The sequence below is a fragment of the Panthera leo genome, chromosome D2 (genome assembly GCF_018350215.1).
Source record: "Panthera leo isolate Ple1 chromosome D2, P.leo_Ple1_pat1.1, whole genome shotgun sequence".
NCBI lineage: Eukaryota > Metazoa > Chordata > Mammalia > Carnivora > Felidae > Panthera > Panthera leo.
In genome coordinates this window covers 2,860,507-4,013,939 of record NC_056689.1, presented here as the reverse complement: position 1 = coordinate 4,013,939, position 1,153,433 = coordinate 2,860,507, and the positions used below count along the sequence as shown (strand labels likewise).

Sequence of the window (1,153,433 nt, the reverse complement as noted above, 5' to 3'; positions counted from 1 at the left end):
AATAAAAATAATTTGGGTGTACTCAATATGCTTCAGGAATGTGGGATTCTAATCTGTGGAGCAAAGCTAATCTGATCATTCATTCAAATATCTGTTTTTCCCGTTTGAAACTTTTTATGGCTGTACCTTGTGTTGTTAAATAATCTCTGTAGCGATGCAAACGTGATTTTAAAATCCTTCCATCTTATTAAATGTCATGCAATAGGAGAAAATATTCCATCAAAGCTTATTTTTAATATCAAAGATGGTGATACTAATATGTGCATTTTAAACATGAGAGATCAGAGATAAACAATATTTGGCATTTGCATACCTAGTAACCACTGGGTCCTCTTCTGTTTGTGGCACTTTCTCAAGTATGACAATCGCCTGTGAAAACTCTGCACATATACATCGTGGTGTCCTGACTCCAGAGAGTCTGACTCAGCAGGTTTGAAGTGGGAGCTGGGAAACGACAAGTTTACTATGTATCTCCCGGTGTTATTCTGATGCATGTGGTGTGCTGTCTGGATCACAGTTTGAAAAATGTTACCCTGGGACTGAGATACTGCTTTTATTTGGAGGCAAAATACAAATCTATTTAATGTAGATTTTGAGAAATTTGAGGGGAAAACTCCAGTAGTTTGGGAGGCAGAAAGAAAAATAGATCGTTTGAAAGGGCTACTTAGAATCTATTTTTGTAGCTAAAACCGTGCTCATTTTTCATTAATACAAACATTTTGCTTCCTTCTTATGTTCACCAATTCTGCAATTCATTAATGAAATGATCACTTTATATCAGTATGAGAATCTATTGTCTTTGTTTATTTCTTAGTATTGTATCATGAGTATAAAGACATAGTTGTTTTCTAATTAAATGAAAACAAATTTATGTTTTGTGATTTGGGGACATATAGTGAGTATCACTAATTTTGTTTCTAAATATATACTTAACTGAAACTGTGATACCCTTGCTCCTACCAATACCTTTTCAAGAAAAAAATATTATGTCCCAAAGATTACTAATAAATTTTACACATCAAATACAAGTAAATCACATACAAATAAAACAAATATCAATAAATTGTGTGCAACTGTTGTGTGTTCACACACACAAGCACACACACACACACAAAATACAAACATACAATGAAGGAGAATTTAAAAATTCTCTATAATATATCTCATGAAAAATTTCCCTAAATTATTAGAATTTATAAAAGTATAAATTCTCATTTTTCCTTTTTTCACTATTATAAGTCTCTTTTTGAATGAACACATAAAACCTCTGCGTGTCTTTGGTTGCATCATAATTAGCATTTCCAAGATAAGAATTTCACTATAAAGTATATGGTCTCTCAATAGAAAGGCAGACAGACAGGGGCGCCTGGGTGGCTCAGTCAGTTGAGCATCCGACTTCAGCTCAGGTCATGATCTCGCGGTCCGTGAGTTCGAGCCCCGCGTCGGGCTCTGTGCTGACAGCTCAGAGCCTGGAGCCAGCTTCACATTCTGTGTCTCCCTCTCTCTCTGCCCCTCCCCCACTCATGCTCTGTCTCACTCTGTCTCTCTCTCCTGTCAAAAATAAACATTAAAAAAATTTAAAAAAAAAAAGGCAGACAACCATATTAAATACTATTTGATTATTTTTGATAAAGTGAACAATCTTAATATTAAAAATTTGTTACTTTCACTTTTTTAGGATATTTTAATGCTGCTAGAAATTCACTTGTGAACTCTTAACACTCAAGCTGTGCTTTGTTTTCAAGAGGAATTTTGTAAATAAAAAATGTTTACCTGGATTGGAATAGTATTAAAAGTACTTATACTCAATAAGAATGAGAAGGTTTCAATTATCCTGCTACTTAGACAAATTAGGAAGTTTTGTGTTTATCAAGAAAAAGAAAACCCAGGTGCTTTTTAAAAAGTAAAACGAAAAACACTTTTGTCTCTTTTGTTTAACAAAATGTTGGACTTTTTTTACTATTATTTATGTTATCTCTATATATTTGAATTTTAATATTTTCATATAGTACTAAGTGATATTTATTTCTGCAGGGCACATGGATTTATTCTCTGTCTATTCCTACTTTCTGTACACATCCCTATATATGACTGGCCTTAGTGTGGGACTTCCAAAATGGCTATTCAAGGAGCTTGGCAAGTCTTTTCACGAAAGCATCAATAAAAATGTAAAAAATGTAAAAAAAACAACCATTTAAGGTTTCTGAAAATTTATCACAAAGGGCATGTATTAAATAGAGAAGAAGTTATTTACAGATATCTATTCAGAATTGATGAGGACAATGGGAGTCCATGATTTTAAACCACGGGCTTCCATACATCAATGTTGCAAAAGTTCTACACCAGGCACCCAGTGTTCTCACGTCAGCCTCCAAGCTCCCCCTGGCTCCAGTGCCCTATCGTAGAGTTCTGCCCGGCGTGGATGTGACCCACCACAAACATTGGTGGTCTGTCATCTTGAGGAGGGAGCTGACCTTATAGAGGAGAGGCAGGAAGCCTACAAGTATGAGGGTGTTGTTGCAAACAGTGGGGATCCCAGTGGTGAGCAGCCTGGGAAAGCCAACTTCTCTGTGATAGTAGCAAAGGCACACAAACAGTTCTGCAGTTCAATCAGAAACTCAACAGAGAGATCTGAAGATTGAGTCAGCCAAAGAGGAAACCTGTATGATCTCACTCCTGTCCCGTAGCCCGGGGAGGGGGTGTGGGTGCATGCATGTGCAAGATTAGTCCTGTTTAGGAACAAAGAGCTATTGCAAACTGCTCAGCCTGGGCTCAACGTGCAGCCTAGTTACAAACTCCCTGAACTGAACTGAACTGAACTGAAATTCACCACTTGTTAAAACAGCTTTGAATTCTTTTTTTTTTATTTATTTATTTATTTATTTATTTATTTATTTATTTATTTAATTTTTTTGGGATTTAAAGCTTAGCCATCAATGGTTTTTATTTATTTTTATTTTATTTTATTTATTATTATTATTATTTTTTTAATATATGAAATTTATTGTCAAATTGGTTTCCATACAACACCCAGTGCTCATCCCAAAAGGTGCCCTCCTCAATACCCATCACCCACCCTGCCCTCCCTCCCACCCCCCATCAACCCTCAGTTTGTTCTCAGTTTTTAACAGTCTCTTATGCTTTGGCTCTCTCCCACTCTAACCTCTTTTTTTTTTTTTTTTTCCTTCCCCTCCCCCATGGGTTTCTGTTACATTTCTCAGGATCCACATAAGAGTGAAACCATATGGTATCTGTCTTTCTCTGTATGGCTTATTTCACTTAGCATCACACTCTCCAGTTCCATCCACGTTGCTACAAAGGGCCCTATTTCCTTCTTTCTCATTGCCACGTAGTATTCCATTGTGTATATAAACCACAATTTCTTTATCCATTTATCAGTTGATGGACATTTAGGCTCTTTCCATCATTTGGCTATTGTTGAGAGTGCTGCTATAAACATTGGTGTACAAGTGCCCCTATGCATCAGTACTCCTGTATCCCTTGGATAAATTCCTAGCACTGCCATTGCTGGGTCATAGGGTAGGTCTATTTTTAATTTTCTGAGGAACCTCCACACTGCTTTCCAGAGTGGCTGCACCAATTTGCATTCCCACCAACAGTGCAAGAGGGTTCCCATTTCTCCACATCCTCTCCAGCATCTATAGTCTCCTGATGTGTTCATTTTGGCCACTCTGACTGGCGTGAGGTGATATCTGAGTGTGGTTTTGATTTGTATTTCCCTGATAAGGAGCAACGTTGAACATCTTTTCATGTGCCTGTTGGCCATCCGGATGTCTTCTTTAGAGAAGTGTCTCTTCATGTTTTCTGCCCATTTCTTCACTGGGTTATTTGTTTTTCGGGTGTGGAGTTTGATGAGCTCTTTATAGATTTTGGATACTAGCCCTTTGTCCGATGTGTCATTTGCAAATATCTTTTCCCATTCCGTTGGTTGCCTTTTAGTTTTGTTGGTTGTTTCCTTTGCTGTGCAGAAGCTTTTTATCTTCATAAGGTCCCAGTAATTCACTTTTGCTTTTAATTCCCTTGCCTTTGGGGATGTGTTGAGTAAGAGATTGCTACGGCTGAGGTCAGAGAGGTCTTTTCCTGCTTTCTCCTCTAAGGTTTTGATGGTTTCCTGTCTCACATTCAGGTCCTTTATCCATTTTGAGTTTATTTTTGTGAATGGTGTGAGAAAGTGGTCTAGTTTCAACCTTCTGCATGTTGCTGTCCAGTTCTCCCAGCACCATTTGTTAAAGAGACTGTCTTTTTTCCATTGGATGTTCTTTCCTGCTTTGTCAAAGAAGAGTTGGCCATACGTTTGTGGGTCTAGTTCTGGGGTTTCTATTCTATTCCATTGGTCTATGTGTCTGTTTTTGTGCCAAAACAGCTTTGAATTCTTAAGGAAAACTGAGTTACTTTTTGATGGAAAAGTTAAGGTGAAAGAATGTATCACATTTGAGGTTCCCATTTGAAATTGCTGACAATGACTTATTGGATCCAGGAGCAGTTACTTGAATGGTGGCCCATTTTGTGAACAGAAACAGTCTTGGAAACCATCATCTGCCTGAGACAATACCCACAACTCCTCGAGGCAGTTAGATCACATTACTCGAGGATCTTTCCATTTCTTACGTTACGTGAAAACAAAGTGCTGCTCTTTCTGTTGCCTGGATTTTGCAAAAGTCCAACTTCAATGATTGCCTGATGTCTTTCCCATAGTGTATTCATTCCAAAGCCAGCATGACTTACTTCCCCTTGTGTTGTTTCAGTGTGACATGTGAGAACTATGGTCCTGAATAGAGTTCACCACTGTTGACCTACTTTGACCGTTTTTTTCCTTCAAGTGCACTCTTTTTAAAAATTTTTAAAAACGTTAATTCCAGTATCGTGTTACATTCATCTCAGGAGTACCGTGTAGTGACTCGACAGTTCGATACATTGCTCAGTGCTCAAGATAAATATTCTATTAATCCCCTCCATCTATTTTCCCCATCCACCCACCTACCTTCCCTCTGGTAACGACCAGTTTGTTCTCTGTATTTAAGATCTTGTTTGTTTGCTTGTCTCCTTTTTAATTCACTTGTTTTAATTTTTAAATTCCCCACATGAGTGAAATCATACAGTGTTTGTCTTTGTCTAGCTGACTTATTTCACTTAGCAGATCCATCCATGTTGTTGCGAATGGCAAGATCTCATTCTTTTTTATGGCTGAATAATATTTCATTGTGTATACATACCACCTCCTCTTTATTCATTCATCTATCAGTGGACACTTGGGTTGCTTCTCTAATTTAGCTATTGTAGATAATGCTGCAATAAACATAGGATTGCATGTATCTAAGTCTCATTTTCATATTATTGGGAAATACCCAGTCATGGAATTACTGGACCGTGTCGTTGCTCTAACTTTAATTTTTTGAGGAACCTCCACACTGTTTTTCCAGAATGGCTGCACCAGTTTGCAGTCCCACCAATGGTGCATGAAGGTTCCTTTTTCTCACCATATCCTCACCAACACTTCTGCCCATTCTAACCACTAATTTGTGGTTTTTTAGTGTTAAGTTGTGTAAGTTCTTCACATATTTTGGATACTGAATATTTCTCATATATCATATATTTGCAAATATCTTCTCCTATTCCGTAGGTTGTTTTTTAGTTTTGTTGATTACTTACTTTGCCGTGCAGCTTTTTTATTTTAATGAAGTCCCAATAGTTTACTTTTGCTTTTGTTGCCCTCGCCTCAGGAGACAGATGTAGAAAAATGCTGCTATGGCTGATGTCAGAGAGATTACTGCTCGTGCTCTCTTCTAGGGTTTTTATGGTTTCAGGTCTACATTTAGGTCCTTAATCCATTTTGAGTTTCTTTTTGTGAATAGGGTAAGAAAGTTTTATTCTTTTGCATGCTGCTGTCCAAGTTTCCCAGTATCATTTGTTGAAGAGACTGTCTTTTTGCCATTGCATATTCCTGCCTCCTCTGGTGAAGATTAACTGATCATGTAAATCATGGGTTTATTTCTGGACTCTCTGTATATGAATATATGTGTCTCTTTTTGTGCCAGTACCATATTGTTTTGGTTACTACAGTTTTGTAGTATAACCTGAAATCTGATATTGTGATACCTCCAGTTTTGTTCTTCTCTTTTAAGATTGCTTTGGCTATTCATGGCATGGGGCTCGATCACACACACTGTGAGATCATGATCTGAGCTGAAAGCAAGAGTCAGATGCTTAACAGACTGAGCCACCCAAGTGCTCCTCTCCATGTAATTTTTGATTATTTCTTTTATGTTTGATATTAGCTGCTTTATGTAGTTGGGTCCTTCCATGTTGCATGCATAAATGTTTACAATTGTTACATATTCTTGGATTGTTTCCTTTATGATCATATAGTGTCCTTCTTTGTTTCTTGTTACAGTATTTGTTTTAAAGTCTATTTTTCCAATATACATATTGCTACCCCAGCTTTCTTTACACTTACATTTGCATGATAAATGCTTTTCCATCCCTTCACTTTCTTTTTTTTTTTTTAGATTTTTTAATGTTTATTTATTTTTCAGAGAGAGAGAGAGAGAGAGCGAGAGAGAGCGACCATGAGTGGGGGAGGAGCACAGGGAGAGGGAGACACAGAATCTGAAACAGGCTCCCAGCTCTGAGCTGTCAGCACAGATCCTGACGTGGGGCTCGAACTCACAGACTGCAAGATCATGACCTGAGCCAAAGTCGGATACTCAACCACCTGAGCCACCCAGGTGCCCCTGTCCCTTCACTTTCAATCTGCAGGTGTCTTTGAGTCTAAGATGAGTCTCTTATAGGCAGCATATAAATGGGTCTTGCTTTTTTATCTATTCTGTCACCCTATGTCTTTTGATTACAACATTTAGTCCATTTATATTCTAAGTAATTATTGATAGGTATGTACTTATTGCCATTTTGTTACTCGTTTTGTGGTTGTTTCTGTAGTTATTCTGTGTTCCTTTCTTCTCTTGCTCTCTTCTCCCACAAATTAGTTGGCTTTCTTTGATGATATATTTGGATTCTTTTCTCTTTACTTGCTTGTCTATTATTGGTCTTTGATTTTTGGTTACCATTAGGTTTGTGTATAACATCTTATGCATTTAGCCGTCTATATTAAGTTGATGGTCACTTCAGCTTAGACCCATTCTTACTCCTCTCCCGACATGTTTTAAGTATATGGTTTCAAACTTTACATCCTTTTTATTTTGTGATTCCATTGAATGATTTTTTTAATACACTTAATTTTACTGCTCATGTGTTTCCTACTTTTCTTACTTCTATTTATGTCCTTTCCTTTCCACTCAGAGAATCCCCCTTAACATTTCTTGTAGGGCTGGTTTAGTGGTGATAAATTCCTTTAACTTTTGTTTGTCTGAGAAATTCTTTACCTCTCCTTCTGTTTTGATTGATAGCCTTTCTGGATAGAGTATTCTTGGCTCAGACTTTTTTTTCTTTCAACACTTTGACTGTATCATGCCCTTTTCTTCTGACCTTCAAAGTTTCTGCTGAAAATTAAGTGATGACCTTATGGGGTTTCTCTTGTATGTAACTGTTTTCTTCTCTCTTGCTGCTTTTAAAATTCTCTCTTTTTCATTACTTTTTGCCATTTTAATTGCTATGTATCTTGATGTTGACATCCTTGGATTGACTTTTTTGGGGGGCTCTCTGTGTCTCCTGGATCTAGATTTCTGTTTCTTTCCCCAGATACATGAAGTTTTCAGCTGTTATATCTTCAAATAAATTTCCTATCCCCTTTTCTCTCTCTTCTCCTTCTGGGATGCCTATAATGCAAATGTTATTATGCTTGATGGTGTTGCTGAGTTCTCTATTTTCATATTTCATTATGTTTTTGCCTCTATTCTTTTCAGTTTGATTATTTTCCATTACGGTGTCCTCTGGGGCACTGATTAATTCTTCTTTTTCCTCTAGCCTGATATTTATTCCTTCTCCTAATTTATTTTTACTATGAGTTGTTAAGTATTTCATCTCTGAATGATTCTTTTTTCTGTTTTCTATCTATTTGTTAAGGGTATCACTGAAGTTCTGCACTCTTTACTCAAATCCAGTGAGTATGACCATTACTTTAATTTTTTAAATCTTTATCTTTCTTTTATTTTCTTTCTGTCAGCACAGTGCCTGATGTGGGGCTAGAACTCACAAACCATGAGACTGTGACCTGAGTCAAAGTCGGATGCTTAACCAACTCAACCACCCAGGCTCCCCTGCTCATGCTTGAGCAACAGTTGATTGGTAATCTTATAATCATTAGTGGTGTGAATATTGGGAGGTTACAAGAAATAAAGCACATAAATTTGGAATTTTGTAAATGTGGAAACATGATAAATTAGGAGCATAGACCATAATTAATAGTTGATACAAACAAATGTAAACTTAGTTCGAAGCTTTCGGTTCAATACCATCTAGAGGAGGGGGTGAGTGATGATGAGATTGGACATTACATGTGACCCCAAATGGAATGATTGTCATGCTTGATTCTTTTTTTTTTAATGTTTACTGATTTTTGAGAGAGAGAGAGAGAGAGAGAGAGAGAGAGCGAGCGCGCGTGCTCAGGGGAGGGGCAGAGAGAGAGGGAGACACAAAATCTGAAGCAGGCTCCAGGCTCTGAGCTGTCAGCACAGAGCCTGATGCAGGGATTGAACTCATGAACCACAAGTTCATGACCTGAGCTGAAGTTGGACGCTCAAGACCTGAGCCACCCACGCGCCCCTGTATGACCATTACTTAAACTTCTCTATCAGACGTATTACTTATGTCCATTTTGGTTAGGTCTCTTGCTGTGGTTTTGTCCTCTTTTTCTTTTCCATTTGGAACATATTCATCCATCTCCTCATTTTGTCTCACTCCTCACGTCTGTTTCTGTGTGTTTGGAGAGTCAGCTACGTCTCCTGCTCTCGAAAGTCGTGGCCTAATGAAGAAGAGGTCCTGCAGTGCCCCGCGGTGCAACGCCCCCTGTTCCCAGAGCTTGGTGCCATAGGGGTGTCTGCTGTGTGTGTTGCACATGCTTTACTGTTGCAACTGAGCTGCTTTCGCCTTCAGTGCGGTCATCCGCAGTGTCTCTCCTTGCCTGTTCTGGGCAGTGTCTTGCCCTTGTTGTTAGTGGACCAGACTGTGGCCGCCTGGGCTTGAGTTGAGTCAGACTAAGTTCGCCAGAGATGCAGTAGCATCAGACTGCACGGTGCTCTACCTGTATGTTCCCCTGAGAAACCTTTTTTGGTCGGTGGGGCTCTAGTCAGACCAGATACCTGTCCCCAGAACACTGGGGTCACAGTCAGACAGATGTGTGTGGTTATGTTCCCCTCTCCCCAGGGCAGGAATCACTTGCAGAGGTACCGGCACCTGTCAGGGCTGCTTGCACACTGCCGGGCTTGTGCCACCACTTGGGGGGGGGGGTGGTTCCCCACAAGGGCAGAGCAGAAGGGTCAGGTGAACAGGGGAAAGGGTGGGTGGAGTCATAGTGTTCGCATTTTAGGTGGTGAGTGTTAGTGCTGCGTGGGCTCTTACGGGTGTCCACGTGTCTAGGCTGGGGTCACGGGACAGAAATGGCACCTGTCACTTCCTTTGTTCCCGGAGGACTCTTCCCAAGATCCCTGGCCCTCCGGCAGACTCTCTGAGGTCACTGAACACAGGTCCCCCCTGCACACCCAAGTGTTTCTCAGACTGCTGTTTCCATGCTGTGTCTCCAGGCTGTTTAGTATGCTGTCTCTTTAAGGGCAGGGACTCAGTTTCCTCTGCCGTCCCAGCTCTCCCAGAGCCAAGCCTGCTGGTGGTTAAAATTCCAAATATTTAGCCTCACTGACTGTAAGAACTCTCAGAACTTGGCTTCTCTAGTTTTCCAAGCAAATGTTACGGGGATTTGCCTTCCCTGTGTGGGTCCCCTGCCTGGGGTGCTCGGTGTGAGGGTGTGTTCCTTTCCCTTCTTCAAGCCTAATGAATCCTTCCTTCTTATAAGCAGTCACACGGAAAGTTTAGCTCTGACTGCATTCCTGCCCTTCCTACCTCTTCAGAGGACCCTCCTTGCTACATTCAGCTGTGGAAAGTCTTTTCTATCAGTCTTTGGGTCATTTTCTGGGTTATTTACACTCATGTCAGTCTTATCTAGCTGTATCCATGGGACAACATGAGTTTTGGGTCCTCCTACTCGCCATCTTCCCTGGGAGTCTCCTCACTACACTCTGAATACTATAATTCAATCTGTGTGATAACTCAGATCCTTAAAGCTCAAGAACATCACAGAAGGACATCCTTTAATTTGGTTTTATAGAATTGCTGCTTTTCTCTTTGGCTCTGGACTTGATGAAAAATGCAATGTCCTACAACATCAAATATAATGTCTTAAATTTAAGTATGTACGATCTCTTCTTTCTGACAATTTATGAAAGTAGGGGGGGATGTAAGTAGGATATCAAGCTTACCTACCCATTTGGCTTTGGACAAAGATTGATACTTCGATTACAGGGTATTGGCAAAGACTTCGTGTAATTAAATAGAAACAATGCTAGAATAAGGTGAAAGATGTTGGGAAGTGATAACACGTGAATTAAGAATTCTCTAGAGAAAGGTACATTTTCTTACCTGTCATCTTTGCTTTGAATAAAGATAGGTCATACTAATGAGTCACTAACAGATTTTTCACTGAGGAAAGTATATCTGTGATTTATTTACACTTCTGAAAACCAGGAGTTTTAAATTTGCAAAGAAGGTGATACTCTTTTGCTATCACACACATAGATCATTGCTTCAGATGTTATGTTGTTTATTTCTGTTTTTCTGCCTCTACTGTTAGTTCTATGCATGGGATATGTGGTTTTACTTTTGTTTTTGTGATTTTGTGACAGGCATTTTGTGATCCATGTGAGGTAAAATGCCTGGCACATAGTAGATTCCTAATGATTTAGATGTTTACTGATGTAAATTAAAGTGCATTGGCCGCCAATGTTTCTAAATACCAGATATGGTTTTCTTTTTCTTCATCAAACTGATTCCATCTGATGTATGTATTTTATCAAAGTGTTCAAGGTTTTGGAAGGAATAATCCAATCAAAGTCCTTTCAGATGACCATGCATTAAATTATTTGCTGGTAAGTGAAGATATTTTCAGCAAAAGAATTATTTTGCTTATGATCCTTGCTTTTTTTTTTCTTTGGTACAATTCTCTACATATTTGGAATCATTTATATTATGTTTATTCCAAATATATTTGAGAAAGATAGTTCTGTTTTGTTAAATGACCTGTACAAGAATAATTTTTTTCATGCACAGATATTCACAATTAACCTTGTGTTATTTCATCTGCACAAAATCTTGGGTATCAAATATACTACTCTTTTGTAAACATTGGCAGGCCACTTATTGTAGAAATCTGGGTTATCATTATAATAATACATCTTCACTTTGCACAGCAGGTGTGTTCGTGGAATGCTGTGAACTTTGACATGAAAATGTGATTTGGGAACATGGGTTTACAAATTACTGAGCAAAAAATCCACGGAAATATAATCTATTCTTGATGTACTTTATCCTGCCACAATATGCAGAGATGTAGGGATGTACATCTGTTATGATGTGCAAATGTATTATGTATGGATGTGCATCTATTAAGCAATGACAGACTCTCAGAGACTCATGTCTGTTTATCTTGTAATCACATCCTTCGCCATATTTCCTTTCTTAACTGTGTGGCCAAATTTCTGATGATGAACTTTAATTCATGTTTATCTGAAGCATGTGCAAATATGATTGTTTAGCTTGCATCCTAGAAATATGTTTAGGGATAGGCAATAGAAATTGGATAAAAATGCACAAAATTACCTGACCAAGCTCTTTCTTCAGTAAGCTCATAAACATTTGAGGAGAGAGCATTACTTATCCTGAATAAGTAACAAACAATAATATAAAACATTCTTTCATAAAATGTTAATTTAACAGTTGTAACATGGATTAGCAGAGGCGAAAATTACTAAGCCATAGAGGGAAGAATTTGGATATTTTCAGCCCATGTTTTCTACCGATAACAGATTGCTTACCTTTGACTTAATTCTTGTTTCTATCCAGTTATAAAAGAGTCCTTACAAGTAGTATGGCTGACAGTATATAATGAACTGGCTGGAAAGTAGGGTCTTTGGCATGAAATCCTCATGTCAGTACTATAGACACAGAAATCTCTAAGACAGTTTTGATGACAATTACTGTTGAGCGTAATTGACTCTCTAGTAAATGTTTATTCCTTTCTGCCTTATGTGTTCATTATCAATAGTCATCTTAAGATTTATGATGTTTAATACGCTGAGAGATTTAGCCCAAGTGAATAATTGCAAATGTTTTAACTCATACTGAACACAAATCTCTTTGTGGCAATCTGAGGAAAAAAGAAATCTCAGAGCAAAGAAAGAGAATTTGAATACTCAAGTAAAAGCATAATATATAGAAAAGAACATTTATTTTCTTAGCTTTGATGATGGCTGTCTTTGAAAGTTGATTTTATCTACATCCTTGTCAAATTGTGGTGTGATTTCAAAGATTTCCCCACCTTTTCAATTCTATTTTCTTTTTTAAGAAACAATTGGCATTATTAGTTGTAATAATAATTAGTTAACAGGAAAGGAAAATTGCTAATTGAACCAGAAGAAAAATAAATGCTTTTGTTAATTATGAAAAGAAAAATTTAGTAGAACCAGAAGGAAAGTAAATGCTAAAATATCTGTGTTTTCTCTTTTTTTCTCATTTGTGTCCTTTGATGGAACATAGGTGAGCAATCCAAATATCATTTTAACAAATATTCTTCTTGGATATAGATGGAAAGATAAATGAATAATCTGAGTTAGATACACAAATGGTTATTTTATCCACAAGGATGTCTTAGAGTGTAGTTAGTATGAATAAATTATTGTCATCTTAATATATAAAATGGAAATTTTAGGCCCTTAAAAATTTTTTAACAGATCTCATTTTTTTAAGACCCTTCAAAGTGTGTCTCACACATTTCACTATAGGTACTCTAATTTTCAGAAGCCAAGGGGAAAAACATGAATGCAATCAGGCTCTAATGCTGTCATATTTTTTTACAAGAACGCATAGGTGCCTAAAGTGGTATGGGTGTCATCTCAGGAGTGGTAGAATTTCTTCCTAGATAACTTGCTTCAATACGGGTAATTTACCAACCTAACACAAAAAACAACCCTGTGTTTTCATGTCACTAATGCTTTGACTTCCCAAGGGTATATTATACAATAAACTTAAATGATCATCTGTTTCAGTTAATAATGTTCTTTATTTGATAGAAGTAGAATTCTTTCAAAACCAGTAGTGAAAAAAAAAAAAAAAACCAGTTACTAGAGTACATGTTGTCTTCATGTCCTTAGGTTGCTCTAACAAAAAAAAAAAAAAAAAAAAAAGAAAGGAAAAGAAAAGAAAATAGACTGGATGGCTCAAACAACAGGCAGTTTTTCTCTTACACTTTGGGGGACTGGGAAGTCCCAGATTGGGTTGCCAGCATAGTTGGGTTCTGGCGAAGGTCCTTTCCTAACTTGTTGATAACTTTTGTTCACATAGTGAAAGAGAGAGATCTTTATCTCTGTTTCTTAAAAGGGCCCTAATCCTATTGTGAGGATAACCATCCTCGTGACCTCATCTAACCCTAACTACCTCCCAAAGGTTTTACCACCAAATACCATCACGTTGGGTGTTGAGTCTTCAACATATTAATTTTGGAGGTATACGAATCTTCACTCCATAATGCATATTTTAAACAGATGGCATATTTCTGAGCAATATTAAATATACATTCAACATGTATTTGTTAAGTATCACCTGTTAGCATAGGATGGGTGCGTAGTTCTTTTATTCCCTGGGGCTCACAGTCTAGCAAGGGCAAAAGAAGACTGAAAAGTGATCATATGAGATATATAATACTTAGCAAACACTAGTCCACTTTCTGTGTCTCTATAATATAAGCAGTTTTATATCAAATTCAGTACCTCATAGCAGAGTGCGTGGCTGGACAAGCGAGATTGGTAGATATAGTCAGTGCTAAAGTCATAGAGAGAGAGTTCAGACAAGGGGTTGGCAAACTTCCTGTAAAAAGCCAGGTAATAAATCTTCTAGATTTGAAGACCATATGGTCTCTGTCACAACTATTCAACTCGGCCTTTGCAGCATAATAACAGTGAAATATGACATAAATTAGTAGGCATGGCTGTGTTCCAATAAAATTATATTTATAAAAACAGTCAGAGAGCCAAATTTTGCCCATGGGATGTAGTTTGCTGATATCTGGTTTCGACAAAAACTGTCTCAGTAAATGCAATGGCCAGCTTTTATTACTTGTCACATGAACCGTTGTTGTAGTTTAACTATTACCCTCTATCTGCCTTCAATTTCACATCCTTACAATAACCCTATGGGTTCTTCACACTGTGGTTCCCACTCCAAATGTGCTCGACACCTCTCTGTGTCTTGGTCAGGGTAAAGGAAAACTTTAGGATGGGGTACAGTTGATTTTGTGTTTAGGCAGAAGGGAAAATAAACATAGAGGGAAAAAACAGAAATATAAAACAAAAACTACATAATTTCTAGATCAAAGTCCTGGGTGCCAGGAAGGTACATTAGTCAGGAAACTGTATCTCATGAGAAGAACTCCCAATTAAATTAAAGCCAAATCTAATATATATATGTGTATACATATACGTATATATGCATACATGTACATGTATATGTATACACATATATACATATGCATACATATGTATGCATATGTATACACATATATATACATATATATGTATACACATATATATACACATATGTATACACATATATATACACATATGTATACACATATATATATGTAAGAAGGAAATATTTGACTCACAACTTCTAGTTATGAAAGGAATTGAGATTTTGCCAATTAAGAAAATGTAAGAGCGATGCTAATGAAGAATCGTGAATGTCAGCCAAAAAGGCTGAACCATAAAGAGAATAAGCTGGCATATAGAGGGACCAAGACACTTCCGTATTGGCTGATGTCCTGCCCATATGTGCTGAAACAGCTCTAGTGGTTGCCAGCATATTTAAATGGTTTTTATATTCTTGGCAAAAGAAAAAAAAATACTGCTCTTTCTCAGCCCATCAAGGTCCCTTTATTGCCAAAACCTCCATACATTCTCTCTAAGAACCTGGTGACTCTCCATGAGCTGTCAGTTGGGGCTCACCCTGACATAGGGGCTCAGGGTGGCCGGCTCCAGCTGTCCCTTCTGTGCCATGGGTACAAACCCATGTGGTATACTGAAGGACACCAGCCCTAGTCCCCTGAGACAGGTGCAGAGTTAAAGCATGGCCTTGGCCTAGGGATGTTAACCCATTTCCCTGGTTAATGGAGGGGGGCGGGGGAGCGGGGAGGGGAAGGCTCGTAAAACAAAGGCCAAGTGTTAAGTAGAAAGCTGAATTGAGGAAAACAAGCTACTTAGTTCCTAGAAGTTGGATCGCAGGGATTAGAGGAAAGGCAGATGAGAAGTGGTAATGTGTGTGTGTGCGTGTGGGTGTGTGTGTGTGTGTGTGTGTGTGGCAGCAGTGGGGGCGGTGGGAGATAATAGACAACTTCTAAGGCTGCAGCCTCGGATCATCAATTCTTTCCTGGCTCCTGTGGGGTTACTGATCAATATGGCACCTCGTAAAGGGAGGTGAGATCTATTAGGTGCTTTTTACTAATAGGATGTTAAATAGCCGATGTATTTTTCCCATATCCACAAACTTCAGCAATCCCCTTTCCCCAGGGAGTTAGGACATTTTGTTAAAATTACAGAAGGACACTCCTTCTGGGGGAACCAAAACCCCAAATCATCCTCATCCAGAAAACCTAAAGAATGGTGCCATCCTCTCAGCTGGACCCCAAAGCCAAGGACTTGTAAAGCAGAGCCTCGTTTGGATTCACAGGCTCGCTGGCCGTCGCCGTCCGCACCTCCCGAGACCTTGCACAGGCGTTTCTATGCAGGACGTAACCCACACCTTTGTACACAGTGACTGTAATGAGCCACATTTTCTGCACAGCAGTCAGTGTCCAACTGTGTTGATGGCAGTAATTGGTTATCTTGGCCTAGAATAATCCAGCCTACGAAAGGTTCTATCCTAGCAACCGTGGGGCAGCCAGGGCAGAAGCCACAACCTTGACATATCTCATATTCTTCTAAGCACACAGAATTAATCATCTTGTCCTCATTTGTTTTGTGGTGCTCTGAGTTTCACCCTCAAAATACGCTTTGGGCAGAGAGGTTTCAAACTTATTTTAAAGTTAAAAACCTTCCACTGTATCATTTCTTCCTCATGGCAGCTTGAGCTCTTACAGAGACAGTTTTTCCTGTGCCCGTGCATACTGCTTTCATAAATCTCCTGGACCATAATCACACTTCATCTTGTCCACTGTGTCTGTCCTTCAGTCTAAGCTCCTTTTCCTCCAGAAGTTAACTAGGTTTTCATAGATAGACACAATGCAAGCACAATGAATTATTTATGAGTTTGGATTGCCTAAGATTACAGCTATCATAGGCAGTCATTGCAATCTTAAAATTATTAGGGAAAAAAATTGATTTTGTTCTTCAAACAGGCCCTGGCCTGGGTTTGGAAATGCATTCTTGGATCTCCAAGACCCTAGGAAGGGGCAGTACATCACCAAGGAAATGACTCTCTGGTGTTTTCTTTCAATACATCACGGGTACAATGATTCTTTAATAATAGATCGCCAAGTGTCCCCTATCACAAGAACACTGCCAAGCAGAGAAGTCACTTTATTTATTTATTAGATCTATGTATCACTGCAAAGTCACCGGCTGATGCTCAGGGTCGTGAACCCACACAGAATATTCTGCACCATTGTCATTATGATAAGTGATCCCCTTTATGCCGCGTCCAATATAACAGAGTTTGCCTTGAGGATCCTTTAAGAGTAATTGTGATAATCTTGACGGGGAGGCAGATGTTGTTGATGTTGTCGAGTGGCAAGTAGAAATTTTAACTGGAGCTTCATTTTAATTATTTGTAGCTCTTCAAACCCTATTCATATATTGTAATTATTATTATATTTTTTACTGTATATCTGATTATGAATTCCACTGTGCTTATTTCTTCATGATATCAATTGATAAGTTTATTTTGTTGATTGAGGAGATTTTAGAAGCTGGGTGAATGATGCATTTTTGTTCAAATGGTACTCTTCTCTTTTCTACCTAAAAATATCATGTATCTTTTCTCCTAAGTTTGAAAATGCAAAGCCTACCTTGTAAGATTTTCCTTGGGGAAGAAAACCTCATTTAATTGATTTATACTATTCGCACAATAGCTTTTCTCTATTTAGTTTCTCTATTTACATTATTTCTACATCACCCTTTCGAAAGGACCAGTTTTCCTCTTATGTAGCCCTATAAAAACCTCCCTTAGAGAGCAAAGAAAAAACTGTCATATTTCAGTCTTCCTCTGAGAAGATATTTTATGATATTTTTGTGGCCTCCTCCTGAGACCAATATAATTATTCCTATTTCATCAAAAGGACACTTAGAGAAGATATATACTCTCAAAAAAATGATTGAAAGAAAAAAATCATTCAAGTAAGGAATATTGATTTTTGAAAAGCAAGAGACATTCATTACTCTGACAATAGAAGTCTCCCTGGTGCTGTTCCCACTCTGATATTAAATGAGTACATATTAAAATGATAACAGTAATAATATAGTAGAGGAAACTGTCTTCTAATTGCTTCACATTAATATTAATGAAACAATAATTTCTTCCATCAAGACTCAGTATGGCTCTGAATGGCTTTGCTCATACCGAGCTCCATAGATTCGCTGTGGTTTGACACCTAATGAAAGAGGTGTCCTTTCCCCTCCTCTCTGGCCCAGTAGGAATGTACTTGAAGCTCCATGAAGTCTTTCCATCTTTTTACAAAGTTGTGTGTACAGCTGACGAATACTCTTCCCCAATATTGAATATTACATTACAGATCCGTACTGTATATGGCATTGCCCAAATTTGTGTGCTTGCAATCAAACTTAGGTGAAGTAAGAGCCAGAAAACATTGCCCACTGTGCCAAGAAAGCTCTTCGTTAGTTCATCTGGCCAAGACAGACGTGCAGGCAGACTGTTAAAACAACAGAATGGGGTAAAGTAATGGGAATTGTGCTCATTCTCCTATCTCCAAAAGCCAGGCGAATCACCACAGCATGTGAAACAGTGGTTTTCAGACACCAGAAAGCAGGTGGCAGAGCAGTGTGATTCCTGGGACGGGGGAGCAAGCGAAGCCTAGAGAAATACTGTAGCTGCTTTGGAGGTGATTTCTGGCACAGACACCAGGAAAGGGGAACCCAGAGACCCTGACATTCATGATGGGTTGAGGAGATTGACTTCGAAGGTCCCAAAGACCAGAACAGCTAGAATGTGTGGAGAATCCTGGAGAGCAACGGGCCGCACGGAAGGAGAGTTCCCAGAGATCTGCATGAAGGTATCAGCATTATTTGGCCACGTGTGTGCTGGAAGGAGGTACCTTACCTCTCTAGGCAGGAAGAAGCCACAAAGGGAAGTGGCGGAGCCTTTTCTGGAGCTTGCAGAGGGCTAGCAGCTTTCTCTTTCTGTAAGTCAGGGGAAAGAACTCACAACACAGGAAGATGTCAGATCAAGTCCCCGAAGTGTGTTGCCTAAGCAGACTAGTAGGCGGGCACCCTAACAAACCTTCATAAAGGAAACCTCACAGGCATGTAACTAATGCCAAGTCACTTCCCTCTGTGCCAGGAAAAAATGGAATACCTGGAAAGGGACACAATAAAATTAAGCAAACGCTAACGTGTAATTCACAATGTCTGGCATCTAAACACGTATATATCACTCATGCAAAAAAAAGAAACCCAACAGAAAAACAAACAAAAAAAAAAAAACCAGGAAAATAGGACCAATGATTGAGAGACAATTAATAGAAATACATACAAATCATAGAAATCACAGAAATGATGGAACTAGCAAATCAAAGGTATTCAAAGAACTAGTTAACTCATTATAAGTGACTTTATATGTTCAAGAATATCCAGGGAAAGGGACACCTGGGTGGCTCAGTCAGGTAAACATCCAACTTCCGCTCAGGTCACGCTCTCGCAGTTCATGGGTTCGAGCCTTCCATCGGGCTCTGTGCTGACAGCTTAGAGCCTGGAGCCTGCTTCAGATTCTGTGTCTCCCTTCCTCTGCCTCTCTGCGTCTCTTGCTCTCTCACATTCTGTCTCTCTCACTCTCAAAAACAAATAAAACATTAAAAAAAGAATACACAGGGAAACATAAGTAATATGGGGATGATGCTTTCAGAAAATGGTATTGTTGGAAATTAAAAATACATCTGAAAAAAAAATCAATATATAGAGATTAAAAGAATACTCCAGAAGTAATGGCTCATGAACTTGAAAAGAAAGCAAAGGTCTTATACAAAATAAAGAACAGACAGATAAGTCTTTAAAAAATCAACAGAGCTTCAGTTCCATGTATGTAACAGACATTTATAGCATCCCAGAGGAAGGAAGGCATTACAAATATATTTGAGGAAACAATGGATGAATTTTTTTCCAAATCTGATGAAAACCACAAATAAAAGATGCTCAATGAATTAGAAACAACTTAAGTTATAAAATTCCAGTGATAAATACCATAATCAAATTGATGAAAACAAGTGATAAATGAAATCAGTAGCAGAAAGAAAAGACATCTTATACACAGAGACACAGTAAGAATGACAGTTAAAATGTGCTCGTCAGATATCATATGAATCAGGAGACAGAGGAGAGACATCTTTAAGGTTCTGGAGAAGAAGTCAACTTATTTTTTATCCCGCAAAATTACGTGTTTTTTTTTAAGTTTATTTGTTTACCTTGAGAGAGAGAGAGGGAGGGAGAGAATCCCAAGCAGGGTCCACATGGTCAGCACAGGGCCCAGCGTGGGACTCAAACCCACGAACCGTGAGGCCATGACCTGAGCTAAAATCAAAGGTCAGAGGCTTAAGCAACTGAGCCACCGAGGCTCCCCATTAGCAAAATCTCTTTAAAAGTTAAGGTACAATAAAGACTTTCTCAAATAACAAAAACAATACAAAATTCAGATAAGCCAATGCCAGCAGACTCATGCTATATGCGAAGACTCCATCTTATTAAGAAATCAGTTCCATGAAAACGATATGTATATCCAGGGAAAGCCAAACCAAAATCCCAGGAGTTTATTCTGGTATAGATTCACAAGTCGAATCTAAAATTTCTGTAGAGCCCGAGGAACTAGCTAGCTAAAACAGTTTCGAAAAGGTGTAGCCAAATGGCTGATTTCCAAGAAGCTACAGAAATCCAGACAGTTCGTTTTTGGCATATGTTTACTTGGGTAGAGCAGTGGAACAGAAAAAAAGAGTCCACAAATAGATTTCAGTTTATATTACCACTTGGTATTGATTTTATGAATGTTCAAGACATTATGAGAAACAATAATCAACAAATGGTTTCGATCATTTGGAAAACGCTGAAATCTTATTTCACTCCATGTAAAACCTAACTAGAAATGGATCTCAAATGTAATGTAAGGAGCTGAAAATATAACACTTAAAAGAAGTGACAGGATGTTTTAACTAATAAGAGTTGGAAAAGTTTTCCCAGCTAGGGTACAGAATGAAGAAATCACCAGGAAAACAACCGATACAATGCACTTCATTAAAATGTAAAAAATTATTGTTAAAGTGATACACTGTAAAGAGTAAAAGACAAGTCATGGGTGTCGATTATGTTGGCTAAATATATATCCAGTGAAGAACTGCTCCTAGAATATATAAAAAAAAACACATGCCAGTATTAAAAAGGCACAAACCCAACAATAAAAGATAGGGGAACCTGGAGGACTCAGTCAGGTGAGCATCTGACTCTTGATTTCGGCTCATGTCATGATCTCACAATTCGTGGGATCAAGCCCTGTGTCAGGCTCTGCACTGAACACAGAGTCTGCTTGGGATTCTCTCTCTCTGCCCCTTCCCCACTCATGCTCTCTCTAAAATTAAAAAAAAAAAAGTAAAAAGTTTTTTTAAAAAATGAGTAAATGTTTGTTTTCATGTTACCAAAGAATATTTTTAAATGACAAGATGACACATGAAAATGTGTCCACATTATTCGTCACTAAAGAAATGAAAGCCACAATGTATTTTTCTGTACATCTACCAGGACATCTAAAATAACAAATTGCCGTAACAGTTGAGATCATAGGGCAGGAGGAAGGTTCCCGTGCCGTGTGTGGGAACGCTTACTGCTGCCACCCCCTTGACAACAGTGTGTATTCTCTCAGTAAGCGAGGATATCATATGATCTAGAGAAATAAAAATAAATATGTCCACAGAAAAGCATTTACTCATATGTGCATAACAACTTTCTTCCTTCAGAACTGGAGAAGAAAGAATCTGGAAAGATGAGAAAAGAAACAGACCAGTGACACATGAAATTAAATGGACACAGCTTAAAACTAGTCAGCTAGGTGAACAGAGACACATACAGCCCATTCCACATACTCTGATTCCATTTGTCTTAAAATCCAGCAAAGTCAAACTGTCACGACAGAAAGCCAGGAACAGGAGCCGTGTGAGTGGTTGACTGAGGGACATAGGATTTCTGTGTGTGTGATGGCTGAAAACCATAGGATTGTTTTGGTGGCAAAAGAACTATGAACATGATTGAAATTGTACTCTTCAAGTTGGTGAATTGTACTCTATGCACATTATACCTCAATAAATCTTAAATAAAGCTTGCTTTTCAAATAACAGACTTGATTTATATTCTGAATTGGTACAGTTCTGGAATCTATCACCTACCGAGAGGTATCAATTTGCTGTATTTTCTTACAAAGTGGTATTACATATGTAATAGATATTTTGCTCCTAAAACAAAATTTGGATTAGATATTCATTGTATATACTTTGCTTTGACACTAAAGTTTAATGGTATGTTGGTGGAAATACAGTTTTAGTGTTATTAAATGGCAAATCCTTAAAAGTTTTTCTTCTTAATGGGGTTTTGATAAGTTTGAACCCTAACTTTTATTTTTCCCTAGTAAACAGACTTAACATCAATTTTATGTGGTATGACATAGATGTATAACAAAGATAAAGTGTAATAGTATTGAAGTCAGAGAAAAGAAAAAAAGTCAAACAGAATAGTACACGGTACAAGATGTTTTAAAATTTTTGTCTTAAATTGGTGATTTATTTCCAATTAAAATAATCATCCATCATGCTAACATATAGTTCTTAATTAGAATTTAACAGGCATTGGTTATTTGTGTATGATTAATTTGTAAATTTATTTTGGTCTTGTAGCTGAACAAGCCCCATGTAAGAGGTGTTGATACACGTGTTTATACATGTGACGTTAACATTAAAATAAATATAATTTAAGTCACTATTAAGGGATTTATATATAATTATATATAGTTGGAATCACCCATACAGTATTCAAGTTTGAGGACACTAATTACAAGAAAGATTAAAAACATATTATACACACATATTTATATAATTTATACATATACATATAAATATATTTTTAAATATGTTTTAAAATGTTTATATTTACATGTATATTAATATGTATAATTACACACAAAATATATAAACAAATGTTACCTTTCAATTGAAAAAAGTAGTACTTTTCATCATTTTATCCTCAAAATTCACTTTGTAAGTGACCACTTTTCTGACATTGTCCCCAAATAGGTGCTGTGACCTTGAGCAAGACCAACATGCTGAACTTCATTCATTGGTAAAATAGAGACGATTACTCATTTTCCCTCCCGCACACTGGTTCTAGTGACACACAGCTAAAAGTGGTCCACTCTTGCACAACATCTGTAGAAAATGTGTGCATTTCATGGGTTCCATAGATTATTTGGTTAGAAATAATGTAATCAATCAATCCAGGGACAAAGAAAATAATCCTTCTGCTTCCAGATGCCTTTTTAAAAATTGTTTTATTTTTTATTGATGGCATTTTGGGCTATCTGAAGCGGTGAAGATTATCATTAGCTTGCTAATAGGAATGCTTTGAAAAGAAGGAAAGCAATTTTACAGGGATATGCATCATTTACAAATTATTTAACTGGTCACTTCCTTGGGGGGGGGGGGGGGCGGGATACAAAAGTCATCTAGCTGTTAGACAAGACCGGTTCTCCTTGTCATTGATATTTGTTATTTTTCCCTCTTTCAGAGGATCTGCGATGCATCAGAAGTTCAAAATATAAAATACACCAACTTAAAATCTCACATGCAGTCAACACACACATGCACACATACACACACATGCACACATACGCTGCTGCTTTAGTGTGAAATACTCTTATTTGAGAGAAAAAATACATTTTTTTTAAAAGATTTGGTTTCCAGGTGCTCACGACACCTTATCATTGAGTACAGTTCGTTTTAGTATTTTGTCCTCTGAGTAAAATGTCGCCACTCCGTATAACTGTAGTTAGCACACAGGATTTCTTCTTCATATTTTATCAGTTGTTTTTGAAACTAACAGATGCATGTCAGCAATTGCTTGATAGAAAGATGTAACATTTTCAGGTCTTCATCGCTCTTACTTATGAAACACCACACAGTATGGCAAACAGCCAAATAATCATAGACTATGAGGTGTAACAAAAATTCCTTTTATAGCTGTTGCCCCGATGGTGCGGTTACCTTACGTATTTTCTGGATTGACGGGAATGACAAACTAATGCTTTGTCTTAAAATATATTTTTCCAAAGTCTTCTCTCACATTTAATTTTTGACTGATTAGTAGGAAATTGTGCCATTTCCAAATAATTTTGAGAAGAGGTTAATGGATACTCTTATATAAACATGTCACTTGCTTTTAGCATGATAGACTGTGTTCAGATGATATTGATGATATGCCCTCAGATGGAAGTGTTGAAAGTTGGTTTATGGTTTGGTTTGATGTGATCAAAACAAAAGGGAGGAAATGCTGTTTTCTTGAGGTCAGGATGTCAACACCAAATGAGCGGGGGCAGGAAAAGCACCATTAGGACTTGAACAATTTTGTTTTGTTTCATTAAGGTAAAATTGAAAACTGATCACATAGAATGATCAGTGGTATGCCCAGGATTATAGAGGCTATAACGTGCATGCTTACGTTTCTATATTTCTACCGTTCTTTGAGCTTTGTGAGGTCAGTGAATATGCCTGCATTTTAATTTTTTTATTACGAAATATATTACAAAAATAAAGCCATTGTGAGTAAAAAAGGGAATAATGAACATAAAATCTAAAGATAATACAGGCACACAAAACTCGCCCACAAAATTTATCATAATTTTAGGCTAAGACTATGTTTTAAACAAGCTAAAACAGTTTAAGAAGACAATAGAAGCTCTGAGAACAATATGAATAAGAACTAAAAGCTCAGAAATGAGATAAAGACCAGCATGATTGGAAAAGAGAACTGTCAGAACTCAGAAAAGAGAGAGAAAAAAATAATATATTTCAAATTTGAAAGTGAAATCATAAAAGTGTGCACACACACATCAGATAAACATCATGTATAATTCCTTATAAAAAATAGAGAGTGAAAGGAGGGGAAAAAGGAAATTCAAAAGATAATAAGAAAAAAATAAGAAGGGTTTGAGAGAAGTAAATATGTTTTAATTTTGCCTTATTGTGCCATTCGTGGTAAAGGATGCTTTATTCCCGGCGTTCTCATCTGTGCCCTCTGCTCCTCTGTACTCTCTCTCTGTCTCTGTCTCTCTCTCTATCTATCTCTGTCTCTGTCTCTCTCCATGTCTCTCTCTCTCTCTGTCTCTATCTCTGTCTCTGTCTCTCTCCATGTCTCTCTGTCTCTCTGTCTCTGCCTCTATCTCTCTCTGTCTCTGTCTCTCTGTCTCTGTCTCTTTCTCTCTCTGTCTCTCTGCACCTCCAGTTCTGTCTCTCTCATCGCTTCTGACAGTTTCTCTTTGAACTTTTTGTGCTTATTTTCCAAAGAAACCATTTTCTGCATTTGGCAAGTAGGTTCTAAAGACGTCCTACCTATTTATTTAACCCCCTTACTGAGCCTAAGTTTGAAGGCTATGTCTATCTTGAACAAGTCGTGACACCTTGCTCAGGCTTCAGAAAAATCGTTGAGAAAATTGGCAAATACTTACTTTACAGGTGCATTTTCAGGATGTAACAAAACTCTTTGAGGAATAGCACCTAACCCAGTTTTCTCACAAAATAGAGATTTGTGACATCTATTTTTTTTTAATGTAATGTTTATTTACTTTTGAGAGAGAGAGACAGACAGACAGACAGAACATGAGCAGGGGAGAGGCAAAGAGAGAGGGAGACCCAGAATCCGAAGCAGGCTCCAGGCTGTGAGTTGTCAGCACAAAGCCCGACATGGGGCTTGAACCCACAAGCTGTGAGATCATAACCTGAGCCAAAGTCGGCCGCTTACCCGGCTGAGCCCCCCAGGCTCCCCGGGACCCCTAACTGTTAATGTTGGGGTTACATTTCCCCAAGTTCCGGCTGCAGGAGCTTCTCCATTGTCCATGCAGCTCTACCAGCTAGGCAGTAACAGTGAAGAACGTTCCCCAACATGGAGCCACTGAAGGCGCCTCGGAACCCAGAGTAGAGCTTCCGGGAAGATGGGGTGGTGACAAATGGGAATAAATGTGTCTTGAAGGACTGTGTGCCACTTCAGTACTGAGAAGCACTCTTGAGTCCAGGAGGCAGTGGGAGCCATGCAAACGGAGTCTGGGGTGGCTGGTGAATGACACTGGTGATGCTGGGAAAACTTGGCCAGAGCGAGCCCCTCACAGACTTTGTCATCTTCACTGACCCTCCCTTCACCTGCAGTCTCTGGCCCTCTGCCTCAGGGACTGGTTTCCCAGCCTTTCTTCCTCTGGATTGTCTCTACTGCACCTGGATAATTTCCCTTTCCACTGGTTCGTTAAAAATATATCGCTCTTTTCTCCAACTTCGCGACGGAAGCATTCATTCCTTTTGGACCTCTCCATGGCTGTCTCTTCCTCTTCATACCAATGATGTACAATTGCAACTATGCTTGTACCATTCTCCTAGGATGTAGAATATTTTTTAGATGACTCAGAAGTCAAAGACTGCCCAGCGACACTGATGAATAACAGCTCTATGGGAGTCATAGTAATGGATGTCTGGATTAGGATTTGGTTGCAGTAGCCCCTTCCTTCTGTTGCTCTAGGCCAGCTTGCCTTGGTGTTCCATGGCAGTGTCCAGAGGGACAGTTGTGTAGTGACTAGCAGAGCCGGTCCGAGGCTGTGTGAGGGGCCACCTGTGAGGGTGTGGGTGGGAGGAGGTGTTGAAGAAACAGTTCAGGGGTACACTCTGTCTCTGCTGCATTCATGTCACCATCGTGCCGCTGCGGCTGTCCTGGTACCATCGTCTAGTCTCAAGCAACATGGGACACGGTTTCAGGTCTTGAGAGCAGTATGGGAAAAGAAATTTGGGGAGGTACAGCTCAAATTGCTCTAGATTAAAAAGAGTTTTATGTATTCTGAGTTGTCTTGGTTTGACAGCTCTCTTAAGCAGAGCCTGAGTCAAGGATTTGGGTGAGGTCATTTGTCTAAGACTTTATCCAAAGGAGCAGTAAAGAGGTTATTGAGGGAGTTCGAGAGGAAAGGATGTGCACTAGTGAGGACATCAGGGTAGGCAACCCATAAAAATGATACCAGCACCTCGAAGCAAGTTTCAGAATATCTCCCTGAACGATTCATCCAGTTGATGGGGAGTTGAAATTACCCGTGGTGAGCTTCCCCCATTTCCAACCTGTGCTTTTGCATATGCTGAGCATCTCCATGGCTTCCGAAGGACCCCAAGAGAGAAAAATGGGCCACCAGTTTCAGAACCATGATGGAGTGGGACCTGCCCGTCAGGGTGATGCCAAGTGTGCCCTCACGACTCTAGCTGAGACAAGAGAGCATCCAAGAAAATGTTACTCCAGCTCTGTTGAGCTTCCCTAAAGTAGAAAGTGTCTGTAAGTTGAATGCCCAAGGATGAAGAGGCAACAGAAATGTAGACCTTTTTGGTTTATGGATTTAACCTATGTTCATCAACTACCTATTATCTCTTGTCTCTTGGAATAGTACAACATGGGCGAGCCCCCATTTTCTTGGTGCTCACAGCATACTGGACACAAAGGAGAAGAGGGAGTCATTTCAATAGCAGTGGCACAAATGTGATCTATATGGGCCAAATAGGGTGTAAATGTAACAAGGGCAGGATTGGTGACCACTCCACTGATTGACACATAGGTTGCTTGGAGGGATGATTTCTAAGCTAAGCATGAAGATTCAGCTAGAATTACATAGACAACAAAAGGATAGAATGTTTTCTAGTTAAGAAAAAAATAAACACTTCTAATTCCCATGTGACCATTTATAGGACTGTTTTCATATTTGCATTGCAGCTCTGAAATGGATGGGACCTATTTACACTGTGTGTTAAATCTTCAATAAATGTTAACCCTTTTGTCGCATCATTATGATCATCAGTGATATGTTACATACCTAAAAAAATCCCTGGTAATACCAGCATTTAAGAATCCCTTCGCCAGTGTGGTGTCCCCAAAACGTAGAGTGACAGTCAAAGAGAGTGGCGGGTCCTGAGACCTATGGAAAATTAATGCAGAGGAAAGAACCTAATGGTTTGTAAGAAGTTCCTGTGAGGAGACACTTTAATACCAGGAAAATGCATTTTTTTCTGATTTGTGATTTTTGTGATAATCAGTTTTCGGTATGCTTTGATTTCTGGAACTGTGAAATGGGTGTATTAATTCCATCGAGCCCATGAACTCATTATGAAGACATTAAAAGATACCATTCATGCACATCGTTTAAGGTAGTGTCTGAACCATCTTTACTTGTAAATGAATGTTCGTTATTACTACTTCCTTCTTGTTCTTAAATATTCAAGTGAAGTAACCATTCAGTCAAACTACCAAAAATATTTTCTATAACGGTACTTACCTGGGGCAATCCAGTAGGACTACCGCACTCTTGTAATCATTATGAGATTAGATTGCTTTCCTGCAAACTGCTTTGAATAACTCATATCCTTTCCATGTTGTTTTAAGTTACAGGCACTTTCAGTATCAATAAAATTGGTTCATAAATGAGCTCCTGGGCCACCTGGGTGGCTCAGTCCATTAAGCATCAGACTCTTGATTTCGACTCAGGTCATGGTCTCAGGGTTCGTGGGATGGTGCCCAGCATTGGGCTCTGTGCTGACAGTGCAAAGCCTGCTTGAGATTCTCTCCCTCTCTCTCTGCCCCTCTCCCCACTTGCACACACTCTCTCTCTCTCCCTAAAAATAAAAATATAAATTAATTTAAAAAAAACAAAGAAAATAGAAATGAGCTCCTCGTGTTGAAGCCATTCATAAAGTGACAGAAACAGGTACGTGTGGTTGGATTTGACCAAGTTAAGGAATCGGGGTTAAGATTACTCGCCCACTCTAGCCCTGTGTCCCTTTGTCCTGAGGGAACTGACAGACACCAGGCAGCAAGATCCCATAACAAGATCCCATCCCCATTTAGGGGGCGCTAACTTTGTTACCAGGGTGGACATGCTGGCAAAACAAGGGTAGAAAACGTGCTTTCCAGGCAACATAGGCTATGTGAGGGTAGAAAGGTCGTCTGACTTTGATGCAACCATGATGTCAGAGAAAACACTTCTGTCTGTTCATTTCACCATGGGCCAAAGACCTATGAAATGAAAGACGACTCTGGGCTTTCATTTTCAAGTACAATTCCACCTCGTGTCTGACTTAGCCTTGTTCCCTGCGTCTCCCGTCTCCATAGTCTCACCGCGGTATTCAGATGTGTTTATACAGCTCAGTTCACACAAGGCAATTCTCTTGTTCAAAATGATTTGAAACTTCCTGAAATGACATGCAGATGATTTGGGCTGGCATCCTCAGCCCTTCCCGATCTGCCCAAACCCAACCTGCCCTACTTCTGTCCTCACCCCTCGTCTTGGATGTGACTTTGCACAGACTCACGATTACTCTCAAATACACCACTTCATTTCCCACGCTTACAGCTTTCCATGCAGCGTGCAGTTTCTGGCTTCCAAAACCTTTGCACCTTAATCTTCTCTACCAGTGAAGCCACCTCCTGGTCACCTTCCTTATACAGGTTTCCCTGACTGACTGAGACAAAAGTGTCCCTGAGCCCTCAGCACTGAGACTGCATCTCTTATTATTACATCACCAAATATGTGTCCCATGGGAGCAAACTTGGTACATTTCAGCCTGAATATTCCTTTTGGTTACAAGCCAATAATGTCAGAGGCTACATCCGATTCATTTTCTTAGATCACTTCTGCAGCCTAGCACATATCAGGCACTCTAACAGAAACACGGTGTCATACACAAAATGCTACAACAGCTCACTGTTTACAAAATAAATTCCTGGGGCGCCGGAGTGGCTCAGTTGGTTAAGCATCTGACTTCGGCTCAGGTCATGATCCCGTGGTTCATGGGTTCGAGCCCCGCGTCGGGCTCTGTGCCGACAGCTCAGAGCCTGGAGCCTGCTTCCGATTCTGTGTCTTCTTCTCTCTCTACCCTTCCCCCACCTGTGCTCTGTCTCTCTCTCTCAAAAATAAATAGAGATTTAAAAAAAAATAAATTGCTAATTCAGGTTATGTTCAGCTGAATCAGGTTGAAATATTTACACATATTGAAAGGGATCAGCTGATATATAAGGAACATTGGTGAATTCTATGCTCGAGGAGATTATTAGCAGAGTGCTAATTATGAATTCTATGCTTGAGGAGATTATTATGACCAGAGCGCTGCTCGAGCCCAAGGAAATTTTGTCCATGGGACACCGCAGAGACCTGGAGCCAGACCCGTAAGCAGCACAGGGTTCTTGGTTATATTACCCCAAAATATCTAAGAATAGACATTTATGCTTCTGTGGAAGAAGGAGTGTTATAAAGTGTAGTGGCACTGTGTCCAATTGACCCCTTGCTAATTATGTGAACTGTGAAAAATACATTTTATTCTGAGTTTGATTTCACATCTCTCAAATTCACCTTAGTCAAAAGATGTTTCCTTCACACAAAAAATGTCTTGTTAATGAGATTTTAGTAAAATCAATACGTGGCCCTTGGAATACAAAGAGAATATTTTCTGATTTCTTAGGGAAAGATCTTATGAAATTTAGGCATGTGAATGTTACTAAAATGTGGGAAGGAAGACGATGACAGGAACCTCCCACTCAGATTGTAAGATCCTAGGGTGCCTTCGATCATTTGTTTTAATGCATCACAATATTTGTTACTAATAATGAGTTACTGTAAACTTATAAATTATGTATTTGTTATACATACAATATATAATATATAACAATTATATAACTATATTTGTTTATAAATTATATATATTTGTTATATGTATATATATAGTTTTTAAACAAAAAATATAAATTATATATAGTATATTTGTTACATATATTGATATCAATATAGATATAAACCAATAAGAACCAACATAATCACCAAAATCATTTGTTTTGAATTTCAAGGAGAAAAATGCTTGCTGTGTTTATACACGAAGAATTGCAGAAATCCTTCACTTCCTCATAAAACCTATGGAGAAATCTAGGTCTTTTAAAATTATTTACTTCCTTTCAAGAGACTACTAATGTATGCACCAGAAAATTGCTGAGCATATACTCTGTAGAGAGAATTACTTTCTTTTTTTTTCAAGTTTATTTTTTTGAGAGAGAGTGAGCACATAAGTGGGGGGAGGGGCAAAGACAGAGAGAGAGAGAGAGAATTCCAAGCAGGCTCCATGCTGTCATGGCAGAGCATGATATAGGACTCAGTCCCACAGCTGTGAGATCAGGACCTGGGCCGAAATCCAGAGTCAGATGCTTAACTGACTGAGCCCCCCAGGTGGCCCTCTTTTATTTCTTTCATGGAATATTGAAAGAATTGAAAATACCTTCATCATCTGATATGGCTTATATAGAATTGGAAAGTTGGAAAATCATACAAAATAATATAAATATAAATACATTGAAGAAAATGTTATATATATTACATGTAACTAATTATATTGATGTATATTTATGTATAAAGTAAATATCACACCCAAGCCACCTGGGCTGCCCTGGTCAGTGCCTACGCATGATCAGCAGTGAACAAACAGTAACAACAGCAAAAATGGGAAGAAAGACAAAGAGGGGAAAGAAATACAGAGTAGTTGTAACCCAATATATTTTTCTCCAAATAAATCATGGCTGCTATTAGAACATTTCTTAAATCCCTTCTTCTAAAATGAGAGCTTTACTATGACTGGGATGAGCATTTAACTTCCTTTGTATGGCTAAGACCAAATATGGCAGTGGATAATCCATAAACCACTGTTGAATGAATAAATTAATCAATAAACGATTCCCCTTACCGGCCATCCCTGTGCATTTAGGTTTAACTGTGCCTGTCGCTTTGACCACATTACACCCGGCCTGCTCGACATATAAATGTTGAGTTTGGATTCTGTTCTACCCAAGTTTTTCTTTACTGTCATGAAACAGACGAGAGCCAGTATGTATGCGGAGGCTTTCTGCCGAAAGCAGAGGGTAGACACAGCTCTTCATTACTTTCCTGTTACTGGTCCATTCACCTGCACGTATGGTGGGCGATTACCTCAGCAATGGTTTGACTCTCTTTTGTTACTTAGATTCCAGTCTAAACTGAAAATCTATATTTAATCATTAATTGTTACTAATACTGGGACATAGTCTCACTAGTGATTTATCTTTTCCATCACTGTAGCCGTTCTTGTGTGATCGCATTAGGTGGTCATTTGTCGAAGCTTTCCCGTAGGGGAAATAATCTGAATGACAGGAGGCAACAGGTAGGGACTTGCACATGCTTACTGTACGCAGTTGCTGTGTTTTCGTAGTATTTTAATAGTTTTTCTTACTGTTGTAAACATTTCAAAGTTAAGGTTCAAACTCATCATCTTCCAAAATGATGCTTTAAAATAAAATGCTGATTTGTTCATACATACAAATCACTATGCTCTAAGCAAGATAAAAGTTGCTATAGGAAAGCCAAGGAAATATTTTAAAAGGCTTTACTTTTAGGTGTCCTACAGTAAATTGAATATACAGACTACTTTGGGTGGCACAATAAACAATACAAAACAGGGGCGCCTGGGTGGCTCAGTCGGTTAAGCGTCCGACTTCGGCTCAGGTCATGATCTCACGGTTCGTGGGTTCGAGCCCCGCGTCGGGCTCTGTGCTGACAGCTCAGAGCCTAGAGCCTGTTTCAGATTCTGTGTCTCCTTCTCTCTGTGACCCTCCCCTGTTCATGCTCTGTCTCTCTCTGTCTCAAAAATAAATAAACATTAAAAAAAAATTAAAAAAAAAAAAAAAAAAACAATACAAAACAATACGTGTGTGATGATAAAAATTATGAACATTTTTTATTATTTTTAAAATTTTTATTTAAGTTCCACTTAGTTACCATACAGTGTGATATTACTTTCAGGTGTACAATATAGTGATTCAACAATTCCATACAACTCCTGGTGCTCATCACAATGAGTCCCTCCTTCATCCCCAACACCTGTTTTACCCATCCCCCCCCCACCTCCCCTCCCCCCCACCCCATCCCCCCACCCACCTCCCCTCTGGTAACCAGAGGCTGTTCTCTATAGGTAAGAGTCTGTTTCTTGGTTTCTCTCTCTCTCTCTCTCTCTCTCTCTCTCTCTCTCCCTCTCCCTCCCCCTTTTGCTCATTTGTTTTGTTTCTTAAACTCTACACATGAGTGAAATCATATAGTATTTATCCTTCTCTGACTTATTTCACTTAGCATAATACTCTCTATCTCCATCCACATTGTTGCAAATGGCAAGATTTTATTCTTTTTGATGGCTGAGTAATATTCCATTATATATATATATATATATATATATATATATATATATATATATATACACACACACATATATGCCACATCTTCTTTATCCATTCATCTGTCAATGGACTTTGGGCTTTTCCATAATTTGGTTATTGTAGATAATGCTGCTATAAACATTGGGGTGCAGGTATCCCTTGCAAGTTATTATTTTCATATTCTTTGGATAGTATACCTACTAGTACAATTGCTGGATCATAGAGTGGTTTTATTTGTAACTTTTTGAGCAACCTCCATACTGTTTTCCAGCATGGCTGCACCAGTTTGCATTCCCACCAACAGTGCACAAGGGTTCCGCTTTCTCCACATCCTCACCAACACCTGTTTGTTTCTTGTGTTGATGATTTTAGCCATTCAGACAGGTGTGAGGTGATATCTCATTGTAGTTTTGATTTGTATTTCTCTGATGGTAAGTGATGTTGATCATTTTGTCATGTGTCTGTTGGCCATCCGGATGTCTGCTTTTGAAAAATGTCTATTTATATCTTCCCATTTTTTTATTGGATTATTTGTTTTCTGGGTGTTGAGTTTTATAATTTTTTTTATATTATGGAGACTAACCCTTTATCATATATGCCATTTGAAAATATCTTCTCTGGGGTGGGGTGCCTGAGTGGCTCAGTCAGTTGAGCATCCAACTTTGGCTCAGGTCATGATCTCACAGTTTGTGGGTTCGATCCCCACGTCCAGCTCTGTGCTGACAGCTCAGAGCCTGGAGCATGCTTTGAATTCTGTGTCTCCCTCTCTCTCTGTGCCCCTCCCCTACTAAAAAAAAAAAAAAAAAGAAAATATCTTCTCCCATTAATAGCAGACAGGTCTTAATAAAATAAAATACAAATAAAGCTAATTTATAATTATATCACATGCTAACATGACCTTTACTGTTAGAGCATATCATAGGAATCTGACATGCTTGCAAGGTCAAATAAGTTTTCTATAAAAAGTAATGATGTCAGACACTATTAGCTGACTGACATCATTTTTTAACCCACCTTCCCCTTTCTTTACTTTTACTATTAAAACTTCTTTTGAGGTTAGATTCCCTTGAAACTAGTCTTGACCTATCAGCTAATAGTTCTAGTTAATGAACTGAGAAGTGGCATAATCCTAGAATTAAGCAGAGATTAGACTGACATAACCCATTCTTTCTTTCTATCATCTGGGACGTAGATGTGATTACTGGGGCTGCAACAGCTATTTTGTCTCAATGAGTTAAGCGCACATACACACACACACACACACACACACACACACACACCAGGGATGACAGGATGGAAAGAAAGATCCTGGATTTGATTACATTGTTTATCTCCTGCATCAGTTCTAGATTCTTACTTCTGTATTTGTTTTTTGTGAGATTTTTTTGATATTGTATTGTATAAAGCACTATTAATTGAGTTCTTATCATATGCAGTTTAAAACATTGATTTACTGATATGCTATGGGTGAACTGTGGTCAAAGAGTGGAAGTTATTGAAATTAATGAGGTAAGGGAGAAAGTATTCCCAGGAGAGAATATTTCCACATAGAGTAGCTTTTTCTAATATTTTTCTGGCCTTCCTCCCATCTTGCTTATAGCACCATAATTAGCATATATGAAAAATAAACATTAATATTAAATGCATCATTAGGGGAATAAAACAAACAAATGTAGTGAGAAGACTTTTCTGTCAGGCTTCTATTTTATTAAGTCAACTAAAATAAAACAAAACGAACACACATTAAAAGTTTACATGGCATTCTTCTTCCGTGTTGTACAGAAAATAAAATCATTTTGAAAAAAAATCCAAATTTCTTGCTTCTTACTTTTTGTCTTATATTTTTAATTCTCTCATAGTTATAAAATTACAACGTTTATTTTTCTTAAGAATAAGGAAACAACCAAGATAATTTCATAGTGACATTCATAAGTGAGAATAGACAGCTTGGAGAAGGGTTATTGATCATGGTTTTTGGTAGCACTCAGTGTTAGGAGCTATGTTGTGAGTAATAGAAGAAACTCTCCACTCTGAGCTGCTCATGTTATAGAAGCTAAGTTCACTCATAACCATGAACAGAGTCCTCAAACACTACTTTTAAACATTTTGCCTGACTGAATTTTTTATTATTTTGTTTACATTTGGCTAACATACATGGTATGTTATGTTAACATACCATGTTAAAATCAAAAAAAGATTTTTGATTATGCAAAAAAGAAAATTAAAATACAAGTAAAGAATACAATAAATCTCCTTATCTCATAGTTTCAGACCATTGGAAGGGACACTTGAAAAGATGAAGAACCAAAATGTGGTAGAGTATACAGGATGTCTTTGTCTTCCGACAGACTGTGAGAATTCCATCTCTTCTGCCATATGCATAAATGCCATATGCCAGTTATAAAACAACAGGAAAGAGGACATAGACATATAATGTTGTGACTCTCCCACATTATACATAAAATGGTATAATATTATGTGAACATAAATTAAGATGAGTTACATATGTATATTTAAAACCTATATAATTACATCTTTATTTAAATATGTATATTTAATAATTGATTGATTAACTAGCTAACTAATGAGCCAATAGGAGTTGAATTGGAATCATAAATACTCAGTTATAAAAGAGGCAGGAAAGAATGACAGGGATAAATAATACAGGGGAAAAATAAAAGATAGCTAGCAAATGGTAGATTTAAACCAAACCATATCAATAATTTCATTACTGTAGATGGTCTAAACAACCTGGTTTTAATTCAGAGATTTTCAAATAAAATATATACTGTATACAAGATACCACTTTAACTATAAAGACATAGACATTTTAAAATTAAAAGATTATGAAAAGATATCCCATGCTAACACTGTATTAATCCAGTTGGATTGCCTGTATTAATATAGCACAAATTAGACTTTAGAATTAGGAGTACCATCAGAAATAAAGCGAGGCAAAACATTAATAAAGAGGTCAACTCACCAAGAGACCATACCCATCTTAAATGTTTATGCACTAACTAATATATCTTAAAAATACATAAAGCAAATCTGATAGAACTGAAAGGGAACATAGAAACAGAAAGAATATAAACTCCCTCAATATTTTTTACTTTAGCTGAATTGAAAGATAATATTTTGGATGTATGGTATTAATTTTTTGATGTTTATTTTTTTTTGAGAGAGGGAGAGAGAAAGAGGGAGCATGCAGGCACGTGAATGGGGGAGGGGCAGAGAGCGAGGGAGACACAGAATCCAAGGCAGGCTCCAGGCTCTGAGCCGTCAGCACAGAGCCTGACTTGGGGCTCAAACTCACTAACTGTGAGATCATGACCTGAGTTGAAGTCAAGACATCTAACCGACTGAGCCACCCAGATGTCCCTGGATGTATGGTATTAAAGAAAAATTTTATTTAAAATAATTTTATCTGTTTCTACTTACTTGTTTTAATGCAGCTACTAGAACACTTAAAATTATATCTATGGCTAACAATATATTTTTATATGACAGTGCTGCATTAAGTAAATGAGTAATAGTGCATTACAACACATTTGACTAGAACATATGAACAGTAATCTATCTGGGGTAATCTCTTCACTGCATACTCATTGCCTTATACTGTACTCAATTTATACTAACAAAGAGGTTACAGCTCAAAAGTACGGAAAACTGCCTTTTCTGGGTTATATCAGTGCTCTCTTACATCACTTTTGTGATTGCCACAGTTCTACATGTTTCTATAAGAACAAAGTTCAAGCAACAGTAAGTGAATCATTTAAAACTCTTCCAGACGGGATATGAAATTACTAGAATCAGGTATTTTTATTGATTGGTTTATTTTTAAAAAGGTGAGAGAGTTGAAATAAATCTATACGTTTATTTTTTAACTTCTTTTGTATTTAAAAAATTTTGCAAGTTTTAAAAAAGAAAAAAAAAACAAGATACAAAAAAAATGTATTTTCAGGTGAGGTGAGAGACACAAAGAGAACATAGATGGGAATATCAGGTGCAACTAGTAATAACATTTAGCCCCCAAGGCACATGTCAGGAGATCCTGTAGCTTTCACCATCTATAGGTCAGAATTGGGCTTTGTATTTCCTAGCTACCCTAGAAAAAAGAAAAACACATTGATTTATAAGATCCACAGTGTAAAACAAACACTGAAATAAATAAATGAAAATAAAACTTGCTCAGCAGAAGCAAAACTTACTTTTACCATGAACTAAAATATGATTTTTTTTTATTTCTTATAGGATGGAATATAATTAAGAAGCATAAGAATGACATTCTAGTCATAAATCCGTTCACCAAAATCAAAAGGTCATTTGCCATTAACTCTTCAACACATATCTTTTATATAATAACAGCATGATTTCATAAATCCCATGAACAGGCAAGCTAAATAATTTTTTTCTGAACTTGGGCATCATGATCTGGCATAATGCAAGGATCCAAAGCAAACTATAGAGAACGATGGATTTCATATCATGTGGATAATCCGTACATTTCTCTATGACCTAAGATTTTGATTAGTATTAACCAGTGCAGAACTTGTAGTTAAGAGTTGCCAGCAGATAGCAGGGAGTGACACTATTTCACTTTGCCAAGTCATTAAGATGAAAGTGGAATTAGCATTTCCTGATGGAAATTGAAGACATCTTCCAGCGTAAGAGTTTATCTCCCCTCCACTAAAGAGAGAAAGGAGAATGCATTGAGTAAAATGCTTATTTTCCTTTGCAAAATTGTATTTATCTTCTGCCAAATATTTTCAACATTATGTAAGAATTATCTTAAATAAAAATACTATTGTTCAAAATTAAAGAGAAATAGAATGCATACTGCCAACTTCTTATTTTCTATTGACACGCTCATTTAAAAATTGCCATACGCTTGAAACACACACAGCCTTCCTGTCCAAAATGAGCATTGGCCCGTAATTCCAATGTAGAAAGATGAAAGAGGTAAACAAATAAGAAAGAAAGAATTTTCTGGAGGCATTCTATCTAGTAGCTAGTTATCGTATTTGAAAATCATTTAAAAGTTTAAAGTGCCAATACAAATTACAGTGGAAGGCAGTTCCAGGGCTCTGAATAAATAAAGCAAGACAGATCATTTGTTGGAAATGTTTTGTTGTGTTTGTGTTAAATAAACTTTGCATGCATGTTTTCAAGGTTCTCTAGCAACACTTGACTACTGATGGTGTATTAACTTATTTTGCTTTGAGTTGCTCATTTCTGTGAAAATGGAATACTTGAAACAAACTCATTGTATGTTGATTGCACATTTTGATACCTAGTTTATATTTTTAGCCAATCACCACACCCAGAGAATATGAATGATGGAATTACTAAAATAAACTAGGGTTATATGAATATACCAAGTCTCTTTTTTGCATTGTATGGATCCCAACTAAACCATTCTGACTATGGATTGTAGTACTTCCATGGTGCTTTTCCATGCACTGCTTGTCTTTGGGAAGATTGGGGATTCTGATCAACAGGGAGAGCTCATCTTAGGCTTAGGGTCAACCAAAGCACAAGGTTACCTGATGCAAAAAAATAGTGAATGTCTCCACAAAAGTAAACAACGTTTAGTAGAGAAATGTAATGTTCCTATGAAAATATTTGTAATATTTAGATGCTAATTCACTAACTTCCTCCAAAAAATCTTCAATTAAAAAGGTATCAGACTTTATGATTTTAAGTCATTTGAGTACCAAAAAGTTTCTGTAACATGGATTTTTTTTTAATGGAGATAAAACTACATGACAGGGAAAAGTCTCCGTTTGGCTTTATGCTTCAAAAACACATGTAGCTGGCAGAAAACAATGGGACTGTCCATATTTTTACCATGATTTAATATACATATGTAGGTATATTATATCAAATAAACAATCACTTGTGCTCATCTCTTAGTAGAAAATACTGGTGGAAGATGTTTTTATAGTGTCACCCAATCATTCTTGAACATCTAACATAGAACCTGGCACTAGACACAAAGTGGTTGTTCATTATATTTGTGTGTTGAAAACATGAATTAATAGCCATTTTTCTACCCCAACACCACACCTTAAAACACATATTGAGGTATAACAGATAGATTGATAGATAAATAGATGATAGGTAGAGATATATAGATATTTACAGATGATAGACGTACATACACAAATATATATACACATGTATTTACATATCTGTGCACTGTATCCCAAATCATGCATGCATAGATCCATGAATTTTCACAGAGTGGACAGATTGCTGCAACAAGCATCGAATCAAGAAGTAGAATCTTGGGGCACCTGTGTGGCTCAGTCAGTTAAGCATCCTACTCTTGATTTTAGCTCAGGTCATGATCTCACAGTTCATGGGATTAAGCCCAGCATTGGGATTCTCTCTCTGCCCCTCCCACACTTATGCATGGTCTCTCTCTCGAAATAAATTGACAAACTTAAAAAAAAAAAAAAAAAGAATTCTATAATTTCCCAGAAGCCCTCTTATTTTCCTTCTAGTCACTTCCAAAAGTAATTTCTGTTCAGGCTTCTAACTATAACCTAATGTCACATGTTTTCAAGCTTTATATAAGTGGAATCATATGCATGGTACTGTAGTGACTTTGGGTAGTTTCAGTCAACATTGTGTTGAGATTCATCATATTGTGACATGTAAAAATGGTTTCATACTCATTATTACATATTCAAACTGTGTATTGAAATTTCAAAATATAGCTAAAATGCCATTTCCATTCTGTGGCTTGTTTGTTCCCACTTTGATTGTGTCTTTTGATCAACAGAAGTGTTAATTAAATATAGTCTAATTTATCACCATTTTCCTTTATAGTTAGTACACTTTATTTATGTCTTGCTTAGGAAATCTTCACCTATCCCTGAGATTATGACCACATTTTCCTGTTTTTTCCTCTAAAGAATTTTCATTTTTTCCATTTCCATTTGGATTTATAATACATGAAGAATTCAGTTTTGTATATAGTGTAAGGTAGAGAGTCACAAACACCCCCCCCCCCACATAGACATACAACTGACCCAATGCCATCTATTAAAAAGACCATAATTTCTCACTCTTATGCACTGCCACTTTTGTGCATTGTGGATGTGTTTCGGCTCTGTTCTACTCCACTGATCTATTTGTGTTTGCACCAATAGTATATTTTCTTAATTAATGTAGGTTTAAAATATATCTCAACATTGATCTTACATCAGTAATATCTATAAGTTCTTCTATAAGTTTGTCAAACCCAGTCTCTGTATTCACAGTTACACACATTACATCTTACCTGTGTTTTTTTATTTATAAATGAAAGCTAATGTATTTGAATTCGAATGTATCTATAGATAAATTTGAAAATAATGTCCATCTTTAAACTATAAAGTCTTGGGGCACCGGGGTGGCTCAGTTGGTTAAGCATACGACTTCAGCTCAGGTCATGATGTCAGGGATCATGGGTTCAAGCCCCTCAAGTTAAAGCCTGAGTTGGGCTCTGTGCTCACAGCTTGGAGCCTGGAGCCTGCTTGGGATTCTGTGTCTCCCTCTCTCTGCCCCTCCCCCACTCATGCTCTGTCTCTAAAACAAATAAATTAAAAACATTTAAAATATAAAGTCTTGTAAATCCTTCTATTTTCTTAGGTCTATTTTACTTTATAATCTATTCTTTTCAGTTTCTGCATGTCCCATGTCCGTCTCAGAATTTGTGCAAATATTAGTAGGACAAGTTCAATGAGAAGTTGAGCTCAGCTCTCTATCCTTCTAGGGTACTCAAATTTTAACTCACTGAAGTCTCTGATATTTTGTCCCTCCATCCTATAAGACCGGCAATAGTTCTACTGAGTTTCCCTGTCTCTTATTGGATAAATATATTATGGAACATTCATACAGTGGGATATTATTCATCTCTTAAAAAATGAGCTATGAAGCCATGAAATGACATGAAGGAAACTTAAATGCATATTACTATGAACGAAACCATTATAAAAAGTCTATATACTGTATGATTCCAATCATACAGCGTTTTGGAAAAGACAAAAAGACAAAACGATAGAGACATTAAAAGGATCAGTAGATGCTAGGAATTGGAGGGTGGGCAAGAGGGATGAATAGGTGTAACACAGAAGATTTTAGAGCAGTGAAAATACTCTATATTATATTATAATGATAGACAGAAATATTTGTCCGAACTCAAAGAATGTATAATACCAAGGATGAACCCTAAGGTATAGCCTTTGGATAAGTATGACGTGTCAATGAAGGCTCATTTTTAACCAATTGCGACTGTAATGGAGAGTTTATGGGAAGGAGTACATGGGAAATCTCTCCTTTCAGTTTTGCTGTGAACCTAAAGTTCTCCTTAAAAATAAAGTCTTTGGGGCATCTGGGTGGCTCAGTCGGTTAAGCATCTGACTTCGGCTTGGGTCATGATCTCGTGGCTCATGAATTCGAGCCCCGCATCAGGTTCTGTGCTGACAGCTCGGAGCCTGGAGCCCACTTTGGATTCTGTGCCTCCCTCTCTATCTGCCCCTACCCCGCTCACACTCTATCTCTATCTCTCAAAGATAAATAAACGTTGAAAAGATATTAAAAAAAAGTCTTTATAGGGGCTCAATTGGTTGAGTGTCCCACTCTTGATTTTGTCTCATGATCTGGCAGTTTGTGGGATCGAGCCCTGCATCAGGCTCTGCACTGACAGCACAGAGCCTGCTTGGGATTCTCTCTCCCTTTGTCTCTGCCCTTCCCCTGCTTATGCTATTTGTCTCTCTCTCTCAAAATAAAAAAATGAACATAAAAAAAGTATTAAAAAATAATAAAATAAATAAGCCATCAAAGAGAGGACAACACAACACTACTCATAAGCAAGATATGATGGCTAATCCCAGATGAGTGTGATTTTTACTAACTGGATCTACATTAGAATGAGTATGATTCTATTTTTAAGAATTCTTCATGTTGCTGCTCTTTTTCTCCTTTAAATATAGGCCTTAAAGTCACTAGTTGCTATGCTAAGACTAATTACTTCTAATGACTGGGGAAAACCTGTGACTGACTGTGCTCTTCAGTGTGACAAAGACAAAAGCCGCTCAAATTCACTCTGTACTTATTACGTTCACTCTGAATGCATTGTCTTTTCTCATATACAGCTTGAGCTCTGAGCCAGAGACAGGCTTAAAGGCATCCAGTAATCAGTGCAGGGATCTGAAAGCAGTGCCGATGTAACCAGTTCAAGTGAAAGTAAAGGAATAGGAGGTCTTCTTCTCTGAAGAGAACATAATTCATCATCACAAACCATCACAAGCAATTTGTTCATGGGAAATCAATGCAGTCCTCCAGCCAATACCTTCTTAACCTTTTCTCTACTCTGTCTTTCCCAGTAAACTAATTACTTGGGGACTATCAGAAACTCAAATGATAAAAATAAAGGGATTTCACACTGGAGAAGACACTAGTTCATTTAATTCAGGATCCTATTTTTATAATACTCATAGGGGTCAGTTTTGAGAAGTATGTGATGATTTCTTTTTTTGACGTCTATATAAAAATAGTAATTCTTACAGCACTTGAATTGGTTTAAGTGTTCTGCTTATAGCATGGACAAGAATTTGTGGACTACTGTGTTCCTGGGCTCTAGAAAAATGCCTTATAAACTCTCACTCAGGTATTTTTTATGAATAAAAAGTTGAAACGGTAAATAAATGTTCATTCTGGTTTCAGTTTTATCTTCTTGATAATTTCGCTTTTAGAAAGGCCAGCCATGGATGAATGCATTCTGAGAACTGTAATTTTAAAAGAAAGATAGACCGCTAGCGGATACACACTTCCACGTTTCCACAACGGAGTGCTATGCTGCAATGAGAATGAACAAGTTACAGCTACAACCAACAGTATGGATGAAACACACAAGCATAATGTTGAATAAATGGAGCTGTACACAAGTAGGTGATGGTTCCCTTCACATCATCCAAATGATTGGAATCATCCAAAATGATTCAAAATGATTACAGTCTTCCTCCATTTTTATAGCAATCAAAAGCAACGTATATAGTGTGCAAGTCAAGATAATGGTAACTCTTGGTGGAGCGAGTGAAGGGTTCTGTGCTGCCAGTAATCTGGGCGCTGGTCAGATGGAGATGTGTTCAAGATGTACGATTATAATTGTTCCCTTTTTGATGTATGTTGTAAGCCAACAAGTTGTTTAAAATATGTATGATTTAAAATATGTTTTAGACGGAGCCATTCACTCTTGTGTGGAGACAATTGTGTTTTTAACACAATCTTTTTTGCACACAAGACCTAGAAGAAACAATGCCTTCACATCATCTGATTAAATTTACTTACTCGAGTTTAACTCTCAGTGAAGTCGGAGACGTTGTGATTTTGCACATCATCTTCTGTGTTCATGCCCAGGAAACGCCCTGGAAGATGGCAGATTGGCAAGAGGCGGCACACTGGTTGCAAAGAACTCACTATTTTCACCTACGGCTTTGCGATGGACACGAGTCTCCGAAGTTGCCACTTCACATGTAGCTCATCAGATTAGAGCGCTAAACGCTGAAGGGTTGTGGTTGGTGAGCTGTGCACCCTGGTGAGTCGTGGGCTCCACGGTTGTGCTCACCACAACACCGGACGCTTGTTTGTTAAACACAGGGGAACCGCCTGCTGGTGTGATGATTTGTCTCATGTAATTTGTTTTCAACAGCGAAGACCGAAAATTGTTGCCCCAAAGGCTTTATATGATGCAGATACGTATATTGCTTGATCTTTAAAGTGTCTTAAAGCAAGTGTGGGAAGTATTTTTAACCTCTGGATCATTCACGTTTTTTAAAAATTCATATTTTTTTTTATCTTGAAATAGCAGACAGCTTGGCATCACTGGGTCTGTATTCCCAGGAAGCAAAAAGATGCTTAATGAGTAAACACCACCCCCTTGAAAAAGGGCAACGTACCCATCAGTTCAGAACGTTAGTCAGCGTTCCTTAGTACCTTCCCAGCAGTGATGGCAAACGTCAGTTGACCGTCGTCATTTTTCCTGAACAACTACTTTTTATGGAAGAAAAATATGTCTTATGACAAAATCCCTCTCACAAGCAGGAAAATAAAATTTACACTTAGAGGCTTCATATCCCAGGGAAGCTTGGTAACCACACTCTTTGTTTTGTTCCAAGTGAAGACTATTTTTAGAATTTAATATGCAAAAAAAAAAAAAAGACATCATTTATCTTAAACTAAAACTGTTTCACTCATTTGCAATGTGCTTGGCCCCTAGAGAGAGCCAAATTGAAAATGTCCTGAAAAATCTCATGTACTTTGCAAACCATACCTTGGCTTTAGCTCAAGTGAGTTTATAGAAAAGACACATGTAGGGGAGAAAGAACAATCACAAAATATGTGAATGTCACCCTTGTAAAAAGATGAAAAATAAAGAAAGATCTGGAGAGCTGAAAGAGACATTAAGAAAGAAATTGAAGCATATCCACAAATAACTATAGAGAACAGTTCCTGCCTATATTTGTCTTTAATTAAAAAAGTCAAATGGAAAGACTGGAATATACTACCAGCATAAAGTCACAAAATCCCCTGCAGGTGTACAAGAAGAAAGATAAAAGGTTGGGCATAAAAACTTCCAAGAGTGTGTCTGGGAAGTAGCAGTGCTGTGCATTTAGGGTGTGGCAAACATATTCCCTCACGCCTAGAATCCCCACTCAAATCAGCTGAGTGTGAACATGGGGCCTGATCATCAAGACCGTCAGAGCTCTACACCCGGGGGGCTCTATATTGACCTTAATTAAAGCAGTCTCAAACCTTCCCTCCATAGAAGAATTCTTGGGGTCTTGGGGACACACTTAACCACATCAGGACCCATTGTTTAGGCATATTCCAATACAAAAAAAAAAAATTACTATTGGTATAGTGGCACCATAATTTCCTCCTCTGACTGATTATTTTGCATGCTTCATGCTGGTATACACAATTAAAGCTTGCCCAGAATTGCAAAGCAGACGCCCAGTAAACACACTCTGTTCTCTTGTAGGCATTTACATCTTTATTGATGTCATTTTCAGCTCTTTTGCATTAGCTTGAAAAAGAATACAATGGAATACAAAGAGGGATTTTGTCTTCTGGATACTTCATCTCCATTCCAGTGAAGGAGGGGACAGTGAGTTCTTAGTAAGGCATAGCTTAGTGCTAGATTAAAGCTTTCTCATTGGCAAAAAAGAAGTCCACAATGGTGGTAAACCTAGGAAACCGTCACCTGCTTGTTTTGATTCAAGTGTAGGGAAAATTACTTCTAAGACCAGTGGGAGAAGTGCATTTAGACTTAAATTTGATCAAAGCAAAGCAAAACCAGCATTCAAAGGTCATTCTCTGCTGGTTAACACTGGCAAAATTTTGTTAAATTAGCAAATTGAGGACTTGAGTCCAAAACTTCCTAAAGCATTTCCAAATGTAGCATTAGGAATGGAGATTTGACTTGTCAAAGCAGAAATTGCACTGGACAAAATCTTTTTTATATTTTTAACACTTTTATTTATTTTTGAGCGACAGAGAGAGACAGAGCACGAGCAGAGGAGGGGCAAAGAGAGAGGGAGACACAGAATCCCAAGCAGTTTCCAGGCTCTGAGCTGTCAGCACAGAGCCTGATGCGGAGCTCAACTCACAAGCCTGAGATCATGACCTGAGCCGAAGTCGGATACTTAACTGACTGAGCCACCCAGGTACCCATGCACTGGACACATTTAAACAGACAAGGAAGAGTTTATTCGAGACTACTGTAGCACAGAAAGAGTCCAGAACCAAGTCTAAATTCAACTCCACTGGAGCATAAGACAGGGGTTTTTACAAACTGAGTGAAAGGGAGATTGTAGACTTTCTGTGTTTGCTGACTGGTTTTAGCCTAAGTAAGAGAAAACTTTTTCTTCTTGAGAGGAGGTAGTGTCACAAATTGGAGCTAGGAACCTGATGAAGTTAGACTCCCACCCTCCCGCAGGAGCTGGGGGTGGGGACCCTATCTTCCTTGATGAGGACATTTCAGAGAGATGACTCCTCTAAGTCCTTGAGACGGACATGCCTGGATTGCAAAAGTGGCAAGAGTCTTTTAAAAAGATTTGCGTCCCAAAAGGCAGAGAAGAATTTACAATGACAAGTTGTCTAAAGTAAATGTTCTTAGAAAAGGGAGGTCAGTGTCCTAGAGTCAGGAAGAAGCCTATGGTTTTGTCCAGCTCACGGGATCATTAAGGCCATCTTGGTCAGACCCCAGAGCACCCACCTTCAACTTTTATTGTTCTTTTCTTTCTTAGAGCCTTGCTCTTGTTTATCTCATCATTTATATGAATACATCAAGTATTAAGACATATACTACACGTTTTTAAATGCTCATAACAGTACCAAAGGGTGCTCATATTCTCAAAGTATCACAAACGAATTTGGTAAAGTAAAATTTTCACAAAGGTATTTGAAATTTGAGAACTGGGTTCAGAGTCTTGGCTCTGGATATTACTGGTCAAATAGCCTGGCATTTATACTAAACCAGGATAGTTTTCTTATCCACAAAAGGGAATGTTTAAAAAAAAAAATTAAGTGACTTGAATAAAAAGCAGACACTTCCCCAATTCTATCTATTGGAAGCTCTGGAGAACAGACCTTATGGGTGTGACCCTGCCCCCCCCCCCATGATGCCCACCTCCTGATGCCCATGCTTTTATGTAATCCCCTCCCCTTGGGACTCTCTGTGCTGCTTGGGGAAAGGGGAAGCAGGATGTCAAGGAACTTGTGGCCTCTGGGTGCTGAGGGCAGCTGCCAGTGACAGATCTGGACTTTTACCCAGCTTAACTCCTTGTGAGCCTGGGAAGTGACTGTCTTACTAAATCTCAATTTACCCACCTACAAAATGCAGGAGTGATTCCAAAGTGCCCATTCAGTTCAAGCGACTGGGACACTGCAAACACTTGAGAAGCTTGTCATTTCAAAAGTTTAGAAGCACATACCTCTTTTCCATAGACACTTTAGTTGATGAAATGGCTTAACACCTTCTTTTTTTTACATTTCTCCATATGTCACTAATGATGCTTCCTTTTTTGCTGAGTATTTCATGCTATGTGACGTCTTTGATGCTGAATATTGCTCTAGACACAGAGAAAAAAGTATTGCTTAAAACAAAAAGGTCAGATTGTAAATCACACCATTTGTTGCTGTACAAAATATGCGATGAAGAGTATAATTAACTCGATCATGTTTAAATATGGTTGAAGGGGAAATGCTTCTGTCAAATTCAGAAGAAGGTTGTTTCCCTTGTTCCAAGAATAAGAAAATTATCTTCTTGAAATGTTTTATCAGAGTCACAAACTCTCTTCAAGTCTTAGATGATTCTGAAATGTTGGCATCTTTACTGTCTATAAAGATTATTCAAAATACATTTGCTCCAGAAACTCCCGAAATGTTTTGAAAAACCAGATGGATCCTGTGCTAAGTTCCAGACAGCATTTAAAACTTTGTATCACAACAGATTGGGGGAAGATGGCGGCGTAGGAGGACGCTGGGCTCACCGCGCGTCCTGCTGATCACTTAGATTCCACCTACACCTGCCTAAATAACCCAGAAAACCACCAGAAGACTAGCAGAACGGAGTCTCCAGAGCCAGGCGCAGACAAGAGGCCCATGGAAGAGGAGGAGGAAGAGAGAGGGAAAGGTTCTGAAGGTGTACTTGAAGAAATAATAGCTGAGAACTTCCCGGATCTGGGGAAGGAAAAAGGCATTGAAATCCAAGAGGCACAGAGAACTCCCTTCAGACGTAACTTGAATCGATCTTCTTCATGACATATCATAGTGAAACTGGCAAAATGCAAGGATAAAGAGAAAATTCTGAAAGCAGCTAGGGATAAACGTGCTCTAACATATAAAGGGAGACCTATGAGACTTGTGACCGATCTCTCTACTGAAACTTGGCAGGCCAGAAAGGAATGGCAGGAGATCTTCAATGTGATGAACAGAAAAAAATATGCAGCCGAGAATCCTTTATCCAGCAAGTCTGTCATTTAGAATAGAAGGAGAGATAAAGGTCTTTCCAAACAAACAAAAACTGAAAGAATTCGTCACCACTAAACCAGCCCTACAAGAGATCCTAAGGGGGATCCTGTGAGACAAAGTACCAGAGACATCGCTGCAAGCATGAAACCTACAGACATCACCATGACTCTAAACCCATATCTTTCTATAACACTGAATGTAAATGGACTAAATGCTCCAACCAAAAGACATAGGGTATCAGAGTGGATAAAAAAACAAGACCCATCTATTTGCTGTCTACAAGAGACTCATTTTAGACCTGAGGACACCTTCGGATTGAAAGTGAGGGGATGGAGAACTATTTATCATGCCATTGGAAGTCAAAAGAAAGCTGGAGTAGCCATACTTATATCAGACAAACTGGACTTTAAATTAAAGGCTGTAACAAGAGATGAAGAAGGGCATTATATAATAATTACAGGGTCTATCCATCAGAAAGAGCTAAAAATTATAAATGTCTATGCACTGAATACGGGAGCCCCCAAATATATAAAACAATTACTCACAAACATAAGCAACCTTATTGATAAGAATGTGGTAATTGCAGGGGACTTTAACCTCCACTTACAGAAATGGATAGATCATCTAGACACATGGTCAATAAAGAAACAAGGGCCCTGAATGATACATTGGATCAGATGGACTTGACAGATCTATTTAGAACTCTGCATCCCAAAGCAACAGAATATACTTTCTTCTTGAGTGCACATGGAACATTCTCCAAGATAGATCACATAGTGGGTCACAAAACAGCCCTTCATAAGTATACAAGAATTGAGATCATACCATTCATACTTTCAGACCACAATGCTATGAAGCTTGAAATCAACCACAGGAAAAAGTCTGGAAAACCTCCAAAAGCATGGAGCTTAAAGAACACTCTACTAAAGAATGAATGGGTCAACCAGACAATTAGAGAAGAAATTAAAAAAATATATGGAAACAAATGAAAATGAAAATACAATAATCCAAACGCTTTGGGACGCAGCGAAGGCAGTCCTGAGAGGAAAATACATTGCAATCCAGGCCTATCTCAAGAAACAAGAAAAATCCCAAATACAAAATCTAACAGCACACCTAAAGGAAATAGAAGCAGAACAGCAAAGACAGCCTAACTCCAGCAGAAGAAGAGAAATAATAAAGATCAGAGCAGAAATAAACAATATAGAATCTAAAAAAACTGTAGAGCAGATCAACGAAACCAAGAGTTAGTTTTTTGAAAAAATAAACAAAATTGATAAACCTCTAGCCAGGCTTCTCAAAAAGAAAAGGGAGATGACCCAGATAGATAAACTCATGAATGAAAATGGAATTATTACAACCAATCCCTCAGAGATACAAGCAATTATCAGGGAATACTATGAAAACTTTGTATCACAAACTTAAATAATTTGTAAAATTGTAATTTTCAGTGATCAACATCATAAAGCAAAACAGCTACATTTTTATTTCTTTTACTTATTTTTTTAAATATTTTTTTTGAGAGAGAGAGCATAGCAGGAGAGGGGCAGAGAGAGAGGGAGAGAGAGAATCCCAGGCAGGCTCTGTGCTGATAGCAGAGAGCTGATACGAGGTCAAACTCATGAACTGTGAGATCATGACCTGAGTCGAAGTTGGACATTTAATCGACTGAGCCACCCAGCCACCTCCATTTTTCTTTTAAATAAACATAAAAGACCACACATGACATAGCAGTTTGATACTTCCAGTTGAACTTAAAAAAATAAATGCTTGAGATCTTTATTAGCATTTAGAAATAGTACATCATTTTCTTATTTTCCTTGGAAACATAATTCTATCTCAGTTTCTACCAATGTTTCAATAAGCTTTTAAATTTTAGAATAGCTTTAAATTTATAGAAAATTTAAAAAGATAGTAGTGTTCCATGAATTCCATATAGAATTTACCATATTACTAATAAGTTAAATTAGTAACATCTTACATTAGTACTAACGAACCAGTACTGACACGTTAATGTTAACTAAATTCTATACTCTTACTATTTTTATCTAATGATCTAATGTCCTTTTAATGGTTTAGTGTCCCACCCAGAGTACCATGTGACATTTAGTCCTCCTGTCCTGTTAGGTTTCTTTCGGCTGTGACAATTCCCAAGTCATTTTTGCTTGTGATGAGCCTAATAGTTTTGAGGCACACTGGTCAGATGTTTTGTACACTGTCCCTTCGTTTGGATTTGTCTGATCTTTTCCCCACCAGTACGCTGGGTTTGCTTTTTTTCTGGGAGGGAAGCTGCTGGGGTAAAGTGACATTCTCATCATGTCCTCTCAAGGATGTGGAATGGCCACCTGGCTTTCACTGTCGATACTGACCTTGGTCACCTGCTACAGTTTTGTCATGGTTGTCCATCACAATGTATCCCCACACTGTCCTCTTTGGGAAGTAATCACTGTGGGCAGCCCACACTCAGGGGCAGGAAGTCACATGTAATGGGAGCAGAGGCTGTGTGTGCATGAGAGCAAGGGCTATATGGGCATCTCTGTTGTTGCCACTCAGTTTTGCTGTGAATGTGAAACTTCTCCAAAATATAAGATCTATTTTTAAAAATTAATGGGAGTTTTGCCTCCCGGAAGCAGCTTAAAACCTGGTGGAATACCTTACTTGAAGTGCAAACAGTTATTGGAGTTCTTCCCTAGATTTTTCCAAAAGAAGCTATTCAACAGTTGGTTAAATAAGAAATACCTCGTCTTTGAGAGAAGAGAAGGGTCAGTCGAGAAACATGGAAATTCTGATTTGGATGGAATGGAATTTAAGAGGTTTGAGACAGGGGACTGGAAATGCTGGTCAACAGGATTAACCACATTTTTCTTAAGTCCCAGATCCTCTCTTGTCATTTTCTAAAGTGATCACAAGGCCTTGGGAATTCTGAATCTAACCTCTCACTCTTTCTTACACTCATTGTTTTGATCGCCACTCAGACTTTAATAGCCTGGTTTGCATTCCAGGTATATAATGTGTTTGTTAACTTACAAAGTGACACCTATTATTCATTGCCTTACCGCACAGCAATGGTGCCTGCCAACTCAGTAATACAGAAATTACCATGTCCGCTTTACCAGGAAGAACCTGAGGCAAAAAGATTAAAGGGATGGTCTGAGATTGCTGAGATTTGGGTGGCTATGACCCTGAGCGGATACCCAGGGATTCTCAGTTCCCTATTCATCATATCTACCTCCCCATTTCTGAGGGGTTTTAATTATGCTGCCTGTTTTCCACCTTGTTCTTGTCTGAGGACATATGCTTTTTGATAGGGTCATCATTGAGATTAAGTTCATGATCCAACAATGCTTGAGTACTCATTAACTTTCAATCAGTTATTTTTATGATCACCATGCTCAAAATGGCGGGATGAGGGGGGGCGGTGAGACTTTTGCGTTTACAGCAGTCTATTGTATGCCTTCCAGTGTCTTATTTTTTAATTTGTTCTATGCAATATAAAATTACATAGGTTTCCACATATATTGATGTTTCTTACGTTCCTAATATCCTCACATAGAATTTAGTTTTTGTTCCCAAACACCAACTATGAAGCAGGTAGTGCTTCATAATGAAATTCCTTTCTGGTCTAATGTTTCTACAGCTTTTATCTTTATGATTTATTTTAAATCAGTTCTTGGTTTTCATAAATAAAATTCTTTTCAGTACATCTGAAACGTCATCTTTCAATTTGGTCCACACACTCTTTCTGAATTCTGTTTTCCACCTAAAATGATTCGTATTTACCTATCACACAAAAGAGGGAATTAATGTGTGTGGATGCCAGGGAGTGAGGGTGCAGGTGTATATATACGTTTGAAATTTTATTTGAGTCTCAATAGTAGATAGATTTGTGATACAGGGTAACTATACTTTTAAAGCTTAAGTTTAGGAAAAAGGGACCTGCTTGTAATTTCTCAGGGAAATTCTTCTTTATTACTTTGCAGATCACTGCCTTGAGCTCTCTGGTTCAAACCCTAGCTTTATTCTCCCAGTTCTGTGTGTGCACTTTGCAGTATGAAAGTCTCCTTCAATAAACATTGTGAAGATGAAATTTACAACAACCAGTAGGCTGTTACAATCACAGTAAAGCTGGATCATCCCGCATATTTATTTAATAATAAAGAGCCCATGCATATCCTTTTCTGTGAAATTGGAAATTAAGCTTGTACGATGATTTTTTGATACTCATAAAATAGCTTTACACTGGGATTTTAAAAATGTTTTACAAAAACTAATCCTTGTAACACTTCAACAGATAAGGATTATAAATTGTACTCTCTGAGAGGAACTAAGAGATCATCCATTGGTGCCCCAAATTGCCAGAACGTGAAGCCAGCATAAGAAATAGATTTTCTCTGCTCGGCACTCTCTGATACTCATTCTAATCAATGGATGCCATGTTCTCGGTAAATGCCAGCCACCAGCTTGATTCTAATTCAGAAATGAACCTTGAGAAATCCAATGCTTCCCAGAAGAAAAGCAGATAATATATGAGAGATAAACAATGAAATATCCTCCCAAAGACGCAGGAGTACACTGTTGTAGATTATTTTGTGAAATGTTTATTTTGTAGAATGTTTAACATCATTTCATAAAACAAGTGTCTTCAAATTCACGGTTGTTATGGAATTATGGTAACAAGGCAGTGAATTATATTTCTTTGCTATTCCACTGGAAGGGAGCCAAGATTCACAGACATAGAATATGTCTCAGTTAGGGTCCCCATTAGTCAGTAGTGACCCCAAGATGCACACTCTTTCACTTAACCATTCTGCCTTTCTAAGGGAATATCTAGCATTCACTAATTTCCTTAAAAATCCGCAAGCGCTCAATATTTGTATGTTCTTTACACTCTCCAACTTGGTAGCTTATGGTGGAGAGGCAAAAGGAAACACAACTCACAAACTGTTCTCAGACGTATTCTGGAGTCGCCTAATAATAGACCACGTGTCTGGGAATTCAGCTACCATGTTTTGTCGTAGAGCAAAGCAAGTGACTGTTGACAGCCCAAACACCTCCAAGTAAACAAAGCTGGTGTCATCACACATGGGTACTAAAAATCCACTGATTGTACATATGGAATCCAAATCCAAATGGATTATATTTGGTATAATCCATTATACCAAAAGGCAGATTTAGAATATAAGGCAGATTGGAAACATGATTTTGGGAAAAGATAAGAAAACTAGTGTAGGTAGTGAAAATATGGAAAGCAAACGTGCACAACAGGAGGAGTGTTTGCAAAGAGGCAATGAGCAAGTTATATTTGAGAGCAATCATTCATATCTTATTTGGGAGTTTTTTGACAAAAAGACAGGGAAATACGTTCATCTTAATAGGATTTATGGTCATCACTGTATTGTAACATAAATTAATTGTGAATATTCCTGTGGCATGCAGAATTCTAAGACCGGCAAGACTCCCCCCTTCTTTGTGTTGAAACACCCATTTGTGATCTATAATGATTCATGCCCTAGAGGGTGTGGATCCCGAAGGAGATGACGTGAGAGGTTTCTCATGCATAGACACATATGATCCCATGTTCGAATCTGCTAACCTCTTCATTGCTAAAGATGTATCTGAGTACTCCAGTTAGAGTCAATGTATCTTTTTCTATCTGATTAGCATATATAGTTGCATTGGTTTTGATGAACAAATACAAAAATATATTTGTGTATATGAGACTTCAGTGCTTCCCACAATGATCAACATTTATACTACTCAGTTCATTCTAAAATAAAGAGATTGATTTACTCTAATTTTGATTGCAGCAAATGCATTAATTGAAATTTCTGAATAGCTTTCAGCAGTTTTTCTACATTGTTACAAATCCATTTCAAAAGATGTCGGTCAACTGCAATTAAGATAATTTAGCATATTTTTAATGATGAAAGACTTTGCAATTATTGCCAGAGGTGGAAAAGACCTCGGAGTTTGCAGTTGAGTGTGTCCGGTTCCAAATAGACTAGGCAATGCCCAAGACTTCAGAAAACAAGTCGCAGTCGAGAGGGAGACCAGGAGTTAGTACTTCAAAATGGCAAATGACGCTGAATCTCGGTGTGGGAGCAGCGAGGACCACGGGGACGTGGCATGCGTGTGACCTGTCGAATATGGCAGCAGTTCACTTAAACTGATTGTTGACATATAGGAGTGTATGGTCTCATCTTTGGATTTTTCCAGTTGATACCAGAAATCTGGATCGTCAGGTGAAACTTCCTGTTTTTGAAAGCACTCTGTAAGCCAAAACTATATGAAAGAAAAAAAAAAGCTGAAAAGTCTTGTCTTCAAGGACACCTGGGTGGCTCAGTCAGTTAAGTGTCTGGCTTCAGCTCAGGTTGTGATCTCGCAGTTCATGAGCTCGAGCCCCGCATCGGGCTCTGTGCTGACAGCTCAGAGCCTGGAGCCTGCTTCTGATTCTGTGTCTCCCTCTCTCCCTGCCCCTCCCCCACTTGTGTGCATTCTCTCTCTCTCTCTCTCTCTCTCTCTATGTCTCTCTCTCTCTCTCTCTCTCTGTCTCAAATATAAATAAACATAAACAAGAAAAACCCTTGTCTTCAATTGCATGTAATATAGTTTATGGGTTGTTAATATGCCCTCTGATTTTCTGTGATTTATTTTCTTCAGAATTTATTGCAGAGAAATCCAGGTAATTGAGAGCAATGATTAACTGAGTTGGGCTAAGAAATATTCTTTATGAAAATCTGACTTTTGGGGCACCTGGGTGTCTTAGTCAGTTGAGCATGTGAATCTTGATTTCAGCTCAGGTCATGATCCCAGGGTTGTGGGATCAAGCCCCACTTCAGACTCTGTGTTGAGTATGGAGCCTGCTTAAGATTCTCTCTATCTCTCTCTCTCTCTGCCCCTCTGCCCTGCTCACATTCTCTCTCTCTCTCTCTCTCTCTGTATAATAAAATTTGAAAAGAGTAAAGGTGACTTTTTGTCAGTCTGCATTTATGTGGAAAACTGCCTGAATTTAGATGCATTTTTCAAGATTCTTTTGTAAAACAGCTATTTTGAATTAAATTTGTGTGATTTTAGATGCTAAATGTAACACTGAGCCCTATTATACTGTAATTTACCATGTTTCTGAAATATCTCAAACTTCCACAAACACATTATTATGACTCCATCCTTCAGAATTAAAGCTTTTGCTGTTTGGGGGCATACAGGGTAGATACTTCTTGAATACAGTGTCCTTTTCTTTTATGTCAAGGTCTTGGAAATTTAGAACAGGAGTTAGAGGGAAAAACAAGTATTGATGTGATCAGCCAACCTGTAGATTGTTATAAATAATAAAATTATTATTAGCAAATGTTTATCAATGTAAGGAAGTGAGCATTCGTAGGGCGAAGAAGTTTTTCTAGGTCATCAAGGATGAGCTATGGTAAAACCTGAATTATGTTATATACGTTATATGTCAATATATATAATAGGAGCATGTGGATATACTCACATAGCAATGTAAGTAACAATTTTATTTGCTAAGAAGTTGAAGACAAGAGTGGAATCTAGTGCACAAAAGGTTTGGGAATATTTTAAGGGCTAGGCTGAACTGCTCTGGTGAATAAGATAAAGAGGAAGATAAAAGGAAGAATCTTCCCAGTTTGAAAGAAATAAGTGGAAAGAGAAGACCAGGAATGTTGATGTAGTTGCATCACAGAAGTGAAATATGCCAGAAAGAACACGATAGAACCTGGCCAGTTGTGGAAAGGATTTTGACCTTTGGGAGCCCATAAGACATCTTGACCACTGTTGGATTTTGTGAGACTCGGGAGAATACATTCTCTTCCATGTGTTAATGTGAAAATGGGAAAACGCTGATTCGGTGACATCAGAGGTGGAGAAACAGACTGTGTAACTAATGCAGTTTTAGCTTGAAAGAAAGGCTGAGAGGTTGTCTGGGAAAGGTTTGACCTCAGACCAAAAAAAAAAAAAAAAAATGAAATCAGGCATGAAGACATTGTGTTGTCAATAGAAGAGATAGTTCTGGACTCATGTGGTGAAAATGGTGTTACCCCTCCATGTGATATTGTGTCCTTCAGTGTAAGTAAAGTAAATGCTTTCAAGGAACCAGCCGACCATACAGACCCATACTTACTGACAAGAGTGCAGAGAAGGGATTTGGCAAGAGTGGTAGTCTGGTGGGGGGCATGGGGGTGTGTGAGAGTGTTGGGGGGCAGAGTTGGCGATAGACTATGGACTCACCAGTTGTAGTTCAGCAGTTACATAATTTAGATTTTGGATAAAGCCTGAACTAGTGACATTTGTTGTAATTACGTAAATGAATGAACAACTTATAATAACAAGTTGATTTTGAGTCTTAAGGCAAGTAAAAGGTCACATGACAATGGTTATTAAGTCTTAGTTTTTGCATAATGGGTGGGCATTAGATAAAATGGGGGGACAGCATGGCAGATCTTAGGATTAGCAATCGATAGGCAAATCAATGGAAACAAAAGAGCAGAGCTCTTGACTTTTAACTCAGCATCATTAAAATCTACAGAAGAGATGGCTGTTTGAATAGGTACTGGTTGCAAATTGAATTTTAATCAAATTTAAGAGACACTAGATTTATATTGATAGTAGACTAAATTGGTTAAAAACAAAACAAAACAAAACAGGAAAATAACTACAAAAGCTTCACCATGGAGCAGAGTAACACATCCAGATAAAGTGTTGGGGATTTGGAGGTGGAATTAAAACTCAGATCTCAGTGACTTTATTTAGCTAATTAGCACTTCTTTGAAACCGAAATTGAAGACTTAATTTTCTTCCTCCGAAGACTCCTGGGGCTTTGGTTGCGTATTTTGTTTGGCTTTGTTTCAGTGAATGTGCTTACTGAGAACGCCAGGGGATGAAGGAGCCTCATGGAAGGTTCTGTGACAATAGATTTTGCCCGCGAAGGCAGTCTGGGTGTTCTCACAGAAAGCTCATTGCATATTTCTACTTAAGTCCATCAAAAACTGGTAAGATATTCTGCCCAAACATAGGGCTGTAGTGCTTCCATCAGAAAACACAGCTGCCAATTACTATGAGGACCCCACCTACCGCCTCATGGAAAAGGATGGCTGTATTTGTAAGCAAACAAAATATAAGTTGCCTGAGCAAAAGTTCCTGATTTGAGGCAAAAGTGGGCACTGTTGTTTACTGGGTTGTTGAAATACTCTTAATAAAGTGGAAAAAAACCAGGATGACATTACAGATAATAGATTAATTGTTGAAGAGTTCTAATAAGATGCTTGGTGGAGTTTCTGAAAGCCATTTGTCTTTCGTTAAATATTGAGCATTTAAATTTGAGGCAAAAAACCAGGAAGACTTCCAGGTTTTCTCTAAATGCTATTCTTTCAAAATGGTTTTTAATTTCCACAAAATAAAAGCTGTAACTGCCAGAATATATTACTTTAATATGAATCATAAGCTTATGAAAGCATGTTAATATTTGATCACAATTAACATATACTTACAGCTTTCTAATATTTATTCACGGAAAAAGCAAAATATATGTCAGTTTTTAATATCATCTTATGTGAAGTCTAGAAAAAACCTGACTTTTTATTGATAGGCTCTGTTGTCTCAGGGCTAAAATAATATTCCACGATATCTGAATTCATGTCTTCCTTCACACATCTGTGACCTCCATGGAGATTTTCCAGAAAAAGAAACAATAGTATAGTGTGTGTGTATAATTTCTAAAGTTAATGGTATAAGGGGTGGCTGGGCGGCTCGGTCAGTTAAGCTTCCAACTCTTAGTTTCGGCTCAGGTCACGATCTCATGGTGTGTGGGATCCAGCCCTGGGTCAGCTAAGCATGAAGTCTGCTTGGGATTCTCTCTCTCCTCTCTGTCTGTCCCTCCCCCACTCATACACACATGTTCTCAAAATAAATATTTAAAGTTAATAGTATGCAAAAGTTCTTATGTCAGTAAAATTTGTAATTTCAATAACTTCGTATTTTTCCATTTTAAGAATATTACAAAATTTATTTAACCAAAATCATTATCTTTAGGTGTTGAATTTCTCTTCCCGTTTATACCTAAATAATTGAAATAAACATGTTTTATTTCAATAACTGTGCCCACTCATAATTATTTTCCTTAGAATACTCTGAGTAGACTTAGACATTTCTAAAGCCTTTCATTAAATTTTTTCATTTTTTTGTCATTAAAAATTTTCTCTTGGCTTTCTGTAAAGTCTTACCAGCTTTCATCCAGCTGTAAAGTATAATAGCACATTCTTCCCCACTCTTTCCTTCAGTGAAGGAAAATAAATATAGTAATTTTAATAGTAAGTGTAGATTAGAAATCTATTATCTGCTAATTTGATAGGTGAAAATTGTTACTGCATTTTATGTTTGGATGAGAATCTATGTTCTTGAAGCCAGGGGGTTCGTCATGTTGTGCTTACAGCAGCTTTCCAGACTCTCGAGTAATGCCCGGTCTGTAGATGGCACTCTGTAAATAATGCATGAATGAGTGAGGAAAAGGTGTGGGGGGCTCGTAAAAGCATTCATCCCAGGGAAGGGGTCCATCAGTGCAGCTCTGCGGAGAAGGACCGCCTTGTGGTTGAGGTACAGAACAGGTGTATTCCCTCCTCCCAGGGGTCCCTGAGGCCGCCGGCTGGGAAAAGCGCCAGTGATGGATCAGGCTCGCTGAGTGTGGAGCAGAGCAGGCTGAAGGAGCCGCGAGTGCCCCAGGTGGCCCGGCATGCATCCGTATGTCTCAGCTATGCGGAGTGGTCCTCTGCAGCGAAGAGGTCCTCTGCTCTGCGTCGTGGAGTTGCCACCTAAGGACCGAGGGATTTGGCGCTCTAACCCGGGGTGCGGGGCTCTAGACCAACGGAAGGACACCTACGACAGTCATGGGACGAGACCGTTAGCAGATCAGGCTCCAAAACATGGTTGTTCTTTCCTACAAAGATCTTGAGCCCACTAGGATCTTGAGAAGGCAACTTCAGTCACAGGCTTTGCTAATAATAGCTTTAACAACAATAAAAAAAATCAAGGGGTGATCTTTCTTAACTGTGAAATAACAGTGTGTGTGCAGCAGTGGCCTTAGACTCAACACTGGCGGTAAACACCGTTGGCCACATTATTTCTGATGATGAGGGAGAGTGGCACAAGCCAGTCGACAAAGTTCTGGGACAAACAGAAACGTGATTCCTCCCAATTTTTATTTTTTGGTTCCATGACCTGCTTACACTTCGTATGATCCTATTAGCCCACCTCCACCTGCTCTAACGAGCTGAATTGATGCTTTCCCAAAGTCATTTGAGTGTGTTTCTGTAGTGTTCATACATCGGTGCATGACAAACACCTCAAAACTCAGAGGCATTACAGCAGTAGCATTTCTTGCATTGTTGACACATCTGTGTGTCAGCCGGTGTGGCTCTCCTCACTGTGTTTCTCCTTCTTCTGGCAGTGACACGGGGTGTCATTCTCACTGTGATGACAGAAAGGCAAGAGAGCAAGTCGATTTCAAGCCTGTGCTGAAGGCAAATCCATGAACATCCCATTGACCAAATCAAGTCACCTAGACAAGGCCAACATCAATGAGACATGGGATCGTTCTCTGCCCACAGGAGGAAGCAAATATTTACTGATAAATATTCAAACTCTCCTAGTCACTAAGCCAGTTTTACAAGCTATTTGGAATTATACACTTTAATTTAGTGTTGTGCAAACCAAGCACATAGATCAGGCACCCGGGTGGCTCAGTCAGTTAAGCATCCAACTCTTGATTTCCGCTCAGGTCACGATCTCGGACTTCGTGAGTTCGAGCCCCACATCAGGCTCTGCACTGACAGTGTGGAGCCTGCTTGGGGTTCTCCCTCTCTCCCTCTCTCTTTCTCTGCCTCTACTCCCTCTGTCTCAAAATAAATAAACTTAAAAAAATTTATAAAAAACCCCACCAGGTACACATAACATCGGAAAGAGGGCTGTTTTAACAGTACAGTGCTTTGTGTGGACTCAATAAAGATAAATGCCAAAAATAAATCAATTTTGTTGAATCAGATATACATGACTTTGTTGTAAAATATATTGGGGAAATAGGGACAAGGAGAAATGAAGGTCTAGATGATTCTGCCCTCAGATTACTTTGGAATGATCTTTAACTTCTCACTGCACTTTTGAAAACTAATTCATAATTGGTGACTGACTCTAGTTACTGTAAAGTCATGTAGCACTCCAGCTGGGAACTTCCAGCCGTACAATGGCCTGGGATGTACATCAAAGGAGGTGTGTGTGTGTGTATGTGTGTGTATTTAAGCTTAAAACATTTAAAATATTTATGCATAATGAGTTGTGATTTTCTAGATTAACGTACTTTTTAATTAACTAAAAAGTTACTGGCCTTGATCATATCAGAAACAAGGACCTCCTGGAACTGAAAGTGGAGATTTAATCATTTAAAGGAAAAAACAGATTTTAACATGTTTACACCTTTAGCTAAGTACCAAATCTTCAGAAACTCACTTGACCCTTCTCTTGAGGACAAGATGACTAAATTATAAAAGCAGTTTCCAGTGAATAGAATTCCCAATGAGATTTGTAGCACTTTGATCTCCTTATTACTTGGGGAACACTGGCAAAACAGCCTTTTATAAATGTCTTCTTTCACTAGATCACCTTCTCATCAGTATGTTCAAACAAAGGCCCTGTTCAGGGAAATTAACCAAGTCATGTCCTGGCTCAAGAGATTCTCATTTACAAGTGAAGCTTAAGATAATGTGCCAGCCCGCTTGAATGGTCTTGGCTTACATGTCCCGAGTTCATCAACAGACTAGGGTCTTAGCCCTGGGAAAGCCACGCTTGCAAGAGAAACGCGTGTGGTTAATGTTTCAAATTGAGTTTAATCTTTAAAAAATGCTCTAGCTGTATTTCCTTGGCTTTATTTTTAGTTATTTTTTTCCCCACAGAGCATAATGCAATTCCTTTATTTTTATTTTCTCTATACTAATAACTTGACAGATTTGGTTAGGGATAATTTCTGCATGTTTTCAACAGCTTTCTGCTCTCTCTCTCTCTCTCTCTTTAAGAAGTGGCTTCTTCAAGTCTCTTTTTGTATCAAACTGCTTTAGTAGAACTGATTCTTTTGAACAAAAAACTACCACCTCTTTTTATAAGTTTCCGTTCCATTATTTAATATTGAATTAAAGATATGATGACTGTATTTTCCTAATGGTTTCCGAGCTAGTGTTTTCCCAGCAAACCAAGGACTATACATCAATTCATTTCAGGGTCTTCAGTTTCTTTTCTTTGCTAGTGGACGATATAAAATAATTCTGTTGTTCGTGAATCACTGCTTCCCCATATACTGTCAGCTTCGTCTTCCAATCACACTCTTCAAGTGCACGTTTTGTCTAGAAATCTTTCCTTGTGTTTCCTTGACACTGCTAGTGAAACGCAATGCGGATGTACAGATTTTACAGTACCACATGCTGGCTAAAAACCTGCCGTTATAAAGGGAGCCTTTTGGGGCATCTGGTGGCTCAGTCAGTTAAGCGACAGGATCAGCTCAGGTCATGATCTCTCGGTTCCTGGGATCAAGACCCGCGTGGGGCTCTGTGCTGATGGTGCAGAGCCTGCTTGGGATTCTGTCTCCCTCTCTCTCTGTCCCTCCCCTGTTTGTACTCTCTTTTCCTCTTTCAAAATAATAAATAAATAAGCATTAAAAAAATAAAGGAAGCCTTCCACAGACCCTGATATGATGAACTTAAAACATTTATGTGTAAAGTTTACTGTTTTTTGTTGTTATAGAACCTGAGGTGAGGAAAATACATTTACAATGAAATGATTGTTGACTGTTCACATACGCATGTATATACCCTAAAATGAGTCTTTCTTGATGATCTTAAGTTACTGCAGTACAAAAGAAAGGAAGATTTGAAAACTCTTTGAAAAATTTTTATTATCTTCCTGTAGTGAGTTTTACCAGCTTATTACTGCCTAGAATTGGTGAGACATTTAAAATGTATCAGGAAAGAATTGTGTTGGTCCTTATGCCCTGTAGCAAATCACTTTTGTTTGTTTTTCTATAAGATGTTTTTCAGAAGTCAGCATGTACAACTAAAATTATTGTAGAAATTCATGGCTATTCTCTCTTGAAACTGAGTTTTGTAGAAAATTGTCAGGGAAGTAGAAAAATGAAACAGAATGGTTCTTAGAGTTTGAATTTTCTAAATTTAGTTGATTATGGCTTTTTCCACATGGCCTTTCAGATGGAGTTAACTACTTACAAAAATAGCCAGGCAGGTAAGTAAAATATTCAGCCAGACCAAACAAAAGCCAAAGCAGTAAAATATATAATAAATTAAAAAAATAAAAAAATAAAATAAAATAGGGGCGCCTGGGTGGCTTGGTTGGTTAAGCGTCCGACTTCGGCTCAGGTCATGATCTCACGGTCCATGAGTTCGAGCCCCGCGTCGGGCTCTGTGCTGACAGCTCAGAGCCTGGAGCCTGTTTCAGATTCTGCGTCTCCCTCTCTCTCTGCTCCTCCCCTGTTCATGCTCTGTCTCTCTCTGTCTCAAAAATAAATAAACGTTAAAAAAATTTTAAAAAAAATAAAATAAATAAAAATAAAAAATATTTATGAGCCTAGGTGGCTCAGTTGGTTAAGCTTCCGACTTCAGCCCAGGTGATGATCTAATGGTTTGTGGGTTCGAGCCCCACATCGGGCTCTGTGCTGACAGCTTGGAGCCTGGAGCCTGCTTCGGATTGTGTGTGTGTGTCTCTCTCTGCCCCTCCCCAACTCCCACTCTGTCTCTCTCTCAAAAATAAATAAACATTAAAAAAAAAATACCCCCAGTATATGAACTTAATGAATGAGGTGTGTTTGTTATATGAATAAACTTTATAATCTTTATATCAATTTTCCTTTGCTCTTTGACGATCTTTAAATGCTGGAGAAAAAACAACCCTTTGTTCAACATACTCCACTAAGTTATTCTAATAAGTAATGGATCAACCAATGGGTTGGACATCAACCCCGGGTCCTAACTCAGGATCTGATACAATCTGGCTGTCGGAACTCTAGCAAATGCTTTCTTCTCTGATTTTTCACTGGGGGATTCAATTTTAAAAGAGTTGAAATCCCGGATCTCCTTCAGGGCTAAAATTTTAGGGTTCCAATTGATGGTAAATATTCTCAAGCATTCTTCTCAGAAAAAAGAAAAATTCACCTTAAAAAATTTCAAGCGCTACAAGTAGCAGTCTACTTTTTTTTTGTAAACAGTTTCAAGAAAAAGCCTTTATTTAATGTTTTACAAAACGAACCAATTGTATATTGCAGAGTAAAAAAGAAGGATTTAGAAAAATTAAAGTACGTAAGTATTCTAATTATTCAAGGAATAATCTCGAAGTTTAATGGCTTGGTCATGTAAAATGGTAGTTCATAGGAGTATTAGCTGTGGCTGCTGTGTGTCAGCAGGGGGCGCTCTAATACTGTTTTGTCTTAACGTTGGTTCACAGCGGGTTTAGGAAAGGTGCTCATTTTTAATTTGGTTGTGAAAATTAGTATTTAAATATGGTAGGCCTTCAAACACGATACTACCACCAGAGTAAGCCTGCTCGTTCAAATGCTATTATAACATAAAAAATCTATAGCAAAACCTGGCAACTATCTTCACAAAATTCATCTTTGGGAGAGTATGATTCCATTGAGTATTCAAAACCTCCATGAATTATAGGTAAACAAGTATATATATATATATATATATATATATATATATATATATATATACACACACACACACACACACACCTATATATACTTCCAATTAACGATGAAGAAATTGAATTGACAAGATGTTCATATTCTTTCAAAGTGGTCACAGAAGCAAATTTACTTTCTCTAATTGGAATAATTTTCTCCCATTTTTGCCAGTGCTTTTCATAATTCTGTGTAGTATTCGCCCAATATCATTAAGTGAGAACATTGTTTTTCCAGAACAGTATTATCTAAATGAACACAGAGAGATTAAATGAGATTATCTTCAGGAGCTAAAACCTTGCATATCCAGATAGACTACAGGTTAATCCATCATCAGGGATCAAGATGAACACAAAGGTGGCAAGATAGTAATTTCTTGTGCTTTTAAAACAAAAGCCTGTATATGACAAATATGACATGGCCATTGAAATGGAAATACAGAAAATAAATTGTGAAACCCTTCATATACTCTCCCTTCTACTAATCCCTAGCTATCATGTTTTAGAGTGTAGCAGGCTCTGTTTGGCCAGCAACATTCCCTGTCCCTTGTCTAAAGCATCTCTTCTCCAATGTTAATATGAGTATTATTCACACGAGGATTATGTTAAGACACAGATAAAATACACTAAATTATTTAATGTTTATTAATTTTGAGAGAGAGAGACAGACAGACATAGTGCGAGTGGGGGAAGGGCAGAGACACAGAATCCCAAGAAGGCTCCAGGCTCTGAACTGTCAGCACAGAGCCAGACATGGGGCTTGAACCCATGAGCAGTGAGCTCAAGTCAGACGCTTAACTGACTGAGCCACCCAGGGGCCCCTAGGATACAAATTTTAAATGATAAATGTTACCAAATTGAAAATTTAAAATATTATATCAAGTAATGCACCTAAAAGGAAAGAAAATATCTATGTTCCCAGATCCTCACTTCCATTAGATAACTTTAATAATTTGTGTGTGTGCATTTTATAAAAAAAAAAAAAAAAAAAAAAACCTCTAATTGCAAAAACACATCATATAAAGTATAACATCTTGACCATTCTTAAGCATATAGTTCAGTAATGTCACGTATATCATCGTTGTACAGCATATCTCCGTAACTTTTTCATTGTGTAAAGCTGAAATTCTGAACCCATTAAATAACTGCCCATCTCCCCCTTATCCCAGCCCTTGGCAACCATCGCAATTTACCTTTCTAGAAATGTGTCCACTTTAGATACCTCCAATAAGTGGAATCATATAGTATTTGTCTTCTTTGTGCCTGGCTTGTCTTAGTGTAAATGTCTTTTAAGGTTCACACATAGTGCAGAATCTGACAGGATTTCCTTCCTTTTACAGCTAAATAATATCCTATTCCATGCCACATTCAGTTTATGTTAATGTTTAAACTTTATCAGATTGATAACCACAAAACAATAATGTTCTTTTCATTAGCACACATTTTGTATTCATAAAGGTTAGGGTATTTTTTTTTATATTACCTAGGAATTTACCAGCTTGTCAGGTAATTTACATGTTTCTGTTTCTGTTCTTGTTTGTACCAATTTTTCTATTGGGCATTTGGTACTAATTTGCATAAGCTCATTATACATCATTGATTCTTGCTCTTTAGGTATTATATATTTTGATCATCACAGTTTACAATAAATATGTAGTCAGAACTGGCGATACTCTGGATGAACTCTGAACAGTAGTTATGTTGGTTTTACCTGCAGAAGAGTATTTGGGGTCCATGTTTTGATTTTTCAGTGGGCCCCGAAATGGAACATTACAGTGCAGAAGAAAATTTAAGAGGCTGTGTTGTCCCTATTCATTTCCCTAGCGTAAAATTAAATATATAGGGACACAATAAATACATGATTCATTAAAACTGGGACCAATATAATGTATCATGAATTATATTCAGAAATTCCCAGTAACCATTTTATGGAACACATTTTCCTAAACATCAGCTCTTTTATATTTTGTCTCATGGTGAATGTAGAATCTGAATCTCCTCAATGAGGATTAGCAGCAAAGTGTTCATTGCTCTCTTTTTGTGAGTTGTAAATGTAGTCTCTGAGAAGAGCCTGACTGCTTGGAGGCTTTGTGGGTGTGCTTTCTGAATCTCCAGCGTTGAACTGAAACCTCCTTATCCTTGATCTGTGCCGAAGGGGAAGAGAGGACATCTGGCCATCAGGCTCCACGTAATTAACCCTTATGTTAGAAGATCAGAAGCTTGTGCCTTTGCCTTCTGCTTATGCTGAGCCATTAAAATCCAATTCTATATCTTCTTATCACAAAATTCTCAAAATGGGCGAGAAAAAATTCTTCTTCCTGATATATGTAATAATGGGAATAAGTGGTTAAGAATTAGGAAAGATCAGACACAGGGGATATTTTTTATAGCTAAAAGTAAATTCAGAAGCAAGAAATAATTTCAATATCTTCCTAAAGGCTCAACTTGTTATATGATGGAAATTCCAGGTAAAAAGAAAAGTAAACGAGATTGGATTTGCAATGTCTGAATATTGTTATGGGGATAGGAGATGTGAATATCATCATTTCCAAATCTCTCTACAACTACAGGAAAGATTTATTTCAAAACTCTCTTTTTTCAGGATGACTGATATATATCTATATATATCTATATATCTATATAGATATGAAAAGTCAGAGTGTCTGGAATTTGCAAAACTGAGAAGCAGAGACCGTCTTCAGTGCGCCAAAAAGTTGAAGTTGCATTAGGCAGCCAATTCAGCCAGTTTAACATATTAAAAAAAAAAAAACAACACACTGGAAATCAAAACGGAATGAAAAATGTATTTCCATAAAGTACTGCTCCAAATCTACACCATTCCCCTGGGGTCCCATAAAATATCTGATCATAGAGCTTGTTTGGTGGAAAGTTTTCTTGGAGAGGAACTACTCCCTTGCTCTGGTCTGTTTGGATCCCTGGGAAACACTGAAGGGGAGATTAGCATGCAGAAGGTCCAGTAGATACGTTCTTTTTTTAAAAATGCTCTTTTTTAAAAATTTTTTTTTGAGAGAGAGAGAGAGAGAGAGCAGTGGAGGGGCAGAGAGAGAGGGAGAGAGAATCCCAAGCAAACTCAGTGCTGTCAGCACAGAGCCCGATGCAGGGCTCGAACTCATACACCATATGGTCATGACCTGAGCCGAAATCAAGAGTTAGACACTTAACCAACTGATCCACCAGGCACCCCAAGTAGAAACATTCTTAAGATCAGCATCTTTGGAAAGGAAGGAAGGATTGGAGAGGATGATGTTTCTCTGCAAGTCTCAGCCAACCCCCATTCCTGAGATGGCTTAAATCATCATTAGCTGATCTTCTAACTAGACAATTTATGTCTAATTTCCTCTTAACTCTCTAAATGAATAATACTAAGATCCTAAGATAGCTGTACAAATAAAACCCGCGTCGGGCTCTGTGCTGACAGCTCAGAGCCTGGAGCCTGCTTCCGATTCTGTGTCTCCCTCTCTCTCTGCCCCTGCCCTGCTCACAACCTGTCTCTCTCTGTCTCTCAAAAATAAATAAACATTAAAAAAAAAAAGAATTCACATTAGGCAATCACACCTGCATATTCCCATCAATGAACTCCTAAGGTGGTATCTTCTATATTTTCTACCATTTACTTTATATTTTACTATAACCAGAGTATGTACGTCAACCTTAATCAATCCCTAGGGAAGATATTTAACATTTAGTTGGTATTTGAAATCCTCTAGGAAGAAATCCACAGTGAAGACCTGTTACATACAGAAGCCTCACAGAGGTCTTTGGTCAATAGGAGAAATTATTTTTCTTTGGTGAAATGAATGATATTAAAGAAAATGTGATTGTCAGCAAAGATGTAACCCTTGAGGTCTTTGTACAGATTATTTCGTTTACTTAGAATGTTCACATAACCAATTCCCTCACTTCCTTCAAATCTTTGTTGAAAGGCTGTTTAAAACTCTTCGACAACTTCTCCCTGGCAGTCTTGGTCCCTCTTACCCATTTCTATTTTCTTTCTTTTCCATTCTAATTGTCTTTTTAAAATAAAATTTTAAATGTTTATTTATTTTTGAGAGAGAGAGAGAAAGAGAGAGTGTGTGAGTGAGGGAAGGGCAGAGAGAGAGGGAGACACAGAATCCAAAGCAGGCTCCAGGCTCTGAGCTGTCAGCACAGAGCCCGACGCGGGGCTTAAACTCACAAACTGAGATCATGACCTGAGCTGAAGTTGGAAGCTTAACCAACTGAGCCACCCAGGCGCCCCTTTAATTTTCTTTTAACATACTTTTAGGTTCACTGTGTTTTATTATCTGACTTTTTCCTGTGAGCTTCATAAGGGTGTACATTCTTGTCCTTTTTTAAAACTCTGGGCACCAGTTTCTAGAACACCGCCACTCAATGCCTGGTTAACAAATATTTCTTGCTGAATGAGTACGTGCAACTTCTCCTTGTTCTAAGTATATATACGTAGGGTATCTCTAATTTGTAGAATTTTTTCTTCTATTTGAAACTTGTCCTTTATTAACACTTCTGCAGTGAATCTTCCAGTTTAAAAATATGCCTGAAGTTGAGAGACAGAAATTTCCTATCTTATAAAAACCAGTAATGCTCTAACCTCAGTGTGATAAGAAGCAGAGAAGTCTGCTATAATTGCAAAATTTCAGTTGAAACCCCCAAATTCTAATTCAATACGTTTGGGAAAGGACCCAGACATCAACACAATAAACAATCCATACAGATGATTTGGGTCCAGGTGGTCATAAGGTAACAGTTCGAGAGATGCTCTGGGTTGCTCACAAATTGAATATGGAAAACCCTGCCTCTGAGTGATTAACACCCCTATGGATTTTTAACTCGCCAAACAGTAACGCATTTGCAGATTGTTTTACATGGGGTGGATTAAAATAGCAAAAGACAAATAATTTCTTTGTTTTCTGGTGCATTTATTGATCTGTCATATTGATTCATGTTAAATAGCTGTGGGGTAATTAACAAAGTAATTTCTAGTTCAGCCAGAAGTTTTTCTCTGTTTTGCCTGATTTTCATGTATAACTAAAACTTAAGCTCTACTTCTAAGAGCAAAACTTGTAATTACTCCCAAATCTTGTTTGTCTTGGACTTGGTCATTAATAGGCAGTCATTTATTTTCCAGAAAATTCCAATGATGAGCACGATTTAAACATATTCCTGTCAAGACCTCTGTAGCTACATTGCCAATCCAGACTCTCTCTCAATTCATGTAACTCTTTGCAGAGTTATTGTGTTCTGTTTTATATTTTTGTTCTTTTTTTTTTTTAGGCTAAATTCCCTCGTATTTACATCAGTAATTATTATAACTGATCTGGACAGGAAGATATAGATGAACCTCTCTTTTGCAAAAGTTGAGTTGTCATTCTTGGCATACCCAAAATCTATCTACCTGCCCCAAACCTATCATCTGTACAAAAAATTCTGAACTCCTTAGAAAGGTAAAATAAATAACAATGTGACATAACATAGAACAGCAAGGTAGACTGGTCAACGTGAGGTATGGTTCAGACCACTTTCCATTTTTATACCAGACTCCCTATTATTAACTTTTTGACTATTTCCTCAATAGAGCTTCTTAAAAACATGAGCACTACTGAATTCACTGCAGCACCACTGATGTTTGGAGTAAGGAGCAAAGGATTTATCTCTAAAAGTTGCATTAAAAAATGGGTGTGAATTTTCTTCTTTCTGGCTGCAGACATGAAGATATTTTCTGCAAAGAAAAATAAAGAGCTGAAGTAATTCCCGCTTAAACTAAACACAGAAAAAAAGTCACTTTTAATGGAGATACAATTGTGAATATACTTAAATTGTTTAGGTTTTCTAATATCCCATTTATCTCTATTCAGACCCAGCCTACCTGAAGTCATCCTGGGATGATAGACATTTTATGTCTGGTCCCTCTATCCCTCTCTGGAAGGGCCATAACACTAGTTTGGAAAGCAATTGTATAAGCGTCCATTGAACAGATATCATACAGAAAAACATCTGCTTAATTCTGGCAGGGAAGGAGAAAGAACAGATAAATGAAGACGCCCTGTAGGAAACATGCACATCAAATGAACTAATGCAACCTGAGTCAAAAATGAGCTTGTTGACTGCTGATTCCACACAGATAATGATAATTATATATAGTTTCAGCAAACTGTAACACCTACCCTTATAATGAGAATTAGCTGAACAGGCAAAAAAAAAAAAAAAAAAAAAATCAGTTTGAGTTGTTGTGGGTTTTTGTGTTGTTGTTGTTTTGTTTTATGTTTTTTGGTTTTGGACCCAACGGAGATGTGAGGACACGAAGTCACCATTATGCTACCATTTTCATTCCTTGCTATTTGTCAGCTTTGAGTAAGGAACTTGATAGATGTTACCCAAGCTGTTTCTAATTGTTGGATTCCCCCACTGGCTTTAAAAATGTCCCTGTACTGAAGGGGCCGAATCTGGGAAGGAGAGTGTGCCAAGGGAAAAGAGAGACTGGGAAGGCGAAGACCAACAGAAGAGTTCTCCTCCCGCCACCCAGGGGACAAGTGAGAGTTTGGCGGGTGTGTTGTTTTTCAGTGGCCAGTGATTTGGGTGGTAACTACCTCCTAGGGGCTGCAGGGAGCTCTGGCCGTTGGTGCCTGAAGGAGGCAAGCTGGAGGTGGCTTCCCCAAGTATTACTCCTTCAGCCTTACCTTCCAACAGCTTGAAACAATTTTTTTAATGTTTTTATTTATTTATTTTTTGAGAGAGAAAGACAGAGAGAGAAAGACAGAACAAGCAGGGGATGAACAGAGAGAGAGAGAGAGGGAGACAAAGAATCCGAAGCAGGCTCCAGGCTCTGAGTTGTCAGCACAGAGCCCGATGCGGGGCTCGGACTCACAAGCCGTGAGATCGTGACCTGAGCTAAAGCAGGACGCTCAGCCAACTGAGCCACCCAGGTGCCTCCCTTTCAACAGATTTAAATCCCGGGATTCCTGGTGCAAAATTCCTTTCTTCGTGAATCCTGGGAGATTTGTGTTTTCCAGAGCCTATCCTGACATTCATTCTTATCAACCATTTCCTCTGCAGTGAGTTTAGGTGTGTTTAGACTATGTTCAGATTTAATCAAGTATAGATATATATTTTCCTCTTTGTAGACAGTCCACAACACTAGAGTTACCTCAAACCCGAAAAGAACGTGGCAAATGTTCATAGCAAATGTTTAAGTGATGCTTTGTAGAGATAAAATACCCTGGAAATGTCACTAAGTCAAAACAGAGAATGGTATTCAAATCAATACCTTTATATGGAGGAAACAGTGTCAACAGACTTGCTTTTATTTGAAAAGTTTACAGAAAATTTTGAAAGCTTGAAAAAAAATACCACTAAAGAAAATAGGTAAATAGGTTTATGTCTAGGTTAAATAAAAACGATTCCTTTCCATAGTAAGTGTGCCGAATTTTACTGGTGTTGAGATATTATATCCACAGGTCCTTTTGATCTGTTCCTCTCTGATGATACTGTGTAAATTACATCTGAGGAAAGATGACGGAGGAGAGTCACAGAGGGTAACATATGCACGTGTCCTCAGGCAGAATTTGGAATTACATTTGATAGAGATGTAAGTTAAACTTGAACATCTATCACGTTTTTTGGATGGTCTTGCTTTTAGTTATTTATTCTAACATGAACGTGTACAACAGACAGTATTGTCTATCCCCTTAAGGACCTCAAAGCTTCTTTTCAAAGTTGCCATTTTCTTACTTGGTGGCCTGACTCAGAAAAGCTAAAACAAGCACATTCCCTTCAATGTTGTAATGGTTAGGATACAAATTATTTGACAGCTTGGTCATATTGCTGTAGTCACATGGGTAGGCTCTGTTTCAGCCCATATCCCAGGATGGATAGCTCCATCAAACTAAGAAATGGCAGTAAGATAAGAACATGTGTTGTAAATGGGGCAGTTTAGCAAAGCATTTAACGACAATTTTGCAAGGGATTGCAGTAAAGGGAACACGAAGTTCACATTTCAGGCCTGTGATGCTCTTTCTTGTAAACATTTACAATGAGGTGATTAAGGGATCATTTGCTCTTTATGTCTGCCATTTCGCCATTTGAGGCTTTGTACACCAACTTTTAGCAGCAAATGATTGTAGTTCAGAAGACAACTACCTTTTATTTATCATAATGCACTTTTAAGGGAAGTGCAGAAGGCAGTTTATCTATAGTAAACACAACAGTTGAGACCATTTGTTGGCTGGAAAATCAGGTGATACCTGCTAATCTGAAGTATGCATAACAAATCAAAGCACAAAAGATCTTAACGTAAAATATCTTTCGCCAAATGTGCCAGAGACTATGTATGTTGCCTTATTTAATGTTCAAAGAAATAGCTTCAATACCCGAGTGAAATGTCTAGTTTGAAATTATTTTTAAGGCAATAGAAAATTTAAATCTAGAATACAAATATAGCACATATTAAAAGGTATATTTATTTTAATTTTTAAATCATTCTCTATCTTGATGAGCTGAGCAATATAAAAGGTAGCTACCTTGTAAAAGGTAGCTAAATCTATAGGATTCCAAAGCTTAGAGTGGTCTTCGTGGGTGATGAATACTTCCTTTTTCACCAAAATAGTGAATTTCAGAGTTGAATTTCTAAGGTGTGTGTCTATGTCTATACCCTGAAGATCAGAAGGCAAGCCCCTTCGTCAAGGTGAAGGCCTCGGTGAGGACCCTTAAAGACAGTACCCAGCTGGAGCACCTGGGTGGCTCAGTTGGTTAAGTGGCCGACTTCGGCTCAGGTCATGATCTCACAGTTTGTGAGTTCAAGCACCACATCGGGCTCTGTGCTGACAGCTCAGAGCCTGGAGCCCGCTTTGGATTCTGTGTCTCCCATTCTCTCTCTCTCTCTCTGCCCCTCCCCTGCTTGCACTCTGTCTCTCTCTCTCAAAAATAAATAAACATCAAAATTAAAAAAAAAAAAAAAAAAAGACAGTGCCTAGCCACAATCAGAAGTGGAAGAGGGCTCAGGGGTCACGAGATCCTGCAGTCGAGGGGTTGTCCACATTAATCAGATGGATAGTGCCATTCTCCTGTGGACAGTCCATAACGGACATAGGTGCAAGGTCTGAGGTTTGGGGCATCAGTGTAATACCCACCACATTTCAGAGTAAAGGGAATGCTGGAGGGGCCCCAGTTTCCAAACCCGAGCTGGATCTCTTGCTGCCCCAGATGGAGGCCAGTTGTTGTAAACACAGACTCATGTTTTTCATTAAGAAGAAAGAAAAAATGAAATACAGAGATGTATTTTCAGTGATGGTGGCAAAAAGTGAAGCCCCCTTGCCTTAGAGTTCCTGTTTCTGAAAATATTTGATAAACATACCTTCTAGGAGCTTGCCCTTGAAGCAGACCCGTGTTTTGGTTTATTTGGCTTCGTATGTATCTCCAGGTTGGCAGCTGATGTCTCAGTTCAAAAAGAGTTCTTTCCAAAGCATGAGAAGTAATTATGGAGCTGGGGACTGTCTTTGTAAATATAGGGAGTTTCATGAGGCTTTGACTGGTTTGTTTTGTTTTTGGTAATTTTTTTTCTGGTTCTTGAATGTTGTATTATTCTATTATAACTTCTAATATTTTCTTCTCTTTCTCTCCAAATTCACTTCTGGAATCTGTTTCTTGGGGAACAGCTCTGGTTTCCTAAAGCTGGTGGAGGTTAAGTCTCCTTCTTGGATTGCAGTGACGTACTTGAATTACTGCCCTTGGGTTAGCTTTGTGTGTGACTCTTTTCCCCCTGAGAGTTTAATGATCCTCCATAGAACTTCTAATATTTCCATCGAACTCCACCTTTCAGTTATTTTTATACTGTCTTCTTTGTTCCAAAATTGATTTAGAGATTTTCCACTAGAATTTTTTTCAAGCCCCTTTAGTGTTTGCTGAAGCAGAAACACTTCCTTAGAGTGAATATTTTATTTGGTTTCTCTAAAAGCTGTCCTTACTCTTTGATCACCTAAAATCACACCATGAAGTTCTTTAATTTCTTGACATGATTTCAAACATTTCCCAATTTACTGTTCATGCAGATGATAAATTCTCTATCATCAGGAAGATTCCCAGCAACAACAAAACAGTAATAATTATAGGCTCTCAGAAAATTCTGGAAAATGGGGCCCAGCCTTTGGTTCTTAGGATTATGTTTTATACTTATCACATATTTCATCATATATTTTTAATTAAAAATAGTTACGTTTAAACATGTTATGAGGCTTTGAGCTCTCTTAGCATTATGTCAAATGGTCAGCTTCTTATAAATATCTAAACCCTCTTTAGATACTTCCATTCTAAGATTCTTGCTTAGCTCTCCAGTAACCTTGTTTTTTTGCTGAGCAGTGTATCTCACTCATTAACACTGGCTTTCAGTAATCTTTTGGCTTATTTTTCATGTTGGCCACAACTGACCAGTGGGTCACTTTCTTCCTGTGAAGTCTGCTTCTAACTAAACTGTGGAGGTTTACCAGGGGGCACGGAAGTGCTGTACTTCCGGGGGGCCTGAGTGGTTCAGTTGGTTAACCGTCCGACTTCAGTTTAGGTCATGATCTCACAGTTCATGAGACTAAGCCCCGCATCAGGCTCTCTGTGTCAGTCTGGAACCGGCTTGGGATGCTCTGCCTCCCTCCCTCTCTGCCCCTCCCCTGCTTGTGCATGCTCTCTCTGTCTCTCTCTCAAAAGTCAATAAACATTAATTTTTTTTAAAGTGTTGCACTTCTGGTTCTATGGTACAGTTCAACACGGGCTCCATTAGCTGGTGCACTTGTACTGGTGACCCCCATATAAAATGAGATCAGGCTGTGAACAGGTGGTTAAATGGACAAGCTAAAACCTGGGATAGGAAGATGGCTGAGACATAGAAATTTCAGGGAAGCACCACAGTAGCCAGTCTGGCAAAGGCTGGCCTGAAGCTTGAGACCATGACTTTCTTTCTTAAGCTCAGCTATGGGTGTCCAAAGAGGTATAACCAAACCACAATAGGCTCATCAGTATGGAATACTAAAAAAATATACTTCAGTACCTCAAAAGAAAGCTGGAAAGGGAAATAAACTAATTTTTAAAATAATGGAATAGATAGATCATAAAGAACACTGGTGGACCTAAATCCAAACGTATAAATAATCACTTTCAATGCAAATTATCTACTCATGCTAGTTAAAAAACAGACAACACTCTTAGATTGGATAATAAAGTAATACCCAACTATGTGTAGTCTACAAGAAACTTACTTTATGCATAATGAAATAATTAGGCTACACGTAGAAGAATGGGGGTAAATACGCCATCTGAACTGTAATCAAAGAGCTGGGGTGTTAATAACACACAAATTAGACTGCAGAACAAAGAAAATTTTCAGGTATAAAAAGTCATATTACATTGTGATAAACGGGTTGGTTTTCCAGGGAGACATAACAATCATAAATAAACATCATATATAAACAGAGCTGCAAAATGCATTTTAAAAACAGATAGTAATGAAAGCAACGATAGAATAATCCACAGTTTTAGTTAGAGACTTTAATAGAACTAATAGACAGGCAGGGGCAGGGATACACAAGAACTTAAAACACTATCAACCAACTGGATCTATTAGACATTTACAGAACCCTACACACACCAACAGCTAAATACTCTCTTCAAGAGTTCCTGGAACATTTATCAAGGTAGGTGATATCCTAGGCCATAAAACAAACCTTGAAAAATGTAGAATAATTGAAATTATACAAAGTATGCTCTCTGACTATGATGGAAATAAATTAGAAATAAATAACAGAAGATCTCCGAGCACTGTAAAATTAAACTGCACACATCTGCATAATACACTGGTTGAAGACAAAGTCTCACATTAGAAAATATTTTTTAAGTTTATTTATTTATTTATTCCGAGAGAGAGAGAGAGGGAAGGGGAAGAGAGAGAGAGAGAGAGAGAGAGAGGATCCCAAGCAGGCTCCGCACTGTCAGCGCAGAGCCCAATGTTGTGCTCGAACTCATGAGCCCAATGTTGTGCTCGAAATCAAGAATCAGAATGCTTAACTGACTGAGCCACCCAGGCACCTCTTGAAAATATTTTAACTGCACAAAAATGAAATTATGGCGTATCAAATTTTGTGGGATACAGCTAAAGCAGTAATTAGCAGGTAATTCATTGAATTAAATGCTTATATTAGAGAAGGAAAACAATCAAAAGCAAATATTTGAGCTTAAGAAACTAGAAAAAGAACAAAATAAAGCCAAGGAAAGCTGGCAGAAGGAAATACAGATAGGAGTAAAAATGAAAAAAAAAAAAATGAAAACAGGAAACAATCAAGAAAATCAATGAAACAAAAAGATGAGTCGTTTAAAAGCAATAAAATTGATATTCTTCTAGCAAGACTAAGATAAAAGGAGAGAGGACACAAATATCAGGAATGTAACTGATTTATCACCAATGATAAATGTTAATGCTGTAAAAAAAACTCTATGCACATGAATACAACAGTTTACGTGAAATAGACTCTTTGAAATGCACAAATTAATGAAAGTCAACCACATGAAATAGATATTGTGAATAGTCTTATAATTACTAAAGAGATTAAATCTGTAATTCAAGAGTAGGTAGTACGTTAGCAGATCAATACTGCAAGGAGATATAAGAGAAAATCCAACATGACCATTGCCCTTTGTTCAAGACTTCTTAGTCAATGCTTTTATTGCTATACAAAATTAGTAGAAAATAATAGACTAAAAATCGTGTCTATATTTTTGTATCTATATGAGAATCATAATTTTACATTAAAAAATGTTCTTGAAGAGCAGGCTTAATCATGAATATATTTAGGACCAAAGGAAGTTAACATAAGATTGTTAACATAGGTTAAAAATACAGGATTTCTGATAAACAGTAAGTAATTTCTCTTAGGATAAATATGTCCCAGGAGACATTTGGGACATGCACCAAATAAAACCAGACATGCAAAATCAAGTACTCTGGTTATTAAAAAGAGTGTGAGAAAGAACAAAGTGCTTCATAAAGTATTTTACCCAGCAATTTCAGGAGGTCCACAACTTATAAATAATCTATCTAGAATGTGTTTTTTTAAACAGATGAAATAGAAGATAGAAGAAAAAAAAAGTGCTTCCAAAACAGCTATTAGCTAATCTTCTTAACATTGATGCTATTACCACCAAACATAAATCAGATAATAAAGAATAAAATGTCTTTAAGATCCTGAAGAAAGCATCACTGAGTAATAAAATTCACGAAACATCCAGAAATGGCTATAAATCATTGTGCAGTCATCTGACAATATCTGACATCTATTGGCAATGTGCTGATATGGCAGAAGATACCGCCAAGACAGGTTTTTACGTGTGGTAGTGCCCTCCTGTCTGCTGTTTCACTTTCTATGGTTTCAGTTACCTGCGGCCAAATGGTCAACCAAGATCCGAAGCAGATGGCCCTCCTTCGGATGTATCCTCAGAAGGATATTAGGGACTAACACTACATCCTGCTGCCTAGTCATTCACCTCTCTTCACCTCATTATGGAGACGTTTTATCAACTCACATCATCAAGAGAAGGATGAGTATAGCACAATGACATATTTAGGCAGAGAGCTAGTGAGACCACACTCGTGCAACTTTTATTACAGTATATGGTTATAATTATTCCACTTTATTATGGATTATTGCTGTTAACTTCTTATTGTGCCTAATTTATAAACTTTATCATAGGCATGTATCTATAGGAAAAAATATAGTATATGCAGGATTCGGTCCTGTCTGTGATGTCAGGCATCCACTGGGGGTCACGGATAAGGGGAAGTACTATATTTTAACTGACTTATAATAAATCAGCTCTTGTAGTTTCTAGTTCTTTGTTGTCACTCCCTATTTCCTACTGCCCATACTACAAAAATGAAAGATTCTAAGTCTCTTAATTTGTTCCTGGGGGGGTGGGGGTGGAGAATAATCAATAGCAGATGAACTCTGTTTCTAGTTAGATGCTGTAGTTGTTGAATAAGTGAGTTCACATGTCAATGGCTCACCTTATTTCTCTGTAGAATAACTGGGATTCAGTTTATCCTGTATTTCTTAAATTGAGGTGTTAAGTGTCAATAGGGGTAAGAGAGAACATTCAGGGTATCCATAAAGCCATGGAGCCAGTATCCACAAGCCATGAAGCTTGTGAAAACCCAGAATGAATAAGGGACTGTCATCGCACAAGTTCCTGGTATGCCAATTTGTAGGGTCGTTGAAGTATTACCAGAAATATGATGGAATCAGATAACACTATTCAGAAAGAGTATTTTTTAAGTGGTAAAAGAATACCAGAGGGCATGCTTGCATAAGAGATAGTAACTAGTTTGTCTTCTAACATGATGAGTTTCCATTTGTTGATCATATAGTTTTCATTTTGCCTCATGGGCAAGTTCAAGTACGGATCCAGACCCTAATGCTCTGGACACAAGAGAATAACCATCACACTGAGTGCGGTGACCAGATTCCCTCCTTCTTTACTTCTGCCCGAAGCAGATCTCACCTTCTCCTCTCAATATGTGCTAATGTGATTATTACGTATTGATTATCAGGGATGCAAAATTATTCATGTGTTCAGGGAACAACATTTTAGCCTGCTAGATCATTTTTAAATTTTTTGAAATTTTATGTATTTATTTTTTTAAATTTACATCCAAATTAGTTGGCATATAGTGCAGCAGTGATTTCAGGAGTAGATTCCTTAGTGCCCCTTACCCATTTAACCCATCCCCCCTCCCACAACCCCTCCAGCAACCCTCAGTTCGTTCTCCATATTTATGAATCTCTTCTGCTTTGTCCCCTCCCTGTTTTTATATTATTTTTATCTCCCTTCCCTTATGTTCATCTGTTTTGTCTCTTAAAGTCCTCATATGAGTGAAATCATATGATTTTTGTCTTCCTCTGACTAATTTCACTTAGCATAATACCCTCCAGTTCCATCCATGTAGTTGCAGATGGCAAGATTTCATTCTTTTTGATTGCTGAGTAATACTCCCTTGTGTATGTGTGTGTGTATATATATATATATATATATATATATATATATATATATATGTATATGTATATATATACATACCACATCTTCTTTGTCCATTCCTCTATTGATGGACATTTGGGCTCTTCCATACTTTGGCTATTGTTGATAGTGCTGCTATAAACATGGGGGTGCATGTGTCCCTTCAAAACAGCACACCTGTATCCCTTGGATAAATGCCTAGTAGTGCAATTTCTGGGTTATAGGGGAGTTCTATTTAGTGTTATTTGAGGACCCTCCATACTGTTTTCCAGAGTGGCTGCACCAGCTTGCATTCCCACCAACAATGCCAAAGAGATCCTCTTTCTCCACATCCTTGCCAATGTCTGTTATTGCCTGAGTTGTTAATGTGAGACATTCTGACAGGTGTAAGGTGGTATCTCATTGTGGTTTTGATGTGTATTTACCTGATGATGAATGATGTTGAGCATTTTTTCATGTGTCTGTTAGTCATCTGGATGTCTTCTTTGGAGACGTGTCTATTCATGTCTTTGGCCCATTTCTTCACTGGATTATTTGTTTTTTGGGTGTTGAGTTTGATAAGTTCTTTATAGATTTTGGATACTAACCCTTTATCTGGTCTGTCATTTGCAAATATCTTCTCCCATTCTGTCAGTTGCCTTTTAGTTTTGCTGATTGTGCCCTTCACTCTGCAGAAGCTCTTATTTTGATGAGGTCTCCATAGTTCATTTTTGCTTTTGTTTCCCTTGCCTCTGGAGATGTGTTGGGTAAGAAGTTGCTGCGGCCAAGATCAAAGAGGTTTTGCCTGCTTTCTCCTTGAGGATTTTGATGGCTTCCTGTCTTACATTTAGCTCTTTCATCCATTTTGAGTTTATTTTTGTGTCTGGTGTGAGAAAGTGGTCCAGGTTCATTTCTGCATGTCGCTGTCCAGTTTTCCCAGCACCACTTGCTGAGGAGACTGTCTTTATTCCATTGGATATTCTTTCCTGCTTTGTCAAAGATGAGTTGGCCATACGTTTGTGGGTCCATTTCTGGGTTCTTTATTTTGTTCCATTGATCTGAGTGTCTGTTTTTGTGCCAGGACCATGGTGTCTTGATTACAGCTTTGTAGTATAGCTTGAAGTCTGGGATTGTGATGCCTCCTGCTTTGGTTTTCTTTTTCAAGATTGCTTTGACTATTCGGGGTCTTTTCTGGCTCCATACAAATTTTAGGACTATTTGTTTTATCTCTGTGCAGAATGCTGGTGATATTTTGATAGGGATTGCATTAAATATGTAGATTGCTTTGGGTAGTATAGACATTTTAACAATATTTGTTCTTCCTATCTAGGAGCATGGAATCTTTTTCCATTTTTTTGTGTCTTCTTCAATTTCTTTCATAAGCTTTCTATAGTTTTTATTGTATATATTTTTCACCTCTTTGGTTAGATTTATTCCCAGGTATTTTATGTTTTTTTGTGCAACTGTAAATGGGATCGATTCCTTGACTTCTCTTTCTGTTGCTTCATTGTTGGTGTATAGGAATGCAACTGATTTCTGTGTGTTGATTTTATATCCTGAAACTTTGCTGAATTCATGAGTCAACTCTAGCAGTTTTTTGGTGGAATCTTTTGGGTTTTCCGTATAGAGTATCATCTCACCTGTGAAGAGTGAAAGTTTGATCTCCTCCTGGCCAATTTGGATGCCTTTTATTTCTTTGTGTTGTCTGATTGCAGAGGCTAAGACTTCCAATAGTATGTTGAATAACAGTGGTGAGACTGGACATCCCTGTCTTGTTCCTGACCTTAGGGGGAAAGCTCTCAGTTTTTCCCCATTGAGGATGATATTAGCAATGGGTTGTTCATATATGGCTTTTGTGATCTCGAGGTATGCTCCTTCTATCCCTACTTTCCTGAGGGTTTTTATCAAGAAAGATTGCTGCATTTTGTCAAATGTTTTCTCTGCCTCTATTGAGAGGATCATATGGTTCTTGTCCTTTCTTTTATTGATGTGATGAATCACGTTAATTGTTTTGCGGATGTTGAACCAGGCCTGCATCCCAGGTGTAAATACCGCTTGGTTGTGGTGAATAATTTTTTTAATGTATTGTTGGATCCAGTTGGCTAATGTCTTGTTGAGGAATTTTGCCTCCATGTTCATCAGGGAAGTCAGTCTGTTCTCCTTTTTAGTGGGCTCTCTGTCTGGTTTTGGAATCAAGGTAATGCTGGCTTCATAGAAAGAGTTTGGAAGTTTTCCTTCCATTTCTATTATTTGGAACACCTTCAAGAGAATGGGTGTTAACTCTTCCTTAAATGTTTGGTAGAATTCCCCTAGAAATGCATCTGGCCCTGGACTCTTGTTTGTCGGCAGATTTTTGATGACTAATTCGAGTTCTTTACTGGTTATGGGTCTGTTCAAATTTTCTATTTCTTCCTGTTTCAGTTTTGGTAGTGTATATGTTTCTAGGAATTTTTCCATTTCTCCCAAATTGCCCATTTTATTGGCATTTAATTGCTCATAATATTCTCTTATTATTGTTTTTATTTGTGCTGTGTTGGTTGTGATCTCTCCTCTTTCATTCTTGATTTTGTTTATTTGGGTCATTCCCTTCTTTTTTTTTTTTTTTTTTTTTTTTTTCATCAAACTAGCTAATGGTTTATCAATTTTGTTAATTCTTTCAAAGAACCAGCTTCTGGTTTCATTGATCTGTTCTACTGTTTTTTTGGTTTCGATAGCATTAATTTATGCTCTAGTCTTTATTATTTCCTGTCTTCTGCTGGTTTTGGGTTTTATTTGCTGTTCTTTTTCCAGCTCCTTAAGGCGTAAGGTTAGGTTGTGTACCTCAGATCTTTCTTCCTTCTTTAGGAAGGCCTGGATTGCTATCTACTTTCCTCTTATTACCGCCTTTGCTGCGTTATCATTTTCATTGATTTCCATCTACTTTTTAATTTCCTCTTTAACTGCTTGGTTAGCCCATTCATTCTTTAGTAGGATGTTCTTCAGTCTCCAAGTATTTGTTACCTTTCCAAATTGTTTCTTGTGGCTGATTTCGAGTTTCATAGCGTTTTGGTCTGAAAATATGCACGGTATGATCTCGACCTTTTTGTACTTAGGGCTGATTTGTGTCCCAGTATATGGTCTATTCTGGAGAACGTTCTATGTGCGCTGGAGAAGAATGTATATTTTGCTGCTTTAGGGTGAAATGTTCTGAATATATCTGTTAACTTCATCTGGGCCAGTTTGTCATTCAAAGCCATTGTTTCCTTGTTGATTTTTTGATTAGATGATCTGTCCATTGTTGTTGAGTGGGGTGTTGAAGTCTCCTACTATTCTGGTATTACTATCAGAGAGTTTCTTTATGTTTGTGATTAATTGATTTATATATTTGGGTGCCACCACATTTGGCGCATAAATGTTTACAGTTGTGAGGTCTTCTTGGTCTATAGACCCCTTGCTTATGATATAATGCCCTTCAGCATCTCTTGATATGGTCTTTATTTTAAAGTCTAGATTGTCTGATATAAGTATGCCTACTCTGGCTTTATTTTGTCAACCTAATGGTTGACATGCCTAATGGCATGATAGATGGTTGGCCATCCCTTTATTTTCAATCTGAAGGTGTCTTTAGGTCTAAAGTGGGTCTCTTGTAAACAGCCCCAGATGGATCTTGTTTTCTTATCTGTTCTGTTACCCTGTGTCTTTTGATTGGAGCAGTGAGTCCATTGAGGTTTAGAGTGAGTACTGAAAGATATGAATTTATTGCCATAATGATGCTTGTAGAGTTGGGAGTTTCTGGTGGTGTTATCTGGTCCTTTCTAAGCTTTGTTGCTTTTGGTATTTATTTATTTATTTATTTATTTATTTATTTATTTATTCATATATATATATATATATATATATATATATATATATATATATATTTTTTTTTTTTTTTTTTTTTTTTTTTTTCCTCATCTTTTCTCCCTGCCAGGGTCCAGCCCCAGCAGGTCCAGGGGTTCCTGAAGGATGAACGGCATTGGCAAAAAACATAAAAACAAATGGACACAGACAACAGCAGTGTGTTAGACTGGCCACTTTATTGTAGCAAGAATAGTATTATATTTGTTAGCAAATTCCTTTCAGCATGCCTTATCTATGTTTCTCGGCATTACCTAATTCTAAAAATGTTGTTTTGTGTAATCACCCAAACAGTTATTTTCTTGTAACATTCCCCCTGCCCTTTCAAGGTCATCTAGCTCTCAACACCTCAAGTGGAATGTTTTACAAGGACATGACTTCTAAATTGTTCCTTTGTGCCATTTGTGGTACAAGGAAGAGAAGTATTCACTTTGGTCTGGGGTGCTGGGAGGGAGCCAGGAGGACCCTGGGAACCCATGCCTTATGCGTTCTGAGAAAGACAATGTATACCTAGGAACTAATGAACCATTCTGTACCTTAACCCACCAGGTCCAGTTATCATCTGGAATGCCTCCTGGGGGCCAAGTGGGCCTAGGGGTTGGAATAACTTGTATCTATAGATACATTCCTTTGTTACTGGAGTTGGGATTTTGAATCCATTTGTCCCCCTCCTTGGCTGGGAAATATATGGAGCTATCCTTCCTTTATGTAGAGGAGTCTTTATAGGGGGTGGCAAGGGCTGGAGGTAGGGCCACATAATTTCCCTGCAGAATCTTTTTTCTTTCCCCGAAGGTCTTTTCCCGGAGCGCCTGTCGTGGGCAATCCCCCAACTGACAAATCCCCAGGTACTTTCATTGGTAGGGGGGCTGCCCCAACCAACGCTAGGGCCAAATTACATAAAAGCAGGAGAACGAGAAGCTTCACTGTCGGTGGGCCGCCATGCAGTCCCGATCCGTCCACCACCCGGGCCCTGCCATCAGGCTGGTTGGAGAGCTCGGCCTCCGGCATCTCTCCTCAGAGAGTCCCCCTTAAAATTTCTTGCAGGGCTGGTTTAGTGGTTACAAACTCCTTTAATTTTTGTTTGTCTGGGAAACTTTTCATCTCTCCTTCTATTTTGAATGACAGCCTTGCTGGATAAAGAATTCTTGGCTGCCTATTTTTCTGATTCAGCACACTGTATATATCCTGCCACTCCTTTCTGGCCTGCCATGTTTCTGTGGATAGGTCTGCTGCAAACCTGATCTGTCTTCCCTTGTCGGTTAGGGACTCTTTTCCCCTTGCTGCTTTCATGATTCTCTCCTTGTCTGAGTATTTTGTGAATTTGACTCTGATATGCCTTGTTGATGGTCGGTTTTGTTGAACCTAATGGGGGTCCTCTGTGCTTCCTGGATTTTGATGTCTGTGTCTTTCCCTAGGTTAGGAAAGTTTTGTGCTATGATTTGCTCACATAACCCTTCTACCCCTATTTCTCTCTCTCCCTCTTCTGGGACCCCTATGATTCTCATGTTGTGCCTTTTTAATGAGTCACTGATTGTCTAATTCTTAACTCATGCTCTTTTGCCTTAATCTCCCTCTTTTTTTCTGCTTCGTTATTCTCTGTAAGTTTGTCCTCTATATCTCTGAATCTCTGTTCTGCCTCATCCATCTTTGCCGCTGAGGCATCCATCCGTGATTGTGCCTCAGTTATAGCATTTTTTATTTCATCCTGACTAGTTTTTACTTCCTTTATCTCCACAGAAAGGGATTCTAATCTATTTTCAACTCCAGCTAGTATTCTTATTATCATGATTCTAAATTCTGGTTCAGACAGCTTGCTTGTATCTGTGTTGGTTAAATCCCTGGCTGTCGTTTCTTCATGTTTTTTTTTTTTTTTCAGTGAATTCCTTCGTTTTGTCATTTTGAAGGGAGGAAAGGAATTAATAAGGTAGAAAAATTAAAATTAAAAAACATTAAAATTTTAAAAATATCAAAATTAAAATAAATTAAACACATACCCCCCCCCCCCCCCCACACACACACACAAATCTAATACATGATGCTAGATCCTAGGTGTGTTTTGGTCTGGGTGTTGAAAGTTGTTTGACAGATTAGAGAAAAAAAGGGGGGGAAAGGAAATCGTTTGAGAATTTGAAAAAATGAATACACTGAGTAGACTAAAATGAGATGATGGGAGTAAAATAGAATTTGAAAACATTTTCACAAAAGTAAAGAATATAGTAGAAAAAAATAAAGAAAAACATTTTTTAATAAAAATTAAGAATAAAAACGAATTTTTTCTCTTTCTGAATTCAAGAAAAAGAAAAGAAATGAAAAAGAAGAGTAAAAAAAGGAAATTGTTTGAAAAATTTAAAAAGTGAATACACTGAAGTAGACTAAAATCAAATGATGGAAGTAAAATAGAGTTTGAAAAAATTTACACAAAAGGAAAGAATATAGTAAAAAATTAAAAAAAATATTTTAATAAAAATTAAAAATAAAAATGAAATTTTCTCTTTCTATATTCAAGAAAAAGAAGTGTAAAAGAGAAGAAAAAGAAAGAAAATTGAATACATGGACCTGCTAAGAGATTGAAGTAGGACTGAAATTATTTCGTTTTCCCCTAGAAGTCAGACTCTGAAGGGCTTTATAGTCCGTAAACTAAGCCGGTGGTGAGACTTGTGTTCAAGGAGGGAGGTTGGCCCAGTTGGGCGGGGCTCAGTGTAACCACTCCGCCCTCCACCAGATGGCGCTGCTCGCCTTGTGGGGTGGAGTGTTGCGGCGCTCTTGGGTGAGTATGTGCATGCGCGGCAGAGGTGCAAATGGCGTCAGCCACCTACCCGGTCTGTTCTCCTGGGTCAGCGATCACGCACCCGTCTCCTGTCCTCCGTCTTCAGCCCTCGGCCATGCCCCACTTTCTCACTGTCCGTGACCAGGCCCCGGGCAGTACCTCTCTCCAGAGTTCTGTCTCAGACGCGGCTGTTTTCCCTGGCCCCTTACTTCTGAAGGACCGCGGCTTTGACCCCTTCCGCCCTCTGCGGGAGGGTCTCACCCAGCAATGTCCGAATGAGCAATGGCCGAGTGTCGGCCGCACCCAGGAACGCTTGCGGGACCCTGCTGCTGCCGGTGCCCGAGACTGCAGCCGGGTGCCGCCCGCCCCAGAAAAAGTTCGCGAGACAGGGAGGCAGCAGTGTTTCAGGGATGATGGAAACTCACAACACGCATCTGGCACCAGGCTTCACCCTTAACGAGGGTGCTTGTTCCAGCCCCAGCGAATGTGGCCGTTTTCTGGGGTCTGCCGGGACCAGGGGGCTTCAACAGTCTCCAGCAATGTCCTTCCAGCAGTGGAACCGCTTTTCCCCGTGTGGCCCGGGAACCTCCCAGACCCCACTCTGCTCCTGGGGATTCGCCCTTCCCATCAGAGCACCGCCAGGTAGGGAGCTGCGGAGTTGCAGCCTTTGCGTCCCCCTTGTTTACAGTCTTAATGGAATTGAAACCCTCTCCTTTCTCCTTTCTCCCTTCTCCCTTTTTAGTTCAGTCCTGCGGCTGTTTCCGATTTTCCACTTTCTCTCCAGCTGCTTTTGTGGAGGGGTGCTTTTTTCGTATTCTCCCTGACCCCCCCCCCCCCCCGGTCTCCCTCGTCTCTCCGCCTGCAAAAGAGGCTCCCTGCAGGCTGCCGGGTCCTCTCTGCCCAGTTCACCTCTCAGTACCTGCTGTGCCGCGTACCTGCTGAGTTCTGTGGTTCTGGTTGTGCAGATTGTTGTGTTAATCCTCCAGTCAGTTTTCTAGGTGTGCAGGATGGTTGTGTGTTGGTCTGGCTGTATTTCATGGACGAGAGACACACAAAAAGCTTCCATGCTGTTCCCCCATCTTGGCTCCTCCCCCATCCCTCTTTTCAAAATTTTTAAAAAATATTTATTCAGTCTTAGAGAGAGAGAGAAAGACAGAGCATGAGCAGGGGAGGGGCAGAGAGAGAGTGAGACACAGAATCTGAAGCAGGCTCCAGGCTCCTAGCTGTCAGCACAGAGCCCAACATGGGGCTCGAATTCACATGACCTGAGTGATCATGACCTGAGTGAGACACCCAGGTGTCCCTAGCCTACTAGATCTTTTTCTGTGTTGATCATTTTGAAACCTCAACAGGTTTATACAATAAAATACAAACTAGGAGTAATATTATCAGAAAAAGTGTGTGTATCAAAAGAGAGTTCTTCTGCAGCTGTTTTCAGCTCTGTCTTCAGGGACTCAGGGTAGTGATTCATCCTTTTTTGCCCTTAATGGCCCTCAATAAAGGAGTTAGCAGTACCAAGTTCCCATGTCACTGGATGACTTTGCAAGTGTTTGGTCGCTTTGCTAATTACAGAATCACAGTGTGTTATACTTGTGGGGAAGAACTTGAAATGAGAAATTGTGAAGTGTAAGGAGAGGAGTAGAAAATCTAAGGAGTTTAATGCCACTGTGCTGTGCCAAAGCAGGTAAACTTGTAGAGTTCATTGTCCTGTAGCTACTGAGTCAACGTGGACATGTATCTTAACACTGTTAACTCATAAATATCCCAGTAGATGAGGATTATTAGGCATCTGTGGGTAATTCCTAAAGTTGAAGTATTGCCATCATATCAACATTCTCTCCTAAGAGCATATTTGTCTCAGAGGACAAATCCTGGGAAATATAAAAATGAAGTCTTATTTGAGGATTTCGAAAAGTTTGTCCTGAATATAGATACACTCCTCTTCTCAACAGTTTTAATCTGAGTTTCGGTGGAAGCCAGCTGTCAAAGGCAGGGGTTGGTCTGGTGCCAGCTAATTGGGTTTTGCCAGTAAACCAGTTACCATTAGCATCTTTTTTTCTAAGCTTGCAGACACAATTTGTAATTTGCATGAGAATGTTCTTATAGACACAGTACAGAAATGGTTTCTGTTATAACTTTGATGGTCAATTAACTAGGGAAATGGTTTACTTTATTTTTATTTTTTTAAATGTTTATTTTTGAGAGAGAGAGTGAGTGAGCAAGCAGGGGAGACAGGGAGTGAGAGGCAGGGAGACACAGAATCTGAAGTAGGCTCCAGGCTCCAAGCTGTCAGCACAGAGCCCAAAGCTGGGCTCCAGCCCAAGAGCTGTGAGGTCACAACCTGAGTTGAAGTCGGATGCTTAACTGGCTGAGCCACCTCGGGAAATGGTTGACTTTAGAGTCCTCACCAGGGATTGTTCTAAAAGGGTCCAGGTATGGAACTATGATATTTGGTTCTATGATTCAAGCTGAAAATGTCCTCGGTTGATGATTCTTCTCACCTTTCTAAATGGCCAGACTAGACTCATTACAGGACACAGAATAAAGAGTTCTGTTAATGCTCTGAAATTGTAAGCAAAATGCCATGTGAATGCCCATTTTTGTGGAATCCAGGAATTATTTCTCAGAGGAGTTGATAAAATTATTTAAAACGTTAGAGTTCTCAAGAATCATTTTAAAAAAGTAATTATTTCAAGATTCAGTTCTTGTAACTCTAGGAAGCCCTGAGCAACAAAAACTTAAAAACATAAATCAAACTACTTGAAAGCTTTTCTGAACTAGCAGTTTCTGTTCACAATGATTAAACCTTCAATGACAGCCCATCCTGTTGAAGTCATTTACCCAGAGTGCTAAAAACCCAGTAGTTTCCAGTTCATGTCTTGTAAATGTTTGTTAAATGTGTCAGGGTGGTTAAGTAAGCAGATATTTTTTTCATTGGTGTAAAACAGAAGCTCTGATTGTTTCACCAGACTGATAGTAGTCTTCACGTTTATTTACTTGCTCATCTTTTAAAAGAAAATATTTATTTCACAAAGCACGATGCAAGACCCTGAGTATACATTAATCAAGGTACATAGACTCCCTTCCCGCACCCAGGCTATTGCCAAAGAAGTGATGATTACATGTGCAATGACAACTGACAGGGATAAATGCCACAAGGGAAACATTACTTTGTGCTGGGATTTTGCTGCGTCAGCTAACTGCACCCAGGAGTGAGGAAGACTGTATGAGCGAGATGATACTTCAGTTGATACCTGAAGGATATTGGACTATGGGGCGGGATAAGAAGAGGAAAGGATATTCCAGGTGGAGAAAACAGAAATGTGTTCATAGCATCTATGATTTGACACATTTATATTTAGCCTAATTTTATTTTGTGCTCAGTAAAATGGGAGATGTTTAATTATTATTATTATTTTTTAATTTTTTTAACGTTTATTTATTTTTGAGACAGAAACAGAGCATGAACAGGGGAGGGGCAGAGAGAGAGGGAGACACAGAATCTGAAATGGGCTCCAGGCTCTGAGCTGTCAGCACAGAGCCCGATGCGGGGCTCGAACTCACGGACTGTGAGATCATGACCTGAGCTGAAGTTGGGTGCTTAACCAACTGAGCCACCCAGGCGCCCCTAATTATTTTTCTAATAATTGGAAAATGTCATGCTTGTATTGTTTTAAGCAATTCTCAGACAAAATCTAGTAGTATGGGATTAGAGGAGAGGCACTTACTAACTAGAAGAAAATAGTATATTAATCCCCATATCTATCTATCTATCTGTCTATTTATCTATCTATCTATCATATGTCATCTGTCATGTATCTGCCTATCTATCTACCCATCTATCTACCTACCTACCTATCATATCTACCTATCTATCTACCTACCTACCTATCATATCTACCTATCTATCCATATCTGTCTGCCTATTATCTATCTATCATCTATTAAGAGACAGAGTAATAGAGACTTGAGTCTTAAAGTCTGATTTATAAATCAACGAGTTTGATTCTAACTCAAGGGGAAAATGTAAGGCTGGTACACTTCAGTTACAGAAGATAGAGTAGAAAACAAGCACCTGAAAGAAATGGGTCCGACAGGCATAAGTTTGCATCCGGGTGAATCAAGGAGGTTCTCCTTCCTATGAAATTCTGAGCTGTGAACTTTGGAAAGTGACAGTTTTAGGGGAGAAGAAAAGATATGGTGCACAAAAGAGCATTTAAATGAATTTGGATAATTATTTGTTTTCTGAGTAAAGTTTTCTTATTTTTCTTCATCTATTAATTTTAAACAAAGATCTAATTAGAACCTATTAAGAGACATAGTAAACTGACAACTGAAATCTGAAGATTTTATGCATTTATCCTATGAGGCAAAGCAACAAGTGCATAAGATAAAGCAACTTATAAAGATAAGACAAATTTTCCATTTTGATATGAGGGGAAGAAGGATGTTAAATTTTATTTGAAGTCTTCACATATTTTATTCATCTAGTTTCTCTGATTTTTTTTCTTTATGATTAGAGAACAACAAAGACTAGATATGAAATATTTCTGTTCAATTTTGAATCTTTGAAACTGAATGTATTGTTCTGATTCATTCCATGTATGCAGTTTTGGCTAAAAAAAAAAAAGTAACTTTGCCTCTACTTTGCAACTTACAGATTCATTGAGGAAACCATTGAAGTCAAAATGACTTGGTTGAATCCTTTATTTATAGAGAATCAGACCAGCTAAAACTTTCTAAGATTTTTGTATCTATTTTCAACTCCTTCTTGAGCGGTTTTCAAAGCAGATGACTCTCAGCGCTATTCAATTTCAAATCACTTTTCCTCTCAACCTAAATCTTTTAATAACGTGTGTTATTCTCAGCATCAAAATGGCTTTTGCCGATTCTTTCTTTAACAATGTGGAGTAGAGTATTGCGTATTTTGGCTTTTGCCCATAGATTTATCTGGAATGCAAGTGTACGTTCTGACTCATTTTTATTCCAGAACAATCAAACAAACACAAGTAGCTATGGGGCCATGGAGTATCCTGACAGCGATGAATCAAGGAATCTAAGGGCCGAAAGGCCCCTTTGGGTCTCACCTGTGCCCCTCCTTCACCCTGAGCAGCTGAACACCCCAAACAACCGAAGCAGGTGGCTTTCTGTTGCCTGGATGGTTTGCAGCCATCACACAAAGTGCATAATCCCACAGCTCTTGGGAATCCAGGGTGTACATCTTCATCAGGAAACCTGTCACTGAAGAGGGCAATTCGGTTTCTCCTCCTATCTTCAGACACTGAGACAGCAGGGCTACGTCGTCTAAGACTTTATGTCCGTAGCCGCTGGCCTGGTACTGGTGACAGGGCTTACCTGTTTATTTAAGTAGTCACTGATGGTGCCACAAATGTGTGGGAACCGAGAGGGAGTTATTCCTGCTTCTTCTTTTTTTTTTTTAATGTTTATTTTTGAGACAGAGAGAGACAGTATGAGTGGGAGAGAGGCAGAGAGAAAGAATGAGCTAGGGAGGGGCAGAGAGAGAGAGAGGGAGACACAGAATCTGAAACAGGCTCCAGGCTCTGAGCTGTCAGCACAGAGCCTGACGCAGGGCTTGAACTCATGAACTGTGAGATCATGACCTGAGCCAAGGTCAGATGCTCAACCGACTGAGCTACCCAGGCTCCCCTACGACTCTATTTTTTAATGTTTATTTATTTTTGAGAGCGGGGGGGATGAGCTAGGGAGGGGCAGAGAGAGAGAGAGAGAGAGAGAGGGAGACACAATCTGAAATAGGCTCCAGGCTCTGAGCTGTCAGCACAGAGCCTGATGCAGGGCTTGAACTCATGAACTGCCAGTTCATGACCTGAGTCAAGGTCAGATGCTTAACCCACTGAGCCACTCAGGTGCCCCATATTCCTGCTTCGTTAAGTGACCCACAGGTTAAGTTAATTATCTCGCCTAGGAACTCTTCTGTGAATTGAGAGAGATAATCATACCTCCTCATGGCGTCAGTTTTCTCATGTATTACTTTCGAGATTTGTTTTGTCTTCCTTGTAATGACTGTTTCAAGATGAGAAACCAACCTGAGAAGACCAAGACTGTTATGAGAGATACGGGACTGGGCTGCCTGTCTTTGGCCACTTATCAATTACAAATGGCGTTCTTTGTGACTTTCGGTCTTGTCATTGGCTGCTGAGCCACCTCGTAAAGGGAAGAATCAGAACGGTCATTCAGTAAAATTATGGAACATGGAAAAGGTCAAAGTTATACAGTTAAGTGTTATCTTTTAGGGGACATATGAGGCCATAAAATTCCAACATCTAATTCCTGTGACAAAGCTTGTAGGAGGAAGGGAAACCAGTGCATCGTAAATCCAGCCCTCTGTCACGGACTAGAGCCGAAGAGAACCTGCTACAATTTAATCTGTTTTAGTTACAAGGTTAAGGATGTAATCTTGTGAAAAACAGTTCTACAATCATGACTAAGCTTCAGTGTCTTCAGATAAAGAGCTTTGGGATAGAAAATTATACAGTCATTTTCTCAAACAGCCTTTGTTTCCACTGTGTTTATTTCTTTTAAGAATTCATTTGGGGTTTTGAAAGAATCTCTGAGATGTAAAACATTTAAATTTGGATAATTTAAAATTTCCAGGTATATCAAAGGGTATTACGGATGTAATAGCTACCAATGTATATATAACTGCCAATTTGTGATGTAACTATCAATTTGAAAAATACTTTTTACCTAACCAAACTCACTTTTTTAAAGACTTTGTAATTGTAAATGTTTTGAGAGAGAATGAATGTATGTTTCACCATAAAGATAAGCTTGAATATCTTGATGATTAAATCAGGATCGCCTGAAGCCTTTGGTTTGCTTTTGCATATGCATCTGTTTGTTTTTATATCTTTGCGTCGCTGAAAACGTTTCCAGTCAACACTCCAGAAGAGTCATTCCTGTTTGGAAAACTTTGAAATCCCTGGAAATTCTTTCAATTCTTAGACCACTTACTCTGTCTCAAAGGGAATCTCATAATTCCCTCCAGCTTCACAACTGTATTTGCCATTTCATAACTCTCAAATCTATACTTTCAACTCAGATATGAATTTACTCTCAGACTTACATTTAAAAAGAAAACAACTCTTGAAAACAATGACCTTACTTGCTTCTACCTACATAATTCAGTCTTGATGTATTTTGTGTGAGGGGCACTGCCACCCACCCACCCATTTGTACCGGGAAGGAAACCTGGAGCCATGTTTTCTTGACCCCTCTTCCTCACTGCCCACCTCCCACTGACCACGAAGTTCTGGAACACATAACTTGTTCCTCAGTACACTACTTTCCACCAGCACCACTCTACCATATTTAGGCCGCCATTTTCTCCTGCAGAAAACACCCAACAGCTTCTTCAGTGATCTTGCCCTTATACAATCCAGTTTCCATGCTGAAACAGAGTTATTTGTTCAAGTCCAAACCTGCTCAACTCACCAACATTTTCCATCTCTCTCTCACCCCCAAATCTATGTTTCAACCAACTTTTTTTTTTTAATTTCCTGAAATAAGCCTTTTTTTCACCTCTAGGAAGAGCTTGGGGTACAGCTGTTTCTTATGCTAAGGATCTTTTCTCCCTGTCCCTCTTGTCTTCTTTGCTAACTCTATTGCTTTCTCCCCATGTCTTTTCCCCCACCCCAATTTTGGACTGGTACCCCTCCATTATTCATTTTCTGGCACCTTCTTAGCACCTTGTTATTTCTCATCCATAATGTTTGCAGAGTCTATTGTTATCGTGTGATTAGTTGTCTGAAGTCTGCAGTATCACCCTTTTGAGGGCAGCTGTAGCATACTCAGTGAGTAACACACAGTATCTAAAACATTTAGCACTTAGTAGATGTTCGATAAATATCATTAGAATGAAAAAATGAATGGATAAATGAAAAAGCAATTAAAATGGCATTTGATTTGACTGCAGAACAAAATGGTTGTGTCTTTAACTTTAAGATGTGAAGTGTCTTTTAAATTAAATCTCTAAGGATAGGAGTCATCTGTTTCTTTCGTCCTGTGTTTTGTTTCTTTCTTTCCTTATTTATTTATTTTTGTCTATTTTTACTTTCAAAAAGACACAGGGAATTCGTTCATCATTTCTCTTCTGTACTTGCTGCTGAGCATTTTTCCACTAAAAGTCAAAGCCAGCTCTAAATCCAGGCAGCGTCCAATGTCCTCTCTCAGCCTGCTACCTCTGTACAAACTTATATATAAACGAGTGGACTTTAGAGCAGTCTTAGGTTACGGCAACATTTAACAGAAAGTATAGAGATTTCATGTTACTTCCTCTACTTCCTCACAGAGTTTTCCCTGTTAGGAACATACTGCATTAGTGTGATGCATTTGTTTTGTAATTGATGAACCAATACTGATAGGTTATCATTAATTAAGTCAGTCGTCCATGTTAGGGCTCACTCTTGGCGCTTTGCATTTCTGTAGGCTTTGACAGGTGTACAACGATGTTTGTCCACCATTCTGCCATCACACAGAATAGTTTCCCCACCCTTAACATAGGGTGGTGGTTCATCCCTCCTTCCTTCCCCTGAACCCCCTGGCAACCACTGCTCTTTTTACAGTGTTCATAGTTTTGCCTTGTACACAATTTCATATAATGGAACTAATACACTATATAGCTTTTTCAGATTGGCTTTCCCCCCCTTTCGCAATATGCATTTATGTTTCCTCCATGTCTTTTAATGGCTAAGCAGTATTATGTTGTACGGATGTAGGTCAATTTATTTATTCATTCACATGTCAAAGGACATCTTGGTGGCTTCCAGATTTTCACAATTATGAATAATGCTGCTATAAACTGTGTTCATATTTTTGTGTGGACATAAGTTTTCAGCTCAACAGAATAAATACCAAGGAGCGTGGCTGCTGAATCTTACGATAAGAGTATATTTAGTTTTGCAAGAAATTGTCAACCTGTCTTAAAAAGTGGCCGTAACCATTCTGCCTTCTCACCATGAGTGAATGAGGGTTACTGTTGCTTCACATGTTCCACAGAATTTGGTGCCCACAGTGTTTTGGATGTTGGCCACTTTAATAGGTGTGCAGGGATATCTCGTCTGGGGTTTAATTCATCATTCCTTAAAGACATATGATATAAACCGTTTTTTTCACATGCTTACTTGCCATGTTTCTAGCTTCTTTGATGAGGTGGCTACTCACACCTTTTGCCCATTTTTAAATGAAATTGTTTTCTTATTGTTGAGTTTTAAGACTTCTTTGTATATTTTGGACAAAAGTGCTTTCATCAGTTAAGTTTCTTGCAAAGATTTTCTCCAAGTCTTTGGCTTATATTGCCATCCTCTTAACAGTGTCTCTCACAAGGCAGAAGTTTTTAATTGTAACAAAATCTAATAATCATCTTTGTTTCATGGATTATACCTTTGGTGTTGTATCTAAAAGGACATTGCCAAGCCCAAGGTCTCCTAGATTTTCTCCTATGTCAACCTTCTAGGAGTTTTATGGTTTTGGATTCTATGTTGAGGCTTGTGATCCATTCTATATTTGTGTGTGTGTGTGTGTGTGTGTGAGAGAGAGAGAGAGAGATAGAGAGAGAGAGAGAGAGAGAGAGACAGGTATAAAATCTGTGTCTGGATTCACTTTTTTGCATATGAACATCCCATTGTCTCAACACATTTTGTTGAAAAGACCAACTCTTCTCCACTGACTTGTCTTTATTCCTTTGATAAAGACCAGTTGACTCTATGTGTGTGTCTGTCTCTGGCTCTCTACTCTGTTCCATTCATCTATTTTCTATTCTTTCCCCAGTACCACACCGCTTTGATTTCTGTGGCTTCATAGGAAGTCTTGAAATGAGGCAGCGTCATTCCTCCGACATGGTTCTTCTTTTTTTTTTCAATGTTTTTTTTTTTATTTATTTTTGGGACAGAGAGAGACAGAGCATGAACGGGGGAGGGGCAGAGAGAGAGGGAGACACAGAATCAGAAACAGGCTCCAGGCTCCGAGCCATCAGCCCAGAGCCTGACGCGGGGCTCGAACTCACGGGCCGCGAGATCGTGACCTGGCTGAAGTCGGACGCTTAACCGACTGCGCCACCCAGGCGCCCCACATGGTTCTTCTTTAATGTTGTGTTGGCTGTTCTGGCTCTTTGGCCTTTAGAATCCCACTGTTGATGTTCACAAAATAACACGGATTTTGACTGGAATTGCATTGAATCTGTTGCTCAAGTTGGCAAGAACTGACATCTTTACATGGAGTTGCTCTGACGTCTTGAATTCAGTCTTTTATTAGATTTGTCCCCTGCATTCCCTTTGAGGAACAGAGTCATGTGTAAAGGAATTATAGTATCTAGCTAGAAAGGACTTTTCAATGATTTAATAGACTTTAATGCTGAGGACAATTTCATGTGTAGAAGAATTTCAAGATAGTACAAGAAGGTCTGCATAGAGAAATGTGGCTTTTAATATAGTGATAAAAGGAGAATGCCATTTGCAAAATACATATAATTACATGAGATCAATTTCTCTATATTTGACTCCACAGTTTTAAAGTACTTGTTGACCTTTTAAATAACATTTGTGTTATTATCAACTATTCTAACAGGAAGCTTCATATATTTCATATATATGTATATATATATATATATATATATATATTTATTTGATTAGCTCCTTACTGATTTGAAGTATTTTTTATAAAATTAAAGACGCACAGCCAACTAGATTATATAAAAAGTCTTTTAATACTGGCTTGTTGTACAGCACAAGCTTAAAGAGAGTAAAATATCAAATGGGAACATTCTCCTCTAATGAGAAATCTTTATAGTCAAATGTTCTTTAAAAAGGAGCCTATAAAACTTGCAGCCTTCTAGATATAAAAGTAAATTCTCCTTCTAACAAATACATACCTAGCTTTCTTCTCAAAATTTCACTGCCACTGGAGGTGAACCAAACTAAAATTACCTTTGATAAGGTTTCTTTCAAAGTTCTATAATATATTACACCGGAATGAGTGGCAAACAGGAAACAAAAGGATTTATTTTCCTCTACCTTGAAATAAATAAAATTTTAATTTTCAATTTCAATTTTTTTTTAATTTAGTAATTATCTTTGGTGATTCTTTATCCTGAGGCTTTGATGCATTTCAGTATTTTCCCTTCCTTATAATTAAACTTCCTATGCATAAAGAATACTTGTGTATTTGCAGTATTTTATGGGTGAAGTTTGCCATGCATTTAAATGACACATGCAGGTAAGTACTTTAATTCTCTGCAAATGGGCTTCTTTTAAGGCAAATCTTTCCCATGTTATGCCCTAATCTAGGATTTCATTTTGCCATCATACAGATTGGTGTGTCAAGCACATTTTTTTAATAAGTTTTTGATTTTTTTTCTCATATTGTATGTGACTTTTAGGCCCTTGTTTTTTTGTTTTTTTTTTGTTTTTTGTTTTTGTTTTTTTTTTTTGGAGGGGCGAGCGTTCAAGTGAGGAAGGTGCAGAGAGAGGGGGTGCAGAGGATCTGAAGTGGGCTCTGAGCTGACAGCATAGAGCCCGATGTGGGGCTCAAACTCATGAACTGTGAGAGCATGACCTGAGCCAAAGTTGGATGCTCAACCGTCTGAGCCACCCAGGTGCCCTTAGACCCTTGGTTTTTTTCTCGCACACCTCTTTATCGGCGCCAAATTGGTGTCAGCCCTGTGTGCTAACTTGAGTACTGTACCTCAAGGGAGGCTGACTTTCCCACATCGGGAGTAACTGTGGGCTCCTGGGCTGGACATGCGAGTAGGAGGACAACTATGGATTCAGAGGGGGCTGTTGGTGGGACCCAGTGTCAGTCTGTACGGACTAATGCTTGAAGTCCAGCCTAGAGAACAAACATGAGTGTGAGCATGTGCTCAGATATCTCTGAAGATGCTTCAGTTCCCCTTGCTCCTTGGGACGTGGTTTACCCACCGCCCCCTTGGATCTTAGTTACAAACACAGGAAATGGATGAGAATGCAACATTGACTGAATTTATTTATTTATTCTTCTCTGGTAAAATAAGAGTTATAAAAATTATAAACAGTTATCACAGAAATAAATTGAGTGAAATGCTTATATATAAAAACAGTTCCGGGGCACCTGGGTGGCTCAGTCAGTTAAGCGGCTGACTTCTGCTCAGGTCATGATCTCATGGTTCGTGGGTTCAGGCCCCGCGTCAGGCTTTGTGCTGACAGCTCAGAGGCTGGAGCCTGCTTCAGACCCTGTGTCTCCCTCTCTCTCTGCCCCTCCCCTTCTCACACTTTGTCTCCTTCTCTCCCTAAGGAAAAAAAAAAAAAAGAAAAAACAGTTCCATCCCAAACACACCAAATTACTGGACTGAGTCTTCATCAACTATTTGGCATGATGCTTTGATATTTTCATAACCTGCGTGCTCTCTGTTTTTGTGTTTTCCTCCTTCTGAGATACACTGCATCTAGATTGTCTCATCACATGTATGACGTCCCTGCGTTTATGTTTATGCACCTTGACTGGCCTGTGTGTAACAGCTCAGCTGGACACACTCTTAACACTTCACGCGGGACACCAAGCCAAAGAAACCGACCAAGCCTATGAAAAACTCGGGGAAAGCAAATGCCAGCGTGAACTTGGCACCCCTTCTTTCAGTTATGTTATTAGAAACACACACGAACTTACAAATGCAGATGGTTAAACTCAGAAATATGGAATGCATTTAGCAGGTACGGATTTCAGAGATGAATATTCTCTATGATTATAAATATAAATCTCACCGTACCCTTGTCTACGCACCGTCCTCACCCACATTGGCATAGCCTTGCAAAATCTGGCCCACGCCTCCTCTTAGACCGAAGCACCTGTGACTCAGTGGTCTGTAGGCACCAGGAACATTAGGTTTTTCTTCTCTCATCTCAGACATGCCAGTACTTTCTCCCTTATAGACTGTACAAACATTCTTCTTGCTTCTGGTGCTCCTCCCCACGATCTGCAAATAGATGTCTCCCTTTTGTCATTCAAATCTGAGCTGTTATAACACTTTCTTAGACAGGTTTGCTACTTATGATGCACCTTGTAGTAATTCTCTGCATGGCTCTTGATAATTCTACCCTGATCTGACAGAGAATTCCTTTACTCTGATCAATTGATTTTTATATCACTTATATGATTCTCACATTTACTTATGTGTTGTGTAACAATTACTAGAATGCAAGCCCCATAAGATAGAGTTTTTTTGTCTGTTCAGTGTTTTATCCCTAAGAGGGACTCAATAAATATTTCTAGAGCTGTAACAAGTGACCTATTATTTTTGTTATCAATCTATTAGTTTTTTTTCAATATATGAAATTTATTGTCAAATTGGTTTCCATACAACACCCAGTGCTCATCCCAAAAGGTGCCCTCCTCAATACCCATCACCCACCCTCCCCTCCCTCCCACCCCCATCAACCCTCAGTTTATTCTCAGTTATTAAGAGTCTCTTATGCTTTGGCTCTCTCCCACTCTAACCTCTTTTTTTTTTCCTTCCCCTCCCCCATGGTTTCTGTTAAGTTTCTCAGGATCCACATAAGAGTGAAACCATATGGTATCTGTCTTTCTCTGTATGGCTTATTGCACTTAGCATCACACTCTCCAGTTCCATCCACGTTGCTACGAAGGGCCCTATTTCATTCTTTCTCATGGCCACGCAGTACTCCATCGTGTATATAAACCACAATTTCTTTATCCATTCATCAGTTGATGGACATTTAGGCTCTTTCCATCATTTGGCTATTGTTGAGAGTGCTGCTATAATATACATTGGGGTACAAGTGCCCCTATGCATCAGTACTCCTGTATTCCTTGGGTAAATTCCTAGCAGTGCTATTCCTGGGTCATAGGGTAGGTCTATTTTTACTTTTCTGAGGAACCTCCACACTGTTTTCCAGAGTGGCTGCACCAATTTGCATTCCCACCAACAGTGCAAGAGGGTTCCCGTTTCTCCACATCCTCTCCAGCATCTATAGTCTCCTGATTTGTTCATTTTGTCCACTGTGACTGGCATGAGGTGATATCTGAGTGTGGTTTTGATTTGTATTTCCCTGATGAGGAGCGACGTTGAGCATCTTCTCATGTGCCTGTTGGCCATCTGGATGTCTTCTTTAGAGAAGTGTCTATTCATGTTTTCTGCCCATTTCTTCACTGGGTTGTTTGTTTTTCAGGTGTGGAGTTTGGTGAGCTCTTTATAGATTTTGGATACTAGCCCTTTGTCCTATATGTCATTTGCAAATATCTTTTCCCATTCCGTTGGTTGCCTTTTAGTTTTATGGTTGTTTCCTTTGCTGTGCAGAAGGTTTTTATCTTCATAAGGTCCCAGTAATTCATTTTTTCTTTTAACTCCCTTGCCTTTGGGGATGTGTCGAGTAAGAGATTGCTACAGCTGAGGTCAGAGAGGTTTTTTTCCTGCTTTCTCCTCTAGGGTTTTGATGGTTTCCTGTCTCACATTCAGGTCCTTTATCCATTTTGAGTTTATTTTTGTGAATGGTGTGAGAAAGTGGTCTAGTTTCAACCTTCTGCATGTTGCTGTCCGGTTCTCCCAGCACCATTTGTTAAAGAGACTGTCTTTTTTCCATTGGATATTCTTTCCTGCTTTGTCAAAGATGAGTTGGCCATACGTTTGTGGGTCTAGTTTTGGGGTTTCTATTCTATCCCATGGGTCTATGTGTCTGTTTTTGTGCCAATACCATGCTGTCTTGATGATGACAGCTTTGTAGTAGAGGCTAAAGTCTGGGATTGTGATGCCTCCTGCTTGGTCTTCTTCTTCAAAATTACTTTGGCTATTCGGGGCCTTTTGTAGTTCCATATGAATTTTAGGATTGCTTATTCTAGCTTCGAGAAGAATGCTGGTGCAATTTTGATTGGGATTGCATTGAATGTGTAGATACCTTTGGGTAGTATTGACATTTTCACAATATTCTTCCAATCCATGAGCACGGAATGTTGTTCCATTTCTTTATGTCTTCTTAAATTTCCTTCATAAGCTTTCTATAGTTTTCAGCATACAGATCTTGTACATCTTTGGTTAGATTTATCCCTAGGTATTTTATGCTTCTTGGTGCAATCGTGAATGGGATCAGTTTCTTTATTTGTCTTTCTGTTGGTTCATTATTAGTGTATAAGAATGCAACTGATTTCTGTACATTGATTTTGTATCCTGCAACTTTGCTAAATTCGTGTATCAGTTCTAGCAGACTTTTGGTAGAGTCTCTTGGATTTTCCATGTACAATATCATGTCATCTGCAAAAAGTGAAAGCTTAGCTTCATCTTTGCCAATTTTTATGCCTTTCATTTCCTTTTGTTGTCTGATTGCTGATGCTAGAACTTCCCACACTATGTTAAACAATAGCGGTGAGAGTGGACATTCCCTGTCATGTTCCTGATCTCAGGGAGAAAGCTCTCAGTTTTTCCCCATTGAGATGATGTTAGCTGTGGGCTTTTCATAAATGGCTTTTATGATCTTTAAGTATGTTCCTTCTATCCTGACTTTCTCGAGGGTTTTTATTAAGAAAGGATGCTGAATTTTGTCAAATGCTTTTTCTGCATTGATTGACAGGTTCGTATGGTTCTTATCTTTTCTTTTATTAATGTGCTGTATCACGTTGATTGATTTGCGAATGTTGAACCACCCCTGCAGCCCAGGAATGAATCCCACTTGATCATGGTGAATAATTCTTTCTGTATGCTGTTGAATTCGATTTGCTAGTATCTTATTGAGAATTTTTGCATACATATTCATCAGGGATATTGGCCTGTAGTTCTTTTTTTGCTGGATCTCTGTATGGCTTAGGAATCAAAGTAATACTGGCTTCATAGAATGAGTCTGGAAGTTTTCCTTCCCTTTCTATTTTTTGGAATAGCTTGAGAAGGATAGGTATTATTTCTGCTTTAAACGTCTGGTAGAACTCCCCAGGGAAGCCATCTGGTCCTGGACTCTTATTTGTTGGGAGATTTTTGATAACTGATTCAATTTCCTTGCTGGTTGTGGGTCTGTTCAAGTTTTGTATTTCTTCCTGTTGGGGTTTTGGAAGTGTGTGGGTGCTTAGGAATTTGTCCATTTCTTCCAGGTTGTCCAGTTTGTTGGCATATAATTTTTCATAGTATTCCCTGAGAATTCCTTGTTATTCCTGAGGGATTGGTTGTAATAATTCCATTTTTATTCATGGTTTTATCCATTTGTGTCCTCTCTTTTATTTTTGAGAAGCCTGGCTAGAGGTTTACCAATTTTGTTTATTTTTTCAAAAACCCAACTCTTGGTTTCATTGATCTGCTCTACAGATTTTTTAGACTCTATATTGTTTATTTCTACTCTGATCTTTATCATTTCTCTTCTGCTGGGTTTGGGGTGTCTTTGCTGTTCTGCTTCTATTTCCTTTAGGTGTGCTGTTAGATTTTGTATTTGGGATTTCTCTTGTTTCTTGAGATAGGCCTGGATTGCAATGTATTTTCCTTTCAGGACTGCCTTCATTGCATCCCAAAGCGTTTGGATTGTTGTCTTTTCTTTTGTTTTCTTTTGTTTCCATATATTATTTATTTTCTTCTCTAATTGCCTGGTTGACCCATTCGTTCCTTAGTTGTGTGTTCTTTAACCTCCATGCTTTTGGAGGTTTTCCAGACTTTTTCCTGTGGTTGATTTCAAGTTTCAAGCATTGTAGTCTGAAAGTGTGCATGGTATGATATCAATTCTTTTATACTTATGAAGGGCTGTTGTGTGACCTAGTATGTGGTCTGTCTTGGAGAATGTTCCTTGTGCACTCTAGAAGAAAGCATATTCTGTTGCTTTGGGATGCAGAGTTTAAATATATCTGTCAAGTCCACCTGATCCAATGTGTCATTCAGGGCCCTTGTTTCTTTATTAATCCTGTGTCTACATGATCTATCCATTGTTGTAAGTGGGGTATTAAAGTCCCCTGCAATCACCACATTCTTATCATTAAGGTTGGTTATGTTTGTGATTGTTTTATATATTTGGGGGCTTCCGTATTTGGTGCATAGACATTTATAATTGTTAGCTCTTCCTGATGGATAGACCCTGTAATTGTTATATAATGCCCTTCTTCATCTCTTGTTACAACCTTTAATTTAAAGTCTAATTTGTCTGATATAAGTATGGCTACTCCAGCTTTCTTTTGACTTCCAGTAGCATGATAGATGGTTCCCCATCCTCTCACTTTCAATCTGAAGGTGTCCTCAGGTCTAAAATGAGTGTTTTATAGACAGAAAATAGATGGGTCTTGTTTTTTTATCCATTCTGATTCCCTATGTCTTTTGGTTGGAGCATTTAGTCCATTTACATTCAGTGTTATAGAAAGATGGATTTAGAATCATTGTGATGTCTGTAGGTTTCATGCTTGTAGTGATGTCTCTGGTCCTTTGTGGTCCTTGCAACATTTCACTCACAGAGTCCCCCTTAGGATCTCTTGTAGGGCTGGTTTAGTGGTGATGAATTCCTTCAGTTTTTGTTTGTTTGGGAAAACCTTTATCTCTCCTTCTATTCTGAATGACAGACTTGCTAGGTAAAGGATTCTTGGCTGCATATTTTTTCTGTTCATCACATTGAAGATATCCTGCCATTCCTTTCTGGCCTGCCAAGTTTCAGTAGATAGGTCTGCCACTAGTCTTATGGGTCTCCCTTTGTAAGTTAGAGCCTGTTTATCCGTAGCTGCTTTCAGAATTTTCTCTTTAACCTGTGTTTTGCCAGTTTCACTATGATATGTCGTGCAGAAGATCAATTCAAGTTATGTCTGGAGGGAGTTCTCTGTGTCTCTTTGATTTAAATGCCTTTTTCCTTCCCCAGATCAGGAAAGTTCTCAGCTATGATTTATTCAAATACACCTTCAGCCCCTTTCTCTCTCTCTTCCTCTTCTGGAATTCCTGTGATACGGATATTGTTCTGTTTGATTGCATCACTTAGTTCTCTAATTCTCCCCTCATACTCTTGGATTTTTTTCTTTCTCTTTTTCTCAGCTTCCTCTTTTTCCATAATTTTATCTTCTAATTCACCTATTCTCTCCTCTGCCTCTTCAATTTGTGCCATGGCCACCTCCATGTTATTTTGCACCTCATTTATAGCATTTTTTAGTTCCTCATGGCTATTTTTTAATCCCTTGATCTCTGTAGCAATAGATTCTCTGTTGTCCTCTATGCTTTTTTCAACCCCAGCGATTATTTTTATGACTATTATTCTAAATTCTTTTTCTGTTACATTGCTTAAATTGTTTTTGATCAATTCGTTAGCTGTCGCTACTTCCTAGAGTTTCTTTTGAGGAGAATTCTTCCGTTTAGTCCTTTTGAGTAGTCCCTGTGGTAGTTCCAAACTTCATGGCACTTCCCCTGTGCTGTCTAGAGTAACTTGTGTTGGTGGGCAGGGCCACAGTCAGACCCGATGTCTGTCCCCAGCCCACTGCTGGGGCCACAGTCAGACTGTGTGTACCTTATCTTCCCCTGTCCCAGGGGCAAGACTCACTGTGGAGTGGTGTGGCCCCTGTCTGGGCTGCTTGCACACTGCCAGGCTTATGGTGCTCCTTCGATGGGATCTGGCCAAGGGCATATTAGCTGGGGTGGATCCTCCATTGTGGGCCTCTTGTCTGCACTTGGCTCCAGAGCGTCCATTCTGCTAGTCTTCTGGCAGTTTTCTGGGTTATTTAGGCAGATGTGGGTGGAATCTAAGTGATCAGCAGGACAAGGTGAGCTCAGTGTCCTCCTACCCTGAACTTATAATGTTAATACTCATGGCATGATGGGTATTTCAGTAGCAAAACAATTCTACATCTTTTAGTACTAGAGACAGTTTTGATCCATGCTGAAAATTGTCTCAAAAAGAGTATATGTGACATCCACGTCAGGAAATTTTCTGATCCAAAATCCCATCTGATGGAAGAGATAGGAGAAAACAAACAGAGAAAAAAAAAAAAAAAACATGGACAATTTGTGGGTGTAAATCATCTTAAATAATTCAGTAGAAATATATTTATTAATGAATTGCAGTTGTAAATAGTAACCTCATAATAGGATTGTACTGAATTATCAAAACAAAAATCTAAAATAAGATCCGTGCATTTTTTTAAGTGGCCTAAAACAACTCTCATATTAGTGCTTAGAGAAGGAATTGGCACTCAAATTGTGAATTTCAGTTATGCATGTAATTAAATTACGTGGAAAAACAGATTTACTAATTGTTCTACTTAATTAATATGTTAGTGTAATAATCATGCTGGACTTCCATGCCCTTTCTTGAAACAAGAGATAAAAATAACTTTTACCAAAGTTCTTCTGGCATTTTAACAATTGACTGAAATCATCTATCACATTTTTTATTGAAATAATAATGCTCACAAAGTAAACATACCTCATATCGACTCATTCCATTCTGATTTCCTTAGTTCAAGAAGGACATCCATATAATGTACCACTTAAAATGATTCCTGCTGCTTTTTCAGCAGCCAGCCAGAAAATAGACAATGAAGCTAAATTCGCATTGAGGGAAGATGCTGTCTTCCCTAAGAGGAGCTGTGTAGACCCTGTCTAAGAAAGTGACAGCGGTTAGAACTGAGTCATACACAGTCAAGAACGATGCTCTCTCTCCCTTCCAGGCAACTCTTCATTTATTCTTTTAGATCATAAAGTCTCAAAGTTCTCTACTACTGAGGAAATCATCAAGTCGAAACAGACTATCACTTATATTTCTTGAGCATCCATCAGGAACGTGACATCCTAGCAATGATAACAACACTTAATGTTAGGCATTTGAGGGTAAACATGTGTCACAAAAGCAAACTTCTCTATGCTTTACCTTCTGGAAAAATGTGAATGCTACATTACATTTTTCTGAATCTACTTCCCATAAACATCATCAGGAGAGCATTTAGCATTCATGTGAATGCACGACATGTTTGTGTATATGCACATGTGTCTATACATATTTCGATAGACATATCCATTAAGCTCTAACTATATCTAGACAAAGTCATTTAGCACATGGTCTCTAAGCTCCATTGATAAACAGCCATGACCACCAAGCCTCCCTCTGAGGCTTTCTCAAAAGCATGTTTTGTGGGGAAGAGCAGGCTTGGGAGTGGAGGCAGGGGCGTGCATCTCTCATAAAGCCAAGGCCAGTTCCTGGGACTTTGTGTGGCCCTCCTCGTGCCTGCTTGATTGTTGATGGAGAATATCGCTTTCCTTTTCTTTGCCAGAGCTCAGCCCACCCTGGGGGGCACCTCATCAGAGTCTCTCCTTGAGAAGTAGAGTGTGTTTTACCCACCCGCCCCCCCCCCCCCCCACCCCGGCTCTCTCTTGCCCTGAAGAGATGTGCAAACCAGCATCCAAGACAGAGGGAGTTCATGAAGCAATTTCACACTGGAATTAGGACAACTAAGTCCTTTGGAATTCTAGGCTTCTTGGCTGAGTTTATTTTGCACCAGATTCCTGTTATGCCATGAGATTTTTTTCCTCTCCCACATCTTTTTTTTTTTTTTTTTTTTTTCCTGTGGTCTGGCTTTTTCCAGGGCTCTACTAAAATCCTGGAGCCCATATATTCGTGCGTTAGCTCTGACCTGACACCTTATATCCAGGCTCCAAAGTAAAATGACAAAGTTATAGCCAGCGTTTAAATGCATTTTATTGTATTATTTATAATATAAAGATGATTTTGCTTTGAGGAAACCCACCTTTGATTAAATCTCCTGCAATCGAATGCTCTCTCCATGTGAATTTCCGAACGATAATTTTCTTTTAAATTATGTACGATTGTCTGTGAGAATATATGTCATTCTGAAAAACTGTAATCTCGTGCTGGCGTTCTATACTAGGAACTCTTAATTTTTACTCTTTTGACCTAAACAACGCTAAGTGTCTTAGTTTCGGTTGACTTTGCTGAGTGGGATTATGTCACGATGACACCAGCTAGGAGGCAGTAGAAACGGCCTAGAAATGGTGTGCCAACCTCGTGTCTGTGAGTTCCTAAGGAGCCAGTGCCCTGATCCACAGCACCCCCTTCCAGGACAGTGGGGGCTTCCGGAGCACGCTTGTTCCCTGACACTAGGCGGCGTCCATCCGAGCCGGGAACACAGAGCCGTCCCCTGCCTCAGTGGTCACCACTTACTGGGAGCTGTCTGCTAGACGGCCTTAAGAGGATGCTATATTAGCACTCAGAGTGAATGGAGCTACGTACCCGTTTCGGGATGCATGTGTGTCTGCCAAGTGCGCACAACTTGAGTGAGCGCGCAAGGGTCAAGTCAAGCAGTCTGATTGCAGACCCCCACCTGCCCCCCTCTTCCACACTGGGGGAAACCTAACACGTATGCATACATGCACATTGACTGGATTTTACCTTTTAATCAGCCTTCATGGCAGATTAAAACCAGAAAATATAGGGGCGCCTGGGTGGCTCAGTCGGTTAAGCGCCTGCCTCTTACTTTTGGCTCAGGTCATGATCTCCCAGTGGGTTTGAGGCCCGCATCAAGCTCCGTGCTGGCAGTGTGGAGCCTGCTTGCGATTCTCTCTCTCTTCCTCTCTCTCTGCCTCTACCCCACTGGTGCTGTCTTTGTCTCTCTCAAAATAAACAAATAAACTTAAAAAAAAAAACCCAAATAGAGTGGCTTTAAACATTGAAACGTTGTTTTTAGCAAAAATAAGGATTAGAATTTGAGAGTGTCTTCATATTTACGTGAATTTGCTCCAGATAGCAAATTTATCGAAAAAAAAAACAAAAAAACAAAAAAACTTTCCTGAGCTTTAATTCATAGAGTAGTTTTTTGCTCAAACCTGTCAGGGGACACTGACCATCATTATGGATGTAGCCCTGTTTTGGGGTCCTTTCAGGATTCATTAGGATGCTAGACCCAGGAAGGGGTTCTTTGGAACTGGGGCTTGAAACTGAAAATACATGTTAGTAAGCACCAAACCTACTTACACTCAACTATTTTAATATAATTTCTGGATATTCATAATATGAAAATATTTTTTACTTAGGCAAACACAGCCACACAGGATGGAGAATGTTTTACTTAGAAACACACATACCGAATGACTTAAGTGTTTTAATTATTCCATGGTATTACAGTAAAGCAATTATGCAGGACTTGAAGGGTTTGGGAGACCAAATGGGAAGTCCAAGGACGCATGTGCATCATGGTCTCTCAGTTCTGGCACTATGGGTGCAGGGGGCTCAAGAGCTCTGTGCTACAGCGGGCTGTCCTGTGCATGTGGGATATTCAGAGGTGGCTTCTGCTCACTGGATGCAGTATCATTTCTCTCCATTGTTGTGGCAACGGAAACCATCTCTAGACATTACCAAATATCTCCCAGGGCACAAAATAATCCGTGGTCAAGAACCATTGATTTAGGGGCGACTGGGTGGCTCAGTTAGTTAAGCATCCAACTTTGGCAGGTCATGACCTCACAGTTCAGGGGTTCGAGCCCTGCATCAGGCTCTGTGCTGACAGCTCGGAGCCTGGAGCCTTCTTCGGATTCTGTGTTTCCCTCTATCTCTCTGCCCCACCCCCACTTGTGCATTCGCTCGCTCGCTCTCTCTCTCTCAAAAGTAAAATAAAAATAAACATTAAAAATTAAAAAAAAAAACCATTGATTTTCAAAATGCTCACATCTATATAATCATTCAGCAAACTGTGACTAAAATTATCCCATAAAAAAAAAAAAGTAACAGGTTTGTGGGAGAAATTCTCTCTCTCTGAAAGTAGTTAGCCCTAAAAAAACAGTTAATATTTTATTTAAAATAATTTTATATGTAATATACTGTTATTAAAAATATACAAAATAGGGGCACCTGGGGGGCTCAGTCGGTTAGGTATCCAACTCTTGATTTTGGCTCAGGTCATGATCTCATGGTCATGACATTGAGCCCCATGTTGGGCTCCACACTGACAGCACAGAGCCTGCTTGGGATTCTCTGTCTCTCTCTCTTTGTCCCTCCCTTTCTCTAAAAATAAATAAACATTTAAAAATATGTATTTATATATAATAAAAAATATATAATGCATGGAATGTTGATAAAAATAATATAAATGTAATTTTTATTTATATGCATTGGTGGAATTTTTCTATCAAACACATAATTTATTTGTTTATTATGTATCTGTTACAGAGTTCCTTTCTTCAAATTCAGATTTCAATTTTGCTTCAATTTCCAAATGAAGAGTATATATAGTGTTTAGGAAATGCACTTCTCAGGAAAGACATATCTATTTTAAGGAAGGTATAAGTCAAAGGACTCATTAGTTTACTTCAGTATCAGAGAGAGAAGTTGTCTTAAGGAAGTCTTTATATCTAGTTGAATGGATTTAAATGCAAACTATATAATGTCCCATATGTAAGATGAACTCTCATCCAAAATGAAAGACTTGATAATGATTCACTGGAAATTTGGCTATGAATATTTTAACATCCTTTTTCTCTACTAATTTTCTCCCCTCTGAGACTGAAATAAATGATACATTAATAGCCCCAAGGCTCAAGTTGATTCGATTCTCTAGTAAAAGGCACTTCATTTGTCTTTATGATCATGCTTCCTTTTATAATCCAGTCTCCCTGAACTGGATCTTGTCCTGACCCTCACTTAAGGACAAACTCCATTTCCCAATGTCATTTCATGTCCTACCTTCACTATTTATGACCCCAGCTAGGTACTTTCGCTCTTTTTATAAGGTTGATGTGAGATATTTCAAATAATGGATGTACTAAATGGATGTACTAAAAGCTCAGTATTTTAAGCAGGTTGAATAGGATGTTTGTGGGGTTGGTAGAGTCAAGTCAGAAATGAAACTCCCTCTGTCACAGAGGCAGACGGCAGACAGATCTTAAAGCTTAAGCTGCTTCTATGACTGCCTGTACCCGGTCTGACAAAAGGTCCTTAATAAATGCTATCTCCCTAAGTAGGAAATTTGTTCATGTTGTTTACTTCTGGGTTTGTTTCCTAAAACCAGTGGTTAAAGATTAGCCTTTAAGAGCTAAAAGTAAAAAAAAAAAAAAAGCCACGTATTTACATACAGAAATAGTCAACACGTTTTTGTCATTTATCTACCACTCAACAGTAGTTATTCAACTTACTTTTTCCCTTCTACTTTATGGTGTTAAAAGTCAATCCCATGATGTCTGGCTTTCCCAGAATATACCACAGGGCATGCCCTACAGCGTCTCTCATAGCCCCATGGAAAGATGAGTAATAGGCATGTATTACAGGAATGAACGGAGCAGATAGTAGCACACAGAGGCCACCCACTTATGCAAACACAGGTTTTAAAAACTGTACTAGCTTCCCAACCACAGGACATAGCTCAGAAATGAGAGCAAGAGGCCAGCTTTCAGATGTTACCATTTTCCAGCAAATTTAATGTTCAGCCTCCATAGGATTGCTGCGCACAACTGCTATGTTTCTTGAAATCTCTAAGATTCTTTCCGCCGTTGGAAAATAAATCCATAATATTCTGTTATAATGGTTGTTTCCATAGTCGATGACTGTTTAGGCACAGAATAAAACACTATAGTATTTTTTTTTAATTTTTTTTTTAATGTTTATTTATTTTTGAGACAGAGAGAGACAGAGCGTGAACGGGGGAAGGGCAGACAGAGAGGGAGACACAGAATCAAAGCAGGCTCCAGACTCTGAGCCATCAGCCCAGAGCCCGACGCGGGGCTCGAACCCACGAACCGTGAGATCGTGACCTGAGCTGAAGTTGGACGCTCAACCGACTGAGCCACCCAGGCGCCCCAAAACACTATAGTATTTTATTTGATCTTTGATACAACGGTTTCTCCATTAAAGTGACCAAATTTATACATGACGTTTTGCAACCTCAGCACAGATTTAAGTGAGTACTTTGCTAGTTTTATATCCTTTTGACTGGAAACAGATTGTTAACTATACTAGGTTTCGTAATTCATATGGGGAAATAATATTAAAACTTTTAATTATGTAATAATGCTATTACATAATAAGCTGAGCCTAGACAGAGGTAAAAAATGTCACGGGCAGTCAGTACTAACTTGGAAGGCATTTATCAGGCTAAATATGTGAAGTATGCTTCATGCATATTATTACAGTTGAGAAGGAAATTAAGATAATTTAAGAGGGAAATTATGCACATTTAATGTAGGCTTCTGTTCAATCCAAGAAGCAGCAGAAACTGAATTCCTTGCAAATCTGGTGCTGCATTGAGTGATAATTTAGATACGCACACAGCACAGAATGTAACGGCCTGACAATACGTTTCATATTGTCTATGACTATGGCAACAAGGAGCGTTAAACTGAGCCAGATGACCTTATATTGGAGAGGTAAGAGTCAGAAGCAGTGCTATCATTGTTGGGGCCTGAAGCGTTGTGTTGACACACGCAATACCACACCACATGCGGCCGGCCCTGACTTCCATCCTGGCTCTTACAAGTCCTGGTCCACTGACGTCTGCAGTGAACTCTCAGCATGGAAAATGTGGCCGGTGATGCTGACCTGCTTGCATGAACTTCAGGACACAGGTCAATTCAAGAGCTCCGTCTTTAGCATGTACATTTTCACTGCTATGTAATCTAATCTAATGCTTTGTTTTAAAAATATTTTATTTTTTTCCAATTATGAAAAGAATAAGACCCTAATTTAATCTGGAATCACAGTGACGTTTGGCCACATCATGTATTTGCTATCATTTAAAGGGGGAAGTTTGAGAAAAACAGGTCTTTTTTGTTTGTTTGTTTTGTTTTTAATGTTTATTTATTTATTTTTGGAGAGTGCGAGTGCAGGAGGGACAGAGAGAGAGAATCCCAAGCAGGCTCCACTCTGTCAGCACAGAGCCTGAGGCGGGGCTGGAAGTCACGAACCGTGAGATCATGCCCTGAGCCGAAATCAAGAGTCAGAGGCTTAACTGACTGCCCCCCCACCCCACCCCAGGTGCCCCGAGAAAAAGTTTTCTGATTTAAGAAGGGACTCTCTCCCCCATTCACTGATAAACTATTAGAAACGTTTTTCCTTAGCACACAGTATACACATGTTCCCTGCTCACTATTATCACCCATCCTGAAAAAGGGCTTACATTCAGCTTTGCAAGTCATTTTGCCCAGGACATCACTGTGGGTGTAATACGTCAGGAATATGGGTACTGGGGTCAAACAGGCCTGGGTACAATCAGCACCACCTCTGCTTAACGTAATACTTTACGAGGGTTCCTTCACTTTTCTCGTCTTCAGATTCTTCCTCGTTAAAACGGGGACCGTTAATCCTACTTCTGGCTCATTTGATTGTAAGAATCAAATGAGACTTTACGTAAAGCACTCACCACACTACCTCAATAAATGGCAGTGATTATTAGTATATTATATTGTCACTATCATTATTACTGTAATTATATATTTTATCGGACAATATTTTTAAAATACAGGATAGAGAAATATGACATGCTTTAAGTTTTTTAAGTTTATTTACTTAATTTTAGAGAGAGAGAAAGAGTATGATAGGGGAAAGGGCAGAGAGAGGGAGAGAGAGAATCCTAAGGGTCCGTGCTGTCAGCACAGAGCCCAGTGTGGGCTCTCACCAACAACCATGCGATCATGACCTGAGCGGAAATCAGGAATCAGACACTCATCTGACTAAGCCACAGGCACCGCATGTTCTTAAAATTTGATAAAACCTTTTTATTCTATCCCTACTTCCCCTAAATTAACATAGAAATATGTGAAGTTTTGAAAGTAACATCCCAAATCCCACTTGCTATTTGCAGTTAGGTCCATGGGCATTAGGACTAGAGGCCCTATCCAAGAGCAGATTTTGTCTAGAAAAGAGAAGAGGCATTTCAAGGCTGTCTGCAGATGAATGATGGATTCTGAATCAAATCGATATGATGAAATAGGAAGCCAACATGAACATACATTAGAAGAAATTTCATAATGGCATTCTGGCCAGTGAACCGCGGAAAACCAGATTCTGTCCCGGATCCATCATTGTTTCCCACACAGCTCCCGAGAGGGTATGTGCATAGAACCGCAGCAGGGGAGGCATGGCACCTCTCTGTCCTTGCCGGGACTTTGACCTCAAGGACCAGTAGTTCCGTCTAGTGGACCAAACTGGGTTATATTCTTTAATCCACCCAGGACCTGTGACTCCTGGTCATACTGTATCTCCAAACATACAGGAAGGAGCAAGGAGGGAGAGAGAGTGGCTGGAGGGAAGGCTGGAGAGAGAGAGGGAGAGAGAGAGAGAGAGAGAGAGGGAATGAGAATATTTGCCCCCATACCTTGATGGTAGCTGTCTTCAGGTAGAGACTGAAGGTTTTCTCAAATCAAGGAAAGAATCTGGGCACCACTCTTTCTGTGCATAGGGTGTCTCTAATTTTTAAATTGTGTTGAGGTTATTAAAATTATATTTTTATTTGAGGGGAGTATTAAGGTGGGTTTATGTGCATATATGTGTAAATGTGGGAAGGAGGGAGAGAGGAACTATTAAGTGTCTAGTCTTCTCTGTAGAATGAGCCCCACTCGTTGGCTAAAGATGCCACGAATGGGGCGAGAGAATAGAGGAATACATACAATACGTGTCAATTTTTGAAATTATTTAAAATTCCCAACCTTGGATACCTAGACACCATGAGGGTCTTCAGATTTTACAATATCTCCTCCTTGGTGGTGTACCATTTTGCCCTGGATTGTGACTCAGTCCCTTGAAGCAATGGGGGGAATTGAGTAAGAGTTCTTCTAAGGTGGCTGGGAGCCCCTTGAAGGTAAGTCTGTGTTGTTATCTGTTTATTAGCTAGAGACTGTGGAAGCATTTTAGCCTTGTTCATGGAAGACCAGACGCACCGCCACACACACCCTGAAAATATAGCACAGCATAAATTCATTATAAATTTAGTAATGACATCTATTCCAAGGCATCTATTACAAGACTTGCACTTGGCAAGTACTTGGCAATGATACCTTTTTATAATTTACACTTTGCCGTTATGCTGACTCTTTCTGCTTGTTTTCTTTCTTTTTTTAAATGTTTGTATTTATTTTTGAGAGAGCGAGCAGGGGAGGGGCAGAGAGAGAGGGAGACACAGAAACCGAAGCAGGCTCCAGGCTCTGAGCTGTCAGCGTAGAGCCCGACATGGGGCTCGAACCCACTAACTGTGAGATCATGACCTAAGCTGAAGGTGGATGCCCAGCTGACTGAGCCACCCAGGCACCCCTCTTTATGCATGTTTTCAATCTGAGAACGTGTTGAAGGATGGCAGATAAATGTACCATGGCACGCACTTCTAGAACAGAGACCAAAAAAAAAAAAAAAAAAAAAAAAAAATCGCCGTAAAAGTTCCTGTTACAAAGACCTTATTTGGCTGTTGTCTAAAATATCTGACTAGAAGTTCCATTGCACAGTCCTTTGGCATCATTTGTCTGTTTTTTACGAGATATATCAACTGAACACTGCACCGTCCTTCATACTTATGATGGAAGATCATGAGATAACCTCAGCTCTTTTGGAAAACCATTTTCTCCACTAATTAATGTTAATATATGGTACAGTTTCATTTCCAGGAATCTATTGTAAAAATAAAACGTGGAATTCTTATATAAATGCATAGCTATATATCATGTGAAAATTCTCAAAGGTCAGAGGATGTTAATCATATCTTAATTTTTACCATTAGTCTTTATGGTAATGTCATCCAGGGAATTGCCTCAGACATCAGAAAATAACTAGTTCTTTTTCTTTTCTTTTCTTTTCTTTTCTTTTCTTTTCTTTTCTTTTCTTTTCCTTCAATTTAATTTAATTTAATTTAAGGTAGGCTTCTTGCTCAGCACAGAGCCCAATGTGGGGCTTTTTTTTTTTTTTTTTTTTTTTTTCATGAACAGAGGCCTGAAGGAGGCATAAAAGTGATCAGTGTCCATATTTAGGGAAAAGCAATTAGAAGAGGAAGTGCCAAGTGGCAAGGTCAAAAGTCAAGCGGCCAGTGTGCTCTGGGCACCCACAAAACCTGGGTGGGAGGGAGGCCAGCTCTGACCCAGGTATGCAGAAGCAACAGAAGGCTTTGATCCACGGAGACATTATCAGATAGCCTTCTGGAGACGCACCGCTCTGGGGGCCAGGTCAGGAGTAGACCTGTAGAATGGCAAGGATGAGGCAGGGAACCCACGCAGGGACCCAAGCAAGAGGAGGGTGGCTTGGACCAGCCAACAACATCCAAGTGGCCTGTGGCTGGATTCCAGCCAGCTTTGAGGAAACGGCAGCAAGGTACAGGGATTGACGTGGGCAGAGGGGAGAAGGAAGGGGGACATCCAGGGTTGGGGCCTGACCAGCTAGAAGCACAGACCATGGTCCACGGTGATGGGAAGACTGTCAGCAAGGTAGGCACAATGCCAGTGAGGCAGAGCACAGCTGTGGCCACTGGGACTTCCTCATCAGGCAGATAGTAGGAGACCAGAACCTTGTCACCATCGGGGGCATAAAAGTGGGAGAGCTGGGGGAGATCATACTCACCAGGACATCCCACACCCTTAGATCAAGATGAGCTGACATCAAGAGCTGGTTGGTTGCTTAACCGACTGAGCCACCCAGGTGCCCCAACAACCGACTATTTCTAAAGGAATTCTTACTACCTCCAGTGTTTCTTAAATTCTCCATATTCAAAGGAATTTGTTTCAGGTCAGAAAACCAAAATAATAGTAGCTTACGTGTAATATAGTGTTCTCAGTAAAAGGAAAATTGGCTCCACAATGTCTCAAAGGCTCCTACTTCTGTCTTGCTACCTTTTTCTTTAGGATAGTTGCTAGAAATCCATCTATCATATTCCCAATTGACAATTTGTTTTACCGTTATAAGAGAATGCTTGCAATAAAGAGACTTATAGACTCTTTTTGAGATTTTCTATTTATGATAAAGTCTCAGAACTATAATTATTAGGTTAAATATTTGGGTCCCATAGTAAATAAAAGTATTTTTCATTTACTTTTAACATTTTTGAGAGTTAGTAACACATTTAATCACTGACATTCAGACAGGGAGATGAAAATTAATTATTGCTGTACTCTGAATTAATTTAATTATTAGTGAGTTTTGCGAGAGAAACTACCTTAATTCTACCAGATTGTATGTAAGGATCCTGTATAATATAATTCTTGCAACCCCACCACATCGTTAATGTGAGGGTACTTCATACTTGTTCTGGTCTTACTACATTAAAATTTACTAATATCAAATTTCTCAACACAAATGAAGGCAAAATAGTTTTGAATTCCCCACTTATATAAAATATTTGAGAGATTAGTGAATTTATGAGACTGTATTGAAGAAATATAAACAACAACAAACATTTATTGAGAGTCCTTGTGAAAATCATTATACGGTTACTCCAACAATTTGAAATCTAAATCAAAACATTACATCTCCCTAAAAAAGCAAACAGTACAATTCAATGTGCGGAGAATGAATATAATTAACAGGAAATACTACAGGTATGTTAAAAAACAGAGCACTCCCAGAGTAACCAAAGACAACTCCATTGGTACTTGAAGAATCAAATTTAAAATGCTCTCAAATATTGGCTAAAAATTCTCCCTTTTTTCTGCCCCCAGGACTCATTTGCTACACAGGGATTATGAAAGGGAGTGTCAGAAAATCACTCATTTTATCCCTTATATTTTTTCTCATATTACGGATGAAAATCTCTTCCTTGACACTTTTATGGGGTTTTATATTATGAACACAGATGTCTTCATGGTACTGTTTAAAATGCTATTCAAGGGCGCCTGGGTGACTCAGTCGGTTGAGTGTCCGACTTCGGCTCAGGTCACGATCTCACGGTCCGTGAGTTCGAGCCCCGCGTCGGGCTCTGGGCTGATGGCTCAGAGCCTGGAGCCTGCTTCCGATTCTGTGTCTCCCTCTCTCTCTGACCCTCCCCCGTTCATGCTCTGTCTCTGTCTCAAAAATAAATAAACGTTAAAAAAAAAAAATTAAATAAATAAATAAATAAAATGCTATTCAAATTCTAGGTACTGTTAATAGTCTAAACAAAAGAACTTTACTGAGCTCTGTATCAAGCATAGTGGTTTCATTAAATTTCATTACTTCATAACATTTTATACCTGTTCTGCTTTTCTCTCTCACAACCAAAACTGGCATTCTATCAAAGTTACCTGTCTGTAAAAGAACTAGTAAACCCATAAAGTGACAAGACATTAATAAATAAATAAATAAATAAATAAATAAATAAATAAAAGACTTTCAGATAAGTCTTTCTATGTTAACAGAAAGTTTTAGAGTGTGCCTGTGCCGACATAGAATTTCAACAGTACCCTAAAAATTTAAAGCAATGGCACCTTTGGTGGCTCAATCCATTGAGCATTTGGCTCTTTCTTTGTTTTTGTTTTTTTTAAGATTTATTTATTTTTGAGAGAGACAGCACAGCAGGGAAGGGGCAGAGAGAGATGGGGACAGAAGATCCAAAGTGGACTCTACACCATTGGCACAGAGCCTGATGTGGGTCCCGAACTCAGGAGCCATGAGATCATGACCTGGGGCGAAGTTGGACCCTCAACCGGCTGAGCCACCCAGGTGTCCCGAAGCATCTGACTCTTTATTTCAGCTCAGGTCATGATCTCATGGTTGATGAGATTGAGCCCCACATCAGGCTCCGTGATGACAGCACAGAGCCTGCTTGGGATTCTCTCTCTCCTGCTCTCTCTCTGTCCCTCCCCTGCTTGTGCACTCTCTCCCACCCACCCCCCTCTCTCAAAAATAAATACATTTTTAAAAAAATCTTAAAAAATTAAAACAATAATGTGTGAATCATGTCATGCATTTTAGATTTTAGTATGGCTAACTATTTTTTTAAACTCTAGAATTAATGAGATTTCTCCACAATTTAACACTATTACTATTTATTATAACAATTAAAGCATTAACCTAAAAATAGTTTTCAAATTTACTTAAGAAAACTCATTTTATTGTGAAGACCATGAGCATTTCCATTTCCATGGTTTGTTTGTTTGTTTTGTTTTTTGTTTTTGCTTTGGTATTAGCTTAAGCACATCATGATCTTGTAGAAAGTTTTAGCTACTAATTTTAAAGCATGCAGTGTGTGACAAACACACTGAAGGCCTGATAGTCTCCTCAGGAAAGAATATTGACTATGAAAACAAAGGCAACCATGCAGTTGATGAAAATACTTCAATACATCCAGCAGTGAGTGTTGACATAATTAGAAAGTATAAATCATTTGTAATCCGTTGTTAGGAATAAATGCAGAAAAAAATAAATCAGATACCCTCATAGCGACGCCATGTGATGATCGCATTGATTTTCATCCAGCAGAACCATGGACAAGAGCCCGAGAGTCAGGCAGAGTGAATTACACAAAGTAAGAAATATTACTCTCCGAAGCGGGGCCCCCATCTACCATCAAAGCTGACAGGGACATCCGTCTAGAAAAAATCAGAAGAGATCAGGATGAGTCAGCCTCCTTGACTGTATTTTAAATAAAATGATTTCAGATTGCCTCCCAAAGTTGACATTAGAAGATAGTAAGGGTTTATTTTAGAAACAGAGAAACTGGACTAAATTACAATAAAAATCAATTATATTCTGTTAGAGCTGTCTTACAGGTGTGAGGGTATATTTGAGCTTTAAGCATTTTTAGACATTATTCTAAACATCACCACTAAATTTTGCCCTTGTGAACAGACCCACCTTACCTTGTGAAATATTTTTGTGTTTTAAAGTCTGTGTGTGTTATATGTTATTGGTGTTATGTTATAGGCGTTGCCATTTATCAGATGCCCATTTTGTGTCACGCTCTTACACTTACGTGCCACACTGTCTGGAAAATGTTCAGGATGTGAACTGTTGAAAGATGGGGCGCCTGAGTGGCTCAGTCAGTTAAGCGTCCAACTCTTGATCTCAGCTTAGGTCATGGGCTCACCGTTCATGGGTTCAAGCCCTGCTTTGGGCTCTGCGCTCACATCTGGGAGCCTGCTTGGGATTCATTCATATTCATATTCTCTCTTTCTCTCTCTCTCTCTCTCTCTCTCTCTCTCCCTCTCCCTCTCTCTCTCCCTCCCTCCCTCCCTCCCCCCCCTCCCTCCCTCCCCCCCCTCCCTCCCTCCCTCCATCCCTCCCTCCCTGCCTCCCAAAATAAATAAATAAACTTAAAAAAAGAAAGATATACTGAAGCATAAAAAAGTTTTAGAGTTTATTTGAACAAAAATGGATGTGAATCAGGCAATGCCACAGCAGAAGTGGTTAGGAGCTGGGGAGAGACTTTTATAGAGAAAAGGCAGAAGCAAAGCAAGGACATTACTGATTGGCTGTAATTTAAAGCCCAGTTGGCTAGTTGTGCTTGGTCCCCACAAAGTTTTACTTCTGTGACCCTGAAGCATTGATAGGATTAGACTTTGTTAGCTTATGTCAGCCGCTACAACATTACTGCCACCTCCATCTAATGGCCTCCATGTTTAATTGTTTCACAGTATCTCTATCCCCACTTAACAGGGATAGGCAGATGCTGAGGCTTAGAAACATTCCATACTGCTAAGTCATCCTGGTAGTAAGTGGCAGAGTCATTACTTGTCAAAGTGGAAATGTCTATGTTTCCAAGCAATCAAAGACAGCTAATGACTTGGCTCAAGTTACCACCAAAGTGACTGACAGGCAGGATTAGAATTCTGGGGTTTTGTCGTAGGTTCAACATGCAGAGCCAAGACTCGATGATCTGAAAGGTTTGTGTAGCAATAGATCATTTTTGATAGTGGGACAGGAACACTTAAGCAGATGGGCATATCCATTCTAAAAGTATTCCCACATGGAACTTGAAATATCAGTTTCAAAATAAAATTTTAAAAATTTGTGTTTGCATGTGTGTATGTGTGTGCACATGCATACATGTGCAATGTTTTCATGGGATCATAGGTTTAAACCCAGTGTATCTATCTTTAGGAAAACCTCTCTCAAGAGAATGAGTTTGAGCTCTGTGTGTGGGAAAGTTCACCAGATTGGAAACAGACAAGAAGAAACCAATGCTTTCTACTCCTAAGGCCTGTCACTGTTTCATCTACCACTTACTGAGGGAGTAAAGGGTACCATTAAACTTCACCATCCATCCGTCACTAGCCTTGGAATGGATTGATTAAAGTTGGGGCAGTGTGAAATTGCTACACATCCATCTGACTATGGATTTATGTTGGAAGAATTGAAAAAGTAAGAAAGCTTATTATAGAATATGACCTGGTTGATATGATTTCTAGGCATGGAGATTACTTTAGCCATAGAGATAATCATAAAAAATTAGATGACTTTTATGTGGTCCCAGAAGTATCAGAAAAATTCCATTAGGGTTCACCAAAGATGTTGATAGACATGTAAATAACTTCTGCAAAATAAAATGAGGTGAAATATGATGCTGAAAACTAGCGAGAGGTTAATTTAACAAGAGAAAAAAGTTGAGGGAAACAGAAACAAAGCCTATAATTGCTCATAAGATAGTCCGTAAAGTCAGTTACAATATGAAATTTTGATAACATTAAATCTCCAGAAAGCTATCGCCTCCCTTAGTGATGTACAATGTCATTTGCTATACCCCAGGGGAGAAAGCTTTCCCAAGGCACCAGAAACGATATATTAAGTTGCTCACGTCAGAATTGATGCACTCTTAGTATAAAGTCGACGTAGATGGTGTTAAAAGCCAGACAAGAAGCAAACAAAACATTCTTAAAACACACAAATAACAGGTGGTGAGTCTGAACCCAATCCCAAGAGGAAGTTCCTTGGGATTTCCTTCTAGAGAGAGGGGAAGAGCTAGCTCCATTCCCAATTTTGATGTGCTGTGGGAGGAATACAGTTATGGCCCCAAACCCCCATACATGTAGACAGATCTGTCACTCTGGAAAGACTGACCACCATGAAACAAACAAACAAACAAACAAACAAACAAACCAAACAAAAACCTCTAGATGTTGTTTAGAGCCATTTACTCTCATTTTTCTGTTTCACTCCTTAAGGAACCATATTTTCCCTCTTCCTACCTTTTCTAATGTCCATAGTGATTTTTTGACTGCAATCTCCATTTCTTTCTCCTCCTCTCGGTAAATAAGCCACTCAGTAGAATGGAGAAAAATCAAGCTATTATTGGGTATGGTTGTCACAAGGGCACAAAGGGAACTTCACAGTAGCACATGGTTCTAATGCTTCCCCGGGGGCACATGGGTGTTCCTGTGGAATCACGCTTGAGTTTAATTTATACCCGGAAGTACAGAGCTGGCTTTTCTTTAAGATACAGGTAGATATGCCTGTCTTTCTAAAACTAATATTTTATGGAATTTTACATACTTGAAAGAAAAAATAGTCAAGGGAAATAAACAATAGATTCATCGATAATCAAATTAGTTATTATTTTAATGTGAATGACAGAATTAAAGACATGACTAAAGTAGTACAAAGAAGACTAAATTCATGTAAAATTCTTGTAGGAATTATAATAGAGAAATATTGTTACCCTATATTTTTATTTCACATTCTGTGATTAAAATATAAATAAATTAAATCAGCATATGACCTTAAATGTCTCTACAAGAGGAGCCACAACTAAATGAAGACACAAGATAAAAGAAAAATAAAATGCTCATTAAATAAATCAAAAGGTAAAATGATAACAATACTGTTTGCTTACTTATACTAACAATATTTATCTGCTGTTCTATATTTTACTGAAATTCTTGTACTCATCTATCTTGGAACTGTAAATAGTAATTCTTCTGGGGAGTCATTAATAACATAAAGTATAAACTGTTTAGACTAGCAGTTGGGAAATACGGGAAAAACTGCTAATCTTCCTGATTATTCAGTTATCGATATGAACATTTATTGTAAGGGGAACACCTAAAATAAGAGAAAAACTTTATTCATAACTGTGTTTATGGTGCTGTGACTTACAAGATAAACCTGAAAGTCGGACAATAAAGACAAGAGCTTATTAACATGATGGAATTCTGCACAGCCTCTCAGCTACTAAACTTGCTAGGGATGTAGCCAGCAGCCTCCTCAATTATGTCTTTGGTGGGAGCCAAGCCAGGAACTCCCTCCACCACATGCAAATCTTTGCAGAGGCCACAAGGCATAGATTGTAACAAACACCACAGCAGAAAATTTCTGAACTATTTTCTCATCTCATTCCCACTTCAGCTCCCTCAATTCTCTCTGCCCTCCTCCCCTCTGATCTTCCTTGCACCCAGCTATTCACTGGTCTTTTCTGCTGCTGGTATCTCACACACCTCCCAGTCCAGTCGCCTATAAATCACTGCAATCAGAAGCGCGGAAGACTACCCATGCAGACGCCAAAAAGAGTAGGGATTCTCAGTATTTACCTTTTAATATTTTTATTTCCATGACATAGTTGTGAATAATCTTGATGTAAACCCAAAAACCCAGCTAACAACTTACAAGTATGTTATGGTCCTGCACCTTTACAGAGGAATAAGTTAAAAGCATTGTTTCACTTCTAGCATTAAAACTAAAGAATAGGGGCACCTGTGTGCTCACACAGTTGGGTGAGCGGCTGACTCTTGATTTCGGCTCAGGTCGTGATCGCAGGATCATAGGATTGAGCCGGGTGTAGGGCTCCTCACTGAGTGTGGATCCCTCTGAAGATTCTCGCTCTCTCTCTCTGCCCCCTTCCCTGTGCGTGCACACATTCTCTCTCTCTAAAATAATAATAAAAAAAAATTAAAATGCTAAAAGAATAATACGCAAAGGAAAGTAGATAACATGTATAAACTTTCACAGAATATCAAGATGTATTGTTTTCAAAACAAGAAGAATAATAAATGGAACAAACGATTTTCTTCCTCTTGTATTAAGATGCAAAATCTACAAATCTAAGGTTATGATGTCAATGTTTCTACAAATGGTCTTGTAAAAAAGTGGCAGTTTGTAAATACCATAAATAAATTATGTTCTTAATTGCATATATGGAAAAATTTTAAACATATAAAAACAAAGTATTTTAAAAAGTGGAAAAAAAAGAGAATAAGACTGATTTAGGGAGGGGAAAACCTCTAAACATGAAAAGGACTTGCCAATGTAAACCAGGAAGATAACTAATATCAACATAACTATTAAAGCAAATATAAGACTGAGAAATTTCTTTGGACCAATACCACAGGTAATGGCTACACATGTGAAAACTCATATAGATTAATAAGAAACACCGTACCACCCATCACATAAACAGACAATTCTTAGGGAAAAAATGCAAATTATTGCATTTTCCCTAATTCTTACAGACAATTCTTAGGGGAAAAAATGCAGTATAAACTATATATGTGTGTGTGTGTGTATGTGTGTGTGTGTGTGTGTATTGAATTGTTCATTCTTATGAATTAAAAAAGTATTTAAAATATGTTGCCGATTGCCTAGTATAGTTGTGACCATAATAAATAAATGAATATAATTCAATAATGAATAATAGATATTCTACATGTTTTTAAGATATTAACATTAGAAACATTATGCAGCCAGTTTTAATGACTGCACTTTAGATGTTTCTCACAAACAGAAGCATTGACGTGAATGCAGTATTTAGACCGACAGTGTTAACAGTTAACACACATCTGGATAAAGAACAAGAATATCCTCAAATTCCTGTAGAGATTTTTCCTAAAACAAATTTCTCAGAACTCACATCGAGCTTAAATTTTAAGATTAGACTGTTTTCTTCTCAAATAAACATGAAACATAATATTTTAATCCAGCTGCATCCATAGTAAACCAACAACTACATGATATATAAAATCTTTGATGATCTTTGTAAATCCCCTCAACCTGCTGTGTGTGTAATTTTAGATTTATCAGATTATTAAAATGATACTTTAGCTAATTTATCTCTTTGCACCTCATGCGACTTTAATTAAACACGACTTACTCGCATACAGACACAGCCCTAAGCCGATCTCCTGCCTGCACCTAATACCTGCACAGAGTATTCGTGTGAAAGTGTTCACATAGCAAACTACATTCTGCCTGTCGACAAGAGTCACAGAGATGTATAGAGAACAGCATAGCCCAGGAAAGCCAAGCACTAAGATGCCTACCCAAGATTGTTAATGTCTCTCTGCTGTGATCTGGTCACCCTGCTCTGTACACACAGAGAAAAACTCTCGTCTTTTAAGGTTTTCCTGAATGGTCTAAATTTTGTGTTCCAAGTCAACTTCTGAGTCATGAGAGTCTAAGTCAGGAGAAGATATAGTGGAGAATAGGGCCCTCACTCAGATGATTTCGATACAGCTCAGGAAATGAGAATTACCTTAAACTTGATAATGGCTGAGGCATAAAACTATGTGGACAGAAATACGGGCAATGTTTTTCCCACAGAGGAGAGAAGTAAGTAAGATCCATTCTGAAGGCAAGCAATTCAAGTGTTCCTATAGAAACGCTAACAAGGGACTCAGGGAAGAAGCTGTAAGAACAATACCAAAGAAATAAAGTAATATTATAAAGTTATATTAAAACGCGAGGATAACAAGAGCTTGTCCCTTTAAGACGACTTGAGACTAACTCTTCAACTGCTATTGTTTTGTTAACTCATTTGTTTTTTTACAGTGTCTATTAACAAGTAAAAATTGGAAAAAGACATGTAGCTGTTTGAGGAATACCAATCCAAATGATTTGAATTGGGAAATTGTAAAACAAACGTGTGGATCCAGAGAAAATCATGTTTAAAAATGATATTAACAGCAGAGCAAAGTGCACTAAATTCGATGACTCAGTTTGGTAGAACCAAATGAAGACCTTCGTTAAAAACAGATCTAGGAGGGAAAACAGCTGTCCCCATGTGCCGTGCATATCAGGGCGCCCCTGTGGATCCACACGACCTTTCTCTGTTTTCTTTCTGTAAAATAGAGACTCTCATGGTGCTTCTGCCGTTTTTCCATGGGCCCCATTGGTGTCCAGATGCTCAGGTCCCCCTGGGGCAGCAGGCCATCCAGCCCAGAGCCCCCTCCCCATGTGAGCTGTGCTGGGTTCTGTGTGTCTTCCTACAGGATGTCCCTGACACATGTTTGACTGGCATCCCCACGGTGGACTCCTTGTCTCCCCACAAATTGTTTTTTAGCTCTCTGAAGTCCTAAGAGGTCATCTGTTGCCTACCAACCACCCACACCTCCCTTGCACCTGCCAGGGTCCTGTGGGCAACTTCTCTCCTAGAAGCATATTCTCATGCACTAGGGGTTGACAGCTTAGCAGTGAATAAGCAGTGTGTGTATGTGTGTGTGTGTGTGTGTGTGTGTGTGTGTGTACACACATGTATGTGTGTATATATATGTGTATATACACACATATGTGTATATATGTGTATATATATGCATACATGCATATGTGTATATATGTGTGTGTGTATATATATGTGTATGTGTGTGTATATATATATATCTATATGTGAATGATTTGGGATTTTGTTAAGATTAACTTATGGTTATTTCTATTCCTACTTTTTATCCTGAAAAAAAATGCCTTCCATATTCTCACCTTGTTTTATGCAGGAATTTTTGTATCTTTAACTATTTCTCCTTGACTTTGAGTTTGGGGATATGTACTTTGAGAAGTTCACTGTTTGAGTGTGTGTGTGTGTGTGTGTGTGTGTGTGTGTGTGTGTTTTCTTTTTTTTTTTTTTTTTCTTTTTTTTTTTTTAAGAGAGAGAGCACAAGTGGGGAAGGGAAGAGAGAGAGAATGAATATGAATCCCAAGCAGGTCCCATGCTATCAGCACAGACCCCAATGTGGGTCTCGATCCCAAAACCCTGGGATCATGACCTGAGTGGAAATCAAGAGTCAGACACTCAACTGACTGAGCCACATGGGTGCCCCCGTGTGTGTGTTTTCTAACAAATCTGTAATCACAGATTAACATCTTTCTACATTGTATGAAAGGAAAACTTCTTCACTCCATGGTCCTCCCTAAATGAAATTCTCCAAACTCAGTCTAATTGAACACAAACAACACCTCTTTAAATTCAATGCAGTCTATCCCTGTTAAAGACCTAATTGCTTCACAATGTGATTTTAGGTTGATTACAGTATTTATCCTACATACAACTGAATTCTCTTTCCCTTCCTTTTTTGTCAGATTTTACTTATGTCTTCAATGCTCTCTTTGAACTCTATTTTCCAATTGTTTCTGTTTGTTCCTCCAAGCATTAACTACTTCTATAAAGTTTACATTACTTCATATACATAATAATTTCTCAGCTATTTCAAGTGGTATAAATCCTGTTCATCTCAGCTTATTTTCTAGTTTGTTTCTTTTCGCTCTTGCCCTATTTATGAAATTTTTCAAACACATCTGATTTGAGACAAAAGAGTTGTCCACGATTGTCAGTTGTCAACCCACATCAGTGCCACTGCCTTCTGTGTTCCCCACTTCACCAAGATGAAAAGCCATAATTATATTTTCCAAGACCCTTTGATTATATGGCTGTGGTCTTGAGTTTGTCAATGACAGGTGCTTTGTCGAGTATGGAGGATGCAGGAGAGGGTAAAGCTGTGTTTTTGTAGAGGTGTTCTCTTTGCTAGAGATCTAGAATTCTCTAGATTCTGGTTCTGTAGGATATTATTTCAATCACCTTTCTCCCTGTGCCCTGAAGTATATTTAACATATCCTTTCCCCCAATATATTTGCCCTCATGGGATATTTCTTCTCCTTTGATAAAGGGAATCCTTCCTTTTATTGATTTTGTGGGAATTCATGTTCCCCATTTCCCATTTTATTCTGGTCTACCTGTGCTCATCGTGCTGTAGTATGGTATGGTTAACCAACACTTTTTAAAATAACTTCCATGTTACTGTATGTAATATTTAGATAAAGAAGAGAGAAGCTTCTAACTTGATACAAGAAGCTTCTAACTTCTAACTTGATACTTGTTAGTGAAGAGAGTACAATTATGATATTATACACTAACGTAATCAAAAGAGCAGAGAGGGGAGGAGTAGATTAGTCTCTTAGGAACAGGGAAACTTCGGAGAGAAACTGAGATCTGAAGATCCGCACACAGCAAGTAGAGGACCTCTAGCGCTGTAGCCACGTTGCCCGTGAGCATGAGATGAAACAGTGTCTCTACCAAAGTTGGGAAATCCATACATTTGTATAGTGCCATGTGGTTGGTGCGCTGAAGCTGAGCCATGAGGCATCGATGCAAACTTGTCTCCCAGTTATGTTTGGATACAGCTTTGGAGCTGGAAAGAAATTTTGAATAAGAAACGATGGCATTGGGGTGCCTGGGTGGTTTAGTCAGTGAAGCATCCGACTCTTGGTTTTGGCTCAGGTCATGATCTCACGGTTCAGGAGATGAAGTCCCGTGTCTCTCTCTCTCTCTCAATCTGCCCCTCCCCTGATGATCGTGCGCACACTCCCCCCCCCCCCAAAATAAAAAAAAAAAAAAGAAAGAAAGAAATGATGGTGTTTATCCAGAGAAATTAGGACTGCTTGACTATTTCTGACTATTTGAAAAGGGAAGAGCTCCTATCTCTGTGTGTAAATATATTAGAAGGTGAGGGCTTGGTTTACTCATGGTAGACCTCTGTCTTCATACTGCTCACATTACTTGTCGTAACTTTACCATGAAATTCAGATAGTTTATATTTTCATCCGGGCTTGTAACGGCATTTGCATATAACTAAAGACACATCTGATGCCTTCTCTCTAAACAAGTTGCTTCTTTGGTTCTTTTTGCCTAAATTCTAAAGCTTTCTCCAGGGCAATCCAGAATAAGTGTCGATTTGGAAGTGTTTTGGATTTCTAAAACAAAGCCTCTTCCAATTAAATTCAGTGGCATTTGTATACAAAACATTTTCCTGGGGCATTGGTTTCCTGTTATGGATCTGGGCTCTCTACCCGCCAGTTGAAATACATTAATTACAGAGGCAGAGGCCAACCTCTCCAGACCCACCAAGGTGTTCCAAGCCACTCTCGCTCAGCACAGGGGACTGATTTATATCATACCTTCTCACACAGAAAATGGTAATCTGGAAAGAATCTCATAATATCAGCATAGTAGAATAAAAGTACATGTACACACACATTTTATACACACACACACACCCACACACACACACACAAAGACAGTCAATGTCTTAAAGAATAGTTTTCTTTTAAGAGTATTAAAGGAAATATCTGTGTGCCATTTTTTTTTTAAATTTGGTTATTGAGGGACAGAACTTGCTTGGTGAGTTAAGCCCAAGTTTGGTTTGGGTAGGTTTAATTCAATTCTAGCTTTTGTTTTAATCATATAATAATGAACCCCTGATTTACCCCTGCATTACTCTGTGTCCATACAAAGTAATCATGGTTCCAGTTTTGTTAAAATTGGGAAACCAAGGTAACAAACACAGACCTATTGAAAATGAAGTCAGTAACTAAGTAGGCTCCACCCCAACCAGCACCCAGGCTTCTGCTTGGCCTGACCCAAACGATAGTGTTACAGAAACACTAATTCAAGAGGATTCATGCACCCCTATGTTTATATTGGCATTATCTACAATAGCCAAATTATGGAAGCAGCCCAAGTGTTCAATGATTAATGAATGGATAAAGAAGATGTGAGATAGGTGATAGATAGACAATGAAATATTTTCAGCCATAAGAAAGAATGAAATTTTGCCTTTTGCAAGATTTCATTTTGCTCAGTGAAATAAGTCAGTCAGAGAAAGACAAATATCATATGATTTCATCATATGTGGTTTAAAAAACAAATGAGCAAAGGAAATGAAAAGAAAGAGAGAAACAAACCAAGAAACGGACTCTTAACTGCAGAAAACACACTGATGGTCACCAGAGGGGAGGTGGGTGGAGGGACGGGTGAAATAGGTGATGGGGATGAGGAGTGCACCTGTTGTGATGAGCGCCGGGTGAGGTATGGAAGTGTTGAATCACTATATTATACAATTGAGACTAATGTTACACCATGTAGTAACTATACTGGCATCAAAATTAAAACTTAATACCGGGATGCCTAGCCTAGCTGGCTCAGTTGGTAAAGCATGCGACTCTTTCTTTTTGTTGTTTCAAGTTTATTTATTTATTTTTGAGAGACAGAGTGAGCAGGGGAGGGGCAAGATAGAGGGAGAGAGAATCCCAAGCAGGCTCCGCACTGTCAGCACAGAGCCTGATGTGGCACTAGAACTCACAAACTCATGACCCTAGCTGAAACCAAGAGTCAGACACTTAATCGACTAAGCGACCCAGGTGCCCCAAGCATACAACTCTTGATCTCAGGGTCGTGAGTTCAAGCCCCACATTGAGGGTAGAGTTTTCTTCAAAAATAATAATATTATTATTATTAAAAAAAACAACCATGGTATCCATGAAAAAGGTCAAAGATGTTTTTGCCAAAATTATTTATTTTGGTTACATTATAAAACAGGTCTGTTACTGTGTAAGCTATTTCTAGCTGCACAGGCAGACTTTTCTTTGAATGCTGTCCTATAAATGTAGAGCTCCCTCCAGCCTCACCCCTTGTGCACACGTACAAACCTCACAGTGTCTCAACACCTCACAAGGATGAGAAAACATGTAATTACAGAAGTGGAGGCAGAAAAGTAAGAAATCTAAGATGTAAACTATAAGAGATAAGAAATCGTGTATGTGTCTGTATAGAGACAGGACAGGCATTGCATCATTTTGATCAGTAAAGAGTAGTTCATAGAACGGTCTCTCCGATTCCAAGCTTCTGTACTTACAATACCTTCTACCCCTGATGTCAGATGAGACAATGGATTATGAATGGGGGGTGTGTTTTACACTCGGATCCTCCTGTTCCTGTAAACACAATAACACCACTTGAAATAGCATACTTTCCAGACACTTTCATGTAATTCATTTTGTACTTGCTCTGTGCTTATCACAAGGTTACATCGTGCAGAAGACTAATATTTTAAAGGAACTGGTTATATTTTTCACAGATAAGAGGAAAGTGATTAAAAGTACATAAAATATGGCATCAAATAAAAATATAAAAATTAACCATTTACAATAGAATTTTGGCCCATGGTGTGAACAGATAATTCACAAAATAATAGATAAAATAAAAATGTGACAAATAAAACCCAGTGATAGTGAAACCTCGTGAAATATGTTAAGTTAGATCCCTGGTAAAATAAAAACTAGTAAGCTTTCCAAGGGTCATTTTCCTTTCTTACTTTCTTCCTTCCTTCCTTCCTTTCTTCCTTCCTTCCTTCCTTCCTTCCTTCCTTCCTTCCTTCCTTCCTTCCTTTCTTTCTTTTTATTTTTTCTGCAATAAACAACACAGGTGTTTATGTTAGTCACGTTCACATTCTTGGGTCTGGTGATTCTCAGGACATAATCTTAGGAAATTAACTGGACAGGCACTCAAAGATGTATTTGACCAGCTTGAGTGCTGTACCATTATTTGTAATAGAAAAACACTTAACAAATTTTTTTAGTGTTTATTTATTTTTGAAAAAGAGAGAGACAGAGTGCGAGCAGGGGAGGAGCAGACAGAGAGGGAGAAAGAATCTGAAGCAGACTCCAGGCTCTGAGCTGTCAGCACAGAGCCTGATGCGGGGCTCTAACCCACAAACCATGAGATCATGACCTGAGCCGAAGTCACAGGCTCAACCAACTGAGCCACCCAGGTGCCCCAATAGAGAAACACTTAAAAAAAAAAAAAAAGTTTACATAGTTAAAAGACTATCCTGTACTTATCAGGTGGTAGTATGCATAAACAGAGAATAGCAAAGTATCTATATCAATCTCTCTGCATTGAATTATGTTTAATGCTATTATGTTAAACGAAAGGAAAATTACATAGTTGTGCACAGAGTAAGAATGATTTTGTACAAATATGGAAAAAGCTAAACTTGACTGTGTTGGCCGGACTTCCCCAAATCTCCATTTTGAAAGTAAAATGCTGGAGAAGGGGCTGTAGATTTGATTTCTTTTCAGTTGCTATTTGGGATTAGTTAAGACTAATTTAAAAATAACAACTGACCTCTCCCCCATTTTCCTCCTGCTTTTCTACCTGCTTCCAATTTGTTGCACACTGGAATGAATGGCAAAAATGGCAAGAATTTAGGGGACCTGCCCCCACACTATCCAGCACTGTCCTCCAGGCAGCTTAAGCCCTCTGGTGTCCTCTGTTGGCAAATGGAATCAGGGAGGCCTGGCCCAGTCCCAGGCGGTACTCAAGACACTGTGAGGGTTGATGGAGTCCTGGAGATGAAGAGAAGTAGCCAGAGAACCACCAGCCTACTGGCTCTAGTATCTCTCTTCTCTTCATACCTCTTCATTTGTCACTTCATCCCCTTTCCTTCATTATGCCAAACAACAACCATGAAAGACTCAATGAAAGAAACCAATCCCTCTGTTCCTCCTCCTCTGGCAAAATGAGATGAAACCTCTGGCTTCTAGGAAAAAAACAAATTCTTCCACTTCCACTCTAACTCCTTATCTAAACCTCCATGTAAAGGAGTAAACTGAGAGATTATTTATTTCAGATATGATACCCATCAGTACCCCAGGGGAGAGAGGGTATGTAAACCTCTGCATATTGCTATGCTTTTTTTTTTTTTTTTTAAATTGTTTTACTATTTACTTTTGAGAGAGAGAGCATGAGTGGGAGAGGGGCAGAGAGAGCGGGAGACATAGAATCCAAAGCAGGCCTGAGGCTCCAAGCTGTCAGCACAGAGCCCGACGTGGGGCTTGAACTCATGAACCATTAGATCATAACCTGAGTCGAAGTTGGATGTCCAACCCACTGAGCCACCCAGGCGCCCCCCCGCGTTTCTAACTTTGAAGAAAAAGCTTACCACATGTGTCCAAACTTGCTCATTTAGATAATGATTTAGTACCGTCCTGTCATCTAGGTAACATGTAGCCAGCACGTAATGATTATTGGTAGATTTGGACCTTGAAGGGCTCCTTTCCAAATATATTTTTACTCTGGAAAATAGCCTGTGTTTTCCTAAGACTGAATTGTTTGTACTTCTTCTAAGACGTGTTATACATGTTTCAGAAACCCAAACTTTCACAAACCATTCAGACTGAGCTTCCTTGTTTGTATTCTTCTAAAAAGTAGGAGAGTATTAGAGTTTACTCCAGAAGCACTGACTGATAAAACCTGTAGAGATAAAACCCTTTACTGATCCCGTGGAATTTACCTTTTTAAATTAAATTGCATTTTAGAATTCTTTTTGAAAAGAATCTATAGAAATTTTTATAGATCCCATTATAAGAGAACCATTTTTTCAACAAAAACAGGAGTAATTATATTTGGTTGTGAAACTAATGTCCTATTTATATTTCCCTTACCTTTTTTTTTTTTTTTGCCTGGTTATCTGTTTTAATTATAGCTTCTCTCAAGTCAGAGTTTTCTTTTTCTTTTTTTTTTTTCTTCTTAAGAAAAAAATGTTTGCAGCTCAAATAAATATACTGACCAGGGAGTCTCAAACCAATTAACTGTGCTACTTAAGAAAATCCAGCTTAGTTTTTGCAGCCAAAACAATAGAAATGATCTTATGATAAAATGAAATATAAATGGAAAGACTGTGTGACCACACATAACTTTATTAATTTTTTCATGATTTCTTGTGAGAATAGAGCACAGCAAGACTATATTTAATTAGACTAAAAGGTGGCATAACCCAGTGGGCTATATATGCATTAACTGAATCAAATATTACAGTATTATCTAAACTTGTTTTAACGCTGAAATTTTGGTTATGCATCAAATGTATTCAATATCCATTATGTACCAGGAAACACTGCAGTTTGGACATGTCGTTATTGACAAGATAAATCACCATTTCAGGATATGTTACAGCATGTCTAAATAAGAGACACATATTAAGCCTAAACTCCAGCTTTAATTATCAAGGTTGGCTGCCTGCAGCCAGGATTCACTAGGTAATTGTCACATTCTCAACTTATTCCTCTTAGGGGGACCCAATTCAGTGTTAGTTCTTCTCTCTAGAATTCTAAAGCTACAAGACTTATAATTATACATGCATCCATATTTTATCTGTGATTTTAACAGAAGAAAATTTCTCTTTATATTTAGACAGGCATTATAGATTCAGCTGAGGTTTGCATACAAATCACATGAAACTTTTTTGACTATCCATTATGTCAGATACAAAGGAAGCGAGCTTTGAATTTCTGGTTCCCATTCTCCATCTAGCAAACTCTTGGGGATCCAAGTACAGCTGGATCCCCTTGCTAAATGGTGCCTTAATTACCCCCTCGCTTCTTGGGTAAACACTTTCTACCAAAAGAGGTGGGAAAACCTTGGATGATCTGGATCTTTGCACGCCGTTCAGAAATCTCAAACCATAATTACAAGCAGATGTTCTTTTTCTTATTCTTACTGTTTTAAATGATTGAACTGCGACCCACACCCTTGACTAAGATCACAGGAAAGCTGGAGACCAGGTCTCCTGAGCCTTTTGAAGACCTGTGCATGTTAAATGGTAGAGTCTCTTTATCAACTGTCTAAATGAAATTGCTGACATTTCCTATAAATTTAATCTAGGATATCTTACTTTGGTGTGCAAACCATTCATTATTCTTCATTAAAAAAATGCATCACTTAAAGAAGCGTTAGAAATATGAGAGGCCATTCCAGGTAATTTCTTGCCTTCGAGACCCATTTTCACGGATTTATTTATTTATTTTTTTTCAGTATATGAAATTTATTGTCAAATTGGTTTCCATACAACACCCAGTGCTCATCCCAAAAGGTGCCCTCCTCAATATCCATCACCCACCCTCCCCTCCCTCCCACCCCCCATCAACCCTCAGTTTGTTCTCAGTTCTTAACAGTCTCTTATGCTTTGGCTCTCTCCCACTCTAACCTCTTTTTTTTTTTTTTTTTCCTTCCCCTCTCCCATGGGTTTCTGTTAAGTTTCTCAGGATCCACATAAGAGTGAAACCATATGGTATCTGTCTTTCTCTGTATGGCTTATTTCACTTAGCATCACACTCTCCAGTTCCATCCACGTTGCTACAAAAGGCCATATTTCATTCTTTCTCATTGCCACGTAGTATTCCATTGTGTATATAAACCACAATTTCTTTATCCATTCATCAGTTGATGGACATTTAGGCTCTTTCCATAATTTGGCTATTGTTGAGAGTGTTGCTATAAACATTGGGGTACAAGTGCCCCTATGCATCAGTACTCCTGTATCCCTTGGATAAATTCCTAGCAGTGCTATTGCTGGGTCATAGGGTAGGTCTATTTTTACTTTTCTGAGGAACCTCCACACTGCTTTCCAGAGCGGCTGCACCAATTTGCATTCCCACCAACAGTGCAAGAGGGTTCCCGTTTCTCCACATCCTCTCCAGCATCTATAGTCTCCTGATTTGTTCATTTTGGCCACTCTGACTGGCGTGAGTATCTGGCGTGATATCTGAGTGTGGTTTTGATTTGTATTTCCCTGATAAGGAGTGACGTTGAACATCTTTTCATGTGCTTGTTGGCCATCCGGATGTCTTCTTTAGAGAAGTGTCTATTCATGTTTTCTGCCCATTTCTTCACTGGGTTATTTGTTTTTCGGGTGTGGAGTTTGGTGAGCTCTTTATAGATTTTGGATACTAGCCCTTTGTCCGATATGTCATTTGCAGATATCTTTTCCCATTCCGTTGGTTGCCTTTTAGTTTTGTTGGTTGTTTCCTTTGCTGCCATTTTCACGGATTTAAAACCTGGCCTCAATTTTGCACATGTTGACAGGACTTCCCAAATTAAACACACTAGATACATTTAATCAGCAACACCATATTCCTGACAGAGTGAAGAAGCTCCTTCCCTCCAGGAAGAGGAAGAGGAGTCTATGGAACAGCACACACTGCCGTCTTTAGTCTGGGCGGAAAGAGTGCTTATAGGGGAAGTGGGCACGGGTTTTTATCTAAAGTGTTTATCATCTCTTTCATGGAGCAGTGAAGCAGCCGCTGTCCAGCACCCTTCCAGACTTGTTTCACGCGTTTGCTTCAATTACTATTGATGCTAAACTGTAAAGAGTAATTTTATGCTTGATCATAAAGAAAATGTGTGCAGGTGCAACATGGGGAAGCCTCTTGAGGAAAACAATCACAGTTACAGTAGGATCTACCCTCTCGACTTATCTACACTGGAGAATTCTCTTAAAAAAATTTTTTTTAATGTTTATTTTATTTTTGACAGAGAGACAAAACATGAGCAGGGGAGGGGCAGAGAGAGAGGGAGACACAGAATCCAAAACAGACTCCAGGCTCTGAGCTGTCAGCATGGAGCCCGACGTAGGGCTTGAACTCACACTCACAGACCGCGAGATCATGACCTGAGCCAAAGTCGGACGCTCAACTGACTGAGCCCCCCAGGCACCCCAAGAATTCTCTTTTAAACTGTGCTTTCCGTTCAGCTCTTGAGAAAGCAGGGATGGCTTCTTCCTTCTCATGTGGTGAGTCTTTGAATGTGTACACGCTGCTTACTGCTAGGTTGGTACATACGTTGAAACTAGGCTTGGACTCAGTATCTGTTTGATGGCTGTGAGGCTGTGGCCTTTGAATATCTGACTTCGACAGATCAAGGGTCTTTTTATTGAGAGAAAGACACCCTGATCTAGTCAACTATGACATTTCCTGTCAATGGTCGGTCACATTTGTGTCTTGCCCCATGCAGTCTGAGAGGTTTTTCCCACTACCTTTTTCGTCAAAAATAAATTAATGGCATATTGTTCTCAAGTTTTTTCTTCCAGTTTTGAACTGCTCTATGTATCTAATGTGGTGTCATCCCATTAGTAGGTGGGAGCGTATAATATAGATGATCTCTGCTCAATCTCCTAATTAAATCTAACTAAACATCTTCCTTCCTTTCATAATGACTGCTATCTTGTAACATGAGCATATTAAGGCAGCTTCTGTGATTTAACAATTCCACTACAGAAGAGAAAAATCAGAAGCCCTGAGATATGAGATCCTCAGAAGTTAAGTTGTGCATATTAAAATAAGATATTACAGGCTTATAACCATAGACCCTCTTAGGCTATGTCTTTAGAAGGATGCAATGAGTTGATTTTCTGACATGCAGCCTCACTAGGAAACACAATCTTTTTTACCCAATTCCACGAGATGTCCACAGATAGCCCAATCTTCAAACAAGGAAATCAAGTTGATTCTGACCTGTAGTTTGCTACTTTTGAGTCTCTATGAACTTGACAAACACATAGAAGATCTTGAGGTCAAAGGGTGACCCTATAGCAGACTCCCAAGAATCTTTTCCAGACATATTTCTATTCTGGGTGTTACCTTATGAGAGCCTTGAACTCTATCAACCATACTTGGTCCAGAAGGGAACACTCAGTCTAGCTTCCAGCTGTGCACGCTGAGGCATGCACCACCCCTTATTCTTCCATCGTGGCAACCATGAGAGCTAATGGCACCTGTAGAAGTTTCCTTTAGGAAATATCCATTTTAGGGTATCTCTAAACAATTTTTTTCTGCAGATTTTAAGCTTCAATACTTTGCAATAAAAAGCCCGATAAAGTTTGTAAAAACTCAAAGTGAATGTTGCATGTAAGGCTGTGAACATGTTTGTTTGAATCTCTGGATGAAATATCTGTGGGAGACAAAACTTTGCCATCAGCATAGTACCTATTTTGTATTCCCTTCATAATGAAAACACAAGTTTTTAAAGCCTTTTAGAGTGTCGTCTGGGAAGAAAGGAGATTACAAAAGCGTTAATGGCTCTTAAAAAAAAGTTGAGTAAACAACATATGTAATTATTTTGCAGGGAAATGCTGCTAATTAAAACCAAAATCGTTCTATTAGTATAGACACCTGCTACTGCACAAACAGTCCATTTCTTACCAAAGGACTTCATTCCGGAACAGAGCTGAATTCCCAGTTCATCACCTTAAGGAATGTCCACTTTGAAACACTGCTGTAAACTTGACCACATTTATTACTGATTTTTCTCACAGTCAACATGGCAGGGTCCCAAAGGGGAAGCATACTTTTATCTTGATGGTTGTCTCTGCAGCCTTTGAGTCCTGGATGGGACAGAAGTAAGAATCAGTCTCTTCTAAAAATATTCAGAACTCACTTAACTCTGCTCTTAGGTCAGATTATCCAGACTTAGTATTTTAGTCAACATAGGAGGAGAGGAATTCAAATGTGCCTTTCCTTTCCTGCAGCAATAGTCTCCTGGCATTTTCTTTAGAAATATTTCAAAGATCACCACTTTCTTGAAATCATTACCATGTTAAATGAGCTTATTTTCTCACCCTTGTCCAATGTTGTACCCTATTTACCCAGATTTAAAATTTTTTTAAATGTTTGTTTATTTTTGAGAGAGAGAGAAAGACAGAGTGTGAGTAGCAGAGGGGCAGAGAGAGAAGAAGACACAGAATCTGAAGCAGGCTCCAGGCTCTGAGCTGTCAGCACAGAGCACGACGCAGGGCTTGAACCCACGAACTGCAAGATCATGACCTGAGCTGAAGTCGGATGCTCAACTGACTGAGCCACCCAGGCGCCCCTTTTTTTTACCCATATTTAAATCACTGATGGGAGCTGTGACTGTGGGTTTGCAATAGCAGTACAGCAGCAAAAATAACAGGAGTTAAGATGCAGAAAACATGTATTCTACACTGATAACTATGTAAAATAATTTAATCGCATGCATATGTGTTTTCTTATTTTCTGTTTGCTTTTTGTCAATATAATCATATTCATTTTCATTGATTCCTATAAATGTCAAAAACTCACAAGGACATTTTTCAATTTATAGCCAGTGGCTGGCATTGGTGCTATTAATAATTTATCCCCTTTCATAATATATAACTGGAACATATATTGGATTTTTTATTACATAGTAAACTACTAATAAAATAAAAATTACCCATAATTTCGCTGCCTGTATATCCTTTGGTCATGTCAACAATAATGCCATTTTATGTGGGGAGAAAACCTGAACAGTATGAAAATTACAAAATAAAAAGTGAGAGCCTTTCTACCCAGTTCCTTAAGTAGGTAATCAGACTTTTGGTAGTTCTTCCCGGATTTAAGTACGCATATATTTAATACAGATCAAATGTTAAATACGCATTAGGTATAATATACATACACAAAATTCTTCTCTTTAATAATACTTTTCTGAGACCACAAACTAGTGTATGTCAATCATGTAATGACTGCACAGTATTATGTAATTTTCATGGAGCGTTATTTAGTTCAATAGTTGCTTCTTGGTGGCCCCTTTGTCTCCAGGTTTCAAGATCCTCAAATTGCTGTGGCCACAAGTGTGAATGACTCTGCAGTAAGTGCTGTTGTAATTGTCATTAAACACTGGAAGGAAAGAAGGCACATGCATGGCTAGGGTTACTGACTTGCCTCGGGGTGAACCTCCAAAGGCAGGTGGTCTTGCAGAGAGTCCAGGCTCTTGCCGCTGTACTCACTTGTAGCAGACCAGTGTGGCCCGATGGGCAGCTTCAGTGTCTAGTATTTCAAGATGAGCTCTGAGATTTACAAGTCGCAGGGCTTTTTCTGAAGTAGAAGTGTGTGTAATAAATATTTGTTTATAAGTCAGTAAATGCCATATAGCTCTTATCTATATGGAATAAAAAGAATGGATTCCTATAATTTTATGCTGAAAGGTGAGACTCCATCCAGAACCAAGATGTCTTTTCAGCAGAGACGTGAATGACTTTTTGGAAATCCAAATGTGGATCTAGACTTCAGAATATAGAGTTGCATGGCTCTTTAAAATAAGATAGGAGGAAGTAAAGTTGTGGGAGAGAGGACCGAAGGGTATAGGGGGGTGAGCAGGGACCTGGAGTATAGTGTAGGGAGAAATACAAGCAGTGCGATATCTGAATACCCACAGTGTGATCACAAAGAACCCTTGTAGATGATGGATGCCTTATCCTCATTTTACATCCTCTCACTGGGCACTTGTAGGGGTGTGTGTGTGTGTGTGTGTAAGGTATCCTGGGAAAGGAGGCTGAATTTCATATGTGGGTTGGTAAAGAGTAGAGGAATAAAGACATTTACAGGAAAGGTTAGTGGTATGAGTGAAATGGGATTCCTAGCTCCCTGGAAGCTGGTGTATTTAGAAGGGAGATGAGAGTCTTCCCCTGTCATGAGAATGTGGAGAAATCTTATGGACATTGTTAGATTTCCTACAGAATCTGAGAAAGGAGAACTCTAGAACATTCATTTAATTACCTAATGGCATGTTGGCCTCTTCCAATACTGGAATTACAAATGATACAAGGGGCAGTGTAAGGACAAGAGATCCACAAAAGAGACAGAATTAGAACCCAGTGGGAGGGGCATTTGGAGAAAACAGGGCATAGCCAAGAGGGCAGCCAGGTGCTTCCCCCTTCACTTTCCTTTAATATTTTTGACATAGTTTCAGAACTGTAAAAATTTGCAAAACTAGTACAAAAATAACTAGATACTTGTGATCCAGATTCACCAACTGCTAATATTTAATTACAGCTTTTACCACAAAAGCTGATTCATTCCCCTTTCTCTGTCAGTCATGATATCTATATCTATCTATCTATCTATCTATCTGTCGTCATTTATCTATTGAAATATGTGTAATTTATCATAATATGTTTTTCTAAACTGTTGAAGAATAATTGAAGATAGGATACTCCTTTATTCCCCAAAGTTTCCATGTATATTTCCTAAAAATAAGAAATTATTTTACGTAATCACAGTACAATTACCAGATCAGGAACTTAATATTGATTCTATACCATTATATAATCCTGGGGATGTCAAACTTATTCTGTTAAGGGTCAGATAGTAGTTATTTTAGGCTCTGCAGATCTTTCCTGCAATGACTCATCTAAGCTGTCATATTTCAAAAGCAGCCAGAGAAAATATGTAATTAAAAGCCCATGGCTGTGTTCGATATAATTCATTTTCAAAAACAGGTGGCAGGATGGTTTGGTTCAAGGGTCATAATTTTCTGATCTCTAATCCAAGACACAAATCTTATTCAGATATTCCTACTTGTGCATGGAATGTCACTCCTAGGAAAATAAAGTAGTTTTATTCTTGTGAGTCCCAGACTTGGAGTTAGTCATTTCTCCAAAGGAGCCTTTGCTCCATTTAGGAAAGAATGGTATTTAGAAATCAAGGTATGAGAGCATGTGTCGCCATTGCTGCTAGGTTTTTATTGCTTCCAATCCCTCTGAATGGGCAGAGCTGACACGTAGAGCACATACATTTACAGCATACACCCTCATCTATAGATACACGTCCCCACACTATCAACTGTCTGTCTGTCTGTCTGTCTGTCTGTCTATCTGATCATCTGTCTACCTACCTACCTACCTGTTTATCTATCTGTCTTCTCGTGAGTTCACACTGACACCTTTAATTCCAATCCAACATGGAGGCATTGATTCTATGCTTTCTTTTCCTTTCCATACTTGTAACTCTCTGATAGGAGAAACCTGGCTGTCATTATCCACAGTGTATTGACTTATTTATTCAGTCCTCAGATGTACAAAACTAGTTTTAGGATTGCTAATGCATATTTGAGGGCAAAAAAAAGAACTACTTAAATTTTTAATTTTCAATTAAAATTTATTTAAAATTTTAATTGAATTTTAAAATCAATTTTAAACTTGATTAAAATTAATTAATCAATATTTGATTAAAATTATGTTTGTCTTTAGCCTGAGGAGATTGGTCCAAACTGTGCCTTAAAAGTTACCTAGGTTAGCACTTCCTTCACTCTCCTAGTTTGATATGTTTATATTTATTTGTGTTTCCTGTTATGTTCGTTGACTTTATTTATTTAATTTTAGAGTACGTGAAACCTTGCCATGATTCCAGAGTCAGTACTGTACCAGAAAGAATCGAGAGACTTTTCATCGCATTTTTATTCTTTCCACCACTTTCTTACTCATGCCCAGTAACTGATCAGACTCAGTATCTGTTGGTTTATTTTTTCTCCATTTCCTTTGCTCAAATGAGCAGACACTTGTGTATTTGTTTTTATTTTGTATTTCTCCTTTTCACAATAAAGATAGAACATTATGATAATTGATCATATTTAGCTTTCTATATTTAACAATATCACAGGGAAACCATTCCACAGAAGTTCACAGAGATCTACAGCATTCTTTTGTTGCTGTTGTTTTTTACATTAGCTTAGTACTCTAATTTTGGATGTGTCCATTTATTTTCCAGGTATGAGCATGGAGATTGTTTCTAATGTTTTGCAATTACAATTGAGGCTCCAATGCACATGCATTTTCCTAGGGTCGGAGGTAGAGTTTTAGAATAGATTCGTGGAAGTGAGATTATAGGGTCAAAAGAGACACATACTACATTTTCTCTCCTCTCTTTCCAAAATTTTTTTTAATGTTTATTTTTGAGAGAGAGAGTAGAGCGTGAGTAGGGGAGAAGCAGAGAGAGAGGGAGACACAGAATCTGAAACAGGCTCCAGGCTCTGAGCTGTCAGCACAGAGCCCGGCATGGGGCTTGAACTCACAAAGTGCAAGATCATGACCTGAGCCAAAGTCAGATGCTTAACCGCCTGAGCCACCCAGGCGCCCCTCCTCTCTTTCTAGACAGAGATTTTGCTTTTCCTCTTCAGCACATGTACCAAATCCTCTTCTCTTCAATCTGTGCAGTAATAAGACCATCGTCCATAAGAATAATAAGACCATAGTCCATAAGAATTTTATTCTTCCAGGTCTGGGAAATTTGTTGAGAAATGAATCTACCTTGCCCTCAGATCCTGGCAAGGTGAAGTGGGTAGTAAGGGAAGCTCTGAAGGAGAATAAGATGGGGGCCTCACAGAAACAGACCAAAGGAGACAAAGCTCGGGGTGACTGGGCTCAGCTACCGATTGCAAGAGAGGCTGTCAGCAACCTCTGATCGGAAACGGGAAGCAAGGGATGGAGGTCACCTAGAGATTTTCAGTCCTTTCGGTGCCCAGAGGAGCAGCATCAGCAACAGAGATTTTTAGATACACAACACCCTACACCACATCCTGAATTTAAATCCTTCGCAGAAATGGAACCTGGGTTTCAGAGAACGCACTCACAGCTTATGTAAATTTCAGCCAATTAAATCAGCAAAGAATATATGAAAGCTGTTGAGTTCCGTTGGATGGATTTTGTGCCTTTTTTTCCCTAAAGGAAATAATTAAGGTAGTAGGGAAATCAGTCTCCAAAGTAGGAGAGTCTGTTACCTCTTTACCAGAAGAAATGGACAGAATCGTAATGCTCACAGGAGCTCTCGTGTAACAGACGTGTGTCAGTTTAACACAAGCCTGTACCGGCTTTACAAAAATCTATTACAAGCTTCTCCCTTTCATTATTTTTCATCGCTTAGTTCAGATTCAGAAAAAAACGTGAATAATGCATAAGTTCAAATGTGCTCCCCATTATGGTAACTCCTCGGTGAAGCTATTGCTTATTTTGGGAACTACATATTGCTAAGAAGTCTCTCCCAGACCTTACGCCAGATCTCTGTAATAAGATGCCTGTCCTTTTTTAAGGCCAAGGTATGTGTGGTGAAATCATTAGGGTTTTATTTTCTAACACTTTAATTTCTTAAAATACTCTTCTGTTAATTCTGTGATTTTCCTTGACAGTCTTTTTCATAATAACGTATTGCAAAGGCTATTGGTTGCCCTTTTACACTTATGAAAATTTATCAGGTCCTCGTATGCTATCTGATTCCGTTGCCGTGTTTAATTAATCCCCGCAAAGCCCCTGCCATGGCTGCTATTATCTGCATTTCGCAGACGTGGAACCCGAGGCTGAGAGGGGTTTGGAGCTACTTCATAGTGCCAGAGCAAAGCAGGCAACAGACCTGGAGTTTCAGTCTGACAACAGTGTCCACATCGGACACCTATGTGGGCTTGTCTCCCGCCGTCCTTGTCACACGAACATGCTGTTGGACTCACAGAGATTCTTTAACTGAAGCCAGGCTGTGAGGGCAGCACGTAGTCATCACTCTTTCTGTTGCCCTTGTGGAAATTAAATAGCATTTGCATGTAAGAGGTAGAAGCGGCATCCTCTGTCTGCTGTTCGTCATTCAAAGGCCCAATTTAGAAAATTCCCGAATAGAAATTTTTCAGTAGAGCTCACTTTGGAAACAGTCCCCATTTTATAGAAGCGTTCAGTCACTAAGGCCACAGTACATGCCAAGCCCTGAGCCATGCATTCTGTGGGATCCGTGCCATTTCGCTCCAATCACCCCTGATCACTCTCAAACTCTGGGCGTGTCCAGGAGCCACCTGCCTGACAGTAACCCTGGGATGCCCAGCTGTCACTTGTAACTGCGTGCATCCCCCCCACCTCCCTGCGTCTGAGATCTGTGCACCAGTATGACCTTACTGCTCAGGCCAGTGCCCTGCGGGTCAGACTGGATGGCATGTGTATGTTCCCTTGTCTCCTCCGTGCAATTTACTGTTAGATCCTGTGGACTCAAATTTCCAGAGTAGATCTTGAATCCAATGACTTCTTCCATCTTGGTGGCTGTCCCCCTAATTCAGATCCCAGTATTTCTTACCTGCTGCCTTCACCGCTTCCGGTTTTTCTGCCTCCAGGCTGGACTCCTTCCTCTTCAGGCAGCAGGAGTGGTCTTTTGAAAATGCCCATCAGATCATGTTCATATCTTTATTTTTCTTAAATGGAATCCCACCATCTCTCCCCGAGCCTCTGCCTAATTCTTCACTCTTGTTTGCTTTGGTCATTTTCCTCTTATCCTAAAGTCTGTCCTTGAATGTTCTAAGGTTTTCCCTGGCACAGGGACTTTTTCTTTGCTGTTCCCTTGGCTTTATGAGATCTCCAAGCTTTTCACACAAAAGACATTCTCTTTTTCATTCAAATGTCACCTTCTCAGAGTACCTTTCCATGGTGATTCTTTATAACCTAGCCTCTTTCACTTACACTCTGTCATATCATAGCACACATAATATACGCACAGCAGATGTCACAGTCTATGTATTTTGTATTCACTTGTGTATTGGCTATCACCATAAACCAAAATGCAACCTAAGGATGGAAGGATCTGCGCATGAGCATGCCTGACACAGGTTAACTATGAATACATAGCTGTTCAGTGAGGAGTAAATGCAAACTCACCACCCTCTCTGAGATGTAAATGATTGTAACCTCATTTTGGGGGCTAAGAAAATCAAAGCTTCGAACAATACAGGAGATTTCTGAGGGTCACAAATCTAATAAATGACAGTGTTGTGATTTGGACCCAGATCTGGCTGACTCCAGAGGCCAATCGCTAATCATCTTAATCATATGTTCTGCTTAAAGCTATTCTCCTATGATAAAGGACACCAAGGTGTTATTTTTCAGACACCTGTACACTGGGCTTGCCCTTAGCCTGTAAATCAGTTTGGGAGGTAAGGGTGTGGTGCTGACATAGCTCAACAAGCCCTTGGGATTCAGGCCTGTTATTCTGAGCAGCAGTTACAGGCTAGAATGACCCTGTGATGTCACCACCTCTCCTCCAGCTGAGTAGAACGTTCTCGAACGGCCAATTTATTTCCCAGGTCATTACTAATCTAGGCAGCCTGGCCTGCAGGTAGCTCTGATGGGTCCACTTGTCACAATAATGAGTCACTCTCTTACAGTAGCACAGATGAAGGGGAAAGTGTTTTTCCACTAAATCACTAAGGGAACGATTTTTAGAAGATATACAATATATCATTTCAGGTTATAGTAAATCTTATAACACCATAAAATACCATAGAATTTGCCTAGCTATGGAACTACGTTTCTCTGTACTCCTACCAAAGATAGAATGATTTGTCAACAAGCACTCCACACAGAGTTTCTATTAAAATGGTTGTAACTTCCAGCATCATCAAGGAATTTTATAACAACTCGAGGGAAATAAGTTTTCTTCTGCAAGATGTCATTTGATTAATTTTCCCATATCTATCTTTAGATATTTAGTGGATAGTTTTCATATAAATTTTGAGAAGTTTTTGTCTACTTGTCAATAAATATATAATAAAATAAGAAAATGAGTAAAAGGTGTTAATAAAATTTTCCATTCCTACGAATTTCACTATTTCCAAAAGGAAGCATTCATGGAGGCAGTTCAGGAGTCCTGGATTTACTCTGCACTCTGCTGGCACATAGTTTTCTCCTCTTGGAAACGCAATGACTACCATAGACACAAATACCTACGTTACAAGGTGGTGGATGAGAACACGGCTCCCTTTCAATACAGTATGCATTTTATGTTCTTTTTCCAGTTGTGGTAGTGACTCTCCTGAATCGGAAAAGGTTTCTGACTCCTATGGCCCCTTTTGTGTACATGCTTTACTGAAATGTATGGTAAAACATGCTACACTGGGTTGTAATCGCCTATTTCCCTGTCTCTGTCAACCACTAGATGCTGAGTGTCTAGGGCAGAGATGTGTCTCAGGCACTATTGAAGTCAACTGGCTTCACTTTAAATATCTGGAACCATCTGTGCCATCGTTTGTCAGTGGACGAACGAACACTTTCTCACCTCTTCTGATTCTGATAAATACACATTTGGCAAACAGCAGTCATTAATGGATTCAAGTTTTAAGTAGCCAAGTGAAAAGAGTCGTTGTTTAAAATTAATGGGGCAGACATTATCTCACTGATACTGAGTCTACATTGCAGACAGCATTTTGTTGGACACAAGCTAGCCGGCAGTCATGACTCCCTCGTGTCGACTACCTTCAGCACAGCAAGAACAGCTTTATAGCCCGTACTCTGTGTTAAAGACTAAGTTCAAAACCTAAGAGAGCCAATGACACAAAGGGATTCAGATGTCTAAACACAGCCATATTCCTATTTTACCCGACAAAAGAGAGTCTCAGATCAGATTTTTGTAGAACTAGGCGTTTCTCACCATGAAAAGTAGTGCTCTCTGGAATATAATTTTTTAAATGAGTAATCTTGTATGATCAGTTCATAAAATCAGGCAGAGCTAGGAAAATGTATTATCAAACCAATCATAGCGTTTGACTTTTTAAAGTCTGTTCCTTTAAACATGAAATCCTGAAGATATTCGAATTGAAAATGAGTAGGACACACAAGTGATGTCCCTCATTTTCACAAGGGAGTTCATTTCTAGGAAACCGAAGGTGAAATTTTATAACTCAGAGATGTTTCATGATCGCATCTGGAACAGAAAGAATCTCTTATCTCTTTCGTAAATAAAAGTTACAGCATTGAAATGACTAAATTACTCACTGACAAAAGGGTACTGGCTGTTTCTCTTTTCCTTTTGCCCATTTAAGAAAGAAAATAGGAGTCTGTGCATTGAAATGTTTTTAAGATATTACATTGCTTAAAAAAAAAAAAAAGATACATTTTTGAGATGTATGTGTAAAGGGTGATGTGGAAACCTGATGTGTCTTATGGTCCACAGCTGATAAGTCTAAGAAACCACTAGCGGGAGTCATTGGGGCTCACTCCTGAGCTCACCTATGGATGATCACCTATGGATCATTGTATGCTTGCAGACAGCCTGTTTCAGAGGCAGGGGAACCATAAACGTGTGAAACGTTCCCCTCCCTTGCTGGCATCTCATTGTTGAAGGTGCCACACGTAATTAATGGAGATATTAAGCCGACTGGCATCCTGCCTGCTGCTGACCTGACAGGAGGCTTCTGGGAGGCAGTCAGAAGGGCATCCCATCGCCTGCCAGCCAGCCTCCTTCTCCTACAGTCGAGCTGAATGCCTAAGCTTAGTTTAATACAGCACACTTCTCTTTTGTGTTTCCTCCATTAAGACTTTATGCATATTAGCCCATAACAAAGGGAAGTCTCTTACTTTTCCCGTATTTAGATGGGGAAAGTACAGCATTGAAAGGTCAAATATCGGAAAGGTCAACTTCTGGAAAAACCGTAATTCAAACTCTGGCCCCAGAGCCTGTGTGTAAAACACCACTCTATGCCAGTAAGACTTTTATGTGGTCATAAATTTCAGTAGAGAAAGTTCATGTTGGATTAGTCATTGACTTTGGGAGGTTTTGGGCTAACAAAGCTCTGTGAGGATATGTGGGAAAATCCAGAGCTTTCCTCTTAGTTTGTATGTCTTCAGATCAAATGAAGGAAACAAAGTGAAAGCCATCAGATGAATAAAACTATGGCAGAATGAACTCAATCCTTTTTTCTTTCTTTTTCCTAAACCAGGTTCTCCCATGTAGATAACATCATCTATGATCCATAAGGACTGAACCTATTTCCTGAGTGTTGGTTTCTGACTTGGACAGAGCAGAGCTGTGAATTGAATCAACACCCAGAAGAATTGGGAGCAATATTAATGGAGAAAATGTCTCTGTTCAGCAGTGTCCAAAATGGAAGCAGTGGTCAAGGATTCATTGAGCAACATCAACACGGCCCTGATGATGACACTTTAAAGCCTTTCTAGCTCTGAGAATAACTTCCCTTTAATTACTTTTCCAGTCCTGCAAGGCGCAAAGGTATTGTCACTTTGAATACAATTACATGAATTTATTTTCAGTATTTCTGTTAAGACATATTTGAATGCCTTTTCACTTTGTCTTTTAAATGCCTTTGCCTTTTAAATGCCTTTGCCTACTGGGGACAGTATCATTGTGTTATTTGAATAAGTTTTGTTTTTAGCTGATTGACACCACCAAGATACAACAGCACACACACTCCCACACACAAGTGTGTTCACACACACACACACACACACACACACACACACACACACACACAGCCTCTCCTTGTTCAAGCCTTTAATTTTCCACGTAAGCTTATTCACAGCCTTTATATGTGCTAAAAGTAATGGCTTTTGGAAACACTCACCACGAGCAGTATCTTTTTCTGTAATTAGTTTTCTTTTTTTATTACTATAGTTTATCCATCCATAACTCTTCTATTTTAGGTCAAATAAACTAGCAATTAAGTTCAGGACTAGGTGGTTTATGTTACTATAAAAAATTTTCTTCTTCTGAATTTGCACTGACGATTTCATTTTCTTAGCTTTCTCACTGTGGGGTGGATTGCCCTAATTAACCTCTGAACCACTAGGGCAAGGCAGGGACTGTGTCTCTCTCTGTAGTCCATCATGGCTAGAAACAAATGTCCTCTCCCAATCCTTTCTGAACACATACGAGACAATGGAAAAATGTTTCTGACAGATTTTATGGGAATTTCGAATGACCACACTAGGTGAGTTCTAACATCAGAATATCAAATGATCATATAATAGCTAAATAATTCTGAAATGCCACCACAGGATGGGACCAATGTGTAACCAAGTCCTAACTTACTTCAAAGACATGGACATCCGTGATTGGTACCATCGCTTCCTAGGCTCTGAATATACCGACCTGCGACTCCCCCTTCCCTTCACATGCATACAGATCATAAACAATGGTGTGCCCAGTCATGGTCCTATGGACCCACCACCACTTCCACACAATAGATCATACTAAAGACACGTGAGAGAGAAAGAGGTTTGTCCAATGACAAAACCGTAGACAGTTTTAGCCCATAGGTTTTAGAATTAGACTGCTTGGCTCTGACTAACTTGTGACCATAACATTTGTAGGTCTCTGATTGCAAAACAGGGATAATAAAGTTATCTAATTAATAATATGTGATGATTAAAATAGATACTACATCTGAGAAGCCTTAGTGCAGTGTCAGATAAGAAGTGTGAACTCAGTAGACATTGTGCATGGATTTATATTTTTCCTTCTAAATAATAGAATTAGATAATATATGTTCCAATATGGTTTTGGTTGCTTATATTTTTAATACATTTATATTAATAACTCTTTACTTGAATGACACAATCATAAATGGTATTGGAGAATTTCTGCTTTAGACAGTCTTATACCTTTCAAAGGTTGTACCTACATGATAATGGGCCATTTTATTTAAATATAAATATAAATATAAATATAAATATAAATATAAATATAAATATAAATATAAATATATCTGTAATTAAAAATTTTTAAAAAGTAGGTAGGCTATTTGGAACTGGATTACAGAAAAATGTGATTTACCAAAATCTATCTAGGTTTCTGGGTGTCTGATTAACAGTTTATAATTCCTAATAGACAGGGAATCAAGAGTCAAGGGCCCTGTTTTGAAAGCTGTCACTAACTAGCTATGTGCTCTTGGGTGAACTGTTTACTCAGTTAACTTTTTATTAGTAATATTTTCCTAGATGTGCACTGGCTTAAATGAACTGGTAAGGACCTGGAAGTTTCTATTATCGAATCAGAATAAAGAGCTCAAAAAATCCCAGGTTAGAAGGCATCTTACTTTATCTAGTCCAAAGATAGAAAAGCAGAATGCCTGTAAAGCCATGGAGGTAATTAAGGGGGACAAAGTAGAACAGCATCTCAGATAAGATGAGAAATGGCAATTAGTAGTTAGTGTTGGGAATGGAGGGAATTAACCACTTCTGCCTGTGGTTAAATGGAGACAAGAAAATCTAAAGGGGCCAGTAACTCCTGCCTCTTATTTATTGTTGCCACAAATAACAGAGTCCAATTTTGCTAAACTTTCTGATGCACAAGTGCCAAGAGATATTCTAAGATATGCAAGAAATTAAGATTTTCATGCCAAATCCTCTAAATTTTGTATGGAAACAAATTTGTTTCTTTTTGAATAATATCTTACAGCCAAACAAAGAAATCACAGGGCTGCATTTAGTCATCAAACCACCCAATTGCCACCTGCTCAAATACAGTCTTCCATTTGATGCTTGGATTCTGCCACCGCATCCCTGGGAAGTGATGGGTAAGTTTATGCCCGTACAACCTTGGGGATGATTTGCTTATTACCATCTTTGTCAACTATTCCCATGTCTGGGAAGTTTGGATAGAAAGTTATTTTATTATATCATTTCTTCTAAACACTAGTGTCAATAACTCATCTGTATTTATTTTGTTTCTTTCTCTTAAACCTTAATACGCTTATATTTTTCTCTATTAAAGAATACGATCATATTTCTGTCCCCACAGTAATGCCTAAATTTTTCTGTTTTCAATGATTTCACACAAATATAGAGTTTCTTCCTCTTTCTGATCGAAATTGCTGAATTGACAGACTGTCTTCTTAAAAGTGTTCTAACAGCTGAATACTGTAGTCTAGGTATGCTATGTCATTATCACAGTGCTGTAGCACATGAAACCCTCTTTGCTTCTGGAATGACTTTGCTATGGAAATTAATTCTTGCAACTATTATATTCACACTATCATCCTCTTCATTTTCTGAGCTTTCTTTCGGTCATAGTTTTGGATGATAAGCTGCAAAATTATTTTCACCAAATAATTTTGTAGTTTTCCTTTAAAAATCGAAGTTATTTCAGCTAGGACTACAGTGCCAAAGTTCTGTTGGTTGGTTGGTTGGTTGGTTGGTTAGTTCATTACGAGTTTGGCATAGCTCCCATTATCTTCAGAAGTAGCATGGCGTTGGTGAGATCCCAAATATGGGATAAGGAGTAATCTCAAATAGCATGTCAACGTCATGTTTTCACCTGCTCTAAATCAATGCCAGTTTATGTTTGAGGACAGGGCTTGGTAATCAACTTGATGACAGCCAATTACATAATTGTCTGGACTCCATACTAGTCCTTTCTCAATGGGTTTTTATTTTATTCTAATTATTTTTTAAAGGTTCTTATTTTTTTAAATATTTATTTATTTTTGAGAGAGAGAGAGACAGAACATGAGCAGGGGAGGGACAGAGAGAGAGGGAGACACAGAATCCGAGGCAGGCTCTAGGCTCTGAGCTGTCGGCACAGAGCCCAATGTGGGGCTTGAACCCACGAACCATGAGATCATGACCTAAGCCCAAGTCAGGCGCTTAACTGACTGAGCCACCCAGGCATCCCTTATTCTAATTATTTTATTTTTCTTCTTTATGCTCTCTATATTCTTCCTCTGCAGGAAACAATCTATGAGTCTCTAAGAGCAGTTCGAGGCTCTATTTTCTATAGGTCACTCTAAGTCACTGTGTAAGAGGCTATCAGCCTGCCAAGGACACAAGGATTCTTGTTAACTGTAAGGTGGTGAGGTAATGTTGCCCTGAGTGAGTCATATAATGTGGCACATTGAGCCCATACCGATACATCATCTACTTCTTCCCTACATTTCTGTACTGAGGGCCCGGTGAGGTCATCCAGGGGCGGTTTTAGCCACAACTCCAAGAGCTATTTATTGCTATGGAACTTCAGAAGTTTTCCTCTTCTGTCTCTGTGGGAAATACATGCTATGCTGACTGGTCTTGTGAGTAAATTTTAATAGTTTTACATAAATCCTGTTATGATGGGGGGGCAGTGAGACAGAAACATGGATTTGAGGCCCCCTCCCCAGTTGCTTACTTGCTGAGTTTGTAAAAGAATAAGGAGGAGTGATGAACTTTCCCACTCAGTCCCCAAAAGGAACACGTTCGTGGTGGGAGTACTCTTTTTTAGTGGAAAGAACACCAAACATGAGTGGATCAGTACCTTAACTCCCTGTTTATTCCTCCCTTAGGAAATTTTCATTTGAGGGTGGATTGGTCTGTTAAGTGTCCGACTCTTGATTTCGGCTCAGGTCATGACTTCATGGTTCCAGGATTTGAGCCGGGACGTGGCTCTCTGCTGACAGTGTGGGGCCTGCTTGGGATTCTCTCTCTCTGCTCTCTCTCGGCCCCTCCCCCGTGCTTGCTTTCTCTCTCTCTCTCTCTCTCTCTCTCTCTCAAAATAAGTACATAAACATTTAGAAACCTTTCCATTTGAACTGGTCAGAACCCAGTTCCTCAGGACCTCCATTTTTTCCCTAGTCACTCAGCATCCAACTAACCCATCTCACTGCTTCCTCCCCGTCTTTCCTGCTCCTTTCCCTACTAAACATTTTGGGAGAAAGCTGCATGCGTGTGCTAACCTGCTGAGGGAAAGCGGGAGATCCTGGCCACAGGGCACACACTTGGAGAGGTCGAATAAATTCTGGGGATCAGGTGGGCAGCCTGGTGACAGGAGTTAGTAATACTGCATCCTTGAGAGTTGCTGCAAGAGACTTAAGCATTCTCACCGTACATAAAACATGACTGTTCAATCTATGTAAGGTAGTTTTGTGTATTTACCTGTGAATGTCTCGCATTCCCCACAAGTGCCGCTCCAGTACTTAACCATTGTTCTCAAATTCCCAAACCATTAACTCTTTTTCTAAAGCTCGCCTCATTTCTCTTATTCTTGTTTTGATTCATTCTGAGCCACAATTCTCTATTCTCTTGAATAGAATAAAAGATGCTTTAAACTCTGGGGCGATTCTTTCTTTTGCTTACAACACCCACTATTACAGTGGAGGCTGATTTGTTTGGCCACAGCGCGCCCCCACAAGGCCATGGGTGCACGTCCTCAAGTCCCCAAGAGCACGGGTGAAGGGCCCCAGGTGCGCCCCCACAAGGCCACAGGTGCACACTCTCAAATCCGCAAGTACAGTCACAAATCTGCAGGTGTCCCCGTCCCTCCCTGCAAATCCGCAGGTGCTGATCCCCCCACGGTGGCAGGTGCACAGTCGGGAATCCACAAATTCTCACCCCCCACCCCCGGCTCCCCACAAGGCCGCAGGTGTCTGCAGCGCTGTTGGGTTTTGGGCTCACCACCCCGTGGCTGTCCAGTGTGGACCCGGCTCCGGGCCTCTGTGTCTGTCCCTGCGCCCAGCCCATGGACTTGTGCTTCTATTGGACTTGCATCCCCAGCGGTGGCCTGCAGGTTCAGGGGAAGCAGAGTCGGTCCCGTGAGCACCTATGAAATGGGTGCCTATTGAATGGCTCAAGGTGGCAGTGTCCTTACTTAAAAGACAGGAGGAAACATAAGGTGCCAAGTTTTCGTTAGTTTTCTGTTGCTCTGTAGCGACTTTTCCCAGCAAGGCCCCCCCCCCCGCTTTTTTTTAATGTGAAATTTATTGTCAAATTGGTTTCCATACAACGCCCAGTGCTCATCCCAAAAGGTGCCGTCCTCAATGTCCATCACCCACTTTCCCCTCCCTCTCACCCCGCATCAACCCTCAGTTTATTCTCAGTTTTTAAGAGTGCAAGAACCCTTTAAAACTGCACTGACTTATCATCACACAGTCTCTGTGTTCAGAAGGGGCTGGGGCTGGGGCATCTAGTTGGGGACCCACTGGTGAAAATCAGGGCGTCTACTAGGGCCTAGGGCTTCCGTTTCAGCCGAGGTTGCCAGGCCTCCTCCAGGATCACTGCTGTCATCCGCAACTTAGTCCTCTGCAGTTCCCCACCAGATCCCTGCCCTCCAGCCCCCCTGCTGACAACAGGCACCTGCATGAGTTCCTGGATGACACCACAGTCCCCTACAACAGGGCACTTGCTCTTTCCGGGCCACATAGAGTCTCCCATGCTTCGAATGTCTTTTACTCTTAATGGCTCACCTACTTGGACCAGGCCCACCCAGCGTGATCTCAGATCCTTTCTGATAAACTCAGAGCCAACTGATTGGGAATATTCTGTATTTCCACAGAATCCCACATGCTGTATAAAGTCATGTAATCCCGGGAGCAGTGTTCTGTCATATCCACAAGCCCGGCTCACACTTGGGGAGGGGATTATTCAGAGCACGGCCGGCAGGGGCTGGGGATCATGGGGGCCATCCTAACGTTCTGCCTACCACAGATATCTGATTCATAAAATCACTGTGAGGGTTACACCGTGAAGCATACAAAGTAGTTGATACTGCATCTGACTCTGTTCAAATAGATTGTTACTCTTAGGATTTTGTCATCAGTTCATCATCACCAATGGTGATTCCTTCCTCTATCAACTGGGGGAGAAGAGAGCCCAACCCAGTTTTTCCAAACTCAGAAACCATATTCCAGCTTCCTTGCTACATCCTGGGTCCTAATAATCAAAAGACAATAAGCAGATTACCGATTCATGGACTCTATAGTTTAGGTCTTGGTGGCATTGGACCCATGTTCCTAAAAACAATAAACGTATATATGCCTTCAAAATTTAAGTAAGGCCAAATTTCTATTATATCTTCTAATAAAATACTGGACTGCTAAGACAACTTTATGGCATTAACTACCACTTGAGCAACTGAAGTGGAAATCTGGAAGAGACATTAAACACTGCCTAAAAGTGAGGAATTTTAAGTGAGGAGGAGTAAGGCCCGCTGGAATATGGAAGAAGCAGGAAGAAGCAGATAAGACTTTGATGTGCTAGTGGTTACTCTGAGTGCTTCCTCTGTCTCTGCAGTTTAACGTCCCCCTTGAATTGATTTTGTGCAAAAATTAAGGCAACTCCAAATGATTCGTGTTCCTCTCGTTTACTTGGAGAACTGAATGGAAAGTTTCTGGGGTTCTGAGCTAAAAAACTATGTTTCCTCTCATTTACACTAGGGCAGGTGTAGGTCAGAACTGAACCATTTGTCTGGCCCCTTTTAGGGCCGTCTGATGCGTTTTATTGATAAACTGTTACTTTCAAAACAACCACTGTTACTCTTGTGCTCTTTGCAGTGAGTATTGAGCTATGTGGAGGGGCCTCCAGTGGCCTCATCAGTCACACTGCATCCTTGACAGTCTTCAGAGGGAAATGGCCAAAGAGAAAGCAAGTATCTGTCACACGGTATTTCACCGCATGCACCCAGGAACTCACACTTTTCATAGCCAGCGACACTACGTGACATGCTGAGCTTAAACTAATGAATTCCCATTCCAAACAGCACTGACGTATTGTTTCCGTTGTATTAAACTCTGAGCAGGTGGTGTTTTCTAATCTCTTACATTACGTTCCTCTGCTGTCGGGAGCTAGAGGGATCCGAGATCCGAGACAGGCACTGTGGCTGGCCTGGCTAAACGATGATGAATAGAACAGGGTCCTGCTGCTCTGATAGGGGGAGCATTGGGTTTGGAAACCATGGCAACAGGAGTGTGTGAGGTGGGGCTGGCCCACGTCTTCTGTCATGAAGAACTAATTCAACATCATCTAGCCATCTTCCGGCATGGTTCTCGTTGCCGTTGAGAAATGATGAATTCAGGCGCAAGATCAGTAGTAGAAGTGGCAAGAGATTGCCTCCGGTGAACAGAGCAAAGTCTTTCTGCAACCATCTGGAACTGGATTTCTGAAACTGAGCTAAATGTGTGTCTTCTAGGCTTTCTAAGGATCACATCTTAATCATTATCAGAACCCTTATTTCCTCGATAGTATGTCCTTTAACTGTCTGTCTCTTAGACTACATCTTAGAAGGCCATCACACCTTGTATCTCAAGTACCTTGTCCCATACTTGCTAGCTGTAGGCAGTCACCAGTGTGTGTTTTTAAAGTCATCTATTCAAACCCAAACACTTCCCTCTCATGTTCCACTGAGGGGTTTCAAAGCCACCAAAGCCAAGCGCTGACACATGATTAGTTATATCAGCAATGTTTAATGTCTGACTTCATGATGAGCAGGTCAATAATTTGTAACATTTTCTGTAACAGCTCTGATTTCATGTACATGAAATTAATAAGGTAGAGCTGACCACCTTTTGTTGTGACAGCTTTTCCCGTTCTCTGGGGCTGGACTGATAGATATGAATAATCTAGCCTCTTTAGCCTCCAGTGCTCTTATAAATACCTGAGGGACAAGCTTCACAGTTTTAGGGCTACACTGGAGATTGGGTGCACCTCTGTTTACAACTGGGATGAGACATCAGGGGAGTTGGGTTTGACCTGGAAAGCCATTCAGGATGCACCAAGAGGGTGATTTTTATCATAGCACTTTCCTGTAATAAAATTAATATTTACCAGCACCCCATGGAAGTACCAGTCACAATAAAAACAGTTAACCAGGACCATGTTTTATTCATGGTAATTTCTGACCTGGTGTCCCCTTATTTTTAAGGTGGAAATTAATGGATGACAGCAAAAAGTTGACTTGGTGGAGAGCAAAGTATTTCTTATGGGACAAGCCACCATAGGGTTAAGACAGGTGCACTCTCTGTGGCTTTTCTCCTTACCTGCAAAACCAAACATATAATCTTGTGAACTTCAAGTTCAGTGACTTATGTGCATGGTTACCAGAAGAAGACATTTAAGGATGCTGTAGGAGAAGACTGAGGTTTCTAAAATCCATCGTAATATGTAAAAACCGGATATAATTCTCTACATGCGATGCTAAGTTCTTTTAAAGGAGGACTCCGTTAGTCACCCATCTGCACTCTCTGTGTTTTTAATGTCGGGAAAAGGCTCTTCGGTTGAATGGGAGGTAATGATAGAAAGAATTTTCTCTCAATAACATGAAAATTTCTTTTGAGAACATAATTAGAAGAAAAGAGGATTAATACATATTAATACATGTATCCCATTCTGCATAAATAGATGCAGTTCAGAGGCTGAGAGGGCCTGAATAATTTTCCGGAATCAGGAGATTCTTTCTTGAGAACTGAGTTCTGCATAAGGGGGTCCCAAGGGCAGAGGCACACGCTGGGGGAAGGAGAGGGGAATCGAGAAGAAAGGCATTCTGAAAAGCAGGGCTTGCTGATGAATGGAGGTCAGTGAGACACCTGCTGGCTGGAGCTGAAGGGCCACTCACGGGAATGAGGTGAAACGAGATGAATGAACTGTATGTAGCCACTGAGGAAGGCTGCACAGAGCCAGGTGCCACTCCTAGGAAAGTGATGGTCTTGCGCGGGCAAGTGAAATACAAAAGGACCTTCTTCAACATGATAATGACTGCTAACCTTTATTGAATGTTTATGGACCAAGAAATATGTATTAACTCCTTTCCTAAGAGGCAGGTGTTATTATTAATTCCATTCTACAGAAGAAAAATGTATCAACACAGAGCAATTTCATAACTTGCCCCAAAGACAAAGCTAATAGGTAACGGTGGGGATTCTGATCCCAAACCCCTGCACCGAGGCCCCATCATGCTTGCAGAGCAGCTGGAGATCCTTATTCAAGTAGTTGGCATAATATTGAGAGGAAGGGGTCAGATCTCATGATGAAATCAGCTTAAAGCTCAAGGCAACCCACCCTCCCCTGCCCCCCGCCCCGCCCTCTGAAGGAAGCAGTCTTTTGGGGGAGAAGACCATCTTCTTCTTTACCCAGAATCTCCTCCCCTAAATGGCTGCTCCTCTTTGCCGTGGTAGAAAAATACTCGTTTATACCCAAGAGCTGCTAGAATGAAAATAAAGTGTGGTTCAAGTCAGTGTAAACAAACTAACAAAAAAATCAGGGTGCAAGTCTAGCTAGAAATTCTTCTCAACACAATGGCATGGATTCCTCTCCAGAGATAGACATATGGAACCAGAAACTGGAGGTGATCATGAAATATCACCAAGAAAGTGTAATCTCTAGGGGGAAACGTGGATGTCTCATAAAGAAAAGAGAAGTCCAATGGGGAAAAGTTCTGAAAGGAGAGACTTTTGGTTCTTTATGCCTTAAAATGCAAACTAAAAAACAATCAGGGGCCTGCCAGTCATTTCTCCTTTTGGGGAGAAAATGAGATTATTTAATTCCCTTCTCTGCCATGAAAAACATTTTATTTCAAAGGAGATAAGCACATAATTTGCCTGGGACATTCAGCCACGAATTTCTCCCTTTGAATACCAACAACAATGAAACTTTGAAGTGCTGTGCTCTCATTTTTATGTTTAGAATTCTGCTTTCCACTTTGATCTTAACGACTTTCCAAATGAACTACTCCACTTGCTCTGGTCCCTTTTTATGATGTAGTTCCTTGACAAAGGTCCTGTCTTCCTCTGCTTGCCAAAACTTGGAACTTGGAAGCAATCAAGAGATCCTTCAGTGGGTGGATGGATGAATAAACAGGTGCATCCAGACAGTGGCGTTCTCATCAGCCCCAAAAGGAAATGAGCTATAAACTGATGAAAAGATAGGGAGGAAACAAATTCACATTGCTAAGGAAAGAAGCTGATTTGAAAGATTACAGATAGTGAGATTCTGACTGTATGACATCCTGGAAAAGGCAAAACTGTGGAGATGGTAAAAGATGAGGAGTCACCAGGAATTAAGGGGGAGGGAGGGATGAACAGGCAAAGCACAGAGGATTCTGAGAGCGTGGAAGCCCCCCTGCATGACAGTTGATGAGTACATGTCAGTATACACGATCCTGTATGATGTGTAATATATAATGTTCCCTACGCCCAAGCCCATAGGATGTACAACATCAAAACGAACTTGGATACACATGATGGACTTTGGCTGATTAGGATGTGTCCATGTAGGTCCTTCAACTGGAACAATGTGACCTCTCGTGGGGGGTGCTGATAATGGGGAGCAGGAAGCATCCAGGAAATGTCTATACCTTGTCTTCAGATTTGACGTGAACCTTAAGCTGCTCTAAAAAATGAAATATGAATAAAAAAATTCCAAACGCTCTGGTTTTCATTAAGAGTAGAAACCAAACTAGAGCGATTGACAATGTGCGAAATGTTCCCATGGAGATAAACTGCAAACTTGAAAGATGCTACTTTTAAAAATATTAAATAATAAATTCCCAGAAGTGCTAGCCTCAGAAACAGCAAACACAAAATTTGAAATCAACCCACTAATAGTAGCGAGGGGTCATATATGTAGAAAGTTTGACGTTAAGCAAATGTTAACGTGCTAAAAATTATGTGGTAAATTTGACATTTGTTCAAGAGGTAAGCTAATTTTAGATTCATACACTCTCCCTCCAAGAAGTAAATTTAAAAGTCATCCTAGTCAATCACACATCCCTGCTTTTATTCCTACCATTATATCTGTAACACAGAGCAGTCGAATTTGGTTCGAATGCCTCAGAAGTCTGGAAATTCGTTCTTCCTCATGCAAACCCTGTCTTTGGACATCTCTGATTTATGGCAAGGTTTTACTATTATTGAGAGAACCTCTCTTGATTCCCTTCTTTTAGTATAGACAAATTCCTGCAAATTATTGATTTCTATTATGCCTTGCACATTGGGTTTTACTATCATCATAACAAGGAAATCGAGGAAGGCTGTTTGATCCTGAGCCCATTTTAACAACTAATCTTAAAGTTTGTACATTATTTCCAAATGATGTCACTATAAACATTTTTTGTGTCATTTTTTAATTCCTTAATATAGCATATATAGCACACATTTTATTGCCACCATTCTCTGCCGCTGAATTTTTTTGTAGTTCGTTTATTTTTTGAGAGAAAGAGAGAGAGCAAGCAGGGGAGGGGCAGAGAGAGAAGGGGAGAACGAGGGAATCCCAAGCACACTCTGCACTGTCAGCCCAGAGCCTGACGTGGGGCTTGATCTCACGAACCGTGAGATCATGACCTGAGCTGAAATCAAGAGTCAGATGCTTACCCGACTGAGCCACCCAGGCTCCCCTCCATTGCTACATTTTTAAATATACTAGGACACTCAGAATTGAAAGTGGTGCATGACTCCTAGACTTTGGAGACCACTGCTTATGGAAACATCTGAATGACCATTCTCTGGCATGTTGTGAAGAATGTGATACACCTTCTGCACTTTACATAGATATAATTTAATACATGAAAAACTACTCTGGTTTTGGCATTTTATGCCTAAAAATAATATTCATTTAATCATTCAGCACATTTTTATTGCTTTCCTGTCATGAATCCAGAAGAAGACATAGTTGTGAACATGACAAATTTCCTGTTCTTTCAGAACTTCTTTCTAGTGCCACGCAACATAAGCACATAAAATAAGTAAAATAACTAAACAACATAATTTTAAATAGTGATAAAATATATACTGAAAACAAAAATTTACAATGGGATTTACACATGGTGTTTATATATTCAAGAAGATTTTTCTGAAGAGGGGATTTTTAAATGGGTATGAAAAAAAGGAATTCAGCATTGTAGTGCCTCAAGTGAGAAACCGTCCCACAAAGCATATCAGCAAGGGCAAAGGCCCTGAGGCAGGTATCAGTTTGGTCCATTCCAGGAAGAACCAGAAAGAAGCTAGTATGTCTGTTGAATGTCAACCAAGGAAGAAAATATTAGGACATTGAGACAGAGAGGTGAGTAGCTGGTCATTCTAAGCACAATGGGAAAACACTGGATTCCCTCTAGATACCCTCTAAAATTTCCAATTTATTTCTGACTTGTTCGTGTAATTCATGTGCTCCAGGGATAAACTAGACCTCATGTCCCCTTGACAGGGATATTTCTGTATAAAAGAGAATAAACAGGTTATATGGGCCTGTGAGGAAAAGCAGGAGGACTATGAGGGGTTCACCAGAGAAGTTCAAGCCAAAGTTGGTGGTGTAACTTAGAATAGGGTCAGGGCCCCTTGTTACGGAGAAGTAAACCAGAGGTCCCAGTGGCAGGTCAAGCAGGAGGGTAGCCACGAGGCTGAGTTCAGTTTGTGCCACGTGGCATGTACATGGGCTGAAGGCAAACGTCACCATCCGACTTGAGCAAAACCAGCCAACGCTGGTGAGCTGTCTTCCCGAATCAGAGCCTCCCTCAAAACAGAAGGCGGGCAGAATGGACTGTCCTCCTTAAATGTGGGCTAACGCTTCCTGCGTGTGGTATCGCAATGAGACTCCAGGCCTGCTGACCGTGGTGTCATGGGACTTTTAATTCAGGCTTAGGAAGGAATCCCTAAGACAAGTTTTATATGAAATTTTGTCTCAAAGACATAGGCAGTTATTGGGTGTGAAAAGCCAAGTATAAGTTATGTAGTAAACAGATTTTGGTTTCTAAAGCAAATGTAATATCCCAACAAGACAGGAGCATGGTGTGTAATTCAGAGGGTATTGAGATGGTGTCAGAAGGCCAGGGACACGGGATTAATCCCCCCGTGAACCTTATGGCATAGTGGGCTCTGTAACTACTGGGTCACGGTCTAAAGAGTCTTCTGATTTCATTGTGTCATGTTGGTAAAGGATTGCCTTCTGTTATCACATCTCAGCTGTTACAGAGACTGGCCCATTTAATTTTCAGCCCCCCCCCCCCCCCCCCCCCCCCGCTTTTTTTTAAGTTTATTTATTTATTTATTTATTTTGAGAGAGTGAGGGAGAGAGAGAGAGCAGGGGAGGGGCAGAGAGAGAGGAAGAAAGAATCCTAAGCAGGACCTGCCCTGTCAGCGCAGAGCCCGACGTAGGGCTTGAACTCGGGAACCATGAGATTACGACCTGAGCCGAAACACAGTTGGTCACTTAACCGACCAAGCCACGCAGGTGCCCCTCGTGCCTACTTTTTAAATCAGAGGTAACCATATGCAGCTTCTTCAGTGATGGGCTTTCCAGTTCTGGGGAAGTGATTCTTATCCCAACTTATCCCAACTCCCGGAGGTCCTCACCCTTCCTGGTGTTTAAAAGGCAAAGAGAGGGGCGCCTGGGTGGCTCAGTTGGTTAAGCGTCTGACTTCAGCTCAGGTCATGATCTCGCAGTCTGTGAGTTCGAGCCCCGCATCGGGCTCCGGGCTGATGGCTCAGAGCCTGGAGCCTGCTTCCGATTCGGTGTCTCCCTCTCTCTCTGCCCCTCCCCCGTTCATGCTCTGTCTCTCTCTGTCTCAAAAATAAATAAACGTTAAAAAAATTTTTTAAATAAATACATAAAAGGCAAAGAGATGAGTCTATTTCGAGCATGGATCTAGGTTAGAATCCAGCAAATGCCTGATCAATTTTGTCAGAAGATAATCTCCAAGCTTCCAAGGCTGTTCCTAATACACTGGTACTTATTTCAAAAGAACTTTCTCTAGCGCTCATTTGATGAGTCAGCACTAAATACCTGGGTCAGATTCTAAATCAAATCTTTGGGAGGGGAAGGTATTCCGGCTAGTTTGCCATCCATCTGAATCTTTCATCCAGTTACTGCTCAAATTGTCAATTAGCCATTCTTGTCAGAACAGGTTAATTTGACAGTAACTTCTGCTTTGGACTTGTATCCAAGGACACTTATCCAAGGACTTCAGTTCAGTCACAGTTTTTTCCCTAATAATTCACCTTCTCTATTGTAGTCTGGACAAAAAGGACAGTGTCAAGGAAACCATCAGATGCCATATTGTCCCCAGCCCAACCTTCAAGGGCACTGAAATGTGAAATAATTCCTCAACTTAAATCTGTGTTACATTTCATTTGATGCATTGATTAATCCACTATTGAGCACAGGGAAAAAATTTTTAAAAAGCAAACATTCAATTAAAAAAGACATTGCTGAATGAATAAGTAAATAAATGAATGATTACAAAAATAAGTGCTAATGTATCCACATAGAACTACCTACTTTACAGGATTATAAATTTAAATGAAAACGTTTAATGATATCTTTAGTTACTAAACTTCGGCAAACCCCAGCTTCCTCATCTTTAAGTGAGGATAAAATAATACATGTTCCAGGGGCGCCTGGGTGGCTCAGCCAGTTATGTGTCTGACTTAGGCTCAGGTCGTGATCTGGAGGTCTGTGAGTTTGAGCCCCGAGTCGGGCTCTGTGCTGACAGCTCAGAGCCTGGAGCCTGCTTCAGATTCTGTGTCTCCCTCTCTCTCTGCCCGTCTCCCACTCGTGCTCTCTCTTTGTCTCTCTAAAATAAATAAACATTAAAAAAAAACTTTAAAAAATTAAAAAAAAATAATACATGCTCCATCAGGTTATTGCAAAGACAAGCACACCAATTTTTTTTTAAATCCTGTATATCATTTATCCATATATTCATTTTTCATTGTAAAGCTTCTAAACATGCTAGGCACCAGAATCGTTGTTTTTAAGCACTTTATCCCACTTAACCTTCAAAATGTCTCAGGCTTGACCATCCGTATAAATGGGAAACTGAGGCTTGTCCACAGTCTCACAGCACTAAGTAGAATAGCTGGAATTCGCTCTTAGGACTTCTAACTCTGGGCCCAGGGTTGCTGCCATTACACCACATCGCCTTCCCAGGGTGTTCAGTTAGTCATGCTGACTTCTGCCATGGCCACAAAACGCATATCAAATAGCGGTGTGGAAGGAAAGGATGATGGGTTTGGAATGTATTTATTCATTTAACAGAAGCTGTATCCGCCACGTGAAATGCACTGTTCTAGATGCTGAGGACAAACCTGCAGACAAAAGCGTATCCCACTGCTTACGGATATTTCCCATGAATAAGAGAGACGTCTCTTCCTGTATGCTGGGCTTGCGGACGTATGCAAGGTCCTGTGGAGGGCACAGGTTCTTAAACAGGCTTGTCGGGACAGACCTGTCTGCAGATGTGAGGACCCGGCACAGAGCGGAAGGACACAGAACAGTCAGCCATGCACACGTCTGGGCAGAGGGAATGACCGGTGCCAAGGAGCTGGGAGGAAAGCCTGGTTGATGCGCAGTGGAGACAGAAGGAGATTTTGAAAATGTGGTTTTTTTTCTGGCTGAAATGAAGCTAAACCTTTTCACCTTCTGATTTCCAAGTGCCAAAAATGAAAGTGCAAAGCAACATTTCCATCATGAGCACTGTTGACCGGATATGGGCCATGTGTGTGGCTGGAGCCTAAGCATCTACACTGATTATCTAATGTAATCCTTGCAGACACACGATGACAGAGGGGGTGTGTTTATCCTCTGGAGACAAAGAACTGAGGCAGTTTCTTTACCCTTGCATGGGTGACAAGTCTCAAGGGAGGATTTGAAGCTTGGACTCTTTGATTCCAAAGCCAAACGTTGACAGTTGTTGAAAATCATTGAACTGGGGCACCTGGGTGGCTCAGTCAGTTAAGTGTCTGATTTTTGATTTCCACTCAGGTCGTGTCGTGATCTCAAGGTTCATGAGTTTGAGCCCTGCATCGGGCTTTGCGTTGACAGAGAGGAGCCTGTTTGGGGTTCTCTCTCTCTCTCTCTGTGTCTCTCTCTCGCTCTCTCTCTCTCTCTCTCTCTCTCTCTCTCTCTCAAAATAAATAAACATTAAAACAATCATTTATACTGATAAATAGCACTTGAAGTCTCACACGTCAACCAGTAAGTCAATGTCACAATATAGCTACATAAATTCATGATAAAGAAATAACATTCAACAATCGAAGTATATAAATTGTCTTCATTCCTACTGAAATTCTGTGAAATCTTTAATAACTTCATAAAGCACTGACGAGGTACGGCAGCTTCATAGTTAACGATTTGGCGCTCCTAAGCGCAATTACCCCCACAATTTGTGCCCACGCTAGAGTATCCTGGTCTATAGCATTTTTCTTCTGAGATAGCATCAAGTCACTGATACAAATTAGAGAGAGATTCTCTCTCAGTTGTTCCCAGGTGACGTGAGCCCTGTCTAGGTGCATGGGGTGGGGGGGGTGAGGGTGCAGAATCAAAGCCAATGACCCCAGCTCACCCTCACACTTATGGCATCATCAACCAAGCATGTGACAGGTGGGTTTTGCCCGTGGCCTCTGTTAGGAAACCAGATCACGGCGCACAACCTCTCAATAGAACATGTGTAAAGGACAGTCACATGCAAATAGCTGAATATAAATAAGTTCTTTCTGAACCCATGAAATGTGGAAGATTATCGCTGATAATCAGAGGATATAAAAATCATTTTGAGCTCTTAGCTGTGAGGGCTAACTATAGAGAGCTGATATAAGTGGTAGGGTTTAAAGGAACCCAGAAAAAGAGTTAACCTGTAGTATGATTGTTTTAAGTACATTAACCATGGGTAACTTCTCTGTGTGACTGTTCAACCTCACGAATTAAATATATTCCGGGATAAGAGATTTGTACAACTCTTCAGTGGGTTTAATGAGCACATGGGCCCTGAGGACCTGAGATAACAGCTACAAACGTAGAAATGTTAATTGAAACTTAAATGAACTGTCTTTCGCCAAGGGCACAGCATTTCTTAAATACTCACACTGGCTGACTGCGTTCACAGCAACTGATACCCACCTCCTGCCATTTTTTAGACCTGTGGTGCACATAAGTCACTGTGTTCTCTGCATTACAGCTCCATTCTCCAGAAGACCAAAGGGGTGGCAGTCAATAAGGGTGGTGAGTCGATTAATGCTGATATCTTGAAAATCAATAGTACAGGTATGAAGACACTCTGTTACTTTGTCACACCTTGGCAGGATCAAATGCTCTCGACACAGAGGTATTAGGCACTCCTGCCAAGTAGTTCTCGAGTTCGGTATCACGTGACCCAGCCATTCGCACAAGCACGCTGTGTTCTGCTCCAAACAAGGCAACCAAGTCCTTTCGTTAAATGCTGACGGTCATCTTTCTGGGCAAACTAAAATAATTCCTTTCCGAATGAGTATCTTCTTTACCACCTCAGGCATCAATTTTGTCATTCATCAAATTGTACTAAAAAATCCAGGTAAGTGTTCAGACCTCCCCATTCAGATTTATTCTGAAGATACATCCGCTTTAGTGTATATTGAAAGGGAAAATTGTTAATGCATTGAGTTATTGCATTATTTTGAATTGAAATTATTTTTGGAACACATATGAGCCATTTTCTCTCCATTAATGCATTGGATTCCTGGGGCTTCTGTGTCAAATTACAGACGGTGGCTTAAAACAACAGACATGTGATCTTTCAGGTTTGAGAGCAGCAGTTTGAAATCCGTGTGTGAGCGAGGCAGGGCCTTCTGGAACTCTGAGAGACACCTGCTCTACACCCATCCCCTAGCTTCTGGCACCCACACTGGTACTCCCATAATGCCAGTGTCTGCCCACCCTCACGGGACCTTCCCTATGTCCTCTCTTCCATCTGTGTCTCTCCTCTTCCTATAAGGACGCTTGTCATTGGATTCAGGACCCAGCCGATTAATCCAGGATGATCTCATCTTGAGAGCCTTAACTTAATCACACCTGCAAAAACTCTTTTTCCAAATAAGCTCAAGTTTACAGGTACTGGGGTTTAGGACTTGGACATATGTTTTTTTCAATATATGAAGTTTATTGTCAAATTGGTTTCCATACAACACCCAGTGCTCATCCCAAAAGGTGCCCTCCTCAAGACCCATCACCCACCCTCCCCTCCCTCCCACCCCCCATCAACCCTCAGTTTGTTCTCAGTTTTTAAGAGTCTCTTATGCTTTGGCTCTCTCCCACTCTAACCTCTTTTTTTTTTTTTTTTCCTTCCCCTCTCCCATGGGTTTCTGTTAAGTTTCTCAGGATCCACATAAGAGTGAAACCATACGGTATCTGTCTTTCTCTGTATGGCTTATTTCACTTAGCATCACACTCTCCAGTTCCATCCATGTTGCTACAAAGGGCCCTATTTCATTCTTTCTCATTGCCACGTAGTACTCCATTGTGTATATAAACCACAACTTCTTTATCCATTCATCAGTTGATGGACATTTAGGCTCTTTCCATAATTTGGCTATTGTTGAGAGTGCTGCTATAAACATTGGGGTATGAGTGCCCCTATGCATCAGTACTCCTGTATCCCTTGGGTAAATTCCTAGCTATTGCTGGGTCATAGGGTAGGTCTATTTTTAATTTTTTGAGGAACCTCCACACTGTTTTCCAGAGTGGCTGCACCAATTTGCATTCCCACCAACAGTGCAAGAGGGTTCCCGTTTCTCCACATCCTCTCCAGCATCTATAGTCTCCTGATTTGTTCATTTTGGCCACTCTGACTGGCGTGAGGTGATATCTGAGTGTGGTTTTGATTTGTATTTCCCTGATGAGGAGCGACGTTGAGCATCTTTTCTTGTGCCTGTTGGCCATCCGGATGTCTTCTTTAGAGAAGTGTCTATTCATGTTTTCTGCCCATTTCTTCACTGGATTATTTTTTGGGTGTGGAGTTTGGTGAGCTCTTTATAGATTTTGGATACTAGCCCTTTGTCCGATATTAAGACTTGGACATATTTTTTGAGGGATACCTTTAATGCACTACAATTGACAAGGTAACACCAGTATAACCGAAATGTAGGCTTTAGGTCATTTCCTTTCAACATCCTTTCCAAAAAGATTAAGGGAAAAAAGCCTTGCATTGAAGGTTAAGAGATAAACAGTCATTTTCATCAATGCACTGAACTACTTACGATTTTTACATCAGGATAAAAGCAATTTTGAGTCTTGTCAAATTCATTTAGACATATTCTTCAAGAAAAGTTGTGTTATATTTTATTTATTTTTTTGCCTTACATAGGTCTCTAAATTTGCTAGTATAATAATTACTATTATTTTTATATTCAAGTTAGTTAACAGTGTAGTCTTGGCTTCAGGAGAAGAACCCAGTGATTCATCACTTACATATGATACCCAGTGTTCATCCCAGCAAGTACCCTCCTTAATGCCCACCACCCATTTAACCCACCCCCCCCAGCAACCCTCAGTTTACTCTCTGTATTTAAGAGTTTCTTATGGTTTGCCCCCCTCTGTTTTTATCTTATTTTTTCCTTCCCTTCCCCTATGATCCTGTTTTCTTTCTTAAATTCCACATATGAGTGAAATCATATGATATCTGTCTTTCTCTGACTGATTTGTTTTGCTTAGCATAATACACTCTAGTTCCAAATTGTTGCAAATGTCAAGATGTTATTCTTTTTCATTGCTGAGTAGTATTCCATTACACACACACAGACACAGACACACACACACACACACACACTATCTTCTTTATCCATTTAGCAGTTAAGAGACATTTGGATTCTTTCTATACTTTGGCTTTTGTTGATAGCATTGCTATAAACATTGGGGTGCATGTTCCCCTTCAAATCATCATTTTGTATCCTTTGGATAAATGCCTAGTAGTGCAATTGCTGGGCCATAGGGTAGTTCTATTTGCAATTTTTTGAGGAAACTCCACACTGTTTCCCAGAGTGGCTGAACCAGTTTGCATTCCCACCAGCAGTGCAAGAGGGTTCCTCCTTTCTCCACAGCTTTGCCAACATCTGTTGTTTCCTGAGTTGTTCATTTTAGCTGTTGTGAGAGGTATGAGGTCGTATCTCATTGTGGTTTTGATTTGTATTTCCCTGAGGATGAGCGATGTTTAGCATCTTTTCATGTGTCTGTTTGCATCTGGTTGTCTTCTTTGGAAAAGTGTCTATTCATGTCTTCTGTCCATTTCTTCACTCGTTTCTGTGTGTTGAGTTTGATTAGTTCTTTATAAAAATTTTTTTTTAACATTTATTTTTGAGAAGAGAGAGACAGAGCATGAGTAGGGGAGGAAAGAGAAAGAGGGAGACACAGAATCTGAAACAGGCTCCAGGCTCTGAGCTGTCAGCACAGAGCCTGACGCGGGCCTCAAACTCATGGACTGCGAGATCATGACCTGAGCTGAAGTCGGACACTTAACCGACTGAGCCACCCAGGCGCCCCAAGTTTGATAAGTTCTTTATAGATTTTGAGTACTAACCCTTTATCTGATATGTCCTTTGCAAATATCTTCTTCCCATTCCGTCAGTTGCCTTTTAGTTTTGTTGATTGTTCCCTTCACTGTGCAGAAGCTTTTTATCTTGATGAGGTGTCAATGGTTCATTTTTGCTTCTATTTCCCTGGCCTCTGGAGACATGTCAAATAAGAAGTTGCTGTGGCCTAGGTCAAAGAAATTGTTGTCTGTTTTCTCTTGATTTTGGTGGTTTCCTATCTCACATTTAGGTCTTTCATCTATTTTGAAATTTTTTGTGTGTATGGTGTGAAAAAGTGGTCCATTTTCATTGTTCTGCATGTTGCTGTCCAGTTCTCCCAGCACCATTTGCCGAAGAGACTATCTTCATTACAATGGATACTCTTTCCTGCTTTGTCAAGGATTAGTTGGCCAAATATTTGTGGGTCTAATTCTGAGTTCTCTATTCTATGCCATTGATCTGTGTGTCTGTTTTTGTGCCAATACCATACTGTCTTGATGATTACAGCTTTGTAATATAGGCTAAAGTCCACGATTGTGATGCCTCCTGCTTTAGTTTTCTTTTCCAACATTCCTTTGGCTATTTGGGGTCTTTTGTGATTCCATACAAATTTTAGGATTGTTAGTTCTAGCTCTGTGATGAATGCTGGTGCTATTTTGGTTGGGATTACATTGAATGTGTAGATTGCTTTGGATAGCATTGACATTTTAACAGCATTTTTTCTTCCAATCCATTAGCATGGAATGTTTTCCATTTCTTTGTGTCTTCTTCAATTTCTTTCATAAGTCTATTGTTTTCAGCATACAGATCTTTTACCTCTTTGGTTAGGTTTATTTCTAGATATGTTATGGGTTTTGACGCAGTTGTAAATATGACTGATTCCTTGATATCTCTTTCTGTTTATTATTGGTGTATAGAAATGCAACCAATTTCTATACATTGATTTTATATCCTGCGACTTCGCTGAATTCATGTATCAGTTCCAGCAGTCTTTTTGTGGACTGTGTTGGGTTTTCCACGTAGAGTACCATGTCATCTGCAAAGAGTACAAGTTTTGGCTATTATAATTGTTTTTTAATTGTGCCAAAGCATCTCTCAAGAGGCCTTTAGTCAACTAGATTGTTTTTAAGGAAAGAGATATGAGCAGCAAATAATAATATGGCCCTTGCCATGGGAAAGAGGTAACTTCAATATTGGCAACAATAAAACAAAACATTAAAAATCATAGAAGAGGCAAGATTGGAAATATAGCTTGCTAAGAGAAACAAGCAGGAAATATAAGTGGAAATTAAAATAATTAATGGTTTCTAGTAATCAGAAAATTTAATACAGAAAGAAAACAATAAACAAACAAAAAACAGCCTTGTATTAAAATCTGTTTGTAATAGTTATCACTTACATGTCACTTAAAATCCTTGTGGCCTCAGGGTACCTGGGTGGCTCAGTCCCTTGAGCATCTGACTCTTGAATTTGGCTCAAGTTTATGATCCCAGGATCTTGGGATCAAGCCCTGCATCAGGCTCCTCACTGAGCTTGGAGCCTGCTTGAGATTTTTCTCTCTCCCTCTGCCTGCTCATGCTCTCTTTCCTCTCTCTCTCTCTCTCTCTCTCTCTAAAAAAAAATGAAGAAGAAGAAGAAGAAAAAAATTCTCATGGCCTCACCTTATACCCCAAGCTGTTCTGGTAACTAGCTCATACAGAATTAGACCAATTTGGAGCAGGAATGATCCACTCCTGGCCAGAAGCTCCTTCCAAGTCCCAGCTGGTATTTGCCTCTAGGAATGTGTTCAGGAGTCACTTGTGAAGAAGCTGGAATCCTTGGACAATTAATGCCCTGAGGGACATACCTGGACCAATGGGGAATAGGAATCAGTTGATAAACGTATGCTTCTTCTTTCCCTTGAGCAGATAATTCTGAGATACTTCTCATAAGCCAGTTACGGAGGCCCTTCAAATCAATCCACATATCAGCTCTGGCCATGGCCAACTTAACAACACAGTCCCTGTGTTGGCTGCTTCGCTCTGCTGGTCTCACTTATGTTTCCTGGTGTCAAATTCCCAAATCGATTTCTCGACAATAAACTTGTGTCTCAAGTGCTGAAAACCCAGCCTAAAACAAACACTGTCTTTCTCTCTGATTTATGAAATGAATTGTCATTATTTTAAAATCACCTGTTTCTTTATTAAGATAAATCTAATTAAAAAATAGTTTGTTCAGAAATTCGTGCAGATATAATGATGAAGTTTTATTGTAGTTTAATTTTGGTCCTGGGTATTATAGTAGTGATGGTAATGATGAGTGTAAGATAAGAAAGAGGCCATCTTGTGTTCTTCAGATAGAGGTTTTTCTAGGAATGTCGAGTTAATAAAAGTTAACTACCCTTAATCAAATGCTTACTATTTTCTTTATCAAGTTTTATATTGATTGATTGTTTACATTTGTTTTTAAGAGTTGATTTGCTCTTAATGGCAGGAAAAGGAAGTGCAATATATAACACAACAACTATTATACTTTATAATGTGGGACAGCCTATTTATATCACAGTGATTCGAAAGTATTTTGTAGCAGGTATTGTGCTCAATGTTGAGAATTCAGTGGTGAGTGTGGCCCTGAACAGTTTCCTCAAGAAACCTGGTCCTGTGGAATGGCAGTCAGGTACGTAATAAGACCCTGTGAACTTGGGAAGAGAAATTCGATGAGATTGGGTGGCCCAAAGATTCTTTCATGGGGGCCTTAGACTCTAAACTGGGAAGTAAAAGTTCTGATAGAATTAATATTTTTGAAAAATCATTCACATGATAAGCAAAATAAGTGTCCCCTTATTAACTTTTAATATACTCACAGATAAGGCAATTCACCTGGGCACTTAATTGTATGGAATTAAAATTCTCAGGGGTTCTAAGGACTATCACATCAGATTTCACATGTAAATCAGAGCCCAGTAGGAGAGATAAGACTTAGTATGTTAAATTCTGGGTGAGCTGATGTTTCTCTAATCCTTTATTTCTTTTTCCTGGCTTAATTACCTTCTTGGTAACATCTAACATTTTATTTCAGGAAGGATTATGCTTAAAAAGACTGTCATTCCAGGACAGGATCTGAAGTTTTAAAAAATCACATTAATTTCCCTATATCACATTGCTTATAAACAGTCTTTTCTCCATTTTTCTATTTCCTGGCTTTTAATAACATTATTATTTTTACAAGGTTGTCATTTTACTGTAGAAAATTTAATCCACACCATATTTGAGTATAATCTCTCCCTCATGAGCTTGATAATAGGATTTGTTATTTGTATTTAAAATAATTGCTGGGACGCCTGGGTGGCTCAGTGGGATAAGCATCTGACTTGATCTCAGCTCAGGTCTTGATCTCGGGGTAGAAGTTTCTGGCCTCATAACAGGTGTGGAGCCTACTCAAAAAAAATAATTGCTTAATACAGTCTTTTTCTTTGTTGTTGTTGTTGTTTTTTAAGCGTATTTATTTTGAGAGAGAGAACAAGGGAGGGGCAGAGAGAGAGAGGGAGAGAGAGAATCCTAAACAGGATCTGCACTGTCAGTGCACAGCCCAACACGGGGCTCAAACTCAGGAACCATGAGATCGTGACATGAGCCGAAATAAAGATTCAGATGCTAAACTGACTGAGCCATCCAGGCGCCCCGAGGTCATCCATAAATATTTCTCTTGTAATATCATAATTCTAAAGGGGCTAATGTATTGTGTTTAATAGCCCTGTGCATGTCCATGGGATCAGGGCAGAGGATTGAACACTCTTAGTCTTTCTCTTAGCTGTAAGGGAAAAGGAAGAGCCAATTTGGTAACATCCTGCCACCCATTAAACTTGCCCTACTGGTCTTCATGGATGTTGGGCCTCAGTGGCAGAGAACTCAGCTTCCTCGAACACCTGTAAAAGCTCAGATGGTCCTTGGTTCCTATCAACAACCAGACTTCCAGCATTGTCTCTCTCCTTGTCTCCCTCCCCACCCCCAAACCCCACCCCAGCCTCCTGCATACCCACTCCCTGTTGCCCAAAAGCAAGACCATGAGGGAGGTGAAGGGGAAAAAAAAAAAGTTAGGGAGGGAGGCAAACCATAAGAGACCCTTAAATACTGAGAACAAACTGAGGGTTGATGGGGGGTTGGGGAGAGGGGAAAGTGGGTGATGGGCATTGAGGGCACCTGTTGGGATGAGCACTGGGTGTTGTATGGAAACCAATTTGACAATAAATTATATTTAATACAAAAATAAAAATAAATAAACAAAAGCAAAAACAATCAGGGCAGTCTTGGCTGCAAGTTGTTCTTCTGTGAAGGTCAGAAGAAGTAAAAATTCCAAGTTTGGCCTCAGGCCTCAGCCGTGTTCCACCAGTGATGTTTTTCCCACACAGAATATGCACTGAGATTCATTACACGGCCTTATAGCTTACACAGCTTCAGGGCTGTGAAGATACACGTTTTTGTGACAGAACTCGGGAACGAAGGTTGTGCCAGATGGAGGCTCTTCATGTCTAACGCAAAGTGATAAAAGAAGTATATTCATGAAACTAGGAAAAGGAGAACTACACAATCAAGTTAAAAAATGTGGTTTTTGTTTTCTGTGCATAGCACAGTTAATAAAAGTATCAAAACATGTTCTAAAAGCTAAGATTTTTAACCCCAGGCACTCACCTGCAGAACAGCAGAGGCACATGTGGGAACGTAGAGCCAGAGTTAAGGGAGTTTCTCACCAAAGTGGAATTTCTGCTGAGCCTTGAACAAAATGGCCTCATGTTTGGGTTGGGGCGACAGGCTTGACTTTCATTTAAATGCAAATCTAGTCTCCTTCAAAAGAAAAGTTTGGCTGGTATTAAAATATTAACTATATAAGATCTGATCACAAAAAGACATACATAAAATATTATTAACTTTTTTTAATTGGCTGATATTTAATTGGCTCCTTAGGAAGAATGCCGTAAGAAATCTACTCCTCTAAACTTGCATACAGCTAGAGTCTTCAATTAAATACCATCAATTAATCCTGAACTAAAAATTAGTGTATTCTAGAAATGTGATATACAGAGTGGTCTTTGAGAATGTTCATTCTGCTGTGATATTTCTAAGAAATTTAAGGATGGGAAAATCTTGTCATCTAAAGTTTTGTCTAGTGAATGAGCCTGGCTGGATGGCTCAGTGAGTTAAGCGTCTGACTTCGTCTCAGATCATGATCTCACAGTTCATGGGTTTGAGCCCCACTGCGGGCTCTGTGCTGACAGCTCGGAGCCTGGAGCCTGCTTCAGATTCTGTGTCTCCCTCTGTCTCTGCTCCTTCCCCGCTTGCGCTCTGTCTTTCTCTTTCTCTGTCTCTCTCTCAAAAATAAATAAACATTAAAACAATTGAAGTTTTGTGTAATGAAAGGCAGATATAAAATTGCAACCCAATTTTCTGGATTATTGCATAATACTGAATACCTGTCCTTAGGGACAGTCAGTTCTTTATACTGAGAAAATAACGATCTTCATTCATTTTGTAAAAAATAATCATCATGGACCAAGTGGCACAAAAAAGTCCTACCACTCGCGAGTCATAAGAAATTGTTTGGTGACTAAAAGTGAGAGGCAGGAGGTCCACGTGAACTGGTAAAAGGTTGGGTCAAACACATTGCTTGCCTGTTGGTCAGATTGCTTCTTTTCAAGAGTGGAGGCACAGGGGAATAAAAAAAAGCACACAAGTTACTATACTTTTCAGGGATAAATTGATTTTGCCAACTGTTTCTGCATAACAGCAAATGTTCCTCATTCTTTCTCTTACTAAGTAACGTTTTTCTAGAATTCTGGAGGTTATCCCTTTTTGACAGTGGTTCTCAACTTTGGCTGTGCCTTAGAATCCTGTGGAGAGATTTTACCTTGCTCTGTGCTCAGGCTGCATCCTGGACCTGTTACATCAGAATCCCTGCTTATGGGAACAAGGCACCAGTTGTTCTGAGAGCTCCCTGATGAATCCAGTGTGCATTTAAATTTGAAAACCACTCTTTTGAGGTTCAGTGAGGATTCTCTCAACTAACAGCTATTTAGAACAGGAGTTCTCAGCCCTGTGTCCTAGGGTTGCTTAAAAGATGGTTTTGTGTCTTCTTAAAATAGCGCACAAATATTTTATACCTATGTGGGATCCCTTTTAAAAATAAATATAAACCGGTCTTCCTCTCAGAGAGGAGTTTTAAGACTTTCCGTGCCTTGGAGAGGCAAAGCTACCTGCTTGCCTTCCCACGTGTCCCACAAACACTGCTTACTTTAACTCACTTTCCACGCACAGCGGAGATGTGGTTTTTACCACAAGCAGGACCACCAGCAGTGGGAACACGCTGGTCTGGGGAACAGCACAGGCTTTGGTGTGTGCTGTGCCCTGACCTGGATGGCCTTCTCATTCCCTTCAGTGACCCTACATTTGAGACACTGTTTTCCTGTCATCGTCCCCGCCCCCTGCCTTTTTAGAACATTTACTAAGACAACTTGGAACGATCCCTTCAGAAGCATGTAAGTCTCCCCGCCTCTGGCCAGTTTTACAGCCCAAGAAATGTCTTTCTCAAAGACCTGTGGACTGTGTCTTTGAAATGCGAGCACTGGAGGAGATAATACTTTTATCCTCCTTCTCTGAGGGAGCCTAAGCGCCCACCTTCAGTAAATAACATCTAACAAACAGGCACAAGAAATCACACAAAAATATTTGCAAACTCAAGAATAACTCAGTGTGCTGAGTATATCCCGACGGTCAATCCCCAGCCCCCACAAAAGTTTCAGTCCCTTCCCTCTTGCTCACTCTGTGCTGAAAGCCTTTCCGCTCTTCGTTTCACTGGGGTGGAGTTCAGTCTCTCCGTCCCGCTGACATGGTCTTGAACCGAGTCTTCTTGTGTGTTCAATTTTTGTGGTGCGAGTAAGTCTTACTCTAAGTACCTTGATTTCACACCTGTGCGATGACTCACGAGTGGCGACATAGCAAAGTGTTTCAAATCTCTAACCCTCCGACAGCAAAATGGACAAACAACGACAAGATAACAGTAACTACCTCGCAGGTTGTTTCAAGAGCACGAGGCAGCAGCTAGTGCCCTAGAATTCTGGTTTCCATCAAGCACTTCCCACAAGCCTGCGGTGGCATGTGACAGCTAAAAGGTGGGCTCTCAAAACGAAATCTGGGTGGAATTCTCAGAAGAGGAATGGAGTGGAACAGACGAAAACACCGTGTGACACTGGGTGCCGTCCACGTCCCTGTTACTGCCACCAGCGGGGAACAGCTCTGCCACCCCCTCTGTGTCACCAGGATCCATCATTTTCAGTTGTCGCCTGCCCGCGTGCATGAAATGCATCATCGCGTCAAGTGGAAGTGACTTCCTGGCGATTTTAAGGATCTACCACAATGAAGCACATGGTTCCGGAAACTGAAAGTGACATCCAGTTGTAGTTTGGTTATAACGACACTTGGAGATGTCCCGGAGGAAAGCCTGGTGCACAGGTCGTGAGCGTTTTGTTCAAGCTCAGCCTCCGTCATCCGCCACCCACGTGCCCTTGGAGGAGTCATTTCAGTGCCCTGTGTCAGCCCCGCTCGGAAAGTACGCGGGTTGTGATGGATCGTGTGTGACTGTCATCTGACAGCTTTGATTCTGTCTCCTTCGGGGACATTCACAGCCTCTCAAAAAGTGAGGTGCAGCATCATGTTCAAAAACAAATCTTTTGAATGGTTTTAGTTGAAATATTTCATAAACATCAGTCCCAGAAAATGTCCTTTGATGCTCCCTTTTTACTCTTGCCTATCTTATAAAAAGCACATTGTCTGTTTCCATAAATCTGAGGTGTGTGGGTTTTCTCTGCCTCAGACAACTTGGCTGGCGGTACATCTCTTATTTCTCTTCTGATAGGCTCTTCCTCCTCCATCACCAGTGCTCTCATCAAAATCACTGAAGTATTTTACGGTGGTTCCTTTCAGTTTGACAGTTTGTGCATCTAGTCAAATGACGAAATAAGACAACGTTCAAATCGATGATAGACAAAATATGAAAGGCTCTTTATTCAAACTGAACATAGGCAACACAAATATTAAAAGTTTGCACCTTGTGGGGTGCCTGGGTGGCTTGGTCGGTTAAGCGTCCGACTTCGGCTCAGGTCATGATCTCACGGTCCGTGGGTTCGAGCCCCGCGTCGGGCTCTGTGCTGACAGCTCCAAGCCTGGAGACTGTTTCAGATTCTGTGTCTCCCTCTCTCTCTCTGACCCTCCCCCGTTCATGCTCTGTCTCTGTCTCAAAAATAAATAAACGTTAAAAAAAAAAAATTAAAAAAAATTTGCACCTTGTTAAAGAAGCAAAGTGCGTAACAGCATATGATATACTCTATGTTTGTGTGGGGGCGTATTGCTCACCTTTGCAAAAAGAAACAGGAAAGATGAAAGAAAATGAAATTGGTTCCTGGCAAGGAGTTCAAGGGGAGCAGGAGCCAAGAAATATACAGGGCTGAGAGTGATATATGCCTGGTTTACATTTTGGTTTGGTAGTTTGGTTTTGGAAGCACATTAATATTCTCCAAATGTAAATACTAAAATAAAAGAAGAAAACCTACAACCCTATGTAATCAAAAACAAATGAACCCAAATGAATTACATAATGATACTGAAGTGGTATGGGGAGACCTAACCCACCTAACTTTTTAACAGAATACTTTATATATCCACAGTCTGTATTAAAAAAAGAAATAAAAAAGTTTGCACCAAAAATTTGGATCAATCTATGATAGCGCCATCAACTTATCAATTTTCCACTTACATTTTTAATCCAATAATTATTTGTTGAGTGCATATTGTGTCCCTGGAACTAAAACCGTTCAGTTCTTATAATCGTCGTGGTGGTTGCAGACTAACAGAGAGGTAAAGAGTAAAGACAGATAAAGGAGAAGTAATCATTCACTTGCAATGGTCACAAATAATAATAGAGACTTAGCTAAGAGTCTGATGAAACTATATAAAGGACGACACTAAGCCAACGTAGCACACAAATGTCTCTGAGAAAGTTATATTTAATTTCAGAGCCACACACACACACACACACACACACACACACACACACACCCCCAACACAACACTGATGTGTTTCATTGATTCCAAATTCAAATGTATATTGTTTCTACCATGTTCTTTCAAGTGTGAGGGACTCTGTGAGGGATATAAAAATATTCCCGTATGCAAGGAACGTACTATCTAATTAAAAAAGAAAGAAAGCCGCTTTGACACGCCTATTTCAAGACAGCCTCTTACTAAGTGCCAGATAGTACAGACAAGAAGTGTACACTAGGTTCCAGAGGAAGATGGTCTAATGTATGCTGATGGTAGTCGCCTCCCAGCCGTGAACAGAAGAGGAAGTAAGTAGTTGTGTAGAATCAGCTGGGTTTTGATTTCTGGTCCGAAGGGAGAAAAGATGAGAAATAGTAGTAAAATCTGGAATAAAACTTTGTACTGGAATCAGCTCTAGCTAGGAAATATTTCACAGAGGTTACTGATAGAAACAGCTTCGTGTGAAACTTTATAGGCCTGTTAATGAGTGTCAATATCTGTCTGGATATTTCGGGGGGAATGAACACATCCTTAACCTGTTCTAGAATCTTCATCATGCAGTTTGTCAGACACTACAGACAAAACACCAAAGGGGAAAGAGCTTATGTGGTGAATAGATGGGACATTGCTTTTTACCTTTTTAATGTTTATTCACTTTTGAGAGAGAGAATATGAACAGGGAAGGGGCAGAGAGAAAGGGAGACAGAATCCAAAGCAGGCTCCAGGGTCTGAGCCGTCAGCACAGAGCCCGACGCAGGGCTTGAACCCACAAACTGTGAGATCATGACCTGAGCCGAAGTCAGACGCTTAACCGACTGAGCCAGCCAGGTGCCCCAGGGAGGTCGCTTTTCTAAGCAGCTTATTAGTTGGCCACTGTTTGGAGAACTCAGTAATAAATTGATGTGTAAAAGGTGAACATATGCACCAAAAATAGCAAATGTTTGTTGAAATAGCATAATGAATACTTGCCGAGATGCCTGGTTTGCCCTTTACCAAAAGTAGCATTTAGAAATACAGATGTTTTGAATAAATCTTGTATGCCTTGGTTTTCAGAAAATAGTCCCAAGCCTCACCCGAGGGCACAGATATGTGTGGGAGGGCACCAAAGTGCAGGAAGAGGCAGCGAGAGAAGCCGTATATAACCAAGGTCAGCAGAGTTGCAAAGGCCTTTCAATGCGAACCCACAGTTCACTGTTCTGTTCATTGACGTAATTGTCTTGACTCGGGGTAATAGAGAATGTGATGTCTTCTGGTTAAGTCTGAGAGGAATTAAATTATCCTTATGGTGATACACCTGTTTACTCTTCCTACTTCACCATAATAAATCCAGTAAGCCGGCAGAGATGTGTTTTCCACAAGGACATCCATTGTTGCCTGTGGTATAAGCACATGACCTTCCTTCAAGTGCACTGGTATATGAGAAGAAAATCGTAAGACTATTACTGCGGGCTCCTGTTTTCACACTTAACCTGTTTTCTCTATCTGGGTCCATATATGTTATCTGCCTTCCTAATATAATCATGAACTGTCCATGGCATGTAGGAAGCCATCCATTGTCACTGATGTGGGATGCCGTTTTTCCAAAAATTTGCCCTCGTTTCCTAAATTGTGATAATCCCCCTTTAATTCATCCTTTGTGTCACACAAATATGTGGTGATATCTCATATTTGATGGTTCTTTAATTCTCCATTGACCCCTGCTCCAGGACACAGCCAGCAAATGCCCTGTTTTTCCGTAACGTTTCACATCTAAACTCCCTGAAGAAAAAATGCTCTGTAATCACTGTCCTCAACATTGTTTGCTTGTAGCTCTTCTCTTGAGTTCACTCCAACCAGGCTACTGTCTCTACCATCCAATTGAAATGGCTCTTATCAAGGTTTCCAACAGCTCGTACGTTCCCAAAACCCGTGGTCAACATTCGTGCTTTATGTGACTCATCCCCAAGCAGCGTTTGACACAACTGGTTTGTGAGATCACAGCCCGATGGCCCAGCCCCAGTAAAAGATGGATAATTAATCATAAGATTGTGAAATGCATCCCCTTCCCAACTTATTTTGAGTTCGTTGTCAAGCCTTTTGTACGTCTCCATTTCTTTGGTGCTGGTTACTGGGCAATTATTATGTTCCTTTCCTTGATTTTTTATGTTTCTTGAAGTCTTGCATTGCTTTCTTCACCTTTGAAGAACCAGTCACTTCCTTCAGTCTTTATTGACTGATTTAGGGGGAGAAATACGTTCAACAGTCAGCCTGCTTGGGACTCTGAGGCTCTCTCAGACTTCTACGGATTTGTCTACACCACGCCTCTGGTGCCCTTCCGTGAGTGTGTGGAAGTTAGGGTGGGGGTAATTCTTAAGCATGCCTCCCAATCTTGCAAAGCCAGGGCAGAGGCTAGGAGGCTCCATCTTGTTTACCCGAGGGTGGTGCCCTGCAGTGCTCAAATTCGTGTGTCTTCTCCCCATCCTGCAGCCTCGAACCATTTGTCTGTATGTGCTTGCCAACTATCAGCAAATGCTCACACTGGCCACCTGCAGCGGCGTGGGCAGGGAGCCAGCCACAGAAGCCAGGGGAGTGAGGCGACTGGAGCATCAGGGACACCTGTGGGGCATTTGTGGGGTCTGTGGTGAGGCATCGAACTGGCTCAGGGGCAGGCCCCCAGATGGCATGCACAAAGAAGTTAATAGGATCTGTGGGCCTTTCTTGATTTCTGAGCCCTGATTCCCACCTCTTGTCCCTGTTCTCAGCCGTCTCTCTCCTTGCGGCCTGGCCCGCCACCTCAGTATCCCTCTCTTTGCGTCCTGGCCTGCCACCTCAGTGTTCTGGGTGAGATCAGAAAGAATTTAGCTGCACAGGCTGGCATCTTGCACAGCTGGGGAAGCTGGATCCTCATTCATTATGCTCCCCTTTTCCTGCTGGAGGAATCATGGGCTGACAGGTCCTCTCATGTTCCTGAGCTAAGCAGCACTGGCGGAGGGGTTGTCTTGGATAAGGTGACTCCTTACGCTCTTCCATGTGTATATTTAGGAATTTATGTCTCCCGTGGTGTGCAGGAACTTCTCTGCTGGTCTCAGACTCCCACCAAAGTGCTCTTGTCTGTGGCTGGCTGTCCAAATTGATGCTACTGTAGGGCGATGATGGAAAAACAACTCCTATTCTGACAGTGCTTGTAACTCCGAGTTTAGCCTGGGACTTCTCAAAGATAGAAAAGTGCAAAGAGGGAAAGAAAGATCATTTTGCTACAGAGAGACGTGACAAATGCTTCTTCCCTAGGTTAGCAAGGACACCACCACTGGTCATAAATCACAGACAGTGTGTACCCTTGATACGCTGTGATGGTCCTTCGCCTCTGTGAACTTCCTCTCATAATCTGTAAGTTCAAGTTAATTATGCAGAAACATTAGATAGACTCACGTAGAAGAAAGTCCTATAATACACCTGAGGGGCATTCGAAAGGTCAAGGTTACCACTAACAAGGCAAGTTTGAGAAACTATCATAGCCAAGAGGAACCTAGGAAGAAAAGGCAATGAATGACACAGTATTATCCTGGGTGGGATCCTGGAAGAGATAAAGTACATTAGGTAAAAACTAAGGAAATCCTAATAAACTGTGGAGTTAACAATGTATATATAATAGTTCATTAATATTAACAAATATACCATAGTATATTTCTTATTTTTTTAAGTTTGTTTGTTTATTTTTATTTTCAGGGAGAGAGGGGGGATAGGCAGAGAGAGAGAGGAAGAGATAGAGAGAGAGGATCCCAAGCAGACTCTGAGCTATGAGCACAGAATCCGACATGGGGCTCAATCTCATGACCACGAGATCATGACCTGAACTGAAATCAAGAGTCAGACACTTAACCAACTGAGCCACCCAGGTGTGCCCCAAGTGTGTGCTTATTTTAAAAGACTTTCTTAAAACACATAGTTGCTTCAGACACAGAAAGAAAAGATTCTAGCAGCATATTTATTTGCTTAATGGGGTTTTCTGGAGCTGGGTATCATCTCTTTGTATTGATTCCCCATCTGTATTCAAGCACCTTAGAGTTCAAAAAGTCCTTGTGGGGCCAACAGACGGTGAGGGGTATGTGTGGGGGTGATGCAGCCACCAGAGGCAACATCCAAACCAGACCTGTGTGAGGTCGATAATGACAGAAGAATCATAATATAAACAGCCTTTAAACATAATCATATCTGAAAATAAACTCAATGCTTATTGTAATGAATAATGCTGTATAGGGTTTTTTATAATGTGAAAAGTGATTTTGTCTGTTTGTTTAACCAAATAGTGGATCCACAGTATAATTGCCTCGGTGAATTGGAGCACCAGAGTTGAGAGTAAGTTCTGTAAAAGACCTTAACACCAACTCACCTTATTAACATATTTATGTGGCAGGAAGATTCAGAGGGTGAGGGGTGAGGTTCCTCTTGTAACTGACGTGGATAGTAACATGATTCTGAGAGACAGGTGATTAAAATGGGGAATGTAGGTACCAAGTAGATTCTGAACATTACAGTATCATCAGTTAGGCTTGAAGGTTTTCCACTGTTGAGTAATAAAAAGTAAAATCTGGCACAGAAAAAATTAAGCAGAATAAGAAATTACTCACTCTTGAATATGAGAGTTTTATGAGTACATTTGTCATGAGTTTTTCTATTGTATTAGTGCTTGGCACCAAACTATTAGTAAAAAGTTAATGAGATTTTAGTTAAACTGAATGAAGTCTGTTGTTAAATGTGTTATGCATTCTATAAAATATTAAAGGACCTATCTGAATACTGTGTTACAATCAGTTTTCCAATGGTTAATCCATGCCATAAATATTTACTTCAGTTGTTATTAAGGAACTAAAAAAATATTTTGAAGGCATTTGAAATGACTGAATGTTTCAATTAGCATAAAGTGCTGTGTGTATCTTTAGAAAAAATAGTAACTTATTTACCTAACCAATAGTAATAACTGTAAATACATGCATTCCCCATAATAAAAATCCTCATTTTTTTGAGAAAAGTTAATTCAATTACCTGCTTCAAAACCTTTATTTTTGTTTGTCTGGTTATTTAAAACAATTTTTTTTTTTCTTTTAAGAAGCCCCCACACCCAGCGTGAGGCTCGAACTCAGGACCCTTAAGATCTAGTTGCATGCTCCACTGACTCAGCCAGCCAGGAGTCCCTAATTTTGTTTTTTTTGTTTTTTGTTTTTTTGTGTTTTTTTTTGCAGTGCAGGGTTTATGTATATGGAAATGTTTGTCTTCTCATATTTTGCACTTATTTGATGAAGAGAATATATTTTATTTTATTTAGTTTAAAATTTTTTTAAATGCTTCTTTATTTATTTTGAGAAAGAGAGGTAGGGGAGGGGCAGAGAGAGAGAGAGAAAGAGAGAGAGGAGAGAACCCCAAGCAGGCTCTGCACCCAACGCGGGGCTCAAAGCCACAAACCGTGAGATCATGACCTGAGCCGAAACCAAGAGTCAGATGCTTAACCTACTGAGTCACCCGGGCGCCCTGGAATATATTTTAAAAAGTCATTCTTTCATCCATTTCTTCTGTCTCAAGCAACATTGTAATTTAAAGTAAATGCCCAAACAGAGAAAAGTGATATTTTTCCTTTAAATTGCAAGTCTCCTTAACTTACAGTCAAGGGCTCACAGCGCTACGTACACAGTAGGGCTTGCAGCCGAATACAGTAGGCACTTACAAGGCGAAACGCTGCAGACGCAAATCTGTGAATTATGTATAAAAGCAGCTTAAAGTAGATTATAACAAAGGATTTCATGCTAAGTGCTAGACGCAAAATTAGTACCTTAATGACTGTTCCACTACCGTTGAGATTTAAATTCTAACCAGGAGATAATTTACATTTAATCAAATACACTTACAAAACAGTGGTATTTTCAGCAAATAGTTAATAATGGGGGAATATAAAGAAATTCTCCACTTCATGCCAAGATAATTCCCGATGATTTGTAACTAGATTTTTGCTAAGAGTTTTGATATATAAAAATGTTGCTTTAATTTGACAATCTAGGTCACTCACACTTTGTGCTTAGCTATCACTAAATATTAGGGACATTTTCAAACATGTGACAAATCTGTGGTTTTACTGGTTGTGTTAAGAGCAAGAATATCTGACAAAGATCGTGTACTTCTCTCTGAAAAGTTGAAGTCCCCAACCTTAACCAGCTTCAAGAAAGGACGCGCATTGTCCCCAGGGCACAGAGCGTGAACCAGTCAGTGCGGGATGTTACTAATCCACCACCAAAACCAGGAAGCAAAGGAGGCATACAGGAAGTGCTTCCTGGTTAAGATCATGGGTCCCGAGACAGGAAGATTCATAATCAAACTCTTAGCTATTTGGCAATTGACTTTTCACATGCATTTGGGTTTAGAAACTATCAGAGAACTTAAATATTTTTTAACAATTTATAAATATCTTTTTGAAACTCTTGCAAGAGGCATACAACAAAAATGGTTTTCTGAGAAAAAAATAGATATTCTTTCTACATATTTGAAAAAATAAAGGATGGAAGAAATCATTTGCCCGTTGTTAAAAAATGGTATAGACGACCACTGTATGAAAACCATTCTGATGATTCTGTGGATGTCCGTGTCTCTCCCAAAATCCATGTATTAAATGGGGCACTAATCCCCTTTTTGATGGTGTTTGGAGGCAGGGTCTCTGGAGCCCTCATGAATGGGATTAGCATCCTTACGAGAAAGAGACACAGAGACAGAGAGAGAGAGAGAGATGATCTCTCACCGGTTTGTGAGGATACAGCAAAGAGGAATCCATCTGCAAACCAGAAAAAGGGGCTTTATCAAAAATTACATTAGTCTGGGGCGCCTGGGTGGCTCAGTTGGTTGGGCGTCCGACTTCGACTCAGGTCACGATCTCACGGTTCGTGGGTTTGAGCCCCGCGTCAGGCTCTGTGCTGGTGGCTCAGAGCCTGGAGCCTATTTCCGATTCTGTGTCTCCCTCTCTCTCTGCCCTTCCTCCGCTCATGCTCTGTCTCTCTGTCAAAAATAAATAAACATTAAAAAAAGTTAAAAAAAAAATCGCATTGGTCTGCACCTGATCTTGAACTTTCCAGGCTCCAGAACTATGAGAAATATATTTCTCTTCTTAAGCCACCCAGTCCATGGCATTTTCGCTATAGTGGCCCGAACTAACAAAACAACTCAAATTATGTTCTTAATTTCATATATTTGTGGTAATATTGAAGCTGCAACTCTCTTAGTAAAATATTGATAAGAAATATTCTTCTTTTTTTTTTAACTCAATGGTAAAAAAAAATGTAATAAAATTTGCCATATGTGACCACAGAGAAACACATTTTAGTTTCACTTTCTTGTCCGTCTGGATCAGTTACCAGGTGAATTCGTTGTTAAGCAACCTGAGTCTTGAACATTTTATGACCTCTATCTTCTCTGTCAGCAGAGAAATGCTTTACAACCTAAAGCCTGAAAAACCAAGCTTTTATATAGGCCCACCTGACTTGTTTTACAGTGTCTGTTTAATGAAAGCTGATTGCATGCTTAAAGGGATATCTATCTATATATATTTTTTTAAACCGATTTACTGAGGAATAATTGATATAGAAAAAACTTCCATGTATCTAATATGTACAATTGTGAGTTTGGAGATATGCATACAGGTGCGATGATGCATGCTCACACACTCAATGTAATAAACACAGCCCTCACCTCCAACATTTTCTCCTGCCCCTCCTATGTGTCTGTGTCTGTGTATGTGCCCCAAGAACAGTGAATGTGAGACCCACTTGACATTCCTGATTTTGTATTTTCCTTGATCAAAGGGGAAGTGCTGTCATTTTGTTTACGTTTCTCTTAAAAGAAGTAAGATAGAAGGTTTATTTTCACAGCCTCTTCCCAGCTGCCTGACCTTGGGCAAAATCCTTAATCTCTCCGTCTCATTTTCCATATTGCTAAATTGTGGATAATAACAGTGTATTGTTCAATGAAATTCTGTGTGGATTAAGTAACATAATCCTGTAAAGAGATTGCTTAAGTGCTGGCACGTGCTTTAAATTGTTTTGTGTTATCTTGGATGTCCCCACAGATCGCCGCGAAAGGAACTAATCTGCAGTCACAACCCCACGTAGTGGCGCACACAGGCACCACCAAATGATCTCTTAATCTGGTGCTATTATTAAGCCACAAATTAAGTAATTAAGCTGGGGAGAAGGGGAATAGATAAACCAAAGCGGAAGTAAAGACATCGTAAAACAACACGGTCTTCTTCCCAGGGAAATGACAAATAGTCCGTGTCCATTTTTCTATTTGAAGGACAGGGCCCTCCCTTGTGCTCATGTCATGACAAGAGATGAAAGGGTTTGCATTGGATGATAACAATGTAAAAAGAATATAAACAGTCTTTACTTCAAAATGGGTAATTGAGGTGTAAAAATTATACATATTCATGTCGGTGGCTCTTGAACTTGAAGAATGATCTATGTGGGTTGAAGTACCACTAAACTCTAAGCTCTGAGCACTTAGGAAAATATAACCACTTAGAAAGAAAACATAATGAAGAGTTCCAATACTAGCAGAAGGAATAAATTTAAAAATTATCTAGCAAAACAATCATTGTCCTTGCTGTGGAAAATGTGGTTAGGTATTCTCATTCACTGCTGTAATAATGATTCAAACGGGTAATAGTCTATTTAATTTGGCTGACTTTGGAACGTACTGCCTTCCAGAAAAACAGATGTTCCTTCAGGGAACACGTGAAACCACCTATTAAAATTATCTATGTCTGTTGGGATGTACCCACTGATAATAAAAACCAAATTAGAATTTTTGAATTTACTCTACTAAATACTAAAATTGTCTCTTTCAATATTAGGGTACAAACACCGAATGCAAACATTTTCCACCTTCCTTCTACCGCGCCAGTGATGTTGTTTGGTATTTATTTACATGTAGTTGATAGTGGGGGTTTCTTCCTTCTATTTTTTTATTATGGTATGATATAAAGACAATAAAATTCATCTTTTTTAACTTCACAGGTCAGTGAGTTTTGGCCAGTGTTATTCAAGAAACAAAATGTTTCCTCAGCCCTTTGAAGTCCACCTCCCTCTGTTTCCCGCGTTAGCAACCACTTCTCTGTTTTCTGTTGCTACACCTTTGCCTTTGCAAGAATGTTCTACCAGTGGCATTCTATAATATATTCACCTCGACTCTGTCTCCATCATAGCACAACACATTCGAGATTTACTCATGTTGCTGCATTAACATTAATAGTTCATTCCTTTCTGCTGCCTGGTGGCATGCCATCATGTGGAGGGCCCACACTTTCTTTATTCTTCAGTGCTTTCTTGACATCCATATGTCTTCTTTGATAAAGTGTTCAAATTGTTTAGTGTTTATTATTAGATTTTTTTTCTTATTGAGTTTTGATTTTTTTTTTACATATTCTAGATACAAGTCCTTTACCATATATATGATGTGCAAATTTTTTCTCAGTCTGTGGCCTTAAGAGTCTCTTAGGGGCAGAAGTTTTAATTATGATATAGTCCAGTTCATCACGTTTTCCTTTAAATCCTGGAACCAATGGGTTTCCCATTCTTTGTTGTGTGTGGGAATGTGTGTTGTGACACACCTGAGATGCTCTGGCCGGTGGTTGACATTTCTGCTTCAGTCTTCACTTCCTGCCTGCCTAGAGCCTCGGGGTCAACCAGAAGTGGCAGCTTGGGACGCTCTCACTCCTTCCTTGGGAATGTAGACAGCCTTGGGCACGTGCACAGGCCTATACATGTGTGTGGCCTTCTAGATTCCCTGGAATATGCTGGAGCTTCTCAAAACCCTAATGGATCCCTCAGTCCCAAAGTTCACCTTCGACCTTTTTTTTTTGGCCCCTCCCCCAAGTGTTGCCACAGGCAGCTGTGACATTAGACAGTTGCTGCCTACTGTTTTTGAAAACGCCCTCTGAGAACAGGCTGTTTGTGCTGATCTCCCAGTTAAGTCAAGTGAGGATAAGCCATACGAGGAAGATTTGCAGGCACCTGCCAGACAGGCCAAGAAATGACCGTTCTCTGAAACTAATGCTTTTCAGGAACTCCAAACCTCTTCCACCCCCAGGGGCCACTAGCCGGCTGTTTGTCACCATGATTAAGCAGCCATTGTTTTTTAGGGTTACCACAGAGCTCAGAGAAGGGGATGGAAATAGGGTCACTTGTAATGTTTTCACCAAGATTCAACTGTTTTAATGAATAAACTTCTCTCTGATCATTACAAGCTTTAGGTTATTTTCAGAGTTTCAAAAAATTTTATTTCTCCAGTTTTCCCATTTTTTCCAGTTTTTTCACTGTTCTTATGGGGAAGCAACAATTTAGAAGCTCTTAATCCACCATTCCCACCGATGTTCCATGTATGATTTCTTGCTTCACGTCTCTGAAATACGCTTTTATTTCAGTTTTTTCTAACTTTATGGACGTGAAGCCAGTCCAGGACCAATCTCCAGGACCACAGCTCTTTGCCTTAACATAAGGGTATATAATGCTTGTAAGAAGTGGATTTTTACATTGGAAAACCTCATGTGTTTAACATGAAGCCTTTGGAGAGTCTCAGATTCAAGCCACGCGGTGTCTCATCATCTGTAACTTTGACTGGTGGGATGTCCCTGAGCAGGTGGCTCCTGGCTCAAAAAACTTGCTTGGGAGCAAGCCCGGATACTTCAAAATGAGGATATGTCTGCAAACTAGCACACTGTACTTTTTTTTTTTTTCCCCGCCTGACTAACAGAATTCACAGAAGTCTGCACACAAGTAAAAAAAAAAAAAAAATTATAAGTGATTATTCCCTGAACATATTTAAATAACTATGAGGAAGGAAAAATACTGTGTGATCTGAATCTTTGGCGAAGGGTATTTTTTTCTATCTATTGCTACACAACAAAACACTTGACAACATATTGGCACAAAACAAAAGTTTATTATTGTGTCTCTTCATTCTGTGGGTTGACTGAGTATAACTTGGTAGGTCTTACTCGGGTATCAAGTGTGACTGCTGTCATATTTCACAGGAGCTGACATCTGAAGGACTGAGTGGGCTGCATGTCTGCTGGCTCAATCCCATGGTGGCCAGTTGATGTGGCCATGAGCTGGGCCCCCCTGTAACCGACTAATGTGGTCTGGTCTTCTCCTAGTATGGAAGCTTGGTTCCAACTGGAAACACCAGAAGAGACGCAGGAAGATGCGGTAAGGCTTCATATGACCTAGCCTAATGAGCCTCAGAACATCGCCTTCACCATGACCTATCAGCCAGAAAAGTAGCCAAGCACCGAGATGTGAAGTTCACTGTATATACCGTAGTAAGAACTCTGCCATCCTCTCTGACTAAAATGCAGACTCTCAGTTTTGAAAAAGGGCATGGTACCCTCATGCTTCTCTTTCAAACAAAATCTCTCACAGGTGGCCTTTTAAAGAATGTCTCAGTTTCTGGAGCCAGCAATGGAAAAAATGGGAGTATTGTTTACCGAAATACAGAATCCTCGATGAGCATTTAGGTTTGGAGAGGGTGGGACTAGAGAGAGTTCAAAGTTTGGTTTTGTTTAACCTTCCAGGTAGTCGAAGAGTATAACATGAAGACAGAAAATGGAGAGGTTGATACAGTGTAATCATATCTATTGATATTGATGGACTCTGGTTGGAGCACTGCATATATTGTGAAGGTAAGTTTTTAGAGTAGAAAAAAATTGCAATTATTCCAGGATAACATTTGTAAGCAGTGCATTTTAGAAACTTTAATACAGTCTTTCCAGAATAGGAAGGTATTAGAAGCCAGTAAGTAGGGAGACTTGGTAGGTCTGAAACTGTTGAATCAGGGCAACAAATGATTTTGGAAGCGTCTCTGTAAAAGTGCACAGAGTGATTTATCCAGCTAGCGACTACCTCCATCATCCTTGTCTGTGTAAATCTCGCTCTCAAAGGGATGCTTTACAGCTCATTTTCAGTTTCTCTCCCACATTGTTTATCAGGTATAGCCTATGGGCAAGTTTTGTAAACTCTCAGTGTTATTCCCACATCTTCAAAAGGGAAGAATCATAACTAACTCAGTAGTTTTGAGGTTTAATGATAAATATATTAATACAATGATATTATAAGACCAACATTCCTTTTTTTTCAACTTGTGAAATCTAGAAAATTTAAAGCAAAGTAAAAAGTAAAAGCTTAGAAAGACATACTTGACATCAAAATCTGACATGAAATGACACAACACTAATATAATATATATTATATGTCCAGGCATCTCTAAGAAGGACATGATATATATTTATTCTATAAATATCCCTATACATTCTATAGAAATATTAATGTATTCAGTTCTGGAGTCTGTCCTAGACTTAGCAGTCAACTCACCATATGCTGTATTGTATGTAATATTTTATATATAAATATTATATGTAATGTATTACACATAACACTTTCCTAAAATCTGAAGATCACTGAATCCCCAATCACATCTGGTCCAATTTTTCGATAAGGGATTGGGACCTGTGATAATAAGGTACCTTTATTATTTTTGTTGCTTTCACTCTTCTTTGAACAGAAACAGGTAGTCTCAGTAGCAGGTGGCCATCTTGGTAGATGTGAAGATAGGCCAACTCTCAAAGGAATGAGGAGACAGAGCACTTAGCCCTTCTCAGGCTCTGGTGCTTTTCAGACAGTGATGCCCCAAAGCATAACAGACAAGACAATGTGGATGTACAACATTGTGATTTCTTACCTACGTCGATCTGACATGAAATAATGGAGGGAACAGGGCTCAGCAGAATTCAGATGCTCTTTCAACCTTCTGGCTCACTTGACCTTCGTTTATATAACTCCCGTTCCTCCTTGTACTTGCCTGGTTTTCACTATGGAGCAAACATCTCCTTAATTTTCCCTTACCTGCCTGGAGGCTGGATCCTCTTGGACCATACATGGCCTCTGAGTTAGTGTTTTTCAAAATTGGGGATTTTTCTCCCTCATTAAAATGTCTTAACAACAACAAGAACAACAATAGCAACAACAACCAAATGGAGGTCTTGTTGCCAAAATATCATGAGAGGTTTACACCTTCATCTACTCTAGTCTCAGTTGTGTGGTACGCTCATTTTGTTCAGCCTCCAACTACAGTCTAGGTGCCCTTTGGTTTTGCATTTGTAAAAGTAGAAACATTCTTTAGATTCCCGTTCCTGATATTGCTGTCTTGCTGTGAATTCTTTTTGTACACATTCTCCTGAATTCTAGTGTTACTTGTGATATTTTCTTCTTACTACAGCTACTATTACTTTCTTGACATTCAAAACCAATACCGTTGTTATCATCACTATAATATTTTTAGTCATGTGACAAAATCTATGGAAGTCAAGACTTCTTTTTTCCTTTCAGGAACATTGCCAAATACCAATGGACTACACTAAAAATAAATTAATTAAAAACGTGATCTTAATCAGATTCCTGCTTCTAATAGTTTCTAATCAGGCTTATCAGTAATAAAACAAGGACTGTTTTTAAAATATAGAGGAAAAACCAGTAATAGACAAACATGTTTATAAACTTAATTGTTTTAGAATTGGGCAAATCATGACTTAATTATTGTTTGTAGTAAAATACAACTGTTCAACTCACAGAATGATAGCATTCTGTAAGCACAAAAATTAAAAAGCTGGTGAATTAAATTATCAGCTTTTAGGACAGACCCAAGTACACAGCACGTAGAACCATTATAGTGTATTTTACAATGAGATCTACTGTAAAAACACTAGCAGTTACTGTTCTGTGAGCCAAATATATCTTTTGTAATGAACATTTCAGTGCAATTTGAGTTAAATATTTCAGGACTGATCCATTTATTGCAAACAAACCAAGGAAATGAAAACCAAAAACAATACCCCCTCCAGGCACCTAGGTGGCTCAGTCAGTTGAGCATCTGACTCTTGCTCAAGTCACGATCTTATGGTTTGTGGGTTCAAGCCCCACGTTGGGCTCTGTGTTGATAGCTCAGAGGCTGGAGCCTACTTCAGATTCTGTCTCCTTTTTCTGCCCCTCTCCCACTCGTGTGCACTCTCTTGCTCTCTCAATCTCAAGAATAAATAAAAAAATTTAAAAAATACAATACCCTACGGTGTTGTGCTGTGTATAGAAATGGGGGTATCAACGCAATTAGCTTGGCGTTCTCAGATGCTGGCGGGACATCTGAGAGATCTTGGGATATAGTCTGTGTACATGTGAAATCAGAAAATAAACTTTCTGGTTTGATGGTATCTAAAAAAATCTTTACCGAGGTAGATTAAAAAAAGTTTTTTTTTAATGTTTATGTATTTTTGAAAGAAAAAGAGACAGAGTGTGGTGAGGGGCAGAGAGAGAGGGAGACACAGAATCCGAAACGGGCTCCAGGCTCTGAGCTGTCAGCACAGAGCTCGAACGCACAAACCGTGAGGTCCTGACCTGAGCCGAAGTTGGATGCTTAACCGACTGAGCCATCCAGGCGCCCTACCGAGGTAGATTCTTAAAAGTATAACTCAAAAATGCTAAGACACTTCAAAACGTTAATTCCAAACAATATTATTTTTTATTATAGATAATACAAAACACTAACATGCAAGGCAAAAACTAATACAGTGTCCTAATTTATTTTGTCTTAAACTTACGAGTTTTGAAAATTAGTTTGCAAAGTACTTTTCATTTTTAAAAATTTTTGTTTTTATTTTCCTTTATATTTATCACTGTATATCATTGTCTTTTCGATTTATCCTTTCTTATTATTGGGGACAATGACTGGTAAACACTAATTTAAGTATATTTTCTTTTCAAAAACAAAATTATATATATATATATATATATATATAGAGAGAGAGAGAGAGAGAGAGAGAGAGAGAGAGAGAAACAATTAACAAGTATTTATTGCAAGCCTCCAGGAGTATATTTATTTGGATTTATTTCCAAATATATTTTATACTTATTAAATGAGGTTTTGTTGTTGTTGGTGGTGGTGTTTGTGACATCTATTGATTAGGCGGCCTATTTTCTTTACATTTTAAGTAATTCACAAATAACTTCTGGGTATAGTCACACAATCACTACCAAATTTAAAACCATCTTCTACATGCAAAGTACTGCAATAAATCTCAATTCCAACTACCTATGCAACTTTCTAGCATGGAATAATATTCTGGAGTTTCAAAAAGTTGAGCACTTCAGGCAAATATGTAGATTGCTAGGAGGGAAGCCAGGAGTTCTTTAATCATGAGTTGCAAGACATCAAGATTGAAGGCAGAGAGAAAAGAGAGGGAAGAGGAGAGGGAGAGGGGGAGGGATAGAGAGAGGGAGAGAAGGCAGGATATTTTCTGCATTAAAAAATATTAGCAAATTTTTCATCCCAAGAGGATAACTTAAAACAAATATTTTAAATCTGCTGTAAAACAGAAAATATTTAGTTTGAGAGGAGAAAGCATGTTTTTGTTACAAAATCTGATGAGGATGGATGGCTAGACATTGTCAAGCACACTAGCACCTGATTGCTTAATTTACAATTGTGCACAGGTGTCAGCAAAATTACACAAATCTTACTGTTACATCTCTGGGAAGATGCTTTGACCAAGTCTCACTAGTGATTAATTTATCTGTCCTCAAATATTTTTTTCTGGATAATCCATTTCTAGACAGGCCTCTTTTTACCAAAAAAAGAATAAAGGGTACTTTCTTGAACACAACTCATTGAATGTGTATAATACGGTAGCTATGACTTCATTTGGTACAACGTTGGTATCTGTAAAGTATGGTTTTGGTGGTTGTTTCTTTTTTTACAAATAACTGGTTAAACATCATAATGAGCTTTACAATATAAAAAAGTTTGTAAAAAGTAAAAAACAAATTTCTTAATAACAACAAAAATTTTGAGATTCTTACATTTTAGGGATGTTTACTTTAGGTGTGATTTCACTAAAAGCAAGAACTATTGATTCTACAGTGGCTCCTATTATTATTTTTTTTCATTATTTTTATTTTATTGTATTTTTCCAAATTTTTTATTTAAATTCTAGTTAACATAAAATGTAATATTGGTTTCAGGTATAGAATTTAGTGCTTTATCACTTACTTTAACACCCAGTGCTCATCACAACAAGTGCCCTCCTTAATGCCCATCACCCATTTAGCCCATCCCCCACCCATCTGCCCTCTATCAATCCTCAATTCGTTCTCTATTGTTAAGAATCTCTTATGGTTTCCTTTCCTCTCTTTTTTTCCCCTTTGCCTGTGTTCATCTGTTTCTTAAATTCCACATGTGAGTGAAATCACATGGTATTTGTCCTTGTCTGACTGACTTATTTTGTTTAGCATAATACACTCTAGTTCCATCCACGTTGTTGTAAATGGCAATGTTTCATTCCTTTTGATGGCTGAGTAATATTCCATTTCACATATGTACCACATCACATCTCTATCCATTCATCAGTCAATGGACATTTGGGCTCTTTCCATAATTTGGCTATTGTAGATAATGTTGCTATTAACATTGGGGTGCATGTGCCCCTTTGACTCTGTATTTGTATATCCTTTGGGTAAATACATAGTAGTACAATTGTTGGGTCATATGTACTGCTATTATTTTTAATGCTTAATTTCCTGACAGCTTCAGTCATAAGAATTCCCAAAAGATTCTGTTGTAACTGCATCATTTGAAGTATTTTTACTTCCTTGATGTGATTTTTGAGTAGCTTATCAGCAATATGAATGTCAGTCATAACTGACTTTTTAAGTCATACAATAAAATGGGATATCTGCTTTGCAACCAGAACGAAACTGGTTAAAACCCATATATAACTAGCAAAGTACTCTTTTTACATCAAGTAGAGTTGTACCTTTTGTACAGACAGTTTATGGAAGCACAAATATAATCATAATTTTGTTTTAGCAATTATCAATAAAAATTTAAAAATTAACTCTAATTGAGCACTTTTAGCGTGCCAAATATTGTGTCACTAGTAAGGTGCCTACTATTTCATATACTTGTTATAAACACCCTCAGAGTAGATCTTACCTGCACACATTCAAAAGAGTGAAAGTAAAATAAAAATGAATAAAATAAACTCTGTACACACTCTGAAAGCGATTTACCAAAGGTCTTCCAGAAACAAAGTGGAACCAGGATCTATATTCCACACCCAAGCCTTTCGGGTGCTTTGGAGCTTACCCTAAATAGATAAGAGTTTCTGTTAGCGTGTGTTACTCATTAGATGTCTGACATTGTGAGTATTTCAGTAGAAAGCACCATGTATCATTTTTATTTCAGATTCAATTCACTTGATTGACTTTTCTTCCTGAACTGGACAGAGATGTTCCAGATGCAGGAATAATATAACTAAGTTATTTCCATAAGTCAGAGGAGGACACCGTTTTGTTTTAATAGCCAAGGTGGTACATCTAACAATCTATTTGAAAGTCACCGATACAAAGACCAGAGGTCATTTGAGGGCATTTTCCAGCTATCTTTTAATAAGTATAATCTGAAATGCAAAGAAACTATTTCATTTAGTTATATGACCATTTCATATAGTTATTTAGTTAGCTATTATTTATTATTTATTTATAAGAAAACAGACTTCTCGGGGCACCTGGGTGGCTCAGTCGGTTGAGTGTCGGACTTTTGAATTCAGCTCAGGTCATGGTCCCAGGGTCTGGGTTTGAGCCCCACGTCTGGCTCTGTGCTGAGTGTGGAGCCTGATTGAGATTCTCTCTCTCTCTCTCTCTCTCTCTCTCTCTCTCTCTCTCTCTCTCTCTCTTCTATCCCTCTGCCCTGCTCTTGCACTCTCTCTAAAAAAACAAACAAAAACCTCTTCTCATAATATAACTATGTCAGAAAATTACTCTTTAAATGTTTTATAAAATATGACCATAATTCATTACAGTGTTGTACAATGTGCAGAGTGCAAGGTGCACTTTTGACATTTGTCAAGTTACAAAAACAACTTATAAACAAGGATGTATCTGAAAGCACAGGATTCCTTGCTCCCCATTGTTATTCCTCTGGCAGTAAGCTGGTGCAGGCAGAGCTGGGCATGTGGTCACGCACTGCAGCAGAAGGACCCTCACCCCCGTATTCTTTAGGTACCTATCATCTGAGTATAGGAACGCAGGACGCAGGCTTTCTATGTGACCAAGGGAGTTCCAGCCCAGGAAGTGACATTGCACAGCCTTCATTCCTTATCCAGGAAATCTGAGGCTTTCATAGCAACGGAGCCATGTTAGTGGAGGAAACTTTGTCTCCTGTGATCTGGCTTCGTCCAGTGACACCAGCTCATCTCAACTGCCCAGGACTGGAGAAAGCATGAGCTCCCAGGTTGTTTATTCTAATGTAGAGGTGATTGTTTACAAAACATGAGTTCTTTAGCAAATTATTTACATTATCTTACAATAATACCATATTGCCTCCTAATTTTTGTTTAAGGTTTAGTGCTCAAAGAAGAAAGTGAGTAACAGAACAGATAGTGACCGGAATGGAAAAGGAAGCAGGAGTGCACCCGGTCACATTCTGTGGGCACCAACTACACACGTGCCAAGCTGTGGTTAATCAGTATGAACATCGTTGGGTCAGCAACTCATGGATAGGTTAGCGCTTTGGAAACCTCATGTACTTTCTGGGCCTGACACTGGTTTTAAGACAAGACCATCAGACTTGCTAACCTTTATTCTATGAAACGTACAGAAGGACGTCCTTGAGTGAGGTTCTAGAAAAAATCTATAGACGCTTATTTTTTATTTATTTTTATTTATTTTTACATTTATTTATTTCTGAGAGACAGAGCACAAGTCAGGGAGGGGCAGAGAGAGAACGAGACACAGAATGCGAAGCAGGCTTCAGGCTCTGATCTGCCAGCACGGAGCCTGAGGCAGGGGCTTGAACTCACAAACTGTGAGATCATGACCTGACCTGACTGAGCCACACAGGTGCCCCAAAAATCTGTAGAAGTTTAAACCAAAAGGAGAGACATGATCTGATAGGAAAGACTTAGGATGTGACATCTGTTGAAGGTAGAAATATTGACAGGAAGGGAAAAAAAAAAAAAAAAAAAAAACATAAATTGAGAATGACAATGGATTGAAAAAAATCAATAAATTTATTTCAAAATTAAAAGATAAATTGCTGCTTAGGAACAAAAAAATTATGTTTACATTGTAAATGTTGGACCTTTAAAACATAAAGTAACAGACGCAATTCTTAATAAGAACAAAGATGAAAATCTTCACATCAATTCTTAACAGTGGGGAAAAGAAAAAGCTTAAAAACTAGTGTTAAAACACCTGGATAGCCATCTGGAAAGAAATACAATTATTTCACTCATTTACGCTATACTCTATTTCAATTACAAATAAATCAGAATTTTAAACGTAAGAGAATGACTCCATGCAAATATTAATATTAAACATAAAATACCTATATAACATGATAGAAGAAAAACATAGTCTAGTTATAACTGGAATTGCAGGAACAGTAATGTTAATGATTTATGTATACGATTGCTTTAAAAACTTTAAAATATTTTCATTGCAAAAAAATATAGATCATAGCAGAGTACTATTACTCAAATAAAAAAAAAAAACAGTAAATATTTACAACTTATGTTACAGAACAGTGGCTTCTAACTAAAGAATAAAAAGCCAAAAACAAACAAAAAAACCTCCCTAAACCCAAAAACCCAAAACCCCCAACAAAACTGGACAAAAAACACAATCAGGCAGCTTATCAAAAAATAAATGCATTAGATCAGGCATCACAAAAAGTCGTGGAGTCGAACGACACTGAGATACCATTTCTCACGCTCCCACGACAAAACACACAACAGGCAGACACAGCTGTGGGACCCAGACACAACGTGCCCGTGCACATGTGAAACGGAGCAGATCTTATGGAGAGACATCAACATTGAGAAAAATTACCCCATGCATTTACCCCATTATCCAAGCAACTCTGCTGCGATTAACTGAGGGTGTCTCCCTTCATATCTGGCGGTTGCTGCCAGCTTTGCTGGAGCTGAGCTGGGGTTTGGGCTAGAACATTTATTTGTGGCCTTTCCACGTGCCCTGGGATTCCTTCCAGCAGAGAGGAGCTCAGGGTTGCTGGATTCCTGACATCATAGCTGCAGAGGTCAAGTATTCTAATGAATGGATGGAAACTGACCTGCCTTTCTGACCTACCAGGCCCAAGTCTCAACGGTGAGCGTCCCAGAAAACCAGGGAGACACGCAATCAGTTCTTGTGACCTGGCCTCAGAAGTCTGCCAGAATCAATTCTGTCACTTCCTTTCCAATACAAGCAAATCAAAATCCTACCCAGACTCGAAGGAGGAGGGCATGGGCCACATCTGTCCGTGGGAGATGTACCAAAGAACTTAAGGGTATGTTTAGACACTGCCCAGAAAAGTTAGACTCAAAGCCTCTATGACTTTGTGGTGATCCAACAGTCATTTCAGTACCTGCTAATAAAAAAACGCAACAGGTTTCATTCAGAAAGAAAATAGATTACAGAATCTCTACAAGGTATCATCCCCAGTGTTCTGCATACGATTAAAATAGCTACATAGATAAACATAAAAAGTGAACCATGTTTAATAATGTTGCATCCACAGGACTCCTGAAACTGAATGCTACGGGCACCAGTGACAGTCACAACAAAGTTTTTTGCAATGAGAGGCAAGGCCAACCGATTGGGACTGACACTCTTGACCAGAGTGTGGTCCCGAACAGCCTAACGGCCGGGTACAGAGTTTTTATAGCCGATCACATCGTCTTATCATCACCTGGGAACAGAACAAAGGAATAGTTCCCAGATGGGGGTGGAAACAGTTCAGACATGCCCTTGCCCCAATCCAATCAAACACTAATCCAGTTGATTTTCCTTGAACTTTTGTTCCCTTGATTGATAAGGCTGTTATCTCTTAACCTGTAGTGTTAAAACAAAGCTGTTTCTTAAGGCTACAAGTTAGCCTTACACTACAATTTAACCCTTACAATAGAAAAAAAAAACAAAAAACCTTTTTGGATTTGGCATAAATTAATTATAAAACTATGCTTAAGAGCTTACAGGAGGGGCACCTGCGTGGCTCAGTCAGCTAAGCCTCTGACATCAATTTCAGCTCAGGTCATGAAATCATGGTTCATGATATTGAGCCCTGCATCAGGCTCTGCACTGAAAGTGCAGAGCCTGCTTGAGATTCTCTCTCTCTCTCTCTCTCTGCTCCTCCCACACACTCTCTCTCTCTTTCAAAATAAAGTTTATAAAAAGCCTACAGGAAAATATAATAAAAAATATACGAGGAAGATTAGAAAGTAAAATAAAAACAAAAAAAATGGAAAACCTATACTGAAATATACAACACAATATCTGGCATCCAAATGCATCTGATGATCTGAAGAGCAAATCTATGACAGAGATTGGCCAACTGTAAGACACTTTAAGAGAAAACATGCAAGATGAAGCATGTAGAAAGAAGGTTAAAAACTGAAAGTATCGAGGAGCCTGGGTGGCTCAGTCAGTTAAGCATCCGACTTCGGCTCAGGTCATGATCTCACGGTTTGTGGGTTTGGGCCCCGTGTTGGGCTCTGTGCTGACAGCTCAGAGCCTGAAGCCTGCTTCAGATTCTGTGTCTCATTCTCTCTCTGCCCCTACCCCACTCATGCTCACGCACACACTCTCTCTCTCTCTTTCAAAAATAAATAAACATTTTTTTAAAGAAGACAACTGAATAGTATCATAAGGTCTAATGTACAGGAACTCGGTGCTCAGCAGATGAGAAAAGAAAGAATAAATCAAGAGATTTTGAAGAAACAATTGTCATAAAACTTCCAGATTTTTTTGAAAATATCAGCTACATAGTCAAGTACCAGAGCAAAAGCCAAATAAAATGATTTAAAGAGAAACCACTCCTAGATATAGTTCAGAGTCAAATTGCTGAAAACCAAAGGCAAAGAGAGTGTCTTCAAACATTGTTAAAATCAAGACAACAGGCCCCAAATTGAGCCACTTATGCCAAGACCCAGGTCACCAAAACAAGATTTAATTTACAGTATCAGCCTCTCCCAGAAATGGAGTCTTAAACCATTCAGTCAGGAGTCACCTGGTGGCCGGGAGGGAGGTCATCTGCCTGATGGATCCCTGCCATCCCCTGGGGGAAAGTGACCTTGCCACAAAATCCACCCTTGGCTGATGTAACTTCCTGTCCCTACTCCCTTCTGCCTATGAGAGTCTTTTACTTTGTGCAGCAACTCGGAGCTCCTTTTTGTGGGTGAGACGGAATGCTGCCTGATTCATGAATCATTGAATAAAGCCGGTAAGATCTTTAACATTTACTCTGTAGAATTTTGTTTTTTCATGGCACTCGCTGAGAAAAGAAGTAACAATATGAATGACAGTTGCCTCTCCTCAGAAACAGCGGAGGCCTATTATTGAACACACTTTTTCACGTCTGTCACCTTCCTTCACGGGGATGAATTACTCATGCAATTCTTGTTTCTTCTTTTCCTTTTTTAATTTATCCTAATAGTTTGGGAGCAGAAAGTCTAGATCTCACTTAAAGTTTATGAAACCGTAGTAACATAGGAGCTCATAAAGGAGTTACCTACATGGAATCTGTCTATTCTTAGCATATTTCCTTTCTCTTACTACCTTGAATAGTTCATTCTAACACTCATAAATTGGATTGATCATAAACCCTGAGAGCATGATCTAAAATTGCAAATATGAAGATACACGTGTTACTCAGGAAGAGGCGTTAGACGCTAATGGTAGTTTAGATGTTTTTCCAGGAGTACATTGTGATTAATTACTTTATAAAGATCAGCTAATTGTTGACAGGAAAGTCACAGAACACCCAGCTGTATTTGGATGCCATTTACAACATTGCAAACCCAGTCGATGAGAGAGCTCTTCTCGAGAGCTCTGGAGAGGGAGCCTGGCGTGGTGACAGAGCCAGGCAAGGGGGCTGGGGCCGAGTCCCTGAGCGGGTGTAGGACGGCAGTGGACATACACTGAGGACACTGTTGTCTGTCTTTCCTGCCGCTGCAGGGTTGCCAAAACGGACCCACACACATCGCCCTTCAGCCTGTGAGCATCTAACTTTGAAACAAAACAAAATATGTATTCCCTTAGCGATACAGCAACCTTTCTAGGCAAGGAAGGTGAAAAATAAATAAGGCATTTCAAAACAACCAGAAAAGGCACTCAAGTACACAAGTATGTCCTTTATTAAAACATTCTTCTTGTTCCGCTCTGCCTATCCTCTACCAGCGCTAAATAACATCAATGCAGGGGACACGAACTGGCACAGAGAAGCGCTGGAAAAGAAGAAAACAGCGGATGCAAGGTGTCTGATGGGACAGGAGCTTTTAAATAAGGCTTCCTGAAGCCTTTGTTTCATCGCGGCCACAATCCTGCAAATTCTTTATCAGTTTCTGGCCACGCACAAACATACCACTGAGCTAGCTGTGTGCTGTTCAGTTAGTCAAAAATGCAAACTCTCTCCAGAAAAGACATGTCCACAGAAGGCAGACACAGAGGTGCTTTGTCACAGCGCATCTGTCCCAGATAGCAGAGACCACGAGGGGGGCACAGTTGTGCCGTGGTCACCGTCAGAGCAGGGAGCTTCCCACCAGCTGTGCAGGCAGCTCGTGCTTCCTCTGTGCTTTTCTCGGCGCAAGCTGGGGTTATCGTTCGGGAAGGTCTGACACAACAGTAACGCTCCTCTGCGAAATGGGATACTCCACACACCTCCTGATTTTCTCACGTCACGCTCCGTGTCCCCAAGGCCGGAGTCTTCTCTAAAGGAAGGGAGAGGACCTTTGCTCCGGTGAACTTGGACAGTACTTCCGACTCCAGCGTTACCGTCAAAGACTCTGGGGCCCACCCCTCCAGCCCTCCACTCTGACGTTTTCCTCCGCTTCCCTGATCAGGTCGTCCCGGCACAGAGTTGGTTTCCAAGGTCGTGATCACAGCTCCCTGTCTCCCGCAGGAACCTTCTGCAGATGTTAAAATCGCCCAGAGAGTAAATACAAAATTTTTCACGTGTTTCACCTTTGTCTCTTGCCTGGGTATCACCGACCGTGGCCTTGCTCAAAAGCACTTTTTTTTTTTTTTTAATTGTTTCTGCTCTAGGAAAGCCTTCAGTCGCAGTAATAGAAGGGCACTCCAATCATGTAGAGGCTAGATTTGTTGTTTGGAAACAGATGCCAAGGACAAGCAGTGAAACTGGCCGCGATGACGATGACACTCTTGTGATTCAAGGCAGCATCTCACGCTTACACACGTTCAGGTCACTAGAAAGACAGCCAGATTCCACCGAACACATTCCTGGGACCTGTTAATAAACATAAAGGATTGGCAGAGCGGGATACAGAAAGGACAGGTGCACCTCTGGGCCGAGGGCTCCTAGGAGAGACTTCCGAGGTTTTCAGTCACAAAGACGCACTTGGTCTGTGGTTTGTGAAACAGCAGGTCCTGTGCACAGATTCTTGGTTTCAAGAGACATCAGGCGAAAGTTCCCAACAGGACCTGGGCAGCCCCACTGGCCACGCACAGTCAGGTTTGTAACCTGTTAAAGGATGTGAAAGCCAGCAATTTACACACTGCTAAATACTGTGAAAACTGGTTCTGAGTATCTCGAGGACAGTTTCGGACTTTGAATAGCACCGTGAACATCACCACTTAGCCCTGCCAGCTCGAGAGCAAACACCCATCTCTCAGGAGCTGCCGCAGTCTGGTTTTGAAATAACTTTCTCTTATGCCCAATTGCTTTCTTCCTTTGTCTCATCCTAGTGCAACGTTGTTTTTCTCACCTCTCCTTTAAATCTTCTGTTCTAGCAGCCTCTGCTACACGTGGCCCAGTAAGGTCACCAGCACGGACTTTCCTGGTCTAGTGCACGTTATTGGCATGGGCTTCATCCTGAAATCCCATCTGAGGGATGCTCGTTGGCTGCTGACCGCAAAGGCATTGCTTCCGCTGGAGGGAGGTGACCTCTGACTCCTATTCAGCTGTTGAGGAGTGGGTCTGGATCACCAGTGCAGTCGTCTTTCCGAGGAAGTTCGGAACATGGGCAGGACCCATTCCAAATTGCCATTCCGTTTTAGTGATGAGAAAGAGTTGTTTACTGACTGCTTTGTGGGGGTCATGGACGGAATTCAAGGATAAGTGGTGTAACCCAGCTGAGCTCTGGAACACTCAAGTCCCAAATTCAGGCAGAGATTTCCTCCACTTTTACCTATTTTAAATTAAAAAAGGCTTTTTAAAAATGCTTATTTATTTTGAGAGAGAGAGAGAGAGAGAGAGAGAATCCCAAGCAGACCCCACACTGTCAGTGCAGAGCCCAACGCGGTTCTCTAACTCACGAAACATGAGGTCATGACCTGACCCTAAATCCAGAGTCAGATTTTCAACCCACTGAGTCACCCAGGTGCCCCACCTCCCAAAAAAGACATTTTAAATAATAGGTTTAAATTTCAGTGCTCAACATTGAAATATAACTTTAATCCTTCTTGGACACTATATAAATCCTTTTGATAGAGTAAAGCAAATTTGAAAAATTCTATGTCCTATTAATTAGAAATCTCAGAGTCCAAATTTATAAATCAAGCCCTTAATGACTCAAAAAAATTGAAGTCAGTACCCCTGCCTCTACAGTTTACCCTGATAGACAAATACATTACTCATTATGGATTGCCAATAAAATATATCTGCATTTGTTTATTATTAAAACACACACACTTAAGTTTATCTAATGAGATTAACATGAAAAAAGTAAGAAAAAAGACTAACTCTGTTCCACTAAAAAAAAAAAACAAAACAGAATGGAAAATGTTATTCTTGAACCCATCCTCAAGGTCATCTGTTTACAAAAGGAGAAAACTCAAGTCGGGGCACCTGGGTGGCTCAGTTGGTTAAGAGTCCGATTTTGGCTCAGGTCATGATTTCACGGTTCACAGGTTTGAGCCGTGGGGTGGGCTTTGTGCTGACCGCTCAGCCTGGAGCCTGCTTCAGATTCTGTGTCTCCCTCTCTCTCTGCCCCTCCCTCGCTTGCACTCTGTCTCCGTCAAAAAGAAACATTAAAAATATTTAAAGAAAAATGTTTTCAAGACCAAAAAAAGGAGAAAAATGTGATTTTATGACCGCAAGATTTTACTGCAAGGTTTTACGTTAAAAAAGGAAGTATTGTCTAGAAAAGGCCAAATAAAATGAAGAGTAAGTCCCCTATACAATTCCAAGAAAAGATTCTTTGATTATCCAAAAAGGCAACTCATAATGGAGGGGTTAAGACAAAAAGGCTTAAAAAGCGGGTGAAATAAGATCTCAGGTAACTGAGCAAATGTTGTTCTACTATTCTCTCACCTTTGCTTGGAGTTGCAAAAGAGGAAGTGCCCCATGGCCCTTATGACACAAACTTAAAAACAGGCAAATTAATCCAAAGTGCTAGAAGACATGATAATGGCTACCTTTGGGGGGAAGGAGGGGACATGGGAGGTGAACAAAGAGGAATTCTGCAATCACTGTAATACTCTCTTCGTTTCTACGTTGTAGCCACACTGTTGTGTTCACTTTGGAGCTCCATCCAGCTCTATGCTATGATCGTTCCACTTCTCTGCATATATACGCTATTTTTCAAAAACAGAAGTTTGTTACCAAAAAAACCCCCCAAAAAACAAAGTAGAAGTGGAATCAAGAGGGAGTGGAAAGTTTTCCTAAGCTCCAGACTCCGAAGTCCATGTGCGCCCGTGCAGCATCCCAAGTGCACACTGTGATGTTGCCAGGATGCGGCTTCAGAGCGGGTCAAGGACCAAGTGAATGTCGAGAGAATTATTAGGGCAGGAAGCGGGAACTGGGTCTTACAGAAAGGGTGTTGTAACAGGAAGAGAGAATGGTTTTAGTGAAGTGTAGTTTACGGTTTAAGGAGTAGCAGGTGAGCCCCAGCTGCCTTCAGGAAGCTTGCCTGTGAAGAGGGAGAAGCAGCACAGAGGTAGCAGGTGCAAGCCCTGTGCAGGGGTGCATGAGATGCTCTCAAGCTAAGAGAAAATGGCAGAAGGGCAAGGGTGTTATTTATTCAGTGGTTTCTGCCTTGTATCTATTTCACACCCATCATCTCACTTATTCTGCAAATTTGTTTTCATTTTTAATTTTTTTCACATTTATTCATTTTTGAGTGACACAGAGAGAGAGCGGGGTGAGGGGGAGAGAGAGAGGGAGACACAGAATCTGAAGCAGTCTCCAGGCTCTGAGCTGTCAGCACAGAGCCCAATGCGGGGCTCGAACTCATGAACTTCGAGATCATGACCTGAGATCATGACCTTAGTCAGACACCTAACCGACTAAGCCACCCAGATGCCCCTTATTCTGCAAAATGTGACGGGGCTGATGAACTATGTGCTGCAGACTGAATGTGTCCCCCCCAGAAATTCATATCTCAAAATCCTAATGGTATTTGGAGGTAGTTACATCGGGGGGGGGAGCCCTGGAGAATGGGATTAGCGCCCTTAAGAAAGCAACTCCAGAGAGCTCCCCCTACAGTCCTCTCCTCCTGAGAGAGTCCAGGGAAAAGAACCTGGCGGCGGACACCTTGATGTTGGACTTTGCAGCCTGCAGAGCTTCGCGAGATGGTGAGAGCTGAAGCGCTGTTGTTTACAAGCCACCTGGTCTCTGGTTCTGCTGTATAGACTGTGCCATTATCCCAGTGACAGCATAGAAGGAAGACTCTGAGACACAGAGCAGCTGTTTCATTGTTCACAGACCCTCAGCTGTCCCTTCACACAGAACCTGGCACACAGGGCGAGCTCAACACCTGTCTGTTAAACTCTAGATGAAAAGAACAAATATGAAAGAGAAAGATTCATGAAAGAAGGAAACTAGGACTCTGAATATAAAGCCCATACTCTTTCCCGTGCCATGTTTGCAGTACATTTAGGTTTTCCGTGCAAGAGAGAGGAAATTCTTGGATCTTTCATCACATAGGTCAAAGTAAAAGGAAACGCTAAAATATCATCGCCCCCTAAATCACGTTAGCCTCCCAAATGTGCTAACTTTGGCCACAGAAGTGAGAAGTCTCATGTCCTTAGAGATAGTTTCTCTGTAATACACTTAATCTGCAGGCTGAGTCTCACACCACAAGCTTCAATTAATACACACCAGACTGCTTCTCTTGCCCTGAGTCCCACAGTACAACAACTGGAGTTTAGATTTCTAATGAGATAAACAGCTTTGTGGAAAGTTAGAAGCTGGGATTATGACAGCTCAGCATTACGCATTAAATATTATAACGAGCATATGCTGTCTGTGTCTAACAAAGACAGTAAGATAAGAAATAATCAGTTTCAGCTCCTATGTAGTGTTTTATCCTCTTTCTTCTTCTATAATTCATAAAGCTACTTGATAGCATTTTGGAGCTTATAGTCTTAAAATTATAACTGTTGTATAATTTAATTGCAAATAACTGGGCCATCTCATTTAAATTCTCATTACTTTGACATTTTCTAAACCCATGGAGTCCTTTGAGATTATCTTAGTTTGCCAGAAAATTATCAGACATAGTTTGGATCCATTATAAAAGTTTGAGAATCATTACCTTTGAGATTCTCTTTTTTGTTCAATAAAATCACTGATGCTGAAAACTTTCTGCTGCCCATTTTTTATCTGTTTCTTTAACATTTTCTAACATTGATCTTAGCAGTGTAACTTGGATCCAAAGAACTCTCTGAACACTAAATTAAATAATTCTCTGAGAGAGGGAGGGAGGGAGAGACAGAAGGAGACAGAGAAACCCACTGTACTCACCTAAATGACTAATTAACCTCCATTTAAATTGAGTTTTTTTGTCTGATAACTTTTGCCTCATTGGCTGGAGAGGTAATGATTATCTTTTTTTTTTTTTTTGAAACTTTTTTTTTTTTTTAACGTTTATTTTTGAGACAGAGGGAGACAGAGCATGAACGGGGGAGGGTCAGAGAGAGAGGGAGACACAGAATCGGAAGCAGGCTCCAGGCTCGGAGCTGTCAGCACAGAGCCCGATGCGGGGCTTAAACTCAGGGACTGTGAGATCATGACCTGAGCCGAAGTCGGACGCTTAACCAACCAAGCCACCCAGGCGCCCCGAGGTAATGATTATCTTAATCCTCTTTAGTTACTAGTAGATAAAGGAATTAGAACAAAATGATTCCAAGATGTCGACGTGGGGAGGAGAAGAGTTGCTGTAAATAGGGCAAGAACATTATTTTTAGCTTCGTTTCTTGAAACACCATTCCAAACACTTCTGTGCAGTAGTGACCTGATTATTTTTGTATCTGCAGAGAAGCCACCCAGCTCTTCCCTTGCCCATCACACAGTGACTGGTGAGCTTACAGGTCAACCCCTTCACTCATATCTGATGTCATCGCCTTCGGCTAAGAGGACCCTAAATTAAGGAAACCTGTGCGGACGCTCCCCATTGTCCACATATGACCATGCAGTGGAGCACGCTTTGCCAGGTGACCATGGAGGTGAGAAGTTAAAGTTTTCGGGCAGTGGAACAGATGCTGTTAAATCTCAAGTGCATTTTCAGCCTCCTCCTATGCTGAAATGTGTTTATTTCAATTGGTCTGGCTTGCAAATTTCCAATAGGCAACAAGGAACGGGCCGGCTTCAATCTCTATCAAACTTTGGAGCATAGGGATATCTTCTTTCCCACAATCTATGTTGCTTTTATTGAAGAGCTTCTCATTCCCTGTCCTAAGTAAACAGTCACGTGTTGTCCATTAAATGCGGAACAGAGCTTCCTCACTGAGTGTCACATTCTTGGCTGCACTTGCAAAGCATCCAGATGTAATTTGCAAGACGTAATTCGAAAATCATGGAGAACAAAAGTTCTGCAAAAATCTGACAAGATTGGAATTCCAGTCACATCTCTCTCTTTTTAAATTTTTTTTTTAAAAATGTGTATTTATTTTTGAGAAAGAGAGAGAGAGAGACAGAGGATGAATTGGGGAGGGTCAGAGAGAGAGGGAGACACAGAATCAGAAGCAGGCTCCAGGCTCTGAGCTGTCAGCACAGGGCTTGAACTCGTCAACTGAGAGATCATGACCTGAGCCGAAGTCAGAGGCTTAACCTACTGAGCCACCCAGGCGCCCCTCTAGATAAATATATCTTAGGATTTGTGTGACTTTGATAACAAATGAGATCAAGATAGGAGGATGAATTTGCAGGTTAATTTATTTGTAAATACAGGGACAAAACTCTTATGCAAAACCATGGTTAGCCATCAAGTGTGCATGTTAAATACATATATTTACATATACATCTTACACTATGCATACATTATAATATATGTATATATCTGTGTATATGTATGTGTGTAATATATATTATTATATTATTTATTATATTGTATTATTTATTCATTATATATTATATTTATTGTATTATATATTATATTATTATAATTCACTTAATTATTTAACTAAAGTAGTAAAACAATATAAGTGAAATAAATTAAGAAAAACACCGCCAAAACTTTCATGTTTACTTTGGAGTCAGTGTAATAAATTAAGAAAGATACTGCCTATAGCTTTATATTTACTTTTTATTAAACTTAGAAAAATAAGAATGTAAGAGAATTTGCATGATCCTTCCTTCTATGCTGTCACTGGGATAATGGCACAGTCTATACAGCAGAACCAGAGACCAGGTGGCTTGTAAACAACAGCGCTTCAGCTCTCACCATCTCGCGAAGCTCTGCAGGCTGCAAAGTCCAACATCAAGGTGTCCACTGCCAGGTTCTTTTCCCTGGACTCTCTCAGGAGGAGAGGACTGTAGGGGGAGCTCTCTGGAGTTGCTTTCTTAAGGGTGTTAATCCCATTCTCCAGGGCTCCCCCCTCCTGATGTAACTACCTCCAAATACCATTAGGATTTTGAGATATGAATTTCTGGGGGGACACATTCAGTCTGCAGCACATCGTTCATCACTAGCTAATATAAAACTACAATAAACATCATTTTAAGTGGGGAGAATCCTTAGAAAGAGTTTCCTTAAGAGAAAGATCAAGATAAGGACACCCATTATCTATGCTGTTGTTCACTATATTACCTAAGAGATGCCCGAAACAATAAGAAAAAGATAGAAAAAAGGATCACCACTTGGAAAGGGGGATATGATGGCGTAGTTGTTTCAAGACGATATTGCAATCCATATGGAATACCCTGAAAGACCAAAAATCTGTTAGAACTATTTAAAAATTTCAGTAACAATGGAAAATGCAAAATCTGTTAGTCTGGGAAGTTCCTCTACGCCATGGAAAATCTTTCAGAAAATGGAATGGAAAAGATTTATAATCCACACGAGCAACAAAAACTTTAAAATACCTGGGAATTGGGGCATCTGGGTGGCTCACTTGGTTGAGCGTCGGACTCTTGATTTTGGCTCAGGTCACGAGCCCAGGCTTGTGTGATCGAGCCCCGAGTCGGGCTCCTCTCTGAGTGTGGAGCCCCCTTGGGCTTCTCTTTCTCTCCCTCTGCCCCTCTCCCCCACTCATTATCTTTCACTGTCTCTAAAATAAATAAACACAAACAAAAACAAACAAAAATACTCAGGAATTAACTGAAGCAAATATACAAGTATAATTATGGAGAACATTTTTTAGATACTATGTGAATGTGAAAATAATCTCAATAAATGGAGAGATATGCCAAATGAATAAAGTGGACAATTTGAGAAGATAAAGAGATTAATTCTCCTCAGTGGAATTTCAGTGGAATTTTAGCAGGTTTGGGCTGGGGGCGGGAAACCAATTCAAAAATTTAAGGAAAGAATACATTCTAACAGAGAGCAAGGGCCTTGTGAGGAAGAAGAGCAAACTGGTCTACCCTGACAAGCAGTCTCTGCTCTAAAGTTTCAGTAATTAAAATTTGACCGTACGCTTGGAAATGAAACAAAACAGCTACCTCCCCTATTCTGTGGGCAGCTATATTTCCCTTACAGGTAACAATTCTACTACACCATCACATGACGGAGAAGTATTATTCATTTTTCAAATTGGATCTTCAGCCTTCCCCTTTATCCCCTGATCTCCCCAGTACTTTACAGAAACTCCTTTTCTGCTTAACTCAGCCTGAGTCACCCCGCGTTGCTTAAAATTAAGAATTCTGATCAACAACATACCTGTAACCAACAATGACTCCTACAAATTGGCAAGAAAAAGGCAAACAGTTCACTAAGAAAATGAAATTTTGGAAATACCTATTAAGTTTTAAATTCGGTACAGCAAGTCCCTTTCTGCCATCGGCTAATGTTAGCCTGGACTCTCTGTTTCACATCTTACCCCCCCAGGCTCAAAAAACACACATAGAACACAAGCGGATTTTCTTTCCTATTCTTCGTAAAATGCTGTCATACAGGTAACAGGCCTATGTGATTTCTTTTTTTTGTTGGAATCAAATTACAGACCCTCAAATCAATTCTTTCACCAAATTGTGGATATTGAAGCTGTAATCTTTTTTACCCCATTTATTCTTTTCCTTTTTCCTTCTTTTTGCTTTCCTCCCTCCCTCCCTTCCATCCTCCCTTCCATCCTTTCATTTTATGGAGAGATTTGTTAAAATTAGCTCCTGCAATAAATAACCTGACACAGACACTAGGAGTTTTTTAGAGCATCTGTCTTCAGAAGTTGACTTGCTGTGTCGGACCAGTTAGTGACACAAAGCAGAATATATCCCAAACGTTTGTAGTTTCCTCTAGAGACAGGTGTGCAAGCAACAATAAACAACCTTCCCTCCTCTTTCAGCCCCAACTATAAGGCAGCTTTCTCTTTATCATGAATACATTTAGGTGTGTTTCATTGGGCTCCCTAGACCACTCTAATACATTAGGTAAAGTTTTTATTGGAACACTAATCTTGTTTTTTGGTTATTTGATTGGGTGGTTGGTTACTTTACTCGTAATGTTCCTAAAAGACCTCTCAACCGTTTGATGTTGGCAATGTGGTCTTAATGGCTGGAATTTTCTAACTGCACAACAACCACTTACTTTACAATAATTGTACCACTAAATACGGTAGGTATAAGCATTTATTGGTCATAAGCTTTAGGAAAGACTCAAGCTTAGTTTTATATGAGTTTACCTGCAAAGTGATATTTTACAACCAAAACTTATCAGAGTATAGTGTTCAGTTACAAGCCAGCTTCTAATTTCATGAGGAACTTCATTCTGAGAACACAAATTCATTAGGTGAAATATGGTAAATATTAAGAAAGTCAAAGCCAAAACCTGCCACTTGACAAATGAGACATGCGTAATTGATCTACCCATTGACTTGCTAACTAAAGGCTTGAATCATTTTAAGAAAATGTTCAGACTGAACAGAATTCCCACCAAGTCTCTTTTACAGAGTTGCTGTGGGCAAAGAAAAAGGGAGGTAGGAACAACAGAAAAAAAGGAAAAAAAGAAAAAAAAGGGAAGGAGAGGGTGCTAAGAAAAAAGAAGAAATAAACCATAACCAGTAGAGTCAATGGTGCCTGGTTCTCTTCTTTCTTATATGTGAGGGTTCAGCTAATTCCTTACTGCTTTGAGACTTGGTTTAGTGTATCATTTCGATTTAAATCTCATTTCTAATTTCCTATCTGGCTCAACTATAAAGTCTGTCCTCATGTCTATAGAAGCAAAATACATGAGCAATTTAAATTCAGGTAGTTTGTTGCCCCTGACTAATTATTTCGGGGTCTGCAAAGCCCCTTTGGTGTTATATCTTCTGGCTTTAATACTTTAAATAATTACTATCAGTTATTTATTTCACATTTTCTACTTAGTCCTTGTCTTTATTATTTCTAACTGGGATAAAGACAAAATACATATCAGTTACACAAGATCTCCAGTCATTTATTCATTTTAACCTACTCAGAATGGTGCCAACAAGCTAAATTCCTTAATATACAATATTACTTATTGAAATAGAGTTTGCTGTTCATTCTATTCCTTTTTTTGTGATTATGAGACTGTATATGTAATGTGTAGAATAGAATAGGAAATAGATGACATATATTATACCTTATAACATACATAACTTATATATATATAAACAGTATATAATAATATATAACATGTAATTTATATATACTATATAATGTATAACATACATAATTTATATATACAACGTGATATCTATTTCATAATTTTTCATATGAATTGCCATATAAATGAATATAACAAAATATGAAAGATGTATCTAGTGTATTTGTTATTTTTTTTAATGTTTTTTTCATGTTTGAGAGAGAGAGAGACAGAGCATGAGCGGGGGAGGGGCAGAGAGAGAGGGAGACACAGAATCAAAGCAGGATCCAGGCTCTGAGCTGTCAGCACAGAGCCTGACACAGGACTTGAACTCACAACCGCGAGATCATGATCTGAGCTGAAGTTGGGCAGTTAACCAACTGAGCCACCCAGGCACCCGTATTTAGTTTATTTTTAATGGAATATTTATTTTTGCCTCATGCAGTCACGTTAATAGATTACATCACTAGAGGGTATGTCCTCCACAACCTAACCCTGGGATAGTCCTCCCACACACTCCCATAGTCTACCTTACTCATTTTTTCAGAAGCAGATGAAAATCCACCCTGTTCCTGAGACTTCCAGAAATGCGTCTTGCTGTCATTTGCCCCCTGTGTTTTGCTCCACAGCATTGCATGTGCATATTTATACACTTTATAGGTACTTAACTATATCTACCTCCTCACTACAAGATACTCTCTTTTGGGTAACATCCTGTTTTTGTTTTTGTTTTTTTAGAGAGAGAGAGCACAAGCATGAGCAGTAGAGAGAGAGAAAATCTTAAGCAAGTTCCCAGCCCAGTACAGAGCCTGGCGTGGAGCCTAATCTCACAAGACTGAGATCATGACCTGAGCTGAAATCAAGAGTCAGACACTTAACCGATGGAGCCACCCAGGCATCCGGGGTAATATCCTGTTTTAATCCAACTCAACTCCATGAGTTCTGCCGTCCCTGTTTTATGCCTGACCCTAAGTGATGTGGGTATGAAGATGTGCAGTGTTCACCAGGAGGAGGTCTAGGCTGCAAGTGAATGTGGAGAGTGTTCTCATGACCTACGTCTTGATGGCTGTTAGTTGGCATCTCAGAGGAGCATTTAAAACATTCCCCCATGTTCTCAGGGCTTCCACGCTACAGTCTGCTTCTCTTATATTTTTCTAATTAACGATATTCCTCCTTGTCAACACAAGCCAGAGAACAGTTGTCTCTCCAGGCACAGCCTTCAGCTGGGGCTCAGAAAGCTCTTAGCACATTTATTGGTAAATCATTCTTTAGAAAACCAAATACATGCTCAGACTCTCAGTACTTCCCTCTCCGGCTAGGTGATTATAATACCCTGCATTCAATCTTGCCTCCTCTGATACGTTTTACACTATCCTTGTCGGGACAAGATGAAATTCTGAGATTGTCATTTTTTTCCTGATACTCGAACACTTCTGTTTTCCCTCCTTTCTGGGATGCTGGCCGCCTTCTTCTCACCCCCTTAAGTCTAACGCTTTTCCTTCCTGTGCGGATGCCGCTGTGGGGCTGCCCTTCCCCTGGGCTCCTGTGGCATAACATCTTCTTCAACACCTGGTAGCACATAACATACATTCAGTATTTATTTGTTCCCACACAGATCATACACGCCTCACTGGATTAAACATAGACTAAATTTTCACATCCCGATTGTGTCATTATGATTGTTTCCTCTTTAAGTTCCAAAGATATCAGCATGTACCTTCAACAAATAATAATCACGATGTATGCAAGAGAAATTTGATGCTATCATGAAAAATGATATGAACAGACTGGAAAGTATTTAAGCATCTTTAAGACATGAGAAACTCAGCTCTTCCAGACATATGGTCTTAGTCTTTGATTGTACCATGGTAGGCTTTAAATCATATATGAATATTTTCCTTCACACCAAAGACACCACTGAATGTAATCATTAGGAAAGAAATACATTAAACCATGTAACTATTTCAACTAAAACTATAAAAAGTTAAGGCAGAAATGGAAGTAAATTGTTATAATTGGAGTTTGAAATTACATATAGGTATTTCTTATAAGGTGATTTGATGACATATTTGATAATAAGAAAAAGTGAAAGTCTACAAATGATGCTCATATTTTCTTTAGCAATATGGACACCTACGAGAAATGATCTTCTTCATAAGAGAGGGAAATTACAAACTTTTAAAAATGTTTATTTATTTACTTTGAGAGACAGAGAGAGCACATGAGCAAGGGAAGGGCAGAGATAGACAGAATCCCAAGCAGGCTTCTTGATGTCAGGGCAGAGCCCTACACAAGACTCGATTCCCTGAACCATGAGATCATGACCTGAGCTGAAACCAAGAGTCAGATGCTTAACCTATTGAGCCACCCAGGTGCCCCACAAACATGTAATGTATCTAATTATCTGTATTCACTTAGCCCAAACCCAAAGCCAAGTAGCCACCTCATACACGTGTCCCAAAGCTGCATGTGGTTTCGCGGGAAGGCAGATGGGTGCCCTGGAGAAGATTCTCATCTGAGTGGCTCTGCTGATCCGGGTAAGTCCTATCCCGTTTCTCTGTTCTCCTACACAAAATACTGTGTGATAATTTATCCTCTAGGGTGTGACAAGAGTTAGTGGAATAGCATATGTGAAGTGTGTATCATACTGCCTGAACTGCTAAACTTTTCAGGAAATAAGAGTCATTATTTTCTGGCAACATAAAATTCTGTATATTCTCCCCAAGTATTCGGTTCTAACAGGGAGATTCTCCTTTGCTGTCAATTTTATCTAAATGATTCCTTCATTGGGAAAACTGTATTTGTTGAGATTCAAAGGAAAGTTAAAGCTGAAGGACTTTCTGTGGAAATACTAATTAAAAGAGGTAATGCTCATGGGGGGAAGAAAAAACAACTCTGGAAAGTCCATTTTCATTCATTTATTTAGTCCGTGGTCTATTCATTCATCTCACAAATGTCTCCCCCCTGCAAATTATGAAAGTGTCCGTAACTTAATGTGTCCTTGAAAGACATGTTTCTGATAACGTTTTTATCAAAATTGGCAATATGTTTTTGTTTTTTATCAATTGTACATTAGTCATAATTGAAATTATTACTAAAATGGAATTAAGTGATGGACTGGGACTTTTAACAGTAGGACTGTAGTCACAGGAAAAAAATTCTATTTAAAACATATACATAATTTGGTGGCAGCAAATGAGGTGATTAATAAAAAATTTTTAAGCATTTTTTCAAATATTTCAGACTTTCAAAACAACTGGTTGTACTCATATATTTCAGTATTTTCCAAATAGTATTATGATAAAATTCTGTGGGGCAAACATAATATTATATGTATATATTATCAATATATGAGGTCAGAGAAAAAATAACTGTAATTACTACATATGAAAGTACAACTTGCGGGGCGCCTGGGTGGCGCAGTCGGTTAAGCGTCCGACTTCAGCCAGGTCACGATCTCGCGGTCTGTGAGTTCGAGCCCCGCGTCAGGCTCTGGGCTGATGGCTCGGAGCCTGGAGCCTGTTTCCAATTCTGTGTGTTTCCCTCTCTCTCTGCCCCTCCCCCGCTCATGCTCTGTCTCTCTCTGTCCCAAAAATAAATAAAAAAAAAAAAAAAAAAAAAAAAAAAAAAGAAAGTACAACTTGCTTGAATATTTTGTTTTGGCTTTTAATTTCTTTAATGTTTATTTACTTTTGAGAGAGAGTGACAGTGAGCATGATCGGGGGAGGGAGGGAGAGGGGGACAGAGGATTGGAAGCTGGCCTTGTGGTGACAGTAGGGGAGGCTGATGTGAGCTCACAAACTCACAAATCCCGAGATCATGACCTGAGCCTAAGTCGGATGCTTAACTCACTGAGCCACACAGGCGCCTGTGAGTATTTTGGAGTGGATGATGGTAGGTTTCAAATCACTACATTCTTTAGGTTCCATGAGATAATAAATATATATATGAAAGATGTAACAGTGCTTCATAGTTATCTGTATATACATTATGCTATAAATTACGTCTTTTGGAATATTTTATATTTTTTTAATGTTTATTTATCATTGATAGAGACAGCACAAGTCGGGAAGGGACGGAGAGAGAGGAAGACAGGGGATGCAAAGAAGCAGGCTCTGCACTGACAGCACAGAGCCGGATGTGGGGCTTGAACTCATGAATCACAAGATCGTGACCTGAGCTGAAGTCAGACGCTTAACCTAACCGTCTGAGCCATGAAGGCACCAGGAAACGTTCTGATGATATCTTAAAAAGATAGGACATCTTTAAGAAAAAGAACATCATTTTACAAAAAATTGGGATTATAGGGACACAATTTTGAAGACTTTTAGTTTCTGTATTCAATGAGACATTAGAGTGAAATCATACACAGGCTATTTCAACAAATAAGACATTTTTTTAGCACCTAAAGGAAAACGTCGTTACAGTGCTAGGGAAGAAGTATGTTTTAATGGATTGAGGATTAAATGAGTCAAGGAAATAGTAACTCCAAATATAGGTCATTAGTTTTATACACAGAACATTAGAAAGCATGCTGAATGATATTTTACTTGAATGAAAAATTACATAATTCAAAGAGGATGTGATCTCTACCATATTTTAGAAACATTTGTATCACAACATAGTATTTTCAAAGGTTTGGTTCGTTGTTAAAATTCTAGAAAAACAGAAAGGAAATTCCTTAGAGTTGGTGGCACGATGGTCTTGTTGAAAAAAATAAATTATATGTGCAGAATTAGCACAATGTAAACAAACTAAACTTAATGTTTTCCTTGGAGAATCTTCTAGTCTATAAAAATCCAGAAAAAAAAGTGTTAATTCCTAGTAATGGAATGGGTACTATTTTGGACTGAGGATTCTAGCTCATAAGACATGACTCCTCACAGTATAGGGATTATCAAAGTAGAGTCACTATTAAAGATGACCATGAAGGGGCACCTGGGTGTCTCAGCTGCTTAAATGTCCGACTTTGGCTCAGGTCATGATCTCATGGTTCGTGAGTTCAAGCCCCATGTCAGGCGTGCTGCTGTCAGTGCAGAGCCTGCTTTGGACCCTCTATCACCCTCTCGCTGCCCCTCCCCTGTTGGAGCTCTCTCTCTTTCAAAAAAAAAAAAAAAAAGTAAATATTAAAAAAATTTTTTAAAAAATGACCTTGAAAATGACAGCTATTTTTGAATTGTTGACAACATGTGAACTGATATCCAAGAGTGTGAAACACGTTGTAAAATGGTTATTTTTGTTTTCTTATTCTTGCTTTATACTGCTAATCTTTAACCAAGCAGAAATATTAGGTATAAAAAATATAATAAGTGAAACATTTTCAAAAAGACAAGATTGTTGAGAAAAATGGAATAATGGATACAGCTAATTAAAAAGTTGTTTTACTAACTAAGTTCAGATTAAGTTCAGATTTTACTACTAAATTCAGATTAAGAGATTAAAGTCATTTCCTAGATGGAAGAAAGGACAAATATATAGGAAATATAAAAGAAAGAGGGAAGTTAAAGGTAAAAGTACTAAAACTTAGAATGATAAGATTTAAGAAAGAGAAGTAAGTATAAATAGTAGGAAATAGTTACTGAAAAAATAAAGAGAAATCTCCCTAAATTAAAAAGAAAATTAATTTTCTTTTAATAAATTTAAATTTGTTTAATAAATTTCTTTAATTAATTTAACCTGAAATTTTCAGCTTAAGAAAAAGAGCATAATCTATTTATAGAGAGAAAAAGCATATCACATCCAAGGAAATAAGAATAGTATTCTTATTATGATGACACTGGATTGCAAATGACAATGGAGTCAACTTATATTTGAAGACCCAATTTTTGTTTCTGTGATGCCTGTTCCCTTGGGGTGTCTCCCCTAATGATGCCAAATGGTTCCTGAAGTGTTGGGTATCAGAGGCAGTTGAAAAGTTCAGAGGTAGATAAGGCTGAGCTAGAATTTTCAACAGTTTAAAGAAAAGAAGCTCAGAACCTAGAATTTTATATTCAGACTAATTGTTACTCAAATATACGGCCTTATTAATGATACACTCAGGCATACAAGACTTCAGAAGGCTTGCTGCACAAACTTCCATTACAAACAATCTTGGAGAAATACTTAAATAAGAGAAGAAGCAAATCCAAAAGATGTTATAAGAGATATATTAAATAAAATTGATCACACACATTGGTAAAATGTGTCTTAAAAATAGCTAAGACCAAAGACAGAGTTTTGAGGAAAACACAGAACCTTAAAAGGCCCATCTCATATGCCCTAGATCCTGTGGATGGACGAGTAAATGGCCACTATGTACATTATCAAGGACCAACTAATCAAAGGGTTGTTTAATAACGCTACATACCTCGTTCTCCACCTCGCCAATGGCGTGGTTCTGGGGCCACATTGCTGTGGATCTCTGGGTGCTCATCTCATATCGACCCATAAACAACCCCAACACACGACAGTAAGAAAACATGAAATCAGGGACACTGGGGGTGCTCAGTTGGTTAAGCGACCAACTTCGGCTCAGGTCATGATCTCGCGATTCCTGGGTTTGAGCCAGGCTCTGTGTTGACAGCTCAGAGCCTGGAGCCTGCTTCGGATTCTGTGTCTCCTCTCTCTCTGCCCCTTCCCCCTCGCTCTCAAAAATAAATAAACATAAAAATTCATAGCGTTTGTCCTTGTAACTGTTCCCACGCTGAGATAACTGGTGTGTGGTATTGAATGCTTGTTTAATTGAAATGAAAGCCTGGCTCCCAAGAAGCGAAGTCACTTGTTCGCTTGTTTGCTTTCGTCCTCCGGTCTTCTCCCTACTGAATGGTACTCGTGTGAAAATCTGATGGCACATTGTAAGGTGATGTCACATACATCTCTTTACAAACAAACTCTCCATACAGTTTGTGTTTTTCATTATACTTTCTAAGAAAGTATTAGATATTTTTGGAGAACTAATTCCAATTGTCATAGTCCTGTTGGTAGGTTCTGGCTCAACATCATGACTAGGTAGTTACCTATCAGTAAAAGCATCATACTTATGTGGAAATGTACTCTTAATAACTGGTGTCTATAATTTTGTTATACGAACCCATTAAAATCTTTAAATACCTAGGCTGCCTTTGTCAGTAAAATGCAACAAGTGATTAGTGAGAAATTACTGTATGATCCCGCTAGATGCCAATAGGAAAAAGATAGTACAACTGCCAGTAAAATAGAGAAACTACTTCTATTTTTTTAAGTTAATTTATTTTTGAGAGAGAGAGAGAGAGAGAGAGAGAGAGAGAGAGAGAATGAGTGGGGGAGGGGAGAGAGAGAGAGGGAGACACAGAATCTGAAGCAGGCTCCAGGGTCCGAGCTGTCAGCACAGAGCCTGACATGGGGCTTGGCCCATGAACCATGAGATATGACCTGAGCCAAAGTCAGACATTCAACTGAATGAACCACCCAGGTGCCCCCAGAGAAACTACTTTTAAAAAAGCTCATGATCTAAAGAAGACAAATGGATGGACACATAGATGCAAGTGATATTACTGTGACTTTCTCTGTAATACTTTTCACTGCAATATCCTCAACAGAATGCAAGTTTCATTGCAAAAGATAAGTCTTATCCATGCTGTTTCCCCACTGCCCAGTATCCTAGCACACAGTAGGTATTCAAGAATATATTTGGTGATGAATGAATAAATTAATAAAAGTAAGTAAAGAGTGCTATGAATGTAGAGAGATAGACCTTTATGATAGAGTTAGTGACCAAACTTTTGGGAGAGGAAATGAGGATTATACTAGAACTTAGAGCCTACTTACTCCAGTAACTAGTGGTAGTGGAAGAGAAAGGGAAAGAAGACTGTTTAGTCTGCAAAGCAGGGGAGCAGTAAAGATGAGGACTAAGGCATGTTACTTGCCTTATACACACACACACACACACACACACACATATATATAATATATATTATACATATATATACATATACACACACACATTCACACTTCTGTAAATTTATGTATATTAACTTATGTTTATTCATTTGTGCCAAGTAAAACTGTTTTAAAAACATAATTTGAATTTAATTTGGAATTGCTCATGATAGTTCTATTTCCCTTCAGCTTTCTCATGCCAATACATTCAAGAGTTTCCTAAAACTAAAAATGTGTATCCCCAAATAACGAGCTACCAGCTTGTTGCGTCAAAAAATCTGCCAGCATCGTACTTCCTGACTACGATGGATGGTGTATTTCGGCAACAACTATGATGCTTTTCCCCATACACTTTAAATATGAACTATAATCTCATCATTTTCTTCATTTAATAGTGAGGCATCAAAACAAACTAAAGATCATCGTTCACCAGCAGGAAGCCTACTATTTATACCTCTTATGAAAGGGAATTGTCTCTTGAATACATGTAGAATTATTCCTCAGATGCAGACATAAAGATATCTCCCCACAGAATGCAATCTCAGCTAATGTAGTTGGTTATGGGAATTGGAACTATGAAGTGTTTACATTTTTTATAAAACTTTGAGTGAAATTACGCTAGTGATACTAATGTGATTTTAAACATATTTATTCACAACACGCCCTTAAATCTCTGCATGATTAGCCTATTTAATCAGCAGACTCTGTAGTTCCATTAGAATGTGTTTAATGTATTCTTTGTGATTATTATAATTTGGTGAGAATGTAATGAAAGAAAGGAAAACAGAAATTTCAAAAATCAAACTGCTTCAGTGTATCTTTCCAGCTACTGTAGATTCTTCTTCTTGTTTCCATAAAATGCCCAATAGATTATTGGAAATGTTGGTTGGCCCTTCCATTCAAGGATAAATTCTACATCTTATTTGCAGTGGAATCATTAAGATCTCATAGATTCTGTAGCCAAGTAGGAAGGATGAATGGAAGGAGTTTTTTTTTTTCTTGACATATCATTAAAGAATGGTTTCTGTTGATCTATAATGTAATTTCATTCATAAGACTCAGTGGGGCGGGGGGGTGGGGTGTGGAATCTACGTAAGAATCAGGGTCTCATGGGCCAGATAATTTGAAAAAGGATTCAATGGATTTCCCAGTATGTTATTTTGATATGGATAGGTCATAGACAATGAAAGAGAATAAATTACAAAGCTATTGGCTAAATTACAAAACAATTAAGCTCTTTAAAGTTTTAATATATTTAGGGGCGCCTGGGTGGCGCAGTCGGTTAAGCGTCCGACTTCAGCCAGGTCACGATCTCGCGGTCCGTGAGTTCGAGCCCCGCGTCAGGCTCTGGGCTGATGGCTCGGAGCCTGGAGCCTGTTTCCGATTCTGTGTCTCCCTCTCTCTCTGCCCCTCCCCCGTTCATGCTCTGTCTCTCTCTGTCCCAAAAATAAATAAAAAACGTTGAAAAAAAAAAATTTAAAAAAAAAAAAAAAAAGTTTTAATATATTTAAAAAACTACTCTTGGCTAGAGGTGTTATAAGAACTCATTGATTAAATAGAATTTGCTTTGTGCTCATAAATATGTCTCACTATCTAACAATGAGATAGTTATTTTAATAATAAAATCTTTTCCTTTATTGAGGAATATGATACAGACATTTTTATCATAAAATAAATATCACTATCGATAGAATGAGTAGTGCTCAGAAATATTTCATTCCCCTATATGGGAAAAATTAATGGTGTTTTTCAAAGAGATAAAATTCAGGGTAAAATTCAAATAATATATTTTGGCAAACGGAACAATAACAAAAAAGAATATTCAAACTTTCAAAGATCTAGATGAAAAGTGTAAGACCATGAATAAGGAATTTGGAGTCTTTTAATAAGCTTGAGACATGGTTGCGAGATATGGGAACAGAGAGTCCACACTCAGTATGGAAGCAGTAGCTGGATTATTCAGGCAGCATAGACGAGTCTTGTGAGTAAAAGTGTAAGAAGTTCAGACTTAAGCCTAAGACTATTGACGAGCCATCAAAAGATTTTCAGCAGAGGGATGATAGGATCAGCTGTACACAGATAACACATTTCTAGTAGTTCATGCCACTGCTTAACATAAATAGTTAAGCACATTTTCTGCTAAATACTCTCTGTTTTATTTATTTCGCGGGTATAGCTTGCATCCCAGAAGGAGGTGCACCTAGAGGTACAGGGGAAGGATATAGAAAGCGAATCCTCATCTAAAAGCAATGACTAAATTAGTATTAGTTTCATTGTTAATATCACTATTTTGACTTATTGATTCAAACGGAAGGAAGTTAATGTGGTTGTTGATGCAATTTCAGTACTTTAAAAGGGTATTGAAAAACGATTCAAATAAACCAATGTAAAAGTCAGGACTGGGTTACCTTTGAGACATAGACAATGATGTGAGCAGTGTTCAGAGGGTTTCTGAGCTGTTGGCAACAACACGTCTTCATTTGGACTGGCTACTGTATATGAAATATGGCATAAACGTCGGACATAGAAATGATTGGATCTTAGGGGCAGAAGAGAAATTAAAAAGGGCAAATGTACGAAGAGATATGCCTGAAAATTTTCTAAAATTTATGGCAGATACCCAGCCATGGATTTAAAGCACTGCCTTTAAGCAGCAAAGCAGGATAAATGTTAGAAGAAGTCAAATCTAAGCACATTGTGATCAATCTTGGAGACAAATCTTAACTAGAAATAGAACGTATATTGTTTTTTAAAAACTGTATCAATAATGCTACCTTCTGGCTTATAACTGGTAACAACAGTAAGGAGAAGTCCTGGGAATCATATCTGCAGAGGACTTACAAACTAATTACCAACTGTGCAGAGAAACTTACCAAATTTGAGAGTGCTATGTTTAGAGGCGCCTGGGTGGCTCAGTCGGTTGAGCATGTGACTTTGGCTCAGGTCATGATCTTGCAATTTTTGGGTTCAAGCCCCACGTCAGACTCTGTGCTGACAGCTCAGAACCTTGATTCTGCTTCAGATTCTGTGTCTCCCTCTCTCTCTGCACTTCCCTTGCTTGTCCTCTGTCAATCTCTCTCTCAAAAATAAACAAACATTAAAATTGTTTTTCAAAAAAAGAAAAAAGAGTGCTATGTTTAGAAAGACCTCCTTCTAATGTTGTCCTTGGTGACATCTCACAATGTGTTTTTTAGGGTGTTCCAGGAATCAGTTAAGTGAAAAGGATGTTCAGCATGCCTAGACTTGTTATGAAAACATTATGGTTTATGTGAAGCACCTGCTTTCCTGGGATTCTAGAACTTTGGTGTGTGCTACACAGCAGGTGTCCGTGTAACCAGCCCTGATCACAACATCCGATCTGGGGTCTCTTACAGGCTTCCCTGCACACAAAATCACACGCATCTTGTGGCAGTTTTGTGGCTAGGGGAGAGTGTGCTCTGTGTGATTCCTCAGAAGGGAAAGTGTGTGAGGAACTCTGCACGTGGATTCCTTTACGCTCTGTGTTCGTATTGTGCCCTCATGACGGAGCTACATATCCTTGCCGGGCCCTGGGGATAACTTTCAGTCACGAGTACCCCTTATGCTGAGTCTCGTGACTCCTACTCATCTGTAAGCGAGATAGTGGTCTTGGGGAACACAGCAACCAAGAGTCATATCCCTACTGACGTGATCTGTCAAAATCTGAAAGTAAAATGAAGCTTAAAGACAAAAAACAACAACAACAACAACAACAAACTCCTACTCATCAACAGAGCTTTTAACAAAATACCAAAGAGTATTCTTCTGGCAGAAATAAAATGATCTCAGATCATTGCTGCTGCAGAAAAGAATAAAAACTAGTTGAAACGGTAAATGTGTCAATGCGTTTAAACGAAAAGTTGTACCTATAGAACCATAGCATTGGATATGTACACATTGCATAAAACAGCAAACGGTGTGTATAGGCACATAAACATACATAACAGGCTTATACATAAACATACACATGACATCTATAATATGTTTTTTGGGAGTCTAGAAAAGGAGTTAAGACATTCTACAGTCATCACGTCTCCTGGGGAATGAGAAAGGTATTCAGGAAACACATTGAAGTCTTTGGTATAACCAGGAAAAAGCAGCATTGTAATGGATTAGCCAATAGAGGAGGGAAATGGAATTATTAAATACAATAATTAATCTCAAAGAAGAGAAAAAAAATAGGACCAGAAAAAAAATAAGAAGAAAGTAGTAAAAAAGAATATTTCAGGATACATTCATCAAAATGTTTATTAGGTAGACTAAGTCTTACACAATAAAATTATTGTCGACTGGATTGTTTTTTAAATTTATTTAACTTTGAGAGAGAGAAAGAGAGAGAGAGAGAGCATGAACATACTAGCACGAGTGGAGTGGAGACAGAGAATCCCAAGCAGGATCTACACTGATGGTGCCCCTTGTCAGACTGGATTTTTAAAAGGCCACCTTGGAGTCCCTGGGTGGCTCAGTTGGTTGAGCATGAGACTCTTGATTTCAGCGCAGGTCATGATCTCATGGTTCCTGGGGTCCAGCCCCATGTCTGGCTGTAAGCTGAGCGCGGAGCCTGCTTAAGATTCTGTCTCTGTCTCTCTGCCCCTCTCCCCTGCTCCTGCTCTCTCTCTAAAATAAAAAAACAAAACAAATGAACAAAATCAACAACAAAAAAGTCACCTATATCTAGATTCTAAGAGGAAGACCTAAAATATAATGATACGGTGTGCTTGACAGCATAGATTATGCAGATATAATATGATGAAACCGCTAACCTAAAAAAACCTGATATCGCTACATTATTAGCAATTTAAGGCAAAACATTATTTGACAGAGGCACTTAATATTGATAACTAATATTAATAATTAATTTTATATTAACATTAATATTTAATGATATTTAATAATTAACATTAATATTAATATTGATAAAAACATTAATCCACCCATAAATTATAACATTTTTTATGTGAGTGCATACATGTCCTGTTACATAAAGCAAGAAATTGACAGGGCTGGGATAAATTTAAACATTTTGATGGAAAATAATGTATTTCTCTTATAACTGAAAGAACAACCAGGCAGGTAAATAATCTATGGCATCGAGAAGCTCTGACTTGAAAATGAAGCAGCTCTGATTGACATGATGCTTCACCCAACAACTTCAGAGAATATCATTTTCTGGGACACAGAGTAAATTTTAAAAACTGTATTTCCTGGGCAATAAAGAATGTCTCAAAAAATGGTAAGGGATGGAAATAAACTGACTTATGTTCTTTGATCAAAATAGAATTAAGGGAAACATCAACAACATCAAAAACATTTTTAAAACATCTCATGTTTTTAGAGAAGCAGTTCACTTCTAGATAACCTGGAGATTAAAGAATAAATCTGAATAACAAGTAGATTAGATTTTAAACTGAATGATAATGAAAATAGTGACAAAGTTAAAGATTGTATAGAAACCTATTATTTTGAGGGAAATTTATTATTTAAATTCATTTATCTAAAAAAGGATAAAAAACTATGCCCTAAGCATCCTTCTAAAAATTTGTAATCAACAGCCTATTAAAATAAAATAATTGGAATAAAGAAACCTAATAACAATAATAACATAAATTAATAATGACAGGCTTACAGATTGTATAGAAACCTGTAATTTGAGGGAAATTTATTGTTTAAATGCATATATCGAAAAAAGGATAAAAACTATGCCCTAAGCATCCTTCTAAAAATTTATAATCAACATCCCATTAAAATAAAATAATTGGAATAAAGAAACCTAATAACAAAATAATATAAATTTACAATTATGATTTAGATAACATATCTAATAATAATTTAGATAAATTAATAGTAATAATTAAGATAATTTAATATAATGGAAATAAATGTAAAAATTGATGTCATAAATTGATTCTTTGGAAAGACTAGTGACATCGATAAGCCCCTCGTAAGACCAATTAAAAAACAAATTTGCAAAAACAGCCACAGTCGGGAATAGTAAAGAACATTAGAGATTCTGCAGACATCAAAAAGATAATAAAAGACAATGACATTGGGACCTGCAGGAGGTGCCTGGTGGTGAGGCTGTGTCATCGGAGCCTGTAGAGTGTGGGTCACCGTCTCTGCTCTTAGGCGGTGACGGTCAGAAGGCACAATGGTATATACAGCATCTCTATAGTTGCAGTATTTACTGTGCATCCTAAAACAATGCATTTTGAATAATTTTTTAAAAAAGGATATTCAACAGGTCTCTTTAATGCTCCTGTGTGTTTCCTTATTTGTAAACTAAAAAGGTGATTTTACTTACTTTTCCTTGTAGTTCACATTTGATGATTCTTCTCTTCTTTAATTAGGACATTTAAAATGTCCTAATATACATTAATTCTGTGAGTAATCTGCAAGATAAGTGTGTAGCATTCATGACATTTAAAAAAAATTTTTTTTAACTTTTTTTTTATTTTTGAGACAGAGAGAGACAGAGCATGAATGGGGGAGGGTCAGAGAGAGAGGGAGACACAGAATCTGAAGCAGGCTCCAGGCTCTGAGCTGTCAGCACAGAGCCCGACGTGGGGCTCGAACTCACGGACCGCAAGATCATGACCTGATCCAAAGTTGGACGCTCAACCGACTGAGCCACCCAGGCGCCCCTCATGACATTTTTACATGACATTTTACTTTGAGCAACTTTGAGAGGAGCCCGGAATATGCATTTTTTTGTTTTGTTTTGTTTTGTTTTGTTTTTTGACAGGAATCCATTTTTAATGTAAAAGTCCTGTGACCATTACTTGAGAAGCTCTGAGCATTGAGCTCAGTGTTCACCTCCTTTTGCACCATATCCAAGGCCCCATCACCATATTAGTCAAAATTGGTTTTGCCAGTCCACCGACTGCTTTCTTGATATACTCTTCTGTTCCCTGGTGCATTTTCTCTCTCTTGTACCCAAGTGCCCACTTCTGTGCCCGAGCCAGCCTATTCTCACATTTAGCAGTTCATGTTCTGTTACCCTTATCCAAATTCCTTCCATTCCTTATTATTTGGGCATTAGAAGGAAGTACATTTGGTTAAGAAAAGAGTACTGAGTACTGGAAGCTGTATTTGAATGTCCCCATGTGACATTCCAATATGAACAACAGACAACCCAAATGGGATTGGAATTATATGGCCTTAGATAGGAAGATCCTCAGGCATGGAAAACCTTTGAAAACTGTAAAGACATTTCTTTCTTCATATCCTTTAAATTGGTTTAATCTTGACTGATTGTGGAGCTCCCTGTCTATCTTAGTTTCATCTCCTGCTACTTCCTCTAAGCGGAAAATAAAAGCTTCTGGCTCTTCCCATGCTGAACCCCCTCCAACCCTTTTAAATGAGGAAGGTGCACAAAAAGACTGGATTTCATCTCTCAACTTCACATCATTTGCTGAGGGTTCGGTACTTTATCTTGCGACATCTGACTGACGTTTTAATATTGGAGAAGGACAGACTTCAGTTCCATTGTACATTTAATAACTCCACATATAGAGTTTTCATGAAAAATGTAAAGTATTTATCAGTGTGGGTTTTCTTGTCCAGAGGTTTTATAAAAATGCTTTTTTTTTCTAAGTGAAAAGTATTTAAAACAGATGGAATAATAGTTGACCACTAAATCGCATCCTGAAATAAAGTGGTTTATAGTATTTTATTTCACTCACAGAATTATATAGAGGCTATATAAACACTGATCTCAAATGACCAGAAATATTATATGAAGAATACAAAAGACTCTGTCAAAATACTTTCCTAAATTTTGTAATGAATTTCTCATTAATTCAGTCATTCTTTCAATGAAATATTGTCAGATCCCAGTGTACATGCAAGGTGACCATGACATAATTCATCCCCTGGAAAAGCTCTCAGTCTGGCGGCAGAAAACAATACATAAATGACTAATTATAAAATAAGATGATATATAGTCTATTATAAAATAAGATGATATATATAGTCTAACAGACTCGTAAGGGAATACAGTTCTGTTTCTCTGAGTCAGAGAAAGCTACCAAGCAGAGGTGACCCTTAGAAGAACATGTAAGAGGCAGGGGAAAAGTACCCTTTGCTGTAAGGTAGAAACATATACAAACATCCTCATCACCCCCCCCCCCCCATATGCTTTAATGTCCTTTTATGATGAACAGCCTACTATAAAACTGAAGTAAGGGAAGAAGGGCAGGAAGGAGACTTGTATCACCATTGACAATGAGGGAAGAGAGCAATCTCCCAGCTCCTCCATGATAAAGAGTGACAAAATATTTTCATGTGGCCTCCAGCGAGGTGAGAAGTATCAATACAGAGACACCTGTAAATGGCAAAAAATGCTCAACCCAGATGTAGATACCCCCGCTGTAGGGGTGATATGGTTGTGTTTCCTGCCTTCTTTCTATACCAGTGGACAGCCAAAGATGTTCCCAAAGGAGAGACAAAGAGGGACGTATAACGATTGTATATATTTTTTAAAATTCTCATTATATAATGGAGAGACTTGTGTATAATAGACAAATAAATATTTACTGCGGGTCTTCAAATTTGCTGATGATTTTAGCCTCGCTGTCCAGGTTGAAACCAAAAAGATCCAGGTTAGCTTACCATTCGGTCCACAGGTGGCATCCAAGCTCTGAGTTCACAGGGTCTGGTAGTTACCGTTTTTCCTTCCCTGGGTTTATTCCTGCCACTTTCTATGTGAATGCAAATCTAACACTGTGAATCCCAGTTGTCACAAAACAATTTGCAAAACTGCTTCACGGAAGATGTGTATGCCAATGGCCATAGTCCTGCTCGACAGTGTGTGGAAAGATATACATACCTAACAAGTCAGCTGATGGTGTGTTAGTGTCCAAATGCAAAGGGATAAAAGACAAAAGCGGGCAATTACTTATTAACACTTCACTGGGTCAGTGTGGGCAGAACTAATATATTCAAAGGGATCTGTTCTTTTTCCAGCCACTCTTAGTGAAGTCATGCAGGGAAATCCCTGGACCAGGGTGTCCATTAGTGAGCTAGAGGTGCTCATTGCTGACGTGCATATTAGCTAAAAGGCTTCATGCAACCACAGTAGTATTTGGAAGAGGTTTGCAAATCTCCTCATGAGATTTTAATTCTTGCAGCACTAGGGAGAAAAACAAGAGCACAGAAAGATGTTAAAGGTAATACAAGGAGGATAAAGAACTGGTACAAACCATTATTCATCTAAAACTTTAATATAATGACAAATATTATTATTTTAAAATGGTAATGGCAATTTAAAATACATTAGTCTTAACTGATGGAAGAATCAATGAATAAGCTTATCAATTGCGGTCAATTAAGAGACTCAGATTTTTTGAAGTAGGGATGATAAAAATTTTACATAGACTATATTTGTGTGTATTATTTTTATTTACTTATGTGTATTTATTTAATTTATTTATTTTTGGGAGAGAGAGGGAGCCCGATGAGTGGGAGTGGGGCAGAAGGAGAGAGAGAAACTCTTAGGCAGCCCCCCTGCTGAGCATGGGGATCGATGTGGGGCTTGATCCCACGATCCTGGGATCATGACCTGAGATGAAATCAAGAGTCAGATGCTCAGTGACCAAGCCAACCCAGGTGTCCCAAAATTTATGTGTATTCTTACTAAATCTAAAATTTATTTTGCATGGTATATCTCATGAGCACAAGAGTGTCACTTACAGATGACCAAGCGGTATAGGACCGGGTCTATGTGATCACGGACCCCCAGCTGAGATCTCCTCTCAGAGCTGGACTTCATCTGCCAGGACAGAGGGCCTGAGCTACTGCTTCTCCCATGAACTAAGTTCTTATTCTCATATGATAATTCCTATTATAATAATTCTTGTTATAGGGGCCTAGGGCCATTTTCTCTATCAACGAAGTGGTTCAACTCAGATTCTGGAATCAGACCACCTGCTCCCCAATCCTTGCTTCACCACTTCAAAGATATGTCACATTGAGTAAAATATGCCATCTCCATGTGCCCCTTTTAACTCATTCTTCTAACTAATTGGTCAAATGGAAATAAGTAAGACTGCATTTTCATCGGGTTGCTGTAACGGTTGTATAAGTGAACACACCATGGCTGGCAGTTCAGTCCGTGTCGGGAAGGGATAGCTGTGGTTACTGGTGGTGACTTAGGTTGTGGAACAAAAGCCACAGTTAACCTTGAAACTGTAGAATCTGAGGGCCAGAGAGGAAGGAAAAGTCAGGACCCAGAGGACTCCTTGAGCAGCAGGCGGGACCAATGAAGGAAGGTACTGTGCTAGCATGTTCCCAAAGCGGGGAACTCTGTGCTGCATGGGTGATTACGGGAGGCAAGTGCTCCTGAGTGGAGACCAGATGTAAGTGGAAGGGGTCATCGGCAGAGGGGCCTCATGGGATTAAGTGCTGTAACATTTTGTGGTAGACGATTTGTTGGAAGAATTGAGATAATGCATTTGTAAATAAGCTACTATACTTCCGACATTTCCTGGAATCTCAGCCCCTGTCTTGTATTCTAAGACCCTGACACCGTAAGTGAGGCAGGTATGGGAGCCACTGTCAGAGGCACACCTTTTCTCCACCAGATACTTGAGTGCATGTTTTTAAGGAAATGTGAAGCCTTTAAAGTGATGGCATTTTCTGTTACAAGCGAGCTCATCATCAGCCATGAATTTATTCTGGCCATGACAACAGAGCATACAGCTCAGAGTTAGTGTGATTCTCTGTGTGAGAGGCAGATCATTCAAAAGTCGATTGCTTATTTTCAATAAAATATGTGTTCAGTTGAATTGTTCTCAGCCAAGAAAGCGCAGCCCTTCATCAAGCACCCGGCGTATTTCTGGCACTTTACCTATAAATCTGTCCATCGGCACCGCCTATGCGATGGACCCCAGGTGATGAATAAGGACGTTATTCCAGTTGAGTGGATTTTGGACTTGTGATTGGTGAAGGTGAAAACACTCTTAAAAACATACGTATGAAAGACGACATAAATAGTATTTCTATCCCTGAAAACGAAACGGTGGGTGGATAGAAAAACAGAACAGGGCAATTGTGTCTCTTAATTTTTTATAGGAAAGGCTCTTAGTTGCACCAAGTCAATATTAAAATGTTTGTATTTTCGAAGTTCAAATCATTTTTGAATAAGGAGTCAGATACTGTGGTTATTAAGAACCCATGGGACTAGGAGGCGTGGGTTGTAGGCGATGATTATGTGAGATCAAATAATTTGTTTGGAAACAGACCAGGACTGCCAAAACCAAGGCAGCAAAACACAGGCAGATAAGTATACTGGAAGACCCCTCAAAGTTAACCAGAAGCCCCTGTTTGAATTTCAAAGTCAAGTTTTAAAAAGCCTCTTAACTGAATTTCTTTCCTTCACTTTAGTGATTAGTTTTCTGAAACCGTCCAAGGTGTACCAAGCAAATTTATTTCGTGAAATCATAAGCTCCAGTCACGTTTCCTCGTGCACACTCCTCCGTCTGGCCCTTTGTAGTTGCAAATCGCACCCAACGTGGTCAGGATGCCCCAAGGCTGCAGCTCCAGACGGGCCGGCCCTGTGGCTGTCCTGCGGCTCCCGGACACTGCAGACTGTGTCACAGATCTTTCTTCTGAAAGCAAAACGACACACTTTTCCTTCCACCCATCGTAAGAGAAATTATACCCCATGCCCAGCTGGGCCTTGGAGATACCGTGGGGCCCTGTGGATTCACTGATGGGCTATTTCTACGGTCTGTATGCAGAATCCAGCCTCCACGTTTTTGGGTTAAAGATGGGATGTGCTTTTTTTTTTTTTTAATTTTTTTTTTTTTTAACATTTATTTATTTTTGAGACAGAGAGCATGAACAGGGGAGGGTCAGAGAGAGAGGGAGACACAGAATCTGAAACAGGCTTCAGGCTCTGAGCTGTCGGCACAGAGCCCGATGCGGGGCTCGAACTCACGGACAGTGAGATCATGACCTGAGCCGAAGTCGGCCGCTTAACCGACTGAGCCACCCAGGCGCCCCTGGGATGTGCTTCTTAAGTGCCACTACGTCACTGCGTGGAAAACCAAGGGTCTTTAAAATAAACATTATGATCTCCATTTCACAGTCATTTGACCAAATTTTACTGACTAATAATGACAGACCCTTGAATCAGACCCATGACAAAAAGACAAGTTTTTCTACTTAATTTAAGAGGATAATTATTGAATGAAGGGAAATGAGACAAGACCTGGAACGTAGTAACTGTCTACATAGTTACGTAGTAACCACTACGTATTTATGTAGTGACCACTCTGTGATGTATCCTATGTATGGAATTGATAGAATGATAAAGTACCATAATGTCAACTATTAAATATATGTGATGATGGGGCGCTTGGGTGGCTCAGTCGGTTGAGCGTCCGACTTCAGCTCAGTTCACGATCTCGAGGTCTGTGAGTTCGAGCCCTGCGTCGGGCTCTGGGCTGATGGCTCAGAGCCTGGAGCCTGCTTCCGATTCTGTGTCTCCCTCTCTCTCTGCCCCTCCCCCGTTCATGCTCTGTCTCTCTCTGTCTCAAAAATAAACGTTAAAAAAAAATTAAAAAAAATAAATATATGTGATGAAATTACTTCAAATTTGCAATGCAATGCATTTTGAATACCTTCTGTGTCATTGATAATAACTTACCGTGGGCCACTAACTGGAGCATCTCTCAAGTAAACATTGTTCCATCAATTTGACCCACTAGTCTCACTAATAGGGATTAGAAACTGTTTTACAAATTTATCATTAGGGTGAATAAATAGTTAATGAGATCGACTCTGTTTTAAAAGGATAACTGGCGTTTTTGTTTTGTTTTGTTAATTGTCAATCAGGCTCTGCCTTTCCAGCAGGAAACCTTGAGCTTGAATCAGGACCCAGATGGGCAGGGACTCTATTTGTCCTTTTCAGGGAACATTCTGATCCTCTATCCTCCCCATCAATGGGAGTGACCAGATGCCCCAAAGAGCTCTGGGATTCACAACCATAGCAGATTTCCCCCAGCACCTCATTCCCTTTGAAGGATCTCATGAGATCAAGGTACACAAAGTGGTAACAGGCTGATGAGGGTGATTTGAATTATTTAATAGATAGGGCTTCCATAATAAACACATTCCCGGAGCACCTTATACATATCCTAGAGATCACTCTGTTGGGCACAATATAGACCTAATCTCTTGGGGCGCCTGGGCGGCTCAGTCGGTTAAGCATCTGACTTCGGCTCAAGTCATGTTCTCACAGTTAGTGAGTTGGAGCCCTGCATCTGGCTCTGTGTTGACAGCTCAGAGCCTAGAGCCTGCTTCATTATCTTTATCTTTATCCCTCTCTTTTTATCCCTCCACAGCTCTCTCTCTCAAAAATAAATAAACATTAAACATTTTTTTAAAAAGAATATAGACCTAATCTCTTTTAAAAAAAAAAAAAAAGAAAGAAAGAAACTAAGATCCCAGGAAACTAAACATATCCCCCAAAGTCATGTAGCGAAAGCAGAGCCTGTAACTGTTGTCTCTCGACAATAGTTGATATTCTTCCCTTTTGGCCACAGTGAATTATTTTTGTGTCCCCCACTGCTACAAACACATCTGTACAAAAAAAAAAAAAAAATAGGTGTATTAATAGTCTAATTTTTGGGATTAGAATAAAGTTTAGGACAATTCTGTTTGATTTAAGCATGGTGAAACTTTCTGTAGCAAGAAAGTTGAAAAGATGTAAGAGGAAGTAAATATATTTAACAATTAGATATTTTATATTGTGTGATGAGAATCCATAAGCAAACTCAAAAGACACAATATATATCAGAAATGGTATTTACAACACACATGACAAATATTTAACATTCTTTTTGTAAAGTTTTCTTTTTAATTTCTATTATTTCACTTTTAGAGAGATAGGGCAAGAGCAGGGGAGAGGGGCAGAGGGGGAGAGAGAGAGAGAGACAGAGAGAGAGAGGCAGAGAGAACCTCAAGAAGGCTCCACACTCAATGCAGAACCTCACATGGGGCTCTATCCCATGACCCTAGGATCGTGAATTGAGCTGAAATCAAGAGTAGGATACTCAGCTGACTGAGCCGCCCATAATATTCTTTACATACAAAATTTATTTTTGGAAATACAAAGAAGAAACCTACCATAAAAACGAGTGAAGTACACAGGGAGGGATGCCATAGATGAACGAATGTAAATGCCCAATGAGAAAATGAAAAAAAACAATCTCATTAATAAAAAGGGAAATGTAATTTATTTATTTATTTTTATTATTATTATTTTTTAACATTCATTTATTTTTGAGACAGAGACAGAGCATGAATGGGGGAGGGTCAGAGAGAGAGGGAGACACAGAATCTGAAACAGGCTCCAGGCTCTGAGCTGTCAGCACAGAGCCCGACGCGGGGCTCGAACTCACGGACCGTGAGATCGTGACCTGAGCTGAAGCCGGTGCTCAACCGACTGAGCCCCTATTTTTATTATTTTTTACAAGTGAAATGCTTTCTTTTTTAAATCTTTATTTATTTTTGACAGAGAGAGGGGACGGGTGGTGCATGAGCGGATGAGGGACAGAGAGAGAGAGGGAGACACAGAATCTGAAGCGGGCTCCAGGCTCTGAGCTGTCAGCACAGAGTGGATGTGGGGCTTGAACTCATGGACCACAAGATCATGACCTGAGCCAAAGTCAGACACTCAACCAACTGAGCCACCCAGGCACCCAGAGGGAAATGTAATTTAAAACCACGAGATGTTTTTATCTCCTACAAGACTGACAAAACTTTAAACGTTTGATAAAATCAAACTTTGGAGGGTCCAGAGAACTAGAATTCTCAGACCCTGCTGATGGCCAGAGGGGTGACAGGCTTGCCAAATAAACCAGGAGACCCAGTAAAAGAATAAACATACATTCATTTCTATTTTGTTATGAGGGAGGAGGGGGTCAAGTCTTCATAAAAAAAAAAAAAAATCATTTGCTGTTGCAAACACTTAAATCCACAAACTCCAAAACATAAAAATATTAGTGTTGAATCAGAGCGCTTCCTGTCAGGTCCGGCAAGTTCTTTCCTAATCTTATTGTCCCTTTGCTAGTACTGGAACATTATTTTCATTTCCTTTAGACTGACTGGAGTTCTTTTGTGCATAATATGAATTTGTTTCAGTTTCTCATGCTTTCCTAAGTAACTTTTTATAATTTATCTGCTCTGATGGTGTCTTTAGTACCTTTCAAATTAGTCATGCTTGATAGTTCATTAAAGGCCTTGTTCTTCTCTCTTGCAGATCATTAATTAGAATATTAAATAAGTTCATTTCCAAAACTGTTCCTTAGGGCACCTGTTACCACCTTTTAGTCTGTGCAAGATAATTACGATGAGTAAAATTATAAACAACTGGCCTTCTTTTATTTTTTTATTCAGGCAATTGGCCAAAATAAAGGACATCAAGTGTTCACCACACTTAACATAAAGAAACAGGAATATGAAAATTCAAATACGCCCTCAGGCTTTTCCTCCTCAGAGGAAGGGAGACCCCTCTCCTCCAGACCTGAGATCCACATCGTGCTGGAGAAGGCATGAACTTGGCTCGCTAATGGCAGAGAAGCCTGTGATGGCACATTGGCAAAATGGAATAGAAATCCACAATCCGTAACTTGCTATAATTCTGCCTTCTTGGGTTCTGCAGAAAGCCGTTCACACAGGGAGGTGTCTCTTTGGAAACACCTGGGTCTGGCACAAAAAGGCCCTATGGGGGACATGGGGGAAAGCAAGTCTGATGGCTCTGTCCTCAGGGCTGTTTCTCAGGGTTATGTTTGCAGTGAGCAACTTTGAGGAATGCCCCTGCATCTTGGCGGGTTTCCTTCATCAACGACCTACCCCTGTGCCCAGAGGGTGAGTATGAAAATCATAGGACCCGTCATGTCCATGTGCATTTTCCTGTTTCATGGCACCAGGAAGGGTTGGCAAATCCAGCAGCAGGCCAGAATTCCAGATGCAGATGAGGTTTGCTTTAGGCAGAGGTGTTCATGCCAGGTCCCTTGTAACTCCTAGGGTCAGGTCCCAGGAACTCGGGGCAATGCTTCCCCTCCACCATATGCCAGCATTGCTGTGGCCCATCCTAGTGCCAGTAATTTCACCTCTTCTGTGATCACCTCCTAGTTGCACCCAAGCCTTTCAACCATGAGTATCGAGTGCAAGAGGAACCAAGTGCTTTACTCCCGATGTCTGAATCATTATTACATTTGAATCCTTCTGGCCCCTTTGGTCATCTTTCCACCCAAAGGGTGTAAAACCACGCTGGGCTGTGGTTACTTTTACAAGTAATAGAAAACAAGTCCAAGACTTTTCAAGGCAAAATCCCAAACTTTAAAGTAGGTTTCTGTAGCCCCCCTCCACTTCTGTTTATTGTTCAGAAAGCCGCCAAGAAGAGATGATCCTTTGGGAAAGACGGCCATATTTGGTGACGAAACCGTGTTACTGAGGTATGTGGAGCAGGTGGAGGTGAGGGAGATAGAAATAGTTTTGAGTTGATTTTTGAGGTTGCCATCCCAATATGTGCAACAACTCCAGACGTGTGTGAGTGGCAGGGAACACAGAACATCCATCCAATTCGTCGACTCCTTTGTGAGAAGGAGGGCATCACTGTCAGATTGCAAAAGGTCCAGAACCAGAAACATGATGCAGATGAGTTTCAAGGTCTGTGGTGTTGTGTCTGTAACAGACTGGGCTAGAGAAGTAGTATTATACCCTAAAAAATGTTATTAATGGAGACATCCCATATACAGCCCCAAGAAGGAGTTAAAAATCTGGTATAACTGATGTGTTAGGTACAGTGACATCAGTACCCAAGGCTAGATTGCCCAAAGCTATATTCTCACGCATTTTCTCTTCTTCTCTTGACCTACCCTGTGCTCTGTTTTCATCTAATCCCACAGTTTAAAAACTGTATTTACTTGGATGTCTTCTGAATTTTCTACATCGGGTCCTTCTTACTCCGCTGAACTACAGACTCTAGATGTACACTGTCACTGTTACTTAGATCTTATGGGACACCGCATCCTAGACATGTCCTGACACCAATCCCCAAGGCCGGTGACCCTTTGCTTTCCTCCTGATTTCTCTGCACCTCTCACAGAAAGAGATAACAATGAGATGAAAGCCCAAGTCTTTATATATATGTATTTTTTTTTTTACACTCTTTTCTCCCCTCAGAGAGTCCCCCTTAAAATTTCTTGCAGGGCTGATTTAGTGGTCACAAACTCCTTTAATTTTTGTTTGCCTGGGAAACTTTTTCTCTCTCTTCCATTTTGAATGACAGCCTTGCTGGATAAAGATTTCTTGCTGCATATTTTTCTGATTCAGTACCTTGAATATATCCCGTCACTCCTTTCTGGCCTGCCAAGATTCTGTGGATAGCTCTGCTGCAAACTTGATCTGTCTTCCCTTGTCGGTTAGGGACTTTTTTTCCCTTGCTGCTTTCATGATTCTCTCCTTGCCTGAGTATTTTGTGAATTTGACCATGATATGCCTTGTTGATGGTCGGTTTTTGTTGAATCTAATGGGGGTCCTCTGTGCTTCCTGGATTTTGATGTCTGTGTCTTTCCCTAGGTTAGGAAAGTTTTGTGCTATGATTTGCTCACATAACCCTTCTACCCCTATTTCTCTCTCTCCCTCTTCTGGGACCCCTATGATTCTCATGTTGTGCCTTTTTAATGAGTCACTGATTGTCTAATTCTTAACTCATGCTCTTTTGCCTTAATCTCCCTCTTTTTTTCTGCTTCGTTATTCTCGGTAAGTTTGTGCTCTATATCTCTGATTCTCTGTCGTGCCTCATCCATCTTTGCCGCTGAGGCATCCATCCGTGATTGTGCCTCAGTTATAGCATTTTTTATTTCATCCTGACTAGTTTTTGCTTCTTTTATCTCCGCAGAAAGGGATTCTAATTTATTTTTGACTCCAGCTAGTATTCTTATTATCGTGATTCTAAATTCTGGTTCAGACATCTTGCTTGTATCTGTGTTGGTTAAATCCCTGGCTGCTGTTGCTTTGTGCTCTTTCTTTTGGGGTGAATTCCTTCGTTTTGTCATTTTGAAGGGAGAAGAGGAGTTAATGAGGTAGAAAAATTGAAATTAAAAAACCTTAAAATTTAAAAAATATTAAAATTAAAAAATTACACACACACACACACACACACGCACACAAATCTAATAAATGATGCTAGATCCTAGGTGTGTTTTGGTCTGGGTGTTGAAAGTCTTTGGACAGATTAGAGAAAAAAAAATGGGGGGAAGAAAGGAAATCGTTTGAGAACTTGAAATAATGCATACACTGAATTAGACTAAAATGAGATGATGTGAGTAAAATAGAATTTGAAAAAATTTACACAGAAGTAAAGAATATAGTAGAAAAAAATTAAAGAAAGATTTTTTAATAGGAGTTAAGAATAAAAATGATTTTTTCTCTTTCTGTATTCAAGAAAAAGGAAAGAAACAAAAAAGAGACAAAAGAAAAAAAAGGAAATTGTTTGAAAATTTGAAAAAATGAATACACTGTAGTAGACTTAAATAAAATGATGGAAGTAAAATAGAATTTGAAAAAATGTATGTACAAGCAAAAAATAAAGGAAAATATTTTTAATAGAAATTGAAAGTAAAAATGAAGTTTGTCTCTTTCTGCCTTCAAGAAAAAGAAAAGAAATGAAAAAAAGAAAAAAGAGAAAAAAAAAGACATCATTTGAAAATTTGAAAAAGTGAATACACTGACATAGACTAAAATAAAATGATGGAAGTAAGATAAAATTTGAAAAAATTACACAAAAGTAAAAAATATAGTAAAAAAATTAAAATTATTTTTAATAAAAATTGAAAATAAAAATGAATTTTTTTCTATTTCTGTATTCAAGAAAAAGAAAAGAGCTGAAAAAGAGAAAAAAAAAAAGAAAATTGAATAGATGGACCTGCTAACAGATTGAAAAGAGAAAGAAGAGGGAAAAAAAGGAAATTGTTTGAACATTTGAAAAAGTGAATACACTGTAGCAGACTAAAATAAAATAATGGAAGTAAAATAGAATTTGAAAGAATTTACATACAAGGAAAAAATATAGTAAACAACTAAAGGAAAATATTTTTAATAGAAATTGAAAGTAAAAATGAAGTTTCTCTCTTTTACATTCAAGAAAAAAAAAAGAAAAAAGAAATCATTTGAAAATTTGGAAAAGTGAATACACTGACATAGACTAAAATCAAATGATGGAAGTAAGATAGAATTTGAAAAAATTTACACAAAAGTAAAAAATATTAAAAAAATATTTTAATAAAAATTGAAAATAAAAATGAATTTTTTCTGTTTCTCTATTCAAGAAAAAGGAAAGAGCTGAAAAAGAGAAAAAAAAAGAAAATTGAATAGATGGACCTGCTAACAGATTGAAATAGGACTCAAATGACTTCGTTTTCCCCTAGAAGTCAGACTCTGAAGCGCTTTATAGTCCGTAAACTAAGTAGGTGGTGAGACTTGTGTTCAAGGAGGGAGGTTGGCCCAGTTGGGCGGGGCTCAGTGTAACGGCTCCGCCCTCCACCAGATGGCGCTGCTCGCCTTCTGGGGTGGAGTGTTGCGGCGCTCTTGGGTGCGTATGCGCATGCGCGGCAGAGGTGCAAATGGCGTCAGCCACCTACCCGGTCTGTTCTCGCGGGTCAGCAATCGCTCACCCGTCTCCTGTCCTCCGTCTTCAGCTCTTGGCCACGCCCCGCTTTTTCACCGTCCGTGACCAGGCCCCGGGCAGCACTTCTCTCCCGAATTGTCTCAGACGCGGCTGTTTTCCCTGGCCCCTTACTTCTGAAGGACCGCGGCTTTGACCCATTCCGCCCTCTGCGGGAGGGTCTCAGCCAGCAATGGCCGAATGAGCAATGGCCGAGTGTCGACCCAGGAACGCTTGCGGGACCCTGCTGCTGCCGGTGCCCGAGACTGCGGCCGGGTGCCAGGCCACCCCAGAAAAAGTTCACGAGACAGGGTAGCAGCAGTGTTTCAGGGATGATGGAAACTCACAACACGCATCTGGCACCAGGCTTCACCCTTAACGAGGGTGCTTGTTCCAGCCCCAGCGAATGTGGCTGTTTTCTGGGGTCTGCATGGACCAGGGGGCTTCAACCGTCTCCACCAAGTGTCCTTCCAGCAGTGGAACCGCTTTTCCCCGTGTGGCCCGAGAACCTCCCGGACCCCATTCTGCTCCTGGGGATTCGCCCTTTGCACCAGAGCACCGCCAGGTAGGGAGCTGCAGAGTTGGAGCCTTTGCATCCCCCTTGTTTACAGTCTTAATGGAATTGAAACCCTCTCCTTTCTCCTTTTTCCCTTTTTAGTTTAGTCCCTGCGGCTGTTTCCAATTTTCCACTTTCTCTCCAGCTGCTTTTGTAGAGGGGTGCTTTTTTTCATATTCTCCCCGATCCCCCCCAGTCTCCCTCGTCTCTCCGCCTGCAAAAGAGGCTCCCTGAGTGCCGCCGTGTTCTCTCTGCCCAGTTCACCTCTCGGTACCTCCTGCGCCGAGTACCTGCTGACTTGTATGGTTCAGGTTGTGCAAATTGTTGTGTTAATCCTCCAGTCAGTTTTTTAGGTGTGCAGGATGGTTGAGCTTTGGTCTCGCTGGATTTCGTGGACGCCGGACACCCAAAAACCTTCCATGCTGTGCCGCCATCTTGGCTCCTCCATATGTGCTCTTAATAAGTACCCCAGCACAGGGGCGCCTGGGTGGTTAAGCATCCTATTTTTTTTTAACTTGTTTTATGTTTTATTTTCTTAAATTCATATCAAAATTAGCATAAAGTGCAACAATGATTTCAGGAGCAGATCCCTTAGCGCCCCTTACCCATTTAGCCCATCCCCCCTCCCACAACCCCTCCAGTAACCCTCAGATTGTTCTCCATATTTATGAGTCTCTTCTGTTTTGTCCCCCTCCCTGTTTTTATATTATTTTTGTTTCCTTTCCCTTATGTTCATCTGTTTTGTCTCTTAAAGTCCTCATAGGAGTGAAGTCATATGATTTTTGTCTTTCTCTGACTGAATGATTTCATGTAGTATAATGTCCCAGTTCCATCCACATAGTTGCACATGGCAAGATTTCATTTTTTTGATTGCCGAGTAATACTCTATTGTATATATACTCCACTTATTCTTTATCCATTCTTCCGTCGATGGACATTTGGGCTCTTTCCATACTTTGGTTATTGTTGATAGTGCTGCTATAAACATGGGGGTGCCTGTGTCAAGACACAAGGGGGTGCATGTGCTTCAAAACAGCACACCTGTATCCCTTGGATAAATGCCCACTAGTGCAATTGCTGGGTCATAAGGGAGTACTATTTTTGGTTTTTTGAGGACCCTCCATACTGTTTTCCAGAGTGGCTGCACCAGCTTGCATTCCCACCAACAATGAAAAACAGATCCTCTTTCTCCGCATCCTCACCAACATCTGTTGTTGCCTAAGTTGTTAATGTGAGCCCTTCTGACAGGTGTAAGGTGGTATCTCATTGTGGTTTTGATGTGTATTTCCCTGATGATGAGTGGTGTTGAGCATTTTTTCATGTGTCTGTTAGCCATCTGGATGTCTTCTTTGGAGACATGTCTATTGATGTCTTTGGCCCATTTCTTCACTGGATTATTTGTTTTTTGGGTGTTGAGTTTGAGAAGTTCTTTGTAGACTTTGGATACTAACCCTCTATCTGATATGTTGTTTGCAAATATCTTCTCCCATTCTGTCCGTTGCCTTTTAGTTTTGCTGATTGTTTCCTTTGCTGTGCAGAAGCTTTTATTTTGATGAGGTCCCCATAGTTCATTTTTGCTTTTGTTTCCCTTGCCTCTGAAGACGTGTTGGGTAAGAAGTTGCTGCGGGCAAGATCAAAGAGGTTTTTGCCTGCTTTCTCCTCGAGGATTTTGATGGCTTCCTGTCTTACATTTAGCTCTTTCATCCATTTTGAGTTTATTTTTGTGTCTGGTGTGAGAAAGTGGTCCAGGTTCATTTCTGCATGTCGCTGTCCAGTTTTCCCAGCACCACTTGCTGAAGAGACTGTCTTTATTCCATTTGATATTCTTTTCTGCTTTGTCAAAGATTAGTTGCCAGTACGTTGTGGGTCCATTTCTGGGTTCTCTATTCTGTTCCATTTATCTGAGTGTCTGTTCTTGTGCCAGTACCATACTGTCTTGATGATGACAGCTTTGTAATATAGCTTGAAGTCTGGGATTGTGATGCCTCCTGCTTTGGTTTTCTTTTTCAAGATTGCTTTGACTATTCGGGGTCTTTTCTGGCTCCATACAAATTTTAGGACTATTTGTTCTATCTCTGTGCAGAATGCTGGTGATATTTTGATAGGGATTGCATTAAATATGTAGATTGCTTTGGGTAGTATTGACATTTTAACATTATTTGTTCTTCCTACCCTGGAGCATGAAATCTTTTTCCATTTCTTTCTGTCTTCTTCAATTTCTTTCATAAGCTTTCTGTAGTTTTCAGTGTATAGATTTTTCACCTCTTTGGTTAGATTTATTCCTAGGTATTTTATGGTTTTTGGTGCAACTGTAAATGGGATCGATTCCTTGATATCTCTTTCTGTTGCTTCATTGTTGGTGTATAGGATTGCAACCGATTTCTGTGCATTCCTTTTATATCCTGTAACTTTGCTGAATTCATGAGTCAATTCTAGCAGTTTTTTGGTGGAATCTTTTGGGTTTTCCGTATAGAGTATCATCTCACCTGTGAAGAGTGAAAGTTTGACCTCCTCCTGGCCTATTTGGATGCCTTTTATTTCTTGTGTTGTCTGATTGCAAAGGCTAAGACTTCCAGTAGTATGTTTAATAACAGTGGTGAGAGTGGACATCCCTGTCTTGTTCCTGACCTTAGGAGGAAAGCTCTCAGTTTTTCCCCATTGAGGATGATATTAACGTTGGGTTGTTCATATATGGCTTTTATGATCTCGAGGTATGCTCCTTCTATCCCTACGTTCTTGAGAGTTTTTATCAAGAAAGGATGCTGTATTTTGTCAAATGCTTTCTCTGCCTCTATTGAGAGGATCATATGGTTCTTGTCCTTTCTTTTATTGGTGTGATGAATCACGTTAATTGTTTTGTGGATATTGAACCAGCCCTGCATCCCAGGTATAAATCCCACTTGGTTGGGGTGAATAATTTTTTTAATGTATTGTTGGTTCCGGTTGGCTAATATCTTGTTGAGGATTTTTGCCTCCATGTTCATCAGGGAAGTCGGTCTGTAGTTCTCCTTTTTAGTGGGGTCTCTGTCTGGTTTTGGAATCAAGGTAATGCTGACTTCATAGAACGAGTTTGGAAGTTTTCTTTCCGTTTCTATTTTTTGGAACACCTTCAAGAGAATAGGTGTTAACTCTTCCTTAAATGTTTGGTAGAATTCCCCTGGAAATGCATCTGGCCCTGGACTCTTGTTTGTTGGCAGATTTTTGATGACTAATTCGAGTTCCTTACTGGTTATGGGTCTGTTCAAATTTTCTATTTCTTCCTGTTTCAGTTTTGGTAGTGTGTATGTTTCTAGGAATTTGTCCATTTCTTCCAGATTGCCCATTTTATTGGCATACAATTGCTCATAAAATTCTCTTATTATTGTTTTTATTTCTGCTATGTTGGTTGTGACCTCTCCTCTTTCATTCTTGATTTTGTTTATTTGGGTCCATTCCTTTTTCTTTTTGATCAGACTGGCTAGTGGTTTATCAATTTTGTTAATTCTTTCAAAGAACCGGTTTCTGATTTCATTGATCTGTTCTACTGTTTTTTTTTTTTTGTTTGTTTGTTTGTTTGTTTTTGTTTTTGTTTTTTTGGTTTCGATATCATTAATTTCTGATGCAATCTTTATTATTTCCTGACTTCTGCTGGTTTGGGATTTTATTTGCTGTTCTTTTTCCAGCTCCTTAAGGCATAAGGTTATGTTGTGTATCTAAGATCTTTCTTCCTTCTTTAGGAAGGCCTGGATTGCTGGATACTTTCCTCTTCAGACTGCCTTTCCTGTGTCGCAGAGGTTTTGGGTTATGGTGCTATCATTTTCATTGACTTCCATATCCTTTTTAACTTCCTCTTTAACTGCTTGGTTAGCCCATTCATTCTTTAGTAGGATGTTCTTCAGTCTCCAAGTATTTGTTTCCTTTCCAAATTCTTTCTTGTGGTTGATTTCGAGTTTCATAGCGTTGTGGTCTGAAAATATGCATGGTATGATCTCGACTTTTTGTTGTTGTTTTTTTTTTTTTTTTTTTTTTTTTTTTTAACGTTTATTTATTTTTGAGACAGAGAGAGACAGAGTGTGAACAGGGGAGGGGCAGAGAGAGAGGGAGACACAGAATCTGAAACAGGCTCCAGGCTCTGAGCTGTCAGCACAGAGCATGACGTGGGGCTCGAACTCACAGACCGTGAGATCATGACCTGAGCCGAAGTCAGCCGCTTAACCGACTGAGCCACCCAGGCGCCCCTGATCTCGACTTTTTGTACTTACTTAGGACTGATTTGTGTCCCAGTATATGGTCTATTCTGGAGAACGTTCCATGTGCACTGGAGAAGAATGTGTATTCTGCTGCTTTAGGGTGAAATGTTCTGAATATATCTGTTAAGTCCATCTGGGCCAGTGTGTCATTCAAAGCCATTGTTTCCTTGTTGATTTTTTGATTAGATGATCTGTCCATTGCCGTGAGTGGGGTGTTGAATCTCCTACTATTCTGGTATTACTATTGATGAGTTTCTTTATGTTTGTGATTAATTGATTTATATATTTGGGTGTCCCCACATTTGGCGCATACATGCTTACAATATTTAGGTCTTCTTGGTTTATAGACCCCTTGCTTATGATATAATGCCCTTCGGCATCTCTTGATCTAGACTTTATTTTAAAGTCTAGATTGTCTGATATAAGTATGGCTACTCTGGCTTTCTTTGTTGACCTTTAGCATGATAGATGGTTCTCCATCCCCTTATTTTCAATCTGAAGGTGTATTTAGGTCTAAAGTGGGTCTCTTGTAAACAGCATATAGATGGATCTTGTTTTCTTATCCATTCTGTTACCCTATGTCTTTTGATTGGAGCATCGAGTCCTTTGAGGTTTAGAGTGAGTACTGAAAGATATGAATTTATTGCCATAATGATGCTTGTAGAGTTGGATTTTCTGGTGGTGTTCTCTGGTCCTTTCTAATCTTTGTTGCTTTTGGTATGTATGCACATATATGTGTGTGTGCGTGTGTGTGTGTGTGTGTGTGTATGAGTGTGTGTGTATACATATATATGTGTGTGTGTGTGTGTGTATATGTGTGTGTATGTGCGTGAGTGTGTGGGTATATACATTTTTTTTCCTCATCTTTTCTCCCCTCAGAGAGTCCCCATTAAAATTTCTTGCAGGGCTGGTTTAGTGGTGACAAACTTCTTTGTTTGTCTGGGAAACTTTTTATCTCTCTTTCTATTTTGAATGACAGCCTTGCTGGATAAGGATTTCTTGGCTGCATATTTTTCTGATTCAGCACATTGAATATATCCTGCCACTTCTTTCTGGCCTGCCACATTTCTGTGGATAGGTCTGCTGCAAACCTGATCTGTCTTCCCTTGTGGGTTAGGGACTATTTTTCCCTTGCTGCTTTCATGATTCTCTCCTTGCCTGAGTATTTTGTGAATTTGACTATGATACGCCTTGTTGATGGTCGGTTTTTGTTGAATCTAATGGGGGGTCCTCTGTGCTTCCTGGATTTTGATGTCTGTGTCTTTCCCTAGGTTAGGAAAGTTTTGTGCTATGATTTGCTCACATAACCCTTCTACCCCTATTTCTCTCTCCTTCTTCTGGGACCCCTATGATTCTCATGTTGTGCCTTTTTAATGAGTCACTGATTGTCTAATTCTTAACTCATGCTCTTTTGCCTTAATCTCCCTCTTTTTTTCTGCTTCGTTATTCTCGGTAAGTTTGTGCTCTATATCTCTGATTCTCTGTCGTGCCTCATCCATCTTTGCCGCTGAGGCATCCATCCGTGATTGTGCCTCAGTTATAGCATTTTTTATTTCATCCTGACTAGTTTTTGCTTCTTTTATCTCCGCAGAAAGGGATTCTAATTTATTTTTGACTCCAGCTAGTATTCTTATTATCGTGATTCTAAATTCTGGTTCAGACATCTTGCTTGTATCTGTGTTGGTTAAATCCCTGGCTGCCGTTGCTTTGTGCTCTTTCTTTTGGGGTGAATTCCTTCGTTTTGTCATTTTGAAGGGAGAAGAGGAGTTAATGAGGTAGAAAAATTGAAATTAAAAAACCTTAAAATTTTAAAAATATTAAAATTAAAAAATTACATGCACACACACACACGCAAATGTAATAAATGATGCTAGATCCTAGGTGTGTTTTGGTCTGGGTGTTGAAAATCTTTTGACAGATTAGAGAAAAAAAGGGGCAGGGGGAAAGGGAATTATTTGAGAATTTGAAAAAAATGAATACACTGAATTAGACTAAAAGGAGATGATGTGAGTAAAATAGAATTTGAAAAAATTTACACAGAAGTAAAGAATATAGTAGAAAAAATTAAAGAAACATTTTTTAATAAAAATTAAGAATAAAAATGATTTTTTTCTGTTTCCGTATTCAAGAAAAAGAAAAGAAACGAAAAAGAGAAAGAAGAGGGAAAAAAGGAAGTTGTTTGAAAATTTGAAAAAGTGAATACACTGTAGTAGACTAAAATAAAATAATGGAAATAAAATAGAATTTGAAAAAATTTACATACTTGCAAAAAATATAGTAAGAAATTAAAGGAAAATATTTTTGATAGAAATTGAAAGTAAAAATGAAGTTTCTTTTACATTCAAGAAAAAGAAACGAATATGAAAAAAGAAAAAAAAGGAAATCATGGGAAAATTTGAAAAAGTGAATACACTGACATAGACTAAAATCAAATGATGGAAGTAAGATAGAATTTGAAAAAATTTACACAAAAGTAAAAAATATTAAAAAAATTATTTTTAATAAAAATTGAAAATAAAAATGAATTTTTTTCTGTTTCTGTATTCAAGAAAAAGGAAAGAGCTGAAAAAGAGAAAAAAAAGAAAGAAAATTGAATAGATGGACCTGCTAACAGATTGAAATAGGACTGACATGACTTCGTTTTCCCCCAGAAGTCAGTCTCTGAAGCGCTTTATAGACCATAAACTGAGCCGGTGGTGAGACTTGTGTTCAAGGAGGGAGGTTGGCCCAGTTGGGCGGGGCTCAGTGTAACCGCTCCGCCCTCCACCAGATGGCGCTGCTCGCCTTCTGGGGTGTAGTGTTGCGGCGCTCTTGGGTGCGTATGCGCATGCGCGGCAGAGGTGCAAATGGCGGCAGCCGCCTACCGGGTCTGTTCTCCCGGGTCAGCAATCACGCACCCGTCCTCCGTCTTCAGCTCTCGGCCACGCCCCGCTTTCTCACTGTCCGTGACCAGGCCCCAGGCAGTACCTCTCTCCCGAGTTCTGTCTCAGACGCGGCTGTTTTCCTGGCCCCTTACTTCTGAAGGACGTCGGCCTTGACCCCTTCTGCCCTCTGCGGGAGGGTCTCACCCAGCAATGGCCGAGTGTCAGCCGCACCCAGGAACGCTTGCGGGACCCTCTTGCTGCCGGTGCCCGAGACTGTGGCCGGGTGCCAGCCCGCCCCAGAAAAAGTTCGTGAGATGGTGTAGCAGGTGCTTTTCAGGGATTATGGAAACTCACAACACGCATCTGGCACCAGGCTTCACCCTTAAAGAGGGTGCTTGTTCCAGCCCCAGCGAATGTGGCCGTTTTCTGGGGTCTGCAGGGACCAGGGGGCTTCAACCGTCTCCACCAAGTATCCTTCCAGCAGTGGAACCGCTTTTCCCCATGTGGCCCGAGAACCTCCCGGACCCCACCCTGCTCCTGGGGATTCGCCCTTCCCATCAGAGCACCGCCAGGTAGGGAGCTGCGGAGTTGCAGCCTTTGCGTCCCCCTTGTTTACAGTCTTAATGGAATTGAAACCCTCTCCTTTCTCCTTTCTCCCTTTTTAGTTTAGTCCCTGCGGCTGTTTCCAATTTTCCACTTTCTCTCCAGCTGTTTTTGTGGAGGGGTGCCTTTTTCGTATTCTCCCCGACCCCCAGTCTCCCACCTCTCTCCGCCCTCAAAAGTGGTTCCCCACCTTTCGCGGCTTCTTGCTCCCCAAATTCACCTCTCCTTGCCGCGTACCTTCTGACTTCTTTGGTTCAGGTTGTGCAGATTGTTGTGCTAATCCTCCAGTCAGATTTCTTGTTGTGTAAGATGGTTTAGCGTTGGTCTGGCTGGATTTCATGGACACCAAGCATCCTGCTCTTGATTTTGGCTCATGTCATAATCTCAAGATTCATGAGAATCAAGTCCCCATGTCTGACTCTGCAGTGATAGCACAGAGCCTCCTTGGGATTCTCTCTGTCCCAGTCTCTCCGCCCCTCCCCTGCTCACACTCTCTCTCTCTCAAAATAAAGAATTAACAAAAAAATTATTAATACAAAACATGTGGACCTAGTCCATACTGGGCTATGAGTCTAATGTTAAGTGCAAGAACTTGGGAAGCTGGTTATTTAGCCATTAGGAGATGATTCTACTCAAAGTCCTAACACAGAAAACTGAAAACACAACAGGCCATTTTGCTCTGTTTTATTTGTATTTGTTTATTTATTTATTTTTTTCTGGAGAGCTGGTTTACCAGGACATTGCTGTAAATAAGACTGATTGCACCTATCCTTGTCCAAATATAGGCATATGAAATGCTAATATACGGGACATAATTAGGCTAAATAAGTCCAGCAATTAAGGTGATAGCATATTCCTTATGTTTTTACCTGCTCATAACAGCTAGTTTCATTTAAAGAAAAAAAAATTCCCTAAATTCAGGCTTGAGCTTCAAGGGTGGAAAAAGTCTATATTCTGAGGAATTAGAGAAATAGGTCTACATTTACATATGCCATCATCAGCGAATAGCACTGCCACAGAGCTGTGAAAATTGCAGACCTTTACAACCCAGCCTTTGATTAATGACTTAATTAAAGTGGGATTAATATAAATCTGTTGGTAAGAAAGAATGCTAGTGAAAGTAGGAAATATTCTGGCAATCTACCCTTCCAGCAATCATTGTAAGAAACACTGATAACAGAGTGACAGTCAGTGACTTAAACACTGAAGATCCCCTGGAAGAAAGGCTGATGTTTGCGAGCTGTGTGAGAGGTCTGAATGCCTACAGCGAAGTCAATATATCATATAGTGTAGTTTTACTAAAGACCCTTAGGAAGGATTTCTCTCAGGTCTTGGCAATGAGCAAAGCTGACTTCTCTCCAATAATTGTTTCTTAACTTTATGCACACTATGAATCTTGTAACTAATTCTACTTTCCTTTTTGGCCTGACGGCTATGGGAGATTAGGGCTCAATTTGTGGCCGGAATCATTAATGTATGGGACTGTGGGACACATAAGCCTGGGTGCTCATGTAACCACTGTATTTACTCTTCCCTTATCTTTATTTCCCTTTGCCTGGTTCTTTCAACCTGATTTCACCTCTTGTAGTCTAAGCACTTTTCAAAATCGCCGTGAAGTCCTTTTGTTCTCAAGTGGGATGGAAGGAGAGAACAAGTGGGACATGGGTATGGCCGCTGATTCTGGAAAGCCCAGCTATGCTCCTAAGGCTGGCTTGTTTCCAGGTAATGTGCTCCCATGATTTCAGCTTCTACTCAAAATGGCCCTGGGACGCTTAGATCCAAACTCATTTCTTAGATATGGTGACTGAATCAGAGAGTTTGGGATGTGACCAACATAATATAGTAACAAAAGAAAGACTGGAACCAAAATGTATTCTTAAGCAACCTCAGAGGTAAACATTGGGAAACGACCAGATAATGATGTGTTCATAGCTTAGGAACCAAATTATTTCAGTTTTTGATTTTACCAAGATCGATGGTTCTTTGGGCAAATTTGCCTCTCGGTAGCAAGGACCAGCTATAAACCTAATAATATTATTTAGATACTTGTTTCTAGCCTATATTTATTGCTCAGCAAGCAAGTTATACAGGTTATGATATCTCCATTATACTTGCTAGCATAAATAAGCTTTTAAAGGTTAATTTGAAAAGCCATACTGTATATATACTTTACTTTTAATTGGCAAATATTTGTTGTATCAGGAGTATACATTTTTTTTTTAATTTTTTTTAACGTTTATTTATTTTTGAGAGAGAGAGAGACAGAGCATGAACGGAAGAGGGTCAGAGAGAGAGGGAGACACAGAATCTGAAACGGGCTCCAGGTTCTGAGCTGTCAGCACAGAGCCCAACGCGGGGCTCGAACTCACGGATCGTGAGATCATGACCTGAGCCGAAGTCGGATGCTTAACCGACTGAGCCACCCAGGTGCCCCAGGAGTATACATTTTTAATCTCACCTTCTCACTCCCTCGCAGAAAAGAACGGTCTTAATATTATATGAATGAATACCTGTAGTTCTGGAAAAAACACATACTGACTGATATTGATGATGAATTTAATAGTATAAATGAGATTATATGACATGTGAGAGTCAATAAAAGTAGTATTTGGATAATATATTGTGGGGTTTTTTTAATGTTTATTCATTTATTTGAGAGAGAGAGAGAGAGAGAGAGAGAGAACATGAATGGGGGAGGGGCAGAGAGAAAGGGGGACACAGAGTCCCAAGTAGGCTCCAGGCTCTGAGCTCTCAGCGCAGAGCCTGATGCGAGTCTCAAACCCATGAACCATGAGATCATGAGCTGAGCTGAAGTAGGATGCTTAACTGACTGAGCCATCTAGGCACCATTGGATAATATATTGTTTAATTTATATGAATTTAAATATATCTATGCAACTAAAGTAACAATTATATATATATATCTCCACATATTTAAATTGTGTATATATATATATATATATATATATATATATATACACACACACACACACATACATACATATACACACATATACCATCTATATTTATCTATATACCATCTATATCTATATATATGTACGTATATCTATCTATCTGTCCATCTATCATCTATTTATGTATCTAAAAGACAGGTAAAATTTCATTTTCTCTCATAGTTCTATGAATGATATTTTTAGAGGGTTTAAGAAATCAGTATTCTTTATAGGAGACGGAAGAGAGAAATAGTAAAGGGACACAGAGTCACAGATACTGACATTTCCAAAGCGTCTTTGTTTTATACACTCATTTATGTAAATCTTGATGTTGAGATTAAGGTGACATGGCCAGATTTGATAAAAATCTAATCTCTTTCACAACAAATTGAAAAGAACCATTGTTAATTCGGTGATTACTGTATATAAAAGATGCATTTAAGGTAAGTAGGTTAGAATGAAGCAGATTTTAGACAAGACTTCTCTGTGGTCCCTCGTATGAAGGGTGAAGTCACCAGTCTTCCTGTAGTGCACCCACTGCACAGTGCTGTTTGGACAGGTGCTTTAAATACATATACAGACGTATATACACACACAATAAGTTAAAGATATATATACACATAAAATTAAATATACATATAAGATACGTATGTATATATGCCCAAGGCAGAGGGAAAAACTTCCCATACGCTTCTTTTCTCTTTGAAAACCTATACCTTTTTCAGTACCATGGGCAAGGAACATACTTGCTAATAATTTAGAATATCTACAGTGTGGAATAGATCAATCAAACTTACACTGGCATTTAGCTATGAACATGTTAGAAGACCCATTTATGAAGAAGAATGCAAAGGAAGTTTACTAATCTTTTATTCTTTACATAGAATACTATAGAGCGGCAAAATATGTGCAGATTAAATATCTGATTTTATCTCTTAATTGCGGTGGATGTTATTATGGCCATTTTCTAATAGGATAAATTGTAAAATGCCATGCCCAAAGTTAGACAGTGATGGGGCTAAAATTAATTCATTCTGTTGAATACGATATTTTTGGGGGGTGCCTGGGTGGTTCATTCGGTTAAGCATCTAACTCTTGATTTCATCTCAGGTCATGATCTCACAGTTTGTGGGTTCAAACTCCACATCAGGCTCTGCATTGACAGCATGGAGCCTGCTTGGGATTCTCTCTCCCTCTCTGCCCACTTATGCACTCTCCCTCTCTCTCTCTCTTTCTCTCCTTCTTTCAAAATAAATAAACATTAAAAAAATACTATACTTTTCTCAACAGCTGTTGTTTATATAAGGTGTGTGTGGGCCCTGGAAATACAGAGATAAATAAAATTCTGTTCCATGACATGAGTGCCACAATGGCAACAGACCAAGAATTCTCTCGGTCTTCATAATGATTGTTTTAGAAAATTTATTCTTGCCAATCTTGATTGAGATAAAAGGTGATTGAAATTATTACATCATCAGCTACATTATAAAGTGAAATTAAGCTGTATGTGGACAGGGAAATAATTCCTACAGCCAGAGCAGTGGATGAATGGGTAGATAATGACTCAAGCATACAAATTATAAATCTCTGAAACGTCAAGACTCAATCATGTTAAAAGACACAATGTAACTTCATATCGAGTATGCTTTTTGATATATTTACTCTGGTTAGTAGTTCTATGAATATAACTGATTATAAGTGAACATTTGTGTTCAGTAATTATAATTTTTTAAATAGGAAGTATTTTAGGGAATAGTGTCCATCATTCTTAGAACTTGGTGATATGTGTAAAAGACTGAAATGTGTAAAAAAGGATGAGACTTCCTGTTTCCAATTAGTTCAAAGATAAGAGTCTGCAGGGAAGGCTTTTCTTTGTATTTTCAAACTGAAATACTGAGCATGTAAATGGGAAGCTAGTTACTGATTTTTATCCCCACCTGACAGAATAATGAGAAACATATTTTTCAAATGGAAATTTATTTTTGAGACATTGTGTAGTGAGTAACAATGCATTTTAACTGAAAATTTCTAATTCAGATTCTTCATACAGGAACATAATATTTGTTAAGGAAAAACAGGTGTTTGGATAAAGAAATTGGGAAAGTAGTGACTGTGTTGATAATTTCCCAAACTATAGACAAAGGTCAAACCTTCCGTACATGTGCTTAACTTACCATAAATTTAAAGTAGATTGCAGTGAAAAAAAAAACAATATAATAAGTAAGGATTTTTATAAAGATCAAGGTCTACAAATGCAAAAACAAGAGAGAAAAAAGTAGAACAAAGGAATTCACATTATCACTTGAGAAGAGGGAGAAACTATCAATAAAAATCGAGGTTCTCAGTATTATTTTGAACATATCTCTCAGCCTATTGCTGTGTTATTACAGGCACCAGTGGGCATCTGCCCTGAGAATAGATTATTAGCCCATTCTGCCTATTTTCCTAATTAGTGGATGTGGTGTACTTAAGCTCCACTTACCGTATAGACTACAGAAAGTGAAGCAGAACAAGAGAAAAAGCAAGACTCATGAAATAAGAGAAAGAAAATGTCTTCCCTCAAGCATCAATATTCCTTCCCCCCCCCCCCCCCCCCCCCCCCCCCCCGCCCCGGCTTTATCATACACATATGCAATTAATGGTGGTTTAATAGTGGCTACCATATTGGACTTGGAAGACACACTTAGGATAAACAACATGTTTCAACTTCCCCGTTAACCATGTGGTCTAAAAACAATGTGGTCTCATAACACAAATGACATATCACATGTAAAATTCAAGGCAGACTTTTTTTCTGGACTTAAAAGCATGCTTTTGGCCAACCTACAGTTGTGATTCTGTAACAACTCTCAGTCTGTAATTAATGAAAAGAAGAAGGCTGTGCCAAGAGGTTAGTGTCCCCCATCTGATGGCCATTGAGTCACAAATGTCGACCTTCATTCTTCTTCCCCTGCCCTTCACACCCATGCGACCTTCCCAAGTCCGCAGGTTTAGTGCAATTCCAGTCCTATAAGCTTGTTCTCATCTTAACCAGCTAGGATTAGCGGGTTCTTCTCCCTGACTGAAAGCTGGTGCTAAGAACAACAAACAATTGCTTTGCCTATCTAGGAAAAAATAACCATTGATTTCTTTATAAGCATTTACATAGAAACATCCTTTATATCAAGTATTCTTACGTTTAAACTACTTGGACATCTCCCCTGGATTCCACGATTTTAATCCTGAGTCAGTTTTCCAGAATAGTGACAGTCCTATCAAAGTAACTATTCAATCATTCCAGATTTATGTATTTAGTGTTAACGTTCTTGCCGCCGTGTATACCTGACCTCAAAATACACCAACCAAATGTTTGATTTGGTTGCTCTGTGTAAAGACTGCTTATCTTCATACTAACTGCATTCACTTAGGGACAGGTTAACTTCATGAGTGGTTTTATTGAAATGATCAACTTGAAGTTGCTGAAAAATGTCCATCTGCTAAGTACCTTGTGATATTTTGCCATTTCTTTACAAAACTTGAATCGTAAAGTGCAATGACATCTCATATTATCAGGACATTAGTCTTCTTCCAATTTCGGATTTCTCGAACCATGCTCAGAAACCAGTAGCGATCCCCCAAAGCATCTGAGAATCTCCAAACTTTCATTTGAATCTGCATACCTGATCCCTGTCTCAGGCTTTATGATTTTTCACTAACAAGCAAAACAAATGGAGACACAAACTTTCTCACCAGGAAATTAGAAATAAACTGGAGAAAAAATTTTAGAGAGGCTCAGTGACAAAATTCATTAAATATCACAGCCTGAAATTGGAGAAGGAGAAAAACAAAATCAGATAAAGCTCTTTGCAGAGAGAATATCATGGGATGTTAGGTCAGATGATCCTCAAAAATCAGGAAAATAAATTATATTTAGTGATCTCTGAGCAAATAGGAAAATATAATATGCTTACTCTAACTTCTATCCAAAATATGTTATACTAAAAACACTGGCTTTAGTGTTTCAACGAGTAAGACCTGGAGTTCAATGTGTAGATAATTGTTTCTCAAAATTTAATATTCATACAAACCAGCTTGGGGTCTTGTGAGAATGTGGATGTTTGTTTAGTAGACCTGGGGGCGGGAGCAAGATTCTAAATTTCTAAGAAGCTAATGTTAGAATGTCATATTTCTTTCCAGTTAATACTGGTAGTTTTCTGGCAAGGGTATAGAAGGCATCGATTTCCAATAATGTCAGAGAAATGAGATGTTCCTGCATTTGCTCTCAAGTACTTTTTGAAACCTGAAATTAAAACATACTACTTATATAAGTTGGCAAATTTATGTTACATACAATTCATTCACTTTGGAAATAAGGAAACATAATCAGCTATTTTTAAACTATGAAACGTGAGAGAGGAATTAATAATAGTGCATTATTCAATCTCTTTCAACCATATAATAAGCATGCATGAGAGAATTTTATTGAAATCCGAACTTGGTCAATACTGTGCAAAATTTGAGGTGAACTATAGCTATATCCGACGAAGTCCTATTCAGTAAAATTCCGAATTCTCTTCAATTATAGTGTCATCCTTTTAACATCTGGAGAGTGTGCAGCACACAAGGCAAGTTTCTGAGATTTTTTTTGTTTTGGAAAGGATACTTGGTTTTCCTTTCTGTGAATGGTGAAACGCTGTGCTTTGTTTAGTGGTGAGAAATCTTGACTGTGTTCTTTGATAATGATTACCTGGGCATTTTTTTCTTTATCTGGTTCTGCACTTTATGCACATAGATATTACCATTCTTAAAATAGTCTATAAAGAAACTGGAGCTGGAGAAGTGAAATACCATAATAGACTTGAAGCCATAGATTTATACCCTTCCTAGGCATTTTACATGTTACCTAAATTCTTGACCCTGCCAAATTCCTTTATAAAATGTTCATGTCCAATGACATTAATGTGAGACTTCTCTGATCTTACTACGTCTTCCATATTGAAATAGACTTCTCTGATCTTTCTACGTCTTCCATATTGAAATTGTGGTTTTAGATGCATTCTTCCTATTTGATCTTTTTCCACCTCAGTAAGCTTTTGATGAGGGGGAGATTTCTGTGGAGAATTTATTTGGAGAATTCCAAATAATTATTTCACTTCAGATGGCGAAACTCAATTATACTATGTTTGGTGTGGATACAGTATTCATAAAGTGTGTGTGCAAAGGGGTTGGGAGTGAGGGAAAACCGCAGATGATATTTATAAAAGAGATAGGACCTCGAGTGTTCCTTAAAAGGTCAACAGATACATATGTAAAATTTTGAAAAACTTTATATCGGACAATAAGGAAAAGAGGTTCATGATTCCTAATAATTTACGGAAGATTCCCACATTTGCTATCACTTTGTAATTCTATTCTTTTAAAAAATCAGTATGGTGTAGACAGCAGCTGTATAAACCCATTACCTGTAAAATCCTCTAATATAAATTTTTTTCCCATTTTTTAATGAAAAGAAAATTCACACGTACCAAAAAAAGTTCTGTGAAGGTGGAGATGAAGAGTCATCTGTGTTAATCAACAAAATATAAATGATGACTTAGTAAATTATTTCTTGTTTATTATAATGAAAAAAAAAATTCAAGACCCAACAAAACAGCTAAGTGATGCATTTAAGTGAGATGTTATTTACTGAATTGAGAGTCTGTCCAAAAAAGATTTTCCCGGAAGAACAATTCACCGATACAAATGTGAGTGAGTGCAAATTTGTCTTTTTTTTTTAAAGTTTAAAGCATATTTTCCAAAGTTTTCGCTTGTGTGCATGATATAAATCCCATACGTCGCTTTGTCAGCGGCAATAAAAAGCGCAGTTTATTAAAAACTGAAGTAAAAATCAAAGTAACTTCTTAGAAAACCCCAGTCACAGTTTTGTCATTGGTATATGCAGGCTGTTCCAGGGGCCCATCCAGAGCTCCTCGTCGTCTGAGTGCGTGTGGTCGCTGTGGACTTCCAGAGGGTCCCTGACGTTCTTACTGTCGGCCTCCTGTTCAACTGTGCTTTTCAGCCTGGGGCCCAGCGGCCTCCCTGCTGAGCTGTCGGTCCCCACGGGGCAAGGGGCGAATGTGACAAGAGTGGGCCTTGTGTTCATCTTCTCGGTGGAAAACGGGCCCTTGGACAACGTGTTCAGGGGGACATTCTCCTCCTGTGTCACTGCCAACTTGTCCAGTTTCTTAAAGTGCCTCCCCAGGCGCACGGGGGAAGTGGCTTTTAAGGTATCAGCGAGGCAGGCCCGGCGGGTTCGCAGCACGGAACCGTTCTGTGCGATATAGATGTTGCCATTGATGTTGCTGTGCGGGCCGCGAGGGTGCACACGGTTCCTCTGACACTCTGGGGCGCTGTCTTCTCCGGTGGAGCTGGCCTCATACTCGCGGTCCACGACCAGCTTGATCATCCGTCTCCTGGCCCACTGCCGGGAGAAAAGACAAAGAGTCACGGTCACAGGAATCAGAGGGGCAAAGGTTACAAGGCCTGTGAAATTCAACACCCGTGATGCAAAGCTGTCGGAGGTAAAGGACTGGAGAGAGGTAGGAAGAAACTACTGTCCATTCGCGGCCCAGCCCACGGCTGGTAGGGCATCCCTTCTCAGAGTCCAGTGGGGCTCCCTTAAGGAGCTGACTTTGCAGGTGCACTTGTGTTCTTGTAGATCAAGTTACTGCTCTCTGTGAAAAACAGGCGTGTTATTTATATCGGAGTGAGGATCTCATCCACTGTTGGACAGTGGCTACACATTTCGGGGAGGTCAGGTTAGAAGGCAGGCACAGCATTAGTACAGCCTGTTCGTAAAATCCTTCTTGTCCCCAAATCTTAAAGATATTTTTTAAACCTGCATTATTCTAATTCCTAATTAATCCTCTGTTAGCCAAATGAGGAGCATCCTAGTGTTCTGGATACTTCATTTAAATATATTCATTCAATATATATGTTCTGTAGATTCCACTTAGATGTATGTTAACTTGAAAGAAAATATCTTCCCATCCTGAATAATTTACCCAGCGATACACAAAACGGTAAACAGATTATTGTGAACTTTCCTCTAGTAAGCAGCTGGAACACATGGACGTTTCTACATTTTTCTTTTACCAGAGTCCACGTCAGAAACGACAAGGAGCGAAGGCTAGCCAGTACTAAATAGTTGCACGTTTTCGGGATATGTGAACCACCAACATGTTGCAGTAAGTAAGCCACACTTTTTGGATTTCCAGGTATATCTTTCAAAGTTATTATGTTCACTTACCCAGAAGAATGTTTTGTGAAAATTCAATTCCTTTTTTCCTAAATCTTTAACCCCTACCCACGATGACAAAGAAGTGGTATACGCTTCATTTTTAAACTTAATTTCATTTAGCTTCTAGTATTTCCAAGCACCAGCCACAAACATGTTTGAACATGTGTGGGATTTTTTTTTTAAGTTTACTTGTTTTGAGAGAGAGAGAGAGAGAGAGAGAAAGAGCGCACATGCAAGCAGGAGAAGGGCAGAGAGAGAATCCCAGGCAGGCTCTGCGCTGTCAGCACAGAGCCTGACGTGGGGCTCAGCCTGGTGAACCGTGAGATCATGACCTGAGCTGAAATCAAGAGTCGGACATTTACGCCCCTGGGTGGTATTTTATAGAATACTTTTGGCCAGTTGAAATGTACACATCGCCAAAAGTGGACTTTTAGAGCTGTCACTGTTGCAAGTTGTGTCCTGATTTTACGGTCTGCAGTTGAGCCAAAACCCCCGTATGGATTCACGAAGCCATGCGGCCAGGCCGGGCGTCCCTGGTGAGCAGTGATGCCAGATGCATTCCCAGGAGCCCCACTAGGAAGTATTAAATATGGATTAGTCGCTTGTCTTCCACGACCCAGAAGAGAGGGGAGTCCGTGTCCCCTGACACCCTCTAACGCACACATACACGTGGACAGCGCGGGCTGCCCTTTTCGGGCATGCCAGTGTCAGGTCACACAGAGAGGAGGCCCACGACCTCCCTGCAGGCGTCACCCCGGAGAGCACACAGAGGGCACAGCACACAGAGCAAGGAGCACCGCACACTCCCACCTGTCCTGCTCTCAGAGGGCCGTGTCGTAGCCCTCGGAGCCTCCCGGACGCCTGTCCCGGCGCGCGTCCCTGCTGCTGTCCTGCTCTGGCACCTGGAAGCCCCAGGGCCCTCCAGACTGGCTCTCGCTGCTGCTGCTGCTAACACTACTGGCCGGCTCTGACTCCTCCTCGCTGGCCGAGCCCTCTTCCCCCGAGGCCGCCTCTGCGCTCCCCTCCTCGGTGACCTCCAGGTCTGCCGGCTCGTCCACGGAGGCCAGCTCGCTCTCCCCTCCTGCTGCTGGCCCTCCCCCCTCCTCCTCCTCCCTGGGCTCCTCCTCGGGCTCTTCAGGGGGCTTCCGTTTCCTGCCTTTGACCTCCTTGACCTCCTCAACAACCGGCCTTCTTCTGGCAAGAAAGGTGTTCTTCCTGGCCTTCTCTCCTTCTGACTCTGTGGACTCCGACTCTTCGGACTCAGGGGTAGAGCTCTCCTCCTCCTCCTCCGAGGGCGTCTCTGACTCAGACTCCTCTTCCGTGGTCTCCGACTCGCTGAACTCCGACTCCTCTTCGCTGTACTCCGTGTAGTCGCTCGAGGATTCTTCCTCTGACTCCACCGTGCTCTCTGTGGCCTCGTCTTGGTCCAGGGTGAGCTTCAGATAATCCTTGTCCGCTTCCTCAAGGCGTCGCTGCCACTCTTCACTCTCGAGGTCCACGACGCCCCTCCTCTCGGCCAGCCCTCTAACTTTCCTGAAGATCATGGGGAATATCCTGGCCCTCTTCCATGTGGTGCAGGGAGGCTCGGCCAGCGGTGGCTTCTCGATGGTGACAACTACTTCCTCCTCCTCACTAGGCTCTCTGACTTCAACTTTAGGTTTTTTAATTTTCTTTGCCTTTTCCTGAAAATCACGAAAATGCAATTCAAGTGTCAGCTGGGGGACGGTTACCAGGTGACCTTGTCCCGCACAAGTTGGGCAGGGATGAACCTGCAGGTTGTAACTAGTTGTAGAGAATGAGCGGGCGGCTCTCCACCATTCACCCCACTGCATCCAGGCACAGAGTGATCACAAAAAAGTATTTTATTTTGGCTTGTACTTTGTATTACCAGAATCTAACGCTTTCACATTTCTTTTTCTTATTCAGAGTTTATTTTGCATCTTAGATCAAAAGAGAAAGAAGTAATCGTTAACTCTTCTCTCTCCCATCCCTACACGTTGATTAAACACTTTGTGTTTTCTTAAACAAAATTTTAAATAATCAGGAAATTATTAAATACTTTATCTGACTGGTGTATGTGAAATTTGACTATTTTCTTAATTTTGAACAGGGAAAACCTTAGCAACATTTGTTTTTGTTTTTATTTTGGATAAATGTTTCAAGTAAATATTGTAGACAAGTATATAAATGATTCCTGTTAATTAAAACGTAAGTGATAGAATTCCATTAAAAATATTGGTGGTAATGCTTTCCTTCTGTTTGATAACTATACTGTTTTCATGATTTTTAGATATGCTGGGTAATGTGGGAACCAAAGTGACCATTGTTTTGCAAAATACTTTTTATGTATTTGATTATAATGTTATTTTTATGGAGTCACATTTAGGATTTTAGAAGATATAAACTTCATTGTGGCTTTATTCCAGGTGTTTAACATTTTATCATAGGAAATAAGTTAAACATACACAGTAATGAATTTCCTTCTATAAACAAGGTGATGAAATGGTCCACATAATGAAATTTCCATGAAAAACATGTACTAAGTGAATGGGAGTTCTGATTTTTGAAATATTTTGTAGTCTGCTATTCAAATAGGGTTAAACATCACATTACCTCTTCCTCCTCATATTCTTCCTCGGCTTCACCAACCACCTCACCATACTCCTCTGGTCCAGCTGGCGGTAAGAGACGGCGACGGCTTCCATACTGAGGCATCTCATACCTGTAACAGAAACTTACAACTTTCAACACGTTTCTGTGTGGTCCGTGTAACCTTGACTGATCTCGGTGTTCTTCTTTGTCTTCATCACTCAATCAACAGACATCTATTTACAGCACCACCTATCATGCTCCTTATCAACTAGTTACTAAAACATAGAGCAAGAACTACAACCTGATGGCCAATGGATTTTGCCATGACGGTGCCCTGGAATAACAGCAAAAAGAACCAGGTTATTTCAGATTCAGGTTAGGGGAGAGGCTAGTGTGAAGGGAACAGCATATCGTTCCTTAATGAGTTGAAGAATTTAGAACATGAAATAGGTTCTTTGTAAAACTAATAGCTTGTTCACAACATAATGTCTCTATAGTTACAGCAAAGACCTGCTTCAGACATGATCTGGAATGGTATTTACATTTTCTTTCTGTGTTTTGGGAAAGCAGTTAACGTGTGTAGGGTGGCTTGAAATGCTTATTACTGGGTTCTAAAGTATGTTTTCTTCCTAATTTCTCTTGGGCAAGTCTTGAGGCTGACTAGTTACATCAAATATTAAACATACCCTATGAAATAAATGGTGAATTCAGGAATTGAGCAAATATGTTTGAATTCTATTCCTCATTTAAATAAGTTTGAATCATTTTACTGCTTCATTAGAGTTGTGGTCAATATCAGCATAGAACATCAAACCAGAAGTGAATGTTAAAAAAATGGATAAAACCTGATTGAAACTAAAAGTAGATACATAATTCATTTTCAAGGATGAAATGGATGAAATCACATTTGCAACACAAATGCTAGTAATATCTAATAACTCATTTTTCATAAAAATATTGATACTGGATAAAAAAAAAATCTGAAGATGTACCCATGCTCATAACTGTAATAATCTTGTCCAAATTCCTGGCCAGGATCAATTCCAGACTCCATGGATAACTCCTATTGTTCAAAAAGAGAAATTGCATTTGAAAATAAATTCTCATCACATTTCATATCATATGAATTTAGATTTCCAGACCTAGAATCCCCATGACTCTCAGAACACTCCTGCCAACAAACTTTAATTTCAAATGTTAGTTAAACATATTCAACATTTTTTTCTGGCTCCAACTATTTGACATGAAAGTTATGTCATTAGAATGGAGGGGGTAAAAAAAATACATTTTTTCTAATGGTGAGTCTATTAGATCTATTAGGTGAATCTATTAAAGATTACAGATGAGCATATCACTTGTTCTTGGGTAACTTTACAAACTACCAGTAGAAAATACTTCACTGTATTTTAACTTGTTTTATTAACAGACTTTAGCCTGAAGGAATTATAATGTTGTCTTTAGCATTTTTTCATTTCCTAAGAACAGCTTCATAGTACCCGGAGCACTTCTATTCATTACATTTATTTTTATTAAAGGATATGATGATGATCATTTATACATTAATTCAACACAACATTAATGTGTGAGACCGCTCAGGGATGTTTACATTTTCAAACCTGCTAATTCTACGGTGCACCTGGGTGGCTCCATCGGTTAAGTATCCGATGCTTGATTTCTGCTCAGGTCGTGATCTCACAGCCCATGAGATTGAGCCCTGAGTTGGGCTCTGGGCTGACAGTGAGGGGCCTGCTTGGGATTCTCTTTTCCTCTCTCCCTGCCCTTTCTCCACTTGCTCTCTCTCGAAATAAATAAGAATAAATTGAAAAAGAAAACCAAAACACCTAATTCAGTCTACCCACAAGAATGGCTAAAACAAGCAAACAACAAGATCAGCAGTCACATGTTTTGGCAGTGACATGGGGTAGCCGGAAGTCTCACATACTTCTGGAGAGATTACAAATGTGCCAAATCCTTTGGAAAATGTTTGGCAGTAATACTAAAGTCAAATATATGCATATCCTTTGACAGAAATTCAGTACAGTTCAGTTTATATGCTGAACATAAATGAGTATAAATGTGCACCAAAATACATCACTTGTGAAAGCCAAAAACCAGAACCAAAGCACAAGTCCATGAGATACACACACCTACCTCACGCAGTCACAGAGATGAACCACCCAAACAGAGTGATGGGCAAAAGAAACACACGATTCTATATACTCCTATTTACATAAGCTTGAAACACAGACAAACAGATATGTGTGTTAGAAGCCAGTGAAAAATTTCCAATCCGTGGTAAGAGTACCTTGGATAAACCTCACTGGTTACTGTCTTGCCACCGTGCACACAAGTGTACATTTAAAAAGAAAGTCCGGCCACGGGTGGCAGCTGAGAGTGTTACATTAAGGAAAGCAAGCCAGACACAAAAACACACATACTGGATGGTATCATTCATACATGGAGTACAAAAATGTATAAAAATAAATAAAAAGGCAAACTCATAAAGACAAAGATTAGCAAAGTGGTGGTCAGGGGCTGGGGGAAGTGGGGAGAAGTTGGGAAAAGGGTACAGATTTTAACTACAAGATGAGAATGGTCTGAGGATTGAATGTATAGCATGGTGACTGCAGTTGATAACTGTGTAATTGAAATTTGGTAAAAAAGATAACGGTTCTCACCAAATAGCCAATCACAACAATGTAAACTTTAAATTTCTTATGATTTTGTTAAATATACTTAAACAAAGCTGAAATTATGTATATATATATATATATATATATATATATATATATATATTTTTTTTTTTTTTAATTTTTATTTTATATTATTTATTTTTTTACCTAACATACTTAGGAAAAAAACAAGCCAGCTGAGTCATTGGCGGAAAGGAGAAATAATATGCGGGTGTTGGTATGGACAGGCTAGTAGGGGGTGTGCATTTTGTAAAAATTTTTCCTGCTGTGCAGTATCACTTGCTTACTTTTATGTCTGTAGTTATATTTCAACAAAAAGTGCTCATTACAGAAAATGGTAGTAGGAAATGAGGTCAATAACAATTGGGACACAAAGTCTAAATTTAAGTTATTCAAACTAAACACTTTAAATATAAATCTCTCTACCTATATTTTTCATATTGGTAGGCTTGGACTTTTGACACATCTAAAACCCAACACAATTATACTGGTTTAAATGAAGCAAACTGATTTCAGAACTAATGCTTTTAAACTCTTTGGCCAATGCATGTTTAGTGTCATGCATATGGAGACTGAGAAAAGACCAACAGATTTTGAAGTTGAAACCTAAATGTTCATCAGTGGAAGAATGGATAAAGAAAATGTAGTACATAAATACAGCGAATATCACTCAGCCTTATAAAAGAAGGGGTTGCTGTTATATGCAGCAACATGGATGAACCTTGAGAACGTTATGCTAAGTTAAATAAGCCAGTCACAGAAGGATAAATACTGCATGATCCCATTGAACAAGGTGTCTAAAATTGTCAATCTAGAATGATATGGCCACGGGGTGGGGGAGGGAGAAATGTGGAACCGCTTTCAACTGGTATAAAGTTTCAGTGAAGCAGGATGGAAAGTTCTAAAGATCCTTTATGCAACACTGTGTTATTATAGTCAACCGCACTGTGTTATCCATGTAAAATTTAAGAGGGAAGATCTCAAGTTATGTGTCGTTACAACAATTAAAAACCAAAGTCATTTTGAATTTTGATAACTTTTGGCAATAATGAAAAACAAATATTTATGGAAACATAATGCAACTGAGTGAATTTCAGATTTTCAGAGTTAGAATCAAATAATTTCCTTTACAGACACACACTTTTATTCTCCTAAAGGGAGAATAGGATATATACCTGTTATCAGATGACTTAAAAAATATCACAGAAGGATAGAAGCAGTTGGAAAGGAATCCAGGAAACTTAATCCTGGATTCAATCAGTCACTGTGTTGTCTGAGCTAGGTGGGAAAAGACAGAAGCTGGTAGAAGGGAATCATCTGAAGGGTTCCTCTTAGATTCTTATACCATCAGTTACTGAAGGGCAGAGCATCAACTATGCAGAGATAGATGATAGGTAGGTAGACAGATGATAGGTAGATACATGATAGATAATAGATAGATTATAGATAATAGGTACATAGATAGATACATAGATACGTACATAGATACACAGACACATACATACATGAAGGAAGGCATAGCAACCATCAGGCTCCCTAACTGGCCTGAACAGACTGGGGCTATCAACTCTTTCCACTGCCCCATGCAGTCCGTGTTGCCTCACATTTTTTCTGACCACACAGACAAGACAGAATTATTTTAGCAAATTACTGACAAAGTGTAAATGTGTATACTAATGCAAACAAAAGCAACAGTATTACTACCATTTGCTGAGTTTCTTCCTACCGTGCTCCGGTGGCTGAGGTAGGAGCTTGTATATTCAATATTACTGCCGAGATTTTGGGGACGATGAAACGGAAGGAGCATGTCTTGACTATGGTTTTGCATCGAGTAATTGCCATTCGGATCTTAAGTCCGAGTTATCTGATTCAGTAGTCTATGGGAATGTCTTCCTAGAAATTTTAGCTAAAAGTTTACAAAAGTTGAATATTCCTGCCACTCAACCTCCAAATTTTAGAGAGTCAATTCTAACCACTTAACCACTTGGATCGCACTTTGGCAGCCAACTATGCCAAAAGAAAGATACATTTAAAATAAACATTATTTTAAAAAATTTAGATAGTTCATAGTGCATACAAGTATTAATTATGTGCATTAATTTTAAAATTCTGATTATCTTTTTCTCATGGCAGCAGAAAATGTCCTAGGCATTTTGAAATAGACATGTGTCCAAAGGCATCATGTTTGAATCCCATGAAATGATTTAAGAGTGGCAATCACAACCCAATTTCTACTTTTCCTTATTTCAGTACAGAGGCCAGAGCTCTTTCCTCAAACCCTGACTGGTCCCAGGAAGGGTTCTGATGCATCTAGATTCACTGAGACAAGAGAATCATCAGGTTCGTGATCTGTCTCTTTCAATGAGAGCTTGTTTTCAACAGGAGCCAAGGGCTTCCTTGTCTAACTCCTAGAGAACGGAGCTAAGGGTTCAGAATTTCAGCCCCCCCCCCCCCCCAACCTCCGGCAAGCAGGTCGAGGAGTGATTTTCTCGCCTACTTATTTGTGTTAATGTTTAACCACCTCCTGTCCTGTCTTGTACAATCGTGTTGGCAGTCACCCAGTCTGCCTACAGGTAGAACGGGCCTTAATTCCGAAAGCTCAGCGAGGTTGAAAAGAAAAGAAAACTGATACCTCTGGTTTAAGAAGAGAAGGCCTCAGCAGTTGCTGTTGCTGCCAAAGGAAGTTAAAATAGAACAAGGTTTAGAAAAGACTTCGGGTGGAAAAGGAAGATCGTGATTGAAAAGAGAGAAAAAAGAGGGCCACAGCTTAAAACTGGTTACTTTGGGATTATGATTGATCATTCATGTGGTAGCAACCGATATTTTGACTATTTATGTTAGAACATAAAATAAAAGGGTTTTGCAAAACAAATCTCATCATTGTTTGATTAAGTTCAAATCACCTTAATAAGAAACTTATAAATAACTTTTTAGTACAAACTTAATATAGTTACTTATGATTTTAAAAGCACTGTAAGTGCCACAGAATCCTTTTGAACAAGTCTAACCTTGTTTTAAATTGCCCCTCTTTTTTTTCTCCCCAATCACATTAAATGCAATCAGGTTGATTAGTGAGAAGAGGAGAGCACACAAAATCATGATACAGTTGTAATATACTCAACATCAATATTTAAGAAATGCTCCCCATTTTTCTTTTTACCAAAACATGAGTTGCTTACATTCAGGCATTAAGCACACTTTCGGAGGTTCTTTGTGATTAGGGACATCGTCCTTCCTCTGATTTCGTGGGGATCACTTCTTACTGCCTCCCAACCTCACCCATACTTACTGAAAGGAAACCAGGTCTCTATTGGTCCGTTTCACGATAATTTATCAAACTGTGGCTTACCCACTCTTTGAGGGGTGGGGGGGTGTAGCTACACAACATGAATCTTACAGTAAGCACTGGGAATGTGGGCACAGAAGTTCCGGGAGAAGTTCCAGCAGTGAAGCAGACGTTTGAAAGGACCAGCAGGACAGCTATGAGATTGAAGGGCTACAGTTTCCACGACACGGCTGTGAGCGAGCTGGTCTAGTTAAGGCATTCACTCAAGGAAGCAGGAAGTTGGAGCTAGAGATATACTATCCGGTCTGTTAACTGTTATAATTGTCCCCAAAAACCAATTATTCTTAAATTCATTTGTCTTGATCTCCAAACACGTTAGGATTTGTGCATTTCTACACTACTGGCCAATCAGGGTGCACACTCATTTCACCATCTTGACTGGGAAGCTATCTGCTAAACTCTGCTGGGTTCTCGGTGGCCTCATAGGCAGTACGACTCTCCGAGCGGCCGGCCAGATGCCACTGGCCAGAACGCCCGCTATCGTCTCCACAGACTCAGACTCAAACGAACACGATGCAAAACCAGAGATTTCTCAGTCTGACCTTTCACAACTCTTTACGATCTTAGCTCGAATATGTTGGGAAGGAGCCTTGGACTGGCAAAAAGGATAAAAGTTAAGGAATCCTAGGTGGCTACATTAGGTTTATAGCCTCCAAGAAATAAATTTGGTGGAATATTGGACAATATCAAGTAACAGCAATTCAGGCAAAATATGATTTATCCTTGAAAAGGTGAGCACTTGGTATTTGTTCACCCACTTAAAACCCCCAAACAAAACGGTAACAGGTACACAAGAGAATAAATAGCACAGCACATTTATAAGTTTTGTTGAACTAAAGAATACCCTGGTACGAAAGAATGTAAACCAGGCCTTCCTATAATGCAAATATTTTCCTAGTAGGCTTGATATAATATCAATACCATAAAGCCCTTACCTCTGATGCATACCCTCTCCTGCAAGGCAGAAACAAAGAAATCAGTATTAAACAACTTAGAGTTTCAGATTAAATAAAATTATAGATAAGGGTGTTTTTAAAAATGTGAGGGACACTGAGAAGGTAATTTTTACTAAAAATTGTCTCGGTGAGAAATACAATTTGTGGCAGTATCAGGACAGGAGGATCGAAGTTTCATGCCTGCATTACTAAAAACAGTGACCAGCCAAGACCCACATGCCATATGATACTCAACCATACACAGTCTATTATATCCCAGTGGTGTATAATAACACACTTTGACTCTGTTATTGTCAAGTGGATCAAAAGTATTCTACATCATCTGCATCCTAGACAAGTTTTAATGTATATAAGATGCTCATTTGGGGAAAAGGTTGTTTTATACATGAAAAGCATACTGGTACAGAATGAAAAAATTGCCTCAATGACTACAATATATTCTTCCAAACATTTGAAAGGTTTTTTTTTTTTTTTGTCTGTTTGCATCAGTTTATTCTAAAAATAATGAATGCAAAATACTGACTAGCCTTTAAGGGTCAAGGACATTATCAGACATAATATAAGAGCTGACTATTGTCAGAGGTATAAGAGCCAAACATTCAATATTACGTAAGGGTTTGTAAAGTTCATGGACGACAAGTTGGGGAAAGGTTTGACTACAGTTGAGAGGGGAAAAAATACATATATAGGATGCTTTCAGTATTGAATGTCTTTAATTATAAAGATTTTTTATTTCTCATTCACTAAACAGTTGATCTAAAGTGTTATATGTATAGTATGGTGTGAAAGACCGAGTATACAAAGCTAGTAATTGCTACGAAGAGGCACTCATAACTTTAAAGTCCAACAAAACAATATCTGTAGAAAATTTCCTTAAAATATTACAAGGTCTTTACAAAAGAAGTCTACTTATCTGAACAAATCTTAAGTGGTTAAGGCATTGCTGATTGAAATGGTTGGTAATAATGGTAATATAATGCTTAGTTAATCCTGTCGCAATTTATTATCTGAAATGGACCTTCAGTGAGTTTTGCTTCTATGATTCTGCCAATAGTTATGCAAATTATAATCCTTCTAAAGCATTTAGAAGTTTACTGAATTTATATCTTTCAGAGACAGAGAAAGCTCATACTTAGGTTTTAGTAATGAGAATTGAGTCATATACATGATATAAATGTCCAACGAAAGCTGGACTTTGATCTCCAGGATATTTAAGCTGCCTTTTTTGGTGTTTGTTTTTTTTCAGTAGCAGTCTTTTTCCTACGTGTGGAGAATAAAATACCAATAGATGAACTACACTGTTTCCATTAATCTTTTTTTTGTCTTTCATGTAGTTATTTGGATTGTCTCAGCTCAAAGGCAGAAAGTGACTTAGAAAAAGTACAGAACAGAATCAATATGTATAATTGTCTGTATGCTTTCAATTAATGTGACTTTCTGTTGACTCTTACAAGACAAGTCACATAATACTGATGCATTTTTATGCATATGGTATTCCATGTGTGTTAATTATCATTGTATACCATTTGTATGCATTTAATAAGGAAAACATATGGTAACTTACTTATATCTTTTATCAAGGCATCTAATAATTTCTTATGCACAATTGGAACATAATAAATGCAGAAGACAAATAATGTATTATGATTCTGGAGGTTCATTGGCAGGCTGTGGGGGCTTATGGGTTGAGAAGGGAAATAATATTTTGGCCTACGAACTCAAAGAACATTTATAGGTCTCATGCAGAAGGCATTCGAACGGACTTTTACAATGAATCCAGGGATCTCTAAATAGAACGTGAAATAAAAACTATTAAATATAAAACATGGGAATGGATGTTTCATTTGAAAAGTGTACTATACTAATAAAATGTTTAGACTAAACAAATACTATAAAAATGATACAGAAAAGGACAGTGTGACAACTCAGTGAGGCTGCACATACCTACATAAAACTGTTATTTGGAGTTTTCATAATATTTTTATATAATTATTTAGAGGATATATTAAACATTTCTCATATCCAAGAAGTTGATACAAATAGCTTAAAAAACACACACACTCAAATGAAAGGCTTACACAATTATGAATAATACCTTGTCAGAGTCCGCCAAATAGCACAACTTCCAATGCATATGACCAGCTGCCAACAAAAATTCCAACTGAAATGTTTCAGTGAAAGACAGAAAAAAATCAGGTTCAAAAACCCCAAGAAGGAAATCACTCTTGATTTGGATGAAAAGAATCTGAAGCAAAGGAGCTAACGAAAATAATTCGATTTATAGATTTTTCAAAAAATCTGATACTATTAATTAAGGATGACAGACCAAATTCTTGAAGAAATGTCACATAATATAAGAGCTGAACAAAATCTTTGAAATGATGCATTATACGGGCCTATATTAGGTATCTACAATGGAGATCAGCCGGCAAGATTTTGGCCTACATTTTGAAACCATGTTTTGTTTTCCTGTGCAAACTTTTATCTTCTACAATATTAAAACTGCAGAGTAAATCAAATAATTATGCTTGTATTCAAAGTGGGGATTTCCAGTAAATAAAATTTATGCCATGGGTTAGGTGGGAAAACAGAATAATTACTTGCTGGTCAAGTGTAGTTTTCATTAAAGAGATAGGAAGATAGCACTTAGCTCAGCTGAGGTCTTTAAGAATTTTCCAAGTTGAGTTCTGAGAAAGACTACAACATAATGTGTTTTTGGTTTCTTTTTTTTTTTTCTAGGATAAATTTTTATCTTCTTCACTTAAAACAAAGAGTAAAAGCCTATATAAAACTGATGACACTTCACCAGACATATTCTTTCTTGATTTCTATTTAAAATTTTTATATCTTATTTATACAAATAAGTTTGGATGATTTATCTAGAGTAATTAAAGGTAACTAGAAATGAAGTCAATAATGTTCTAAAATTACGGTAGGCAAACGTTTTATATTATTGATAAACTTAATAAAAACATTTAGAATTTTCATCCATCAAATAGCAACTAAATTCATACTAGATAAACCTCTGTAGACATTTAGTTAACTTTATTTTGGTGAAACGAATTAGAATTTCTTTATTAAACTGAGATAAATATTTTCTTTGAAAGAGAATCTTATGATAAAATTATAATGACAAGATGATAACATCATGTGGACAAGCAAAACCGAAGGTCCCTGTCAACATCTGTGGGAACAATGAAATGTCTTATAAAAGCCAACAGCTCAAGATTTATTTTCATTATAAAGAGGGGAAGAGAAAGCATCATGAGAAATAAGTAGACTAAGACAGTAACTGAAAACATAAAAGATTTTTCAACTGTATAAGCATACTAGTAAGATCAAAGCAAGCCAGACTGAAGACTGTTCATGTAAGAAAACAGATGACTACATCTCATAGCACCTGGGATTTATTTTGGAACACCATAATGTCTGTCAACTCCTACATTTCTAGATACATAACATTTTTACTTTGGTAGTATTTAATCTTACCAAATACATAGGCTTCAAGGAAGAAACAGAACCTATGATATCATTTTTTTAGCTTATTTTAACAGTTTGCTTTTTTTTTTTTTTTTTTTTTTTTTTTTTTCCCTGGAGCACTCAAATAAAACTATGATCAGGGAGCAAATGTAGACGTTACTGTATTAACATGTTAACAAACCACTGGTTTAAGTTGGATATCTAACTTTCTTGCCCACATATTCCCACTGAAAAACAGACTGAAATTACTTACTTTTTAAAACAAACGTAGACAAATAATGCTACTTCGTAGTTAAGAAAATTAAGGTAAATCTATAATATGAGTTAGAAACGATGAGGTTAATAATCTTTAAAAGTAAAAAATGAGGGAAAAAACAGCACTGCACGGAGTTTTGGGTAAAAGAATGGAATCTTCTCTAACGTTCCCATTTGCCTCCACTCGAAGATTACGGTCAACAAAAGAGTTGTCCGGTTAAAACACGAAGAGCAACATTACAGGGAAGTAGATTCGCTGTGAGGTCGGTTTTCAGTTCCCTCGCCAATCCTGTGTAAATTCCCCTGGTTTTGTCCAGAGGTCATTTCCACATTTTCTGTCTCTGGAGGGCAACTAGTTTCAAGGCCTGAGTTGTGCATTGGTGGGAAGTTTTTTTCTATTTGACTGTACATGTTAGCTACTGACTTTTCAAGGTCCGCTACGTTTTTAATATGCTTGAGGATGCCTTTTGGTTCCCTTCGGGGATCCGCCTTGCACTCCGTGGTGGATGCTGGCAGCTGTGTCCCAGAGGACGTCCTTTCCTCCGCTGGTGTTACACCGACAGTACCTTTAACAGCTGGTATACGGACACACCTGGTGGACGGAACCGAAGGGGGAGGAGACAGTGGAGAAGGAAGAGGGGGGCATGGCGGAGGGAGGGAAGGAGGGGAGGGGAGAGGGAGTGAAGGAGAAGCAGAGGGAGGGGAAGGGGGGCCGGGCAGCGGAAGAAGTGGAGGAGGAGGATGGGAAGGAGGAAGATAGGAAAAAGCAACAGGAGTTGGAGGAGGAGAGATACGGGGTGGTTCGGGAAGAATTTCGAAAATGTTCCTTTCGGCTTCGACAGTCAGCATACACACGGGTGCCTCTCTCCTAAAGACTGGAGAATGCAAAATGCCAGGCGTCGAAGGAGAAAGTTCCAAGGAACAGTCAGCCGGAGAAATGGCGGCATGAGGCTCTGACTGGAGCTCCACAGTTCTTGACACGGTTGGCAAAGCGGAGAAGGAGGAGCGAGGTGAAGGAGAGACACAGGAAGAGTCTGAAGATGGAGATGCCACGTGTTCTGTTCCGAACACAGGCAGTGAATCACCTGGCCTCATTTCCTCTCTCTCTGCCGCCTGCGTATCCCCGGCTCTCGGCAGGGGCCTCCCCCTACCTCTTTGGTTTGGACAGGTTCCAGGGCTTTCCTTTCTACCTTCCCGCCCGTTGCTCGGCCAGTGCTGCAGATCTGTGGTCTCTGGTCTCTTGGGAAGTTCCCACACTGGTCTCTGAGGGAAGCAGACTGGCCGATTCCACATCCTCTGAAACATTTCTCTCGGGCCCCTCAGGGACTTACTCCTGCCTTTTGTTCTGGGTAAAAGTGAGTCTATGCAATCTGTTCTTAGCAAAAAGTCTGAATTTGTTGGTCTTGGATGTATGGTTTCCTTATAAAGAGCACCGTGGGTACTCAAGGCGTCCTCATCAGATACCAGTGGGAACGTTCTTGCCGACGCGGGCTGGTCGTTAAGTGGTCCGTCTACACGAGCCTCTCTGTGAGCCCGAACAGTGCTGGAAGAAAAGGGCATCCCACTGTGTTGATTTTTCCTGTCTTCTGAGACTGATTTATTTCCCCTGCTTTGTTGGAAATGGTAGAGAAGGAAAAGACTTGAAAGAAAAGAACATAATGAAATGTAAGGAAACAGGTTGTGACATAACTTTCACGAGAAAGATGTCTTTATGGTTCTCGTCACTACTTCAAGACACAAGAGGCCAAGTAACACTAATCTACTGATTAGCAACACTAATCTACTAATTACTTTCGTGCCCTTGGTCTCAGAAAGGCAGGGCAGGAAAAGCCTGAGAGCTGTGAGTGGCAGGAGAAATTTTCATTTTTAAAAACTGTGTCAATCTGTAGACTGATTTTTTTTTCCCTGATTACTCTGATACAGCGAAGTATCCAGAGCCAGACATCCCAGTTCTCTCTCTCTCTCTTTTTAAATAAAGTTTAATTTTATTTATTTTGAAAGGGAGATAGAGGGCAAGAGGGATGGGGCAGAGAAAAAGGGAGAGAGACAGAGTCCCAAGCAGGCTCTGCACAGAGCCCAACATGGGGCTGGAACTTGGGAGCTGTGAGACCCTGACCTGAGGTGAAGTCAAGAGTTGGACGCTTCACCGACCGAGTCATCCAGGCACCCCATAACAGTTCTCTTATGTAGAAATCACGATCCTCCAAATTGCAAACCAGGGTTTTGGCGAATGGTTCTACATCCTTTGCTTTGCTTTAGGGTGCTCAGAGCTGATGGTTTTGGGGAAAGGATCCTTCGCTGTATCTGATTCGGGGTCATTATCTCTCATCTCAGTAATTCTGTCCTGGAGCTAAAAGTACTCTCGTACCTGCGATGCAGCTGACCAGAGAATGCAGAAAGGATTTCTCTATTCTCCAAGGACAGACGGGAGAAATTTCTCTCACAGGGCTCAAAATCACAATTGAGAAATGGAATTGATGCCAGAACCTTGACAGAGATTACTTTCTTCGATTTCCATTTTAAGCTTCATCAGTTTTAAAACGCTATCAACATTACCATAAGAGGGGTTAGTGGTATTTAGTTTGAATATGATCTGCATCCAATTTTGGTCAAGACCGACTTTAAGGAAAGGTTTATGGTAAAATAACAGTTTCGATATCCCTGCAAGATGTGCTCAGACACTGACACTGAGTGACGGGCTGCGAGTGACAAATGCAATTGAGTAGGTGAGGGGACGTGAGCAAGGGTCTCTAAGGAAAGCATCGATACGTCCCCCCACCTCCCGGCAAGGCTGGGTGCTTCCCAATAGTCTCTCATTGGGTCTTGCTCTCAAGCCCAAACAGAGTAACGTTGACTTTTGTTATTATTTAATCTCTAGCCACACAGGAATGAAATAAAAGGAAACACTGTGAATAAAAATTAAGTAGCCGCGCTGGTAAGAATGACAGATAAGGCAATAAAATGCTATATAAAGCCAGAGCTGTTACTGAATCATTTCACTAAGATACAAACTACACGTGGATGTGGGGCGTCAGGCCCCCTTGAATAATAAAGGAAGGACAGATAATGTGGATTAAACCGACAACAAACACTTACTTCTGATCTTGCCAAGTCATTCTTTTTCAAAAAATGGACTTGACATATTATTTGGCAATTTTTTATAGATTTGTTCTTGTTTAATTTTTCCTGGAAAGAATGATACTACATCACTTTTGATGGAGAGGTATCTTTAAATATTTTCAAGATATTTTAATATCTTTAAATTTAAGCATTTTAAGAATTTCGATACTTTGCCTTGAGAGGCACAGGTACTGTCAGTGAAACACTTGTTTTAAGTTCACGCCATTTCAAGATACCAAAAGGGAATGAGATATGGAAGATGGGACTTTCTTTTTAAAAGCCGATGACTCCAAAATAGAAGATGACGGTTACTTAAATTTAGAGTAAAACAGCAGTTAATCTATTCTATTGTATCTTTTTACCCTAATGCCTTGTATTAGAATGATATTATTTACTTACTTATGCCTATGTATCCACAGGTGGGAAAGAGAAAACATGGGACAGAAAAAAAAGAGTTTGAACTATAGTTAATTGGAGGTGATTACGAAAATACTAACAGGAACTTGCTTTAAACATTTAATATGTATATCCAGAAAAGAAAACACATGTTTTTATATTTTCTGTGTATTTACTCATACAAATGATATGTGCTAATAGTTTAGATAAAATCATATGGCACTTATCCAGTGGTCTCATCACAGAAAGTAGCTAGCCATCCATTTCCCGTGCATAGGCAAGATTCACCTTCATTACACACGGCTGATTTCGGCCCCCAAACAGAAATTTTAAATGAGACTCTAAGAATAGTTTCTATGTCCTAACTAAAAAATCAGTCCGCGCCGATTTATAGAGAAGATAGAACTAGGGTTTGGAAGAAAGTAAACATATAATGCTATGATGACTATCACAGCGGTTGTTGAATCCGTACAAAGTTATCAACTAGTTCATGAAGATTTTTTTTCAAAATGACCTTTGATTTTTTTCTTTTAAATTTGATAATAATTCCTCTGGAGCTAGTCCATTTTTTAGTAACATAAGGTTTGAATCCTTGTATAAAGTTTTTTAAGAGATAGGTCAAACATTTGTTAAAGATAATTCAATGTGCAGAACTCAGGATCCCTCATTAAATACATATTATAATTGCAAAACTGTCTACTTAGTCTATCGCAATTTTTCAAATAGAAGTAGTCCTTAACTGTTGCTATTTGAAAATGATCACCACCACACTATATTGATTCCAGATGATGTTATAGTATGCTTACTTTTGCTAAATAAAAATGAATATATATCCCTCAGTAATTTCAGAGAAAATAAAACTTAACACATAAGTCTTTCTTAGTTTCTGAATATTTTTTTGCTGGAGAGAGGTGGTTAATATAAAGAGAATCAAATCGTATTGGCTCAATTCCTACATTCACCAGTAATTAAAAAAAATACCATCATTTTCAGCTTATTAAAAAGTTAAAACTATATTTAAAGCATGAATCCTGTATTATATTGTTAGTTTAGAAATAGAATGTCAAATACTAAGCTGTCAAGCATTAAATTCAATTTTAGCATTCAAATATACAACATTAAAATCAGTTTTAACATTTTTGAAACTTCTTAACATCACCTTGCGCATGTCGGGATGAGCACTGGGTATTGTATGTAAGCCAATTTGACAATAAATTATATTCATAAAAATAGTGGTAATATGACAAAATTATCGATACATGTGTTTAAAACTGGCTTTCCCATTAAAAGGTAAATTTCTTAATTTTTGAGGCTTGCTTTATTCCTACTAGTAAATGCTACAAATGTAACAGAGTAGAATAATGTGTTTTAGTCCCTCAACTCTGCCAAATTCTAGTTAATAAAAGGTGTCTTGGATTTAATTTAGTCAGATCCAAAATTTTATAATATCCTTGGTTGTTTTGCATTTCATGTCCAGAAATAGTTCCTCTTTATTTTTAAAACATAGGCAAGTTAAATAAGTCAGAAAGGAATCTGGTTATGAAGGTAGCACCAATCTGGAAACATCTGTGAAGTCTTTTCACAATACTTTAAAAGTCTTTCAAATGTATATGAGTTAATATTGCTTAGAGGTTCCAAATAACACAGGAGAAGTATTAAGCTATCACAGCAGTCTCTTTTGAGGGGAATATAATAAAAAGCATATTCTTTAAGGGGTTGGATATTTAATATTTGATTCTTTATTTGGGTTTCAGATTTTCACTCAGATTTTAATTACTCCATCCTGTGACATCCCGAGACAGTCTCTGTAAGGAGTCTATGATTTTAGAACAAACCATTGGTTTTAAATTACCAAATAAGAGTTGCCTTTGCATACTAAATCAAGAATTACTCTTTTATGATTGTGCTTTACCTTTTCTTTATTTTTTATGAGAAAAACATTTTTTTTCAGAATGTGTTTTGAATTTTGGAGAAAAAAAAGTGCATAACTGTGAAGGTTTAGAGATTATATGATTCAAGCTAGTCATCTACAGATGTCTCTCCTCCAGCCAAGTACTTCTTTCTCTACTCATTGTTTAAAAATGTTATTTTGTTTGTTTGTTTGCGTTTTGGTTATGACTTTTCAATTCAACTTTTCTTAGGTTCTCGTCTTAACAATTTGTTTTCTTTTTTTCCCATTCAAAGTAGTAAATAAAGTAGGCTGCAAACCGTGTTTCCGCATCAGGTGGAAATGAAATACTCACCACCCAGCATCCATCAGGCCCACCTGTCTGGCAGAGCAGCGCCCTGGCCTACTTACATGGTGCTGTCTCCCAGCTCCTCATACAGGTGCGCCCCGGGGGGCGGCGGGGGCGGTGGGGGCGTGGCCACAGGTGCGGGCGCAGGTGCAGCAGGCTTGGCTGCGGGTAATGCCGACTGGATTCGCGCTGTCTTGGTGCACTCGGCTTGGCGTCTTTGAGAAGGCAGGGATGTTGTGGAAAACCATTTTAGAAATCATACACTTCTCAGAAGAACCCACTTAAAAAAATCGTTAACACAAATACTAGGACTTATAAACCGGTGTGATTACAGCAGCATCCCCACAGAGTATCGTTTTCCTGTATCTTCTTCCCCTTTAAAATATCTACCCTGAAATAATGGCTGGAATTTAGTAGAAATATTTGCATATTATGTGAAATAGGAATATGAAAGGTAGGAGTCAAGCTATCTATAAAAATGTGATTTAATAATTGGGGGCCATGGAGTAGGTCTCCTTCCTCAGGTGAGGCACGTTGAAGATGCATAATTTTTCTTTATTATTCATCTTCCATCTAGTTCAAGAAAAGTTATTTCATTTTAAATGATCTGAAACATGTTTGACATTAGTTTACGGTGCCCCTTTGGGAGAGAGACGTGGCTGGCTTCTGTTTCCTTTGGACTCCTGGGAGGCCTGGGATTCTTGCCTTGGAGTTGCAGCCACGCTTATTGAATGTCCTGGACACCCAACTCTTAGTTCCTTCCTCAAAACCCAAATCTCAAAGAGTGGGAACCGTCAGAGTCAACTGCCTTTTTCACATTTCCTCCCTCCTATCCCATGTGAAAACCAAGCCTGATTCCTTACATACAAAAGCACATGGGAATTTGAACCAAAGTATACACCTTCTGCAAACACAAGACAGACCGGTGATCCATGGTTCTGAGCAGGCCGACTACTTTAGCAGAATCCAGGCCTTTCCTTTTCATATTACGTAAAATCATATGCAAGATATTAATTATACTTACACTTTAAACCTGTTTTGAAAAGCAATAAGAAAAATAAAAGAGAAAGCTACATTAGAAATACTGCATTCATAATATTTTAACATCTGATTTATTCCAAATTCTGAATAATTTACTGGTGAAACTCATAACGACACAGACCTATTGACACAGTAGGGAAACTAAGTGTTTCAGTTCAGAAAGTAAAAATAGGGGAACGCTTTATTATTGCTGTCACTGTCCTACAAGCTGTGAAAACATTTTTTTACAAGAAAACAAAGAAATGAACTAAATGGGATTTCAAAAAAAAAGCTGGCTTAAAACATGGATACATGAATTTGAACTCTGATAGAGAAATGGGTTATTAAAGGTGATCTGATCTTTATAATTGGCTTCTTGGCATCCTGTGCCTGAAGAATATTAAAGAGACGAAGGCAGGCAGTGGGCTGATTATACCCTGGGCTTCACTTTGAAGCTGAGTGGAACTGGAAGGTGATGTTCCTGGATAATGAATCCATGATACTTTTTTCACATTTGCTTCTTAGTTTTCCATGTACAGTGAATTAAAAAAAAAAAAAGAATGTTAATAGGAAAGAAGAGCCATCCATTCCAGTCCTATGTACAAGCAGAATATGAAAGTACAAAAGCTAGAGTTTTAAATGTGAGAATTTTACACTGACACATCGTGCACAACTCATCTTGTTTAATTCCATCGGTCTACAAAAAGCAGTGACTACAATCAATTCGTAGAGTATAGAACTCATTACTGAACCAAAAAAATATTAATCTTGTTTAATTCCATTGGTCTACAAAAAGCAGTGACTACAATCAATTCGTAGAGTATAGAACTCATTACTGAACCAAAAAAATATTAAATAATGCATCTATGAAACGTTTAAATGCCCAGCATCTTAGTGGTTTGTTAAATTATAACATCCAGGATGCTTCAGTTTTGAGCACTGTGTTGTGTGCCAGATACAAGTTTTCTCTCCGATTTTATTGCGAGCAGGATTCCTCTGGGAAACAGTGCAATGAAACAGAATAACCGTAACACAGGTTCGCTCCAACATGAAAATTAATATTGAGTTGATGGCTTAGTAATGCAAAACCATTTGTCCATTATTAAGTTTCTTTCTAGCCTTTAGAATCGGTGCATTTGTTAAGGATCCATCGGACTCCAGTAGGTCAACCTGAAAGTTCTGTTTGCAACCTCACATGGCTTTGGTGATGACAAAATATCCCTATGGCATCTTCATGCAGAGCACACTTTTCAACTTTTAGGTTGCAATTACCTAACCTTACTTAGTCTGAAAGAAAATGCTCAGTGTTAGAGAACAAAGATAACACGTTAAGAATATATAAGCACTATTTTAGCGCTTTCCCTGCAGGTATTTTACATGATGAAGAGCAGCTCCACCCTTCTGTCTTACCCTTTGTTATGCCAAGTAATTTATATGACTTATGATCCCCGTCTTATTTATTTTCATTTGATGGCACCCTTAGGGCTACCTCTCTTCTCAACCTATTCCACAACTTCCGTTACCCATCACTGTCAATAGGGATATACCTGAAATGCCTGGACTTCTATCACAAAAGTTCCCTGTACCTGGTGTGAAATAAAGAATAGCTTAATAGAGGACTTCAAATACAGATGCTTAAATCAGCTAGAATTACTTCACTACTTTGAAGGGACAGAGTAAAAGATAGGTATTTTATTTTTAATTTTTTAAAAATGTTTTATTTATTTTTGACTGAGACAGAGAGACAGAGCATGAGCGGGGGAGGCACAGAGAGAGACGGAGACACAGAATGTGAAGCAGGCTCCAGGCTCTGAGCTGTCAGCACAGAGCCCGACGCGGGGCTCGAACTCACAGATCGAGAGATCGTGACCTGAGCCGAAGTCGGACGCTCAACCGACTGAGCCACCCAGGCGCCCCAAAGATAGATATTTTAAATGAATGTATTTGCCTGTAGGAACAAGAAATGAGTAAGGCCTGTGCAGCCAAAATATCCTGTCGTATGTTACACTGTAGGATCTGGCAGGGCTATCCGGGAAGGAAGAAACCCCATGGAGAATTACACATGGCGTACTATGATTCTGAAATGGTTTTGCCAACGCTTCGATCACTTCCACAGATGTCAGTGTAGCAACACGGACTAAAACTTGTCATGACAGTGTGGATAGGTTGCAGACCTTCCTCAGAAACCGGGGAATCTGGATATGGCATTCTGCTGCATAGGACACGTCCCCCAGGACACCGCTGTATTCTCTCGCGAGGCTCTGCACCTGATGAGGGGCACGAACAAAGCCACGGGAGCTACCCTAAATTCCTAACGGATGAGAGCATGTTAGGAACATGGCAGCATTGAGGAATCGGGCGAAAACGCTGGAAGTTTGTTTCGTCCCGCCTTAAAGGAAGGCCGCTTGGTGCCAGAAGGATGCAGCAATGCCCTAAATGGTGGCATCATTACTGTTTTACGACTACAAAGCCACGTTGCCAGGGATGGCTTTTCGATCAGGCCGTGTTTAGAAGTGGGAATACTTACTGTCTGTAGCTGACCAGAACTACCAAGATGGCAGGGATACAGCAGAGGATGATGATGAAGGCGAGTGCAAGCAGGGCCCCCTCTGTATAGCCTAGGCTCTCTCCTCGCTTTTTAATGCTGGTCACTGCCTCCGGGGTCCGGATCTCCAGAATACGTCCTCCTTCGCCGTAATACGGCTGAAAGTCTTTATTGATATCAAGCAGTTTGCCATCCAAAAATCTGATTGTCAGATAAATAGTAAAATCAATGATGTTAACAGAAAAGATAATTTTGTAAAATCTTTTAAAAATGTCTTTAATTGAAACATAAGCTGAATCAGTGTTAGGAATAAAAAATATACAAAAAGCAAGAGCAATGAGGAACTGTAACTACACAGCTATATACACATATCAAAGATATTAATAACGATGACCCTTACTTCATATGCTCACAGACTTGAGAAAAGTAATTATCAACCTCAGTGAGCTTACTATCACTGTGTTGAAATTACTGACATTATTCAGCTATTCAGGTGAAAAAATATTCTGAGTTACATATAGCATAGTTTATAATCATATTCCTGCATTTTGTCTGCCTGGGTCCTCAGAATAATCCTGTAGAACAGAACATCTTAATACTAATTCACTGCAGGCCATATAGCTACACAGTTACGGCAATTGATCTGAGACACCAAGTCTTCGGTCTCCAAAATCTACATTTGTCTTGTATGTCGACCTTCTCAAATCCCAAATCAAAAAGCTTTTTATGGGCAAAAGGTGAACAAATTGAAAGGTGTTTCCTGCCTAGAGAGAGAGACTGTAGGAATGATGCAGACAGCAAATCAGCCAGGATGACAAGAATTAGCCAACTGAAGCCAACAGTTCTTGCAAACCCTTCCTATGAGTAATACAGCTCCAGCTATGGCCATTCCATTGGGCTGGAGGGGACAATCAAGGGATAAGTGTTACTTAATTTTACTGGATTGAACGATTTTGTTATGTATTTTATGTTGTAATTAGCAGATAATAGTTTTTTTTTTTTTCAAAATTCTTTGGGAACATTTGCATAATCCCTTATAAATCCCACAATATTAATGTAACAATTGCATTCCTAACACCACAAAGCCATACCAGGTCCTAGGTATTCTCATTTTTGTATTTTTAAAGACGTTTATGCATAAAGGTCAGATATCTTACTATAGAAAGTTGGAAAACACAAAACAGTTCCAAAAGCAAAATTAGGCACAGGTCCACAATGCAAACGCTGCTCACATTTTGGTATATCCAGATCTAATTTCTTTCTATAAATATTTTTAGTTTTTTAAGTTTATTTACTTATTGAGAGAGAGGGAGTGCATAAGCAGGGGAGGGGCAAAGAGAGAGAGAATCCCAAGCAGGCTCCACACTGTCAGCACAGAGCCTGACGTGGGGCTTGATCTCATGACCCTGAGATCACAACCTGAGCCAAAATCAAGAGTTGGAAGCTTAACTGACTGAGCCACCCAGGCGCCCCAAGAAATACTTTTATATACTCATAATTAGACAGCATATATGAAATGAAAACTATCATTTTAGAAATATATTTCATAAGATAACCACCACACTTATGTTCAAAATGTAGAAAACATAAAGAAATGGAAAAGAAAAAAATAAAAACGGCCCCAAATTTCACCATCAGATGGTAACAAAGCATGTCATGATTGTGTATTTTACAGTCTATTTTTATCCCTTTGACACTTTTGATTTTAATTTTCCAAGTAATCATTCAGACCTTATATCTAGTGCACAGCGTTTATACCTTCCCTATAAAAACAATAGATGCCTGATGTCAGATGTGAATTCCACTGGGTAGTTTATTAGTCTTCCCATTTAAGAAAACCAATGGCCCAGATAACTCAAGCTTAGTTTTATTTATTTATTTAAAAAAATTTTTTTTTAATGCTTATTTATTTTTGAGACAGAGAGAGACAGAGCATGAACGGGGGAGGGTCAGAGAGAGAGGGAGACACAGAATCTGAAACAGGCTCCAGGCTTTGAGAAGTCAGCACACAGGCCGACACAGGGCTCGAACTCACGGACCGTGAGATCATGACCTGAGCCGAAGTCGGCCGCTTAACCGACTGAGCCACCCAGGCACCCCTCAAGCTTAGTTTTAAAGCTGCACATGTTTTTACTCAAGTTTCCATCCTGTAACACAAGACAGATAAAGCTTTTGTAGATATAAAATATACTTTTATAGTAATTTTCCTAGGTAATTTTTAGGCATGTTAAAAAATATATAATAAAGGTTTAACCGTTGTTCTAAGTGCTAGAATAGAATGGTACAATATTTTTTTTGAATTGTTTACCAGATAAAGTAAGAAGTTCCAGATAAAGTGCAGATTAAGAGTTAAGTTACAAGAAAACATTAGAAACTGGGAAGAATCAGAAGTAGAGAAAGATCGTTAGTGTTAGGGACGATTTCACCTATATCATGTGGAATCCACTAGACAGACCGCACTTCTACTGGGTTCCTGCAATTGACATTGCAATAACCTGAGGGAAGATACTTTAGTTTTTTTACACTACAAGAGCTCTGTTATTTAGATATTTATTTTGGTTTATGTTCCAACTTAGGTAAATGTCATAATTGTTTACTAGAAGAGTTGATTGCTTTTGAACCTGTCCCTAGTCTAAAATATCTTTCTTTTTGCTTTCTACATGCAAAACAGTTTGCCTAGGTAAAAATACATGAATCATAACATTTTTTTTCCTTAAACGATGGTGGATTTGATTCCATTACCTTTTGGCATTTTATCATGCATATGGCATGTGGAAGGCTTATCTAATTTTTGTGCCTTTGTAATTAAGTCACTTTTATTTTTGTTTCAATGGTTTTAAAACATATTCTGATACTTTTTAGTGACTCATGATGACATGTGCATTGATTTTTTCTGGTAAAGTAATGAAGTCTTTTAATTACTTTTTTAGCTCTTATTTCTGTGATAACTAGTACAATATTTTACCTCAGAGATACTATTTTCAGATTATAGCTCAATTGTCCTCTAAATATATTTTGATCTCTTTTATAATTTATCTTTTATTTTCTTTTCCTTAATATGCTTGTTTAAAAAGTGCTAATCTCAAGATGGTAGAGAATACTTTTTTTTATGTTTGTTTGTTTGTTTAGAGAAAGAGCAGGAGGGTGTAGAGAGATAGGGAGAGAGAGAGCAGGGGAGGGGGAGAGAGGGGGAGAGAGGGGGAGAGAGAGAGAGAGGGGGAGAGAGAGAGAGAGAGGGAGAGAGAGAATCTCACAGGCTCTGTGCCATCAGTGCAGAACCCAGTATGGGGCTCAAACTCACAAACTGTGAGATCATGACCTGAGCTGAAATCAAGAGTCGGACCCTCAACTGACTGAGCCACTCCTGGGGCTTTGTTTTATACTTTTTCTGATGTCGGGACAAAGCCAGCTTCCATGCCAATCCTAGAAGAAGGACTCTAACTGGCCTCCCCTGGACTGTGTGCTGACCACACCCCATCGGTGTGAGCCCAGGAACCACATCCTGAGGGGGGGCACGTTCAAGGGCACCACAGTGGTGGACAGTCAGTTCTCACTCTTCCCCTGTGGGCTTCTTTCACCAGAAACAGGGAAGGATTCAAGGCCTGTGCAACACGCATACCATTTCGCTGTCCCATAAGGTCCTGCTTTCTATTAAAAATGTTCCATTGTTTGCCAGTGCTTTCCATACGAGTATCTTTGCAGAGTTAAACTCTACATTTGAGTCATCGGGACATTATTTCTTTTATTTTGTTTTCCAGTATTTATTACTGACCCTATTTTGCCTGCCGCTTACTTATCTTAGAGAGGAGATGTATCTGTCAGCTCTGCTCCGTTTTCCTGAGATGAGATCAATTCGTAAACCAATCCCATGTCTTCCGGGTCACTCTGCTGACGGGGCATGTGCAGGCATGCCCCCCACCTCTGTTGACCCCTGTGGTGGGATTCGGCCATCAAAGTATGGTGTGGAACCACTGGTCTACCTTGCATTTTACCTTCGTGGAAAGGGTATTGCGATGCACACATAAATGCAGAAACAAAGGGGACGCTGAACAGAACACACTCTGAACTTCACAAAACCCCAAACCTAAATGGTGGAGGGGCGGATACCTCTTTCCCTGGTGGGTACACAGTCTGGGTCTCTGAACCAGGTATGCAGAGTGAATGATGCTTAACACATATGCCCACACCCATTCCACTTGGATAAGGTTGTCTGGCTGAATAAAGCAAACCATGGGTAGACCACTATTTCCTTTATACAGTTCCAAATTATGGACTAACTTGTATTCCTTCATATTTTATAGTAAGCTAGAGTCTGATAATTGGTTTTCCATTATTTAAATTTTCAGTGTTCTTAATTTTTATGTTGTTTTCCCTGGTCTTAGGAATTTGGAAGAAGCTTTAGAGTTTGGCAGTCAGGTTCTATTTTAAAGTATAAATGTGATTTTTGTACACTGTATTTTATTTTTATTTTTTAAGGTTATTTATTTTGAAAGAGAAAGAGAGTGTGTGTGAGTGGGGAAGGGGCAGACAAAGAGAGAGGGAGAGAGAGAATTCTAAGCAGGCTCTGCAGTGTCAGCACAGAGCCCAACGTGGGGCTCAAATTCATAAACTGTGAGATCATGACCTGAGCTCAAACCAAGCAAGAGTCAGACACTCAACCAACTGCCACCCAAGTGCCCCTATACACTATATTTTAAATTCAGTTTGTAGAGTATTCAGGGTTTTTCTACCTTCTTCTGCATTTCTCATTTACCATCTGGGCAGACTAATGTTAAAAGAGGCTGGCTGTATAAAAAGGGGCATGAGCTAAAATTGTATTTGCTTTTATAAACAAATATTTAATTAAGTTCTATTTTAAAATAATATGGCCTGTTTCTGCCAAGGATGCCAAAAGCTGTAAGAGAATGTGACTCCCACCCTCATGACAAAAAGCCAGGTAATACTAAAACCATAACAAATTCCAAAAAGTGACAATTTCCTCCACAGGGAGATGAGACCATTATTTCACCCTTTGTAGAACACGGAAAAGGAAGCTGCCAAAAGAGCAAATCAAATAAATGGGCTAAAATTTTAATGAATTTTTTGAAGCAATGTACGTACCAACATGTAAGGCTAGAGACCCTTGAACACAAGCGGGGCCTACCTTGAACTCACTTGCAGACTATTTCCAAGGACCTCTGTCAGATAAACTGGGGACAAGGCTGGAGACAGGAGAGAGATCCCCTTCCTGTGCGGGGGCAGAGGAAGCAGTCGGCTAAGGCTGGATACGCACAGTTCTCCAGACCCCTATCTCATGCAGAGCAAGAGCCTTAAGCCACAGAAAGAGGGGAGGAAGTATTCCAATCCCTAGGGCTCAAGCTAAGGACCGCTACTTCTGGGGAAGAGGTATAAGCAAAAATACCATCTCCCACGGTGAGGAACAGGAGCTCTCTTGGGCACAGAGAGGTCGCCTACTGGTTGGGAGAGGCAGGGAACTCTCCTGTCCCCAAGACACACCACAAATATGGCACAGTATGTGGCTGCCACGGGGAGGGGGAAGAAAAGAGCCGAGAGAGCCCAGCCCACGTCCCAGGCACGCAGGCTGGACAAGGAGAACCCAGAGCCCCGGGCCATGTGGCCACATCTCCACCGTGAGAGTGGGACCAGGCCGTGAGCAAGGGCAGTCTGTCGGGTTGGGAGGGTTAAGAGAATGCAGAGAAGCCCCCAGCGGCACGGGTTCACGGGGTCTGCTGAAGATGAAGCCATGGAGCCAGACCAGAGACAACCCAGATGCTGGGACATCAGACAGACTTTGGTACAGCCTTGCTTAGTGCTTTACAGAATCCATTGGAAAGTGAAAAAACATGCTTGAAGTGATAGGAAGTTCCATTAAGTGGTAGAAACTGTAAACAAAGAACCAAATGGAAATGGAAGGCTTGAAAGAAAACAAGGATATAAAGATGAAGAATTCCTTTAATGAGCACATCAGCAGGCTAACACAGATGAATCGGTGAACTTGAAAACAAGGCAGCAGCAATTATCCAAAGTAAAACACAAACAGGAAAGACGGAGAGAGAGAGAGGAGAGGAAGAACAAGAACAGAGCATCCAAAAACTCAGAGAAAAAATGAATTTTAATTGGAATCCTGGAATGAGGATAGAGAATGGGCTGTAAGAAATATGTGAAAAGATGTCTAAGGATATTCCAGAAATAGAAACTACATTAAAAAAAAGCAGATACAAGAAGTTCAGAGAACCACAAGATGAATAAAAGCAGGATAAAAATAATATGTATTTCCTGCAAAAATCTAAATAATTCAGATAACCAAAAATAAAAAAAAAATCTAAATACTCATAACCTTATAAAACAAAATAATTAGCATGTCATTATGGGGATTCCAGTCTCCTCTATGCATTTATAAGCTTTTAAAAAAAGTTGTGATATAGCTAATCAATTTTCTTTCATTTTTTGTTTTATTTATTTGAGAGAGAGAAGGAGGAGGGGGGGAGAGGGAGAGAGAGACAGAGACAGAGACAGAGACAGAGAGAGAGAGAGAGAGAGAGAGAAAGAGAGAAAGAGAGAAAGAGAGAAAGAGGATCCCAAGCAGGCTCCACACTGTCAGTGCAGAGCCAGAGGTGGGTCTCAAACCCAAGAACCCTGAGATCATGCCCTGAGCCGAAATCAAGAATTGGATGCTTAACCGACTGAGCCCCCCAGGGATCCCTAGTTATATCAATTTTTAAAAATCAAAGTGGACTCCTTGGAGGAAATACCTTATTTATATATTTATTTATTTCTGATTCTTCGCCTGAGAATTCCAACATCTTCAAAAGCTTAGATTTTTGGGTAAGGGAAAGTTGAAATAATAATCCTTTTTCCGTTGGACTGGGCATCAGGCAATAATCTTAATGTTCTAGTATATTTTTTCAATGTTAAAAACTAAATTTTCAATAGTTTTTGTAACTACAGGATAGAGAATATCAGTGCATTATGAGCCTTGGATTATGGACTACATCTATATAATTTCACTATAAAATATTTCAAGGAACAACTGTAGGGTTTAGGTTATTATATTAATAATAATTAATAACATATTCAACTTATAGTGTCCCAGCTCCCAGCTCAAGCTGCTAAAATTTTATTTTATTTTGTTTTATTTTATTTTATTTTTTATTTTGAGAGAGAGAGCGAGCGAGTAGGGGAGGTGGAGAAGGAGAGAGAATCCCCAGCAGGCTCCGCACCATCATCACAGAGCCTGATGTGGGGCTCAAACTCAGAAACCATGAGATCATGGCCTGAGCTGAAATCAGCAGCTTAACCAACTGAGGCACGCAGGTGCCACCACCCCCCACCTTTTGTTAAGTTTACTTATTGCTAAGGGAAAATTTTAATACTTCCTGGCTGTTCAGTTCTCTGTTTAATATACAAATTTTGATTTATAGTTATTCTCTATTCTCCCCTTCCTTCCAGTTATAATTGTTATTCAGTTGAGTTTCTATCTTTACTCTTTACAATATAATCTAGGTTTGGGAAAACTTGTTTCAGTTGAAACCCAATTGGCTTCAGTTTCTAAAATGTTTACATGTGCAATTCAAATGATCAGGATCATTTACTTTACTCTTTATTAACACTGGGCTAACTGCCTAAAGAATACAAATGTTTTTATAGTTAGGAAAAACACCCTAAATTCAAACAATCTATCATCATATTTAAAATTTAAACCAATGTATATAAAAACACAGCACAGGTGGATTTAAATAAGTGTTAATAATGGCAATTGATAGAATATATGTAACTTTAAAGCATATTTCTAAATAAATTTTAAAATTAATTAAAATTAATGAAATATGCAAAAACTGGCTTGGCAGATCTAAATGGTACTTCATTCGGATGTTGATTCTAGAACTTGAGAAGAAGCCACTGCTTTAGTCATCCCTATTCTCCACCGTGATTAAGATGCTATCTTGCATACGGCCCAAATATCTATTAAATATAAACTGATGAATAACATACTTAATAACCACGGCTCTTTTAAAAATTAAGTTGATACAAATCACTATGTCATTATTTCTAAAATAGCAGCAGTGAAATTTTGTTGAAGAACAGATTTGAAGTAAGACTAAATTCAGAATGAATGGGTTTTAATAAACGGGTAGATAGATATTTGCTAAATACATAAGTGCAGCCACATAGAGATATATGTACATGTAAATTAGTATACGCCTAAATTTATTTGTTGCTCTTAGTATACGCAGGCAAACTAAGTTTTGGAATTATGTATTTGGGTACACATATGCACAGATACCAATAAATATTTAGCGTATGTACGTATGGTTATATATCAATATATATTGTTTAACTAAAAATGTGTCTTACTTTAAATAAGAATTACATTCCAAGAATCTGTTGGGCGCTAGGTGTCACTAGAGCAAAGCTGAAACTAATAGAACAACAAAACAACAAAGCGGTAAGCTGTCCTAAAATCATTTCCAAGGGACAACACGTAGCAGCATTTTGTTTAAAATTCTGCATTTTCTTTGTTTTTAGGATTCAGACCTCAAAATTCACATTCACCAGGATGAAATAAATAAATAGATGGGAAGTATGGACTGAGGTGGAAGGGGTCAAGGGAGAAAAAAAATAGTAATTTTTGCTGAGTCAATAAGTCCTTGAGGACAGCTATATTTATTCTTAAACTTCATGCCTCGTGACATTGTCATGGGCACACTGCCACTGGAGGAAGGAATCTGTGCACTCCCCCTTTGACCGCTGGGCTTGGCAGCAATGGAGGAGCTCCTCTGAGACCATCTGATGACCTGCACCTTGCTTATAAGCACAATGGACCTTCCGACCTTCTCCAAAGTCGCTGCCCCACACCTGGGCCCCAAAACATCTCGGCATGCATACCCTAGGTATCGTCTCTTATTTTCTGCTTACACTTCACTTGCAATAACAATTTAGTGGGTTTTAAACTTTAAATACTTACGGCCTTTGATATTGCCAACGGAGAGCTGTTACAGACAACAAAAGGACTTACTTAAAAAGCTCATTTCTGTCGATGGCTCTGTTGGTTTGGGGGTCGATTGCATAGACAGTCAGGTCACATTTGGTGTAATCTTCTAGCGAAAAGGCATCCCCATGCCTGCGAGCACCGATGGACTCCACCACCACTTTGGCACCAGGAATTTGCTCCTGAACATACCGATCCAAAATCCTATACATCAGAGTACAAACATGGCATTCACTCTCAACTTGAAATGACATTTAGAAAGTGAAAAATGATGACAGCCTGGTTTTTGCTAATGTTTACTGAATGTGAACGCTTGAAAAAAAATTCTGTATATTTTGTCAGCATTTAAGTCCCAATGATGCCAGAAGCTGAATAAGGTAGAAAGGTCATCGACCATGTCCCGTTGAATTCTAGACTCTTTGAATTTACGATACCATTTGAGCTTTACAGGTCTCATGGGAATTGCCCACTATGATGTACAAGTCAAGCTGTCTGTGCTTTATAGGAGCCGGGAGGGCGGTGGGGTGGTTAGAACTCTTGAGTTCACGTAGTTGGTGTTATAAATTATACCTTCCACCAGATTCTGTGACCCAAGGTGCATAGCTGTATACCAGGGTCCCAGACCAGGCTATCTGTTTCCTCCAGGGCATCATGACTCTTAGAACCTTGCAGCAGTGGAAGAACGTATAGATGCTTTGCTATGGGAGGTTTATCAGGTTAGGAAAAAAAAAAAAAAAAATGCATGCCAGGCTCAGAAGCTACTTAGGTGAATACAAACAGCAGAAAGATCTATCATTTGGTATGGACTCAGTAACATTCAATAGAAAAGACAGAAATAATGTTAACCTGTAGGTAATTTTCTGGAAAATACAATTTGCACAATTTCATTTTAATCGGAAGTACAAGTCTGTATTGCCACAAATGGTAATTTCCTTAATATCTTTTCCTTATTAAAAACTTTATATTGTTAATTCTTGAGATTAACATCAGAATGTATCTTATTAAATATTTATAGGCATTCAAATGCAAATGAATTGATCTTAATAACTACACACGGCAAATGTTTTTGAATTTATCTATAGATTCAAAGCTCTGTTTGGAGTCCACGTTGTGAGGCCCTTTCCAACACATGAACATAAGGGAAGGGAAGGGAAGGAAAAATAATATAAAATCAGAGAGGGAGGCAAACCATTAAGAGACTCTCAAAATTTTTTTTAGCGTTCGTTTATTTTTGAGAGAGAGTGAGTGAGCGAACATGAGCAGGGGAGAGGCAGAGAGAGAGGGAGACACAGAATCTGAAGCAGGCTCCAGGCTCTGACCTGTCAGCACAAAGTCCCATGTGAGGCTCGAACTCATGAACCATGAGATCATAACCTGAGCCGAAGTCGGAGGCTCAACCAATTGAGCCACCCAGGTGCCCCCGTAAGAGACTCTTAAACACAGAGAACGAACTGAGGGTTGATAGAGGGGGGTTGGGTGGGGGATGGGCTAAATGGGTGATGGGTACTAAGGAGGGCACTTGTTGGGATGAGTGCTGAGTATCATGTAAGAGATGAATCACTGGGTTCAACTCCTGAAGCTGAGACTATACTGTATGTTAACTAACTTGAATTTAAATTTAAGAGAGTGAAAAAAAAATTTAAAGAAATAAAAAAAAAATGTTGCCTTAAGGGTCGGGTACGTGCTGGGTGTGCCCTTGTCAAAATAACAAGCACTGATGCTGAACCCAGGCCAAAGGCTGTGCCGGGGAGCACAGGTTTGCGGTGTGCGCACCAGGAAACACAGCAAAACGCTTTGTTGGTTTGCTTCCCAATGTGTACAGACCCGCGTAGGCGGAGTCTCTCTTATTAAAAGTCCGATTCATTCTCTTCCTTTTCTGCCAGCTCACACCCACTGGTCTGGCTGCCTTCCAGTATCTTTTCTGATGAGATCTTTGCTGAAGAATAAAGAGAAGAATGCATTCTCCCCACAACCTGAGGAGGGTGTCTGCACGAGGACACAGATGTGGAACAGCGTTCAGACTGTGTCTTAGGATTCTTTTCCTTAGAGACTTACGCTCCCGTAACAAAAACAGAAACAAAACAAAAAACAAACAAAACAAAAGAAAAACCAACAACAAAAAAGAAAGGCTTTGGAGTGGACCCACTTACACTCTTGACGGCTGATACAGGTACGGATTGGTAATGGCACAGTGGCAAAGAGCACGGACGTTTGGATTCAGTTTCCAGCTCCTTTACTTATGAACTGCAAAACCTTGGCCCACAGGAAGCCATCACAGGGGAATCACAAAATGAGGAAATCTGCCACATGGGGTGGTTGTGTGCAGTAAATGCACTAACGCTTGTAGTCAAATCGCGGCACGATTTGGAGCACTTAGTCACTGTTCCAGAAACTATGATGCTGCTTAGTATTAATTTGGCTTAAAGGTTTGCATTAATAAGCTTCTTCCCTGCCCCTAATTCGTTCGAGACATTTAACAAATTTATGGAATGATTAGCGATTTTTCGCTAGCAATATTAGTTCACCGATCAAAAAACAAAGATGAGTACATTGTGAAATGTATTGCAGAAGATGGCTATCAGTCCCGATACTTCACTTTAATAACTTATAACTGCTCTAGTGCATTCACACATTGACTAAACATGTTCCAAGGAAATCATTTGTATATGCATAAACTGTGTTTTTGTACAATGAAGAAACGTGGCTATTGAACTTGTGCCTTTTTCTATATTTCTGGGGAATGTTGCAGAGTCGTATGTGAGTACTAAAACTGTGGAATGAAATATTAATGTGGAATGAAATATATCTGTACTAATTCCTTTATCTTATCAGGGAATCATACATCAAGGAAACCTAAAAATGAATTATGTGTTTTAAGACTTACAATAACTTCTTCTCCCTGAACATTATTCTCTTACAACTTTAGAGACCTTTTGGAATGAAGTCTCTCGTGTAAAGAAACAGGTGTCCACACTTCAGTTTCTTCCGCACCTTTTTCTGATAAATTTACGTTAAATGAAATTTAACAAATTTTAAATACATTTTGTAAAAATCTGTCCCTCCACTTGTTGTCTATGTCCACATACCTAAGCATTTCTGCTAACTACATACGAACATAAATATATTACATATATACATAAATTATAACATTCAATGAATAGTTCTTCAGCCTTTTGATCTTCAGATGTGCATAGGTATGTGGTTATTTCCTAAAGCTTTGTTGACTTCATGATTTTTTAAATATAGCTCTTTAGTCACTGTGAACTGACTCATATAAATTTATACCAACGTTTAAATTGCCTTTATGTTTATGTTTTGGCTTAAATTATTAATATGTCAAGCCAATTCATACATACATTTTGGAAACAAATATCATGAGAGTTTACTACATGTAAACTCATTACAACCAAATATTAACTGAATGTACACCATGGGCCAAGCACTGTTCAAGAGCTTTGGAATACATCAGTGAACAAAACCAACGTCTGTGACATCACGGAACTTACATTCTAATTGAGCAAGATAGACAAGATAATAGAATAACAAAATTGGCAGGAATGTTCAGGAAGCATGTCCCTGAGAAACTGATGTGTGAGCAGACCCTGAGGAGACAGTGAGCAAGGTGGACCTGGTGAACAGGAGCATCCCAGGAAGAGGAAGTTGCTAACGGCCCAGGAAGAGGAAGTTGCTAACGGCCCAGGGGGAAAGTCCAGATGTAGACCTGTGGTGTGGCTGGAACAGAGAGGGCTGGGGCAGGTCACACAGGGACTTTTGAGGATTTTGTTCTCAGTAAACCCACTGCTGGAGTTTTAACACGGACGTCATACGGGTGACTATGGTTAAGAGGAGAACACTGGCGGCTTTGTTACCAACAGGCTGCAGTGGGAGCCAAGAGTAGAATCAGGGAAACAGGTTAGGAAAGGCTTTAAGGGGATGAAGAACTTCTCAAATGCTCAGGCTACTCAACAGTTTGGAGGAAAAGAAGACTGAGTAATCTCTGATGTTAGTCATGAATGGTTCACATCATCAGGTATTAACATATATACTATTAATATGCCTGATGAAAAGTACAAGAGGCATAAATCCTCTAAAATAGATCGATACATGCAATGCTTAACTGGACAAATAGTAATTATCTAGTTGACCCAGGTAAGAGTTGGCTTTTTGTGGTTGTTCATTGTGAAGCAGGCCAACTTTTATAGATGATTGTTTGAAGAAAAGCACAAAGGAGATCCTGAAGCTCAGAGACCAATTTCTGATGCTCCCTTATCTCCTTCCAAGCGTGTACCTACACACAGGTGGCTCTTAAAAGAGGGCGACATCTTCTCAGAGTTCTGGCTGCTTCTTTCTCTTGCCTTTTGTATTGAACATAGAGCACAGATCCCTTCTCTGTGTCTTCTCAATTACCTTGAACCTTCTGAATTGTTTCTTTATGAAGTCCAGTACTTTGTGTCTGAGGAGAAGTTTTCATGGTGGCTGTGGCATAACCACACTGTGATACAGTATTTCATTAAAGCTGGCTGACATCTCATGAAAGTGGAGTGTATGCGTGACCACTGGGTACTATTTGATGACGTTTTTTGATTTTGTTTTATTTACAATTTTTTTTTTATTTTTACATTTACTTATTTTTGAGAGACAGAGTGAGACAAAGTGAGAGTGGGGGAGGGACAGAGAGAGAGGGAGACACAGGATCTGAAGCAGGCTCCAGGCTCTGAGCTGTCAGCACAGAGCCCGACGCAGGGCTTGAACCCACAGACCATGAGATCACAACCTGAGCCGAAGTCGGACGCTCAACCGACTGAGCCACCAAGGTACCTCAGTTTTAATTTTATTTGAGAGAGAGAGAGAGAGAGAGAGAGAGAGAGAGAGAGTGTGTGTGTGTGTGTGTGTGTGTGTGTGTGTGTGTGAACTGGGGAGAGGAGCAGAGAGAGAGAGAGAGAGAGAGAGAGAGAGAGAGAGAATCTCTCTGACACAGGACTTGATCCGATGACCCTAGACCTGAGCTGAAATCAAGAGTCAGAGGCTCAACACACTGAGCCACCTCTGATGAAACTGTTTGATGATACCTCAGGTGTATATTGTAGAGAAAAATGCATTAAGCTGCAAAAATAAAAACAGTAATAGGGAAGTATTTATTGAGTACAATATCTGTGAAAGAGCCAGAAGGGCTGAGTATTTCCCCCCTGCAGGGGGACCTCTGATGTATGCATTGGGTCGGTACCTGCTCCCCGCCCGCCTCTCAATCACCCAGACTACTCAAACCTTGGCTGCTTGCCCCAAGAGCAATTCTGTTCTCAAAACCAGCTGAACCTTAGCCAATCCTCTACTGTTAAAGTCCTATAGAACATTCTGTCCTCCCTCCCCAAGGTCCTTGGGATACTTCCATGCCTGGCATTTTCAAATAAAACTTTATGCTAATAGTGCTCTGATTTCCTTCCCTGATTTTCATTCACCTGCCCTCCTCCCCCTCCCTTGGCTTTATAGAAGGAGTGTTTTAGAAATGTATCTAATATTAAATTTTAGAAAAATAAATCCAGGGTTCTGCTTTACATTAGGATGGGGATGGGGCTTATATTTTATAATGTCATAACTGCTGAGTGGTTTAATACCTGCCATAAAGTGCATGCTATTTGGGACCTCTAAAGAAGTAATACCACATGGACACAGAACAAAGAAATACCTAGTAAAGCATGTTGGCTAATTATGTTCCTGAAAATAGAAGATTAGGGGTCAGACAGTATCCCCCTTTTACACATAACAGTGCTGGATTTTACCCAAGATCTTTGCTCCCAGAAAAGAGCAAGAAGTCTGCCAGCCAGTTGTGTTCCAGGAAACTGCTTATTGCAAAGAATCATCCTTCTCTAAGCCACGGGGAAGCCAGGCACAGATCCTCCAAATTCCCATACTTTGTCTCATACGTGGTTAGCTGGACTGTTTTGTCCCCACTGATCAAGGAGGAGGAGGAGGAGGAGGAGAAGAGGAGGAGGAGGAGAAGAGGAGGAGAAGAGGAGGAGAAGAGGAGGAGAAGAGGAGGAGGGAGGAGAAGGAGGAGAAGGAGGAGAAGGAGGAGAAGGAGGAGAAGGAGGAGAAGGAGGAGAAGGAGGAGAAGGAGGAGAAGGAGGAGAAGGAGGAGAAGGAGGAGAAGGAGGAGAAGGAGGAGAAGGAGGAGAAGGAGGAGAAGGAGGAGAAGGAGGAGAAGGAGGAGGAGGAGGAGGAGGAGGAGGAGGAGGGGGAGAGGAAGAAGGAGAAGAAGGGAAAGGGGAACAGGAAGGAAAAGGAGAAGTTCTTGTTACCCAAACATTGGTTAAATTTGTGTCCTTTTTCAAGTCTCTGAATTTTGGCCCGCCCTTAAACTGTGACAGTGTACAAGCCTCCTAAAGGCCCCTTCCCTCCTCTCATTCTCTCTACTCCTTATGGAAAAAAAAAAAAAAAAGGCTTTTTCTGCCTAATCCCCAAGAGCTATGGGACCTCTTGGTCAGACAGTTCCCCTATTACAATGGTTCTTCTCCCTGGCATGTCAATTCCTCTCTCCTGCCTTCCAACAAATAATCCTTACAAACCAAGTTTTTTCTTCTAAACCCAGATTTGCTTTTATTAGACACATCGTAGACAGCTGAAGGAGACCGCTTCTCCTGTTCCTGTGTGGTCTTACAAAATGAGGGTGTATTCGCAGCCTAAGCAGGCGAGATGTAAAGACTTTTTAGCAAACTGTACATGGAGCAAATGATTATTCATTATCCCCTTTCCTTGATCCCCGATGCCTGCTGTGAAGCAGCCGTGAGGCCCCAAATTTCCAATTGCATTAGCTGCTTTTCTGTCAGTTAAGACGTGTGAATTCTCATCAGCACTACTTAATTAGAATTTAAAAACGGTCCAAACGAACTATAAAATAAGAAGCTCTAATGTTTGTCTCTGCCGCTAAAAATCACAAATAATAACAAGCAAGGCTGATCTAGCCCCCTACCGCCGCCCATGCTGGCAATGAACTGTCATCCATGTGCCATCTACTCTGGCACATGGAAGCCACTGTCCCCCTTTTGTCATTCATTTCCCTGGTGGATAAAAATTACGTGCCTGGGACTGCGCTAGCCACACCACAAGAACTGGGTTTAGTCCGTTGAGATACGTGAAAAGAAGGCATTGAAAAAAAGGCGTTCATACCTACAGGACCCGTGTAGACTTCGTTGGGTTTTGGTTACAAAGCATTCATATTCTCTCCCTCCAAACACCCTGATTTCAAAGGAGGAATTAGCCTTGTCTCCCGCAGACACGGCTGACTTTAATCACTGGTCCCGTCCTGCCTCATCCCAGGCCAAAGGAGACCGCAGGTGACCCAGGCCAGGCCATTTTCTCCCTGGAGTTTGGTCCTTGAGTCAAAGACACAAGAGTTTAAGACGGCTGGGACCCACTCACGTGAGGTGCTCCCTGCTCATCAGACTGAAACTGCGTACCCACCTGTTGACTCCTCCACTTCCTGTTCCCAGGCTCCTGCACCTGCCTGTGTTCCTGCCCACAGCTTCCAATAAAGTTCCCTGCACTCAAGGGAGCCTCAGTCGATTGCTGGCACGTTAGAACTAGTATTAAGCACATTCCCCTTTAAGGTCCAGCTGCACTAAAGCACGACTCATTTTCTAATTCTTTCACGGTAGCAACATCTGCCTGATCTTCCTGGTCCTTGTCTCATCAGTCCCGCTAGACTCTTTGCAATTCTACTGGCCGTGTATTTTGCATTCTGCTTTAAGTTGCAAGGCTGCTCATTGTAGAGTTTGATAAGAATTTGTATTCTGGAAAAAATTCAGTCATTTACATGCGCCATGAATCTATATTCTTGGGAGGAATATATCGATTTCAAAAAAAAAATATATATATATGTGTGTATATATATATATATATATGTGTACATATATATATATGTGTGTGTGTATATATATATATATGTGTGTATATATATATATATATATATGATTAGTATTTGATTATGAAAAAACTTTCTTAAGAGAAACCATGGTGCTTGATCTTCTAACAAGCAAATACAGTGCAAACGAATTAGTATAATAATTATAATCATTAACCAGAAATTAAATGTTTATTTAGGGTTTATTCTTCTAATTTAGCTTAAAAGATTTGTAATGTACTCATAATTATTTAGTAATATGTCACTATGTAATCTTTAGACAATGTTTCAGAAACTAAAGTAAAATTAATTGACACATACATTTTATATGTATATAAATATACATAGGTGGATATATATGCATATATTTATACAAGAATATATGTTTACATGTTATATATGTGTATTTGTATGTATGTGTTATGTTTTATACACATAAAAGTTTATATGAAAATACATGCATATAAATATTTTTACTTTGTTACCACATGTTAATTAATTTAAATTTAAACTAGTTTGGGGTGTTTGGGTGGCTCAGTCGGTTAAGCTTCAGACTTCGGCTCAGGTCATGATCTCACGGTTCGTGAGTTCGAGCCAGGCATCGGGATCTGTGCTGACAGCTAGGAGCCTGGAGCCTGCTTGGGATTCTGTGTCTCCTTTTCTCTCTGCCCCTCCCCTGCTTGCACTGTCTCTCTTTCTCAAAAATAAATAAACATTAAAAAAATAAGAAATAAATTTAAACTAGTTTATAAGTTAAACTAGAAATAGTTTATCTAAATAGCTTTTTTACAATAAATGTTGAATAAATTTTACAATAAATGTTCAAAGGCATATTTAACTGAAATCTTGTGTAAATAGTATTTTTTTTCTTTAAATCAGAAACTGAAGGTACTAATAAAGAGCTGGCTCACTTAAGTAGTTTATTCTCAAACCATTTTGGTGGATGCCCCTAAATTTTAATTTACAGCATCACTTTATCCATTTACCTATATGCACCTCTTCCGTGAGCTCAGCCAGACATTGCATTATAAAAAGTTAAGCATGGAGGCTTAAGGAAAAAGTTTTATAGCTGACGTAGGTACCTGTTTACTTATGGATTTAGCTTTCATTTTTTTTCACCAAGATCAGCAGCCATCCTATTGACGTCCCTCTGTGTGCAGGAGCCGTGCTAAAATTACCCTTTGATGGAAGTTTCTCTGTGAGTTAGTGGCCCACTCCCAGGAGAGGATGGGTTGCATGTGTAATTAGGTTTCCCTCCTTTTTAAGAAGCACTGCAAAGAGGGAGTGGTTAGGGACCCAGCCTGCCCCTGGCCCCTACATGGAGATTCAGATTAAACCTCTCCCACTTGCTATCTGTGTCTCTGTGGAAAGTATTCAACTTCCAATGTTGCAGGGGACTCACTGGTGCAAGGGGAAAGCAGTCAGACCTACCCCAAAGGGCTCTGTGAGAAGTTAATTAGCGCCCAGTAAGTGTACAACCCCCAACAAATAAAAAAGAGCAGCACAAAGATTAGTTATTTGTCGTGGTTGTCACAGAAGCCCCTCACAGTTAGTGACTGCAAGCCCCACCCCAGGTACTTGTGGATGTTTCTTCAAAAGCCTGGCTGAAAGGAACCCATAGGACTGTGGATGCCCACAGAGATACAGCACAGGCTTTCCTGATACCCTGCACTATGTCCTCTGTTAATACAGACCTTAGAGACCCCACCCACAGCATGTCCCAGGTGCTGTGCTGAGAAACACGGACCACTTCATACATCACACTTTGTACATTCTGTGATGTTCCACAGGATGGAAACATCCCCTTCTCTTCTGGCATTTGACTCAGAAATGGTTCTGTCTTCCCACCGCAAGTCCCGCCCCCCCCCCCCCCCCCCCCCGCCGCGCCCCGCCAATTTTTAACTGATTCTGTTCCTTTTGGTCTGTTCCTTGGTTTGCCTCTTTCACTTTGACCCTAAAATGATGAAAAGCAAGTTTGGGAGCACTCTACCAATCTGCAGGGCATGGTCACGGCCTCTCTCTGCTCATCTTACTCAACTCCCTCCATTTCTTTCTATTCTGCTTGCTTTATTTTTATGACTCATATGACACGTACTTTACCTTTTTTTAAAAAAAATTAATGCTTATTTTTGAAAGAGAGACAGAGACAGAGCACGAGCAGAGGAGGGGCAGAGAGAGAGAATGGGAGACACAGAATGTGAAGCAGGCTCCAGGCTCTGAGCTGTCAGTACAGAGCCCGATACGGGAGAACCCACAAACTGTGAGATCATGACCTGAGCCGAAGTCAGATGCTTATTAACCTGAGACACCCAGATGCCCCTACCTTGTGTTGTTGTATGAATCATTGTGCCTCAACTTCTCTTTGCAAAGGTGGAACATTGAAAAAATAATTTAATGTGGCATCTCATACAGTTTCGATAGAAAAGAAAGTATCTAAAATACCATTTGTGTTGCTGCTGATACAAATGGGATTTTCTTACATACGCTTGTAGCTGAATGTATTTCTTATGTTAAAAAAAGCAACAGCAAAGTCAGAGGTAAATTGTGCATGAGCTGGAGGAAGTTAGGAGGAGAACCATACATGTAGCTAAGAGAACAGAGGTGTGGGCTCTTGCTGGTCGGGTCTCCGAGTTGAGGGGCTGCACAATAAAATGCTCTATTTACCTCCCACCACTGGGTGGGACTGATTTTAAAAAATAATAAGCTGTTGTATTTGGCAAAACTTCTGCACCATAAAACTTAAAAGACTATGATGGCACAAAAACAGACTCTCGGATCAAGGGGACAGAAAAGAGAACCCAGAAATGGACCCGCAAACGTATGGCCAACTAATCTTCGACAAAGCAGGAAAGAATATCCAATGGAATAAAGACAGTCTCTTCAGCAAGTGGTCCTGGGAAAACTGGACAGCGACATGCAGAAGAATGAACCTGGACCACTTTCTACATCATACACAGAAATAAACTCAAAATTGATGAAAGACCTAAAAGGAAGACAGGAAGCCATCAAAATCCTCAAGGAGAAGGCAGGCAAAAACCTCTTTGATCTTGCCCACAGCAGCTTCTTACTCAACACACCTCCAGAGGCAAGGGAAACAAAAGCAAAAATGAACTATGGGGACCTCATCAAAATAAAAAGCTTCTGCACAGCAAAGGAAACAATCAGCAAAATTAAAAGGCAACTGACAGAATGGGAGAAGATATTTGCAAATCACAGATCAGAGAAAGGTTTAGTATCCAAAATCTATAAAGAACTTATCAAACTCAATACCCTCCCCCCCCCAAAAATAATAATCCAGTGAAGAAATGGGAAAAAGACATGAAGAGACACTTCTCCAAAGAAGACATCCAGATGGCCAACCGACACATGAAAAAATGCTCAACACTGCTCATCACCTGGGAAATACAAATCAAAACAACAATGAGGTACCACCTCACACCTGTCAGAATGGCTAACATTAACAACTCAGGCAACAACAGATGTTGGCGAGGATGCGGAGAAAGAGGATCTCTTTTGCCTTGTTGGTGGCAATGCAAGCTGGTACAGCCACTCTGGAAAACAGTATGGAGGTTCCTCAAAAAACTAAAAACAGAACTCCCCTACAACCCAGCAATTGCACTACTAGGCATTTATTCATGGGATACAGGTGCACTGTTTCTAAGGGACACATGCACTCCCATGTTTATAGCAGCGCTATCAACAATAGCCAAAGTATGGAAAGAGCCCAAATGTCCATCAATGGATGAATGGATAAAGAAGATGTGGTATATATATATATATATATATATATATATATATATATATATATATATATATACAATGGAGTATCACTCGGCAATCAAAAAGAATGAAATCTTGCCATTTGCAACTACATGGATGGAACTAGAGTGTATTATGCTAAGTGAAATTAGAGAAAGACAAGTATCATATGACTTCACTCATATGAGGACTTCAAGACACAGAACTGATGACCATAAGGGAAGGGAAGCAAAAACAATATAAAAACAGGGAGGGGGGACAAAACAGAAGAGACTCTTAAATATGGAGGACAAACTGAAAGTTACGGGAGGGGTTGTGGGAGGGGGGATGGGCTAAATGGGTAAGGGGCATTAAGGTATCTCATCCTGAAATCATTGTTGCACTATATGCTAACTAATTTGGATGTAAATTCAAAAAATAAAATTAAAAAAGAAAACTTTCAGGAAAAAAAAAAGACTATGATAGAAAGAAGAATTTTTAAAGGAAAAAGTACCCCACTATATATTTTGAAGACCTTTAGAAGCAACCGTGATTCACATTTTAATGGAGACATATCATATGTAACAATCTGTACCCTGCATCCATTTTCCAGTTATGTTCTATTTTGCGAGCAAAGGCTCTGAAACATGAATGGAACCCAGTGGTGTGATATTTGGGAAAAGTAAAACAGAGATTATAATACTCGACTTGTTTCTGCTTTAATTTCCCAACTATGCTCCCAATGATTTTTTTTTTTTTTTTTGATCAAAAGCTAAGTTCAATAGGAAGCTGGAAAATACCTTTCTTCACTGTTTTTGTTAATGGATTTCACCTTTGGAGTATGAATAGCCACTTTCCCTCAAATCACAGGATGGAATATACCTGTATAAATTAACCTTTTCTTTTATTAACTTTTATATAACTTTTCTTTTATTAACTTTAATACTTATGTTAATAAGTATTCAAATTCTTTATATATATACATATACGTATGATCTGTGCTATATGTATAAATGTTATATGTAATATAGCACAGATCATAAGTTAAAACAAGAATATTAGACAATATACTGGCACCTTCATTACAATGGTCTCTTATGGATTAAACTGATTTCCCCCTCAATCTAAACCCTATTCTTCAAGCTTGCTATTCTCTTAAACAGGAAACCTCCTTCAATACAACTTTATTTTTTAACGCTTCCACTTTTCTCACAGAGCAAACAAAAGCAATAAAGAAAATGTCTCTATCTGCTCCGAATCTCAAAAAATAGCATTTTAAATCGATCTTCCATGAAAACAGATTTTCAGCTAAGGAAGAGTCTACTTATCTCTTCTTGAAAACAACAGCTATAGCTCAAATATTTCAAACGCTTTACAAACAAAATCCAAACATCCCCCATGGAATTATAGGAAGCATTTTGTTTATTTGTTTTGGCTTTCTTTTCATCGTCTCCAAAGGTTTGAGTGTCAATGAAAAAGCAGAAAAAAGATAAAAGAGAGACAAAAGTACTTGTATGTCCATATTGCTGAGGAAGATGGGGACATGGCACAAATTATATTTAAATTTTCTATATGACAAGTGTCAGGTGGTAAGTATTACTGAGAAACACCATTTATTTTCCTTTAGTACTTTTTGTTTCTTCCAACAGAAACTAGTATAGTTTTGACTATAAAGATTCTGAAATGGGACACCTGGGTGGCTCAGTCAGTTAAGCGTCCGACTTCAGCTCAAGTCATGATCTCACGGTTCATGAGTTCAAGCCCCGCGTCAGGCTCCAGAGCCTAGAGCCTAGAGCCTGCTTCGGATTCTGTGTCTCCCTCTATCTACCCCTCCGCTGCTTGTGCTTCTTCTCTGGCATTGTCTCAAAAATAAATAAACTTTAAAAAATATTAAAAGATTCTAAAATGTGTTAGTGAATGATGGGTATTGTGACCATTAAAATATGAAACAAATCTATTGAAAGCAAGACATCAGCATACATAATGTTTTACTGAATTACTATACGATGGTATCTTAAGAAAAAGTGAAGTCTAGTTGACAAGTCATTTGTTTTTGGTTAACTGTGCATGTAGGAAAGTATATAGTCAACCCATATATAACACTGAGCAGCATGGTTCCACGTATATACATGGAGCTTTTACAGTACAGCACTACAAATGTATTTCTCTCCTTTATGATTTTCTTACTATCATTTTCTTTTCTCTGACTTTATTGTTAGAATGTAGCATATGATATGTGTAACACACACAATATGTGTTAATTGACTGTGTTATTGGTAAAGCTTCCAGTCAACAGTAGAGTATTATTAGCTAAAATTTTGGAGATTCAAAAGTCATATGTGGATTTTCACCTGTACAGCACCCCTGAACCCTATGTTGTTCGAGGGTCAAGTGTAATATGAATGTGGAGAATGCATATAACATGAAATAAAAAAATAAAAATTTACCCTAACACATCAGAAACATATTATCAGAAACAAAATACTAAGTACCGTGAATTTGATCCACTTGGACAGAAGTTTAATCCTTAGTGTAAATAATATATTCATTTTCTGCTATGATAGCATATCTTCAAATGAAAACTAAGAATTCATACAAAATGGGACATTTTGACCCTCACAAATAGGACCCCAGAAATGAGAGTACTGAAGCACCCCTCTTTGTAACTATGATTCAGCTCGATACTGACACTGGGATAATTTAAAACTTTGCTGTATTACCATGCAATACAAATTCTACATTTGTATAGAAATGGAATTCAAATGTCTATACTTTCCCACATTTCAAGGAATTAAGCATTAAACATACTACTATAATATGTATGAATAACAACATCAGATAGTATGCTATCAAAGCCTCATTGCATTCTGGGCCAACTTCCATTCTGTAAAGAATTATCAACACAGTAAGTTGAAAATAAGTATTTTTCTTGCAAAAAGAGATGACTTCTCTTTCTCTACCAAAATGAAGCCCCAAACTGAGTATTTCTGAAAAAAATAGCAGATAAATTTCCTTTGTGTTGAAACAATGAATCACCAAGACTGACTAAAACCAAAGCATATTTATGTGTTCTAAAGAATCATGAATTGTACCTTAAATAGTAAAAAGTAGCTCAACATTTTATGTTGAGTTTGTGTTTTATTTTTATGATCAGCTTCAATTTATTTTATAGCTATTACATGACTAATTCGGAAAATGTTGTCTCCAAAAGTTGTACATTGAACTGTCTGTGCTTCATTGTGATAAAAATTAGATCACTTATGATCATTCTCTGTTGATAAGCTCTTCAACTTTGACCACATCTTTGTGCTAAGTATACTTAAAATCGGCTTGTGATTGCCGATACTTACAACAATTTAATTTAAAATACAGCAAATAAGAAAGACTACACAACTGAAGAATCTCTCAGATATAATAACATTCCATATGTTCCAGCTGGACATATTTTTGAAACAGCTTGCAACTGGTTTTATACGATAATACCATACCTGACGTATATAATACACTCAGTTCATGAGGAATAAATAAGACAAAAGAAAATAACCTTATTGCAGGGCTAGGGAAGCGGCCATGGTGAGAGGAGGTAGATAATGGAGTTTCACTTTATCACTGAGTTGAGAAATCAGCAGGATGAAGACGAGAAAAGGAACTGGCATCATTTATTGTGGGGAACCAAATCTTGCTAAATAAAGTCGACTGTCTCCAAGAAGAGAATACTGTGACCTTCCCACATATCGTTTTATCAAAGTCTTCGGTGGCCAGGTAAAGAAACTTTTATTTTTTCCATTTGCTAAGACCCCAAACCAAGGAATTTTACAAATTTTATAGACTGCATCTTCAAAATATACCCTTCATCTAAACATCTCTCCTGCAGCTACCTTAACAACAGTCCAAGCCCCGGAGATCTCTCCCTGGACTCATTGCTCCTCACTTTGTCTCCCACTCAACAATATTTAAAAACTTAAGCCAGAACATTATTTCTCTGTCCAAATCCTTACAGGTAACACTGGCCAAAAGAAATATAATGCAAATCACATGCAAATTCAAATTTTTTAGTACCCACATTAAAAGATTAACAATAAAAACGGCGAGATTAATTTTAATATATTTATTTCACTCAATACACCCAAAAAATACCATTTCAGTGTATAATCCATCTAAAAGTATTAATGATATTGTCCTTTTATTGGGCGGGGGGCTACCAATATTTTTAAATCTGGTGTATATTTTATACTTAGAGCACCTTCCATTTGGACTGACCACATGTTAAGCACTCATATGCCTCATGGCTATGATATCAGACTAACAGTTCTATGGACTTTGTATCTTCCACAGGGTAAAATGTTAAATCCTTCAAGTGGCCCATGATATCCCATATAACTCACTTCCTATCTTGATATGACAACAGTCTCCTCCATCTGGGTTTTCGCATCAGCAGTGTCCTCTCTCTGGGAAAATGGCCCCCACCCCCACACATCATGGTAACCACCTGGCTGTCTCCCTTAACTCCTTTCTGCTCTGATTTCAGCTTATCACAAGGCTTTCCTCCATCATCCTATGTGAGACAGGACCTTTCTTCCATAATTTCATATTGTCACATATTATATATGAATTTATTATTATTCTATTTGCTGTTTTCCCCCCATAGAATGGAAGCTCCATGGAGCACAGACTTTGCTTAGTATACTCACGCTTCCAGTACTTAACAACCGGTAACTACTTTTTATTTAATTAATAGATTTCCAGCATTGCATATGGATATTAGGACTTAGAGAGTTTAATTGGCCAGAGACCTGTCACCTAGTCACTGGTGGGTGGGGCTTGAGCCTAGGGTCCCTTCAAGAAGAATCAACTTCCTGGGTGAGGGTGGGGGAGGGGGGGGAGTTAATATATCATTTAGGAATTTTACATGAGATTTTCTCTGAAGTGTTTTCTTATAGGAATCTGAATAGAATAAACAAGCATTTTTTTTTTTTTTTCTATCCAGAGAGTGTAACACTCCAAATTAGGAATTTGCAAGTTAAAGCATATTGGCTAACTAAATTCAGGCAACTATCTGTTTTTGGAAATAGAATTTTACTTACATAAGTATTGTTATTAAAACCATTGATTTAAAATTATTGTTTTTAAATTTGAAATTACTGTTAACACTTAAAAAAGTATAATGGAAAGGGGTGCCTGGGTGGCTCAGTCGGTTAAATGTCCGACTTAAGCTCAGGTCATGATCTCATGGTCAGTGAGTTCGAACCCCGTGTCGGGCTCTGTGCTGACAGCTCAGACCCTGGAGACTGTTTCAGATTCTGTGTCTCCCTCTCTCTCTGGCCCTCCCCCATTCATGCTCTGTCTCTATCTCAAAAATAAGTAAATGTTAAAAAAATTAAAAAAAATATATAATGGAAAGAAATAATGTAGTAAAAACCAAAATTTAAGTAACAGTATAAACATTACAAAAATCTCTTTCAAATGTATTAGTCTATTAACATTAATATTTATAATAGGAATATCTGTCCCTTTAGAGTGTCTGGACCTCAAAAGCAAGGAGAGGGTAAAAATGATCAAAGCTAATGTGTTTATTGATCTGCCTTTCCATTTGACCTTTCCCCTCAACACCAGTCTTTATTACACTGATTTAAGAAAATATAAGTGTGAGCATTTACTGTTTACTGTTTCATAGATTCTCTTCCCAAGAGATTTCATAATTCTCATCCTAGAAATGTGTGTCTCGGCTAGATTTCTGAAGTATGTTTTGTAACCTTAATTCAAGGAGCCATAAATTAGTGACACAGACACATTTCAGATGCGGTATCAATATTTCATGGAGATGGGCTCTCCTACGCCAAATCAATAACTACTTCAATAAAGTCTACGGTCGCTGAATTTTCATATCGTATTTAGAAAGTAAGAGAAGTGTTTGAGCAACTCTGTGACCTTAATTTTCAATTCCAATTCATGCTGGAACACAGTATTTCTGAAACTCCTTGATGCATACGCTTCAAAAAATGCCATTTCTGCAGATTCTTAAAGATTTAAATTTTAGAATCCCAACCTTCTTCTATTCATTTGGGCTTCATGATGAAGTGGATGGAGAAAGGAGACACGGACCCCAACATTTCCCAGCTTCCTCTTCACACACTACCGCCAGTCCTTTGCTGGTCATAGCCCGGTTTCCCCATCCTCATCCTTACAGCCCTGTCCCACCCCTTAACCTCAAGCATTTGTTAAGTCAGAGCCCACAAAGAGATAAATCCTAAATTTAACCTAAAGTACTTGAGAACATAGACATGAAAGAGCCACCTGCAGCCACAGATTCTCACTGGAATTTGCTGAATAAGTTAATACAATTTAAAAGAAACATGTTTCATTACAAAGGAGCGTTGGTCTCCCATAAATTCCCTAAACCCGAATAACAAAGGTAGTAAAAAAACAAAACAAAACAAAACCTGAAAGTGTTCAGTAGAGCCATTTATGCCAGGGGCATGGGGAATAATCATTACCATCACTATAGCAACGCTCATTTACAAGGAGCATTCTGTTTTCCAGGCTTTGTGTTCTTGGCCATCAAAGGATACTGACCCCCTTTGCAAAATCTTCCCCATCATGAAATGATTGTATTAGGTCATCAAATTTTTATTTTATCAACCCTCCCGGTTTGTACTGATTTCACACTTGCCAAGAAAACTATGGATTATGATCTGGCCTCATTTATGGGTCTGTCTAAAGGAAGAAAAAAAAAGTGATGATCATATGGAATTTAAGTTTCCTTCTTACGGATAAAGATATGGGGACTATAGAAAATGTCTTTGATGGGGGCAACTGGGTGGCTCAGTTGGTCAAGTGTCCAACTTCGACTCAGGTCATGATCTCCTGGTTTGTGAGTTCACAACCCTGCATTGGGCTCTGTGTTGACAGCTCTGAGCCTGGAGCCTGCTTCGGATTCTGTGTCTCCCTCTCTCTCTCTGCCCTTCCCCTACTCATGCTCTGTCTCTCTATCAAAAATAAATAAACATTAAAAAAAAGAAATAAAAAGAAAATATCTTTGATGGTAATGTGACTTGCCATCTAAGAACGTCTATAGGAAACAACGTGCTGGTTAGTCTGGTCACTGGAACAATAAATTCTTGTTTTATTGAACAAGCTGTCCTTCTGTTGTCTACCTCAGTTACTGTGTATTTTTATTCCTCCCCTGGACACTAAAGGGTGTTTGGTGCTTCATCAGGCTGAATCAGATCTAACAGTCCTTATCAGGACTACCAGCAGCTTTCAAAAAGGAATCAAAAAAAACTACAGACCACAGGATTCCAACCATAAGACATTCCGGACCAGGCAAAACCAGAGAGACAGTAAAAAGAGCGGTGGTTGCCAGGGGAAGAGAGGAAAGGAGGGATGAAGAGGTGGAGACACAGGACGTTGACAGCAGTGGATCTATTCTGTGTCCCGTACAGTGACACACTGTACGGGACACAGTGATAGGTAGAGGCCGTTAGCCATGAGTTCAAACCCACATTGTGCACACCGGCAAGAGGAAACCTCACATGCACTATGAGTTTAGGGCGTTTACGACGTGTCCATGTCGGTTTGCTACAAAGGTGCCACTAATTCTGAGGCACGATGTTGACAGTGAGGGAAGCTGTGAGTGGGGGGCACTTGGGAATCCGCTGTGCATCTTCTGCCTAGTTTCGCTGTGAATGTAAAACTGCTCTAAACAAATAGTCTATTTTTTTAAAGGGATCAGAAATTTTTGTGCTTAAGAATCTCTAAATTAACACAGATTTTTAAAAATTGACACTAAGGAATTAGGCATGTGCCTGCTATACCATCCTGTTATCCAGAGCACTCTGATTCATCATCATAACCAGCGAACGCTGCATAGAAGAAAGAAATCCCAACATTCACTATGAGAGTCTAGATCTTGATTTTGTGGCCCTGAATGATTCAACCACACAACTGCTGACAAATGATGCTATACTGCCTAAATGTACCTTTAATTTTATCAAACACAACACAGGATTGACATCCTTGTTCCAATTTTCTAGACGAGGAAGTGTGGCCCTAAGTGCTAAATCTCTTGCCTGAAGGTCACACAGTTACCCTAAGTTTCAAACTGGTCAGGTTGAACCCGTAATCTGAGCTCCACACTAAACTACCCTCTGGAAAAAACTGGAATCTCTATCTTCACACTCCTGACTGGCTCACTAACCTCGGTGTTAGAATATCTGTTATTTACTGAATATTCACAATTCTCACTGCCCTACATGGCTTATATTATTGAGTTCTTCACAACAATCCCACGATATAAGCTTCACCAGCTTTTGTGAACAAATGATAAGACATGGTAAGGCCGACTGGGGAAGACCAAGGCATCTTGATCGTGTTCCAAAACTGATATGTGACACGAAGTCTAAGCTCCTTTCACAGGGATATATTTCTTTCAAGACTAGAAAGCTGCCTGTTCTTTCTCATTCAGGTCTTCCTTTCCACTTAAGAGGGGGAAAAATCATAAAACTGCAATGAAATCATACTTCTACATTGCCATTTCTTCAGTTTTCATAAATTTTGTCTTGATATGAGAAAGGGGAATCATGATTTAGCTTGTATAAAATTTCCATTCAATAAAATGGATAGGGTGCCTACTACATAACTTGAATGACAGCAATGAAAATACAGGACAGCATCCTATCCTCATGGAACTTATACTTCGGTGGGAAATTGACGTAGAGTGAAAATATTAGTTAATGCTTTGAAGACAAAGAAAGCAGAATGAAGGGTTAGAGGTTGAAGATGGTTGTACCATATTTTGACGGTACAATCGGAGAAAGTCTGCTTCCATAGATAACATTAAAGCAGCTAAGAGACAGGCGTGATTCTAGATTTTTTTTCAGGTGTAAATCAGCTATTATTTTGACAAGAGGTTAAGTGTACATAAACCCCTTCTGTAGCGGTAACCCAGACACTGAATGATTGATATTCAAGCATAAATATTGAGAATCCTCTTCTCCACAGGACATTGTACATGGCGCTCGAAGGTTAAGTTTGTGGCGTAGTAAGAGATAATTGTTACAGAGTGCATGCTTTTATTACAGAAGAAATACTCAGGCATTCATTAAGCTTTTCTTATTGTATACGACACATAATTACTAAAAGTTTCTCCATCTGATATCTGAAGCTTCTTCTGGCAACTTGGAAGTGAAAGATATTTTGCTAGAGAGAAGCAGTGAGAAATTGGTACCTGTCAACCTGAACTCAAGGGAAGATGCAGAATTAACAAATGAGTGTCCATCTAAAAATTATGAAATGATGGCAGGCTAGGTTGGCTGGCTCAGAGCGAACTAGTAAAGACATTTAGTAATCTTTGATAGCATTCAGAGTATCAGAGAACTGTGGCTTCATAAATAGTCCCAACTTTGTCTGATTCAACAATGACATGTTAGGTATACACTGTTCAAAAGGCACAATGTGGCATATTTTCTAATATTGTCTAAAATTAGTCTCCTTGGTTTTTGAAAGAATAAGACTTGGCCATCTAGAGCCATCACTTTGAGAAATAACATTCCCTGGGCTCACTGGATTGATGACTCAATGAGTTTTTTGAATCATTTGGGGCTACAAAAAAATCAAGATATATACTCTAATAATGACTCTTAAGATTCCTTTCTTCTCTGCAGCGTTTTGAGGTTATGTTGATGCATCGGTCAAAGCATCCTGAATAACAGCATCATCTCACATCTAATTTCCATACCTCTTTGAAGGCACTCTCAGAATCTCCACGTATTTTAAGTGAAGCTCTCCATTTCAGGAAAAGGGTACACTGAATTATTAAGATGGTGTTTTATGGGTTTAATCTGAACACTGTAGTGATTAAAATGACCTAGTGCAATAAAAATATAGCTATATGAATATAGACATATAAGTAAGCAAAAATCCATTACTCTGTAAGGTCTTCTATCTTTTTCTCCACCAGAGTCGGGGGCACGTTCGAAACGATCACCTGCATGTCCAGCTGGTTGACCACAGAGACCTGCAGGGAGGAGAACCAGAGCCCGTTGAGAACTAACGAGCATTTTTATAACCATTTCTTTCCTACTATGCATAGACCCAGTGGCTCCCCATGTTTCATTTAGGAATAAGTATCTTTAGTTAGACAACCGCCATTGGATGTTGGGCAGGTGGAGATGGGTAGACTATCATTGCTTACTTAGAAGTAACAGAGCCCTAAGTGACTTCTACTCTTGTTGGTTTGTGTGGGTTTTTTTTGTGGGTTGGTGATTGTCTAAAGCATGAAGGAAGGCACGTTTATTTTTCTAATCGGGTTATTTAAGAACACTCGGGATAATGGAAAACACGGGTTTTACAAATCTCAGGAAAGCATTCATCCAGTGTGACTAAGAAGCTGAGATGTGAGTAGTTAGAATAATTCATTCCATGGGATCATTAGACAGCCTTCATGTCTGCTTCATCAGCAGACGCTGGGTTTGTTATGTCCCTGAATACTGGCTTTGTGTATCATGTACAACAAAGGTATTTAAATGTTTACCAATCCTAGATCTTATTTATGTTACTTTCCCAGTGCAGTGGTTAGGCAAATATTTCCAGAAATAAACAGGTCATTTTTGAAGCAATTCTGCTTATAAAATTCTGCTTATAAAGACTTTTTAAAAACATATTTCTATTATTGTTGGGTTCAATCTCTGTAATGGATTAAAATTACAAGAAAGAGTTCAAAGAAGAAAAAGTAACATTTGTGAAGCACACATTCTAAAATCAGAGGTTGCCAGTGTACGTATTATTTCTAAGTTCTTCTAATTCTTCCTAATGAACTTCTTAGCTTTCCTTTTTTTATCTATTTGTGCCCAGGTACTTCAGATAGTAGTGGCCAATAAAAAAATTAATGTAAGCCACACATACATGCAGATATGTAATTTAAAAGTTTCTGGTCCCCACGATAGAAAGATTAAAAAAATAGTGAAAGCCATTTAATAATACACTTCACCCAGTATGTTAATAGATTATCATCCCAACACACAATCAATACAAAACAACTTATTGAGACATTTTACATTTTTTATACTAAGTCTTTGAAGCCCAGTGTGTACTGTATGCGTACTTACTGTACGTCTCAATGTGACACGGCCACATTTCAAGTGCTCAGTAGCCACAGAGGACAAGTGACTAACACACTGGACAGCAAAGCTCTAGAAACCCTCACCTTCTCTCGCTGGTCACTGTCTCTCCTGACTGGTCTCTGGTGCCATCTCATTTTTCTTGAAAAGGAAGAGGCAGCTTAATAATCTTTTTTAGACAGCTTTGTATAGTCTTTGATACAACACCAAAAGTCAAGTGCTAGTCTGAGTGTGAAATTGAAAATCGGGTTTAGTTACATTAAAACACATTTATCTATCTTCCACTTTCAATGGATCTTTACCCACAAATGATGCTTTAATATCATGCATTGGTCATTTGGAAAATGCCGGTTCACTGAGTAACACAGATTCTTCAAATATTGAAACACTACATAATACAATATCAAGAAAAATGTCACATTCCTTAAAATGACCACTGATCTCATGGTCTTTAATAATGGGAAGCTGTCAGGCTCACACTGGTGACTGACTACAAGCTTTCCAATATTCTTTTTATCTTTAAAATTTATTTTACTTTTATTTACTTTCATTTTTTTAAGTGTATTCATTTATTTTGAGAGCAAGAGAGTGCGCAAGAGTGGGGTGGGAAGGGCAGAGAGAGGGAGAGAGAATCCCAAGCAGTCTCTGCGCTGTGAGCGCAGACATGAGGCACGATCCCACAAACCACGAGATCATGACCTGAGCTGAAGTCAGATGCTTACTGACTGAGCCACCCAGGCGCCCCCAAGCTTTCCAATATTCTACTTTGCGCTTGGAAGCTTTGATGCTATCAGTAGCCACAAATACTGTCCGTTGTTTTCCTTGAACTGACCGTCTCACTTCATTCATTTTTGTGTAAATGTCTACCAAATATTCAAGTCTGAATAAGCCTATTTTATCTCAAGTTATTTTTTCAAAGCAAAAGCTATTGCGTAAAAAAACAAAAACCCAGCCAATTCAGCTTACATAATAGTTCTCCTTCAGACTGCCCTCTACGTCCTTAAAAAACAGAAGTGTTCGAAGCATACTTCCCATTTCATTACACAACATATTGAAAAGGTATTTAGTCAAGAGTGGAGGTTTGTTAAAATTAATCAGTTTTACTGCTTACGAGTAAGGACACTCTTCAAACTTTTTTTTTTTTTTTCCTGTTTATGTATGACTATGAAGGATACAGTGAAAATAGTGGGGCAAATGCAATACAGTAAAAAAGTCAAACAATGCCCTAGCAGTCTCATGAAAAAGGTTTTGACTCCACCAAACCCCAAAATGATTGGGGGGGGGGGGCTCTCGGCACTCCATGGACCACACTTTGATAACTGCCAATTTACACTGTAAGACAGAGGTGATTCACCCGTTGAATGGGCACTGGGTACCCTCTGTATGTCAGGAATTATTCTGGGCACTTGAGATACATCAGGGAATAAAATAATTAATTAAAAACAACAAAAAGCTATCCTCATGAAGTTTCTGGGTGGAAATACGAACATGAATATAAATCCACTGTAAAGAGAAAACAATTAAGAGGTGTGATGTTACACAGTTGGCTGCAATTCTGAGCTGGATGGTCTGAGGAGACTCCAGTGTGAAATACATCCTTGCAAATATTTGGAGGAGATGAGGGAGCTAGTTCTGAACACTTTGGGGGAAAGAACATTCTAGACAGAAGCACTGCAAAATCACAAAAGTGAGGGCATGTATGCCTATTTGGGGAACAGCAAGTTGGCCAATATTACTGGGTCTGAAGGACTTCAATGGAGAATAGAAAATGATGTCAATGAAGGCCAGATTATCCAGGGCCTCATAGTCTTCTGTAATGACCCAGGAATTTCTCTGAAAGACCTGGGTGATAGGAAAAGCTTTTGAGCAGAGAAACAAGAGGACCTGAATTACCTTGTAAGGGATCACTTTGGCTGCTATATTAACACCAGACTTGAGTAGGGGAAGAGAGGAAGCATGGGGGCAAGTTACTGAGTTTGTGAGATGACACAGGTGAAATAGGAGGGTGGTTTCAACCAGGCTCCAATAGGAGAAGGGTTGAAAAATGTGTAGATGACATATACATATATATATATATATATATATATATACACACACACACATATACATACATATATATGTTCGTCACACACACACACATATATACATAACACTTATGAATCCCACAGTATTTACTGAGGGATTCATTGTGTGCCTTAGGAGAGAAAGGAATCAAGAGCTTTTTAGCCTAAGGAACACAAAGATGATCTGGTCATCGAGTAAAACTGAGGAGACGGGGAGGGAGGGATGACAGAGTGAAGAGATGTGATGAAGAAGAGGAACTCAGTTCAGGAAACATTAAATAGGCATCTTCACCCAACTTTCCAGTGTGCACACAGATCTATGAATTTGCTATTCAGAAATGATCTTTGGGGCCAAAACGTAAATGTGATGTTCTTTAATATATAAATGACATTTTAAAGTTCTGGTGACTGAATGAGTTTACGGAGTGAGAATAGACAGAAAAGAGAATTAATGTCTGACCCAGAAGAAACATCAATATTAAAAGGTCAGGAGAAGAAAATGAACCAGAAAGGAGAGTGAGAAGGGACGAACAGTGAGGTAAGAGATGACCACAGGATAATGTGGCCCAGAAGCCTCATAAAGGTAATAACCAGTCGAGTATTGCTGATGGTTCAAATACGATGACGACTGACATTACCAATGAATTTAGTAACATGGAAGTTCTGGATGAGGGCTTGGAGCAGAGTTATAATTAGAGACGGTTCAAGAGAGATTCCACAGCAAAAACCTAGAGCTCACCCCAGCAGTGAGTTTTTCTGGAAAGAGGAACATAGAAATGAAGTGGTATTTGGAAGGAGATGTAGGTCAAGAGGTTTTTAACATCAGTTTGGAAGATGGAAAACCAGCATGTTTATGGGAATAATGCAATAAAGGGGAGATTGATATGGCTCTTGCATAAAAGAAACAGAAGAGCGGCTGAAACGATGTCCCAGAGCTGGCGGGTGGGGATTGGGCCTGTCGTACAGGTAGAAGTAATGATAGGAGCATAAAGAACTTGTCTAAGTGAGCAGGGAAGAAGACAGAGCATACACTGGTATAAATTCTGGTAGATCAGTAGGATTCGTGGTGCAGGCTGTAGCAGTCGTCTTCTAATGCCTTAATTTTATCTTTCAGTGAAACAGAATGTCCATTACCCAGACAACAGTGAGGTCGAGAAGACACTGGAGGACTGCACAATAGGGACTCTTGCAGGAGAGACGCGTGGAGGGACCAGGAAGCACAGTGTGGTGCTCACGTGGGGGCTTCTATCATTAATTTAAAGTAGGACTCTACAACTGTGTATGTTTCTGGAGACATACTCAGCATGACTATAGGTCTGGAGAGAGGAGAATGTTGGAATTACTTAGACTTATGTTTTGCCAAATGAGTATGATGTCGGGAGAAAGGGCAAGGAAGTTGAATCCCTATGTGACGGAGGGCTTATGGTGGTCAGCGTTGTACTATAAAGCTGGTGTGCAGCAGAGAGAAACCATGAGGGTGGAGGGAGGCTAAATGGACTGAAGGTCCTGGAAGAGCCACGGAGTGCTGGTGTTAGCTGGGTATGTTCAGTATTACTTTCGAAGAGTGGGAGGTTTGAAACGGAGGTTACAGAGGGGATGCATTCACTGGTAATGGCAGCAATAGCTGGTTTCTAGTGGATGCAAGAGGGTGGAGGGCAAAAGCACCGGAGTAGAGGCAGCCAAGAGGTTGTAAATTCAGGATACGGGAGGAATCATTTGTGTGTGTGAAACTGCCAAAAATCAGGACAATGGGATTGCTGGAAATGGTAACAGTAACCAGAAACTTAACTCACTGAGTGTGTCGGTGGGGGGAAGACCCAAGGTTTGGGAGATCACAGCAACAATGTGAGGGAGAGTGAGTGACAGGCTCAGACGGGGAGAACCAAGGCTGGATCTCAAGAAGAGAGAAGGTCTAGAAGTAGCCACGTCACGCTCAAAGGTCCCCCTCGGCCAGTGCGTGGTCTGAAGTGCGGCCAACAGAAACAGAAAAGGATTCAAACAGAAGCCAGCAGCGTGAGGAGTGTCCTCTTGGGAGAACAGAGTCCCAATAAGCAAGAAGGTTTCTTCTGAATTAAAAATCTTACCTTCACTCACTCCTGCTAAAAATTTTCCAATGCTTTCCCACTACTTTTAAGAAAAAGTTCCAGTTTGTTAACATGGCCGACGACCACCACATGAGCCACCTACTGCCATGCCCAGCCTGGCTCTCGGCTCTCATGCACTCTGCTCGCTCGCTGCTCTGGGCTGAGTACTATCTCTCTGGGACTCAGGCTGTCACAACTTGTCTTCCTTCTCGGTTTTGGCCCAGGCCGCTCCCTCTCCATCAAAGCCTCATTTCTCCCTTTCTCTCCACATTCCCTTCTCTTGCCTGACAGGATTTCAGACTTATCATAAATGTTGTTTTGCTAGGAAGTTTTCCACACACACATACACACACACACACACACACACACACACACACACACACACACGGTAGTTTTAAAGGTATACTTTTTAATTTCCACACAATAGTTTATAGAGTCGAAATAAGAAACCCATAAACTTCACATGGCTTATGTACATATTACAAATATAATCTACATAGTTATATTTTATTTATGTTATTGTAGCATTTTTTTTTTTTTACTTTAGGAGGGGGAGGGGCATGGAGAGGAAGAGAGAGAATCCTAAGGGGGGGGTCCATGCTCAGTGTGGAGCCTGATGCAGGGCTCGACCCCACGACTCTGGGATCATAAGATAAGGAGTTGGACACTCAATCGACTGAACCCCCCAGGTGCCACAAAGTAGTATTTTAATTATAAATACTTAGTGTAATTACCCTAGTGGCTAATCTTACATCATCACAGTGTGCAGCCCTTTAACAGGAAGGGAAATAGCAGCATTATTTTATATTAGGTTTGCAGATCTTAATTTTATCAAAAATCAGTGTCAACATTAGTATCTTCTATGTCAAATCTTCCAGACTTAGATTGGCCTTTGTTTACCACCACTGCACTGTTCTAAATGGGGATGTTCGAACTTCATAGCCATCATAGTCAAGGTGGTTGGTCTTCATGAGTACCTATGTAGAAGAAAAACATTGATCCTGCTGTCTGCGTATCTGAGAAGGTTAAACTAGTTTAGAGAATTACATGGAACGGTGAAAATGAAGATTTAATAAGATGCAAATGGCAAAAGAAAAATTATACTTGATGATGCCTTTATGTGAGAAGCATTTCCAGTAATAATTACAACTTGTAATCATAGAAAAATCCAACTAGTCCACACCACCAGGTTGGTGGAAATTCCACAAGTCAGAAACACGGGTATTGAACACCTTGAATAAGCAGTAATATCAAACCACCCTTGGGTATGCTCTACCACTGAGATGGTGTCCAGCCTAAGAAGAAGCAGAGGAAAGCAATGTTCTTGACTGAGCCAAATATAACTTAGTCAAGAATCATCGATGCTATCATTAGGGATTTGGGTCAAATAAGGAAATTACATCTATTGGAGCAGGAATTTGCTTCAAAAAATTTCCTTTTATTTTCTTAATTACAAAAGGTCTAAAAGGAATTTAAGCATTAATACAAATTTCATACATTTTAATTTCTCCAGCACAACTCTGTGAAGTATTTAAAAAATTTTAAGGAGCTCCAGCCAACTCTATAGTAAAAATGAGATCTGAAGACCAAATAGTAATCCGATACTTTGGAATTGCTGTCACAATCATATATAAAAACATATCATGATGTAGTTCCCAAGTGTGAAAAAAATACACAGCCTTATTAACAACCTGGATGAAAATTAATTTAGGTTTTAGAAAACCTATTTGGATTAAACTTAAAAGGTCTATGAGTCGGGGCACCTGGGTGACTCATTCAGTTAAGCGTCCGATTCTTAGGCTCAGGTCACGATCTCATGGTTCGAGCCCAATGTGGGGCTCTGTGCCGACAGTGCACAGCCTGCTTGGGATTCTCTTGCTCCCTCTCTCTCTTCTCCTTCCCTGCTCGTTCTCTCTCTTTCTCTCTCAAAATAAGTATATAAAACTTAAATAAAAAAAATTCTATTAGTTGAAAGCACTGACAATGGGATAACTGCACTCCGGTCCCCTAATCTCAACTTTCACCTACTTACCAGCACATCTGCCTTGCCACTTAGCCCCTGCCCATAGTTGTCAGTTGCGATGACTTGGAATTTGAAGTAGGACCTTCTCATGTTGTGGAAAAGCATAGCGGTTTTGATGAGCCCGGTGTATGTTTCTACCACAAATCCTTCTTTTCCCTCTTTAATTGGTGGAATGATGAGTCGGTATGCCATGGCACTATAATTGCCAGTATCTTTGTCAGTAGCCTAGGAGGGGAAAACAAAACAAAACAAAACACAGGGTATAAATAAGCAGGAAAAAAATAGCCTGTATTAAAGGGCTTATTTCTGTTTGTAAGACTGATGTTCTTTTGTGATAATAACACAACACAACCCTCTTAACTGTCTATTGTTCTGGATATCATCCTGTAGATTATCAGCCTTTGTGTCCACAGGGATGAATGATAATGACTACCCAAGGGTGAATTCCAAGGACGCAGACACTAACCGGGTCCAGTCAGTGAATCAAGTGTTTTGATTGGCATGTCTGATGCATTCCACTCTGGGCTGGGATCCAAATTGGTTTAAGGATGGGAGTGATTGTTTACCTAGCCATTGTCTTGTGTAATAGGCATAGCTTGTGATAGTGCTTTTCATCTAACCCATTTCCGAAAGGGGAAAAAATAAAATAATGCACTAAAATCTCTCAGAGGACAAGAAGAATAAAAGTTCAAAACTTTTTCAACAATAAGTCTAGAGATATATAAAGATCCTAATTAGTTAATGCCATGTCATAATTAGAGAAGGTTAGAATACTAATTGTTCCTTTTTAATCGCTCAATATCCTGATTAATCAGATTTGTTCCTAGTTGTAGGTACTAATGATCTACATGTTAAGGTTTCTTAATATTTAGAATTTAAAAAGGTAAATAGTTGTTTAAATGTCTTTTGTAATGAAGCTTTGAGGGTAATATATTAGTCTGGCTCTATAGCTTCTACTTCAGAGATGTTTCAGAACACAAATTTGAGAATTACTTCGTAGTGAAATATTTGGAGGAGGAATAATGGATAGGAGAGTCTTAGTGAATTTATACAAGGTTACGTACACCTGCTTCATGATACTAGATATATAACTTTTATATTGTTATTATTCATTATTTTCATTATCTAGTTATTTTTACTAAAAAACATTATTAAATGTCATGTATCAAGCATTTTCGATGTCATTACAATGCTAAGGATTCTACAAAGCACCATCTTTTTAAATACAAACTCTGAGAAATGTATTATGCCAATTATATAAATTAATGCTGTCTAGTGAAACTTTCTGTGGTGATGGAAATGCACTAAATGTGTTCTAACACAGCAGCCACTAGCCACATATGACCAGTGAACGCTTGAAATGAGGCTTATGTGACTAAGAAACTGAAATTTTAATTCTAATTAAAGTGATATGGCCAAAGGCTACATAGTAGGTGGTGAAGTTGGGATATAAATAATGACAATAATAGTGAATGCATGTTAAAGGTTACCATGGGCTTGGATCTCCATCTTCAAATTCTCTATACATGTGCTCAACCATTGGAAACATATGAGGATAGCTCTACCTTTCTATTAAACAAGGTAACTTAAAGTAAGCAAACAAAGAGATATTTTCCTTCAGGATAAGAGATTTCTTGAATTTTGTCAAAATGACTTTCTAAGAAGTCAGATGAGCTGAGCTCCAGCACCAACTCATCTCTGTAGATGGTCTATGTTTCACATGATGGTGGAGCTGAGTTTTGGCATTAGAGGGACAGTAATTAGATTTCAACATTAGATCACATTATCACTAAAAGGGGAAGAAGAACAAAGAAAAAATAGTTATCAAAGTGTTTCTTTTTAAGCTTTGAACTCAGGCGTTTTATTCATTTAATAAAGTAGAACATAAAAAATAAAAAAGCCCATTCCCAACTAAAATTAAAATCAGAGTCTGAATCAAGTAATCAAAGACATTTCTTTTGCATACGATGAGCAAACTTGGGACCAATGACAAATAGGTCGAAGATTTGGTTGAGTATTATCCTTTAATGTATAATTAGCATGGATGTTTCCACTGAAATAAATTTTTTACTGTTAATGCAAATGACAGTGAAGTATTAAAAACATGTACAAAAATGCACAAATCATAAGTATACAGCTCAAAAAAATTGCAAACGATGCACATCCACGTGACTAGCACCTGCTTCAAGAAAGAAAACATTACCGCACCCCAGAATGTTCTCTATATCCTCGAACAACACCTACTCCCTAGGGAACCCACTGGCCTTATTTCTAACACCATTCAGTAGTTGCGCCTATTTTAAAATGTTATGTTGATGGGATCACACTATATGTTCCCTCTTCTATCTGAATTCTTTTACTCAATTTTGTGTTCTAAGATTCTAAACCCTTATATTTTTAAATTGTTATAGGCATTTTAAATCATTTTATTTCATCTTCCCTCTAACACCATGAGATAGGTATTATTATTCCCTATTTTACCTATGAAGAACACGAGACTCAATAGTTATATACCTAATCCACTTAGCTCTTTCTGTGCTTCAGGATTTGAATTCTGATCATTCCGACTCTAGAATCTAAGTCCAATTCACCACATTTCCCATGCTCCCAAGTATTTACAGCTAACATCTAGTCCTGTGCTTTTTTCTTTTTAATTTAAAAATTTTTGTAATTTGAACTTGACACACAGTGTCACATTAGTTTCGCGTGATTCAACACCTCTGTATGTCATGCTGTGCTTACCCCAAGTGTAGCTACCATCTGTCACCATATAACTCTATTGCAGTATCATTGATGACATTCCTTATGCTGTGCCTTTCATCCCTGTAACTTATCCATTCCGTAACTGGAAGCCTGTACCTTCCCCTCCCCCCCTTCTCCCCTTTTGTCCATCCCCTCCACCCCTCCACCAGCAACCATCAGTGTGTTCTTTGTATTTATAGGTCTGATTCTGCTTTATGTTTGTTTGTTTACTTGGTTTTGTTTGTTTGTTTGTTTTAGATTCCACGAATGAGTGAAATTTTATGCTACTTGTCTTTCTCAAACAAACCTTTGTAATTTTAAATGAACCCTGTAGCACAACACAATTATATTTAGGAAAGAAAAGGTAGTTACAGTAAAATCATTGTGATTGCTCGGTACATTCAGTTTCTTTGTACAGTTCTTACTGATTAACGTCCAATTTCAACAAACAAGTAATTTCACTTTCTAGTATTTCTAAGTTACTAAATTAAGATAACCACAAAGTAGATAGGTTAACAGGTTAAGGTGTTTTTTCAAACACACTGAGGCAGGAGGGAAGGGAGGCTTGGGAGACAAGTTGACTAAAGTGAAGCCATATTGGTTTTAGGCTGACCCTGAACATAAAGATTCACAAGATCCAACTCTTGGAAGACTACCAGCCCCATGCCCTCTGGCAATAAAAGCCACAAAGGCTGGGCGTTCTTAAGACTGCTCCCTGTGGTTAACTCCACAACCCTAAGACAATGGAAAAACAAATGGCCCAATGTAAGTAATAAACCCAAAGTTAAAGAGCTACCCCCTCCCTATATGGTTAGCTACCCCCTCCTTATATGGTTTCTAAAGCCTTTCAGTAGAGACAAAGGGGGTCCTCTTCCCCATCTGGGAGGGAGACCAATACTTTGTGAAGCAGCTCCTTTCTTATTTCTAAATGTCTTGCTCTTGAATTATTTCACAGACAAAGCCAAGAACCCACATGGCAAGTGTCCTGAGACCCTCCCTCTCAGAGCCTTGGCCCATCTGGTATCAGTACCATTCCTGAAGCAAATAATCATTTAATGCAAAAGTCTGGGTATGAAATTAGCAATTACAACTTAGAAATATCTAATTTCTTTTATGATTTTTTCACAGTACATTTGGAGCAAATTATCAAAAAATGAGATACAGGGTTTTTAAGAATCACGTTTACTGGATATTTTCCCAAAAGTATAAAATTACTACTGTCATATTAATGTTGTCAGTAATGACTTCACTTTGCATTTCTATTTCTTTGCATGGTCTTAATCCTTTTTGGAATCTCAAAGACCTCATTTCAGAAAACAGGCATTGATGATGGCTTCCCAGGGTCATCAATATTCTTTCAAATCTCCCTCCTTTCTCCCAAGTACATCTAGTTGAATACTAGCCAGTTAGACAGTGAATGATAAAAATTCCAATTAGTACCACACTTAGAAGTAATTTAAAGTATTTTCAAGTTCAATTTTGAGCGTATTTAATTTTCAACAAACACATGATTTAAGACTGAAACCTGTCTATAAGATGTGACTGATCAATGTTGTGTAGGTACATGGGAATTACACATAATTAACAACCAAATATTCCTTCATGATATCAATGAGAAGACATGATATATTTATATACTAAATTACACCAAAAATACTGATAAAAAAAATAAGAACACAATTTTAAATCTGGTTTCAGATGTGAAAAGTGAGAGTTTCAGCAGAGTGTACTACAATAACTATTTGCTTTCTATGTTTGATAATTTTAAATTTACTTTTATGCTGTGTGTGTGTGTGTGTGTGTGCACGCATGTGTAGGTTGTGTTTTAGAGAGATAAAGACTCAAATGTCAGGTGTGATTTTGAAAAAAAATCACTCAGAGTTTCAGTTTTCCTTATTCATAAAATGAAAAAAAAACCATTGATCAACAAACATTATTTCAAGATAAATATGTACATGTGTATATATATATACACACATATATATACATATATAAAGATAGCCAAGTGTAGTATAACTATAACTTAATATTTTATAATATTAAAAATTTTAACATTTTTCATATCATGATATTTACCAATGAATATGCACAAAATTAAGCTTATTACTCCAGACATGTTATCATGAGATTGTAACTTCCTTAAAATAATCCATTAATCAATTTTTTCAAGATACCTGTACTTTGCTCTCCTTTTTTTTTAAAGTTTACTTATTTTCAGAGAGAGAGCACACTGCATGTGAGCATAAGCAGGGCAGGGGCAGACAGAGAGGGAGAGAGAGAATCCCAAGCAAGCTCCACACTGTCAGTGCAGAGCCTGATGTAGGGCTTGAACCCACAAACCATGAGATCATGACCTGAGCCAAAATCAAAAGGTGGACGCTTAACTGAGCCACCCAGGCACCCCTCCTGTTGAGTAAATTTTATTGTTATTATTTTATAGCTAAAGGAAGGAAGGCACACAGAGAGTAGTTACTTTCTCATAATCACAATGACAATCGATAGCAAACCTGGGGAAGCCTCACTCTAAAACCTATATGGAAACCACTAGGCTCAATCTGTCACACTAAGTACCAGGACTGAGACCCCAGTGAACACAACAGTAAGTGCTAGATAAAAGATGACAAGAACTCTTCCTAGACATGTTAGGGACACAGAAAGAAAATAATACATATGCAGGCCACAAACTAAGTGAAGGCAGAAATACAAAACTCTTATTAGTGCTGAGTGTGGTTCCACATAGAGGGCTTTTTGCTGATCTAGGTGAGCTTAAAATTCTTGCGGCTGTGATTGGCTCAGAGAATAGGAAACAATACCCAATGCTCACTCACGGAAGTGAGTCTAAGACTACCCTTCCCAGGATGCTAAATTCTCACCTTAAGGACGATTGAGAAATTCATCTCTCCTTTCCAGCCACCACTGCCACCACCATCCCAAACTGCTAAGAAAATCTCCAGGCTTAAGCTTTGATGTTGATTGCAGTGGGGAAAAACCTTCCTTGAGAATCAATCCAACCAACACAAGACCTCATTGGGTCTGTAGCCTTCATTCATACACTACCAATTTGCTCAATTCAAGGAGAAATCATAATATTCTGAACTCGTAAACCCAGTGGTCCTAGACTCTACCTGAATAAACAGAAAAACCACAACTGAGAATTTGAGAAAAGTGATCTGTCACTGATAGTGGCCTAGCCTCTTCCCAGAAGAAGGTGCATTTTCAAAACAACCACCTCCAACCTATGCCTTAAATAATCCTAACAAGTAAGTTCCAAGAAAGATAAAAAAAAAGTTAGAGTAAAATAATCCTAAAAATGAAGAAGGAACAAAATTCCATAAAGAAGAGTTAGTTGAAGAAAAAGCAAAATCAGGGCTGTTTGGTGGCTCAGTTGGTTAAGCCTCTGACTCTGGCTCAGGTCATGATCTCGAGGTTTGTGGGTTCGAGCCCTGCATTGGGCTCTGTGCTGACAGTTCAGAGCCTGGAGCCTGCTTCAGATTCCATGTCTCCCTCTCTCTCTGCCCCTCTCCTGATTGTTCTCTGTTTCTCTCAAAAAATAAACTTAAATAAAAATAATAAATAAATAAAGCAAAATCATACCCGCGGAGGGAATTAGCAGGCACAGAATACAAAGCAGATGTGTTCAGTATGTTTCAGTAAATAGACATCTTAAAAATAGGAGGGGGAATGAGAATAGCTGCACATAAATAAAAAGTATCTTGTAGAAATGAAGAAATAGTAATTGAAATGAAAAACTTAGAGATGAAGCTATTAGCAGTGTAGGCAGAGTTGATGAGAGAATTAGTGAACTGAACGGTAGGATAGAAGAAATGACCCAGAATGCCTTACAGGACAAAAAGACACATAAACCTAAAAGCAAATTTGAGCCATAGCATTTAGTGATAAAGTTTAGCAAATGTCTAATCAGAGGTTCAAGAAAAACAGAATTTTCCAGAATTGATAAAAACAACAACAACAACAACAAAACAAAAAAAACAGCTGTCAACAGATTTAAGAAGCCCAATAAAGTACCAACAGGACAAACACAAAGTGCCCTCCACATCTTGTAGAAACTGCAGAATGCGTGGCAGCCTACCCCCAACAGAAGGGGGAGTCATAGAAGGGTCTCAGGAGTAGAAGAATGGTGGTTGAGTGGAAGGAGGGAAATCTCTTCAAAGTGCCCAGAGAAAATAGCTGCACACTTGGAATTCTAGCCCTAGCAAAAATGTCTTTCAAAAACGAGAAGGAAATAAACACTTTTTGAGACAATCACAGGGTGGCGTGGAAAGGTACCGATGGAAAGTTCTACATGGTGTCCCTTAAATGAAATGATTCCAGTGGAAAGTCTAAGATATAGGAAGATATGAAAAAGCAAATAAAGTATTAAATGTTTAAATCACTCTACTTGAGCATGGGCTCTACAATGCATGATTATATTCTTCTGTGTGGCCAAAAAAACAGACTAAGATATCCCAAAACAATAACATATAAATTTCAATGGTAAGGACTTACTTTAAATGTCTGAATATTCTAAATAATATTCAGGGTGGAGGGTACATTGGTATTTTTAGGTACATGTATGTTAAAATTTCTAAGGTAACACTTGTTAAATAATTTTTTTAACGTTTATTTATTTTTGAGACAGAGACAGAGCACGAACGGGGGAGGGGCAGAGAGAGAGGGAGACACAGAATCTGAAACAGGCTCCAGGGTCTGAGCTGCCAGCACAGAGCTCAACGCAGGGCTCGAACTCACAGACTGCGAGATCATGACCTGAGCCAAAGTCTGACGCTTAACTGACTGAGCCACCCAGGTGTCCCATTTATTAAATAAAATAGAGTATGTAACATCTCAAATGCACAAAGGATACACAGGGAAGGAAAAGAAATGAGATAAAAATATAGAAAACAAAACAAAACAGGACAAGGGAAATACAAAATAAAGCAATAGAGGGTAAGAATCTATCATTTCTGCAGTTAGAATAAAAATAATTCAATCTTCTACTTAACAAACCAGGTTAATCACAGGGGATAGAATATACTCTAATGTATAATACATCAACGCTAAAAGAAGGAAAATGGAAACATAAGTCAAAATTCATTTTAATTTAGAAAATTTATTTTCATATAGAAATTTACCTTTCTGGCTTTTGCTGGGGGGTTGGAGAAGGAACTGATTTTTAAAAATGTTAACAAGGGGGCGCCTGCGTGGCTCAGTTTGGTAAGCGGTCAACTCTTGGTTTCAGCTCAGGTCATTATCTCATGGTTTGCGAGTTCAAGCCCTGCATCGAGCTCTGTGCTGACAGTGCGAGTCTGCTAGAGATTCTCTCTCTCTCTTCTCCTCCCCCACTCATGCTCTCTGTCACATTCTAAATAAATAAACTTAAAAAATGTTTAAAGATACATAAATAAAAATGTTAACAATATTAGAAGTTAGTCCTGATGCGTTCATGTGTGGCTGAGAAGAACGAGTTTCACTATTTGCCTGAGATGTCATTGGAGAACTTAAGCATGAATAAAACAAAAGAGATAAGTACTATTTTTTAAATAAATTGACCTTTGTGAATATAACCTGCATTGTTTCTTTAAAAAATGGGGAAAATTCCTAAAGATATTCTAAGAAAGGGGAAAATATAAGTAAAAATTACAAGTTGATTTTTAGCTAGTAGTAAGGACACATCTAACAAACTTGGTTAAATTAACACCTAAAAATTAAAGCTGGCTCATCGTGAAAATTGTAACTGAATCAAATTTGCTACAGAATCGATGCCACTTGACTTTTTCTATCAGCTTCTTTATAATAAAAAATGTACACTGGGCTCCGGGCACAGTCTTTATTATCTGAAAGAGGTAACCTTGGAAGATTTGATTCACAGACTTTTGGGAGTTTCTGTTAGTGAGTAAAATCAGGAAAGTCATGTCTAAAGTTGTTTTAAAAGAATGAAAATCAGAAATGAATATTATAATTATACCTGTTGTAATTATATTTCTAAATGAAAGCTAAGACACAGGAAACCACTTATGAATTTCTAAGACCTCATCTGGAAATTTTAATGCACACAGGTGCCCAACATTAAGAGAAAATCACCAAATAATTGCCTCTATCATATAGGGGTGTAGGTGAGCCCATTAATTTTCTAGCAGCCTAAATAACTGTTCCCCTCTGTTGCCTAAATGAATACTATGGATGTGGAAATATTAGTGGAATAATTAGTGATGTCCTAAGAACTTCCAAAGCCCATTAAAGTCCAATAATGCTAATTTTAAACTTCAGTTTTTCAATTAGACCCCATTTTAACATTTAACAGCACTGAAGGCTCACTCTCCCTGTAATAGAGTGAAAGTATTTTAGAATGTCAGGGCAAAAACTCTCAAATCCCACATTTCCACCTACTAATGTCAGCATGTCAAGCTGTGTTTGTAAGGGGCAAAAAGAACAGATCCTTGGCTTCTTAAACTACTTTAACTTGGCTCTTGTATTTTCAGGAACTACAAAGAAACCTTCATTTTAAAGCTCTTAAGACAATACATATGTCCAACATATGATAAAATATGAATGAGGAAAGGAAAATGTCAGGTAGAGAGGTCTATTTATAAGGCTATTCAAGATTTATGCAAAAAAATAAAAGACAGAAAAAGAGAGGGCATAGACATTTCAAATAAGAAAGCTTAATGTCTGGTTTTTTGTTTTGTTTAGTTTTGTGTTTGGATGTCAAAAAGGTGAGTACAGTCCAATACTTCCTAATTCCAATGTATCTACTATTTGTATACTTAAGTAAAAGTCTAATATAATTCAGAGATATTCTAGTGAGTAAAATAAAACTTACTGTAGAAACAACAATTTAATAATGTAAGGTAGACACAGGCAACACAATTTGAATGACAAAAACCTTTTCAGGAGTTTTACTGCTATTTTATTATAGCTAGAATTTATCAAAGCTTACTCTTAAAAAGTGGTGCCCAATATCACATGATAATTCCTATTTGAAAAATTAAAGAAAGAGACTGGAGAACAGCAAAATCTTCCTTTTATCATTTTTAAAGTTATACACTGAAACATGTTTTATTACAGGAGGCATGAGATTTAAACATCGGAAAGACTTGCATTTATGTGATCATTGAAACTTTTTTTTAAGTTTAATTTTATTTTCTTTGTAAAATCTTCAGAAAAGAAATACTACCTCAAAAAATACTTGCTTTGTTCTTTTCTTCATTATTGCTATTCTCATGACTGATCATATATTCTCCAACGAAGCTTTGAGATGGACTCTGAAATATTTGTTCTACCTTTTCATCCAGGTGGAAAAGAAAGAAACTGTGTCCCATTCAACACACAGTAATAATGGAAAACATGTACAATTTGAACTCTCTGAGAGAGGAAAACGAGTTTTTGATGTTGATTCTGAATAACAGAATGTTAAAGGTTTTTGGTGAAAGCTCACTTATTATAGGAATGTCTAAGAAGTTTGTACTGTTGCTATGATTCTGCAGTTATGAATTCCAATCCTTCAGCATTCAAAGCAAATTAAATGATCCTCCTTATTTCTCACCTGTGTTCTTTGTCAGTTACATTACATTAGATCAATCCAAGGCCAATATAGTTCCACCTTCTCATCTCCCCGGCTCCTGTCCCTCTTCTAGCTGCTGTGCTGGTCCCTCCCGCCGTCGTCTGCCCACCTGGCAAGGGCACCCCACCCAGACATGAACTGGGCCACAGATCTCAGCATCCATCATCTGGCCCTAGGCCTCCCAACTTCCTGTCTGTCCCAAGCCTTCCGCGTTGGAGATCTGCAATAATACCCCTCAGTTCACAGACTATCTACCAAGCAGATGCTGCCCAAGCAGGCCCTCACGACTGAGTTTTCACTCCAGCCATGGCAGAAAGACGGTCAAGAGCCCCCACCTGCCACAAGAGTGCATTATGACACACACACGAAATATTCTTAGTCTGATCCCAGTGCACCATTCCAACTTCCTGCCCTACAGGTACCTCTACTTGAATTTCCCCCAAATCATACTACCTATTTTTTTTTTTTTCCTGAACAATCTGTGTTCTTCTATGATTCCAACTCTTTACTTACTCAGTTTCTTCTAATTTAAAATGTCTCTTATTGGGGTGCCTGGGTGGCTCAGTTGGTTGAGCATCCAACTTTGGCTCAGATCATGATCTCAAGGTTGGTGAGTTTGAGCCCCACATCAGGCTCTGTGCTGACAGCTCGGAGCCTAGTTCAGATTCTGTGTCTCTCTGTCTTTCTGCCCCTTCCCCACTCATGCTCTCTCTCTTTCTCTCTCAAAAATAAATAGACTTTAAAAAATTTTTAAGAAGTGTCTTTTGTCTGCTAGGCCAAATGGTGCTCCCTCCTGGACTATATTATGGTATATGTGTGAGCACGCCCACGCACACACCTACACATACTGAATATATATAATATTGAACAATAAAGCCAAGTCTCACCTTAAATGATAATTTTCTCAAGTCTGTCCCAACTCCCTTAGGGGCACTGCTATTTCCACCTGCATGTTCCTAACTACTATATTTTATGTATTTTTTACTATAGCATTTACCTTGGCATGTTATACTATTTATGCGTATCTATTACACTTGATTTTCTTATTCTTTTATATTTTTTGTGACTTGGTTTTCAGATTGGCCACTAAAATCTCCTTCAAAAATGAAAATTAAAATTTAAAGAGGATATATAACATTTTTTTTTAAAATCCTCTTGAACACAAACTTTTTTTTTAAGCTTATTTTTGTTCCCATCATTAAATTATTTAAGAAAGTTTGTCCTTCATGTGTTCAAAAATTTGGACCACTTTGCTTCATGAAAAGATTTGAGTATCCTGTCACTTAAACATCCTCATTTATATTTTTACAGTTTTAAAGCACAATTAATTTACGAGATAAAGAATGGCATTTTCATCATTGCAAAAAGGTTTAGGATACGAATAATGTATAAGAAGCCTATTTATTCTTCAATTATTAAGTTTAAGAGGGAATCGGAGGATCCTGATAGCAAGGCATTTGCAAATTAAATACGAATGTGGCATCTTCTGTGTGTTCCCTCTGACAACGTTTGCCCATTTAAGACAGAAACAATAAGCACACACAAAAAGCTTTACTACAAAAAGCAAAACCTTTATCATTGCTTTTTAAAGAGTATGTCAAAGGAAAATGGAATTCAATTTATAAAACTTTTACTTTCGAAAATAAATGGAGAACTTTCAAAAATATAGTGAATATAAAGTACTATGATGAAATTAATGATTAGCAGCAGAAAAGCCTTTAGGACCATTAACGTGACACTAATTATACAGAGGCCCATACTGACAGATTGGAATGGTGCTATTTACACATGGGAAAATAAAATCTGCCTCCTTGAATATATATACATCGCAACATTTTAATGTAAACAACACATTCAACAACAACAAAAAAACTTGCTTTCTGCAATGTCCTTCATTTAAACTGGTGGTATTTCAGAAACCATCTCTCTGTCTCTCTCTATGTATGTGTGTATATATATACACATACATACACACACATGGATATATGACACACATATATGTAAACATGTATGCACAGACATATATTTTTTCAGTTTTATAACGATGTATATTTTGTCTAACATCTAACAAGTTTGATAAGAAGAAACAGCTGTAACACAAAAGTAAAATTCCTATTACTATTATTTTTCATTGGATGAAATTCTAAAAAGAATTGGCCCCCAAACAATATACTACAAAGCAGAGTGGCCAACATTACAATTCCACCTTGAGATACTAGGCTAAAATATTAGTATTCTTAACTGCTAACTTTTAAAAATATTTTTAGTTTTTGAGAAGCATGGATGAGATTGTAATAAGTTATGAATCTACTTTTGCAAAATTATTTAAATGCTTTTTTCACCCTGTTTTCCTTTTTAAAAATTCCTAAATTAGTTTCTTTCTTTCTTTTTTGACTCCTAAATCAAATTAATCTTTTTAAAACTTTTTTATTTTTATTTATTTATTTATTTTATTTTTTTTAAATTTTTTTAACGTTTATTTATTATTGAGAGACAGAGAGAGACAGAGCATGAGCAGGGGAGGGGCAGAGAGAGAGGGAGACACAGAATCCGAAGCAGGCTCCAAGCTCTGAGCTGTGAGGACAGAGCCCGACGTGGGGCTCGAACTCATGGACTGTGAGATCATGACCTAAGCCGAAGTCGGACGCTTAACCGACTGAGCCACCCAGGAGCCCCTTAAAACTTTTTTAAATGTTTATTTATTTTTGAGAGAGAGGGACAGACAGAGAATGAGCAGGGGAGAGGCAGAGAGAGAGGGAAACACAGAATCTGAAGCAGGCTCCAGGCTCTGAGCTGTCAGCAAAGAGCCCGATGCGGGGATCAAACCCATGAACTGTGAGATCATGACCTGAGTCCAAGTTGGACGCTCAACCAACTGAGCCACCCAGGTGCCACTTCATATTATTATTCTTGCTCTGTGTTATTTGTAAAGATGAAAAATTTTACCCACTTAAATGTCCAACTGTCTTTTATAATGTGTCTAATATATAAATACTTGATTACTTCTTGTTTATTACAGAAATATCAGAAAATGTATATTAGCAAAGGAATACTAAAAACTCTACATTGTATCCATTTATAGCCATTATTAATGTTTATATATGTCCTTTTATATGTTCTATATATAGATATGCTTCCTGTAACCAGGATCAGATGATCTGTATGGCTTTTATAACCTATTATTTTCAGTCGTTAGCCAGTTATATGGATTTTTTTTAATCTTAAACAAAAACAGCCTATTTCTATTTCAAACAGCACATAATAGGAAGAGTGGCATTTTTAAAAATTTTAATAAATAAGTAATACTTTTTAAAAATAAGCATATTTTTAAGGGCTATATAAAATCTATAAATTGTACCAATATTGTCAAGGCTCAAAAGATAGTTACTAGGTTGCCCCTATACCTTAGTTATTGTAAATAATGCTGCAATAAACAAAAGGGTGCCTATATATTTTTGAATTGGTGCTTATGTTTTCTTTGTGTAAATACTCAGTAGTGGAATTTGTGGATCACAAGGCAGTTCTATTTTTATTTTTATTTTTTTTTAATTTTTTTTAACGTTTATTTATTTTTTTGAGACAGAGAGAGACAGAGCATGAACAGGGGAGGAGCAGAGAGAGAGGGAGACACAGAATCCGAAACAGGCTCCAGGCTCTAAGCTGTCAGCACAGAGCCCGACTCGGGGCTCGAACTCACGGACCGTGAGATCATGACCTGACCCGAAGTCGGAAGCTTAACCGACCGAGCCACCCAGGCGCTCCCGCAGTTCTATTTTTAATATCTGAGGAACCTCCATACTGTTTTCTACAGTGGCTGCACCAGGTTGCACTCCCACTGATGGTGTGAGAGGCTTCCTTCTTCTTCACATCCTTGCCAACACCTGCTGTTTCTCATGTGTTTGATTTTAGCCACTCCGACTGGCGTGAGGTGGCACCTCATTGTGGTTTTGATTTGCATTTCCCTGATGAGGAGTGATGTGGAGTATTTTTTCATGTGTCTGTTGACCATGTGGATGTTGACAGACAAATGGATTAGAAAGATGTGGTATGTATACACCGGACTATTACACAGCCATAATAAAGGGGTGAGATTTGGCATTTGCATGGATGGACCCAGAGGGTGTTATGCTAAGTGAAGTAAGTCAAACTGAAAAAGACAAATACCACAGGACTTCACTCATATGTGGAATCTAAAAAACAAAACAAATGAATAAACCAACAAACGGAAGACAAAATCAGACCTATACAGACAGCAAACTGATGGTTGCCAGTGGGGAGAGGACCGAGGGGATGAGCAAGAAGGATGAAGGGGAAGGGAGTACAGGCTTCTAGTTATGGAATGAATCACTCATGGAAATAAAAGGCACAGCCCAGGGAATACAGTCAGTGATGCTGTAATAGTGCTGTGTGGTGACAAATGGTAGCCACCCTTGTGTTGAGTGTAGCACAATTTACACAGAAGTTGAATCACTGTGTTGTACTCCTGAAATGAATGTCACATTGTGGGTCAACTACATACAGATTAAAAAAAAGAAGAAACAAAGAGTTACTAGATAACATTCATCTTTGATAAAATTGTTAGTTTCTGTTTGCTTTGTTTTGGCAGAGAAATAGCATTGGCCCATCTGTCTTTAGCCTACTTGCCTTTGGCCAACCTCCGGTAATCTAAATAGTTCTTCAGCCAATTAAGAACTGGCATTGACAATGATTGGAACTTACTCGATGCGGATTGAGTGTCAGTACTGAAGAACTGTAATGAATAAAAGATTATACTCAAACAAGATCTGGCAAAGCCTAAGAGATAAGGGTGTACAAAGTGTTCTGCATTGGCTAAGGACCTTATAAACAGGGGATCATTTAATTTTCTTAACTCTGGTAGGTATAAAGAACAAAGCCATTCTGTAGATGCTGTTCCTGAGCTGTGTGTGTGACAGTAAAACTCCGCAAATGACCCCAAATCACACAGCTGGTGAGTGGATCCTGGAATGTTTGACTCAGAGGCCCATGAGAGATTTGCCAGTGAACTGGATGGAGGGAAGTATGTGTTGGACTGAAGGTTATCTCCAGATCCTGGTTTCAGAGAGAGAGAGAGAGAGAGAGAGAGAGAGAGAGAGAGAGCACACCTGTAACCTAACCAACAGATTTTATTAAAAATTGCAAGTTACATTTCTCTCTTTTTTTCCCTCCATCTGTGAAGATATTCATCAGACTCAGTAAGAAATTAAATTAAGACAAGTAGCTTTCTCTTGGCATCCCTCTTTCAGGACCAAGCAGAACACAAAGCCTGGCAAAAAGAAGCATCATTTCTATCCTACCCCAGGGATCCTGCTCCATGAAATGACATGTGAAAAAAGAATTCAGTGCTTTAATTGCATTTAGTGCTAATAAGACCCTAATAAACGTAGGGGAGCGTACACATTTTCATCATGTTCCTTTCCTTCTGTCATTAGTTATTCCTAATTTTCACAAAGACTATTAACGCAACATAACATTAACATGCTCAGGAGGTGCCAGAAAAGACTATTCGTCATGCTGTGATTCATTAAAGCCAGAGAAAGGACTCTTTCATTTTTCAACTTTTTAACAGATAATTCATTGTATAATCTCGAAAGATAAATTTTCTGCAGTTCAGAACTTTCTATTCATATTTTTCTTTGAAAAATGGCATTTTTGACCATATCTATCTACAAAGGGGAATTTAAGAAATCTATTAAACATTCCTGAATTGCTAATCATTTCCAGTTTGTGACTATTTTTACATGGCGTTAGTACCTTGTTTCTGAAACAGTTTAAGAAATTGTGTTGACTTTTTAAATTATTTTTATATTTTAAGAGAATTTCAAGATTTTTTTCCCCACTTCCCAGACATTAATTAGTTCCTAGACAAAAACCTCAGGGTCGGCTTTAGCTCAAGCGGTTACTTCGCATGTGGTTACTAGACAAACACCTCACCCAATTTTATGTTTTGATCTGGTATGGTGTGATAAGGACCAAAACTCCAATATGCCCTTTTAAAAAAATATTCTTTCTTAAAAGTTTATTTTGAGAGAGACAGAGACAGTGTGAGTGGGGGAGAGGCAGAGAGAGAGAGAGAGAGAGAGAGAGAGAGAGAGAGAGAATCTCAAGCAGGTTCCACACTCAGCACAGAGCCCAACGTGGGGCTCGAACTCATGATCTCTGAGGTCATGACCTGAGCCAAAACCAAGAGTCGGTGGCTTAAACCACCTGAGTTCATGACTGAGCCACGTAGGCGCCCCCCCCCCCCCAAAAAAATATTCTTTTTAAACCTGTTCTCTGTATAAGTTGATATGGGTACTAACTGAAGGCTGAAATTTCTCTTAGCTGTGCTGTTAGGGTTTGCTATTCAGAACCTTACATCTACATATGTAGACATTATTTTTTTCTTAAAGTTGCTATGATTTCCTAAAAGGGTAACACCAAGCCATCGATAATTACTGACAAATATAATATGTAGAAAAATACTTCATAGCGCAGCATTAAGGTAATACTACTCATTTAAAACATAAAAATATGGGGGGCACCTGGGTGACTCAGTCAGTAAAGCATCCAACTTTGGTTCAGGTCAGGATCTCATGGTTCATGAGCCCCCTGTCGGGCTCTGTGCTGACAGCTCGGAGCCTGCTTTGGATTCTGTGTCTCCCTCTCTCTCTGCCCCTCCCCTACTTGCTCTCTCTCTCTCTCTCTTTCAAAAATAAACATTAAATTTTTTTAAAAATAAATAAAACATACAAATATGCCTCATAAATATGAAACTGATCACTGCTGATATAAAAGAACTATGTCATTCAAAATATGTAAGTTTATCTTTCTCAAGATTGCTTTGTCTATTCAGGATCTTTTGTGGTTCCATACAGACTTTAGAATTATTTATTCTAGGTCTGTGACAAATGCTGCTGGTTTTTTGACAGGGACTGAACTGAACATGTAGAGTGCTTTGGGTAATATGGACATTTCAACAATATTAGGTTTTCAAATCCACGAGAATGAAAACTATTTCTGTTCGTGTCATCTTCAATTTCTTTCATCAATATTTTATACTTTTTGGATACAGTCTTTCACCTCCTGGTTAAGTTTATTCTTAGTTAGGTATTTTATTCTTTTTGGTGCAACTGTAAATGGGATTATTTTCTTAATTTCTTTTTCTGATACTTTATTATTAGTTTATGTAAATGCAATTCTGTATATTAATTTTGGGCCCTACAACTTTTTTGTGAATTCATTTTTCAGCACTAATGGCTCTTTTGTAGCATCTTTAGGGTATCACAATCCTAGATTTCAATATACCCTACAAAGCCGTAGTAATCAAAACAGTATGGTACTTGCACAAAAATAGGCACATAAATCAATGGAACAGAAAAGAGAGCCCAGCAATAAACCCACGATTATATGGTCAAATAATCTATGACAAAGGAGGCAAGAATATGTAACAGAGAAAAGACAATGTTTTCAACCAGTTGGTGCTGGGAAAACTGGACAGCAATATGCAGTAGAATCAGGACCATTTTCTTACATCATCAACAAAACTGAACTGAAAATGAATTAAAGACCCAAATGTGAGATCTGAAACCATAAAGTTCCTAGAAGAAAACAACATAGGCCATGATTTCTTTGACATCAGGCATAGAAATATTTTTCTAGATGTCTCCCAAGACAAGGGAAACAAAAGCAAAATTAGACTATTGGCACAACATCAAAATAAAAAGCTTCTGCACAACAAAGGGAACCATCAACAAAACAAAAATGCAACCTACAGAATAGGAGATGTTTGCAAATGACACATCCAATAAGTGGCTACTATCCACAATATACAAAGGACTTATACCACTCAACACCAAAAAATAAAGAATCCAATTAAAAATAAGCAGAGGACCTGAACCGACATTTTCCCAAAGAAGACACAGATGGCCAACAGACACATGAAAAGATATTCCACATCACTGATCATCAGGGAAATGAAAATCAAATTCACAATGAGATATCACCCTACATTTGTCAAAATGGTTAGAACCAAAAAGACAAGAAATAACAAGTATTGACAAAGATGTGGAGAAAAAGGAACATTCATGTTCCTCCATGGGAACGTAAATTGGCGTAGCCACCATGGAAAATGGTATGGAGGCTCCTCAAAAAATTAAAAATAGAACTGCTGTATGATCCAGTAATTCCAGTACTGGGTATTTACCCAAGGAAAACAAAACACTAATTCTAAAAGATGTGTTCACTTCCATGTCTATTACAGCATTATTTACAAAAGTCAAGATATGGAAGCAACCTGAGTGTCCATCAATAGATGAATGGATAAAGAAAAGGTATATATAAAGAACTTGTAAAACACAACATGCAAAAAACATAATCCAATTAAAAATGGGCAGAAGACAGAAATATACATTTTTCCAAAGAAGCATCCATATGGCCGCCAGACACAGGAAAAGATGCTCAACATCACTTATCATCAGGGAGATACAAATCAAGACTGCAATGAGGTATCATCTCCCACTTATCAGAATGGCTAAAACAAAAAACACAAGAAACAAGTGTTGGTGAGGATGTGGGCAAAAAGGAACCCTCATGCACTGTTGGTGGGAATGCAAACTGGTACAGCCACATGGAAAACAGTATGGAGGTTCCTTAAAAACAGAACTACGCTACGACCCAGCAAGAGCACTACTAGCTATTTACCAAAAGAATGCAAAAACACTAATTTGAAGGGATACACGCATCCGAATGTCTATTACAGCATTGTCTACAATAGCAAAACAAAGGAAGCAGCCCAAGTGTCCATCGACTGATGAATGTATAAAGATGTGGTTTATATATCTAATGGAATATTACTCAGCCATGTAACAGGAATGAAATCTTGCCATTTGCCATGACATGGATTTAGTTAGAGAGTATTTTGCTAAGTGAAATAAATCAGGGAAAGACAAATACCATATGGTTTCACTCATATGTGGAATTTAAGGAACAAAGAGGGGCACCTGGGTGGCTCAGTCGGTTAAGCAGCTGGCTTCGGCTCAGGTCATGATCTCGCAGTCCGTGAGTTAGAGCCCCGAGTCAGGCTCTGTGCTGACAGCTCAGAGCCTGGAGCCTGTTTCAGATTCTGTATCTCCCTCTCTCTGACCCTCCCCCATTCATGCTTTGTCTCTCTCTGTCTCAAAAATAAATAAATGTTAAAAAAAAATTTTTTTTAAGAAGGAACAAAGAGATTAAAAGAAAGAAAGAAAGAAAGAAAGAGAAAGAAAGATAGGTAGATAGATAGATAGATAGATAGATATATAGATATAGGCAAACCAAAAAACAGATCCTTAACTACACAGAACACACTGATGGTCACCAGAGGACAGGTGGGTGGGAGAACAGGTCCAGTAGGTGATGGGATGAAGGAGGGCACTTGTGATGAGCACAGTCATGTATAGATGTGTGGAATCACTATGTTGTACACCTGAAACTAATATTAAACGGTATATTAACTGCAGTGGAATTTAAATAAAAGTGTAAAAAAAAAAAAGAAGAGGTAGTATGTATACATAAAATGGAGTATTATTAAGCCACAAAAAAGATTGAAATCTTCCATTTGCAACAATTTGGATGGGCCTAGGGGGTATAATACTAAGTGAAATAAGTCATTCAGAGAGAGACAAATACCATATGATTTCACTCATACGTGGAACTGAAGAAACAAAACACATGAACAAACAAAGAAGGATCAACAACAAAAAAAAACAGACTCTTAATGCAGAGAACAGGCTGGTGGTTGCCAGAAGGGAGGTGGGTGAGGGGACGGGGAAATAAGAAAAGGGGATATAGTTCAACAAAATGCAAGTTGAAGAAGTTACACGGATTATGTCTCAATGCAATCATATCTTAGTGTATTTCAAAGATTGAATGTACCCAGTCATTACATAATGGAAGAAACTGTTTTTATATTACTGTTCGGCTTTTATGGTTATTCTTTTAATGTTTGTTTATTTTGACAGAGAGAGAGAGTGAGGGGACAGAGAGAGGGAGGGAGAATCCCAAGCAGGCTCTGCCCTGTCAGTCCAGAGCCCCACTCAATCTCGATTCCATGAACCATGAGATCATGACCTGAGCGGAAACCAAGAGTAGGATGCTTACCCAAACTGAGCCACCCAGGTGCCCCAATAATTATTTCTTATTCTATCACTCAGATAAGAAGAAAAATTAGTATTCTGCACTGATACTAAGGTGAGTTCTAGAAAGGGAGACCCACTGTTTACTTTCAAGGGCAACGATCAAATACCTCAGTGTTCCATAGAATTGTTTTGATAACTTCTATGCACCTTGCATACGGAACTTGGAGCATGGAGACCACAGTTATTTTATAGGTAGAAAGAACCTAGTCAGATAAAATAATTCACAGTGACAATGGACGTTTACTGAGAGGTATGTCTGGGGTAGGTGCTGTACTCAGTGCTTGATACACAGTTTTTTCATTTATAGTCATGAGAAATGTGTTATACCGCCCTGTTATAACTTGCAGACCTGATGCTTACAAAAATTCACAACTCTGCTCAAGGTTAAGCAGCCCAGTAGTGATTGAAAGGTAACAATCCAAGTTTGTCTTCTTCATGACGCTTTTGGAAAAGGGATATAGATTTAAATATTAAAACTTTACTTTTACGGCCTTTATGTTTCGTATTCATTAACCTTCTTTTTCATGCTCTGGGGATCCAGCATATTCATAACATCGGATTATACTTTAATCAATATTGACTTAAATCAAAAGTTCTCTAATTCCCTTACTAATTCCTGTCGCACAGAAAGAGTAGGACCCAGCACTCATTTCCTGCCTGCAGATGTACCTGTTTCTGTGTTCTTTTTTGCACGTTTAGTCTCAGCCCACCTTTGATTTTAGCTCTAACCTGACACGGGAAACCCACACAGAGCCTGTGTCTCCAAAGTGATAGTCTGCGTCTCACCTGGCCTTGCCCTGCTCAGATGTGACTCACCTGCAGTGGGTTCTAGAGTCTCACCAGGGCTCTAGGTCAGGAAGGTGGACTGCTCCCTTGCTGAGAGGCTAACTCCTTCCTCCCCCTGGCTCTTCTGTGGCTCCCACCTCATTCCTTTCATCTAGGCCTCCGACCCAGCTTGCATTCATGTGTCCTCGTCATAAAACAGCATCATCAGGACCTTTGCCTGTGCCCATGCGTCTTCAGGGACAGGGGCTTTTCCACCTGTTTCTGCCCTATTTACAGGATTACACAACTGTCAGGTCCAAACCTCATCTTTTTGGCTTATAATTCTGGATTCTGGAACCCGTTCATACTAACGTGCATCCACCAACCATACCTTCCACATCTAACCTACTGTACTCAACTACTGGCATTTCTGAGCCACTGCCACAAATAACACAGTGTGCCAAAACAGGCTTTTGTACTAGAATCCATTAGAAAACTAGATGGCATTATTTCAACAAGCATTAAAAAATTTTTTTTTAATTATTAACTGAACAGTAGAGTAACAAGAAAAGTATAATCCCCTCCACTTTTGTCAGAAGTATTTTACTATATCTTCCAAGAGGAATAGCTTAAAATTACCAGAAATTTAAGTGAACATCTTCTCTTTGTTTTTATGATTTTAGAGCTTTTTAACATTTTTTAAAAAATTATTTTTATTTTTCCAGTTATATCCCTAGATGTAGCCAGCATCTAGATGTAGCCAGCATTATCAGCATTCCTCCAAAAAATAACCATTCTGAATGGATTAGTTATTCCAGTTTTTGAACTTTATATAAATGGGCTTAGGAAATTTTTTTTTTGTCTGAATTCATTTGCTCAGATTATATATCTTTTTTTTTAAGTTTATTTATTCTTTTGACAGAGACAGAGCAGGGGAAGAGCAGAGAGAGAGGGAGAGAGAGAATCCCAAGCAGGTCTCCCACTGTCAGCATGGAGCCCGATGCAGGGCTTGATCTCCTGAACCACAAGATCATGACCTGAGTGGAAATCAAGAGCTGGACGTTTAACCGACTGAGCCACCCAGGCGTCCCGTCACAGTAAATTTCTAGGATCCATCTGTGTTGTTGCCAGAGTTTATTTGTTTTCATTGCTTTATAGAATTCCGTTGTACAAATATACTACATTTAATGCATGTAGGTTGTTCGGTATTCATGTTGTTTTCAACTGTTAGAAATTACAATAATGGACATACCTACAAAAAGTGAACTTGTAAATATCTCTTACGAGCAAATGTGTGCATTTCTCTGGGTCAAAACTTAGGAGTGGAAGTTCTGAGTCAGGGGTTACATATATGCTCACACTTAACAGACAACGTCAAACGTTCCCCTGAAAGCTGCACTAATTTACATCCCATCAGCAACCCCTGTGAACTCCAGCTGTTGCAAAATTTGGTTTCATCTGTCTTAGTGTAGCCATTCTGATGAACATGTGGTGGCCTCCTGTCGTTTATTCTGTAATCCCTTAGTAGTTAATAAAATCGAATGCCTCTTTATATATATATATATTTTTGCCAATTTCTATATTTTCTTTATGCAGGGCTCATTCCAATCTTATTCCTGTCTTTTTAATCTTGGGTGTTTCATTTTGTTTTGTTTTGAATCATCATTTTGCTGGGGTTCTTTCTACGCTCTGGATCGGAGATCTTTGATACTAGTTTGTAACATAAATGGGGGTCCTTGGCTTTGGGTGGTAATAAAGTCTTTCAAATTACTGTGAACCTCATTGACTCTGTCTTTTAATTTTTTTTTTTTAACCTTTATTTATTTTTGAGACAGAGAGAGACAGAGCATGAACGGGGGAGGGTCAGAGAGAGGGAGACATAGATATATATATGTGGGAGCTCTGACCATGTTAAGAATGGAAGCCATGGGGCACCTGGGTGGCTCAGTCGGTTGAGTGTCCGACTTCGGCTCAGGTCACGATCTCGCGGTCCGTGAGTTGGAGCCCCGCGTCGGGCTCTGGGCTGATGGCTCAGAGCCTGGAGCCTGCTTCCGATTCTGTGTCTCCCTCTCTCTCTCTGCCCCTCCCCTGTTCATGCTCTGTCTCTCTCTCTGTCTCAAAAATAAATAAACGTTAAAAAAAAAAAAAATAGGTATGTTTACAAAAACTAGTGTAGCTACTACATAAAGTTTCAGGATCTACTTGACAGGAACTTCTAGTGTAAAGTTTAATTATATCTATGCATGAAAATGCAATTTTGTGAAATCAGACATTTCTGTGCCTGTTTTTGAAAAAAAAGTAGAAATCCTTTGGCACTTCTCAGATGTATAATGAACGGACCAAAGTGAATTATGTTCTCTTTACGCACATAATCCTGCTTCAGGTCTGCTGGTTTTCATTAATGAAAATTCATTAAAACTACTAGGGACAGTCATCCATTTTTTATGACTTATTTAGACCTATGTTTTCTTCATAATACATATTAGACAAATCTAATATTTTACTCTTCTTACTGGCAATATTAATAGGCAATTCAAAATTAAGATGTATTTAGAGATATGAATAAAGTTTTTTAAAAGATGGTTTATCATTTCTTATTGTTTTTTAAAAAAATGTTTATTTTTGAGAGAGAGAGAGAGAGAGAGAGAAAGAGATAGACCATGAGCATGGGAGGGGCAGAGAAAGAGGGAGACACAGAATCTGAAGCAGGCTCCAGGCTCTGAGCTGCCAGCCGAGAGCCCAACGCGGGGCTGGAACTCACGAACTGTGAGATCATGACCTGAGCCGAGATTGGACGCTTAACTGACTGAGCCACCCAGGCGCCAATCATTTTTGCTTAGATTGGTATTTTAGGTCTTCTTTGTGGGGTCATTATAGCACAAAGTTAAATGTTTAAGGTTTAAGAAATCACAGGACATTTTCAGACAAAAGTAATTCTTATTGCCTCCATTATCTTTGCAATTGTGTTTTGCAGTGCAGTCCTCTCTTTCACAAGGATTCTGAGATTTTTAAGCTGAGTGTCAACCCTCCTAGCAGATGATGGAAGATATGGTCCTCGAAACATAATACAGGAGCACACACACACGATCATCACTGTTCCACGACATACAAACTCTCCTACAGGAAAATGTGAGCTTGACTCAAAAGACAATATTCCAAATCCACACCCCGGATTGTTATGCATTTAAACATCTGAAAGACATGTAGGCATTAAATACATTTCAAATCCCAGGAGAGTGTGATCAGACTTTGAAACATATGACCCACCAATGAATTTAGGAAAGGCAAAATGATTTGGCCATTCACTGAGTAAAGCACTTCCCTTTCATGTATCATGTCCAAAGGCTTAAGACCCATAAAAATTCCTCAGACTCTCTACTTTTAAGGAAATTTCTTTCCTTAAAAAAAAAAAAAAAAACAAAAAAAAAACTTTCCCTGAATAAAAAGCTTTTTACCTAGTTTTAAAGACTCAAACTTTCCTCATTCTTCAGATACTTTATAGCTTGGAAAAAATAGTTCCCTTTCAATTTTAAACAATGAAAATCAAGACAATTCTTAATTATCTTAATTATCTTAATATAACTTAAGTTATATTCAAACCAACAAGTGTAAATTAAGTTACTACTATGTGATTGAGAAGATTTTTAGATCTCCCTTCAGTCATAATAGAAAGACTGACCTGTATAGAGAAGAAGAGAGAGTAAAACTTGTATGTGAAAATCATTTTATCTGGACACTCTATTTGTGGCAAAGGAAAGTCTTGGTCTTGTACATTTATTCTAATAGCAACAGAACTATAATTTTATATAAGGACATATGTGATGTATCAGAAACTGGCCATGACACTTAACGTGTCAACTTTTACAAGGGAAAAGGGAAGGCTTGGACTCTTAGAAACCGAGTATTCAGCGATCCTTTGTTTGCACAGACCCCACAGAATTCCCAAACTCCGTAAGATACAGTAACATAAACACAGTTAAAGAGAAGGATAAGAGAGAGTAAGAGCCAGAGTATCTCAAGAAAACCAGGGAGAAAGCACACCCCCTGTCCATGGCATTCACCTTTTAAAGTTGCTCAAGATGAATCAGGTGCTTTACTTTCAGTCTCCAGCAGACAAACCAAAAGGAAAACGTCATTAACTACAACATAATCCAAGACCATATAACAGAAGTACACCAGTTGTGAGGAAAATGCAATTTTCTTGACATTTGGTTTCCCCACTGGAGTTAAATGGAAAACTATGATTGAAGCATGAGATTCATAAAGATATTATCAAATCCAAGCTCCCAATTTTGACAGAAGGAACATTCCCAGGGAAACGAGGGGTAATGTAAATCTCGGTGTTGTAATCAAACCCAAGGAAGTTTAACAGAAAGACTCTTTCTACTTATCTGAAAACTGATCATTTGTTCACATATTTCATGGAATGCCTTGGTTTAGTGGGCTAAAAGACATGGCTTGATGTAAAAACAAAATTTGGACAAGCATCAGTTTGAGGTGGTAAGCACTGTATATCTATAAGGTCATTAAATTTGTGGGGAAGCATGACATTTGAGTTACAGGAGAGAAAACAGGTGCATAGATACATAATTACAATATGATGTATCTGAGTTCTAAATTAGATACATAGTAACTCAGTTATAGGGCCACGGCCCTCAGGCACCTATGTGCTTGTACTTTGCTCAAGGTACAAACCATTCCAGGTCAGATGCATGTCGGTTAGTATGATCTCCTAACACCCCTGTCTGGAAGCACTAAGTGTCTGCATAAAGCTGTGTCTCCCAGAGTTGGCAAAGGGGAATCAAAATCTTGCTTTCTGAGGCCTTCATGTAGACCTCTTGTTTACATCTCCATTGTACAGAGCGAGTAGGGAGAAAATTGTCATAAAAGGATCTACTAACTTCAAGGGAAATAAACCACAAAAACTGTGAGACACAGCTGATGCTTTGGATTTCAGGAATCCAACCATTTTTCCTTTAAAATGTAGTTCTCTCAGGGCACTGGGCATTTCCCCCCCCATGCCATTATTTTCCTAGGGCATTAATGTTTACTTATTTTTGAGAGAGAGCGAAAGAGAGAGAGAGCGCAGGCAGGGAAGGGGCATAGAATCTGAAGCAGGCTCCAGGCTCCGTGCTGACAGCTCAGAGCCTGACATGGGGCTCAAACCCACAGACTGCAAGATCATGACCTGAGCCAAAGTCGGATGCTTAACTGACTGAGCCACCCCGGGGCCCCAGAAGTGGTTAAAGATTTTAAAAGGCACCTAGTGCTAAAGCAACATTTGCATAAGAGGAGACTGGCCTGAGATCAAGTGTGAGGCCCCACAGAGACTTAATTTCTGGGACTGAATCCAAGTGATTGGACTCCCAGCCCACTACTGTTCCATGTAGGACGCAGGAGAGCATGTCTGGCTGTGCATCCTGGCCTCATACTGACTCTCTGACCACCTTGGGCAGGTTGCAGATCACTCCTGTGCCTGTGTGTCCTCTTCCGTAAATTGAGAATAATAAAGGAATCCCATGGGGTTTCCCAGGGAATGAACGAGTTAACTTCCGAGTATCGTGGAAACGTGAGATACAGGATAGCTATTTGTACCATTCTGGACGTGAGCCAGGCCCGACTCTGGCCCTAGTAAAAGATGCTGCCCTGGGGACTCACACTAAACCCTCACGAATGTGCTGGAGTTGTTTATCCTCAGACCCGTGTGAGCAGGCACAGGGCTGGGGACCAGGAGCCCTCAGAAGCCCCGGCCCAGCTCCAAGCAAATATTATCGCTCCTGCACTGCTAACCTTGAACACTTCTACACGCTAGGCCGCTGAGGAAATCTGCATCCTTCAGACGTGCTCTTGGCCTTTGTCCCTCAACAGCATCACTCTGCTACGTATTCTTGCCACGTCTCATGCTTATTTAGAAAAATGTAATAGAGAATTAGGGATTGACAGTGAGGACCGTTTCTCTTTTGATGCTGTTTCAAAATAGTATTTTCTTTTAGTCCACAACTGTCTTAAATCTGCCTTCTTTAACAACTCAAAGATGCAATGTTCATAGTCTTTTCGACACTCAGTAGACATCAAGTCAACATTTTAATTCAATTTTTCTGACACTGAGTTTTTCTGAACTTCAGTTCGTAGACAGAAAGCCTAATCCTTATGGCACGAACTTCTGGAAAATATCCTCATAATGCAGAGAGTTTTTTTTTTGTAAATCATATTTAACCTCTCCTTGTATTTGCATTAAATCGGGCTCTGGGTTGCCGTTAAGACGACATGTGGTAAACTGGAAAAATTAGTTAATAAATTGAGAGGTGTTTCTAAAACGAGAGCTGATGTGTTCCTTTCACAGAGGGACTTGTAATTCACAGAGGTCATCTCAATGCCAAGAGCAATTAGTTGTCTTGTTAATTGCCTCCTGATTTTTCATAGAAACTTCCTATGCTCTGTTATTTCTGCCAACGTTGTATTTCTGCCACATTCCACTCCTCGCTTTCCAGGGGAAGCATGTGGTGTGCAGGGCACAAGGAAAGTCCTGGAAAAAGGTCAACCCAAGTGAATCCTGCCTTCACTGGCTGCTGCGGGCTCAGTGGTTCTTGGAAAGTTACTAGACCTCACTAATTGCCGTTTTCCCCAACAATACAATAAAGAATAATTGCACCTACCATACAGGTAGGAGTTTTATATCTTTGTTTGTATTGTTTGTTTGTATTTGTTTATTTTTTAATGTTTTATTTTTGAGAGACAGAGAGAGAGAGAGAACACGAATGAGTGGGGAAGGGGCAGAGAGAGCGAGGGAGGCACAGAATCCGAAGCAGGCTCCAGGCTCTGAGCTGTAGGCATGGAGCCTGATGTGGGGCTTGAACTCACGAACCGCGGAATAATTGACCTGAGCCGAACTCGGACACTTAACCGACTGAGCCACCCAGTTTTTGGGCATGCTTGTTATTACTGAAATAAATTCTACTGGCTAAAATATGTAAAGATTTTTTTTTTTTTTACAGTTCTCAGAAAAATAATAAAGAGAAACAGATGGCATTTATTGTTATTAATAAGGAGGACTCATAGATTAACACTTCCCAAAGTACAAACAGGAACAAAAAAGTTAGTGTTCAAAAGTCCAGCTTAATCTTACTGACCTCACACGGGATATTATGAGTCATATGGCAAATACTCATGAATTTTTTTCAACCTTGCTTTTATTGGCTGAATAGTTGCTTTTGAACAGTTTTTTTTCCTATATCCTGGACACTGTTTATTTGACTTAAAAATACATATGTAGCAAAATATTTGCTTGTAGCTAATTGCTTTTTTAAAAATCATTATAGCATCTCCGTCATAGTGGTCTGTTAGTCTGATGTAAGCAAATGTATCAGTCATTTTTTATTACTAGAGGACATTTCAGTAAGTGATATTCAACGAACACCCTTGCCCCAAACATGGGACTTTTGCAACAGAGAAGGTGCTAGACATTCTGACGCATAGCCCTGCAGGTGGGAGTGTCACTTCCACAGGGCTGCAGCCAGGACTGATAGCAGTGATGATGTGTAAGAGAATAAAATGTTAAGACCCATAGTTACATAATCAATTCAGATTAGTAGACTAACACACATCTTTGGTTCCCAGTCTAAGATTCACATGCACATCAACCTGGGATGCATACCACAGGAGAATAACGGTTTCGAAGGGAACAGTTTTCATATTCTGCCAACACTGGAGATGCCCCCTTTCCTTTGGGATTTTTCTTTTACTGTGCTAAAATATCCATCATTAAATTCACCATTCTAACCATTTGTTCAGCGTCTAAATCAGTTACCTTGAGCCCATTTACATTATTGTGCGACTGTTACCACTGTTCCTGTATGGCACTTTTTCTTCTTCCCAAATTGGACCTCTGAAACCACTGAGCACTAATTACCCCACTCCTCTCTCTCTGCTGCCCTCCCCCCCCCCCCCCACGAATGGGATGATTCTGGGAACCCCACATAGTGCAGGTATACCTTTGCCTGTTTGTTTCTTGCGTATTTCACTTGGCATATGGTCTTCAGGGTTTATCCATGATATAGCATATGTCAACATATCCTTCTTTTGTAAGACTGAATAAAATTCCACTGTTTGTACCTCATTATGCCCATCGTTCCGCCTGCCAATGGATACATAGATTGCTCCCACCTCTTAGCTATTATGAATAATAATAATAATGCTAGGAACAATAGGGAACCAGCTTGCCTCCTTACTTTCAGTTCTTCTGGGTATAAACTAAAGGTGATACTTTTAACTGATGCTAATTCTTGTATTAAAGACTGAAGAGAGAAATTACTATCGATTTCCTTCTCCCTCTCCCTGCAATTAGAATAACGATCGCTTGTGACCAATGGAAATCAATTTGGTAGAATCAGTTGTGACGGAGATATCGACGTCAAACCAGAGTAAATGTGGTGGATACTCCCAAACTAATACTTTTGTTCTGTGTCCTTTTGACACAATCTAGGAAGTACTTTACCATGACATGAACATTCAAACTTCTTGAGCCAGGGACCAAATAAAGCCTTATTTATTTACTTTTTCGGTCTAGTTACTGGAATGTTAACTCTGTAAGGGCAGAAGGGAGTCTGTTTTGTTCGCCTCTGTATTTTCCACACACCAGGAATACAATACAGATTTTCTTAAAAAAAGTGAACTTTGAACCAGTCTGTAAGCATATTAGATATGCCACTTCAGAACATATATACACAGCTTTCTTTTATTATCATTTATATAGCACAAATTGTTTCAATAATGTTCTCATTGTATTGCCTTTACCTTAGCATGTTTTAGTAACACCCTTAATCCACTATCCGTATTTTAAGCTAGTAAGTATATTCAATTTACCAGTATATTTTATTTTTTTAAATGTTTATTTATTTATTTTTGAGAGAGAGAGCGAGCGAGCATGAATGGGAGAGGGGCAGAGAGAGGGGAGAAACAGACTCCAAAGTGGGCTCCAGGCTCTGAGCTGTCCGCACAGAGCCCAGCGCAGGGCTGGAACCCATGACTTGTGAGTTCATGACCTGAGCTGAAGTTGGACACTTAACCAACTGAGCCACCCAGACGTCCCTAAAATTTTTGTTAATGTTTTTTTTATTTTTGAGAGAGAGACAGAGAGAGAGAGAGACAGAGAGAGAGAGAGAGAGAGAAAGAGAATAAACAGGGGAAAGGCAGAGAGAGGGGGAGACACAGAATCCGAAGCAGGCTCCAGGCTCCAAGCAGTCAGCACAGAGCCCGACGTGGGACTCGAACTCATGGACTGTGAGATCATGACCTGAGCCCAAGTCAGATGCTCAACTGACTGAGCCAAAGGCATCCTGATTTACCAGTACATTTTAAAGTCTCATCTTACTTAGTCAATTCTACAATGTCTCCTCTTTCCCTTCCTATAATACACAATTTTTTAAAATTGAAAATGCATTATTATGCATTTCCCGATGAACTAAAGGAAATGAACTTGCACGAAGAGTAGATGCAGTGTTGCTGCCCCCTGCTTCACAGACAGTGGTGTTGAAAGCCTCCTTCCCAGTCGTGGGCTGCTTCCCTGTTTGCTAAGTGGTCTCTGCATCAAACCCCGGAGCCTGGTGGACCCAGAATCTTGCTGTTTCCAGTAAGATTTTTGCTGCTCTACTTGTGAATTGAAAAGAAGTGCTTAGCTCACTCCCACTCTGATTAAATTGGGAAAGGAGAAGATTCCAGGCGTCAAGGCTAAAGGCAGCTCTGGGAAGTGTCCACCAGCTAAGATTTATCACCCCCACCACCTCCCGAGCTCCTGCCTCCAATCACTGTTCCAGGGAGCGCATTCTCCTTTTGGGGTTTGGCTCCCTGTGCTTCCTCTGCTGAGACTCTCCGCCCCATTTAAGCTTCACTTTGAGAAAATGTAACCACCCTTGGGGGCCACTCAAATTCTTCATCCTCCAGGGAGCACTCAGCTCTTTCACCAAGTGAAATGTCTCCTCCTCTGAGTCCATAGGGCAATTTGTGCTTTCCTAGATGGCTTGGTTATCACAGCACATATTTGCGTCAATACAGTGTTAAAGTCCCTGTCCCTCCTTCTCTCTCTCTTCCCCTTTCTCCCCTTCTGCCCCCCTCCTTTTCTCCCTCCCCTTCCTCTTTCCATTTCCCTTTACCTCCCTCTCTCTCCCTCCCTCTCTTCCTTCTCTCTCTCTCTGCATCTGCAACAGCCTTGCCATATTAAACAAGCCCCTCCCCCCATCATAAAATCTCTAAAAAGATGAGAGTTAAAGATGAATTCTTGATTTCTGATACCACAGTACATGGGGGAGGGATGGGGACCTGTTAGGAACTAAACCTCAGGACCAATCTTGATTTCCTCTAATGCCCCACACATAATCCATCAGCAAAGCCTTTTGGCTGTTTTTGACTCCCTTGTGACCACTGCCCCAGCCTCCCACTGTGGTTCAGTCCACTTTCAAGTCTCTCCTGGAAAGTCATGCATTGGCCTGTCTACTCTTGTTTCAAAACACTGCTAACCACCCCCACTCCAACCTGCCCAACATCCAGGATAATCCTTTTATACTGGATTATGTCATGCCTCTGAACAAAACAGTTCAAAGACTTCCTTTCTAACACATCTAGGAGAACCCCCATATTCTAGTCCTGGGCTATGTTTCTAATCTCCTCTCCAACCAGCCTTCCAGCCATGCTGACCTCTCAGTCCAACTAGCTTTAGGGACCTGACAGCATAATGAGCAGAATGTATCTTACCTAGAAATCCACAAGTCATGCCCTTGACCACATGACCACATGACTATAATTAAGCTATTAAATAGCTACTGATTTTATCAATCATTTGTTTCTTACACCAGTTTTTCCATATTACTAAGGTGTTAACTTTGATTTTATTTGTTTGATTGTTTTTTGAACTGCTGTATGTCAATTTCTAGGACTTACATAAGGACATAGGTACTCAAAAAATATTGACTAAGTGAACAGAATCAGTCAACAGTTCTTGGAACTAAAGTGTAAAATACAATAAAAATAAACTCTTTGGAGTTGCTTTGTACTTGCAAATCATAATGTGGTTTAGACATGATGAGAACAACCCTTTCATGGACCACTTTGAGTTATAAGTGGTGATTCCCATCAGGGGTCAGTGTATGAAGGAGCTATTTCGCAGGCACAATACATGTGCGCATTTGCTTGGTTGACTTTTCCTCCTTCATACTTGGTGTGCAGAACATGGAAAAACCATATGTAAGAAGAGTTCTAATCATATGGTTCTGGTACACAAAGAAAAACGCAACTGATCATGAGTGGGATTTGCTCAGGAAAATTTAGGTTTTCTGTGTGCACGTTAATAGTTTTTAAAAATATATTCCTAAAATACTTTCAGGAAAATAACTATAATTAAGCATCTAAAATGCACTAGCCTACAAACTTTTCTCCCTGTGTAATACAGTATCTATCAATTTAGTTTTCAGTAATAAAATTAGTACAACTTTATGTACTGCTGGCCATTTACAAAATCTTTCAACATCTTTGATGATAACTAAGTGGAGAAAAGTGAAAAAAATTATCAACGTTCATCTTGGATATTGTGCTTTTTAAAAATTCAAAGTAGATTTGCTATTTTTTCTGACATATCTGAGTTTTCTTTAACTTTTAGTAAAGTGTAAAATTAGTAGTCCTGTGTTTAATTACGATTTTAAATTTTAGAATAATATTGCAGAAAAAATAATTTATTAAATTATTTCTTCTTTTTAAAAATTTTTTTGAGGTTTATTTATTTTTGAAAGAGAGAGACAGACCCCGAGCAGGGCAGCGACAGAGAGAGAGAGGGAGACAGAATCCGAAGCAGGCTCCAGGCTCTGAACTGTCAGCACAGAGCCCGACACAGGGCTCAAACCCACAAAGTGCAAGATCCATGACCTGAGCCGGAGTCAGGCACTCAACCAACTGAGCCATCCAGGCAACCATACGTTATTATTTCTTCTACTAGGAAATGGCAATTTTATATTTGCCACTAGAAACTCCATTCTGCAATCTTTGGGGCTATCCTGTATTAAACCTATTGAATGCCTGTATGGAGGCATAAAAATCTACTAGGAGACATACATTTTACTGATTTAATACCTTTTTCAGTGTAAATTAAAAAAGAAATTTTAATGTATTTATTTCTGAGACAGAGACAGAGCATGAGTCGGGGAGGGCAGAGAGAGAGGGAGACAGAGAATCAGAAGCAGGCTCCAGGCTCAGAGCTGTCAGCACAGAGCCCCATGTGGGGCTTGAACTCATGAACTCAAGATCATGGCCTGAGCCAACGTCACTCGCTCAACTGACTGAGACACCCAGGTGCCCCTCAGTGTAAATTATCATAAGTAATTTTTCCTGTTTTTGTAGTAAAAATAAAACATAAAAGTTCCATAGTATGAGCCTCATAATTAATCTGTATTTAGTTTGGCTACTTAAACTCATGTATCTCCGAGTTTCAGACTTTTTTTTAAACCACATGAATACTGAGTACTTACTCAGTTAATGCAAACTGCATGGTTACAGTTTACCTGTAATCTGAGCTCTTTACCTGAGCTCTGTGTGTTAAGAAAAGTCCTCCTACCTTAACTCTGAGCACAGAAGTAAACATTCTTGCATCTTCAGACACACCTCCAATGTAGAATTTTTTCTGAAACACTGGGGGATGATCATTTTCATCCTGAATTTCAATATACACTTTAGCCGTATTGCCTGGAGGATAAGAAATAATATATTTTTAATTGGTGGCTATTTACTAGAAAAAAATTTCACTGGAGTAAATACTTATTGTATTTTTTTTTTTTTTGACTGAAACAATGGAAATGGCTTATATCAGAAAGTCATTCCCAAAAGGCAAGTCTAATACCCCGAGGTACACAGAGGACACTGAAAATGTTGCTTCCGGCATAATAATGTGAAGTTGCTGCTATTTCTTTTAATTACAATGTCTTGGCAATTCATTTTACTTGATTTAATAGGCACTAAAGTATTGTGTTCTACTAATTTCAATGAAACAATTCAACTGTTCATGTTCAGAAACACTTCACATACACTACCAATGACACCAAAGTGACATAAATGTATAAACACCTTACGAAATAATATAAACTGACATAAACTAAAACAATATTTTTTTATTCTTAAGTGTAAAACTAGCAACGATAGTCTCTCAGTTTAATAATGTACAATATATATTTTTTTAATTTTAGGGCTGAAAGTAACCAATAGTTGAGGAGGGGAGCCAAGAGGGGGGAACAGCATGGAAGTTTTTTTGTGTGTCTCACGTCCATGAAATCCAGCCAGACCAACACTAACCATCCTGCACACCTAGAAAACTGACTGGAGGATTAACACAACAATCTGCACAACCTGAACCAAAGAAGTCAGCAGGTACGCGGTGCGGACAGATGAATTTGGGGAGCGAGAAGCCGCGAAAGGTAGGGAACAGCTTTTGAGGGTGGAGAGAGGTGGGGGGGGTGGGGGTCGGGGAGAATATGATAAAAGCACCCCTCCACAAAGGCAGCTGGAGAGAAAGTGGAAAATTGGAAACAGCCGCAGGGACTAAACTAAAAAGGGAGAAAGGAGAAAGGAGAGGGTTTCAATTCCATTAAGACTGTAAACAAGGGGGACGCAAAGGCTGCAACTCCGCAGCTCCCTACCTGGCGGTGCTCTGATGGGAAGGGCGAATCCCCAGGAGCAGGGTGGGGTCCGGGAGGTTCTCGGGCCACACGGGGAAAAGCAGTTCCACTGCTGGAAGGATACTTGGTGGAGACGGTTGAAGCCCCCTGGTCCCTGCAGACCCCAGAAAACGGCCACATTCTCTGGGGCGGGAACAAGGTCTTTAAGGCTGAAGCCTGGTGCCAGATGTGTGTTGTGAGTTTCCATCATCCCTGAAAAGCACTTGCTACACCATCTCACGAACTTTTTCTGGGGCGGGCTGGCACCCGGCCACAGTCTCGGGCACCGGCAGCAGCAGGGTCCCGCAAGCGTTCCTGGGCGCGGCCGACACTCGGCCATTGCTGGGTGAGACCCTCCCGCAGAGGGCGGAACGGGTCAAAGCCACGGTCCTTCAGAAGTAAGGGGCCAGGAAAACAGCCTCGTCTGAGACAGAACTCGGGAGAGAAGTGCTGCCCGGGGCCTGGTCACGGACAGTGAGAAAGCGGGGCGTGGCCGAGGGCTGAAGACGGAGAACAGACCGGGTAGGTGGCTGACGCCATTTGCACCTCTGCCGCGCATGCGCATACGCACCCAAGAGCACCGCAACACTCCACCCCAGAAGGCGAGCAGCGCCATCTAGTGGAGGGCGGAGTGGTTACACTGAGCCCCGCCCAACTGGCCCAACCTCCCTCCTTGAACACAAGTCTCACCGCCGGCTTAGTTTATGGACTATAAAGCCCTTCAGAGTCTGATTTCTAGGAGAAAACGAAGTCATTTGAGTCCTATTTCAATCTGTTAGCAGGTCCATCTATTCAATTTTCTTTCTTTTTTTTTCTCTTTTACACTTCTTTTTCTTGAATACAGAAAGAAAATTTCATTCTTATTTTTAATTTTTATTAAATATTTTTAATTTTTATTACTATATTTTTAAATTTTGTGTAAATTTTTTCAAATTCTATTTTACTTCCATCATTTTATTTTAGTCTACGTCAGTGTATTCACCTTTTCAAATTTTCAAACGATTTCCTTTTTTCCTTTTCTTTTTTCTCTTTTTCGTTTCTTTTCTTTTTCTTGAATTCAGAAAGAGAAACACTTCATTTTTACTTTCAATTTCTATTAAAAATATTTTTCGTGAAATTTTTTTTACTGTATTTTTTGATTTTATGTAAATTTTTTCAAATTCCATTTTACTTTCATTTTATTTTAGTCTACTACCGTGTATTCACTTTTTCAAATTTTCAAACAATTTCTTCGCTCTATTTCTCTTTTTTGTCTTTTTTGCTTCTTTTCTTTTTCTTGAATACAGAAAGAGAAAAAATTCATTTTTATTTTTAATTTTTATTAAAAATATTTTAATTTTTTCTACTATATTCTTTACTTTTATGTAAATTTTTCAAATTCTATTTTACTCCCATCATCTCATTTTAGTCTACTTCAGTGTATTCATTTTTTCAAATTCTCAAACCATTTCCTTTTTTTCTCCCTTTTTTTTCTCTAATCTGTCAAACGACTTTTAACACCCAGACCAAAACACACCTAGGATCTAGCATCATTTGTTAGATTTTTGTGTGTGTGTTTTTTTTAAGTTTTAATTTTTCTACCTCATTAACTCCTTTTCTCCTTTCAAAATGACAAAACGAAAGAATTCACCGCAAAAGAAAGAGTATCAAGAAACGACAGCCAGAGATTTAACCAACACAGATACAAGCAACATGTCTGAACCAGAATTTAGAATCACGATAATAAAAATACTAGCTCAAGTTGAAAATAGATTAGAATCCCATTCTGTGGAGATAAAAGAGGTAAAAAATACCCAGAATGAAATTAAAAATGCTATAACTGAGCTGTAATCACGGATGGATGCTGCGGCGGCAAGGATGGATGAGGCAGAACAGAGAATCAGCGATATAGAGGACAAACTTACAGAGAATGAAGAAGCAGAGAAAAAGAAGGAGATTAAGTCAAAAGAGCATGATTAAGAATTAGAGAATCAGTGACTCATTAAATGGAACAACATGAGAATCATAGGGTGTTGCGACCGGCGCAACAAACACCGAGATCAGGGTCCTGAGGGTAGGGGAAGGTAAGAAAAAAAAGAGAGAAGAGAAGACAGTTTGGGAACAGGAGGGTCCCCTGGGCTGATGGCCCAAGTGACGGCTTTATTGTTGCTGTACACAATCTTTTATATCAAGACTCTTATGGGTCAGGCCATTCTAAGAATAAACAGGTTTCACATGATCGCTGCCAACCAAAACATTTAGTTCTGTGTACCTTGTGAATTTTCTAAACGGGTCACAGCAAGACCTTGTTGATAAGACTGCTAGCAAAACACAGTTCCCATGTTTGTTTCTATTTGACCCGGGGTAGAAAAAGGGGAGGTAACATTACTGCCAACACCCACAGACCACAGGCTTCAGGAATTAACTTTCTCAGCCTTGACAAGGCTTTCGTATGCCCATGAAAGTGGGGGAATGGGAGAGGGAACCACCGGGTTGGCTGAGTCAACAGGGAGCCGTTGCTCGACCCGGTCTCAGCCCAGCACTGGGGCCCGGCCTCCCACAGTAGGGGTCCCAGAAGAGGGAGGGAGAGAAATAAGGGTAGAAGGGTTATGTGAGCAAATCACAGCAGAAAGCTTTCCTAACCTGGGGAAAGACACAGACATCAAAATCCAGGAAGCACAGAGGACCCCCATTAGATTCAACAAAAAAATGACCATCAACAAGGCGTACCATAGTCAAATTCACAAAATACTCAGGCAAGGAGAGAATCATGAAAGCAGCAAGGGAAAAGTAGTCCCTAACCGGCAAGGGAAGACAGATCAGGTTTGCAGCAGACCTATCCACAGAAACTTGGCAGGCCAGAAAGAAGTGGCAGATATATTCAATGTGCTGAATCAGAAAAATATGCAGCCAAGAATTCTTTATCCAGCAAGGCTATCATTCAATATAGAGGGAGAGATAAAAAGTTTCCCAGGCAAACAAAAATTAAAGGAGTTTGAAACTAGCCCTGCAAAAAATTTTAAGGGGGACTTTCTGAGGGGAGAAAAGATGAAAAAAATATATATATATACATAAATACCAAAAGCAACAAAGATTAGAAAGGACCAGAAAACACCACCAGAAACTCCTACAAGCATCATAATGGCAGTAATTCATATCTTTCAGTACTCACTCTAATCATCAGTGGACTCAATGCTCCAATCAAAAGACATAGGATAAGAGAATGGATAAGAAGACAAGATCCATCTATATGCTGTTTACAAAAGACCCACTTTAGACCTAAAGACACCATCAGATTGAAAATAAGGGGATGGAGAGGCGTTGTGGGAGGGGGGATGGGCTAAATGGGTAAGGGGCATTAAGGAATCTACTGAAATCAGTGCTTCACTATATACTAATTTGGATGTAAATTTTAAAAAATAAAAAATAAAGTTAAATAAAAAAAGAAAATAAGGGGATGGAGAATCATCTATCATGCTAATGGTCAACAAAAGAAAGCCAGAGTAGCCATACTTATATCAGACAATCTAGACTTTAAAATAAAGAGTGTATCAAAAGATGCAGAAGGGCATTATATCATAATCAAGCGGTCTATCCACCAAGAAGACCTAACAATTGTAAACATTTATATGCCAACTGTGGGGGCAACCAAATATATAAATCAATCACAAACATAAAGAAACTCATCGATAGTAATACCATAATAGTAGGAGAATTCAATACCCCAATCACAGCAATGGACAGATCATCTAATCAAAAAATCAACAAGGAAACAATGGCTTTGAATGACACACTGGCCCAGATGGACTTAACAGATATAGTCAGAACATTTCACCCTAAGAGCAGAATATATATTCTTCTCCAGTGCACATGGAACGTTCTCCAGAATAGACGATATACTGGGACAAAAATCAGCCCTAAGTAAGTACGAAAGATCAAGATCATACTGTGCATATTTTTAGACCACAATGCTATGAAACTCAAAATCAACCACAAGAAAGAATTTGGAAAGGAAACAAATACTTGGAGACTAAAGAACATCCTACTAAAGAATGAATGGGCTAACCAAGCAGTTAAGGAGGAAATTAAAAAGTAGATGGAAGTCAATGAAAATGATAACACCACAACTGAAAACCTCGGACACAGCAAAGGTGGTCATAAGAGGAAACTATATAGCAATCCAGGCCTTCCTAATGAAGGAAGAAAGATCTCAGATACACAACCTAACCTTACGCATTAAGGAGCTGGAAAAAGAACAGCAAATAAAACCCCAAACCAGCAGAAGTCAGGAAATAATAAAGATTGGAGCAGAAATTAATGCTATCGAAACCAAAAAAAACAAAAAACAAAAAACACACACAAAAACAAAAACAGTAGAACAGATCAATGAAACCAGAAGCTGGTTGTTTGAAAGAATTAACAAAATTGATAAACCGCTAGCCAGTCTGATCAAAAAGAAAGAGGGATGGACCCAAATAAACAAAATCAAGAATGAAAGAGGAGAGATCACAACCAACACAGCAGAAATAAAAACAATAATAAGAGAATATTATGAGCAATTGTATGTCAATAAAATGGGCAATCTGGAAGAAATGGACAAATTCCTAGAAACATACACACTACCAAAACTGAAACAGGAAGAAATAGAAAATTTGAACAGACCCATAACCAGTAAGGAACTCGAATTAGTCATCAAAAATCTGCCAACAAACGAGTCCAGGGCCAGATGCATTTCCAGGGGAATTCTACCAAACATTTAAGGAAGAGTTAACACCTATTCTCTTGAAGGTGTTCCAAAAAACAGAAACGGAAGGAAAACTTCCAAACTCTTTCTATGGAGCCAGCATTACCTTGATTCCAAAACCAGACAGAGACCACTAAAAAGGAGAACTACAGACCGACTTCCCTGATGAACATGGAGGCAAAAATCCTCAACAAGATATTAGCCAACTGGAACCAACAATACATTAAAAAAATTATTCACCCCGACCAAGTGGGATTTATACCTGGGATGCAGGGCTGGTTCAATATCCACAAAACAATTAACGTGATTCATCACACCAATAAAAGAAAGGACAAGAACCATATGATCCTCTCAATAGAGGCAGAGAAAGCATTTGACAAAATACAGCATCCTTTCTTGATAAAAACTCTCAAGAACGTAGGGATAGAAGGAGCATACCTCGAGATCATAAAAGCCATATATGAACAACCCAACGTTAATATCATCCTCAATGGGGAAAAACTGAGAGCTTTCCTCCTAAGGTCAGGAACAAGACAGGGATGTCCACTCTCACCACTGTTACTCAACACACTATTGGAAGTCTTAGCCTCTGCAATCAGACAGCACAAAGAAATAAAAGGCATCCAAATAGGCCAGGAGGAGGTCGAACTTTCACTCTTTGCAGATGACATGATACTCTATGTGGGAAACCCTACAGATTCTACCAAAAAACTGCCAGAGCTGATTCATGAATTCAGCAAAGTTGCAGGATATAAAAGCAATGCACAGAAATCGGTTGCAGTCCTACACACCAACAATGAAGCAACAGAAAGAGATATCAAGGAATCGATCCCATTTACAACTGCACCAAAAACCATAAAATACCTAGGAATAAATATAACCAAAGGGGTGAAAAATCTATAGACTGAAAACTACAGAAAGCTTGTGAAAGAAATTGAAGAAGACACACAAAAAATAAATGGAAAAAGATTCCATGTTCCTGGATAGGAAGAACAAATAATGTTAAAATGTCAATACTATCCAAAGCAATCTACATATTCAATGCAATCCCTATCAAAACAACACCAGCCTTCTTCACAGAGCTAGAACAAACAATTGTAAAATTTGTATGGAACCAGAAATACCCCGAGTAGCCAAAGCAATCTTTAAAAAGAAAACTAAAGCAGGAGGTATCACAATCCCGGACTTCAAGCTATACTACAAAGCTGTAATCATCAAGACAGTATGGTACTGGCACAAGACAGACACTGAGATCAATGGAACAGAATAGAGAACCCAGAAATGGACCCACAAACGTATGGGCAAAGCAGGAAAGAATATTCAGTGGAATAAAGACAGTCTCTTCAGCAAGTGATACTGGGAAAACTGGACAGTGACAGGCAAAAAATGAACCTGGACCACTTTCTTGCACCATACACAAAAATAAACTAAAAAATGGATAAAAGACCTAAATGTAAGACACGGAGTCATCAAAATCCTTGAGAAAGCAGGCAAAAACCTCTTTCATTTTGGCTGCAGCAACTTCTTACTCAACACGTCTCTGGAGGCAAGGGAAACAAAAGCAAAAATGAACTACGGGGACCTCATCAAAATAAAAAGCTTCTGCACAGCAAAGGAGACTATCAACAATAGCCAAATATGGAAAGAGCCCAAATGTCCATCAATGGATGAATGGACAAAGAAGATGTGGTATATGTATATACAATGGAGTATTACTTGGTAATCAAAAAAGAATGAAATCTTGCCATTTGCAACTACGTGGATGGAACTGGAGGGTGTTAAGTGAAATTAGTCAGAGGAAGACAAAAATCCTATGACTTCACTCATATGAGGACTTTAAGAGACAAAACAGATGAACATAAGGGAAGGAAAACAAAAGTAACACAAAAACAGGGAGGGGGACAAAACAGAAGAGACTAATAGATATGGAGAACAAACTGAAGGTTCCTAGAGGGGTTGTGGGAGGGGGGATGGGCTAAATGGGTAAGGGGCACTAGGGAATCTACTTCTGAAATCATTATTGCACTGTATGCTAACTTATTTGGATGTAAATTCAAAAAAAAAAAAAAAAACAAGTTAAAAAAAAAATCACCTACTACCAAATAACTCCCCACCCCCCACACACCATTTTCCAGTTTGAAAACATTAAAGACTGCTCTGGTTTCAATAACCACTCCTTGATCACTATGTCTCAGGTTTTATCTGAGTTCATCAGATAAAAAATTAAGAAGTTCTCAGAAGAGACTGGGTGGATGATGGTCAGACAATCCTCAAATGTCTGCTCTAGGGGTTTTCCTTTCTTCTACACAAATTAAATTGTGTGAATAAGAATGTTATTCTTTTTATGAAACCAGTTTGAAATAGCTCTATCCATACAAGCCTCTCTTGTGCTCATTTTAACTCATTCATCTTTTCAAATTGAATACCCATGAAAAATATACTTTCCAAAGTATTTTAAATAATGATCACATTTTCTCTCTTTTTCATTGTTCTACAATCTTTGAACCAATGTTGCCCTCTAACCTGGGGGTTAACAGTCATAAGAATTTCCTCACAAAGATGTTCACCTGTGCTTGTTCACCCTTAGGAAATTTGTCCTGCTTCCATAATGACTCTGGAATTATACAGTTGTCACTTTCAAAGGTGAAACAGTGCTTTCTAGCTAATTCTCTTCAATCTAAATGGTTCTGGAAACTCCATGGTCTCAAGCCCAGAAAGTTATGACACCCAGAAGCTTCAGTGTTTTTGGTATGACCTTTGACCTCTAAACTAAAGAAATGAAGGAAAACAAAATGGCAACAAAACTTTAAACCTAAGATCAGTTCAAATCCTAACACAGATTCACACAATAATTTACTGAACTCATGTATGTCTGCAAGTGAATGCTCACTCTATTTATGGTTATTCAACATGAGAATTCTAAAGACAACTGTAACGCACCATTAAATAAGAGAACAATCGTGGAAAAATTACAACTGGTCCACTAATTTTCAAAAGTTATATCTTAATCTGAGCAAAGTTGCTTTATATTGTTGATGGTGTGAAACTAAATTTTAAAAAGCAAAAATTTCAGGTAAGCACAGAAGTCAATTATGTGAAATTCGGTTTCAAATAAAAACTAAGTTTAAAACAAACCCAAACAAAACAACAACAAAAAAAGAAAGTAATCAATGGTTGGGTGAAGGGATTATGTCCACAAATAGAAAACAAGTTTAATCATGGCCACAAGCGACCATTCATCCACTGAAAAGATGTAGCTGGAGAGAAGACTGCTGCGTGACTCATATCCACTGGGTGTATAATGTCTGCCATAGTAAATATGCCATAAAGGACACATTTCTGTATCAAATGTTAGAATCTCACCCCTTCAATCATCACCCCTTTAATGAGAAATGTAGCACCTGTTACTAATCCACAAATGACTCTTTACTAAAATCCGGTGTAGAAAAATAACTCACAAAGCAGAGAAAATGGGGAATGAGTGGGTAACCACTTTGCAGAAAAGGGAGATCCACTTTGTAGAAGTATTCTGATGTAGTACCTGTGTGATCTTTTCTCACGCATTCCAATTAAGATCAAATATAAGGCGATTGAGCTACAGATTATTTATCAGGGCTATGCTAATTGTGTTGCGTTACTGTATCCCAACTATAACCAATTAACACTGACCTACTAGCACGGTGAGCACATCGCGGGTGAACAATATATCTGTGTGGATTAAATAAATGAATGGATAACCTTCACTGTCTTAGCGAAAACTTAGAAACAGGCTGCTTTCTTGCTTGCCCTGAAAAAGTTCAGAGAGACAAGAGACTTATCACCCCCAAGTTTTTAACCCTACCCTGCTGCTACCCATTTAGTTTGCCTCTTACTTTCTCACCATTCCTGAACTGGAAGAGTCAGAATCAACAGGGGCCAGGTCAACAGAGAAGGGGGTCAGCAGGGGGCAGGGCTAATGGCAGAGTCCCTGTGCCCGTCCTGCAGAGCCAGGATTCCTAACTGCACCCTGGCCGGCTGCCACCCGAGTTCGCCAATATGAAAAACACTTTCATCTTCCCAGCTGACCATTTTTATCTCTGGAATCCAAGGAGATAACAGCACTGGATTTAACGTTTTTTTTTTTTGTTTTGTTTTGGTTTTTTTTTTGTTTTTTTTTAACAAAAGGAATCCTAATCTACAATATCACCTTTAAAATTTTTATGTTCTTGATTAATGACCACATTAGTTACAGTCCCTATTTGCAGTACTTGAGAAAGTAAAGGTTGATTTTAAGCTCATTGTAAAGGAATAAACTTCCACTCTGAAGCTTCTCTGCTTTCCTTCTGACACTTTATAAGATGATGACGGAAGGTTGAGGCCCAGACGCAAATGAATGATGTCATCAGGGATAATTTGTGCTTTACCAAATCTTTTAGAACCCTCATAGTTACTTAGGTATTGGGAAATCATGGGAAGATCAGTGTTGTAATTTAAAGCGACACGTATATGCTAATACAAATATCACATGTATACACTTTACAAATTCCAGAGAGACTGCAGTAAAATAATTCTTTAAGATATCAGTTTAGCAGCCATTAAAATTCTCTAAAATTAATATGCGTAGAAATATCTAGCTAAATACCTACTTACACTATTGATATTCAATGAGTGTTAATTTTCTGTAAAATAATTTATCCCACTTTAACATCTGGACTAAAGTTTTTCAAGGTTTCCTATTATAAAATACTTATCTCACAAACATCATTACTACATAAGATATCACGATTCAGTATCAATTGTGCTTAAGTCCATATTTGTTATGAGACTGATACAGAAATTAACCATATTTCATTTGGTGTTTCTTTTCTTTTTTAAAAAAAAAATTTAATGTTTATTCATTTTTGAGAGACAGAGAGAGACAGGGAGTGAGCAGGGCAGGGGCAGAGAGAGAGGGAGACACAGAATCCAAAGCAGGTTCCAGGCTCTGAGCTATCAGCACAGAGCCCCACGCTGGGCTCGAACACACCAACCGTGAGATCATGACCTGAGCCGAAGTCAGATGCTCAACTGACTGGGCCGACCAGGTGCCCCATCAGCGCTTTAAATAAACCATAAAATAAATTGATTGTATTTCCATGTAATTATATGAGAAGGGGAAGCATGATTATGAAAGAATAATCACAGGACTGAATTATCTATTTAAATTTTTCACGTAGTTTTCCTCTGCCAGGTTTAGACATCTTTACGTAACAATAAGGATAATAATAATAACAATAATAATAATAATAGTAATAAAACATACATATATGTAACATACCTAATTTTGAGTTTTTGTTGTTTTTTTATTGTTTTAATAAAAAAGTGTTTTTGGTTGCTCTCCTTGGGTCTAACTTCTTTCAATATGGTGTGTGTTAGTTTCTTGCCTTGATTTTTAAAAATATTTGCCTAACAACCCTGCAGTTTAATAAAACTGCATTGGAATTGGATCATAAATCTGTGCTACTGAACTGCACAATTTCTAACTCATCTGCCGGAAAAAGAAGTGGAGAGAAAATATTGTATATATTTTATATATACTCAGTGTATAATACTGATGGGTTCCATGTAAATCTCATCTTTCTATTTTTATACCCAATAACTTTATAATAACCACTACAACCTTATTGCATTTCATACACTGCAGTTTTGTGCAGTCACAATTTTATTGAAATGGGAAAAAAAGCAGCATCAAAGTGTGATTAATAGTACAAATAATTATTCTGTACATCTATGGGAATGTATTTGAAAATATTTTTCACTTTAATTTTTATTATTTGTTATTTTATAGCAAGAGGGAGTGTGAGAGCTAGCATGAGCAGGGGAGGGGTGGAGAGAGAGAGAGAGCGAGCGAAAGAGAATCCCGAGAGAGAGAGAATCCGAGAGAGAGAGAGAGAGAGAGAGAGAGAATCCCAAGAGAATCCTGAGGTAGAAAATGAAGTGAGGGACACATGGATGAGCCTGTAGGGCATTTTGCTAAATGGAATTAAGTCAGACAAAGAAGGACAAGTCCTGTACGATCTCACTTACATGCAGAAACATTAGAACTCGTGGCAACAGCAGACTTGGGGGAGGGGCAGGGGTGATGGGGAGGCCCTGGTCAAAGGGACTGACTTGCAGTTACAGGACGATGAAGTTCTGAGGCTCCGGGGGACACCATGGTGACTAGTTGGTCACTGCCTTGGACACTTGGGGTCTGCGGAGAGTAGGTGTTCCATGTTGTCAGCAAACACACACATGAGTTAACGGATGGTAACTACGACCACGTAAGGTGATGTACTTGGTAACTTGATTGTGGTCAGTCACTTCACAATATATACGCATATCAAATCACCATGCTGTACATCCTTTAATAACTTTATTTGCCAATTATACCTGACAAAAGCTGGAAAAGAATTGCGATATGTCTAATCCAACAACGTAAAATAAATACTGGGAAGTCACACAATAAATGGAAGACACCCATATGGTTTAATCACCAGGATAACGTTCACTTCGACTTTCTGATCCACGGACACACAGTGCACCTGATACCACAGGATTCCTTGGCTTGCACACTTTCATGGCACGTGTATAAGGACTCAGAGCTCTGTCATGGTCTTCTACCAAAGTTAGGTTTTCATTACTTCAAAGGCAGAAATTTGGAAGCAGCTCTAATTTAAATTCCGTTAAGGAAATCCGTTTTTTATCTTTTTTGAGTATTTGCAGAATTGTGTGTGTGTGTGTGTGTGTGTGTGTGTGTGTGTGTGTGTGTGTACTGTATTCTTTATTTAGGACAGTTAGGAAGCACATAACAGAAAAAGACAACTACGGAAGGATAAAAGGAAAACGGCATTGACAAAATGGGTAAGAGGATAGCGTGGGAGGCACAACTTAGAGGGCGGATGTCTCAATACCCCCTCAGCCCCCTTCTGGGTGAGGCCACACAAGCACTGGGAGGAGACCCACAGGGATGGAGGAAATTACAAGCTGGATGGTGGATTTATTTGGCAAGGGTTTTACTTAAAGACATTATAATCTTCCTATGCACCTGGGGGCGTAGTGCCTCATTTCCTTTCACCCACTGACATTCTTTTTCTCTCATTTTGTAGGAGAGAACCTGTTCTATGGGCACCACCTTTGCCTTCAGTGAGCCAAGAAGTTCCAGAAGTGATGCCTCAGGTGAGGGAATGGGAGACACCTCCTTGAGATTCACAAGTTTGAAGACAGAGAAGAAGACAGAGCCACTTAATGGTAAAGCTCAGACAAGAAAGTATGGGTCAGCCCAGAATCTCCTCACATAGCCTTCTGTTCCCTCAGACCTCCGCCACGAAGTGCAAGGCATTCAGAAGACTAAGTGGTGTTCGAAACACTATTAACTTCAACTTGACTCCGTGCTTTTCAAGATCAAATTTAGTTTGGATTGTTTTCCTTCTTCCCTTGACTTTCAATAATTAATTCTGTGCTGTTAGTTCACACAGGAAGCCCCTGGTGTCTCCACATCAATCTGTTTCTTCCTTCCACACAATGAATCTATTGTCTACATTGCATCGGGTTCTCAAAAAGGATTTTCTGAATAATGGTCCAAGGAGTTGAAGCAGTAGTTCTTGACTAAGATTGCCTCTGCCCATCTGGAGACATTTTTGGTGGTAAAAATTGCAGAGAGTGGGGAGATAGGGGACCTGCTGCTGGAACAGAGTAGAGGCCAGGGATGCCGAGAAACACCCCATGATGAACAGGACAGGCGCCCACAGCAACGGTTATCAAGTCCAAACTGGATAGTGATGAGGCTGAAAAACCCGATGTTAAAACAAAAGACGGAGAGATTAGAGGAGTGAAGATAGAATGCAGAGACTGTGTAGACGTATAAGAACTCCTTGCCCTGAGTCTGCCTGCAGGAACATGTCTGTAAGGTGGGACTCCAAACAAAATGGGCTGAAAGGATTTGATCCTACATTGGTCATGCCCAGTCTGACCGCGCTCTTTAAAGTCAGGGGTTCAATCCCGGTCACCTGCCCTCCTGTCAGTGCCCGCTGGCCTCTGCTTTTGACACGGCCTCCACCTGAATGTTCCAAACTCCAATAACATCTCTAATTACTACCGATAAATACATCAAAGAAATAATTACTGTCATACTTAGGATTACAGGAGCTTAGTCTGATTAGAAAACATACACTTGACTCTAAAACCTTGAAAGCAATCATTGTGTTTTTCTTATTTTTATATATTCTTCATGGTCTAATGTATTAAATAGAGTTTTTGAAACATATCATAAACGTATCATAATGACGGTAAATGACATATATTCTCCAATGATTCTATGCAGAGAACTTTCAAAATATTTGAAATACCAGGTCTACTTTGTTCCTTTGCTGATGCCAAAAAAATGATTAGTTCCTCATGAAAACACACACAAACACATACCTTTTCATGCTGTTTTTCTATTGATATTATTTTCATACATGCTTTACTGATAAATTAATTCTTTAGAGGCACTGTGATTTCTACACAGTAGGTGTTCAATAAATGTTGATTCAGACTGAAATTGTTACCAAACCCTCACACCCCCTAAATAAAAATAAAAATAAAATAAAATAAAATAATCCACTCTATTTTATCCCCATAAATTAAACAAGATAATATAGTTTAAGCCTTTAAAAACCATAGTACCAAACAAATGCATGTTCCTGTTAAGATCAAGAATACTTCTCTTAAAGGTAACAGATTTTTTAAAAAAAATATTGATATGAGGAAAATAGTGACTCTGAAATCATTTCATAATTCTAAAAACTATTTGGAATGACTTTGGAGATTCATAGTATTTATACTATTGTTAATTTCCTCTGTGTTCCTCTACCTTAGTTTATATGCCAGATAAATGATCGGTTCTTTCCATAAAGTACTGTTTAGGAGCAAAAAAATAATCTGACATAAGAACTTAATCTGATCTTACTAAAGGGTTTATAGATAGTTATTCAGTTAAAAAAAAAAAAAGGTAGGTTTTGATTTTAAAAAGGCTTGGAAGAAATATGCTATAGTTTCTCCATTAGATGGAATTCAGAGGAATACAATATATTCACATGCTCTTTTGAAAAATAAATTATTAAGTATGTTATAATTAAAAAAAACCTGTTTTTTATTTCTTAGCTTTTTGCTCTGCAAGAATTGTACTTACATGTACAGTTTATTTTCTGTAGCTAGACAGCAAGAGAGAATGAATCTTTTGAGGTTCTTTTAATAGTTTTTCTAATTTAGCTTTGATGTTGATTTAATTAGCCTTTGAATGTTTTTAATTGCTTGTATCTAAAACATACATTTTGTGTGTATGTGTGCTGAAAGGTAACTGAATTAGGGAAATGACGGCATGTAACTATTGGCTTTGAAAGCTGCCCCTCAGATTACTATAGCATATCCTTGTTTTTAACTAAGTCTTTTAGCCAAGGAAATGATGACATTGGCACTTTTACCACAATGGTGATGGGGAAATAATCAGAAGAATAATCTTCTCCACATCAGCTGAAGTTTGGCTTTGTATCCATATTAACACATATTCCCATTAGGAACATTTAATGAACTCAAGTTTCTCTGTAAAGAGTAACTGGGACAATAGAAGCTAAGAATGCAATATTGTTTCTTTTCACTGGGACTGCCAGCATTTTGTGTTAATCTTGTGACAGCAAACTGATACATTTAGAGGCTTTGCAAGGCAATGATTATGACCTTTAGCTTGGTCTCTTTCCGCCCATATTAAACAGAATAAACACTATTTTAATTCATTTGTGTCTATTAAACGCCAACTCTCTCCACAAAGTAGCTTAAGACAGGACCTTTAAAGACCAACAAAAATGCTGTAGTTGTGAAATGGTCAAGTAAAAGTTTAAGCACAAGCTGTGGAGGTAGGATCTGGGTCAAATTCCCAGTAATAACCCATGTACGCCGTGTGACCTTACACAGGTTAGGTATCTTTTCTGAGCTAAAGTTTCTTTTTTTAATTTTCTTTTTTTTTTAATGTTTATTTATTTTTGAGAGGGGGGGAATGAGCAGGGGAGGGGCAGAGAGAGAGGGAGACAGAGAATCAGAAGCAGGCTCCAGGCTCTGAGCTGTCAGCCTAGAGCTGGACGCGGGGCTCGAACTCAGGAACCATGAGATCATGACCTGAGCCAAAGTTGGACGCTTAACTGCCTGGCCACCCAGGCACCCTCGAGCTAAAGTTTCTCATCAATAACACAGCATTAATTACACATAGTGAACTACATATGATGGGCAAATATGTGTAAAATATTGAATACGTGGTGACTTCACTACTTCAAACAGGACTCAGAGCTTCTGGAACTCTCAAGGTAGAAGCGGGAAAGTATTAGTAACATTGTTATTACCATCAAAAGGAGGAAGAATATCAATGCCACAGAATTTAAAAATAAAGTTTCCTAGCCCTAGATTACAAAAGAAAATTGTTTTCATATGGTATATCACATAGGGACTATCAAATAATGTACTGGGAAATACACATTTTTCCTGCGAATAGAAGAATTTAAGTAGTAATGAAACAACATTGGAAATATGGTAAAACTGTCTTATTAAATATCCATACTTTTGTTTACATGACAATACTACAAATTACAGTATTAAAGAGCAAACTGTCTTATTAGATATCCATACTTTTGGTTATATGACAAGACTACAAATTTATAGAACTAATTTAAAAAAGCAAAGATTCTTTGAGAAAAATAGACACACCATACAATATTTGATGTAAAAACATTCTGCTGAAATTAAGAGCCTATAGGGATCTTTTTAGCTTAAAATGCAGTACCAGAGCTGAGAAAAAAAATAATTATGTTTGACTATACCATTAAATGACCCCTGTCTTTTTATTTTACATACAGTTAAAAAGTATACTTTAAGGCTAAAGCTGTTTTATTTCAATAGAAGCAATGATTGATAAATTTGTTAAAATATCTAAATACAGAAAAAAACAAACAAAAATGAGCCCACAAACCAAAAGATCATGTCTTGGAAATGCCATTTCCTAAGCATGTTAAAAGGTACATTGACTTAGTGACTAATGTTACATAGGCAATCTGGAATTGTCATACATGATCCTACACCCACACACAGACACACACAACTGGAAAGAAACATTACACTCTTCTTTCTTGAGACCATAAAGGAGCTGCATCTAAACAGATAAATAAGAATCCATCAAGAAGAAATGTAATAAGCCAACTATGGTTTGCTGTGTTTTAATGGAAGAGAGGCATTACTCTCTTTAGGATAGTTTCTCTGCATTGGTCTCTTGTACTAGCTGCTTTGTTTCCACTATCTTTTTTAAAACCTTTTAAATGATCCATGAAATAGATACTGTCATTTCTGCTTTTCAGATAAAGAAATGAAGACTTAAAGAGAATAACTCAACTACTATAAGGAAGAGCCAGACTTTCTATCTAAGCATGGCTGAAATTCATACCCAGGTCTCTCTCCATAACAAGAATAAAATCTCCAACAGAAACCAGGTAACTACCCTTTCGAGACTAGAGATAATTTCTCCCAAGTTTCTAGAATACAGGCTAGCAAATAGTAGAAATGAAATAAAAGATTTCTGAATAAAAGGATCAGCCTACGTCAAAGGGCACACTATCACAGTCACGTCTTCTATATTTGGTTCTCACTCGTAGAGTAATGAGAAACTATTTGAAGAAGATAAAAATGACTATGGTATTGCTGAAGGAGGAGAAAAAACAGCATTTGAAATAATATGTTAGGGGCACCTGGGGGGCTCAGTTGGTTAAGCATCTGGCTCTTGATCTCGGCTCAGGTCACGATCTCACGGTTCGCGAGTTCGAGCCCCACATCAGGCTCTGTTCTGACAGCTGGAGCCTACTTGGGATTCCCTCTCTCCCTCTCTCTCTGCCCCCGCAACACTCTCTATCTCTCTCTCTCTCAAAATAAATAGACATTTAAACAAATAATAAAATAACATGTTAAAGTGTGTAGAAGCAGAGACAGCAGCCTCTACCCTTTAACAAAAAGGAAATGTGGATGTTGTATTAGTTTCCTGTTGTTTCTATAAATCAGTGGCTCACATAATACAAACATATGTTACGGTTGTGTAGGTCAGAGTGGGTTTTCCTGGGCTAGAATAAAGACGTGGGCAGGTCCGCATTCCTTTCTTTCTGGGGGCTCTGGAGACAAATCTGTTTTCTTGCCTTTTCCAGCTTCACCAAGCTGACGGCCTGCGCTCCGTGGCCTTGGTCCCCTTTCATCTTCAAAGGCCTCAGTGGCCCCTGGAGTCCTTCTCAATCTGCATTTCCCTCACCCTGGCTGTCCTGCCTCCTTTTACCTATAAGGCCCCTGTGATTACATTGAGCCCACTCAGATAATCCAGGGTAAGCCATCCATCTCAAATCCTTAGTTTACAAAACTTCTGGGGACCCCTTACCATGCAAGGTAACGTATTCACAGACTCTGGGATTGAGGACATGGACATCTCTTGGTGGAGGGAGTATTCTGCCTACAGAAAGTATGTTAGTGCTGTTGTTAAAAAATGTAAACTTTAAGACACAAAGAAATGGAAAAAGATTCCATGCTCCTGGATAGGAAGAACAAATATTATTAAAATGCCGATACTACCCAAAGCAATCTACATATTCAACATGATCCCTATCAAAATAACACTAGCATTTTTCACAGACCTAGAACAAACAATCCTAAAATTTGTATGGAGCCAGAAAAGACCCCGAATAACCAAAGCGATCTTGAAAAAGAAAACCAAAGCAGGAGGCATCACAATCCCAGACTTCAAGCTATACTGCAAAGCTGTAATCATCAAGACAGTATGGTACTGGCACAAGAACAGACACTCAGATCAATGGAATAGAGAACCCAGAAATGGACCCACAAACATATGGGCAACTAATCTTTGACAAAGCAGGAAAGAATATCCCATTGAATAAAGACAGTCTTTTCAGCAAGTGGTGCTGGGAAAACTACACAGCGACATGCAGAAGAAGGAACCTGGACCACTTTCTTACACCAGACACAAAAATAAACTCAAAATGGATGAAAGACCTAAATGTAAGACAGGAAGCCATCAAAATCCTCGAAAAGAAAGCAGGCAAAAACCTCTTTGATCTTGCCCGCAGCAATTTCTTATTGAACACATCTCCGGAGGCAACAGAAACAAAAGCAAAAATGAACTACTGGGACCTCATCCAAATAAAAAGCTTCTGCACAGCAAAGGAAACAATCAGCAAAACTAAAAGGCAACGGACAGAATGGGAGAAGATATTTGCAAATCACATTATCAGATAAAGGGTTAGTATCCAAAATCTACAAAGAACTTATCAAACTCAACACCCAAAAAACAAATAATCCAGTGAAGAAATGGGCCAAAGACATGAATAGACACTTCTCCAAAGAAGACATCCAGATGGCCAACCGACACATGAAAAGATGCTCAATATCATTCATCATCAGGTAAATACACATCAAAACCACAATTAGATACCACCTCACACCTGTCAGAATGGCTTACATTAACAACTCAGGCAACAGCAGATGTTGGCGAGGATGCGGAGAAAGAGGATCTCTTTTGCATTGTTGGTGGGAATGCAAGCTGGTAAAGCCACTCTGGAAAACAGTATGGAGGTTTCTCAAAAAACTAAAAATAGAACTACCCTATGACTCAGCAGTTGCACTACTAGGCATTTATCCACGGAATACAGGTGTGCTGTTTCGAAGGGACACATGCACCTCCATGTTTATAGCAGCACTATCAACAATTGCCAAAGTACGGAAAGAGCCCACATGTCCATCAGTGGATGAATGGATAAAGAAAATGTGGTATACACACACACACACACACACAATGGAGTATTACTCAGCAATCAAAAAGAATGAAATCTTGCCATTTGCAACTACGTGGATGGAACTGGAGGGTATTATGCTAAGTGAAATTAGAGAAAGACAAAAATCATATGACTTCACTCCTATGAGGAGTTTAAGAGACAAAACAGATGAACATAAGGGAAAGGAAACAGAAATAATATAAAAACAGGGAGGGGGACAAAACAAAAGAGACTCCTAAATATGGAGAACAAACAGAGGGTTGCTGGTGGGGTTGTGGGAGGGGGGATGGGCTAAATGGGTAAGGGGCATTCAGGAATCTACTTAAATCATTGCTTCACTATATACTAACTAATTTGGATGTAAATTTAAAAAAATAAAAAATAAAAAAAAGTATACTTTTAGAGAAGGCACCATATTCATGAAAGAGGAAGGTTTTGGGATGCTCACAAATGATAAATTTAGGAAAAGCAAAATTCTGTGAAAATACAAACACAGGAATATCTGTAACTCTTTCTCATTTACAAATGGCGTTACTGACAGTGGTCATGAACAGTTGCTATGGGCTGAATTGTGTCTTCCCTACACTCATATGTTAAGGCACAAACCCCTGATGTGGCTGTATTTAGACAGAGGGCCACTATGGAGATCATTCAGGTCAAATGAGGTCATAGGGTAGGACCCTGATCCAAAAGGATTAGTGACCTTAGAAGCAGAGACCAGAGAGGTCCCTGTCTCTCTGTCTCTGTCTAGCTCTGTGTTGCCCCACCCCCATGTGAGGACACAGAGAGAAGGTGGCCATGTATGAGCCAGGAAGAAAGTCATCACCAGAAACCAGCCCTGATGTCTCCTCGATCTTGGACCTCTAGCCTCCAGAACTGTGAGAAAATACACTTCTAAACCACCTCATCTGTGGTATTTTGTTCCGCTAATGCAATGATAATGCTCACCACTTAAAAGCTGAGATTTCCCCAGCCAAATGCTTTTCTGTGCATTACTTCCATTTATCTCATAATAACACTTACTGATTATCCACATTTTATTGATACAGATAATGGGGCTTGGGGAGATCAAACAATGTGTCCAAGATTGTACAACCAGAAGAAGGGTCAGAAGATTCAGACCCAAACTTCTGATAACATGTATTCTTAACCATTTCACTTTATGGCCTCCCTTCAGTTTGGAAAATTTAAAAAATCCAGTGTAATCCTTAAACCTCTCTAAAGTTTGTGACTTATGGGAAGCGAGGACAGTCTAGCATATTCTACATTAATATTTAGGTATTAGGTATTTGTAAGTTTACGCCTAAAACCACAGGAAGAACTAACATTTTACTAGGGAATTTTGAGGGTTTCCCAACTTTTTATATCTGTCCCATGGCTGAGATAATAGTGGTACAATGGGGCAGGGAAATAGAGGACTATGTGCACAGTCTGGGCTAAAATTAAATCTTCTCAGTGCAAGTGTTTCTATTTGTCCTTTCTGAAAATATCCTTTATCCCTTCTTCATGAGAGCACTGGGCAAGGAACACCATGAATTCAAAATGAGAAACCCCCTTTCCACATCCTTGAGTACTTTTTGACTGAATTCGGACAAGGAAAAAGCCCTGCCTTCTCACCTGTAACCTGTTGAAAGACAAGAGGATTATTCTGGTGACTAAATGTTATAATGGACAAGTAGGTACTCACCATCACCCTAAAATGTAAACCAATAGAGTTGGCCATAAAAATTGCCAAGTGTTTTGGCATACCTGCTATTTTCAAAACATTTACATGCTGGGTACATTCTAAAGAAGTATGCATGAACACGTATATATATACTGTACATGTACACATTTGGATAAGTATATGAGAAACAGTAAGAAATATATATATATATATATATATATATATATATATATATATATATATATATTATCTGCTGACCCTGGCTGCTTACACTGAGCTCCTAAAACCTCTTGTAAATAGGGGTGCTATGACAATGTTTTGTCCTAACACTTAGTCTTTGACCCCATTTCCTGACAAAGAAGGTCTAAGACCTAGTTCCTGAGTGATAGGAGCATCTGACACTGAGCTGCTAAATCCCTTGGGATTCCTGGATGAGAGTAATGTCTTCTTTTCCAATGAGGTAAGTCTTGGTGAGCTCCAGGATGGTGTTGGTCACCAGGAAGACCAAGCCCTGATTAGAAGCTTGGAAGCTGTAGGCTCACTGCCCATTGTCTGGGGAGGGCAATGGGGCTGGAAATGGAATTAATAGCTGATCATGCCTTTTACGCGACGAAGCCTCTGTAAAATCCCCATAATCTGCGGTTTGGAGAGCTTCCAGGCGGTGGGTACAGCTCCCTTCCCGGTGGGTGGTGTACCTGAACGCCATGGGGACAGAAGCCCTTGCACTGAGACCCTTTCAGACCCCACCCTCTGTATCTCTTCATCTGCCCCTTCACATGAGTCCTTTATCATGTGCTTTATTGTAAACCTACCCGTTTCCCTGAGTTCTGTGAGCTGTTACAGTGACTGATTGAAACAATGGGGAATCATGGGAACCTCCTGTTCGTAACCAAGCCTGACAGAAGTTGTGGGTAACCTGAGGACCTGCTATTTTATTTTTTTTAATGTTTATTTATTTATTTGAGAGAGAGAGAGAGAGAGAGCACAAGTGAGGGAGGGGCAGAGAGAGGGGGAGAGAGAGAATCCCAAGCAGGCTCCATGTTGTCAGTGCAGAGCCCATGCAGGGCTCGATCTCACAAACTGCGAGGTCATGACCTGAGCTGAAATCGGGAGTTGGGATCTTAACCGACCGAGCCACCCGGGCACCCCAGGACCTGCTATTTTCAGTTGGCATCTCAAGTGGGAGGCAGTCTTGTGGGACCGAGCTTCACTTGTGGGGTCTGTGGGGTCTACACCAAGGCTGGTGGGTGTGAGAATGTAACTGAACTATAGGACATCCAGCTGGTGCTGCAGAGAATCTCCAGAGCGGTGAGCCCACATGCCTGGTGTCAGAGGTGTTGCATGTGTGCAGGTAGCAAGAGAGTGAACGAGAAACACACAGGAGAGGTGTGTTAGGATACATAGCAGCTGTTAGGATACTAGCAAATTTACTTCATTGGTATAAGTCATTTAGAAAGAAAAATAAAGACTTCCAATGTATAGCATTTCCTGCTATAACTTACAGCTAGATTTATCCTCCTCTGGTATAAATAAAGTTTCGAAAATTTGGGAGGAAATGATGGACCGTGTCTCCATAAAAAGGACTCTTGGGAATCTGACTAATGATTTTTAATTTTAGGACAGTCCTAGGTTCTAAGGATCTCAGGTTAAGAGCAATGACTTCTGGGGCACCTGGGTGGCTTCGTCAGTTAAGTGTCTGACTTCGGCTCAGGTCATGATCTTACAGTTTGTGGGTTTGAGCCCTGCGCCGGGCTCTGTGCTGATAGCTCAGAGCCTGGAGCCTGCTTCAGATTCTGTGTCTACCTCTCTCTCTGCCCCCCACCGCCCTGCTTGCACTCTGTCTCTCTCTCAAAAATAAATAAAAAATTTAAAAATTAAAAAAAAAAAAAGAGCAATGACTTCTTCCAAATGCCACTTGCAAAATAAACTAGATGTTCAGTAACATGGAAAGAGGTAAATAAATCATGGTATGTCCATATGGAATAATATTAAACAACCATTAAAATGGTGTTTCTTGAAGAGTATTTAATGACATGAAAATATTTTTGATGTAACACTAAGTGGCAATACAAAGCTAGAGATTCTAAACAGAGAATGCATGATCAAAATTTCTGTGTGTGTGTGTGTGTGTGTGTGTGTGTGTGTGTAACTACAAGAAAAATGACTGAGAGAAAATATGCAAATTTATAAAGATTCAGAAGTGTAGCATCATAGATTATTTTCTTCTTTATATATTTTCCCTCATTTTATGGCATGATAACACTTTTGTAATTAAGAGAAAGTTAAGGTTCGATATGTTGAAAGGGGAAAGGGAAAACAAATTATGAACAGCATAATGTTCACAGAGATGAAAAGTCTTGAAATAAACTTCATTGGTTCCTTTGTGTGCCCTTCCCCAAATGGCATGTCTTCTATCTGAGGACCCTGTAGAGAAACTGTGTGCACCTCTACTCTTTCTGCACCGACAGGCTCTGGCAGATGCTGATCAAGCATCTATTTTCCCCCTAAAATAAAATGAATTTGTTTACTTGTTTGCTTGTTTGTCTCTGAGATGGTATTTCCCCAGGCATTTGTGATTTACTTGTGAACACTTAACAAAAGAGCAAAGAGGAAGGTGACCTTGCAAAACATAATCTAATTACTCTTTATCCGTAGATCTTGGCTTCACTCATTAGTCATCTGGTACACAACATATTAATAATCAGGATGTCGCAGAAATTTTAGAAGCAATTTAACAACAACTATTTAGTGCAACGAACAAGCTAATTTTAGTCCTTAGAAAGTACTTAATGAACACTTGTCAAATAGGTGTTCACAGTTCCTGCAATATGTCATTAAATGCAAGCATTATCTTTAATCTCTTCCAAAACTTCTAAGAGGAAAACATAATGTTTTGAAGCAACATAAACTTGTAAACTATCAAAAGTTCAAGTAATCAGCTACTTAAACTTTCAAGCATCAGTCCCAGTAAAAACGAAAATTAGATTTTCATTATGACAGAAAGTGAAATCTAGCGCTATAACTTTCAAATAATATGTGACTGTTCCCACACTGCCTACCTAAGCATCTCACTCAACCTCATTTTGGTCCTAAATTGATATTTGAAAAAGTAGATTTTTATATATATATATATATTTATATATATATATATATATATTTGAAAAAGTAGATTTTTATATATATATATATATATATATATATATATATATATATATATATATATATATATCTGCTCAACATCCCTTCCTCCCTTATTTTAGACGTAGAACTCCATCTTTTTGCCCTCGAGTTACTATAGCTCCATATGCCTTGTGCCTTGTTCAGTGCTCTGCACCCCACCCATGTTCAAAGTTACCTGTCTCAACCCAGATTCATCAGATTCTTTCCTTTGAGCTGACTGCCATTTGCTTGAAGGTTCGTGATCCAAGGTGTCCAAAAAAGCAGTGCTCTGAGTTTCTGACCAAAATTGCCAAAGCGTATCTTGTATTTTGTCCTTCCTTGGATCCTATCCAGATTCTCCAATGATTATGCAAGCCACCAAGTACTCTTCTGGTAAGTTCCTTTTAATATAAGTCAGTCAGAGGAGGTCCCTGTTGCTTCTAACCAAAGAAGCATCCCAGGTACATTTGGTGGGAAAAACTTAGTCTACCTCAGAGAATGGGGACTATAACTTCCTACCTAAACAAAACGTTTGGATCTTTTCTTTGAAGTAACCAAAAGGCATTAATTCCACCAGTCTTTTTGGGAAAATGTTGACAGTTTTAGTTTTTTGTACATACATTATCAATTTATCTATCAAGATAAGAGTATTCAAATCTAAAAATGCCAAAAGATGGCCTGACTACATTTCTAATATGTCACAACCTACAACCACTGGTTACATGGAGAACTTACAGAGAAATGTGGAATCTCTATATACAATGATCTATAAAAGAAGACGAAGCACTTTCAGCATGCTATTACTAATGTTTAAGTGTCACTCAAACATATAGCTAGTGACAATAATAAAAACAATAGAGATAATAATTGCTATGGATTTTTCCACCGGGTGTTTCCCATGTTCTAATAAGTTAAGTACTTTGTAGACATCATTTTGTTTAAAATTCTCGAACAGCTTAGAAGGAATAGACATATTTATTCTGATATTGCGTTGAAGATTCTAAAGCTTAAAGATATTAGTAAAGATCAGAGATGTGTATGGAACTCAGGCCTGTCTGGTAACAAAGTTAGGGACCTTAAACAATTCATTCTTTTAGATTTTTAGGAATCTGTCTTTTGTCTGCTGTTCTGTTAAGGCTATTTTTTGTGCATTTATTTATTTTTGAGAAAAAGAGTCCACGAGAGGGGAAGGACAGAGGATCTGAAGCAGGCTCTGGGCTGACAGCAGAGAGCCTGACTGGGGGATCAAACTCACAAACTGATGATGAAATCGTGATCTGAGCCAAAGTCAGACACTCAACTAACTGAACCACCCAGGCACCCCAAAGTAATCTGGATTTTGAATGGTTTCATTGGTAAATTATGAGTTATAACATTTTCCTTAATAAATATTTTTTACAGAATTCCTCTTTGCCTCTGATGTTTTAGTGTCATGCAGATCTCAGCATTTATGGAGTATCCGCTAATATGAATCTTTCATAAGTGTAATTAAGCTCCTGGACAGGTTAGAGTATCTAACTGACTTGTGCATTTTAATAAAACATACATATAGGAATATCTATTACGGAATCTTGAAGCAAGCATATGTTGTAAATTACTAACTGGAACAGACTTTAAAAATTAAAAGTGACAACATTGAAAATAATGATTTCCTTTGAATTGTTTGTCTATAATTATTTTTAATATGTTATGTATGGGACTAATTAGGTATAAGATATTAAGACTGAGAAGGGACAAGATTGATTAACTGAACTTACAAAAGTTCCTGGGGATAAAGAATGAATTAGCTTTGGAAGAAAATGGACTACTAGACTTGCATTTTGAGTATGATGAAGAAGAAAGACAGATTATATTTAAGCTTTTTATCTCTGAAACCTTACATTCTCAGCATTGGCTTTTTAATACACATAATACATAAATTAAACTGAAAGGCATGCTCATAAATATATAAAATTAATAAAATCAGGGACTGTTGAATACATGAATTGTGTCTATTGTGCTGATAAAACCAAGAAATCCTTTATCTACTATGATTTCCCTGTCTTCTTCCATGAACAAGTCTTCTCTATTTATTTGACATGAACCACAGTGTCTGCATGGGTCAGCTAAGTGTCATCCATCGTAATTTCTTTAGCTTCAAATTTTCTTGAATATCTGTGAAGTTTGATGTTTTTACCATCCTTCTGTCCTTTGCATAACAGGCCATTATTACACAAATTTTACTCCTCTTTTCTCAGCCTCTTCAATTGGCTGTTCTTTTCTCTCATTCACTAAATGAAGGGCTTCCCTCAAATTTAGTCTTTTGCTGCTCTTCTCTCCTGCCTGTCCCTCACAGAGACAAGGTCAGAGGGCCCTGAGGGCTCATCAGTTCTCCTCTTCTGGCAGATTAATAAGTAACAAGGTCATTGGCTCTGGGATGGTTTAATGGATCCTGACTGCCTCTCCCTGGTACAGGCTGGTTGGCTTCATCAGCCCCCTTGTGTTAAGGCTTATTTCCTTGACCAGGAAGCTCCACTGTAAAGTGGTCAATGAATTTTTCCTTATCCTCATTTTTTAAGTTCTCTTTAAATATGGAGAACCAAACCATTATGAGTCCACTGATTTTAGCTCCTTTTATGGTGTGTTCAAGTATGTGCGGACTAAAGTTCTTTCTGAGGGTTACAGAAGCTAGACAGATGCTTTTTCTCTTTGATCCCTTTCTGCCTGATTTTCCCAGTTAAACCTCATTAACATTTATACCATGTGATGCCAGTGATCCTTGGCATAATAATCCCTTGGCCTAAGCAACCCATTCTATATGACATCTTCCAAAATCTATAAGCCAAGTCTTGAACATCCTTCAGAAGTTCAGTTTCTTATTTCCAACTACTTTCTAGATATAATTTATGCTGCCCAGGATCAAAAATATAAGATGATCCTTGATTTGTTTCTTTCTATTTATGGTCAGTCATCAAGTCCTATCAACTTCTCTCTTTTTTTTTATTAAAAAAATTTTTGTATGTTTTTATTTTTGAGACAGAGAGAGACAGAGCATTAGCAGGGGAGGGGCAGAGAGAGAGGGAGACACAGAATCTGAAGCAGGCTCCAGGCTTTGAGCTGTCAGCACAGAGACCGACATGGGGCTGGAACTCACAGACTGTGAGATCATGACCTGAGCTGAAGTTGGATGCCCAACCAACTGAGCCACCCAGGCGCCCTCTATCAACTTCTCTCTTACATATGCCCTACATTTTCCCCAACTCGCTGACTGGTGAGAGTTAATTTTATGTGTCAAACTTGACTAAACTAAGAGAAGCCCAGATAGCTGGTAACACATTCTTTCTGAGTGCATCTGTGAGGATGTTTTGAGATTTGAACCAGCAGACCAGGTACAGAAGATCACCCTCCCCAGTGCGGGTGGACATGATCCAATCTGCTGAGGCTGAACAGTAGAAAAAGATGGAGGAAGGATGAAGTTGCTCTATGCTTGAGCTGGGTCATCCTTCTTCTTCAGACATTGGGTCTCCTGGTCCTTAGACCTCCAGACTCACACCGCAGGTTACACCTTTATCATTAGCTCTGTTGGTTCTCGGGCCTTTGGGTTTGGACTGGAACCACACCACCAGCTCTCCTAGGCCTCCAGCCTGCACACAGGTGATCATGGGGCTTCTCAGTCTCCAAGATCATGTGAGCCAACCCCTTATAATAAATCTTCTTCTGTATATTTATACATGTACCTTTAATTTTTTTTTAACTATTCATTTTTGAGAGACAGAGAGAGAGACAGAACATGAGTTGGGGAGGGGCAGAGAGAGAGGGAGACACAGAATCCAAAGCAGGCTCCAGGCTCTGAGCTGTCAGCACAGAGCCCAACGAGGGGCTTGAACTCACGAACTGCGAGATCATGGCCTGAGCCAAAGTCAGAGGCTTAAATGACTGAGCGTCCCCCACCCCCACCCCGCCCCAGGTACTCCTGGACTATGCATATTTTGAACACGGCTTTCTGATTTTTCCTATACTTTTCTGCTTCCCATTTCTCTTCTCATTAACTCTCTGCTACCACTATGCTGGTCACTGTCCTCTGGACTCACCTTGTAAATCCCTTCCCCCAGCTTTTCCTTCCAATTTCCTCTCTCAGTCCTCTGTCCTTCCTTTTCTCCACTTACCCTAACAGAATGGATTAGCAGACAAAACCAGGTATTGCTTTAGCTAAATCTTTCATTTCCCAGCTTAATCTATAAACGATTTAGTCTACCACAGTGATTTATTCTGTTTAAACTCAAACCATGGATGTCTATGCCTCTCTCACATCAATTGGCCACATACTTTCTTGGTGCTACTACGTATTTTTATACTTGCACAACATGGTTTCTCCACGGGAAGGGAGACCCTTTGAAGACCATGATCTCCCTTTATAAGCACTTATCCCCTTACAGCATTTAGAAAAAATGCTTATGCCTTTCAAGTACTCAACATAGTTGTTTAATGTACGGTTTTATCATGATCCCTCTAACATTAGATAATATTTCTGGGGCCAGGTGACAGGAAACCTAATCATATTAGATGTGTTTCAGAAAACAAAAGGATCATAGCTGCTGTAAGTAAAACAAGAACTTAAAATGTATTAGTGTGTTTGAAAATATATATATATGTGTGTGTGTGTGTATATGTATATTTATATAATGATATATATACATACATATATATATATATATATATATATAACTGTGAAAGTGTATATCATATTTAGGTATATAACTATACCCACACACTCCCCCCCCCACACACACCCACATATATAATTTCTTGGCTTCCTTTGTTCTTACATATCTCTTGATGTGTCTATTAGCACAAATTAGGATATCATTCTTAAAAATAAGGTACACATCTTTCCTTTATAATGAAATAAGAATTATAGGCCAAGTTTTTATGACTTTAATATAAATTACCTTGACTATGTAATTCTAATTATGGACACTAGTGTCAGTCAAAGAATAATATAATTACAAGAGGAACCACAAAAACTTACCAATCCATGTCATGTAATCGAAGGTAAGTGACACCTGATTTCAGGATAAAAATAGCATAGTATTCTGTAGCCCATACTGTGTATGAATTCACAGCTTTTATTTTGGAATGCACTAGATTCTGTTATTTTGCCATATATCTAATATTCTATTGTCACTTCATATGCTTAACAAGTCACAATCACTGAGAATAATAATAATATTATGGCTCTATTAGTTATTCCATGTAAGAATGACATAAATGTTGGCCAAAGTCAGTCATAACAAGATCTAAGAGTTAAGTGCAATGTTACTGTTAATATAAATAATAGATGTCAACAAGGCAAAGTTGAGTAGAGCAATAGAAAACACAAGAGTGGTTTTTCCGATAGAAAATGTTAGCACATGGCATCAAATATATTTAACCAGGCAAATTCTCCATTGCACAAAAAAGTATTCACTATTTTCCCCTGAAATTGATCTCCTCCAGACTGTCATCCATACTATTGTCTCCTTTAGGATACGTCTCAAACTTTATCTAGGATCCATCTCAAACTTTATATTCTCGGAGTTGTCTCTGTGATGGAAACTGAGGCACCAGGATATCACATCCTTGCCTTTGAAAACTGACAGGCCAGATGTATTTGTTCCTCACTTGATAGGGGCCCTGGGTGGTTAAGGAAAGGTAAAACATGAGAAGAGCTGTAAAATGAGCCTTGTAAAATGATTAGGTCCAGAAAACAATGACAGAAGTACATTTTGGACCAGGGAACGGTGTAACCGAAAACCACAAGGTGTAGCAATTCCTTGAGAGAAAGGGGGAAGAACTCAGTCAATATGGAAATTAAGAATGCAGTGACCTAGGAAATGCTAAGCAGTATGGAGAACCCCTTCAAGGAGAGACAATGAAAACTTCTGAAAGTTCACCCTCCTTATATTCCTTCTGCATGGCTCTTTCCCCCATACTTTTTACTACATAATGCTGAAATTTATTTTTGTCTAGTTAGTGGGCAACTGTTTTTCTTTCTAAAAATAATCTATCAGTAAGTTTGTCAGCTTGTTAAGACTGGTCAAAGTAGAACATGTCAGTAAGAGAAAAGAATGTTCACTTTCTATTTGTTATAAGGGATAAAAATAAATACAATGATGTAATAGCTATCCAAATCTTTAGCAAAATAGGAAAAAGACTTGTGCTGCCTTAATCTACAGAGAATAGCGGACCTTGGTCGTGTAACAACAGCGGGTAGAGGGCCAATGGATATACTCATCAACAATATGAGGAATCAAGGTATTCAACACAAAAATTCTGATAATTTCCCCTGTACTTGTAATAGGCAAGATAAATTTTATGCTTATGTTATCCAGAGAGTTGTTTCTGTTTTCCATTTCTGGAAATGCTGCTACTTCTGTAATATCTACGATTTAACAGATCTCACTTCTGCTGTGCATAGTTTCATGAGCATTTGCCGGAGCTTAGTTTGCCTCTATTGAAACGGGAGTTTTTTGAAGCAAAAGGTATAGAGTTTCTATTGCATAGTTTGGGGCTTTATTATTAATGGAATGATTGTTGCTCTCAGAAACAGAATTCAAGTTTGCAAAAATATTTGTGAATCACTAAATGGGCTCCATTCAAAACTCAATTTAAATTCTGCTTGAAAGGGCAAGGAAAAAATTAAATTATTAACTATATTAATTAAATAGAAGTCCCCAAGAATAAAGAAATTGTATCACCTGTCTTTAGGCCCTGGGGCTTAATCTTAGGTATAAGTTAAGGAGAACAATTTTATTCATTCCTAGACCCTTTTAAGTATTTTAGTTTTATTTGACCATGGAAGGGATATAAAATGATTTCCTCATGAAACAGGACTTTTTCTTCATAATACATGTGAAGAAACATGTATTATAATCTGCACTCTATTTAGAAGGGTTGATAACAATCTTTGTCATGGGTTCAACAAATAACTTTTGGGGTCAATGGAAGAATATTGTGTGAATGCACTTGGTTTCCAAAGTGTATTAATAAAATTTAATAAGAATTTTTAAAATTGTTTTTCCAAGCAAAGATATTTTGCACTATTCAGTTGTTTTCTTGGACAGATAAAGTTTTGTTTCATTAGAATGTAATTGTTTTAACTGTGTGTTTACAGAAGATACCTAGAATGTTAGCGACAAAAATACAATAAAGGATATAACGGTATTAGTTTTCATAATGTAATCTCCAAGTTTGAAATTAGTAAAGTATATGAATATAGTTTCTAAACTCATGGTTATATATTTGTTGAACAAGTATAAGACCTGGAACATATCTGGGATTTCAGGACTAAAAATAACGTGTGAGATGCTACGGTGTTGTCACCCAACTTGCATGAGGAATGCTTTGTGAGTCGGTCAATCACGGGTAAAGAGTCATTAGCATTACTTGTCACAGACCTTCTGTTTAGAACCAGAAAAGCCAAGGAAATGAAATGTATTACAAGCATGTACCCTGAAGCAAAACTATAAAATGAAATCAATAGCATTTGAGTTGTTTTATCACCCATTTAAGGTTTATCTTAATTGTCCTGTCATTTATTCCTGATTGAAAGGCCAGCTATTGAATCACAACACAAGGCTACATTTATAAAAAGCTGCTTTTTTTTTCTTCCACACTTAAAGATAATTATAACTTTACCATAAAAGAAAAATTGCATTTCAGTTGTGGAATCCCACAAATCAAACTATCCAGCTAGGAGCTAGTTATAAAGGTGCATATTAGAGTTCTTTCTCTACATCAGGATAAACACATGGCGATGACTTAGTGGCAGGAATACCGACATAAGTGTCCGTGGAATGTGTTCTGGACGCAGGACCCTCGGGGTCTCTCTGGGAACAGTGACGTTCCATCCTGAAAAGACAGGAGAGACCGAGCTGGTCTGCGGAGATGGAGAACGTAGGCACAAAAGGGGGCTCAGAATTTTGAAATAACATGAAAAACATGAATACCTTCATGATTGTCTTTCTTTCACGAAATGAAGACACTTATTTGAACAAAAATAATGCTCAATACAAGAGGCAAGCAGGAAAATATGGAGACCTGAGAGAATGGGGCCAGCAGAAGAGAACTAAATGGGGATAATGGGTGGGTTGTATGGGTGCATACCATTAGCCTCATAGCCAAATCCCTTCATAATCCAGCCTTCTTTTTCCAGACTTGCTCATTTACTGGGTAAAACTTTACTGACTATATTTTTCTGCTATGCCTTTAGGCTCCTGGAATGTTGCAATAATCAGACAAAAATCCTTATCCTCCAGTAGTTTAAATTCATTAAACATGCTTAAGGGCATCTGGGTGGTTCAGGTGGTCAAGCGTCTGACTTTGGCTCAAGTCTGATCTCACACTCCATGAGTTCAAGCCCCGCATCGGGCTCTGTGCTGACAGCTCAGAGCCTGGAGCCTCCTTCGGATTCTGTGTCTCCCTCTCTCTCTACCCCTCCCCTGCTTGTACTCTGTGTCTCTCAAAAATAAATAAACGTTCAAAAACAATTTAAAAAATGTTTAAACTATATTCTGTTCTCCAGCCATGGCGAAATGGTACGCTTCACATGGACATAAAGAATACAACTATAAAAGTCTATTTTGTCTTTTCTGCTCTTCCTTTCATCCTACTGATTTTGGGGCAGTCTTTTTCCTGCAGCTGAACAAAAGCTCAGGCTACTCCTGATACTAAAAAAAAGCAAACATTTTTAATTAACAGAAAGTACTATACAGGAGGGGTTGTGGGAGGAGGGATGGGATAAATGGGTAAGGGGCACTAAGGAATCTACTCCTGAAAACATTGTTGCACTATATGCTAACTAATTTGGATGTAAATTAAAAAAAAATAAAAAATAAAATAAAAAAAAAGAAAGTACTATAATCATGGTTAAGTTAAAAATAATCTAGTTCAGGGGCACCTGGGTGGCTCAGTCGGTTAAGCATCTGACTTCGCTCAGGTCATGATCTCATGGTTCATGAGTTCGAGCCCCACATCAGTCTCTGTGCTGACAGCTTGGAGCCTAGAGCCTGCTTCAGATTCTGTGTCTCCCTCTCTCTCTGCCCCTTCCCTGCTCAGGCTCTGTCTCCATCTCTCAAAAATAAATAAACATTAAAAAAAGTAACCTAGTTCAATAAATTAATCAATACTTCAAATTTAATTTAAAGGTAAAATTTTCTTCCTCCCCAGTTGAGATATGATCCTGGAGAGTCTCCTGCCTTTGGGGAAGAGGTTGTAAGAGACTTTTTAAAATTATTATGTTTTTAAGCTTATGTATTTATTTAGTTAGAGAGAGAGAGAGAGAGAGAGAGAGAGAAGTGGAGGGACAGAGAGAGAGGGAGAGAATCCCAAGCAGGCTCTGCACTGACAGTGCTAAACCCGATGCAGGTCTCGAACTCACAAACCGTGAGATCCGACCTGAGCTGAAATCAAAAGTCAGGTGCTCATCCCACTGAGCCGCCCAGGTGCCCCAAGAGACTTCTTTTTTCCTTACTAATCAGCCTCGTCACCGTTCTCTGGCTGCTGTGTCATAACACTCTGGCCCTGGCGGCTGAGGAGGAAAGGTTGGTGAGGGAGGCAGGAAGGTTCCCACTTCAACACTGCTGTTGTGAGATGGTCAGACCCCCTGGGGCCGGACCTGTGTTTCAAGCAGATGTGGTGGCGGGGCGCTCTGAGCACGGGCGTGCCCTCTGCAAGCACCCGGGCTTGGGACGTGCATTTCAGTTGGCTCTGTCTCGTCCCTTTAGACGGAGGCGGCAGTCCATTTCCACATTCTGCTTTTTGCTTTTTGCCGTCGTCCAGGTGATTGTTCTGTACTTCGACAAAAGCTAGCATTCGTCGGTGTCCCAGATCTGGACCACATTCACCGGTTCTCTGCCTGCGTCATCCCACAAGCACAGGCTCGTCCTCATGTGGCCACAGCTCTACCCTGCCAGCTGTCCTCATAGCTGTGGGCACTCCAGTCCCTCGCTGACAGCTCTGGGACATGGACTCATGTGTTCTTCCTCGGCACTAACGTTATACACTTGAGATCGAAGACTTCCTACTCTCACATCCCCTTTTCTGGGGATGGATGTATTGGGAACGGCACACAAACAAAATTTTACAACCTTTTTCCCCCAAAGGAATATTTCAGATAAAGTCCTTTCTAACTCCCCATTCACTTGATCATTTTTATTCTCCTTGGGAGTAAGGGTTTATAGAGTGGTAAACTACTGATCTGTTTGTTTTTATCTTAAATACCTTTGACAATCTGTATCTATTTCCTGCACGTCTCTTGGTCATTTTAGGTCAATTGTATCTTGGTACTTAAAAAAAAATAATAATGCTTTATTTATTTTTCAGAGGAGAGGGGGGGCAGACAAAAGGAGACACAGAATGCAAAGCAGGATCCAGGCTCTGAGCTGTCAGCGCAGAGCCCGATGCAGGGCTTGAACTCACGGACCATGAGATCATGACCTGAGCCAAAGTCGGATGCTCAACTGACTGAGCCACCCAGGCGCCCCTATCTTGGTACTGTTTTCCAAACTTCCAATTTAAGAGTTATCTTCTTTTCATTTCTTTATTTCTTTTTCCTTAAGTTTAGTTATTTTGAGAGACAGAGAGGAAGCAAGAACACAAGCAGTGGAGGGGCATCGAGAGAGGGAGCCCAAGCAGGGTCCATGCTGTGGGCACAGAGCCCAAGGCGGGGCTTGATCTCCTGGACTGTGAGCTCATGAGACGATCAGAAACCAAGAGTCCTACGCTCAACCAGCTGAGCCACCCAGGCGCTCCGTCATCATTTCTAATACATGCTCACTAGTAGTGTTTGGAGGTATCCTTTCAAATCTCTTCTGCTCATTCTTTAGGATACAGCTCACAGATCAATCCCTCTGAAAAGACTTCTCGATTATCCCACACATTAGCTGTTCATTCTTTTGTGCTACGTTGTGCTGGGATCCCCAGCAGCCACTGGATCCCTAATAGTGTAGTCATTGCATGGTGCATGGTGCATGGTCTGTCTGGCAATGGGAAAAAGGATTTTGGAAATAGCAACTTCATTTCAATATCTCTGTGCCCTAAAACCCTATTATAATGCCTGGCATATTATAAATACTAATAATCACCATCAAGGCAGTGGGATGGCCTAGCCCTCAAAGACAAACAATTCTCTCTACGTCCTAGACTAGTCAGTGATACGTTAATCCCACAGTTTGTTAAATAGGAAGTTGTGGGAAAAAGAGAGGAACCTATCATATGTGTGGCTTATTGGGATACAATTTGTGTCACCTACTTTTACTTTAGCAGTAAGCTAATGAACTAGACCCTTTCTTTTCATGTTTATTTTTCCATTCTTGGAAAATTTGCTCTTTAAAAATGCTTTCTGTTAATTTGGATTCTTCCATACATCATTCATTTGATCATATATTTATTACAACTTCCCAGGATAATTAGTGGGGTTTAATGATAAAAGCAGTTAAGAAAAGGAAAATACATCTAGAAGCCCTATATGGGAAATCTAAAGCATGTGAGTAAAAACCGAATCCTAAACTGGGTATCAGCTAGCACAGTATGAAAGCTGCAGAGGGTCCCAGAGCTCTCATTCTCCAAAATCCATCGACCGTGAAACAATTCCACTGATTCAACAATCATTTCAAATATCCTTGGATTAAAATGTGCATTTAGGGATCTGAAGAAGATGATTAAGGTGAAATGTAATATTTCAATCCTCCTGAATCATGCCTCATTAAAAAGAGATCGGGATTTGGATGGTCAAGTCCTGGGGACAGAATTCCCTGGGCGGCGGGGCGGGGGTGGGGGGGGTAGGGTCTTCAGCCTCCATGTGTCATGCTGATTGTGCCAACACTGTGATGCCCCGGGCTTTTTCCCCCACCGGGGCACAGAACTCTTTATGCGGTCGGCAATTCTGAGAAGTGAGATGCTGTCTTGCAGACACGCGTTGCATGGTCCAGCAATTTCCCTGGTCCCCCTTTCTAGGAAGACCGCTGTTGTTTGCTATAAAAGTGGCTGCATCTCCGAGCTCCTGTTGCTTCCCCGCCATGCCCTCCACCCAGTGCCCTCTTCCCTGGCCTTGCACCTGCCTGTGGGGTCTGGAGCTCTGGGACCCGCACTGTATGCCGACCTCTGTGCTGATCCTCCAGCTGGTACTTTCATCCTGAGCACTGAGGTCCTAACGCTGTGACCCAGGAGTCTCTGTGTCAACAGCCATGGAACTACATTATTAACACGGAGAGTTGTTTTTGTGGGAGTCCTCCGACACCAAGTCTCCTCACCTTCACGTTTATGTAATTAGAGTAATATCCTAGCAATCACACCAAAAACAGATAATATCCCCAGCTAAATATGGCAACAAGCTAAGCTCCAAACCACAGAAGATGAGCAGAGAAAACAGCTCTCCGCATTATCAGGTTCTCTGCCTTACCAGCAAGTGTGAAAACGGCACCTGTTTTTAAGGAGGTGGAGGGAAGGCCAAACATTTCTGCCGTCGTGGGAGCCAGTGAAATGGAAAGGTGACTACAGCAACATAAAAGCAAAGGGGCAGCCTCCACGCTGACGAGAAAGGAGAAAACACTGAGAGCAAAATAGAAACTGAGCAGGGCGGCGACAATGAGGGCAAAAGAGGGGAAAAGAAGAGAGAGAAAGTTTCTTCAGTGAATGTGGGAATGCAGATAAAAGCAAGCAGATGTCTAAGGGGGCCTGGGCGGCTCAGTAGGTTACACCTCCAACTTCTTGGGCTCAGCTCACGATCTCATGGTGGAGAGTTGGAGCCCCGAATTGGGCTCCGTGCTGACAGCTCGGTGCCCACTTCGGATCCTCTGCCACTCCCTGGCTTACACTCCCTGTCTCAAAAATAATCAACATTAAAAAAAAACAAACAAACAGAAAAGGCAAGCATATTTCTAAAAGTAGAAGGATAATGTTTTCTTTATCACTTTGTGAAAATATCTGAAATAATATTCTAGGGCTAGTAAGGCTATCTTAGCCCATTTACCTCTTTTAAAAGTATGGAGAATCTAATTTCACTTAAACATGAAATTTGAAAAAGGCTATGTTTAAAGCCCACAAGGAAAAAAAGAACAGTGAGCAAAATAATAGCTTTTAAAACATCAAGGCGTTTGAAAAAATATTCAAGCTGTACTGTAGTATGTTGAAACAAACTAAAATTATTTAGGAAAAAACAGAAACCGTGAAAGGAAAATGTGTATCAGACTTTAGAAAAACTCAAATTAAAATCTTAAAAATATTTAAATGTAATTAAGAGAGATATTAATGAGATATGAGATAAAGGGATATAAAAGATAGGAGAATATTCATCATTTATATAGTAGGGGTCTCCTATGATGAAAACCGAGTTAGTGAAACAAAAATATTTTAAAAATTAGAATTGAAATGTTTTCTGAAATAAGAGTTGAATGCATATGCTATGTATATATGTAGAAAATGACTCAAAATAGCCAATTGCAAGACACATTCCAATAAAACTACTGAGCTTTAAAGAAAAAGAGTAAATTCCTTGGAAATTCAGAAATAAGACAAACACTCACTTGGGAAAAAAAAAGTTTGTCATTATTCTTTTTGACAGTAATACTCCATGGAAGAAAAATCCAGAGTGAAATATTTAAGACCAATGAAAAGAATATGATTTGAGGCTTTTATATCTAATCAAATTACATTCAATTTCCAGTTCCATAGATAAACTGTCATTAATGCACAAAGATATAGGAAATGCCGTTCTTATAATCCTACTCTGAGGAGTCTATTACAGGATAAACTGTAGACAGTTCAATGACTGATTATCTTATTAACAGGGATAAAACAGTATTTCTTCAGATTAGAAATGTGGGAAAAGGAAGTGGATGAAACAGAAGCATTGCTCACAGGAGGAGATACACAGACAGAAGAGGGGGAGGCCAAGTGGATTATGTAAAGTAAAAGTAAGAGTCACAACAAAGGTCAAGTCCAGCCACAGCCTGGTTGGACAGGTAGAATTTTGTTGGAGTACAGCCGCCATTTTGTTTACATACTGTCTCTCCTTCTTTCAAGCTGCAACAGAACTGAGTAGTTCAACAGAGACCATATGGCCCATAAAACCCAAAACATTTGTTATTGCAGCGGTCACATTTGGAGTAGGAGAGTGAATCAGTGCATTATTTTGAAAACCAAGAAATAAAAGGGAAGAATCAAACATTTTTTTTCCCTGTCTTTCCTACAGGAGGAGGATGTTGGGGTGATTAAATATTTGATATGGAGAAGTTTCTCTTTATGGAAATATCTGGCTAATAAATGCAGAAGAAATGGAAGGAAGGAATGGATAGGAAATGACTATCGGGGTTGTAACCATCAGGAGAGTCAAAGGGACTGCTGTGCCTCTTTAAGGAAGCAGTGAATATTGCCTACAATTCATTTGTTAAAAACCAAAAAAAAAAAAAAAAAAAAAAAAACCCAACCAAAAAACCCAGAAAACAGTTAATCAAACAGGGCCTCTAGCTCTCACTACCATTTTACAGGAAATAAAGGAGACAGAACAAGATCTGAAGTGGCCCCTTAAAGATTCAATAGTTGAAACCCACTCTTCAGAAATCTGGTTTCTTTTCCTTTGAATGTTTATTTATTTTGATAGAGAGACAGCATGAGCCAAGGAGGGCAGAGAGATTGGGAGAGAGACAGAATCCCAAGCAAGATCCCTGCTGTCAGAGCAGAGCCTGACATGGGGCTCTAACTCACGAGCCATGAGATCATGACCTGAGCTGAAGTCTGACACTCAACTCACCGAGCTGCCCAGGCGCCCCCGAAATCTTGAACAAATAAACATCAGAGGGAGTCAAATCAGGTGGTGGTGGTGAAGCCTATATTTTAACAGAGACACTTAAAACCCTTTTCAACCAATCATAATAGATGGATCTAATACATTAGGATTCTGATATGAGTAATTCTTTAATATGAATATTGACTGGATATTCAATGATATGGAGGGACTTTTATTAATTTTGGGAGAGTAATAATGGTATTATGATTAAGTTTTGGGTCCTTATTTTTAAGAGACACATATTGAGATATTTTGCGGATGAATTATTGTGTGTCTGACCTGCTTCAATATAATAAGGGAGGGAGTGGGTGAGAGCATTTCTGGGGACTTGGTAATGAACTTGGGTAGTCGCCACTTGGAGAGTCATTATAATCCTCTCTGGAATTTTATGTATGTTTGAAATGTCTGCAGTAAAAGATTAGCATGTTTCCAATATTCCTAGGGTCAAAATTATGAAATGAGTTCTGAAATGGTCCTACTTTAAATATGAAATTGCATTTAAATATTAAGTTCAGTTACAGCATAGTCATAAAACTTACTTTGCAAATGATTTCATTAATAAATTCTTGGTAAAGGAATTATGATAAAATACTTTAATGAATCAAATCTCCCTTCTTTATTACTTTATTCATATGACATATGGCTGAAGACCACGGGACAGCTACTTCTAAAGCAGGGATAAACCTTTAGACCATTAATTAATTAACCTAATTTACATAATGTTCTTATTTTTGTATAGCTAATGAACTAGAGGTTGATTATAGGCCATTAAGAGTCATTAATAAGTGAAACAGTGATTTAAATATATGAGTTTGTATTACAGACTCACGAGGCAGAGGTCAGTCACGAAATGTTAATAACAATATTAAAAGCATCAGGCATTAAACAAACCAACATTTAGCTTTTAGACTTCATTCACTTCTGAGAGGCTAATTCAGGAACCTGATAACTGGTCTCAGTTCTACAGGCAAACTTGGGCACGTGTAAGAACACTAATGGGTACATTAGCTAAATTTTTATTAGCCTTAGGTTTACATTAAAGTAACGAGAACTAGTTGTAACACACTCACGTAAAAGTTATCGCTTTGTCTTTATTCCGAGAATTTGGAGCTGTTTCTTGAAAACTGCCAAGTTCCACAACCTATATATTTAGGTTTTTCTTTCTAAATCTGTTTCTTTTTTTTTTTTTTCAAATAAAGATGGCAAATACAGTTTTCAAATAGCTTTCATATTTTTCTTAGTTGCAAGAAGGTAGTTTACATTATATAATTTAGAACCACTCTAACTTTTTGACTCCTGGTTTAGACAATTCAGTTGACAATTTGAAGCTTCCTCTATATTTTATAAAAATATAATTGCCTGCAGCTTAAAGATTTTAAAAACTGAAGAAACTGGTCTGCTATTTAAAATTTTTTTAGTGTTTATTTTTGAAAGAGAGAGAGACAGACTGTAAGCAGGGGAGGGTCAGAAAGAGAGAGGGAGACACAGAATCCGAAGCAGGCTCCAGGCTCTGAGTTCAGCACAGAGCCCCATGAGGGGCTCAAACTCACAAATAGTGAGATCATGACCTGAGCTGGTCAGATGCTTAACTGACTGAGCCACCCAAGTGCCCCTGGCCTGCTATTTTTAAACAATTTGATTATGCAAGTGATGAATAATCACTGAACACAACTTAATTCCTTTAATTCCAAAGGTACACCCTGTATAATCTGATTTTTTTTTCAAATGACTTGGTTGTACCTTTACGAGCAAGGTGCAGCTCTCTACCTAGATCAGGAGTCATTATTGTCATGACCATCCACTACTGACCTGGAAGAGGAGATTCGAGGGCACATCGCCTGGTCTCCTTTCTCACACTGCCTGGAGCTCTCTCCCTCTGGCACCTGCATCCTGCTGGGGCCTCTCACTCACTCTTCCTTTTCCCTGCTCCCCCTTCTACAGAGGCTGATTTTTTTTTCCTTTTTTTTTAATATGAAATTTATTGTCAAACTGGTTTCCATACAACACCCAGTGCTCATCCCAACAGGTACACTCCTCAATGCCCATCACCCACCTTCCCCTCCCTTCCACCCCCATCAATCCTCAGTTTATTCTCAGTTTTTAAGAGTCTCTTATGGTTTGTCTCCCTCCCTCTCTAACTTTTTTTTCCCTTCCCCTACCCCATGGTCTTCTGTTAAGTTTCTCAGGATCCACATAAGAGTGAAAACATACAGTATCTGTCTTTCTCTGACTGACTTATTTCACTTAGAATAACACTCTCCAGTCCCATCCACATTGCTACAAAAGGCCATATTTCATTCTTTCCCATTGCCAAGTAGTATTCCATTGTGTATATAAACCACAATTTCTTTATCCATTCATCAGTTGATGGACTTTTAGGCTCTTTCCGTAATTTACCCAAGGGAAACAGGAGTGCTGATGCATAGGGGCGCTCGTACCCCAGTGTTTACAGCAGCACTTTCAACAATAGCCAAATTATGGAAAGAGCCTACAGATGCTGATTGAAGGAGCACCAGCACGGGAAGGACGTGGAGCCAAAGGTCACTGTTTCAGAGTCCCATTTCACCCTCTCTCTGGGCCTCTGTTCTACCAATGGTTAGATTAGATTTTTCTCTGGTCTTCTATACTGTTAAAAAGTTGGTGTGATTATAAAAAGATGAACTCCCTGAAGTGCAAAGGAGTAGTACCTGTGTGGATGGAAAAGACCAGCCTTTCTCTCGTTATTAGTAACATCTCCCAGAACCTCTGCTGGGTCCCTTCACAAATTGGCTTTACTTGCTCTCCTGTGCATCCCACAGACAGGTGCGGGAGAAAGATTTTGGAGTGAAAAGATGTGAGCTTCAATCTCCAGGTTTTCATTTACCTGCAGTGTCATTTTTAAAAAAGTCACTTAACCTTTTCTTATCTTGTCTTTGTAAAATAGGAATAATAATTTTCATCTCCTAGAAATGGATGTGAGTTAAATATCACGCCATGCATAATTTACAATATATGTTAGTCGCTGTTTGAAGATGCATTTTCCACATTTTCCTCTGCACTTAAGAAAATCCGTAAGTACAAGAAGCCACACAATTCAGAGAATGTCGAACAATCCCCTCCCGTTAACAGTACATTCCAGAGAGTTTACCAGTCTTACAGTGAGACTGAGAATAAAGGTTATTCTAACAATAGCGTATACAAAATCTGGAGATGGCATGTTATTGCCTTGATATTTCAGGAGTACGAAATCGCTCCTTGTACTGTCCTGCCTCAGTGGCTGAAGTGGATGTGGAGTCAGCCCTAAGTGCTGATGGTCTCCCAAGCTCTCCCCTGATAACTTTCAGACATGTGTATTTCATTAGGAAATGAGCAGAAGCACCCCAAAATTCTTAAAAGTGCCGAAGTAACATGACTCACTTTTCGAAGGAACTCGGAGATTGGCGAGGACCACTTCCAGGGAATCAGCCTGGACGCGAAGCACATAGCTCGTTCTTGTCTCATAATCCAGAGGGGCATTGACATAGATAACACCCGTGATGTTGTGGATTCCAAACAGACCTGCAGTTAAAACACAGCTTCTTGATCATTTCCTTCACACTATAAGAGGAAAATTAAAAAGTCGCTTTAAAAGCCCTGTGATTTTAAAAGCACTTCTTTTTTTTTTAGAGTGTATTTTTGAGAAAGTGAGTGGGGGAGGGGCAGAGAGAGAGAGAGAGAGAGAGAGAAACTCTCAGGCAGGCCCCATGCTGTCAGCACGGAGCCTAGTGCAGGGCTCGATCTCATGAACTGTGACATTATGACCTGAATTGAAATCAAGTGCTGGATGCTTAACCAACTGAGCCACCCAGGCGCCCCTAAATCACTTCTTGTAACAAGAGTAATGTGTGAGGGGTGCCTGGGTGGCTCTGTCGGTTAAACCTCTGCCTTGGGCTCAGGTCATGATCTCACGGTACATGGGTTCGAGCCCTGCATCGGGCTCTGTGCTGACAGCTCAGAGCCTGGAACTTGCTTCTGATTCTGTGTCTCCCTCTCTCTCTGAGCCTCCCTCACTCACACTCTGTCTTTCAAAAATAAATAAATGTAATACGTAATACGTGAAAGTGACAGGAGGCTTTCACAAACTTCAGATTATCATCAGTGCATCCTTACGTGAATACCCTGATTTTACAGTTACTTTGAGATTCTCCTGGAAATCAATGTCTCATCAGTCAATTACATTTGGGAAGCACTGCACACTCAATCAGTCACAGTAGATTTGGATGGTCCTCCACATCCTAGGGGGCATTAGACATTGGTAATATTTAGGGAGGGGGCATAACAGCACAGTGGGAACAAAGAAGAAAGGCAGCAAGAAAAGTAAGATGTGAGCATTGGCTGCAGGGAGAGCAATTTCTAGTTAATGGTTGGTCATTGAAACACTTAGAATTTCCTTGAAAATTGCTTAACGGCATTTATTTATATTCATTCATATAAATATTTAATATTGAATCTTTATGTACTTACTACATGTATATTGACTCTTTCCTGACCGCTTACGACATGCCTGGCCGTCCAGTTTATCAAAAGAGAAAAACAGGACAACAGGTAGACAACAGGAAGCACAAGCGGGGGAGGGGAAGAAAGAGAAAGAGAGAGACAGAGAGAGAGAGAGAGAGAGAGAGAGGCACAGAATCCAAAGCAGGCTCCAGGCTCTGAGCCCAAAGCGGGGCTTGAACGCACGAACTGCGAGATCATGACCTGAGCCGTAGTCAGACACTTAACCGACTGAGCCCCCCAGGCACCCCAAATATACCAATTACTTTTAAGCCCCCCCAGGCACCCCAAATATACCAATTACTTTTAAGTTGGAGAGGATTTTATTAGAAAAATGGGGTAAGTAGTAATTCAATCCAAAATGAATCTCAGAGCCCAGTTTGTTAGTTTATGGCGAAAACAGAGACTGAGGATCCACTCACCCTCTTCGTTTCCTGAGACAATGGAGTACACGATACTCTGATTGATGGCCGCTGCAGAAATGACACCAACTGTTGTGCCTCTGGCAGCAAGTTCGCTCACTGGAGGGGGTCTGCAGGTTTTAGAAGATGATTCATTTTTTACAGTCCATTTGTCAAGACAGAGTTTGGAATTCAATAATACAATATGTTAGTTTAAGTGTGTCTGTGCGTTTATTTGAATAATACATTTTCTGAAGTTTTCACGGTAGTCCCACATTGAGACGCCAGCCCTAAGAAACTGGGTTCAAAATGATGCAAATGATCTCGGTTACGAATGCCATGTCACCTGCATTATTTTTAATTTGGGATAAAATTTAATTTCAGATACTATTTTATTATCTGCCAAACATCCTACAAAATTCTCTCTACTTGTTTCTCTACGGTACCTTCTGAACTGAAAGCAAGCGGTTCCGATCTGCTCCCTCAACTTGCTAAAGTGTAATGTTGCTCTTGTGTTGTTGACGTTAGCAAACTTAAGCAAATAGCTTCCAGATGACTCTTTCTAACCCTTATTCTTGCTCGACCGGGAAGTTCTAACGGTTCTAAGAGTATTTGAACAGATGGTGTCACAAAACTCACCTTTCTCTTGAACTCGCTTATTTCGCTCAACTGCAGCCATGTGATGCCCTCAGTGTTGGGATTATTCACTTAATTTCCAATCTACATTTCCAACAACACAACTGATTCTCAAATTCTCCATTTTATTTTACAATATCGGTCACTCTAACTAGGCTATCCTAGCTTTAATCGTAAGTTAATGAAAATAATCTCGCTTTTATAAAACACAGGTATTTATACTACCCAGATCCAACAGATTAAAAAAAAAATTGGCAACTGAGAGGTTTGGACAGCATCTCTGAATCTTTCTGTGGTCCAGCCAATCTACCTAGTGCACGCAACTTCTGTAACCTTCCTCATCTTTCTTTCCTCCAGCTGACAAGATGAACCCTGCTGTCATTTCTTCCACATGACTTTTTCTTAGGATACTTACTCTTCTCATATCACTGCTTATTTTTTTCTCCATGCTCTCAATTCTTCTCATCTGGATTACACTGTGTGGTTACCCTGTGCTGTCACTGAGCCCTTTGATAACAAATCCTGAACTATAATAACATTCCGGAAAATTAATTCTATCCCACCCTTTATAAACATGTCCAGATTGCTGAGCTCTTTGCCCCTTTAGTCCATATGCTCAGTTAAGTGACCTAAATGTAAATAAAGTGATCTCCTTTACAGATGCTTTAACCCTTAATGGGGGACCATATATATTCAGTATACGTTCAAGACCTATGTTTGTTTTTTTTTTTTTGGCTAAATAAACACTAACCTATATAACTTTTAATGAAAATGATAAAGTACATATGTACACATGTATTTTGTTCTCGCCTTCCTTTGTTACACTATCCAAATGTCACTTTGGACAACGACACCTCCTCCATACCCAGTATACGTGGTTGGGGTAAGGTCTCCCCAGGCCCCAGGGTGTATGATAGACGCATTATCCACCTGTGGCCACTGAGGGTACTTTTTCTCCTTTGCTCAGTGTTCATGCCTCCTGTAAAACCAATGGCAGTCTTGCCCAGAAATTTTGTTTTAAGTGCTAGAAAAAAATGTTTGCAAGAATTTTCATGTTTTTTGATGTTACCCTGTGAGAAGGTTCTTGTTGATCATGATACCAGCACAAATGAAATAACTACAGGCTGGAAATAGATCCCTTGGACTAGTATTCTTTTTTTTTTTTTTTTTTTTTTTTTATTTTTTTTTTAAAAATTTTTTTTTTAACGTTTATTTATTTTTGAGACAGAAAGAGACAGAGCATGAACGGGGGAGGAGCAGAGAGAGAGAGGGAGACACAGAATCGGAAGCAGGCTCCAGGCTCTGGGCCATCAGCCCAGACCCCGACGCGGGGCTCGAACTCACGGACCGTGAGATCGTGACCTGAGCTGAAGTCGGACGCTCAACCGACTGAGCCACCCAGGCGCCCCTGGACTAGTATTCTAAATGCTGCTATACTTAACACGAGGTGAGTTCATCATTTCAGCCGCTGAAACACATTGTCTTTTATCTAGGATTTCTATCATCTCCAACCAAAAATGTTCCCACTAATTAAAACGGAAGTTGTTTAGGTTAGAAAAGGAGACATTTGCCGAGGCAGATACTTGTAAAATAAGATATCTGGGATAACACAATTACATTCTATGAGCAATTTATGTACATGTGGGCACAGTGTCAGTTTAGTGAGATAAAGATGCCTCTGGTAATTTGAATGGAGACGGTAATAGTCTACCACACAAAGGAGACATTTACCAAAGCGACACAAAGGCTGGTTTTGATGGGGCTTTTGTATGACACTTTCGTAGGATATTTCAGATGATAAAGGAGACTTTAAAATGATTTGCTGCTTGTCCCATTGCTTAGTGATTGACCATGGTGTGTGTGAGGTCAAACACCTGGAAAGGACTAAAATCAGAGAGTCATGGAAACACGATCGTCTCCAAAATGGACCTCAACGATCACTCCCCCTGGTATTCCTTCCTTTGTGTATGGTTCTTGTCTCACCCGACAGCCAGGCTGTGGCTGGATGTGAATCAACAGAACAAGGCAAAGAAAATGAGTTGTCACCCCAGTGATTCCATTACATAAGAATGTAGATTGTAGGCCCTGACTCCCTCCCTCGCTGGATTGGATGAAGGGGACAGGGAACTGAGAGTGATGTTGCCACCGCTCAGCAAGGAACTGAGGCCCTCGGCCCAACATCCCTCTCAACTGAATTCCACCACCAACCACATGAGTTCAGAAGCAGCCCTTTCTCTAGTCAAGCCTCACAGGAGACAGTACTCCTGGCCACCACCTCGATTCAAGCCTGGGTGCGACTATGAAAACAGAACATAGGCAACGTACTTTTGACCTTCAAAAACTTCAAGACGACATATGTGTTGTTTTCACTCATCACGTTTGTAAAGACAAGGCCACGTGCAAGAATAATGGACACACGTGGCTTGAATGTTAGGAGCAATGAGTTGTCAATGTATGAAGATCTTAATGTTGACATAAGAAAATGCTGACATAAGAAATGCTGACATAAGAAAATGTTGACATCAGAAAACACACGTCGGCCATATTCTGGGGTGACCTTCATAAACTGAATTTCCTCTCGTGGAAGTAACATTGCTTAAATTGTTTGCTTGTCTATCTTGTTACTACTCATGAGCTGAGAGCTAAGTTTTATACTTCCCATAATTAATTTCTTGTCTGATTCTTATAAAGTACAGAAATATAAAGTCTGCAGCTAACGTACCCTCGCTTTAACGTTAGAAAAATGCCACCATTCATTTCAAACTTTAAAAACAACATTTCGGGGCACCTGGGTGGCTCAGTCGGTTGAGCATCCGACTTCAGCTCAGGTCACGATCTTGCGGTCTGTGATTTCAAGCCCCGTGTTGGGCTCTGTGCTGACAGCTCAGAGCCTGGAGCCTGTGTCCGATTCTGTGTCTCCCTCTCTCTCTGCCCCTCCCCCGCTCATGCTCTGTCTTTCTCTCTGTCAAAAATAAATAAACATTAAAAAAAAACCTCAGGGGCGCCTGGGTAGCTCAGGTCCTGGGGACCCTTCCTAGACATCTTCAGTCAAGCTGGGTCTCTGTCCCCCCAGGAGATACAGATAGGAGCACTGTAAAGACAGTGGTTCTATCTTTAACAGATATGGGCCGTGAACACTGGAGACACTGATGGTTTCATCCCTTTAAAACACCTCCAGGAAGGACCTCCAGAGACTCTTCCACAGTGGTGGATCCCAGCAGGGTTGGATGCCCATGGGTACCGCCACACCCCCCATGGAGCCTGGCTGCGATTTATCCCCCGAGGCCAACACTTCGGGCTTTCTTGGGCATTTTAAATAAAACCTCCAGATTCTGAATACAACTCCAACATCACCTAAACTAGCTCTTACACAAAGCCTAAATGATATTTCAATTTAAGAAGCTCAGGTGTGAGAGATATCAGATTTACATGTGATTCGGTCATTAATCTCACTATTCGCATTCTCCTTGCCTCCCCTAAATTTTACATGTAAAACGGCTGTATACTTTTTGACACCACACTTTTTTTTTTACAGCAGTTTTCTTTTTTTATAATTGAATTTTTTTTCTAAGTTTATTTATTTATTTTGAGAGAGAGACAGAGAGGGAGAGTGAGAGAGACAGAGAATCCCAAGCAGGCTCCACACTGTCAGCACAGAGCCCAACACGGGGCTCAAATCCACAAACCGTGAGATCATGACCTGATCAAGAAGTGGATGCTTAATGGACTGAGCCACCAGGCGCCCCCAGAGTGGTTTTAGATTTCCTGCAAAATTAAACAGAAAGTATAGAGATTCTATATGCACTCCCACCCCTAGTTGCCCATATTATTAATACCCTGCATTAGTGTGGCTCATTTGTTAAAACTGATGAGCCTGTACTGATACATAATTATCAACCAAAGCCTTTTGTTGACATGAGGTTGTTCTTGCCTTGTATACTTCTATGGGTTTAGACTGATTTATAATGTCACATAGCCATCACTACAATATCATACACAATAGTTTTGGTGATGTCAATTTCTCCTTTTCTTCAGTTATTCATCCCTCCTTCTGCCTGAACCTCTGGAAACCACTGATCTTTATACTGTCTGTGTACTTTAATGTTTATTTTTGAGAGAGAGACAGAGCACGAGATGGGGAGGGGAAGAGACAGAGAGAGACACACACACAGAATCCGAAGTAGGCTCCCAACTCAGGGCTTGAACTCATGAACCATGAGATCACGACCTGAACCGAAGTCAGATGCTCAACGTACTGAGCCATCCAGGTGCCCCAGTGCCATTCTATTTTTACTGCTTACATAATATTTTGTACTAAAAAATTTTTTTTAATCTTTATTTTTGAGAGAGACAGAGTGCAAGCAAGGGAGGGGCAGAGAGAGAGGGAGACACAGAATCCAAAGCGGGGTCCAGGCACTGAGTTGTCAGCACAGAGCCCGATGCGGGGCTTGAAGCCACAAACTGTGAGATCACGACCTGAGCCAACCGACGCTTAACCGACGGAGCCACCCAGGTGCCCCGACTGTCTATATACTTTTGCCTTTTCCAGACTGTCATATAGCCAGACTCATACAGTACATAATCTTTTTTGGACCAGCTTCTTTCCTTCACAATATGTACTTGAGCTTCCCCTGTGTCGTTTGGGGGCTTTATATTTTTATTGCTCAGTCACATTAGACTGTAAGAATATACAACGAACAGCTGCTTTTGAGTAAGAAGAAAATTGATCAAAATAACTCCAAACTTATCGTTTAGAAATCAATCTTTGCAGATGAAGTGGAATCCAGAAAAGTTAACTGGTACATAATTTATATGCAAAATACTTATAATTTTCTTATGGATGCATAAATTAATTCATAGATATCTGTTTAATGTTTCAAATTGGTTATTTGAAAATATAGATGACAATAAATCTCTCTCAATTAAATACATTTTAACATATCTGAATCATCTGAATAATGCCTACATAATTACAGATTTTGCAGTTTTCAGTGGCAGACCCAGTTTTTACAGTATAAATATAGATGAAACAATTATTCTATAATTTAAAATCTACTTTTATTGTCGGGTTCAAGAAGTAACAGTAAAAGTAAATGTTATATGTGTTACATAAAGCTCCTAATTATTTTAAATGCTGTGCAGTTTAGGATATAAAAGTGTGTGTAAATAGATGCTATAAAATTTCACTGGGATTCAATCTCGCTCTATTGCTTTCTTTCTACTGAGAGACAAATCTAATTTATTTTGACATGTCTGAACTCAATATATTTGCAAATCAGTGTCAATTAAGGAACTGTTTTTATATCTACTATAAGGGAATTTAATGAAAATAGGAAGGAAAAAAAATCCACTGGAACTTCTATTATTTGTAACCTTGGAGTAACTGCATCAGGGTGATCTGATTTTAAATATTTAACCAAGACAAGTGGTTTTAAAAGAACATGAACCAGGAGAGAAATGGCAGCTTTCCCAGTACTTTTACGGTGGGTTATAGAAAAGAAGATTAGTAAAGAACCAAGTGGTTAGAAACTGCTTTTTGTTTTGTTTTTTTTTTTTTTTTTTTTTACATCTTTTCCAAAGTGTACTTGCTTTTTAAGAGTTTGGGTTCTTTTCAGATCCATGAAGTGTCTCCATGTTGAAGACAAGCAAACCTAAACCCTGAATAGTAATCAATTCCTCAAGTCCAGAAAACTATCTGAAATCCAAACCTGCAGTCTCAGGTGTGTGTCTTCCTTGGTTTCATTTATTGTTCTCATTAACAGACCTTTTCTAATCTCTCTTAGTCACTGGTTCCCAAATTTTATAAGAATTAGCTGAAGAACTTATTAAATTTTCAGATCTTCAAGGCGCCTGGGTGGCTCAGTCTGTTAAGTGTCTGACTTCAGCTCAGGTCATGATCTCACAATTGGTGGGTTCAAGCCCCACATCGGGCTCAGGGCTGACAGCTCAGAGCCTGGAGCCTGCTTCGGATTCTGTCTCCTTCTTTCTCTGCCCTTCCTCTGCTCACACTCTGTCTCTCTCAAAAATAAATACACATTTAAAAAAATAGTAAAATTTTCAGATCTTCTGGATGTTTAAAGATTCTGATTTAGTAGGTCCATGGGGTCAGACCAAGGAATATCATTTATAAAATTCTGGCCCTCATACTTACTACCTATGGGACCCTGGAAAAATTCTTACCTTTCCTGTTCTTATTTCTTTACCTGTAAAGTGGGGACATTACTTACTTAGAAAATTGTGTACTAAGCCACATGTACAAAAAGCTTTCCTTAAACCTAGCACATCGTAAGTACTCCATAAATTATAGCTTTATTAATACACTATTTTATGGGTTATACATCTGAAAGTTTAGCATAAACATTATAATGATATACAAGCTTGTCTTACAGACAGGAACAATAGAAAATAAAACTTAAATACTTTCCAGGAAAAGAAGTCACTAACGAAGCACCTAAGACAACTTATTAAATGGGTGCGAATACTTGCAAACGATATATCCATAAGGAGTTAATATTCAAAATACATAAATAACTTCTACATCTCAACATCAAAAAAGAATAATCTAATCTAAAAATGGGCAAATGAATAGACTTTTCTCCGAAGAAGATATACTAATGACCAACAGGTATATGAAAAGATGCTCAACATCACTCGTCAGGGAAATGCACACCATAACCATGATGAGATATCACTTCACACCTGTCAGAATGGCTGAAATCAACAACACAAGAGAAACAGCAGGTGTTGGCGAGGATGGGGAGAAAGGGGACCCCTTGTGCACTGTTGGTGGGAATGCAAACTGCTGTAGCCGCTCTGGAAAACAGCGTGGAGGTTCCTCAAAAAATGAACAGCAGATACATGAGAGTGATGAATCACTGAATTCGACTCCTGAAAACAGTATTACCCTATATGTCAACTTATTACAATTTAAATGACAATTAAAAAAAAGTGTATGTCTGAATATTTTTAAAAGTAAGGATTTTGGACTGAAGATCAAAAATTACTTGGTTTGGCCATAGATTCAAGTATGATTCCCACTTTTTTCACATTTAGATCTCCTGAAAAATACTCAGATGGCCTCCTTTCAATCGTAAAGAGACAGTCACATCAATGCTTCTGCTATAGGACACTTACGAGGATTTGCTGTGGTAACTCACTACACCTGCCCTCACCTTCCTACATAGTTCTCAGAGCTTAAACTATGCCACTTGATGTTTCAAAATAAAGGAGTGCATTTCTTCTTGTTTTCAAAAAAAAAAAAAAAAAAGAGAGAAAGAGAGGGAGAAAAGAAAAACAGAATTACGGCAATGCCACATCTGGGGTACACACACAAAAGAAAAGAAATCACTATTTTGGAGAGTTATTTGCGCTCCCATATTTACTGCAACAATATGGTTTATCATAGCAGTTTGCTTATCACAGCCAAGACATGGAGACGACCTGTGTGCCCACTGGTGGATGAATGGATAAAGAGAAGAAAAAAAAAAAACAACAACACGTATTTTATATTACTGGCTTCTGCTTTGGAAAACTCGCAGTTGTAAATGATTTCTCTGCCTCTCTGAGATGTAAATCTTTTAAAAAGCCAGGACTGTTTCCCTCAAGGACCTGAGTTTGAAACATCCTCATGAAGGGAAATAGAGGTCCTGACTCCCACAGGGTAGGATCTGGACTTGGGTGGCAATCACTCCAAATTGTGAGGGTTATGCAGTAACAGGTGATGGAGGCACATAGGAAAAACAAAATTCTGGTCACAAATACCAATCCAGGAGTCATCAAGCATTTATAGGACACCTAGCTTGAGCACAGTACTGTATTTATAGGTAGCAATGACCCTATGATTCATTTACCTGTGACAGCCCCCAGTCGTGCCCATTGCCCTGGTTTAAATTATTATAGGGTGTCCCCCTTTACTCTCATTAGTGTCCTACTTTGGGGAATAAATCATACGATCTTCACTGCATTAGACACCATAGGGATAGAGTTAAGGGGGAAACGTAGCTCTCTCACTTAAATCTACATTGTACCCAGTGAGATGAAGCACATACGTACTCGGGTTTACTTCTTTCCACTTTGAAGTCCACGTATTTTGCCATTAGTGTAGTAACTCCTGCTTTCCCTTGTTTGCAATCGCCTGGACTATCTCTCCCTGTCAGTCTCTTGGTGTGTGTGTATGTGTGTGCTTTCCTCTTAAATATGCTGTTTAGGGGTGCCTGGGCGGTTCAGTCAGTTGAGTGTCCAACTTTGGCTCAGGTTATGATCTCACAGTTTGTGGGTTCGAGCCCCGCGTCGGGCTCTGTGCTGACAGATCAGAGGCTGGAACCTGCTTTCGATTCTGTGTCCCTCCCCTGTTCGTGCTCTGTTTCACTCTGTCTCTCAAACATAAATAAATGTAAAAAAATAATTTAAAAAAAATATGCTGTTCACTGGCCTAGAACCCCGTGTGAAAAGCTGACCGGAAACAACACAGGATGAGAAGATGAGGCAAAAGGGCACAGCCACTGAGCTCCAGAGCACCTTGGAGATGCGCGACTTTGCCATTATAAATCGGTGATAAAAATGCCATGATTGCAAATCAACATTTCAGTCGTGCAAAAATCTACTTTCCTGACGGAGTGGGGAAGCGGGGTGATCTTCCATGAAACACCTCTGCTTGTATCTCTTGCTTCACATCAGTCAGCGTCCTTGGAATCTCCGTGATAACGAACAAGGTCGGTAGTGGGGCTCCTAAGAGCCTTCACATCTGCTCCCCTCCACCCAGTCCCTCCCCAAGATCCATCCTGACGCTCTATGTCAGATCTCGATTTTAGGAAAGTCTCCAGCTTCCCTCCTTCCGGACCTGACTGCACACTGCTCTCTTCCTGGCACAGTCCTGCTTCATTCTTTAGGGCTGTACCTCACCGCTGCTTTATCTGGGAGATTTTCATGTAGGTCTCACCTATGTCTGTCCCTCGCCACTGTCCAGATGTGGCCCGAGCTGCCATTGTCCTTTGCGTGTGATCCCGCGGCTTTCTTTTGACTAAGTCCACACTGGTGCACTCAGACCCCTTCCCGGCTGACGTCCACAGCGGTCAAGTTTCTTTTTAAAGCTCCCATCTACCCTCATCACCTTTAGTCCGAGGTGCTCACCAAGGTTCAGCAGTTTCCCAGTGCTCCGGGAATGAAATGTCGTGGATTTCCGTGTCATGTCACAGCCCTGTCGCTCACTGTCTCTTCTTCAACAGTACTGACCTTCCCCCAATTCCTGGAATGTGTCCTCCTCCTGTCCAGTGAGAACTTCTTATTTCCTCCCAGTTCCTGAGCCCATCACTGCTTCCCACTTATTCACATGTCTGCCATTTGCAGGGAAATCTTCTCTCACGTCCTTTGTGGCTTGCCCCTGTGTGCTCTGTTGGAAGTGCCCATGGGGCCACGTTCCGTTCGTAGATGTCACGTGTCAGTTTGCAGTTTTAACCTGATTGCTATGGTCATTGTTTTGTTCCAAAGGAGTGAGTTCCTCATCACTGGGGTGGCTGTTCCAGGATGTCCAAATGGGAGCTTATCTGAAACTGTAGGACTGTAACAGCTCACATGAGTTCTGCGTCTTGTATTCCCAGCAAAAGACCAAGGTTTTGTGTTTGTTTCATTTTTTACTGAGAAAATTAGTGCACTTTTGTGCTGTGTGTGTGTGTGTGTGTGTGTGTTGCTGGAGACAATTACTTACACTTCATTTTTTTTACTTTTAGTTTTTTGGCATAAGTCTGTACTTGTGTGCTGGCAGGGCACCAATAACACATACATAATCAGTGTTGCTTCTATCCTCTCTGTTTATAAACTCATTTTTTAAAAATGTTTATGTTTTGATAGAGAGAGGGGTGGGAAGGCAGAGAGAGAGGGAGACACAGAATCTGAAGCAGGCTCCAGGCTCTGAGCTGTTAGGACAGCACAGAGCCCTAAGCAGGGCTCGAACTCCCAGACTGGGAGATCATGACCAGAGCTGAAGTTGGATGCTCTACTGACTGAGCCACACAGCTGCCCCTCACTGTGTATAAACTCCTTGAGAACGATGCCTACATCTTAAAAATCTCTGCATGGCCAACACCTGGGAAAAGCCTGTTAAAGAATAATATCACAGCTATTTTTTTAAGCATGTGCTCTGTACTAGGTTCTTCACAAAGCTCTTTGTCTCACATATAAATACTTATACAATATTTATATCTCTAGGAAAGCTGGCCTCAGGGAGCTTCAGTAACTTCACCAAGTTCAACCAACACCTGCCATCCAGCAGCCATGATTCAAACCTTGGCATTGTTGTATCATTTTCCCTCATAAAAGTTTGCATTAATTATTAATAAAATAAAAATAATGTGCCCTAGTGTATGTTGCACTTGAACTAAAAAGTTCCCACAGATGTAATGCAATGAGAGAAGAATGGAATCTATGACAACACTCTTTGTATCTGAAAACTTGTTTTCAATTGTAAACAGTGGATTGAAACAATAGCCAAATTATGGAAAGAGCCTAAATGTCCATCAACTGATGAATGGATAAAGAAATTGTGGTTTATATACACAATGGAGTACTACGTGGCAATGAGAAAGAATGAAATATGGCCCTTTGTAGCAACGTGGATGGAACTGGAGAGTGTTATGCTAAGTGAATAAACCATACAGAGAAAGACAGATACCATATGGTTTCACTCTTAGGTGGAGCCTGAGAAACATAACAGAAACCCATGGAGGAGAGGAAGAAGAAAAAAAAAAAGAGGTTAGAGTGGGAGAGAGCCAAAGCATAAGAGACTCTTGAAAACTGAGAACAAACTGAGGGTTGATGGGGGGTGGGAGGGTGGGTGATGGGTATTGAGGAGGGCACCTTTTGGGATGAGCACTGGGTGTTGTATGGAAACCAATTTGACAATAAATTTCAAAAAAAAAATAAAAATAAACAGTGGATTGATTGATTGATTATTTAGTTATTTATTATAGAGGTTGGGGGGCACCAGAGAGAGAGAGAGAGAAAGAATCTGAAGCAGGCTCTGGACTCAATGTGGAACTTGTGGGGTCGATGTGGGGCTCAATCCCATGACCCCAGGATCATGACCCTGAGCCAAGATCAAGAATCAGATTCTAAACCAACTGAACCACCCAGGCACTCCTCTAAATAGTGGATTTAATTTTTTGAAGATTGATTGATTGATTGATTGATTTAGAAGTGGGGGAGGGATAGAGAAAGGGGAAGTGAGAAAACCCCAAGCAGGTTCCGCACTGTCAGTATGGAGCCCAATGCGGGGCTTGAACTCATGAACTGCGATCATGACCCGAACTGAAACCAAGAGTCAGTCGCTCAACCTACTGAGCCATCCGGACGCCCTGTCAGTGGATCTAGAAAGAACTGCTCAAACCTGCGTCCTTTGTTGCTGGTGGGCTGGTTTCACTCTGCCATGTGAGCAAATGTCAGACTCTACTATAACCTTGAAGAATGAAGGAGAATTAAATTCCATGCGGATACACAGGGAGCCTATGAAAGCAGTAATGAAGACCGCTGGAGCTACTCTTTTCAGTAGTTAACAAGGCAAAATCTATTACCTTTGAGGCAAGATTTTAGTAGTGCCATAAAAGCACAGGAAATGTTATCTTCAGGTAAAGTCAACTCTCGTATTGGACAATAAATCTAAATTAAAATAGTAAACAACCCTAGCAAACAAGTAAGGCCCTCTGCATTTATTTTATATGATAGTAAGAGTTTTCAGATTGTTTTTTTTCTTCTTTAGTTCTTGGAACCAAGACCAAAAGTTCTTCCTAAACTATTGTACTTATTGATTAAAAATCTTTTCTCAAAGTCCCATGTCCAAACCTGTGCGGTTTATACGAGAATAATGGCAACACTCCTCAATGTAAGGTAACTTTAATTCTCTTGACTAATGGGACGGTCACCAGAGCAGCTCACCATTTCCTTGGCCATTGTGATAACATTGTTTTCATTTTTCACAGCATATAAAAACGGATTTCTGGATTTTAAATTACACTTTTTCTCTGTTTTTGCATATCAGGAGGTAGACTGTTAATCCTTTTTAGTTCTTCATAAAATCTACTCTTTTTATTCTTTAATATAAAGCCTTTTGAGAAACTTATTTTAAATATAAATGGTATGAGATTTTTGCATTGCCATTTATTATAAGATTAATTCAAATTGACCAGCAGAGTATCAATCTTTTACTTTATGAGGGAAACCAAAAAGATTATTTTCTTTATTCAAGGTATTTGAATTTTTGAAAGATGTCAAGATATTTATATGCATAATATTCTTATTTTGGACTTAATATATTAAATGTGAAGAACACTGGAAATTAAATATGACTCAATATTTTTTTAAGAGTTAGCAAATATCAACTTTTTCAAGAAGTTAATAAAAATACCTTAGGAACATTTGCCTCTTCTCTTTGGTATACATGCAAATATAAATTTTGAATTTCTGTTTTTATGGAAATTACATTTTAAAACACAGGAATCCTTAAAAATGAATATAAATGTGGCATTAAATCACACAAAGTTTAATAATCAATGTTGATACACTTCCATTTTAAATAAATACCAAAGGTATGTCTATATTGTAGCATATTTGTTTGGAAAATTTGTAAATAATTGTCTTTGGTAAAAATTTTGATAAATTGTATAAGGTACTGCATTTTTCATTCAAAATCAATATTCACATTTGGACTCCATGATCTATTCCAGACGTGCTGACCTTTCCATGATATTTACCTCTAGAACCGAGGACAAGTGAGTCCCTGTGTGTTTAGTCCATCATCCCGGGATGAAGGTCAAATATTCTTCGAATGCTAACTCACTTGACCTATAGGAGTCAATCTATTCTTAAGTAATATGTGTTTGAACTACTATGAGGATTTTGATGCTTCTGTCTGGATTAAATGAAAAGATAACATAAAATGTACTTTCTGACTATGACACTATGACTATTTTCCTGAAGAGCCAAGTAGATAATTGACTAAACCCTCTTATCAGATATGGCCACGTGGCAGCAATGAGAGTGCCCCAACAGGTCTCCAGTTACAGGAGGCGCCCTTGACCGAGGTTCCATTGCTGTGCCCTGAAGTCCACGGCTGTGTTTACGTGCAGGCCACGCTTCCTAGGTGCCCCTTCCTGATTGTGATTCAGAAAAGCGGAGATGCTAAGGTGGGTCCCTTCCTAGGAGACAATGGACTTCTCCAACTTGTGACTATCGTTTGAGGGATCCCTGATCATCATGCAGAACGTATTGAAATGACACAGTGGCCACTTCAGTGGCACACCAGCCTAGGATGTTCTACACCAACTTCTGTCTTCTTCCCTCGAGGTCAGAATGAATGTGGTTTGAAGGTTCCCTAGGTTTACTCTGCTCTCTGCTCATTTCTCTCACAAAAGTATTTTTCCTAAAGAACCTGTTAAGTCTCATCTGGATGTTTAATTGCTAGGGGATGGACCAAAACTAACACAGGAGATCACAGGCACTAAAGTTTAAGAGGGAGTATTAGTATTTCAGAAGATATAAATTAAATTTAAAATATCTATGGACATTTAGAAATCCAATTCTAGGGAAAGTAAAGACATTTAAAAAAATGTTTAATAAAGAGTCTTAATATATAATACAATAAGTATTAATATATAGAAATATTAAAATAAAGAAGAATAAATTGAATAGATTTACTATAAATTGATTTTTGTAGAGACAAAAAAGAAAATCTTAAGGGTTATAATTAGCCATTATGTAAATATTATAACGAGGAGGAAGAGTTTGTCATATGTTGTAAGATACACTAAACTAGTATAAGAAACTGTAATTGACATTTATTTCAGGTCAGCAACCACATGGTTAATATAATTTTTTTTTTATCACGTTAATGGCAGACGTTGCCAAGTATACAGAATTCTTTTTCCCAATAAGAATGATCCCTGTCAAGATACCTGCTAATAATTGATAGGAGGGCATTATTGGTCACCTGTCTTAAATGAGGAGTTTAGCTCAGTTTCAGACAAAGGGCAAGAGGACACGCCACCCCAAAATATGCCACTTTGTCCTATGGATTCTTTTGAGCTGTAGGCACTCAAATGATAGCAAATACGAGGAGATGCTTTTCTCTGAGCTACACTTATCTGCCTAAAGACAGATCCTCCAACAGGAGCTCAAATGTCATGGATCCCCTCCCCAGCAGTTTCACTGACCAGGGAAATGGAGTTGCCACAGGAGAGCACATGTGAAGATGGACACACCAGCAATTGATTCTTTCAGGGCCCACCCCTCTTTCCTAAACATCAGTTACTCTTCCCTGACAGGCCTTTACCCCCCTCCCCGTCCCCTGTTAAGATGGTATTTGATCCTGAAGTTTAAAGCCACCTGTTTGTGTTATCTTTCCTGGGTGTCTCTCATGTGTACATGAAGTATGCATGTTAATAGACTTCTCCTTGTTTTTCTTTTGTTAATCTGTCTGTTGTTACAGGAATCTCAGTCAAGAACTAGGAAGGGGAGAGGGAAAATTAATCTTCTTCCCCAACACAGTCATACTACTTGAAAGAGGAAGCGGATGCTAAAACTGATGAAGGCTCAGAGAGAAATGCATAGAACAAAATTAAAGGAACAAATATAATAACAATAATCTCCCCACAGGGAATACCTTCCCAATATCCACAATTACGTGAAGATTGAAAGGGTGAGTTCCTCACAACTTTGTGGCAAGGATATCAGAAAAAGCAATTATTAAATTATCAGGCTGACTACGTGATCCCTATGGGCAGTTTTGCCCATTACTGCCGTGCCCTCAAAAACAGAATTTTCATTAAGATTAACCTATTTCTCTCTGCTTCCAATGAGAATCAATCTGTGGAGAATGGTTTAAATTAAGAAACGATATTGCATAGGATATAGAGACAATCACTTGAATAATAATAACTCAAAACTAATGACTATTTATGTAAGGTAGGGGCTAGTATTTGCATTTAATGCATTGCAAAAAAAAATGAAGCCATCTGGAGATACTTTGGACAAGAGAGAGGAGTTTTTTTTGTTTTTATAATTTTTTTTTAACGTTTATTTATTTTTGACACAGAGAGAGACAGAGCATGAACGGGGGAGGGTCAGAGAGAGGGAGACACAGAATCAGAAACAGGCTCTAGGCTCCGAGCTGTTAGCACAGAGCCCAATGCGGGGCTCGAACTCACAAACCGCGAGATCATGACCTGAGCCGAAGTCGACCGCTTAACCGACTGAGCCACCCAGGCGCCCCCCTTTTTTTTTTTTTTTTTTTTTTTTTATAATTTTAGAGAGAGGAGTTTTGTTTTTTTTTTTTTTTTTCCAACGTTTTTTTTTTTATTTTTTTTTATTTATTTTTGGGACAGAGAGAGACAGAGCATGAATGGGGGAGGGGCAGAGAGAGAGGGAGACACAGAATCGGAAACAGGCTCCAGGCTCCGAGCCATCAGCCCAGAGCCTGACGCGGGGCTCGAACTCACAGACCGCGAGATCGTGACCTGGCTGAAGTCGGACGCTTAACCGACTGCGCCACCCAGGCGCCCCGAGAGAGAGGAGTTTTAACAACAAAGGGTTAAGAGGTGCCACTGACTCTTTAAGAAATTTGTTTTGGGGCACCTGGGTGGCTCAGTTGGTTGAGCGTCAGACTTTGGCTCAGGTCATGATCTCACAGTTTGTGGGTTCAAGCCCCGTGTCGGTCTCTGTGCTGACAACTCAGGGCCTGGAGCCTGCTTTGGATTCCGTGTGTCCTTCTCTCTCTGCTCCTTCCCTACTCACACTCTGTCTCTCTCTCAAAAATAAATAAAGGTTTAAAAAAAAAATTGTTTCAAGGAAAGAGGAATTTGTTTCAAGGAAAGGGAAAAGAAGGAATAAAAAATGATAACTTGAGGTACGAACTCTAAGAGACCGAAATTTCTGGCTTCTGGCGTCTCCTTATTTGTCAAAAAGATGACCTGGAAGAACCACATAAAACAGAAATGACCCATGAAATGGAAATCTGTTACAATGTTGAAATTTTTGGCTGTGTGTTTGCCCCTAATAATATGAATGCGTGTTTATAATTTTGGAAATAAATGTTATACAGCCTGAAGAGGTCCATGCTTTTTAAAATTTTGAGAAGAATTCAGTGTTTTCTGGAAAATATAAGTGTTTATTCAATGACAAAGAGAAGAAGCAAATGATGTTTTGATTCTCCATTTCACCTAATTAAGTGACCCAAGGAGACATGGAAAAGGCCATGGAGTGAACAAAGTAAGTCTGTTTCAAGTACTATAACCGTATAGGGACCAAACAGAAATAAGTGCATAGTTGGCTTAAGAACTGCTGTAGGGGCGCCTGGGTGGCTCAGTCGGTTAAGCGTCCGACTTCAGCTCAGGTCATGATCTTGCGGTTTGTGGGTTCGAGCCCCGCGTCGGGCTCTGTGCTGACAGCTCAGAGCCTGGAGCCTCCTTCGGATTCTATGTCCCTCTCCCTCTCTCTCTGCCCCTCTCCCACTCACACTCTGTCTCTCTCTCCTTCAAAAATAAATAAACATTAAAAAATTAAAAAAAAAAAAAAAGAAGTGCTGTAAATCTGGCCATTATAAAAGCACACACATATCTGTATGGGGCAAATTGCTTTCTCATTATGAGATGTCTCCTACCCTTAAAAATTACTTGAAGGCAGCCCATTAGGGAATAACTTCAGTTCACAGGATTTGAGGAAAAAACAAAATTAAATCTTTTCTCAGCACATATAAAACATCCCAGTATTATATACACCGTACACAAGAAAAGAATGTGAGAATTTTCTCTTCTAGTCTCGACAGGCTAAATTATTTCCCTTAATACGGGGTGGTCTTTGTAGAATCTTTGAAAAACTTTACAAACTTCATTATTTCGTTTTCAGAGAACCATTAGCAGAAAGTGAAGAAGTTTTTAAATAGGAATCGGGAACAGAGACACAAGAGAAAGGGGGGTGGGCTGACATTTAGTTATATTGCTACTTGTACGTTGGTTAGCTAACCTGCTAATTATCTGCTATCAGAAACTTAGCAGGCAGTCCAGGAAGCTTTTCCTTTGGTAGATACCAAAGTATTTACTATGATGTTTGTTATTTGTTGGTTCCTCCTTGTACAATTTTAGAAGAGGTAACAATAGGTCTATTTTTGCACTCCTGCAAGGAGGCAATTACCAGTAACTGGATATTTAAATGTTTTGAATGCCATAAAAAGAATAATGGATTTTGTGTCTCTGTCGATGTAGAACTGCTACATTGGGAAATGTTTCAGCAAATAGTAAATGCCTCCTCTCAAATCTCTTTGATAGTCTCTACAAAGGGAGTTTACAGTTCGTGACTCTCACTTACACTCTGCCATAATACTTTCTTTTTCCTTGTGATCAGGACTATTACAGTTCTCAGGAACAGGGAGAGAGTAATTAACTGTAATCAGACAACCAAACTTTACTTTGAAGTCCAGAAAGGTTTGGTTTGGGATATGTGCTATTAATATTGGATGTGCTGAAATCACTAGAAATAATTTAAAACATTCCAAAATGTCCATCTGAGATTTTCTTTGAATTCAAACAAAAAATAGTATGCATTCTTTTGTGCTTTAAGAAAAACGTGATCTATTTTACCAATACACATGGAGGAATAAAAATGTCTCTGTACCATTCCATGATGGGTTCACATTCCCAATCTTACATGTTTTTAATGCAAAACAAGTCATATCAAGATGATATAGCAATAAAAATCTGTAACTTGTCTAAAATTACACATTCAATGTGCTAATTCTCCACCAACACTACATTCCTTTTTCCCTCAGTAAGAGAGGTGGGACTGAGGTACGTGTGTCCAGCAAGGGACAGAAGTTGTCTGCCCTTTCTGAGCTAGCTGTGGACATTTGCCTGGATTTCTGAGATAGAACATGAGCTGAGGTGAAATTTGCAAGCCCTACCTCGCTTGGTTCAAGAAATATCTGGATGTGGACTTCTGCCCCCTTTCCCTTTCCAGGGACAGAAATGGCAATGACTGGAGTAATTCTGAAACGGTGTTAGGGATGGAAGATCCTAAATTGGCCCAGGTCCCTGATGACTGTGCGGAAGAACTGCATGAAGAGTGACCGCCAACCTGAAACACTCACTTTAGATGGTCATGTGAGCCTAAGCACATTTTTGTTGTTGTTGTTTAAGTTGTTGTAATTTAAGGGTTTCTTTTCACAGCCCTCTAACCTACCCCAACTAATCTTATTATCCAAGATTTAATGACTGAGTGTTACAAAAACAAGATAACTGGATTAGGGGAGAGGGTCAGTTTAAGAATCGAGTTCAAGGGGCACCTGGGTGGCTCAGTCAGTTAAGCTTCTGACTTCAGCTCAGGTCATGATCTCAGGGTTCGTGGGTTCGAGCCCCACATCGGGCTCTGTGCTGACAGCTCAGAGCCTGGAGCCTGCTTCGGATTCTGTGTCTCCCTCTCCCTCTGCCTCTCTCCCACTCACTGTCTCTCTCTCTCTCTCTCTCTCTCTCTCTCTTAAAAATAAACATTAAAATAATTTAACAAAAAGAATGGAGTTCAATATTCTAAAATGAATGAATATTTTATCTTTAGAACCTTTCTTCACACCTAGACATCTGTTGAAACTAGTTATTCCCAAACAATTCAAGAGCCAATACGGGACTGAAGACATGCAGGACATGTAAACACGGCAAGTATCTCAGCTGGCAAAGCTACTCATCTCTGATCACCACTTTCCCTTTGCAACCCGTGCTCATGCTTTCCCCACACCCCACCAGGGACACAAATCTTGCTTATCCTTTTATGTCCCCCCAAATTGGATCACATGAAAAAGTTTTTCCACCAGGACCAATTCTGTAATGGAAGTAGGATTTTACCTCTATCTTTGTAGGGTTTTCTGGCTGGGTCTAAGTATGAAACACACATAAGTCACTTTAGTAGGAGTGAATGTACACATTTATATAAGTTTTAAGTGACAGGAGAGCCCTCATGAGGCAATGAAGATCCAGAGAAATGGCAACGCCAACATACTTTTGTATTAGGATGAACAGGGAGAGGTCATTGCGGAAAATTAAACTCTAGAAGGAGCCCGGAGGGCGATGTGAATTATTCTAACAAGTCCTGTCTGTATCAGCTCTCTTGGCTTTGACTCCTCATTAAAGAACATTTTTCCTGCTGGTACAGGGAGGGCATCCTTCACATCAGAGTTTATAGGTCCTGTGTTTAGGAAGTAAAAGGGAGATTAGAATGTCCTTCCTGCAGCTGGTACTTTTTAAGTGATTTTAGTTCAAAATAATCTTTATGCCAAAGTGAAATACTCTTCCACCATTCAATTCCAACACAAGGGATCATACCGATAGTAAAGGTCTAATAACATTGTTTAGCATCTCTGGGAGTTATGTGCATCTGGCCAAGGCTATAAATGATTTCGAAAAAAAGTCATATGTAATATATGTAAACATATGTCATTCCTAGTTCAGTATTCCTCTTCCTATCTGTGACTCAAAGGCCTAGGCTCCTTTCTTGTTATATTTCAAAGTTGTCAACACATGGCTCCCAAGCGTCTCTGGGTGTTTTCTCCATTTCACTGTCCATATGGGGAAAAGGTTAAGTAAGGCCAGGAAACAGTGCAGACCATACTTTTCCACATTTTATTTGCCAGAACTCAGCCCTACAGCTCAATTTAGCAAGCTAGGCTGGGAAGTGGAGTCTAGCTGTGTGCCCAGGAGGAAGAAGGAAAGACTGGGAGGGATCCAGACTCACTATATACTTGCAATCAAGAGCACAGAGAGAGAACTGATGAAGATCAGCCCTAGGTCTTTTTTTTTTTTTTTTTAACAGTTCATTCTACATTTTAACTCATATGCAAAGTTACTTAAACATTTAAATTCAATTATTGGTCTTATTCAAAACGTAGTGTCTTCTGCCAATGGTTGATACAACTTTTTTCTTATCCAAGGTTTCTAAGTGTCCGATAAAAAAAAGAAAACAATCCCATTCAGTGCCCTAGTCCTACTGAATCCATTACGGCAATTACATCGATTCTTAGGACTTTCTTCATAAACTGTAGGATACAACAAGATTACCAAACCTCCCTTTTGTGTCAGAGGAACTCACGAATTGGGACAGTCAAGGGCACTATTTGCAAATGTTAGAAATGTTCTTCAGAAAGGGCAAAAATTCTTCCCTGTAAGCTCATGTCACTCCTCTTAGTTTTAGCACCAAGTAATTGGTGGGTTTTTTTCTTCTCTAAGTTAACAACTTTATTAATAGAATCTATTTGCAGTTAGTAGTTGTATGCCAACAAGGTAAGGAATGGTAAATTATTCACTGAACAAAACATTTTTATTCTTAAAAAGTGGCATGAATAAGGGTACTTAAAAAAAGAAAGCTAAATGAACAATGCCCTGATGAGACCTACGACCTTGACATTCATGCCCCAATGTTTGGCTAACAGAGTTAACAAGCAATGTGCTCCCGAAGTCTGGAGGCATACTGCTATTAAGAGGAATGAGCAGCAGAGGAAAACCCAGAGAAGGGGGATCCATTTACAGAGCCTATTCGAAAGGACAGCATTAGGCATCATCACTCCGGCCTTCTTTGGGGTTCCAAGGATGGACTAGATGGGAGGAGAACTTTGGGAGAACACAGGTTGGGATTTTGCTCGGCTGAAACTCTGAAGGATTTTTGGACCCATCCCAAATAGTAAGTACATTTTTTATGAATGTTGAATCTAGGTAAGTTGGGGAGAAACGCAAGTGAGTTCACATTCATTTGGGTTCTTGACATGACCACAATAAACACGTTCAAGGAAGGGCTCTAGAAGCAGAAAACCACATGCACCTTGGCAAAGAACTGGAGTTCACAGGTTACCATGACAACAAAAGAAAAGGGGAATTGGTAAGGATGGACATAAGTAAGAAAATGGTGTTTCAAACAGACTGACCAAGAATGCTTAACAGTTTAAATACAGTTTTTTTAAAAAATAGTTTTAATGGTTATTTATTTTTGAGAGAGTGCGTGCGTGTGTGCATAATTGGGGGAGGGGCAGAGAGAGAGGGAGACACGGCATCCGAAGCAGGCTCCAGGCTATGAGCTGACAACACAGAGCCCGACATGGGGCTCAAACCCACAAACTGTGAGGTCATGACCTGAGCTCAAGTCAGATGCTTAACCGACTGAGCCACCTAGGAGCCCCAAGTTTTAAATATATTTTCCATCTCAGTGATTTACATATATGTTATGTAGAGTTTTCTGGTAAAATTATATACTTTAATTTATTGCTTGAATATTGCAAAGGCAACTTTTTATAAAGCAAAACACTACTTGGCCAGCATGGTAAATGTTCCCAGACGTGTCATCTGCCTTCCAGTATCTCAGCCCTTGCTCTAACTCACAATTCTCACGTAGTTCTTAGAAATTATGAAAGTAATAAATCAAAGCAATAATAATACAAATTTTAGAATCTGATAAAGTATTCTATTATATGAAGTCTTCCTTCTTCTTGAGTCCTAATTAGCATCATTATGTAATGTTGACTTTGTCTCTAAATAGAGCAAACTACTAAACTGTATCATGAAAGAAAGTTGTACTCTATTGTCAGGAAAGCATTATAAATCTTACAGTAATGTGCAAACATAAAATCTAGTAAATTTAGTTTTATTATTTTTTTCAATTCTTCACTTCCTAAGAATATCTATGTATCTATCTATCTATCTATCTTTCTATCTATCTTAATCTATCTATCTAGCCATCCATCCACACATACTGTGGACTCTCCTCCTAAAAAGCCTTAACCCTCAATGGCATAGTATTTGAAGGTAAGCCCTTTAGAAACAAGAGGGTGGGGCCCTAATCTTGGGATTAGCACCCTTACGAATACCAGAGATTAGCTTGCTTTCTCTCACTTTCCTCTATGTGAGCCAGGAAGAGAGCTCTCACCAGAGTTTGACCATCAGCCTCTAGAACAGTGAGAAATAAATTTGTTTGAGCCCTTCTTTCTGTGGCATTTTATTATGGCATCCTGACTTAAGACAGTATATATGCTAATTCTATATTATAATATGCAATATGTATTATACACATAAACACACACATACATTCTCTCCCTCTCTCTTTCACTGGTTATGTGAGAAATATCATTTCAGACAGATGTCAAATTATGTCTCTGGCAATAACATGAAACTAAATGCCTACTTCTCGCCATGGAGATCATTAAATAGTTGCAGTTTAAACCCCAAAATATAATGTATTTTTCAAGGACTGTGTTAATTATTTTTAAAGCATCCATTATTCATCAAAGCATTACGAAAGCTGATATTTTTATAGACTAAACTGTCATGTCAACTAAATATCAACTTTTAAAATAAGGGTAATATTATGTTAATTTAGAAAAAACTTAAACTAGAATGGGAAGGACCATTCATTGATCAATTCTTATCGCAGCAGTTTTGAGAGGCCATAACGAAGCAAAACAAAAAAACTTTACATATCACAAAAACTGATGGAAATCAATACCTATATTCCTCTTGTGTGAAACGTGGGATTTCTCCAGGATGTAAGACCAGAATCTTCACCGTGGCACTGCTGGACATCACAGGCTCACCATCATCAAAAGCGACGACCACCAACTTAAAAAGTAATAAAAATTCATGTTAAAGATTATTAACGAGAAGAAAAGAAGGCATCATTTTAATCTTTGGACTGCCTGGCCCCAGAGGAGGCGCAGTGATCATGTCCTCACTGTCTGCCAGGTCACAACCACTGTACTAGGATATGTTACATATATTCTCACTTAATCTTTACACCAGTCCCACCATGTAGATGTTTTATGTTCATTTCTTAGACAAGAAAACTCAAAGAAGCGGAGTTACTAACTCTATGATAAAACACTACCAGTAAAAACAGGTAGACAATGCGACATCTCTCCAATGATTAAACTGATTTCTCTTACACAACCCCACTGCTGCCTACAGTAAAACATGTGCCATTATAAGCACCAACACTTATTTAAAAAGTGTTAAATTCAGTCACATCGATAGCAAAAAGCTAATTAGCTTGCTTATAAAAAGAAATTCATTTTTCCAGGGAATTAATTGTCTGCAAGATTATAGGGCAGAAATACTTCACTCTGGAGGATAAAACTGGAAATCTTTCCAGTTTAATACCCTTAGATATACACTCTCTTAAAAATATAGACAACCAAGTCCCCACTGCATAGTAGAAACAGTTCCAATGATGCAAAATGCAGAAAAGCTTTCATTTCAAGATGGAACAACTATATAATATTTATTACTATAATTTATAATTGATTTTTTGATAACATATATTATGTCAAGAATAATTCTTCTATTTAAGAAATGTTAAATATTTTCAAAACTATGTGTTTGTCCAGAATGTGTATAATTTTGGAAGCTACAGCTACTAATCTAAACCAGTTCAACCTAGACCATGAAGCCATAACTAAGGATCATCCTGCAGCCCATGATTTAGCCTTGGGTTAATATTTTACAAATGGAACAATTTCTCCCAACAGTGGTAGGATTATGTGAGGCATGGTACCCATGACACCCACAAGGTCAACCGATGAGGGCATTTCCTCATTGCAGGGTCAGAGGCTTTATTAACAATGAAAAAAGTATTCTAAGTAATTACAGAAAAGGGAAATGCTCATTTAATAAAATAGATTATTTATGGTAATAGTGAAGGGTAGCACTATTTCAAATTTTCTGGAAGTATAACTTATCATGGGTACGTAAACTTGACCCAACAATTCTGCGTCTCGGTACTTAAGGGAAAGACATTGGGTCAGCAGCAAAAGTTATTGCACAAAGAGGTTCACAACAGCAAATTTTATCATGACAAAAAATTAGAAACAGCCTAATTATCCAACAACAAAGTATTAGACAAAATAATAATAGTGGATTCATACAATAGAACATCATATAACCATTAAAATAATACCACTACCAGTATTTATTGGCATGGGCAATATATTATGAAGTTAAAAAAGCAGTATGAATAATAGGATCATGTTATTTTATTTATTTATTTATTTATTCATTTTGTTAAGTTTATTTACTTATTTTGAGAGAGAGGGTGTGTGCATGTGTGAGCAAGGTGGGGGAGTGGCCGAGAGAGGGAGAGAGAGAGAATCCCAAGCAGGCTCTGAGCTGTCAGCCCAGAGCCCAATGCAATTCTTGATCCCATGAACTATGAGATCGTGACCTGAGCAGAAACCAAAAGTCAGATGCTTAACAGACTGAGGTTAAGCCACCCAGGTGTCCTTTATTTGATCATATTATTTGAAAACACGTTATGTGTGCACTTGCATTTGCATGGAGTGTCATCATAAGGATAGATATTAAAATGGTAAATTCTAGTTATCTCCAAGATGTGAAATATCAAGTGTTCTTTTTTCTTTTGCTTATCTGATTCTCTAAATATCTATGTGGTTAAAAAATATATTATTTTGTAATTTAAATTATTTTGTACAGCCATCTGTTAAACTGAACTCTCAGAAGTTAAATATCAAACAGACCATGTAAGGGAAACACTGCACTGACCTTAAAAATTGTCGTAGGTTCTTCATTAAGATTGACTCGAGTTATTACTCTTCCAGAATCTTCTTCTACGTCAAAAATACTAGCAGGATAAGGAAACTGGACATCATCTACTCTGTACCTCACACGACTTGCAGGTAATCCCTAGAATGAAATTATATATTATGAATTTACTCTTCACAAAATGAAAACAAAGAGTATCGATGATGCAAAACTGATCTATAAAATGCATGGCCTTTTAGAAGCAAAAGATCATATTAAACCATCACACTTCCACGTGTGAAATGCCACAGCCTCTCCACCTGTTACTGAAAACGATTTATGTGAAACAATAAACTACTGGCTGCCTTGAGCGTCTTCTCTTCCACTTTCCTTTAATTGTAGGAATCTCACCCGACCGAAACACCATGTGTGCTTAACAGTTTAACTTCTAAGACAATTCTAAATTATGTTCTTTCATTGTGCTTTTCTGAACTCTGACACTCAGAGCATGATGAAATGCCGAAGATCTGGAAGACTTGTAAAGTGGAAGGATAGGTACGGACGGGGAGGAGACAGAAAGTACCATCTGCTCTGTGCTGTTTAACACCTAGGTTTTGTCATAGATAAATTAATCCTCGTAACTAACAATCCTTTAGGATATCATTACTAATGACGGTGATAGTAATAATAGTAAAATAATGATGCCTAACCTTTGTTGAATGGTTACTATGTGCAAGAAGCATAGTAAAGATGACACATATATATTCTACCACCCATTTTTTTAAATTTTCAGTTAATGAACTTGAGGCTTATGGGGAGTTAAAGGATGCTGACTTGTCCCAGTTATAGACCAAGATAAGTCGGGATAGTTAAATAATTTTTAGAAAAATAAATTAAGATTTGATAAAACTTTTAGACTGTAATAAAAATAGTCAAGATTGTTGGACATCCTCACTTACATTAGGGTTTAGGTAGGTCTTTTTTTGAATTATAGTAAGTGACACTGGTGTGTCAGTATAATCTTTTCAGTGCTTAAGCCAGCCCTTGAGGTGAAGTAAACAATTTGAACACAGAGCTGGCATGTGGTAGATTTGACCTCAAACCCAAACAGATGCTATGTGAACCACTAAATTCCTAGGATGAAAACATTCCCAAGCTTCAGTCACGGGCATGTCTATTTTTAGACTCTACAATCTCTTCCAGTCCTTTTTTTTTTTTTTTTAATTTTTTTTTTCTTAATGTTTTTTATTTATTTTTGAGACAGAGAGAGACAGAGCATGAGCGGGGAAGGGACAGAGAGAGAGGGAGACACAGAATCCGAAACAGGCTCCAGGCTCTGAGCCGTCAGCACAGAGCCCGATGCGGGGCTTGAACTCACAGAGTGTGAGATCATGACCTGAGCCAAAGTCGGACGCTCAACCGACTGAGCCACCCAGGCGCCCCTCTTCCAGTCCTTTAAACAACTTCTATTTGTTCATAACTCCCAAAGTTAAATTCTGGCTACGCTCATTCTTTAAACTCCCAAGTAATATATATAATAGTCAACTTAGATGTTCTATTTTTAACTCAACATATCCCAAACCAGCATATTGATTTCCTCTCCCAGACATATACGTAATCCACTCTAGGTCAATGGCCCCACCCTTTTACCAAGTTGGTCTCTCTGAAAGCCTAGGGAAGGCATTGACCCTTCTCATTCTTTCAGACTCCACAACTGAACTGTCCTCAAGTCCTGCCAATAGCTCAATGAAAGCATGCTTAATATAGGTCATTTTCGTCTTCTCTATCAATTTGTTTCCTGCAGTGGACCCTTAATTGACCTTCTCCTTCTATTCTATTTGAATTATCTTAAAATATATAAATATAAACCATCTCTGAGATATAAAAATGTAAACTATAAACCGAGAGTTTTCCCCCTACTAAGGTCAGGAACAAAACAAGGATGTCCACTCTCACCACTTTTATTCAACATAGTACTAGATATCCTAGTTATGGCAATCAGACAAGAAAAAGAAATAAGAGTTATCCAAATTGGTAAGGAAGAAGTAAAACTTCCATTATTTGCAGACAACATGATACTATATATGGAATCCTAAAGAGTCTAGCAAAAACAAACAAAACAAAAAACAACAACAACAACAAAAAGAAACTACTAGAACTGATAAATTAATTCAGTAAGATCTCAGGATACAAAATCAATATTCAGAAATCCATTGCATTTTTATATATTAATAATGAAGTAGCATAAAAAGAGATTAAGAAAACAATCCTATTTACAATTGCACCAAAAGTCATAAAATACCTAGGAATAAACTTAACTGAAGAAGTGAAAGACCTTATTTCAAAATCTATAAAATACCAATGAAAGAAACTGAAGAAAACACAAATAAATGGAAAGGTATTCTATTTATTGGGAAAATAAAACATTGTTAAAAGGTCCATACTACCCAACAATCAAAAAATTCCATGCAATCTCTATGTAAATACCACCAATATTTTCACAGAACTAGAACAAACAATCATAAAATTTGTATAGAACCAGAAAAGACCCCAAAGAGCCAAAATTATCTTGAAAAAGAAAAACAGAACTGGAGGTAGTACAATCCCAGCTTTCAAAATATACTACATAAAGTAATTAAAACATGACCGTACTGCCACAAAAACAGACAAACAGATGAATGGAACCAAACAGAACCTGAAATAAACCCACAATTATATGATCAGTTAAACTTAAACAAAGGAGGCAAGAGTATGCAATGGGAAAAGACAGTGTTTTCAACAAATTATATTGGGAAAACTAGAAACAACATGAAAGCGAATGAAACCAGACTTCTTTCTTATGCCATTCATAAAAATACATTCAAAATATATTAAAGACTTAAATGTGAAACCTGAAACCATAAAAATCCTAGACGAGAACACAGGTAGTTAATTTCTCTGACATTCATTACAGCAACATTTTTCCAACTATGTCTCCTCAGGCAAGGGAAACAAAAGCAAAAATGAACTATGGGGACTATATCAAAATAAAAATCTCTGCACAGCAAAGCAAACAATCAACAAAATTCAAAGATAACCTAATGAATGGGAGAAGACATCTGCAAATACATAACTGATAAAGGGTTAGTATCCAAAATATATAAAGAAGTTAAACACCTTAAGGCCAAAAAACCAAATAATCCAGCTAAAAATATGCAGAAGACATGAAAAAACACTTGCCAAAGACACACAGATGGACAAAAGACACATGAAAATATGTTCAACATCACTCATCAGCACAGAAGTGCAAATAAAAACTACAATGAGGTATCACCTCTCACATGTCAGAATAAAACAAAAAACACAAGAAACAAAAAGTGTTGGTGAGAATATGGAGAAAAAGGGACCCTCGTGTACTGTTGGTGGGAATGGAACTGGTAGAGCCCCTCAAGAAGACAGTATGGAGGTTCCTCAAATAATTGAAAAGAGAATTACAGGGGTGCCTGGGTGGCTCCATCGATTAAGTGTCCAAGTCTTGGTTTAGGCTCAAGTCACCATCTCAGAGTTCGAGGGACAGAGCTCCACATTGGGCTCTGGGCACGCAGCTCAGAGCCTGCTTAGGATTCTCTCTTTCTCTGTCCTTCTCTGCACCCCCCTCTCAAAATAAATAAATAAACATTAAAAAAATTAAAAGTAAAATTACCCTATGATCCAGTAATTCCACTACTGGAATTACCAAAGAATACAAAAACACTAATTCAAAAAGATATACACACCCCTATGTTTACTGAAGCATTATTTACAATAGCTAAGATATGGATGCAGTTCAAGTGCCCATCAATTGGTAGAATATACGTATGCTTTATATTTATATTTATATTTGTATTATATTTATATTTGTATTTGTATTTATATACATGCTACATATGTATCCTGGAATAGTGTTCATCCATAGCAGAGGATGAGATCTTGCCGTCTGTGACAACATGGCTGAACCTAAGTGAAATAAGTCAGAATAAGAAAGACAAACATCATATGATTCACTGACATGTGGGATCTCAAAAACAAAACAGATGAATAAACAAACAAAAAGCAGAATCAGACCCATAAACACAGAGAATAAATAGATGGTTGCCAGAGGGGAGGTAGGAAAAATGGGTGAAGGGGACAGGGAGGTACAAGCTTCTATTATAGAATAAATAAGTCACAGGGATGAATGGCACAGCACAGGGAATACGGCCAATGGTACTGTGATAGTGATGTGCGGTGACAAAGAGTAAGTACACTTGTAAGCACAGATAATGTCTTGAGTTGTTTATTTTTATTTATTTATTTATTTATTTATTTAAAAATTTTTTTTAATGTTTATTTATTTTTGAGACAGAGAGAGACAGAGCATGAATGGGGGGAGGGTCAGAGAGAGAGGGAGACACAGAATCTGAAGCAGGCTCCAGGCTCTGAGCTGTCAGCACAGAGCCTGATGCGGGGCTCGAACTCACGGACCATGAGATCATGACCTGAGCCGAAATTGGACGCTTAACTGACTGAGCCACCCAGGTGCCCCTGTCTTGAGTTGTTTAACTACTATGCTGTACATCTGAAACTAATAGGACATTGTGTGTCAAATATACTCAAATTAAAAAAAAAAAAATAATGATAATGACAGGAGTTGTCAGCTGTTCATTTGTGCACTTTACTACATTATCAGAGAATGTTCATTTCATGCATTCTCTTGTTTATGCTTATAAGAAATTCAGGAGTTGGCATGAGTAGTAACCATATTTTACAAAAAGAAAATCAAGTCTTTAAGAGTTATCTAGTTTCCAGAATTTCCTCAGATAGTACATTGCAGTGTTATTACTCAGATGAAACACAGCTCATACTAAAACATAGGTCCTTACACATTAACCCAACTTAACATTCATCTATGCTATCCGACAGGAACACTTTGACATGAAAATGAATAGCGATACAATTGAGCAAAGTTACTTGGGAAAAATGCTCTAGAATTAGAAGCCCTTGTAAATCCTGCCTTAGGGCTCCGCCCAGGGAAGTTCCGGAACACATATCCCGTGAGGAATGAATGAAGAAAGAGCAAGATGACAGCACAAACTGTTTCAGCAATGAAATTTCAGGGTTTCTGTTAGATTCGGCACCCATTCTGTCCGTAGTATAACCAAAATTCTGAGGGCAATCACAAGATTAGTGACCAAGAAACTTTAAGTATGTTCATTATACACCACACACGCTCTTGACGAAAGCCGGCACATTCATGGTCCATTCTGAAGTACAGCTTTAACTGATCAAATAAAAAGAGAAAAAGTTCTGGTTTTATGGAATGCTGTCTCTCACATGCCTAAACTATTTTGCTATCCAGAACACCAGGCCCTTCCTAGAGAATCATTACAGATAAATTTGTATGTATATGAAAATAAATGTTATATGTTAGCTATGTCAATGAACTTTTTGTTCTATGATTTTACCACACATAAACAGAATGTGGCTTTCCTATGGCATCATCAGCCCACCAGAGACATTTTAATTTTTCCCTCTATCACATTGTATCAAGGCACCACATTTTATTTGATATTACATGCAACAATAAATAATAACCTAAAATTATTTGGATTTTTCCTTTGAATATATTCAAAAGGCTTTTCATTTTCTTTCCCTCCCTGCTCCCTCTTTTCTCCCACCAACATACTTTTTCTCTATTCTTTTCTTCCTTTCTTCCCTTTCTTTCCTCCCTTCCTCCTTTTTTTTTTTTCTTTCCAAAATCTTTAAAAAAGTGTTGCTTTATACTTAAATAATCAGGCTATATGATAGGAAAAGGCAATTGGCTTTGGGGACAGCCTCAACATGCCTAACACTGTCCCTGGGCCATTTATGACATGAATCAGGTCAATGGCATGTTTCTCAAGAAGTCATAAAAAGTAAAATTAATAATAAAATTAAAAGTCATTAAAAGTCATTAAAAGTAAAATTAACCTGGAAAACAATGTCATCATAAAATCCACATATTCAACCATGCTACAAAAAAGGACTATTTATTATAAGCTTTATTACTTAATATTTATCACTCTTATTTTTTAAAATCCTTCAGTACTGATTCCATTACAATTTAATAGATATGATCAGAGTATTCTAAATTCACTCAACTGTATTTTTAAAAATACAATGAAATAGTCCATTGACTTTATAAGTTATTATATATATATTTTTTTCTTTTTTTTTATAAGTTATATATTTTAATAAGTACATTATGTACACATTAATATATCATTTAGGTAAATATAAATTTAAATATTAACATTAAAAACCCAAATATTTGGCAATTTAGATAACTATTAATTTACAATGTTTTAAAAATTTAAATTGTGCCAGAAATTGAGGGACTTTGGTTTACACTCATGTATTCCCAATATGTTGATATTTCTCCCAGTTGAATACATTGAATACAATTCTTTTTTTAAGTAAACCAAGTAAACCAAGCCAAATGTTTGGTAAGCCAACCTGTAAAAAATACTTAAAACTGAGATGAAAATATTTATCACTCTACTTCAGGATAAGCTAGTATGTATATTATACTATATCTCTCTGTATATGCATTTGTATGTTTATTAAGAGAGTTTTTTGGACCATTCATAGACAGAAGGAAGATCTATCTTTTTATAAAAAAGTAAATATTTAAAATTTTATGACTATGGCAATAGATTCTTTTTCTATAACATTTTCAAATTATAATAAAGTCACTAACACTACAAGTAGTTCGCAAAAATTATTTTCTTAAACATCATACTACATTAAAACTAGGCTACAGTTTAATTTATAAATGATAAGCAAATGACTTCTTGGTCCTGCACTCTGATAAAACAAATTGATCGGTCTTTGCTTAGAACCAAAGAAACCTTGGGGGCTACCACTTAGTTCCCTGTCTTTATTTATTCTTTTAAAAAATATTTTCAATGTTTATTTATTTTTGATAGAGAAAGAGACACAGAGTGTGAATGGGTCAGGGGCAGAGAGGGAGAGAGACACAGAATCGAAGCAGGCTCCAGGCTCTGAGCTGTCAGCACAGAGCCTGATGCGGGGCTCAATCCCAAGAGCCGTGAGATCATGACCTGAGCCACAGTCGGACACTTAACCAACTGAGCCCCCCAGGCCCCCCAGCCATCTTTAGACACTACCACCACCGAACCATAGCATTCAGATAAATTTTAAAAGATTTTGGCCAAAGTTAGCTCATACATGCTGTTAAGACCCAAGGTGGCATTTGAGGACTGAGACAGTTAGAAAGGCTCTTCCTCAGCAAAACATTTGCCGAAAGCCAAGCTCATTTTGGCCTCTGTAAGATGGAGCAGAGTCTCTCCTTCATTTATGAAGACCAATATTTTACCCCCAGCCTCCTTTTGTTAGGATAGTTCTAATTGCGTTTGTATCATCTGAGGAATTATTTTCTTGTCTTTCTGTCTTCACGCCCTTACTTATCATAGTTGTTTAGAAATGTATTCAAACTGTGGGTTCAAAATTAAAACAAAAAACCAACTTATATATGGTTTTAGGTCACCACCAAAGAAGACGAATACTTTAGATATCCACATAGTGGAAACCATTTAGTTTTGTTCTTTAGTTAACTCACTAAACTATAATATCTCTTCCTTAGAACAGATATTTTAATATCATGAGGTAAAATGTATTTTGACATTTCAGGCAATGTAGAATTTCAAATAGGGGACTATAAGGTAAACTTTGATCCAACATGATTTATGGAAATTTCATGGGTAATCTCATGATATGTACGTTAAGCGTTCGACTTTGCCTCAGGTCACGATCTCACAGTTCGTGAGTTCAAGCCCCGCGTCGGACTCTGTGCTGAAAGCTCGGAGCCTGGAGCCTGCTTCAGATTCTGTGTCTCCTTCTCTCTCTCTGCCCCTCTCCTGCTCGTGATCTGTCTCCGTCTCTCAAAAATGAATAAATGTTAAAAACATTAAAAAAAAAGAAGACTAAGCAATTTGGGAATTTTGATCTATTAACCGATCCACCACAAACAGGCATTATCAAAACAAATGAAATAAATTAGCCAAGACAAACATTAATTTAATAGGAAAGTGGTAAAATTGTTTGCAAAGATTCTCTTTTCAGCAGGAAGTGGGGGCAAAAATAGAGTTTCTTATCATTATGCCTCTTGGAGTCTTTTGAAGGGTAAATACAATGAGTCCCTTGTTAAAATTTTATGGAAACTGAGGACATGTGTGAAGCATAACAGTCAGCATTTTTGAAGCCTCCTCACTTACTGTGACAGCAATTTCTATAAATCCAGCTGACCTCGTCTGTCTATTGGAGCATGCATGACTTCAGACAACCGTGATTTTGAAAGACTAATGAGGTGCTGGTATAGCAACCCCTCTTAATGTCACTTCCATTCACCACAAGGATTTGAGATATTTTTTCCCTGAATTTTCAAGTAAGTGACACATTCTCCTTTAGAGCGATATATTTCCCTAAACAAAATGTTCAAAAAAAGAACCCTGATATTAGTGGGAGCTTAATCATTCAATGGGTGATGAAAACTTCGAGTTGACACCACACAGACCACTGAAATTAAAACTGATGTAAATTTAAATTTAAAAATTATATAAAATATCAGCAATTGAAAATTTTATAAATTATCTATTCCCTAATACCTATCACCTTGCTCATGTTTATAGCAAAGGGATGAATTCATTATACGTGGGATTCACTCATTCAACACGTCTACTGAGTAGACACAGCTGAGTCCTGAGGGTATTAGAAGGAGAACTGAGTGGAGGAGATGGAGTTCATCTCATATCCCTACCTTCCTGATGATCATCAAAAGTAATTCGACAAGATTGACCTCATACAACACCGAGGTCGCACCTACCTCCACATTCTTCTGTTGTTCACTCTGCTATATCACTCCTGTGTGAGTGGTTCCTCCCAACATCCAAGTTTCAGATGGCCCATCCTCCACCCACACCCTTTCATAAGCCCCTTGAGTCAACCCTTCCTCTCTATTTGTCAATCCTTACTCTCTGTTTTTTTAGACTATGTACCCTTGTCTGAATTATGTTACATATTTACTAGACTATGGGTTTGCACATATCTCTGTCCCTTGAGGGTGAGTTCCACTTGAGCAGATGATTTTTTGCCTTTCCATTAAGAAGTCAAAAATAATTTGTTAAGTGAATTTCACCTCACTGCGCAGGCATTTACACATCAAGATGTGCCTTGAACACGTCCCCTGCTACATAGATCGTAGCGACTGTGTTACTGGTCAAGTCTGATCTGGTGCATCGTTTGGGTACGAAAGTGACAAGCTAAAACGTAAGGTGTGTGTCAAGATTGTGGATACTTTATCTTCCACTCAAGGGGATAAAAGTAGACATGTATCATTATGAAGTGACATAAATTAAAGATATCAATTTAAACAAAAGACCTTGCTAATTTTCGGTTAAAAAAAAAAACTTTCTTGAAGTATGTACATATTTATTTGGGGTGGGGGGGAGACCCAGTTAGCACGTGTTTTCGTGAAAATTTTCCTCTCAAATTGGCCAATGACACAGATGACAGCAGAATTACTTTACAAGTCCAGGCACTGACATCCTCAGGTGTACAAATGATGACTATGTCAGCACTGTACCAAACCAGAGGTGAAGTTCGCCATCTTTCCCATCTGCCTGAAAGCAAGGACGAGGAGAACGAAACATCAACTAACATCTCTGTGCCTGACATTGGCTAAGCGCTTTCATTCTTCATTAAACCCAAACACCAAGCCAGCGAAATGGTCTTGTTATTCTCACATGGAAATGAGGTTGAAAGAAGTCAAGTAAGGGCAGTACAGTATCATTATTCCTGGTTAAACACAGATGCCAACCCCTAGTGACATTCGTCAATAGCTTTGAAGGACTCGGCTGTGTGCCAACCCTAATTGCCCTCAGGAAGGACATGACTTAATGACATCTATTAACAAATGAATTAATTGATTTGTTTGTTCCTGTACTAGGCTCCTTTCCAAATATGATTTGAGGTAGTATGTGACTTATTTAAATCGAGTGGGGATTCCAAAATGTGAAAGGCATTTCCGCTTTGTGATGTCCTTTTATCTACTAAATTTGACTGTGAAAGGCTCAGTAAATATTAGTATGAGCTAGTAATGGCATAGCCATTTATTCAGCACATACAGAGCAATATGGTGACACAGTGACAACCTGAACCGGGCATTTTTTCCCTAGATGATGGGAACATGACAGCCCCCCCACCAAAACAAAAATCCTGTCATGATGGTGTTGACATTAGATTTTTTTACATCAAAAAACATTTACATATGACAGAGTGGGTCTAACTAATGTGGCAGAGTAAATGTAAATTTATCTCAAGAAAATAGAACCCTGAGATTTCAATTACCTTCTTTATTACTCAGTTCATTTTTACTTATGACTTACATTCTTACAGTGAGCATTAAACACAATATGTTTTCACTTAATGATGATAAAAATATAATTAATTACTACAGAAGGTAACTGCAGGTCTGTATGAAAGATGTCCCAAAGTTGCAAACATAGGGAATTTCAATGAGACTATAACGGGCCAAAATAATTAAGTTCTTAATACCAGGGGATATCTTGATTCAGTAATTTTTCTTATATACATAATTATCAAGAAATTACTTATTCAGACCCACATAATTTTCTTCGTAATAATGGGAATCACATTAAATCAGGGAATACTAAACCTGTTATTACCATTACACACAAACATGAAGTAATTGGTTTTCAAGTATACCAAGATTCTTCCCCCTGATGTGGTTTCCAAACTTCTTTTTCCCCATATCTTTGAAAGCATCTAATATGATGTATTTTGTAATGGTATAATTCTCAAAACCTCCCAAGTGTGATTTGGCATTAGGGACTACTGTAAAGGGGTTTGGGTCGTGTTTGGCAATCATAATGGTTTTTTTAGTGGATCTGACCGAACGCTAAGGTATCCTTGAAAGACCCTGGGAAACTCTCCAAGTGTGGTTTTTCCCTCCCTCTCCCCTCCCCTCCCTTTCACACCTGTAGTGACTGCAACATGTTGACGACATAGTGAGTCCACACTTGCACAGCCAACTTCCTTGTGCCAGATGTCATGACCTGATAGAGGTCAGGTGGTGCACACAGTTCAGTTTCTACGGATGCGGCATTAACATAACTACTGAAAACACTGAGCAGTAGTTATTTACCTCTGAATCTTCAGGAAAACATGTTTTTCAAAGGTAAACATACTCAATCCCCTACAGACATCAAATAAATAACACATTCCTTGTCAAATGTTTTCACTCAGATACATTTTAAAATTTATAAAACGGCACACATTCAGCTTTCCTCACAGAAGCCAACTCATAAAAACAAAGGAACTTAAAAGTAGGGATGAATCTGAACGGGAGCTAATAACTAGTGATCCTGTCCCCTCTGTTTGAAAATCCTACTTTTCTTAGGATGAGACAAGAAATCTTGGCACTGTCTTCATGGTCTAGCCGAATCCACAGAGTCTGACTTGGGTTTACTGCTCCAGACTCCTGACAAAAGTATTTTCTTTTGGTTTTTGATCATTATTTTTCTCCCTCTGACTTTAGGGCCTAATTCTGTCACGTCACCTTCCAGTGGAAATGCCTTTCTCTTCCAGACTTCAACTTCCAGCCACTTTTTCCAGAAACTTCCTTGGCTTTCCATACAAAATCAGGATCCCTTCTGTCTAATTTCATAGCACTATAAAGACTTACTTTTCAGAGATTTATGGTCTGTCATTTCTATTTACTTGATTTCTAACTCTCTGAATTTGAAATTCTTAGGCTAGTAAACATGACCGTTTTAATCTTTAATACCTAACGCAGTACTCTTAATTAACAATGGATACACACGTGTAATAAATATTAAAGAATTTCTATTTCATTTGGAACATAAGGATAGAGATTTAAGTTAAATATAATCCACAGTTTATGAAACATTGCCGTCAGTGGATCAATAGGCATATTTGCTTCTCATTTATTTTTTTTTTTAATATTTATTTATTTATTTTGAGAAAAAGAGAGAAAGAATCCCAAGCAGGCTCTGCACGGTCAGCACAGAGCCTGACATGGGGCTCCATCTTAAGAACCTGTGGGATCGTGACCTGAGCCCAAACAAAGAGTCAGATGCTCAACCGACTAAACCACCCAGGTGCCTCCACTTAGCATTTCTTTACATCTTTTATCCTCATACCTTACTCCTACAATCTTCCTCAACCACTTTAATGAATTTAAAGAGAACCTTAACTGAACAGTTGTGGTACATCGTACTATTGTTCAGTAAATATCCACTCCTTTTTCCTCCACTTCCAGGCCCATTGATTCTGGGTTGGGCTGTGGGACTTGCTTTGGTCAATGGACGCAAGACAGACACACAACCAGTGGCCTGACCTGTGACCATGTCAGTTGGGCAAATTCCCTTGTGGTTTCATCTTCACTGTGAACAGGGCAGGCTAGCTTCGGCAAAGATCCCTGAAAGAAGACTCACGTGGGACAGATTTGAGGCCAACCTTCAGCCGGAGAGCAAGGTCGGCCAACCCCTAGCTGCCTTGGAGATCTACGAGTAAGAATATAAATCTTTGATATAATGAATTAGTAACAATTTGGTACTGTTTACTCTGCAGCATTTTTGGGGGAAGACCTAATTGTTGCGTACTGTGTGCGGTTTTGCTTTTTGTTAAAAAAAGCCTTTATATAATGGCATTATTTTCTTTTTCTTACTACTTTCACTGAGTATTATGTTCTCACATTTCATTCTCGGTGCTGTGTGCTCATAAAATCCTGCTGTGCTAGAAGTTCTGAAGATACATCACACTTAATAATGACCACGGCTGTATGGGAATCTCTCTGAAGTGCTAGTCCCCCGTGTGGCTGAAATTCCTGATCCTGAGGTTCCCCTGAATGCTTTGGGATTCTCTGACTCTGTGGCAAGTCTGCTTGGAGCAGGGGAGAGAACGGGGGTGAGGGCCCTCCATTATCATGCTGGGAGAGCCAGGTTTAAAGCCAGACACGCCATCGCATGCGCCCGGAGCAGTGGCCTGCTCAAACAGAACCCTGAGTTCAGAGGGCTCACCTCAGGCACATGCACTGCAAAAAGACCCCCAGAAGAGATCAGGCTGGGAAGAAGTTGTCACAGAGGCCCGCTCCTTCTCCGCTGCCCCGTACCTTACGCATCCCCCCACCCCCATGCTCGGTTGACCCGACCTGTGACCTTTACAGGCTTTCCCGGAGTGCAGGTGAAAAGAAAAGAGAGAAGGTAGCAGAATATAAACAGTAAATACAGAAGGCAAGTATCAGAAATGCAAAGCCTGAAAAAGACCAGGGAAAGACAACAACAATGGCAGATAATATTTGCTGAGTATTCACTGTAGGCACCAACTGTTCCCCACAAATGCTATCATATCATCCTCATACCAATCCAACAGAGCAAGTACCATTTTGTTACTCTTTTTAAAAATTTGTTTATTTATTTTGACAGAGAGAGAGCGTGCACATGAGTGGGGGAGGGGCAGACAGAGGACACCTCCCTCCCCCCCACCACCCCCCCCCCCCCCCCCCCCCGCCCCCAGCAGGCTCCACGCTGTCAGCACAGACCCTGACTCGGGTCACACAAACAGTCTCACAAACAGTGAGATCATGACCTGAACTGAATGCAAGAGTCAGACAGGTAATGAACTGAGCCACTCAGGTACCACATAAGTACTGTTTTTTTTTTTTTAATGCTATTTATTTATTTTGGGAGAGAGCAAGTGGAGGAGGGACGGAGAGAGAGGGAGAGAGAAAGGATCCCAAGGAAGCTTCATGGTCAGAGCAGAGCCCAATGTGGGGCTTGATTTCATGAACTGTGAAATCATGACCTGAGCCAAAATCAAGATTTGGATGCTTAAAGGACTGAGCCACCCAGGCGTCCCAGTACTTACTTACTTACTTACTTACTTTCTTTCTTTCTTTCTTTCTTTCTTTCTTTCTTTCTTTCCTTATTTACTTATATTGTGGTAAGAACACTTAATATGAGATCTACTTTTTAAAAATATTTTTAAGTGTACAATACAGTAGTGATGACTATAAGTTCAATGTTGTACGGCAGGTCTCTAGAACAACAATGACAACCAAATAAATAATCTGGTTAAAAAAAATGGGCAAGGAACTTGAATAAAGATTTCTCCAAAGAAGACATACGGATGTCTCCAAAGAAGACATTCACAGACACATGACAAGATGCTCAACATCACTCATCGTTATGGAAATGCCAATCAAAACCACAATGAGACGTCACCTCACACATGTTAGGATCGCTACTATCAAAACAATCCAATAGAGAACAAATGTCACCAGAGAGCTAATGTGAACCCTCGTACGTTATTGGTAGGATTGTAAACCAGTGCAGCCACTACGGAAAACAGTATGGTGATCCCTCAAAAAATTAAAAAGAGAACTACCTTACGACCCTGCGATCCTATTTATAGGTGTACACCCAGAAGAATTGAAATCAGGAACTCAAAGAGATACCTGTAGAGACTCCATGCCAGTGTGTGGCTTAGCTTTGAGGGTGTCAACATCACAAACCCAGATCATGTGAAGCCAAGATACTCTTCCAGAGGATCTCTTCCCATTTCCGCTGGCCAGAACTTTACAATAAAATACATGATTTAAGCCACGACGGAGGCCTATAGGAGCGCCGTAGAAGCCTTGCTATATTTCAGTCAATTCCCTTGGAAACCTCTTGCTGATGCATGCTGGGATCCTGACCCCATGAGGTTTATTCTCATAAAAGAAAAATGGTGTAAACAATGCTGTATCACTGGGTGACACATATTTAAAGGCCAAAACACCCCCTAAGCTTCACAGATGCTGCCATTTACAACAAAAGAAAAATGCCCCTTTAGTCTTAGAAAGATGGCAGGTTTTAATTAGAAGAGCAATATTTACATCTGAAACAGTTAAATCTAATATCGATCTCAAGTAATGCTAACAACGTAATTGTTCTTGAAAGGAATCAATAAGCCACAGAAAGAAAATGACACAGATTCTTAAAACATTAGATAAGCCTTTTCCAGACATTAATCATGTATAAACTTTCTCATAAAACCTTCCCTTTTGTACTCATTTACACTCTCAAATCTAATTATAGCTCATTGTCATTTTAGAGATCAAGTCCCAACTGTCTCTCTGTGTGTTTTCTTTCTAATTAAGTATTCGAGACCAGAGAGACACAGGTTGAGGCTACATCATCTCAATTTTCACAAGCTGACATGCTTTGCAAAAACAGCTTTTGATAACTATTCCCTGACAGCTTTGATGTGAAGGGAAAAAACCAGTGAGCTGTGTGCACTCCCCCACATGCTTGAGGGTCAGCCAATGTGGTTGGTAGGCACTGAGCTTTGACAGAGTCTTTGCTAATTTAAAATGCTGGCAATAATATAAGTCAGTATAACATAACAACACAAGCCAGGATGTGGTGAGTGAGGAAAATCAGATCTGTAGAGACATCAATGGAAAATAATACAGAACACCGTGTTACAACGGAGGCAAAAATATAATCTCTAACTCCTAGCCTTGAATGGTTTTAACTTTTGCCCACAGGGCAATCATGGATAGAGGTAAGTGTTACTTTGGTTCTACTGTGAGACCCAAGGGGTAAACATTTTGAGAAGATAACCACCATTACTTGGCATTATTTGGTGACATCTTGTCAATTCAATAAAACACAAAGTATGCATCGCAGAAAAGAAAACCCGGCCATCTTTTTTTACTCTCTAGAGACCAACGGCACTTGAATGATTGGAAAGGATGTTAAAGCCACCTGTGAAAACACTTTAAAAATAGTTCCCCAGGCAGGGTGTCTGAACTCTGAATGGCCAGGAAAGCTCTCAAAATCTCAGCAGAGGGAAAAAGTACCCTACACTTGCAATTATTGGCCCTTTAAAAAATTCTTTCTTTTTTTTAAGCTTATTTATGTATTTTGAGAGAGAGGGGGCAGTGAGAGAGAGGGAGAGAGAGAATCCCAAGCAGGCTCTGCAATGTCAGCACAGAGGTCGACATGAGGCTCGAACTCACAAACCATAAGTTCATGACCTGAGCTGAAGTCGGATGCTTAACTGACTGAGCCACCCAGGTGCACCAAAATTATTTCTGACCAAAAAAACATAGTGAGAACACTCAACTGATTTTTAAAGCCAATTACTATTGAGAACTTCCAAGATTTCTCTTATGGAGCATATTTATTTCCCAAGTGAATATCCAAATTCGGAAAAAGAAGTCTTCGACATCTGAGTAATTCTTACACCAGTATAAGCAAATAAGAAAGTTGGTCACAGTTGCTAATATTGAACACATTCCCAATCACTACTTTACTTTAAAAAGGAATCTAATAAATTCCTGAAATGCATGAAGTGGAAAGAGTACTATCACAATGGGGAAAAAAATCCTCTGTGGGCTCCTCACGCTTTCTTGGAAATAGTAATAATGTAAACTTCATTTATTTATGCCAACTTTTCTGCGTCCACATGCTCGCAAGGGACATTACTCCGTCAGGCACTCGCCCTGCCTGCAAAGAGAACCCCTGTGTCCCAGGGTCTGGCTTGCAGCTTTGGAAAGAATAAAATATGCAAATGGAAATTACACTTGCAGTTTTGTTTTGTCAAAGTCTGGAGTGAGAAGTCTCTGGTGAGCACAAAGAAAAGGTTAGCAATTTTTAATATCCAAAATGATCAGTCATTCCCTACTCATATCTCTGGTGAACTACATAATGCCAAAGCTGTCACAAAAACACGGCAGAAAATAAAGCCCTAACAGCTTTAATTCAGTGGGAAAAAACAAAAAACAAAAAGCAACCTTCCCTCTAGAGCACTCTACTTCTGCACAAAATGCATTTTATAATTCTTATATGATATTCAGCAGCAATGCTCTCTCTGGCTCTAAGACCTTACCCAGTTTCTCCATCTGAAACCTCAAAGGATTTTGTTGTTGCTATTTTCTAGGTGAAAACGGTGGTTCTTACTTCATTCAGAAGACATATGGTGGCTTGAAGAAGAGGTGGCCAGCCTCTCGAGGTGAAAATGATTACCTCTGAGTTGTAGCAATGCCCAGTATAGAAGTGGTGCCTGGCATTGCACATGGCACCCGCCTTAACCTCACAGCCCTCAGACAGCCAGACTGGGGCTTGCGGCTATGCACACGGGTCCCCAAGATCACAACTAACTCATTTCCTGAATACCTGTCACACATTGTCAGTTCTGAAGAACAGAGAAATAACTGTGAATTTTTTCATTTATTCAATTATTTAACAAACATTTCCTAACAGACCACTAAGTTTCAAGCATTGAGTTGGACACAGGAATGCAAACTGGAATTAAGGTTTGATTCCCGTCCTCAAAGACTTCAGCTCCTAGTTTGGAAAGGAGACCATTATATATCCACACGTGTCTCCATAGATACTTATACATGGAGCCCTGAATGGTATCTTCTAATCAGTAAATGTTTATGATAGCAACCAAGTGGAAATTGCTTAACAAGCTCATCCAAAAAATATTTATTCTGTACTTATGGCACCAACGTAAAATAATAAAAAGAAAAACCAATTATACTATTTTTGAAAATTGCACAATAAATATTTATCTTCTGAGATTTTTCACGGAATTAAGCCTTTATTTCTGGTTGGTGCTGGTGCAGCCCAATGGTGACCATGCTAGTTTAAGGGATCTGCCTTGCAGCAATGATGGGGAAACTCAGTGATGAATGCTGGGTAGGCCAAAGATGGTTGGTGGGTCAAGGATCAGCACGGAGTCTGATAACCTGTCAGAATGGCTAAAATCAACAACACAAGAAACAACAGGTGCTGACAAGGATGTGGAGAAAAAGGAACCGTTGTGCACTGTTGGTGGGACTGCAAACTGGTGCAGCCACTGAGGAAAACAGTATGGAGATTCCTAAAAGGTTAAAAATAGAACTACCATATCATCCAGTAATCACACTATTGGGTATTGACCTCCCAAATACAAAAACATTAATTCAAAGGGATACATGTAACTCTATGTTTATTGCAGCATTATTTTTTAATAGCCCAATTATGGAAAGATCACAAGTGTCTATCAATAGATGAATGGGTAAAGAAGATGTAGTGTGTGTGTGTGTGTGTGTGTGTGTGTGTATACACAATGGAATATTACTCAGCCATAAAAAAGAATGACATCGGGGCACCTGGGTGGCTCAGTAGGTTAAGCGGCCGACTTCGGCTCAGGTCATGATCTCGTGGTCCGTGAGTTCGAGCCCCACATCGGGCTCTGTGCTGACAGCTCAGAGCCTGGAGCCTGTTTCAGATTCTGTGTCTCCCTCTCTCTGCCCCTCCCCCGTTCATGCTCTGTCTCTCTCTGTCTCAAAAATAAATAAACGTTAAAAAAAATTAAAAAAAAAGAATGACATCTTGCCATTTGCCATGACATGGTTGGAGCTAGAGAGTATTCAGCTAAGCAAAATAAGTCAGAAGAAGACAAGTACCATATGATTTTACTCATATGTGAAACTTAAGAAACAAAACAAATGAACAAAGGAAAAATACAGGAGAGAGAGAAAGAGAGAAACCCAAAACAGATTTTTAACTCTAGAGAACACACTGATGGTCACCAGAGAGGACATTGGGGGGATGGGGGTAACAGGGGATGGGGGTTAAGGAGGGTACTTGTTGTGATGAGCCCTGAATAATGTATGGAAGTGTAGAATCACTATATTTTACACCTGAAACTAACATAACTCCAGATGTTAACTATACTGAAATTAAAATAAAGACCTTAATAAAAAAGCCTGAGTCTAATAAAATACATATTCACTAACTGAAATAAATATGCTCAGTATCTCAACTGAATGACTGGCATCTGCCTCTCACCTACTGACAAGCCAGCATTAGGTATAAAATGTTAAGAGGTACTACTGGGGATGCAAATCTAAGACATTCTTAGAAGAAGTATGGGACCTGAGCCTGCTGTTTCCATGAAAGAGCTTCCGGGTGCAAAAAACAGGGCCTTCTCTCTGGATAGCTTAGATAAGTGATGGCATTTATTTATAGAACAAATAACAGACCAAGACAACTTCTGTGACATCAGTGGGGTGACCTGAATGTCAAACCAGGGACCACGGTGGCAGGTCCCCATGGTGAAATGAGGATTTTGTCGTCCATGCTAAGATGGTGAGGTCTGTCCCACTGAGGTGATGAGTACAACTACATTAGTCTTCATCTTAATACCATTAATCATAACACTGCCTTAAATTGTGTGCTAATATGAATTAGAAATATGAGCATTTTAAGATGTTGTGCTTTTTATACTCATTTAGTACAGCATGTTATAATTTCTATATGCAGTCATGTTCTTCCTGTACGACTGTCAGGTCAGGAGAGCAAAAACTGGTTAGCACAATAATCAGTCTAGGCTTGATGTTCTAAACACAAGTCTTGAATAGAATTGAACGTGTATTCCTAATTTCCAAGTATTTTCTGCCTCTGAAAGTTTACGTGAAAAGCAGAAAAAGAACCGATGTCACACTCAGCATCTGTACTGGTGTGCTCACATCTATGAAATTTCGCCTACCATATTTCCCAAAATGCAGTAAATCAGTTTCAAAGACATTTTAACACACTCAAGAAAAAGGAGCTTCTGAGTGAAAGGTCATTGCTTTCATGTTAACATTATTATCTTTCAAGACCTTATAGTCGCAAAAGACTTTATATGGCCTGTCACAGTTGAAGCTGAAAAATGTTATGATTGCCATTCACCTTTTCTTAATAAATACCATTATACAAATAGTATTTATATAAGCAATATAAAGCAGAACTTCTAAATCACTTATATAATTCCGGTCTTCTTCTATTTTCTTACTTTTCTATAATGGCTTATTAGATATTTCTATTATTTTTCTAGAATATATCAGCCACTGACTAATAGTGGTAGCTCACTCGAAGTAAAAGATTTAAAGTCTTCATCATTTGGCTATTATGAGAATAAGTAATTAATTTTTATAGAGCACTCAAACTGTTTATAGAAAGCATTTTTATGTACGTACTATTATTTCTATATGCTACTTTTAAGACAGTCAAATGATAACATCAAGGAACATGTACCTCACTTCTGCTATAATAAGGTTTTCATTGAAAACCCTCTATTTCGGAAGGCAATTTGGGATATCTCAAAAGAGGTAAAATTCTAGATAAAAAAGAAGGTATTAGATATGTTCTAAAAGAAATATTAATATTTCAATTTTACTCAAATTAACACATTCAATATAAGTATTGTGTCACCTGTTGATCTAGAGTTTGTTACCAGCACAGTCATATATGAATAACATGGAAAATACATTGGGATCGAACACAACTGAACTTAGCTTCCACTGTTGTAAATACAGAACCCTAATGATGCTGATTCCAAACCCAGAGAATTCTTTCCACATATAATTATTACTAGTGCTAAACTGGTGAATCATAAATTTTGAACTCCAGAAAAACAAAAAGCATACGCGCAACTGTCTGTGTTCCACAATAATCATTTGCAATATGGTGTGTACCTGTGGGTGCAACAGGCGAGAGCACGCAAAATGCCTGAGAACAGGGTGGAGCTCAACTTTAATGCTGTCCCAGAACCTGCGTCATTTGTGAGCGTGCAAGGTTTTCTTCACTACAGCTCAGAGTATTAATTAACGTCTTCTACTTACAGGAGGGTCTGCGTCTTCAGCATAAACCGTGGTGATAGGCGTGCCCTTGACAGCATCCGGAGCCACCATCCCTTTGTAGATTCGTTTACTAAATACTGGAGGATAATCATTCATATCCTGTAAAACACAATGAAGGGTTTAAAGCCTCCCCTGAAACCAGGTTAGGGACACAGTTACTAGACTGGCCCCGTCTCTTCCTATCACGCGATCCATTAGCCACTGTCAACCTTCCACCTTCTCAATTCCATTACTGTTCCTGCACAACGGTGCCCCAAAGGAACCTGGCAGAGCTCCTGTACAATATTAATGGGCGGGGGTACCAGCTGAAGGCCATTCGACTCGGGCAAGCAGTCTGAAATTCTGCCTTCTGGAGATGGGGATAATGCTCGAAATGTCAGCCAAAGATACTTCCAGTGGTATGAGGTGATTTTGAACTTCGAAAACAAGGACAGGCAAATTTGATACAAAGTGCCATTCTCTGGAACAGGTGACATTTTTGTTGGTTTTGTGGTTGCTCCTTTAAAAAAACATAAGTCTTTAATGTGTCTATTGCAACTGAAAATTCCTTATATACTTAGCAAAATGATACGATGAGCACATCTCTGAAATACAAACTGTGAGATTGCCTTGGATGTGGTCTTCCATTTTTACTGAAGAGGATTAAGGAATGTTTTCCCTGTAGTACCCTATAAGAACGGCACATAGAATTAGATGTCCCTATAGACAGAAAGCAATGGTAATTTCCTGAAGGTTTTTTCAAATTAATTTCTAGCTGTCCTTTTTCTGTCTACAATTCGGTGATATGAGTACATTCTTATTCATGCAGGGTCACTCATTAAACAAAATTTATCAAGTTCCTCCACTTTTACGACTCAAGGCTAGGCACTGGGGATACTGTGGTGATGCACAAAACTAACGGCCCTGACTTCACGTTACTGAACTGCCATTGGACAGGTAAAGACTGATTCTGTGGCTAGGTAGTGACTTTGCCTAAATTAATCTACTTATTTCACACAGCCAAATTACTAAGTGTGGTCCCTTGAGAGCTGACCCTTTTGCTTCCTCACCATGTTATCTTTTATGGAGGACTGCATATCATTTTTTCTTCAAAAATAATGCCTACTAAGATGGATGATTTGTATTTCTTAAATTTACTTATTTTAGAATAATTACACCCTGCGTTGTTCTGGGTGCTTGGGGTGAGACACAGTTGAACCTAAAGCTCAATTTGTTAATTATCTTACTCCCCAAGTCATCTTCTTCTCACTTGCTGTTAAAAACGAAGGAAGAAAATTGTCATACATAGTCTCTCGTATCTGCTGTGATACAACAATTTCCCTGCACAATGTAAATTGGAAACTCACTAATTAACTGATTATAAACACCTCTCTTTGCAAAGAGGTCGGGATAATTATCTTTTACAATCAAATGGAGCCTTGTTTTTCTGTTCACAGTAGAGTTGACTTCTGAGTTGCAAATATGAAAAACGTGGAGACTTTAATAAGGGATAAGAGATTTTCAACAGTAAGCAAAAGTAAAAATATCATTTCCTCTGCTTCACAGATAGTATCCATAACTGTCCATGGACAACAAAAACAAAAGGCTTCCTTTATAAATTATGACCTTTAGAATCTGAACAAGAACATAAGTCTGAGAGCACTCAGTCTTGGTAATGAGGGTGGTGTGGGTATTGATCTTGAGTTTCTAGGCAGGGGGGGTAAATATGTAAAACATTTGCATGCACACTTTCCCCTGCTCTCTTCAAGAGTTCCAATTAATTTAACAAGTGCATCTTGAACTAATGGGGTGGAAATGAATCCTTCTGCACCCCTTAGTTGTAACTCCTGGAGGTCAGAAGGAGCCCAACACCAGTATTTTTTTCCATGAGTTCCCAAACCCACTGGGAGTCACATTTACTGAGTGACATGAATTCAATATGTTCCTATAAATTGTCTTCTTTTTTTTTTCATCTCAAAGGACGCTTCAAACCTTAATGGTACAAGATGCTTTCGGATAATTTGATTCTTCAGGGGGAAAAAAGAGGGATATGATTTTCCAGTTATGTCATATAGCTGCTAACAACACTGAGTACGGTGACCACCCCCCCCCCTTCCTTTTTTTCTGACAAAGTATTCACTAGATTCAGCTCTGAAGGCGGAGTGGATATTTTTTTATAATCTGGCCTCAAACTGATGAGGCACAAACCTAAGGCGGTAAATAAACCGAAGGCCTTTAACAGACGGGCTCCTCTCCTAGTTAAGTTTGCTGGCCTTTGACAGGGTGAGCAAGAAATCAATACGGCTCCTATAGCAGCATTTCTTTTTATAGCACACTGTACACATTTTGGGGTTACAATCTTCTATTGTAGCTAAGACGTTCTTGCACAATGCATTATTTCAGATGAGAAAATTTATTGAAATGCAATGCCAACAAGCCTAATCAATAGTTCATTATATTTATGCTCCAGGGATGTCTGATGCAGAATGTACATAAATCTGCTTCTGTGCAAATACTCTGTTATGCAGCAAATTAAGGACAAGTTCCACTCTTCAAAGACAACCTCTTTTCTCTTGCCCATTTTCCACTAGAGGGTAGTATTGGCAAAAAAAGAAGCAGACCTTCCTTCTGTCTTCTTGTTAACAGTTTTAAGACCCGGAATAGTGTGCGCTCTGGGGTTACAGTTCTTGTGGGTCTGGAGGAAATTACTGCTCATGTTTTTAAAGAGTATTCTGAATGTTGACACGGTTCTCATCGAGAACAACTCTATGACCTTCTTAGGAAAAAAAAATGCACTAGTCAGTTTATAATTTGTTTCCATATACCAAACAAATAAAACTGCACCTGAAGCGAGCTAGAAAGAAGAAAATATGAGTTCCATTTATTTATTTTCTAAATGAAAGCCTAAAATAATCACAGAAACCCTTTACACTTTGGCGGACCACAGCATAGATTAAGGAATCTTTTTAAATGAGCATCCCAGGAAAACAGGAACTTGTTGGGAGAGTGCAAATTAATGACGGGTTTGCTACGAAAAAGTAAAGAAAGAGATGACAAAAAAAGTCTTGATTTTCTGGAATCATGGGTAAGAACTGTTCTCCGTAAGAGATTTTTCCAGATAGAAGAGTACTAAATGTATATATTCCAATCATCTTTTTATTTTTTTAAATTTTATTTTTCTCAAAGTTATTTGTTTTTTTGTTTTCGTTTTTTTTTTTTTTTTTTTTTTTTTGATAAAGAGAGAGAACATGAGCAGGGGAGGGGCAGAGAGAGAGGGGGAGAGAGAGAGAGAGAGAGAGAGAGAGAGAGAGAGAGAGAATCCCAAGCATGCTCTGTACTGTCAGCACAGAGTCCGAGGTGGCGCTTGAACTCATGAACCGTGAGATCATGACCTGAGCCAAAGTTGGATGCTCAACGGATTGAGCCACCCAGGTGCCCTCGACCATCTTTTTGAAAAGGATGAAAAGATAGCAGATGCCAGATGTCAGCCTCAGCTCCTCCCGCAGGCCCCACAAGGGACAGGGATGGGCCAGGCCAGCCACTGGAAGGGCTCCCCTCCCTGCTGCCACAGCCCTGCCTGGCTCAGCACTGTGCACCTACAACTGTTTGCTGCCTGCCCCTCCTAAAAGTCGTGGAGCTCAGGAAGCTGACGCCTGTCTTTCTTGGCACAAGACACGGTTAACTTGTCCTCTGCCCCTTCTGGGTCTGTTGTCCACGGCCAGACACCTTGTGTTTGCTGTTTCTGGGCTTAGCTGCCTTCCGTGACTTCCCTCCCTTCTCTTGTGGTTCTGCGCAGAGAACCCATTTCCAGCCAAACAATCTTGTGTTGTTCTGTCCTGTTTTGCAGGGGCTTCTCCTAAACACAAATCGTAAATATACATCATTTTTTCCTCTATTTTTGGGCCAAAACTTGTCCTGGCAGTTTCTGTCCTAGAGGCCTAAGTTGGTTTTCGTTCTGGTTTTATTTCTGAGTATGTGGCTATTCGGGATTCTTGGGGGGCTGCATACCCTGATGCAGATGCAGTGGTGCTCAGTGTCACAAATACTGACGGAGCCCCCCTGGGTGTTAGGCATTACTTTCCTTGTTGGGGACCATACTGCCACCAAGACAGGAGCAGGACCTGCTGGCACTGAGCTGCCAGGTAGGAGCAGACAGGAAAGATGAAAGGATACTGCTGAGTGTCATGATTGTTATGAGAAAGGAAGTACAAGGATGTGACGAAAGTAGGCAGTGAGGCGTTGAACTGAACCCAGGATGCGCCTGCTACTTTAGCAAATGCTCCCTCCCTCACGCCCCGGCAGGTGGAACCTTCCTTCTAGATGGATGGCTCCAGGAGGGGAGCACAGCCCTGGGCAAGGCTGATGAACCCACAGCTTCAAACTGTAACCCCATTTCCATCTGGCCTCCCAGTTTGGGAATGGTAATGTAGGGAGCAGGGAGCTGATGATGTTTTGAGTTGTTTTCCAAGCCAGCAGGCTCAGGGCAATTGGAAGAATATGTATGTGTATATCCTGAGCTCAAATCTTTGAGCAGATCCCCTCTGACTGTAACGCCCCGTCCAGGCTTTCTCTGTCTCTGATGTGCACAACAATTACGTGTATGCACAACAATTACTGTGAGTCAGGCATCATGCCAGGTCTGTTAAATTACTCATCTCATTTGTCTAAAATATGTTAGCTATTGGCATTTCTGTTCTATATATAAAGAAACCCAGGCTTAGAGAGGTCAGGTTGCTCATGGTGATCTAGCTGAAGGACAGACCCATGACTTCGTGCTGGCTTTCCAGACTCTGGAAGAGTCATTCTGAGATTTAGAGGAGAGGAGAAAGGGAGTGGGTCAAGTTGTCAAAAGATTATATATATGTAAGACGATTTGGGTAGGATTTTCATTACAAAAAAATCTACATACAACTTTTTAAAGATCTCTTCAAAAGTATTTTACAGTTTAAAATTTCTTATAATACAATAACTCTACTGTTATCTTGGCAGCCTGCTAAGCTTCTAATCTATTTCCCTGAATATAATTTTTATAATTATTTATAAAGTTTGTTTTTGTTTGTTGGTAAAAAAAAAAAAAAAAAAGAGAGCGAGACTTGTATGAGTTGAATTTGTACACTTAAAAAAACAACTTCCTCAATATTTAACCCTAGAGTTATTTTCATTAACACCCAATAAATTTGTCCCCAGATTTCGTTTTTTGGAAAATTAATCCTATCAGAAGCTTTATAAACAAACAAGCAAACAAAAAATTCCATAATCAGCTATGGAAAATGTGGGAAATTACTTTTTATTTTCTTGATGTTCACATTATGAAGACCCACATGAAGGTCTATCGTGGAGACCTCTGTTTACTTCTGTGCACAGCAGTATTTCCCAAATCCATTTGCCTATGAAATTCTTTGTATATGAGACCCATTACCATCTCGAGCAGCTCATGCTCTAGGAAATACATCCTGAGAGATCCCAAAGACAGCGAAATATTAAAGGCGCACACTCTGTTTGGAACACTCTATGACTTTGGTGAATGAGAGGTTTCAGAGAATCTGTTGAGAATTCTGATGCATTGAGAGTGCCCACAAGTCTGTGGTAGCCAAGTCATCAGGATGGAGACAGTAGCCACTGCGAGGGTGGCCAGACACAGGGGGAGATCATAGCGGTAACTGCTATCAACAGGCTTATCAGCATCTACTGCCCCACAGAGAGGCAGTTCAGATTTGGAGACTTCCGGTAAAAAGGAGAATGAAAGAATCACTGAGGAGTAAGAGAACATAATTGTGTACACAAGGAAGGCACCTCCCTGGGACTCCCACAAATCACTGGGTAGTATCTGGGGAGCCATGACAGGGACCCACAGAAATAGGAATCACTTCTACTTGTGAGAAACTATTGTTAAGTCTGGACAAGCACCTTTTTATTTGTTTCCTCTGGTTTGCTTATTCAGAGGAAGTACGTTACATCCGAGTCGTAAAACTCTAGAATAACAGACACTTTAAAAAACCATCTGGCTCAGCCCCATGGCATGCTCTTCCTGATATAGCCACATTCTTTAAACTTGGCAGTGAGTATCTTAGAAAGAACACACTAATAAGAATATGATAATGCAGAGTGGAATAAAGGAAAATATCCGAAGGCCATAGTCCAAAACAAGTATTTTCTCCAGTTCAACCAACCCTAAGGGAAAGGTCAGCAGTGGTAAAAAAAAAAAAATAATGATCGCTGGATTAGCATGGCCATACTCCCCCTAGCTGGTTCATTGAAATCATCCTTTATTCAACTGTCTCCCTCCAGAGAAGGGGAAGGAGGATGCTATAAATCCTGAACTGTGCCAAGGTTCTCATTTGTTTGAGTTCTGGACCATCTCCCAGTCTGTTAAAGCGCGACTCGTCTGAGAGGATGAAAACTAGAACTCTACCAGTGCCATGACCATGGAGCATCAGCGGCACATCACCAGCCGTCAGGGGTCTGTGGTGTGACAAGTGCCCCTTTGTAACAGGCATTGAGTTTCCATCTGGAAAAGCAATCCCTTCCCTATGATTCTACGGGAACAGGGACATCTATCTTCCTCCTGGAGAGGAAACACCTCTGAAAGATGAAAATGTTAGCCCCATCTTCCAGGGCTCACTGCATCCCCCAGCAGCCTTGGTCCTTGTGGATGTTACTTCATGTCTGGCCCTTCCAGGTCCCCTGCCCTCCTCCCACACCTGCATCTGCAACACAGGCAAACACACTGGAGAGCCAAGTCTCCTGCCCCCACAGAAGGACCGCCTCCCCCTGCCCTCCCCCTGCAGTCATGCCAGGTGAGTTATAATCAGCAGAGGACTTATGTCATCATTCGTCCTAGACGAGCCTCCATAGGCCTTTCAGGGATGCCCAGCATCACAGAGCCAAATCACCTACACCCACTTTTCTGACTGGTCTTCATCTTTTGGCTCATTATAGAAGACAGACCTTTTCTTTGTGTGTACTTTCTGTATGATAGCACAACTCCATTTGTAAGGGTATATTTTTCTCTGGGTTTTTCACTTTAAACTGTATAGAATTTTAGTTTTATTTTTCAGAGTTTTACTCACCTCATCTAATTTAACTACTATGTAGTCCATTTTTCAGTTATATTCAATCAAGATACAATGAAGAAGGTTGTAGGTATCAGTGTCCTACAAAAACTTTGCAACAAAAATACATATTAATTGTATGATCACCATTGGTTTTGTTCTGGATCGCTCAGAAAGCACTCTGCAGGTATCTGTGATAAAATTCTACTTTTTTTTCTACTACGGACATAACTTTCCTTCCAAGCATCGCTTCAATTTTCCCATCCTCACTCCATCAATTTTAAATAAGTTTGATGGAGTAGATATTAAGCGTTGGATCTTTTTTCCCCCTTCTTCTTCTTTACAAAAGAAAATTATGTTTCTTCTCATTTTCAAAGAGAGATCTTCATGATGCTTTCCCTGTGGTGACTGTTTTGGGTAGCAATATCTCTTAGCAAATACTACGCAATTATGTCACCGGCAAAAGAGCTTGTCACACTGCAAGTAAAAAAACAATCACAAAAAATCTGTATGCTTCGTAAAGACCTACATTTGTGGAGAAGTGAGAATTGTACTCCATTCTTCCCTTCAAAACAGACAAGCATGATATTTTCCTATGGGCCCCAATATTACTCAATAGAGTTTTAAAGCTTTTTGTGATCATCTGAGACCTGAGTGACCAGAAGAAAGACAGGCGAGTGTCAGCCTGCATTTGGGGAAACGTTCTGCAAATGTTATTATGCTTGCATCGCCTTGAAAGAAGAAAGTGGCATTGAAAATGTCTACAATTGAATACTGGTTGGTTAAGTTTTGTTTTTAAAGTATGATAAATCAGGGCGCCTGGGTGGATCAGTCGGTTGAGTGCCGACTTCGGCTCAGGTCACGATCTCGCGGTCCGTGAGTTCGAGCCCCGCATCGGGCCCCTGTGCTGACAGCTCAGAGCCGGGAGCCTGTTTCAGATTCTGTGTCTCCCTCTCTCTGACCCTCCCCCATTCATGCTCTGTCTCTCTCTGTCTCAAAAATAAATAAATAAACGTTAAAAAAAAATTTAAAGTATGATAAATCAGAAATAATTTTGTATAGGTGAGGAAGGCCTGACCATGAAAATGTTTGACCTCTCTAAGATAAGGCAATTGAGACAACAAAAATTAGGTCGACACTCTCCTATTTCTGAAGGAGCGAGTCCATCGATGAGCAAAACCTTTCCGATGTGAAAGCCGACGTGGAAGCCAGAAATGACACCCAAGTGTTAAAACAAAGGAGCGGTCAGGCAGCTTGAGATGCGTGTTTAGAGATGCCAGTCCCAGACAGAGAATGAGACTTACTTAGAACACATCTTGCTTGATTAGATGGTATGTTTGGACCCCATTTGATTCCAATGACTTCTATCAAAAAAAAAAAAAAAAAAATCCAAGCAAATCAATCCAAGCTGAATGCAAAACAGGCAGGTCAGAGTCTGTGATGGTTTAGAACTCTCCATTATTGGGGCACCTGTGGGGCTCAGCCCGACTTGGGCTCAGGCCATGATCTCACAGTTCATGAGTGCGAGCCCTGCATCAGGCTCTGTGCTGACAGCTCAGAGCCTGGAGTCTGCTTCAGATTCTGCATCTGCCCCTTCCCTGCTTGTTCTATGTCTCTCAAAAATAAATAAACATTAAAAAAAAAAAAAAAAAAAGAAAAGAACTCTCCATTATGAACCACACCCATCTTGAGAGCAGGCCATCCCATCAGGGGAGATGGTCATGAGCAGCAAGTCTTTTCTTCCTTTTTGATTCAAAACAGCCAATAAGTGGCCATTTTGCTATTTTAAATGTTTTTACTGGTCAATTCCACCAAACCGCAGAGGCAGGCAAGTGGGGTAACATGGCCCAAACTTTTCACCTGGTTCAGTCTTTCTGCCACATGGTTAGTTCACTTAGGTCAGGCTCATGTTGGTCTTCGTTTCTGGGCTTATTGACACATCTTTGTAACCAAAACACTGCCATGGTCCTAAAGTGCTTTTGTAAACAGATCTCTAAATTTCTTAGGCTAAATAAAATAACTTTCTTAGGCTAGAGAGATGCAAAGTGGAAGAAGTAGGCAAAAACCCATTGTGGATGCCTGAGAAGGAAGGAATTCAAACCTTAATAAAATTCTCCAGAGAGCTTCCAGGCATCTGCGAGTGGAAGGGACATGTGTCCCCTTCCCAGTGTAGTTTAGAAGAGACAGCAGGACCCCAGGGAAGAAATATCACGTGTGCTCCAGCAGATAAGCTAGGTCAAGTGTAAAGAAGGAACAGTGGAATAATTTTTGTGTCTCTCTCTGATCGCAAGATTATCCACCCAGCAACAAAAAGACAAAACCAAGACCCAAAGATTCTTACAGCCAAGAACATTACAGCAATTACCTACATGGTAAATAAGGTCATGCTAATTATATTTTGGCACACTCTTTAACAATCTTCTATGTTTTCATATCAGTAATTTATTGCCTAAGAAAACCAGTAGTATAGATTCGTTATTGGTTAAACAATCAAACAAAAATTCAAGAAAAGGGAATATTTCTTACTCTACCATTTACACATGGCAGTACCCTACAAAAATGTGCATAGTAAAAACCAAACAAAAAAACCCCAAAACAAAAAAACAAAAATGAACATATAGAAAAGTTGCCTATGACCTTACGTACTTATGACTTGTGTTCTCTGTAACCTTGTATACGTACAGCCCTCTATGGATAGAACTGGAATCATCCTCAGAACCTAAGTTTCTCTCACTGGAAGCGAACATCCATCTGCAGAAAAGCGTCTGTGATGCTTTCCCCTGGGAAAAGTGCTCCTTTGGGAAGGAGCAGAGGAATCTGACAGTGGAGCCCACGGCTCAGGTGACCTTCACATACACTAACAATTGAGAACTGACAAATCCCTCCTCCTGTCTTTTTCTAGAGGTGTTGCCTTAGAAATCACTAGAATCCCCAAAGACAAGATACCAGGCTCTCTCAAGCAGGCACCTGGCACAGATTGCTACGATGGATGGGATGAGAAATCTGGAACAGCTAACAAAGTCCTCAGTGTCTCAGACCCTGAACATGGCTGAGCCACATCCTGACCCCAGTTCCAGCTGATCCCCAGCCTGATTTTGTTCCAGAATCTTGGCTTATGAACTAAACTAATTAGTTCTTGGGCCTTCGAACTCCTACTTTTTCAGTACCCTTTTTCTTCTTAGAACTTTTAAATTGGAGGATTTGGACGAAGTGATTATTCCTGGTGTTGTCAACTTTGGACTGAATTGTAGTCTGGAGAGACTGTAACTAGATTGAGAATCCAGAACTAAGGGGACATTCAGGCAGCCAGTGTTAAAATTCTTATTTAGAGTTTCATGCAAATGTATCTTCTACACTGTAAACAACGCGGCTTTTCCTCAGGTCTTTCACAGGGATGACCTCTGCTCTGGGTCTGGTACTACCGTGCTGTTAGGAACTGTTGCCCCAGACACTCAGGTGTGCTACAGACTCCGTAGAGAGAATGGAGTAGGCAACCAGGAGTCACCTGTGTTCCCTACCTTCACTATCACTGTGACAGTAGCAATGCCCGGTGGCATCGTTCCATAAATATCGAAGGCCTCCACGAGAAAAGTGATGCTTGCTTCCTGGTCTGGAAATGACTCATAGTCCAAACTCCTTAAGAGGGACAGTTCTCCTGTAAACGGATGTAGTGCAAAAAAGTGCTTGACTTCTGGGCTTCTGATCCGATAAGACACATTTGCTCCGAGGTCAACATCTTTGGCCTGTAACAAGTCAAGCAGAAAGACGGTCATATCGGCAGTGCTCCCAAACCAGAGGACGACAAGCCTGATGGAGGTCATGTGTCAGTACCTACAACAACACGAATTACATGATGATCAAAAGACGTGTTTTATTTATTTATTTATTTATTTATTTTATTTATTTATTTTTTAATGTTTATTTATCCTGGAGACAGAGAGAGACAGAGCATGAATGGGGGAGGGACAGAGAGAGAGGGAGACACAGAATCGGAAGCAGGCTCCAGGCTCTGAGCCATCAGCCCAGAGCCTGACGCGGGGCTCGAACTCACGGACTGTGAGATCGTGACCTGAGCCGAAGTCGGAGACTCAACTGACTGAGCCACCCAGGCGCCTCAAAAGACGTGTTTTAAAGAAAAGCTTTTTTGTTAAGTAACTTATCAAAAAGAGGAAGGAGAGAAAGAGAGACAAACAGAGACAGGGAGACAGAGTCCCATGACTCTTTATCATCTTTTTATCTTAACTACTACATTTATTTAACCTGGAAAATCACTAACGAAAAGAATCGTAGCACAGTGAAGAGATGAATATAGTCATAAATTTTTATTATTTCCTGCTAATTGCATAACCTTGAAAAATAATATTTTAAATAAGGATTAATTTTTATTGAGTGTTTTTCACACACATAATAGAGTATTAAAGGAGTATAAGGAAACTAAGAAAATAGAAGTACTAATTGTTCCTTACAAAGATCCTATAGTACATTTCTGAAGATCCCTATTATACTCCATTTAATTAACATTTATTGAGCAGTTATTATGCATGAAAGCCCGAGATGAGTCAAGACACAAATCCTGCCCTGCAGGTTAATGTCTCTGGGGGAAAAAACAAGCAAACAAATACTAAAATAGAAGTCACGCAGGGACATGGCGGCTAAAAGGTGTTCAGAACTGGGAATGGTGTGTGCCAGCTGTGGGTCCTGCAGGACTAGCACAGAAGGCAGAGGGTTCTGGTGGAGGCAATGGGATGGGGCGAGGGGGGAGTGGGGAGATGAGGTGTGACGGAAGGTGCACACAGCCATGCTCGCACCTGCTATGGGAACTTATGGCCTCTGGTGGAGGCAATGGGATGGGGTGAGGGGGGGAGTGGGGAGACGAGGTGTGACGGAAGGTGCACACAGCCATGCTCGCACCTGCTATGGGAACTTATGGGCTCTGGTGGAGGCAATGGGATGGGGCGAGGGGGGGAGAGGGGAGACAAGGTGTGACGGAAGGTGCACACAGCCATGCTCGCACCTGCCATGGGAACTTATGTCTTGGCCCCCCGGTCAGTTACTGACACCATGACTAGAAGATACGAGGAAAGCACACATTTTATGGTGTCATTTTCCTAACTAAAATCCTTCTTGTTTCCCATTCCAGTTTGGGTTAACCCCAATCTCCTGAAAACTGGAAGAAGGAGCCATACATTTTTCTAGCATCTCTCTGTCTCCTCTCCCCCAGGATTTCAAGAGATTTGTTCCAACGCTTTGAATCTCTCTTCTGCTGCTTGAAAAACTGACTTGCTTCTCCATTCACAATGTAGGAAGAAACTATCTAAGTCTCAAGACTAGATTTCTAAACTCTCTGTGATTTCTTAAGCCCCTTGCATTGAGAACCTCTACTGCAATTAGGGTTGGCTTGTCTGTTTGCCACACCCAGCTGAAAACCCCAGGAAGGCATGAAATCTGTCTTATCCAAGCTGGAATCGCTCAAGTGCAGCAGAGGATAAATTAATGCAATATACAGTGAAAATACGCTTGATGAATAAATGGATGAATAAATGAATAGATGAACAGAAGAATAAATGGAGAAATAGGGCCCTTTCCCTGGTTGGCACCTGCCTTTTTCAGATTGATTAATGTTTTGGCCTAAATATTTATTGAGTTGAATTATGAAAAAACTGCAAGTTCTTGAAATCCATGCTAACAACATTCAAGTTGTGGATGGCAGGTCAAGGAAGGACTAGATTTTTTTCCACCCCCCAAAATATACTTCGTAGACCGTCTGTGTCAGAATTAAAGGGGCAGTTGCTTAAAATGATTTCTGGGCCAACTGAATGTACTGAATCAGAATGTCCAGAGTTTCTGGTAGTATTGTAGCTGAGGACTGAAAAAACAGGCTTGGATGTGGGGACACTGTTAAACAGGACAGTTAGACTTCTGAAGAGCACTGAGAGTAAAAACAATGGGTTCAACAATATCCCCTTTTGTAAAATATACGGCAAATCTCTACATATGTAAATATGAAAATATTTTTTGAATATATAGGTATACATGATATGCTGGCATACATGCATATTTGCATATATGAAAATGTGACAATACTTATTTGAATATACACACGCACCCGTACATATGCACACACTGGCATGCATGCATATTTGCATATATGTAAATATGAAAATATTTATTTGATTACATATACATACATAGGTATATATGCATACACTCTCATGCATGCATATCTGCATATATTTATATATGAAAATATTTATTTGAATATATACATACATAGATATATATGCATATGGCTGCATATATACATATTTGCATATATACATACATGAAAACACTTATTTGAATATATATATATATGATATATGCATACACACATGCGTATTTGCACGTATGTAAATATGAAAATATTTATTTGATATTGTGGGAGTACAAAGATAAATGTCACAGAATACATATAAAAATTTAATCCTGGGTATCCTGGATGTACAAAGTGGGAGATTATTAACTTCTTCTTTATAGACTATTGTGTTGTCAATTTTTACAATAAATATGTAAAATTAATTTTATAAATTAAAAAAATTATTAACAAATGTTATTTGATTTCTTACAAATGTATCTTTTCTCCTCTTAATTTTTGGTATATCCCTGAAGTAAGGTTGTTAGATAAAATACAATATGTAATATCTGAGAGGCACTTATATTAAACCTTTATTCACTGTTTATCTGAAATTGGAATTCAACTTGGTGTGTTGATTTTTTATTTGCTAAATCTGCAACCTGACACTAATGGAGATATTAAAATGTGGAATTCACGAAATTAATGCGTCTTCCACCCACCTCTATCTGAAGGAAGGTGGTCCCAGCTGGCAGGTTCTCTTCTACGATGACAGTATATGTTGAGTTAGTGAACACGGGACTGTTATCATCAATATCCAACACTTTGATGGCCAGCGTCAGAGTTGAGTGACGCGGGTGAACCGCCCCATCGGTTGCCACAACGACAAGTTCGTAGTAGTCCCTGACCTCTCGGTTAAGCTTCACTGCTGTGTAAATACTCCCATTAGATGTGATGCGAAAGAGATTATTGAAGTTGCCCAGACTGTAGTGCACCTGGCCATTTATTCCCGCATCAGGGTCTGTTGCCTGCATAGAAATTAAAAACAAAGGAATTCACATAGTGTGTTTGTCATGATTTTTTCACATTATACTTTGTTACGCTGCCTTGCTAGAAGGGGTAGTTGATACGTTATGGCGTATTTTTAACTGAATATTCTCTCTAAGGAGAAAAATTTAAAAAATAATGATGATGTAATGCAAAAGTCTATAACATGAAAAGAAATATACTATAGTTTCACTAATTTTTCTTCATTCAAAATGACCAGAACATAACTTGATAGTATCATTAGCAATAACAACATTATGTTATGACAGAAAACTCATATTACAATAATACTGAATTTTTCCTGGACCACCATTTCTTTAATGATTTTGAATTCAAAAATAAGAAACACATGTCTAGTTTTTAATTAATTTAACATAACCTACTAGATGACAACTTAAGATGCTACATTACTTTTTGTTCAAGCAGTTTATATATTAATTTTCATATATATTTTTTTCAAGCACTATGTACATGATCTCATTTAATCCTCACCGTGTTCTTTTAATTTTTGTTTAATATTTATTTATTTTTTTTTAATTTTTTTTTAACGTTTATTTATTTTTGAGACAGAGAGAGACAGAGCATGAACGGGGGAGGGGCAGAGAGAGAGGGAGACACAGAATCAGAAGCAGGCTCCAGGCTCTGAGCCGTCAGCCCAGAGCCCGACGCGGGGCTTGAACTCACGGACCGTGAGATCATGACCTGAGCTGAAGTCGGACGCTTAACCGACTGAGCCACCCAGGTGCCCCAATATTTATTTATTTTTGTGACAGAGACAGAGCATGAACAGGGGAGGGGCAGAGAGAGAAGGAGACAGAGAATCTGAAACAGGCTCCATCCAGGCTCTGAGCGGTCAGCACAGAACCCAACGCGGGGCTCGAACCCACGAACCATGAGATCATGACCTGAGCCAAAGTCGGACGCTTAACTGACTGAGCCACCCAGGTGCCCCAATCCTCACCATGTTCTTATGAATAAATATAATTGGTACCATTTTGCAAATGAGAAGACTGTGGCTTATGGAATTTAATGATCTTGCTTAGAGTTACATAAGAAATCAATGTACAGGGCCCCAGTTCTTAGTACAATGTCTCACGTATAAAACTACTTAATAAATACCTGTGGGATTAATGAAGGTTAGAATAAATGAACACATGAAACTAAGATTTAAAATTAAATCTGCCCCCAAATCCAAATGGGAGTATAAGTGTAGTAACTGTAAAGCACCTGCAAAGGACTCTTCTTTGAAATTACAATACAATCTCCAAATGGTAATTGTTGCATCAAATAAAATGTGTGAATTTTGAGTAAACATTCTTCTAATAGAGTGTTATGAGAAATAATCTTATCCAAACTCAATTGTGATATAAATTTTGACAGTCACTATCAGCTACTGTGCATTTTGTGTTAAACAGTTGTTATTGTTTTTCTTTTTTTTAATTTTTAAAATTTTTAAAAATATTTATTTATTTTTGAGACAGAGAGAGACACAGCGTGAGTGGGGGAGGGGCAGACAGAGAGGGAGACACAGAATCCGAAGCTGGCTTCAGGCTCTGAGCTATCAGCACAGAGTCCGACATGGGGCTCAAACCCACGAACCCTGAGATCATGACCTGAGCTGAAGTTGGACGCTTAAGCGACTGAGCTACACAGGTGCCCTCGTGTTACTTTTTTCCAAAGAAACTGGAGTAAATATTAGAAGCCATGAGATGCTATATAATTGTGCCCCAAACTGTTGCTAAGGAAAGGAAGGAAGACAAGACACTGGACTGCATTAGGAGCTAGGGACACAAATAATCATTTATAGTCCAGAAAGCCTGAATGCAGCAGGATGTGCTTTAACAGTACACATGCAGAGGTACCTCCACTTTTACAAACCCTAGCAAAGCGTGTTGGGGGCATTGCAGAACGCTTCTGTCTTGTCTGAAATGGCGAAGTCCAAGATGTGAAAACCATGTTTGTAACTTGACATCACAGCAGGATTTGTCCATTTGACTCATCAAACAAAAATTCCCCTGGGAGGTCATTACCCCTCGAGGCTAAACCAGAGAACAGACGGAGGAGGGATTGCAGGAATGCCCAGAGAGGAAGAAACACCATGAACGACCTGAAGAGTTTCCATAGACACATGTTCTTCTACTTTTACTGTGTGCCTAGAACTTGCCATACAAATTATTGACAAATTAGTCAAGCTCGTCACTTAGAGGAAAAACTAAATGACAACACTAATCCCCCTTTGGGGGAAAAACACTTATTTTTTTGTCTGAAATCACTGCATAAGTAAATAGAAAAATGTAATCCAGTAATATAATATAAATAGGTCTTATTTATTAGCACCAACATTTGTGGAAATTTCAGTGACATTTTGCTATCTGTGGGAATTTTTTTTTTAAGTTTATTTATTTGGAAGAGAGAGAGAGAACAGTGGAGAGGCAGACAGAGAGGGAAGAGAGACTCCCAAGCAGGCTCTGCACTATCAGTGCAGAGCCTGGTGTGGGGCTCGACCCCACAAACTGAGATCATGACCTGAGCTGAAATCAAGAGTCGGGTGCTTCAATGACTGAGCCACCCAGGCATCCCTGTCTGTGGGAATTCTTAAGATCACAAAAGCAATTGTTTATATAACCAGTACTTTAAATGATCCCTGTTCAAAATATGTTTTTATTCATCCATATAAGGGAAGATGTGTTATAGAATGATTCAATTTGAATAAAGTGGCTCTGTGTGTGTGTGTGTGTGTGTATGTGTGTATGTGTGTATGTGTGTGTGTGTGTGTGTGTGTGTGTGTGTGTGTGTGTGTGTATGTGTGTTGGGTGTGTGTATGTATTGCTTTATATCCATCGGGCTGCTTGGCTGATACCTCCCAGAATGCCTCATGCATATCTGTGTTAGTTTTCTGTGGCTGCCATAACAAATGACCGCAAATTGAGTAGTTTACAAAACACAAGTTTATAATTTTATAGCTTTGTATTTCAGAAGTTCAACACGGGTCTCATCAGGCTAAAATCAAGGCACAGGAAGGGCTGTGATCCTTTCTGGAGGCTGTCGGGGAAGTTCCCTTTCCTCGTTGGAGGTGTTGACAGAATTCAGTTGCTTGAGTTGTAGGATTGAGCTTCCCCACCTAGTTTTCCATTGTCATGTGAGGACAATTCCCAGCTTAGAGTCTACTCACATTCCTTGGCTCATGGCACATCTCCTCCATCTTCAAAGCCAACAATGGAGAGTCAAGTCCCTCTCACTTTTGACTCTCTCCTCCTTCTTCTTCCATCTCAACCTTCTGACCCACTCTCCTGACATCCTCTTCCAGTTTGAAGGGTTTTTACAATTAAATTATGACCCACCTGGACAATCCAGAAAAATCTTCCTATCTTGAAATCCTTAACCTTCATCACATCTACAAGGTTCCTTTTGCCATGCAGGGTAACATATTCATATGTGGGACATATTTGGGAGCCATTATTCTGTCTAGCATAGAATCAGAAGCTTAACATGTTCCTGACTGAACTCTCGATTTCTTCTGTGTCCAAATCTTGTTCACCTCCAACAATCGCCATTCAGTAAATGGTCCTCCTACTAACATAATAGGTTATATAAGAAAGAAAGTAGATATTTATGATATCTCCTTCATTTATCTTATCAATTATTCGTTCATGCAACAATTTGAGAAAGCAAGTTTAATACTACATATGAGGCTCCGTTGTGGGCTGTGATACATGGTATATTAAGTACCAAGGTCCAAGACCTAGTGTCATTTACAAAATAATCCCTGTCTATAATGTGTTGCTTTCACCTACATATAATATCTCATTCCTAATTACCTTGGTCCTAGCCACCACTGACTACAACTTAGATTACTAAATTACTTCTCTCTTTTTTTATTATTTATTTTTGACAGAGAGAGAGAGAGAGAGAGAGAGAGAGAGAAGAGGGGCAAGGGTGAGGGAGACACAGAACCCAAAGCAGCCTCCAGGCTCTGAGCCATCAGCATAGGCTGGAACTCACAAACTGTGAGATCATGACCTGAGCCCAAATCAAGAGCTGGAAGCTTAACTAACTGAGCCACCCAGGTGCCCCAACTAAATTACCTCTTAATTCTTTTCTTTTAGTTACATCCCTTCAGAGAGACCTTTTATAGAGGGGAAATAATGACATCAGTCCTCTGCTTAACATCCTTCAATGATTTCCAGTGCTTTGGGCAGTATTCAAATTCACCATCCACGGGCAAGAGGTTCGGTAAAATGCTTTCACTGTGTTCCCTCCAACCCCCAAACTTCTCCAGAAACTTCTGCCACCTCGGCTTCTGCTGTCACTACCCGGCTACCACATCCTCACACTCATCTTTCACGTGTCAGTGTAAATACCACTCGCTCAAAGCAGTCTTCTCCGATTCCTGAAAAGGAGATTAGACTCTCCCGTCACACAGGCCGAGAGCTCCGAGTACCTGTCGGTTATGCCACTTAGGATAATTTAAATTTATCTCTTTATCAGCGTGCTTACTTGTGTAAGAACTTCTCTCCTTTTTCACAAGGTAAGCCATAAGAGTATGGTCTGGGCTGTTCTGGTTTCACTGAACGCTCAATTCCTAGTACAGCATCTGGCACATTGCATAAATGAATGCTATAGACTAGCACACATAAGTGGGTGTATTCACACTTCTATGTAGTAGTTGGAAGGTTTCTTAGAGTATTTTATTCACTGTACATCTATTGTTCGGGTTTACTTTGATTTTTGCTTTATTATCCTCTGCAATTGTGGGTAAGAATTTGAAACCAAAAACTGTGGAATTATAAGAACCGCATCGAGGACTCTGATCACCTTGGTGAAACCACTGATTCCAGGTCTATGCTGAAAAACAGAATTTTTTAGAAGACCATAGTAGTGTTTTATCACGACGTAAACAAGCACATGATAACAAGTGGATACCTTTGTACTTATAGAATTTTGCAGAATGACAAGGGGGTTATGGAGGCTGAGGTGGCAAATGACTGTTATATAAGGAGAGACTGCTATATTGTGGAAATGCTGATTGGTTTCAGTGTTTCCAGCTTATTTTTTGATGTCACTAACTTTGGTATGTTACTTTTTCTCCCTAGGTCCCAGATCTCTCAACTATAAAATAAAATAAAATATGTGAAGTGGGAGAACAGTTTGAATCTCATTTCCTACCGCAATGCATGTCAGAAATAAAATTCACAAACGTGGCACAGATCGTCATTATAACATGAGTAAGATAGACTATAGCTTTGGAATGATTCTCTCTAAACTAGTTGCAATGCCATTTTTCTGTTCCATTGACTAAGATACATGTAAATTTAAGTAAATTGACATTATTACAGATTTAACCCAACAATTAATATCGGAACAATGCAGACGCAGTACCTACAAGTGACCTGAGAAAGACCTCACCTTTTGATGATAACAACTTCATCTTGATGATGCAAAGAGCTGGTCTAGAGGATCGTGAGGACACTCACCCTGACAAGAGACTGGGATATAAAAGCAAACTTGCATTTCAGAAAGAACCTCCTAATCATGCCTGCTGCATTCCCCAAACTGCTACATTAACCATGTTTTCCCTTGGGAACTTCCTAACGCACATCAGCTCACAGAAGCGCTGGATTAAAAGGTCTTCTTTATTTAGGATTGTTGAATGGGAACCTCCTCCCCCATGCTTCATCTTGTTGAGAGGAAGGACAGGTTAGCAAGACCATGGCCCTGGCTCTGTCTCCTCTCTCACTTGAGAGTGGAGAATGTGGCGGGAAGAATTGGATAACTGTCTCATTTAGGATCTATTTATAAAGATACTCTATGGTTTGCTTGTTTAGCTATGCAAGCTCTTCCCCGACGGACGCCTACAATTCCAGTCTCATCCATAGAAGACCTGTGTAGGTGAGTTTAGAAGTAGAGGGTTAGTCGTTGATAACTTCAAACCCCACCAAGTGTTAACAGCAGTTTCCAAAGGAATTTCATCACAGACCCTTTCACACTACTGCTTGTTTAGCAGAATACTTACTAGTATCTTGAGGGGCACACCATTTGTTAACTACTGCTACAGCTCACTGAGCAATGCCAAGAATAAGGCCTCCTTTTAATAATGTGTCCATGGTGCTTTTCATGCAATATTTCTTTGCATGGACTTTTTATTCTCCAGGACGCACTTGAAAATGCCTATTGTGGGGCGCCTGGGTGGCTCAGTCAGTGAAGCGTCCGACTCTTGATCTCAGCTCAGGTCTTGATCTCAGGGTCATGAGTTCAAGCCTTATGTTGGGCTCCATGCCGGGCATGAAACCCTACTTAAAAAAAAAAAAAACGTATGGGGCGCCTGGGTGGCTTAGTCGGTTGAGCGTCTGACTTCGGCTCAGGTCATGATCTCACAGTCTGTGAGTTCGAGCCCCGCGTCGGGCTCTGTGCTGACTGCTCAGAGCCTGGAGCCTGCTTCAGATTCTGTGTCTCCCTCTCTCTCTCTGCCCCTCCCCTGCTCATGCTCTGTCTCTCTCTGTCTCAAAAATAAATAAAAACATTAAAAAAAATTAAAAAATGTCTATCATGATGATGCATCCTCTCAGCCATGTCGAGATTCTTAAAATGGTCTATAGTAAAATAATAAATGGTAGAGAAAACATAAAAATATACATATATATACGTATATATACATATTTATATATATAGAAAACATAAAAAAATATGTATATATATGTATACATATATATACACACACATCTATATATACATATATACACATATATATGTATATATATATATATGCTTTCAGCAGGCCAATGGGAGGCTTTTCCAAATGGCTGAAATTGATAGAAAAGGCCAAGGGGAGAGAATGAAATATCAGGTTGCAGGCCTGGCTTTGATAAAGGAACTCCGGGTGTGAGTTTTCCTTATGCTACACTCATGGCATGTTAGAATGGATTTTAAGGGGGAAAAGTAAGAGGAGGCAAAGACAGAGGGGAAGTCTGTGTTCAAATAAACAGATTTGGGAAACTGAGACGAAAGAGAAGGTAATATGTTTTATGACTTCGTAATTCCTCCCATGTCATCACTGTTTTAAGTGAACAAAGTGACGCTCTGGGGGGATATACCTAAGGCACCAGATTTAGAAATGCCAAGCAATAGAGAGGTAGCCTCTCTCTATTCAACATGTTGAGCAAACTCTGGAGAGCAGTCAAGATGCCTGGGCATGGTTTACTCCAACCCGCATTTTCAGCCTCGTCTCACTCTTCACTCTCCTGTACAAGCTCTACACACAGGTCAAATCAAGTCTCCACCTTTCCCTAGGACTCAGTATATACTTTTTGACATTTTCTTCAAGGCTTGCCACGATGATCCCTCATTCACTTCTGAAACTCCAAACATCCATCCATTATTCAAATCCCGGGGTTCCGGTTGTACCACCTCTAGGAAAATGCCCAGCATTTGGAGGTCATGTCAGGAATCAGAATTCCATGGTCAACAAAAGCCTCTTTGTATCACTTTTGGTTTACACTCTTTTCCCAAAACCATGGGTCCTTTCAGAAGGAACCTGTCTCACGACCCTCCATGTATCGGATTTTTCCAAAATATAGCCATCTGTATCCTAAAGTGAGATGATTTCTGGAGAGGAAATATCCAAACACCTATTCAACAGGTGGGTCAAAAATAAATGTTAGGGAGGGCATCCTCATAATAGGGTTTCAAAGTTCGAAGCCAGCTGAAGTATGAAATTTGACTAATATGTTCAACGTCAAGTGTGCCCTCCTGCACGCACGTGTGCACGCACACACACACACACGCGCGCACACACACGCGCGCGCGCACACACACACACACGTTTTGACCCAGTTCACCACAACTTAATTCCCTGAGTGCCCAGCTTCCAAGAAAGGATGTACATTTGATGCTCAGGGAATAAAAGGCTGTAATATTCTTTAGGAAAATACTCCAAAAATGTTACGGAAACCGACTCACACCTAATAGAGACAAAGGAACTGGAATGTTTGCAAAATGCTATTTCCTTCCTTTTCCGTCTCCTAATTAATAGAGGAGCATAAAAAAGGTCCTTTAAGTTAGGTGACATGGGCTGGCAAAGCAAGGTGGTTCCATTTATTTACTATTACAGATGAGTATGTAGATGTTAGACAAGATAACCGAACATAAAATCCCTTATTATCAGCAGTTTGTCAGGAAGTTTGCACTGATGTTTAATATCTAGCCAAGGAGCTCAGTGTGTGATGCTATAATGAAACCATTTATCTTCCCAGAAATCAATTAAAAGTTAATTAAAATTGTTAATAAGAAAAATCACACATCTCTTCTTCCTTGTACTACATCAAAGCGATAAACAGGAATAGCTGCAACTTTATAATCATCTGTCCACGGCTAATGCATTTTGTAATATACACCTTCCTATGGGGTCTGATTTGCGGCTACTATGTGAATGCCTATTGTTGAGAAATTGGCTGATAGTCTGAGGTCAAATAAAGACCTCACTGGAAAAAACTTTGAATATTTACTAGAAAAAATTCTGGAAAATCCTTAATCATTAGGATTGAAGTTAGAGTATATTAACGACAACCAAGTAATTCTGTAAGAAAGAAATCAGATGATGTATAAGGGCATTTATTGAAATAAAACTTATTGACTGTTGAACGCCATTTTATAGCATACTACTTAAAAAAGGAGCTGGAGAATGTATTTCTTACACATTATATTCATCCCATTCCCCCCCCCCCCCCATTATCTTTTTAGAGTGGCCAACCATGCATTATTTCACATCAATAGAAGTAGAAACCATTCGTGGGATACTTACATGGGGGGCCTACCAACTCTATAGAGACCTGCCTTTTAGATGGGTGGAAGCTACTGAGACAAAGCCTTGGGGAACAGTCCGATATCTACAACCTCTTCCATTGAGAAGTCTCTGGAGAGATTACTTGTGAGTTCTTTCAGTGCTTAATTCTGATTTAGAGTATGTTTTACAATCATACCCACCCCGATTAATGTTTAGATATAAAATGATTTCTGTTTCTTCCCACAAAAATCAAACACATAAGAAGAATTCTGAGGACAGAGAGAAACTGCAGCTATCAGACAGGTGTGAACCCCCACGCGGCACCTGGTTAGCCCAGTGTGAAGGCCGGACATAGCTGAGTTCTACTTTTTGCTTGCCTTTTACAGCAACTTGAGAGTCTGTGCATCTCACCTACACGTGGGGAACAGAAGCTGTGAGCGGGGAGGTCGGAAGGAGCAGTTGGGCAATGTACCCTTCATGACATTACTAACGGAAATACATTTTTACAATTGTCTAGTAACTTCAAAATACATAAAATAGTGGCTGTCTTTATTTCTTTAAAGAAGCTGAGTGATATCAAGGTCTGTGATTATGAGTGTGTAAGGAGAGAAGGGAGTGAGTGAGTAAAGGTGCCAGCAAATTTTTCCTCTCTCCACAGATGCCTTACGTTCCTCACTGAGCCGTGGCAGAGACCGCCTGGCCAGAGAGCAGCAAGTGTGTGTGACCTCAAATCACCAAAAACATACCTGAGTGAAAATGTTTTTCATCAACTAGTAAATACTTGAATATTTGATATTTAATACTTAATGCCTAGGAATCTAGAAAACGCATATGTAAACATGTGATTTCTTACAGGCTTTAGCTCTAGGTTAGAAGCCAAAGCTTCCCCATACCCACCCATGGCTTTGGGGGAGACGGTCACTCTCAGCTCCCATCCTTCATCCGTGAAATGATGGTGAGGAGGAGGAAGGGGAGGAGGAGGAGGCGGTGGCACCTAGGGGGCTCAGGTGGTTAAGCATCTGACTCTTGATTTTGGCTCAGATCATGACCTCACAGTTCAGGGGTTCAGGGTCCACATGTGACTCTGTGCTGACAGCGTGGAGCTTGCTCGGGATTCTCTCTCCCTCTCTCTCTGCCCCTTCCAAGCTCATGCACTCTCTGTCTCTCTCTCAAAATAAATAAATAAACATGAAAAAAATTTTAAAAAGATTGTGATGATGATGAATATTTATCTCACTGTCTCTCATGAGAATTGAACACACTTGCAGCATGCTTAGGGCCGTATAAGTCATCAACGAAAAATAATGTGTTTATTGTTAGGGGTTTTTCATTATCTACTTAGAAACTGTATTTTGAAAAAAGCTCAATTCCGTCCTAAAGTTCTTACAGAATATTTTTGGGTAAAATAAATCAGCCTATTGTTATTTGGCTCATTTATACATTTCATTTTCCTTAGGATCATGTTTAATTTGGTACACTGAGTCTATTATTCTATTAACATTGTTGTTCTCAACATTTTTTTCCTGATAACTTGTTGTCTGTAGTGATCAAATAATTCATACATGAAAGATCATCAAGCCTGTCAACACAGTGTTTTTAGTGTAATAAACACAAATAGAAGAAAACTTACATGATAAATAGCAGAAAAGAAAGGGCACTTTAGATATTATAAGAAACAATGGTGAACATTTAAGGCCTTTGATGCATAAATTAAGGTTGTATTGACACATGATAAAGGAATTTCTATGAAGAAATGTGTCTGATGATTTTATGGATACATACTGACAAATGTTTTGCTATGTCTGGCATGAGAAAAGTCAGTTGCATGTTTGAAAAAATCAAAAAGACATTCCATTGGAAAGTAGAAGAGAAAAAAATGGTAACTTTCAGTGGCATTTGACAATTCGAAAGTAATTTCACCACAGATTGGGAAACAAATGCACACCTCAATGGGTGAATGGTCATAACCTTCTCCTAAGTTGTGAGGCTTTAAAATCGTTATGGAAGGAGCTGAAAGGGCTTGAAGCATTATTTCACACTGAACATTTTCTTACTTGCTATTACTACAGGCCATCCTTCCAAATCTGAAAAGATAAATTCTACCCAGAGAAATCAGTAAATAGTATTTTCCCACATAAAAGGTTTGACAGCTGCCCATATTTTTCTCCAAACCGATGTCTTTTTTAGTGTTTTTAAATTCTTTCCATTCCACCACAGAGCACACCTCAATTTAAGGGATCTGGGATGTCTTCCCTGGTCCCCCAAGTCAAGACAGGGGTCTTCCACTGAGATCGCCTGCCATTCTGTGTCTATTTAGCTCTAGGACATAAGGCAATTCCCTGATTATCTCCTACACTACACATGACACAATCTGAGGACATGAGAAACGGTTGATCGTAGCTGCCCTTCGAATGCTTATTCTTCGTAAGCGGTCAATGAATATTAGCTGAATAAATGTTGAATAGAGGACTTCTTTTTATCAAGCAACATGTGCCTTCCTTCAGTGTTTTGTTGAATCTACCAAGAGTCAAAGCAATTATGACCGGTTACAGAATACATCATATTTCACCTGAATACTCAGGGTCTTGTTCTAACCTTTCTGCACTGATCTCCCGCAGCTCACCCTTTGATATCAACTCGTTTTAGTCAACCTGGTTTATTTATTCTATCAGTCAGCTTTCAAACAATTCTGACACTCAGCGGTGTGCCACCATTGATGCTTATTTCTCATGCAGCATCGGTCCTAAACACCCCACACCTCTGTCCCGATTGTCTCCAGTCTGGGAAGGAGGCTGAAGGAGCAGCCTCTATGGGAACACACCCCTCCTGAGACCAAGGGAAAGATAAGAGACGAGATAATCAAGCCAATGTCTCCCTGTGCTCGGCTCGGAAGGGGAACACACCATCAACGCTCCCTCTCCATTGGTTAAGACTAGCCTCGTATGACCACAGTTGATGCCATGCTGGGGAGGGGGGGATGGCATGCTCACACTGTGTGGGAGAGCAGAAACCTGCAAACAGTAACACATCGTCCTTGAAACACACACCAGCCTCTCTCACTTTCCCTGATCATTTTCTGCTTTTGAATCCTATCTAATTCTTCAAAACCCACCTCCAGCCTCACTCAAACTCTTCCTGGGAAGCCTTTCCACCCAACCTTCTGAACCCTTTTGCATTTGGCCCAAACCACTTTCTGTTTTTTATTGATGAATGTTGTGCGATCAAACACTTGGTGTCAAAGTCATCGCTCACCCACCTGTTCCGTGACGGGAGAATGGGAGGCACCATAAGGGAAAGGACTCTGGACTCTAGCAGGGGAAGGTGTGAGTGGTGTGGACCCGGGGCACGGATGCAATGAGGAGGAGAAGTAAGAAAGACAGATAACGACGCAAATGGAAATAAACCGTCTTTCTCAAGTTGGGTGGTATTTACTGCAAATGACCAGAGTGTTGAAGTAAGCAAGCCAGTTCAGGGAGTTACAGCATAGCCTAAAGTTCTCTTAGTAATGCAATGTAAATTAACTCCAGGTGAATAAAAAGTAAGCATTAGGAAGAAGCATGTAGCCCTGTACGGAAAATTCTAAATGTTCATTTGTCACAAAACGGTAAACACCCAGGGATTAGGACTCTTAGGGAAAAGAGTTTTCATCTGGTTCATTTTTTTTTTAACATTTATCTATTTTTGAGAGACAGCAGAGAGAGGCAGAGTATGAGCAGGGGAGGGGCAGAGAGAGAGGAAGACACAGAATCTGAAGCAGGCTGCAGGCTCCGAGCTGTCAGCCCAGAGTCCAACGCGGGGCTTGAACTCAACAAAATGTGATATCATGACCTGAGTCGAAGTCAGGCGCTCAACAGACTGAGCCACCCAGGCACCCCTCGTCTGGTTCATTTTCAAACAACAGGTACACAAACTCATGTTTCATATTCATTAATGTCTTTCTGTATTTCTATAGCAAGGTTGTAGAGGCCAAGGGCAGGCCACCCCAGATGGGCCACTTGGGCATATTGATTACTTTAAATAATAGTTACCTAAGAAATAGGGTGCAAGGGCCCTTAGACCCTCCTCTGTCCCCATGAATGCAGGGGCAAATCTCCCATATGAAAAATACCCCCCGTACTAGAATTAAACAGACATCCTTATCACCAGCAATATGAACTTTAAAGCCAAGAAAGCTGTAAAACAAGCCTTGTTCCTTTTTTAAAACTAATCTGCTACCTCAGCCTAAATTTGCTTAGGATTCCCTACTAATTAAAGCTCCCAAACACCCATTGTCCTCATCCTGTCCATTCTTCACGAATTTATTGTCTCTTTATGCAAAAAGCATACAAACTGCCCACTTTGGTCATTTCATTATTGGGCCTCTGCACATGTAATAAAACATTTATTCTGTTTTTTCTTCTGTTAAAATGTCTCATGTACATTCAACTCTTACCCCAGCTGGAAGACCTTGAAGGGGAGAGGCCATTCTGTTTCCTTCTGTACAGGGTATTTAACCTTTCTCGAATATTCCCTATTATCCTAGAGTGGGACAGGGAAACCTCGGGGACTCAGCCCATGATTTCGTATTTACCCCTATTTCTATGCATCTGGTAATTCTGGGGTGTATTCCACCATCTTGTGTGATGGTGGAAATGTATATAATGGGATTAGATTTTGTCTCCTCAGCCTCCTACTTTTATTCCCCCATCAGCTTCATCTCTCTGTGGACAAACATGTTCCGGGCCCTACCCTGAGATGTGCTCTACCAAACCTCTTGATTCCATCAGGAGTCCTTCCTCGACTTCCCGACCAACCTCCCACAGCCGGGGCTCCTGAGACTCACTCTGCACACCCTCACCGAGGGCCCAACTGCCCCTCCACGAAATCTCACCACCGCAGGGACACTGGCTATCTGTTTGTGTCATAGATGCATCTGTCTCCTATTCGTAACAAGAGTACTTTCTGTGTGTGTGTCTCGAGAACTGACTTTTGCCATTTTGGGGGTGCTGTACCCCTGTTGAGAATGAATGCTCTAATCAAGAGAAAGGCCTCTGTAAATTCCTAAAATAGCATCAATAAACATTTTCATGCGAGTATTGTTCTTTGAGTGCCCATCACAATGGCATCACTTTCTAAGACATTTCCCTAAACTGGTATGTAGCATAAATCTTTTAGGCCATCTCTGGAGTTGAGGTCAGTAGATACTGCTTCCTGAGTAAGGACATAAGAGAAAAATACCACCACCATGGATCGCATTTCATATAATAATCTGCTTGGCCCAGGCATTTCTGTTTTTGTTTGTGTTTGTCTTGTCTGTCAAGTTCTGACACAAAGTATTGTTTTCCTTTCCTTTTTGAAAAGCATGTTAAATAATTTCCTCTATGCTTATTGAGGATGTAATAGTTTGCTTCTCAGATGTCTTTGTGATCCTGTCCATGAATCCCAAGTTTCAATTTTATTTTTATATGGCATTCTTTTGTATTAAATGTAAAGATGCCCGTGCATTTCCCCAAAGAGCCAAGAATAATCTCTCCCCTAAGTGCTGCCCTTCTGTCTGTCACAGAGTTTTCTCTTGTTAGCGTACGATCCGCTTGGATCAGTGCCGGAAGAAAATCAGAACAGGAAACTGGGGAAAAAAAAACAACGTTGCAGCTAGGTTGGATTCTCTGTGAAATTCTCCATAATTGCATTTTCTGGAGAATATTCAAGTATTATATTATCAGATGCATAGTGAAGGCAAAAGAAATAAAAATGCCTGTGGCCAATATGATACCCATCTAATGAGAGAAAAATATCGCCTAATCCCCAAGTACTCTGAAAATGCCTCTTACTAGGTATAAGCACACATTCCTAAAGAACAACTGTTAAATGAAAAGGGCTTTCTCCATTTCATATACATTTGTCACCATCGTATCATAGTCACCTCCCCTGAGAATATCACTGGAGTAGAACCTGATCTAGGTTCTGATCCTGTGGCCTTATTTTATCATCTGTCATTATTTGGGTGAGTCCTACAATTTAGCAATTTCAGTGACGCTTCATTTCCCGAAGCTGGGATGTCACCAAACTGGCAGAGTGAGAAATATATATCTTATGTTCATTCCTTCTCCAAGAATGAGTGGAAGTAACCGAAGACTGCATTTTCTACAGTCTTGTCTATCACATTCACTTAGAGTAAGAATGAGCTAGAAGGAATAACCCATCTTTTCTTATTTACTCTTGTTAATGTGCAGATGAACGAGTAAAGATGTGCAAAGTGGAGAACTGCCTTTTGGAGGAGAAATGCTGAATTCACATTCTGCCGTGCCTTCCTTTCCCAGCCACCTTCCTTCCATTGTCACCTTCGGAGCACAGCCCTGGAAGCTCCTCATGGTAGAAACAGTCCGTAACTATTTTAGAATGATTACCCCCCCAGTGGGCATTGTGCAAATTGCGATTTCCTTTAGTTTGGGTGTAAACTGGTATTGGTGCTCACTTTAATATTAGAAATATTTATAGATTTTTTAAAGTTACAAATGTATAAATGACTAAGATATTTACTCAACATTCTTGGGTTTTGTTTGTTTTTTTGGCCAAATGAGAGAATATATGCCCAAGTGAAGATTTTAAAAATAGGGGAAAATTTTTGGACATGCATTCTTTTATTGTTAACATATTCTCAATAAGAACAGCTTAAGATCACTTGTTCAGGCAGAAAATTTTCCTGAGAATAATGGGATTTATTTGGTGAAATTATGTTGATGGCAAACAATGGTATAGTCATAGGGTGCCTGGGTGTCTCAGTTGGTTGAGTGTCCGAATTAGACTCAGGTCATGATCTTGTAGTTTGTGGGTTCGAGCCCTGTGCCAGGCTCTGTGCTGACAGCTCAGAGCCTGGAGCCTGCTTCAGATTCTGTGTCTCCCTCTCTCTCTGCCTCTCCCCCACTCACACTCTTTCTTTCAAAAACAAACATAAAAAAAGACTCAATTTAAAAACCATGATCTAGTCACTATAATTAAGTGATACAAAAGCACTGACGTCTGGCATAAAAAATAGATAAAAATTGGAAGTTAAAATAAAGTGTACTGTTCTGTAAAGCTGAAACTCTATAACCTGTCTACCAAGAATCTTTGCAGATAATAAAGCAGAAAGTTATTGACTTATTTCAAACGTGGAGCCTGAAGAATCTAAATGGAGACTGAAGGTACCGTCCAACATGACAAGTCTGAACCACTTTGATTTGGTTTGCACAGAGGAAGCATTACTCTTGCTACTTTCATAAAGACTGATCGCTTTTGACAGAAATCTGTCTGTGCGGACTTGGATGAGTCGGATACTGAGGAGTCATAAAAACATTAGAGAAGACTGTAGGCTCACAGGAGCTCCTCATAAAAATGTTCAGATAGAGGGAATGAGACAGTGAAAAAGAGACTGTATTCGCTATATATCCACACGGTGAATTATGACACCCACAGGGAATATTTCCAGCCCAGGTTTCAGAATCCCAATGAACTAATCCTTCTGAGACATCATAAACTAAATAGTGAGAAAACAAGCCAAAGAAATATTGCCTGTTTTTATTTATTTATTTTGTAGTCTGAATCCAGATTAAAAAAAAAAAGAGAGAGAGAGAGAGAGCCTCCCGTCTTTGATTCTTATATGACTTGAGGAAAAACGTTTATATAAGGATCATTGTCTACACATTGTGTTCCCTATGAAGCACCGAGACGTAAATTAGTTGCAAGTGGTTTACTGGGGTTACCTTCATGATCAATGCATGTAAAGATCAGAGGAAGAAAGCGGGATTGAATTGAGGGAGAAATCCAACTAGTCTGCAGGGCCAGTGACAGAGCTGGCCAAGTGCAGAAGAGGTCTGGGATTAGAATTGCCTGTTGGGGTCACTCTCAATGGCCCAATGGCCAGGTCTTTACATGTGGGCACCGGTCAGGATGTGGGCTACACTGAGAAGGGTGTGACTTTGGGCAAGGCAGCTCTCTGCAGCTGAGGTAATCCTTGAAGCAGCTGGCTGCGGAAAGATGTCTGCCTCCATCACTCCCAGAAGATACAACATTCCATCCTTCCTGGAAGGGGCACTGGATGGTGCATCTCTGCATCCAGTATGAGCCTCTTTCTGTATTGCCTTTTTATTAGATTACAGACTCCTTGTTTAACGGGATATAATGAATCCACACACACACACACACACACACACACACACACATGTGCACACACACACACACACGGCTAGAATCATTACAATATCATTCATTCATTGTATTCAAATGAAATACTCATCTACAGAACTACAGTATGGCCTCAAAGTTACAAAAGCCTTATGGCTTGATGGCTCTGACCTAAGCTAAGAATGGTCTACACTTATCCCCACTGCCAGAGACGTAACTCATATTTCATTTTTGAATCTAATTTTCACATAATAGTGAACATCCTAGCTATGGTGAATTTTACATCTTTTCTATGTTTTTAGTCCTTACAAACACCCAGCAAGACAGTTACTAGTGATCACATTTTACAAACAAGAAGATTGCAGAAAAGCTAAGAAATGTGTTCAGGTGTCTACAGCTAGCCAATGAGAGAACTTGAATTTGAATTTAGGACATAACTATGCCATTTATTTATGAACTTTCTTAAAGAGGGGGGCTGTTAATGTAGCATATCATTATGAATTATTCCACCTTAATTTAGATCGGACCCCAGAGAAAGACATTAAGAGGACCTGGAAACAATTCAGAATTCACTCTGAAAGACTTATTTTAATTTTGGAAATGAAGAGCCATATCACAGAAACCCACACCTTGAAAATTATTATTATACAGCATCTTGGGACTTTCATGGATTCAGTTTGAAAGATAAAAACCTCCCTTTGCAGAACATTGCTGGCGATCTCCTCACATTCATCCTTACCCTGCTGCCAGCTCATTGGAGGTGATACCAGGACTGCCCCCCCCCCCAAAAAAAAAACAAAAACAAAAACAAAAAAAAAACACACCACTTTTAGCAAAGTCAATGCACGTCATACTGTGAAATCCTGCGACATCCAGTATGCAGTGTACTCAGGGCTATATGCTTTCACTGACAATGCTGAGAGCTGGAGGTAATCATTTCAAAATACATCAATAAATCATCCAACATCTGCCCCTGTCGTCACCACCCTCCTCTTGCTGAAACTGAGAAGAACCCTCACCAAGTTATTCAGTTCTGTCTGACATTTCCAGGGGCTATGCCCTGGGGACTGTGTTGTGTCTCTTTTCAGAATCTTCCACATCACTATTTCCTGAGTCTATCCCCATCAGCCTTCAAATCTGATGAAGAGTTTATCATTACAAAAAACAAACAAACAAAAAACAAAATTAAAAGAATAATCAGTTCCTATAATGTCTGTCATCTTACTGCAATCCATTCACATCCCAGGCTTCTGGGAGAAAAGGGCAACATACATTATCTCCATTGCTGTACTCTTGCCTTAATGAGCTATTTATGAGTTATTTATTCAGTCATGCTAAAATTTCTTTTTCTCCCCCTGTTTTAGTGTTTGCATTTTCTTCTATTTGGAGTGGTCTTCTCAGTAATCTACTGATCCTTCAGATCTGAGCTAACCAGCTCCCTTCACAGGTGCTCTCAGTATATAGGACACTCTATGTAGAGGAGGGTCCCAATTATACACATTCGGAGTATGTCTATCCTCCCTCAGTGGGCTCACAACAACTTTTAATTTTGTATCCAATGGTGTGTTTATATCCATAACATCTCACACTTCACTGGCCTGTGAGGTCCATGGGGACAGACACCCTTCCATTGGTCCTGGCATTGTGCTCCATACATAATGGACACTTCATAAATATTCATTCAAGGAATGGATAAATGACATATAAAGAGGATCACAGCCATCCAACTAAACTAGAAAAGATATTGATCCAACCTGTATTACACAGAAAAACATACTGATAACATGCTATCATTTCCTCCTTTATAATGAGACACTCAAACTCTTCCAAAGGAGGCAGAGCAAAATATTATGTAGCCTACACTCAGATACACTTGTGAATGTTGTCTTGGTGCTGGGTGAGCAATGATATTCTGATCAGGAGAGTCTTGTACCCCCTGGATTTTTATCTTAGAATAGTGCATTTAAAAGAATACCAAACTTTTGGCCTGAAAAGTTCACCTTTTTACTCCCAGTTGTGTTACTCATTAGTTATGTTACAGTTAACTCTCACTTCTATCAGAGATGCCATGACAGTAAAGTGGGAAAATAATTTAGGTCTTTAAGTGCTCTATAAACATTCCCTGCCACAAATCCTTGTTTGCAATTAATCTTTCTGAAAGACAACCCTTAACCCAATTTATGGGGGTTAAAATTGTTATATTACTCTTTGTTCTTAATATTAGAACTGTTACCTTAATCATTCATTTTACCAACATGTATTAAATATATAGTATTTGACAAATGCCATGCTTGGTGTTAAATACACAGAAGCATAAGATATGTTACCCACTACTGGTTACTTAATTACTCTCAAAGATGCCAAATTTATTTATTTAAGTAAATAAGTAAAGATGCAAAGCAAAGATGCCAAAGGTTACTTATTTAAACAATAAAACTAAAATACAAAGTATTATGTCAAATCTTTGCTGAATTGTTACTAAATGTGTCCTGTGAATAAAGTTGGATATTGAATGCAGATATTAAGGAAGTGCTACATGCCAATTAGACATAATTATGTAGATGAATGCACATGTACGTAGTAATTTAGATACTTGTATTCTACCTGCCAGTTTAAAAGCTGCTTTTGTGTTCATTATCTCAATCATCACATCAAACCTGTAAGAAAGTTATTAGGATCACCTTCATTTTACAGAAAATTGATTTTGTAAGAAATTAAATAAGTTAGCAATTTGTATAGCTATTAAGTAATGGAACAGAAACTCCAACCCAAATTTTCCACTATAACACTTTGTTTTTTCCTAGTATATCAGTTTTCATCATCCTCACTTTCTCTCCTGCTCTCTGTTCATTCTCATCCCACACTAATCTATATTATCACGCCATGCTAATCTATATAATAATTAATATACTAAAGAGTGCACAATACCATTCCATACATGCCTTAAATCCTACTGCTCATGCAAATCAGCTCAGATTACCTAAAAGTGATTTCACTGAAAACTGATATAAGCATGAAAAAAATATATAAACTTTGCTTAACTGATAAGATCGTGAACACTAGTCTCAGATATAAACTAAAATCAATCTTCATCTGGGTCAAAAAGAAAACAATTGGATCTAAAATAACCCAAGATACTCTTACTCCTTGTCTTAGTTGATTTTATATGAGTAGATACTTTATAAAAGCATGGCCTGTCAGCATGTATGACAAGGCTCAGAGAGATAATGGAAAAACATGACCCTTAGACTGACGGTCACATCTCAAATCTGGATTTTGAATTCTACATAAAATTGTCGGTGATCCACATACGTCTACCCAGTTACAACGGCAGAGTTCCTAAGAACTGAGTGTGCCAATATATGGAGATTTGGATGCAGTTATTTGCTCTAAAACTTAAGCAATATTCTGTTGTTGCAGATCACTTTTAACTAGGCCTTTTGGCATTTCATATGTATCAAAATAAGCAAGAAATCTATTTTAAGAGGCTTTGAGGTAAAGGTGCACACTTTAATACTAAACGTGGTTTGAAATTGGAAAGCTTAGGTTTGAGTATACGGCAGGAGGAATAAACACCAAAGGGAAAAGGGTGCCTGGGTGGCTCAGGCGGTTGAGCATCTGACTTTTGATTTCGGCTCAGGTCATGATCTCAGGGTTCGTGGGTTTGAGCCTTGCATTGGGCTCTGTGCTGGCAGGGCGAAGCCTGCATGGGATTCTCTCTCTGTCCCTCTCTCTCTGCCCTTCCCCGCTCGTTCTGTCTTGCTCTCTCTCTCATAAAATAAATAAACTTAAAAAAACAAACAAACAGAAAACAAACAAAAAAACACTGGAAGGATGGAGACCAGGGAACTCTTTTCACTCTTCAAGGAAGCACATTATAAACAATGAACATTTTCTCAATGGAGTACTTCTCTGAAATATGGTTTTGTGAAGACACAGAACAATGTTATTTTTATCAAATGAAATGAACAGACATAAATTTAAACATGCATTTATAGGATCATTTAAATGCTGAGAACTGAAACAGATTACTTTTCTGTGATGCACAGCACTTTGCACACACTGGTCTCTGCATTTTCACTTCACATCGCACATAATTATTTGCCCTTGTACGTCTGCTATCTAATGTAAACCCTAAAAGGGTAGAGAACGTACTTTGTTCCCATTTATGCTTTAGTGTACAACTTGGTTTCCATCCCAGTAAATATTAATTTAATTTTTTTGAGCAGTGTTATTTTTCCCACTCCTATATCAGACAGAATATATCAGTGCATAAAAATACAAAATAATTATGTGTGAATTTGATTGGATTCCATCATACATGGTTTCATTCATTCATTTATCCCACATATTCAGTGTTAAATGTGTGCTGTACAGCATTTCAGTGGTTAAGACACAAGAAAAAATGTTTCCCAGATGACAGCACAGTGAACCTCAAACCAGACAAGACTCTGAGGGTAAGCAGCAGGCTTCTCAGGTCATCAGTGATGGGTACAACACTGCCAGACACTTTTATGAAGGCATGAACGATATGCTTTTGAAACGTATGGATGATACCGAGCCTAGCAAAATGGTTCATGCCACGGACGGCTGGATCAAGATTGAAATAATCTCACGTTAGGTCTCATAATCCGAGTGTACAAAACGCACTGATGCTACCCTTACTACGATCGCACCAGCTCTCAGCGTTCTGATTACGGTTGGGGGACTGCAGATTCTCTGCTTCAAGCCTTGGTGACCCTACAAACTAGACCTACGCTTTCCATTTTGTAGACAAGGAAACTTAGTTTCAGGTAGATTAGATTGTTTGCCCCAAGCCCCAGAGTTGCTAAGTGATATAGGTAGAATTCGATATAGGTAGACTGTCGAATGCAAAGCACTCTTATCCAGTATTTTAGGCTGCCTCCAATTAAGATAAATACAAGCTCTTGAGGGTTTCACAGCTTGATGCAACTGATTCCGCCACCTGCCAGTTACCCGATTGTGGGAAATGATTCACCTCTTGGAGTCTACAGGTATAGAGATAATATTAGCACCTGCTGCATCAGATTTTGCAAGTATTGAATAAGGTAGCCCAGAGAAAGCGCTTGGACCAGTATCTGGCATGTTGTAATCAATATATATTAGTTAATGATGGTGATATTCTTAAACTTTTTAAAATGTTTATTTTTGAGAGAGACAGAGTGCAAGTGGGGTGGGGGGGGAGAGAGAGAGACACACACACAGACAGACAGATTCTGAAGCAGGTTCCAGGCTCTGAGCTGTCCCAACAGAGCCCGATGTGGGGCTCAAACCCACGAACTATGGGACTAAGCTGAAGTGGGATGCTTAACTGTCTGAGCCACCCAGGTGCCCCTAAAAATGTTTTGCAATAAATGTGTTATAACAAATACAGCTGAATGCCCACAGATGTCTGTGGAATCTAGACAGTCTCTCAAAAACCCATTTGGCACTCATCCATTGCCATGTGTTTATATCCAATAAATCCTAACAAAGTCCAAGATACTCTTTTTGCTTCTTATTTCAAAAGGCATTTGGCTGACAGGAAGCCAAATACAAGAAGAAAAGAAAGTTGCGGAAGTTAGGATGTTATTGTTCTAGAATATTTTCTCTGGATGTTTTTATCTATAATATTTCTTTAGAGTAAAAATGGGAAGCACCAAGTGTCGATGTTAAGTCTGTGAGAGGTTTTCTGCACTTGTAAATTACCCTTGCACTCATGGGAGATGAGTGACAAAGAGAAAATCCAGAAAAGTAAACTTGCTTAGAACAGTCAGCTAAGGGGCACCTGGGGGGCTCAGTTGGTTGGGCGTCCGATTTCGGCTCAGGTCATGATCTCGCGGTCCAGGAGTTCAAGCCCCGCGACGGGCTCTGTGCTGACAGCTCAGAGCCTGGAGCCTGTTTCCGATTCTGTGTCCCCCTCTCTCTCTCTGACCCTCCACCATTCATGCTCTGTCTCTCCGTCTCAAAAATAAATAAACGTTAAAATAAAGAACAGTCAACTAAATGTATGTGACCAATTACACTGTGTTGAACTGTGTTAATTCATTAATCTCTTCATTTCTTATGATGTCCTTTCAATGCTCTAACATTGACTTTCAGCATCTTCTGGACCAAGACTACCCTTAATTGATGTTTTCTAGGTGTGCATAGTTCCACCTGAAATACACATCCCATTACTTAGAGGAAATTAGGCTCAAGTAATGCGAGACTTCAGAGGGGAAGGTAGGTATTCTTGTCTTTTTTGGAATCTTTTAAATAAAAAATTGATTTGAAAGGACAAAGGAAAACTGCTCATTCTGGCATTTCTATCATTTCTATTGTTTTCCAGTATTCTGCGTTATTATCAACTGCAGTTACCATTCTGAGCATGAGATCTCTGGAACTCACTCATCTTTTAACTGAAAATTTGCATCCTTTGACCAACATCTCCCCATTCCCCCAACCTCCAGTGCCCAGGCGAACATGATTCTACTCTCTACCTCCATGAGTTCGACTTTTTTAGATTCTATATACGTGTGAAATCATGCCATATTCGTCTGTGTGGTTTATTTTGTGTAGTGTAATGTCCTCCAAGTTCATCCACATTGTTAACAAACGTCAGGATTTTGTCCGTTTTTAAGGCTGATAATATGTCTTTGTGCACAAATACCACCATTTTTTTCTCCATTCATGGGTCAATGAACATCTAATGTTGTTTGCGTACCTTGGATATTATGAATAATGCTTCACTGAACATGGCAGTGCAGATATCCCTTAAAGATGCTGGTTTTGTTTCATTTCTATTTTAATTTCCTATCTACCCCTCTTCAGCCAAGTCTTCCCCTCTGTGCCTCCCCCATTCCTCCTACCAGCAGTAAGCACTATTCAAGATAAAGTCCTGCAAAGCGGGAAGTGTTTAGCACCAAGACACTCAATGAATAACTCAATTAAATGAGAGTGAAGTACTTCATAAATAACCAATTTTGGGTAATTGCATGTTATTATTCTGTGTTTAATTTTTATCTACAATGAAATGGTAAGAAGTATCTGGTGTTGATGCATTTCTCTAAATATGCTTTTAGTAATCCCATGATTCTGCTGGTATCCCTTACCTGTACTATTTTTTCCTATTTATTATGTTTCTTTTATTTCCCATGGAGTCTTGACTATATAACTAAATGATAAGGGAAGTCAAAGAAAGAGAAGTGGATAACACCCTAATGCATAGTTTTAGGTACAAAAATAATAGCCAGGTGGTAAACATCACAGTCAATTCTGGGCTTTGGAAGAAGAAGAGTAAATTCTTCTCTAAAGGGACATAAATTTGAAGATTGTTGGGCTACATGATATGGCATTTTGTCCTTAATATCCTGGGAGCTCACTAGTGACTATTTTGAATTTCTTATAAAATTTAAATTACTGTGGAATGAACCTAATGAGCTCAATAACATTATTATCAGATGCCATTCTACTTACTTTTATCAAAAATAATAAAAAAAAATTGCCCTTCATGTGTCTTTTTAAAAAAATTTTTTAGTGTTTATTTATTTTTGAGAGAGAGACAGAGACAGAGAGTGTGAGCAGGGGAGGGGCAGAGACAGAGGGAGACAGAGAATCTGAAACAGGCTCCAGGCTCTGAGCTGTTAGCACAGAGCACGACATGGGGCTCAAACTGACAAACTCATCAGATCATGACCTGAGCTGAAGTCGGACACTTAATCGACTGAGCTACCCAGGTGCCCCCTCCCCCACCACTTCATGTGTCTTATTAAATATCAAAAGTGAGCTACACATCATTTGGGGGAATCCTTTCAAAATGTATACATTTTGAAAAGTGATGTATATATCACTTAATATATGTATACATATATATAACATTGTATACTTTAAATATCTTACAATTTTATTTGTTATTCATGTCTTACTAAGGCTGAAAAAAAGAGTGAGTTGCACAAAGAACCCACAGCCTGCTTGACAGTATGAACATCTAAACTATTATCTCTTGAACGATTTGGTGAATTTGTTCATTGTACATAAGTTCTGTTTTTTAAAAATAAACTTCCTTAGATACTTTATGGTAATTTGTATTTTAAAAATTTTTATAAAAATTTCTTTGTATTACTCATAAATATCAGGTTAGAGAGTTTTTGCAAAAAAAATAATTAATTTATTAATTATTTTTCTTTTCAAAATTAAATGAGTAGGGATGCCTGGGTGGCTCGGTCAGTTGAATGTCTGATTCTTGATTTCAGCTCAGGTTGTGATCTCAGGATTTGTGAGATCGAGCCCCACGTTGGGCTCTGAGCTGAGGACAGTGCAGAGATCTGCTGGCGATTCTCTCTCTGCCCGTCCCCACTCAGTTCTCTGTCTCTATAAGCCATAAATAAATATTTAAAAAATAAACAAAAGTTAAATGAGAGAATATTGGTAGAAATAAAACATACAAAATCAGACTTTCCTTTGTATATAAATCAGTTTCATCATTACAATAACATATTATGACTCAAGCATAAAAAATAAATGGTATCATTGTAATGCAATGTCATATGACTGGGTTCACGGGATCAGACATGATGTAGATAACACACAGTGCAGTGTGCAGATCTAAGGGAAGATTCTTAAGGGGCACTGGAAAGGTGGGTAGGGCCCTCTCTGTGACGTAGGTCAAGATGTAGCTCTTCCATCCTAAGAAATGAAGGATCTTAGTTTGAGCTCTCATTCTTTGGCCTTGGGTCCTCCTTCTCCTAATTCTTTTTATTTAAAAATTTTTAAAAATATAATTTATTGTCAAATTAGCTTATATACAACACCCAGTGCTCATCCCAACAAGTGCCCTCCTCAATGCCCATCACCCATTTTCCCCTCTCCCCCGCCGCACCCCCGCCCCATCAGCCCTCAGTTTGTTCTCTGTATTTAAGAGTCTCTTATGGTTTGCCTTCCTCCCTCTCTGTTTGTAACTATTTTTCCCCTCCCTCTCCCCCATGGTGTTCTGTTAAGTTTCTCACAATCCACATACAATATCTGTCCTTTCTGACGGACTTTCCTAACTCTTAAAATTAAAAGATTATTCTGGAAAAGGTATTTGAATGTTGCTTTCCAACTTTAAGATTTTATTTTTATAATTTATTTTAGTTGCTATATTTATTTTATAGCAAGCTAATGATGATATAGACCTAATAGAAGATTTGTTCAGGGAACAAGAGTGACTTTGGATAGATTAAAATTGCACTGCATGAGCAACAGTTGTTTATGAAAAATATGACAGATAAATATAAATGTGTACACTTGTTTGAGTAAAATATGCTATTATGAATGGACTTATTAAGGCTGCTTTATTTCCTCATTAGCTGCTAGGAAACATCACAAAAGTAAGTGGGACTTTTTCTCCAAAAGGATCAGAGTAAAATATGATCAACACATAGGTGCAATTAAAAATAGATATAAAACTGGGGTGCCTGGGTGGCTCAGTCGGTTGAGCGTCCGACTTCGGCTCAGGTCATGATCTCACAGTCTGTGAGTTTGAGCCACGCATCGGGCTATGTGCTGATGGCTCAGAGCCTGGAGCCTGCTTCCGATTCTATGTCTCCCTCTCTCTCTGCCCCTTCCCTGCTCATGCTCTGTCTCTCTCTGTCTCAAAAATAAATAAAAACATTAAGAAAAAATAAATAAATAAATAAATAAAAATAGATATAAAACTAAATTTAATACAACCACATACATGTTTATTTGGCTTTAAATCAGTTTATTTATTTATTATTATTATTTTTTTTTACTTTTTAAGAGTTTTTTCACATCCTTGCCCATAAAATTTTCTCTTTACTTTGCAAGTGGATAGGATGAGATGTGAAGGTTTTCAACAAAGACAGTTCAGTGTGGTAGAAAAATATAATTGGCTTTGGTAGCAGAAACATCCAAGTTGAACTGGTAGTTGAATCAATAAATAAATCTGTGAAAATGGTCAAGACACATAACTTTTCTGATTTCTGGTACCTTATCTATAGATTAGGTAATAGTACTGGTGTGATTTCTCCACATCATACTATAAGAACAAAAAGGTACTAACAAATATTCATTTATTCATCGCATTCATATTTTAAATTTTTTGACAATTGTGTTTCACAATGGAAATAGATGGTGAGGGTAGAAAAAAAACCAAGGCAATTTAAAGGAATAGCATTTTTGTGAATATTTTGCAGCAATATACTTTAAATATGTAGATTTTCTTCTCTTGCATAATTAAAGAAGGGGTTTAAATTACATTCAACAATTCAAAACTAGTATATGGACAATTTTGTAAAATCATTTCTAATACTTTCTACAAAAGCGACTCTCAAGAAATATACTTTTCCCGGAGAGGAAAATACATTGATCTGCTATTCTTTGGGTTAAAAATGATGGTTGCAAGAGCCTAGTCAAAAGATAATTATTAAACTGTTGTGCAGCTGAAAGAAAAGTTTTTTCTTCCCTTTGAGGCAGGAAGAAGAGGAGGTGGAGAAAAGCCAGAAAGACTGGCTTCGTGAGTGCTCTGTGCGATGCAGGTTGAGACAAGAGTGGAAAATGACCAGAGCTCAGATACTCAACAGAATTTGAAGCACACTGTTGAACAATAAAAAGTTATTTGTGTTTCCTGAATGCTCCCACTTCCTCTAACAGGCCTAGTAAAATAGAATCTCTGAGGAAACATCTCTGTAACAGATTTTCGTGGAAATCAAAAGGGATTATGGTAAGGAGAATTACTGCTCTGCTATCCACTTTCTCCCTGTTACTGAAGTTTTCACCCCATTCCTTTTCCAAGTGACACTGCAGTAACTCCCATTAAAGGAGACATGTTACACGTACATGTGGGTTATATGTTCATGTGTGACTAGGTGTGGCCTGTTGCATTCTCACTCTTCATAAGGAAACATATTCAAGGTAGTGCCGGAGAAGAACAAGACATTTGCACAGCATGTCTAAACCTGAGCAAGAGCCCAAACCACATCTGTCAGGGGAACAGTGAGATCAACCAACCAGGCTGATGTTTGATACCAACCCTCCAACAATACCAGCCCTACCAAACCTACTAACCCTCCAACCCCCACCAAACCTACCACCCCACCTACACCTACCAAACATATCAACACTACTAACACTACCAACACTACAAATCCCCACCAACCCTACCAACCCTACCACCCATACCAAGCCTACCAGCCCTACCAACCCTACCAAACCAACCACCACCACTAAGACTACCAGCCCCACCAACACTACCAAACCAACCACCACCACTAAGACTACCAGCCCTACCAACACTACCAAACCAACCACCACCACTAAGACTACCAGCCCTACCAACCCTACCAAACCAACCACCACCACTAAGACTACCAGCCCCACCAACACTACCAAACCAACCACCACCACTAAGACTACCAGCCCCACCAACACTACCAAACCAACCACCACCACTAAGACTACCAGCCCCACCAACACTACCAAACCAACCACCACCACTAGACTACCAGCCCCACCAACACTACCAAACCAACCACCACCACTAAGACTACCAGCCCCACCAACCCTACCAAACCAACCACCACCACTAAGACTACCAGCCCCACCAACACTACCAAACCAACCACCACCACTAAGACTACCAGCCCTACCAAACCAACCAACCCTACCAAACCAACCACCACCACTAACACCACCAACCCCACCAACCCTACCACCCATACCAACCCTACCAACCCTACTAACACCACCAACCTGCAGACCCAAGAGTGAGAAAAGTGAATATTCACTGTTGTGTGTCCTGAAGATTTGATGTTGTTTGTTACACAGCATTATTACAGCAACACTGATTGCTGCCAAGATTAAATTTTACAGATACAAATTCAAGATATAAAACAGAGTATTCACTGAAGCAGGAAGTTAGGGACAGAATCAGCCTTGTGAGAATACAACTTCCTCGAAGAGGCAAACTCCAACCACAAATCTTATGTTCCACTCAAGGAGCATATGTATATATATCAAGGCCTAGAGACTCCAGAGACATATGAAAAATATATTTACATATACGCATTATCCACAGAAAGTATATCATCTATGTTCAGAAATTCCTATTTGTGTACATTTCAAGTCTATCTGAAATCTATTTGTTACAAAACAGAGCCCCCAGTTGATAACGCTCTTCTGCGGTATGAAGTCAATAAAAGAAGGAAACAAAATCTTGCATTATCTTTTCTCAAAGCAAGGCAAGATTTGCTTAACTAGTGGAGTTTTTTGAAAAAGACGGATTGGGGTGCCTGGGTGGCTTGGTCGGTTAAGTGTCCGACTTCGGCTCAGGTCACGATCTCACGGTCCATGAGTTCGAGCCCCGCGTCGGGCTCTGTGCTGATGGTTCAGAGCCTGGAGCCTGTTCCAGATTCTGTGTCTCCCTCTCTCTCTGCCCCTCCCCTGTTCATGTTCTGTCTCTCTCTGTCTCAAAAATGAATAAACGTTAAAAAAAAAAAAAAAGAAAAAGACGGATTGACATAGAGTGAACCAGAAATTCACTTAGCAAGAAGTTGATGAACTGTTTCCTTTTAATGCAGAGAATAAATGCTTAGTAGTAGAAAAGAAAAAAACAATACTACCAATCCCTTCCTTCAGACACTTCAGACAGTGTGGGTAGTCCAACATGTAATACAGGAACTTAAAAAACTGATAAATTCTCCAGTGAGGATCACTGAAATCTGAATGAGGATATGAATCACACGGAGAGTCAGAGAGTTTTAGTCAGAGGTACGACAAGTAGAGTCTATTTGTAGGCAGGCGGGAGTGGCTGTGTTCAATAACTGTAACAAGCCCAGTGTGGCTGATGTGGGGCGACAGATAATGCATCAGAGAGAGGGGGGCGCCAGCCATGCAGAGACAGGTAAGCCATGGGAAGGAATTTGGATTTCATTTATAATGGGAATTCACCGAAAGATTTGAGCAGCGCACGGGTGAGGTTTAATTTACATTTAAAACTACAACTTTTGTTCTGGGGTCTAATTTGCATTGAAATATAACTTTGCAATTTCTAGGGAAATTGACTATAGGAGAGGAGGAGTGACCCAGGTCAACAAGGAACAAAACTACTAATTTAATCTAGGGGAGAAATGATTGTGGGTAAGGATAAGTGAGAAGTGCTTGCTTTTGGAACGTGTTTCAGAAGGACTTGATCATCCAAGGATTAGAAGTGACCCTAGAAAGCAGATACTCAATATGAGATTTTGACATGGACTCTTTTCCTACTGCATGGAAGTTGAGGGTGATTTATGGCTCATGTATGACCCTCCCCTGAATGGTCTATAGGGAAAGGTGAGATGCTGGCTAATGGCAGTTTGAGGTTTATCAGTCTCTAGGTATTTATAAGAATTGTTGAGTTGATTGGTTTTTAAGTGGAATAGAAATCTTTAGAAAAAGAAAATGAAGCTCAGAACCACCCAAATCAACTCAGAGCATGAGGTAAAAGCTGACGACCTCTGTTGGAGCGTTAACAGAAGCCTCGGACCTGTGGCTGAGGATGGCCTGTACTCACAATAGCGCTCAAGACCTAATTACAAAGAAAGATGCATTCACAGCCCTGACACATCTAATGTCAACTCAAAGTATTGATAGGGAAAGAGAGCTGAGCTGAGCACGTGTGGCTGGAAGCACTTCAAAACCTTGAACATCTTAATCCTCTGGGCATTCTGAAAGAGACATTCACCATTTCTTTATTGCCAGAGGACAGAAGTGTCACCTCATCAGGAGATAATAAAATGATCCCACATAAAGCAGACATCTCACAAGATAATGTCCACCCTCCTCGCGATCTATAACTATCTACTTTCATTGCTTCTGCATCAATAACTAAGGTCGAGTTGGAGCATGGCTAATTGTCCCTGCTATGGGAAGCAAAAGATAATCCACCAAAAAGAACATCAGGATATGGTTAACAACTACTGGCAGGATCCAGGGGACTAGACCTGAGAATGAATCCTTCTTGTACTGGTTGGGGTGAAGGGAGCAAATTACAGGTCTGAATAACAAGAGAGTTCACTGCTATCTGAGGTACTTAAGATGGTGGCAGGGGAATCTGTAGCTGATCCTAATTCACTCCTGGTTACTCCCTGAACCTCCAGAAAAAACGATGGCTTATAATCACCAAGGTATAAATTCTAGAACTGCCTTAGAGACTTGAGGAAGGGGTGAGAGACCCAAAGCTAAGGGCATTTTAATATGGATTTATTGTGTGAGATCTGAGAAGTCACTGGCTAACTTTGTTCTCCAGAAAGGCCTCAATAACATCTCTTCTCTGAAACAATACAGAAGGGTGCACCATGGGGTGCATTGGCATTATCAGGATACTCAGGGGTTGGTTCTCGTCTCTGGGCCACAGAGAGGTACTTACCCTGACACTATGGAACTGTGTTCCTTAGTGTCAATGTGAATGGCAGAGTTCTGGATTCTGGGTTCTGAATCCAGGTGACAATGCTCAAACATCAAAGGCAGACGAATGAAATGTTTCCTAGGATTTTGCAAGGATGGAATGGCAAGTAAATGGCTGCGAAGGGCAGGAATCTGTGGGGCTGGCCAACCTATCATGGCGCTCCTAACGGTAGGATAGGAGGGCAGCCAACAAGGGTAATTCTTGATATATATAATCAGAAACCACCCAAAGTAGATGACCTAAAGACTCATATTTACTATGTGGTTAATGCATAGTCTAGGGTGGAGCAGGGATTTAACCAATATTCATAAGAACATTAAATACCTCATTTATTGTCCATGAGATTACACACAACATCATTTCAGGCTAAGGGGCTTGTTTTATGGCAAAGGAGGTATAATTATGTGCACGAAACTACAGGATCTGTTGGCCCTAACATACTGTACCATCCAACCATGCTGGCCCAGTAGGATATTGGAATGGCTTCGTAAAGAAACAGCTAAGGGCAACTTTGGGGATGACCTTTTAAAGCGCTAAGAAAGCCATGGCCATTAGATGGTACTTTTCTTGACAGGGAAAATAGGTGAGAGTGAGAATCAGGGTTTGAGGTATGAGTGGCCTCTATCACCATCATCCTGAATGACCTACCTAGGGTATATATGATTCCTGCCCTTGCAAATTGAGGCTTCGTGGCACTAGAACTTGTTGCACTACCACTTCTGGCTAGAACTTCCAGTACGAAGTCGAATAGAAGTGGTGAGAGGGGGCCTCCCTGCCTTGTTCCTGATCTTGGAGCAGAGCTTTCTGCTTTTTACTGTTGAGGACAATATTAGCAGAGAGCTTTTCATTGATGGCCTTAATGAAATTGAGGTACATTCCTTCTGAACCTGGTTTGTTGAGAGTTTTTATCATAAGAAGGTGTTGAATTTTATCAAATGCTTTTTCTGCATGTATTGAGATGATTATGTAACTTTAATCCTTCATCTGTTTGTATCATGTATCACATTAATTGATGTGTCTGTTGAGCCATCCGTTATATCTCAGGGACTTGATCATGGTATCATGGTTTATGACCCTTTTAATGTGGTGATGAATTCAGTGTGATGAATTCAGTCGAGGATTTTTGCATCTATGTTCATTACGGATATTGGCCTATAGTTTTCTTTCTTGTAATGTCTTTAACAGGCTTTGGTATAAGGACAATGCTGGCCTCATGAAATGAGCTTCTTGAAACTTCTGGGAACAGTTTAAGAAGGAATGGTGTTACTACTTCCTTAAATGTTTGGCAGAATTTGCCAGTGAAGCCATCTGATTTTGGGCTTTTATTTGACAGGAGATTTCTGATCGCTGATTACTTTTTCTTCATTATTAGACTTTTCAGGTTTTCGTTTTCTTCATGATCTAGTCTGGGTAGGTATGGTTCTAGGAGTTTATCCATTTCTTCAAATCCAATTTGTTGGATTATAATTTTTCATAGTAGTCTCATGACCTACTGTATTTTTGTGGCATCAGCTGTCATATTTCTTCATCTCTGACCTTGAGTTTTCTTCTTTTCTTAATTTAGATAAAGGTTTGTCAATATTTATCTTTCAAATAAAACCACTCCTAGTTGCATTGATTTTTTTCCCTACAGTTATTCTATTCTGTTTGATTTATTTCTAATCTAATCTTTATTATTTATTTCCTTCTGCTTAATTGGGGCTTAGTTTGTATTTCCTTTTCTAATTTCTTTAAGGTGTAGAGTTATGTTGTATATTTGAGATATTTCTTCTTTTTTAATGTAGACATTTATGGCTATAAACTTACCTCTTGGTACTGCTTTTGATACACTCATTAAGTTTGGATATGTTGTGCTTTTGTTTTCATTTGTCTTGAGATACTTTCTACATTCCTGTTTGCTTTCTTCTTTGACCCGTTGACTCTTCAAAAATTACTGTTTGATTTCTAGGTATGTGTGAATTTTCCAGTCTTTTTTTTCTGTTTTTGATTTCTAGTTTTATTCCACCATTGTTGAAAAAAGTACTTGGTATAATTTCAATATTCTTAAATTTGTTAAGACTTGTTTTGTATCCTCACATGTGATCTACCCTGGAGAATTTGCTATGTCTCATTCAAGAAGTAGATATATTATGTTCTTCTTGGGTGGAATATTCTGTCTATATCTGTTAGGGCCAGTTGGTTTACAATGTTGCTCAAGTATGCTATTTCCTTATTGATTTTCTGTCTATATGTTCTATCTATAACTTAATTTTTTTTAAATGTTTATTTATTTTTGAGAGAGACAGAGACAGAATGCAAGTGGGTTAGGGACAGAGAGGGAGATACAGAATCTGAAGCAGGCTCCAGGCTCCGAGTGTCAGCACAGAGCCCGATGTGGGGCTCAAACTCATGAGCTGTGAGATCATGACCTGAGCCGAAGTCGGATGCTCAACTGACTGAGCCACCCAGGTGCCCCAATGTTCTATCTATAATTAAAAGTAGACACTGAAGTCTCCTACTATTATAGTAATTTTCACTTTGGATCTGTCAGTGTTTGCTTATATATTTAGATGCTCTGATCTTCATGCATATATAATCATAACTAGTATTATCTTTCTAATGAATTGAACTTTTTATCATTCTATCCTGACAATTTTTGTCTCTCATGGTAGATGAAATGTTGATGAAAAAGACAAACATTGATGAAACAGATGAACATTGATGAAAAAGAAAATAAAGAAGACATAAATAAATGGAAAGCCATCCCATGTTAATGAATTGGAAGATTTAATATTGTTAAAATGTCCATATTGCCCAAAGCAATTAGAGATTCTATGAAATCTCTACCAACATCCCCCTGGCATTTTTTTACATAAGGTGAAAAACAGTCTTAAAATTTATATGGAACCACAAAGACACAGAATAGCCAAAGAAATCTTGAGAAAAAAGAACCAAAATGGAGGTATCACAGTTCCTGATTTCAAAATATATTGTAAAGCTACAAAAACAGGTAAATAGATCAATGTTACAGAATAGAGAGCCCATAAATAAATCCATGCCTATACAGTTACTTGATCTTCTACAAAAGAACCAAGAATATTCAAGGGATAAAAGGTAGTGTCTTCCACAAATGGTGTTGGGAAAACTGGATGTCCACATGCAAAAGAAAGAAATTGAACACTTATATTACACCATACACAAAGATCACCTCAAAATGTATTAAAGACTTAGAAGACCTGAAACTGTTAATACTTCTAGAAGAAAATAGAGGGAAAAGACTTGCCTACTAAATAAACGGGTATTTATATAAAAGAAAATGAAAGTAGGTATGTATGTCACATCATACACAAAGATCAACTTCAGATGATAGACCTAACACAAACAACAAAACAAACTTTTTGTAATATAGAAAAATATCTTAATGACCCAAGAATAGCAAAAAAAAAAAAACCCAATAAAAATGATGGATAAAGTTGGAAGTTTTAAAATTAAAAACTCTATGTATCGAAAGACACTTTTAAGAAAGTGAAATACATGGGGCGTGTGGGTGGCTCAGTCGGCTAAGCAATAGACTCTTGATTCCAGCTCAGGTCATGATCTCATGATTCATGAGATCGAGTCCACATTGGGTTATGCGCTGACAGTGCAGAGCCTGCTTGGGATTCATTCATTCATTCATTCATTCTCTCTCTATCGCTCCCTCCCCAAACAAATAAATAAACATAAAAAGAAAAAGAAAGTGCAATACAAGATCTAGAGTTTGAGATGTTTGAAATATATGGAATAAACAGTAAGTCATGAACATATAAAGAATCCTCACAAATGAAAAGGACACTCAAGAAGAAAATCAATGGCAATCCAATATATTCATGGATACCAGATTTAAAAAAGTACTTTGGGGAAAAAATTCAAAATAGCAAGTAAATATTTTTGAAAACATATCCAATCTCTTCAGGAAAATGCTTCTAAAGATTCCAGTGTGAGACCACTAAAATCACACCAAATTGGCTCAGATCAGAAAGACTGACACACCAAAAATGTAGACGGGGACAATCACTAACTTGGAGAACCGTCAGAGTCAGTATGGAAAACGATTTGGGATTTTCAATAAAGTTAAATATACTCATATTCATAACAGAAATTCAGGCACATGTGCACAGGAAACATTATATGAAAGTATTCACAACAGCATTGGTTATAATAGCCTCAAACTGGAAACCACTCCAGCACTCGCCGATAGTAAGAACGTGAATATGAAGTGTGGCATAACTGCACACTGGAAATAAAATACATGACTCAACGGGCAGAAAGTTGACTCTTAAAAAGATAAGGTGAATAAAAGAAGGCAGTTACGAAAGCACACATACTCTACAATTCTATTTATAGACAATTTAAAAAAGATGTAACTAGACTATCTTGTTTATGGGAGCTTAGCGAGTTGGTCAGTCTATAATAGAAATCAAGAAACTAATCACAGGGGTTAATAGAAGGTGGGGGAAAGTGGGAAGAAGCAGGCAGGGGGCTCTCCTAGTGAGGATTACGTGCCTGGGCTTACTTGCACGCATGTGTACCTTATAATAAATTGTGCATGTATCTTTCAATCCCTTTCTATATATTACACATCTTTGTTAAAGTTTAAAGGATGAGATTTGGTCTTAATGAAAAGCTTCAGAAACAGTTGGGATCCCTCCTGTAAAACCAGAAGTTGATTGGCAAGCGTCCTCCTCAGGCAGTAAAGTCGGTGTAAGCAGTTGTAGTGGGCTGTAACATTTGCACGAAAGGATAACCGAACCCAACCAAAGTGAACAGGCCATGAATTTTCATCAGTCTATAAAACAGAAGTGCAATTTGTATAAAGTTGGATCTCATAAATAAGTAATGTGGCATTAAAAGGCACAGCGAGATGAATGGAGCAAGGGTTTGTGAGGCAAAAATAGTATTTCTTCTTAGACAAATATTAAATAATTTAAATAGAGTATATATGGTAAACGGGTGAGTAGAAAATACAATTCCAAACACATGACCAAACAGGCTGGGAGCATATCTCTTACATTGTTCCTCTAAGTAATCTCCTTGAACCTATTGTTTCCCTGTCTCCTGGTGGTAAAGATTTTGCTCTAGGCTGATTAGAAATTTCACATGTTCTCGGCATTAACATTGCTTTTTAAATTAACCCCCTATGTTCTATACTACATGAACTATGTTTAAAAAAATTCTAAAAGTTGGGGATCCTGGGTGGCTCAGTCAGTTGGGCATCCAACTTCGTCTCAGGTCATGATCTCACGGTTCGTGGGTTCAAGCCCCATGTCGGGCTCTGTGCTGACAGCTCAGAGCCTGGAGCCTGCTTCAGATTCTGTGTCCCTCTCTCCCTCTGCCCCTACCCTGCTCATGCTCTGTCTCTGTCTCTCTCAAGAATAAAAAAATTCTAAAAGTAGATAGATACCCAATATCAAAACATTGTCTTTGTTTATTTATGCATATGTGTGTGTGGTAAGCCACATATGTACTTGCAGATGTTGACATATATTATACCTCTTGTCTTTCTACAACATATCTCAATCTTCATCGAAAAAAATGTACTTTTAGACCATTTTAATCCATTAGGTCTAGTTTATTTTTTTTTAATTTTTTTTAACGTTTATTTATTTTTGAGACAGAGAGAGACAGAGCATGGACGGGGGAGGGCCAGAGAGAGAGGGAGACACAGAATCCGAAACAGGCTCCAGCCTCTGAGCGGTCAGCACAGAGCCCGACGCGGGGCTCGAACTCACGGATGTGAGATCATGACCTGAGCTGAAGTCGGAGGCTTAACCGACTGAGCCACCCAGGTGCCCCCATTAGGTCTAGTTTAATTCAGCATCTTCTGAGAACCAAATATTGGGCTGAGTATCAGTTCTCTCAGATCAATATGACACAGTCTGTGCTTCCAAGAAATTGGGATAAATAGATCAGTTCCATATACTTTGGTAAGCACTATCAAAACGTTGTGTGTAGTATAAATGGGGCCATGAGGACGGATCATTTAGGACATGGAAAAGTTTAGGTAAGTTTTTCTGGAAGAGACTACATTTGACCAGATGTTCAAAGATGAGTTCTCTAAATAAAGAATGGAGAAGGAAGAAATCAAGGTGGGTGCGTGAGCAGAGGCAGAGACCTGGGGGAGTTACTGAGAATAATGATTAGTAACTGCAAGCAGGTGAGCATTGATGCAGGGAAAGCTGGATAAGTAGCAGCGGGAGGTACACCTTGTTTTCTGCATTGAGAGGTGCTTCCTGTGGCTGAACTGGTGGTTAGAGACAGCGGTCCAGCAGGTGCACTAAGGATAACTAGGAGGTATCAAAGACTACCGTCAGGATAATCAATTAAGTGAAAAAAACAGCAATAAGGTCAAGAAACTATGAAGATATTTTTTAAATGTAGTGTGGCCTTTAAGGATAGAAAAATAAACTAAATTCTGTGTTTTTAAAAAGAAAGAGGTTGTGATATTAGTTCAGGTGAGAAACAGAGAATTATCGGGACTGGCGAGGGACCAGATGTGGACAGTGAGGAAGAAAGAGGAGACCCACAGGTTGAGATGGAGAATTCCAGAGAGGAAGCCCTGTCTAGGGAACATGAAGACAAGGATTCGGTGTTAGTCATGTTGGATATGAGGCGTCTCTAAGACACTCAGGTGGGTTAGTTTTACAGATATAGGTTTATTTGAAGCCGTAGCTTAAAGGAGCAGAAACGCTAAGGGGTAGAGCTATGGAAGACATGAGCATCTAAATGTTCTAGAAGCTGTGGGGTACAAGGTGCAGGGAATGTCCCAGAATGAACGTGTAGAAGTGGAAAGCCAACTTAGAAGACACGCACAAGAGCCAAATTAGTTTTGGAGGTGACCGGCATGTCCGTTGCCTCAATTGTGGCCATGGTAACCAGAATGCATTCATATATCCAAACTCAAACACATCAAATTGTATACATGAGTCATGTGCTGCGTTTTGAATACCAATTATACCTCAATGAAGCTAGAAAAAAGGGACTTATACATATTAAAATAAAAGGTTTAGGAAGCAAATGAAGCCAGGGAAAGGCAGGAGGAATCAGGTGTGCTTCAACATGGAAACTGAGAGCAGATAGTTAGTAGGGTCTGAAAAAGGGAAGAGAGATCGGCTTCAAATGTACCAGTGAAGTTATCCAGATAAAGATGACATTTGGCAATATGGAGGTGACCCTCAGGTTGGGGGTGGATATCATTCATTGTACTTCTGGGGCTATACACACCTATGAATGTTTACACACACACGCAGGCACACGCACATGTATTTATTATAACAGCTGATAGAAAGACTAAAAGCTGATCCAAGGACAGGTCTCAAGTAAACAGTGCAAAAATATAAGCACAAAATTTTCTAATTCATTTATGAATTGCTAATTGAATCTGAAAGATTGAGTTTCAAAAATATTTAGGGGCATCTGGGTGGCTCAGTCGGTTGAGCGTCCAGCTCAGGTCATGATCTCATGGTTCCTGGAATTGAATCTCGTGTCAGACTCTGTGCTGACAGAGCGGAGCCTGCTTGGGATTCTCTCTCTCCCTCTCTGTGTGCCCATCCCCCACCCCTGCTCAAGTTCCCTCTATCTCTGCCCCTCCCCTGCTCATCTTCTCTCTCTTTCTCTCAAAATAAATAAGTAAACTTAAAAAAAATAAACATTAAAAAATAAAAAAAAAATATTCACAAGCAACAGATAAATCTCCATTATAAATATTTTTAGGTAATAGCATTAAAATACAGGTCACCAATTTTTCAAATTGTGCAGGCTTCTTTCTTTAGTTGAGTGAGTATAGTATTTGCCTTATATAGTTTGACTTGACAAGAGAACCCATAAAATCCCCCACTTGTGGCCCACTTAAAAAAGAAGTATTATAGTTTTAGGCACTGTTGAATGTCAGAGTGAGCTACAAAAAATAAATAAAACACCATAAAGCTCCCCACCTTCATTTCATTTTTAGAGCCCCACACAGACAGACAACAAGGACATTCATCAGAGACACAGCAGTGAGGTTCAGATTTACTTTGCTTCATATTAAATTGTGTATTTGGAGGAAACATCAATTTCTTTTTTTTTTTTTTAATTTTTAATGTTTATTTATTCTTGAGAGAGAGAGAGAGAGCACGAGCAGCAGAGGGGCAGAGAGAGAGGGAGATGCAGAATCTGAAACAGGCTCCAGGCCCTGGGCTGTCAGCACAGAGCCCAACACGGGGCTTGAACTGATGAACTGTGAGATCATGACCCGAGCTGAAGTAGGACGCTCAACCGACTGAGCCACCCAGACACCCCACCAATTTCTTTTTAAAGCGAACACCTGCCCTCCCCTTCTAAACACTGACGTGCACTAATGACTTTAAAATTGCTTTCAGGGTTTAAACTGAACTGCTAGCACTTTCCCGTAGCTGGGACTTAGCGTGCAGACCTCACACTGGGACTGCATTTATGTTTCAGCTTAAACAAATACAGCCAGTTTTGTTTTAGAACTGGAAGAACATTCTGTTGACTCAGGGCCTCTATTGTTGTCACTTAGAGCTAAAGAAGTCCATGCAGCGTGAGAATTTCTGCAAGGCACCGATTAGAGGTTTGCCAGGAAGTGGCTCACTCTGTATCATCTACACTGCTAAGAACCTGCTTTAAACGCAACAGACAGTGTGGTTTCCAAGTGTGCCTTCACTGCCGCTGTGTGGGCTTTCATGCCCAAGGCTATTCTGAGAAACAGGACAAGTTTCAGCAGAACTGTGGCCCCTGAGGAACCTCTCCACGAGCTGCTGTCCGAGGGCAGGCAGCTGGACGAGTCTCCAAGGCCTCCCGGGCCTCACCTCCCACTCCCCCCAAATCTCCACAAAGTGCCTCCTGGGCACGTGTCCCAAAGTGAAAACAGCTTCTCCTCCCTCAGGCTAAACTCTGTCAGACAAGTACAAAGAGGTCCTTTGGGTGACCCAGCAGTGAAGACCATGTTTACTGAAACAGGTCTCCCCTTTACCTCCTCTGCACTCCTCACCCAGACTCGGGGGTCCATCTGTCAGACCTTCTTTGAGCAGATCAATGAAAATGGCATCCATGGCATTGAGGGCCCACGTCTGTAGACCCAGGGTGTGTGGTGGGACCAAACTTGGCCGCCTGACTCTCACACATCAGGGTGAACCTTTCCTGGGGGTCCTTCTGATTTAGCGATAAATAGGGTCTGGGAAACACATCTAAGCAGTTTACTGAACTTAAAAAAAAAAAAAGAAATGACATAATCTCAACAGTAGACCCAGCCTCTTTACCCTCAACTATTGACCTTATTTAACAATAATACCTACATACCTAAGTATTTCTATATACACATATTTGTGTATACATATCATATATATATATATATATATATATATATATATATATATATTATCTATGAGATCCTCTCTAATATACAATCTCTCTCTGTGTCTCTCTCACATACAAGCATGTGTCTTCTGCTGCTTCTCTGCATACCCTGGGATCTGGAATGGGCAGGGATTTTGTCCGTGGCTGGTGTGAGGCCTCTTACACCCAACACCTCACCAGGGATGCCCTGTTGGCACGCTTGTGGTCCACCATCAGAATATGCACGCAGATCCCCCTACATGCTCCCCCCGTGACATGCTGTGCAGGGCACTAAACACTAAACAAGACTTTACGCCGACACACCGAGTCTCTCTAGCAGCCCCCCTGGTCTTCCCCGTCAGAACTCAACATGTTCCTAATCACTTTTCCAGAACTCCTCTCAACAAATCTTCCATTATTGTCAGACTGTTGACTTGTTCTCAAATTGCCTCTTCAGCCCAGCTCTGTCCTGGGTCATCTCCACCTGGTATCTTTCTTTGCCTTGTTTGTTCCAACCTAGAATCTCACTAATTTGTCCAGATACTGCAGATGAATACATTTTCCCATGGACACTGACACAGCTACTTATTCCTTTGTGGCATTCCTCGTCCTTCAGTAAATCACCAGGATGACACTTTGACACTTGACATAGACACAGAGTGTGTTCTCACTGAGTTTCCTAGGTTTCACTCTGCACACATTCTCTTCTCCCCAACAATGCCCTGGGAATATGGAAATAGTTTTCAAAGTTAAGTACGGTATATGGTACTGGCATATAGTGAGCTCTCCGTTAAAACGTTACAGGTTGGGAGTTTATTTTTTAACATGCTGATGAAACTTTGCGTTGCACGATCCAAAAATATTGCTTCAGAAGTATTCCCTATTTAATAAAGTTTAGTTACTACGACACTGCCTTAATACATTAAAAAGTAAATAAAAAGTGCCTTTAGCACTGGAATGCAAACAGTGGATTAACACACCACCACATCATTAGAACAAAAACTCTGGAGTCGGTAACTCAAATTCAGTACAATAAATAACCATATGTATTTTGGTTTTAAGTGTGTCTTCATAGAGTTCTGGTGACAACTAGAATTAAATTCTATAAGCAGGGCAGGAGTCATTTAGTGCAATTAATGTATCATAAAATTCTCATTAGGTAGCAACAGGATACTGTTAGGATGCATGAAAATCCCATCCTATGGATGTTACAACTTCTGTGGGACTGGGCGGAATCAGTAGATGCACCTGCTTTGCACGTTTTCATGTTCCTTTTTAGTTTCAGTCATTTTAGGTTTTTGTGAAAAGATGTTATTGCCTAAAGTCCATGACAATTACTGCTTTATCAAATTATGAGTGCCAGGATTTTTACTTCAATTTTTAATGCCAAAATACATTACAAAGACCATTCCTTGTTGAATTTTAGAAGTAGGAGACAAGAAACAAACTTAATGCTATAATCCCTTCAAAGATGAAGAATCACTAGGGAAAGTGATGAAAATAAAGAGGAAGGAAAAATAAAAATAATGAAAAATTAATCATTATATTAATGCCTACTTACTTATGATTAATTATATATTCCATATGGGCTTTACTCTCCAATGTTAAGTAAAGTATGAGAAATGGAAAAGATAATTTTCCTAAGTGATTTCAGTACCTGTTTATTCTTTCTGAATAATTGGTAGATGTGACTAAATACAGCTTTCTGAATTTAGAATCTCCCATTACAATCTACCCAGGAGTAAGCTTTATAAAAATCTAGCGACGCCATCCGTCACGCCCTGCAGGGGTCCCCCCACCACCTTCTCCAACACGCACAGAGAAATCTTTACGATGTGGCACATCTAATTTCCTGTAATGTGACATGTCAGTGCTCTGTGTCTGTGCTTTTATTCATGCAATTACCTGCCAGACAGCTTCCAACCCCTCCCAATTTTCTTCTCGTCAATACTCATCCTTCATGAGTAAATGCCAGCACTGCCTCCTTTTCTGTGTTTTCTGCACATGCCGCTCAGATTTTATCATCTTGTCTGCTTGGTGTTATAGAAACTTCTAGTGCCCCACCCGTGGCCCTCAGAGCAGGCATACTCTTTGGCCAACTTCTACCTGCTGGTGTGTGCAGTTTGACTGAATACTCCTGTATCTGAGCTGCAGAGAGCTGGCCGCTTGTTTGCACTGGAGGCAAGAAGTACTGAAAATGCCCTCCAAAGCATCAGTGACCGAGAACTGTCAGGGTCTCGTGCATGAATTTGCCAGTTCCCTCGCTTCTCAGGATTGATAACTCCGGGCCATATGATTTCCTAGATTTGTTGTTGGGATTGAGCTCCAGCTTTCCTCATGAGGACCTGTGCAGTAGCCGGCCCTGCACTGGTACCTGTCTTTTCCCTGCATCACTTCCTCACTTTCCTGTTAGTGTCACTTGAACTCCTCAATCTTTTGTCTACAGGTCTTTTCTGGCCGAGTTCACGGTGAGAGTTTTGACGCCAGAGGTATTATTATACAGGGTTCTGGAGTTGATGGCTTGCTGGCTACATGACATCAAGACTCCCGGGCGCACTGTCGCGGCACAATTACAAACCTCTCCCCTGCGGCGAGCTGGGGTGGCATAAAAGCACAAGGGAACGTATGCCTTATGTGACCTCCGCAGGATTGAGAGAGAGTCTGACAATGATGACGATAATGGCTGTGAAGTTGTTGTAAGTTATCATCAAAGCTCTAAGGGAAAACACTGATGAGCTCCGACTGTTTAGCGAAACCCCAAGGGCTTGGTGTGGAAGGCAGAGGGTCTTTGTGACATTGTTTAAAGAAGCCCTCCTCTTCTGCAGCCAGAGAGGAAACTGGACTGGATGCCAGACCCTATGTCTGACTGGAAGTGCAGCTGTCCGGTAGAGAAGGCTTGCTTCAAAGCACCAGAAAACCTCCTGTTCACGGCTCGCGGCATTAACAGGGAAAGGGTACGATCCCAAAGTCTGGACTCGCACACTGGGATGCCCCACTCCTTCAGAGAGAAGGGTTTTTCCCTTGCCTGTGGCCCACACAGATGCCTCATCTCAGGTAGATGCTTCACAATAGGGGTGTCATCCTCAAAATGTGCCCTCAGCTTATGGCTTCTAGACCCTTTACCAAGTTCAAGACCAAGTATGGCCCAGCTGAGGAAATATTGCCCCTGCTATAAGAAAAATGGGATTATGCATCAAAGGAACTACAGAAACTGGCTAATAAAAACTGGCTAATGAATGAGTCAAGAAGGAGAACACGTTGGACAAAAGTTGTGTGTGAAATACAGGTACCCAGAGAATGCTGAGGGCATGTTTACACAACCAGATGAATTTACCTCCAAACATCTGTATTTTGAGGGATGCACCTACAAATTCATAGTTAATGGTAGAGCTATCACATATTTCTCTACAAATATCTTAGTATAATTCCAGAAAATAAAAATATATATTACGTGAGAAAAGAATATGTTAAATTAATCAACATTTACAACACCTGATGGTCCTAAAATGTAAATCAACAAGCTTAACGAGGTAAAGCTAAATGGACACAATGTGATTTACAGGGAAAAAAATCTGGAGGAGTATCCGGCACTGTGATTGAGAATGAAGGCACTTTACTGGTGTTTCGCCTCATACCCAAGTGATCTCGCTGATCGCTTTCAACACTTCTAATGGTCCACTGTACCCTGCATTAGGTGAATGTCTTTTTGAAATTAAAATATATGAAACGTATTCACTTAAAAAATGCACTTGATATATACACGCAACTTACCCTTACTTGACCCACAAACGCATTGGCTTCTTCTTCGACCACGGACAGATTTCGAGGCAGATAAGGATCGAACACTGGGGCGTTGTCATTGACATCTGTCACTAACACATTTACCGTGGCAGTTGAGGTCTTAAAAGAAACAACAAAAAAGATTCCATGTGAAAAGAGTTATTTTTGTTTTGATGTCAGCTAATTGGCCATCTTGGCATTTGTCTAGCTGAAGAGCATCTCATTACTATTCCTACTCCCTAGCTTTCCAAAAAAGGAAAAAGAAGAAAAAAAAGGAGGAAGCTTGCAATTTTCAAGCACCTCAAAAACCCACATGGAAAAAGCAAATGATGACATTAAAGGGCAAACATCTTCTTGAAAATGTCAAGTATTTCCTGGAGGCTTACTTTTAGGAAGTGATTTTGCCTTTATCTTGTTCACATTTTACGGGTGGCAAGCTTTTGTTTATACACACGCGTACCTCCTTTTCTCTGAAATGTAACATTTCCGTAGCCTTGATCACTTACATTTTTCACTATTTAGAAAATAAAACTTGTACATTATAAAAGAGCACAGTGCATCAAGTGGGTATTTTCAGGTAAGTGCTATCAGAAAATACTATAGTCATCATTTTCGGGGTTCACATATAAACCAAGAGTCTGAGCATCATATACCATGAGTGAAGTGATTACCTTGGGATCATACAGCCCAAGAAAAAGGTAAGCAGGCACATCTACCAGTAGTATGTGCTACCTGGTGAAAATGTACGTCCTTGGCCTGTTGCAACCAGAGTCTATTATGTAGGTCAACGACTTTTGCACAATCAAGGAACATCAGATGTGAGCCAAGCAGGAAATGGTTCTCTCTAATCAAAGCCTGAGAACAAATGCCCTGCCCCCAGCTCTGTCACAGTGTGGGGTAGATCACAGAAGCCTGGGGCCAGAATCAGAGAAAGAAAGAGTTCTCAGCTGAAACTTGAAAAATCTGTTATGCTACGACACTATGTGACAAGATGTAAATAAAAAGTAGTAGAAGAAAAGCAGGAGAAAATAATTACCCAGATTTTGTTTTAAAAGATACCAACACAGTTTGTCCTACTTGCAAATGATGTGCGGTGAAAGGCTGCTGACATGCTGAGCAGAAATATGAGGTTCAGAGGGAGTGGCTGAGGAGACAGCCATCAGGGACCGAGGGGTCAAACACTGCATTCCTTAGCCACCAAGGAGGCAAGGATCTGGGAAATGTCCCCTCCTTCCCGTTGGGATAACTGAAGTTCTACACTCTCTTAATAATTCTTCATGGGGTCTAGACCATGCCTCACTGTGACTAAAACCCAACTTTCAAACTGATTGAATTAGGGTGGTTTTCTCCCATTATAACAGAGGCAAAAGTATATCCTCTTTTGAGCAATATGACTTTACCCCAAGATTTATTATTTTTTCACATGCAATATCTAGGAGTCATTAAATTTACCATGCATAGCAGGGAATTCTTAGGTATCCATAATGGGTTCTTTCTCTATTTGTGTGCTGGCTACGTTTGGTGGGTTTATTCTGTGAAAATTCATACAACCATTCAGTATGATTTGTACATGTTTTTATATGTAAAAGTCCAGTAAAATTTTTATTTAAAGGCATGCCAAGGATGACCAGAAGAGTGTTGTCTAGTCAAAATGAGGAAACAACCTAAATGCCCACCCATAAAGATGCTTATATAGATTGCTTTCTGTGTACAGAAGAATATACAGTACTGAGAATGAACAAATCACTGTATCAAGTAACCACACGGATGATCTTCATGAACATAAGGCAAAGTGTAAGAAACCAGACACAAAGCACTACACACCATATGACTCCCAGGGTATACATTTCAAAGATTGGCAAATGTCTCCACTGTGAGAGAAGTCAGAATAGGGTCATGTCTGTGAAGAAGGTGGGCTGGGAATGCCACAGCCATAAGGCTGGGCTTTTGGGGGCCAATTAATTTCTGTTTCTTGCTCTAAGTGTTGATTACATAAATGTGTTCACTATGTGAAAATTCGTTAAGCTGCACAAGTGAGGTTTGGGCATTCTTCTGTGTGCGTATCTCCGTGAAACTACTTAATTTAAAAGATGCACGAGCACAAGCTCACACTTGTATGTAGATATATGTGGGTCTCTATAAAGCCAAATAGGATCTGATTCAATGACATACAGAAAATTTAATTTGCTTCTTTTAATTTTTATATATTTTCCAAATTTTCTCCAACAAGGCTACCTTGCTTTTGTAACAAAGAACAGCTTAACAAATGTTATTTCTCTCAAAGTTGTGTAAGAGATAAAACCAGTAAAAGGATGTTTTTATAGAAGTAGTTCCCAATTTGCCTGAGGGTGAACAGGACATTAAAAGTGACAGCGTGGAGTCAAAACCTAAGAGCAGCCACACTAGAGTCTGCTGACTTTCCTTCAAATTGTCTGACCCTCTTTATACCAGTCTATCTGTATTTCCTTGTCAATCTTCTAAATGGATTTCCATCCTATTCTTTCAAATCCCCATTCTTGACACTGTGGTGTATGATGTTTTCAGACTGTTCTGGTGCTCAAAGACTACAGATTGCAGTTGAGTAATGCAGAAGACAGCTGGATCACCAAGTAATCTGGAAAGTTAAACAAGTCCGCCATTTTGTGCTAAAGGGACTGAAATTTACGGACCATGTAGATGTATTTCTCCATATCTTAGTAACTGTGTATGACATGAGGAGAATCCATGTCTCTCTTTACAGAATTATTAAGTAAAAATGCACATAGAATAATTTCTAGCTTATGTATTTCTTGAAGTGTAGTCTGAAAACCATTTACATCAGAATCACTTGGTTAATCATTAAAAATGCCCGGGTGACACCTTAGACCTACTGATTCTATTCATTTAAATCTACTGAAAGAAAGAAAAAAAAAAAATAAATAAATAAATCTACTGAAAGAGTAGATTCGTTAGTTATAAAGCACAATCATGTACATTTTTTAGTTGGTTCAGGAAGATGGCAATCATACTTCAACAGGGTTCTGTGCCCTACAGGGTGTTTATGTATCTTACCAAGCACAGATTTTCAGTTGGTTAAGATGAAATACTTAGGAAATCAGCTCAGGTCATTTTCGGTAAAGTAGATAAAAAGAACACTATGTTAGCTAACACATGTTCCCAATTAATCTGAAAATCAATTTATATTATTCCAATTAAATAAAAAAGATCAGATACCAAACTAACAAGCTTGATCAGTGCAAAGCTACCTGCTTTGCATTAAGGAGATCTGTCTTACTGCCTATTTTCTCAAAAGTTGTACCGACTTCTAATTTCACTACACCAGCTGGAAATAGTTGCAGTTAAATACTACATTCCACCAAATTATCACTTTTGGGGTCATTACTTATTTTAATTATAATGTGTCACAGATTTTTATTTTGTTTTACATCATGGATAAATCCTTACAGCACGTATTAAATTCTCAACAATGCAAGCAGGTTGTTGTAAGAGACAATGTGGATACACATTTATTTTCAGAAACTGTATGGCCCTGAAATAAAGACACTGATATGGTATATTTGGTTTGGAATAGTATAAAACACGTGAGATGTAAAGTCAAAGTCAAAAACAAACAAACAAAAAATACAAACATATGTATGTTCATCTACACAAACCATTTTTTATTATTCATGAGAACTTTTTTTAAAAAATGTTTTGTAATCTTCCTCGATTTCACATTATGGACTTTATTGAATCTATCAAGCTAATTTCTTAAATTATTGAAAACTTGGTTTAACTAGAAGATATTTAGGGTGTTCAAAATATATTCATTCTCCAGTTACAGAAGATATAATTATGATGATTTCTACTGACATGGGCCTAAATGAAACTATATACTCATAAACTGACAGAAGAATGTGCATTATATACTATATAATTGAGAAATAGAAAATGGAATGATGTAGCTGCCTTTTTCTTTTTGTCAATGTAGAAATGTATCCATAGACACACACACACACACACACACACACACACCCTTTACAAGTTTCTATGGACATGCATGTTCAAAATAACTTTTATTAGTACATTTAATTCCTTTCAATAAAAATGGAAATAATGAGGATGTGTCTAGGATCTGACCATTTTTGTTTTCGGTCAATAGGACAAGGAGAAGATATATACTCTGCAATGAGCATTCTTTTTAGGCAGTATTAATCCAAAACATTTTTATTCATAGCTACAAATCATCCTGTGGCTACGACATCAAGAGGCAAGCCTTGATGTTCAGATCATCAGGCTGACCCAGATTATAGAGTTTCTCCGATGACCGAGGGCGACCTTCCTAGCAGTGAGGCTGACGTGGGAGGCTTTTTCCCCTTCTGAGAATGAAAGAGTATAAATGTCTCCCAGAAAAGCAGGAAAAGGGGGTGCCTTCCTATCTGGATTATGGGAGCAGAAGGGGAGACACAGAGAGGACAAGGAGATCGGATGCAAAGGTCCTCCTCTCCACCCCTTGTCCTACACCACTCTGGGCCACGTCTACATCCACGAGGCACTGGAACAGCACTTAGGGAATGTGGTGATAGGTGCTGAGAAAGTAAGAGAACTTGGGGAGAAACAATGGCTGACTCGCGTGGAATATGGAAGCCTCCAGAGAATCTCCACGGCAGTCACATCTAACAGCACCTCGTGGTGAATATGCAGCAGTGGCGAGGACAGGTGGCCAGAGAGAGAATCGGGGTTTCTTTGTGTGCTCAGGAATTGCAGATGCTGAGAGATCACTACCTGAGCAAGGCCTGGGGTGAGGGCGGAGGACCTCGGTGGTCATGTCAATTCACGTCAATTCATGTCAGCTCTATGTGGCAATGGATGCACCAGACACCCAAAGGGTCATTAGGGAACTGGATCAAATTAAAAAGCCCGCAGTTGAGAGGCCAAAATAGACACACACGCACCATATAAACAGACGCCAGCATAGATGGAGGCATTCAAGCTGGGTCCCCCCCTCCCCACACCAAGAACTAGTAATCACACCTGCCCCTGTACAATTTTAGGGTGAGGGCCGGGAAGAGAGGAGGAGACAATCAGCAGCTGCATTGGTGAGTGTTCACCTAGAAGAGTATTTAAAACCTAAGACGCTGGGATGTTGTTTTAAGCAAGTGGGACCTGACCCAGCCCAGATACACATTACAATCCAGGTAGCAGAGTGGGCTCATGAAGATTGGATTAGGTGTAAAAAATACAGGAGCTTTCAACTCTGTGCACATCTGAGCACTGCATGAGGAGAGTACATACTTTATAGTATATGTAACATATTGTAATAATACATGTTAATATATCACATATAATAGAAACATAATAGAAACTAGAAGAATATCATAGATTATCTCACAATGAAAAAAATATCAAATTTCTGGAATATTTCCTTCAGAAAACACTAAAATATCAGTATTTTGTTCCCCCAAACCAAGAAATACGAATCTACGCTTTTTAAAGAGAATGAACAAGTAGCTCATTCTCTTTTAAAATTACATGGTCACATCTCTTTACAAAATTATACACACAAACCCACTGCGGTTTTGTTTTCTCAAATAACACCAGGATATATCAGGATATATATTTATTGTAGACACACATATACATAGGCAGAATTATTTCGTTCTACAATTTTATTAAACCAACTATATTAAAATTCAGTTATTTGAATTTCCCACACAAGTCTTCTTGCATATATATTTTTCCTTTCTTTTTTCCCCCATAGTTTGATTAAACAGTTAATTGTTCACCTTCTAGATTCTAATTGCTAATTTATATCGTCATGTTTAAAAGACTTTCAGGGAATAATACTAGTTCAAGGCCCAAGCATAGATGCTAAGCCTATTGCCAATCTGAAATTGTAAAACATCACCGACATTCACTGTAAAAGCCATAACTGAGTAAGTCAAGCTAGGCATTCTAGAACATTCTACAGATATAGCAAACAAGATTGCTGAACTCATGGGATCTGGTCAGAAATATCCACACCCACAGAACAACTTTGGGTTTTGAGTAAGAATCAGCCTATTGGAAATGGACAACTGATATATTTGTTTTAAAGAAACAACAACAAAAGAGGAAATCCTGCCCACAATTTGCATGTTTACATCTTTCACTGTGATTTGCATATGTATGTATTTTGCTGTGTTTTTGGTTTAAGGACATCTGTAATCCACAAGCCCTACTCCCTAGCTAGCTGTCTTTCAGCCCAGTATGGATAATAAGATAAGAAGCAGTATGCTAGGTGTGGTCCCTGGAAAAGCTCCAGCTCCATGAGAAAAGAGGGCATCTTTACCCTCTGCTCCTTGCAATGGAGAGTAGGTGCCCGGAGTTCCATCAGCCACCATAAGACCATTAGATACCAGGAATGAAGATGCAAGCAAACACTATTAAGTGCAGAGCAGAAATGAGGCAGAGGGCACCCTGATGCCACTGTGGAGCCCCCGCGCCAACCATTTCCTGCCCACCTCAACGCTTCTTTATATTTGAGACAAACCCTGATTTGTTTAAGCCCCTGCTGTTTGGGCTTCCCCGTACTTACAAGCCTATTCCTACAGGCTATTGCTACCACTGACCGTTGAAGGAGTTCAGAAGACATCACCCCAAAATATGCCACTCCGGTGTATTGACTTTTGAGATAAAGGTACTTGAAGAACAACAAATACAGGAAAAACGCTCAGTCCTTCTTTCTTTTTCTTAAAAGCAGGATATTAAATTGCTACGTGAAAGATGTATTCCCTGTTTGAGAAGGAAGGTAACATTTTTATGCCCAACAAGAGCAAGAAATTGAGATGGAGAGAATTCTATGTAGGCTGACCTTGTTAAAATAATTCATAGCTCCCTTCAGCCTCTCCACGTAGTTTAGTTGCTTTTCTGCACCTGCCTCTGATCCTTTAACCCACTATTATAGCAAGTAGATTTCACTAATTCTTTGGTTCTTCGTTTCCTTATGGGGGTTGCCATGTCATGTAAAACTTAAATAAATGTGCTTTTTCCTGTTAGTCTGACTTTGTCAGTTTAATTTTCAGACCCAGCCAGGGACCATAAAAGAGTCAAGGAAAAATTCTCCTCTCTGTTGATCAAATTGTATCCATAAGCATAATAAAGTTGCCCATATTTTCCAATAAAATTTTCCCAAAAAATGTATTTTTAGCTCAGATTGTTTGGATTTAGTTTACTTTATAAGTAAAATAAATGTGAAATAAATAAATGTGAAATGTGAAATGTGAAATTTAGTTTATAAGTAAAATAAATGTGAAATAAATAAATAAATGTGAAAAAGAAGCTTCTGAAAAGAAACTGAGTGTATATTCCTTCCAAAAAATGCATTTGGGAGCTATCCTATATGTTATTATTATAAATTAGGTAAAACACAACTGCTTAAAAATGTGTACGATATATAAAATTTTCAAAGTCTATTTCACCTAAAATGTGAAAATGTTGGAATAAAATATGGTAGAAGCTTTATTAAGGAATTTTCAACTTCACAGATTTGTAAGTAATTCCAAGTAACTGTAGATAACTACTAAAATCCAGAAAGTATGAGCTTATCTGTAGTCATATAGCTAAAGAAGTCTATTTATAATAATGAGATATGTAACTTACACGTATAGATTTTTTTTAAACTACTCTTGACAAAGTTACATTTAGAAAAGGGGGAAAAAAATACAAGAACATCAAATAAAGTTTCCTCAACTGTGTCTACAACACATCAGCAATGACCACTAGAATATTAGCTCTCTTCTCTCCTAACCACATTTTGAAGGTGGCAGGGAGGTGGTTTTTTTATGATGAGATCAAATTATATCTTCGCAATCTGTTTCACACAAATTGCTGGTAATCATTTTGATTTAAGAAGAGTCCATCCACCCGGGGTCACTGCCCATTAAATATCTTTCTTGAAAACCATAACCATTAAGGTCGAATGGTTAGTTTTACCATAACTCTACAAAGGAGTAAGTTTAAATGTAGAGATAAGAAGAATGCTATCAAAGTGTGAGACAGTTGTGATTATGTAATCACTTTCTCCTTCAGGAACCCACTATATGTACCCACTTGTAAGTCCATCCCTAACATTATATAAATAATGGAATTAACTAAAGCAGTCTTTTTTTTTTTTTTTTAATTCCTTTCTCTACTGGTACTCTCAATACAAACTTTTGAAAATAAAACACCTTCACTTAAAAGGATCATAATTTTAAACCTGAATGAGACCTTATTGATCATAAGAATGAAAATGTGGGGGAGCTGGAAATGCTAAATGACCTGTCCAAGGGGTCTGAAATACACAAGTAACCAGGAAAAAAAAAAAAAAATGCTCTCCGGATGCCTGGGTGGCTCCAGTCGGTTGAGCTTCCAACTTCAGCTCAGAACATGATCTCGTGGTTTGTGTCAGCTGTGCTGACAGCTCAGAGCCTGGAACCTGCTTCTAATTCTGTGTCTCTCTCTCTCTCTCTGCCCCTCGCCCGCTCATGCTCTGTCTCTCTCCCTTTCCTTCAAAAATAAATAAACATTGAAAAAAATTAAAAAAAAAAAAGAAAGAAAAATGCTCTAGAAGAAATTAAACCACTATATTTAACCCATAATTGATACTCTGTTTTTGATGTGGACAAACCCATAATCAGTGGATTGACACTATACCAGATACCTTAATATACTACTTATTTTCTATCTGTTCTCTTGTCTAAGGAATGATTTTTAAAAGGTTCCTAGCTAATATCACTGCCTTTAACATCTGATTTGTAACGTGATGCATCCCAAAGCTGTGTTTTCTTTTTTTCTATTCTAATAGCTGAACTGAGTGCTCCTTGTTTATTTTACTTCAATCTAATGACACCCCTTCCTCCATGCTGAGTAATTCTTCAGGATCCTCCCTCCATTATTTCCTGGCCAAGTTACCAATTAGTCTTCCACCATACAGCAAAGCCTTCACTTGTTTTCTTCTTGAGACTCCCACTGCCTTCTTCATGTAGCTCTAACCCAGGCACACTCTTAATCAAGGACACCTTGATTAATCCTTAATCAAGGATTAAAACTTAATCTCAGTTTTATTTTTCTTCACACAGCTAAGTACTTTGTCCTGGCCACACTATTTACTCAGACTGTCCTGTATACAGCAAAACCTTGGAGTGTGAATAACTTGTTCTGCGGGCGTTCCCCAAGATGGGCAAACATTTCTAACAAATTGTAACTTGATAAATGAGCGACATCTTGTAATACTTGAGTGGTACGTGATGCTGAATGTCACATAATCACAACTGAGCCAATGGTTCTTGAAATTTGCTTTGATAGACGAGTGCTTTGGATTACAAGCATGTTTTCAGAACGAATTATGCACGCAAACCAAGGTTTTACTCTATTTTATTTTCTACACATAACTGTTCTACCTAATGTTTGAGAAATGGCAAATGGCTTATTATTGGCAGATGCATCGATTAATTTTCTGAGCAATCCTCTTCTAATAAGTGTGAGGAGAGCATCATATGCCCCCAATCAACCTACCATACAGATCAATTAATTTCAAGTCAGGTGGAGCTATGCTGCTATTGTAATTGGGTGAGCCTCACCTATGCTCCCAACCTGAATCTGAAATTATTTCCAGAGAACAGTACTGAATTGGCCTATAACGTGTTGAGTTGCCTGTAAGCATCTGACTAAACAGAAAACTACTCCGTGTCATAGAAATGTTGAAAAAAGTCTAATGACCTGTTACCAACAATTGAAATGTTACAGTGTTTAAAAACTAGAACAGTTTTGGTTGTAAGCAAGGTGGTTTAAAGAATACAGTCAAATGATTTTAAAACACTCCAGAAGGACTAAACAAAATTTATCCTGTCTGGAATTATGGGCCATGTAAAGCACTTCCATCACCAAGGGTTAGTCAGGACCCTGAGTGCTGCTTACAAATGACCTGTGGAATCAGTCAACTTGGTTTCCTAAGTGCTTCAAGACATTTATCTGCAGCCCGCCACCCCCACCAAAAACTGACATTAAAGGGAACAGGTTGCGACAGGGTAAAACAGCCAGGACACATTTTGGGGCGCAGGGCAGGTGATGCTGTCCATGGACTGCATTCTAGGCTGTTAGACTTCAATTTCCCCACGAGTTGGGTAAGAATGTCAATCACAAATATCTATTCTGTTCCTAAGAGATTCAGAGTATAGGTTCATCTATGAAAAGAGTGCATTGGAGACAAGGCCACTTCCCCAAGTAATTTAAGGAGCTGCTCCTCGTGAAAGAGATTATTCCTGGACTCAGGATGGTGACACATTGTTTCGGAGTATCAGACTACAAGTCTCTCGGTTTCTCCTGCACTGTGCTTACAACCCATCGGTCCCCAGGCCAAGTACTCACCCCGTCCGGCCTGCCATCGGAAGCAGTGACGATCAGAATGTAGCGATCCGTGCTCTCCCTGTCCAGGGCTTTCCCTAAGGTTAGAATCCCAGTACTAGTGACAGAGAAAACAAACAAACAGATAAGACACACAAAGATCTTATGTCACAGGGAGTCTTCCTCCCATCGGGAACTACTCTTGACAGGTTTTGCCCCTTCAGCAAATGTAGCCTCAATATTTAAGATGCCTGATTCTAGGATTCGTGTTGATGATTAAAAAAAACCCTTTAAGGCTGATGAGCTTGTTAGTGACAATGAAAAACTCCCAAACTGAATGAGATAACTGAGCTGATTCTCCAGCCTCCAAGAGAAAAATAAAACTACTCTTAATTCATTTCGGGAAGAAAGATATCTATCTTGTCTATGATTATTTCAAAGGTAAAAGACTGCATTACTCGTTAGTAGTTTCATAACCCTTTGAATCAAGGAATAGTTTGTTAGAACTAATACATAGCATCATTCCTGTTCATCCTCACGTATGTGCCCATAATGGAAATGCAAATATCTAAATTCTATCTTTGACAAACCCTAGTGATTAACATTTATTTTTTCTTCTTTCCCAGTTTCAAAACAATGGAGGCTCATTGTAGAAAATTAGAAAATATACAGTAAAATGTTAAAACTTTCATGGGTATTAGGATTATTTTTGTAATATTTATTTTTATTCTCCATAGTAATCAGATTTAGATACATTACACTATTTTCCAAAGAGGATTCAGACCGCAATATTTTATATTCTTTTTAAGGAAACATAATTTTATGAGCATTCACTCTCCCATTTTATAATTTATAAAAAAACAGAAGTTGTTGGATATACTAACAACTGTATCATTTTGTTATTCTTTTGAAATTTAGATATTTCTTTATTTTATTTATTATATATAATGGGAGATGAACAGCCTTTGGACAAATTCTCATAATTAGAATATTTTAATACTACTTCTTACCCTTTCACTGTTTAAAATCAATGTGTCCAAATAGTTAATACTTTCTTCTCCAATGTAATTTGTCTTATAACAGTTTGGTTACTTCTAATCCTCTCTAAAACAAATCCCCAAATTTTTATCTCAGATTTTACAATCTGACATCTGATATGTGACATTTTAATAAAGGCCTACCAAGTATCTATTGTGGAGGAGAGGTTACATTTATATAATAAAGCATTAAAATATTTATTCAAGCATAAAAACATAATTTGTTTCTGACTGATAGAAGGCTTTCACATTTTGACACAAGTGCTTTTATTGTTACAGCGGAATTTAAGCAATTCACATCATACATGGTAGTTGGGTAAAAAGAGTTAACACCAATGAATCAAAGTCAGAGTCACGGTTACTCTATTTGCTTTATTTTATTGTTGTTGATCGAATGGACTTTAAAAAGTTCTAGCATATGGTATAACTACAGAAAACGAAGTTTACTAGTGGTACATTTTTATTTAAAAAAAAAATTTTTAACGTTTATTTATTTTTGAGACAGAGAGAGACAGAGCATGAACAGGGGAGGGGCAGAGAGAGAGGGAGACACAGAATCTGAAACAGGCTCCAGGCTCTGAGCTGTCAGCACAGAGCCCGATGCGGGGCTTGAACTCATGGACCGCGAGATCGTGACCTGAGCCGAAGTCGGCAGCTTAACCGACTGAGCCACCCAGGCGCCCCATTAGTGGTACATTTTTAAATGTTTTGTCAAAAGAACTGACAACCCAGAGTTGTTCATAACAATGGCTTTTGGATTAACTTCCCACACCTCCGATGGTTTAGATAATCTCATTCTAAAATGACTTCAAGACAAAAGTAAGACATTATTGCTTCTGAGACTTACTCACAAGCAACTTAAACAGAAAATCTGAAAGCCCTAGCCATAGGACAATGAAAGAAAAAAGAAAACTGAGTTATTGCTTTCCGTTTTTCCCCTTGGTTTCAGGTTCTAATATCTATGTTCTTCCTTGTACATTAAATTAGAAAATCTCTAGAAATTTATATAGTATTCCCATTTACAGCCATATTATAATTAAACAGCTAATTTTTAATGGTCTGGTAATTGTTACAAAGATAGCTCTTTGCTCAATACAATGTGTGCCTTGTGCCCAGTGCAGTAGGCAGTTGGGCAGGATATTTGGGAGACGGAGAAGGAGAGAAAGGATAAGTAGTATCTTTTGGTATTTATAGCTGAAGGACTAGCTGATGGGTACACATAAGCATGCTTTCCTGAAATTCCTGAAACAATTGGCAAGGGTGAGTGTTCCTACCAGCTGGCTGGAACTATAGTTCAGGATACACTGGGCTGCATCTAGGAATGCAGTAAATCTTGTACGTTCACATATTAAAAGTACGTAAGAACCGTTTATGTTAAAACAATAATAGTGCTACATAAATTTTGCATGACTGAAAATGTATCGCACAGGGGTGACATCAGTGGTCTTGAAGATGGAAGCCAGCATCCCCAGTGCTACCCTTATCCACCAAGAATTGTGTTTGTAGGTCTGGGGGATGCCTGAAGGAATGATGCATGGTTCTTGCCTTTATTTCATCTAACCCAGAACTTACTAGAGGCAGAAAAGCAGTGGGTTTTTCTAGAAAACCCTGTAAGGCGGGGAGCACCCTGCAGTCACCTGAGGCAAAAGATTACAGCTGAGGTGTACAATAGAGTGCTGGAGGCCTGGAAGAAAAGGTGGGCAGAGAGTTTCTTGGGAAACCAGGACATTGGGAAGCACCCACATATACTGGGGAGTGGGGTAGCACTGAGAGTCCAGAGATAAACCCATGCATCTGCAGCCAGTTGGTTTTCAACAAGCATGAAGATTATTCAACAGGGAAAGATTCGTCTCTTAAACAAATGGTGCCGGGGCAAGTGGAGATCGACACGTGAAAGAATGACCTTGGACTGTCTTATTACACCATAGATGGAAGTTAACTCAAAACGAATGAACAATCTCATCTAAGTACTGAAACCATGAAACTCTTAGACAAAAACTTGGAGATAAATCTTCATGATCTTGGATTTGACAATAGGTTCTTAAATATGACACTAAAAGCCTGAGCAGCAAAAGAAAAAAAAAATAGGTATATTGGACTTCACCAAAATTAAGAATTTTTGGCATCAAAGGACATCACCAACAGAGTGGAAGAAATATACAAAATGGGAGAAAATATTTGCAAATCCTATATCTGATAAGAGTCTGGCTCAGCAAATGGATAAAGGATTCTTAAAACTCAACAACAAAAATACAAACAACTCAATTAAAAATTAGGCAAAGAGGGGCGCCTGGGTGACTCCGTCGACAGATCGGAGCCTGGAAGCTGCTTCGGATTCTGTGCCTCCCTCTCTCTGTGCCCCTCCCCCACTCACACTCTGTCTCCGTCTCAAAAATAAATAAACATTAAAAAAAATTAGGCAAAGGACTTGAACAGACATTTCTCCAACAAAGATACACAAGTGAGCAAAAAGCACATGGAAGGATACACAACATCATGAATCAGCAGGGAACTAAACCAAAACTGCAATGAACTCCCATTTCACACTCACTAGGATGCATACCATTAACAAAACAAATGGGAAAATAACATGTTGAGAAAGATAGAAAGGAATCAGTCGGAATGCTAGCACATTGCTGGTGGGAATGTAAAATGGTCCAGTCACTGTGGGAAACAGTCTGGCAGTTCCTCAAAAAGTAAACATAAAATTATAGTATGACCCTGCAATTGCAATTCCAGGAATATACTCAGGAGAATTGAAAACAGATTCTTAAATACATGTACATATGTGCTCATAGTGGCAGTATTCACAACAGCCAAGACTTAGAAAAACTGTCCAAATGGCCATCCAATTATGAATGGATGAAAAGAGGGCACACGCACTCCATGAGATACTACACAGGTATAGAAAGGAATGAAGTCCTGACCCATGCTTCAACGTGGCTGAACTGCAAAACCTTAGGCTAAGCGAAAAAAGCCAGACACAACATTCACATGTATTATTCCATTTATAGGAAATATGGACAATAGATAAATCCGTAGAGACAGAACATAAATTGCTGGTTGCCAGGGGTAAACGGAGGGACGGATAGGGGGCAGCCGCTTACATAATGGGTCGGGTTTCCTTTTGGAGTAATAAAGATATTCCAGAACAAGATACAAGGGGGGTCGGCAGCCGCGTACTTATTTTGGAGTAATAAAGATATTCCAGAACAAGATACAAGGGGTAGTTGTGCAATGTGGTAAGTCTGCTAAATGCCTCTGAATCGTTCACTTTGACATGGTTCGTATTATGCCATGTGAATTTCACTTCAACTGTATTAATTATATCGCACAGAATCCCCTCAGCAAACGTGAAGGCTATGTTTCTGAAATGAGTCGTGCTGGACAAAATCAAGCTCTGTAAGACATGAGTTGGTCTGCCTAACCATAATGATGGAGTTCCAAAGTTGTTTACACAATGCAAATAAAATGTCGTGGAGGGTATCTTCTTCCAAACAAACCAGTCTGCATTGAGAACCTGCATCTCCAAGTTACCATTTCTCCAACTGCCCTGTTGATGAGGAAACACTGTAGAGTAGCTGCGTCATGGGCTGAGAAAAATGATCTCACAGATTCCATGTTCCTACTGTACGCTTCCTTTAAGCGTTTTCAATACATTCTACTGGCTGTGATTTAATATTGTTTACACTCACAAGTATCTGTGTCATTCAGAGATTTATCATGTTGCCTGCGGGCATCATGTTTCAGGCTTCACGATGACATCTAGAGAGGACAGAGTGTACCTGAAATAATGACATCGAGAGAGGACAGAGTGTACCTGAAATGACATGCAGAGAGGACAGAGTGTACCTGAAATAACATGGAGAGAGGATAGAGTGTACCCGCAAGTGTGTGGTTGCTGCACGTTGGACGTGGTGTTCGTGTTAAATAGTGATTAGTGGTTAACAAAGGCAGACTGACAGGAGGAGGCAGGTGTGGGCTGCGGTTGAGGGAAGCAGACTGTGGCAGGGGCAAAGGCGGGGTGAAAGGCGTGAGAAGCAGTTCATCTGAATACGTATTTTGAAAGTAGGGTTGACAGAAAAGCAAATGCATATCACTTTGTTATATGTTATTTAATCTTCAGGGAAATCATAAAGTTCACACTGATGTGAAAAGTATAATCAAGCCTTAAACTTGGTATCAAAATGAATGTAGTCATGTAGAAAATGAGCACAATGGCAGTGAAGGTAAAAGAATTTTCAAATAAAATTCTAACCACGGGCAGATATAACTCTTTGAGGGTCTTCTGTTTAGCTTTTTAACTTTTGCATTAAACTCATATGCTCTTTACAATTCTGTCTATAGGAATTCCTCACCGTCCTGCAATAATAACTTAGATATTTGGCCATCGTACTATAAAGGAAGTTTTTAAATATATTTTGTTTAAATGTTTACTTCTCTGTCAATGTTTGGTGAATAAATATTTGCTGTATCATGTGCAACTAGTGACAAGACACCATGAGAAGTTGTTAAAATAATTCAGTACGTTACAGAACCACACAGATCTGGTCATTTAATGCATGGCATGGAATGATTTTCATGAAAGATGGCTGTGATTTTGAAGAACAAGTTATTTCCTTTAAAGAGTGTGTTCCTTTCATGGCTAAATGACTAATCCAATACATTAATATGTATATAACAGTGCAACATTCTGTAGATCTATATTAGCATTGAAGTGATTATTTATCACTACTGATGTTTTTAAAGATTTACAAAAACCTTTGGCATATTTTTATTTCAATAGAAAAAAGTAAGTTAATGGGATTGTAATAATGATTATTGCTAAAATTTGTATCATAGCACAAAATAATATAATATTTAAAGTAAACATGAATATATACTTTTTTTTTTTGTTTGAAGAAGGAAAATGTAACTGGAAACATTAACTGTATAACTTATAGTGTCTCCTAAGGTAGACCATTATTTCTTTCCTATTAGTTTTTTTTTTAGGTTTATTTTACTTATTTTGAGAGAAAGAGGGAGGGGAGGAGGAGAGAGAGAGGGAGAGAAGGAGAAAGAATCTCAAGCAGGTTCTGCACCAGTAGCGGGGCTCGAACTCAAGAGCTGTGAGATTATGAGCTGAGCTGAAACCAAGAGTCAGATGCTTAACCGACTGAGCTACCCAGGTGCCCCTATTTTCTATTACTTGCTAAAAGAGTACCTGAAGTATTTGAATCCTTAAAACTTACACAGAACCAGTGGCACTCATTTTCACAATTAGCCCAGAAATTTCAGAGAGGGAAGGGATTAAAATTTCAATTTTCCCACATTTCAAATGGGGAATATATTGGTAACGAATATATTCAATTAATATATTCATTGAATATTGAAATATATTGGTAATGGTCGAGGGCAGCCTGCAAATATAATGACAGCAACAGCTCTGAGGTGGCTGAAATAAAATGACCCTAGGTAGAAAGCAACAAACCCAGCGTCGTGGACTCTGAATCAAGAATGATCATCAAAGGAGACCGTGCCGTCATCACAGGGATGTTCTGGACACAGGCTGTCCCAGAAGCATCTTGCATTTAAGAAGATGGCTGTCTGAGTTGAGGTGGGGGCCAAGTATCAAGAACTGTGGTCAATTTAGACAAGGAGGAGGCTGCCCTGACATCTTTCACACCTTGAAGAACCTCTGTGACCTAGTTAGGTCACACAAAAGCTGAGATGAGAGAAGAAGCAGAGAAACCCTTGCTATGGGAGCAGCTTGGGTGGAGAATTGCTTTGGTAAAGTTGGTGGCTCATCAGATGTCACAGCTAGCAGCTGGAAATCCTTCAGCCTCAAGGGAGAAGCAGGTAAACACAGGGATGGAAATCCTTAACAGACAGTAAGGCCTGGGCTTCCTGCTCATGAGGGCAGGTGAAAGGTTCATTCTTGTCTTTTTTAAAAACAGCATTAAAGGGGCGCCTGGGTGGCTCAGTCGGTTAAGCGTTGGACTTCAGCTCAGGTCACGATCTCGCGGTCCGTGAGTTCGAGCCCCGCGTCGGGCTCTGGGCTGATGGCTCAGAGCCTGGAGCCTGCTTCCGATTCTGTGTCTCCCTCTCTCTCTGCCCCTCCCCCGTTCATGCTCTGTCTCTCTCTGTCTCAAAAATAAATAAACGTTAAAAAAAAAAAAACAGCATTAGGAACGTGTAATTCACAGGTAATCAAATTCACCCATTCACAGGGTACAATTCCATGAATTTTTGTTTTATTCATATGTAATTCACATGTGATCAAATTCGTACCATTTCATGGTACAATTCCATGAATTTTAGTTATTTGCAGAGCCGTCTGACCATCAGGACAATCAACTTTAGAATGCGTTCTTCACTGTTAGCATGGTCCACTGTCAGTGACTCCCTATTCTCTCCCACCCCCAGCCCTAGGCAACCACTAGTGTCCTGTTTTTGTCCCTAGAGATTGGCCTATTCTGGACATTTCGTAAAAGTGGAATTATACTATGTGTGGTCCTTTGTGAACAACTTTTTCCACTCAGTATAATGTTTTCAAGGCTCATCCATGTTGTAGTGGGTGTCAGCACTATGTTCTCCTTTATTGACAAAGGATTCCAGTGTATGGATGTACATTTTGTTCATCCATTCATCCGTACATGGACATTTGAGTTGCTTCCACATTCTGCTCTTGTAAATAATTCTGTTGTGCATATATTTGTGCAACTTTTTATGTGGATGTATGTTTTCATTTCTTGAGCAGATACGGGTAGAATTACTGGGTTATATGGTGACTCTGTGTGTAACATTAGAAGACGACACATTGTGGGGCACCTGGGTGGCTCAGTCGGTTGAGCGTCTGACTTCGGCTCGGGTCATGATCTCAAGGTCCGTGAGTTCAAGCCCCGCGTCGGGCCCTGTGCTGACAGCTTGGGGCCTGGAGCCTGTTTCGGATTCTGTGTCTCCCTCTCTCTGACCCTCCCCCGTTCATGCTCTGTCTCTCTCTGTCTCAAAAATCAATAAACATAAAAAAAAAAAAATTTTTAAAAGAAGACGACACATTGTTTTCCAAAGTACACACTTATTTTACTACCCCTCCAGGAATATATGAGGACTCAAATCTCCAAGTCCTCAGCCACCTCCTTTCTTTGTCAGTATAGACACTCAAAGGAGGTGAGAAGCAGTGCCTTGTGATTTTCACCTGCATTTCCCTAATGATAATTGATCGTGACTGAATTTCCATGTGCTTACTGGCCATTCATGTAGCTTCTTTGGAGAAATGTCTATTCAAATTCCTGTCCATTTTTATTTGGGTTATTTCTTTGTTTACTTTTGAGTTGTAATGGTTCTTTATATACTCTCTCTATACGTATGTCCTTTATTATCTGCTTTATTTAAGGGGAATGTGGGTGGCTCAGTGAGTTAAGCATCTGACTTCCGCTCAGGTCGATTTCATGGTTCATGGGTTCAAGCCCCACATCAGGCTCTGTGCTGACAGCTCAGAGCCTTCTTTGGATCCTCTGTCCCCCCTCTCTCTGACCTCCCCTGCTTTCTCTCTCTCTCTTTCTCTCTCTCTCTCTTAAAAATGAATAAAGATTTAAAGAAAATATTTTCTCTCAGGCTGAGTGTGGTCTTCACTTTCTTGATAGTGTCCTCTAAATTATGTATTTTCCAAATTTTGTTGAAGTCCAACTTATTCATCTTGACATTTAATCACTTGTATGTTAGTGTCATATCTAAAAAAAACATTGCCTACAGATTTACTGTATTTTCTTCTAACAGTTATACAAATTTTTTTATCTCTAATATTCAGGTCTATGATCCAGTTGAGCTAATCTTTGCAAATGGCATGAAGATAAAGATAAAACTTCATTCTTTTGTATGTTGCCCCAAACTTGATTTATTGAAAAGATTATTCTTTCCTGATGGGATTGTTTTGGACTTTTTTTTTGGGTGGAGGGAACCGATTGGCCATAAATGTTAGGGGTTAATTCTACACTTGATCTTAGCCAAAAGGCCGAGAAGCGATGTTAGGGGTTAATTCTAGACCCTTACCTTTATTCTAGTGATCTGTACCTGTATTTTAATACAAGTACCACACAGTCTTGATTACAGTGAAAAATGTCCCTTGAAAAAGTTTTATTCATTTCAGGATGATTGTAAACTTTAGCTACTTGAGATCTGTACATACCTATTGGATAAAATTCAAAATAGTTAAGTCTTTCCATTTTTTAAATGGAAGTTTACTCATGTGTGAAATCTAAAAGTCTGAGCAATACTGTTTCTAACTGTGTACTAACTCACAGTTGGAACATCCTAGTCGACTTGACATTGTAGGTGCTTTTCCCAAGACCAGTGACCACACATGGCTCCCTTGAGTTGGCCTTATGTACCACATGTTTGTGAGACTGAAGCAATGCCTGGGTCATTTGTCAAAATGTTCACTTTATAACCATGGGCCAACTTTAGGCTTCCATACTTTTAGGGAGTAAAGCAACTCAGGGCCGCACAGAAAGAACCAGAGAGGTAGCGAACATGACTCTTTAATGACCAGCCATGTGGGACAGAAGCAAGCCTACTGTGATCTTGCAGAAGGAAGCCAGTGATCTCTCAAGGGTTCAGTGTTCCTCCTGACTTTCTCCTGCTGATGACTAACATGTCTCTGCTGTGCTCAGAGAGCTGGGTACAGCCACACTGATAAGACCCCAGGAGGCATGGCAGGGACACTCAATATTTTGTGTGAGCTGTTTAAGACTATATGTACTTTACTCAAAAACTGAAGGATGGATTTTGGTGGTACTTTAACTTGGAATTTATGCTTTGTCTTACACAATTCTCTTTGAATGAACAATTTAGCGCCACGTTACTCTTTGTAGAAATGCCCTTGTTATTATGAGTAACTGACAACTTTAAAGGGATCTAATTAATCCCAGCCTACAAATAAAATGTTTCCACCTCAGTGGATTTTACCTAGTAAAAATGTTTAAAATAAATAGTCTCCTGGGTAATATTTCTGAATTCAGAATTATCCCCCACCCCCAGACCTCATTAACATTCATGGGGAACAAAAAGTAAAATAAAACTACAAACAGCTGAAAGTCTCTGATTAGAAGTCTGTTCCCTTGGTACCAATACATTGTTTAATGCTTTTTTTTTTAAAATAAATTTTGAAATCATTTTTAACTTACGTTTCTGAAAGATTAAAAACTCGCTGGGGATCTCCATTCTCAATGGCATATGTTATTGGGTCTCCCTCTCGATCAGTTGCCTTCAGAGAGAAAACACGACTAAATTATCAAGTGATTGATGCCCTCCTAGTCAGTACAGTATAATATAGAAGCTTGAAACCAACATTACAGGATATCCATGAGACTCTTAAAGAATAAACAATGAGCTGATGGCAGGAGGTAAAATACAGAATTTCATATCTGACCTCAGCATCCTGTCATTTTATCTCATGTGAAAGTAGTGAGTAAGAATAGTATTTTCTTCACACATACGTAATCCTACCTGGCGTGGAAATATAGTAATGACTTTCCTAAGGTTTGTGTATTTAATTTTACCCGAGAGTATCGCTACACTCTGCATAAATGTTTGCAGTGCAGAGAAATTCCTTTTTCTGCTGAGAATATATTGAGTCAGGAAGCTTTGTGGTTAAGAATCTCGAACTTGAAGCCAAAAGCCAGAATTCAAAACTGGCTCCACTGACTAAATATGTGATTATTTTTCAATTTCTTCATTTGTAAATGAGAACTAGAACAATACAAACGTTAATCACTATTGGGAGGTTTAACTGAAATGATTTATGTCTGGGCACACAGACTAACATCTGGTGCGTTGAAAGTTTCCAAAAACTGTTACTCTTTTTTTTTTTTTTTTTTCTTTTTCCCCACCTTCACTCAATTCAGAGAAGACAAAACCTATAGCTTTGGACTTTGAGTATATATCCCTAACCCCAGCCTTTCCTCAGCATTTCAGGCATATCCCCTGCCCACCTGAACACCCAGTTGGATGAGTGACAATCATCCCCAATTTAAAATGTTCAAAACCCCAAATCCTGCTCTCTCTCTCTCCCTCCTCTGCCCTCAAGAAAACAACAGCCTACTGTTCTCAGTCTTAGTTATCTCAGTGATCGTGGCGACTGCAACCCCCACCCCCCTTCTTGCTCAGGTCTCATATCTTGACTTTCATTGCTCATTCCTACTCTCCAGTGCACCCCATCAGCAAATCCCACTGGGTCCATCCCCAAACTGTCTGCAGTGTAAATCTGTATCTGATCCCCTTCCCCACTACTGTCTTCTTCATGGATCCCAGTAATGACCATCTTCCTGGTGGCCCTGATGTTTCCCTTGTACACTCCCTGCAGTCAAATTTTAATTAAGCAAAGTGATCACTTTTTTCAGACCTACGTTTTATTTCTTTTGATTAACACTATTACATTATTACAGATACACAATAAAACACAATGGAATAAAATAGTAAGATACAATGAAATAATAAACTACCTAGGGTAATATCTTTGAAACATTCCATATATGTCTAAATCTAAACTTTTAATTTAAAATCTAAAATTAATTATAATAGAAATCTGAGAGTAGAGAGCAAGAAAAAAAATATCGTTTTTAAACAGGCTCAATGGAATTGATCGCAGATGCTTGATATTTTCATCATTTCTTGTTCTTTGCCAGGCGAGTATTAGCCAAAAAAGATAAAACAGAACTACAAATAATGACACAGTCAACTTTTGAAGAAACACAGAATTATGCTATATTGGTGAGACAGGGAGACCAAAGGAGTCCATAAAAATCTGCTTTTTACTCATTTTCCAGCTTCCTTTCTGACTAAGACCGACCCTCACCTTATTCACGTCTTGTACTATATCCTTGCAAGGCACAAGGAGTTAATGATTTCTTTGGAGTCTTCCAGTATAACAGAAACATCTAAGGAGTGACTGGACAAGAATGGATGATTGAGGCCATGCTAGGGAAATTTCAGAACCCCCATGTTAGACACCTCAACGCCAAGACTCTTGGCTTCAGGGAATAAGTCAGCTATGGAGGACACCTGGACATTTTTTCTTGGTCTGACTGGTTAGGGGAAGTGTACATCAGACCACGACCCTCAGTAAAAACCCCAGATTCTAAACAAAGAGGAGACTCTCTCTCCTTTCCTTTCCGAGTCTCCCCGACATTCTATCCGTACCTGGTCTCTCTGGACCTTCAATAAAGTGTGCCCTCACCTCCTGCTGGCTCATGTTTCACTTCTGTCCTATGCACGTCAGGGACCCTCCTGGCTGGCTGGTCCTGTGAGACCCACTCAGTGTCCTCAGACCTGGGCTGCCTACATCATTAAGAGACTGCATTTTACCACTAAAAAGTGCACACTGAACTTTTTCTGTTGTTTTTCTCTTTCAATCATTTAAAAAAAAATTTAATGTTCATTCATTTTGAGAAACAGAGAGAGACAGAGTGCAATTAGGGGAGGGGCACAGAGAGAGGGAGACACAGAAGCAGGTCCCAGGCTCTGAGCTGTCAGTACAGAGCCCTACGTAGGGCTCGAACCCGTGAACTGGGAGATCATGACCTGAGTCAAAGTCAGACTCTCAACTGACTGAGCCACCCAGGCGCTCCTCAATCAGTCATTTTTACCTGTCATATAGTTATAGATATAATCAATTTCTTTTTATTTGTTCATTGGCATGTGGTTGTTGTTTTCTGAGAGACAATTTATTGTTTGTATTTTCAATGAGCCAGAAGTAATGGATTCTGAAACAAGATAGATTTGTGTGGATACAGTTAAGTTCAGATTAATGTTAGCCTTTCTTCTAATGTATCGGGTCTACCCTAACACTTAACATTATTGCTGTGGGATGAGAGCATGGTGAATGTTGCATCATTGTATGTATGTAAGTCATTATATTGTTATGTTACTAAAATAATAACAAAGAGAAATTCCTAAAGAGCTTCCCATTTTTTCATCCACATTAATTACTTTCAATTCCCGAGGTACCTTGAAATATTTCTTCCAGTTTTGTTTGGCCCTTTAAATGCCTCAGACTTTAAGAAATGTGAGAGCTGGTACTTTGCCTATGTCACACTTTTTAAAAAGATTTGTTTGTTGGTTGGTTTATTTTTAAGTAAGTTCCATGCCTTGCATGGAGCGCAACCCAAGGCCTGAACTCAGATCAAGACCTGAGCTGAGATCAAGACCTGAGCTGAGATAAAGAGTCGGATGCCCAACCGACTGAACTACCCAGGCACCTCACCTACTTCATTCTTTTTTTCTACTTAATTTTTTTTAAGTTTCTTTATTTATTTTGAGAGAGGGAGAGAGCACGAGCAGGGGAGGGGCACAGAGAGGGAGAGAGAGAATCCCTCGCAGGCTCCATGGATGCAGGACTTGATCTCACAAACCATGAGACCATTCATGACCTGAGCTGAAACCAAGAGTCAGAAGCTTAACTGGCTGAGCCACCCAGGTGCCCCCAACTACCTCATTCTTATATGAGGTTGTGCCCACACTAGAAAGCTTGAAGACCCAGGATTTGGAAGGAAATCCTTATCTGATTGTTTTGTTTCTTTTATTCTTATAGCCAATCCTCTGTGGTTGTTTTAGGACCCGTGGCCAGTGGTGTAGTAATTAGGGAGGATTTATAATTTCTCAGTCAAGGAAGGAAGGGGGAAGGGTGTTATCTGGACGAGAGCTCTGAAATCTAACCACTATAAGTGTCGGCACTTGTGTAAATACTCTGTGTCTCCTTCTGTCAGTATTTAGGGAAAGACATGCTTTAAAGGAAGAAATAAGACATAAAAGGTAAACATGGAAAAGTCAGAAAAAGCAATGATCTTTGTAATAAGATTTGACCATATGCATATTTATGACCTAAAATACCTTTCTGAAAACATTTTATACATAGTCCTTTTTTTTTTTCTATATGTGAGTCTAGCCAGCTGTCTCTGAATGATGGGCAGAAATTCAAATATGGTTTTGAACAGCGAATCCTTAAGTTAACATTGATTGACTCCTTACTTTGTGCTGGGAACGCTCTTTGCATGCATCATCTCATTTAAACCTCACAGTAACCATGTAGGTGAAAGAGAAAGACCAAGGGCTTTGTTACCACTCCAGTTAGAGTTCCCTATAACTTACTTCATTGGAAGATACATCTGTTTTTTTTTTTTTTTTTTTAACATGGAAATTAATAGTTACCATTTCATCTGAAAAATAGAGAGGGCATGGGCGCCTGGGTGGCTCAGTCGGGTAAACCTCTGACTCTTGATTTTGGCTCAGGTCATGATCTCATGGTTCATGGGATCGAGCCCCACACCTGGCTGTGCACTGACAGTGTGGAGCCTGCTTGGGATTCCCTCCCTCCCTCTCTCTCCCTCTCTTCCCCTTTCCTGCTCTCTCTTTCTCTCAAAATAAATAAATACACTTACACTTAATTTTTTTTTAAGGGAGAGGTTAGTGTCACTTAAGACACTAGACATATAGAACAGAAGGGAATTTCTCATCCTTTGTACACATACATTTTCTATGCCTTTATTTTCGATGAGCCGAGTCCAATGTAAGCCTCTCACGCAAGGTCTGGGGGGGAGCGGTCATCTCCCTGGGGGGTTATCCCAGCATGAACTGGGAAGGTTCCAGAACCACCCCCTCATTCACAGCCCTGGAGCCACCTCCGCTCAGACAGGACGCCCGACTATAAGAGGAAGCTAACAAGAATAACGCATACAGTATTCACTCATTGATGCACCAAATATTCATTAACCGTCTGTGCTGTGTGAATAAGCACTGAGGCTCCAATGAGACAAAATTCCGGGAGCCACACAGACAAGGATTCTTCCTTCGTGCCACTTGTACTGTAAGGGGGGGGGCGCCAGAGACCAAGCAGAATAATTAATGAAAATATACAGCTTTCAGATCTGTGTAAGTGCAGCTGTAATATAAAATATTTGGGGAAGGGCATACAGGGAGGGGAGGAGGCAGGCTTGCCATCATGTACGGGTCATCAGGAAAATGTGAAAAGTTGGCAGACGCTTGTGAAAGGGGAGACAGCAAGTCATGTGGGGAAGGGAATTCTGGCAGAGGGCACGGCCAAGGAAAAGGCAGTGACATGGGGACATGCCTCATGAATTTAAGGAATGGTAAGCAAATGGAAAACCAGCTCATGTTTTGTGTGGCCTCACGTAAACAACCCGAGGTTAAATATCCTTGGTTACATGATTGAGCGATGCTCACTTTGGATAGCTAGCACATCATGGAATTCAGTCACTGGTTTTCTGATAGATGTTTGACAACATGGTGAACTACGGCAAAGCTAATTTTCCTTTAATTTGTGCTTGCAGGACAAAGAATATCTTTAAAGACCAAGGCCACTGCTGTTTCTAACTGCTCACCCAGACAGCTCACTGCATGTAATTCAGCTCCCACATTTTTCAGAAGCACCAACAGGGGCACAAAAGTATTTGTCTCAATAAGCGCTGTGCTTAGGCATTGGAAAAAAAGGAATTTTGAAAAAGAAAACAAATCTTCTCTAAACTAATATTCGTTCATGTTAAAGAGGAATACAGCCATCAAGTACCATCTGGTAGAGTGCACTTTATGTGCACAGAATGATTCTGCACATTTCACAGGACATTAAGACAAACCACCTGCCCTGAGGGATTCTAAGATAGATAAAAATCAACGGATTTAGATGATCTTTTCTTTTCTCACTTAGGCAAACGAGTTCTGATTTATGTTATTAAACTGAGAGCGAGAACTGAGGTTTTCAATTCAGGGCAGCGGCGTTTCCAAAAATGTGTATGTGTGCCCTCCTGGCTTTAAACTGCTGGCCCTTTCACAAAATGTTAATGTTTAGGAATCTATTTCGATGAACAATGAAGACTTTTTAATGTCAAGAAGTCTTGTTTTGTCATTTGTGATCCTCGTAAAACCTCCTTTTTGAAAGAAGTTCATTTGTGTAAAAAAAAGCCAATTGATTTTATTTTCTAGAAAAATGTAAGTAGTAGGAAAATGCAAACATGATGTATCTGAAAGTCGGATGTGCAGCTAACGTAGAATGTCTCTGTGATACCTGAGCACGCCTTAAGACCTGCAATTCTGTCCAGCTATTAAAGTATATTTCCCTACTTTACTCACTTTCCTACATGCCTGAGACTCTCTCCTCAGGTCTCCAGCCATCCTACCGCATCTTTATTCTCAGCTGGTGGCCCTGATCACTGTCTCAATGGGACCATTGAAGGAACCATCTACAATTTCCCAGATTTCTTAGACATACCTTGCCATACCCATCCACTCTTGTCTTTCTTCCTACTAGTGATAATGTGCCATCTGGACCCCTATTTAGGGAAAAATTTGGGGACAGAGTTTTGCATTCTACTTTTTCTCAATTGTTGTCTTTTCATTCATTCCTGAGACCATCTCCATCATGTTTCCAACCCTCCAGCAACCTCTGCACTGAAACTGCTCTTTTCAACACCTCCAGTAAATTCCACAATAGTAAAACCACTCATTGGTTCACAGTCTTTGTTTCTGTTCTTTGTTTTGTTTGCTTGTTTTTAACTGGACTTCTGAGCAGCGTTAGACAGAACTGATCTCTCCCTTGTCCTTGATATGCTTTTTTCCCCCAAAGTCAGCTTCAGGACATGTGCTCCTCTGGGTCCCCATTCCTGGTACTTGTCACCACCTCAGCATTTCCAAATCAGTCTTTGGATGTCTTCCGCGTTGACTCCCTTAATAACCTATCCAACCTCCAAGTTCTAAGTAGTACTTAAATGCTCAAGACCCCAAACGTATACTTCTAATCCAGGCTTCTTCCCTAAACCCATACCCAACTGCCGACTCAATAGCTTTAATTAGATGTCAAAAGACATTTCACATTTAATATGTCCAATATGGAATTGTTCCTCTTTTCACTCTGGCTAATGAAAATCTGCTCTTGCCTGTTGCTCGGGCTGTATCTTAGTAGTCATTCTTCTCTCCCACACCTAATCACTAACAAATCTTCTGATGTTTATACCCACAAAATATAATGAGAAAAAAACACCTATCACCATTTCCAGAAATGTCACAACAGGTCTAGTCTGGACTAGATGGAAATAGCACCCTAACTAATTTGCACAATTTCTCATGCCTCACTGCAGGCCATTTTCATTACAGAATCCATATGATCCTTTTCAATTTTAAGTTTATTCGTGTCAGTGCTCTATTCAAATTCTTCCATTAATACCTGATTTCACTGAGAGCAGCTATCTCCATGCCTCCTCCATCACTGGGTGACTTCCTTTCTATGGGTTTCCTCCTCTCTTGCTTCATTCTGGTCCCATTAGTACCTTTACTATTCCTCAAACACACCAGGTGGGCCTGAACTTCAGGACCTATCCACATGTACCTGAAGCACTCCTCCCCCATCTGTATGGTTCATCTTTTCACCTTCTTCAGTTCTTTGCTAATGTCACCTTAGCAAAATCGTCACTGATCAAATTGTCATCCCCCATATATCCCTCTCCATTTTTCTCCATGTACGTTTCCACATAGCATTTCTCACCTTCTAACATTCTATATAACCCACTTATATAGTTTGTTAATGTTTCTCTTTCTTACTAGAATGTATGCTTCATGAAGCAGGTCACTTGTCTGCTTTGTTACTATAGTGTTACTATTATTTACAGTTTGGGCTTGCCTTTGCATTTCCTGTGGCTGAGAGGGTAAATTGGAATGGAATGGAATGTGTGTGTGTGTGTGTGTGTGTGTGTGTGTGTGTGTCTGTGTTAGTTTTATTCTACAGCAAGCATTTCATTGGGGCCAATCAACGTTTCAGTTATCTTTATCTATAACCCCAGAAGATTTGCTTATTACATTAATAAATGCTATAAATAAGTAATAATTGAAGATAGGTAGATTATATGAACAAAGTGTAAGAACCCAGGGAGTCCTTTGTCATTTGGAATGGTCCCCAAAAGTTGATTCCACTAGAGCATGGGTTCAATCTAATGACTCAGTTTCTTGTTGCCTGAAACTAAATAGAACATTAACCAAGCTCTCTCTAAAATACTGTTCAGTTTGTCTAAAGTGAACTTAAGCGTAAAATCTTCTCAGGCACATGAAAGGAATATCTTGCTTGCTGATATACAAGTTTGTGTGTAAGAGTATTTGGCTTGAGACATAATTTTCTAAGCAGTAGCATGTTGTGACAGTGAACACTAGCCCTCTCTTACTACTGCCTCTTGGCGGCTAGTGATAATTTCTAAAGATAGTCTAATTATTGTGGAAAGATATTTAGTTCTGGCCAGTTCTCAACACTCAACACTTGCTAATAAAATGAATAAATACAAATAGGAAACAACAGTTTTAATGCTAAAATAGCTAAACAAAATGACTCTTGTTCAGTTTTAAATAAATTGAAGTATATGTGTGTGTGTGTGTGTGTGTGTGTGTGTGTGTCTGTGTGTGTGTGTGTGTGTCTGTGTGTGTGTGGTGTGTTTCCAGGCCTGTGGAGATCTGAAGACAAAAAAAGCCTACACTTGAACTCTTGCACACTAGTTCAAGGATTTCTCAAGCATTCCCCACAGCCTACATACTGTAGTTCCCAGACTTCAGCACATTAAAACCAGATTTTCAAAATAGTGGAGTTAATACGGCCAGGCCAACTGAATGAAGTATATAGCTCATGCTCTGACGGTACTGAGGGAAAGGGGCAGAAAAATCTACTTTACAAAGAGCATAGGTATCAAGAAGCATAGAGACCCATTAAGCCGCATGTACCACAATAACATCTGTTGATATAAATATAGAATCTAATTTAGAAACTAGTAATCACATTATACTGAGTTCATTAAGCCAAAAATGTATTGGGCAACCATTTTAGAGAACATATTTAATGTTAGGAATAAGGAATTATATGTTACGCATTATAGTCTCTACCTTTGAGAAAATTCTGATCATTTGTGATATTAATACTGAGAAAGAGTTAAATAATGTTCAGTATGCTTTGGTTAAGCCTATACTTATAAAAAATAACCCAGAAGTGTGCTTGGGTGGCTCAGTTGGTTAAGCATCTGACTCTTGATTTGGGCTCAGGCCAAGATCTCATGGTTCGTGAGGCTGTTCCCAAGACAGGTTCTGCGCTGACAGTGTGGAGCCTGCTTGGCATTCTCTCCCTCCCTCTCTCTCTGCCCCTCCCTGCTAGCGCTCTCTCTCTGTCTCTCTTTCTCTCAACAATAAATAAATAAACATTAAAAAAATAACCTAGAGCTAGTAATCATAAGATTGAGGACCTAGTCTCAATTATGTCACTTTTAACTACCTGAACTGGGCTCTGCCTCTGAAGTGACATTTGCAACCACAAAAATGGATAAACAACAGTTGAAATGGGAAGTCTATGTAGTGAATGTAGAATCAGATGAGGAAATAGATGTTTAGAAAACTCTAGAATTCTATTCAGACAGAAAGTATTATCTAAGGAAATTAATTTAATTTGGTAGCTAAAAATCTTGAGTTTTACAGCAAAAAAAAAAAAATAAAATAAGGGTGAAATCTGTCACTTATTAGCTATGTGAATTGCTAAACCTGTTTATGCCTCCAGGACTGCCTGTACGATGCTGAAATAGAATGGCATCCAATTCAGAGTTGGTATGATGATTACACAGTGGTAAAATAGTTTGTATCTATCCAGTGCATAGCATACACTTAATATACACTTACTATTGATGTTAATAGCAAGACTAAAAATGCATCATACAGATTTAGGAAAAAAATCTGTAAAGTGTTTTTATTTTTTTTAATTTTTTTTAGTTTATTTTTTTTTAATGCTTATTTATTTTTGAGACAGAGAGAGACAGAGCATGAAGGGGGGAGGGTCAGAGAGAGGGAGACACAGAATCCGAAGCAGGCTCCAGGCTCTGAGCTGTCAGTACAGAGCCTGACGCGGGGCTCGAACTCATGGACTGTGAGATCATGACCTGAGCCGAAGTTGGCCGCTTAACCGACTGAGCCACCCAGGCGCCCCTGCAAAGTGTTTTTAAAGAGAGTATCCTTCGGTCATCAATAGAACTCACTCCATGGAAGGCTGGACCATGTAGCACACATGATATGTTACCAATATCAGCAAGACATAAAATTTAAACCTAAAACATACAAATTCCTCCTAACCACATATGTATCAGAATGTTTGATCAGAATGCATCAGAAAATGTGACCTTGGTTAATTAATAAATTACTCTTGGAAGGGGAGGGATGGGCTGGGGTCAGGGTGAGCATACAGAAACGATGGGGAAAAAAGTCCTTGATACTTGGAGCTAAAAAGGACAAATTCAGTGATATCCATAATTCACTACAAATAATACCCAATACAAATTATTCTAAGCCAATAAACAGACCTTGCATGTAAAGATTATTAATACTTTTTGCAGATGATACATCCATTCAAAAATTAACAGGAACAGAGCACACAAGGGCAATACTTCAGGAATGGCTGAGTGAGGAGCTCTGTGGATCTCCCACAAAAACAACCATGACTACTAAAAAATATTTAAAAAGTTAAAAGTCTCTGGAAGTTGTACTACGAACACACAGTAATAGGAGAAATGTTTACTAAAAAAAAACTATGAAACCTCAGTTAGAAGAGGAACAGTCTGTGGAATTTGAGCTACAAGTTGTTTTTCCCTCCAAGTCTCAGCCAGCACAGCATGACAGAAGCTCCCCTCTTAGCAGGTGCATGCAGGATCACAGGACTCCTCTCCCACAGCTCCAGTCTCCGCCTATGGTATCTGCCCAGGAGGGACAGGCCAACATCATTCCTTCTGATCCCCTGTCACCCCATGTTTCAGAAACCCAGTGCCTATGGTCTACTGTTTTTACTGTGTCCACAATGGAATAAAATTAGAAACCAATAACATACAGTCTAAAGTTTGACAACCATGCGGAAATTAAACATGTACTCAGAAGATCATAGAAAGGGAATTAGAAAACACTTCAAAATGAATAAATTTTAAAAAAAATTACAAAAATCCACACTAAAACTTATGCAGTAGTATAAGGCAGCTCTTGGAAAAACATTAATCGCTGTAAGCATCTATGTCTAAAAAGGGGTAAGTTCTCAAGACAATAAATTTGCACCTTAGGACAATGGAAAAATATGAGTAAAATAAACCTAAAGTAAGCAGAAGTAAAAAAAAATAAAAATTAAAGTGGAAATTAATAAAATAAAAATAGAAAAGCATTAGAAAAAAAATGAAGTCAAAAGTTGGTATTTTGAAAAGATCAACAAAATCAACAAAATTCTAGTCAGATAAAGAAAAAAAAGAGATTCAAATTACTAAAATCAGAAACAAAAGAGGAAACATCACTACTGGCTTCACAGCAATGAAGCAGATTTTAGAAAAAAATGGGATGAAAAACTGTAACCCAACATGTTAAATAAACTAGATAAAATGAATAAATCCCTAGCAGTACACAAACTACCAAAACTGACTCAAGATGATAAAGAAAAGCTGGATAGACATATAATGAATAAAAAAGATTAAATTAGCAATCTTAAAAACAAAACAACAAAAAAAACCTTCCATAAAAAGAAATGCCCAGGGGCACCTGGGTGGCTCAGTCGGTTGAGTGTCCAATTTTGGCTCAGGTCATGATCTCACGGTTCATGGGTTTGAGCCTCATGTTGCGCTCTGTGCTGACAGCTCAGAGCCTGGAGCCTGCTTCAGATTCTGTGTCTCCCTGTCTCTCTCTGTCCCCCCTCCCCTGCTTGTGCTCTGTCTCTCTCTGTTTCTCAAAAATAAATAAATGTAAAAAAAAAAAAAAAAAAAAAAAGAAAAGAAAGAAAGAAAAAGAAAAGGCCCAAATGGGTTTACTAGTGAATTCTACCAAATATGTAAAGAACTGACAGCACCTTCCCAATCTCTTCTAAAATGTAAAACAAGAGGAAACACTCACTAATTTTAGGAGGCTTGTATTACCCTCTTACCAAAACCAGACAGAGGTAACTCAAGAAAAGAATTCTATAGATCAGTCTATCTTATAAATATGGAAGTAAAAATCCTTAACAAAATACTAGCAACTCAAATTCAGCAATATATAGCAATTATTATACTCAAAGACCAAATGTGATTAGTCACAGGTATGCAAAGTTGCTTTTTAACGGAAGAAAATCAATTAATGTAATAAACAGATACATTTTTTCCAAAAAAAGTATCATCTTAGAAAAATCAGAAAAAGCATTTGACAAAATGCAATACTCTATTGTGATAGAAATGCTTAATAAACAAGGCATTTAAGGGAACTTCCTCACACTGACAAAGGACAATCACACAAAACTCCTAACTAGCACTCTAGTGATGTTGAAAGACTAACGGTTTTCCCCAGGATCAGGAATAAAACAAAGATTTATACTAAAAACTATTACCACATTCTACTGAAAGTTGTAGCCAGGGTAATTAGGCAAGAAAAAAAAAACATACAAGTCATCTTGGAAGGGAGGAAGTACAATCACCTCCATTTGGCAGATGATACCTTTTAAACAGAAAATCCTAGGGCACCTGGGGGGTTCACTCACGAGGTAAGTGTCTGACTCTTGGTTTTGGCTCAGGCCATGATCTCATGTTTTCGTGGGTTCAAGCCCCGCATCAGGCTCTGTGCTGGCAGCACAGAGCCTGCTTGGAATGAATCTCTCTCTCTCTCTCTCTCTCTCCCCCCCTTCCTCTCTCTCTCCCCCCCTTCCCTTCACCCACTCACTCTCTCTCAAAATAAATAAACTTAAAAACATTAAAAAAAGAAAATACTGAAGAATCCACTCAAAAACTATGAGACTAATAACAAACGAGTTCAGAAAGGATGAAGGATATGAGACCAATATAAAAACATCCATAGTATTTCTATATATTGTGACAAACAATCAAAAATGATACGAAGAAAACAATGCCACTTCATAAAATTAAAAAACAAAATCCTTAGGTATAACTTTAATGAGAGCAGCAGAAACACTGCAATTTGAAAATTCCAAAACACTGTTGGAACTGACTGATGTGGGGAGTCAGAAGGAGCCTGGTGGGTGTTGGCGGCTTGTCACAGGGCATCCAAACCCAAGCAGGGTGAAGGAAGGCACTCGCAATGCCTGGAATTAATGGTAGAACCCGGGGCAAATAAGCTGGGCTTCTGTGGGAGGGAGCTGTGGCGTGGTGTGGCTGCAAAGCTCCAACAGGATGATGAGGGCATTGCCTGGGCTGCCGTGGGGGTGTTGTGCTAGGAGGTGATGATGCCGTCTGCGTGGGAAGGGGCTGGACAATCTACAGTGGGATGTCACGGCGCAGGTGGCATGAAGAAGCCACCATTCAGTGGGAAGGTGTTTGCATCGTCCTGCCCAGCCCACCAGAGCCCACGCAGGATGTGGGGCACACGCCTGCAGGAGGAGAGGAGGGGAGGTCATGTAAGTGGCATTAGAATATGAGTGGGGTGAAGAGGACATCAGTATGGAGGTCAGAAACAGGAGGCTGGTTACCTCCAGTAAGTAAATTTACTGAAGATAATAAGGGCCAGTTTTCTCATTGTGACAGTTACTAGTATGAACTAATGGTTTTATATATATGCTATTTCACAATATATAAAAATGTATACATACAATATTGCATGCAATATGCATATGTATGTACGTGTGCAGAAAAATATGGAGGTGTAACATTAATACAGATGCAAATAAGCGTATGTGTATATATTGTACACGCCTATGTACTGGCACGTGGACATATGTGTACTTGAGTACATGTGTGCATACACATATATTAACATCCATATATTGCCGAGCTTTGGTCATTGAGGAGGACTGCAAGCAGAGATATCTGATAGCGGAGAACATTCTGTGCCCTCAGATCTTTTTTTTTTTTTAATGTTTATTTATTTTTGACAGAGAGAGGGGACGGGTGGTGCATGAGTGGATGAGTGACAGAGAGAGAGAGGGAGACACAGAATCTGAAGCAGACCCCAGGCTCTGAGCCTTCAGCACAGAGCCTGATGGGGGCTCAAACTGATGAGCCCATCATGACCTGAGCTGAAGTCAAATGCTTAACCAACAGAGCCACCCAGGTGCCCCAACTTGGTTTCTAAATTCCATTCCCACTTAAAGAAACCAGAACTTTGTCAAGAAATGGTTAGACCCAGGGCTGGGATAAGGGAAGTATAAGATGAATCTGGACCACCTTGCTGAGCTAGAAAGTAGCCAGGTGCTCCAAACACGACGGGGCGTGCTAAAAGGACACAAGAGCCTGCCTGAATGGGCTCGCCAAGACTAATTCTGGGACAATCTGAACCTCAGAATAAATAATGACTGTAATGGATTATAATTAACTAAGATGAATAAGATAGCTTTCCTTTTAGCAGAGTGCCAACTAACAAATGTCGAAGAGATGATGACATCAGAAAATCAGCACTTGGCAACAATCATAACAATAATTCAAAGAACATCAAGATGTTAAAAATGAGTGAAAATAAACGAGGGAAGAATGTTCACGTAATCTCAAGGTAAGTCATTAACACACTTGAAGGCTGATGCAACTTAGATCAGGTTGTCGACAGTAATATTCCCTGAAATGGGACACATGTAATGTGACAGGACGCAATGAGGTTAATGCAGCATCACTTCCGGCATATTCTTGCCGAAATATACATAACCCATCATTGAGAAACACCAGTGAACCAAATAGAGGGAAAACGTACAAAATAAGCAACCTGTAGTCTTCAAAAGTATCAACGGAGTATTGTTGCAGATTGAGGAGAACAACAAGGCATGATAGGTAACGGTCCCATGTGATGGGTTGTTTTGCTCTGAAGGATATTATAAGTGTAACCCACAAAAGTTGAATGGAGTCACAGGGCAAGACTGTGGTGACGTATCAAAGTTATTTCCGAATTCCAACAGCTGCAGGTGCGTGGTGGTTAATAGGAGACTAAACTCTTCACAAGAATTAGAAATTGTACTTGGCGATGGCACATGGTGCTGGTAACTTATTTTCCAATGTTTTTGAACGGTTGTCAAGTTTTATATCATCTCCAAGAAAAATTACCATAAATGTATGTGTATGATGACAATAGTGAAAACATCTATATGTATATCATGTGTGTACGTCCTTTCTGTGCTCATATATAAACACACACACACACACACACACACACACACTTCTGTGCCTTACACAATCATATAGGACCAGGATAGGAAAAATCCAGGAAGATGCACAGCACCTGGTGAACAGGAGTTCCCTCATGATGAAGGGCTGGCAGGTTTGGTGGAGGGAAGGGGACAGATAAGTGGGAAGTGAAGCAAAAACAGAAAATAGAAAAGAAAGCTGCATAAAGAAGAAATAGCATGCACGATATGATTGCACCTATTAATATACACATATTCATTGTAAAAACTAAAATCAAACAAGGAAAGAGGAATGTGAACAGCGGGTCTTTTCAGCTGGCTATTTTTGGCATTAATCTTTTGAGTTTTTCTTCTTGACTCACAAAGGCGACTTCTGATTCACATCACCCCACTCGCACTGATTAAATTAGAACTGTGGTTGCAATCAAGCCTTACTGTTCTTTGTAATCATTTGTTTATCGAAATCAAAATTATCTTGTTTCATTTGGGGGTAGGTAGTGGGGAACAACTGTTGCAAAGCTCAGTTAATTTTTATTGCCAGATAATTCTGCGTCTGTCTTTGAAACATATGTTTTCTTAATCTGGAGCTTCTTTAAAGAAAAAAAAAATCTGTTTTTGTGTGTATGGAGCGAGGCGAGTACGTGACTGAGGATCAAAGAAATCAAGACTTTTTTCCTTCCTTTTCTTTTCCACACTGCTACAGGATTTCGTGAATCCATGTAAAAGAAAAAAGTATTCACAACTAGAACAAGAGACATGTAATTGAATTCCTCAATTTTCTGAAGTAACTATTCCAAAGCAAATATTCTTTATCTCTTTTTACCTAAAAAACATGTTTACTTTGCTCCGAATCTGCTAATTCCAGACAGCTAAGTGTAGCAAGACCACAGGCACTGCTCAGCCCCAGCTGGGTCTCCTGGTCTTTCTCCCTACATAGCTGATACCTAGTGGCTGTTTACTGAGTATACCTCAGGAACACTGTTTCTGTTCTTGTCTCATTTATCAAAATCTCAGGGAGATAACTGCGTTCGCATACTCAAGCTTTAATCATCAATACTTGACAGAGTGCAGAGCAAGAGGCAGCTTCGAGGCATGCAATAAACTGTGAGGTTTGTTTAGAAAACCGCGCACAGAATCGTTTATTGCCAAGTTACTAAAGGTAATACTGATTACTGCTATTAAAATACCGGCAGCTATCAAAGACTTGCTCAGCCAAATGTTATTCCACATTCAAACACAGATCTCAAATTAATCTGTTTTTTTTAAAAAATCTAACTTTTAGGAAGAGCAGAATGGTTTAACTCTGGTCAATTAAAAAGAAAAACAAACAAGCACCAAAACACCAAAAGCTTTTCATGGAGCAGATTTAAAAATTGTAAACTTTTCTTTGAATCCTGCAATAGACCTCTGGCATGAAGTAAATGAAAATCATCACTTTCATACTATACTCAGAAACCTTTGTTGAAAGATCTTTTATCAGAAGGATGGGGCGCCTGGGTGGCTCAGTCAGTTGAGCATCTGACTTCGGCTCCGGTCATGATCTTGCGGGATAAGATGCTTTTTATCACGTTCATGTGATGACACTATAATATACCTCCCAAATTCCCCTTCAAGCATATAAAGAAATTATTTCCCGACGTGTTGGAAACGTTGCCTGCTGAGAGCCTGCACTGCCGGTCCTCTTTGAGAGCATCTGACGAGAGCCACCTTGCCATGGCCAAGCTGGGCTCTGAGGCAGCCTGCACCCAAGTCACGCACACAGGTGTGTCGAGGGGCTACCCCACCCCGCCAACCTCCTAACTCTAATGGGCTCTTTCAGCTCGAGAGCTTTCTGTGGGGTCAGCTGAAGTTCCACTTCACCTTCAACTTAATGCTGCTTACGTTCCTCTTCTTTCCACAGGAGTTGATTTCAAAAACATCCCTTGGTGAACATCTGCAGCTGACTCTTCACCTCAAAGCCTGTTTCTCTGGAAACTCCACCAAAGAGGGACGCCTATTCCATATCCAAAAATATACTGACCCTACAGTCTGGCACGGGTGGAGACAGGAACTGCAGGTATGAGCATGTCACAAGCTCAATCCATGAGACCAGGTGAACTGATGTCAGGACCGAGTGTAAGAAGAGGAGAGGAGCCTGAGCACTGGGGCATTCCAACTTTTAAGAGTCAGGGCAATGAAGAGGAACGTCAGAGCAGACTGAGTTGAGAGTGGCTGGGGAGGATGGGGAAAACCCCGGAACGCCAGTGTGCTGGAGTAAGTTTCTAATTAAGGAGGGGATTATCGGCTCTACCCCACCTTGCTGATGGGCAGTAAGATGGGAAATGGATTTGGCAATAAGCACTAGGACAAAAAGAGCCGGATAAGTGATTGGTGTGTTTGAAATCCTGTCTGTAATGCGGTCAAGACAGAACAGCAGAGACAGTGACCGAGGCCTTCTTCAAGCCAGCATGGATATTGGATTTGAGTAGTTTCCACAACGAAGGAAAGCACAGAAATAGATAAATAGCTAGAGCGGGTTATGAGATCAAGGGCGTTTTGTGTTGTTTGCTTGTCTCTAACAAGCAAACGGTGGGAGGCACCACCGTAGACTTTCATGTCCATGGAAACTACCAGATAGGGCCAGAACTGTTCCTGCTGCAGGGCGGTAAAAGGGTGATTCTGGAGCAACGTCCTTGATGAGTAGGCCAGAGTGGGCAGAGTCTAGGAAAGAGCTTCTGGGTTGGTGCACAGCACTCACACTTAATAGGGGCTGCATTTTCATTTTGCACTGGGCCTTGCAAACTACATAGCCAGTCCCTGAGTGCCATTCAAAGTGTGGTCCAAGGTCACAGTGCCAATTCTGCATTGTGGTTACTATGGATCATGATGTAAGAAATTTACAGTAATTCCTCTGGAGTAGAACTTAGAGTAGTTTAGGAAAAAAAAACATGATTTGACAGTTATTTTTTTTATCTGTCAAATCCAATAGTAAAAAAAAAATGGGTTTGTATTTTTTGTCTTGTATTTCATTTTTCTAGTAATTCACTTAGACGCATCCTTCATTACAGAGGCTTTCAGAAGGACTGATCAAGTATGCGGGTGAACAGTTTACATAGACACAAGGAGTGTTAATGTTTCATCTCAGAAGTCAAAACAAAATACATGAATACAGGTGCAGAGATATGGGTAGAGTGGTGACCAGAGGCTGTAAAAGTCTTCTTCCAAGGGTTTGATGAAAACATGGGGCAGGAGGGGGGCCACGATAAAGCTCTTCTCCAGCCAGAGCATCGCTGCCTCTGCGTTGCGTCTGCACCACAAATCCTGATCTGCATCCCTCTGCACAGTGGGCCACAGCACTTCCGTTTCACGCTCGGTGATATCAGAAAACACCATTTTACCTTATTAAACTTATTTTTAGGCCCGTAATTATTTTTAAGAGCATTTGAGAATGTGGCTTTATCTCTCCTACCACATCAAGTTTCCTAAATGGGCTGTCTTCTTTGAAAGAGAAAGAAAATAATTTTCACCCATTTCCTATACGTCCTACTACTTGTGAGAGCGTAAATCTGAGCAGAAGTAAAGTCTAGCTCCGCTTAAATATACACTTCAATGTGACATAGCGTGTGTATGTACATAAGAGATATGCAAGCTATGAGGTAACATGGATAGCTTACGACTCTTCTGGGGCAACAGCTCACATTTTTTTTGGATCATTTTTTATTTCCTTCTTGAGGAAGAAGGTCATGAAAAAAAATAATTTAGGAGCTAGCTGTTTTAAATGCCTCAGACCTATATTTCTCCTTTCCCCACCCTCGCGACACTTGTCTGGCTTTATGCCTGTGAGCATATTGCTGTCTATGGAAGATTTACAGAGGCCAAATAACTGTTTGGGAAGAGGAACACACATATATGAATAAAGAACACAGTTAAAAATGTGTTTTCTCATTTTTGACAAATTTATATGCTTGTAGATGAAAAATCATTTCACATAATGTACATCCCATACTGTCAAGGGGATTGAACTTTTTTTTTTTCCCTTGGAAACTTAGACATATCAGAACATCTGCTTTAAAGGAGAAAAATGAGCACTACAGATATCATTTTTGCAAAAAGGAGATGCTTGGCATTGTGAGACATCTCTCTACTCTAACATGTATCTGTCTATTCATCCATCTATCTATCTATTCTTAACACAAAGTATAAATTATACTTTGGAAGCAGATGGCCAGTATCCGTGTTCAATGTGTTTCCACTTCTCTGCAGGCACCCACAGTGAGATTATTCATTTCAGATACCACTGATGATGAAAGAGCCATCTGAAATCTAGCGGAAGGAAAGACGAGAAAATGTATCTCCCCCTACTTGAAATGAAAATAAAGAACATAAATGAGACTTTCATTTCTCACACTTATCAAACTCAGAGAAAACCTACTGAATAGACAAGTCATACATTATGAAGCTGAAGGAAAACCAGCCATATTCTCATATAATCTGCGGTGTTAATCTTTGCAGTAATACATTCAAGAAACGGATTGCAGAAAGAATAGCTTCTTTGATGACAGAAGAGCAAGTGACATATCCAAAGTGATCCCCATAATATAAATGACATCACAGATTCTGTGGCACGGAGTTTATGATTCATACACGCTGTACCGGCACCAGCGGCGAAACATCCACGAATCATAAACTGTTATCATCTTCAGGGGAAAAAAAACTATCCCATTATACAAGAAATATTCATCAGAAAAGGAGAGGAAAGAACCCCCAAACCTTCTCGAACATTTGAAAGATGTCAGAGAAACGAATTAGCACCTCCGACAGGACCTGTTAGTGCAGAGGGCATGCTATACAATGGCCCGCATTTCTTTCAAACTGTTCTGGAAATGGATCAATTCTGTATCAAATCAAGACGGTAGGCATTTTTCTTCAGGACTAAAATTAATAATTCCTTGAGGCACACACTTTAAATTCTACAACTTTTTGGAACTATTAAAAAGGAGAAGAATGGATGACGATGAAAAGGAGCTGCGTGCAGCAGGCTGACCCAGACCTCCTTACACTCATTCCCTAGGCAGTTTCCTTAGAAAAATGTATGTTTTTCCTCAGGTAACCAGACGTGCCAAGTCTGACTTCTTGGGCTGCTTCTCACTGCTTCCTGTTTCCTCCTGCGATTTGCGTCTGAGCTGTCCGCTGTCCCATTGCAGCTTCTGGCAAGAGGAGCCAGGAAAAGGAAAGGGGGCTCAAACCGCAGGAGCCAGTCAGCTCAAGATGCAAGTTTAAAGCAGAGGCTGCCTGAAGTTTTCCCAGTATCGGTCGTCATTCTCTGTGCAATAGTTTTCTTCAGTCTTGTAACGAGGCAAGAAGCAACCACAAGAAAATAAAATCAACTCTGACCAAGCAGCTCTCAAAAAGAAAAGAAGCATTAGCTTTGTGGGCAGATCTACACTGCTATCGAAGTGATTGCAAGATCCAGCAAAGCAGAGGGCACGGAGTGAACTTCAGGCCCCAGGAAAGGCAGAGAGGAGCACAGTTAGTGCACTGACTCGCAGGCTGTATGGCTGGACTTGGAAGCCCCATTCCACAGCAGGGCTCTACGGCACTTAGTTAGATGTATAAAAGCCAGGGAAGCTTCCAAATGCTGAGCCCTATCTCTTGGGCTTCCAAAGTGTCACTTTGTTCTCTAACTTGAAAGTGATCATGTAAGAACCAGTAAAGTCATAAAGCAGGTGAATTCATTCTTGGCAATGTATCCATTGTCCCGTGTTCCTTGACACTCCACTATTCCTACTCATCCTTCCAAATGCCTGGCACCTTCTTGCACACTTTAAAACCCCATATCATAGCATGAGTTAACAGAAAAGCAAGAATGGTAATGAATAGGAAAAAAAAATAACTACCATGAGCTAAGCACTTTCTTTTTTTATTTCTGGCATTGAGCTAAGCCATTTATATGCTATCTCACTTAATCTCAGCTTCCCTAACCCAAAGACAATAATCTCTCTCGTTTGCCAAGCTTTTAAAATTATGCTTTCTATTATGCACCAATGGATAAGTTAGTCTCCATTATTTTATTTAACTAATATATATTGACCTAAGTATTTATATACACACAAGTTATCCTGACAACTGATGTTGCTTCTATTTCTAGCTAACTAATGTGAGACCCATCTCAGATATTCTGATGCAGATTAAATAATTAAATTCAATACACTTATTCAACTTTATAGCCCTAGGTCTTAGGTCTATAAAGATACATATTATCTTATCTTTACAGATAAGGACATTATGCCTTATCTCTTTTAGCAGTGCCTTTAAACTTTGTTTAAGTATAATGGTGGGCACCATTGTATGTTGGAGGGTTGTTCTTTGTGTTTTGTTGTTGTTGTTTATATTATATAAACAAACCTTTGAAAACCTAAGACCCATTCTCAGTTTACGGCCATACAAACAGGTCGCTTTGCCCACAGGCTGTAGTTTCTTAACCTATGCCCTACTATACCCATTCTTCATGTGTTAAAAAAAAAAATCAACACTGCAAATTATTGTTTCCACTACCACTCATTTTCAGAAATAAGTCCACATGTCAATAAAATAGAGGTGTGCCAGCAAAAATAGATAGCATGGGCAAAGACAAGGGACATTTGCCAGCACTTACTTTCCCCCAGCCCCAATTCTTCATTTCTCAAGGAATGTATCATGTGCAAGGAGGAGTATACTTTTTTTCCATTCCCATTTACGTGTTTCTTAACATTTGCAAAATGTACTTGAACTTTCTTTTGGGATGACCTCATCAGCAATAAGTGAATGGATCATTTGATTCAAAACTTGTTTATAACTAAGATTTGTTCTTTGCAGTCAGGCACGAACTTACAGCTGATGACTGGATATTTTGACTATTTGTAGAAGTGCGAAAGAAACTAAGTGCCCCATCGTGAATGACCCATGTTAGAAACAGAGTCAGAGCCCTGAGAATAATGCTCATTTTCACTTGGCTCAATACGCAATGCAGGCAAGCGTAGGTATTCGGAAGTGAGGCAGGGCCAGAGCCAAACACCTCCACGCACTCTCCGAAATTTTTCCTTCCTGGGTGTTTCCGCTTTAAGTACAAGAGTCCAACTCTGCATTATCTTATGCCTCCTTTGTATAAGGAATCTCCTGGAGAGCAGGTAAATGGCTTCAATTCTTCCAGGCTGCTATGGAGCTGCTGTGTTATCGCTTCCACCTCTCTCCTGTCCAGTGGGCCTCTTCCACTGTGTCTCAGCTGAAAAGTCGACAACTGTCACTTAGTAAAACTCTCTCTTACTAATATGACACCTTCTTTTTATTTTAAAACCAATTTCGTTTCTAGGGATGTGGTGTGTGTGTGTGTGTGTGTGTGTGTGTGTGTGTGTGTGTGATTTTCTCGCTCATATCCATCTTGCTCCCTTCTAATGCTGGTATAGAGAGGACACGGAGGGGAAAACACATTTCTTAAAGGGATTGTGCTGAGGTCACCTGAGAATTAGCGCGGGAGAGACTGGCACCAGGAGACTCCCTCTGATAGGGCTCGATCCCAAGTGGCGTCCTCAGGATTGATGGTGCCTTGTGACGTCTGCTGAATCCTGTGCCTAATGCTCAGTCGGTGGCCTCTTGTACGTCCGGGTGCGTGCATGTCTCTCTTCTCTACAAGCTGTGGTTCCCTTCATTTTTGTCTACACTCACCAGCCTCAACTCTGAGGTCTATGGTAACGGGCAGGATCCATTTTACCAACAACATGGGCAAAGTCTTCAGGGGAGCAGCCCAGGCCTTCCTGCCAACTGCCCGCTCCACCATGACATCTCTTTCCAGTATCTTCCCCCTTGTGTAGTTGCACGGACACAAGTCCCAGCAGCCATTCAGTTAAAGAACTCGATGCCAATCTCCCCTACTTCCTCTGGGATTTTCTCCTCTCAGTCTTGGGCTCGGGGAGACACTGGACAAATCAAACACTGGAGCACCAAAAACATCCATTCTCACCTATTTCTATGGTAAAGGTCTCCAAAACCATACAGGATCTCTCTTACTTGGCATCTTGGAGAGGACTCTACTAAGAACAAGGAATTCTTTGAGGTAGGATCTGGGAATTTTGCTAATTTTTTACGTAACCGTGCTGTATCCAGGTTAGAATCTTATTCTATCTATAATCTCTATGTCAGAGTGGAAATTGTTAACATTTCCCTTAACTGCTTCTTTGTGAGGCCACGTAATAAATCGTTGCCTTGCCCTAAACCTTTCAAATATTTTGCCCTCATAAGCATCATAAAATTAACCTTTGGAAATCACAAAACTAATGTAATATAAAAAAAAAACAACACTCCCCCCAAAATAGGAAAAATGAAATTTAATAGTTTTTCTACAGCCTAAACTAAAATAATATCTTATATTATTTTAGTAGATATAGTAGTAGACAGGGTCCTCATTTAGGAGCCAAAGGGGGGGGAAGATAAAAACAAACCCCCAAAACTACTCTGGCTCCCAAACCCTGCTATTTCTGAGTTTCCACTTCCTCATTTGCCAGATCATAAAGACAAAATCTGCCTACGCACTAGGCCAGGGTAACAACCGAATGCAATGATGCATTATACTTAAAGCTGAGGACACAGAACTGTTTTTCAGCAGGTTAAAGTAGTTGACTTTCAACAATGTATCCCAATGCATACATGGAAAATTAGAAATAAAATCAAATAAATAACTGAGAAATATTATAATAGAGGCAAAAATTTGAAAGATGAGAACTTGGTAAACACTCTGTTTTATCTAATTCTACTGAACCAAGTGATTTTTTTTTTATTGATGTCTTTGTTATTAGAAACAATGGACGTGATGCAGGATTTGGTGTTCTGACAACTAACTTTGAACCTTCGATCTGTAAGAATGGACTACGTGACATATGAACTAGTCAGCTATTTCTAAAAAGCATGTTTATCAATAAGCTGTGTGTAAAGGAAATATGTATTTTTCCCTTGGTCTAGAAGTGGAACAGGCAGGGTTCTGCAGTCAGGGGTGGGGGAAGGTGTTTAACAGGTGGAGGAGACTTCTGAATGTGGAACAGTGGTTACCAGCCACGCTAGAAAGTGGCCTCAGCGAGGAAGCAGTACCTTGCCTCCCAGCACGTGAGCAGGAGAAAGAACAGAAAACGGAGGGTTTGCAGATACTTCAAGTATAAGGAAGCAGTACAGGCACAGGAGCAGTATGGGTAAACACGTGTGTTTAACCAGACTGTGTAGGTTTTGTCCTTTGTGTACAACTTTTAAGCATGATGAGCATGGAAAAAAAATCATCTTTTTTATTTTTGTGACTCAGTTTCCCCATTTATAAAATGACAATGATAATAGCTCCAATTGCTTTGGGCTTTTTTAAGAATCAAATGGGGAAACAAATGTGTGTTAACATTGTTATTTTATTTATATGAAAGTTAATCAATTTATACATTTTAATGTTCAAAGTAAATATTTTGGGAGTATTGGCAGTCCCTTTCTTAGGGGAGGTAAGACATCTCAGTTCCACTGACCTCAATGTTTGCCATGCAACCCTTGAGGCCATCTGCTACATGAAGATTATACTTTCTGGACCTCTTAACTCAGGAGGAACTGTGTGAATTGCTTTGGCCAATGGGGAAAATAAATATGGTAGGTATCATGTGCAGCACGTGTAGGTAACAACAAAGAACTGGGTTTTATTTCGTTGTTGTTTCCCCAGCAAACACTGACCTCAAGAGATCTATTGTTCTAGACAGAGGCCACTTCATCAGCTGGGTTGTGGAGCAAAGACTGAATACAGCACAGTCTATGTCAACTTCTGATGGCACTGAACATGGAGCCTGGCAACAGAATCCTAGTTATCCTAACTGATCCCAGCCTGATACTTAAAAGTGGAGTGTGCACCCAGAAAACAGATAGTATGGTTCCAAGAGATGGGAAGCTGGTGAGAAAACTGTTACTGGGGGCTATCAGGATGGGAAACCATGGTCGGCAGAGATAACGCATTTAGCAAAATGGTTACCTGCGATAACTTGGAAGGCAAGCGATGAACCAGACCTCATAGCTCTCAACATCAGAGTAGCCAGGTGGTTCTCTCATGCCTCCCATCGGGGGATGATGCATCCCTGGGGTGAGGGGCCCAGGAGAAGCCTGTGCCTGAGTGTGATGGATGAGCCGCAGGCTGAAGGGTCAGGCGTCACTTCTGGGAGAAGCATTAGGATCCAAATTGTGGTTTATTGTGTCTGTCCTTTCACTCTGTCAGAAGAATACCACTGCCCTAGATAGAGGCAGCCCCTTCATTGCAAAGTCGGGAGAAAATGGTGGAGAATGGAGCAGGAATGGACCCGTGGTGGATGCACAGTGGGAGAAATAACCCTTCTTAGTAGCAAATCGTTGAAATTTTGAGTCTGAGAGTGTGTGGAATATAACCTAGCTTTCCGTAAAGACCGGTAAGTGAAGAACTTCAGTCGTATCTCATTAAGTGCCGCATACGTGTTACCTATGAGTATCGTTATACGAGCATAAGGGTGATGGTGATGGTGTGAGCGGATGTCAACATCTCAGAGGGACAAAGATGCAGAAGGCTGACGAAGTTACTTCATCCTACTGATTTAAGCTCCACATCCAGTGGTGTGCTGGGAAGGATTAACAACCAGCCGTGGATGCAGTGAGAGGTACTGATTTGCGGCACCCGTAATTTCTGTGGCATAAATGCACCCACCATGGCTGATTTCAGGCTAGTGACGGACGTGACGGAACAGAGTGGGGACAGCTGTGCACGGGGGGCTCCCATGGTCCCATGATCCCAGGGCACAATCTAGGAATTCTAAGAGGACTCACTGGCAAGTCAGGGCGATGCACGATCATGCTTTGGTGAAAGATCTGACCAACTCTGGGAGAAAAAAAAAATGCCAGCTAATGCTGACCGTCCTCGGCACAGGAATTTGGGAAAGCAGAGTTCTGGGTCGCTTTCTCCACTGAACACCCTTGATGCGGCAGCCAGTCAGGACAGCCTTCATAACCCAAGGAAAATCACAGCCTCCCCAGCAGCTTTTAGACAGATAAAAGGAAATACTTAAAAGGGGAAGGGGAAGGGGAGAAACAAGGATTGTTTCCTCAGAAGAAACCACTTTGATCTCAGCCAGAACAGATTATTCGGAAGCCAGGCTGCTGTTACCTTCAAAAATATATTTCTCCACAAATCTGTCTTTCTAAATTGAGCAGTGAGTCAGCGGCAGTGGGCAGTGCCGCGTGGGAAAAAGATGAGGACAGAGCCGGAGGTACTTCTGGTGCGTTGTTATTAGAAGTCTCTGGAAGAGTAATTTGGCGGAAGCTTTTCAGCTTTTAGGTCCCCAGTTTAAATTCAATCTCAGTTGATCATGAGCAAAAGTGAATGGCTGGTGGCTTATGAAAAATGCCATGATGAGGACACCCGCGTTCCTTCCCCCAGCGACAGCACTGCAATTGGCACCCTTTTTTTTTGCTCCTACCAGAAGCAGAAAGGGTGAATAGAAATGTCATTTCAAGCATTTTCTCAGCTTTTGCAGTAGAGAAACTTGAGATATAAAAAAGACCAACTCCTTTTCATTTTTCACTCACAGGTAGAGTTATTCTTCTATAATACTGTTCCCGGACCTTTCTGGGATTTGTTTGAAATGAGACCTAGACCATCTCATAAGTAAGATTATGTTACCTCATAGAAAGTTAAATCATACAAAGGCACATTCTGAAGGATTATTTAAATGTAAAACATGTAAAATTTCTTAGCCTGAATCTGACAAATCTAGGATTTATTTATTTTTTCTTCTTGTTTACACAAATAAATGTCCATCTGTCCATCTGTCTGTCTATCTATCTAGAAAAGATTTTCATCATTCCATTAAATGCACTTGTCTTCCTATTTAGTTTTCCTATTTTTTTCATGTTCATGATTTAACTGGCTGTTTTCTCCCTCCTAAAGAGACTATGTGGTTCCCTTCTTTCTTTTATTCCCTTAAAATACTCCAAATGTCCTTGTTGCTAATATGTCTACCATCACATAATTTTATTCCCCACATGTTTTCATAGTAAATGAACGACAAAAGCAAATTCTCTCTAGTTACCTGGGGAAAAGTGACAGAATAAATACTGGAGATATCACCTCATTCGGTGGTACAGATAGATGCTGGGATTTCCCTCCAGCATCCCGGTAACTCTCTCCTAACTGTCAAGCCAGCTTCCTGAACTCTCTGGTCAGCCATGTCGGCCATTCCCATGTTACCCCAGGAGAAGGTACGTTCCCTGTGCTGCAGACATCCACAGGTGAAGTGAGGTGTCACGCTAGGATTTGTGCAGCAAGTGGCCATTAGCAACACCACAGGCGGCCCGAATTGCAGCTGCAGGTTAAGTTGAAGAGGCAGCCTTTCCTGGCCAAATGTGCCTCAGTCAGGAATGTATAAATAGTGAAAAGCAAGCAGTAATCCTGCAAGTAACTCACACGCCCATGAATCTGGAGCTGCAAATGGGAATATCAGCTAAACCTCCTCCCTTCATCTAAATGAACAAACGAGGCCCAGAAATCACAAGGTTCGCCCCTGGCCACGGAGCGAAGTTGTCTGCCTTGGAATTAGAGTGCCTACCGCCTGCCAGCGAACCCAAAGCGATTTTCTCCATACAGCACTGCAGCAAAAATAAATCCTGCTGGGGTACAGGACTCCGAGACAGAAAATAATAGTCGGCTGCAGACTCTTTGCGTGCAAAGTACAAAATGTTCAAGTGCATGTTTTCAATCCCTTCATTCTTTCTTGTAACGATTGCCGCTAATCCGTGCCAGCTCGTGTTAGTCCTTCAGCGGTGGCAATCAATAGAATAGATTAGCTGAGGAGACCCTCCGTCCATATGACCTCTACGCTCTTTTCCAGATGGAATTTTCCTTCACTAGAGTGTTGGCGGCAGCCATGTGAATTTCCCTCCACGCCCAAATACGGACCTACTAGCCTTCGAGATTGTCCCCATAGAACTTGACGCATCTACTAAGAAGCATACCTGGAGATTTAATAAAACAGCACCAATCCTCATGGCTTCACTGATTTCAAGGCTGTACATCAACTGTGGGAAGCGGGGAGGGCTCTGATTATTTGGAGGAAGCACTTCAATGTACACGGTGCAGATGGAGTGCCTGCAGAGAACGAGAACACAGCGAGATGGGTACAAGTCTACATCACCTTGAACGACAGACTGCACTCGGCGTTCCGTTGTTGGGCTTACAGGAGAGGACGCTTTGAATTTCTAGAGAAAATGACAAAATAATTCAGAACGGAAGGATGGAAAAATCAAAGCTACCACCACCACATCATGTTTCTGTGAAATTATCTTGGAAAAAAGAAATGCCCCGGGGTACCGATTTTTCCTACGTAGATTAACAGTGTGAATTAAAAAGGAATAGCTATACAAATAAAGCTAATAAATTCACAGGAGCCTCGACTCCTGACTTTACTTTTTAATGTCTTTCTAATAGCAAAAAGCATTCTATAAATATCTGGTAAAATGAGCTGTCCTTGGGGCTCTCTTCCTATTAAACCAGCAGAGGGAGTATTGATTAAAACAATACACAAAACAAAATATGGGCTGTGTTTTATTAGTTTTCTTGCTGACATCAGTGGCTTCATGCAAATGCACATCAAGAGTCAGGCTCATAAAGTAATCGTTCTGCCAAACAGCCGCAGACAAAACTAAAGGTGGGTTTGGGTCTTCTTTGAAGACTACATTCTGAATGGCTAGAAATTAGGTTTAATTGAAGCCTAACATTGATAGGAATTTTTTCTGAAGGACAAGAGGATATTCTATTACTGTAAAGACAAAAATATTAGTACTGCCATAATCAACTTTTTTGACATGTCTAAACTCTGCAATTTCTTTGTGCAACAAAAGCCAAAGGAGCCAGATATTCCAAGTTTATACCGAAGCGACACTGGCTAAAATTATGTTAGTGAGAGAGTCAGTGGTCCATCTGGAAGAATATGTCACCACTGACGTCTGACCACGAAGCTAGCCTTCTGCCATGAGGAACATACAGCCACTACCTACACTGTGCACTTTAAACTTATTTTAACAAAATCACCACTTTTTACTAAAAACACATTTGTTGTCATTGCTATATGGGCACTAGAATTTTCTTAAAGCAGTCCAAAGTTCATTATATTAGTTGTTTCAATTAGAACACATCGTCACCAAAACGGTTTTCAGAGATTATTGTACCTATTTTTAGTCTATTTTTAGACTATTTTTAGTCTACCTATTTTTAGACTATTTTTAGTTTACCTTTTAAAAAAATTTTTTTTAACGTTTATTTATTTTTGAGACAGAGACAGAGTATGAACGGGAGAGGGTCAGAGAGAGAGAGGGAGAGACAGAATCTGAAACAGGCTCTAGGCTCTGAGCTGTCAGCACAGAGCCCGATGCAGGGCTCGAACTCACGGACCGCGAGATCATGACCTGAGCCAAAGTCGGACGCTTAACCGACTGAGCCATTCAGGCGCCCCAGTCTACCTTTTGAAAAGCTTTGCAGAGAACTGTAGATCATAGGCATTGAAAACTTGTTTCAGCTAATCATCTTATAATATGCCTATGTCCAAATTGCTTCTGAACATGCTCTCCACAGATGAGATACCTACAGAATATTAAACACCTCTAAAAAGCTGCAGTGAATTAAAAAAAAAATCACACTTAACATTTATCAAAATATTGTTCTGAAATAATCTCATTTTAAGTTAAAATCTCTTTTATAATTAGTATTTTTAAAATTTATAATCAGAATATCTGTATTCATTCTTGCCTCTGGGTTTATCGCTTTATTGTTAAAAATTTGTCAATAAAATTAATCAAATTCTAATTGATTTTCTTTTCAAGAAAATTCTAATTGATTTTTCTTTTCAACTGGACTTCAAGACTAAGATGTTTACAGTAGGTTAAAATGGCTAATGAAACGTTACTTATATATTTATAGGTATTAATCTCATGGCTAGATTGAAAAGAAAACATGGTAGGAAGAAAAATATCCAGAAGTTACCAAATTTAACATGCACTGCGGAGCCCCGCTTCCCATACTGTAGGAACAAAGGAACCACCATTTTGAAGCAGACCTAGTACCTCCAGGTGGTGAACTGGCTCCCACAGAGGCCGCGAGACACAGACTCTGCCTGATGCTCCCCTCACCATCCTGGCTTCTCTTAGTGTCTGTTATTCATCAAGTCATTTCAACATTTTATAAATCTGTTCCTTGAGGTGCCTCAAAATCAGTTGAGGGATTGGCTGTTGATTTTAGCTCAGGTCATGATCTCTGGCTAATAACGCAAAGCCTGCTTGGGATTTTCTCTCTCCCTCTCTCTCTGTCCCCCAACACCCCTGGCTCTCTCTCAAAATAAATAAATAAACTAAAAAAATATCTGTTCCTTTTTCTGGCCAGCACATTGTCTACACATAAGAAGTCTTATAACATACGTCCTGTACCATATTGGCAATAACGCTGGCTGAGTGACATTGAGCATGGGATTTATAACACACATTCCTGAGTCAGAATTTGGAAGCTACTGCTGTGGGATGTTAGGCAAATTACATCTGTTTTACCACTTTCATCTAAAAAATGAGAATGACGATAACATCTAAGGTTAGCATAAGAGGTAAACAAGGTTATATATTTGTGAGTGTGTGTGCATGTGTATGTATGTTGTGTATATATATATGTATATGTATGCACATATGAAAGCATATTTATCCGTTATTACTGATACCTGTTCAAAATAAGGAGTCTTTTTCTATGGAATGGAGTAAATAAATTTGCATATACCTTATTGAATTCTCTTTGAATATTTCAGATATTTTATGTTTTTTTTTTTTTAAGTTTATTTATTTTGAGAGAGAGAGAATGAGACAGAGCAGGGCAAGTGGAGAGAGAGAGAGAGAGAGAGACAGAGACAGAGACAGAGACAGAGAGAGAATATAAATCCCAAGCAGGCTCACGCTGCCAGTGCAGAGTCTGACGCGGGGCTCAGTCTCATGAACTGGGAGATCATGACTTGAGCCAAAATCAAGAATTGGATGCCTAACCGACTGAGCCACCCAGGCGCCTTAATATATCAGACATTTTAATTGCATCTTTTTCACCTTTTTAGGCTAAATACCTACGGGCATGATACCAGGGTTGCCTCCCAAAAGTGGGTTGCGATGGTGTCAGGGTTTGGACTTACTGGATTAGAATCTTCTGATTTTGAAGAGTCTACATTTTCTATGGATATACAATATTCTCACACACACACTTGATTTTGAAGACCACTGCCCCGGAAGCTCTTGTAGCCTGAGGGCTCCTCTATAAACTGACCTGAGGCTCACCTCAGTAACGCTGGAGGTAAGAGAGTCCCTCACTGATCAACACTTTTTTTGACCTAGAACACACTTGTACTCCAAATTCAAAGTTTTCTTTCAAGAAGTTAGGCCTTTCCTGCTTTTGACATTTTTTGCAGCTTCAGCTTACTGGTGTGGAATACTTTATGAAGTCTCCCAGAATGTGAGGCTCTTTCCAGTGAAGAAAGTATGATTTACACTAAGCTGATTATACTTGGTGTGTTTTCTTACTCTTCCCCCTCGACTGCCTTCCCATTGCGGGGCTAAACTGTTTATATCCACAGTACCACACTCAGGACCTCTACACCCAATGAGGCTGGTGTGTCTGCTACAGAGAAGACAACTTTGAAATGCAAAACAAACAATCACAAAGCGCTGTACCCCAAGGCAGAGCAACCATGGAGCACAGCCTGATTCAACACAAGTTTCTCCTTCCTCCAGCCTCACTCCTTAGGTTCCTCTGTTCCTTTCCACAATAAATCAAATGCTGAAATTGCTAATTACATGTTTCTGCCCCCTACCCCTGCACTTGGTTCTTGGAATTATTCGAGAAAGATCATGTTTCAAAGTCTAGCGTTTTTCATCTTTCATCATCCTGGCACTTCCTACAACCCATGTAAACAAGCAGCAGCCTTCCTGAGGGTTACTGCCTTCTACTGTGCTGTCTCCTTTTTATCCCTGATGTCAGCATTGTGTCGGAGTTAGCTTTCCTAACACGAAACACCAACAGTGCTCCCAATAAAATGATACCACTAACGTTGCAATAAATAGTAGTTATTCAACAGCATCAGTTGAGCATACAATAAAACAGGATAGTCACTAGATAAATAATAACATTTTATGTGAACATTTTATATTAACGTTTTATAGCTAGTCTTAAATGCATAATATCAAACAGTTATATAATAAATACAAATTTCACTTTCGTAATACAACCGGTATGATGAAGATGAATCCCCATTCCTAAAAAAATGAAAATCATAAAGCTTTCTCTTTCTCATTTGGTAATGAAGGTCAAAGTAGAACACAGGAGCTGATGTATTTTCACAGGTGATCTTAACGATTTTAAAAGACCCTAGTAACCATCTAATTTAACTCTTCTCGTTTTACAAAAGAGGATTAGAAAATCAGAAAGATTAAGTGACTGAATCAAGGTTAAAAAGTTAATTAGGAACCGCACATAAACTATAAGGCAAGGCTTCTAAATTCCAAATCTGTTTGCCCTTTGCCCCCACATCCTACAAGAACAAATTTGGGCAGTAAATTGGAGATAGTTTACTTATCTAATGTGGGTGTTTCTGTGTGTGAGTATAAGACATTCTCGGTTGAAGAAATTTGTAATGAAGGATGTTATCTTACAAGAAATCATAGATTGTTTCAAATCTTGGGCTTAGGATATGACATCACAATTAATTTTAACTATACTATGGATGAAACTTCTTAGAATTTTTTTGGTAAGACCAAAATAGAATACGAATGAAGAAGAGGTTGGGAAGATAGATTTAAGGGGCTTTAACTTTTCAGAAATATTTAAAAAGGGGAAAAAGTCAGTTTGTTTTGATGGGGCACTAGTACTCAGTCGTAATGAGATGATGTTGCTGGAGTGTGGACTGTAGAATCTGTATTGTAATTTTCAAATGAATGTGTCACCGTCTGCTACAGGGTGTTTGTAACTCTACATTTCCACCTTGCTTCTAAGGTGACGGTGTGTATATTGCTTTCCCTAGTAGACTTAAAACAGAAATTGCCTTCCTTTTTCCTCTGTCTCCCACCAACATTGTGCTGGAGAAGCTGTATTTACAGATCAATGTGTGCAGGTTCCGTTTTACTAGTTTGGAAGGCGCATATGGGAATCTATAGGAACAAAGGTTTCAGATGTAAAACCAACAGCATAAGTCAGAGACACTTCTCAGGGGAAGTTACAGAGACAGAGTTTGAAGACACAAGATGTACTTAGGTTTAAAGACCACAGAACATTCCAGACAGGGGAAAATGCATATTCACTGTGCATATTCACAGGGCAATAAAATAGAAAAGTGTAAGTTTTGTGCTAGTAAAAAGAAGGGTATAAATAGGGAAATGGTAGGCATTAAGACCTGAGAGGTAGAGAGAGCCCAGATCATGCAGGGACTCCTGTGCTATACTGATTTGATTTAAAGTTCATCTCGACAACAGTGGGCATTGGCTGATAGACTGTAAGTGGGTTAGTGACATGTTCACATGGGCCAAGTAACACATGTTCCCACACATGCCATTCTTCATCATGTCTCTGTGTCTTTTTTATTGTGCCTTCTATTTGGATATCGTATTACCCTTCCTGTCAAAGTTAAGCACATGTAACTACCCACTACTGTATGTCCACACTTACTGCCTCCATATGCACACTCTGAGGGCAGACACCTCGTCTTACACGTCTTGCCTTCCCAAGAGGCTAAAAACTGTGAGAACTCAGTAAATTTTTGTTAACACGAATATTCCCATCATCTTTTATTAATGCTAAATATATTAAGCTATTTAAAAAATGAAATTAGCAATTGAAAAAAATGATTTTATTAACCTTGTGTTATTTAGGGATAGCCTTGGATTCCGTGGGAAAAAAAAATTGGGAATCAAAAAAGTATTCCCTGCCATGTGCCGATCACTTTTTCATAATTGTATTATAAGGTATTTGGGGATAGGACTGTCCTTTATTCTCTGTCTTTATAAATACCTAATAGTAATACTTTATTCATGGTAAGATTAAATAAATATTAATTTAATTTAATTCAATAAGTATAAGACCTACATACACCAATAAACTAAATACTATCTCAGAATGTGGTTACTTTTTAAATCCGTTGGTTTTTATCTGTCCTTTTATGCTTATGAAAGACTACAAGAAAACAGAACAAAAATTATAGACTACTGCTCCTTATACTCAGAATTTTTAGCAAGTTCACTGAACTAGAATAATAAATACATGAATAGTTAATTCAATGGGCCTTATTTTGTTATTTAAATTTACAAATTAAGATTGCCAATCCAAGAAAAGAATAAAATGGAAAATCACCATTGCTTTTTTGTGTTGTTATTTAAATAGGTTTAATACCACTGTTGCTGGTGGGTCCATTTGTGAAATACATCCCCCGTCCATACATTCATGGTGATAATTTTCAAATAGCATCTTCCTTTCAAAGGAAACTCTGAAAGCAAAACCTCACAACTCTTCAGTTCATCCCTTCAAGTCAATTTGAAGGATTAATTTTCCTGCAGAAAATAGCAAATGTCAGTATCCTACAGGGAACATGACATTATCCCAGCAGGTAGAAAGGATGTATACAGATTTTATTCTCTGTAGGTTCCACTTGATCTTTGACCAAACATTATAAGGTGATCTTTCAATGCCCAAACCATTGTCTCTAAGGAAAACAATGAGGCCAGGTCAACTATATGTTTAGTGTGGCTGAAAAGATCTGTGAATTCAGATTCTGAGGATGGCATTTTGGTTCCTGAAGTGGAATACAATTTTACTCAAGTGAAATCCTCTTATTGCAGACAAGAGCTTATCGAAGCAAATCAGTGATAGGACTTGCCAATGGGAGCTGAGTAAGAAGTGGATTATAAAGTCTCACTCATTAAATTATAAGGTCATTATAAAGTCGTCACTCATAATGTAGAAGCATATATAGATTTGACCAGATCTATATAGTACAGGGCTATCCTCAAGGAAAATAAAAAGTCATAAAACGAATTGACGACTATTAAGGGATTTTAATAAAAGTTTAAATGATAAAAACAAAAGGTACCTTTATTCTTAAAATTAGCATTGACAGTAAGCAATTTTAGTTTAGTTTAGTTTAGTTTTGTTTTCCTCCAGGATAATCATCATAAATGGTCATGGATATGGAACAGAGTGGAAGAGAAAGTCTTAGAATCCAATAGTCCCAGTTGAGGTGAAGGTTCTACAATTTGTTTTGGGGTGGGTGGGAGTGTGGCCAAGGGACCATTTGGCCAAGCCTATTATCCTCCTTCGGCTTCAGATTTCTGGTCTGCAAAAATAAATCAAGTAGTACAAAAGTCACAGTGTTGATGTTAAGATCAGAGCTTATGTACAGAGAGTAGACTGCATGATATCTATTGTATGCTAATTAAATAGCATCAATCACCCTAAATCCTCTTTAGAATAAACCAGTATGTATGAATACAGCTTTTCTTTTTTTTTTCTTTCTTTCTTTTCTTTCTTTCTCTTTCTCTTTCTTTCTTTCTTTTCCTTTCTTTCTCTCTTTCTTTCTGTCTTTCTGAGAAAGACAGAGAGACAGAGAGAGAATGCGAGCAGGGGAGGGGCAGAGAGAGAGAAAGACATAGAATCTGAAGCAGGCTCCGGGCTCTGAGCTGTCAGCACAGAGCCCGCCGCGGGGCTCCAACTCACGAACTGTGAGATCATGACTTGAGCCGAAGTCGGACGCCCAACCAAGTGAGCCAACCAAGCACCCCAGTAAAGCTATTCTTTAAATTCACTCAAACTTGTTCTCTTACTTCAGGTTCTGTAACTATTCAATATACCAAAAGTATTCTATGTGTTTCTTCTCAAGGAACAGCCCTTAACTATTTTCTCACATTCAGACGTATACATCTATTTCCTTTTGGGTTATATGCACTATGGCCAAATCCACCTAAATGTGCCCCAAACTGAGCTCATCTCCTTCACCCAAACCATGCACGCCAACTTGATACCACCACCCTGTCACCTTAGACAAAATCCTAGGAGATTTTTAAACATTTTAATGATGATTCTATCTGTCCATTTTTCCAAACATTCCCAGTTCAAGCCATTAGCAAAACATTGCCTCTGGATTGGGACAGTGGTAGAGTTCTCTGTCATTTCTCTGCTTCCAGTTTTGTTCTTCTCAAATCCATCTCCCACAGGGACACCAGAGGGATTTTCCAGAAACCCACTTGTCTCACTCGACTTCTAATTTAAAGTCCTTCCACGAGTACCCTCCACAGACTGGACAATAAGTCCAAGCTTCTTAAAAGAAAACAACAAATTAGATTTTCCATGAAATGACCCTTAACTCTCCTGTCCCTTCTGGAACCACAGTTTATGCACTGGCAACACTGACTAGACTGGTAATTACCCATAATTATTAAACTATTTCAGACCTTCCAGGCTGTGCAAATAATGTGACATACTTTTTTCACCTGGTCAACCTTTACTCAATCTCTGAAACTAGTCTGCTTGGGAGACCTTCTAAGTACTCCCTCATTATAACGAGTGCCCTCCTCAATGCCCTAGAAACCAGAGAAACTGGGTCAAGCGCAGATTTACCATGCTGAACTGAATTTAATTATTTCTAGTTTTACTTTTCACCCTTTACTGAATTTTTTTTTTCCTGCAAAGGACAGTATCATGTTTATTTTTGCACTTCCAAGACACAATAGATGGCACTTGTGTAACAAATAGTTGGTTGGACTGAACAGAAAGTCATAATTTAAAATGCTTTTTAAAATTTTTAAAAACCTATTAGCAACAAAATTAGATAGAATTGGTGTATACTATGAAAGAAGGCAGAATAATTTCAAATCTGTCTCCTCGTCTTGGGGGCTCTTTAAATTATTTGAGTTTTGTATTACATGGTCTCATTTTCTCATGCCATTGTTAAAATAAACAGAAAAATGTTTAAGAATTTGGAAAAGAACAAAAATATATATATTTTTTTAATAACCTAGGGCATTCCAGGAATTGTTTTGGCTTCTGCAGACACAAGAGACAACCAAATGAGAGCAATTCTTGTCCTTGTGAACTAAAATTGCAGTGGAGAGGAGGCTGGGCACACAAGAGATGTCATATCCTAAACGAAGGCACACAATAGCTTGTCCCATGGTGACAAGTGCAGTAGATATAAAGGGCGTGGAAGCATGGAGAGGCTGTTGCAGTTGTAAATAGTTTGTTGGAAAAGATTCAGAAAGAAGGGGTAGGGGTCAGAAGGAAATGATCTGTGAACAAATGGGAGGAAGAGCCATCCAGGCTGAGAGAGGAAAGTCAAGGCTGAAGGTCTGAAGGCAGCTGCCGGCCTCAGGGACAAGGGGACATGGCATGAGGGCTGGAGTGGACTAAGAGAAGCCGGGGGAGCAGGACATGACATTATTATGAAGAGGTGACCCTACGTAGTGTCCTGCAGCTGGTGGTAGCTGGAAACTGCTGGGCTCCATTGGCCTTTATAGATTTTGTCATTGTCTTTGAGTCAGATGTGAGACCCCAGGAGAGCCTGAAAGTGTGCTTCCCATGTTGCTAGGATCACTCGGGCCCCCTCACAGAGGAGGGACTCAAGGTGCACTGCAGAAGTTTAGAAGAGGTTTGGACCCCTGGGGCCACACTGGGGCACAACAGCGGGCCTGGACCGGGATGCCGATAAGGAGAGCAGGGAATTGTCGGTTTCTGAACCTGTTTCTAGGGTACAGTTCAGATCGTACTTGGGGTCTGAGAGAAAGGAGGCACTGAGGATGGCTCCGGGGTGTTTGAACACAGCAGCTGCAAGCCTGGCCATGAGACCCTGAGAAGTTTTGACGCAGGTACTGTGGCAGTGAATGTTATACAGCTGCGAACGAAATTCCTGTGGAGGTTCCCTGCACGTCTGTACATGATGGTGGGAGATGAAGTTAGAGAGAAGAGGAACTGATGTCAAGGGGCCTGTCATCTACAGGTGACTGGAGCAAGGAGGGGGAGTAGAGATATGAGACTCAACGGGAGGACAAGAGGGAGAGGAGGAACAGGGCACAGACATCCGTGAGGAGCAGGGAGCGCCCTACCGCATCTCCACCGTGACAGGCAAGAGACATGCCCAGTGGGTGTGGGGGCATGGGGGGGGGGTGCTCTGGGGAGGGGTGGCCAAAGCGGAATGACTCCCTGTTACTGGTCGTGTTACAGTCCTCTTGGGAAACTGCCTGGCCCTGACACAGTTTCGGGGCGTGGCTCTTTGAAGACTTCCTCTATTTCCTCTATGAGGTGGATCTCTTTGATTTCTTCCTCTTTGGGATCCATAATGATAAACCGTATCTTCTGGAAACATGACCCATTTCATTCATGTTTTCAAATTTTGCGTATATTAAAGCAAAGTTGTCTCTTACAATTCCTTTCGTTTCCTGTTTCTGTATGTTTCCTTAGAAGCCATTATTGGACTTTCTCCCTTTTTTGACTAAGTGAGCTGGTGCTTTTTCCATGTAATTATGTTTTTAGTTTTTACTTCTTTTTCTCACAGAAGCAAATTGGATTTATTTGCTGGTTTTAGAGATGTTTAGCACTTATTTGCACTTGCCATCATACTTGTTATTTCTTCCTTGCATTTCTTGGTGGTTTTTGTTTGCTTCTTTTATGAGGTATCAGAACAACTACATCAAATCTTCATAAAAATCTCTCAAAAAAAGAAGCACGTTCACTAAATAAAATACACATAATCCAGCAGTTCAATTCAAGATTAAAACATCAGTGGGATTCGTACCAAGAATGTAAAACAGACTCATTCAGGAACTATATTAAGATCAATCATTATACGATTAGCTGAAGACAACAGTCATTACTGTCTTCATAGGTGATGGATATGTATTTCTTATTTTAAAAAGCCAATAAAATGGGAATAAAAACTTTCTTGACATAATTAAAAAATTTTTTTAAACATAAACTAATATAATGGGGAATCTGGGAGATGTTTCCACATGAGTTAAAAACAAGATAAGCATTTTTATTGAGACAATTAGCAAATGAAAGGGAAAAAAATGGAAAGAAGGACACACAATTTTTACTGTTTATAAAATACATTCCTGGATAACACTAGAGAATTGACTGGAAAACTACAAAAATATAAGAGAATTAAATAAAAAAGTGGGTTAAAATTAATAAAATTCACATATATAACATCACTGTATATTGTTACGTATAATAACAACAAAAGATACGGAAACAGACCAACAAAGAAAGGCACAGGATTCATATAAAGAAAATATTTAAAAAATAAAAACTCCTACAGGACACAAAAGCAAGGACAGATACAGAAACAGAAAGTTCTTGGACAGAAATACTCGACATCAAAAACACTCATTTTAACTCTAATTAATTTATAAGTTGAATGTGTTTCTAATGAAAATGTAGTTTAAAAACTTCATGTAACAAGCTTACATATAGTCAAAACATTAACAGAAAGAGTAACCAGGACACTTTTAGGGAAAAACATCACTGAGATAAGTTAGCAGCACCATATTATGAAGCACAGTTTAAAACATTAACAGTTGGGGCATCTGGGTGGCTCAGTGGGTTATGCCTCTGACTTTGTCTTAGGTCATGATCTCGTGGTTCCTGGGTTCAAACCCCACGTTGAGCTCTGTGCTGACAGCTCAGAGCCTGGAGCCTGCTTCGGATTCTGTGTCTCCCTCTCTCTTTGCCCCTCCCCCACTCATGCTCTGTCTCTTTTTCTCTCAGAAATAAACATTAACAACAACAACAAAAATAAAGATTAACAATTAAAACTGTGACAATAGCTCATGAAAAGAACTAAAGGGATAGAAGAGAAAGTTTCATGTGAACTCCAAATAAATGAGAAAGTGTATGATATAATAAATGCAACGTCTCAAATTGGCGGGAAAAGGTGAACTATCTAACATACTGCATGTAGACAATGGCAGAATAGTCTAAAACTATAATTGCTGATTGCCACCTCCTATGGTACCCTGGGATCAATTCCAAATGCAACAATGATTGAAACGTACAGCATGAATTTATAAAGTCATTAATAGAGGATAGCAAATAATTGTAACCTGGGGTTGGCATATCAATAGAAAGACGGACAACGATGATGAACACAGACTTTACAGAAAAAGTAACAGAATGGGCTTGTATGTAAGCATAGGAAACATACTCAAACTTACTCATGAGGACATGGATTAAAAAAATAGGTGTTATTTTTATCTATAAGATTGGCAAAAATCCACGTTGGATATGACATATAGCTGGGGAGACCGCAGACTTATGCACTCTCAGACCTGACAGTTAGAACTGTAAATTGTCATGAGCCCCATGGAATGCATTTGGCATTATCACTAAAACTTACAATTGTATATGCCGTTTGGTAAATGAGAATTTACTGCACTAATATATCAGCACACATTCAAGATGACACAGGCTCCGTGTCATTTATTTCTTCATTGTCAGTAAAAGAGTAACTGGAATTGAAAATTCCATCTATAGTGGGTTTCTAACACAGTATTATATACATATGGAAGAATATTATGTAGCTGTGAAAATAGTTGTGAAGAAATTATTCAGTATTCATATTGAAAGAACCCCAGAATATGTGGTGAGCAGGGAAATAACCCAGCAGGTATAGGAATGAATTACTATTCACCCATCTATATATATTTTTAAATGCTTACTGGAAATCGGAAATGAGCAAGGAATTAATAAAAAAGGTATCTCAGGTGGGGGACTAGATAAATGCAGTTATAATAGTCTTTTGCTTTTTACTCTCTCACACCATCTATGTATCTATATATTTGTGTATGTATATATGGAATACATATAGATATATTTTACAGGTAAATGATCAGTTATATAATAAACCTATAGATAGAATATATAGAGAACACATACTTGTATACATGCATATATATGCATGCACAGAATTTGTATATATACAGATAGAATATATATGTGTATATATATGTCCACATGTATATATTTGAATAGTTACTCAGAGGTTGAGAGGTGGTTTCAAACCCCAGACATTTCATGTCACTGCTATGTGCGTGACCTCGTACTGTCATCAACCTTGCCTTTCAGCAATAGATTTGCTACATGCTTCTGATATTTCCCAGTCCCCACTTCCACCCAAGAGCAGACACCTGCCTCCCTCACATCTGTGAAATCACGGTTACTTATTTTGTGGCTGAATCTTGTCTTTATTGTCCTTTCCCCACAACATAACCACATAAGAACATGCAGTTCCTGAGAATCCTGTCCCTGTCATTTTCTGGTCTAATGTAGAGGTCTGTAGAGTAACCGAATGCTTGCTGTGCTTCCCTGATGTACCAGTGAGTAACCGGGCACCCGGAAGGCCAACTGCCTGCACTCCGAATTACCTTCTCTCTGCAGGAGGCGCGTTGTCTGCAGCCTGGACTGTGAGCGCATAGGTGCGCCCCACTGTCAGCGCCACCCCCTGAGCGATGGTGATGAGCCCCGTGGTTCGGTTGATGGTGAAGTCTCCCTGAGCCCCAACTAGGATTTCGTAGGTAATCTCCCCGTTGGACCCTTCATCTGCATCCACCGCGGTGAGCTGGAATGGGAAATCACAACATCAGTCTTCGGGGCTCAACTAACTTTCCACCACCATGTCATTCCACTCCCCCAACAAAAGGAGCTTGCTTTCAAAGGCAAAAAGTAGGAGAAGATAATTTCAAACAACATATCAGATGAAGGGTTATCATCCAAAATCTATAAAGAACTTATCAAACTCAACATCCAAAATACAAATAATCCAGTGAAGAAATGGGCAGAGTACATGAACAGACACTTTTTTTTTTAATTTTTTTTTTTTCAACGTTTTTTATTTATTTTTGGGACAGAGAGAGACAGAGCATGAACAGGGGAGGGGCAGAGAGAGAGGGAGACACAGAATTGGAAACAGGCTCCAGGCTCCGAGCCATCAGCCCAGAGCCTGACGCGGGGCTCGAACTCACAGACCGCGAGATCGTGACCTGGCTGAAGTCGGACGCTTAACCGACTGCGCCACCCAGGCGCCCCATGAACAGACACTTTTGAAAGAAGATATCCAGATGGCTAACAGACACATGAAAAGATGCTCGACATCACTTATCATCAGGGAAATACAAATCAAAACCACAATGAGATACCACTTCACACGTGTCGGAATGGCTAAAATTAACAACTCCGGAAACAACAGAAGTTGGTGAGGATGTGGAGAAAGGGGAACCCTTTTGCACTGTTGGTGGGAATGCAAACTGGTGCAGCCACTCTGGAAAACAGTATGGAGGCCCCTCAAAAACTTAAAAATAGAACTACCCCATTACCCAGCAATTGTACTACTAGGTATTTAACCAAAGGATGCAAAAATGCTGATTTGAAGGGGCACATGTATCCCAAAGTTTATAGTAGCACTATTAACAATAGCCAAACTGTGGAAAGAGTGCAAATGTCCACTGACTGAAGAATGGACAAAGAAGATGTGGTAATATATATATAATGGAGTATTACTCGGTGATCACAAAGAATGAAGTCTTGTCATTTGCAACAGTGTGGATGGACCTATGGATGAAGTATATTATTCCTGGTGAAATAAGTTAATCGAGAAAGACAAATATCATAGGATCTCATTCATACGTAGAATTTAAGAAACAAAACAGATGAACATATGGGAAGTAAGGGCAGAAACAGAAATGAGAGGGAAACAAACCACAAGAGACCCTTATTGGTAGAGAAAAAACTATGGGTTGACAGAGGGACGTAGATGGCGAATGGGCTAGGTGGGGAATGGGTACTAAGGACGGCACTTGTTAGGATGAGCACTGGATGTTGTAAGTAAGTGATGAATCACTGAATTATGCCGAAACCAATATTGCATTGCATGTTAACTAGCCAAAATTTAAATTTAAAAAAACGTTTATTGTAATAAAACCCAAACAAAACAAAACCCCCAAAGAAACAAAGAAAGTAACATTAAAAATAAAAGTAGGCAAAGAAAGATCTCTTGGCACATTCACTCTTGTTGTCTTGAGCCAATGCTACAGTGCTTGGATTCCGAAGCGATCACGGCAAGAAGGATTTTTTTTTTCTTATGAAAGTGATAAAAGTTTTGGATCTCGAAGAGTATCTTTATTTTAATTTATGAAAGGAAGTAAGAGGAAAGCTCTAACAGAAAATCTAATATCACTATGGGAAATTTAATTTTTTTCCTCTACCTTCCCTCCTGTTCTGGACACATAAACACATATTACTGCCCGGTGACACTGGAGAAAATGACGTGGGTGAAGTTGGCCTTCATTACTCCCTTTCTTCCTTCCCTTTGCTCTTGATTTTTACATCCATAAGACTTTCCTTCTGTCTCTCAGAAAGTCTCTTGTCCTTGTACCCTCTTTATTTACATTTAGTTTAAGGAAAGGTCTTTAAATCTTATTTGCACCGATTTATGAAAGACTGCAAAAGGCGTATGGTATGACTTTTGCAAAATCACAGAAATACATCTGCGATTGTAGAAAATCTTATTAAAAATTAGACTGCCAAGCCCAAGAAAGATTTTTTTTGAAAAAAGGGATTGAATTCAGAGGCCCTGAAATAACACCACACGAGCATTTGTAAGGCTAATTCGCATGTGGTTATAGACATTTGTTAAAACTACTGCATACAAGTTAGTTTCGGGTTATTATGTGTGAAAACAGTTAATAATTTAATTTAATAAAGCAAAATTAAGGTAAGAATAATCTAATGTGCTAAATAAGCCTCTTTGACTTGCTGATAAATATAAATTTACCCGGTGGGGATGGGGGGCATGGAGAAAAAATAGATTCTACTGGGAAATCTTATGTATTTTACAAACATACACAGAATCTTTTGTCTTCATCATTCCAAAACTGATGGATGGAGATAAGAAAGCTGACCTCATATAGTTCACACATAAGGGGAAAACAACAAAAGTTTCTTGATGAAGTCACAATCTCATGGTTCATGAGATCAAGCCCCATGTCAGGCTCTGCACTGATAGCTTGGAGTCTACTTGGGATTTTCTGTCCCCATCTCTCTGCCCCTTCCTTATGCATGCTCACTATTCTGTCTCTCAAAATAAATAAATAAACTTAAAAAAAAGTAACTTTAAACTTAAAGAAAGGTTCCTGTTGAATAAAGAAAAAAATATATAATTGTAATAAATAAAACTATAGAGGGGAGCCTGGGTGGCTCAGTCGGCTAAATGTCCAACTTTGGCTCAGGTCATGATCTCACATTTCATGGGTTTGAGCCCTGCATCGGGCTCTGTGCTGACAGCTTGGAGCCTGGAGCCTGCTTTGGATTCTGTCTCCCTCTCTCTCTGTCCCTAACCTGCTAGTGCTCTGTCTCTCAAAAATAAATAAACGTTAAAAAAAAATTATATAAAAAAATTTGTGACATTTTTATATCAATTTCTAGCCCTTAATTTTCACTTGAATTCAGTTTTAAGAACACTGTGTTAATTAATGCCCAAATTCCATGTTCCCCATCCTAATAAAACGTAAACAAAGTACTTTACACACGCCATCATGCCTAAGGGGAAATGCTATGCATACTATGTTCCTTTTGTCATTATCAACTGCATTTAGAATGATAATGTGCATAGAGACAGCAGCTACAAAAATAATTGAGAGGAAAGAAGGGAATTTGAGAGGTTGGCATTCAGTTAGCTGAGATTTGGGGGTGGACAGATGTGGCTGCCAGAAGGAAAAGCATTTTATAAAACCATTCTGGACTTATGGGAGATGACTGACATGGTCCTAAAGGCAAGGGAGAAGGAAACTATTTGCAGAAACAGAGCAGATGAGTGATGTATATTTATGGAGAACTATTCAAGCCAGACCAACTCAATTCTCTTTCATATGTGGGTAACATTAGAAAATTAGTGAGTGGAGGAGCAGAGGAGATATCACTTTTGATTATAGTAAATCACCTAACATAATGTCTCAGGAAATCTTAATTAAAATTTAGCTCAAACTGGATTCAATATTAACACTCTTCCTGGGACTTAAATTGGCTAAAGGAATTTAATGATTAATGGCAAGGCATCAAGTTAAGAAGTGTTGAGGGGCGTGCTGGGGGGACGTAGGTATTGTGGCCGGTCTTATTTAACATTTTCATGAATGATGTCAGAAAGGAGGATAAACTGGATAATAATTAAACTGAGGAAGGCACCCGTCTGGGAGGTGCTATAAATAGCAAATAGGACGGCAACGCACAGATGAGAAAAACAGTCCCCAAAGTGCATAGCCAGCCAACCACGGAGGAGCTGATATATTCAGGGAATATCACTAGCTCCACAGAAACCATCCGGAAGCAGAGACTTTAACAAAGAAGCCCCAAATCAGTTCCACATGTAAGTGACGTATACAGCTTGATACTCCTTTCCAGTCTTTTAGAACTAAATCTTAACACAGTGGGCTAAGAGTCAACATAAGTGAGTCCCCACACATCAAACAAAACTATTGTGAAGAAATTATTGGTGGTCCCAAGATTTGAAAAGGGAACGGAGACAGTGACTGAATATCCAAAAAATGGTAATTTCCCCTGCATAAGAGCTCAGCAACTCCACTGTGGTGGGGATTTCATTCAATCACGCCCCAAGGACTGCAATCAGTGATCTCTGAGATGAAGGTGTTGAAGGTATTCCCAAAGCAGAAGGAAATCTGCCTGTTAAGTCAAAGAGAATGGAGGAGGGGCTGACTTACACGGAGAGGCCAAAGTGTCACTTGCAAGTTACCACAAACTAAAATAAAATTTATGATTTGTAACCGTTTTACTGAAACGTTATGATACTGAGATGGTGAGACCTTGCGTGTCGTGTGTCTATAGCTCTTTTCTGCAGTGTGCTACAGTCCTCTTCATGAAGTGTGACCCTAACCCCCACCCGTTAGGAGGACCCTAACTGCCTCCTCCTTGCTATTCCTATATGTGCGTGCTCCAGACAGCCCGAGCCACCCCTCGCTGCCACAAGAAATAAAGATAAAGATGCATAAATAAATACAACATTCTGATCTGTCCCTGCTATTCCTGTCTAGGTCTGGCTGTGGTTTATCTCTCTCTTCAATCTCTTTCTTGTGCCTGAGAAATGGAAAAAAATATGGCTTTATGTAAAAAGATAAATATAAAGAATGTTGGGTCATAAACTGAACAAAAACTTAAATAGGAGTCTCACAAAAGAAGAAAGGATTAAACAAAAGTCATAGTTCATACAGAGAGAATCATCAGACTTAAGCTATAGTAAAGTGTGAACACGGTATTTTTACGTGCATGGTGGCTAAAGTGACCATGACTAAGTATGTCGAGCAGTTGACGTTTTTGCCTCCTTGGCATCCTGGACCTTGCTTCCACTAAAAGCCACTCGCTTTCCTCGGAGAGCTGCTCACCGCCTCGCAGCCCATGCTTTGCTGGGGCTGGTCTTAGCTCCGGCAGTGGGAGTGAGATTCTGGCCTGGACACTGCTTGGTTTCACAACTGGCAAGTTATCCAGGCTGCATACTCAGGGTGACTCCTGGAACCACAGGAGAGGGTAGCTCTGCATTTCTTGAGGACCCTACTGGTCAATTCATATCTGACATTTTCCTCATGTTTGTGTCTGCATTGGGTCTTTCCAAGACTGAGGTCCATGAGAAGATGATGCCAGGAAACAGGGAGAAAATAGCAGTGATGACACTCTTTCCACTTATGCCTGAGGCAAATTCACCACTGAACTTTTAGGATATATGAACCAAAAATGTACTTAAAAAAAAAAAAAAAGAAAAAGCGAGTTTACTTTGAAATTATGTCAGTTCAACCCTAAAAAAACCCAAATATTATAGGAAAAAAATGTTATGACTAGTTACTCTCCTTGGCTTCCTTTGTGACTATTCTTCAGGGGTCTTGTACTTTGAGGTTTTGCTGTGTGGTGCCATGTGGTCATTAATACATCAACCATCTTTGATCTAATGTATGATTATTCACGACAACGGTCAAGGGTCACGCTACGCAAGTCGAAGAGTTGCCCTTGTGTAGAAATCATGATTAGCTACTTAAAAAGTAATAAAAAAATAGGTACACACAGATAAATAACAACAAGTATATGTTTCCCTGTAGTAAAGCAATTCTTTTTCAAACAAAGCAAATTATCTAAATTAATTAAGAATTTATAAAAATGTATGCTTCTTAGAATGTCTTTCTTCCTCCTGTTATTACTCATGTTAACTATTCAAACCAGGCAGACAAAAAACTCGAGACGTGTGTGTAAGTTTTGTAGATATTTAGTCCAAGGTAAGGTCATAAATACTCATGTTTAGTTCTTTTTAAAATGAAGTTCAATTTGCAAAGTGAATTTTGGATTGATGGCATGTGAAAACATGTAAAGCCGAGTTTAGAAGAGTCTGGAAAATTCTGTATCCTTCCACAAGAGTTATAGAAGTAAGCCAACTGAGATCACTTGGTGATAATCATAAAAGCAGAATTAATTCCTGAACTTAATTTAGGGAAAATAATAATCTTGAGAAAAACATTCATTTCTAAATAATTAATGAAAACATACAATGGTCCTAAGCACTGTGCTGTGCTAGGAGCTGGCGGTAAGTTAAAGGTGGTCAATAAAAAGTGGGCTCTCCTTCTTCTCCTTCCTCTTTCCTCCTCCTCTTTTTTCCTCCTATTCCCTGTCTTCCTTCTCTTCCTCCCTTCTCCCCCTCCTCCCCCTCCTTATCCTCCTCCCCTTCCTCTGCCTCTTTCTTTCCCCTCCCCTCCTCTCCTCCTCCTCCCCTCCTCTTCCTCTTTCTTCTCCTCCTTTCCCCTCCTTTCTTCTCCTTATTTTTGGAATTAACCATCAGCAGAAGAAAGTTATTTATTTATTTTGTTTTTAAGTTTTTTATTTTTATTTTTGAGTGAGACAGAGCATGAGCAGGGCAGGAGCAGAGAGAGAGGGAGACACAGAATCGGAAGCAGGGTCCAGGCTCCGAGCTGTCAGCACAGAGAGTGATGCGGGGCTCGAACTCACAAGCTGTGAGATCATGACCTGAGCTGAAGTCAGACGCTTAACCGACTGAGCCACCCAGGCACTCCAACAGAAGAAAATTATTAATAAAACTAGGGCATCTATACTGACATGTTGTGGCAAGTACTACTAGAAATGAACATAAACAATGATTGAGCTACAGGGGAGGTGTGAAAGCCCATTGGCATGGGTCACATGGAAGTTGGGAGTGAAAGATGGGCGCATGATTGAAGAAGATGGATTACACACAGTCATTGGAAAAGGGAAGGGCATGTGCGAGGACCCTGAGGAAAGGGCAGTGGATAAGGGTCTTGGGGACCCTGAATGTGATGTCCTGGAGAAAGAGTAACACGTGACGAAGAAGGGTGACATGTAGAGGCAAGTGATGAACTTGAATCAGTGTGTGACAACTGAATACTGAAAGGATTTACTGGTATTTGAGATCTGATCCATATGGTAGGAAAATCCAGAGACAGTGCCATCATAGTGGGTCAGAAGTTTACAGAGAATAGCAGTGAATCCATTGAATGGTTCTTATTTATGACAAAAATTACAACGGTGCTTATCTCCAAAAAATGGATCAAAACGTGCACACCTGACTTAGAGAACAAAATAAATTTGAAGGAGGAAAAGTTGTGGTCAACAGCACAGACCCCGGTCCGATAATGAAGAATGTGGCCGTACTTGTCTGTGGGGCGCACGGGCTCCAGCTCTCCCCTAGCCTTCTGCTGCCTGATGATGCAAAGTGTTCACTCTGGGACCCTCACCACCTGGATATCCGTTTCAATCTAGTGCTTTTTATTATTAAGGGAGATAATCTATTAATAAGGAATTTCTTGGTATTCCAGCCTCCAATGCATTTCACCTGGAGAGTCTACAGGAATGGTGCTGCGGTGAGGACTTCCTTAGGAAATACTCACTGTGAAAGGCACTCTATGTCATTTCAAGAACCTCAGATAGTGTCTGGGGCTGGTCTAGTTTGAGTTTTAGCCAAGGCAGACAAGACCACATTGGGCCACCCGACATTCACTTCTGTTTCCCAGTATGTCATGCCGGATTCCTTTCATTTTGTATTTTGCATTTAATGTAGGTTATTCTTCTGTTTCTCTCTTGGTCTATTTGTGAAAATATCACACGTGCAGTTCTTGAAGGCTTGTGTAATATGTTGCAGAATTACGCTTTTGCTAAACAATTTGTGATTTTCCAATTCTCTTCAGACAGTAAGGGATTACTGAAATAATCCCCTTTGATTATTTAATTCAGCAGAACAAGGACTCAGTGCCCCAGCACATCTGTTATCTTACAGTTCTTATTAGACACATAGACGATGCCTAGTATGAAATGTAGGGTCTTATAAAATGAATACATTTGCATAGAAGTGATATAAAAATATATGGAATTTTCCTCTGATAAACATAAATTACAATCACGACTTGTAATTGATTCATGAAAATACTCACTGAAATTATTTCAGTAGAAAGAAAAAAAAGTGCTTTCTTCCTGTTAATACAATGCCTTTATGTTATTTAATTCCAATTCATCACAGGAATCCCTATTTTCAAAATTCTATTCCTTCCTTTATACAATACACGTGGCCCCATCACTACTCCTGACTGAAACTGCTCTTTCAAAGGGGCATCTAGGAGGCAGGACTTCTGGCTCTTGCGGTAGGAGGAGGCTGGATAATCCCCTTCCCAAAAAGTAACAATCTAAGAAAAATTATCAAAAACACCACTTAGGGCTCTACAAATTCACTGAAGTAGAGAAATTGAGAGAAATTATTCATGAAAAACTGTTGTGACATTAGGGAAAGAAAGCAGGGGTCAGTGGCCTTTGTGCTTGGGTGTCACTCTACCCCCCACATCCCTCAAGTACAGAAGGTTTGGCACAGAAGGTTTATAAAAGCAGGGCTGGCCATGAAAATCAGCAGATCTGCTTTAAGAGAAAATAGACAGAATTTGGTGTGGAGTTAAAAGACCCAAGAACAAACCAGTTTGACAATAAATTATATTAAAAAAAAAAAAAAAAAAGACTGAAGCACAGTGGGAAATGAGTGAGGAATCTTCTCAGCTCTGCCCATAGGAGTTGTGGAGTTGGGGGTGTCTCAGCTGAAGTAAGCTGGGACCAAGCCAGAAATTTAGCAGAAAATACAGATAATGAGAGCCCAATAGAAGGGCTATACAGGCTCTGTTCATGTCTGAAACTACTGGCATGCAGACAGGAGACATGGGAAGGTTTGGGGGATCTCCATGCCGACAGGACATCCTGAGCACGGCCTGAACATTCTGTGCTTGGCCCAACCTACGCTCAGATCAACCGGTAAAGGTGTTTGTGCAAACCTCAGTGGAAATCACTGGCTGGCATTAAGATATAGAGAAACAAGAACAAGTCCTAAAAAGCCAGCTAAAAATTAAAAATAAAAATCAAAGCAAAAATCATGCACAGACGTTAGGAGCCACAAACCTAACAGAGACAGGTTCAGCAGATGAAGTCTGTGTGTTATTAAAAGAAAACAAAAACAAAAACACTTCATAGTTCATATCAAGATCCACAAGTACTACAATATAGAGTTAAAACAAACGTGGTAATTACAAAAGAAATCTAGAGATTGTTAAACAAAAAATTATTCTGACACTTGCTAACATGGTCAGGAAGGCATCGTCCAGGCCCTTTGTGATATGTGTCAGGACTATCAGGGTAGGGGAGAAGGAGGGCTCAGCTCAACTCCAGCTGCGGTAAAGGCAGCTGAGGACTTCCAGCTATTGACCAGAGTGGATGGAAAATTATTAACGGAAGACATCAAGTGTAGGGGGATTTTTGTTAAAACAGCTTAGCAGGATTTTTGCAGAAGGCAGGCGAGGGTGATCAGATACCAGGGTAGGCGATGAGGGATTTGATCGGATACTGAGGTTAGGGGCTGTCTATAACGAGGGGAACAGGATTCTTGCTGAAACTGGGCTGGGCCGACCAAAGACAAGGCCCAACCATGAGGCCTAATTGAAAAGGCTCACCATAGCTGAACTAAAGTTTGCTCAGGGAGAGAGTTTTTGTCAAGAACTAAGAGGTCCATGGATCTGAATAATAGATACAAACAAGAAGTGCACCTAGACACATCACACCCAAATTGCTGAAACACAAAGAATATCTTAAGAGCAGAAAAAAAATAAGGACTCATTTCATAAAAGGAAACAATGTGTCATTCACGGCTGACTTCTCATTACAAATAATAGAGGTCAGTAAGCATAGGAATGACATATTCAAAGGGTTGGGATGAAAAACAACCACCCTCTGTCAACCAAGTATAATATATCTGGTGAGACAATCCTTCAAATTGAAGGCAAAATAAAGACATTCAATCATTTATATAATACATCATATTGATGAAACAAAGGATGGAACCACATGATAATCTCAAAAAATACAGACAAAGCAATTGGTAAAACTGTCCATTTATGAAAAAGGTGATTCAACAAACTAGAAATAGAAGGAAACTTCTTCAACGTGACAAAAACTATCTACAAAGCCACCAAAAGCTGGCATTATACTTAAAGATAAGGGCTCAAGACTTTCCCCTAAGATCAGGAACATAAAAAGGATGCTCTCACCACTTCTATTCAACATTGTATTGGAGGTCCCAGGCAGTGCAATAAAGTATGTAAAAGAACAAAAACAATAAAAGGCATCGGATTGGTAGGATGAAGTAAAACCATACTTATTTGAAGAAGATACGGTTATCTATGTAGAAAATGCTAAGTAATCTACAAGAAACCATGAAAGCTAGCAAATGACTACCAAGGCTAAACAAAATCTGTTGCATTTTCTTTCTTTTTTTGCATTTGTGAGCAATCCCAAAATAAAATATTTCCATCCATGATGGCTTCAAAGATGACAAAATAACTATGAATAAATTTAGCAAAATATGTGCAAAATGTACACACCAAAATCTACAACATTGCTGAGATAAATGTAAAAGTATATGGAAAGAGAGTCCATGTTCATAGATTGAGAGATTCAATACTGTTAAGATGGAAATTCTCCACAATTTATTTGATTTATAAATTCACTATAACCTCTACCAATATCCTTATCAGGCTTTGTTTTGTAGAATTTGTCAAGTTAATCCTAAAATTTCTATGGAAATATAAGGGACCCAGAATAGCCACAGGAATTTTAGAAAAGATAAATAATTTAAAAAGACTTATACTATATGATTTCAAAATATATTATCAACCTTCAATAATCAAGACAATGTGGTTTAGGAATAAAGTAAACATATAGATTAATGGAACAGAAGTTCAGAAATAACCTCTTCCATTTATGGCTAACTGATTCCCAACAAAGATACCATGGTAATTCAAGGATGAAAAGATAGTTTTTACATGGTGAGACAATTAGATATTTCTATGCAGAAGATTAAAAAAATATAGATGAACTGAAACCTTTATGTTACAGCATTTAAAATGGACCACTTGTACAACATAAAAGCTAAAAGTATGAGCCTCACAGATGATAAGAGAAAATCTTCATGAAGTTACTTGGCAAAACCTCCTCAAAAATGACATCAAAAGCATGATACACAAAAAAGAAAAAAAATAATAAATTAAACTCTCTCAAAATTAAAAGCTTTGATCTTTTAAAACCACTGCTAAGAATATGAGAGACACAACACAGACTTTGAGAAAGTATGTGGTAATCATATATCGGATAATGGACTTGTGGTCATAACTTACAAAGAAGAATTACAAGTTAATATGAAGAAGATAAGCAGTACAAATAAGAAAATGGGCAGATGATTTGAATAGACATTATATCAAAAATAGAAAAATCACTAACAGGCACATGAAAAGATCTCAAAATCAAGACTCCTTCAGGAAATGAAAATTAAAACCACAATGAGATATGGCAAGGTACCTGCTACGGTGGGCTTAATAAAGACTGACGATACCAAGTGTCAGTGATGATGTGGACATGTAAAATGGTACAGTCGCTTTGGAAAGGAGTTTGGCAGTTTCTTGAAAAGGTAAGTGCGTATCTCTTACATGACTGAGCAAGTCTACTCCAGGTATCTACGTATACACCCAGTAGAAATAAAAAAGTGTGTGTCCATAGGAAGGCCTGCAGAGAATTCATAGCTATGTTATTCATATTCTCCAAAACTGGAACAGTTCAAATGTTCATCAGTTGCTGAACAGATTAATAAAACCTGGTGTTTTTATACAATGGAATACTATTGAGAAATTCCAAGAAAGAGAACTACAGTACTGAGTCACGCTACAGCATAGATGGCTAAATAAAGTCACAGTGCTGCTACTAAATATACTATTGAGTCATGCTAAATGAAAGACACCACCTCTCCTCCCCCCAAAAAGATTACCGCATGTTGTACAATTCCATATTTTTGAGATTTTTAGATAAGGCACATTTTTTTTAGAGATAAAAAGCAGAACTAGGGTCCCAGAGTCAGGGCTGGGGGGAGAATTAACTGCAAGCAGGCACAAGGAGCCATTCTGGGTGATGACGATGTTTGGACCTGGATTGTGGTCACTGTTACATAAGTGTCTAAATTTACTAGAAAATCACCCTGATGATGAATGTGTATTAGGACATGTAAATTATGCTCAAGGATGCTCTCCAAAATTACGAAGGAATGTAGACTCTTTACCCGTCCTTACCCATTTTGCCTTTCTAATGCATTGACAGGATATCATTCAGGCCGACCAGAACCATTCTAATTACTCATTCCTTGTCTTGTGATTTGATTCACTTTTCTCCTTTCTTTCTTCCTTCCAATGCACATTTCAAAGTTTAGGTCTTGGTTGTATTTCATAAACAGGTGTTTCTATCTTTGAAACCACTATGACCTCCTCTACTCTCAGGTGATTGTCTTCAGCTCCATGTTATTCCATGACACTTTTGCAAACCTACCCCTTCTTCCTGGGAATGGACAGAAGGGAAAGTTCTGGAAGGCAAGGAAACATCAGCCTTAGGGAACAAAGGTAGAACACAATCAGCAAATCCCACTCTGGAATGCTGAGCCTGTGTTAAGAAAAGTAATAAAAGGTAAACCAGGTAAAAATGTGGAATATGGAATGAGAATAAACAAAGATTTAAAGGAAGCATATCTTTATACTTTTCTCTGAGAGAACACTTCAGAGCAAGAATATAACCCTGTCAAAGGCTCCTCTCAGAGGTGATATTGAGTTGTGGCTGATGCTAGAGGAGGCCACTGCATTTGGCTTTTGTATGAAGCCAACGTATAAGACCCACCTGGGATCACTTGGAAATGTAGCTCTCCAGGGTACCTTCTGTGTGGTTTGGACAGATTCGGGGTCAACACGGTATTGTCTCACGAGAGACAAATGCCTGGTACGCTAAGATCATGCCCAGAAGCTTATGTCTGTGAAAACTTGTACCTGGGGGATGGTGTATGATTATGATGCCAGACCAGATGAAACTCAGAGTTTCCTGAGAGATAGTCTCTACTGCCTACTCTGGTATTGAAAAATGCATGATATGTGAGAAAAACCTGATTTTTTTGGAAAGTGGAGAAAACATAGCAATATTAATTGAAGTGTGCTGTGTTAAACGTTTAACCTCTTGGCCTCAGCTCTATGATATAATAAAGGATTTCTGGTTCACTTATGCAGTCAGATCAAAATGAAACTTGAGTGGATATTGATCTCCTGGATAGAAAGATTATTTGGGAAGGCAACCTAAAACTCACCAGCTAGGTAATAACCGTGGAGAGAGATTTGTTGGAGAAATAATTTAATTTATGTTAATTTATGTTTGAAAAAATTTCATACAGACTTGAATATCACCGTTAACACTTATGAAAAGGTGTAAGTAAAAAAGGATGAAGGAAATAACTAATCTTTAAAATGTTGAAGAAATATTAGATAATCTACTTAGGGAAAGATATAGTCGGAAATGTATTTTGCAGAGGGAATTCTAACTCCTTACTGGATAAAAGATCCAGTGCTTACCAGTGTTCTAGGAAGTCTGCTTTTATTTACTAGGTATTATAGAAGTTGCTATAACAAAAATTTTAGGAGAATGCCTCACGTATATGTATCAAGGGGGTAAAATATCCTGAGTGTCGATGATTTAGAAGACATTAGAAACTGCATTCAGACACAAGACTTCCACTAGGCTATTGTCATACAAATTACATTGTTAACTGCCCTGTATCCTAACCTGAAGCTAAATAAACTTGGAGCTAGAAGAGGCCTATTGGATCTCAAGGTTGGCAGTCAGTCTGAACCTAAGACCATTGACTCTGGTCAAGCAAACTGGGCAATGTAATATAGGCATCTCCAGATTATGCTCTCTGCAGCCTTAATGTGAACTTTGAAGCTAAAAAACATATGGGGCTACTAGTCAGCCCTCTTCTGTTGGGCATGTCCCAGACTAATCTAAGATGGCAGTCAGGTCAGTTGAGTGGGTGTTTAGCAAAGGTATCTTTCGGGTGTATAATTCAGGAGGAGGTATGAACATCATTAACACCACCATGATCATTAATATTTTAGGGACCATTAAAAGGGTTGTTACTGGAGATGGTTACTCTCTTGGTGTTCCTATCCCCGATAAAAAGCCCAAGAATAAAGCTGCAACAGTAAGACTTTTAAAAGTGTTTCTTTATATTGCCTGAGAATTTGGAGGGCTTGCTCCCTTTCTGTGGCAACTTCATAATCCTTGTGTAGAGGCTCACTGAATCTCATTACTCAAACTCTGAGACTGTGAACTGTAGACCTTAGATGCTTTCAAGCTTGTACGTTCTCTCATGCTCAGTTCCTACCTCATTACCTCGAATACAGATTTCCTCAAAGTTGGCTTCCATAAGTTGCCATAGCCCATGCCTTAACTCATCAATTGAAGGACCCTGTCTAAAATACTTCTTTAATAAATCTTCCACTGTCTACAATTGCTGAATTGCCTATAGGCAGAAATGCCTATAAAGACAGGGGCTTGGGGAATAAAGCAGTGCATACTTGGCTTAGTGAAAGAAAGGCAAAACTTTTACCATTCAGTTCCTCTCCTCTCCACCGGCATTCGGAGTGGTATCTCCCTTACCTTTGGTTGTACGCATCCATCTCCAATAACCTCACACCCCCTTCCCTGCCTGTGTGCACTGACTGTCCTCATAGGTTCATGCAATGAAGCCCTCCCAGCTGCTCAGGCCCTAACAGACCATCCTCCCCACTCATGTTCTAAAGGACACTCATAATATTCTTATTCTTTTCCATGTAATATAGAAAATTCAATAGTGGTTTGTGGGGCCTGGGTGGCTGACTTGGTTCAGTGTCTGTCTCTTGATTTCGGCTCAGGTCATGATCTCATGGTTCATGGGTTTGAGCCCCATATTGGGCTCTGTGCTGACAGTGCAAAGCCTGCTTGGGATTCCCTCCCTCTCTTTCTCTGTCTCTCTCACAAGATAAATAAATAAACTTAAAAGAAATTCAATAATGGTTTGAGATATTTTCTTAAAAATTTTTTTTATGTTTATTTTTGAGAGAGGGAGACAGACCATGAGCGGGGGAGGGACAGAGAGAGAGGGAGATACAGAATCCGAAGCAGGCTCTAGGTTCTGAGCTCTCAGCACAGAGCCCGATGCAGGGCTTGAACTCATGAACCACGAGATCATGATCTGAGCCGAAGTCGGACGCTTCGCCGACTGAGCTCCCTGGAGCCCTGGTTTGAGATATTTTCTGGTAACTCCACTGTGAATGAAGATGACCTCTTACAATATATATGGAACTCCTCAGGGGTTAGCACTTTCTTCATCCTTTTCCAGAGCATCTAGGTTAGCACCAGGCACATAAAAATCTATATAAATTAAATTATAATTTGTCTAAGAAAATACATATTTAACATGTGTTTGTAACATGCATGTATATTAGGGCTTGTTCAATGGTATTTTTGCTTGTTTTATTTGCCAAACTGAATGAGGAAGTTTACTATGCTTCCAAGAAATCTCCTCTGCTCTATTTGAAATATTGGCTTTTTCCTAAGATTCCCTATCTTTGAAATGTCTCAATATGCAAGTATTTTTCTTATACTCAAATGATTATGCTTTGACATTGTAGCATAATTTACTGCAAGAGGGAGTTGAGGGGAGAAGATACCTTTATTCTTTGTTTGAAACAATAGCTGGAAAAAAAAGCTAACATACTTTGGTATAAAGAAAAAATATATATATATTAAACATTTTTGTTTCTTCTAGTTTCTAAGTTTCAAATCAATTACCTAGTAAACCAGAAATATGTAGAACTGTAATGATGAGAAATAATATTGTCAGAATTCAAAATGTACAATGTAGATGATATTAAAAGCAATCACATACAATTAAACAAAAAGCTTTATAAAGATGCAAGCATTTAAGCATTACTTATTGAAATTCACCACGGACAGCTTTCACTGTGACAATCCAAAACATGCTAGATAAATATAAAAGTAAATTAACTTAATTGCCTTTACAAATAGATTTTCTTTGAAAATCTGGGTTTCTATATATATCAGGGAAGGGGGATGATGATTGAAAAATAATATAAAAGCCAAATGCAAGAATTAATTTTTACATATACAAGTTAAAAATGCAGATGTTGGTGATCACTGTATTGATTTCATTAATATTTCCCCCAAGTTTATCAAATGGGAAAGCTTACTCTACACAACATAACTCTTGGGGTCTTAAGAGCCATTTACATGTTAAAACATTTCATAATGTTCAACTGGATTATCTGAGCCATATTTATCATCATGATAAAACAAAAAATATTATATTCTCTTTTTCCCTATGACTGAAGGTCAGAAATTAAATCTTAATGCTTCCTTTTCTCCTTATGATACTCAACACAATGAATGATTTTCCAGTAAGTGTGTTAATTATTCCCCTTTGCTTCTCTAAAAGCATATGTGATTACTTTCTCATGACATGTTTTCTGTCAGATTGTTTAGCCTCTCAAGAGCTTTCATTGGAAAAATTCTTCTGACTAATCAAGCTAGAAAGTACTACATTCTAGGATGCTATTCAAGAATGCAAATACATCTGAAGTTCAGTTGATTAGTTTTTAAATCACTTTAACCTGAAATATAGATAATTTCCCAACAGCCATACAATAAATTAAAGAACACTTATTTTACCTGCATCCATTAATCCCTTTATCCATTTGTTCATTAAATAAAAATGCATAAAAGGTTTACTATGTACCAGGTGTTGTGCCAGATGTCAAATACAAATTCTGGTGAAACAAGACAGAGAGAGAAACTAACCAAGTCTACGCTGCATTTGAGCTTATTAACTATTAATGTGAGAAACAGATAATTAACATTATAATAAGAAATTCTGAAATATGCTATGAAGGAAGAATCAGGATGCTCTGGGATAACAGAGGGAGCATAATTTAGGAAGGGAGTCCTAGAAGGCTTCTTTGAGGAAGAGACACTTAAACTGAGATCTTAATGATGACCGGCATACGCATAGAAGTAGAAGCATTCAAAGAACAAGAGAAAAGTAGTTGGTAAGAATCAAACTGGAGAGTAATCAGCAGACTGGTCATGTGAGACAGTGACTGACCTCTATTCCTAGAGTTGTGGGAAATCCCCAGAGGCATCAGCATGGCAATGATTGATATGCTTCCAGGTTTGCAAGAGTCCTGTGGCTGCCAAATGGAGAAGGGGAGACAGGAGATAGAATGAAGCCCAAAGAAGGGCCCGCCTGGTCAGCATGAATGATGAAGGCAGCTCTCGGGAGGATGGAGGCTGTGGGAAAAGACTTGAGCAGGTGCATTTGGCTCGTACATAAGGAGGAACCAGTAGGACTTGGTAACCGACAGAGAGGAGGGAGTAAATAATGTGGCAGGAATGACTCCGCTTTCAAACCTGAGCAACTAAAGGGAAGGTGTTGCTTTTTCACAGGTGCGAAATCTCATCCACATGAACAAAATACAGATCGCGTAATGAGGTTTCAAATTCAACATGGGCAACTAACCCATATAAATTAAGAGTTGTGATTTTAGGCATATATTCTCATTCTAATGCAAGTGGGCTTGGGTAAGAAATTGTATGGTCTTCATTAAAATTAAATTGTTTCAGGGACACCTGGGTGGCTCAGTCGGTTAAGGGTCCGACTTCAGCTCAGGTCATGATCTCACGGTCCGTGAGTTCGAGCCTCGCGTCGGACTCTGTGCTGACAGCTCAGAGCCTGGAGCCTGCTTTGGATTCTGTGTCTCCCTCTCTTTCTGCCCTTCTCCTGCTTGTGTTCTGTCTCTGTCTCTCAAAAATAAATGTTAAAGATAAATTTAAAAAATTTAAATTGTTTCAAATACCAAAAATAAATGAAATTTTTTTTACAAATGTAAAAATATGCTTACATTTTTGTAAGTTTTCCTCATCAAATCTATCAGGTATTTGCTGAAATACTAAATTCCACCAAGATTTTGAATAAATATACCCCTCAGACGTTAGTCATGATATCACAAACCCAAACACACACACACACAACACACACATTCACCACAGAGAACAATGTCATTATTTGACATAAAGTAAATTGTCAAAAGGCATTGATATATGACATGGGTTTATCCTAATTTTCTTTATACTGTTGGAAATTATGAAAAATCATTTTAATATATAATTTTATGTGTAGTGTGTATGTTCCTCCACATAGTACTAACTAGTACCCATAACAGAGAAGGTTATATACAGATAAGGCAGTAAAGGTTATTAATAATCATAAATGTTTTATATATTCCATGAGAATAATTCAATAATAATAATAACTAGATAACATTTATACGAGACATATTTTCAAGTACACATGTAGCAGTAGTTTATATAACTAATTAAAGCTCGGAACACCTTTGTGAAGCTGATACTATAATTATCACCTTTTTCAGGTTAGAAAATGAAAGCAGAGATGACTAAGCTCTTTGTATGGAGACACATAAGGATCCGAAGTGGGGACACAGCTAGTTGGGCTCCAGAATCTCTTGTCTTTACATTGGATTCGGTATCAACTCTGTCACTTATAAACGTTGTGAATTTGGACCAATCATGTATCAGTGTATTGACTCAAATTCTTTATTGAATGAGGATATGAACAAGAAATATTTTCAAAGTAGTTTCAAGCTCTAATATGTAGTGACCTGTGACACAGCCTAAGTTAAATGTATCAGCAACATCTTCAGTGCCGAGTGCTTCCTAAAATATATATTTTTCAATGTTTATTTATTTCTGAGAGAGAGAGAGAGCAAGCAGGAGAGGGGCAGGGAGGGGGGTTTTATAGAGAATCCGAAGCCGGTTAGGCACTGTCGGCAGGGATCTCGAGGGCTTGAACTCATGAACCGCTTGCCGTCAGACACCCAACCAACTGAGCCACCCACGCACCCCACTGGAGTGTTTTCTATATGAAGCGCAATAAAGGCGTAACCTGGCTGAAACTGTGGACTTAGAGAGAGGGCCCTGGGGGATAACACTCTGAATGGCAGAGGGAATTCTGAAGCGAAACAAAATGTATTTGTAGAATGAGGCTTTTTCTAAACGGACTGAGAAAGCTTTGGGGGAATACATTCCATGGCTATCTGGCGAAGCCCTACCGTGAGGAAGTGATGTGCTGACCAGTGGTGGTTAGACATCAAGAAGAGTTCCTGTCCTAAAGGAATTTACAGTTCAGCAGGGGGACAGGCATGTAGGCGCTAAGCTTACTGCAAGGTGCGGTAAAATGTGAGCCAGATAACAGTTGCCAGATGGTTGTGTGGGAGTATGCTGAAAGGAACAATTCATTCCGACTTGCTAGAGAAACGAAGGCTTTATTTAAAAAATAACATTTGAGGGACACCTGGGTGGCTCCGTCGGTTAAGCATCCAATTTAGGCTCAGGTCACGATCTCGCGGTTTGTGGGTTCGAGACCCACATTGGGCTCTGTGCTGACAGCTCGGAGCCTGGGGTCTGCTTCAGTTTCTGTGTCTCCCTCTCTCTCTGCCCCTACCCAGCTTGTGCTCTGTCTCATTGTCTCTCAAAAATGAATAAACATTAACAAAATTAAAAAGGAAAAAAAAAAAAAAAACCTCTAAAAAGTAACATTTGAACTGTGCAAGATATAATTTCGTTCAAACCTTGAAATTTCAGAGATGTCGGTAACCATAGAATGGGAAGGGATATTTCATGCTGAAGTTAAACAAAACGAACAAAATAAAACCCTCTATATGATGTCAAAGTCAATTACATGGAGGGATGTGCCAGGAGAAGATGAACATATTTGAGGTGTGACAGAGATGTGCTAGACGACATGTGTAGAGATTGGGCCCTTCCTCGGATGAGGACCTGTCCTGCCTCGTGTTTTGGAACAACCACCTGTGGGAGGGGGGTCAGAGTCCCCTGTAGTAGCCTAATTCACCACAGGGCATAGACACAGAAAGGGAAGTCATGGCAGATCCATTTTGAAAGAGCAATTCCAGAACCTGGACATCTGGATCCGTGTAGGTGAAGGAGGGGATACAAGACAGAAATCTGAGGTTGCTGCTAAGGCCTGTATGATCTTAGGCTCACGGGGCCCGTCCCAATGTAGCAGCTGCCTAAGAAGACAGGATGCGTGTGTGTGAGTCTGTGTTTCTGTATTAGATGAAAGATGATGGATTAGCTCATTTATCTCGGAGTGTGTCCAATCTGAAGTGCCTGTCAAAAGCCTGCATTACCACGTGCAACAGATACTTGAACACCAGCTTGATGTTCAGGTGGCCACGGGGCATTTAACTTTGGGAGGTGTGAGTACGCATAGCGCTAATGACTAACAACATGGGAATACAGGACACAGAAAACTGCACATTGATTTCTGGAGAATGTTAATATTTAAAGAATGAGAAGTGAACAGGGAGCCAGCGACAAAGTACCTCAGTCACCAGGGAGGTTTTCTATGAAACGGTACAGATGAGAGCTTTGCCCTGATGGAGGAAGGAGAAGTGCTCTTGTATTTGACAATTAAAGATGGACTCACATGGCTTCCAATTTTGTATACTTCTCATGGTACCACGTCAGTGAAAGAAAATAATAACAATGAATAATTATAAAGAAATAAGTTAATCAATTCTGCAAATGCATCAATCGATCCAAGTGCCTGAATGGGTCAGGGTGGGAAGGCAGTGTGAGGCTGGACCTGGGAAGGGCATGGAGACCAGCACATGGGGAGACTCAGGAACAGTGACAGACCAACAGGATGGCGTCAGTACAGAGGGGACATGGCTGTAGTGGAGGGAAATGGAAAGAAATGGAATTATTAGTAGAGCACGGGTGAAGGTGAGGAAAAGGGGGGGGGGGGATGAGTAAGAAGCAGGACAGAAGAAAATGGGAACTGAAGAATGAGAAAAATGGAAAGACGGGGGTAAGGATCCAAGGACTCAGCACCACATAAGACTCTATCTTGATACATTAGGGATTCCAATTTTCACACGTGTGAAACACTGGGAGGGCTCAAGATGGGTTTTCTCAAAACTGGCTGCATATTAGAGCTGCTTTGTTTTGTTAAATCACATCTCTCACAGTGGCTCTACTGTGATTGGCACATCACATATACAAAAATATCTCAGGGTGGAGTCTAGGCATCAATATTTAAAAAAAAAAATTAATGCTTATTTCTTGAGAGAGGGGTGGGGGAGGAGCAGAGAAAGAGGGAGGCACAGAACCCAAAGCAGGTTCCAGGCTCTGAGTTGTCAGCAAATGTGGGGCTTGACCTCATAAACCATAAGATCATGACCTGAGCCGAAGTCAGACCCTTAACTGCCTGATATTTTTAAAAAATTTTTTTAACTTTTATTCATTTTTGAGACAGAGAGAGACAGAGGATGAGCGGGGCAGGGAGAGGGAGACACAAAATCTGAGGCAGGCTCCAGGCTCTGAGCCGTCAGCACAGAGCCCAATGCGGGGCTCGAACTCACAGACTGCAAGATCATGACCTGAGCCGAAGTCGGTCACTCAACCGACTGAGCCACCCAGGTGCCCCCTGACTGATATTTTTAAAGGCTGCTCAGGAATATCTCTATATTCATTAAGGATCAAGAACACCAATGAAAGTTGTACAATTTTAAGAACAGCATCCATAGAGTATGGACTAGACTTAACTACTGATATGAAAATCTACATCTTCAAAATATTAAAATTACATACCAAGATCTGTATCTTCAATACACAGCAGTTGGTTTTTCGAGAAAACCAGCAATGTGTGAAATGAGACCCAAGACAACACAGCATGATATTCATTGGTGTCAAACCTGCAGAGTTTCACTGATGGCCTACAAAAAGCTCTTTCAGGCCAAAAATCATTCTCACTCATGCCCCCAACTTCCCCCTCAACACGAGATATGCTAGTACTCTGATTGCACCTCATTTCCAGGTATGGAAGGTACAGATGGTGTTTGTGACAGCACTGCCCTGGCGGGGCAGGGGCGGGGTGCTCAGGACCCATACACAAGAGAATCACGCTGTTCCTGTTTCAATACTCAGGTATCAGAGATATAAAGTCAGAGGACCAATTTATAAGGACCTGATTACTCACACCTTTATGCCTAACCTATCTGCTTCTCGCAGTCAAGGATGTTTCCACCAAGAAGGTGCTGGAATAATCGAGAATGTACTTCCTCAGGCCAAGGCAGTCTCGGGGCCACATTGAAAATAATAGATTCGGAACGTCCTGGTTAAAATATACTTAGCATAATACCCTCCAGTTCCATCCACGTAGTTGCAGATGGCAAGATTTTATTCTCTTTGATTGCCGACTAATACTCCATTGTGTATATATACCCCATCTTCTTTATCCATTCATCCATCAATGGACATTTGGGCTCTTTCCATACTTAGGCTATTGATATAGCGCTGCTATAAACATGGGGGTGCATGTGTCCCTTCGAAACAGCACACCCGATAGTATCCCGTGGATACCCAGTAGTATCCTAGTAGTGCAATTGCTGGGTTGTAGGGTAGTTCCAGTTTTAGTTTTTTGAGGAAACTTCATACTATTTTCCACAGCGGGTATTATGCCAAGTGAAATTAATCAGTCAGAGAAAGACAAAAATCATATGACTTCACTCATATGAGGACCTTAAGAGACAAAACAGATGAACATAAGGGAAGGGAAACAAAAATAATATAAAAACAGGGAGGGGGGGAAAACAGAAGAGACTCATAAATATGGACAACAAACTGAGGGTTATGGGAGGGGTTGTGGGAGGGGGGGATGAGCTAAATGGGTAAGGGGCACTAAGGAATCTACTCCTGAAATGATTGTTGCGCTATATGCTAACTAATTTGGATGTAAATTGAATAAATAAATAAATAAAACAAGTTAATAAAAAAAATAAAAATAAATAAAATGTACTTAAAATCTGTTATCCAAGGAGCTCTCTGCTGGACAGTCTCTATTCACTGTCATCTTTGCTTCTAATGTTCTTACTCTTTCTGACACCAGAATAGTAACTAAAAGTAAATGAGGTGATATCGTGCTGGGTCAGTGCGGAAAGACAGGGCTGGCAAGGGCTGGGTGGGTGCAGCACAGAATTTATTTTGTCATTCTTATGAGGCAGGGACAGGTCCCAGTTCTAAATCATTTTGCTTTGTTTACACATTTTTCTCTCAATAGAAAATCGATTTCCTTCTATTTCCAGGCCCTTGAAGGATGTTTTATAGCCATGCCACTCTTTTACCACATGCCAGGAATAACATTTAAAATACTAATTATAAGTCTTTATCTCTTGGTGCTTAAGTAACTTTTAAAGATAGAGCCATATAAACACAAATGACACTCTATCTTCATAATCTGCATGGTTCAGGAAGTTATAAAAAATATGAATCTTTAAAGGCAAAGAAAGATCTATTTTATAAAGAGATACAAAAGGGAAATTAACTGTTTCAGCCAGCAAATGCCAGAAATCAGCTTTTGATCCCCCAAGGCAGACATTTTTTGAGATATAGTTCCACCACATAATTGCTATCATTTTCTTAGTTACACTTTCCAGCTCCCTGCTGGCTTTTTTAATTTTTTTTTATTTTTTATGTATAAACTTACTTTTACTTCCAATTATGTTATTATAGAGATAAGAATCAGGTCTAATTAAATAAGAACATGACAACGAGTGTCATTCCTTTATCTGTATACACTGTAATGTTGCTGCCCATATAAGTGCCTCGGTAAAGACAAATGTAGTTCTTGAGGTCCACCAATCAACTAGAAACAGAGGCCAATGTGTTTATACCTTCCCATTCATTCTGCTTGTCCACATGTCTCCCTTCTGTCATCCTGGAATAAACATATTAAGCATCAACTCTATTGAGCACCTGTGATGTGCGAGGCACTATTGATGTGGATGCTATAAACTAATTTTTAATTGTCTTGAGAGTTCTGCCCTCAAGACAAACGGTTGAAAGGGTGGATTTCGTCACCATGACACATGCCATAAGCAAGATAGGAATAAAATGTACTGTGGCCTTTTCTCCACTGCCATATACAGCAGGGGGTATCCACGCATGGAAGTGCGTACATGTGAATTTCCACTGTCCATGCTATAATGTCATCCCTTTTATCACCCAAGAAAGTCTATCTTAATCCGATGAATAAAAGAGAGACAGCACGGAATTATTTCTAGACTATGTTAATAACAGCGCCATGTGAATTTGGTAACAATTCATCCTTTGGATGACTAGGTACCGCATGGGTGATAGGTCTTGCGTGTTGAGGCAGCACGGTGATAAAAAAAAGACACTGACCTCTTGGGGTCTTCAGCGTGGGGTGAGGGCAAGAGAGAAGAAAATAGGATCATTTGAGAAGGGGAGTCACAGAGAGTGTGTGAGCTGGAAGGGGGTCAGCACTAAGCCTCGAGGGAAGTTTTCTCTGAGGAGGTGACATTTTGGGCAGAGTTCTGTACGAAGAAAGTGAGCCAGCCTTGCAAAATCTGGGTTAAGAAGAGTACTCTTGGTTGACAGAAAACAGTGTGCAGAAGCACTGAGAAGAACGTGAACCATTTCTTCCCTTATGTCTCACACCGATGAGGAGTGATGATGTGGGACGAGGTGTGATGAGTGTTTTGTGTCACAGCAGTGGATCACAGAAGCGTGGCTGCACAGCACTGTGTCCAGGTGGGATGCAAGAGCAGGGACCATCAAGGAAGGATGAACACCGCCAAGGCATGCGTCCTCAGAAGGGAAATAATGTGAAGGACAAGAAGGCTCATCAAGCTGTACATGGAAGGGAAGCGGCTAACTGGAGGAAGTGAGAAAGAGGAAGCCACATGCTTTCGGTTAGGTGCAGCTGGTGGTTCAGGAGCAAAGCACGTGCAAAGGAAAAGAAGGCAAACGCGGAGCTGGCAGAATCGGGAGGCGTACGTGAAGGCTTACGTTTGCCGTCAGGGTCTTTAGGCTGATGCTCTACTATTCTGAACTATTTATATATGCTATATGCTAAGACATGTAGACAAGTAAATTGAGTTATGTGCATTAATTATATACTATACTGGTGCATATTTAGTATGCATTATATATACGTTATTACATATCATTATGACATACTTATATAACATACAATATGTCATTTAGTAACAATTTGGAGCCATTCAAATGTTCTAAAACGTATACAGAATCATGGCCTTCCTGGCCTGAAAGTAACTTAAAATTATTGAATCTGACTCTCAGATATTGAGGACAATCTACATCAGTGGTCTTTATGTGTCTGGACACTGAACCCCTCGGGTTTATTATTTTAATATCAATAACCTAAGTATTGCTCATAGAACCTCAGATCCCAGAAAGGTAAAGTGACATCTTGGTTGTCTGTGTTTCTAAACATCTCCCTAGATAATTCTGCAGTACAGCCAATTTGGAAAGTACTAGACTCAACTATCCTAAAAACCCTCGAGGAAGAATATGATTACTTCTTTATGACTTATGCACAGAATACAAAAAAAAAAACAAAACATAGTTTGAGATAACTTATAATTAATTTAAATGCAGTAAGTATGCAGTTAATAATAAAAATAAGACAAGTCAAGGAGAAAGATTTTGCCGATTTCTGTATTTTCAAAGATAGCATTTACCATGAAATCCAAATTTTCTCTGTTGTGATGATTCCACGTAATGTCCAGGTAACCACTGTCTGACAATGTCATCCACCAACTTATTAACGTAGTCCTCTGCCTTTATTGCCACGGGAAAATTAACCCATACTTACAAAAGTTCCAAACAATTTGAAATTTTCAACTATACATCTAATACTTGAAAACATCAACATATTAAAAATACTACTATATTAAGCGTATTCAGTGTATTAAACTCTTAAAAATCAAGTATAAACTGATCAAATAGCTGCGTTTACATCTAATAACTAGTTAATTCTCCTTTAAAATCAATATAAATACATTTTTATGTGGCAAACATAAGTCTCAAGCTTTTTAAGCTAGATTATGCCATATAATGAGCCTGAAGTTCATTTTCATTTCCTTTTTTTTTTTTTTTTTAAGTTTATTTATTTTGAGAAAGAGAGAGAAAGAGCACAAGCAGGCTAGGGTCAGACAGAAGGAGAGACAGAATCCCAAGCAGGCTCTGCACTGTCAGCACAAAGCCTGATGTATGGCTTGAACTCACAAACTGTGAGATCATGACCTGAGCCGAGATCAAGAGTCAGATGCTAACCAGCTAGGCCACCCAGGCGCCCCTCGTTTTCATTTCTTAAGCAGTTTCTGAAGCGTCACATTATACAATGCCCATGGAAACAACCATTTTGCATAGTGCCTTGTACCATATGGGTAGTTACCTGTATGACGCTGTCCCCGGGGCTCATGTCTGTATAAACATAGACATCATAGGATATTTCAGGGAAGGTTGGAGTGTTATCGTTTGCATCCATCACCCGGATATTGACAATAACTGGCTCGCTTTCTTGCACACCATCAAATGCTGTTATCTTTGGGGATGAAAAACACACGTAACAGATAAGTCATGCAAACATAAGCAGTACTGAATTCAGTCCTATGATTTAAGGCATTTCTCATATATAATTTCAGTTTTAAAAGGGTGCCAAAATAGAAATAACAAACATAATAATGCACATAAGCAACGTGCTTTAATGCACTAAGAAGCAATTACAAACGATTCTGTTTTATTTTTAATGTATTCAATTCCAAGCACATGTAAATAAGCAGATATGTAAAGTGTTATCGAGAAGCTTGGAGTGGGCCAGTAACATTGGTTCTTAGGCGTTAACTACTATTTAATTTTTAAAAATTAATAGGAAAATATTCTTCCATTTTACATATTTTATATATAATTCCATAGATGCTTTTAGAGCCAACATGCTTATATTGATAACTCAAGAAAGTAGGCGCCCTAGGGATGCGATGTCTTTTTCCGGTAATTTACAAAATGGCAATTTTAAAGGACTTATTGATGTTACTTAATAGTGCTATGTTAATTACATCGTTAACATTTTAGGAAGGTCTGACAAACAAAGTCCGCACTGCCACGCCACCATTTTTGTTCTGAATGACTTCTGAAATCCACTCCGTGCCTAAGTCCGCAATGTCACTGAGGGTTTCTGGAAGCTATGGCTTTGCTGTGTAAAGAAGGGTCTCCAGAAAGGAGTCTTCTGTAGGTCCTAAGTCCTTTCCATTGGCTCATTTTCCTCTTATATCTGAATAAAATATGGCTCATGAATTTGGATAATACAATTTTCTTTTTATCTATATCCACCTCTCACCCCCACAAATCATGTATGTGTTTATGTAACAGAATACAGAATACATAGAATATATAGAACATAGAATACAGAATATAATGTGTATATTCTATTATATATATACAGCTTTAATAATCTCCCCTCACCATTTTTTTTTCTTAACTAACCTGAACTAGGCTCCCTCCATCAGATAATTCCCTGTTGGAGAGAGGGAAGGCTGTCCTGTGTGTTACAAGATGCATATCGGCATCCTTGGGGTCTACCTACCTGATGCCAGTAGATCCAGTAGTGATGACCAAAACTGTCTTGCAGACATTGCCAAATGTTCCCAGGGCTCGGCGGGGGGGGTGAGGGTGGGGGGGTGGGGGTGGGACAGGGCTTGGGGGTGCAGGGATCATCCCAGTGGAGAACCACTGGCCTAACCCTATGTCAAAATATAAAATGTAATAACAAAAACCATAAAATAAATTAAAATAAAGTAAGGGTTAGGAAATAATTCTTTACTTGTGGATTCTAGTTTATACTATCTCAATTTAAGTCAATTATAAGTGCATGGTGAAGAATGAAAGTCTCATTTTCCTGTTTTCGTCTTGAAAATTATTTTCCTTTTTTTTTGGTAAATAATGATAACATAGCTGTACAAACTTATAAACAGAAAAAAGAGAAACACATGTAAAGAATTTTATTACTGATAGTCTCAATTCTCAGTTACTTGAAAATACTGCATTTTTTCCCTCTTAAGTCACAGACCTCTTCAGTTTTAACGTTTATTTATTTTTGAGACAGAGAGGGACAGAGCATGAACGGGGGAGGGGCAGAGAGGGAGGGAGACACAGAACCTGAAACAGTCTCCAGGCTCTGAGCCATCAGCACAGAGCCCGATGTGGGGCTCGAACTCACGGACCGCGAGATCGTGACCTGAGCTGAAGTTGGACGCTTAACTGACTGAGCCACCCAGGCGCCCCACGGACCTCTCCAGTTTCAAACAGACATCACTTTCTGTTACACGTACGTGAACACACATAAATAATAAATCTTTTTACCGAAAAAGTGTAAGTTTGTTGCTCTTCCCGGTCCACTGGTTGAAGTAGGGTGAGGTAGCGAGTGATACCGGTCTGTGTGACGGTGAAGACTGAGGTGTAATCGTTGAGAAAAAGGTGAAGCTCTGGGTCTTTCGTCTTTGAGAAAACAAACAAAAGTTGAATAAACAATGCAGCTATTAGTTCATGAACTGTAAATTAATTTGACAAATCTGTTACAAAACCATCCATGAGTGTCAAAAGAATTTCCAAAGAAAAGATAGGGTTTACTAGACATTTACTCATCACTGAGCTGAATTATGCAAAGACAATGACTCACTTTGTGGAAAACAACATAGTGGAATAACTGTAAGTATAATTAATGCAAAAAAAGAAATAAATAAGATAGATAACAATCCAATTGAATATGTTCTTATTGGTTTATGATATCAATATTCTCCAGAACTTCACTGAGCTCAAGGAATAAGAAGTAAATGCAAGAGAAGAAAATTGGAGCCCCAAAGTTTAGCTGTAGGATTGTACAACTACTTGATTTGTGGTAACAAAGCACCCACATGCATATTTCTAATCTGTTCTCATGTTTAATGTAAAATAGAAATAAGATTGGTTATGTATAATTCATTACCTATAAATATCACGCTCGTTCTTTCTTATTTTAATGCTGTAAAGATTCTCCAAGGGGAAACATAATGTTCATTTTAATTTAAAAATTTCTGATAATCAGATTGAAGGCGTATGAGTTGGGTGCGTGTGTCTGATAAAAGAGCCCAGAAACATGATATGTACATAGAGAAGTGATTGCAAAAGTTCAAAACAGAGAACATTCACTAAGCGGTGGAAACCCTTCACAGTCTGTTGACGTCCCTGAATGAGAAGACATCCATCTCTGCATTTTCAAGAAAGAACAAGGACACGGAGTGGGGAGGTGTGCATTGGTGTCTGCATAGTGGAGTCCGAGGGCAAGTGCATCAAAGGAAAGAGGGTATTTGGGACGGACGGCTTCTGATAAGGCTATGACAACAACAGCAACAGACATACGCAGGGAGGCGAGGCATTTTTATAGATTTGGGCAACTTTAAAAATTATGCAGCGACGGAAAAGGGAGATTGGGAGATACAGGCATCCAGTTATGGAAGGAATAAGTCGTGGGGATGAACGCCACCACACAGGGAATACAGTCAGTGGTACCTTAACAGTGTCATCGTGCGGTGACAGGTGGCGGGTACTCGTGTGGTGGGCATGACATAACGCAGACAGAAGTCAAATCCCTGTGTTGTGCACCTGAAACTAATGTAGCTCTGTGTGTCAACTATATTCAAAAAAAAGCCCAACACATGGTATGCATAGCGTAGTGTGAAATGCAATTTAATATCATAGATTCCTTTTCTACGTCTGAAATCGGGGGCTGAGGGCAGAGTATAGACTTCAAAATTGTTAAAGACATGTTAAATTTGACTTAAAAAATTAGCACTCACATTTTAAACATTTTCATGTGAAATTGAGAAAGTTGATATCTGTACTGCTATATTAAAAGGTGGTCCTGATGCAACCCACAGATGCTGAAATCTATACATCTTGTTAAAGCTTCTGTATGTACATATTCTGAATAACTTTGAAATGAATGGTTTCATCTGAACCTCACACAGTTCTGTATTTGTGATATCTCCTTAGATATTTGAGATATCACTTAGCTATATCATTGCAGCTTCTAGGTCCATAGAAGACCTAAAAGTCTTCTATGGAAGATTTTGATAGAAGTCCAGTATGCTACATTTATTGATCCTAGAAAAATAAAAAAAATGAATACGATAGACAATAATTTCCATTGGTCTCTTTATTATAAAATAATCAAAATTGTTCAGAGCCGTGAAAAGTCAGAGGCTTTACATGGATACTTTCAAACAGGAACCTCAATTTCCGTGTCAGCATCATGACCCCATATGCTCAGCATGGCTAGCAGGTGGTGGTGGGGGGGGTTGATTAATCAAACATATTAGTTAATAAAAAGTCAAATTATTTTAAAAAATAGATGATAAAATGCATATAAATTCAACATATTTTAAGCCATATTTTGAGGTTCCTTCTTACTGTGTGTGTACTTTAAAGTCAATTTCAATAAAATTTGATGGTTATTTTTAAGTGACCAAGAAAGTTAAAAGGCAGTTTCAATTAACAGCAATTACCAACCAGGTTAAAATCACTAGGCTGTTAAATTCATGTATTTTTTCCTGTTCTCCGAGTGTCCCAACAGTGATGTTGAGGAATGCAGCATCCTATACTCAAACCTCTACTTGGCCAGTAATCCGAGCTGAGCAAGCTCTGCCCTGTGACCTAATAGAGCAAATATTTGCTTCTTTCCCTTTGTTCAGATCCCTCAGTCCTTCTCTACCTTCCTCATAACTAATGTTCTCCCAATTTCTTTCTTCCTTCCCCCTGGAGTCTCTGTTGGTAAATTTGTTGGGTATAATTCCTTCAGAGACTCACCACATGCTGTGAGCATTTTCTTTGTTATGTCAGGTGTGGTGATGGTGCAGGACTGCGGTGAGCGCTGGGCCGTGCGCCACGGTACACACACGCGACACCGCACCACCCGGTCGTGCCACTGACCACGCCGTTCGTTCTCCCGGTTTATGAAAGCCACGAGACCCTCAATGTCAAATGCTTCCTGTTTCAAGATGACACGCCCGCCAGGACTTCAGAAACAGACTCTTACGTTTGATAATGAGAAACATTAAAGACTTTTTGATAATTTGCTGGTCTTCACTTCAAGTCCCGTTGCAACCAGCTAGAGACTAAAATACGACTTTCCAGACCTGTGGATTGGCTTTTTTTGTGAAAAAGATAATATAACACATAAAGCTATCATTGTCAATGGCATCTTATAGCTCATGCCAATCTTTCCTGCTCAGTTAATCTCTGGCTAAATTATAACTTGTGAAGTTTACGGATACTTACCAGAGTAACCTTCAAAATCTATGTACAGGGTACTTTGATGCTAATGGTGAATACCTGGATATTTCTTTGAGGCCAAGAATTGAAGAAGGCAGATTTGGAAATATGTAGCCAATTACTACTCAAAGCTTAATACCTAGGACTTATTTTTAAGGCTAATACTAGTTTTGGTGTGGTATATGATGAGTGTAAAATGGACAGAAAATGCTCTTATTTATTTTTTTAATGTTCATTTATTTTTGAGAGAGACAGAGCATGAGAGGGGGAGGGGCAGAGAGAGAGGGGGACACAGAATCCAAAGCAGGCTCCAGGCTCCGAGCTGTTAGCACAGAGCCTGACACGGGGCTTGAACCCATGAAATGTGAGATCATGACCTGAGCTGAGGTCGGATGCTTAACGCACTGAGCCACCCAGGCACTCCATCTGACTTCTTATTCTTACAGGGTCAGTACTTCTAATGCAGCCCTTGTGTTTAAAAATTTGTTTAAAATACACATTAGTTTTTTTAAAATCAGTATGTACACAGAAGGCTGATTAATAAATTTTCCTTTTCCCTCTGACATAAGGTAATATTATATTATCTGAAGTATATAGTAACTATACACGATAAGTGTGTCATTTCATTGGTTTGTGTATTATTCTCTGGGAGGGTAAAATAAACTCTGATATTCACTCACAGCACAGAAAAATTGAAGACAAAAGTAAGGACATATACAAATGAAAGGTAAACAACATGTGAATGTAAAATTTAAAATCTTATCATATAAAAAAATCTTATCATATAGAAGAAATCCATTCAAATATAACAATCAACTGGATTTGAAGCCAATTTGGGGTTTCCAATGAGAACCAGAATACTGTATCTCTCTCTCACACGCACACACACACACACACACACACACACACACGTTTATATGCATCCTCATATATATATACACATACAACACAAAAATGTATGTATATGTGCACATATATACATATGCATACTTAGGTAAATTATGAAGCATAAGGGGAAATGACAGAAATTAATCTCATCTGCCAAAGTGAACTGGTCAACAGTAGTTGTCTTCAGACAACCTTGTTCAAAAGAGTTCAATCCCAAGCTTAGAGTCTTTCAGAAATACGATGATGAATTACTAATGTTTGTCATAAACTGAAAAACATTAAAAAATTGAACAATCTTTGCTAAAGTTCACGTGAAATTTGGATTCCATACAATTCATTCTACTATAACCAATAATATGAACATAAAATTAAATTAACATCTACACAGACATATATAAAGTCGTTGTAGATGTCTTTATAACGGATACTGAAGGAAGTGTCTACTTGTTTTACGGAAAAGAAAGAGAACTAGGAAATGAACCACAGCAATTCACAAAAGAGCAAACACAAAATGAATGCCTAGTACCTACAGGAACTCCCCCTGGAGGAACCTATATGCAAATTAAACATTAAATAGAAACATGTAAGCATAAATGACCACAGACATACATATGGCTTATAAGTATACTCTATTAAAAAACAAATAAACAACAGCAACAACGTTTTCTAGCTCATTTAAACTAATAACTTTTTTCAAGGTGTATTTTTTTCTTAATATTCTGACATAACATTCATACGACAGCATAATGATATGTATAAAGCATACCAGGACCGTGGACCTTTAAGACCATATTGCATTAAGTTTTAAGGACACCTTTATTCTGAAAACAGTAACGCTTTATGCAGGATGTGAACCCACATGGAATTCTAAATGACTTGCTGCCTTCCTACGAGCCAAATGGGTACCCTCGGTTGATTACTATTCCCCATTATTTACTTACTTTTTATAACCGGAATCCAATCATCATCTCTTAGTAGTTCTGCTTACTGAAAACATGGTGGTTTCAGACATCGTCTTAAATACCTTGGGCGTGTCTTGCCCTATCTACCTGCTGGGCTATTTTGACAGTATGATGTAAGAGCACTTAAAAAAAAAAAGAAAAAAAACCCGGAATGTGACTCCTATTACCTCTCTATATGACATATGTACCTTTATGTGGACATTTATACATCAATAGAAAAGGAACACTGACACAAATATTTTTGTTTACTCTTTTTTTTAGTTTCACTGTGACCGTTAATATTCCTTCTACCCCAAAATCTACACTGCTGATAACTCCACTCACTGATCCCCGCTACTATTTCTTAAAACTCTTCCTTTCTACTGAACTGAAGGAAGACGCTGATTTTTGGACAATCCAAGTCTGTTCTCCTATTCTTGAAGCTACTCAGGAAACTAACTCCTGCTGTGATGACTTCTCTTTCCATGCCTAACCGTTCTTCTCCATTTCTTTTGGTAACACCTGGATGCGGTGATGTGTTTCTGTCGTTATTCTTAAATCCTTTGCCCATACACTGAGTAATTGCATTATTCTGGCACTCAAAAACAGCGAGAATTTATCAGGCAGTAAAATTCTTGCCTTGAAAGGGCCTTGAGGTTTCTTTTTGTTAATACAAATCTTTAAATCATCTAGTAGTGAACATATTTTGCTTTTAAAATAAAGAGTCCTTGGCCTGGGGGGGTTGGGGGAAAGAGGTGATTCCAAAGGACATCAATCCATCTTGAAACCTATTACAGACTATCTCATGGATTTATTCTCAGTGCTGGAAAATGGAAGTTATATGGAATACAAGATGAATTATGAGAAGGCTCGTTTCAACTCAATAGGATGAAGAGTTTTCTAGGAAGTGGTTGTCCAACCCTGGAATGGGCCATATCGTGAAACAGTTAAACCAAGAGCACTAGAATTTTGATCATATGTTAGATATCCTCATTCCTCTACTCATGCCTGAATGTACAAGTTCATTCAACAATTAGTAGAAACTACTAAGTTCTGGGAACTGTGTTAGATCCTGAAGATACAAGAATGACTGAGATCTAAGCCCTGTTCTCAGTTTATATTCAAAGAGGGTGCAAGGTGCCTACAATGTCGCAAGGATAGCATGAGAGAGACACCCCACTCAGGTGAGAGGAAGCGGAGTCTGGACATGATGTGAGTGAGGGATGCCCACGCAGAACTCTCAACACTGAGTGGAAGTTGTCCAAACCAGCTTGGGTGATGAAAGAGAAAAGATTTCAAAGCATGGAAAATGTCACAAAAAAAGGTAATGAGACAAGAAGCTACGCAGGAAACTACAAGCCACTGCTAAATGTAACAGGTGAGGAGGAAGTTTCAGGAAATGAGGCCGTATGAATGTTCAGGCATGAGATAACAGCCAGCCATTCTCTTCTGCGGGAAAACTGATCTCAAAAGCATGTGAGGCAGAACTGTGACGTAGACTGATCTGACCTCTTAACTAGATCACTCTTAGTGGCTGGGTAAGAGACACCCGAGTAAGAAAAAATAGGAGGGCAAGGACATCAGAAGGTAATTCCAATGAGACATAAAGACAGTCATGAAATATCCAGAGGACAAAACAGGGAGAATATGAAGATTTTCAGCTGCAGTGAGGAAACAAAAACCAAAGACTCTTGGGTTTCAAGACTGAGGGGCATGATGAGGGGTTATATCAGTGCCTGAGGAGTGGGTTTTAAGAGAATATTTCACATGGTATAGGAAACTGGATTAAACTATGTTGACATTCTATGGGCTTGTTTACATTACAGATACATAGAAGCTATATTTAGTATTTTAGAAACCTTCATCACTAGGAGAGTAGAGATACTTCCTCACTTTCTAGGTACCCAATGGCACTCACTGTAGTTAATTTTGGAAAGAGGATGGGCCTAAAAAACTAATGGCAAGATACACATTGTTTAATTACTTGACGTTTTTACAAGACATATTAACGGTGCCTTTCTCTAAGTGCATGGCAGCATTTAAGGGAACTGTCCTCTCCCTGCCCTTCCTGCCAACCCCAAGGGAAGGACAGGCCACGGCATCCTGTCACATACCTGTTTGCATCACAGGTGATTGAATGAAAAGGGGCGACTCATGAAAACGAGGCCCACAGAGTCATTCAACTATCACAGAGTAGGACCGAGGGTCACACAAGCCGGGGCTGGGGGGTAACTCCAAAGAACAAACTCTTAAGAACGACAGCCTCCTGCCCCAAACTCCTCCCCCAGCCCTGGAAATGCACAGAGCATTTAATAGGCTAAGTGGGATGGTCAACTCTATGAGTAGAATGTCAAGTAGTGTTTCCCAGACATTTTACACCTAGGAGCTCCCCCACCTCCATCTCACCAATACCCTGTAAGTCTCATCATCCTTTACAAAGTCTCTTAGAATGCATTTTCACATTTATAATGTTAAAGTGAATGGCAATCCAGGAAAGTAAGAATGTACCCAAGCAAGTTTAGCATGCAACTATTCAATAATATAAATACATCAAGTAAATACAAACACATACATTTTGCAATTATGGAAAAACTCTCAGCTGCATTTTCTTTCAGGATTCAGATTTTGCTAACTGATGTGTTCATGAAGGTATGACTTACACTATTATAATTTTCCAAAATGACTAGTCTCTGCTTAACATATGATTACGCATTCCAATTTAAAAATGAAATAAAATCCATTCCAAAATCTATGGGACATCACCAGGCCTACAAAATATAGTAGCTTAGCCTATATAAAACTTATTAAGGTAACTCTGAATTTTCTAGTGAGGACTCACTAGATGAAGACATTCAGGGGATCCCTAACCCCCTACATCGGGATGGGAAATGGTGTTTGCATATGCACTTTTCTGGAAGAATGTCTGTAGCATTTATCAGCTGTCATGATTGTCAGACTATAGTCATGCTTTATCAAGTAGACATGGGCTTTCTAGTTTGGTGCTTAAAATCAAGGACTTTGCTTCCCATAGACCTTGGCTCAAGGACCAACTCCACCATTTACTAAGTCTGTGATCACAGAAATCAATTTAAAATAGCTTCAACTTCCCCTTCTGCAATATGGGATATTGCATCTTTTATGTTTGCTGTGAGATTTAAGGGAATTAACGCAAGATAAAGTATTTACTAGATTGTCTGGCCGGTACTAAGAACTCCCTGACAGTTATTGTTAAAACGTGATGAGACCAAAGAGTAGAGACTAAGCAGCACAGGAAGGTTGGGATGAGGGGAGAGAGAAAATATCAGGAGGTAGAAAGGCATCTGGAAAGAAGCGGAGTGCACACAGAGTTGTCACAGCCTCTGCGAAGTGTTAGAAACTTTTTCCAGAAAGAGGGGACAAAAAATCTGAAAGTTCCCTCTTCATTTACTAGACGGATGATGAAGCTTCCTTGTAATGAGATTTTGGGGAACACTCTACGGCTGTGCTGCCCAAGTAGTGGCAGGTGACTACTTAGATTTAAGTTAGTTAAATTAAACGAAACATTAAATTAAGTTGTCAGCGTAGTCCTGTTTCCAGGGCTCCACAGGCACGCGTGGCTGGTGGCTGCCATCGGGGACAGCGTGGCTGCAGGACATTTATGAACAGCTCTGTTGAAGAGGGAGAAATGGCTGAGTCAGGTCTTTCTCCCTTTGGAAGGGGCAGAATTCAAACTGAAAGTATGTTTTCAAAAAAATAAAAAAGATGCATGGGGAAATACTGTGGCAGGTCACAGAACCACAGAACGAAAGGAAGAAAAATCAGAGATCAGTACAGGCCTGGGCATCTTCTAACCCAAGACAACAGGACCCAACAGCACTCCCTTGTGTGTGACTTTGTCAGGACTCATTTCCTCTCTGTGGTGACAGGCTTCCTCCATGATGTCAGCTAACGCGGCTACTGTGGCTTCAGATCCGTTTCCATTTCTTTAATACGTGATGCCAAAGCCTCCCCGCCCTGGTTCCTTGATTTTCCTTTCCTGGAAAAGCTCTGACTGGCCTGGTATAGATTGGCTGCCCACTTCTCAGCACAAGAGGGGGTGCAGAGGTCAAGAACTCTGACCCGCCCAGCCTGGACGGCCAACCACCCGTGTGGCCAGTGGCACGTCCACCACAGGGCACTGGCATGCATGGCGGACGGAGCCTTGACATCAACACGGCCACCGGTAGCAGTGTGAGCCGGTCAGCTGCCTCCAAATGTGTTTTTGCCTAATAACATAGCATCGGAAAAGTTCCTTAAACCATACCACAGGGCTGCCTTCATGTTTTTGTTTTTTTTTTTCTAATATTTATTCTGTAATGCGATTATGTTCCCCTATCAGCAATTATAGAAACAGTTTTCAACCCATATTAATTAAAAAAAAAAAAAAAGATTGTCCTGTGGTTTAGCAAACTATAAATGAAACATTCCTTTTCATCCTTATACCCAGGATCTGTAAACTGAAAAACAAACAAACAAACAAACAAAAAAAAAAAACAGTCACTGAATTCAAACATACTCTTTTTCACAGTATTCTTGATGTGAAATTAGATTACAACACTAAGATCCTCGTTTCTGAGACTCTTATTTATACAGACTTGGTTCTCTATTCTATGGCTCATGTAACTATGTCCTCGTAAAATTTCCTGTTGACATAAAGACAGTAAGAGATGTGTTAAGAAAACAAGAGCAAAATGAAGATTGAACTTACATCCTCTATGTCCTTGTCCAGGGCCACAATTCTAAGAGGGGTGGTCAAATTCAGACTGTCGGAGATAGTGGCTCCCACTGGGGCAGATTCCAGAATGTAGCCTTGATAACTGGGCATAGTGAAGTAGGGAGTCTGGTTGTTTTCATCCAGTATTTCAATATGTAGACTGGCAAAGGCTGGCAGAGGGTGGCCATTGTCTTGTTCAGCCTAGAAAGTAATTTTTTGAGAAGTTAAAAAATTCTATGTTATTGGATGCTTTTGGCGTGTTGCTTTTCACATCATATAGGAGGGTTCTTTTTTGATCTGGAGTCATTACAGAAAGAAGAAATGCTTTCAAGTCAAGGGACTGGGGCCCTTAGAACGAGTCGACGAGGACAAGAAAGTCCAGAGACAGCTCATCAACTTTTTGGTCTCCTGTCCTCAAACTCAGTATATATTAAAAACAAAACAAAACAAAAACAAACAAAAACACTAATAAAGAATTATTGTATCTGCATTATATATTGTTAGGAGAGAAAATTGTGCTTAAAAACAGGTAGACAGAGGGGCGCCTGGGTGGCGCAGTTGGTTAAGCGTCCGACTTCAGCCAGGTCACGATCTCGCGGTCTGTGAGTTCGAGCCCCGCGTCAGGCTCTGGGCTGATGACTCGGAACCTGGAGCCTGTTTCCGATTCTGTGTCTCCCTCTCTCTCTGCCCCTCCCCCGTTCATGCTCTGTCTCTCTCTGTCCCAAAAATAAATAAAAAACGTTGAAAAAAAATTAAAAAAAAACAACAAACAGGTAGACAGAAAATTGAGAAGCAAAGGCATTTGGTAAATTGCTAATAAAATATTTAAGTAAAAGAGAAAAAAATTCATAACCTAAAGTATTATATTTACTTTATTTTCCTATTTGTCTTCTCATTCCACACTAATGATCAAATCCCCAAATAATTCATATTTCTATATAAAGTTAATAGATTAAGGCTACATTTTTGCCCATGGAAAGTCCTCAAAGACATCATATAATGGACAGAGATGATTTCAAGTAAGTATTTTTAAATAGCTGTAGAATTCCAAATATTATTTAATTAGACATATGTTATTAAAATATAATTAAGACTCATGTACTAGAAATATGTTTGTTTTCTTGTCTTTTCTCCTCTTCAGTTAAAAAAATTGATGACAATTTATATTTCCAATAGATTTTCTTTTCATGAGTACATGGTCATGTTGTGAATGGGGGAAACACCAGCCCTTGACTTTCTGGGTTTTGTTTTTGTCTTTCTTTTAGAAAGTGTACCTTATTGTATAGCAATCCAGAAGTTATTTCAGGGAAGATTTCATCACAACTGACTCCTAGAAAATTTCCTCCAAATGTCAAGAAAAACCTTGACACAATTCAATAGAATGTATTTATTGAAATAGATTCAAATTTTCTGTCATAAATTTTTACTGATAAGTTTTCCCCACTTTTGCAATAGTTGTGTTTTGAAATCAACTCCAACTGAAGGTTAAATATTTTATATTAAACACTCAAGTGCTTTCCTGGATGAAATAGTACCATTTTAGCCATGAAAATTTACAAGTGGTTCAGATAGGTATCTCTGATTTTTCAATCTGGGGCAGAAACTCGAGCTTCTAGAAGATAATTGTACACTTTCTTCTGATCATAATTTAGTATTTTCATCAATGAAGAGGGTGAGTAACAAATCACAGTTACCAGTCTGGGAGTACTGGTGACTTTGAACCAAGAAAACTCACAATATTTTTTCACTTCATATTATTATTAATATTGAACTATTTTGAAACATCATTTATGCTAATTACTAATTTGAAATCGTGGTAATTAATAAACCCACTGTAAAATTAGGTTATTTAAAGCACTGATAAAAACTATGTATTTTTCTTCTTTTTAAATATTTTGAGAATTCTATTTCAATACATTAGATTTCCTTTATAATGCTATGTCATTTATTGTACGCGTTTATATTTTCATTGGGGAACATACTGCCAAAGTGGTCCATGGGACAAAAGGTTCAATGAGCCCTGATCCGCACGGGGAACCACAATCTTGAAATAATGCACAGCCTTTTCTGGACTTACGCATTCTTCTCACACATACGCCTATGCGCCAAACCCCCCCGCCCCCCATCAGTATGGACTGCTCTTTCTGTGTCCAGCAGCTGTCATTAATTTGCGCTGAGCCACAGATGCTCTTCAGGAGTTCCCTCTGTGACACACAGCAGGCTTTTTGGACACAGCCAATCAGGGTGAGAGGGACAGACTCTGACTAGAAAACATCACTTTTACACTGGACAAAACTAATTGGTCCTTACGGGCTTCCGACCCAGCAACTGTGATCTGATTAAAGCGGGAACAGTTCATAGACGCAAGTCATTGTGAGCAGGATCTTTCTCTCTCCCTTTATTTTGCAGCTAATTATTCCAAAAGCCATGATGCCACATCCTGGGCATGCCAGCAGTGCTGCGAAAAGTCACAAACTCTATAATGTATTCCCTCCCCCACGATAAACACACACAAACACACAATTTATGGATGGTGAGGGGAAGACAAAAAGCCTAATTTTATAATAGTGAAAGAAGCTTATGTTTTACATTCAGCTCATAGGTTGTTAATTTTTACTGCCAGCTGTGACGCCAGGAAGAACATGTATTATTTGCATGATGAAAACAAAGTGGTCCAATGAAAAGGAAATGAAACTCAAATTAGATCTCTGGGCACAATCAAATTCTGCATGTCTTTAAAAATAACATGCAAAAGCCCCGTTTTAACCCTCACATTAGTTTGTTGTTAATATGGCTGATATTTTTGGATTGCTGCCATATATTGTGTCAGGTGTGCTAACCAGGCGTCTGTCTCCAAAGTCCACATTCCTAATCTCTATCCTATTTTGTATACCCCTCTCTAAATGTGAGAACATATACATTTGTGTTGATGGAGAAGTAAAAAGGTTAGTTTTAAGTTCAAGGCCACATCACATGTAAATACCAGGCAGGAAAGCATCAAAAACTCCAGTCTCCTGATTTATGAGAGGCTACTCAGGGAAATTCACCACCTTTCTCCAATTCAGAGGATGCAAATGAACATTCCAATGTAAGACTGATGGGAGAAATTAGTGGCAGGAAAGAATATTAATAACGTAGATACTCCAGATTAATTAGAGTTAAAATATGGCACTTAACACAAATTAATACCATTACACTTTACTCTTCAGTGACACCATGCATCAAACCTGTCATCCAATCCTTCCTTCTTCTGTACAATATAAATAGGAATTCTCAAAAATCTGACTTGTTCTGATCCCCAGTAACCACTCATCAATGAGAAGAGAAGTGCAAAAAGCAGGTCAGGTGAAAGAAGGTGGTATTTTAACAGTTCTTCTTCTTTTTTTTTTTTAAATTTGTTTTAATCTTTATTTATTTTGAGAGAGAGAGATAGAGTGTGAGCAGGGGAAGAGCTGAGGGGGGGTAGACAAAGAATCAGAAGCAGGCTCCAGGCCCTGAGCTGTCAGCACAGACCCTGACGCAGGGTTCGAACTCCCGAACCGTGAGATCATGACCTTAGCTGAAGTTGGATGCCTAACCAACTGGGCCACCCAGGCGCCCCAAGAAGGTGGTATTTTCAAAAGTCACTTAACCCCATTAGGTAACTGTATTTATATCTACAGAGTCTGTAGTTACCAGTTAAATATTATACTTAAAAGCCAGGTTTTTTTGGGAGAATTTCTGGGCATGAGTCCCATTTTCAGTAATGAAACTAAAAGACAAGAAAGCAGAAGTATAAAAAAAATAAAATAAAATGCACTATTCAGCTACTTTGACGGGCAGAACACTGAAAGAGACAAACCACTTGATCTTCGGTATTAAAACAAGCAAGTGCTGATAATGGCATAGCTGCCTGCACCTGGGGACTGAGGAAGCAGGATAACTTTTCCTGTCGGAGGGGAGCAAGCACGTGAACAAATCCCACCATCTCCGATAGGAACCCTCTCAAGGAGATAGAACAAATGAGGGCAGAACGGGAAAATGGGAGAGATTATCAAGACGTTTACATACATTCTAGGGAAGAAGAAAGAAATTGTTTTCTGCTAGACAGGACTTACCACTCGAGGGCCTAGGGAGCCTACTTTGCACACGTTCACTTGTGAGGACCTCACTCCTCACAGGTTTTGCTGAGCGGGGCCCCTGGCAGGGTCAGTTGCCCAAGCCATCAGGACTCCTACACTCCTACACTGTCCTTACCCCCGAACCTGTCTTCAGCATTGAAAACACTGTTCAATAGCCTTTCAACACGACACTCTGTCTTGGTTTCCTCTCGTAGTACCCCTGACCTCTCCCCATTGTCCTTTGCTGGTCTCTCCCAGCCCCAGAGGGCTTGGCCATCTCCTATTCATCCTCACACTCAGGTGCTGGTGGGTCCCTGCGAATGTCATGGCCGTAGAAATGTCAGCAATGTCCTCACTCCAGCTCAGCCCTGCCCTCACCTGCCACGTGAGCCCCTGTGTACATGGCCACCGCACATCTGTGCCTGGGGCCTGAAGAACATTTCCCCTGTAACCTGTGCCAAAGGTGGGGGGGTCTCAATTCACAAGCCCGCTGCTTGGGGGGTGTTCACAACTCCTGGCGGTCCCATCTTCCAGCTGTTCGGCCAGGATACTCAGACCCTGGACCCACCTTGCTTCTTTTGCTCCTCATGGCTAATCCATGAGCATATTTTATTGACTGTGAACTTCCAAATGTAAGCAGGACCTAACCACTCCTCACCTCCTTCACCTTCTCCACGATGATGCCACTATCATCATCTGTTACCTAATTATTTAACCTGTCAGCTTCCCCCTCATCAGGAGCCCACACCCCATAAGGGAGGCCAGCACTTTTGTTAAAGAATAGCCAGATTGGGTCACCTCTTCTTTTTTTAAATGTTTATTTATTTATTTTGAGAGAGAGAGAGAGAGAGAGAGAGAGAGCACACATGGGAGAGCAAAGCGGGGAGGGGAGAGAGGGAGAGAGAGAGAATCCCAAGCAGAATCCACACTGTCAGTGCAGAGCCTGACATAGGATTTGATCTCAGCAACTATAAGATCATGAGCTGAAATCAAGAGTCAATGCTCAACCGACAGAGCCACCCGGCCTTCCCTGGATTGGGTCACTTCCCCGACCAAAGCCCTTCATCGACTTTTACTTCTCCTGGGCCTACAGGATCTCATCTCATCATGCTCCCTCATGCGAGGCCTCCATTCTGGCACCCTTCTGACTAGGCCTGCTGTGTGCCCCTCCTGGACTCACCTTCCTCCAGAGTAGAGCCTTCGGGGCACAAAGGATGCCACTCCTCACACCCCTGTCTCCCAGCTGAACACAGGCTACTTCTTTACACCTGCAGGAGGCTGACACTGCGAACCTGACCCCCTCCTTCCCCCCCCGCCCCCCGGCCACTGGGGCTTCACAGACCCCTATCCCTTAGCCCACCCTAAATGCAACTTTCAAACAGACCAGAAGAGCACTTGCTTTGGAGAATTTCGCTGGAAGGCTAAATTTATGCTTCCACTTTCTCTCTTTGATTAGGAATTGCATTCATTAACACTTTTTTTCCTAATCGATTTAGATTGCTAAAATACATTTACTCAAGTTTCCAACCAAATAATTTATTTATTAGCACTAACAATGCTATTCGTTTTCAACGTTCAAAGAGCGAGGCATTTAGACACGCCTGCCTTGAGATTCAAGCATGAATTCCTTGGACTTTTATTTGAAAGCCAGTGCTTACAAAAGTCTAAACATTTCCCTGTAGAAAGACAACATGTTGTTATTGAATTGTTTTTCAAGTGCAAAGTGAATCATTGTGGAACAGATACCTCTGAAGTTAGCCATAGTAACAAACAAACAAACAAACAAACAAACAAAAAGAATGGGGCATAGCACTACTATGATTCTGACAAAAAATATGATACTTTAACACAATTATAAAAACAGTTTAAAACAGACAAAAGTAATTTATGCTGTTACAGGCATACAGTGGGTGTTCTCAGGTGTGTGAGGGGCAGTGACCAGGAGAGGGTGGTGAGGCATCTGGGGTGTTTGTAATACCCTTTTTTCCGTACATATGGATGCTCCTATTTGTGAAAACTCATCGAGATACACACTTTTCAATAAAAATGTTACTAAAGAACTACCATCAACTTGCTCTCCCAAAACATGCACATAGGTTTCCCCTCCTCCCACCACTAGTAAACTAGTTTATGGCCACTAGTTTATAGCAAGGTAGTCAACTAACTTACGGCCACTCCAGAGCACATGGTACAGTTTAATAAAGGCTGATCCAGGAAGGGGCTTCAACAACCAACACTGCAAAGCTATTTAAGCATTACAGACGCTTGCCTCTTCTAGTACATCGTTTCGTTAAAGGCGGGCTCCAGAAGTAGGCTCTGCCTTTTGTACTTTTCCATTCAGTGCTTCTCAAACACTGTGTTTCCTGAGCCCTGGTTCTGATGCCTCAGTATCACGTGAGGTTATGGTTAAGGCAGATTCCTGGGGCTCAGTCAGACTTTCTCATTTGCATTTATTTGTCTGTTTCCTTATTATTATTTTAATGTTACCCTGGCTTACTGGGCTCCAAATGACGTTAATATACGGTTGGTTCTCACACTTTGGTGCCCTGAGAAACACAGGGGCATCTTGACTGAGTTGGGGGAGCCCTGAAATCTGCCCTTCAGAAACAAACACATCATATGGTCCTGTCCAGCTGCTAGCCCCCCGCAGATCAGTTAGGTCCGTGTACCTTGTCTTCTCTCGCTCAGGTTCCTAGGAAGCTGTGACACTAAGGGTGGCCTCAGCCCAACTCTGCTCTGGCCTCACGGGCAAGTAACTGTTCCTTTGTCGGCTTTAAGCAAAGTTTTGTATTTCAACTGGATGGAACGGATGGACATGAACAGTGGGGGGGACCTTGCTTGTGTGAGGGAGTTCTCCTTAGGGTCCAGCTCAGCTCACTAGAGTCCTACAGGGTGTTGGGGCCAAAGCTCTACTGACAGTAGGTTACATCTCCTTTCTGTGAACGTGCACTCTTCTTTTGAAATGTCTTAGGGAGATGTGGCAAGCCTGTGTTGCCCAGGTCAAAGATGATACTAATATTAGCAACTAATTAATAATTGAAATAAGTGGATCTCATTGCTTTTTGACCCTTCTTATAAAATCATAGTGCCTTAAATTTACAGACATTATTTATTTAAACTTTAATACTCTAAGGAATCAAAGGATGTCCAAAGAGTTTGACAGCAAGTGGATTTATAAGTCACTAAAAAATATCTGAGGACTTAAAAAGCCATATAATGATTTACCAGATAAAATGCAAAACACCGCTTTGTATATTACACACAAATACTGGTTTGTCTGTAATGTCATAAGTGTAGCAAAGAAATACATCCTTGGCTGGAAATAAATACATTTTCTGTTTGACCAACAAGAAAAATATCTTCACTAGACAGAAGATAGACAATGCACACGCGGCAAAAGTTCATAATATGACAACACAATAATTTGGACACACTTCCCACCAAAGGAATATTTTTAAGAAAGTGAAGTATATTGTATCTTCACTTGAAGAATATGCCCATTGTGCACTCTCAACAATAGCCAAATTATGGAAAGAGCCTAAATGTCCATCAACTGATGAATGGATAAAGAAATTGTGGTTTATATACACAATGGAATACTACGTGGCAATGAGAAAAAATGAAATATGGCCTTTTGTAGCAACATGGATGGAACTGGAGAGTGTGATGCTAAGTGAAATAAGCCATACAGAGAAAGACAGATACCATATGGTTTCACTCTTATGTGGATCCTGAGAAACATAACAGAAACCCATGGGGGAGGGGAAGGAAAAAAAAAAAAAAAAAAAGAGGTTAGAGTGGGAGAGAGCCAAAGCATAAGAGACTGTTAAAAACTGAGAACAAACTGAGGGTTGATGGGGGGTGGGAGGGAGGGCAGGGTGGGAGGGAGGGCAGGGTGGGTGATGGGTATTGAGGAGGGCACCTTTTGGGATGAGCACTGGGTGTTGTATGGAAACCAATTTGACAGTAAATTTCATATATTAAAAAAATAAAAAAAAAAAAAAATTAAAAAAAAAAAAAAAAATAAAGTGCTGATGCACAATAAACACAAAAAAAAAAAAAAAAAAAAAGAATATGCCCATTGTGTTTATAATTTATTGCAATGAATCTGCAAAGTTCCTGTATATCTTTCAATAATAAAAATCTTTCTTCGTGTCTGAGATACAAACCGGCACCAGAATGACTAAACCAATTTTGAATGATTTAAAGAAGGAAAAAATCAGTCACTTTAGGGAAGACACGAGCTCAGGAACCCCTGCTAATCACAGATATGTCAGACTCATTGGCTGGTGCTTTGAACATAGGAATCATCTTGGCTATAAATAGCACGGCCAGCCAGAGACAGAATTATGATAGTGATAAAGTAGTAACTTTTTCTGGAATGCTCCTGACTGTTTTATCTCCCTCATTTTGCCATGCCATCTGCCTCCCCAGTCAGCAGAGGCCCATGCAGGGTTCTGATCCTGTTCCGACTGGGTTTTCTCCCAACAGCTGAAGTGTCTTATGTGAACTGGTCAACTGGAAAAGTTCATCTTGGAATATCTGAATTTCACAAAAACCCATCAATAGCCCAAAAAACTGATCTCCAAGTGGGTTATTTTTCAGAGCCTGGAAAATAGGGAGAGCGGGAGTTTAGTGTTTCACCTATATACCAGGTTATTCTTTTTTAAAGAAAAGGCTTATTTATTTATTTTGAGAGAGGGAGGGAGAGAGAGCGAACATGAGCTGGGAAGGGACAGAGAGAGAGAGGGAGAGAGAATCCCAAGCAGGCTCCACACCGCCAGCACAGAGCCCGGCGTGGGGCTCAAACCCACAAACTGTGAGACCATGACCTGAGCTGCAACGAAGAGTCAGATGCTTAACCAACTGAGCCACTCAGGTGCCCCTGTACCCGGTGACTCTTGAGAAAAAATAGTGAGTAGACCTACTGAACTCACAAGGTTGAGAGTATGTCTAAAGTTTTCCATGGGGAGAGGAGCTTATGAAGATCCCCTGGGAATGGCTGCAGATGTACGTAGACGCACGTACTGGGGAGGTATGGCAAGGACCACTCAGAAAGCAGCTTCATTAGAACATTTTACAGTATTTTCACTTGCTGCCGTACTCATACAATGACCTTTGCAGACAAGGGGGACTTGCCGAAATCAAGGCACCGTGACGAGAATGGATAAGTTGTTTTTCCTCTTCCAAGCACCTGCAGGTCACCTTGTGAGGAAGGAAGGAGGCCAAATAAACTATCACCTCCGTGTTTCTGTCGGCAGCTTGCACATTTGGATAGACACTGTATTCAACTGCTATGCTGTATTTCTGCTCTGAGGGCACAATACGTTCTTTCCTTTTATTAATTTCCATAATTGTCATATTACTAAATAATTCAGGCTCACGCTTAGAATTTTTTAGAATTGGGGACAACCAGAAGGATGTACAAGTATACAGTGTTCTTTTGAGGAAACAAAAATAATGTTTTATGTGTTAATCTTTACTGTGAAAATTTTTAAGAAGGAACATAAAATTTGTTTTGTGTGTGTTGGGTTTGTTAAGAAATGTGCAGAGTTGGGGCTCCTGGGTGGCTCAGTCGGTTGAGCGTCCGAGTTCGGCTCAGGTCATGATCTCATGGTTTGTGAGTCCGAGCACCACGTCAGGCTCTGTGCTGACTGCTCGGAGCCTGGAGCTTGCTTGGATCCTGTGTCTCCCTCTCGCTCTGCCCCTCCCCGACTTGTGTTCTGTCTCTATCAAAAATAAATAAAATGTAAAACAAAAATAAATTAAAAAAAAAAGAAATGTGCAGAGTACATGAAAAGACACTTTTCCAAATAAGGTACCCAGTTGGCTAACAGACACATGAAAAGATGCCAACATCGCTCATCATCAGGGAAATACAAATCAAAACTACATTGAGATACCACCTCACACCTGTCAAAGTGGCTAAAATTAACAACTCAGGAAACAACAGATATTGGTGAGGATGCGGAGAAAGAGGAACCCTCTTGCACTGTTGGTGGAAATGCAAACTGGTGAAGCCACTCTGGAAAATAGTATGAAGTTTCCTCAGAAAATTAAAAAGAGAACTACTGTTTGACCCAGCAATTACACTACTAGGTATTTATCCAAAGGATACAAAAATGCTGATTCAAAGGCACATGAACCCCAATGTTTATAGCAGCACTATCCACAATAGCCAAAGTATGGAAAGAGCCCAAATGTCCACTGACAGATGAATAGATAAAGAAGATGGAATACTACTCAGCCATCAAAAAAGAATAAAATCTTGCCATTTGCAATGACATGGATGGAACTAGCATGTATTATACTAAGTGAAATAAGTCAGAGAAAGACGAGTATCATATGATTTCACTCATATGTGGAATTTAAAATACCAAACAGATGAACATAGGGGAAGGGAAGCAAAAATAATATAAAAACAGAGAGGAAGGCAAACCATAAGAGACTCTTAAATACAGAGCACAAACTGAGAATTGATGTAAGGGAAGTGGGTGGAGGATGGGCTAAATGGGTGATGGGCATTAAGAAGACACTTTTCAGGATGAGCACTGGGTGTTCATGTAAGTGATTAATTACTGGGTTCTAGACCTGAAGGCTAGACTATTCTATATGTTAACTTGAATATAAATTTAAAAATTAATTAATTAAATTAAAAAAGGAACCTAAAATTAAAGATGAGCATGTATCAAACGTGTTGATGGTTTTCCAAAAGTATCAGTCATTAAGAAATCCATGGAGCGTTTGCTATTTCATTACTAATAAGAACTAATCCTTGAAATTTTTGTGGGATAACTTCTCTAAAATATATAAAGAACTTTCAGTCTTAATGGACTCCAACTTCCTCACCTTAGTGATTCTGCTACTAGGGCAGACACAGTTTATTGTCTACTGACCTGCCGAACTGAGATGTGGGGCATGTCTGTGCTTTGTCTGTGAGCAGGGATCTGTTAGGACAGGGAGAGCACACTCAGCTAGAGTATTTCCCCCATAGCATTTGTCTTGCTTCCTGTGGATGGAAACATCATGTCCGAGGTTTTCGGTCCTAACCCCGGCTCACTAGAGACTCCTGGTCAATCTTCCCTAAAGGGAGTATGCACGCCTTTCTTTGCCCCTGTTTATTTCTCCTTTTTCTGAGAGTCTGACAAGACTCATGTGGCAGCAGAAAGAACAGTAACTTATACTTCACTATCTCCTCAGCAGACTTAACTGATTTTGACAGTTCCGTTTTCACGGGAGATGCCACCCTTCTTATTCTGAGACGTGATGACTGATGTCTGTGGCCCTCAGCTCCGCCTGTCTGCTTTTGACACCTGCGATCTTTCGAATCAGCAAAGTTCTCCATGGAAAATACGTGTGGTGGGTAAATGATCCAGTGTCCTGAAGGCAACATGGAGTGACTTGACCTATTTCTGTTTTAGCAACATTCTGTTGGGAACGTGCAGGGCCGGGGTAGGAGAAGCAGCTGAGGTTGGAGAGACTACCTGCGTGAGAGGGTGGCCTTGATGGTGGGGGCCAGAGAACTGCCATAGGCACAGGGACTGGGGAGATAGGCAGGAGAAACCCCAGAGCTACGTGGAGAAGACCCAATGGTGACTGGACGTGGACCGCAGGACAGGTGTCTGGGGAGCTGGCATCTCCTAGATGGGGTGCCCGGCCGACTGTGCTGGTGGTGAGCCAAGAGAAAAGCAGGAATAGAAGGCTTCAGGTTTCCACAGGTGCTGAGTGTGCTGCACTCTCAACATGACACTCTTGCATTGCCCTGGGACTAGTTATCCAGCCGGTAATTGCAAATATTGATGCAGACCTCAGAAGGGAGGTCAGTCTAAAATCGTCGTTTCCATACCTGCAGTTTCCTTGAGGCAAAGCCTCCACACATTTCTGTCTCTTCACCACCAAGCAAAATGTCAGGCACCTCTTAAGGGCTCAGAAAAGACGTGGCAAACTGAAAACCAGCAAATGCCAGATGCCTTAAAAACAAGCGAGCCTGAGTTTTCCACTGAATCTCTGTGAAGTAGAGTGTAATGAGTATCCCGGTTCAGATAGAAGCCCAACGATCTGTGGCATCAGAAACCCATGTGCCACGTAGCTGTTCTCTTGAGCCTCAGTCCTTCCTAGGATGCACTGTTTTGTCACATGACTGGAGCAAAGTAACTCCCCAGGATAACCGTCACATCAGCACTAATATTTAAGCTTGCCAGTTTCAATTCTGTGGCTCATTTTTTGTGTCAATATATATCTTTTCCTTAGGAGGAGGTTTTTTTCTTTTTTTAATATAGTCATAAATAGCTTTAAACTCTGCCTTAACATAGGTCTAGCCCTCCCCCTCACCCCCAAGTGATTGAATTTATTTGAAAAGTTAATTGCAACTTTTTTCTGGCAATAGACACAAGATAAAGTTGTACTGAACGCATACACTTTCAAAAGTATGCATGTACTGTGGATCCTGAGAAACTTAACAGAAGACCATGGGGGAGGGAAAGGAAAAAAAAGAGGTTAGAGAGGGAAGGAGCTGACACTTAAGAGACCCTTAAAAACTGAGAATAAACTGAGGGTTGATGGGGGGTGGGAGGGAGGGGAGGGGGGGGTGATGGGTATTGAGGAGGGCACCTTTTGGGATGAGCACTGGGTGTTGAATGGAAACCAATTTGACAATAAATTTCATAAAAAAAGTATGTATGTAAATATAGTGACAATGTAGGTACATAAATCTACCAGCTTTACAAGTTTTCTTGTGCCAGGGAGAAAACTAACACGACAATTCATCGAGCACCTTGTATGCAGTATACACGAATGGGGTAGGGTCTTGGGCCACAGTGTGAAGACATATATTACAATCTGCACTACTGCAGAGGTCAAGAGAAAATAAACAGAAAAACTGAATGTAGAGTGATCAGAGCCACCATAGGGACAAGCAGGGATGTAAGAAGAAGCCTCCAACTGGTGGCCACGCCTTTCCAGAGGAAGTGAAGCCCACTGATGCTAATTACTGGTGCCTTGGTGCGAACCAGCCTCCCATGAGAAAGGATAGGATGATTCAGGAGGCAAGGGGGCGTCTACAAATGCCCGGAGGCAGAGAGAACAGGGCGACTAGAGAGTACTGCTAGTTCTCCAGGATGGCCAGACGGAAAGCGTGCAGGTAGACTAATGAGGGCTCCGGTTGATAGGCTCAGGGTGTGGACGGACAAGGAATACAGGTCAGCGTGCTAGACGGGAGAAGCAAGCCAGTGGGAAAACGTAAAAATCGGACAGACCATAATACAATCCTGTCTGTGAGCCTCGTTTGAACCCATGGGATTTAGATAAAAAGCAAATTCCTTTTTAGATAAAAAGCAAATTCCTTTTTAGATAAAAAGCAAAATGTTTGAGCAACTGCCAGGCAGTGAATTGTTAATAATTTATCCATTAGATATTTGTATTAGATATCTGGAGCACCAACATATGTACTAATAGTTTTGTTGTTGTTGTTTTTTAATACTACACTTAAAATAACAAAAGAGAATTTTCTGGGCTTTGCTAATGAGACTTCATGCATGAACTAATTCATGATCACCCAGAATCTAAAATATGCTTTTGTATTTCTATCTCATAGTTGCTTTTTGCTTCGTAACTATGGTGATCACGTAACTTTTCATCCAAACTGGGATGGTTTCGAAAGTGAAAGAGATATTATGAATAATTACACAAAGACAACAGGCATGAATATGAACCATCCTGAGCCAACCAAATGTGTGATTCTTATTCAAAATGTGTGCTTCATTTTAAAAATGCTTAAGTGATGACATTTATTTTAGATTTGGAATAGCGTCTAGAAATGGAATGCCCTTTCCTCTTTTAACTGGACAAGTTCCAATCCTGTAATATCTTAAAGCTGGTGAACTACTCCATTTTCTCTTCCTAGTCTCACCTTTCCATTTTTGTAGGATGCTGAATGAATCACTGGCTGAGCCGAATGAAATAAAGATGATAAATCTCTTAACCATGACACTTACCAGCTGTGAAATGTGCATGTATCTTTTTAAAGCAGAATTCTCAAAGTCTAGGAGAAAATGCTTCATTTTGTTTTATTTTTACTTAGCTTCCAAAACAGAAATTGGGATCAAATCCAATAAAAACTTTTATGGCCAATGAAAAATGAAGCATTATTAAAATAAGAAAAAAGGGAAGAAGCTGAAAGACCTACTAGAGAGAACTGCCAGATTGTAGCATTTCAATGGATCCCTCTACAAAGCCACAATATTCAGCTATTATTTAAGCAGGTGGCACATTATTATTCTTATAGATTGATACCTTTGCTTATTATCCCCTTGACTGCACACAAAACACAGTAATTTGAATCTAATAATGTCTGTAAAAACTTCCATTAATAATATATAGTGTTATTAAACCATAAAAAAATTATCTATGGCCTGTTCTAATTGATTTTGGTCTCTGTGATTGATGGGCTGAGTTTCACCATACCTGGGTATGCCAGGACAACTAACCTTGTAATAAAGGAAAATCACTGATTTCAGGTTTGAAATGAGGCGGTTTGGAAACACTGCTTCATGGGGTTTCTCACCTCCCACAGAGAGGAGCACCACAGGAGTATAAGCAGATCGCCGATAGACAATGGAAACGTATTTTTGAGTTTTATATAGTTCCATGATAATTAAAATAGTGCAAGAAGATAAATCTCATGCGTGGCCATTTTACACAAATGGTAAAAGGAGTCTGTCTTTGTGGAATGAGTCCCAAGTCCTACTAAACAAAATCCAAGGAAATAGTCTTACATGAGGTTCTTCCATGTTCTGCCTCTATACCTCGTTTCCCCATTAACCACTCATAGCCGCATACATCATGCCTCCTCGTTTTCACTTCTGCTCTTCCTTATGTTCAAACATAAGGAACTTCTATCCATTGGCCGAACTCTTCCTATGAAGCAACACTGAGCTTGGCATAATCTGCAGAACATCTTCTCTGAGTCCCCAGATTAATTGATATCTCCGTATTCTGTGCTTTCCCAGCACGTTTTAGTGGTCCTCCTATTAGCAGGCTGATGTGTTATATTTGATTTATCAGCCTATATAACTCTTTGCCTTCATAGACTACAAGTTCTTCAAGGACAGAAGACAACCAACTAATCTCAGGATCTGGCAATGCACAACAGGATCAGTGCTCACAAAATACATCCTAATTTGAGCTAACATTAACTGTTTGTCTACGTATGATTGTCTGCAGTTGCGGTGACACATATTTAAGCCACACAACCATTCCTAAGCAACTGCATCTGGGTGGAGTGAAAGAGTATGGCCCTCACTTAGATGCTGCTTTTTAGTGAGGTTAACTCTGAGTCAATCACTCACCTTACCTGAGCTTAGTTACACATTTGTACCAGTGAGCATACGACTAAGGTTGTGGCTCTAATTCAATGAAAAATGAACTTAATTTGTACAATGTACTTGCTCAGTAAGTTTCCCCATCTTACTTCCTTTTAACACTTTTAAATTAAAAAAAAAAATATCCTAGGGATTCATTTCTATAGTTATGGTTCTCTGTGTGTAGATATGAGAAAGTCATATAATACCCATTGTTTAGATTTATCCCATGTTCTTGCCTGTGTCTGTTCTATTAATTAGAGTGCCCTCCATAAATTACCATTATTCCTTCCCTGTCCAGCTCAAATATTACCTTCCCAGCAAAGTCTATCAGAATTAACTGGCAGATCATCTGGATTTCCACAGTACCTTTTAAATGATTTTATTACAATACAGTAAATATTATTAAACTGTTGTTGTAATGTCAAGTGCATTCCCCTCGCTTTGATAATTTTTCCAGTCTGGGATCATTTTTCAAAGTAAAGAAAATAATGAGACATATATTAAAAGAATTTATGGAAAGGCAAGATCTTTTGTTTTTATGTTAGAAAGAGCAACAATAGTTTTAAAATAATACATTATTAAAATAAATAAATATATGAATGCATGCACATTTAAAATATAGTTACTAGTGAAGGTTTTGTGGTCAAAAATTAGTTTTTTTGGCAAGAAAAATTAAACCCTAGAAGTGTAACAAAGTTATATTATGTAGTATTATATACATTTGACCAGGACATTTATTACATATAAAAATGCTCAGTATTTGAATCTCATCATAATATAAACAGATATTTTAAAAGAACACAACACAATAGAACTGCCACAGTTCAATTTTTTTAACAAAAACATTGGCTAACTGCTGTCAGATTAATTTTATGTTTTATAACATAAAAGAGCCTACAGTAGCTGCTATTGGTTTCTTTGATTAGCAGTTTAGAAACACAAGGTAATAAAAAATTAATTTAATTTACCTTAATAACCAAATCAAATTTCTGGTGAAAATCTCTGTTTACGGGCTCCAGGAGGCTAAGTTCTGCCGTCCTAGGATGCATATGGAAAAATCGTGGGTAATCCTCCGGAGTCCCTGAAAGACAGTGAGATTTCAGTATTAATTGAGAACAAGAGGTAATATGTGTGTGTGCTATATCTGTTTTTCTTCATCAACCGAGGAACAAAATCACAATTTCATTAGTAAATTAAGTTTCAAAATTATGCAGTCTAGGGAAAGGAGACACAAATGTAGTATGTAATTAATTAGCTTATGAGTAAGAAAGATGGAAAATATTTCTTGTTTGGATGGTTTTCTAAATATATTTTATTAGGAGAGCTCTTTAATTAACTTGAAACTTCATCACATGAAAAGAGATACTAAGTGTAGGGAGAGCAAATTTTGAATTATAAAATTGTGTTTTAATGGTGCATAAATCTTAATTATGGTCTGCATGGTCTTCTACCATGTCTTGTAATAAACAAAGACTAGTAATTTGTACCAAATATCAAGCTGCTTGAAAATTAAAATGAACATATTCTGTTCCAGCTGGTAAAATATTTTTCTAAAGGCAAGAATCCAGCCAATTACATCAATCATATTAAATCAAAATACATTGATGATACTCTTAATGCCTACAGAGGATATTTCTTAAATACAGGCATTATAGTGAATTGAAGCACATTTCTTCCTGCAGAAATTTTCTTCAATTTCATTATCTTCCTTTGTTTAACATGATATTCTTTGTCTCAAAGTGAAGAAACAGTAGAAGTCATATCATGTAACTATGGAATATATTATGCATTTGGCAAAACAGTAACTGTAAGAATAAAATAACTATGGCTTCCAATTATTAAAGCTTACTTTGTGCTAAATGCTTTATGTAAATTATCATCAATAAGTCTGTAAATCATTCCCATTTTACAGAGAAGGACTTGAGAACTTTGAGATATTAAATAATGTGTACAAGATCAAAGGGACAATGTAAGATAGAGCTTGAATTCAAATCCAGGGTGCGAGAAGTCAGACATATCAAAAAATGGGTTAATTTCTGGTACTTCTTTGCTTCAACACTGAGACAAGAAGAGAAACTCTCCTGGGGCATTATGTGAGAGGAAATAAAAAAGTTTGCCGGTACAATAGACTTGAAAATCCAGAAATAGTCAAAATTGCACATGACAATTTAGCAGATGATAAAGGAATCATCTCCAAACAGTAGGGGAAAATGGATTTTTGAATACTATCATTTATCAAATAGAAGAGCCATACAGAAAATGATCAAATTGCATCCATTCTTTATACTAGCGTAAATCTCAAATAGAGAGGATATTCATATATAATAAACAATAAAACAACACAAGTGCTAGTAATAGATGAAAACACAGATGAATTCTACTATAATGTGAGAGTGGGCATATCTCTCCTAACTATGGCTCAAAATCAAGAAGCAATAAGGGAATAAAGAGATAAATTTGATGACATTACAAAATGGCTTGGCAAGACACAATAAACAAAGTAAAGCCACAAGTGACAAGCTAGGGAAAATATTTGCAATTAACAACAGATGCAAAATGTTCAAATCCCTAACATATGTAGATTTACAAATTAGGAAAGAAAAACATCATCTGTACATTAAAAAAAAACAAAAAACAAAAAACACTGCGTGAGAATAAAAAGAGTTCACAGAAAGAGAAAGGTAAATGACTCTTCATCATACACAAAGATGCTCACCTTTATACACAAGAAGAAAAATTCAGATGAAAACCACAATGAAATTCCATTTGTTACTTGTTAGATTAGCAATGGTCCCAAGTGGACACTCCACTCTATTGGTGAGCCTGTGAGAGAAAATGTACTTCCAGACATTCCTGGTACTATTAAAAGAGTGTTACAAACTTATGATGGAAAATCTGGCATAGTATATGAGAACGATGTGAGTATTGGGGAATTCTGAGAAGATGATATCAGGAATCTATCTTCATGTAAACAAGAATTGGCAAGATCTTTCTGACACAGCTATTTTAGAACTCCGGAGTTTATTTCAGTGTTCCAACTTCTGGAGTAAGGTTTGGACAGTAAAATATGATTAATTTCCATCAATTACAACTCTTAGCACAGTAGCAGTTACACATCTCCCACCCCTCTGCCACTTGGCAGGGAGCTGGACACATATTCCTGTAGCAGCTTGCACACTGCTGCTGGGAGTAATTATGGGCAAAAAGGACCATGTCCTCTAAATATCAGAGATCTGTGCCCTCATCAGTGACTGCTGTTTCTAATCACAGAGATGCAGGTGACTATTGTCACACCCACCCTTCTTGCTGTAAGCCACTCCACTTAGACTGAGGAAATTTCCAGGGAATTCAAAGGGCTAGCAACCTTTTTACCCTATTCTTTTTTCTCCCTTTTTCCCTTTGGAAGCCAGGCATTAAAAGCAACTACACATGGAGGGAAATTAGCAAGTCAATGTGCATACCCAGGGGAAGTCATAGCTCAGAAACTACTTGAGAAGACCTTAGGTTTACACCTCAGACTAGTCCTCAGCACAGAGACAGACTACAATAAAGAAAACATATATACATGTATATACACACACACACACATATACATGTATGTATATGTATATGTATATGTATACACACACACAAACACAATTAAACAAAAATACAAATAAAAACTAGTAAATTCTGGGAAGGTGAAAAATTCTGATTTCCAGAATTACCACATTATTAGATTCAAATGTCCAGTTTTCAGCAACAACAACCACAACACAGGGTATATACAACAACAACAGCAACAATAACAATGACACAGGATATACATAAAAACAGAAAAGTATGGCCCATTCAAAGGGAAAAAAATGAATAGAAATTGGCCCTGAAAAACACCTGATTGATGAGTTACTAGATAAAGATGTTAAAACAGCTGCCTTAAAGATGTCCAAAGAAATAAAAATAGATGTAGAGAAAGTCAAGAAACTTATGTATTAATAAAATGGAAAAGAGACAGATAACCTGAAAAGAAACTACAGGAAACTATAAGAAATTCTAGAACTGAAATAAAAAGTTTACTAGAGAGGTTGAAATGCAAATTTGAGCAGGCAGAAGAAAGAATCAATAAACTTGAAGCTAGGGCAATGGAAATTATTGATGCTGAGTAACAGAAAAAGAAAAAAAAAAACATGATTAAATAAAAGGGAACAGTGCCTAATTGACCAATAGGGCACTATTAACAAGACCAACATACACATTGTGGGAGTCTCAGAAGGAGAAAAGAAAAAGAATGTTTGAAAAAATAATGGCTGAAAACTGCCAAAGTCTGATGAAAGATAGAGATAGAGATATACATCCAAAGAGCTCAATGAAATTTATTAAGATAAATTTAAAGAGACTCACACCAAGACACTTCATAATCAAACACAAAAGACAAAGACAAGAAGAGAATCTTGAAAACAGCTAGAGAGAAATTACTCCTCACATACAAAGGATCCTCAATAAGATTATCAGCCTCTTTCTTATTAGAAACTTTGGTGGCCAGAAGACAGTGACCCTATTTATTCCTAGTACTAAAAGAAAAAAAATGTCAAAAAAGAATTCTATACCTGGAAAAACTGTCCTCTAAAGTGGCAGAGAAATTAAGACTTGCCAGATAAAAGCTGAGAGAGTTCATTACTACTAATCCAGCCCTGCAAGAAGTGTCAAGGGAATCCTGCAGGTTACAATAGGCAGGCACCAGGCAATAATGTCCAGCAGTAGGGGGAAACAAAGATCTCACAAAGGTCAATGCATGGGCAATCACAAAAGCTGGTATTATAGTACCAAAGTCTGTAACTCTAATTTGTGATTTCTACATAATTTAAGATACTAAGAAATTTAAAAGAATTATTACTTTATGTTTTCAGGCACACAATATATAAACGTGTAATTTTGTTACACAAACAGACTAAAAAGGTGAGGATTTAACTGGAAAAGATCAGAGTTTTGTATTTTTTTTTAAATTTCTCTTAGAGAGAGAGAGAGTTCAGGAGCAGGGGAGACGGGCAGAAGAAGAGAGAGTCCCAAGCAGACTCCATGCTCAGTGCAATGCCCACTGCAGGGCTTGATCCCCTGTACCTGGGATCAGGACCTGAGCCAAAATCAAGAGTCAGACACTCAACTGAATGAGTCACCCAGGTGTCCCAGAATTTTATATATTGTTAAATTTAAGCTGGCATAAATTTAACTTAGAGAGTTCAGGAGCAGGGGAGACGGGCAGAAGAAGAGAGAGTCCCAAGCAGACTCCATGCTCAGTGCAATGCCCACTGCAGGGCTTGATCCCCTGTACCTGGGATCAGGACCTGAGCCAAAATCAAGAGTCAGACACTCAACTGAATGAGTCACCCAGGTGTCCCAGAATTTTATATATTGTTAAATTTAAGCTGGCATAAATTTAACTTAGAGTGCTATGGCCTTAGGATTTAAATATAATTCACATGATGAAAACAAAGAAAACAGTTAAAGAATACACAAAAGAAAATTTAAAAAAAATAGAATTTAAACACTACAAAAAATCAACTAAACACAAAAGAAGACAGTGCTGAAGCAAATGAAAATGAGAAAACTTTAAGACTATGGAAAAAACAAAAACCAAAATGACAGAAGTCCCTCCTTAGCAGTAATGACTTTAAATGTTAATTAATTAAACTCTCCAGTCAAAGACAGAGATTGACCAAATGGATTGAGAAAGAAGCATGATCCAACTATGTGTTGTCTACAACAGACTCAGTTTAGATGTCAAGACACAAACGGATAGTGAAAGGCTGACATATGCTAGAGCTTGAGGGCATTATGATAGATGAAATAAGCTCATCGTAAAAAAGATAAATACCACATGATTCTACTTATATAAGTTACTTCGTCACAATCACAGAGACAATAGGTTGAATTGTGTATTCCGGGGGTCATGGGGAAGAAGAGAATAGGGAATTATTGTTTAATGTGTATAAAGTTTCAGTTTTATAAAATAAAAAGAGTTGCAGACACATCCTTATAAATGTAATTAATATCACTAAACTGTATACCTATAAATGGTTAAGACGGGAAACTGTATGTTATGTATATTTAACGACAATTAAAAAATTGAAGAAAGTCATAGTAGCATCTATTTTTGACCCAGAAATCCCACTTCAAGGAAATTTTTGCATTTTCATAATAAGTAGTCACCATTTAAATATACATCAAGAGTGGTCTGGTTGAGTAAATGATGATACATCCTCAAGCAGATAATAATTGAAATGTAAAAATTAATGATAAATATCTTTACCTATTACTATAGAATTATCTTTAGTTATAGAAGTGACAAAACAACTTGGAGAAAAGTGCATATATATACTAACTTTTAAGAAATAGGAGTATACAAACATACAAATAAAAGGAAATATATACACATAAATGTGTATATATGGATGTTAGGAAAAATGATAAACTATAACATTAAAAAAGTGTTATGTATGAGAGAAAGAGGGAATGTTTTGAGGGAATAGGCAATGAAGCTAGATTAAACGAGCTACACCACTGTTTTTTTTTAAATTTTAGAGCCATATGAATATTATCTATCATTATAAGACATTGAATATAAGGACATCACAAAAATAAATATTAAATTTAAAAATCTAAGTGTTTGGGGCACCTGGGTGGCTCAGTCGGTTGAACGTCCGACTTCGGCTCAGGTCAGGATCTCACAGTTTGTGAGTTCGAGCCCCGCATCAGGCTCTATGCTGACCGCTTGCTCAGAGCCTGGAACCTGCTTCAGATTCTGTGTCTCCTTCTCTCTCTGCTCCTCCCCCGCTCACGCTTTGTCTCACTCTGTTTCTCAAAAATAAATCAATGTAAAAAAAAATCTAAGTGTTTATTCATTTGGTGACATAAATACAAATAGAAAATGACCATTCCAGACAACTTTCAAAGATAGTACCTTAATGTCTTGTTCACAGTATAATGTAGCTCTACAACAACTGAAATTATAAAAACAGAAACAAAAACAAAGAGTCTGTAGTAATAATATTGTGCATGTTAGCGTTGTTAGTCTAAGATGGTTATGGGAGCATTTTGCCAGCAATGAAATGAATAGTAATGTGATGTCTTAACTCTATCACCCTGTGTTAAAAACTAAATTCTTATCAAAGAAAATTGGATTGCCATGGAAATTTAAGGAAATTTATGCCTATTTCCCAAGTTTTTATATCGTGGCCATATAGGAATTTATAATCGGTCCCAGTCAAATGTTACTGCTGATTAACATTATAACCTCTCCTTTGGTAAAGCAAAAGCAATTATGATATACAACTTATATCCAGATGATTTTCAATGAAAACTTTCAAGTGACCCCTGAATGTTGAGTATCTCACAAAAGCCAGGCTATTATTGATGTATAAAAATGTTTCCAAGAACAGAAGTGCATGTCTAAGTTCAAGGACCCTATGGATTCACTTAATTTTCTCATTTAGAAGATGTGATATTCATTCCACTTAGCAAAGCTATACTTAATTCATTTACAAAAGTTGCTTCTTGGTTCCAGTTCAAGATGGTGATATGGGAAGACCCTGAACTCACCTCCTCCATGGAGCACACTGAATTACACTTATTAAGAGAACAGTTGCTCCTGAAGAAGAACTGAGGGTTGACTGAACAGCTACTGAACAACCATAGAGAGAGAACAGCAAGAGAAAAGCAAGAGAGACGGAGACACAGTAAGGAAGGGACTCCCCTCCCCAACTGCTGCCAACGGCAGTGGAGAGGGACAGTACTGAGGGACCAGGAACAGAACCTTCTGTCTTTGGGCACAGAAATAAAGCAGTGGTTTAAAAGAACAACTAGCATGTAGAAGACACAACATGAGAACTCCGGAAAACAGCAGAGGAACCCTAGAATGCTCTCCAGGTCAGAGGGACTAGAGAATGATAGTCCCTGGTTCACATTCCCACCCCACCTTAAAAGCCTAAACAGGAGCAGAGTCCAGACCCCATGACAGGTGGGTCCAGTCATCTCAGTGAGCTTGTGACTTCAGTGAACCCAGGGTCTACAAGCTCACAACAATCCTGGTCATACTGGGGCACAGAAAACAAAGCCAGGGTTTAAAAGGGAGCTCTGAAAATGCTCTCTCCCCCTCCCCCTTAGAAGCCCAGACCAGAACAGGGTCTGGAAGCTATACGGGAGGGGTTCAGATGCCATAATTAGTGGGTGTTGATGCCATAACTGGAAAGTCAGACTGTCACAGAAAGTTGGCAACTGCAGCAAGCCTAGGATTTGCAAGCCCACACCAGCTCCTTGCATGCTGGGACACAGAACAAAAAAACACTGGTGTAAGAGAGTCAGGGAACTGAAGAAAAATTCTTTCCCCCTCAATTTAAAAGCCCAGACAGGAGTAGAATTTAGCTCAACAGTGAGCTTGAGTCCTCAGGGTGCCTAGTGTCCATAAATCGACACCAGGAACCCTGTAGTGCTGAACACAGAAAACAAGCTGTGGTTTATGGGTTTTGTTTGTTGTTTAATATTTATTGTATTATTATTATATGTTTTTTTTTTACTTTTTGTTTTTACTTTTTAAAATTGTCTTGCTTTATTTTGGTTTTACTCTTTTTTTATTTCTTCTTCCTTCTCTTTTTTCTTCTTTTTTCCTCATTTTTAATTTTTTTCTTTTCTTTTATTATTATCTTTTCTTCCCATTTATTCTTTTTGTAAAAAGCCATGGTTTAAAAGTGTAACTAGCATTTATAGCCACAGCTCCAACCAACCATTAAAATTCACCAAGCATACATGGTCTGGATAGGGAACACTGTACACAAGACCAGTTGTTCAACTTTAGGACAATTAACTTTTTCCCAATCCATAGAAACACAAACAGAAAGTCAAACAAAATGAAGAGACAGAATAATATGCTTCAAAGAAAAATAACAAGAAAAAACTAAAACAAAATAAAACAAAAGCAAAAACAAACAAAAAAACCTAAATGAAACAGAGATAAGCAATATACCTGATAAAGAATTTCAAGTAATGATCATAATGAAACTCACTGGGGTGCAGAAAAGAATGGAAGAACTCAGTGAGATCTTCAGTAAAGAGACAGAAAATATTAAAATGAAATAATCAGAGTTGAAGAATACAATGTCTAAAATAACACACACACACACACACACACACACACACACACACTATAGGGAATCAATAGTAGATGAGAGGATGCAGAAGAATGTGTCAGCCATCTGGAAGACAGGGTAATGAAAAGCACACAAGCAAAACAACAAAAAGAGAAAAGAGTTTTTTGTTTTTTTGTTTTTTTAAATGAGGACAGATTAAGAGACCTCTTGGATAACATAAAGTAAACAAACATTTATATTACAGGGATCTCAGAAAAAAAAGAACAAGAGAAAGGTGTAGAATCTTTATTTGAATAATAATTGAAAAAACTCCATAACCTAGGGAGGGAAATAGACATCTAAGTCCAAGAAGCACAGAGAATTCCAAACAAGATGAACCCAAGGAACTCTACACCATAGCACATAATAAAATGTCAAAGGTAAACAATAAAGAGAGAATCTTAAAAACAGTGAGAGAGAAACAAAAAATTACCTAGAAGGGAAAACCTATAAGGTTATTAGCTGAGTTTTTAGTAGAAAGTTTGTAAGCCAGAAAGCAGTGGCATGATATATTCAGAGTGCTGAAAGAAAGAAAAAAAAAACAAACACAAAAAACAAAAACCTACAACTAAGCATACTTTACCCAACAAGATTACCATTCAGATTTGAAAGAGAGATAGAGTTTCCTAGACAAATAAATTATACAGGAGTTTATCACCACTAAATCAGCCTAATACAAAATGTTAAGACCACTCATTTAAGTGGAAAAGATATAACCACAATTAGACATTAAACAATATGAATAAAAAGATTTAAAATATGAGAACATATATATATATATATATATATATATATATATATATATATATATATATATATATATATATATATAACATGGAGAGAATGGAGTAAAAAAAATAGAAGGGGAAAGAGAAAGATGATTTTTTCTCTTTTCTTTTTTTTTCTTTTCTTTTCAGAATGTTTGAACTTGAATGACCAAACTAATATGGACTGCTATTTACTTAGGATCTTACATATGAACCTCACTGAAACCACAAACCCCAAACCTGTATAGAAAACAAAAAATAAAGAGAAAGGCAAAGAATCACTACAGATATTCACTGACCGCAAAAAGAGCAAGAGAAGAAAGGAACAAAGAAGAATTACAAACTAAAAAACAGAAACAAAAAACAAAACAAAAACAAAAACCAGAAAACAAATTTTTTAACTGTTGATAAGTACATACCTATTAATAATTACTTTAAATGTAAATTGTCTAAATGTTCCATTCAAAAATCAAAAGACACAGGGTGACAGAATGGATAACACAAAGAAGACCCATCTATATGCTGACAACAAGAGACAGACCTCAGACCTAGATAAATACAGCCTGAAAGTGAGGAGACAGAAAAATATTCACCATGCAAATATGGAAGTGGAAAAAATCCAGGATAGTAATACTTATATCAAACAAAATAGACTTTAAAAGAAAGACTGTCATAAAAGACAAATAAGGACACTACTTAATTATAAAGGGATCAATTCAAGAAAAAAATACAATTGTAAATATCTACACACTCAACACTGGAACATTTAAATACATAAAGCAGATATTAATGGACATTAAGAGATAAATTGATAGTAATAAAATGATAGTAGGCAACTCTAACACTTCACTTACATTAATGCATAGATCATCCAGACAGAAAAAACAAGAAAACAATGTCTTTTAATGATACAACGGACCAGATTGACATAACAGATGTAAACAGAACATTTTATCCAGAAACAACAGAATGCACATTCTTTTCAAATGCACAAAGAAGGAACATTACCCAGAACAGATCACACATTAGGTCATAAGATAAATCTCAATAAATTTAAGAAGCTTGAAATCACACCATGTATCTTTTCTAAGCACAATGTTATAAAACTAGAAATAAATCATAAAAAAAATTGGAAAAAAACATGAACATGTGCAGACTAAACAACATGATACTAAACAGCCAATGGGTCAATGAAGCAGTCCATGAATAAAAAAAAAATACATGGAAGCAAATGAAAATGAAAACTCAATGGTTCCAAATTTCTGAGATGCAATGAAAGCAGTTGTAGGAGAGAAGTTTACAGCAACATGGGCCTACTTCAAGAAATAATAAAAAATACAAATAAACATCTAACCTTATGCCTAGAGAAACTGGAAAAAGAATAAACAAAGCCCAAGGTGACTATAAAGTAAATAGTAAACATCAGAGCAGAAATAAATGAGTAGAAACCAAGAAAACAATAGAGCAATCTATGGAACCAGGAGCTTGTTCTTTGGACAGATAAACAAAATTGACAAAACTTTAGCCAGACTCATCAAGAAATACATAGAAAGGACACACACACACACACACACACACACACACACACACACACACACAATCGTTGACACCACAGAAATACAAAGGCTTATGATAGAATACTAGGAAAAACTACATGCCAACAAACTGGACCACCCAGAAGAAATGGATAAATTCCTAGAAACATAATCTTCCAAAATTGAACCAGGCTGATATAAAATCTGGACAGATTACAAGTAACAAAATTGAGTTAGTAATCAAAGACTACCAAAAAATAGAAGTCCAGGACTAAACGGAATAACAAATTAATTCTAAAAGGCATTTAAAGAAGAGTTAATACCTATTCTTCTCAAACTATTCCAAAAATAGAAGAGGGAGAAAATCTTCCAAATACATTCTATGAGGCCAGTATTACCCAGCACCAAAAATTAAAGAGACCACAAAAAAAGATAACTACAGGCTAATATCCCTAATGAACACAGATATAAAAATCTCCAACAAAATATTTGCAAATCACATACAATAGTACATTGAAAAGATCATTCACCATGATTTGGTTGGGTTTATTCCTGGGATGCAAGGATGGTTCAATATTCATAAATCAATCAACATCATAAAACACACCAACAAAATGAAGGATAAAATCATGATTATCTCAGTAGATGCAGAAAAAGAATTTGACAAGAGTCAAGATCCATTCATGACAATAACTCTCAATAAAATGGGGTTAGAGGGAACATACCTAACATAATACAGGCCATATAAGAAAAACCCACAGCTCACATCATACTCAATGGTGAAAAACTGAGAGCTTTCCCTCTAAGGTCAGGAGTAAGACAAGGATGTCCACTCTCACCACTTTTATTCAATATAGTACAGGAAGCCTCAGTCACAGCAATTAAACAAGAAAAAGAAATAAGAAGCATCCATGTCAGTAAAGAAATTAAACTGTTACTATTTGCATATGGCATACTATACATATAAAACCTTAGGACTCCACCAAAAACACTACTAGAAGTAATAAGCATATTTAGTAAAGTGGCGGGATTCAAAATCAATACTCAGAGATCTGTAGCATTGTATACAGTAATAACAAAGTTGCAGAAAGAGAAAATTTAAAAGAAAACCTTACAATCAGATAAAAAATAATAAAATATGCAGGAATACACTTAACCAAAGAGGTGAAAGACTTGTACTCTGAAAACCATAAAATTTCACGTGTGAAACCTATAGGTTTCACATCTTCAATTTCTTTTGAAAGGAAGGAAGGAAGGAAGGAAAGAAGGAAGGAAGAAAAACAAGGAAGGAAGGAAGAAAAACAAGGAAGGAAGGAATTAAAGATGATACAAACAAATGAAAAGATCATCCATCCTCATGGTTTGGAAGAAGTAATATTGTCAAAATGTCCATATCAACCAAAGCAATCTACAGATTCAATGCAATCCACATCAAAACCCCAACAACATTTTTTACAAAACTAGAACAAATAATACTCAAATCTGTATGGAACCATAGAAGACCCTAAGTGATCAAACCAATCCCGAGAAAAACAAAGCCGGAGGTATCAAAATTCCAGATTTCAAGATATATCACAAAAAAACTGTAGTAATGAACACAGTACAGTACTGGCAAAAAAAAAAAAACAGACACATAGATAAACAGAACAGAATAGAGAGTCCAGCAATAAACCCACAATTTATAAGGTCAATTAATCTTTGACAAAACAGGCAAGAATATGCAATGGGAAAGAGACAGTCTTTTCAATAATGGTACTGGGAAAACTGGGCAACTACATGTAAAAGAATGAAACTGGGTGACTTTCTAACACATTACACACAAAAAACCTCAAATTGGATTAAAGATGTACACATGTGTCCTGAACCCATAAAAGTTATGAACAGAACATAGCAATAATTTCTCTGGAATTAGCCATCACAACATTTTTCTTACATATGTCTCCTAAGGCCCAGGAAACAAAAGCAAAAATAAACTGTTGGGATTACATCAAAATAAAAAGTTTCTACACAGCAAAGCAAACAATCAACAAAACAAAAAGGCGGCCTACTGACTGTGAGAGGATATTTGCAAATGACATATCTGATCAAGGATTAGTATCCAAAATATATAAAGAACTTATAAAACTCAATAGCAACAAACACAAATAATCCAATTAAAAATGGGCAGAAGACATGAACAAACGTTTCTTCAAAGAAGACCTCGAGATGGCCACCAGACACATGAAAAGATGCTCAATATCACTCATCACTAGGGAAATGCAAATCAAAACCACCATGATATATGACCTCACACATAAAGTAATGGCTAAAATGAAAACACAAGAAACAAGTGAATATGTGGAGAAAAAGGAACCCTTGTGCATTGTTGGTGGCAATGCACACTGGTGTAAACACTGTGGAAAACAGTGTGGAGATTCCTCAAAAAATTAAAAATGGAGCTACCACATGAGAGTATTTAATCAGGGAAAAGGAAAGTAGGACCTTGAAAAGATATATGCACCTGTATGTTTATTTCAGCATCATTTACAATAGCCAAGACATAGCCAAGACAGGGAAGCAACCTAAGTGTCCATCAATAGATGAAGAATTAAGGTATATATTATTTACATACACATATGTACACATACATACAATGGAATATTTCACATCCATAAAAAGGGATGAGTTCGTGCCATTTGAGGCAACATGGATGAACTTAGAGCGTCTTATGATAAGTAAATCAGGCTGAGAAACACAAACACCATATGATTCCACTCACAAGCGGAATCTAAAAATAAATGAGCGAAACAAACTCAAAGCACAATCAGACCTATAAATACAGGGAAGTGATGGTTACCAGAGGGAAGGTGGGTAGGGGATGGACAACATGGGTGAAGGGGAAGGGAAATACAGCCTTCAGTAATGGAGTGAGTAAGCCATGGGAATTAGAATCAGAGCATAAGGAACACGGTCAATGACACGGTAATAGCGACAGATGGTAGCAACACTTGGGAGACGGAGACGTGCAGACGTGTCAGATCACTATGTCGTACACCTGAAACTAATGCAACAGCCTGTGTCAGCTCTACTCACATTGAAATGACAACAACAACAATAATGAGATTGCTCTTTTCCCATTATAAACGTAAATAAAAATTACTTTAAAAAGGTCCTTTTTTTTTCAAAATCTCTCCGAAGCTCTGAGTTTTCTCCATTTAGTTTGTGTCTTGATTTTAATCTTGGGGTTAAGTGTATTAAAATTCCATTCTCTTGGTATTCAATGCACCTGCTGCCCTGGTTATATAACTAAAATGTTGTCAATAATTTCAACCATATTTTTATCTATGCCTTCAAAGCACATTTCTTTTTCTTATCACATTATTCCTAGGTTGGTGCCCAGATGATAGATATCGCCTCTAATTTCTTGCCATTCGCTACTGTTAGTTTTAAATTTATCATTTTGCCTTATAGCTGTCCCACTTTTCATGTGCATCTTTGATTGTTCTAACTGAAAACAGTAAACTCTCCTTGTCCTACTCTCATGTCTTCCAGATCTCTTCAGGTCTATCCATCCTCTTTGCAATCTCTTTGTTGAGCTATTTCTAATGAATAATACACTCTTCTTTTCTGTTCTAAAACAGTGCCAAAAATTCTGTAATCCATCCCCCACCAAAGAACATAAAACCTCAAATCTGCTTTTACTTGTCTTTCAAAAAAATCAAAGTTACTCCATTAGTATCCAATTTCTCAATTTAGGAAAATACTACAAAGATTTTCCTGGGTTATTTTCCTGATGCATTTTTATGGCAGTGCTTCTGAGAATGTAGATCTTGGTCCACTTGCATGGGAAAAGCTAAGATCCCATCCTGTTTTGTTGAATGAGAATCCCTGAAAGGCAAGGTCAGAAATATGCACCTCTGAAAATCTCTAAAGTTTGAGAACCACCGCGTTACGGTGTATGAAATGCCCCCATACCTTTATTTGAACCTGAAACAAGTATAAAAACCATGAACTGAGTTTTTGCTGATAATACCACCACTTTTCTGACTATGCAGATTCCAATCTACAAATTCCTCTTATGACTCTTCATGTGTTGCCCATGTGATTCTTCCTTGCCTGTGTCCTCACCATTCTCTCCTCCTGTGTTTTTCTGTGGTCCTCCTCTGCTTCCTCACCTAAAGCCTTTCCCTCTCATTCATGTACTGCTCTGATAGCTTCCTCAATCTTCTGACATTCCATGCGTTTACAATAACTAAGGTAACATGCTAAAATGCCACTTTAATCTCCCAATTATCTAGACAAAATTTAATATATTGTTTACTGCAGTGATGCCCAAGGTGTTATTTAGTGGTGCAATTTACATACAATTAAATGCACAGATAAGCTTCAATGTTTTTGGAGAATTGTATAGACCTATATAACCACCACCCATATTAAAACTTTAATTTCACATTTCTTTTGTCCAAAAACAATACAAAAATATGCTTAACAAATATTTACTGTTCAAGATGACACTTGCTGCTCTTAGCATGTGTATAGGGACACAGGCAAGGAGTCTTGAGGGAGGCATGGGGACTATGCAGTGTATATACAGGGGGACAGAAGCACTGTCCCCTGTCTGCCTTCAGCACATGGCAGTGGGCTTGGGTTCATATCTGGCTAAAGTGACCTGTGTTTTGTAGAGTTCATTTTTCACCAAACGAATACTCACAAAAATGAATAAACAGCTGAGAACTATTTCTTCAAGTGAACCTCAGATGGAAAAGAACACTAATGATGTATGCAAAAGTGAACACCACGAAGGGACAGGATGCTCACTCCCATGCTCCTAGTACAAGGACTAAATGAATCATGCTATTAGGTCACATCCTAAAGACCCAGGGCATCAACTCAGCCTGACAATTTTTTTAAATGTTTATTTATTTTGAAAGAGAGAGTGTTGGCATGAGCACGGAAGGGGCATAGAGAGAGGAGGAGAGAGAGTCCCAAGCAGACTCTGCACCGTCAGTCTAGAACCTGACACAGGGCTCGAACTCACAAAACCACGAGTTCATGACCTGAACCGAAATCAAGAATCAGAAACTTAACCAAGTGAGCCACCTAGGCACCCCCAGCCTGACATTTTTAAACAATTTGTAGAATTACTTGAAATGCGGACTTACATCCAATGTAACTAATAGTAATCAGTACTCTGCAAATGGTGAACATTTAAGTTTGAACTAATGGTAATGCACGCACAATGTTTAAACATTACAGGGCTTACTCAACTATTTTTAACTCATGGGGCAAGGAATGAAAAAGTTACTTGTTCAATCCAACTATTCACTATCTTAATGTAACATACACACACATGACCTGAAGTAGATTAGAGACAGCTACAAATTCTGGGCTTCCCACCAAGAAGCAGAGTCTATTTTCCCTCTTGTTTTTTAAATGTTTACTTACCCATTTTGAGAGAGAGAGAGAGAGAGAGAGAGAGAGAGAGAGAGAGAGAGAGAATGGCACAGGGGAAGGGAGACAAGGGGAGGGAGGGAGAGAGAGGGAGGGGGAGGGGGAGAGGGAGAGGGAGAGGGAGAGGGAGAGGGAGAGGGAGAGAGAGAGAGAGAGAGAGAGAGAGAGAGAGAATCCCAAGCAGGCTCCATGCTGTCAGCCAGGATCCTGATGCGGGGCTCAATCTCATGAACAATAAGATGATGACCTGAGCAGAAAATTAAGAATCTGACTCTTAACCGACTGAGCCACATAGGCCGCCCAGTATTTTCCCTCTTCTTTTTTTTTATTAAAAATTTTTTAACGTTTATTTATTGTTGAGAGACAGAGAGACAGAGAGACAGAGAGAGAGAGAGAGAGAGAGAGAGAGAGAGAGGGAGAGAGAGAGAACATGAGCAGGGGAGGGGCAGAGAGAGAGAAGGAGACAAAGAATCCAAAGGAGGCTCCAGGCTCTGAGCTGTCAGCACAGAACCCCATGTGGGGCTCAAATTCATGAACTGCAAGATCATGACCTGAGCCAAAGTCAGATGCTTAATGGACTGAGCCACCCAGGTGCCCCCCTCTTCTTGAATAGGGGCTAGATTCAGGCTTGATTTGACCAATGGTGGCAGATATGATACATTCCATTTGGGGCCAAGCTTTAAGAAAACTGGTAGCCTTCATTTTTACTTTCTAAAAAGTCAATGACCTGCGGTAAAGGCTACAGAATAAGGTAAGCCCAGTGGGGGGAAGGGGGGCATAACCACACTGGATGTCTATATCCCTGGCTAGCTCCCGGCTGAATGCACACATTTGAGTAGCCTCAACGACACCGTGTGAAACAAAAGAACTGCCCAGTTGATCCCAATCAACCCACAGAAATATGAGAAATAGCATAGCTGCCATTTTAGGTCACTAATGTCTGTGGTTTATTGTACAAGAACAGACAACTAAAGCACTAACCACTGTCTCTACAGCTTCCCTTATGTTTCCTCAGCTTACACTGTCTTCGTGTTTTGATGAATTTTGGTTCATTTCCACAAAGTTTATTGCCCTGAACGTTATCTTTTTTTCTTTTTTTTCCCCCCACTGGCCGAGTAACATAGCAAACCAAGTATTAAGAATCATAGTTTTCCCACAAACCCAGGGCCATAGCCTTCTGGGCTGTGACTGGAGAAAGAAAGTTACTTCTATTTGATTTAAAACACTGTGTTTTAGAGGTTCTTTGTAAGGATATTTAAACTTGTACCTTTACTAATATATACCCTACATGCCCCATTACTCTAGATAACATACTTATCTTTGGATCAATCAATGCTCTCATTTTTAGCAGATATTTTTGTGAGTTCCAGTATTTGTAGCTTATTATTCTATTCTATTGATCCTTGTAGGGGACAGGACAAGAAGTTCAATGTGTTTGGAAATGAATAGTTCTCTGGAACAATTTCCAGGGGAAGCCATAAAAATATGAACAATACTGATACTCAGTAATAAGACCTGTATAGTAGGAGAAACATCTCCCAATAATGTGTGCCATAAAATCAAGCTTCTCTCTCATGCCTACATGATATTAATAATAATACTCCACAATACTCCAGCAATTTATTAGCTAGTAATAAGTTCCTGATAATAGAGAATAATAAATCCAAAAAGGAAAAGAAGAAAATTTCTGAATCAGTGGAAGTTACTCAGAATTAGAATCCACATCCTGGAAAACAGAAAGACCTGAGGGAATGAACTAATAGACTATGTGTGAGGTGACTTCGTGTTTGAAAGGCCAACATGTAAAAAAGGATGCAGTTATACGGTATGTGGCACTGGGAAAATAAAAGAAGAAAGTAAAAGCAGATAAATGAAAATTTTGGACTCTTCTCCAAGTATTTGTGAAATCCAAAATATCGAAAGGAGGGATTTGGGGGCCCAGGACATGTTTTCATTGTGTTATCCACTTAAAATACATATTTAAATCTGCATCTTCCTCATGGCTTTTTCAAAATGAGTATACTGTATGCTTGGGCACAAAAATACTAATACTTAATAATACTTATCAGAGTTAATGCATGTTTGTAAAAACTATTTGAACTTAAGGTTTGTGGGTCTGGTGTTGCTCTTCTTTTTTTATTTTTTCTCCCCAAAATGTTTCCCCCATGAGTTTGTGTGTGAATGGGGGAGGGGCAGAGAGAGAGGAAGAGAGAGAATCCCAAGAAGGCTCGGAGCTATCAGCATAAAGTGGACATGGGCTCAAACTCACAAACTCATGTGAGATCATGACTTCAGCCGAAACCAAGAGTCAGATGTTTAACCAACTGCACCACCCAGAAGCCCCTGGTATTGCCATTCTTCTTTTATTTATTTAAAAAAAATTTTTTAGATGATTATTTATTTTTGAGAAAGAGACAGAGCACGAGCTGGGTTGGGGCAGAGAGAGAGGGAGACAGAGTATGAGCGGGAGTTGGGGCAGAGAGAGGGAGACACAGAATCCGAAGCAGGTTCCAGGCTCTGACCTTTCAGCACAGAGCCTGACACGGGGCTGGAACCCACAAACTGCGAGATCATGACCTGAGCAGGAATCGAAGGCTCAACTGACTGAGCCACCCAGGTGCATGCGGTGTTTCCATTATTCACCAATGTGTTATACCAACTCTTTAATTGCCAGAATATACATAATATTATCATAATGACCACACTGACTTTGAATAATAAGCAAAAGTAGCTATTAATCATATTTTTATATTTACATTTTAGTATGTAATGCTTATCGACATGCTGTATTTAATACATATTATTTGTCATACAGTAGATGCTCTGGTATGAGCATCCAGTGTTACAAAACACTAATATTACAAGCTGCTATTATAAACTAAAAGTTAGGAGACCTTCTTACATTATTAGACATAAACACATATTCTATCATATCTTTGTTAATGACGATGTGGGGACGGTCATGGAAATGCCCTTCTTTGTCTCGTTAGAGCCTTGCACATGATCATCTTTAGCTCTTTGAACATCTTTGAAACACCCAACTGAAAGTCTTTGTTAAGTCTAATGCCTAGAATCTCTCAGAAACACTTTTGTTGATTTATTTTCTCTGTGTATCAGCCATTCTTCCCTGTTTCATTCCAGTGTCCCAGGTTCTCTTAAAAGCTGGTCATTTCAAACAGTATTATGTGACAACACTGAACATCAGATTTCTTCCCTCCCCAGCGTCTGCTGAAGATGCTGCTCATTTGTTTTTCCAAGTAATGCTTTCTGAACTGATACCTCTAAAATATGCCTGCTTTGTCACGTGGGGCCACTGAAACCTGTACTTGGTTTAGTGTTTAGTTAATGATGGGGCAGAGATTTTTTACATACTTGGAAACAATAAGTATCCTAGTCTTTGTTTGGGAGCACTTGGCTGATGTTAGATCACAGTTAGTCCTTAATTCTGCTGTTTAGAGCTCCACCCTAGTCTTTTCTTTCTGCTTTGGCAGAAACTCCAGGTAAGCCAGATATGAAAACTTAAGACTTTCTCAGGTGTTTTCTGAAAATTCACACGCTACTATTCTTACTGTTGTCCTTCCAAGATTCCTACAAATATGTCAAAGTTTTTGCAAACCCTGTGGACATCATTCCTAACTTTCTTTTTAAGCTTACTGGTTAGCCAATTGCGTGTTCCAATTTTTGTCTATCGCTTCAGGCAGCAACAAAGTTAAAACACTTGCCTGTAATTGTTTTTGAGAAACTCCTTCCCCACTGCTCCCTAACCATCCCTCAAACAAGACGTTTTGTGCTGGGTGAAATCTGAGTTAGCCTTTTATATGGGTTCTTCTGGGAACCCACCAGCCAGGTCACATGATGTTTCTTTGGAAATGAGGCTTTGGAAGAGCTCCAGTTTTGTTCTGTTTTTCAAGAGACTGTCAAGATACTTTGGGAATGCAGGTTGTTATTTTTATTAAGTTTACTTATTTATTTTGGAAAAGAGAGACAGCATGTGTGTGTGTGAGCAGGGAAGGAGCAGAGAGAAAGGGGTGGAGAGAATCCCAAGCAGGCTCTGCACTGTCAGCACAGAGCCTGACATGGGGCTCGAACTCATGAACCATGAGATCATGACCTGAGCTGAAATCAAGAGTCAGACACGACTGAGTCACCCAGGTGTTCCAAGGTTGGTGTATTTAATGCTACTCCTGAACTAACTAGCAGGCAATGTGACTCAGGCAAATGAAAAATTCCACTAAGCTAAAAAAAAACACAACCAAGAGTCAGCTGTTTTTCTTGAATAAATGTTCCCTGGGTTGCTGTAAGACTTGGTTAATTCAGCAATTAATGATCCAAAATTATGATTTCACTTTTGTTTATACTAGTTTGTCACAGCTTTTAGGGAAGGGAAAATTTTCACAAGCCTTTCCTTGATTATTTTCAATGACTTCACCTGGAATAAGTCCTTAAATTATTAAAATATTAATCTAATATTACTTGTACTGTGATTTTATTATACTGAATGTAACAAGGACTTTCTTAAATATATAATTCAGTGTTTGTGAAATGGTAAGTACCCCCCAAAAAATTCAGTTCATATAAATTTATGTCAGTTTTATGGAAAATTTTAGTTTACCATAAAATTCTATTTTGCACTTAATCATTTGAGATTTTATTGTCATTTTTGTTGTTGTTGTCCTTTAGTGAATGCTCCAACTTAAACCTAAATTTCATCGTCCTAATAGTAAAACACAGAAGGGGCATCAGTTAGGCTGACTATCAGAGTTTTACTTATTTCCTCCAAAAGTCATCCCATTTTGGGATAAAGGAATTTCCATTTTAAGGCAGGAGTCAATTTTGAGGGATTTTTTTTTTTTGAGTTTTCAATCGCTTACACTCTGAATATCTTTCACTCAGAGTATCCCTGCTAATCCCATCCTTCACAGGTAGAATGGTATCATTTTTCTGTGAAGAAAGCCAATGGACACCTCTAGGAAATAGTGAATTGAGGTGACACAGGGTGAGGTTGTTGGGGATGATCAGTGGTAGAAGAGTAATTCCACCATTGACGATAGTTACGGTAGGACCAGTGAAGGAACTGGCAACAGTCCTTGGATGGCCCTTCTGCACACCTGAACATGCACATCCTCCCATTTAGTAAGTAGACCGCCAAGAATGTGCGAGAGCAGTGGGGAGCTGTCCACATGAAGGCTGAGAAAACTAGCTCTGAGGGACCTGCACTCAGAACTACTGGGCGGGGGGGACTTAAGGAAAATGAAGAGGTCTTGCCAAGTAAGGAAAATCAGAGCCATGGAAATACTGTTGTGTACGTTTCTCTGTGTGTGTGTGCTTCTGTTCTTACCAGTCTTGTCTAACTTAGGAAACGTGATTTTTCTTCCTAATGGTAATGGTGACATGAATTAACATTATTGAGCACTAGCTTTTTCCCAGGCATTATTACACATTTACCTATATTGAATCAAATTTTCAAAACCTTTTTATAGAAGGTCTGTTTTTAATAACTCCATTTTATTTATTTATTATTTATTTATTTAATGTTTGTTTATTTTTGGGAGACACAGACAGACTGCGATCAGGGGAGGGGCAGAGAGAGAGAGAGGAACACACAGAATCTGAAGCAGGCTCCAGGCTCTGTGCTAACAGAGGGGCTCGAACTCATGAACCCCGAGATCGTGACCTGAGCCAAAGTCGGCCGCTTAACCGACTCAGCCACCCAGGGGCCCCTAACCTCCATTTTAAAGAGGAGCCATCCGAAGCAGAGAGATGAGTAACTCACCTAGCATTATATGATTAATAAGTGTTACAGTCAGGATTTGAATACAGTTCAAACTATCAGTACAAGGCCCCGTCCTCTAGAAGTGCAAATGCTATAAATGACATCATTTTATTTAACTTATTTGTAAAAACAAAGACAGTGCTAGAGGTTGTATCTATTGTTTAGGACCATCCATCATCCTACTTTGGTGGTTGGTGATACAGGCCGCCAATGCATCATTCTGCTCTCATTACTACCTTGGCTTCTCCATTCGCTCAGAGTAAATGACAAAGTCAATCGACAGCATACTAGACTCTGTAAGTTCTGACCCCTCTGTGTCTCACCTCCTCTTCCTACTTCCTCTCACTCACTCATCTCCAACGCTCCCAGCAGGCAAGCTCCAGTTTTTTATCTCCGCCTATTCTCCCAGACATCAACAGGGGTAACTGCGTCAGCTTCTGCGAGACTTTGCTCAAATCTCATCTGTTCAGTGAGGTGTGCCCTGATCATCCTATCGAATGCTGCAGTTTATACTACAACACCTCTCTGTGCTCCATTTTCCCCACAGTGCTGACCGCCTTCTCTCTTCTACAATAAACACATAATGCGTTTCTTGCTTGTTGCCATTGCTTCTGCCAGAACACCAGCTCCACGAAGTGAGGAATCTGTCTCCCTCCACAGAGTAGGTGCTCATTTATCAAAAGAAAAAATAAATATAATTTCTAAGAGTGAAAGAAACTCATGAACACCACTGGATTTCATCCCACCATGGGAAGCAGGCTTCTCCAACACTGGCTTTCAAGTTCATCCTTTGGACTTTACACATGCTGTCTCATCTTTCTAGGTAATTTCTCTCCTGTGTTCTACCTGGGAACCCTGACCCTTCTGTTGAAATAACTTTCTACGTAATTTTCTCTACCCCTCCCTAACCTAGAACTTTTACCTCTCACCTTTGCATCTATAGCATGTACCACAGTGACTGACATATGATCAAACCTCCAGTTGATGAAATGAACAATGGTTATTTCTTTTGATCTATGCTCCAGGCCCTTACAGACTTCAAAGACTGACGCTTATGTTCATAAGGACTTTTTAAAAATGTAATGATCTCATCTCTACCATGGAGTTATGATATGTGCACAGTTCTACACACCAAAGGCTTGAAACAGAACTGCTTTATTTTCTTTACAGACAGCATTTCTAAGTAGGATATAGGATCATATTTGGCAATCTGTCTGGTGTCTTGTAGGCTGCTGTATTGTTATGTATGTGCACATACACACAGACTAAAGGCTCAGGAGTTGAGAGTAGTGCTGAATTCCACTGAACAGTCATTCTGAAGCCCATTTCAAGAGCAACCCATTTCTCACTAAGAGAGGTATGGTCTCCATGCATCTGTCTCTCTAGATACTCTAAACCATGAAAAGCAGCAACATCCATGTTTTAGCAAAAGCAATTTGGGAAGAGTGGCATAATCACATTCTCATCATTTTTGCTTTGGTGCAATTACCAGTCCATGTACAAGGATGAGCCAGAAGAGCTCCTGTGAAACTTTTCAAGGAAAAATCAGCCAAGGGTATAATGTGTTGTGACCCTTTGGGTACTCGTGATCCTTCTCCCATATGGTGACAAAAGCCCTTATTTAATTCATTCATGTCGTCTCAGAATTACATAATTGTCTTCAACCAATGATAAAATACTAGTAGAGCAAACTGTACATTTTCAATGGATTTTTTTCAAATTTTTCTTAGAGAATTCTTTGTGCCAGAACACAGAAAAGGTACCAATATGTAGATTAATATCCTATTTTTTTAAAGTTGTTTCACTTCCTTAATGGAATTTTTCCATTTTTTTGTTTAACACATCTCACTAAAGCTAATTCTGAGGGGAAAGATGTGGTTTTGTTTTGTTTTGTTTTGTTTTGTTTTGTTTTGTTTTGTTTTGTTTTGTTTTGTGAGAGAGTGCCAGAGAGCACAAGCTGGGGACGGGGAGAGGGAGAGGGAGAGAAAAAAATCTTTTTTTTTTTTTTTTAACGTTATTTATTTTTGAGACAGAGACAGAGCATGAACAGGGGAGGAGCAGAGAGAGAGGAAGACACAGATTCTGAAACAGGTTCCAGGCTCCGAGCTGTCAGCACAGAGCCCAACACGGGGCTCGAACTCACGGACCGTGAGATCGTGACCTGAGCCGAAGTCGGACGCTTAACCGACCGAGCCACCCAGGCGCCCCAGGGAGAGAAAAAATCTTAAGCAGACTCCACTCTGAGCGTGGAGCCCAACGCAGGCTGGGCTCAGCCTCACAACAGTGAGATCACGACCTGAGCAGAAAATAAGGGTCGGCTGCTTAACCTGCTGAGCCACCCAGGCACCCCCAAAATTATTATTTCTGAATTTATTTTTACATAAAAATAATAACTTCTAAAAAGGCCATCTTTGTTATTAAAGGTGTTTTCTTTGATTAGATACAACTATTTATGCATGATTCTAGAACGATGAGTGAGAGTGTAAAATGTTACCAGATACGAACCAACAAGGATGGAGTAGAGGATGCCTGGTCTATCTGCTGGTGGCTGAATGTTCCGGTCCTGGTCAACAGCTTGGATGGGCGGGGTAACCACGATGGGGTTCAGTTCTTCCTGGAAAAAAAAAATGGGAGCGTTTAGTCTCACTTTATTCTTAACGCCTCATGGAGAACTGACACTCAGATATTAGACATTACAGTCTGGACAGCTAGGCAATACCTGAACTAGTAGTTAAACTCAGCTTTCGAGATTTGAAATTTAACACATTAGACTAGTTAATTTTGAATTCAAAGAGGGAACAATGTGTCCTCAGGGTCAGAATGAAAAGTCATAGTAATTACACTATATCAGGGTTTTCTCCTAAGAGGAAGACGAGGAAGAAAGAGATCAATGAATCTGCATCTTCCCTAGATAATTAAATCAGAAGTATGAGGCTATCAAATACAATTTTATCTGTCTGTAGACAAGATTTGTAAGAATATTTACATTCTTTTTCTTCCTAACTCATATTTTAAAAATTACTTTTTAATTGCATTTAAAATTTAAAAAATTAAAAAAATTACATTTAAAAATGTAATCACTTAATTACATTAAAAACAAAATTTTAAAAATCAATGCTTTAACTGAATAGAAATCAAAGCCCCATCACTGCAAATGTCATATAGCGAAATTGATTATATATTATGCATGTACGTACATGCATATAAATTTAATTTATAATTATATGCAAGAGGACTCTGTTTAAAATCATAATATATTTCTCTAAGCCAGTGTTTGCCAATATGATGTCCAGTGGTATTCTGTTCCACTATCAGGACCGGTAAGCAGTTTTCTGTACAGGACCAGATAATGAATATATTTAGGCTTCGCTGGACAGAGAGTCTCCGTGTCAGCTTCTCAACTCTGACACTGTAACACAAAATCAACCAAGTGGGTATGACTATGCTGCAATAAAGCTTTATTTACAAAGACGAATGGTATGTAGGACAGAGTTTCTTGGCCCCTGTACTGAATGATCAATCATTATTTGTAACAAATATGCTGAAAAAACAAACGTGCACTCTTCACAGATAAGCTTGCGACACAGGATAGGAAAGAAACTTTCAAAAAGTGAATCCACTTTCCTGCAGGTCTTTTCGGAGACTTTTGTGCTAATTTGCATAATGGCCATCTAAGAAGGGGGTGTTATTTGCACACTTTCTAGAATCATCCATTAACATCTCCTTGAACTCTTACATTGCCTTAGAACACAGTTTGAGAAATACTGCCTTAAGTCTCTGCAAGCCCTCAGTCCAAACATAATAGTAATTTTAAAGGGAAATAATGTCTATTTCAATATCTGACTTCACAGTCTAAGGAGTCACTGCAACGTTATTTTATATTATATCTTCTCAAATGAGAGAACCTTGAAACGTATCATGTACTTTTATATGAAATCAGTACTTTCTAATCTCAGCAGAAGTGTAGAGTAGTGGCCTGCTGAAAAGAAATGCAAGAATATGAAACTGTAATGTGGAATACTTAATTGTGATTAAGTTATGGTAAGTTATATTAAACACAAGTATATTGCTAAAACATGTTAAATTTTTGAAGTTGAAATAATTAAAGGTAATCATTGAGCAAATATTTGGAGTTCACATACATCTTAGGGGTTCTGCAGACTTAAAAATCTCTAATAGGCTCTCCATAGCCTAAACGTTTTTAATATCTTCCTAAAAACAAAGAGCTCCTGGTAGGGATAACTTTGCAATACTGTATTCACCTTTTTAATGTGTCTTCAGATCCATGAAAATGTCAAACCAATATCAAAATCACTCCATTAAATCAGGATGACTACTGTTCTTTTGGTTGTTGTTCTTTCCACACAATACAACACATCACAATACAACAGTCTTCCTCAACTCTTTCCCTTGTTCCCTATTTCTGTCCCTCGTTCTCCGTTTCACTCTATCATTGCGTCACTTCTCTCTCTCTCACACACCACACACACACACACACACACACACACACACACACCTGCCCAACAGACAATTTCCTTCCTCTGTAATCCTGTATTTCTCCTGACACTGGAAGCATCCAAAGTTCTTCAAGTCTGTATGTTTGAACACAGGAGTGGAGGGCTGATAGGTCATCCTAGACATTTGTCAAAGCAGCCTGATGGCGTTAGCCAAAGTCAGCATGCAGCCAAGCTACTGCAGTTCTGGTTCAACTAATAAATCTGTGGTGGGTCTTCCAAAAGTACAGTAGCATGCAGATCTTGCGAAGGGAATTCAACTCTCAGGATGTTTTGCAGTCCTGTCTTCCTTCCCATGGCCAGAGAAATATACTAAGGGATCCTAGACTCCTGCTTTCTGAAATAACTTACCTAGAATTAAAAGAAAAAAAAACCACAAAAAAACAAAAAACAAAACAAGAAAAAAAAAACTGAACCTGAGGTCTTCTGGGAGAGTGCTAAACATGACCAGATCACATTGGGTTTCTCTGCTGACACCTTTCTCTAAGTGACCAACACATATACAGTTTTAGTTTGGGTAATGAGTCACATAGTTTAAAATCCTCTTCCTGTACAAGTTGCTGGGATGAGAAATGGAGTTTCAGTCATATTTTTAAAAATCATATGAACAACAGGGAAAAGAAAACCTAAAAATAACACAATAAACAAAACCAAAAGGGAGGGAAAGGTTCTAATTAAATTCCTCATTGTTCATAGTTGGTTATTAATAAATGTATGGTGAGAACTGAAGAAATAAAAAGAAACAAGTGCTCTGTTTAGAATTACGTGACATCTAGAATCAGAAGAATTGAAACTAGAAATACCAGCATGTGGCTGTCTCGGGAGAGTGGGCCTAGAAGTGAAGAAGGGAGGTGGGATGAAATGTATTTAAAGCCGTTCAGTCCTGTTTCACTGTGTAGTTTCCATACTCTGTACTATTTTTAATATTATAAATTAGCAAATTGTACTAGTGAGAATACAATAAATAAACCCTCTTGGTGAAGGCTTCAATGAGTTTCTGGAAATTTGGGAGTACAGTTGTCTTATATAACTTCTTAGGACTGATTTCTGTCTTTTCTTACAAAGACTAGCGACTTAAGAAAAATTTTTTCTTAGGCTACTGTTCATGAGGTTTGTTGTTGTTTTTTTTTTTTTTTTTTTTTTTTTTTTTTTTTTTAGAAAATCTAGGTTTAAAGGTGAAAAGGATGAATTCTCAGCTATGATTTCTAAGATTACCTCCCCAAGTAGATTGGGGTGTTTGAATCTTGAGAATTTCTAACACTGGTAATATGTAACATTAAAGGATACTGTGTTTTGTGTAGAATGCTACTGTTACAATATGTAATGCAATTTTTTATAAAGATAAGTAGCATTTAAGCCAGAGTTGGAAAATGTAACATGGACTCATTAGAAGAAACAACATAATAAGATGCATCAAGTTTTGAACTTCTCCATCACCAAAAATCTCTGTATGGGAGATAGCCAGCCATTGGAAGGACATACAACTAACCAAGGAAATGCCAGCGAGAAACTATTCCTTAGAAAAGAAAGAATTTTATGGGGGAAAAAAACATGCAATCATTTATAATATTTGGCAAATTAATATCTACTTACTAAATACATTGATGTCAATTTGTATTGTACTGAATTTTCCAGCCCGGTAGCAGATCACCACACGGAGACAGACCTGAAGGAAACCGGCCCGAGGTGACCACTGCCAGAGCAGGCTCCCCAGGCCTTAGAAAAGGGGAAAAACTAGGAGACGCATTTCTTTTGAAGAACCATCCTCTTCAAGCAGACAGTAACTACTGCTCCGTTCCTCTCCCACCCCCTTATTTCTCTTAGCTTCTAATTTTACCACTGGATTAGAGAAGAAGAATTATGCTGAAGAACTTGGAAATTCACCCATGGCCTAATTATGCTTGGGTATCCTTAAGGACAGGATTACAAGGTTCCCTTATGACCATATAATTGCAGTAATTGCTCAATCAGTCTTCACAGAAGGCTCTGTTGGCAGGTGCACACAAAATAATAACCCACCGCCTAGCCTAGTGAGGAACTGTTTGCAACATATTTGCTTCATCAAGTTGAATTCCAGGAGACACATAAAAAAGGCATCCAAACACTGCAAAGCTCTTGGGCGCCTTGCCCCTAAAGCAAATCTGTCTTCTCTGCAGAGAAGGCAGCCTTCTTTGTCTTTGAGAAGAACTCCTATCTTTGAGAAGAAGTCCCATCTCCTGAATTCTGTTTGTGCTGATGCGCACGTGTTAAAAGTGCACAGAAGAGTGGATTCACATTTCACTGCTTTGAGTCCCCCGAGTTAAATTCCCTGACATATTTAGTGATGGTGATTCCATATAAAGAGATTCATGTCGTGAAGATAATCATAGAAACTATTAAACAATAACGAAAAGATTGTCTCCAGTAGAAATGCTGCATAATTCTATGATTATAAAACCCAAGATTATTCCCCCAGGGACATAAGCTTCGTATCCAATTAGCTCTTCTGGAGGGGTGCCTTGTCTTTTCAGTATATCTAAGACAATGCTTTCAGGTTCAACTGCTGAATTCTTTTTGAGAAAATAACAAGAGGCAATTGGACTGTTGAGGTAAGTGAGGGTTAGTTACTCCTTCTACATCTTCAACACCAGAATGAGAAAGCAAGTTTCAGTCGGAATGCTGCTATTGTAGTCTATGTATAGATATATCTGTAACTATTTATACACATAATAAATAAATGTATTGGCAAGCACAGAAGATTAAAGACACTGTTCTTCAATTGTATACTTTTGTTTTATTCTAAAGTATCTCTGAAAAAGTTTTTGAGATAGATTTTTTGTCATATATCCTGTGATGGGCTGCTGTATTCCAAAAGTGCATCTGACCATCCTTGCGATTGCATATTTGATCTATAGTTCTAATACCTACCTTGTTTACAAAACATTTCTTTGAGCCTTTGCCTTTGATATTTGTTTATTTGCTTAGACCTAATAAATGTAGTTTGAGCAATTTATTATTTTTTTGAATTAAAGAAATTTATTTTATTTATTTATTTTTGTGATATTGTCTTTATTTTTTTATTTATCTTTTTTCAATATATGAAGTTTATTGTCAAATTGGTTTCCATACAACACCCAGTGCTCATCCCACAAGGTGCCCTTCTCAATGCCCATCACCCACCCTCCCCTCCCTCCCACCCCCCATCAACCCTCAGTTTGTTCTCAGTTCTTAACAGTCTCTTATGCTTTGGCTCTCTTCCACTCTAATCTTTTTTTTTTTTTTCCTTCCCCTCCCCCATGGGTTTCTGTTAAGTTTCTCAGGATCCACATAAGAGTGAAACCATATGGTATCTGTCTTTCTCTGTATGGTTTATTTCACTTAGCATGACACTCTCCAGTTCCATCCACGTTGCTACAAAAGGCCATATTTCATTCTTTCTCATTGCCACGTAGTATTCCATTGTGCATATAAACCACAATTTTTTTATCCATTAATCAGTTGATGGACATTTAGGCTCTTTCCATAATTTGGCTATTGTTGAGAGTGCTGCTATAAACATTGGGGTAAAAGTGCCCCTATGCATCAGTACTCCTGTATCCCTTGGGTAAATTCCTAGCAGTGCTATTACTGGGTCATAGGGTAGGTCTATTTTTAATTTTCTGAGGAATCTCCACACTGTTTTCCAGAGTGGCTGCACCAATTTGCATTCCCACCAACGGTGCAAGAGGGTTCCCATTTCTCCACATCCTCTCCAGCATCTATAGTCTCCTGATTTGTTCATTTTGGCCACTCTGACTGGCGTGAGGTAATATATGAGTGTGGTTTTGATTTGTATTTCCCTGATGAGGAGTGACGTTGAGCATCTTTTCATGTGCCTGTTGGCCATCTGGATGTCTTCTTTAGATAAGTGTCTATTCATGTTTTCTGCCCATTTCTTCACTGGGTTATTTGTTTTTCAGGTGTGGAGTTTGGAGCTCTTTATAGATTTTGGATACTATCCCTTTGTCCGATATGTCATTTGCAAATATCTTTTCCCATTCCGTTGGTTGCCTTTTAGTTTTGTTGGTTGTTTCCTTTGCTGTGCAGAAGCTTTTTATCTTCATAAGGTCCCAGTAGTTCATTTTGAGCAATTTATTTTACATAAATAATGAAACGTATGCTCAGGGATGTGTTTACAAGGATTATTTGTTGCAACAAAATACAACTTGCTTTCAAAAACTAAACTTTGTATGGAAGGGCTATATATGACAGACTTTTATAAACCATAAATCCATAACCTGATGAACTATCACCAAGTCGTATTTAATTCTAAATGCCATGACATTAAGAACTAGAATATTGTCAATATTTCAGAAGCCCTCTATTCTCCATATTTTCTATCAATCGCTCCTGCTCCTTCCACTCTAAAGATGGCCTGCTTTCTATTATCATAGATTAATTTCAAATAGAACTATACAATGTCATTTAATTACTGACTTTGTTCAAGTATTATTATGTCTTACCTGGTCGGCATGCATGTGGGAGTTAGGTACATCAAGTGTAGTCCCTGCACTCTCGTTTTAATGGATGTACTGTGTTCCATTAGACAGACACCCCCAACTTTGTTTCCTTTTCACACTGGTGATGGCGTTTGGGTTGTTTCCAGGGCATGCCGTGACAAACAGCACTATGTCCTTCTGCGTGTGTTCTTACACATGAAGGCGTTTGTGTGAAATATAAGAATATAATTGTCAGACACGCATGTATGGGCTAGGTCCCTGCCGTTTTAAGTCTTCTAAACTTGTTGTGTGAGCTCACGTTCTATTGTGAGTGGTCCACTGCTCTGCTGACAGTTGTAAGTTTAGCCATTCGGTAGGTACGCATCGTTACCTCACAGTGATTTGAACTGTTTTAGAATGTTGGACATTTGTGAAGTGTTGTTTCATGTCTTTTGTCCGTTCTCCTACTTTGCCTTACTGGTTCATAAGAGCTCTCCATATATCACAGTGTAAGTCTTTATCAGCTTACTGTTCAATAAATATTATATCCTACTCTATGGCTTTTATTTAGACCCTATTAATGTTGTCTTGCTGAAGAAAAGTTTCTCATTCTCCCAGTTCCCCATTTTTCTTTCCCTTTATACTTGTCTATTTCCTCTACCCATCCACATATTTTGACCTGAGGTATACCTGATAATTTCCCTTATGCATTTCTATACAGAGAATATTGCACTCTTCCTTATTAAAATTTATCTAACACTCACTAGAACCATGTGTCTGAGTTTCCTTGCCTAGAACTTTCTTGAGAACAGGGATCGGTTGTATCGACAGCACCAGAAATACATGTGTTACACAGGCACTAAGAACTGTTGAATAAGAGACTTCTCAGTTCTGTATTATTCAGGGTATTCACGAGCCTCATTGACCTAGCCTTGCTCTCTGGGCTCCTGTAAGACATCCAAATACACATACTGAGGCTGTATGAGCATCTTTCATTCACAAAGAATACTACACCCACCTAAAGGGAAGAGTAAGGTGGCCACAAGAATTCTCAGAATACACAGATGTCGGCTCAAAGTGCTTCACAGCGATGGCCTTTGGTGTAATAAACAGTCTCTAAAACATTCCAGGAGACTGAGTGACGAGCTCCTGTATCCTAAGTAAAACATTCCAATCTTGCCAAATAAGTTGCAATATCACCTCTTGAGAAGTTGTTTAATCCCTCAGCATTTTAATCATAATTTTCATAGTGAAGTTAATAATATCTACATTTCATTAATTGGTACAGGGATTCATGAAAGACAGTATGTAAATGAATAAAACAGTAAGGGCCATGCTTAGTAATGGAAGTCATTATAGATCGTAGTATTAAGATTACTTTATTATTTTAATTGTATTATATTAGCATTAAAATTGGCTTCAAGTTATAAGCAGAGAGAGAGAGAGAGTGATGGGATTTCTTTCATTTCTAGCTGGAAGCTAATTTTACCATATCTTGCATATTTTTCTTGAAACGTGACACTGACATGAATTTTGAAGGTTTTATTTAGAATTGCATACCTGATCAAATGTTTGAGGGAATGAAGGGGGCCTATCATTACTATTTGATTTTAGACCAAGATTTAGATCTAAAAGCTGCAAAGAAAATTATCTAATGATTAGACTTAAACATAACTTTAAGATGGTGTATCACAGAGTTGAATATTCACTTAAAATGAACATTTCACTTTATTAAACAGAAGCTTCAGTGAAATTCTTTTCAGTGAATATACTCAGCTGCATTAGTTTTACATCCAATTTATAAACTCATTCCCTACACTTTGATTACAGAAAGTCTGCGATAATTCCCTAATTTATTAAGAAGTTCTTATGGAGAAGCGCTCAGTCACAGGGACTCAAAGTACAGGTACACAGGTTCATTTAGAATTCTTTTAATAAAGACATCTATTGATAAATATTAAGAGAGAGCTCTGACAGAAAACTCACATGTTAAACTATTCCGAGTGAGATATTCAAAATACCAAGAATCAGAGAAATTCAAGTATGCATAGCTTGAAGAAAGTAAATTTTGATCCATGTAGCAGAGGTGAGACTCGTGGAAAGGCAGGATATGGTTGCATCTGATGGAGGCTGGATAAGGGAGTTAGAAGAACCCACAATCAATAGGTAGATAGATAAATATATGACAGATTGATAGATAATCTAGGAATATTTTGGGGTGAGCCATTAAAGTGCCATAAAAACAGTATAGCTTAATTTTCATTATTATTATATTAAAATTTCACATAAAATTCCACAATTTTCACATTGGCCATGGAAGACATCTGTAGATACATAGCAAAAAATTATTTTCTTGTCTTTCTGATAAAGAAAAAATCATCTTGGAGTATACTGTTAAGTACAAATACAAATAAAAACATTTGTGGGTCTATTTCTGGGTTCTCTGTTCTGTTCCATTGATCTAAGTGTCTGTTTTTATGCCAGTACCATACTGTCTTGATGATTCCAGCTTTGCAGTATAGCTTGAAGTTCAGGATTGTGATGCCTCCTACTTTGATTTTCTTTTTCAGGATTGCATTGGCTATTCGGGGTCTTTTTTGGTTCCATACAAATTTTAGGATTGTTTGTTCTAGCTCTGTGAAGAATGCTGGTGTTATTTTGATAGGGATTCCATTGAATATGTAGATTGCTTTGGGTAGTATCAACATTTTAACAATATTTGTTCTTCCTATCCAGGAGCATGGAATCTTTTTCCATTTTTTTGTGTCTTCTTCAATTTCTTTTGTAAGATTTCTACAGTTTTCGGGGGCACCTGGGTGGCTAAGTTGGTTGCATGACTCTTTGGCTCAGGTCATGATCTCGCTGTCCATGAGATCAAGCCCCACACTGGGCTCTGTACTGACAGCTCGGAACCTGGAACTTGCTTCGGATTCTGTGTCTCCCTCTCTCTCTGCCCCTTCCCTGCTCATGTTCTCTCTCTCAAAAATAAATAAACATTAAAAAAAATTTTTAAAAGTACTCTATAGTTTTCAGTGTATACATTTTTTCACCTCTTTGGTTAGGTTTATGCCTAGGTATTTTATGGGTTTTGGTGGAATTGTAAATGGGATCAATTCCCTGATTTCTCTTTCTGTTGCTTCATTATTGGTGTATACAAATGCAACCAATTTCTGTGCATTGATTTGATATCTTGCAACTTTGCTAAATTCATGGATCAGTTCTAGTAGGTTTTTTGGTGCAATTTTTTGGATTTTCTGTATATAGGATCATGTCATCTGTGAAGAGTGAAAGTTTGACTTCCTCCTTGCTAGTTTGGATACCTTTTTTCCTTTGTGTTATCTGATTGCTGAGGATAGGACTTCCAATCTATGCTGAATAACAGTGGCAAGAGTGGACATCCCTGTAGTGTTCCTGACCTTACAGGGAAAGTTCTCAGTTTTTCTCCATTGAGGATGATGTTAGCAGTGGGTCTTTCATATACGGCTTTTATGATCTTGAGGTATGATCCTTCTATCCCTACTTGAGAGTTTTTATCAAGAAAGGATGCTGTACACTCTCAACAATAGCCAAATTATGGAAAGAGCCTAAATGTCCATCAACTGATGAATGGATAAAGAAATTGTGGTTTATATACACAATGGAATACTACGTGGCAATGAGAAAGAATGAAATATGGCCTTTTGTAGCAACGTGGATGGAACTGGAGAGTGTGATGCTAACTGAAATAAGCCATACAGAGAAAGACAGATACCATATGGTTTCACTCTTATGTGGATCCTGAGAAACATAACAGAAACCCATGGGGGAGGGGAAGGAAAAAAAAAAAAAAAGAGGTTAGAGTGGGAGAGAGCCAAAGCATAAGAGACTGTTAAAAACTGAGAACAAACTGAGGGTTGATGGGGGGTGGGTGATGGGTATTGAGGAGGGCACCTTTTGGGATGAGCACTGGGTGTTGTATGGAAACCAATTTGACAATAAATTTCATATATTAAAAAAATAATAAAAAAAATAAAGATAAGTGTAATAGACATCAAAAAAAAAAAAAAGAAAGGATGCTGTATTTTGTCAAATGCTTTCTCTGCCTCTATTGAGAGGATCATACGGTTCTTGTACTTTCTTTTATTGATGTGATGAATCATGTTAATTGTTTTGCAGATACTGAACCAGCCCTGCAGCCCAGGTATAAATCTCACAATTCTTTTATTACGTTGGTGGATCTGGTTGGCTAACATCCTGTTGAGGATTTTTGCATGTACCCAGAAATGGACTCACAAATGTATGGCCAACTAATATTTGACAAAGCAGGAAAGAATATCCAATGGAATAAAGACAGTCTCTTCAGCAAGTGGTGCTGGGAAAACCGGACAGCGACATGGAGAAGAATGAACCTGGACCACTTTCTACACCATACAAAAACCCAAAATGGATGAAAGACCTAAACATAAGACAGGAAGCCATCAAAATCCTAGAGGAGAAAACAGGCAAAAACCTCTTCGACCTCAGCTGCAGCAACTTCTTACTCAACACGTCTCCAGAGGCAAGGGAAACAAAAGCAAAAATGAACTACTGGGACCTCATCAAGGTAAAAAGCTTCTCTACAGCAAAGGAACAATCAGCAAAACTAAAAGGCAACCAACAGAATGGGAGAAGATATTTGCAAATGACAGATCACATAAAGGGTTAGTATCCAAAATCTATAAAGAACTTATCAAACTCAACACCTAAAAACCAAATAATCCAATGAAGAAATGGGCAAAGGACAGGAATAGACACTTTTCCAAAGAAGACATCCAGATGGTTAATAGACACCTGAAAAAATGCTAAACATCACTCATGATCAAAAAACACAAATTAAAACCAAAATGAGATACCACCTCACACCAGTCAGAATGGCTAAAATTAACAACTCAAGCAACAACAGATGTTGGCAAGGATACGGAGAAAGAGGATCTCTTTTGCACTGCTGGTGGGAATATAAACTGGTGTAGCCTCTCTGGAAAATAGTATGGAGGTTCCTCAGAAAATTAAAAATAGAACTATCCTACAACTCAACAATTGGACTACTAGGTTTTTATCCAAGGGATACAGGTGTGCTCTTTCAAAGGGGCGTATGCACCCCAATGTTTATAGCAGTGCTATCGACAACAGCCAAAGTATGGAAAGAGCCCAAATGCCCATCAATGGATGAATGGATAAAGAAGATGTGGTATACATACAATGGAGTATTACTCGGCAATCAAAAATAATAAAATCTTGCTATTTGCAACTATGTGGATGGAACTGGAGGGTATCATGCTAAGCAAAATTAGTCAGTCAGAGGAAGACAAATATCATATGACTTCACTCATACAAGGACTTTAAGGTACAAAACAGATTGTAGGAAGGGAAGGGAAGCAAAAGTAATATAAAATCAGGGAGGGGAACAAAACATTAGGGACTCTTAAATATAGAGAACAAACTGAGGGTTACGGGAGGGGTTGTGGGGGGGTGGGCTAAATGGGTAAGGGGCGTTAAGGAAGAAACTTGTTGGGATGAGCACTGGTGTTGTATGGAAAACAATTTGACAATAAATTTCATATTAAAAATAATAAATAAAGTTAAAAAAAACAAATACAAAGAAAAAGTATTTTAAACCAAACAACCCAGTGATAGCCCACTGCCAACATGGTGAGGTATTTTCCATCAGTATTTGTCACCCACGTATCTATCATCTATTTACGTACATGATATTTCACCACTTTGCATGTACGAATTTTGCTATTTTACCTCTCACTACTTCATAATCATAGTTCTAAGCCAATAAATATGCTTCAAAAACACAACTGGCAACAATATGCAACCTCCACTAGGGTTATAAATTAGGCTTTAGTGTTGTACACTTGAGTTGCTTATATCGGATTTGTTATCCATTCTGTGTCTTTAATTCTATCCATGCGTTAGATTCCTGGATGCAGAATTTCTGGATCAAGGAACGAGAACATGTTGAACTCCTTTGTGCAAATTGCCAGATGGCTTTCCAGAAGAGAAAGTGTGAGAGACAGACTGTGATGGTTTATTTCCTCCTCAGTATTTATAACAGCACATATTTGTGAATGCTGAGGGTGATATATGCCTAGAGTATTGCTAAATATGTGTAAGGTTTAATTTTACATTTCTTTGGTTGCTAGCATAATTTATGTGATATATCTATTGCTGATTCTTCTGTTCATTTACTTTGCCTATCTTTTTTAATTTTGATATTTTAAAATTTTATTTCCATGGCATATGTGCATAGAACAGAAATCAACACTTTGTTAGTAGTCTTACAATTTTTTTAGTGTGTTGTTTGCCTTTTAATGTTACTTGTGTTTGACATCTAGAAACTTGGCATTTTTATGTATTCAAATTTATCCCTCTTTCTCTGTTTGATTTCTGCTTAGTCTTTCACCATCTGAAGGTTCTCTAAATGCTGAATTCCATTTAGTCTCAGGTATTATGTTTCCAACATTTAAATTTAATGTTTCAGTCTATCAAGAAAGTTGTATACTAAGGACTTAATAGTCATCAAAATGTGGCTGGAATTTTAACTATTTTTTCCTTTTTTGTGAGCAAAGTAAAACTATTTGTACACTTTCTTTGCTTTCGCCCTTCTCCGTCTTAAATGGACATCAGCAGAAAATTCAATCCCTTCCCAAAACCAAATAATCCTGTTTCTATCATATTCTATTACACTGTTTTAATAGTATTAATTTGTCTATCACCACAAAGACTTAAAATAGCAATTCAGACCAGCTCTATCCTATAAGACCTGTGAAGTTCAGGAATGTGAGTGTGTGGAAAGCAGGCATGGAAAGGATGTACAATGACTTAAAATTAGGAACTGAATCCAAATAATCTGGGTTTACAGAAAACCAGCAAAAAAACTGGTAGAAAATGAATATGATGGCATTCCAAACAAGAAAATACCATGTCATTGCATTTGTTGTATCTAATTTGCGACAATTCTTCCTCCAGGTCCTAAACGCCCTCCCCACCCCGCCACACACACACACACAGCCAACTGCTGCCCTCGTTAATAAAATTTGAGAACTGAAACCACCTTACTATTATTTATATTTTACATTTCCTTTAAGAATTATTTTATATTCCTGCATTCAGTTACATATGTATTATATATATTATGTCATGTTTTATTATATATTATATTATATTACATATATTCTCTGTATATTGTATATATATATAGAGAGAGAGAGAGAGAGAGACAGACAGACAGAGACAGCGAGCGAGAAATTAACATACTTAGATTAAAGTTTTGTTGGGTTATAGACTTTACTTTGTTTTACTGGTTTTGATGTTCACACCTAAACATTTATATCATGGTTTACTTCTTTCTAAATTCTTTATTTTTATTCAACAGTCAAGTGACATAAGTCGCTGAGTATTTTTTCAGTAAGAACATGTGAGTCCTTGCAGCTGTGAGAATGGCAGTTGTTTCACACTTGAATGAAAATATGACTGAATTTTATATTCTCCCTTCATAAAGTTTCTTCCATAGGGGCTCCTGGGTGGCTCAGTCAGTTCAGAGTCTGACTCCAGCTCAGGTCATGATCTCGCAGTTCATGAGTTTGAGTCCGCATCGGGCTCTGTGCTGACAGACACAGGTTCTGTGTCTCCCTCTCTCTCTCTGCTCCCTGCCTGCTCATGCTTTGCCTCTCAAAAATGAACAAACGTTAAAAAAAATTAAAAATAAATAAATAAAATTTCCTCTATTGTCTCTCTTGGAGCAGATTTCTGAATTATAACTAATATTTTCTTTCTTTGTTAATTTTTTTTTACTATCCAATAGAAATTTGCTTTTATCTTTTATTTTAATTTTTTAACATTTATTCATCTTTGAGGGACAGAGAGTGAGTAGGGGAGAGACAGAGAAAGAGGGAGACACAGAATCAGAAGCAGGCTCCAGGCTCTGAACTGTCAGCACAGAGCCTGATACGGGACTTGAACCTACCAATAAGGAGACCGTGATCTGAGTGAAGTCAGACACTTAACCGATGGAGCCACCCAGGCGCCCCAAAATTTGCTTTTACCTTGAAGTAAACATAGCATACCAGCCTTTTCTAAGTATTGGTCTCCTTACCTTCACTGTGTTTCATGGTTTGAACATTTTCAATCTGCAAACCTAGGTGTTTTATACAATTTCGAAGATTTATTCTCATTCATTCTATGGTATCTTTGTTACTGCATTTGGTCACTTTACCCAATGCCTTTGTCAACACCAATTAGTTATACTTCTATTTGGCCATCTGATGGTTACTGTCTTATCCCCCATGGACTTATGGGCTCCTGGAAGGTACCCCAGGAGACAGTTGCATGGCAGGGGCAGTATTCATGTGTCCACGAGGACCACACAGGGTCCTGCCTCTCAAGTTCTCTAGCTTCTGTGAGCTTCACCCTCTGCTGGTCCGTAAAGTAAATAAAGGAGTTCTAGTTTTTTCCCTGAGCGGGTTGGTAATTAACTGAAGAAAAGTTTAATCCTTATCACATAGCTCCTAGCAAGTGCTAAGTATTAACAGTTTTTCATTATTAATGATGCCTTCTTCATTCCTGCATCTTTAGTCCTCTTTTTTCTGTCTTTAATCTCCTTAGTTTTACTTTCTTCTCTTTGGTCACATTGTATTGCATTCTTTACTGAGTTGTATTTGAAACAAACTTTTTTTAATAAATAACTTGTTTCTTATAATACATTTTTGAAAAAATTAATGTTCATTTACTTTTGAGAGAGAGAGAGAAAGAGAGAGAGAGAGAGCGCGCAGTGAGAGAAGGAGACACAGAATCTGAAGCAAGCTCCAGGTTCCTAGCTGTCAGCTGCGGGGCCCGAACTCAGGAACCACGAGATCATGACCTGAGCTAAAGCTGGACACTTAAACAACTGAGCCATCCAGGTGCCCTTAAAAAAAAATTTTTTTTAACCTTGATTGTAGATATCAACTATGGTATTTTTAATTTAATAGACCATACAGATATGTAATATTAGCTAAAAAAAGATATTAGTGGCATTTTCCAGTTTTATTTAATCTGATATTGTGGAAAATTTTAAACATAAAACCCATTTGTGTATCAGCTCTAGGAAAAGTATACCAGCAGCAATTATATCCACACTGCCATTTTGCTTTGCAGAAACATTCCTGAGATTAATAAGATGGGGAATATAAATAAGTAATTTTAGATGGCCAGTTTCATCGTACGTATTATATCCTAGGCATTGAAGAAACTGAACTTACCCTATTGGATGTTCATTTGGAACACAATATGCCTTCAACTCTTGATCTGTTTCCAGTTAATGAAAGGTGAATAAAGCAAAAGAAACATCCTCCTGTTTCCAACAGGACTCTCACCCAGAGTTATCCTTCACGACTTAATCAGCAAGGAGAAGAATTTGTAAAGATTACACCAGCCTCCTCTTGACAAACAGAAAATCTATAAAAGGCCACTGACACGGAAATACACACCAGGAGACACGAGTACAAGGAGCTCCTAATTCTTTGTAGAGCTCACGCTACGGGGATTTCCTGACAATATGAGGCGAGAAAGAGAAAGGCTCGTTGCGTGACAGGTGTAGCCATCCTGTTTCTCTTCACGGGACTGTGTCCGCCTCAGGTCACAGAACAGAATAAACACGAGGTCTGGTTCCCATGCGCTCTCACCCCGTTCCCGCGGCTGGCTTCTTGCTTCTGAATCGCAAACAAAATATGAACTTCCCAAAATGAAACCAGCGACATTTACATGCCCAGCGCCCTGAAGGACCCTGGAAAGTCTGGGCTCTTTTTGTGGAAACACAGACTGAAACCCTTGGTTTTACTGTTTGAAGAAGTATGACCCAGGCTGGTTTTCAGCTACTTTGTCCTCACAACAGAGGCTACTTAAACCACAACAGGGGAGACCTCAGTAGCTGGATACAGGTGCCTGCAGGGCTCTGATGGATGCTTCCTAAGTCTTTTTCAAATAGCATTGCTGATCTTGCTCACAGGGTCTCTGGAACCATCTGCCAAGCTTCCCAACTTGTCTTCAGAGCTTCAGTGAAATCGTTTTTTCCTTCCCTTGTTCCCGTGCTGGTAGCAAGGATGTCTTCCACACAGAATGTGCTGATTTGCCACCATGTTGACAATTTTCAAAGCGTGGGTACAGGAATCACACTTGACAGGCCTGACTCCACAAAGCAAATTTGATAGTAATAGGTGAGGGTAGCTCTAGGTAATCTGCCTCTGGAAACACAGCTCAGGAAATTCTTGTGTAAAGATTTATGCAAACCACGTGCCCCCTTCTAACCGTTTCTGACAATCTGTCCCAAATCCTGACCCTGCGCAAAGTCTCTTGGGGCGTGGTTTGTGCAAGCCACCTCCTTAAAACCTTATGAACAACAATTCACACCACACTGGAACTCACACGCTTTTGCAGCTCTTGTCACTGAGGACTCCTGTAGAAGTTCTATCTATTCTTTTTATGTTTATTTATTTTTGAGAGAGAGAGAGAGAGAGAGAGAGAGAGAGACACAGAATCTGAAGCAGGCTCCAGGCTCTGAGCTGTCAGCACTACAGCACTTGAACTACGAGATCATGACCTGAGCTGAAGTCGACGCTTAACTGACTGAGCCACCCAGGTGCCCCTGTATTTATTCTCATTGTTGGAAACCATGATTGTCTTATGATGTAATGTTTCCGAATATCAAAATTTAATAATGGTAAGCCTACTTTCAGGATCCTGTTGCTGTTTATTCCTCAAATTCCAACTCAAAGTATTCAAACTACTAGAAAGGCATCAGAAGACACACAGACCCACAACTTAACGAAAGTGTACATGCTGCTTTTCAACTGAAGTAAACTGGTAGAAGGTTGGGAATGAAAAAGAGGGAAAAAGTGCAGATCTCAATGGAAAAAGAATTTGAACTATTCCACAGGGATCAGTAAAGAACAAGGAAACTCCTAAATATTTTTGTTTTACGTGATGAGGAATGGATGGTCAGCTTTATTTACTTAGAAAATATTTGAGATTGGTTGTTCAACCCACAACTACTTATTGAAAGAAAGTGAAAAGAAATGGAATCACACTTACTGATATTCTGGCTGTGCCGGGTTCTCTTTAATTTTCACAACATCAGTGTTTTTCTTTTCTTTCTTTCTTTTTTTTTAATTTTATTTATTTGAGATAGAGAGCTATAGAGAGCAGAGGGGAGAGGGGCAGAGGGAGAGACGAGAACCCCAAGCAGGCTCCACACTCAGCATGGAGCCCGACACAGGGCTGGATCCCAAGACCCTGGGATCATGACCTGAGCCAAAACCAAGAGTCAGACTCTCAACCGAATGAGCCACCCAGGCGCCCCTTCACAAGAGCACTGCTGAGAAACCCATTACAAGCCTCAGGAAACGTGCACCCTGAGGAGGAGTCTGGGCCCTTGGGTACCCCGCTGTCCAACTGCACCCTCCCATGTCCATGTTCCTCCCCAGCAGACTCAGGCATCTCTGGCATTCTTTATTTTTTCTTTTTCTCCAAAAATGTTTATTGACAAAAAAAAAATCAATATATAATAACGATTTTTTTTCTTTTTTGGTAATACAGATATGTTAATGAGGAGAGTGGAAATCTTTTCTCAGGGAAGATAAGATTTCACTTAACTGGGGTTCAATCCTAGTGGTTCTCTATCATCAAGCAGGTTGCAAATGCTCATCTGTAGCACACTCCCTTCCCTCCCAGGCCAAGTCCAGACTTGGCCTCTGGGCTATAGTTTGCCAAACCAAGGTCCAGTGCCTGAAGTCTATATTCTGAAGCTTGGTCTGCAAAAGGTTTCCAAAAGGTGGAAGCCTACTCCCTTTCCGTGCATATTTGCCATTGCTTCCATTTGCATACTCTTGCAGCCAAACCCAAAAATGTTTACGACTGACTGTAACCCACCTCACTCCCTCCGTCCACCTCTTTGTCCCCGCTGTGCCCTCTGTGACCTCCTAATATCCAAAAAGTTCAAGGATCTGCTCAAATGGCACCTCCTTCTTGAGGTTCTTCCTGACCCTCCAACTAGAGTTGATCTTTCCTTCCTCTGAATACGCACAGAACTGGTATTGCCTGTTTCTGATCACTTGTAGTTGGATTTTTTAAAATTTTATTTATTTATTTTGAGAGAGAGAGAGCACGGGGGAGGAGGCAGAGTGCGAGAGAGAGAGAGAGAGAGAGAGAGAGAGAGAGGGAGAATCCTAAGCAGGCTCTGTGCTGTCACTGCAGAGCCCGACAGGGGGCTCAATCTCTTGAACTGTGAGGTCATGACCTGAACTGAAATCAAGAGTCGGATGCTCAACCCACTGAGCCACCCGGGTGCCCCCACTTGTACACGCATATTCTCATACTAGACCCTCAGATCCTTGAACATAAGGTCTACGTCTTGTTCATTTTTGTGTGTCCCTCAGTATGTGCCTAGAGAGATGTGCAGCAGACAGCTGCAGAATTCCAAAATGAGCATGGAGGGAAAAGGGCTCCTATGGGATGCTTCCTGCTATGTCTGTTCCTGAGTCACTCACCCCTCTTCTGTGCCTCTGCTGCCCGGCTCCCTGCATCAAATCCCCTCTGTGTAACTAGGTGCCATGGGCTCTGTTTCTCTTAGTGGCCCCTGACAGATGTGATCAACCTGAGCAGTGCACACAAAGCAGGAGAACGGAGCACCCAGCCACCCATCGAAGCACAGGGAAGGGAAACATGGAGACAAAGATGTCTCCTGAAGCAGTAAGTTACACAGGAGTTTTCCACAAGTTTTACTTTTCCTTATTAAACTAACTCAAACAGTTCCACTCCCAGGGTTTTTACATCTGCTATCTATTTAGCTTTCTAACTCACAAGTCAGGTTTCAAAGCCTCAGAGAAGCCCTCCCTGACTGCTCTACCTATGAAAACTCCTTCATTCATTCCCACTCATCATATCACTATTTGTCATGTTCTCCACGGTATATAGCAGTGTTTGCCTTATTTCCTTATTCATTTAACGTTCAATGTTCTCTCTGTACTAAAATGTAAGTTCCTTAAAGGTACATGATCACAATCTCTGTATCTCTACCATCCAAAATATTGCCCTGCAATAAAAGTCTTTTTTATTCTCTTATTCCCTTTTATTCTCTCTCTCCCCTTTCATTGTGATAGATACATCTATCTATCAATTAGATGTATAGATACATCTATAAGTGATGGAATGATTCTTTTTTTGAGTGATGAAACAGTAAAAAAAAGATTTCCTTTGTCAAGGAGTTAAAATATAACTGTAAGACAAAATCAATTAATATTAATATAGAGCTAATAATTAAAGGCACATCCCAATGGCACTTTCTACTAATTATTAAGAGGGCAGAGGGTAGGGTGCCAAGTGTAAACCCTAGTCCTGTCAACATACTTCTCATTTCTGAAGAGTTTTACAGCCTATCATATATTTTATTTCATTTGAGACTCACGGAAGCAATGTAACAGAAAGAGAATTACGATTTTTTTTAATAGAAAGGTCAAATGACATGAAAAGCACAAATCCAGTGGTGACATAAGGCTCCCTAATGAAGACAGAACTTGTGGAAATACTACCCTCTTTTATTTTTCAGAAATACAGAACTACTCTTAATTGGGCAAAGTAAGCCTAGTGAGGACTAAAAGAGGAAATGTGCTACTGTTACAACGGGATTAATATCTGTTGGTATTTAGCTTGGGAGAAGCATCCCAGATCTATCTGCTAAAATAAGAAAACGTGTGGGTTTATACGTATACAGGTAGAGGGCATGTGCATACACTTTCAGCATATTCTAGTAAATCAATGGCACCAGAATTAGATGTCACACGAATATATTTAGCCACTGATTTAAAATAAATCATACAACATGCTTGCCAAAGTGACATAACATGGAAGAAATCCATGTTTTTCTGTTTTATATGTACAGATAAGCATTTCAAAGGTGGTTAAGGACAGCCTCTATATGCATCAGTCCATGCACGTGGCAGGCCCAGAACGCACCTATCAAATGTCACCTCTTCTGTATTAGAAGGGCCTGGAGATGAAAAGAATCTCAGGTGTTTCACATGTAAAAGATAATTGGTAAATTGCTACATTCCAAGTCTTTCAGTGATTCTTTTCGTTTTTGGGGACATCTTTCTGTGCTCTGATTTTTACCCAATATTCCAGAGCCATTCTGCCAGTGCTGGAAAAGTAGAGATGGGGTTGCTTAGATACAGCAAATCCTGTACAGGCAAGGGGAACATGAAGGTCAAAGAGTGAATTAGATTGATGTCTTGTTCTTGTTTGAAAACAGAATTTATTTGTTTTGCTGACAGAGTAAGAAAATATGGACAGTCAAGGAAGGGAAGATATATTATTTTTGCTGGAAGATGAAATTCACTAAGGAATGATAGCCATAAGGGAAAGCATAGTGAATATTATTTTAATAATAATCCACATAGAATAGAGAGACTATGAACCTAAACCTTTACTATTTCTTCCATCAAACTGGATGGAGTGATAGTTTCAACTGAGGCAAATTCCCAAACTAACCTTAAGTATAAATGGCTGCTGAAGGGCCAACAGAATCACATCATAACCCTGGATTAAGGGCACAGCCAGGAGTGCAGTGGGGCTGACGCTTAATCCTGAGTTCTCTATGTGAAAACAACTTGGGTGCATAATGCTGAACAACACAGGCATCTCCTTAATTTTTTTGAAACACTTGTTTCTGCATTTAATTTTTTTCTAATAAAAATAAAACAATTTGATACAAAGTAAACACAAAAAATAATAACCAATATAACAAACATCCCCCAATTGGAAGGGAACATATTTTTCAACTACTGTAATAGCCATATTTCTCCAAAAATCTTATTTAGCAAATTTTTTAGATGCTAATTTTAATACAGCTCACACCACAAAGTCTTGACACAAAACATTTTTAAAAACCTATTTAATTTCCCTTTAGCACTTGTGTGTCATATTTCTACTCAAAATAAGAAACGTATGCTAATACGAGCAAATTAAAATGCTTTTTTCTTTTGCTTTGTATCCTTTAAAATTTTCTCATTCACTTTCAATCTTATAAAATGTATGCATTATCGAAAAGCTTCTTGAAAAATTACAGAATTTCTGCATTTGAGGACACGGTGACCTAGAATTACTTTAAAAGTAATCTCCACCATAATGGAATGCCACACAAGGGCTAAAAGTTTCACTTTTAGAAAATAACAAATTGCACTGCCTTTAATAGGCCTTGACTAAATAGGCCACTGCCTTGGAAAGAAAATTACTTTTGATGTTGGCGCTCTTTCCAGTGCAGTGATTCTCCCACTGGCCCCTGGCAGGTTATCTGTGCTGTGTCCCCAGGGGCCCTGATGGGCTCAGGGGCAGGGTGCCCCTTGCTCCTGGTGGTGGCAAAGAGAGGGAAGGGGTTACCATGGACAGCACCTGGGAGGCCAACCCAGGTAGGCATGCAGTGAGTGGGACCCATCTCCCCTGAGCCACATGGGGAGTGTGGTCATCCCAACAATCCAGGTGAGGTGGAGACAGGAGATGGGAAGGGGTGAGGCAGGAAGGAAGGAGAGGCACATGGCATGCAGCCAGCATGGGCAGCACTTTTTATTGTAATTCCTATGACTCTTTCCACGGATGGGATGTGCTGTTCCACTAAACTCCAGGGGAAAGAATGTGGGTGTCGCTATAGATGGATTCCTCTCTGGGGCTTCCTGCAACATACAGGAGGCTGTGGGACAGGACTCAAGTTTGTTACAAACACTTTTTCCGGGGCCCCTGGGGGGCTCAGTCAGTTCAGTGCCTGACTTTTGATCTTGGCTCAGGTAGTGATCTCACTGTTTCTGAGTTCCAGCCCCACACTGGGCTCTGCACTGGCAGTGTGCAGCCTGCTTGGGATTCTGTGTCTCCCTCTCTCTCTGCCCCCTCCTGCTCGCGCGCGCTCTTGCTCTCAAAATAAATAAATAAACTTTAAAATTAAAGAAACAAAATAAAAACTCATTTTCCATGTTCTATTATTGTATCTCTACCACTTTCAGAAATCCTTGGGCCAAGTGGCAATGAATGTAACCCAAATAAGCTTTAGAATGTTCCACAGAAGATCAAGGAAAAGGAGATGACGATTATTTGCACAAGAAATATAAATACAGGGGTGCCTAGGTGATTCAGTCGGTTAAGCTTCCAACTCTTGATTTTGGCTCAGGTCATGATCTCACAGTTCATGAAATCAAGGCCTGGGTTGGGCTCTGTGTTGACAGTGTGGAGCCTGCTTGGGATTCTCTCTCTCCTCTCCCTCTCTCCCTCTCTCTCTCTCTCTCTCTCTCTCTCTCTGCCCCTTCATCACTCACACTGTCTCTTTCAAATAAAAAATAATAATAAAAAATAAAAGAAATATAAATATTGGGGTGCCTGGGTGGCTTAGTTGGTTGAGCTTCTAACTTTGGCTCAGGTCATGACCTCACAGTTTGTGGACTCCAGCCCCTGCTTAGTGCGGAGCCTGCTTGGGATTCTTATTCTCTCCCTCTGCTCCTTCCCCACTTGCAATTTTTCTCTCTAAAAACAAATAAATAAACCTAAAAAATAAAAGAACTGTAAGTATGAACTCAATCTAGCCTAAAAAAAAAAGTTCCAAAGAATTGTAAGAATTAAGATAGACTTTCTGTGATAGTCTCAGGAGCAAGGCTGTTAATTTCATGATACTAGAAGGAAGGAAGAACAAAAGTAATTCGTTTTGAGTCATTTACTTACACAATGACAGCAATAATATTTATAAGTAATATAAAATCATAATAAGCTTTTAAACAAATACTGAAGAATAAAATAAAATTTTAAACACAATGAATACCAGATTACTATATACTGCATTAAAATTTAATAAAATTTAATTAAATGTTAAAGTTTATTATAGTTTTGTCACTATTATGATTTACATCATGTCCATTCCTAGAAAATACAGTAGGAAGCCTATTAACATTTTTTAATGTTTAATTTATATACAGTTAAGGTTTATCAAATTAAATTCACTGCATTACTATTAATTTTAGTAGTTTTTATTTAATTTAAGAGAATCTTATGGGTATTCAGATTTGCCATCAATCATTGCCAAAATTTGTCTTTTATCACACAAAAAAAATAGGTTCATTTTTTAATCTTAGTAAATTCACATTAACTTCTAAAACATCTTAATAATGGTTCCTGTGGGCATCTCTGTGTGGATTCTTATGTTCTTATGTTTTTAAATAGCTTTAGGTTTCATCACCTACAATGTCTACTGTTTGTTTTGACAGTTAACCTTCTAACAGGTACTTTATGAGCATTCTTTTTATCTAAATATTGACTATTTTTGTGGTCTTAGACTTTTAGAGCAAAGAATTGACAACATTAGGAAACTATTTAGAAAATATATATATATAAAATTTTAGAAGAAAATATAGATCACTATATACAAAATATAAAATATGTGAGATCTTTTCTGTAGCCAATGGATACAATAGGTAACCAATAGGTATTTAAAAAGATATGAAATTTCAATTATAGAAAATGGAAACGTTTGTATGAAAAATATATAATACAATCAACAAATAACTTACATATTATGGGAAAATATTATTATTTACCAGAATAAGGCCTAAAACTTATAATAATACTAATATAAACTTAATAATAACAATATTCCTTTATATAGATAAAAAAATGAAATGACCAAGTGGAAAAATGGAAAAAAATTATGAATAGATAAATCATAGATGAATAAATCATGTGACCTATAAATATTTTTTAAATGCTCAGATTCATTATATTTTTGGATATAATGATGTAAGCAGTAAAATGATGTATCAGATCTTTATCCAAGCACCTGTAGGGATTTCCTACAGGTATTTCTTAAAAAGAAAGGCAAGGTACTTAAAACTGTATATATAATGATTCTATTCTTTTTTTTTTTTTTAATGTTTATTTATTTTTGAAGGAGAGAGAGACAGAGCATGAGCAGGGGAGAAGCAGAGAGACAGGGAGACACAGAATACGAAGCAGGCTCCAGGCTCTGAGCTGTCAGTACAGAGCCTGATGCGGGGCTCAAACTCACAAGCTGTGACATCATGATCTGAGCCAAAGTCGGACGCCCAACTGACTGAGCCAGCCAGGTGCCCCAGTATAATGATTCTTTTCTTAAGGTACAGAAACATACGTATTACACATTTTACTACACGAGTGTTAAGAATCAGATGTTAGAGTCCATATCCATCAGTGCGAGACAAATAAAGAGGAAGAAAGCAAAAAGAGAAAACATGCACAAAAATGATTTCCATAAATAAAACAGCAGGCATGAGTATGTGGGAAATTATCTAATTTTATCTACATAAATACATAAATGAATAAAAATGATCATTACTGTGTGGTAGGATGTCAAGGAATTTTTGTTTCCTTCCTCATAGATTTTATTTCCTTCCTTATTATTATAACATGTAAAATTAATGAGAACAAAAGAAGGATAACATGGTGTTGAAATAGTTTCCACCCAGAAGAAAGATCCAAGTATTTAAATTTCCTCCCTAGTTAAATTAAAGTCATTTATCAAACAAATCAAAGTCATTTACCCACTGTGCCCGTAAGAACCTCCATGCCAGTGGCAGTTAAACACCTTTTCCCCTTCTCCTGACCCTGGTCTTTAGTTAGCATCCTTGGGTAGAAAAGCAATTGGTGAAAAGGTGATTCTTCTTTTGTAGACAAGAGAGGACGATGGAAACTTGCATGGTCAAGGCCTCAGAAACGGAATTGTGTGTTGTCTCCTTGAGCATGGCGTTTGCCCATCAGAATGCTGGGTGCTGGCCTGAGGACAGCTCCCGCATTCATCCCCCCGGGATGCGGGCTGTGAGAACAGGTTGCACCCCGATGAGGCGCGAGCCAGGAAGACCGCTGCCTCGTGTCTTTTCAGCACTGCCAACCTGGTCAAGGTGGAAGGAGATGTATGTGCTATGGGGAGTTAGTACTACTGCCCTCTTACCTTCGCTCTTACCTACAAATGTACTAAGTACCCTGCACGAGCAAGTGCGTGTTCACTGCTATTCAAGATGAGTATTGCAATTTCTGTGGCCCGGTGTAACACATGCTTGTCTCTCACTCAAAGTTTAAGGTCTTACTTAGTGACTTAGGCTGGTGGAGGCACAAAGCGCTCCCGTTTTCTCTTTATGGCTTCCCATGTTGCACTGGGGACAGAGTGGAAGATAGTATGAGAGACTGTGTGCAAGAGATGGAGTGTAGACTCTAGTGACTCCGCCCCTGATTTTACTCACTCAGTAACCATTTGCTGGAGTCTGGGCCGGATGCCAGGATTCAAGAAGAATCTGTAAGGTATGCCCCAGCTTCTCATCACATATGTTTTATTGAGTGAAAGAGTTAGGAACCCCGATAACTGTGACTTGTACTCAAGAAAGTCTTCATTGATTTTAGCTGTTCCTTGATGAATAGGAGTTTCCAAAAATCTTCAAGGGAAGACTGTCTAGGACTTATGTACTTACGTAGATACTTATTTACTTACTTACTTATTTACTTACTCATTCATTCATTCATTCATTCATTGGAAGAGCATGTCCTTGCCTGCCTTAGATGGCAGACAATTTCATCTCCTATCTGCCTTAGATGCAAACTAGTAACTGACACTGTCTCTATTTCCAAAAATCCTCGAAACATATCCTGCACGAAACTCTGAGTATCTCTCAGGAATTCTTGTGACACTACCAAGTGCAATGACATCTCTCAATATCGAATATTGCGATCATGGCAAAGCAACAACAGAAATGTAATTTGGACAACGGGTAAGAAATGAACTTCAGTAGTTCAAGTTCTTGTCAGGCCATACATGCACAACTTTCAGCAAAGGGAGATAAATGAGAAGCTGACAGAAAACCAGCCAATCTGTATTTTTTTAAGAAAAAATTGGGGCGCCTGGATGGCTCAGTCGGTTAAACATCCGACTTCAGCTTAGGTCATCATTTCACGGTTTGTGAGTTTGAGGCCCACGCATGTTCGGCTGTGTGCTGACAGCTCAGAGCCTGGAGCCTGCTTCAGATTCTGTGTCTCCCTCTCTCTCTCTGTCCCTCCCCTCCTAAAAATAAATAAACACTAAAAAATGCTCAAAAATTAAAAAACAAGGAAATAATACTATTAAAGAGCATGTGTTTTTACTGAAAACATAACTGACCTTTTCGTCAAGTTGACAGTGGTGAGGTGTACCAAAACAACTTTGTAAAGAATGATGAATACAGTTTAATGAATCAGAAGGAAGAGGAAATGATACACTTTATTCTGGGAATGATATCATGGGCACTGAAATTGAAAAAAAAAAATAGGTGAAATGAATTACATAGGCATTTGATCATAGTGCTTATTAAGTTGCTTTTTCTGTATCTGACAAGCTATTCAGAAAAGTCTCCAATGGAGAAACTGTGAACGCCCAGTGCAATACGTTATGAAATATGATTCTTCACTCAGTACGCAGGTATAGTCTCACGTGAAATTCAGGCAAAAGTGAGGGATTCGATTGACAGTCCCATTTGTTACAATTTGATGATTGCGATTAAAGAGCCTTAAAATTTTTCTCTTTGACACTTCCTTGTTTCTTCACAAAAGCAGTCTATTTCAATTTCTTTAGTTTTCTTTCCTCTTAACTGTGGTGTTACCTATAAATATTGGGTTTCTCTTTTCCAGGAATAGGGAAACTACAGTTAACTATTTCTGGATAATCACTTGATCGTATGGAAAAAAAGCCCATAAATATACTATAAACTTCAAATTGTTCTGTACAGAGTTTAATGATTTGTATAATAAATTTGTAGATAATTGTGATTATGGTTATGCCCAGGATAGTGCCTATAATTTAAAAATATGTCACCTGAAGTGAACTGTGGTACATTTTATCTCAGAGGTATTCATTCTATTTGTCTTTGAATTCTTTTATTACCTTGTACCATGTGGTAATAAAATAAACTGGCTTATTGGATAGTCCTTTAACTTTGGTCTTACATTACATTCCCTGCTAGATGTTTATTCCTTTGGGGGAGGGTTATCTCCATCATCATATCCAATACAGCAACCAACATGTTGCCTAGAACACAGATTTTTGGTTATTGTCTCTTGATTAAATGAACACATTCAAAATTTTGAACATTCTTACTGTTTCAAGATAAACACTTCCCAAATTGGGCCAACTATTTTCTGAGTAGCCCTAAGAATTCTTTGGAAGAGGATAGGGATCTGTGGGGGAATGAAGCTATAAAGGCACTATTTCTTCCCCCAAAACTTCAATCAGGATATCTTCATTGTGGCTTAAAAAATCTTTTTTATGATTATTTATTTTTTAGAGAGAGAGGTGCAGAGTGTGAGTGGGGGAGGAGCAGAGAGGCAGGAAGAGAGAGAGACTCTGAAGCAAGCTCCAGGCTCTGAGCTGTCAGCATAGAGCCCGACACGGGGCTCTAACCCATGAATCATGAGATCATAACCTAAGCCAAAGTCAGACGCTTAACCGACTGAGCCACCCAGGTGCCCCATCCATTGTAATGAATTTTATGGGGGAAGTCAGAAAATAACAACAAAAATAAACACCTAATATGTCAGATGTCTGTGGTGAAGGCCATCTTCCTGGCTGGTGGACAACTGCCTTCTCACTGTGTCCAAATGTGGCAGAGAAAAAGCATTTAACATAAGAGGGGCTCACCATCTAAACCTAGTCACCTTCCAAGGGGCCCTAACTCCAGTACAATCACATTAACACTTAGCACTTTAGTGTATAAATTTTGGGAGGACACAGTTTGGGCCATAGCACATGACTCTAAATTTACACTGAAGCTGAGTGCATGCCCCTAATAGTGATTATCTACAACTTCTGTCTACATCTCTTCTTTTACTAATATTACCTTTGGATTAGTAAATTTCCTTTACTAAGATTTTATTTGAATCCTCAGTCTTTTCTATGAACTTTAACAGTCAAGTTGAATATAAATTATTTTCCAGTTATCCCTAAATTTTAACAGATGATCCTAAAAGAAACATCATTTAAATATTAGTTACTAAAGAAAGAGTACATCTACAATTTGATAAAATTTCCTTTCCTTTACATTGATAACTTATTGATAATGCTATTATACATGCTTTTGTTCCAATTACTCATACTGTCAATGAGTATATGAATTGGCTGGGTATTTTATTTGCTTGTAAATTATTATACATATCCAAAACGTCCATCATATTATAAGGACAAATGAGAATTGAAAATATTTACGAGTGAATCCCTTGCAAACAGCTCTTTTTTTTTCCTAAAAAGTGAGGCACTGAGAAGATAATAGTCAGGCAACTGATTTTAATTTGACCTTCTCTTACAACTGTAGCTGTGGTCTGCCTTTTTATTTAATAAAAAATGTAACTTTATATTTCATTCACATTAACGCATGGTTTTCTCTTTTTTTAAATTTATTTTTGCAATTTATTTTTGAGAGACAGAGAGAGATGGAGTGTGAGGGGGTTAGGGGCAGAGATGGAGGGAGACACAGAATCCGAAGCAGGCTCCAGGCTCTGAGCTGTCAGCACAGAGCCCGACGCGGGGCTTGAACCCAAGAACCGCGAGATCATGACCTGAGCCAAAGTTGTACGTTTAACTGATTGAGCCACCCAGGTGCCCCAATACATGGTTTTCTTTCATATAAATACCAGATATTAATCAGATTCCCTTCTCCCCACCACAAGTACTGCATGATTTTCCATGAGCACAAGATTTTATTTTTAGTCAGGTACTGGATTTATTAGCAAGTATTTTCTAAAGGTTCCTTTCTTTACCTACAGAAGAAATATATGAAATACAGATGAATAAAGTAATGATTCTCATATTCATTGTTTGCTCTTACATCATGTAAGAGTTCAACCATACATCATTTTTATATTTATAAAACTTAATTAGAAAGAGAAACTGAGGAAAACTTTAAATTATATGTCTCTACCTCTATCTCTATCTATTTGGTCTTAGAATATTATCGGGGCATTGGCTAACAGAAATAAAATCTTTTGCTCTGGCTCTGGCAGGTGCCCACCACCTAATGTGATTATCAACTTTAGAGCCGGATTGCACTACACTTATTCCCATGGAAGAAAGAAAACCTGCTACCAGACCCCCTACCCAGGAGCAAAGAAATGTGAATCATCATTTAAATTCATGCCTGCTGATTTTCATAGCATTTAGGGCTCCAGGGACACAGAGGATATAATTTTAATTTTGTTTACAGCTATCCACAGATATATTTTCTATTTATAGCTAACTCAGATTCAATTAGGTAGCCTATTATTTGATTAATTATATAGCTATCAAATCATTCAGGGTTCTCACTGTTTCAACAACAGTGGAAAAATATTCTTTCACCACTGTATATATGCAGCTATTTATGGTCTAAATTAATATTCTGCAATTGATATTGAAATTAAAATGTTTTCTATTAGATATGGTAACCTAAGAGCAAGAGAACATTCTGAAAGTAAAGTCAATGGGAAGTTGTGAATATAAAAAATATTTTTAAAAGGTAATCCTTTTAATTCTTAGAATATAATTTATGGATTAATGTTGAGAGAAATATTTTTTTGAATATTTTAACATGAATCCTCATATCTATGCAATTCGATTGCGGACTCCTATAAAAAAAAAACTGGCAAAAAGCAATTAAAGACACACAGTATCTTTTTTTGGAAATTATACTGACAATACTTTTGAGTACTCACTATGCATGTGCCTACTTTTGAGTATTCACTGGTACAATTCCAGTTATTCATATTGCCAATGGATACCATGTGAGAGAGAATATTTTACAGAAGAGGGGGGCAGTGTTTCGTTAACTTGATTACATCCTAAAGGATATGATCAAGTAAACACAATATTGATACCCACAGGGAATATAACCTAAAATTAAAATAATTTGATATTGCAGTAAATGAATGCAGTTTTTAAAAGTAAGATAGGTTTTCTCAAGTGGGACAGATAGATATCATGATTTTTCTTACAATTATGCATCCTAAATTACACCAGACTCTTCTCTTGGCTAGCTTGGGGCAAATAGGAAACCTCTATATTCAAAGGAAGCAATTACTAATTTCAGTTTATATGCCACTCATAAAATCATACTAAACAGTGTAATAGAACTAGATATAAATTCACTTAATACTTTTAAATTTCCATAAAGTGATAACAAAAGTGTTCTTGAAAGTTATTTTTGAGAATATTGACCAGAAAGGGGACAAATTTAACATATAAGAGAAAATATCTTGGCTAATGAATTGATCATCAGACTGTGTTGTTAACGAGTTTAACAAAAAAGTTCACAGGTTAATCAAACTATTTCACACTGACCATATTCTATGATCCAAATGTAAGACACTTAAAAACTCATAAGAGAGAGCCAGATAATGTCATATTTGTTAACTCAAATAGACCCTTGTATATAATTGCAGTTCAATGAAAAATTCCAATGGAAATCATGTTATAGTTAGAACAGAATGACAGTGCAAATGCCACATAAAAAGAAGGAAGAATCTATTGAATAAAGCAAAAAGTGAAATTGTATAGGAAATACACAAAGAGAGATAATTTTGAAGTAGAAATAAATGAAAGAGAAAAATGAAATAGTATAGTAAATTTAAAAAATGTGGCTCTCTAAAAACACAAATTAAATAGACATGCATGTAGCCAAATTGATTATTAAGAAAAAAGAAAAAGGACAGAACGATAGAGAGCAGGATGTAAAACAGTGGATAAAAAGAGGGTCATTAGTCTAGGTGTAGCAGAGATTAAAAACAAAAGGCATAAGAATACTTTATCAACCTACTTTTGAATAAATAGATAAAAGATACTTTTTTTTTTTACAAAAACATAATAGAATAAACATGACTCAGGAGGATTTTAAAAGAAAAAAATTAACATACACATTTCATCAACCGAATGAATGAATGATCCAATAGTTAGCTAGCTAGCTAGTCAACAAATGGTCTTCCAAAAGAAGAGGCACAGATAGTTTGACAGGAGAACATAAACCACATTTCATGCAAGAACTCTCAGATTTAACTGCTTGCAATTTTAGGATAGATCAGCTACAATCCCGACTCAGAGCTTCATGCTGGCCATTTCCTCTGAAACAACTTTTCTCTTCCTTCTCTACTATCTGTTCCAATGTCCCATTCTCAATGAAGACTAACAAGACCACCCATGTAGTGTTCTATTATTTCCCTCAATTTTTCCCAAACCCCCTCAGGCTACCAGAACCGAGAACAGGGTCTGGGACATAATAAGAAGCAAACACTATATTCTGAATATGAGCATACATACCCATGATTCTAAACCTAAAGTAGACAGTAAAACAAATTATAAGTCAATTTCACTTCAGTTCTTAAGTACAAAATGTCAAGTAAGGCATTAGAAACCCAGTGAAATACTGTGTGTGTGTGTGTGTGTGTGTGTGTGTGTGTGTGTGTGTAGAAAATCAGCACAAAGACATTAAAATTTTTTTTAATGTTTTATTTATTTTTGAGAGAGAGAGAGAAAGAGAGAGCGAGCATGAGCAAGCAGGAGAGGGGCAGAGAGACAGGGAGACACAGAATCTGAAGCAGGCTCCAGGCTCTGAACTGTCAGCACAGAGCCAAGTGCAGGGCTCCAACTCAAAAGCTGTGAGATCATGACCTGAGCCGAAGTCAGACGCTTAACTGACTGAGCCACCTAGGCGCCCCACAAACACATACTTTTTATCCTCAGAGTGAGTCGTGTGTTAATATTCCACAGTCTATTAATGCATTTCATCATCTTCACGGGAAGGGATTGAGCCCCTAAACTGTCTCAATAAATGAGGAAAATCTTTCAAACATTTATTATTCATTCACGATAAAAATTATTAACAAATTAGAAATAAATGGAGCTTTCATAATTGCCTGTAAAGTACATATTTATAAAACTGGGGTGCTTGGGTGACTCAGTTAGTTAAGTGTCTGACTCTTGATTTCAGTTCAGGTCATGATCCCAGGGTCATGGAATTGAGCCTCACATTGGGCTCTGCACTGAGCTTAGAGCCTGCTTAAGATTCTCTCTCTACCTCTACATTTCTCCCCTGCTCACACACTCTCTCTCTAATAAATAAAACAAATAACAAAAGTAAAGTATTTGTAAAACCTATAGTATATATGTCATCTTAAAAATTAAATCCTAGAGACACTTCCTTTAAAATAACAAGAAGGCAAAGATGACTAGCAGCATGGCTTTTCAACAAACAGTATAGTTTCAAGAGTGCAAATCATATAAAGAAGTAAAAGACATCTGCACCAAAAAGAAAATAGAAAATGACATTATTTGTAGGCAATCAAGTTGTCTACATAGAGATTACAAGAGAAGCTACAAATGATTATGGTCGGACAGACATCAGCAAGTTGGATAAAAACGTCCTGTGAAATGCTCAAGGTGACATTGGCAGGATGGCACAGTAGGGGATACTGGCCTTCATTCCTCACACAAACAACTGTTAGATAGCTATCCATGAGCAAAAATAACTCTGGGGAGTTCAAGGGTCCAGTAAGAAGCCTCCAGCAACACAGTGCAGCAAAACCCAGAGCATAAACCCAAGGGAAGTGTGGGTGGGGAAACAGGTTTAGTTGAGACGTCAGTGGCAGAAAGAACAAAGATGAAGGGGGGGTTGTCAGTACCAGCTATATGGTGGGTACCATCTTGGTCCCAGTGGTCTACACTGACAGCCTTTGCTGCTGAGGACGTCAACAGCTGCACCAACGGGCAAGGTCTGACTCCTCATGCTGTTCTGAAGCATGAACTTAGTGGCCTGCTTGGCAGAGGACAACAACAGCTTTTGCCACTGAGGTAATCAATAGCCAACACTGTTGAAGATCCCTGGAAAAGGAGTCACTGCTGCCCTTCCCTCAGAAGGAGATGCTGTGGCACTGCCTGGAGATCAGGGCTGCCTGCCCCCACTGTCCTGTGCATGCCGCAGGCCACAGAGTTGTGTTTATTTCACATGGGCCTTCACTGCAGATCCCGACCCTGTGGTCCCTATGAACAAAGCATGTGCTCTGGACCTCAACTTTACAGCCAGTCTGTGGTGCAAGACAATTCAAGAAAATAAACCATGACCAAAGAACACCAAAAATTATTCTTGGAAGAATTTTCAAAAAAACTGATCTCAAAGAAATACAGCTGATATCAAGAGTCAGATGCTTAAGTGCCTGAGCCACCCAAGCACCCCAATGTAAAAACCTAAAAGATAGTACATACACAAAAAAATAAGGAGAAAGGAATCAAAGCATATCATTATGGAAAATCATCAAATAACACACAAAAAGATAGAAATAAAGAAACAAAGGAACTACAAAGCAGCTAAAAACAATGAACAATATGGCAATAATAAAATCCTTACCTATCAATAATTATGTTAAATGTAAATGGACTAAATTTTCCAATTGAAAGACATAGAGTGGCTGAATGGATTAAAACAAAACAAAACAAACAAAGAAAGAAGACCCAACTATATATGTCTACAGCAGACTTGCGTCAGCTTTATGGACACACATGGGCTAAAAGTGAAGAGACAGAAAAAGATGTACCATACACATGGAAACTAAAGAAAGCAGGGGTAAGCTACACTTATATCAGACTCAATAGGCTTTAAGTCAAAAAGGTAACAAGAAACAAAGGTCATTACACAATGATAAAGTGATCAATTCATCAAGAGAAGGTAACTATTATAAATACATATGTACTCAATATTGGAACACTGAAACATATTAAGCAAATACTAACAAATCTGAAGGTGGAGACAGACAACAATACATTAATAGCATGAGATTTCAGTACTCTACTCTCAACAATGGATATATCATCCAGAGAGAAAATCAATATGAGTTATTGGGCTTGAACGACATTTTTGACTAAATGGATGTCACGGACATATACTGACCATTCCATCCACCTGCAGCAGAATACACGTTCTTCTCAACTTCCACACTTATGGAATACTCTCCAGGACATATTGTATGTTAGGTCATAAAACAAGTCTCAGTAAATTTAAGAAGACTCGAACTCATAACTGTATCTTTTCTGATTGTTGATAAAACTCAGCATCCATTGATGGTAAAAACTGAAACCCATTTGGTATGGAAGACATGTACCTTAACATAATAACAGCCATGCCTGATAAGCCCATAGCTAACATCATAATTGGCAGTGAATAAATTATAAAATTTTTCCTTCAAGATAAGGGCAAAAGAAAGACATTCATTCTTGCTCCTAGTTTTTAACATAACATTAAAAATCCTAACCAGAGCTATTAGTCTAGATAAAGGAATAAAAATTATTTAAATCATAAAGGAAAAAGCAAAACCTGTCTCTACTTACAGATGACATGATCTTATATGTAGAAAATCCTAGAGACTCCACCAAAAGACAGAACTAACAAATGAATTCAGCAAAGTTGCAGAATACAAAATCAACATACAAAAATCAATTGCATCCCTATACTTTAACAACCAACTATCTGAAAGAGATTGAATAAAACAATCCTATTTACAATGGCATCAAAAAAAATAAGATATTTAGGTTAGGTTTAACCAAGGAGGTGACAGACATCTATACTGAGAACTATAAAACAACAGTGAAAGAAGTTGAAGAAGAAAGAAACAGATGGAAAGATATCCTGTGTTCTTGGATTGGAAAAAATAACATTGTTAAAATATTCATACTACCTGTAGCCATCTATATATTCACGCAATCCCTATCCAAATTCGAATGTCACTTTTCACAGAAATAGAAAAAAATAATTTCTAAAATTCTTAGGGAACTACAAAAGACCCTAAAAAGCCAAAGCAATCTTGAGAACAAAGGAAACAGAGTCATTGCACTTCCTGATTCTAAACTATTTTAAAGCCAAAGCAATCTTGAGAACAAAGGAAACAGAGTCATTGCACTTCCTGATTCTAAACTATTATACAAAACTGTAGTAATGAGAACAGAATGGTGTTAGTACAAAACAGACGTTAGACTAATGGAACAGAAGAAAACCCCCCAATAAGCCCACATGTACACAGTCAATTAATCCTCAACAAGGGAACCCTGGAACATACACTGGGGGAGGGCAGTCTCATCAATAAGTGGTGTTGGTAAAACCGGACAGCCACATGCAAAAGAATGAAACTAGGAGCACCTGGCATAGTCGGTTAAAAGTGTCCAACTTTGGCTCAGGTCATGATCTCGCAGTTCATGGGTTTGAGTCTTGCGATGGGCACTGTGCTGACGGCTTGGGGCCTGGAGCCGGCCTCAGATTCTGTGTCTCCCTGTCTCTCCTCCCTTCCCCCGCTCATGTTCTGTCTCTCTCTCTCTCTCTCTCAAAAATAAATAAACATTTAAAAAATTAAGAAAAGGGGCGCCTGGGTGGCTCAGTGGGTTAAGCGTCCGACTTCAGCTCAGGTCATGATCTCGCGGTCCGTGAGTTTGAGCCCTGAGTTGGGCTCTGGGCTGATGGCTCAGAGCCTGGAGCCTGTTTCCGATTCTGTGTCTCCCTCTCTCTCTGCCCCTCCCCCGTTCATGCTCTGCCTCTCTCTGTCCCAAAAATAAATAAACGTTAAAAAAAAATTAAAAAAAAATAATAAAAAAAATAAAAAATTAAGAAAAAAAAAAGAATGAAACTGGACTATTTTCTTACATCCCTCACAAAATGAACTCAAATGCATTAAAACTTAAATGTCAGATCTGAAACTGTAAAACTCCTAGAGGAAAACATGGGAGGTAAACCCCTCACAACGGTCTTCACGATGGATTTTGGATATGACAACAAAGGCAAAAATAGATTAGTGGGACTATGTCAAACCAAAAGTCTGCACAACAAAGGAAAACATCAGCAAAATGAAAAGGCAACCAACCTGCTGAATGGGACAAAACAATTCCAAATCATATATCTGAGAAGAGATTAATACCTAAAATATACAATGAAATGTTATAACTCAACAGCAAAAAAAATTGATTAAAAAATGAACAAAAAGATATAGAAATGTCATCAGCTACATGAAAAGTTGCTCAGTATCATGAATCAGGGAAATGCCAATCAAAACCACAATGAGATATCATCTCACATATGTGAGGATGGCTATTATCTAAAAGACACGAGACAATAAATGTTTGTGAGTATACAGAGAAAAGGGCACCTTTGTGTGTGGTTGTAGGAAAGTAAACTGGTACAGATAATATGGATAACTGTATGGAATCCCTTAAAAAATTAAAAATAGAATTACCTTATGTTCGGTAATCCCACTTCTGGGTATGTATCCAAAGGAAGTGAAATCAGGATCTCAAAGAGATCTCTGGACTTCCATATTCACAATAACCGAGATATAGAAATGGGTCTAAGTGCCTGTCATGTGTGTTGACAGAGGAGTAGAAAAAGAAAAGGTAAGACAGATGGAGTGTGCATATATACAATATACTTTCTCAGCTTTAAAAAATAAGGAAATGCTGCCATTTGTGAAATTTCACAGCTGAGATGTGAGGGCAGTATGTTAAGTGAAGTAAGCCAGACAAAGAAAGAGAGAGACGCATGGGATCACTTACATGTGGATGCAAAAAATGAAACAAAACAAAACCTCCTAGGGGCGCCTGGGTGGCGCAGTCGGTTAAGCGTCCGACTTCAGCCAGGTCACGATCTCGCGGTCTGTGAGTTCGAGCCCCGCGTCGGGCTCTGGGCTGATGGCTCGGAGCCTGGAGCCTGTTTCCGATTCTGTGTCTCCCTCTCTCTCTGCCCCTCCCCCGTTCATGCTCTGTCTCTCTCTGTCCCAAAAAAAAATAAAAAAAAAAAAAAAAAAAAAACAAAACCTCCTAGAAACAGTTAATAGATAGTGAGGCCCAAGGCTGGGGAGGTAGAGGGCATAGGGGAACGTCGTCCTACAGAATAAGCTCTCTGTTATCATAAATACATTCTGAGGACCTAATGTATAGCATGGAGATTTTAGTTAATAATATTTTCCTGTATTCTTGAATTTGCTAAGAGAGTAGGTAGTAAGGATTCTTACCACTCTCTCAAAGGTAAGTGTGTGAGGCAATAGACGTGTTAATTAACTTGATTCTGGTAAACATTTCATATATATTCACTAGTAATAATCAGTGGTAAGATCACTGGTAATAATATATACATATAATTATTATGTCCACTTGAAACGTACACATACATATACACAATTTTATTTGTCAATTATATCTCAATAAAACAAATTTTTAAAGATTAAAAACTCAGTGAACATACATGGTACTCAGTATGTGGCTGAAGTGTTTCATAAATGTTAACTCATTTAATGTTCCCTGAGACCCTATGGGGTAAATGGCACATTATTTCTTTCAGGAAACTGAAACACAGAGAGAAATTGAGTTGCATGAGGTTCAAGTTAGCAAGTGGCCCAAGTGGGATTCAGATACAAGTCTTGGTCTAGCATACAAACTCACATCCACGGTGATATGCTGTGTCTCTAGGTATCATGAATACGCTTCATGCAGTAAACAAGAGAATATAAGCACATGTAAATTAGTGCATGGATGGGGCATGTTCCCTCATAAAGAATCATTTTCCCTCAATGTTAAAATGTGGTCATTGCAATACTAAATCTTAAGAATTTCTCAGGCTTATCCTAAAAATTAACATGGATTAAAAATCCAAGTGTTTGGAAGAAGAGTAACAGCCAGGGTGTCTCACATGCTGGATGTGACACAGCATTAAGAAAAGGCCAGTGAAAATTTTTGAAAGCTCCAAAACAGACAGAACCATGTAAGGAAACTCGTGTTATGATAGAAGTGGCATATAGATCAGAAAGGAAATGAGAAAATATAAAGTAGTTGAGACAACTGACTATGTGGAAAGAGTAAAGGCAGACAGACCATTACTTCACATGGCACACAAAAATAAATTCCCGATGGACTTAAAATAAAACCATAACCAGGGGCGCCTGGGTGGCTCAGTTGGTTAAGCGGCCGACTTGAGCTCAGGTCATGATCTCGCGGTCCGTGAGGGCTGTGAGTTCGAGCCCCGCGTCGGGCTTTGTGCTGACAGCTCAGAGCCTGGAGCCTGTTTCAGATTCTGTGTCTCCCTCTCTCTGACCCTCCCCTGTTCATGCTCTGTCTCTCTCTGTCTCAAAAATAAATAAATGTTAAATTTTTTTTTAAAAATAAAAAAAAAATAAAATAAAACCATAACCAAAAAGTAAAACTTTAAGGTGTGTATAAAATAATGTAGGGATCTATCTTTAGGATAGATGAATAAAGAACACTTGTTAAGACAGAAAAAAGTAAAAGCCTTAAGAACAAAACACCTGCTACTTTTGATGATGTCCAATTTAAAACTTCCTTACATGAAATAACGTCAAAGTGAAAAGGAAGCAGAGAGAGGTGGTAAGAGATGCTACCATATTTAACTAGCAAACGTTATTATTCACTTTTTTATTTAAAACATTTTTGAGTTTATTTCTTTATTTTTGAGAGAGACAGAGAGAGCATGAGTGGGGGAAGGGCAGAGAGAGAAAGAGAGGGATACAGAGAATCCCAAGCAGGCTTCTAGCTGCCAGCACAGCTGGTTGAACTCATGAAACCGTGAGATCATGACCGGAGCTGAAACCAAGAGCCAGACGCTTAACTGACTGAGCCACCCAGGTGCCCCGACTAGCAAAGATTTTGTGTCCAGATTGCAAAAGGGAGTTTATGAAAGTGTTCAACTGGCAGATTATCAGAGCAATACGAATTAAGATGCCAATACAATACAGTTTATTTCCATCAAGTCAGCAATAATTAAAAATCCTGAGTACCAGATGGTATAGTGTCAGTAAAAGACTAGACAGCAAACAGGACACTAACTGACGGCATGTAACACGTCTGAAGATGTACATGCTCTCGGACTAAGAAATTCCACAACTAAGTGTCTACCTTAGAAAAACTCTTGCACAACAGAATCTACAGAAGAATGTATATCGCAACATTTCTCGATGCAGTGGAAGATTAGAAAAGTTTTAAATGATCCCGAATAAAGGACAAAAGATTTCAAACTCTTCCTACAGTGGAAAACCATAAGCCGATAAGCTGCAAAAACATAAGGCTGAGTAAAGAGAACAAGTTTCAGGAGACGTGTTAACTATATCTTCTATACCAACTACCAAAATAAGTATCACTATATTTTTGTGGTTCTGTGGACAAACAGTAGAAGTATAAATTCTTCTCTCTCATCACTGAAAGTAAAAACAGGACTGGGTAGAGAGGGTGATGGCTCCATGTGTTGCTATGATTATTCTCTTAAAGTTAAAATTATGTGAGTCACAAGTTTAAGATCTGGTTGGCATTGAGCAGAGTTGTTTGTTTTTTTCTTCCTGCTGCGGAAAGCGTGGAAGCACAGAGGGGCCCTCCCTCCCCTCCCAGGTCTTCAGTGAGCACAACACAGAGAAATGCTTCCTGCCTCCTCTGTGACTGGATGCAGCAGGAGTAAAATGAGGCTTGTTTTCAGCCACTGACATTTACAAGCTTTCTTTGCACAGTAGAACCTCACGTATCCTGACTGATACTCTAATTCCCACCACACATCCCCAAATAGGTGGCATTGCCTGAGTGGTCATTCGGTCAGGGACAAAGGAACTGTTACTGAGGCTGGAAGTATGATGGCCCATGTCCTGCGGCAGCCAAATATTTGGTGAGACTTCCACCGGCAGGAATGGCAGGCAGTTAAAATTCCTAATAAACTCGACGTTCCAGGTAGGATTGTCACATCTAGCGAATAATCATGCAGCAGATGCAGTTAAATGTGAATTTCAGATAAACAGCAAATAGCGTTTAGTGGACGCCCCATGCAATCAATATTATACTGAATAATTGTGCATGCTTATACTAAAGGAAAAAAAATGTTGTTTATCCGAAATTCACATTTAAGTGGGAGTCCCATATTTCACCCAGCAACTTAAGGGGGAGATTTATAAAATCGAACCATAGCAGTATCTTTGGTAATGTTAAATTTATTCGACAAGATTCCATGATGGACTATACGTCAGAAAGGAAGTGGGCAAAACACTAGTCATTTGAAAAAAAACAAAAAACAAAAAACAAAAAACATGAGGCTTCTCTAATGAGATGGGAGACCACTGAAAAATTTTGAACTGAGGTGTGACATAGTTGATTTGGGTTTTGCAGGATCACACTGGTGCCTGTTTGAAAATAAAACGGAGGCAGTGTGGCAGACAGGGAGCCCAGAGACAAGGCTACTGAGATACTGTAGGTGAGATTATGGGTTTGGACGTGGGTAGGTCAGGTCTGGAGGTGGGGTTGTGCAGATTTCAGAAAAACAACTGCGCAGTGAGGGGAAAATAGAGGAACCCAAGATAACACCAAAATTTATGGCTTGAAGAATTGGAAAGGCAGAATGTCTGTTATCTCAGACTGAGCAAAATGTAGACTCCTTGAATTTGAGATGCTCATTAGACATCTAGCTGGAAATATCAAATAGAGAGTTGGGTATATAAGTTTGGGGTTCAGGGGAGAGGTTCGAACTAAAGACAGAAACGTGAGTATTGTTAGCATATAGACGATAAGGTACTCAGATGGTAATAAGGATAAAATGACTTAAAAATAATGAAATAAAAACTACTACTAATAAAGAACTTGTTACGGATGAATCTTTGATTTGAATGTTTTATATATTACACCATTTTAGCTCTACAACAACCCTATAATATTGGTTCTATTATTATTACATTATATAAAATATCATATTAGAAATTGGGACTTAGCCTATATTCATCCCGAATCTCTAGTAATTGTGACCTGTCTGATCTGTGAAATAATTTTTAGTGATTTCTTAGTCAGTGAACCCTGCAGTGATCCCTCGTACTGCAAAATTCTCTCACATGTTGTAATTCTCTCATTATTCATGAACCTCTAATAACACCGTGTAGAAAATTTAGGCTTGAATAATCTATATTGTGGTGACTGTTTAAAGAGTCTCTTTAGGTATAGAAAGGGATAAATTAGCTCTTCTCCCCTCATACTTCACTGTCAACATGATGGTACATTAGCAGCCCAAGAGATTATGGTCCTTGGAGATTAGGGGCAGGGGGAAAGTAAAATGGAGTAATTTGACTTAAGTAAGACCTGTAATTGAGACATCATGATCCTGGGGATCTCTGAAGAGATGCTGGGTGACAGGGAATTGAGACACTTTGTCTACTACAGCACTATATTTTGGGTGTGATTCCATATATACATATGGCTGACGACACTGGTGACACCCTGACTTCATACATTTTAGAGTGAATGGAGGCGCCTGGGTGGCTTAGTGGGTTAAGCGACTGACTCTTGGTTTCGACTCAGATCATGATCTCATAGTTTTGGGTTCAGTCCCCATGTTAGGCTCTGTACTGAGTGTGGAGCCTGCTTAGGATTCTCTCTTTCCCTCTAAAATAAACAAATAAACTTTAAAAAAATAGAGTGAATTAACTTCCATCTATGTTCATTTTCTCATGTCATTGTATTTGCCCAGAATGTTCCAAGATCTCTTTCCTACTTTAAAAAATTTGTACTAAATTCTTAGTCTGAGACCTATTTCAACCTACCTCATCCATAGTTTCCTGCACTTGCTTGTTATATCTCTAGAATTATATCTTTATGTGTTATACACACAGTAGGACACAATTTAGACCTTGGTTGTAAACCTCCTGCTCAAATATATTCCTATTATTTCTCTGCTGAGTGTTAGAAGATGGCAAGATGAACAAAAATAACAAATTAATATTCATATGAATGTTTATATTCAAATATTAACTAAATGACAAATATAAGCATAAATAATAAATAAATGGATGTTAAAAATAGTTGGATGTGCTAAGCTGGGAAGATTTTTTTGTGGGCAAAATATTAGGATTTCAGCTTTAAATTCCGTAACATAGAAGCATATTCTGTTGGTAAAGTCATTCCTTACTTGCCTAACAAAATTAAGAAGTATATATCGATATGAAGATGACTCCAACTTCTAAATATGTTCTTAAAAAGATTTACTTCAAATTATCTGTCAAGTCCCCCAATAGAGCAAATATATAGCTTTATGGTATGTTAATAATTAAATACCTTGGGAAACTCACAACTTCAAAAAAAAAAAAAAAAGGACTCCATTTGTGGGAGGGCTCTAGAGAGGAGAAGGGTATTGATTGGTATCAGTTTTAGATAGCAAGAAAACTATTTTACTACTTTAAGTCAACGTTTTAGTAATTTGCTGCCCCAATATGGTAGAAGATATGGCACACTGTTAGCGTTGCGAGATATAATTTATTTCTTAAAGAAGGTGTGATACTGGCTGCCTTCTCAAATCTCACTCACTTTCCCATTACAGTTAGCAGTAGTTTCTTTTAATTATCACTGCCCTTCTTAGAGCAGTCTCAAATATATAAAAATTAATTACCTGGAACTCACATCTTTATAATTTTAACCTTTTTATGCATCACTTGTTTATAGTGACATTTATTTAAACACAGTTATCAGGTGACTGCATATGGTAGACATCTGATTTATCAAAGCGGGGTGGGGGAGAAAAAAGAAATGCAGGACATTAAGCTTTCTATGGTGCTTTGAGTCTTTTCTAGAAATTATTAGCTCATCAAACTTGTTTTGACATAGCTGGAAGACATATCCCATTAAAATGGTATTAATGTAAGATCACTGTTGTCATTAAGCCATCACCTCACCTATTTATGGTGAAAATGTGTTCAAAGTTCCCATTCCCCTACCTTTTAATTATGATAAGGAACTCTGCAGATTACAGAGAGCAATATTCAAAATAATAAAATCAAGGTCATCGAGAAGGTCACAGGATTAATATAACCCTCTACTTGATCTCCTTCTAAATACCTTTGCATTTTAGGAATGAATGAAGATCACCAATTCATGCGGTTACTATATGATGGTTAGAAATCAATTAGTCACATTTCTAGCTTTTCTTTACCTGTACAGCAGCTCAGTGGAATAAAAGACCTTTTCTAAACTGTGCCTCTAACCACAACTGGGCACCTCTATCCTTAGGGAGTTATACAGTCTGTACTCCACACACCCTTCTCTCCGTCATTCCTACTGCCTTCACCGACTTGTGATTTCTCACCCACCATCCCAACTCTTGACCCCCGATGTCTCAATCTTGTTTCTTTTATTACTAAATGTTGGAATGAGTGACCTATGATAATGGTTTCATCCACTCCACTTCTGGTGGTTTACGTCTCAACCTGCTGTCTTCGTGCAGAAATTTTTACTCTCAGTGGGCATATATTATCTTCACATGGATGGGTTCTTTCTTCCTACATTCCTTTTTAACTTCTCATCTGTTTGTACCCTATAAAGTACTCAGCCCTATTGATCATTCCCTGTCCGCCTCAAAGGATTGTCATCACCTGTTTTTGTAGACGCTCCTGCTGGAAGGGGATCTTTCATATTGACACCTTAAATCCAGTCCTTGTCCTGTGTCTCAGTTTTTGCTGGCCGATAGATGTAACAAAAAGAAAAGTAATCATGGCAGGTGTTGTAATTATTTTGTTTATAAAAATACAAGGTTTTGCTTAACTGAATCGTAATACAACCCAAAAAGTTAAGTAAACTATTTAAAAATATTTTTAAATGCCTTTGCTTAAAACAAGGTTAGTTGCTTTCTAACCTTAAAAAAAAATGTATGTTTATAAACCATGGGCTGCCTCATGCAAATTTTTACCTTGCCAATATGGCAAGCTTCCCAAAACATAATTATATGAAGGAACACGGCCTTGTTTTCAATAAGATAAAGTTTTGAACCTACCTACACAGATTGCTCTCAATTTGGAGAGCATGGGCTAAATTTCTTGTATTAGCAACAACTCTGTAACATTTTTAAACAAATTAGCTACAACATCTACTTTCATATTTTCCACAGTGGAAAAAAATACAGAAATAAAAATGCCAGAAAAACCCACAATTAAAGAACACCACCTCCAATCATGACTAAAAGTGTATGAAAGCATAATAGAAAATGTTTATAAATAAGGCAACAATTCTATTTGCTTCCGAAACTTAGTTCATGCTCTTCATTTTGGGCAAAACTTAATTAAATAAAAACATAAGTATTGATTATATTACCATCCTCCGTTCAACATCTGAAACACTATTTTAAAGTAAAATTATCTTGGGAATATTCTCTGAGAATGAACTCCATGTGGTCAATAACAACGTAAGTCATAACTGAATGTATTCAGTTTGCACAATGGAGCCGAATCCGCCTGTAGGAGAAGTTGACCTTTTGTTTTACAATTTATTTTATAATATTCCTCAGTGTAGCATTTTTAAATCCTATTTAGCTGTAACAGGTGTCAAGGTAACTGCATGCCAGGAAGGATAATTTTAGCACTATCATCTATAAAAAAGATTAATAAATCTAGAAGGAAGGTACTCTATAATTAAACTGTAACTCTTACCCATGCCAACACAGCATAACTATTATGTAATTGCAGATAACTATCAAGCCCTTAAGTTAAAGTAATATTGCAGGCGTTAAAATATCTAGTAACTCATCAAAAATATTCTCTTGTCAACGTAATAAAAGCAATAACATCTGCCTGTGTCCATCAAAATAGACTATCATTCACTTACCTAAATGTGTTAAAACCAGAGTCTTCAATAACAGTTTAATTTCCGGAGCCAACGGTAACATTCGACTTGCTGGGCCAGCTCAGTGCTCTTTGATCTGCTACTGAAAACCTTTGTTAGAACTTCAGGATAACTCTTCTATCTGTTTCTTTTACCAATGATATAAATTATAACCAGTCATTGATTCCAAGGCCAGTGGTTCTCAGCATCACCGAGAAACCTGCAGATTCTCACGCTTCACCTCAATCCTACTGAATCAGAAACTCTAAGGGTAACGCCAACAATCACTGTTTCCTTAGGCTCTCCGAGTCATTCCAATGCATGTTAAATTTTAAAAATCACTGGAAAATTCAAGTAATGAAGCTTCTGGTGAAAATAAATACTTTACTAGGCGCGTCACGAGCTCTGCATTTTTTGGACACTACTAAAAATGAGGCTGGAAGTCTGAATTAACTCTTTACCAAAGACAGATTCAAATGATTACATTGTAGATGAAAGTACTGAAAGACTTGAGATATTTTAATAAGTTGTATCATGTTTAAGTTTATGATTTTATGGGTAACCAATGGTCAGTGGCGGGGCGGGGGGGGGGAGAAGAATGCAAATGAGGATTTTCATGTGAGGTTGTGAAGAAAAAGTCATGATCAATATATTGAAAGACAGATGAAAGGATAGATCCATTGGATAAAGTTAGAAGAGGCAGACTTCCCAAAGGGAAAAATGCAGCAAAAGAAAGTGTAGTGTGTGGGGGTTGGGAGGGTGGGGTACAGCTGGCTCAGTCAGTGGAGCATGTGACTCTTGATCTCAGGGTCGTGAGTTCGAGCCCCACATTGGGCATAGAGATTAGTGAAAATAAAACCAAATCTTAAAAAGAGAAAGTTTAGTCTTTCCCATTAAAACCTGTGTGAAGGGCTGCCAAAATATAGGGATGCTACGCATAGCCAGCAGAGGATGATGGAGTAGAAAACCTGGGGTAATGGTTATACAGTATTTTGGAAGGTTGCAACTTTATTCCATCACTGTCTGAGGACATTTCAGTCAAGGTGGACTATTTGCAGTGTCCTGTTTGTTGAGGAGAATTGGGAGTATATCTAATTCCTGTTTCACCCTTATCTTTTTACTTTTATACCTCCTCTTATAATGCTTAGGAAATACAATTAACCTGAACTTCTAGCCCTTCTTGTAATTCACCACACTTACATTGAAATTTTTAAAAAATTTTTTAAATTCATTTTTGAGAGACAGAGACAGACCATGAGCGGGGGAGGGGCAGAGAGAGAGCAGGAGACACAGAATCCGAAGCAGGCTCCAGGCTCTGAGCTGTCAGCACAGAGCCCGACATGGGGTTAGCACCCGTGAACTGTGAGATCACGACCTGAGCTGAAGTCGGCCACTTAACTGACTGAGCCACTCAGGTGCCCCAACCATACTTACTATTTAACACAGGCAGTTTCCTGTAAGACTGTGTGGAAACTACAGGTATGGGCACTCATATGAAAATGAGCTGAGTATAGGTCAGAGGAGACTCAGAGGTCAAGTCTCATGAGAACGCTGAGATCTTAAGATTATTCTCAGAAATGGTTATACACGTTGGTATTTCTCAGTAACAGCAATAAAGACAAATAATTATTTCTTCGTATGTTCATTATAATAATCAAGAATATTGACTAAAAGAAGAAATGAAAAATACTAACAAAAAACTACATACTGCAATATTGTATCAAAAGCAAAACTAAGAGCTTCCGTTTTCAGTGAAATGAAATAGATTAGGACAGGCACCTCACTGGATGCCCCCAGGAGAACTGGGGAAATGCCTGGATTAAGTAAAGAAATGCCGAAATTAAAGCTATAATAAAGGGTTTCTCATGATCTTTGGTAAAATGGATTCAAATGAAACAGAGAATAAGACCAGTAAATCAAAGCTTTAGGGGGGAATGCCTGTAGGTATGTGTGTCTGTGTGTGAATACCTGTCAAATCATTGTTCCTCTTAAATTAGAGAAAAAAAAATAAAAATATTGTTTTAAAGAAGCTACCCCTTATTTTAATTACACTTATGAACGTCAGAGTCTGGCTCTTCAAGTTTTTCAGAAGGGTATCCACACTCAAGCCCTTATTCTTACAACTAGGTATTTCATGGCGCATCTTAGGATTCATCCCCAGGGTGCTGTGGACACACTAACAAAGTGATACTCTAAGGAGCTAAGCAGGATAGAAAAAAATAACTCAAGGAATCCACTGCCCTGTCCCACAGGTATCTCTTTGATACCCAGCTTATTTAGCTTTCATAAAAGCCCACACTAACTTGAAGGTTCAACTGTTCACGGGAAAAGCAAAACTGAGTTTTCAGACGTGGTCCCTCCCTGGGGTCAGCTGCCTCTGGGGCACTCACAGAGCGGACACTGCGGTGGAGATGGCCACCAGTACAAGATGATGCACAGTTACAGCATGTTCAAAGCCTCATCCCGCCAGAACGCTCGTGATACCCAGCATCATCTAAAACCCCTTTGCCTTGAAAGGGAAAGTAGACAGTTAATCAGGTGTAGAGTGTCCAACAGATCCAGTTTTCTGGATCTCCACCATCTCAATATTTTAGTCTAACCAATAGGCTCAAGGCAAAGGACAAATAAAGCAAACAACACAGAGCATTCGTCAAAATCTTACAAATAAAACAGGTTCCTCTGTTGCTTACAAAGTTTTTGTGGGAAACAAAGTGCTGTCGACAAATGTTACTCAAAATTTAAACAGCAAATATTGTTCAATGAATATTTCTTGGGAACATAGTACTTGCTGGGCCCTGTTCTCCCTATTTGGAATTCATTTGAGAAGGGAATTATCTGTAAAGAATATATCTCTTAGCTCCTAGGCCCATGTTTCCCACCCACCACCCCTCCCCGCCCCCCAAGAGTCAGGGTTTAGATACTAGCAAAGATAATTTATGGTAGCCTTTCAAAATACTATCTTTCAATGGCACCTGTAGATCCATCAAACAGTGATGGGATAAACACAATAAAAATTTGAATAGCTTAACTATTTTATAGTAGAAAGCTATGCTGTCAGTCTTCTGGAATACATGACTATTCTTGGTATGAGAGGGGGTAAAAGGGATTTTAGAGGTGAACTTCTATAATTATATTTTCTCATTCTCTTTCTGTATGGTTCGTAAACTGTTGGTTTTCCTTCTATCTTCTTTCAGAACATAGCTAAGGTGGAGAAGAACACGATAGTGTGAGGCTTGATGCAGACTGACATGTTACACATTAAATATTTCATTTGATTTGTGCCTCAGATCTGTAACACTTCCAAACCTTTTGTTGTTGTTCTTAAGCATAGAGCATTTTCAAAATTTGATTATACTTTTGGTAAAATTTACTGAATCTCAAAACTTGTCTTCAAGTTTTAATGAGCTATAAAACCATCTATGCATTAACTACAATTGCCCCCAAAGCGTGTCCTCGCCATCTGAAAACGATTTTGCTTCCCTCTAGCTATGTATCAGGATTTTTTATGACATGTACCAATTCTACTGTTTTGTTTATGTGCTTGCTCTGTGGAACATGAGAATATATTAGAAGTACTGAAGTTCCACACAGTGCTGCTCATTTATTTTTATACAAAGCTGAATTCCAATATTTAAACTTACTTTGTTAATTTGGTGAGCCTGGATCCCTTCTAGTTGACTAGTGATCTTTCCCTCCTTAGGGCTCTTCAGGAGTCAGGAATCCAATTTAACCTATGGGTGTCTATTTAACTTCTTTTAGACAAAATTCATTTTTCCTATGTTGCTTATTATGAGACTAGTCATCACATGATGCTTCAAGGACTGGGGATGAAAAGAGATGTTTACAGGTCTTTCTGCTGTTTTTGTATTCATGCCATTCTGACAAGATTAATACCACTAATTTGCATGACATTACTTTCATTAATAGATATTAGTTCAGTCTGAATCTAAACACCACATGGATAGAAACTCAGATTCAATTCTATTTAAGATAATTAAAGTTCTCTCCACATTCATAGTTGGAGTAGACATACATACCATCTGTTCTGGCTAAAGATGGACTCTGGACACTGGCTAAAATGACTACGATTAAAAATTGTCCTTAGAATTCATCCCTCTGGATGTTTCTTCACATAATGGGGGGGGGGGAGAGCTGGAAACAGAACTATTGTTCATGTTATGCATTTTTGAATAGTTCATGATGATGATGATGATCATGACGATGGTGATATGTGCTTGAGAAAAAGAGAGAGAGAAAGACTTTTTCTCAAACATATAGAAGTTGAAGAACATTCCATTATTGTAGAGCATAAGAGTTGCAGACAGAAGCTCTAATAACAAATAGAAGGGTTGGAACTGACTGACTAACCTATCCTAAACTTCTTCAGGAAAATCTGAAGAGGGTTATTGTATGTATTAAACTTATTGAAGCAAAACTCATCAAGATGGTCAAAGATAGAATTCCACTGATTAGAGGTATAATCACCAAGAGTCACCCTGCATAATTGATGGTTTCAGGACATGACCAAGCACACACTTGGCATAATTCAAAGATGCTCACTTGAAAACAACACACACACACCCTCTGTTACGCTAGTCATCCAAGAATTACACACCAAATCTTTAATTAGCCCATTGGATCTTAGCGTTTCTAGATCACATGTATTATTCTGACACAATTTAAAATATAAATTCCTAACTGTAACTTCTTTTATTAGTGATGATGGCATTGTGGTTTGACTTATCACTTCAAGATGCACATTGCAACATATTCAGATACAATGATGTGATATCAGAGATGTGCTTCAAACAACAGGGGAGAGAAGGGTGAGAGGAGACAAAGTTGAACCGAGAATGCCGGTGAGTTGATAACTGAGTAAAGACTTCACGGCGGTTCATGTTACTACTCTCTCTGTTTGTGTATATATTTGAAATTTTCTGTATTAACAAATACAGATTCTTAGATCCCATCCTGGACATCCTGAATCCAAGTTCCCTAAGGTGGAAGCCTTGAAGGCCTAGGTCAGCTTTGGTGGTTGGCCATGCATGTTAACAAACTCATCACATGAGTCCTACGATCCAGGTAAAATGCTAATTGCGCTCAGAATATGAGTCTTCTGTCATTCCTTTGTACAAAATAAACTAACTCAAGTATTTCTTTAGGGACCAACATAAACACAGTCTACTGTCTCCGAATGATTTCCTCGGGAACAGATTCAGATGGATTTGTACGTAGATGATTTATAGGGGAATAAACCTGTAAGGGAGTGGATGGAGGAAGCCATATTGACAAGAGGTAGGAGTTGAAACATATTACCATCCAGGCAGATACGACAAACCAGAGATCTCAAGGGAATACTTTCCAAAGGGTTCACGCATTCGGGCCAGATGACTGGGTATCTGCACCTTGCCCAGTCTCACTGACAAGGCACTGGACGAGGTGATCCAGGAATGGGGCAAGAGATTGAGTGGAGCGGCTCTCTTTGAACAAAGACAATTCCTCCAGAGGAACTCAGCATTTTCCACAGCACTTGTGTCCCTGGTGAAGGGGCAGTGGGGAAGGGGGATTTCAGTAGTTCCGTCCTGGAGAGGACACCCAGGGGATGCTCCATGGTAATCTGATGTATCTAAAAGGACTGAATATTTTCACGGGAATTTTTTTTTTCCTGATCTTTCTTCATTTTTTCTTATATACCCTTTTAACTCAACACAGGAATGCTGCAATGGCCAGTATACTAACCACATTGTGGTTTTGGTGGTCTTTTTAGCGCCCAAAGTATTACTCTTCAGCTAAAATATAAAAAACGATGTCTTTGAATGTCCTCATATATCAATGCAACACACTGCTTGTCTTAGCAATAGGACTACCTTTAACTGCTCAGATGGTGACAACTGGCAGTTTGACCTTACAAGTAATTATTTTTGTGGTTTGTTTCAAGATGATATTTACTGGTTCAGATACATGATTCCTGATTCCTGCTTCTCCACTTCCATGAAGTGTGGTACTGTGTTACTTCAAGACTGCCAACACCAGGTCTGTAACTTGTGTGGGATCCTTCGCTATTAAGTATGGTTGTCTCCAGAGGAAATGCAGCATGTATCAAGCACGGATGATGTGTACTTCCATTGTATTACTTTAGAATCTTAGTTTTAATGATTCCTGTGTGGTGATCAGATAGTTTATATAACACACCTAACATTTAGTAGGCATTTAGCTGGTTGGCTCTTACTGGAACCTCAGGCCACAATTTGGGACACTATTAAAAACTTATTCCACTTAAAAAAAAAACAAACAAGCAAATTAAACATTTCCACCCTGTTTAAATGTAACCAACTTCCATAGAAGTAATAAGAAAAAAAAGAAAAAGACACCTTGAATGATGAATTTGTGTTATCTTCTATGTAGTGTTTCCATGGCGAGCGTCAAGGCTTCAGACAGAAGCTGCTTTAAGAAACAATACAACCCATGGGGCACCTGGGTGGCTCAGTAGGTTAAGCATCCGACTTCGGCTCAGGTCATGATCTCGCGGTCCGTGGGTTTGGGCCCCGCGTCGGGCTCTGTGCTGACAGCTCAGAGCCTGGAGCCCGTTTCGGATTCTGTGTCTCCCTCTCTCTGACCCTCCCCCATTCATGCTCTGTCTCTCTCTGTCTCAAAAATAAATAAATGTTAAAAAAAAGAAAAAAAAAAGAAACAATACAACCCTTGACTCAGAGTTGCGTCCACCAACCAGCAGGTGCACAGTGTGGCATCTGGGCAACTACCACTCAGAGCCCTTCTTCTGGGGAACTCACTGCTATTCCTCCAATATGAGTCCCTCTCTATGTTTTCTTGACCCAAAGAAAATCACCTCTATATGTGTCTACACCACACACACACACACACACACACACACACAGCCTTTTTCTGTTCTAGAAGGTTTCCCTAAAAACCATTAATAACATTGTTTCTAAGGGAAACTTTCCCACGTTCCAAACAAATAACTTTAAACCAATGTTGGAAGCACAATTATCTTGAAGGCAGATAATTCCCTTTGTTCTCTTTTGTCCCTAATAAGTATGTGTGCCTAAATTCCTCTGCAGATTTCTTCACATAGTAATAATGCATTTCTCTTTCCTAGTGAAAACAACGAGAACTCAAAATGTAGAGTATCACAGCTGAAAGTCACATCACACACGCTTTATACAACTAAGCATAATTTATCACACACGCTTTATACAACTAAGCATAATTTATCACACACGCTTTATACAACTAAGCATAATTTATAAGGGCACAATGTGAGTTATCAATCTGGTACGTACTCTCTTTAAACAATATGTGGTATAAAATTGCTTCCAAACACAGAAAATATTTATAACTTAAGTGTACCAACCGAAAAGTTCCTTATTTATGACACTTCATATCAAAGCAACCAGACTGAGAAATAAGCATTCCGAGTAGGAAATAATGTTTAAAATAACTCTTGAACACAATGCACGCATGCCATGCTGATGAATGCAAACACTTTTATATGACCCTCAAATCAAATTAAAGAGACACTTCTTGGCAGAGACATACTTAAATCATTCCACATTTCCTCCTTTTTCTCTCATGTGAAAATGTCACCTTAAGAATAATTTTTTCAGGAATGAGCGGAGTTTTTTTGGTTTTGTTTTTTTATTCCAAGTATCTTCAGATAAGTTGTCTGCCAAGATTTTACTGATAGGGGATTTCAAGTTCTTTGGGCATTTATTAAAAGTCTTTGACATTATCAGTGAAAATGTCTGCAGTACCTATAATAATTATTCTTTCATTATCTTGACATTCAGTGTTTGTTTTCAATTTCATTAAGATGAAAACAGCTATCCTGTGTATTATTTACTAACCTGGACCGCTGTCTCACCTTAAATCACCAACATTGCCACAAAACAGCTGCGAGCTTCAACAAACTCTCACTGAAAACCCAACAGAGCTCTTATGAATTTTATTCACCTTTCTCTAACAACGGGAAACACACAAACCCCTCCTATTAATCCATATGAATGTGCTATTTAGAGAAAATCCATAGTGGGAAGGGATGTCAGGAAAGGTCCCTTTGAGGACATGCTGCTTTGGCTGCAAGCTGGATTTGATGGATGAGAATGTGCCAAGCACTGGAGGGTCTGAGAGAAGTGTTTTATAATGGCGTGAACAGCAAAGGCTGGACGGGAGAGGAAACTCAGAAGTCCCAAGGAACAGGATAAGAGAGCCTGCAGAACGACAAATAGTTGGGGGTTAAATCACGGGTGGCCTCGGAAGCCATATTCCGCCACTGGGATTGTATTCCCACCAGAATAAGAAGCCACGGGAGTATTTGAAGCACAAAGGTGACTTGAGCTGATTGATGCTTTTCAACGACTGCCCTGTCAGGTGAAGGATGGGCTGGAGGAGGCAGAAGTGGGAGGGGGAATGGGAGGTGGCAATGGCCTCTAGGAGATGTCCTCCGAAGGTCGTGAAGGCACCATGATCTAATGCCACCTGGGGAGGAAATAAATCAGGGGGGGGTGCCTATGGTCCATTTATTTCCCTTTTTTGAGTACCTCTGTGGACAATGTTGGTAAATAAATTGCAAATCAGAGGGATTACTGGTAGGCTGCCTACAAATCAAACTGCTTTAGGGCTTTTGCAGCAGAGAAATAATATGCTTCCAGAAAAAGTTCTACCAAGAAGCCAGCTCCACATACTTGAGATTTCTATTTTTATTTTTTTAAATGTTTATTTATTTATTTTAGGGGAGCGAGCAAGCGAGAGAATGAATGAATGAATATGCATGGGGGAGAAGCGGAGAAAGAAAGAGACTGAATCCTAAGTAGGTTCTGCTCTCAGCTTAGAGCCTGATGCGGGGGTCAAACTCAAGAACCGTAAGATCATGACCTGAGCCAAAATCAAGAATCAGATGCTCAATAGACTGAGCCACCCAGGTGTCCCTTGAGGTATCTAAAGAAATAAAGCCATATGCGAACACTCTTATAGGCTGCATTTATCACTTTTCCTGGTATTATTTACTTAATTATTTTGTGGTGACCTGGGTTGAACTGCCTGTTTTATTACTGTCTTATGGCCACATATACACCTCAAGACAGTTAAAACTATTGAAATGCATGATCATGTCCTTCATTATTCATTTTTATCAAGAGGAAGTAAACAACGGGATATGTGACATAAAGTTGATTTTGCTCGTAAGAAAACATATCAGATATAAATATATTTGTTACAGAATAACTTTTTTAAAAAGCAGGCTCCGTGCCCAGCGTGGAGCCCAACGCAGGGCTTGAACTGACGACCATGAGATCAAGATCTGAGCTGAGATCAAGAGTCTGATACTTAACCAACAACTGAGTCACTCAGATGCCTTGGAGAATAACTTTTATGTAGGTGTTTTTTAAACTTTTTTTTTCAAGTAATACTGTACATAAAATTCCAAACATAAAACAGATAAATAAATTTAGATGCATTCGCATAAAGACATAGTAAGCAGCTATTATTTTTCTGCAGTTATTTCTAAAGTAAGATATATCTTCAAGAAAATGAAAATTTCAATTTACTCCAAAAAGTAAATATTTGCTGAGTATCCTACATTTGAGGCACTGTTCCAGGAGTCTGGGATAAGAGAGCAAAGAGGATAGGTAAGATCCTGTTCATGGTGTATGCAGACTTCCAAGTAACCAGACAGACACTAATCCACGAAGCAAATAAATGTACAAAACATTTCCACACAGCACACGGATCTGCAGAAAATAAAACGAGGTCATATATTACCAAATCCATGGAAAGGCAAGATAACTTTGCACTGTGTGGTCCTGGAGGGCTTCTCTGAGGAGGTAACATTTGAGCTGAAACCAAATAACTAAAAGACCAAACACAGGAAAATATCAGCAGAGAAGAGTCCAGAAAGAGGCAGAGGAGGGTCCATGCCCTCACCTGAAAGAGTGTGACATGATAAAGGACAGAGAGAGGGCCAGGAGGCAGGGGTAAGAGAGGTCAGTGTCCATGTATTTGAGCTGCTGTAACAGAGTATGTACCACAGACTAGATGGCTCATAAAAAGGCATTTCTCACGATTCTGGAGGCCGGGGGCCCAAGAACAAGGCATCTGCCTGGTCAGTGTCTGGTGAGGGCCCAATTCCTGGTCCACAGATGGCCACCTTCTCCCTGTGTCCTCCATCCTGAGTGGAAGGAGTGGTCTCTTGTATAAGGGGACTCCTCACATCCATGGGGGCTCTGCCCTCTTGACCCAGGCACCTCCCAAAAGCCCCACCTCTGACTGCCATCACATTGGTGATTAGGTTCCCTCCTGTGAATTCTGGGGACACGAGCATTTAGTCTACACAGTCAGTCACAAAGGACTGGCAGGCCACATAAAGTTTTATCAGAAGACACTTAGATACAATCATTTAATGAGAGGCTATCATCGTGTCGAGGCAGGCTCAAAGTGACATGCTCTGATGTCTTTATTCCGAATAGATTTTAGGCAGACCTGACGGCCAAGTGCAGTAGGGCTCTAGGCAAGAATTTGTGATGGCTTGATTACATATTTACCCTACATTTATTTGGGCTTTCAGCTACTCAGGATCTATTACTCCTTTCTTATCTTATTACTCCTTTCTTATCTGTCTCAGAGAAACTACCTTTGCCCATTAGACAGTTTCATCAGGGACTCTGTATTAGGGTTGTCCAGAGAAACAGAACAGAATGGGATTTTGAGTACATGATTCACTCTCTCTCGCTCTCTCTCCCTCTCTCTCTCTCTCGATGATACAGGCACATATGTCTACCTATTTATGTATCTATTTACAGAGAGGGAGATTGGCAGAGATTCATTTTAAGGAATGGGCTCATGCCACAACTGTGGAAGCTGAGAAGTCAAAAATCTGCTGGGCATGTCAGGAGGGTGAAGATCCAGGGAACAGACATTACAGTTTGAGTCCAAAGACAATCTGCTGGAAAAATTCCCTCTTCTTTGGGGAAAGTCAATCTATTATCTTAAGGCCTTCAACTGATTGGATGAGGCCCACCTGTATTATACAGGATAACCTATTTTACTCAGAATTTACTGATTTAAATGTTAATCTGATGTAAAAAAAATACCTTCTAAGTAACACCCAGACATGTTTCAACAAATATCTGGGTCCCATAGCCTAGCCAAGTTAACATAAAGAAGTAACCATCACAGGATCTATCCCTTCTAGACAAAGAGCAAGCATGTCGTTCAAGCTAGGTCAAGCAGGTGCTGTGCACCTGAGTAGGGGTCACAGAAGTACATCCTGTCCCCTAGTCACACCCAGACCATATGACCCTGCCCCTCTGCCCTAACACATAGTCATGTCTTGTGCTTTCCAATCTCCATTATGAATCCCTTTAATCAAGTCATTAGTCGATTCTTGGAGGCCCCAGAAAACATCCAACACTTCGCTTTTACCTGGGCCAGAGTAATCTGTTTTGCTTGGGGGGGGGGGGAACAACCCACAAACTCTAATTGCCTCAAGCAGGGTCCAGATATTTGAAAAGACATGAATCAGATTACTGATGGTCATTCTGGAGATCGGACCTCGAGGATGAAGGGGTTCCAACGTTTAATGTGGATAATTACAAAAAATTTTTTCCTCGTAATTTACAATGAACAACCAATCCTTTTTAAATTAAAATAATGAAACAATATCTAAATGAGGAAGTGGAATGAAAGCACAATTCTGAATACTGTATGCAGTGCAATTCCTATCTTTAATAGCAGTAGAAGCCCCAGAGGCAAGTCTGTAGAACTGAAGGTTTTTGTGGGACAATTTGAAAAACTTTATTGAAATCCATTGTTTTTGTGTTTACAAAAAAAAGAAAGACAGAACAGGGTCCTTGTTTCCCAGAAGCACGTTTACAATTTGATCCATTGATATATTTTTGGCTCACAGTATTACCTTGTGGCATTTTGCATCAGCTGCTGCCTCTTCCCAAAGCAATAATGTATTGCATAATTAATTCGGCACAAGTGGTGACTGTGCCAAATCAGTTTATTTAAAATAAAAACCAAAAACAACTCTACTCTTCTTCTCAATAAAGGTACTGAATTATTTTTAAAGGACCATACTGAATTAATTATGAATAGCACAGTTGGAACATACACAAATCAATTTTTAAAGCTGGGATTTCAATTAAAAATAGTTAGACATTTAACAACTAGTGTGAATTAGCTACTTCCTCCCATGAGTCTCTGAGTAAAGACCCATCCAGGTGAAGGAACTCCAGGGGCAATGATAACAGTATCAATAGCCAGTATTACCAAATGTGCACTGTTTGCTAGGAACAAGTTAAGTGGACTGTACAAGTCTTCCTTTACAGCCCTCGTGACATACCACATATTGGATTTTCTTCTCCCCGTTTTAGAGAGGACAAACTCAAACTGAACTTTAGAGACCTCAAGGAACATTTGCAACATCACCCGAGGTTCAAGCTGGACTTCAAGTTCTCCCAAACTGCCCTACATTGTGACAGTGAACACCCGTGTGGAACTTCCCATCATAAAGTTCCAGAATAGACATTCACAAAGTTATAGACATCAAGTCCAAGTTGAAGGACGCTGTCTATTGTCTTTATATCAACAGATATAATAGGAAACACATCTCTGATGTTAAAGTGGTATTTGGAAAAAAAAGTATCTGAACAAGTTGTTCATCAAGACTAGTCAGACTTCTACTTTACTACTGAGAAGAATAGTGACTTTTTCCCTGTAACTGGTATTCACAAACTCAGTTCCTCCTATTGTTTTTCATTCTTTAATTGTTCCAAACATTGGAAAATATCTTCACGCTGTCTTATAAGTGGAGATACAGTAATAGTTGAGGCTATTCAATGTAAATTTTGGCCAGTGATGGAAAGAGCAAAGGATTCCTTTGCTCACATCCAATTTCAGACACCACCTTCAGAAGAATCACCACGATACTATGTCTTACTCTACACGATATTTGCTAAACTCTCGCTTTTGTTGGTTCATTTGTCCGGTGTTTAACTCGTGTTTCCCCACCTTCAATCTTGAACTTCTTCCCTCCTCTGTGGGCCTGGGTGTGACTACTGGCAAAAGGAAACAATGGTCGGTGATGCAGTAGGTTCAGTCTAGATGTGTGAATTATCGCTTTCCCCTTCAACCTACTCGACAATTTGACAATGTTCGCATTGGAAGGGTATCGGTGCTTTGGCAGGTGCCAATTGTTTCTTTCTTAATCCACCAGCGGGCTGCCTTAACAAGAGCCCCATAGAACACATTTTGAAAATATGTTGCCTAAAGACTGAGAGAAGATAAAATTTAATATTTGGAACATTACTGAAAGGAAAAGGCGGCATTTTTACGAACGTCTGGGGACAACAATTATAAACTGGAACTCTGGACGACAGCGGGGAAATCTGCATACTTTATCTAGAGTACCTGTTAGACCCCTATTTGGAGATGATGCTTGACTAGATAATGACCAAGTAGGGCAGTGCTTACCATTCTATTTGCATTTGGAAGCACTGCAAGTGTATTAAAAACTTATATGTTACCATGACTAATATTTGGGTAATATATACGTATAATAAATGATCATGCATCCTAGTTATATATCATCTACATATATAGAAGATACATACATGTTCTTTACATGTACCTATTTGTGATAAAAACACGCATTGTGAGTGAGAAGGGAGGAGCCATGCTTGATCGTATTGTTATACCCAGTACCCTAGTGCATGGAATGTATTTCTTGAAATTTTAACTCATGGTTTAATACAATTCAATATTTACTGAACATTTACTACATGAAGCGGATACATGACACAGTAGGGGATAACGAAAAATAGAAAACTGAAGAGCACACCGTCTAGGGAGAGGAACAGACAAACGACTAAGTGTGGCACTTCCAACAGGAATACATGGGGACATGGAAAAACTTAAATCTGCGAGCCCATCAGTTTGGATGAACTGAGATGAACCTTGAACAACAAACACAAGCTTAGTACAGGGAACTAAGTGAAGAGAAGGGAGGGTGGTTGTCAGAGAAGTTCAGGTGTAGATGCAAAGCTCCATGCACTAGATAGGTTGTACTATGCATGTTATAAGAGATGAGACTGGAAATAGACATAAAATTACTTTTAGTGACATGCGGAGAGCTTTGGAGCTTATCTGGTATATGATGGGAATATTGAAGCTTTTTATTTTAAACAGTGAAAGATCAGATTGGAATGTATTTCAAAAACATAACTGCCTTCAGTGAGATGATGATCGAGGGTCCAGAGTTGAGAGTAGGTCTTTAAATGAGTATTTTGGCAGTGGAAGCAGGCATCACACATATGTGAGCAACATCTCAGAGATAGCACCAAACGTTTCTTTGTAAACTGCTGGAGTTTGGGATAGGGGTCATTGAAATCAAGGTCCAAATCCATGATGTCTTCAAGGGTAACAGGATGTGACCCAAGAGAGGGATGCATGCATTAGAAAGGATAAGGAGGCATCTGTGAAAAATACAGGTAGAAAATATCAAGAAAGAGTGAGAAATGTAAGCTTGGAGGTCTAGGAAGAGTTCAAGTCAGAAAACATTCTGATCATCCCTATTTGGAGAAAAATAGAACCCACTGGTATCGGTTTGATGAATCCTAATGAAAATTATAGTGAAAAAAATTTTGTTTCGAAGGACAGAAATCTGGAAAATCCCTAAGATTTAAGAATAAGCAAAGAAAAAATAATAAATTAAACAAATAAGTAAATGAAAATTCAAGGAGAGACATCTAATTGGGGGGTAGAGGGGGCAAGCCATCAAAGACATAGGAGGAAAAACTCGGGACCATCAAAGGCATTGGAGAAGAAACCCAGGACCATCAAAGACATAGGAGAAGAAACCCAGGACCATCAAAGACATAGGAGGAGAAACCCAGGGCCATCAAAGACATAGGAGGAGAAACCCAGGGCCATCAAAGACATAGGAGGAGAAACCCAGGACCATCAAAGACATAGGAGGAGAAACCCAGGGCCATCAAAGACATAGGAGAAGAAACCCAGGGCCATCAAAGACATAGGAGGAGAAACCCAGGACCATCAAAGACATAGGAGGAGAAACCCAGGGCCATCAAAGACATAGGAGAAGAAACCCAGGGCAGAACAACCAGTAGTTTCATAAAAGGTGAAAAGGGGAAGTTCCTGGATTGTAACAAGCACGAGTCTGGAGGAAATTATAAGTGTTGTATAATTTCCTGAAGATGGCCACCACTCCTGTAATACTGGGAAAGCTTCCCTGGAAGGGGAGAGCGCTATGAAATCAGGACAGGAGCTGCTCTGGACAGTTAGGTGAACACCAGCGTTCGCTAAGACAGATCACAGTGGTGCAGGTGCTCGAGGCCACATATTCCCGCCACCCAACCCAACAGGGACAGGAAAAACTCATTCAAGCACGGCTTCTAGCTACGAGATGATCACGCCTGGCCAGTCACTAGAGCTGAAACACAGGACACTACACGGCATAGTAAATAAACAGTAAATTAAAAAAAGTGTAATAAATTGATTACATCTAGTATTCACATAAATAATAAGTCAATATTATCATATTAATACTACAGTGCTTCTCTCTGGGGACAAGTTACCCAGCAAAATACCAACCTATCAACCAAACAGTATGTTAACCCTCCAATTCAGAAAGGAAATAAAAACCAAAACAAAACTGTGTACGGATCCACGGTATCTTTGCACTTCAACAGAAAGTAAGGAAAATAGAGCTGGGGATTCTATACTCTCCAAATTCTACAGAATTGTTCTGTAACACTAAGAAACTTCAACTAGATAGGCAGAATAACAACTCAATAGAGTCATAAAGTGAGAATAAGGGCGCCTGGGTAGCTCAGTTGTTTAACTGACAGACTTTGGTTTTGGCTCAGGTTATGATCTCATGATTTGTGAGTTCAAGCCCCACATTGTGCTCTGCGCTGACAGTGCTGAACCTGCTTGGGATTTTCTCTCTCCTCTCTCTCTTTCTGCCCCTTCCCCACTTACACACACACACACACACACACACACACACACACACACACACACTCTCTCTCTCTCTCTCTCTCTCTCTCTCTCTCTCAATAAATACATAGACTTTAAAAAAAAGTGAGAACAAATTTACACAATACTGGAAAGTTTTCATCTCCTCCCTGTTGTCATCTCCTCAATTAGCACAGAGTTGAGTATATATTAGGGACCACTAGATATTCATCAAATTAATAAATGAATGACTATTAGCACAGGGCTGCAAATTGCATTAGTACCCAGAGACATCAGGTATATATATTTACATATTCAATATAATATTAAGTTTGGTGTTAGTGAAGACACTAACTTTTACTGAAGACAGTTTTCTGTTAAAGAAAAACATATGAAATATTTATTAAATAAGTTTATATTTAAACATGATTATTTGCATTTCACTGAACAGTAGACTTTTATTATATCCTGGTTCATGAGTTAAACACTGTGCCAGACCATGTTGTAAAGTTTTTCTGAGCTGATAAATTCTGCATGCACTGTGGCAGAGCTAAGAATGGCTTTTCAAGTCAAGAATACCAGTGAGGTAATTGGTGGAAAATTTCACATCAACGCAGAAGGTGAACAGGTGTCAAAGCTTTCAAAATTTGAAGAATTTGTTGAGAAAAGGATCAGCAAGTATGTAATTACAGTCATCATGTCTTGTTTAGTTGATATAAATGGTTAGTTCTCTTGCTCTAAACAGCAAGATTTTATTTATTGAAATTGCCAGAAAATTTAGCCAAATATGTAAAGGGAAGTTTTTAAAAAGGAGTAAGAAAAATAAAAAGACAGACATAAAGACAGCAATGTGAATGTGCAACTCAAAACCTAGCTTCAGCTCTTAACCCTAGTGAAGCAGAGGGGACCCCAAGCAGCAGGTGGAACAGCACAAGAAACCCGGATGGCGGCTCCATGGCAGATCTTACTTTCCAGCCGTCATCACGACAAGATTTCCTTCCCCAGATGTTCTTACAATGTTTCTTCCGCCCTCCTCCCTTCGGGAGCTGGTACATACTGTTAGTCCCTGAAAGTGGCACAGGTTTAATGACACAGAGGGGTCAGTGCAAATTAGGAGTCCAGTTCATGAAAGTTCTGCCCAATTCCCCTGGGAAGCCCCTTCTTAGAACCCAGTGCCTTGCTGTGAGGGAGCCCAAACAGCCCACGAGGGCCCCGTGTGGAGGCGGAATGAAGCCTCCAGCTCACAGCCCCAGCTGAGCTCCGGCCAACAGTCAGAGGCGACTTGCTAAGTTAAGCATTCTGAAAGTGGTACCCAGGCCTCAGGCAAGGTGTCCCAGTTGATGGAGCACAGATGGGATGGTCCCTCAAGTCTGGCAAAACTGCAGCTTTCATGAGCAAATTTAAAAATTGTAATGTGAAGACATGCGAATCTTGGTGGTAGTTTCATGCAGTGATCGATAATCAGATCAAGCGCCTAATTTTGCAAGTAAATATGTTTAATTTTCCTATGTGGCAATAAAAATATGCCCCTCATTAAACAAATATTTGCCCTAACTACTGAAATTTGTAAAATTAAAATTCTCCATTTCACAGAATGTTAAACAATGGGTCAATCTGTTAAAAAGGATGATGAAGCATAAAGCTTGATCATTCTGGATTTTATAGCATAGTATTTAATTCAAGATACATGACTTTAAAAGAAAACAGCTTTTCGGGTGCCTGGGTGGCTCAGACGGTTAAGCGTCCCACTTCAGCTCAAGTCATGATCTCGCAGTCCGTGATTTCGAGCCCTGCATCAGGCTCTGTCCTGACAGCTCAGAGCCTGGAACCTGCTTCAGATTCTGTGTCTTCCTCTCTCTCTGCCCCTACCAGGCTCACATCTCTCTCTCTCTCTCTCTCTCTCTCTCTCTCTCTCTCAAAAAGAAAACATTACATTTTTTTGAAAAAAAAAACAAGAAGACAGTTTTTACTTATTAGTTGTAAGACCATGAAAGTTATGTAAACCCTTTATCTCAGACATCTCATGTACCAAGTGACCATAATAGTGGTAGCTACCCACGCAGGATTTCAGTTAATATTCCCGTAGAGTTTAGCACAGTTCACGACAATCTGAACAATCTCTATAACCACTAGTCACTATTATAATTTATTTTTATTCCCCCAAATCTAGAGCATGGCCTTGTCCCTACCGTGAAACTGCATAGGAATGACAGAGATGCTTAGTCTGCTATCTGGAAGAGACAGGAAGGGTGCTCAGAGGTGCTTTATAAAACCAATGCCCTCTGCTTCCCAAACACCAACAATACATCAAATACTGTTAAACAGTCATCATGCTGAGCCACCAATTTTAGTCACTGTGTCTCTATGCCCCTTCTCTTGTGACCTCATTGGTATGATAGCTACATAAATCAACTCAAAGATAAATTAATACTGAAAATATTTTCCTCATAATTTCAATTAAGCTTTCAAAAAATAATGTTCACTCTCATTAATAGCCTTCTTGCTGGTATAGTCAACAAAATCACACCATGACATATAACCTTAGGTCATCTACAACTATTTGTCCCGACAAGTTCTACATTAGCCTTTTTGTCTTTGAAATTACTCCATTTAGCTGAAAATTTACATTATTTTCTTCATGAAATGCACATCACAACATTTCTTCCCCCCCCCCCGCCCCAGCTTCTTTGCTTCACACAAGCCAACTGGACCACTAGTTACTTATGCTGGAAGACACAGGAGTAAATCTCAACCATTTTAGATCTTCTAGATCTCAAAGTAAGGCTCAGAGATGCAACATTGGATAATGATCCTTAGAAGCGCACAGAATGCAACATGATTTACACTCAGGAGAAGGAATTTCTTTTTATTCTTTCAAAATCTCAAAAACAGAGAGGATTCCCCAAACCACAGTTCTTATGTGTTTGAGAGGAAAAAAAAAAAAAAAAACACCTCAAATACCTCCCAACAAAGTCTGACATCCTGAGACACATTCCAACACAGAAAAAGCTGAATGTTTAACAGAAGAACAGCAAAGACATTAGTCAAGAAAAGATACTAATCTCCTAGGAATTTGGCTCCTTTTAAGGAGAATTATTATTATTATTTTTTTATTTTTAAGGGAGAAATTGATATTTTAGTGTAAGTAGGATATATATTTGCCTTATAACTTTTATTCTTAGGTATAAATATTTATTACCCAGGCCCAAGGTGTGAATACCAAGCTGACAGCAACTTACAGCTCTATTAGAATATTAAAAAAATAGATGTAGAATCAAGTGTAGAAGATAAGTATTCATGCCTTACCTTTCTGCTTCTTTAAAACACATCTTTAAGAATAGAAATGTGAATTCAGAATTCATTAGCTTCCACCTCCAAAGAGCCAAGCACAATCTCCAATAAGATTTTACAACTCTTAAGAGGCTGAAAAGTACTCTATTGACCTGTATGTCTTCTGACTTAGGAGTTATAAATTTAAGGAAATACTGAAATTATTTCTTAGAGTTTCCTAGAACATGTTGGCAACTGAACTCTATTATGATCTATAGGTGGAAAGAATAAAATAAAACAATCAGTGTCAAATGGGTGGTTGCTTTGCGACACACTTTTGACTTTGTAAATGATGCCATAATGTGTGGTGACCAAACTCTGCCATACTCTCTGAAAATGGTTTTAGACATAAATACTTTCAACCCCCACACCGTGCAGTTTGCTATTCTCCACTGACATGTTTGCAAAATATTTGAATGGGGTCTCATTGAGGTCAAAGAGGTGCAAGTAAAGGGGAAAGAATGGGAGTATATTTACCGGAGTTCTGAGCTCAGGTATGGCAGCTTGGTAGGTGAGCGGGCGACAGTCACGAGTGTTCGGCACAAGGACACAAGGAAGAAACATCGGACCCAAGTCATCTCCGTCCAGAATATCCACCGTGAGGGTGGTGGTGGTGGTTCGCCGCTCATTCAGATTTTGTGCCCGGTCCTGGGAGAGAGGATAACAGAGAAGAAAAACAAAAAAAACAAGATGGACTTCATGTTCCCATCAGCTTGACTAGACTGGACACAGAATTCTTCCTGATCATAGGCACCTGGCCTCTCTTAGAGCATTTACTTTAGAAAACTTGCAACTGCAATACTTTCTTAGCCCTTTGAGAGGGCAATCTTCTCCCAGCTCAAACCTCTTCCAGTTTTACAATCCAGCACCCTTATTCAAGGACCTGGGAGCTGTCCCTTTGGAAAGTAATCACTGAAGAAGACAGAGCCCCCACATCCCTGTCTCCGTGGGAGGATAGGAGCCTACCCTCCACACGAGGCTTGCGCCACATTGTGAAAATATCTCCCATCCTTAAGAAATTAAGCCATTTCACTTCTCCTTTGGGAAGACCAATTAGCAAAAACCCTTGGCTATTGATTCCTCCACCACAAGCCCAGCCTGGTGCACGCACATGCACCCACTCACTCACTCTCTCTCTCTTTTGATAATATTTCAAGCAATCTAGATACATTTTAGATGAATTTTGGTTACTTCCAAAAACAAACAACAACAAAAAGGAAAACAAAAAACCCACATCCTGAACAAAAAAAAAAAAAAGAAAGAAAGAAAGAAGGAAGGAAAGAAAAAAAGAAACAAAGAAAGAGTAAAATGAAGGGAGAAAAAAGAGAAAAAACCCCACCAGATGTGCTATACTCTTAATGGAGAAATGCTGTTTAATGATTCACATAAGCTTTTCTATTATAAATTATTTTGAGACCAGCATTGCTTGTCTTCTGGTAGGATGATGTTGTCATTGAAATAACCTAGTTTTCCAAGCTTCCAGGTTATAACTGTCTTATTTTGTTTCTTTATTCTTTGGGATTCTAAAACCACAGCTTCTACGAAGGGTACCCTTGTAGCAATAATGGGAACTATCTATTCAATGTTCTCTTTTTTCCACTATGTTATGGAACAATGAGAACAGGGATTTTTGTTTTGTTTTGTTTTGTTTTCCCCTATTTTACCAAGACACCACTGACATATAGCACTGCATGAGTTTAAGATGCACAACATTTGACTTGCATATATGTGAAATGGTTTTACAATAGGTTTAGTTAGCATCTACCATCTCCTACATGTACAGAAAACAAAAAGAAAAAGAAAGAGAAATTCTTGTGAAGAGAATTCCTATCTCAGATCTTAACAATGCTCTATCCCTTCTTTCATCCGACTTGAGTTCAGAACACATTCTGGTCTCTTCATTATGAAACAGCCTTGACTAAGATCTTGTCTACTCACTTAAACTGGCCCAGTGTTGTTGTCATTGTTGCTTTTCTTGCTGTGACAATACGTTGTTATTAGCTATAATCCATATTTCTGAGATCTCCCTAGTTTCTATCTAATGTCCGTTTTCTGGATCCCATCCAGGACTCCACTTATATTTTGCCATCATGTCCCCTCAGGCTCCTTTTTGTTATGAAAATTTCTCCAATTTCCCTTGTCTCTCATCTCCTTGACAATGTTGAGAACGAGTCAGGCACTTTGGAGCATATTCCTCAATGGGGACTTGATGTTTTTTTCAAGATCAGGCTGGGGTGGTACATTTTGGGGAGGAAGACCAGAGAGGTCCAGCATCATTTCATCACATTATATCAAGAGTATATTATTATTAACACGACTCATGATTTAGGCTAACCTTGATCACCTGGTTGAGCTTCTGTTCATCATGGTTCCCCATTGTAAAGTTATTCTTTCTTGTTTCCTTTTTCATTTCTTTGGGAAGAAATCACTATGTGAAGCCCATGTTAAGGAGTGGAAGTTATTTCACTAGAAATTCATATTAATTATATTTATCTAAAGAGTGTTTATCAGGAGGACACAAGGAAGACACTGGACCTGTAATCTGCAAGTCACCAGTTAGTAAATCTAAGAAAGCAGAGGACAGGTTTTCCTTCTCAAAAAAGGGATGAATACAATCAAGATTAATCACTACAAGGTTATACTAATAATTATGATTGGTTGAATGTATAGGGGATAGAGATTTTTAAGAAGTCCTTCTTTAATTGTAAATTTTCCTTGTCTGTTTATTATATTCAGTATAGTTGAAAGTACAGTAGGAGCAGCAAATGGCATATGAGATAATTTTGGTGCTCCACAAATTAGCTTTAAAACTTAACACTTTAGGGCACCTGGGCGGCTCAGTCAGTTAAGCTTCTGACTTCAGCTCAGGTCATGATCTCATGGTTCGTGGGTTTGAGCCCGGCATCTGGAGCTTGCTTCGGATTCTGTGTCTCCCTCTCTCTCTGTCCCTCCCTCACTCGTTCTTTGTTTTTCTGTCTCTCTCAAAAATAAATATTAAAAAAAAAATTAAATACTATACTGTAAATGTATGAGTTTTGAGTACATACGGAAAAAATTATTATTAAAGTACAGTTGCCACACAATGTCACATTAGTTTCAGGTGTACAACATAGTGATGCAAAGTACAATTTTATGCCATGCCCCCACACCTGGAGCTATGATTGGTCAGCACACAACGTTATTTCAGAATCACTGTATTCCCTGTGCTGTGCCTTTCATCCCCATGAACTATTCATTCCATACCTAGAAGCCTGTATCTCCCTTTCCCCTTCACCCGTTTTGCCCTCCCACAGCCATCTCCCCTCTGGCAATCACTATTTTGTTGAAAATATTAATTTGGCATAAATTCATATATTTCTTGCAAATTTTAAAAAACACAACTGGCTCATCAAATCTGACATTTTAAAAATTATGGTTGCTTAGGATAAAGTTTTTCAAAATGCCAAATCAATCAAAGCTGATAAAAAATATTAGATAACATTTCATGTGATATGGATGTGGAAAAATATCTGAATATCCCATAAGCACTATTTCTGCACTTAAATGCCACACAACCTTACCCCTTATATGTCATCCCCAAGTAAATGGTAGATACAGTTGAGTGTTTATCAAACTCTTTCTTTCAATCTGTCAGCAACAAATCTAACTATTCTCTACCTCTTTGGGTCATTAAGACTCCTTAAAATGGAGTACAAGTGCATAAGAGTGGGTGTATGTATGATTACCAAAATATATAATTTAGGTTTTTATGTCATATTTTACCAGCTAGACCCCAAGATCTGACCTTGACTGCCCATCTGCTTGCATTCACTGACCTTTATCTCACATTTTCCCTTGAGCTCCTCTCTCCAGCTTATCTCTTAACTCAGCATGGAAAGCATGGAAAGCAAAACCTTCCCTCAAGTGAGCAAGCGAGCGACTGTCCTGACAAGACCTCCAACCAGCCCAGATCATGTTGACCAGTTTGAGCTCAACCCCTTACTCACACCTGAGCCAATGGTCCACGGTGTGACCTCTAGAAAGACTGACAACTATCTCTACTCACTGCAATACTAAAATCTCCGCCCAAGGAGGAGCACAAGTCTCATTACATAACACACAGCGTGTGTGCAGGCAGGTTTCCCTAGGACATACACACGACCCTATGTCTGCATCTACAGATGATGACGAGGCTCCCCTATCTAAATATCCCTCCTAACCCTAAACAAAGGAACCCATTCCCTCCCCAGAGAGCCAGGGCTTTGGAAGTCATTCCCCATGATCTCCTTGTTTGCTGCAAATAAAGTTTTCTTTGTGTGGCAACTCATCAGGTACAGTTTCTGATGCACCAAGGAGCAGCTCACGTTGGTTTGGTTATAATATTGGGAAAAGATACTGTTTACAAAGTGTTGATTTATAAAATATGAACTTTTTACTGGGAGGAAAAATAGTAAAGAAGCTACTGTCAGGGAAGAAAAAAAAATTCCCTCCACCCTTGTAGCTTCTTGGCTGAGACCCCACACAAGAGAAAACAGATTAGCAGGAAAACAAACAAACAAAATGCTTTAATGATATGTACCCACACATACATCCAGGAAAACTGGGCAACTCCCCAAAATGGCCCAAACTGTCACCTTAAACCCAGGCTTCAGCAAAGGACAAAAGAAGACGTTGGGGATGGAGAGTGGGGAGAACTGGGTTTCAGGCAAGGCACAGTAAAACAAGGCTTTCCCTCTGACAGAAGCTTCTCCGGATTTAGCCATTCTCCTCTTCCCGGAGGGGGAGGGACACCCTTGCAGGTGGAGAGTCCCGTGGAGGCATAAACTGCCTACTTAGTTTTCAGAGCTTCCCTGTTGTCTGCTGTTTTGAAACCATAATCCTTATGCCAGTGAGGCATATTCTGGGGTGACAAATTCTGCTCCTCTCCATGTCTACACACAGAGGTAGCACTGACAGATACCCACAGTCCCTCTACGCATGCGGATATTCTGCAGGATTTGTCATTAATATATATTATATAACGTGAGGGGTATGAATATGAAGGTAGGTCTCCAGCTCACTGTGCACTTGTGAGCCCATGGAAGGCTTTAATCTGTGATGTTCTTCTCCCAGTTTAGAACCAAATTTGACCTTAAAAATTCATCTAAAACACAGCCCCTGGAAATTGAGATAAAAACCAAAATGAAAAGAACCTTTCGCTCTTTCTAGTAAAATGCTACTGCTGACGATTATTCTAGATAAAAGAAATAACATTCTAAATTGGGAGTGGCATAAATAAAACATAATTATTTGCATAAATATTTTATGTGATTTTCTGAAGTCTGTATTTCCATTCATTCCTATGTGAGAATCCAAAACATATTAAAAACTAACCACCCCCTCCCCACCCTGCCAAATTCCTTCCTTCTTTACTCCCATTTTCATTCCTCATTTCTCTTATTTCCTTTACAAAAGTAAGGTATTTTACGTTCTTAAATATTTTTTTAAAAGATACTTCATTAGTTTAAAAACTATGACTGTAACTGTCAAGCAAGAATATATTTTAAAAAAATTTTTTTAAAAATGTTTACTTATTTTTTTGAGAGAAAGAGAGCAATGAGTGGGAGAAGGGAAGAGAGAGAGGGAGATACAGAATTGGAAGCAGGCTCCAGGCTCTGCGCTGTCAGCACAGAGCCCAACGCGGGGCTTGAACTCACAAGCGGTGAGATCATGACCTGAGCTGAAGTCGGACGCCCAACCAAAGGGGCCACCCAGGCACCCCAAGAATATATCTATTTTAATTATTCTATAATATTCTATAATATATATATATATATATAATATATATATATTCTATAATATATATATATAAGAAGATAATATATAAGATATATATATCTTATATATCTAGATATATAAGATATATATAAGATATATATAAAAGATATATAATATATATATAAGATATATATAAGATAAATATATAAGATATATATAAGATATATATGATACATATATAATATATAATATATAATATATAATATATAATATATAAATAAAATATATAATATATATTATACATATAAATACATAATATATAATATATATTATATGTATAAGATATATATAATATATAATATATAAATAAAATATATTTTATTTATTCAAGTATGACTGTTTAATTTGTATTTTCTCAATGTGCATTATTATTTCACAAATCACTTACACACTTGCTAACATTAAACATTAACGTCCATGAAACATTTAATTAGCTGCCATACAAATAGGTCACTACTTAACAACTGTGAGTTCAGCTTACAAGGAAGTGCAGGTGATATGAAGAATAATCCAGTGTAAAAGCCAAAATCCAGTAATTTAAAAGCCTATGTATATTCAACACAGAATCGAGAAGGTCATAAGGAATATTCAGCAGTGTGTGGAATCTGACCTAGCTGGAATATTCTGTCTGGGCTGAACAGGAAAGCAGCACTGACTTGGTCCCTGAATCCTCAGCATGTGCATTCAAATTCTCAATCCACTGGTCCCATATGACGGCAACACAAGCTACAAACCTTGAGAACCACATTGTAACACGATGGCTGCTGTAGCCAAGACACCCACTGTCTTTGAATGAAGTATTTACTAAATAAGTAGAAATTTTCATCAACATATTGCTAGGAAGAACTAATTTATTTCTTCAAAAAAGAGATATGTGCTTAGAACTTCAGAGATACTGACTTTTATAAATAGCTCAGAGATAACGGATTCATCATCACAGTCCACACTTTTTACAAAGCACAGTTTTATAAAATTGCAAATATTTAAACTGACGGTGTTAAGGAAATAAAACACCTGCGTCTGATGAGAAGTAAGGCCCCGCCCCTTTATCCTAATCAAAAGGCTTTCTTTCTAGAAAATAGTTTCATTGTCCACTGTTCTCTGATCAGCGGAGATGAATGCTAATTTGTGATTCACTCAGTACCTGCTCTCTATTTACAAGTGTATCCAGTTAAATATTGTCGGGGAGGAGCCAGGGATGATGTGGACTGCAGCAAATACTAAGAAATTCTGTGAATCTCAGTTCTAAAATGAGGATGGAACAGGGGCGCCTGGGTGGCTCAGTTGGTTTCTCCAGTGGGGTAGTCCTCATTAAAAACAGCCTTCGCTGGGGCACCTGGGGGGCTCAGTTGGCCAAGTGTCCAACTCGTGAGTTCGGCTCACATCATGATCTCACAGCTCATGAGACAGAGCCCTGCATCGGGTTCTGTGCTGATAGCACCGAGCCTACTTGGGATTCCCTCTCTCTTCTCTCTCTGCCCCTCCCCTGTTCATGTTCGTTCGTTCATTCATTCATTCATTCATTCTCTCTCTCTCAAAATAAATAAACATAAAAAAAAAAACAGCTTTTAGGGGCACCTGGGTGGCTCAGTCTGTTAAGCATCTGACTGCGCCTGAGGTCATACATGATCTCACAGCTCATGAGACAGAGCCCTGCATCGGGTTCTGTGCTGATAGCACCGAGCCTACTTGGGATTCCCTCTCTCTTCTCTCTCTGCCCCTCCCCTGTTCATGTTCGTTCATTCATTCATTCATTCATTCTCTCTCTCTCAAAATAAATAAACATAAAAAAAAAAACAGCTTTTAGGGGCACCTGGGTGGCTCAGTCTGTTAAGCATCTGACTGCGCCTTAGGTCATACATGATCTCACAGCTCATGAGTTCAAGCCCCGCGTCGGGCTCTGTGCTGACAGCTCAGAGCCTGCAGCCTGCTCCAGATTCTGTGTCTCCCACTCTCTCTGCCCCTCCCGTTTGTGTGAGAGCTCTCTCTCTCTCTCTCTCTCTCTCTCAAAAATAAACATTATTTTTTTTCAAAAAACTAAAAAAAAGAAATGAGTATGGAACAGACATGCTGATGTTTTGGTTTGTTTTTGAGCCGCTGCCATAGAAGACTTGGCATAGACTTCCAACATTTACATACTCAGTATTCAAGTGCTTTGTAGCTAAAACACACACACACACGCGCGCGCACGCGCACGCACACACACACACACACACACACACACACTGGCTAGCAGCAAGCACCTCCCAGACTCACTCATAGATACATATATTATAGACTCTTTCATTACTTTATCAGCTATTTGCAGTAGGGAAAGAAAAAAAATGCAACATAATTAGGTTTGCCCTGAATCTTCTGACCCTGACTCTTCACCTAGGACCATGGGGGTGTTTGCCCTGCTCTGCTCACCAATGACAGATGGACGATCCCTGACTGGAAACACGAAACTTATCCTAGAGTAACTTGATTCCATTACATTGTTTTATTCAAAATGGAAAAAAAAAATAAAGAAGCAACAAGATTGTGTGGGTCTAAACCATTTTAGAAGTGATTTTTTTTTTCCTGGAAAGTGTGTTTTTTTTTTTTTTTTTTTTTTTTGGACTGAGACATTTAATGATTTTCCTTAATTTTTATGCACGCTGGTAGACAGAATAGCATGACACTTTGCATCTCCACATGCTTACACACCCTGACCACTGGGCACTGTATAAATCTGTGTCAGCCATCAGGTGCCATCACCATCTCCCTCTTTCACGCCTATTCCCCAGAGTACGCCCAAGAATGGGCGGAGCTCAGAACAACTGGTGTAAAATTCAGCACTTAACTCCACAAGCAGTAGGAAGGACAGGTGAGGGAAGGTCAGAGTGGGAGCTACTGCTGAAAAGTTGTTTACAGAAATTGACATCCAGAAGTATATGAAGAGATTGTTTTACATACAAGCCCATATAATTACAATGCTTACACACTGATCTGAATACTCATACATTGGGAGAAAAGACAGAGTAAGAAAGAAGTGGCATTTTTACGAATTAGAATATCTTGTTATGAAAGACAACTAAGCGTTCCTTCTCTAGATTTTTGATATTTCAGAAAATATGAAATTCTTCCTGTTATTGGTAAGATGATTTAGAATTACTCTATGATTTTATTTTATTTTAATTTTTATTTAATTTTATTTATTTTAGAGAGAGAGAGAGAGAGAGAGAGTGGGAAGTGCAGAAGGAGAGAAACAGAATCCCAAGCAGACTCCACATTCAGCACAGAGCCCAATGTGGGGCTCCATCGCACAACCCTGGGATCATGACCTGAGCCAAAATCAGAGTCAAATGCTTAACCAACTGAGCCACCCTGGCATCCCTACCCTGGCTATGAGTCTAAATTAAATGTAAACTTTTTTTTCCTGACAACTAATTAAGGGCTCCGGAGTATGGAAGAGTCCTCAGTATTTCCTTCAGGATAACAGTAATACAAAGGAGAGCTTGCTTTGGAACAATATCCATGTATAAGGAGATAAGTTTGATTTGTTTGTGATTTAGGGTAACGTAACAAAATTGGAGTTTGTGGTACAGACTATATTGGAAACTTCGACAGAAAGAAAACCTAGGGATCTTTATACAATCTCTGAACTTTCTTTTCTAGATTTCTTTTCCTTCTGTTTTCTAGAATTAATCATTCTCTCATTGCCCATTCATACTTAAACCATGATTAATAATGTTGCAAATATTCCTCAAGTAAACAAGTGGCAAGTTTTCTTAATTTTGTTAACCAAAACTCTTCCAGCTTATTTGAGAATCCCAACATGTGGTGCACTTGGGTGGCTCAGTCGGTTGAGCATCTGACTTCGGCTCAGGTCATGATCTCGCAGTTTGTGGGTTCGAGCCCCACATTGGGCTCTGTGCTGACAGCTCAGAGCCTGAAGCCTGTTTCAGATTCTGTGTCTCCCTCTCTCTGCCCCTACGCCACTCACGCTCTGTCTCTCTCTCTAAAAAACAAATTTAAAAAATTAAAAAAAAAGAATTCTAATATGTCCACAGGGATAAAAAGAAACTTCCTAATTACATGAAATTAGAATAGTTTCCTTTGTACATCAATCAAATCTTTGTACCATAAGCAAAGCCAGGTCAAAGCACTCGTCCATCCACTTACATACCACCTACTTTAAAATCAAAACTGTTCATATTTCAACTGTCTTTAGGACTCCAAGAGAAAAATGTAGGTTTTGAATGTACGTGATCTACATTGTACGACAGTTTACGTAGCATTGACAAAATGATAATTAAAAAACACCAAAGGATATAAAAATGTAACTAGAAACATGTAACTGTCTGTGGACTTCATGATCCTATATAAATATAAAAGTGTAAATTATATAGATGAAAGGGTTCCAGAGTGGCCCCTCCCAGAATGTGCCACTTTGACATGTGAGTTATTGTGAACACAAAGCCCCTGAGACCCTGTGTCTCAGGAGATACTTTTGTCCCTCTCTTAGCCACACAGAAAAATCTCATTTGGGGTATTTCACAGAATATGAATTATTGGAGATAAATTTTACCTGAGTGAGTCCTCTGTATGTAGAACAGCCAATTAGCAAACATCTGCTTTTCTTATCACCCTACGAACTGCACTGTTTTCTTGTAAAATCCTAGACCCCTGCCCCCTTCTCCTTAGTTCAGAAGGACATATATTTCTGATTGTGCCTGTGTTTGGAATGTCTATGTGGATTCCCATACATATGCCTATTAATGTTGATTTCCTCCTGTTAATCTGTTTCATGTCAATTTGATACTTGGTCTGGCCAGAAGGACCTTGATTCTTGCTCCCTGACACAGACGTGGGTATTCACAAAGCAGTAAACATTGAACAACCATCTCTCTGGGACGAGAAGTCCTGATTCGTAGCACTGGTCACTGTCCATACTCACAGTGGCCACCATGGCCACAAAGGTGAGGTCACTGAACTCAGAGTAGGGAAGGGAGCTCACCATCGGTCCTCAAGCAAGTAGGAGTCAGCTTTTCAGCTCCTACAATACACTTTTCTTAGTAAATTATTTTATCTAAAAAGCAGAGGCAATGTGCCATTCTTTATCTTGTAGGAAAGTGATGTGCTGTAATATTTTGGAAAACAATATGGCAGTGTTTACCAAGATTAAAAGTATATTCCTATACACACATATGCATATATAATTTTCCCATAGTGATTCCATTTTTAAATTATCTATTTTTTGGGGGGGGGCGCCTGGGTGGCTCAGTCGGTTAAGCAACTGATTCTTGACTTCAGCTCAGGTTACGATCTCATGGTTCCTGAGGTTGAGCCCCATGTCCGGCTCTGTGCTGACAATGCAGAGACCACTTGAGATTCTCTCTCCCTCTCTCGTTACCCCTCTCCCACTTGCTCTCTCAAAATAAATAAACATTTAAAAATAAGTAAATAAATAAAACTATTAAAAGGATATAGCTCTGACAGCTTTTAAAAACACCAAGAAGCTTATAATCTCCTATATTTAATATTCCCATTTTATAGTGTAGGATTTAAATTTATAATAAAAACTGTTACAGATAAATTAACCTTTTCTTTCACTTATTTCCAGTTCCAATCCTCCCTCTTGCTGATTCACGCATATCCTCGTATTTCATAAGTTTATCCCTGAAATGCTAACCACTTACCACTCTCTCTCTCTCTCAGTTGTGGGCAGTCTAGCAAATTGCATACAAATTGTTCCAGGAGCCTTCAAAAATATTTTAAATTAAACATCGATTCAAATGTTTTTGCTTGAACTTCTTTAAAAAAATAGCTCACTTTACTTGAACTTCTTTTTAAAAAATAGCTCATTTTAACTAGCACAAGAAAAACTGATACATTCCACAGCAATCTTATTTTTCCTTAAATTTTATTAGAGATTCAGAGTCAAACAAGAGAAGCTGTGTTTTTTTCTTCTCATTTTCACTGTGTAGAAAAACTATTTAAAAAAAAAGATTTCAGGGTTTTGAGGAGCTCTGAGAGGACCCCCCCCAGTAGATATTGGTTTCTCCTATATCTGCTGTTTGCACTCTAATCTCTGCCCGTGGACACCAAGATACTGACTTGAGAATTTTGAACGAAAATTTAGAAATCTGGCTTCAAAAATTAGATCTCTATCTATATATATCTACTATTTACCTACTATATAAAATAGGCAAATTAAATTCATATATATAAATAAATATACTTTTATATAAGCAAATATATTTATATATAATAAATATATAAAATAACATTAATGTAAATATATATTATATATTTAATTATAATTATACACAGACAAACTTTCCCCTCCTTTCTGGCAAAATATCTCTAGCTAAAACGTGGCCATTTAGTGACACCTTATCACATATAAACTTGTTCATAACAGCTGATGGAGGATGCTTTCTTTTTTCCACTCTGAGTGGTCTTCATGCTCTGCTATAGGAGTAGAATGACATTGCTTAGGAATCCTTTAAGGCACAGGCTGGCTTCAGAGTCTAATAACCTATTTGGAACATGATCTTGTCACTTGCTGTGGACTTTTTCAATATTGGAAGCTATCTGTAGCCAGCCCTGTCAGAATTTTGCTGAAATACTAGCTCTATTCTTCTTGTTAACAAATTCCTCTCCTCCTCCTCCTCCTCTCCTCCTCCCCCTTTCTCCTCTTCCTTTTCCTCTATCTCCTCCCCCCCTTTCTCCTCCTCCTTTTCCTCCTCCTCCTCCTCCTCCTCCTCCTCCTCCTCCTCCTCCTCCTCCTCCTCCTCCTCCTCCCCCTCCCGGTCCCCCTCTGCCTCCTCTCCACCCACTTCCCCACGTTATCAGTGTGTCCAGCACCAGGAGATGCACAGAACTTGGTGTAATCTAGAGTTGGCTACCTCACCCCTTTTGCTACATAAGACTTCCTCAGCCTCCTTTCTCTAGGCTGACTCTGTGATCCCAGGCTGCAGAGGGAAGTTAGAAGGGAGAGGACTCTGGGCAGGAGTTTCCTCACAGTCGAAGGATGATCAGCCAACAAGAAGAGTCCTGGTTTCACCCCCTTTCCACCTGCTGGCGGTCAGACCTGAAATGCAGCCGTGGTGCTTAAGGCTGTGGTAGTCACGAGCAGCTGACGAACAGGACACTGGGAAAACGGCCAAGTGTCAGGAAAGGGGCCCAGTGTGAGGGCAGAAGAAACCCGGTCCTCGGTGATATACCTGAGGTGTCAAACCAGCACCTGATCCACACACAGCTGGGGCTTTATTAAGATAACAACAAAAGTCCACGTTCTATAAGCAACTGGTTTTCAGCTTGTCCCTTCCTGCTGTACATACATCCTGGTTACAGTCCCAGGAGCTGACATCTAGTGAGCAGGTGTTCAAGAAATGACAGCCAAGGGGGAAAAGAATACCAACCGGACGCTTCTTCTCTTTCTTTGGCATACTTGGCGATCCCCCAGGGAGTAAAGCATTCAGGTATCCCACTTGCATCCTGTGACATGTTTGCACAGAGGGTCTGAGGTAGAGCCCGGGAACCTACGTGTTTAGTAGGCACCGAGGGGATTCTCCTTCAGGTCACACCCTGTGTCACACTCTGTGTCACAGTTTGAGAAACACTTCAGGGCGAACTAAAGCCACACTACCGAAGGGTGGGAATGTGACTCAGAGTGAAGGGAACAGTGGGTAGAAACCCTCCTCCTGTTCCATTCCGTCCCATTCTCCATCTAGGAGAACAGAACATATCAGTTATGCTGTGGGCAGCCTACCCCGGTGAGGCCATAAATTCCAGCGGGCACTCCGCGAGCACGGACACATTTTGGGAGAGTTCTTTATTCCTAAGCTCCCAGGAGGGAAGCGAGGGGGAATGAATACTCACATTAGCTTGGATGATGACAAAGTACCGAGTCTTGTCTTCATAGTTGAGCCTCTTCCTTAACACCACATTCCCGGTCAACATGAGGGGGATTTCAAAGGTGTCACTGGATGTCTGCCAACAGGGAGAGAGACAGAATCAACTCATTTGAATAGAAGATGAATTAGAGAATGCAGTAGTGCAGCTGAGTCTCCCAGAAAGTTACAGATAGTAGGTTTATCACCTGAAAATTGAATGTTGCCTGTAAGCTTCCGATTTAATACTCCTATCGTGTCTAAAAACTTTCCATGTTGATGAATGGCTTTTACCAGAGTCATTTGATAACAACCCGGAAACTCGTCACCTGTGAGTTTTTAATGTATTTTTAGGGTTACCCTGGGACACTTCTCAACCAAAGTGCAAGTATCTAAACATCTTCTCTATTACCACCATTTTTTTTATCACCCAAGAGCCCCAAGCATCGCAATTTGTGATCTCTACATAATATCCCTTTTCAACGTTGTTGTCAGGGAAGAAATGGAGGAGGAGGATGGTGACCTGTACGTGGTTCTGTTAGCTCACGCATCATTAACCAAAACACGTCATTCTTCCAACCAAAAGAAAGCGCATTCCTGGCACATCTCCAAGGAGAGGAAGAACAAGAACATTTTGGAAACGAGCACAAATGCTTTTGCTTTGAATTTGGTTAATCAGCTGAGCAGCTATTAATCCCTAAATTTGTTCCTTATTTGTTGTATTGTGTTGTATTTTTATATTTTTTTTATTTGAGAGAGAGGGAGAGAAAGTGGGGAAAGGGGAAGAGGAAGAGAGAGAGACAGAGACCCAAGCACACTCCGTGCTAGTGCGGAGCCTGATGTGGGGCTCGACCCCACGAACCGTGAGATTATGACCTGAGCCAAAATCAAGAGTCGGACACTCGACCTACTGAGCCACCTAGGTGCCCCAATTCCTTATTTATTTTAGATAAAATTCAATGACAATGATGGCACAAGAGAAGAAAAATGAAAAGAAACAAGAGAGAAGAAAGCTCAATGTTAACTACTCTGATTTGCTCATGGGTTAAAAGAGTTTGCAATGTTGGTAATTACGATTTTATGATTTTGGCTAGTAAAAATGCCTGATTCTTCTTTATTTCACATGTAGTATAAATGTTCATTCACATCATAAAGAAAATATAGGTAGGTTAAGAAAGATGTAGGGGCACCTGAGTGGCTGAGTCATTTAGGTGACCCACTTCAGCTGAGGTCATGATCTCATGGTTCACAAGTTCAAGCCCCATGCTGGGCTCTGTGCTGCCAGCTCAGGGCCTGAAGCCTGCCTCAGAATCTGTGTCTTCCTCTTTCTCTGCCCCGCCCACACTCACACTCTGTCTCTGTCTCAAAAATAAAATAAAAACATTGAAAAAAGAAAGATGTTAACAAGGCAGGTGACCATCTTCAATTTACCCTGCATTATAGCCAAAATAGAACCTTTATCTCCTCTATTTTGTGTAGATTTGTGAAAAACAAACAAACAAACAAAAAGAGACTTTCCAAAGTAGATGTTTATAGGACATTCAAAGATGATGACGTAACAGTAGGTGTGGCAGACAGATCCCTATGGGAGCCCTCTCTCTCCCCACTTCCTGATGGGCATCCGCACCTTTGTGTAAACCCTCCACCTTGAGTGTGGACAGGATCTGTGACCTGCTTGTAATCATCAGGGTACAGCTTAGGTGATGAGCTGTCACTCTTATGGCCGCATTATGACATATAAGACTCCATGTTGCCAAGAGACATGGTCTAGACACTCTCCTTGCAGAAGTCACAGGGTAAACAGCCAAAGAACTAAGTGTGGTCTCTCAGAGCTGGGAGAAGCTTCTAGCCAACAGCAAGCAAGACGCCAAGGGCCTGTGTCTTACAACCACAGAGAAACAATTTCTGACGGCAGCCTGAGTTCACTTGGAAAGAGGTCCTTCCTTAGTTGAACCTCCACCGGAGAACCAACATGCTCAACACCTAGACTGCAACCTTGTGAGAGCCTAAGCAGAGAGCCCAGCTAAGCTGAGCCTAGACTCCTAAGGCACAGAAACTGTGCAAATATCAGTGTGTGTTGTTTTAAGACACTAAGTTTGTGATGGTTTGTGACACAGTAGTAGATAACTAACACACTATGCTAATCCCCAAGACTCACCTAAGGGATCACTGGTGACATATAGTAATGGCAACTGATATCTGCTATGATTGCTGAGTCTTCAACGTAATAATTTCAAGTGATATTATGTTTGTTATTTCTCTAATATTTAGGAACACACAGACATGAGGATATACTCAAACATGTTCTTGTGTTAGAATCATCCTCTTTTTTAAAATACAGAGACAAATGGACAACACATGTCCCCTTGGTTTTCAACAATTCCTCCAATTCTCCCTTTCTTAAAGAGAAAACAGCTCGACACAGATTTGGAATTCCAGTGTTTCTGGTTATAAACTGGTGCCAGCGGTAGGGGCACCTGGGTGGCTCAGTCGGTTGAGCATCCGACTTTGGCTCAAGTCATGATCTCACAGCTCGTGAGTTCAAGCCCCGCATTGGGCTCTGTGCTGACAGCTCGGAGCCTGGAGCCTGCTTCAGATTCCGTGTCTCCTTTTCTCTCTGTCCCTAACCCACTCGCATTATGTCTCTATCTCTCTAAAAAATAAACAAACATTAAAAACATTAAAAAAAAAAAAAAAGAAAAAACTGGTGCCAGCGGCAAACGAGCTGATAACTCGTCACTAAAGATCCACAACCATCAAGGAAATGGAGGCACATTCTTCCATTGTTATTAAAACTTTGAAATGATTATATCATTGTTGCCTGATATTCGGGAAGGCCAGAATGGTTCAGAAGCAAAAACAAGTATGTGCCCTTGTCTTCTAAATGTATACTGAAGAAAGGAACTTATTGGGCATTAATTGTTCTGTTTCTATATGGTTGATTATCTCCTACTTGACTCAGTCTTTCCACAGACAACGCCTATAAACTCTGGGAAAAACACAAAAGGCAAAGGATACCAGATACCCCTCAAGAGATAACCAAAGCAGACACACTCTGGGAGATGCCACACACTTGAAAGAAGAGATAACATGGGTGAGTTTGCTGCTTTATGGTAGTTAGTAGCTTGAGGGCCAGTTACAACTCTCACAGAAAGTCTATCAGGCCTGAAGAATCAGGGAATAGATTTTGGAACAATCAAAGCTGATGGAAGGGGAGGGGAGGGGCGATCAGAAAGGAGAAAGCCAGGAAGGGAGAGGACAAAATCCCACTTAGAAAGGGTGTTCAGGTCTGTAGGTGAACTCCATACCACACCTGCATGAGGAAGACTATAATAGATGGACTAAGGAAAAATGTATACTAAATTGAGATTTGAGCTACCCCCAAGAGTTTTTTAACTTAAGTCCAACCATGTTCTCTGGTAGATTAAAAACACACAAAAAAATCTTTTCAGAGGAATATGATAGAATTAAAAGTCTCTTCAGAACATCACATTCACAATGTCCAGGAGAGGGCTCAAAACAACTTGACCAATGATGAACCGGGAAATGTGATCCCTTTTCAAAAGAGGGAGAAAGTCAGGAAAGGCCAATGTCAGGACAAGTAGACACAGATTTTAAAGCAGCTATTTTAACCATGTCTGTGCTCAGAGATATAAAAAAATGCTCACCACGAGGGAAAACAAGAGAAATCTTAGCAAAGAAATGTAAACTCTAAAATTATTGGGGTGCCTGGGTGGCTCAGTTGGTTAAGCATCCAGCTCTTCATTTCAGCTCAGGTCATGATCTCATGGTTCATGGGTTCAAGCCCCACATCGGGCCCTGTGCTGACAGCACGGAGCCTGCTTGGGATTCTGTCTCCCTCCCTCTCTGTCCCTCCCCTGCTTGCTCTCTATCTCTCTCTCTCTCAAAAAAACAAACAAAACAAAACAAAACAAAACAAACAAATAAACATTAAAAAAAATAAAAATAAAAAAATAAAAATAAAAATGTAGAAAATTTAGGCCTGAGGATTATAGTAGCTGGAAAAGAAGAAAAAAGAAATAGACCACTTGACACATTGGACAGATTCATTTGGAAACCAGAACCCCTGCTGTCATATTTCTATTTCTTCAGGGAGAAGGGAAATCTAGATTTGAATGTGAAATTTCATGGTTTTTAGATATTGGCTGAAAAAGTATTTAAATTAAAATGTGGCCAAACAAAATGTTTGTGAATTGAATGAAACTCCAGGTCATTAATTTGTGATTTCTGCCAGTGATTAACATAGCGTCAGTTGGAAGACAGACAAATGAAAACCCTGAGAGTTTTAATTAGAACAAACCAGTCTACACTTTTACCATTACCATTCCCTGTGGGACTAACATGAAAGAAATCATGACTGTGGCTACAAAAGCCAGAGGTGCCATGTTTTCAGGTTAAAGATATTTGTAATACAAATATATTTGTTGTTCTGAAATGGAGAAATCAGTATTGGAATATTACGGTGTGAAGTTTAAAGGTGGGTTATCTCTGTAAGGATATGGCTGGGTCAATGCTTTCTCCCCCCGATAACATTAAGGTAAGTGCTCGTGTGGTGTCTGATTCTTTTGTCTCACTGAATTAGGCCCATGGCCAGAGGATGTCTTTATTTATTCCACAGTAGTGCTAGCTGGCTCAAGTACGTTCTTCTCATTCTGTAATTTGGACACTGCATGTGGCTGATGGGCTTACCCAAACTACAGGTAGTAAAAGGTACATATTATGTTTGACGGTGAGCTCACAAATCCCTGAAAGGGGGGAAGACTGCAGAAGGAATTACTGCACGGGTAACAAGGAGTTTCGGCCTCACGAAACTTCTAAAAGACGGCTCCTAAGTAATGGATTTTTTGTCTCACACTATTTTTAAACCTTGGATAGTTTTTTTTTTTTAACGTTTATTTATTTTTGAAAAAGAGAGAGACAGAGTGTGAGTGGGGGAAGGGCAGAGAGAGAGGGAGACATGGAATCTGAAGCAGCCTCCAGGCTCTGAGCTGCCAGCACAGAGCCCAACGTGGGGCTTGAACCCACGAACCGTGAGATCATGGCCTGAGCTGAAGTTGGACGCTTAACCAACTGAGCCACCCAGACGCCCCAGGATAGGTTTGTTTTTAATGCAGTGTGATAATCCTTTCCCTAAAATCCATGGCCTGGCTGTTCCATTTTTACAGCTTGAAGAATACAAGTTAGGAAACAGCCTTCGTAAAATGTAAGCTAGAAACACGACACGCACATACGATTAATTCTTTCAAAAACCTAAATAGTAAGAAAGACAAACAGTTCCAACATGGGGTGTGAAGTCAGCTGCCTGTCCCTACTGTTAAGGGAAAGCGTTTCTCTTGTCCTTTTTTCCTCAGTTCCTTCTTTGATCTTTTCCACTCGATTTTTTGAGCAGACCTTCCTACTTACTGTCCTTCCCTTTCGCATTCTCATTACTTCCCCACTTCTCTGTCTCATTGCCTCTGCCTGCAAACACGTGGAGACATACATGTCAGGGGGTGAGACGAACACACAAAAACCATCCAGTCCCTTCTTAGACCCTGCTATGCCCAGGGGATTTTCTGTTCTCCATTTTTGTTCCCCAAATGTTTTCAAAAGTTTAGCATGAGGACTAAACCATTTTATCAGGATGCAGTGGAGACAGGGTGGAGCCCATGCTGACTTCAACCCGGTCCTGACTCCAGGGCTTAGAGGGACCAAGCAGAACTGGCCAGCCACACACCTTCGAGCCCAGCTCCCTCCTACCCACCAACTGAGCTTCCAGAAGGATACAGCTGGAGGGGGCTATGCTGAGAGAAACAAGTCAGAGAAAGACAGATATCATGATTTCACTCAGGTGGAATTTAAGAAACACAGCAGATGAACACTGGGGAAAGGAAGGAAAAATAACACACAGCCTGGGAGGCAAACCAATAACAGACCCTTAAATACAGAGAACAAACTGAGGTTGATGCGGGGAGGGGGCTGTTGGGTGGGGAGGATGGGCATTAAGGAAGGAACTTGTTGGGATGAGCACTGGGTGTCGTAAGTTAACTAACTTGAGAAAAAAAAAAAAAAAGAAAAGAAAAGAAAATGAGACTGTGCTGTCACGACTCAGAGTTCTGAGGGTAGATTTGGCAGGTAAGTCCTGTTGGCCATTCTTGGTCTCTACAAGCTCAATGTTTTTGTTTGTTTTCATGTTTGTTTAAAGCTTATATGCCAAACCATAATTTAAAAGTAAAGACAGAACATTAACTTCAACACCTTTCATTTTCCCAATATTAAACATAAAGGAGAAGTTTTCACTGAGAAAATTCACTTCAGAAGTGCTGTGGGGCAGCCACGGTGCCCTGACAACCCGTCTGGGCTGAGAGGAGGAGGAAGACAGAGGGCGGTCATGCCAGCCCAGGCTCAGGTCGCCACAGAACAACTCTGCCTTTATCAGCGTGCTCTCTCACGTACCATATTGGGGGAAACACTCTCACAGCCCCATGGGAGACATGGTGCATAAATCCCACGGTCTAATAAAAACATAAATAATTAATCTTTAAAAAGACAAACTTGGGGCACCTGGGTGGCTCAGTCGGTTAAGCGTCCGACTTCAGCTTAGGTGATGATCTCGCGGTTTGTGAGTTCCAGCCCCACATCGGGCACTGTGCTGACAGCTCAGAGCCTGGAACCTGCTTCAGACTCTCTCTCTTCCTCTTTCTCTCTGCTCCTCCCCCACTCACACTCTGCACCTCCCTCTCTAAAAAATAAATAAGGATAATAAAGCCAGTGTGTCTGGCTTACATTCTGTCCTTCTCTCTCTCTCTCTCTCTCTCTCTCTCTCTCTCTCTCAAAAATAAGTATTAAAAAAAACAGCTTTGTCCCTTGTCTTCCTGAGGCTTCACTGGTGGAGAAGGGGCAGTGATGTCACTTTGTAAGAGCCACAAAGCACACGCATCACACTGGTGACGTCATCCCCGGTGGTTTATTTACGATGCTTAGGAGTCCGCACACAAAATGGAAATGAGGTGACAATGGCATGTTACACCTATAAATATTTCTAAATTGGGGCGCCTGGGTGGCGCAGTCGGTTAAGCGTCCGACTTCAGCTCAGGTCACGATCTCGCGGTCCGTGAGTTCGAGCCCCGCGTCGGGCTCTGGGCTGATGGCTCAAAGCCTGGACTCTGCTTCCGATTCTGTGTCTCCCTCTCTCTCTGACCCTACCCCGTTCATGCTCTGTCTCTCTCTGTCTCAAAAATAAATAAACGTTAAAAAAAAATTTTTTTTTAATATTTCTAAATTGTTATTTCCCAAGCCCACCAAAACCTTCTTAAAAGTTTTAGAAGTATACCACAAATAGTTACAAGACTGTAATTCTGGGATGGCTGGTAACAGCGGGAGGACACTAACGTGGCTGGAGGAGGTAAGGGTTGTGACGATACGGTAAGTACCAGCTGCAGTAAACACCCCTCAGAGAGTCCACACTGCAGGTGGGGGCTCACATACCGGGTCCTCCGGATTGTACTGGATGACGTATTCTATCTGCCCGTTTGGCCCATCATCTATATCTGTAGCTCCGTTGTCTCCTGAAAACCCTGTAAATATTGTGGTGCCAACCGGAGTGAGCTGAAAGTAAAACGAGAAAGACACGGTCACTTCTCATTCATCCAGGGCACAGCAGAAGTGTCCCAGCACCCACCCAGCCTCTTGTCACACAAAGGAACACAGGAGGCAGCTGTCCACCGCCAGAGACCTGAAGCGTTTCAAGACAACACTTGCAAACCTTACATGGGAGTTCTCGCAAAGGCTGCAATTTCCATCATCACGGTCCCTGCTTTGGGTGGAAAATAAAAGGCCCTCATTCAGCGGGCGCACTTGTGGACCAATCTATCACCATTAACATCTTAGGCCCTGTGGAGAAAATGTATCTGCCGTTCCTCCTTAAATAAAAAACCTCGATGCATTAAGTTATCGACAAGCTGGAATTTAAATTGTACGAAAGAGTTAGCGACTTTACATTAAAATCAAAAACCCGTTCAGAGACACCAATGAAACAACACGCCTGTGGAAATCTGAGGACGAGAGGCTGGGGACAGTGGTGCCTGGCCCATCAGAGGAGGGAGGGGGCTGACGGCTTCTTCTGTCCTTGCAGCGTGTTGGCAACATGGCTGTGTACTTTCATGTTGAATGAAACCCAGGGATTCGCTGTTATTTTCCATGACCTGTGGGGTACCTCTGTACAGGGAGTGCATTCCTATGTCCAGACCTTCCAGTCCTCAGGTTTTCGCTGGAATCCTACTCATTACTTACATTTCGACTTAATTAGGTATCACCCACTCCTAGACTGCACCCAACAGAGCATTCTCTGATGGGCATCTGAGTCAGGAGACCTTCTTGTTATGCTTTCATTTATTACTTTATCTCCTTCATTGCCACACTGAAATAATGTGTAAATGAATTTTGTCAATAAACAGACCTCTTTGCTTCTACAGAGCAGAGGCTTTTACTTTTTTTTATTTTTATTTTTAGATATGTCTTGGTAGTTGTTAAATGGGATTCTCTCAATGGAGAAATTGTATCAGAGATTGAAAAAAAAAAAAAGGGAGTTAACTCATTTATTTCTGTTTTCAGTGGGTATGGATCCAAATCTGTATGGGGATCCACAGGTCACGGAAATGAGAGAAGCCTGATGGCCTTGGGGGTGAACGGAGAGGCACATACATTCTGTGAACTGGTAGCTGCAACTCAGCCCCAACAAATTCTTGCCATCATGGAATATGGTCTTCTAATATTCTCATTTTATACGAAATGTCTTGGTCCTAAGGTTGGCAATAGATTCTAGAGAATTGAACTATGAATTAGAGGGGCCAAACAGAATATACTCATGGTAGACAGGGTCCCTCATGTCCCGAAGCCACGGGCACAGCATCCCTACTGAGGGGAAGGAACAGGAGGTCGAGGAACTGGGCCCATGTGCCCGATGTTGGAGACCCTCACACCAGCGAGTGGGCTGGTGGCCGGGGAGCGAGAGCTACACAGCGAGTATGTTCTGGAACAATCACAGCCTTCGTGTGTCATCAGCCCTGCCAGCCCAGTCAGTACGCACTGAGGACAACGTGCCAGAACACTGACCGCTTATACCAATTCACTATTACTAAAACCAATTAGTTTTTATTTTTTAACCACGTTTTTTTATGTTATTTATTTATTGTGTGTGTGTGTGTGTGTGTGTGTGTGTGTGTGAGAGAGAGAGAGAGAGAGAGAGAGAGAGAGGACACAAGCAGGAGAGGGGCAGAAAGAGAGGGAGACAGAGAATCCCAAGCAGGCTCCCTAATGTTAGCACAGAGCCTGATGCGGGGCTCAAACCCACAGACTGTGAGATCATGTCCTGAGCTGAACCCAAGACTCAGGCACTTAACTGACTGTGCCAGCCAGGTGCCCCAGTGTTTTTAAACTGAAGGAAGAAGTTTGAACACAATCAGTTAATTAGTCACCTGTACATTATGAAACATGGTGACTTCAACCCACGGCACCACATCAAAGTTATTTAGAAGTAAAACAAACAAAAAAGTAAAACAAACAAGAGAAAAACCTTAGGACTCTCTCACCTGATAATGTAACAAGTTATCTAACATTCAGTGCATTTTTACTATACAGTGACATTATTTTCTTTTGGAAATTTTACATTATGTAGACAGGTTGACAGTTTTCTCCATGCTGGTTTAATAATAGAAATTCAAGTTGACTAGATGTAAAGTCTGAAGTATTATCTATCCACGTAGAAAAAAAAGCAAAAACAAAAACACCTAAGCTCACATTGGAATCTCAGAATCCAAGATGCAAATGAAACCTCCCTGATGATTCGTGTAAGTGATGGGATGGCAGTTTTATATGAAAAGAACTATTTTTAGTCAAGGAGAAAATAAAGCATAATATTCTCTAAATCTCAACATTATCTATTACCCAGACTTTTCAAGATTGAGTTTCTAGAAATAAATATTCTATATAGTATTTGTTTGGAATGGATGATTTGAAGGATGTTACTTCTTACTCTGCAGTATTTGCAAATTCAAAGACCCTAACTGTGAAAAGATCTGTATTTTTCTCCAGCTGTCCAAATGTTTTTGAAACTCAAAAAAGGCAACACAAAACTGCTATGGTGCCTTAATGTACTACGACCAATTAATATTTTTCCTCTTCCTCACTAACATGTTTCCTTTAGATGGAAACATCACTGGGCTTCTTGTGGCTCAGTTGGTTGAGCGTCCAACTCTTGATTTTGGCTCAGGTTATGATCCCAGGGGGTCCTGGAATCTAGCTCCGTGTCAGGTTTCATGCTGAGCATAGATCCTACTTGGGATTCTGTCTCTCTCCCTCCCTCTGCCCCTCTCCTGCTCACTCTCTCTCATGCAAAACTAAATACAGAAAATTTAAAATATACAAATAAAAATTTATAAGGAGGTATAATTTTTAATAGCTAGTCATTCGAAATAAACCCCACGTTATTTTCTTGGTTGCCTTTATAAAAATACATTCAGTGACAAAGTCCAACAAAGACGGTGTTAGACTACATGTAAAAGGACTTACCATGCATTTGTTTATAGTGGTAATTTAAGGTTGGTCGAAAAAGTAATTTAATTTCAATCATGCTCGTTTTAGGACTTAAGATTATTTTGGGGTGCTGCACATACCTGGCCCCAATAGAATTTATGTGACCATATATACTTTTATAATTCCTTGAAATTATATATAATTATATATAATTCCTTGAAATATGATTATACAATAAACTCTACTAGTTTATGTGTTTGGATGGAAAATAAAAGAGAAACAGTTGCCTAGTTGTATACATAATCAATCTTAGCATTGCCATAATGATATCATATAAAAGTTATGAATGACCTCTATCTAAATAGAATTTTAAGCTCATTTTATTTATTTATTTTCATTTTTTCTCAATATAATGTATTGCTATTCATGTTTCTTGACATATTACTTAAATTTTTTTATTTAAATTCTAGTTATCTAGCATATAATGTAATATTGGTTTCAGGAGTGGAATTTAGTGATTCATTACTTACATAAGCTCTTTTCTGTTTTTGAGAGAGAGCATGCACGTGCACAGAAGCAGGGGAGAGAGGGGGGGAGAGAGAGAGAGAGAGAGAGAGAGAGAGAGAGAGAGAGAGAAAGAGAGAGAGAGAGAGAAAGAGAGAGAGAGAGAGAGAGAGAGAAAGAGAGAGAGAGAGAGAGAGAGAGAGAGAGAGAGAGAGAGAGAGAGAAAGAGAGAGAGAGAATATCCCAAGCAGACTCCAGGCTCAGCATGAATCTCGATGTGGGGCTCGATCCCGTGACCCAGGGATCATGACCTGAGCCAAAATCAACAGTTGGCTCTTCAACCTACTGAGCCACATAAGCTCTTTTTAAAAGGAGAATTAGCGCCTTGGAAATGGAATGGAAAGCATTATTATAACAGCAGCAGATTTCTGCACCACATTTGGTTCGGGTACTGTCTGTGTTTACAATTTCAGTAAGGATTAGAAAGACTTTCACTCCAACTTTGAAAATGTGGTATTTACTTGTGGAGAGCAAAGGACTCAGAAGTATGCCACGTCATTCATTCAGCATTTGCGTTGACTGGTGAGTTCTGTTCTCTTCCATACTTGTATGTTCAGGCCAAAGATGTTGGCACATCTTCTCCTCATTTCCAAATTTCCCCCGCAGACACACAGGGGTAAAATGCAGCCTGCACACTTGTATCTGTGGTCTACTGCTCACATGGTTGGCCTGTTCAGATACAGGCAAGTGTTAGGAATGTCGAAAGCTAACATAAGAAAAACAGCTAAGAAAAAAGAAGGCATGGCATTCTGTGCTAACAAGCAAGGTCTGGAGAGATGAAGAGGTTCCAGTGAGAGGGTTCACTAGCTGCTAACAAGCAAAAGGGAGTTGGGACACGCGACATGGTTTTAAACAATATAAGTTTTCAGCACAGATTTTGTTCATTATATCTATACCCAGCGGAAGAAAGCATATATACACACACACACACACACACACACACACACACACACACACACACACTTCATAAATGTCAAACCACACAGTGGTGCTTTGTAAATTTCTGAATATGATGTAGGGGCTGAAACATGACAGGCTGTTTATTACAAAACTACATTGCCCTATACATTATTATTAACGGTTTTCAGGGCACATCTGCCATGCAGATGGGCATGTTCTGTGTTAACATTTCAGCAAGTCTCAGAAATATACATTTGGTTTTCTGAAGGGCATTCTATGCATGGGATGATCATTGGCTTGGGCAGCTGCCTGAGGGCGTCACTTACTTATTTAGTTCATATCTTTTCCCACAGATGATTTTACAGCTACTGGGAAATACAGAAAACGCACAGATACGTACAAATGTAAAAGTTAAAGAAAATCAAAGCAAGAAAATTCAGTATTTCAAGAAGATGCATAAGATAAATTAGAATGTGAAAATAAAAAATGAACAGTTCTCAGTTAACCGTCTGTGTATCTCATGATCCATGGTAGTGAAGCTAACCTAAACATTATGAACAGTGCTCCAAAGAGAGATTTGTCCTCACATGCAATCTTATTTGCAGTATTTCCCCACAGAAGCATTGCATTCATGGTTTCATGTAAATAAAACTGATTCTCATTACCCATGGTAATCTTATTCTATAAAGTCACTGTGAACACTGAATTAACAAATACTGAGCCATTGCTTCTAGAGAGAATACAGGGTTATTACACCCCTGGGGGGGGGGGACACAAGTTTAGCTTCCTGCAAGGCTCTGGTCACAACACTTTCATCAACCAATCTATATATAACCTTGCTTCATGTGTGCTGTTTAAAGACGCCTTATTTAATATGTGTGTTTGAGTCACTACCACTTAGCTTACAGCCAGCAGCACCATAACTGATTCCTGAATAAAACTTGTCCAACACACATATTCTCTCCAGAAGGTACATTACTGCCTTCTTGGCCTAGGAATGCTACACAGCATGGAAGTGCTACACTTGGGGGCCATCTTAAACAGCAAAGTCACCAACAGAGGGTACACAGGTGTAAACAATGTGGCACTAGTTAGACCACAAAAAAGGATACTTGTTTATAGTGAGAGGTGAAACAATGGGCACAGTGTTACCTTGTTTGGCTTTAGTTAGAAGTGTCCACAGGGGGTGATCCTAATTCTTCATCCCTTTGTGCACGTTTGTGAATGACCACAGAAGTTTGGGCATTATTGAATTTGGACTCATAAATAAATTTGAGCAACTAGGCAAAGTTGCAATTACAGAATCAGTGGTAATGAAGATTGGCCGTACATGACAAGCAATACTAGTAATGTATTAGCAGCGTGACTAAAAGTCTCAATCTACCAGAAGCTGAGACCGGATTGGGTATCATCTCTGTGTCCACTTAGCTCGATGATCCCCATTCTTCTGAAATTGTTTCCTGCCTATGAATGTCAAAATTGGATTAAAGCCCTTATGAGGAACATTTTAGATCTGTATTTTCATTGTTTAATAAAAAATTAAATCAATGGAAAGATATGCTGTGTCAATAAATTTGTCTTATCAATAAGGTAAAGTTGTCAGTCCTTTACAAATTTATCAATAGATGTGGAAATTTGATTCTAAAATTTTAAGTTGTCTTAAAGAAGAACTAAGTTTGGGGGAGCCTGGGTGGCTCAGTCAGTTAATCATCTGACTCTTAATCTCAGCTCAGGTCTTGATCTCAGGGTTGTGAGTTCAAACCAAGCGTTGGGCTCCACGCTGGGTGTGAAGTCTACTTGAAAGAAAAAAAAAAACAGAGGAAGAGGGAGGAGATGGAGGAGGAAGAGGAGCAGGAGCAGGAGCAGGAGGAGGAAGAGGAGGAGGAGGAGGAGGAGGAGGAGGAGGAGGAGGAGGAGGAAGAGGAGGAGGAGGAGGAGGAGGAGGAGGAGGAGGAGGAGGAGGAAGAGGAGGAGGAGGAAGAGGAGGAGGAGGAAGAGGAGGAAGAGGAAGAGGAGGAAGAGGAGGAGGAGGAAGAGGAGGAGGAGGAGGAAGAGGAGGAGGAGGAGGAGGAGGAAGAGGAGGAGGAGGAAGAGGAGGAGGAGGAAGAGGAGGAGGAGGAGGAAGAGGAGGAGGAGGAAGAGGAGGAGGAGGAAGAGGAGGAGGAGGAAGAGGAGGAGGAGGAAGAGGAGGAGGAGGAAGAGGAGGAGGAGGAGGAAGAGGAGGAGGAAGAGGAGGAGGAGGAGGAGGAGGAAGAGGAGGAGGAAGAGGAGGAGGAGGGGGAGGAGGAAGAGGAGGAGGAGGAGGAAGAGGAGGAGGAGGAGGAGGAGAACTAAGTTGGAAGACTAACAATACCCAGTTTCTAGACTTGAATACAAATCTTGGAAACTGAGATACTGTGGTATTGGCTTGAGAGTAAACAAATATACCAGAGGGCAGTATATCATGTCCAAAAACAATCCCTATAGGTAGTTACCTGATTCATGGAAAAAGACAATAGTGGTTGTGAACTCAATGATCTCTTCAATAAATGGTGCTATGTTAATTAGAAATCCATATGGGGGCAGGGGGCGCTGGGTGGCTCAGTTGGTTGAGCTTCCCACTCTTGATTTCAGTTCAGGTCATGATCCCAGGCTCCACACTTAGTGTGGAGCCTGCTTAAGATTCTCTCCCCCCACCACCCCCCCTTGCACTCTCTCTGTCTCAATAAATAAATAAATAAATAATAAAATTAAATCTTAAAAAAAAGATACATATGGAATAAAATGATACCAATTCATACTTCACAGCCTACATAATACAAAATTCTGAAACATGTGAGTGGCTCAGTAGGTTGAGTGTCCCACTTTTGATTTTAGCCGGGTTATGTCTCAGGGTTGTGAGTTCAAGCCCCGCATTGGGCTCTGTGCTAGGAGTGAAGCCTACTTAAAATAAACACACCAAAACCACAAATCTAAGTTCCAGGTGGCTTTATGCACTGTGGATAGGAAGATAAATTTGTGCAGCCACTGTAGAAAATAGTAAGGAGGTTTCTAAAAATATTAGAAATAGAATTACCCTATGATCCAGTAATACTACTTTGGGGTATTTATCCAAAAGTAACGAAGCACTAACTCAAAGATAAATGCAACTCCATGTTCATTGCAGCAATATTTACAATAGCTAAGACACAGGAAAACCTAAGTGTCCATTGGTAGATAAATGGATAAAAAAATATGATATACAAATATACTCACACAATGGAGTAACATGCATATTTATGATACATATTACAGTAAAGTATGTGTGTGCATGTATATAGGTATGCATATGTGCATATCTATATCTATCTATATCTATATCTATGACTATAACTGTATCTACGTATATATGTAAGAGAATCACTCAGCCATAGAAAAGAAGGAAACCTTGTCATTTGCACAACACAGAGGGACTTTGGGGGAATTACATTAAATGAAATAAGTATAAGAAAGCACCATATAATCTCACTTATATGTGGAATCTAAAAAAACAAATAAACAAGAATCCTCAAAAAAAAAAAACCACACACACACACACACACACACACACACACACACACACACAATGAATTCATAGGTACAGAGAGCAGACTGGTGGTTGCCAGAGGTATGGGTGTGGTGTGTGTGTTTTCACACCCCCTGGTTGAAGGCAGTCAAAAGGTACAGAAGGTGCAAAGCTCCAGCCTTAAGAGAGGTAAGCCCAGGAGTGCAGTGCACAGAGTGATGACCACAGTGAACAACACGGTGTTACATGTGTGAAACTTGCTGAGCAACTATATCTACAAAGTTCTCACCACACACAGAAAAACTCTGAGTCTATGTGTGAGGACTGTTGCCTAGACCTATTGTGGTGATCATTTCAAATACGCACGTACACCAAATCATTTCACTGTACGTCTGAGATTACTATATCGTGTGCCGATTGTATCTATAAAAATATAAATCACAAGAGTGAGGAGCCACTGAACTCTACACCTGAAACCAATTTTGCCATGGGTGTCAAATAACCAGAATTTAAATCAAAAATTGAAATAAAACTTGCAAATTATAAGATACAGTTTAGAAAACAAGATCCTATCTTCGAGATATTACAATCGGCAAATATTAAATAAGAAATATGAAAAAAACCATGAAAAATATGGATAAATTGCACTACATTAAAAATAAGAACCCCTATCTATTACCACTAATAAGAAAGTAAAAATATAAAGAAAAAAGTGGTGGAGATCCTTTCAGTATGTATATGCAGCAAGGAAATTATGTTCGGAACATATAAAGAACTTCTACAATACAACAAGCAAATGACAGACGCTTGAATAGAAAATCCACAAAAAAGAGCGTAAGCTTGTGGCCAATAAACATATAAAAAGTGCAGACTTTCATTAGGCATCAGGAAATCCTAATTAAAACACCAATGGAACATGACTCAATGCCCACCAAACTGGCTAAAATTAGTACCAGTGAAAATACCAAGTTCTGTCCCTGAGGTACAGCAGGTTGATTTTGCAGAGGTGAGGGTCGGCCTCCATGTTCTAATGCACCCAGGGCGGTACCCGCCTCAGCACTCTGAATGGGCGTTGACTTATCTGCACCGGGGTCCGGACAGTCTTCCGGTGCTTTGATCATACTTCATGATCCTTTGAAGATAAGCTGTAGTGTTTGCACGGTGTTAGAAATCCCTGCTCTCTCATTTATGTGGTCCTTGAAAATGGACCTATTTTAAAATGATGAGCTGCTATCTTCTTGTGCCTGCACGGATTTTCAGGGTCTCCTCAATTACACTGGATGGTCTGAAGATTCTCTTCCATCACTGTCATCTCTCCAAATTAGAAGCCATTCATTCTTTGGTTGTTATTCTTCCTTTAACTTCCTCCTCAGATAAAATAATTGTATGATCTTTCTTGAAAGTCACCCTGCCTTGGAAGTAACGCTTTAGAGCAGTGATCTATTTAAAAACCAAGAGAGCCTGTACAAACGGAGTGCAGTAATGAATTTGTACACGGCTTCACATTGTTGAGGACTTCAGCTTTTTCTTAGGATGATTAAATCACATAGTCTCTGAGTCTCTGCTTATGTATCGAAAGCTTATTATAATCACTGTTTCTGTGACAATTGTGTTGGTGTTATATTAACTCATTAATAGAATATTTGTCTTATTCAAACATTTATCCAAATCAAAGGTCTATGTGAAGTGTATCTTAAAACTTTCCAGAACTGCAAATAACACACATTCCTGCATTCAAATTCAGTGGAAGTTACCTTGCAAAGAAAAAAGAGTTAGAAAAACATTATGTATGTTCTTCATGTTCCCTTTAACATCATATTGTTTTCGCACCTGTGTGTAGAATCTGGCTTCCCTATTTTGGTCATGAAAGCCACATAATTACTATTGAAAAGCGCTTCCTCTGAAGAAATCATTAAAGGCAAATTCATGTAGATAAGTATCTTCAAAATAAGAGGATTTATTATTAGAGTGATAATTAACTCTATTCATCTTCACTAAAAACTAAAGCAAATTTAAGCAAGTAAGCTTAAATTGAATTTATGCGTGTTTATCTATACATACAAACACACAGAGACAATGTACATGTATGTGTATGACCTTGCTAAATTTGAAATTTCTTGAATATCTGGATACTTGAATCCTTTAAAACAGCTGAAACCCATTTCCATGTTTAAAGTAGAGAATATATATTTTATGTGCTTCTTTCCTGTCCCTTAATCTCCTTCTCTTTTTTCTTTTATTGCTTGTCTTCCTTTTCCCAGAGAGAATGTGCCTAATTCCCTGGAGGAAGAAAACGGGGACCAATGAAAGGAACTGAGGCTTAGTCTTCTTCTCTGGGAGCTTTTGTGTGCTGTGAATTACATGCCAGTGCTGTCTATTCAAAGAAATTCTATGCACGGGCATGGCTCTGAAGGTCCAGTCATTTTTTTATTCCTTGAATAGTTGAAGATATTTATCAAGTTTCCAATACATGAGCGTTTCATATATATTTTATATACATGTCATATATATATGTGTGTGTGTGTGTGTGTGTGTGTGTGTATGTATATATGGTATTTTCCAATATATAAAATATATAAATTTTAAAAATCATGTTATATCCAGCAAATATAAGGAATACATATATAAAATGTGGTAAAAATTCTTAAATATAGACAAAATCTCACTCTTATGCTTCCTCAAGGACACCATCTGTGCTCTTAGATCCAGTAAAATGACTGATAAGAATAGGTGTCTAAAAATACATGTATTAATGGAAGCAGAGGATGCTGCCATGATGAAATGTGAAAGAAGAGCACAAGACTAGGAATTTGATCAGGACAGTGACTGCTCAAATGGAATATGTTCAGAGTTGATGTCATTTCACCATTGTGAGAAAAATCTGGGTTTGTCAGTGTTGTTCCACTAATTACTGCCAGTTTACAGACTTACATTTTGCATTTCATTTGTCAAGACATCTTGATTTTCAAATACATAACTTTTTTTGAAGCATAGTTCCAAGGCAAAGTGAACCACAAGAAACGATGGCCAGAACCTATACTAAGTATTTCAAAAGTATTATCTCTTTTCGTCCTTTAAACAACTTTGTAACATTATTTTTTGTTGTTATACTTATTTTATAGTTGAGGAATCACAGGCAAAGAACTTCTTTCTTTTTATGTAAAAAAAATTTTTAATGTTTATTTATGTTTGAGAGAGTGTGAGCAGGTGAGGGGCAGAGAGAGAGACAGAATCTGAAGCAGGCTCCAGGCTCCGAGCTGTCAGCACAGAGCCCGAGGCGGGGCTCGGACTCATGTACTGTGAGATCATGACCTGAGTGAAGTTGGACGCTTAACCAGCTGAGCCACCCAGGCGCCCCAAAGAACTTCTTCTTGATGTCATAATTCTACTGCTTGGTGGATCAGGACCACAACACAGACTGTCTGACTTCAGAGTATAAATTCCCAGGCACTGTGAAATATATTATTTCAGAAATTTCATAATCTGCTATTAATAAACTTTGGAGTAAAGGGGAAGTGAAAGAGGAAATAAACACAATGTGGCACATACCAGAACTCAACACACAGATAATCTGAAATGATGCAATTTGGGTGATGTATTTCATCAAAGATAAATTAGGTTTGGCCCTAAGGAAAAATAGTCTTGAGATATCTTATGGAGAGACAAAGAATTCAACGAAGCTAGTGTCTGCATTTCAGAGAACTCATATTATGATTGCGATTGAAAACAGGTAGATTCTCAGCAAGCAGATTATTTCATAAATTCCCAAATTATCATTTCAGTATACTCACCTTTTCACTCATAATCAAACCTTCATTGCTAGTTTATTGCATAATGCCTAAAGAAGCACTCAACAAATGCTCAAGGGGCAAAGAGAAGTAGCAGTACCCAACCACAGTGATGTGCATTTCATCAACGGTTTTTCAGCAAATCAGTGTTTCACAAATCACTAATAAAAATGTTAGGCAAATGTATGAAGAAGCCACCCTTATCAGTAACAGGACACATTGATGGTGTGTGTCTCTTTTGTTATGTCCTATGAAAAACACCTATTATCTTTGTGGTATTTCTGAACAAAATTTATAATCATGAAGAGGTATCAGGTAAATGCAAATTGAGAAATAGTCTATAAACTGCCCTACTCTTGACAATTAAAGTCATTAACGGCAAGGGAATACTAAGGAGCTGAGATGGAGACCTCAAGGCCATGTAACGAAATGCAACGTTTGATCTTAGGTAAGGTTTTTGACCTATAGAGGATTTTATTGGGAAAATAAGCAAAAATTAAAAAGGGTCTATAGACCTATATATGATATACAATATATATTATGCATATGACTATATGGCATATATACACATAAGCAATATATAGACACATGCATCTATTATCTATCATCTATCACCTATCTATCATCTCTCTATCTATCTATCTATCTATCAATCATCTAACTACTAGAAAGAAAGTATCTGATTGGTACTCCTCAAAACCGTCAAGGTCATCAAAAACAATAAAAGTACCAAAGTCTAGAGAAGACTAAAAGAGATATGATGCCTAAAATAAAATAATATGACATCCTAGAAACCTGGAACTACAATAAGGACATTAGGTAAAAACTAACGACATCCAAATAAATATGGATTTTAGTTAATAATTGTATTTCACTGTTGTTAAAGATGTCCGATACTAATAAAAGCTGTTAACAATACAGGAAATTGGATGTTGGTGATGTGGGCACTCCATTACTTCTATTAAAATGTTATTTAGGTGTAAAAAGTTCTGATATTGTTTAAATAAATAATAGAAAATAATGATCGTAAAACAGACCATATCCATAGGCACTTTCATAACAAAATCCAAGACTTGAGTATATCATTTATTATATGAAAAATATTTTTAAAATAATAAAGCTGTGTTCCTTTACATTTAATTTTTATATTCATAAAGTATATATTTGGAACAATTCTCAGCCAAAACATTAAATAAGGTACACCTGAAGGTGAAAGAACAAAAGAGAGAGCAAGAGATTCTCATACTTTTCTATGGTTTAATTTGTCCGAGTTCAGCTGCTAGTTTCTGATAGGTATGAACATTAAAATGTTTTTAATCATTAACTTAATCTTTAAAACATTTAGAAAGCAATTTTTTTTTGCTGTTCATTTATTTTTAAGACAGACAGAGACAGAATGTGATGCAGCAAAGGGGCAGAGAGAGAGGGAGACACAGAATCCCAAGCAGACTCCAGGCACTGAGCTGTCAGCACAGAGCCCGACACGGGGCTCGAAGCCTCAAACTGTGACTACATGACCTCAGCCCAAGTGAGGAGCTTAATTAACCAACTGAGCCACCCAGGTGCCCCGAAACCAATTAAAAAAAAATTAATGAGCACATTAACTTAACAGGTATTGTTGAAGAAAAGTACTATACAATGTCAGAAGAAAAATGTGTAATGGCATTTAATATAAAATAAAATAAAAATCCTAATTAACCAGCATATGATACCAGCTAATATGAAATACCTTCTATGGTATGTAAACTATTATACATGTAGTTGGGCAAGATGGTCATCTTGGTATGTTGGTCATCATGTCACTTTTTATAATTCTTCATGAATATACAGGCATTCTATAGAAAAAGTTTCATATATATATATAAAAAGGATATATATATATACATATATATATATATATAGGACATATATATTATATAAAATATATAATATAAATATATATAATACATAAATGACATATATGTGTGTGTGTATGTATGTATATATATATATATATATATATATATATATATATATATATATATCTCCTTTTCTTACAGTCCAAATCTGATGTTATGCCATCACCATCCCTCAACCTACTTTTTATTTTATAGTTATTAGTCATAAATAAGGTATTTTAGTGTCCCTGCCATAATGCATTAAAGGGAGTTTTCAAGGTTATTAATCTCACAAAATTTAAACAAAGTGAAAGAGAGAATCTTTGTTGATTTGAAGTTGAAAACCATATCATAAGGAAAGTGAATAAGATAAATTTTAAAACTGTATTTATTAGTCTCAGTGTTACATGGGATTTAGTCTTTCTCATTTTTTTAATTAGTCTATTATTTTCCCCATAGTTTAAGAAATATGAGTAGTAGCGACATAACTAGAATAAGTATAAGGTATAAGATAAGTATAAGGAATAAGTATAAGGAATAAGAATAAGGGGCCTTGCTGGGTCAGTTGGTTGAGTTTTTGATTCTTTTTTTTAAATTTTTTTAACATTTATTCATTTTTGAGAGACAGAGAGAGACAGAGCATAAGTGGGGGAGGGGCAGAGAGAGAGGGGGACACAGAATCAGAAGTAGGCTCCAGGCTCTGAGCTGTCAGCACAGAGCCTGATGCAGGGCTCGAACTCACGGACCATGAGATCATGACCTGAGCAGAAGTCAGACACTTAACCAACTGAGCCACACAGGTACCCAGAGTTTTTGACTCTTGATTTCAGGTTAGGTCATGATCCCAGGGTTGTGGGATTGAGTCCCAAGTCTGGCTCCCTGCTGAGCATGGAGCCTGCTTAATATTCTCTCTCTCCCTCTCTCTCTGCCCCTCCTCCACTCACATGCATTCTCTCTCTAAAACAAAACAAAACAAAACAAAATCTAAAAGTAAAGGGTATAAGCTATATAGTTATTAACCTAAAAATGTGGTAAAAATAAAAATAAATTTAATAAAACATTTCAGCAAAAAAGAAATGTTTCAGGGGCGCCTGGGTGGCTCAGTTGGTTGAGTGTCCAGCTTCGGCTCAGGTCATGATCTCAACAGTTTGTGAGTTTGAGCCCCCCATCGGGCTCAGAGCCCCGCTGTCAGCTCAGAGCCCGGAGCCTGCTTCGGATTCTGTGTCTCCCTCTCTCTCTGCTCCTCCCTCACTCGTGCTCTCTCTCTCTCTCTCTCTCTCTCTCTCTCTCAAAAATAAATAAAACATTTAAAAAAAAAAGAAATGTTTCATAGTGAAAATAATCATGTGTATTTTACATTGAAAATTAAATTTGGGGAAGCATGACCTCATGAATGTGGGGAGTGCAGGATCTAACGAAGTAGTTGGCCATCACACCCTTCCGACCATTCCATGAATTCACAGAGCATCTCCAGAATTGGAGGCTTGGCCTTACCTCCTCCGTATCCTTTAGTCTTCAGTAAACTATCCCAAATACACTATTATCTCTTCCATCCAGGAAACCAAACCTATTGGAAATTATTCAATTTTCTGTGATCACACAGATAAGAAGCACAGCCCCTTCCTGAAATCACCACCTCAGTTTGACAATTCAAAACATGGTGCCCCATTCTCTCTAACATTCTGTTAGCACATCATTCTTTTACTGAACTATGAACCAGAACAATAATTTAGACCCAACAAGTAAGGGTAACTGTTTTTCAAATTAGTACTAATACTGTTTATATTACTGGTCTTACATACTCCTCAGACTTTCTGAAAACCTTATTTTTTTTTATTATTTTAAGTTTTATGTATTTATTTTGAAAGTGAGAAAGCGTGCTTGCAAGTGGGGGAGGGGCAGAGAGAGAGGGGGGGAGAGAGAGAGAATCCCAAGCAGGCTGTGTGCTGTCAGCACAGAGCCTGATGCAGGGCTCCATTGCACCCACTGTAAGATCATGACCTGAGCCGAAATCAACAGTCAGACTATGAACCGACTGAGCCACCCAGGTGCTCCTGAAAACCTTATTTAAAAAAAATTTAAAAAAATCTTTTAATGTTTGTTTATTTACTTATTTATTTTGAGAGAGAGAGACAGACAGAGAGAGACAGAGTATGAGCAGGAGAGGGGCAGAGAGAGAGGGAGAGAGAGAATCCGAAGCAGGCTCCAGGCTCTGAGCTGTCAGCACAGAGCTCGACGAGGGGCTTGAATTCATGAGCTGTGAGATCATGACCTGAGCTGAAGTCGGACTTAACCAACTGAGCCACCTATGCGCCCCGTGACAACCTTATTTTAAGCAATGGTGAAGGGATATAAATTTTCAAAATTGCATGGAGTTTTCTTCATATATATCTGCTAAATTTGTCCTTCTCTTCCTTGATGCATTTGTACAGTGGGGTGATCAAGCGCTTGGGTTAGGAGTAAGGTTGCCTCTGTCTCTGGCTTAGAGCCACCAGCCATTAGCAGTGAGGTTCTGTGCAAATGAATAAATAGCTCTCTAGTTCTGCAATTTCTGCAGCACTCACATAATGTACATCTATGTGAGGGTGCAGGTAAGTCTTAAATGACACACTTCATGGAAAATATTTACCATTAATACATGTACTTAATGACAATTGTCATGAATTATCTGGTAGTAGGGTAGAATCAATCTACCATTATCACTGTCATCTTCCTTATTCCATTCAATATCAGGAGAAATGATGTCACTAGAGTGGCAAGGAGATCTATGTAGAAATCTTTCTGTGAACAAAACCTGGATAAGAATAAATTTAAGATTTATCTGGTGTGAAGTTATTTCTTTAAGTTTGTCTAATGTTTATTTATTTATGAGATAGAGAGAGAGAGAGTGAGAGAGAGAGAGAGAGAGAAGGAGGGGCAGAGAGAGAGGGAGACACAGAATCTGAAGCAGGCTCCAGGCTCTGAGCTGTCCGCACAGAGCCCGACACGGGGCTCAAATCCACAAACCATGAGACCATGACCTGAGCCGAAGTCGGAAGCTGACGCTTAAGTGACTGAGCCACCCAGGCACTCCGGTGTGAAGTTATTTTGTAATGAGTATGCCTAATAATAAAAAAGTAAAGAAAAATACTAGAATTGTTATAAACCTAAACTTTATAGACGTTTAAGCTGTTAATCAGGACACGACTTACAATGTACCAGTAACGTCAATAATCACTAAATAACTTGATTGTTCGCTAAACCCAAGGTTATTTCAACTCCAAACCCTCACTTTCCTAAATTACAAACTCCATTTTAAATTTAGATTAATGAAACATTCCTTAAAGTTCCTTATTATTAATAGCTTAGAGAACTTGATCAAACACAGATTTATTAAACTGACTCTGATGCTCCTGAGACCGTCGGCATCGAGCCTCACAAACCTGCGCCTGTAGGAAAATTTTGCAGAGAAAGGAAAGGATATTTGGTCAAAGAGGAATCATTAATATCACTTCATAAATAGGACTTCAGTGTCTCTGGGTGAAAAGTATGGTACAGATTCTAAAGTGGTATAATAGTCATATCTAAATAAACACAGAATTTCCCCCTATAGTTATATAAAAAGAGTGGTAATTCACATAAATCCAGTTTCCCCAAGAGTTTGTAAAAATAACTATAATTCTCATAGTTCATATTTATCAAGTTAAAGAAAAAAAGTGTGTTTCTTTTATTGTTGTCACTGAAACGTCAACCTACGTAATTTACCACAATATTCCAGAAAGCTTTTATTTGTTTCTTTAAAAAGTTTACCACTGGGTGCCTGGGTGGCTTAGTTGGTTGAGTGACTGAGTGACCAACTCTTGATTTCCCCTCAGGTCATGATCCCACAGTTCTGGGATTGAGCCACAAGTTGAGTTCTGCACTGAGCATGAAGCCTGCTTGGGATTCTCTCTCTCTCTCCCTAAGCCCCTCACCCATGTACTCTCTAAAAATAAACTTTAAAGAAAATTTAAAAAAAACAACAGCTGAATTTAGTTTAAAATAGTTACAATTGGATCTCCATTTTGGTAGTTAGTATGAACAAGGTATTCCTGTTTAAATCCATTATGCTTATTGCTTATGTATAAAAAATTTCTTTAAAAAATATTGACCTTGGCCCCAGCAAACTTAGGACACTCATTTTTAACTGCAATCGTTTGTACGTAAATATTGTTGGTTTTACATATATTCACCATTAGTGACTAATGAGAGGTTTTTATGTAATTTTCTATATAATGTGGGGAATTTCTATATTGTTTCTGTTGTTTTTATTAATTTTAAGCTCAATTGTACCATGATTAGAAAATGGACTCTGTGTAATTTCAGCCATTTGGAATATGTTGACACTTCCTTTATAGCTTAGTGTTTGGTAAGTTCTTAAGTGTTCCACGTCCTTGAAAGGGATGAATTCTACAGTTGTCAGATTCAGTGTCCCTTCCATAAAAATCCACCAGGTCAAATTTGCTAATTTCATTATTCAAATCCTCCACCTGTTTTGTCCTACCTATTTTATCCCTTATTTGTCAGTCAATAAAAGAGGTTTTATATTGTCTATTGCTTCCATAAAAAGTTGTTATACATTTAGTGCCTTAAATTATTTTTATATAAATTATTTTGTATACCTTAATTATCTCATAGTTCGATTGGTCAGAAGTCAGACAGTCTCACCAAACTAAAACCAAGTATCCCCAGGGCTGGATTCCTTTGAATTCACTTCCAAGCTCATTCAGGTTATTGGCTGGACTGAGTTATTTTTGCCAGTGTAGGCAGGAGGGACCTGATTCCCTGCTAGCTCTTAGTGTGTCGTGTGTCTCTGTCCGTAGAATGTATATCCAGCTCATGGATCCATTCATCCTCAAAGCCAGCGATGGTGGGTTGACTGTTTCTCACTCTTTATTCATTTTGATCTCCCTCCCTTCTTCGTATTTCTTGCTTTCTCTGTCCTGGACTCTCAGACTCCAGCCAGAGAAAGTTCTATTCTTTTCAGTGCTCACATGACTAGACTGGACTCTGCAGGATAATCCGGGATAATCCCTCGATTAACTTCCATAACCTTAATCATATCTGCAAAGTTCTTTTGCCAGGGATTAGGACATGGTCATCTTGGGGCACTATCATCCTACCTCCCACAGGTTTTAAAATATCACTCTAGGATCATGGATTTTTCCATTTTACCTTTAATTCTTTCAACACTTTATTATTTCTGAGGTCATGTTATTAAGTGCAATTGAATACATAATTATTCTAACTTTCTGGCAATTTGAATCTTTATCATGAGGGAAAGTTCCTTTTATTCTCTACCAATGTCTTTTCCCACAAAGTCCATTTTGTCTGGTAATAGTATAGCTACAACACCTATTACATAAAAACTGACTACATGGTGTATCTACTTCAATTTTCTATATTTTAGATTTCTGAATCCTTATATTTAACTGGGTTTCGTGTCAACTGCCTTCATTTGGCTTTATTTTTGAATTTAGTTTGAAAACTCTTTTCATTTTGAGCATTTTCTCCTTTACTTTTGATGCAATCTTTGAACAGGATCATTTAAATCTACTCTTACTGTATATATTTTATCCTGTCCATTCTGTACTCCTTTTCAATTGCCCCTTTGCCTTACTTTGATTAATACGCATACTCTTCATTATTTTACTCATTTTCTAGGCAATAAAGACCTTAAAATACATTTGTCAGTCCTGGTTTATAACTGAAGTGTTCTATAAATCATATATATATATATATATATATATATATATATATATATATATATATATATAATTTTATCTATGTGATATATATATCACTTCAAAAGAAAGCATTATTGGGGCGCCTGGGTGGCTCAGTCGGTTGAGCGTCCGACTTCAGCTCAGGTCATGATCTCACGGTTCGTGAGTTTGAGCCCCGCGTCAGGCTCTGGGCTGATGGCTCAGAGCCTGGAGCCTGCTTCCGATTCTGTGTCTCCCTCTCTCTCTGTCCCTCCCCCACTCATGCTCTGTCTCTGTCTCAAAAATAAATAAACATTAAAAAAATTAAAAAAAAAAGAAACCATTATTATTTTACTCAGTGAATATTTAGATTTAGTCATATATACTCAAGTTTTCATCTTTATTTTTCCTTATTAGTTCTTTGATGACTTCAAGTATATATATATTTACTCAATTATTCAGTTTCATTTTGTTTACTTATTTGTTCATTTGCTTGTTTATTTAGATTTTCTAATTCTTCTAGTTATATCTTAAAGGGAATAACTGGGCCTGACTACCTAGTCTATCTCAATCAGAAGCAGAAGATGTCAGTGCTTTGTGTGACTAGAAATAAGGAAGATTATGTGACTTCAAACCTCCCCGAATAACCGTGCAGAACTATCTGTGTGCAGTAAAGCTTCCCAAGTAACCGCACGGTGCTATCTCTGTACCCAGGTGACAAGAACCACAAGGCAATGTTGTAGAAACCTGCTGAAGTCGTTTAAACAACAGGAATGAGGGAAGAAATGTAAATTTTGTATTTTTTTTTGTGTTGTCCCTTAATTGCACAGACAATATATGTTTAGATATTTTCATAAGAGAAAAGGAATTTTATATAAAATATATAAAAATATAAATTTTATATAAAAAGCAATTTTATTTTTATCAACAAATTTCATAAATTAGCTATTCATATTATATATTTTTAAAAAAAAATTTTAAGGTTTATTTATTATTGAGAGACAGAGAGAGACAGAGCATGAGCATGGGAGGGGCACAGAGAGGGGGAGACACAGAATCCAAAGCAGGCTCCAGGCTCTGAGCTGTCAGCATAGAGCCCAGCACGGGGCTCAAACTCACAAACCACAAGATCATCACCTGGGCCGAAGTCAGATGCTCAACCGACTGAGCCACCCAGGAGCCCCAAATTACATCTTTTGATCACAAAACTATGTAGCTATAATGGCAGGATGGTACCTTGTGGACAGTGGCTGCTGGTGTCAGTGGTAGAAAGTGCAGCCGGCCCTTGCACAACATCAGTCTGAACCTCATGGGTCCACTGACCTGCAGATTTTTTCCAGTCCAGTACTGCAAACACATTGCATCTTCCTCATAATTTTTTATTAATATTTTCCTTTCTCTAACTTACTTTACTAGACGAATACAACATAGAACACATGTAACACATACAATGTGTGTTAATTGACTGTTTATATTATTAGTAGGCTTCTAGTCAACAGGAGGCTACTAGTAGTTAAGTTTTTGGAGTATCAAAAGTTATGGATTTTTTTTTTTTTTTTTTTTTTTTTAATTTTTTTTTTTTCAACATTTTTTTATTTATTTTTGGGACAGAGAGAGACAGAGCATGAACGGGGGAGGGGCAGAGAGAGAGGGAGACACAGAATCGGAAACAGGCTCCAGGCTCCGAGCCATCAGCCCAGAGCCTGACGCGGGGCTCGAACTCACGGACCGCGAGATCGTGACCTGGCTGAAGTCGGACGCTTAACCGACTGCGCCACCCAGGCGCCCCAAAAGTTATGGATTTTTGACTGCATGGGGTTGGGCGGTGGGGGAGTCTGGTGCCCCTAAGCCCTGCATTGTTCAGTCAGCTGCATTCCTTTGCATGAACACAGTCTTTTAATGCTATTCCAGCACAAGCTTGTTTTTTAGGGTTTCCCAATGGAACATGGTATTGTAAGGTGTCTGTGTTTGAGAGAGAGAGAGAGAGAGAGAGAGAGAGAGAGAGAGAGAGAGAGAGATCTGCTTTTCAACCTTATGAGCGCCAAATCCAAGACACTCGACTATGGACGAATTACCTAAGTTCTCTAAACTGAATTTCTTTTCTGTAAAATGTATTATTGGAAGGGTCAAACAGTATCACATTTACAGGTCTGCGATAATGTAAGTGCTCAATAAATATCACCTGTCCACTATTATTATTATTCGCCATTTTCATTTACCAGTTATGATCTTTGGATAAAAACAGAGTTCACAATATGATTATGGGTAAAAAACAAAATTGTTTTTTTGATCCCATGGGCTGCGTAAAGTGTATGGAGGGCAGTCTCCTTCTTGGCCTTCTTAAATCTCATAGATTTAAGAGGAGAAACATTTGAGTTCAACTGTCCACCTTAGCCTGAATCTTTGCAGTTGGGGGAGCGGGTATAAAGACTAGGCAAACTTATGGAGCCGATGTTTACCTCAAAATTTGATGCACAGACTTAGGTCAGGACACCTAGCATTCAATCTCTCCCCTCATGAATCCTGAAGCTGACACCCGGTTTGTGTATTCTGGTAGGTCTGTTGGGTTAGAAAAAGTTCCACTCCAATTCTCCTGGCAAGGATTTCCCTGGAGGCTAAGACTTCATCGCCAGTTCCAGCAACTACTTATTCCAGGAAACGGAGTTTAGAATGGCAGGTGGAAGTAAGCAATTGCCAGTCTTAGCATCCTTCAGTGTGGGGACTTACTGGTCCATTTTATAAAACTATGTTACCGATTATTATATATCGCGAATGTTAAATTTAATACAATATTTGGTGTGTGGAACTATCTTATAAACACACTAAAGTGTCTTCTACTCTTAAACTCACTACTGACCTGTGCCCCTTTCCCTTCCAGCCAGCATCTTGAAATGCATTTCATAGCCACTAACCCTCTGTCCTTATTTTCAATGCACTTCAACGCACTGCTTCATTTAACACCGTCTGATTTGTACTGTTACTAATTTACCCAAGTAGGACTTGGATTTGTCAATTCAGTGCGCTTTCCTTTGGGGACAATGCCCCTTTATTCTCTTGCTACCTCTCTGGTCTGTTTTTCAGCTGAATCGCCTTTCTTTGGCTTGTCTCCTTACTTTGCAAACTACCTTGGGCTAGTGGTCACTAGCCCTCACTAGTGTATGGATCCCTGTGAAATGTGATAAAAGCTGTAATTTCTCTTCCTGAAAATTGCATATGCACAAATATAGCTACTGTTTGGCATTTGTTTTGTTTTTTCTTAATACCCACCACCCACGCAGGTTTCCTTAAGGCACACGCGTGGCCGCCTGCCATCTCTATGGATGGTGACGAGGCTCCCCGTCTAAATGTTTGTTCTAACCCTACATAAAAGGAACCCACCCACTCATGGGGATTCATGGGGACTCACGGCTTTGGAAACTACTCCCTGTGATCCTTATTGGCTGCAAATAAAGTTTATTTTTGTGTGATCAATCACCTGGTACAGCTTCTGACTCCCCAGGACACCAAACGGTCACACAACTACTCAGCTCTGCTCACAGCACACAACAGTATATGATGAATGGGCATGGTTGCATTGTAATACAATTTTACTTATGGACACCGAAATTGCATGGTCCATTCAGAAGCACACAGTGGTAGGACAAATGTTACCTGTAAACCGTAGTTTACCTAAAAATAAGAATCTCAAAAGGCCGTCAGGGTATCATTAACAGTGATTAGAAACAATGAAGCAGATCTTTCAATTTAAAGTCACCACTTTAACAGAATATTTTGTATTAAATGCCAGTCTTAAGAATTTGTACATATTATAGGCAAAACATTACCTCATTATGAACACTTCAGAAATCATAAAATTTTAAAAATCACCCATAGTTCTAGAACTCTAACTCAACTCCTATTGTCCCAACATAAGGCAATTTTACCACACAGATAACTTTTATATTTTAAAAGTAATATGTGCAGAAAAGATGTCAGTTTTAAATTTATTAAAAATGGGATCCCTACTCCTAAGGTATTTAGTGGAACAGAAACACAGTAAAACAAATATTTTCTGTATCTGTTTAAGCAAATTATTTAAGAAACCATAAGAGACTCAGTAGTAAAAAATGTTTTAAGGAATGAATATAGGATTAAATCTTTACAATAAATATGGAAAGAATATAATAAAGAGAATACATTTTATTTATTAATGTCACTGTTAGAATCAAATACTTCAGTTTTTGATATTTGAATCTAAGTGAATAATCTAACTAAATGAAATGATAAAACAGTAAAGCATAATTAATCTCAACAACACAGACTAGTGAAGTATGAAGAAAGACACATTTTCTAGAAAGCACAGGTGACATCAGAACTGAGTCCTTTCCCTTCTGAAGCTGTAAGATTACAATTAGTCTCAGTGTAAGTAAAAGGATAGAAAATATCACTGCAATAAAGTGCCCTACACAATACAATGGAATCATGCACATCTTTTCATCTATTATGAATTACAAAACATTTTGCAGTAAGTACATCTTCAAAGGAAAGTAAAAGAAAATTCAAGCTATCTAACTGGAAAGCTGCAGAGCCATCTAAACTTAAGGTTACAGGCTTAAAATAACAAAATTTAAATTCCTTCTCTCCCTCCCTCTCCCTTTTTCTACCTACCCTCCTTCCTTTCAAGAGACTGTAAACCATCTATCTATGCAAGAGATATGCAAGGAAACATTCCTCCAGAAACTGCCAACAAATTATGTCTAATAAAACATATCATGTCAGAGCAGCAAAGTACATTTAAGATGATATGTAAGGTGATGGAAAGAACAAATTAATATTGATTTAAAAAGTGCACCATCTGTGAAGAGATCATTAAAGATCACGACAAATATAATCTCTATATAATTTGGAGATTAATTCTTCGTGGCTCAAATGTCTGCCTTGACTTGCCCTTCTTTGCTTTTAATGTCAAAAGAAATTTTTGAGGGTGCAATGCATATGTTATTAAAGAGATCACGCCAGAAAATATTTATCTTCAAAAATCGCTTAAGGACGATCAGCAACAATTAGACTGTGCAATCTCTTCTTCAAACCCACTAGACTAATTACTTAGTGATATTATGATTGTCCAAAATTAACTGAGTCTCCAATTACTCAGAGAGAGAAAATTACTTGCAACATCTGATGTCCTGCTCACAAACAAGGAATTATAAACTTGTAACAGTCCTTGCTTGGTATTTAGATACAGACATTAAAATTTTCGTAAATTCTTGACACACATAGAAGAATATGTTTACAAAGAGTAAAAAAAGACTGACATTTAATGCATCTTTTAAGGTACTGTTTGTGATTATAATATTATAATACCATAAGTATAATCCCTGATATTTATTTTTAAAATCAGTTACATGAGAGTGGTGATAATTTCGCACATAGGATGTCTATTAATAACTAGGGAAGAAATGATTGGACCAAGGACTTGGGTTTTACTCCCAAGGTTGTGACCAGTTTACCGTGTAACACAGCCAATTCTTGCTACAGACATCTGTTCTCACGGCGAATGAGAGTGAGTCATCGGGACTTTAATTCTGGAAACTTCATTCATGAATCTGTGATAATGACTTTATACCTGTCTTTCGGATTTTAATGAAGTGTAAAATATTTTGACATCAACAATCTGTTAAACTGTGAACGATTTTTAATTTTTTTGAGAAACATTTAGATCCTCCTAGTCTTAAATGCATTAACTGTATGTCTCGTACTGAAAGGAGAAATCACATGGAAAATGTCTTGGAATCTGGCGCACAGTAAAATCTATTCAGTGCAATGTAATTTAACTCAATTTCACAGGCAGTGTTGTAGTTGAAGGAGACCATGAGAGATTTATATGACATAAATGAGTGAACATATATACACACGTACATACATATGTAATATATGTACATATAACTGCACAGTGTGTGTGTGTGTGTGTATCCAAGCAAATTATACTGAGAACTGTAGAAGATCCAAATAAATGAAGGATGAAAAAAAATAGCTAAATTTCATTTTTTTCCTTGTGATTATGTTTTGCGTTTTAAAGAAAATTTTGTTTTTTTCCAAGAAAACACATATAAACAGGGGAACGTGGCCATCAACTACACATGGCCTCAGAATCCAACCACAGAAGGTATGGCCAAAGTATCACAGAGGTGGGACTGCCTCAGCAGACTTTAGGGAAATGAGTGAGAAGAACCATAAATGGCAGCTTTGCAAGGAAACCCGGGCTTCTCCAAGTAACATTTAAGATAAAAGGTTTAACTTATTGGGGCGCCTGGGTGACTCAGTTTGTTAAGGGTCCAACTCTTGGTTTCGGCTCAGATCATGATCTCATGGTTGTGAGATTGAGCCCCACCTCGGGCTCTGTGCTTACAGCGTGGAGCCTGCTTGGGATTCTCTCTCTCTCCCTCTCTCTCTCTGCCCCTCCCCCACTCACATGGTCTCTGTGTCTCTCAAACATAAATAAACTTAAAAATATTTTTTAAAAAGAGAAAGGTATAACTTTTCTGTAAATTTTTATCACTCCAACCAACGTTTATCCAGATGCTGTAGAAGTTTAGAGTTATGGAGACAGGGGTGCCTGGGTGTCTCAGTCGGTTGAACGACCAACTTCAGCTCAGGTCATGATTTCACAGTCTGTGAGTTCGAGCCCCGCGTCAGGCTCTGTGCTGACAGCTCAGAGCCTGGAGCCTGCTTTGGATTCTGTGTCTCCCTCTCTCTCTGCCCCTTCCCCGCTCATGCTCTGTCTCTCTCTGTCTCAGAAATGAATAAACATTAAAAAAAAAATTAGAGTTAGGGAGACAGCACAGGGGTGTACTGGAGTGATCAGGGATGACTATGGAAATAGGAAATGGGTAATAGGTCTTGAGTTAAATTTTAAAAGATGGATAAAAATTGGAGGATCTTGTTATAAGTACAATGAACGGTGTAGGCAAAGCCCTGGAAAAAGAAAAGTTTGTGAGTTGCGCAGAAATTAACCTGGATGGCGATGCATTCACAACCTAATGCTAAGAATACGCAGAAAATAGGTCAGATTACAGAATGTCTTGAAAGTCAGCCGGTGGAGACACATGACCTTTGTTCAGAAAATAATGAGAGATTTTACACAATTTCTGAATAGGGGAATAATAAGATTAAAATAGTACTTGAAAAGGTTATTTTTTCAGCAAGGCGCTGAGCAGGTTGGAGGGGTGTGGAAGCAGTCAAATCACACAAGGCACTCTGAAATGCAAGCTGAACATTGCAAATTTCTTCACAAAAAATGAAGCAAAGCCGCAGCTCCAGGAACAGTGAAATATGGTGCATGAGTGGATTTTGCGATTAGATCTGCTGAGATAATCCATCTGATACACAGTTTATTCACAAATGAAGGCAGCACTCAAAGCAAAATCTCAGTCAAAGAGTGTACTTCAGATGCTAAAATAATTGATCATGTAAAACAGTTAATTACACTAATTAACATTTGTTTGTTTTAGCAAGCACCAGTTAAAGAAGAGTAAAATGTTAACACCGACTGACCAGCAAAATTGTCCTGTTAACCTTCAAAGGGCAGTTCAGGGCTTTTTTCTTTTTTACTAATTCCACCTACAAAGTCTCACATTATAAGACACATAATTTCCTCAATTTTTTATGAATACAACAATATTGAGATAATTAAGATACATTTTAAATAATTTCAAAAAACAAGCACGTAGAGGTTAAAGGCCCACTGCTGTGCTTAACGCCCAAATTACACATTTCCTCCTATAAAGTAGGTACATAGCTTTTGAGGTTAAAACAAAATCTGGGAAGTAAAAATAATCTGCTAGTATATGGACTATTAAAAATGTGGTTCAGGGGCGCCTGGATGGTTCAGTCGGTTAACCGTCTGTCTCCGGCTCAGGTCATGATCTCATGGTTTCTGATTTCGAGCCTCACATTAGGCTCTGTGCTGACAGGTCAGAGCCTGGAGCCAGCTTTGGATTCTGTGTCCCTCTCTCTCTGTCCCTCCCCTGCTCATACTCTCTCTCTCAAAAATAAATAAACATTAAAATTATTTTTTTTATTTATTTTTTATTTTTTTTTAACGTTTATTTATTTTTGAGACAGAAAGAGACAGAGCATGAACGGGGGAGGGGCAGAGAGAGAGGGAGACACAGAATCGGAAGCAGGCTCCAGGCTCTGAGCCATCAGCCCAGAGCCTGACGTGGGGCTCGAACCCACGGACCGTGAGATCGTGACCTGAGCCGAAGTCGGACGCTTAACCGACTGAGCCACCCAGGCGCCCCTAAAATTATTTTTTTTTTTTAATTTTTTTTTTTTTTAATTTTTTTTTTTTTTTCAACGTTTATTTATTTTTGGGACAGAGAGAGACAGAGCATGAACGGGGGAGGGGCAGAGAGAGAGGGAGACACAGAATCTGAAACAGGCTCCAGGCTCTGAGCCATCAGCCCAGAGCCTGATGCGGGGCTTGAACTCACGAACCGTGAGATCGTGACCTGGCTGAAGTCGGACGCTTAACCGACTGCGCCACCCAGGCGCCCCTAAAATTATTTTTTTTTAAATATGGTTCATTTTTTTATGCGTCTAAAGCATCTATAATAGATGATATTAGATATTTTAGAAATATTTTCATAGTGGAGTAACAAAAAATTAACAGAGTAACCATCACTTTTTAAAAAAATAACATAAAAGGGCTTCTTGGCCCATGGATTTTGGCTTAAAGGGAAAACAAAAGAAAAAAAACAACCAAAAATCATGTTGTAATAAAAGCAGTAATACTTAAAATTTTTAAAAATTACTTAATCAGCATAAGAATTGAGCAGTTATTTATATTTAAATATTTGAATATGCCAGAACTTTTAAAATTAAGGAAATAACATTAAATTAAAAGAATCTTGAATAGATATTTTCTTCCAGTATTTAATTCCTGCTCCCACCTTAGAGATAATGGAAAACAAAGAATCCAACAAGTTATAATGATAATAAATATCTCCTGTTAACCCTTAATAAGCATATACGTGGATTCTGGCATTAAATTGTCCACGATGATCAAAAATACCAATATTTCGGTCATTATTACACACAAATCAAAATTTTTTTTGCAGCAAAATGAATCCCTGAAATCTTACTAGAAAGTCACCCAGATCTTATTTCCTCCGAAGCACTATTCTGTAAAATGGTTTTTTGTTTCTTTGTTTTCAATTTCTGAACAGTTAAGCCTGCTGTAAGCATCATTTGAAAGCATCCACAGTACACAGCGACCTACGCGCAGAGGGCACTGACCTCATTCACCGTGGCGTAGTAGCTGTCGTGCTTGAACGTGGGAGAGTTGTCGTTGCGGTCCCTCACCACGATGCGAACCTCATGGTAGATGACGGTGCCCACCTTCTTGTTGACACACTGCACCTGCACCACGATCGAGTGTATGTTCATCGGGGGCTGCAACGCAGAAATTGCATCCTTTTTAATTTTATTTATTTATTTATTTTTTATTTTTTTTTTTCAATATATGAAATTTACTGTCAAATTCGCTTCCATACAACACCCAGTGCTGGTCCCAAAAGGTGCCCTCCTCAATACCCATCACCCACCCTCCCCTCCCTCCCACCCCCCATCAACCCTCAGTTTGTTCTCAGTTTTTAACAGTCTCTTATGCTTTGGCTCTCTCCCACTCTAACCTCTTTTTTTTTTTTTTCTTTCCTTCTCCTCCCCCATGGGTTTCTGTTAAGTTTCTCAAGATCCACATAAGATTGAAACCATATGGTATCTGTCTTTCTCTGTATGGCTTATTTCACTTAGCATCACACTCTCCAGTTCCATCCACGTTGCTACAAAGGGCCATATTTCATTCTTTCTCATTGCCAAGTAGTATTCCATTGTGTGTATAAACCACAATTTCTTTATCCATTCATCAGTTGATGGACATTTAGGCTCTTTCCATAATTTGGCTATTGTTGAAAGTGCTGCTATAAACATTGGGGTACAAGTGCCCCTAATTGCATCCTTTTTTAAGAAAAGCACTTGAAACTGAAGCATCTCATGATGGCCAAAGCACATTTGTTTCATAACAAAATTTTAATGTTTATGTTTGTGAGAGAGACTAAGAGAAAGGGAGGTGCAGAGAGAGTAGCTGGGGTGGTGGGGGTGGGGTGGCACAGAGGATCCGAAGCAGGCTCCAGACTCTGAGCTGTCAGCACAGAGCCTGTCCTGGGGCTGGAACTCACATGTGAGATCATGACATGAGCTGAAGTCTGACGCTTAACCGACTGAGCCACCCAGGTGCCCCTGTTTCATAAAACTTTCTATGCTTCTTCATTCTACAATGAAGATAATTTATGAAAATTGATCCATTTTGCCCTGTTTAAGGACAAGAGAGGACAACCATGATTATTTTGCTTCTCCGTTTTGTGTCTCAAAGTACAGGACCTCGGGATGCATGTTCAGCATGGGAGGACGAGTGGAGAGCACAGTCACAAGACAGAGGGGGTAAAACGAATTCTGTCCAAAAGTTAAAATATCATTCATTACATGAGCTTGTGATTTATAAAAACAATGTGTTCATGATAAAATCCTCGGGCAAAAGGCGTTGTGTAACATTTGTGCTCATTTACACTTTTGCTAAAATATTATGTGTTCATATCTGATAAAAATTAAAATATAATCAAAAGAAGAGAATCCATTCATAATCCACCAACCATATTTACTCATTCTATACATTTAAGTGTTTATTTTGCTAATCTTTCTCTCTCCAAATACAAATATACTCCTGGTATACACACACACACACACACACACACACACACACACACACACACATGAATAGCATCCCAAATTTGTAAATACAGATTGACTACAGTAATTAGGTATCTACTGTGATGCTATATTATATGATTTCATATAGTTGATAGCATAATTGTCTTAGTAGAAACTTACAACAAGATGCTTTATGTTGTCCACTTTTGCCATTATAAACCATACTTCAATAAATATTCTACGCATAAATATGTGCCAACTTGCCCCTATTTTTAATGATAAATTCCTGAAAGGGAAAAGTGTCATCCAAAGGGCACTTATTACTCAGGTCACATGGCCAAGACCTTTCAGAACTCGGGCGCAGACCTACATCTGTTTGACCCTCGAGTCAAAGCATTTAAGACTACAAAATATTTCTTTGTGCTTTTCAAGCCTTTTTTGAGCTTACAAAGCTGTCGCACAAAATACATCATTTTATCAGAATGACATATTCTGACACGTCGTCTTCCAGGCTGCTCTCCCCTTTCAACTTCTCCCCGCACTACTTATTTTCCGTACTACGTTTCTCACCCACCACTTGGCATATGACATATTTTATACGTTTAGTTCTGTTGGTCCCCCTTCACTGCACTGGCAGCTCCATAAAGCCTGGTGTGGCCTTTTGTCATGACTGAAGCTCTCCGCCCAGTAACCAGTACTGTGCCTGGAGTAGATAATGGTGTGGACTCCCCACGTCAGACTACGTGACTTCCGGCCAGTAACAGAGACCTACTAGCCGCACACTCCGTACAAAACCTCTCAGTGCTTTGATTGCTCATTTCTAAAAACAGAGATAAAATTAAAGACCGATAGGATAGGATCATTCTGAGTATCATATGAGGTTACCCTGCCCTAGGCACAGCTGGCAGATGTAAATTTTTTTTAAATGTTTTATTTATTTTTGAGACAGAGAAAGAGAGAGACAGAGCATGAGCGAGCGAGGGGCAGAGAGAGAGAGGGAGACAAAGAATCTGAAACAGGCCCCAGGCTCTGAGCTGTCAGCACAGAGCCCGATGCAGGGCTCAAACCCATGAACCATGAGATCATGACCTGAGTCGAAGCTGGATGCTTAACCAACTGAGCCACCCAGGCGCCCCAATTATCTTTTTAATTATAAAAAAAAAGCTAAATACCCAAGAAAGCAAAAAACATGGAATTTTTAAAATATAAACTATAATTTTGGATTATGAAGTAAATTATTAAATATTTGGATTGAAACCAATTTAAAGTTATAGCATCACTTACTGGAAGTGAGCATAGGTTCAAAAAATGTCACATGCCACATTTAAAAAAAATTTTTAACATTTATTTATTTTTGAGACAGAGAGAGACAGAGCATGAATGGGGGAGGGTCAGAGAGAGGGGGAGACACAGAATCTGAAACAGGCTCCAGGCTCTGGCCTGTCAGCACAGAGCCCGATGTGGGGCTCAAACTCATGGACTGTGATATCATGACCTGAGCTGAAGTCGGGCACTTAACTGACTGAGACACCCAGGCACCCCACATGCCACATTTCTAAGTGAGAAGAATACTGTAGAAACCGTATCTAAACTGAAGCAAACATTATTTAATCTTGAGATATTTTTACACGCAGTGTAAAAGGAAAAAAAGCATTTTAATCTGTTTGTACCAGACTGAATAAATGTACCCAGAAAGAATCAATTGAAGAATCATTAACACACGCAGGGAGGTTATCTGGTGAGTGCCATATAGCTCAGTGTTCTGATATATACCTCATTCCACTTTTAATTACTGACATAAATGAAGACATTAAGGTCATGTGTAAAAAAATCCGTGAATGCCACAAAGCTCCGAAGGATATAGCATACATTTAATGACAAAAGACAACATTCAAAATCATTTTAGTAAGACAGAATAATAGGTTACACAATGATATATTTTTATAATAATAAATTTAAATCACCTTATTGGTATTAACCAAGTATAATAAATGGCTACACACATTAATGCAAAAATATCATTGTGAAATCTCGATGAGCGAGAGATGACTTTTCGCATCAATGCTGTCAACGGACAATGGAGCCTTGGTACAAACTTCATATTCGTTAGTAATATCAGATGCAGAGATGGCCAGGCTCTAGTTAGCACTATTTTATGGGCAAATAGGATATAAAGTCTGAACACCTTGAGAACGTGTGATACAATCTGAGGATATTTAATCTAAAACACTCAAGATGCACCCCACATCTAAATGGTTGTTTTGAAAAGATATATAAGCTTATTCACTGTAGTCTCAGAGAGAAGAAATAACAACAATGAATAAAAAAATACCACAAAGCATTTCTTTTCAATATAAGTAGAGGTTTTGTATTAATGCAAGGCAGTGCAGAATAGAAGGGACCATCTGACAAGCAAGACATCATTGAAAATAAGGAACCTCGAGGCAAAAAGATCACTTAAAAAGATTAGGTCTCTCCCTTTTTACTATCAGTTTTAAAGTGTTTTCTTCAATAGATTTTTGAGCCAAGTCCTGTGTATTTCAATTGTAAAGTAAAAACAACAATAGCAGCAAAAGAGGAAAAGCCACAAAGACAACCAAAGGAAACCAAATACTTGTACTGTGTTTGTACTTGGCATCTCTCGGAAGACATTTGGGCGAATTACGTTCTTCTAAAGTTATTTATCTTCTGAATATTACAAAAGAGCCCTACAAACCCATTTCCTCTCAGCTTCTAATGCTGTAGTGAGTGCTAGCACTGGACAGAGAGGTCACAATCTCTGCAGGTAGGGAATCAAATGCACTGTGCACTGAGCCCCTACTTGGTCCCGTGAAGTGCCCATAAATTAGATGTAACCAGGTCACTCGGAACTCTTGTCACTCTCGACTCTAGCTCCCTTGCAACTGTGAGCAGCATGGATAGACCTTAGCTTGCAATAAATTCCAACCATAATGGATCGTGCTGAAGGCCAGAATTCCCTGCGGCTCATATATAACACACGTTGTAATCTTGCCTTGGAATAGATTCTATTCTGCCGCATAAGAAGGTCATAAATATAGCAAGTGCAGCTCTACAAGTCAGTGAGAGTTTGGGGACCACAAAAGGCTTAGGAATCCGTTAGGGAAATTTTGGTTTATCTTTCACAACTGTTCAGCCAATTTTACCTTCCCTAATTCTCTTCAATTGCTTCATAACGAAGAAAAAAAAAACCTGTGTAGAAATTGTTTTGGGCTAATTATTCAAAACAACTACCATTCGTATTATACCTAGACATGCCAACTATTCTCCTAGTTTGAAAATGAATGTTTAACATGATACCTGAGGGCATAGTTGCACATTTTTATACATTAGTGTATATCGAGTATAAGTTTTGATATGCATAAATAAGGTTTGGGAATGATACATACCAATAGTTGATGGAGGTTAGCTTTGAAGAGTAAGGTTGAGGGTAGAAAGTAAGAAGGGAAAAATTACCAACAAATATGTATGAATTTTGTGATTTGAAAAAGACAAAAATTTAAAATTTTACTATGAGGTGTTCAGACAATAACTTAGGATTTAACATGCAAAGTCATTTTTGTAAGAAATTTATTGATGTGAACATTGTTGATTGTAGCAAACATCTTACATCCAAGGGGAATTGAGTTTTCTCCAGAAACCATGTTATTTGGAGGGCTCACTGATTTAATAAGAAAACATGTTTTTAGCAAACCTGTATAAAAGAATTGATTTTATTTCTCCTAAAGCAAAGGCCAACCTCAACCCTCACAGGAATGAATGGATTTTGTCATGCTTTTTCTTCCTATGTACTCACTACTTTCAGAAAGTGAAAAATCTTCATTATTTCACAAATAACTATAAGACAGTGAAAGGAAATAAGACACAGTATGTTTTTGAATTATTTTTAAATAATGAAAAGACTTAAAGGAAATGGCTGGCTGGAGTTATGAGTTTCCCCTCACAAATTAAACTTCCATAATCATAATAAATGGTATATTGACATAAGTTGACTAAGGAAGAAATTACCAATTTGAAACTATAATTAGGTATAATGTAATATTAAGATAATTTTTTAAAATTTTTTAAATGTTTATTTATTTTTGACAGAGAGAGAGAGAAACAGAGCATAAGTGGGGGAGGAGAAGAGAGAGAGGGAGACACAGAATCTGAAGCAGGCTCCAGACTCTGAGCTGTCAGCACAGAGCCTGACACAGGGCTTGAACTCACAGACCGCAAGACCATGACCTGAGCCGAAGTCGGACGCTCAACCGACTGAGCCACCCAGGCGCCCCGATAAATTTTTTATAATCAACTATTAAGGGCATTCAGTTTATTGACTTGTATTTATTAAATTCAAAGTTCAATGTGAGTTAGGATTAATATGATGTGAGGTAAGCAAATCCCATAAAATTGATGTGAGATGAACTTAAATACAATGCAAGTCAAAGAGTTTTGAAGACTTTAGAGTTTAGAGCAAGAAATTTCATAACAGTGTAACATTAAGAACTATGATATGTAGGGGGTGCCTGGGTGGCTCAGTTGGTTAAGCGCCTGACTCTTGATTTTGGCTCAGGTCATGATCTCATAGTTCATGAGATTGATCCCTGCTTTGGGCTCTGTGCTGAGCAGGGAACCTAGTTGGAAATTTCTCTCTCTGCTCCTGCCCCACTTGTTCGTTCATTCTCTCTCTCTCTCTCTCTCTCTCTCCCAATTAAAAAACATACAATAAAATTTTTTTAAAGGAATATTTTACGTAGGGAGTGGCATGTAAGGCATGTCTTGGTAGTAGATAACATTCAACTGATGGCCAAGGCTAAAGGTAGATTCTAATCACAGAGATAAAAGAATATCAGGGAAGGCATAATAGCAATGAAAAGTCATCTTTTGACAAGGTCAGAACTGTGTTTGAATGTAAAACAGGTTGAGTCTTGACATATGCTGAGAGGACTATTAGGAGACTGTCCCAAAGTCCAAGTGCGAGCCATCAGGACGACTCCGTGGAAGTGAAAGCAGGCAGCTTGGTAGTCACGGGGACATTGGCTCAGGCACAGGCGTGAGAGTCCATGCTCTCTGTACAGCTGTGAACTTAGAGTCTGAAAGAGGAGAAGGTAAGATGTTGGGGATTTCCACAAACACGATTTCTCTCTGGTCAAGCTATGAAAGTTTTTCCAGAGTTTTGAGATAAGTATAATAAGACCATGCCACAATCCTATTTTTCTTTCTATTACTGTTTAGTCATTGATGTCATTATGACAATTATGCCCAACAGTGACCAGGTAATATTGGCCAAGTGAGACCATCATTTTGACTGTGATGCTCCTTCATTACTGAGACCTAATTTTCATGCCAGACAACATGTTTTGGTTATTTTATCATTCGTGACTCTTCATTTTACACCTTCTCCTTCTCTGTCTCTCTTTTTCATGAAGAAAATCGAGGTAACTTTAGTAAACTGAAATAAAAATAGGGAATAAAAAATAATGACCATGAGGGAAAGACCTATGGACAAAGCTTAAAAATTGTCAAAAGTCATATACAATGTCATATACAAGTTTTCTAATTAAATGCAAACATTGGAGGCTGGAGAAGTTTTAAAGATTATTTTTATCCTTGGAAATTTTTGTAGGGATCATTTGTTTATTAGCTTATTTTTTTCAGCATTCAATCTTAAAAATGTGCATCTATTCCTATTAAATTTTCTTTTAGTTCTAGGTGGCCATAACTGCCCAAATGTTTCCATTAAGAGATAGTTTATGGCCTCATTGAACAAAGCACAGAAGACATGTTTTAGAATTCCTTCTCTGGAACACACACTTCCCCCTCCCTACCGCAGAAGGAACAGGTGGAAGAAGGATGTACCGTGTGGCCGCGCCTGGCTCCCCCGGCTGTAACTGAGTCACGCCTCTGAGGATTTAGATGCTCTCTCTCATCAATTAGATAAAACACAGTAACTGTGGTCATTTTCCATTAAAAGTGTACAGGGCCTGGTGCAACAGAGCGGACGCTGGTAAGAGAAAAAGCCACATACAACCAAAGAAATGGGGTGAGAGAATTAGAAATACACAGAGGACTCTGAACTGTAGGAAGAAGGAAACACAGCACATACACAAAGAAATGTACAGATCATGTGGTCCAAGAACAAATAGTTTCCTCTGTCCCTGGCAAATTTACAATATTCAATACAATACAAAAAAAAATCAAATTATTTCTCATTTCTGTGATGTTGATATTCCTTTTTTTTTTTTCTTTTTAGTAGGTTTCATGCCCAACAACAAACCCGAAGCAGGGCTTGAACCCACATCCCTGACATCAAGACCTGAGTTGAGTCGGGCACCTAACTAAGCCACCCAGGTGCACCTATGATGTTGATATTCTTAACATTTTTCACCAATCAACTTCAGCTAATTTGAAGGCATTTTTGTGCCTTCCTTATAAGACAAAGAATTTTGAATAAAATAAGAATAATCCTGTGCAAGTGTTTGTATGTTCTGGCCCTCCCAAATTCACATGTGGCAATACTAATGATCAATGTGATGGTATTAGGAGGTGGGGTCTTTGGCTCACTTGAAAGTATGTCTCGGGGCACCTGGGTGGCTCAGTCGGTTGAGCGGCCGACTTCAGCTCAGGTCACGATCTTGTGGTCCGTGGGTTCGAGCCCCACGTCGCGCTCTGTGCTGACAGCCTGGAGCCTGTTTCGGATTCTGTGTCTCCCTCTCTCTGACCCTCCCCCGTTCATGCTCTGTCTCTGTCTCAAAAATAAATAAACGTTAAAAAAAATTAAAAAAAAAAAAAAAGAAAAAAAGAAAGTATGTCTCAATGCAGAATTTATTCAACTTTAGGCATAATTTAACAATGGTAAACACACCTTTATTATGCTACTCATAAAATATATTTTAGGGAGGGGGTGAAGGTAAAAGACAAAAATTCTAATACTTGGTGAGTTTCATCATCTACTTCTTATTCCCCCTTTAACAACATGAATCAGGTGACTAGGTGATGAGATTAACACCCTTCTAACAGAGGCCTAAGACAGAGTCCTTGTCCTTTTCCACAATGTAAGAATAAAAGAAGTCTGCAACCTGGAGAGGACCTGTGCCTGACTGTGCTGGCACCTGGTTTCACACATTCAGCCTCTGGAACTGTGAGAAAGAAGTTTCTGCTGTTTATAAGGCACCCAGCCTTTGGCATTTTTTACAGCAGCCCAGATGGGCTAAGACACTTGGACAAGCATCATTGTATTTGAAAAGCTCCATGGAAAAAAATCCCACTAATAAAAAATTTCCAGAGCAACTTTCCCCTAAGAAACACTAAAATGAATTCCACCCTAGTGACCATAATATGGAGCTTTGGCATTGTTAGCAGGGTCAACCCCTGATTGTGGGCTCTGTTTTGCTATTCAGAGCATCCCTACATTTTTTGTGATGATTCATTATACTCACGAAATAAACAACACAAAGACTTTTGGCAACAATCTAAGTAACTGCACATCAGGAAACTAATCAGATGCAGGATAAGCTGTATTATATCAGAAAAAAGAAAAAAAGACTTCAAAACACAGACTGTAATAAGAGACAGAGAAAGACATTAATAATGATAATGAGGTCAGTCCAACACGAGGATATGACATTTGTAAACATTTATGCACACAACATAAGAGCACCTAAATTTATAAAGTAAATATTAACAGACATAAAGGGAAAAATAGACAGCAATACAATAATGGTAGGGGACTTTAATGCCCCACTTACATCAATGCATAGATCATTCAGACAGAGAATCATTAAGGAAACATCGGCCTTGAACGACCCATTAGACCAGATGGACTTAGACACATACAGAATCTTCTATTCAAGAGCAACTGAATATACTTCTTCTCAAGTGCACAGGGAACTTTCTCCAAGATAGATCACACGGTAAGCCATAAAATGAGCATTAATAAATATAGGAATATTGAAACTGTATCGTGTCCTTTCCAACCACAATGGTATAAAACTAGAAATCAATTATAAGAAGAAAACTAGAAAATTCATATACAGTGGAGATTAAACTACATGCAACTGAAAACCCAGTGGACCAAAGAAAAAAAATGAAAAGAGAAATAAAAAAAATACCTTGAGACAATTGAAAGTAGAAATACAATGTACCAAAACTGACGAGATACAGCAAAAGCAGTGCTAAAAGTGAAGTTCATAAACGCCTACATCAAAAGATAAGAAAAATCTCAAATAAATAATCTCACTTTACATCTAAATGAACTAGAAAAAGAAGAGCAAATGAAATCCAAAGTTAGTAGAAGAGAGAAAATAACAAATTTCAGATTGGAAATAAATGAAATAGAGACTAAAAGACAACAGAAAAGAACAACCAAACTAACAGCTTTCTTCGAAAAGAGTAACAAAATTGAGCCACTTTGAGCTGGACTCACCAATGGGGAAAAAAAAAAAACAAAAACAAAAAAGAGGATTCAAATAAACACAATTAGAAACAAGAGAAAATTCTGAAAGCAGCTAGGGATAAACATGCTCTAACATATAAAGGGAGACCGATAAGACTCGTGACAGATCTCTCTTTTGAAACTTGGCAGGCCAGAAAGGATTGGCAGGAGATCTTCAATGTGATGAGCAGAAAAAATATGCAGCCGAGAATCCTTTATCCAGCAAAGCTGTCATTTAGAATAGAAGGAGAGATAAAGGTCTTCCCACACAAACAAAAACTGAAGGAATTCATCACCACTAAACCAGCCCTACAAGAGATCCTAAGGGGGATCCTGTGAGACAAAGTACCAGAGACATTGCTACAAGCATGAAACCTACAGATATCACAATGACTCTAAACCCATATCTTTCTATAACACTGAATGTAAATGGACTAAATGCTCCAACCAAAAGACATAGGGTATCAGAATGGATAAAAAAAAAAAACAAGACCCATCTATTTGCTGTCTACAAGAGACTCATTTTAGACCTGAGGACACCTATAGATTGAAAGTGAGGGGATGAAGAACTATTTATCATGCCACTGGAAGTCATAAGAAAGCTGGAGTAGCCATACTTTTATCAGACAAACTAGACTTTAAATTAAAGGCTGTAACAAGAGATGAAGAAGGGCATTATATAATAATTACAGGGTCTATCCATCAGGAAAAGCTAACAATTATAAATGTCTATGCGCTGAATATGGGAGTCCCCAAATATATACAACAATTACTCACAAACATAAGCAACCTTATTGATAAGAACGTGGTAATTGCAGGGGACTTTAACACCCCACTTACAGAAATGGATAGATCATCTAGACACATGGTCAATAAAGAAACAAGGGCCCTGAATGATACATTGGATCAGATGGACTTGACAGATCTATTTAGAACTTTGCATCCCAAAGCAACAGAATATACTTTCTCCTCGAGTGCACATGGAACATTCTCCAAGATAGATCATATATTGGGTCACAAAACAGCCCTTAATAAGTATACAAAAATTGAGATCATACCATGCATACTTTCAGACCACAATGCTATGAAGCTTGAAATCAACCACAGGAAAAAGTCTGGAAAACCTCCAAAGGCATGGAGGTTAAAGAACACCCTACTAAAGAATGAATGCGTCAACCAGACAATTAGAGAAGAATTTAAAAAATATATGGAAACAAACGAAAATGAAAATACAATAATCCAAATGCTTTGGGATGCAGTGAAGGCAGTCCTGAGAGGAAAATACATTGCAATCCAGGCCTATATCAAGAAACAAGAAAAATCCCAAATACAAAATCTAACAGCACACCTAAAGGAAATAGAAGCAGAACAGCAAAGACACCCTAAACCAGCAGAAGAAGAGAAATAACAAAGATCAGACCAGAAATAAACAATATAGAATCTAAAAAAACTGTAGAGCAGATCAATGAAACCAAGAGTTGGTTTTTTGAAAAAATAAACAAAATTGATAAACCTCTAGCCAGGCTTCTCAAAAAGAAAAGGGAGATGACCCAAATAGATAAAATCATGAATGAAAATGGAATGAATACAACCAATCCTTCAGAGATACAAGCAATTATCAGGGAGTACTATGAAAAATTATATGCCAACAAACTGGACAACCTGGAAGAAATGGACAAATTCCTAAACACCCACACACTTCCAAAACTCAATCAGGAGGAAATAGAAAGCTTGAGCAGACCCGTAACCAGCGAAGAAATTGAATCAGTTATCAAAAACCTCCCAACAAATAAGAGTTCAGGACCAGATGGCTTCCCAGGGGAGTTCTACCAGACGTTTAAAGCAGAGATAATACCTATCCTTCTCAAGCTATTCCAAAAAATAGAAAGCGAAGGAAAACTCATTCTATGAAGCCAGTATTACTCTGATTCCTAAAACAGACAGAGACCCAGTAAAAAAAGAGAACTACAGGCCAATATCCCTGATGAATATGGATGCAAACATTCTCAATAAGATACTAGCAAATAGAATTCAACAGCATATAAAAAGAATTATTCACCATGATCAAGTGGGATTCATTCCTGGGCTGCAGGACTGGTTCAACATTCACAAATCAATCAATGTGATACATCACATTAATAAAAGAAAAGATAAGAACCATATGATCCTGTTAATCGATGCAGAAAAAGCATTTGACAAAATTCACCATCCTTTCTTAATGAAAACCCTTGACAAAGTCGGGATAGAAGGAACATACTTAAACACCATAAAATCCATTTATGAAAACCCACAGTTAACATCATCCTCAATGGGGAAAAACTGAGAGCTTTTTCCCTGAGATCAGGAACACGACAGGGATGCTGTCTCACTGCTCTCACTGCTGTTGTTTAACATAGTGTGGGAAATTCTACCATCAGCAATCAGACAACAAAAGGAAATCAAAGGCATCAAAATTGGCAAAGATGAAGTTAAGCTTTCACTTTTTGCAGATGACATGATATTGTACATGGAAAATCCCATAGACTCCACCAAAAGTCTGCTAGAACTGATACATGAATTCGGCAAAGTTGCAGGATACAAAATCTATGTACAGAAATCAGTTGCATTCCTATACACTAACAATGAAGCAACAGAAAGACAAATAAAGAAACTGATCCCATTCATAATTGCACCAAGAAGCATAAAATACCTAGGAATAAATCTAACCAAAGATGTAAAAGATCTGTATGCTGAAACCAAAGAAAGCTTATGAAGGAAATTGAAGAAGATAAAAAGAAACGGAAAAACATTCCATGCTCATGGGTTGGAAGAATAAATATTGTCAAAATGTCATTACTATCCAAAGCTATCTACACATTCAATGCAATCCCACTCAAAATTGCACCAGCATTCTTTCGAAACTAGAACAAGCAATCCTAAAATTCATATGGAAACACAAAAGGCCCCGAATAGCCAAAGTAATTTTGAAGAAGACGGCCAAAGCAGGAGGCATCACAATCCCAGACTTTAGCCTCTACTACAAAGCTGTCATCATCAAGACAGCATGGTATTGGCACAAAAACAGACACGTAGACCAACGGAATAGAATAGAAACCCCAGAACTAGACCCACAAACGTATGGCCAACTCATCTTTGACAAAGCAGGAAAGAACATCCAATGGAAAAAAGACAGTCTCTTTAACAAATGGTGCTGGGAGAACTGGACAGCAACATGCAGAAGGTTGGAACTAGACTACTTTTTCACACCATTCACAAAAATAAACTCAAAATGGATAAAGGACCTGAATGTGAGACAGGAAACCATCAAAACCCTAGAGGAGAAAGCAGGAAAAGACCTCTCTGACTTCAGCCATAGCAATTTCTTACTTGACACATCCCCGAAGACAAGGGAATTAAAAGCAAAAATGAACTATTGGGAACTCATGAAGATAAAAAGCTTCTGCACAGCAAAGGAAACAATCAAGAAAACTAAAAGGCAACCAACAGAATGGGAAAAGGTATTTGCAAATGACATATCGGACAAAGGGCTGGTATCCAAAATCTATAAAGAGCTCACCAAACTCCACACCCAAAAAACAAATAATCCAGTGAAGAAATGGGCAGAAAACATGAATAGACCCTTCTCTAAAGAAGACATCCGGAGGGCCAACAGGCACATGAGAAGATGCTCAACGTCGCTCCTCATCAGGGAAATACAAATCAAAACCACACTCAGATATCACCTCACGCCAGTCAGAGTGGCCAAAATGAACAAATCAGGAGACTATAGATGCTGGCAGGGATGTGGAGAAACGGGAACCCTCTTGCACTGTTGGTGGGAATGCAAACTGGTGCAGCCGCTCTAGAGAACAGTGTGGAGGTTCTTCAAAAATTAAAAATAGATCTACCCTACGACCCAGCAATAGCCCTGCTGGGAATTTACCCAAGGGATACAGGAGTGCTGATGCATAGGGGTACTTTTACCCCAATGTTTATAGCAGCACTCTCAACAATAGCCAAATTATGGAAAGAGCCTAAATGTCCATCAACTGATGAATGGATAAAGAAATTGTGGTTTGGAGCGCCTGGGTGGTTCAGTCGGTTAAGCGGCCGTCTTCGGCTCAGGTCATGATCTCACAATCCGTGGGTTCGAGCCCCGCATCGGGCTCTGTGCTGACAGCTCAGAGCCTGGAGCCTGTTTCAGATTCTGCGTCTCCCTCTCTCTGACCCTCCCCTGTTTATGCTCTGTCTCTCCCTGTCTCAAAAATAAAATAAAACATTAAAATAATTTTAAGAAATTGTGGTTTATATACACAATGGAGTACTACGTGGCAATGAGAAAGAATGAAATATGGCCTTTTGTAGCAACATGGATGGAACTGGAGAGTGTTATGCTAAGTGAAATAAGCCATACAGAGAAAGATATGTATGAAACTTAACAGAAACCCATGGGGGAGGGGAAGGAAAAAAAAGAAGTTGGAGTGGGAGAGAGCTAAAGCATAAGAGACTGTTAAAAACTGAGAACAAACTGAGGGTTGATGGGGGAGAGGGAGGGGAGGGTGGGTGATAGGTATTGAAGAGGGCATCTTTTGGGATGAGCACTGGGTGTTGTATGGAAACCAATTTGACAATGAATTTCGTATATTAAAAAAAATAGAAACAAGAAGACATTACATCTGATATCTCAAAGGATCAGAAGAGACTACTATGAATAATTATGTCTCAACAAATTGGGCATACTGGAAGAAATGGACAAACTCCTAGAAATATACCATCTAACAGGACTGAATAATGAGGAAATAGAAAATCTGAACAGAATGATTACTAGCATGGAAATAGAATCAGTCATCAAAACCCTCCCAACAAATAAAAGTCCAGGACCAGATGGCTTTTCTGCTCTATCCTACCAAGCATTCAAAGACAAATGGAGACCAATCCATCTCAAACTCTTCCAAGATAGAAGGGGGAATTCTTTTAAACTCATTTTATGTGGCCAGCATTACCCTGATATCAAAACTGGACAAAGATACGGCAAGAAAAGAAAATCATCAATAACTTCCAACTTGATGTCCAAAATAGGAGACTGTTTTGAAAAAGAATCTCGATTTATTCATCCAATGAAACACTATGCAGCCAGTAAAAATGATTATATATACATTCATTCACATGAAAGGAAGTATATTACAAATCACATTAAAAAAGGCTGAAACATCATACCCAGTGTGATACTATAAAGACACATGCCAACACATATATATGTTTGAAATAATATACAGCAGGATAAATATTAAATATTTTCCTTAGATGGAAAATAATGTTTGCACATATGATTTTTATTTTCTGATATGTGTGCCATAAGCTGATATTATTTTACTGTTAAATAAAATTAAAATTTCCAGTTGTGATTGGATTTGGACTGAAAACATGGGTTTACCACACTCCTTTACTAGCAGCAATAGTCTGTGCTTCACATAAAACAGATGGGCGCTGGGTTAAGAATTTTCAGAATAAACACCTTTAGACTTTGATGAATAAAGCCGTAAAAGTGTCATGGTGTCAGAGAAAGCAATTCACAAGAATTTAAAAAATTCAAAGATTAATATAGGACATAGTAAGCTGCATTGAAGCAAGAGCTTATACTGAGATTTATTTTTTCCGAGTCACATGGAGATCACTTTCTATTATGGAAAACGTGGCAGGCATCTAATGGCTCAGGAAAGCATTAGAACCACAGCCAGTTACTCTAGTGGGCTGCTATATGAAAGTATAGATATGAAAGTACAGCCAACAACTCCTTTTCTTGCTTCTGTTTACAATTACTGATTTTGAGATGTAAAACCCTCTTAACAATTTAAGAGTAAGAAAAGTAGGAAGATGCTTTCCCAAGGCAAAACCTATAACCTGGGGTCTAGGTAACCTTGGTAGTTAGTGAAACTCTTGAATTTGGTGGCAATTTATTCATGTGCAAATAAGCTTTTTCTTGAGAAATGAGTCCATAGATTTGATGGTAATCCTAAGTGCTCTATCTCCCCAAAATGAAGACTTAATAACAAATCCACCAATGAAAGATTGATTTCAGCCTATCATTATTTCCTTGGCTCATCAAAACTTAGTAACCAGCAATACAGTGAGCCTCCAAGGAAATAGTTCTTTTTGTTTTTTAAGTTTATTTATTTATTTTGGGGGGTGGGGGGAGAGGATTCAAAGCTACTAGCACAGAGCCTGATGTGGGGCTTTACTCATAAACCGTGAGTCATAACCTGAGATGAAGTCTGTTGTTTAACCAGCTGAGACACATGGGTGCCCAAGAAAATATTTCTTAATGACACAATTCATTTCTGTTATATTATAAAGATTTGGCAGGGGTTTTTTTTTATATCAAACTATTCTTTTCCCCTTTCATGGTCACTCTTTAACTCGATGGCCCCCATTACCAGCTAGCAGGTTGACACTACACACTGTTACTCTTATTCTTACACTTCTTACTTCTTCCACATTTCTCTTTTTACTATGTTTACACTTAGACTTCTGATGCTTCGCTTAAATCCATCTCACACATTTATCCAAGAAGAATTACCTGACACCAAAGACCAATTGTTGGGCAGCATGGCGAACTAGTTAATTAGCTGCGTGGACTTAGACTCTCTTCACCTAAACACAGCACACTAGAGCAGCAGGCGAGTAAAATATACAACAACAACATACCAGAAAAGAACAAGCCAGCAAAAACCATGGAAAGCTAACATGAGATAGATAATCTTTTCTTTCTTTAAGAAAGACTTTCAAAAAGCAAAAGCCATAGGGGCGCCTGGGTGGCTCAGTTGATTAAGCATCCGACTCCGGCTTAGGTCATGATCTCACAGTCAGTAGGTTTGAGTCCCACGTCGGGCTCTGTGGTGACAGCTTGGAGCTTGGAGCCTGCTTCCAATTCTGCTCACTGGCGCTCTCTCTCTCTCTCTCTCTCTCTCTCTCTCTCTGCCCCTACCCTGCTCATGCTCTGTCTCTCTCTCTCTCAAAAATAAATAAACATTAATTTTTTTTAAAGCAAAAGCCATCTATAATCTACAAGGTCCACAGAAAATAAAAAATGCAAAGAGGGCATGATATCAGAATAAAATGAACACACTTAGCTTTGGAGACAAAAATAAAGAAACAAAATCACCCCATTGTTTTATTATTCTCATTTCACCACAGGCAAGTGCTAAATGTTAAAGACTCACTGGTTCAAAATCTACTGCACAGATTATGGGGAAAAAAATTGAATTAGCAAAACTTTAAGAGTCCTTCTGCCTCTAAAATCCAAAGATTCTGTAAAGCATCTGTAATCAGCAAACTCTAAAAAATACTACATTGAAAGTACATACTGTATTTAGTGAACCTAACCTTGACCTCATATGTACTATCATCATGTCTTTTACTTATTTCTTCCCGTTATTCCAGTGAATTTGTTTGCCAAGTTGCTAATATGTCGCACCTACGTGAGCATATGTTTTGCTTTTCGTTTATAGATGTTCCTCTGCAATATTCATTTCACACTTAATATTCTTTAGATGTTCTAATCTGCATCTTTAGATAATTCAGGTAAGTATCCACTGACAACACTTTAATTTAGGAAATATCTTGGCAAGTTTAACTTGACCATACCATTCCTAGTCCAAAGAACATTTTAAGTAGGTAGAAATTAGCTTTATTATCGTGTTTAAAAAATAAAAATAGCCTGGGGCACTTGGGTGGCTCATTTGGTTAAGCATCTGAATCCTGATTTTAGCTCAGGTAATGATCTCACAGTTCATGGGGTTGAGCCCCACATTGGGCTGTGTGCTGAGAGTATGGATCCTGTTTGGGATTCTCTCTCTCTGCCCCTCCCCTGCTTGTGTTTCCCTCTCTCTCTCTCTCTCTGCCCCTCCCCTGCTTGTCTGTCTCTCTCTCTCTCTCTCTTGCTTGCTCTGTCCCTCAAAAATAAATAAATAAACCAAAAATCAGCCCAGATGAACACATAAACTGTATTCATTCACATTTTTTGCAATTATTACTTTTAAGTCAAACAATTTTAAGTGTATTCCCACGGTACTGTTTCAGTTGAGCCAATGTCCAATAAATGCTGCCCTTATTAGAAATAAAAAATAATACTAGGGAAGCAGATACTTTTTTCTGAAGGTAAAGGCAATCTTTAGTAAGTCATTAAATAATGTTTTAGGTTGGAGACACAGAACACCATTTATTTATACTGAAGTATATCCTTTGTCTCTACTCATTCACTCTAGAACTTGTGCTTTTAATATCACATGAAAAAAATGGTGTCAAAAAGAAAGTAATTTGCCAGTAAACTAGTAAATTATTATACTTAGGTAGTAGGTGATTTTAAGAAAAGGAGACAGTATAAAATAACAGTGGTCTAGATGAGTATTCTATAATTCTCCTAACAGGCTACATAATGAAATCCATGTGATGTGGATGTGAATGCCCCTAATGAAGGCCAGGAAAGGGAGCCTGTATGGTCGCAGTTGGGGGCACTGGTGCAGCCTGGGTGCCATTATCCACACTACTGTCACAAAAGTTATGACTTAGGAAGTAAATTAAGCTACGATAATAGATAATAATGGTTCCCATTCCATTTTATACTCTCATAGCCGCCCGGCCAAAATTGCAAAGTGTGGGGTATAAACAGCAGTCAGTAGGGGGTGGTGGGGGACCGGGGGCAGCATCCAGGCTGACTTTTTCCCCCATGTTGAGCCTGACAGTGTCACTCATACTGTCCACTGCCACCGGTGCTTCACATCTGCTCAGTCAGCTGCGTGTGGGGCCCCCAAGTGGACAAAGACAACCCATCCTGTCCTATACCCTCCCACCCACCCCCTGACCGCAAAGCTCTAAGAGACTCCGAATTTTAGACATGAACTACGTCAGGGATCATCCACTCCACACACCGTATTGTAGAGCGGATCAAAAATCTGAGTGATGCAGGGAGATGATTCAGGTTCATTACGCTGAGGGTCTGACATTTGGATTTCATGACCTGGAACTTTGGGAGTACACACATGTTTAGATGTACTCCCAAGGTCCTGCACAATTACTGTCGTGCACGCCCGGCCACATGCACGCACACGCACACTCATCTCTGCACTCAACACTTAGAAGCCTACATAAATCTACCCAAGTCTTCCCACTTTTTCGGAAATGAGACATTCAGCAGCTTTGGTAGCTGAGCTATTCTTCATGACACAATACGTAGGTCAGGCTGCCTTACTGCTTAGGTCACAGCTGGACTGGCACATCGCCAGGAAACTCACGCTCACCTTCTTTTGATTTTTCCCCAGCCCTACACGCGCACGGCCACAAACCCACCCCTCACCCCGTGCTCACTCCTAGTGACGGCAGCCCCTGTGCTCTTCCTGTCACTCTGCATCCTCAAGCAACACCTGCTGCACGCCCACACTCTGGCCTGGGCCCTCGCTCTGCCTCCCCTGCTCTTCCAAAGTCACCACTCCTTAGTGTGAACATCTACCCTCCACGCGTTCCTGGGGGTCAGAGGGAAATACAATCATTCTCCCAGACACAGATGGCCCCTCCCCTTCTTATTCTTCCTTCAAGGAGTTAAACAAATGTTTTTGTTGATAAGCACAGAAAAGAATCTCAAATCATATAAAGAAAGTCCGAGATCATCCTCAACAAACACATGCAGTGATGAAAACTATAGTAAGGTTGTAACACAGGGACAAAAGGAAAAAAGAGTCACTAACGTCTCTATCCAGAACTCTGCCCGTGCTGTTCAGGAAGAGCATTTGCTTGACGGGGTCCAGCAACACCCAGTAATCCACATTGTCCTTTAAGGAAAGTTCGATGGTGGGGTCTGGTCCTCCCGCAGTCCCTTTGATCAGCATGTTATCCACCAGAATCGTACCTGCGGGCCAGAGACAGTTATTTGAAGACATATCCTACTTGTACAGCATCTTTAACAAGATCATACGCTTAAATGCCAGCTGACCGGCAAGTCTGTTTTAAAGCAAAAAACATCCAACGTAACATCTGGCATGATACAGAAGACGTCCTGTTTCAAAAGGGTGAAAATCACCTTTATTCCACTATTTATAAATGATGTTTATTTGGAGATGAGGGTGGCAGGCAGAGATTCAGCCACTTGGTGAGTTTCATCATCTATTTCTTGTTTCCCTTTGGACAACTTAAACCTGCTCCCCTCCCTGTCCATCGCTTCTCACAGGAGCCATCACTGGGTTTCACCCTGAACAAAAGGAGATCCTGAAGTAACAGAGGCTGATACTTCAGTTCACTCAGTAAGACTTCCGATATGAAAAGAGATGTCCTGAAAATAAGAGAGAGGAAGAAAAGGAAGAGATAAAGAAGTAGCAGGGTCTCCCATGGTGAGAACTGCTTCTTTCTTCTTTCATCTTAGAGCAAATCCATAAAACATAAATCTCAATGTGAAAGTCAAAAGTAGTGTGCAGACCCATGACTGAGTCCATTCTTCTTTAAGACACGTCTGGGGTGCTTGACCAGAACAACATGCTAGTCCAATGTGGCATTGTGATGCTTGCTTTCTTATTATCCTTTCGGCAGGCTAAATTGTGGACATTTGTTGGATGAGTTGAAAAGACAGGACATCTCCAATCTTCCCTATTTGGTTAAAGATTCCATGCATTTTACAAGTTGGATGCAAACAGCACTGATGCAATTCAAATCCCATTCCGCACCCCCCCGCCCACACACACACCAACAATCCCTTTGCCAAAGAGTAGTGCACTATAGCTTAGGGCAATCATTTTCAGCCCATCCATTTTATTAAAATTATGGCATCTAGAAAAGATGTGGCTATGCAAATAAAAATGTACCCCCCGAAAAACATTAGAATAAATGGAATATCTACAGAACCCATTGCCTCAGGATAACACACAATAATATATAGATAATCCATAAATATAAATCTAGCTTGAATAATAATGCAAAATGTGACAGCTGCATTTTCTTAAGGCCCAAATGTTATATCATTGTATAGTTACAAATAAAGGGGGGGGGGTCTCTTTGGAAGATTTTCTCAGCAAATTAATAGTAATAGTAATAGTAATAATAACAATAGTAATAGCTGTAATATTTCTTTATAACATTATTATCAGTTTTACCTGCCTAGGGAATGTTGAAAGGAACAATTGTTCTTCTGTAACAATAAATCTGAATAATGATTAAACACACACACACAAATGCATGTCTAAGTGAAGATTATTTCCTTCTACTTTTTCCACATACTAGTACACATAGATATAAAAATTGAGTGAAAGTGATTCTTCTATTTTTTTTTTTTTTGAAATGGCAAATGACTAGCTACAGATAATACATCCAAAAGTACAGTCTGACAATGATGGCATTTTCTTTTCTTTTTTTTAAGTTTATTTATCTTGAGCAAAAGAAAAGAGTGCTAGGGGTGGAGTGGCAGAGAGAGAGGGAGGGAGAAAATCCCAAGTAGGCTTTATGCTGTCAGCCTAGAGCACTACAAGGGGCTTGAATCCATGAACTGTGAGATCATGACCTGAGCGGAAACCAAGAGTCAGACACTCAAATGATTGAGCCACCCAGGGGTCCCAATGATGGCATTTTCTGACCTAGTAATATGTTCAAGGCTCAAGTACACACTTATTTACAAATAATTCATATAACTAACCCTTAAAAATTATGTGGTAAGTACTTTCAATATTAGGGAAGTCAATGGGATTCTATTTTCTGTTTAAATAAAATAAAAATAGAGAGGGAGGCAAACCATAAGAGATACAATAGAGTATTACTAGGCAATCAAAAAGAATGTAATCTTGGCATTTGCAAAAACGTGGATGGAACTAGAGTGTATTATGCTAAGTGAAATCAGTCAGTCATAGAAAGACAAATATCATATGATTTCATACATATGTGGAATTTAAGATACAAAACAGATGAACATAGGGGAAGGGAAGTAAAAATAATATAAAAACAGGGAGGGAGGCAAGTCATAAGAGACTCAAATACAGACAACAAACAGGGTTGCTGGAGGGCAGGTGGGTAAGGGATGGGCCAAATGGGTGATGGGTATTAAGGAGGGCACTTTTTGGGATGAACACTGGGTGTTACATGTAAGTGATGAATCACTGGGTTCTACTCCATTTTTTATTAATTGTTTTAAATCTTTATTTATTTTTGAGAGAGAGAGAATGAATGAATGAATAAATGAATGAGTGGGGGAGGGGCAGAGACAGAGGGAGACACAGAATCCAAAGCAGGCTCCAGGCTCTGAGCTGTCAGCACAGAGCCCGATGCAGGGCTTGAATCCACAAACTGTGAGATCATGACCTGAGCTGAAGGCGGACACATAACCAACCGAGCCACCCAGGCGCCCCTACTCCTGAAACTAATACTACACTGTGTGTGAACTAACTTGGGTTTAGATAAATAAAAATAAATAAACAAAGGAATGTACAATAGCAGGTGAACTAACAGGAGGTTTATGCCTTGACTCACCCATGCATCACTGCAGGGGCAGCAGTGTCTGAAGGCACGGGGACACACCATGGGGACACATGGAAGGATGGGGCAGTGAGCTCCCCTTTACGGTCCAAATGGGTTGTAACCAGAGGAAGGTGTAATCATTATGTTAATGACAATTCACACAGTGAAACTAAAACAACGTATCTGGACTTATACTTTATGTAATTTTTTTTTAAATTTTCATGGAGAAAATCTAACTGTTTTCTTGCTTCCTTGTCAGCTCTGTGGTTTTGGTGACTGGGACTCATCAGTAACTGGTCCTAGTGCTGGTATGGTGACAGAGGAAGAGCTTCTCTTCTCTTTCACCAGAATATGCCTTCATGTTGCCAAAATCTCTCAATACTTTCACAAGCCATGTTACCTTACAGCAAAAGTTTGGAGAACCAGAGAGAATGGAGCATGGCTGAAGGAGGCATGACACAAAGGGCAATATTTTTCAAAAGAAGGAGGAGGAGGACGAGGACGAGGATGAGGACGAGGACGAGGACCAGGACGAGGACGAGGACGATGATGAGGATGAGGATGAGGACAAGGATGAGGATGAGGATGAGGACGAGGAGGAGGAGGACGAGGAGGAGGAGGACGAGGAGGAGGAGGACGAGGAGGAGGAGGACGAGGAGGAGGAGGACGAGGAGGAGGACGAGGAGGAGGAGGACGAGGAGGAGGACGAGGAGGAGGACGAGGAGGAGGACGAGGAGGAGGAGGAGGAAGGGGAAGAAAGAAAGAAGAAGCAGGAAGCAGAAGGAGGAGGAGGGAGAGAAAGAAAAGAAAAAAATGAATGAATAAATCAGGGAGGAGGAGGAGGAGGAGGAGGGGTGCCAGAGGGGAGGAGGAGGAAGAAGGAGGAGGAAGAAGAATGTAGGTGTTCCTTCTGGTTTTCCCAGAGAGCCCCGTCTTCCACCTCCTCCCAGTAGAGCAGGGGACTTGTGGCCCAGGGTCATGGAGGGTCTGTCTGCAACCTGGTGGTGGGGACTGCACTTGCCACAGGTCAGGGTGTGAGCCTGGGCATCTGGGTACTGAGACAAGGCTGGCCAACAGCTGTCCGGCAGGAAATCTGGGCATTTGGGGAGAGCATGGTAACTTTGCCTCCTCTCTTGTTCTGCAAGCTTCCACCTTTTCCAGTAAAACCTTCCTTTTAACCCCTCCTGTGTGATGCTGAAAATCTATTCCTACCCCTGACTCCATTTGGAATATAAAGACACAGATACATGAAAAAGAAAAGGGTAGGATACATAATGCAGCACTGATTAAGGAAGCTGGATGGCTCTATTACCAGAGAGCAGACCAGAACAAAGGCTATCATTAGAGGTGATGAGACATACTGCATCAAAGTAGAGGGATCCATTGATCAACAGGTGTTAACCTGAAGAGATCTGTCTTGAAGAATATGTTAGGACCCAAGACAGCCTCCTCTTCTGTGAAATTTTCCTTTTGCCATACTACTACTACTACTACTACTAATAATAATAATAATAATAATAAACAGTTGCAATCAGGAAAAAGGAATTAAACTTAGTTTGATATTCATGTCACAGAAGTTAAGAGAGCCTGCCCTGGAAGTGACAGAATCCAGTCCTGGGTCCACCACTTGCCAACTGTGTGAAGGTGGCTGGATTACTTAACCCCACTCACCTTCAATTTCTCTTTTTATAAAATCAGGACTAAAGCAGGACAGATAGTTCTATAATGCTGTACGTACGTAACTGAAAGACACATGTATTCTTGTATCCAGAGCACTAACAGAAACCAAAGTAGTCGAAAATCAATAAAAACACTAGAACAGTTAAATACTTAATGGTATTTTCACAAAACATCATGGCCTATGTTTGCCAAACTTAAACCCTGGGGTCTGTGTTCCTTCCTTCAAAAAGTAAGTATTGAGGGTGATTTGCTACTAGGTAGAGACCTTTTTCATCCAAAGTAGAAACTTGGTTGGGTGTTTAGCTTTCTTCATGAATCTATTATTCTAATTCAGAAAAAAATAACTCTGCAGTCACTTCATCTATATCTATAACTTCTCCAAGCAGACATATCTATCAGGTGTAGATGCTAATTCAGGTTCTACTTGTACTAAATAAAGGGACTGCAGATTTTCAGCTTTGTTCTTAAGATCTTCTCACAAGTCTTTCTTCTTAAGTATGGAAAAAGCTTGTCCAGAATATTTCAAAACATAAACATATTATAAAGTAACTTATGCATCAATACAATTTCCTTGTTATACCAATGCCATTCACTACTTACTGATGTGCATAATGTAAGTGTATCAAAGAAGAGCCTATTGGGTTCCTGGATGACTGAACCGGATAATACAGGCAAAGCACTGATTGCTATCCCTCATACAGAAGAAGGACTTGAGCATTTGTAATTATGGTTACTGCTGTTGATGCCATTAACACCATTTTGAAAGAGAAATGACCCGAAGCTAAAGCAAAGTGATTTATTTTACGTCCCAGTGTTCTTTACTAACCAAGTCTACTGTTCATTTCACAAAGCTAGGATTATCATGTTTGGTCAACACACAGACATGGCGGCAGTCTGGAAGAATTTTTATGGACTCTGAAGATTTGAGTCCCAAATAATTATTCTGGGAAGTTAGAAGGTAGAAAGAGAATCCTTTCTGTAGATAAAAGTGTAGACAGAACCTCTTGATCCAACTGATGGGCAATGTGTTTGGGCCTACTATTTTGAGGGGGTGGTACCCACTCTTTCCACTTCCTAACTGCAGACAATTCTGATTTTTTCTCATAGGAACTCAGATTAGATTTGATGGCAAAAAAAGGTCTTACTTCACAAATTCATACTAATAGTGATCTTCAGACTGAACACTATTTTTCTATCCCCAGAACATGTTTAATTTGATAGGACCTAAAATCGAAAACACCTGTATTATAGTAACAAAATATATATTTATATTATATTCATATATATTTACATTATTATCTGATTTTGTATATTATATATCATTTTATATTATTTTATATTACATTATTCATATTGTATTATATATTATATGTAACTATACATATTAAATATATAATATTTATATTATATTATTTTATATCACTATATATCATTTTATAGTGCATTATATATTATATCTATATTTAGATTAACTACATATATTTATCTATACTTTATATAGCATAAATAAAATTTGGATAGTTAATGTTTTTCCTGTGAAAGTCATTTGCTTCTTTAAATAGGCAGTTATAACACAAGTGAATTACTCTCTAAAAATGCCACGGGGGTGGCAGTGGGAGGGGGTCCATTGCCTTTCTAATTAACCTAATTCAATGAAGCTGAAAAAGTAAGTTCTACAGGGAGACAGAGTAATAGCCTGTTTGGGTTCATTCCAAACATTAAAAAAAAGAAAATCACTCTGTGCACAGAAACCACTTGTTGCTATGAAACAATTAATTATTCAAGATATATAACCAATATGGGTTGCATAAAATCTCTTGCAACAATCTTTGCCCAGTTTAAGCCAATTGGAAGAATGCTCAGCTACATGATCTACCTGAAAGAATCCATTGCATGTTACTCCCTGCAAATGAAAACATAAACAAAGCTCCCAAATGCATATTATTTGATCAAAACAAATTTGAAATTGGGGCACCTGGGTGGCTCAGCTGGTTAAGCATCTGACTCTTATTTCAGTTGAGGTCATGATCTCATGGTTTGTGGGTTCAAGCCCTGAGTCAGGCTCTGCACTGACAGCATAAAGCCTGCTTGGGATTCTCTCTCTCTCTCTCTCTCTCTCTCTCTCTCTCTCTCTCTCTCAAAAAAAAAAAAAAAAAAAAAAAGGAAAAGAAGAAAATGAAAATGTAGCTATCTGTAGTTTTTCAGTGAGGTTAACCAGTAAGCATGCCCATGATATAGTTGTTATTGAGTAAAATCTAGATTACAAGATTCACAGGCTAAGGGAGTTTCTTCTCATGCTCAAATCTGCTTCTTTGTCAAGACTTTCTAGGACTTTCCTGGAAGTAGTCTGTCTACTTTAATTTTTTTCACACTTCTCGGTTTACGGTTCTATAAAGTATACATTTCAGCTAAGAATATGTTCTTATAGCTAGATAGCTACTTGATAAACTCCTTCAGGGAAAGAAACACATGAGTATTCATACAAAACATAGATTTTGATTGGGCTAGGATTTGTATATTAAGGATATATTAACCACACACAATATATGCTAAAGATTGAAAATGATACCAATCAAGTCAACAGCGGTTAAACTTACAAAATTACAAGTACACTGCTTTGCAAAGTGACCTTGGTCTTTTAATTTATATTTTATTCACCTCAAAAGAACAAACCATTGCCAAATGGGCAGCTTTGTTCAAGTGCACTTCACTCACATTACTTGAGGGACGAGACCTTTTACTTACATGTGATTCTTATTTCATAATGGTCAATAGTGATCCCACAAGCATGGCACGGACATACAATTATAAAACTTCAGGAATGAGATAGGTTTTTTTTCCTTCTATCTTTCACTCTTTCCTTAGAAATTAATATGAATACCTGGCCCTCTAGACAATTGCTAGTATCTGTATTCTGGTGTGAATAAAGTATTAAGCAAATACATATGTATTATACATATTGGTGTAGAAGGTATGTTAGGCAGGTTTATTTTGTTTATACGTCACTTATACAACTAAAAATAGAATCACAGAATTTTAACCTATCCTACCATCCACCCCCTGGGTTCCCCTCCTGAGACCAATACTACACTGTATGTTAAGTAAATGAATTGAAAGAAAGAAAGAAAGAAAGAAAGAAAGAAAGAAAGAAAGAAAGACAGACAAGACAGAAAGAATCATAGAATTTTAGAAACAGAAGAGACCCTGCCATTTCATCATAATTTTTCATGAATAAAATGAAGCTGACCTTCTGGTTTCTCCACGTCTTTATCCCAAGCCCTGAAAATGCCCTGACCGAGGCGGTGTAGCTCATAAACACATACCCAGGACTGAACCCCAGTTTTCCAGTTTTATTAGTTCACAATTTAGATCTCCTTTCTCTATGCCTTGCTATCACACTGGAAACATGTAAACTTTAAAAAAAATATATGAAATGATAAAAACCTTGGAAATTTTGTTTTGGGATCATGGGAAACCCACACAGAGATCCTGTCAGGGCATAGATGGATTATGTGGAATTCTGTACCCTTTTATTTTCTTGACAAAACGTAAAGGGTCAAAACGGAAATAATTCTAAAGTAAAATATAGGGAGCATGGTACCATGCAATCAATGAACGGAACCTAGAACTAGTTTTCCCAGATTATACATAGGTATAGATATAGCCTTTGACCTTATAGCTTACCACTCATCAAAGAGAATAAATAGCTGGCATTAAGGGATAGCCCAATAAATCGCCCGCTGAGACTGGGAGCATTAGTTTAATTAGTTTATTAATTAAACTAATTTTAGTTTATTTAGTTTATTTATTATTTATTTATTATTTATCATTTATTTATTATTAATTATTAATTATTATTTATTTGTTTATTTATTAAACTAATATTTAGTTTATTAGTTAAATTAGTTTATTAGTTTAATAAGTGACACACTGGGGGCACCTGGGTGTCTCGGTTGCTTGGGCATCCAACTCTCGATTTCAGCTCAGGTCATGATCTCGCAGTTCGTGAGTTTGACCCCTGAGTTGGGCTCTGCACTGACGGCATGAAGCCTGTTTGGGATCCCCTCCCTCCTTCTCTCTCTGTCCCTCCCCCACTCCTGCACTCTTGCTCTCTCAAAATAAATAAATAAGCTTAAAAAAAAAAGTGAACACACTAACCCAGAGTCCCTTGGAACAACCATGGTATATACTAATGTATAATTAATACACATTAATGAATATATATTATCATGAGGAATAATGTATGTAAGCAAAGGCACATTGTTACTCAATGAATAATACTGTTCACCCTGTTGCCACTGGGAGTTTATATAGACTAAAGCATGTGAAAGGACTTATTCATTTTGTTTCATTTTGTTTTGTGGCTAATTGGAAATATTAGCCACGATGTTTTAAAATAAAATATCACTTTTTTTTTTTTACAACTGCGATTAAAGAAGCACAGAATATACATAAAAGCCAGGAGAAAACAAGAAGAAAACCATGCAGATGCAGAACATAAAATAAAAGGGTAGGAGGGGGCAACAGTTTATTCACTTATCACAGAGAATGTGTCACGAAGCAAAAGCCATTTCTTCCCAGCAAAAATAAAAGTGAACAAGAGAACAAGCCCAGAAGTCATAGTACTGAGGTCAAAATGCTCACCAACATCTGCTTACGCTATCAGCTGGGCCAAATGGTAAAACATAGACTAAGTAAATTACAACGTACTCAATTCATGGACATACTGAAGTGATAAAGGTTCATACTCTTAGAATTCTGCAAGATCTTGTTACTTTCAGAACAACAAGTTGATGCAGTTGAAGAGACAGACTATACAATTTTTAAGTGTGATGATTATAAAAAGGTAGTTTAAACGTGAGCCACATCTCTAGTCCCACCCACCATTGGAAAAACCATGGACTCATCAAGCACTTGCTCACAAAAAAATCTATTTGGTTGAAGTTAGAGAAACAAAAATCACTGAAGATACTCTTTTAAAATGTGTATTAGAGATTGAGTGCTTTAAAAAGATATAAGCTAAGATGTTCTTCAGGAGGATCAATATTTTAACCTGGTCTCCATTACAATCATTTAGAAACCCTGAATCCTGGATTGTTCTCCAACTCTCCAACAATAAATCAAATCTCCAGCAAGATACGGATACCACTTTTTTTTAATTTTTTTTTTTTTTTTTTTGCCAAAACATCACTTGAGGATGTGCATTTGCTTTCTCCTTTGAAACTGCAGCTGCAGGAAGCTTTCACCAGTCTTAGCTGATTTAAAAACATAAAAGAGATGAGAGGAGGAGCCAAGATGACTGAACAGCATGGAAGTTTTTTGTGTGTCTCGCGCCCATGAAATCCAGCCAGACCAACACTAAACCATCCTACACACCTAGAAAACTGACTGGAGGATTAACACAACAATCTGCACAACCTGAACCACAGAATTCAGCAGGTACACGGTGCTGAGAGGTGAACCTGGGGAGAGAGAACCCCACGGCATACAAGGAGCCACTTTTGCAGGAGGAGAGAGGAGGGAGACTGGGCGGGGGGGCGGGGGGGGGGGTGTGAGAATATGGGAAAAGCACCCATCCCCAAAAGCAGCTGGAGAGAATGTGGAAAATTGGAAACAGCCGCAGGGACTAAACTAAAAAGGGAAAAAGGAGAAAGGAGAGGGTTTCAATTCCATTAAGACTGTAAACAAGGGGGACGCAAAGGCTGCAACTCCGCAGCTCCCTACCTGGCGGTGCTCTGATGGGAAGGGCGAATCCCCAGGAGCAGGGTGGGGTCCGGGAGGTTCTCGGGCCACACGGGGAAAAGCGGTTCCACTGCTGGAAGGATACTTGGTGGAGACGGTTGAAGCCCCCTGGTCCCGGCAGACCCCAGAAAACGGCCACATTCGCTGGGGCGGGGACAAGGTCCTTAAGGCTGAAGCCTGGTGCCAGATGTGTGTTGTGAGTTTCCATCATCCCTGAAAAGCACTTGCTACACCATCTCACGAACTTTTTCTGGGGCGGGCTGGCACCCGGCCACAGTCTCGGGCACCGGCAGCAGCAGGGTCCCGCAAGCGTTCCTGGGTGCGGCCGACACTCAGCCATTGCTCATTCGGCCATTGCTGGCTGAGACCCTCCCGCAGAGGGCGGAAGGGGTCAAAGCCGCGGTCCTTCAGAAGTAAGGGGCCAGGAAAACAGCCGCGTCTGAGACAGAACTCGTGAGAGAAGTGCTGCCCGGGGCCTGGTCATGGACAGTGAGAAAGCGGGGCGTGGCCGAGGGCTGAAGACGGAGGACAGGAGACAGGTGCGTGATTGCTGACTCGGGAGAACAGACCCGGTAGGTGGCTGACGCCATTTGCACCTCTGCTGCGCATGCGCATAGGCACCTACCAGCGCGGCAACACTCCACCCCAGAAGGCAAGCAGCGCCATCTGGTGGAGCGCGGAGCCGTTACACTGAGCCCCGCCCAACTGGGCCAACCTCCCTCCTCAAGAACACAAGTCTCACCGCCTACTTAGTTAATGGACTATAAAGCGCTTCAGAGACTGACTTCTGGGGGAAGACGAAGTGATGTCAGTCCTATTTCAATCTTATAGCAGGTCCATCTCTTAAATTGTCTTTTTTTTTCTCTTTTTCACTTCTTTTCTTTTTCTTGAATACAGAAATAAAAAAAATTATTTTCAAGTTTTATTAAAAATAATTTAAAAAAAAAATTTACTATATATTTTTATATATTTATATTATATATATTTTATATATTTATATATATTTTTTAATGTATATATTTTTTACTATACATATACTATATATATACTATATATATTATATATATATTTTTTACTTTTGTGTAAATTTTTTCAAATTCTGTCTTCCATCATTTGATTTTAGTCTACATCAGTGTATTCACCTTTTCAAATTTTCAAACGATTTCCTTTTCTTTTTCTTTCTTTTTCATTTCTTTTTCTTGAATGCAGAAAAAGAAAAACTTCATTTTTACTTTGTTTCTTTTAAAAATATTTTAAAACTTTTTACTATATTTTTTGCTTTTATGTAAATTTTTTCAAATTCGATTTTACTTTCACCATTTTATCTTAGTCTACTATAGTGTAATAACTTTTTCAAATTTTCAAACGACTTTTTTTCTCTTTTTTCTCTTTTTTGCTTCTTTTCTGTTTCTTGAATACAGAAAGAGAAAAAATTTCATTTTTATTTTTAATTTTTATAAAAATATTTTTCTTTAATTTTTCTACTATATTCTGTACTTTTTTGTAAATTTTTTAAATTCTATTTTACTCCTATCATCTCATTTTAGTCTACTTCAGTGTATTCTTTTTTTTCAAATTCCCAAACGATTCCCCCCCCTTTTTTTCCCTCTTATCTGTCAAACCACTTTCAACACCCAGACCAAAACACACTTAGGATCTAGGATCATTTATTAGTTTTGTGTGTGTGTGTGTATGTGTGTGTGTGTTTAATTTTTTAATTTTAATATTTTTTAATTTTAATTTTTTTAATTTTAATTTTTCTCCTTTCTCCCTTCAAAAGGATAAAACAAAGGAATTCACCCCAAAAGAAAGAGCACAAAGAACCAACAGCCAGTGATTTGACCAACACAGATACAAGCAAGATGTCTGAACAAGAATTTAAAATCATGATAATAAGAATACTAGCTGGAGTCAAAAATAGATTAGAATCCATTTCTGCAGAGATAAAAATAAAAAATAGAATGAAATTAAAAATATTGTAACTGAGCTGCAATTACAGATGGATGCAGCGGCGGCATGGATGAATGAGGCAGAACAGATAATCAGCAATATAGAGGACAAATATGTAGAGATAACGAAGCAGAAAAAAAAGAGGGAGATTAAGGCAAAAGAGCACGAGTTAAGAATTGGAGAAATCAGTGACTCATTAAAAAGGAACAACATCAGAATCATAAGGGTCCCAGAAGAGGAAGAGAGAGAAATAGGGATAGAAGGATGATGTGAGCAAATCATAGCAGAAATCTTAACCTTATGCCTTAAGGAGCTGGAAAAAGAACAGCAAATAAAACCCAAAACCAGCAGAATACAGGAAATAACAAAGATTAGAGCAGAAATTAATGCTATCGAAACCAAACCAAAACAAAACAAAACAAAACAACAACAACAACAACAAAAACAACAACAAAAAAAAAACACTAGAATAGATCAATGAAACCAGAAGCTGGTTCTTTGAAAGAATTAACAAAATTGATAAATCACTAGGCAGTTTGATCAAAAAGAAAAAGGAAAGGACCCTAATAAATAAAGTCAACAATGAAAGAGGAGACATCACAACCAACACAGCAGAAATAAAAACAATAATAAGAGAATAGTATGAGCAATTATATGCCAATAAAATGGGCAATCTTGAAAAAATGGACAAATTCCTAAAACATACACACTACAAAACTGAAACAGGAAGAAACAGACCCATAACCAGTAGGGAACTTGAATTAGTAATCAAAAATTAGTAATTAGTAATCAAAATTAGTAATCAAAAATTAGTAATCTGCCAAAAAACAAGAGTCCAGGGCCAGATGGCTTTCCAGGGGAATTCTACCAAACATATAAGGAAGGGTTAACATCTATTCTCTTGAAGGTGTTCCAAAAAATAGAAACAGAAGGAAAACTTCCAAACTGTTTCTATGAAGCCAGCATTACCTTGATTCCAAAACCAGATAGAGACCCCACTAAAAATGAGAACTATAGACCAATTTCCCTGATGAACATGGATGCAAAAATCCTCAACAAGATATTAGCCAACCGGATCCAACAACACATTAAAAAAAGTATTCACCATGACCAAGTGGGATTTATACCTGGGATGAGGGGCTGTTTCAATATTCAGAAAACAATTAACGTGATTCATCACATCAATAAAAGAAAGGACAAAAACCATATGATCCTCTCAATAGATGCAGAGAAAGCATTTGACAAAATACAGCACCCTTTCTTGATAAAACCCCTCAAGAAAATAGGGATAGAAGGAGCATACCTCGAGATCATAAAAGCCATATATGAACAACCCAACGCTAATATCATCCTCAATGGGGAAAAAAATGAGAGCTTTCCCCCGAGGTCAGGAACGAGACAGGGATGTCCACTCTCACCACCATTATTCAAGATAGTATTGGAAGTCTTAGCCTCTGCAATCAGACAACACAAAGAAATATAAGGCATCTGAATCGGCCAGGAGGAGGTCAAACTTTCTTTGCATATGACATGATACTGTATATGGAAAACCCAAAAGATTCCACTCCACCCAAAACCTGCTAGAATTGATTCATGAATTCGGCAAAGTTGCAGGATATAAAATCAACGCACAAAAATCGGTTGCATTCCTATACATCAACAATGAAGCAACAGGAAGAGAAATCAAGGAATCGATCCCATTTACAGTTGCACCAAAAACCATAAAATACCTAGGAATAAATCTAACCAAAAGGTGAAAAATCTATACACTGAAAACTATAGAAGGCTTATGAAAAAAATTGAAGAAGACACACAAAAAAAATGGAAAAAGATTCCATGTTCCTGGATAGGAAGGACAAATATTGTTAAAACGTCAATACTACCCAAAGCAATGTACATATTCAATGCAATCCCTATCAAAATAACACCAGCATTCTGCACAGAGCTAGAACAAATAGTCCTAAAATTTGTATGGAACCAGAAAAGACCCCAAATAGCCAAAGTAATCTTGAAAAAGAAAAGCAAAGATGGAGGCATCACAATCCCAGACTTCAAGCCATACTACAAAGCTGTCATCATGAAGACAGTACGGTACTGGCACAAGAACAGACACTCAAATCAATGGAACAGAATAGAGAATCCAGAAATGGACTCACAAACGTATGGCCAACTAATCTTTGACAAAGCAGGAAAGAATATCCAATGGAATAAAGACAGTCTCTTCAGCAAGTGTTGCTGGGAAAACTGGACAGCGACATGCAGAAGAAGGAACCTGGACCACTTTCTTACACCAGACACAAAAATAAACTCAAAATGGATGAAAGACCTAAATGTAAGACAGGAAGCCATCAAAATCCTCGAGGAGACAGCAGGCAAAAACCCCTTTGATCTTGGCCGCAGCAACTTCTTACTCAACATGTCTCCGGAGGCAAGGGAAACAAAAACAAAAATGAACTATGGGGACCTCATCATAATAAAAAGCTTCTGCATAGCGAAGGAAACAATCAGCAAAACTAAAAGGCAACCAATGGAATGGGAGAAGATATTTGCAAATGACATTATCAGATAAAGGGTTAGTATCCAAAATCTATAAAGAACTTATCAAACTCAACACCCAAAAAACAAATAATCCAGTGAAGACTTGGGCAAAAGACACGAATAGACACTTCTTCAAAGAAGACATCCAGATGGCCAACTGACACATGAAAAAATGCTCAGCATCACTCATCATCTGGGAAATACAAATCAAAACCACAATGAGATACCACCTCACACCTGTCAGAATGGCTCACATTAACAACTCAGGCAACAACAGATGTTGGTGAGGATGCTGAGAAAGAGGATCTATTTTGCATTGTTGGTGGGAATGCAAGCTGGTGCAGCCACTCTGGAAAACAGTATGGAGGGTCCTCAAAAACTAAAAATAGAACTCCCCTACGACTCAGCAATTGCACTACTAGGCATTTATGCAAGGGATACAGGGATGCTGTTTTAAAGGGACACATGCACCCCAATACTTATAGCAGCACTATCAACAATAGCCAAAGTATGGAAAGAGCCCAAATGTCTATCGATGGATGAATGGATAGAGAAGATGTGCTATATGTATGTGTACACACACACACACACACATACACACACACAATGGAGTATTACTTGGCAATCAAAAAGAATGAAATCTTGTCATTTGCAAGTATGTGGATGGAACTGGAGGGTATTATGCTAAGTGAAATTAGAGAAAGACAAAAATCATATGACTTCACTCCTATGAGGACTTTAAGAGACAAAACAGATGAACATAAGGGAAGGGAAACAAAAATAATATAATAACAGGGAGAGGACAAAACAGAAGAGACTCAGAAATACGGTGAACAAACTGAGCATTACGGGAGGGGTTGTGGGAGGGGGGATGGTCTGAATGGGTAAGTGGCACTAAGGAATCTACTCCTGAAATCATTGTTGCACTATATGCTAATTTGGATGTAAATTTTAAAAAATAAAAAGTAAATCAAGTTAATAATAAAAAATTAAAAGAGATGAGATGGAACTTTTTTTTTTTGAGAGAGAGAGAGTGAGAGAGAGAGAGAGAAAGAGAGTGTGCAAGGGAAGGGGGCAGAGGGAGAGAGAGAATATTAAGTAGGCTCCATGCTCAGTGCTGAATGCAGAACGCTACATGAGGCTGGATCTTATAAGCCTGAGACCATGTCCTGAGCCAAAATCAAGAGTCTGATGCTTAACCGACTGAGCCACCCAGGTGCCCGAGATAGAGCTTTTAAACAGGACTTCAATATTTTAGAGAAATGCATTCAGTACATTTCTCAATGTGATCAATCAGATTGGAAGTGTGACTTAGCCATCTAGGAAAAACTGTATTTAGGATGTCTGTCAACCCCTTTAGGTATTTGAAGAGTTTATTTGAATTTGTAATATAATTTAAAATATTTACAAGAGTTCAATTATTATAGATGACACGTACAATTCTTGGTATAGAAGAATTAAGTTTGTTAAACTTTTGAATTAATAGAAGTTTGATCAAAAAACAAATGAAGGTGTTTTCTCTGTTTTTCCTAGCTTCCTATGTTTATCACAAGAATGATATAATTTATAATTTGAGTCTAAGGTCAAATATGATTTTATTTGAAATGTACCACTTGAATAAATTTTAGTGAAGACCCAAGCAGTTTTCTCATGTACAGACATCCCCCTTGTTAAAAATTAAATAGGGGCGCATTGGTGGCTCAGTCCTTTGAGTGTTTGACTCCTGATCTCAGCTCAGGTCTTGACCTCAGGGTCATGAATTCAAGCCCTGATTGGGCTCCCCGCAGGAGGTAAAACCTATGCAATCAATCAATCAATCAATGCAAAAGCACCTCATTTAATATGGAATCACAGAAAGAGTTACATAAGAGAAAGGAGATGGTAAAATAAATGGGGGCAGAATTAATGGTAGTAATGAAACAATGAATCTAATTTCCAACTTCACTTATTTTTCTATATTTTCTGGGTTTCTGGTTGTTTCAAAAGGGATTTGTATTCTAGGCAGTAAGACAGGTCCTATCACAGTGTTCTCCCATTTCTAACCTCAGATGTAATGTGGAATATTTAAAATATTTTACTATGTAGAGGAATTTGTGCAATAAGGACATTGTTTTCTAGTACCTCTGGGAGACTCCTGAGTGGTCATAACTCTAAAGTTGAATCTGTTTTCTTACCTCCAAAATCATTCAAAGGAACATGCCATCAACAATAAGTGAGCTTCTTGTATGAGGAATTGGCATAAAGAATGAAAGAGGAGCGTCCTACAACTATACTAAATTTCAGTTAGAAAGACATCACAGGAGAATATTTTACTTCAATAGGTAATTCACCCCTGGAAGCAACCAATTCATTGGAGGACATGTTTAGCCCATTTTGTGATCAAGAAAATTTTTGCTTTTTTATAGAAAAGAAGGAACATATTAAGACAGTAAATTCTGTCATTCTTTGTCACAATGTCTCTGCATAGAAAGTAAATAAGCTCTATTTTTATTCTTAGAGAGCCACAAATGCACTCAAATGACAATATATTTCTAGAAAAGACTACTCCTTAAAGTACTTTTCTCAACATGATCCTAATGACAGTAAAAAAAAATCTGTAACAGGTGTAGGAAGATAGGTGCATCACATGAGAAGGTGATCAAACTAAACACATTTAATTTCATAGTCTTTATAACTACTAAAGACTAATGAAGTAAACTTACTAAGTCTTATCACTTTTCCATACTGTAGATAATTTCCTTTTTTAAAATCAAATAAATCAAATTAACTGAACTTCTTTCAGATATTTTTAAAAGGTTATTTTATCTGCTCGGTTTCCATGATGAAATTTAGAGAAAAGCATTTTATTCACTGCAGAAGCTGTTTTAAAACCCCGAAACAGCACACACACAATCTGTTACTTGGCACTTTCTTATTTAAGGGGGAGGAAGCCCGTTGAACATGATCCAATATTAACCAGAGATTCACTTGAAAGTGTCCACTTTCTGTATCTAGTTTACTAGCACCACAAATAAAATTTGAAGTTGTACAAGCTTAATTAAGACTACAAGAAAACTATTATTTTGCATTTGCATTTCTTAATAACCTAGTGTTACTTTAACACCCAAGAAACTACGAATAGTCTCCTTTGCATAGGAAAAGGACTCTTCAATTAAAAATAAAACATCCCTCACGATGTTAAAAATCAAAGAGTGAAAGAATTAATTCATAACTTAAAATTACTTTCTTTTTTTTAATGTTTATCTGTGAGAGAGACATGGAGCATGAGTGGGGGAGGGGCACAGAGAGAGAGAGAGAGAGAGAGAGAGAGAGAGAGAGAGAATCCGAAGCAGGCTCCAGGCTCCGAGCTATCAGCACAGAGCCCGAGGCGGGGCTCGAACTCACGGACTGCGAGATCATGACCTGAGCCAAAGGCTCAACCAACCGAGTCTCCCAGGTGCCCCAAAATTGCTTTATTTCACAAAGTAGTAAGTTCACCAGGATTTATCTGGATCCTCGTGCTGTACCGTAGTGAGGATTGTACACAGCATAAATTTAAACGAAGCTTCCTGGGGTGGCTGAAGTTAACAAGTCTGTTTGGAAGAAAGCCGGCCAAGCCCCATGTGCCAGGCTGAGGGCCATAAGGACTCCCTGGATCCTGGTTGTGCAAGCTCTTGTCTACGAGGAGTAGGGATAATGGAAAATTAATCTCAAATCATCACACGCTGTGACACGGCCACACTGCATAAGATAGCACAGAGACCTCCCACTGGTCCATTCATGGGGACCACGAGTCCATTGTCACACTCAGCTGTCACAGCAAATTGCTGTAAGTTTGTAACAGCGGAGTCACAGGTCCTGCACGGCTCACACTTCGCATGTCAGAACAGTGAGGAACTTGGCAGCCCAGCACAGGCCTCCCATAGCTTCCTCTGCCGCATCAGAGCACGGCACAGGGTGGATGGACAAAGAGAACCTGGAAGCGAAAATGTGGGTTCTTCCTAAGAGGAAATGAGAAGCCAACAGGCTACCGTGTCATTACACCCAGTCCCTGAAGGTCAGCCGCTCTCGTGGTCTTCACGTAAGGGGGCACAGGAAGGGGCAAGGCGAGGGTAAAATAAGGTAGAACACAGCTGCCAGAATCCCCGTCTAGGAACTGGCCGGGAGGCCCAGGTTGTTACACAGCTGCCTTCTTCCCCCATTCACTCCGTCCTCTCCTTACCTCGGCTGAGTGGGGTTTACCTGGTAGGAGGTCACAAATCTCCATTCGTGCAGGACCTGTGTCCGTGGTGGTCTTGTTTTAATGGCCTACTGTAGTTCTCCACTGACAGGGCACTGGGGCAAGGTACGGCTAGGGGGCATCTTGGTAAACCTCTGGGGTTTATACTGGTCCTTTTTCCTCGCTTGTCCGTACTGCACTTGCCTGAGGGCACCGAGACGAATCACCCCCAGCCTGTACAGAAAACACCTGCTCCCACAAGAGGTTCACCAGCACCAGAGGTTCACCATTCACCAATGGCCAGGGGACACTCTGAGCTTCCAATTCTCTGAACCACGACTAAGTTTCCTGACGGACACATCCATCCCCGGGTGAGAGAAACTCAAATTCCACCCAGCCCAAGGTCTCACGGCAGAGAGCAAAAACGTGCTGACCTCTACTTTTTAAGGCATGACCACACACCACAGGAGAACAATAAAAGCTCACAGAATATCCTCTCCTAGCTAACCCAAATCTATGACTTCAGCAGTGTATCCTCATCCTGTCCAGGCAGCTGTGTCTGGGTGATGGAACGTGGTGATAACACCATTGAATTATCCTGTGGATGTGAGTTGCTTGCCATGCTCTCTTGCTTTAAGATGAATCCCCTGGCTGGAAATAAGGTTGTATTGCCACCATAAAATGGGAAAGACATTGGAAAAGGCATTGTCTGTGCATATGGGTGGAGATTCAGGCAGAAGCACCACAGGCAGGTAATGCAAAATCCATGCTGAACAATGTGTGGTCTTCTCCACGATAAAAGAGGGTCTATGTCCACAGACATCCAGCTAGCTCCCCTGGGGAATGGCACCATATTAGTGACTCAGATGTAGTCCCTGTGGCTGGCACATTGAACAATTAGTAATAGAAGGAACCAGGCCAGCCTTAGCGAGGCCACCTCATTGAACCTGTATATAATTCAATTCCCGTCACTGTGGTCATTCTGCTCATCGAGTCGCTTCTTTATTCCTGCTGAGGTCAGAAAACCACCTTCCACGACAGCACCTTTGCTGCCATCCCTAATCTACAGAGATCAGTCTGTAGAGCTCTCCCAGGAGGCTGGGGACTCCCTCTGATAATATATTTGTCAAGCCTTGTTGCAGTGTATGTCCTCTGGGGACCCTCGAAGGGTATGAGTCTATGCTATCTTATCAGGTCACACATAAAAATAAGTCCATTTTAATTTTCCACCACCCAGAGCCTTTACACTCCTCTAAAGCAGGGGTTCTCAACATTGGTATGAATCTTCCAAGGATCTTGTTGGAATCACAAATTCTGGTTTAGAAGATATATTTAGTATTTATACTACATATAGTCTTGTTGATGCTAATGCTGTTTGCTTGCATATCCCACTTTCAGTAACTAAGCTGCATCACAATGACTTGCAAAGTGCGGTCTCCAGACAGTCAGCTTCACGTGGGAACTTTTTAGAAACATATATTTATGCCTTCACCCCACACTAGCATAATCTAAATCTCAAGAGTAGGATTCAGGAATCTGTGTTTTGAGGGTCACCCATGTGATTCTGGTGTTTGCTAATGATTTAGAACCTCTGTTTGTAACATGCTGGGACAGTTTCAATATTTTGACCTCATCATGTATAAGCTACCGTTGAGACCTGGCTTCTATTATCCGATCTAGCAGACTATTAACACCACTTGTCAGTGTGCTAGACAGCATACTACACCCTGAATCCAGGGTGAGTGCACTCATAAAAAATAAGTCAGTCCTGGCAAGTCTTCCATTTCACTTTCTGTTATCTCGTACCTTTAGAATTCACTCCCATAGATGCTCTCTAGCTCCCTGCCAATAGGGCCTGACAATGCCCTGTACCTACTTTGGTGTATAGGCTACTTTGTTTTGAGCTGGTCTTATTTTTCTGTTTGAGCTGTCTGCAACTAACATTTCTTAGGGGCCTAGAGGTGATGAGGGCTGGGTAGATCCTGAGAAGACTCACCATCGGCTTCTGAAGCAACTAAGTACAGCCATTGCAAGGCTGTTAAGAAGAGAGGAGGGTTGATTTTCTGGGGATGAGACAGAGAGACAGAGACAGAGAGAGAATGAGAAACTTTACTGACCAAAGGGGCCCGAGGAATTCAGAGATTCAATATTCTCAGCTTTGTTATTTTCCCATCTCAACAACTCTCTCATTCCTATTCAGTGCCATTTGTTGGCTTACGAGACTTGAACATGTATAGAATTGAGGTGGACCTCTGTCTGCAAAACACGTACAATTACAAAACGGCGTAAGGCTCCTTCAAAGCTGCCATGAAGACTTTCTGGTTCTCCACACGTATTCTTATGGTATTTCATAGCTGCTAAGTTGACATTTTCCCGATGTATATATTCTCCAGTTGTCCAGAAAAACCAAATGTAACTATAATTACTACTGTTTCCATAGTGATTACAGGCTTCAGCCATTCGATTGCTCAAGACTCTACACCTGCACTTCATCTCAGGCTATTACAGGTGCTAATTTGAATAATTGTCATGCCATCGTTGGCACGGATTAGCCATCTGCTGTTTGCAGTTCCCAACTCCAGGAATGGAGATGATCCCTGACTTCCCAAATATATGCACAATGCAATCCAAGAGCCTCATTTCAAGTTTCTTTTCTCTTGGAGGGGGGAATTCAAGCACCAATTGCTGTATTAGTTGGGATACTGGCAGAAAAGAACACGCTCGGGTTGGGTTAATCTAATATGGATTTAGTGAAGGAATGCTTGACAGAGGTGTGTGCAGGGTATAGGAAACTACAAGGTGTAATGTCATACACTGAAAACACAAGATATACGCAAAAGAGAAAGTTACCAGAAAACAAAACAAAACAAAACAAAAAACAAAACAAAACAAAACAGACTCCCAAAAGGAGAATGTAAAAGCCACACTTAGAGAAGAAGGCACCAGCCTGGGGAGCTAAGAGAAGATCCACCTGGCACTGACTCCTCACTCTTTCCACAGTTTCTTTTTACTTTGCCCTTTGGGGGAAACCAATAGAAAGTCAGAGGGCTCAGGAGGCTTTAGATGTGACCCACATCACGGCATGCAGGTGGACACTGGGCGTGAAGGGCAAACGTCTGTGTCTGCATACTTATCTCCTCAGAGCAAGGTCATCTTTCCTTAATGTATCTTGTTGAAAGGATCTGAGAGCAGTTAATTAGGGAACATAGATTCAGGTAGAATTAAGAGGGAATTTGTGAAATAAAAGTTGAGTGATAGGCTTACGACAGTAAGGACCATGTAGTATGAGGCATCGTAGAGCTGGGGTGTCTGACATTATTTATTGTAGTTTTCTCCACGTGTTCATGTAAACTCATTTCTGATTTGTCTAATTTACATTATATATGCTTTGCTTCCATCTCAATCTACCCTCCTATCAGAACTGCAAACACCTTTTTAAACTCATGCTTAAGAAAAACAAATGTATTCAGAGTTCATAAAGAACAAGATTCTGTTGTGAGCAATACAAGTTATGCCCACAAACTTAGATCCTACTGACAGTACTTGTAAGATTATATAATCTTACAGCATTTTTCTCGAACATGCCATAAATATTAAAAAAAAAAACCTCACTGGGCTGTTTCTAGAAGAATGTACAATATTCCATTTAACAATCCCGCTATCTACTTTTTTTTTGATTAGAAGAGAACTCCTAGGCTACCACCAAAGAAGTCTCTATGGTCTCCAGTGAATGGCATTGAGGATTCCCATTTGGTTGAGTGTTGGATCTACTCCCAAGTAGGGCAGTGGGCTCTCCTTTCTCGAGAATAAGTTAGGTGTAACCTTCTTTGGATGGAGTCAGTTTGCTGACCACGTGTGCCATACACTTCACCTTAGGAAGTATTTCCTCTTATCTCTAGGTGAATCCCTCCACAGCATGACTACATGGCCCCGTAAAATTCCCTTGCTCTCATAGCTAATGACAACGGCATTAATCTAATGAAAGCACATTCAAAATGACGTGCTCATCACATGACATGGTTGCGTTAGGGACTGGAGAATTTTCAATCCACAGAATAACTCCTCAAAAGAATAGCTCCCACACTCTCTTCCACAACATGCTTCTGAACATAACCCCTGACACTGCCCCCCGAGAACACCTCTTGTCTTGGATACAGTGGCCTCCGTGTTGTTGAATTCAGTAACCAGCCATCAACCTTCAACTTTGTTTACCAGCAACATTTCACACAATCACGTTCTCCTTCATATCACCTTGTCACCTACCTTTTGGAACACCACACTCTTCAGACTCACTTCCACATCACTGTTGGCCCCTCTCATTCATCCTTGTTCTTTCTATACCTTCTTTCTTTCTGATGTTCTCATTCAAGGCTATCCATACCCTTGACTCAGGACTCCCAAATGTAAATCTCAGGCCCAAGTGTCATTCCTGGACCAAGCTACACATCCTAACTGCCCCCTCCACTCAGATGTCTACTAAGCCAATCCAGTGGAGATCTGACCAAAATGAGCTTTGGATCTTTCTGTACATTTCTATGTCTCTTCCTCTTGTTGTCTTTCTCACATCAGTCAAAGGACACTCCTTCTTTCCAGGCTTTCCAGGTAGAATCATTCTTAGTCATTGTTGATTCACTGTCCCTCATGCCCCACATCCAGTTTGTGAGAAAATAATTATATATAAAATATATCCAGATTTGATTTTTTCTACTCATTTTATTGTTACCAACTTGGTCTGTGTCAACATCTCTTGCCTAGAGTATTGCAGTAAATTCCGTGATCTTCCTCTTTTAGACGTTGTTCTGTTTCAGACCATTCTCAACACAAAAGAAAACATAAGTCAGCTTAAAACTCCCTAGTGGCTCCCAATGGCCTTGAAAATAAAAGCCAAATCCTTATATTGTTCTAAAATCCCTGGCTTAACTTTGTCTCTTCAGCCATTTGCCTAGAAGATATTTGTCCAATACATGAAGCAGTCTCCCAGCTTAGCACCCTTGTCCTGGGCCCTCTACCTGGACCTTCCTTCTACAAGACACGTCCTCATACATACCATACAACAAACCATACTAAGTGATATTTTCCTGTTCCCTATAGCAGGTTTTGTTTTTCCTCCTGGGCTGACTCCTTTACGATCCATTGGGAATTATAGTTTTCTTAAGTAATGGATTTCTTTCCAACGCATAGGCATTTTGAGATTTGTGTCTGGAAATATTTATTTATTTATTTTTTTTTTTAATTTTTTTTTTTTTTTTTAACGTTTATTTATTTTTGAGACAGAGAGAGACAGAGCATGAACAGGGGAGGAGCAGAGAGAGAGGGAGACACAGAATCTGAAACAGGCTCCAGGCTCCGAGCTGTTAGCACAGAGCCCGACGCGGGGCTCGAACCCACGGACCGTGAGATCATGACCTGAGCCGAAGTTGGACGCTTAACCGACCAAGCCACCCAGGCGCCCCTGGAAATATTTATTTTTGACTGGCTATCAGAGAGCTTAGATGTAGAAGCCTGTCTCATCACTAACAGGTTAATGTATTATCATAATATGCATTCTCTTAGCCTCAACTTTCACTCTATCTTATCACCATCTTTATTTTCTTCTTCTTCCTCAATGTTCATTTGTGTTATAATATTTTATGCATTTAAAAGTTAACCAGCAGAACAAGCGTGATATAGATGCAGGGATGCAAATAGGCTTATACATTATTTCTTCTTGTTTGGCCGTTGTTGTCCTTGCTTTTCTTTTCTTGGTGTTGTGGCTATTGGACCTGATACATAGCCCACCGTTTCAACAAGCAAAATTATGGTCAGTACAAGACAATTAAAAGAGCTTCTCAAGGGGTGCCTGGGTGGCTCAGTCAGTTAGGCGTCCAACTTTGACTCAGGTCATGATCTCATGGTTCGTGGGTTCAAGCCCTGCGTCTGGCTCTGTGCTGACAGCTCAGAGCCTGGAGCCTACTTTGGATGCTGTGTCTCCCTCTCTCTCTGCCCCTCCCCTGCTCATGCTCTCTCTGTCAAAAATCAATAAACATTAAAAATAAAAAATAAAAAAAAAGAGCTTCTCAAATACTGAAATGGGTCAAAGCCATCTTATTTTCTCACCTGCTCTAAGAATTCTTACTTAGTGGGGCACCTGGGTGGCTCAGTTGGTTGGGCGTCCAACTTCAGCTCAGGTCATGATCTCACTCTTAGTGAATTTGAGCCCCTTGTCGGGCTCTGGGCTGACAGTTCAGAGCCTGGAGCCTGCTTCCGATTCTGTGTCTCCCTCTCTCACTGACCCTCCCCGGCTTACACTCTGTCTCATTCTCTCTCAAAAGTAAATAAGCATTTAAAAAAAAATTAAAAAAAAAAAAAGAATTCTTACTTAGCGCCACATGGCGTATGTCGTATGCGCCCAGGTTTCTGTTAGCAATCTTCCTCACCATAAGCTCTGCTTACACTGAGATGGTTACTGAAAGTCTTCATCTCTCTCTGTGAGACAGTACTTGTACTCTGGGTTCAGACTGCAGACAAATCCCTGCTCGTGTGCATCGGAAGCCGTGTGTGTGTGTGTGTGTGTGTGTGTGTGTGTGTGTATGCAAGTGCGTGTGTATAACAAAGAGAGCCAAGTATGGGGAAAAATCATGTAAGTTTTTAGAAAAACGAACATGTGCATACGTCCACTCACATGTATTATTAGAAACCTATTTATATGCACAAATAGCCTCTTCTGTTTGAAATGTAGAGTGTAACAATAGGATAAATTTAAGAGTGAGGAATGCTTTTCTCCCATGTCTTTACAGCTGTCTGAGCTTCATGAATCCCCTGGGAATCTGGCACAGGGTTAGCAATCAGAGAGCTCTGTCCTAGAATTATGAACTTGAGTCCCAGAAGGAAAAGGGGGTTCCATTTCATGTGGCTTCAGTTAAAATTTTTTTTAATGTTTATTCATTTTTTGAGAGAGAGAGAGACAGAGACAGAGAAAGACAGAGCATGAGCAGGAGAGGGGCAGAGAGAAAGGGAGACACAGAATCGGAAGCAGGCTCTAGGCTCCGAGCTGTCAGCACAGAGCCGGATGTGGGGCTTGAATTCACAAACCACAAGATCATGGACACCCAACCTGAGCTAGCCAGGCGCCCCAGCTGTAGTTTAAATACAGAGCTCAGGTTTGCCGTTTTTGTAGAAACTTGTTCTGGAGGACAGGAAACAGACGTGCATACGCACAGAGGTGTGTGATGGCACCGAAGTCATAGCATGGCGTAGGGAATGATGACGTAGGAGGGGTTAACTGCGCTCAAGACGGTAGCTTATGCTGTTCATTCTGGCACTAAGTTATGCCATGTGACACTCTTGTATTCTCTCACCAGATTCCGCGTAACTCAGGCATATCCATGTTTATATAATCCCGAGGAAATATTTCAATATTTATAAAATAATTACAAAAGTACTACTTTTTGTAATGTACAGTAAACTAAAGGTTGTCCAATTAAGTATATTCAGCTAATTTTGTTTGGAAGTTCGTTTACGTAATGCTATATGTCTACCAGTAATCATATGAGGAAAAAATCAACAGTGAATGACTGAAGCATATACTAAGCCCCATTTTCATCTCTTCATTAGCTTTATTTATAGGAGGGATACACAGGATTCAAGAGATAGTAAGTAAAAGATGCTACTCAAGACTATTCACATTATACAATAATTTATGTTCCTTACCCTCAGGCTAAGCATGTTTTGCTTGAACAATGATTCCGATATAGCAAAAGACTAGAAGATCATGTAACAGATGTTCAGAACTAATTGTACATGCTAAGTGCTTCTCTCTCATTTTCTCTGGGGATATTCAATGATAATCACTCTTCTACTCCTCTTAAATTCTACATATTTTTCTCATCTCATGTCTCCTCTTAACATTTGAGACATGGATGAACCTCATTGCTACCACTGCCATATCTGGACCCCAGGGGTTTTATTACACACCATTCCATTTTTAAACCTCTTCTTTACCTTCAAGCTAAGACCCTCATCCAACAATAAAAATTCTTATGTTAATAGTGGTAATTTCCTTCTGTCGAAGCCTTAAACCTATACCTGAACATCCAATGTACTAAGCAGAATGCATTATGGGAAATCACCCATCACCACTGACATATATACAAACACACATGCACATGGTGGGGGAGGGAAGAGGGAGAAAGATGGGGGGAGGGGGCGAGACACAGCGAGAGTGAATGCTGAGAAGGGCAGCAATCTGAGCACAAAATTTGTTTTCATGACACAAAGGATTCTGAGACGTGAATGCCAGCATGATGGTATTGGGATAGAGAAGGACTTGAAAAGACATGAATAGAGTCCTCGCTTCCTCAATATAATAGTGATTGTTCATGGATATGTTGCTAATCTCACTCTTAAAAGTTTTGACAAGGCAGAACTGTTGTCTTACTGCGTAGAGGAAGAAACGGCAGTAGGCTAAAAACGAGGATAACGTTTTTTCCTCTACGAACCTAACCATTTTATAAATATATTAACTCTCCTCTGCTTTTGTAATCTCCTACATTTCCCAAATTGACAAATTGACTTTTTTAATACAAAAAATAATGACGCAGCATTCTAAGTCATTTATCTTATTCCTGTTTCCTTATAAAACGTAATGAGATGCCTATCAAAGAACTTGCATTGTTGCAAAACGAGAAAGCTTCGCATCCAGCCAGAGTGTGCCTAAGAAAAGTGCATCACAATAGTTTATCATCAATGTGATTGAAATTCTTAACATAATTGTTAAGTTCTGAGAGAATTTTAATTGATTTAAGATGAGTGGCTCCTTTCCACTTGAATTTAGATTCAGACACTCTGCAAGTCTGTATATTTTAAATCTACATAAAGTCAGCCTCACCACATGCAAGCTGTGGGCAAACTCTGCTCTAATCAAACTAGAGCTATGAGGTCTGGTCAATTTCTAAGTAAAAGCAGAGGACTTGTAAGCTTGTTGAATAGGGCAATTTAACAGTCTCCCTGATTGTTATACTAGAGAAATTACAACACCTGTCACTGGGGCTACTGTGTTGGGTGGTTGACAGTTTCTTTCTCAGCAATATCTCTAGTGAAATAGACATATCACCAGGAGGTACTATCAAGTTCTTAGCACGTAACACATTATTTGCTGGGAGAGATGTTCTGGAAACTTAACAGGCACCATGAAAGCTAGGGAAACGGTAGGGAGTATGCAAAATGGAATACAGAAAAAGAATACCAGATTTGTTGGTGAATTCTAGGGGAAAGAGGTACAGAAGAATACATCACTCAGATCACCCATCTTCGGCTTAGTTCTCAAGCTTCATTTCTTTCACATATATTCCCATTCACAAACTTCATAAATGAAACTGGAGGGCCTTCATGTTATTTTTGAAATATAATCTACAGTGTCCTGTCTCTAAAAATATCGTATCTACCATTTTGATCCACACAGTGTCCCTTTCTTCATCAAGCTTTACCTCATATTCTCAGTATAAAAATCCCCCTCACTTCTTTGTAGAGAAAACACAAATAGACACTGTAACACAATTCCTAATGCTCTTAATATACACAAACCTATAGCTATTAATGCACACGTCATTTCAACTTCCTGGTTGCCCAATTGTGATGCACAAAGCTGTTCTGAAATGTTTTGTACTGGCCATGCCACCTAGTATTACACTCATACAGTGTGGCTCAAAGCATGTTCTGGGATGGAAAAAGGAAAGAAGGGATGTGAGGATGAGGGAAGGAGAGGGAGAAATGGAGGGGGAAGGGGAGGGGGGAGGAGGATAGGAGGGAGGAAGGGAGAAGGGAGGGAGGGGGAGAAGGGAGGGAGGGAGAGGAGGAAGGGAGGGAAGGAGAAGGGGGATGGGAGAGGGGAAGGAGGACAAGTAAGTAAAAGAGTGATGAAAAATAAAGGAAATGAATATATGGATAAGCAAGTCTCAAACCCAAATACACTATAACTCTACAATTAGAATAGTTGTCATGCACAATAAAATTTGAACAGATTATAAAGAAAGTTAAAAATACATGTAATACTTTTGCCTTAATTATAGCCCATTTAAAAACAAAATCTGGGGGCGCCTGGGTGGCGCAGTCGGTTAAGCGTCCGACTTCAGCCAGGTCACGATCTCGCAGTCCGTGAGTTCGAGCCCCGCGTCAGGCTCTGGGCTGATGGCTCGGAGCCTGGAGCCTGTTTCCGATTCTGTGTCTCCCTCTCCCTCTGCCCCTCCCCCGTTCATGCTCTGTCTCTCTCTGTCCCAAAAATAAAAATAAAAAAACGTTGAAAAAAAAAAAAAAAAAAAAAAAAAACAAAATCTGGCATTAAGACAGAATTACTGCCATAAATTACATGAATTACATTCATCTTCACATTCTTGGTCCAACATATGATACTATAGTACCTGTTATATTACCTGATATGTAGACTTCTTAGACAAAACACATAAATAAAAAGGGAAAAACTGCTTTTACCTTTTTTCTGAATATTACACACCCATGTAGATACATATGAAAATATGGTAATACAAAATATACTGCCTTACATTATGTTTTTCTATCTTGTAACAATATATGAATATCCCACTTTCAAAGTACTTAATTGTGCTAATGAAATGATTTATTAAGTCCCATAAGGGCATTTAATACCTTTCGGCATATAAATACTCAACATCTGATTGTAGATGGATTATATGAAAGTGTACATGTGCATGCATGTGTGTGTGTGAGCAGGTGCACATACATGCGTGTGTATGTGTGGGTGCATGTGTGTGTCTGTGTGTGCTTGTGTGCATGTGTTGAGAGAAGTCATTTATAAAAAAGGTTCCTACTGAACCAATATGCCTATGTAGTATTTTCCTGCTGAGAGAATCATGGTATTAACAGAGTTCACATTCATTCTCTTTTCAGCGCTGTTTTTTTTTCTTTTTTCTTTTTTCATTATCATTCTTAAAATCACTTTCCTCTTAGCAGTTCACATGAAATATGGGGGAAATGCCACTTTTTAAATTCTGGAAATTAATGTGCAAATGCAAAGTAGGAAAAGGCAGAGACATATCTTGAGATATTTTTCATGTGGAGCACAGATATATCCTAATAAAATATAAGCATTAAGGAGTACTCAGACTGGTGGAAAGGTGAAGTTCACAGCTCAAAATACGATTTTAAGTAAAAGAGAATTTGAAAACAAGTATGGATATGACGCACTTCTTTTCTAGTATGTTCTTCCCAAATATCCCCACAGTGAAAAATACTCCTAAAAATAAAAGTTGAAAAAGAATCTACACACTATTCCTTGTCTCAGTATTTTTAAGTGTATTTTAGGTAATTTTATTCTACAATACTGCGTATCTTTGAATTCCTCCATAACTGCTTTTGAATCACAATGCAAAGTCGAACTGATCAACATGGACTTAAAATTCCTGTTCACTCAGGTGGACTCTACTCTAGACAGGTGTCCTCCTGACTCCAGGGTCTGACTTCCCTTCCAACAGAGCTCTTCCTTTAAAAAACTTCCAGTGTAAATTCCCCCTCTGCCTCTTTGAGATGTAAGTTTTCTCCAGTGTCTTGCTGGGTTTACAACCCAGGGATGTCTCTCTCATAGCCATCCTCTTAAAGTATAACCAGCAAGCAAGACAGTGCCCTGTCCCCCAGTCCCATGGGAAAAGAGGAACCGAGCTCCCCAGAGCAACGATTAGCAAACACAGAAGGCCTAATCACATGGGCCAGCCTCCCCATTCTTGGGTACTTTTCTACTAGTGTTTACCCCAGAATAAGAACTCTCTTGTCCTTTGTTTCAAAACTGATGAGTTCAGTTTCTGTCCTCTATTGCAACCATCTTGAATAAAGTCTTCCTTGACTGTTTAACTCCATACAGTACAAGTTTTCTTTGACATAACCGTAATGAGTCAAAACTTGTTTTGGAATCAGGTTCCATTTTGGAACCTATTCACATATTCTTTTTTTTTTAATTTTTTTTTAACGTTTATTTATTTTTGAGACAGAGAGAGACAGAGCATGAACGGGGGAGGGGCAGAGAGAGAGGGAGACACAGAATCGGAAACAGGCTCCAGGCTCTGAGCCATCTGCCCAGAGCCTGACGCGAGGCTCGAACCCACGGACCGCGAGATCGTGACCCGAGCCGAAGTCGGACGCTTAACCGACTGAGCCACCCAGGCGCCCCTATTCACATATTCTAAAAACGCAGAATGATCACAAAAGTAAACTAAAATTCAAATATATGTGTTTACAAACATTATACCCATCAAACCTGGCACTACATATCAAAGGTATAGAAAGTCACAATAAAAGTTTTCGTATTAAAGAGTTTTTCTAAATGTACTGGATATGATAATGTGCCTACAGTTAAAAAAAAATATTCTTGCAGACTGGCCTAAAGATACTTGTGCAAAACAGAAGTCTGAGTTATCATGGCAAGTATTTTATACCTTTCAAAATTAGGATTATCTGTTTGAAAGTAATGGTACAAATTCCTCTAGGTTCTTAAAAGTTAAAGGCAGGCTTCATGGTGACCTGTTCAATGATCTGTTCCCCTTGTATTTCAAATACTCAGCTGAATCAGGTTTTACTAAGTCAATCTGAATGTGTCAGTAGGTCATGGGTATGAGTGTTTGTTATTACTGAAAATGTCTTATGCAATTCTCACTAGAAATAATTTTTAAGTCTTAGCTCAGGCAGAAATTAGATGGTAAGATGTTTTAAGTGATTGTTTCAATGTCAGACTTATTCCCAAATAATTTGCTTTATTTTCACTTCAATATCCAGATTTCACACATAGAAAGAAATCAAAATTAATTTTTAAATGTATCCCTAAAAACAGAAAGAGTGCATATGATTTGTATTTTTTTAGTGTTTATGATTTTTAAATTTTGTTTTGTTCTGGTTTTCATTACAACTTCAACACAGAAATACCATTAAAGTATTTAAAAAATAAATCTGTAAATGATTTACGCCATCCTCCTGAGGTAGAGTTATGTCACATACATCAGAAAGCACAGCTCCATGCCTCTGCATCTCAGTGTAAACTCTCATCAGTCAAGAAGTAACCCCAAGGATGCTCACAAACAATGACTGAGATTCCCATATCTATCAGTTTTATGCACCATATAATTTTGCCAACAATGGTAGCCAATATATTATAGTTTAGGTGTAAAATGACAATGACAAAAGTCATTCAAATGGGGTACTTTTAGAAAAAGCCAAGAGTACTTCGATGACAGGAAGTTCTGAGAGCTGGAAATAAGGATTGGAATGGAGTAGGACATTAATGTGTGGTGGGTCCCACCTGCCAAGAGCGAGGCACCAGACTGTGTTTTCCACGATCTTGATGAGAGGGAGCTGAGGGAGATCTCTGAGAACTGAGTTCATGGGGTTTAGCAGCGAAATTTGTTGGCTGGTGTCTGACTAGAGGTTGAAATTTTAAAGTTTAGGGGGAAGGTCTCGATGAAGGTCTTTTTCAAGATATTACAGGGCTGCAGTTGGGGGGGTAACTGGGCATTCCAACTAAAGATAGGTCTAAAGTGTGTACTTCCTGTCACAGATGTAGGCCACCCAGAGAATAAGAATAAAATGATCTTAGGTCCAGCCCTAGAGAGCCACCAAGAAGAGTGAGATGCTGGGCTGCACAGCCCCACCCACAGCAATAGTGACAGTGGGCAGCTAGATTCAGAATGCACCACCTGTTTGATCCAGGAATTATCCACTGTTGGGAGCCTCCAAAGAAGCTACCCAAAGGGTTCCCAGAATGATTCTCAATGGTAGGCACAACCAGCCCAAGGTAGTATGGCAATAGGACCATACGTTCCTCGTCCCTCTCCTACCTCTCCCAGAGTCAAATCTCGAGAGGTGAAAGTCTTAGCAACTTGGAGGAACAGGTAGAGAAGAATAAAGTAAAGAGACAGCAAAATTGTCAAACCCCAGAATCCAAGGCAACGAGGAAGAATCAGGCCCCCAAAAGTGATATTCTTGGGGGGAAATAATACAGTTGATTTCCATTAAACCTTGCAAGTATTGTATGTGTAGTGTATTTCAGGTAGGACTATTGGTTTTATTAAAGAATAGTGTTAGCAAAATGATCTGAAGAAAGGAATGTGAATATAGTAACTATTAAAAACTATCACTTCAGGTTTTCGGAAGATGGCGGCGTAGGAGGACGCTGGGCTCACTGCACGTCCTGCTGATCACTTAGATTCCACCTACACCTGCCTAAATAACCCAGAAAACCGCCAGAGGATTAGCAGAACGGAGTCTCCGGAGCCAAGCGCAGACGAGAGGCCCTCGGAAGAGGGGAGGAAGGGCGGCGAGGCGGTGCGCACTCCACGGACTGGCGGGAGGGAGCCTGGGCGAAGGGGCGGCCTGCCGGCCAAGCAGAGCCCCCGAGTGTGGCTTGCAAAAGTGGAGGGGCCAGATGAAGTGTGTTCTGACAGCAAGCGGGACTTGACATCTGGAAGGTTATAAGCTAACAGCTCTGCTTGGAGAATGGGAGAGCTGGAGGACAAAGGGAGGGAGAGCTGCTGAGCCCCCGGACGACAGAGCTCAGTTTGTTGGGGAACAAAGGCGCTCTCCAGCGCCATCTCCCTCGCCCATCCCCCAGCCAAAATCCCAAAGGGAACCAGTTCCTGCCAGGGAACTTGCTTGCTCTGCTCAAACACCCAACGCTGCAGAGCCACCCCTCCGGCAGTGGGTCTGACTCTCGCCCGCTGCCACAGGGCTCCTCCTGAAGTGGATCACCTAAGGAGAAGTGAGCTAAGCCTGCCCCTCCTGCCCCCGTGCACCTTGCCTACCCACCCCAGCTAATACGCCAGATCCCCAGCACCACAAGCCTGGCAGTGTGCAAGTAGCCCAGACGGGCCACGAAACCCCACAGTGAATCCCGCCCCTAGGAGAGGGGAAGAGAAGGCACACACCAGTCTGACTGTGGCCCCAGCGGTGGGCTGGGGGCAGACATCGGGTCGGACTGCGGCCCTGCCCACCAACTCCAGTTATACACCACAGCACAGGGGAAGTGCCCTGCAGGTCTGCACCACTCCAGGGACTATCCAAAATGACCAAACAGAAGAATTCCCCTCAAAAGAATCTCCAGGCAATAATAACAGCTAATGAACTGATCAAAAAGGATTTAAATAATATAACAGAAAGTGAATTTAGAATAATAGTCATAAAATTAATCGCAGGGCTTGAAAAAAGTATAGAGGACAGCAGAGAATCTCTTGCTACAGAGATCAAGGGACTAAGAAATAGTCAGGAGGAGCTGAAAAATGCTTTACACGAGATGCAAAATAAAATGGAAACAACCACGGCTTGGATTGAAGAGGCAGAGGAGAGAATAGGTGAACTAGAAGATAAAATTATGGAAAAAGAAGAAGCTGAGAAAAAGAGAGATAAAAAAATCCAGGAGTATGAGGGGAAAATTAGAGAACTAAGTGATACACTGAAAATAAATAATCTATGCATAATTGGTATTCCAGAGGAGGAAGAGAGAGGGAAAGGTGCTGAAGGTGTACTTGAAGAAATAATAGCTGAGAACTTCCCTGAACTGGGGAAGGAAAAAGGCATTGAAATCCAAGAGGCACAGAGAACTCCCTTCAGACGTAACTTGAATTGATCTTCACGACATATCATAGTGAAACTGGCAAAATACAAGGATAAAGAGAAAATTCTGAAAGCAGCAAGGGATAAACATGCCCTAACATATAAAGGGAGGCCTATAAGACTCGTGACTGATCTCTCTTTTGAAACTTGGCAGGCCAGAAAGGATTGGCAGGAGATCTTCAATGTGTTGAACAGAAAAATTATGCAGCCGAGAATCCTTTATCCAGCAAGTCTGTCATTTAGAATAGAAGGAGAGATAAAGGTCTTCCCAAACAAACAAAAACTGAAGGAATTTGTCACCACTAAATCAGCCCTACAAGAGATCCTAAGGGGGATCCTGTGAGACAAAGCACCAGAGACATCACTATAAGCATAAAACATACAGACATCACAATGACTCTAAACCCATATCTTTCTATAATAACACTGAATGGAAATGGACTAAATGCACCAACCAAAAGACATAGGGTATCAGAATGGATAAAAAAAACAAGACCCATGTATTTGCTGTCTACAAGAGACTCATTTTAGACCCGAGGACACCTTCAGATTGAAAGTGAGGAGATGGAGAACTATTTATCATGCCACTGGAAGCCAAAAGAAGCTGGAGTAGCCATACTTATATCAGACAAACTAGACTTTAAATTAAAGGCTGTAACAAGAGATGAAGAAGGGCATTATATAATAATTACAGGGTCTATCCATCAGGAAGAGCTAACAGTTATAAATGTCTATGTGCCGAATACGGGAGCCCCCAAATATATAAAACAATTACTCATAAACATAAGCAACCTTATTGATAAGAATGTGGTAATTGCAGGGGACTTTAACACTCCACTTACAGAAATGGATAGATCATCTAGACACACGGTCAATAAAGAAACAAGGGCCCTGAATGATACATTGGATCAGATGGACTTGACAGATCTGTTTAGAACTCTGCATCCCAAAGCAACAGAATATACTTTCTTCTCGAGTGCACATGGAACATTCTCCAAGATAGATCACATACTGGGTCACAAAACAGCCCTTCATAAGTATACAAGAATTGAAATCATACCATGCATACTTTCAGACCACAATGCTATGAAGCTTGAAAGCAACCACAGGAAAAAGTCTAGAAAACCTCCAAAAGCATGGAGGTTAAAGAACATCCTACTAAAGAATGAGTGGGTCAACCAGGCTATTAGAGAAGAAATTAAAAAATATATGGAAACAAACGAAAATGAAAATACAACAATCCAAACACTTTGGGATGCAGTGAAGGCAGTCCTGAGAGGAAAATACATTGCAATCCAGGCCTATATCAAGAAACAAGAAAAATCCCAAATACAAAATCTAACAGCACACCTAAAGGAAATAGAAGCAGAACAGCAAAGGCAGCCTAAACCCAGCAGAAGAAGAGAAATAACAAAGATCAGAGCAGAAATAAACAATATAGAATCTAAAAAAACTGTAGAGCAGATCAACGAAACCAAGAGTTGGTTTTTTGAAAAAAGAAACAAAATTGATAAACCTCTAGCCAGGCTTCTCAAAAAGAAAAGGGAGATGACCCAAAGAGATAAAATCATGAATGAAAATGGAATTATTACAACCCATCGCTCAGAGATATAAACAATTATCAGGGAATACTATGAAAAATTATATGCCAACAAATTGGACAACTTGGAAGAAATGGACAAATTCCTAAACACCCACACTCTTCCAAAACTCAATCAGGAGGAAATCGAAAGCTTGAACAGACCCATAACCAGCGAAGAAATTGAATCGGTTATCAAAAATCTCCCAACAAATAAGAGTCCAGGACCAGATGGCTTCCCAGGGGAGTTCTACCAGACATTTAAAGCAGAGATAATACCTATCCTTCTCAAGCTATTCCAAGAAATAGAAAGGGAAGGAAAACTTCCAGACTCATTCTATGAAGCCAGTATTACTGATTCCCAAACCAGACAGAGACCCATTAAAAAAAGATAACTACAGGCCAATATCCCTGATGAATATGGATGCAAACATTCTCAATAAGATACTAGCAAATAGAATTCAACAGCACATAAAAAGAATTATTCACCATGATCAAGAGGGATTCATTCCTGGGATGCAGGGCTGGTTCAACATTCGCAAATTAATCAACGTGATACATCACATTAATAAAAGAAAAGATAAGAACCATACGATCCTGTCAATCGATGCAGAAAAGGCCTTTGACAAAATTCAGCACCCTTTCTTAATAAAAACCCTTGACAAAGTCGGGATAGAAGGAACATACTTAAACATCATAAAAGCCATTTATGAAAACCCACAGCTAACATCATCCTCAATGGGGAAAAACTGAGAGCTTTTTCTCTGAGATCAGGAACACGACAGGGATGTCCACTCTCACTGCTGTTGTTTAACATAGTGTTGGAAGTTCTAGCATCAGCAATCAGACAACAAAAGGAAATCAAAGGCATCAACATTGGCAAAGATGAAGTTAAGCTTTCACTTTTTGCAGATGACATGATACTATACATGGAAAATCCGATAGACTTCACCAAAAGCCTGCTAGAACTGATACATGAATTTAGCAAGGTTGCAGGATACAAAATCCATGTACAGAAATCAGTTGCATTCTTATACACTAACAATGAAGCAATAGAAAGACAAATAAAGAAACTGATCCCATTCACAATTGCACCAAGAAGCATAAAATACCTAGGAATAAATCTAACCAAAGATGTAAAAGATCTGTATGCCAAAAACTATAGAAAGCTTATGAAGGTAATTGAAGAAGATATAAAGAAATGGAAAGACATTCCCTGCTCATGGATTGGAAGAATAAATATTGTCAAAATGTCAATACTACCCAAAGCTATCTACACATTCAATCAAAATTGCACCAGCCTTCTTCTCAAAACAAGAACAAGCAATCCTAAAATTCATATGGAACCACAAAAGGCCCCGAGTAGCCAAAGTACTTTTGAAGAAGACGGCCAAAGCAGGAGGCATCACAATCCCAGACTTTAGCCTCTACTACAAAGCTGTCATCATCAAGACAGCATGGTATTGGCACAAAAACAGACACATAGACCAATGGAATAGAATAGAAACCCCAGAACTAGACCCACATAAGTATGGCCAACTCATCTTTGACAAAGCAGGAAAGAATATCCAATGGAAAAAAGACAGTCTCTTTAACAAATGGTGCTGGGAGAACTGGACAGCAACATGCAGAAGGTTGAAACTAGACCACTTTCTCACACCATTCACAAAAATAAACTCAAAATGGATAAAGGACCTGAATGTGAGACAAGAAACCATCAAAACCCTAGAGGAGAAAGCAGGAAAAGACCTCTCTGACCTCAGCCGTAGCAATCTCTTACTCAACACATCCCCAAAGGCAAGGGAATTAAAAGCAAAAATGAATTACTGGGAACTTATGAAGATAAAAAGCTTCTGCACAGCAAAGGAAACAATCAACAAAACTAAAAGGCAACCAACGGAATGGGAAAAGATATTTGCAAATGACATATTGGACAAAGGGCTATTATCCAAAATCTATAAAGAGCTCACTAAACTCCACACCCAAAAACCAAATAACCCAGTGAAGAAATGGGCAGAAAACATGAATAGACACTTCTCTAAAGAAGACATCCGGATGGTCAACAAGCACATGAAAAGATGCGCAACGTCACTCCCCATCCGGGAAATACAAATCAAAACCACACTCAGATATCACTTCACGCCAGTCAGAGTCACCAAAATGAACAAATCAGGAGACTATAGATGCTGGCGGGGATGTGGAGAAACGGGAACCCTCTTGCACTGTTGGTGGGAATGCAAATTGGTGCAGCCGCTCTGGAAAACAGTGTGGAGGTTCCTCAGAAAATTAAAAATAGACCTACCCTATGAACCAGCAATAGCACTGCTAGGAATTTACCCAAGGGATACAGGAGTACTGATGCATAGGGGCACTTTTACCCCAATGTTTATAGCAGCACTCTCAACAATAGCCAAATTACCGAAAGGCCTAAATGTCCATCAGCTGATGAATGGATAAAGAAATTGTGGTTTATATACACAATGGAGTACTACAGAGCAATGAGAAAGAACGAAATATGGCCCTTTGTAGCAACGTGGATGGAACTGGAGAGTGTGATGCTAAGTGAAATAAGCCATACAGAGAGAGACAGATACCATATGGTTTCACTCTTATGTGGATCCTGAGAAACTTGACAGAAACCCATGGGGGAGGGGACGGAAAAAAAAAAAAAAAGAGGTTACAGTGGGAGAGAGCCAAAGCATGAGAGACTCTGAAAAACTGAGAACAAACTGAGGGTTGATGGGGGGTGGGAGGGAGGGGAGGGTCGGTGATGGGTATTGGGGAGGGCACCTTTTGGGATGAGCACTGGGTGTTGTATGGAAACTAATTTGACAATAAATTTCATATGTTGAAAAAAAAGTAGGTATATTAACACAATAAAAAAATAAAATAAAATAAAAACTATCAATTCTCCAATCCAGTAGGCAATAAATATGAGGCAATATGAACCCTAATTTGACAATAAATGTGCTTTTTTCCTACCAGATAGCTTTCTGATGAAAATTTTGGACAATACATTCTTGTTCCGCTAACAGATATGAATATAGCCCCTTCTGCTATCTTTTTTGTTTACATGAGTTTCATTTTCCTACCTCTAATTATTTCACTACAAATTCACCATCAGTTGATAGTTATAAGATGCTTATATTCCCATCATGTCATATCTGATGGGAATATAAGCAGCATATAAGTCATCCTCAGTTAAGTCAAATGTTTGGTCAATGTGCAATTAGGCTATGAATATGCATCATAAATTAATATTCTGAATACTATGTACTCTTCAGTACCCTTACTAAGGCTGCAGTATGAATCTAATATAATTCGTTATTCTTGCACTGTGAAAATTAATTAAAAATTATTTATTCAACATCAAAGTGTCATTTCCATGACAAAGACTAGATGAAAACAAACAAAATGAACTCAGAGTCCATTTTTCCTCCAGGTATCTGCCAGCAAACAGTCACTGAAAAGAGAGAGAGAGAGAGAATGTTTCATGCAAATAAAAGTGAGTTGAATTCCTTCACTGGTTTTTATAGAGATCATATATTTTTCATACAGTTTATGGTGAATGTAATGGCTATACACAGAGAACCAGTGTTAATGAGAATTTCTTGCTTACAAGTAGTCATTGATTTTCAATGTAGGACATGTGTACCTGAATCACTCAATAAATAAGTTAAATATATTTAGTCACATTTGTGAAATATAGAAGGAAAACAGTTCTTTTAATTCTTGGAGAGATGGAGAGGTATGTCCTAGTTTTCATAGATCCTTTCCCCTGTATTCTACGCTAAAACCTTGCTTTGCATGAAAATAACTTAAAAAAAAAAAAGAAAATAACGAACTCTGATGGCCACTCCCCCTGAAGATTTTTCTGTGTCAGTGTTAGCATTTCGGAACAATGAAGACTTGAAACAACTCCTCACAAAGAAACGTTGCATATGAGCTTCATAAAAAAATGAGAGATTTGTGGCAAGAAAAATAAGGAAGTCATGGTATCTTCAGTTAAAAAAAGGCATTTTAACTTAATTATGTTTTCAGTGTTCAAACAAGATTTATAGAACCAAAATATAGAAGTAGCTTGTTAAAAAAAGATAACTTCCTATTCTAACAACCAAGAAAAAAATAAGATGCTAAAACGGAGGCTGCTCTTAATAGCAATAAAACACCAAATACCTAAGAATCTATACAAAGAATATGTTTAATACCCATAAATGAATAAATAAAACATGAATGAGAGAGATTAAATGAATCTAAGAAATGGAGAGATATGCCATATGAATGGATTGAAACCCTGAAAAATGTTAAAATTTTCTAAAATTAATCAATACATTCAACATATTACCCACAAATATCCCAGTAATTGTGAAGAAATTGAAGAGTGTAATCTAAGATTTGTGTAGGGGTGCCTGCGTGGCTCAGTTGTTTGAGCGACTGACTTCGGCTCAGGTCATGATCTAACGGTTTGTGGGTTCTAGCCCCCCATCGGGCTCTGTGCTGACGGCTCATAGCCTGGAGCCTGCTTTGGATTCTGTGTCTCCCTCGCTCTCTGCCCCTCCCCCACTCATGCTCTATCTCTGTCTCATAAATAAACATTTAAAAAATTAAAAAAAAAAATTTGTATAAAATCTCAAGGTGCCAAGTATGTCTAAGATCAGCTTGAGGGAAGCCAACTACATTGGAAATCTGCCATGCTAAGTATCAGTGTGGATTCTAAAGCTACAGCAATTGAGACTGCACGGCTTGGGGGCAGGGGTTGGCAAATGGTAAATGAGAACAAAATAGAGTTTAGATAGAGACTCACTCATAAGGGATTTGCAATGCTGAGCCACTTCAACCTGGGTATTTAAAATAAATGAAATCTGACTACTACCTCACAAAAGCACAGAACAGATTATAAACATAAATGTGAAAGATAAAAAAGAACACCTCTAGATGATAAGCAAATATTTTCAAGATCTTTGGAGAGGTTGAGAGTTTCCTGAGCATAAAACAAAACCCACTAAACCAAAGAAAAGAATAGAAAAAATGTACTGCAATAAAATTAAGAATTTATCAAAGGTTGATAATGCCATCAAAAGGCTGCATTACGAAAATAAAAATACCAAACCAGTGTATGGAATGATCCATAACTGAGAAAGTCTGGTGTCCAGAGCATATAAAGAATTAACATTCAATAAGAAAAATGAAAGAATGAAAGAAAAAAAAAACCCACGAAGTTAACAAAATGGGAAAAAGATCTTAATAGACATATCCCACAGGAAGATATTACAAGGTCGATAAATATATGGAAAGACAGTCTGCTCATCTTTTAAACCAGAAAAATGCAAACTAAATTCATAATCATATAATTCAAACACCAGGAAAATGAACAACATTAAAAAGGCTACTTATAGCAAGTACTGACAGGAATGGTCTGCTTATATAACACTAATGAGAGTGCAAATTTGTAAAATTATTATGAGAAACAATTCGGCATTAAGTCCTAGAGTTGAACACAGGCAAATCTGGTGACACATGTATTACATTGCCAGGTATATGTACCCAACCCAAATGAGTGTCATGTACAGCCAAATTCACATACAAGAATGTTCATAGCAGCATTATTTATATTTGTCCCAAACTGGACACAGCCATCCTTAATAGAACGGATACATTCATTTTTATAATCATGCAGGGGGATTTAGACAGCAAAGAAATGAATGTAGAGTGAAACATAATCTTAGAGCTCAAGAAATCAAGAGGCTGGTTACTTGTGAAGGCAAGAGTAAGCATCTTGGAAGGAATGTGTACAGGGTATTCAGTACTTCCTGAAATTGGCAGTGACTATGAAGTTTTGTACATTTCATGAAAAGTTACCAAGTATTGTGCATTTCTTATGCAGACTAAAATTCAGTAACTTTTTAAAACTTAAGACAAGTGCGTGTTTGGTTTTTTTTTTTTTAAGGAAAATGGTGGGGTGCCTGGGTGGCTCAGTCCATTAAGCATCTGACACTTGATTTCAGCTCAGGTCGTGGTCTCACGTTTCATGGGTGTGAATCCCGCATCGCACTCTGTGCTGATACCGCAGAGCCTGCTTGGTGTTCTCTCTCTCCCTCTGCCCCTTCCCTACGCAGACCCACATGCACGCTCTGTCTCTCTCTCTCTAAAAATAAATAAACATTAAAAAAATGAATGTCTTTTATCTGCTGTTGCCAAATTACAACAAATTATAGGTGATTTAATTCAACACATGGTGATAGAATGATATTTGAAATAACAATGCCCTGAACAGAAAGTTATATTTTATACCACAATTATAGGATGAAAAAACAAGTTATGTGGTTAAAGGGGTTAAAAAAACTAACAATGTATTTGGATATTGGCTGATAATGAAAGAAGAGGAGAAGAGGAAAATGCATAGGATACAACAAATTTATTTCAGAATGCAACATTGAGTTTCTAGGTATGGACCGTTGCCAATGATCATGTAGCCAGCCATTAATTTATTTCCTAATTGTGTCCTTGCGTAAAGCCTTGTGCAGTATAGGTGCTTGATACATATTTGCTGACTGAATTTTGCAAGTGACACGCTTCAGTTCAGCCTGAGTCCCTTCTTACCCACAAGTGCTGGGGGTCCAGCATACTTGAAGATCCCACTTACACCTCTGTCCCTGCCTATCGGGGACATTGGTGTGACACAGGCTCTCCTGATAGTGGTCCTGTAAGTAAACATGGGCACTTCTGAGTTCTGTGTGGGAGCATGTGACCTTGATGAAGCACATGATTCCAATACACATGATGGACGATATACATTGCATGGTTTTTACACTGGGAATGGAAGGTTCGTTTAAGAACTAAAATAAATCAAAACCTATTAACAGAATGGAGGAGAAAAAAAATCTCAAACAACACAGAATATTCATTTATCAAAATTAGACACCTGTCACTATTAAAAAATTCGGCACCTAGGAGGAAGGTAACTTCCTCAATCTGATGAACAACATGTAAAAATCAAAACAAAGCCACAGCTAACACCTGCAAGGTGACAACAGCCTCCAGCCTTGTCTTCCCACTCCCAGCGCCAACAGGCAGAGAACAGAAGACATTGGATCTAATGAGGAACAAATGGCTCCTGTTTATAGCAGCATGATTGCGTATGTGCCAAATCTTCCAAAATCATCAAAGTAACTACTAGAACTTATAAGGAAGCTGCACGTGGTCTCAGGTCACAAGGTAAATGCTCAAACATAGATGATGAGGAAAATCTTATAAACAGAAAAAATAGAAAATTAACATCTAAAAAGATGTCACTGACAATGTCACTCAAAGCACAGGAAACCTAGGAGCACATTTAACAAAAGAACGGTACAACCTCAGCCCTGGGAACACCCAAATGTGGCTGAAATAAAGTAATGAAAATCTACGCAAAAGGGAGATATGCCGTGTTCATAGTTTGGAAAAACCAGTATTCTTAAGATGGCAATTTAACCCATGTATTTATAGATTCAATGAAATCTCAATTATAATCTCAGCCAAATTTTTACAGAAATTAATAATCTGACTTAAAAATCTTCATGAGGACACAAATGACCTAGAATAGACAAAACAGTCTCGGCAAGGACGACTAAAACTAGAGGCCTTGCGGTATCTGACTTTAATAAGGACCATAAAGGGACAGAAATAAGGAGAGATTGGCAAAGGGTAGACAAACAAATCACTTGAACAGGCTAGATCAAGGATTGTCCAAATTTGTGAAGGGCCAAATATTAAATATTTTAGGCTCTGTGGGCCTAAAATATGAGATATCTGTTACTGCTTCTTCTTCTTCTTCTTCTTTTTTTTTTTTTTTTTTTTTTTGATAACACTTTAAATATGTATCCACTGCTGTTAGTTTGAGGCCATGAGTCATAGTTTGGCAATGCCTGGAACAGAGCCAAGAAGAAGACCCTCAGTTGCCTTTCCAACAATACTTCAAAGGAATTTATTTAGTGGAGCAAAGACAATCTTTTCAGTGAATGGCTGGAGCAGCAGGGTATCCGTAAGAAAAACAAAATTTAACCTCAATCTCTACCTCCTGCTGAACACAAAAATTCATGTAAGAAGGATCAAGGTCTAAGTGTAAAAGTCAAAACTACAAGGCATTTAGAGGAAAACAGAGGAAAGTGTCTTCATAGCCTGAATTGAGACAACAATTTTAAGGCAGGACACGTTAGCAACAATCATTAAAAACAAATTTAGACTTTTCTCAAAATTTAAAATTTTGTTTTTCAAATGACATCTCTACATAAACCATATACCGGAAGGAAATAATTGCAAAACTTGTATCTAACAAAAAACTTGTATCTGGAATAAAGATACAACCAAACAATATGAAAAGAACTTTGTAAACGGGCCAAAGATTTGAAAGAGATTTCATGAAGGAAGACGTGTGAGTGGCTAATAACCATATGAAGTGATTGATATCCAATGATATGAAATTGTGAAAGAGGCAAAATTAATCTATAGTGATTGAAAGGGAATCAGTGGTTACCTGGGGAGGGGTGTGGGGATGACAGCAAAGGGCTGGTGGGAACTCCTGAGAGGAACACAGATGTTCTAGATCTTAATCATGCTGTAGTTACAGTTACAGCTGTATATAAGGGTCAAAATTGTGTAATTAACCCTTGTGCATTTCAATGTAGTAAATCTAAGTTCGAATCGCCATTATCATAATAATCACATGGGAGGTGGGAAAAAGGTGAAGATACAGTTGAAAAAAATAGCAGAACTTTGGTCACTGTGGAAGCCAGGTAATGAGCTGATGGGGGTTCGTCACGGCATTTGATTCACATTGCATAGACACTATTCAGGGTTGTAAGACTCCTTGAGTGAAAAGTATTTTGTTACATCGTTTTTCTAGAACGCTGGGTCTTTCCAACTTCTCACCTTACTAAAAAGATTTACAAAGGTGATTTATCTTACAGAAAAATAAGACTACAGTTATCCACTTGCGTCACTGATGGTAACGAGTGATCCAGGATTATATTTTTCTTTCCTGAGCCCTTAAATTAGCGTCCAAGTTTTTGAAATTTCATTATTGTATTGTATTGTATTGTATTGTATTGTATTGTATTGTATTGTATTGTAATTGATTGCTGTCTACAGAAGAAAAGGAGCCAAGGGGCAAAGAAAACAGAAAGCTTACTTCCTGAATGATAATTCTGAGCAGCACCTCTCAGTATATTTAAGAACATAACTATGCTAAAACTAACTCGTGCACGCTTGTTTTCTTTACATATGGACATGCACCATGTAGAGGTTTTAGTGATGTTTACAAGATGATGATATTCTTCCACAACAGCGATATTTCCTCTCTTAAAAGTATTATCATAGGACCTCCTGGGTGGCTCCATCAGAGTTAAGTGTCTGACTCTTGATTTCCGCTCCGTTCGTGATCTCATGTTTGCTAGATCCAGCCCTGCGTCAGGCTGCGTGCTGACAGCGCGGAGCCTGCTTGGGATTTTCTCCCTCCCTCTCTCTCTGCCCCTCCCCTGCTTGCATGCTCTTTCAAAATAAGGAAATAAACATTAAAAGAGTACTACCATAGAGATGAGCATTGAATAATGTCTACATATAGAGTGACAAAGAGATCATACCATTTCTTTATTTTTTTTATATTAAATTTTTTTTTTAAGTTTATTTATTTTTGAGACAGAGAGACAGAGCATGAACGGGGGAGGGGCAGAGAGAGAGGGAGACAGAATCAGAAGCAGGCTCCAGGCTCTGAGCCATCAGCCCAGAGCCCGACGCGGGGCTCGAACTCGCGGACCGCGAGATCGTGACCTGAGCTGAAATCGAACGCCCAACCAACTGAGCCACCCAGGCGTCCCATACCATTTCTTTAAAGTATGTGCTGGTATCATGGATGTAACAACAAAGGTTATGCATTCCACATTAATAATTTGCCTAATGAATATCACAGTCCAGGTGGTTTTGAAAAGGAAGTCTGTTATTTCCACAAAGGCTAACACACTGTTGCATGTCACCTGGGCTCTACTTACATCACGTAGAAGAGACAGAGGCCAGCCAGTGACAGCTAGAGCTGACGCTGTGGCTAAGCTCACCTGGTCCTTATTCCAGCTGCCTTCTCTCGCATGTTCCTGAAATGCATACGCTGAGAAGCTAAAAACCGTACTTAAAAGACTGAGTTGGAGTTCGGATTCTGAGCGTGGTGAGGCTACTCTGACAAGACGCTTCTTGCACGAGACATTGTTCAGAAGGGATTATAAGAGGAAAAGCAGGTGACAGGCACGTGTGTCTGCAGGTCTGGATCACAGCAGAAATGTGCGCTTGTGCAGTTAGCAACTGTGGAGGCAGCCTTCTGACTTCAGGATTTCGAATCGTCAAGGCGGAAGTTCCTACGGCAGTCCTGTTATGTTGTAATTTTGTAACTTGCTTCTGAAAGGTCAAAACAGAGTTGGCCTCTTCTGCCCTTCCAATATGTGAGCTATTTATATCACTCAACAAGCCCCTTCTGTTTCAGGTAGCCAGAATGACTTCTGCTTTTTCCTAACCAAGGTCCCTGGAAGGACCAACATGACAGATTTCACACAAAATCTTTCTGTTGGATATAAGCGACTAGAGGTGGAAGCTCTCTCCCAAGGAACATGTGATACGGAACAGAGTCAGTAATCCTGGCGAAGTACCTGATTTCAGGAGTAGCTGGCCCCCGCTGGGGACATTAGCAGCCTCACACTCGAAATACTCTGATAGTATTTATGGCTACCACCACTTACAACATGTTCGACTGCTTTTTTAGTCTTCCTGAAACCATCGCCCATCTCCTACCCAGTTTCACACACGCCTGTGGGAATCCCACAACTATAACCATCCCGCATAAAGGCATCTATCAAAATAGAACGTAGACACAATCTCCACTGTTGAGCAGGGAAGAGAAGAGGGATGGGTTAATAATAATTGCGTAAAGTGTGCTGCCTCTGAAAGCCTGGGAAGGAATGGGTGTGAAGAAGAGATCTCTACCTGCATATCCAGGTATGTTTGCCTATATGTGCGCAGTCCTGAGGGGAAAATTGGTCTCGTCTTTCCATTTGATTGCTTAAAGCACATCACAGCTCCCTGACTTACCTTTCTTAACAAAGCAAGTCGGGATGCAGAATGATCATGGCTTTGAATTTGGCCATGACTTTTCATTTATCTCTTTTAGGCTTTGCTTGACTGTGCAGCTCTGGGAGCTAGCGTTCAAAGGCAATCATGTGTTCAAAGAAAATACTTAGCTGGGAATATTCGATGCATTTAATAATTCTTGTACGTATTATAAAAGCTTTTGAAATGCTAGCATTTATGTAAATAATTGCACAGAAACACCTTTCTTTTGGAATAAATTACTCAGAGTCCTGTTTTATCTATTTCCACATAGTCTGTTCACTTTTTGAAGAAACTCACCATCTACAAAATTTCTGAGGAAAACGGAAGCAGGAAGCCTCCTGAAGATACAATAATATGATTACCTTGACTTCAAACCCTGAAGGTAGGCTCCTGCAAGTGAGGCTAAATTGTAAATTTTAGTGAGGATTCTATTAGAAATGCAAAGGCAACAGAGACTTTCAGAAGTGACAGCCCCACTGTGAGCCAAAGAGAGAAAATAATGAGTCTGGCGGAGCTGGCGTTGTAGAAGCGAGGGTCTGATTTGCTGGGCTCTGCAGGCTTCAATTACAGAAAGAGCCAGAGTAGTGCTGCTCTACATACACGTGGTAGAACTTACAGAGAAATGGTATACAGGGTCCAAGAGCACGTGTGTGTGTGTGGATGTGTGTGCACTATGGAAAACTCTGGAAGTTACTCAAAGGAAAAGCTCCTGGTTTCATCATGAAGTGCACGATCCAGGTTGATCCATGCTGTCTGCACAGGTAGTGGGGCATTAACAATAGAATATTTAACCACAGGCATGCCTGTATTCCAATACATACAGGGCCCATTACACTTACAAACTGATGAACTAGGCTTTCTCTTCTGGCAGATTTGAAACACCAGTTTCCACTGTACGTGCAGAATCATTTTAGTCACACAATCAAAACTGAAAGAGATACAAGGGGCAACTGTAGTATCACTGATCTTTTAAAAGCCAATAAGAAGACCAAGCTGTAGATCACATTTTAGAAAGTATTGAGCCTTTAAGATCTAGCATCAGACTGCTGGCTTTGACTCACAGCCCTATCATTCACTAATAATGTGATCCTGGGAAGGCTACTTAAACTCTCTACCCATGGTGTCCAGATTTATACACTGGAAATCATATCATAGCTACAGGTCTGTCTCCTGTACTGTGTCTGGAATGACACCTGGTAAGTGGTGGCTGTTGCTGCCATAATGGCCAGAGCATTTCTGGATAACTACTAATACTCTTCATACAACACTAGGCAGTAGGTGTGTTGATTACAAGAACTGTGTCTTATTCACTTCTGGATTCCCAGCATCTGAGAGCATGCCTGTCACACAGCAGTCACACCAGAAGCTTAGCTGAATGGATAAGACTCACCAGAGAGACCAATATTGAGTCCATCATGGTCATATCCTCAGTTTACCCTCATTACTTTGACTCGATTATTTGTCTTGCTCTCTGACTTCTACTTCAGCTAATGGCAATAAGGGAGTTGGCTCCATTGGCTTGTAGCAATGTGGGACAAAATCTGAGGTTGGTTTTCCACTTGCACTTCAGTGAGGGATAGTAGGGGGGTACACCACACTGGCCATTCAACTCTTCGGGGCCCAAACCTTTGTTTATTCACCTTTAATAGTGACCTGGGAGCATGATGGAAGCGCATGAAGAAAAGCTCTCAGGAGGTAAGCAGAAGAGTAGGTTTGGGGATGAAGGCACATGGCTGGTAAAGGAGACAGGAGCTCAGAACAGAGGGAGGCTGGAAACCAAAGAACGAAAGTAAGTGTCATGGTTGGTTACCTGTTTGTCCAAGATGAGTTGCTTCTGGGTCCCAGGTTACCCAGTCTCTAATGCACTCAAATGCAGAAGTCTACAATGTAAGTATTACTGGAGCCTATTATTGGAAAACCTACATTTATCAAGGCACTTTCCCTGGATCTAGAACTCTAGACATATATAACACACATATAATACACACACATGTATGTGCTTCTGTGTGGGTGCATGTACACATACATATAATATGCATGCACGTGCATCCACGTGGGTACATGTACATACTCAAACGTGTGCTTCATGTGGGTGTATGTACACACATAATATGCACACGTGTACTACTGTGTGGGCACATGTACACAGACATATAACATGCATGCATGTATTTCCGTGTGGGTTTATGTACACACATAATATGCACACATGTACTACTCTGTGGGTACACATACACATACATACACTATGCATGCATGTACTTTCATGTGGATGTATGTACATACTCAAACACAATATACACATGAGTGTACCTATGTGTCAGTACACACACACACACACACACATACACACACACATTCACAACTGAAGTCCAACTCCAACCTTTTCATAAAGCAGACTTTGTTCAGCACACAGATGTCTCCCAAACTCTTCTCCATGTCTCCCCAATATAAAGTCAACAACTGTAAGTGCTACTCCACTTCTAATTCCTTCATTCGCTTTTTTTTCTGCTTCTGGGCCCTTACATGGGGTAAACAGGACTGATGCCAGAACTCTCTTAACTAGACTCATTGTTTTTTTGTTAAATTTATTTATTTTTTGAGAGCGAGAGAAAGAGAGTGTGAGGGGCAGAAAGACAGAGAGAGTGGATTCCAAGCAGGTTCTGTGCTTTCAGTGCAGAGTCTGATGTGGGGCTCGAACCCATAAACCCTGAGATTATGACCCGAGCCAAAATCAAGAGTTGGATGCTTAACCGACTGAGCCACCCAGTGGACCCTAGACCCATTGTTTTACTTGGTCAAACTCTGTTTACTTTGCTCAACTCAACCCTGAGAGTTAAAAAATTTAAGTACAAATTCCTGTTCTACATTATAAAAGTGTTACCCCAAATACCTTGCCAAATTCCTGATTCCAGATATTCTGTTCAGTAGTATGTTTCTCTCTTCTAATTCAATGAATTTGCCTTCCAATAAATACTACCCAACACTGTACAGTTATCTGTCCCCAACCATCCATTCCCTTTAAGTGGAATTTGACTAAAAATGCTTTATCCTGCTGGGGATAATCAGTAGAAGTGGCAATTGGGGGATGAATAAAGAAAAAAAATAGTAAAAGCAGATGGCAGAGCAGAAGTGAAGTTTTTACCACAAAGCCCTGGAAGAGGAAAAGGAATGTGAGGTAGAGTAAATGCAAAAGAGCCCTCCTGCAGCTGTTAGGAGGGAAAGAGCAAAGGTGTGTTCAGGAGGTACGAAGAATCTGGCTCTTTGAAGTTATTTCTCTAGGAACCTAAGGGAATGACAGGTGCAAGTAAACCACCTTGAGTTAGAAAATAAAAGGCATTGAATAGACTGTCATCAGAAGGCATAAACTCAATATGCATATTGCTGAGATGGAAATCTTGAGAAGTTTCTAGCAAACAATAGGTGATGGGTATACAGAATGCTATTTGCAGAAAAGGTGTAAAATTAAGACAGGTACAGCATTCCTGTCATGTTTTATTTACTTAATAGGTTGCCCATCATAACACTTTATTTCTGAAAAATACAAAACTAAAAAAAAAAAAAGTGTTCTTCATAAAACAGCCTCCTGTCATGGAATGTCTACTCTCAGAGAGATTCCAAAGGGATTTCACGTAAGCTGCAGCCTCCGGGGGGCTTGGCCAGGAGATCTGGAGGAAGAATGCTTCTGGCAGAGGGCAGAGCTAGTATAAAAATACTGCTGGTGGGAATGCAAACTGGTGCAGCCATTCTGGAAAAGAGTATGCAGGTTCCTCAAAACGGATCTACCCTACTATCCAGAAACTGCACTATTAGGTATTTATCCAAAGGACACGGGTATGCTGTTTTGAAGGGGCACATGCACCCCGATGTTTATAGCAGCACTATCGTTAATAGCCAAAGTATGAAGAGACCAAATGTCCATTGATGGATGAATGGATAAAGATGTGGTATATATATACAATGGAGTGTTACTCGGCAATCAAAAAGAATGAAATCTTGCCATTTGTAACTACGTGGATAGAACTGGAGGGTTGGTATGCCAAGTTAGAAAATGAAATATGTGATTTCATTCATGTGTGGAATTTAAGAAACACAACAGATGAACATAAGGGAAGGGAAGGGAAGGAAAATAAGGTAAAAACAGAGAGGGAGACAAACCATAGAGACTCTTAAATGCAGAGAGAGAAAAAACTGAGGGTTGCTGGCAGAGAGGTGTGGGATACACTAACTGGGTGATGGGCATTAAGGAGGGCACTTGTTGGGATGAACACTGGGTGTTACACGTAAGTGATGAATCACTGGGTTCTACTCCTGAAACTATTATTACACTATATGTTAACTAACTTGAATTAAGTAAAAGAAGCCAAACCACACCAACAAAAACAAAGAAACTTTGATCTCACAAAAAAAGTCCTAAGAAAAGAAGTAGCCCAAGACATTTGAGGAACAGCAAAAAAGAGGCCACTTTGCTGGAGAAGAGTGAACCAGTAGAGTTGAAGTGATGGGGTTGTAGGAATGGGCATCCTGAGTGAGTGAATGAGCTCCTGAGTGACCCAGCACAGGAGAGGGGTGCAGGGGCCAGACTTGGGTCCTGCAGAGCCCACTCTGCCTGCGTGTGGAGGACAGAAGCAAAAGAGTAGGCATGCGAGCTGAGAGAGGCAGTAGGAGAGCACCGCGTGCCCATCAGCAGGGAACGATGCTGGCCTGCATCCCAGCGGCCACGGCAGGTGGAGGGTGGAGGCCCATCTCAGAAGAGTGCACTGGCTTTCCTAACATGCTCAGCACCGGCAGAAACCAGTGCACTTTTCCTAATAGAGATTATACACAGAAATATTTTTTTAAGGTTTTTTATTTATTTTTAAGAGTGCGCGCACGAGAGAGAGCGAGCAAGAGAGAGTACGCCCAACAGAGAAGGGGCAGAGAGAGGGAGACAGAAAACCCCAAGGAGGCTCTGTGCCATCAACACAGAACCAGATGTGGGGCTTGAACCCATGAATGGTGAGATCATGATCTGAGCCGAAATCGAGAGTCGTGCGGTTAACTGAATGAGCCACCCAGGGGCCCCCGTGCATAAATATTTTCAAATGGACACTGCTCACATATCGCCAGTGGGACACAAGTGTACCAATACAGAATGGCGTAGATATGACCGTGGGTAGGCCTGGGATTTAATGGGCTTCACGTCATAAAATGTGAAGCACCTTGCTTCTCATGCTGCATTATTACTGTACCCTGTAGTTAACTTTCTGCCATTGCAGTTAGTGCCTCACTGAATAATGGTGTCTATTATTAAATATTACATCTGTAGGAATTATCACTGAAGCATTGAACACCAGCATCGCATGAAAAAAAATAATGTTCTTGTTTTTACTTAAAAAATTCAGAATGCTATTCCAAAAATGATAACCTAAAATATGAGACGATTTCAATTGGATGAAACCATAAGTGAAATATTTTTTAAAAAGTCTCTGACTGTAGCTTTTCAATAACATGAAATCAATATTTGGATTCTGACTAGAGTTTGCCTCTGAAAATTATAATACAAAAAATAGCTACTATTATCATTTAGGCATTAGTGTATATTAAAACACTAGAGTATATAAAATAAATTCCATTTACTATTGAACTTTCATATGGATGTTATAAAATAAAAATAGTGAGCATATATTCCAATAAAGTACAAAGGAGTAACATGTTAGGCTCTTAGTGTAAAATGTCTTATAAACACACCTATTTATACCTTTGACCTAAGCAATTAAAGCTTTAATGATTTGAGCTAGAGGCTACATTTTCTTTTTGTTTAAGTTGATTTATTTATTTTGAGAGAGAGAGAGAATAAGACAGAGACACAGAGAGAGAGAGAGAGAGAGAGAAGGGGGACAGAGAGAGAGCGAGCGAGAGAGCGAGTGAGAGAGAGATTGACAGAGAGAGAGAATTCCAAGCAGGCTCTGTGCTGTCAGCACAAAGCTCAACGTGGGGATCAAACTCATGAAATGTGAGATCTGACCTGAGCTGAAGTCAAGAGTCAGATGTTCAACCTACTGAACCACACAAACACTCCTATATTTTCTTTTTTAATTTTATTATTCAGGGGCCCCCTCTCTTTCTGCCCCTCCCCTGCTCACTCTCTCACTCGTTCTCTCTCAAAATTAATGAATAAACTTTAAAAAATCTGATTATTCATAAATCTGAGTTAACACAGATTTGGGAATGACCAATGAATGAGTTATCTTTTCACTAAAAACCCCACAAAACTTAGCTTTGCAGATAAAGCCTAGCACACCTGTGGTGGGGCCCTGCACACTGCATAAAGCTCCTCTTTTCTGAGAAGCGCCTAGAATCATGAGTTCTTCCGTAGCTCCAGATTTGTAGACGTATTTCTCTTATGGTTGCAAGAGCGTGGAGAGAAGTGAAGGGAGACAGCACGCAGAATGCGACTCCTGTCACCAGACTGGCTAAGAGCAGGATTCCGGAGCCAGGCTGCCTGGCACGACCCACAGGTCCATCACGGGCTATGTCCTCCTCAGCATGTTGCCTCTTCTGTGTCTCAATCTGCACGTCTGTAACATGAGCATGACAGTGTGACCTAATTTATACCGTCGCGAGCATGCACTGAGCTAGTGCATGTGACGTTCTCAGAAGGACACCTGATAAACGTCCAGTAAAATACTGTTTACTGTCGATTACACGTGTCACGTCACACACATTACCGGTTAAGGAAGTAGAGACAATTTAGAGCATGGCTCACCAGCAGTGGCATTATTGGCATTTGGGGCCAGGAGACTTCTTCATTACGAGGGGGCTGTTTGCATTGCAGGATGTTTAGCGCACTTCTGGCCTCTAGATGCTAATATGCCCTCCTCCTGATTTCTGACCATCACGAATGCCTCCAGACTTTGCCAAATATCCCCTAGAAAGTCAAACTGCCCCCTGGCTGAGAGATGGAGATTTATAGTAACCACTCAAAGATCACATCAAACCCTCTGGCTGGATTTGACTAGCGTCACTGGAGGAGCATAGCCTTACCTTCCAGACTTATCTTGCCTCTGCCAGTCAGAGCAACAGACACTTCACGTTCTGTGCATCTGCACATGCGCTCATGGTCTATAAATCAAAGAGGTTATCGTCTGCCTTCTATGTCCACAAACAGTGGGGATTTTCATTAAACGGTAGCATGGAGAAATTGAGAACCATAGGAAACTTAGGAACACAGATCCCATCTGCCTAACTTCCTCCTTCTCGATCCTGTTGCACTCCGTAAGTCTTCTCTGTTTGGCCTCACATCTCCTTACAACCATTTTCCCTCTAAGCCTGAGGTTTCTTCTCTGCATATTTTCTAAGGTGGTGGCCTGTGACTCTTCCAGCTTCTGTAACAGCAGGTCAACATTTTTTTGTAGTGTCTGATTCAGCAGGCAACATTTGCAAGTTCAGGATTGGAGTCACACAGACCAGGGGCCACCCTGCCACCAGATCACCAGGAGAAACTGTATACATTTCCATTGGTTACTAGGTGAGCTGACGATTCCCAGCTAAGGAAGGGGAAAAGTAGGACAGCACAGTTGCACATTTACCTAATACTATCCCCTTACTCCCACCCATCGTTCCCTTGGAATGAATTGGGGATCTGACTTTAATTTAACTTGCCAACATCAGGAGGTAGGAGGAGAGAAAAGGCAGAGTGGGAAGAAGTAGATAAATGTTGGCGGGGAAATAGAAAGAGGGTCTGGATGAAGGCAGCTAGGAAAGGCATGGACCGTATATGGTAACTTTGGCCCTAGTGAGGCAGTCATGCAGTCTGAGCCCGTTGGAGGCTCAGTCTGAAGAGAACAGAGTGGAGTAGGTGCTCAGTTTATACTTGGATCTTCTCTGCTCAAGGAAGCTATTCCCACCTTACCATTAGGGAAGGACACACCTACGATCTGTGTTCTCTGTCAGCACAGGGATGGCCTCTCTTTAGGAACGTTGATGGAGGTTGAGAGATAGAATGAAATTAGACCTGAACAAGTGACTGGCCTATGTGGGCCTCCTCTGAGCAGGCTGGGATACGCTTCCACATGTAGGGCCCTAGATGTACAGACATACAGGAAGTTAAAGAGGCCCAACTTTCACGGTCTTATCCAGGACTTTGAGACAGTAATTAGCTATTTAGCTTCAGCAAGGGAGTGATTTATAGTTGCAAAATATTTTTGTTTTGAATTACATAATGAGCAGATGTCGTAATCTTTCCAGCACATGGAGCCTTTAAATGTCTTAATCACCATTGTGATGCAGCACGTGACTTAGAGCAGGTCCGGTTTGTTTCATGGGAACTTGCTCCCTGGTGACATTTCTGATGATAAGATAGGAATGGAAGCCGGATGCAAAGGGAAGCAGAGCAAGCGGACTTTTTCTCAACAATTTGACTCAGGAGATGGGATAATCTAGTGTGTTAATTGTAGGCATTTAAACCAGGATCCACCAGCATGGGACCAGAAGCGGTATCACAGCAACCCAAAGCCACGGACCAACTTAAGGGGACTCACTCCTAAGATCCCCACACAGGGGTCAAGCCTCAGACAGGACATGGACAGATGGACAGAGACCAGAAACATGCAGACTCAGAAATAGGGAGGAGTGGGCACCCATCTAATCATTCTCCATTTTCTAGGAGTCCAAGAAATTCTTTCATCCTCTCGGTTGACCCCTGCTTTATTAAGGCAAACTTCAGTGAGTTCCTGTCTCTTGCAAGGAAATGCTATCTAGGACATCTCCACATCTTGTGATGGCTTTAACCACGTTTTACATGCCACATCTCCAACCGGTAATGAATACAGGTCTCCGATGGTCTCCCGCTTGTCTTGACTCAAGTTTGGCAACTCTTGAAGTAGATTCTTATTTTTATAATTAAATTAGAATATCTTCACATTGGGTCTTCACCATAATCCCATGGTCTTCTGTATCATTGGTCTAGTGGGCCTGGAGGATGCTGACTTTGAATTCGCTTTTCCTGCTTTAGGGCAATTCTTTTATGTTCAGTATCAAAACACAGCTGCTTTCAGATACTTTAACTTGATAAGACACAGTCAGAGATTACAGAGTGTTTAAAGTAGTAGTTTTTCCACATGACTGTAATGACAATATAAGAAACAGCAAAAGCCACCTTTGTTGAGCTTGTGCAACGTGCTTTCCTTAATCTAATATTTGACTAAATAGAAAATTGTAGAAAGTTCCATCTTTTAAATTTAATAGCCATATAAGAATAAATAAGGTTTTACAAAAACTAGTATTTTTATAAAATTAGAGATTTGTTGCTATAATATCTCATCAAACCTGGGTGTTCACTTTATGGATGGTCCAGTGCAGCCCATGGTTATCACCTGCTGTTTTCGTTTTGTTTTTCTTAAGTACGCTACTCTTTGTATCTTTTTCAGACTTGTCCTCTCTTACTTCTAGGGGGATGTCAAATTAAGTCACTTATGTAAAAAACAGTCTAGGGTAATTTAAAATTATTTTTGTGCCACAAATACTGAATTTTATATTTCTCTTTTCTCTTTCATGATAAAACAAGCAGTAGTTATAGTGTCTTTTACTTTCACCAAGAAATCCAATAGACCAAAACTATATAAATGTATACATACATTTTCGTTATTTTTTTCTGCCTTGGTAAAAGCTAAAGAGAGGAAATCCGCCAAGCAAATCAGCATAAATTTTCCTCCTTCTATACTGTAATAGCCATTTGTAGCTACAATTCCTCAATTCTCTGTAACAGACAGAAAACTGGAAAATTGACTGTTTAAAGAATAAACTCGAAACCGCAAAACAAGCAAACAAAGCCAAGATGGAAACATTACCTCCCCACCACTGTGGACACTGACATAAGAGCGGTTACTTCGGTAGATAATGTGATTGACCACCCAAACACGCTCTTCATGTGAACACACCCATTTCATGAGCTTAGCACGTACAAGCTGTCCACTGTTCACATCTGTACTCTTCACTAAGAAGTGTCCTGAGGCACCTAAGAGGAACTAACCTGCCCAAGGTTTCAGGAGGTTGGCCATTGGCCCACGACCTGCTAATGTAGGAATGCAAACAAATGCATACCCCTTTCATCTGGATTTGGGACAAATCTGATGGGCGTCCAGTAGGAGTGGCTGAGGACTCAGGGTAGGGCTCCCAGATAAAACACAGCATTCCCAGGAGAATTTGAATTTCAGGTAAACAACAAAGAACTTTTTTAAATTTTATTATGTTATTTTATTTCATTAATTTATTTATTTTTGAGAGAGTGCCTGGGGCCGGGGCAGAGAGAGAGGGAGAGAGAATCCCCAGCAGGCTCCAGGCTGTCAGTACAGAGCCCGACATGGGGCCAGATCCCATGAACTGTGAGATCATGACCTGAGCCAAAATCAAGAGTCAGACACTTGGGGCGCCTGGGTGGCTCAGTCGGTTAAGCGTCTGACTTCGGCTCAGGTCATGATCTCGCAGTCCGCGGGTTCGAGCCCCGCGTCGGGCTCTGGGCTGACAGCTCAGAGCCTGGAGCCTGCTTCCGATTCTGTGTCTCCCTCTCTCTCTGCCCCTCCCCCGTTCATGCTCTGTCTCTCTCTGTCTCAAAAATAAATAAAAAAAAAAACATAAAAAAATAAAAAAATTTAAAAATTAAAAAAAAAAAAAAGAGACACTTAACCAGTTGAGCCACCCAGGCGCCCCAATAACTTCTAAATGTAAGTATGCCCCATGGAGTATTTGGGAATTACTCACACTAAACATTCTGAATTGTGTATCTAAAATGCTAATTCAACTAGACATCCTGTTTGTTTGTTTCGTTTTTGTTTTTCTAAACCTAGCAGCCTCATTGAGGTCGCATCCGCATTGCTGGTGAGCATCCCTTCTGCCCTGCTCTGCCTGCCTCACTTCTTTACAGGTGCGTATTCCAAGAGCATTCCAGTAAACATTTGCACATATTATCTCAGAGACGATTTCAAAGGAATTCAGTGTAAGATGGGAGTGTCTTTCAAGACAATTCACATGAAAATATTTTTATACATTTATTTATATTGACTAATATCTATTGTGCTGTTTTAAATAGCCTTCATTATACCTTATAACACAAACACTGATGCTGTAAGCTTTACTCATCAAATTTTATTTCTCCTTTCTTATTTTATTTCTCCTTTCTTAAAAATGGAGTAAGAAATAAACTAATAAAGACAGTGCAGTGTGCGATTTTACATACACACACGTGCACCTGACAAACGTGTACCAGACTGTCTTACTTATCTACGATCAGCCTCTGACAACTTCTGTCTCTAGAAAAAAGTTCTGGAGTCAACAACAGGTGAAAAGGATCGCTCCTCTCCTCTCTCTCTCTGTCTCTGTCTCTCACGCACGCACACACACACACGCACGCCACAATTTTGTCACGTTTCACTCTTTTAGGTCAAAGACAGAAAACACATTTCTTCCTGTTAACCACTGCAATCAATTGGTATTGCTTGGGATGCTGTGGCTGTGGACAGGGCTCTTGAGAACACATCTGATTTTTATTAGGACAAAATTGATGTGAACAATTAAAACTACCCTCAATACAAGCACTGGATCTAGGAGAGGGACCAGGGAGAAACAATATATGTATTTATTTGCTGCCCCTCTCCTTTTAAAAAAAAGTCTATTTATTTTGACAGAGAGAGAGCAGGGGAGGGGCAGAGAGAGGGAGGGAGATAGAGAATCCAAAGTAGGCTCTGCGCTAATGCGGTCAGGTAGGAGCCTGACGTGGGACTTGAACTCACAAACTGTGAGATCATGAGCTGAGCTGTAATCAAGAGTCTGTTGCTTAACCAACTGAGCCACGCAGGTGCCCCTGACCCTCTCCTTTTTAAAATTTATATGCCTTTTGAGAACTCTTTAAGATTCCTTGATGATTTTAGTATTAAATATAAAATCTTTACCATGGACTATAAATTCTTGAGTAATTCATGCCACTTCTTTCCTATTTCTCCAGCTCTGTCTCACACCATATGTCTCTTGGCCCCCCATGGCCCAGCCGCACCCACCTTCTTAACAGATTGCTACATACTGTGAAGCCTTTATCTATGATGCCATCTGCCTGCGATTTGCTTTCCCCACTGTTCTTCTTCTAGCTAATTTTATTTATTTGTTTGATCTCAGCTAAAATGTTCCTTCTGTAAGGAAGCTTCACCACACGACCTAGATTAAGTTCAGTCTCCTGGCACCTCTGGGGCTGGTCGGTACTGTGAGTAGCTGCCATGTTTCCCGAACTGTACAGAAGCTACAGAGGACAGATACCAAGGTAGGTGGTCAAGAAAGATTGTTGAAATCCTGCCATTTGCAAGAACATGGATGGAGCTGGAGAGTATGATAAGAGAAATAAGTCAGAGAAAGACAAATAACATGATTTCACTCATGAGGAATTTAAGGAACAAATGAGCAAAGAGAAAAACAAGAGAGAGAGAGAGAGAGAGAGAGAGAAACCAAGAAATGCACTCTTCACTAATGTTCACCAGAGAGGAAGTGGGGGGATGTGTGAAACAGGTGATGGGGATTCATGAGCACACTTGCCATGGTGAGCAAGGGGTGATGGAGGGAAGTGTTGAATCACTATATTCTACACCGGAATTTACTAAGACACTGCATGTTAACTAATTGGAAGTTAAATTAAAAAAAATAAATAATAAAGTTTGGCAATAAAGTAAAAATAAATAAATAAATAAAAGGAAATACCTACTGAAAGCCTAGAGCATTCTTTATTTCAGACCTCTACTCTGGTCTCGTTAACCCTGTGTATCATGCAACTCTCCCAAGTTCATTTTTCTGATTTTCTAACCTGAGGCAACCTAGAAGCTACAAACAGACACAAAGCAGAAAGAGGGTATTAGAATTTGGTACAGCAGATACAGTGAAGGAAAGGCAAGTCGGTCATAAGAATGAACTAGAACACTAACCAGAAAGAACACACATCTTGATTTAATGACGGTTGTTGACTGAATTATTATTATTATTATTATTATTATTATTATTATTTTGCAAACTTAACTGAAAAGAGTAAAGTCAGCCTGGCTTATAACGAAGTTAGATATTATAATGGAAGACAAAGCAGTGACCTTTATATATAATATATTTGGTTTACTACTCAGAAAACACAATTTATTAATGAACAAAATAAATATTCTAAAGAAAAGAAAACATTAAAAAAACATAGAACTTAACAGCATGGTTCTCTGAAATATTAAAGAGTTAAGGCATATATACCAATAAGAAATGATTTGAGAAGTTACAGTCCAAGGGCCGTTATAGATCTGGAAATTATTAAAGAACTCATTAAAATTTTAAACACACACAGAAAGTTTATTTAACTGATATTTATATATGTTTTCACCTTTTATGCTACTTCTGCCTTTCTTTTTAAAAAAAATTTTTTTTAACATTTATTTATTTTTGAGACAGAGAGAGAGAGCGCATGAACAGGGGAGAGTCAGAGAAAGAGGGAGACACAGAATCTGAAACAGGCTCCAGGTTTTGAGCTGTCAGCACAGAGCCTGACGCGGGGCTCGAACCCACAGACCGCGAGATCATGACCTGAGCCGAAGTCGGACACTTAACTGACTGAGCCACCCAGGAGCCCCTTGCCTTTCTTTAACCTACACACCAAATATGCTGTAAGGAAAAAGGGAAAGCTCATATACATTTTGCTTCCCAAACATAAAAGAAATATATTTATTAAGTACTTATTAAGCTTTGGATACCATTAATGGTATTTACCACGTATGTCTTTATGATGAAATAGATAATCTATTACAAGCCTGAGTTCAAAATTGCTTATCATTTGTGGAAAAAACACAAAGTATGGTAGTCTAATAATTGAAGATATTAAAATGCACACCTCTGTGTCTACTGGGACCCCCCTCCCCAACCCTGGTTTGCACTAGAAGAAATGGATTACCACTTGATCCACAGAGAATGGTTATTAACAGTGGACCAGAGAACAATATTGTTAAAACCCATAACGTCTTGACTTAAGACACGGAAAATTTTAACAAGGCCTCTCTTCTCCCCTCTGGCTAGTAAGCATGGGTCCTAAATTGAGGAGGGAATCCCTAAAAAGGAATTTTGTTGTTCCTGGGAAAATTCATGCATTTTTCTATCCATCACAAAAATGCATAATCTTTGTTTGGAACAAGATCCCTTCCCTCCCACCGGGGCATCGAGGGTACACTGCTATGTATACCCTGCAGAGTGGACAGGCACCCACAGCAAAGGATATGGGAATTTCTAAAAGAGAAGAACTCAAATCGGCAAACATCAACCCAAGAGCATCCAGCCATGTGCTGGACAAAATCAGTTGCAGGTCGTGTTGTGGACACACACACCATCCCCTGCATCAGGTGGGGAGGGAGGCTACAAACACAAAGCACTGCCTTCATAAACGTGGCCATGTGCTTTCAGCAAACCCCTCCCTAGTTCACAAAACCAGCTTTCTGTCTTTTGCCTTGAACTAAAAACGATTTTCAAAATGCCTGACATCGAAAAACAAACACCGAAACAATAAACTCCAAAATTTGGCAATATATCCGGCAACTGGGTATATTATTAGCTGCCTCAACTTCTTAAATGGTTTCTTCAGAGGACAAGGGAGGAAAAATCACTCTAACTAAATAGATGCTAAATAAAATCCATTATTTACCAAATATGCAACATTTCCCCCTTATCCTGAGTAGCTATTTATGTGGACACCTATCTGAAACCACTTACAGTAAAACCTTGGTTTGCGAGCATAATGCATTTCAGAAACATGCTTGAAATCCAAAGTACTTTATATCAAAGCGAGTTTCAAGAACCATTGGCTTAGTTGTGATCATGTGACATTGGGCATCATGTACTACTCATATTGGAAGACATCGCTAGTTTATCAAGTTAAAATTTGTTAGAAATGTTTGCTCATTTTGCAGAACATTCACGGAATAAGTTACTCATAACCCTTACTCATAATGTCTTGGAGCTTATTAGACGTAACTGTATGCCTACTGAAAATCATGTCTAACTTGGTGTCACAGGAGTTTTGGGTGAGAAGAAATTGTGAGCTAAAACGGTTTGAATAGTCAAAACTAATGTGAAGATTGAGTCCCATTTATAAAATGATCTTTGCACAGATGTAGGTTTTATTGTCCCAAAGTGACAAGAGGGCATCACTACTAACAGATGCTACTCACCGTGTCTGTAACTGTATACTGACACGCTTCTCAGCACCTTACGTGTACTAACTCAGTCAACACTGAAACAGGGATCTACCGGTCATTTCATTTTCACGTCAGTAAACCGAAACAGAGAGCCACAGAAAGTAAACAAAGACTGTGTCAAGAACGTCTGATGGGGTCTGAGTCTGAATAGGGCATCAGAATTCTTGTCAACATGGAGATTAAAATAAGTCTCTACCAAAAAAGTAGTCTTGAGAAGGTAAAAACTATTTATCAAAGCTGTTTTAATTACGTATTCTTTTTTTTTTTTAAAAACGGGCTTTATAACTGATATCTTAATATCTGAAACATTTCATCTTTGGGTTCTTCCTTAACTTGACCAATTAGGACATTTTGAGTCTTGGGGTGTCAAGAGGGTGATAGAAATGCAGATCTGAAGCATCTGAAATAGTGACTGTCAGAATAGAGCACAAGGGAAAAACCCATCGTCAAAATATCAAAAAAAGATGCTTTATACACAATATAAATGCTTTCTTTGTGTTACACTTTCTTCTGTTTTCAATGCCATGTCTTTCTACACACTCCCCTTGAAGAAAGGAACCTGGTGCTAATCTGACCCTAGCGCTGAAATGCCTTCTTCTTAGAAAAATTTAAGACTAGATTGGGAAATATAGTTAACTAGACTTCACATAATTGCTATGTATTTTCATAATTATTTGTCTCTGGGCCCGATTAGGAATATTTGGTGGATCTATATTTTTAATATGAGTCAGTTAAAAATAGTTTATTTCAAACCTGGTAAAAGACACTTTTTATTACAATGCACTCCTTAATAATTATTCCAATATTGTGTAATCTCAGCTAAGAAATTTACCACTTCATTATAAAAGGAACTCACACACTAATACATTGACTAGTGAGTGAAAAATACCACCCCCCGTTCATAAAGGATGCAAATAAGGTCTATGCACTTATTTATTATCTGGATGTAAGCTCTGATTCCAGATCTGACTCCCACCTGTCTCATAGAGGAGAGGGGTTACGCTGGGCTTGGCGGGCCAGGTACGTGGATGCAGCTAGGAGACCATGGGGTGATTAAAATGTGCTGCTTGGTTTATAAAATGGCCGTTCAAGGGGAAATTAAGACCATGGGATTCTGCAAAGAATTAGTTAATAGGCCGTATGTTCTCAAATCTAAAGCAAACAAGCCTTTGAGGGTTTTTGTTTGTTTTTTATACTTGTTATTGTTGTGAAAACTCATATGCAAAGGACAACTCTCACTGGTTCTCTCCATTTTCTTCTGAGTTTGATTCGCGGGTGTTCTACCCCAGCACATCTTACACATTCAAGCTCGCTGCGCTGTATGTGTGCCACCTGGTCTGGCCTCAGCAGACGCTCTCTGATGGGTCTGAAACAAGGCTCCGGGGCCAGGGGGCTGGCGGAGGAAGGGTATGGGGCGAGTGAAAATGGAAGGGACAACGCTATACACAACGATTTTTAACTTGCAAATTCCTGCATACGTTATGTCAGTTATAGGTTTCTAAGCACTTGGTCGGTCTGCTCAGAAGTAACGCCTTCCCACTTACTAGATAAAGAAACACAGAGAATAAAAAAAAGTAAAATGCCTTAAGGTCACTGAGAGTAAGGAGATGGAATAAGGAATGAGGTTTTATGGATTCATCTTTTTCTTATTTTTTTTTTTTTTTCTTTAGCAAACTCAGGGAACAGAGAGTGAGCACTGGAAAAGGTATGGGTTTATTATCTCGATTTTGGGGACAGCACTGTCTCCGTGTTATCTTGCTGAACAACAACCACAGAAAGCGTCCTCCCCTGCCTTGTTTTCTCTCGTGTGCCTCCCAACAACCCAACTCTCCTTCTCCAGTACTGATTTCCATTTTTCAGCCCATTAGTCTTCTGCTCTAGGGGCCTAACATTTCCCTGCACATCTACGTATCTGTTTCATAATCCTTTCAGGAAAATTCCTGGGTTAGTTGACAAACAGCAACAGGGGGAAGGAGAACAAATAAGCTACAGAGAATAAGCATGTCTCCTTTTTTAGTATTGTTTGGACCTCCTTGTGAACCACATATGTTCATATTTAGCATAGAAGCAAATTTTAATTTCTTTTATTTAAAAATTATTGTGTTCTCTCTATAACTAATTTGGAAATGACAGTCAACTAGTTCTATATCTATTCCCTGAATTCTACAGAAGAAACTCTCCCAAAGCAGTGTTCAACTCTATAAACCATAAAAATTTAACAGCAGCAAAACACAAATGCGCGCGCGCGCGCACACACACACACACACACACACACACACACACACACACACACGTCAGACAGATAGAACAATCTGCTCCTGAAAATAAACAGCATGTTTGAGAAAAATGGAGATTTATTTTAGCCTGGATAGATGAATGCAATAAAAGTCATGTTCAATCGATGGTTGAGGGTACTGTATTCTGTAGGTTTCTCATTACCCTTTAACTATCTTAGAACTTTCATTAAAAAGCACATACCTTATGAATTTAGATCCTCATTGTTTGTCATATATTGGAAGGAAACTCAGTGTACTTTTACTATATATACTGGACCAAATAAATAAATATTACATAAGTAAATATAACTATGTGTAAATATATGTGTATGTATGTATATATATATGTGTATACATATATGTGTATGTATATATATATAGAGAGAGAGTGAGAGACAAATTATCCCTACTATATGAGAAACAAGATAAACAACATTCAAATAATGCTGACAACGATTTTTAAAAATAATTTTAACATGTATTTAGTTTTGAGAGAGAAACAGATTGTGAGTGGGGGGGGGGGGTCAGAGAGAGATGGAGACACAGAATCCAAAGCAGGCTCCAGGCTCCGAGCTGTCAGCCACAGAGCCTGACATGAGGTTCAAACCCACAAATGGGATATCAGGACCTGAGCTGAAGTCGGATGCTTAACTGACTGAGCCACTTAGGAGCCTGACAACAGATATTTGACAAAATTTTGAGATATTTGAGAAAGAAACACAACTACAGAAGAAAGTGGCTCTCTTCAAGGTCTGCATAATTCCTATACAGCAGGTGTATGGGTGGGTCTGAACTCCAAGGTTTTCCCCCTCCCATTTCCTCCTGCAAACATGGCCCCTGCCACCCTCTTTCCCACTCCTTGTTAACTCCAGCCAATCTCCAGCTACCTAGGAATTTTCAAGAGATCCTCTGACAAATTTTTAAGTTCTAGAAACACATTTAACTGTGGTAAATGTGACTTATTTTTCACGTTCTAAAAGGTCTAGTTGAATGTGAATCAAAACCTTCTCCCTCCTGTTTATGGCTTCCCCAGGTTTGCAGCAGGACATTTAGGGCATGAAGAATTAAAAGAAATGAGCAGAATGTTCCTTAACTAATCTGCTCTTTGGTCTCCTGAGAGGACCACCAGACACTGCCTCTGTCAGAGAGTGCATTTGTGAGTTATTGGGGATTCCACCCCCACCTGGAGATGGTCTAACATGGACAATTTGTTCTTCTGCCGACTTCTAGCAACTGCCTTTGCGGAGATACAGGCTGAGGGCACAAGTGCCTTACATCTTCTGTGGCACCTACTTGGCCTCGTGAGATATGCCCTCATCCAAAATGTGAATGTGCCATAGGACACCCTGTCTCTTGTCTCTTCCTCGTGCCGCCATCACAAAACCGCTTCAGGATGTTGAAGGCAAGAGGCAGGCACCAGGACTGGTCTGGCCACGTTCGGCTTCACCTTCAAACTCTTGAGGACACACACCAGACTTTCCTACAACTCTGTCACCGTGCTGGTCCCACTGTAGCACAGGGCACCCGTAAGTGTGGGCAGTGCAACAGGAGAGTGCTACTCATTCTGTCCTTGAAACTGGCTCCAATTTCTCTGAACTCTGAACCTGGCCACGGCGTGGAAAATAAGTTTAGTCTGCAAGTGCTCTCACTCAGGCGGATGACTCCCTTTCTGCAGGATTCCTCCCCAAACGTCTAGTGCTCTCTCCACGTCAGAGCATAGCTGATTGAGGTCACTGAATGTTGAGGAGTCAGAGTTTATCAGGCCACTTATTATTAAATCCTGCACAGACTGTCCATTCTTTGGAATCTGGAAGTAACCATCATGTACTGGGATTGCACAAAAACTCTAAGACATGAGAAAACATTCAATCTAGCTCCTATGAAAATTATCCATTACAGATAGAAAAAAAGTAGATCAATTATAAAAGGAGTTAGTATAACCTACAGATCTCAGTAAGCTGGGTGTGACAGACAATAACAAATACACATAAAAATCCAACATAATTTCAGTTTGAAACAAGGACCTGAATAAAAGTGAAGAAGTTGAAGAATGAAATGAGAACTCGAAGAAGCCGAAAAGAAAAATGAACGGAAATATGTTTTACTGATATACAAATGCAATGGGCCTCAACAGCTCGATGTGGCTGTTAAAAAGAAGGCTATCATAGCATCAGGATCTATTAATAAAGAAAACAAGTCATGAGAACAGTCTTGCTGTATTTTGTGGTCGTATCCCATCTGGTGCAGTATTTTCACGCGGCACTCCTATTCATTCCGTTACAGAAAGATTCGCTTATCCCTGCCCTTGTGAGTTTTCATGAAGCTGCACTGATACACATGTCCCTGTAATAACTTTGTGACTAATAACACCTTTTGCAGACAACCACTGTGAAGGTTTAAGAGAAGGAGGAGAGGGGTCCGCTGGGAATCAGAGGGGGGAAATGCTAATTTTGGACTCTGAACTTTATGGAATCTGTCATGTCTTTATTTTTCAATTAAATCTACTTTTAAAATGCCATACTCTTTAGCTCTTGTGTTTCAATTGCCCCCATTTTCTCTGCCCAGCAGAAAGCCATTAGGATTTCACTCAGGTTGACTCTACATTCTTCATAAAATTAACAACTTTGCTATAAGTCTCTCAAAAAAGGAGTAGAAATTACTTTTTGATGTAAATGCAACGTTTTTTTTTTTTTTACTGTGAAGATATTCTGCCTGTAGTAACCATTTTAACTTTCATGGATAATTGGACATTAGGAAAAATTTAGTATATGAACTACAAATAGATTTGTCCTTAAATTATCTAATAAATGTTTTCCACCCTGCACCATAAAACCTGGTATCTTTGTAAAGTCTTGGTTGTTATGAAAGATGAAAGTAAAGGATGATTTGACTGGGTGGGGAAAAAAAACTATCTTTTTTTTTTTAAAGAATGGATGCTGGCAATTGAATGCCTACTGTTTATTCAAAGCATATAGATCAGTAGCTGATTCTTCATTTATAACAAAAACGATGCTGTACTCTATGAACGGAGGTTTGTTACCCCAGTAATAAGTAAAAAGAAGTTGAAGGCCCTTGTGTTTTATCTCTATGCAAATAAGCTATTTGCAGGTGGCTTTCAGAGAGGAGGTAAAATATCATTAAGAAACTAGGTCAAGTTTTTCTATGCTTAAAAATTAAGAGCTTCAGGAATACCTCCTTAAACTTTATTATGCTGTTTTGAAGTAAATTGAATACTAAGTCACTTATCCTTTCTCACTTCAAATGCTGTAAAACTTCTTTGCCTTCTAGTTGACTAATTAGGCAATTCTAAAGGACTCTAGATGTATTTTGTGAGCATGTAGCTCTCTAGTGGGGTATCAGATTTTATATACCTTCTTTAATTGAGAGAATCAAATTCTTAAGATGGAATTGAACATTTAAGATGTTCTTCTTGCATCATGCCTCCTCACTAAATCCCCTTTATATAGGTTATCCATGATAAAAACTACCACTTTGATAAATATTTATGATCCCTACTTATCATTTTCCATACTTTTTGTTTATGAATCTATTCAATAAGTAATAAATAAAATCACACTTTCAAAAAATAAAGACCGGGTCATAACATTGTTCTATATAAGAAGAAAAAGAATAAAAGGAAGTTTATGTTGAAAACCAATAAAACAAAAATGCATAGGGATCAGAAGTGCAAGACCATTGCCGCATTTCCAGTTGTGACATCCGTTCTCCAAGTGGCCTTAGGTATGCTACCTGCTTCTTCTAGGCTTTCTTTTATTACTTGTACAAAGAGCGTGCTATTAAGAAGCATTCCAGCTCTCGTAGCTGTGACCGCAGAATTAAGCATGCATTTCATGAAATGTGCTGCAAGTTTACTGGAAACATTCTGAAGTATCAATTAATCATTTAACAATACACAATTGTCTGATCATATTCTAAGGAAGGGCTACACCCTCAATCTCCTTTCACTACCCTGTGTTCCCAAGACTCATTCAGGCATGAGGGCTGGCAAAAGATATTAATGTGCAATAATTCAAATTTTCTCACTAATGAATCGATTCAGCAGGGCAAAGGACACCGAAGGCATTGTTATTGCATACTTCTTCTACTAGATCCCAACTCACGATTAAGATTCATCTTAACCAGGAGAATAGCAGCACTGTTTTTAAGAAACTAAAGGCATGAGACCTATTATTAAACCCAACATGTCCTTTACCTACAGTGAGAATATCCGTGAGTCAGCTCTTCTGGCCTCTGGATGGGCTGCCAGAGTCAGTGATTTTGAACCTTCTAGCTGATTCTGGCTTCTGTGAGAAACAGCTGTGGGTGAGCCCTTAGGGCACTGTTTAAGTAAGTCCGTGAGGTGTTAACATACAGAATTCAGTGAGCTAAACTAAGCAAAAGTTCTGGTATCAATAAATGTTTGCTGATTGAGAATTAGTAACTGTAGAGTCCTGTGTCTTCGCAAATTTGACAACACTTGTCTGCTCACGATCTGTATTTACTGCGTTTCCAGGATATTTCAGTGACGTAAAATCACTGCACATACTATTATGGCGATAAGACATAAGAAGCAACAGTGGCTGAGAGACAGGGAGACCTAGGGAAACAGTAGCAGAAGCAGATTTATCAATTAAAGAAATAAGCTTCAAGTAGAAGTTCACTGTTGCTTAAAAGAACACAGAATGGATTCGAGAGAGAAACTTTCCTTTCTCTCCACCTCCCCTCACTATCAAGGGAATTAACAGCATCGCGCTATGATGAATACCTAAGAGATACTCATCTACCTCTGAACATTTATTAAAATAATGATATTTCAGGACAGTAAAAATATCTAACTAAGAATAAGTAAAGAGGACTTGCCCTGGATGGGGTACTATATTCTCCTACATGCATATCTCAAGGTTATCTCCTACCTCATGGCCACATCTGTAGGTAAATTACTCTAGCAGACACTCTTGGGGTGTGGTATTTGGTGGGGTATGGAAGTCAGGGCTAGGGTGAGGGGGAATCCGGGTTCTTTGATCTTGAGCTTTGACTATGTTGGACTTGGGATCTTTGAAATCTTAGAGAAAGTTAATGCATTCAACAGTTCAGAAAGGCTTGGTTATATGATGGATAGAAGCTACAGGTCACTTTTGGGGGGGTAATATTCTTTTATTTTTTATTAAAAATAATTTAAAAATAATTTGTTTATGGAAAGGAACAGCAAAAACCCAATTCTGGAGTAGGGAGTTTCTGCATAATTATGTAAAGAGCTTTCTTCCTTCAGAATGGAGTTTTATCTCTGCAGATGGTTCCATTTGCAAAAAACAAAATATGGGGCACCTGCAGGGCCTCAGTTGGTTAAGCGGCTTACTCTTGATTTTGGCTCAGGTCAAGTTCCCAGGGCTGTGGGATCAAGTCCTGAGTCCAGAGGTCCAGAGCCTGCTTAAGATTCTCTCTCTCTCTCTCTCTCTCTCTCTCTCTCTCAAACTCCCTCCCTCTTCCCCACATGCACACACTCTTTCTCTCTCTCTCTAAAAATTAAAAAAAAGAAAAGAAAAAAGGAAACCAGAATCTTCTTTTTGTTTTTTGATTAACTGAAGTGGTGGAGGTCTAAACAATGAAAAACACAAACCTAGTGTTTGTCCCCATGGTGTTTAAATGTCTAGCAAGAGATGAGGCATTAAGGAAAGAGTCACACAATTAATTAACTTCCACCCAAGTCCTAGGAAGAGAGGGGCATCCCGGTTTGCTGGCTCTTTCTCCACCAATGAACGTACAGTGAGGATCGACTCTCCACCTGCACCGAATTGCTTGTTACCAACTCATTGCCTCTAACTTCTATGGCACCCTTTGAAGTTTCAGGGAGGAACCTGCCAAGAAATTTTCTAGGCTTGCTTGGCCACTGATTCCAGGTGAGATCAGGCCAGAGAGAGGCTCTACAGTGAGATATGCAAGTCATAGTGGAGACGTTTACAGCATCGTCCTAGTTTGGGCTTGACAGGCACCTGAACTCCTTGGTGGCAACTTCCCTAAGATTCTTCAACTTCTGGTTTTCATTAAAATAGGAGCATTTTTTTTTCTTTGCACCCATTAGACCTTCCAATCTTTAGTTAAGTCTCCAAATCCCTACACTTAATACCTAGCCTGGGATATTTTTCTGACATAATCTTGCCTGCCATTTTAGCTCTAAGGTGACTTTCTTCCAAAATCCCTTGGAAAATGGGATTTCTTTAGACTCGATAGTGGAGCAAAATACAGAACTAATATTTAATGGCATCTATGTGCCAGGAAATGTATGACACACTGACATACACTAGCCATGTAACTCACACAGGTGCATTAATAACACAGCAAAAACCCTTTACAAAATAATCATTATTAAACCCCCTTTTATGGAAGAGGCAGCTAAGATTCAAAGAGGGAGATAAACCAGCTCTTATTAGTGGAGAACTCAAGAATTCAACTTCCTTCTGTTTGACCACAAAGCTGTTTCTCTTTCCATAAGATACTCCTTTCTCTCCTGTTGCTAATTTTCTTACCAAATCTGTTGATTTTATTATAGGGCTATGGCTCTCTAGTGATTCCTTGACTTTTATTTCAATACTCCACTGGATTACCTTCTTGTTTATTTCTGTTCAAGTGTTTATTCAGAGTCCTAATTTTCCTGGCCGCTCTTATCCATCAGTTCACCATTGCCTCTTGCCTGTCCCCCCCCCCCCCCCCCCCCCGTTCAGGAGTGTCTTCCACGGACTCTAAACTCTGTCACTGCTCTCTTGTGTCCTGACCACCTCTCCAGACAGAAGTGGCTTGTGTGTGCCACATACACATGCACATCTTATAAACCTTCTCCTTGAACATATGCACAAAGTCCTCATGGGTCTCCTGCCTTGAAACAAAAGCATACTGTGAAAAAAATCTTTACATTTCCCCACAACTAATTCAACCTGTGCACATACCTCAGTGCAGAAAGCAGGGAAATATTTCCCTGATCATTCTTTCTCTCAGTATCATTGTCACTCCTAAAAGATATACCTGAATGAATTCCTGTTGTAAAACCGAAAAATAAAAATCAAGAGCAGAAGACACAATGGGAAAGGGCTGCCTTCCCGCCTTCAGCACGGCCCCTCCCACCCCCGGAACAGCATGGCACCAGTAGGACTCAGGAGTCATACCTCCCAGAAGCCACCTGCCTTCAGGTCTTCACACATGTGCACACAGACGATCCGTCTCCCTCACCAAGAACCCAATAAAAAGTAGTACTAACTTAATGTGCTTCCTAAGAGACCATTTTCTAGGCATTTCCATTCATATTCCTTCAGATAGGGGTATTTTATTCTCCAACTGGTATCACACTGCCCACATTTTTCTGAAATCTGACTAGTTCCTTTTCATGCTATGTCTACCTGGCAAACACCTGACACCCTGACCAAACTCTGTCCCTCAAAGCTAACACAGACTCTCTCACGCTGGGCGCAGAAGCTTGTCATATCGTTAAATTTTAATTAATTTATTTTTTCATATTGTTAAATTTTTGGCCACTTATCTAAGTCATGTATCTACTCTTCCCTTAATCACCTATAATCTTTTATTCATTTGATATGATGGTGAGCTCACAATGTGCCAGGGATGACACGAAGGCCTTGGAAAAGTGCAGGGGCTGACACTTCATAGGACGATTCCATTTTCTTTCCTACACTCAGGCAGTGGGTTTAGCTCCCCATGTGTTTTCATCAGCAGGGTCATCCATGTTTTGCCACATGCAAGAAGTGTTCTTGATGAAGTCACATGTGTGTCTTTTTAAACATACTTTTTTTTTTATTTTAATGTTTAACTTTTGAGAGAGAGGGAGAGACAGAGCGTGAACAGAGGAGGGGCAGAGAGAGAGGGAGACACAGAATCCAAAGCAGGCTCCAGGCTCTGAGCTGTCAGCACAGAGCCTGACGCGGGGCTCGAACTCACAGACCGCAAGATCATGACCTGAGCCGAAGTTGGACACTCAGCCAACCGAGCCACCCAGGCGCCCCAGTCACATGTGTGTCTTAATGCAGCCACAGAACTCCCTATTTACTCTGACAAAAGGTATCCAGCTTTCTTTCTCCTGATGACAAGGGAAGAATTCTTCCCTGCCGCTTCCAGATGTTTCTCCTTTCCTCAGCTGTCAGTTGTCTATTCTGTACCCTGTCCATCTTTTCACATCTCATGAGCCCCTCTGGTATTTATCTTCGAGTCAATCAAAGTCAAGGACTTTGGCCTTTCATTTGACAATTGTCAATTGTTTCTTTTGTGGGTTTCCTTTCCTTTCCTCCCCTTCCCCTTCACTTCCTTTTCTTTCTTCCTTTCTTTTTCTTTTTCTTTTTCTTTTTCTTTCTTTCTTTCTTTTCCTTTTTTCTCTTTTCTTTGCTTTCTCTTTTTTGCTTGTCTTTATTTTTTCTTCATACACGATGTGAGAGTCCAAGTTGAAACTTCCCCATCTTTTATATTTTCTCTCACCCTTTCTTCATATGCCAAGTCATACAGGGAAGTAGATTTCTCTTTGAAGGACACAGGAGGAAATTTCTGTTCAGAATAAAAACAGGGAGTCGAATCATGAGCCTGAGCACAGCACAACGCTCTGTAACGCCCGGTGCCTTGGGAGTGGCCATAGGTTTCTATCTGTGGGCTTGTCATTGCACAAACTGTATCCTAAAGGGAGTAGAAGGGGCAGTGGTGGTGTCCACATACTTTAGTATCGATCACACTCAGGAAAATATTGTCATTAATTCTGCCAGCAAAATATCTCATTCCCAATCCAATAATTGGGATTATTGAAGTGGAGTAAAGCTAACGCGTCTCTCCCTCTTGGGTTTTCCTTATAAACACATTCTGTAACAAATACCTTTGGTTTTCCTGTGAAATTAAACCGCTAAACGTTTCTGAATGTCTGTATGCTCTCACTTTTCCTGTTCCTAGGGACTTTGCCATATTCTTCCTTCACCCAAGTCTTAAACCCCAGGCATTATTTAACTTCTCTGATGATTTCATCTAACCTTATTTTCTTTCTCAGGCATTTTCCTAAAAGCCTTTCACTGTGCTTCTCACCTCCATCCAACGTATTTCACATCTCTCCTCCATGTCTGTCTTTATCAGTGGGAAGTTGCATTCCACATTCAGTGCTTTTCTAGACAATGACTTCTACTACGTATGCCTTCCTATTGTACATCATCCAGTGATCCTTCCCTTTTTTGGAATTCTCTCTTACCTTGGGACCCATGACAAAGACAGTGCCTTCTGCCCTGGATTAAATGAAAAGCCTTCATTTGTTTTTCTCCAATTCATCTTAGGTCCAAGATTTCCACAAACAGAGTGATTACATAAAGCATCAGATATATACTGTACAAGGTAAAGATACCAGTTTTCAGCTGCTACATTTTTATTCTACATAAATTGTTGGTTATTAAGGGCCTGACTAGGAATACATGTCAATACTCTCCAAATCTACTTTCCAAACTGATATTCCCCTTCTATTCCATTCCATTATATATTTTACATTCCATTTTACATTCTGTCATATCCTGAACTCGTTGTTGTGTCTCACGATCAATATTTATAAAACCAGATTCATCTTCTAAATTTTACCTTTGCCAACTTTCAAGATCCTTCAAAAGATATCACTGTTTTGAATACTTGAAACTCATTTAACTTTTTTCTCTTCTTTGTTCACTATTTCCTTTATTCCACTATTCCTTTATTCACTATTTCCTTTATTCCTTTATTCCTAGGTTTGTGGTTCTTCCCATTAACTTTTTTATAGAGCTGAGACCATCCAAACTCATTTGGCAATCATTTGCCATCTGAATAAATTAGAAGTATGACAGCCTATAAAGGGGCATATGGTAGTAACAGTCTAGGAAACAGATTTGGAATATAAGTATTAATTAATTTTATCATTAAAAATACAGATAATATTGACCAAAGTATTTTAGGTTTGAACTTCTGGTTCTTCAGATTTCATCAAATAAATTAGTGAAAGTTATAGTAAACAAATATTTTACATGAATTTTTGAATGAATTTTGATTTGACAAGAAACACTATAAAAAAAACAATTTTGCGCTCATCATCTGATGGGGAAAGATATATTCTTAAGTTAAAACTTCAAGAAAGTACATTACTCAATTTTCCCTAGAGATATTCCAAATATAGTAACTAATTATAACGTTGAATTGGGTATAAAATTGTTCTCCCTGAGAAAAATAGAACTTAGTTTGGTAATGTTAAAAGTATATCCTCTCCAAAATACACAGAATTTATCTAACCTTCAAAGAATACTGTCTTGCCCATTACTTGTGATAATTGGGCCACGTGGAAACCGTGCATATTTAAAACAGACAGCTTGTTATTTCTCCTTGTTAGACTGGCATCTGCCTCCTCAGCTTAACCTCAGTTCTGGAACTGGAACAGGTACCAATGTTCTGAAACACCTTGTCTCACCTATAGACTAAGTTTTGGTGACATGTCCAGAGCAAGGTGATCAGAGTAGGGAAGAGAAGAAGAAGCCAAGATCTGCAGTGCCCATTAATCATATCTTAGATGGTTGATCTTTTTATTACTCTCTCAAGCAATTTGAAGGGTTGCCAATATCATAGAATCATTTGCCTGTCAGGAATCAAACACTCAATTTTTAAATTTGGGGTTTGGGGGTACAGATAAGTTTTAGAGCAGATAATGGAGTCACCTCCAGCCCTTCCTACTGTCCAAAATTAAGAAAAATTTAATGGAAAACTTAAAACATAGGTTCTTATGGTAGAGAATCAGGAATTCCTAAATAAAACAACAACAACAACAACAACAACAAAAACAATTAGCAATAGAATTTATTGTTAAAACTAGAATGCTGACTGCAATCCTCTCCAATCTTCAAAAACAAGTAAGGTACTAACAATCTTTTTATGCCCCCAACTTTCTTCTCGGAAAGCATGGAAGATGTCTTACAGGTAACACTTATGCTGTCAGTTAACCAAACCAATTTCTTTCCTTCTTGAACTGCTCAGTGAATGATGCTTAGTCCCTCTGGCACAGTATGGAGTGATCAGTCCTCTAGAGACCTCGTCTTTCTCCTTTCTCACCCTGAGATGGTCTTCTTTCATTGTTGATGTTGACTGTCAACAGTGTTCAAGCCATCCTGCCCCCTTTCCCCTTGCCTCGCATCTAGGCAAGCAATAAGAAAACTCAGGAATCTCCTTCCTTTAGTACGAAGGGGAAGACCAAGCCACACACACCCCAGCCCTTTGCTGGGAAAGGGAGAGGAGGGGGGCTCCATTGGGCCCAACCCCTTAACTACTTTAAAGCAACAACAGCACACCCTTTGATGCGTCCCGTTCACTGAACATGAACCTTCTTCATTAAAGATTCCTTTTGATGTTCATTATGTAAGGAAATGTGAATAATAAGTTTACTTCAAATCTATTGTTTCCTTTGAGTCATTGATCTTGACACCCATAAATTTCTAGGCCTAGGACGGCAGGTGGGGGTGCCCAGCATCCAGCAAATAAATGAAACACTCGTACACACACACACACACACACACACACACACACACACACACCTAGGGTAATACTCCCTTACTGTCACACAAATATTTCTTGTTTTTTCTTGGTAAATATGTAGAATCCACACAAGTGTATCACCTATTTGATCTATTGTGGCTTCTAACAAAGGAGACATGCTATTTCCTTGGTGTGGAGAGTACTGAAAAGCCTGGATCCTCCCAAGACTTGAATAGGGGCTAAAGAGAACACGATGCAAAGAAATCACGTGGAAAAAAGAGAAGAAAACCTCTAGGGACAAATATTCCATTTTTAGAGGCAAATTCAAAGCAGCAGATGACTGTCCCTTTCTCTACTGAAAAACTTCCTTGGGCTTCCAGTCAGGAAGTGTGTCACTGTAAGGAGGCACTGAAGATTGAGGACATGTAGTAAAAAGGTACTAGGACATAAAAGTGTTATTTTAAAATTACTTTTTTTTCCTTTTGTTTTGTTTGTTTTAAGGTATAGGAGTTGTCTTCTAAATGAAGTCATTTAGACAATAAGCTACTAGACAATGAGCTACGAAGTATCCTAAGGACACTTACAGGTAAATAAAACCAACTCACAAAGTTATGAATAAAGGTAACAAAGAATAACTTGGCTCAGATCTATGGAGATATCCATCAAAGGGACCTTACTATAATTAGTTTTAATACAACATAAATCCTATGGAGTTTATGTTTATTTCTATCACCTCCACATTCAAAGAAAAACAAAATAAACTTAAATCACCCACAAATTTAATCACTTTTGTTTTAATAATTCTCTATAAAAAAAGCCTCTTGAACCTACTTGATGCAATACAATTAAAGAGTAGGGGCGCCTGGATGGCTCAGTCGGTTAAGCTTCCGACTTCCGCTCAGGTCATGATCTCACAGTTTGTGAGTTTGAGTCCCGCGCTGGACTGTGCTGACAGCTCAGACCCTGGAGCCTGTTTCAGATTCTGTGTCTCCCTCTCTCTCTGCCCCTCCCCCCCACTCATGCTCTATCTCTCTCTCAAAAAATAAATAAACATCAGAAAAAATTTAAAAAAATAATAGCAATACATCTTGAAATTGCCTCAAAGACGCATTTCAAAGTTGTCAGCTGGCTTTACTAACCAATGAAGCAGGATGAGCAATCCAATGTGAAGTTCTCCTTGAGTGAATATACCAAATCTTGCCAATAAACTTAAATTATTCAAAAGATAGTGAAATTTACCTAATACCTCAAAAACCTAGAAGTCTTATACGCATCATCTGCACAATGCTCACATACACAAATAAAATGTAAACATTATTTCTAACACTGTAAAATGTGTTCCTATTTATCTTTCCATTGCCAAGATCCCACTGGCTTTGTAGAAATATAAAAGAAAAACAGCATTAAATCAGCTGTGATAAAAATCACCTTTTTCTATTTATCTCCACCATCGGCATTTATTGGCACTTGGGAACTATTTATAACCTCATACTCTTACTGCTAACATCAATTATTATGTAAATAGTTGAAATTTTTACTGACTTTATAAATAATGCATGAAAGTCTATAGACTTCAACAACCAGTGTGCATTATCTTTTTGTGGCTTATAAATACAGAATACAGAATAAGGTATAGCTTGGATGAGTCTGAACAACAGATGTTTCTGTTTTATGGATTCTGGTCAAATGATTTGGAGTTTTATTTATACGATTAACATCTGTGTTTTGGAAAGTTAAACCAGACATTATTTTGCCACTTTCCCCAGTAGGTTGGGAACGAGGTAACTCTATTAAATTGACTTTAAATAAAACTGGTGGGGGTGGTAAAAATGCTCAAAGTTTGAATAGCTTTTCCATCTGTAGATCTGGGACCCATCCTCACCATTGTTTAATAGTTGAGTAGTTAGTCCTACTCTGAAGTTCTGATACAAATACAAATATATCACTGAGCTGTAGATCTTAGAAAGATATATCTAATATATCTTTAGATTCGTTTAGTTTTAAAATCTCCAGTAGACCTTGTGAATGATTTCAACAGAAACGTTCCCCTTCACATATATCTAGTTGGAACCCGACTCTGCCACTCGTTCACTGGCCTAGAGTAAGTCCGTTCAGTGTAATCCATGGCAGTCTTCCTAGTATTTAAGATTAACTATTGCATACACCTGGAAGAATTTTCCTGTCCAGACTAGATACAGATACCCTTACTTCCTTCAAGTGATCATTAGATTGCTTAATTTCAAGAGATCTAAATTATGTAGAAGTCATCTTACTAATATCCCTCATAATATAGGATACATATATACAATTTTTTCCCTCAAAACCTCACCGTTTAATTTTTGACACCCAGTTTTAAAGCATATTCTGACTTGACAGAAAGACAAAGTCAGGCCTGATATTCTTCTATTCTTAATTTTTTTTTTATTTTAGAAAAAAAAATGTTTATTTATTTTCAAGAGACAGAGAGACAGAGTGTGAGCAGTGGAGGGGAAGAGAGAGAGGGAGAGACAGAATCCTAAGCAGGCTCCAGGCTCTGAGCTGTCAGCACAGAGCCCCACACGGGGCTCAAACTCAGGAACTGCGAGATCATGACCTGAGCCGAAGCCGGAAGCCCAATCGACTGAGCCACCCAGGCACCCCTATTCTTACTTTAGAATAACCAAAATATATGCATGCTGTACATACATACATATATGTATATATATGACACATGGACACATACTGCTGATTCTTGTTATCTTTCAGCCAAAGAAAACATGAGTCTCACGTGTGTCCCTATAAAATGCTTCTCCTCCGTCCTGTATTTGAATCATCAAAATGTTGATGTTTGACACACATCAAAATGTGCATGTTGAGTTTACATGCAGAATTTTACATTTACCTTTGTCTTCTTAGATTTAGCAAATTCTACCACCTAGATATTGGTTTTCTCTATTTCTTTCATGACAATTGATAGAATTTGTCTCATATTTTACCGTAATAAATGGATTAACTAGCTATATTTTATTTTTTACTTTTTTTTTTTTTTTTTGTATTTTTTCAGGGGGGCTCATGGGTGGCTCAGTCAGTTGAGCGTCCAACTTTGGCTTGGGTCTGGTCTCATGGTTCATGGGTTCAAGCCCCACATCGGGATCTGTGCTAAGAGCTCAGAGCCTGGAGCCTGCTTCCGATTCTGTCTCCCTCTCTCTCTGCCATTCCCCTGCTCACACTCTGTCTCTCTCTCTCTCTCTCTCAAAAAAAACATTAATTTTTTTTAATAAATAGTTTTTTTTTGTATTTTTCATGTTTTATTTACTTATTTTGAGAGAGAGAGAGAGCACAAGCAGGGGAGGGGCACACAGAGAGGGAGAGAGATAATCCCAAGCAGACTCTATGCTATCAGCACAGAGCCTGGTGAGGGGCCCAAACCCACAAATCGTGAGATCATGACCTGAGCCAAAATCAAGAGTTGGATGCTTAACCAACTGAGCCAGCCAGGCACTCCATTAACCAGCTATATTTTAAAGAATTTATATATACTCCTAAGACTGCATGATCAAGAAATTACTAGAAATAAGTGAATTGCCCAAATTTCCTGCACTTCCTACCTTTTCCTTCACTTTTTTTATCTCTACTCTAAGGTTCATTCACAGAAATCCTTCAGACAGTTAAATGGATTTTTCCTGGAATCTGCTCAAAGCTCTTGTTTATACAGGCAATGAGGATATGAAGGGGCCATAATTTTTCAAGTGTTCAATTATTTTCTTGAAGCTCAACATAGAAATAAGGGAAGAGGGGCACCTGGGTGACTTAGTCAGTTAAGCATCCAGCTTTGGCTCAGGTCATAATCTCATGGCTCATGAGTTCAAGCCCCGCGTTGGGCTCTGTGCTGACAGCTCAGAGCCTGGAGCCTGCTTCAGATTCTTTGTCTTGCTCTCTCTCTGCCCCTCCCCTGTTCATGCTCTGTCTCTCTCTCAAAAATAAATGAAGGAGGAGGAGGAGGAGGAGGAGGAAGAGGAGGAGGAGGAGGAGGAGGAGGAGGAGGAGGAGGAGGAGCTGGAGAAAAAGAAATAAGGAAAGAAACAAGGCTGGAGACTGGGCCTGGCTGTTTGGAGTCATGATTGAACAACGGCAGGTACCACACACGCACAGTCAGTGGTATGCCAGCTTGAATGTGTTCCCCCAAATTCGTGTCCATCTAGAACCTCAGAATGTGACTTTTCCTGAAAGTAGGGTTTTGCAGATGTAATTAGTTAGGAGGCAGTTACACTGGAGCAGGCTGGGCCCTAAATCTTATGGCCAGTGTTTTCATAAGGGAAAGGACAGGGAAATTCAGACACAGAGACACACAGGGAAGAAGGCCGGGGAAGAATGGGGTCAGGGACTGCACAGATGCAGTGGCAAGCAGGCAACATCAGTGTTCAGAACAAGTAAGAAGGTTCCTTCCCTAGAGCCCTCAGAGGGAGCCTGGCCCCGCTGATGGATTGATTCCAGACCTCCCACCCAGAGAACTGGAAGAGAATGAAATGTCTGTTGTTTAAGGTACCAGTTTTATGGTGATTTGTTATGGCAGCTCTAGAAAATTCATATAGATGGTGTTGTTCTTTCCTAACCACTGGTCTTCAGGAGCTCATATATATACATATATAGATGTACATATGTATGTGTATATATATACACATTTTTTTAAATAAAAAAATACACATATATACACATATATATACGCATATGTATATATATATATATTTATAAAAATGTAATCATATATATGTATATGTATAAACATATTTAACAGTCTTGTAAATACAAATACATACACACATTTCATTTTCGAATTACTAAAATTTTCAAGAGGAATCCCAAACAATAAGGCCAAATACAATGACCAAACAGAATAATACTCATTCTTTATTATGTAAAATAACGGTATTGCTTTATATTTATAGACGATAAAAAGTCTTCAGGGACAATTAAATAAAAACTTTTTATTTTCTTTTTTTAATGTTTGTTTATTTTGAGAGAGAGACAACGAGCATGAGCAGGGGAGGGGCAGAGAGAGAATGAGAGAGAAAGAGAATCCTAGACAGGCTACATGCAGGCAGCACAGAATCCCACGTGGGGCTTGATCCCACGAACTGTGAGATTATGACCTGGGCCAAATCATCATTCAGATACTTAACCAACAGAGCCATGCAGGTACCCAAAAAACTTTTTCAAAAATAGCATACTACTAAATATATAGCTTCCAAACATTATGGGGTATTTTCTGCTTGAACTTACTCACTTTATAATAATTTATATAAAATGTAGGATTTTACTCTCATACATTGATGCACACACTGTTTACTTCTGTATTCAACATTATTGAAAACTATGTTTTTTATTTTTAGTAGGCATTTTTGTCTGCATATGAAAAATGTAAATTTGTGTTTAGAACGTTGAATTCTCCAATTCTAAAGCCTAAATTGCAGACGAGAAAATAGTACATGGTAACATCTTAAAATATTTAATGAAGGTATCGTATATTTAATATATTCAGAATTTAATTAAGCCAAGATTTAAGGGATACGTGTATAGGTTTCTCCTCTGAGTTCTTTTTAAAAGTATGTAGATGCATAGACATACATGTACGTACAGGTTCATCACGGTGTTTTATTCTTAGCCTGTCATTTCCAGGAAAAAAAAAGGTACATGTTTATATTGAAATGAAACCCTCTTGCTTTCCAAAAAGAAAATGAAACAAACACAATCTGTGTGCAAAAAGAGCTATTCCAATACATTTACCTTTTATTTTTTTGTCCTCTGACTCTTTCAAGCAACACCTTCCAAGGGTATCTTGACTACATTTCATTAGTATGAAAATATTTTACTGTATTTTGACAATTTTTGTCCATATCTTTTCAACTTTTATTTCTTAAGGATGCAATTCAGGTCAAGGGAAGAATAATGAAGTGTAAATCAGCCTTGCAAAGACTCACAATCCAGCAGCTAACACAGACAACGATACTGTGCGTGGTACACAATGATCTACTACAGGTGACTGATTTCGACTCCAACCATCAAAGTGACAGGAAAATGAGCAGCCTTCTCCACAGATGTCTGTGCCATTTTTCTGACAAACAGAAAGATCTAAACAATGAGTAATATTAGGAAAACCGAAACCCATTATGTAGTATAATGGATGACAGCTAAGGACGTTTGACATTTTCTCCTTTCAGTTACCTCCGGATACTCTGTTTTTCAGCTAACTTTTGTGTCCTCTTTTCTTTTCAAAAGGAGAGGAACACACGCTAAGCCACTAAGCTCTCCTTAGCCTTTGGACCCCACTCCAGTATTCCCCCTTTCAAAATTTCCTGCCTGACGGTTGGAATGTTATCAGATGATACCCCAGTGGTGGCACCACATGCTGTCGCTCTCAGCTCATGTTTAGAGAAAACTGGTTTCTCGAACACTTTATGTTTTTCTTCTGGTAAATAAAAGCTAATTTGCAATGTGTTTCCACGGAAAAATTCTAGGCATAAAAGCTATACAAAATTGCTACACAATATTTAAAAACTATACTTAAAATTTAATGATAAATCATAGTTGTAAGGGCATAAAATGAAATAGTATCAAAATGACAAGTATGAACACAAAAGTGTGTGCTACGGGGAAGAATGTAATACAAAAGTTCTCACTTTACGAAGTCTATAAAACCTATGTGCTGAGTTTCTACTATGCATTCAGCACTGTTTTATGTATGAGCATAATGCAATATTCCCGCCTCAAGGCAAAAAGTCTGGGCTGTATGCAGGATGTTACCGTATATCAACAGGCCCTGAATGGAACTAAAACACAGTGTTCTCGTGAAGGCATGCCTGTAATCTCTACCGCCAAATGAGACTTGAGTCTGACAATGGTACGTGAGCTTCTCATGTGTGTTTTATGTACCTCTATTATTTGAAGGATGCGCCTTCCCATATGCTTGTCTCTTATTAGAGTTGTAGATTCTGTTCTTCACTTTTGCACAACAACATTTTACTGCTTACTCTGTAACTCTGTTTCTCACCAACCAGAATTGGGCATGAAGACGGGGTCAACAGCAGCCCTTAGTCCCGGACAGTCTGTGCTACCATAGCACTACATTCTGTGCTACCATAAAATTTAGTTACCATCTTTAAAAATTCCAAATGTGTGATGGTAGTGCTTAAAAATTTAACAATTCCACATCACCGTTGGCCTGAAGATTAAATACCTGTCCTGACATTTACAGCCTTTCAGACTCTAATTCAACACAAATTTTCTTCTTCTTATACTATGAACTCCACCTGAAAACCTAGCCATTTCCATATGCCTTCTCAGCAACTTGCCTCCTCGTGACTTTTTCTCCACCTGTCAGGTGTACTCAGCATTAGACAGGTGCTTCAAATGTCATCTCTTTGATAACACACTCTCCGATGTGTGCAGAGTCAATCTTCTTTCCTTGTTACCTAACACTTTACACAAACATCTTTTATCGTGGATTATCTCTTGGCTTTAATTATTTATTCTTATGCAGCACATAGTCTTTGATGACAGGCCTCCCTCTGACTTCCTTCAAGACATACCTCAGTTCCTGAATTCGACAGGGAGTGTTGCCCAGTGGTTGGGACAACACATTCTAGAGCCAAGATTCCTCCCTTTGAATCCCAGGGCCATATGCTATGAGCCGACCTTGGACAACTTACTTAACTTTTCAGGTTAATTTACTCAAGGACAAATTCACAGCACACATGCCTCCTTAGGTTTGTACGATTTGGTATGTGTAAAGATCTTAGAAATGAGGCTGAGAGGTAGTCAGTGTTTCATGAGGATCATTACCGGCTACAAAGAGTGTGGGACAGCATAAGCACAAGGGAAAGAAATATAACAGACTGATTCCTATGCGGGAATAATTCTTTTGTAAGTAATGGTAGGATTCTAGTATTGCAGGATTTCACACTGAGGACCAGATCGAGAAGCTGAAGCTCTCCCTCATGCACTGTTGCTGGGAATGTAAACTGGGGCAGCAACTATGGGAACCAATGGGGGGGGGGGTCCTCCCCAAAATTAAAAATAGGGCTACCATACAATCCAGTAATGCCGCTCCTGGGTATTTACCCAAAGAAAAGGAAACCGACCGCTCATTTGAAAAGAAAAGATATAGGCACCCTTCTGTTTACTGCAGCATTATTTACAATGGCAAAGACATGGAAGCATCCTAAGTGTCCACTGGTAGGCAAATGGATAAAGAAGATGGGACATATGTACACGCACATACATACAATGGAACAGTATGCAGGCACAAAAAAGAATGAGACGTCATTTGCAACGGCATGGAGGGACCTAGAGGGCGTAATGCTAAGAGAAATAAGGCAAAGATAAATGCCCTCTGATTTCACTTACATGTGGAACCTTAAGAACAAAACACAACACACACACAAAACGTAAGCAAGCAAATTAATTATAAAAGCAGAAACAGACCCATAAACAGGACACCCTGATAGTTGCCAGAGAAGAAGGGGGTTGGGGGGGATGGACAAAATGGGTGGAGGGGAGAGGGAGACACAGGTGTCCGGGTATGGAAGGAACACGTCCCGGGGATGAAAGGCTCAGCACAGGGAATACAGTCGGTGTTGCTATGACAGTGATGTGTGCTGACGGCCGGCAGCCACGGTGTGATGAGCACAGCGTAACTCGAAAGACGTGTTGACTCACTATGTCGTACACCCGAAACTAGTGTCACATGGTAGCAACGATACTTCAAAAAGGAAAAAAAAAGAACAGGAAACTAGACCTCATTGAAGTCCCCCAAGAAGTTTAGAACCAGATTTAGGGCTCTGTTTCTATTCTAGTGGTTTCTTCACCCAGCGTTTTGTGTTATCCTTGCCTAAAATCTGGCATATCTTAATTGTGGCAAATCTTGCTGTTCATATTTTCTGACATTTTACTACTTTTCATTGCCACTAGGCTCAGCCACCTTCATTTTCCATTATTTCACATGGATACTGAAAGCCTGCATTGAAGTCCTTCAAAAAAACATAGAAAGCACTCAACTGCCCTTCCTTTCTCAAAGAAAGGCTTGGGGAAGAGCAAAAGTGGATTAACACAGCCTGATCTCAGTTTTGAGGGTGCCGTCAGTCGAACTAAAACAGAAATAAAATAGGGTAGGAGGAAGCCTGATAAGGCATTCATGATTCCATACTGAACTGTATGGAAATTGTGGTTTCCTGACTAAATTTATTCATTCATTTGTTTAATAAACTTACTAAACACCAGCCACATGCCAGGTCTGTTGTTAATCAAACGATGGCACTTGGATTCTGGCTGCATCGGAAGAGAAAAGTAGAAAGTGCTGAGAGACACAAAGTAGGTGTAATAGACAGGATGCCGTGATGCATCCAGAGGGGGAGACGGGGAGACGGGGACACGGGAGGAAAGTCACTTTTTGTGGGTGTGCAGGGATGATGGAGGAAGGTGTGAACTTCGAACAAATAGGGTTGAACTGCACTTGAGAAGTTCAAGGGGGGTGTTAGAGAGTTTTATGCACACTTCCAATCAAACGCAACTAGCCACACTCACTGAAACACATATTTCTATGAAAAAGGGTGAAGTGAAATCATAGAAGAAATGTACTTTGAATCAGCACCGGTTATAACACCGCCGGACAAACAGACATGAGGTGCCAAAATGATCCCTTTGTATAAATTATTAACTTATTAGTTAAATAATGTCATAATACAGGATTGCTACTTAATGCCACCCGTTATAAGAGTGACACTTTAACGGCCCCTTGCATTCGTCCTCAGTTATGAATTTCGGCAGTGGCAGATTTTTTTTTTTTCATTGTGTTTTTAAATGCTGCCCTAAATGAATAAATACATACATACATACTATGTAATGCCTGGTGGTATCTTCCGGCAATTCTTCTTCGACAAAGAAGGAGTACACATTTGGGTTATTTCAGCACTGGGTGCAACATAATTAAGCTCAGAAACACATTTATCTGCAACAATTTATCCTCATGTAAAGCCGATCACACGTATTCACCAATAGCAGGCTTTTTGCATGGATTAGCCAGAAAGACTTTTACAAAATCTTAGCACTGCTGCTGAAAACATTCAAGCGGGTTTCTCATGTGACATTTAACTGCCAAGTTCTAACACCTTGAGATTAGATCATCTCTCAGGTTTATGAGCCTATGCTCAGAATATTCAGCTGTGTGAGGTTTTGTTTTTGTTTTTGTTTTTTTTTTAAGTTTATTTATTTATTTTGAGAGGGAAAGTGTGAGTCTGTGAGTCAGGAGGGGCAGAGAGAGGGGGAGAGAGAATCCCAAGCGGGCTCAGCACTGTCAGCACAGAACCCAACGTCAGGCGCAATCCCACGAACCACGAGATCACGACCTGAGCCGAAATCAGAGTCAATATTCAACCGACTGAGCCACCCAGGTGCCCCAGAGAGAGGATTTTCCAAGCACGCACGGGAGCGTGTGTTAACGACAACGATTTTGACGCGTCACACAGGTAGGGAGCCCTGGAGTTAGATTCACTGGGTGCGGATCTTAAATAACGACTAAGAACTTGAACGAGTTTTTCAGCTGTCTGAGCATCTGTTCCCTCATGTGTAACATGAAACCAGTGATGACACAAAACCTTCCTCGTGGGGCTTTTGTAAGAATTCAGAAATTTGGCAGACGGAAAGCTCTAAGAATACTGACTGGAAAGTGATAAAAAACAATTAGTCAAGTTTAGCTTGTCTCCGATAACGTGCTTGGTATATAAGCACGTCACCTGAGTTGGGGTCTCTGTTAACACAGACACTAAATAATCTCAACTTGGCGGGGAGGTCAAGTTATTAGGCCTTGTATCCATTTCTCCAAGCCTCTCAGAGTAAGTTAGTACAGCCAGTAGTTAACTTCCTGAATCTGAGAATCTCTGAATGTGTTATAATTCTTGGCAACGTTGGCAAGCATTAGTTTGTTCTGCGAAATTGGTTTTTAAGGAGTTGAACCACTGTATTTAACATTTATATCCCAATCTCTGGAAGAGGACATACATATTCTGTGAGGGCCGACTTTTCCAAACCACAAGTGCACACCGGACATCTGTTTGCAGTGTTTATTTTGCATAAACGACACCAGTCTGGTGCCAGCTGAACACAAATCTCTCACAAAAACTCCTCACACCCCGATTCTTCAGCTCCTGTTCGCAAACCTTGATGGTGTCACAGCTCAGCTCTTTGGCTGACACATATTTTCACATTCTTACCCTTCATCTTATAATGTGTTGATTTTTAAATTTTTTTTAATGTTTATTTACTTTTCAGAGAGACAGAGAGAGAGAGAGAGAGAGAGCGAGCATGAGCGGGGGAGGGGCAGAGAGAGAGGGAGACGCAGAATCCGAAGCAGGCTCCAGGCTCCGTGCTGTTAGCACAGAGCCGGGAACGGGGCTGGAACCCGCGAACCTTGGACCATGACCTGAGCCAAAGTCAGACGCTCAACCGACTGAGCCACCAGGCTTCCTGTAATGTGTTGATTTTTAAATAAAGCACCAAAACTTTTTAAAACATCTTAAAACTTGTATTAAACATAAAACAATATTCTAAGTAGTCTAATAAGAGCAGTTTCTACACAGACTGGACATTAAAGGAAAACAAATTGGTTAAAAGATCAGTCTGGCCATATCCACGCTCTGAAATTAACCGAAGCTTATGCTCAACTCTGCTCACCCATTCAAGAAGCTTATATAAGGAAACTATTCTATGTAAATAAAGTTTTGTATAGATTAAAAGTTCTAAGTTGAGTGCATCAATTTTTATTAATTATTAATTATTATTGATCCATCCATATTAATGTAGAGATGTCTTAAAATGCTGCTTTGATTACCAATATTCTTTCTATGCTTTGTAAAATGAATTCAATTTTATTGTAGGGTAAATTTTAAAATACATAATGTGACATTAAGCATCACTTACAATCTGAGCCCAGCAATTAACAATAATTATTTTGCACCAACCATGCTAATAATGGTAAAACGAAAACCAATAGCTACTGGTTATCAATGAGAAAATGGAGACCTAGTGAGAGTAAGTATTTGAACAAGGACACACAGTCAGTTGGACTGACTTCAGGGTCTTCAGGGTCTAGGAACTGTTTTATAATTTTGTGCCACATCCTTGCCGGAAAGAACTTACTGTCTTCCAGTGGAAAGCCAAGTAAATATACGCTTTTAATAAAAACTGAGTGTTGTGAATGCAGAGCACACACTCTCACCAGGCTGCTAGCTTTTTGCCACACTGTACGATCCACAAGGGCAGGGATTATGTTTTATTTGACTTTTTATTCTCAAAAGGTTTTCACAACGCCCACCCCATGGAGCACCTCATTAAATGTCTGCTGTTGTCTTATGGCCAAGTGCTGACAAGGCGCAAAGAGAGCCAGAGAAAGAAGGCTTCATATATAAAGTGACACTTGAATTCTGTCTTGGAAAATAAACACAGGTACTCCGGAGGCAAAGGACATTTCAGACAGAAAAGTATGTGTGACCACAGGCCTGAAGATGGGAAGGCACTAGCTCTACGGACGGAACGGTGTTTGGGTGTAAGGGAAGCCAGAGCCCGTGTGGAGGAAGGTTCTGGACAGGCAGCCTTAGTGGTTGGGGAAGGACAGCCTTAATGCTGGGTACAGTGGTCCTTCTGCTGAGCTGTGGATGGCCCCGGTGCACCAGGATCAGTCCAGAGAATGGGAACAGTTTCTGGAAGCTATGGAAAAAACCGGGCACAGCCCTAAATCTATCGTAGTTGTGTCTCAGTGTGGTTGAAACTTAATCTCTCCATACAGGAGCCCTGTGAATGTGAATAAAAGACAACGGTGCCATTGGTGGGGGGGAGGATGACTGTCACTGGAGGGGAGATTTCAATACTGAAGACTATGAAGTTTTCAAAGATTTCAAAACAAGGTGCTTCTATAAATATAAATGTGTCAACAATATTAATTTATTAATGGAACTTATAAGATGATAAATCTGGTTATCTGCTTTGAAAAGCACTTAGAAGAACTGGGTATTTACATGCATTCTAAGGAAACATGCTTGAGTAAGATTTATGAGCAAAGTGCAATGTTCTAGTCACTTTCAGGCAGTGCAGCCGTGAGCTGTGGGGTTATAGTCTCTACTGGACAGAAATCTTCATGTAAACATACACCTTAACAGTGTCTGGGCTCTTATCAAACAGCAAATGGTAAAATCAAACTCAGATACATCTATGGTTCAATAATCCTCACGTAGGCCTAATCAACAGTGCCCAGTATGACACTGAGACGGTGTTGTCCCTTTCTACTTGACCTTATTCCGAAGGCTGAATATCTATGCATCTCTCCAGCATCTGTCTACTCTATGTATCATCTATCATCTGTCTAATTATCTATCTACTTATCTATTATCTATCTACTTATCTATATACTTATCTACCTATCTAATTATCTACTTATCTATCATCTAATTATCTACTTACCTATATACTTATCTATCTACTTATCCATCACCTACTTATCTATCTACTATCTATCTATCTATCTATCTATCTATCTACCTACCTACCTACCTACCTACTATCTATTTATTGGTCTATTTTAAATAGGAGTGACCTGATTGCATTAAAAAAAAAAAAAAAGAGCAGTGCTTGCCAGGAAGACAGAAAGTGAACAGTTAAAAGAAGATGCTTCAGTAAATTAAGTGAAGGAGGGAGGTCTAAGGTCAGGCATTGGGGTTGCGGTTACCATGCAAAGTTTATAGACTAGTATGTCCTGACTTACAGGATGAATTCTAGTTTTGCCTTAATTTTACCTTTCCTTGTCTCTGTCCTCTTGACGCCAATGACACTGTTACTTTTCTCTGCAATACCCTTCCCTTCCCTTTATATTCCATTTCTTCCAAAAACACTTCCAAGGCTCTCCAAATCTGAATCCATACTTCTTTCTTTTAATTGCTGTAGCAGTTATTGACTATACTGTTATTTAGCAATTACTCATATGATGCCTTGTACCAAATCCTTTTATGCCAGCAGCTATTCAAATCTACTTTTTACTTTTCTGAAATTATTTGAAATATATTTTATACTCTTGGCACATAACAGGCATTTAACAAATGGCTGAAGGACTGAAGTGAGCATAAGCTGGCATTTAAAAATTTATCTTTTTAAATACTTTTGTTTGCTATACAATGTGGTTTCCTACATATTAATGATTTTAAACAGGAGGCATGATAAAAGACCTGTCGATAATTAACCCGTGAAACTGCATCACGCATAACCCACTATTTCCGGAAATCAGCAATTCAGAAGACTTAATTTCATAAATTAAAAAAATGCATTTTGATAAACGCTGTAAAGCATTTTTAAAACAATGTTGAATACATTTTTAAACGTATCTTTTTTTCCAAAAAAAAGTAATTATGTTGAAAACAAAACACAGCTTAATTAGGACAATCTGATTTATGAGAAGATAATTAGTTTTTCATCATTGCTAGCAAAATTATAGTCATCACTTTCCAATACAAAGACAGAGGGAAGAGGCCACTGGGGGGCTCAGTTGGTTGAGTGCTGACTCTTGATTTCAGCTCAGGTCATGATCTCAGTTTGTGGGACGAAGCCTCCTGTCAGGCTCCGTGCTGAGGGTGGAGTCTACTTGGGATTCTCTCCCCCCCTCCTCTCTCTCTCTCTGCCCTTCTCCCCTGCCCAAGCACTCTCTCTCTCTCTTTTTTTTAATTTTTTTTTAACGTTTATTTATTTTTGAGACAGAGAGAGACAGAACATGAACAGGGGAGGGGCAGAGAGAGAGGGAGACACAGAATGTGAAACAGGCTCCAGGCTCTGAGCGGTCAGCACAGAGCCCGACGCGGGGCTCGAACTCACGGACTGTGAGATCATGACCTGAGCCGAAGTCAGATGCTTAACCGACCGAGCCACCCAGGCGCCCCAACTCTCTCTCTCTCTAAATAAGTAAATAAACGTTAAAATAAAATACAAATAGGAGAAGGTGAGATAACTAGTAGGATTTGAGTGAGGTCTAACACAAGTGTGGCCTTATATTTGTCTTATACAAATCTTATTAAAATGATATCTAAAATTATTGAAATATGAAATGTTTTTTACAAATCTGAAATGAATTTTGAGACAGATTACATATTTCCCTGTTGCAAAAATATTCTACTAATTTTCTAAAATGCTAAATTCAGAACTGTATAAACATACTTTCTCTAAACTGCACAACTCTGAAAATCAGCAAAAAAAAAAAAAAAAAAAAAAAAAGGTATTTGTGAGGCACCTGGGTAGCTCAGTCAGTTGAGCTCCTTCTCTTGATTTCAGCTCAGGTCATGACCCCAAGGTGGTGGGATCGAGACCCACACTGGGCTCCGTGCTGAGCAAGGTGCCTGCTATAGATTCTCTCTCTCTCCCTCTGTACCTCTCCCCTGCTTGCCAGCTCTTTGTCTCAAAGAAAAAAAAAAAAAAAGGTTTTGGTTGTTGGTTGCTGTTACAAATATCATTAAAAAATATTGTGATGGGAAACCTAGTCAGATCAGTCACTTTGTATTCAGTTTATAAGGTCTTTCCCCTGATTTTGGTCACCTTTAATACCTGCCATTCTAGTGACAGTAAAGAAGGTCTCCAAGGTGTTATAGGCCACATGTTTTTTCACTTCATAAGCCCTAGTCAGAAAGCCACCGTGTTAGAAGTAAATAAACAAAAAGCCCCATGCATTAGACATAAGAAATGCATTACTTATTATTATGTTCTAGGCATCAGAACCCAAAAGAACTTTACAATCTAGAGACAGGACACGACAGAAAGAAAACCAGAAAAAAAAAGTTAAAAAATGTGCAGATCGGGGACAGCAGTGGGAATGGTGGATTGTAGTCAGGAAAGACGTGGGTTGTGAGAAGCTTCCAGACCACACTGACCACAGTCTTGGAGGATGAGGTGGAGAGTGAAAAAAGCAGAGAGGCATTCTCAGGGCGGCACGTGGTCGGAGGCATGGAAAAATAAAAACCAGATGGTGAACTGTGTCATATAAATGGGAGGATGTAGGAGTTACTGGCACAGTTTTAAAACAGTAATGTTCACGATAAGCTCTGACGTCACTACTCCATCACCACTTTCAGAGGGATGTGAACTGCTGGTGGGGAAATACACACGCAGACCACAGTGCAATTGTGTGCGGTGTTTCACTGGGGCCCACAGGACAGGTGCATTGGGGTGAGACGCCGCCCTGCTTCTCACACAGGACTTTACAGGCTGGTACAAGTGATGGCCAGAACAGCGGTCAAGAGCTAGAAAACGTTAAGAAGCACTAGTTTAAAAAGAGTTAAAGGAAAACGTATGTGGTGAATATGGAATGAAATTTGTCCAGGTGTATGTTACAGATTCCTCTTGGGGGGGTGGTTTCTAAGACAATAAAATGATAGTGAGCAAAAATGTCTTCTTAAGGAGCTATTTGGAACCAAGTCAAGCGAAATATTGCCAAGTGAGGCATACACAGAGATGTCCTTGGGAAGAAAGATGATTCAGAAATGTTCAGGCCTTAGCAACGTTGGCTGAAGCAATGATGAAAAGTGCTGGAGAGAGCCGTAATGGTCATTCCATTGGAGAAGAGAGTGGACTCTCTCTCTCCTTTTTCCCCAAAAACAATATTACTTAGATGCAAGTTTTACTTCTATTTTGTTGCTAACCCTTCATTTCTCACTAATGTGCCTGGCAAAATAAGTGTTTAAATATATGTCTGCATATTCAACATTAAAATAGTACATTCTTCCTCAATATACTAGAGGACTTTGGATCATTGAGGTATTAAAGAAAATAATGTAACAATCAATCGAAAGGGGATCTGTAAATATTTTGTCGTTAGTTCAGCATTTTATCACCTCCAAATAAATAAGGAATGCGTATATAAACCTTGGATAAAAATGTAAAACTAGGTCTCTAAATTTATAGGAAATTTATAAACACAGAATTCAAACTAATTATTTTCTGTGCGTATGGGTATAATTATCCAAAATTCTATTAGATTTTCCAAGGTGTTATGCATTTCATTATGTAAAAAGTCCTCATAAGCATAATTGTGAAGTTGATCAAATAATTAACTAGTCACAATGATTTACAACCTAGCAAGACGATAGATTAAGCACATAAGCCTTTCAAACAATTAAAACCTAAAGAAAAATTCTTGCCAAAGTAAATTTATCATAAACACAAATATAGAGAAACAGAACTTTCATTTCTGTGTTCAAACTGCAAGGAATTTGGCAACAACGAATATGCCACTTGTATTGCTTATGAAAAATGAACAAGAGACATCTGCTGAACAGATTCACTTCGATGGTGTCCCGATTTCTCAAATACATGAAAACTTGGGAATAAAAAAAATGTTTAGAGAGAGATCAAAAGTTAGATTCTTAGAAGTGAGGAAAAAAAAATTCTCAAATCAATCTGTTTCACAGATAAGGAAAAATTGGATCCAAAACCATGAAGTGTCAGGATCAGGAAGAGGCAGGGTTTCTGGAGCTGAATGCCCTGTGAAAGACCCTCAGGCTAGCTTCCCCCAGGTCACCGAGTCACCCCTAAGAAAGTACTAGCTCAGGTGTTCATCTGGTCACTACGCTCTTACAATCGAACCAGCTCGCACACCGTTACCCACAAGCAGGGCTGAGCACATAACGGGTTCTCAGGACAGGCTGCCGAAGAGACACCGGTCTAAAGGCAGGCAAGAAGGAAGAACATTCTAAGACAAAGGTATTGCTAAAAAGACAAATATTGTCTACAGATATTTCTTCCATACTCCGGAATAATGTCATTTGTTAATAAAACAAAACAAACCATGAACACCATCAAACTACAAATGACAGATGACTGAAACTCTGGCATACTTCATTATGAATAAATTGCAGGACCGTTAATGCTGAGTCCTCAGTTTCTTTACCAGTGAACTAAATTCTTTAAAAGTCGAAAAATAAAGTGTAATGCCTTTTTACAGATATAGTCAACCTGTTTTAAATGGAAGATGGTATAAAATTAAGCTTATGCTGGTGTATTTTCAATACATTAACTAGCCTAGAAATGATTCCCCTGCAATGTCTTTTAAAAGCATATTAGTTGCCTTAGATTGGAGTATTTATAAAAGGAAGGCAATGGCTTTTACCGTACTTTATTTTTCAAAAATTTGGTATAATCGTTAGGTTTTACCATGAAGATTTAAGCTGTGTTGCAGCAATTGAGTTAGCTCTGAATCACCGGATGTACTCATTTAATATTTCAATAATAATTAATGCCAATGATTATTGTACTACATGGAACTTGCAACAATTATTACGTTATTCAATGTTTCTTTTCATTGGAACCTAAACTTCATTTAAAGCACGATAATATAGGGGCGCCTGGGTGGCGCAGTCGGTTAAGCGTCCGACTTCGGCCAGGTCACGATCTCGCGGTCTGTGGGTTCGAGCCCCGCGTCGGGCTCTGGGCTGATGGCTCGGAGCCTGGAGCCTGTTTCTGATTCTGTGTCTCCCTCTCTCTCTGCCCCTCCCCCGTTCATGCTCTGTCTCTCTCTGTCCCAAAAATAAATAAAAAACGTTGAAAAAAAAAATTTTTTTTAAATAAAGCATGATAATATATGGAAAATTACCATCTCATTCTGTCAGTGTTTTAACTATATACGTTTGAACAATTTATTTAATATCCTTTTCTTTATGTTTATTTATTTATTTTTGAGACAGAGAGAGAGAAAGCAAGAGTAAGGGCAGAGAGAGAGGGAAACACAAAATCCCAAGAAGGCTCTGTGCTCAGCACGGAGCCCAATGTGGAACTCAATAGCATGACCATGAGATCATGACATGAACCAAAATCAGGAGTCAGATGCTTAACCAACTGGGCTACTCAGGCACCCCTTATTTAAATAATATCTTTTTTTTAAAAATGTAATTTTTTTTTTGAGAGAAAGCGGGGGAGGGGGTGGGGGGAGAATGAGTGGGGGAGGGGCAGAGAGAGAGGGAGACACAGGATCCAAACCTGGGTCCAGGCTTTGAGCTGTCAGTACAGAGCCCAACACAGGGATCAAACTCAGGAACTGTGAGATCACGACCTGAGCCCAAGTTGGATGTTCAACTGACTGAGCCACCCAGGCACTCCTTTAAATAATACCTTTATCTTGAAAATTCTATAACAATCCTACCTGCAAGATCCATACATATGTTAACAGATAATGCATGGAGAGCAATGAGTAAGGTGTTTGGCACATACTACATATTCAATAAATCTCAATTCATTTGCATTTCACTGTTTTGGACCTACAGAGACATTTAAACATCATGGCAATTATACAGGTTTTTTTTTGAAATGTATCTTATTTACAAAGAATACTGACTTACTCAGATAAACAAAATGTAAGTCAATTGGCAAAGACAGAAATCAGTGTAGTTCATTATCATTTCTGCATTGCTTCAGAGGAGAAACTTCTAAGAAACAACTCATGTCTGTGAAATGTGTGTACCCAGCTTCAGGTGAACATGATTATTATTGTCAGGGAATGTCATGGGTATCTTTTCAAAAGCGGTAGTAATCTCACACTGACCTGTCTGCATGGAAGCTGACAGACAACCTTCCCAAGGCCTCGTGCAGCGTGTGCATGCACGGGGGTGACCTTTCGAGGGAACTTCCTGGGTCTGCGCTAAATTCTTTACCACTTTCATTCATCGTGTACTGTATGTTCTTGTCACAACACCCTGAGGAGGATGTCATTTCTGACCTAGCTACCTGGTCCAGGACAATGAGAAGCAGAACCTGATTTCCAACCAGGCAAAATGAGTCCTTACCACACATGCCTGATGGCCCCTCGTGCCTCCTTGAGAGAACACAGGCATTTGACTGTGTCTCCAGTTCCTCAATCCCTGTGTTCAGAAACAGGTAGCTCATCTAAGGGATCAAGACAATCCCCTTCTTTCTTGGAGGGGGTCCCGACACTTTTCCACCATCCAAGTTCTTTCAGGGGTCATCTGTGCTTGTCTGCTGGGCTGTGGCATCTACGAATGTGGTGCTGGACCTGTAACTTTGACTCTTCTCCCTCATCTCCAATTTATCATCCAATTCCTAAATGTATATTACATTTGTGTGGTCCACTGTTATGCAATCAAATCATCCTGAAAGCCTGAGACTAATTCTGAGACTAATTTTGAATATCAAAGTACAGTTTCATAGATTTATTTATTATTTTTTAAGTTGGGGGGTGCAGAGACAGAGAGAGATGGAATCTCAAGTAGGTTTGGCATGGTCCTCACAGAGCCCAATGTGGGACTCGATCTCATGAACCACGAGGTCGTGATCTGAGTTGAAATCAAAAGTCAGAGGCTTAACCGACTGAGCCACCCAGGCGCCCCAGTTTCATAGATTTCTGTACTTTTATTGCTATAACAGATTTTAGATGGGATCAAATACAAAGGGCCAAAACAACTTGTTACCCCAATATTTCTAGTATTTTACAAAAGCCTAAAGATATTGACCACGTATTTACTAACCGTTACCCACCTCTCTCCTAAAGCTACATAGACTACCAAAAACACCCAGCTTCTCTGTTGACAGTGAGGCGCCATTTTGATGAGACATGTGGTTGGCAGACATACATAGATTCGCAAATGTTTCCAAAAAAGTAAAATAAAAATTTTAAAGTATAGACTTTGTAGAGAGGAAATCATTTAAACATGTCCTAAGGAAAACAACCTTGGAAACCAGTAAACTAATAAATCCCAAAAGTTACATGCCCAAAAGCTGTAATGAGAGCCAGGAGCACCCAAATCCAATCTGTTATTTACACTGTATTTTTTAAAGTAAAGAAAGATGTTAAAAGTGTATATTGCCAAATGTAAAATGTAAAGAGCTATCTCATTGCTTTAAGCCAAATCTTGATAAGAAAAGGAATTTCAGATGCTACAGGAAGTGACATAAAGCACATATTTAACATAAAAATAACCATTTGCCTAATTTGGGGAGTGCACATTAAGTCATTAGCAGAAGTGCTTTGTCTCAGCCTTGCTTTCTACCATTTCACCCCTTTCTCTCCAAGAGTGAAACTAACAAGCAATTTAAAAATAATTGAAGAATTAAATTCTCATCGGTAGCATCATTTTCCCTTTTTGCCGATGTCTTCAACAGACGTATTCTAGAAGCTCCATTAATATAACTATTGCCAAAAAAAATAATAAATAATAAAAGGGAAGAAATAAAGAAAAAGGCAAAGAAAAAAAGCTGTGCAAATGGCTTTTAAAATTAAATGGTAACATATTGTGTTGCTTGGGATAGCAGTCAAGTCTAGAGGCAAAATAGAAATAACAGATGCAATATAAATTCAGAGTTATGGTTGTCATACTGGAATCCAGTCTCACAAAATTAGCACGATATGCTCTACCTGAGGAAAGACTATAAGAAAAGGGGGAGGGGGAGAGAAGGGAAATGGTGTCAGTGACATAAACAGGGAGACAGCAACATGTAAATCTAGATTTGGTAATAAATTTTGAAAACAAGTTGTATGCTACTTGGATTTCTTATTAAAATTTCAATCAAAGAGAAATTTCTTCTAAAGCAATATCGTCCTCTAAAATGTTTTTTGGACTGTGAGATTTTTAAGATCCATTTTAATTTAAATTACTAGTTCGGACCTAATGAAATTCTATCTGAAAACTATTCATAGAGGTGCTTCTTTATCTTGTTAGGGCTTCGTAGCGTTGCTGATGTGGTTTGGGCAGCAACCTAAGAAAAAGACATTATGATTGTGATTGGAAATTAAAGGTGCATGTATAATTTATTGAATAAATAACTCAATGTAATGTTTCTAACGATTTTAGAGGCAGCTAGTTAGGCTGTAACAGGAAGCCTGGAGGTCAGCAAGGAGGAGGCATGGCCAGCTATTGGCAAGTCCAGGGGCCTGACCTGGCAGCAGATCAAACCAGATAGGCCCTAGATGACGGGTGCCATGGCTGGAAACCACTGACTAAATAAGAAAGAAGAGGTGTAAAACCCTGCTTCCAGCACCAAGTAATAAATATTTCACCCCCTAGTTAATAGCTGTCAATAAAAGAAACTCAACCCCCAGGGCACACATTGTGTGCGCGTGCCCTCTCTCTCTCTCTCTCCACCTCTCATATCCTAAAAATGTACTTTGGGCTTAAATACACTTCCCCACTTGTGTCACCTGTCCACTGTGCTGCATATCTGTCCTTGAATTCTTTCTGTTGACAAGAAAGACCAAGAACCTTCTGGGACTCCTTTGGGATGGGCTGGGTAAAGGCCGCAGGGCGCCCCAATTCACCCAGTGAATGATGACAAACAATTCATTAACTGGTTTCCCCAATTCACCCAGTGATGACGACACACACTTCGTTAATCCCCTAAATTGTGTGTGACACATTATATAATCCACTAAAAACCTGCATTTAGTTTGGATTGTTCCAGAAGGAATTTTTTCTACAGTAATAACTCCTATTTGTTACACGAAAAAGTGAAATAATTCCCTCTCCCCATAGAAGGCAAGAAAGCAAAAATGAAAATAAATCTAAACCATGTATTTTTGGTAAAACTATTGGTTCTATCTACTTGCCCTCCCACTGCTCATGCCCTTTGACACGTAACTGTGCAATTGTTTCACTAAAATTTTCCTGACTTCTCTTCATGGACAGAAAATATACCTCACCTATCCCCAACAGAGCGGAGAATCTGAGGGGAAAAAAAAGAAGAAATAAAGAAAAAAGAAAACCCTTTCCATTACTTAAACACTTAGTAAGCATTTTCTTACAACTGTGGGAATAAATGATGTTGTGTTACACCTTCTATCCACACTTCACTACCTCATCCACTACAACTTGAATAATCAATATCAACAACCCTCTTGAGATTCTGTTCTAAGTGGTCTGGTTTAGGTGCAGTGAAGTCTTAATTCCCAATTATTTGGTATTTGGAGGTGGGGTAATTGAGTCATGAAAGTAGAGCCCTCACTATCTGCCTCTCATAAGGACAGGGATCAGTGAGATTATAAGAAGAGATATTCAGCAACGGTCTCTCTCTTGGCCATATGAACATACTGTGAGAAGGTGGCTGTCTGCAATCCAGGAACCAGATTTTCACAAGACACCAGATTTGCTGGTGCCTTGATCTTGGACTTCCCATCCTCCACAACCATGAGAAATAAACGTTTGTGGTTTAAAGCACCCAGCCTATGGTATTTATGTTCTGACATCCTAAACTAAGACAGTGTGTGTGACATTCTTAGGTTCAAACTGTAACTGTGAAGTACTCACTTAGTTGTCAGAATAAAAGTCATTATTAAAATAAACCCTGGGAGCAAAATTAGTAAGTCCACATAGTGTCGTAAAGCACGGTAGATTTGCACGCTAGCTGATGGAACAGTGATCAGGTAACATGATGCTATCTTTATTATTATTAATTATTATTATTTTGGCTTAAAACAATGATTGATTTTTTTTTTTTTGTCAGCATTATGTGTGTTTCCTAGGTTCTGCTGGGTGGTTCTTCTTGACGTGCACTGACTAGGTCACTCATTTCACTACTTTCTACTAGGAGCACAGTTGGGCTACAACACACAAAGCCATCTTGACCAGCCATTAGTAGACTATAATAGCAGATGCTAATAAGCATTAATAACAGCAAATTTTAAATTAACTGCATAATTAAATCCTTATGTAGCACTGAGTGATTTTTATTTTAGTCTATGCCAGTGGACAAAGTAGGATGCAAGATTGGACCTCTGGGACTACTAAATATTCAACAGGCTTATGTATACCTAAAACCTCAGTGGACAGCTTATGAGTGCCAAACAGGTTCGATGGCAATAGTTGACTTGAACAAAACCAAAAGCGGTCTTGGGAGATTCTGACGTATCATTCCAAGAGAGGACTCATCATCTTTCCTAAATCAAAGACCCCGAATCAAAATCAAAGTGTTATTTACCAGTTAAAATCCAAATAGATTCTCTTCAAAATATACAAAAAGGAGAAAGAAGTTGTATCCCCAAATAAAACATGTTACGCTTGCCAAATATGCCCAACTTTCCCAGAGACAAAGACTTAACATGAATGCACATGGAGAGTGAATATGTTTGGTTGTATTTCAACAGTTATAGAAACTGAGTAGAGGAACAAGGAACGTCACATTACCATTAGGTGCAGACATCTTTCCTAAACTTTTCTGAGACCAAAAAAAAAAAAAAAAAGAAAAAAATGTTCAGCAACACAATAGATTAAAACATAAAATTAAAATCAAATAATTATAAGGGTGCCTGGGTGGCTGTCAGTTGTGTCCAACTTTGGCTCATGTCAGGATCTCGCCATGTTTGAGTTCTAGCCCCATGTCGGGCTCTGTGCTGACAGCTCAGACCCTGGAGCCTGCTTCGGATTCTGTGTCTCCCTCTATCTCTGCGCCTCCCCAACCAGTGCTCTGTCTCTCAAAGATAAAAAAAAAAAATCAGATAATTATAATTATTCTAAAGACAAGCATTTTCCCCAAACATATATAATATATATTGGATGTTTATGAGGAAATGTATATTTCTTGAAAATGTAGCCATTTTCAACTGTGGTTGAAACTGTGGTTTTCAACTTTTTTTCTACTAGAATGTAAAAATTGGATAGAGGTAGGAGAGCCCTATGTTGTCTATATTTGGAGACCAACATTCTTTGCAAATAAATGTCTATGTTCTTTCCTACTCTAATAATCTCTGATTCTATAATTTGATATTAAACTCAGATTTTAGTATCACAGAATTTTTGAATTTAAAGGAACTGTAAGGATTCTTACCCATTCATTAAATACTTGATTACCTTATGTACAAATAGAATAAAGCGGTCATGTGGTTTATGCTTAACCTGAGTTAACGTTGGCCTAAATAATTTTTTTAATGATTATTTACTTTTCAGAGAGAGAGTGTGTGAGAGAGGGAGACACAGAGTCTGAAGCAAGCTCCAGGCTCTGAGCTGTCAGCATAGAGCCCAATGCGGGGCTTGAACCCATGAGCCATGAGATCACGACATAAGCTGAAGCCGGACGCTTAACCAACTGAGCCCCCCAGGTGGTCTGGCCTAAATATTTTTTTAAATATTTTTTTAATGTTTATTTATTTTTTTGAGAGAGACAGAGACAGAATGCAAGTGGGTTAGGGGAAGAGAGAGAGGGAGACACAGAATCCAAAGCAGGCTCCAGGCTCTGAGCCGTCAGCACAGAGCCTGACATGGGGCTCAAACTCACAAGCTGTGAGATCATGACCTGAGCTGAAGTCGGATGCTCAACCAACTAAGCCACCCAGGCACTCCTGGCCTAAATATTTTTTGAAGAAACATTTTGTTGCATAAAATTCTTCTATCATATATTTTTCTCTAACATATATTCATTACATACTAAATTTGGCTTTACTGGCAAGTAATTTCAAATTATATGAAAATTAACCATCAATAATAGTGATTTGCCTCAGCTAACTATATTCTTCATATAAAGTAATACCAGTCCTATTTAAGTATACCATAAGATTTTAATTGACAAATATTTAAAATCTATTTAAAATGAAAATAATACTAGTAATTATACACATCATAATATTATTATGATTTTGTAAATTTTTGTACCGAAAATCACAACTTGCAATAATAGCTTCTTTTTACTGGATGCTCAATAATCCAGAGCCTATTCTAGGAGCTGCCATATTTCCAATGATTGTTTCATCTGGAAAGATAAAGGTTCTTATGTTAACATTGCTAATTTCTAGATGATGAGACTGTATGCAATTTTATTCTTTGTTTCCCATCTTTCCTACAATGAACAAATACAACTATGATTTTTAAGACATTATGAAAAAAGTAAATTATGCTATTTCTCTCTTGTTTTTATTGATCAATTGTTGTTAATTTTTAAACAAGCTTTGTTAAGTGAGTAATGGCACTTTCAGAGAGTTCTTAGATTTCAATGTCCAAAGCAAGTCAGTCTATAGTATGTATATTAAAAGTTCCTTCAGAGGCACTTTGGTGGCTCAGTCAGTTAAGTGTACAACTTTGGCTCAGGTCATGATCTTATGGCTCATGTGTTCGACCCCCGTGTCTGGCTCTGTGCTGACAACTCTAAGCCTGGAGCCTGCTTCAGATTCTGTGTCTTCCTCTCTGCCTCTCCCCCATTCATGCTCTGTCTCTCTCTCTCTCTCAATAATACACATTAAAAAAAAATTTAAAACAAAGTTCCTTCAGCTGGAATTTAATATTAATGCACAGGCAAACGTACATTCAGAGGAAAGATGAACCATCCTAGTTAGGACCAAATGTCAGAAGTATCAGAAAGATCATCACTGCACTGAAGAAACAAAGACTTTCTCAGAAAAACAGCTCTTTTCTAGAGTATGGCTCACTAGGAATACATTGATGTTTGGAAATACAGCCACATCTGTTGAGTTTTGAACATTAGCCATGTCTGTTGTGGCAATCATTTGAACTTCTAATGCTTACTAAAGAAAAAAAAAAGTTAAATTAAATTAAAAAAAAGTTAAACTTAAATTTTTTTGGCATTTTTGGTTGGAAGTCTAACTCTATATGTTTTTTAAGTTAACAAGAAAGCGTTCCCAGAAGAGTTGCATTCAAAGCTGAAACACTCTCTTCAGGAACAAAATAATGTTGAAAAAGGGGGTGCAATATCAAATACATCATATAAACGGATGTTATATTTTAGAGAAATGAATGCAGGAAGAGGTAAGAATTGATACCCCAATTAAATTACGAGTGTCCTTAAAATTAGCATAATTTCTCATAAAAAGGGATACTTCTCCAAGCTTATTATGAGTAGATAAGCAGAGAGTGTATTTATTCAATACACCCCACTGGCATCCCTGTAGTAACACATGCCATTTAATATCCTCTAAGACTCCAAAGTTATAATAAGAATACAAACCACCCACTAGGAAAAAAATCAACATTACACAATTCCAATAACCAGTGTTGAGACCCCACATATATTCTGGAGCACAAAGGAAATTTCAGTTTGGTAGAAATGTACAGAGTATACCCTAAATTTACATTTCATCCCCAGCTTTTCTACATTTATGCATTAAAAAAATTAAAACAAATTTATAACATAATTATTTTCTGAAATTAGGTACAAATGCATACTTAAAGCCATTTCAATAAACAAACAGAAGAAAAACTCTGTTGACTCCCAAAGCAATAGCACATTTTCAGTGGGCATGGGCAATGTTATATAATCAACATCTAATATATATGTTAAATGTGAATAAAGCTTATGAAAATACAGGCCACACTAAAATCACAGAGTGCAATTCATTATAGTTTTAAATGAAGGATCCTAATGGACTATCTCCTTGGAGTTCCAGATACCATGAGGTACAGATGTGAACTCACCAGGACTCCTTCCAGAAGCCCTACCTAAAGGAATAAAAAAGATCTAATCTCTAGGAACAAAGGCATTTGGAAGGAGAGAGTCATGATGGAGAGATGTCAACAAAGTTAATGAAGACTGGCAGATAATAACAAGTGTTTAGAGGACGTAGCAGAGCAAAAAGAATGGAAGCCAAAATACCTAGCAGGGCAGAGTCAAGAAGAAGCAACACAATTTGTACCCCCCATTTCTCAGAAAGGTCTCAGGCAAAGAAAGCACCAGGCACTTCAGCAGGAAATGTGGGTGAGGTTGGGATTCGAAATAAAAGGATTAAATGAAACACCTGTAGGGGATTTAGACATGAAATTGTCTCCCCTAAGGACAGTCAACAGACATTAGATTTCTCCCATTCACAACTCGCCCATCACACAGAAATTAGAAATGAGTATACAGGGTGGAGGAGAGAGGAAGAAAGGAGTGGGTAGGGAGGTGAAGGCACTGGAGGGTAGCAATCATATGGAATGTCAGAATATGTGGCAGTTCAGGCATGGCACCCCCTAATAGGCCACTTTGGTGGCCTATTGATTATCTTGAGCTGTAGGCACTTGAAAAACATCACAGGCAGACAGAGGTTTTCTCTGAGCTCCACTTATCTACCTCCTAAAGACAGGTCCTCCAAGGAACTCAACTGTCATGAATCCCCTCCCTAGGAGTTTTATCACCAAAGAAGAGGAACTCTTATTATAGGAGAAGACATCAGAAGATGACACCACACCCAAACTTTCTGCCATCTCTTCTTCCAAGAGCCTGTTCATCTTCCCTAAAGCACATTTACTCTCCCCTGAGAGGCTACATCCCTTCTGCCCTTCCCTATTAAGATGTCATTTAAGTCTGAATTCCAAGTCGCGCTGGAGAGTTACTCATTTTTCTCTGAGTAACTCCCATAAACACATGAGACATACATGCTAAGAAACTTCTACCTGCTTTTCTCTTATGAATCTGTCTTTTTATGATAGGGATTGCAGCCAAAAACTCAAAAAGGTGGAGGTAAAATTATGTTTCCTCCCCTACCATGGACCCTGGGGACATAAATTTGTTAAACATCCACTACGTGTTGTGAGGCAATAACAAGAAAGCTGTGTTATTACTCATGTTTCAAAGATGAGAGAAGAAAAGCTCAGGGAGGTTAAATAACTTGCCTGAGATTTCACAGCTAGTATGAAGAAGACCCAGATGGTTCTTCTTTGAGGTACTTCCCATGCTTTATGGCCATGTCCACACTTCTTGATAAAGCAGAAGCAAAATGGTGAGTCCATCAGCAGGCCATTTAAAATAAATGAACACCAAGGGTGTCTATAGGCAGAAGGTCTGGGTTTACGTGGGACAACATGAGCTTGTGGTGGAACGTCACATGCTCACCCGGTTCTCCGATCATTTGTGGGCCAGAATCAGAGAGGTAGCATATGGGCCAGAGAATACAACTCGGATACCGGCTGACCGGGTGACTGCACAAAAAATGGCAGACGATGAATTGCGAGGCAGATGCCGGTATCAGAATGATGATAAGCGGCGACATATTTATCAGCTGTCAGAAACAGGCATGGCAGAGGTTCGAGGTGGGAAGGCAGGCAGATTAACAAAAGACATCAGGGTGCCAAAATGAGAAAGAGAATTCTGATGAAAAATGATCCTGTTTCCTCCAGTATCACCCTCTAAATTCCTACCTGTGAGAGAAACAGTTAGTGGAAGGAAAAAAAAAAAATATGAGGATCATAATACACAATTCTTGATTCTTGCGTCAGAGAAATGGCCAACAGGAACACAGAGGTGTGGGGAGAAACAGCGTTGGAGGGCATTCTCCACAGGATCCATCGGGGGCCACGAGAATCAGGAATGGGAACGCGGGGAGAGTCGCAACCCAGAGGTCATGTGTGGACAGTGGACAAGTTACACTTGTGGAATTCTGAGAAAGTCTTCTCTGTAGGGAGAGGAGTGGGTATGAAATTTTAGTTGTCTTTCCATTGGTCGGGATTTATGAAATTTCTTTTCTGAAGCTTCCATCAGGTTGGGTCAGCAAATAATGCCTTTCATCATTTTGTGACTTAGTTTCTTAAATTAGCAGAGGGCACAGGAATGAAGAGTCCCAGTAGGGGACATCACAGGGGAGGAAGGACATCTCCTCGGCCAAAAGGCCCCATGCACTGGAAGAAGGTAGGGCTTCAGGGAAGCTGATGCCAACAAAGAGAGTAAACAGAAAACACAAAGAAATGAATTCCACACCTTGGTTCTCTCAAGTTTTTCCATCATTTTCTCTACTTTTTAATTAATTAATTAATTAATTAAATTTAATTTTGAGAGTAACCCTTCTAATTCCCAAACTGTGTGGAAGGGAATGAGCCATTTGTTGGTTTAGTTTTTGTCTTATGGTTTTATGCCAGGTGCTCTAAAAATATTTTCCAGATTACCCCTCGTCATATCACATAACTATTATGAATGTGTTTTGAAAGTTAAGAAAATTTACATTTGATCATTCAGTGATGTATCGAGTAAGCAGCGTAATTGGTACAAAATTTCAACTCTGACTTATGTGCAATCCTTATGCCCCTTCTGATCTACCACACTCAGTCTTGGGTGACCCCCCCCCCCCGAACCCCCCACCCCTGCCTTCTGTCCAAAACCTGGTTGTAGATTCTTGTTGTTGTTGCTTAACATTCTCTCTAATCTTCAGAAAGGTCTCCCCTGCTCCTTTGAGGAGGAAAAATAGCTTGTACAATCCAAAATCACAATTTTGCTGTTGCAATGGACCATACTCTACCAGCCCCTAGAACTGAACAGGAAGGCAGTAATGATTTTTTTTTTTTTTTCAGAGACAGAGGGAGAAAAAAAAAAATCTCTACCATGTGAACAGAGCATAATAAGTGCCATTTTTGCAAATTGTTTGGCTGTACCTGTGTAGAGAGGAACTGAAGGATCCTTTTTTGAGCAAGAAGCAAGGAGATTGCTTTTCCTCTCGTACTCTCATGGGACCCACTCAAACACCGAATAGTGCTTTTCAACCTTTAATGCATTCATAATGGAATTCGCCAGTTAGTGCTTCCACTTTTCTGGGTAGGGGCTCCAGCTGCAGCTTTTACAGACACCCCTCTTTTTTTTTTTAATACTGTTCACATGCCCTGGAAGAACCTTCCAAGGAAAGCTGGGATATCTCAGGTGGGAAGGCCACCAGAAGTAGCAGTCGGGCAGGTGCGGAACAGAAGTGAGAATGGGAGCCATGAGAGACATACAAGTCTCACTAATGGACTGAGGTAGGAAGTATGAAGTTAGATGAATTCCAGATCCTCAGGCAGGGAAGGAAGGTTTTCTTTTAATCTTCAGATAAATTAAAAAAAAAAAAGTATAACAGACTGATAGCCAGAAATTACGTGACAATGTAGACATTTAGAAAAAAAAAAAAAAAAAAACAACAATGAAAAACAAAGACAAAGCGTGTACTGCTGCGTAATGCAACAGTCTCGAAGTTCCAAAAAAGTCTTAACTGATAGTGTTAACTTGATTCACAGTGAACGTGACTGTTCAGCTTTTTTGAACATCCCTTAAAACACTGCACAGGGGTGCCTGCGTGGCTTTGTTGGTTGAGCAACTGACTCTTGTTTTCAGCTCAGATCATGATCCCAGGGTTGTGGGACTGAACCCCAAATCGGGACCTATTCTGGATGTGGAGCCTGTTAGGATCCTCTCTCTTTCGGCCCCTCCCCAGCTCAAAAATAAAAACAAATAAAAATAAATATAAAAATAAATTTAAATACACTGCATAATTGTATGTGGATAATCAGAGTGATGATAGTAATAAGAAAATAATAATAATAATAATGTGTATAAATATTAATTCTCAGCCAAATATCTTATATACACAAGTCACAACAGGGAAAGCAAGTTTCCTCCTGTAAAGAGACCCCTGAATGTCATAGTCATCCAATGAGGCTGATATTGGGATGAGATGGTGAGATTCCACACAAGAAGACTTTTTTTTTTCCCTCTCATAAATTTTGTTTGGAATATCCATTTTAGAATCAAACAGAAACAATTTCTGCCAAGAGTGCTACTCAGAACTTTCTGAATGATAGAATTGTTTTAAGTAATAAAATTCTTCCATATTTCTGTATGCCAGAAATCTTTCTTCATCATCCTAGGGTATAAAAGACCCTATTACCTGAAAATGGATTCAGAGTTTGCAAAATGTGTTCTATGAGAGTCTAGCTCCTCTGTAAAGCAAGTGACTGTCTCTTCTTCTCATAAGCAGTATACTGAAATAGAGCCGAAGTTGAATATTGAAGAAGTGAGTAAAGTCATTTATATGTAATATTTAGGGGGAAAAAAGCAAAATTGTATACTGCTTGCTGCATCTCACATTTGTCTCTTTCTAGGAAGAACTTTGTCTCTGTCCCATGAAAAATCAAAACAACAAGCCAGTTCTGTCCACTTGTATTTTTCTATTTTTCATGAAGCTAGACGCTAGCCAGTTGCCAAGAATCACCTGTGATATATTCACAACAAGAAGCAAGCTGGAGAACTTCAGCCTGGAGTGAACAGAACAGATAGAATTACTGTTTCAGTTTTTTAGCCATTTATTTTTCAAAAGTCCAGCTCTCAGCAGGAACATCCATATGGGTGTGTGCAATTCACATTCAGTTCTGAGACAAGACTGCCCATAAATTTGGCAAACACAGATTCTTGAGGCGTGTCCTTGGACACCAGAAGCTTGAGATAATTTTTAAAGCTCTAAAAGTAGAATGATGCTATAAAGCCTTAAAGTGGAAAGGCATAAAGCTTGGGGCAAAGACAAAGCCCCGGGAAGAAGAGATCTGTAATGGTTATAAGGGAAGACATTTAATACAATCGACTCTGGGTAGAGTTATTGATCTCTATGTTGACCTTGAATGGTCAGACCAGGCAGGTAGCCAGTGGTTTGAATGGACAATACAGAATGAGAAGCCCTGTTCACATTGGAACCATAAACAGGGCTCAATGACTCCCATCAGTGTTACAGAGAAGAACCCAGTCAACAGCCAGGTCAGGTCTTTGGTGGACATCCAGAATCGGATCAAGCTGAGGGGATACTGCAAACAGCCCAGGCGGTCACCGCAAACACTCAACTGTGATACAAATGGGTTTCCTTCAAGAGTGAGTTTCTTTTTTTTTTTTTTTTTTTTTTTTTTACCCTGGAAAGGTTTAGAATTATGTTTATAAATATCAAAGAGAACCATGCTAGAGTACTAATACCTGGAATCTATGATTATTTGCCATTTTATGTTCTTAAAATAATTAAAAGAATTTGCTTTTTGATGTGATGTTTCTACTTTGTAATTCAACTTAAAATGCACGATTAAGTAATTGATTTACATCCATGATGTTAAACTTAGATAATTTTATGTGGTAGAGGTTACTAGTTGCCACCAAGTATCCATTTTCCCTGTTCTTTACCAGTAAAAAATGTTATTTTGAATCAAAAGGACCATAAACCCATCCATTCCCTGCTCCAGCTTTTTGTGATCTTGATATTGATTTTTAATGACTTACATGTAAGCACCACATTGTGTAAAGCTTGCAGAAGGTGACTTTGGAGCATGGGGCTTTGCCATTTCTCTCCTTTTCTCCTTCTCTTTCCTGGAATGTGGGTCTAGTGGCTGGGGCTCCAGCAGCCTTGGTAGGCCACCATGAGGAGAGTCAGACCTCAGCAAGGGAAGGGCAGTAAAGTAGGAGAAGCCTGAGTTAGAAAGGACTGAGGGCTGCAGACACAGATGTGTGCCCCCTGTACCTAGACAGCCAAACTGCCATTCTTAAGTGATTAGCATTTTGGGATTTTCTGTTCCATGACTCTAAGACATATCTTAAAGTAGTTTATATTACAAGTTAGAGCATTTTAAAGGTCTTAGAAGTCACTGCAACAACAACTTTTACTTTATTCCCTTTATAAGGGTTAAGTTCCCATGAAGTGATGTCTTCGGTCAACCGTGTCTTCAGCCAAAATGACTACAAAGGAGATTATGTGTATCAATGATTTTAAAAGGCAATTGACTGGCCAAGTTTGTGAAATGATCCCACATATTAATCAGAGGCCCCATCCCCTGATATAAAGTCATGGTTAAAAGTTGCCAGGAGGTGCTAGAAGTATAAATACATAATATAGTTTTGTTGATTGAATCCGGAAAATAAAGAAACTGAACTTCTAACTCTTTAAGGTGCTAGCCTTTTTTTGGAAAATAACAACAAAATTGTACGTACATATAGAAAGCTTCATTACTGAAAATATTATCTGACAGGCATTTCCTCAGATAAACCAAAGTCACATAATCAAAGAATCCTTGGACAAATTAAATTCTTATGATAATTTGGGTTTTTAAAGCACCTATTTTCCCTGATCTTAAAGGAATGCAGTATAATAGAATTATACATTATATTTTATTTTAAAATAAGATTTGTATTTTTCTCCTTAAAATATTAGTTAACATGAAATTCCTACACTTTTTACCATATTGTTTAATGGATAGATTGAGATAACATTCTCCCACCTAGAATTATTAAAGAAAATAAAGTATGTGTTCAATTAGATTGATTAGATTTCTGACAAACATTTTTATATTAACAGAATGTAATTTTGAACCAATATTAAATCAATTATCTTTGGATACTTATATTTTTTAACTAAGGCAGAATACTAAAATATGGATTTCATACCTATTTCTTTCATTTTTATTTTTATATATTATATAGTTATGTCTTTGGGACAGTTTTGCACATGTCTTCATGTTTGTCTTATTAAAAAGTTGTGAAGAGGATATGCATGGCTGTGGGGCACAATATTATTAGTATTTGTTAGCTTTATGGCTGTATCAGACAGACCTAATCTCATTTAACTCTCCAAGGTAGAAGACAGTTACCAAACATCACGTTAATATGGGTGATTGAGAATATATTATGTTCAGTAGTGGCAGACAAGAAGAACTGCATATGCAAAGAAAGCAAATGTGCTTTTGTTTATTAAAAGTAAAAGAAAGTTTTATTCTAAAGTGATGTTTTCAGGATGTGATAGAGAATCATGAATGATAAAACTTTAACTAATATAAAGTTTGTGGAAGGATAACTTAATTACATTGTAAGTTCTGGAGGCGCCCAGTTAGCTCAGTTGATTGAGCATCTGACTCTTGATTTTGGCTCAGGTCATGATCCCAGGGTCGGGGGATCGAGCCCTGGGTTGGCCTCAGCATTGGGCATGGACCGTGCTTGAGATTCTCTCTCTCCCTCTACCCTTCACCCCCCTCTCTCTCACTCTCTCTCACTCTCTCTCAAATAATAATAATAATAATAATTGTATTATAATTTCTGAAAAATATAAATCTCGTGGGAAAAAAAGCAGAGGAATTTGATAAATTGTGCCAAGATTGGGTCAGTTTTGGTTGGTCTGTTAAGACTGAAAATATTAAGGAAGCTTGTAAACCTTTTTTTTTTTTTTAATGTTTATTTATTTTTGAAGGAGAGAGAGACAGAGCACCAGTAGGGGAGGGCAAAGAGAGAGAGGGAGACACAGAATATGAGGCGGGCTCCAGGCTCTAAGCTGTCAGCACAGAGCCCAACGGGGCTCGAATTCACAAACCGCGAGAACATGACCTGAGCCAAAGTTGGATGCTGAACCGACTGAGCCACCCAGGTGCCCTGACAAATTCTTATGAATAGTTACAGATTGTACTTAACAGAAGTTTGCTTTATCCTCCATTCTGATATGTGTTGTCCTGTAGTAAATGCGCCCCTGCTGTTTCATTCTGTCCCCAAGAGCTGAGCTTTGCTTTCTTTTCATGCTGGCCTAAAAACTCTGTTATATGGAATGGGCTGGAAATGAGACCTTCAACAAAAGACAGTTTCAGGGCCTCACTGGAAAGAATAGGGAAGAAGAATGCTAGAAAGCGGGTAGAAGGAACACAGAAACTAACTGCTGGAATTGTTCATTTGGCTCCTGAAGAGGATGAGAAGGTTAGACAAGGGACATCACGATGTTGGAATTGGGTGGCACTGGGCTGGTATCCTTCTGCCCCATGTTTCTGAATGAGAACTTTAGCCACTTCTCAGCAATCCTTAACCTGACAGCTTCACTCTCCTTAGGCATCTGATGAGGAGACTAACATCCCAGGTAATCTATATAAAATGTTTAGTTCAATAACTGGCATGAGATAAAAATTAACTATATTATAAATCTTATCCTACAAAGGAAATTGAAAATGGGGGAGCATTAGGATTACATCTCAGCTATTCTGTCATGTTAGTACTATTTATATTTAATTAAGGAGAAATGTTGAGGAATCAGGAACCAGATAAACAGACTTAACTGTTCACGTGAAACTACCAATTCCTGGGCATCTTTATACTTATGTGTCTACTTTCTACTTCTTCCTATGAAAACTTTAGAAGTAGGTATATGTGTCTTCAACTTTACATTGAAGATGTAAAGACTAGAGCTGTAATATCTTGCTGCATAGCAGAGATAGCAATAGGGTTTGAAAAGCAGATGTGGGCCAGATGTGCTGACTCAGAAAGTCTGAATGAGAGTAAGTCTACACATCTCCACAAAAGAACTGAAAAAGTAGCAGAGGTGGAAATAGCGACAACACTTACAGAAGATTTCATACAAACAACTCTTTGCCAATTGACTCATATTCAGGCTTTACCAAACAAATTTAGTTGTGATGACATAAAATCGGGAGAGAATGTTTTACCCAGAGGCTCCAAAGATGACATTTTTTCCTAAATACAACCAGGGAAGCATGGTTGGGCTTCGGCAGAACATGTGGGTGGCTTATTTTTGCCCATCCCGACCAGACATATTTCCTTAGAGACAACAGTGTGTTCTTCACTAAACTGTGGGCTTTAGGAAGCACATATAAAAGTAGACAGCTGTGAGCAATCTCCTCTCTGGAGGTACTTACCTACTAGGTACCCCCTACTTAGGGCAAAAGTCAACTGGCCACAATCGCATCCCAACATGCTAGCAGTCAAGAGATCACTTCAGGGGCACCTAGGTGGCTCAGTGGGTTAAGCATCCGACTTTGGCTCAGGTCTGATCTCACACTCCGTGAGTTTGAGCCCTGCGTTGGGCTCTGTGCTGCTAGCTCAGAGCCTGGAGCCTGCTTCAGATTCTGTGTCTCCCTCTCTCTCTGCCCCTCCCCCATTCATACTCTGTCTCTCTCTGTCTCAAAAATAAATAAACATTAAAAAAAAAGAGAGAGATAGAGAGATCATTTCAAAGTCATCAGGAAAAAAAAGTACTTTTTAGGACAAGTTCAAATCCAAAGATTGAATTTTAATAGTTACTATGCAACTATTAAAACTACCATGCGAGGCTTTTTACATCTTTGAAAATTCTTAACAGAATTTACTGGACAAGTATTATCTCTACATGGTGGCTCAAAAAAACAAGCGCCTAAAAATTGGTGCTAATTCACACACTTGGCCACTGGTAAATTCAGGATTTAAACATTTTTTTTTTCAAGGTCTTAGTTCTTTCTTCAACAATCCACATAGTTAAAAAAAATAACTAAGCTAATATCAACTAATCCCTCATGTGTTATACTTATGGAGTATATGCTTATAAAGTAATACACGCTTAAGAGGTTAAGAAAGCTATCACATCCTTTTAATACTTCTAGGGAAAAATATGGAAAGCAGTATGATAATTTCTTGGAGTTGGAACGGAGTATAATATTTTTATTTTTACTTTTTAGCTGAAAGAGTAATGCAGAGACGATTCAAAAGCAATGTTCTGTTAGTGATTGGTTTTTAGTACTTTAGAACCAATTTTGCCTTAAAAAAAACCTCTTTTTTAAAGACTCTGAGTCTCCAAATACTCATTTGAAAATAATGAAACTTGAAAATCCAGTTCAGTTAATGTGATTAAGTTCACCTGTAAAAATCAAAGTGACCCTGGCATAATTTTTATAACGTTCTCTAAAAATCCAAAATTCTGGTTTTTGCTCTTACTCTTAGGAATGTATATTTTTTAAAGTGTTCCTATCTGCTCATTATGAATTTCTCTGCAAAATGAAGGATGGACAGATCTCACTGAGAAATCTCTTGTAACCAATTCAGAATCTAATTTTTCATGTTTGAAAAAAAGGTTATAAGAGTACATAATATACTCCAAGCTTCTATTACACATGCCCTGATAAACCAAATTTAGTGTTATGCCATTTCTTACTCTATAAGCATCTCTTACTCTGTAACGTCTGGTGTTCTAGTTCTTTGACAACAACTCTTTCTGTTTCCCAGTAGGAGCAGGGTGGCTACAATAACAGCAAAGCTGGATATCTTAAGTGCAATATAAGACCTCAAGCTGAACCCTATTTCCAGGACTAGCTTACAATGTCAGCATCACGCAGCGTCCCTTGAATAATGGAAGAGGCAAGATGTGTCAACAGGAGCAGACATTCATCTCTAAGTGCACTGAAGAAGAGATTCAAAGACCTCTACTACTCCCAGTGGAGCCATGTGCGGAGGCATCCAAGTATCAAAGACACTCAGCTGTTGTGGCAATACTATGAGTCTCTGGGCCTCGGTAAATCATTTCCAAGCTGTACATGTGTCAAAATAAAATTTACAAAATGCTCATCCAGAAACAAGGCATGGTGGATTACTCTCATGGTACTCTCCATTACTCGCATGGTAGCGACTCTCTTTGGTTGCCCAGAATAATTGATCATGTGACTAGCTCGGATCAGCATAGCGTCAGGAAAGACATCCCGTAAGGGTGGAATCGTGGCACCTCAACTCCCACCTGACCACATGGAATCGGCCTTCTACACGCTCGCACCCTGTCTTCACCCAGCAGAGTTAAGGCATGTGGCGCCTGGAATCCCTGCCCAGAATTTTCTACATTAGAAGAGAATGGATAGGTCTGTTTTTCCCTCTGAAGCTAACTTTAAAAGCGTGTCTGGGGAGAAGAACCGGAAAGAGAAGACAGTTAAGAAACTCCTCTATCCTTGCATTCCAAGGGAACAGTGAACTACAAAGACCCGTGTACCCTTCCCCATGCCTTGTCTAAGACCCATGGACACCTCCCTATTCATCCATGCGCAGGCCAGACACAGACCCTCCCAATTCATAATCTCCACCTCATACATGACTAGCTATGATAGCCCCACTGATCAATCCGAGCAAAGTGCTTGTTAACCAAACTTACATTTTTCTCCTTCTTCTAGACCCCTGAACTCTGACCCATCTGCGGGCTGTCTCCGCACAGAACCCCACCTGAGAAGAAGCAGGCGTCAGGTAAAACTTGCTCTGATCTACTCTCCAGCCATGTCTTTCTTTCATCCCATTGCCAACACTACCATTCAGGTAAAAATCTGACATTTTTTTGTTTTTAACCCAACCCTTGTGAGGCTTGCAGATCTTACCGTCAGAGCATTCTCCCTATGGCAAAAGTTCCTTTTCCTTGCAAAAATCTTTTGGAATAACATCTCTCCTTACTAAGTGCAGGTTTATTTTCTGTTTGAAAGAGACGGAGGGCTACAACCAAGGAGAAGCATGGGCAAGGAAGGTTGAGAAGTGAAACGGGTTGTCCTGGGGGTGCTGAATCCATGGTCTACTTCTGGAGGCCCTCGTTCCTAAAGCCTGTGCATCGTGTAGTCCACAAACTTTGACTTTCACAGAGTCTGCGGCCCAATGGCTTTTACCTCCATCAGCCACTTGTTGTTACTCTTCCCAGGGGCCTACTTCCTCTGGCAATCCTGGAAATGTTTGTATCTGAAGTCTTAAACTTTCCAGAATGTTAATGTCATCCATAGAAATTCCCTTTGTGCCAACACAGACGGAATGAGAGTCAGCAGGAAAAGTGCTAACAGTGGTCAGAGATCTCTAGAAGGGGATTTCTCTTCCCATGTACTCCCTCCATCCACATGAAAATGCAAAGATGCTTCTATGTTTAAAAGCTCATCTGCAAAAATGCAAATATGCAAATGTATATGAATGATAACGTATGCAAGGCAGTGGAGTGGAGAAAGGACATATCCTTTGTAGCAATGCAAATGGGAGTTTCAATCCCAGCTGTGTGATCTTTTCTAAGCGAGATTCTGCATCTCTAGGAAGGGAATCTATTTCCTTTCTTATTAGATTCTTTTCCTGATTAAATGGGATAATGCTGAAATGGTCTGCACGGAAGTTTGGCCCATAATGGGCACTCAGCAAATGGTATTTATTATTATCATTAACATACTTTGTAAATTGAAGAGTGGCATTGAGAAGTATGAGAGTATATTATTATTTCCCGGGGAAAATTTGCAAATTATAATCTCTGTACCTTCCACAGAGTTAATAAAAGTTGTAGAAAAGACAAATGGGGAATTTTCCTTTTTTCTACTCATCACTCATTGAAACCTTGGCATCGCCTTTGATTTCTTTCTGGTTAACCACCTCTGCTACTGTGTCCTCCTAGTTGGTGTTTATTGTATCTAGTGAGTCTATGTCCAAAGCTTTTATTTAACATGCCACTCTTGTGGCTCAGTCTCACATTACCTAACCATGCCTCATCTGGATTTTCAATAGCCTCCGACTTGGTCCTTTACAAATCAGATTTTTCTTCCACGCACTCCCTTGAATGGGCTCTCCTCTTAGTAAGCAATCTGTGACTATCCCTGTGTTATCTTAACAATTTTTTTTTTTGCAGAAACCTTAATAATAGGATTCTGTCTCAGATAAGAGTAAAATTCTTGGCTTTTATTTTTTTAATATGAAATGTATTGTCAAATTGGTTTCCATACACCACCCAGTGCTCATCTGGGCTTTGAGTAAAATATAAAAACAACTAGATTAGATCTCAGGTCATTGTCTCTGACAGAGGAGGTGAGAGGGGAGGATGGTTCTCTATTTTTGGGAAGAAGTTTTGCCTAAAGATGTTGCATAAAGAGTGGAAAGGGTGGACTGGCGGTCAGTGTCATCCTCCTTGGTATCTCCACATACCTCTCTGGTATCTATATAATTTTTCTGGGGAGTGACAGTGTTCCCAGCTGAAAATTAAATTTCCCAGATTCCCTTGCAGCTGAGGTCCCACCTGACACGATTTTGGACAAAACACCTGGAGAGGAAGTTGGCTAAGGTGAGTGGTGGTTTTATTTCACAGGTACTATTTTCCCCATTTTGCTACTTCCTTCTTCCTCACAGTGCCCGGAAGATGTTGTGGGACTTCCAGATACAGCCACTGCCTTGTGAGCACTCAGGCAAAGGTCACACATTAAGGACAGCATAGCAGAAAGAGGAAGGGAAGATTGGACATTTGCGACATCATGGGGACAATGCACCAGCCCTGAGCTACCCATCTCCAGAATGTTTTCACCTGTAAAAAGGTAACTCTTCACTTCATCAAGTCACTGTTCCTGGAGGCTGTCTTTTCATGTGTTATGAAAACACCAAGGGACACTCTAATAATTGTCTTCAGCTTTTCAGAAATGGATGCATAAACATGGTGAACAAACTGATGGTTGCTGTGGCCAGGGGATGGTGGTGAGGGGGATGGGCAGAAGGGGTGAGAGGAGAGGGAGAGACAGGCTTCCAGTTATGGGATGAGTGAGTCATGGGGTTGAAAGGCACAGCACAGGGAATAGGGTGAGTGGTGCTATAATAGTGTTACATGGTGACAGACGGTCGCCACACTGGTGGTGAGCACAGAATGACTATAGAGAAGGTGAATCACTGTGTTGTTCACCTGAAACTAACGTCACATTGTGTGTCAACTGCACTTAAACTAAAAAACATATTTAAATACAAATAATAATTCTTTTCATCTTTTCTCCAACATCTCTACTAAGCTCAGCGCTGACTACCATGATGATGGAAACTTAAAATTTATAAGAGTTTACTTCAGTCTCTCAATCTTTCAGTCTCTTCCTTTCTCTTTTTAAATTTTTTTTTTTCAACATTTTTTATTTATTTTTGGGACAGAGAGAGACAGAGCATGAACGGGGGAGGGGCAGAGAGAGATGGAGACACAGAATTGGAAACAGGCTCCAGGCTCCGAGCCATCAGCTCAGAGCCTGACGCGGGGCTCGAACTCACAGACCGCGAGATCGTGACCTGGCTGAAGTCGGACGCTTAACCGACTGCGCCACCCAGGCGCCCCTTCCTTTCTCTTTTTAAATGCCATTTACAGAAAATTTTAAACATACACAAACATGTACAAAAGCAGCAAATGCATGGTCCTATTTATCTTCATGAGGATCAACTCATGGTCACTGTCCTTTTATCCATAACTTCACCTCCTCTGCCCCGACTCCCATTTATTTTCTAAACTAATCTTGAATGGTTATCTTAAAAGTGCAAATTGGATTAAAGTATTATTTTGCTTGCAGTAATGTTCAGTAATAAACATAATAGCAAGGAACGCTTAAAGCAATTAACCCCTAAATCATTTACTGTCACTTACAAAGGGAGGGAATCTGGGATAAGATGATGCTCCCTCTCAAAAAGAGGCTTCCATTTGGCACAGGGGAAAATCAAAGCTCGGTTATAATGGAAGACTTGTGCACTGGCTATCGAAGGGCTTAGGGATGAAACATATTTGAGAGTAGTGAGGAGCTGCAAACGGAAGGATGTTCGGGACAGATTAAAACTATCTCTGCAAACCAAGAGCGTTCTGTTAACAATCCACAACTAATAAAGTAAACGCCACATCACTCCTTCCAAAGTGATAACTGCTTTGCACAGTGTTTAACCAACAACCTTGAAAAAAGTCTCACAGTCCAGCCTGATGCCAAACTCCTTATGTCCCTGCCTTTCTTTCTCGCTTTCCGTGTTTTGACCTACCGTATATGTGATAAACACAGCCAATGCCAGATGAGAAGAAAGGCCACTTGTGTTTTATACTTTGCTTTCCCCTTCTCTACGTTTCTGTTTTCAACTTCTTTCTTAATATGGTGCTTTTCAACTCCTTCTCTAGAAATATCCAATGTTAGTAAGGTTGATGTGCTTGTTTCTCCATGATTAGATGCTGCATAGTCAAATATATAAGCACAATCTGATATAAAAAATGAGCAAACAAATGAAAACACAGACTTCTAAATATGAAGGACAAAGTGGTGGTTGCCAGAGCAGAGATGGTTGGGGGAATGGGGGAAACAGGTACAAACTCCCACTCACAAAATGACTAAGTCACTGAGGTGAAAAATACAGCATGGGGAATGTAGCCAGTAACATCATAATCACGCCGTATGGTGACAGATGGTGACCACGCTGTTGGTGTTGAGCACTGAGCAACATATAGAATTGTCTAATCAATTTGTTGTATACCTGAAACTATTATGAATTGAATGGCAATTGTACTTCAATAATAAATTTAAAAAATACGATCTGTTTTGCTTTTTAACTAAACAAAGTCATTCTATATTAGTCTATGACTTCCTATCCTAAAATATGGTCACGCCATGGTCAGCAAATGCTTATAGTTTCCAATTTCTGCATGCATACATGTCCATATATAATTTTGCATAAACTAGAGTATATAATGCAATGCTAGATTGCTTTTCTTAATGTACGATTTTAATTGTTGTTGTTTTTTGTTTTTCCTCCTCCTTCCCCTTTATCTTTTTTATTTAACTACTCCTGCCTTTGGTTAACAATATCAGGTTTGGAATCAAAATGTTTAACTTCAAATCTTGGGTCCCCCAGGCATGTAGTCTAGAGCAAGACACCATTCCCTTGCTTGTAAATTGAGGATGATAGCTTTGTCTGCATTATAGGGTGCTTGTATTAAGGTTATTCCTATATGAAGGTGGTTAATAAGTTCTCTGGTAGAAAGAATGTAAGCAACGTGAGCTGATATTAACTGTCCCCTGCTCACCTTTTCTTTCCAGCTTGTCTTGTTACATTTCTTACCTGGATCACAGTGTCCACATTTGGGCCTCCTACCTGTTCCTTAAACAGGCCACTCTTTCTCTTCGGGTCTTAGCATTGGCCACCTCTCTCTTTGGTATTTTACCATCTATTTATTTATGCATTTTTTTCTCATCTTATTCACTAAAATATAAGCTCTCAGAGAGTGGGAATCTGGGTTTTCTTGTTCCACATTGTGTCTCTATTGCCTAATAGCATGTACGAGACAGTGTTTCTCCCTTAAATACTTCTTGAATGAATGAATGACTTCATTTTGTATTTGGCAGTAGAATAACCCATAAAGACAGATATCATTTCCTCATTTTTATAAATAATGGAAGGGAAGCTAAACACTTTCTTTAAAGTTATAGTAAGCTGTTGAATTGAGCTTGAATCCAATCTTTCTGTATGTCAAGAGGTCTTTCCTCTGTTTCTTAAATGTTATTTATCTTTTTAACATTCACATATTCAGCCTCTTCAATGAGACTGTAAATCTCTTCAAATCAAGCATGTTACTGTCTCTAGTTTATATAACAATGTGTACCTCAGAAGAAGTATGCAATAAGCATTTGTCGTGAGCAGCGATTCTCTCTTTCATGGGTTTATGCTTTTGCCCCCTGCATGATATACGTAAGATGACTTTTTCTAAGCTTCCTATAAAACCTTGTTTGTTTAGATGCTTGTGGTTAGAATCAATTTGGCAACAGGTATGCGTGAAATGTGGATGGCACTCTTGGGAGACAGTGACGGTTTCTGAACCCTAATCTGCAGAGCAGAGCGAAAGTGAATCCCAGGCAAGGAAATGAGCCAGGAGACAACGGGGAGAGAACACAGTTCATGTTACAGCCATCCCGGAGCCGGAGACAGCCGTGGCTTGCACAGTATGAGACACCAGGGCAGGTGCTGTGCGGGCCCCATGATGATCCAGGGAAATTAGGTGGAATATTTCAGCCAGAAATAGGCAAGGAGAGAAACAGCGTGGAGAGAATTTTTAAGCATCTAGAAAGTTAGTGCTTGGAATACGCTTGGCTCAGATGGCTGTACTGAGGCGAGACTGAACCGAGAGATCTCTGACACTCTCTGAAACTCTTCCCTCAAGACTCACACGAATGCTGCTCGTTGTACAGGGTGTGTGCTCTTAAACCACCTGGCTGGCAAAACTACAGTTGGTGTCTTATGTGGCACTCACAGTTGGCCCCATATTATATTCACGAGCCAGCACGTCTGTTCCCATCAATCCATTCTCACTGTCGCCAGTGGAGCCCAGCTGTGTCTTTACCCCCTGTGTCAACACTGCCTCCCGTCCCTCAGCCTCCAGAGGCCAATCCACGGTCTCTAGAATTGTCCTCATAAGTGCAAGGTGGCCCATCCCACCCACCCCTACACTCCCACTGTGGCACCTGGTGAGGACTGGTCCATTCTTGTCTCCTCACCTTAGTCTTGGGCCACTCACATAACCAAACCTGACTTTAAAATGCACACTCGTGGGCCACTGGGGGGGGTGCTCAGTGGATTGACCATCCGACTCATGATGTCAGCTCAAGTCATATCTCACAGCTTGTGGGTTGAAGCCCCTTGTTGGGCTCTGTGCTGACAGCTCAGAGCTTGGAGCCTGTTTCAGATCTGTGTCTCCCCCTCTCTATGCCCTTACCCTGCTCATTCTCTCTCTCTCTCTCTCTCTCTCTCTCTCTCTCTCTCTCTCAAAAATAAACATTAACAAAAATTTTAGGGACATCTGGGTGGCCTCAGTCAGCTCAGGTCATGATCTCACTGTTCGTGGGTTTGAGCCCCATGTCGGACTCTGTGCAGACAGCTCAGAGCCTGGAGCCTGCTTTAGATTCTGTGTCTCCCTCCCTCTCTGCCCCTCCACCACTCACTCTCTGCCTCTGTCTGTCTCACAAAAATAAATAAATGTTAAGGAAAAAAAAAGGAGAGAAGAGTGGAGGGGCGCCTGGGAGGCTCAGTTGATTGAGTATCTGACTCTTGATGTCGGCTCAGGTCACAATCCCATGATTGGTTAGGTAGAGCCCCATGTTGGGCTCCATGCTGACAAAACAGAGTTTGCTTGGGATTCTCTCTCTCCCTCTCTCTCAGCCCCTCCCCTGCTCATACACACTCTCCCCCTCTCTCTAAATAAATAAATAAACTTAACTAACTAACTAACTAAATAATAAAATGCACACTGTCATTCAGGGAGCTTTTAAAAATGCACATCTTTGGGTCTCACATTCAGATATTCAAATTCTATAGTTCTGGGATGGGACCCAGCAATTTAATATTTAGCATGTGCCCCAGGAAGTGAGATAAAACACCACAGAGCCAGGCAATCCTGCCAGGTTCTCCAAATAGTATGCTATTCCATGAGAATTTGCCTACGACACCTTCCCTTCCCACTCAATATTTTTGTCTCAGAAAAAAATGCTATAAATTCTTCCTAGTCCTGCTCCGGTATTGCTATTACCCTCTTCCCAAATGTCCCTTTACTCCTCCTTCTCTCTACCAGACATTAGTCAATTTTGCCTCTGTATTGATTCTGTGCCTTGTAGATTCTTATCCTAATGTCTTATATTGTCTCCATTGTTACTTTCCCAACTAAAGTATAGACTATTGAGGGGGTGATTTGATGTCTTCATTCACCTCCCCACCCCCAGCTGTTAACACTGTGCTTTGTACATGTTAAACGAGTACTACATCATTATGGAAGCTTAGCATTTCTGATGCTCACCCAAAAAGAGCAAAGGGCAGGTCTTGGTTCTATATGTATATCCCATCACATTGATCAATTTCTACACAGGGTTCTCGTAATCCAAGTTTTAGTTTGCAGGGAGGAGAGAGGGCTTGATGGTTGGAAAAGCAGTTACCATCATCTCTGCACTCCATGATGTTTGATCTAGAAGAACATTAACTCAAGAACCTCACCATCAATAAATAAATCAGGCTGGGGAAAATAACTTATGAGGAACTGATTTATGATGTTAATAGACTGTTACTTACACTGTGGACACTTACTCCGAATAGGGGAGCTAACCTGGGAATTCCAAAGAAAGAGCCAGAGCAAGCTGCTTGGTGAATTGTGGGACCCCAGGAATGAAGATGCTTTTAAAATAAAAAGACCTATTTTTATCTCTTGCTGTTTTCCTAAATTGCTACCACTCCTTTTGGCTACTGTCTTAACATCATGGAGTTGTAAGTGATAACCCGTACTGGCAGATTGAGAAGGTGTAGCCACATTCTTAAATGGGTTACTCCAAGAAAACCCTTCTTACCTCCCCCCCGCCCCTTATCCATGGTCATATGCCCTTTATCACAGAAACTATACAAATATCCCAAAGTCGTGTAGTTCCTCATATATACGTCTTTAGACAAAAGTGAAAAGAAGGAAGGGGTGTTTCCCTTGGTCCAAAGATACAACACCCATCTACCCAAAAATAACCTTCAAATCCTAACACAGGACCCAGACAGATTTTCAATGCATGTCAATACATCACCCCCTCCAAGTACTGTCTCGTTTGACCATACAAATGTACTTCAAATAACAGCAAACAGTTTTTATGCATCCTCAAAGCAGAATGCCAATTTGTAGTTTGAAATTATTTTTAAGGATGGACAAAATTAAATTGTGGAAGTAGACCTAACCATACTACAACTAATATTCTCAGAAATATGGGACTTCTTCCTTCTCCTGTGGTAGTAATACAATTGCACATGATCATTGCCTCATGATAATAGCAGATAGTGAAAAAGCATATTTGGACATGCTGTTTGGAATAATTTCAGACACTAAAGACGAGCTTATAGCTCATCTCATTAGACATTTTCCATCTACACCATCCATCCTATTATTTGCTATTTCAAATGCACAACTCTTGGGTCAAATGAGTTCTTTTAAATATTCAAGAAATCAGCACCTACTAAACCTGAGATGTTTGCAGGATAAATTCAGAGAATCACATCGAGCAATTTTGATTTTGGAGAGAAGAGTGGGATATAAGACATAGATATTTTTTCCCTTCAATCCCAGGAAAGAATATTGGAAATATGCAAAATGGCTTAAAATAATTTCTATAAAGTTAGTGCTTTCATGGGTAATTCAAAGGGACTGATTACATTGGGTATCTAAAATTCAAAATTTTGAAAGGAGCTGTTTTTTCAGATATTAAGTGGAAATCAAATTATTTCTATGTTACACGGAAATTTATGTGAGAAAATACTGATATTTGGGTCTTAAAAACATAATAATATATCTCAAAATGTATGAAATCTTTGACCTTATGCCTAGAAAGAAATTTTTAACATATACCTGGAAACGCTATAATAAATGACAATTTATCTGCCCTAAAGTTTACAGCTTGAAGATTAACACGATTGTCTAGCAGAATAATAAAGTAGAGACACCCGAGATATTTTTCAATTGACTAAATGAGTTGATACTGAACTGCTTGCAAAACCTGGACTAGAAAATATTTTGCATGTGAATAAAGCGAATATAAAATATATAGTCACTTGTTAACTCATCAGTATTCTGAAGCAATACTTTCCAGGGGTAGCAGGATATATATATTTTTTTAATGAACAAACAAGTACATAGAAGTTCCTGTTTTTATTCTAATGACTGTGTACAGGTGCCAGGATATCACAACACTTGGAAACAAATAAATATGTAGACATAAATTCAGTAGAGAGATTTTTAAAGTCCAAAACATGTTTTTTTTTTTATTAACCGATCTTTTTTTTTCCAATATATGAAATTTATTGTCAAATCGGTTTCCATACAACACCCAGTGCTCACCCCAAAAGGTTCCCTCCTCAATACCTATTACCCACCCTCCCCTCCCTCCTACTCCCCATCAACCCTCAGCTTGTTCTCATATTAACTGATCTTTAAAAAAAAATAGAGCAAAGCAATGGTTATTTCCAAACACCCAAAGGCATTTTCTTTGCAAGGCCATAATTCTAATGCATGCTTTAGGGTCCCTCTAATAATTACATGGCTAATAAACTATTGTTGCTCCTGAAGCATGTATAAAGAAAAATACCAGTTGTTCCTTACGAGAACATTTCAGAGTATTATTGGAAGCATTTGTTTTGCACTTTATACTTGCAGTGTACTTTAATAACCTCACATTGTTTGGGTATCCCAGTGTGCTTTTGTGGTAAGTCTCTTGCTTTTTCATTTTGCAGACTTCCGTTTAAGTAAAAATAGTAAAACGCCGTTATTTCTGCAGAGTATCATATATATATATTTATATGTATATTTATACATCATATACATATGTATTTATATATAATATATATTTATATATGAGGTATATATTTATATATCATATATTTATATATATATATACACATATATATATATATGCATACATACACAAAGAATATATGGGGAGACATATCTAGACATGGATAAATCTATATAGAGATAATATATTCTATATGTGTGTGTATATACATATGTAATAGATACACATATATCCTTTTTTTAAGTGTTTATTTATTTATTTTGAGAGAGAGAGAGAGAGCTTGAGCAGGGGAGAAGCACAGAGAAGGAGAGAGAGAATCCCAAGCAGGCTCCATATTGTCAGTCCAGAGCCCAAGATGGGGTTCGATCCCACAAACTGTGAGATCGTGAACTGAGCCAAAATTTAGAATCAGATGCTTAACTGACTGAGTCACCCAGGTGCCCCTACACATATATCTTACATGCATTTAATACTTTTACATTTGTCTTAATATAATTTTATTTTATGAGCATTGCTCTGACAAAGGTACATGGAACCGAGAAATGAGAAGCTGACAATACTGAGAGCTATATTTATTAGGTGTTCTTTAGGTTTTACAAAGTATATAACAAGTTTGCATGCATTTTACTCATATGATTCCTCACATCAGCTTCTTGAGGTGGATATGTAATTGTCCCCATTTTACAGATAAGGATTTTGAGGCACAAAGAAATTTCTCCAAGAAGGCAAGTGAACTAATGAGCAAGAGTCCATTGGAATGTGAAAATGTGCCCCTAGAGTCTGGTGTTTGAACACCAGATTAATCCCCAGAGTGGCAACTAATTATTATTTCGACCTTTAAAGTCACCTCCCCTGTGTGGGTTCCTGGTTCCTCAGGAAAACTCAGGTAGTCATGTTACAACTTCTAGGCTACTCAAGACACAAACACTCAGTCTAGATGAATACTGGTGGTCTTAGTAGTGGAAGTCGTGGTGCTGATTGGAGTCGCTTCCATTTACTGAGCACCTACTGTCTACTGGAAGCAATATGGGCATTAGTTCACCTAATCTTCATTACAGTTCTCCACAATAAATATTCTATCTCCAATTATATAATTGGGAAAATTACCAGAAAGATGAAACAATTTCCCCAAACTACGCAAATAGCAAATGGAACACCTGGAATTAAAATCCTACTGTATCTGAGTTAAAGAATTTTTTTTTCCCCTACCAGTGGTGGGTACAGTGAAAATCTAGTGTCTTCACAAGTGTAATGTTTATAATACAGTTATCTATAATAACTGCAAGGTGCATTAGATCTTTGGGACTTATTTATCTGCAAGTTGCAAGTTTGTGCCATTAAACCACATCTCTCCCATTACCACACCCTCAGCTCCTGGTAACTACCATTTTACTGTTTGTTCAAGTTCATTTTGTTTAAGGTTCTGCCTGTAAGTGATTATCATATACTATTTCTCTTTCTCTGACTTATCTCATTTGGCATAATGTCCTCATGTTCCAGCCATGTTATTGCAGATGGCAGGATTTTCTTTTTTTCTCATGGCTGGATAATATTCAATTGTATATACACACCACATCTTTATTCACTCATCCATTGAGACACTTAGATTGTTTGCATTTCTTGGCTATCACGAATAATATGCCAAAATACATGAGAGTGCATACATGTTCAGTGACCTGTTTTCATTTCTGATGGTTATATGCCTAGAAGTCAGATCGCTGGAAAACATGGTAGTTCTATTTTTAATTCTTTGAGGAACCTCCATACTGTTCTCCATATTAGCTGAACCACTTTATAATCCCACCAAGAGTGTAGAAAATTTCTTTCATACATCCTCACCAACGCTTGCCTCTTCTTGATTCTGGCCATTCTGACAGGTATGAGTTGGTATCTCCTTGCAGTTTCGATTTGTATTTCCCTGATGATGAGTGATGCTGAACATCTTTTCAAGTGCCTGTTGGCCATCTGGATGTCCTCTTTGGAGAAATGTCTGTTAAGGCCCTCCACCCATTTTTTAAATCAGATTGTTTGTTTTTTGCTTATTGAGTTGTAAGAGTTCTTTATAAATTTAGATATGAACACTTCATCCAAGACCTGGTTTACAAATACTTTCTCCCACTCAGTAGGTTGCCTAATCATTTTTTTGACTGTTTCTTTTGCTGTGCAGAATCTTTTAAGTTTGATGTAGTGCCATTTGTTCTGATGTTTGTTTTGTTTCGGTGCTGTTGATGTCATATCCAAAAAACAAAAACAAAAACAAAAACAAAACAACAAACAAACAAATAAAAGAACATTGCCAAGACCAATGGGCGTGGCATTAGAGGAACTTCTTCCCTATGTTTACTCCTGGGAGTTTTAAGGCTTCAGGTCTTATATTTTGCTTTTGATCAATTTCAAGTTAATTTTTGTGTGCAGTGTAAGACAGGGCTCCAATTCCTTTTTTCTTCTTTTTGCAGGTAACTCTTCACTTTTCCCAACACCACTTTCCCTATTGGATGTTTTTGGCTCCCTTATCAAATATTAGTTGGCCATATATGGGAAGGTATAATTCCAGGCTGTTTCAATGATCTATGTGAATATCTTTATACCAATATCATACTGGTTTAATTACTATAGCTTTGCAATGTAGTTTGAAATCAGGAAGTGTGATACCTCTGGTTTTATTCTTCTTTCTTATGACTGCTTTGGCTATTTGGGTGTTCTTGTGCCTCCCTACAAGTTTTCAGATTATTTTTCTACTTCTGTGAAAAATGTCCTTGGAATTTTGATAGGGATTGCATGGAATCTACAAATGGCTTTGGGTAACATGGACACGTTAACAATATTAATTCTTCTAATCCACAAACACAGGATACACTTCCATTCATTTGTCTCTTCTTTCATTTCTTCTAGAATGGTATTGTTGGCCTTGTGAAGACTCTTCACTTCTTTGGATACATTTCTTTCAGATACGTTACTGTTTTGATGATATTATGAGTGGGACAGTGTCCTTTATTTCCTTTTAAGATTTCTTATTAATGTAGAGAAATACACCTGAATTCTGTGGATTTATTTTACATCATACAACTTTACTGAATTCATTTACTAGATCCATTTTTTTAATTGGAGGGCATATTGAATATATAAAATTGTATCACTGACAAATAATGACGATTTTATTTCTTTCCTGTTTTGATTGCCTTTTATTTTATCTTGTTTTGGTTTGCTTTTTTTGCTTGATTGCTCTAAATACAACTTCCAATATTATGTTGAATAATAGTGGTAACAATGGGAAATCTTTTCTTATTCTTGATCTTAGATGAAGGATTTCCAGTTTTTTTTTTTTTCTATTAAGTATAATGTTAGCTGTGGGTTTGTGGCATATGGACATTATTATATTGAGGTATGTTCCTTCTATACCTGCTCCGTTGAGAGTTTTTTTTTTTTTTATCATGAAAAGATGTATTTATCAAAATTTTTTTGTGCATCTATTGAGATGACCATCTGATGTTTATCTTTCCTTCTATCAATGTGGTGTATCACATTTATTGATTTGCATATGTTGAACCATCTTTGTGTCCCAGGGACAAATCCCACTTGGCCATGGTGTGTAATATTTTCACTGAGTTCTTCAATTCAGTTTACTATTTTGTTGACATTTTTTGCATCTATGTCCATCAGGGATATTGGTCTACAGTTTTCTTTTCTTGTGGTGCCACTGTCTGGCTTTGATATTAGGGTAATATTGGCCTCATAGAATGAGTTTGCAAGTGTCCCCTCTCTTTAATTTTTTAGAAGCTTGAGAAGGATTGGTGTTAATTCTTCTTTAAATGTTTGGTAGAATTCTCCAGTAAATCCACCAGGTCCTAGGGTTTTCTGCTTTGGCAAGTTTTTGATTACTAATTTAATCTCCTTCTTGTTATCTTTCTGTTCAGACTTTTTATTTTCTTGATTCTGTTGGTAGAATGTCTGAGTCTAGAAAATTATCCATTTCTTGTAGGTTATCTATTTGTTGTTGTATAATTGTTCATAATAGTCCCTTATGATTGCTTGTATTTCTGTGCTGCCAGTTACATATCCTCTTGCATTTCTGATTTTATTTATTTGAATTGTCTCTCTTTTGTCCTTAGTCTCATTAAAATTTTGTGAATTTTGTTTACCTTTCCAAAAAACCAGCACTTAAGGTGGGGGGGGGGGGTGGCCTGGGTAGCTCAGTTGGTTGAGCCTCTGACTTCAGCTCAGGTCATGATCTAACAGTTCATGGGTTCGAGCCCTGCATCGGGCTCTGGGCTGACAGCTTGGAGACTGGAGCCTGCTTCGGATGCTGTGTCTGTCTCTTAAAAATTAAATAAATGTTAAAAATTTTTGTTAAAAAAATCAAAATTAAATAGCACTTAGGGTTGGTGATTTTTTTTCTATAGTATTTATTTTCCCTCTGCTCTTCATTCCCTTCCTTCTGCTTAGGCTTCTGTTGGGCTTAATTTGTTCTTTTTCCTAATTCCTTGAGGTATAGAGTTAGTCTTTTGTGATCTTTCTGAATTCTATATGTATTTTTCACTGTAAAGTTCCCCCTCAGAACTGCTTTTGCAGTGTCCTGTAGGTTTAGATACATTATATTTCCTTTTTCTTTCTTTCTTCTTTTTTTTTTTTTGAGGTATTCTTGGATTTCCTTTTTGATTTTTTCTTTGACCTATTGATTGATTAGGAGTGTGTTGTTTAGTCTCCATATACTTGTACATGTTTTCTAGCTTTCCTCATGTGGTTGATTGCTAATTTCATCCCATTATGGTAGGAAAGGATACTGGTATGATTCTGACCCTCTTACATTTGCAGAGACATACTTTGTGTCCTATCATATGATTTTTCCTTGAGAATGTTCTATATGCACGTGACGAGAATGTGTCTTCTGCTACTATTGAAAGGCATGTTCTAAAGACGTGTGTTTGGTCCATGGGGTCTAACGTATGGTTCAAGTCCATCGTTTCCTTGTTGATTTTCTGTCTGGATGATCTATCTATTGTTGAAAGTGGAGTGTTGAAATACCCTACTATTAGTGTATTGTTGTCTATTTCTCCCTTCATATTTGTTAGTATTTACTTAATATATTAGGTGCTCCAGTGTTGGGTGCATATATATTTATGACTGTTATATCTTCTTAATGGATTGATCTATTTATCATTACATAGTGACCTCCCTTGGCTCTTTTATCAGCTTTGGCTGGAAGTCTACATTTTGCACAATATAGGTAGTAGCTACCTTGCTTTCTTTTGGTTTCTACTTGTAAGGAATGTCTTTTTCCATTACTTCATTTTGAGTCTATGTTGGATATTGCATTTTATCCATCCAGCCGCTCTGTGCCTTTGACTGGTGCATTCGACCCATTTCATTTAGTAATTATTGATACATAAAGGACTTACTAATGCCATCTTATTAATTGTTCTATATGGATGTTTTGTATTTCCAATGTTTCTTTTTCCCTCTGTTTTTGCATGTCTTTGTAGATTGATTATTTTCTGTTGAGATGTGCCCTGCTTCCCTCTTCCTTTTTGTAGATCTACTCCAGGTTTCTGCTTTGTAGTTACAGCAGAATTTACATAAAACATCTTATAGATAATACAGTCCATTTTAGGCTGAGAACAACTTCCCTTTGATCACCAATAAAGGATCTAGCCTCCTACTCCTCCCTATTATACTACAGACATCACAAATTATCTCTTTTTATGTTGAGTAATTTCTTCAACAATTTATAGTATCTATAATTATTTTTACTACTTTTCCTTTAACCTTTCTACCACAAATGAGTGGTTAATACTCTATCCTAAAATAGAGTTTTTCCAGGTCTCACTGCATATTTTTCACCGTTTTGTCTGTGTTGTATACTTTCAGATGTTTTTGTGTCATGGATTAGCATCTTTTCATTTCAGCCTGAAGAATTCTTTCCACATTTCTTGCAAGGCGATTCCTGTGGTGGCGAATTCCCTCCGCTTCTGTTGGTTTGGGGAGGTCTTTATCTCTCGTACCTGAAGGACAACTATGCAGCATAAAGTATGTTGGCTGGCGGTGTTTTATTTTTGTTTTTGTTTCCCAACACTTTGAAGGCACCATTCGACTCTCTCCTGGCCTGTAGCTTCTGCGGAGTAATCTGTTGATAGCCTAACAGGGTTCCTCTGGGTGTCCTATACACTTTTTTCCTGGCTGCCTTTCCCTGTCTCCATCATTGTATTTTGACAATTTCAGTACAGCGTGTTTTGGAGATGGTCTTTCACATGAGATAATAAAGTGTTCCAGCAGCTACATGGCCTTGTACGTCCAAATCTTTCCCCAGGTTTGGCAAGTTCTCAGCTGTTATTTCCTTAAAGAGACTGTCCTTTTGTCTTCCTTTTCTCTTCCTGGAGTCCTGATTATTCTAATATTTGCCATTCTCTGGGTTTTGGTGGTTCTGATAGACTCTTTTTGCTCTTTCAAAATTGTATTTCCCTTTTTTCTCATGTGTCATTTCAAAACTCCTATCCTCCAAGTCACTCATTCTTCCTTCTAGTTGGTCTGCCCAGTTACTGATGCTGCCTCACCTGATCTCGGTCATTTGCTCTTCAGGTTAGGATTTCTATTTGGTCCTTTTTTTTATTCACATATTTTATTCCCAATTTCATTGAATTATCTCTCATAGTTTTTCTTGTAACTTCCCAAGTTTCTTCAAAATCACTACTTTACATTCTTTATCAGTTAGATTGAAATATTCTCTGCCTTTGAACTTGGTGGCTGGAGACTTATTATGTTCTTTCTGTGAGGTCATGTCACCTTGATTTTTCATATTGCTTGTTGTTATGCATGCTTGCTTTCCTATCTGGAGTAGCTGACACCTCTTTAACTCTTTGCCCTTAGCCTTCAGCACGTGCATTGTTAGATCCTACGGTGGTGTTATTATGGCAGATTTGTTTTGTTTTGGTTTCTGTCCTTGAGAAAGTGTAGCTTCTCTACTCTTCTTGTTTGCTCTTGTAGGCAGTTTGTGAGCTTTTCTGTCTCCGGTTCTCCCCGTTCACCCAGCTGACATTAGAGACCTCTCCTTGGTTCCTCCAGTTCACCCAGCTGGTTATTAGAGAACTCTCTGGTTTTTCCAGGTCACCTAGCTGACTACTAAAGACCTCTCCTTGGTTTTTCTAGGTCACCCAGCTGGCTACTAGAGACCTCTATTTGATTTTTCCAGGTCACCCAACTTGTTATTAGAGATCTCTCTTTGGAATCCAGAAGGTGGAGCTATAGCTCAAGTTTGCAGTTTGTCCCTGGTCTGCCAACCTTGGCCCCAGGCCTGCTTTCTTTAAGCTCCCTGTTTACTGGGGCTCCTGTTCCTGGGTGTGCCTGGGAGCACATACAAGGAACAAATGGCAGAGTGCGGGATGCGGGTTTAGCATGGGTTTGGAGTGCCTGCAGACCCAGCAGAAAGAACTCTGGGAGTGGAACTCCCAGAGGCTTGTGGGTGGACTTTCTGCACAATCCTGTTACCACCATCTGGCATGCTTATCTGCTTCTCAGCATCCTCCCTCCCCCAGTTTGCAGAGCCCCAGGAGCTGGTGGGGACGGGTGGGCTTCCCCCAACCAAACACCCAGCTGGAGTAGCCTGATGGTTACTCACTGCTTTCCTTTTCCCTCTGTGGGAGAGATCACCTCCACTGGCCAAGCCAGCCTCTTCCCAGGTCTCCTGGGAGGAGGGGTGGACCAGGGACATTTCTCTTACTGCCTCTGCTATGATCAATTTTTTCTCTCCCTCCCTCTCTCCCTCCCTCCCTCCTTCTTTCCATTCATACCTTCCTTAACTCCTTCCTCCTTCCCTTCCTTCCTTCCTTAACTCCTTCCTTCCTCCCCTCCTTTCTCCCTTCCTTCCTTCCTTCCTTCCTTCCTTCTTGCCTTTTTTCTCTAATGCTATGCTGGAGTCAGCCATTGGGAAGGCTAGGCTTCTGCAGATTCTATCTCATGCATGACTGCCTGCCCAGGACTGAACTCACCCATTTTTTTGCCTGACAACAGGGAGAGGGACTAGGCATTTTCTGGTCCACTGGCTCCTCAGCCCTAGGGGGATTTGTCTATATCTTATTGCCTGCACTGATGGGTGAGGTTCTGGCTCTACTGATTCCTCAGTCCTGGGGGGTGGTTTCTGTAACTTGTTGCACTGATGGATGAGGTTCCTCATTTTATACATATTAGCATTCACTTACTTTTGATTAATGTCAAAACTATTTTATAAATACAAAAGAAATTTGTCTCATTGTAGACACGGTCATGCAGGCAAAAAAAGAACATTTAAAATTAAAAAGGACACAGTTTCCTTCTATGTGCACAGTGAATTGTGATTAATGGTCGATTATGTTGAAAATCTTAATGATGAAAATGCTCCAAACTATCCTAAACAGACAGGTGAGTGCCATTTAACTCTAATGATATCGGGTGTTTGTGGGATTCATGTTAATGATTCACTCTGTCAAAAAAAAGTAGGTTGTTTTTTTTTGAAATGCCTGCAGGCATTTCGCTACCTTCTGGCATCACAGCAATGAATCAAAGCAGATACAGTCTTTGTTCTCAGGAAACTTGCAATCTACTATAAATGATCCTAATACTCCCCATTTTAAGATAAAAGGTTGCATCAGTTGTGGGCAGAAAAATATGAGCCACAGGCTTACATGTTCCCCTTCCATCCTGTCTTTCCCCTAGAGCATGGATTTATATTTATAGTCTAACTGAATTCTGTATATTTACAGGGCATTCTGCTGGTCTCTCCACCACTGGGTTAATAGAAATACAACTGTATGCCTTACCCCATGTAATAAGACTCACAGAAGAAATTTCTCTCACATATTCCAGGGATGTTTGTGTGATTCCTGAATGACTGTGGCACAGAATTAAGAAGCTACATTTTCCTAGAGCCTTAATTTTGACTAATAGTCAATAAGTTAAAAATTAAAATTTAAGTTAAAAACAGACATACCAGGGAAAAGAACGCTCAATTCTTATTGATACTTAAGATACAACACAACACTTCAAAAATGTTAATTTTAGCATTACGCTTTTATAAAACTAAAGCCCAAAAGGTAATATCTGAGGTTTCTTTAAAAAAAAAACAAAAAACAAAAAAACAAAAAAACAAACAAAAAAAAAACAGTTACAAGGATGTTTAGTTTCTTATCAATGTCTCATTTGTTGACAATGAAAAGATGTTTTAATATACAAAATAGGGATTTCCAATCTAGAAATGCATCATGTGAGCAGCTAAACTGGGACTATGTGGGAAGATAAAAATAATCTCTTTATTCAATTTCAAATTGCTGATATTTACTTTCCTCAAAGTCAGATATCATTTTAATTGTTTTGCTTCCACTGGAAAAAAAAAAAAAAAAAGCCAGAGTAGCATTGGGTAAAGAGTGAAAATGATGGAGAAAAATGATATTTTGTGGGACTTAGCTAGCATTTTGAAACAGACTGAAATCAAGCTGAAATAATCACTTCTCTTCTGGAACACATAACGGATTGGGGTTAAGTGACAATAGCCTGTTCGGCATTGGGCCTCATTTTAGAGACATCAAGACTGAAGGTGTCAAAAGAATTTTCAAATAATAGGAATTAAACATTCATTTTAATAATCACTACCTGACACAGCGAGTAAACGTAGTAGAGATATAAACTGGTCATTAGAAATAAAAAAAAAAAACAAAACAAAACAAAAAACAAAAAACAAAAAAAGAAGAAAGAAAGCACATCTTTGTTTACAACAGTGTTGCATAAAGCTTCTTCACTACAAACATCTTCAACAGGCTGTTTCTAAGTTTACAGACAAAGTCTCAAGGGTAGCTCCTAAATTCTTCATTTTGTTTTCAAATTGTTTTGAATTCATTTATAACCTTTGGTCTGGCCGTTTATGATAAGAGCTCTCACATGGCTAAATAAATACTCTGAAGGACAGTAAATGAACTCGGTAGAGACACTTGGGGAGATAACTTTTCTTGCACACCCTGACTGGTAAGCACTGTTCCTTTCCTACTCAAAACCATTTTCAGAAGCAACCCTCTCAACTACATACAAATGGAAAAGTTCAAACAACTGTTTTGTAGATTTGTAAATTTTCAAAAGGAAAAGCAAACACATAAGAAGACCAGCATAAAGAAGAGCAGGGAAAAGAAGATTTCTGGAAAGAGCCTTGTTTCCAGAGTGTGCAGAGTTAAGAAGGAGTGTTAGGGCTAAGCAGCCAGCACTGGAGACTTAAGAAGTAAGAATTACCGTGTGGCAAAATGTGAAGGCTAGAAAATAATGATAAGAGCTGGTACAAAACAAAACAAAACAAAACAAAACAAATCACAATGGCAAGTACTCTGAGTAGATTAAAGAGAAAGCATCTTAAACATGGTAGCATATCTCCACATTCTTTTTTCTTTTAATTTTGTTTATTTATTTATTTATTTATTTATTTATTTATATTTATTATTTATTTATTTATTTATTTTTGAGAGAGAGAGAGACAGAGACAGAATGCGAGTGGCTTAGGGACAGAGAGAGAGGGAGACACGGAATCCAAAGCAGGCTCCAGGCTCCAGGCTCCAGGCTCCCAGCTGTCAGCACACAGCCCGACATGGGGCTCGCACTCACCAGCTGTGAGATCATGACCCGAGCCAGAGTTGGATGCTCAACCCACTGAGCCACCCAGGCGCCCCAGCATATCTCCACATTCTGTTTAATAAAGCCCTTTGTATTTTAGCCAAGCTGAATGTGTTGTAATGGTGCATAGCTGTGACGATTCCCCAAATCTTTCATGACGGAGTACAGTTAAGAGATTCATTTTTTTATTTGTTCTAAGGAGTAAGTATGCACTATTGGCTTGTGCTGCATCCTCTGGTACAGACAGGAAATAAACGCTAGCTCCAGTATATCCCTTGTGGTTTTATGAAGTAGCTATAGGTGTAGGGCAACCACGTATTTCACGTTCATTAATCCATAAAGCACATGTGCAAGCGTATTTAATTGAATTACATCAACAATTCCAATTAGAAATACAGGGCATTTGAACATTTGTTTTGAAAACTGCTATAGGAGTTATTTTAAGTCCAAGAAACATTTCATATCATCCAGGTTACTGTTGCATAACCTTTAAAATGTGTACTACTCTCCTCTATTCAGAAGTGACTGGACTGACCGACTTCAGATTTCTGTGTCCTCACAGAGGGGAAAACCCATAGGCCTGCTGTCCCAGCGATGAGGATCAGTAACCTAGGGGCCAATATTTGTCATAAGGCACAGGAGAAATCAGGTGTAGACATTTCTTAAAAAGGTTCTGGGCAGAGAATACCTCCAGGAGCTTGATTCTAAAACCAGTAATTAAACCTTGCTGTCTCTTCTATCCTAAATAATTCCCACCAGGGACTCACTCCCCAATGAAACTCAAACATTGAATGAGCTACAGGTAAAGAGTGCTGTGGATATGCAGAGAAAGCTCAAAGCCAAGGTCTCCTGCTTCCTTCCAACCAAAGCCTCATCCTCTGGACGTGGCTTCTCCCGTGTGGAACCATCTGTCTTTTACATCAGGCTAACTCGTTTCTCTGGTCTTTGTTATCCAAATTAGAAGTCAAAATATTGGTGGCCTGCAGGCCACATGAGGCACACAGATATGCTTTGTTCAGCTCATAAAAGAAATCAAAATTTAAATTAGAATGACATCTTTAATATACAGATTTTCCTATTGTTCTGACAAAAAATATGGAGTATCTTCTTTCCTTCATGTTTACAAGTGGAAAGAACATTCATAGGCCTTCCCTCCTAATACTGCTTACTGCCCATGTGGCCCATGGCCCACGTTCCAACAGTCTATGCAAATAAAATCAATACCAGTTCCCACCATTTGCCCTGAAGACTTATGATTTAGATGCCATCTATAGAAAAAAGGGTGAGTACAATAACAGCATTGTGTGGAAGTCTGTGTGTGTGACACGATTTAATTCTATGTAATTCAGATTATTCCTATTAGATATGTGATTAACATGAAGGATTTAAGCAACGGGAAAAATACAATTAGGATAGAACGTTTTTTTCTTAAATATGCCTTTCATTTTATTGGAGACCAGGGGTCATTTTCTACTCTTTAATCTTTTCATCATTGGTAATAGCATTAGCATTCTGAAATTTAAACAGTAAATGAGGGGCTACTAACTTTCACAGACTTGTTTTCCTTATCTTAAAGTGCCCTAGCTTGCTGGCCTTTCTGACTTCTGTCTGCTTTGTGCATTTCCCCTCCCTCCTGTTTTATGATCCTTCCATTACTCCAGCCTCTGGCAAACCCACTACATATTGGGTGCTATTCAGTCAACAGACAAGCAAAAAAAAAAAAAATCATAAATGAAACATTAATATATGATTTAATGTCAATAAAATATGATTTAATGTCAATAAAATTCTAGATAACTTGAGATAAGTAACAACCTATTTCCTTAATGCTTAGAAACTTTCCTATTTACTTATCATTTCAGTTATATATTCAGAAGGTTTGCAGCTGCTGACCTTTTAGAAAATGATTCTTTGGCACAAATGAAAAGAAGCAGAATGCCTCATTGCATATATAGCTTCACCAGTAATGAACAGAGCCAAATTGTTTTCTCTTATGACAGTTGTCTTATAGGCGCAATTAGAGGATTAAAATACATGAGGAATTGAACACGATTTTTTTTTTACATCAACTTAGGTCTGATATTGGCAAATGGATTTTGGATAGCTTAATTTAACTCCTTTATAATTTATGGAAAAAAACCTCTTTCCTCATCTCTATGTTCTTTTCTCACCGGAAACAACTCAGAATGACTCGTTGAAGACTGGGTGAAATAAGCAATAAAATGACAATAAAGGAATCTGTGATCATGCTTTCGGTCCTATGCAACATCCAGAAGCAATCTAGCCCGAAGACCACTAATGTCTTATAAAAATATGTAAGTTTTTTGTCAGTTAAGAATCAAGTTAGGATGTTATAAATTACAGAAAAGAAAATATTTTTCCTATTTATCCAGAGGACACAAAAACCGTCATACAAGGCTGAAGATCAATTGTTTGATGTCAGCATTGATGATCTTACATGACCCCATACAAAACGTTAGTCTTATTTTAGTATTTTATAAGCTTGTGCCGTCACCCATTAATTTCCCCTAATTTTTGAGCTTCTATTATTGCTACACTTGCTGTGTTTCATAGCATATAGTAGAGAGTCCGCTGCATTTTGTTTGTTTTCGTTTGTTTTCAATTTGGATTTAGCAATTAAGACTTCAAAGAAAGAGACACTGTTTCCACTAGCAATGAGACAACAGTGCAAAACAGAGACGGAATTAAAGCGCCTGCAGAAAGTAGCTGTTGGGAACTAACCCTCTCCTAAGACATATTCACTTGATTTTCCCTCCCCTTGTTTTCATGAGTAAAGCTCCATACAACTTCCAAAAGCTTAATATCTCAGAAGGTATCTTGGAATTCAGATTTTATTTAATATATAAATTATGTTGGCAACTCTCAGTCGTTACGCTTATTTGAAATAACCAAAAGAATTATTTATCATAGAACTGATAGAAGGAGAGATAGGCACAGAGAGACAGAGAGTTAAATCCAGGGACATCTTAAGCCAGTGTCCTAGTTCTGACACATTGCAAGAAGCATGGCCCAGGGACAGGCCCAGATAAGAAATTCAATCTTTAACACCATTTCTTCAACTATTTACAAGAGCCAAGGACTCTGTCTGTGACAACTTATTACTGAAACATTCTGCATCTACTACGCACGTCCAGCAGCCACCACTTCTTGGGAGTCTCTCACTTTACCCGAATAGAACACAGTCATCCAGGCTACCTGACACCGGCCATGTTGGTTCCTTAGTTTCCTCTGTCCTGAATACCTCCTGCAGTCTCACATCTGTGGTTCAACTCATCTATCATGTGCTACTCTACAGAGTCAACCCTTCTTCCCCTCAGATTGTAAAAACCTTCAGCCAGTGTGGACTCTTTTCTCTTTGGGGAATGAAGGAGAATAAATTAAAAATGGGCAAAACATTTGAATGAACATCTGGATGCCAAAGATTTTTATCACATCACACATTGTTTATACTTTGGGAATGTTCATTAAAACACTGTTGGTTATTTGAAGATTTTGTGTCTATGAGTGTAAGCAAGGTTTTGCTTTTGTTTTGTTTTCTTTTGTCTCCCTGGGAATGTGTGTGATTCCCCTTGAAAACCTTTGGAGGTGTGCAGAGCAGAGTTTGACTAACTCCTTCTGACAAACTAAAGTGCATGCAATTGGCAACTACAGGGAAAGAGAAACATCAACAAAAAATGTAATATCCTCCTCTAAGCCTAGTAGTTTTGACAATGGAAGGAAAAGAACACTGAGGAACTCCTAAATACCCCTCAATACCATGACTGTCTCAAGTAAAGGACCAACTTCTACACCCCTTCCTCCTCTACCCTAATTGCATACTTGGACCAGAGCCACTCTGGGGAAGCGGTGACCAACTGAAGTCACCGCTTCTTTCTGTGGCCTCCTCTCCCTTTCAGGAAGCAGGTAGGGGTTTGTAATCCTCAACCTCACTCATACCCTGACTCTCGAATGCTCCCTGAGAGTGAAAAGGGAACTCCCCATTGAGTCAGCTGTGGCATCCTTTGTTGGCGGCTGCTTTCAAACTATACGTTCAGCGTCACTCTTCATTTCTCAAATTTGCTCTCAGCTCACAATATCTTTTTGACTTTAAATCTATAAAGGGCCTTTAGGATGGGCTTTAATCCCTCACTTAAAACCCCTTTGCCTCTGAATCTTTCCATTTTTTGTACAATCACAGTGTTACGTGATTTAACCATGACTTAAAACCATTTTCTGGTCCCCTTGCCTCAGTTGTGCCTATGGATCTGTCCAGTTCCTAAGGATAAGCCCAAACTGGATGTACTAAAACCTGTCTGGAAGCCATGCCACAGTTCCTGTACAACAGCTGGCACTTGAGGACAGACTGTCAATGGTTCTGGTATAACTGCTCCTCCTCCTTCCTTCCAGTACAGACTCAGTGCCACAAACAGCTAAGAGTCCGTTGAACCTAGAACATATATTTCCAGAAAGATTTTTAAAGACCTCTTTAGAGCCATGTTATTTACAACAAAAAATGAAAGGGACATACAGAGATTTCCTATATACACCATATCCTCTCACACACATAGCCTACTCCATTATCAAAATCACTCATCAGAATGGTACTTTTTTAGAAATTAAGGATAAACTTACAGTGACACATCATAATGATCCAAAGTCTATAGTTTACCTTAGGGTTCACTCTTGGTTTTATACATTCTATGGGTTTGAACAAATGTATGATGACATAAATCCATCATTAGAATATCATATAGAGTATTTTCCACCAAAAATATCCTCTGTGTAATGCTTATTTACCTCTCTCCCACTCACCCTCAGACTCTACTGAACTTTGTATTTTCTCTGTAATTTTGCCTTTTCAAGAATGTCTCCATACTTTTGTATTTCCAGTTGGAATAATACATATGTAGACTTTTCAGATTGGCTTCTTTCACTTAGGTATGTGTATTTAGGATTTCTCCATGTCTACAAATAAACTTTAAAACATAGATTGTAACAAGCGACAAGGAAGAACACTAGATAATCATAAAGAAAACAATCCAACAAGAAGGGATAACAATTATAAACATTTATGCTCCCAATAAGAGAGCAATGGGTAGATCATCCAAACAGAAACTCAACAAAGAAACAGTATCTTTTTTCTATCTATCTTCCTTCCTTCCTTCCTTCCTTCCTTCCTTCCTTCCTTCCTTCCTTTTTTGAAACAGTCTCTTTGAATGACATATTGGATTAGACGGATCTAACAAATATATTCAGAACACTCCATCCTACACATTCTTTTCAAGTGCACATGGAAAATTATCCAGAATATACCACATGTTAGGCCACAAAACAAGGCTCAACAAATTCAAAAAGATCAAAGTCATATTATGCATCTTTTCTGACTAAAACAATATGAAACTAGAAATCAACTATAGAAAAAATTTGGAAAGAACACAAATACATAGAGGTTAAATAACATGCTATTTAACAATGAATGGGTCAACCGAGAAATCAAGGAGAAAATTTAAAAAAATACAGGGAGACAGAGGAAATGAAAACATAATGGTCTGAAATATTTGGGATGCAGCAAAAGCTACTCAAGAGGAAAATTTAGAGCAATATGTGTCCACCTCAAGAAGCAAAATCAATTTCAAATAACAGCCTAACCTTACACATAAAGGAACTAAAAAAAGAAAGACGAATGAAACTCAAACCAGTAGAAGGAAGGAAATAGTAAGGATTAAAGCAAAAATAAACAAAATCGAAACTAAACAAACTATCAAACAAAACAACAATAGAACAGATCAATCAAACCAGGACCTGGTTCTTTGAAAATAACAAAATTAATAAACCTTTAGCTAGACTCATTAAAAGAGAGAGAGAGAGAGAGAGAGCTCAAATAAACAAAATCAGAAATGAAAAAGGAGACATAACTGACATCATAGAAATACAAAGGACTTTGAGAATATTATGAAAAAAATATATACCAACAATTGGATAACCTACAGCTAACATAATACTCAGTGGTGAAAACTGAAAGCTTTCCCTCTAAGATCAGGAACAAAACAAGGATGCCCACTCTCACCACTTTTTTTCAACATAGTACTAGAAGTCCTAGCCATAACAATCAGGCAAGAAAAAGGAATAAAAGGCATTAAAATTGGTAAGGAAGGAAAAAAAACCATTCACTATTTGTATATGACATGATAATATTTATAGAAAACACTAAAGACTCCACCAAAAATCGAGAACTGATAAGTGAGTTCAGTAAAGTTGTGGGATGCCAAATCAACATACAAAAGTCCATTACATTTCTATACCCTAATAATGAAGTAGTAGAAAGAGGAAGTAAGAAAACAATCCCATTTACAATTGCATCAAAAATAATAAAATATCTAGGGATAAACTTATCCAAGGAGATGAAAGACCTATACTCTGAAAATGTAAAACACTGATGAAAGAAATTGAGGACAACACAAACAAATGGAAATATGTTCTATGTTCATAGAATGGGAAAAAAATGTTAAAATGTCTATACTACACAAACAAACAAACAAAATAAGCCAAAAAAACAGACTCTTAACTACAGAGAACAAACCAATAGTTACCGGAGGGGAGGTGGGTGGGGAAATGGGTGAAAGAGGTGATGGGTATTAAGAACACACTTATTTTGATAAGTACTGGGTAATGTATAGCACAGCTAAATTGGTACATTATCCACCTGAAACTAATATAATTGGTTAATTATACTGGAATTAAAAAAAAAAAAAAACAAGAATAGATTTTTCCATGCTTTTCTTGGCTCGTCAGCTCTTTATTTTTATCCCTACATTTGTCTGAATGTAGCACAGTTTATCCACTCACATACTGAAGGACATCTTGTTTGCTTCCAAGTTTTAGAAATTATACGTTAAAAAAAAAAATTTAAGAAGGGGCGCCTGGGTGGCTCAGTCAGTTAAGCGTCCGACTTCGGCTCAGGTCACGATCTCGCGGTCCGTGAGTTCGAGCCCCGCGTCGGGCTCTGTCCTGACGGCTCAGAGCCTGGAGCCTGTTTCAGAGTCTGTGTCTCCCTCTCTCTCTGACCCTCCCCCGTTCATGCTCTGTCTCTCTCTGTCTCAAAAATAAATAAACGTTAAAAAAAAAAAGAAATTAGAGATAAAGTTGCTATAAACATCCATGTGTAGGCTTTTGTGGGGACAAAAGTTTTCCAGAAAGAATTTGTAGATATTCTTATTTTATTAAATAAGAGAATATGTCCTAAGTCTGTTTCTCCATATGCATTCTCCCTTCTAAATGTAACTGCACATTAAACATGCCATACCCACCACCTCAAGGCTTTTCTCATGGTTGTCAGGGGCCAGCACATGTCCATTTATGTGTTGACATTGTGTCCTTAAAGCATAACTTCTGTTTTTCTATAGTTATCCTGGTTCAGGTCGAGAGTTATATGAAGCATCTGTTATCAATATTCTGTTGAGAACAATGATCAAAGAGGGGAAGAATCTGACAGAGCCCAGGGTTACAAAGAAGCTTATGGATCTTTACCTATTACAGTTTTTATCTTTCAAACATACACGTTTGTGAAAATGCAATTATAACGCGTATTCACAACGAGGAAATAGTCCCATCCCATGCAGTATAAAAGTTGTGAAAGATGCAGGTGCATGTGACAAATAACGGACATTCTATATATGGACCTCAACGACTTACATAAGAACATTAAGTAGAGACTTAAAAAGAAAAGTAAGCTACTAAAAGCTATACTTCAGTGGGAAGAGGTCTTTAGCAATAGATATTATTTACCTGTAGTCATTAATAAAGTAAACCACAGGCAAGCTGACACACGATAGACTTACCAGTTTGACTTAAGAAAGGATTTGTTCTTTAAAATGAGTGTTTATGAAACCGGTAAAATCAAATATCCCCAGGTTTTATTACAACCAATTAAAAACTGGTGGGGAAGAGAAATTAAGAGAGGTTAAGAGCAGGGTCAGAATTAACTGTCTTACTGGAAGTTCCTTAGATAGACTGAAGAAAAATATGGGACACGCTTTCATACGCTGCTTCCTTCAGACATTCAAGACAAGATGACAGCATACCGCATTATAATCTCTGGCAGAGGTTCACTTGATCATATTTTTAGAAGTTTAATGTAAAACAAAAATGCAAACATTTAGTCTCCAGACAAGTATTTATATTGCTTGTGATGACACTCAAGTAACTTTGGCAGCATTCTGAATAGTTGGCAGTTTCTACAAAATATGCCAATTAAAGAACACAACGTTACTACGCTGAATCATGTCACATTCTTCTAGAACACAAATATTGAACGTCTACCACATGCAGTACACAGCACTCTGTGGCAAGGGCTTCCCAGAGTTCCTGATCCTTTGAAAGTGGGATCTAGTCCACACAGGGGGGTGGTAAAATAGCACCATCATTACTGTCTATAATCACCTGTTTGGCAAATAATCTCTGTAAAGGATCACGTGTTAAAACGAAATTATTTAGTAAAATTAAGTGTTTTAGTTCAACTCAGCTTGTAAGTTCAAGTTAATTGTGAACCACAGGGAAACGAAAATAGAGAGTGGTCTCCTATCAGGTTTTTTCTTTTTGGTCTCTGGTTTAAAAGGCCAACTGTTTTCCTTGGAGAATATTTAGAAAATATGGATTTGATTTTGAAATATTACAGATTTGTATTTGGAAAATAGTTAATGATACATAAACCATAATTTTCTACACGGGCAAAAGAAAATTTTCCTGATACAGTGTTTTCATGTATTTTTTATTTTCTATAAACACATCTAAGATTTACTTCCAGTTTATTCAAATATATCATAATAACTCATTAACTTCATATGCTTTCATGCTCAATATATACTGGACATTTAAAAATAATGAAAACATCCAAATTTTTGTGGTATTTTTAAGTGTTGCTAAAATTTAGTATAGGTAATTAAGTTTGTTTAAATGGAGACCAGCAATGCTGTGGACATTTTTGGATGATTCCAAAGGATATGGAAAAAGAAGAAAAAAAAATTATGCCAACTCTTCAAAGGGGTAAGGGAATGTTTTATTTTAATGTTTATTTATTTATTTTGAGACAGAGAGAGAGAGAGAGAGAGAGAGAGAGGTGGAGAGAGAGGAAGAGAGAATCCCAAGAAGGCTCTGTGGTGTCAGTGCAGAGCCCAATGCAGGGTTCATCCTATGAGCCAGGAGATCATGACCTGAACAGAAATCAAGTCAGATGCTCAATCAACTGAGCCACCCAGGCACCTCTAAAGGAATGCTTCTAATACAGCACAATGAAGGTATTGCATATGTTATAGAATTTTCAGAATATATGTAGGGTTAAATTCCAGGAAAAATGTCATTCTGTAATAAGCCAATTGACATAATTCCTTTATATATGTGTGTGTGTGTGTGTATATGTGTGTGTATATGAATATTTATTTATTTATTTATTGAACTGGAAAACAGACTGCTTCCAATAGACACAAAGTACAAAGCGAACAAGCCCCATGGAAGGTCCATCACAGAATTAGTAGTCAAACTGAGCCTCCTAGCACATTCTCTCACTTACACTACTTTGAAATAGAAACCAAGACTTGAGAGATACCGTTTTACTGCAACCTAACAGAAAAGAATCTGTAAACACACTGAAGTTTAAAAGGCTAAGAGAGCGTTGCAGAACAAAGCACCAGCTGTATTTATTTTTGGTTTTGATAAGGAAAATACTTTTTGAAGAACTTAGTATGGATTCCCTATTACTTAATGATGGCAGACCAACTGAGCGAACACTCAAGCTTCTTCCTCTGCTCTCAGAACCTTCATCAGGTTCTCTCTTCCCAAGGATTTTCAGTTCTCCCGATAACCATTCCTGTATCACCATGTCTAGTGGGCTATAAGGGTAATCCTTACCAGATTCCCACCAGCGTAAGGTGCCAGGGGAAGGCTTACCTTTCGGTAGACTTCTTTTGGAGGGATGCAATGTGTCTTATTTAGGTGACTAGATGTTTGTGTGGGTGACAGTCAACTCTACCTAGTGACAAAGAAAGACCCCAGCCATATCTGGATTCACTCTTGGGACTGACTGGGTGCAGTGACTCCTTTACAGTCAAGACTATGCAACCTTTCCAGTCACGGAAGTGTCTCTTGATCCAGGTAAAGCATTTTGCGCGTGTGGCCCAATTTAAACTCATACAGAGAAGAAATTAGGGGAGCACTATTTGTAGATTTGGGTTAACTTCATTTAGTACTTCCACATGTAACAAATCTAGGGTTGAAAGGGGAAGAAATCCCTCTTGGACAGGTCATTTGTAAAACATGAAGCTCACTCACCGTTCCGGCTTTCTTCATCAATGGCAACTATGGTGGCTGGCGGTCCTCCCCTAGCTAGTTTGCAATCTAAGGAGAGAAAACAACCATACTTAAGAAGTAACAATTGCACGAGCATTAACCTTGAGATCAAATTCACTGGGATATATATTGATATTTAAAAAGAAAAATCCCACAAATTGATATGCATCATTACTTTTAATATTTTATATTAAATTTTTTTTCAGAACAACCACAGAGACCCCTTACAACATCATAACACGTTCACTTTGTGCACCACCAAACTACTCAAATCTTATGGAGAAAACACCAGCAGAGACCACTGGAGAGCAGAAGTCCTTCAGGACAGAGATAATGGGATGGTAATTTAACCCAAAGAAATAACATAAAGGAATGATTAACAAGGATAAATTGTAATTAAAGCTTCACAACAGAAACAAACATAATTGGACTTTAATTGTGATAAAGGGTCTAATTAAAGGGAGTGAATAGAATTTTAATAATGTTCTAAAGAGAATAAAACAAAGACAGACAAGCAATGTTCATGAGGTTGTTTGGCATTTTTATTTTTGTCATCTTACCCTCATATTGCCAGTCTGGAGTCAAAAGTATAGAGTCATCAATGGAAGCAGAGCAGAAAAATGGAAGAAAGAAAGGAAGAAAGAATAGATGTACATATTTAGTGTGGACTGAAAGATATAAATAGCACTATATAATAACAGATACATCACATAATAACTTCCAGAAAAGATATACATAAAATCCTGGTATCAGATTTTTTAATCCTAATATAACATTAACACATTAACTTGATAATATGTCATTAGCATATTGAAAAATTACTATTATGGATAGAGTTGAAAAAACATAAAGTACATTTATAGGTTTCCTATGAAAAGGTACATACAAATTAATTATGAACAGTCTAGTATCCCTATGTTGAATGAATGTTAAGATTAGTGCCTGTCAATCAGTAGAGATGACTAATTTGTTATTTCAAACGCTACTAATATCTTTTCAAGAATCTAAGGATAAGGAACATAAAAATAGTGTCATGAGCTACAATATGAATGACCATTAAAATAGGAAAGCTTTGCCAGCAAGATGTCAAATGTCCACTTCTGGGGTGTAAACCACACTTTTAGGAGGTACTCAGTAGGCCTGATGAGGCTGTGTTATGCAGTTAAATATCTATGGCACACTCCTGTGACTGCAGCATAAATCACATTTGCTTAATGTCATCCAAGCACGTGTGTCATTGGGTAGATTTCAAGGTTTTTCATTCATTCATGCATTCATTCATTCACTCAAATTCTATGTATTATGTGCATATACATGAACAATAGAACCTTTGGCAAGCACTACTCTATATTGTGAGGTACGTGCTCTCTCGCGTGAATCTCAATATCTCGGAGATTTCCAGTATTTTTCTTTCCATCCTTGTCAATATTGAAGGGGTTTGAAGTCACACCATTGTTAGGTCTAAAATATCTCATGTCCACTACACTTCTCCACCCCAACATAAGACAAGTGCTCACTGTTTGTCACCCCTACTCTTGCAATGGTTACCTCACCACTTCCCAGAAGCTTCGTTCTCACTCTGTGTGAATCCATTCTTCCCATCAGAATTACTTTCATGCACCCAAATCAAAGGTAACATAATAGCACATCTCTGCACAAAACCTTACATGTTTCCTTTGGAGTAAAGAAAAAAAAATTCTTATGATACCATTGAAAGATTCTCAAACAGAAATGCTTTAGGATAATGTTTCAAAAGATGTCAAGTCTCAACATGGTTCACTTAGAATTAAGCCCTGTGCCCATCAGCCATATCAGACCCCTTTACTCTTGCTGGGACCTATTCTGTATTTTGAGGGAAGTTCTGCTACCTGAATTCATTTCTGCCTCTCTTCTGTCCAGAATATTTCCGCTTCTTTCTTTCTTTCTTTCTTTCTTTCTTTCTTTCTTTCTTTCTTTCTTTCTTTCTTTCTTTCTTTCTCTCTCTCTCTCTCTCCCTCCCTCCCTTCCTTCCTCTCTTTCCCTTTTTTTCCTTTCTTTCTTTTTCTCTTTCTTGATGGCACAAGATTTCTCCTGTTTTATGAGAACTTGCCCACACCCCCAGTCAGAATTTATCTCCCACCTCATGTTCTCATAATATTTTGTTCATCTGGTATTGTATTCTTGTATGTATTCAAACATTATTCATTTGGTTAGTCAAATCTGTAGATGAATTACTGTGAACATGGGAATATAAAATTAACAGCTCCTTTCTTCTAGGGTCTCAGGTGAAAAAGGTTAGAGACCAGCTAGAACAAAGACGCATAACCTACTACACAGGTGTAGTACAATGTGGTATTTGTGGAGTCAATTCCTTAATAAGTTCATGGACAACGTAAGTGGATAGGAGATACACAAGAAGGAGGAGGTGATCTGTGGAGAAGAGAATAAAGGAAACCTGACCAATTCTTACCAGGCACAGTTCTTGGATTACCAAACATCTCTTCTGTTTGTCTTTTACAGAGTAGTTACTTTTCAAGACTATTCCTTCGTCAGGCGGCTACCATTATATGTATGGATACACTTTCTCTACTCAGCTAAGCCAAATGCGACTCCCCATTCCCAACCCTACCTAAATGCCTTACCCTCTCTACCCTCAGTCCATTCTCTAGTCACAACCACCCAAATTTGTGTTTTCTCTGCCATCTGCTCAAATGCCCTTTGTCCTCTTCTTCCCCTGGTTGACCTCTATTTCTCTTTAGAAAACCTGGCAAGGCATCACCTCACTAGAAGATCTTCCTCATTGCTGGTTAGATTAAATGCCTCTTCTCTGTATTCCTTCAGTGCACACTATATTCCACTGGATAAATTACCCCACTGAAAAAAATCAGTGTGTCTTTCTCACAAGAACTCCTTCAGACCAAAGTTGCATCACATTCATCTTAGAAACCATCGTATTTATAATATTCAAACCTTAGTACTCTTAGTACTCTCTCTTAAGACTTGGTCCTAAAAGAACGTGTGTTGATTTTTTCTGAACTACACTCTGGCCAGCTACAACCTCCCATTGAACATGAGAGCTGCCGAGAAATCTGTGTTCTCACTATGTCCCCAGCAGCACAAACAGCCCAGGCATAGAGGCCCAGCTGTGGTTCCTCCCTGTCAGTCCCCATTAGGAGACTTTCCCTAAGCTTTCTTTTCCAGCAGGCTCCACCCCTCCCCCAGTAAGATGTTCTCATGTCTAAAAAGTGCTTTATTTGAGATCAAACCAAAAGTAATTTAACATTTTTAGACCGCAATATTAATGAAGAGAGACTAGTAGGTTTCTAAAAAGAATACATTAATAGCATTGTTAACAACAGCTAAAATATTTGTTTTGGAATCATGCATTCATGAAAGCATAACTGATTAGTTTTGAAATGCACAAAAATATTTTCAATATTGAAGTATATTCAGAATTGTCTTGAAAAGAAAGTGATCTGGGTGGAATGCCCAGTAATGTACTTTCTACTCAAAATATCAAAATGGAGATCAAAATGAAGACTAGAAAGCATTTTGGGGGCTGAATGATAGTGTTCTCTATGGTCCATGGATAATTTGTCCACCACATGAAAGGCAGGTTAGCTGATGACGTTCTACTTTGGAAATGGACTTCCCTAATCTATTTAATTTCATCCTTGACTGTCCTGGTTAAGTCACAAATTCATTGTTTTTCATGCCTCAAATTTCTAACCTCTTAGGCCCCTACCTGATTCCCATATCCAATTTATTGTAAAGTGCAGGATATGAATACAAATGCCTGAATGCTCAGTGTGATTTATTCCTGCAAATTTGTCATCAAGCTAAAAATAAGCCACATATTTTTAAATAATCTCATGCAACAAGTTGGATTTAAAATGCAAAGAGAAGGATAAGGCTAGAATGTATTATACTAAGTGAAACAAGTCAGTCAGAGACAAATACCATATGATTTCAGTCATATGAGGAATTTAAACAAAACAGATGAACATGTAGGGTTGGGGAAGAAGAGAGGGAAACAGACCACAAGAGACTCTTAAGGATGGAGAACAAATGGAAAGTTGACAGACGGAGGGGGTGGGGGATGGGCTAAATGGGGGATGGGCTAAATGGGTGATGGGCATTAAGGAGGGCACTTGTTAGGATGAGCACTGGGGGTTGTGTGTAAGTGATGAAACACTGAATTCTACTCCTGAAACCAGTATTGCACTATGTTAACTAAACAGAATTCAAATTAAAAAAAATATATAATAGGGGTGCCTGAGTGGCTCAGTTAGTTAAGTGTCTAACTCTTGATTTGGGCTCAGGTCATGATCTTACAGTTCATGGGATCGAGCCCCACATCAGACTCTGTGCTGACAGTGCACAGCCTACTTGGAATTCTCTTTCTCTCCCTCTGCCCCTATCCCCTGTTTGCACGTGCTCTCTCTCTCAAAAATAATAAATATTTTTTAAAAACTAAAACTAACTAAATAAATAGATAAATCCCAAAAGGAAGTATTAGAAAAATATGCAGTGACTTGGTTTCAAAGGCACTACACGTGTGATATGCTATTCTTATTGTGGCCTGGAGCTCAGAGCGTGCATCTGATGGACCACAGAAAGGCAATAATCCAAACTTGTCTACACATGCTCATTCCTCACAGGGAGTGAGAACAGCCAGGAAAACCCCATTCCCACTGCAGCCTATGCTCAAAATGTTATTTTAAGGTCAAACATTGTGTTTTCAATAAAATTTCAAGCCTATTGACTTGGCTTTTTGCATATATTAATATTGTAATTGCCTTGGCCATGTCGATACCTTGCATATTGTGTTTCCTGTAGACCTCTCTTCTGAGTCTGGGCCCTGCTGCCCAACCAACACCTACACTTGCAATTTCACAGGTGCCTTAAATGTACTGCTCCCCTGAGCCCACACCTGGCATCTTCCCGCCCGTGTTATTTCAGCGAATAGCACAACTGTGCACCAAGCTGCATAAACCAGAAAGCAGAGGGTCACCTGTGAGCCTTCCCATTTCCCTCAGGCGCCTAGACTGAACCCATCAATGAGCCTTGAATTTAATTCCTACAGAAAAACTTTTCATATCTACCTGCTGCTTTCAGTCTCCAGTGTCACCACACTGATCCGATCTCTTACTCATCAAATACATTTTCCTAACTACTTTCCCTATGGACACTCTTGCCCCACTCTTTAATTTTCTCTGTATCCACAGTGATCTTTTTATAAGTAGCAACTGACTTACCTTTTCATGATCTGTCATTGCTTTCAGGTTAAAACTTTTTATGACCTACTACCTTCTGCATGATTTTAGAATGAAAACCAAAATACATGGCTTCCAAGGTCCTATGTGATATGCCCCCCCTCCTTTCTTTCCTGTCTTGTCTGTTTCCGAGTTCTCACTTGCTCTCAGCATTCCAGACAAATGTTTTTCTTTTCCTTAATCATTCTATGTTCCACCATGAGCTACCTCAAGACCCTTACATATTACAGTATTTCTTATTTCTCATCTTTACTCTCAGCCCATCATTTACTTGTATATCTTTTAGATTCTGGTATATTCTTTAGTTTCTCAAAGAAACCATGCCTGACCCTGAGCTTCTCTGATGTATATACTCCCATCGCTCTGCCTTCTAGAACCAGTTTATGAATATATGATGACTCACTTACAGATCTTACTTCTATTCCTCAGGGTTGTGTCCCAAGGACAAATTTTCTAGAACATAATAATTGATTCTCAGCAGTTATTTACTGAATGCAGAAATTTATGGCTTCAATCAAATTTATAAAAATTTAAAAAAATAAAACTCTATAACTGAATCTTTTTTATTTTTCTTAAATGTTTATTTATTTTTGAGAGAGAGCACGAAAGGGGGAGAGGCAGGAAGAGGGGGACAGAGGATCCCAAGCAGGCTCCTTGCTTACAGCAGTGAGCCCGATGTGGGGCTTGAACTCACAAACTGTGAGATCATGACCTGAGCCGGAGTCGGAAGCTTAATCGACTGAGCCACCCAGGTGCCCCGTCCCCCTTCTTTATTTAATATTTGAAATATTCTCATAAACAAGTAATGCAGAAGAAATGAACAACAAACTAATGGTCTAAAGACAGGATCATTAAGGCTACCTCACCAGAAGTGTGAGGGGAGAGGATGTGCTACTCAAAATATGCCACTTGGGCATCCAGAGGTGAAGGCAATAGAGACCCAGTGGATTCAGGAAAAGCTTTTTTTAACCTTCCTTTTTATAGTGTAAAGAAATTAGAAAGGGGGCCTATGCCAGCAAGAGAGTTATTACCAGAGATACTTTTTTCATTGGAGAGACTTATCTGCATGTCAAGGCAAACATTTGTTTACCAAAAATTTCCTCTTCACATCTTCTTATGAATTGCCTTCTTACCCTTTGAAGCCCCGACCCCTGTCCATTTCCTTAGGCCAGGATGGTGTGTATATAAGCCTCAACTGCCTGGCTGCCTTTTAGTCTCATATCTTTGTGAGTAATTTTGTTTTTCTCCTGTTAATTTGTATATTTTATTACAAGGTGTCTCAGTCAAGGACTTAGGGAGGAAGAGGAAAATGAATTTCCCCCCCTACACTTGAATAATCTACCATTGAGTAAAGAAGGTAAGAGAGGAATTACACAGCACTTTGAGATTCTGTGGGGTAGTAACAGAAGACCATGGAGGGTTGAGAATACCAGAGAAAGGGGCGTAAAGAGAAGGGAGGAGAAGACTTTCACTTTCCTCCAACTGACTGTAATTTCTGTTAGAATTTTACATGGCAAAAAATCATGGAGCAAGATCACAACAATATCCTAAGAGCAAGATGTGTTCCCAGGTCTTTCATGACGTGGTCAAAATGCACTTGAAGAAATAAAACTCAAAGACTTCAGATACCAAATCTTTTACGGCATCAAAAGTCACAAATACTTTTGTGTCACCTTAGAATCTTTATGCAGGTATTTCTTTACCAGCTGTCTATGATTATCAGGGAATTATTCTATCCCCCAGCAGAGCATTTGACATGTTACAATCTTCATTTAACATATTGGTGGAACTATGGACTAACCTTCTTCATGAAAAATAGATAAAAGAAATAGCCCATCAAATTCTTTATACTAGTCATTTGAAATCTTTTGGGGGAGTGATTTCAGATAATAATAGAATTTATTCTTAGTATAATAAGGACATATCAGAAAACCTCCATTCAAATCCTAACTTTTGCCTTTAATAGTAATAGAATGTTCAACAGAGTATTAACCTCTTGTACCTTAGTTTATACAAATAGGAATAATAGTAAGTACAACTACCTCATAGATTTACTATGAATAAAATAATATATGGTAATTTCTAAGAATGCTCCCTTATAAAATGTACAGGCAGAATAGATACAACTTTCATTTTTACAGTATCATTATTTTGGAAGCAATATATTTATAAAGTTATTCCTATTTTTTTTCCTATGATCAAAAGACAATAGAGAATCTCTTGGCTTCCCCTACATATTCAGTGAGGGCTGATCTTATCTTTGCATGTGATCATAAAGTACATTCTCATTAAGGATAAAAGTAGTCACATGAAATGTCTCTCGTGGTTGTAGGGACAAAAATATGCTACAATTCTTATTCTACATATCAATGTAGACACACTGTCCTGTATTAAATTTACTAGACACAACTAGGATCTTTGAACCCCAGCCTAAGAAAGTAAAGGGATGCTCACAGTTACCCATGGGTCCCACTGTGGTCCTCAGATGCAATGGTGGCCAAATGATCAAGCAGAAAGGTCAAGAACAAGTTTCAGATTTCCTGAAATCCCTATTCTTCTCAACATCCCTCTGCTATCAGTTTGTCTGGACTCTCTCATTTAGAAGCTTGCATTTGTGTGTGTGTGTGTGCGCGCGCGCGCACACACACACACACACACACACACACACACACACACTTTATCAGTTGCTTAGTTCCTGGCAATCTGGCCTCTCATTCAAAGGGGTGCTGTGCTCTGCTTAAATTTCATTGTACACAAATATTTTAGCTTCAATTCGCTTGTCACAAGTAGCAGCACAGGGACTACCCTCATCTTTTCTGTTGATCTTTGAAACATTAATTTCCAGGAAAATACACATAGGAGTGGCGTCAGAAGACAGAAACTTCTTGCTTTGCATTTTGATTCTCTCATCCAAAAGAAAAGGAGTTAGACGTTGAGTTATAAGATCAGTGGAACCACACTTTAAGGTGTATTATCTAAAACTATAGTCAACAAAGACATGGACTTGGCCATGACTGACGAAAAGCAAAATGAATGGATTAAACTCCAGGGCATAGTGAGTAAGTACATCATTTCCAGCTCAAGAATAGGATATGTTCTTATGATTACTCTGCCAGCATTACCACTTAGGGATTCAAATTTGACCGTGGGGGAAGCAACACATATTTTATGATGCCTTAGTGTCATTATTAATTGGATGATATAATTTGGTTAAGACGTTCCAACAACATGGTCTGGTAATGCCTACTGATGTCATTAAGGAGTATCGCTCTCCATCACTGCTTCCATTAGGACAATTTACTAGAGAGACCAGGGCTCTCTCAGCCACTGTTTTCTTCCGAAACTATTCACTTCATTCTAATTGGTCTATCAACAACAGTAGCCTTGTGCATGGATGACACTTGGTGAGAGAGGCAAACCCATTCTTAATAAGAAATTAAATGGTCTAAATAATTGAAATAAAGATAAGTCAGGGGCTGTACAACAAAGGCAGGGCAGAAAATAAATTGTCAGGGGAAGTCTGATCAGAAGATCAAGTGAATATTTTAAAGTTATTTTTGTTCACTTGAAATATGACTATACTTGATTATTTTATAATTTCATGTAAATGTATTGCCAAACATGTTAGTCTTTGCACCCAAATGTGACTTCCTTACATCTAGTTTATACTACATGAGTTAGAAGCTATTTGGGTTTTTCTTCCATTGATGGTGACAGTTTTTTCTTATTTGTGCAACCTTCCAGCAGGCAACCATGACTACATTTGGGGACTTTGGGATGTATAGAATCATTCTTGGCCCAAGGTGTAATGTATAACACTGACATGAGAAGCGGCAGCCAGTATTATGGTTATGGACATGGCCTTGGGAGACAGTTAGGGTTCAACACTGGCCACGTTTTACCACTTGCTAGCTTTTGGCACCTTTAAACATTACTTAAATTCTCTATAGGCCAGTTGTATTATTGGTAAACAGAAGCTGTGTTAGAGAAGAGTTCCTGGCACACAGAGGTGTTTTAGAATTTCCTGCAAGTAAATTCTGTTCTATCCAAATGAGAAAACAACATACAAAATGTGTATATCTCCACATTTTTAAAGCGATGATTTTTGCATATTTTAACTTATGTAAGTAGCCCTTTCTTACCTTTTTGAACATTCACAAGAAAGCTGTATTGTATTAGCAGATCAAAATAGACTTATGATATGTATTTTTGAGGTGCATTTAACATGCTGGTACAGTAACAGTACATTTAATTATATGTCCACAGATTGCTAAGGAAATATAGTGATGCTAAATCATGCAAAGTTTCTCCATTTAAAAATTGTCTGAGGAATGCTTACAACTAAAATAAAAAGTCTTTTCTAATAATGTCATATACAATAAATCATGTATCCCTTCTAAGAGTTCTTTGCAGGATTTTGCTGTTATTCCAGAATCTTCCTAAAAGGCATTTTCTGATGGGTAGCCTGTGTTGCCATATTATCCACTTTGGCCTTAGGTTTTACAATTGAAATACAAAGGAGAAAAGAAGTCGTAAGTCTTTGTGTCAATGAGGAACACAAAATTATTCAAAAACACTTTACAAAAAGCGGTTAAAGATTTTAGATCTATGTTGTTTCTGAAAGCTAATTTGTTTTATTTACTAATTATTCATGAGGTAGCTCAGAGGAAATTCTCAGTCATGATTCTTACTAAGATACTCAACAAGGTCAAAGGATTAAAGCTGCATGTCAACATCACTGTCTAAAACTGCATTTTCAGAGAGATTGTTCATAAGTCTTTGTTTACAGCCTGCTTTGCCTATTTAAGTCCTATTCCTGCCACAAGGTAATTATGAACACCTAAACTCTCAGTAAAAAGGCAAACTGTGGATTAAATCATGGAGACAAAATATTAATCATTTAATTACTTACACCCCGAAACATTATATCCTAGGAAATTCACATCTGTTTTCTTCTTTTTTTCCCCTAGCTTTCATGAGATATTTTGACATACAACATGTGTAACTTTAAGGTGTACAATGTGATTTGATAAACATACAGACTGTGAAATGACTGCCAGACTAAGGTCAGTTAACACCTCCATACCGCTACATCGCTTCCTTTTGTGTGTGTGATAATAACATTAAGCTTTACACTCTTAACAGCTTTCAGCATATAATCCTGTATTATTAACTGCACTCACCATGTTGTCCATCAGAGCCTCAGAAATTAGTCACCTTTGGGCTGAAAGATGGCATCCTTTGACCAATGTCTCATTTTCCAAACACTCCAGCTCCCACCAACCACATTCTACTCTGTTCCTAGGAGTTCTGTTTGTTTGTTTTTGAGGGAGAGTGAGAGACAGTAAACAGTAGGGCAGGTGCACTGAGTGGGGGAGGGGCAGAAGGAGAGACACAGAATCTTAATCAGGCTCCACACTCAGCACGGAGCCCAAAGCAAGGCTTTATTTCACGACAGTGAGGTCAAGACCTGAGCTGAAAGCAAGAGACAGACACTTAACTGACTCTTGATTGGTGTCATATTTAAAAAATCATTGCCAAGACTCAGGTCAAGAACTTTTCCTTATGTTTTCTTCTAAACAGTTTTACAGTTTCAGGTGTTACATTAAAGTCTTTCATTCATCTTAAGCTAATTTCTATGGGTTGTATAATGCAGGGATCCAGTTGTATTCTTTCACAGGTGATTATTGTTTTCCAAACACCACTTATTGAAAAAACTGTTCTTTTCCCATTAGTATTCTTGGCTCTGTTGTCAAATATAAATTATGTTGGTCTATTTCTGGGCTCTCAAACTGAACCGTTGGACCGTATGTCTGTTTTCTTATGCCACTACCATATGGTTGTTATTATTGTAGCTTTGTAACAAAGATTGAAATCAGGTTAGATAGTGGCTCCAGCTTTGTTCTTTCTCAGAATCGCTGTGTCTATTCAGGGTCTTTTGGGTTTCCAAACAAATTTTAGGATGTCTTTTTTCTATTTCTTTTTTAAAAAATTTTTTTAAATGTTTTTTATTTATTTTTGAGACAGAGAGAGACAGAGTATGAATGGGGGAGGGGCAGAGAGAGAGGGAGACACAGAATCGGAAGCAGGCTCCAGGCTCCGAGCCATCAGCCCAGAGCCCGACGCGGGGCTCGAACTCACGGACCGCGAGATCGTGACCTGAGCCGAAGTCGGACGCTTAACCAACTGAGCCACCCAGGCGCCCCATCTTTTTTCTATTTCTGAGAAAAAGGCTATTGGAATTTTTTATAGGGATTGCACTGAATATATAAATGGCTCTGGGTAGTATGGACATTTTAATAATATTGATTCTTCTAATCTATGAACATGGGATATATTTCCATTTATTTGTAGCTTTTTCAATTTCTTTCGTCAATATGTTATAGTTATCAGTGTACAGGTCTTTTACCTCCTTGCTTAAATTTATTCCTGAGAGTTTTATTATTTTTGATGGTATTATAAATGAGATAGTTTTGTTTTGTTTTGTTTTCTTTTTTTCTTTTCTAAGTACGCTTCATGCCCAGTGCAGAGCCCAACCCAGGGCTTGAACCATGACCCTGAGATCAAGACCTGAGCTGAGATCAAGAGTTGGATGCTTAATAGACTGAGCCACCCAGATGCCTCTCTTTATTTATTTTTAATATAGTTCATTGACAGTGTATAGAAACACAACTGATTTTGCTATGTTGATGTTGTATCCTACAGTGTACTAAATTTGTTTATTCGAAAAGTTTCTTGGTGGAGTCTTTAGGCTTTTCTTGTATAAGATCTTATCACCTGAAAATAAATTTTTTCTTCTACCTTTTTGATTTGAACATCTTTTATTTATTGTTCTTGCCTAATTGCTCTGAGTAGGATTTCCAGTACTATGGTGAATAAAAATGGTGAGAGAGGGCACCTTGTCTTGATCCTGATCTTTGAGTAAATGCTTTCAGCTTTTCACTAGTGACCATGATGTCAGCTGTGGGCTTGCTGTATATGGCTTTTATTGTATTGAAATATATTCCTTGTATACCCAATTTGTTGAGATTTTTATCATGAATAAATACTGAATTTTATTAATTGTTTTCTCAGCATCTACTGAGATAACCATTTGATGTTTTTAATATTTATTTGTTATTTATTTTTGAGAGGGTTGGGAGAGAGAGAGGGTGTATTCATGTGCAGGTGTGTGGGGGAGGGGCATGGAGAGAGGGAGAGAGAATCCCAAGCAAGCTGCACGCTGTCAGCACAGAGCCCAATGTTGGGGCTCAATCCCATGACTGTGAGATCATCACCTGAGGCAAAATCAAGAGTCAGACACTTAACCTACTGTGCCACCCAGGTGCCCTGATATGTTCTAAGTTTTTATTTCTTCATGATTTGATCTTAGTAGGCTGTATGTCTCTAGGAATTTATCCATTTCTCCTAGTTTATCCAATTTGTAGGTTTGTGTACAACTGTTCACAGTAATCCATGATCCTTTGTATTTCTGCGGTGTTAGTTGTAATGTGAACTCATTCATTTATGATTTTATTTACTTAAATCTTCTATTTTCTTAGTCTAGCAAACTGTTTGACAGTTTTGCTTAACTTTTCAAAGAAACAGCCCTTAGTTTCATTGACCCTTTCTGTTTTCGATGTCCATTATTTCTGCTCCGATCTTTGTTATTTCCTTCCTTGTGCAAGCTTCGTGCTTAGTTTGTTCTTTTCTAGTCCCTTAAAGTGCATAGTTAGGTTTTTTTTTTGTGATCTTTTTTTCTTAAAGTAAGCAGTTTTTTGTTGTTTGTTTATGGCTTTTGCTACAGTCTTCCCATTAGCACTACATTTGCTGCATTTGATAAATTTTGGTATATTGTGTACCTGTTTTCACTTATTTTTATTTAAAAAAAATTTTTAATGTTTATTTATATTTGAGACAGAGGGAGACAGAGCATGAGTCAGAGAGGGGCGGAGAGAGAGGGAGACACAGAATCCGAAGCAGGCTCCAGGCTCTGAGCTGTCAGCACAGAGTCTGATGCGGGGCTCAAACCCACGAACAGTGAGATCATGACCTGAGCCGAAGTCGGCGCTCAACCGACTGAGCCACCCAGGCACCCCACTTATTTTTAGATTAAATTTTTTTCTTTTGATTTCTTTTTTAACCTATTGTTCAGGTGTGTCTTTAATTTTCCCACATTTGTGAGCTTTCCGGTTTTCCTTTTGCTATCGATTTCTAGTTTTATACCACCATGGTCAGAAAATAAAAATACTTGGTATGATTTAAATCGTACATTTGCTAAAGTCTGTTCTGTGACCTCACAAATGGCCAATCTTGGAGAATGTTCATTGCACAAATAAGAAGACTGTGTGTTCTATTGCTGTTGGATGGAATGTGCTGTTTTTGTCTGTTAACTCCATTTAATGTAAGGTATAATTCAAGTCCAGTGTTTCTTTATGGATGTTCTGTCTGGATGATCTGTCCGTTGTTGAAAGTGGAATATTGAAGTCCCCTCTATTATTGTACTGTTGTCTATAGTCTCCTTCAGATCTTTTTATGTTTGGTTAACATATTCAGATCCTCTGATACTGGGTGCATATATAATTGCTGTAACTTCTTGTTGAATTTACCCCTTTCTTCATCATATATTGACCCTTTTTGTCCCTATTACAGTTTTTGACTTAAAGTGTATTTTGTTTGATGTAAGTATAGCTACTCACGCTCTCTTTTGGTCTCCATTTGCATGGAATATCCTTTTCCATCCCTTTTCTTTGAGTCTATATATGTCCTTGAAACTAAACTGGGTCTTTCACAAACAGATGGATCTTGTTTTTCAAACCACTCAGTCATTGTCTTTTGATTGGAGAATTGAATCCATTTTCCTTTAAAGTAATTATTGATACATTTGGACTTAATAGTTGCATCTGATTGTTTTCTCGCTCCCTTGTTCCCTTCATCCTCTTTTGCTTTCTTTCTAGTAATTCTTCCATTTGATATGCTTTGATTCTCTTCTCTCTTGTATATCTAGTGAAAGTTTTTACTTTTTAGTTACCATGAGGCTTACATAAAACATCTCACAGTTATATCAGTCTATTTAATGTGATAACAGCTTATCTGGAATTGCATGCAGTAATTCTACACTTTTAGTATGACCCCCCCCCATAATTTGCATTTCATGGCATCACAACTTACCTCTTTTATATTGTGTATCCATAACTGATTATTGTAGCTATAGTTATTATTTTTTTTCTTAACGTTTTATTTATTTTTGAGACAGGGAGAGACAGAGCATGAACAGGGGAGGGTCAGAGACAGGGCGACACAGAATCTGAAACAGGCTCCAGGCTCTGAGCTGTCAGCACAGAGCCCGACGTGGGGCTTGAACTCACGGACTGCGAGATCATGACCTGAGTGGAAGTCGGCCGCCCAACCGACTGAGCCACCCAGGCACCCCAGCTATAGTTATTTTTAATGCTTTTGTCCTTTGACCTTTATACTAGTTAAGTAATTAGCCCACCGCCACACTAGAGTATCAGAATATCCTTGATTATTCATGATCCTTATGGCCTTGCATTAGCGTCTGTGCATATGAGGAAGTAGATACCTCTTGTAGTCTTTACAGACTGGCTTTGGCGGGCAAAGCCCATCCAGAGCTTCTGGTGGAATCTGTGGGCAGGCTTGCCGTTGGGAGTCCTTGGGTGGGCAGATGTGTGCCTGTGTCAGGAGGTGGGCAGGCCTGCTTCTTTGGTACAAGGGGACCAGCCTGATGCCTGGGTCTGTGAACATGAGCTGGAACCTGGGTTCACAGGTACGAGTTACTACTGGTGGGGGCACAGCATCTGAGTGCCCAGGGTCCAGTCCAGTACTGGGATAAGCCAGGCATCTGGATTCATGAGGGCTGGCCTGAGGGCTGGGGCAATGGGGCCAGGCTGGTGCCAAGATGAGTCTGCAGCATAGTCTGTGAGGGATGGCCAGCCAGTTGGCTCTACCCTGGCAGCCTGGTCTGCAGGAGCTGGGTCTGGATTCTAGGTCCATGGAGGCTGGCCTGGCATTGGGGTGCGTTAAAAGTCCGGGTCTGTAAAAGTCAGCCTGATCTTTGCGCGTGCCTACCTTGTGCCTAGGTGTGCAGGGGCTGATGGAGAGTGTGGTGCCACAGGAAACGGAAAACACCGGGGTAAGCTAGGAAACCCGTTTTGTGGAGGCTGCTGGAGGCCCGCCAGGTGTCAGGAGGGCCAGCTGGCACCAGTGTGGTCTGGGAGCCTGATGTATATTTTCCAGGTGTAGAAACACTTCAACAGAAAGCTGATCCACCAGAGTTACAAGATCCATTGTGTTGGAATAAGTTTGCTACTTACGTGAAACAATATGAGCTGATATTTCTGGACCCCCAGAAGAGTGTGACAATATTGAATATTGAACTTTCTGTCTCATCACCTAGGATGTGACTGTCTGGATGCATGAAGCGTGAGAGGCGTGAGAGGAGGCAGGGGAAAGTGTGTGTCTTCACTGTGTGCTGGACACTGTTTATATACTTGAATACATAAATTATGGGAAATTCAGAAATGCTTTTCCTTCGCTTTATTTTCCCATTTCTAAGTGCCAGGGAGAAAGTTGGATCTGAGGAGCCATTATCAAAGAGCAAGTCTTGAGAGTGGGATGGGTGAGGGGCTGAAGCCGAGAGTAACAGAAGAATCTAAAAGAATAACACCCCCCCCCCCCGCCAAACACCCAAGTCCTTCTTCTCTGTGTGTCTCATCTCACGATCAGGGTGCTGCCCCAGGTACAATTCCACCTGGCAGCCTGATGTGCTTAAGGCCATACAGCCAGAAGTCCTTCCAGAAGAAAGCTGAAAACCACAAGCTCCAAATGAATCTATGGTCTCTCCATTGTTTCACAATGAATATCAAGTGTCAGAGGGATAATGTCTCCTGTGTCAATGACTCTTAACATGATATTCTTTCACTTAACAAATAATCCCTTTCCGAATCATAACCCTTGCAGATTGACATCAAAAATGAGTCAGGGCAGTAATACAATCTGACATTTCTTGGGCAGAGAGAAAACTTCTGCTGGTAAATTTGGCAGAAGGCACTGAGGCCGTAGGTTAAAACATGCAAATGTTTGTTTCCAATGAATTCTTTCAAGAAAAGTCAGCTAGGACAATAATTTTAAATGTGGTCAAAAGAGTAAAATCATATTATTGATAAACTAATTTTTTTGGCTTGGAAGTTTTCTTTAGAGTTCTCAAAAGCTGAAAATAACAAAATATTGATGATAACTATTTTACCACCCTTGGCACTTAGAGTTGACATTTTTGACAGCTTGCTATCCACATGTACAACACATGACTAAGGAAGCTTTGTGTCCCATAGAGCTTACCACTCACAAGTTCATTTTTAGACACTCCTCTGTACAGAGGCCTGTAGTTTAGAAGGTCTGCTGCGATTAAAAAAAATTTTTTTTTACATTTATTTATTTCTGAGAGACAGAGAGAGAGACAGAGCACAAGTAGGGGAGGGGCACAGAGAGAGGGAGACACAGAATCCGAAGCAGGCTCCAGGCTCTGAGCTGTCAGCACAGAGCCCGACTCGGGGCTCGAACTCACAAGCTGTGAGATCGTGACCTGAGCTGAAGTCAGACACTCAACCGACTGAGCCACTCAGGCACCCCACAGATCTGCTGCGATTTAAGGGACCTTCTCAAGGGCAGGACTCCATATTTTATTTCTCTGTGTTTGCTCACATCACACATTTTGCCAAGAGTGAGTCCAGAGAAGACGTTATAGTTATAACTGTTTGCCTGGTTGCTTTCTAAGCTACATGGTTTCTTATTTTGCAATCAGCCCTCCTTCCCTAGCATGTCTAATGGTACACACACCACAATTTTCTTTCTTTTTAAAATTTTTTTTTAAAGTTTATTCATTTTTGAGAGAGAGAAACAGAGCACAAGTATGGGTGGGGCAGAGAGAGAGGGAGACACAGAATAGGAAGCAGGCTCCAGGCTCTGAGCTGTCAGCACAGAGCCCAACACGGGGTTCAAACTCGTGAACCGTGAGATCATGACCTAAGCCAAAGATGGACACTTAACCGACTGAGCCACCCAGTCACCCCAAAGATTTTAAGTAATCTCTACACCCAACATGGGGCTCCCACCCACAAGCCCAACATCAAGAGTTGCATGCTCTACTGACTGAGCCACCCAGGTGCCCCGACACACCACAATTTTCTATAAGTGTGCAAAACTACAAACAACTACAAATAATAATACAAGTCAGAATTTCTGTTACATTAAGGGGACTTTGTTATTTCTCTCTTCAAATTAGTTCATTTGAATATGGCAATGGACCTGTTAATCCGTTGTCAGATTTTCCCCCATTCATTTTGGTCCCTCTATCATCAAGAGGTCTTTTATTTTTCATTGTTTTTGATTCAATGACCACAGTCTGAGTCAAGAACCAGAAAATAAGATTATTATCTCCCCAAGATCCCAAATATCTATACACTAAAGGTCATGAACTTGACACTCTAGTAGAGAAAGCTCTGGACTTTCACACAGAATCAAACCTACTTTTCCATACTCTTTTTTTTAATGTTTATTTCTTTATTTTCAGAGACAGAGGGGAAGGGGGAGCAGGAGAAGTGCAGAGAAAGAGGGAGAGAGAGAATCCCATGCAGGCTCTGCACCATCAGCTCAGAGCCCAATCTGGGGCTCAAACCCATGAACAGTGAGACCATGACCTGAGCAGCAATCAAGAATCAGATGCTTAACCGACTGAGTCACCCAGATGCCCTCCATACTCTTATAATAAGATGTATTTTCTTCTTTCTTAATCCAAAATGGATTAAAAATACAAATAAATGTAGAGAATGTATGAGAAAACAGAAGTGCATACAGGAAGTCATAATTTCAATGGGAGAGCAAGGGCAGAGAGAGTAAAAATAATTAAGAGTATATACAAGAACTCCCAAGGCATAATTGTCTGAAGCAAATAATGTTCTTCTTATGTTCTGCACTGAAATAGCTCAAGTACAGCTTCCTGGCACATTCTCCTAATTAATACTTCTGTTAATGACATTAAATCATCTTCATAATATTTAATTTATGCCAACTCTATCAATAATAGAAAAGCATACAATATATTTTAGAAAGATTTACATCCACGGGGCTTATAATAAAAACAAGTCCTAATTAAAATAAAGTGATAGTTTTGTTCAGTCAAATTGTTAAAAAAAATATTAAAAGCATAAGAGCGAGGGTTGGCTAGAAAGTAAGGAAATACAGATAAGTAGATGATTTAGGGGGAGCTACAGACTTCCAAAAAAAAAAAAAAGGAAAGAAAAAAAATGGCAAGATTGTTAAGAAAAGTGTCCTTTGACAGGGGATGTTACTCTGGGGAATATACTGACACAGAGACAATCAGACAAGTAGAAACCACTGCTAAAAGCACCCATGATAGTAAAACATTAAACAATTGTGTTAAGTGGTTAGGATTCAGGTGGACTCTCCAGGTGTGGCCGATACCACAGACAGGTCCCCCATTCCAACCCCCTGTCCAGCTCGGATGTTTCTATCACGGAGGCTGTGAAGCTTGAAGCTGCACTTGTCACATTTGTTTGCAGGTAGGCGTCGGTTGCCTCGTAACCTGCCAAAGAGGATGCAGTCATGACGATGGCACGTGGATAAAAGAGAGGGTCTAATGAGCCAGGAGCTCAGATCAACACGATGTGAGAGGCGTGTGCTTCTTCTAGGGAGCTGAGAAATCTGGAAACCCATGTGCAGCCCAGGTCTCCCAGGTACTGGGGAGTGCGGATTCCACTATAAGTTCCGGGTGCACTTGAGTGTTTCTCTGGCTTCCTTGACCTTGTCTCTGGAGCAACCAAGCCTGATTTTCTGATCCTTCCATGTCCTGATCCTGACACATGTTCATCCTCTCCAGATGAATCAGGCTATTTGGATTCTGTTGTTTGCACTATAAAATCTGACAACTTGAAATCAGCCATCAAAAAGTATATTCATGTTATTGAAGAAATTCTGACCTTATTTTAAGTGGATTTATGTAAAATCTTTCAATAAAATTCTAGTAAATACTCATTATTATCGTTTTCATTGTTACTGGTGTTTTCCAATTGCTTTAAAAAATCCTAAATTGGGGCGCCTGGGTGGCTCAGTCGGTTAAGCGGCTGACTTCGGCTAAGGTCACGATCGCGGTCCGTGAGTTCGAGCCCCGCGTCGGGCTCTGGGCTGATGGCTCAGAGCCTGGAGCCTGTTTCAGATTCTGTGTCTCCCTCTCTCTGACCCTCCCCCGTTCATTCTCTGTCTCTCTCTGTCTCAAAAATAAATAAACATTAAAAAAATTATCCTAAATTGTTCATGCATTGAATTCATTAGAAAACCTGAGCTAAATGCCATTTGGAATACAAAAGAAAGACATTCACTTATCTAGAAAAGTGCATATAGAGACTATCACAAAGATTCCAAGTAAAATAAATAACCCTATAAACCATATAAAATATAGAATGTTGCAATGCAGTGAAATCTGTTTTATTAGAACACATTTAGGCTTACAATCTGCTAAGGTCATACGAAATGCCTTCCTGTCACCTGGCCAGATTGAAGACTTCCAGAAGCTGCCATCTTATGAGTCTGTGGGTAAAAGATACTCCTTGATCCCTCCTTCGGCTCAGCATGATCCCCATCAATTCAAACTGCAATTTGGCACAGGGCACCAATGGCAGCCTGCCACAGAAAATCTCGAAGGGTCAATGACTTCTAGTTAGCTTGGGCAGCTGAGCTCAAGTCCACAGCTCCACGATGCTGCCGTGATGTTGTGGGAAAGCTATGGGCAGGGGGATCACGTTCAGATCAAAAGCAAGTTATACACCAGGGAAGAGCCATCAGGCACTCAGTATTTGTTGGCGCTCAGCTGTGTTCAAAACACGTCGGCTCTCCTTCCTCCACTGCTACCCTATTTTTCTTCCACTTAATGTACAGTAGGAATAAAGCAAGGTAATAATATTTTCAAAAAAAGCCTCCAAAAACCAAAATAGTCGAGCAGGCAGCTTAACATGACATTTAACACTACTTTATGTTTCGCAAGCAAAATGTTTTATTTACACAGCAAGCCGTCTTGCCATCCATCTTCTGTCACCGTTCTTTGTTTACTATTGCTTTGTTTTTCCTTTTTAAAAATGTCAAGCATTTCAGATACACAAAAAAGGGCACCTAATATATTTGCAGAGTTTAAGAATCAATAGTATTATAATAAAATGAATATTTAAGCCCTGACCACCCCCAAGAAGACATAAAAGATTAGTAGCACATCATAAATCTTCTGTGTGCCCTGTGGTAGGATTGTGCAGGTCTTTGTGCTTCGTGTAATAGAATCACATTGCATATATGCTGCGACTTGTCTCTTTCTCGGCAATGTTATCTGTTGAGATTAATCAAGACTGACACATGTACCTTTAGGGGCTCGATGCTCTAGACTAGTCTATCATATAACCAGACTACACCCAGGTTCCCGTTCTCCTATTGGTGGTATTGTTGTGACGAGATTCTGTGTGAGTGTGTGTGTGTGTGTGTGTGTGTGTATATGTGTGTGCGCGCGTGCGCGTGTGTGTGATGAACAAAGTGTGTTAGGAACAAAGTACACTATGGCATATTTCCCTTGGTCAGTAATTAGAGGAATATTTTTAGGCACATTTTTAAGAACAGAAGTGCTGAGTCATAAGTATGGTACATACTTAAATTTACTAAGTAATTTCAAATTCATAACATAAAAACAGAGGGAGGCAAACAAACCATAAGTGACTCTTCAATACAGAAAACAAACTGAAGGTTGCAGGAGGGTGGTGGGTGAGGGATGGGCTAGATGGGGGATGGGCATTAAGGAGGGCACCTGTTGTGATGAGCACTGGGTGTTGTATGTAAGTGATGAATCACTAAATTCTACCCCTGAGACCAATACTATGTGGTATGTTAAAGAACTTAAATTTAAATAAATAAATTTTTAAAAATTGAAAGAAAGAAAGAAAGAAAGCGAGAGGAAAGGAAATATATTTTACCAGTTTATGAAATATATTACCATATTCTTTTGGGTCTTTCAACAAGATTCTTAATTTTTTTTTTCAGGTCATGATCTCATGGTTCCTGGGTCGAGTCCTATGTCATACTCTACACTGTTAGTGCAGAGCCTGCTTAGGATTCTCTCTCGCCCCCTCCTTCTCTCTCTCTGCCTTTCCCCCACTTGTGCTTTCTATCTGTCTCTCAAAATAAATAAACTTTAAAAAGATTCTTATTTTTAATGTAACATCATCATACATTTTTTATTTATGTGGCTGACTTAAGAAAACCTTGGTCATAAGGACAACAGGATATTTTTCTGAAATTTCTTCAGTGTTGTATTTGTGTCTGTCACATCTAAGACATTAATATTTTTGCAACTGTTTGTTGTAATTATTTAATAAATGCTGAAGAACATTTTTCAATTTCTATGTGAAAAATTGATTATATTAGAAAAACTTATGAAAGATTTAATCAACATCCCAATTAATCTGCAAATGCCACCCTGTTTATATTTCTATTTATCCATGGTACATGTGTGGATAAGTTTTTACACCTCTCATTTGGTTTCTTTGATTTCTTTGGTCTCTCCCTGCACTAATAACACATTGATTTATTACAGCTTTAAAAATGAGCATCCATGACTGGTAGAAAAAATATGCCCATCTAATTCTTATTCCTTAGGAATTTCTTGATGAACCTTGATTTCCCCTCACCCCCACCCATCTAATCAATTCAAGAATCAGGTTGTCAAGTTCCAGAGAAAATAGCTCAAGAATTTAGATTGGAATTGCAATTTATTCGTAGATCACCTTCTACACTGATGCTAATTTTCTCCAGACATTGTTATCCCAATTGTAAATGACACTATGAGACACCGAGGGCCTGTCTGATGTGTATGCTTAATGCTGTCTTATAGATGAACCCCTTTAATGACATTGTCAGCTCTCTATTGTTGCTAAAACTCAACTGGCATTAATATATTAAAGGAATTAAAATACAATAATTAAGAACACAGCCTCTAGTACTAGTTTGCTTGGGTTTGAATCGTAGCTGATGGCTCAGTCTTGCCAGGGTTTGGGGAAAGTTACTCATACTTCCTGGGTTTCAGCTTCCTTACTGTACAAAGGAGACAATAAGAACATTTACCTCATAGAATTGCAGCAAAGATTAAGTGATGTCATTGTAAAGCAGGAGGGACAATATCTGGCACAGAAGTGCCAGGTAAGTATTAACTATTCATATCTATCACATAGGATAGTGAGAACTGAGACCAGCTGATCAGTTATGTCAACATTTCTCAGGTAAGAGTGCGTGACAATGACTTAGACGTTGTCAAGAAATCTTTAGCCACCTATTTATTTGTAAATCAATATATAACTTCACGGTCATTTATTTTGCCATTAAATTCCTACAGATCGATTTATTGTAGGTAATAGTCTGCTCATTTGACCAAACAATAGTTTATTGGTTCAAAATATTGACTTCACAATGCCCATCAATCCCAAAATGTCATATGAACTTTTCCCAATCTCAATTAGTTCCTTGCCTTGAACGATCTGTGTAGAGTAATTTCAGTCCAGACTCCAAAGTTTTAAAAATATCCCACTCTTCCTTACCCTTCTGAGACACTGGTAAAATTCTTTCAAGATGATGTTCTCTCTGATTACTATATGTTCTAATAAATTTGAATAGGTATTCATTGCCTAATAAATGAATGCCTATCTAATAAATGGATAGGTATTCATTGCCAACAGATTATCTGGTGATATTTTGAGATTGACACCCTGGAAGCATCACTATGATCCATTTCAGATCACCTCTCTACTATGGCCCAACACCCTTGACTTGGAAACACCATGCTCTACCGGGGGATTCTTGGGGAAGTATCTTCAATTGATTGTGGAGTATAATATTGATACTGAATCTGGACTTTCATTTGTTTTCATCAATTCACCAAATGCTAATTTTATTTGGTCTACTATGACATAAGATCTATTTAGGGTCTCTTGTATAATCTGGTCAGGTTTGAAATTTTAATGCTTGATAGAGATCTGCCTTATTATCAATATTACTTATTGCCTCCTTCTATCCTCATCATTTATATGCATCTATTAAGAGGAAGTTTCTAGGAAAAAGGCCAGAAATTTATACTGATAAACTGGTTCTCAGATCCAGATCCACAGCAGACAAGTTCAGAAATTTCTTTCCCAGGCTGGTATCCTTAGGACAAAATTTGCGTGGGGTCACTTTTCAAAACCTTATGTGAATGTTCCTGAGTCTTATCTTGTTTAGTCTGTGACAATTTGGTTGTATATGAAATTTACTGTGAAAAGTTTCTGTTCATTAATAATCTCAGGTTATTAGATTATGGATTTTTTAAATTATTATTATTCAAGTTAGATAACATACAGCGTAGTCTTGGCTTCAGAGGTAGAACCCAGTGATTCATCACTTACATATGACATCTAGTGCTCATCCCTAAAAGTGCCCTCCTTAATGACCATCACCATTTAACCCACACCCCTCATCCCCCCTTCCAGTAGCACTGTCAACAGTAGCCAAATTATGGGTAGAGCCCAAATGTCTATTGACTGATGAATACATAAGGAAGATGTATACACACACACACACACACACACACACACACACACACACACACACACACAATGGAATACTACTCAGCAACAAAAAAGAATGAAATCTTGCCATTTGCAACAATGTGGGTGGAAATGGAGGGTATTATTCTAAGCAAAATAAGTCAGCCTGAGAAAGATAAGATACCATACAATTTCACTCATATGTGGAATTTGAGAAACTCAACAGATGAACATAGGGGAAGGTAAGGAGAAATGGATTGGGGATTTTAAAAAAGCCAACCATTAACTTGGGGGTCCCAGGAACAATGTGAGAAATCAACACTTTCAACAATTTGTTGCCAGATTCTCATGGTTTTGTCTCATTCCAGATCTAACATTTTGCCTTTGGCCATTGGACTCTTGTTTCTCTCACATATTTACATTATAAATCTAATTCATGTGACTATCTTTCAAAAGGCATAATTTTACTAAAATCAGAGGGGCCACTCTGCAAATTTTTTATAAGAACAAAAATGCGAATTTGGGAAGTGGTCATTGGAAGGAAAGGAGCTAAAACCCCTATCACAACTTGAACTCAAAGTCCTCTTCCCTGATCATCATCTCCCCCATTCTTTGTTCCTCATCATCTCCTTTACCCCCTTTCTTGACCTGCTTCTCTTACCATGTGGCCAGCCTGAGATTCATGAACATCAAATCCCTGTCAGCTTTGGCCAAGCCTCTGACAGGTTAATTTTAGCTTTCATCTACATGTGAACTAAGAATCACTGGGCAAGACTTTTCAAAATCAAGACAGGATTCAGAGAAATTGACAGAGGAATTTAGAATTGTTCTAGCAACGTGTACTGTAAGGCTGCCAGATTTACATAAATGTTTCCTAAGTCAGTAAGAAAATTAGGTGTTAAAAATGCAGTCAGGACAATTCCAGGGTGACTGAGAGACCCTACATTTTATAGAAAACCAGAACTATATAGGAATTCTGCCTATAGTAAAGAAACTATTTTAAAGTGTGTGTACCCCTAAGTTTTTCCTGTGAAAATAAATAAGACTTTCATCCAGTCCTAAAACAGAAAAGGCGAGTCCACTAGAAATGTGAAGCATAGATTCTCTAACATCCTCAGAAAATAGTTGGGAGTAGATCTTGACAGAGGAACCCAGACTCTCTGCCTGCTTTCTGTGAGGAAATGGAAGCCACGGTGAGGGTGTGCAAAACACAGGGGGTTCTGGAGTGGGAACGGCCCCCGGACAGACGGAGCTCCAGTCCCTCGCTGAATGCTGTGAAGAACGCTTGAAACAACAGCAGAATTTGACTCAGAATAAATAGCCTTACAGTTAAAACCACTAGACATGTCCGCCCAATTCATCAAGCACCAGAGGAGGAAGCCTCCTTAATAAAGACACTGGAGATTCTGTGAGCAGAAAGGATATTTAAGACTGACAATTATTCTACACTAACTGTGAAAATAAAGGAAAACAAACAAAAAGGATGTAATCAGAGAAGTCGGTGCTGGCCCGAGTGGCAATTATGTACCTGATTTACCATTGTATCCTTAAAATTGAAAGGACAAATTTCTCCAAATGTTGACAGACAGTCTTGAAGGTTTTCACTGACTCCAGCACAGTCATTTAACCCTCAAGCCCTGATGCACTTGTCCACTGTCTCCCTCAGAGTCGACAGGGGGCTTCGGGATGGACACCTGCAAACCCCACAGATGCTCCCTTTTACCCTCAGACCGTTAACATGACTTCCTCCCTTGGGACCGCATACCTATTCATTCAATGAGTACAGATGTACTATGAAAATGGAATTACCCAATTTTTTTTTTAGGTTTATTTATTTATTTTGAGGGAGAGTGCCTATGAGCAGGACAAGGGGAGGGAGGGAGGGAGGGAAGGAAAGAGACAGACAGACAGACAGAGAATCCCAAACAGGCTCCACGATGCCAGCTCAGAACCAGATATGGGGCTCAAACTCATAAATTGTAAGATCATGACCTGTGTTGAAATCAGGAGTCAGAAGCTTAAGCGCCCGAGCCACCCAGGTGCTCCTGGAATTGCCCATTTACAAGCTTTCCAGAGGCACCCAGGTGGCTCAGTCTGTTTAGCGTCAGACTTCGGCTGAGGTCATGATCTTACAGTTCGTGAGTTCTAGCCCCGCGTCAGGCTCTGTGCTGACAGAGCCTGGAGCCTGCTTCAGATTCTGTGTCTCCCTCTCTCTGTGCCCCTCCCCCGCTCACGCTCTGTCTCTCTCTCTCTCTCCAAAATAAGGAAACGTTAATTTTTTTTAACGTTTATTTATTTTTGAGACAGAGACAGAGCATGAACGGGGGAGGGTCAGAGAGAGGGAGACACAGAATCTGAAACAGGCTCCAGGCTCTGAGCAGTCAGCACAGAGCCCGATGCGGGGCTCGAACTCACAAACGGTGAGATCATGACCTGAGCCGAAGTTGGACGCTTAACCGACTGAGCTACCCAGGCGCCCCCAAAATAAGTAAACATTAAAAAAGTTTTTCAGGAGGACCTTTCTCTGAGTTCCCTTAAGGTTATCTGTTTACAATCAGATTGGACCCCATTTGGACAATGGCTTCCAGTAGCCTTCTCACTAAACAAAACCCAAATTGAGTTTCTCCAGAAGGCTTTGGGTATTTGTGGCAAGACAAGCTACTGACATTGGCAGAATAATTGAAGAGGAACCCACCACATTCTGAATGACCCATCTAATCCCAAAACTTGACCACTAATCCCCAAAACAAAAGGAGGACAAAGGCCAGGGTTATGGATGAACCTAGGGTGTATGATGTTCAGAAATAAGTCAGATAGAGAATGACAAGTAGCATACGATTTCACTCCTATGCAGAATCTCGAAAACAAAATAAATGAACAAACACACAAATAACAACCAAAAACCCCAAACAGACTCTTATATACAGGGAACAATCAGGTGGCTGCCCTCCAGGAGATGGACAGGTGAACAGGTGGAATGAGTGAACGAGATTAGGAAGTGCAAACTTGTGGCTATAAAACACGTAAGTCGTGGGGATGTGAAGTGTGGCACAGGGAATAAGGCCAATAATATTGTAATACCTTTAGGGACAGATAGTAACGAGTCTTATGGTGATCATTTGGGAATGGAAGTCACTTAGTGGCAAGTCACTAAGCTGATGTACTGTTTATGTTAAGTGTTTGTCAAAAAGTAACCTATAAGCAGAGCCTAATAGAGAAACAATTAAAAATACCTTGTGTTGATCCTGCCAACAATCTGCCCGCATCCAAGAAATCTAAGGCACTGGGGTCCCCATTGGTGCAGGACTTTGGGACCATGAATAAAACATTCACTCTTACTTTTCCGTGCTCAACAAACCCTGTATTATTTTGATTGCCCTGCCACCTGAGGTTATGTATTTTATCATTCCAAATCCACATTCTGTTTTCCTATTGGCCCTTTCAGATCAAGAGAGTTAAACACTTGCTACTGAACTTTCACAAGTGCTCCCCTTTCGAGTCGTCACTGTGATGTTGAAAATCCTGCCACTCTCTTCCGTTTAAAAAGAGAAATTCCATAATTCCATGATTGTCTACGTCTGTCCAAACTCGACTCTGTGTTGAACAGTCAGGGATAAAATCACCCAGGTGGCAGAATATATTCCACTAACCTGAGCTTGTCAATTAGCAAATACTGAGAGAGGGTACAGGCATCTCTTTGGGATAGTCCACGATTTTGCAATGCTGTGGAAACAACAGGGCTTTGGACCTCAGCAGAAAATAGAAGTTATCAACGGCTTAAAGAATTTCTTAAGAAGGTAGGTATCATAAAGGTAAAATCTCATTAAAAAGTCCATGTATAATTCTGACTAGTTTTCTTCTGTCCTGAAACCATGCCATGCCTCAGATTTTGTGAGGGGCAATGGAAAATACCAGTAAGCACACAGATCCCATCGTATGAGAATTTCCTAATATTGGGCAGAAGATGCTCACCAAACAGAGCAGTCCTAGAAATAATATCAGCCTCTCAGGTGGGAACATGAAGCATTTTAGAAGAATGTTCTACTTCTATTCTTACAGTTTTTTCTAGAGTCTTTTATGGTACTAAAATAGAGATAAAAGAAATAAAAAATCGGGGCGCCTGGGTGGCTCAGTCGGTTAAGCGTCCCACTTCGGCTCAGGTCATGATCTCGCTGTCCATGAGTTTGAGCACCGTGTCGGGCTCTGTGCTGACAGCTCGGAGCCTGGAGTCTGCTTCGGATTCTGTGTCTCCCTCAAAACCCTTTTTCATGGGAAGATAAGATCATAATTCAACAAGGTACTCTCTGCCTCAGGAAGTTTCCAAAGATTAATTGTTTTAGAGACAGACTTCTGCTCATCTGAATAAGAACTTACTTATCGAACAACGGTTCACTTATCAAACCCCATGACCATATATCCATCACTTCAATATCGTATCATGAAATTCACCAAATCCCAGGGAGTTCCCTGCCTTGAATCACTGAGTCCCATCCTCAAAGACTCCTCTGTGTCTCCCTTCGGACTTTTCTTTCTGAGATATCGGCAGACTTTTGTCAGAGGAGTGTTTACTCCTATAGGAGGAGCTTGCAAAAAATTGAGATTATCTTAGTACGGTATTTGCCTCGGAGTAAACATAGTCACTGCTATTATTATTTCTATGGTTTTCACTGCTAGCATTATGGTATTTCTCCATCATTTACTGTTGTGGGAAAATGTGAAAAAAATCTATACGTATTTCATTCACTAAAACTACAGTGTTTTGTCTCCTTTGTATATTTTTCCAAAAACCCCACATTGTTCTGTTCTTTCTGATTATTTTTTCATGTGCTATTTTACATAGACTTTATTCATCTGCTTATTCAGTCCATTTCTTTTTTCTTTTAAGTTTGGCAACCTATGACACAGATCACATGTGAGATTTAAATTCTACAACAAGGATTGGGGACTGGGTGGCTCAGTGGGTTAAGTGTTGGATTTCGGCTCAGGTCATGATCTTGTATTTTCTGAGTTTTAGCCCACATGGGGCTCTCCACCGTCACTGTGAGTTCACTTTGATACTCTGTCCCTCGCTCTCTGCCCCTCCCCCACTCTCTCTCGAAAATAAACAAACATTAAAACACATAAATTCTATAACAAGGATAGAGCTTAGCACAGGACCTCACACATCGTAAGTGCTTAGTAATGGTCCTCATTATTTGACAATGGCTGCCGTGAGGCCAAAGTATAATGTATTTAAAGCCCCTAGTCTGTTCTCTCTTAAAAACAGCTATTAATCTTGTTATTGAGTTCTGGGGGACCAACGACCTCTGTGTAAATGAAACCATTTGCAGAGGTCAGGTTTTCAAAATATTTCACAGAAATTCAAAGATGCATCTTAAGTAAGAATAGGTCGTAGCTCTTAAAATGCCAAGTGCAAGGCACTGCGTGTGTGTTTGTGGATGTGGTCTAATTAGCACTATGAAGATGAATTACTGAGACCACATTTTCCGCATCCCCTTTAGAGAATGAAATAGAAGACTAATTTTTTGTTTCCTCCAAAAGCCCTCAGGGACAAAACGAATGTCAGTTGGTCTAACAATGAATGTCCTCCAAGACCACCAGTGAGAAATACCACTTTCTATGTACATATTTTAATGATGATCTTTTTCTTGGAAACAAAACAAGCATGCTTTAGACAGAATTTGGTTCTGACTTCAGAGATGATTGGCTTAAATGAGAATTATGTCCCTGCTGCAGTAAGGTAAATTTCACTCAACAATTTAATTTGTCTTAAAAGTAAACAAAAAAAAAAAAAAAAAAAAAGGAGGACGGGGGGCACTGGGTGGCTCAGTCAGGTGAGCATCTGACTTCAGCTCAGGTCATGATCTCACAGTTCGTGGGTTTGAGCCCTATGTCAGGCTCTGTACTGACGGCTCAGAGCCTGGAGCCTGCTTCGGATTCTGTGTCTCCCTCTCTCTCTGCCCTCCACAGCTCGTGCTCTCTCTGTCTCAAAATAAATAAATAAACTTTAAAAAAAGTTTTAAAATATCTGAAGAACACAACTCAAAAGCAAAGCAAAATCAATTTAAAAATTGGCAAATATCCTGAATAAACATTTTTACAAAACAGATACTGATACAGCTAACAGGTATATAAGAAGTTGCTCAATGTCACTAATTATTAGGGAAATGCAAATCAAAATCACAATCTGTTAGAATGGCTACCATAAAGGGGCTCAGCTGGTTAAGTGTCTGACTTCAGCTCAGGTCTTGATCCCACACTTTGTGGGTTCAAGCCTTGCATTGGGCTCTGTGCTGACAGCTCAGAGCCTGGAGCCTGCTTTCAAATTCTGTGTCTCCCTCTCTCTCTGCCCCTCCCCCCTTATGCTCTGTCTCTGTCTCTCTCTCAAAAATAAACATTTTAAAAAAAGGTGTTTACTCTCTCCTTCAATGCTGTTAAAACAATTTAAATTAATTCCATAAGTAAATTTTTCTTACTCTATGCAATGCTGTATGCATGTTACTGTTTATGTCATAATGTCTATTTAAAAACAGAAATCCATGTATGTGACATGATATGTTGTTGCCTTTAAAGCAGAGCATTACTGCACTTGAGCTAGAAGTTGAAATGGGTCTCCTGGAGCTTTAAGAATTTGGGCTAAGTCATCACTAACCCTGTTGTGGAAGTGACTTTCTCTGGGCCTCTGCTCTCCTTCCTTTGCAAATGTCCTAATGTCTGTCATGAAGTATTTGTTGGCACACGGTGACCTGAGGATTAATACACATCAGAAAACAATGTAATTATCATGATAATTCCTCTCTAAATTCTTAAGTATGATTAATGTTTTTTTTTTCCTACTTCTTGGCTTAGATAGGGATTTCAAAAGCGGGTGTTCCTGAGTGTTTTGAATGACACTGTACAAAGTACACAGATATGTAAAGTCACTGCACAATATTGAACTATTTCCCTATTGATGGATAAGTAGGTTGTTTCCAATTTTTCACCAAAACAATGCTGCAAGGAATACTTTTTATATGTTATATTCTGTGATCATGTGCCAGAATCCTAGAATTGAGTTCTTTTTTTTTAATGTTTATTTAATTTTGAGAGAGAAAGAGAGAGCGCATGAAGGAGAGGGGCAGAGAGAGAGAGACACAGAATTCAAAGTAGGCTCCAGGCTCTGAGCTGTGAGAATAGAGCCCTACATGGGGCTCGAACACACAAACAGTGAGATCATGACCTGAGCCAAAGTCTGACGCTTAATCAACTGAGCCACCCAGGCACCCCTTGGTTCTTTACATCCAATACTATACTGGTATGAATTTTCTTAAAATCTTCCAGATTGTCCTCCTAAAAGCATACATGTATTTAATTTTTCACATTTCATGTGTGATCTTATCACCTATATTCTCCTAACAGTTTAAATAAAAAACATCTATTTGTTTTATAATTTTTTACTCTTTCCTACTATAAAGAAAACTTGCTCTGATTGCTGGAAAAAAATATACCCTGCATACTTACTTAAAAATTTACATGTTATGATACCAGTAAAAACATCCCTCTCTCTTTTAACCCCCAAGTAATCCAGGGATGTTGTATTTTTAAAAATTGACTCACATGAGCTTCCACGCAAGACACTGGATGGCTTAGCTCTGTCCCTGCCAACTAATAAGTGTGATGGGAAATGAACCCTTTACCCTCTGCACAGTGATTTCTGACAAGCTACTGCTGGAATTGCTTTCTCCTTCACCAACAGTGCAAGCACAGTAAATGAACTTAAATAGTCAAAAGTAAGAAGATAAACATAAATAACCCACCACCAGCCAAGATTTATGAAAGACGAAATTAAAATGCTTAAAGATGTTAACTATGGGGCATCTGGTGGCTCAGTCATTTAAGCATCCAACTACATTCAGCTCAGGTCATGATCTTGTGGTTCATGAGTTCAAGCCCATGTCGGGCTCTGTGCTGACAGTTCAGAACCTGGAGCCTGCTTTAGATTCTGTGTCTCCCTCTCTCTCTGCCTCTCCTCCACTTGCACTCTATCTTTCAATAAAAATATTAAAAAAAAAAACACTTACAAAAATGTTAACTAAAATTCCAGCATGCCTGTTTTAGCCGCTCACCATGGGGAACTGTCATTTCAGAAACAATGCACACAAATGTAGGACGCTCATGACATCAAGTTACCAGGAAGTTCATTTCACTATTTATAATGTGATTTTATTTTTTTAGTTTAGTTTTAAATGTTTGCTTATTCATTTTGGGAGGAAGCATGTGAGTGGGGGAGGACAGAGAGAGGGAGAGAGAGAATCCCAAGCAGACTCTATGTTGTCAGCACAAAAGCCCGACACGGGGCTGGAACCCACGAACCATGAGATCATGGCCTGAGCCAAAATCAAGAGTTGGAAGCTTAACTGATGGAGCCACCCTGGCGCCCATTAGTGTTTCTGATATGATTTTAATGTCATCATTTGCATTTGGGAAAAAAAAAAAACAAAGGCATTGATTTTCCAAGTGAAGGCTTGTAACTTGAAAACACATATTATAAAATGTTCATTTTAGGGGCACCTAAGTGGCTCAATCATTAAGCGACCAACTTCTGCTCAGGTCATGATCTGATGGTTATGTGTTCGAGCCTAGCATCAGGCTTGCTGCTGTGGGTGCAGAGCCTGCTTCAGATCCTCTGTCTCCCTCTCTCTCTGCCTCTCCTCTGCTTGTGCATGCACACGCACTGGCTCTCTCTCTTCCTCCCTTAAAAAAAAAAGTTAATTGTAGACATGCGATCTAATAATGACCAAGGGTCAAAAGCAAGTAGGGTCAGTGATAAGCAGAATATTAAAACTTTAACAAGTAAACTAAAACATCTGGCGGGAAGGACGACTTTAGCTAAGTGGTCAGGGATGCCCCCCTCCCTCAAAAAACAACAGTATCAACTCACTGATTTTTTAAAACATCTATCCGATGTGATTTCTAATTGCACTGTGTAGGGGTTATATCATCTTATCAAATCTTATACAAGTTGTAAGGATTCGGTGAAATGCATTAGAATGAAATGCAGGAATTCAATGTTGTGTGTCAAGAAATGAGAAAGCAAAATACAGCATTGTGCATAATGAAGGTGATACTTTCACAAAGCGTCTCTCAGGGTGGGCAACAGCATGCCATGAGACCAGCCTATCTCTTACCTATCAAATTCTAGGAAAGATTATTTAAAGGTGAGTATGAGGAGACACACACATGCACACATACGTGTAATATATACAGCTACGTATAACTTAAATCTAAATACCTACATGGAACTCAAAATATGTCTACAAATATATAATCCAGAGACAATATATGTAATGTATGCAAGTATGTATATGTGTGTGTGTGTGTGCGTGTGTGTATACACACCATATGTATGATATATATACTTCCTCTGTACATATGAGAAAGTAACTGAGTGATTTCAGGATAAAAAAAAATACAAGGGCCTTTCCAGTTCTAGTAGGTCAGGTCTACTTACCAGTTGTATGAACTCGTCTATGTGAATTGCCAAAAAGTGATACCTGGGACCCTAAAGCCTGTTGGATGTGGGCTTTTAAGAAACAATACAGAATTATATTTTCTTTCTTTCTTTTTCTTTCTTTCTTTCTTTCTTTCTTTCTTTCTTTCTTCCTTCCTTCCTTCCTTCCTTCCTTCCTTCCATTCTTCCTTCCTTCCTTCCTTCCTTCCTTCCTTCCTTCCTTCCATTCTTCCTTCCTCTCTCCCTTCCTTCCTTCCATTCTTCCTCCCTCCCTTCCTTCCTTCCTTCCTTCCTTCCTTCCTTCCTTCCTTCCTCCATCCCTCCCTCCCTCCCTCCCCCCGTCCATTCCTTCCTTCCTTCCTTCCTTCCTTCCTTCCTTCCTTCCTTCCTTGCTGTATCAGAGAAAAAAGATTAATGACTTAGGTCTCAGTGGACTTAGAAAGTCACTGAAGTCCAGCCTGAGTCTCCATCTGCTGTGAGCTTAAGGCTCTGGTCCCACAGTCCTCTGGCCTAGGCTCCACCAGCATGGCACCACTTTTCTCCTGCTGGGTTTGCAGTTGAACGCAATTACAACACAGGTAACAGCAGCAGCATGGCGGCCGGCCAGGTGGCGCTGATGGCAGCAGATCCAGAAGGAAATTCACTCCAAGTCCTGTGTTACTTTTTCGCCAAAGAAAATAGTTAGGCCAGCCAGCCATTAGGCTGCCTGCTGGGGCCCAAGTGTTCTCCCGAGTTGGCAAAAGAGTAGCAGGTTAATTAAATAGTGTGGACAAAGTCTCAGACAAAAGTTCTCTGGAAATACCTATAGGCAGGTGTCATTCCATTAGTGGAATGCAGCTCAATTAGCAATGCCTTTGAAAAGACAGAGGCATTTTTGCTCCAGCAAGGGAGGGTACCTGCCATACCGGGGCTCCAGTTTGGGGTTTGCTCAGGTGACAGCCAGGAGCCACCTCCTGTTCTGGTTGTGGCTACTGAAGCAACAAAAATCAACACAGCTCCACTGAAACAAAACACTTTAAAACACAACCGTCACCCTGAGAAATTAAAGGTATAGCATCACTTCTTATATGGCCAAGGTGGAAGGAAAGCAAATATTTGGCTGGTTGCTTTATAGGAAAATAAAATAAAATATTACAAATAAAAGCAAAGCAAAACAAATGAAAAACCGCAAGAGCGGCTTCATTGGCTTGTTCTCAAGAACACACAGAATAAATGGCAGAGAGAACAAGTGTGGTATTGCCTAAATTCCAAATTAATTAATGTTGAATCATAACATAAGACAGAGTAATTTTTATAGATTTATTATTTTTCCACAGGCTACTGAATCTGGCAACATTACCATCAAAATCTTAAAGCTTGCTAATTTTGATCTATTCATTCCAAATGATTTTATGTAAGAAAAGATTCCTAATACAGATTAAAATTGAATTACACATTTTTATCTGGAAGAACTAAAACACCCAAGTTAAGGAAAAAGAGTCGGACTCAGAAGTCTGGCTAAATAATAATTAGAGTAAAATTGGCATAATCTTTACATTAACAAAATTGTATTAAAACTGTGCCATGTTGGGGCGCCTGGGTGGCGCAGTCGGTTAAGCGTCCGACTTCAGCCAGGTCACGATCTCACGGTCCGTGAGTTCGAGCCCCGCGTCAGGCTCTGGGCTGATGGCTCAGAGCCTGGAGCCTGTTTCCGATTCTGTGTCTCCCTCTCTCTCTGTCCCTTCCCCGTTCATGCTCTGTCTCTCTCTGTCCCAAAAATAAATAAACGTTGAAAAAAAAAAAATTAAAAAAAAAAAAAAAAAAAAAAAGAAAAAACTGTGCCATGTTAAAAAAGCAGATGACAATCTTTCGAAAGCTATTTCTAGATTTACCTTTAGTGTAACACATAGAGCCTATTTTAAGCAAATTGTTCTCCCTAAAATGATAGCAAACTTTACCCTGTAATAATTAATTTAAAAAAATCGCAACTATAATCCAATTTATCACCTATATTTACCAGTTTCATTTGCATACTGAGGCTGTGACATCCAATGTGAAATTAGGTGGCTATTCCTTTTATTTACTTATTTAGTAAGAAGTCCAGATGTCAATATAACCTAGTAAATGAATATTCAGTACATCTCAGGGTAGGATTGGCAAATATCTCATTAGTTACCTCACAGATAAAATGGGAATATACTTCTATTTCTTTGGGTTGCCATGAAAAATGAGTTAAAACAACATGCGGGAATCCCTCGGCATAGAACCAAGTAGAAAGAAAACACTGTACAATCTTTGTTTATTTCCGTATTATTACACATGCCACTTATTAATATATATTTTCAAAAATGTGGATATTAACGGAAATGCCACATACTTGGAAAAACACTACACAAATTTCAGAGAAAAAATGTCATTCCCTCCCTGTCTTCAGCACTGTCAAAGAAAAAGAATATTCTGAACAAAAATACTAGAGATGTCTATTCCTGTAACACAAGTGGATGCATTAGGCTAGAGAATTTGATGAACCCAAGCCATTGTCAGCATGAAACTCAGTTCACTTACTCTGATTCTAATTGCAGTGTTTGAGTTGATTCTGGCTTCCTATTTCTATGTCCGTACAGGGAGAAAACACATTGGCTAATGGATTCCAATGTCCCAGCCCTCTGTCAGTTATATTTCTTATTGTAAGCAGCAACTGACTTGTCACGCGAGTAGGTCTGGAGTGGGTTTGGCTAGAGTGATACCATGCCGGCCCAGTCACATCTCGGAATGCAGACAAAAATTCCATTTCTAGACCTGTGGATCAGCTCTGCCCCTGCCTTCCTCCCCACCTGGGTGCTTCTGTTCCCCAGGCCTGGCCTAGAAAATGGCTTCAGCCCGTCTTTCTCCTGTTACAGCCCTGAGTCTACAGGTTGAAAACGGTTTAACAGAAACTGAAGGTCAGGAAGGATGCGCCTGAGATTTCCGAATGATTCCGATGATGACCACAGTGGAAGAGAACACTGATGGGAAGGGGCACGATGGTACTTTCTGGAATGATGAAAATGTTTCATTCCTTGTTTGAGGTAGTATTTACACAGGTATATGCAACTGCCAAAACTCATGAAATTGAATACTTAATTTGTTGCATTTTATTTATGTAAATTACACCTCAATAGGCTCATACAGCAGAAATCTCTATAGTATTTCTTGTGCATAAATAACACAGTTTATGAAATTTTGAATAAAGACCATGTAACTTTTGGCATAATTGTTTTTAATAAAAATAGTACTTATGGAAAAATATAATTAAATTTAATTGTACAATACTCACGTCACATTTTTTATCAATGCTTTTAATTCATTTACACCATTATTAAGTGATCATATTTTTATTGTTATAAAAGCAAATGATAATTTATCTTTTCAAAAGGCAAGGCTAAAAAATCCCTACAATGGAGTAGCATAATCTTTTGTATCTATTTTCAAGGACTCTATGCTCTATAATCAAGCATTATAGTGTTGAAACTGATTATTTTACCATCTGCAGAATTTTCTAATTATTCCAAAAATGATTTTTATACTGTATATAATATATATGTAATATATATACTTTTTAAATTTTATTTATATATATATTTATATATAATATATATGATACATATTTTGAGTAATTTATTTTGTTTTTCTAGAGGAGATGATAAGGAGGCCAAAGCGGGTTAGGAATGGAAGTAATCGTATGAAGATGTCGAGGGGCAGTCAGCGGAGGGGTGAGAGCTGTGAAGTCCTATTGTGGAAGGCTCTCCCATGGTGCTCCTTCCTGTAACACAGATGCCTGAATCCTGCATGGTTTCCAGCATCTGAGGAAACTCCTGTGACAGGCTCTCTGCTGTTAAAATCATCTCTGTGACATACATGTATCTGAACACACACATGCACTTCAAAAGCTAAATTATATCTCACAGGGAGATGACCAATTCCTACACTTTGATTCACAAGATGCTGTGTTACATTTAAAAGCATATTTTCAAAACTTAACTCTTCTCTCTCTCCCTCTCTCTCCCCCCCTGGGCTACAGTCATTTTGCTAGTAATTTCAGCACAGTTCAAACTCTCCCATCTTAGTCTGGCTCCTGGTATTTCTTTCGTCTGAAAAGTGTTCCTTCCAGATGCCTGAATGTCTCAGGGCCTCATTCACTTCCTGTCTCTGTTCTAGTGTCACTTTCTTTAAAAAGTCTATTCTGCCACCTTGGCTAAAATAGCCCACCATCCACACTGTCAGGTCTTACCTTCCTCTCTTCTTTCTTTGTAATTTCAAGCTTTTATTTAAATTCTAGTTAGTTAACATACAGTATAATATTAGTATCCGGAACATTCCCATGATTCATCACTTACATATAACACCCAGTGCTCATCCCAGCAAGTGCCCTCCTTAATGCCCATCACCCATCTAGCCCATCCCCCCTCTAGTAACCCTCAGGTTGTTCTCTGTATTTAGGAGTCTTATGTTTGCCTCCCTCTCTGTTTTTATGTTATTTTTCCTTCCCTTCCCCTATGTCCGTCTGTTTTGTTTCTTAAATTCCAGTTAGTTAACATACAGTGTAATATTAGTTTCTGGGGTAGAATTTAATGATCCATCACTTACACAGAACACGCAGCGCTCATCACAACACGTCCTCTACTTAGTACCCACCACCCATCTAGCTCATCCCCCAGCCACCTCCCTCCACCAACCTTCTATTGTTCTCCATAGGTAAGAGTCTATCTCTTGGTTTGCCCCTCTCTCTTTTCTTTTTAATTTTCTCATTTTTTTATTTCTTAAATTCCATATATGCGTGAAATCACATGGCATTTATCTCTTTCCAAGTGACTTATTTTGTTAGCAGGAGAGTCTCTAGCTCTATCCATACCCATACTTGCATATGTCAAGATTTCATTCTTTTTTATAGCTGAGTAATATTCCAGTGTGTGTGTGTGTGTATCTTCTATAACTATTCATCAGTTAGTGGACATTTGGGTTGTTTCCACAGTTTAGTTATTGTTCACAGTGCTGCTATAAACTTCAGTGTGCATGTTCCCCTTCGAATCTGTATTTTGTATCCTTTGGGTAAATACCTAGTAGTGTGATTGCTGTTCATAGGATAGTTCTACTTATAACTTTTTGAGGAACCTCCATACCGTTTTCCACAATGGCCCCACAGATTTGCATTCCCCCCAACATGCAAGAAGAATTCCCCTTTCTCTGCATCCTCTCCAACATCTATGTTGCCTGAGTTGTTAATTTTAGCCAGTCTGACAAGTGTGAGGTAGTATTTCATTGTGGTTTAGATTTATATTTCCCTGATGATGAGTGATGTTGAGCATCTTTTCATGTGTCTGCCATCTGGATGTCTTCTCTAGAAAAGTGTCTATTTGTGTCTTCTGTCCATTTCTTAACTGAATTATTCATTTCTTGGATGTTGACTTTGATAAGGTTTTTTATAGATTTTAGATACAAACTCTTTATCAGATATGTCATTTGCAAATATCTTCTGCCATTGTAAAGGTTGCCTTTTAGTCGTGTTGATCGCTACTTTCCCTGTGCAGAAACTTTTACCTTGAGGAAGTCCAGATAGTTCATTTTTGCTTTTGTTTCCCTTGCCTCTGGTGACGTGTCTAGTAAGAAGTTGTTACAGGCAATGCCAAAGAAGTTATTGTCTGTGTCTTCCTCTAAGATTTTGTCTCACATCTAGGTCTTATCCATTTGAATTTATTTTCGTGTATGGTTTAAGAAAGTGGTCTAGTCTCATTCTTTTGCATGTTGCTGTTCAGTTTCCCCAGCCCCATTTATTGAAGAGAATGTATTTTTCCATTGGATATTCTTTCCTGCTTTGTTGAGTATTAGTTGACCAGATAATTTTGGGTCCATTTCTGGGTTTTATGTTCTGTTTATTGGTCTATGTGTCTGTTTTTATGGCAGTAACATACTGTCTTTATCACAACACCTTTGTAGTATAACTTGAAGTCTAGAATTGTGATGCCTCCAGCTTTTTCTTTTTCAAGATTGTCTTGCCTATTCAGGGCCTTTTTGATTCCATACAAATTTTAGGATTATTTGTTCTAGCTCTGTAAAGAATGTTGGTGGTGGGGCACCTGGGTGGCTCAGTTGGTTGAGCATCCGACTTCAGCTCAGGTCACGATCTCACGGTCTGTGAGTTCAAGCCCCATGTCGGGCTCTGTGCTGACAGCTCGGAGCCTGGAGCCTACTTCGGCTTCTGTACCTCCCTCTCTCTCTGACCCTCCCCCGTTCATGCTCTGTCTCTGTCTCAAAAATAAATAAGCATTAAAAAAACTAAAAAAAAAAGAATGTTGGTGGTATTGGATAGGGGTTACATTAAATGTGTAGATTGCTTTTGATAGTATGCACATTTTAACAATATTTGTTCTTCTAATCCATGAGCGTGGGATGTTCTTTCATTTCTTTGTGTCATCTTCAACTTCTTCCATAAGTCTTTTATACTTTCAGAGCACAGATATTTTACCTCTTTTCTTAGGTTTACTCCTAAGTATCTTATGGTTTTTGGTGCAATTGCAAATGGAATCAATTCCTTCATTTATGTTTTTGTTGCTTCATTATTGGTGAAAAGAAAAGCAACTGATTCCTGTACATTAATTTTGTATCTTGTGACTTTACTGATTTCATATATCAGTTCTAGCAATTTTTTGGTGGAGTCTTTTGGGTTTCTATATAGAGTATCATACCTCAACATCATAAAGACCATATATGAAAGACCTACAGCTAATATCTTCCTCAACGTGGAAAGACCAAGAGTTTTCCCTCTATGATCTTGTACAAGAAGGGATGTCCACTCTTACCACTTTTATTCAGCATAGTACTGGAAGTCCTGGCCTCAGCAATCAGACGACGCAAAGAAATAACAGTCATCTCCAAATTGGCAAGAAAGAAGTCAATACTTCACTCTTCACAGATGACATGTTACCCTCCTCTTTAAATTTAATACTACATATCACTACCTGACATACTAGCATATTCAAAAGGTAGACATTTTAAACCTTAAAGCAATCAGTAAAACAGCTAAAAGTATGTTTTGTTTACTTATTTTTATTATGATAGTGTTAACCAACAGTAAAGTACATTGATTTTAAGTATTATGGTTTACAGTTTGGACAAATGTGCACGCCTGTGGAACTAATTCCGCTGGGAAGATGCAAAGCACATCCGCCATCCCAGGAGGTTCCCTCATGCTCTCTGGTCAATACCTCCCCTCCCAATGGAGGCACGTCTCTAGTCTGATCTATTGCTGTACTTTCTTTTGTCTGTTGTATAAACTCATACAGATGGAATTTAGTTTGATAGTGTGTTATGTTTATATTCCATATATATTCTCTATCAGTACTCGTTTAAAAATTTTACTATTTTCTTTTTTAATTCAAAAGATCTATAACAGCAAATGGGACTTTTTAATCTTATCATTATCATATTAAATTATATAACTGCCATTAGTGTAAGATTAATATCTTAGTAAATTTCATGAACCATTTAAAATAATTTGCCTATTGTAATTTTATATTTTTAATACATAATTTATTTTTTCTTCATGTGTTAGTCAGATTTGAAATCTGGGTTTCAAAGAATAATCTTTAAAACCAGATTGCTAGAATGTAATTTTAAATAGCTTTTTTTAATTTTTGAAACAGTCATGATGTTTACAGAAAACAATTAATTTTAACATGTTTTATCCTGAAACATATATATATTGTTATATTATATATTTATACAATTATAATTATAACAATTATAATATGTATATATAATTGTAAATTACATAGACATATTTATATATAATAATTATATATTTATAGTGTGTGTGTACACACACACACATGCTTAAGTACAGTTGAATAATTTGGTATGTCTCAAAGTTTTTACATTAAAATAATTATATGATGCAGCAAAGGCAGTCCTAGGAGGGAAGTATACTGCAATACAAGCCTGCCTGAAGAAGCAAGAAAGGTGTCAAATATACAACCTAACTTTATGCTTAAAGGAACTAGAAAAAGAATAGCAAATAAATCCTAAAGCCAGCAGAAGAAAAGAAATAATAAAGATTAGAGCAAAAATAAACAATATAGAAAAGAAATCTCAGTAGAACAGATCAAAGAAACTAAGCTGGTTCTATGAAAGAAATAACAAAATTGATAAACTCCTAGCTATATTTATCAGAAAGAAAAGAGAAAGGAACCAAATAAATAAAATCACAAATGAAATAGGAGAGATCACAACCAATACCACAAAAATGCACACAATTATAAGACAATATGAAAAAAATATGCCAAAAAATGGTCAATCTAAAAGAAATGGACAAATTCCTAGAAACATACAAACTACCAAAACTAAAACAGGAAGAAATATAAAATTTGAACATACTCATAACCAGCAAAGAAATGGAATCAGTAATCAAAAATATCCCAACTAACAAGAGTCTTGGGTCACATAGCTTCCCAGGGGAATTCTAGCAGATATTTAAAAAAGAGTTAATACCTATTCTTCTCAAAGTCTTCCAAAAAACAGATATGGAAAGAAAACTTCCACACTCATTCTATTAAATGAGCATTATCTTGATTCCAAAACTAGACACAGATGAAAACCCCCCTAAAAAGGAGAATTATAGGCCAATATCCCTGATGAACATGGATACAAAAGTTCCCAACAAGATACTAGAAAATCTAATCAAAAAGTACATTAAAAGAATTACTAACCATAATCAAGTGAAATTTAATCCTGGCTTGCAAGGTGGTTCAATATTTTTAAGAGAATAAATGTGATACACCACATTAATGAAAGAAAGGATAAGGGCACCTGGGGGCTCAGTTGGTTAAGCATCCAATTCTTGATTTTGGCTCAGGTCATGATCTCAGTTCATGAGTTCAAGCCCTGCATCAGGCTCTGTGCTCACAGCATGATGCCTGCTTGGGATTCTCTCTCCCCTCTCCCTCTGCCCCTTCCCTGCTCTTTCTCTTGATCTCTCCATCTCTCAAAAATAAATGAATATTAAAAAAAATAAAAAAAAATAAAAAAAATAAAAGGATAAGAACCATATGATCTTCTCAAAAGACACAGAAAAAGCATTTGACAAAATACAGCATCCATTCTTGATAAAAACCCTCAAAAAACATACCTTAACATCATAAAGCCATATATGAAAGACTCACAGTTAACATCATTTCCAGTGGGGAAAAAGTAAGAGCCTCCACCCTGTCAGGAACAAGACAAGGATGTCCACTCTCATCATTACAATTTAACATAGAACTGGAAGTCTTAGCCTCAGCAATCAGACAACAAAAAGAAACAAAAGGCATCCAAATGGGCAAGGAAGAAGTCAAACATTCACACCAAAAAATTGCTAGAACTGACACATGAATTCAGTAAAGCTGTGGGATATAAAATCAATGTGCAGAGATCTGTTGCCTTTCTATATACCAATAATGAAGCAGTGGAAAAGAAATCAGAGAATTTATCCCATTTATAATTTCACCTTAAACAGTAAGATACCTAGGAATAAATCTAACTAAAGAGGTAAAAGATCTGTGCTCTGACAACTATAGAAGACTTATTTAAGTAATGGAAGAGGACACAAAGAAATGGGAAAACATTCCATGATTATGGATTAGAAGAACAAACATTGTTAAAATGTCTATACTACCCAAAGTAATCTATACATTCAATGAAATCCCTATGAAAATACCGCCAGCATTCTTCACAGAACTGGAAAAAACAATACTACAATTTGTATGGAACCACAAAAGACCCTGAATACCCAAAGCAATCCTGAAAAAGAAAAACAAAACAGGAGGCATCAGGATTCCAGATCCGAAGCTATATTACAAAGCTGTAGTGATTAAGACAGTATGTTACTGCCAGAAAAACAGACACAGGGATCAATGGAACACAATAGAATACCCAGAAATGGACCCACAACTATATGGTCAACTAATCTTCAACAAAGCAGGAAAGAATATCCAATGGAAAAAACACAGTGTCTTCAACAAATGGTGCTAGGAAAACTGGACAGAAATTTGCAGAAGAATGAGACTGGACGACTCTTACACCACCCACAAAAATAAATTCAAAAGACCTAAAAGTGAGTCAGGAAACCATCAAAATCCTAAAGGATAACATGGGTGATAACTTCTTTGACATCAGTTGTAGGAACTTCTTTATAGATACATCACTGAAGGTAAGGGAAACGAAAGCAAAAATGAACTATTGGGACTTCATCAAGATAAAAAGTTTCTGCACAGTGAAGAAAACAATCAATGAACTTAAAAATAAGCCTATGGAATGGAAGAACATATCTGCAAATGACATACCTGATAAAATGTTAGGAAATAAAGTTTATAAAGAACTTACAAATTCAATACTAAATCACAAATAATCCAGTGAATAAATGGGAAGAACACATGAATAGACACTTTTCCAAAGAAGACATCCAGATGGCTAACAGATACATGAAAAGATGCTCAACATCACTCATAGTCAGGGAAATACAAATCAAAACCATGCTGAGATACGACCTCACACCTGTCAGAATGGTTAAAACTAACAACTTAGGAAACAACAGGTATTGGTGAGGATGTGGAGAAAGGGGAACACTTATACACTGTTGTTGGGAATGCAAACTTGTGGGGCCACTGTGGACAACGGCATGGAGGTTCCTCAAAACATTAAAAACAGAATTACCCTATTATCCAGAAATTGCTGGATTTCTACCAGGTATTTATCCAAAGGATACAAAAACACAGATTTGAAGGGATACACACACCCAGATGTTTATAGCAGCATTATCAACAATAGCTAAACTATGGATAGAGCCCAAGTATCCATCAAGCGATGAATTAATAAAGATGTGTGATATGCGCACATGCGCGCGCGCACACACACACACACACACACACACACACACACACACACTGGACTATCACTCAACCATCAAAAAGAATAAAATCTTGCCGTTTGCAATGATGTGGATGAAGCTACAGGGTATAATGCTCAGTGAAATAAGTCAGAGAACAACAAATACCATATGATCTCATTCACGTGAAATTTAAGAAACAGATGACCTTGTGGGAAGGGCAGAAAAGAGAGAGGGAAGGAAAGCACAAGAGACTCTTTACAGAGACCAAGCTGAGGGTTGATGGAGGGGAGGTGGGGGACATGGGTTATATAGGTGATAGGCATCTTGTTGTGATGAGCATGGGGTGTTGCATACAAGTGATGTATCACTGAATTCTACTCCTGAAACCAAATGTGTACTGTATGTGAACTAACTAGAATTCAAATAATATTTTAAATATATATTTAAATATTTGAATTCTAGTTAGTTCACATACAGTACACATTTGGTTTAGAATTCAAATAACAATTTAAACATATATATGAGAGAGAGAGAGAGAGAGAGAGAGAGAGAGAGAGAGAGAGAGAGTTAGCATATAGTACACATTTGGTTTCAGGAGTAGAATTCAGTGATTCATCACTTATATACAATACGCTGTGCTCATCACAACAAGATGCCTATCACCTATCTATATAGGTACCTATCACCTATTTATAAATATTTTCATATATATATACAAGTATATATATATGCAAATTCCAAGAAATAAACTAAAAAGTACATTGTGAAGGAAACCTATGCAGCAATATTCAGCAGAAGCCATTTTATTTCCTGTGTTTTTTAATCTCATTTTTATCCACTCTTGCTTGATGGTTGTGGAATTTTTTTTAATTATCAATTTTCATAGGAAAACTTTCTGTCACAAAACTCCCTAAAATTAACATGTCTTGAATATTTGTGAAAGAACAGAGGTGTTTATTTTTCCAAAAAATTACAATCAATAGCACACAAGGATAATTATTTTTTAGTTAATTTACTTTAGTGTTCCATGCCAGAAAGCAGATCTTAGGGAAGTTGGAAGTAGATGACTGTGCCAAAATAAATTCTTAATGGAGTTTTTACAAAAGAAATTACAGATTTGGGTTTGGGGGCTTTCCAGACTAAGTTAGAAGCCAACACTTGGGCAATAGGTCACTTTGCAATAATTTCTACTCACTGGGAACGACTGAGATCCTGGCATCACTGAAATGAGAAATCTTTAAAGAAAGGTAAGGAGAGAGCCATGCTATGACGTAAATTACCACACACAAGATTCTTTTAGAGTTTCTGGCCCAAGACATTAGAGTACATAAAAATCTTGTTATAAAATTTCTTGTAGTTGTTGGCCTCAGGAGTACTAACTCACCACACTAATGGCTGTAGATGCGGGCCCAGTGAGGATAATCTCTCACGAGCAACAGAACCTCTGACCATCCGACAAGGGTTTCTTTACACTTATGTGGGTACCCCGCTCTCCCAGGAGTGGGCAATGGTGTGAGAGGTGGAAATCCATAGTCATCATGGGGCAATATCAAGCAGCAACAAGTAGCACCTTGTGCAACCACATCGGAGGCAAAGAAATAAAAGCGTGCTGCCATATATGTGTTTTCATGTGCTATTTCATGGCTATTTTTTTGAGGACAGCAGAACTGTTGAAAAAGTATGGGGTGCCTGGGTGACTCAGCTGAGCATCAGACTCTTGATTTGGGCTGAGGTCATGATCTAATGGTTCATGAGATTAAGCCCTGTGTCTCGTTCTATGCTGAGAGCGCAGAACCTCCTTGGGATTCTCTCTCTTCCTCTCTCTCTGTCCCTCTCCAGCTCATGCCCATGCAGTTTCATTATTGAAAAAATAATGAAAAAGTGCAGAGTATTCAAATACACAATATTACTTTTTAGTTAAAATATTATTCTGCTCCAGAGTGAGAATATATTATAATTTTACTTCCATGGCTTTCATCAATACTATTTTCAAAATCTGGTCCTTTGCCTACCTCATTTGCTAGGTTTGACAATTTCTCTTGACCAAGATCTTAAATAACTATTAACTTCAATTTACTGATCCTGACTTTATTCAGTATTTTGATAAACTATTAGTTGTAGAATTCTTATATCACTTTAAAAAATTTTGACATACTGCATTGAAATATAATTTATCTTGATTATTGAGTTTCATTGGCATCCCTTTAATTTTTGCCCACAGTGAGGGCCTCACTGATCTAACCCTAATCCCAACCATGGTTTGAAGGTTTGACTGTGGACTGTGGGTGCCTACCCATGGTGCAATAGAGGGTGCTGGAAGAAAATCAAGGAACTCATAGCCTAATGTTCTCCTTATCCGTGTAGATGGTAAAGGCGCCAGGATTATGGGAGAATCTGAGGTAGAGAAAATGACCTTTGAACTAGAACTTCGAATGAGGCAACACTACTTGGAAGTTGGCAGGTTCAGGTAACAAGAGATGAAGACATGGGGCTGAAAAACCAAGGATTTTAGTAAGTGGGTAGAGGAGAAGGATACCAGGTTGACCTCCTGGCTCTGGGATGCGGGCGGTTTTAGGAGATAACCGTCATTTGAAAAGCTGCAAAGAAATGCTTTCCTGAGGGAAAGCATGATTACTGTAAGTACAATGGGTTTTCTGTTAAATATGTCAGTGTCTGATAAATGTCATCATTACAAGTGATGCGAAGGATTAATACGCTAGCTCCATGATACCCTCATTAAAACACAATTATGACACCTGGAAAGGCAACATATTACCCATTAGCACTACAGGCTTAGTGAGCTAGATTGAACTAAAAAAAAATATTGAGGAAATAGCGGAAGATCTGAAAAATTAGCTTTTGCATGACAAGCAGGATTCGTGATGAGCTAGGTGTGACATGGTAGGGGCAGGGTCCGGACAAAGGAGAGGGTACAGCTAAATACCCACTAAATACCCACTTCATGCGTTTCACATTCTCCTAGTTCTGCTTCAAAAGTTGCTGTTCTATCAGCTCAGACAGACATTCTTATACTCTCAACTGAGGTACCGATTTTAAAAATCAAAGATTGAAAATCTCCAGAATGAATGATGGCAGGACTTAGCCAAACAACAACAACAACAACAACAACAACAACAACAACAACAACAACAGGGTGTGAGCTGAAGTACAGTGGTTAAGGACAGAGGGTTTGGAATGACACAGAGCTGGTCTTAAGTGCTTTCTGAAAGTTATTAGTTGGGGATTTTGGACAAGTTACCTCCACTCCTAAAACCTCTCTTTTTGTTCATCAACAATTAAAGCTTAATAATGCCCTTCAGGTTTACTGCAAGAATTAAATGAGACAATGTCATGTCTGCCATATGGGAAGGAGTAATACATTTATTCATTTGTTAACAATTATTTATTAACTATTACGTTAAAATAAAGCAGTTTAAAAAAACAAGCCAAGGGGCACCTGGATGGCTTAGTTCATTGAATGTCCAACTCTTGATTTCAGCTCAGGTCATGATCTCAGGGTTCATGAGTTAGAGCCCCACAAGTGTGGAAGCTGCATGGGATTCTCTTTCTCCCTCTCTCTCTGACTCTTTTCTGCTCTCTCTCTCTCTCAACAAATAAATAAACTTAAAAACAAGCCAAATATTGCTTCTTTAGCATTTATAGTTTAACAGCTATTAATTCCAACTAATAATATTGTTAATAACATCAAATACTGGGAGAATCTCAAAAAGCAGACTCTATTTCATAGTTTAACTTCTAGAAAGAGAGGAATAGCATTAATCCCAATCTCTGTAAAGTAGATGAAATGATTCATTTTGCTATTTTCAGAAATTTCCAAACAAAATAATTTGAAAGGGATGCAAAAAGAGAGAAATATAAAAGGAAAGTCATGCCTTGTGCAAATACTTTACTTTGTCAAGTTCTCTTTAAATGTGACGAGAGGGAGACTCCTGGAGGTCAAGCATTCTGCCTTTGGAAACATACCAAATGTGTTTTGATGATAATGACAATGATCTTAGCCTGCACATCCAAATGGAATCTATTATGCTGCTGATTCAAGTATTATTACAGAGAGTTCTAGTTCCTTTACTACTTAATAAATTAATGAGTTTTACTCCCTGGCCTGCGGGAAGCATTCTCAAAATGCACAGCGAAGAAAAGATGAATTCAAACAGATAAGCAGGGAAGTAAAAGAGAAAAAGAAATACTCGCTTTTTTATTGCAACTCCTGTGTTTCCTGTGTATGGGATTAGATCCAACAAAATTAAAAGAGGCAGGGAGAAACTCAAGCCTGGTGCTAATTTTTATCCTTGAGGAAATCACATATGTTTTTTCAAGTTTTAAGTTTTTATTGAAACCTACTGTGAATCAAAGATTATAATTATAACCTCATGTTCTTCTTGGCTCTATTTATATATCAGTGTTTTGTTTCTTCATGTTTTCTTTAAATTATACTATACCCTGCAACTGCTAGAAATACACACACACACAGCCCTTATTATGTTTATATTTATATATGTATATATCGGTATATAAATATATGCATATATATGTGTATATTTAAACTTACCCCCAATTTTAGGAAGAGTGGATAAATGAGGACCTTGACCCATATACTTGCTAAATCTCCTCCCAAAAGAAATTCTGACCCACATACTCCAAATTGAAGAAATTGCAGCACTAGTGTAGTTTAAAAAATATCCCATCTCTGCTTTTTTTTCTTGATTTTTTTCATGATTTTTACTGAAAGATGTTTAATATGAGTGCTCAAGCTGAATCTACAAGGCTATGTTTCTTCCACCTCTCTTTCATCATCAAACAGAGACACACAGATTTAGAAGGAAAAACCTAAATTTAGGTAACACCGATTTAGGGCTCATAAACATGCAGTATTCAGTCTCTAACAAAGCATGCAATTTGGATGATTTCCGTTGGTCCCTTTTCCCTGACGGTAAATTCTGATTTTTGAGCCATTTGCTAAAAAACAGTTTCTAACTCTCTACGCCTCATGGTGAATTTCTGTAAAGCTGATTACAAAGGCATGTCCAAACACTGTGAACAATTACACATACTTCGTTATAGCATAGGTCAATATCTAGGTCACACATCTATCATGTGACCTTCCCTTTAGAGCATTCTCTGACTCCTGATTCTGGTAATCACACCTTACTCTGGATGCAAGGATGGAAAGAGTGACCTGCTAATGTAGCTTCATGTGACATCATCCTTTGTAGGGGTCTCTAAATTCTATCCCTACCAGTAAATAGGTCCTTACCTATACAGGTAAATAATTTCTTCATTAAAATAATCTCAATTGCTCTGTTTTGTTATTTCATTTCTTTCTAACCAAATTTTTGGCTAACATACTATATCAAATCTCATTATAACTAATTCCTAAATATTGACCAAATTATCAAAAACAAGTATTATAGCTGAAAATAACTGGCTTCAATACTTAGCCATAATTCAAAGTACAAAATATGAAGAAATTGTGTTGTGCTCACGCTTGTGATAATAGGATTTCACCATGTGTCTTAGAGATAGACATCTTTTCCATCTATACCTAAACAGTCCGGATGCTTCTCTTTTTTCCTAACGCCTGGAATGCCTTGGTTGATTGTGTTTACTCTCAAGTGTGTTTAGGTCTACTGATAATTCCTAAGTCGAAAAGAAAAACAAATGAAAAGAAATGCAAAAGTGAACCGAAGACCACATTGTAGTAAGAAACAACGAGAGTTTTAGCGTGGAGCTCAGAGCCTTTCTCAGGAGAACGGCCAGTGTCACAGAAGACTGGCCCTGGAGCCATGACCTATGGTTTTGTATCCCACCTACTCTCTACGACACCAGCTTTCCAGGTGTGCTGGTGAGGGCACAGTGTTGAGTGGTCAGCAAAGTCCCAGCAGGATTTCTGGAGGGCCGGTTTAGTGTCTTAGCCCATGGTCGATTTCCAAGTTATATAAATACATTTTGCCTGTTTTCCTTTTCTGACCTTAACTGAGTTATAACTGACTGATAAAATTATACGTTTACAGCATATAATGTGATGATTTGATATATGTAAACCTTGTTGAAAGGACTCCCATTATCCATCAACATCCATCACCCCACACGGCTACCTTTTAATCTCTTTTCTTTTTTTGGTATAAACACAAATCTATTCTCTTAGCAAATTCAAGTATGCAATGCAGTATTATCAACTACAGCTACCATGTTTTACCTTTGTTCTTGATGTCAAATCCCAAACAACAACAACAACAACAACAACAACAACAACAACAACAAAAACCCAAACATTGACAAGTCTGGTGACAAGGAGCTTACCACCTACATTTTTCATCTAGGAATTTTACAGTTCCAGGTATTAATTATTTAACCTATTTTGAGTTGATTTTTATGTATGGTGTAAGATAGGGGTGATGTTTTATTCTTTGCAGGTGGATGCCCAGTTTTCCCAAAATTATGTGATTATATATGCATGAGTATATTTTTTGGGCTCTCAATTATGTTCTATTCGTTTAAGCGTCTATGTCATGCCAACATCATATTATTTTGATCAATGCAGCTTTCTAATATAGTTTGAAATCAGGACATGTGATTCCTACAACTTTGTTCTTCTTTCTCAAAATTGCTTTGGTTATCTGAGGTCTTTTGTGGTTCAATACAGATTTTAGGATTGTTTTTCTCTGTGTCTGTGAAAAAGTGTCATTGGAATTTTGATAGGGATTGCACTGAATCGGTAGATCTCTTCGAGTGGTGTAGACATTTTAACAATATTTGATGCAACTGTAAGTGGGATTGTTTTCTTAATTGATTTTTATGATAGCAACTGTTTCTTACCTAATTGTTTGGGCTAGGACTTCCAGTATTATGTTGAATAACAGTGGTGAGACTAGACACCCTTGCTTTATTCCTGAGTTAGATGTTAGCTATAGCCCTTATTATGTTAAGCTATATTGTATCTATACTTACTTTGTTGAATTTTTATCATGAAAGAATGTTCAATTTTGTCAAATACTGCTTCTGCATCTACTAAGATGATCATATGATTTTCATCCATTTTGTGAATGTGACATATCATATTCTTTGGTTTGTGTATATTGAACCAGTCTTGCATCTCAGAAATAAATCTCATTGGATCTTGGCCAAATATCCTTTTAATGTACTACTGAATTTTGTTTGCTGATACATTTTTGAGAATTTTTGCACCTATGTTCATCATGTAGCCTGTAGTTTTGTTATGGTGTCCTTGTCTGGCTTTTGTTTCAAGATAATGTTGACCTTCTAAAATGAGTTTGAAAGTGCTCCCTCCTCTTCTATTTCTTGGGAAAGGTTTGAGAAGGATTGGTATTAATTATTCTTTAAATGTTTGGTAGAATTTATCAGTGAACCTATCTTGTCTTGGACCCTTCTTTCTTGGGACGTTTTTGACTACTGATGCAATCTCCTTACTTATTAATGGTCTCTTCAGATTTTCTTTTCCTTGGTAATTCATTCTTAGACTGTATGTTTCTAGGAATTGATCCATTTCTTCTAGGTTACCTAATGTGTTGGTATGTAATTGTTCACAGTAGATTCTCATGATTCTTAGTATTTCTGTGTAATCAGTTGTAATGTCTCCTTTTTTATTTCTGATTTTATTTATTTGCACCTTCTCTCTCTTGTTTTGCTCTTTGTATAGCTAATGGTTTGTCTTTTGCTTATTACTTATAATTTTTTTCTTTTCAGAAATGGTTCAGAACTTTTATTTTTTTTAAGTGTACTTGTTTATTTTGAGAGAGAGAGAGAGAGAGCCAAGAACATTTTTTGTATAAAATTTGTTATAAAATATAATATGTTCTGCTAGTTCTTCTGCATATTATTTATTAGAAATATATTACATAAGTAGTGTCATGAACATAAGTACACTATAATGAAGGATGCATTGCTAGTAGCTATTCGATGCTTAATAATTGTTTGAAACAGAAGTCATTCTATCACCTCTCTTATGAACTAGAACTACTAAAACATATGGCTTGGATACAAAATGGTTCACTGCTTAGAAAAATCAGAATTGGATATTTAGACTCCTCTACTGAAAACCAGAACTTGAAGAAATAAATATTGAGCTAGTATGGAAATACTGGATTGGTGGCATCTTCCGACAAAAGTGAGATTATGTCCTACGAATGATAATAATCACCTAAAGACAACTTGTTGGAAATGAAAAGGAAGATTAATAGACCTCCCACTGCCATGCTTCAGAACAAGGCTTTCTTGGACTATATCTTACATTTGTGTGAGAGATAATCTTTGTTAATGTCATGAAGTTATCAAAGAGAAGAATTACAAAGTGAATTGTAGGTTACAACAGTACTTTTCCTATGATTTTTCAAGTGGAGGGAATTCAACCAGATTCCATCAATCTTAGAAGATGTTAAATATTGCAAAATTGCATCCAGATCCTAAAAATACAGAACTTTAGAAACTGATCAACACATTATGGTCCACATCACTCTCAAAAAATATGGTGTGGTAACACATCATAGTGTTATGTTCTGTTAATGGTTCTGTTAATGATCAAAGTGATTACCCTATCTTATACCTCTCTCCTTACCCAGTTCAGCCTCTCAAATCAAAACCTTGAATTATAACCCTTTGACCTAAGGCATTATGCACATAAAATATTTAGCATAATGAAGAACTTACACTGTAAAGAATTCGTCCATTCTTGCAAGTAATATTTTTGAGCATCTACACTATGTTAAGAATTTAGCAAAACATGCATCAGTATATCTGCTGAGGAGTGTGCAGTCTAGTAGAGTTGATTACATTATTTTCCTCCAGGAAATTCAGACACAAAGATGAAAAAAAAAAAGTCTGGATTGATGCTTGAAAACCTGGGAGACTGAAATGCAGCCAGGACAGAAGGAGACAAAGAAAGGGAACCTGGAGGGTCTGAAGACAAAAAGAAATAATGTTCTCAACTTGTCTTCCTTGGCCCACCCTGTTCCAAGACTTCGTTGCTTTTAAGATTAATGTGAAGGCAAGTTAATATACAAACGTCAACAGTTCTCTTGTCAGAAACTCCGTGCTCAGAGAGTGCCTTCAGGTAACCTCTGATCTTAAAACACTGTGCTGGAGAGAATGCAGAGAAAAATAATAATGTTGAGTTTAACTGATCACATATCATTAATCTACGAAAACTAAGAACCGTCATCTTTATAGAGATGAAGTTCGAGGTCAGCCATTCCTATACTGATCTCTCATCAGGATCCAGTTACAGGTTACAGCCCTTGCAGGAACCAACCTTCAGGTCAGATGACACACATGGGTCCTGGCTCAGTCTTGGCTGGAGGCCCTCTCCGCCAGGCCCCATCCTCACTCAGAGGAGCTCCGCTGGTGGATCCTTTAGCTTCTGGCTTCCAGAACAACTCTTCTTCTATGACTATTCTAGCAGTTTACCCAGAGCCCCAATGAGTCCTCCTCAAGAGCATGGCATTATTAGAGAAATTAAGCCAAATCAAATTAATATAAACTGAAATTATAGAACACTGATTCACTGATTACTTTGTAGATTTATGGACATTTTGCAATATTTTATATGTGATCACGATAGTTCCCAACCTTCATGCATATTAGAATTACCTGTGGAGCCTTTAAAAAGTATTTATTCGTGGGGCACCTGGGTGGCTCAGTTGGTTGAGCGTCCAAGTTCAGCTCAGGTCATGATCTCACAGCTCGTGAGTTCAAGCCCCATGTCGGGCTCTGTGCTGACAGCTCAGAGCCTGGAGCCTGCTTCAGATTCTGTGTCTCCCTCTCTCTCTCTGCTCCTAACTCACTCTCATCCTGTCTCTGTCTCTCTCAAAAATAAATAAACATTAAAAACAATTAAAAATATTTATTTGTATACTTGTTACACTTTCTGAAGTGCTTTCTGAGTCACTGAAGTAAACTCAAGCATGTGTTTCTGGAAAAATCTCTATAAGGCAGTTTTTTTGCCCCACAAACATTGAGAGCCACTGGTCATGGGCATACAAATCACCCCTTATTCTGATTAAAGTGGTGCCATCAACCATTTCTATCAATGTGAGAGCATCATGGTTGGTAAAGAAGCTAATCTCTACAGTATTCTGATATTTGGAAATTGAATTAAACATTCTATATTTTAATTTAAAGGAACTCTTCCAGAAGTATTTACCTTATAGGAAATGGTAAAGAGCCGGTTTCAGCAAATATTTTTTATGAATAGGCCCCTAAGATTTAATAAATAACCCCTATGGTTAAAAATGATGATAGTAAACATGAATAGATATTTTCCCAAAGAGACATCCAGATGGCCAACGGACACATTAAAAGATGCTCAACATCATTCATAATCAGGGAAATACAAACCGAAACCTCACACCTTTCAGAATGGCTTACATGAACAACTCAGGAAGCAAGTGTTGGCGAGGATATGGAGAAAAAAAGAACCCTCATGCACTGTTGGTGGAAATGCACACTGGTGTAGCCACTGTGAAAAACAGTATGGGGATTCCTCAAAAGTTAAAAATAGAACCACCCTATGACCCAATAATTGCACTACTGGATACTTACCCAAAGGATACAAAAATACTATTTAAAGAGATACATGCACCCCGATGCTTACTGAAGCATTATCTACAATAGTCAAACTATGAAAACAGCCCAAGTGTCTATCGACTTATGAATGGATAAAGAAGATGTGGTATGTGTATGTGTGTGTATACATATACTTAGTATATATGTATATGTATGTGTATATGTATACATACATACACATATATATACTTACATATAATGGAATATTACTCAGACATTAAAAATGAAATCCAGCCATATGCAATGACATAGATGGAGCTAGAGAGTATTACGCTAGATGAAATAAGTCAGTTAGAGAAAGACAAATACCATGTGATTTCACTCATATGTGGAATTTAAAAACAAAACAAATAAGTAAAGCGGGGGGGAAGAGAGAGAGGGGCAAACCAAAAAACAGACTCTTAACTACTGAAAACAAACTGATGGTTACCAGAGGGGAGGTGGGGGTGGGGGATGGGTTAAATAAGTGATGGGGATTAAGGAGTACACTTGTTGTGTGAGTACTGGGTATTCTATGGAAGTGTTGAATCATTATATTGTGCACCTGAAACTAATATAACACTGTATGTTAACTAACTGGAATTTAAATATAAACTCAAAGTAAAAAAAAAAAATAATCGTAAACATAGTATGTTTAAGTCAAGAAACTACTTTATTCTGTCTTCAGAACTGGTAAGCTGGTGTCAGCTTTCTGGTCAGAAATAAAAAGATATATAAGATAATTGTGTAGCTCCTTCTGCTGCTGAAGGCTAATGAGGAACAGCTAAACTCTTCTATAAGAACTTAACCTAAATAAACCATTCTTAAAATTCTACTTAACCTTCCCTCTTCTCTACAAAATTAGAATTGCATAAATGATTTGGAAATACTTAGGTGAGAACTTCAATTACTGTCAAAAGTTTAATGGTAATAATTAATCTATTTGCGTAATAAATTCCATTCCAATTTTGGAAAATATCAGTGTGATTCTCTGTTGACCAAAGAGCCTATCAAAGATGAAACAAATCTTTATAATGATTTGAAATTTTAACTATTTTACGTTTTGCTTTCCAACTATGTAACTACAAGCTTTTCAAATAAGTAGCCAACAAACTCAATCCCAAGAAAGAAATACATATGTGTAAAGTAAAACATTTTTAATCTTAAAGAGCTACATTTTATATTTGATGTAGTACTTATGAAAATTCTAGTCATCGGAGCTGCAGACCCAGTATCACCAGAGAGTGTCCTGTGGCCCAGGAAATTAGCAAATTCAAAATCCAAAGTATGGTTTGTACTGAATGCATATCGCTTTTGCACCTTTGTAAAGTTGAAAACTCATAAGTCAAACTTCGTAAGTTGGGGATCACTTGTAGTAAAGAGCTTTTTGTGGCACAAATGTCCTGCTATATAATAGATTTATTTATGCTATATATCTGTCTCCAAAAACATTGCCGTCAAAGTCGATACCCTATCACTCTTATTTTATTACTTATTCATACATTTATTTTATCAATGACACAAATGCTCAACAACACTGGGTGTGAGACACTACACTGATTGAATAGTAGATGGACCTAGAGAGACAATAGCATGGTCCTAAAGAGCGCAAATTCTACTGGAGGGAGATAAGTGAACCAATAATTTAATAGAGTGTGGACAGTTGGGAAACTTAAATTAAACCTAACTCATTAAGAAAAGTGTAGGAAGTGACTGGTTACTCAGGGGGGATTGAGATTGGAAAGCGGGAACTATGAAAGGTTTCATAACACAGGAAACTCAGCTGGGACCTGACCTATGGATCAAATTCACCACTCACCTGGAGACCAACGAACGCCTTCACATATGAGTGGGTAGATGAATGAATGAAGGCATGGATGAAAGACTAAGCAACCTAGATTGAAAACTCTAGTTATAAGGTTTAGAGAAGTTTCCATCTTATCAGATGACCTTTAAGAAACAACAAGACCTTAAGAAATAAAGTGTTAATGTTGAACAACAATGTGCCAAAGGTACAACTATTGGAAGCTGAGGGGTTGCACATGGACTCCCACATAGTTCATCATATTGGAGCTGCCCACTCCTAAGGCTGGCCCTGCTGATACACAGGAGTTTACAGAATAGACTCACTGCTGTTCTGCACTTTTAAGAAGTGTTGACTGCTCTTATAGGCTAATCATTCCATATATTCCTAAATCATACCCCCCCCACATACACACATGCACACGCACACACACATAGGATTGCTGATCTATTTGAAAAATATAGAACAGAAACAATAGAGTCCCTAGTGTCTATTCTAACTCATTTCAGCACAGGCACCCAGGGACTTTTGGCTTATATCAAAGTGACACTTTTCCACTTTTCCCTGTTTTGTTAGTATAAAAATACTAAGCAATATTTAGAGCAAAACGCACTGAGAACTTTATCAGCCGCTCTATACTTACTTACTTACTTGCTTATTTTAATAATACTAAAGGGCAGTCACCCAAGATCTTCCTCATACCTGATGCACAGATGGTGAATCATAAAGAACACTAGAATAGAACGGAAGAGGGGAAAGTGACATTTATAGAGCACTGGTCATGATACAAACAGAACACACTTGAAACACAGATGTTAAATGGTTTTCCTTTATTTTATTTTTAGCTACCAACTCTACACAAAGAGAGTTGTCAAAGAGTAATTTTTGAACTATTTAAGAGGACTGATTGGATCTTTCCCATGTTTGTGTGGGCCTCAGAAGACAAAAGCAATGGTTCTAACAATTAAAGACACGTTACGAAATGTGAGAACTGCACTGGTTTCTCCCAATTCCCACAATTTTGTTCTCACCTGGACTCGTCTCTTGGAGCTTGAATCCATGTGTTGATGTCTGACTCGGGAGAATGAGTATTAAAAAAACTACCTGGAGGGGCACCTGGGTGGCTCAGTCGGTTAAGCGTCCGACTTTGGCTTAGGTCATGATCTCGCAGTTGGTGAGTTCGAGCCCCACATCGGGCTCTGTGCTGACAGCTCAGAGCCTGGAGCCTGCTTCAGATTCTGTGCCTCCCTCCCTCTCTCTGCCCCTCCCCTGCTCATGCTCTATGTCTCTCGATAATAAATAAACATTAAAAAAATTAAAAAAAAAAAACAAACTACCTGGAGAATGCCTCTTAAATACAATGTCTTCATGAGGTCACTAACCTTCATATATTCTTAAAAATCTAGAGTTAAATGCATTTTCAGGAGTAATATAATCCAGTTTATATATTTATTCATTCACTCAACACATATTTATTTGAGTGTCTACTATTCCAGCCCATATGGATAAAATTCTAGGGGAAGATACTGGCTTTTTAAATTTTTTTTTTAACGTTTATTTATTTTTGAGACAGAGAGAGACAGAGCATGAACGCGGGAGGGTCAGAGAGAGAGGGAGACACAGAATTTGAAACAGGCTCCAGGCTCTGAGTGGTCAGCACAGAGCCCGACGCAGGGCTCGAACTCACAGACCGTGAGATCATGATCTGAGCCGAAGTCGGATGCTTAACCAACTGAGCCACCCAGGTGCCCCATACGGAGCTTATACTCTTGTCTTGAGACTGAAACAGTTTGGCATCATCTCTATTGCCATAATTTGACCCTTTCCCCCCATTTTCTCCACTGTTTTGAAATTGAGAGTTAATAAAATAAACAAGTAGCTAAAGCAAACTCCACAAGACCACAATGTCCCTAGGTTGCTCACATAAGTTATCCTAGAGGGAAATAAACCTTTGAAAAGGTGATATCAAAAGGCCCATAGTTTAATACCAAGAAGCATTCTGTCTACAGCTGTCAGATTAAAACAATCACAACTGAAACAATAGAAATTTCTCCAAAAGGCACAGCAAGGTCTATTTGAAACTATAAAGGAATAAAATGTTTTTTTTTAAGAAAAAATATATCCCTTATAAAAACTGGACCCCAGGACAGCATTGTGAAATCTAGTGTCTGTGTTTTAGGATAACTAGTGTTTTGTGATAGCTGGAATTAAATAAGTGGGGTTTATTTAGGGATATTAAAAACATTATGCAATTTAAAATGTTATTTCTATATTCTCTTAAAGAATTGGATCTTCATTCTAGATATAAGGAGATAAGTTTAGTGAACATTTATTCTGTTATTCAAAGATTACTTGATAGTTAGATTTTATCATGGCATTTGAAAAACTGACATATTTGAAATCAGAAATACTTGCTTACATTTAAATTATGCCATTTATGTGGAGTGTAATACAGGGCATTCATGTCTCAGTTTTGTCACCTGTGTAATAAGGATTAAAATACTTTTCTAGGGGTGCCTGGGTGGCTCAGTCAGTTAAGCTGATCATGACTTCGGCTCAGGTCATGATCTCGCAGTCTGTGAGTTTGAGCCCCGCATCAGGCTCTGTGCTGACAGCTCAGAGCCTGGAGCCTGTTTCGGATTCTGTGTCTCCCTCTCTCTCTCACCCTCCCCTGTTCATGCTCTGTCTCCCTCTGTCTCAAAAATAAATAAAATGTTAAAAAAAATAAATAAAAAATAAATAAAACCATTTAAAAATACTTTTCTATATAATACAAGATATACTGTATTGTTCTTGGGATTAACACATACATATGTACACATGTAAAATACTTGATGGACCATAAACCACTAAAAAATACACAATAATATGTGTTTATTGCATAGGGTATTTTCTTGATTACCTAGGATATTTTCCAATAATTTTATTTTTAAATATAAATATTTTAAATTAAGAATTCACTATATCATTAGTGTTTTTTTTATTTTTCTTAATGTTTTAAAATTTATTTATTTATATTTTGAGACAGAGAGAGAGTGCAAATGAGGGAAGGGCAGAGAGAGAGGGGGAGAGGGGGAGGGAGGGAGAGAGAGAATGCCAAGCAGGGTCTGCACTGTCAGCAAAGAGCCCCACACGGGGCTAAAACTCATGAACTGTGAGATCATGACCTGAGCTGAAACCAAGAGTGGATGTTTAACCAACTCAGTTACAACTGAGCCACCTAGGGGCCCCAGTTAGTGTTTTGTTTTGTTTTGTTTTGTTTTGTTTTGTTTTGTTTTTTGTTTTGTTTTGAAGGGTTTTCTTTTGAAACTATAAATGTTCTGTTTTCTACCTTTAAAAAGAAAAGGGGAATGCTTACTACTTAAAGGCGTATCTTTATGATCATATAAAATAACATTATTCACTTGCAGAAAAATTGTCTGATCATCTGATTATTTCACCGAATCTGTGATTGGTAAAGGTGTGGCTTCAGTGACGTCAGGTGGGAAATGATTCAGTAGTAAACTTAGAACCCAACAGGGAACTGAATGTTGTCAGGTCACAATTAGGACATTACTTTTCTTGTCATAATCACATACACTCTTTTAATCATGCTTTTTCTTGTCAGGAAAAAAGTATGAACACAAAACAGTATGTATTTCTATTTGCTGTTTATATAACAAATACCAAATTAAAAAATGTACATCTGATGGCACTTAAGAAAAATAACACTGCTGGTACCTCAGAATCTTTCACCTACTGTTTCTTGCGCTATCCTGAATTTCGTCCTGTTCGTTACTTATGCCACCTAATGCTGTATGCATTTCTAGACAATACGTGGGCTAATTTTGCTTTTTTAAAATGTATATAAATGAAGTCATGCTTTTGATAGATCAAACAGACCAAATACTCCGATATGTAATATTTGATCCATGTGGTACTTAACATGCTTGACCTGATGAACATAACACACAGAATACTGTACCAAGTAACTAAAAAATTCAAATGTTCTCTAAACTTTCTTTCATTTACTTTTTCCTTGCTACTTGGATAATTGCATTTTTCCTCCATTTCATTATACTAATTGGAATGCTGTCTTTATGTTACCTTTTCACAGTCAGGTAAAAATTAAAGATACTTCAGACCTAGAGTGTGGGTTGGGCATGTAGATAATACTAAAATGAGCATGGGGAGAGTTTCATACTCACAAGGGATATTGCAATCGATAACTACTTCATTCTTTGACCTAAAGATAGTAAAGGGAAATGTAGAACTGTGGATGTAATAGTATCCGAACATACAGAAATTTGAACTTGTGGTACGTGAGATCATAAGCCCTCAAAAATTACCTGAAAAAGTTCCTGTGCTAATCAACTACATTACTTGCTTCAATTATCAACCTCATCTACAAGTCTGAAAGGGAAAGAACTTGATTTTATTTTCTGCTATCACAGTGGAGATGTGTGAAAATAGACACTCCCCAAGGTATATTCAACACCTGCACAAGATCTCTTCAAAGGTGAATCTACTTAGCTACAACTACACTTGAAGTGAAAATGGTAGACAAGTATTGCCTAAATGTAAGCACCTATTTATCAATTTAAGACTGAACTAAAAGGTCAATAGGAAGATATTTGATTATAAGGTATTAGTATACCATATGTGATTTCATTTAAGATATAAAAATATATACAACTAACCATAAAGAACTTTGAGAATAGAAAAAAAAGGCTTCTACTTTTAATTGCGAATATGTCAATCACCTCATTTATGACTGCAGAAGAAATGCTTTAGAAAGAGAATCGCTTGTGTTAAAAAGATCACACTTAATTTTTTTTAATGTTTATTTGTTTTTGAGAGAGAGTGAGATAGAGCACAAGCAGAGAAGGGACAGAGAGAGGGAGACACAGAATCTGAAGCAGGCTCCAGGCTCCGAGCTGTCAGCACAGAGCCCGAGGTGGGGCTCAAACCCACAAACCGTGAGATCATTCATGGCCTGAGCCGAAGGCAGAGGCTTAACCGACTGAGCCACCCAACTGCCCTCCAAAAATTGCCAACACTCTTTATGGCATTTTCTCAAAAGTGAGCTATATGAAGTCTTAAAAATTCTACACTATTGATAAAATTACCCACTCTTTTTTCATGGGAAACAGGTTATCTCTAGTAAGGCCCTTTAGTATTTTTTTTTTCTTGTATCATTTAACTGTTTTCTTCTGTGTCAGCAATTTGTATGCATTCTCTTTATTCTTCCTGATTCCGTGTCTCTTTTCCTGTGGTATTCTTCTTACATGGCCTTCTCTGTATTCCTGTCCCCAGTCCAGCCTCTAACTTCTCATGTACTGTCTCCCTGCCTATGTGGGGATTTGGCTGTGCTGGTAGACACCGACACCCTTGGGTGGTGAGTGGAAATGCTTTAAAACCATGGCTGCAAATAAAAGGAACTTGGCCAGATGTCTATTAGCAATGGTAGTCTAGTCATATAAAGGAAAAAAAATGGCTATTTTCAAGCAATAAAACAAACAGAAAAAGACAAGGGAAGAAAGGAATGTCGGAAGCAGTTACAGATACAAGAAGGCACTGAACAAACAGTAGGTTTGCTTCGATTCTGTGAAAATCTAATTAGCAAATATATATTTACAGTGTGAGAATATAAAACATACCAAATTGTACACATACAAATATCCCCAGAACAATATGTGAATACACTGTAATATAAAGCCTGGTTGAAGAGAGCCACGTTTCTGGAACTCTAGATACAGAGGTTCTCAAAGTCTCTTAAAAGCTGGAAATGACCCACAGACGTTGGCCGCCCTACAGGCTTGGTTTAAATAAGCCACCCAGTGCACACCCCAACTGCGGGCTGAACTACTTTAATTGGGACATAAATCCAGTGAGGTTTTCCAGCTCTTGATTTTGGTACTCCCAATATAGCAATTTCCTATGAATTACCATTTTCCAACTCAGAGGGGCAGACATCTCAAGTTTCTCTGGGAGCTGAATACTGTAAAACTCAGCCTTTATTAAAGTTTTGAACGAAAGTTCTAATCAAGCTATACTTCATTAAGTGGCTGACCCCCTACCTTAGGATAAGGGAGGTTTTCTTGCAGTAATTAAAGCTCGCCCTCGGAGCAGATGTTAATAACTAGATAGAGAAAAGAAACTAATGTTTTTTACTTGCCTTCTTTAATAATCTGACAGTTGTAGGTTAACCAATGGCTTCATGCTCCTATTTTCAGCACCATCAGGTTCTCCCAGCAATACGTATTTTTAAAAAGCAATTTTAAAACCTGAGGGAACCAACGCGGTACAATTACTAGTCAGTCCTTTGCCCCCGTTAGCACGGCCACCTTAACAGATAACACGCCAGATAAGAGCTGCAGCCAACTTCCACAGGCTCCCGGGGGCAAGCTCTTGCTTTTTGCTGATTAGCTCCATTCAATTATGTCCTGTTAATTGTTCGTGCGCTAAAGCTCATTCGGTGAAAAAATAATATTGCTTTCCTGTGGGCAGAGCACTTGAGACTTGAAAAATAGCCACTTCATCTCTGCCTCGAAGGCACAAGTGAGTTAATCGGGTGATATGTAGAAAACCCCAGTAGATTTGTGCAAACACAGCCTTGTCCCAAGAGCGGAGAGGAGGATTAATAAAACTGATAGCTAACTCAAGTCGGAAATCAAAGTGCTCCCAGTTTTTCCTTTAAGGCTAATATTCAGGAAAATTAGACCCAGTTTTACAGTATTTATTATGCTCACACAGGTCACATAATTGTCACTTAAAAAGGGTCAGCCTTTGCCATTCCATTACGTGGGGAGGGGATGGAGTAGATTCAATCTGGACATTTTCCCGAAACTAAATTTTGGCAAGGTATGGGAAAGAAAATGAGCCACACAGATTCTATCTATTGATGGCATTGTCCTAACAGTGGAGAAACGGAGTCTCATTCATTTAGAATAGGCTGACTGAGTGCCTACTGTGTTCAGGGCTTCGTGCTGAGTAAGGAGGACGCGCTGGTCCCTGACCTCAAGGGGCTCGGGTCTGCTGGAGCAGAAAGAAAACTCCAAATAACTAACGCGTACTGGATATTTACTCTGCGCCTCTCAAGGGCTTGCTCTACATTCATCGCATGACTTCACCTTTTCAACAGTCTTCTAGACCATAGTTCATCCCATGTCACAGGTATGGAAACTGTGCTCGTAAACGTTGTTTCCTCCTGAAGCCGGTAAGTAGCCAACGCTGTGGTTTGGATCTAAACGGGATCTGGCTGCACGGCCCGGACGGACTCCTAGCTACGAGCAGCACTTAGGTGACACAGCCCCTACAGGCACAAAGCTCTGTTACGCGCTGAGACACGCACTGAATTGTGTCCCCTCAACAGTCCACGTTGAAGCTATAGCTCCCAATGCGGTCATACATGGAGAGGAGGCCCCTATGCCTTTAGGTGTAGATGAAACCATGACACTGGGATCCTCATGATGAGATTAGTGTCCCATGTAAGAAACCTAGAGAGCTTGCTTCCTTTCCCTGTCTCTCCTGGGAAAGCACGGAGAAAGGGCTATGTGAAGACGCAGCCACATGCAACCCAAAACCCCATCATTGGGACTTGCGGTTTCTAGAACTGTGAAAAAATAAATTTGGTTGTTTAAACCACCACTCTATGATGTTTTCTTATAACAGCACGATGACACCAGTTCCCTAACGACAAAGTTCAAATTTCAGTTACCATGGCATTTTAACTGTGAATAATTACATGAAGTACGACACTTGCTCCTGTTCTTTAGCCCAAAATCTCAAGTAAACAAGAGATGTACCTACGATCAGTGACCAATCATGCCATTTCTTACAAAGTCCTCCCACGATTGATCAACGCAGGTCCACTGCTCAGTTCATACACAGATAGGGAAATGTGCAGTTATGCGACCTCCTTGTTCTCCAGTGACAAGTCCAAATGATAGTGTCCAGACAGGGGACGTAGACTCAGTCAGTTAAGCGTCCAACTTGGGCTCAGGTCATGATCTCCCAGTTCGTGGGCCCAAGCCCCGCGTCTGGCTCTGCTCTGACAGTTCAGAACCTGGAGCCTGAGTCATCAGATTCTGTGTCTCCCTCTCTTTCTCTGTCCCTCCCCTGCTTACACTCTCTCCCTCTCTCAAAAATAAACTTAAAAAAAATTAAAATAAGATAATGCCCAGACATAGATGATTGAAATGGCCAGATGGAGGACACAGAGGAAAGTAGAGCGAAGACTCACAAACGAAAGCAAAAACAAAGCAAGTGAAGTCTGAACTGAATGAAAATGTGGCCACAGGAGAAACAGCTGAGTATGGGGACACAGACACTGCCACCGTTCTAGGGACCCAGGGCTTGCAGCCAAAGCCACATACCAAAGACGGACTTACCAATCAGCATAAGAGAAGCAAGTGTCTGTAAAAAAAAAACCCCAGCAAACAAAACCAAAAGCTTTATATTAAAGAAACTCACAGAGATACTTCATAACGTTAAAGCACAAACACAAGTTTCGGAAGCTTAGGATGTTCCAAACTTATAATTATGACAATTTGTCAAGGCACAGACAAGATGCTCTCTAGATAATAGTCTGTAAGATGAGAAGAAAGTAGGCACCATCCAGATTGCTCTTAATATGTTTTTTACAAAAACCTCAATTCTTAATTTGAATGAAATCAAAAGAGAGGACTGGCCAGCAAACATGAAAGCATTGCTGAGAAATGAAAAAAGATAACATGAACAGTAGAGCTGGAAGCAAAGTCTGAGTTGAGAGTCAGAAAAAAAAAAAAAAAAAGCTGATTTTAAATTTTTAATTGTCAATTAAACTACAGTGGGCTCAATAAATATTATTTTTACTATTTTTAAACTCTCCAGATGAATCTATAAATTATAGTAAACTGTTTAAAAATATTTCTACAAAAAATTTTAAAGATCATGGAATAATCATAATTCTTCCCATCGATTGTGATTATATGACATGGTTTTCACTTACATTGTCATTTTTTTGTGGTCCCTTGCACAGCAAGGATTGCCAGGATTCATTTATATTTGATTGTTTACAGTGAAAGACACCCAGTTTAGTATCAGTAGGAAAATGTTATTAAAGAAAGAACAGTATTAAATTAATTTTAAGATAATTTTTTTTACTATACATGTTTCTCCATCATCTTGCTCAAAACATTCATGGGAAAGGCTTCCCCAATGGTCATGTAATCATTGTCAGTAAAAATAATGATTTCGTGTATTGATTAGTCAATGTAAAAATTCCTAAAATGTGCAAGGTAGGGCTGTATTGTTCATGTACACAATTAAAGCCATCTTACCAATGTTCTTATTATAATCATACCTTACTTTTCTAAATGTTTATTTATTTTTGACACAGAGAGAGACAGACTGTGAACAGGGGAGGCTTAGAACAGAGACACAGAATCTGAAGCAGGCTCCAGACTCCAAGCCGTCAGCACAGAGCCCAACGTGGGGTTCGAACTCACAAACCATGAGATCATGAGCTGAGCCAAAGTCGGACACTTAACCAACTGAGCCACTCAGGCACCCCTGTAATTATACTTTAAGATACATATTTCCCATTACCGTGTATACTGAACACAGACATTTTCCATAACACAGAGGTTGAAAGTATGGGGATTTGTAAGGCAACATACAGTTATGTTGGGAAAAATCAGTGTGTGCCATACTCTGGAGAAAAATGGAGAATGGCCGCTCACTGGTGAGAGAAAACACTGATGCTGCCAACCTGGGGATACTTTCAAATACATTTTGAGAGTTTGTGAAAGTAATAGAATCTTTGTTTTAATCCCTGATACATCCCAAGCCCAAGTAATCAATAAATAACTCTTCTAAGGGATGTTTGAAGGAGACCAGGATCTGATACCCCTACTACTGCAAAGACCCTACCTTCTCTCTCTCTTCTCACTTCACAGCAATCCACCGTCCCTCATCCAATTGGAGCTGTGCCATATCTGCTTTTCTCCCAGCACATCAAATTCTGCCGTTCTCTCTCCCTAGAACACCCTTCCCCAAGATATGTAACTGCTTCACAAACGTGGTAACTGCTTCACATCCTTCAAGCCAGTATTACAACACCTTGCCTTCAGTGTTGATAATATCTCCGTTGCTGGTACTTACATCTTACAGGAAATTAAGAAGAGTCCGAAAACAGCAAGGGCTGCTTGGGTTGCTTAATTATTTCTAGATGAAAAGTCATTAAGTGTTACTAAGCATGATGTTAATAACTTCTACAATTTAGGGCAAACAATCTTTTTTAAACTGAACGCCTTGCCTTATGCCATTCCGTACCCACACGACCACCAAATACTATTAGAGTCATCTTATTGACAGAAAATTTCAGGTGAAAAGAATGTACCTGACTTGCCCAAAATCACTTAATAAGAAGTGATAGAGCCCAAAGCTGAAATTCAACTGCCTGACTCCAACTTGGGCTGATTCCATCATGTCTCGGTGTCCATTAGATCTGCTATATTGATCCAAAAATTACCTCCTGCTTAAATTAGGTGTTTTGGATGACTCTGGTAATTTCCTGGGTTCTATCATTTATTATCTATGATAGATAAAGTACTATTTGGAGTACAGGGTTTTGCAAATGTTCAGGACCAACATTATGGAAATGGTTTAAACACTTGTGGCAGCCAAATGTCTTCTTTGAAGAATTGTCTTTCCCAAGAAAGTTAATTAGATATGCTATATGGATAACAGTTAAAGGTACCACAATATTAGTTGCTGTACAACTCTAAGTTATACTTACTAATCTGTTAAAGATCCAAATTTGTTAAAGGCAGACAAAACACAAAAAAAACTTGCTTTTCCTATCCCAAGGGATTGTTGTAAGAGTCTGATGAGTTAATTTGCATGAAAACACTTTGCACTCTGTACAGATGTACATTATCATGTGGCAACCTAGTGTTAAAAAACAAAAAAAACTAGGGGCACCTGGGTGGCTCAGTCGGTTAAGTGTCTGACTTCGGCTCAGGTCATGGTCTCGCAGTCCGTGAGTTCGAGACCTGCGTCAGGCTCTGTGCTGACAGCTCAGAGCCTGGAGCCTGCTTTGGATTCTGTGTCTCCTTCTCTCTCTGCCTCTCCTCCCCTCGTGCTCTCTCTCTCTCTCTCTCTCTCTCTCAAATAAACAAACATTAACTAAAAAAACAAAAACAAAAAACTAAACTAAAAAACAACAGGAACAAAATACAAAAATATTTCTCTTACTACATTTGGGAAAATAGCTAAAAACGCAGAGAGAACAGTATTTATAGGTATACATCATTGGTAAATATTCAATGACATAGAGGGAAATGTATATATATATATTTCCATATACATACCTACATATTGGATTCTTCTCTATTTCAGCCCTAGCAGCCAGCTACAAGGCAGCTGTCTAAAACCTGTAGAATCCAGTAATTATTGTGCAGTCAAAATAATGCCCCCCCACCCCCAAGTGTCCATGCCTTAATCTCCAGAACCAGTGAATATGCTACCTTACATGGAAGTGTTACCTTGTTTTGCGGGTGTGATTAAGTTAAAAGTGTTGAGATAGGGAGAATGTCCTGAATGTCAAGGGGGTGGGCGGTTAATCACATGAGTCTTTGTAGTAAGCCTTTCTTGGCTGTGGTCAAAGAGGAAGGTGTGATTGTAGAAAAAATAGCCAGGAAAATCTGACATGGCTGGTTTTGGAAATGGAGGAAGGGGGCCTGGGGCCAAGGGATGTGGTGGCCCCTAGAAGCTGGAAAAGCCAAGAAAATAGATTCTCCCTTAGAACCTCCAGAATGGAACACAGCCTTGCTAACATGTCATTTTAGCCCCTGAAACGTATCTAACTGTGACTGACAGAACACTAACACAACACATTGGAATTGTTTTGAGCCACTAAATGTGAGGTAATTTACTACAGTAACAATAGATAAGTGATATGGCTAGATAATATTTATTTTTAATGCTTATTTTTGAGAAAGAGAGAGAGAGAGTGACAGAGAGAGAGAGGCAGAGTATGAGTGGGGGAGGAGAAGAGAGAGAGGGAGACCCAGAATCCAAAGCAGGGTCCAGGCTCTGAACTGTCAGGACAGAGCCCGATGCAGGACTTGAACTCTGGAACCACGAGATCATGACCTGAACTGAGGCTGGACACTTAACTGACTCAGCCACCCAGGCACCACTGGAGAATATTTTTTATACAAATTACATCATGCACATGCACCCAATATAGCAAAATCTGATGTACAAATTAAAACCAAAAGTATGACAAAAAATGAAAAACTTAATGTCACTTAAAGCTTTTCTATATTATTTGAGAAAATTTGACTTATTTTAAAATGCCATGGCATTTTATATATTCCCTTCAAAAATATGAATAAACAAATATTTTCTCCAGTCGTCATTCACCTGAAAGCAATATTTATTGACTGATTGATTTAAAAAGTTTATTTATTTATTTTGATAGTGAGAAAGAGAGAGAGAGCAAGGGAGGGGCAGAGGGAGAGGGACAGAGAGAATCCCAAGCAGGCTCTACACTGTCAGCCCAGAGCCAGATGCGGGGCTTGAACTCACAAATCATGAGATCACGACCTGAGCCAAAATCAAGTCTGATGCTTAACCAGCTGAGCCACCCAGGAGCTCCTGAAAGCAACATTTTAAACTTGTCATTCTATCCGCATTAAAAAATGGCATCAGTATGTCTCAGTCAGTCCCAACTACACCCAACATAACCCAGCCTCATAAGAACCCAACTTACACCTGACAGTGGATGCTCCCCAGGATGTGTGGTGACAACGCATGTCCAAACCAGAGAGCTTTGGCCTTATCTCTCCTCTCCTAAGGAGATTCTACCCTCATGGTGGCATTTTACATTTGTGAACACAGTGGGGAAGATACAGTATACACAACAGTGCATAGACATTTTCTTCTATTGATAGGAAGGACGATGAATAGTGTCAAAAGTGATTCAGGTTATCAATGTGGAAGTTTAAATACACAAAAGCATAGAAGGAAATGTCATTGTTCAATGTTGCAGCTCATGTTTCCTTGGGGATGTATTCTTGACATAGCCTCACTCACCTGCAGAAGGTGGGCTCAGGTGTGATGGCTGTGATTCCCATTTCCCGTCCCCAGAGAATGCCCATTGTGGATGGGGAGACAGAGGAAGACAAACTGAGAACTCTAAAAGCAACCCCCAGAGACCCTTCATGCAGGACAAGAATCTTCTTCAATTCTGACATCTACAGGGGTAAGTACAGTTCTCTTGGTCGGCACTACAGGAGCCTAGAGACACTGCCTCATCGGCATCTTGCTTGCTATCAAGAGGACAGAAGGAAATGGAAGACAAAAAGATTTTTCACTTGTGTGCTGCCTTAGACAAGGAAGCGATGGGTCAGGTGCAAGACAATGAGGGAAGGCCAGAGTTTACATTGGAGAGAGGAAAATGAGGAAGGCCCTCAAACAGAATCAGCAACCACGAACCTAACTAGGGAGAAGGGACAGGAAATGAGGCAAGCAGAGAAGCCAGGTGACTTCCTTCTATTCACAGAGCAGAGACCACCAGTAGGTTGTCGAAAGGGTGGTCTGAACTCAAGGCAGAGTCACATGAGAAACCAAGAGAACACCAGAATTTCTAAGGGAAGGATGATATAGGAACAGAGATGTGTGAGGAAATCCTTAAAATGCCCTGCTTTCTGTTACAGTCTGACTGTTCTTAAGCTCTTATTTCACAATTCTTGAGTGTCCTCGTCCTAAGGGCAAATGGCGGTTGGTTGCAGATCTATAAAAAGACAGTGTTAAACAAAAAAGAGAGAGAAATTATACCAATGTGGGTAAGAGAGAGGAGATATGTATTGAGATAGTAATTGAGCCTTCAGCCATTTGGGTTATTTATATTTTTAGATTTAATGCAATTTTTAAAAATGAAAATAATGGGGCACCTGGGTGGCTCAGTCAGTTAAGCATCTGACTTCGGCTCAGGTCATGATCTCACGGTTCATGGGTTAGAGCCCCACATCGGGCTCTGTGCTCACAGCTCAGAGCCTGGAGCCTGTTTCAGATTCTGTGTCTCCCTCTCTCTCTTCCCCTCCCCTCCCCTGCTCACGCTCTGTCTCTGTCTCAAAAATAAACAAACATGAAATATATTAGTTAATTAATTAATTAATTAAAAATGAAAATCATGCTGAAAAATATTTGTGAAAAAAGTTGCTTTAAATGTTTGCATTTAGGAAATTAAGACATTTTTATATACATCAAATAAAAAATATGACACAATAGGGTCGATCTAGTCATGAGATGATTACAGGATTTAATTACAGAATTTTTGTGTACAACATCTAAGTGGGGGCCAGTTTCCTGATTCTCCCTGTCCCCCTGCCCCTACCACATCCACAACAGTGTGTGAAATTATTAAATATGGAAGAGGTAGGAGAGAACAGGGTAAGAGTGGGAAAGCCCACAGGAAGTGCACGACCCTGCTCACGGGGACCCCTCACTTCCTGGCATATGTTCACCTTTTGCACATTTTGCCAACTTGTGCACTTGCAACGTTTATTCCGGTCTCAGGTTCGGAGTAAAAATAACGCTGATCTTTCGCGTTACAATTGCTTTTACATAAAAGCTCTCCATTCAGTCAGGAACTACTATGGACCGGAGGGTAATGGGGATTTTCACATTTATACCATCTTTATATATTAGAGTTAATAGGAGACAACCTCAGTAAGTCAATGGCAACTTGGAAAAGTTTACACTGTCTAGGGCAAAGAACCCTTCTCCCAAAGCCAGTATTCAGGTGACGGGAAGGCCACCACCCAACACCACGTCCACGCTGCCCCATTTTGGTTTCTGTGAAAAGACCTGCCAAATGATCAGAATTTTCGAAGTGAAAACTTTACCTGGAAACGTTTTTCTCTCACCAAAAATGGAAACATGATTGAGGGGCTCTCTCCGTAAAACTTCACTCAAAATGAGAGAAGAGACCACAGATAAAACGATGTCATCTGGTCAGATTAGGAAGCCAGGCACTTAAATTCTCTTAGAAATCCAACCTCTACATGGAATTCAATGAAAGGCTGACTTCTTTATCAGTTCAGTTAAACAGCCATTTTGTTTCTTGAGTTATACATTTCAATCACAACGTGAACAAAAACCCACATTGAATCCCTAGGCAGAGATTTTAAAAGTCAATATTTTGGGGAAATAAAAATGTATTGTAAAGTAATATCATCATACCCAAACGTTGAGGTTTTTACTCAATCCGCAAGACTTACGTGAGCAAAACATTATTCAAACCAAGATACACAATGATGATGATGTATTACAAGCGTGTGAATTGTGCTGCCCTCAGAGGGACAATAAACAATTACTCTCTGTGAAACAAAACATTGACTGTGGAAATTACTAAAACTCCTTCCCCTGCACTCTCCATATAGTCAACATTATTAAAACATTTGGAAAATATAAATTGGCACTCCTGTTTTTGTTCATTTTTTAAGAGTGAAAATTGTGGGTAATGTGTGACCCGAAGGCAGATATTCATTATAACAGTCAAACATCATAAAGTAAACTTCAAATGTTATGTATTCTCCATAAATTACTCTGCAACGACAAGTAGGCTCATAAACTTGCACACGAGCAGAGAAATCTTTCTTATGGAAAAATGGTATGTTTAAGACATTCCACGTGGATGTCTCAGGAAAAGGCGTTTTCAGCATACGGCCCCATTACCTATGCTTCATAAAGAAGGCATCTATCTAATTTAATTTCGCTGAGAACAGATTCTCAGCAGTGCAATTTGTATTTTGAGGACATCACTTAAGAATCATGGCTTGCAATGTATGGCCGTCCAATGAAGAATAATCTGTAAACAAAATCTCCATCTATCAACAAAGGCCATTAAAGGCCATAAAATAACCCATCCTTGACTGATTAATGCTACCACTAAAAGAAATTTCAGGCTATTAACATCTAGAAAATATACTGCTACTGTGCTTGTGTTTATTATATAAATCACATAGTTATACGTGCGGGGATAAAGCAATTTGCTTTCTTAACCACCTCCCCCACCCTGATTACTTTAACATTTTTGTATGAAAGACACTTTGAAGAATACTAAATATTTATAGAAAGTAAATAACTCCATTTGCTCCCTAGGAAAAATGTGTGCAAAGACAGAGCTTTTTATAACGAATTAGATAGCTAAATTTGGCTTAACACTTCTTATGTAGTTCTATTATTTTCATATACTTATGACATTAAAATAATTTCTTTAAATATTGTTTCAGGGGTGCCTGGGTGGCTCAGTCACTTAAGCGTCTGACTTTGGCTCAGGTAATGTTCTCACGGTCCGTGAGTTCAAGGCCTCACTTTGGGCTCTGTGTTGACAGCTCAGAGCCTGGACCCAATGCTTCTGATTCTGTGTCTCCCTCTCTCTCTTCTCCTCCCCACCTTGTGCTCTGTCTCTGTCTCTCCCTTTCAAAGATAAATAAAAACATTAAAAAAATTAAATATTGTTTAAAAAACTTTATCTTCCTTTGCATTTCTTGATAGTTCCATCTGTGATATTGACGTGTATTGGGTAAAATCACTATAGGGAATTATCAGCTATTGCATTTATGTTTATCTCACTCCATTGGTTTTGTTATGACCATAACCTTCACGGCCACAGGTCACTCCTCCTCCTTCTAGGGAATGTGTAAAGCTTGGTCAGAGCACAGCCGTGCAAGGTGAAAGGGCTCTTAGGGCAGATCCTGATTCTCTCAAAGAATCTCTTCAGCATAGCTATGTATTAGCTCTTAGGCCTTAAAAACTACTGGCTTGTTTATCCTAAGATTTTACTTCTTGAACTTGTTTTTAAAACACGTGGCATCTCAAAAATACTTTCTTATGCTGTTTAGTACAAGGCACCATGTGAACATTTTACAGAGATCATCTCCTTCTACCCATATACTAACCCCATGACATAGGTACATTTCAGCCATTTTACAATTTAAAGAAAATTAAGTTCAAGAAGCTAACTTGTGCAAAGTCACAAAGCTAGTATCTGGCACAGCATGATTCAGAACCAGGTCTGTGTTGATCCCAAAGTATATACTGTTAACTACATTAGTCCAGCCCTCAGTTTTAGCCCCTGTGGCCAAGAGCCCTTCCCCTTCTCCCCGGGCTTTCCTTGCCCTGTCTGGTAAAACATTCCCACTAGCCGACTCAATCTTTCCATTACTTTGACCTCTGCCTAGAGTTATGTTGTGCTACACTGGTTCTTCTTGGACTTTTCCCAGAAGAACAATGATCGGGGCACCAAGGTGGTTCAGTCAGTTGAGCATCTGACTTTGACTCAGGTTATGGTCTATGATGACAGGGCAGAACCTGCTTGGGATTCTCTCTCTTCCTCTCTCTCTGCCCCTTCGCCCACAAATAAATAAACATTAAAGAAAATAAAATAACGGTAATGATAAGAAAAAGGGAGTAACTGAAGAAGGAGAGACCCTAAGGCTTGGGACCTGGGGAGGCTTTGGGAAGGAGAGCTGGATTGAAGAGAGCTGGTGAATGACAAAGAAACAGAAAGGTATCTTCTCGGACAAGATGTTGTATTACTTGAGAAGTACATGTAAGGGACATGACTTTTTGTCTGTTTTTCTTTTTGTTCTGTTTCATGTTGTTTCTATATCTTGTCTCTGCTGTTTGCTTCTTTAAATGGCAACTCTGCTCCAGGACAGAACAATACAGGTGCATGACTTCTGGAAATCTTTGTAAACATAATTTTGTCAAAACATCCAAAGGGGATAAGTAATAACTGATATAGACATAGTGACCAATGTGAAGTACAGTGCACAAAAACCAAAAGGAAACAGAGTCACCTGGTTGCTCAGTTGGTTAAGCATCTGACTCTTAATCTTGGCTCAGGTCCTGATCTCACGGTTTGTGGGTTCACGCCCTGCACCAGGCTCTGTGCTGACAGTGTGGAACTTGCTTGGGATTCTCTCTCTCTACCCCTGCTCTGCCCACATGCACTCTTTCTCTCTCCCTCCAAATAAATAAACTTAAAAAAAAAGGAAACAGAGGCCCCTGGGTGGCTCAGTCGGTTAAGCGGCCGACTTCAGCTCAGGTCATGATCTCTCGGTCCGTGAGTTTGAGCCCCACGTTGGGCTCTGTGCTGACAGCTCAGAGCCTGGAGCCTGTTTCAGATTCTGTGTCTCCCTCTCTCTGACCCTCCCTGTTCATGCTCTGTCTCTCCCTCTCTCTCAAAAATAAATAAAAAACGTTTAAAAAAAAAAGGAAACAAACACAACGTCACATTGTTTCTCTCCGCTGAGGCTTTAAAGTTTTGATTTTGAGTATTTGCAATCCCCATTTTGAAAGCTGGTAATTCTCTGTACCATTTTCCGTGTGTGTTTAGGCACTGTGGGGACTCTTTGCAAACATCAGCAAAAACATGATGATATTCTAGATCAGGAATGTTGATGTTTTTATGCTTTTTTCTAACTTCGATACCTACAGTGGAGGAAATGAGGGTGAGGGCAAGAGTAACCAAGCACCTGTCCTCAGAAGCACCTTCTCTGATGCCTTTAGAGTCTGTTAGCATGTGCTTTTAAAGTCGTCTTTACAAGAAAAATTCCCATTAGATATTTAGGCTTATTCCTCCCTCGCGAGCATTGTTTTGCCTAAAGAGTGTAATCAGCAGCTGAGTCTGCAGGCTGGGATCACGGCCTCCAGGAAGGGCACGTCCAAGGGAGAGAGTTCAAGGGTCTATTTGCACAGTAACAGGACGCAGAAGGCAGCCAGGCATCTGGGACACAAGGACCAGTGTCAGGGGGCGACCAAATCAAGCTTTAGTGACTCTGCATGGTAGCAAGCACCTTGGGGGAGTCCCAACCACACCCAACCCAGATGGGCGAATAGCCTAGTAAATGGGCATCTGACCGACATTTCACATCTGACGTGTGACATCAGTCTTCCTAGTTTAGCCATATACCTACTCTTTTTGTACTTAGAACTCTCTCCAGCAAGAAGAAAAAAAATAAGAAGAGGACAAAAGAATAAATTATATGACCGATTGATACCCCCCTTTCTTAGTTATCCCTCTTGTATAGTATTCTACTCTTCAAAGCATTTAAACAACCACAGAAACAAACACAAAAACTAAATTCATGAAAATGGTTCCATCATCATTTATTAAATTTCTTTTCTTACAGTCTTAAGGTCTTTGTCTTCAAAAAAGTCTTAAAATGCTTTGGCTATTTCTATACAGTGGTTCTAGCGGGTTGGGAGAATAGGAAGAATTATATAATTTTCAAAATAGAAGAGGCAAAAAATGAAATAAAATGAACAACGTAATACAATTAGTTATCTTAGACTTAACAAAAAATGCCTATCTTGTGAAGGCCTTCTGTGTGTAATGAAATACGAGACATATTTCCAAAGCCTTATAAAACAGCTTGCTCTTGATGTCAGCTGGGGTCATGGTCTCCTGGTCTTGAGTTCAAGCCACAAATCAGGGTTTGCACTGAGTGTGGAGCCTGCTTGGGATTCTCTCTCTCTGCCCCTCCCCCACATGTATGCGGACTTTCTCTCTCTCTCTCTCTCTCTCTCTCTCTCTCTCTCTCTCAAAATAAACATATATATATATATATAATTTGGTACTACAGACAGTGGCATGAAAATGTACTTAAATTTAGCTATTCACTAGCACAAAACTATCACCAACAGAAGATCTATTTTTCTCTTTGCATTGTTCAACTTTTTTTTTATTTGAGAGAGAGAGAGAGAGAGAGAGAGAGAGAGAGAGAATATGCTGGGAAGAGGGGCAGAGGGAGAGAGCGAGAGACAATTTGTCTGACATAGGGCTTGATCCCTTGACCCTGGGATCATGATCTGAGTCAAAACCCAGAGTCGGATATTCAACTGACTGAGCCACCCAGGCGCCCCTGCATTTTTAAACTTCTAAGAATTGTTCTTCCATCAAGTAAATGATTAATTTTTATTTACTTAGAATAATTTTAGATCACGTTGGGTTGGGAGGACAAATGATACTCTCTTACAGATAGTAAAACTAGCAACCTTTAGAGAAAACCATAATTTTAAAATTTGGAAAACAAAAAGCAAACTCTAATTTATGGTTCTTTTTTTTTTTTCCTAAAAGCTTTCCCTCTGACTTACTTGTATGAGGTAAACACAACTCACTTTGGAAAGACACTGTCTTGTATGACCCAACAGTTGGGCAAAAGCTGTACTGATATGGGATATAAAGTATTAATTTATACAGCAGAAAAGCTAATTTGAATGCATTCGGTTGACTTCCAAGCAAGTTTCTTATTACTATTAGTTTTACTTTGTAATGTCCATCTTAATATTTATGTTTTCAATACTTCTTTTTAACATTAATTTTCTGGCCCTCAGAGGCAAGGGCATGAGTGGACAATCGTATTATACAATAATCAGTGAAACTCCAGCTCTTTATACACCAGAAGGGGGTAGGAGATTTTGTGCGATTCATTGCCGTATCCCTAATACCTACAAGAATGCTGGCCATACAAATAAAATAAATAAGTCAGCAAGGAATATACAGTTATTGATTCTTTAACTAGAATACTTATTCTATGCAATATTACTAGATTTCTTTGTGAAGGATTTAGTTGCCCTTAGCCATTAAAAAAGTCAGCTGAATATTTATTTTCTTGTGCTTAATTGCTTCCTCTAAAACAGCAGCGGGTCCTTACACATCAAATGAATCTATTTACATCTTTTTTAGCTTCTCATAGGTTTCTCAGTTGCATGACAAATACTACCCTTTGAAAAAAAAAGAGTGTATGTTTGCATTTAATTACACTTTAACCATGTAAGAAGCACAGCATACTTTTACATTTTAATTTAACACAGTCACAATATGTGGGAAACTAAAGAAACAGAGATGATTAGATAAAATACTGATTTAGGTCTAAACAAATGTTTATATTTTGTATTGCTTGTTTTAGGTGAACATGGCATTACTATGTACCTAAAGCACACTCAGTTCAAGGAAAAGAAATGTTACCACCTTGTAAAGGCAAAGTTTCAAATATGTGTGGAGTGTGAACAAGGCGAGAAAAAGGCCATTCATTGTTCTGGAGAGAGTCTGTATTTGTGGGATAATGATGAGGTCACTGCACATGTGATTCACTCTGTGGCATAAGTAACAGGGAAGCATGTGACATCACAATTTCAGGATTTCAGCCTCCTTCCCTCCCTCCCTCTCTCTGTCTCTGTCTCTACTTCTTTCTCTCTGTTACATACACACACACACACACACACACACACACACACACACACACACACTCCACACACACAAGGTAACTGAGGCTGGGAGCAATGTGGAATACTTTTGCCAAGAGTCGGTGTGTATCATGGTTTCTGAAATAATCTGAGAAGACATCTAATTAAGCACATTTGTGATAATTTTAATATTTCAGCAGATTAATAGACTATATCTAGGATTAAAAAGAGGAGATCAGCAGGACTTTTACTCTAATCATGTACCCAAAAAGACAGAAGAGGAAATGTATTGACTAATTATTGGAAACTATCCTGCAAAAAAATAATAACCTAATGAGCAATCTAGATTTATTGGTGAGTTTAGGAGCTCCTCAGCCTTGGGTGAACTTCCATGACTGTTGCATAGATTAGCTCTACAATGGGGGAGGTTAAGGCGATCCAAAACCACATTCAACTTCAGAATTATTTCCCACCAACTTTTCACCAGAGTTATCAGCTTATTTACTTTTTTCTCAGTAAAGAGGACTGTTTCTTAATAAAGATAACTACTCTACTGACATATAAAGACAAAGGGGTAAAAGGCCATTATCAAGGGAATTAATAAGCAACACACACACACACACACACACACATATACACATATTATGCTTGTGAGTATGTGATTATAATTAAATACCAGTGTAACAGGAAATGGTTCTTGAAATACCCCAAATGAGACCCTAAAAACACTGAGCCGTCACTAGCCTGGAGGGGCTGTGAGGTCAAAAGAGAGCCTGAGATTTACCATCTGTTGGATGATTCGAGTATTTCTCTGTTGTTACCAAATCTGTGCTATTTTTTTTTTAATTTTTTCTTTTAATGTTTATTTTTGAAGGAGAGAGACACAGAGGGGCAGAGGGAGAGGGAGACACAAAATCCAAAGCAGGCTCCAAGCTCTGAGCTGTCAGTCCAGAGCCCAGGGTGGGCCTCAAACTCATGAACTGTGAGATCACGACCTGAGCTGAAGTCAGAGGCTTAACCAACTGAGCCACCCGAGCCCCTAAAGTTTACTTATTTTTGAGAGAGAGACAGTGTGAGCAGGGGAAGGGCAGAGGGAGAAAGGGAGACACAGAATCCGAAGACTCAGGCTCTAGGCTCTGAGCTGTCAGCGCAGAGCCCGACGTGGGGCTTGAACCCATGAACATTAGATTATGACCCGAACTGAAGTCAGATGCTTAACCGACTGAGCCACCCACACGCCCTACTCTTTGAAGGAATGTAAATGAAATCATAAGAGTTTCGAAAGTCAGAACTGTGTCTTTTTGGAAGTTTTAAACCATTTAGACTTGACTAACTTTCATGATTAACATAATCACAAAATGAAGATTTTATATTACAATTTGGCTTGCCCTATTGGACCCAAATACTAAAGCTTTAAATAGAATAAACGCTGAGGAAGTGTTCTGGCAGTGAAATCAACATCCTGTCAGGGTGCCCTCCTCGTTCCTCAACTGCGCTCTCCGGACTGCCTGCACACCTGTCCACCAGGAGCCCAGGAGGCTCCACCGGGCGTCCAGGTCTCCCTGCACAGCATGGGGCAGGGCAAAGATTCGGGGTCAGAGTCTGCAGTTCCGTTCCGGGTGCTGCCCACTCCCACCCCATCCCGAACCCGTGTCCGCTCCTCAGTGAAGAAGCAATGATCACCGTGAAGAGCTGTAGTGAGGACCGAGGAGAAGTTGTGCAGAGACGTCTTGGTCTAGTGCCGAACGTATCATAGGTACTCAGCAAACAGTGACGGTTTCTGCTACTGCTCACTCGGGCTCAGATTTTAATTTGTGTGTTTGTGATTTTATGGGGTGCTCGGGTATGTATTTATGCTCTCCCACCATGTTTGCTAGGTATTCACCATGCCTCCTGAAGAGTCAGATAAAAGCACACAAGAAGGTGGATGTGACATAAACAGTAAGCACACATCAGGTGAGTGATTAGAGAATATGAGTCAGGTGAGAATAAACATGCACCAGGGAAGTGGTAAGGTGACATGAACTGAGTACACAAAGTAGAAAACGGGAGGTGGATGATTTTGGATGGCGGCCAAAAGATCATTCTTCTGTGCTTGATACATTGCCCCATGTGGAAGGATGCTCGACAGACTTTTTCATATGTGTTCCTTGAAGTAAAGAGAAATTCATGCAGATTATGGGATGGGGCAAGAAGTAGGAGGAGTAAAACATTTAAAAGATAAGCCGACAGGTTGGGAAATAAGGCCACAAAAATTATAAAACAATTGGGCTTATACAATGTATAGTGTTAGTAGAAAGTTTAAGAAACAGTGGTATTGGGGCACCTGGGTGGCTCGGTTGAGCCACCAACTTTGGCTCAGGTCATGATCTCGCAGTTTGTGAGTTCGAGCCCTGCGTTGGGCTCTGTGCCGGCAGCTTGGAGCCTGGAGCCTGCTTTGGGTTCTGTGTCTTCCTCTCTCTCTGCCTCTCCCCTGCTTGTTCTCTGTCTGTCTCTCTCTCTCTCTCTCAAAAATAAAAAAAAAAAATTAAAAATAATAATAAACAAACAGTGGTATTAATCCATGAAACACATATATGCATCTCTTGTAAGCCATATACTAATGGTTAGCCTGGTGCTTGGTACACACAGGCGGGTAAGGCACGGTGTCCATCTGCACAAAAACCATCACAGACCAGCATGCGGGTGCAACAGAAAATACAGAAACCAAAACTTGGAAACTCAGGGGCCAGCATGTAACAAGATGAGGGAAGCATTTCAGGTCTATAAAATAAACACATAAAATATTGTTACTTTCATAAAAAAAATGATCTCCCTCACATATCCTTGAAATATGCAGCCTTTTCTGTCCAATTTTATGGTCTATGATTTTTTTATAGAAATGTGAATGCAGAAAGAAACTTCTCAAAAATAATAATAAAAAAAATATTTCCAGTGAGAAATGGCCACGGATATGTGGTCTGAGTGACAGGGAAATTACAAGGAGTAGCGACAGCAACACCGGTAAACCAGAGCTATCACACCGTGCTTAAAGCAGGTGGCTTCCACTCAGAAATTACTGCCATACAATCATGCAGGCTCAGCATTACCAAAGTATCTCAGAGTTTTAAAGAGAGGACATAAATCCAGAATCTGTGTATGTGTGTGAGTGTGTACCTGTGTGCACACAGAGGCTTTAATGGTTGGTTCAATTTAAACACAAAACCTGAATAGGCAAAAAATTTAAAAACATAAAAAAAAAAATCCCAAAACTATGTCTGTGGGTGAAATCAACTTTCAGGCTTCCAGTACTTGACCCTGAATTAAAGAAATTATAGTACAAAAGACAATCACGAGGGGTGCCTGGCTGGCTCAGTGGGTGACGCCTTAAGCATCAACTTCGGCTCAGGTCATTATCTTGTTGTTCTTGGGTTCTAGCCCCACTTTGGGGTCTGTGCTGACAGCTCAGAGCCTGGAGCCTGCTTTGGATTCTGTGTCTCCCTCGTTTTCTCTCTCTCTCTCTCTCTCTGCCCCTCCCCAGTTCACACTCTTATCTCTCTGTCTCTCAAAAATAAATAAACATTAAAAAAAAGAGAGCTAGGGCACCTGGGTGGCTCAGCCAGTTAAGTGTCTGACTTCAGCTCAGGTCATGATCTCGCGGCTTGTGGGTTTGAGCCCCACATCAGGTTCTGTGCTGTCAGCTCAGAGCCTGGAGCCTGCTTCAGAGTCTGTGTCTCTCTCTCTTTCTGCCCCTCCCCTGCTAGCACTCTGTCTCTCTCTCTCAAAAATAAACATAAAATTTTTTTTTAAAAAAGAGAGAGAGAATTATGAAAAAAAAAGATCTCTGGAAACTGCAGAGAAAGCACAGAAAGCACAGAAAGAAAACAGGAAGAGCAACATTCCTTAATTTTCTCTGCAACCAGGTCAATAACAAAGAAAACATTGCTGAATAGATGACAGACCTTCAAAGGAGTGAAATCACAGATGCTCCTTCTTGGGGAGGCTTTAAAATTTAACATGTTTAATGTGTTTGGGATTGTTTGAATAAAGTTGGTCCAAGTGTGTCCTGATTTTTCCAAGTGGGTGTATAGATTTCTGGTATTGGGAGTCACCTGCATTTGTTAAAATACATGTTCAGTGATACCACTGCAGACTTATAAAACCAAATACTTTTGACCTGACACAGAAACCTGGAGTTTAAAATAGGTACCAAATAATTTTAAGAAAAGTCACTGTTTGGAATTATACCACTCGATTCACAGCTTCTCAAACACTGACAGCTCAGAGCCTGGCGCCTGCTTCAGATTCTGTGTCTCCCTCTCTCTCTCCCTTTCTGCCCCTCCTCAGTTCACACTCTATCTCTCTGTCTCTCAAAAATAGAATGGCCACAGACTGGCCACCAAGGGCACTTGCTTAATTAGAGATTCTGAGCCCCATGCAGACTTACAAGAATCTACAGGAATGGGACCCAAGAGATCTGTATTTGTTTCAAGTTTAATTGCATGAGCTCAAGGTGTGTTCAGATTCACGAAGTCTACCTTCTATTGCATTACAGTCTTCAGGCTTACATCTAATGTCTATTGGATGTCTGTTTTTATTAATAAAATTGGTAATTTCAAACTATTTCATTTCTTTGTGAAATAGAATTTCTAGACCCGTAGTTAAAAACCAGCATAATGGGAAAGCCTAGTTGGTAATCATCATGCAAATTCAATTTCATTGCAACTTTTAAAACGTGGGCATTTGTTTAAATCCATTAATGGGCTGAGACTATTAAGATTATTTCTAGTGCTGTGATTGCCACTGAAAAACTCATGGATTAAATTTTAGATCCTCAAGATGACATATTTAGCAATTTCTTAATTATGTGGCCTGCCATTGAATAAGAGTAAATTTGTGTTTTAGAAATAATCTTACTTAGAAAGAAATTATATTAATATAAGATGAAGAGAATCTACACTTCATTATACATGTGGAAAATGAGGTCCATATACCTAAAAAACTTTGTGACATGGCACCTGGACTTAATCTAAGTGAGGAAATGAGAGATTATAAATCTATATCACTTATAAGCAATGAAGTATACAATGTAACTTGCCATTCCTATTCATAATGAAACAGAAATAATATAAAAAGCAAGCAGAGAGTAGAATAGCAGGGAAAATCATGGCATTTTCTTATAGAACTAGAACAAATAATCCTACAATTTGAATGGAACCACAAAATACCCCAAAGAACCAAAGCAATCTTGAGAAAGAAGAACAAAACTGGAGGTATCACAAACCCAGATTTCAAGATGTACTACAAAGTTGTAGTAATCAAAATATGTGACTCTGGCACAAAAAAAAAGACATAAAAATCAGTGGAACAGAACAGAGAGTCCAGAACTAAATCCTCACTTTTATGGTCAATTAATCTATGACAAAGGTGGTAAGAATATGCAATGGGAAATAGACTTACTGAATGGGAGAGGATATTTGCAAATGATATAACCAAGCGGGGTTAATACCCAAAATATATAAAGAACACAACTCAATATCAAAAATACAAATAATCTGATTAAAAATAGGCAGAAGGCATGAAAAGACATTTCTCCAAGGAAGATATCCAGATGACCAACAGACACGAAAAAATACTCAACATCACTCATTTTCACGGCAGTGCAAAGCAAAAGTATAATGAGATGCCACCTCACACCTATCAGAATGGCTAAATCAACAACACAAGAAACAAGTGTTGATGAGGATGTGGAGAAAAATGAAGCCCTGTGTACTGATGGTGGGAAAGCAAACTGATGCAGCCACTGTGGAAAACAGTATGGAGTTCCTCAAAAAAATTCAAAAATATAGTATAATCCCACTACTGGGTAGTTACCCAAAGAAAATGATAACACTAATTTAAAATACACATGTACCCCTATTTTATTGCAGTGTTATTTACAATAGTTAAAATATTGGAATTGTCCAAGTGTCCTTTGGTAGATTAATAGGTAAGAAGATATGGTACACATATATATGATGGAATATTACTAAGCCATAAAAAAGAATGAAATCTTGCCATTTGTGACAACATGGATGGATCTAGAGGCGATTTTGTTAAATCAAAGAAGTCATACAAAGAAGACATACAAGTATCATGTCTTCACATATATGTCTTCACAATGAAAACAAATGAACAAACAAAACAGAAACAGACTCATGAATACAGAGAACAAACTGGTGGTTGCTAAAGGCAAGTGGGTAGGGGTTGGGTGAAATAGGTGAAGGAGATTAAGTGGTAGAAGCTTCTAGTTATGAAGTAAATAAGACATGGGGATAAAAAGTACGGCATAGGGAATATAGTTAATAATATCATAATGATGCTGTACGATGACAGAGGGTACCTACACTTGTCATGTTGTACACCTGAAACTAATAGAACATTGTACATCAGCTATACTTTAATAATAAAAACATAAATAAAAATAAGATAGAAATAAAGTAAAAATACAATTTAAAAAAATACCAAGAGAAAGAAGAGGATGAGGAAGAGCTAGAGGAAAGGCTAGCGGTCATCGCAATAAGCATCTAAAATGTGAGCTTCCAGCCCAAATCTCATTTTTAATTTTCAGGAGAGACTGAACAGTTAAGAAGTTCATCTACATTATGAGCAATTTCCCAGTAAAAATATGTTCTAAATCCCTATCATTGTAGCATGCTATGAAAAGAGGTAACATATATTTTGATATCTAGTTTTGCTATTGGCTAGTTATATGAACACAATACATGAGTATTTGAGGTTGAGATGTATTTATCAATATAACAGCATGGGCCTCTGTCTGGGTCCATGAACATAAACATTCTTCCTAAAGTGATATCCAGGCTATAACAATATCTCCATTAAGTTCAGCATCTTCCTATGCTGAATGCGCAGTTCCGATGTTCCAATACGCACGGCCGGCCAGCCTGATGCTAGGACGTATATTGTGAGGGAGACACGGGGAAATATTTCAAATAAACTCATTCTAAATAACAATGAAGAATTAAGCAATGTTTATGAAGTCGTTTTTATCAACAAGATTGTTGGGAGCACCAAATAAGAAAATGCAAGTGGGGTGCTGCCATAATGTCTGGCAAACAGTAAGAACTCAACAAATGCAGCACTATGATTAGGATGATCACCGTTTAGTGGCATTTCATTGGCCACCCCTGTATGTGAGCACGTATGTATCCCAATAACAATACATGCCATCCACTTGCACATGTGTATGCATGCATTCAGATGTGGGCTGTGTGGAATCATGACTTGCTACATGGGACCGATTTCTACAGTTAAAATAAGTGTACGATGCTAAGCGAAGTCAGTCAGAGAAAGACAAATACCATATGTTTTCACTCATATGTGGAAGGTAGGAAACAAAACAGGTGAACATATGGGAAGGGGAAGAAAAAAGAAAGCAGGAAGCAATCCATAAGAGACTCTGAAAGATGGACAACCGAGGGTGATGGAGGGAGGTGGATGGGGAATAGGCTAGATGTGGGATGGGCATTAAGGAGGGCACTTGTTGGGATGAGCACTGGATGTTCCATGCAGGTGGTGAATCACTGAATTCTACTTCTGAAACAAATGTTACCGTATATGTTAACTAACTGGAATTTAAATTAAAAATTGGGGAAAAGGGGTTATGTGGAAATATTATAAAAGCATGTGTTTTATTTTTTACTTTTAAATTTTTTATTTTATTTATTATTGAGAGAGAGAAAGTAAGAGAGTGAGCAGGGGAAGGGCGGAGAGAGGGGACAGAGAGTCACAACCAGGCTCTATGCTGACAGCCGAGAGCCTGATGCAGGGTTTGAACCCATGAACCGTGAGATCATGACCTGAGCTGAAGTTGGGTGCTTAACTGACTGAGCCACCAGGTACCCCAAAAACATGTGTTTAAAAAAATTCAAAAGACCTAGATCTTTGATGTCAAGGTAACCTCACTATAAAGAATTGTACATGAAGATACACGGAGGTTGCTTTACATGGGGCTATCAATAATGTTATTCTATGTGAAAAAACAAACCATAACTGTAAATTAAAGGGTACTCCAGGAAGATAACAAAGTATCAGGTGGAAATGTTCCTTAAAAAGAAACATTTTTAAGGGCACCTAGGTGACTCAGTCAGTTAAGCACCCAACTTTGGCTCAGGTCATGATCTCATGGTTCATGGGTTTGAGCCCCTCATTGGGCTCTGTGCTGATAGCTGGGAGCCTGGAGTCTGCTTCAGATTCTGTGTCTCCTTCTCTCTCTGCCCCTCCCCCTCCCTCCCTCCTTCTCTCTCTCTTTCTCTCTTTCTCTTTCTCAAAAATAGAAACACTAAAAAATTTTAAAAAGAAACATTTCATGTGAAATTTTTAAGGAGAGACTTAAACATTTTTGGTTCATGCTGTTAATTATTACTATTTTTAATGAAATATTCCCTTTAAATGGAGAAAAGAAAGCGGAGCACAAATCTCCAATAATAGATAAGCCTGGATATTTTTCACGTTTCATTTTATAGTTTTAATTCAGTTATGAAAAAGAAAATGCTCCAGTGACAACAATTAAAAACAAAACCTTCTCCTGGAGAAACTAATGAGGATCCTAAGACAGGCCCTGCCTCCCCAGAATCTACAGATTTCAAAAGATATCTAATAAGAAGTCCTCAACTCTCTTGCACAGCAGACTGTTAATTAACATCCATTAATAAGAAACAAAATCTTTTAAATAACTTAAGGAAAGGAAGGTTGATGATTCATTGATTGGGATCACAGAGGAAATGAGAGAGAAACCAATGGTTTCTCAGTGGCATTGAGATAAGTGTTGAAGGTTGAGGAATTTAACATAATTACTGCACATAGTAAAATTGCTAATTGCTGAGAAGCACACTTTCTGCCGTAGTTTGTGTGCATGAAAGTACACTATCGTGTGTACTCATGGCTCGCTCATGTTTAAGTAAGTGCTGGGAGTGGAGAACAGATCGCTGCAGGGGTGCTGAGCAGAGGTCCCACCAATGGGACCCTAAACAAACACAAGACCTAAGTACATTAGCATGCCTCCTTTGCAAAACTGACTTCAAAGCAAGTATCTAGCTTGTGCCATTACATCACAACCCCTTGTCAAGCAGATTACCACCTTTAATTTTCAAGACTGTCACAGTTACGCTCTCCTTCTTGGATCCCTTGCTGTGTGGACCAAGTTTATGATATTCCTCTGCTTCACACGTGTCCCCCTCTCCAGTTCTAAATGTGTACCTTTCTAAAGCTGTGACCGGGCTTCTAGGAGCGAGGTTTGCTGATTGTGTGACTGAGGACACTGCAGACTACAGCCTCCTGGATGAATCCAGTCCATTCCCTGGTTTGTGCATGGACAATAAAATAAGAACGGTTTTTACATTTTTTTAAGTTGATGTATTTATTTTTGAGAGAGAGAGAACACACACATAGGGGAGGGGCAGAGGGAGAGAGAGAGAGAGAGAGAGAGAGAGAGAGAGAGAGAGAGAGAGAATCCCAAGCAGGCTCCATACTGTCAGTGCAGAGCCTGAAGTGGAGCTCCAACCCACAAACCATGAGATCATGACCTGAGCTGAAATCAAGAGTGGGATGCTTAACCCACTGAGCCACCCAGGCACCACCGTTTTTATATTTTTAAATCGCTGGGGAGAATATCAAAGGAAGCATCATATTTCTTGGCATGTGAAAATTACACGAAATTCTACTTTCGCTGTTCACAGCCTTGTCTATCCGTTTACATCTGTTGATAGTTTCCGGGCTACAAGTGCAGAGTGAAGAAACTTCAAGGAGGCCATCTGGCCCACAAAGCCTGAATTATTTACTCTCTGGTCTTTACAGACTCCTGCTCCAGGAAATCATTCTCCACATGCATAGATTTGGAAATAACTGTGGAGAGAATCATACTGTGAACCTATGATATAATTATAGGGTATGGAAAGTTATCCTGAAAAAGTGTGATAAAAAATCCATCTTATTACTTCATAATCACATGTCATATGGGAAAGATCCAATACAATGAATTTATTCTAGTAGGTAGATATTAGATGATAAAATGATACTGTTATTTCTAGTCTGATAAATGAAACTGAGCCCAAATAAAGTTTCGGGGAAAATTGGCATGTAAAACAAATTATATAGGTTGCATTGTAAAATTGATTCTTTTTATGCTTCTGTAAAGGTCAAGGATACTAACTATGCCAGATCACCTTCAGTAAAAAGTCTGTATCAGCACATGGAAATCTTTGAATGCCAGTATAGTCTGCTTTCTTGGGAAAGCTGAAAACCACATTTTACAATAGATGCCCATGAAAAATTGAGTCAGAAATTGTTCTTATTAGTATATAACTACAACAGTCATAACAGAATAGCTTTTAAAATTGTAAAACTGTATTATCTGTATCTCTATATGTTTCCTACATACCTTGTAGGGTTGCTTATATTTTGAGTAGAATTGTTTCCAAAGGAAAAAGAGGCAGTCCATATTAATGCCATTGCCATACTAACAGAAATACTATCCATATGATGTTTCTATTATTTTCCTCTACTAAAAACCTGTTCATTAAACATTCCACCATGCTCTCCTTAAAAAAAAATCTAGTATTAATTTTATTGTAAAAGAATAAAAATGTCTAATCTCTGAATATTCAAAAAAGAGAAAATTCACCCTTTCTTTGAAAAAAATCAAAATAGTAGATTTAAACATGTTCCCTAAGGTTTACTGTGAATGTAAAGAAAATTATTATTTATTTTAAATGATACAGTTGTACTTCACTTTATAAACTCTGTGAACACAAATCTGATTCACTCATAAAAGCTGACTGCAATTATTTATGTAACAAAAGCAACACTTATCTTAAAATACATTAATGCATTACTTCAAGTACATGAACATCTATTGGTTAGTGACCTTCCAAACCTTAGGCTAACAGCAATAATTATTATTAGTAATAAAATGCATCCCCTAGTGCATATTAAATGGTTCAATGTATTAAATATGCTGGTATCTACACACCTCTCCAAGATTATTTTGTAAGAAAAGTTTACTTTGGGGGCACCTGGGTGGCTCAGTCGGTTAAGCGGCCGACTTCGGCTCAGGTCATGATCTCGCGGTCCGTGAGTTCGAGCCCCGCGTCAGGCTCTGTGCTGACAGCTCGGAGCCTGGAGCCTGTTTCGGATTCTGTGTCTCCTTCTCTCTGACCCTCCCCCATTCATGCTCTGTCTCTCTCTGTCTCAAAAATAAATAAACGTTAAAAAAATTTAAAAAAAGAAAAGTTTACTTTGTAGGAGAAAATCAAGAAGATACGTGCAAACAGTACATTTTTCTGAATTCTCTCATCCACCTAAAGCCAGACACTGGAAGGTATTCAACACCTTCTATTTCCTCTGCACGTGAATACTCAGGCCCCATCCATTTTTCTTAAAGAATATGTATATTTTTTTTCTTTCAAGAGTCAGGTCTTTCAACATTGTTTTCGCTTTCACCCTCTCTCTTCTGCACTCAGATCCCAAGCTGCTCTGAGCAATCTCACACGCCTTTGGCTGGAAGGACCCATCTTACGGGACAGGGGAGTCAACCCTTCAGGGAGATGAAGACCCACACAGAAAATTTAATGCATGCTAAATGTAGCGGGGGTGGGGGGGTCGGTGGAGAAAGAGAAGGAAGGGATGTCCCTCAGGGTGTTGGACTTGATGTGGGGGCAGCCATGGGGCAGGGAACTGGAAAAGGGGTTGGTGGTAGCGTCCCCTGCTGCCCAGGGAGGGAAAAGCAGGTTCTGTTTTCACATTGCCTGAAGGCCATCAGGGTGTAAGGTGCTATGGGCAGTGAGCGTGGGCACATGTGCATGTGTGTGTGTGTGCGCACACACATGCATGTGTGTGTGCATGTGTGAGGGGTGGTCAGAGGCACTTAGTGCCCCCTGTCCCCAGCTTTTCTGCCTCTGAAGGGTAGTCTGTGGCTCCAGGGGAACTAAGTCCCAGAGAGGTCTTACTGATGCCCCTGACTTAGAAAGATACCATCATCGTTGACAAGACGCTAACCGTCATGTCCCACAGGTCCTGAGCAACAAGGACCTGTGACTGGTTTGGTGTCACTTATCCTAATGCATTGAACTTATGTTCTGTAAGACGGCTTCTGACCTTTGCACCTGACTCCAAATCCTACTGTCCAGTTGCAGTGTGACCTGAGTTCCTTTCCTCCTTCCCCGCTGCGGGGCCATGAGTGGAGCTCATGGCTGTTTTCTCTATAATACTTTTAGAGTCTGGAAGCTTCTCTCCATCCCTGTCTCCACCCGTGCCTCCCAGAACCTCTTTCCTGGGGTTTCCCTCCAATGGTTTCCTTATTGGCAGTCTCCCAAGGCCTGACCCACCTGGCTCACCCCTCTCAGATGCATTTTCTTCACGCATCACACCTCTTTTCAGGTTAGTGCTTCCACTGAAGGCCTACTTGATTCCCATTATCTCAGAATAAAGTCCAATCTTACCAGCCAAATTATTCACAGTTTGGTCCAATTATTTTACTTTCTCTGCCTGCCTTTCCATTAGTCTATTCTAGGCAAACCGGTCTCTTCTTATGTTGACTTCTTCCCAACATGGGTGTTTCAGACCCCACACATCTGACCCCCACATGGCTGTTTCAGACCCATGCCTCTGCCCCTGACATGGATGTTGCAGACCCACATAGCTGACCCTGACATGGCTGTTTCAGACCCACACAGCTGCCCCCAACATGGCTGTTTCAGATCCCACACATCTGACCCCGACATGAATGTTTCAGACCCACACAGCTGCCCCCAACATGGCTGTTTCAGATCCACACATCTGAGTGAAACACCAGCCACTGCAGTGAAAAGTAAGTCCTGGCTATATGTTGACCCTTGACCCTGCACAGGTTTTGAGACTGGAAACCCCATACATGCCCATTGTGCCTCATTTATACAAGTTATCTCATGTATAACTTTAGGGAAATATTTGCATTTGTATATTTTAACTGTCTTTTACACCATCTTGGAAAAAAATACCTTGCCCTTATACTGATGTTTTACAAGGAATACAAATCACATGAGATAAGCAGAGGGAAAATTATGACCCTTGAACTAAAATAATGTAGAAAATGTTTATAAATGCAAAAGAGAATCTTAAAAACAGGAAGTCTGTTACAAGCTAAAAGATCCTTATTTTCCATGAAGAAAAGCGATACTTAAAAATTCATAATTAGGACATTTAATTCAAATATAAATATTTTACTTTGCTGAACTTTACTCGTAAAATTCAAATGGATTCCAAATTGTCATTGAATGGCTATCGAAGGAGACAATATTTTAAAGCCGAAATAGAATTTTAAAATCATCTAGAATTTGTTACATCTGATGTGGTAAAAATGATATTCGCAGGGAATATTATTATGTGACTGTGAGTCTAATTTTAGTTTTTTTTTTGTTTTTTTGGTTTTGTTTACCACCCATAGTTATGAAAGGAGACACAAATGAAAAATCAAAGATTAAAAGCCAAAAGAGTGTAAGGGACAGGAAAAAAGGAAGGAAATAGAGAGGAGGGAAGGCAAGTGAGTAGAACAAGCAGAGAACAGTGCTTGTTGTGGTTTGTGGAAGAAAACCCAAGGGCTTTGGAATAAGATGCACCTTCATTTGCACATTGACTGTCTCAACTAAGGAGCTTGTATCACTCAGTCTGCATAAGCCTCGGGTGTTTATAAAGTGTTAATTAGAATGATGGTTACTAGATATGAAGAGTCTAGTAAAAACCCCAGACAATAGTAATTTGTGTTCATTCATACATCTTATTATTGTAATTTTACTGAGTACATAATCTGGCAGAATACAGAAGATACATAAGTACCTATGAATGAGCTGACATATCAATGGATAATTAGGAGGATTCAAAGCACATATCTGGCAATTCAAGTATTGTTAAAATGTAAAGTTTGTGAAGAGTCCATGGTTCCTCAATGATTGTTGTAATATTTTCAACAACTAACCTTGTAAAGTGTTCATCTGATGATACCAATTTTATTCTCATTTACTGTTGCCTTTCCTACATTTGAAAAATTATAAAGGCATATTACCCAGGGGTGTGTGTATGTGTGTGTGTGTGTGTGTTTCCTTTCAAAAAATTTGAAATCTATTCAGAATCATAAATTAAAATTATTACCTGCCACGTTCATGCATCCTACTTGCCAAGTTATTTGGCTTTCCTTAATGTAACTGGAAGACATGTATTTTCACAGATTAATGGAATTTAGGCACATCCTTTGGAGGGGGTTGTGAATGGAAAGGCAGAGATGAAAGAGTTTTGCTTGGAAGGCAGTGCACGTTTCTAGTGCACGTTTCTAGTGCACGTGGAGAACAATGACATCGGTGGTCTGTAGGTAAACAAATGTCCTCCTTTTTAACCTACTTGGTCCCTTCCTGGCAATGTTTCACATTGAATAGGTGATAGTTCCACTCAGAATTTCACAAACAAACCACTTGGCAAGAGTAAACAACTCCAGAGGCCACAGATGTGGGAGTCCGCCCTTTGCTTCTGATGGGGATAAAGAGCATGGGTTGCTCTACAGGAAATCAGATGCATCTCTAAGGCCATGGTGCTTCCTGACAGGAAGCTGGTGGCCAGTATGTTGGAACAGAGCAAAGAGAACCTTTCATTGGCAAGACCAAGATGGCTCATTTTTTTGCCACCTCCCCAGCGTACTGCTGGTTAGATACATTAATTTCTCCTTTAGAGGCCCAGTACTTTACAAAATTGCTTTGATGACGGCACACTGAGGGGTTTTATTATCCGTAATTTTTCATGGAAGTCAGCCTGTGTATTTGAGTATTTTTCCCTCTCATGCTGACAATGGTCACACAAAAGGAGAAGGGATGAAGAGTTAGATGGAAACATAGAAAGTCTAGAATGCTATAAACATCAACTATCATTTGTAGGGAAAAGAAACTTCCAAAATATGGCAAAGGAATCAACCAACATAAGAGGTTGAAACACAGTATGTGAAGGGAAATCCTTAATCTTTTGTTTTATTGTATTTCAGTGACACATTAGCAATACATTTTTATGAGAACATTTGCTATGCTGTTTTCCTCACAGATAATGCTTCAGGCAATTGAAATCAACTTTGATTAATTATTATTGTTTGTTATCTGTACTCAATGTTTGGAATGTCATAAAGCATGTCTAAAAAATAAAACTAGGGATTTGATATCTGTGCAGTTTCCTCTCAAAGGAATGAGCGAAAATATAAACTCAGAGTTTAAATGATTTGTGTTTCTTGTTTACATACGGTAAGAGGAATAGTTTTGTAAATGGGGAAAAATGACATTGCTTCTGGAATTAAGAAAAATATTCAGGCATTAAGATATTTTTAAACACACACATATTTTCATCTAGCCATTAATGTATTCAACACATCTTTATTGGTATACATGTGGATGTGTAATTTATTCATCTAGCAATGTGAAGAGACTCAGGCTGAATTTTTTATAGGAGTAAAAATGGACTTAGTGGCCATGTTGCCCAGACCAAACATTGAAAGCCTCAAGAAAAAGAAACAGTCGAAACAGTCATGTCCAAGAGCACACAGCAGTAAACAGAATGGAATCCATGTTGAAGGGTCAGCTATAGAGGACAGGTACATAAAGCAAGTAATTTCATGACACCAACCACAGAGATATTAACTCAAAAGGATGCAAGAAGTCTTTACTAGAGGGTTGACAGCCAAGCCAACAGGCTAAGTAAGTAATCCTTAAAAGGAAACTAGGTTGCAGAGTGAGCTTCATATAAAATAGCCACATATAAAGATAAATGTGACCCAGCTCTTGCCTTCAAGATTTGGATGGTCCAGCTGGAAAAAAGGATGAGTTGTCCAGTGTGATAAACGTCATGTTAGTTGCAAAGCACACTCGATGGATGGAGCAGAGAATGAGTAACTCTCCAAGGGATGGAGAGAAAGGAAAACTTCTAGGGAAAGTCACCCGAGCTGGCTCTTCACAGATGAATAAGATGCTGGACAAACTCTAGGAAAGACATCAAGGCGTAAAATGCATGTTCTGTTTGAGTAACTCTTGTGTGGCCTGTATGATAATCAGGTAAAAGCTGAGTAGGTAAGTTTGAACAGGGAACACTTTATAGGCCAGGCTAATAGATTTGACCATTTTTAAATTACCTTTTTAGTGTTTATTTTTCAGAAAGAGTACTCTAAGAAAGCCGTGCAAGTTTGATGAGACAGTGAGGCCATCCAGGAGACCGCTCTACTTCTCAGAATAACAGAGCATGGGCATCTTAACTGATAAAAGAGCGAGGCATGAAGGAAGGCACTGATGCAATAAATAACTAACAGAACCACCAGAACTGATAAAGAGGGTGGGTATCCATATATGAGAAAGATGGCAAAAGCAAATCCAAGGTACTTCTCAAAATCTGGCTTAAGCAATTAAGTAGAGAGTGAATAAATAGAGGAATGTGGTGGCAGTGATGATTATTTAACTTGAGAAGTTAGACTAGATACTCAGCAGACAAGCAAATGGTCAAAAATAGGCTGAAAATAATCTGACATCCACTCAAAACACAAAATCTTTCAGTGGACTTTTGGTTGTATTCCTTCAATTTGCATTATAGTTCTTCAATTTTCTATCATATATTATAATTTATTTTGACTTCAAGAGGGTGAAACTCACTAGGGTGAATAAATAGGGTCATCTCACCTGTTCTGGGAAAACAACTACAAATACAATGCACTATAGTACTTTACCTATTATGTGCGTGTGCATCGAATCACAGAAAAATTATATGGTCAATAGCTACTTAAACTATATTCAGTGCAGCTGAATTTTAACATCCTAAAATAATTACAAAGGCACATCCATTATATAATGGGGGAAATTCAAGCCATGAGCGATATAAAATTACATCCATTTTTGCTAGTCACTTGCCAGTGGCTGTCACACGATTGTTACTGGTTTTCTCGCATCTATCACAGCATTAGGTACGAGCTGCGGACAACTGATCTCAGGGAAATGGCTATTTCTGATCTCAGGGCACTAGGAAAAGGGCACTAGTCACACCAACCCTTAAAAGCAGGGCTTTAAGTGATAAATAGAAAACAGCAAGTGGAAGTTCCTTTTGAGGATTCATATATGTTTTCTGCTTACACACATACAGATCCATTTGACATGAACTCTCTGATTAATCTTACTTCTCATCTCCCCTAAAGGTGCAGGTTAAAAATATATCATTATTTAAAAAAATAAATCATTAATTGTAATTTCTTCCTCAGTTATTCTCTAATTGGATGTGTGTTATTTTATTATTAGTTTGGTTTAACATTACTGGGGGAAAATGTCAACTCATTTTTTTTTTTAATTTTCAGTGAGAAATAAACAATGCCGTATCTCGGGCTCTTAACACCAAGCCTCTGTTCTCTACAACCCTAAACTGCATGTGGATGTCCTCGTGAGTTAAAATGTGAATCACCTTAAAAACCCGTCTTAATCAGGCCGAAGCTGAGATATTTTGGTTTTTAATAAAATGTTAGTGAATATTTCTTTGTGTTACCTTTAATTAAATATTTCTAAAAGCTCCATAGAAATAATTTAAAAGGATATAAAGGAAGAAATGCAACAACCCTACATTGAAGGGAAGAGATCCAAAATGTGGTTTGAGGATGAAGGGCACCAGCATCCTTCTTCTTGAATTTTCTATCCTGAGGGAAATTATAAGAATGCATACTTCCCCAAAGACTGGATCAAAAGGAGAGTAGACACAGGTTTATGAAATCACTTACCTTAGGTTTCCAAATCAAAAAATATGCCATAGACTGTAAAATCAGACCTAGGTTCTGCCTCAAAAGGACTGGGAGTTGTATTCCTCCCAGTTTTGGCGGGGGGAGTTTTGCATAGTTTATAGGGCAATAGGGGGAGGTACTGAGTAGGCTTTGGGGATATAAAATGGAAGCAGGGAACGGAAGGTATATTCTCACTTGCTCAAATTAAATTAGAACTCAGTGAGAATCTCTGGTTACTAGAGAAAAACCTGAGTTTTGGTCACGGGAGTTACGTGATATTTTGTTTAAACAGAGTAACCTGAACAAGGGAGTATGGGTCAACCCGAAGGTCAGAGAGCCGTGGAAGAAGTGGACAGAGGTCCCCTAAGTACCTTCTCCTGAATGCCTTTGTGTTTAGCAGTATTGTTTTGTGAGAGGCAAAGAATACTGCATTTTAGATAGAACTTGAACTCTTCCCTCTAAAATTCTGACTCTTTTCGGAAGTTGATCTAATCATTCAGTAATGAGATTTCCAGGATACTGAAGCTTCGTGGATTTGTTCTGTAAAAAAATAGGGAGCGGTGTTGCCCAAGAGCAAAGAAGGTTGGGTGTTTGCCACATGGTTTGTCTGGCTGGAGCAGAGGAGGGAGGTGGTGTACCGGGTGGGTCACGTGTGCATCCAAGGAGGAGGCTGGACAGAGCACAGAGCAACCTGTAGTGGAAGCCGCCTGGACCCTGTGAGAAGGGGGCAGCTGCGGAAGGGAACAATGAGGTGGCACAGCACACAAGTAAGGACCCCGTGAGGGCAGCAGGGCTCCCTGTGATCTCCACAGGGTCTATATACCAGTTATGTCTCTAACCTGATGGATACGCTCACTGTGGAGAGATGTCCCCACGACAAACATGCAGGTCATAAAAACGGACTCTAAGTCCTAAACAGAGTGTAGGCACACAGAGAGATTTTATGGAAACTGACAAATGAGGCAGGTAGAACTCCCCCTGAGGCCACGCATCCCCTGATATCCAAGACACCCACACGCCAGCCATGCCTGTGTCTCCTCGTCTGAGCTGTTCCTCAGACACGTTCTATACTTTCAGTTCCCTGTGTCCACAGCCAAATGTCTATGCTCAATTCACGAGGCTCCTCACGCCCCTATACTTGTATCGTATACTCGCGGTATTCATATCAAGGACAAACACAGTACTGCATTTCAAAGGAAAGGAACTTTTCATATTGGACACTACAAGATATTTACACAGTTTTGTATTCTTAAGAATGCTCTTTATATGGTCTGGAAATATAGCCAATAAAAACATTTAAAAATTATTAAAATTTCAAAATATTTCATTGATTATAGCTATGGAAAATGAAGAATATTCTACTTATTTTAATTCTTGAAGGTTGTATAAATCTCTGGACTTACTGCATTTTATCCAAAATTACACATTTTTATGTGAAAATGTGCAGCATTATTAATTTGTTAATCTAAGTGCCAGTTGTGTTCTTGGTGTATGAATCAGGGCTCTGTAAATCTTCCTTAAAAAGGATGAAGATAAGGGAAAGCAAGTAAACTGCAGGAAAAGAGACTAAGAAGAAAATTTATATATTTCTTTTAACTTTGGTAATTAAAACAGTTAATTTTAAAGATGCCTGTGCATATATACTGTCTTCCAACTGCTTTGGCTGTGGGTCCGCCAAAACAAACATTTGAACTTCAGTGAACTTTAAAAGACACATAATTAGGCTTCTTTACAATTCTAAAACTACAGTTTATTATACTCTATACTTTTAAAATGCCATACAATACTGGCCATGACTACTTTGGATAACAAGCCCAAATGGAGATTCTTTTTGTTTTTAAGTAGATTCCTAAGTGTAAGCAGCATCTTTAGTCAGATAAAGATTTCTAATCATGAGCTCACCATTGAACTCTCATGGCCAGATGTTATCATTCACCAGAATTTTATGTCTATATTTTTCTTTCCTAAAACAATATTCACATATATAAGTCTGCCTACGTAGCATACCATTGAGTATTGTTTCTTTTTGAAATTTGTAAGAATAATCTCATTGTATAAAGAAAGAAATCATCTGAAACTTGTTTTCCTGACTCATGGTCAGGCAAAGCTGGTGTAAAAACAGTCATTAAGAAATTGATGTAAAACACATAGTTATTTAGTTGATCTTTGCTCTAACAATTCAAGTAAAAAAACACCTCCAGGCAAAAAAATGGTGGTGACAGAATTTGTATTTAATGCCTCCTGTTCTATCAGTCAGGTGAGTGTGCCTCTCCATGTACTGATAAATTCCCTACACTTTTGCTTATTAAACTTGACCCATTCATTGTGGTATTCTGTTCGAGCTCTGGTACATAAGTGGAATACATAATGCTATTACTTGCGAATCACATATAATACATTAAGCATTATTGCTGGGTGTGCTGCATTATTTTATTTCATTTAGTAAAAATTTGACCAGTTAGGATGGGCAAAGATATGCTGTGGTAACGAACAAACAGAAATAAAACAACAAAGAGCGTATACGCTTTCTCTCATTCTCCATGTGCAAATGGTTCTGTGATCAAAGTTGCTCAGAAGACCAGATGAGCCAAAGCGAATGATGGCACACTCAGCATATGGAAGGAAATGTGGCGAATTGTAGCTGGATCTCAAACTTTTGTTTCAGAGTTGATTTGTGTAATTTCACTGCTGTAATCACAGATATCATGGCTGCACATCACCAAAGAAAACAAAAAGAAGAGCAGAACACGTGCAGAAGTACCATCCTGTAACATGCCTATTCGGAGAACCAGAAATGTTTGCTACTTGGTCTAAGGGCTAACCTGTCTCACAAAACCATTACGAGAGACTCAGGATCAGCATTTGTGAAGGAAGGAAACTAAAGCTTAGAGAGATGAAATACAGTTAACCAGTATAAAATCATGAGTCCAGGGGCACCTGGGTGGCTCAGTAGGGTAGGTGTCAGACTTTAGCTCAGGTCATGATCTCACAGTTTGTGAGTTCAAGCCCCACATGGCCTCTGTGCTGACAGCTCAGAGCCTGGAGCCTGCTTTTCAGATTCTGTGTCTCCTTCTCTGTCTGCACCTCCCCCCACTCATGCTCTGTCTCTGTCTCTCAAAGAATGAATAAATGTTACAAAACATTAAGAAAAATAAATAAAATCTAAACATTTAAAAAAGCATTCATCCAGTAATTCTCAGAATTAAATACTAATGTTTCCAAAGCCTTTTCTTCCATTGTTAGCATTTTAATTACATATTAAATATACTTTACTAGACTAATCATAAGCAATTTATTATACCCTCTAATCATTACCAGATGAACAGGGCTCTTCTTAAAAAGTACATACTGATATGACGTAATGACCCTTGCCTACTTGCCCAAGCAATAATACCAATACCACGCACCTGCACCTCTGTGGTGCCCTACCCCCTCCTCTCTGCTCCAGGATGCAATCTCTCTTGCAGATGCCAGACAAGGGCCAACCCTGTAAGCAGACCTTGCTATGGACCGTGGTGTCTGTTCTCTGCATACTATGCAAGTAAATTGCGTTGAATTTGGAGGTATCACATCTTCCCTCTGATCTGAAATTTATAAACGTCATGCATTGACAAACCATGAAGCTATCTTAAGCAAATATATTTTCAAGAAGCCACACGTGTGAAAAATTCAATGTGCTTTAAGACTTTAGATCAAGTCTCTGAAATGTGTAGAACAGAAAGAAGTGACATGAGCACAAGGGATGGGAGGACCATGGAAAGGGCACCAGGTCACAGCCTGGTAGCACTTTTCCTCTTTCTAGAATTAATAACTGGAATGGCAGAAAGATACAAAGAGGCCCAAGTCTATGCAATATGATAGTTTAAAAGCTTTAATTTTATAACTATGAATAAGAAACGAAGTCTGCAAGTATAGTCCTATTGCTTCCTAATCCTAGGAACGGGGCTGAGATTTGGTTGTTTTACCTGAAATCATGTAAAGGAAAACTGTGGCAATACTGACATACGGTGGTAAAACAGAAGTAAACAGATTTCAGTAAGCTGTGATTCTTCCAGGTATACGAACGTCCTTCACACCTTCATGTCATAGCATCTGCTACTGCCTCTGTTTGAGTTCAGTTCTCTTCCCTCTATCACAAATCTCTGCCTCTGCTTACCCTAGTCCTGTTCAAGGCACAACTTACAACTGTTCTTTAAGAAAAACAATTTAACAAGGCTAACTCCAGAATGGTTTTGTTAGCAATTTTGTTTTCCCATAAAATTCTGTGAATGCCACTTTGACAGCTTTATGAGGTTTCTTGTCTGCGTCCCTAACTATGCTATAAAATCTTTAAGGGATGTGTTACTTTTCTACGGCTGATGTAACAAACCACCACTGACTATGTAGCTCAGAACAACAGTTCCGTGAGACACAAGTCTCACTGGCATAAGATAAAGGTGTGGACAGGGATGTGTTCTTCTCCTGGGGTCTACAGCAGAATCCATTTTCTTGCCTTTCCTAGCTTCCAGAAGCTGTCCACTTCTCTTGGCTCATGGTCTTTTCTCCATCTTTAAAGGTAATAACAGCCAGATAATCTCTTCTCCTAGCACATCACTGTCACTTCCTCCACACTCACGTTCCTCTCCCACTCAGAATTAAATGGCTTCAGTTTTTCACTTTTAAGAAGCCTGATGATCACATCGGGTCCTCTGGACAATCCATGATAATCTCTTTATTTGAAAGTCAGGTGATTAGCTAACTTAGTTTTATCTGAAATCTTATTTGCCCTTAGCCATGTAATGTAATATATTCCTAGGTTCTGTGAATTAGGATGTGGAATCTTTGGAAAGCTATTGTTTTGTTTATCCCAAGGGGATAATGAATTGTCTGGTGTGTGTCATGAATTCAATAACTATGGTACTGAAACAATCAAGTTTCAGGACATAGTTAGCTCATCTATTCAGTACCATGGACAGAAGAGGATATATTTTATTTTATTGAACATTTGAAGCATGAGGACCTTCTACATGGACAATGTCCAGGTCAATTTGACTAGATTATTTTAAGAATCTCCTACCAAAGGGTTACATTAAATTAAGCTCTTCATGTAACAGATGAGGAAACTATGTCCCAGATAGGGGAAGTGATGTTCTCAAGGTCATCCAGCTTGTTAGTGGAATAGCTGAAGTTTCTGTCTTCTCAAATCTTAGCCCTGTCATTTTTGGATATCCCTTTGGCAATATGGTCTTATATAAGTGGACTCGTGTATGAATCCTCTGCTCTCAAAGTCACTTGAAGGCATCACCTCAATGCTGTGATTGGAAGCACAGTGGGTCACCAATGTCTATGTTAAGATTTTGTCTCGGTGTTCCCAAATTTGCAAACTCTTCAAGGATCAAAGCGATACCTTATGCACAGAAATTCTTAATATTCTGACGTCATTCTAGTTCTTCACAGAAGTGGGGAGACTACTTCATTCCCCCACTTGTGTCACATTTTGTACCTCTCAGAACACAGTAGAGCTCCATAAACTCTGGGGACTCGGGATCTTTTATGAAAAAAAGAATTCTTTTCAGCTTTTATGACCATATGTTTAAGACAGGCATTTATGACACTTAGGATGGGGTACTAAATTCAGGGAGAAACTATGTATTTTACTCTATTTTGATTGCAATCTAATGAGTATGTTTTGAAAAGAAGGATATGGTCTACGAAATAATTGACAGACTTACAAATACGATTGTTTTTTTCAAAATTCAAATGTGTACTATGGGGAAAGAAATCTGTCCCAGGAATCTCTGCACATTGTTAATATATCTAGAGTATATTTAGTTACATTCAGTAAGGGCATTTAATGATAATTAACATCCTAAAGTACTCAGGTAAAAATTTACCCAGACAAAACAACAGAGAAAAAGAGAAAAATGAGATGGCTAATGGGATTCGGAGGGTGCCTCGCTTCCCTTCTTCACACTTGTATCCCTACACCAAAAACCCTGTCCTTTACCCCTCCTGTCTCCTGAGGAGGACAAAAACTGTTAGGGAGTATTACATTTAATCTTTCAAAATAGTAATTTTTGATGTTTTCATATTGAATTACAATGGGTATGGAAAATAATTCATGACCATTTTACTTACAGTCTTTAAAAAATTTACATATATATGTATTTTTTAATTAATTACAAATTCAATTTTTGTATTACATAAAGGGGCTACAACAAAATTTAAAATTCTCTTCTTTTTTTGAATTTTTTATTTATTTTTAAAATTTTTTTAGCTATGTTATTTTATTTTTTTAATTTTTAATATATGAAATTTATTGTCAAATTGGTTTCCATACAACACCCAGTGCTCATCCCAAAAGATGCCCTCTTCAATACCCATCACCCATAAAATTATTGTCAATTTCCATAGTTTATAATATGATTTATTCAGACAAACATAACTTCAAAAACTGAGTCCATGAGAAAATATACATATTTTCTTTGATGTTATTCTTAAAATCTTATTTGGTCAACTGGTTAAAAGGTGTTTCTTGAAGCGGGCTCTAAATTTACTCATTTTATAATATTAAAAGGGAAAAAAAAGTCCTACAAACTCTAAATTTTTAGAGAAAAATCCTGCATTCCAGAATGTTAGATTGATGTTCCTTTATTTCTTTATCATTTTGGCTTTATATGATTATTTTAACAAATTAAACACAAAATATCAATGTCTTTTTCTTTCTTGAGAGAAAAATTATGTTTATTACTCTTTGTAGGAATATCCAATATACAATTGTTACCTTACCAATTGTATATTAGACATTCTTATAAAGAAGAACAATTCATTGAATTGTACACAAGGATCCAGAGAGGAATCAAAATTAAATATATATTTCTTTCAACAAAAAACAAAGAATAATTGTAAGAATTGATAATTTCCTACCCCATTGGTGATTTTTTAAGAAAAATCAGAGCAAAGCATTGAGGATTACTTATTATTACTTTTGCAAAATTTTAACACCATTCTAAATTAACTACTTGCTCTTTCAAACTCAATGTACCCCCAACTAAACTCATGATCGCTCCTCTATCTGTGGTCATTTTAGGGCTTCCATCTCAGTGAATGGACCAGCTCTGGGAATACTTCCATATATCTTTGCCTCCCCTCACTCCCCTCACTCTTGGCTTTTAATAAATCACACATCACATGTGTATGTGTATGTGTGTGCATTGTGTGTGTTTGTATTAATCTCTCCACCAGTCTCTAGATCCAGTTTCCTTCTCGACCCAACCCTCCTCCTCCATACCATCTCCTGGTTAGACTATGTCACAGGTGTGTATCTTGCCTGTGTGAGTCCTGCATCAATCTTTACGGGAATCCATTCTTTCACTGTATCTAGTGATCTGTCTTAGAACAAATGGGATTTTATTGTCACATATTTTCTTGCACTCCTGCTGTTAAAACTCCAATGGCTTCACTTACAATTAAAACTAAAATTATTACCACTTTGACTATCAACAACCTTGGTCCCTGCATATCTCCTCAGTTTCATTAGCATCTGATTTACACAGGCCTTCATTCAGACTCTTAGCCACACCATGCTTACTTCTGATCATGGGGCCTTACTCTCTCCATTGGGATGGGGATATTATTCTCTCCATCTGGAATAAACTCTTTGTCCCAGTGCTCTCCACAGAACCTGGCACAGAGTAGCAATCCTATAAAACTGTATTGAGTGAATAAATAATTAAATGAAAGAATAGTGAAAGTAATTAGCACAAGATATATATTACATATTCACTAACAGATATTTAAAGAATTCTTAAAAAAATATTCACTAACAGAGATGAAGTGATTCATAGAAAAATTCATTTCTCTGAAGCAATAACGATTATGTCCTAAACCAGAATAATCATAATGGCTCAGTTTAGAGGTAGCAGTTCATTTCACTTCACATGTTCTTATTTCTGTATATTTTAAAGAAAATCCATTGAAACTAAGGAAAAAGGAAAAAGTGCATATTTGCCAATAAATACCCGAAACATATTTTCTATAAAAAGTATCAGTCTTTACTAAAGTGACTTTGACCCATGTTTATTCCTTGTAAGTATCTGTTTATCTTCCAAAGTGAAGGAGGAAGACTGATGATAAAGTTTGATAAACCTATTCTAACATAAGTTTTTTTTTAATTTACTTTAAGAGCATCTCTTCAAATAACTTTATATCATACTTTTTAAAATGATTTCCAAACCTCAAACCTGAAAGAAATTTCAAAAAATACTTAAGAAATGTATTTCAGAAGTACCAGTAATTTCCTTTTTTCTAGTTTTATACAATGAAATTCTACAATCCAATCCAATTCATCAGTATAATTGGCTAATGTATTGAAATAAAAGTGTTGCCAAACTTGTCATACATACAGCATATTGAGAAGAGCCTATTTTGAGAATTTCCGAAGTTAGAATACAATTTTCTCTTTGGGCATACTTTCAAAATTCACTTGCTCCTACATATCCTTCATTAAAGGAAGTGAAATATTCATTCATTCATTCATTCATTCATTCATTCATTCATATGTACAGGCTTTCTGTTCCCTCTTAGAGCAATATGTCTTTGTAATTTGGTATAGATTCAAAAAATGCATTTAAAAATGGGTGTAGGGGTCTTCTTCCAGACTGCTTTTTGCTGTGTTATCTGTCAGAGCTGCTGACAGCAAGATGTCTTTAGGAAAGGCTGAAATTAAGCATCCTGCCCCCCAACATCAAAGCCATGACCATTATGCCAGATGGCCAGTTCAGACATCAGCCCCCTTGACTACAAAGGAAAATATACTGTACCCTTCTACGCTCTTGACCTAACCTTTGTGTGCCCGATGGAGATCACTGCTCTCAGTGACAGGGCAGGAGAATTTAAAAAAAAAATAATGTTTATTCCTTTTATTGAGAGGTAGAGAGAGACAGAGTATGAGCAGGGGAGGGGCAGAGAGAGAGGGAGACACAGAATCCAAAGCAGGCTCCAGGCTCTGAGCTGTAAGGACAGAGCCTGACATGGGGCCCGAACTCATGAACTGTGAGATCATGACCTGAGCTGAAGTTGGATGCTTAACCAACTGAGCCACCCAGGTGATCCAGGGCAGGAGAATTTTAAAAAGTCAACTGCCAAGTTCTCCTGCAGACTCCCATTTCTGTCACCTGGCATGGATAAACACACCCGAGAAACAAAGAGCACTGGGACCCATCATTGTTCCCCTGGTATCAGACCCCAAGTGAACCATCACTCAGGAGAATGGAGTCTGAAAGGCTGATGAGGGCATCTCATGCAGGGGCCTCTATCACTGATGATGGAACTGCCTTTGGGCAGATGACTGTGAATGACCTGCCTGTTGGCTGCTCTGTGGATGAGACTCTCAGACTAGTTCAGGCCTTCCAGCTTACTGCCAGGCACAGGAAGTGTGCCCAGCTGGCTGGAAGCCTGGCCATGACTCCATCAAGCCTGATATCCAGAAGAGCAAGGAATAATTCTCTAAGCAGAAGTGAGCACAGAGCCATTTTAGGGCCTGGCTGCGGTAGGCAGCCATGAAAACAAAATCTGTTTTGTACAATTGTCATACTTAAAACACAAAACTTTAGGTGCAGATGTGGAATGGGACAGGACAGGCCCTTCCCGCAGGGACTGGGGACACCAGCCTTTCTTCCTCTGGACAGAATGGCCTGAGCTGTGTTGTGGGGCAAGCCAACTGCTGTGTCCAGGAGCGGGCTTCCCTTGCCATCTTTTGTTGTTTCTATTAAACTTGAACTGAGCCAAAAAAAGTTAAATATGGCCATATGAATCCCATAAGCATAAAACTCTGAATGAGATTCAATTGTATCCAACGCTTACTGAATATGTTTTTTTATAGTGTAAGTCACTGTTTTGTTTTTTTTTTTAACAATCTATTCGTTACTTATTTGCTCTACCAAAAGATGTCAGCAATCTTAAATTGCAGCATTTCCTACTGGAGGGCATTGTCCAAGGTCAACAAGGAATATTGCCATTTGACACTTCCCTATGTTGGGGGACATGGTTGAATCTCTTCTGTTTTTAAAGTGCTTCTTTAGAAGTTTCTAGTTATTCTTATTAGCAGTCCCATCACTGGTCAGTTGTTCCTTCCAGTAATCTCTAGTGAAGGGATGGGGCTGGTGGAAAATCCAGAATTAAAGAGTTTCTTGGCAAGGCTGTTTGCATAATACTGTCTTTTAACATCAGCATGAGCACTGAACTTGGAAAACTCTTCAAGAAGTTGCAGTACATGGAAGCTGATTTTCATATGATTTTTAATAGGTACGTTAGTCTGTGTATTTTTTGTTTATGCTATGGAATGGAGCGGCTGGTATCGTACAACACACAGAAATACATCACGCCTGTCTTCAGATGTCACATTTGTGGATGTCTTGTCCCAAAGCCACATTAAATGGTTTGAAAAAAAGGGCCTGCTCGTGTCAGGTCTGATGGAGGCAGGGAGCGCCCGTGACCGATGCAGGCCGCCTGCACTGGCTCTGGTCCAGTGGCCTCAGGTCACTGGGCAGCTGTCCTTCTAGGTTCTGTTTTTTCCTGAGAATATATCTCACTTTCCATATTTAAATGAACTCCCATGGAACTGATAATTTAACAGGTGCTATTTGGCAACGGTCCTAGTTTGGATTTAAATCTTACAAATTTAGAGATTAAATTGAAAATGTTTTCAAACTTCATTATCTTGGGGGAAGGAAATCAGACGGCATCTCCTCTGAAGTGCTCATCTGATAACAGAAGGAAGCTTTAGAGGTTTTGAAGTGTACGTGTACTCTGGGAATTTTTTTTCTAAAATGCTATCCTAATTCCTTTCTGTAACAAATGAGATTAAAAGTCCAGTTAAGACTGCTTTTTTTTAATGTTGACCAAACGGTTAAAAGCTTGGAGTGACTGGAGCCAGGAAAATGCTTGTTGTACTTTCTAGGATTTAAATGATCTAAAGAGAGGAAGGTGACAAGAGTAGACCAGGTGCTGTGTACGAGAGAGAGAGAGAAACAGAGAGACAAGACAAAGAAACAGGAAAAAGAAGAAATAAGGAAGCGAGAGAGGGTTGCATGAACTATGAGGAAAAAATGAGAAGAAAGTGATAAGAGAAGCATCTGCCTGAGTGAAGAAAGGGTAGTAGGAAGGAACTAAAGGAAAGTCCTGCATGTAAAAGGAACTAATCAAAACTGACAAAGAGGTGAAGGAGGTAAAGAACATGAAAGAAAAATGTGGAAAGGGTACAGACAACCAAGTGGTTACCGAGTTTCTACTCTACACCAGACGCCTTAACAGTGCAGCTCAGAAATGCCAGGCTCGATGAGCAGAAAATCATGCAGAGAATTATGGTTCCCAGAAAAAAAGGATGCAGAAGGCAACTGATTGCTCTAAGAAAGGTACGGTCCATTTAAGATGTAGCAGGTGAGTGTGTGTGTGTGTAAATGTTTTCAGGCCAAGGGAACCTAAATAAATACTGAGTAATGATGAGGAAACATTGAGTTGACCTTACTTTTAATTTGAAAATAGTAATAATTATTATAATATACTAAAACGCATGTATTAATCATTGCCGATATGCTAGGAAGCATAGAAAGCAGTTTTCGTGCACATCAGCTAATCCTAACAGCAATCTAATCAGAGCTGCTATTACCCTTGTTTAACGAATGGAGATCTGAGTCTTAGTGAGATTATATAACTCATCAAAATTCATCCATTGATTGTGCCAGGATTTGAAGAAGGTCTATGTGACTCCAAAGCTCATGCTTCAACTACTGTGCCACCGATAATCTTCCATATCCACACACCACCAATGGGTATCATCTGTTAATCCTCCCATGTTCCCCTTGGCTTTGCACACATGAATGCTTAATATAGCAGGTTTGGATCTAATGCATCCCGTCACTCAGTTTCCAAGTAACTTAAACTATCTCATCCTAAAATCTTTCTAGGGCTAGCTACAGCTAGCACAGACTTGGAACACACTTGTAAGAATGCCATCCTTTTATTTTTAAGTTTATTATTTTGAGACAGAGAGACAGAAAGACAGAGACAGACAGAGACAGTTAGAGATAGAGAGCATGAGCTGGGGAGAGGCAGAGAGAGAGGACATAAAGAATCCCAAGCAGGCTCTGTGAGGTCAGTGTAGAACCTGATACGGGGCTCAAACTCACAAATGGTGAGATCATGACCTGGGCCGAAACCAAGAGGCAGACACTTAACTGACTGAGCCACCCAGGCACCCTGTCATCCTTTTAACTCCAGCCTTCACAATGTACAGTATATTGATTAATATGTGTAATCTGTTTGTCCCTTGCACGGATGTTTCATACGAACTAGGCTGTAGCATTCACGAGGTCAAAAATGTACCTTATTGATATTTGTATCCCCAGAACTTAGCAAGAAGCTGGCACATGATAGATGTTATACATATATGTTGACTAAATGGACAACAGGGGTTGATCATGGCTCCATCATTCTCCAAGGATCCAAGAAGGATCAGGGTCCACACTGTTTAACTTCCATGAGTCCTCTAACCCTCTGTACTAAAACCATGAAATATAGTAGTTACGACTGTGGCAGCATAAGCCAGGCTGCCTGAAGGACGATCGTGGCACTCTGAACCAAGACAGCTTGGTATCTTTAAAGCCTCAATTTTCACATCTGGGAAACAGGACTAATAAGAGAATTTATCCCATGGGACTTTAGTGAAGGTTAAATAAATTAAACAAGAGAATATATACTCAGCTGAACACTCCTGTTTGCTTCCTGCTGTCCTAGAAATCTGGCTCTTCCCAGAGATTGTTTTCCCATAGCATGCCCTCCTATTCAGAAAGATGTATACATACACACACATTATGCGGATTATGGGTAAATAAATATGCAGTGTGAGCAGAGGAGAGTGCGTAGCATGTGTTGGGTGGCTGGCACACAGAAACCACACAGCTACAATTATCAGAAAACTGCTGTGCACGTAACAGGCGCTGCACATGCTGGTTACACCTGAAGAGATGAATGAATGAAGGGAAATAAAGGACACAGTGCACTGCTGACGTTTCCTTGAAGGGCTGCGTTCCTTTCCCTGTAGAGACATTACCGGAAGTGCATCCCACAGACCCACTGGACCAGCTACGGCCACACCTGGGACGGAGCCACACACTCTGGACGAGGGGGCTGGCACTCCCTCTTCACACAAGGTCTCAGGCTCAGTCTGAACAGCTCTCATCAGTATTCCGACTGTTCACTAGAGACACTTAATAAACTCAGAGTAGTTGGACAGTCCTCGCTGAACAGTCTAATTGAGTGGCCCTGAGGGGCGGTGTCGAGGCTTCCACGAGGAGGAAAGATTAGTGGTGAGAACGGGGCTACTGATCTAGGAATAAACACCACTGTGTGAGCCGCCAACCTCATGAACAAATGCCCAGAACGGCAGCTGATGATCAGATAAAAAAAGGCAGGAAGCACACCTGAGGAAAGATGGGTTCGGTCTGATGTTTCCACAGACTTTTCTAAATGGCACGCCACGATGGGATAAACGCCAGCGGAATCTCTAAAACACGACGTATCTGTGTGTAGTTATAGCTCACCTAAGTCATTTTCCCAACACGATGCAAAAGAGTAGCTCCGTGCAGCATCTCGGTACACGGGTGTTCAGTGATTGTGTCCCCATGTCAATGCTGAGCCCCGCCATAGACATCAAACCCTCACCAAGTGCATTTCTCAACTGTGGTTTGAACTCAGTCAGTATTCTCAAACCTAACCGGCGTGCCCTATTTTGTCAAAAGAGGTACTTCATCTCTCAATTTTTTTTAATTCAATGCTTACTTATTTCAATAACCACTAATTGGGTCATTCCATCAAGGGCTGAGGAAAACAAATGAGACAGTCTCTGTCTTCAGCAATTTATAATCTAAACATAAAACAAACATCATATGATGTGTTAGAATATAAAGGGGGAAGACAGACATTTTCCAGCTTGACTGAGCTATAATTTACAACAACTGTACATATTTAAGGTATAGAGTGCTATGCCTTGATACTTAAGCATTGCAAAATGATAACTATAGTCAACCAAATTAACACAATTTCATCCTGCATAGTTGTCTTACTTATGTATTTATGTATTTACTTTGCTGTGTATGTATGTATGTGTGCATGCTTGTGTGTACTTTGCTGTGGTGAGACCACCCAATATCTACTCTTTCAGCAAATTTTAAGAACACAGTGCAGTATTATTAACTATCATCGCCCCAGAACTTATTCTTCTATAACTGGAAGTTTCTACCCTTTGACTAACTTCTCCACATTTAATTTTGATTAAGTGTCATTAGTAGCAACACCAAATAACAATGAATGGGTTACTACCAAGGAACAAAGATAATTTGAATAAAGTCAGGAGAGGAAGACTAGATTTTGATGCCCAGCAGGTGGTTTTTGCACGTGGAGCTCAGATAACAGGTCTGGTTTTGGCTTTGTCACCTTCCAGGTATGGCACCTGGGGAGACCAACTCCGCCTCTCTGTGCCTCTATGGTTTTCTGGTCTAGGAAGGAGGTGAAATTGTGGTGAAATGGTATGTGGTGATTAACATCATCTCCAGGACTTCATGGAGCTCCTGTGAAAATGAAATAATAATATGTCTATGGAGGGCTTGGTTAGTAGATGGTAAATAAATGTTAGTGGCTATTATTAAGAGATGCTGTTTACAGATAGAGTAACAGTATGACTCCTGATTTAGAAGAACTTGCTGATCATGTAGGAATGATGCATATATGATATGTAGGGACACTTGTTTATAGTTTATGAGAAGGCATTAGATACAATCAATTACAAAAACTGAGCACTGCAAACACTCGAGAAATTGCTTCCAGGGATGTCTCTCTCTTCTCTGTCTCTGTCTCTATTTGTCTCTCTCTCTCCGTGTGTCTCTCTCTCACACACACAACACACACATTGAAACAAAGACAAAGGGATGTGGTTTGCTGGGGTTCCATGAAGGGGATGAACTTATAAATGAGGCTTGGACAGCTCATGATCACAAACGAGCACGTGCTATTTTGTTGCCTTCAGATACTTTAACACCTAACATTTCCTGAATGAGGCCAGAGAACAGCACGCACAATCCTTGGTGTTTTGTGGAGATACGTGTATACATCTGATACCAGAACTCCAACTCAGTGTTCTACACGGTTTTTCTGGAAGTCCATATGTTCCTTAAGTTCCTTCACTTGAAAACTCAGGTTTTGTCCTGCAAACAGTTTCTTACTGTAACTACTCCAAATCTTTTAGATTTTCCATTTGTGTTCTCCCAAAACACTGCACACAATTCTATTATGATATACTTCACAGTGTATTGAGTATCTCTGTCATTGTTAGATGAAGAGACTGTCTCAGTTTTGATGCCCTATTGTCTTTCCTAGAGTTGATATGCAATAAAATGTTAGCTAAGGGGTGCCTGGGTGGCTCAGTTGGGTAAGAGACCGACTTCGGCTCAGGTCATGATCTCACAATTTGTGGGTTTGAGCCCCACGGCGGGCTCTGTGCTGACAGCTCAGAGCCTGGAGCCTACTTCGGATTCTGTGTCTCCCTCTCTCTCTACCCCTCCACTGCTCATGCTCTGTGTCTCTCTGTCTCTCAATAATAAATAAATGTTAAAGAAGAAAATTTAAATAAAATGTTAACTAAATAAATGAATCTGAATGTGTGGACTGCAGGAAAAGTGACGGTGTGCATAGATGGTATGCAGTGAGAGGAACACACCATGGGAGGGAAATTGGGGCAGAAAATGACCAACCTGTCAAAAAATATCAAAATTTGTTTCTTAAAAAATATAGCTCCTTATGGAAATAAACAAGAGTGGGGCAATTTCAATTTCAAAAAGGAAGAGGTAGAATATTCATCAGGAAGATGGAGAAGTCTCATATATAGAAAATCAGAAAAAGTCAGAATCCTTGAGAAAAACCAAGCTGCAAGAAAGGTAGATCAATAGTGCCGCTTGCTGAAATGCTAGAAAATGATAGGATCTGTCCAAGAAAGTAGTCATTGGAGGCTTTAGAGGGTACAGTTTTAGTAGAGTTGTGAGAAAAAGCTAATTGAGGAGCTTAAGGGAATTGGGGCGGAAGTGGTGGTAACAGGCATAGAGACACCACAGGAAAAGACCCAACGAACAGAACCATTCTGTCACGAGCTGTGTGAGTCGCCGATGATTGGGAGCCCGGCAAGACTATGATGACATTTTTGCTCAATCTCAGTTTCCATTGGGGATATATAAAATGAGTTCTGCCTTTTCACACCATTAGGAGATGAGTATTCTATTTCTCAGTGGGTTGAACATTTTCAGGTGGTTAGAACCACAGAGGGAAGCATGCACCTGGCCAGGTACCGTGAATTTTGTCAGCATCGTCTGAACACTGAATTAGACCCTTCACTTCTTTTCCCATCTAGACTGGACAAACGGGGTGTCTGAAGTATCCATACTTAGTTAATCCAAGTTATATTGGAAATAACGTGTGTGTGTGTGTGTGTGTGTGTGTGTGTGTGTGAGAGAGAGAGAGAGAGTGAGAGGGAGTGAGAGAGAGTGAGAGAGAGAGAGTGAGAGAGAGAGAGTGAGAGAGAGAGAGAGAGTGAGAGAGAGAGAGAGACAGAGATAGAGAGAGACACACAGAGATAGAGAGAGAGAGAGAGAGAGAGAGAGAGAGCGCATGCACGTAGGCAAGCAAAAAGAGAATCTTCTAAGTACAACAATTGGTCTTCTGTTTGTCAGAGGTTTTCTTCCTGGCTCTTCAGCTCTCTGGCCATCCAGAATACGTACACAGATGGACTTTAAGTGAGCCGATTACTAGAATACACAAAAGCCACAGAAGTAATCCTTCTAGACACAAGGTCAGAGCTCAGAGAAGGCACTGAGTTTGTATTTCTGAACCTGTTGACTAGAAAACTGTTGCTGAAACAAACAACCTAAAAAGGTGTGTATTTCCAAATGTTTAAAACTAGTTCCATGGGGGACGTGTTTAACAAGGACCCACAAGATCACTCATCTTCAGAAAAGAGGAGACAAGAAATGCAGTGTGGGTACAACATCAAGAAAGGACACAGCTAAGCTTTCATCTCATAATGTAAATAGTCTCTGTAAGAGGAAGAAATTAAAGGGGAGACCGGAAAGAGATGTTCACAACATGTTCAGGCAAAAACTTGCATCACAATATATGCTTTAATGGTTTCATTTTTGTCTAAAGTGACATCTGTGTGCTATGTGTGTAGGTGTATGCGTATGAGTATATGTGCATGGGTGTACAAATATATTTGCTCAATTTCTCTCTATGAACGACATCATATTTAGGGGCACCTGGGTGGCTCAATTGGTTGAGCGCTGACTTTGGCTCAGGTCATGACCTCACGGTTCATGGGTTCCAGCCCCACATTGGGCTCTGTGCTGACGACTCAGAGCCTGGAGCCTGCTTCGGATTCTGTGTCTCCTTCTCTCTCTGACCCTCCCCCACTCATGCTTTGTTTCTCTCTGTCTCTCAAAAATAAATTAACATTACAAAAAAAATCTAAAAAAAGAAATCATATTTAAGTGAAGGATGATGTTTCAGACCACCCAGTTCACTGAAAATTACTTAGAGTCTTCAGTAATCACCTTGAGTTTAATTTGATTATAACTGAAAGAGACAAGGGAAACTGTTGCCTTGTACCACTTCCAGAAAGATAAGGTTGTTAAGAAGAGATAATGGGCATTCCACTTAGCAACAGCAAACTCAAAGGACACAGGAGTTTGGAAACGTTTCCAGCATGATCCTGGGGAGATGATGAGAGTCCCATGAATAGAAAGCAGAGGAACACATGAGGTAGACAGAGTGCTATAGCATTGCCCTACATGACAGTCTAGAAAAGTCTGGGAATACGAACCATTAAAACCATGTTACTCCTGTCGCAGAGCCATGAAATTTATTTAACCACCTCTCCTCAAGGCACCCCAAGTGGGGATACATCCTGCTTGGAAACCCAAGGGTTTCAGCTCAGCTCACTGGATAGTTAGAATCTCCTTATAATTCCATTATCAGCAATGTCATTGGTGGCCCATTCTCTTCTCAGGTTAATTAGCATAAGCCAGGGTCACACTGCTTCATGACCTCTGGACGCACCGATAAAAAAGAAGTTTCCAGGCTTTAGCATCAGACGTCAGACAGTTACAGTCTTCGTTGAGTGACGGTCTACCCTTCGCTGACCTTGCATGGATTACCTAACAGCAAGCATGAAAATGAAGCTGGAAATGTTCCTCAAACTTCACCTACAGTTTCAGGGGAATCAGTCAGCTCTCCGGGGAGATAATGCAATCAGTAACACTTTTCAGGAGAAAGTGTCATTTAACAAAGTCTTCAAGGTATCTGGTAAATTTGGGGGGACATAAAAAAACACACATACAACCACAGGGACACAAAGTACTTTATAAACAAATATGTACGTTTATGAAAATAGAAGTATAATTATTTCTAAGTGATGAGAAGTAACCATGGCAATAAAGGTAAACAGTTTATTGGCCATGAGCCATATACCAGGTGCTATGCTACACTTCAAAACTGAGTTGCAAGAGTTATTGCCATTTATAAGGGAACGGGTCCAGCTCGTGACGGGCTTTTAAACAGAGCCCCTTCATGTAGTTGTTCTGCTTGTGCTACACAGTGGTCCCCCTCACTCACACACACGTGTGAATCGGTGTAAGAGCTCAAAGTCAGCACAGAGGATGCTTGGCCTCCAGGCCGAATGCTTGCACAGCCAGGGGGAATGAACCTTTTCTTTAATAAAGTCCAGCCAGCTTTCACAGTGGGATCACACTTAGAGAATCTCCCTCTCCTCTCCTCCCCTCCCCTCCCCTCTCCTCCCCTCCCCTCCCCTATCTCCTCTCCTCTCCTCTCCCACAGACACACACACACACACACACACACACACACACACACACTTCTAAAACTCCTCTAACACTTTGGTTCAAACTTAGCCATGATGTTACAGTATATAGTTTTTTTTTAATTGTTTTCCTATCTGATTATGGCAATAGTACACACTTAATATGGACAATTTGAAAATACAGAGGAAATAATAAAAAAAACATATTCACTACCCATATGTCATTTTCCCATTCTGGCTCTCTCTCTTTCCCTTTCATGATTCCTTCATGAACTCGAAAGAAATCAAAACAAAACAAACCAAGCCTGTGCACAAGTTGCCTTATTGATGTCCCTGTGTGTTAGAACGGGGGACATCGTTCGTGTATCTGTTTCCCCACAATGCACACCGCTTACCAGATGGCCCTGCTTCCTCTGCTCCTCGGTGGTTCCTCCACCCCAGCACCCCCAAAGTCAGTGGGGATCAGGGCACATGTTCCCAGTCAAATAAATTGGTCACTACTGGTAATGAATTACAATACAGCTAAAATAGCAATCCCAACGCTGTCTTAAGGGTAGAAAGAGACCATCAACTAAAAATGGATCATGTTCTTTTATTTTCTATCAGTTAGCTAAAATCTTACATTTAAAATTTAATATAATACAATCAATCCCACTTATGTTATTAATGCTTGCTTAGATGTAGTCATCAACCAAATGAAATATCCCTTATGGAACAGGCCATCTACAAATTTTATTACTGACCTTAAAAACTTCTCTCAGCCATTTGAAAGGAGAATATGAAAAGTCTCAAAACTTTGCCAAAGTTTTCAACTAAAAACTTTGTTTAAAGTATTTTAAATAATAATTAGATAATATATTTTCCTTAAAAGCAGTTCCACACATCTGGCTAATCCTAGAATACTTTATTTCAGGATAATTCCCTTATGGCTAAGTAAGGAAATGTACAGAAAAGCATCGGAGACTGTTCTTCAATACAAGCCAGAAGAGTTCTATTATTTCATACAAGAAAAATCTAGACATTTATCCTAATAGACTGTTATCCTAATAGCTTCAAAGTAGTTTACATTTTTTTTTCTCCTTTATTTTTCTCTATCTGAAGCTCCAAGCCATGTATGCAGTCAGTCGCCAACTCTCACAATGGGCTAATCCAACCAGCAGATCATCAGCTGTGGCAAAGAGTTCTTTCCAGTTTTAATTTCTCACAGGCTGTCAGCATGTTTATGACCTCACCATCTTCTTCCTTCCATCTGATCCTACATACCCCCATCCCCCAGCATTTGGATTTAAAAAAAAATCGCTTCAAGAGATTCTCATGGCATATTCCAGTTTAGGGTTATTTCGTGCGATAGTCATACACTGCCGAGTTCTGATTCATTCCTTCACAGCATGGGCTCACGATTTCATATAGATTTAAAAAAAAAAAAAACAGCCACTATAAGAACCATTTTCAGTCACACATAACTGAACAACTGGATAAAAGTGATTGCCAAGAGACCCTAATTGCGGAAGTTCAGAGAGAAGTAAAGACCTGGGTGGGGGGTTGCTCAGGTACCCCTGGATGTGGTAGGACCACGGGGGCTCCCTGGAGGAGGCCAGTTTGGAAGGGATGCTAGAATGCACATAAGGTGAAGAGGTCTCCACAAAACACTACAGAGCATATGTCTCTGCCAAGGTCAAACCCCTGCAGCCTTGCTGACAATGAGTCAGTTACCTCAAGGAGGAGGGCTGAGCAGGTCTCTAGGGCTGCAGGGGGCCACCCCTCCACAGCCCGGCAGCACCCTGGCCCTGCCACGTGGCAGGTGTGAAGCTCCCTGCTCCAGACGGGAGACCACCTGGGCCAGCAGTTACCTGGTAATCTTATTTTGGAGGCTATGTGAGCACATTTAGAAAGAGCAAGAGCTATAATGAGCTTATTAAGGAAACCGATCTACGGCATTATGGGCTAAACATGGAGTCATTTCCTCTGATAACCTAAATTAACATTGCTTAAAAGTACAGGGCTTGCAAATGTCTAATGTCAGCAATGATGGTGAACCCTCCCCTGCTCAGTGTGAAGGCCAAATATGAATAAAAATAGAAAGCCTTATGGTGCCAAGAACTATCAATACACTCATTTGTCACTTATTCCCCAGGGCAAATTTAAAATACTTCCTTTTAATAGAAAGTCATGCTCTTCCAAGGTTCATTCATGTCTGTCTATCTATCTATCGATCTATCTATCTATCTATTGCTTCAAAGTAGCTGTTACATTATTTATTTATCTCAACATTTAAATTTTCTTTGAAATGGAGATTTACCATCGCAATAAATGGCAACAACAGAAACACTGGGTTCAGGCACACTTAAAGTAAATGGTGACCAATTAGCAAAACTTTTCAAGGAATCAGGCTATTGATTTACAAAAATAATTGTTCTTGAAAATTATTCTCCAAGTCTGAAAAGAGTCATATTTTTCTAACCATGAATGACTAAGAATGCCGTAATACATGTACAATTTGAATACTGTTTGAGATAAAGTCAAATCAGTTCATCTATCTTCAATCATTCAGTTTAGCCAAGCAAAGCATAAAAATACTAATAATGCCATTCTTTGCCGCTACTCAGTGTGGCCACATAACAGAGCGGCAGGGGGGAAGAGGCGGCTGGTGCCTGTGGACCCTGATTGCTAAACAATATCAAGTAAAAACAATGAAAAGGAAAAAGAAAACCAAACTCAGCTTCCTAGAGTGGAGGAATTTGTCCGTTTCTTCCATCTATTAAAGTATTATACATATCCTAATTTTCATTATGAGGTATCCAAACACAGATCTCCCCACTATTAAAATATCTGAGACACGTACATTTCAGGTTCTGCACATGGAACTTGTTAAATGGTCCCCTGAGGGACCTTGATGACCAACATCTCTTTCTAAAGTGACTGGCTGAGTATTAGGAAGGAACTCACAAACTCTAACGTCAAGTCTTTTACACTGTTTTCCTCTTTCCAAATTAAATAGCGGTGGATGAAATAATGCCATACCCAATGAAAGTGCTAACAGTAAAATCACTTAGAGCACCTACTTTTGACTCCTTCAAAGAGATCTTTCCTCACAGGAAATTTTGGTACACTTTACAGTCTTAAATTTTATCGGAGACCATTAATTGTGTCAATTCAAGGGTTAGTAAATAGCATCTAATGTTGTTGTTTTCCACAGCAATTACACATTTGCTCAGGGATAATTAGTAAGTGTTCAAACGGAGGCCTCGCTCTGGATTTTCCACCACACTGCAATCCTTGTTAAGAAACGAAGTACATCGGATGCCACTTTTGCAGAACTATTTTAATTAAGGTAAATTATTGCAAACAGCTACTAACCTCTAACAACGAACTACACATTAGCATTATTCATTTCTGTGCTGTGCTTCCTTTACCACTTAATTACAGAAACCCTGGCTAACTCTCAAAGTCAGACTAAGAGCAGACTTACCATCATCATACTGGCCGAAGCAGACTGCAGACAGCGTTCCCAGGATGATCCCCGAAGCTAAGCATTTCCAGAGGTAAAACCGTTGTAACATCTTCTGTCAAATTCTGCTCAAGGCTGGTCTGAAATCACAGGAAGGGGAAGGAAACAGGTGACACGTTCATTAGACTATTATAGGATTTATACACACGACTGTGACAGTACAGAAAAGCCTCAATGACTTCATAGGTAATCACCTGCGCCACACCATCCACTAAAAAATAACACACTCGCTCAATGCCCAGCAACTCTTTACCCACATGAATTTACACACAAGTGATCTCTAAGGAAAGAAATATTTTGTTACTCTGTAAGCAAGGAAGTTAAGAAGTTAACATACTGATGACATCGCCTTTTTAAAAATGGAGACCCTATGAGTGAATCAACTATGAAGTTATTACATTTATCGTAGCCATAGCATAGGTCAGTGATAGCGTGTACGTTGTTTCATGATGATTTCAGCTGGCAGACTAGTTGTTAGTATCCTACGTGAACATTTCAATGGGCATTTGTCTTATATAATTAAATAGAAAAACACATTATTACAATTCTAATTGCTTCCTGGCAGAGCAATAAGGGACTGACTGTGCCAAGTAAGACAAGGGAACACCATCCATTTCTACCACATCTGTCTTCCAAAGCACTTGGATGAATTTCATTTCAATCCCTTTGCTTTTCTTTGCAATCTCCAGGAAGTAAAGACACCAGGTGAAATATTAGTGGCCAGTGAGCGCACCAAAAAAAAAAAAAAAAAAACTTATTGAAAGAATGATGTGCTAAGCTTCCGTGTAAATTGAAAAAAATCATTGATGCGGGCTTGTTCAACGTGACTCTGGGTATAGATCAGGGAAGAACAGGGATAGGAACCCTGTCTCTCTGATTCAAAGGCGTTACATTCAGATGCCTATGGGGGACAAGAAGACCAAAGCAGAGAGTGAATTAGGCTAAAGGGACACCAGGGACGGTGAGGCTGTGATAAACTGGGAGTCTCAGGGTTTGCCTGCAGAGGTCAGCTGGTACAGTGTTGCCAGGCCTTCCGAGTTTCCAGAATATTGTAGAAATCCAAATTTCCATGAGGGATTGCCCAGTCGTCTAGATAATTGCTCAACCTTCATAACTAGGTGCTTCTGGCCCGCTACCCTGTACCCCAAGGGCCTTCAGTCAACCAGACCTGTCCAGGATTCTCTCCCCTAGATGACTAGCGGTAAAGTTCATCAGAATGTGCCAAGGAAATACTTTAATTCTGCCTTTACATGCAGTTTATTTCATCTATGTTTCTGTTTTATTTGTGTGTGTTATAGTTTATTTGCATAATAGCATATATAGATATACATAATTTACTTTAAACTTGTATCAAAAGTTCAAGCCCGTTTTTTTTCTTTTACTCATAGGATGCGTAGTGCTTAAATTTCAAAGGTCAGTGCACTGGAACATGCACATTTTAGAAAGGAAGTTGTTCTGTTTCCTTACCTAAAACAGACAGACAAAAAGAGGCACTTTCTTATTACCTGGCTCTCACACATTTTTCCCCCTTACTGGCAACAGACTCAGCCTCTACTTCTGTAAATGCCAGGCCTAGGAGAGCCTGATATTAGATATCACAACAGTTCATGCTTACGACTGGCCAATGCTAGCACACGAAAGAGCACTGGGTTCTTCGTAAATGCAAGTTCTTAAACTCACCGATTACATGATTTTGAGCAAATGAGAAAGCATCTCTATCTTACTCGCCTCATCATTAACATGAAGACAAAATGATATCTACTTTGTATGTTTGTTTTGAGGATTAAGTGAATGGCTATAGGATGTTTTTAAAGTGTTTATTTGTTCATTTTTGAAAGAGACAGCAAGCAGGGCGAGGGCAGACAGAGAGACGTGGGGACAGAGGATCCGAAACAGGCTCCAGGCTCCGAGCTGTCAGCACAGAGCCTGACGCGGGGCTCTAACCCATGAACTGTGAGATCATGATCTGAGCTGAAGTCAGACCCTCAATCGACTGAGCCACCCAGGCGCCCCGTGAACGGCTCAGTGCCTCTAACAGAGTGAGCTTAATCTGAGTAATTTTGACTCAGCCTCTATGGAGTCTTCCAAGTGCTTAAACATATTGTCTCAATCTGTCTTTAGCACAGCATCTAGGGTAGGTGTTAGATTATCTCCAGTCTTGGAGGAAAGGTCACATTCACTGGCTTAAGGTTACAGACTGGTGAGTGGCGGAAGAGGTAGGACAGGTGGTGAGTCTGAAAGGTCTGTCCATGCATTACAGAAAAGGACTAGACAATTCTAAGCAGAACACATGGCCTGGAAGGTTTCACGGGATCTGAAGGCCTGTTCCCAAACCTGGATGTGGCCCCACTAAGATTTATTCAAATACTAGCTCTAATTTTTTTTTTTTCCCTAAGAAATGTGGTAACATTAAGAAACAGAAAATGGTACATAAAATTACTATATATATATATATATATATATGCATATACAGACAGAAAATAAAGAATACTGATCCAAAAACAAAAAGCAAAAAGCAAAACACAAACAACAAAACTTAAAGAAAAAGCAATACTATCTTGCAAAATGACAAAGAGCAAAGCTGTGTTCCTTCAAGAATCTTTAATCAATCAACTTGACTACCCTCTTACTGGCTTAGTTTTTTATGTGCTCACTAATATGCCATTCTCCTTTGCTTCTGAATTGTTTTAATATTTATTCATTTTTGAGAGAGAGAGAGCCAGAGAGAGACAGAACACAAGTGGGGGAGGAGCAGAGGGAGAAGGAGACACAGAATCCCAAGAAGGCTCCAGGCTCTGAGCTGTCAGCACAGAGCCCGACACGGGGCTCCAACCTACCAACCATGAGATCACGACCTGAGCTGAAGTCGGAGGCTTGACTAACTCAGCCACCCAGGTGCCCCTTATTTTTTCTTTTGCTTCTGACTCAAACTATTTGGTTTCATTTAACAACCTTCAAAATGAAAACCGCCAGATGGCTCATAATTGTAAAATTATTAAAGTCACTGCATTATGATATCTCTAGAAGTAGAATGTCTGGATCTGCAATCCTGCATATTGTTATTAGAGAACTGTACATATACTTTTGAAAATGTCACAGGGAAACCTTGTATAAAAATTCATTTACAATGGGCAGAGTACTTACTTCCTGCAGTAATAAGAATACTTGGGAGAGTATGTTGTTTCGAATAATGAAAAAGATAGGAACTTCTCTGATTTGTTTTTACTACTCAGTTTATATCTTCATCATTTCCAAGACAGTTTTAATCATTCCAATGGGCTCAACACTGATTGCAACCTGAAAGAATGGTATGACTCATCATGTCATCCTGATACCCTAAAACAGAGTGCACGTATTGACTTAATAAGAAAATCCTGGTTTCTAAAGGAAGCTATCATGAGAAGATACCTCCTAGAAAGAGGCTATGTTTCTACACACAAGAGAGTAAGGACCCCATGGCTAATAACCTTAGTGTGCCGGTCAGCCAGCAGGCTCTTCTGTCATCAAGGACGTTGGAACAGATCAAACATTTTCATCAAAATAACACTTTCATTGCTAGTTGTACAGGCTGTAGAATTGCAGGTGAAATTCTTATAGGAGATGGAACCCCAAATCTTGTTAAATGACAGGTGAGTGAAACACATCCCAAACAAGACCTCCAATGTGGTGTCGGACTTCTGTGATAAGTCCGATATCAAACTCTGCCATGTTCTCTGGGTACAAATCTTTCCTCCAAATCTCCTTGGCCAGTAATGTTGTTCTCTAGCAATCTAGAACATGCCCCATTCTAAAAAGGAATGGAGCTGACCTATAAATAAATTCACTGTACTTGTCTTTCAAGAGATACATTGGTTGGTAAGGTCCACACTTGGGGACACCTAATAAAGACATGTGTTCCCTATAGTGATTTGGAAATAGCATGCTATTGTCAGACATACTGGGGAAAATGGAAGCTTTCCAATTAGGTTATAATTTTACATGTAAGTGGCCGAGTTTCATGAAATTTACGGTATGTTTCCCAAAGGCTTAAGAATATTTTACCACAATTATTCAACATATAATATATCCATTTTGACTTTCAGATCATTCAGATTCACAGCCACTTAAACCTCATATTTATTTCTCTGGCACCCAATGTTCTCAGAAATTCATTTATTCAACAAAATTTATGCAGGATCTATGAGGTATCACTCACTCTTAAAGGCAGCTAGAAAATAGCAATAAAGAAAGTCCACTCATATCTCTACTCTCATTTATCTTACATTCTAGGAACGTGAAGCTAGACCAAACAATAAACACAAACATGTTATACAACTTGCTAAAAGGTAATAAGAGACACGAAAATACCAGCTTGCAGTTCCGAAATTTTATGCGGTCACTAGACACTTAATTCTCCTTCAGAAAATGAAGTAACATTGTACGAAGCAACCGATATGCTTCCTGATACTAGAACAGAAGGAGAACTTTACAAGGACAGCACAGCTCTTCCCATAGCCCCAACCGAAAGCATCCTCCACCGTATCTAGTGTCCTGAGGACAGACTGCTGTTCGTCCCTTGGAAGAAGAATAAAGGTCTTTCACCGCCTTCCGCTTTCAAGTATAAATCCAGACACTGTAAACGCACAAAGCTCTGCCCTTTGGGTTTTATCCCTGCTCCCTGTGTCCAGGTTGGTCGTGGTGCCACACGGCAAGAGCAGCCAAGCTTGACGTCACAGCAGTCTTCCTGCTGGTAAATTTTTGAAAACATCAACTATATACTTCTTTTTAAGTCTCTGTCCCTGACTGCTATCTGAAAAAAGAAAAAAAGAAAAAAAAGAGAAAAGAAAAAAAAAAAACACACCAGAAGTTTTCCTTGATATATCGAAGTTTGGAGCGTCCTGCCAATACTCCCATGAAGAATCCCACATTGATGCTGCGTCAGGAAGCTGGGGTCTCTCTCGGTGCAGTGGGGGCTGTCTGCATGCACCCGTCCTTCACAGTCTGCTCACTGAGGCTATGGAACTTCTATCCCTGACATTTAGATGGCACTATAAAAATAGCCTGTCATGGGTCCACATTCCTTGCAAGAAACATATCCTCTCCACTTCAGGAAAAAGAGCAAATTTCCTTTCAAAGCAACCTCAACTATCAAATTGAAAACACAAGGTTTTCCAAAGTCACTACATCTCCCCACACCAAATAGGAATTTCCTTAGCTGACTGGTTGGAAACCTTCCTTCTATCTCACTATGGCGGGAAACACCAAGAATGTTTGCATCGCTACAGAGAACACTTATCACCCCTAAGCATGACGTGATGAATCATCCTTCATTTCTCTTTTTTCTTTGTAACATAAACTTCAAAAAACATAAACTTTTAAAGATTCTTTCATATTTCCTTCTTTTTAGATCATGTTGTATGTTTTCCCTTATTACAAATTATGTATACATTTATATTAAATACCTGTAATGTATTTATGTTTATAGATAACTTTATATTAAATATCTCCTTATATTTTATTTATAAAATATACCTATATAATACAGAAAATACAATTACATATTTTGCATGTAGATTATAAAATATATTACATTTTATGTATTTATATATAATAAATATATTTATGTAAATTTACATTATAGTTTAAACATAATATCTATAGAAAGGGATACACTTATGTTTTATTTAAATTTATACTACAGGGGGCTCCTGGGTGGCTCAGTCGGTTAAGTGTCTGACTTCGGCTCAAGTCACGATTTCACGGTTCGTGAGTTGGAGCCCCGCGTCTGTGCTGACAGCTTCGAGCCTGGAGCCTGCTTCGAATTCTGTGTCTCCCTCTCTCTCCGCTCCTCCCCCGCTTATGCTCTGTCTCTCTCACCTTCAAAAATAAATAAAACCATTAAATTTATACTACATATAGCTAGCTACCTAAACATTGATATTATCTTTCATTTATTATTATTACTTTTTTTAGTCAAAGGTTGAATTGTTTCAAGGAAAGAAATAGCCAGCCTGTAGCCAATTCTACGTAAAGGTAGGAAAACAACTTTGTTTTCACTGGGCATTATAATCTAAGCCAGCCCTTCAGCCTGGCCCAGACAGACCAGGCTTACCTGACCTTTGCTAGACTCTATAGCTTGTTGATACCCCACCATGTCTGAGTGCACCTTGGCTCTCTATTTGCAAATGTACATTTATTTAGTATCGAGGTTCCTCAAAAAGCTAAAAATAAAGCTGCCCTACTATCCAGCAATTGCACTACTAGGTATTTATCCAAAGGACATAAAAATACTAATTTGAAGGGATACATGTACCCCAATGCTTACAGCAGCACTATTAACAATAGCCAAACTATGGAGAGAGCTCAAGTGTGCATCAACTAACTGAAGACTGGCTAAAGAAGATATGGTATATTACTCAGCCATCAAAAAGGATCAAGTCTTGCCATTTGCAACAATGTGATTGGAGCTAGAGTGTATTACGCTAAGAGAAGTCAGTCTGAGAAAAACAAATGCCGTAAGATTTCACTCATATGTGGAATTTAAGAAACAAAACAAACGATCAAAGGCGAAAAGAGAAAGAGAAAGAAAGAGAGAGAGAGAGAAAGAGAGAGAGCACAAACCAAGAAACAGACTCTTAACTATAGAGAACAAATTGATGGTCACCGGGGGTGGGGGGTAGGGGGGTATGGGGATTAAGGAGTGCACTTGTCATGATTAGCACAGGGCAATGTATGGAAGTGTTGAGTATATTGTCCACCTGAAACAATATTATACTATATGTTAACCAACCGGAATTATATAAAAACTAAAAAAAAAATGTTTATTTTTTATATGTGTATTTGTTTCTCTGTGAGTGTGTATGTGTGTACATGCGTACATGCGTTGTCACTATGGTGGAATAAAATAAAGTTGATAAAAATAATTTCAAAATGGGGAAGAAAATAAATCCATGAGAGCTAATCTTGTCATCGCTGCAATTGTTTATAGACAATGTGTTGCATCTCAGTTTTAAACATTTTAAATATGTACTCAATAGTTGTAAGCATTAAGTGAGACTGGTTTAACTCAAACTACCTTACCTGAAACTACATGATGTATATAAGGAGAGTCCAAATTTAGAAATTTTTCTTCTACAAATTTTGCTGGAATTGTGGAAATTTCAATCAGTACCTTAACATGTCTGTAGGGGTCTATCCTTTTTTAAATGTTAGTTTCAATCATAAAGATCTATATTTAAAAAAATGACATTGGTTGTTTTTTGGGGTAATATTCCTTATCAAGAAAACAAATTACTTCTATCTTTATCCTGTTCTGTTGATCTATATGTCTATTTCTATGTCAGTACCATAATGTTTTGATTACTATATCACTGAAGTATGTCTTAAAATCTGGGATTGTGATACCTCTCCCTTTGTTCTTTTTTCTCAAGATTATTTTAGCTATTCAGGGTCTTTTGTGATTCCAATCTTACACCATAACAAAAATAAACTCAAAATGGATGAAAGACTTAAATGTGAGACATGAAATAATAAAACTCCTAAAAGAAAACATAGTCGGTCGTAGCTTGGACATCACCCTTAGGAACATTTTTCTAGATATGTGTCCTGAGGCAAGGGAAACAAAAGCAAAAATAAACTATTGGGACTACATTGAAGAAAAACAAAACTTTTGTACAGTGAAGGAAACAATCAACAAAACTAAAAGGCAACCTAATGAGTGGGAGAAGATAGTTGGAAATGATATATCTGATAAAGGGTTAATATCCAAAATGTTAAAAAAAAAAACTCACAAAAAACAACACCAAATACACACACACACACACACACACACACACACACACACACACATACATACATATATATATATATAATTTAAAAACTGGGCAGAATACATGAACAGACGTTTCTCCAAAGAAGACATCCAGTTGGCCAACAGACACATGAAACAGTGTTCAATATCAGTAATCATCAAGGAAATGCATATCAGAGCCACAAAGGAATATCGCTTCACACTACTCAGAGGGCTAAAATGAAAAAGTCGACAAGTAACAACTGTAGATGAGGATGTGTAGAAAAGGCGACCCTCATGCACTGATGGTGGCAATGTAAATTTGTGCAACCACTGCAGAAAATAATATGGAGATTCCTTAAAAACTAGAAAAATAGAACCACAATACGTCCGTGACTGGATATTTACCCAAAGAAAACAAAACCACTAATTCAAAACGATACGTGCAACCCTATGCCTACTGCAGCATTATTTACAATAAACAATATATGGAACTGCTCAAGTGCCCACCGATAGATGAACAGACGAAAAAGGTATGTATATATACAACAAAGTATTACAAAGCTATATAAAACAATGAGAGCTTGCCATTTGTGACAACATGAATGCACATAGAGTATGTTATGCTAAGTGAAATAAAGAACGATAAATGTCCTTATGATTTCACTTATATATGAAATCTAAAAAACAAAGCAGACTCTTAAATACAGTGAACAAACTGTTCGTTGCCAGACGGGAGGTGGGTAGATAGATGGGCAAAATAGATAAAAATTTTAAGAAGTAGAAACTTCCAGTAATAAAATAAATAAGTCAAGGAGGTTGAAAGTACAGTATGGGGAATACAGTCAATAATATTGAAATAATGAATGGTGACAGACGAGGACTACACTTATCGTGGTGAGCATTGACTGAGTCATGTATAGAACTGTTCGATCAATACAAAGTACACCCGAAACTAATATAACATTGTGTGTGAATTATGCTTCAATAAAAAATAGAAACAAATTACTGACAAATATAGTTAGTCTATTTAATTTCCACTTAAAAATTGTATCCACCTATGGGCGCCTGGGTGGGTCAGTCAGTTTAGTGTCCGACTTCTGCTCATGTCATGATCTCACGGTTTGTGGGCCAAGCCCCGCATGGGGCTCTGTGCTGACAGCTTGGAACCTGGAGCCTGCTTCAGATTCTGTGTCTCCCTCGCCCTGTGCCCCACCCTCGCACGTGCTCTCCCTCTCTCTCTCTCTCGCTCTCTCTCTCTCCCTCTCTCTCAAAAATAAACAAACATTAAAAGCAAATTAAAAAAAATCCACCTAGAAAAGCCAATACTCAATTTAATCAGTGGTATGTGCAAAGCATATGTTAATACTCTAGCCATATTCGGTAACGTAAGTAAAAATTTTAAAAGAGAGCGGACTTCAATACTTATATTCACTATTGCTATTATACTGGGTATTACTAGTGTTTACACATGCATTTACTCAATACAAATTTACTATATATTTAGAGCGATGTCAGAAACACTGCCTCTACTGCAGAAATAAACGACATTAGCTTCCTATGATGCCTTTGCTATTTATTGAGCCAGCACCTTATTGCATATGTTTTTGCTTCGTAGTCATTTCAAAGCACTTCAGTAAAATGATTCCAAATTATGGAAATATTAAATTTAATTCCCAATGTAAAGTGATTTCCATTTAATCTATGTTTTATCAACTATCATCTAAATACTAGTCTTGGATATAAGGATATTCTTATCCCACAATTTCTGAGAAAAATAACAGGAAAAACACTCACATTGAAAGGAGCCAGCAAGCGTTCTGAAATGGGACAAGCCCAAGCTTTAATTCATCTATAGGGTGTTTAACTTAACAAATATAACCAAGTACACTTAAAACCAAGTTTTAAAGCTCAGGTAAGTGCCTGCATGATTTTAAAAGAAAATTTAAAGAGGAGTTCTGGGTAATGTCATTCACTGCCACAGGAAACAGATTATGGCTGGTATTTTTGTTTGATGCAGGTTAAACACCCCAAAATCAAGCTAATATAAATTATCATCTTCTTAGGGGTAAACAAAACCAAAGTATAAAGTCAGCCAAGAGAGATTAAAACTGAAAGTGTGAAAATGTCGGTGACTTTTTGAGGTACTATGAGAAAAAGTCCAGGCTTTGAGATGAGAGAGACTCATGATACCTTCCTAGCACTACCCTTTCTTTGCCCTATGACTGATAAATAAATGAAAACTGTGAGACTCAGTTTAAAATTGGGACAATAGGGGATGCCTGGGTGGCTCAAACAGTTAAGCAGTTAAGTGCCTGAGTCTTGATTCTGGCTCAGGACATGATCTCACGGTTCGGAAGATCAAGCCCCACATCAGGCTCCATGCTGGATGCTGAGGCTGCTTTAGAGTCTCTCTCCCCCTCTGCCCTTCTCCCGCTCACGCTCTCTCTTTCTCTCTCTCTCTCTCTCTCTGAAAAAAAAAATTAAAAATATTAAGTGAGGATGATAAAATCCATTTTATTTTTCCATAAGAAAACAGATGAAAATGTGATCAATATAAAAAGAAGAAGAATATTAAAGAGCATTTAGCTTAAACATTTACTGTGTGTTTATTGGGTGCTGATTCTGGGCAGTGAATTTTCTAAGATGCAGAGACCACAGGAGTATGATATTAAATAAATGAATTAATAAATGCATGAGAAAAGGTCTGTGTGCAGTTTTCAGTCTAACAGCGTGTGAACCCTGAGTCTCACACCCTGAGTGCCCCACTATGAATCAGGCACTTGTGAGATTCTCCCCGCCCCCCACCACAGAGGGCACAGGAGATCTGTGACTTGTTTGTAACTAATGGTATTTAGTTAATAGTAAAGGTAGTAAGTTGTCAAACCCCGGATTCATTCCTATTACAGAAAGAAGACCCAGTTTGGGTGCCTGGGTAGCTCAGTCGGTTAAGCATCTAACTCTTGGTTTTGGCTCAGGTCATGATCTCACAGTTTGTGAGTTTGAGCCTTACGTCAGGCTCTGAGCTGACAGCACGGAGCCTGCTTGACATATTCTCTCTCTCTCTCTCTCTCTGTGCCCTCCCCCACTGCTTACTTGTTCTCTCTCTCTCTCTCTCTCTCTCTCTCAAAATAAATAAATAAAATCTTAAAAAAAAAAAAACAAGAAAAAAAAGAAGACCCAGTCTTCAAGAGATACTTTCCATTTGAGATTGAAGATACAAATATTCATGTTGTAAATACTCATGTCCCTGTGGAGAGGGACACACACCTGGAACCATGGGTGTCCTCTTGTGTCTAAGGGTGGCCTGCAGACCACAGCTCTCAGTCACACAAGTACAAAGGAGTGAATTCTGTCAACAATCTAAGTCAGCTTTGTAGGGGTACTTCCCTAAGCGACCCTAGAGAGGAGAATGAGGATCAGCAGGCATAGGACTTGAGGGCAGGAATGGAGATGATGCCCCAAAACAGAGCTGGGCCACAGAGTCCGGTGGCCGCAGGGTGAGTGAGACCACACCACGGGGAACACTGTCTGAAACCACCACCACTCAGCGTTTCTCCAAGTGTTGCCTTGGGTCGGGTATTCATGGAAATCTCACATACAAAAGGGTTTTCCTGTGCTTCAGAACCACTTCCTGAGATGATAACGCTAAAGAATAAGAGGCCAAAAATAGTGAATTCTAACTACTTTTATCTATTTTCTTGGGTCTTGAAGTAAGTTCTTGTAAGAAGTTTGTTTAAAGGGGCACCTGGGTGGCTCAGTTGGTTAAGCGTCTGACTCTAGGTTTCGGCTCAGGTCACGATCTCACAGTTGGTACAACAGAGCCCCACACTGGGCTCTGCACTGACAGTAAGGAGCCTGCTTGAGGTTCTGTTTCTCCTTCTCTCTTTCTGCCCCTCCCCAGCCCACACTCACTTTCTCTCTCTCCCTCTCTATCAAAAATGAACTTAAAAAATTAAAAGTAAATAAAAATGAAAAAAGTTTGTTAAAAATTTTCTTTTAGCGTTTACTTTTTGAGAGAGAGAGACAGAGAGAGAGAGAGCACAAGTGGGAGAGGGGCAGAGAGAAAGGGACACACAGAATCCAAAGCAGGCTCCAGGCTCTGAGCTGTAAGCACAGAGCTCAATGTGGGGCTGGAACCAATGAACCACACGAGATCATGATCTGAGCTGAAGTCAGACGCTTAACCGACTGCGTCACCCAGGCGCTCCAAAGGGGCACCTGAGTGGCTCAGTCCATTACGCTTCGGACTCTTGATTTCGGCTCAGGTCATGATCAGGCTCCTCGCTGAACATGGAGACTGCTTGTGGTTCTCTCTCTCCTTTCTCTCCCTCTGCCCCTCCCTTTCCGACTTGCATTCTCTCTCTCTCTCTCAAAAAAAGATGAACTAACCAGAATGATATAACTATATTTTCAAATAGTATTCCCTTAACTTTCAATCTTTTCAGGGTAAAAATCCTTTTAGAGTAAAATATATATTTAATTGTATTTTGAGTACCATAATAACAATTATCATGAGCATACAAATTTATAGGAATAGAAGAAAGGGAGAACGAACAAATATGTTTATCGGTGCTAGAGTTGCACAGTGTTGCTATATGCCATAATTAAAAAGCTATACAAATAATACATGCAAATTAATACTGTGTTCTGGGCTATGGAAACTTGACTGAGCACCCAATTTGTTTTTAAGAAACAAAGAGCTAATATTTTATTTAGATAAGTAAAATTGAAAATTGGATTAATAAATGTAACTTTGTACTAAAATCAGAAATTACAAAATTAAAATAATTCCCTATATATAGAAAACTGCATTCTATATTATAAATTATAGGTTGAAAACAAATGGAATTTAAACACAAACTGATGAGATCGTAATTATTTTAGATATGATCAATTACAGACAAACTTCATTTTTCCTGATAAATCCCTTTCTTCTTCCTGTTTCCTTAATTGAAAAAAAAAAACTGTCCTAGAATCTATTCATATTATTTTATTGACTTTTTGCCATCGCTAAGATTTGGTAGGAAATAATGGTTTTAAATAAGAAACTTTTACATAAGTGACAGATTGAGAATGAAAGATTCGTAACACTTTTAATTTTAAAAAATACTTGCAAGTGTTAAATGAAATGTCAAATTGTAGTCTTTAAATTTTTCATTCGTCCTTCTAAGCCTGCATGTATTAACACCAGGGGTGATCGATCAATAAAGCACATAATTTTTCATTACATATAGTTGGTGAAAATAGAAAACATCCTTTAGGACATTTACTTGACTATTCAGATATATATATAATAGATCCTAGAGTGAGAAGAGTGAGAAGAGAGTGTACTGTGTAGTTTCAATATATACTTTATAAAATTTATCAGTAACTTTTATTTAACTTGATTAGATTAGAAAATTTGTGACTCAACTAATTTTCTAAGTGAGATATAAGTAAACACACACAAAATTAAATTCATCTTCCAACGACCCTCTTTATATCATAAGGGACTTAGAGAATCAGGACCTTTTCTAGGCCTTATTTATAGTTCACATTATGTACATGCTGACCAGGGATCATAAAGTTGCTTATTATTGTCAGTGAAGGTACAAAAGCTACAAACTGTACATAGTTCTCTGTACTGTCTTTGTATAATATCTTAGGTAAGGTCCTCGGCAAACTGAATTAGAACAACCTCATGTATCGTAACTTTAAACTGGAAAATTCTGTTAAGAACTAAATCTGTATGTTTGATGTGATAAAAATGCGGCCAATGGTAAACATTTTGAGTATGATAGTACTATCACTAAAATTGTTAGACACACTTTCCTAATTTGACAAATGGTAGATTGTTCTGTTTAATTTCACTTTGTGCTTTTCTTCTTTATACTAATAAATTACCAGTGAAATTTATCCCTAAAGTATCTGCAGGAATACCATCTTGGGGGCACTTGGTCAGCTCAGTCAACTAAGCTCAGGTCATGATCTCATGGTTCTTGAGATCGAGCCCCACATTAGGCTCCAGGTGGATAGCACAGAGCCTGCTTGGGATTCTCTATCGCCCTCTCTCTATGCCACTCCTCTGCTTGCATTCTCTTTATCAAAATAAATTTAAAAACTAAAAAAAAAGTCATCTTAAAATAGTAAAATTCAAATAACGTCTAACAGGGAAAGACACATAAATAAGTGTTTTTTAAAGAAATATTTTATGCTTTATTTCGATGCAATTATTTTAAGCCTTTTATCTTATAAATCCATATGATTATGGAAGTGTTCAATCTACTCGACTGCCAAAAGTGTGAAGATGAATAATTTGACTTAGAAAAGCAACTGTAAGTCCTTCATTTATGCTAAAAAATCCATCAAGGTCATTATGATCTTTCCCAAAGAGACTATAATTCTAATGTAATGCCAAGTTTTATTTGATCATACAGAAGTTCTGGCAAGCAATAATTTTGCTAGAGACTAGAAAAATAATCATGATACCATTTTATATCTAAATTTATATAATTTATATGTGCCTTGGAAGGGCTGTCAAGAGATATAAGGTTTAAAATGCCTTTAATATTTGGACATTTGCAAATCACAGCATTAAACTGAGAATGTAAAGTTTTAAATATTTAACTATTGTGCTGAATACAAATTAAATTATGGCATCGATATATTGTAAATTCTTTAATGGTCATTAAGACACTGTAGTTTTTTTTTATTAGCACCCATTTAATAATTACTAGGTTGGAGAATAAAATATATATAAGTTAAAACATAGTAAACAATAGTGTGTGGAATAAAAAAGGAGTAAGGTGGTTCTTCAACAGGAGTGTGGATGGAGTGTCCCTGACAAGTAGAGTGTCAAAAATGAAATATTTCATGAATATAGTGGAACTTCCTCAGGGCCTTGAAGTCAAACAAGATCCAGATGAGAAAAAGGAAGGGGGCAAAAGCACTGAGGTAGGAGAAATAAGATCAAAAAATAGAGGAAAAGGATAAAAAATAATTACCTAGGATAGAGCCAACATAGTGGATTAGCAGGTGACAACCTGAAAGAATATATTACAAATCAAATTATATGGGACCAGAAAATCTAGTCTAAAAAGTTTTTTGTTTATTTTTGTGTATTGTATATAGTCATAGTGACCTATTGACATGTTTTATTTTTCAATGTTTTTACATTTCTTAAAAATGTTTTAATGTTTATTCATTTTTGAAAGTGAGACCGAGCAGGGGAGGGACAGAGAAAGAGGGAGACAGAATCTAAAGCAGGCTCCAGGCTCTGAGCTGTCAGCACACAGCCTGACATGGGGCTCAAACTCAGAACTGTGAGATCATGACCTGAGCCAAAGTCAGATGCTTAACCGACTGAGCCACCCAGGCGCCCCACTGTTGACATATTTTAAAAGGCAGATGTGGGGCACCAGGGTGATTCAGTTGGCGAAGCGTCTGACTTCAGCTCAGGCCATGATCTCACGGTTCATGAGTTGGAGCCCCACATCAGGCACTGGGCTGACAGCTCAGACCCTGGAGGCTGCTTCGGATTCTGTGTTTCCCTCTCTCTCTGCCCCTCCCTCACTTGTGCTCTCTCTCTGTCTCTCTGTCTCTCAAAAATAAATAAATAAACATTAAAAAACAAAAAGCAGATGCATGAAGATGATATGCAGATTCACTCGGTAGAAATATGTAGAAGTAATGGATGGAGGAACAATGAGTGACAGGTGTCTAAATCCTGTCGAATGCTACTGTTATTCCAGGTATGTCCTCCAATTGAACACATACGTATATAAACACATATTAGCAGAATTGCTGGATATTTGCAGGACACAACCACAAAACAAGGCCATTAGCTGGTCTCAGAGCATTCCTTACAAGAGACAGCCAGTATTATAATTGTAAAATTCCACCCTATCAATAGTAACTCAGTATGGTGAATACATTCTTTATGTTTGAGGGGGAAACACAGTTTAGATGATTTCCTCTTACTCACACAGGTTATGCTTTAAGAATATTAAAATGAACAAGCCCCGATATGTCTGAGCACCTTGATATTAGCAGGGCCCTCTTTAACCTATAGTAATGTCTATTTTTAATATGGGTCTTCATAGAGGGGCACCTGGACAGCTCACAGGTTAAGGATAAGCATTGGACTTAAACTCAGGTCATGATCTCTCGGTCCTTGAGTTCAAGCCCTCGATAGGTCTCTGTGCTGACAGCTCAGAGCCTGGAGCCTGCTTTGGATTCTGTGTTTCCTCTCTCTCTACCCTTTCCTCTAGTGCTCTGTCACTCTCTCTCTCAAAAAATAAACATTATTATTATTTTTTAATATGGATCTTCTGGGGTGCTTGAGTGGCTAGGTTGGTTAAGTGTCTGACTTTGGCTCAGGTCATGATCTCACAGTTTGTGAGTTTGAGCCCCGCATCAGACTTTGTGCTGATAGCTCAGAGCTGGAGCCTGCTTCAGATTCTGTGTCTCCTCTCTCCATCCCTTCCCCACTCATGCTCTGTCTCTCTCTGTCTCTAAAATAAACATTTAAAAAAAGAAAAATACGGATCTTCATAGAAAAGTCACTAAAAATAAGTGAACATAAACCACATAATGCTATTTTAATATTTTTTGTTGAAATAGAAAAAGTAATAGGAACTGATATAAATATCTCCTTTAAGAATTTTCAGAAAACAAAAAAGGCTCAAAGTATGTATGGAAATGTAAGTTGGAGCTTTTTTCTTTCTTAATCAGCATTCTTGTCCAATTAAATAATCACTTTATAAAATAATGCTTTTCCCCTTAAAATTATTGCTAGAGTTCAAAGGTTCAAGTTTTTAACTACTGCTCATAAAATATGCAGTGTAACTTCCAAAACTGTAAAAAGTCTCCTATTTCACATGATCAGTAAGATATTCCTCTTAGAAAAATATCTCTAAAGAGTGCTAACTTTCATGCAAATTGATGGCTAGAAACCCCCCCCCCCACTTTCCAGTTTCAGAGATGGGTGAATAAATGAGAATCAGGAATCTTTTGTGGATGAAAAGAAGGAGATGTCTTAAGATGGGAAACTCATTGATATCGTACCATGGGCAACAATGGAATCAGATAGTATGGATAATTTTGAGGTTGCAAATACTTTTAATAATGATAGCATCAAAGGAGGGATCAAATAAACAAATCCCATCCCTCTGTCTATCCCCACCGATCCGCCATACACCGCAGAAGCATATTTTGCTAATAGCTTGTAAACAGTGGATGTATGAAGATGATAAGATAATCAGATATATCTGTGGTGGGATGAAAACCTGTGTTAAGCTGTAGAAGAGAGAAGTGGGAACGAGAAGATGTGCACGTGCCAAGTATGTGTAGTAGACTGCATGCACTATCAAGTGGAAGCAGCCACACTTGTTTAAAGATAGGATGACAAATGAATAAGACGATCAGGATCAAGAAGATACTGTGAATAAGTGAAGTTTGCAGAGAGAAAATGGTGAACTGGAAAGTCTGCTGAATTTAAACTGATACTGGGTTCTTTGTGGAAGGACAGACCCCTTTTTTGGTCTTAGATATCTGATTTTTTAGATAAAGCAGAACAGCTAGACTTTAAAGTGAATTATACAATACTAAATTATTGAAATTAAACTACTTTTAACATACGGTATTGGCCAACAAAACAAAACAAAACAAAACAAAAACAAAACAAAACAAAACAACAACAACAACAACAACAGCAACAAGAAAACACAAAAGTAACTGTGCTGCACAGGCCACTGGGCAGCAGTTTGAAAGCTCAGGTTTCAGAGTCTGCCCTGGACCGTTAGCTACATAACCATAGCTTTCTGTGTGCATTTAGGAATGTGGCGATGTCATCATGTCCCACAAAACCTGTTTTTGTATCCAGTCTTTCAGAATTTTAACAGTTTAGAGTGTCTTTCTGCCTGGGAAAATCTACCTCAGTAATAAAAGCAATAGCTGTAAAGATGATGTGCCAAGACGCACAGGTCTCCTTGGAGGAAACTTTAGTAGTGCTGTTCTCAACATTTTTTCAAAAGAAATTTTCAGAAGTGTTGTGTAGTTATCTTAAAAAGTAATACACACATACCATACACACACACACACACACACACACACACACACACACACATATACATACACATATAGTCACAGAAGTGTTCTTAGATGAACATCTACCTTACCAAAGTAAGTACACCTTTAGGGCAAACTTATCACCATTGCAAATTTAACTATTACCTCAAGTACTGATTTATGTTCTACATTGTATAATTAAATGACCCATTTTAAAAATCATACCAAAGTCTAGGTTAAACTCATATTAATGATATTTACCATTGTTTTTAATATTCTTTTTAGGCTCAAAGATAATTCTAAATAATCTTCTTTTTTTTAACATTTTTTATTGCACTATAGCTGAAATAGATTATTGTATTAGTTTCCGGTGTACAACATAGTGAATGGACAATTATATACTTTACAAAATGCTCACAGCAAGTGTAGCTGCCACCTGTCACCATACAAAGCTATTATAATATAATTGACTATATTCCTTATACTGTGTTCTTCAACCCCATGACTTATCCATGACTGAAAGTATGAGCCTCAAGGCATGAGCCCTTTACCTATGTCAGCCATTCCCCCACCCCATTGCCTTCCCTCTGGCAACTACCAGTGTGTTCTCTGTATCTGTGGGTCTATTTGTATTTGTTGTTGTTGTTTGTTCACTTGTTTTGTTTTTTAGACTCCACATAGGAGGGAAATCCTATGGTATTTATCTTTTTGTGTCTGGTTTATTTCACTTAGCATAGCACCCTCTTGGTCTGTCCACGTGGTTCTAGACAATCTTTTAAATCAGCTTTTGGTATTTGCTGTTTATCTTTTTGTGTGCATCACTACGACTGGCATTTCAACTTCCAGGGAGAGTCCATATTTGATTCTAAGCTCGTACATTTTGTTTCACCATCCATTAAGAAAAAAAAAAAGAAGTAAATTATTGTGATCACAGGACTTGTTCCCCAGATTTCTTTTTTCTTCTTCAATAAAATGAATTAAAAGGAAGCCTTACTAAATTAGTTTGACTATTATCAGAACCCCTAAGGTTATCATCTATGGAACCATAAACATGAAAAGAGAAGGGATATACAGTATTATATTTGGAGAAAACATAACTTTTTAAAAGTAAAATAATGTCCAGATATAGTAGAAAATAATAGCAACAAAGAATTGAGTAGAGCAATAAAATCCTGATGATATAGTTGGGATTCCAGAAACATCTGCATACCACTTCTGTCACAAATGTGAGTTTCAAAACATATGATACAAATACATATGATAGAGTAGTATTTGCTCTTACAATCTAAGATATTTTCCCTGCATATTACTGTATTGGAGAGAAAAAGGGCATTTATACCTAATAATGCTTACCAAAACAGACTTCACACAGAGAAAAGCATTAGCAACATACACTGTTCCATGAGGCATTGCTAATTAAACTGGGAGATACTGTGTACACAGATTAGCCTCCAAAATCATTTTTCTTGACAACACATGAGAAGTACACTGTTTTTAATTCTTTGAGTTAGAATTAAAATTGTATCATGCACTATCCTGTAACAGCCAAGCAATACATGCAGAGCAAAAGCTATCCTGTCATATTAAACACCTTTAAGTGTGGCCGATGTCTATAATTTTCTTAAAATCTCATTCTGAATGGAGCTTTCTTAAGCAACAGTAATTACAGAGGAGGTGGGAGTCTGGTAATAGAGATCTGTTTACAGAACCAACAAAGGAAACTAATAAGAATGAAAATACTGAGTCTGGTAAGAAAAGTTTTATTTAAATTTCTTTACTGGAGTAAAATACTACTGGAAATTGCAATGAATCCCTATTGGTTATTTAAAAAAAATATTATTGCTACCTTAGCCTCTTAAAAAACAAAGTAGGGACTTGTAAACTTCTGAATTTGGGATACAATTCTTTGGGTTATCTCATATTTTATGGATTAAGAACATTTTTATGGGTGCCTGGGTGCCTCAGTAGGTTAAGCGTCTCACTCCTGACTTCGGCTCAGGTCATGATCTCATGGTCATGAGTTCAAGCCCCACATAGGGCTCTACATTGACAGTGTGGAGCTGTTTGGGATTCTCTCTCTCTCCCTGTCTCTACCTCTCTCTCTCTCTCTCTCTCAAAATGAGTACATAAAAATTAAAAAGAACATTTTTATAAGATATTTGTGTTTACTTGCGTAGATAATATATTAACTTATCTATATGTGTGTATATATATGTGAACCTGCCTAGATAAAAATATATCTAATCCAAACATATATAACTGAGCTTTGAGTAAATATATTCACTTTACAGATTCTGCTCGTCTGTGAAAGCAAGTTAGGTTTCCTCCCCCAGGATAATAGTGATGAGTTCTCTCTTTCTCCCACATCGTGTGGCAAATGTAGTGGTAGGAGATGAATGAAAATAAAGAGAGGCCCCAAACCAAACAGAAATAAAAGATCAATAATTCAGCAGTGTGTCTGTAGAGATCCTCTTCAGGGTGCTCTTCAGGGTCAGTGTCTGAGGTTATTTTTCCTCTCTTCTAGAGTGAAATCCTACAACTTAAAAACAAACCTGAAGTATATACTTGCCATTTCATGCTGAGATGCCTTTCTCCATAAGTATTAAAAATACAATGGCCAGACATATTTGTCTTTTTTTAACCTTTTCACCTTGTTTGAAAAGTTATTTAACGAGGCCTTTATGGAGCTTGGATTTTTGTAAGAAAAGACAAAAGCACAAACATAACACAGGCAGTGTTCATGCTTGAAGACCGATGTGAGGGTCGGAGCAGAGAGACTGTTGCTCGTTATATAGTATGTGATGAGGGAAGACTCTTTGACAAAGTGACATTTGAACTGAGACCTGAACAGAGAAGAAGACCAGTCACTGGGAAGCAGGAACACACGCTCCAAAGGCTCTCAGTTAGGAGGATGCCAGGCATGGTTGAGAAACAGCAAAGAGTCCTGTTTAACTACAGCACAATTGAGAGGGAGCCAGAAACTGATGAGATAAAAGAAGCAACCAACTCAGAGGGCTTGCTGAGTGAGGGTGCCATTTCCTTGGGTGTGTTATTGGGCAGAAGAGCAGAATTACAGTAGATAACAAGAGTCTGGCTTAGAAAGTTAAAGGGTGACATGTCTATTAGACCAAGTAAAGATGTCCGCCCAACCGATACCAATGAGTTTGGAAGTTGGGTGACATACAAAGTTGGCATTCATGGAGTAATCGTGCAACCGATACAAACTACGAGGTGAGTATAAAGGGAGAAGAAAGGAGACTTGCAAATATATTGTGGTCAGAAAAAGGGAGGCTGTCCAGCTAAAGCAACTGAGAGGGAATGAGAAGGACTCTCTGGAGCCCAGTGAACAAGAGGTTTCCAAAATGGAGAGGATGTGAAAGTGTGAAGTGTCAGTTTTGCAACTGACAAAAAAGATAAGGACAGAGAAGTGACCATTGAGTATGAGGCAAAACAGAGGCCACTGGTGTCCTGAACAGAAGCGGCTTCAAGACAGCAGTGGGAAGAGAAGCTATCTTAGAGATTTTCAAGAAATATAGAGTTTAGATGATTCTTTGATATTTTTTGGCTGTACAAGAGAGTAGCAAAATATGGGGCCAAGAAGAGATGATTCGTCTAGGAGTTGTGTCTGTGGGTACATGCCTGTGTGGTTTAGAATGGGGAATCACGGATGGGAATAATCCACAGGAGAGGGGACTGCAGGCACGGCAGGAGCAGAGGAGAGGGTGGGCAGGACTGCAGGACACCAGACCTGAGCTTGGTCAACGGGAGTGACTTCTGGCAGACATGCACAGTTCATTCATTATTTCTAGACACAATGCCCAGGGCGCGCAGAAGTCTGGGGATGAGAAAGGGTTTTGGAGGTTTGAGAAAAAGGAAGGTATGAAGCACTCCTTTGGAAAATAAGAGCATGAATTAATGGGGAAAAGGTAGGATAGTTACTACATGAGGATGCCAGGCCACCTGAAGTTCATTTACTTATTTGTTTCTTTCTTCTTCTTTTTTTCTAGCCACCGTCAGCTATTGGGATGCAGGATTAGAGTAGGCAAAATGGTAGTGATTTTTTTTGTTCATATTTACACACAATTTACTGTAAACTAAATTACTTTAAAATTTTCCTACTAGAGAAAATATTTTAAATATCATAAAGGAGTCCTCAATAAATATTTTCAAAGGTGGAGATTATTCAAAACAGTTGGGTAAGCATCTTCACTAGCACTAGGCTCTTTGAAGACTGACAGGAATTGTGGCTCCTAGTCAGCAGCACAGGCTACCTAATAATTTGAGAATTGTCTATTTATACCGTACACATTTATTACACGCTTCCCACAGACAAGGTTTTGGGAAGGATTCAAAACTAATTCTACCATCATGTTTCAGACGCTACTACAATAGTTCAGCATCTGTATTTTATTTTTAGATCCATTATTGGGCACATTAAATAAATGTCATCTTCAAATCTCCATATCAGATTTATAAGAATAAGAGTTTTCATCTCCTTGTGAACAAGGCAGGAGCCAAGACTGCGAGGCCAGGTGGCCTCACCAAGATCACACACTGGACATGAGATGCACGTCTGGAAGTGAGGTCTTCAAATCTGTGTCTGTGTGCGTGTTTTCACAGTGCTGTGATGACCGACGTGACTCAGGTACAGCGTATGTGACGATTAAAAGCTTGAGATGAGTGTCTGGCTAATCTGAGTTGCAATCCTGACTCTGCCCGTTACCCACTACATCACTTTGGGAAAGTTTTGAGTCTCTCAAAGCGTCAGTTTTTCCTTTGTGAAGTTTTAAGGTGATAATTAGAAAAACAGTCTAGAAGAGGTATTGAGCACACCACAGCACAAGACAGAGTTTTAAGTGTCCATAAAAACAAAAACGTATAGGACTTTTCAGTTCATAAGAAGACCATTTATATCTGGAAGAGAACTAATATTTCTTAGGGAACTTACACCCAAGATAAGCTTTAGAAGGCTACATAATATTTGGATGATTTAAAATATAAGTTGCTATTTATGAAAGCGTAAATTGTGAGTAACATTTAAGCATAAAACCAAGTCAAAACTTTAATTACTATCATATTCTAGGCAATAGGTTTTTCCTCTACATCATGGGCTCTTTAGCTGGGATCCACAGTTTTGTTTGTTTGTTTTTTTAAGTTTATTTATTTTGCGAGAGAGAGAGAGAGAGAGAGAGAGAGAGAGAGAGGGAAAGAGAGGGAGAGGGAGGGAGGGAGGGGCAGAGAGAGAGAGAATCACACGCAGGCTTCATCCTGTCAGCACAGAGCCTGATGTGGGGCTCAATCCTACAAACTTTGAGATCATGATCTGAGATGAAACCAAGAATTGGTTGCTTCCCTGACTGAGCCATACAGGTGCCTCCAGATCCAGTTTTTTAATATTGGTGTTGAGATGAATAATGACCCTCCAAAAAGATATGCCCAGGTACTAACCCATAAAATATGTGAACATGACATTATTTTGGAAAAGGATCTCTGTAGATTTAATTAAATTACAAATCTTGAGATGAAGCTATCCTGGAATGACAATGTTGTCCCTATCCAATGATATACACTCTAGAAGAGGTGAAAGCACAGGGCACACAGAAGCGTGGAGAAGGCCCTGTGAAGACAGAGGCAGAGACTGGAGGGTCACAGCCATAAGCCCAGGAACCCCTGGCGCCAGAAGCTGGAAGATGCAAAGGCGGACTCTCCCCTGGAGGCTTCAGAGGGGACGTGGCCCTGAGGCACCTTTTCAGCTTTCCAACCTCCCGGAACTGTGAGAAAACACACCTCTGCTGTTTTGAGCCTCTGAGACCATGGAAATGTGTACGGCAGCTCTAAGAAACCAATATAGTATTTGCCCCGGATATATTAGCAATGTATGTTATTTGAATATTCTAAAAATTGTTCTAATAAAAAAAGAAACGTCATATTACAGCGTTAAACTAAAATTTCATTTCCATTTTTTTAAGATTTCATTTCTAACAGGAATATCAGGTGCTATTTTGTGTTATAACGTTCTGACTGTTTTGTGTTATAACGAATATATTGTCTTCCTACTGATAGTAATTAAAGAAACCTATCCTACCACTAGAAATCTATGCATTTATCATTGTTTATAACAGACCTCACATAAGTTAGAAAATGCGAAATGGACACATAGGACCAAAAAATGGGCTCTCGTATGTCAAATATGATGGTATAAATATATAGTTCATGCACAGGTAGTTCCTTAGGAACACAGGGATGAGATCAATCAAAGAGAGAGAATACATCATATGCCCATCCTGAAAATAAATTAGGCACTGCAGATTTTTTATTAAAATGTATTGTTTTGAAAATGTAAACATACTAAAATTTGGATTTTCCCTAAATCTAACGTTTAACTGTGAAACGTCATCAAACAAATCTAAATAATGGAAATATACGGATCCAGTGGCACACCAGGAAATACCCATGCTAGTCGGCAGCTTTCAAGAGGCAAAGAAAAGATGACCTCTGCTCCAAGACCACGGGTATCTCATACAACATTTTGAAGCCTGGCTTGGAGGAACAGTTAATGGTGACTCCTTTCAGTATTCATAAAAATAAATGTATGATTCTTTTCAATCAGTTCAGCAAAGAAGGCCCTGGAAATCTTCATTTGGAAATTTTGAAAAATAGTTAACACATTATCAAATAGGCAGAAACTATCTATACTGAGCCACACATTAACAGAAGGCACAAAGTTCTGGCAGAAGCCTCTGTATAGTCAAAGAGCCACTCTGTAGGGAAGTTCATTTGGTGTTGCTTCTTTGGTGAAAAAACAAATCGCCTATTACTGTCCAATGTTGTTTTCGGCTGACCTCGTGGGCTCTACCAACCGCTTGTGAAGGAATGGGAAGTCCTTTCCTACTCACGTGAAACTCAGTGACAGGATTCTGAACCTCCACCTTGTCAAGAGACTTAAACAGGAAAAGAGAGCTGATAATGTTCCTCTCTGCCATCCAGTTGTTAGTGGATGTTTCTGGAGGGTGTTTTAAAGTAAGTGACTAAATTTCAAGAACTTATTTAAAATTAATTGACAGACTGGAAGACAACGCAGAGAAGCCCTCTGTAGGAAGGATTTTATAGGAATGATTCAGTTAATGACCTGACTTATGGCTGTCTGAATATTTGTTCAAGCAAGTGAGTATATAAAAATTTGAACGTTTTTGATATGTATGAACAAAGAAGCCACATTTAAGAGAAACTACTAAATGCTCCAATTCTGGAGAAAGAGGTTCTACAGATTAGGGCTCAGTGAAAGACCTTATCAATATCTCTGAAATAATCTACTTAGTTGTTTTCTGGTCAGATGACAGATTTTAAGATGCAAAAAAACAATAATGTTGGGGAACAGGGCAGGAATGGTATTCCTTATTTAATCTTTACCAAACAAAGAAAATAACGTGCCAAACATGCAACTGGAGAATTCTGCTTTCTGACCAAAAAAAAAAAAAAAAAAAAAAAAGTCTTTTGGCAGAGACAGTTACAAGAGTTTGGATTTCTTATGTTGCACAAACTTTCATTAATCCATGATTTCAGTCCAGTGTTGTCATTTAAAAGAGGAATCATAAAAACTGGGGTATCACAAATGCATGAGTGTGAGCACCTGTCATGCCAAACACAAAACTAAATTTCAAATTTTCGTTTTTAAAAAAGTAATTTGATTGCAAATAATTTTTAATCAGAATCAAAATTTCCTTTTTAAAAATATGTGGAGCTTGGGAGGGGCCAAGATGGCAAAACAACATGGAAGGTTCTTTTGCATCTCTCGTCCCTGAAATGCAGCCAGATGAACATTAAACCATCTTGCACACCTAGAAAACTGATTTGAGGAGTAACACAACAATCTGCACAACCTAACCATAGAACTTGGCAGATACATGGTGGGCAGAGGTGAACTGGGGGAGACAGAAGCCGCGAAGGGCAGGGAGCTATTTTTGCGTGTGGAGAGAGGATGGAGACAGGGGGATAGTAGGGGCAAAGCATCTCCACCCCCAAAGCAGATGGAGAGAAAGTGGAAGAGTGGAAACAGCCGCAGGGCCTGAACAAAAAATGGAGAAAGGAGAAAGGAGAGGGTTTAAATTCCATTAAGACTCTACACACAGGGGGTGCAGAGTCTGAAACTCCACAGCTTGATACCTGACAGTGCTCTGGTGGGAAGGGCAAATCCCCAGGAGCAGAGGCAAAAGTCCAAGGGGTCCTTGGGCCACACAGGGAGAGGCATTTCCCCTATTGGGAGGACAGCGGATAGAGGCTGTGCGGCTCCCCCAAAGGCAAAGTCCCAGTGGACCCTGGAGAACCATCACATTTGCTGGTGCTGGAACAAGTTGCTGGGGCTGAAGCCTGGTGCCAGATGCATGTTGTGATTTTCCATAATCCCTGAAACATTGCTGCTACATGATCACGCAAACTTTTTCTGGGGCCGGCTGGCACCCAGCTGTAGTCTCTGGGCATTGGCAGCAGCACAGTCCTGTGAACATTGCTCAGTGAGACCGGCCATTGCTCAGTGAGACCCTCCCCCAGAAGGTCTGAGTGGGACAAAGCCACAGTCCCTCAGAAATAAGGAGTCGGGAAACACAACTACATCTGAGATAAAACTCAGGTGGGAGATGCCATCTGACAACCTGATGGCTTGGTCACGGACAGTGTGAAAGCAGGGAGTAGATGGAAGCCGTACACAAAGGAGGTGCATGATTGCTGATCAGGGAGAACAGAGCTCCAATAGTAGAGACTGGGTAGCAGGGAGATGCTATTTTAACCCCTCCTGCACATGCCAATACACACCTATAAGCGCCATAACAATCCACCCCAGTAAGCTAAGCAGCGCCATCTAGTGGAGAACAGAGCCATTACACTAAGCCCCGTCCAACTGGGCCAACCTCACTCTTCAGGAACACCACAAGTCTCTCTGCCTGCTTAGTTTACAGGCTATAAATTGCTTCACAGTGACTTTTAGGGGAAAACGATATAATTTCAATCATATTTCAATCTGTATGCTGGTCCATGTATTCAGTTTCTTGTCTTATTCTTTTCCTATTCATGAATATAGAAAGAGAAAAAAAATTTAATTTTCCATTTTTATGAAAAATATTTTTCTTGAATTTTTTCTACTTTATTTTTTATTTTGTAAATTTTTTGAATTCTATTTTACTTACATTGTTTCACTTTATTCTATTTTATTGCATTCATTTATTCAAATTTTCAAATGTTTTCCTTCTTTTTTTTTCCTTTTTCTTATCTTTCCTTTTTTTCTCTAATCTATCAATCTCCTTTCAACAACGAGACCAAAACACACCTAATATCTAGCATCCTTTACTTGTGTTGTGTGTGTAGCTTTTTTTTAATTTTAATTTTTTACCTTATTAATTCCTTTCCTTCTATCAAAATGGCAAAACAAAAGAATTCACCCCAAAAGAAAGAACAGGAAGAAATAACAGTCAGGGACATAATGAACATAGAAACAAGCAAGATGTATGAACCAGAATTTAGAATCACAATAATAAGAATACTAGCTGGGGTTGAAAATAGATTAGAATCCCTTTCTGTGGAGATACAAGAAGTAAAAGCTAGTCAGGGTGAAATAAAAATTCTATAACTGAGCTGCAATTTTGAATAGTTGCCATGGCAGCAAGGATGGATACAGCAGAATACCGAATCAGCAATATAGAGAACAAATTTATGGAGACCAAAGAAGCAGAAAAAAAAGAGGGAAACTAAGGCAAAAGAGTATGACTTAAGAATCAGATAACTCAGTGGCTCATGAAAAAGGAACAACATCACAGTTATAGGGGTTCCAGAAGATGAAGAGAGAAAAAGGGACAGAAGGTTTATGTGAGCAAATCATAGTGGAAAGCTTTCCTAACTCAGGGAAAGTCAGAGACATCAAAATCCAGGAAGCACAGAGGACTCACATTAGATTCAACAAAAAACAAACATCAGCAAGGCATACCATAGTCAAATTCACAAAATATTCAGAAAAGGAAAGAATCATGAAAGCAGCAAGGGGAAAAAAAAGTCCTTAACCTACAAGGGAAGAGAAAACATGTTTGCAGCAGACCTATCCACAGAAACTTGGCAGGCCAGAAAGGAGTGGAAGGATATATTCAATGTGCTGAATCTGAAAAATATGAAGCCAAGAATTCTTTATCCAGAAAAGCTGTCATTTAAAATAGGGGGAGAGATAAAAAGTTTCCCAGACAAATGAAAATTAAAGCAGTTTGTGACAACTAATCCAGCCCCGCAAGAAATTTTAAGGGGGACTCTCTGAGGGGAGAAAAAAACGAAAGAAAGAAAGAAAGAAAGAAAGAAATCAAGAAAGAGAAAGAAAGGAAAAAAAAAAGACTGAAAGGAACAAAGACTAGAAAAGGCCACAGAACATCACCAAAAACTCAAATTCTAGAGGCAACATAATGGCAATAAACTCATAACTTTCAGTACTCACTCTAAACGTCAATGTGCTAAATGCTCGAATCAAAAGACACAGGGTTACAGAAAGGGTAAGAAAACTATATCCATCTATATACTGTTTGCAAGAGACCCACTTCAGACCTAAGGACACCTTCAGATTGAAAGTAAGGGGATGGAGAACCATCTATCATGCTAATGGTCAACAAAGAGAGCCAGAGTAGCCATACTTATATCAGACAATCTAGACTTTAAAATAAAGACTGTAACAAGAGATGAAGAAGGGCATTATATCATAATTAAGGGGTCGATCCACCAAGAAGATCTAACAGTTGTAAACATTTATGCTCCAAATGTGACAGCTACCAAATATATAAATGAATTAATCACAAACATAAAGAAACTCATTGATAATAATACCATAATAGTAGGGGACTTCAACACCCCACTTACAACAATGGACAGATCATCTAAACAGAAAATCAACAATGAAACAATGGCTTTGAATGACACACTGGACCAGATGGACTTAACAGATACATTCAGAACATTTCGTCTTAAAGCAGCATAATACACATTCTTCTCCAGTGCACATGGAACATTCTCCAGAATAGATCACATACTGGGACACAAGTAAGCCCTGAACAAGTACAAACAGATTGAGATCATACCCTGCATATTTTCAGACCACAATGCTATGAAACTCTATATCAACCACAAGAAAAAATGTGGAAAGAAAATAAATACTTGGAGACTAAAGACCATCCTACTAAAGAATGAATGGGCTAACCAAGAAGTAAAAGAGAAAATTAATAAGTACTTGGAAGCCAATGAAAATGATAATACCACAGCCCAAAACCTCTGGGATGCAGCTAAGGTGGTCATAAGAGGGAAGTATATGGCATTCCAGGCCTTCCTAAAGAAGGAAGAAAGGTCTGAGATACACAACCTAACCTTATACCTTGAAGAGCTGGGAAAAGAACAGCAAATACAACTCAAAACCAGCAGAAGATAGGAAATAATAAAGATTACAGCAGAAATCAATGCTATTTAAACAAACAAAAACAAAAACAAACAAACAAAAAAAGTAGAACAGATCAATGAAATCAGAAGCTGGTTCTTTGAAATAATTAACAAAATTGATAAACCCCTGGCCAGTTTGCTCAAACAGCAAAAGGAAAGGACCCAAATAAAGAAAATCAAGAATGAAAGAGGAGAGATCACAACCACCAAAGCAGATATACAAACAATAATAAGAGAATATAACAAGCAATTATTCACCAATAAAATGGGCAATTTGGAAGAAATGGACAAATTCTTAGAAACACATACACTACCAAAACTGAAACAGGAAGAAATAGAAAATTTGAAGAGACCCACAACCAGTAAACAAATGAAGCTAGTAATCAAAAATATCCCAAAAAACAAGAGCCCAGGGCCAGATGGCTTTCCAGGGGAATTCTACCAAACATTTAAAGAAGAGTTAACACCTATTCTCTTAAAGCTTTTCCAAAAAATAGAGAAGGAAGGAAAGCTTCCAAACTTTCTATAAAGCCAGTATTACCTTAATTCCAAAACCAGACAAAGACCCCACTGAAAAGGAGAACTACAGACCGATTTCCCTGATGAACATGGGAACATGCAAAAATCCTCAACAAGATACCAGCCAACAGGATCCAACAATACATTAAAAAAATTATTCACTATGACCTGGGATTTATACCTGGGATGCAGGGCTGGTTCAATATCTGCAAAAACGATCAATGTGATACATCACATCAATAAAAGAAAGGACAAGAACCATATGATCCTGTCAACCGATGCAGAAAAAGCATTTGACAAAATACAGCATGATAAAAACCCTCAAGAAAGTAGGGATAGGAGAATCATACCTCAAGATCTTAAAAGCCATATACAAAAGTCCCACTGCTAATTTCCTCAATGGGGAAAAACGGAGAGCTTTCCCCATAAGGTCAGGAACAAGGCAGGGATGTCCACAATTGCCACTGTTATTCGACATAGTATTGTAAGTCTTAGCTTCAGCAATGAGAGAACACAAAGAAATAAAAGGCATCTAAATCAGCCAGGAGGAAGTCAAACTTTCACTCTTTACAGTTGATATGATACTCTATATGGAAAACCCAATAGATTCCATCAAAAAACTGCTAGAACTGATCTATAAATACAGCAAAGTTGCAGGATATAAAATCAATGCACTGAAATCGGTTGCATTCCTATACACCAATAATGAAGAAACAGAAAGAGAAATCAAGGAATCGATCCCATTTACAACTGCACCAAAAATCATAAAACACCTAGGAATAAATCTAACAAAAGAGGTGAAAAATCTACACTCTGAAAACTACAGAAAGCTTATGAAAGAAATTGAATAAGACACACAAAAAAATGGAAAAACATTCCATGCTTCTGGATAGGAAGAACAAATATTGTTAAAATGTCAATACTATCCAAAGCAATTTACATATTCAATGCAATCCCTATCAATATAACACCAGTATTTTTCACAGAACTAGAACAAACAATCCTAATATTTGAATGGAAGCTGAAAAGTCCCCAAATAGACAAAGCAATCTTGAAAAAGAAAACCAAAGCTGGAGGCATCACAATCCTGAACTTCAAGATTCATTACAAAGCTGTAATCATCAAGACAGTATGGTACTGGCACAAAAACATACACTCAGATCAATGGAACAGAATAGAGAACCCAAAAATGGACCCACAAACATATGGCCAACTAATCGTTGACAAGGCAGGAAAGAATATCCAATGGAAAAAAAGACAGTCTCTTCAGCAAATGGTGCTGGGAAAACTGGACAGCGACATGCAGAAGAATTAACCTGGACAACTTTCTTACACCACACACAAAAATAAACTCTAAATGGATGAAAGACCTAAATGTAAGACAGGAAGCCATCAAAATCCTCAAAGAGAAAGCAGGCAAAAACCTCTCTGATCTTGGCTGCAGAAACTTCTTACTCAACATGTCTTTGGAGGCAAGGGAAACAAAAGCAAAAATGAACTATTGGGACCTCATCAACACAAAAAGCTTCTGCACAGTGAAGGAAACAATAAGCAAAACTAAAAGGCAACCAACAGAATGGGAGAAGATATTTGCGAACAACATATCAGATAAAGGGTTAGTACCCAACATCTATAAAGAACTTACCAAAGTCAACACCCAAAAAACAAATAATCCAGTGAAGAAATGGGTGAAACGCATGAATTGACACTTCTTCAAAGAAGATATCCAGATGGCCAACCAACACATGAAAAAATGCTCAACATCGCTCATCATCAGGGAAATACAAATCAAAACCACCATGAGATATCACTTCACACCTATCAGAATGGCTAACATTAACAACTCAGGCAACAAAAGATGCTGGTGAGGATATGGAGAAAGAGGATCTCTTTTGCACTACAGGTGGGAATGAAAACTGGTGCAGCCACTCTGGAAAATAATATGGAGATTCCTCAAAAAATTACCCTGTGAGCTAGCAATTGCACTACTAGGTATTTATTCGAAGGATATAGGTGTGCTGTTTTGAAGGGGCACATGCACTCCAATGTTTATAGCAGCGCTATCCACAATAGCCAAAGTATGGAAAGAGCCCAAATGTCCATTGATGGATGAATGGATAAAGAAGATGTGGTATGTATATACAATGGAGTATTACTTAGCAATAAAAAAGAATGAAATCTTGCCATTTGCAACTATGTGGATGGAACTGGAGGGTATTATGCTAAGAGAAATTAAAGAAAGACAAATATCATATGACCTCATGCATATAAGGAATTTACGATACCAAACAGATGAACATAAGGGAAGGGAAGCAAAAATAATACAGAAACAGGGAATGGGGCAAAACATAAGAGACTCCTAAATATGAGAACAAAAAGAGGGTCGTTGGAGGGGTTGTGGGAGGGGGGATGGGCTAAATGGGTAAGCGACATTAAGGAATCTACTCCTGAAATCATTGTTGCACTATATGTTAACTAACTTGGATGTAAATTAAAAAATAAAATAAAATAAAATAAAATAAAATAAAATAAAATAAAATAAATAAAATAAAATTAGAAAGCAAGGACAAAAATACGTGGAGCTTGGAGACACCTGGGTGGCTCAGCTGGTTAAGAATCTGTTTCTGGCTTAGGCCGTGACGTGATAGCTCATGGGTTCAAGTCCCACGTTGGGCTCTGTGCTGAAAGTTCAGAGCCTGGAGCCTGCTTTGGGTTCTGTGTGTGTGTGTGTGTGTGTGTGTGTGTGTGTCTCTGCTCCTCTGCCCCCTCTCAAAAATGAATAAACTTAAAAAAGATTAAAAATATGTAGAGCTTAAATGTATTTATTTTCAGTAAACAGACATGAGTGTTTTCAAAAAAAAAAAAACAACTGAAAGTACATAATATATTGCAATACAACTTCATATTCTGTTTGAGTAAAATAAGTCCCCAGTTTCAAAGTATAATAAAATACTTTGTGTACAACGTTTCTTATAAATGGACTTACGCGTGAGATAGAGAAATATCTCCATATTTTCTCAGTAACTTACCAAAAAGTATTCATTACTCATGAAGTTTATAAATCTCTGGTCTATAAAACTTTTTCTTGATGACAAATCTGCTTTTTCAAAATGTGAATAAACTGTTTTTTACTGGATGTCCTCACAGTAGGCAAGTCTGGTATCTAAGACTGACAAAGTTAACCATTTTCAGAATTATCACAGAAAGAAAAATCTAGTAACCATATCATTGTCTTTCCAGTTAGAACAGATATAATCAAAACACAAAATATGCAACACCATTTCCAAATATAAATTTGTATAGAGAAAACGTACATTGGCTGAATTTGCCTCTGATGTGAATGATGCTCAGTCGAAGGCATTGTAAGATTTACTCCAGCTGCGTTATGGTGGCTACAAGTAGGGGATACAGACATTCCCCAGGAGTTACATTATCTAACTGTAATGCCAACCATGCAAACACCATGACCACAAACGTCAATTGGTCTTTGGACGTGTTGCTTGACAAGTCAGTGTTTTATGAGAGGAATTTTATTTCTCCATGGGCCTGTTACCAAAATACATTTGATTGCATTTTCTCAGTAAAAGAAATTTAATGTGGTAGAAAATATCAATATTCACGAATATGCATTTTCCCTTCCTTCCTGTGAAAATGATATACTTTGACTCCTACATTTGTCAGGACATGTAAACCGTTTGGGACCATGCGAGGAGGTGATCTATGTTATTTCTGTACAGAGGAAACAAAAAGTCCCAACTCCACCACATAGCTGCTCCCTTCCCATGGGTGTGAATCATGGGAGAAGTCTTATATTAAACTTTGAGATCAAATCCACTCTGATTTCCTGAATCACTAGAAGGGAGTAGAGATATGGTGGATACAGGATACAGGGAAGACCTTATATGTGTTAGAAACAAAGTTTTCAGTTTTAAGTCATTGTGATTTGGGGATGATTTGTTAATACTCCCCTAGTACACACACACACACACACACACACACACACACACACACACACACACACACACACACACACACACTATTTTCCTACCTATCTATATACACATGCATACACACACATCCTAGTATTAATGAGCAAAATGCATAATAAAACCCGAAGATACCATTTCTAATGTATCAGATCGCCAAAGATCGAACTTGGTAACTGACATTAGATACAGTGTGGGGAAACAGACACTGTCTCGTACACTGCTAATATAAATGTAAATGCTACAACTTCTCCCTAAAGTAATTTTGTGATATCTATCATATATTAAGCTATAATTCTTTGTTTTCCTAAAGATATACTCACAAAAATCTCCAAATAACTTTGTATGAGGTATGAGGATATTCACTGAGGTATCACTTGTAATACCAAGAGACTGGAAATAACCATAATGTACAACAATAAGGAATGTATGAATGAATGAATGAATGAATGAAAGAAGAAAGATGATAGATAACATATAAGTGAATGAAATTCTATAGTATTAATAGAATATATTATATGTATCTATTTAAAGAATCATTTATACACTACAATGGAAAGATTTTCAAAGATATGCTAAAATAAGTTCAGTTTAATAAAACCTAAATGTTTATATGGAATCTTAAAAGTTTTACATTTTCCTAAAAGAAAATCTAACACAGTTATATGCCCTATTTGATAAAATATATACAAATATATATTTTCATGATAGTTTTATATAACACTATGAGGCATTCTACTTGAAATCACAAAAATAATTTCCTTTAATTTTTCTCTTATAGACACAAGCTGAAACTATAACAAAAGCCAGGCACTAATCAGTTAAAGCAAAACCTCTTTCACAAACCAATCGCAGGTATATATCCTCTGAACAGAAGCCATTTAACACCTAGCCATGATAGTAAAATAAGCCGATTTTATTTTTTCATTTGTACACATGGAGATATGTAAAGAAAAGGGTAGCTTTTGAATATGTCAAACTTATTAAAATGAATTGTAATAAAGATGTGTCAAGTTTTATTTTCTAATTTTTTTTCAAGTTTTTATTTATTTATTTATTTTGAGAGAGACAGAGACAGTGTGAGGGAGGGAGGGGCAGAGAGAGAATCCCAAGCAGGCTCTGCAGTGTCAGCACAGAGCCTGACAAGGGGCTCGAACTCACAAAATCACGAAATCATGACCTGAGCTGAAACTGAGAGTCAGACACTTAACTGACTGACTGAGCCACCCAGGCGCCCCTCAAGTTTTATTTTCTATGTGTAGGAAATACCTCAGGGCATCGGGAAAGCATTCATGCCAATATCACCTGGATATTTAAATCTCCCAAGTTTATACTTTCTTCATAGAAAATCCAACGGCAACAATAATTTATATCTTATCTCCAAATCAAATAATGTTCACAGTAGTCGCCCATAGAACATAGAATTATGTAAGACAGTGGTGTGGCAGTATACATGTGAACAGAGAAATAGAAAACAAAAAAGGCATCTCAGCTCTGTAAGAGGTATCTGAATGAACAATTCAGCAATTCTCTCATCGTGTTCTCATACTTACATTTACAGAATATAACTCTTCTGGTAAAAAAATACGTTAATGTTACATTGTTCAACGGGAAACAACAGAGCGGATTGCAAAAGCTAAGTAAGGTGTCTGCCGTCCACAACTGGTCTGCTTTGCTCGTCATTCTGGGGATGTGCACTCAGGTCTCACTTGCTCCTCTGTCTCCCCATCTCCCCGCAGCCACCTCTTCCCTGTATCAGTTCACCCTCTTTATCCCCAATCTATTCCTGAGCTTGTACGGCATCTACTTTCAAAGTGCACCCTGGCCTCCTACCCTTCAGTCCGTTTCCAAATAAGCTGCCAAGAACAAGTGTGTATATATGTGTGTGTACATACATATATTTCATATCCACAAGCTAAATTATACGTAATACGCAAAAATATATAAATCTTACTTGATTATATATTTATATAATATTATATATGTATATTTTTTTCTCCATTTATCATCCATCCTTTTCTAAGTTTTGTATGGAAATCTAAATCCAAGAGAACAGGGTATCTAACTTTAATAGTCACCCAGGGATGATATATTTTGGAAAATTAAAACTGTCTAGTACCAGTGGGACTCTTGTTATATATATAAGGATTGATTTATTGGAAAGAAAAAGTTTAAAGACTCTTTAATAGTTTGGCAGGTTTTGGGGGATATTATTGAAAAGTTTAATGTAATGAGTTTTGCTTTAAGTTATTGTTTTGTTTTTGTTTTTCTTTCACTTAATTTTTTAAAAATTATTTTAGAAACAGAGAGAGCATGAGTGGCAGAGAGGAGCAGAGAGAGAGGGAGAGAGGGAGAATCCCAAGCAGGATCCACACCCAATGTGGAGCACGATGTGGGGCTCCATCCCGCGTCCCTGGGATCATGACCTGAATCAAAATCAAGAGTCAGATGCTTAATCCACTGAGCCACCCAGGTACTAAATTGTTATTTTTAAGGAAACACTAATAGGGAATTTTCAACAATTTTTTTTAGCAAAAATATGTCTTCATTGGATCAAAAATAACTTTTTTTTTTTGCTTTTAGAAATTTGGGGTGCCTGGGTGGCTCAGTATGTTAAGCTTCCTACTTTTGCTTCCAGCTCAGGTCATGATCTCACAGTTCATGAGTTTGAGCCCTATATCAGGCTCTGTGCTGACAGTGTGGGCCCTGCTTGGGATTCTCTCTCTTTCCCTCTCTCTCTGCCCCTCCCCCTGCTCATTCTGCTCTCTCTCTCAAAATAAATAAATAATTAAAAAAAATTTTTTTTAACGTTTATTTATTTTTGAGACAGAGAGACAGAGCATGAATGGGGGAGGGGCAGAGAGAGAGGGAGACACAGAATCGGAAGCAGGCTCCAGGCTCTGAGCCATCAGCCCAGAGCCCGACGCGGGGCTCGAACCCGCAGACCGCGAGATCGTGACCTGAGCTGAAGTCGGACGCTTAACCGACTGAGCCACCCAGGCGCCCCAATAAATAAATAAATTTAAAAAAAATTGATTCACATAAGCATTTTTTACGTTGCTATAGTCTTTCAAACTCTGTAATATTACATTCAGTCTAATATTTATAATATTTAATTTACTTTTAGAATTTGAGTCATATTAACCTTTGTGATATGTATCATGATGTGATGAATTAGTTGCACGGTTTTTTTATAGTTTGGAAGAGTTTTCCTACAATAGTTCACATAGTTCACTTTATGTTTAAATATTGGACAATATAATTATATAATCAGTTACTTTGAATTACGAATGGCTCTCATTAGAAGTTAGATGGCAAGAAAAGTCTTAAGTTAAATTTCAGCCAAAGTTAAACAATAAAAATTCTAAGTTATTGAAAATAATAGTTCTTATAAATGTATACCAAGGAAAATAAAAAGCCTAAGCCCACCTTGGGAGTCATTTTAAACCATTTTAAGTGATTTTTTAAAAAGGTTAAAATCTGTCCATTTAATTAATTAATTTATTTATTGTTATTTTTTTAATGTTTATCTATTTTTGAGAGAGACAGAGACAGAATGTGAGTGGGTTAGGTTGAGAGAGTGAGGGAGACACAGAATGGGAAGCGGGAAGCAGGCTCCAGGCTCTGAGCTGTCCGCACAGAGTCTGACACGGGGCTTGAACTCACAAGCTGCGAGATCACGACCTGAGCCAAAGTCGGACGCTCAGCCGACTGAGCCACCCAGGCGCCCTGAAATCTGTCAGTTTTAGATACAGTTCATAAAAGAAGAGAATTTACCTAGGTTTACATTATTTTAAAAAACAAATGAATAAAAAGCATATACAGACTCCCAGGACTTTATTCAGGTTGTTAACATTGTTATAAACTATGGTAAGCAACTATGCAAGCCCTCAAATGGTGAGGATTACTGGCTGATTTCTCTGCCTTATTCTTGATTACCACATAACTAATGAGACCCATATAATTAATGATCGCCACTGTAAATTTCAATGAGAACTATTTCAACTTGTTGTCTCAACTCTGTGATACTCATCCACCTCATGTACCATCTTGGAAAAAAAATTCTCAAAATATTAACACATTCAAATCCTATTCCAAGTAGACTGGGCGATGACCACTTAACAGAGTACTATTTTTATACAGAAATGATAAAAACTTTAATTCAGGAAACTAACTTTGAGGTAAAGGTAGTTTATTTAGTTTCACATTATTATTTAATTCAGTGTGAATCTTTTGGATGTCTCCCCTCTAGGAATTTGCCATCTTCCTATTAGGCAGACTGGGCTTGAACACATTAGACAATTGAAGGAAAATATAAGTACATGAAATCCAATACTAAAACACTGATAAAGATAAGTGATTAACATTTTTTTTCAAAGAGACTATTTAAGAAAAGTATACATAACACTCACCATGTCTCAATGATAAAAATCTAATTGCATGATAAAATCTAATTACAGGCTGCCTTCAGTGAACTCACAGTCTACATAACTCAAATGATCAAGAGTTGATTTTTCCTTTCTCCTCACCACTCAATGTGATTTATCTCTATCATAGTGCTCTTCTTACCATATTGAAATTAATATTCTACAAGCTCTATAAATAGAGTGCTACAGGAAAGGGGGGAGAGATGGTTAATTTTTTTTTCTAAGAAAATCAAATCAAACGATATTTACGATAGTTACAGTGGGCTTTAAGGACCAGAAGATACGTGTAGAGAAGAGAACAAATTCGCAGGCCAAGTGAAATGAATAATCAAAGGTACCTTGTTGTGAAAGACCATGCATACTGAGGTGAGGACGTATCCACGGTTTATCCACGGGTAGCAGCACAGGTTGGGATCCTATGAGGCTCAGGACAAGAGTGGGGACAGGTTGTGAATTCGAAGGCCTATGAGTGCCAGCTTTGTTTGGAAGTCAACAGCCAACCAATGGAAGATGAAAATCAGAAAGTGATTAGATACAGTAGTGTGGATATTAGATTTTAAATCCACCTCTGAGATTTCAATTAAATTGAGAGGAGAAAACTGTCAGCCCAGCAAAGACATGGTTTCAAGAATGAGGATAAATGGGGAAAGAGGAAAATAATGGGAAGGACAGACTTTGAAGTCCTAAACCTTAGGCTTGAGCCTCAGAGCTGCATTCATCAGTCCGGTAGGCTTGGGCAACCTGCCTACTTCTCTACGGCTCAGTTTGGCTTCTGGAGAGCGGGGCTGCTCACGTCACCCAAGAGGCTGCTGCCCAGCTGAAACGTGGTCACCAGCACACACGGTCATTCAGTGCTGACTCCAGCTAAACACTGAATAAAATGTTTAATGCAATTTCATCGCCTTCACACAAGCAGACTAATGGCATGAACTTGGCGATTCAGAATCCGAAGTTTTAGAGCAGAGGGGCAAGGTGGCTAGTGTGAAAGGTGCACACTCGTGAGCATGACACGGAGATGTCCCTGGATGTGTCAGCATGCATGCACTCAGACAGGCACGCTTGCACCAGTTTGCTCCCTTTACCCCCCCCCCCCCCCCCAACCTCATCTTAGAAAATGCAGGCGTGTGAGATTAGAGTCACTCGTTAGCGATGATGCAGAGGTCAGCCATGGCCCTTATTAAAGTTTCTATTCCAACTTAAGAAACCGCACCGAAGTTAAACCCCAAAGGCAGCCCCTCTAAATCAATGACGAAAGGCGATCACTTTTTCAATAAGAAAAATTCATGAGGAAAGTCGGACAGCAGCGGCACGTTGTCTCTCCACAGAAAAAAGAACCAAGGCTCGCATTCATACATGGCCACCGTGAGTGAGGAAGTCTAGACTCGTCCAGTCACTGTTTGTATTGAGAGCATGCATGAAAGCACAATAAAGTTAATGGGTGTTTGTTTGTTTGTTTTTACATTACATGACTTGGTAAAGGCATCTCAGCTGCTTAAAAATTCCGGGGCTCAAAGAGTAATTCTGTATTTTTATATCTACCAGGTTGAGTTCCTGCTTCCTCAGTAATGTTTCCAAAATATCTTTCTTCCCTTCTATTCACATTTATGGGCTTTTGTTGTTGTTGGTTTGTCTTTTCTAGGTTGCAGAGACAAGATTTCCACAATCTTAAAAGTAGAATTCTTGCCATATTACTATTTGTATTTCTTTACCTACATGTATATTAGATTTACATGGGTATAAAATAGCTCATGCCAAAGTATTTGACCTAATGGATGATAATACAAGCAATTCCACCAATACATATGGGAAATGTTGTATTATTCGTTTAAAACATCTAAATACAAAACAGTGTTTTTTAGATATGGTAATGGCAAAATTCCCAGAAGCGAAGAGTCTAAGTATTATGTAAAGTGTTCATAGAAACTGTTAGTCTCTAAACCAATCATTTGTCATTAACTCATGAGTGTTCATATACACTAGGAGACAATTTTTTTTGCTTCTAACTCCTTTCCTTATTAACTTATAAGACACAGAAAGCACATTCCATAAGCCAGCAATTAAGGGAGGAAGAAAATACTGAGAGGATAAATATATTTGGAAAATTTTGACATTTTTACCAGCATTCATCCATTTATTAAACAAAAACATTAAATAATAATGTCTATCCCAAAAGACAAACATCAAACACTACTTCCTTTTTTTAATGTTTATTTATTTTTGAGAGAGACAGAGAGAGCATGAGCCAGGCAGGGGCAGAGGGAGAGGGAGACACAGAATCCAAAGCAGGCTCCAGGCTCCGAGCTGTCAGCACAGAGCCTGACATGGGCTTGAACTCACAAACTGCAAAATCCTGACTGGAGCCGAAGTCAGCAGCTTAACTGACTGAGCTATCCAGGTGTCCCACAAATACTAGTTTCCGTGGGCACAGAGCAGACAGCAGTGAAGATATAATTTTGCCTTAGAGCTGTCCTTCTCTAAACAAACAGGCAGATAATAATACAATGGAGTATGTGTTAGAATACAAATAGCTACCAAGACCCTGGGCCTGGGAGGAAAGGTAAACACATTCTTCCTGGACGGGGTAGGGCAGTAGGCGAGCTTGCGTGGAATATGTGGTATTGGAGCATATTCTTGGAGGATGAGTGAGAGACCATAAGATGGACAAGAACATTTCTGGCACAGGTTGTAGGCCAGGCAAAACCACGAATGTATAAAGGACACAGTATGATCAGGAAACAGTGTATGTTTCACTGGACTTCAGGATCCTTGGGTGTGAGCCAGCTGGAAGAGTAGGCTGAGGCCAGATAGATGCAACAGAAAGCACAGTTATGAGGAAATTTCTCAAAACACTCGATTTATTTTGTCAACTGTTCCAAACCAGCTGCCATGTCGTGAGGCAGCCTGGTGCGAAATCCCAAGGGGCAAGGAATGGAGGCCCACCCTACACTGGTGAAGGAGCCTGGAAGCAGATTTTGTGCAGCTTCCAACAGTCACCTGTGTGAGCCTGGAAGCGGAGCTCAGCCCAGGACTTCACTTCACAACATCTTGACTGCAGCTCTGTTCAAAACCCTGAGCCAGAACCAGCCAGTGAGGCCACTCCCAGGATTCTTAGCCATGGGATATTGGAAGAATATGGGTGTGTGTCTTCAGGCTGCTAAATTTGGGGTAATTCATAGCTAATACACAGTTAAACTCAAATGCCTGGTCAAAACCAGTCATGAAACAGTCCATTCATGGTACTGAAAGGTGTGTGTGTGTGTGTGTGTGTGTGCACGTGCACCCATGTGTGTGCATGCGTGCACACACACATAGCTGGAGTCCTAGGGGAACAGCATGGGGAGATGGTGGTGGGGTCTAATACCAAAGATCTCAGGTACTTGGCCAGAGTAGTAGATTTCTCCTTTTTCAGCTATTGGAAGTCTCATCTAAACCATTAATCTTCATCATAGTCGTCATTGCCATCGTCATCATCGACCAGCTAAAGTTCTCCAGGTCTGTTAACATCATTGACTAACTTTAAAATCACTTATAGTGTTTGAAGCTTTGCTTATGACCTCAATTTCTCCAGAAAATCAAATACTGCAACAGGTATGTTAAGATACTACCCTTGATAGAATCTGATGATGGGATGGTCAGTGAGGAACATGCCAGGCGTTTCCCTCAAGTTTCTCCCATGAGGAAGAGGAGTTGCTCTGAACAGGTGAGGTGGGGTCTATACTCATGGTTTGCAAATAGTCCCAGAAGAGATGGTAATAGGGTATGACGGCAATGAAAAAACAAAATAAGTCATTACCTCGGGCTGCAGATTCATAACAGTGAACAGCAGAAGGAAAGGGGAAAGTCTGTTCTGCTAATCAGTTTTTATTAACAAAGGATTTTTAATAGACATTTCAGATATAAGAACCCACAAACTGTTGCTTCTCTTTTGAAAGAGGAGTCACTTCAGTGTCTAGATGTGTAGCTATGTCTCTGGAAACACCACACTCCTTGTTTTTGATGCTTTATTTTATCTATGTTTGGGAGTAGTCTCCAAACAATCCTGTTCATGGAAAGAAGTCAATGGGTGGTGATCTCCTGTATGCTTCCTTGTTGTGTGGCTTTTTTGATTGGGTTGGTAGAGTTCATGGCCACTAGAAACTTTCAGAGCATGAAATTCTCCTGATGGAACTCTTCAACTGGAAAAATCTTTAGCAGGGAACCCATTGTGTTCTATAATCCCCCTTCCCTACCACAGCCTCAGATTAAACTTTTGTAAACCTCATGAGTGACAAATCTTGAGTCCATAATGATCTTTCGCATTAACTTATTAATTGTGAAAGCTTTCTGTGGCAGGAGCCAGGGAGTGCCCATCTGGTAGGAAAGGGAGCACGGGGGATTGACAATACTTTTCAACGACGCGATCATCTGCATTTCTGTATTTTACAGACCCTGAACACATGAACGTCATTCTTCAAAGAAACTGGATTTCTGAAAAGGAACATTCTTTACACCCTGCCTAAAATTCTTTCATGACACTTAGATAAACAGTATGAGAGCCTGGAGAGGATCTCCACGGCCTCTTTAGGCTTTCTACCTATGGGGTAAAGCCACTTGGAAATGTAGCTTCACTGATTTTGTAAACTTTTTTGAGGGGGTGGGAAACGGAGAACCCACTAAATTTAAAGACTAGAAATTGCTTGTCCCTCACGTGTTAAGTGCATAAAGGTAATTCTTCAGTCATTTTACAGGAAAAGAGGGGTATTGTTGAAAATTTATATGAAAGTCAAGGTAACATTTAATTATATCTATATTTCAGAGCTGATAATTTAAAATGTCTCCAATAACTTTTATTCCCAAATTACTTGCCGCTGTGAGGGAAATAACAATATATAATTTTAAAGCGTGATTCATAGTGTTTTTTTAGCTTTATTACATTCATCTGCATACATTGAACTGAAATTGTAGACTACTTTCTTCATTTAGATCAAGCTCACAGAAAATGCCACTTGTAAAGGAATATATTTCTAATTATTACCCGTGCATCCTCTTACGAATCCAAATAAATATAATCACTCTGTGTGTTTGTGTGTGTCTGTGTGTGTGGGTGTATATGTACATACCTACAGGTGAAGACAATATGTACATATGTGAAGTAAAAAGCAATGAAAAATTCAATCTTTCTGTGAAACTCATCGCTGCTTTTTAACAGCATGCACTTGTTTCCAGCAGGATTTTAATTCTAGTAAAATTCAGAGAATCAAATTATTTCCTATGGCTTAAACTCTGAAAATCAAAATAACTTCTCTGGCATTTAAGTTTTGATTTCCTCTCAAGTCAGGTGCTTTGTAGATGAAATCTAATTGGGTTAAACAGTCGATTTATTCTCTGATTAACCTTTTTGGAGTCAGCTCATGCATAGAAAATAGCTCACAGATAAGAAATGGTTAAAGTTTCCGATTTCAGCGACATAAGATGTCGAAATATACGTTCCATAATTTGTAAGCTATGTCATACGCCTACGCTACTTTTAAAATTAAAACAGAATAATTCCAAATGTCTCTGATGAAGAACTCAATAAGCTCACCAATCAGGCAAGAGCTCCAATGTCAGGTACAGCACCAGCAAAATGAAACTGGTCTACTAAAGATTGAATGAGATAATGATGCCACACACTTAACATAAACATAGACACAAAGTAAGTACTCAAGTGAATGAAAGCTATTCTTACTATGACATTGCTACTTATTTCTTATAATTCAGGAAGAATTATAATCTTGACAGTTGAGGTTCTCTTGTTTCTTTCCTGATAGTTATACCTTGCTTCATATGAGTAAATGAGCTATGCACAGGAAATATGCAATTCAAATTCTAGAAGATTTCCACTTTGGAACACTGTATTTTAGTTCATTCTATTTTGAAAAACAAATGATCACATCCTAACTAGGTAGCATTTTCTGAGATCGGGCTTCTTAATCTATTGAGTACAAACAAACTCTTTTTTGAGCCTATCCAATTAAAATAGTAGTGGGAGGGAAATGAAAGAAAACAGTAGTGGGAACTTCAGAGAGGTGTTGGCCTACTGATTCTCCAACTTGGTTTCTGAAGGAAAAATAAGCTCTGAGAGTGTTTTACTTTTCCAGTCACTTAACGTTAAGTGAAATCTGTCTTTATACCACTCACCTTTTTATAGAAAAACTATTTACAGATGGGTTGAGGACAATTGAATATATTGGAGATCAAGAATTTCCCAGATTAAATGCTTGGAGGGCTCAAGTCTACCAGAACAGGAGGTAATGCTAAGATCATTACTGGGGGCAATTCTCACACTTCAGTGATTGTCAGCCATCTCTACATTTTTTTCTAATTTTTTAATATTTATTTATTTTTGAAAGAGAGACAGAGAGAGAGACAGAGAGAGAGAGACAGAGAGAGAGAGAAAGCGTGAATATGAATAGGGAGGGACAGAGAGAAAGGGAGACACAGAATCTGAAGTGGGCTCCAGGCTCTAAGCTGTCAGTACAAAGACTGACGCGGGGCTCGAACCCATGAACATTGAGTCAAAATTGGATTCTTAACCAAATGAGCGTCCCAGGTGCCCAGCCAGACTCTACTATTTATGGGATAAAATGTCTATGGCTATGAGAGATTGAAAAAGAGAGGCAAGAAAATAGATTTGTCCTCTGAGAAACATATTGAAGAGTGTGAATTTAGATTCAGTGAGGCCTGGGCTTGAGTACAGGACTTCCCTTTGTGAATTACATAAACCTACCTATTCTGAGATGTCTCACTTATAAAATTGGGGATGCTTGTAACAGTTCAAGGGTTAAAATGAAATTACAGGCATACATATTTTAGCACATAATAAACTCTCAATAAAAATTAAGTTTTGTGCTAATATTATTATGATATCTTTTCAGACTACAAATAAAAAGTGATCTGAATAGAAAATGAAAACAATAGTCAGTTTTAAAAGGGTTTATTCTGCTTAAAAGAATATATGGAGCAATCAAATAAATGTCAGGGTGTTATAGAAGGATGTCAAATACTAAGTGCTAAGTGTAAAATTCAACATGGCCAATATCAAAAGTGAATGGGACAAAATAATATTCAATTTTTCACTCAAGTTTTAAGAAAATATCTTGATGTTTACAAGACCTGTGGAATAAATGAGCCAATACTTTAAATGAATCCCCTCCAAAAAAATTAACACACTTCGTATGAGAGTTAAGCACTATGTACATATATATATATACACACACACACACACATACTATACACACATATTTTAAACCTTCTATGGTTGTCAGAGAAAAAGTAAGAAGCAAAATGGTATTGGAAGCTGAAAGCTAAAACTTTTCCCTTACTCACTCCTGACCTAACAGAGATTATTACTGGTAAATAACTATTGTAGCACTTTAATTTTGACACTAAATTTCTACTTTAAATTCTACTTCAGCACCATCATTTCTTATGATTTTATTTTGTTTTTTTTTAAATTACGTGTTTCATATATTATTTATTTTTGAGAAAGACAGAGAGAGTGCGACCAGGGCAGGGACAGAGAGAGAGGGAGAATCTCAAGCTCTCGTGGGGCTCCAACTCATGAACCATGAGACGGTGACCCCAGCTGAAATAGAGTCAGATGATTAACCCACTGAGCCACCCAGGTGCCACATTTTGTTTTGATTTTTATTTGTGTAACTATCCCAAGTACATTTAGCTAGTTACACACAATGGTGCCATTGTGAACTGTCATGATGATGTTTTTCTCTGGTGAGTGTGTCTTTCCTGTCAAGCGGTTTTCTTGTAGGATGCAGAGTGAACTGTTGTTGACCAGGTCTTTCCAGATATAATATTGTTTTTTATTTAATCGTAGTTAATCCATAAGGAGAGACTTACACATTCCTGTAAGTTTTGAAAATACATAGTTTTGGCTTCAAAATGACATCACACCAAATAATCTGCTTTAAAACTTTTCTTTTTAATGTTTACTTTTGAGAGAGAGAGAGACAGAGACAGAGAGACAGAGCACGGGTAGGGGAGGGGCAGAAAGAGGGAGACACAGAATCTGAAGCTCCAGGCTCTGAGCTGTCAGCACAGAGCCCAATGTGGGGCTGGAACTCAGGAACTGCAAGATCATGACCTGAGCTGAAGTCAAATGCTTAACCAGCTGAGCCACTCAAATGTCCCAAAACTTTTTTTGTTCACATAACGTGACTTCTTGAAGTTTATATATATAGTCTTGATGACTATACCTTTGTAATACAGCTTGAAGTCCAGAATTGTAATGCCTCCAGATTTGGTTTTCCTTTGCAACATTACTTTGTCTCTTCAGGGTCTTTTCTGGTTCCCTACAAATTCTAGAATTACTTGTTCTAGCTCTGTGAAGAATGTCGGTGTTATTTTTGTCGGGATTGCATTGAATGTGTAAGTCACTTTGGGTAGTATCAACATTTTAACAATATTTGTTCTTGCAATCCATGATCATGGAATAGTTTTCCATTTCTTTGTGTCTTCTATAATTTCCTTCATAAACTTACTATAGTTTGCAGGTACAGTTCTTTTGCCTCTTCGGTTAGGTTTATTCCTAGGTATTTTATGGTTTTGGTGCAATTGTAAATGGGATTGATTCCTTGGTTTCTCTTTCTGCTGCTTCATTATCGGTGTATAGAAATGCAATCAATTTCTGTGCATTGATTTAATACCCTGTGACTTTGCTGAGAATGAAATTTACTTTAACCAATTATGTTATATTAGACATTTACATTGTTTCTAATTTTCCACTATATAGAATGCTATGGATATGGAAATATGCATATGTATATTATATGTATAATATATTTATATATATTATATATATATCTGCACACTTTTGATTTTCTCTAGAAATCTTTACACTTATTTATGCTCATTCCATTTATAATTTCTCATGATTTATTAAAAAATGAAGGAAGGAAGGAAGAGAGGAAGGGAGGGAGGGAGGGAAGAAGGAAGGAAAATTTAGTTCTTACATAGAAATTCTTTTCCATTTATTTGTCACTTCTTATTCCACACCACACTTAGATACAATTTAGGCCACTTGCTAACTTCTCTATTGAGTGGCATTTTGCACCTCTCCTTCTTATCTTTGGCAGAGAGACTCCTAAATCAATACTTATCTAGAAAGAAAGCCTTAATATGGGAAGAGTGATGTTTAAAAGTCATGAAGCAATCAAGAGGAAAAACAGGTCCATGTTAATCCGGAATCATCACCCTTTCATTCAATCCAGTCACAGCCACCTACAGAAAGGAAAAGCCATCCAAATAGAGAATTAAAGAGAAACAGAGTTTACATTCATTTGGCTAGAAATCACACCCACACAGATTGATTTCACAGGCTGGAAGAAAAATTAATAAGTCTGAGAACTAGGGAGGAAGAGAATATTTGAAGGGCTGGGATAAAGTAATATATAAATGAGTTTCCTGAAACAGTTAAAACATCACTCATAGATCCAGTGACATGGAACCACCCAAGGAAAATTAGAGAAGACTGTTTGGCACTTTTGACAGGATGTTTCGTTAGGTTCTATCATTTGTGTTGAATCTGGTCAGTGCGATATAGATTCTGTGTTTAGGACGATTTTAAGGGAATGTGTTCCTGAGCAGAAACAAAAGCTATGATTTATTTGCTGCATCTGCCAGAGGAAAGGGAGTGAGATCAGATATTTGTCATCCATGGGGTACTGCAAACATCTTCAAATGTGATGCTGGCCAGAACCTGGTTTAAATCACCTCTAGGTCATTCAAAAGCTGTATAATTTTGGTCCATTACCCCTCTAATTCTTTATTCTCAATTCTATCACTTATAAAATGAAGATAATAATGGCTACTGTGAGTAGCTACAGGGAATTCAGAAATCACAGACAAATAAATGTTTTAACACGGTGCCTGGCACAGAACAGCAGACATTTCCCTAGTACCTTCTATTATTATTTCTTCCACAACACTGAGCCACCTTTTCTCTTGCATCGAGAGTAGTCATCGTTCAACTGCAACGAGTGTCATGTGTGTATAACTCTTACTGAAGTTACCTTTGATAATTTTGGTGATTTTCCCACACCCTCAGGAAAGGGCTCCTTGATTAATAAGCTAAACAGGAAATTCCTTTCCCCATTTATGAAAGAAAATCAATAGTAATCAAGTGACTGTGTTCATGAAAGTAATATCCTCTTCTTCGGAAGTGAGGAAGGGTATGCTTGCCTGCAATTTGTTTCTATTCTTAGGATAAAGATCTAATATCTAAACTGGTAGTAGCATTTTGACAAAGCATTAAAAAAAAGCTTCAGACAATATAATAGTCATATGATATTTCAGAATCTGTTTCAATACTGTTGCTACCTTTAAAATGTGAGGGGTTTTGTAATGTCATTTGACAGTTTTGAAACACGGGTCACCTGTAAAAGAAAAAAAAAGTACCGTATTTGTTCTTCAAATCATGATTTCCTATGTCACAGAAGGAAAAATCTGCCACCTTTTTGAATAAAAGTCATCAAGGTGTATGACCTGGTGGCCCTGTAAATTTCATGATGAGGGCCCTATTTTAAGTGAATGTAACCTGCAGTTACAAGAGTTGTGAAGAACACGTCTGCATGTGTTCCGTGTGGTTGGTGAGTGACCTTTACTGCATTATGGTGATAACGGGAACTGCCGTCCTATCTCACCTGTGAAACTGGAGCTCAGCAGTTCTAACATCTCTAACTTGTGGTCAAGAGCAGAGCAGGTAGAGGGTGACAGGGACAGGATGAGAACAGGTTGGCCTTAGAAACAGAAATGGCTGCATATACTTCTCATCCTCCCATAATTTTATCCAGCATACCTATACTGAATGTAAGGGGCTATATATATACTGAATATATATATATATATATATATATATATATATATATATATATATATTCATATTCTTAATGTATCCTAATAATACTGGTAAATTAGACACTATGTAGTTGAAGAGAAATGAATAACATGGATATATAAAAATCAGCTTTGCCTTAATGAATATTTTGTACATATTTTTATTTTTATTTAAATTTTTAATGCTTATTTATTTTTGAGAGAGAGACAGACAGACAGAGTGTGAGCAGGGGAGGGGCAGAGAAAGAGGGAGACACAGAATCCAAAGCAGTCTCCAGGCTCCAAGTTGTCAGCACAGAGCCCGACGTGGGGCTCAAACTCACAAACCGTGAGATCATGACCTGAGCCAAAGTCAGACACTTAACCAACTGAGCCACACAGGCGACCCTGAATGTTTACTTTCATAGGTTATTTCTAATTATTCGTTCAACTAACATTTAGTGAAGTCCTCAAATTGTTCCATCTTGGTTTAGAGAGGAAAATTTCCATCTTGGTTTAGAGAGGAAAATAAGACACTGAATCTTCTTCTGTGTGAAGCAATTTTCATCTTTATTCTTGTTTGTTATGCCTATATAATTTTTCATCTAAACTTTAATTATACTATGCGTGGACATTCTGATTTGTTCCAAACTCACTATCATCTTTCCTTTCTGTTTTATGGCACTGAGATTACTCTTTTCCCATGGAGCCTGTATTCTGTGGCAGAGATAGAAGTCAAACCAGAAAATAAGTAAAAATCCATGAAGTAATCATTCCTATAAGGGAAATAAGGACACTGTGACAGATAGCATCTAGAAGGCTACTTTATATGATAGTCCCTCCTTTTACTCAAAGTGGGTATGCATGGAAGCATATAATACGATGCATCTTTTTAAGAACAATCTTTTGAAGACTGGATATCAGGAAGTGTTGGGTGGAAACAAGGAAGGCCGGAGATGATGGAAGAATGGAGTAGGAAACAAGTTAGTACTAGGTACCAAACAACAAGGAAATTTTTCTGGGATTAAACTGGATGTGGGATTAATGGAAAGAGGAGGGATATAATAATGGTTTGTAGATTTAGGGCTTCAAATCTCAGGTGGATAACTGTGTCATTTTTTTTTAAGACAGGAATGACTATATCAAGTAATTCTGTGATGTACATTCTTAGTCATAAATATCAGTGTAGCAATGATCATTTTCTTTAGACAAATTCATAGAAGTAGAGTTTATTAATACTATTTCTATATTCATTATACACATCCCCTGAATAAACATTCATGCCAACTTAAATCCATACTAACTACCAGGGATAATATTGGTTTCATTGGACCATAAGTCTGTTCTAAACCATTTAAATATTACATATTTTAATCACAGCATAGGTGATTGTTAATTGTATGGCCACTTGACTGGGCTAAGGGATTCCCAGACAGTTGGTAAAACATTTTTCGCTGAGTGTATCTGTAAGGGTGTTTCTGGAACAGATTAGCATTTCCATCAGTCGACTGAGTAAAGTCTATGGAAATCAGTGCTAGGTGGGCATCATCCAGTTCTGGCCCCTTAATTTTTAGGCCTTTGGAGTCAAACTCAATTATATCACTGACTTTCTTGGTTCCTCAGCTTTCAAACAGGAGTTGATGGGACCCTTTGGCCTCCATAACACTTTGAGTCAATTATTTAAACAAATTTCCTCTTTTACCTATCTATCCATCCGACCATCCTGTTGCTTATTTCTCTGAAGAACTCTAATACAGCCCCCTTTACAAAAATGTGTACATTTTAGAGTACAAATCAGTAAGTTAACACACCATGTACATACTCATGAAGGCATCACACAGGTAATGTGTAGAGGGAGGTGTAGAGTCATTAGAATTTAGATTGTGTTGATATCTTGCAGAAATATGTGATAGGTAGAGCTGATCTCCATAGAGACAACACCTTAGATGGATAGGAGAGGATAATATAAAATTTTGTAATTATTGTCATTTTCCCTCATTCCTTAGTTTTTACTCATCATCCCTAGGGAGCATGCAGGTATTTGAGGTCTGAATCTTAGGGAACGAAAAATCAGAGGATATGTATGAGACCTTAGAAAAAGAAAGCAGACAATCTTGCTAAGAGCATAGAACTGAGCTCATGATGTTCTCTGTATCTGCTTCTTTGAAGCAATTCTAAAAGGGTTTCACGTGTTTATAATAAGAAATATGGAGCCCTGTGGCTTTACTTGGTATGCTCCTAACTGCCGATCTCTGTAGGTGATGAATGGAAATGGACCTTGAGCTATCTACTTAAGCTATTGACCTAAGAGCTATTTCAAGTGGCAGGCGAACCTGGTCAGCCCCAAAGCAGGAGAGAACTTGTTAAGTAAGACAGGTGATTAAATTTGTTGCAAGCAAACTCCAGGGAGAGTAGCCTCCTCCAGGATAAATAGATAGTGCATTAGACAGCAATATCTTAGAACTATAGATCCCAGTGTTCTTGCCCATGCCCTTATTGGCTTAAGGAAGAAGGAGGGTTTAAATATATCACATCCTGGTGTAGCTTCTACTGGAAGTGAATCCCTGACTACAGTTTGAAAAAATAGAGAGACCAAGACCCCATCCTCAGAAGTTACATAAATAAAAGATGGAGATTGAAGGAATGAGTGAATGAACAAATGAATGAACGAGTAAATGACTGAATTACTGAATGGATGGTCTGAAAGCAGTAAAGAAGGGGCAGGGTATAGATTTATGATCACTGAAGAAATCTAGCCTATCTTACTCCTTTATTTAGGGCTTTATTTCAAAGTAATGCAAGATTATTTTGTTAATGCCCAAATCTGTTTGAGACAAAATTCTAATTCTGATTTCATGAAAAATTTTGGCTATTTCATTTCACCAAATATACATTACTACCTAAGTCTGCCAGATACAATGCTCAGGGATGACCATACAGCAAATGTAATAAACACATTTGCTCTACCTGCAAGGAATTCGCAGTCTCAAAAAAAGAAAGAAACACATAAACACATAATTTTGAGAAAGTAAAGAGGTGACACATATCAACTCAGCCCAGTCCACCAGCTTGAGAATGTCTTTTTGGAGGACAGTATCTAACATAAACCTTAAACGTAGGTAATGAGTTAGATAAGTAAATGTTAGGAACTATTAGGCTCCAGGCAAAGGGGCAAACATGAGTAAATGTAGGCAATCATAAAACACGTAGATGTTCTATATTATTCTAACATAAACATCAGGTTGGGGAGAGCTGGAAAATAAGGCCAAGGAAGCAGGTCGGGACCATGATACAAAGGACATGCTGTATGTCATACGTAAAATCACAATGGAGCCACAGACATGCTTAATAGCAGGGTAATAAGGCCGATTTCATATTGTAGATAAATCACTCTGGTAACAATGCAGACAGTGGACTCAGGGGTACAAGATCTAAAACAAACAGACGTGGCTTCTATTTGCTATTTGCTATTTGATTTGCACCCAGTGAAGCAGACAAGCCCAGGTTAGAATAAGGCACATAGGCTGAGTCTAACAGAGTAGTTTCCATTGATATTTTATAATATATAACTTAGTAAATGCCACGAATATCACTTCTGTAAATATGTACAACGTGAAGAAAGTTTCAGTTTCAACGCTGAAAAGAGCATGCAATGAGTCTCTAACTACAGAAAAATAGATTCTTGCCCTCATGGCTATATTTCAACCAGATTTATAGCCTTTTCCCCCCACTTATGTGATTAACTAGAATAAAGTTTATGTGTGAGAGAGACTCACAGACAGGGGAACAGAATCTGTGATGTGTCATCTTCATTCTTGGAGTGGAAATTCCTTGGACAAGGGAGTGTCTTGGGAAAGAAGTTGTATGTGTATCAACAAGATCTGTTTATCACGTGCCAGCCTCTAAAATCTTCAGAGAATGAATTAAAACTGTAAAGATTAACTTTTTATTGCAAATAAATTAAAACATGTAAAATGAAGGCAATGATTAAGATATGATATAGCAATGTCATTAGCTTTGGAATACAAGTAGTTTGGTAATATTTCAGAGAAATGATTGTCTACCTAATTAATTTTATTAGGATAATAAAATAATGGTGATAGTATATCTTTTCCATTTTTAATATTTAACTGGAGTAAGGAAGCGCCTGTATTTATTTACTTTTATTAAAAAAATAATGTTTATCTATTTTTGAGAGAGAGACAGAGACAGAGAGAGTGCGAGTGGGGAAGGGGCAGAGAGAGAGGGAGACACAGAATCTGAAGCAGACTCCAGGCTCTGAGCTGAGCACAGAGCCTGCTGTGGGGCTCGAACCCACGAACTGTGACATCATGACCTGAGCTGAAGTCTGATGCTTAACCAACTAAGCCACCCAGGCGCCCCAGGGGGAGCCTGTACTTAAAAGAAATACAGTTCTAAAATATTTTGAGAGAGGTTTCAGTTGTAAAAGTAATTTTCTTTTCCATATTAATACACGTGCCGGTCATTCTTACCACCTCTACTTTCTGACATCCAGCTTGCTCTGTGAACTTTGCTGCTGTTCGTTTTAATGTCACTCTTGTTTTCCTTTGTCCATAACAAGTATTTTATGTGGGCGTCCAGATGGTCTCTCAGCTCCCACTGCACTCGTTCTCAACTAGGGCTTCCCGCTAGGCTCCTACCTAAACCGGGGCAAACACCTCCTTCCGCAGGCACAACCTCACAATGGCAGAGGCCACAACGAGGCGTGTGTGCAGTGTGCGCATGCGCCCGTGGGACGTCACCTTCAGTCCTTGAAGTGAAGCCTTGCGACTCTTCCCCCAGGCCCTGAGCGGTAAGAAATGTAGCCATCGCTGAAGACACGGAACCCAACGTCTGAAGCAAACGTGTGTTTTCGCCATTTCCCAGGAGGAGTTGTCCGCTTCTGCCTCATGAGCGGGGCATCATGTTGGGATGGGCCCAGTTTGGGGAAGACGAGGAGGACGTGGCTGTGGATTTTTGCCTTAGATTGCACAATCACTGACCGACTTCTTTCATTGCAAAGGGAGGGAAAAAGGTAAACGACGTATCATATGTAAGCTACCCTTCCCTCCAACTAGAAATTGTTTCCTTGATCTCTGAAAGAAGGTCTTGGCAAATCAATTCCTCATAGGGTCTGAAATTTAATCACACGTTGTAGTAACAGCTTATTTACATAATTGTTTGTCTATGTAAATAACGAACGTTGTGCTTGGTTCCAACAGTCTGCACTTGTTCTTGGACGGATTGAGGACAACGGGAAATGAACCCAGTCCAGGCGTTATTATATATTAGTAACTAAATATGCATTTCCTCTAAACTGTGCAGCGTTTAATCTCTTTCACCTTGTTTTACTTTCTGCATAGTGGATATAAGGAAAATATTAATAATAATTATGATACAAAATAACAGTGCCTACCATTTATTGTTGTGCGGATTAAATGAGAAAAGAGACCTTAGTGTGTGCTTTGGCGGCGGAAATGCTCAAGGAGTCTTAGCAATTACTAACAATCCCTAAATGTGAATCGCATCTTGCATAAAGTAGGGATTCACAAAGATATTGGCCTGATCCCATCAAACAAAAGTCTGAGTGATCCTTTTTCCTCTGATTGTACTAATTCCAATCGATGCTGTCTGCCCCCATCGAGGGGAGGATCATGAGATGATTCTTTATAAAACCGGTAACCAAAACATCAGTTATCTAGTGACAAGAGCTTGCCTCTACGGGTTACAAACACTGACAAATCAATAAATAGCACTGGAAAAGTATTGTGATAGATGCTGCTAGTTTCAAACTTAATCATGTTTAGTTTAGTCTCATTCAATAACAGTGATGATTTGATTCTCACTGTTAGTTGCATTTCTTAGTGAAACAATCCTAACACTATAGTGCCCGTCATTCAGAGCTTTCCAATAGCAGTATTAGCAGGTTCATTATCTCTGGGCTGTTGTGGAAAAGAGCAGCCTTGTGTCGGAAAGATTTTGAATTATACTTTCCTTCTAGCTCCTTTTCCCATCCTGCCATAACTTGTCACAGAGCACAGGAGGCAGAAGTGTTTCTCTAATTGGCATTGGAAGAAATAGTTTACTTTCTTAAAATTTTTTAATGTTTACTTATTTTTGAGACATAGAGAGAGCACAAGCAGGGGAGGGGCAGAGAGAGAGGGAGACACAGAATTCGAGGCAGATTCTAGGTTCCAAGCTGTCAGCACAGAGCCCGATGTGGGGCTTGAACCCACAAACCATGAGATCATGACCTGAGCCAAAGTCTGAACTGACTGAGCCACCCCGGTACCCCAAGAAATACTTATTTTAGACCAAAATGAGACTTTCACTTATGTGGGCGGGGGGGGGGGGAAGAAAAGTTTTAATCTCATTTCTTTTCTTTACATAATAATCTGATTTTTCAGAAGTTTTCTGAATGTACCATCTCATTATTTTCATTTCAAATTCTATGATTAGCAGTAAGACGACTGTTTATTTTCTCTTCCATCCCAGGACTGCTTTGGGAAAGCCAGAATATCGGATCACCTGCATATCTGAGAGTGTACAAACGCTCGACTCAGAAATGCCTCGAGGTTCTTTTAAAGTTCGCTCCCTGACCCAGCCAGTTACTGTATCTGCTAAACAGATAAGAGGTGGTGTCTCATCACCAGTCGGGCTATTCAGGTACTAGGCCTGAACCATAATCCAGAAGAGTTCCACCGATTAACCCATTTGCCACTGTAAAGAAAGAAGACGCCTTTGCTTTAATACTCTGAGTCACTGGGACATATTACTGAAGCACCACTGAGGAGGCCCTGATACAATTTCTTTTCAATAGTGATAGTGTGACTAGGTCCAGCGACATTCCCCTTCAGACATTTAATCTGACAAACTTGTACCTTTAACATTTGGCAACAAGGGAACTTCATTATCGAAATGGAATAGATTGTCAACCTGAGTTTCTTGAACTCATGTGGCCTTTGACAAGCCACAGAAGTCCGTTTCCAGGGCAGTACAGTAAAGGAAGACACAAAGCCTCTCATCTATTGCACGGATGAGAATCACAGAACCAAATCACTTTGAGTAGGTATAAACCTCAGAGTCTGTTATTTAGCCCAACGATACACTTAAAAAAATCGCCTCTAATAGCGAACTTTTCTCTGCATGTAAATGTCCAGAGATATCAAAACACCCCCCAGTTAAAAATATATGCATTTGTTACTTATGTAGTTTAACCTTCATTTGAAACCCAAATATATGTCATTTTCTTAATCTTAGTTCTAACGTCTGTAGCTATGCAGTAAGTTTACTCACTGTATAAAATGTTAACCTTCAAGGTATGGAAACAACCAAAATTGATAACAAAGTGTCTGTTTTTCATGTACAATACCTGCTGTTTTGATGATCATTTCTCACGATTTAATTTCTGGATCTTTTGTCAGTAATGGTGTTTAGACTTGTACGGTGTTTAATTGGCTGGCTTTTCTGGCCTTGATTATGAAAGTACATGTTACACACTGTTGAATTTTGAAATACCTACAGATATTCCCTTTTTATGTGCTGTCAAGGTAATTGGGTCTTCTGAGGGCCTCCTAAATGTGAATGTTGAGAGAGAAGAATTTGGGTTTTTTTTTTCCTTTCCAAGATATGAAATCATGTGATTTTTCCCCTATTAGTCTTCAATTTGCTACATGAGCTTTAGAGAAGATAGAGAAAATTCACTGTGTGCCAGGAGGAAGACAGGAAAAGAGCCAGAATCTTTTGTTGGGCATTTATGCTCAAAGGAAAGATCTGTAATCCCAATCCAGCCAGTAGAAGAGACATAGGAAGTAATACTGAAGCAAGAGACAATGATTAGGGACAAGGGTTGTGATGAGCAGGGATGTTTTGAAAACGTTCAAGGACAGTTTCCCAGAAAAATGTCATGCTTACGGTGGAGCAGAGAAAGAACTCCACAGGTCAGTTCAAATGAGGGAGAAGGAGGTTGACAGGTGGAGCCTGACCCATGGCCCGGAGAGGTCTCACTGGGATTTGGGTGACAGAACTGAGGGGTCAGTGACTTAGCATTGCTATGGTCCTGGACAGTAACGCTGGGAACTGGGCCTGGGGGCTGTACTTTGAAATGCAGTAAAATGGTGAGAACAGAGATAAGCAGCAGTTAACCAACTGGGTTGGGGATTAATATGGGTCTAGGCAGAAACGACACAGAATTAATCATCTTATGAGTTACATTGCACCAAGATTCACTCCCTTAATTTTACTTAAAATGGATAGTTTGGATGGACTTTAAGCTCCACTGTGTGGAAAAAGAGATTTTAGCATTCTAGGCTTAAAATAAACGTATGATAGATGTGTGACAGAAGAAAGTGGCATGGATGAGACTTCCAAAGATACCTTGTAGTTTCTAGCCCAAAGTTTAAAAAAAGATGGTCTCTTTAGGTTCTTATATACTGGGCAACACAAATCACCAGCAGCAAAGCAGATGCATTTGAACTTCCCCTCGGTGTACTGGGATACAATTAGAGCAGTTGCTTGGGTTTTGTTTCATAGAATTCATTCAGTTTGGCCTGTGTGCTTAACACAGCTCTTCATAACTGAATGAAGTTGAATAACATTTCAAAATGGCAAAGGGAAGGCTTTAACATTGCCTTCACTTAATCAAAGAAAAAATTCAATGCAATCGTTTTCAGTAACGGTCACAGTGTTGTCATTCTGCAGCTTTGCATCGTGGACGGAAGTGGAACACGAGCATGTAAGCAAACAAGACTCAACTGGGGGGACGAGTGTATTCCACTGTGGAGAGCAGCCCAGTAAGTATCACTCGAATTGCTAAGGCATGCTAATCCTTTCTCTCTGCTTTCTTGTGCCCTTCTTGAAATTAAAGAAGTGACTGTCTAAATACAATCTGGATTGATTTACTCTTCCAGATTCTATAGCCAATGGAAGATTTTAGAAGCCCGTATATATTTTAACTCAAGAATATAATCAATGTCTATGCAAATTATCAATACGCCTAAAAACTTTACTATGAAACAGTTAAATGTTTCTTTCTTGAAACACTTAAGTATTTCTTGATAAAGCTCCAAGAAGTTTTTAATTTATTTGGCCATCTATCTATTAGGTTTATTCTATTCTGTAAGTATCTTATTTATAGATTGAGAAATTAACTAAAAAAAAAATACCAAATGTTTTCCCCTAAATTCAGAAAAAAAAACATATTAAGTTTATCAAAAAGATTACAACTCCTTTCCTAAAAACTCCAATTTGACTTTTGATGAACTTTGGACTAAAATTTTGTGTTTGGGTTTTGCAAAAGAATGAAGCAGCTCATCTTAATTCTGTGTCTGATTCTTAATTCTGTCAGTGAAGCAAGCTGACACATGGTAAGTCGGATAGAGACTGTGAGGCTGACGATCTGACTGAAGTTACTTAACCTCTCTGAGCTTCAATTTTTGCATGAGAAACGCTGACTTCTTAGCTGCCCTCTTATTCCTCGGTTATCTTTCCTTTCACAACCTCACAGATACACTGCTTAGAAAGAACCATGCCAGACAGCTGAAAATGGGACACAGCACAGTAATCAGAGAAGGAGATCTCATTTTGAGAAAGGTGCCAGGTGTCCTGTGAAGTGAACGGTCTCCTGAAAACATCACCAGTTTCTGTAAATAGCTTCTCCAGGAAAAACCAAAGGGCAGCTTTTCCAGTGCTGTTGAGCTCAACAGAAAGATGGGTACACAAAATAACAGAGCTTACAGTCACACTCAGATGTCGCTTGTGTCCGATGTACCCCACGTGTAGGCTCACGTATGTGCACATCAGACACATATGTCCTGTAAAGCAACCAATCTTTATCCTCCGTAAGACTCACAAAAATGGTTTCTAAAAATCCTTAATCATTGAATTTAATAGCACGGTGATCTAATTCCAGCTTAGGAGTCATAACTTTTGGCAAGGTATATTTGGCTAAGTAACTTTTTCCAAAAGATACAATTAAAATGATCTTTTGGCTTCTAAAATAACCTAAGAAATCCATTAAAAACAGCATTCCATTTCATTATGATATGGCTCCATTAACTTGCCATGAGATGGAGGAAGTTATCCTTGCCTAAGAGGGTCAACTTTCAAGGCCATCCCTTGACAGCTCTTCATACTTCATACGGGTCCTCTTAACATTCCCAAACCATGACTATGTATGTATCCATAATTTCTGTTCAGTGAACTCTACCTTTTTGCAATTTTTATGCTGTGATGTAAACAAACACTTTCATGTCTAAAATATGTTAACATTCTCTAGTGCAGTACATTCTTTTCTATTCAGTTTTTGAGAAGGCATCTTCTCAAAAAGTTAAAAACGTTTTCATGATTAAGCTAACAAAAATTACTAGGCGCATGCTTGTTAATAAAACGTATTGAGATTGATAATTCATACATTTTGTTTTTCTAGGTGTCTTCCCAAACCAAAACTATACCAGGAATCTACAATGAATCTCAGAACGACAGCACATATATCTGCTTTAGTTCACCATTTTATCCCCAGTACGATCCGTGATTTGAATTTGAATTAAAGTAATTATCTTCTTGGGTGGCTCAGTTGGTTAAGCCTCTGACTTCAGCTCAGGTCATGATCTCACACTTATGGGTTTGAGCCCCACATCAGGGTCTGTGCTGAAGGCTCAGAGTCTGGACCCTGCTTCGGATTCTGTGTCTCCCTCTCTCTCTCTCTGCCCCTCCCCTGCTCATACTCTGTCTGTCTATCTGTCTGTCTCTCTCAAAAAAAAAAAAAAAAAAAAACGCTTAAAAAAATAAAATAATTATCTTCTCAAAAGGTGACTCTATGAACCATTTGAATGGAACTGACTTTCCTATCCATTAATAAGTTACTATCAGCTTCAGAGAGTAGTGTACCCACGCTGAAAGACTACGGGTAAAACCTGTATGGCTCAACATAATATACAAAAAATATAAACTAGCAAACAAATATATATAATTATAATAAAACTATACGTGCCATTTTCCTTCTTAAAATGGTTATTGAAGCAGAACCTGTTCCCTGAAACCTGGTCAGGTAGAGGAAGCATGTTTTGGACCAAATGCTGCGTGCACAGAAGGGACCTTTAACCAGCCTGTGCTTTCTGTGCATGGTGGAAGAAATAAGCCTTAGCTCAATAAAACAGCTAGTGAGTGCACGAAGAAGACACACTGAAAAAGCCTGAGTGATCTCATCCTAAGAGAAAGAGGAAGATGGACGAGTACAAGGATCCTAGGGTCACCTCGCCCCGTGGATACAACCAGATGACACTTAATTCTGTGTAAATAACCTGGAAAACGACCTGAAGAACCAGCAGAATAGACTCACTGCAGCTAGATGTACAAAAGAGGCCATATCCAAAAGGAGAAAAAGAGCGCAGATGTGATCAGAAGCCAAACGGACCCATGGGACTATCTGCAGGAGGGAACAACACCTGATGTGTGAGAGGGGAGAGGGGCAGAACCCCACTAGGTGCCCCAGGCACAGAGGGGAGGCGGGTAGAACCCCACTAGGTACCCTGGGCACAGGGGAGAAGGGAGGACAGAACCCACTAGGTTCCCCAGGCACAGAGGGGAGGGGGGCAGAACCCCACTAGGTGCCCCGGGCACAGGGGAGAAGGGAGGACAGAACCCACTAGGTTCCCCAGGCACAGAGGGGAGGGGGGCAGAACCCCACTAGGCACTCCAGGCCCTGGATGATAGCACAGCAGATAGCCTGGCTGACATATGGCACAGAAGCAGGAGTTTGAAAGAAATCTGTGTATATGGTAGGGAAATTTGTCTGTGAATCTTGGGGCCTGTGCTGGAAGGGCAGGGATTGTTGGGAGACTTCTCCAAGAACAAAGGAGCTGGTGGGTGCCATCTCCCTCTCCCATCCCCTGGCCTAGATATAAGGGAACCGGCACAACAGGAACACTCAACACCTAGCTTGCTGACAACGTGCCCCACCCCCACACCCTCCTGCAGACCCAGCCCCTCCAACCCAGCCTCAGCAGGACTTGTCCACAGTGGCTACAAATCCCCTCCACCGCAGGCCAGCACGGACTTTGTCCATCACAGTTCCCCCGTGTTCTCCAATGCACCTGCACCTCTCTGGACTGACTGCTGCCTCAAGAAGAGAGGAAGATAGGCACACACACCAGTCTGACTGCAGCCCCATCAGTGGGCTGGGGCAGACATCTGGTCTGACTGCAGCCCTGCCCACCAACAAAAGCTTCGCAGGGGACAACAAAAAGAGAAGACACTGCAGCTCAAATACCTGATTTGACTCAATGTAAGCCAACGCAGCCCCAGACAAGTCCACTAATATCACAGGGAACAAACCCTGCCCACGGCCGACCAAGAGCCGTCGCAGATGATGGTACTGAAGGCGAAAGGGGCTCAGCCACAACAGGGCACAAGGCACACAGGAGACACACTGCAGCACCAAGTTCTGGGGAACAGGGGACATTGCACCGCGGGGCACGGCAAAGCCTCTTCTTCGTTAGGCTGCGACTTTCGAGAGCAGGAGACACGGCTGACTCTCCTAACACAGAAACAGACCCAGAGACTAGGACAAAATGAGGAAACAGAGGAATATGCCCCAATGAAAGAACAGGACAAAATCACAGCAAGAGACCTAAAGGAAAGGGAGATAATTAATATGCCTGACAGATCCTTTAAAATAATGGTCAGAATTCTGAAACAGGGGGATAAGATCCTAATGCGATTGCCCCAGAATATGGTATATTTATGAATTTAAATTTAAATTTATTTTTTTGTTTACATTTTTGATTTTTTTTTTAATTTAAAACATTGAGACTGCATTGTGTATATGAAAAATTCTATTTAGATTTAGATGTGTATGCAAAGAGTGCTTATTTGGGACAAATTTGTGTTTCATCAATGTATAGGTGTATTATTCAGGATTCCTTACAAATTGGCTACCTGCTCTTTTCTCTCTTGATGTGATGCTCTATAATCCTGGTTGTGGAGAAAGATGTAGAAGGAACTTTCACTGGGAATGGGAGTGGGTATTGTAAAATTTTGCAAATGGATAATAAGGTTTTGTTCCTTCTATTTTTTATAATATATAACATTTTACCCTCTACAGCTAAGATGAGGACAATAATAACCACAACAACAACCACAAGAACAACAACAAAAACTCCATGACCTAGCATCCACGATATAGCAGACAATGTGAGATTAATAAAATATGTATTTTTAGATTCTTTAAGCCAGCCACAAAAAAATAAAGGATAGCCATTATTGAAAATAAGGCTTTGGAAAGGCCCCATGAGAAATGACTTGCCAGAAGTTTAAAGCATAAAATAGCCTGGTTTTCAAATCACAAAATAAATATTCATGGTTTGTTTTAATTGAGTAAAGAAGTTGAAGAAAGAGAACTTTTTATGCTGGATTTTATATGGGCATGTTACAATGGTCTCAGTGCATATGAGAGTAGTACTGTAAGACAGAATATCCCATTGCATAACATGTTTTCATGTCATAAAGTCCAATAATACATGTATACTATTCTGTTAAATTAAAAAAAAGATATTTAAAAAGTAAATAAAGTAATGGTCAAAAAGGCACTCATTGAACTTGATAAAAGAGGACAGTACCTCAGTGAGACCTCAACAAACAGAAAACATAAGAAATGAATGATTCAGAGATGAAAAACTCAACAACTGAAATAAAAAATACCCTAGAGGGAATGAACAGTAGACTAGAGGAAACAGAAGAACAGATCAGTGACCGGGAGGACAGAGTAATGGAAAGCAATCCAGCTGAACATGAGAGAGAAAAGTGATGATAAAAAATGAAAATAGACTGAGGAAAAGATCAAGTGTTAAAACAGTCACATTATATGGATCCCTAGAAAAGAGAGAGAAAGGGCACAGGAAAAGTATTTGAAGAAATAGTTTTTCCCAAATCTGGGGAAGAAAACAGAAATCCAGATTCAAGGAAAGCCCCCAGCAAAATCACTCCAAGGAGGTTCACACCAAGACACATAGTTGTTAAAATGGCAAATGTAATGATAAAGAGAAAAAATTTTAAAGCCGCAAGACAAGAAAAGACAGTTACATGCAAGGGAGACCCCATAAGGCTCTCAGTAGATTTGCCAGCAGAACTTTGCAGGTCAGAATGGAGTGGTATGATATATTCAAAGTGCTTAAAGGGAAAAATAATCTGCAGCCAAGAATACTCTATCCAGCAAAGCTTTCATTTATAATAGAAGGAGTGATAAAGAGTTTCCCAGACAAACAAAAGTTAAAGAAATCCATGACCACTAAACCAGGCATACAAGAAATATTAAAAGGTACTCTTTGAGCAGAAGGGAAAGACCATACACAGGAGTAAGAAAAGCAGGAAGCACAAAATCAATAAAATTAACTACATTCTAATAAAAATTAGTCAAGGAATTCACAAACTAAAAGCATGTAAAAGTATGACACCATATACTAAAATACGGTGAGGCGCTGGCAAAAATTTAGTGCTTTTAGAATGGGTTCAATCTAAGTGAACATCAACTTAATAGACATTGTTATATGCATTAAATGTTATTTATAAACTGAATGGTAACCATAAAACAAAAGACACTAATGGATATGCAAATAATAAAAAGAAAGGAATCCAAACATATCACTAAAGAAAGCCAGTGAACCATGAGAGAAGAGAACAAGAGGAGAAAGGAAGAGAACTACAAAAACAACCATAAAACAAATAACAAAATGTCAGCAAGTACAAACACATCAATAATTACTTTGAATGTCTTCAATCAAAAGACATAGGGTGATGGGATAGATAAAAGAACAAGAATTATCTGTATTCTACCTACAAGAGACTGAATTCAGACCCTACAACAGCTGCAGAATGAAAATGAAGGGAAGAGAAGCATTTTTAATGAAAAGAAAAAAACAAGCTGTAGCAGTGATACCTACATCAGAAAAAATGGACGTTAAAACAGATAGTAACAAGAAACAAAGAAGGACACTATATAATCATAAAGGGAATGATCCAACAAGAAGATATAAAAATTGTAAATATTTATGCACCTGACATGAAGTGCCCAAATACATAAAGCACTGTTTAACAAACATAAAGGAAGTAATCAATATAATACAATAATAGTAGGGGAACTTAAATACCCCACTTATATCAATGGGCAGATCATCCTAACAGAAAATAGATAAGGAAATAGTGGGTTTGAATGACACATTGGACCAGATGGATTTAACAAATATATTCATAACACTCCTGTAAAACAGTAGAATACACATTCTTTTCAAGTGCAAATGGAACATTATCCAGAATAGATCACATATTAGGCCACTAAACAGGCCTCACCAATTCAAAAAGAATGAAGGTATATCATACCTTCATTTTGACCACAATACTATGAAACCAGAAATCAACCACAAAAACAAAAACAAAATTAAAAAATTTTAAAAAAATGGAAAGATCACAAATACATGGAAGTTAAATAACATGCTACTAAACAATAAATTGGTAAACCAAGAAATCAAAGAAGAAATGAAAAATCACATGGAAGCAAACAAAATTAAAAATACAATGGTCCAAAATCTTTGAGAGGCAGGAAAAACAGTTCTAAGAGGGAAGTTTACAGCAATACAGGTCTATCAGAAGAAGCAAGAAAAATCTCAAACAACCTAACCTTACACCTCAAGAAGATACAAGAAGAATAACAAACAAAACCCAGCAGAAGGAAGAAAATAATAAAGGTGAGAGCATAAATACATGATATAGAAAATAATATTAATAATAATAATAGGAGGGATAAATGAAACCAGGAACTGTTTTTTTTTAAGATCAACAAAAATTAATAAACCTCCAACCAGACTAATTTTAAAAAGTAAAAGAAAAGAGAGGGGAATGGGACTCAAATACACAAAATCAAAAACAAAAGAGGAGAAATACCAACAGCACAGAATCGTGTAAGAAAATATTATGAAAAATTATATGCCAACAAACTGGACAACCTAGACAAAATGGATAAGTTCCTAGAAATACATAGTCTGCCAAAACTGAAGAATGGACAAATAAAAAATTTGAACAGACTGATAACCAGCAATGAAACTAAATCAGTAATCGAAAAAACCCAAAAAACAAAACTCCAGGACAAGATGGCTTCACAGGTGAATTCTATCAAATATTTAAAGAAGAGTTAATAAATTCTCTAGCTATTTCAAAAAATTGAGGCCAGTATTATCCTGATTCCAAAACCAGATAAAGACACAACAAGAAGAGAACTATAAGCCAATATCCTTCATGAAAATAGATGCAAAAATTCTCAACAAAAGCCTGGCAAATTTAATCCAATATTACTTTTTAAAAAAATCATTCACCATGATCAAGTGGAATTTATTTCTGGGTAGCAAGTTGTTCAATATTTGCAAATCAATGTGATTCATCACATCAGCTATAAAAAAGGATAAAAACTGTAAGATCATTTCAATATATGAAGGGAAAAAAATCTGACAAAGTACAACATATATTCATAATAAAAATCCTCAACCAAGTAAGTTAGAGGGAACATACTTCCACATAATAAAGGCCACCTATGAAAAACATACAGCTAACATCATATTCAATGGGGAAAAACTGAGAGCTTTTCCCTTATATCAGAACAAAACAAGGACATCTACTCTCACCACTGCTATTCATCATAATACTGGAAGTCCTAGCCACAGCAATCACACAACAAAAAGAAATAAAATGCATCCAAATTGATCAGGAAGAAGGAAAACTTTCACTATTTGCAGATGACATGATAAGATAGACAGAGGACCCTAAATACTCCACCAAAAAACTACTAGAACTGATAAATGAATCCAGTAAGGTCACAGAATTTAAAATCAATGTACAGAAGTTCATTCCATTTCTATACACTGATAATAAAGCAGCAGAAAGAGAAATTAAGAAAACATCCCATTTATAACAGCTCCCCAAATAATAAAATACCTAGGAGTAAACTTAAGGAGGTGAAAGACTTATACTCTGAAAACCATAAAATATTGATGAAAGAAACTGAAGATGACCCCAACAAATGGAAGATATTCATGCTCATCAACAGGAAGAGCAAATATTATTAAAATGTCTATATCACCCAAAGCAATCTACATAATCAATGCAATTCCTATCAAAGTACCAATAGCATTTTTCACATTACTGGAAAAACAATCCTAAAATTTGTATGAAACCACAGAAGACCCAGAATAGCCAAAGACATCTTGAAAAAGAAAAAAAAAAAAAAAAAACAAAAAACTGGGGGCTTCACAATTTCAGACTTCAAGTTATATTACAAAGATGTAGTAATCAAAACAGTATGGTACTGGTACAAAAATAGACACATAGATCAATAGAACAGAATAGAGATCCCAGAAATAAACCCTCAACTCTGTTAATCAACAAAGGAGGCAAGAATGTGCAATCGGAAAAGACAGTCTCTTCAACAAATAAATGATGCTGGGAAAACTGGACAGCAACATGCACATGAATGAAAACGACCACATTCATACACCATACACAAAAATAAACTCAAAATGGATGAAGGACCTACATGTGAGACCTGAAACCATGAAAATCCTTGAAAAGAGCACATACAGTACCTTCTTTGACATCAGCTGCAGCAGTATTTTCCTAGATATATCTTCTGAGGCAAGGGAATAAAAAAATAAACTATTGAGACTACATCAAAATAAAAAGCTTCTGCGCAGCAAAGGAAACAATCAATAAAACTAAAAGGCAACCTACTGAATGGAAGAAGATACTTGCAAATGATATATCCAATAAGAGATTAGTATCCAACAAATGTAAGGAACTTACACAACTCTCTCTCTCTCTCTCTCTCTCTCTCTCTCTCTCTCTCTCTCTCTCACACACACACACACACACACAAGTAATCCAATTAAAAATTGGCAGAAGACACAAACAGACATTTTTCCAAAGAAGACCTCCAGATGGCCAACAGACACATGAAAAGATGTTCAGCATCATTCACCATCAGGGAAACACAAATCAAAACCATATGAGATACCACCTCACACCTAAATCAAATGGCTAAAATAAAAAACACACATACCAAGTGTTGGTGACGATGGGGAGAAAAAGGATCCCTTGTGCACTGTTAATGAGAATGAAAACTGGTTCAGCTACTATGGAAAACAGTATACAAGTTACTCATAAAATTAAAAATAGAGCTAGCTTAGGATCTAGTAATTCCTCTATTGATTATTTACCTGAGGGATATGAAAACACTAACTAAAAGGGATACACTCATCCCTATGATTATAATAGCATTATTTACAATAATCAAATTATAGAAGCAACCCAAGTGTCCATTGATAAATATATATATATATATATATATATATATATATATATATATATATATATATATATTTAAAGCTGCATTACTCAGTCATGAAACAATGAAATCTTGTTATTTGCAACAACCTGGAAAGACTTAGAGCATATAATGCTAAGTGAAATATGTCAGCAGGAGAAAGACAAATACCATAGTATTTCACTCATGTGGAATGTAAGAAACAGGACAAAGAAAAAAAAGAGAGAGAAACCAGGAAACAGACTCTGAACTATAGAGAAGAAACTGATGGTTATCAGAGTGGAGGTAGGTGGGGGGGATGGTAGAAACAGGTGATGGGGATTAAGTACACTTGTCATAATGAGCACTGAGTAATGCATACAATTGTTGAATCATGATATTGTAAACCTGAAATTAATATAACACTGTATGTTAATTATATCTGAAAATAAATATTAAAAAATAAAAACAAATACAGAAAGAATGCAGCAGATATTTCAAAAAAGGTAGTATATTAAAAGCCACTAAACAAAATTAACACTAAAAAAATAAAATGGTTTCTGAAATAAACTACTGAATAGGACAGAGAGGCAAGATGGAACATCAGCAAAAAAATACTATCTATCCATCCATCTATCCAGCCATCTGTACATAATCCATGTATCCATCCATCCATCTACCCATCCATGATCCATCTATCCATCCATCCATCCATCCATCCATAATCTATCTATCCATCTATCTATCCATCCATCTATCCATGCATCCGTCCATCCATAACCTATCTATCCAGCCATCTATCTTCCTGGTAGCTACAAATAAAACTCTTGGGGTTCATGAGCCATTCTGAAAAACAGACGCTAATAATAATGGATACTACTACTTTGACCATTTCTTTCTTTTTTAAATTTATTTATAATCTCTACACCCAACGTGGGTCTGAAACTCACAACCGTGAGATCAAGAGTCACACGCTCTTCACCTGAGCCAGCCAGACACCTCTATCTGTTTTTACCATTTCTAATACAAATTCCTATGAATGAAGAATACTGATTTGCAGTAGAAAGCTAAGGCAGGTACCAGGCTGAAAAACATTGAAGGGAACATTCATGTTCTGAGACAATAAATAAAGATGTAAAGTATAAAGTGATGAGCTACAGGAATTATGAGAAAGTGATAGGGTTTAAGTTTCATTGATTCAAAGTTAAAGATTCAGCATCTCATTTCTCTGATGTAAGGAGCATGTAATTAAAAGACAACTGCACTGCCTTGTTCATAAACAAACAAACAAACAAACAAAAAAACTAGTCCACAGCTTGTCTTTTACTCCAAGTCAGTTAAGAACTTACTGAGGAGCTTGATAATTCAATTCTGTAGTTGTTGTTGTTGTTGTTGTTGTTGTTGTTGTTGTTGTTGTTGTGTCTCACTTTGTTGGAGCACTGATTGCAGCCTTGAGCTGCAAGCATAATGTGACCACCAAGCATAATGTCCGCGTGAGCACCAAGCATAATGAGAGAGGACAGTGAAGAGGAGAACAGGAGGCCGGACCTGGTTCTGGGGGACTGCCCGTCACTTGCGGTGACAACTACTGATGTGCACCGATGGCTGCCACAGGTCAGGGCATGAGTTACACGCAAATCTGTCTGGACTCGTGTGCGCAACAGCACCAAGCATCATCAAGCAAACTGGGGGCAGAACACTCCCTATTCAACCAGGGCTTGTCCGGGTCACAGAGGAGGTGTGCCAGCATATCTGCATGTTTACCCTTCCCTTTTTTTTCATTGGGGTTGGGGGTGGATGGTAGTGCCCATGTCTTTTATGTCCCTGTCTTTAAAAATGGTCCATAAAAAGGGGGACTGTTGGGTGGCTCAGTAAGTTAAGCAAATGTCCACCTCTTGGTTTTGGCTCCGGGCATGATCCCAGGGTTGTTGGGATAGAGCCCCGCATCTGGCTCTGCTCTGACAGTGTGGAGCCTGCCTGAGGTTCTCCCTCTCTCTCTGCCCCTCCCCTGCTCTTGCTTGCTCACTCTTTCTTTCTCACTCTTCAAACTAAAGAGATCTCTTTCCTCGAACTTGTGTCCTTTATATGTACTTAATAAGACAGATCACATGGTACTTTGTGGTCATTACGTATGTCTGAACATAATTTTCTTAGCAGCATTCAAGGTCCTTAAAGGCAGCCCCATAGTTCTGTTAGGAGTACAGCCCCTGAGACACAGGAGGGAGGATAGGGGAGGGAGGCAGGGAGGGAGGCAGAGACAACATTACAGTGTGTTTCTGAGCAGGTCTCTGCAGGTGTGATGGGCCATCGCTCACTTGATTTTGAAGGACTGTCATCGAAGAGGCCAAATAAACTCTTTTCAGGGGGACAAAAATCATAGGCAAACTCCTGTTTCCCACTGATCGAAGGGAGCATTAACTCCCTGTGCAACTCAGCCCCCCCGCCCCCCACTACTAGACACAGTGCTAAGTGATCCGAAGGCACGCATGCATCAGTGACAAGAGCGAAGCCCCTAAGGTGAGCCCCAGTCAGTCCCTGCTGTCTTGTGGCCCTCCATCCTGGAGGCAGGGAGACATTTCTGCTTTAGTATACGGACATCATAAAGCCATAACCACATGCTAGAACCCATCTTGGAAACATTCACTGCAAGTCTATTTTATACATCACAGTTATTACAATATTACTGAATAAATAGCAGAGTCAAGAAAGTGGGGTGGAAAGGTAAGAGAGAATGTCACATGAGAAGTGAACAATTCCATTAAGAGTAAAATAAAACACAATGAACACGATAGGTTAGTAATTTCTAAACGTTTAAAACTGGAATGAGTTTTAGGCTCCTACTACTCTAAGTACGGAGTTATGTAAATCACTTGTACCCACCTTTGTTAAAGAGTTAAAAAAAAAAGGGCAGCTTTCTAATTCCACTTTTCCTGAAAATAGCTGTGTGTTCTCTCTGGGCCTCATTTATTCCATCTGTGAAGTGAGGAATGACTTTGATGACATCTCAGATTTTTCCAAACTTGGAAACTGATTTGCCTAAGATCCGTGATCATTGGCAAAGAAGTAACATGAACTTAACAGATATTATCAAGTACACATCATGTATGAAGACACAGTAATAGGGGTGCCTGGGTGGCTCAGTCGGTTGAGCATCTGAATCTTAATTTCGGCTCAGGTCATGATCTCATGGTTCTTGAGATTGAGCCCCATGTCAGGGTCTGCACTGACAATGCAGAGCCTGCTTGGGATTCTCTCTGTCTCCCTCTCTCTGCCCCTCCTCCATTTGTGCTCTCTCTCTTTCTCTCTCAAAATAAATAAATTTTAAAAACCCACAGTAATGAAGAAAACAACGCACAGTAATACACAAAACAGATAGACATGTCCTTTAGTCCTGCCCTCTTGGAGGTTAAATCCTAGTGTGTGGAGTCATCAGGGAAAAAGTGCAGTGTGTCAGAAGGTGTTCAAGTACAGAGGAAAAGAAGGCAAGGTGTATACGCAGCCATGGAGGCGGGGACAGTGCTGAACAGGTTGGCCAGAGCCAGCCTCATCGGGGAGTGCGGTGAGGGCTCCAAGCTCAGGGACACCGCAGGGAGAGAGTCCTCAGCAGAGAGGACAGTGTGAGTACCCTCAGGGGGGCGTGGGCGTCACATGTGCTGGGAAAATGACGAAGAATTCTGTGGTTTGAGCCAAGGAACAGAAGCGGCAACTACAGTGGGCACAATCCCAGTGAGTTAAGAGGAGGTAAGGCCATGTGGCACCCTCTGGATGAATTTGGCTTTTATTCAGAATGAGATGGAGAGTCGCTGACTTTTTTTAAATTTTTTTTTGCATAAGAACGATGTGGTTTGGCACTCCAAGGGTAGCTTGGGCTGCTGTGTTAGAACGGATTACAGTGGGGCCGGGAGGTGAACATTGGCAAGGAAGCAAACTGCTTCTAGAAGATACATCTGACAACAATGCTTGTAAAATTAATAACCTGGCTAAAATGATGGTAACAAGTCCACATCTTTTAACTTAGGTCTTTATGTCATGGCCTTCAGAGTGGCTAAAAGTTCTCTGTAACCCAAGTACACGAGATAACCAAATCACTATCCCAGACAGGTAACACCTGGCTCTAACTAATGTGATACCAAGGGCACTTCCATAATTCCTTAGGGTGGCAGCCCTAGGTTACTAAGAAGTCTACCTGTTTCAGTTTTTTTTTTTTTTTTGGCAAGAACTGCCGTCTTCCAATAATTCACCAAAATGACCCACACAAAGCGAAAGAGAAGAGGTACCTGCTGTATGTTCTCTATGCCCTTTAGAAAACATGGAGTTGTTCCTTTGGTCACATACATGCGAATCAAAAGAAAGGTGATATTGGGGACATCAAGGGAATGGGCAGTGTTCATAAAGGAGAGCCCCCCAGACGTCCCCATGGCAAAACTGGAAGGGTCTACTGTGTTACCCAGCATGCTGTTGGCATTTGTGTAATCGGCCAAGCACATTGAGGGTAAGATTCTTGCTGAGAGAATTAATGTATATACTGAGCGTATTAAGCCCTCAAAGAGCCTTCCTGAAGCATGTGAAGGAAAATGATCAGAGCAAGAAGGAAGCCAAAGAGAAAGGTACTTGGGTTCAGCTGAAGCGCCAGCCTGCCCCACCCAGAGAAGTGCACTTTGTGAGAATACACAGAGAGGAGCCTGAGCTGTGGGAACCCAGTCCCTATGAGTTCACGGCACGATAAGTATAAAAAAACCCATAAGATCTCAAGATTGTATTTAAAGAAGTCACCTCTTTCACAGGTGATGTATTACGCAGTAGAGGACGTCCGCAGAGATGTAAGGATTTGTGTCCTTTGAGAATAGCTATATCACATACTGAATTTTAAATGTCTTTGTGATAAAATTCTCATCACTATCTTACAATCTTCAGCATAATTTTTGTTAAAAATTGAAGACTTGTGTCTATGCTCACTGTATTTGCAGAAAGGATGGATAGGTGTCCCCCACTCAGTTGAAGTGTTTCACAAAAAGCCGTGTGGGCACCAAGAGACCCAGCAGGATGTGACGTGCAGGATGAGGACCTTGAAGAAAAGTGGTTACAGGTTCTGATCTGGAGCCAGATGGTAAATGCAGGTGTCATGTAAAAACCGATACAGACTTGGGAGCAGGTACGCGTCCCTGGAAATCTGTAAACACCTCATAAATGATTGAATTCTTACATCTAAGCAAGTAAAGTCGGGGTCAGGGTTTTTACTCGGGCATTTGAGGACAACGTGATTTTTAAACTAGTGAAATCTGAGACATTAAGTACTGGATACGTGAGGAGAAGGTGTAATAAATACTCTGAAAGAACTTACAAGTTTATTTAGGATTTGTCTTCCAAGTGAACCCTTTTCCCTACATGTTGTTATATGGCTGTCAGGGGCATGCTGCTACAGACCTGTATTTTATCTAAAGTTCCTATTTTGAAAGCCACATTTGGTGCATGCAAATAGAAAAAGATGACACAATAGGGCAAGAAATCTATAGACGATGAGAAGGCACGTGGGCCCACTTAGCCATACTTTAAAAAGATTATCCTAATACCCAACAGTACAGTTCTTAATTTGGTTTCTAAGTACACTTTAATCCAGTCATTGTAAATCACCACCCCTTCAGATACTAAGGAGAGGGAGACACGAACATATCCTTTCCAACGTTAGAGGCAAAAGTCATGTCCGTAACGTAACACATGCTGTGCTCTGTGTGCGTTCCTACATACTGGAGGTGGCATAATGTGTCCCGAAATTTCTCTTCATCATGAGGGTGATGGGTTACATTCTAAAATATTTGAGAAATAAAGATAAAGAAAGTAAAATCAGATTGTTTTAAAAGAAGCGTTTTATTTTCATAAAACACCACACACACACGCACACGGGCAGGCAATTTCTGAAAGGGCTCTCAGTGATGCTCCTCTCCTGATGTTCATATCCTTTCCACTCCCCATGACACAGGGTTTGAGATTAATCATGCTTGAGATTAATGGCTTCTGGGATCAAATACCAGAACTCTGTGATGCTTTTCTTGCTCACAGGGTCTTGGCTTCTAACTTGCTGTCTCTGGCGTGACCTGCTTCATGGAAAAGACCCATGTATTGACAGTGAGGGAAGCCCCTGGCCGATGGCCAGTAAGGAAGGGACTGAGGACCCCTCCCAAGAGCCCAGGAGAAACAATCCTGCCAGTGACCTCTTGAGTAAGGAATGGAAGGGTGTCCACTCACCCTCAGGGGAGCCCCCAGACCACTGTGGCCCCGCTGACACCTTCCCTGAGCTTCGTGAGGTGTTCAGACCCAGAGAGCCCCGTGAAGCACTGCCTGGACTTCTGACCTACAGAGACTGTGAGACAGTAAAGGGTTGTTGCCTTAGTGACTAAGATGTGGGGTAATTTGTTAAACAGAAAGATAGAACCAATGCACAAAAGTAAACCAAGTCACAAGAGAAAACACATTTTTTAGGGGGAAAATCCCTACATGCTGGAACTGGAGGCAGCTGCCATAAATGATCAAAGTTAACATATTATTTGACTGCAGCATGTGACTGTCATAAAGCATCTTTGCCTTTTAATCTGTTAGACACTCAAACAGACAACCAAAATATTACAGAAATGTATGCTGTGAATTAAGAAAGGCATAGAAAACAGAGAGAATATGGGAGGTAGTTAATAAAATGTTATCAAAGTCAGAATTTATATATTAGAGGAAATGGCAAGGATTCCAAAAAGATGCACACCTCCTTCTCTGGGAATAATTATTACTCCAATAGTATATTATAATAAATAGAGTTCTGAGTAACAAATTTGTGGGAAGTCTAAGCAGCAATCCAGGTAAAAACACACCACTCCTCTAAGGAGGAAATAGGAGAGGACAATCCTACACACTTCCCTAGAAACATGTTGTCTTTTCTTACAAATGTCTCTTTTATAATGTTACCCACAAACTGCAAAGGCCCCCCTTCCTAAAAAATAATAGTAATAATAATTCCATCACTAACTGTATTTCATAAGTAAAATTTCCTTCATGATATGAAATTATGTTAATTTTTGAATACAGGCTTTTCCCACCATTTTGTTAATAAGTACTTCATGAGAAGGGGAAAAATCAAAAGTCTTTCAAAAGCCATCATACCTCGATGATTCAAATCAACTCACCAGGCTTATGACAGGCAGACAATATAAAAATAAATTGTCCCACCAAAGCTAAGTTGATTACTACTGACTACATACCTGTGTTCTTCTAAGATTTTATAAATTGCCTGTGATTGGAGCTCAGATGAAATTAGCTTGCTGATTGTTCGTAACCATAGGAAACACTATTCACGGAAAGGTAAAACAGAAACTAATCCTTTACATACACAGTGAAAGGAACGTAAATAGGAAAGAAAGTGATCTAAGCACAAGTGTTGCACAGAACAGACAAAAAGAATCAACCACTGTATAACGTCTCTCATAAGGGCAGAGTCCTCGGTTAAGTAGGCTTGTGTCTATTGATGAATGATGGCTGCAAGGGTTGCTTTCACAACATACCAAATGTGGCGCTGAACTTGAAATCAGACTGGTGCTATTACCTTGTGGGGTTTTCACAATGCAGACAGGTCTAGAAACTGTTTTGTTGCTGTTGTTGTTCTTGCTGTTGTTGTTTTGGTTTGGTTTTTATCAGCTAATATAACATTGATTATGGTTAGGAAAGTGTGGATGGGGCATGAACAGAACTCACTGGCTTAGAAACTGGTTAATATACACAAGCAACATCATTGTGCAGTGAAGGCCTGGATATCGGACAGCACGTTTCTTTAATAAGCATGTTTCATTTAATAGCCTCTAAATGTCTAGAAAGTCTAATCACTAGTTACAATATTGTTGACTGAGCCAGAAATTATAGAAACAAAGATATATTTATGGGATATTTTCTTGGAGCTGTAGTAGTCTAGCATGAATTTAGGGTAATAGGCATAGAATTGATAGGAATAGTAGTCAGAATATCCTTGTCTCTGGACAGTGAGAGAAATACCTCCAAATTGACTAAATCTTCCTCTTTAAACTTTTTGCTATCATGTTGTAATTACTTTTTATCGTTTCAAAACATGCCCCAAGCCGCCAAGTTTTAGATTCTTTGATATTTTTGGCTTTAAAGTGGTCTTTCAGCACTTTTACCCCAAAGAGTAAACTCCTGAACTCTATACCTGAACTCTATACCTGAACTCTATACTAATTCTAGCTGTATTTCATGGAGCCCTTAATGTGCAGCCTTGGGGAGGAATGTGCTGCTTAACCACTGAGAACAGTGATTCTAGGGCCAAGTGTCTCATTCCTACTTTTGACCATTCGGAGGCATCGCTTATTCCAGGTGAAGAGCCTTCCTGCAAGAGTGATGGGGGTGGCCGCACATGTCTTTCTGCTTTGTCAGCTTCTGTTGTCCATAGTCATTGTATCCCATGTGCCCACCCCCCCACCATGTGTCTACCAACACAAATGATCTAACTAAGTTTACCAGGAAGTGGAGAGTGTATCCATGCTTCCCTTCATTGTGGTGCATCACATGGGAGGAACAAGTCACTACAAGAACACAACAGCGAAATATGAAATTAAGCACTTACTTTAAGCTGCACCTCAAGATGCCTTATCTAGCCCTCACAATCACATCACAAATTTACAAGATAAGAAGACTCAATAAAGATAAATAACTTACTGGGTATCTGGGTGGCTCTGTCAGTTAAGTATCCAAGTCCTGGTTTTGGCTCAGGTTATGATCTCAAGGTTCAGGGGATCGAGCCCCACATCACGCTCTGTGCTGACAGTGCAGAGCCTGCTTGGCATTCTCTCTCTCCCTCTCTTTCTTTCCCTCCCCTGTTTGTTCTCTCATATAAACATATAAAAAAGATAAATAAGCTCCCTAATGCCATACAATCAGTAAGTAGGATCTCTGTAATATGACTGTTTCTGACTTGAAAATGCTTTATTTACCCTGAACTATCACCAAAAATCCACATTTACATAATATTGCTCTCACATGTCCTGGATGGATCCCAAGGTTAATTTGGTACAATTTCATTGCCCAGAGGATCTCTGATTTATTCTTTTCCAAAATGTCCATCTATGTTATATATCAACTTCTACTTGGAAACAACCATGGTTGAACCTATGCATTCTTATTCCCTCCTACAACAATTTGCCTACTATCCACCTGCCAGCTTAACAACGAAGACCAAATTCTTATTGAACTGGAAGTCCCTGAAGGCTTATCTCATTGTCTTTTCCCCCTAAACTCACCACACCAGTATATTGAGAATAGCCTCCATTTGTGGGTACAAAGTTTAAAAGACTCTCATTTATTTATTTATTAAACCCATAGCCCTGCCATTATCATTTATATTATTTCTACAGAATGTAAGAATTCATTTAAAGATGGAACAATATAAGGTAATGATTTTATTGCCCATTTATTGTTAATACTAGGAATATAGTTTGCAGAACCACTGCCAGAATTACAGCAGAGATCATAAGCACCTGAAATTCTGTGTCCCAAATGCATTTCCTGTTATCAATAGGATACATGTGTAATATTTGCATCCTCTACATTTAAAGTATGTAAGAGTTATTTATATCTTGCAAGAGAGGTTCTCTGGTGCTTTTTCTACTGAAAAAAAATTTGTATTTAAAACAATCTATTCATTAGACACTGGGGACCATGTAGGTACATAGACTATCTGGAAGGGATACCAACATTTCAGCATCCAGGACTTCCATATGCATTCCAAGGAGTTTGGGTGTGGGAGCTACTTCAATTCTGATTAAATAATTTTTCCTTGTGCATTCTGCCTTTGTACTTATGTTCCACATTCTTTTTTTGGGTATTAGATTGAATATTATCTTGCACTCTTACATGGAATTTCTTAAGGAAGAACTATTGACTTTTTTTTTTCTTTGCCAGACAATTATTTGTAGTAGCGGATGGCCTATCCGCTGATGCTGATGTTCAACAACATCCCTAACCTCTCTCTACCCACTGGATGACTCCTCCTCCCCCAGCTGTGATAACCAGCAGTGTCTCCAGATGGTGCCAAATGTCTCCTTTTAGGCAAAGTCACTATTAATTAAGAACCACTAATCTAAAAGATTTTGCTTCTGTATCTCATGTACAAATAAAATTATAGTCCTAGAGATCACAATCTGGGTATGTGTGTGTGTGTGTGTGTTTCCTGTGTCATGGGTCCCCAAGATCACACTCAGGTTGGATGATTCACTACGAGGATTCACAGAACTCAGGATATTGGCATATTCACAGCTATGATTTATTGCAGTGAAAGGATACAAAGCAAAATCAACAAAGAGAAAAGGCACATCAAAGTTCAGAGGAAACCAGGTGCAAGCTTCCAAGACCTCTTTCCCTTTGGAGTCACAGAGATGCAGTTAATTCTTCCAGCAGTGGATTGTAAGAATATGTGTGGAGTTCTGTCCATCAAAGGAGCTCATTAGGCACTTAATGTTCACTGCCCAACATGTATGAAAACTCCAGACTCTCAGAAGGGAAGCAGTTGTTTAGCCAAAACCACATTGTTTGTACAAATAATTCATGTACAGTACGCCACGCTTATTAGTTAATAATGATGGGGATTTTCAAGAAACCCAAGTTCCTAAGTGCTAGCCAGGGTTCAACCTTGTAAGCAGGTCTTCCTAAGGGTAATGGTCCCAGCCTGCTCTATCTCTATCTGCACACTTCCCTACACAAAGTTTTGTGAAATGCCAACTACATTTTAGGTACCCAAAGATTTACAGAATGAGTGAGTTAACCAAGTAATCAATCTATCTTGTTTTCCATAAGAATCCATTAAACTTCTTTATTTAGACTTTTGTTCCTAGGGATTCTTAGCTACATAGAGGGAAATATTCCCAGCAATGAAATATAATCACAAATTATAGAATTAAATAGAAGATTTTAGTTAATTATGCCACCCTTGACACGCATTTCTAGAAAATCTCCAAACAATTCAATATGTCACAGAGGACTCCATTTTTGGTGAAAAGAACATGGGACATGGTAATGTTCTGGTCATTAAATTCCCAGACACAACCACCAAGAGAATGAGCAGTGTAAATCTAGACTACATGAACAACCCTTTTCTTCCAAGAAGTCTATGCCATTTTGGAAGGTAAAATCACTCAACGGTAAATTTTGTTTAATAGTTGACTTATCTACTGTCCTCCAGTCCAGACAAACGGCTCATAATTAATAGGATGGCTTGCAAAAATTAGCTTCACCTGATTTTTCAAACAGGAGAATGAGCCCCTCTTCTTATGCTAATGAAATCATATGGCCCTCTTTATAACACCTGTCCTCAGGGGTAGGTTGGGTTTTACTTTTGCAGCACTCTTGGCCACCCACCCTCCCCCACCCCGCGTGCAGTCTTTATGAAGGGCAAGACTGTCACTGCTCTTGTCTCTCACCTTGGTCTCCCCAGAATCCTGCTGAGTCTGCGTCAAACTTATTTATTTTAATAAAGCTTTAGGGGATCACGGTCAAGAGTCCATACACCCCCAGGGTATTTTAGTTTAAAGGCAAGCCTGTTTAAAGGCAAACATGATTTTCAAAAAGTGTATTAAAGACAAATCAGCAGGCCTTTCAGGATTTGTTTCCTTGATTCTAAGGTGTGCTAAGAAAGGTTCCAGATGGACTCTGGCACCATTTGTGACATTCGTGACGGCGCTTGGGAAGGTCCTTCGGTTGCCAAAACACTGTAGTAGACACCTCTGACATAAATAGGCGCAAGCGTCTTCCACAGCGTGGCCTAACAAATAGCATCTTCTGTGTTTGCATGTTTTGAGAACAGGATTGGAGAACATTCATTAGACGAAGCCCTTTGCTCTTAAACGCTGTCCTCATGCCTTTGAATGCACGTATTTCTGGTTAGACAGACAGGGTGCGTTGGGCCCAGGCCCCTGGCCATGAGTTTGTTTGTAGATTATTCCTCCTCCCTCTCTCCCTCCAACCTGTGCTGTTTGTGTTTCTTCCTGAAGAACTGTACCTTAAGGGAACTATTCTGTACCCATTATTTTCCAAAAGGTGAAAAGGGCTCAGCAAATGCTGATGTCTGGAAGGGTGCCTTGACTGAGATCACAGAGTTAACATCCTCCTGACAGTGGTCCAGGAAGCACGGTCCAGCTAGACGAGCCAGTGTGAACAACCTTCTAATTCCAGGCCGAACTTACTCTCCATATGCAAAGGTAACTACTCAAATAACTTTTTGCTTGAGACATTTAAGTTAAATGTAGTATTTTTGTAACAATAGACACGCATGGTTAATGATGATAATTGATAGAAACTGTTACTTTCAGAACTAAGAAGAAATACATGATCAGATCGTTGCTTTTAAATACACTGATTCCTGGATCCTAAATGATGATAAAAGTTCACCCTAAGGAACATATTAGCAAAACTCTATTCCTTGCCCTAATTACAGGAAGATAATTTATTTTTGAAATATTTTACTACTGGGGTGCCTGGGTGGCTCAGTCGGTTCAGCATCCGACTTGGGCTCAGGTCATGATCTCGTGGTTTGTGAGTTCGAGCCCCGCGTCAGGCTCTGTGCTGACAGCTCAGAGCCGGCTTTGGATTCTGTGTCTCTTTCTTTCTCTGCCCCTCCCTGACTTGTGCTTTGTTTCTCTCTATCAAAAATAAATAAACGTAATAAAAAAATTTAAAAAAATATTTTACTAGCATTTCAGTTCCTTTTGTAAAATCCAGATCTCCTCTTTTTCATTTTAATGGTGATGCTTTTTTTTTGAAATTGGCTCTTCAAATTGGCCCCATTCATTCTTCTTCAATGTGAACAGACATCAGCCAGTTACTTCTCTCTAAGTGTTTCAGCTTAATATTTGCTTTTATTGTACCTTTAAGCACAGATCACAAAGGTCAATGTAACTGACAAAATTAAATGTGTGGTAGCTGAGTCTGAGGTTTAAAAACCTAAGTGCATGTCTGGGCTTTTTCTTGAGGAAATGAGTTAAGAGTATTGGCTTGGGAGTAACACAGAGCTGGGTTGAATCCTGGTTTTGCCTTTGCCTTATTAATTAGTTTGAGCATCTTATTATTTTTTTTAACTTCTTGATTTCCTCACACATTAAAGGGAGGTGTGTGTGTGTGTGTGTGTGTGTATAATGCTTTCATTAGCAATAAATATTACTATCTCATTATCAAGGTTCCTACCCAGACAGATACACTGCCCATCCTCTCCATTCTTTCCTCCCTCTGTCCCTCTCTCTCTCTCTCTATCTCTTTCTTTTCTTTTTTTTTTTTTTTGGTCTTCCTTTATTTGAGAGTGATTTAAAATACAGTTGGGTAAATTAATCAGGATCCAAAAAGAAGTTAAAGATAGGGTAAAAAACCAATCACCATAGCCATTGCTTTTCCTCCGTAAACATTCCAGTCAACCAACAGAAGTAAACTGTCTCCTTAATGCATACGGTCAGTTAGGGCCACGACTTGGGAGTTGAGTGTATAAAGAACTAATTTCCACTATGATGAATCAAATAATGAAAAATGTACTTCACTGCATTGCATAATCCATCTTCAAGTTTTGTTTGTTTTTGTTTTCTTTAAAGATTTTTTTAAAGTAATCTCTACACCCAATATGGGGCCCGAACTTACAACCCTGGGGTCGAGTCATATACTTAGCTGACTGAGTCAGCCAGGTGCCCCAAAGTCTTATTTCCTTTTTAATCGTTTTTTAAAAAATTTTCACTTCAATTTATTTGAAAATAATATTTTTGGAGATAATTCAAGCATGTTTTGCTATGAATTACCATTTTTCTAATGTTATTTTAAATCAATAATAAACTTATTTTTCTGTATGTAATGCAAATTGCATACTACTATATTCAGAATAAAATATAAATATGTAAGGAAAGTTGTTTAGTGAAAATAGTATTAACAGGCTTATATTATTTCATGTCTGGTACTATCTAATTTTTGTCAGTTTACATAAGAAAAGATTGAAAACTGCCAGCAGCAAACTGAATGACACTTAAAATTCAAAATTCTTAACTCAAACATCATCGCCAACAATAAAAGTTGAGTAATTTCTCAATTTCATTGGTGGGGTTTTTATCTAGTTAATATTTGCCTAGAATTACCCGCTCTGCGGTCAGTGCCAAGCTCAGAGCCTGGAGCCTGCTTCTGATTCTGTATCTCTCTCTCTCTCTCTCTGCCCCTCCCCTGTTCGTGCTCTGTCTCTCCTTCTCTCAAAAGTAAATAAACATTAAAAAATGTATATCTTTATAATAAACAAATATTGGTTAAAAGTGCACTAAAATCATAGCAAGAGAGTTAATAACATTTACTGGGCATACGGTCTCTATTAAATACTAAGCTAGGAACTTTTGAAACTATGAATATTAATGTTAAAATATATTTACATTAGGGAAAGTAATGTATCTAATTACAAAGCATCATTCAGAATAGGAAGTATTCTACGTGTAGGCATAACACACAGTAGTTTGTTTATTCTTTACAACTTTGCCAGATGAGGATTATCCCTACTATGCTAAAGAATTTTAAACTTGAGGCTCAAAGTGGTTAACATTATGGCTGATGTATTTCCTGCTAGGTAGGAAGGCCAGAATTCATAATGAGGTTCATATGATTCTAAGTCTGTGATTGTTCTGGTATCTCTCAGTGCTGCCCAAACAGGTGTGCTTTTAAAATTGCTTATAAAATATGCACGAACAGATGGCACCTGTTAAACATATAACGGACATTAATACCCTGATATTTTCAAATATATGAGGGAATCCAGCACAAGAAGAGAGCTTGGAAATCTGCATTGTAACACCATGGCACCTAGTTCAAACCTTGAAAACCAGTTTCGTGCAACATTATGTTAGAGAGAACTTGGACGAAGAGAATTCAATGGTTTAACTCATCTGTTACTTAGCAAATTTCAAAGTCCAGCCTTGACACCAGTCTCTTCAATCCCTTTCTAGAGCTTTCTATATTGTAGCAAGGAAGCAGATTTAGATATAATATTTACAATGCTCATTTTCACAATCTAAAAGGTGAATGATGCTCATTCTTAATAAGCAAGAAGAAAAATATTCAGAACTCTTCAGTATCTTTATCATCTCTCATGGTATAAGCAAAAGCTTTTAAAAAATGATAATTTTAGTAATAATTTACTTACAAAACATTTTGTTTACAAGCCTTTCCAAATATTTTAGGGAGGATATAACACTACGTTTCTAGTTAGCACTATAAAGCAAATAATATCATGTACCAATAAGTCTCAACGTCCTGTTTCAAATCTAAATGAACAATGCCTATAAAAAGCTTGTTTTCTTCTGAGACTATTATTCAAAATATTTTACCCTGATAAATAAAAACTAAAGTACATTTCTAGTACTTTTAATTTGCTTCACAAACTACATCTGTATTGCCAGGAATACAGACACTAACAGCTGTCGCAGAAGTGTGTAGGGCTAATACCATTTTGAACATCTCAAGGAATGAACCTGTTCTTTCTCATGTGTCATACAAATCCTTTTTGCTTTACTGTCTTCATAGAGTATATAAATCCCTGAACGAATACACTGAACTGGCTAATTCTATTACATTCTTTGACGTCTTATATGCTCCTAAAAGATAATGTCAATGTATCTTTAGGATTTGTAAGCGGTGAAAATGTCATGTAGCCAACCGACAGGAAATCACTGGTGTCCTGCTGGTTTATCAGCAGTCACAAGGGATTCACATGCATTCAGACTCGTCCACCCTTCTTTTCCTGCAATCAACAGCATACAAGGCAAGGTATCAGGAAGGGTGGTGAATGGTCTGAACAAGTAAAACAGGGGGAAAGTCAATGGTTTGTACAGAATAAGCCCACCATTTGGGTTCAAATTAGTTAGTAACAGAGACATCTGAGTAGAGAGACAAAGAAGGAAGAACTTTAAACATACATCATATAAACATACCAAGCTTTGTAATTCTCAATGGTTAGTTTTTAATTCCGCAGCCATATACTGACTGCCTAATATTTATCACCTAGTAGAGATACACATAAGGAAGGAGTTCCCCACATATAAATACCCCATCATGTATGTTAAATATGTAGAGTACATATCATACAGATACATCCAGCACCAGAGGATGCTGGTTGGTATGGGTTAATAAAAAGGTGTGGATTCTTTTTAAAAAGTTACTCAAATTATATTCTCACGCCAACGACTTATTTGATCTTACCAAGTCACTTAATTTCTGTCTTCAAATTCTTTTTAACCGCAATTTAAGAATATGTGCCTTTCCTTCCCACTGTGCTATTTTAAGGATGGAATGTCACAGTATTTGTAAAAGCTCTCTGAAAGGCAAGAAGCAATGAACGGATACACTTCAGACTAAGAGGCTAAAATGGTCTCACTTGGTAGCATGTCCCTGAGCAGAGAAATGTGACCTTGGCCCCACAGGGTGCTGGCTCACTGCCTTAAATATGGTTATCCCAGAAGTTTACTACCCAGCTCTTTCCTGCTAACTAGAGTGGCAGACCCGAAAATGGACTAGTGGTTTTGGAGAAGACTGGTCGTCAAACTTCATGCAAGTAGAATCTTTAGATTGCAGTCTCTTTTTTAAAAATTTTTTAAGTGTTCATTTTTGAGAGAGAGAGAGCACACACAAGCGGGGGAGGGGCAGAGGGGGGCTGGGGTTGGGACACAGAATCTGAAGCAGGCTCCAGGCTCTGAGCTGGCAAAAGATCCCAAAGCGGAGTTCGAACCCATGAACTGTGGGATCATGACCTGAGCCGAAGTTGCACACTTAACTGACTGAGCCACTAAGGTGTCCCCAAAATTGCAAACTCTTTATTAAACTCCAGTTTAAGAGTGATAATCCAGTGGACTGAGATGGTGGGATGAACAAACACTGGGCCAAGGCTGCATTATTGCTATTCTTGTTAATTATTGTTTGACAAGGAATGGATGGACTCTTCCTTCCCATGGCTTGCAAGATATATTAAAAATATACAAGATCACATCAAACCAAATATAATTTGAACCAAGGATGCTCAACATTTAATTAAAATTAAATCCATTTTAAGTGTTGGAAGACAAAAACAATATATCTCCTTATTATGATATACATCAAATAACTTCAATTAAGGAGGATTTTATCTTAGTTTTTTAGTGGCAATCAGAATTAGATTTTCACTAGAAAGAAATTCTAAGTGAGAAATCTCGACACTAGTATATAGCATATCATTGAACTATTATCAATTTATCAAATTTTAAGAAGTTATAGTTGGCAAATTTGATTTAGACTCCAATTCAAAGAAAGCATTCCATACGGATATTCAGTTCTTTTAAAAATGCTTTATTTCAAATAAAGAAAAAAAAAAGCATTGATGGAAGTAACAAAATAGTGTGTTGCTTTTCACCCAGCAATTGATTATTAATATGTATGGAATATGACATAGCCAATTCACATATGTATGTTCTTCTCAGATTCAAGCTAGAATCTTTTAAATATATTAAGGTAACATGACTTGTCTTGTTTGTTCAGCTTTCCTGTAGGTAGCAAGCAATGTTGATGCTAGTTAATTCTCTCATGGGGTACCAAGTCTATAGGAAATGATTAATATAATTCTTTTCTTGAAAACACATCTTACTATTATATGGATTTACTTGGAATTAATTAAGTTTATTCAAACTAAAATACAGCATAAATTTACTTGAATTAATATGTTCCATTCCTAAAATGCTTATGGCTCCTGCTCCAGTCATATCTACTACACCTTAGTGCAAAGTCTGATCATTGGAAAATACAATTACTTATAATCCCAGACACATTTCAGAAAAAGAAATATGAATGGGAAAACCAGGAAAGAACAAGATATATGATCTTAGAATGTAAATAAGGTAAGATACTACAGGTTTTATCGACACCACATTAAACATAAGCATGGATTCCGAATCAATCTAAACATAGCCCCACACATAAAGATCCAGCTGTATACTTTTAAGTTTAAACCAGTAAAGTTAGATAACTGATTACATAAGATTAATAAGAACAAACTAAAGATATCAATATATGTTGGCTCATAAGGATAATGCAGTGCTCTCCTGATTGGGTTATTATGGCTAATATTCATAATAATAAATGCATGGGAGCGTTTATTTATTACAGTGCAGAAAACAGAATGTGGTAGATGCTAATTCAGTGTTACCTGAAGTCTTCCTATCACATAAACTGCATGAATGCTGGAACAAAAGCTATGTTATAACCTACTAGCACCCATCCTTACATAGAGTTGGGGACATAATAGGAGATGAGCAAAGTCATTTACCTTAAATAGGTAAATACAGAGAAGGGTCCTGATTGCAGTGCTGGGCTCCACGTTTGTGTGGATTTCTGATCCAATTTGATTTTTCTGCCACAGGTTGAGGACAAGAAAAGAAAGGGAGAGGAGAGAAGAGGAGAGGAGAGGGGAGGGGAGAAGGAAAAGGAAAAGGAAAAGGAAAAGGAAAAGGAAAAGGAAAAGGAAACAAAAGAAAAAAAAAACAACAACTAAAAACCTAAGCCTAATGGGCCAAAGGGGTCTTTAAAAAAAAACACAATTTAATGGACTTCGTGGAACAGTAAAGGGCTTGATCAGAACTCTAGGACAACCCATCTGATGAACTGATGATGTCTTAAACAAACCAGTCACTTTTCTGCAAGAGAAGATTTTTGGACTTTGTCTTTTCAGGGCAAAAGACTTCAAAGACACTTTTTTAATGCACATATAAGTAAATGTTGGGCATTTTAACTAATTGTCTCTGAGTTATTCTTTCATGCTTGCATTGTGAAATCCAATAATAATTAAATAATAAATAAATTTAATAAGTAATTTAGTAAAAAATACAATTCATAAATAGGAGGGAGGAGTGTTTTAATGTGTTTGGACTTCTTTTTATGTTGTTGGAAGACAAAGAATGCTTTGGTAAGTATTGGCCTTCATAAGCAACTCACATTCGACAGAATTACCCTAAGTCTTACTAAACATGATGGCGATGTCTTCTAGATGACATGGGAGATACATGAGAAGTGTAAGCACAACTTTGGATGCTGTCCTTCTGGGTAGAGGTAACTTCAGTTGAAGTGGGATAGCTGTTATATTAGGTGGGGGCAATATAAAATTTTATCTAAAAAATACCTTTATTTTTTTACTTTCAGAGAGAGAGAGAGAGACAGAAAGAGAGAGATCTCACTAACCATGAGATAATGACCTGAGCCAAAATCAAGAGTCGTACACTTAACTGACCGAGTTACCCAGCTGCCCCCGAAATTGCTTCTACTAGAAACTTATGTGTATGTCAGGCTATCAGTAACTGAGATGCACATATCACCTGTTGTTTTTCCCCAACCTAGCAACCTTCTTCTTTCTTTTTTTTTTTAATTGACTTTTCCCTGGGAACAACTTCCTTTGTCCTCTCTGTAGTAGTCAAACCATCACACCTACCGCCAAGACAACTAAGAAATCTAAATAGGACGCATGGATGGGACAATTCCTTGAAGGTTTAGTAATAGATGCCAGAGGAGAGAGGGCCTCCTTTCCTTAGTAAATACAGTCACGAGTTTAAGTACTCGGTCATCAGCAGGGTTAACATCTATCTGAGTAGACACATCCTGACTAAGAATAAAAGTCTAACATCATTGGAGACAGACACATGTGTGCACACGTGCGTGCACAGACACACACACACACACACAGACATCCAAAAAGAAGTCCGTTTGAGTCCCTGGATATAGCCATACCTGAAGAACTCTGTGCTATATTCATTACTGCTTAAGCTTATTTGAGCTGGTTTTCTTTTTCTTACAAAGGAGCCCTAACATACTAGCTGAGTAGAATATTGATGAAGACATATATTAAAAATAAAAAAACATGAATACGCTTTTGATATGAACTTAATTAAAAATTTTAAGCTGGGGCGCCTGGGTGGCACAGTCGGTTAAGCGTCCGACTTCAGCCAGGTCACGATCTCGCGGTCCGTGAGTTCGAGCCCCGCGTCAGGCTCTGGGCTGATGGCTCGGAGCCTGGAGCCTGTTTCCGATTCTGTGTCTCCCTCTCTCTCTGACCCTCCCCCATTCATGCTCTGTCTCTCTCTGTCCCAAAAATAAATAAAAAACGTTGAAAAAAAAAATTAAAAAAAAAAAAAAAATTTTAAGCTATAAATGATATACTATACAGCCCATTAGATGTAATTGTTTCTCAAATTAACATTTCTTAGTGTGTATATATGCCAAATCACTCAATTTTGAGTATCTTCATATATTATTGTAGACCTTTCATCTATACTTAAATTGTAGGCACTTTTCTCCTTTATTTAAAGGAAGCACAACCAGATCCATGAGAATACTCAGTTGATTCATATCGAAGAGTAGCCTCAATGAGATTATTCCCAGGGAAATCCAAACAAAAACCTAGACATTGGACTTTTGACTTGAATTCTGAGTCATCTCTTCTTACCAGCAAAGTAGTATGTATTTATTTAATTTTTTAATCTGGTAAATATTAGATTCAGTAAGTCTTCTCTTCAGCAGAGGCCTTCCTGATTCTACGGTTTCTCCACATGATTTTATTCCTCTGGGTCTTGCTTCCTCTCCCCTCTCATTTCTGGTCTCCCATTGACCTCCTCTGCTCTCCTGTCTCTGACCTGTGCCCCTAGGTGGTTCTTACAGTGCCTGGCTTCTACACCTCCTTCTACCCCTGACCTACTTCCTTCCTTCACTCTCTCTCCACCTGTCTTTCTGCTTATCAGCACCCTTATAGACAAATGGGAAAAATTATCGCTTCATATGATAATTTAAGGAGGCATTTGAAGGATATTACCATCATTTTCTTTACAATGAGGAACATGATCTGTGATATTCAAAGCAAATCATTTCCAGAAGTGTTAGAATGCACTCAAACATGAATTCAAACAAACACCTGAATTTTTCTTCAGGTTCTGTCAGTTTAGCAGTAGAGCAGAACACAATCCTCAAAACATGAATGAAAAATTTAATAGTAATTAATATGGATTAGTTTCCTGAAAATGGTTAAGTAGAAGAATAAAGATCAATGCCTTCCACAAAATAGACAAATCCTAAAAAATATGCATTTTCATACTTGCTTTTGTTATTTGCATAAATTCCTTAACCATACATGAGCCCATTCTCCAGGACTTCATTTAGAAAATATCAAGGCCATGACTGCGAACAGAATTGGACACCATGTGTCACCTGATGGGACATTTTGTTTTATCTCCATGAATGAAGAGACAACATACTATCTAAGATGCACACTCACGTTGGAGCCATAATACACACCACGGTGGCACAAAATATATCCACCGATTTTTTGGAAAATCCTAAAGGTTACTCCAGGGGGGACCAGGTTTATGTGTGGTTTGTCTCCTCTGTCCTACACTTACATTATTTTGGGGTGAATCCGTTGAAGTGATGGGTGACTCTGTGTAGCTACATCCTAGAATGATCCTTTCACTACTATTCCCAAGCAAAACCAACCTCACAGGGATGGATAAGTACCTTCTCCTCTGCTCGTGCTTCAGAAAGAAATACTCCTCCTTTGGCACGTGGGGCAAGGGTGGCTGAGCCTCACATGTGTGGGGCGATGAAGGGCAGTGAATTCACACCAAGCCCAGGAGTTAGGAAAACAGATACTTAGCTTTTTTTTTTTTTTTTTTTTTAATTTAATTTTTTTTTTAACGTTTATTTATTTTTGAGACAGAGAGAGACAGAGCATGAATGGGGGAGGGTCAGAGAGAGAGGGAGACACAGAATCTGAAGCAGGCTCCAGGTTCCGAGCTGTCAGCACAGAGCCTGACGCGGGGCTTGAACTCACGGACCGTGAGATCATGACCTGAGTCGAAGACGGACGCCCAACCGACCAAGCCACCCAGGCGCCCCAGATACTTAGCTTTAAGAGCAGCATGTATTCACTAAAGAATGCTCCATGTTTACTTGCCCATGTTTACTTTCAGGAGGTTTCCTGACTACATACTTACAAAGTTTTGAAAACTTTGATCACAGTTTGAGAAGCAGTAAGCAATACTCTACAATCTATCAAGGGAAGGGCACCTTCATCTGTTTTCTCAAAATATCCCTTTATAAATCACCAAAGTAAATAACTGACCATATTTTTCTGTGAGTTTATCTTGCTAGTTCTTTGAAGTTCTATGTACCATTGCTTTTTGAAAAACTGTTTTAAAACAGATGAGATGAGCATCTCTTTCTTTCTTTGTGTGTCGATAACGTCAAGGAAAGCCTCCTCACACACATACCACCCTGTGCCTCACCTAACATGTTAACACTTCGGATAATGAGAAGAGCCAAAGTGGCTACTAAGTATCTTATTCAAATGAGCTCTGATCCCAGAGTAAATGTGGAAGTCTCCATGCAATTCACGGACTGCTGCCTGGGCCTGTGTTTTAATAGCAGCGTTTGATGATGTTGGCACTCTTGATCATTTTCTGTCTTTGAAGTTACTGAATTCAATGATCCATCCTTTGTGTTTATTTATCAGGACTGTGAACATCATAAACAATTTAAGATGTTTAGAATTGAATGCTGGGTTTAGATGGCAGAAAAATGCAAAGTTAGGTAAAATTGATGAGCATAATTCTCATGTATCTATTATCTCTTTGTTAATAGAAGTTCTCTTTCTGAGACAGAATGGAAGTGGTGAAGGAAGGGAGCAATCTGAGTTGAAATCCATGAATTCTAAGATAGAATAACAAGCATGCCTTTTTTGCATGTAGACATCCAATGCTAAAATAGTTCATAAAATACAGGGAGGCTATTGACGCAAAGAGGAATTCAAAGGAAGAGAACTTAGATTCAAAGCCTCAAACAATGTCATCAGAAGTTTGCCTCTGTTTTTCTGGCCTCTTCTGTGATGCCTTAGTTTCCAGGATGGCTTCCCATAATGGTGCAAAGACGATCATTACAAACTCTTACACCCCAACTCCCTGCCCTCCTCTCGACAGCCTTATCCCCAAGAAAAACCTTCTTTCTAGGCATTTCCATAAAAATCGCAAGATTAATTCTAATTTTGCCTAGCTTGGGTCATGTTTATGGCATATTAAACAGTCACAGTTATTAGGGAACGGGATGACCTTGGTAATATACCCAAGTCTGGAACTATAGAGCCAGGTTTTGAAACCAATGGACTCAGAAGAGGTAAGAAGTAATTTTCCAAATTAAAACCAGTGTTCTCTTACCAAAACAATAAAGGAAGGATTTTGGTCAGTCAAAAACAACTGCTTTCTATAATTAAAATGTAAGCATTACAAGAGAAGTCTCTAATACAGAACTGAAACGTGTAAGCAATTGGATCATTCTAGGGAAGAGACAGGGATAAAAGAAAACAGAAGGTCAAGCAGTGGTAAAAAAAATATATATATAACCTAACACTAGTCCAAACACAATGTTCACACCACTGATAGCAGGCTTTCGCTGGGGTTAGTTGACCAATCTTCTTACTCATAAAATGAGAACCAATGTAATCTTGAATCCCATTTTACCTACTTGGGACTTGCAACATACCATCAGAAGCATATATAATCATAATCATATAAAGAATATTACAGAGTGAAATTTCTATACCTCATTGTTGTTAGCTTACCAAAATGCTAATTAGAGTGAAAATTCTTATTTAAAAGATATTTACATGTAAATTGAGTTCAAGAAAAAATATTGCAGAGATATTGGCGATAAAAAATGTTGCACTTTCAGAAAAAACAAAAACAAACAAAAAAAAAAAGAACACAAAAATTTAGTTGAGGTTGGGGCGCCTGGGTGGCTCAGTCGGTTAAGTGTCCGACTTCAGCTCAGGTCACGATCTCGCGGTCCGTGAGTTCGAGCCCCGCGTCGGGCTCTGGGCTGACGGCTCAGAGCCTGGAGCCTGCTTCCAGTTCTGTGTCTCCCTCTCTCTCTGCCCCTCCCCCGTTCATGCTCTGTCTCTCTCTGTCCCAAAAATAAATAAAAAACGTTGAAAAAAAAATGAAAAAAAAAAATAAAAATAAAAATAAAAAAAAATTTAGTTGAGGCTGGGTTGAATATGGTTGTAAGTAGGGTAGTCTTTTAAAAGAAAAGTTAGGTTAAGCTTCTCAAGTAATTATATGACGATAATGAAGATATCAAAATGGAGCTCAGGACATACTACCCCAAAATATGGCACCTGGGCATACTGACCATGTTAGGGTGAAGGAGTGTGAGAAAATGGCAGAGGGAGGAAGGTCACTGTATTCTCCCCTGACTCTTCTCTCTTGAAACAGGTCATAAAACCTTCATATGAGGGGTGTCATGTCTGTTGCAGGAGCATCCTTATCTCTGAAGACGAAGGGATACTGAAAAGAATCCTAGCAAACAGACTGAGTGTCTCCCCATCTGGCACACTTGCATCGATACTCCTAGATCTGTATCATATCTTTCCGTTGCCATCCACCCTTCATCAGACCTCACATAGAAATACCCAGGTCTGTTTCTTTAGATCTTCATTTCCTTCTGAAGATCCCCTGTCACCACAACTTACATTAAACGCACGTTTACGCTTTTCTCCTGTTCATCTGTCTTTTCCAGTTTAATTCTCAGCCGGAGCCAGGGACCCAAAGAGGGTTCAGGAAAACATTTTCTTCCCCTACATCACAAATCCAAGAGTTGATATTTCTGATTATTATGACATAGCTGACAGATCATTCGGTAAAACAAAAACTTCCTTGAACTTCCAAATCCAACACCACACTGTTGAGGTCTTAGCTGTGAGTTTGTGTTTGTCTGCTTTAAAAAGCAGCCCTTGTAAATCCCCATGTATTTTATTAAACCATTCTAGGAGTTAAAATGTTCTTAGAGTAAGCCCTTGTGAAAGTCTTGAGCACCGCCACTAGCATTAGGGAAAGCACAGGCAGGCAAACTAGTGTTTTTGTAACGGAACAAGAATATTATTCAATTGCAATTCATACATTTGAGCTGTTTAGACACGTTGCAGTGAAACAAATTGCCTATTGCCAAGTGCACATTTTCGATACTGAATAGTTGCCAATGTTGTCACGTTGAGATAATATTTTTTCTTTTTTTTTCTCCTCTGTGCTTCTAGAACATAGGTTTGTGTGACAATTTAAGTTGATTCTAGCAACTTGCAGCTAATCCTTGAGGACTTGTCACAATTAGATATTCAACTTGAGGTGCACGCCGTGGACCATCTGTGAGAAGGCATTATTTCATTTCTCTCAGGGAATAGGGAGACTCGTTCTGACGAGGGGCCCACCCTGGCTTTTTGTGAAAGCTGGAGAGCGCCAGGTGGTTGGTGCAGATAAATACAGAGAACAATAGTGAAGGAAAACACGCCGGGGCTCTGCCCGCAAAGCTCTGCAATATCGCTGTGTACCTACAACAGGTGCTGTCCACTGAGACCCTCTGTGTCAGGCCTATGTACACGGCCAGCATATGACTCACGTTCCGTAGCTCAGATTCCATGAAACAATAAAAACACAGATGGTACGAAATTTCAGGGCTCAATAAGGGCATGAAACCCTCATGAAATACAACTATGAAATCCTCCCGTTCTCAACAGGACTGTACTTACATTGCTATCTGCAGAAAGAGCTCGTGGGAGTAATTACGGGGTTAGGTGGTCTTCAGGTGAAAATGTTAATACATAATACTTAGCCTGTTGAGAAGTTTCAAGAGAAACGTAGATTTCCCAGGAAAACTGGAGAGTGGCCCATTAACTACACAAATGTGATCTATTAGGCCTGATTTTTAAAAGTGAAAAGAGGGATTTTTCCATCAACCTGAAGAGGAGGGAGAATCTTTACAAGATCTCCTTGTCCTGAGCTCAATACATAACAAGGAAAGCAAAGTGGAATGGAAAATAAGACCAAGGAAAATAATGCTGTGTCTTTCAGGGGTCCCTAAGCATTTTATGAACGTGAATATCCATAGTATCTAGCTGTGTTCCAGGCACGGACAGATCCCAACATGATGCCCTGAGTGTCTCTGGGCCAGAGACAGAAGTCTTGAAATAGGCCAATGCCGAAGAGAAGAGCACATTTCAGTAGTGAGAGGAGGTGCAGGACTGAGTGTATTAAATCCACTGGCAAGCCGTGTTCCTCCATGTCCTTCCAGAATTTATTACACACCCCAAGGCATAATGATGTCCGTGAACCACTGTCAAACCTGTTTGGCAAAGAATTTTAAAACTTAAAAAGAAACAAGAGATTGGAGATGAGAATCACAGATGGAATGATAAATCCAAAATGATACGAAGAAAAAAGAACCAGAACATAAGCTTCATGAGAACAGATTTTTTTTTTGTTTCTATCTGCTGTGTCCCCACTAATGAGAACTGTGTTTGCACACGGTAGGCACTGAATAGAATTGTTCAATGATGGAACAAAGTGTAATAGAATATAATTTGTATTAGAATGAATAAATTACCCAATGACCTACTATGTGCCATTCTCTGTGCAAACTAGTTTATGTAGATCGGCCTGTGTAATCACTATGAAAGCCTCTGAGAAAGGTGCTAATATCCTCTATTATAGAACAGAAACTGTAGTCAGAAATGATGAGGAAGTTGTCCAAAGCCAGGCTGACTTCAAAGTATAGACTCCTTCTGGGGCGCCTGGGTGGCTCAGTTAGTCAAGTGTCTGACTCTTGGTTTCAGCTCAGGTCATGATCTCATGATTCGTGGGTTTGAGCCCCATGTCAGGCTCTGTGCTAACAGCTCAGAGCCTGCTTGGGATTCTGTCTCTCTCTCTCTCTGTCCCTTCTCCACACACACTCTCTCACTCTCTCTCAAAATATATAAATAAACATTAAAAAAATACACAGACTCCTTCCTTCACATCCAATATAATCTCCCAGAAGGTAACGGTACTGAAAAAAATATCACCAAGGAAAATGCCAATTTCAAAGAAGACAGAAGGCCATGCTCACATTCCTTTCCATGTCTCACATGGCAAGGAAGTTCTGATCTTCACTCTTAGGATATACAACTTGATGCTAAGTGCTTCATGCTCTATTGTCTAAATAGTAACACAAGAGTCATTACCTTTTCTCTGGAGTGGTATGTGCAGTGTCTTTGTGTGAAATATGGTCTGTACACCCTGTATATCTCCTAGTTCAAGGAAAATAGTCACACAATATACCTGGGAATAACAGAAAAATTACAACAACAAAAAAACACAGAATAACAATGAGTAATATGTTACAGTTTCCATTGCCAGAAAAAATATGCAAAAAAGAACAGGTGAAAAATAGAGATGACGTAGACCAAAAAGGAATGTGTGGTATGGTACTGATTCGCTGATCTATCTATCTTTCTATCTATGTATCTACCTACCTACATACCTACCTACCTACCTATTATCTATCTACTGGTCTACCCAATGACTATCTATTAACAATCTATCATCTATCATCTGTATATCTACCTATTATCTATCTACCTACCTACAAATTACTTATCTGTCTATTGAGCTATCTCAATATGAAATAAAGGGAAAGTTTCAGTTTGAGAGCACCGCATTCTGTGAAATAGTCTACACTTTTACACTAAAGAATTAGCATATACTGAATGGAATTCTCTTCTGATTTGTTTCTGCTTTAATTTATTCCAAGCTTTGCTACTTTTTAGAAGTTACTACCAGCTAATTTATAAGTCAGTAGTGTTAGCATCTTGTCAAGCATAAAAGCTAAGTTTAAATTTCTATTACGTGGGTCAATGTGATTAATGCAAACTATGACATTACTAATCAAGAAAAAAAAACATGTCCCTTTGTACAAATGAATCATACAGTGATAAAAACTTTTCATGCATTACAAGTAGGCTGTCCAAAGTTAAAGAAAGAACTTTGTTTTCATTGTTCAAGCAAAACAAAACAAAACAAAACAACAATCCATGTTACTCTTTTATTAAGAAAAACAAAAAGTTACTCAAATTGAGAGTAACATGAATCAAAACATTTGCTATGTTGAATTTCGAGGATGCAAACACTGTCGAGAAGTGATAGGGGACTCTCCGGTCTTTTATGATTTTCATGAGAAGTTATTCCAGGTGATGGTATAATTACTCGGCTTTCATCTATTCGAAGGTACCAGCCCAGCAGCTGTCTCTCTTAGCCCCTCCAGTTCTATCCTGTCATACCCATTAGCCTACATCACCCATTCCGTGTCTTTATGCCCACGGAAACCCCGCGGGAGTCATTTACAGCGACCTCCACACTTGCCTGTAACTTTCCCACAAGCCCTCCATGCTCTCTTTGGTCTTTGTTTGTCCTCATTCACACCTGAACCTATTCTAACCAGTCTCCTACCTCTACCACACTCCTGAAACAGCACTGCCCACAACCACATTCCTAAAGCCAATGGCCAACTCTCCCACGAGTCTTACCTGAAGTAGCAGCAACGCTGGGCACGACTGATTATTCTCTCCTCATTACAAGTAAAAATCATCCTTGTGTGTCCAGGTTCAACATCCTCTAGGAATTCCCTTCTGCCTAACTTCTCAGTGTCCTCTGCTGATGTGCCCTCCTGTCTCCAGTCTCTCAGCCGTGGGGGACAAAAGGTCAGTGCCCAGAACCACTCTTCTCTATGTGTACCCGCTCTCTTTATATTATCAACTAGTCCTAGGACTGGAAACCCTGTTTATAATCTAAAAATTGCAGAAGTTATAGTTCCAAACTGACCCTCTCATCTGAATTCCATACTCCTAACTTCTCTCATACTCTACTCCTCATTTCCATTGGGATGTCCAAAAGAGACGCCATTGGATATCCAAAACCAAATTCCTCCTGATCCCCCTCAAACCAGATCCTTCCATCTTCACTCCACTCAAGGGCAATACCTTTTACCTTGCTAAGGTTGAAATCCTGGGGGCCATCCTTGACCCCTCTTATTCTCACACTGCAGCCATTGATGGATGCACCATCGATCCTCTCCTAAATCTCAGTGAACATCTCTGTAATGATGTCAGCTCCACCTCCGTGGTCCAAGCCCTGTATGACCACCTCTTCGGATTAGCTTCTTCATAGGTATCCTCTACCGTTGCCATTCCGAGTTCATCGACAACACGGTGTCTATAGGAATTCTACATAAGCAAGTCAGCTCACACAACTCTAATTCATATCAACAAACTATAACAGGATTTAGTCCTCACAAACTCTGTAACTAACTAGTATCCTTCTCTCCCCTTGGCTCATTTTAATCAAATCATGCTAATTTTTTTTTATTTTTTATTATTTTTATTTTTTTTTAACATTTATTTATTTTTGAGACAGAGAGAGACAGAGCATGAACAGGGGAGGGTCAGAGAGAGAGGGAGACACAGAATCTAAAACAGGCTCCAGGCTCTGAGCGGTCAGCACAGAGCCTGACGCGGGACTCGAACTCACGGACCGCGAGATCATGACCTGAGCCGAAGTCGAACGCTCAACTGACTGAGCCACCCAGGCGCCCCTCAAATCATGCTAATTTTGATGTTCTCCAACATGCCATGCATATGTCTTTCTCAGGACCTTTGCATTTGTTCTTCCCTTTTCCTAGAAAGTTCTAACTCCAGAAACACACCTGGCTTAACCGCTTACCTTCTTCAAGCCTCTGTTCAAACGTCACCTCACTGGAAAAGTCTCACCTGATTTCAGCATTTTAAGTAGCATGTCCATTTACCACACCTTATTTCATTTATCTGCTCTGCTTTTCTTTGCATCATATGATCTATATATTTCAGTTGGTAATTTGTCTATCACTTCACATCAGACCCAGAGTTGTATGTTAACTTTGGACTGTTTTTGAAAAATTTTTTCAGGGGCGCCTGGGTGGCACAGTCGGTTAAGCGTCCCACTTCAGCTCAGGTCACGATCTCGCGGTCCGTGAGTTCGAGCCCCGCGTCGGGCTCTGGGCTGATGGCTCAGAGCCTGGAGCCTGCTTCCGATTCTGTGTCTCCCTCTCTCTCTGCCCCTCCCCCATTCATGCTCTGTCTCTCTCTGTCTCAAAAATAAATAAACATCAAAAAAAAAAATTAAAAAAAAAAAAGAAAAATTTTTTCAGTGTTATATATAATCAAACTTAATACCTGTTACACAGCAAATGCTGAATAGAGATGTTTTGTATTAAGAAAATGAATATTTCTTCACAGAATGTATACAAAACCCGGGGTGTTTGGCATTATGCTGTTTTTTAATGGGATAACAAGTCTAAATCGGAACTATTTATCACAGATTGGTTTATGGTGTTGCAGTAAGATATTGCAATTCAGTGCTCCCCCACACTGGCTAACTGGGAAGCGGGATAGAATACTTAAAAGCATGGACTTTGTCTTGAATACTTGGGCAGTTAAACTCACTGGGCTTCAGTATTCTAATTGATAAAAGAGAGAAGATAATGGTATTCCCTTCATGGTCTTATTTAGATTTTTAAATGTAAAACACAAAACACATTGCTTGATGTATGTAAGTTTAAATCATTAATCAGAAGCTCATTACCACTACTGATGATAAAGAAACTTTTACATGAAAAGGCCATCAAATGAACTAGAAAGAAGATGGAATCAAAGCCTCAGCTCTCAAGTCCTATTTTTCTCCAGGAATTCCAAGAGATAATACAACAGCTGCCAAGAAATCAAGAATCATTTCTGAGAGTTCTTCCATTATAACAGAATACTACTTGTATAAAAAGTGCACTTCTATTGATGTAAAGAATACAGTGATTACCTTAATTAACAAAGCTAAACCACCAGTTACCTAAATAACTTCCATTTAGATAATGTTTTTATTTAAAACATGAAGCATGACTAAAAATCATCAAAATCGATGATACTTACAATGCAATATTTCTTAGCATGGGTGCAAATGAGCTGACAAAAGATTACTGAGCATGTAACATATTTATGAATTTTGAGTTTAAATTTTGAAAACTTACTTCATTTGCTCAATAACTTAAGTGTTCTCCATCTCATATAAATGAAATAAGGTATAGTATGTTTTTATTTGGAACTGTTTGAATGGGATATTTAAATTTATTAATGTTTATTTATTTTTGAGAGACTGAGAGAATGTGCAGGGGAGGGGCAGAGAGAGAGGGAGAGAGAGAATCCAAAGCAGGTTTTGTGCAGTCAGCACAAAGCCTGAAGTGAGGCTCAAACCCACGAAACTGTGAGATCATGATCTGAGACACCCAGGCGCCACTAAATGGGATATTTATTATTATTAGTAGTAGTAGTAGTATTTTTATTTTTGAGAGAGAGAGTGAGTAGAGGGACAAAGAGGGCGACACAGAATCTGAAGCACACTCCAGACTCTGAGCTGTTAGCACAGAGCCTGGCTCGGGACTCGAGCTCACGATCTGTGAGATCATAACCTCAGATGAAGTCAGACACTTAACTGACTGAGCCACCCAGGCACCCCTGAATGGGATATTTTATTTATTTTTTATTTTTTTAACGTTTATTTATTTTTGAAACAGGGAAAGACAGAGCATGAATGGGGGAGGGTCAGAGAGAGGGAGACACAGAATCCGAAACGGGCTCCAGGCTCTGAGTTGTCAGCACAGAGCCCGATGCGGGGCTCGAACTCATAGACCGTGAGATCATGACCTGAGCCAAAGTCGGACGCCTAACCAACTGAGCCACCCAGGCGCCAAGCGTTGAATGGGATATTTTAAATAAATTTATTAAATTTAAATTTAATAATTTAAATAAATTTAAAATATCTTAGTGAGATCGGCAGATGTTGCTTGTAACTGATGTTTTATTGCCATTACAACAAATTACCAAACACTAAGTGTCTTAAGAAACATATTACTAATTATATCACAATTCTGGAGGTCAGAGGTTTGGGTTGGATTTGCTGATTTCTCTGCTCTGGGTTTCCCAAGGCTGAAAGTAAGGTGTTGGCCAGCAGGGCTCCTGACAGGAAGTCTTGAAGAATCTACTGTCTGGCTGTTCCGGACAGAACTCAGCTTCTTGTTGTAAAACTGTAGTGTGCTCTCTTGCCGGCCTTCACTGGCACCACCCGTACCTTCTCTAGGCTCTTTCCCATCGCTGCCTGCACCTGTCCTCCATCTCAAAGCAGGCATGTTCAGTCCTCTGGGTACTTGGGATCCCTCTGGCTTCTCCTGCTGCCAAAACTCTCTCAGCTCCCGCCAGAGAGACCACTCTTCTTTTAAGGGGTCCTGTGATTAGTTTGACTAAACCAAGACAAGACAAAATTAGCTCCCTACTTTGAGGTCTCTAACGAGAATTCCACCTGCAAAATTCCTTTTTCCATGGAAGGTGATAAATGCAAAAAATCCTGGGGTTTAAGGTGTGGCTATTTTGGGGGAAGTGGGGACTGACGTTTTCTATCACACTGCTAATTCCGATCTCGGGAAGTGCAAACACTTCCAAAAGTGATGGGCTTCACGACAACTTCAAAAACATTAAAGTAAGAATGAACACTGACTGGGGCGCCTGGGTGGCTCAGTCAGTTGAGAGTCCGACTTCGGCTCAGGTCATGATCTCATGGTTTGTGAGTTCGAGCCCTGCGTCAGGCTCTGTGCTGACAGCTCGGGGCCCAGAGCTTGCTTTGGATTCTGTGTCTCCCTCTCTTTCTGCCCTCCCGTTCTTGCACACTCTTTGTAACTCAAAAATATAAACATTAAAAAAATTTTTAAAAAAGAACAAACACTGACCCATTCTATCATTAACCTGCTCTTCTCTTCTGTATTCTTTGTCTGCTTATCAATTAAAAATATATCACTGTAAGTCTCCTCAAATGATTTCTGCCTACTGAATTTAAGGACAAACACATCTGTGTTGGTAATTCTATTAAGGTAAGAGAAAATCAGGGTCGACTGAGTGGCTCAGTCAGTTAAGCATCCAACCCTTGATTTCAACTCAAGTCATGATCTCATGGTTCGTGGGATTGAGCCCCGAGTCGGGCTCTGTGCTAATAGGGCCCAGTGAATGCCTACTTGGGATTCTCTCTCCTGCCCTCTCTCTTATGCTCTCCCTGCTTGTGCACACATGTGTTCTCTCTCTTCCAGAATAAATAAACTTAAAAAAAGAGCACTAAAGGTTGATTTAAACTGAATTACTTTTGTATTGTTGACTGCATATGATGAAAATCACATCAATGAAACTGGAGAATTTTGCCAGTAGACTCTATTATTTTCTCAATAATTATGATTCTGCATTGCTCCCAAAGGAGTACATAAAGGAAACCATAAAAATATAATTTTCAGGGAAGTGAAATATATTAAATATATGGGTAAATTATATAAATTAAAAATAATCTTTATTACTGAGAATTATTATTTTATGAACTTAAATTAAAATATAAATTAGGAGTATGATACTTGAATTAATTTTCTTTAAAGATGAAATCAGGGGCGCCTGGGTGGCGCAGTCGGTTAAGCGTCCGACTTCAGCCAGGTCACGATCTCGCGGTCCGTGAGTTCGAGCCCCGCGTCAGGCTCTGGGCTGATGGCTCGGAGCCTGGAGCCTGTTTCCGATTCTGTGTCTCCCTCTCTCTCTGCCCCTCCCCCGTTCATGCTCTGTCTCTCTCTGTCCCAAAAATAAATAAAAAATAAAAAAAAATAAAAAAAATAAAGATGAAATCATATAATCTATCTATATATTAATCTACTATAGAGTTTTACTTTTCGGTTCTTACTGAACATATACTGCAATTTGCTGTGATTTATGAAACAAGCAATGATTAGAAACAAAATATTCCCAATGGAGTAATAGCTTGTCAAGGTTTTAGAAAGAATGTACATTCTAAAACATCCTAAAAAATAATTCACTCAGCTTCCAATGTGAAATATCACATTGTCTATTAAAAACAAATAATTTAAAATATTTTCTTGGGCGCCTGGGTGGCTCAGTCGGTTAAGTATCTGACTCTTGATTTCGGCTCAAGTTCATGAGTTTGAGCCCCATGTTGGGCTCTGGGCTTACAGCATGGAACATGTTAAGGTTCTCTTTCTCTCTCCCTTTGCCCTTCTCTCCGACTCATGTGTGCTTTCTCTCTAAAATAAAAAATAGAGTAAAATGTTTTCTTTAAATATCTAATTTTAAGATTTTATTATTTTTATTTCTTTATGCTAAAGTTCTCACAGTTTCTGTATCTTGCCAAGTATCAAGTATAAATTAGGAAAGAATCTTATTGTGAAGGCATCTGTCCAGGTCTTGACCCTACTTAGACATTCCCAGATTAACTGAGGCAACATCCATAATGGAGAGACTACATTTGGCTTTTATTTTAAAATGATTTTAGGGCTATATTCTGGATTATACTTGGACTCTATTTTCTCATGCTACCAAAAAATATAAAGGCTTTTTTAAAATAAAATGAGGACTAATTTGCCTAGAATCACTTTTGAAATGCCACACTTTATTTTTTAGTAGTTTTTACTGTTCTGTTGTAGTTGAATGCAGAGATGATACATGGTTATTCAAGTTAAACTGGAATTCATGAGAAGAAAATATCATGCATGCATATGGGAAATTCAAAACCTCAAACGTCATCTTTCCTCTGGTAGAACTTATAAATAACTTGTGGCACGTCAAATTGGCAATAATTCTAGCATTACTATTGGTATTTTTATTTAATAAATTGAACATCACATACAACTTACTACTAGGCCGCATTAACTATGCCTCAAAAATATAATTTCAGGTGCACCTAAAAAGTGCAATAGAAAAGAAAATGGAAAACACTAATTTACATATGTTACACAATATCAATGTGTGGAATTTGTAATTCAAAGAATCCTAATTTTAATAGAATTGCAGTGGCTATCTGGTAAAACTCAAATGTCAGAAATCATTTTCTACAAGAGCCTGAGTCTCTCAATCATCAAAATGAAAGAAGCATTTTATGTTTCCAGAAATACGTGTGTATGTTCATAGAATTTTGACAATATGTTTAAAAACACAGCAAATATGTTTTGAAACAAACAAGAGTAGATTGGATTTATTAATGTGACATATAGAGTGTACTTCCTTAGCAGTAGAAGCGGGATGACCCTCTCTAGCACGCAGAACTGTTAGTTTTGGGGAACAAGTGGAAAATAAGCTAAAAACAGACATGGCAGTCTATGTCTGAAAGTTTGATTAAATATGTGTCAAGTCTTAATAATTGCTATGAAAAGCCAGCAGTACCCTATTAAAATTTCTGTGTTCCAAGATTGGGTTTTATACCACTGGAGGCAAACTACTGAACTATTCATCATATCAAAACCTCTACAGGGAAGAGACAGAGTGTTCTTAGCTATCAAATAGTATGCAAGTCCACAAATATAAAGAAAGTCAATTTTTTAGCATCTATTCTCATTCCTGACCTTTAAATCAATCTGATACACCCACATGGATAAGTTTCAGAAACTCAAAAGAAAACGCACTGAACACAGAGGACAATCCTTACTTCTTTTTCACATGGTCCCACGCAATTAGGTTCCTGAAACAATTCTCGCTCTTCACCCTAACTCTGGTTGATGACAGTCTCATTGTAGACTTGGTCTTTGTTTTTGGGTCCTTTGGGTTGGGCTCTGGATCTAGACAAAGGTCTGGGTTTAGACCTCCACCCTGACACTTAATAGCAATGGAAACTCAGGCAAGTTGCTGGTCCTCTCTGGGCCTGGGTTTTCTCCTTTGTAAAATAATCATAATAGCTTCAACAATAATGGCTGTTAGTATTTACCAAGTGAATGACCATTAATATATTTTAATCCATAAATCTCCCCATCTTAGAGTTCAGAAAGCTGAGAGGATTCAAAGCCAGTTACAAAGGTCAAAACACAATTCGAAGACTCAAATCCATGTGTTTGGGGTAATACATCCTACTTATAGGGGTTGTTCAGAGTTGAAACAATGATAAAGCCTTAAAAAACACATTGCCTTACCTCAGTCCCTTAAAAGTTCTCAATAAAAGCAAGTGCCTGGTACATAATTCAGTTCTCAGTTCATATTAACTCTTGTCATTCTGGCAATGAACGGGAGCAGCATTCCTGTATTTCTACCAGTGGAGTTTACAACATAAGTCCGTCTTGTCCGGCTGCCCAAGTCCAGTTTTGTGCCTGGCACTCCCTTCCTCACTCTGGCCACCCATCCCGGGGCCCGTGGTAGTTCTGCACCAGCCAGGAGAGAGGGTGCTGGGATGGACATCCATATGAAGCAGGGAAACCTTTCTCTCTTAATAGGAACATTGGGAATTCTTTTGGCCTTCATGAGAAAATTCTCAACTCTACACCACAGGTTAAAAAAAAAAAAAGTAAATAGAAATCAGGTACCCACACATATTACTGGGATTTCTAACATCTTAGTTAAACTCCACACTGCAGTTAATCCCATAATCACACAGGGAAATAATCCATAATGCCATGTCTCAAAGTCATTAGAATGACATCACCTTGCTATTTTTAAAGGAGATTGCACAAAGTACATAAGCCTATGTGCGATCTGCAGCGTGCATCAGCAAGTATGACTGGCAAGAGGTACTCCATTTTATCTCTAAACTAATAGAATTCTGCTCAAATTGGGCATAAACCACATTGTTTTATCATTGCTTAAAAAGTCACGTATGCATTTCTGTTAAGTACGCATGCAAAGTAAACTTTATATAATGCTAATTCTTTGTGTTATTTTGGTTAAAATGTTAAATGCTTCTTAAGGTTTAAAAGGATATGCATGTAGGGGTGCCTGGGTGGCTTAGTCGGTCAAGTGTCTGACTTCAGCTCAGGTCGTGATCTCACGGTCCGTGAGTTCGAGTCCCGCATTGGGCTCTGTGCTGGCAGCTCAGAGCCTGGCCCCTGCTTTGGTTCTGTGTCTCTCTCTCTTTCTCTGCCCCTCCCCTGCTCGCAATCTGTGTCTCTCCATCTCTCAAAAATAAATATTGAAATTTTTTTTTAAAAAATAAGAAAAAGTATATGCATGCAATATAAATGATCATGTTTATTATCTGTAACAGTCAACTTCATGAACTCGGAGCTGTCCTCAGCTGTTGTCTGATCTGTGATACAAGATGAAATTATAAATTCTTTGCATTTCCTTGTTCTCTGGACTTATCCTGTATGTTATCATTTTTATACATGGTTGAAATTCAAGTTAAAAGTTATGACACACTGTGATATCCCCTTGCAATTTTTTTTATTTTAATGAGAACTACAAAGAAGACATTCTCGTGTGTGTGTGTGTGTGTGTGTGTGTGTGTGTGCGCGCGCGCGAGAGAGAGAGAGTTTGAGGGATTAATGAAGAGGCTTTAATTAAGCAGTCTTGGGGAAACTGTTTTAAAATAGCAACTCAACTGAACCAAGTAAACTAGGTTAAAAACATTCAGAAAACTATTATATAAGCCGTTAGTGTGCTCCTCAGCCAATTGCCTTTTATGTCTGACCTGTGATTTTTAACTGTAGCTGAAATATGGCATGTAATTGCATAAAAACCCACCCATCCATTTATTGAACAATTATCAAGTATCTAAAACAAGTTTATGTTCCAGGTGGAAGAAAAAGAATAACAACAGATTTCTTTTGCTTTTATTCAAATCATTATCAAGCATTTATAACATTTTACCTTCTTATTATACACCCTGTATCCAGGTTAAAGAAGCTTCAGCATTTTTTTTCAGGGGTTTTGGATATCTTTCTATTACAGCATTTATCACACCATAAAAAAGCTATTTATTTTAGGTGTCTCTATACTTAGGAGGTCTTCAAGGATGGGGACCATAACACCCAGTGTGGTGTTAAGTCAGATGAACACCTTTTCTGTTTTTTTTCCCCCTTGCCTTATTCTCTAAGATTTTACTTTCATGGCCTTTTCTTTCCTATGCCCCACAAGCCAAATGCAGCTTTCTTTGGTTTGTAACTTGAATTCCTTTTTAATGGTGGAACTTGAGTTAGGCAAGGGAGATTTGTTGAAAACAAAAACGTGTCCTTAAGTCAGCAAAACATTTTTTATTCTTTATACACCAATGATAAAAATGCCACTGATATTATTTCCTGGATTGAATTCACAGGGACCATATTACATTCTTACCGAGAGAAACATTACGTTAGAGTGATAGTTCCTTACCATCCCTGGTTATTATTTGATTTGACTTCTTCTAAATCTCCTTCAACAGCTCAAACATAATGTAGTTTCCTAAATCAAACTACAGCCATATCACAGTTGCTGTGCATACATGTAGGAAGTATGTTTCATGTAATTTTTTTTTCTGAGTAGATGACTCTTAAACATATGTGCATATAATGTTCCAGAACAAGTTGTGTAATGCATGGTATTGATCGTAATCTACATTTGTAATCTTTGTAATCTATAGATTCTAATATGGAGATTCTAATAGTCTATATGATATTCTATATTGTAATATTCTAATATGCATTCTTATATTCTAATCTAATATTTATAATCTATATTTGTAATCTGTATTGGAAGTTGCATTTCTTCACATCTATACTGTGGCATTATAGGGTTTAGGTTAATAAATAGAACATATTTTCAGCTAAAAATCCTGAAGATTAGTGCCTGCAAGGTCAGATACAATGTAAACACACTTTGAAAGACACCAACTTGGATTTCTGCTAACAGTGGACTGAATAATTTGCATAATCCTACCTTCTAAGAATCATTTGAAAAGCTGGACAGAACATTTAAAAAATCGGCGTGAAGTCCTCAAAATAGCAAAGAATTACCAGACTAGCATGTGAGGACCAGGAGTACAACAGAAATCTAGGGAAATGAGCTGAGCATTTTCAGACATTTTAAGCCTGAGGATATTTCCTGATCCCACAAGACCACTGAGAGGTTGAGAGGGTGAAGTGAGATGTACCATTGTTGTGGGTCCAAGGAGAAAAAGAAAAACTATAGTACATAGCCTGATAAACAAGAACTGATAAACTCTTTACTTTCACCAGGAATCAGAAAGTACACATCCACAAAGTAGAACGAACCAGACGTATAAATCCTTGTATATGGCTTGTTGCTGAGCTATTCATCCTATCAGTTGCAGAAATTGAATGGGTGCGATCCTGGGTTGCCAGGGTCCTCATTTGACTGGCAGAAGCAAATGAAATTCCTCACTGGAGCTAAAGTTCATTTTCCTAAGCTTAAAATTATCTCTACAATTGTTTCACAATTATTATGTCACACACACATGCACAAATAAGGTGCATGAGGAAAATAATACACCATAACAAAAATAAACAGAGATCATCAGAAATAGACCAACAGGTATAAATACTGGTCCGGGAAACACTTTCTGATACACAACACATCCTCCAATATAACCTCTATTTCAGAGTTGTCTTTATGAGGAAACTAAGTGGTAATTATCGGTGTGACAGACAAATGGCCTGAGCAAATCGACACGAAGATGAGACTGTAGAGTTGGTTAGCTGCTGCCCAGCAGGCAGTGAGGACCCTGTCACTGGTCACTGGGGTGTGTCTACTACAGAGAAGCGTGGAACAAGGGAGCTGGTGACTGGGGTGTGTCCACTACAGAGAACTGTGGACCAGGGATGCTTGTGACTGTCAGGCTTTCACTGGTGGCAGTAGAGTGACACAGGGTCCTAGTGGATGGAAGAGCCCTGGGAAGCGGCACATACCAAGTGTCTGGAAATACAAGAACACTGAAATGGAATGGTTCTTGCTGAGGCAACAGGTGCTTTGAGAAACACAAGAGCAGGCTGACGGTGATTCGTTATCCGCTGTAGGCTAACACCTCCTGGTAGCAGGTAAAGAAGAAGTAAAGAAAGGTAAAGGCCAGAAGAAGGATTTAATCTTAAAACTCCAGAACTCCAGAGCGGGTCACACAGGAAACCGAGATACTCTGCTACAGCCAGGGCAGGGCTCTGGCTGGGAAAAGATGAAACTTGGAGACGTGGTATGGAAACATTCCTTAATTTTAATTCCCCAGACTATCTGCATCATCAGGGCCTACACAGAACTCATTGCTCTCAATCAACCAAATGACTTGAAGACGAATGAAATTGCTGTATATAAGAGATCAGATTTCTGAGAATAGTTTGTTCCTCTAGGGGGGCCAAGCAGAATAAGAAAATATCTACCTTGAAGCACTGGTCGTAATCAAAGTTGCAAGTACTTCACATTGAGAGCTATAGGAAACAGGAGAAAGACAGCAGTGGATTCACATCGCCAGTGTCCACAGGGCACACACGTACTGAACAGAATGGCAGGCACGTTTGCCAACAGAATTTGAATTGCAGTTTTTTAAATCCCCAGAGGAAGATTTTTTTTTCTTTTTTACCGAGCATATGTAATTGAACTTTTTTAAGTTAAAAGATGCTTGTAGCATCTATAGGGATGTTTCTCAGAACATGGTGGCTGATGCCATAATGAAGTTTTCTCATTCTTATGTCTACTCACCCTTATGAACAGTCATGACAAGGGGAATCAGCCCACCCTTTGTGGGCTCACCTCAGCAGTCTGTGCATCCTAACCAGAACAGAGAAACTCGATCACTGCGATTTCCTTATGGGCCGGATGCTATGGTGCGACCTGGGATCCGTACTTGTGGTATATTCATAGGATACATCAATACAAAAAAGCATGAAAAAGCAGTTTCCGTAGAGAACTCATTCTGGTGAAGGCGACAGTGGACACATCCGCCCTTGGGGAAACAGTTGTGACACGAGCGCCCAAGAATCAGCGGGCGTACTGTGGCATCTGTATCCCTCATTGATATTTTCTTCCTGTATGATCTCATTAGTGTGAAATGTATTGTTTGCAACTGAGAACACTGATAGACATCATCTTTCTCTTATTCTGGCAATATCTATCTTGAATTCCTTAGCAGACACTTTTTTTTTTTCTTTTCCTGTGTGGGTCTCTACGATGGGTTTGCTTGTCAGATGAAAGGCAACACTCAAAGTCCCTGCGGTCCAACATTACGATCAATATACATATGTAGTTTTTTACGTTGTTAGTTAACATTAAATTAAGTTCAAATCAATTTCTTCAGTCGCATCAGACACATGTTAAGAGCTGAACACCCACATGTGGCTGGCAGCTATCATATTTGGCGATGCGGAAACAGAACGTTTCTATCAGTGAAGGAAGTTCTATTGGACAGCCTGCTCTAAGGCACAATGTGACTAGACCGCACATGCCTGCATTTAGATTAGAGAAGCCTTTGTTAATGGATTGATTGATTCTATTAACGGTTTCAAGTTGTAACCTTGATACCATGAGATATTACATTCATCCTTCACTCCATTGTTCTATCTGATTTTGCCGGTAAGGTTACAAGTGATCAAATTAGAGGCAGCGCTCACTTCATTTCAGAGTAACAAAAATCAAATCTCATTAGCACTCATTACCAAATACTGAGGGCTTCCTCCGAGCAACGTCCTCATGAATGATGTTATTCTCTATTAGAAAATCTACATGCTGACACTAAAAGGCTCATCCTGTTCAGAAAATACGTCTGGCTTACGTTTGAGTGTTCAGTTGGGTCCAGGGATGCCTGGAACGGAGTGTGTAAGGTGTGCATTTACTGCTGTCACCTGCCTCATGTGGACGTCTCTTCCTTTTGCTAATGGTGCCCCAATTTTGAAATCTCCCCTGATATATACACAGCCTTGGTGTTTCTGTCAATCAAAATGATCTACTCACCCTCCCCCGGCCTAGTGCTTGACTTTGGAAGCAAGGTAACCAACTGCGTTATGTTGCAAGAATTTATCACAAGGAGCAAAATTGAGTCGAATTAGTTTACACAAGAGCAGTTACTTGAAACAAAACCTCCTTAGTTCCTCCTCTCTAGACCCTAGGACTGTTCTCATTCGGTCCTTCCTGAAATTTGATTGTTTCATCTTTCTTTGAAAAAAATGTCTTCCTATAAGCTTCTAATGACTTAAAAACAAAACAGGTTCTAAGATAACCAGTTGGTTTATGGGAAAGTGTCTAGCGTGGGAAGGAATGCCACGTATCAATATCAGAACGTACGTAGGATGTACACTTGACATCCTCAAGTGCCATCCACACCCTTCGCCCCCCACCACGACAGCTTCACACACTACTGACCCACCACTCATGGCCTAGATGTGGACTCCGAATTCAGCCGCCCAGGGGTGATCTAACCACCGTGGTTCTGCCCACTTCGGCCAGAATATTGCTTTCCTCTCCCCACAGTTGTCAGCCATTTGAAGCTCCATTTCCATCTGTGAGTGCTGTTAGAGATGTTGGCAAAGAGAACAGAGAAGAGAAACTACTACTTTCAAGAGATTTAACCTTGTCAAATCTGTTGGAGACTTAAAGAAACCATGTGGTAGGGCACCTGGGTGGATCAGTCGGTTGGGTGTCTGACTTCTGCTCAGGTCATGATCTTGCGGTTTGTGGGTTCGAGCCCTGTGTTGGGCTCTGTGCTGACAGCTCAGAGACTGGAGCCTGCTTCGGATTCTGTATCCCTCTCTCTCTCTGCCCCTCCCTCGCTCATGCTCTCTCTCTCTCTCTCTCAAGAATAAAACATTAGAAATAAAATAAATAAAATAAAATAAAATAAAATAAAATAAAATAAAATAAAATAAAATAAAATAAAATAAAATGAAACCATGTTGTAAAAGTGATCAATTTGGAAAAACAACAAAAAACAAAAAACGACAACAAAAGCATATATTTGACTCATGTTTTCTATGTCAGCATTTAATCTAATACCTTTAAGCTACACACTGGACTATATATTTTCCTGAATGATCTCTTCAGGGTTATTGTCATAAGACAAATCTCTAAAACCTGATGGTTTAAATTAATCAGGATTCAGTGATAAATAATAGGGCTTAGTTGCTAAGTGAATTTTACCAATAGGCTTGAATTGGTTCAGATACTACAAAAAATCTGGTATGTCAACAATAATCCCATGAACTCAAAAGGGCTTAGAGCTTAAGAAAATTGCCAACATGAAACAACACCAAGAAGGTGGGCATTCATTTTGATCAATACAAATTAAGCATAATTATCAAATTTGGTAGACTGATATTTAAACACACTATAAGGAAGGCCAGTTGAAGTCTCATTTAAATTCATACATCCATCTGAAAAAGTTTATAAAATGCAGTTTCTATTTACTTACACATGTAGACTGGTCTGTATCACCATTTGAATAGAAATTAATAAGCGAAAGGTAGCCATGTGAATTCAAGCAGAATCATGTCTAAAAATCCTCCCTGTAGAACCACACTGCAAAAGACAGAGGTTTTGAATGCTGCAAACTAAGTATTTGGTGGGATTAGTGTCAGCTGTTAAATATAAAACATCTAATAGGAAATGTGACCCATCAGTCTACTCAGATAGCATGTTCTCTTCCCTGGTTCATAAGAGATATGTCAGGAACATAGAAAGGAATAGAAATTTAAGAACCTCAGAGCAATGAAACATCCAACATGTTTTTATTGCCACAAAGAATATAAATTTAATTTGCCATTTTTAATTTATCAGCCTTTCAGCTGTATTCCAAAGCTTAAGTAAGTTTATTTAGGAAGAGACATTAAGTGCACATTTTCACATATGCTTTGATCTTTGTAATGTCCAAGTTTGAGCCTCTTTTTTTAACTTTATTAATTTATGTTAAGATGGAAGGGAGGGACAGAGAGAGAGAAGGAGAGAGAGAATCCCAAGCAGCCTCCACAGTGTCAGGGCAGAGATCAACATGGGGCTCAAACTCATGAACCATGAGATCGTGGCCTGAGCCAAAACCAAGAGTCCAACACGTAACCAACTGAGCTGCCCAGGCACCCCAGCATTTTTCTAATAATTAAAGATTTACTTCCTGAATAAGTAATTTAAAACAACCCTTGTATTGTAGCTATGATGATGACTTAGTGTAGTGTAGCTATAGCTTATATAATTGTATAATACCAAACATATAATGCAGTTATAAATTTAGACATATTGTCTCAGAGAAACCAGATCAAAATGAGCCATGGATTACAATAAAAATGTACACAAATTCCCAGTGCTCCCAATTATATTTTTTCCTCATGATTAATACTGTGGTCATCAGTGATGTGGGCGGTCAAAAAATTAAATGCAAGAAGGTCTTAATTTCGCATCTTCACAAAGCAGGTACAGCGAGGGGCACCTCGATGGCTCAGCCGGATGAGTATCTGACTCCTGATTTCAGCTCAGGTCATGATCTCACTGTTCTTGAGTTCAAGCCCCGCGTTGGGCTCTCTGCAATCAGGACAACCTGCTTGGGATCCTCTGTCTCCCTATCTCCCTTTGCCCCTCCCCGGCTGGCATGTGCTCTCTCTCTCTCAAAAATAAAATAAAACATTAAAAAAAGTTAAAACAAGAAACAAAACACAAAGCAGGTACAGTGAGCATCCAGGCCCCAAGACTGGGCTGCGGGCCCCTTGCTCTATGTTGTCGTTCATCACCCACGTCTGCAGAAGCAGGCTCATTTTCAGTGTCATGTTAGGAAGGGAGTAATCTAGTTAAATCTAACTATGCGTGCTTTGGAGGTGGCAGAGATAAATTGTCATATTTTCACACAGGGACTTGTTTCCAGCACTTCTTGCTTTTCTATAAATATGTTAAATGACTATGAATAAGTCAATAATTTGTCCTTCTCACCCCCCCCCCCAAAGACACTATTTTTCAAAGTTCTGGATTGCTTCTAGTTGTTTTTATTTTTATCATTTTCAAAAATACCAGGAAAATATCAAGTAATGCTGTCAAATTAATCTGGATGGAAAAAAAAATCTAGTGGCCTCATACAATAAGAATAAGCTGATTTCTTACGGAGTCAGCTTTGTGACTAAGACCCAAATCTTTTCTCTGGCAATCTGTTGCTTACCACCTGCTGCTTACCACTTCATAAAAGTCAAGTCTAAATGAACGGGCATTCTTCATAGTGCTGCAAATTCATTACTGTCATAATCATTAAGGGCAGTAAAAACAATCAGGGTTTACTATAAACTGACAGATTGAAATCTAGAATGAATGAGCTTATATGAATCTATTATACCATGGAACTAAATACAAAGGAAAAACAAGCATCACACATTGTAAATACACTTTTCTCCAGGAATAAACCCACACACACAGGCATACATAATTATACACACATACAAATTAATGTTAAAAGAAACCTATGTTTAGCAAACCCTATATAATCAAGTTTATCAGTAGCTAGTTATTCCAGACGGTATTACTTACTAAGCCTCAGAGAGCATTATTTTCATTTAAATTCCACTAGTAGGCAAAACTTAAATGTCAAAACTTAGCACAGTGTTTAATGAGTGAATAAATATTAGAAACCATAGCTCTTGAAATCTTAGGTAAGTCATTATTAGGGGCTTACTACTTTAAGTTTCTGACATTTACTCCTTTTTATCATATAAGTTTTATTTCTTATTAAAGATTCGCCTGCTTTGAAGATAATCTACTTAAGAAAAAAAATACTGGTTTTTTTTCTCTTTGAGCTTTACTTAAACACAAGCATCACTTTTATAATGTGCTTTTCAAAGCAACTGGACTGAGTCATCTTGATGTGTTATGAAACCCTAAATACAATTTAGCTGGACAAAAGTATAATCCAATTATGTGGGAAATAAACAGATGTGGTTACTGTCTCCTAAAAATACACCATTTAACCTACTGAGGATCCAAGGAAGACAAATGCCTCAAAAACTTGATAATAAGTAGCCGACAAAGTCTTGGGCAGAATAGTAATCCTAGAAATAATCTGTTTTACTATCATTGTATTTTTATCCTAGTGAGATTAAGGCCTTCATAGACTGAGGTTTTATTGCAGTGTCAGTCTATAGGATCTCAACACAATGAATTTATCAACTGACATTTTAATTCAAGGAATGATTTGTCAAACTGGTGACAAAACTGACCAAACCCAGCTAAGTCATCTGGGATCTAGAACAGTTCATTTACCTACTGTGGGATGAGAATGAAACTATGCTATGAAAACAGTAAAAATAAAAATTCAATAGCAGCTCCTATCTGCAGGCCCGAGACATCAGCCCCGCCTCTAGTTAGATATGAGGGCAATGGTTTGCTAATGATATTTATAAAGCATCTGCATGAAGGGGAGCACCGATGGTCCAGTGCACATGGGAGAGAAAACAGCCTCCCACAGACACTGTTCATGAGAGCATCAGGGTTTAATTCAAACCAAAGGGAGTGCAAGAAAAAAAAAAGTGTTTGGGGTGGGGGACACAAAATATTCCCACAAACAGAATTTTCCCCTAACAGAAGGCTTGGTTTTGTTAGGTGTTAGCCTTGGTTTATGGTATTTTGTAGTTGTTCCTGATTTATCTTGCAGGTGGGGGAAAGTGAGGCCACTGCAGGGCATGAAGAAGAGAAGAGAGTCCAAGTTCAACAACAGAAGGAGACTGGAGGCAGGGTAAGAGACACACATATCAAGAGGAGGTTTCTAGGAAGAAAAGAAATATAAGGGAGTGGCGGAAATAAATACATTTTAAGATAATTTTGGGGACACCTGGGTGGCTCAGTTGGTTAAGCATCTGACTCTTGATTTCCACTCAGGTCATGATGTCACGGTCATGGGATTGAACTGCATGTTGGGCTCCATGCTGACAGTGTGTGGCCTGCTTGGGAATCTCTTTCTCTGCCCACCCCCACTCCCACCTCCGCCAAATAAATAAATAAACAACAACAAAAAGACAATGTTTAATTGTATGTTGTACAGCATATGACATACATTCTCTTGTCTATCTTTCTGCTTCAACTTCCTTCAAATATCCATTCCTGGTTGACGTGCTGGATTTGTTTTGGGAGATACCGTGAAGGATGACTTGGGTTGGTTGCCGTGGAAACAGACTTCACCACAGCTGTTTGCATGTAATTGTTTCAGAATTAGCCCGTGAGTCATCTCACCTTGATGCGACTGTTGGAAATCTTTATGTAGCACCTTCGACCTCGTCAGCACACCACCGTGGACTTGTCACTGGGTGCTGGTTGCTCAGCTTGGGTGGGTGTCAGTGTGGTCCTGGTCACAGCAGCTCTCTTCAGTGGAAGAGGCAGTTTCTAAACTGGGACTCCAGTCGAGAGACATCGGCGGTCAAGGCTGCTGACAGTCTAGCAGAATGAAAGTGTGATCTTGTTGATGGTTTCTTTTGCCGCGAAGAAGTTTTAAGTTTGATGTGGTTCTACTTGTTGACTGTTTACTTGCTGTTTGAGCATTTGGTGTCATATCCAAAACCTCATTGCCAAGACCAATGTCAAGGACTGTCTTCCATGTGTTTTCTTCCAGGTATTTTATGGTATCTGGTCCCATGTTTAAGTCTTTGATCCATATAGACTTAATATTCATGAATGGTGTAAGGAAGGGGTGCAATTTCATTTTTCTGTATGGGGTTATCCGGTTTTTTAAAACCATTTGTTGAAGAGACTACCCTTTATCCATTGGGCATTCTTGTCTCCCTTGTCAAATATTAGTTGACCATACACGCAAGTGGTTTAATTCCGGGCTCTCTCTTCTGTTCCATTGGTCTGTTTGTCTATTAAACAATCTGTCTATCAATGGATGAATGGATAAAGAAGATATGGGGGTGTGTCCACGTTTGTGTGTGTGTGTGTGTGTGTGTGTGTGTAAAATTAAATATTCAGCCATGAGAAGGAAGGAATTCTTGTCATTTGTGACAACATGAATGGACTTTGAGGTCATTATGCTAAGTGAAATAAGTCAAACAGAGAAATACAAATGTTACACGATATCACTTATATGATGAATATAAAAAATATCTGAACTTGTGAAAACAGAGAGTAGAGTGGTAATTAGCAGGGGCCGAGGGATTGGGGCATAGGAGAGATGTTGGTTAAGGGTATGAACTTACAACCAGTAGATAAATAAGGGCTGGA

General features: G+C 39.0%; 1 protein-coding gene, 2 long non-coding RNA genes and 2 pseudogenes across 8 annotated transcripts; 4 read left to right on the top strand and 1 right to left on the bottom strand.

The window, feature by feature from the left end:
* The first annotated feature begins 205,929 nt into the window (after positions 1 to 205,929).
* Positions 205,930 to 255,595, top strand: LOC122201899. The gene is made up of 4 exons (XR_006194369.1): positions 205,930 to 206,248; positions 211,525 to 211,690; positions 213,205 to 213,323; positions 255,502 to 255,595. It is a non-coding gene; the product is annotated as an uncharacterized LOC122201899 (long non-coding RNA).
* PCDH15 (protocadherin related 15) lies at positions 255,162 to 1,091,910 on the bottom strand. Of its 6 annotated transcripts, none has more exons than XM_042907891.1 (33): positions 1,091,712 to 1,091,910; positions 1,038,128 to 1,038,246; positions 920,107 to 920,172; positions 774,451 to 774,611; positions 754,828 to 754,983; positions 726,129 to 726,248; positions 718,630 to 718,740; positions 705,460 to 705,630; positions 640,505 to 640,613; positions 616,305 to 616,417; positions 599,871 to 600,077; positions 590,370 to 590,504; positions 588,406 to 588,555; positions 561,992 to 562,185; positions 548,531 to 548,663; positions 520,578 to 520,657; positions 510,401 to 510,494; positions 500,024 to 500,152; positions 455,228 to 455,533; positions 451,912 to 452,136; positions 441,345 to 441,461; positions 420,623 to 420,763; positions 418,575 to 418,687; positions 395,448 to 395,557; positions 393,910 to 394,050; positions 351,229 to 351,356; positions 317,400 to 317,615; positions 310,030 to 310,118; positions 288,496 to 288,672; positions 279,462 to 279,680; positions 275,977 to 276,129; positions 259,453 to 259,561; positions 255,162 to 256,020 (listed from the first exon to the last, which is right to left on the bottom strand). In XM_042907891.1, the coding sequence occupies exons 2-33, from the start codon at positions 1,038,216 to 1,038,218 to the stop codon at positions 255,475 to 255,477; spliced, it is 5,010 nt and encodes a 1,669-aa protein (XP_042763825.1). In that variant the 5' UTR covers positions 1,038,219 to 1,038,246; positions 1,091,712 to 1,091,910; the 3' UTR covers positions 255,162 to 255,474. The 6 variants fall into 6 exon arrangements, with proteins under 6 accessions (XP_042763825.1, XP_042763821.1, XP_042763822.1 ...); XM_042907887.1 differs by lacking the exon at positions 255,162 to 256,020 and adding an exon at positions 257,661 to 258,521; XM_042907888.1 differs by lacking the exon at positions 255,162 to 256,020 and adding an exon at positions 257,661 to 258,521 and having other exon boundaries at positions 1,091,715 to 1,091,910.
* Positions 720,502 to 726,486, top strand: LOC122201901. The gene is made up of 3 exons (XR_006194370.1): positions 720,502 to 720,638; positions 721,603 to 721,734; positions 726,294 to 726,486. It is a non-coding gene; the product is annotated as an uncharacterized LOC122201901 (long non-coding RNA).
* On the top strand, positions 1,024,445 to 1,025,263 carry LOC122201898 (annotated as a pseudogene).
* Positions 1,091,911 to 1,109,803: 17,893 nt separating the features above from the next.
* Positions 1,109,804 to 1,110,284, top strand: LOC122202667 (annotated as a pseudogene).
* Positions 1,110,285 to 1,153,433: the final 43,149 nt, after the last annotated feature.

Coding starts and splice junctions, on each gene's coding strand:
- PCDH15 (XM_042907887.1), bottom strand. CDS start 1,038,218: ATGTTACAACGGTTTTACCTCTGGAAATGCTTAGCTTCGGGGATCATC. Junction 726,249..754,827: donor ACTACGCCACGGTGAATGAG/GTCAGTGCCCTC, acceptor TTTTACTTTCAG/CTCACTCCGGTTGGCACCAC. Junction 500,153..510,400: donor CCGATGGCAGGCCGGACGGG/GTGAGTACTTGG, acceptor GTTTCTTTTAAG/ACCTCAACTGCCACGGTAAA.